The sequence below is a fragment of the Dryobates pubescens genome, chromosome 12, assembly GCF_014839835.1.
Source record: "Dryobates pubescens isolate bDryPub1 chromosome 12, bDryPub1.pri, whole genome shotgun sequence".
Lineage (NCBI taxonomy): Eukaryota > Metazoa > Chordata > Aves > Piciformes > Picidae > Dryobates > Dryobates pubescens.
In genome coordinates this window covers 921,399-2,059,173 of record NC_071623.1, presented here as the reverse complement: position 1 = coordinate 2,059,173, position 1,137,775 = coordinate 921,399, and the positions used below count along the sequence as shown (strand labels likewise).

The 1,137,775-nt window shown below is 43.3% G+C and overlaps 3 protein-coding genes across 5 annotated transcripts in view; all 3 read right to left on the bottom strand.

Moving 5' to 3' along the window:
• CRYBG3 (crystallin beta-gamma domain containing 3) overlaps nucleotides 1–35,446 on the bottom strand; it is a 43,457-nt gene extending 8,011 nt beyond the window's left edge. Inside the window, exons 1-12 of the mRNA XM_054166140.1 lie at nucleotides 35,375–35,446; nucleotides 33,587–33,726; nucleotides 31,172–31,286; nucleotides 29,835–29,870; nucleotides 28,685–28,818; nucleotides 26,889–27,015; nucleotides 19,781–19,923; nucleotides 17,689–17,815; nucleotides 16,704–16,736; nucleotides 10,210–10,319; nucleotides 9,578–9,704; nucleotides 1,452–1,591 (exon numbers count right to left, since the gene is read on the bottom strand). Coding sequence (XP_054022115.1) covers nucleotides 1,452–1,591; nucleotides 9,578–9,704; nucleotides 10,210–10,319; nucleotides 16,704–16,736; nucleotides 17,689–17,815; nucleotides 19,781–19,923; nucleotides 26,889–27,015; nucleotides 28,685–28,818; nucleotides 29,835–29,870; nucleotides 31,172–31,286; nucleotides 33,587–33,726; nucleotides 35,375–35,446 — 1,304 coding nt within the window. The remainder of the gene's footprint in view (nucleotides 1–1,451; nucleotides 1,592–9,577; nucleotides 9,705–10,209; nucleotides 10,320–16,703; nucleotides 16,737–17,688; nucleotides 17,816–19,780; nucleotides 19,924–26,888; nucleotides 27,016–28,684; nucleotides 28,819–29,834; nucleotides 29,871–31,171; nucleotides 31,287–33,586; nucleotides 33,727–35,374) is intronic.
• A 92,032-nt stretch (nucleotides 35,447–127,478) lies between these two features.
• On the bottom strand, nucleotides 127,479–150,492 carry ARL6 (ADP ribosylation factor like GTPase 6). 2 transcript variants are annotated; one of them, XM_054165868.1, is made up of 8 exons: nucleotides 150,404–150,492; nucleotides 147,535–147,685; nucleotides 143,704–143,765; nucleotides 141,452–141,520; nucleotides 138,199–138,293; nucleotides 132,381–132,510; nucleotides 130,729–130,784; nucleotides 127,479–127,716 (listed from the first exon to the last, which is right to left on the bottom strand). In XM_054165868.1, exons 2-8 carry the CDS (start codon nucleotides 147,655–147,657, stop codon nucleotides 127,691–127,693), a joined length of 561 nt encoding a protein of 186 aa, XP_054021843.1. In that variant the 5' UTR covers nucleotides 147,658–147,685; nucleotides 150,404–150,492; the 3' UTR covers nucleotides 127,479–127,690. The 2 variants fall into 2 exon arrangements, with proteins under 2 accessions (XP_054021843.1, XP_009900507.1); XM_009902205.2 differs by lacking the exon at nucleotides 150,404–150,492 and having other exon boundaries at nucleotides 147,535–147,840.
• A 14,393-nt stretch (nucleotides 150,493–164,885) lies between these two features.
• On the bottom strand, nucleotides 164,886–806,271 carry LOC104301781 (ephrin type-A receptor 6). Of its 2 annotated transcripts, XM_054165754.1 has the most exons (19): nucleotides 806,118–806,271; nucleotides 765,951–766,015; nucleotides 656,563–657,226; nucleotides 504,559–504,714; nucleotides 493,756–494,091; nucleotides 364,995–365,119; nucleotides 349,522–349,569; nucleotides 348,916–349,078; nucleotides 331,994–332,102; nucleotides 325,949–326,019; nucleotides 322,242–322,367; nucleotides 302,762–302,947; nucleotides 270,151–270,273; nucleotides 247,995–248,056; nucleotides 232,094–232,303; nucleotides 186,147–186,296; nucleotides 173,936–174,129; nucleotides 169,123–169,272; nucleotides 164,886–165,771 (listed from the first exon to the last, which is right to left on the bottom strand). In XM_054165754.1, exons 1-19 carry the CDS (start codon nucleotides 806,269–806,271, stop codon nucleotides 165,657–165,659), a joined length of 3,207 nt encoding a protein of 1,068 aa, XP_054021729.1. In that variant the 3' UTR covers nucleotides 164,886–165,656. The 2 variants fall into 2 exon arrangements, with proteins under 2 accessions (XP_054021729.1, XP_054021730.1); XM_054165755.1 differs by lacking the exons at nucleotides 349,522–349,569; nucleotides 806,118–806,271 and having other exon boundaries at nucleotides 765,951–766,010.
• Between the last annotated feature and the right edge of the window lie 331,504 nt (nucleotides 806,272–1,137,775).

The window sequence follows — 1,137,775 nt, the reverse complement described above, 5'->3', positions numbered from 1 at the left end:
CACTCATGCAAGCCCAGCAGCCTCCACTGTGTTATCTTTCCCACACCAGGCAACTGCATGGGCAAAGTGGCATTCCCCAACAGGACACACTTTAGACTGTAACACCTCCACAGAGGCATAAGGGTTTACACACTCCCACCAGATAAAAGGTCTCACTCAAACTAGCACAGATCCAGGGAATGCCTGTGTGGTGCTGTCAGCTCCAAAGGGCCGCTACTTCCATGGGGCACCTCAAGACAACATCAGTTCAGGATGGAAAGGGCACAGATGTTAGGGACTAGAGCTTATAGTGAACTGGCAAAGCTCTGCAAGGAAGCTTATATTCACTATGGCCCACAGGTAAATTAAACAGCTACTGACTGCTCTTAAGGGAAGGGAGGCTCAATCCTTAACCAATCTTTCAGGAAAACATTTGTGTGAAATTACTGAAACAAAACAGTCCATGGTGCTTGACAGCATTAGCCAAGCTCAGAGAACCAGGGGAGCCCTCAGAAGTGCTAGCAGAGGTATCTGTAGAATGGTTTTGACTTCTAGGTGGCAACAGACTTGATGCATTTGAAAAATTCATTGTAAAAAAAAATCACTCCAGGGATATACTTAAGCTGTCAGCACTCTACACTGATTCCTTGCCCAGTTAGTTCAAAGTTTGTGTCTTTATGCCATCCCCTAGGATCTCTCAAGAAAATTACAGATGTATCTACATGAGAAAGGTAGAGAAAAGATTTACAATAAACAGGAAGTGTCTTGCATTAGAATTAAAGCAGTTTCCAGTCAGTCTCCACTGCAGGACAAGACTCTGCAAGTTATTTCGTGCTGCTGTGGATGTGGAAAACCTGTCTGAGGCAGAATACTTGAGAGTGTATCCAAAAGGTGAAACAGGGAGATGTGGAAAAGAGGAGGTCACTTGTGCAGAAGTGCAGTAGTTTTCACCAAAGACCAAGGGTGTGCATTCACACTCACAGAGGGAGGGAGGTAAACAAGTAACAGAAGCAAATTCCTGTTCAGCTGTCACATCCACCCCAGGCTTTGGCAGCCGATCAGCACACCAAGCTCCACTGAACCACTGCAGTGGTTTAAGTGAAATCACTGCATTTTAGAGCTGGTATTTTACAGTCAGTTAATAGGGGCAGCTTGAGTTTATTCAACCTGTGTTTTTAAGTCAGCAATCAAAACTCATTCCTGGCTTGAACAATGGACTCTAGTGTTCATCACCACACAGGGATAAAAGGACAATTCCTACAGGGACAAACACAGCTTCTGCCCAGAGTTTTTGTTCATTGTGGGTCCTGCTACAAAAAGTAGGTCTAGCATTTAAACAGATTTTAGAACTTTGTCTCAGAGTCAGAATGTGAAACCTATCCTGTGACAAAAGGCAGTAATCAAGAGCAAATGGATGCTCAGTATTAGCTCCTATAATGCAAAACTGACAATAATATTTCTTCCATACTTACAATCCACTTCTAACCCATACAGACTGAGTGTAAAAATGAAGGTCCTCATTCAAAACAGAATTGATGGGTTCAGTGAAGTGCAGCTCTCTGCCCTTGCAGCATTCCAGAGCAAACAGACTGATGGAGGGCTCAGCAAAAACCTGGTGGCAGAAGGAGAAAAAAACAAAGGCACAAAGTTTTACCAGTTATAGGCTACCTTCAGTTCCCAGGCACGATGTACACATTTGCCCTCTTCAGTTTCGTTTCCATATGCCTCTGTATTAGATCATGCTCCCTCAGCAAATGTAACAGCAAGGGGGAAAAAAAGCACACCCACCACCAAAGCACACAGAGCTGAAACAGACTGGCTTTGTCACCAGAATATAGTCCCTCACTGACACAGGCCAGACAAGGTGAGTTACTTTGAAATGCAGAAAGACCTCTGTTTGCATTTGACAAAACCCTTTTTGAGCTCATTTGCATCATCAGGGCCTTGATTCCTTTTCATAGGTCCAGTTCATTAATTTATTGATTTATTTATTATGTATTAACTTATTGTAATGTGTTCTCATTACATCAGTCTTCAGGGGGACCTGCAGTCTGCATCCAAGGCAGTGAGGCAAACCAGAAGCCTCCTGTCCATAGGCTTCAATTAGTAGTGGTTCACTGGAAAAAAATTAGGGATCCACAAATTGGAAAAGGTTAAAAATGTCAGAATAAAAAAAGTTTTCCATGTTTTTAACATTCCTATTTTTCTTCTGACAGTCTTGAACAAATGGCATAATTAGCAGCCTCTTCCAGCTCATGTAGGCTTGGAGCATTTTTCACTTAATGTCCTTTCCCTACAGTTGAGAGCTTGCCTATGAAAGCAAATAAGAAGACTGGCTTGCATGAAAATGTGGTACAGCTGTAAGATCAGCACAAAAGCACAGAGGGAACATGTTTAAGCACACAAAGTTGGTGCCTTAGTACAAGGAACACTTATACAGTTTTCCAGTATTTAAAATTCGAAACCATAAGGGAAGTATTACAACCAAAATCACAAGGACTTGTGATTTATTTCTTGGTGCAGCTGCTACAGTGAGAGGGAATAGGGCCTGAATAACTGCTACGATTAGCAGCCTCTCCGGGGAGGTCACCCTGCTCTTAGGAGATGTTACCCTCAGACAGCGAGCCCAGGAAAAGGCAGGATTTCTTTTGCAGTGAAGGCATGGCCTCAGGTGGAATGAATGAAACAAACCCTTGAATTAAAGTTGACACAGGCACTGAGTAATTAAGAGAACTTAACTTTCATGTTTGGAGAGGCACGTGTATTGTAGTGAAGGGTCTCTGAAGGGCTCAGTGGTGACTCAGGACTTACTCATTTACTGGCACTGAGTCAGTGGACTTGGTATGTAGCCTGTTCAAATTCCGCCTCAGAGAAACTGCTTTTCTCTGCCAGCCAGTGCAGGGACAATGTAAGTTATGCAACACTGCATGGAAAGGGAGTTTGCAGAGACATTTAAAGAGAAGTCTAGGATGATCCATGCAGAGAGATTTGTGAAGCCCACTACACTCCTACCAAACCAATGTCACAAAGAGATTACAACCCGTAGTGTTTTTATGTTGGAATGTCAGTTCTTCCCACCTGCATTCTGCTGCATGGGGTGTGTCTATAAGCTTAGTCTGAAATCCAGACCAGCAGAACTAGTGCAGACAGCTACTTCTTTGGCTGCTTTGCTCAGCAAGGCAGTTATCATTGCACTCAGAGTTCCAGCCTGTCAGCAGGCAGCAGACATTGCATTGATGACATAGACACCCAACTGATCACAAGGACTGATACCATCTTTCCAGAGACCTCAGGAGGACTCCACTGACCATGGCACAGACATGAAGCACAGAAAACACTCTGCTGTGTCAAGCACTGAAGCTCTCATATTTCCATAGCCATATATAGAGCAATGAGCTTTACAGATTACTCACTTTACAGATACCATTTTACACCAACGGCTGGCAGCAGTGACTTGGCCTGGCTTTTTTCTCTGATTTTGTTTTCATAGCTCCATGGAAACTACCAACAGTAAAAAACAAAGTTTTGAAGCTATGTTGTTACACTTACTACAGAGTCATCTTGCTCCCACCCTGCCTTGCAGACTGCTGAGATGCACTTCCACCCATTTTCAGGATGCAGTCATTACTGATAGAGAAGTGGGGAACTGACAGGATCAGCTTTCTTCACAGAGGTCAAATTCTGACAGGCTAGGCAAGAACAGAGCTTTCTGAGAGCATGAGAAAGGGCAATTGGGCAGAGAGTACAAGAGGGGACAGCCTCAGATTGTGGTGTTAATTTAGGTGGACACCAGTCCCCAATTTTGAAAGGTCTGCTAACAATTTATCTATGTTTACCCACAAAATTTATTTACTCATTAATGTAGATATTGGTTTAGAGTAGATGGATAGTATTAGCAGCCAATGAAATTGTATAGAAGGGGTGGATTGTGGTGATTTTAGGCTATGCCTTTAAGATTTAGTTACAGATCCTGAGCAGAAAAGTAGAACAATATAAATAAATCACTATTGGGTGTAAAAAGGAAAACAAAAGATTATTCTAAACAAATTCATTAGGTAAATATCTGGAATAAGAGGAGCTGTACCATAACAGTTCTGCCCTTTTCTCTTCTCTTCTGATCTCTGGCTATTTTGCTTCGCTTGGGAGGGATAACCTGCTTATGGGCTGGCCTTGGCTAAGTCTAACCTCTCTGCTCCTTTCTCTTGTCCCTTTTGTACAGGGAGGCAAGGGAAGGCAGGGAGGGAGAAGCTGGTAGCTTCCCCTGGTCCCTGGCCAGGGGGGTCCTAATTGTAAGTATCTGTATAATATTGTAACTCCTGTGTGTTTTGTATACATTCATTGCATTCCATTGTAGAGTGTGATTGTGCTTGTAAATACAGCTCCATTGTCTTCTAACTGAGTTGGTCTGGCAAAAGTTAATGCTGGGGGCAAACTTCAACCCACCACGGTCATTGCCATGTCTAGGTCAGGATTACCAGAACTTCCTTTCATAGCTATTTCAAGGAAACTTGGTACAGTGCCATCCTTGGGGGCAAGCTTGATACTTGCAGTAATGACAAACCACTACAGAATTACTTAACCTGATTTTTGTGCATAAGGAACTAATTGCCCTTTCTTAAGCCAGCCCCAGTAAATTCTCAAGAAGATTTGCATGTCCTGTTGTCCTGTTTTGTAATGACAAGGCCCAGAGAGAAATCTGAAGAGATTTAATATATTCCAGGGGCCAATGATTAAAGAGGGTTATATTTACACAGTATTTCAAGATAGGAACAGCCTTGTGAACTGTTAAATAGAGTGGCATTCTTTACCTAACAGGTGGGGTAGTCTATGGCTAATACAGGATATGATGCTGTGAAAGTGACACACTGATTTCAGAGATAGGCCATGGAAATCAACACACTAAGAATCTCTTGCACAGTTCAACTCAGCTCATTACCCCTCCATGACCTGCACTTTTTTTTAATGGAGAGAAGCTCTGCACCATAATTTTTTCACAATTCATAACAGAATTTTATACTTTAACAGTTCAGAAAAAGATGCAATGCAAGTCTCAATTGTTTGATATTAAGAAAAGGTAAGTGCCAGATGAGCTTCCTTGCAAATGCCATTTGTTTGCAGTGCAAGGCTTAGGTGCTTGAATATCCCTACTGTACAGATAGAATCATAGAATCAGTAAGGTTGGAAAAGACCTCAGAGATCATCAAGTCCAACCTGTCACCCAACACCTCATGACTAACTAAACCATGGCTTCAAGGGCCACATCCAATCCCTTATTGAACACCTCCAGGGACGGGGACTCCACCACCTCCCTGGGCAGCACATTCCAATGGCCAATCTGTCTTTCTGGGAAGAACTTTCTCCTCACCTCTAGCCTAAGACATGAGGAAGCTAACCAAAGGATGCTACAACTGAAACACAAGTGCAAAAGTGGATTTGCACATATGCTTATAATAAAAACAAGAATAGTTTTAGCTATGGGATAACACAAGGATAATTTTTCATTATGAATTTTGTGTAAAATTATTGCTAATAAAGCCCTTTGGAGAAAGGCTCACTCCACAACATATTTTTCCTTGGACTGTCTTTTGCAAACTTTGATAGGAAAGCCAAGGAAATAAATCAACAGAGCTGGACTAAAGCATGATGTGGCAGTTCAAGCTGGGTGCCTCCTGTTCCTGCCACACAAGCTTCATCTCTAGTGTCCCGAGGGTGCAGCCCAGCAGGTGGACACAGGAAGCTGTGTATTTCATACCCAGAATATCCTGCACCCTATAAATCCAGCTGCAAAGTCTTTCTCTTCCTCTTTCTTCCCTCTCTGCTCCCGTGGGAGATGCTCCCTATCAGGTAACACTGGGGGAATATCTCAAGGCCTCTTAGGCCTGGCTAGGCCTAATGCCAGGAGGAGAAGGGGGAAGCAGTCTCAGCCCTGGCCAGCCTGAGACCAGCCTAGCAGTGGGGAGGGGGAAGAAAGAGCCCTGGGGGTTTTGGTTATACCCTTAGGAGGGGAGAAGGGAAGTGTTGGGAGGCTTTTGGGTGTGCAGTAGGGGACTCTGTATGCTTTGCAGTATTTTGTGTCACTATGCTTGCAGCTCCTGTACAACACTTACTGCTTTTCCATTTAAACTTTCCATCACTTCACAATCCATTTGTGTGATGAGTGTCATTCTTTTGCCCCTCTCAGGGGCAAGAGAGGATCTGCCTGGCCTCAAATCAGGACACATGACTGTAACCCAGGTCTCCATGTTGTGCCCCTGCAGATCTCTTGCAATGCAAAGAGCATTTGCTGGCACCTTAACCAGAGGAGACTCCACAGCTGTATTGCATCATCTTTGGAAAAATCCTTACCCTTCAGTCTTGTCTACCTTCCAATTTACAACTGTCCTTACTGAAGCTACACTTGCCTGGCTATCCCCTTCAGCATGGGAGGGATGCCTGGCTGAGGGAGAGGACTGGATGACAGTAATGCCCAGGGTCCAGTCCCAGCTACACAAAATGACTCACTGCCTGACACCGGGAACAGCGATTAATTTGCGTATTTGGACTTCATTATTTGCCTCACAGGCATGCTGGGGAGATTAGTTAACACCTGCATTTAACTTAGAAAAGATAACCAACACAGAAAAGACAAGAATTATCACAACTGATTACAGCAAGAATAAAGAATGCCTCAGAAGAAGAAAGGGGAAAAAACCCAACTGCTGCACAACCTACGCTATAGATCTCACTTTTGCTTTTAGAAACTGTGAGAGTGGTTTAACTGTAGGGCTGAAGTTAACATTTTAGAAGGAAAGCTAATTACTGCAACTATGCTGGATACTCTTGTCCACATAAGTCACACCAAATATTACAGGGAGCTTGACAATACAACATACCTGAGAAAAGGCAGCACTAAAGATGAACACCCCTGTCGTAAGAACATCTCTTAAGAGTCTCTATCCCAAAAGATTAACCTCTTACATAGAATCTGGCAAACATACATAGAATAAACCAGGTTGGAAGAGACCTTCAAGATCATCGCGTTCAACCCATCAACCAATCCAACACCGCCCAAGCAACTAACCCACGGCACCAAGCACTCTGTCAAGTCTTCTCCTAAAAACCTCAAGTGATGGCGACTCCACCACCTCCCCAGGCAGCCCATTCCAATGTGCAATCACTCTTAAAGCAACAAAGACTGGAAAATGCCCCAATAAGCAATGAAAGCACTATAAATGGCCCAACTGACTTCACTTGCTCCCTTGCCACTAGGTGGGCAGGCCACACTTTCCTATCCATGAGTTCATGGCAGTGCAAAAGGCAGGTCCTTGCTGAGGCAGGCATGGAAACCAGCACTGCTGCAGCAAATGCAGCAACCCTTAATGTGTGCTTGGCTTTTACCCACTTGCAAAATGACTATTACCAACAACACCAGCAAATTTCATCCACTTCCAGTCAACATCTGGGATGCAGAAACCTCACACACTGCAGGAATACATGGCTTTCTCCTCGGTGAGAGTCCTTCCAGCAATTACACTTGCAGCAAATACATCTCACTTAAAGGTGAGCCTGAGACAATGCCCTTTTAAGACTTGATGTTGTGATTAACATTCTCCCTCATGCATGTGAACCATTGTGATACACACCTTAGATCTGAAATTGGGCTGGTATTTAAAGCTGAATAATGGAAGGGGTTCCCAGTGTCACTACTGAACTTAATCAAATTACACAATTCCACTTGGGAATATGCTTGTTGTTGTCTTGAAAGAGCTAACAGAAATATTCTGTAATACAGAGGGCACTGTTCCAGGAACAGTGCATTGCAGACAATGCACAGAATGAGCACACTCACTGCTGCCTGCTCAGCACCACCTCTGTGCTACACAATGCCTCTGAGCACTGCCCTGTGCCATTAGTGCGTACAATGCGTTAGGGGCCCATGAGGGCATTTCTGTTTGTAAAACAGGTGTGGTTCCACAGTGCTCTTTATGCTCTTCAGTGCCTGGATTTTGTGAAATACAAGGGCTCCCATTTGCAAAATGAAAAAAAAAATTAAAAGAAATAAACAAAGAGTGAAGCCACATACAAAGCACAGGAAGATGTGTGTATGCTTCCCACACACAGCCTGCCAAACACACTTCACCCAGGGCTTGGCTCTCAGTAATCGAGGACTGCCAGTAGCTTCCTACTATGCCAGCCTGCACAGTTACTTCCCTGTTAGATTGCAGGCTGCAGGATCTGGATGAGACCCTACCATTTCATGTCAAAACCCCACTGATTTATCAGGGCAGAGTCCAAAAGCCTAACACAAAAAGGAGAGCTTTAGTCTGAAAACCAGGCTCTCGGCAGGTGGGAAGCTGTAACTCCACCGCAGTCACTGAATCAGTGATGAAAAGGCCAGCTCTCAGACAAGTTGTACATGCTTCCCACCATGCCCAGGGCTTTTGGTGTTAGGGGTTTTCTGGGGAGTTGGTGTTTTAGATTTTAATTTTGTTTAGTTTTTTAAAAATCTGTTCACAAATGGGAAAACCCCCATATTTACTACTTGAAGAAAACAACTGACTAATCTTTAAAGTCCAATTTTGTAACAGTTACATTGAAGGGCACAAGTCACAGAGGTTGTGCTCAGCAATCAGGGAAGAAGGAAGAGTTTGAAAGAAATTGGTCAGTGCTACAGAGGATTAGGCAGAGCAGCCACTTGCTCCTCTTTGATGTTCTTGCATAGGAGCATACCAAGACATGGGACAAAGACTCCAGAGGCATATGACCCACGTGCAGGATTACAATAGGATGTACAAAAAGCTGTATCTAGTTTGTACTGGATTGTAGAATGCATTCCTATCCAATCTCCTGGCCATACACAAGGACCTCATACCTGACCTTACTGCTACAATATGTTACTTGATTTCAACTCGTGGACTTGTGACAGCACAACAACGTGCCCTGAAAGTCATGTGCATGTGTAATGAGTACTCGCCCTGGATCTCAGAAGTCATCAAGTGAGAGAGGATGGCTACCTGAGCTTTCGACTCGACTATGTGTCCTAGGTGGCTTGCATGGGTGGCATACAGTACCACCTTCATGACCCATGACTTGAGCTGCCAGCAGCAAGTGAAAATCTTTTTCATATTTCTGTGTGCACATTAAACCCCATTATGGCAAGTACATGTTACCCTGCAATTTCCATTTTTATGTCTTGTGTGTACTTTTCTTTAAGACTGAACCTTGGCTGTAGGCCTAATAAAAGAAACCCCATATGCTTAGCATGACAAAACGCCTCGCTGCATACAAAGCTTGTGGAGATGTATCATAAATAGCAGCCAGAAGAATGCCAACCAATGTAAATCTTCCAAAAGAGAGCAACTCTGGGCCCACAACACCCAACAGCATGCACCTAGAAGTGACCACGTGCATGCATGCATGCAGCCTGGCTTGTTCCTCACCCGAAGAATCAGACACGGCAGGAAAACAAACTTCACTCTTTTCCCTGAGTGGGAGTTTGTGTAGCAAAAGCACTTGCTGCAGACATCTGAGTAGGAAAAGAGTTCCAAAATGTGGTGGTGGGCTTTTTTTTGTTTTGTGGTGTGGTTGTTTTGTTTTGTTTTTTAAACAGAGTCCTTACATATTGAATAGGCTTCAGGGATTTGATTGTAGCAGTTGGGCAGCCACAGGAACTGAGGTTAATGTAGAGGCCTTCTTCCAGCACACAGTGATTGTCAGTGATTTCCCCTTGATAACACAGGAGCCAACTGCAAGAATAATATAAAGACAACAACAAAAGATTAGCTGCTCCAGCTGCTTTTTAACAGTAAGGTGGTTTTTTGGTATTTAGTATTTGCAAAGGAAATAAGGAATAAAAAAATTTCTGTTTGTTCTTCTTAAGCTTAAAAGCAAGGTGACAAAGGCTATGTGACAATGCAACCAGAGCAGCAAAATCAAATCATGTGGTACAGAAACCCCAGTTCCAGAGTTAAACCACATGTGTGCAATGTAGACACTTCTGCTGTACCAAGTGATCAAAATCTGGAACAAATTCTACCTGTGCAAACTTCCCTCAGGGAAAGCAAAATGCATATTACCCAAGCCAGTTACACAACAAGGGTTGCTGAGAAGCACAGCAAGACAAAGAGCCTAAGATGTGATGGAATATGATGGTCATGTGTAATGCACTTTGGGTTGTCTGAAATTAAGTAGTGCTTTAAAAAAACTCAAACATCTTACTTAAAACGCTGGCATGTAATACAACAGACTTACCATCCCCGAAGAACCTTAAATGAACATGGTATGAATGATGTAAAATCAGAAACTTCTGTGGTAAAATCTAGACATGCTCCTTGGAAATGTGTATTACTGAAAGCTCTGAGCTACAAGAACAAAACAAAACAAAAGCAATGACTAGAAGGAAAACAAAGGCATCATTATTAACGTAAACAGAGACAGCTGTAGTCTTAGAGAAGTATCCATTCAGTTCACAAAGATACAACAAACAGAATTAGTTCTCATTTAAGGTATCTTTTACATTTCTACAGCTCCTATATTTTTAGAAAGATCAAGGGTTTTATGATCTCTGGGCTGGGTACAGGATGCTTCCCCGTAATTTTAAGGCAGCGGTATGAAGTGTAAGTTCAAGTATAGCAAGAGAGGGCCTAGAGAAAGAGAGAAGGCTAGGACTGAAGGATGTTATTTTCCATCCAAAGTACCCCTGTACTGCATCTAACTTGCTAGAGCTCAGCAACTCAACATTCAAAACAGGATAGCAAAGCACTGATCAAAAGACACAGGACTACTGTTCGACAAACTGCCTTGAAATTGGTGACCACAGTGATCACAGAACGAGCAGGGCACTGGGCACAGCCTGGTAGACGCACCATGAACTTCTGAAGTTCAGATAAGCTGTTTTTACACGTCATGGTGAAAGAATTTAAGCCATATTCACCTTATCCCACCAGTAAGACGTGACCAATTCACCCTGAAAAAGCAGCAAGGTTGAAGTGATTGCAATAAGAGGGGGAAAAAAAGAAAAAGATAAAAAAAGGAGGATGTAGTTAATGCCCTACAGCAAGGACACCCAGAATTCTGTACCCTTGGGCTGCCACTATGTTACTGAGGTGAATTTCACTTTAAAGCCTAAAAGAGAGGCTGGAAAAGGATGGAACAGGTAACTGTATCAAGAGAACAGCTCATATTCTTTAATGGAAGAAAACCACCACGGCTGTTGCAAGGCCTACTTTCCCCTTCATGCCCCAAATGGGCTTAGCTTCCTGCCTAAGAAATCAAATGCCTTTGCCAGTACAGAGTGAAAAGGCCACATGCAAGTATCTAAGAATCTTTTGGGAAAAGCTCTGTGTTTTTAGATGAAATGAATGTTTCCTGTCAGAAAGACCAAGAAGGGTTTACCCTGGCCTTGCATTCTGTAACTGCAAATTGGAGACCAGCCACAACATAATAAATAAAGTGCAACTGATTTTTCTGTAAATACACTTGCATTGCTATTGCACAAAGCATCAGTTCAGGCTGCAATTACACATCATTTTCTACCAGCTTATCTCCAAACCTAGTTATAAAGGAATAGTATCACAGTATCACTAAGGTTGGAAGAGACCTCGAGGATCATCGAGTCCAACTTGTCTCCACAGACCTCATGACTAGACCATGGCACCAAGTGCCACATCCAGGCTCTTCTTAAACACCTCCAGGGACAGTGACTCCACCACCTCCCTGGGCAGCACATCCCAATGACGAACGACTCGCTTGGTGAAAATCTTTCTCCTCACCTCAAGTCTAAACCTCCCCTGGCACAGCTTGAGACTGTGTCCCCTTGTTCTGGTGCTGGGTGCCTGGGAGAAGAGACCAACCCCTTCCTGGCTACAACCACCTTTCAGGTAGTTGTAGAGGGCAATGAGGTCACCCCTGAGCCTCCTCTTCTCCAGGCTAAGCAACCCCAGCTCCCTCAGCCTCTCCTCACAGGGCTGTGCTCAAGGCCTCTCCCCAGCCTTGTTGCCCTTCTCTGGACACCTTCAAGTGTCTCAATGTCCTTCCTAAACTGAGGGGCCCAGAACTGGACACAGGACTCGAGGTGTGGCCTAACCAATGCAGAGTCCAGGGGCACAATGACTTCCCTGCTCCTGCTGGCCACACTATTCCTGATGCAGGCCAGGATGCCATTGGCCCTCTTGGCCACCTGGGCACACTGCTGGCTCATGTTTAGGCAGATGTCAATCAGCACCCCCAGGTCCCTCTCTGTTTGGCAGCTCTCAGCCACTCTGACCCCAGCCTGTAGCTCTGCATGGGGTTGGTGTGGCCAAAGTGCAGCACCCAGCACTTGGACTTGTTGAATGCCATCCCATTGGACTCTGCCCATCTGTCCAGTCGGTCGAGGTCCCTCTGCAGAGCCTTTCCACCCTCTAACTGACCAACATCTGCTCCTAACTTGGTGTCATCTGCAAACTTGCTGATGACTGACTCAACCCCCTCATCTAGATCATCAATGAAGATGTTAAAGAGGATGGGGCCCAGCACTGATCCCTGGGGGACACCACTGGTGCCTGGCTGCCAGCTGGCTGTGGCACCATTCACCACCACTCTCTGGGCTCAGCCTCCAGCCAGTTCCTAACCCAGCACAGAGTGTTGCTGTCCAAGCCATGAACTGACAGCTTAGACAGCAGTTTGCTGTGGGGGACAGTGTCAAAGGCCTTGCTGAAGTCCAGGTAGACCACATCCACAGGCCTCCCCATGTCCACTATACATACATATCCATACACTGTCTTTCTTTCACAGGCCAGATGTTACAGAAGGCTTTTAACAAGTTCCGTGAGCCAGTTTTATACAGCATGTATCTCACAATCAGTGATGGTACTTGACAAAAGCTGGGGTGAAGTACTGCTTCCCCCACGAAAATACTGCAGAGCTGCAACTGGTCTCAAGCTACAGCTTTGTCAGGGTTTGACATTTCTATATGAGGTTTCAGTTCCTAAAAAGTCAAGAGGCAGCACAGCAATTATCTCTGCTTCCTAAATAATTTGTACAACTCGCTTGTTTTGAAAGAGGCTTTGTTCTTTCTGGGCAGAATTAAGTTTTACTTGAAATAAAGAGAAGGGCTTTTCAGAGCTGGTGATTTCAGACATTCTCACAATAAATGGACTTTATCAGAGAGGAGAGTCTGGGGAGTTAGAGAGATTAGAGAAAATTTAGTTGCTTTTTAGCTTCCAACAAGCAACTAAAAGCAGAAGTGGAAAAAAAGACACACTCTTGCAGACAGCAAAAATGGTTTTCTTAGCTCACTTGTGTTTTTAAAGGTAAGAGAACCATCAAAACACCAGGCTCAAACACTAGGATGCTTAAGGACTTGCCAGATCATATGCACCATTCTTTGAAGTTCCAAACAAAGAGATTGTTGCATACATGGAAACTTATTTTACTGTGACAAATGGGAAATTGTCTCCATTCAAAAGACAGTCCTCTACTTATCCCAAGTGATTAAATGTCTTCCTGTACAAACTTACTCACAGGAGTCAGCCTCTGGCTTTGGGGCAGAAAACTATTGAATTCAGGATTGGGATACATCAGCACAGTACTTTTATGAACTAAAGCGTGGTCTTAGCATCCATTCTGCAGGTTTAAGTAAGTTGTAACTAACTTCTATTAGAGAAACACACAAGGCAAAGCACAGTCTCACACACATCAGTATTAGACTGAACATGAGCCTGCAGTGTGCCCAGGCAGCCAAGAGGGCCAATGGCATCCTGGCCTGCATCAGGAACAGTGTGGCCAGCAGGAGCAGGGAGGTCATTCTGCCCCTGTACACTGCACTGGTTAGGCCACACCTCGAGTCCTGTGTCCAGTTCTGGGCCCCTCAGTTTAGGAAGGAGGTTGACTTGCTGGAACGAGTCCAGAGAAGAGCAACGAAGTTGGTGAGGGGTTTGGAACATAAGCCCTGTGAGGAGAGGCTGAGGGAGCTGGGGTTGCTTAGCCTGGAGAAGAGGAGACTCAGGGGTGACCTTATTACTCTCTACAACTACCTGAAGGGAGGTTGTAGACAGACAGATGTTGGTCTCTTCTCCCAGGCAAGCAGTACCAGAACAAGAGGACACAGTCTCAGGCTGTGCCAGGGGAGGTTCAGGCTAGATGTTAGGAAAAAGTTCTATACAGAGAGAGTGATTGCCCATTGGAATGGGCTGCCTGGGGAGGTGGTGGAGTCGCCATCATTGGAGATGTTCAGGGGGAGACTTGATGGGGTGCTTGGTGCCATGGGTTAGTTGTTTAGGTGGTGTTGGATTGGTTGATGGGTTGGACACGATGATCTTGAAGGTCTCTTCCAACCTGGTTTATTCTATGTATTCTAAACAGTAGCTGTGCACACAAACACCTTTTTTCTTATTGGAAACAGACTGAGAAGCACAGTTGATTGAAACTTCTGAGATTTGAATCGATCTTTAAGGTTTATCAAACTGGATTAAAAGCTCTAAAAATAGTTTTGGGGAGATTCTGAAAAAACAAGAGTTGGAGAGAAAACCGTCTTCAACTTTGCTGATCCAACTGGCTTCCTCCAAAGTCAGCTATTCTATCTGGTATCATTTACCAAGGCCTTACTGTGAGTGTACTTGCAAGTCTTTGAATTTGGCTGCAAACCGCCATGTGAATAGGTCTGGCAGGAAATCAGTGTTTAAGACTAAAATAATACACCAATTATGGCTTCAGACAGGAAACATTTCCTGCAGTCCTGGGTTAATCATAAAATTGTAGAACAAGAATACTTGGAGAAAAAGAAGGGTGTGGCCAACCTGCTCAGCAACACAATGTGTGCGTTTCCCACGCGCTCACGGCGATTATACTCATCCAAACAAGAGCAAAATTGTGTCCAGATGACAAAAGAAGACTTAGGTTTTCTAAAACAGAACCATTAAGCATTTCCAGTTTCTCTAGTTTGAAAAAAAAAAATGTCATGGTTCCTGAAATCAAGTTTTCCAAATTTGCTTAATTAAAACCATGCCACAGAGGAAGCAATGTAACTGCTGAAACTATCACCCATGCTAGCAGCACACTCCAGGACAGAAAAGAGAAATCAAGCAACTAATCCAGGAAAGGAGGAGAGCCCTTCCTGAGGGTAGGAAGGCTCTGCAAAGAGATCTGGACAGACTGGATTGATGGGCCAAGGTTAGTCGCGTGAGGTTTAACAAAGCCAAGTGACAGATGCTGCACTTGGGTCACAACCACCCCGTGCAATGCTACAGGCTTGAGGCAGAGTGGCTGGAAAGCTGCCAGGCAGAAAAGGACCTGGGGTATTGGTTGACAGCCATCTGAACATGAGCCAGCAGTGTGTTCAGATGGCCAAAAAGATCAACTGCATCCTGGCCTGTATCAGGAATAGTGTGACCAGCAAGAGTGGTGAAGCGATTGTGCCCCGGTACTTGGCACTGGTGAGGCTGCACCTTGAATACTGCCTTCAGTTTTGGGCCCCTTGCTACAGGAAAGACAGTGAGGTGCTGGAGCATGTCCAGAGATGGACAAAGCAGCTGGTGAAGGGAACAAGTCATATGAGGAGTGGCTGTGGGAACTGGGATTGTTTAGTCTGGAGAAGAGAAGGCTGAGTGGAGACTTCAGGGCTCTCTGCAACTATCTGAAAGGAGGTTGTAGTGTCAGTCAGTCAGTCTCTTCTCCTTAATACCAGGTGACATGATGTGAGGAATGGCCTGAAATTGTGCTGAGGGAGACTGGATTCTTTCCTGAAAGAGTGGTCAGGCATTGGAATAGGTTACTCAGTGAGGTTGTAGAGTCACCATCCCTGAAGGTGTTAAGAGACATGTGGAGATGGGACATGGTTTAATGGCCATGGTGGTGGCAGGCTGATGGTTGGACTTGATGTTCGAGGATCTTCCAACCAGAATAATTTTATAGTTCTATGACAGAACATTGTGGAAGACACAGACCATGCTTGGTGATTAGAACAACACTTAGAGCAGGTTCTTGTTTTAGAAAGACATCATGAAGGCACATTAACAAGGTAATGACCATAAGACTAAAATCCTGAACTAACTCTGAAAGTCAATTATAGGGACCACTTCCTTTCTGTAATTTCTTCCCAAGTCAGACACACCTTCCAGGGAAACTGTCAGAATGTGTTGTAGAATATATTTGTCACAGCTTTATCATAACCAGGATGTGTTCAGTTAAGGTCACATGTCACTGTGAGGAAAATGGAAGCACAGAGCAAGTGGTGCCTGCTCATTAACATGCTTGAGAGACCATGGAAAGCAGAGCTACCAGCACACAAGGCTGAAAATTCCAATTTATCCTGTTGATCCCTCTGCAGTTTCCAGAGTGCAGCTCTGCAGTTTATACCTTCTTCTTCAGCTCAAATTTGAGCAAGACAGTGACAAACCAGATACAATGCAGACTAATGAAGAGAAAATAAGGCATAAGAGGAGGGATGAATGCATGTGCTAGCAAGTTTCCAGAAATATGAAGAAGAGGAAAAAAAGTAGTTCTAGAGATGCAAAGTTATTCAAATGCTACTGAACCGCTCAGATTTTTGAGTAGGAGGGTATGACCTCAAATAAAGCCAACAAAAAGCAGAACATTAGCAAACTTAACCTGTATACATCAAGTAGTTACCTCCATCAGTGGTCTGCTTTAGGAAGTGATAATACTCAGATATCACTGGAAGTACCAAAGCAAGAAATTAAAGATTACCTGCATTTAAATATTACATGTGGTGTAGTGCTAGAGACTATTACATAATGTCAACGTACCAGATGTGGAGGCTCATTCATTCCAAGTGGTTCCTGGAACAATATAAAAACAGACATGCATGTGAACTGATAAAATTATTTACACTTATTTTACTAGAAGACATTTCTAGTCCCAGAAATTTGCTAATTACCAATTCAAGAGTAGAAGAAAATGCACTTTGCAGGCTCTTGGCACGATTCTCTTTCCCAGCCTCTGGCATTAGCTGTCTGCAAGCTCACAACCACCTGCCTGACTCTTCACTCCCTTTCACAGAGAGAACTTGCATCAGGATTAATTAACTCATGTAACATGGAGCAGAGTCCATGGAAGTGTCTCTGCATTGATTTTTGAGTCTATTTCTTGAAAAAAGCCATAAACAAAACCAGCAGAAGACTGTGACACCTCTTTTATCATGTGCTCTTCAAAATAACATGAAATGAGGCTTTCCTGTTTTCAGTGCAGTTGTATCATTTATTATACACTTACTAGTGAGAATTGCCTCTGTTTTGCATTAAAGTTTTGACCTATTTGGGCAAGTTACACTATCTTTAATAATAGATCAAATAGATTTCCTATCTCTTTTTACTATACGTATTATAAATATTTTAGCATAAAAAATAAGGAAAAAAGACATCAGGCCTCTATTACACAACAACAATATGGGCCAGATAAATTCTCAAGCATTTTTATATCCATCATAAATTAGGCATTACACATTACTATGTTTTAAGGCAAATGAATCTTTCCAGGCTAGGTTGTTCTTTCCGTGAATTCAGTCTAGCACAGGGAAGCTCTCATGAAGCTTCCCTGACAATTTTCTGACTAGAGAGAAAGTGTCCACTTTGGTGTCCTTTCTGAAGAGACTCTCTGTGTCATTCAGAGGGTCTTTAAATAGTTTCCAATACATAGACAAATTGATTTAACAGCACAGCCCCCATTACAACATTACTGTATGCTCTGAACTCCAGAGGTCTCATTTCGTTCAAGCTAGTCCTGGTAACTCACCAACTTAACAGGTCGAACTGACAGGATGATTTTACTGGATCCTCCCCAGTCAAAGAAACATTTATATTTTCCTTTCTCCAATATGTATTGTTCTCCACAGAAATATTTCTGCTGATATGCAACCCACCTGGAGAACAACACCAAAGTTAAACTGGAAACATCACATTTGTCTGCGTCATTTGACGAAAACACTTCAACAGAACGATTTACTTTGGAGTCTTCTTGGTAAGTCCACCTGAGAATGTAACATTAAACCCAGTGGGAGGAAGGCAAGTCTCACATTTGATTTTCTGCTTTTGCTTTGGCAAAACACACAACAGTGGGTGTCTGCCTTTCTATCAAATATATGTTCAGCAGGAGATGGTATCTTCCTCAGAAGCCCAGAGGAAAGACACATAACTGACAGGTTCTGAAAGCTCTCTCAGCTGAGCCTTTATTTGTTCAGCCCCCCACCAGAGGGGGTTTTCTTTCAACTTTGTCAGTTGGATGTAAGAAAAATGTTGCAGGAAGAAACAGAAATACACGAGGAAGCCTTGGTATTGGGAGATAAAGTAAAAGCTTGCAACAGTTGGCAGTTCAAGTTTCTTTCATCCTGCTTTCCCTGTTGTGATTTAAGAAGGAAAAACTTCCAACCAGTGAGACTGAAGGTCCCTCTAGTCCTGCACAAGCTCTGTATCAGTGGCAAAAAGAGATGGAGGCTGGCTAGAGAGATGTCACCAACTTAACTGCTTTTGGTGGTCCATTCCTCTCTCTATCATCCAGCACCTGAGGCTATTATACTAGGGATATCAGAGGGTACCTCCCTTCCTAGTCATTTTAGCACCTGTTTATGAATCTGTTGTGAATTTGTCTAATGCTTTTTTAAACCTCCTGGTGATGTCTGCTACCACAGCCTCCTTTAGGAGCAAGTTTCAGTAATTCATTGCCTCTAGTACAATAAAAAAGCTTTTTGCTCCCCACCTCTAGTCTGTTTTAAAGAAATCTTAGATAGTTCTGTAAAGCACCCTCCAATGATTGCCAGGCAGGGTTCTGCAAACACTGCTGCATGAAGCTTGTTTACCATCTCCAGAATTTTGCATTCACACCCCACCTCAGCCATCTCTTTTTAAGCTGAGTCCCAGCCTTTCATCCTTCTGCCTCATCCTCATGAGACACTAATATCCAGTCCCTGAGTTCCAATCTCACACTATAGCTATGCATCCTAAGTTTGAAGCTTTTTCAGTCTCACTCAACAGCTGATAATCCCTATCATCATCATCATCATCACCATGAGGGTAGGTATGACAATGTTAATACTGCACTTTCAAAATGAAGACAGAAAAGTGAAGACAGAAATTTCCACTCATGACTCCATAATGGTTTCCCCCCTACATTTTAAGTTCTATCATGTGATATCATTCTTTATGCACAGTATCACCCCCTTGGCTCTGTGGTATTTGCTGTATCAGAGCTGTTATTTCATGCCAAGCATTCTAGTTCCCCCACACTTTTTTTAAGCTTCTAGAATGTTAAAGGTTTGTTCTTGCTCCATCAGTTTACCATCAACACATGATGCAGGCAGTCTTTTTTACCTTCCTTATTTATTGTAATTGTGCTGTTTATTCTCCTCTGGGACTTCACTATGCACAGCAAAAGTTAGCCAAGTCTACTCTGTCCATGTCTTCTACATCTGTTGGCTTAACCTCCTGTTTTCAGTTGAAATAGTTCCCTAAAGAACTTTTGGTGCCAGACCCCTGACTTTACTACAAATAAGGCACAGCTCATCCTTTTTTAATAGAACTAAAATCCCTTTTCTGTGTTACTTTGCTGCTGTATTATGAAACTGCAGTCCCTGTGACCTCTGGTGGGACAGCACAAGTTTTCTCTAGCAGCAAGGATGTCCAGATCCAAATCAAGGTGCTGGCATGGGGTTTAGAGAAAGCCTAAGATTTTTTTTCTCTTCCATTTACCAAGGAAACTGAAATAAACACTGTTCTCCCCCAGACGTTTACCATCTGCACCACGTGAAATACAGTCTCTCAAGAGATGTACTCAAACCCAACTGTGCACAAAAATACTTCATATTTCCATCCATATACTTCAGTAGACTTACACTCCACTTCTCACAAGAACTGAGCTCGTCTCTGAGCCAAATCCAGCTTGCTCCAAGTCAGGGATTTCTTCATTGATGATGTCTAACGCTTTCCCATCTTCATCATCAGACTCAAAAAGCGTCACTGATGATTCAATGAAATCCTAAGAGACAGCATAGGACTCAGATGACTCTGTGTCACAGCTGAGCCAGGATTCACAACATAAAACATCTTGGAAAAGAGCTGTGGCCTGAAATAAAACTTTACAAAGCAGTGAATGGACTTAGGTCATTTCTGTGGGTATAGTTTGGTATTGAAGTGCTTTGCTGGAAGCCTGGTTTTCACTGAGAACCACCACCACCTGATGCTCCTTAGTATCATCTTTCCTCTAATGAGGATGACTGAGAGTGCAAAGATGCCTGTGTGGGAAAGAGAAGGGTTAGGGATTTACCACCAAACTTCCCACACCTTCAGAAGTGACTACTTCAAGCAGTCTCATGACTACAGTCTTTTACTTCAAGTTCTCCTTTCTAATCCAAGCAGCGAGAGTTGGGGCTGTTCAGCCTGGAAAAAAAAAGGCTCCAGGAAGTCTTTATAGTGGCCTTCCAGTACCTGAAGAAGGCCTACATGAAAGCCAGGAAGGGACTTTTTTAGAAGGGCTTGTTGGCATAGGACAAGAGGGAATGGACTGAAGCTTACCGAGAGTAGATTTGGACTTTACCCAACCCAAACCAGTCTATGATCCTGTGATCCCTTCCCAGTGACATGGCAGTAATCATGGAGAAGAGAAGATGGGGCAGGATCACCAGGTTTGTAGTTTCTGGATACATCCATTGTATAACTAATCACTCTAGCTACAAAATAAATCCCACATGACACTGTCCTGTTCTTTCTTAGAGAGGCATGTGACATTGCTTTCTGCTTTCAGCCAGCACAGTTAGTTACACAGCTCCAAATTAATTGAATTTGAGGTTCAAATCTGTAACTTTTTAACCACTTTGGAATTTTAGGCACAGAGTTCAGGCACTACTTGGGAAAACGGCAATCCAATCACTGTGTTCCTTCAACTTTTAAATAAGATTTGTTTCTGAAACATTCAGTAGTGTCCCAGTAACTTGAAAATAAGTACATAGTGCAAACCAGAGAAAAGGCTATCAAACAACTAGACTAGACTAGAATTAACCAGGTTGGAAAAGACCCTCGAGATCATCAAGTCCAACCTATCATCCAACACCATCTAATCAACCAAACCATGGCAGCAAGTGCCTCATCCAGGCTCTTCTTAAACACCTCCAGGGATGGTGACTCCACCACCTCCCTGGGCAGCACATTCCAATGGGCAATTTCTTCCTAACATCCAGCCTAAACTTCCCCTGGCACAGCTTCAGACTGTGTCCTCTTGTTCTGGTGCTGGTTGCTTGGGAGAAGAGACCAACCCCCACCTGGCTACAACCTCCCTTCAGGCAGTTGTAGAGAGCAAGAAGGTCTCCTCTGTGCCTCCTCTTCTCCAGGCTAAGCAACCCCAGCTCCCTCAGCCTCTCCTCCCAGGGCTGTGCTCCAGACCCCTCCCCAGCTTTGTTGTCCTTCTCTGGACACTTTCCAGCCCTTACAAGCTACCAACCAGACAGCAGTACACTGAGAAAACAAAACCATACAACAATCAAAACCCACTTAAAAAAATTAAGGCCAGACCAAGCATGTAGCCAGATTCATGTAGTCAGGTGAACCTGATCAAACAGGCTCTTTAGAGGACACGATGTCTTTATATGATGAATAATGAAACACCACTTTAGAACCAACATTTGATGTGGCTCAACCTCTCTGAGTTGTTTACAGGACACTAAACAGGGATGGAACAAATTCTGTAGCAAAACTGGTTTGCCTACCATCTCCTTCTTTCATTTATGTAAGAAGTTGCAACTACCTTCAGGTACACAGCAGAAATTCAGGTGCCAGGTCTGTCAAAATCATCTTTTGAGAAGAAAATCTCCACAACCTAGTGCCATTTTAGCTCAGATGAAAAACAGCTACCCCTAACAAACCTAAAGCAAAGACTGTGTAAGAACTCATGAAAAGCCATCATTTAGATCAAATCTGCACAAAATGTGGCTACATTTTCAATGCTGAAATACATCCACAATTGTAGGTGCATTTAAAACACATTTCAAATTCAGCCATCCATTTTCCTCCCTAAGCTTTCACTACAGCTTCTCTTGCAGTAAGCAAAGGAGAAATACTTAAAAATGGACTTTCAGACCAAGGCAAGTAATTTCAGACTTGAAAACATTGGTGGGGAAGCTCCAAAGACAACATACTCTGCTCCACCAGAGGACTCAGAAACTTTGTTCTCTCCCTAATCATGAGGTTTAGGCTGGAGGTTAGGAGGAAGTTTTACACAGAGAGTGTGATTGCCCACTGGAATGGGCTGCCTGGGGAGGTGGTGGGGTCGCCGTCGCTGGGGGTGTTCAGGGCGAGGCTTGACAGGATGCTTGGTGCCATGGGTTAGTTGATTAGGTGGTGTTGGATGATAGGTTGGACACGATGATCTTGAAGGTCTCTTCCAACCTGGTTTATTCTATTCTATTCTGTTCTATTCTACCAGGAGCAAATCTCAGCTTCACAGAATCTGTTATTTCCAATTGCAAGAAGCAGCAAATGCAACTGCCCCTCAAACCAGCACACAGTGCAAACTGCTGTCCTCAGGAACAAGCCTATATTTGACTCCAATATGTCTAAATAGAATAGAATAAAACCAGGTTGGAAGAGACCTCAGAGATCACCAAGTCCAACCTATCATCCAACACCACCTAGTCAACTAACCCACGGCACCAAGCACCCTATCAAGTCTCCTGAACACCTCTAGTGATGGTGACTCCACCACCTCCCTGGGCAGCACATTCCAATGGGCAATCAGGCTCTCTGTATAGAACTTCTTCCTAACCTCCAGCCTAAACCTCCTCTGGCACAGCTTGAGACTGTGTCCTCTTGTTCTGGTGCTGGTTGCCTGGGAGAAGAGACCAACCCCCACCTGGCTACAACCTCCCTTCAGGTAGTTGTAGACAGCAAGAAGGTCTCCCCTGAGTCTCCTCTTCTCCAGGCTAAGCAACCCCAGCTCCCTCAGCCTCTCCTCACAGGGCTGTGTTCCAAGCCCCTCACCAACCTTGTTGCCCTTCTCTGGACACATTCGAGCAAGTCAACCTCCTTCCTAAACTGAGGGGCCCAGAACTGGACACAGGACTCAAGGTGTGGCCTAACCAGTGCAGTGTACAGGGGCAGAATGACCTCCCTGCTCCTGCTGGCCACACTGTTCCTGATGCAGGCCAGGATGCCATTGGCCCTCCTGGCCACCTGGGCACACTGCAGGCTCATGTTCAGCCTACCATCAACCAGCACCCCCAGGTCTCTTTCTGCCTGGCTGCTCTCCAGCCACTCTGACCCCAGCCTGTAGCACTACATGGGGTTGTCGTGGCCAATGTGTAGAACCTGGCACTTGGATGTGCTCAATCTCACACCTGGAACAGTCAGGATGCTCTAATCATGAACAGTTAAAAACACAGGCACTTGGATGTGTTCAATCTCCTGCCCTTGGACTCTGCCCATCTGCCCAGCCTGTCAAGGTCCCTCTGCAGAGCCTCTCTACCCTCCAGCAGATCAACTCCTGAACAGATGCTGCTGGTGGTACGCTAGTGAAAACAATTCTACAAGCAATTTCTGTCTTTGCTTTCAAAACACTCCCCAAATCCCCACAGCAGAGCTCAAAACTGTTCACAGCAGAAATATTTCAGACAAAGCTCAACTGAGAGCTCTTGCAGTATGCCTATATGCATGTACATCTCAAGCAGTGGGTGGGAGGGATGACTTGCAAAAATCCCTCCTTTGTGCATGGTGTTTAAGCTTTCTGATTTGTGGGGAAATTATATTAATGCCTGGGCTCAAGTGCAGTCACCCTGTGTGTGCAGAAACACAGGCTGGATTTTCCTGACTCTGGTGGAATCTGTCATGTTGAGCACCATGGCACTGGAACATCTGAAAAGCTTTGCATAGTACTAAGCCACATTGACAGAGCTGGTTCTGACACAGGCTAATGAGGTAGCCTGTATCCAGCCTGGCTCTTGCAGAGCCACTTACGTGCTTCATCACCACGCTCCCTGCTTTAGGAGCATGGCACAAGGACATCTGATCCAACTTTGCCTGGAACTGACCCAGGTACAACTGGGCTCATTAGCTTCAGCTTCATGCCATGTGAGCCAGGATAAACTGATCAGGTCTGGTCTGCTCCTAAAGCCATCAGTGTCAAAGTCAGCTGGTGTCACTCCCAAGCCAAAAAAACCCCAAAACCACAAACAAAAACCCATGAGACCAATATAGATAAAGAGCAGGGTTAATGTCCAGTCCCACTCCCTACCTCAGCTAACTACAAATAATGTCACTCTGCTCTGTTTCACAAAGACCTCAATATTCTACAGAGCCTCTTGAATTCACCTGACTACACCAGAATTTTTAGGGAATACCAATCAAGACTTGATGTCAAGGAACACCCCTGCAGAGTCAAAGATCCTTCCAACCTTTACAGAAGTTCTCACAGAATTTCTGGGATTAGAGAGAGGAGCTACCATGGTCACTGTGCAGCAAGAGAAGGGCTACCATGTTCACTTCAGCACACACAGCTAGTTAGAGATTTTTTTCCCCAGTTGTTTGAAAACAAAAATTTTGTACCAAAACACTTTTGAAATCCTGAATTTAAGTATGGTCTACAAAGCCACAAAGAGAGCATTTGATGAGCTTGACCACTAACCTATGTATTGTCCCCCAGAGAGGTAGTCAGTCTGTTGGTCAATCCAAACAACAAAATGCCAGTGCCATTTGTCATTTTATTGGCACCCAGCTCATTGCCCTTAGTTATGCAACAATTTGAGAAGAGCTATAATTTACACCTCTCTACCAATATGTACAGATTGGTATATATTTATATGCCACTTTGAATGATACATGAGTGTGAATGATACCTGTGTTTTTAACTGTTCATGATTAGAGCATCCTGACTGTTCCAGGTGTGAGATTGAGCACATCCAAGCGCCAGGTTCTACACACTGGCCACAACAACCCCATGCAGTGCTACAGGCTGGGGTCAGAGTGGCTGGAGAGCAGCCAGGCAGAGAGGGACCTGGGGGTACTGGTTGATAGTAGCTGAACATGAGCCAGCACTGTGCCCAGGCAGCCAGGAAGGCCAATGGCATCCTGGCCTGCATCAGGAACAGTGTGGCCAGCAGGAGCAGGGAAGTCATTGTGCCCCTGTACTCAGCACTGGTTAGGTCACACCTCAAGTCCTGTGTCCAGTTCTGGGCCCCTCAGCTTAGGAAAGATGTTGAGATGCTGGAAGGTGTCCAGAGAAGGGCAACAAAGCTGGGGAGGGGTCTGGAGCACAGCCCTGTGAGGAGAGGCTGAGGGAGCTGGGGTTGCTTAGCCTGGAGAAGAGGAGGCTCAGGGGTGACCTCATTGCTCTCTTCAACTACCTGAAGGGAGGTTGTAGACAGACGGATGTTGGTCTCTTCTCCCAGGCAACCAGCACCAGAACAAGAGGACACAGTCTCAAGCTGTGCCACAGGAGGTTTAGGCTGGAGGTTAGGAAGAAGTTCTATACAGAGAGAGTGATTGCCCATTGGAATAGGCTGCCTGAGGAGGTGGTGGAGTCACCGTCATTGGAGGTGTTCAGGAGGAGACTTGATGGGGTGCTTGGTGCCATGGGTTAGTTGATTAGGTGGTGTTGGCTGATAGGTTGGACTCGGTGATCTCTGAGGTCTTTTCCAACCTGGTTAATTCTATTCTATACAAATGAAGTATCTGCCTATACATGGAAGGTCATCCTGGCTAGGCATGTGCATGATTTGAAACTTGTAATTACATCCTCTGCCAAGAGGAAGATGTAAAACTATCAATTTAAGTTAATCAAATATCCTACATATATAGCTTGGAAGTAAAGAAAGAGTAAAGATTAGTCAGTGGTTGAATAGAACTCTGTGCATTCAAAACAGGGGCTTAGAAGAAAATTCCTGTCTCAGATACTGGAAAATAAATTCTTTAGAGAAGGACATCTCTCTCCAATTTGGTTTATTCTCCTATCTTGATTGCAAGCTGTATGATAGATTCTGATTGGAAACATTGCTTTTCCTAGGTGACTTTCCTAAAAATCAAACCTGCTAATTGTGACAGTAGCCAGGGCCTCTTGGGCTCCCATTAACTTTAAAATTTTGTCATTTATTTGTGTTTACTAATGCCTGCTGAGACAATGAAAGTTTGCTTCCAATGCCTGTGTTCAAACTTCACAAAACTCTTGGGTCAGGACTATCACTGAAGGTAAGAGCAATCTGAGCAAATGAGAGTGAGCAATCTCAGAATGAACAACCTAGCTTTCAGATGAAGCCACTCTGCAGCTGTATTTGAAGCTCTCAGAGTTACTACTGTATTTTTAAAAGATCCTTAAACATCCAAACATACAAAAAATCCTCCAAATCAAAGCAAACGATAAAGAAACTCTAATCTCACATCTCCCCATTGCTAAAAAAGTCTAACTTTGCTTCCAACACTGGACTCTGATGCAGTTCTTACTGTTTCACCTTTGTCCCCAGCTGAACACATTAGAGTACAAGGGACTTGTTTTTACCATGGTTAATTTTGCTGCCAAAATTTTCTGGCACAAGAAGAATCAGAGGACAGAGGGTACTGCTGTTTTAAGGCTTGCCACAGCTGTCGTGTTGAAAAGCTATTTTTGTTTTAATAAAGAACTGCACTGTACATTTATGCATGTTGAACTTGAAAGCAAAATCTGTTCTAGGGATTCTAATTGCTTACAGTGCAAAGGGAGATATCTGGAAAATCTGGCAGGTAGGCAAGGAATGCTGCATGATACACTCCCTGTGTGAGCTTGACAAAGGCTGTTTAGAACCTGCTTCTCCTTTACAATGTATACAGTGCAGGCTAAATTTCAGCAAGTAGGACAAGAATGAGAATGAACTTGGGCAAAAGGTGGAATGACTAAACCCAAGACAGCTGTGCCATACAGGAAGAATAACCTTCCTTTTTATGTAGGGAACTGTGCATAATGTGTGTGGAATTCATACAAGTACTTACAGCCTGAAGGAACCGGAAAGACAGGAGGACACTGTCAGTTCCCTGCCAAGAGGGTTTGTCTTCATAATCTCCCTCCTCCAACAAATATTGACAGCCTTTGTAGTTTTTCTTATCATAGGCAACCCACCTACAGCAACAACACAAGCAAAGAGAGAGAAATAACTAAAAGCAAATCAACTGCATATATGATAACAAATAAAAGGGGAAGAGAACATCCTAAGAACACTAAAACAAGTATCACAGGCTTAGCTGACAAAGCACTGCTTGTTTGAAATCACAACAGGCACTCATGAAGTGCTCTTTGTGGATCAAAATTGCACCATGTGATTCTCTCTCAAACAACAGTTTATTTGTGTAATGCTTCTGCATGTACTTCCTTCTCCATCAGCCATGTTCCCAATACCAGCGTTTGGTACTCTGGAAGCTGCTGTGCACCTAACAGCCAAAATGCTGCAAACTGCCAGCTGCTAATGATTAAAAAAGCAGTGGATCTTTTTAGTGTGTTAATAAACAAAGAGATTCTCCACTTGCTGGTGACAAAAGTAATAGCTTTCAGCGGAACAAAATTTCCCCCACTGATACTGCTTCCTGCTCCTACATAAACCATACATATCAGACAAGTGACCCAAGTACATACAATATATTGCAGATGCAGTATGTTTCACTACTAAGGTAATACAACCTTTTAAAGTATTATGAACAAGTAGATAAAGCTCAATTAAAACAAGGCATTTCCACTTCAACTTTGAAAGCTCTAATGGATCTTAACTTGAAAAAGTGCTTCCCCCTCCTCCTCTCTCGTAAGCATTCCTTTCATTAAAGCTCCCTTGCAGTGATTAGAACTGCTGTACAAATTCTGTCAGCACTGAAGTCTGGCAGGCAGGCAGGGAGAGCTGTCCTGTTAGTACCATTTAGTTTACACTAATTCAGCTGTTTAAGCTACTGCAGCATTAAAAATAAAGACTGCCACAACAGGGAGAAGAATGATTTGTTAATAATTTGAGGCCTCCCACATAGTGAATACACAAGGTATTTGCTGTTAGATTTGAGCATTCACAACTGAATTTATTTTGAATTTACTGCTTCCAAGTGTCTGACAACAGCCTGAAAGCATCCTTGTCGTCAAAACTTTACTCTGAACTATTACCACCAAAAAAAGTTTCTAAAGACAATTCTATTGTTAAACTCTTTTCAGAAACAACCATATTGCATGCTTTCAAACAGCCCTATCCTGTTGGGTCCTGGGAGACATTGAAAGAACAATGTGTGGGGTTGGCAGCTCTCTCACTGAGCCTACCTCGTGAGCAGTCCATACAAGGATTGTGTTACACAGCCCTTCTGTGTGTGTGTGACACAGAGAGGGGCACAGCAACACAGCATCCATCTGAGGCCTCACCAAAGGAGAATTAGCCTATGTTCTTAATTCCAGATAGCATGCAATGGGTGGCAAAGCACATTAAATAAAGACTACCAGGAGTATAGAGCACTATAAATTAAAGCTCTATGTGAATGATGTTATTAAGGAACTAAATGGCCCAGTATATTGGCATCCAAATGGTACACACTGACTTCACACTTCTCACATGCTTAGTTCCTATATTCCCTTCAACAGAGAAGCCATAATGGAGAGGTGGTTTTATTCAAAGCTGGTAATTAACAAAAGAAATACACATTCCTTTCTTTTAAAAACATTTTACCAGGGAAAAATTTTAATCACCCCTTTGCTACCACTTCTCAGTCTTAAGTTATGATTCCCTGCTTTGCAGTAAATAAATATAAAGGTGAATTATACTTACACTCCACCAATTACACGTATTGATCCGATTCCCTGAAACTCCTCTTCACTACCAAACAGAGCTGGGACAGAACTGACATTTTCTGAAAGTTCTTTGGACCACCCTTCAAAGTGGGCTTTCTCATATATTATTATCTAGAAGACATGATGTTGAACAATGCCTTGAGTACACCCCAAAGTGTAACCAGACGTTTGGTTGCGTGTGCTGCTACAGCATGTGGAAAGCAGCTTTAGTCCCCCTCCAAGAAGAGCATTCAGAACTGCATTCCTCAGCCCTTCTGATGTGTGACTGTCCTGCAGGCTGAAGAGATCCTATTTGGATTTAGACAGGTTTGTCAGGCTATTTGCAGACATTTCCAGAGAAGAGTAGTTATTTACACAATTCTATATACAAAAACACACTGCAGCTACATGACTGTGACTCATCCTGCAGTTCTGTGCCTGGGCAGTGTCTATGAGCCTGCAGTGAATCCCACCTGGTCACAGTTAGACACACTGAGCTTAATCCTTCACAAGCAGACAAGATGTTTTACTCTGTACACTGCTAAGTTATTTAAGTGACTGCAGTTAACACCTCCCTGAGGCCATAGAGAAGCTATTAATAGTATTAACACTTATGGCAGTATTTAGTAGACAAATACACTATTGCATGTATTTGTGTAATTAAAAGTTACCTAAAGCATTAGCATTTTTGTGGAGAACTAGAAAAAGGAAGGTGGATGAGCAGTAACTCTGGATGGGGTCATGATCTCACTTATGATTCCTGTATTGAGACTGAGAAATATCCTACTTCTTCCCCCTTTCTCCTCTCCTCCTTCCCTTGTTTGAAACTTGGTACGTTACATTCAACACAAAAACCTCTCCTGATATTTTCCCATTCCTGATGTGTCAGTCAGGAAAACTTGATTTACTCTGTACAAGACTTGCAGCTTTTCTATGCCAAAATCACATCGTCCTAACACACAAACGCTTACTACTTTTACATCTCATGAAACACTGGTGAGACAGCATTCATCCTTTTTTTCAGCAGTAAACACTGAATACTTAACCAAACATCACATACCAAACAAAAAGAAAACAGTGTAAAGAAGGATTTGATTATTTCCAACATGCTCATATTTTTTTCCCCCCTAAATGTTCTCAGTGCTTACCTTGACATCCATTGGCATTTGTACCTTTAGGCCACCCTAAAAAAAGATGGGGGGGGATAAAAGGTATTTTTATATACATATACACACACACACATACCAAAGCATAAATTATATTATAATTTTATCAGAGCATGAAGCCTTTGTAATTGAATTCACCATTTTCAGTGCTGGCCAAATCAAACACTAGCTTGAATACTCTGGCAATTCATAAAGGCAAGGGGCACCATAAATCTGACCTCCAAACAAATCAGCGTGTTGCCAAGCCTGCAGGGGGGCAATCTGTTAGCCATCTAAAGCAAATATTTACTATGTTGTTTTAACATAATTCACACTGACCAATTTTTAACATTAACTTTTAAGAATTTGCTGCATGTATTTCAAGTTTCTTAATCACAAATGGTGGAAACCTAAAAAATCCCATGAGAGAGATAATACAGGCTGATGGACTCATGTCTGCGGGTGAAGGGCAAAACCAACAAATGCCTTTTCTCTTAGAATCATAGGATCAGTAAGGTTGGAAAAGACCTCACAGATCATCAAATCCAACCTGTCACCCAACACCTCATGACTAACTCAACCATGGCTTCAATTGCCACGTCCAATCCCTTTTTGAACCCCTCCAGGGACGGTGACTTCACCACCTCCCTGGGCAGCACATTCCAAAGGCCAATAACTCTTTATGTGAAGAACTTCGTAACCTCCAGCCTAAACCTCCTCTGGCACAGCTTGAGACTGTGTCCTCTTGTTCTGCTGCTGGTTGCCTGGGAGAAGAGACCAACCCCCACCTGGCTACAACCTCCCTTCAGGCAGTTGTAGAGAGCAAGAAGGTCTCCTCTGAGCCTCCTCTTCTCCAGGCTAAGCAACCCCAGCTCCCTCAGCCTCTCCTCCCAGGGCTGTGCTCCAAAACCCTCCCCAGCCTCATTGCCCTTCTCTGGACACGTTCCAGCAGCTCAACCTCCTTCCTAAACTGAGGGGCCCAGAACTGGACACAGGACTCAAGGTGTGGCCTAACCAGTGCTGAGTACAGGGCACAAGGACTTCCCTGCTCCTGCTGGCCACACTATTTCTGATGCAGGCCAGGATGCCATTGGCCTTTTTGGCCACCTGGGCACACTGCAGGCTCATGTTCAGCCTACTCTCAACCAGTACCCCCAAGTCCCTTTCTGCCTGGCTGCTCTCCAGCCACTCTGACCCCAGCCCAGAGCACTGCATGAGGTTGTTGTGGCCAATGTGTAGAACTCAGATGTGTTCAGTCTCATGCCCTTGCTGTGTCTAGGGGGGGACAGTTACAGCAAAAGGAAGCCACACAACATATTACAGAATTGTGAAGTCCTCACCATTTTTAAGGGCCGCAGAGATTTTACATCTGCTGAAGGAATTTCAGATGGCAAACCACATTCTTCCAAAACCTCCACATCTCCCTTGTAATTGCAGTCTGAATAAGCAAGCCACCTGTGACAGTAAGGATAAAGAGTTTATTAATCTCATTAGAGAGATCACAACTAGAAACACTGTATAAAAATGATTTAACTTTCTGCAGTCGTAAGAAGTAGGTAACGCGTTTGAGACACTGGCAGCACACCAAAACAGAGCTGTATTGAAACACACTAACAGCATCAATGTCAAGATCTCAGATGCCTTTTCCTCAGTCCAAGCTAAACAAATGAAAGAGATGAAAACTGTGGATTCCTTCACTTTAAGTAGCCAGTTCATTACACTGTGTGCACATCCAGCTGGCAGCCAGTCACTAGTGGTGTGCCCCAGGGATCAGTGCTGGGCCCCATGCTCTTTAACATCTTTATTGATGATCTGGATGAGGGCATTGAGTCCATCATCAGTAAATTTGCTGATGACACCAAGCTGGGGGCAGGAGTTGATCTGCTGGAGGGTAGAGAGGCTCTGCAGAGGGACCTGGACAGGCTGAACAGATGGGCAGAGTCCAAGGGCAGGAGACTGAACACATCCAAGTGCCAGGTTCTGCACATTGGCCACAGCAACCCCATGCAGAGCTACAGGCTGGGGTCAGAGTGGCTGGAGAGCAGTCAGGCAGAGAGGGACCTGGGGGTGCTGGTTGAAGGTAGACTGAACATGAGCCTGCAGTGTGCCCAGGCAGCTAAGAGAGCCAATGGCATCCTGGCCTGCATCAGGAACAGTGTGGCCAGCAGGAGCAGGGAGGTCATTCTGCCCCTGTACACTGCACTGGTTAGGCCACACCTCGAGTCCTGTGTCCAGTTCTGGGCCCCTCAGTTTAGGAAGGAGGTTGACTTGCTGGAATGAGTCCAGAGAAGAGCAACAAAGTTGGTGAGGGGTTTGGAGCATAAGCCCTACGAGGAGAGGCTGAGGGAGCTGGGGTTGCTTAGCCTGGAGAAGAGGAGACTCAGGGGTGACCTTATTGCTGTCTACAACTTCCTGAAGGGAGGTTGTAGACAGACGGGTGTTGGTCTCTTCTCCCAGGCGGCCAGTACCAGAACAAGAGGACACAGTCTCAGGCTGCGCCAGGGGAGGTTCAGGCTGGATGTTAGGAAAAAGTTCTATACAGAAAGAGTGATTGCACATTGGAATGGGCTGCCTGAGGAGGTGGTGGAGTCGCCATCATTGGAGGTGTTCAGGAGGAGACTTGATGGGGTGCTTGGTGCCGTGGGTTAGTTGTTTAGGTGGTGTTGGATTGGTTGATGGGTTGGACGCAATGATCTTGAAGGTCTCTTCCAACCTGGTTTATTCTATGTATTCTATGCACATAAAATTGATGTCAGCACTGAGGATGAGATGCATCAAATTTTACCTAGGATTGTCAGCTTAGGAATTAAAAGGCTTCTATTATCAGTAATACTGCTTTTCAAGTGAGGTCATTAAAATACAGTGATTTGTAACACTCCTGTTGTCATTCTGACATAAAGATTAAAAATGCTGAGACTCCTTCAGACTGTTTCCAAAGGAAAAGCAAATGTAAAAGATGGACACAGGGCTAGCAGACCAAATAAGCAACAGAGGAAGAGGCACTGAGTCATATGGAAAGCAATTTTCTTAAAACTACCCACACAGACCATAACAGTTAAAAACTGTACTAAGTGCTATCAAAACTAAGACTGTTTTTAATTCCTCCACCACCTCCAGTTTCACAGACATATTGTGAGACTGTGGGAGGGAAGGCTTGGCTCACACAGAAAAGCAAACTCAAGACTCTTGTAACAGAATAGTCAATGTCATTCTGCAGCAATTTATGGGAAGAGGCACTCAAATCCCAACCTTCAGAACTGTTGTGTTGGCCATTTGTCTGTGAAACAGACTAGGCTGCTCAGTACAGGAAATGCTGGGCTACCAAGGGGCCTCTATCATATTGCATCATCTCTCTCCAGAAAGTCAGGATATGGCTGTAGCTTGAGAAATGCTTGGATGATGTAATATTTTGTGTTTTCAGTCACAGTGCTACGACAGGGCAGTGACTAGGGAAACAACAGCTATTCTCCAATGAAATAGAAGCTGAGCTGCTGCTTCTATTTATAAAGCTACTAAAAGATGGAAATACAGAAGACTTCTGCCAGCAACAGGAGGAACAATGTCTTCAAAAACTTGGTTCTACTACTAGAAGCCCACACAGCACAATGCTGAAGTGTAGAGCTGGGAATATCTAACTTTATGTTAAAAGAATTGTAGTGAAAGCCCCCAAATACTGCTTCTCTAGCTGACTTTCATCCCATGACGTTATCCCTTACCTGCTGGCAAAATATCTCTTAAAAAGGTTCAGTACTCACACTCCTGATTTGACTCTTATATAAGGGGTTTTCTCAGCATCCAGTTCTTCTAAATTGGCAGCTGCACTCTGTATGCAGATAGGAAGCCCTTCTGTACCACCAGCTGCCAGGCAGAACTCAACTTCCGGAACGCCACAGTCCTGCGGAAACAAATCAATGGGTCAGGCTTATCCCTGCTCGAAGAGCCTGCCTCTTCCCAACAGGGGAAGGACTGTCTTCTTCTCCTTCTAACCTAACTCCAGGCTTTTTAGGATGGAAGGGTTTTAGTTTTATTAAATGAAGCCTGGGACTTTTAGAAAACCTAATGGAAGTGAATTCCCAGCTCCCACTCACTCCCAAAGAACTCTGGATTTGTCTGCTAGACTACCTTCAAAAAGCTTTCTATGGGAAGGAACTGACAGTACCTACTGAGAGACAAACAGTGCATAAATACTGCTTACGGTGTCCAGTTCTGGGCCACTCAGTTTAAGAAGGACATTGAGACACTTGAGCGTGTCCAGAGAAGGGCAACAAGGCTGGGGAGAGGCCTTGAGCACAGCCCTGTGAGGAGAGGCTGAGGGAGCTGGGGTTGCTTAGCCTGGAGAAGAGAAGGCTCAGGGGAGACCTTCTTGATGTCTACAACTACCTGAAGGGAGGTTGTAGCCAGGAAGGGGTTGGTCTCTTCTCCCAGGCAACCAGCACCAGAACAAGGGGACACAGTCTCAAGCTGTGCCAGGGGAGGTTTAGACTCGAGGTGAGGAGAAAGTTCTTCACCGAGCGAGTCGTTCGTCATTGGGATGTGCTGCCCAGGGAGGTGGTGGAGTCACCGTCCCTGGAGGTGTTCAAGAGGGGATTGGATGTGGCACTTGGTGCCATGGTCTAGTCATGAGGTCTGTGGAGACAGGTTGGATTCGATGATCTTTGAGGTCTCTTCCAACCTTGGTGATACTGTGAGACTGACATATTTTTTTAAAGATAGCACTTCCATAACTCAGATATGGGTACATAGGATGCATGCACAACTACACATTGCCACCCCCTTCCTTCAGAGATTCATTAGGTTCTGTAATGCAGACACAAGCCATATTAAGTTCAGTTTTTCTGTCAAGGCTAAACAAACCTACAGTATTTTGGGCAAAGAAATAAAAAGATCAGTGCTAGAAAATGTTTGTTCTGTGAAACAGACACCTTAGCAATTCGGCTGTTACTAGGGAGCAACCACCTCTTCAGTTTTTCTACTGATAGAGCACTTGCTCTTCTCTATTAATTTGCAGGCATTTCATTGGACCACATACATTTTGTAATATTTCTATGAAATGCATTGCCAAACACACCATGAATCAATGAGGACCTTCTATAAGGCCCTGTTTCAGCAGTTGTTTACAGAACAATCTTCCTGGTACAGTGAAAGGCAGCTCACACACATACAGTTTGCTTAGCTGTAACAGGAAACCTTCAGATTTTAGAGTTAACCTCACACAATCCTTTCCCTCATCCTGTTGACTCATGGGTCCATTTGCATTAGGCTAAAGGGTGTGGACAGCATAAAGGGACCTGGAACGTCCTGAACATGGCTGGAGAAAGATGCACCTTGAACGCACACTAGAGAAGAGTGATGAGCAGCTGCCTCTGAGGGTGCTTTCACAGAGGCACCTGGTTACTGAATTTGCAGAGGACGAAAGGGAGGGCCACATCAGGACAGAGGTGTGACTGTCTGTGGCTTCTGACAGGCCCAAAAGGCGAAACACAAGAGCTTGCAGAGAAACTCTTCAACGGGGCTCAAAAGCTCTTGAAGTTACAGCTTCTCACCTTGTGACAACCCTGTATAGTATCCTTTTTCACACTGCTTTTGAGTGGAGCTTTCAAAACATGGAGTGACATCTCACCAAGAAATGGGTTTCTTCTTAGCAAAGTTCTTCTGGTAGCCACTTAACTGTCAGCAGTAAACTTGGCCATTATAACAGATGGGCTTCAGGATATTATTTCACTTTCCTCATGAGACCCAAAGTAACATGGCATACTGTTTTGGGAACTCTCCCTCATGCACAATTGCATTTCCTCTGCATTGTACCTTGAAAACAATGCATGCTACTTGTTTCTAGAACAACGTCTGCAATGTGGCCATTTTTATTTTCAGATGAGGAAGCCCAGCAAAGCTAGGGGAAAAAAAAGACCTTCTAGTACAATGCTACTTTATGACAAGGTGTTAAGCAACACCATTCCTCAATTCTAGGTCTATTGTTAGGCAAGGGGGGTGAGGGGGGGTTGTTTCGTTTGTTTGTTTTAGAAGATAACCGAACCCAGACAAAACAAACCAACCAACCCAGCCACAAAACATCTCCTCATACTTTCCATATGTATATGCATTTTATAAGACACAGTTTATGGTCCTTTCGATTTCCGCCCCCCCTAATAACACCTGATACATGACAAGGATGAAATCTGTGAATCCAGCAACAAAGCTTGATGTGAAAAATCAGAAGTTGCACCTAAAAGAATTCCACAAAGAATGGTGGGAGACTTTTAATGGTTTCAGATAATTTCTGAAACAAAAGACCTACAAGACGAGACAAGTGGCAAAATAAGGTATCTTTGCCTGCAGGCTCAGACAGAATATGAGACAGACTATCCTTAATTTTAATTCAACAGGAGACTTGCTGTTGTTATTCCACCCCCCACCCCTCTTCCATTTGAAGGCTGGAAAAAGTCAGTCTGCATTCTCTTTTCAAGCCTGCTCTCCTACTCTGCTCATTGTGACGGTATTTTGGTATGTACTGGATTAAGACCACAAAGTCCTTTCATAAAGTGTCATAGAGTAAGCTGAGGCCTTCACCAAAACCAATCAAATATCTGTTTTGAAGGTCATAACATGTTTAAGGAATATGTACAATGGATTTTTAGAGAATAGCTTTTTAAAGTTCAGCTGACATTAATTCACAGACTGCAGAAAAGGTAAAATTCAGTACTACTGCAAGAGGCAAACACTATGCATTTGCAGATGTACCTACAAGTACTGTCTCATTAATTTGTGTATTTTAAGCATGTAAACTTGCATGCTCATATTTGCCTGAGCATAATTAAGAGGCACCACTACTTTCAGAGGCTTAGCATTCCTAATAAAAGCACCACATTTAGAAGCAAAATGAAAGCCACACAACTCTGACGAGCTTCAGATTGAGAGCTAGCTCCTTCAATCCGAAGCCTATCATTTGCAAGGCGTCAAGATTTCCAAACAAGATACCTACATGCAAAACTATTACCCTGCAAAACTCTTGGAACAGTGTTTCAGGACAGATTCAAACCAGGGAAGTCTCCTCCCTATACTCCTCTGGCCCTGCCGCCCCCATTGCACGCGGTTACAACGCATTTCATACTCCTCGTTTTACATGTCAGGCAAAACCAGAGTCCAAAGCATGGCAAGCACATTAGGTAGCTGCGTGCACGGCCAATGACAATACAGAACCAGTGAGTGCTCAGGTAGGTCACAACCTTTGGGCACCCTACTTTATCTTCCTTTATTCTATGGTACTCTCCTACCTTTACACAGTCATCCTGGAGTGCCCAGCACTCCCTCATAGTAATTTGAGGGCAGAGATGTTAACGAAAGCCTGGAGAACAGACACCCACAAAACAGTAATGGGGTCATCAGCAGAAAGGTCAAGGCTTCTGGCAAAGAGGATTAAGACAACCCTCAATACCTTAACATGAAATACTACTCTTCAGTGGCATCTCTGACATTGTTCTAGTCTGACCAAGAGCTCTAGAGACCTAGAGTCATCAATCCCCTCAGGTGTGGTGTGATCTTGGCCTTTTACCCTTCTTCTGGATCTATGGAAACAGCACTAGCAGGGATAAGTAATTTCACCACTGCTGGGTCTCCTCCTTGGAGCTGTAGTGACTGCAGTAATCAGACTAGCCTATTTAAATAAGCTAGCTTTTTATTTCAATAAGAGGACAAAGAATGTCTAAAGTTCGGCTTCTTAATTAAGCTAAGTGCCAGAACAATGATGAAAGAAGAGTCTATTGAAAACCAGGCCTAATTACTTCTGGTATTCACATGATTGCTTTTTAATACAGTCTAGACACTCATCTTATTGCTGATAAACAGTGTGACCTTAGGACATGTCATTTGGGGCAGCATTTGTCCTTTCAAATCTCTCTGTTCATCCTCCAGCTTTTTCACCCATTCAAAACTCTTTATCCCAGTTCTCCTGCTAGCCACCAGTCTTGCTACCACCCATCACCACCAAACCAAACTACAGACCTCAACAGGGCTGGCAGTAAAATAAAGAATTAAGGAAAGGAATGATTACTGTTCTGTAAATACCAAATAATGACAATATGAAGCTGCTGGGTGTCTTCCTACGGCATCAGACAAAGTAGTCAAAGTAGTTCTTTTCACCTAAACCACACAAAAAGAAACACACCTGTCACCTAATATTGTGAACATTACCATTACCAAGAGCTTTGCTTTGAGAGTGTCCACAAGCAAGCCAGTTATTCCTTGCCCAACCATCTTGCAGTGTGATTATAGACTGCTGTGTCAACTCTCTTTGCCACCTTGCAAAACAGTGGTTTACAAGATTACTTCAGAATGGAAGCATCAGAGCTCAGCTCTTGGTTTTGGGAAAGTAACATTTATCACCCTTTTTGGGCTTCCAGAAACAGATAGGAAAAGCCCTCCAAGTCCATAGGATCAATATATGCATTTACCATGGACCAGAGAACTGGCTTGGCTAAACAGAGTCCACTGTAGGAGCTGCATTGAACCTGCGTGTGAGGGCAGATTTTGCTGCTTTTCTGCTCCAAATCTGCAGCTATATTTTAGAATACAATAGAATAGAATTAACCAGGTTGGAAAAGACCTTAGAGATCATCGAGTCCAACCCATCACCCAACACCATCTAATCAATTAAACCATGGCATCAAGTGCCTCATCCAGTCTCTTCCTGAACACCTCCAGTGATGGTGACTCCACCACCTCCCTGGGCAGCACATTCCAATGACCAATCTCTCTTTGTGTGAAGACCTTCTTCCTAACACCCAGCATAAACCTCCCCTGGCACAGCTTGAAACTGTGTCCTCTTGTTCTGGTGCTGGGTGCCTGGGAGAAGAGACCAATGCCTACCTTTCAGGTAGCTGTAGAGAAAAAGAAGGTCTCCTCTGAGCCTCCTCTTCTCCAGGCTAAGCAACCCCAGCTCCCTCAGCCTCTCCTCACAGGGCTGTACTCCAAACCCTTCCCTAACTTTGTTGCCCTTCTCTGGACACCTTCCAGCAACTCAACATCTTTCCCAAACTGAGGAGCCCAGAACTGGACACAGGACTCAAGGTGTGGCCTAACCAGTGCTGAGTACAGAGGCAGAATGACTGCCTTAGCAAGTTCCACACCCTCACTAGCTCCATACATCCCTATGGAATACTAGCAGAAGTCCTTCCAACTAATCATACCTCCTAGAGGTTTAAGTTACGTGAGACACAGTGTTAATTACCAAACTAATGTACTGTAACAAAGCTTTCCACCTATGTTGCAAGTAATGAACCACACACTGAAAGAAGAACACTTGAACCTACCCAGCTACATTACAAAGATTTTTGTCTAGCATGCTGACAGTAACCATTGTGTATTTCCTGGGAGGGTTATGACCAAGACACACGTGCCTTCCCTCACTGCCACATGCTATTGTGGTATCTTTTTAGTTTTTCAGCAGCATTCCACACTACTGATCAATACTCGTTTTTCATGTGTGTCAAATATTTATGTTTCACGTTTAGCTCAAATAAGTGTTTAACTTCATCACACCCACAGCGAGCTTCCATTGATTTATTTACAGTTGAGTCTTAAAGGGAATAAATAAGGCTCTGCAGAGGGACCTCGACCGACTGGACAGATGGGCAGAGTCCAACGGGATGGCATTCAACAAGTCCAAGTGCCAGGTGCTGCACTTTGGCCATGGCAACCCCATGCAGAGCTACAGGCTGGGGTCAGAGTGGCTGAGAGCTGCCAAACAGAGAGGGACCTGGGGGTACTGATTGACAGCCGCCTAAACATGAGCCAGCAGTGTGCCCAGGTGGCCAAGAAGGCCAATGGCATCCTGGCCTGCACCAGGAATAGTGTGGCCAGCAGGAGCAGGGAGGTCATTGTGCCCCTGTACTCTGCATTGGTTAGGCCACACCTTGAGTCCTGTGTCCAGTTCTGGGCCCCTCAGTTTAGGAAGGACATCGAGACTCTTGAATGTGTCCAGAGAAGGGCAACGAGGCTGGGGAGAGGCCTTGAGCACAGCCCTGTGAGGAGAGGCTGAGGGAGCTGGGGTTGTTTAGCCTGGAGAGGAGGAGGCACAGGGGAGACCTCATTGCCCTCTACAACTACCTGAAAGGTGGTTGTAGCCAGGTGGGGGTTGGTCTCTTCTCCCAGGCAACCAGCACCAGAACAAGGGGACACAGTCTCAAGCTGTGCCAGGGGAGGTTTAGACTCGAAGTGAGGAGAAAGTTCTTCACCGAGCGAGTCGTTCGTCATTGGGATGTGCTGCCCAGGGAGGTGGTGGAGTCACCGTCCCTGGAGGTGTTCAAGAGGGGATTGGACGTGGCACTTGGTGCCATGGTCTAGTCGTGAGGTCTGTGGAGACAGGTTGGACTTGATGATCCTTGGGGTCTCTTCCAACCTTAGTTATACTGTGAAGTATTTGTAATTTGGATGACATTATGCCCCTGTATTGATGACAAAAGGTGTAGCAGTTTTCAAATGGCCTCCATACCAGCACAGATCTTTTTTCGGAAGACTTTCACGTTTCAATACAAATGATAATTCACTTGCACTGAAGGGCATTTCCCTGTGAATAACTGGAATGTTATGTTCAACAATAAGAACACTAAGTCTTCTTGAATCACAAGATCTGGTCAATATATTCCTCATTCACTGACAAACAACAGCTGCATTATGTTAAGTTTCAGGCATTTGATTCCAATCTTTTCAACAAAATGCCTTTTAAACTTCTGGCTGTAAGAAGAGCTAGATGCTGTAGGTGTACCACTTGTCCACGTGGAAACCCTGTAGATGGCAGAAAGCTGAGGAGGAAGAGGCTATGATGTACAAACAGGATTGGAAACCCAACCAGCCAATTCTGAAACAAAATCCATACAGATGCAGTAGATAGCTTAAGGTTAAGATAAACACTTTGAAAAATATGAGTTGATTTCATTCAATTTCTATTAACTGGAGAGGTAAACACCTAAAAGGAAGGGAGTCACTGTGTCACATAAAGGTAATTAAAAATAGGCAGATTGATTGTCATCCTTATCTTCAAGAAGAAAAAGAATGCAGCAGAGGAAGAGCCCTGGAAGGTGAAAAATTGTAAATTTGAATGAAGTCAGAAATGCAGCACAAACATGTTGTGCATTGCTAGAACTGCACCACTACTACAAACCTAAATTAACTATGTATATATGAGTATATGATTAACAAAGTCTATACCTTCGTTACGTGTTTGATTGAACCAACTGTGAGGTTTCTTCGATGGTGCTTCGTGCCTGGAGGATCCCAAAGGTGATCCAGCACAGCCTCTCCTTCCTCTAGTACGTATTTCCGACCCCGGAACTTCGGTTTCTCATACAAAATCCAACTGTAATAACAATACAATGAACTGAGTTGTTGCTATGAGGTAAAACTGTCCTTATAAGGCATGTCTGCTTCAAAGGTCAGTAATGAGCTCTGCTCATCAAGCCAACTATTACACCTTATGCTGCTCCTCAGTAGTAACATTCACTTTAGATAAGCATGGGGCTCGTACTTCTGTGCTTCAGAAGTAATATAAACAGTTCTCCTCCAAGATGGAGTCCAACAAATTTATAACTGTATAAAACCACAGCTAAACCAGCATGTAAATGAAATTCCTTATTTTACCAGAACAAGTGTATTAATTGATATATTAAAGCATGTCCTGCTCAGGCATATACTATGCAAGGTGTAAGTAAGTCATCTACATACGCAATGGCATTCCTTACTTCTTAGGATGGGAAAGAAATGTATGCAAACCCAAAGAAGGCTGCCTTCAAACTGCATGTCATGTGTTGTTACTGATAGCTGGCTGATGGAAACATTCACTGTAAGCACCACCAATTCAATTTTAATACAGCAGTTGAGATAGGGTGCTTTAGGAAGATGGGGCTGGGACTGAGAAACACCTGCAAAATCTACCTTAAAGATACTTGCACATCCATCTGTATCTACTTTCCTCTAGGTGCTACATTACAAACAGCAGCTGAGATTGTTCATTTTGTGGTGGTCCCTTCCCAAGAGCTACTGTCTAATGAAACCAAAGTGTAAGAAGAACCATTTTCATTACCATACACATGCTTCCAGCAATGATTATGGCTGAACTGTCTCAGCACTTCAGACTTAACTGAGGTACTCTTAGAAACTTCTGGTTTGAAAGTATTCCTCAAGAGACACAATGTTTTCTTTGGGTTTTTTGTTTTGTTTGTTTGGGGGGGGGTTTCTTTGTGCTGCAGCACTGGATGCTTGGGTGCTTTTTTTTCCCCCCCATTGGTATCAAATTATAAACAAAGGAAAAAAGACATTCTTGCAGACCAGATGTGTCACATATAAATGAAAACGCAAGAGAAACACAGAAATCTTTTGGAAAGAGCCTGTTTAAGTATGGCCTGGATTTCTTACCAGCCTCTAATTATTCTAAGGAACGTTCCAACACGAAAGATCCAGGATGTGGCATCTAGCACATCAGAATGAACTTCTCGTTTGCTTTTGTCACCACAAATATCATAAACAATCATCTGAAACAACATGCAATGCATACAAATGAGGGCTTATTTCAACATACAGTCTAGACATTCATTATTTGTTTGGGATAAACCCCATTTCACTTTGTGCCCACTCAACTGATATGCTACACACTTTCTTCTTTTATGAAACAGTAGTGAACTAAACCAGCAGTTGCAGATAGAGATACAGTAAAATTAGTGGCATTAGCATTATGCAAGCACATGCATCATTAAAATACAGAAAACTAGAGAACCTCAAATGCTCTCCATCCTGAAATGCTGATATAACAAATTATTCCATATAGGAATGAAATTATTCCACCACAGCTCCCAGGAATGCTCTCTGCTTCCCACAGACACCCCTGTTCCTGGATGAACAGGGGAGTCAGAGGGCAGAAGGGCTCTGCAGAAGGACCTCAACTGACTGGACAGATGGGCAGAGTCCAACAGGATGGCATTCAACAAGTCCAAGTGCCAGGTGCTGCACTTTGGCCACGGCAACCCCATGCAGAGCTACAGGCTGGGGTCAGAGTGGCTGGAGAGCTGCCAAACAGAGAGGGACCTGGGGGTGCTGATTGACAGCTGCCTAAACATGAGCCAGCAGTGTGCCCAGGTGGCCAAGAAGGCCAATGGCATCCTGGCCTGCATTAGGAATAGTGTGGCCAGCAGGAGCAGGGAAGTAATTGTGCCCCTGGACTCTGCATTGGTTAGGCCACACCTTGAGTCCTGTGTCCAGTTCTGGGCCCCTCAGTTTAAGAAGGACATTGAGACACTTGAATGTGTCCAGAGAAGGGCAACAAGGCTGGGGAGAGGCCTTGAGCACAGCCCTGTGAGGAGAGGCTGAGGGAGCTGGGATTGTTTAGCCTGGAGAAGAGGAGGCTCAGGGGAGACCTCATTGCTCTCTACAACTACCTGAAAGGTGGTTGTAGCCAGGAAGGGGTTGGTCTCTTCTCCCAGGCAACCAGCACCAGAACAAGGGGACACAGTCTGAAGTTGCACCAGGGGAAGTTTAGGCTGGAGGTGAGAAAGTTCTTCACTGAGAGAATTGTTTGTCATTGGAATGTGCTGCCCAGGGAGGTGGTGGAGTCACCATCCCTGGAGGTGTTCAAGAGGGGATTGGACGTGGCACTTGGTGCCATGGTCTAGTCATGAGGTCTGTGGTGACAGGTTGGACTCGATCTTCGAGGTCTCTTCCAACCTTTGTGATACTGTGATACTGTGAAATCTCTGTATTCTGGTGGGATAACCACCAGAGCATTTTTCATCCCTTACAGCCTGCATCCCATGGCTCCTTTAGGGAACACGAGCCAGACACAAACTATGTTTTCCCTCAGGTCTTGAACTCAGACAACCGAGCAAAGAGAACTGCAAAGAGAACCCTTCCTGGAGGTGTTCAAGGCCAAGTGGGATGAGGTCTTGTGCAACCTGGTCTAGTGGGAGGTGTCTCTGCCCATGGCAGGGAACTAGATCTTTGAGGTCCCTTCCAACCCAACCCGTTCTACAACTCCATGACTCTGTGTATCATATTGAACCAACCCTGCTTACCTTTCCTGGTCTTGGATTGTATCTGAGACTTGCCCTGTCAATGAGGTTCTGAAATTAAAAAGACATGGAAAATGACTATTGACATCTATAACTGCAGCACAAAGCACAGACAGATTACTCCGGGTCCACCATTTCTGTAAGTATATGCAACTGTCAGTAGCAGACACAACTGGCATTTGTTTCATTGTTGTTCAGAGTTGGTCCAAATGGTTCAATGGACTCAATCAGCAGAGAGCAGTCTGTGCTAGAAAGGAAGAACTCTTATGGAATTTCTGATTTCTGGAAAAATACTATCCTTTCCCAAACCCCAATAAACTGCATGCCTTAACAGTGGCAAAACCAAAAGAGACTCCCAAGAGACTGAAATATTCCCAACATGATGGAAAGACTTTGTTCTTCGGTTGCACATTGGGTCTTTGCAGCACTTCCAATTTCTAAATGCTGGAAGAATTGTTTCCATATCATCATCTGCCATGGCCTGAAATAAACTAAACAAATAAAAGCTATTCTATGGAAGAAGCTGTATCACTTGCTAACTGAACTACAATTTGTAGAAGACTGTGATGAAACAATCAAATACCCCAGTGAACAGGTATCTTGTGGACAATACAGCACTACTAATCTCAGAAGCGGAAGAAATGAAAGAACAATTTCCACACAAAAGGCATTTCCATCATCTTCAGCTTGAAATGCCCTTCATGTGGACAAGTCTGTGTCTTGCTGTTACAGAAACTTGTTATTACACATGTTTTCCCCCTTATATTCTCTGTTCACATGTTCTGTTTTACAATTAAAGTCACTTTCTTTTGTGTGCTGAACCAAGGATACTATGGTGTGGCAATGCCAGCAAGGAGCAGTGTGAGCAATCTGGCAGTGCAGGCCTAGAGCCTGACATGGTGCTAGGCCATGCTCAGCATAAGTGCAGAGCCAGCTAGCAGTGTACCAAACAGTGCTGTCTTGCAGCATGTAACTAAAACAAGGCACTGGTAGCTACAAACACAGCAAGTTATCTTGGGACAACAGGACGTGCACCTGCATCACCAAACCTCACGTGTCATCAGTAGTTGGACCAATAATCTATACTAGTGTGATGTGTGGTCACTCATAGGGAACCAATGAGTCCATGCCAACAAGGCACTCCCAGTTTATGTAAGTTGTAGCAGTTCCCTTGCTAGGCACTTCTGCCTTTCCTATCCCTTCTTCTTCCATGCTTTACTTTACTGTGCTATACTCACACCACAGGCCTGTGCCATAGGCCTGCCATACTGGAACAATAAAGGGTCAATACTCGATCATATTGCTCAGCTGTATTGATTCCAATCTCTGTCGTCACCAACTATGGTTTTATAATTATTGTATCAGAAGATTTTCTTACAGAAAAACCCCTATGATCCTACACAATCTGATTACTTTTGTTTATGATAAAAGAATTACCCTTAAAAAGAGGGGAAGGAAAATAAAGAGAAAGTTTGATTATTGTTATTATGTGACATGACATCTTACCTTTGACAGTTGTCCCAGTTTTGGTATGGTGTTGTCTTGAGACCAATGAATCTTTGGCTGCAGCATATCCTGGAGAAGGCTTCCAAACCTTGTCCCCTTCTCAGAGGAGCAATTGTTGGCAGATTTCAAATACTGGTAGTACACGCTTGCAGGAGGATGCTTTAGAGCAGCATCAGCTCTGTGTGAAACTGGCTTACAAAGTGTGTGACTGGGAGAAGCTGCATCTGCAAACAGTTCGAGTTGCTCCTTAGAATCAGGTTGTTCTTTTGAATGAAAAAGTGATTGTTCAGGAAACAAGTATCTATTGTTGTCATTGGAATGAAGGGTTGCTTTTGAATTTCCTCTCCACTGACTAGAAAGACAGTCATTTTCCCTCTCAAGAATATTTTCTTCATATGATGATTCTTCTTCATCCTCCTCCTCCTCCACTCCCTCCTCCTCTTCCTCTTTATTGAACTGAGTAGTAAACTGTAAGCGCTCAGAAACTGACTGGAGAAGGGAAAGCACAGAAGCATGGTCAGAGTTATCTTTAGGTTTTCCACTGGGACAGCCTTCTGGTGACATGCCTGTGGAAAGTATATCTTCTTGGGAGCTGTCATCTTCGTATATTGGAGACAAAGAGAAAGGATATACTCTATACCGCTTGGCTTCCACACTCAGAAATGACTTTGAGCTATGGCTCTCTGTTGCTTCACTCAGTTTATTACCCATCTCATACAGACAGACTGGCTCAGGTTTATTCTTTGCCCTTTCATACATTAGATGATCTATATTATCTGCAGGCAAATCAGAGGAAGCAAGCAAACCCCTCTGCATATCATCAGTTGAGACAGATCTGCTCTCAGTTTGAAGTGCACCTTCATAAACGATAGTAAAAGAGCTGTTTTCCCACTGCTCAGTTAGTGGAGAAAAGACCAAAGCAGCTGCTGATTCGTTCATGTCACTGACAAAGTCCAGACCATTTTCTTCAAGCTGACTTTTTCTCTTCATATCTTGATCCTTTCTTTGTACCTGCTTCAGATTCTCATTATTTTGGGCAAGGTCTGTGTTGAAGCAGTTTTTCCCTTCACTGTCCTCTCCAATAACAGACAATTCAGGTACAATAAACTGTGTGTTTAATCCAATATTAGTATCTGCTACCTCACTTGCACATTCTGCTAGTTCCTCTTTACTCTCTACTGTCTTTGAATCATCTAGGGTTGCTTGTACTTGTGCAGGTACTTCTGCAGCCTCTTTTCCACAGTGTTCACATAGACCATCTTGTGCACTGTTTTCCAGAGACCCCTGAGGACTGCTTTTGTCTGGGGATTCACCCTGCATGCTGATACATTCTTCACCAGGCATAAAGGATGATAAATTAACATTTGCAGTTGGCAGCAGCATGTGCTCTAGTGTGTTTGTACTACTGCACGAACACTTCAAGTGCAATGACAAAATCATCTCTTCAGTCACAGTGGCATCTTTCTGTACTAAATGTGAAGACCCATCAGATTTTCGACTACTTGCTGATGATCCATCTTTGCCACACATCTCTGCAGCAGCCAGACGGTCACACACTTTTCTGTTGTGTTGCTCTTTTGCTGATGGCACAAGATCTGATTCTGGCCTTGCTGAGCTACCAGTGGACAGAAATCCATTTGTTTGACATGCAAATGCATTATTTGGTATCTTTGCACCTTGCTGGGGCCAATCTATGCCATTTTCTCTACTATTCAGAAGTAAAGGAGGACCTGAGCAATCTGCTTGGTCACAATTTATAGTTACACTTCGAGTTTCCTCCTTCTCTGCTGGTTCCTGTGTTTTGGCAGGTAACTTCATATCTAAATTGAAGTATTTTGGTGTTTCAGCCATAGGTTTAGGCTCAACCTTTTCAGAAGGCCTTTTCCTCTCACTGCCTTGCCACTGATGGGATGCCAATTCTTGTTTGGCTGAGTTGATGACTTCATCAATTGTTTCTTTTGCTTTTAGTGCTAGTGCACTATGCAGATCAATTTTGACAGGGGTATAAGATAATATCTTCTCTTCTTGATTATTTTCATTCACTGTCCTTGTCAATGAAGGTGAGCTTCCTCCACTGACCTCATGTAAATGTTGTGTTGACTGCCCAGCTGACTGGATTTCCTCTGCTTCCAGGGGCACAGTTTCAGCTTTCTGATCATTTTGAATATCTGTGCTTATGAAACTATCCTTACTCCCATAAAGACAGGGGACACCAATAGTGTGTTCTGCTATTATTTCTTCTATAGCCAAGTGTAAAACTGAATCCACTATTTCCTCAGCTTTTTTGAACAAGCCATCAGCATGTTCTTGTCCCTTCATACTGGTATCTTTCCACAGTTCCTCAGAACAGAGATCATTTGACTTTGTAGGTACAGCAGCTGTTTGATCATCCATCACAGAAGGAGTTTCTGAGGTAGCAGAACCATGGTTATCAAGAATCACCTGTCCCCCTGCATTTCTGCACATCCTTACAGTACAGGCTGATTTGGAAGCCATTTCCAAAATTTTCAGAGGACAGATGGGTGGTGGCATTGCCTCTGCCTGTTGTCTGGAGTAAGCCTCCTCTGCCCCATCACTAAGGGTGTGACTGGAAGAACTATGGTTCCCCTGAGCAAAGCCCAACATTTCCAAAGCACAAATGGAAAGGTTGGAGGCTTCTCTGGATTCCAAAGTAGCTGAAGTGGGACTAGGGATGGAAACACCCTGTGAATCTACTTCAGCAACAGAGCTATCAAGCATAGCTGGAGTAAGTTCAGATTCCAGAGAGCTTGCAGGGCATAAAGTACTTGGGTCTCCTAAGCGAAGTGGCATAGTCATTTTGTCCTCAGGGATTATCATACTAGACTCAACAGCTCCAAAAATAAAGCTGTCCTGTTCAGAAGAAGCAATGTGGCCATTTTCAGAGTTAGTGGGAGGAGAATGCATTTTTCCTTTGTTATCAGATGAAGAATCAAGTACTGTAGGTGATATCCCAGGCTTATTACTGTTTTCCTTTGTGGAAGAAAAGTTAGTATAACTATCTTCAGAAACAGGTAGAGATTCACAAATGATGTCTGCATCAACATTTTTTTCACAGATGAAAGCAGAATGGTTCGTCAAATGTCTTCCTTCACATCTCAAGGCAGAGTGAGAAACCTCTAGACTTTTTTCTTGCAACTTAGAAATGTGAGAGGAAAGTTCAAAGATGCCCTCTTCATGCTCAGAAAGAAGAGCTACCTCAGTCATACCAGTCTTGTCAATTTCAGAAGCAGCAGGAGTACAGTTGTCTGTCCTGTCAGTGGTGATTAAAGGGCAAAGTGCAGGCTTTGTTGTGTTATCTTCTGCAAGTATAACTAATGCCTTGGCACCAACATCTTGCACGGTTTCAAGGGAAACAGGACAATGGTTGTGGACAGGAGCAGAGTTTTCTGAGAGGCTCATCTCTGCAGGCTCAAAGGATTTGCTCTTCTCGTATTCAAGACCAGGAGAAGAAAGTGTCTCTCTCATACCTGGTAAGCTAACTTCTCTTTTCCCTGGAACATTATTTTTGAACTTGAAACTAGAATGAAGGGAAGCTGAGCAACAGCCTCCAGTTTCAGAAGACTCATCAGTCACAGAGCAAGCTGCTGTTGGCTCTTCAAAGTCAGATTTCAAAGCTCCACAGGCTTGTGTGCACGACGACACATGGGCAAGATTTTCCAGTGCAACCTCAGCGGAAGGCTGACTTGTTTCCGAACTCGCAGTTTCTAGAGAGAGTAAATCAGACTGCTGGGTGGCAGTATCCCTGCAGTTCTCCACATGGATTGATTTGTGATCATTTTGTATGTGCATTGGTTCCCCTAACACACTCAGGTCATTGCTACAAGTCCCCTTCTCCATGACTACACCTTCATTAGCAGATGACGCTGTAACAGTCTGATTACCTGTGGCCATGCATTTTCCGCCTCCAGACTCCATGCTAAGCGAAGGAGGCAAGAGAATGGCAGCAAGAAAGTTCTGTGGATTTCCCTCTCCTCCTACAGCTGCCACAATTTTCTGCATATCACTGCCTTCATCTGCACTACCTTTATGCTGATCTACTTGCTGCTTAAATGCAGTGGTATTGGACTGAAGCATGTGGACATCCACTGGTATCTCCAAGTTACTCTCCATTTGATGAGTACTCGCTTGCAGTTCTTCATTAACTGTCTTACTTTGTGATTTGGCTGAATGTAAACAACCATCCTGCATTTCTTTCATGGACTCCTGATTAGCTCTTTTACTATTATTGTTTTCTTTAATGAAGTTACAAGTGGCATTTTTGTCTGCCTCAAACAGAGTTTCTGCTTCTCCCAGCAGTCCATCACCTTTTCCAAACAAATCATTTGCAGATTTCATTTTAAGGGAATTTGTAATCTGGGAAGTGGAACTGGTCAGGATGTCACTGTTTCTACTACTAGATGATAATAATGAATCTAGTGAATATGTCCTTTTAACTTTTGCTGTGGCTAAAGCAGGCATATAGTTTAAGTCCATCTCCTGAGATGATTCAGTAGATGAAGTTGTGGCCTTTACAGTTATTTCATGTTTACTGCTACCTGGGAAATGCCAAGCTTCACCACACTTTGTCCTTCCTATTTTAACTGCAGAAGAATTTAACATGGCATCACCTTCACGTCCTTTACTCCCATTTACTTCATTGGCTTTAATTAAGCATCCTGATGGTGAAGAGATGGGCGTTTGGATTTCTCCATTTTCCTTTACCATGGTAGCATTTCTGTTCCCAGCGTTTTCTTCTCTTTTTTCAGCTCTCTCTAACTGATTCTTCAGCAGCTGCCTAATCCTGGCAGAACCTCGATACGTTGCGTAAGTGACCGCGGGTGCTTGTGGCTTGCCTTGCATCTGCCTGTAACAAGGATCAGCATTAGCACAGGGCACACTACCTGAAGCCCTACTGTGATAACAAAGGTTAATACAAACCGAAGGTAATGCACAGCACTGGTTTCCTCCACAGGTTAGCACAAACTCCAGATTGCACACAGCACTATAGTCCTCCTGCCCTTCCTAAAAAGGGGTTTGTGTGACAGATGACACACTTCCTTTGACTTCAAAACCTAACTCTAAGCAAAAAGTAGATGCTGCTATAAGCAACTTCCATCATTTGCTCTCTATTAGACAACGAAATGGCTCTTGACAAATGCCACTGCAAGCCTACATTTGCAGTGACAGAAATAAGCATGCTTTTGTACAGATAGGATAGGACAGAATAGAATAGACCAGACCGGGTTGGGAGAGACCTTCAAGATCATCGCGTCCAACCCATCAACCAATCCCACACCACCTAAACAACTAACCCATGGCACCAAGCACCCCATCAAGTCTCCTCCTGAACACCTCCAATGACGGCAACTCCACCACCTCCCCAGGCAGCCCATTCCAATGGGCAATCACTCTCTCTGTATAGAACTTCTTCCTCACATCCAACCTAAACCTCCCCTGGCACAGCCTGAGACTGTGTCCTCTTGTTCTGGTACTGTCTGCCTGGAAGAAGAGACCATCATCTGTCTGTCTACAACCTCCCTTCAGGTAGTTGTAGAGAGCAATAAGGTCACCCTTGAGTCTCCTTCTCTCCAGGCTAAGCAACCCCAGCTCCCTCAGTCTTTCCTCATAGGGCATGTGTTCCAAACCCCTCACCTTGTTGCCGTTCTCTGGACACCTTCCAGCAAGTCAACCTCCTTCCTAAACTGAGGGGCCCAGAACTGGACACAGGACTCGAGGTGTTATACCCTACTAAAGCATGCCTAAACTTTATAACTGAAAAGCCTAAAAAAAGAAAGAATAGTAATGTGCATCAAAATATTGAAACACATTTTTACCCAAGCTCTCAACATATTGTTAAGGAACAGGTTAAGAAGCTAAATAAGTGGACAAAAGAACCAACCGATTTGGAAAAGACTGTCAAGATCATCAAGTCCACCCTAATACCTAAAACCTCATGGCACAGCTAAACATAACATCAGGTTCCACATTTAATCCTTTTTTGAACACCTCCAGGGACTGTGACTCCACCACCTCCCTGGGCAGCACATTCCAATGGCCAATTACTCTTGCTGGGAAGAACTTTCTCATCACCTCCAGCCTAAACTTCCCCTGGCACAGCTTGAGACTGTGTCCTCTTGTTCTGGTGCTGGGTGCCTGGGAAAAGAGACCAACCCCCACCTGGCTACAACCTCCCTTCAGGTAGTTGTAGACAGCAAGAAGGTCTCCCCTGAGCCTCCTCTTCTCCAGGCTAAGCAACCCCAGCTCCCTCAGCTTCTCCTCACAGGGCTGTGCCCCAGACCTCTCCCCAGCCTTGTTGCCCTTCTCTGGACACGTTCAGGTGTCTCAATGTCCTTCTTAAATTGAGGGGCCCAGAACTGGACACAGGACTCAAGGTGTGGCCTAACCAGTGCTGAGTACAGGGCAGAATGACCTCCCTGCTGTCAACCACTACCCCCAGGTCCCCTTCCGCATGGCTGCTCTCCAGCCACTCTGACCCCAGCCTGTAGCACTGCATGGGGTTGTTGTGGCCAAAGTGCAGCACCTGGCACTTGGACTTGTTAAATGCCATCCTGCTGGACTCTGCCCATCTGTCCAGCATGTCAAAGTCCCTCTGCAGAGCTCTCCTACCCTCTAACAGATCAACTCCTGCCCCTAGCTTGGTGTCATCTGGAAATTTACTCAATTCCCTTATCCAGATCATCAATAAAGATATTGAACAGGCTGGGGCCCAGCGCTGATCCCTGGGGGAGCTCTGCAGAGGGACCTTGCCAGGCTGGACAGATGGGCAGAGACCAAGGACATGAGATTGAACACATCCAAGTGCCAGGTTCTACACATTGGCCACAACAACCCCATGCAGTGCTACAGGCTGGGGGCAGAGTGGCTGGAGAGCAGCCAGGCAGAAGGGGAGCTGGGGGGACTGGTTGATAGTAGGCTGAACATGAGCCAGCAGTGTGCCCAGGTGGCCAAGAAGGCCAATGGCATCCTGGCCTGCATCAGGAAGAGTGTGGCCAGCAGGAGCAGGGAAGTCATTCTGCCCTGTACTCAGCACTGGTTAGGCCACACCTTGAGTCCTGTGTCCAGTTTTGGGCCCCTCAGTTTAGGAAAGATGTTGAGCTGCTGGAAGGTGTCCAGGGAAGGGCAACAAAGCTGGGGAGGAGTCTGGAGCACAGCCCTATGAGGAGAGGCTGAGGGAGCTGGGGTTGCTTAGCCTGGAGAAGAGGAGGCTCAGGGGAGACCTTCTTGCTGTCTACAACTACCTGAAGGGAGGTTGTAGCCAGGTGGGGGTTGGTCTCTTCTCCTAGGCAACCAGCACCAGAAAAGAGGACACAGTCTCAGGCTGTGCCAAGGGAGGTTTAGGCTGGATGTTAGGAAGAAGTTCTTCCCAGCAAGAGAGATTGGCCATTGGAATGGGCTGCCCAGGGAGGTGGTGGAGTCACCATCCCTGGAAGTGTTTAGGAAGAGCCTGGATGAGGCACTTGGTGCCATGGTTTAGTTGATGAGATGGTGTTGGGTGACAGGTTGGACTTGGTGATCTTGAAAGTCTTTTCCAACCTGGTTAATTCTGTTCTACTTTTAGAGCACACAGCACAGTGTTCATTCTGAATGCTCACATGCAACAAGATGACACTTAAAAAATTTAAACCCATGTTGTTATGTGGCAGCAGCAATTCAGCTGCAAGTCTTATGAAATACATTTAGAAGCAGGCTGTGTCATGGAAAAATCTTCTACAAGTGTCACGGGAGACTTGTTTTGTAGACATTTAAAGTAACATTTCACTTCTGACATTCAGAACTTACCTTAAAAACTGGGAAAAAAAAGGCTTTAAACTCACATGAGGATAGAGATGAAAGCCTAACCATATAGAGAACCCTGTGTATATTCTATCACATGTTTCAAATACTGGGAGATTCCTTCTTTCCCTTCTTCACAGGAAGATATTCAATTCCCAATAAAGCCTTAATGCAGTTTCACAAAAGACTATTTGACAGCAACAAGGCAGGATGCCAACGTGACTTATGTGAAATTTATCAAAATTAGCTGCTTGTAGAGATTCCCTCTCTTCTGAAAGAAAACAAAAAGTTCAAGTGGGGCTAATTTAAGGAGGAGAGGGGGACATCTGACATGTCATGTGACAGACATCTTGTGTAACTTGCCCAAAACGTGGCATTAGTTATGAAACATCTTGTTGGTTTTGAAGCCCTGTAGCTGGAGGAAGCTTACTACCTTCAATACCTCATCTCAGCGCAACCAAAATGATGACACTGTTTACATCTTTGTTAAGTGTGTGTCCTCAAGATGGTGACCCTCCAATCCTCATGAAGCTGAAAGCAAACCACCCCAGATGATTTTCACAAAGCTGGGGGCAGAGCACACTGCCAGAGCCAGCACTGCGCGGCTCGCGGGTCCCCAGGCGGCACAGCTCTCTGTGCGGAACAGCACCCACGCTAGAATGCCCTTACAGCCGGCATCACTGCTTTGCTCCAGGCTCCCTCTCTCAGGCTCAGCAGTGCTAGCTGGCCTGTTTCTGCATCAGGCAACACCTGGATTTCCCAAGACATGCACTGGCCATTTAGGCCTCATACCTCACTCTTCCAGGTGTACGTATACTCTCCCCAGCAGAGCAGTCTCCTGTTTGCTCCAAGCACACATGTGATTGTTTCCCTTCATCACCTTCTCACAAACCCCTCAGAATTAGCTCCCAGAGCAGAGAGGTCTGCAGGCTGAAAACCACTGATTGAAATCACTCAGTCTTGCAGTTCCCGTCTCCTCTTCCCTATTTTAAAATGATGCAATTGTTTTGTTTTACATTTTGCCACTCAGCTTTTTTCCTATTGCATCCTGGCCAGCATCAGGAACAGTGTGGCCAGCAGGAGCAGGGAGGTCATTCTGCCCCTGTACACTGCACTGGTTAGGCTGCACCTCGAGTCCTGTGTCCAGTTCTGGGCCCCTCAGTTTAGGAAGGATGCTGACTTGCTGGAACGAGTCCAGAGAAGAGCAACAAAGTTGGTGAGGGGTTTGGAACACAAGCCCTACCAGGAGAGGCTGAGGGAGCTGGGGTTGCTTAGCCTGGAGAAGAGGAGGCTCAGGGGAGACCTTATTGCTCTCTACAACTACCTGAAAGGAGGCTGTAGCCAGGCGGAGGTTGGTCTCTTCTCCCAGGCAGCCAGTACCAGAACAAGAGGACACAGTCTCAGGCTGCAGCAGGGGAGGTTCAGGCTGGATGTTAGGAAGAAGTTCTATACAGAGAGAGTGATTGCCCATTGGAATGGGCTGCCTGGGGAGGTGGTGGAGTCACCATCATTGGGGGTGTTCAGGAGGAGACTTGATGGGGTGCTTGGTGCCATGGGTTAGTTGTTTAGGTGGTGTTGGATTGGTTGATGGGTTGGACGCGATGATCTTGAAGGTCTCTTCCAACCTGGTTTATTCTATGTATTCTATGCATACTTAACTGACACCTCTCTTTAAATTATGTTAAGGCTCACTGTCTGGAAACAACTGTCTTAAACTCACTTTGACAAACGTTCTGGTGGAATCCAACTTAGCCAGCCAGCTGGTGACTCTGTCAGAAGCCTTATTGAAAAAAACAATGATACTGTGGGCTAACTGAAAAGTTGCCATATACAACTTGGAAGAAATATATGTATATTTTATCCAGAGAGAATAGTTCCATGATTAAAACCCGAGGCTTGAGACAGCGTCCTAGGACTTCACAATGTATATTTTGAGAGGTCAAAAGTTGAGCTGAACAAAGTTATTTGCACACAGTTGATTCTGCTGGAAATGTCAAAGCTAATGTTCCATAAGGAATACCTAAGACTCACTGACAAGTTTCCCTTCAGAGAATAGGATAAAGCAGGTTGGAAGAGACCTTCAAGATCATCACATGCAACCCATCATCCAACACCACCTAACCAACTAAACCATGCAACCAAGCACCCCAACAAGTCTCCTTCTAAACACCTCCAATGATGGTGACTCCACCACCTCCCCTTAATGAAATTAGATGTAGTCTGTGGCCTTGGAAGAAATGTTTTTCCTTCCCCCTGTCCTTCATGATTCTTGAAATAATTTTCCACACCTGGGAATGCAACCCAACTCTGTATCTGAAGGAAGAAAACACAGATCAAGGCTGACCCAAACCACCAACATCTATAAGACCAAGACCAGTAGGAAGGGCCTGGGACCATTCCTGGCTCTTCAATGCCATCTTTCCCGGTACCTGGGAGCAGCCAACCTTTCTGCCTCCTATCTGTGCGAAGTATCCATGCACACCTACCTGCTACCCTCACCCTCCCACATAACCCTTCCTTTCCCTCTGTCACACTCAGATATTCGGTTGCTCAAATGCCTGTGATCTGCCTGATCCAGGGAGCAGGGACAAGCATGGCCCGTGCTACCCGTACAGCAGTTTGCCATCTGCTGCCTCATGCTAAGATGCAAGGTGGGATTGCAAGATGCTGCAAATCCCAAAGAAAAGCAAACTGCATTCTGAAGCTGAGTGGCACAAAGTTACCTTGTGTGAGACAGCCTTACCTTCAGGCACACAACTGTAATGTAGGCTGGAAAGGAACACGGAAGACAGCCCAATTCCATCCCTGTTCCAGGCTGAGCCAACTAGATCACATCTGACCACACAACTCCAGCCAGAAGACATGTTTGACCACTCTCATGGTGAAAACACATTTCTTAATATCCTATGATCCTGCTGCCTCTCATCCCAACTGTCTGTGAGCAGTCTGCCTCCATCTACTCTAGGGTCTCCATAGGAGAGCTGACAGCAGTGACATCTTCCTGCAGCCTTCTCATGGCTGAAGAGACACACTCCTCTTGGTTTGTCCTTGCACATAATACAGAATTAAAGATAGGACATCCCTAATTTCAAGCAAGACTGTAGTTTCAGATGCAAGAAATGCAAAGGGTTTGACTTTGGGATGCCAGAAACAAAGAGATTAGTCTTCTCTTTCACATACACATACACAATGAGGCTGGTGAGAGGCCTTGAGCACAAGCCCTATGAGGAGGGGCTGGGGGAGATGGGATTGTTTAGCCTGGAGAAGAGAAGGCTCAGGGGTGACCTCATTGCCCTCTACAACTACCTGAAGGGTGGTTGTAGCCAGGAAGGGGTTGGTCTCTTCTCCCAGGCAACCAACACCAGAACAAGGGGACACAGTCTCAAGCTGCGCCAGGGGAGGTTTAGACTCGAAGTGAGGAGAAAGTTCTTCACTAAGCGAGTTGTTCATCATTGGGATGTGCTGCCCAGGGAGGTGGTGGAGTCACCGTCCCCGGAGGTGTTCAAGAGGGGATTGGACGTGGCACTTGGTGCCATGGTCTAGTCATGAGGTCTGTGCAGACAGGTTGGACTCGATGATCCTTGGGGTCTCTTCCAACCTTAGTTATTCTGTGATACACTGATGCTGGAGGGAGGTAGACAGATACATCATCAGGAGATTATACTGATTATAAGATTATTATTATAAGAGATTATAAGTGCAGTGTGCTCCATGTTCTAGCAGTTCACATGCCACCTTAAAAGAGGAACCCAGGGATACCCTCTCTCTGACACTATTTGCCATTCCAACAACAGTCAAGCATAAGGCAGGAGGATTAAGTTCTTACTGACAAATAAGGTCCTAGGAGGCCTGAACAATTACACTGCTTTACACTCATTTCACACAATTACACTGATTTACTTGAAAATCACACTGTAAAATGCTGCTTCTAAACCCCAGTCTCTATTAATTGAATACATTGCAGAGCTGAACCCTATTTAAAGAAGTTTAGTGGGAAAAATGACCATTAATTTTCAGCTTAATTAATTTAGCTCAATTTTGTATTTTACATCTGTTATGAATTACTCTTACACTAAGAAGCTTTCAACCTTTAGAAACACAGAAATCTTTGCTTTGGTGCCAACAGGAGCCTTTCCTTTGGCCCAGGTCCCAGCTCTGGGCAGGTACCCTTCCCTGGCAGGCAGGCCTGGGCCTGCATTTCTCCTACAGCAAAGCCATGATATCCACCCACAGCACTGCTGGAATGCGATGCTAAATCTCAGTGCAGCACCTATCTTGACAAGGACTCAACTGACTCACCTAGACCCAGGCTCTTGTCCAAATATGCAAGTCTGTGATAGTGTTACAGGGTAGCCTGTTCAAAGCAGGGTATGCAGAGAGATGTGCTTCTAAGAAAAGATTTAAGAATAATGATGCCCTCTTCTTTAATGTCTCTTCCAACCTGGTTTATTCTATGTATTCAATATTCCCTGGGAGTTTGGGTATAGCCCTGCAATCACTGCTGGAGGCCTTCCTATACACTTTACCAAGAAAGTGAGGCAGGATGATCCTGAGCCTTCCCCAGTACAGCCTTTTAAGTACATTTTGGGCCATATTTGGCTGTCCTAGAAGGCTGGAGCCACTCACATAGTTCATCCCTCTCTCAAACAGCAGTACGTGAGTGTCAGCAACGGCTCCCTGTCCAGCTGAGCACCAGCAACTGAACAACACTTAACTGCCATGGTTAGTTTCTGAAAGCAGAAGCCAGAAAGCCATGGGAAGAATTACTAAACCCTCCCTTCCCATTTACCCACCCCAAGATGGACATCTCTGCTCTCCACTCCTCTCTGTGCTGCCTGAAGTCTCTGTGCAGCAAACTGAATTGGAATTAAGTCCAAAAGAGACCGATCTAAGTTCAAAGAGCAATGCTAGCAGGTATGCAGGGCACGTGCTGGACCACCCGGGGTTCACAGCTGTCCTGGGGTTCCATGAGCCACCACCAAGGCAACTTCTTACTACAAAGGGAAGAAGTAGCTGTCTCTCCTGTCTGTGACAGGCTACACATAAATATACATGCCAGTACAACGGAAATCTTGATGCAGGTATTATTATAACAGAAGTAACCAGTGCTCTTGTTTTCCTCTCAGTGTCATAATCAAACAGATGCTTTCAAAGACAGATGAACACTGGCCACGCTGTGTGTATAATTATGGTTTTAAATGTTCAGGTCTTATATGTAAAATAGGTCCTGGGCAGCAATTACAGAGAAGGACATGGCTCTGACCACAAGATGGATTTGATTTCAACAAATGCAGCAGCAGCTTCCTCATTCTTCTACATTATTGTCTGGCAAGACCACTGCTTGGAATTAAGTAATTTAATTTCCATGCTCTTGATTGTCTGCCAAAGGTACCTATAGGGAAAGATAAATGATGCTGCTACTGGCCACAATACCACAATATGCAACCCATCAGAAAAATTAATGGATATGTTTCTGCCTCACCATAAGCCTGCATCTGACCAGTGACCATTCACAAAGGTGAATGACTAGCTCTGAAACAGACATGTTGGTCAGAATAATGTAGACCTGAAGGATTTTACCAGATGCAAAATAAGAGGACAAGATTGTTGACATTACTAAGATGGGAAATGATATGCAATTAGATCTACAGCAACAGGCTTATTTCACTTTAAAACAAAACCTGCCAACCCTTCATAAACCCAACAACTTGTAAGGCACTGAACAGCATGAAATTTGCCTCTCAAGGACACCAACCTTTCAGAATAAAATAGCTTGGAATGGTCTTGCTAAACTGTTACTTAGCTCCTGGTAGCGTGTGAAGTACAAAAGCATACGATCCTGTGCATTTGCTTTTTAAGTAACTCCCTTTCCTCTTCTACCTACAGTTAGAAAAGCCTTGAAGTTGTGGAGTTAGAAGTTTTTTCTCTCTTACAAGTTCACAAGGTTCATAACAGAAGGGAGAAGTCAGCATCTTAGATATTTTGTCCAATATGGGTATGAGCATCTTAACCACTGTTCAGGATTGTATAAACCAGACATCTAGAGTGGGTACAACTTTGATTTCTCTCTCATCAACCATGTCCAATGACATGATAAGGCTTCTTCCTGAACTCCAGAACAAGCAGCGTAGTTTTCACCAGTACTGCTGCTTTGCATGTCAATACATATGACACCCACTTACTGTTACTGGAAGTTAGGAAAATAAGAAAACAATCATCTAGAAGATAGGCAAATGGCAGGCAGTCAATAAAACAGATCTGGGGCACTACTTGGTTGTAATTTTTCCCCTAGGAAAAAAAATGGAAAAGATGGCAGGGATGTCCTACTGCATTCTGTTCTTGGAACTCCCAAGGAAACAGCCTCAATTCTGAAGTCAAATTGTGGCTTGCTAGTAAAAGGCAATACATGTGTAAGTGAAAGAATTTTACATTACAGGGAAGAAAAATTATGGGGGCAAATCCATGTTCTGTATTTGTCATCTACTTCTGAAATCTTCATCGCTCTCATGTAGATTTTCAGCAGTGAGGAATTAGGTGAAGTGCATCCCAGTCTTCTTTTGGGGGCTTATTTTTGTCAGCTAAAGGTTGGCTTTTAACATCATGAATAAAGAGTGCAAAGGCTAAATCTAAATATAAGCTTTTCACTTTTATACTTACCCCTCCACCACTGGGGACTTATTCTACTCAAAAGCTGCCATCTTACCTGAGAGATTTGCCTACACTTAGTAGGAAATATCTTACTTAGCATTTTTCTTTTCCACTTACAGTTGAATAAGCATTACTTTAAAGCTGTTATATTTTACCAACTTCACTCCATCATTAACCTTTTATAGAACAATGCAACCCAAATTGCCAGCTTCACTTCTGAATGGCAAGGAAACCTTTAGCTATCCCAGACAAATGGAAAACTGAGGGACGCGATAACCGGAGACTCAGCCAACTCAACTCTCCTCGCCCATCCTATGTTACTGTCCACAGTAATTGTAGTTGTGGTCTAGAGACTGCCAAAGTTATCATGGTTTTGTCTTCTGTGCTTGCTCCTCCTTTACCACTTGCCACTGTCTAGATTAAAGGAGAAGTCCTCAAGGTATAATTACCTCTGAGCCAACCAGCCAGGGTGATGGAGAAATAACATGGCCTACAGTTTTGTCCCTCACAAACACGTGCTTCACAGACTAAGCTCGTGAATTCCAATTTCCTTGGCTCAAGGTCTGGAAACTTGAGTCCTTACCAACTGCCAGGCCTTGACACACTGAATGTAGGGAGTAGAACCTCAAACAATGGTCAGCTGATAAAAGGAAATGTTTTAGCTCTTATGGGCCACAAACCCTGGGAGCAACTGCAACTATGTAGAGAGAAAAAAGCATTTAGCTGATTACCAACGGCCATTGTGACTGAGGGAAGCTACACAACCACCTGAGAATAAGAGCTGGTAAACATCGAAAGAGAGTCTTTTGTCTTCTCTCTGAACTTAGATAAGAGATGCTTGATCGTTTGCCTTTGGTCTAACACCTGTGTGAGATGTGTGTTCCCTGGCATCTCCTTGGCAGCCAATCACGAGTCTGTAACTGTCGCACGGACACATCGAATTACCAATCACCAGTTGCTTTTGAGTATGTTAGCCTATATAAAGAAATGACTTGGTACCGTAAAGGAGACACTTCGCTTGCATCAAGCTTTGTCTCCATCTCTCAATCGCGGTAAGGCCTCCCACCGAGGGCAAAATTAACCTTGGTCTACAGGTCAGAGCAGTCTGATTTCCTTGTATTTTGCAAAAGATTGCTTTAAGGATGTGAGTTTAATGAAGATGCCAGGGTAGAGGCATCTGAGACCATTTGGCAGGTATTATGTTTATGAAAAGTTGTTTAAGGTTGTTTTTTAATAAACAATTCTAATGGGGTAATATTATGCAATCTAACAACTAATACATAGAATAAACCAGGTTGGAAAAGATCTTCAAGATCATCCCATCCAACCCATCTACCAATCCAACACCACCTAAACAACTAACCCATGGCACCAAGCACCCCATCAAGTCTCCTCCTGAACACCCCCAATGATGGTGACTCCACCACCTCCCCAGGCAGCCCATTCCAATGGGCAATCACTCTCACTGTATAGAACTTCTTCCTAACATCCAGCCTGAACCTCCCCTGCTGCAGCCTGAGACTGTGTCCTCTTGTTCTGGTACTGGCTGCCTGGGAGAAGAGACCAACCTCCGCCTGGCTACAGCCTCCTTTCAGGTAGTTGTAGAGAGCAATAAGGTCTCCCCTGAGCCTCCTCTTCTCCAGGCTAAGCAACCCCAGCTCCCTCAGCCTCTCCTGGTAGGGCTTGTGTTCCAAACCCCTCACCAACTTTGTTGCTCTTCTCTGGACTCATTCCAGCAAGTCAACCTCCTTCCTAAACTGAGGGGCCCAGAACTGGACACAGGACTCGAGGTGCAGCCTAACCAGTGCAGTGTCCAGGGGCAGAATGACCTCCCTGCTCCTGCTGGCCACACTGTTCCTGATGCAGGCCATCTCTTCTCCTTCTTGCACTTATCGTTGCAACCTCCTCCCTAACCACAGATAGCCTCTAATTTAATATTTAGCAGTAGCTTAAAATTAACATATTTGTTTATATATTCCTCATGACAAAGGAAACAGTTGTGAAATTAATAATGCAGTGGTCTCAACGATTTGTAAAGCCCTCAGCTTCAATTTGTGTCTACACTAGATGCACGAATTGCAGTTTAACCCAGCAAGTGATGGAATCAGTAATACCTTTGAATTTATATGTCTCACCTGTCTTTTGGGACCCTGTCTTCAAGAGATTAGCAAAAGACCATATTCATACCACCCCTTCCCTTCATGGCATCCACCTGTTCTTCTATTCCTCTGTGCTACAACTTCACCCCATCACTATTTGTGTGACTTTTAGCATCCACTTCCAAATACTTCTTACTACTTTGTACAAAACCGACTGGACAGATGGGCAGAGTCCAATGGGATGGCATTCAACAAGTCCAAGTGCTGGGTGATGCACTTTGGCCATAGCAACCCCATGCAGAGCTACAGGCTGGGGTCAGAGTGGCTGGAGAGCTGCCAAACAGAGAGGGACCTGGGGGTGTTGATTGACAGCCACCTAAACATGAGCCAGCAGTGTGCCCAGGTAGCCAAGAGGGCCAATGGCATCCTGGCCTGTATTAGGAATAGTGTGGCCAGCAGGAGCAGGGAAGTCATTGTGCCCCTGTACTCTGCATTGGTTAGGCCACACCTTGAGTCCTGTGTCCAGTTCTGGGCCCCTCAGTTTAAGAAGGACATTGAGACACTTGAAGGTGTCCAGAGAAGGGCAACAAGGCTGGGGAGAGGCCTTGAGCACAGCCCTCTGAGGAGAGGCTGAGGGAGCTGGGGTTGTTTAGCCTGGAGAAGAGGAGGCTCAGGGGAGACCTCATTGCCCTCTACAACTACCTGAAAGGTGGTTGTAGCCAGGAAGGGGTTGGTCTCTTCTCCCAGACAACCAGCACCAGAACAAGGGGACACAGTCTCAAGCTGTGTCAGGGGAGGTTTAGACTTGAGGTGAGGAGAAAGTTCTTCACTGAGAGAGTCGTTCGCCATTGGAATGTGCTGCCCAGGGAGGTGGTGGAGTCACCATCCCTGGAGGTGTTCAAGAGGGGATTGGATGTGGCACTTGGTGCCATGGTCTAGTCATGAGGTCTGTGGTGACAGGTTGGACTCGATGATCCTTGGGGTCTCTTCCAACCTTAGTGATACTGTGATATTCAGTAAAGAAGCTAGCTAGTACTGAAGAAAAGAAATCAAACCTGCTCTCCATACTTTAAACTTTTATAAAGGAAGAGAATAAATCTGGTGTAATCACTTCCAGAACAGAAAAAAGAGGTAGCCTTGATTCTAACTTTTTAAAAGGTAAATAGCACAAACTTCTGCTCCCACAATGCCATTTCCATTTCTCTTTCCTAATTGCTTCAGAAAAAGTTGACTTTGTGTGGAAAGACAGGCAGAAGCACACACAAAGCTACACAGAGATTGTCTAATCTGTTTGAGAGTGGAAAAGGGTAAAATGTACTTCTGAGACCAGTTTTAAAAGGAGAATGACTGGTTTCATGTTTGCCTGATTTTTCAACAGCTACAACAAAAAAATCCACCAATTTTCTTCCACTAAAAAGTCATTTTCCACAGAAAAACTTCATTCTGCATACAGACCAACTTGTCCCGACCTCCAAACTAGTAACACACATTGTTGCTAGTGCTTGCCTGGCCATGAGACACGTAAACGACACTGAGAAAGTTTATGCTGATTTGCACAGGTTATCTAACAATATAGGAAATCATGAGAAAATGGTCAACTGAAAAGGCCACCTGCAACTCTGATCTCATGAAAACCAAAATAAAAGTATCTGCCCAGAGTAAGGAGCCAATACCCACACCTTCCAAACTCTGTGAGCTTTTACTAATACCAAACTCATCAATTCCTACTGTTCTGAAGAATTCACAAGAAGCAGAGACTGAGACCACCTGACCCTCTACACCATGCATACAGACTGCCCAATACCTTCTCAGTTTGCTGCTCAGGATCTACTCAAATGGAGCAATACACAAAGAGCTGAGCAGCAAGGAAATCCTAAGACATTCTGTCAGTTCCACCACTCCTATTCACAGGCCTGTGGGTGTTAGTAAAATGGGAAAGTGAAAGAAAGCTCATCTTCACACCATGAAAAACCAGTGTAAGCAGAGGTTTCTACCTGGAAGGAAAGATGTGGACCAGTTTGTGATTGCACCAGCCAGGGTACTGGAGAAAGGCTGACTCTGTAAGGGTTGACCACAGCCGCCTCTCATCTACTTACTGCAGGTTCCGATTGCTAAGGTTAGTTCACCATGCGCTGGGCCTTCAGTTGAATCCCCAAGATTCATACTTGTCTGAATAGACAGGAGAGACTTGAGGTAAGGTGCAGGGTAAAGTATAAGAGGACTGACTTTGCTGGGGAAGAGAGCAAAAATCCTTCACAGACTACCACTGCAAAGTGAAGAATATGATCAGTAGCTGTGGGTGAAGGAAGTGAGAAACAGAGCAAAACTTTAAGAAACTAAAGCAGAAAATATACTAAGATACAACATGGCAGAAACTACACAGAACAAAATAAAAAGTGAAAAAGATTAGTGTCTACAGTCTGTTTTTTGACTAAGCTCTCTTTGAGGCAAGGAGTAACTTCAATCTCTGCACAGCCCCTGGCACAGCAGCGTGCAAGCTACCTGCTGGTTTCAGAGTATACCACAGGAAGAATAAATAGCAGCAAGAAACTAATGCAGCAAACCAGCCTGTCCAACAGGCTTTAAAGAAATACAGTCTGTTCAGGAGCTAGATTGAATAACACAATGCTCCTAGGCCTCTCCAGATAACAGCTAAGGGGAGGAGAAATTTTCATTAATTGATAAGGAAGTGGTGCTGGGCTGCAACGTGCACCAGTCAGATGTGTGCTACCACACGAAGAATCTGTAATAAGAACCAGCCAACCATGTCACAGACAAAACCAGAGCACTCACAAGAACATAACCATTACTGTCATTAAACAGTACTGTATTTTAGTGGTAGAAACAATCTCAAGTTCACCCAAACAGTCATCACATCCCTTATTCATCTCCTGATCAGCCATTGTTACATTTGTAATATAAGGGTGAGTGACAGACACCTCAAATCATTAGTCTACTGAATAATAAGTAAGGACAGAGTGGAGACATCCACAACATGGAAATTCATTAAGCTGAACAGATGGGCAAAATCCAGTGGCATGAGATTGAACACATCCAAGTGCTGGGTTCTGCACATTGGCCACAACAACCCCAGGCAGTGCTACAGGCTGGGGTCAGAGTGGCTGGAGAGCAGTCAGGTAGAGAGGGACCTGGGGGTACTGGTTGATGGTAGGCTGAACATGAGCCAGTACTGTGCCCAGGCAGCCAAGAGGGCCAATGGCATCCTGGCCTGCATCAGGAACAGTGTGGCCAGCAGGAGCAGGGAGGTCATTCTGCCCCTGTACACTGCACTGGTTAGGCCACACCTTGAGTCCTGTGTCCAGTTCTGGGCCCCTCAGGTTAGGAAGGAGGTTGACTTGCTGGAAGATGTCCAGAGAAGGGCAACAAAGTTGGTGAGAGGTCTGGAACACAGCCCTATGAGGAGAGACTGAGGGAGCTGGGGTTGCTTAGCCTGGAGAAGAGGAGGCTCAGGGGAGACCTTCTTGCTGTCTACAACTACCTGAAGGGAGGTTGTAGCCAGGTGGGGGTTGGTCTCTTCTCCCAGGCAGCCAGCACCAGAACAAGAGGACACAGTCTCAGGCTGCAGCAGGGGAGGTTTAGGTTGGATGTTAGGAAGAAGTTTTATACAGAGAGAGTGATTGCCCATTGGAATGGGCTGCCTGGGGAGGTGGTGGAGTCGCTGTCATTGGTGGTTTTCAGGAGGAGACTTGATGGGGTGCTTGGTGCCATGGGTTAGTTGTTTAGGTGGGTTGGATTGGTTGATGGGTTGGACACAATAATCTTGAAGGTCTCTTCCAACCTGGTCTATTGTATTCTATTCTAGTCTAGTCTATTTAGCAGCATCTCCTATATGGAGATGAAACACTCCACACATGCTCAATATATTTATCTGTTGTAACTCAAATAAGTTTTAAAACCTTACAACAACCTCCCCACACCACCCCCTACAAAATAAACAAAACAAAAACAACCCCAGAGGAGAAAAAAAGGTATTTTCAGTACATCCTTTTGACCATACAAGCAGGAACACTCTGACAGGCTAGCTAGTTACCCCAAATCACTACTTCAGTATTAAATTTGAAATAATTATCCTGGGCAGTACTGAAACATCTGACTAAACAAAACTTACAGATTTGTTGCTTGGGGCTAAGTCCATATTCTACATAACTATGAACAATCAGGGACCACACACACACAACTCCAAACCTGTGCTGTACTGGCCCACATACAGTCTAATACTCAAGAGATACAAATGCTTTTGAAGTACCATTACCTATGTATATGCCACAGCCAGAATGACTTTGTAAAGCAAGGTGTGCAGCAGAGCCAGTGCTTTTGCTTTTCTGCTCTCAAGCACACGTTGGTGCCCTTGGCACCATTGTTTTTCTGGAAATATTACAGGACTGTTAAGTGTGTTCCAGATTTAGGCTAACTGAGTATTTTACATAACCTTCTTTACACCACAGGAAAACTCCACAGAACAAGGGGAAATGAAACACATGAGCGAAATCACCAAGTCAAATAAACCAGCAAAGAGAATTTTAAAATGAGGAAACCTTACTGGCAGAAATAAAACCACTGATGAGCTAGTGAGATAAAATGGCACAAGCATTCAAACCTTTATTTAGCCCATAATATGGGCAAGAAGAAGAATACTGAATGCCACATCTTCAACCTCACTTAACACTTGGATGGATCTGCACTGCATCTATTCATGCAAGAATTCTGGAAGTTATCTTTCCAGTTAAGATTTTGTTGCACTCAACTTCATTTATTTAAGGTACTTGCTACTAGAGTTTTGCACAAAGTTGAGTCAAGGACACTTCAACCATCCTTAGCAAAGACAGCAACGTGTCATACATTCAGCAGAAGTCAGTGAAGGTATTTCTCTGCATGCACACACACAGGGTAACATATCTAATACTGAACTATTGAACTTACTTTTGTGCATCTGTAGATGGTTTCTGGCCTCCTTGCAGATCCCGTGAGATTTCTTTCCCAGTGCTATTTAAGATGGCATCAGCTTTATTGACACAATCCTCTTGTATTTCAGCAGCAGAACTGACAGGCTCTTCAGTTTTTGGATGCTTTGGCTGCATGTCCAGGGTGTTTCTGTTCTGTAAATCCTTTTCACTTCTGTTGCATTCATACTTGAAGGTAGAGGCTGGTTTAGATTCTGCCAAGGAAGATTTTGTAGCAATATTAAATAAGCTTCCAAGAAAATGAAAAAAGCCTTCTCGGGGTTGTTTGTCTGCTGCCCTGACTGCAGGACTCAAGCTAGGAAGGCTATTAGCCTTTTTCAGCTCCTCCTGGATTTCAGATTTGTCAAGTTCTCCTGTGGAATGGTTCTTCTCTTCACTTTGATAAACCTAAGATAAATATAAGAAGCACATTAAGAAGACATTTCCTCCCATATACCCAAATCCCTTCATTTTAGTTGGCTCCCATGCATTGTATTCCTTTCAGGAGATCTGTTTAAAAGTTCCTTTTACGATAAAACCCCTGTGATCTCTTCTTCTCTTGTACTTGAAAGGACCCTACTCCACAAAAAGCCTTCATTTGCTTCCAACTGAGTTGGTCTGGAAAAAGTTAATGCTGGGGGTGGGAAACGTCAACCCACCACAACTACATAGCCTTGAAGACTCAAAACCTGCTGCTGTGGAAGTAAAACACAGAAGGACAGCTGGAGAACAATTACTTGCAGAGAAATTCCCTAGGAAGAAGCAAGAAGCAATTTTTTACACTCCAGATTCTACTCCACTGAAGAAGTACAGCTTCACAAAGAAATCTGCATCCACTGGTGAGATGAACAGTTTTCAGATACACAAAGAACACCACAGCAAAACACAAACATACCAGAGCTTTAAACACAAGGGCAACCTGCACTCAGAAAACATCCAGGTGAATCAAGAACAGTATCTGGATAATGCAAACTCACAGCTCATATGCCAGAAATTAATCCTACCTGCTACCCTTAGCAACCCTGTGTTACACCCTTTGGCCATCTTTCCATCAACTCCACATACTTGGGAGAAAAGACCAACCCCCACATCACTACAACCTCCTTTCAGGGAGTTGCAGAGAGCACTAAGGTCTACCATGAGCCTCCTTTCTCCAGGCTAAACAACCTCAGTTCCCTCAGCTGTTCCTCATTGGACTTGGTCTCTAGACCCTTTAACGGCTTCACTGCCCTTCTTTGGACAAGCTCCAGCACCTTGAAGTCTTGTAGTGAGAGGCCCAAAACTAAACACAGTAGTCAAGGTGCAGTCTCACCAATGCTGAGTACAGAGGAATGATTGCTTCCCCTCTCCTGCTGGCCACACTATTCCTGATGCAGGCAGGATGCTGTTGGGCATCTTGGCCATCTGAGCACACGGCTGGCTCATATTCAGCTGCCTGTTATCAACACCTCCAGGTCATTTTCTGCCAGGGAGCTTCCTTGCCACAATTCCCCAAGCATTGCATGGGGTTGTTGTGACCCAAGTGCAGTACCAGGCACTTGCTCTTGTTGAACCTCATATAACTGGCCTCTGCCCGTCGATCCAGCCTGTCCAAGTCCCTCTGCAGAACCTTCTTACCCTCAAGGAGGACAAGACTTCCACCTAACTTGGTGTCATCTGCAAACTCACTCACAGTGTGCTTCACCACCTTAGGTAGATAACTGACAAAGATATGAAAGAGAAAAGGCCCCTGCAGATATAAACCATTACAGACTATAAACATGTATATTACTACGATTCCTATGACATTGACTAATAAATGCATTAATTGGAAAATATTACTCTCAAAACTTGTCAACAGTTTGGTATTATGTGGTTTTTGTGGCTTCTGGTGGTGGTGTTGGTTGGTTGGTTTCTGTCTGAAGTAATTTGTGTTCAGGAATTAGTGAGGTTCTTTACTACAAGTAACTGAGACTTCAAATATGGCTAAATCTCCAAGTGAAGTTCTTCACCTAGCAGCTCTGGGACGTAACACTTGTGAAGATTGTGCTTCTCATTTGTAAGCATAAATCATGCCCTGCATGGAAAGCTGTTTTGTAGTCTCTCTTTCCAGAAATAGGAACCTATTTAAGCTTTCCTTACTCTTTAATCATCCTTTCCTTGCTTCACTTTTGATAAATCAAAAGAAGAGGAAGTTTTAATTTGAAAGGGTCCTTCCACACTTCTAGCATGTATTGCATAAACCAGCAACAACAAAACCAACCTGGAGAACATTTACACTGTGCATACTTGAAAATACACACAGATATTAAGTCCCAATGCAGAAACTATGCAAATCCTTCTTTCTTCTCTTCAGCATAATCAACTCTACTCTCCATATATCTTCCCTCCTGTTCCACTTGGCTATAACCAAGAGTACAAGCTACTGGTGTTTTATCATTTGCCCATAAAATCTCAATTCAAAGTTTGAATCACATTTTAGGCCTTATACAAACAAAATTGTTGCTGCTACATATTTCAAAGTTTGTATTTTAAGATAGTGCCATACTCAAATTACTGAGATGAAAGCACCTGATCTGTAAAGCCAGTAAGCCTTTAACCCAGCAGGAGCCGTCAGGCACAAGTGCCTGCTGAGCACAGCAGTATGATGGCGATTCCACAAGGCGACATCACCATAGCTCTCCCTTATTATTTCCTAAGCCTCTTTTCGAGCATGTCTCTGACAGAAGCAGCAAATGCTCAGGACAAAAAAGGCAAGGGTGTAGGGTACATGCAAAGTAATCCTTGTCCTGATATATCCCACCAGTTCCAACCAGTTGGGGCCTTTAGTTGACCTTGACAGAGCAGTTGCATCTGTGTCACAACTGGGCTTGAGCAGCTGGATAGATACAACACTGGAAGCACACCAGTGACTCTTGTATTAGTTACACTTTACATCATCAATTCAAAAATCAAAAATAAATCCTCTTCCAGCATCACAGCAGTCTGAGCAGCTGCTCTGGCTTACCATACAAACAGTTTTTGGATTAAACCCTACTTGCCAGATCCCCTGGCTCTTGCAAAGAATAAAAGCTTTCTTGCCACAGTTTTGGTTTTCTGCTGTTTTCCCATATGAACTGTCATCAGCTTTCCCCTTGCCCCCCCTTTCCCATTCTCTGAGCCTTCCTGCTTGTGACATGCTTCATAAAGCTTTAATTAGTTTTTATTCCTTTAACAACTTGCTACTGAGTTTCACTGGCAAGCCCTGGGTAACCTGGCCTGACCTTAGAGCTGAGCCTGCTTTAAGCAGGAGATTGGGCTACAGGACATTCTGGGGTCCCTTCAACCTTAATTATTCTATGGTCCTGTGACCTCACATGCAATGAAGCTGTTGCAGAGCTCAGCAGAGTGTGAAACAAGATTATGACTTTAAATCAGGTGACTGAAGAGACTGCAGCAATAAATGAAGCTGTATCTCCTGTACAGGCAGTCAGTGTGGTCTCACGTTGCTGGAGCAAGTGCTGCAGAGAAACCTGGCAACTGGCACTCAGAAGACAAGCCTACAATGTCATGTGTCAAGCATGGTTCTTACCTAATCTTATTTATTCAGCAGTAGACTAGGTATGTTTTCCAGGCTGTAATCCAATCCTGACTGCAGCACAGACATGCTCAAAGCCTAAATGCCCCCATGCAGTCAAGTACAGGCTTGCTACCAGTGTGAACCATTGAAGTGCAGAGAATGACTCCAGCAACACAACAGCACTCTGAAGCAGGACTGCTTTGCCAGATTTGCCTTGCCTCCCATATCCAGGAACTGTCACCAAGTAGCCACTGTCTCTCAGCAGTCAGATGGCAAAAGTTCAAATTGCCAGAGGCTCTTATTCAGCAGAAGTTACCTCCTCTGCCAAAAATACAGTCTCTTTCATTGCCCTTACAGGTGAACAAAATGAAGACATTAACAGCATTAAAACACAGAAAGAATTAGCTTCCAGCTGCAACAGCCAGACATTTAGGTTTTCACTCCCCATGAACCAACATTCATTATGAAGCAAAAACTCCAGACAGCCACATGAAGACCTCTCACAGATCATCTCTCCCGTTGTGCTGGGAGCTGCTGATGGACAACATTCTGTGTATTGCACATTTATGCTCACGTACTTGAACCACATCTCACCTTCAGCTGTGAGAGCAGACAGCTAGCCGTCAGGATTTTATGATCACCGACCGACCCACCCCAGGGACACTCCACAAGTCATTTACCCTCAACATCCCAATTTACTCATCTGAAAAGCTGTCACAGCACTACTTCAGAATTTCTGTTGCTAGCACGTAGAAGAAGTTTAAGAGTTTCAGATTGAAGTGTTGGGTGTGCAAAGTAGCATGTTTAGGCACCGCTACCTCCAATACCAGAGAATTACCCTTGTTCCCAACTTAGCTGTCATCCTTCAACATAACTAAGATGCAGCATTTCGTTTAACAATTACAAGCATCCCATTCAATTTGAAGAGCAATGGAGTATGTGGATTTTCTATACTAAACAAAAAGGTTGGATGTTAGGAAGAAGGTCTATACAGAGAGAGTGATTGCCCATTGGAATGGGCTGCCTGGGGAGGTGGTGGAGTCGCCATCACTGGAGGTGTTCAGGAGGAGACTTGATGGGGTGCTTGGTGCCATGGGTTAGTTGTTTAGGTGGTGTTGGACTGGTTGATGGGTTGGACGCGATGATCTTGAAGGTCTCTTCCAACCTGGTTTATTCTATGTATTCTATGTATCCACAGTCAAACAGCCTGCTTTGCTGCTGGACCAGTGCATCCGTACGACGAACCACTACCACCTGTTTAACAGCAGACCTCCCTTCCACAGGAGGCTAAAGCATCTTTGGAGTAATCTCCCACTTGTTTCTGACAGTGGGACACACTGAAGTACATTAAATCCACACATGAGAGAAGCTTTTGCTTTTTCAACTACTACAAAGAAAAGGGAGCTAGGAATTCTCAACAAACAGGAGACAATTCATAGGGAGAACTAATAAAAAAACCCCAGCTGTAGTGAGACATACTGAGATTAACCAGAAAGTGAAGGAAACCACAGCCTCTTCATAATCAGGAGTGAAAGTTAAACAACAGGAAGGGACTTCTAATGAAGCTGTATCAGTTTTTCATTTCTCTAAAACAGACATTTAAACTCAATGACTATTTAGCATTTGGGAAGACAACTGCCTCTGTTGAAAGTTCAGCATCAGGACTGTGGTGGATCGAGAGAGGGCCTAGCTCTCCCTCCCCCCACAGAGGAAGAAACCACAGCTAAACTCAGTCGGAGAAGCAAGCTATATTTACAAGCATATATGGAATGCAGGTTATATATATCACAATATATACAGTATTTACAATATATATAGAAATATACAGCAAAGGAAAATAACAAAATTCCCTCCTCCAGACAAAGAGGAGGATTCCCCCCCCCATACTCCCTCCCTCCCCCTACCTCCCTTTTTTCCCAAAAAGGGGTTAGAGAGAGAGAAAGGCAGTTATTAAGGAAGAGAGTTCTTATTAGGCTTCAAAGCACATGCAGGGATTAGTTTTGCTTATCTCAAGGTCAGCTCCAGCTAGTTTGTTCAGAAGCAGACAGGCTGGAAAGGCAGAACAGGCTGGAACTGAGACAAATTCCCACTGCACTAAAACTTAAAGTTGCATTCTACCAATCTAGCAATGAAATTCATTTAGAATATCTGAATGCTTTCATTTTGATACCAAAACATTCAGCCAGAGTGTTCCAACACTTAAAGGCACAGCCTCAAACGGTCACACAGGACTTAAACAACTTGTTTATCTGTTTCAATTCTTGAAACACCAGACTCCTGATGTAGACCTAATGTGTCAAATGAGGAAATAAAACAAACATTCTCTGGAACTCCAGTGTTCCTCTAAAGGTTGAGGAAGCACACAGCCTGACCCTCCCTGCCGAGAACAAAACCCAAGGCAGTAAGGGTAAACGCTTTAAGCTAAAAGTTAGAGAATAAGGAGGTTCGATCTGAAATCAAGGTTTTTCTAGGTCACCTTTATCAGGAATTGCAAATTCAGGGAATGCCTCTGCAATGAAAGTGAGCTTTAGAATTTAAACAATTAAAATAAATCTGTTTACAACATTTTCCAAATTACTTTGAAATTCCTACCTTCTGGACTTTCTCCTGAAATTACTGCACAGCTCTGGTTAAAGATTAAGAATTGGTACTCCTCAGAGCCTAAACACTGCATTGTTACTACAAGGCCTAGTCTGGAGCCATAGGGAACTGAAGTAAATTGTCTGTTTTATTTCTGGTCTCCCAGTACTACACTTTGTGCTGGGTTACACCCATCTGAGGGGGGGTGGGGGGAGGGCTGTGAGAGCCCTGCTTCCCCCAGGGGACAAAAGAAACCTGATCCAGGTGGACTTGGCTTCCCTCTCCCAGGAGGAGGGGGTCCCTGGGGTCTGAGTTGGTCTGTTCCTCTTCCCCTTCCTGTACAGCACGACTATAAAGGGCGGGGTATGGGGGCTGCTTTTGCTTTGCTCCTGCCTGGCCTGTTTGAAAGGACCAACAGCTGCTGCTGGCCTCCTGGCTCTGCTATGTGGTCAGGCCTGATCCTCTCCCTGCTGCATCCATGCTCCTCTAAAGGACTAAAATCCACATACAATGAGGGACATACAAGGCCATCCAAATCTGGTGTTGTATATTCTCCTATTCATCCTGATTCCTTACCCTTGTAACCCCTCCCTGTTATTGCTATATATATATTTTGTTAAAACATTTACTTCTACTTCCAAACCGACTCCAGATGATTTTTTGGTAGGTTGAACTCCAGTTAAGGCTCAAACCACCACACACTTGCATTGCCTTTCAGTGAAAAGGTTTTCACAAACATGAGGAAATTTTTATTCTCTTTTACTTGATGTTTCCTGGACATTTGAGTATAAATTAAAAAAATGAAGGTGAAATTCACCTTTTCTCTGCAGAAGGTGTGCAGAAGCCAGCAGTGCTCTGGAAATGGGGCAAGAATGCAATTTCCACCTGGGCTTATTTTCTGTTGAGAGGCTGTAACATCTGACACCACAGTTCTGCTTCTCATCGGTTTCCTTAGTGGCTTTCTGTGCTACACTGAGAAAGGTTAAAGCTTCTTTCTTCCTACTGATCAATGAAGTTTCCTGCTCAAAATCCCGTCTTTGAAAAACTGAAGCAGTAGCAAGGAAAGCACATTTCAGGGTCATTATCTGTAAAAACCTTGAGTATGACAAAGGATTTTACCAGGACTTTAGATCGGATGATCTTGAAATGCCTTCCTGAACTCCTACCACTGTTAACTCCACTAATTTCACCAAGTGTCCTGGGAGAAGAGAGGTGCTATGTACTCACCTGTAAAATTCCATTTCATCACAAGTTTACATCACTGATGACCAGGAGAAAAATCTGCTTTCAGGTTCCACAAGAGGAATCTTGATTACACAAACTCCAAAAACATTTTGGTTTTGACTTTCATTTGTTGTTGTTGGGCAGCAACAATTTCTATACGTAAGTCCTAAGTTTTTAATACAATCCATGGTTGGCAGTAAAAGCCCACCTCCCTTCACTCTCAAAAGACAAAGAAGTCCTCTCTCTGATGTCTAATTACTGCCTCTTAACATTGTGTCTTCACAGCAGCTAGGACTTGGATAACATAGATAGGAAACAAAATATAAAAGAAACCCACAACAACATGCAAAACCTCCATGCTATATGGAGAAGCACGTGACTGACTAAGACACTGGGCTTAACTTTGATTTCTTTCTGTGGAGCTTTCATTAGAAAAATCAGAATTGGGGACCTCCAGTAAGCACAGCTACACGTGTTCAGCAAGCTCATGGGACTTAAAAAACTAAAAAGCTTATTTGAATTCACACACCAAATGATTTGACAGGGAATTAGAGAACAAGTTAGGCTGAGAGGAATGTGGCTGTGAAGGTCATGTAGTCTAAGCTTCTGCTCAAAGCACCTCCAGTTAGAGCAGGGCTTCATCCAGCTGCATTTTGAGTAGAATAGAACAGAATAGAATAGACCAGACCAGGTTGGAAGAGACCTTTAGCCTGGAGAGGAGAAGGATCAGGGGTGACCTCATTGCCCTCTACAGCTACCTGAAAGGAGGTTGTAGCCAGGAAGGGGTTGGTCTCTTCTCCCAGGCAACCAGCACCAGAACAAGGGGACACAGTCTCATGCTGCACCAGGGGAGGTTTAGACTTGAGGTGAGGAGAAAGTTCTTCACCGAGCGAGTCGTTCGTCATTGGAATGTGCTGCCCAGGGAGGTGGTGGAGTCACCGTCCCTGGAGGTGTTCAAGAGGGGATTGGACGTGGCACTTGGTGCCATGGTCTAGTAGTGAGGTCTACCGAGACAGGTTGGACTCGATGTTCCTTGGGGTCTCTTCCAACCTTATTTATACTGTGATACTTCAAGATCACTGTGTCCAACCTATCATCCAACACCACCTAATCAACTAACCCATGGCACCAAGCACCCCATCAAGTCTCCTCCTGAACACCTCCAATGATGGTGACTCCACCAACTCCCCGGGCAGCCCATTCCAATGGGCAATCACTCTCTCTGAGTAGAACTTCTTCCTAACCTCCAGCCTAAACCTCCCCTGGCACAGCCTGAGACTGTGTCCTCCAAGGCAAAAGATTTGGAACTTCCTTGGGCCACCTGTTCCAGTATGTGATCACTTTTACAATGAAGGAAGGGGAAAACAAAAAAAAATTTTTATATGTGACTGGGATTTCCTTTGTTCCAACCTACAGCCCTTGCCTCTTGACCTGTTTGCTAAGACTCCAAAAAGTTAGCACTACTGCAGTCCTTGCCATCAGATTTCAACACTGTCTGTTATTTAAATACAGCCATCTTTATGTTACCTTGAAATGAAATTCACCTGAGAAACCAGGCCTACAGAATAATCTCCTCTCCATGTTTACTGTACACAGCAGTACTTGTCAGGGGACAATTAGCAACAGGTTTAATTTGTAGGAACAAAGCTTTAGATAGGATGCTAAGAAAAAGACTTTCTAATTAGAAGATTTATGAAATTGGTAGAACAGTTGTCTGGTGAAGATGCAGTGAGCCTAGAGATCTCCATTCCTTGAGGTCTTTGAGAACAAGTTAGACAAACTCCTATCAGGCACAGCAGACGCAGAGATCTCACCTTGGGGGAGAGGAGTGAACTCTATAATCTTTGCAGTACTTTCTGCTCCTGTGTTTTCCATGAGTGCTGAGACTGCCTCAGGTTAATAGAGGCGACTAGCACCCAGGCTTGAGCCTGTGGGCCAGATGATAAACTATTTAATGACACTGACATACTGGAGTCTAAATTATCTATCTGGTATCTTGTATTTGCATATAGTTTGTAAAAATTTTGCATTTGTCTGACATCTCACATAGCAGTCACTGTGCTGAGATGCTTGAGAATTCCTTTCTAATCAGTTATGAGAGAATATGTGTTGCAGCTCAGGCTGGGTGCCTCCTGTTCCTGCCACACAGCTACACCTCTAGTGTCCCGAGGGTGCAGCCCAGGAGGTGGACACAGGAAGCTGTGTATTTCATACCCATAATATCCTGTGCCCTATAAATCCAGCTGCAAAGTCTTTCTCTTCCTCTCCTTTCCCTCTCTGCTCCTGTGGGAGATGCTCCCAATCAGGTAACACTGGGGGAGTATCTCAAGGGCTCTTAGTCCTGGCTAGGCCTAATGCCAGGAGGAGAAGGGGGAGGGGCAGACTCAGACCTGGCCAGCTTGAGACCAGCCCAGCAGTGGGGGGGGAAGAAAGTGCCTTGGGAGCAGACCCTCAGGTGGGGAGAAGGGAAGAGTTGGGAGGCTTTTGGGTGTGCTGCAGGGGACTCTGTATGCTTTGGGATTCTTTTGTCACTGTGCTTGTAGTTTCTGTAAAACACAAATTGCTTTGCCATTTAAACTTTCCACCACTTCACAATCCATTGGTGTGATGAGTGTCATTCTTTTGCCCCTCTCAGGGGCAAACCAGGCCTCAAACCAGGACAGATTATTGGTAGCAGAGGATGGTTACAGCAGCAACTGCAAATTGGATTGGAGAAGTGCAGAGATGGAAAAGTTAAAATGGAAATCTGGGCATCGTTGGGTTTTGGTGGTTGGGGCTCAAGGGTTTTTTGTTGGGGGACTGTGTGGGTGTCTTATGGTTTGCAGGAGGACACCTGTCCTCCATATGCTGCTACAGGAAGAGTATCTATAGCTTGCTCAGCAAGCAAGTGAATTTGCCTACATCGTCAAGGCAAGCCTTCAGCTGGATGAGAACCCCAGGCAGGGGCAAGCCCGGAACCTCAAAGCCATTCATTACTACTGAAAGTCACTCAAGCACCTATCATGGCTGCTACCACTACAGTATGGTAATACTGGTAGTAGCCAAGTTAAAGTCGCAGCACAAGCATGCCCAACAAGAGTGTTGTGTGATTTCTTCCAAACTAGATGAACATGACATTCTCCAGTGTGTGGCTAGCCACAGTAGTGCTGTTAACTTAGGTGGTAGCTTTTCCCCACAATCCAACTAATATTTATGTCCCAGCTCTAAACTTCTGTTTTAAGGGCATTACCAACATTGCCACTGTTAGGATACATCTTTTAAAACCAGTCCTTGTAGCACTACAAGCGAGGTTAATAATAGCTCAGCATGTACAGTACACCACGTAATGCAGACAATTTAGAGCACTACACAAAGTTCAAGAACTGCTTACATCCACACAGCTACCTGTTCAACAAGCACATCGCTCAAATGGAGCATTTACACAAAGAGCAGTGTTTACAGCTCTAGTTCAAGGAAACAGAAGCAAACCCACACCTGTACATAAACAGTGGTGGGTGTTGCTCTGTGTTCTGGCAATGAATTCAGAGACACAGCAAATGTATTTCAGTAATACTTCCTCAAAAGTGATCAAATGGTGATTGACAAAGTCATCTTGGCACAGAAAGTTTGGGCTGCATGTTTTCATGAAGGTGAGTACTAAAATACCTTTTCCTCCCTTTATGAGATAAATATTTAACTGAAGGGGGGGGAAAATAACAGGAGTAAACTACAGAGCTGGCAACTGAAGTGCTCAGAAGAGCCAAATCACTGCTGCAGCTCAGCATGTTTCCCAGCCCCACTCACCTAGTCAGCTGTAACTTTAATGTCCAACCTTTGCTGCTGAATCAGAGACCTGCCATTCCCTCACTATTTTACCCCATCTCCTGCTGAGATGGTCAGTCTCACAGTATAACTAAGGTTGGAAGAGACCCCAAGGATCATAGAGTCCAACCTGTCTCGGTAGATCTCATGACTAGACCATGGCACCAAGTGCCACGTCCAATCTCCCCTTGAACACCTCCAGGGACGGTGACTCCACCACCTCCCTGGGCAGCACATCCCAATGACGAACGACTCGCTCAGTGAAGAACTTTCTCCTCACCTCGAGTCTAAACCTCCCCTGGCACAGCTTGAGACTGTGTCCTCTTGTGAATGTATAAAATCACAGCATCTAAGTCTACATGAAAGTCTATCAGAAACATGGCAGCTCATTCACTTGGTGACAGACAGACACACCATGGTTTCAACTTTAATAGAATAGAATAAACCAGGTTGGAAGAGACCTCCAAGATCATCGTGTCCAACCTATCATCCAACACCACCTAATCAACTAACCCATGGCACCAAGCATCCTGTCAAGCCTCGCCCTGAACACCCCCAGCAATGGTGACCCCACCACCTCCCCAGGCAGCCCATTCCAGTGGGCAATCACTCTCTCTGTGTAAAACTTCCTCCTAACCTCCAGCCTAAACCTCCCCTGACGCAGCCTGAGACTGTGTCCTCTTGTTCTGGTACTGGTTGCCTGGGAGAAGAGACCAACCTCTGCCTCACTACAACCCCCCTTCAGGTAGTTGTAGACAGCGATAAGGTCACCCCTGAGTCTCCTCTTCTCCAGGCTAAGCAACCCCAGCTCCCTCAGTCTCTCCTCATAGGGCTTGTGCTCCAAGCCCCTCACCAACCTTGTTGCCCTTCTCTGGACACGCTCCAGCAAGTCAACCTCCTTCCTAAACTGAGGGGCCCAGAACTGGACACAGGACTCAAGGTGCAGCCTAACCAGTGCAGTGTCCAGGGGCAGAATGACCTCCCTGCTCCTGCTGGCCACACTGTTCCTGATGCAGGCCAGGATGCCATTGGCCCTCCTGGCTGCCTGGGCACACTGCAGGCTCATGTTCAGCCTACCATCAACCACCACCCCCAGGTCCCTTTCCACCTGACTGCTCTCCAGCCACTCTGACCCCAGCCTGTAGCTCTGCATGGGGTTGTTGTGGCCAATGTGCAGAACCTGGCACTTGGATGTGTTCAGTCTCATGCCCTTGCACTCTGCCCATCTGTCCAGCCTGTCGAGGTCCCTCTGCAGAGCCTCTCTACCCTCCAGCAGATCAACTCCTGCCCCCAGCTTGGTGTCATCTGCAAATTTACTGATGATGGACTCGATGCCCTCATCCAGATCATCAATAAAGATGTTAAAGAGCATGGGGCCCAGCACTGATCCCTGGGGCACACCACTGGTGACTGGCTGCCAGCTGGATGTGGCACCATTCACCACCACTCTCTGGGCTCAGCCTCCAGCCAGTTCCTAACCCATTGCAGTGTGCTCCCATCCAAGCCAGGGGCTGACAGCTTGGCCAGGAGTTTGCTGTGGGGGATGGTGTCAAAGGCCTTGCTGAGGTCCAGGTAGACTACATCCACAGCCTGCCCCACATCCACCAGGCAGTCACCTGATCATAGAAGGAGATCAGGTTGGTCAGGCAGGACCTGCCCCTCCTAAACCCATGCTGGCTGGACCTGATCCCTTGGCCATCCTGTAAGTGCTGTGTGACTGCACTCAGGATGACCTGTTCCATAATCTTGCCTGGCACTGAGGTCAGGCTGACAGGTCTATAATTCCCTGGCTCATCCAACCGGCCCTTCTTGTGGATGGGTACCACGTTGGCCAGCTTCCAGTCATCTGGGACCTCTCCAGTGAGCCAGGACTGCTGAAAAATGATGGAGAGCAGCTTGACCAGCTCATCTGCCAGCTCTCTCAGCACCCTGGGATGGATCCCATCTGGTCCCATGGACTTGTGGGGATCCAAGTGGCTAAGCAGATCACCAACTACCCCATTCTGGAACAGAGGAAGACTATGCTGCTCCCTAACTCCTTCTGCCAGCTCTGCAGGCCAGCTGTCTGGAAGACATTCTGTCCTGCTAGAAAAAATTGAGGCACCATCTATCAGAAAGTACTAGGTAGAAGCATGGTTCAGACACACACACGGATGGAAACCTGATCCTTGGAGATACATAGATTTAGACACTCCTCACAAAGTATGCTTTCCATAACAATAGAACACTTGTAACCTTGATGACTCAATGATCAAAACCAGAATGTCTTTCAATATGCCTTTCAAATGAGCCACACTTACTTCTTCAGGTGTTCAGTTTCATTCCACTGGTCTTTGCACAAGACAGTTTATTTTGGCCGCTGGACAGGGTGGTGTTACCAAGAGGCACATGTGTGCTGGAAGGAGCAGTGGTGGGGAAAAACCCCACGACCTGCCAACCAAAATATTTTCTTCCCAAAAACATCAAAGGGGAGAAGGGCTGTCCAGCAGTAGAAAAGAAATTCCTTCTCCACCCCCTCTGAATCAGTATTTACTACCCAGTTGTAACTGCAGGGCACACAAAATATAAAATGACAATGCTAGAGGTACTCATTGCAATGCACATGAAACTGTTCAGGTACATCAGAAAAGGGGAAGTCACTTAGACAGGAAGCTCTCAGTACAGTTGTGAGGCTGACATGCTCTAGTAACACTGGAACTCTTCCTTTTTCATGAAGTCTGTGCAAACACCAGATATTATTTAAAAGATAATGTAACACTTTAGACTTCTAAACATGTGTCACAAAAAAATATGGCAAGAAAAGAGGTATTGGGGACAGAACTCTACAGCATTAATATCTGCACCAGCTTGTAGTACAGTATTAAAACCCCACAAGTTCTCAGAAGAATTCAGTGTCTTTAAAATGTAGACAAACTGATTCTATTGTACTATGATCTCCTTTGTTTACCAGAATCCTTTCTGCCTGCATTTCAAGGCATAAAATCGATGCTCTGTGATGTAAGGTAACAGGAAGGTATTCAGTGGCATTTTCCAGGAGCTCCAAACTGGCTTGAATCCATAGGGCTGCTGGACACACATCGCTGCATTGCTGTGCACCTTGACGCAGAGAAACTACGTTCAACATGGGATTGTTTTGAGCTAATAATCCTGTTGGACTAAAACTGGTCTCCATAGAGGCAACTGCAGTATCTCTTCACCTCTGGCAAAGCCCAAACAGGTCCTGGATACCGCAGACGCAACTATGGAGACTTTCCTTCTCCATACAATGTCAGTGCTCAATAAATACAACAGAGGATAAGAATCTCAGATTCAGCGTGTTAAGAAGCCTACAGCATCCCAAAACAAATCTGTCTGACTAGTCAAGGCCCTTTTAGGGAAGTAGCCACAATATTATCTGTATTGAATGACTAGGAAAAGGAACAAAAAAAGCCAAGCAAGAGGGCTTTGTGAACCCCTGAAAGTGGCTCAGGCCTCTGCCTCTGCATGATGTGACAGTAGCAAAGACAACTGTTCTGTGCTCATTATTTACAACATTTGACCAAATCTAAACACAACTTTGTGGGCAGTCACCACTTACAGAACACAGAATTAACCAGGTTGGAAAAGAGTTTTGAGATCACTGAGTCCAACCTAACACCCAGCACCATCTAATCAACTAAACCATGGCACTAAGTGCCTCATCCAGGCTCTTCCTGAACACCTCCAGGGATGGTGACTCCACCACCTCCCTGGGCAGCACATTCCAATGGCCAATCTCTCTTTCTGGGAAGAATTTCTTCCTAACATCCAGCCTTACCTCCCCTGGCACAGCTTGAGACTGTGTCCTCTTGTTCTGGTGCTGGTTGCCTGGGAGAAGGGACCAGCCCATACCTGGCTACAACCTCCCTTCAGGTAATTGTAGATGGCAATGAGGTCTCCCCAGCTCCCTCAGCCTCTCCTCACAGGGCTGTGCTCCAAACCCCTCCCCAGCCTCATTGCCCTTCTCTGGACACCTTCCAGCAGCTCAACATCTTTCCTAAACTGAGGGGCCCAGAACTGGACACAGGACTCAAGGTGTGGCCTAACCAGTGCTGAGCACAGGGGCAGAATGTCTTCCCTGCTCCTGCTGGCCACACTATTCCTGATACTGGCCAGGATGTCACTTTGTGCCAAGTGCCAAAGAAGAAAACCCAGTCACTAAGAAGCATGCATTCTTTTTGGTGGTTTGTTTTTTTTTCAGTAAAAGGCTTTCAAGCCAAGAGAAGCATGATTTACATGGATTGCACTGCTCAAGAACAGCCAACACACACACACATTTCAGCAGAAAGATCTTACAGTGCTTTGCTTGGCAGCCAGCAGACCTGCAGCCAAGCAAACACTTGTTGGTTAGGTATTCATAAATTCTATAGGAATGGTGCTTTAGAGGAATGCCTGAAACCATTGTTTGAAAAATAGTACTAGTTTCCCACATCAGAACACAGAAGCATAGAATGGTTTCAGTTGGAAGTGACCTTAAAGACCATCCACTTCCAATGCCTTCCACTACAGCAGACTGCTCAAGGCCCTGTCCAGTGTGACCCTGAACAATTCCAGGGAGGGGGCATCCACAGCTTCTCCAGGCAACCTATTCCAGTGTCTCAACACCCTCAGTGTAAAGAATTTCTTCCTAAAATCTAGTCTAAATCTACCCTCCTCCAGCTTAAAGCGATTCCCCCCATCCCATCTCAATAAGCCCTTGTAAAAAGTCCTTTCCCAGCTTTCTTGTAGGCCCCCTTTAGGTACTAGAGAGCCACTATAAAGGTCTCTCTGGAGCCTTCTCTTCTCCAAGCTGAATAGCCCCAGTTCTTGCAGACTATCCCCATAAGGGAGGTGGCTCCAGCCCTCTGATTATCTTCATGGTCCTCCTCTGGACCTGCTCCAACAGTTTGATATGCTTCTTGTGTTGGGAGCCCCAGCACACTATTCCTCCAAGTGGGTCTCATGAGAGCAGAGCAGAGGGGAAGAATCACCTCCCTTGTCGTTCTGTCATACTTCTTTTGATGCAGCCCAGGGAACGCCTGGCCTTCTGGGCTGCAAGCTTGCCAGCTCATGTAGACGTTTTCATCAACCAACACCTCCATGTCCTTCTCCTCAAGACTGCTCTCAAGCCACTCCTAGCCTAGCCTATACTTGTGCTTGGGATTGCCTCAACCCAGGTGCAGGACCTTTCCCATGGCTTTGCTGTTCCTCATGAGGTTGGCTTGGGCCCACCTCTCAAGCCTGCCCAAGTCCCTCTGGATGCCATCCCTTCCCTCCAGTGTGTCAACTGGACTGCACAGCTCGGTGTCATCTACAAACTTGCTGAGAGTGTGCTCAGTCCCACTGTCCATATCACTGACAAAGATGTTAAATAACACTGCTCCCAGTACTGACCCCTGAGGGACACCACTTGTCACGAGACTCCGTACGGACATTGAGCATTGACAGAAACTCTCTTGTGTGCAGTCAATATGGCAACCTGCTGCTCCATCACAGCGCAGGAACACATCCAACACCAGAACACTAGCAAACAGAGGTGGCAGGCTTTAGCTCAGTTAAATATCAGAAGATGAAAAACAAACAAAAAAAAATCATACCTTCAAAAGTGCAGGCTGAGTTGTGCTTTCCTTTTGGTTGCCCCTTAAATTTATGGCTTCTCTCCCTTTGTTTTCAGAACTGAAAAACAAAGATATTTTGTAACACTAAGGACTCGAATTAGTCAGGTCTACCAGAGAGCCAACACAGGATCATTCAACTTAAACACAAGTGAGCATTAAATGGTAAGAATGACACAGTTTCCAAACCTTGGTCTGTATTCTGCACATACTGCAGCTGATCAAGCCAAGCCCCTAAAAGCTGCAGATGGAAGCAACATGTGTGTTTCACCTCATGCAGAGTTTTCAAACTCAAGCATTCTCAAATGGTTCACAGTGTTTCAGCTCTTCCAGCTCAAAACCCCCCAAGCTTTTTGTGCTGACATATGATTCTCTGCTGGAAAAATGATACTATAGTTAACCAGTCATCTACTCCAGCAGCATTCATAGCACTATGTGCACAGTTGTTCGCAAGAAGGTACTCCCAAGTCTTCTTCATACTAAAGACTTGTGATGGAGTGGGATGTGCTCAGGGCAGATGGAATCATCAAAAATCGCAGCTACCACATTTAACAGATCTTCACTGAACATAGTATCATAGAATCAGTCAGGGTGGGAAGGGACCACAAGGATCATCTAGTTCCAACCCCCCTGCCATGGGCAGGGACACCCCACACTAGATCAGCCTGGCCAGAGCCTCATCCAGCCTGGGCTTAAACACCTCCAGGGATGGGGCCCCAACCACCTCCCTGGACAACCCATTCCAGGGCTTCACCACTCTCATGGGGATGAACTTCCTCCTCACCTCCAGCCTGAATCTCCCCACCTCCAGCTTCATTCCATTCCTCCTAGTCCTATCACTCCCTGAGATCCTGAGCAGTCCCTCCCCAGCCTTCTTGTAGCCCCCTTCAGATACTGGAAGGCCACAATGAGGTCACCTCGGAGCCTTCTCTTCTCCAGACTGAACAGCCCCAACTCCTTCAGTCTGTCCTCACAGGAGAGGTGCTCCAGCCCTCTGATCATCCTCCTGGCCATTCTCTGGACACCTTCCAGCGCCTCCAGATCCCTCTTGTAATAGGGGCTCCAGAACTGGAGGCAGTGCTCCAGGTGGGGTCTCAGCAGAGCTGAGTAGAGGGGGAGAATCACCTCCCTTGCCCTGCTGGCCACACTTCTCCTGATGCAGTCCAGGATCTGATTGGCTTTCTGGGCTGCAAGAGAGCTCCTGTTGAGCTTCTCCTCCCCCAGCACCCCCAAGTCTCTCTCCTCAGGGCTACTTTCCAGCCAGTCACTGCCCTGCCTGGATTTGTGCCTGGGATTGCCTCCACCCAGCTGCAGGACCCTGCCCTTGGTCTTGTTCAACCTCATGAGGTTGGCTTGTGCCCACCTCTCCAGCCTGTCCAGGTCCCTCTGGATGGCATCCCTTCCCTCCAGCTGTCTGCTGCACCACACAGCTTGGTGTCATCAGCAAACCTGCTGAGGGTGCACATAACCCAATAGAGATTTGCAGGCAAATTCAGTAGAGATTTTAGAAGGGGTACAAGACCTGCTGGTCCATCATAAAAGTCAGAAGTGTAAAGTCATGCACATCCTTATTACAAATTTACCTTGGTCAATATTTTCTTCAGAGCACATCTTTGGAATCAAGGGAATCATCCACCCTCACTCCCCCTCCAATCTTAAAACAATCCTTAAGGAGAATCAACCAGGGAACACTTAAATCAAAATTTTTATGCTACATGCAGCTTCAAAGCAAAAATGGATCAAGCAAAACAGAGGATGTCAATGAGAGACATCACTTCCTGCATTGTTTATCACAAGCTAAAGAAAACAGCTGTACCAATATAACACCTGAGAAATGCTCAGCATTGCATCCTTCATCAACTTTAGAAACTAGCTTTGCTACTGACAAAGGCACATGCCTTTATTTCTGGGCTCCTCAGTTTAGGAAAGATGTTGAGATGCTGGAAGGTGTCCAGAGAAGGGCAACAAGGCTGGGGAAGGGTCTGGAGCACAGCCCTGGGAGGAGAGGCTGAGGGAGCTGGGGTTGCTTAGCCTGGAGAAGAGGAGGCTCAGGGGAGACCTCATTGCTGTCTACAACTACCTGAAGGGAGGTTGTAGCCAGGTGGGGGTTGGTCTCTTCTCCCAGGCAACCAGCACCAGAACAAGAGGACACAGTCTCAAGCTGTGCCAGGGGAGGTTTAGGCTGGATGTTAGTAAGACATTTTTCCCAGCAAGAGAGATTGGCCATTGGGATGTGCTGCCCAGGGAGATGGTGGAGTCACCATCACTGGAGGTGTTTGAGAGGAGATTGGATGAGGCACTTGGAGCCATGGTTTAGTTGATTAGATGGTGTTGGGTGATAGGTTGGACTTGATGATCTCAAAGGTCTCCTCCAACCTGGTTAATTCTATTCTATTGTGAATTTGTATGAAGACATGAGCTGAAGGCTCTTTAAATAAAACTTAAAAAATAATTCTTTACATTTTGGTGAAATTCTGCCAGGATCTAGAGAAAGGATTTAGATGTAGTGGTACTCTTCCTGCTACTGACTGTTAACTACAGGCAAGTTTGTCTCAGTAAGACTGCTGAAAATGAAGATTTTCTTCCTATTGTGGATTAGGCATCTAAGTTAAATATATGTTGATACACACACAATAAACCCAAAGCCAGTCTGACTACACATTAGTTTCCCTCTTAGCTGCTTAGAGGCAACATTCCCTGGGAAAAAAAAAAAAGAGCACAACTGCCCTGCAATTAAGTCTTTCAAGACCTTTCAGATACATCAAAAGAAAAGCTCCTTCTCTTTATAGATTCTCTTCAAGTTGAAAACCATGTACTTTTAGATCACCTTAGGTGATCTTTCATAATGCAGTCATAAACACAAAGATGCTTTTCCAGGGACAGCATCAGACAGCAAGTCTTGGCTGCTCTTTGTCTCCCTGTAAGACAGAGCAGACGAATTAATATTCTATCCTATTAATCTCTCCTGCTGTTAATGTTTCATGAAGGAGATGTCACAATCACCACCAGGCAATGCAGCACGCCAATAAAAAGTGCTTCTCAGTACATAACCTATTTTCTCCCTTCCAGTGTTTAAAAAACAAGAAAGAAAGAAAAAACCCCTTCCTTCTCAGATCTGCATAGCTCTTCCTGATGCTGACACACTTGACAGGAGCAGGAATTCCCTGTACTTAACAGTGGAATAATGAGGCTGATCTCCACCAGATGTTCTTCCTGGCTTCAGGATATCACTCTTCATGGAACTTGTCTGCAGCCCACAAGAGAGATCCTTGCTTCTGTTAAGTATTGCCAGCATAGATCACCAGAGTCCTATTCTTCTGTCACTTTGTTCTGCTCCTATTCTTCCCTTATCATTTTTCCCCTCCTGCCCCCTTCTTTCTGTTCCCCATTTTCCTGCTTCTTGTTTGAATTTGAAATACATGCCTGTGTTACTTTCTTTTAGCTAAGCAGGCTTGGACAGGTTGCTATGAAATTCCACAGTGTACATACCAAAATGGGAAGAATGCAATTCAGCAGATAGGAATCTGAGAGGCATAACAAAACAAAACAGAAAACTCCAAACCAACCAACCAAAAAAATAAACAAATTGTTAAAAGTATCAAAACTTTACTTCCCAGCATAGAGTAAACCTCAATCTGGAAGCAACTCCACACACCCTTTCACATCTTGTATTCTAGCATTTCTACATTCCTGAACCTTTTCCTTTAGGGTGTAGCTTTTCAAGGTGCTGACTTTGTCAGCAGAACCACCTTCAGAAATTTCCATGCCTTCCTCAGCCTCACTTACCTCTTTCCACCCTCCACTCAGCCAAGCAAGGCTCGCAGCAGGGTGATAAAATCAAAGGGCAAACATCAAGTTTTCACCAAGAAAAAGAATCAGCCTGTAATCCACTTGAAGAATGAAGTGGTTTGCACCAACACAAATGAAGGGGCAACAAATGCCACTCAAGAGGCAGGAAGAAGCAAGCACACACCACTGCAGCTCATTTCACCACCAAAGCTACTTTTCTTTTACCCTTTGCCAGGGCCCAGTTTTAAAAGGATCTCTGACTGAACCCAAATGACTCATGCTGAATGAATGAAGTTTACAGCACAAAAGCTTGCTTTGCTGGAAACAAGCCTCTTGGACTGTTTAGGATAACACTGTTTTGTTTTTCCCAAAGAGTCAAGACAACCTTCTATAGCCAAAATACAACAGACAGTAGTTGGTGCCATGCTCTGGACTTGGGACTGAAGAACAGCCTGGCTACTGCTCACTGGGCTCAAATCACAGAATCAACCAGCTTGGAAAAGACCTTCAAGATTAGCAAGTTCAACCTAATACCTAACACCTCCTGACAACTAAACATGACCCGCCACACCCGATCCCCTCTTGAACACCTCCAGGGACGGGGACTCCACCACCTCCCTGGGCAGCACATTCCAAAGGCCAATTACTCTTTCTGGGAAGAACTTTCTCCTCACCTCCAGCCTAAACTTCCCATGGCACAGCTTGAGACTGTGTCCTCTTGTTCTGCTGCTGGGTGCCTGGGAGAAGAGGCCAACCCTCACCTGGCTACAACCTCCCTTCAGGGAGTTGTAGACAGCAATGAGGTCTCCCCTGAGCCTCCTCTTCTCCAGGCTAAGCAACCCCAGCTCCCTCAGCCTCTCCTCACAGGGCTGCGCTCCAGACCTCTCCCCAGCCTCGCAACAGGACTCCACTAACCCAAGTTCAGAATCTACTTTGTATTTGCTTTTAAGAAGTGAAAAAGCAAAGCATGATCCCAGGAAGAGAGAGGACAGCTCTGCCCTGCCAACTTGCTTCCATGTTCTTTTTAACTGCACAAGCAGTCGGTTACAAACTGTCCTAACCACTTATTTGTGTATTTTGAGGTATATTTCTTTTTTTCAAAGGCATGGAAATGTTCAATAATGCCCCAGAGTAAAGACACTGTTGAAATTAAAACTGGCAACTAAGCCTCTCAACTATTTCTCAAAGATGTAACTTACTGCCTTACTGCTGCTATTTCTGCCATACATCTCCTTTTCTCTTACTGCATCCAATGTGGACAGGCTAGTCTTCAGCAAAGGCAGAGGGATCTCTTCTCTTGGAGTATTTCATTGCTATTGCCTGCTGTCTTGCTTGGATGCCTAACCTGATTAGCATCACTCTTATTCTTTCAATAACCAAGATTAAACTCAAGTTACAAAGATGCCTTTGTGAATCTTCTGCACAAAACCCCCTTGGTGTGATTCTTCTAATGTTTTGACCTTTCTGCAATACTTGGACAGGTGTTGTCTGAATCAGAAGCAGATCTGTGATCCAAGTTTTTAATCATTACACTCACACAGGAGAGATTAAAGGCCAGTGTGATCCCCATCCACAAGAAGGGTCGGATGGAGGAACCTGGAACCTCCAGGCCTGGCAGCCTGACCTCAGTGCCAGGGAAAGTCATGGAACAGATTATCCTGGCGGCAATAACTGCGCACCTGAAGGATAGCCAAGGGCTCAGGTCCAGCCAACATGGATTTAAGAGGGGCAGGTCCTGCCTCTCCAACCTGATCTCCTTCTATGATCAGGTCACTGCCTGGTGGACGTGGGGAGGCTGTGGATGTGGTCTACCTGGACTTCAGCAAAGCCTTTGACACCGTCCCCCACAGCAAACTCCTGGCTAAGCTGTCAGCTCATGGCTTGGACAGCAACACTCGGTGCTGGGTTAGGAACTGGCTGGAGGGCCGAGCCCAAAGAGTGGTGGTGAATGGTGCCACAGCCAGCTGGCAGCCAGGCACCAGTGGTGTGCCCCAGGGATCAGTGCTGGGCCCCATCCTCTTTAATATCTTCACTGATGATCTGGATGAGGGGGTTGAGTCAGTCATCAGCAAATTTGCAGATGACACCAAGCTGGGGGCAGATGTTGGTCAGTTACAGGGTAGAAAGGCTCTGCAGAGGGACCTTGACCAACTGGACAGATGGGCAGAGGCCAACAGGATGGCATTCAACAAGTCCAAGTGCCAGGTGCTGCACTTTGGTGTGGTCGTTTGAGGCTGTGCCTTTAAGAACAAACACTGCTGGAACACACTGGCTAATGTTTTTGGTACTAGAACCAAAACATTCTGATATTCTAAACGAATTTCATTGGTTGATAAACAAAAATTCAGCTTTAGATTGTGAAGCGGTTGGAAAATTTTTTCCTCAGTGCAGTTCGGTTTGGGAGTTGGGGGAGTTTGGTGTTTCAGCCTGTTCTCCCTGCCTGCTTCTTCTGCGAACTGCTGGACTTGGCCTTCAGATAAGCAAACACTAATCCTGCATGGGCTTTTGAAGCTTGCTAACAACTCTTTTCCTTAGTAACTTGCCTTTCTTTCTCTCTAACCCCTTTTTGGGGAAAAAGGGAGGTAAGGGGGGGAGAGAGGGGGTTCCAAAGAGGGGATCCCTCCCTGAGGGAGGGATTTTTGTTGTGTTATTTGTCTTTGCTGTGTATTTCTGTGTATATATATTGTAAATACCTGTATATATTGTGTTATATATAACCTGCTTTCCATATATGCTTGTAAATATATAGCTTTTGCTCTTCGACTGAGTTAGCTGTGGTTTCTTACTCTGTGGAGGAGGGAGAGCTAAGCCCTCTCTCAACCTACCACATTTATTGGCGCCCAACGTGGGGCTTGCTGACAAATTAGTTTGATTTATTGCTTGCTTAAGTCGAACGAGCAAACATGAAGGTGTTTTGGCTTTTTGAGCGTCTGTTCTTCTCGGTCTTTGGTGTATTGATCTACAAGTATTGCCTGGGTATGATTATCGATAAGATAGGTAAATATATAATGCAAAAATTATATTTGTGGTTTAAGTACAAGATTCGGCTTCTGTATGATCAGTGCCTGGAATTCTTTTATGTTAAAAAGTACAGGAATGTTACATCTAGCACACTCCCTATTGAGATAAAAGAGTTTAAGATTCCGCTCGGTGAAAGGGTAATTTTAAGTGATGGCTGGGATCCAAAGCTGATTTTCTTGATGTGTGTAGTCCTGCTGATGATGATAATTAATGTGTATTTGCTAGTGACACTGTACCGGGAGAAAAAAGTGTCCAAGGCATGTTTTGTTATAAAACGGAGGGTTAAGAGACGAAAACGCCACCCTAGCTCTGTTTCAGGAACATCCAGTGAGGATGATAATGGAGAATCTGTGTCAGTTAAAGATAAAGCTAAAAAGTCAATCGGCAAGGCAGCTCTGAATAGCAATGGTGATGATTCTGGCAAGCAGCCAGGGGCTACAGTAGCCCCAAACATGGCGGCTCCTGTGTCCCAGGCAGCCACCATTAACGAGGCAAAGTCATTTCCTCCTTCTTCCATGGCAGGAGCGGAAGCGTCCTCCAAAGCAGCTAATCTGTCTCAAAGCTTATCAGCTTCTGATAATAAGGCAGCTGGAAACCCAAACACAGCTCCAGTAAAGCAAGTAGCAGTTTTAACAACAAGGAAGGGTAAGACTAAAGCTGATTCAGGAGCTGACGGGGATGCACAGCAAGGTTCTTCTGCTGGGGAGGAAGAGAAAATCTGTCTTAAAAATATAGCTGAGTTATTGAGATCATCAGAGGATCGAGATGCAGCTCTTGGTAGGACAGCAGCTAGTGGTGGTGCCTCTCAGCTTAAAGGGATCCTTGAGAGGTTGTTGGGACCACAAGTTGAGGAACAGGAGGCAGAGGAGCAAGAACAAGATGACATAACCGACTGCTCTTCACCCCGGGAGGAGCTTAGAAATGTGAGAAAAGACTATCTCAGAGCAGATAAGGAGCCAGTTCTCGCTTGGCTTGGTAGATGTTATGATACAGGTGCTCCAGCTCTAATGGTTGGAGACAAGTCAGCAGCCCAGCTAGGAACTCTCTCAAAGGATAATGGAATAGATAGACATCTAGGCAAGGCTCTCGGTAAGGTTAATCTGTGGATACGCCTTCTAATGGCGGTTCTCATGAGATACCCTTCCCGAGATGATCTTCCATGGAATCCTAAGCCCTGGACTACCATAGATGAGGGAATTAAGCGTCTGAGAGAATTTGCTGTTAGAGAGGTACTCTATGGTGAACATGAATCTCTGAATCCTGATGATGTTCCTGTAGGAAATGGTCTTACTAAAAAGCTCATCAAGCTTGCTCCTTCCAATTATGCAAACATTCTGGCAAGCAGAATTGTAGCAAGAAATTATGGTGGAGCTCCTCTTACGGTTGGCCAATTCACTGATCAATTGAGACAATTGGATGATAGCATGACATGTGTTTCTTTGGTTTCAGCCATTGAAACTCTGTCTGGAAAACTGGAGAATTGCATGAAAGAGCTGAAGGATGAATTTAAAAACACCATCTCCCAATTGGCACAAAGAGATGATTCCAATTCTTCCTCCAGGTGGGTACAGGTTTCATCTGTGAGGAATAGACATCCTCCAAGGAGGTCATTCCAAAACAGATCAAACCAAAACAGACCACCAAGGCAGTCACGTAGGACTATTTGGATTACCCTGCGTGATCAGTTTGGTGAGAACATGAACAGGTGGGATGGTCAACCAACTTCTAATCTTTTCAGGAGACTGAGAGAACTGCAAAGTGGCAGAACCCGAGGTAGCAATACCAGAAGGGTAGCTGTTACTTCTACAGTTCCCCAGGACAACTCTAGTAGCTCCAACAGTGGCTCCAGTTCTAACACTGCACAGTGTGCTCGTTGCACCTGTGGACATGTTCCCCATAACTAGGGGTGCCCTGCCTCCCGCCAGGGGGAGGAGAGGGGTAATACAGATAACAGAATCTATTGGGATGTGTACATCCAGTGGCCTGGCACTTCACACTTTCAGAAGTACAGGGCCTTGGTTGACACAGGAGCTCAGTGCACCATATTGCCATCAAATTATCAGGGATCAGAGTCCATAACTATTCTGGGAGTCACTGGTGGATCTCAAGAGTTAAGTAAAGTGGAGGTTAATATAAGCTTAACTGGTAAACAATGGAAAAAGCATACAGTTGTGACCGGACCTGATGCACCTTGTATTTTGGGAATTGATTTTCTGAGAGAAGGGCGTTTCAAAGACCCTAAAGGTTACAAATGGGCTTTTGGAGTAGCTTCTGTAGAAATTGATGGACAAAAACTGAAGCTGTCTGCTAGACCTGAGCTTTCTGATGAATCTGCAGTTGTGGGACAACACAAGATTCAGGACATTAAGTTGCCGGTTGCTTCTCGGACTGTGCATCACAGACAATACAGAACCAACCGTGACTCTTTGTTGCCCATTCAGAATCTGATTCGTCAGTTGGAGAGTCAGAAAGTCATCAGCAAAACTCATTCACCTTTCAACAGTCCAGTGTGGCCTGTGCGAAAGCCGAATGGAGACTGGCGTCTGACAGTGGACTACCGAGCCCTGAATGAAGTAACTCCGCCTATGAGTGCAGCAGTACCAGACATGATGGAACTCCAGTATGAGCTGGAATCCAAAGAGGCCAAATGGTATGCTACCATAGACATTGCTAATGCCTTCTTCTCTATTCCCATAGCAGAGGAATGCAGGCCTCAGTTTGCTTTCACCTGGAGAGGAATCCAGTACACTTTCAACAGACTGCCAATGGGCTGGATCCACAGCTCCAGCATCTGTCATGCAGTAATCCATGATGCTCTGGAGGAAGGTGGTGCTCCAGAACACATCCAGTTCATCGATGATATCATCGTCTGGGGTAAAACTGCTGAGGAAGTCTTCGAGAAAGGTAACAAAATCATGGACATTCTCCTGAATGCAGGTTTTGCCATCAAGAGAGACAAAGTGAAAGGTCCTACCACAGAGATCCAGTTTCTGGGAGTGCAGTGGCAGGATGGACGCCGACACATTCCAGTGGATGTGGTAAATAGAGTCTCTACCATGGCAAATCCCACCAACAAGCAAGAAACTCTACGTTTCTTGGGGATAGTGGGATTTTGGAGACTACACATTCCTGGATACAGTCAGATTGTGAAACCTCTGTATGATGTGACTCGAAAGAGGAACAGTTTCCACTGGGGACCTGAACAACAAGCAGCCTTTGACCAGATAAAGCAAGAAGTAGTCCAAGCAGTGGGTCTGGGACCTGTGCGAGATGGTCCAGACATTAAGAACATTTTGTACACGGCTGCAGGTGACAATGGTCCAACCTGGTGCTTGTGGCAAAAAGCTCCAGGTGAGACACGTGGACGACCTCTTGGTTTCTGGAGTCGAGGTTACAGAGGTTCAGAGGCTAATTACACTCCAACAGAGAAAGAGATTCTAGCTGCCTATGAAGGAGTGAAAGCAGCTTCTGAAGTAATTGGAACTGAGTCACAACTTCTCTTAGCTCCCAGATTGCCAGTTTTGAATTGGATGTTCAAAGGCAAAGGTTCCACACCACATCATGCCACAGATTCCACCTGGTCTAAGTGGATGGCCCTGATAACACAGAGAGCTCGAATGGGAAATCTTGAAAGACCTGGTCTGGTGGAGGTGATCTCAAGTTGGCCTGAAGGTACCAACTGTGCTAAACCTCCAGAGGAGAGAGTAACTCGTGCTGAGGAAGCTCCTCCTTACAATGACCTTTCAGAGGATGAGAAGAAATATGCTTTGTTCACAGACGGTTCCTGTCGTCTTGTTGGGAACAAGCGAAGGTGGAAGTCTGCCGTGTGGAGTCCAACACGCCGAGTTGCAGAGGCGAAGGATGGAGAAGGAGAATCCAGTCAGTTTGCAGAGGTAAAAGCTGTCCAGCTAGCTCTCGACGTGGCTGAACGTGAGAGATGGCCAAAGCTTTATCTCTACACCGACTCATGGATGGTAGCCAATGCTCTATGGGGTTGGCTAAAGAACTGGAAAAAGAATGGCTGGCAGAGGAAAGGAAAACCCATCTGGGCAGCCGACCTGTGGCAAGACATTGCTGATCGAATCGAGAGAATTCCAGTGAAGGTGAGACACATTGATGCTCACATTCCTAAGAGCAAAGCTACTGAGGAACAGCAGCACAACCATCAGGCAGATCTAGCTGCAAGAGTTTCTCAAGTAGACAAGGACTCTGAACTTGATCTCGACTGGAAACACCGAGGTGAGATATTCTTAGCTCGGTGGGCTCACGATTCGTCAGGACATCAAGGCAGAGATGCAACATACCAATGGGCTCGTGACAGATCCATAGACATTTCCATGGATGCCATCACACAAGTCATCCATGACTGTGACATTTGTGCTGCTATTAAGCAGGCAAAGAGAATTAAGCCCTTGTGGTATGGTGACAGATGGTCCAAATACAGGTATGGTGAAGCTTGGCAGATTGACTACATCACTCTACCACGTTCTCGTTCTGGTAAGCAGTACGTGCTTACTATGGTAGAGGCAAACACTGGATGGCTGGAAACTTATGCAGTTCCACATGCAACTGCACGCAACACCATTCTCGGTCTGGAGAGACAGATCCTGTGGAGACACGGAACTCCAGAGAGGATTGAGTCAGACAACGGAACTCACTTCAAGAACAACCTTGTAAAGAGCTGGGCAAAAGAGCACGGTATTGAGTGGATTTTCCATATTCCTTACTATGCACCAGCTGCAGGGAAGATTGAACGCTACAACGGTTTGTTGAAGACCACTCTCAAAGCCATGGGAGGTGGATCTCTGAAAAACTGGGAGAAACATTGAGCACAAGCAACCTGGCTGGTGAATAGTAGAGGTTCAGTGAACCGAGCTGGACCGGCACATTCAGATCTGCTACGGAGAGTAGAAGGTGATAGAGTTCCTGTTGTTAGAGAAAAGAATCTGTTAGGTAAAACTGTTTGGGTATTTTCGCCCTCAGGAGAGGCTAAACCTGTCCGAGGGGTGGTTTCAGCAGAAGGTCCGGGTCACACTTATTGGGTAATGCAAGAGAATGGTGAAATTCAGTGTATTCCACAAAGAGATTTAACTTTAGCTGAGAGAGTTTAATTTCAGAATGTTGTACAGCTACAGCGCGTCCAAAGGAAAGAGTCCCTGAGGAATCTACGGTGCACGAACCCTGAGAACCCTGAGAGCCCTGAGTCAACTGAGAGTCCCTGAGTCCCTGTTTCCCTTTTTCTTCGCTTCGTCTGCGGAGAGACAAACTGTTTTCCATTTTCTTGATTTTGGATTTTCTTGGACTTCTGAATCATCTACATCTGAGTATAGCCAGAATGGACGATGAACTTAACTTACAAACTGTAAATATTGTTCTGGATTGGATGGACAGTACGAACAGCCAATGAAATTGTTTAGAAAGGGGTGGACTGTGGTCGTTTGAGGCTGTGCCTTTAAGAACAAACACTGCTGGAACACACTGGCTAATGTTTTTGGTACTAGAACCAAAACATTCTGATATTCTAAACGAATTTCATTGGTTGATAAACAAAAATTCAGCTTTAGATTGTGAAGCGGTTGGAAAATTTTTTTCCTCAGTTCTGTTCGGTTTGGGAGTTGGGGGAGTTTGGTGTTTCAGCCTGTTCTCCCTGCCTGCTTCTTCTGCGAACTGCTGGACTTGGCCTTCAGATAAGCAAACACTAATCCTGCATGGGCTTTTGAAGCTTGCTAACAACTCTTTTCCTTAGTAACTTGCCTTTCTCTCTCTCTAACCCCTTTTTGGGGAAAAAGGGAGGTAAGGGGGGGAGAGAGGGGGTTCCAAAGAGGGGATCCCTCCCTGAGGGAGGGATTTTTGTTGTGTTATTTGTCTTTGCTGTGTATTTCTGTGTATATATATTGTAAATACCTGTATATATTGTGTTATATATAACCTGCTTTCCATATATGCTTGTAAATATATAGCTTTTGCTCTTCGACTGAGTTAGCTGTGGTTTCTTACTCTGTGGAGGAGGGAGAGCTAAGCCCTCTCTCAACCTACCACATTTGGTCACAACAACCCCATGCAGAGCTACAGGCTGGGGTCAGAGTGGCTGGAGAGCTCCCAAACAGAGAGGGACCTGGGGGTGCTGATTGACACCCACCTAAACATGAGCCAGCAGTGTGCCCAGGTGGCCAAGAGGGCCAATGGCATCCTGGCCTGCATCAGGAATAGTGTGGCCAGCAGGAGCAGGGAAGTCATTGTGCCCCTGGACTCCGCATTGGTTAGGCCACACCTTGAGTCCTGTGTCCAGTTCTGGGCCCCTCAGTTTAAGAACGTGTCCAGAGAAGGGCAACAAGGCTGGGGAGAGGTCTTGAGCACAGCCTGTGAGGAGAGGCTGAGGGAGCTGGGGTTGTTTAGCCTGGAGAAGAGGAGGCTCAGGGGAGACCTCATTGCTCTCTGCAACTACCTGAAAGGTGGTTGTAGCCAGGAAGGAATTGGTCTCTTCTCTCTAGCAACCAGAACCAGAACAAGGGGACACAGTCTCAAGCTGCGCCAGGGGAAGCATAGGCTCAAGTTGAGGAGAAAGTTCTTCACCATTGGAATGTGCTGCCAAGGGAGGTGGTGGAGTCCCCATCCCTGGAGGTGTTCAAGAGGGGTTTGCATGTGGCACTTGGTGCCATGGTTTAGTCATGAGGTCTGTGGTGACAGGTTGGACTCGATGATCTTTGAGGTCTCTTCCAACCTTGGTGATACTGTAAAGGTTCTTAAGAGGGGAGACCAACGTTCCTATTCTGCACTGCTGCTCACACAAAAAGTGCACACATACAAACACACACAAACTCAGGTCAGTTATATTAACTGAAAGAGTAAAATCAATTAAAAAAAACACCAATGTAATGGAGCAAATTTAAATACATGTTTGTGAAACCTTCTCCATTTGCCTCAAAAACCTGAAGACAACAACTACAAAAAATCACAACTCGAAGAGGCCCTCATAGCATCTCCGCATGGTGCAAGAAGTCTGCTTCCTCCATTCTTGTCCTTCACAACAGTCCCTCGGAACTTGCACATTAAAAGCCCATTGCCTTCTTCCTTTGTTAATCCACCCCACCCATGTTATGCACATAGCAGATTGTGAATGTGTTGTCTCAGATACATTTGAAGAAAAGGCCCCCAGGCAGCATGTAAGTGCAATAAAGCACAAACTGCACTTTCTGATCAGAGTGAATAGATGCAGAGGTCACCAGCCTGCAAGCAGCCACTGTGGTATTTTAGGTTGCTTTTACAAGAAGGTACAGTCTGCTGCATGCTTTTTGGGGAAGGGGAGAAATAATGGGCGGTCTCTTAAGGAAATGAACAGTTGGCTAAGGCTCAACTTCAACAGCACTCTGACAGCACTTCTGGATGTTTACGCTCTCCTTCTCCCATTGCTTAGAAGTGAAGCCCCTCCCAGAACAGCAGCTTCAGCCTTTACTTCTCATGCAGTCCAGATATTACCAGATAGGCAAGCGCTCCGTCATTTTGCCATCTCTTGCTCTCTTTTCAGGGACAAATGACTCCCTAACCAGTCAAACCCTCTTTGCAACTGCATTATTTAACTAGTATTCAGATTAACTCAGAAAATGCTTGGCCGTTTAATGTGATGACTTGTAATAGTAAGACCATTAGCAATACCTAGCCTGAAAGACGAGAGGTGAAAAGCTTCTACATCTGGCTTTAGTGACATAATGCTAATAAAATAAGCCTGACCTATGCAGACAATCTATCCAGGTTTTATGACATCACTTATGACATCTCCTTCCCAGTATTTTCTCAAGTTTTCCTCAAGATGATGTGTCCTTTGGAGCTGTTGATACAGTTTGCTTTCAGTGCAGTCCTCACTTAGGCTAAGGTAATTTCTAGGTTTTCTTCTTTGCTAGTTTCTTTATTTCAGCGTTCTGAGGCCTCATGTTAGTTCCTGACCCCTGCCTTTTATCACTCTTTGAACAAAGGCAATGCTTCTCTCTGGGAAGTAGCACCTCATTTGGTTTTGATGTCACAATTTCTTTCTCCAGTTTTATTTACTGACAGCACAGCAACACATTCAGTGGGGACCTTCCAGAAGGATATTTCAAGGGAGGAACAGAGAAATTGTTAAGGAGGATCTCTTCACCGAGTACTTTAAAATCCATGCAAGAAGCTCCACGAATGTGAATGAGTGGAAAACCACAAGTCTAATACTACTATTAAATATAGATGTACAAGATCAAAATCTCCATGAAGTGTCAGCACATCACAAGCGTTCCCAAACCGCATCCACAGATCAGCAGCAGCTATGAAACTTTTATCATACATAAGCAAAGAGCCATAGGTTAACTAGCATTGGCTTCTCTGTCCTGCCTTCTAACAGGCAATTAAGAAGACAACTGCTAAAAATTCAGACCTTCTGAGTTATATTTTTCTATACAAAGCAGTAGTTGCCCTACTTGCTGTACAGGCCCCTATCACTTAAAATGGCATCCTGCATAATTCAGATTATGGAATTTCACTGAGGGAGATGTGCCAAGCCTTTAACACCTGACCAAAAGAGGAGAGCTTTAATTAAAAGCCATTAATCAATGAAAATCATTTTGCTACTTAAAATTAGACTTAGTAGTCTGATTTGTCAAGCCTTATCTCTCAGCCACAAGATCAGCCTACATCTATGTGGAACAGGTTACAAAGGCCTCAGTTCAAATAGACTCTTCAAGCCACAGGTCTACTACAGCATTAAGCACTTAACTCTCATTTCCCTCACAGTTATATACCCTGAGGCAGAGCTATTCCTCAAACTGTAACCCTATCATTTGAAAACCTTCTCTTAAATGAACAAAATGTTATTGAGCTACTTAATTTTATTCTGTAAGGGAGATCTTCCAGGTATGAAATTGTTCTGCAGCTCTTCTCAGAGCCTTTTTTAGTTAGTCTGTGCCTTTTTCACAATAAATTGTGGAGAGCAAAAAGCATCAGTAAACAGTGCTCATCCACAGAACATATGTGCTCCGTTATTTATACAGCTGAAAACTGCATTTTCTCTCCAAGCCACCACTTCACTGGCTTAAGCTGAGCTGACTGTCAAGCACAGGACTTAGCCTGCTTTTAATATTGTCACCTGCAGGGTGATTCCCATGCTTTTCACTCCTGCCATTTGCAAACTTTACATGCTACTTTTCTCTCCTCTTTCAAATGATTTGTGAAGACAGTAAATAAACTGATTCAAAACTACATCCTTTTAATTTTCTTCAAATACATGAAGTAGAAAATTATTTTTCAAACTCTTTTTTGTATCCCTCTGTATGTTGATTTTCGGTCCACTGCCATTACACTTGTAACTATCTGTGGTGGGTTGAAGTTTCCCCCCAACATTACCTCTGCCAGAGCAGCTCAATTAGAAGCAAATGGAGCTGTATTTGCAAGCACAATCTACACTCTACAACGGAATGCAATGAATATGCACAAAATACCCAGGAGTTACAATATTATACAGATATTTATAGTTAATAAACAGCACAAGGACTCCCTGGCCAAGGACCAGGGGAAGCTACCAGCTTCTCCCTGCCTGTTTTCCCCTCACCCCCCTGTACAAAAGGGACAGAAAGGAGCAGAGAAGTTAGACTTAGCCAAGGCCAGCCAAAGCAGGCTATCTCTCCCAAGCAAAGCAAAACATCCAGAGATCAGAAGAGAAAAGGGGATAATTGTTATGGTACAGCTCCTCTTATTCCAGACATTTACCCACTGAATTTGTTTAGAATAATCTATTGTTTTCCTTTTTACACCCAAGAGTGATTTACTTATATTTTTCTACTTTTCTGCTTGAAATCTGTAACTAAATTTTAAAGGCATAGCCTAAAAGCACCACAAGTATCTCAACTGGAGCATCAGAATCAAGTCAGATGTCTTTAAGAGTCTAAGGATACTATCCCAGCAGTTTGTCAGCTGAAGCTGTAACGTCATAAACAAAACTGTGTTTGCCAATTTTCATCCTTCAGTGAAGTTAGGAGAAACCTCATGCCCACTGACTTCCTGGGTCATGCAGGGAACTTGGTAAATCAACTTTTCCATTCTTCCTATTTAATCCAAGCAAACAGAATATACATAAAAGTGAAATGCCAACACCTTACTTCAGATAATGTCACACTTGCACAGCCATTTGTGAGCTGTGTAGGCAGGACTATGAGAACCTGATCTGGAAAGAGAAGACAGACAACTCTTGAAGAGTCAAACTTTTGTCATGTATATTGAATGACATGCACTAAAATTTGGTTGTACGAATCCAAAGGAAAAGGTTACTGTATAGCTCGGCAGCAGCTAGATGCAAGGAAATCAACCAAGATTCCCAAAACCTGCTTTCCCTCTCAAATTACAGTTAAAACACCTTAGTATTTTATCAGAAAATAGAGATACTGGCATTTTAACAGCAAATAGTGATGAATAAAGAGATCTTTTCTCTGCTCCCTTCCCCTCCAAACCAGAATACTGCCCTTCCTGCAAATTTACCAAATGAAGAATTTGGGCCAACTCCTCAGCAAGACTCGCAAGGCTAACACCGTTCCTGGGAAACCAAGCACTAGCAGCAATGGCAAAGCACACCCCTGGTCTCTGGCAAGGCTGCTGGGGCTTCTCTTGAAAAATCTGAAGGAGTGTTTCTACAGATATCTGAATGTGAAATTTCTGACTTCTACTACTGTGCTTAACCTTCGGCCACACACACAGAGGAGAAGCAAAGATGCTGTAAGATAAATGGAAATTACAAAAACAAGTAAGGGAGCTTGAAAGTGGAGGGTCAAGGGAAAGCTGTTTCATTTAAAACAAGTAAGAAGAGAAGTGGAGGAAAAGGAACAGAAAGCAAGGAAAGATAAGGAAGGAGAAAATGGAGCCAGGAGGAGGAAGGCAGGCAGGAACTTGAGCAGAAGTGTTACAATCAGCTGATCAGCTTAAGTGCTGGAACAGAACAAAAAGTATTATATTCACTTAAACTATGCCACTTTGAAACAGGTTTGATTACAGACAGCACTAAGTAATTCAGATTGTTGTAACTGAAACACTGTTTCCTCTCAGAGCTGTTTATGCTGCTTATTTACTTATTGTCCTTTGCTTGTATAGCCAAGCTAGATCAGCTTCATGTTCTGTATTAGCAGTGCTGTGTCACACAGCCTGCACCAGCTACATGGAGTGTGGCAGTATAAAATGAGGAGCTGGGGGTTTTTTTAATCTTCTTTCAAATGCAACTAAAATTACCTCAAAAAAGAAAGATGTTACAAACCCCACAGAAATGCTACATTTTACAATGAAAATTTACATGAAAAGTGCCAGAATCAGACCACATCTTTACACTGAACATGTACTTTTGAGGGTTATGACCAAGTGAAACATGTCCACGGTCACCCTTGTGAATAACTTAACCTGTTTTATGTGCAAGGGAACAGAACATCTGTACAAAGGCTAGGGAAAAGAAATATAACTGTGTCTGAGTAGAGCCTACTTTGATATTCAGCAGTATGATTACACAGGATTACACCAAGGTTTTTCTTCTGGCATCTGTCAAGCATAGTAACCAACATTAATGTAGAACCTGCTCTGTATCTGCCAGTCTGATTGGTTAGATTTAGTTTCCAGCATTGTTATGAAGCAAACATTACTGGCCACTAGCACACAGACTTAGTATAAAAGCAGAAACAAATTCATAAACCATTTAAGTTTATTAAGGTTAAAATTACTGAATTAATAGAGAGCAGACAGTCCATTATAGAACTGTTTTTGAATGGCACATTTGCAGGGGTGGGGAGCAACAATAGTACTCAGAAATGGCATGAAAATTTGAGACATAAAACCCAACTAAACAAACCAACCAACCAGGAAAGCTTTAAAGCAGCAGCAACTGCTGTCCTGATAAACAGAGCATAACACACTTTCACAAATGTGTCATTAAGGAAAAGGACCAAGGAAAACACAAGCAGGAGAGACTGGTGTCACCACTAAAACACAGTGAGCTCTTCTAGTCAGGCTCAAGCAGAAAACTCAGTAGAGGCACACAAGGCTACCAGTTAAGCAGAAGAAAATACTTCTCCAATTCACCCCTTTTTGACTCACAAAACATACAATGGGAAGCATCCTACAGACACTTTCCAAGGTTATTATCAAGGTTCCTTCTTCTGTGTAGAAAGGACACATTTTCCATGCAACCAAAATAAATCCGATTGCTAAATTTGGAGCATTTAATTGATGATTAAAAAGAAGTCTGTTTTCACTGCAATTCTTTCCACACTCGTTCTTCGTGTGCTCACAAGAAACACTTCAACAACAGAATAGAATAGAATAAACCAGGTTGGAAGAGACCTTCAAGATCATCGTGTCCAACCTATCATCCAACACCACCTAATCAACTAACCCATGGCACCAAGCATCCTGTCAAGCCTCATTCTGAACACCCCCAGCGACGGTGACCCCACCACCTCCCCAGGCAGCCCATTCCAATGGGCAATCACTCTCTCTGTGTAAAACTTCCTCCTAACCTCCAGCCTAAACCTCCCCTGACGCAGCCTGAGACTGTGTCCTCTTGTTCTGGTACTGGTTGCCTGGGAGAAGAGACTAACCTCTGCCTGACTACAACCTCCCTTCAGGTAGTTGTAGAGAGCAAGAAGGTCACCCCTGAGTCTCCTCTTCTCCAGGCTAAGCACCCCAGCTCCCTCAGTCTCTCCTCACAGGGCTTGTGTTCCAAGCCCCTCACCATTTTTGCCCTACACAACACAGTCCATAGGTGAAGCACAGATCTGCACAGCATTAAGGCCTCCAAACTGTTTAAGCAGATATACTGCCCTCAGTAAAACATGTCAGCAATTTAAGGAACACTAGAATGTTCAGTAAACCAATACTCCTTTTCAAAATAAGCCTGTTAATGAAATTACATTAACAGAACACAGACACTGTATTTATTTCATGTCACATCACTTTCATGAGAAAGGGAAATTACCATGGGAACCCACATTTCTGATCTTTACCATTTTCAAAACTGGTAATGTCAAGTCAGTTAGAATCTATAAAAAATATTTAAGAAGTGAAAACTAACATTACAGAAAGACAGAGGTATTAATAACCTCTGGAAAGCCTGAGCAGCACAGTGCGGTGCTACTGTCTGGAAGCCTAACGGCACATGCTAACTAAATTGTACTGAATCCAAAAACCTCTCAGAAAATAAAAGCAGTAGTTGGGTTTCCATCCTTTTAAGATGCTTCAGGAACCAGAAAGTCAACCCCCCACAGTAAAATATTTCTGAATTTTGCTTTTTTTGTCCCTCCACCCATGAGCATTTCATTTACCAGGAAAGACTGAGGAGTTTTAATCCTTGCAAAACTGTTCCTTAAAACCACAGACTCATAGCTGTCCTGGAAATACTTCAGCATTAACTCTAGTACTTATGCCAGTAATTGGGAAGGACACGATGCTGTTAGTATTTAAAACAGTGGGGCAGGAGAGAGTTGCTTTGTTTCTTCTCAGAAGGACTAGTATTACTGTAATACTCCAGTAACATTTCCTTGAGGAAGTGTCTCACACATACATAGCCAGCTGCTGGGCTTGCTCCTAGTCTCAGTCCCACGAGACACCTAGGTGTGTGCCTAATTCCAATCAAACCAGCAGTCCCCATTACCATTCACAGAACTGTTTACTTACAGGCAACTATGTTGGTACCCGACTGAATCAGGGCCTTGGTACCATTTTGAGTTATTACAGTATCACCAAGGTTGGAAGAGACCTCAAAGATCAATAAAAGTCATAGCAGAAAAATCTAGGACACAAGAAGAAACAAAAAAAGCCCAAATTAGCAAATGAACAGGATTTTCCCACAATGCATATTGCTTAGGCGAGTCCAATTTGAATTCTACACGGTTCCACAAATCATCATCCCTAATATAAGCTCATAAACAACAACAAATCTGCTCTGCCTTTCGAAAGAAAGTTTCTTTGTTAGACAGCAGACTGACTTCTGCAGCAAACTGTATTTCTTCAAAGATGCTAAGGGCACCTGAATCAAAACAAGCCAGGAGGCAGCAACTTCAGAAGCAGTAAGTTTGAAGTGTATTACTCCCCTTTTAATCCATTCCCGGCAGTCCCCAAATGTATTTTTGTAGTTGTAAAACTGCATGTTCTTTGTAAACAGGAACAATGACTGGCAGTCTCAGGGAAGAAAGACTCTCTCTAATCTCTCCTCAGGCAGAATAAACAAAGTTCTTCCATCTCCGAAAGCTCTTCGTTAGAAAGTAATGGACGAACAGAACAATAATCTCAGCCTGACAAAACAGCAGCTCTCTGAAATGAAATAAAAGGTTGCTCTTCCCTGTTAGATTTCCCTGGGACACTTCAGTGATGCAGAAAAAAATATCTGGACAAACCTAACAAAGGCCCACTTGCACTGGTAATTTTTTGACCAGCCAACAGCACTTGAAGCATAAACCTGCATGAACCTGCTAAACAATACACAGAGTAACTAAACAAAATGAATCCATCCTTTAAAGGAGATCTTGGTGGTAGCTCTGGCTTGAAGTGACCAGTGAAAACTGTCACACCTCCTTGGCAGCTTCTAACACGACCCCAAAGGTCACATTTATTTGTAGCACAACAATAGCTCAGCCAGGAAAGCTGCATGTTTGTGGAAGAACCTTCATTAGACTGACGCTGTAAAAGCTGTGTATCAAGCTCCCATCAGAACAGTGAACACCCAATAGGACTTTCTCCCTCTGTGGATTTAGACTGCTGCAGGCCAAACACTGAGGTAATAAATAATCAATTGAATATTATTGAAAATAGCCAACAGCATAATGACTGCCTTTGATTGTAATTAATGATAAGGAATTGGGATGAATTCTAAGCAGCCCCAACTCTGAAGAACACGCTTAGGGGAGACACTTTGTGTTTGCCTATATTTTATGTAAAAGCCAAATAAGCCCTTGACATATGTGCTGTGCTCTTTGCTGCCACGAAACTTGCAACTAATCTGCACGGGTTATTTTTTCCACAAGCAAGCCAGCCTCCAGCAATTCTCATGTTCATCAGAGCTACAAACTGCTGTAAGGGCAAGTTATTAACATAAGCTCTTTGTCAAATAAGGTTCTCAGAAGAGTCTAAGACACTGATTAACAAACACTGCAATTCCCCCCCTCCCCTTCCTCCTATTTTAAACCAGGGCCACAGGAGGTTTGGGTTTGGGTGTTTTGTGTTTGGTTTTGTTAGGGTTTTTTGTGGTTTGGGTTTTGTGATTTATTTTTTGTAAAAGCCTGAACATCATGCCTGGAGCAAAGGCAGCTATGGGGTTGGGGGGGAAGGAAAGCTGGGGGCTGCTGCTGCCAAACTTGCAGGAGCAGATGGAGAGTGAGTTTTGGACAGACACAGGCTCATTTCTGTACATTTTTCATATTTAAGACACTGTTCTGCACAGGCATCAAGCACAATGCACGTCTCCAGATGTGCACCAGGTACACTGAAAGTGTATTTGGCCCTTCTCTCTCTCCTGCCGCCTTTTACTTGGGTGTTTGCTTTTTGAAGCCAAATAGTCGGTAAAACATATCCAGGTGGAAGTGAATTTCTGTACATTTCCAGTTTGTGGTGGTTCCAGTGCCTAACATACTGATCATCTAAAGGGGAAAGGCACCACCCCGATGGACACGTTTCTTGGAATACTGCACAAAAGACATATTCCCCAACTCGCCTCACACGCTCCACACATTCATGAACATGCAAAGCAGCTTAGGCTCCCCCTCCCCACATGCATGCTTTCTTCAGTGATCCATTTTCCTGCAGCGCCAAGCTCACTACGTAAACATGACGAGCAAACCTGCGGCACTCACCCCAAGTCAGCACTCTTTAATGTATGCAATTGCACTAATCTGTGAAGAAGGCTGCCAGTGGAAACCAAATACCAGAACGTCAGCATTCCTAACTAACATGCCACGCTGCACTGTAACAGGGGGCGGAAAAAAGAGGGAAAAAGCTGCTTAACATACCAAATTGGACTCCTCAGAGCAGGAAGGGTTTTGCCTGATTCAAATCCAGAGAGGAATCATGCTTACCACCCTCCAGCTAACCACATGAGGAGTTCAAGAACAAGGCCAAGAGGACTATCCCAGCTTCCTAATAAATGAAAGGCTCTTGGCGGCAGGAAATGAAACTGTGATTTAGATAAAGATAATAGTCTCCAGCCTCAATTTAAGCAGAGCAGGTCTACCATGAGTGCTACCTACAGGTAGGCTATTTAGTGTACAAACCACCGAACAAGCATCACCTGTCTCTACCAAGGCAACTGCGATGCTTTTTTGTTTATTACGAACCACAGCTGGAGGGAGCTGGCAAGGATTCCAACAAAATCTCTCCTATTGCCCTCTTCAGATTCTCAGCCTGATTGAAGCCTTTTTCTTCTCCTATATCTTAACCACCCCTGCTGGACTTAACAGTCATGCTATTCCTGCGACTGTGAAGATGCCTTTGATCCAGAAGCCTTGCTCCTGATCTCCCCTCACCCCCGCCCTGCAGGAAATATAAAACAATGTTTCATGTTCATGGAAGGGGGGCAGATCCTTCATGGCGTACTGGTGTAACAAATGCTCACAGGAAAACAAAACCCCCAAAGTGGAAAAAAATCTTCATGGTGCCGTGTGAGACTGTCAGTGCAAGACATCAATACACTCTGCTGTTTCTCCTGACTGCTGAGATTACACAGAGCGAGATGCTAAAGTTTTTCACTGAAAAAAAAAGTACTGTGATGCCCACTATTTATCTGATCAAAGTGCACTTCCTTGTCTGCTGGTTTAAACACAAATATTAAAACTAACATGTTAAAGGCAAAATATAAATAATACACCTGAGGAAATAACCCCGAGCCAGCTAGCACCTTTTCACCACAAAAATATCTTTAATTAGGGCAAATAATATGGCTGAATAAGAAACAGAGGGAAACTTTATCTGTCCTTCTTTCCTACATACACAACCAGGCACTAGAGAAGCAGGGGGGGGGAATAAAGAGGATAAATACACAATAAATTTCTGAGCCTTTTAATTTTGTAAGTCTCCCTACACAAAAAAAAATAATTATTAACAGCCAGGTTTCCATAAACCACAGATTTTGCATCGAGACAAACACACCAGTAATATTTATACTGCATTAGCATCTGATTTACACCAGTCCAAAAGAACACTGCAAGTGTGAAAACTGAGAAAATAAACAAACACACCAAACCCGCAAACCAACCAACAATCCAACCAAAACCCCATCAACACCCCTGTATGCTCTGCCCTGCTTTCGGTCTCCAGCGAAGGGGCTGCAACCTGAGGAACAAGGGGGTGAGACAGCCCCACTGCCGACACCCACACCACCCTGACCAGGGCAAACAAGGAGCCCCAGAGGCGGCTATTTACAGCAAACGTGTGTTTCACAGGGAGAGGGTTCTGTCGTTCCCCTGAGCTCGGCAGAACTTCACAGGGCCGCCAAGAGCGGGGTCGTTGGATGCCGGTGCTCGCCCGACAGCCAGACTCACTCCCAGGACACCCCTCAACATCCCCACCGCTCGAGTGGGGACCTGCCTCGCACCACGTTCCTGCTACGTTAAATTAAAAACTCACAAGCCAAGACAATGCCAGCAGCAAAGCTAACATCCCCTGCCCACAGTTTCAGACTCCATGTGACAAGCCGCCCCGGCTGGGACCGCCGCTCTCCCACCGCGGGGGCTTCTCTCCGAGGAACCGAACTCGGCCCCGCCAGGCCCACACCTGCCCCACCAGCGGCCCCCCACCGCGGGGGCTGCGGCCCCGGGACGTCCGGGTACCCCCCCATCCCGCACTGAACACAGCCGTTCCTTCTCCGTCCCTCACACGCCAGCGCACCAGTGTCGCAACATCTGCCGGGGTGGCCAGCTGAGGGCTGGTGGCGCGGAAACGGGGACGGCCGCCCGTCCAGTCCAGTCTCACCCCCCACGTACCTGTTAGCGCCTGCCGGACGCCCTGGCACCACCGTCCCCTCGCCGGGTGGGCTCCTGGCGAAGAAGCGGGAGAAAGTGCTGTGCCAGGAGGGGCCGGGCTGCCGCCGGCTGCCGCCGCCGGACATCTTCGTTGCCGACGGGACAGGACAAGACGTTGAAAGGACGGGAAGCACCGTCAGCAGCCACCCGGCACCGAGCTCCCGCGGCGGCGGGAGGCAGTACAGGCGCAATTACCACCCTCCACTTCTAGCAGAGGCGGCCGCCGCCCGCCCTCGGGGCGGAGACGCCGCTCCACCTCCGGCCCGCGGGGCGGCCGCGGCTCAGCGGAGGGCGGGAAGGACGAAAGCTGCGCCTGGGCGAGGCGGGAGTTCGGCTCCTGCGCAGTGCAGCCGCGGCGGCAGGAGAGGAAGGCGCTGAGGCGCGAGAAGGCGCTTCACCAGTGCTCGCGCCGCGGCCGCCCCCTTCCTGCCCTCAGGCCGGGTCCCAGCCCGGCGGCGGCGCTCGCAGCCGCGAGGAGGCAGGTCCTGGCCTGCGGAGCGCACGGGGTCGCGACAGGAAGGCGATGGCAGCGCGAGGGAAGTAGCGCCGCGGGCAGCTGGCGCCTCCTCCCGGGGAGGGCTGCGCGGCTGGGTTTCTGGATAGTTTCTTCTTGTTTGATCGGCGGTTTTGTTTGTTTGCGGGGTTGTTAGTTTGAGTTGTTGGTGGGTGGGTTTGGTTTTGGTTTAAATTAACGTGTCACAATTACTGTGAACAAAGAGGAAAGATCAGAAGCAAGCATCAACTCCGTGAGCAAAAGCCTTAAGAATTCATACGCCTGCCTGACTGCAAACACCGACAAAGTTGTGCCAACTCTGAGATCCCAAGCATGTTGTCGATGCAGAGTTAGTACCTGACTTCACACTGTCCTGTGGCAGCCAGACATGCCCGGCCCAGAAGGTACGTGCCTGCTCTGCCAGCACAGCAAAGCACCTGTGTCAAGTAAAGGCAGCTATGCCAGCAGCACAGCTATGCCACCACTCACGACGGTAAGTTCAGGCTGACTTGAAGGCAGCTTTGCTTTTAGAAAAGATTTCTTCCTAGGAAGGAGCTTTGGGTTTGGTTGTTGTTTTTAATAATGAAACATTTGCTCTTGTCCCTCTGACGACTGTGGCCTTGAGTTAACATCAGTCTGGAGGCAACACACAAAAAACCCCAATGATTCACACAGTGTGAATTACTGGTATTCTGAACTACATTTTCCTCTGTCTCATCTTGATGAGCATTCTGCTGTTCGTGTGACTGCCTGTGCCTCACACCTCTTTAGCAGCTCCTTCTTGCATTATGCCATATCACAGAACCAGCCTGGGTAAAGTTGTAAGGGGCCTTGCGAGTTCATCTGGTCCAAGCTCCCTGCTCAAGCAGGTCCACGTGGAGCAGGTTGCCCAGGACCATGTTCAGACAGATTTTGAATATCTTCAAGGAGGGAGACTCCATGGTCTTTCTGGGCAGCTCACCACTTTTTTGTAAGAATTTTTTTACATTCATTAACCTTGATCAAACCTATCTAAACCCAAGGCTTCTTTATCCATAATCTTTACTGCTGTGCCATGGTATCCAGCCAGCTTGGGGTGGATATGAAGCTAGGCGCAGCAGCAGCAGCAGCAATAGAACAGCCTGGAAATACAGTATTGGCTACTTCTCTGTCTACTTTCCACTGCCTCAGCTATGAGATAAACAGCTACCTTTCTCATATGGTTTTGACTTTGATTTTTAAGAAACACCCACACAAGTGGATGTTGGTCATGTACTTAAACCTTCACTGGTCACGCTGAGGTGGGACTTGCTGGTTGTTACATGTGTTGCAGAAAGTAGCTTTCTCATGGTATAAATACCGTTCACAAACTGATCCTTGTGGTTTACTGCACAGAAATGTCCTGCCAGTTTTCAGTATCCTGACAAGATGCAGTCAATTCTTTCAGTGATACCTAGCACAAAAATATGAAATGTATCATTCCAGAACAGTACAGAGGGAAAAAGAAAGCACTTTTTGAGAGCATCCCCACACAGACAGCCGTTCTCAGGGAAACTGCAGTCAGGGTTGACTCCACAAAATGTAACAGTAGCCCCTAAGGAAGGAGCATTATAGAGGAGACGCTCCCTCTGACAGTCAAAAAGGAAAGTAATTAAGGCTCCAAAACTAAATTAGAAGAGTGGCAATTTACTGGGACTGCACAAACAGGCTGCAGGGAGGCTCTCAGTGACTGTTTATTACTTTTAATTCTTTGCCACATACATATCACAGCTTCATACCCATTGCTTAAGTAAAGTCTCATCTCCAAGCTGTAGCAAACCTGAATATAATAATTAGCATTTATAAAGCATTTAGTATCTTCAAAGTAGTTAAGCATTAATTAATTCTCATAACCACCTCAGGATGTAGTTAAGTATAATATGGTGAGTAGTTTGCACACAGAGACAGAGGCAGTAGAAACACCTCACTGCATCCAAAATCTGTCATCTCTACCAGGGAGGCACCTGGAGGGGTACCACAGTGCAGCATGAAGCATTACCAGGACTGTGCTTGTCCAAGAATAAAGAGACAACCTAATCAGAAATGCCAATCCCAAAGTGTAACATTTTGTGCTCAGATCTGTTTTCAACTTTCTTCACTTCATGGAAGAGCAGAAAATACAGAAACAAACCAAATGGCAGTTCCACCAGAGGCACAGGAGTAAATGCAAATCAACAGATTAAAACTGTATCAAAAGAGGAGCATGACCAGGTTAGATAATCCTGTAGATAATCTGTACCTGGGAGTAATTGAGTACCACATGACCCAAGAGTAAATAATTCTTGACACATTTAAATTAATGAAATGGGACCTGCCCCCAGAGTCGCCATCAGGAATCCAGTTTTAGCTATCTATACCTTCCACAAAGGGAAAAATGCTAAGCTTTGACCTAAAGATGCAATATCTACCATGTGGCAGGTGGCCTTGCATATTAACACAGCTGTCAGCATTAACAGCAGCACCAACACGTGCAAGCCAAAACAGATGGGAGAAAAAAGTTTCTTTCCACCTCAGATTACAGTACTCACATGTAGCCCATAGGGGATAACATTACATAGTCAAAGGCAGTAAGAACACAGACACAGATGGATGCAATGGCACAGAAAGCGTCAAGAAGAAAAGGTTGAGCCAAGGCTCTCTGTACATTGTTTTCAGAGTTTATCCTCAACAGAGTTTCACTTGAATCAGTATTGAATAAGAGCGGGGAGGGTGCTGTACCTATTCCATAGGCACTGGTTTTCTACTGCAATTTAGATTATACTGTTTGTGCACAACGAAACCTCCCCATTCTCCTTGCTGTGTGCACAACGAAACCTCCCTGTTCTCCTTGCTGTGTGCACAACGAAACGTCTCCATTCTCCTTGCTATGTGCACAACGAAACCTCCCCATCCTCCTTGCTATGTGCACAACGAAACCTCCCCATTCTCCTTGCTGTGTTTGTGCACAACGAAACCTCCCCATTCTCCTTGCTATGTGCACATCGAAACCTCCCCATTCTCCTTGCTATGTGCACAACGAAACCTCCCCATTCTCCTTGCTGTGTTTGTGCACAACGAAACCTCCCCATGCTCCTTGCTATGTGCACAACGAAACCTCCCCATTCTCCTTGCTGTGTGCACAACGAAACCTCCCCATTCTCCTTGCTGTGTTTGTGCACAACGAAACCTCCCCATGCTCCTTGCTATGTGCACAACGAAACCTCCCCATTCTCCTTGCTGTGTGCACAACGAAACCTCCCCATTCTCCTTGCTGTGTTTGTGCACAACGAAACCTCCCCATTCTCCTTGCTATGTGCACAACGAAACCTCCCCATTCTCCTTGCTGTGTGCACAACGAAACCTCCCCATTCTCCTTGCTATGTGCACAACGAAACCTCCCCATCCTCCTTGCTGTGTTTGTGCACAACGAAACCTCCCCATTCTCCTTGCTGTGTGCACAACGAAACCTCCCCATTCTCCTTGCTATGTGCACAACGAAACCTCCCCATTCTCCTTGCTATGTGCACAACGAAACCTCCCCATTCTCCTTGCTGTGTGCACAACGAAACCTCCCCATTCTCCTTGCTATGTGCACAACGAAACCTCCCCATTCTCCTTGCTGTGTGCACAACGAAACCTCCCCATTCTCCTTGCTGTGTGCACAACGAAACCTCCCCATTCTCCTTGCTGTGTGCACAATGAAACCTCCCCATTCTCCTTGCTGTGTTTGTGCACAATGAAACCTCCCCATTCTCCTTGCTGTGTGCACAACGAAACCTCCCCATTCTCCTTGCTGTGTTTGTGCACAACTAAACCTCCCCATTCTCCTTGCTGTGTGCACAACGAAACCTCCCCATTCTCCTTGCTATGTGCACAACGAAACCTCCCCATTCTCCTTGCTGTGTGCACAACGAAACCTCCCCATTCTCCTTGCTGTGTGCACAACGAAACCTCCCCATTCTCCTTGCTATGTGCACAACGAAACCTCCCCATTCTCCTTGCTATGTGCACAACGAAACCTCCCCATCCTCCTTGCTGTGTGTGTGCACAACGAAACCTCCCCATTCTCCTTGCTGTGTGTGTGCACAACGAAACCTCCCCATTCTCCTTGCTGTGTGCACAACGAAACCTCCCCATTCTCCTTGCTGTGTGCACAACGAAACCTCCCCATTCTCCTTGCTGTGTTTGTGCACAACGAAACCTCCCCATTCTCCTTGCTATGTGCACAACGAAACCTCCCCATTCTCCTTGCTGCTTTCAAGTGAGCAGATGGTGAAATTGTAATTGTGTTTTCTAAATTTATTCTCTTTTACAAGTCTTGAAAATCTTGAGTCAAAGCTTTTGTTTTGTTTGAATACCAAAGAGGAAACAAGTTTCCATCATACTGCTTTGTGAAGAACCCTCGTCTTACAGCCAGTTTTAGAACTTTCTGATACATTCAAGTCGTAACTAGGGGAGAAAGGTAGTCTGAAAACCACCAAACCAAACACTTCTTTTCCTACAAGCATGTTAACAGGACTATTAAATGGAAAAAACAACAAACAAACAAAACCCAAACACCACAACATTCTCAAAGCTGTGTGAATTGCTGTACCACTACAATAGGAGAGGGTGTGAGGTTGGGAGGTACAGCCCTGCTAAACAGAAGCACACTCCGGTTTCATTTCATGCATGTCTAATGCATTTTGCTATTACAATATTTTGTATGCCTTGGCTACATTTTCTTGCTAGGAGGCAATTCCTATTTTCCAGGCTTTTACATAACACATCTACAGGTATATGTGGCACAAATAGCAATAGTATTTTTTACAACAGATAGTCCCTTACCTATCTTTTCCCTTTCACAGTATCACAGTATCACCAAGGTTGGAAGAGACCTCAAAGATCATCAAGTCCAACCTGTCACCACACACCCCATGACTAAACCATGGCACCAAGTGCCACGTGCCATGTCCCCTCTTGAACACCTCCAGGGACGGTGACTCCACCACCTCCCTGGGCAGCACATTCCAATGACGAACGACTCTCTCAGTGAAGAACTTTCTCCTCACCTCGATTCTAAACCTCCCCTGGCGCAGCTTGAGACTGTGTCCTCTTGTTCTGGTGCTGGGTGCCTGGGAGAAGAGACCAACCCTTTCCTGGCTACAACCACCTTTCAGGCAGTTGTAGAGTGCAATGTGGTCACCCCTGAGCCTCCTCTTCTCCAGGCTAAGCAACCCCAGCTCCCTCAGCCTCTCCTCACAGGGCTGTGCTCAAGGCCTCTCCCCAGCCTTGTTGCCCTTCTCTGGACACGTTCAAGTGTCTCAATGTCCTTCTTAAACTGAGGGGCCCAGAACTGGACACAGGACTCAAGGTGTGGCCTAACCAATGCAGAGTACAGGGGCACAATGACTTCCCTGCTCCTGCTGGCCACACTATTCCTAATGCAGGCCAGGATGCCGTTGGCCCTCTTGGCCACTTGGGCACACTGCTGGCTCATGTTTAGGCAGCTGTCAATCAGCACCCCCAGGTCCCTCTCTGTTTGGCAGCTCTCCAGCCACTCTGACCCCAGCCTGTAGCTCTGCATGGGGTTGTTGTGGCCCAAGTGCAGCACCTGGCACTTGGACTTGTTGAATGCCATTCTGTTGGCCTCTGCCCATCTGTCCAGTCGGTCAGGGTCCCTCTGCAGAGCCTTTCCACCCTCTAACTGACCAACATCTGCTCCCAACTTGGTGTCATCTGCAAACTTGCTGATGACTGACTCAACCCCCTCATCCAGATCATCAGTGAAGATGTTAAAGAGGATGGGGCCCAGCACTGATCCCTGGGGGACACCACTGGTGACTGGCTGCCAGCTGGCTGTGGCACCATTCACCACCACTCTCTGGGCTCAGCCTCCAGCCAGTTCCTAACCCAGCACAGAGTGTTGCTGTCCAAGCCACGAGCTGACAGCTTAGCAGGCAGTTTGCTGTGGGGGACGGTGTCAAAGGCCTTGCTGAAGTCCAAGTAGACCACATCCACAGCCTCCCCACGTCCACCAGGCAGTCACCTGATCATAGAAGGAGATCAGGTTGGAGAGGCAGGACCTGCCCTTCCTAAATCCATGTTGGCTGGACCTGAGCCCTTGGCCATCCTTCAGGTGCAGTTATTGCCGCCAGGATAATCTGCTCCATCACTTTCCCTGGCACTGAGGTCAGGCTGACTGGCCTGGAGTTTGCAGGTTCCTCCATCCGACCCTTCTTGTGTATTTACATTATGACCTTTCCAGGGTATTTATATTATGGCATTGTTTCTGATAGGTGGCATGAGATCATGAATTAATAAATGCACATAATTGAATCATCACATGCAGCATTTCCTATTAATTTTTCACACTGTTAGCTGTCCAGGTGTTGAAACAAATATTGATAACTTTAAAATCTCTAATCAATGTTTATTCTGAAGTGAAGGCAAACAACAGAATTGAAGATTTAGGTCTTGGATATGGTATTACACAGATGAAGCACATTAGCAAGCACTTCTAGGGTATATTTGCTATATAATTATGACCTTCTGCTATAAAGCATGCACTGCACAGCTTCAAGCAATCCTCATCCTTAAACTGTGAAGACACTGTTCCTCCATTTCATTTACTGAAAATGGTTTAAAAGAGCCACATTATCAGCTGCTATTGTTCAAATGCCTTCGTGTCTGGATAAGCCAGCTGGAAATGACTTATGGTCTTAAATGCAGTTACTGAGGTCCTTATTAATTTGGATAAGATTTATACACTGTTGCCACCTATGGCCAAAGTTCACTGTAGTAATTCAGATCTTAAAATCAACTCTTCTATTTGTTTTCCACACTATGATTTGTGACATTTACCTAGCAAAGGAAGTGCTAAAATAAAAAGCTAATTGTAAATAATAAAATAAAAATGACCAGTACACCTACAGAACCTCCGTTAAGATAAACTCCTGCTGCAGCTGGGAGTGGAGCAAAAAGCATTTAGAAGCCTCATATGGTGGTATCATAGAATCAATAAGGTTGGAAAAGACCTCAGAGATCAAGTCAAACTTATCACCCAGCACCTCATGACTAGCTAAACCATGGCCACATCCAATCCCCTCATGAACACCGCCAGGGATGGTGACTCCACCACCTCCCCGGGCAGCCCACTCCAACGGCGAATGACTCTCTCTGTGAAGAACTTTATCCTCACTTCCAGCCTAAACTTCCCCTGGCGCAGCTTGGGACTATGTCCTCTTGTTCTGGTGCTGGTCGCCTGAGAGAAGAGACCAACTCTCTCCTGGTTACAACCCTCCTTCAGGTAGTTGCAGAGAGCAATGAGGTCTCCCTTGAGCCTTCTCCCCTCCAGGCCAAACAACCCCAGCTCCCTCAGCCTCTCCTCACAGGGCTGTGCTCAAGGCCTCTCCCCAGCCTTGTTGCCCTTCTCTGGACACGTTCAAGTGTCTCAATGTCCTTCTTAAATTGAGGGGCCCAGAACTGGACATAGGACTCAAGGTGTGGCCTAACCAGTGCTGAGTACAGTGCAGAATGACTTCCCTGCTCCTGCTGGCCACACTATTCCTGATGCAGGCCAGGATGCCATTGGCCTTCTTGGCCATCTGGGCACACTGCTGGCTCATGTTTAGGCTGCTGTAAACCAGTACCCCCAGGTCCCTTTCTGCCTGGCTGCTCTCCAGCCACTCTGACCCCAGCCTGTAGCACTGCATGGGGTTGTTGTGGCCCAAGTGCAGCACCTGGCACTTGGACTTGTGTTTCAAAGGATTCTTGGAACTAAGCCCTGGACCCCGTGGCTTCCTAGAACCACTGACTGCAAAGCACTGTTAGAGGTGCACCAGTTCCATCTCTTTGTTTACCCTGCTGGATTTCACAACACAGAATCCCTTTAAACCCAGTGATATGAACCCTTTAGAAAACATTTTGAATAACATTTGCAAGTTAGAATATATAAACAGTAAACTCTTGTGACATTCCTAACAAGCACATGTATCAGCATATGCCAAAGGGAAGAATCAACTTTAGTGTGTGAAGTACACTGAAAAACATCCTGCATGTAAAAGTGATTTGAAGAACACCAGTCCCAGGCAGAATTATTTTAGGTTTGAGCCAAACAGGATCATGAAAGCTCTTGGCTGAAACATGTTACAGAAACCCATCTGATTTCATGGAACAACTTCTTTTCCTCTCCATTTAAGCTTCCAGAAGTAGATTTTTAAAAGAAAACAAAGAGGAGACCTCTTATGTATACAAATTATATCCATAAGTTAATCCAAGTGGGCAGAAAATACTTCAGAACAACAGAAAAAGTCTCATTTTTTCCATACAGGCTTTGCATAACATTAAACATTGTGTGTACACACACAGGAGAAGGGGAAGAAAGAAAGAAAGTCCAAGTTTGCAAGAAGCAATTGACCTGTAATCTATGCCTATTTAGCACAACTGAACCCCTCTTTGGTCTTTTAAAGCCCAACACAACAGAACCTTTAGTCCAAAAGATTTCTCTTAACATAGCAGAACAAAAATTCTGAATCATCCATGTTTCCCCCTTAAAGCATCAATTGTTGTTCAAGGTGAAGCTAGAAAAGCTTTCTCAGTGAAGGAAACACCAGCAATAAAGGAATGTGTGGTTAATGGGGGTGGGTGTAAGCTTGAAGCTCAACCTTTTTATCTAATGTTGCTCTTTAGAAATATTCTTGGTGTGCAACGCTCAGCCTTCGTTCAGGGGCTTCCCTGCAGTGGAAGATAGCATTTTGTAGAAGGAACTTACTGCAGTTCATAAATATTAGATGTACAGCAGCTTTTCCAAGTTTTGTTCAGGGTACCAAATGATGTCAAATGACAAGTGACAATGGGTGCAAGCTGGAGCACAGGAGCTTCCATGTGCACGTGAGGAAAAACTTTTTCACTGTGAGGGTGAAAAATGCTGGAGCAGGCTGCCCAGAGAGGTTGTGGAGTCTCCTTCTCTGGAGACATCCAAAACCCACCTGGACTCATTCGTTTGACAGCTGCCTAAACATGAGCCAGCAGTGTGCCCAGCTGGCCAAGAAGGCCAATGGCATCCTGGCCTGCATTGAGAGTGGTGTGGCCAGCAGGAGCAGGGAAGTCATTGTGCCCCTGTACTCTGCACTGGTTGGGCCGCACCTTGAGTCCTGTGTCCAGTTCTGGGCCCCTCAGTTTAGGAAGGACATTGAGACACTTGAACGTGTCCAGGGAGGGGCAGCGAGGCTGGGGAGAGGCCTTGAGCACAGCTCTGTGAGGAGAGGCTGAGGGAGCTGGGATTGTTTGGCCTGGAGGAGAGAAGGCTCAAGGGAGACCTCATTGCCCTCTGCAACTACCTGAAGGAGGGTTGTAACCAGGAGAGAGTTGACCTCTTCTCTCAGGCAACCAGCACCAGAACAAGAGGACATAGTCCCAAGCTGCGCCAGGGGGAAGTTTAGTCTGGAAGTGAGGATAAAGTTCTTCACAGAGAGAGTCATTCGCCGTTGGAGTGGGCTGCCCGGGGAGGTGGTGGAGTCACCATCCCTGGAGGTGTTCAAGAGGGGACTGGATGTGGCACTTGGTGCCATGGTCTAGTCATGAGGTCTGTGGTGACAGGTTGGACTCGATGATCTTTGAGGTCTCTTCCAACCTTGGTGATACTGTGATACTCTGATCCTGTTTGTGACCTACTCTAGGTGATCCTGCTCTGGCAGGGGGGTTGGACTAGATGATGTTTCAGGGTCCCTTCCAGCCCCTAACGTTCTGTGATTTTGTGTGCCAAACTGCTGCTGAAAGGAGAGGTTCATGCTAGTTGTTCATCAGATTAACTCCATGAGTAAAGCTGTACACTTTGTATTAGGACTGGATTGAAGTTCCCCTATTTAGTATGATACAAAAACCAGATCAACTGACATTCACTTAACACCTAAGGCATTGCTACAATCTGGAAGAAAGCATACAGGTATTTTGTGTCCTACATAAATCAAGTACTTAGGTATTAAAATGTACTTTGAAAGTATTAAAAAGTACTTAAGTGCTAAAAACCTGACATGATGACAGAACACACACCTCAAGGAAAGCATGACCCTTATCACCTACAAAAGGGGTTTTTTAAATCCTTTAACCATCAGAGTGGACAGAAAACTAAGTGGTACTTTGGAAGTTATGAAATGAGTGAAAAGGAAATTTGGTCCTCAAAAACATTCCTGCAACCTGATGTGTCTTAATTTCCAGAAACAGTAATACTGCAAGAAGAAAGGTCTCTGTATGTCACAGTATCACAGTATCACTAAGGTTGGAAGAGACCTCAAGGATCATTGAGTCCAACCTGTCTCCACAGACCTCATGATCAGACCATGGCACCAAGTGCCACATCCAATCCCCTCTTGAACACCTCCAGGGACGGTGACTCCACCACCTCCCTGGGCAGCACATCCCAATGACAAACGACTCGCTCAGTGAAGAACTTTCTCCTCACCTCGAGTCTAAACCTCCCCTGGCACAGCTTGAGACTGTGTCCCCTTGTTCTGGTGCTGGTTGCCTGGGAGAAGAGACCAACCCCTTCCTGGCTACAACCACCTTTCAGGTAGTTGTAGAGGGCAATGAGGTCTCCCCTGAGCCTCCTCTTCTCCAGGCTAAACAACCCCAGCTCCCTCACCCTCTCCTCACAGGGCTGTGCTCAAGGCCTCTCCCCAGCCTTGTTGCCCTTCTCTGGACACCTTCAAGTGTCTCGATGTCCTTCTTAAACTGAGGGGCCCAGAACTGGACACAGGACTCAAGGTGTGGCCTAACATGTGCAGAGTCCAGGGGCACAATGACCTCCCTGCTCCTGCTGGCCACACTATTCCTAATACAGGCCAGGATGCCTTTGGCCCTCTTACATCTACCCTTACTCCTCTACTGCAAGAATGTAACTACTGCCCAACAAAATCCCATCGCCAACATTGGGACCAAGTTGCTTCTACTGATAGAATAATAAATGATAGAATATTATTGGAATATTGTTGTAATTGAAAAAACCAAACCAATTTATGGTTCATTGAATTAATTTCTTGCACCCCTTTTTTTCAACACCTCTTTTTTTCTCTTGTTCAGGTATGCTGGACAGTGGATAAGATTAAAACACACAGATATTTACTTTCAGAGTGGGATTTTAAGTCAAAACAAATACAAAACCCAAACCCAAAGCATTGCAAAGTTTTCTCTCTAGTTAACACCTTTAAACTTGAGTGATTACAAGTGCTGGTAATGCTAGGAACAATGACAATACCTGACAGCTGCTAATAACTCCTTTTGTTCATGACTGCCTGCTTTGCACAGATCACATGATACAGTCTTCTCTGAACTGGAAGTGTAACCACTTAATCCCTGTCTACTGGTTATGTCCTTTATTAGTGGAATAAACTTTCCCAGTTCCAATGGGATAATACGACCAACTTGTATTTGTATCTTTTGCTGGAATTATTCCTGAGAAACCTTGGTGTCTGCAGACCCCTTGCCAAATTCTGCTGTCTTTTACGTGGTTTCAACTCCATGGTTTTAAAACTTTAGGACTGCTTCCCTCTTAAGTTTGTACAGGTGTGCCCACACTGGTTAGTTCAGGTCATTATGGTTTAAGACCACGAGGTCATTGTGCCCCTCTACTCTGCATTGGTTAGGCCACACCTTGAGTACTGTGTCCAGTTCTGGGCCCCTCAGTTTGAGAAGGACATCGAGACACTTGAAGGTGTCCAGAGAAGGGCAACAAGGCTGGGGAGAGGCCTTGAGCACACCCTGTGAGGAGAGGCTGAGGGAGTTGGGATTGTTTAGCCTGGAGAAGAGAAGGATTGGGGGTGACCTCATTGCCCTCTACAACTACCTGAAAGGTGGTTGTAGCCAGGAAGGGGTTGGTCTCTTCTCCCAGGCAACCAGCACCAGAACAAGAGGACACAGTCTCAAGCTGCACCAGGGGAGGTTTAGACTGGAGGTGAGGAGAAAGTTCTTCACCGAGCGAGTCGTTCATCATTGGAATGTGCTGCCCAGGGAGGTGGTGGAGTCACCATCCCTGGAGGTGTTCAAGAGGGGATTGGATGTGGCACTTGGTGCCAGGGTCTAGTTGTGAGGTCTGTGGAGACAGGTTGGACTTGATGATCCTTGGGGTCTCTTCCAACCTTAGTTACACTGTGATACTGTGAAGACTTTAAAGATCATCCTCACTAGCAGTGCTTTTACATCACAAAGTAGGCTGGGAAGTACCAAAACTATTTTTGGATGAAACCTCATTGGAAAGCTCAGTGCGCCCAGTGTGCTCCAACAGCTAAGGCACTCAGAAGGGGGCTGGGCCAAAGGAGACTAGCACACAAACTGGGGACATCAGGTCCTCAGCACCAACTACCTTGCTCTGGACAAGCAATTTGATAGGGCTGCTCTCCTTACAAGGGGGCCTGTATGGCAAGCATCCATTTCATTAATTATGGTTCTTTCATTAAGCCTCAAGGAGCCTGAGTTTCTTCAGTATTTTTTAGCATCAGCATGACTCTCCTTCAACCCAAACTTCTGTCACACATCACACTTTCCCTGATTTTTGACATCCTTTCCTTACTGTCTTTTCTTCTCTTTACTGAGTACTGTTAGGCTACTTTTCAGTAAAACATATTTGCTCCAATAAGGATCTTGCTAGGCCTACAATTGTAATCTACTTACTGATCCCCAGAAAGCTGTTTTTAAAAGGTGAAGTTTCTAAATTTACACTTTGTGAAAAGGTAACCTAGTCTTCAGACATGCCCCCTGAGACCCAGAGAAATTACACTCCCTTGATGCCCAGGTAGTATGATTATCTTCTGATAATGAGCAGGTGGTTGGAGCTCTCCTCAGCCGCTTGGATCCCCACAAGTCCATGGGACCAGATGGGATCCATCCTAGGGTGCTGAGAGAGCTGGCAGATGAGCTGGCCAAGCCGCTCTCCATCATTTTTCATCAGTCCTGGCTCACTGGAGAGGTCCCAGAAGACTGGAAGCTGGCCAGCGTGGTGCCCATCCACAAGAAGGGCCGGTTGGATGAGCCAGGGAATTACAGGCCTGTCAGCCTGACCTCAGTGCCAGGCAAGATTATGGAACAGGTCATCTTGAGTGCAGTCACACAGCACTTACAGGATGGCCAAGGGATCAGGCCCAGCCAGCATGGGTTTAGGAAGGGCAGGTCCTGCCTGACCAACCTGATCTCCTTCTATGATCAGGTGACTGCCTGGTGGATGTGGGGCAGGCTGTGGATGTAGTCTTCCTGGACCTCAGCAAGGCCTTTGACACCGTCCCCCACAGCAAACTCCTGGCCAAGCTGTCAGCCCCTGGCTTGGATGGGAGCACACTGTGATGGGTTAGGAACTGGCTGGAGGGCCGAGCCCAGAGAGTGGTGGTGAATGGTGCCACATCCAGCTGATGGCCAGTCACTAGTGGTGTGCCCCAGGGATCAGTGCTGGGCCCCATGCTCTTTAACATCTTTATTGATGATCTGGATGAGGGCATTGAGTCCATCATCAGTAAATTTGCAGATGACACCAAGCTGGGGGCAGGAGTTGATCTGCTGGAGGGTAGAGAGGCTCTGCAGAGGGACCTCGACAGGCTGGGCAGATCGGCAGAGTCCAAGGGCAGGAGACTGAACACATCCAAGTGCCGGGTTCTGCACATTGGCCACAACAACCCCATGCAGAGCTACAGGCTGGGGTCAGAGTGGCTGAGAGCAGTCAGGTGGAGAGGGACCTGGGGGTGCTGGTCGATGGTAGACTGAACATGAGCCTGCAGTGTGCCCAGGCAGCCAAGAGGGCCAATGGCATCCTGGCCTGCATCAGGAACAGTGTGGCCAGCAGGAGCAGGGAGGTCATTCTGCCCCTGTACACTGCACTGGTTAGGCCACACCTCGAGTCCTGTGTCCAGTTCTGGGCCCCTCAGGTTAGGAAGGAGGTTGACTTGCTGGAACGAGTCCAGAGAAGGGCAACAAAGTTGGTGAGGGGCTTGGAACACAGCCCTGTGAGGAGAGGCTGAGGGAGCTGGGGTTGTTTAGCCTGGAGGAGACTCAGGGGTGACCTTATTACTCTCTACAACTACCTGAAGGGAGGTTGTAGACAGACGGATGTTGGTCTCTTCTCCCAGGCAGCCAGTACCAGAACAAGAGGACACAGTATCAAGCTGTGCCAAGGGAGGTTTAGGTTGGATGTTAGGAAGAAGGTCTATACAGAGAGAGTGATTGCCCATTGGAATGGGCTGCCTGGGGAGGTGGTGGAGTCACCATCACTGGAGATGTTCAGGAGGAGACTTGATGGGGTGCTTGGTGCCATGGGTTAGTTGTTTAGGTGGTGCTGGATTGGTTGATGGGTTGGACGCGATGATCTTGAAGGTCTCTTCCAACCTGGTTTATTCTATGTATTCTATGATAACTGTCAAGCGTAAGGTCATTTAATGGCAGGCAAGAGACATGAACAATCTAGCTTTCATTTTAAGGATTCATTTTGGAGAACACTAGTGGCAGTGAATTTCATGCTATCATTACAAAAGTGGAATTAAGTCAACGTGGCTGATTGACTTGCAGAGAGACACCCACTGCAAGAGAATGGCAGGCCATCACACGCTGTACTTCTGAGAACAAGAACTTCACATGACTAGAAATATTCAGCCAATTAAATAGCAATCCAACTGATGGAACAGTGGTAAATTAATGATAAAGTGCTGGTACACACCAGCACAAATGCTTTCATGATGTAACTTACTGTGACAGGAGCCACAAAGCCTCAGAATTAAAGTAGGGTTACAAAACATTACTAAAACCCCTTGACATTTGCTGTAAGATAGCAGTGTGAGTCCTGAATCTTGATCAGCTAGGACACTAAGTATTACTTTTGCATAGTAACAGTGGTCAAGCATTAAAAAAGATTAGGGCGTATCACATTAACCTTTCAAGGCAAACTCTCCTGACCTTTCTGAAAGAGAAGAGTCGAAACTTCTTTCAAGTAGTTCATTTTCCTCCCTTCAATTCCATTCTTCTGTGACCTTCTATCATCACCTATTTTGTTTCTCAAAAACAAAAACCAAACACCAAAAAACCCAACAACCAAACCAACACAGAAAGGAGCTGCAAGATTTTGCTAGTGGATTACCCAGCAGAAATTAGAGGAAGCAGACCAAATAGTTCAGAAGCAAGATCTGTAAGGATTTCTGTGAAACAGACTTAAGGTGGGCCAGAAAGAAGTACAGAAATAGATGACAGAAATTAATCCTGAGTGATTTACCAAAGAAGTAAAACATTAAAAAAAACATAATAATAAACCAGATCATTAAAGATTAAACTGCATTTCTTTGCAGAAGAAATAGCTGCTTTCAAGGACACGTGTTTTGAATCAATGTTAATTTGAGTTTACTAACAAAATGCTAGTTCCTAGGTAGAGCTTCTAAGGGACGAGCTGCATTCTGAGGCACAGGGCTGCACAGTTGTTTTAAGGAAGCACTGAAATGCAGCATTACCACCCCATGTATTGCCACATCAGAATGCCTTCCTGTAAATAACTAAGAGCTGCAGCAGCTGAGCTGCTATGTCTAGCCTTTCACAGGAGCTTATCTTTCTTATTAGCAAATACCCCCCCACACACCCCCAAAGTATACTACAGTTAAAGGGCTGAGAATAAAAGAAGAATCCATTACATTAACATCCTAACACTCAGAACTTCACCTACTTAATTGAAAATCGCCCAGCCTTCAGGCCAGGCAGACTCTCAGCACACTTACAAACAGCTACAGGTTAAACACAAAGTTCCCATGAATTCATAGTTTAAAAGAGTAAGCAAGGCAAGGCTAGAAAGAATTAGGATTCACATTTACTTGATAGCCCAAACTTGGTAAAGAACAGACATAGAAGGCAGCACTTTGTAATGCAAGAATAATTGCCTCATGTTTCAGTTGAAAATAGAATAGAATAGAATAGAATAGAATAGAATAGAATAGAATAGAATAGAATAGAATAGAATAGAATGGAATAAACCAGGTTGGAAGAGACCTTCACGATCATCGTGTCCAACCTATCATCCAACACCACCCAACCAACTAAACCATGCAACCAAGCACCCTGTCAAGTCTCCTCCTGAACACCTCCAGTGATGGCGACTCCACCACCTCCCCGGGCAGCCCATTCCAATGGGCAATCACTCTTTCTGTGTAGAACTTCCTCCTAACCTCCAGCCTAAACCTCCCCTGGCACAGCCTGAGACTGTGTCCTCTTGTTCTGGTACTGGTTGCCTGGGAGAAGAGACCAACCTCTGCCTGTCTACAACCTCCCTTCAGGTAGTTGTAGACAGCAACAAGGTCACCCCTGAGTCAAATGCTACAGTCTTAAGCATTACTAGACAAATATTTAGGAGGGCAACATGTTTAGTGCACAGGAACAGCAACATGCAACATTGTGCAGGCTGTAAAGATCAAACTCCCTGAGTCTATTCCATTCACACAATTGCATTTCAAGTTCCCACAATGCAGACACCTAGAGTAACACAGAGGAAAAAATTGGACTGTTCTGCAAGTCTTATTTAAACCCCTAAAGGAACTTCTTTGCTTTATATTTAATGCACAATGAACTCATTCACATAAATTATTTTGGAGCATTGACATAGAAGTCATTAATTAATATCCTAAATGTAATGGGAGAACAACATCAAAGACTTGACAGGCACTGGGCCTTTGGAAAATGCCTCCAAAGAAGCCTTTTTGCACAGATGGATGAGACTTCTGTGCAACACAATCATCAAAAGACCTTGAAGATTTGAGTCCAGCTACTATCTAACTACCAAGTGTAATATATGATCCTTGTAGCAAAATCAGTGTTACTAGAGCAACTCAAGGCTGCAGCAACTGTATGTTAGGTACCTATGCCTTTATGCCATGGGGGAAAGAGGTGAACAGCTGGAGAGCTGCCAAACAGAGAGGGACCTGGGGGTGCGGATTGACAGCCGCCTAAACATGAGCCAGGAGTGGGCCCAGGTGGCCAAGAAGGCCAATGGCATCCTGGCCTGCATTAGGAATAGTGTGGCCAGCAGGAGCAGGGAAGTCATTGTGCCCCTGGACTCTGCATTGGTTAGGCCACACCTTGAGTCCTGTGTCCAGTTCTGGGCCCCTCAGTTTAAGAAGGACATTGAGAGACTTGAAGGTGTCCAGAGAAGGGCAACAAGGCTGGGGAGAGGCCTTGAGCACAGCCCTGTGAGGAGAGGCTGAGGGAGCTGGGGTTGCTTAGCCTGGAGAAGGCTCAGGGGTGACCTCATTGCCCTCTACAACTACCTGAAAGGTGGTTGTAGCCAGGAAGGGGTTGGTCTCTTCTCCCAGGCAACCAGCACCAGAACAAGGGGACACAGTCTCAAGCTGTGCCAGGGGAGGTTTAGACTTGAGGCGAGGAGAAAGTTCTTCACCGAGCGAGTCGTTCGTCATGGGGATGTGCTGCCCAGGGAGGTGGTGGAGTCACCGTCACTGGAGGTGTTCAAGAGGGGATTGGACGTAGCACTTGGTGCCATGGTCTAGTTGTGAGGTCTGTGGGGATAGGTTGGACTCGATGATCCTTGGGGTCTCTTCCAGCCTTAGTGATACTGTAATGGAGTGGGGAAGCTGTTGGTAGGCCTGCATATCATATTTCCCACAGGAATCAGTGAAATGCAGGCTTCAGCCTGCTTGTTTCTTGGACAGGGGAGGAAAGATTGAAAGGGATGGCATGACAAAAAAAGTGTTCTTAGCATTGGATTACTCTGTTACCTATGATACATCTGTGAAGCCAGAGAAAGGATTTTCTTTTCTTGAAAGTAAACCAGTTTTTATACACAAGTGTGAGATGTTTCATATTAACAATCCAGTAAACTAGTGAACTGTCTCTGAACTGTTTCAGAACAGAACTTTCAACCATACACTCCTTAAAGGTGTGGAAGAGTAGGGCAATTTATTAGAAAGTGTAACAAACAGATGTAAGAAACAAAAAAGCTTGGCAAAGAGCCACCATGTCATGACAGCATACAGTGCTAATTCCATTGAAAAATGGACAAATGCCAAATGAAACTCACAGGACAAAAATAACCTCTGGATTTAAAGATCATCAGGGAACATATTTCAGCGAAAAAAGAAACCCAAGAAATTGTGTATGTTTAAAATTTTATTCATGGAATGCAAATATAGGCATGGCATATCACAAAGCCAAGTAATAACACTTCATTAAAAGCAGTTCCTTAAAAACACCTGCAACCATCCATGACAAATGCACTGAATACATCAATCTCTGCATCTTCAACCAAAATATTCCTCTAGAAGCCTTTTGCAGACAGTTATCAACAGCACACCACCAAACTTCAGCGTGAAAAGCCTGCAGAAACATCTGCTGATTTTAGGTGTATCATGCATCTGCATTTAAGGAAGTGCTGATTATTATTCTCTCTCAGGAAAATACACGTTCCAGTTTGGTCAAAAGTTGTTCCCCCAAACACCAGAAAGGCATTTTCTGATGGCTAACTATCATCTAAAATGGAAACAAATGCAGATGCTTCTTGGTAACACCTATCTTAAAAAAAATAAAGCACTCTCCAGTCAGAAGAGTCAGTGTCATTCATCAGTGTGCATACCTGAGGTGCTATGGTGTCTACATTCAGTTTTCCTGGAAGAGATACTAAAAGGAAACAAGTCACCACAGTGTATTTTAGCTGAACTGTTCATTTTCCTTAACTCTTCTTTTCCAAGGAGCTTGTAGACCTGCTGACAAGGTCTGTAGAAGAACACCATACATCTTTTATTTCTCCCTCATGTCTTCGTTGCCTGGATCTGATCTGTTAGTAAAAAGAAACAGCTTGTCTTAGCAAAGCTGAATTCTGGTTATATTTTGCTTTCTGAAAACACAACCTGGTATGCTGTATGTGGGACAATGCACTTCAGAGTTATTTTCAACTTGCTCTCTCATCCACTTCTGAAATCCCTCCACAGCAAAGTTGTTTCCCCCCGAATATTGGTAATCAAGCAGGAACACTCTTCTCCATAATTTGATTTTTATCCTTTTCAAGCTTCTAAGGTAATTTTGAGAAGAGTAAGGTGTAGAAGTTTACTTTCTGAAGTACACATTTCAGTTCCTTGTACACATTTTGGCTGTCATATAACTCAGTGTGAACTAATTCCTCAACAGCCAAAGGACTAAAAGTTTGGTTTTGAATAAGTCACATGAAAACGACTTTCAGTAGCCACACTTCTTCATCCTGCTGCCTAATTGGACTTCCCAATTCACCTCAAGCATTTCCTTAGTTAGCATAAAAGCACTGCACTCCCATTACAAAACGTGGAAATCAGCACAATTTCCCCTACTAACAGGGAACAGGAGCTGGGTTTAGACTGCTGTCAGACAGGTTACTGATGACAGGCTGTTGCAAGAGTAACCTCATTACAAAACAGAAATATGCAAACTCAGCCTTCATTAGGGGAAAAACAGGCAAAACCTTTTGCCCTTGCCACCCCAGATCTGTGACCTACCCTTAATGGGTCTGCAAAAGGTAGCTAAGGAAAACATGGCTGTTGACAAGATCTGTGCATTCATTAACCACTTCCTCCACTGAATTGTATTGCATCCACAGGCTGTGATTTAGGGACCACTATAACTTCCAAATACGTCACTCTAGTGCTGCAGGAATGAGGAGAATCATAGTAAAAATTGGGTCTTGACATATCAAAGTCTTCATCCACTAAAACTGTAGCTGCCAAACTGCATGTGCATGGGCAACAATACAGTTTAAATCCAACCCCTCTGAAGCTTTTGTGGACACTGAATTGGCATGTTGAAAGAAAGCTTTCAGATCAAGCCCACCCATGAAGAAATTCAGCTTAGAAAATCAAGAAGTTCAACAATCCATTAGAAATTAATAGCTCTGAAGAGCTATGTGAGTGACAGCAGGAGCACATGCTTACTGTGCTTAGAAATCTACACAAACATCTTAAACTTTGGTCAAAAATATTTAAACCAGCATTTGGGATCCTTTTATGTAGCCTGAAGCTATGTGCAAAGCCATGGAGTCAAAATTGGGATTGCAACTTAGAAGGTTCCTCCAAGACAAGAGGCCCTGAAAATCACAGGAAAAGACTGCAGAATAAGAGCTGTGCCTGAAATTAGGAAAAATGTAAGTGATTTGGCATCTGCCTCTATGTTAATAGGATGCACCACTGAAGGAAACTTGGTAGTAAGATGCTACTTCCTTATGCCAGAACTCTTTCAGCTGGTGAGGATGTGTTACTGTTCTTCTGCAGGGCAGTAAATCTCTTTGTGGAGAGTATTTTTGGCTAGTATACATTCCTCTGAAAACAAGATCAAATGGGTTTGTATTCTGTAATAACACAGCAAAATAAACCACCTCAGAATCTTGGGTGCAGCACTTTTGCTTAATTGTGCTGCTTGCCTTACAACTTCATGACAGATGTCTGGAATGCAAATAAATTAATTTGGTGTACTTGGAAATGAAGACTCTGGAGAGCCTTAGAGCTGCCTTCCAATACCTGAAGGGCTCCTACAAAAAGGCTGGAGATGGATTTTTGATAAGGGCATCAAGAAACAGGACAAGGGGGAGAATGCTTTTCAGCTGAGGAAGCATAGGTTTAGACTGTATCTTAGGAAGAAGTTCTTCAGTACAAGGGTGGTGAGACTCTGGAACTGGCTGGCCAGGGAGGTCGTGGATGCCTCCTCCCTGCTGGTGTTCAAAGCCAGGCTGGATGAGGCCTTGAGCAGTCTAGTTGAGAGGTGCCCCTGCCCATGGCAGGGGAGTTGGAGTAAATGACCTTTAAGGCCCCTTCCAACCTAAGCAATTCTATGATTCTATAATCACCTTCTAATTAGCAGTAAGGATTCTAAGTAGGAATGCCAGTCTGGTATCCACAGATAAAAGGGACTACGAGTGGTATTCCTCGGTTGTAGTGCGAGGGAAATGGGGTTAGCAGCACTGACTCTGGAACATCGGTGACATCTAGCGGCTGCACGGCACGGGACACGCCAGCACAGAGACGGCCCTGCAGATGTCGGTTGTACTACACTAGCTAATACACTCATAACGCAAGCAACAGAAACTGGGAGGATAAAATTAGAAGGAGTCTGCCACGACAGTACCACACTTCGCTATTCTATACACGTAGCAGCAAGCAGGAGGACAGGAGGGGACAGATCCTTACCAACATACAATAGAAGGATACACAGCATCCACATCAAGATTGCAATTATGTCTGTAATGCATACACGTGTATGTATTTCATACTTTCAGATGGATCTGTTATTCTCTATGTAGTCATGAGGGCCTGCATATGCTATGATGGTTATAATGTAAGCTGGTCCTGTTTTGGCTCTACATAAAAGAACTGAAGCTGAATACTCAAAACAGGTGTATTTGTCTCTGTACTTCACCTAATTTTCCAGCCTGGTAATTCAACATTTCCTAATATAGAACATTAAGTTATGTAAATCTGGGATGGGACTGAAAGGATAAATTAAAGAACAAACTGAACTATCACAATAATAAACTGCAGTGCAGGAGCTGGTAGTATTACTGTTTACAAGACAGTGTAACACTGTTTGCAAGAGGATGAATTAATATTTCATAGCATGCACTTGTCAAGAGAAACTGACATGATCCTTTGTGCACATTAAGGAGGTAAATGGAAGGCAAATATGAGAGAGAGCACCAGTACTCACTGTGTAATTTGATCTGACAGCAGAATTGGACAGAAAGAAAACAAAGAAAATAATAAAGAAAACTTAAAAAATGAAAAAGTTTAAACACAATGAAAGCAGAGCAAGAGAATTACATATGCTATACCTTGCAGCCAGTCCACACCTTCCTGTAATCCTTCTCCTTTAAGAGCATCACTGGCACTGAAACAAACAAACCAAATTACCAAAACACTGGAAAAATACCAGTTTCAGGGGAACCATCACTGCCCTTGCAATTCACAGAATTGCAAAGTAGCATCAAGTGATGAAGAAACCACATGAAGAAAGCAGCTTCCCAAATGATATATTCTACAGTGCCTTCCCAATATGGAAACATCATTTCAACATGTAGTCTACTCTAATTCCAGTTTCAAGGCTGAGGAATTATTCCTAGAACATGAAGGGTCCTGCAACAGCTCTCACTCAAATCAGCCACGCTGGCCTGTGGCACCTCCACTTAGGTTAACTCCCTCCACAAACTAGGCTATAAAAGATGTTTACTCCCTACAACAACAGAGATGAATCACAGAATTGTTCAGATTGGAAAAGACCTTGAAGAACACTGAGTGTAACTGCCCTTCCATGTAGTTCCTATATATAGTAACAATGTTGGAGTACTGGAGGAAGACACTATAGTGCATATATACTTCATTGCAACAGCAACTCTGCAACTGTCTTTTATTAATGAATTAATATTAGCCTACACTGAGAACAGTGTGAATCACAAGGGTGCACCTCAGTCTTCAGCATATCACAGTATCACCAAGGCTGGAAGAGACCTCAAAGATCATCCAGTCCAACCTGTCACCACAGACCTCATGACTAGACCATGGCACCAAGTGCCACATCCAATCCCCTCTTGAACACCTCCAGGGATGGGGACTCCACCACCTCCCTGGGCAGCCCAAAGCTGGACAGCAGGGAAACTGGACTGTTACTGTGGGTAGTTATAAAATTGTTCCATGAAGCTTGGGAATTCCTCAGTGTAGTCTCTGAGACACAAAGCAGGGACACCTGGGTAACCAGGTTCATATTAAAGGGGCAAAAATGAAAGCTGCAGCTTTTAGGAGCATTTAGCTTCTGACTTCACTTATTTTATTTATGGTATTTGAGGACTTGAATAAGACAGAAGTCTCACTTCCATGAAACACTTCTGATATAAGGAGAGGTTTTTCCCTTGGTCTTTCTATTTATATGAAAGTGTGCATCCTTCAAAGAAAAGACATGGGCTCCTACAATTAAAAATCCTATGAAATATTACAGGGTACTAAGAGTGGTGTCCCTCTGAATTCAGGTGACAAGTTTACTAACAGTCTTGCAACAGCAGTTTACTGAAGCATCTGCAGAGTGGGAAAAAACCAACTCTAAATGTTTTGTTTTTGATATTCTGAAACCTGCAAGACAAACTACCAGCAGCACTCTGTTAACAGTTCTACTCCATTTCCCATCAAAAAATAACGACAGCTCATTCTCTGATCAGAATACTGCTTTCTGAGTCCACTAGAGGCCCTTCATTTCATTAATCAGGTAACAGTTCTACTGTGAAGATTTTCAAGACAGTCTACACAAATGTATTGTGTGTTTAAACCAAGTTCCATAGCAAGTACTACAATATTACTGCTGTTACATGTGGCAGCACTGTGTTTAACCTGGCTGATCTCATCTATCTTATGTAACACTGAGTGTTATGATAGAGCTAAAACTGAATGTACAAAGTAATTCTAATAAAAGGTAACACAAAAAAAGAAGGGCAATTACCAGATATGCCAGGGCTTGTCTTTGATGTTTTCTAATGACAGTAACTGAGATACTTTCACAGATGATATTGCATCCCTGAGGTCCATCTTGTTGGCAAAGAAGAGAATAGGTAGTCGACGGTGCTTAATATCTAGGCAGGAATGGAAATGGAACTGTCATGGCATTACCCAACACTTACTAATCTCTACATGCAATAAGCTACACACAATACAGGAAGGTATTTTGCTCACCTGTAACTGCAATTCTCTGAAGGTTGTATCCTACCAAGATGGGCAGGGTCATTGTTGGGTCACATGCATGCTTCAAGAACGCTCACAAACTTTCTGGCAGGCTTTAGGATCTTCTACTCCCTCTCCCCCTACCTTATACATACATTTAAAGATGTAGGTATAAACAGCTGGTGAAGCTGAGGAGCAGGATATCAAATGACTGCCTTCAAATACTACTCATCTTCTGTTTAGGGTGGACTGGATGTGTAAAATGATTTGTGTTCATTCATAGACTCAAAACAAGAATTGCCTAAGTGCAGTCAATTATCCTTTGCCATCTTGGAGAGCATGCATGACTTCAAAAACTGGGAAAAAATGCACATCTGGACATCCCTTATCCTGCCTTCCCCTCCAGAATTATTTCCAGAAGCTCTTTTCAGCAAGCATTGAGAACAACTGACCAAACCAAGTACACTGGCAATCTGTGGCATACTTACACACCCAACAGCATAAGCTTTGCTGATTACCACAGAAGATTAGAGAGTCGCTGGAGGTACACTCTCTTCAACCTGACAGATGCAAAACTGCCAACAGATTTCCAGCACTAACTGTATGAATATTTCACATGAATGAAATAATGGATAAATAACAAGATTAGAGGGAAGAAAAAAGGACTTGAGTCTGTCAATCAGTTCTTGATGGGAAAAACAACTTAGGCCCCTGCCTCCTGCCCCAGGATGAGATGTGCTATACAGGCTCTTTTTCAAACAGTAAGAACAAAAGGCTAGTTCACATAGGAAACAAGCTAAAGGCTTATTAAAAATCTTCCAACCTAAGCCAGCTGCCCCTGCAGGGGAGGGGCAAAGTGGATAAGAACAAAATAAATCCCCAAGTCTCAGGCTGTCATTGTTGAACTTTTAAAATTACATTATTTCCACCCCCCTCCCCCATGAAACCTTTCCATCAAATCAGTGGAGATAGATAACACTATCTACCCATGGTCAGAGATGATGGCTGCTGACCAACACACTGATCATTTTCACAACTCTTGACCCTTCCTGGACCAATTTTTTCCTTCAATATAAACCAAAGGCCTCAGAATACAATCAAATCTCTGGTTTGATTTCACAGTTGTACAGCTTTTGTATCTCCTGACTGAAACTTGCCTATGAATTTCTACTGTAATTAAATGAACTGCCATCCCCACAGGGTGCAGGTTATGGATAAATTAAAACCACAGAAATCACTTGACATCCACACAGCCAAGTTACTCAAGGAAATTTCAGTGTGTTTGAAAAGCAATTGAAAAGATAGAATAGAATAGAATAAACCAGGTTGGAAGAGACCTCCAAGATCATCGTGTCCAACCTATCATCCAACACCACCTAATCAACTAACCCATGGCACCAAGCATCCTGTCAAGCCTCGCCCTGAACACCCCCAGCGACAGCGACCCCACCACCTCCTCAGGCAGCCCATTCCAATGGGCAATCACTCTCTCTGTGTAAAACTTCCTCCTAACCTCCAGCCTAAACCTCCCCTGACGCAGCCTGAGACTTTTTATTTCTTTTACAGTTATTAATGGAAAGATAACATTTTCTGGTTTCAAGTAGCTAGGAGTTAAGACAATTTTAAAACCTAAATGCCAGATGTATGTGATATAGATTGGATTGGAATGGAATGAACCAGGTTGGAAAAGACCTTCGAGATCATCAAGTCCAACCTATCAACCACCACCATCTAATCAACTAAACCATGGCACCAAGTGCCTCATCCAGGCTCTTCCTAAACACCTCCACCGAGGGTGACTCCACCACCTCCCTGGGCAGCACATTCCAATGGCCAATCTCTCTTGCTGGGAAGAACTTCTTCCTAACACCCAGCCTAAACCTCCCCTGGCACAGCTTGAGACTGTGTCCTCTTGTTCTGGTGCGGTTGCCTGGGAGAAGAGACCAAACCCCACCTGGCTACAACCTCTCTTGAGGGAGTTGTAGACAGCAATAAGGTCTCCTCTGAGCCTCCTCTTCTCCAGGCTAAGCAAACCCAGCTCCCTCAGCCTCTCCTCACAGGGCCTCCCCAGCCTCATTACCCTTCTCTGGACACCTTCCAGCACCTCAACATCCTTCCTAAACTGAGGGGCCCAGAACTGGACACAGGACTCAAGGTGTGGCCTAAGCAGTGCTGAGCACAGGGCACGACAACTTCCCTGCTCCTGCAGGCCACGCTATTCCTGATGCAGGCCAGGATGCCATTGGCCTTCTTGGCCACCTGGGCACACTGCTGGCTCATGTTCAGCTGCTATCAACCAGTACCCCCAGGTCCCTTTCTGCCTGGCTGCTCTCAGCCACTCTGACCCCAGCCTGTAGCACTGCCTGGGGTTGTTATGGGCAATGTGTAGAACCTGGCACTTAGATGTGTTCAATCTCCTGCCCTTGGACTCTGCCCATCTGTCCAGCCTGGCAAGGTCCCTCTGCAGAGCTCTCCCACCCTCTAACAGATCAACTCCTGCCCCCAGCTTGGTGTCATCTGCAAATTTACTGATGATGGACTCAATCCCCTCATCCAGATCATCAATAAATATATTGAACAGGCTGGGGCCCAGCACTGATCCCTGGGGCACCCCACTGGTGCCTGGCTGCCAGCTGGCTGTGGCACCATTCACCACCACTCTCTGGGCTCAGCCTCCAGCCAGTTCCTAACCCAGCTCAGAGTGCTGCTGTCCAAGCTAGGGGCTGACAGCTTGGCCAGGAGTTTGCTGTGGGGGACGGTGTCCAAGGCCTTGCTGAAGTCCAGGTAGACTACATCCACAGCCTGCCCCACATCCACCAGGCAGTCACCTGATCATAGAAGGAGATCAGGTTGGTCAGGCAGGACCTGCCCTTCCTAAATCCATGCTGGCTGGGCCTGATCCCCTGGCCATCCTGTAAGTGCTGTGTGACTGCACTCAAGATGACCTGTTCCATAATCTGTATCCATAATGTAACTTTATACAAAGAATCTCAAATTTATGTGAATTTCAGTTCATTTTAGAAGCATGTGCTGTAAAGTCAAGTGACCCAAGAGTATCTGAAGACTACCACCTTGCAAAATGCTGAAGAATTAGCTTTCACTGAAAATGTACTAAGATACAAGTGATCATTAAATGAGCAGTTTAATGAGCTGCCACTTATGTAACTACAAATAATTTATAGTTCTGAGTCACAAAGCAGCCCCAGCTAGTACAGCTTCTGACTCGTTAATGCTTCACAGTACACATTCATTCATTTTCCCATGACAACCCCAGGCAAATTTGGCAAAAAGAGAGGGAACTTCTTTCACTGAAGCATTGCTAAGCTTTTTAGCCAGGAACTGATTCAAGGTTCTTACACTGCATCCGTTTACACCTAAAGTGCACATGTCAATTTAAACCACTTCAGAAGGTTCACAGAGGCAGAAATAGATGGGAAGAAAGCAGGGTATGCAAGAAGAAAACCAGAACAGTAATACAAGTGGAAGTGTAACTGCTTTACTGTATCAATGCATTGACTAATTAAACAGATGCTTTTATCAAACATTACTACTAGAATAACTTCTGATTCTCTTTGCTTGTCTTAGCAGTCGTCTATCAAAATAAGAACCAATAGAAAAGGAACATGGTTGCTGCATTTAAGCTGAGCTGCTGCAGGGCAGAAATAGACAACTCTGGCCTTCTCCTAGTTTTATGGAATGTACTAGGTGGCCATAGCTATGATGTCCCCGAACTAGAAGACCCAGACACATCAATAACTAAAGGGCATTGTGCGACATTAGCATTAATAAGCCATTAATGTCAACATGAAAAGCCTCACCACAGCTTGCATCTCCACAGGCTTAACATTTTCACACTTTTTCTAATAGACCAGTAAACTTACTACACAAGTCTTTACCACTCACCCTGAGTACTGCATGGTTTTCCATTTTACCAGCAGAACTGCCTGTTACTATTGTGGTTAATAGCTGCTTTAGCACAAAGTGCCCTGGCCTCCATGTAATCCACCTGCAGCCTTTGGTTCAGCTCATCCTCCCCTTTGACACTTGCAAGGCTGTCTTTTCACTGCCTGCACCTGCAGTGGCTCATACCCTTGGAACAAAAAACATTGAGGGCTCATACAAACTCACTTACAGCATCTTTGCCAATTAATATATTGCATGCAGTCTTCATGGAAAATAAAATCCTAGTGACATAGCTGCCCCTACCACACACTACATTTCTTGATTAGAAGTGCAAGTTAGCTTCTTATTTCTTTGGTTCAGCACTGCAACTTCCCAAGTTGAAGTTCTGCCAGCTTAATTAATATGCAATGAATTACAGGAATATTTCTTGCATGAATTTTTATACACTGTTTAGTCAGAGCAACTACCTGAAGTGCTTGAAGTCAAAATTGAAGAATGATTAGAATAGAATAAACCAGGTTGGAAGAGACCTTCAAGATCATCGCGTCCAACCTATCAACTAATCCAACACCACCTAATCAACTAAACCATGGCACCAAGCACCCCATCAAGTCTCCTCCTGAACATCTCCAATGATGGTGACTCCACCACCTCCCCAGGCAGCCCATTCCAATGGGCAATCACTCTCTCTGTATACAACTTCTTCCTAACCTCCAGCCTAAACCTCCCCTGGTGCAGCCTGAGACTGTGTCCTCTTGTTCTGGTGCTGGCTGCCTGGGAGAAGAGACCAACCTCTGCCTGTCTACAACCTCCCTTCAGGTAGTTAAAAACATTCCAGTGATTTTGGCTATACAGAAGGGAGTAGAAGTGAATCATAGAATCAATAAGGTTGGAAAATACCTTGGAGATCATCAAGTCCAACCTATCACCCAACACCTCAGGACTAACTAAACCATGGCACCAAGTGCCACTTCCAATCCCCTCTTGAACACCTCCAGGGATGGGGACTCCACCACCTCCCTGGGCAGCACATTCCAATGGCCAATTAACTCTTTCTGGAAAGAACTTTCTCCTCACCTCCAGCCTAGTCAGTGAAGAAATGACTGATCTCAGAACTTTAAAAAGTATAGCCTCATGTGAAAATGGCAAAAGAAACAAAACCCCTAAAATCAGCCCTCCAGTCCTGAATCATCTCACATCTTCTTCCATCCCATGTACCTCTTCATAGGCAATGAAAGCTGACGAGTGTAATGATCCCTCCTTATTTCCAGCTCAAGCATAACAATAATAAAATAAATACATAAACAAATGAAGTTACACAAAAGGAATTAGTTGTCTTCATGCAAAAATCCACACAGGGAGGTACATTTTTTGTGCATGGTTTTCATCACACACAGGCTCTTCAGCTGCAGGAGCGTCAAAGACCGTTCCTCCTCAAAACAATGCAACTTTTACTCTCTACTGATTAATGAGGGACCAGTCCAACTCACAACAGCCAAATAAAGCATGATCATTTGCAACTGTGAATAGATAGATATAGCAACACAAAAGAAATCCCTCCCAAACTTATTCAAGGCTATTATTGTCCTCATATTCCACAACACTTCTAGAGTATTCAGAATGAAGAATGAGTCAGGTTAGTTCTTTTAAGACAATATAACAAATATGAAGACAGAAGGGGAAAAAAGCCTCCTCACCTGGATGATTCAGAAGGGTGTCGAGTTCTTCTTTGGCCACAACCATTCTTAATTTGTCACTGCTATCAATGACAAAAATAATGGCTTGGCCTTCTCTGCATAACACAAAAAGAGCAAAGAGGCAAATTATAGGTTCTCGTGAACTGTGATTAAGAAAAGGCTTCAAAAGAAATACCCCAAAAGAAGCAAACAAACCTGATTTCCCCTCCTCCCCTCTCCTCCCCTCCCCACCTCCCTATTATTTTTTGATGTTATTTACCATTAACATTTGAATCCACTATTATTTCTGAAATTCAGTATTTGGTAACATGCAATTTTTTGAGATATAAGGTTGTGAGCTGCATGACTCAAAGTTCAAACTACACAGATCATGGAATCAATAAGGTTGGAAAAGACCTCAGAGATCAAGTCCAACCTGTCACCCAACACCTCCTGACTAACTAAACCATGGCTTCAAGTGCCACATCCAATCCCCTTTTGAACACCTCCAGTGACAGGGACTCCACCACCTCCCTGGGCAGCACATTCCAATGGCCAATTAACTCCTTCTGGGAAGAGCTTTCTCCTCACCTCAAGCCTAAACATCCCCTGGCACAGTTTGAGACTGCATCCTCTTGTTCTGGTGCTGGTTGCCTGGCTACAACCTCCCTTCAGGTAGTTGTAGACAGCAAGAAGGTCTCCTCTCAGCCTCCTCCTCTCCAGGCTAAGCAACCCCAGCTCCCTCAGCCTCTCCTCACAGGGCTGTGCTCAAGGCCTCTCCCCAGCCTCGTTGCCCTTCTCTGGACACCTTCAAGTCTCTCAATGTCCTTCTTCAACTGAGGGGCCCAGAACTGGACACAGGACTCAAGGTGTGGCCTAACCAGTGCTGAGCACAGGGCACAAAGACTTCCCTGCTCCTGCTGGCCACACTATTCCTGATGCAGGCCAGGATGCCATTTGCCTTCTTAGCCACCTGGGCACACTGCTGGCTCATGTTCAGCTGCTGTCAACCAGTATCCCCAGGTCCCTTTCTGCTTGGCTGTTCTCCAGCCACTCTGACCTCAGTCTGTAGCACTGCAAGGGGTCATTGTGACCAAAGTGCAGCACCCAGCACTTGGATTTGTTGAATGCCATCCTGTTGGACTCTGCCCATCTGTCCAGCCTGTCAAGGTCCCTCTGCAGAGCCCTTCTATCCTCTAACAGATCAACACCTGCTCCCAACTTGGTGTTGTCTGCAAAGAAAAGCTTTGTCCTTCAGAAAAGCTTCATTTCACTACTAAGGCTGAAAAAACGACTCTAAAAAAGTAACTAACTTTGTTCTGACAATGTGGTCAAGGTGGAGAAAATCTCCAATCAAGTTTCTGTAGGAATTCTGTATTTCCCACAATGAACCAAGCTTATTTAGAGAGAGGTCAAGTACCTTGTAAGAAAAAGCCTGTGTCCAGCACTGTGTAACAAGGAGGCAAATGCAGATTTACCTTTTACAAAAATCTGCATAACCAAGATCTTTCATTTTGAGTAACAGGTACAATCTTTCAGCTATTTCAGATCATTAAGCCATTTTGCTGGCAGCATAATCACACTCACAATATATACACTACTATTCAATCCATTATTTCAGGAAACTCTATGACTTGATGTTCCATTTACTGACAATTATTTGAAAACAAAATACAGTCTGACCAGTTCAGATGGCAGTCATAAACACCTCTCAAAAAGTATTTTCAATTTACATCAATGTTATATGCACTTCTCCTTCCTAGTGTTCCTCTTAGAGAGCATTACACATACATGCTTCTCCTCCCAGCACCAACTACCTTTGTATTTTCATAAGAAATAGTCAAGACCCACTGAAAAATAGAAAGAACTTGTCCAGCCCAAGATTGTACGAGAAGGTCCATTCCTTTCTGGGGCACAGAGTAACTCTAACAGCAAATACAGCTCTTGCATCCCAGGCGAAAATGCCCAAGTATTTTTCTAGAGTAATCAGAGCTCTAACACATTTACTACCAAAAAAATAACTTTGCAAACAAGTAACTGTAATAGACACAATATGCCAGGAGTCTGCAAACATTTAGGACAAGTGCACTTTGATACATCCTAGAAGTCAGTTTCAAGCCAAACAGAAGAAAGGGCAACCTTGGTGTACTCCAAGGCATCTATTTAGACACCTGATCAGCTTTGGTTACCATTTTGCTTAACTTCATAATGTGCTGTTCAGTTTATAATTTCTATATTACTGTTATAAATTAATCATAAATATGTGACTACTGCACTGGATCAGGAACACAGGTGGATGTAAGTGCACATTTATTTCACTTGTTTGCATTACCTAACACTTTGTCTTAACCTACTGTTAAGACTACAAAAGTTGTTTTATGCCACACAAAGGGTAAGTTACTCTGCAGTCAGAAAAACCAGTTGACTTATGAAGCACTCAGCATTCTTAGAGCAGCCTAAGAGCATCAGTTACTAAAACAAAAGATTTGGGAAACACATATCTACCACTCTTGAGCAATAAAAACCTACCCCTGTTTTCAAATTGCTAACACATACTTTGCACAGAAAGTAAAGGAAGTGTTAATCCTCAATTACAGAATACTTTCAACTCTAGTAAATTAAATACTAATATTTAATCAAGATTATAATCTTCAGAATTTTCTCTAAGCTATTTCTGTGTGATTTACTACTGATCATCTTACTTAGATCAGCATCAGGTATTACAGAACGAGACAAAATAAAGACTCAAGTTTCATTAGAAACTAGAAAGCCAGCAAATGGTAAGTAGACAATAAGCCAACTCCAGAGTGTTATAATGTACAGTGAATATCCTGCTTTACAGATAATAGCCAAGAATACTTGGTCAAGTTCTTAGGTAAATGTGTCTAATTCTCTAAGACTGTTGTCCTCACCCCTGAAAATCTCAGGCATCATCTTTTGGTTAAGTCACCCACTTACAGAAGAACAGAAAAATAGGAAACCTAACTCATCTTGATGCTTTCTTACAGGAGTAGCTTTCAAGTTGCAGTATTGCACCTCCCTGCACCTCTGAGTCAACACAATGTCCTCAAAGGCACATGGATTAACAGCTTCTTTTTTGTTTTTTTTTTTCCATTTTTTAAAACAGGAGGAAAAGTTTTATCTATCCAGCATGACCCTCTGTCAAGCAACAGAACAATTTCTAACCACTGCTCTGGTTTATCATACTTCTGTTTAGATAATGCACACAACAGCTCATCTGCACAGCAATGTGTAAAATAAACGATAGGCTTACTTGTAATAATGTTCCCACAGGTTTCTGTATCTCCCTTGACCTGACATATCAAACACTGTGAAAGACAAACTGCAAAGGAAAGAAATGTGTGAGGCACAAAACAAAGAACAAAACCTAAACTATTTTCTTTGCTATCCTGATGGGGAAAAAAGACAGATCACCTTGAATTCTAGTCAGCTGAGAAAGAGTAACTAGAATTCATTTGGGACTCTATCTGCCTTCAAAACATCTTACCCATATCTTATTACAGAAATATTGCACAAGGGAAAACGTGATTCTCTATTCTCCAAATAACAGAACTAAATCAATTACAAAAATTTACATAAAATAGAGAATTAGTTCCCATTCAGCCTCTCTTTTTATGCCTGTATCAAATGTTTATAATGTTGAGCAAACTAAATTCAGATGAGCTACGAGATGGCATAGCATGGCATAGCATAAACCAGGTTGGAAGAGACCTTCAAGATCATCGCATCCAACCCATCAACCAATCCAACCCCACCTAAACAACTAACCCATGGCACCAAGCACCCCATCAAGTCTCCTCCTGAACACCTCCAGTGATGGTGACTCCACCACCTCCCTGGGCAGCACATTCCAATGGGCAATCACTCTCTCTGTATAGAACTTCCTCCTGACATCCAGCCTAAACCTCCCCTGGCACAGCTTGAGACTGTGTCCTCTTGTTCTGGTGCTGGCTGCCTGGGAGAAGAGACCAAGATCCACCTGTCTGCAACCTCCCTTCAGGTAGCTGTAGAGAGCAATAAGGTCACCCCTGAGCCTCCTCTTCTCCAGGCTAAGCAACCCCAGCTCCCTCCCCAGCTCTCCTCACAGGGCTCTGCTCCAGACCCCTCCCCAGCTTTGTTGCCCTTCTGTGGACACCTTCCAGCAAGTCAACCTCCTTCCTAAACTGAATCCATAGCCAGTCTTCAATTCTGTCTCTAGACAAGCACCAGTGGCATCCAAAGGCTTCTGTTCACAAAATAAAAGGCTTATGAAAAACAAATTGGAAATTTTAGAAATATCCCACCTTCCTAACAATAATCATCTTCTGGTCATAAAAGGTTACCTCAGGTGACCAAGCCAACAAAAAGGTAGCCTTTGCCACTTTTGAGGATTCATCCTACACGCAGCAAGTCAACTTAAAGAACATCACAAAAAATACTGACCCCCTCCTGAGGCAAAACTGACTTCACTATTAGGCTTTCCTGGGTAGTCCCAAATAGCTCCCCAAGTGGAAGCCACATTAAAATGAGAAGGTTTGGAAACAGAAGCTCTCCAGACATTCTTCCCATTCTACATCTAGACATTACCTGATTTTAGACTAGCTGCTCTGCAATGTGTAAAGTTATTAGCAATCTGCCAACAACATTTTGATTGTAGTATTAGATTAATGAGGTTTTGGACTGGGAGTCAGTTTGTTTGGCTTGGGTTTTCTTATCATTCTACATGGTTCATTTGCTGGCCACCTCTCCTATTACAGGATCAGAATAAAGAAAAGCCACTTCAACTGATTTACATTCTCACACAGCCAAACCCCAAACCTGCATCGTGTGCATTACTGAGACAGAATACAGCTGCTGAGCCTTCCATAAAAATATCAAATCTATCAGTCCCACATATCAGCTCAAGGAATAAACCATTTTCTTGCAGATTTCTCTTTCAGTGGGGCATGCTGCTTGATTTGAAGACTCACTGCGCCCACTGAAATACAGTGATTGACTGCTACCTCCTTGAATTGTCTTTGTCTCATGACATTCCTTTTCTAAATCTCAGCCTTCATTCAGCTAATGACTCCTTTCTCCCTCTCCTGACCTGTGCACCTGCCATCTTTACATTGCCAATGCTGTGACCACCATTTTTCATTTAATGAGACTAGACTGCAGTCTTTGCAGAGTTCCTCCAGTGAGAGTGCAGATGTCTCTCCTAAAGTCTGTAAGAGTGCCTCGTTCTGAAATCATAACAGACAGGAATCAGATGCTTACATACACTTCACTAAAATAATAATTAAAAACCTTTTAATTTCCACTTTTGTTTTATAACACCACAAAACATACACTGTATTCTAATGCTGTCTGTCCTGGATCATGACCAGGATCCATGACGAGGTACTACAACACTTCAGCAAAGTGCATGTGATTTCATTGTAGCACTCCATATTGTACTCCATTGCCTCCCACTCAAAGAGGTAATTAAGTCCAACTCTTGTACATCAATTACTGCTGATAAATGGAGAAAAGGAAAGGAACTACCTCGACGTCTTGAACTTCTCTATACTGAATCCTATTGTTGGGACGATGTCCTGAGTTTGAGCCTTTAAAGCAAAGAAAGTACACATTTTACAACCAAGTTAGAAAACTTCAATATTGAAACATACTTGAAAAATGAAGAGGTTACAGATCTTTGCCCCCAAACTCTGCAACACAAAAGGCTTCCTACAAATTCAGACACCACATATTAATAAGTACAGCAATTGAAAACTCAGGGTTTGTGCTTTCTAGGAAGTACAGTGAATGTTATAGGACAAGAGCATGGAAGACATTTTAGCCTCCAGAGTGAGATCACACCCTTCAAGTTAATCTGTACATGCACGTGTGTGTGGATGTTACCTAGAAATAACCAGTTAACAGAAGCTAACACACAAGATAATCATGTAATGGTAACAAAAGATAACCAGTGTAGTGGTCAGTGGCTTCATGTCCAGATGGAGACAGGTGAAAAATGGTGTCCCTCTAGGGTCTACACTGGAACCAGTGCTGTTTAATATCTTCACCAACGAGATAGACAGTGGGATTCAGTGCACCCTCAGCAAGTTTTTGGATGATACCAAGCTAAGTGGTGCAGTTGATATGCCAGAGTAGCAGGGATGTCATCCACAGGGCCTTGGGCAAACTGGAGAAGTGGGCCAGGGTGAACCTCCTGAGATTCTGCAAGGTTCTGCATCAGGGTCAGGATAATTCCCACTACCAGTACAGGCTGGGGGAGGATGTGATAGCAGCTCTGCAGAAAAAGACTTGGGAGTGTTGGTGGATGAAAAGCTGAATATAAGCCAACAATGAGTACTTGCAACCCACAAGGCCAATTGAATTCTGGGCTGCATCAAAAGAAGCATGGCCAGACAGTCAAGAGAGGTGATTCTGCCACTCTACTAGTGACACCTGACCTGGAGTGCTGCATCCAGCTCTGGGGCCCTCAACACAAGCAAGATATGGACCTGTTGAAGCAGGTACAGAGGAGGGCCACAAAGATGATCAGAGGGCTGGAGCACCTCTCCTATGAAGACAGGCTGAAAGAACTGGAGCTGTTCAGTCTGGAGAAGAGAAGGCTCCAGGGAGACCTTTAAACTACGTTTCAGTATCTGAAGGGGAGTATCTACAGGAAGGCTGGGGAAGGACTATTTAGACAGGCCTGTAGCACTAGGACAAGGGGCAATAGGTTTAAACTAGAGAAGGGCAGATTTATATTGGACATTAGAAATAAGTTCTTTACTATGAGGTGGTGGAACACAGGAGCAGGTTGCCCAGGGAGGTGGTGTAGGTCCTATCCCTGGCAGCATTTAAGGTCAGGCTTGATGGGGTTCTGAGCAACATGATGTAGTTGGGAACATCCCTGCTTACTGCAGGGGATTTGGTACAGATGACCTTCAAAGGTCCCTTCCAACCCAATGCATTCCATGATTCTATAACAGCTTACAGATTATTATAGAAGTCGAAGTTCACAATATTTGTGCACTTTGGAAACCAAAATGTCAACCTGAACAAGTTTGCATAATACCTCAAATCTCTTACATAAAAGAGAATCACAGAATGGTTTAGGTTGCATGGGACCTTAAAGATCATCTGGTTCTCACCCCTCCCCCTGCCATGGGCATGGACACCTCTGACTAGATGAGGATGCTCAAAGTCCCATCCAATCTGGCCTTGAATGTTTCCAGACATGGGGCATCAACAACCTCTCCAGGTAACCTGTTCCAGTGCCTCATCACCAGTAAAGACTTTCTTCCTTACATGTAACCCAAATCTACCCTCTTTCAGTTTAAAGCTGTAACCCTTCTCCTACAAGTACATCCTCTTGTAAAAAGTCCATCTCCATCTTTCCTGCAGGCCCTCTTTAAGTACTAGAAGGCCACTATGAGGTCTCTTTGGAGCTGTCTCTTCTCCAGGCTTCTGTCAAGAAATTAGATTGGCCATAGTCCCAGCTTCTATTCATAGGCTGGCAGAGTCTATGTGACATTGACAATTATACAGCAGACATTATATAATGGCTTAACTGTAGTTCTATTCAAGCTACCAGGCTACTGTAAGAAATCACCATTTACCACAGAGGAATGGCCAAAACATAAAGCATTATTCACAGACTTGTCTGACAATAAGGTTTACTGCTGAGCTAGCCAAGGAACCTATCAGCTAGGCTGGTGCAACAGAATAGCTCTTTTAAGAAGCACTGATATTAAGTAGGAAGAAAGGTCACATTCCTTAGATTACAGAGTTGTCTGAGAGTGTGGCATGCAATCCTTATTAAAAACTGTATCTGTAAGCAATTGACTCCTCATATGCCACTGAAGCAAGCTTAGCTTATTCACCTGCAGCTTCATTGTGAAAATGGAATTCCACAATTGTAACGTTTCAGTCAGTTCATGTCACCAAAGGAAAATTTGTGCAGAGCAGAAGAGTTTCTACTTGGTTATTTTTTATTTCAGATGTATTTATCAGGTGCAGAAGAAACAACTGCAAACAGATGGAGAAATGCTTGTATTTGCCAGACACCCAATATCACCCGCAGGGCAGGTCTTAAGCAGACCAGGTGTTGACTCAGAATTCAAAATCATCTGTCTGTGGAACTTACTGAAAAATAAACTATTTCATCAAGCCTAATCTATCAACATTTGCTGCAAATTTGTCATGCCTTGCAAGGACAGGATGAATGTATGCAAAACTACCCTCCTAAGGCATCACACTACATAAAACCATTAGTAAGTGAATTCTCATTATGTGATACACAGTAAACAAATTCTATTTATTCTGCTTGTGTAATTCCCCTGGGACCTTCTCTAACACCTAATGTTATGATAAATCTTGGAAGTCTACATTCAGCTCCAGTTAGGAATTCTTTACTGCTTAAGGCATGATAGAATAAAGATCTCAAAAACTACATGAATTTGCCTGATACAAACGGTATCATTTCTCCCAAACAATTGGCAGCAGATAATAATCAGTTTATATTCTTTGTTTATAAATGTATTTAATTTTCAGTGGAAGAATAATTGCCAGGAGGAGCAGCAGATTCTTCACCATTTCCTATTTTTAAAATAATGCTCAGTGGTACTCTCCAGCAAAAGTTCAATGGAAAAAGAAAGAAATGTAAACAGCAGAAACTGCAGTTTACCAGGTGCATATAACCCAAGATGCACAAGCCTCTGGCTTCACACATGGCTATGAAAATTCATCTATTTCTATTCCATAAATACCCAGAAACCAGGTAATCCTGCTTTAAATTTTGCCTAGAATACTACACACTCTCAGTGGACCAAAACACTTTTCACTGGATGAATGAGCAGCAAATACAAATGCCACTTATTTTGCAAGCTGTTCTGCTTCAAAAATGCTGAAGCCACCATTGAGTGTGTATCTTCATATTATTGCCCATTTTATTATTTATTACACACCTATAACATCTCAGGAAGAGATTAAAATAAACATGATAAATGCAGACAAGTTGTACAAATGTGTTAAACCCAAGTGTTCAACACCACTTATAACTGCAGCCTTGTAGCAATTATTTAAGTGACTTAATAAGTGTTTTGGTTTCTGATTTGAGCCATCATAAATCCTTCTGTATTGGGTGCTCTTAGAAAAAATGTGCCACACTAACAGCAAGGTTTTGGGGGGAATGTTTTGATAATATGCATGCTTACAGTTTGTTTTATTTAATAGGAAACTCTTAAAATCTATTTGCTCCCCTGCACTAAAGCAAAGAGCTCTCCACATCCTTTCCGTGGACAGATTTAGTATGGCAACACACAAAAAGTTTAAACAAGCATCAACTGTACAGTAAAAACTTCAGCAGTGAGCTTAGCTACTTACATTTGAAGGTTTAAGTTTATTGATGATCGTTGTTTTGCCACTGTTGTCCAAGCCAAGGCACAAAACATGAACCTCCTTTTTCTTCAGCCCAAGCCATCCTGCCAGCTTGTCAAACAATCCCATACTTCTGGCTCAAGCGCACAGGGATCACCTGTTGTTCACAAAATGAGAGAAGGAAATAACTGTTGGAGAACAGTTACATGCACAGCAGTGCTAGCACAGTAGGTGGGCATGTGGCTAAGTAGTTCTTAAATTTTTAAAAGGACAGAGTGAGTAAGACACCATGCAAACACTGTCACAGCAGGTTTGCTTGGTACGCTAAGCAAATGGAGTGTAAGCTGATTAGAGCGAAGAGGACTTGATACAAAAGTAGATTGGCCGTTTATAGCCCTGTCTAGATAACACAATGTCCTTGATTCACTGGGTAGCACTATTGCCATCATTCTGGGAGTCCAAATGGGGGCACAACCACAAGGCTTCCTCACCTTCTACCAAGCTGGAAAAAAAAGGAAGACTGTTACACTTCACTTCAGTTGTCAGTAGCCTGCTCTCTTGTGATAATTTAGACATCAAAGCCAAACAAGACTTCCTTTCTTCAGCACCTACAACATCACTAACTGGACCCCAAAGAAAATAAAGTATCCTCTGTCAATTCAATTCAAACTCTAACTGTAGTAGGCCTTGCCAATATTAACATGTATAAACTAGAGATTAATTCACTACAAAGAGAAACTGATTATAATAGGATCTAATGGACATGAAAGCAGACCCCGTACCATTCACCCCCATGTCAGGCAGATGCCAAACTCCTAGTCCTCCCCAGACAAGGACTGAAGTTAGCCATCAGCAGCATCATCTAGGGAGCTCACATCACACATTCCCTTGTGCTACCTGACTGAACATATTTTGCATAGCAGATAAACCTTGTCTGTCCACCAAGAATAACTTCAGCAAAGATAGCTGAAATATTAGTGACTCATTTACTAATAAAGCATTTAACTAATGTCAGAGGAATTTTGCAGAGTGGTAAAGGCTGATTTTTCTCTTAACAAATAAAATTCACATGGCACTGGACAACCCAGATTGTGATCTTCGTTACCCTAGAACACAATGGCAAGAGGAAGAAGAAGAAAAAATGCCAGTGACAGGTATTAAGTCTCACTTCACTGATTACAGAATTATGATGCACTGCATTTTAATAGAAATAACTGTAATTTTTTTCAATATAATAAAGTCACATAAGCCATCATCTTTGATTACAGTATTCATTTTTCTTTTTTAAAGCACAGATCCTTTCAAAAGCTTCATCTAGTGCATTTGGATTCGAGACTGGCAGTAATCTACAGAGTGGCTCCCTGGTGTAACAGCTACACACAACTGTCACCAGATTAAACAAGCTCAGCACTAGTTATAGTAATTCCCTCAAATAAAAACCCCATGGTTTTTCTTCTAACTCCTTTTGGTCTCTGCCCTATTCCTTTCTTAATATACATACAGATCTGAAAGCAGATTAAGGCTTACTGTTTATTATCAAATGAATGGAACAAAACCCTGCTCCTAAAATGCACTGCTTTATAGTCCAACCAAGAGCCTTCCACAAACATATATACATACAAATATATGTTCTAGATGATAAGGTTAATAAATAAATAAATAAAGTATCTTGCAGGTACTCTTAGAGCAGGAGAAAATGTAGGAACTTAAGATACTCCTAGGGTTTCACTTTTAAACCCAGAAGCCTAAATACACATTCTTTGAAAACAATTCCTAGCAACATTTTGATTAGAGCCGGTTTTTTCCAGCAGTTTTTAATAGCAGTTGGCAAAGTAATTCTTAAAGAAAACAAAGGGAAAAAAATGTACCCTTGGCTTCCTGCCCCAGCCCTTTTCTCTCATTTTTCTCAGCTATGAAAAATTACAGCACTTAACAGCCGGCACAGGCTTCTGTCTCTGCCAGCTGATGTTTAGCCTACAATGCCATATAGCTATACACATTAGACTTGTCCTAAAAATATTTAAGATGAAATTTGGCGCTGGAACTTGTTATCAGACTCCATAAACCTTCATCGAGAACTGTAAGCCCGTCCGAGGCATCAGTGATTAACACTTGTGACTAACCAGGCCACGAAACTCCTGAAGACAAGCCAGCCGCGTAAAGAAGCGTCTGGAGGAGCAGCGCCAGGTTACCCTCACAGATGTGCAGACATCCCCCGGAGAGAAGCCCGGGCAGGCACCGCCAGCTCTCTCCGGCAACTGCTAAAGCAGCACAGCGCGGCCGGCTACTCCCATTGTCAGCTGTGAAAGCGACACTCCATACAACGCTATACATATCCTGCTGTGGAGAAGGCGATCAGACCTGAGGATGTCCCCTCTGAACTAAACGACACTGAAAGTCTAGTCATTTAATTCACGTGGATTACCGGAATGCAAACGCTGAGGCGTCAAGGCTGCCCACACCACCCTCGGGCGGCCCCTTCGGCGGTAAATTACGGCCCTGCCTATAGTGTCGGGGTTTTTCGTTTGTTCGTTTGTTTTTCCAGGACCCCTAACTGCCACCGCACTGAAAGTGAGCGGGCGAAGAGCCAGGGCCTAGCACGACCCTAGCAACACCTCAGGCCAGCTCCCTCGGCGCCCGGGATCGGGCTCAGGCTGCTAGCAGCTGCCCGGGCGGGGCTTCCCTTCCCCTCACTGCGTGCCCCTTCAGCAGCGCCCCTTGCAGCGGGAGCTCCTGCCCCGAGGCGCCCCGGGCGGGGCTGGCCCAAGTGTCGCGGAAAGAGGCAGCGGGTGCGAGTCCTCAACCCCAGAACCCCAGGGCGCGGCACAGGAGGCCCAGATAGCACCCCTCAGCTCCCCGCCGCCGCAGCACAGACCTCGGCCCGCGAGATGTGGGCCCAGCTCAGCCCGGCCGTCACCACCCGCCGCCGCTGGCGCCGTTGCCGAGGAAACCGCCGGCCCGCCCCCACCAATCGCTTCCCTGGCTACGCCGCGCAACGCCTCCCGGCCCGCCCCCAGCATCCCCGCCCCTTCCGGCCAGCTGCTGAGGCCAGCGATTGGGCGGTGCAGGCCCGAGGCTCCGCCCTGCAGGTGGAGCCCCTGGCAGACGTCGGCTGTGGGGCGGGAAGCGCGGGTGTGCCCGCGGCGTGGGTGGTGGGGCCGCTCAGGTTACCGTCAGTTGCATGGCTTGCAGCTGTGCCTGGTCGCCTACCATCACGTACAGCGGGCAGGCGTCCCACGCAGATTGCACGTACGAGCAGCAGTCGTTCTATCCTCTGTGTACAGCGGCTGCATAATGTTTTTCCGACCCATGCGTCTCTGTCTTTTACAGCTGCCACAAGAGTGCTCAGATAAATCCTCGTGGGGATTACAATTAATGTAGAAAGAAAAAGCCTGGTAAAAAGCACCATCAAAGGGGTTCGTATCGGCTGCTGGTTTTAAGCAGGCAGTTTGGTGGAGTGCGATGTTCAAGGGAAATCTCGAATGTACCTGTTGCACAGGTAATTACAGCAACCAGGCTTTGGAAAGAACATAGCTTCCTTGGACACAGTGTCCAGACATACATGCAGCAACTTTTTTGCACATTTCAGTCAGGCTGGTTCTAGGTCTGCTGCACAAGCTTCCTGTTACTTAGAATCACAGAACCAATAAGGTTGGAAAAGACCTCAGAGATCATCAAGTCCAACCTATCACCCAGTACCTCATGGCAACTAAACCATGGCTTCAAGTGCCATGTCCAATCCCCTTTTGAATTCCTCTAGGGACGGGGACTCCACCATCTCCCTAGGCAGCACATTCCAATGGCCAAACTTTCTCCTCACCTCCAGCCTAAACCTCCCCTGGCACAGCTTAAGACTGTGTCCTCTTGTTCTGGTGCTGGTTGCCTGGGAGAAGAGGCCAACCCCCACCTGGCTACAAACTCCCTTTCAGGTAGTTATAGAGAGCAATAAGGTCTCCTCTCAGCCTCCTCTTCTCCCGGCTAAGCAACCCCAGCTCCCTCAGCCTCTCCTCAGAGGGCTGTGCTCAAGGCCTCTCCCCAGCCTCATTGCCCTTCTCTGGACATGTTCAAGTGTCTCAATGTCCTTAACTCAGAATCACACAATGGTAGGGATTGAGAGGAACCTATGGAGATCATCCAGACCTCCTGCTAATGCAGGTATGCCTAGAGCAGGATGCAGCTTTAGATGAGCGCCAAACAATAGTGCATATAAATTAAAATGCAGTCTCTTTTGTACCACATACTGCCATTTAACTGCAAAAGTTGCATTATGCTATTGCCTGTTTTCAGACTGACACCCTCCTACACTGCAGGCCCTAAGGACACCCTTTATGGTCAAGAAAATGTTGAGGCAGGGAAGAGCTCAGTATGCTGTCCCACACTCATGCCTCAGTCTGGCAGTGCAAACCAAATAGTTGGAGTAAGAGTCCCTTATACTCCTCTTACTACTATATAATTCCAGTGTTAAGCATATTTTGGGGTTTGTCCTTCACTTGTGAACAAAGACAAGTAATGTGTGAAGAGTGGAGTGTACAGTTCTGCCCCTGCTTCCCAAATGATGGTCTGTAGAAACTTGAAGAAGCAAATTTCCTTCACAGAGCACTCTTAATTTTGAAAGACTCTAATCTTAGATTAAATTTCAGGTTTGTTGAAATAGCTCTCGGTCTACTCTCTCAACTTCTGCCCTGGGGAGAGACGTGAGCAGTGGAAATGGCTGTTTGATGGCGATGTGGACAGTTCATTCTGTAATGCATTTTGCATTCAACTTCAAAGATTAAAAATACAGCAAACATTTTGGCTTTCTATTTCTTATTGTTGCTTTCATTATTATTCAAGGTTTGTGGTAATGGTTTCATGATTTCCCTGTATCCAGAAAGGTTCAGACTGGAAGGTGAGATTCCCTCATAGTCATGTTACGAGCAATTAAAGGAAAAACAAGTAGCATAAGTCTCACAGCGACATTCTGTGTTCAAGCACTTTTTAAAAGCTAATCATGTTGTGTGCCCCAGGGATCAGTGCTGGGCCCCATGCTCTTTAACATCTTTATTGATGATCTGGACGAGGGCATCGAGTCCATCATCAGTAAATTTGCTGACGACACCAAGCTGGGGGCAGGAGTTGATCTGCTGGAGGGTAGAGAGGCTCTGCAGAGGGACCTCGACAGGCTGGGCAGATGGGCAGAGTCCAAGGGCAGGAGATTGAACACATCCAAGTGCCAGGTTCTGCACATTGGCCACAGCAACCCCATGCAGAGCTACAGGCTGGGGTCAGAGTGGCTGGAGAGCAGTCAGGCTGAGAGGGACCTGGGGGTGCTGGTCGACGGTAGACTGAACATGAGCCTGCAGTGTGCCCAGGCAGCCAAGAGGGCCAATGGCATCCTGGCCTGCATCAGGAACAGTGTGGCCAGCAGGAGCAGGGAGGTCATTCTGCCCCTGGACACTGCACTGGTTAGGCTGCACCTCGAGTCCTGTGTCCAGTTCTGGGCCCCTCAGTTTAGGAAGGATGTTGACTTGCTGGAACGAGTCCAGAGAAGAGCAACAAAGTTGGTGTGGGGTTTGGAACATAAGCCCTACGAGGAGAGACTGAGGGAGCTGGGGTTGCTTAGCCTGGAGAAGAGGAGACTCAGGGGTGACCTTATTACTCTCTACAACTACCTGAAGGGAGGTTGTAGACAGGCAGAGGTTGGTCTCTTCTCCCAGGCAAGCAGCACCAGAACAAGAGGACACAGTCTCAGGCTGCGCCAGGGGAGGTTCAGGCTGGATGTTAGAAAAAAGTTCTATACAGAAAGAGTGATTGCACATTGGAATGGGCTGCCTGGGGAGGTGGTGGAGTCGCCATCACTGGAGGTTTTTAGGAGGAGACTTGACGGGGTACTTGGTGCCATGGGTTAGTTGTTTGGGCGGTGTTGGATTGGTTGATGGGTTGGACGCGATGATCTTGAAGGTCTCTTCCAACCTGGTTTATTCTATGTATTCTATGTATTCTATGTATTCTATGTAAGGATGCGTTAGGGAAGAGTGTAACCTTGAAATCAGTCCACATCCATAAACTAGTTCTAAACTCAATGAAGAGCAAAGAATAGCAAGGCATTTCTGCACATGGATCTAAAATGAAATACTCATTCTTCATTGCACATGCTGTGTTAAACCTGACAGTCCTCACTGAGAAAACTCTTCCAATGTAAAATATGCAGGATGCAACAGACTGTGGACATCTGACATTGATTTCCTATTGATCTACACATACTTCAGTTTTTTATTGCATGCATATGATACTGTGAAACAAAAGGCTTTTTTTTCCGCCCCCAGCTGCAGCTTGATTATTGTATAGGGCATTCTCCTCTTTGTGAATCACTCTGTACTGCCCTGGTATTATTTACATAATAAGATCAGTGAGAGTTTGGGGGGGGGGAAATAAAGAATTTGTTTCATCACCACCATAAGGAGGGTGAAGAGTACTGCAGACTCTTAACAGCAAATTAAAATCTGTTTAAAATTCACGTTCCTAGTCTTTCTCAGAAGCAGAGAGTGTTGTTGTTTGGAACTTTTAATGTGTATATTTTTTTTCCTGATGGTGTTAACTCTATGGGCATTTTGACAAAGTGTTTATCAGAGCATAAATGCTTGGTGGTACAATGGAAGAGGCCACTACTCTTTGTGACAGTTTCAGGCTGTGCCTTTAAGAAAGGCACAGTTACTGGGACACTCTGGATGAATGTTTGGGTATAAAAATGAAAACAAAGATAAGTCTAAACGAATTTCATTGGTAGATTGGTAGAATGCAACTTTAAATTTTCAGTTTTAGTTCAGTTTGAATCTGATTCAGTTCAGCCTGTCTGTTTCAGTCTTTCTGAGCAACAGCTGTATTCTGTCTGTGCTGGTGGGTGCTGACCTTCAACTAACAGGTAAGAAACTAATTCTTGCATACGCTTTGAACTAACAAAATGTCCTCCTTAATAATTACCTTTTCTCTCTCTAACCCCTTTTTGGGAGAGGGGGGTACAGTTGGGGGGACCCTCCTGGCCAGAGGAGGGACAGGTTTTCTGTGTATTTCTGTATATATTGTAAATACTGCATATTGTGTATATATCCATCTGCATTTCATCCTGCTTGTAAATATAGCTTATCCATATTTTTGCTTCTGCGACTGAGTTAGTCGTGGTTTCTTTGTGTGTGTGTGGAGAACTGAACTTTCTCTCACCACCGCACTCATTAAGCTTTCTTTAGCTAAAAAAACACCCACCACCACCCTGAAGCATCTCAAGTGCTAGAACATGTTGCTGATCCGTCTTTATTAGTCCACCAGCCTCTTTTAAACAGCTGAGGTGGTTTTTTGCATGATCACGTATGACAAGCGTCACTGTGTGTTACTATATTACCAACCTAAGGCAAAACAAACACCATTAACTCAGGAATAACCACCATTACTGTAACTTTTATTTGCTAATAAATATTTCAATAAACAGGCTTACCCCATCTGTAAGACCTGATAATGCCTCTTAGGAAATCATAGAAAAATAAAATACAATAATTATCAGTAACTTGTACTTTGTACAAAAATCTTATTATGTTGCTCAGCAGGTAGCTTTGCCAAACCCCATATTCCTTCTGTAAAGAGATGGCATGTGTAATGCAGTTCACCTTAAAAACACCCTAATGGTGAGAGCTGAGCATTTGATTACACTATTAAACTTGTAGGCATGCCAGCATATGAAAATTTACATGGAACATCATATTACCATAAGAATAGAGTAATAATTAAAAAATAAAAAAGATAACACCACTTTTCAGTAAAGAATAACAACTGTGCTGCTAATGGAAATTGCCCTCGGGACTGCAGTTCAGTCTAGATATAGATATATAGGCAGAAAGCAAAAATGCAGTGGGAACATGTATGGGAAACAAAAAAAAAGTCATTATGAACAGTGAGGCAGTCCCAGGGGGAAACCAATGTTACCAGCTGTGAAATGTTCAGTCTCTCAGAATGAACAGATCATGCCTGCTGTGTGCAGTACTGCATGAGTTCAGACCAGTGAACTTAAAGGTACAGTACCGAGGCTGCTTCTCTGTGAGATGAGTGATGAAGACTGAGTCACAGGTACTCGTCATTATTTAAATACATCTTGGTATGATGAAATAAAGCAACGAAAAGGAGATGTTGGCTGAGGTTTTTAAAGAAAAGGTGGTTTTCAGTACAGGTGTGTGAAAAGATTTGTGCTGAGACCACTGCTTGTAAAATAGTTTGCAAGTATTATGATTATACCATTACCTTTGAAGCCATCGACCTTTGAAGGTTTGACATGGCTGCTTAAATACATAGTCTAAAGTGTCTGTCATCAAATAGTTATTCATATATATATACATACATTAATACATGTTATGGCTATGCTAGAACAGCAAACTGTGAAGAGCAGTCATATTTAGTTGTGTACAATCTAATTTCACGGAAGAGACAGAAATGTAAGCCCCTTTTCATTCAGATATGCTTAAACCCAACACACAGAAATAGGAAATATCCTGAGAAAACGTACCAACCATGTTATCTTCCAAGAGTAAATCAAAGCTAATTTTTGGAAGGTAGTCAAGTATTTTTCTTGTGTTTTTCTGCAAGTCAAATGGATTTGTTTCCTAAAAAAGCACCCTGATGACAAAATTAAAACAATTCATTCCAGTGAAGGTTGCTTTGCCAGAAAACAAACGAATTCCTTTCAGTAAATGGGGTTTCAGATAGTCTTTTAAAGATTATTTATTTGTTGAGCTGCAGATGCAATCCTGAGAAGTGCAGAGTACCTGTTGCTACTGAAGTCAGTAGGAGTTATACTGCACCAAACAAGAACAAGCTCTTTTTGTCAGTCTCTGGGTTTTCAGTTACAGCATCACTGTGCCTTATGTAAGAGATACCATCAGAGAATTTTGTCATTGGCCTCAACAGAAGCAGACTGTAGGTAAGAGCAACATGTACTGCAGTACTGACTGAATCCAGTTCTTTCACCAGTGTTAACCAAGAAACAGCTTTTCCCACTTTTAAGCAGAAATAGTCCTCTCTACCTTATCTAGTAAAGGAAAAGAAATTACTGCAAAAGGAAATGGCATTAAAAATGAGACATTGCCAATGAAAGCTGTTTCCTGGGGAGAGGCAGATAGGAAATCATGGCCAGAAGCTTCAAAAAGCTTACGCATGTATGTGTTGGGAATCTTAGAGTGGGACAGTGTTCTTGAGCTAGGGAATTCATGAGAGTCCAATAAACAGAACCCCTAGAAGGACATCAGTTATTTGCTCCCATACCCTTCATTAACTGATAAATTTCAAAACTTACACGTGTAATGCACTAGGGAGTACAAACAGCTTGTGCAAAGAGGCAGCTAAACAGAACTTCTGTTATGAAGGGGAGATCATATTGCATAGTGGTGTATGCTTAGGAAAGAAGGAGGATAGACGAATCCTGGGTTTTTGTAGGTTCTCCCTGTTTGATGGGGATAATGGTTTCATCCTGATTTTTAAACCAAGGGTTCTGGGAATTTTCTAAGGGAGAAAAAACAATCCCAAACCCACTTCTGTTAGATATGCCATGAGATAGGTAGGTCATTTAAAACATTTACTCCAGACTCAGATATAGTAGCTCATTTCAAATAAAACAACAGTGCAGCAACCAACCATCTTTTACACCTTGAAGTTCATCTGTGCCATGTGGAAGCTAACCTTAATCTATTTCAATGCATCCCTGAGGTAGTAGCCTTGTCTTTTATGCTCAGTGCACTCTCTTCTCCCCTATTAAATGAGGCCATCCAGTCTGTGCAAATCTACAGAAACCTTTGACCCCAAACCTGCTTCACTCTATTGACGTCTTTCTATGGATTTAACTGGCTTTGGATCATGCCCTGAAGGACCAACTTGCATCTCAACCTGAAACTCTCAACAGATAAATTAAACCCAGCAAATGATTTTAGCAAAACATTTGAATGGTGAGACAGCATGAGACCTGGTAAGTGCTGGTTCTCTAACAACGAATCAAGCGTGACAGGAGTGGGATGTAGGAAAGCAGAATCTCTTCAAAGGGCTGAATCTTGCATATAGCAAGTACAGTATAGGACAGGGAAGGGAAGGGAAGGGAAGGGAAGGGAAGGGAAGGGAAGGGAAGGGAAGGGAAGGGAAGGGAAGGGAAGGGAAGGGAAGGGAAGGGAAGGGAAGGGAAGGGAAGGGAAGGGAAGGGAAGGGAAGGGAAGGGAAGGGAAGGGAAGGGAAGGGAAGGGAAGGGAAGGGAAGGGAAGGGAAGGGAAGGGAAGGGAAGGGAAGGGAAGGGAAATTAACCAGGTTGGAAAAGACCTTCAAGATCAAGTCCAACCCATCAACCAATACTATCTAATCAACTAAACCATGGCACCAAGTGCCTCATCCAGTCTCTTCTTAATCACTTCCAGGGATGGTGACTCCACCAACTCCCTGGGCAGCACATTCCAATGGCCAATTACTCTTTCTGGGAAGAACTTCCTCCAGACATCCAGCCTAAACCTCCCCTGGTGCAGCTTGAGACTGTGTCCTCTTGCTCTGTCACAGGTTGCCTGGCAGAAGAGACCAACCCCCACCTGGCTACAACCTCCTTTCAGGTAGTTGTAGAGGGCAATGAGGTCTCCCCTGAGCCTCCTCTTCTCCAGGCTAAGCAACCCCAGCTCCCTCAGCCTCTCCTCACAGGGCTGTGCTCCACACTCCTCCCCAGCTTTGTTGCCCTTCTCTGGACACCTTCCAGCACCTCAACATCGTTCCTAAACTGAGGGGCCCAGAAGTGGACACAGGACTCAAGGTGTGGCCTAACCAGTGCTGATTCAAAAGTTTCTGGGCATGGCACAGTGCATACATTGTTAATGAGACACGTGTAGTTTCCTACTAGTCAATACTGCTCAGATGCTCAGGTATAGGTCAAAATTTTGGACAGAAACAAAGTAAAACTTCAAATTATTTTGAGAATGATCTTTTAAATATAGTTTTTTTCCCCCCACATCTTCACTGTCATGACTTGGCAGTTTTAGTTCCAGTTTAATTACACAGGTATGAAAAATCAAGTAACATGATGAACCTTTCCCAATCTCTTCAGAGAGACTGGGAAATCTCTTGCAAGAAAGAAAAGGAAGAGATACACATGCAGGGTATTTGAAGAAATGAACACATGTCACTGAACTGGTGTGACATTATTTCACATATAAAACATGGAAATGCATTTTAACTCTAATCCAATTTATAATCTCATGTTTTTCAATAAGCCATTTTGGTTGGTTTTAACTCCTAAAATTCAGCCCAGCTTTTTGCACTAGATGCTGGCATAGCCTTACTCATACTCTCGTGAAAATCTCCCTTATTTTAACCTCCTAAGGGTAGATTTAAACCAAAAGAATTTTTGTACTGTTCAAACATTTTTAGTGACTTCAGCAGAGGGACTCAAACTTTTTATAGCATGGACTGTATCTTACTAGATATGCTGTTTTATGGGCATCTTGCTTCCCCTGTGTGATCAGTGATGATTTCTATACTAATTAGTTATATGAAAAAGAATCAGTAGAAAGGGATTTGGCCTGCTGGTGGTAGAATGGTCAGCATCAGGTGATCAGGGACCTTTCTGTAAGCCAGTTTGAAATGTTCATTTCTATTTTTTTTCTGCCTGTGGAGGAAAAGAGGCACTGTCCACTGGCTAATAAGCCAATGGATGTCTGAGAGGTACCATACACATACAGTGCATGCCATTAAAAATTTGAAAAGGCAATGGAGCAGCTCAACCCCATTATTGTTACTTGGAAATAGGGAATTAGTTCTGTGGGTTTGCAAAATCTCAGACATTATGATAACCATTGTATTTACAACTCATTATGTACACTTAGGCTAATGTTTTATTTCCACAATGTGCTCAACATGGCCTTGTGCATAACCTGAGGACCTACATACAACCTCATGGGTGAGCAGTAGGCACTAGTAAATACACCACATGATGGTAGAAGCTATTTGTTAGATGATAGTGCATGGGGTTTTGTTAAGAGCTCCTTAGCACAATATGGAAATTTATTCCTTTTTCAACCTCTTGTAGGCTTTAGGGATTTTTTTTCCCCCCCTTTTTCAGTGCTGATTCAGTTGTCTCTCTAGGAGATTTCAAGGTTACCATCCTACTCTTAGCCCAGCCCAACACATCTTTCCCTCCCTTTCAAAAAATGATCTCTGGAGGTCCGATCTAACCTCTAACATGCTGTGATTATAAAAAGGGGGTGGGGAAAAAGAAGGTTATCTTGGACATTTATTCAGGAAAGATCAATTACAGTTGGTGAACTAGGCTATTCTGGAAAAACAATGCTTAACAGAATACAGTGCTCTTCAACCACCTGCAAATTCTATAAGTGAGATACCTCTATTTTTATTACTTTTCCTAGAAGATGCAATGGAAAACACACTTTTTATTGTGACTCGAACTTCACTACTTTAAAAGATGTGTTGGACTGGATTAGAAGTGAGTCCTCCTTTCTGCTCTCTGTGGGTCACATTCCAAGGCAGACTGGGCTCATGACAGGGTGCTTACAGGTACCTTATGCTCAAAAAAGAAATTCTCAGCTGCCAGAACATGTCCCATAGAGCCAATTCTATTCCTGAGTTAGAACAGTTAAATACATGCTTCAGTTTGCAGTGGGGCCAGGTGAAATTTAGCAACTTGTCTTCAGTGTTAGTTTAAGTATGTTGTATGCTGCTCTGCCTGGATGGCTGAGATGGTCCCTGATAGGGTCTAACATGGAAATTGCTGCTGTTAATATAGTCTTACTAGGCACCTCCACAGTCCCAGCTATTCTGCATGGCAAATCTTCACTGCATCTGAATAAAGAATGTCTGCATGTCTGCATGAGGACACAGTCTCAGGCTGCGCCAGGGGAGGTTCAGGCTGGATGTTAGGAAAAAGTTCTATACAGAGAGAGTGATTGCCCATTGGAATGGGCTGCCTGGGGAGGTGGTGGAGTCACCATCACTGGAGGTTTTCAGGAGAAGACTTGATGGGGTGCTTGGTGCCGTGGGTTAGTTGTTTGGGTGGTGTTGGATTGGTTGATGGGTTGGACGCGATGATCTTGAAGGTCTCTTCCAACCTGGTTTATTCTATGTATTCTATGTAAACTTTATGACCCACCTAGGGATGCTGTATAAGTCTGTATCAAAAAAGAAATTACTGGAGCCCAGTATTAGGCTCACCATATTAAAAATGTAATATGGATAGTCACTCTTAAATTACAGAAAAACCAAAGGACTAACCCCTATACTTTTCATGCCAGAACAATTCAGCTAATACCTAGTACAATTTTTGACATGGGATGCTTTGTCCAGAGCAACTAATCTATTTGAATTTGTTGTTGAGTGAACTTTTTAAAGGATTTCCTTATGCTGGAAGGTACTGGCTGATGTCTTGAAGCATGTGAGTAAGCTTTTATTGGGCAGACACTCAATTTACATTCATAGGAAACAAGAAGGGTGACTTCTGTTTAAGAGAAATTTAAATCACATAGCCCAATTCTCTTCCTTTCGCCTCACAGAGTCCCATTTCTTCTTGGTAATTCCTGTGTGTAAACACCTTATAAGCAAAATCTACTAAACCTTCTGCTGTTACTTGTAGAATCTTAACACCCGCATTGTGGATTAGACCCTCTCTTCTTCACAGGTTCAGTATAAGGACCAGACATGCTCAGTGCATGAGATTCATCTGACCAAGCACAGATGGCTGGACGTGAGCTAGTGATTTTCATCTCTCTGAATGTAGAGAAACAGGTGCTTCTTTGGTTCAATGCATTTAACTCACAAGTAAATAGCTGTTTGTCAGATGACTCGCATCCTACAAGGGCCTACTTCTCTTCATTGATTAAAGGGTGTCTCAGGTGACTAGCTCAAACACAGACCTGCAACATTAGGTGAGAAGAATTCTTACAAGAAGTCTCAGGACTATGACTGACAAGTGAGGATAGCTTGGAAAAGGATGCCTGATATGGTTACTATGCTAGATGACAATCCTGCTTGGCTGCGTGGACATCTAAATTGCAACTGTTTGTCAGTCAGCTTTGGAAGCACTGTGGGTGGCATATAGAATACATAGAATAGAAAAGAATAAACCAGGTTGGAAGAGACCTTCAAGATCATCGCGTCCAACCCATCAACCAATCCAACACCACCTAATCAACTAACCCATGGCACCAAGCACCCCATCAAGTCTTCTCCTGAACACCTCCAATGACGGTGACTCCACCACCTCCCCAGGCAGCCCATTCCAATGGGCAATCACTCTCTCTGTATAGAACTTTTTCCTGACATAATGATGGACAGCTGGGGCAGTGCACTTGTTGGACAGAAGACACTAACCTGGTCCTGCTCAACAGTCAAGGTCCTCAACTAAGCTGCATTTTGGAGTGATAAATGAGTCATAGCAGTAACAGTACAGATGGATGGGTTTTACCCTAGATTAATGCTAATTGTATCTGTTTGAAAAATCTACATATGAATATTATTTGTAAATACTGTAGAACTATTTCCTGATGCCCACATACATGCCAGTGCCTTTTCTTTCCCCCTCCCATATAACATACACTTCAGTTTTTGAATTTTTGATGAGTACTTGCAGTCATGAAGCACTCTGCAATGTAGGCCAGAGTCTCAAACCCAACATATCGACTTTGCTTAAATGCAAACTCTAACCACACATTGCAATATGCAGGATAACTAAAAAGAGCTAATTTTCACCCAAAGAAAGTATCTCCTGTAACAAAAATGTTGCTGTATTTTCTCATACACATTTGTGGCCTGAAGAGTTTTAAGCTCACATTTGAAAAGCAACACCTGTTGTCTCTTTGTTTTTCAATGAAACAATTAGGGGGGAAAACCCCCCCACAATCTCATGACAAGAGCAGGCTTGGAATCAGAGCAAGAGCAAAGAAAATGTTTCCAAAATGAGATGTTCAAAATAACTGTTACAAAAGCATCACACTGCACCACCACCACCACCACAAAACCCCAAGCTATATGAGCTCACAAAGTCCTGCATTTACAAATTGATTAATACATGTTCTCACCCAAACAATCCTTTGCTCTTGCCTTTCCAGTTACCTAAACTCTTGTTTATATAAAAAAATATATCTAATTAATAAACATTGAAAAACTGTTACATTTTCTGCTATTGAAAATAGATTGTCAGTAGAGTGCTAACTTTGGAAATTCATTTCCATGGCATATATTGAAGCTGTGTTCACATAATGTGATGCTCTCCATTCACACTACCAGGAATGGGGAAACATGCAGAGGGGAATTCAAAAGTGCACATACATTATCTAAATGGGTAATGAGTGATTTTGAGACCCCATTAACAAATAACAGAACTAGGCCTCCTCAGTACTGCATTTGATGGTGAGAGAGGTTCCTTCCACAGATAGCACATTCTTGGTCACAGAAGCAACGGCAGGCAAAGTGTCTAACAAACCTCTAAAGGCTTCAGGTAAGCATGAGTTTCTTTCCATAAGAGAACCTTTCCTAGAACATTATTCAGATGTGTAACTGGGGCAGTCACAGAGAAGGAAAAAAAGCTTATTTTTCCCTACTAAAGGCCTGTGCTCCTGCAAAACCTACACCCTTGTACAGTCCTACTGAGTCCAGTGGAACTATTCATGATGGAAAATTCTGTAGTTAAACAAGGATTGGAATTGGCCTTCTTTAAGAGAGATCCACAAATTGACATTGCATAACACTGGTGAATCTTAATCTTTAGAAAACTTATTCCTCAGTTAAATTAATTCTTTCTTTTTCTTTGTTTTTGTTTGTTTAAGAAAGGAAAATTTACTTAGTGCACTACTCTTATCCCACCTAAATTAATGCAGTTATTCCAAACTATTGCGATAACCATGAATCAGGCTTAGTATGTCTTACTCTGACCTGGTTGGAAGCATAACCTTTTCTGAGTTGCTTTCCGATTTTCCTTCTTTGCCACCAGTATACAATGGCAGCCTCTTCCAGGAGTTAGGAAATATGATTTACAAGCTGTAAATGCAGAATAGAGTACAGAATTAACCAGGTTGGAAAAGACCTTCAAGATCACCGAGTCCAGCCTATCACCCAACACCATCTAATCAACTAAACCAAGGCACCAAGTGCCCCATCCAGGCTCTTCTTAAACACCTCCAGGGATGGTGACTCCACCAATCCCCTGGGCAGCACATTCCAGTGGCCAATCTCTCTTGCTGGGAAGAACTTCTTCCTAACATCCAGCCTAAACCTCCCCTGGCACAGCTTGAAACTGTGTCCTCTTGTCCTGGTGCTGGTTGCCTGGGAGAAAAGACCAACCCCCACCTGGCTACTACCACCTTTCAGGGAGTTGTAGACAGCAAAAAGATCTCCTCTGAGTCTCTTCTTCTCCAGGCTAAGCAACCCCAGCTCCCTCAGCCTCTCCTCACAGGGCTGTGCTCCAAACACCTCCCTAGCAGTAAATATCTTTATGATTACATGAAGTAGTTAATTCATTTTGATATGCATATATGCTATACTAATTACCCAAGCACATGCTTTAATGGAGGAGTTGTAATGCTTGAGTACATTAGAATGCCACATAACTCAAAAAAGTCCTCCAAGCTGTATCAATCAATAAAAGCATCTGCACCAAATTTACATGTGACATGCATGTAGATCTGTGTGTGGCTTCTACAGCATGCAGACATGTGCTTGTTCCCCTGTTCCCAGCAGTGCATATCCCAGGAAAAAAAATTGGAAATGTAGCCCAGCACATCTGTGTGAGGTGTGTGAAGAAAAGATGAAAACTGTAAGTCTTAGAGAGGTACAAATGTTAAGTTAGGCCTTTGCAGACATTTTCTTGCATGTAAATATGGCTATCGAAGAGTTTTCAAAGGTAATTGTCTTTGATGTCATTTAGATATCTGTACTAAATGAAGATCTAGACTATTGCAACCAGAGCTCCATTTCAGCAGCCTGCTTTTAAACTCTAAAAGCAGTCAGAAGTAGACTCAAGGCAACATATTATTACACTGCTGTCCTACATCTCCTGTTTTGCCTGTGTACAAGGTAACTGAATACCACAGCATGTAACTTCCAGCGTTAGTTTGTGGTTGTACCACTGCCCTCAGCTGGAGGATGATATTGGCCGGCCTTCTCCCTTGGGAATGAGTACACCACCCACTGATGGCTGGCTCCCCAAGGTCTACTACCACTGGTGGAAAGTATGCTTAATTCAAGCAGTGGAGGCCTGCATTGTTTTTAACAGAAAGTGCTCTGAAGTCTCTGTGGCCACGATATAGCTGACAACCATGTTTTATATGTGGTTATGCAAACGTTACAATTAGTTCAGCAATGGCTATCTGCAGGTAGTAGAAGCAAATGCTGAGTGAAGTAAAAAAAGAAAAAAGATCTGGAGTAGTGAAGAATCCCAGGGAGGAACAAGTTTTCCAACCTAAACTAAAATTTCAGACATAAAAGCTGTTGAGTGCTAAAGAATTTCAAAATCACGGACCTTAAAGATTTCAAAGAGGTTCCTCTCTCTCACCTCCCAATTATTCACACAGTGAAAACTTGCTACATAAAATGAGTCATCTCTGCAAACAATGTTAATGTTTTCAGGCACCAGCATTCAAACTGTTATAAAGTGATAGGACCCATACATTTGGATTTAATTAAGAGATAAAATCAATACTTGTGTTAAACTTCTTTTTGATTGCACATTTGGTATTGGAAGTTACATGGTCACAGAACATGAAAGAAGTCAAATACTTTTTGATCTACCAGTAAACTCTAAATACATCAATAAAGAAGCCACACCAGGCCAAACAGATTACTACTTTCAAGTAAGTTCATGAAAGTTTCCCAAATACTGTTATACAAAGTTACACATCCATGCTGAGTTATTCATCAATGTGTAGCAATAGTCTTGCAGTAGGCCAGGATTTTATCGGCAGATAACTGGTGGAGGAACTACGCAGTGTGATTAAAAATTCCAGTTTGGAAGCATTAACATAGAAGTACTTTTATAGTCTGATAGAAGGTTGCAGTTCTTGAAGTTGGGAAGAGCAGAAGAATGAGAATATTTTTCCATTTTAGAAATGCTGAGGCACAAAACACAGTTGGTTCTGGTACTTTCATACATGAAATCCTTTCTCCTGCATGTGCATCATGTGCAATTGCAAAGTCTGTAAGCTGCTGACTATTCGTCTCTGGTGTCCAATGAGTACAACTCCAATTCTTCTAATGTCACTGCAAGACAAAAAGTTAAATCTTGGATGCAAGTATATTAAATCCTCTTGTAGACAAAAGAGTAAATATGTGATGCATTGCTCTTCTTTGGGACAGATCACATTCCTAAATGGAACATATAAGCAAGCAGCAAATGTTCCAAGTTTTCTGGACCTTTCAATTCCAATTGTTTAAAGACTGCCATTTAAGAAACAAATAAAAATGATATTTTGTAGTTAGAGCACTGATACCTTTGGTGATACCAATGGTCAAGTAATTTTTCTAAATCTCAATGAAGGACCGGAGATATGGAGTCTAATAGCCCTTTCCTAGGCAGTGTCTTAGTAGCAAATGTTTCCCACTCGTTCTTGCAACTCACTCTTGCAGTCCTGAGCTGGAAATTACAGTCTGTGCTTTTGATGATTAGGGGAATGGCAGTGAGAGGTGATCTAAAAATCAGAATAGCAGCCAATCTTTCAGTTTGACCTAGATTTTTGTCCTGCTTTCACAGTATCACAGTATCACACAGTATAACTAAGGTTGGAAGAGACCCCAAGGATCATCAAGTCCAACCTGTCTCGGTAGACTTCATGACTAGACCATGGCACCAAGTGCCACATCCAATCTCCTCTTGAACACCTCCAGGGACGGTGACCCCACCACTTCCCTGGGCAGCCCTTCATTGCATCTAGACCTGCACCCTGGAGTGGGTAGCTCACTTACAGAGCCTGACTCTGGCAGGAATGAAATGAACAACCTTCAGCATCTATCACAATCACTAGTTTTGTTGTTCTCTAAGCATCACCATCTGCAAGATGCTGAAAAAGTTCACAGAAGTGGTAAGGGCAGGAAACTTCAGATATGCCTTGTCGGTTGTGCCAGTCCCACACCAGGACATAGCATAGATACTGGATGTTTAGGTATGCCCCAAAAATCTTTGATATAGCTAGTGAAGAAGCTCACAAGAGGAGGCATGACCTTCATGAGCTTCAGATTTGCAGTTCAAGACACCCGCCTCTGTGTCCTTCAAATGAAGAGCTACTGGATAGCAGCAACTATTATGTACTTAGGCTTTAAATCAACACAACACTTAAGGTCATCAGGGACTGTGCAAAAAAAATATTGAGTGTCTTGGAAGCTAGAAAGAGTCAGCTAGAAGAATAAAGGTTTATGAGGGAAGAGGTACTAGAAATGCAGGAAGAATTCTTAGCATTTATTAGGCCTTGGTAAAGCTCAGAAAGAAGCCAGCAGGCCTAGGGTAACAGAGAAGCTGTTTGAAGAAAGAAGGAATGTTTCAAAAAGATGAAGAAGTATCTAAGGGAAAAAAAATAGAAAGGATGATAACCTTAGATTACCTGTAAAAGCATGGTAAGGCAGGCTAAAGAATGAATTTGAGGAATAATCAGGAAAATGACATTTAATAATAAAGCATAATAAACCCTTTTGCAAACTCATTGGGTACAAGAAGCCTTCCAGATTATCTGTAGAGTCTAATGATGATTTAGGTATTAAAGAGCACTGAAAGACTGGCCACCATTGGAAGACCAATGCAACAACCCAGAACAAGACTATATTTAGCCAAGAGTTTTGAAAGAGCTTAAGGATGAAATAGTGGAATTACTAATAGGGATGCAAGAGAGGGAGTTATCATCTGTGTTCCATGTGCTTACAAACGTCTTGGTGCTTGAGGTATGGAGAGTGATGCCCAACAACAACAAAACATCTAGAGGAGATCTTGGGAACCTCATACCTCTGAGTCTAAAATCACCACAGAGCTTAATGGAAACTAGAGTAAAGTACAGAATTATGGAATGCTTGGTACATGATCTACTTGAGTCACTGTGGCTTTTGCAAAGAGTTCTATAAAGTTACTTATTTCCAGTGGAGGAATCAGCACATGGATGGATGGAAATGATTCACTTGGAGAAGATTCCTTATCAAAACTTTATAAAGAAAATAAGGAGTTGTGGCTTAAAAGGGTCTTTGTGTGACTAAATAACTGGTTTAAAGACTGGATGTCAGGAGTAAATTTGTCAGGGATCTATGCTGGGATAATGTTGAACATTACTGTTCAACAAATCAGTAAATGGTCTGGGAAAACAGATGAGCACAGAGGTGAAAAAGTTGGTTGGTGAGGCTGAATTGTTCAGGATAGTAAGGGAAGGGGCCAGTTCTGAATAGTTTTAGAAGGATCTTATAAGACTAAGTGACTGTGCTATAAAGCAGTAAATGAAATTCAATGTAGGTGAATGTAAAATGATAGACATGGGAGAAAACTATTAACAGAATGTGGTGGGTTGAAATTACACCCCAAAGCAAAACTGCCAGACTAGCTCAGATGGAGGCAAATGGAGCTATATCTACAAGCAAAACTGCAATCTCGAAATATGAAATGCAATGAATATATTCAAAATGTACAATACTTACATATTTTTACAATTTATAAACAACACAAGAACCCTGCTGGACAAAACCAGGGGGTGGTCCCACTAGTTTCCCCCTCTCCCTTCCAGACAAGGGAAAAAAGAAAGAGGGGAACAGCAGAGAGCAGCTTGCTAGTACTTAGTCACAACAAGAACACAGCCAAGGTCAATAACAATCAAGCAAAAGCAGCAGCTAGTATCAGCTAGAGCAAAGAAGCTGAAAAGAGTGAGAGTTGGTTTGTACAACTAACTTTATGGTGGTAATCAGTCCAATGGGATTATTTAGACCTTATCATTATTTTCCCTTTACATCCAACAGTAATTTATTTGCATTCTAACACTTTCTACTCAATCTATGGGAAACTTTCCTAGGCATCAGCCTAAAACTGCCACACCAGTCCTGACCTCACATGTAAAGTTATTGAATCTTAATGCAGACTGTCCCAGAATGAAATAAAAGATTAGGAATTCATGTGAAGAAAACAGAACAAAGTCGATCATATCTTTATCCTACCTTGTTAATCCAGGCCCTTATATACTGGGCGCAGTGGTGTCAGAAAGGCAGCAAGGTGTGGAACAACTTCCTCGTGAGGACTGACATGGGCTTGGGCTTGATGATGTTCATAGCAAAGTAAGAAGAGATGTTTGCCACAGATTTCAGTGGTCTAGATCAAAATTGATTCCCCAAGAAACATTTAGTATGATCGCTGCCTGACCTTTGGTAGTGTTTGCTATAGTCACAGAATGAAACTATTGGCTCTGAGTCTTTTAATCATATCTTTCTCCCCTATTGTCATTAATAAATAAATTAAACAGTATTTGTATTTTATTATCTTGGGTAGGCCAGGAAATGAAAGCACTGCTACATACATCATGACAATTATGTCATTGCAGCATCCAAACAAATTCACAGATTAGTCACTGTAGGGATGACAGGTTACATACTTACTCAATAGTCATTCTTGAAACCATATCCAACGTTGTGAAACCTGCTGCCATGAAGTTATTTTTATACTGACCCATTTTTATGGAGTCCAGCCAGTCACTGACTGAAACAAACAAAGGATATTCTGGAACTTCACCAGGTGAATCTGGCATTCTGTAGGAAAAAAATGCAAAGGTTACCAAAGCAGTGCAAAATATGACTCTCAATTTACTCTGATAGCCACTGCCTTTATTGAAAGGCAGAAGAAGTAAGAGAGGATCCTGTGCAGTAAAGACCAGCTCTTAACTGAGGATCTCTTTAATCCATTGTCTAAAACTTACAAATCATGTCATGTCTCCTAGTTGTACTACTAATTTAACAATACATCTTTTTAAAGCACTGTAACTCAGTGACAAACTGAGGAACAACCTCTCCCACTGCTCTTCTTTTTCTTCCCACAGTGTTTCTTATGTGTTCAGGATGAACAATAAATACAGTAGTCAAAGACAAACAAAATGTAACATAAGATACAATTTTAACATATTTAAATACTGTTACATTTATCTAACAGCAGGAACAACAACAACAACAAATTCCCCCCCAAAAACACATACAAAAACCCCAAAATGCCAAATGACTTCTCATTGCTCTACTCCTATGCAATGGGAAAAGTTTGATCACAGTATTCAAAGCCTGAAAACTAATCCTGAAAGAAGCAAAAAATAATAACATTTCATACCTTTGCTTTTGCATAGAATTATATAGAATAGCAGATAAAAATCAAGCAGCTAATTTAGTCAGATTCCTGTTTCAGCTCTATTCTGTAATATTACTGCAACTGAAACAGAAAGATGGGAAAGCAACAGATTCCAACTTTGGGAAATACATTATATATATTATATATTCAAAATATATTCTATATATTCTATATAGAATAGAATAGAATAGAATAGAATAGAATAGAATAGAATAGAATAGACCAGGTAGGAAGAGACCTTCAAGATCATCGTGTCCAACCTATCATCCAACACCACCTAATCAACTAAACCATGAAACCAAGCATCCTGTCAAGCCTCCTCCTGAACACCTCCAGTGATGGTGACGCCACCACCTCCTCAGGCAGCCCATTCCAATGGGCAATCTCTCTCTCTGAGTAGAACTTCTTCCTAATCTCCAGCCTAAACCTCCCCTGGCACAGCTTGAGACTGTGTCCTCTTGTTCTGGTACTGGCTGCCTGGGAGAAGAGACCAAGATCCGCCTGGCTACAACCTCCCTTCAGGTAGTTGTAGAGAGTAATAAGGTCACCCCTGAGTCTCCTCTTCTCCAGGCTTAGCAGCCCCAGCTCCCTCAGTCTCTCCTCATAGGGCTGTGCTCCAGACCCCTCACCAATTTTGTTGCCCTTCTCTGGACACATTCAAGTGTCTCAACATCTTTCCTAAACTGAGGGGCCCAGAACTGGACACAGGACTCAAGGTGCAGCCTAACCAGTGCAGTGTCCAGGGGCAGAATGACCTCCCTGCTCCTGCTGGCCACACTGTTCCTGATGCAGGCCAGGATGCCATTGGCCCTCCTGGCCACCTGGGCACACTGCTGGCTCATGTTCAGCCTACCATCGACCAGTACCCCCAGGTCCCTCTCTGTTTGGCAGCTCTCCAGCCACTCTGACCCCAGCCTGTAGCACTGCATGGGGTTGTTGTGGCCACAGTGGTGAAGGCTCACAACTTCCCTTGTCTTTGTACATTTTGTGTAATAGAATACATAGAATACATACATAGAATACATAGAATAAACCAGGTTGGAAGAGACCTTCAAGGTCATCGCGGCCAACCCATCAACCAATCCAACACCGCCCAAGCAACTAACCCATGGCACCATGAAACTGTATGATCAGAATGCAGTAAATACACACTGCTGTCTATAAAAGATTTATGATACCTTTTAGGAGAGAGAGGTAATTTATATAAAATTAAACTCTAGACAGCAAAAGCCATCCAACATTACCTAATGGAATATAATTTACATATAATGTAGGAAGCAACAGACCAAATTTCACCTGTGTATGTTGAAGTATATTCAACACACTGATTTTCATTCTTATTATCAAAACAACAGAAAGAAACTGAAGGACAGGAGAACACAGGTAAATACATAGAATACATAGAATACATAGAATAAACCAGGTTGGAAGAGACCTTCAAGATCACCGCGTCCAACCCATCAACCAATCCAGCACCACCCAAACAACTAACCCATGGCACCAAGCACCCCATCAAGTCTCCTCCTGAAAATCTCCAGTGATGGCGACTCCAAATACAAACCTCAGTTAAGTACTTACCAAGATCCCTTCCAACCTGAATTACTTTTATGATTGTGCAGTTCTATAGGATAACTGCTGACCTTGTAAGTTAATAGCAGCACAATAATCCTTCAAACTGACTGCATTGAACATTCCCAAATGAATGGAGAATTTTTCCCAAGCAAGTGAGCTCAATAAAACCTTGATTGCAAGAATAGAGGACTAACTTTTTCAATCTCAAATAATGTTTTCAAATAAGAATAGATAAAAATGCATTACTCTGATGCTAAACAAAGTGACCCAGTAGCAAGTCAGATATAACTTGCTTTTTCAATCTCAAATAATGTTTTCAATATGTTGGGCTAGGAACTGGCTGGAGGGCCGAGCCCAGAGAGTGGTGGTGAATGGTGCCACATCCAGCTGGCAGCCAGGCACCAGTGGTGTGCCCCAGGGATCAGTGCTGGGCCCCATGCTCTTTAACATCTTTATTGATGATCTGGATGAGGGGGTTGAGTCAGTCATCAGTAAATTTGCAGATGACAACAAGTTGGGAGCAGATGTTGAGCTGTTAGAGGGCAGAAGGGCTCTGCAGAGGGATCTTGACTGGCTGGACATATAGGCAGAGTCCAACATGATGGCATTCAACAAGTCCAAGTGCTGGGTGCTGCACTTTGGCCACAACAACCCCATGCAGTGCTACAGGCTCAGGTCAGAGTGGCTGGAGAGCTGCCAAACAGAAAGGGACCTGGGGGTACTGATTGACAGCCACCTAAACATGAGCCAGCAGTGTGCCCAGGTGGCCAGGAAGGCCAATGGCATCCTGGCCTGCATCAAGAATAGTGTGGCCAGCAGTGGCAGGGAAGTCATTCTATGATTCTGTGAAATAAAGTGACCCAGAAGCAAGTCATATGTGTATTTACATGCCTGTACACAGAGACCACTAATTCTAGTGCATGGACATTAAGTCCAAGCAGTCTGTGGTAGATAAAATGGCTGTAGCCCTAACTCTAGGCTTTCCTATTAATGTCTACCGTCAGACTTTCTTATAGCAAGATACCAGCCACACTCTTTACCCTGTTGCTCAGCCCTTCCCCAAACCATATAAACCACCCTCTTAATCCATGGAAGTTCTCACCAAGACCCACAGAGGTCTTATAAACCCAGGGAGTCTCTATGAAAACACCTTCATTGTCGAGTGAATTTCAGCTAGTGAAGTAAGTGAGGCCATCTGGACCTTCACAGATTTCCAGGGACATCTTGGATCAACGGCATCCTGGCCTGCATTAGGAATAGTGTGGCCAGCAGGAGCAGAGAAGTCATCCTGCACCTGTACTCTGCATTGGTTAGGCCACACCTTGAGTCCTGTGTCCAGTTCTGGGCCCCTCAGTTTAAGAAGGACATTGAGACACTTGAACATGTCCAGAGAAGGGCAATGAACCTGGGGAGAGGCCTTGAGCACAGCCCTGTGAGGAGAGGCTGAAGGAGCTGGGATTGTTTAGCCTGGAGAAGAGGAGGCTCGGGGGTGACCTCATTGCCCTCTACAACTACCTGAAAGGTGGTTGTAGCCAGGAAGCCTGGTTCTCCCAGGCAACCAGCACCAGAACAAGGGGACACAGTCTCAAGCTGCGCCAGGGGAAGTTTAGGCTGGAGGTGAGGAGAAAGTTCTTCACTGAGCGAGTCGTTCGCCATTGGAATGTGCTGCCCAGGGAGGTGGTGGAGTCACCATCCCTGGAGGTGTTCAAGAGGGGATTGGATGTGGCACTTGGTGCCATGGTCTAGTCGTGAGGTCTGTGGAGACAGGTTGGACTCGATGATCCTCGAGGTCTCTTCCAACCTTAGTGATACTGTGAGACTGTGATACTGTAATAAGCCTAAAAAATCTGAGAGAAATGACAGATTCTTTTACCACAGCCTTGTTTCTCCTTTTGCTGCATTTATTTCAGTAATATTATTGTTAATGTATAAAACTTTAGGCAGCACCATGGAGAATTGGTTGTAGAATGGCAATAGCATGATCTCTTATTTGCTCACTGTTGCCATTCTTCTGTAGATAAATAAAGATTTAGCAAGCTAAGACACAACTGCTTCCTGCAGGAAATTCCTCCAAGGCAGTTCAGAAATTGCTTGAGCGCTGCCAGGTAGAGAGACAGGCTGTTCAATGGAGAAAAACATTACAAAGAGCAAACAAGCACACAGGGAAGCACACACACACACACAAAAAGTTGAACAAAGAGATTCACAAAGATTAAGGACAGACAGTGCACACAAAAAAACCAACCTAGTACAACTGCTTGACTTGAGAAAAACACTGCATGAACAATAAAACCAACCTTAAAAGAGGCTTCAAGTTATTTGAACCCTGCCCCCTCCAGCTTTATGAATTCAGAACTTTGCATCTCTCTCCAACCTCCAGTTAATGCCCTCAAACATTTAAGGGGTAGCTACCATGCATTATACCAAAAAACCCCAACAACACAACCAACCAAAAAAAATCCCACAAAAACCCCAAGCCAAAACCCAAACTACTGAAAAGAGTCTTACACAAGTATGTCCTCCACCAGGGTGTGAAGGGTGCTTGGATTGCGGATCAGTTTGTCCAGGAAGTTGACAATGTCACTGAATTTTGGGCGGTGGTTCCTCTCCTTTTGCCAGCAGTGGAGCATTAGTTGGTGAAGAGAAGCTGGGCAGCCCATGGGAGCTGGAAGCCTGTAGCCTTCTTCAATAGACAGTATAACCTAAAGAATCATAGAATCAATAAGGTTGGAAAAGACCTCAGAGATCATCCAGTCCAACCTGTCACCCAACACCTCATGGCTAACTAAACCACGGCTTCAAGTGCCACGTCCAATCCCCTCTTGAGCACCTCCAGGGACAGGGACTCCACCACCTCCCTGGGCAGCACATCCCAATGGCCAATCTCTCTTTCTGGGAAGAACTTTCTCCTCACCTCCAGCCTAAACTTCCCCTGGCACAGCTTGAGACTGTGTCTTCTTGTTCTGGTGCTGGTTGCATGGGAGAAGAGACCAACCCCCACCTGGCTCCAACCTCCCTTCAGGGAGTTGTGGAGAGCAAGAAGGTCTCCCCTGAGCCTCCTCTTCTCCAGGCTAAGCAACCCCAGCTCCCTCAGCCTCTCCTCACAGGGCTGTGCTCCAGACCTCTCCCCACCCTCGTTGCCCTTCTCTGAACACATTCAAGTGTCTCGATATCCTTCTCAAACTGAGGGGCCCAGAACTGGACACAGGACTCAAGTGTGGCCTAACCAGTGCTGAGTACAGGGCAGAATGACTTCCAGAGATACAGTGCATACAATTACTGGGCATTAGAGTTAAATACTGAAATGACAGTGTGAATCTGAGAATTACAAACCAGCGATTAATGGCATGGCCACCCTCACTGCATACATTGCAGGGGTTTTACTCAGCAAATGGGGACTGGCAAGAGTGTGACCAGAGGAGATAGGAAGTATTTTGTAAGCATATGAAGCACAATAGGCACTTTTAAAAGGCTCTCTGGCCGTCCTCTTCAAACAGCCAAGAAAGGAGGAGGAAGAGAACAAAGAACTGACCCATATCACCACCTTTTTCATCCACTTTAGGCTGACATACTGATGGGGGTTACAGGACCACCTTATATGGCCACTGCATACTGAAATGCCCTAGTGTTTGCATCCTGACAAAGTGTCAGTGTGTGGCAACGTCATGGTACAATGAAGCACTACAAGCGCACATTGCAGCACTTGGTGAGTTTATTTGGTGATAATATGTTTCTGCTGATTGCTAAGAGTATGATTAATTCTAGCAAAGCCACACACTGAGTTGCAGTGAAGCACAATATTATTTTGTAGACCAGAAACCTAGATGTCCAAGCTGTTTATGATGAAAGAAAAGTTAGTAACATTGTGATGTCACTGTGTACCCTAAAGTGAGTAAAACTTTGAGATTCAGCAGATATGGAAATCCTATTTGATCAAGATCTGGAAAGAAACAGATCTGACGTCACAGATAAAGCCCACGCATTAAATATCACATTTAAATCCCATGTATTAAAAATCACATTTGTTCAGAGTTAAGGGAGGCTTTCTTTGGTAACAAAAAGCAATGTCTGAAAAGGGCATTAGCGGCCCTGTGTGATAGGAGGTAATGAAAGTAGATAAGGTCCATGGAAAGCTGTCTGGATTCATTCTGTGTAAGAGTTTTAAAAAGGGAAGGAAAGGTTCTGCAAGGAGTGACAGTGGCAGTGGGGATGATGATCGAAATGACATTGTAAAATGAAATGGTGTTGTAAGTAAAAGAATGGAAAGATAGTAAGTGGATGATCAAAACCAAAGCAGGGAAAAGGACCAACCCCTGCCACACACACGCATAAGCCTTGCAGGTGAAAATCCAGCTAACGCTGGTGTTCTCTAAAGTATAAATGATTGCACACACATTCATAGTAACACGGTGCACTTATCAGAAACATACTGCATTTATACCTACATTTATCCTGCTTTAAGGAGCCATTTATAATTTTCACTTGATGTGTGTAGATACTGCAAACATATCAATGCAATTGGAAGGGGGTGCATTAATCTGTTTACAGCAAGTAAGTGTTTTATAGCACAAGCTGTAGCTTCAATATATTCAGTCTTAGTATCCTGGAATATATCCTCATTCTCTTTATGAATTCTGAATTGATATCTTTGGCTTTGTTCAGCAATGCCTAAAGCTTATGCTGCAAGCATTATGCAAATAAATAAGAATAATGAAAGTGCATTCTAACCTTAGCTGCCCTTCATGGCATGGTAAAAAATGGAACAAAGGTCTTGTGGTTGGACACAGCTGGGTGTCTGAGTTTTACAAAGTGGGGTGACTTGGTCCTGCAGTGTATAGCCCTCTTGTAGCATGGCAGAAACACCTACGCATGAAAAACAAGTATTTGCGATGCAATGCAGTGCAATGCAATGGATCTGCGCAGGGTAAGTGTCAGAGCCAGCGGCAACAGCATTGGGAATTACAGGCTACTCCAAAGGCAGCATTACTTGCCACAGGGATCTCTGCATTCTACACAGCTGTGAATACTGATAGATCACATTTGTGCAGACAGGTCTGGCTACGTCTAACAGCAAATGATATGTCAATATGATAATCCTTCCACCTGCTGCTCTGGCTATTTGTTCATCTCCCGGGGTTTTGCTTTAATGGTCCAAATTCCAGGCTGCTGAAATGGCTGCTACAGGGAAAAATACTACCAGATCATCAGAGAAATATGCACTCCAAAGCCTTTCCTCCTAATGATGAATATGTCCCTCAGATTGCTCCTGTCACAGACTCAGGATGGGTGAGATATACTCCCACATGCATGAAATGTTAGTCACAAAACTGCCCTTCTTGTGTGTCTCAAACAGTTTTGTCGCAAGTGGCTTCATAAAGCACAGGTATCTATTGCAGTGTGGGGCATAGCGTAGCTGATGGTGACTGAAGAGGCAATCTTCAGTGGCACAGACATGCAGATATCACAGTCTGCATGTAAAGGTACCTGTTGCAAATGATGAATTTATCAAATATATTGTGTTTTTTAAGGCAAAAGGAAAGCTGCTCTGCTTTTACGAGACGTGCAGCATTTGCTCAGCACAACAACAGCGAGCTGATGAGGTGTTTCTGGAATAATTTATTCAGGGCAAAAAACCCACCAAAAGCAACCCCAATTTCCCAGAGACTCTATTTTCCCTGACACACTCTATTTCACTGTATTTTTCAAAAAGAAGTTGCAGCGCTTTTTGTTTGCTCTCTTGTTCCAGGGGAACGTTTCAGTGAGAAGGGAAATGCCAGCTGGGAGAATTATCATTGCTCATCAATACCAGCACATTTTAAAAATAAAAGGCAAATATTGCCTCATTAGTAGCCCTTGTGAGGCAAGTATTATTTTTAGAGATTAAGAAACAAGGGTAAAGATATGGTAAGTATCTAATACTGCAATGGGAATTCAATCTCAAAGAAAGAATTAGAGCTGCTTAGCTCCTTATTCAGTTATTCAGTTATTTTGGCTCCCACTTTGCTTACATACATAGAATATACATACATAGAATAGACCAGGTTGGAAGAGACCTTCAAGATCATCGCGTCCAACCCATCAACCAATCCAACACCACCCAAACAACTAACCCATGGCACCAAGCACCCCATCAAGTCTCCTCCTGAACACCTCCAATGATGGTGACTCCACCACCTCCCCAGGCAGCCCATTCCAATGGGCAATCACTCTCTCTGTGTAGAACTTTTTCCTAACATCCAGCCTGAACCTCCCCTGGCGCAGCCTGAGACTGTGTCCTCTTGTTCTGGTACTGGCTGCTTGGGAGAAGAGACCAACATCCGTCTGTCTACAACCTCCCTTCAGGTAGTTGTAGAGAGTAATAAAGTCACCCCTGAGTCTCCTCCTCTCCAGGCTAAGCAACCCCAGCTCCCTCAGCCACTCCTCGTAGGGCTTGTGTTCCAAACCCCTTGCATAGCACCCATCTCTGAGCAGAGGAATTAGATATCCATATACATAAAAGGGAACAAGTATTACACTTTTCTTGGTAACAAAAAATTACATAATATTTGAAAGTTATTCCTGTCAACATCTTTTAAATGTCTTTTTTTTTTTTTTCCCTTGACAGTTTAAGGTGAAAAAGCACCACATGAACTGTAAAATGATATAAACATCTGTATCTCCAGGAGGACATAGCAGCAGGTCTAGCACTCGGTGTCACTCTTTCCACATTGGCAAGTCAATGTTCCATCTATTCAGCCCAAAAGAATTGGAACGTTAGCTAAGTTCCTATGCAACCTAAGCCCTGAGTCTGATAACAAAATGGCCAGTTACTGCTCTCTGGTTCTGGTTTTGTGATGCACACTTGATGAGTAGCAAAAGGAAAACGTGAAATTACTCTGTGCTGCCATCAAACACTGGGACAGAGGCTGCATGTTTATTTGCAGTGATGACTTAGATTTAAAAATCATGAGAAGGTCTTGTTGGTCAGCATTAAGGTGAATAATAATAATAATAATAATAATAATAATAATAATAATAATAATAAACCAGGTTGGAAGAGACCTTCAAGATCATCGTGTCCAACCCATCAACCGATCCAACCCACCTAAACAATTAACCCACGGCACCATGGCCATCAAGTCTCCTCCTGAACACCTCCAGTGATGGTGACTCCACCACCTCCCCAGGCAGCCCATTCCAATGGGCAATCACTCTCTCTGTATAGAACTTCCTCCTGACATCCAACCTAAACCTCCCCTGGCACAGCTTGAGACTGTGCCCTCTTGTTCTGGTGCTGGCTGCCTGGGAGAAGAGACCAAGATCCACCTGTCTACAACCTCCCTTCAGGTAGTTGTAGACAGCAATGAGGTCACCCCTGAGTCTCCTCTTCTCCAGGCTAAGCAACCCCAGCTCCCTCAGCCTCTCCTCCCAGGGCTGTGCTCCAGACCCCTCCCCAGCTTTGTTGCCCTTCTCTGGACACCTTCCAGCAAGTCAACCTCCTTCCTAAACTGAATCCATAGCCAGTCTTCTGTTTATAAGGTCACCCTTATGAATGAATAAAATGAGTCAGGTGTATTTCTGTAAGTAACACTTCTGGGCAGGTAAGACTATAAACTTGGAAAGGGAACATTTTTGCAGGTAACACAGGTAATTATTTCCATGCTTTTTCATGCTTAGGCTCTTATTTATATAAAGGGAACTCTACTTTTTATATGGTTTTGTAGACAGATGAAATTGAACACTGGAGCCTGTTAAATACATTCTGTCATTTTCTTTTATTTCATGTTAGACACAGCTGTAAAGGTTGAAGGCAGAGTTAATATTAAATACAAATTATGGCACTAAATCATCTGAAAAATATTTTATAGACTTCTGCACAAAGTGTCTGCATGCTTGTGCATCAATAGTTGGAAACTGGCCAACATGGCATTAGAAAATGAAGATGTAATCTTTCTGATAGTTTAATTATTAACAGTAGCACAGATTTTTGCTTTTGAAAGTTAAGTGACAGATTTTTTAATGAGACTAAGACAGAAGATAATCCAGAGGGACATTGTCCCTGTGTCCTACTGACATCTGAAAAATCTACCAGGAGGGAGAAGCAGCTGCTCCTGCCTCATGGTACAGAGCCAGTCCCAGGTGCCTGCCAAGTGTTTTGATGTCTCTAGGATGAAAGAACTATATTAGGGTAGGTTATTTATACTGTTACAAGAACCTTATATAGATGTAACGACTTCTCTTCTGTTTTCTATAGTAGTTTTCATGTGTATTGATTACAAAACATTAATTTTTATCTTTTTTGGAATGCTGTAGTTTTACAACATGCCCTAATTTATACAGGGGCCTCTAACAGGTGTCCCAGTAGACTTCACTCACAGCTGTTCTGCAAAACAAATGCATGGAATATAAATCTTACTTTCCTCACATGAGCATTAGCAAGCCAGGCTCTTAGTGCAATCTGTTCATCAGCACATTAGTTTCCTTGGAAAGTTTGATATCTTAGCTAATGTTTATTAATTAAGCAATAAGATATGACAGACTGTGCAGCAGCCCTAATTAGGGCCACCTCTGGTGCCTGCCACACATCTATGAAGTGCATTAATCAGCACCAACACAGGTTGGAAGTGACTTACCAGAATAATAACATGGTTATTTACTTAAACAAGAGCATTTCTCAATGTTAGTTATGTTTTTAAGCTTCTACATTACACTGTGTACAGTGTGTGAGAGGCATTTTCAAACTCAGTTGCCTAGAGTTCAGTCTCCAAATCCCTGCTTATGAATATAAATAGAGGGTGCTAAATTTGCAGAGGTGTTGAGGCTGTCTGGCTTGCACTGACCTGATAGGACTTTTGTACAGTTGTCATGTCTGATAATCAGACAGGGTTTATTTAGGTGGCAGGTACCAGTTTAATACTTCATATCAGCTTGGGCTCTGTGCTACCTGTGCTGGCTGCTCATTATTTGATAGCTGTGACTGAGGGGTCGAGACAAGAGATCCTTGGCAGTGTTAGTTCAGCCCTACAATGCATCTGCCTGAAGATGTGCTGACCTAGCAAACCTGCCTCAGAAGGCTCTGAACTTGCCTCTCCTAACATCATCTCCCTTTGGGTAGGGCTGGCCATCTCATTGCCTTCTATGTTATTGTGGCAGCTCAGGCTGGGTGCCTCCTGTTGCTGCCACACCAGCTTCATCTCCAGTGTCCCGAGGGTGCAGCCCAGGAGGTGGACACAGGAAGCTGTGTATTTCATACCCATAATATCCTGTGCCCTATAAATCCAGCTGCAAAGTCTTTCTCTTCCTCTCTCTTCCCTCTCTTCTCCCATGGGAGATGCTCCCTATCAGGTAACACTGGGGGAGTATCTCAAGGTCTCTTAGTCCTGGCTAGGCCTAATGCCAGGAGGAGAAGGGACTGGGGCAGCCTCACCCTGGCCAGCCTGAGACCAGCCTAGCAGTGCGGGGGGCCAAGAAAGAGCCCCGGGGGTATTTGGTATACCCTCAGGTGGGGAGAAGGGAAGAGTTGGGAGGCTTTTGGGTGTGCAGTAGGGGACTCTGTATGCTTTGGGATTCTTTTGTCGCTGTGCTTTGTAGCTTCTTACAACACTTACTGCTTTTCCATTTAAACTTTCCATCACTTCTGCACTACATTTGTGTGATGAGTGTCATTCTTTTACCCCTCTCAGGGGCAAGAGAGGATCTGCCTGGCCTTAAACCACACCATGTAAGAAATAAACATTTGTCTGGGAGCCACTGAAAACATCACTTGCCTATCCAGAATCTAAAAGGGAATCAATTTCCCAAAATTAATTAGAAAAGCAATTTGTAAAAGGGAATAGCAAAACCCAGACACAGCTCTGTAGATGCTACACTTGCCACATTTTCAGTACTTTACAAAACCCCACCCAATAAACACCTTTATGACTAACTAGAGAAAAGTTCCATTAGGATTAAACCCAGTTAAGTGTTGTAATGTTAATGTTGCCAGGCATTTGTTATTTTTCTTTTGTGGCAGAGCCTCTGACTGTACCTTATTAAGAGTTTGAAGTGTCTTATGAATCTGCTTAGTGCGTGTCCCTCTCTGTCACTTTCACTGCCTGCGGAGGGTTAACAACCATTCTGAAAACAAAAAACAAAGCAGGGGGGAGGGCTTGTGGGTACCTTGCCCTCTCTGCAGGGCATTTTCCCCCTGGGAAGCTGAGTCTGTTCCACTCCCCCCTCCCTGCCTAGCTAGGGTATGAAAAGCAGGACATTGCAGCTATTAGCTCTCCTTTTGGCTCCTGCCTCTCCTGGATGAGAGCTACTGCAGCTGCCCTCCTGCTCCTCTGCCCCGTGGTCAGGCCTGATCCTTCTCCCTGCTGCCTCTGTGCCTCTTCAGAGAGAGACTGGTTTTGTATTATTCTTCTTTGTCCCACTTCCATCCATCCTTGTTCCTTGCCCTTGTGAACCTTACCTGTTATTGTTATATATATATTGTTTAAAGGTAACTCTTTCCCTCTCTACTTCCAAGCCGACTCCAAATTATTGTTTGGTGGATTTGCTCCTTCCTTTTTTTCCCCCTCTCTGTTGGGAGGGAGGAGGGGGTGTGGGAGGAAGATTCTCAGCCTTGCCCCCATCTGAGCTCCTAACTCCCAGTTAAGGTTTAAACCACCACACTGCCATAGGTACAGTGTCACTGACCTTTGGGAAAATACTATTCTTTCTCAAAATAAGCTCATGTGAATTCAGGGCAATTTATTGTACTAAAAGAAATGTTCCAACATCCAGCAAAGTAAGATTTACAATATGTCTAATAACTTGAAGTTTCCTAATGACATTTAGAGTCACTAAATGTATTTAGAAGGTCACAGGTGCTCACTGGTAACATTTTGGCACTGAAAGTCTGTAGGTAGGGCTCTGGAGAAAAGGATTGTGCTGTGCACTGCTGAACTGCAGGGAAGGCCCCTAGGAGTCAGCATTGATAACAAAAGCAGCATCAATAGGGCCCACACCATTATTCTGTATTAACAGATAAATGTTATTACGTGAATATAGGAATAATTAAATGTTGCTGTCTTCATGCTTTAGCAGAATATTTAATATACTCTAAATGGAGGGCTTGCTTTATGAATTCTAACCGATACCACGGTCATAGGGTCTGATGGAAGGGAAAAGGACAAGCTGAAGCCAGCCTCAAAGAAAGGGAGAGGCAGCTGGAATGAAGGTCTGTGTTGTGCACTGCTCTCACCTCGTGGCTTGGAAAGTATGTGAGGGTCCTACTGGTCATTCAAACCCTCTTCCTAGGAGGTGAATAGTGGGGCAACTCCACTAGTTCCCAAATAGTGGTATCACAAGTGGGAGAGTCAAGAGGTGGGCTGGTAGAGGACACAGTGTGAGGAGAAGGATTATCGTTATAGAAAAAGAGATGATGGCAGTTGGGCTTCTCATGGAGACTTGACCTAACATCAGATGAAATCACAGCTGGCAAGATGACACAGCAGAAAAAACATCTTCTCCCTCACCACCTCCTAGAGCTGCAGTCAATACCATCACCTGCAGTTAGATAAGCAGACTAGAAAGATGAGGGGCAGAAGCAGGGTTACAGAGAGGTGACTCTGCAGGTGAAGCACGGGCACTGCACGGACACCAGACACCAAGGTATGGCTGACTTTATTCAGAATTTTCTGTCTTCATGGGCTTCTTTAATTTCTAAAAAAAAGCCCAGCTATGAATGGTGTGCTGCAGAGGGAAGGGAGAAATTAAATGCTAATTATATGTTAAGGAAAACCAGGTAAAATTCTACTGCACAATACATCCAGAGGATGTGCCAGTGGCAACTGACAGGAACAGCAAAACGGACTCTGAGCTGATGCTGCATTTTTGACGGTGCAGTCCATCAACCCAGCAGTGCTAATGGGGGTGGAAGGGGAGTCCTGCTTGTAAAGGCACATGTGGACATTGCACTTACTACTCAGAAAGCACTGAGTGGACAAGTTTGTGCCCCATTAGGGCACAAACTGAAACCCATGAAATTCCATCAAAACATAATAAAATGCTTTTCTATTGTTCATGTGACTGAACATTGGCACAGGCTGCCCAGAGAGGTTGTAGAGTCTCCATTCTTGGAGATACCAAAAAAATCATCAGAGCCAGCCATGGACAGACTGCTTTAGCTGACCTGGCTTGACCCAGCTCAGTGGGGCTGGACTAGACGATCTCAAAAGGTCCCTCAGCCTCAGCTGCTGTGTTATTCCATGACAGCTAGTACCATTTCCCCACTTTCCTGTATTGCTCAGTCTCCAGTTAAAAGAAAGCTTGCAGTGAAACTAACCAATGCATCTGTGAGTTTGGGAAGGAGAAAATGTGAATTTTGATAAAAGGTACATTCCATGCAATGCAGGGTCACCAGGTTCTGTAACAGCATACTCACGATGGCTAGGCTGATACTGCCTGTTCTGAACAAAGAGCTCAAGAATAGCTATTGCAAGGCTGAAACAATGTCCCAAACTCTTTATCAATCAGCTCCTAAAACACCACATCTTTTTTTGAGGAAGACAATGGCAGTTTGCCTTAAGTTGGTGTTTGTAATCTGTGGCAGTTCAGGACCTGGTAAGGGGCTCTCATTTCAGGCAAGGTACTGAGGCTGCAATACTCCTATTGCTAGTTGGAGTCTGCTTGTTCATTCTCTGTTATGAACTGTGAACCCATTGGTCTCCTTCATTCAAATTAATTTTGTGTAAGAATTAGCAGGTGGGAAGACCCATAAAGTATTTGTAGGACATAGAGAGTTGGATATATGAGAAATCTATAGATAAATAATTTCACACTGTGCCCCTGTTACGGGGTGCTCCAACCCCGGCGTCCCCCACCGCCCTCAGCAGAGGTTTGAATGGGGGAAGACAAAGGCACGAAATTGCCTCCCCCTCCCCCTGGGGAGGTGAAAAGGCATTCTGCCCGCTGGGAGCTGATGTCCCTCGCCTGTGAGGGGAAGCCTGCACTGGGATTTGGAATTGTGATCAGCCGAGTTCTTCACACCCAGTATACTTTGGCACTGGACACATTGTCTAGGACAATCTTAAACAGAGTGACCGGAAAGCGATCTGGGCTCTCATTTTGGCTCTCGTTCGTGGATCAGTTTTGGCGCTCATTTTGGACTCGCTCTGAATTAGTGGTGAAACTGGAGAAATCAGCGCTCGGAGCTGGCTTCTTCCCGGACCTTCTGCCTACCCTGGGGTCCTGCTCCTTGCCTGCTGCTGGAGTCACTCTGCCTGCCGTTGAACCGCGGCTGTTGGCTGGCACAGGCCGGCAGTGCGGCTTCTCTTGCGCTGCTCAGACAGTGCTGCTGTACGAGCTTTGCCTCGTGGCAGCTCTGTCTAAGGACACTTTAATTTTGGGTCCTTTTCCCTTTGGATTTGTGCAGCGTTATCCACACATTGGATTATAAACCTGCAGTTCTGGAGCCTGCCACCAGTGACCTCCTCCCCATTCCTGCTCCATCCTCGTGACTAAGCCCAGCATTCTCTTTGGCTTTCCCTAAGGTCCTGGCTTGCCTCTGGTTTTGTAAGTGGAGTGATGCTGTTGTGTGGCTTAGCCTTTTCCGTGTTCTGAATTCTCTAACTTGTACTGCAGTTGCCCATAAGCATCCTGGTAGAATTTGTGACCAAACAGAACCTGTACATAAATGTAATCAGCTTTGTACATAATTTTGGGGTGGGGTTTTCAGGAAATAAAGATAACTATATTTTTATAATTCACACCTCGTTAATTTAATCCAAATCAAAACAGCCCCAGGGAAAATAATAGCTTTAATTCAGTTGTCTCAGTTTAACTGTCTAATTTTAGATTCCTTATAGTATCCATTCTGGCATTCAGTTGTTGCTCCTGAAAGACTCAGGTTTCCTTCCTGTCCTGTGTCAGCCTGTTTTGGTTATTCTAGAGTGCCTCAAATGTGAACAGATTGCTACTTGTGGGAGATAGAATTTACCCTACTGGGTTTATCAGTTTATTTCACAATAGATCCATAATGTACTTACAGCTCAGACAGTACCAAAATAATGTCTTCACTGAAAAGAAAAGCACTATCTCAGCTCTGTAGTTGTTTGGTCTCTTCAATCAGCCACTACTGCCTGGTTGATCAACAGGAAATAATACCAGCCCTGCTAGTATTTTTTGTGTGTTTCTGGATATTTTGGGGTGATATCCCACCACACCCCCCCTTTTCATTCTGAAACACTCTGAAATGATAGGTTTTTTAATGAAAACCTCCCTCAGATCCTAATCCCCAAATGACTGATCATCCTGAACAAGCTTGAGTATCTGAATAACTTAGCAACAATATAAACCCAGCCACCCAGGAAAAGTCTTGTCAACTCTCCAGAACCAATGCAGAGGTATTCTAGGCACATATGTGAGAGGTTAAGATGGGTTGCCTAATATACTGGATTTTGATATAGCCATTGATGGCTGGTGTGAAGACTGAGTATACCAGTTTGATCTGCCATTGGCATACATCAAACAAAACAATTAGTGGAAAAGTAAATTGTGATGGAGAAAAAACATTTCTTCCATGCTTCATTTCCTAGAACAAGATATCAGTTTTATTATAAGCAAATAGGGGGGGGGTGGGGTGTTGTTTCCTTTTTGTTGTTTGGTTTGGTTTGGTTTTCCCCCAGTTGGGAAGGATTAAGCATAGCAGGTCAGGGACTGACAATAATTTTGAAGAAACATTTTATCAGCTTGCAGATTAGTCCCAGGCAGCACTTACATCCTGGTTGGACATCTCCCAGTATGGTCTCTCACCGTAGGACATCACCTCCCACATCACAATCCCATAGCTCCATGCATCACTTGCTGAAGAGAACTTCCGGTAGGCTATAGCTTCAGGTGCAGTCCACCTTATGGGGATTTTTCCACCCTGGAAAAGATGTTGAAAACTGGTCAAGAGGACTAGAATGCAGAATAGCATGTATTTAAAAGAAAATGGGAAAAAATGGATCCAGGAGGTGCTGAGGTTCTCAATTCTCTCCTCTGTCAATTTGCTGCAAGTGGACAGGAAGAAATACACATAGAATACATATACATAGAATAAACCAGGTTGGAAGAGACCTTCAAGATCATTGCGTCCAACCCATCAACCAATCCAGCACCACCTAAACAACTAACCCACGGCACCAAGCACCCCATCAAGTCTTCTCCTGAACACCTCCAATGACGGCGACTCCACCACCTCCCCAGGCAGCCCATTCCAATGGGCAATCACTCTCTCTGTGTAGAACTTCTTCCTAACATTCAACCTGAACCTCCCCTGGCACAGCCTGAGACTGTGTCCTCTTGTTCTGGTACTGCTTGCCTGGGAGAAGAGACCAACATCCATCTATCTACAACCTCCCTTCAGGTAGTTGTAGAGAGCAATAAGGTCACCCCTGAGTCTCCTCTTCTCCAGGCTAAGCAACCCCAGCTCCCTCAGCCTCTCCTCACAGGGCTGTATTCCAAACCCCTCACCAACTTTGTTGCCCTTCTCTGGACACGTTCCAGCAAGTCAACCTCCTTCCTAAACTGAGGGGCCCAGAACTGGACACAGGACTCGAGGTGTGGCCTAACCAGTGCAGTGTACAGGGGCAGAATGACCTCCCTGCTCCTGCTGGCCACACTGTTCCTGATGCAGGCCAGGATGCCATTGGCCCTCCTGGCTGCCTGGGCACACTGCAGGCTCATGTTCAGTCTACCGTCAACCAGCACCCCCAGGTCCCTCTCTGCCTGGCTGCTCTCCAGCCACTCTGACCCCAGCCTGTAGCTCTGCATGGGGTTGTTGTGGCCAATGTGCAGAACCTGGCACTTGGATGTGTTCAATCTCCTGCCCTTGGCCTCTGCCCATCTGCCCAGCCTGTCGAGGTCCCTCTGCAGAGCCTCTCTACCCTCCAGCAGATCAACTCCTGCCCCCAGCTTGGTGTTGTCAGCAAATTTACTGATGATGGACTCAATGCCCTCATCCAGATCATCAATAAAGATGTTGAAGAGCATGGGGCCTAGCACTGATCCTTGGGGCACACCACTGGTGCCTGGCTGCCAGCTGGCTGTGGCACCATTCACCACCACTCTCTGGGCTCAGCCCTCCAGCCAGTTCCTAACCCATCTCAGTGTGCTCCCATCCAAGCCATGGGCTGACAGCTTGGCCAGGAGTTTGCTGTGGGGGATGGTGTGAAAGGCCTTGCTGACGTCCAGGTAGACCACATCCACAGCCTGCCCCACATCCACCAGGCAGTCACCTGATCATAGAAGGAGATCAGGTTGGTCAGGCAGGACCTGCCCTTCCTAAACCCATGCTGGCTGGGGTCTTTGCTAAAGATTTGTTTTCATTGGTACTCTAATTCATGAAAACCAGCACTTCTAGAAAACAACACTTCAAAGAAGAGAAGCCATTTTAGCTAATTCATGTTTGTTCAGTCATACTGTTGTTCAGTCAGGAGATATCTTTTCACTGAAAACATCCAAAGCCCCAAATTCTTAGCATGTCGACATTTAAACTCTTTTTCCTTAAACAGAATAGAAACATCTGTTGCAAAAAACATTAAAGCATAAAACATAAATTATATAACCAGAAAGGCAACTGCAGGTTTTCTATGATTTTTTTTTGCTTTGATAATCTCCTTTCTTTTGTATTGTGCCCTTTACACATCCAGGCCAATAGCAAACCAAGTGTGTTAGGTGTTTGCTTAGGATATTTCATAGTTTTGTTCTGTTTAACTTAAGATCCAATACCACAAAAACCAAAACCAGAATAACACAAAAACCAAAATCAAACAAGAAAACCTAAGAAAAATAAACCCACAACCAAAAAGCCCCAACAAAACCCACCCAAATCACAAACCTGCCTTGTTGCAAGACCACAGCATGCAGAACTTCTTTCTGTCATTAGCAATTTAAACCGTTGAATCTCTTCTATGCTCTTCTATGCTTCTATGCAGTTTCACTAAGAAAACTTCTTTTCCATTCCAGAACAACGTGTGACTTCTCCAGATACATTTAGCTTTTCAAAAGTGTACATTTGTTATCATTCTTCATTTCAGTCTTAATTCAAGAGAGCAGTATGCTCAAACTGCCAGTAGATGGTGGAAGGAGGCAGGCAGAGCTGAGCTCATTTAGCAACAGTTGCTTTCAACAAGCAGTAAGATTCTGCTTAGCATTGTAATTGTATTTCTGACAGAAGCAAAAGAAGAAATGAACTAGAACATCCATTTTGCAGTCGAAGAGAAGCCACAGTTTAAGCATGTAAATCTCTGTTAATTTTCTTTGAATGTATAAAAAGTTGTCTGTGAGTTGCTGAGGCCTGACTTCAACTGACTGAGATGTTTCTTCTACCAAACAAGTGTTCAAAAGCAAAGCTCTGTGTCTCTGATGATGTGCCAGTAAGCTAACTTCTCATCACTAAGTCTCAGGTGCTGCTGAAAAATGTATGGTTAAAGTTTATGTTGTATGATAGCAGCCAAGATGTCATTTGCATGATACAGTTTTTGCAGCTGCTTTTTAAATTGCAGCTGCTCTTAAAAAGTGTTTTCTTGCTTAGTTCTGGTTGCAGTCAGTGGCAAACCACTTACTGATTTTGGCAATAGTAAGGTAAAAATAATGATTTTGTGTTTTGCTACAGGAGCTTCCCCTACTCCCTTTTCTTAATGCAACAATCTGGTGGTCAGATCACTACGCTAGCATGTCAGAGGTGCAAGGGAATTTATGCCCCATGTGCTGCCATCTCTGAGCCTGCCCTACAGGGTGTGATGCTTGTGGTCCCCTCCTGTTACGATTGTTCCACTTGGGAAGCAATTACAAATACTTTTGGATATGAAAATGAAGAAATAAGGTGAAAAGGTAGATTTGTGATCAGATGTTATCCAAGGAAAGGCCAGCCTAACTTCTCATTTCTTCCACAGGAAATAGTTAAACCTTCTAAGCAAGCTGGATAAGAGCTATCTGGTTGCGATAGTATTTTGGTGGGATAGCTAAGTCCCAGTCAGTGAAAGATTTAGGTATTTGGTGCCCCAGACATACACTACATGCTGGGCTGTCAAACCAACAGGATGTGACCTCTGAGAAACAGTTAGTGTTAGGTCTAAATGTAGTTCAGAATATCTCCTCATATTTTATCCTTTTTGTTGGATCAGGCTTAGTCCTTTATTTTTGAACACTTAGTTGCCAAATGTAATTCCATCCTTAGGTCCCTGGCTTCTGCAGGTTTTGGGGGACAATCAATATTTTTCTGGCCTAAATTGCAGGGTTGTGGTAGGCATTTAAATCCTTCTTTGGACCTAGATATATGCACTTAAAAATGTAAACAACAGTCATGGTGATCCATCTCACAAGAGCCTCTAACCTGATGTAAGTACCCTTCCTCATCAGCAGCCTGTCAGTCCTGGCTGACAATTGACATAGAAGGTGACCATCAGGCGAAGGCAGCAAGCCAAGATGAATCCAGCACAAGAATTCACTGCCAGAACCTTGTCTTACTAAGCAATCTCCCTGGATGCCTTTTACTTCATGTACACTCCAGATACCTTTTGGAGTGCCATACCAGCATTCAAGGGAGGATGCAATAGAAAAATCGCATATTTTCTTTCCTTGTCTTTCCTGTCCTGACTGATCCCTTTTGGACTGAAAGAGTAGTGGCTCACTGAGTGTGAAAATGAGGCAGTTCACACTCAAGGGCATAAGATATATTCAGTATTGTAATTTCTGCTAGCTCTAATGACAAAGTGAAGCAAACCCTCTAATAGTTTTACAATGGCTTCATCTTCTGTATGAAGATACTATATTCATAAAAATGTACATTTCAATACTGAACTATATTTGCAGAGTATCTTTTTATGTAGAAAAGTTGGTTTATTTATTTGAAAGCCATTCAAAAGGTGAGGATTGCACCTTAAGAGATGTAGATGACTGAACAGTAGTAATAGCTGCTCGTGCATAAGAAAACACCACATTATGTTTAGAGTAGCTGGAAGTACATGCCTTGTTTCTGATTAGTGTAATAAACAGTGATGTTGGACATGCCTTTTCACATTTGGATCTAACTGGGCAAATAATAAATGCCATACTGCTTACACAATGCCTCACCTTCAAATTAACACAATGTGTAAGCTGTATACATTCTACTACTGTAGCAATGAAATCTGTCACAGCTCCCTGTATCAGAAAGCCCTTATGTAAGCCCAGTTTTGGTTATTCTCTCTTTATGGGGGGGCCAGGGGAAAGGAGCAGAAGGGGTGTTGTTAACCAAATTATATTTCTGCCTCATCTCATACATTAATAATGATAGCAGTAAGAAGCTAGGTTTATTTTCATGGTAAAAACAAAACACTAAGACTGCTATTCAAACAATTAGAATTCAGCCTTTTTCCTTATGCTGCCAGCTGAATAGTATCTATCTTCTGATTTTCTCCTTGACTCTAATTGAATAAGCAATTTCACTGTGTGCCAAGAGTGCCCTTGCAATCAGAATATTAGGCTTGTATTGCTTAGCTTGTAGAACTGTTTAGAGACCAGCCCTTGAAATGAAATTTACCCCTCAACCACAGACTCCCACACACAGGCCTGCTTTCCTCACCGAGTTGGCAACAGCACAGTTTGCCACATATTTAAAGACAGAATTGGAACTACATATTGCAGAATGGCTTGTTCTTTACCTGAAGCCATGCAAGAGAGAAAGAGAGAGAGAGTCTTCTCAAAATGCCATCTCATTTTGAAGTTTGGAACAAAAAAAAGCCTGCTCATGATCTTTTATGTGAACAGACCCTGGTGAGGCAACAGATGCTGACATTACCTGTTGTCAATGGGTCACAAAGTCTTTTCCTTACTCTGCATTTTTGCCATCTACCTTTTTTTTTTCAGTTTATTTTGCATGTTGGAGCATATCTTTTAAAACAACAAGAGGCATTACAGTTTCTTTAATTAAATATTGAAACAGATTTTAAACTTCCAGCAGAAGAGTGTAATGTAGCTACGGCACACTGTCCTACCAAGGTGAAGGTCAGGGTGTATCAGCAACCTCAAAATGCTTAGTGTGCAATATGACAGAGAGGGCACAGAAGCAAAGAAGGATGCCCAGAACTTTTGGCATGCCCTCCTAGCTAATTAAAGTGAGGAGTGACACCACTGAGAACCTTAGATATAAAGCTAAAGGTAAGATGTATGAGCTCTTACTGGGTGTGCAGAGATAGCAATGCACCTAAGTGGCCAGAAACAAACACATGCATCAGACTCATGGTCTCCCAGAGCTGGCAGTGATGTGCAGCAATGCCAGTTTCTGTTGAGAAGCCTGTTCTGTCTTTTCCTTGAATGGCACTGCAGAGGGGCTGTCATACAGCAGGCTGCAGTTTTACTAAATGGTGAGGTGAAAACCCATCAGTTGCATATATACAGACATCTAGAACTGTCTGTTTCTAGGACAAAAGGTACTGAACTTTGTGTACCATTGTGCACTGATTCCTATGTATCTGTCAGTCATTAGTCCTTTTTGTTTGATGTTACTGAATTGTGTCCCATGACTCGAGTGGAGTGTATATCTTCCCCCCTCACCCCCATTCCAAATGATGGAAATGAGGAAAAAAAACCACCCAAAACCTAAAACAACTTTAGAGTGAAGAGTGACAAAAATAATGAGATACTTGTTTTAAATATTGAAGATAATTCATCATTCTGTACAAAAGCCTTGCAGAATCAATAAGGTTGGAAAGGACCTCAGAGATCATCAAGTCCATCCTATCATCCAACACCTCATGACTAACTAAACCATGGCTTCAAGTGCCACATCCAATCCCCCTTTGAACACCTCCAGGGATGGGGACTCCACCACCTCCCTGGGCAGCACATTCCAATGGCCAATTACTCTTGCTGGGAAGAACTTTCTCCTCACCTCCAGCCTAAACCTGCCCTGGTGCAGCTTGAGACTGTGTCCTCTTGTTCTGGTGCTGGCTGCTTGAGAGGAGAGACCAACCCCCACCTGGCTACAATCTCCTTTCAAGTAGTTCTAGAGAGCAGTAAGGTCTCCCCTGAGCCTCCTCTTCTGCAGGCTAAGCAACCCCAGCTCCCTCAGCCTCTCCTCACAGGGCTGTGCTCAAGGCCTCTCCCCAGCCTTGTTGCCCTTCTCTGGACACGTTCAAGTGTCTCGATGTCCTTCTTAAACTGAGGGGCCCAGAACTGGACACAGGACTCAAGGTGTGGCCACTTTACTGGAGTGATGCTTTCACCTGAGCTTATGAATAATTTATTTTTTGTTATGTGTGAAGTTACAAACATTCAGAATGTAGCATCCTCAAATCCTAATTTAGAACTATTCAGCATTATCAAGAGTCTCCTCTACTGTCTATTGAAATATCAGAGAAACTACACAGTAAGATTGCAAAGCTGCTCTGAAAAGACATTTCAGAATTTGCTCTCCTTATGCCAAATTCCAATCAGTTCTGCCAGTCTCTCAATTGCCTCAGAATTGAAAAGAACAAACCCCCTTAATTTTAAAAAGAATAGATTTGCTTTTAATCTCTGGGAAAAATATTCATTTTCCTTTCAAATATTCTGATTAACAGAGCTGAAGTTAAACATGGAACTTGATTTCCTCCCCCCCCTCCCCCCCCCCATGTTAGCTATCCATTTTTTTAGAACAAGTTATTTATGATTGAATTCAGTACATATCTATTTGTGTCTTCCAAAAGGGGAAAAGCTGCTCATTGATTAAAAGAATCAGCATTTAAGAGAATTGGCAGAACTAAACCAGCCAAGATGAAGTGTCTGTCCTCAGATAATCAGAAACATTTCCTATTAACTAGCATTAGCATTATGGGTATAGCAGGATGCTTCTCCAAAACACTCCACCCAAGCTACTGTTTGGTCTTTTTAAAGGTCATCAGTAAGATGAATTGAGCAGTGGTAGATGTACACACAAAACCTCCAGAAAGATATAACCTACTCCAGTGTCTTAGAATAGAATACATAGAATACATAGAATAAACCAGGTTGGAAGAGACCTCCAAGATCATTGTGTCCAACCCATCAACCAATCCAACACCACCTAAACAACTAACCCATGGCACCAAGCACCCCATCAAGTCTCCTCCTGAACACCTCCAATGATGGCGACTCCACCACCTCCCCAGGCAGCCCATTCCAATGGGCAATCACTCTCTTTGTATAGAACTTCTTCCTAACATCCAACCTGAACCTCCCCTGGCGCAGCCTGAGACTGTGTCCTCTTGTTCTGGTACTGGCTGCCTGGAAGAAGAGACCAAACTCCATCTGTCTACAACCTCCCTTCAGGTAGTTGTAGACAGCAATAAGGTCACCCCTGAGTCTCCTCTTCTCCAGGCTAAGCAACCCCAGCTCCCTCAGCCTCTCCTTGTAAGGTTTGTGTTCCAAACCCCTCACCAACTTCGTTGCCCTTCTCTGGACTCGTTCCAGCAAGTCAACCTCCTTCCTAAACTGAGGGGCCCAGAACTGGACACAGGACTCAAGGTGCGGCCTAACCAGTGCAGTGTCCAGGGGCAGAATGACCTCCCTGCTCCTGCTGGCCACACTGTTCCTGATGCAGGCCAGGATGCCATTGGCCCTCCTGGCTGCCTGGGCACACTGCAGGCTCATGTTCAGCCTACCATTGACCAGCACCCCCAGGTCCCTCTCTGCCTGGCTGCTCTCAGCCACTCTGACCCCAGCCTGTAGCTCTGCATGGGGTTGTTGTGGCCAATGTCCAGAACCTGGCACTTGGATGTGCCCTTGGACTCTGCCCATCTGCCCAGCCTGTCGAGGTCCCTCTGCAGAGCCTCTCTACCCTCCAGCAGATCAACTCCTGCCCCCAGCTTGGTGTTGTCAGCAAATTTACTGATGATGGACTCAACACCCTCATCCAGATCATCAATAAAGATGTTAAAGAGCATGGGGCCCAGCACTGATCCTTGGGGCACACCACTGGTGCCTGGCTGCCAGCTGGCTGTGGCACCATTCACCACCACTCTCTGGGCTCAGCCTCCAGCCAGTTCCTAACCCACTGCAGTGTGCTCCCATCCAAGCCATGGGCTGACAGCTTGGCCAGGAGTTTGCTGTGGGGGACGGTGTCAAAGGCCTTGCCGAGGTCCAGGCAGACTACACCCACAGCCTGCCCCACATCCACCAGGCAGTCACCTGGGCATGGAAGGAGATCAGGTTGGTCAGGCAGGACCTGCCCTTCCTAAACCCATGCTGGCTGGGCCTGATCCCTTGGCCATCCTCTAAGTGCTGTGTGACTGCACTCAGGATGACCTGTTCCATAATCTTTCCTGGCACTGAGGTCAGGCTGACAGGTCTGTAATTCCCTGGCTCATCCAACCGGCCCTTCTTGTGGATGGGCACCACGCTGGCCAGCTTCCAGTCCTCTGGGACCTCTCCAGTGAGCCAGGACTGCGGAAAAATCTTCTAGTTAAAAAAAATTAAATACTTAAAATATTATATAAATTTGCTAATAATAGCAGAATTATGAAATCAGGAATGCTCTCTAAGACATCTGGGACTCTCTTAAGTAGCAAGAGCATTTTCTTTGAATCAAAACACTTCAACGTGCAGCACCTTACCTGTTCGGAGGCACCGATCTTCGCTTGTGTTGAAGTCTGATAAAAATGCATAGCTTTGACCCCCAAAATCCACATCAGTGAAGTGGTAGTGAATATTTCTGACAACTTAACATCTGTCCTGCGTTCATGTTTTCTTGACAGTGCAATTTACAGAGCGTTATACAATGACAGAGACACAGCAAACTACTGAGTACAAGTGGTTGATAACTTTATCTCGTTTGTGTGACTAAATGGACTACAAACTTCTTTTCTTGTTAGCCATGATGTCTTTATCTACAAAGTGTTCACTGAAAGACCCAAGGTTTTGACTCTTCTACTTTTAGAACAGTTTAGTTTTAAAAGGAACAAAGTAGTTCCTTTAAGTTCCTCAAGCAAAAGGGGTCCCTGCTTGAAGATGGGCAGAGATCTCACTCTTCCAGAGATGAAAGTTCAGTGTGCCTTTTCCAAAAAAGGAGCAGGAGAGGAAGTCAAGAGGAAGAAGACTGAGAAGAGATGAAAAAAGATTCAACTTTCAGAAGTCTGCACGTCAGTGCCCACATCTAAAGCTCTCAGAGCAGGGCTGCTTCCTAAGAGCTGGGAGTCAGAAGCAGCCACCACTCTGTCTGGGCAATGCCCTTGCGGACAGGGACGATGGACAGGACGGTGATGGCAAAGGTTGCTATCAACAGTCCTGTGAAGGCAACATAGCAAGCTAGGATGAATCCAGCACATCCAAGTATCTTCAGTCCAGTGGAGCTGGCCAGCTACAATGTCACTGGAGCAGGGACTGAAGACCCTGGGCTAAACTGAAGTAGGGGCAGAGACAGGGGAAAGTCTCAAGGGTGGCCAGTAAGGACTGATGGTGTATTCAGCACCCTGGTAAGGACTGTACAATTGTACAGACAGATAAATAGCATTAATGTGCAAAATCTCTTTGAAACTGGTCTCAAAGGTAATGGTGAGAGTGGTGGGGCCAAGGAGTCTCATAACATTTTAGAGGGTGTGACTTTGCAGTTCCCTAGAATTAAGAATAGACCAGCAAATTTTGCAGTACTGGGTCCTTGCCCCTCAGCAATTGAGAAATGCCTTGCTTTTCTGAAATTAAATATCAGAACCATGCATCTCTACCAAATTCAGTTTAGAAACTATGGCACTACTTGACAGTAATGACAGGAAAATTGTGATTTTTCTCAAACCTAATATTTCTGACAAAGATCTATCTCTTTTCAGGAGCATCAACTTTAAGCTATCTACCAGCTGTGCCAGCACAGCTCAAATGACATCTGTAACCAATTTATTGAAAGTTGCTCCTACAGAGCCCTTAAGTCTGCCCATCCAGAGCCTCCCCACTTTTGCTTACCCAAGTAGTCCTACAGGAGCCAATGAAGGAATTGTCCTGAGCTGCTTATTTGAAGGATGCCTTGCATTGCACAACTCTGTAATGAAGGAATGTGCTACAATGTCCATTCTTACCTCTGAAACTGGGTTACTGAATACAAATATTTCTCTAAAAGAAGTGATTTGAATTGGGAAAAAATGTTACTAGGCACTGTGCTTCTTAAAAAGCATTAGTGGAGGCTTGCCCCTGCCTTGCCTGGGGCTTCATGGAGTGTTTATTATTTCAAAAGTAAACTGTTACCATGCACTGCTTGACATTAACTTCATGACATTAACTATCATTAATGATTTCACAGCAAGTGAATTCCACACTTGTATCTAGCTGACATGCACAACAAACTGTTCCCATCTTTCAGCAATCAAATGGCTGCCATAATGTCCAGATCATTCATTCCCTCCTGCCTAACCCCTGAAGCCCTGCCTTAACTCCTTCCACATTCTACAATTTCAGGTGGCAAATAAAAACCAAAAGCATATAGAAACTTGAAAACTGAGAACAAAGCTAGAATGGGGGCATATAAGGAAGCTGCCTGAGCAGCAAGAGACCTGGTTAGAAAAGCTAAAGCTCAGTTAGAATTAAATCTGCCAGGGAGACCAAGGGGAGCAGTAAAAATCTCTATAGGTATATTAATGGTGAAAAGAAGCCTGGGGAAGGTGTGGGCCCCCTCAGAAAGGAAACAGCTGAGCTGGTGACAAGTGACATGGAGAAGGCTGAGGTTCTCAATGGCTTCTTTACCTCAGTCTTCACTGGCAAGGGCTCCAGCAGCATTCCCAGCATAACAGAAGATAATGGCAGGGACTGGAAGAAGGAACTGCCCATGGTGAGTGAAGATCAGGTTCATGACCATCTGAAGGACCTGAAAGTGTTCAAGTCCATGGGACCCAATGGGATACACCCAGGGGTGCTGAGGGAGCTGGGGAGGAGGTTGCTAAACCACTCTCTATTATATTCCAAAAGCCCTGGCAGTCTGGGGAGGTCCCCACTGACTGGAAAAGGGGAAACATAACTCCCATTTTCAAGAAGGGAAAGAAGGATGACCCAGGGACCTCTAGGCCAGGCAGTCTCACCTCTGTGCCTGGTAAGATCATGGAGCAGATCCTCCTGGAGGCACTGCTGAGGCAGAAGAATAACAAAGAGGTGATTTGGCACAATCAGCAGGGCGTCACCAAGGGCAAATCCTGCCTGACAAACCTGGTGGCCTTCTGTGACAAGGTCACAACATTGATAGATGAAGGCTGAGCAACTGAGGTCATTGACCTGGAGCTGAGCAAAGCACATCCTGGTCTCCAGGCTGGTGCAGGAAGGGTTCCATGGATGGAGCATTCAGTGGATAAAGAACTGGCTTGAGGGCTGCACCCAAAGGGTGGCTGTCAATGAGTCCATGTCCAAGTGGTGTGGCTCAGTTGGTAGCACATAAGACCCTCCATGGGAAGGTTGTGAGTTCAAGCCTGCAGTGGGCAGTAGTGGCCTCCCTACTCTAGTCATGAGGTCTGTGGTGACAGGTTGGACTTGATGATCTTTGAGGTCTCTTCCAACCTTAGTGATACTGAATACTGAAAGTGGTGGCCAGTTACAAGTGGAGTCCCTCAGGGATCAGTACTGGGGTCAGTCTTGTTTAACATCTTTGTTGGTGACATGGGATGACTTTGAAAGACACCTGGTGGCTAAATACAGTGGTGAGGCTAGGTGTCAGGGCATATACCACTAAAGGAAACTTTCAAAGAGACACAAACCAATTTTTTCTCATTAAGTATAACTCTGGGCATAACTGGGGGCTGCTGCTTTTATAATCCACAGGTTACAATACCTGTCCTCTGACCAAGGAAAGTATCCTGTTACAGCAGAAGCTGCAACATAGGATTATCATACTGTTGCAGCCACTGTTCAGAGGGCAGCTGCTGGACACAAGAGTGCCTGATTGCTTAGCTGACCAATTCCTTAGTGCGCTGCATAGAGCAAAACAGTAACATTCCATGGGTGCCAAGAACAACATCCTCATGTTGGCACCCTTGGATTGGAACATGGTGCAGAAGCCACCTCCTTGACAAGCTGGTACCTCTTACTGGGAAAAGATTTTAGCTTATATATAGGGTTGGGTTTTACTGGTAAAGGGATTGATAACAAAGAGTATAAAAGACAGCCACTCTGAGCAAAATTACTCTTAGGTTAGGGACTTAGGAACAGCTTTTGTTAGGGCTGCTAGGGACTTTGGCTACTTCATCTGGCAAGGGCTTTGGTGTAGGGATGCTGCGAGGGATGGACAGAGTCCAACAGGATGGCATTCAACAAGTCCAAGTGCCAGGTGCTGCACTTTGGTCACAACAATGCCATGCAGAGCTACAGTTTGGGGTCAGAGTGGCTGGAGAGCAGCCAGGCAGAAAGGGACCTGAGGGTAGTGGTTGACAGCCAGTTGAACATGAGCCAACAGTGTGCCCAGGTGGTCAAGAAGGCCAGTGGCATCCTGGCCTGCATCAGCAATAGTGTGGCCAGCAGGAGCAGGGAAATCATTCTGCCCTGTGCTCAGCACTGGTCAGGCCACACCTTGTGTCCTGTGTCCAGATCTGGGCCCCTCAATTTAAGAAAGACTTTGAGGCTCTTGAATGTGTCCAGAGAAGGGCAATGAGGGTGGGGAGGGGTCTGGAGCACAGCCCTGTGAGGACAAGCTGAGGGAGCTGGGGTCGCTTAGCCTGGAGAAGAGGAGGCTCAAGGGAGACCTTCTTGCTCTCTCCAACTCCCTGAAGGGAGGTTGTAGCCAGGTGGGGGTTGGTCTCTTCTCCCATGCAACCAGCACCAGAACAAGAGGACACAGTCTCAAGCTGTGCCAGGGGAGGTTTAAGCTGGAGATTAGGAAGAAGTTCTTCCCAAACAGAGAGAGCTGCCAAACAGAGAGGGACTTGGGAGTGATGATTGACACCCGCCTAAACATGAGCCAGCAGTGTGCCCAGGTGGCCAAGAGGGCCAATGGCATCCTGGCCTGTATTAGGAATAGTGTGGCCAGCAGGAGCAGGGAAGTCATTGTGCCCCTGGACTCTGCATTGGTTAGGCCACACCTTGAGTCCTGTGTCCAGTTCTGGGCCCCTCAGTTTAAGAAGGACATCGAGACACTTGAAGGTGTCCAGAGAAGGGCAACAAGGCTGGGGAGAGGCCTTGAGCACAGCCCTGTGAGGAGAGGCTGAGGGAGCTGGGGTTGTTTAGCCTGGAGAAGAGAAGGATCAGGGGTGACCTCATTGCCCTCTACAACTACCTGAAAGGTGGTTGTAGCCAGGAAGGGGTTGGTCTCTTCTCCCAGGCACCCAGCACCAGAACAAGGGGACACAGTCTCAAGCTGTGCCAGGGGGAGTTTAGGCTCAAGGTGAGGAGAAAGTTCTTCACTGAGCGAGTTGTTCGTCATTGGGATGTGCTGCCCAGGGAGGTGGTGGAGTCACCATCCCTGGAGGTGTTCAAGGGGAGATTGGATGTGGCACTTGGTGCCATGGTCTAGTCATGAGGTCTGTGGAGACAGGTTGGACTTGATGATCCTTGGGGTCTCTTCCAACCTTGGTTATACTGTGATACTGTGATACTGTGAAGAAGTCCCAGAAAGCGTAATTGGCCATTGGAATGTGCTGCCCAGGGAGGTGGTGGAGTCCCCATCCCTGGAGGTGTTCAAGAGGGGATTGGATGTGGCACTTGAAGCCATGGTTTAGTTGTCATGAGGTGTTGGGTGACAGGCTGTACTTGATGATCTTTGAGGTGTTTTCTAACCTTACTGATTCTGTGATTCTGTGATTCTATGATTCTATGATATGCTTGGGACTTCTGTTAGCTGCTTTGTCTATTAAGGGCTTCCAGGACTTCTTCTGTAAGTGGGACTTAAAGACTCTATAATCCTGGGGATTCTACAATGCAGCAATAAAGGACTTCTGGGGAGAACTTCTGAGATTGTCTGCCCTCTGCATTTCTGGAATCTCACAGGGTTTGTGCCTTCATTGTCACCCAATGGCTCCTGAATTGGGGATAAGAAAACAACACCATACCATAACTGAACAAATATGGACCAAGCACATCACAAAACAATCATAAAGAAATGAATGCATGAGTGAACGATAAGGGCTGCTTCTCAAAGTTTGCTTGCTTTTCTATTTGATTTAGTGACCTACCGTGGCAGCTCAGGCTGGGTGCCTCCTGTTGCTGCCACACAGCTACACCTCCTGGGTCCCGAGGGTGCAGCCCAGCAGGTGGACACAGGAAGCTGTGTATTTCATACCTATAATATCCTGCACCCTATAAATCCAGCTGCAAAGTCTTTCTCTTCCTCTTTCTCCCCTCTCTGCTCCCATGGGAGATGCTCCCCATCAGGTAACACTGGGGCAGTATCTCAAGGCCTCTTAGATCTAGCTGGGCCTAATGCCAGGAGGAGAAGGGGGAGGGGCAGCCTCAGACCTGGTTAGCCTGAGCCCAGCCTAGCCGGGGGGGGGGGGGGGGGGGGGGGGGGAGGGGGGAAGAAAGAGCCCTGGGGGTTTTGGGTATACCCTTAGGTGGGGAGAAGGGAAGTGTTGGGAGGCCTTTGGTTTTGCTGTAGGGGACTCTGTAAGCTTTGGGATCCTTTTGTCACTGTGCTTTGTAGGATTTCTGTAAAACACCAATTGCTTTTCCATTTAAACTTTCCATCGCTTCACAATCCATTTGTGTGATGAGTGTCATTCTTTTGCCCCTCTCAGGGGCAAGAGAGGATCTGCCTGGCCTCAGACCAGGACACATACTGCTGTTGTCCATAGATTACTGCAGTGTGGTATTAAGCAAAGTCTTGAACAAGATGACAATTGTCTGTTTGATGAGGAACAGTTTGTCACAGAAGTATGGTCAAGCCTTCCTGTAGATATCCATGCTCAACTAAAACTCTGTCAACTGTCTGAATAAAGTTAGTTTCTATTTCACTGTCATCAGTTTAACAGGACAAGGCATTGACTGATCATTGTGATGGCAGCTCCCTTCTTAGGAATGGGAATGCCAATTTAATCTCTAGTGTTTATATATGCCAGTGTGACGTTGGTTTGCAAACATTGAGAATCTGCTTCTCACCTTACCTATAGTGATATTTCTTAGTACTGCACTTCCTAGACTTTTGTACTTCTTTTCTGTATCTTGATATATTTTAATTTAGGCTGTTCATGAATTACAGCATCACAGAATCAATAAGAATTGTGGCAGTGGATACATTTTGTCCTGTGAGTCAGGTGATTTTACTCCTCATACCTACTCCTTGAATTTACTTTTTTGTGCCCAAAGGGTATAAAGTTTGGAGCAATACCTTTGTATTGGTTTAAGCTGGACAGCATATCCTACACCACTCTGAGCAATGCTTGCAGCACGATAGGAGTGGGGGTTGCTGGGATTTGTGAGACTCACGGTGCGTTATGTAGTTTGTAAAGCTCCTTGTTCTGGGGTTGGGTTCTTGGGGCTTTTTTCAGTTTTGGTTTGGCCTCCTCCCACATCAGTGGGGGAGAGAGAGGAGGGAAGGGGGAACAGCAGCAAAAACCAGACTATATTAACCCATTCCAAGCTTACTAGATGATATTTTTTCTGATGATGCATCATACTACATCATCATCTGACTGATCATAATGTAACGGGAATAACACATTAACATAATTTATCATCCCTGCATCTTGCTCAGGGAATATTTTACTTTATCATATAATATATTGGTTGTCACTTTGATGATATATTACAGCAAGACATCATCAGAAGGAAACATTTTGATGAAGTAGCACTTAGCAGTAGAAAGCAGAGGAATAAACAGCCCCAAGGGGTACTTTGTTTAACAGAATAGTGTAATGCAAAGGTAGGAAGATACATGACATAAGGAGAGATGTGATTATTCTCTGACATCAGACTTGCTATGCAGCCTCTGAGCAGTGATGACTTTTGCATTACACTTATGAATTCACCACAAAGCTTTGTCAAAGGAGCTGAAATTTACTTTGCCCTTTTGGAGTGTCTCTACAGATTAAAATAACCCACAAACAAAAGAGGACATTTATTTCACTAAAACATCTACCTAATTCTTCATGATGAAACGTGGTGAGGTTTTGCTCTTGGTTTTGGTTGGTGTTTTTTTCACAGTATCACAGTATCACAGTATAACTAAGGTTGAAAGACACCCCAAAGATCATCAAGTCCAACCTGTCTCCACAGACCTCATGACTAGACCATGGCACCAAGTGCCACGTCCAATCCCCTCTTGAACACCTCCAGGGACAGTGACTCCACCACCTCCCTGGGCAGCACATTCCAATGACGAACGACTCGCTCGGTGAAGAACTTTCTCCTCACTTCGAGTCTAAACCTCCCCTGGCACAGCTTGAGACTGTGTCCCCTTGTTCTGGTGCTGGTTGCCTGGGAGAAGAGACCAACCCCCACCTGGCTACAACCACCTTTCAGGGAGTTGCAGAGGGCAATGAGGTCACCCCTGAGCCTCTTCTTCTCCAGGCTAAACAATCCCAGCTCCCTCAGCCTCTCCTCACAGGGCTGTGCTCAAGGCCTCTCCCCAGCCTTGTTGCCCTTCTCTGGACACGTTCAAGTGTTTCAATGTCCTTCCTAAACTGAGGGGCCCAGAATTGGACACAGGACTCAAGGTGTGGCCTAACCAATGCAGAGTCCAAGGACACAATGACCTCCCTGCTCCTGCTGGCCACACTATTCCTAATGCCATTGGCCCTCTTGGCCACCTGGGCACATTGCTGGCTCATGTTTAGGCAGCCGTCCATCAGCACCCCCAGGTGCCTCTCTGTTTGGCAGCTCTCAACCACTCTGACCCCAGCCTGTAGCTCTGCATGGGGTTGGTGTGGCCAAAGTGCAGCACCCGGCACTTGGACTTGTTAAATGCCATCCCATTGGACTCTGCCCATCTGTCCAGTCGGTCAAGGTCCCTCTGCAGAGCCTTTCTACCCTCTGACTGACCAACATCTGTTCCTAACTTGGTGTCATCTGCAAACTTGCTGATGACTGACTCAACCCCCTCATCCAGATCATCAGTGAAGATGTTAAAGAGGATGGGGCCCAGCACTGATCCCTGGGGCACACCACTGGTGACTGGCCGCCAGCTGGCTGTGGCACCATTCACCACCACTCTCTGGACTCAGCCTCCAGCCAGTTCCTAACCCAGCACAGAGTGTTGCTGTCCAAGCCATGAGCTGACAGCTTAGACACCAGTCTGCTGTGGGGGACGGTGTCAAAGGCCTTGCTGAAGTCCAGGTAGACCACATCCACAGCCTCCCCACATCCACCAGGCAGTCACCTGATCATAGAAGGAGATCAGGTTGGAGAGGCAGGACCTGCCCTTCCTAAATCCATGCTGGCTGGACCTGAGCCCTTGGCCATCCTTCAGGTGCGCAGTTATTGCCCCCAGGATAATCTGTTCCATCACTTTCCCTGGCACTGAGGTCAGGCTGCCAGGCCTGGAGTTTCCAGGTTCCTCCATCAGACCCTTCTTGTGGATGGGGACCACACTGGTCAGTTTCCAGTCATCTGGGACCTCTCCAGTGAGCCAGTGTGTTTTGTTTTTTTTAATCTAGCAATGTTAATTTATCAGAGGTAGTTAGGCAAATGACAGAGCTTTTTAACCACAAATTCACTGAGAGACAGCCATTGAAATAGTTTCTAGCATCCAGGTTTCATGTAAATCAAACTTAGGCATCTGGCTAAGTTATGGCAAAGCTGGATAAACTCAGGCACAGGTGCATGGCAACCTGTGACAGTTTCAGGCTGTGCCTTTAAGAAAAGACAAGCTACAGAATTCTTTAGCTGAGTGTTTAGGTGTAAAAAGGAAAACAAAGACAATTCTAAATGAATTTCATTGGCAGATCAGTAGAATGTAGCTTTAAGAACTTACAGCCTGACTTACAGCCTGTCCTCAGTTCTGCCTTTCTTCTGTTCTTGGCTGGAGTGCATGGAGCTGACCTTGGACTGAAACTTATGAGATAAGAAAACTAACTTTCTTAACAACTGCTTTGAACTAATGATTTTCCCTTAATATCCATTTCTCTTTTAATCCTTTTTCCATCCAATTAGCTTGGACAAGAAAGGGGGGAAGAGAGGGCTTTGGGGGAAAGCCGGGGGGTGATGGTCCTTGGGAGGGTTTTTCTGTGTTACATTCTTTCCTGTGGATTTTGTATACACTGTAAATACTGCATATTTTGTATCTATTTCATTCTGCTTGTAAAATGCAGCTTTCCATTCGCTTCTCTGGCTGAGTTTAGCTGTGGTAGGAGGATTAAACCTCCACGCTACCACACAATTGTGTTCACACGGCCAGCTTGCATAATATATGGGTGAAGATCCTTTGTTGAAGATCCTTTGTTGGTGCTTTAATGAAGCATATAGGTTGACTCTTTCTCAATCATCTCAGTTGCATTTTGGCACTGACAAATGAACATACACACACATACATATACACATCAATTAGTTGGATTTCCAAAGGTCTGGTGGATGGTTAATACACATTTCAACACTCTTTGGAACAGGTTGCCCAAAGAGGTGGTGGAAGCCCCATCCCTGGAAGTTTTTAAGGCCAGGCTGGATGGGGCTCTGGGCAACCTGATCTAGTGGAAAGTGTCCCTGCCCATGGCAGGGGAGTTGGAACTTTATGATCCTTGAGATCCCTGACAAATCTATGACTCCAACAGGCAGCTCTGGCACAGCTGTGCTTACAGCATCTGAAGATAAACTCTCAGATAATAGCACTGGGGAAGAGAGAGCAAATCAAAGGCATTCAGCAGAACTTGATGACCTTTTAGGAAAAAGCCTTTTTCTCCTTTGTCTATAGATAGTTGATAATTTACACTTTTGCTTCCTTTGATTTCTGGATTATGACCTTGTGTACTTATGGAAATTGAAGCCAACTGATTTTGATGTCAGTGAAGTATGAAGTTCTGGAATGCCAATGCATGGGTTTTGTTTAGGCCTTTGACACCGTCCCCCACAGTAAACTGCTGGCTAAGCTGTCAGCTTGTGGCTTGGACAGCAGCACTCTGGAGGCTGAGCCCAGAGAGTGGTGGTGAATGGTGCCACAGCCAGCTGGCAGCCAGGCACCAGTGGTGTGCCCCAGGGATCAGTGCTGGGCTGCATCCTCTTTAACATCTTCATTGATGATCTGGATGAGGGGGTTGAGTCAGTCATCAGCAAGTTTGCAGATGACACCAAGTTAGGAACAGATGTTGGTCAGTTAGAGGGTAGAAAGGCTCTGTAGAGGGACCTCGACCGACTGGACAGATGGGCAGAGTCCAATGGGATGGCATTCAACAAGTCCAAGTGCCAGGTGCTGCACTTTGGCCACACCAACCCCATGCAGAGCTACAGGCTGGGGTCAGAGTGGCTGGAGAGCTGCCAAACAGAGAGGGACCTGGGGGTGCTGATTGACACCCGCCTAAACATGAGCCAGCAGTGTGCCCAGGTGGCCAAGAGGGCCAATGGCATCCTGGCCTGCATCAGAAACAGTGTGGCCAGCAGGAGCAGGGAGGTCATTGTGTCCTTGGACTCTGCATTGGTTAGGCCACACCTTGAGTCCTGTGTCCAGTTCTGGGCCCCTCAGTTTAAGAAGGACATTGAAACACTTGAACGTGTCCAGAGAAGGGCAACAAGGCTGGGGAGAGGCCTTGAGCACAGCCCTGTGAGGAGAGGCTGAGGGAGCTGGGGTTGTTTAGCCTGGAGAAGAGAAGGCTCAGGGGTGACCTCATTGCCCTCTACAACTACCTGAAGGGTGGTTGTAGCCAGGAAGGGGTTGGTCTCTTCTCCCAGGCACCCAGCACCAGAACAAGGGGACACAGTCTCAAGCTGTGCCAGGGGAGGTTTAGACTCGAAGTGAGGAGAAAGTTCTTCACCGAGCGAGTCGTTCGTCATTGGGATGTGCTGCCCAGGGAGGTGGTGGAGTCACCGTCCCTGGAGGTGTTCAAGGGGAGATTGGACGTGGCACTTGGTGCCATGGTCTAGTCATGAGGTCTATTGAGACAGGTTGGACTTGATGATCCTTGGGGTCTCTTCCAACCTCAGTGATACTGTGATACTGTGATACTGTGTGTTCCTTAGTTTCAAGACCTTGTGTGTAAATTTTTTAAGTTAGAAGCTATCTTCATAACCAGAAATTTGTACCACTCCAAGAGACACGATGATAACCAAAGCACCACCCATGTTCACAGCCACAATGAAGTGGGTTATATTTTATAGCATCCTTCCATTTCTTGTTTTGGCATAGCCTTGAAAAATTCTGGAGTAGACTGGTGATCACTTTCAGTAATTCCCAACAACCCACAGGGCCTCCTTAGTCTCAGTGAAAGAACTAAGAAAAAAACTGAATCTTGCAGAGGGGTGGGTATCATAGTTACACCCAGTAAAAACACTGGTATCAAGATAAAAAGCTTGCCAGGTAATCTCAGTGTCCAGTGATTTAGTACCATCAAAAACAACACTGAAGAGTTATCAGCAACTTCCAGAACACTATTTGATTTATTCCTGCTACAGGAGAGCTCACTAACTACAATCTTAAGAATGTGCTCTGGGAAGTTACTGAGATGAGCCATATATCCTCCTGCACAATTTCCACATCTTCTGGCATACTCTCTGAAACTTTCTTCATGTCTAGGACATCAATATCTCCACAGGACGTATTGGTATGACTAATGAAAGTTAGACAGAAATCAATGAAAAGGAAAAAATCATATATACACATGCATAATTTTCCTCCTAGAGTAAGATGTAACATGCAGAAAGTGAGCCTTCACTGCTCTTTCTGCCTGGCCTTTCTGTGCTGCACCCCACAGGATGTACACAGGATCCTGACCCAACAATGGAGTCAAAAAAAAAAAGAGGTAGATCTTCAGTCTTAATCTGTTTGGGATCATAGAATTCAATTAAACATCTTTACCTCTTTTTCCATGGTTTTAGGCATTATTGTTAGTGACAGTATCTCACTCACTTCTTTTCACTTTCTCTATTTACAAAGGAGATAAAATTGCAGATGGCTTTCTAGCCATCCCCAGGCAATTAGATGCTTCCTTGCTTTCCCCAAACTCTGTTTTTCTGAAGACAGTGTTTTACACTCTAGGGAGTGCTCATCACCTCCTCTGTCTAAATTAAGTTGTTGATGGCATGCTCTTGGTCTTTCTGGCCCTTCCTCCCCATTTTGTTTACAGTTTGGAACTAAAACAAACAAACAAAACCCAAGAATAAAGGAGAAAAAGAATTTTCAACTTCTCACAGCTATGTAGGATGAAAGGAACTGATCATTTTTTCCCCATGTGTATTGCTTTTTGCAGTGTCATCAAACAGTGTGTCCATGGACTAAAGCCATGATATTTTATTGCACATTTGGTCTTTTAAAAGTGCTTCAAAATCTACCAGTTGTTTAGGGTTTTCAGGAATGGGATATGGACAATTGCTGCTTCATACCAAAAATAAGCATGAGGATAGTGAAATAATTTTGTTTATTTTGGCATGTGAGGGTTAAAAACCTAAGGGTTGAAACTGCCTGCTTTAGATTCATGGTAATTGCAGCAAATGTACCATACAAAGATCTCGAGTCAGAAAAACAGGCTTGTGTTTGTATTGGTCCCCAGTGGTCTTCCAATTACATAAAAACCTATAAAGCATTTGTTTGAGGTATGCTGGCCAATAATGACTGTTCCAAACACTATAATTAGATTATTCACAATAGTTGTTGTTATTCACACTTCATGTTTTGTAAGTATTTCCAAAAGCAATGTGACAGCAAGAGGCTTTTTCTTGCCTTTTTTCTATACATCTCATAATTCACAGGAGTTTTAGCTCCAGCGTTGATGCACGCAGGACTAGAAACAGGCACTCCGGCACAGAGAAGATGCAGCTTGTTACACCACAACCTGCAACTCAGGCAAACCATACAACAGCTTGATATAACAGCACCTGGCCAAAAAGCATGGCTCAGCTGACAGCTGCATGCACTTTTGTCCTGGTTTGAGGCCAGGCAGATCCTCTCTTGCCCCTGAGAGGGGCAAAAGAATGACACTCATCACACAAATGGAGTGCAGAAGTGATGGAAAGTTTAAATGGAAAAGCAGTAAGTGTTGTACAGGAGCTACAAAGCACAGTGACAAAAGAATCCCAAAGCATACAGAGTCCCCTGCAGCACACCCAAAAGCCTCCCAGCAGCTTCTCTTCTCCCCACCTGAGGGTATACCCAAAACCCCCAGGGCTCTTTTTCCCCCCCACCTGCCACTGCTAGGCAGGTCTCAGGCTGGCCAGGGCTGAGGCTGCCCCTTCCCCTTGTGCTCCTGGCACTAGGCCCAGCCAGACCTAAGAGGCCTTGAGATACTCCCCCAGCATTACCTGATAGGCAGCATCTCCCACGGGAGCAGAGAGGGGAGAAAGAGGAAGGGAAAGACTTTGCAGCTGGATTTATAGGGCACAGGATATTCTGGGTATGAAATACACAGCTTCCTGTGTCCACCTGCCGGGCTGCACCCTCGGGACACTGGAGATGAAGCTGGTGTGGCAGCAACAGCAGGCACCCAGCCTGAGCTGCCACAACTCTATTAAAATAAGAAGCACACTCATTACTTGGCCAACTGTTTTGCAATGGAGAGAGGCTTCCAGAGGAGCCATTCAAAGGAACCTTCTGTATGTGCTGTTAAGAAGCATGTAGAGCTTGCTACCTTTGCCCTGGGATACCACATTGGCACTGGTAGGGATACTAAATAAAAAGGAAAACAAAGAAAATCATGCAAAAGGGAAAAAAACTACCCCCAGCAACAGTTTAAAAGCCGCAGGCACCGCGCGGCAGGTCCATTTCAGCGGTAACCCGCCTCGGGAGCACACTGCTGCCAGGACCCCCCGGATAAGCCACTAACTGCCCCTTTTGAATCCGGCAGGACCCGCGGCTGGCTCGGCATTCGACTGAGACCGGCTCCTGCTGAATCTCCACGTGCTCGGGATCGCCTCGGTCCCCTGCGTTGCCGCGGCAGTTTAAAAGCCGCAGGCACCACGCGGCAGGTCCATTCCAGCCGCTCTCTTGCTCAGACGCGCGCGCCGCTGTGCTTTATCTAAACCATTGCCCAGCAGGTGCCGCGGGCAGGGCTGGCCATGGTGGTAACTTGCCGCAATAATGCCTTCAAGAAATCAGTCTCGACTCAGACTGAGAGGGAATATAAGAAGGTAGGTAAGTGTCATAAGCAAGAGGTAGGTGTCCAGGCATCTGGCTGCAGACAGTGCTGGAGCCTGGCGCTTGAGATGCAAGGTACTGGGGACAACTCCTGCATAACATGTGAGCAGATTGACTATTTACTTAACTTAGTGGCCAGCCTGAAGGACGAGGTTGCTAGACTTAGAGATGTAAGAGATTGTAGAAGGGTAACAGACCTGAGTAACCAGGCTCTGCAGGCCCCCCAGGCAGAGGCTGGTTATTCAAAGAGCAGAGGGGAATGGACACAAATTCCTCTCAAAAGAAGTAAAGTTAAACCTCCTTGTCTCCCATCACCTTCCCCACTGCCCTTGGAAAACAAGTACAGGGCATTGGAGGTCGAGGGTGAGGTGATTCTGATGGAGGACACACCATCTGGGTTTTTGCCCGAGGCCAAGCAGCCCGAGGCCAAGCAGCCTTCCCCTGGTACCAGGACCTGCTCCCTTAAAAAAAAGAGGAGGGTAATTGTCATTGGTGATTCTCTCCTGAGGGGAACAGAAGGCCCCATATGTCGGCCAGACCCTACACACAGGGAAGTCTGTTGCCTCCCGGGAGCTATGGTCAAGGATGTTACCAGAAGGATGCCCAGTTTGGTGCAGCCCTCTGACTACTACCCCTTACTAGTTATGCAGTTAGGGAATGATGATGTTGCAACCAGAACTTCCAGGGCTATCAAGAACGACTTCAGGGCCCTGGGGGATCTCATTGAGGGGTCAGGTGCTCAAATAATTTTCTCATCTATACCCTTAGTTACAGGAGGGAATACCATAAGGAACAGGACAGCAGCCATAGTCAACAAGTGGCTTAGAGGCTGGTGTAGTCAAAAGAATTTTGGGTTTTTCGATCTTGAAAAACTGTCTAATGCGCCAGGTCAGCTGGCAACAGATGGAGCACATCTGTCCCAGAGGAGGGGAAAGATCAGAGTGTATGAAAATGGCCTATCCCTCAAAGGGAAAAAGATCCTAGGAAGGCAATTGGCAGGTCTCATAGATAGGGCTTTAAACTAGATTCGAAGGGGGAAGGGGCTGAAACCAGTCCCCCCAGGCAGGAGTCTGGGGGTGATAAGCTTGAGCCAGAGGTGAAACCAGCGGCCCGGCTGAAGTGCATGTACACTAATGCACGAAGCTTGGGTAACAAACAAGAGGAGCTGGAAGCCTTGCTGCAGCAGGAAAGTTATGATGTAGTTGCCATCACAGAGACGTGGTGGGATGACTCACATGACTGGAGCGCTGCAATTGATGGCTACAGGCTTTTCAGAAAAGACAGGCAGGGAAGAAGGGGTGGAGGGGTGGCCCTGTACATCAGGGAGGCACTAGATGCCATTGAGATGGAGATCAGGGATCATCAGGTTGAGTGCCTATGGGTGAGAATTAGAGGGAAGGCTAATAGGGCTGATATCCTGGTTGGAGTCTGTTATAGACCACCCAACCAGGAAGAAAAAGTTGATGAAGCATTTTTTAGGCAACTTAAGGCTGTCTCAAGATCGCCTGACCTTGTTCTCATGGGCGACTTCAACCTGCCTGACATCTGCTGGGAACTCAACACAGCAGAGAGGAGACAGTCTAGGAGGTTCTTGGAATGCATGGAGGACAGCTTCTTATCCCAGGTGCTGAGTGAGCCTACCAGGGGTAAGGCTCTGCTTGACCTCCTCTTCACCAGCAGGGAAGGGCTGGTGGGGATGTGGTGGTCAGAGGCTGTTCAGGGGCCAGCGACCACGAGAGAATTGAATTTTCAGTATTTGGTCAAGTTAAGAGGGGCAGCAAGAAGACCTCCACTCTGGACTGCCGGAGGGCGGACTTCAGGTTGCTCAAGGAACTAACTCAGAAGGTTCCTTGGGAAACAGCCCTTAGAAACAAAGGGGTCCAGGAGAGCTGGGACTACTTCAAGGAGGAACTCCTGAAGGCACAGGATCAGGCTGTGCCAATGCGCCGGAAGAGGAGCCGCCGGGGCAGACGGCCAGCCTGGATGGGTGATGAGCTTCTAAAAGAACTAAGGGAAAAAAAGAGGGTGTATCATCTTTGGAAGAAAGGGGAGGCAACCCATGAAAAGTTTAAGGATGTTGCTAGGTCTTGTAGGAAGAAAATTAGGGAGGCAAAAGCACATTTGGAGCTTAGACTGGCCTCTGCTGTGAAGGACAACAAAAAGTCCTTCTATAAATACATTAATAGCAAGAAGAAGGGCAGGGACAACCTCCACTCCTTGGTGGACACGGAGGGGAATGCTGTAACAAAGGATGAGGAGAAGGCAGAGTTACTTAATAACTTCTTTGCCTCAATTTTTTCTAGCAGGACAGAATGTCTTCCAGACAGCTGGCCTGCAGAGCTGGCAGAGGGATTCAGGGAGCAGCATAGTCTTCCTCTGTTCCAGAATGGGGTAGCTGGTGATCTGCTTAGCCAGTTGGATCCCCACAAGTCCATGGGACCAGATGGGATCCATCCCAGGGTGCTGAGAGAGCTGGCAGATGTGCTGGCCAAGCCGCTCTCCATGATTTTTCAGCAGTCCTGGCTCACTGGAGACATCCCAGAGGACTGGAAGCTGGCCAACGTGGTGCCCATCCACAAGAAGGGCCGGTTGGATGAGCCAGGGAATTATAGACCTGTCAGCCTGACCTCAGTGCCAGGCAAGATTATGGAACAGGTCATCTTGAGTGCAGTCGCACAGAACTTGGAGGATGGCCAAGGGATCAGGCCCAGCCAGCATGGGTTTAGGAAGGGCAGGTCCTGCCTGACCAACCTGATCTCCTTCTATGATCAGGTGACCCGTCTGGTGGATGCAGGGCAGGCTGTGGATGTAGTCTACCTGGACCTCAGCAAGGCCTTTGACACCGTCCCCCACAGTAAACTCCTGGCCAAGCTGTCAGCCCATGGCTTGGATGGGAGCACACTGCGATGGGTTAGGAACTGGCTGGAGGGCCGAGCCCAGAGAGTGGTGGTGAATGGTGCCACATCCAGCTGGCAGCCAGGCACCAGTGGTGTGCCCCAGGGATCAGTACTGGGCCCCATGCTCTTTAACATCTTTATTGATGATCTGGATGAGGGCATTGAGTCCATCATCAGTAAATTTGCTGATGACACCAAGCTGGGGGCAGGAGTTGATCTGCTGGAGGCTCTGCAGAGGGACCTCGACAGGCTGGACAGATCAGAGAGGCTCTGCAGAGGGACCTCGACAGGCTGGACAGATGGGCAGAGGCCAACGGCATGAGATTGAACACATCCAAGTGCCAGGTTCTGCACATTGGCCACAGCAACCCCATGCAGAGCTACAGGCTGGGGTCAGAGTGGCTGGAGAGCAGTCAGGCTGAGAGAGACCTGGGGGTGCTGGTTGATGGTAGACTGAACATGAGCCTGCAGTGCGCCCAGGCAGCCAGGAGGGCCAGTGGCATCCTGGCCTGCATCAGGAACAGTGTGGCCAGCAGGAGCAGGGAGGTCATTCTGCCCTGTACACTGCACTGGTTAGGCCGCACCTTGAGTCCTGTGTCCAGTTCTGGGCCCCTCAGTTTAGGAAGGAGGTTGACTTGCTGGAGCGTGTCCAGAAAAGGGCAACAAGGTTGGTGAGGGGCTTGGAGCACAAGCCCTATGAGGAGAGATTGAGGGAGCTGAGGTTGCTTAGTCTGGAGAAGAGGAGACTCAGGGGTGACCTTCTTGCTCTCTACAACTACCTGAAGGGGGCTTGTAGACAGGCAGAGGTTGGTCTCTTCTCCCAGGCAACCAGTACCAGAACAAGAGGACACAGTCTCAGGCTGCGCCAGGGGAGGTTTAGGCTGGAGGTTAGGAGGAAGTTTTACACAGAGAGAGTGATTGCCCATTGGAATGGGCTGCCTGAGGAGGTGGTGGGGTCGCTGTCGCTGGGGGTGTTCAGGGCGAGGCTTGACAGGATGCTTGGTTGCATGGTTTAGTTGATTAGGTGGTGTTGGATGATAGGTTGGACACGATGATCTTGAAGGTCTCTTCCAACCTGGTTAATTCTATTCTATTCTATTCTAGTACTTGCCTTCCAAACCCTGGGAAAGTGGAAAGAATTGAAGACTTTCTTTGGGACATAACATACAGTTGGAAAGAAGCTGTCCAGGTATCAAATAATCCAATGAAAATATTTGTGTATTATCCATAGGAGAAAGTCCATTTTGCCAAACCATAACATCTCCAGCAGGGAAGCTGGATTTCTGACAGGATACATAGAACATGGAAGAAAAAATATGGGTCAGTTAATGTCATGTGGATGGAGCAGCAGACTGAAAACGGTGTAACACCACTGAGTCAGACAGGATGCTCTGACTCCTCTGAGTCTTCCATTGTGGCAAATCTTCCCTTCAAGGAAAAAATATCTTGGCACGGTTGAGGCAATCCCAGGCACAAATGCAGGCTGGGCAGTGACTGGCTGGAAAGCAGCCCTGAGGAGAGAGACTTGGGGGTGCTGGGGGAGGAGAAGCTCAACAGGAGCTCTCAGTGTGCACTTGCAGCCCGGAAAGCCAATCAGATCCTGGGCTGCAGCAAGAGAAGTGTGGCCAGCAGGTCAAGGGAGGTGATTCTCCCCCTCTACTCAGCTCTGGTGAGACCCCACCTGGAGTACTGCCTCCAGTTCTGGAGCCCTTATTCCAAGAGGGATCTGGAGGTGCTGGAAGGTGTCCAGAGAAGGGCCATGAGGAGGAGCAGAGGGCTGGAGCACCTCTCCTGTGAGGACAGACTGAAGGAGTTGGGGCTGTTCAGTCTGGAGAAGAGAAGGCTCCGAGGTGACCTAATTGTGGCCTTCCAGTATCTGAAGGGGGCTCCAAGAAGGCTGGGGAGGGACTTCTTGTCAAGGAAGCCAGTAAGCCGTTCCTCATGTTATATTTTTAATAATGACCTGGCTTAGCCTTGAGGCATAACCTATCAAAACCACATGGTTCTTAGCCATTCAGTCAGGAGGAGGAGGAGTAATAGGCCTTTTTTGAACAAGATTCAGGAAAAAGGCAACAATGACAAGTATTTTTTGTTTGTTTTGTTTGCTTCCACCTGTTTCTTGCATTGCAGTGAGGTGAATGACCCAGGAGAGATGCCATGTTTTACTTCTGATGCAGGGCCCTTTGCTTGGGGCGCTACTGAATCTACTCTGGGAGAGATGTGTTGGGAGAAGGTAAGAAGTGACAGGCAAGAGACAGTCTTGAGAAGAGCCAGAAGAATGTGCACTGAGGAACACACAGCCAAACCTCAGAGAGAAAACTAAGAACTTTCTAGACATAGGAAGGTGTTGGTGCAATACATAAAGCCATTGACTAAGCCTAATCCGCAACCAAGATCTTCACATCCGCTAAAGTTCTGACTGATTCAGGATCCTGCCACAAAAATTTTCTCCCAGATTACCAATAGGGCCTTAAAAGGAAAAGCCCTGAGGGTGTTAAATCCAAAAGGACTGCTGATGTTAAAATACTAACCGTGGAAGCATGGTATCTGTAAGCCACATTACACTGGAGATGATTCTGCCGCACAGTGTGATATCGCTGTTGTGTGGAGGACAGTTAACGCCAAAAATACATGCAAGCCCTCCCCATTATCCTTTCCCAATTAAGAAGCAGATGTTACTTATGTTTTTCTTTCTGATGGAGGTCAAATGTTGTATATGCAACTGGAAAGAAGTAAACATATTAAAACCTCAATTTAACAAAGCTATGGATCCCATTTCTCTCAAGAAGTGTGTAGCAGATCCGCTAAATAATTTACGAGCGTGACAGCTTCATGAACCTTTGACAACTCGCATTTAGAAAAGACTCTGAAAAGAAAGTCTGCACACACAGTGTGCATTAATTTCATTGAATAATTTATAGTCTCTTGTGGTGTGGATTTCCACCTCCCCTGCTTTTATGAAGCGAGAAAATTTTAGAAGCAATATTATGCAGTGAAATATACTCCTTTTGTTAGTCACAGCTATACTTCCTTTCATTGTAATGTTGCTGGACCATGAACAAAGGCAATTTGATCAAGAGACTAAAGGGATCCCTGAAAGTTTTTCAATCTTTATGACAAAAAAAAAATCAACACCAGGAAATTTATTGCTTATAAGAAATAATCCATTTATATGGTATAAAGCGTGCCTTCCTGTTCTGGCTGGAAATACCTGTCATCAGCACATCAACAGCACGGAGCATCATGGTGCAGAGAAGAGCTCTTGAGAAGCAGGTGGGCTGGCCCATGTGGCATGCCCCACTGATGGGACAGTACTACAAAAACGTGAGCAGGAATTAGGATAGGATAGAATAGGATAGGATAGAATAGAATAGAATAGAATAGGGTAAACCAGGTTGGAAGAGACCTTCAAGATCATCGCGTCCAACCTATCATCCAATATCACCTAATCAACTAAACCATGCAACCAAGCACCCCATCAAGTCTCCTCCTGAACACCTCAAATGATGGTGACTCCACCACCTCTCTGGGCAGCCCATTCCAATGGGCAATCACTCTCTCTGTGTAGAACTTCTTCCTCACCTCCAGCCTAAACCTCCCCTGGTGCAGCTTGAGACTACCGATTTACTCTAGTGTGACCTACAAGAGAGCACCCAGAGCTTTTCAGAGTACCACATGAAATGAAGTCCCAGTTTAACAGAGTAGTTCAGCAAGTATCTGATCCTAAAGACAGGGGGAAATGCAGTACTCCTGCTTCCCTTCTAATCCAGGATATCTTGATAAAGACATATATTTTTATATTACATAATAAACCAAACAATTCAGTGAAACAAAATTTTAAGGCTGCACAGTCAAGCACTCAAAAATTATGACAGAACTAAATAGGTAGCTACAAAACGCTAATGAGAAGCATTCACTTACTTGTATCCATTACCTGGTAACTTGAATTCATTATTCTAGTTTGTTAGAGAAAAGGCTGAAGAGAGTCCCTTCACATTAGATACTTTTATGAAGCTAATGCTGTGAATAATTTGCTTAAAAGTTAAATTATCAATTCAGAGAAATGTGTTTTAAATAAGCATGTTAAGCATAATATGAAAATGTAGTTACAATGTTTGTGCAGTGTTTATTCATGAATACAGACACAAACCAGAACCAGACTGCTGGATATTCTGTGCCTCTCCAGGAGAAAGTGATTAGCAAGAGAGAATGCCTGCCAAAGTGTTTAACTGATAGTAGCTCTCCTGTAGTTTTGGAAATATATCTACACTGAAAAGCCTCTCAAAATAAATTAAGCATAACCATGACATTGGTAAGGAGGGTGCAATAGGAGGAATTGCTAAGTGTGGCGGCTGAGTTGCAGGATTCAGGCAGCTGTGGTTATTTTTTGTAGGGTTCACTGTATGTATTACTACAGTGATGCTGTAGGGACTCTGAGTTAAAGAGAAGTCAATATTTCTTAATTGTCACAATATTGTCCTTTTAGATAAATGTTTTTCTCAGGCTACAACTGTTTACCAGATACACATCTGCATTGTCAGAGAGTGCTAGAGTGGGAGAAAGAGCCTATACACTCAAGATAATTGTTCATGTTGAATAACAGCTTATCCATGACTAGAGGTATTTATCTCAGTGGAAGCACCAAAGATTTGGGAGCTCTGCAGCCTGAGTAAGGATAAGAAACCTTTGAAGGAAATGCAGAACACATTTATTATGAGATTTACCCTCAGGCTTTTTCAAAAGTAAAGAGTAGAGTGACTGCATTTTTATTCCAAAGGGTTTGCATTAAAACTTCAGATGTGGATCTTCAAGAGGGAATGTAAATTAAAAGCAGAGTGCCTGATGGAAAACATGCGCTGGTTCCAGACAGAGGTTCTGGTGTAGTGATGCAATGAAAGTTACAAGTGAAAAATACAGGGAGCAATAATTGGAAGCACTGAGAGCGAAGATAAAGGCAGTCAGAAATTGGAGTAGGAATGAAACCATGGTTAGTCATGTGGTGTTATGGGAGAGTATGACGAGTCTCATCTCAAAATGTACTTGAGTTGGTTTCAGAAAAAACAAGATCAAGGCAGTGAGCATGGCCACATTACAGAGAAGAAAACTTGTTCTTCCATAAGGTTTCAAATCTTTATGTGCCCTTTCTTATTTCGAAATGCTGTACATCAGGTGTTCGAGAGGGGATTAGGTATCACAGTATCACAGTATCACAGTATAACTAAGGTTGGAAGAGACCCCAAGGATCATCAAGTCCAACCTGTCCCAACAGACCTCACGACTAGACCATGGCACCAAGTGCCACGTCCAATGTCCCCTTGAACACCTCCAGGGACGGTGACTCCACCACCTCCCTGGGCAGCACATCCCAATGACGAACGACTCGCTCAGTGAAGAACTTTCTCCTCACCTCGAGTCTAAACCTCCCCTGGCACAGCTTGAGACTGTGTCCACTTGTTCTGGTACTGGTTGCCTGGGAGAAGAGACCAACCCCTTCCTGTCTACAACCACCTTTCAGGTAGTTGTAGAGGGCAATGTAGAGGTGTTCAAGAGGGGATTGGACGTGGCACTTGGTGCCATGGTTTACTCATGGGGTCTGTGGTGACAGGTTGGACTTGATGATCTTTGAGGTCTCGTCCAACCTTGGTGATTGTGTGATTCTGTAATTTCTTTCTGAGGTCAATCAAGCATGTTCACCTAAGGGTTTCCTGAAAAGAAAAATTATTTTAAGAAAGGAGACTAAATTTGCCTCATGTTACTTCACAAAAATGTCTGTGCTGGCCTAACCCTCATGGAATGGATTTCATAGAATTGTAGAATCAGTAAGGCTGGAAAAGACCTCACAGATCATCAAGTCCAACCTGTCACCCAACATCTCATGACTAACTAAACCATGGCTTCAAGTGCCACATGTAATCCCCCTTTGAACACCTCCAGGGATGGGGACTCCACCACCTCCCTGGGCAGCACATTCCAATGGCCAATCTCTCTTTCTGGGAAGAACTTTCTCCTCACCTCCAGCCTAAACCTCCCCTGGCACAGCTTGAGACTGTGTCCTCTTGTTCTGGTGCTGCTTGCCTGGGAGAAGAGACCAACCCCCACCTGGCTACAACCTCCCTTCAGGTAGTTATAGACAGCAAGAAGGTCTCCCCTGAACCTCCTCTTCTCCAGGCTGAGCAACCCCAGCTCCCTCAGCCTCTCCTCACAGGGCTGTGCTCCAGACCCCTCCCCAGCCTTGTTGCCCTTCTCTGGACACCTTCCTGCAGCTCAACATCTTTCCTAAACTGAGGGGCCCAGAACTGGCCACAGTACTCAAGGTGTGGCCTAACCAGTGCTGAGCACAGGGCACAATGACCTCCCTGCTCCTGCTGGCCACACTATTGCTGATCCAGGCCAGGATGCCATTGGCCTTCTTGGCCACCTGGGCACACTGCTGGCTCATGTTCAGCCTACTATCAATCACTACCCCCAGGTCCCTTTCTGCCTGGCTGCTCTCCAGCCACTCTGACCCCAGCCTGTAGCTATGCCTGGGCTCGTTGTGACCAAAGCACCTGGCACTTGCACTTGTTGAATGCCATCCTGTTGGACTCTGCCCATCTGTCCAGCCTGTCAAGATCCCTCTGCAGAGCCCTTCTACCCTCTAACAGATCAACACCTGCTCCCAACTTGGTGTTGTCTGCAAACTTACTAAGGGTAGTATTAATCCCCTCATCCAGATTATCAATTTCTAACATTTGAATGGTGAATCTAAAGCCTCATATTAAATAGGCCATAATATGAACCTGTGACAAATACCCAGGACATTGCTTAAGAGAAAAGTTTTGTTTGTTTGCTTGAACCCAAAATGTAATTCAAAGCAAAAACATGAAGCTCTAGAGTAGAAAGAAGGGCAACAAGTAATCTAAGCTTCATACAATAATGCAGATTTTGTATTTACTTCAAAGATAATAAATAGAGAGCTTGTCCTTTTGGTTAAAAAAAGAATGTAATTCTGACAATGAAGATTAATGCTTAATGCCAGGAGACAGGGTAGTGTGCCACCTTTCACGATGAAGTTAATACAGCCACAGTGGGGCAGTCAAAGACAAGACATGTGATTTACTTCTAGAACGCTTCCAAAGTGCAAGGAATAGATCAAATATTTTAGATACTAAGGGCAAATTCCCACAGTGCTCATTCAGGCAAAACTCCTGTTGAAGCCAATGGGAGTTTTGCCTGAATAAGTACTGAGCAAAGATTATGATGTTTGACCCAGATTTATCAGTCATACAAATCTAGGTCTAATGTGTTTTTAAGACAGACAACCACTGTGCTGCAACGTTCCTGTGGCATTCTGTTCAAAGGAAATCCTCCCTCCCTCACTTATATAACATGGGAAGAACTCACAGCTGGGCAAGGAGTTGGAAAAGCTGCTGAAGAATGAGAATAAAAAGAATATATTTACCATTGCAAAGTTTTGGAAATCTTGATGAATACAGGAAAGTGTGCAAGTGAGATTCCTGAGGGCTTGTCCCTGCATAGCTCTTTGAGATTTGCTTAGAGAGGTAGCATTGCCTATTTGCATGAGTTCAATGCCAGTGAGTTTTGAATCTTAAACCAAAGCCAGACTTAACACACTTGACTGTGAGTTGTCATAGTCATCACAGTTGATTCTATTACAATAGAATAGAATAGAATAGAATAGAATAGAATAGAATAGAATAGAATAGAATAGACCAGGTTGGAAGAGACCTTCAAGATCATCGTGTCCAACCTATCATCCAACACCACCTAATCAACTAAACCATGCAACCAAGCATCCTGTCAAGCCTCACCCTGAACACCCCCAGCGACGGCGACCCCACCACCTCCCCAGGCAGCCCATTCCAATGGGCAATCACTCTCTCTGTGTAAAACTTCCTCCTAACCTCCAGCCTAAACCTCCCCTGGCGCAGCCTGAGACGGTATCCTCTTGTTCCGGTACTGGTTGCCTGGGAGATAATGTCACAGTTATCATAGATTTATCACGTTATCTGTGAGGGGAAAATGAAGCCCTGGCTTTTCCCCCTCTAGCTATATAACCATAAGTGAGGAACAGTTATTTTCCCCCAGTTAACTTTCCACATGTGCTACCAGTTAATAATATAACACCTGGGGGTGTTGGCTGACAACTGTCTGAACATGAGCCAGCAGTGTGCTCAGGTGGCCAAGAATGACAACCACATCCTGGCCTGTATGAGGAACAGAGTGATGGCCAGCAGGAGCAGGGAAGTGAATATGCCCCTCTACTTAGCACTGGTGAGCCTACACCTCAAACACTGTGTTCAGTTTTGTGCCCCTCACTACAGGAAAGACATTGAGGTGCTGGAATGTGTCCAGAAAAGGGTAACAAAGCTGATGGACAGTCTAGAGAATAGGTCTAGAGAATAGGAGCAGCTGAGAGATCTTTGTTACATTTAATAGTCAGTATCAAATTTCACTGGTGCCACATGAAATGTTTCGAATACTGCAGATCTAGCTGCTAGCACTGGTCTGCCTGGTTTTACTGTACACCACTTTAGAGCCTTTCTGTTGGACTGTACTCAACTACATAACTGTTCCCGTTCAGATGGTGAGTCCCACAGTCATATTTTGCCATCACTTTTACTGACAAATGAATTTTGCAGAATTAAGCCACTTAAAAGCAATGACTTACTGAGAAATCTTGAGGCCAGGGTGAGTTATTTTTCCTCATTTTTTCATCTGTGTGGTGCAGGATTTCAGTGTGTGAATCCAGCACAGCCCTTTCTGCATAGGACAGGGTATGTCTCTTAGAATAGATTTTCACAGATCTCTTGTACATCCATGGGCTGCTTTAGGGGTTAGAGCTACTCTTACTATTTGAAGCAAGAGTTGTGGAATCCAACCCAAGGTGCTCTAATCCCATAACCTGTGGCAGTAGTCATGTCACCTGTGTGTGTCATATCAGGAGGGTGTGGAAGCTTCTCTCTTTTACATTTATGTTCTTCCTTTCCTTCTTGCTTTCTTCCCTAGGACACAATAAGAGGTTTCATCTCTTTAAAATTGCTTTTGGCTGTGTGAGAGAGCCCTGTCTTGAACATGTGAATCACCTGGGGTGGTGATGATTCCATTAAGAACTGAGGAATGCCTCAACAAAGACAAGCACATCCTGGATGGCTTGCCTCATAAGACAGCTACTGTCCCGGGCTGTGGTGTAAAGACCCCCTGAAATGTGCAACAAAGATAAGTTCATAGTGACAACCTGATGTGTCAGCTCTGCCCACTGAGACCTGGTGGTCACATGTGCATATGTGACTAGGGTGTGGGCCAGGTGGAGCTGCAATGAACGAACCAGGAACAATATAAAAGCCCTGAATTTATGGGGGGAATATCACTTGGGACATCTCAGGCTGGAAGCAGCAGCCCAGGACATCTTTGCTGTCATCACCACCACCAAAGAAAGACCATGGGGTGGTAACTATTTCTTCTGCTCTCTCTTTCTCCTTTTTCCCTTTCCTTCTCTCTCCCTTTTCTTCCTTTCTCTGTTTGTTTATTCTCTCTCTCTTTAATAAATAGTCTCATCATGACCTTGTTTGTGTCTTAATTTCACTCAGGAGAATGTTCAAAAGAGAACAGCATCTCCTTCCCAACCTTCAGACCGAGACACTGGGGTAACTGGGTATCATTTCTCCCTAAGAATATTGACTAAAAAAACCAAATCTCCAGCAAGCAAACAAAAGCCCCAACTTGTTGAAACCTTGGCTCAAAATGTTTCTGTAGTGACCTGCTGCATGGTTAATTACACATTTTGTGCTAACACTATTTGCCATGTTTAAAATACTTTTTAATTTCTCACCATGTAACTGTGCCAAAAGTATCTTTGTTTTTGTACTTTATGAAACAGGAATGCAAATGTCTAACCCAGGCTGCTTATTATTCAGCATAGCATGTTCCCAGTGATCATTTGGTCCTCGTTTTTAATCTAGATAAGAAACTCACTGATGTGAATTTCCTCCAGTATTTTGATGTCTCTGCAGGATGCAGGTACACTTTCCTGCTAATCCTCTGGAATAGCAGCTGAGTTTAATGGTATGCACAGTCAGAGCTAGGCAGATCTGCTCTGATTGTTGGGACACCTCTCATAACCTGGGATATCTTTCGTAATTCCTGTCTCTCTCCTTTCTGCAGCAGCTACCATGAGTTCAGCAAAAATACATATGCAGTGCATCAACAGAAAATACCCCAACACTGAGCAACTTTTCAGCCTGGGTTCTATGAACCACTGAGAGTCTGTGGAATACTTGAAAGACATCTGTGAAAGATACCACAGTCCAAAGTGCTACACAAGACCCCACAAACAGGCATTTTCTAACAAAGCATGCCTCTCCACCGGATACATCTAAGGAATACGTGCACTGAAGGAGGTAGACAGCCCCTATACCAAAATGTTTACCGTATTCAGATGATATTAGACCAAAAATAATCAATGCAATCACTATTAAATGTCAGAAACAGATTTATCACTTGTCTCCTAGATGCAACACTCTGCATCACTGACACTTTAGATCTGTAAGTAGTTCCTTCTCAAGCCTACGCTGTAAGCAATTTGGAGATGTTTGAGCATGGAAAAGTGAAATGAAAAATCTCCAACTGTGTTTCTCTGCCAAATACAACATTTGGAGCTCCTAACCGAGTGTGGAAAAGCAGGGATGAGAGTGCTATGCTATTAAGTTTTACAATTAAATTCAAACACAGTTTAGAAACCTATCTGAATTCAACTCCTTTGGACTCCCTGTACATCTAAATAAAACTTCTCATGCCTTTTTTCATTTGTTCTTAGAACCCAATGGCAACTGTTTAACAAAGTTGGACAAAGTTGTGATAGAAAACACAACAAACAAAAAATCCCAACCCAAACCTGAGTGAGGAAGAGAGTAATTACAGAAGTAGAAAGTAAGACAAAACATAGAGTGAGAATGTAATTTCCTATTTGTGGTTCATTCTTTTTTCCTTGGGCTTTCCTCCTAAGGGTTTGCTTTTCTTAGAATCACAGAATCATTAACGTTGAAAGAGATCTATAAGATCATTGAGTCCAACCATAACCCAACTACCATGACCACTAAACTATATCCTGAAGCACCACATCTCCAGGGATGGTGACTCCACTACTTCTCCTGGCAGCCTGTGCCAAAGCCTCACCACTCATTCAGCAAAGAAATGTTTCTTAATATCCAATCTAGACCTCTCCTGGCACTACTTAAGCACATTTCCTCTAGTTCTATTGCTAGTTTCTTGGGAGAAGACACCAGCACTAGCCTCACTACAACCTCCTTTCAGGTAGTTGTAGAAAGCCATAAAATCTCCTTAGCCTTCTCTTCTCCAGACTAAGCAACCCCAGCTCCCTCAGCTGTTCCTTGTGTGACATGCAATTCAACCCCCTTGCCGGTCTTGTTGCTCTTCTCTGGACATGTTCCGGCACCTCAATGTCTTTCCTATACTGTGGAGTCCAGAAATGAATTCAATGCTATGGCCCCATCAGGGCAGAGTGCAGGGGGTACAACCCCTTCCATACTCCTGCTGGACACACTGGTTTTGATACAGGCCAGGATGCCGTTGCCCTTCTTGGCCACCTGGGGACCACACCTGTTCACGTTTCACTGGCCACTGGGCTGCTTTCCAGCTGCTCTTCCCCAAGCCTGTAGCATTCCTTGAGGTTGTTGTGACCAAAGCACAGGACCCAGAACTTGATCTTGTTAAATCTCATCCCACTGATCTAACTTGTCCATATCTCTCTACAGTGCCTTCCTGCCCCTGAGTACATCACCACTCCTGCTCAATTTAGTGTCATTTGCAAACTTAATCCAGCCAAGAGTCCACCTGTCCATGCCATGGGTCACAAATTTCTTGAGGAGAATCTTGTGGGAGATGGTGTCAAAGGCTTTACTATAGTCCAGGTAGACAATGTCCACAGCCTTTCCTTCATCCACTAGGTGGGTCACCTGGCCACAGAAAGAGGTCAGGTTGGTCAAGCAGGACCTGCCATTCATGAGTCCATGCTGGCTGGGCCTGATCCCACCATTGTCCTGCACTTGCCGTGTGAGTGCACTCAAGATGAACTGGTCCATACTCTTCCATGGTACTGAGATCAGGCTGACAGGCCTGGAGATCCCTGGATCCTGCTTTTGACCCTTTTTGTACTGGGTGTCATGTCAGCAAGCTTCCAATTGTCTGGCACCTGCCCTGTTAACCAGGACTGCAGATGTGTGATGGAGAGTGGCTTGACAAGCTCCTCTGCCAGCTCCCTCAGCAGTCATGTGTGAATCTCATTTAGCCATATAGACACCCTGTAGTGTCCAGGTGGCATAACAGGTCATTATCTACTTCCTCCTGGATTATGGGGAGTGGATGCTGCTCTCCATCCCTACCAGGAGGCTTAATACCCTGAGGATAATGGGTATGGCTATTAAAGACTGAGAAAAAGAAGGCATTAAATACCTCAGCCTTTTCCTCATCCTTGATAGTAATGTTCCCCCCTGCATCTAGTAAAGGGTGGACGTTGTTCTTTGGCTTTTTGTTAATGTAGTTGTAAAACCCCTTTTTTTTTTGGTAATCCCTCACAGCAGAGGCCAGGTTAAATTAGAGCTGGGTTTTTGCCTTTCTGATGTTCTCTCTGCATGACCTACCTAATCTCTGTATTCTTCTTGAGTTGCTTGCCCCTCTTTCCAAAGGTGCTAAACTCTCCTTTTTCCCTGAGCCCCTGCAAGAGCTCCTTTGGCCAGGCTGGTTGTGGACTGTGTTATATTCTGTTAACATTTCTATTACTAACTTTCAGGAGGGTTAATTAAAACAGAAAAACTCTTAAATGAACTTGAGATCACAGCTGATAGAAGCTGGACAGAGAGTTTTAAAGCATGGATGTATTAAAATACTTCAATTTTGTTGAAGACAGATTTTCATCTTGAAGGGTGTCCTGGGTTAACAAAGCCTGCTGTAACAGGCAAGCCCCAGCCCCACACACAGGCAGGAGGGAAAGTAATACAAAAACCCCTCTGGCTTGAGAAAAGGAGTTTACTGAGATTGTATGCTGTACAATTACCTTAGCAAAGACAGAAGTAGCAGCAGAAGCCAGCAGTGAAATAGTTCGCTCCACCCAAGCATGCAGCAGCCAGCACAGAGGAAAAGACATCTCAAAAATGGAAACCAGAAGCAGCAAATGGAACAGGAAGCCTCTCATGTTACTGAACTTTGAGCCCCCATGATACCTGGCTGCAGCCAGCACTTTTCATTCTGAAGCTGCATGATGGCAGCATGGTATTGAATACACATCAGCAGATTTAACTCAACCCATGGCAAAGGGCTACTACAAACAAGCCAAATAAATAGCAAACACCATGTCCTACACTGGATGAGTAAGCTTGGGGTTTCTGCATCTTTTAAACATACAACTATTTATTAAAAGTCATCACATCTCACAGTTAGAACCCAGAAGGCAGACTTTTTCTTTTAAGACGTTCCTTCCTTTGGCTACTCCTTTACCCGCTGACTATTTGTCCTTGAGCATAACCTAAGCACATTTTATCTTTGCCTAGGCCAACACAACAGAAGACAGAGGCTTGAAGGGCACACCTGCAGGGCCTCCAACCCCATTGGGGGTGGAGAAAGTGGGGAATGTATCCAGCTGAAGCCGATCAGTTACATGGAGGTCATTCACCTCACCACTACTTGACCAAATTGCACCACAGTTTAAAACTAGCTCCTGCCTCTCCCATTCGCTAGCGCAGGCTGAGCACATTAGCGTAGTTCTTACTAACTTCCTTCTTGACTTCTTGCTCATACACTGAGGAATTAACTACTTAAAAATATTTACTTTTTCTGTTCGTACCTGAGCCCTACTGGAGTTATTCCTACTAGTATATTGTAGTTAAAAGCAACCCATTGCACTCATCAGGCTGACACCCAGCTAAGAACAGGGATTAGCAGTGTCTGGAGATAGGTAGCAGCTACCAGCACTGAAGCAAGATGATGCTGATTGCCTTATCAAGACAACTCATTCTCCTTCATGGTCCCATTGAGTTCTGTACCTCTAATTTGGCAAACTATTCTAATCTCACACAGCAACCCTGGAAGCATACCACCTTTAGTGAAAAGATTTCTGCAAGTGTCGGTGCTTGTCCTAAAAATGTGTGAGTCAGGTCATGAGTGGCACACATTTAACATTGTAGCCACAGGGGATAGATATTTGCCTCTTAACTAAGTGGTAAGAATAATGGAAGTAACCATCCTTTTCCTTTTCCCTCACTTCCAGATACTCTGTTATCTTACAAAGCACTGTCTCAGCAAGCATGCTGCATCTGATGCTTGGCTATAGAGCATATGTGATGGGAGAGACAAGACAAAGATTACATATATGACCACATATGTGTACACATTTTGCTACAGGTAGACAGTGGTTCCTTTTGAAATACACATGAATCACCAATCTGTTTTGACCTAAATGAATCTATATCATATAACATAGTGTATCTGAAAGCAGTGATGCAAGAGCCTGGATGTCTTTTTATAAGCAGCTGTTACCTTGGAAACCACTACTGAAAATGAAGATTCTGTCTTCATGGCAAAGGCCCATGCTACCCAGTTACCCCAAAATTTACCTGATCTTTTCCTGACCAATCTGAAACACAGAGATTGGCTGTTGGATGTTCCAAGCTCCTTCCTATTCTAAAATTATATCTTGCAAGTTTTGTGATTCCCACCAGCAAACAGAATCTCTTATTTCCTATCGGTTGTCTTATCAACAACTTATTTATATCCTTTGAGTCAATAGGTTGGAGGACAAGAATGAAGCCTTCACGGAAATCAGAAAGATGATTTCTGAGGTGTGTCTTCAACATTCAATAGCACTCCAAACAGTATTGTCACAGTCTGAAATTCCTGGGAGATGTAATGATCTGAGATGTGTTGGTTTGGGGCATTTGTCAAGCTTTCCACCACTGTTCAGTTGCATATAGTCTCCTAACTCGTGTTTCAGCATGAGCACACCACACAGAAACTTCCTAGGTGGCTTCCTTTTCAAATATTCCCCTATGACTACTATTGCCTGTCCTAGATTTTCATTCCTAAGTTTTGACCTGCATATGGGAAGATGTGTCAGCATGAAGGACACAAGATCTATTCTAAATCTATTCTAAAGAAAGATACATCTATTAAATAACAAGAAGACAAAGCAGAACATGATTGTTTGACTCGAGGCTGAGCAGATGTGGTAAGTTACCAAGGTATGAGGGCCTGTTGGCTAACATTTGAGAGCAGGCAACCCATTTTACCAGCTTGTCTTTTGCATCAATTTACATTTTTATGTCTGGGAATACATTAATAAAATATTGACCACAGCATCACAGATAAAAAAATCACTAAATCTAATTTCTTGGCTTAGGTTGTCGTTGTCTTGTTGCTCTTATTTCCAAAGCAAACATCTCATTTGACCTGTCTTATTTGTGACATCAGGACTAAGACAAAAAATAATCACAGTTTCCTCTGAGCACTGTCAGTGCTGTACTGGGAGATATGAACCTAAAAATACCACTGTTCAATATGCAGACTCACCCTAAGGATTTCTCGTAGCTGCAGGTACTGTGCTGTTATCAGGAAAAATCTCTGTGGAAAAGAAACATGAATTCTAAGAGCATGAAATCCTTTGTAAGAGCACTGAGGGCTTAACCTTCATATGGCAAAAGCACAGTATGGAACTAAATAGATGCCATAAAAACTTCTAGTAATACACATGTCCTGCTGTTGGGAAAGTGTTCAGGATGAGAAAGAAGGTCAATGACATCGCAATGGTCAGCGAAAGCTCCAAGAGGACATGACCTCCAGTGTGAGGTCCTACTCACTGTTACCATGAAAGACTGCTGGAAGTGTGGAAGTCTTTACTGAATCCTAGTTACACAACATCCTTATCAAGCTCTTCTTAGTTCCGATAGCATGACCACAATACTGTGGTTTGACATTTGGCAACACAGCAAATTCCTGCATACAATAAGGCTATAACAAACATTTTTTTAACCCTTTTAACAACTGTGACAAACATTTCCTTCTCCCCTGCCAACTCCATCTTGTTCACAATTGTGCTGTGTTCCTTTAAAAAAATGACAGGGCTATTTGACTCCCTGCAGAGCATTCTTATGGAGAACATCTGCTGGAGCTACTCAAGGGGAGGAATACCCTGAGGATGGAGCATATGGCAGGAAAGAGCAACTCTCAGAAAACTTGGCAATCACCAGATCTTACAGAATGACTGCAACATAGAACAGGGACTGCAGCAGTCAATCTACCCTCAGGGATGAGAGAAGGACATTTCCCAAGGACTGGAGGCAAAAGAGAGTAGGGCAGACTCAGGCACAGTCATTGAAATATTCTGGATTTGAAGACCCACTTTCAAGGACGGAAAGAGCTGGAGCTGAAGGAACAAGTGATTTAAAATGCTTTTCAATTTCTGCATTGAATTCTTCCTATGTTCAAAGTTTCTAGTTCACATTATAATGACACATAGCATTTCCCCACCTGAGTTTCAAAGCTTTTTGATCTTCGAGGAGTTCATGGTTGAAGTAGATTAAATTCCTGGCATATATGGGGTCCTGTCACTGGCCATCAGCCTCTCTGATGTCCCATTCTTACTTGTAATATTCTGCTCAACATACTATTGATACCTGCTCAGCATCATTTTCTAGTACAGCATGTGGATGAAACCTAGGAGATGTTTAATTGCCCCCCCAGTTAGAGAAGGACAGGTAACTGCTCAAGAAAGTACAGCAAGGCTATGAAGATGATTAGAGGATTAGAGCATCTCTAAGGCTGAGAGACTTGGGGCTTTTTAGCCTAGAGAAGACTTATAAATACTTCAAGTGTGGGTGTCAGGAGGATGTGGCCAGTCTTCTTTCAGTGGTGCCCAGTGTCAGGACAAGAGGTAATGGGCACAAACTTGAACATAGGAAGTTCCATCTGAACATGAGGAGGAACTTCTTAACTCTGAGAGTGGGAGAGCACTGGAACAGGTTGCCCAGAGAGGTGGTGGATTCTCCATCTCTGGAGTAATTTCGAAGCCCACCTGGACATATTCCTGTGCAGCCTGCTGTAGGTGAACCTGCTCTAGCATGGTGCATTGGACTAGATGATCTCTAGAGGTCCCTTCCAACCCCCATTCTGTGATTCTGTGACTGAAGCAATGGCTCTGGGGCATTCCACCTGTAACTGCTGCCTCACAGACTCTCATGTTAACCAGTTAGGTGAACTAATAGAAAAATAGTGAGCATTTCATCAAAGTTTGTCCTGTGTTTCAAGAAAGTCCTTCAACACACATACATTGCCACGAAACGTTCCTTGTCCTAACAACATCACACTTCCTGATTAAAAACAGTTCTAGCTATGGTGAAAAAGGCAGGCATTAACTGCTCTGAAAATACAGTTGTGCAGTGTTGGTACCCAGTAGCAACTCACAGAATAAACAATAGCTGAAAGCCTCAAATTATTATTTGGTATTTTTCCTGAGCCTAACTGGGAGAGATTGCTTGGTAATTTCCAGTGCCTTCCACCAGCTGAGCTGATTAGTCCATGATCCATGTTGAGCAATGTAATGTAAGTTGCTTGTCACTGGGAGCATTTGCTACCAGCTGAGCACACTCACAGGGACAATTAGCAAGGCTCAGCCAACGTGCAATCCCTTGTTATGCGGCAATAATCTTTATTTTTCCTTTCAAGCCTCATTCTAAGAAGCAGTGTGAAGCAAAAGAGGTTATGAGAACTAAATGAGGAAAATTTCCCCTGTAAGGTGAAAAACCATGATGCCACACACCCCACCACCTTGTGTATTAATACTGATAGAGAACTTTGCAAAGGAACTGGCTTTGCTCTAGTCAGTTCCATATCAACCTTGTTCCAAGCAGGGGAATTTACAGTTAATTTATCAGACTACCCCTGTTTCTGATTTAAACTAGAAATAAATACACAAATAGAGGTATAAAAGATCTGTAATCCCATTACAATAGCTACCTAGAATTCAAGAGCAGAATGCTTACAAAACAGTTAAATTAGATGAGTGCCTCACCTTGGCCATACATCACTTTTTAAAGTGAAATAGCAAAGAAGGTTGAAGTAGGTCAAAATAAATTTAATGCCAATTTATTATCTCAATTAAAATTCTGTCACTGTGCCCTTTCATGGGAAATACAAATTCTGTGCATTTTGTGAGAATACTAATGAGAATGCACTCTGGCTCTGAGATAATTTTAGTTGCAGCAGTAGGAATGAAAATTACTTGAAATCAGCTTATAATTAGCTAAGATTCTTAATGTTGTGGTAGTAATCATAACAGGAATGTAACTGAACATTTTGTAATGGTGCAAAAATGCTGTATCTGAACTTGTAATATTATTAGCATCAACACACTCCTCCTCCTTCCTTCATACTGCAATTTGTGTTTTGCTTCTCAGTCAAATTTGAACAAGCTTCTCCATGTTCAAGCATTTTTCACTTTAGTTGAACACCCCCCCCCATACCAAACACCCATGCCAACCCCATTCCACTATATGTTATCACATATCATTTCATCACATAAGGAATTTAAGCATTAATGAAATGAGATCTAAACCTTGAGAGAAAGGTCCTACATATCCTGTTGGAAGGTAAGTTTAAGTGAAATAAACTGTGATTTTTGAATATAAGGCCTGACACCATGTTTACAACAGTGGAGTTGGTCAGATTCTCTCCTTTCCCATTCCCCTCTTAAAAAACTCCATATATCTGTAAATGAGCACAAGTTAGAAGCAGCAGAAATTATGTGGAAAAATCCCAAACCCAAGCAGCAAAGCCCAAACAAGAATGTAAAATATCTCACATTTATGCTTACACATTTGCTTAAAACCTCTTTTGCCTGGGTTTGTTACACTTCCCTTACACAGTGTGACAGTTTCAGGCTGAGCCTTTAAGAAAGGGACAGTTACTGGAACACTCTGGCTGAATGCTTGGGTATAAAAATTGAAAACAAAGATAAGTCTAAACGAATTTTATTGGTAGATTGGTAGAATGCAACTATAAATGTTTAGCTTTAGTTCCCTTTGAATCTCAGTCTGTCTTTTTCAGCCTGTCTGTTTCAGTCTCTCTGAGCAACAGCTGTTTTCTGTCCCTGCTGGTGGGTGCTGACCTTCGACTAACAGATAAGCAACTAATTCTTGCATATGCTTTGAGCTAACAGAATTTCCTCCTTAACAATTACCTTTTCTCTCTCTAAGGGAGGCAAGGGGGAAGGGGGCACAGTTGGGGGGACCTTCCTCCCCACTGGAGAAGGGAAAGATTTGCTGTGTTACATTCTTTGCTGTATATTTCTATATATATTGTAAATACTGTATATTGTGTACATACTCACTGCATCTCATCCTGCTTGCAAATACAGCTCTTATCCATTTCCGCTTCTCCGACTGAGTTAGCCGTGGTTTCTTTGTGTGTGTGGGAGAACTGAACTTTCTCTCACCACCACACACAGCCAAAACCCAAACCAACTGCCCTTAAACATATTCACAGTGCTACTAAAGCACAGGGATTGAGAATGGAACAAAACCAGTTCAAGCTACTATTCCTATGGCATAGGCAAATCTGAATCTGGAATAGAAGAGGCACAAGGCAACCAGCTGTTCAAGTTAGGTAAGATAAACTTACGCTTGTTGTGTAAGCAGCTTCAGGATCATCCTCCAGCACTCGTGACAAACCAAAATCAGAGACTTTACACATGAGGTTACTGTTGACTAAGATATTGCGGGCTGCCAAGTCACGGTGTACATAGCCCATGTCTGAGAGGTACTTCATGCCAGATGCAATCCCCCGCAGCATGCCAACCAGCTGGATGACTGTGAAGTGGCCATCGTGCTTCTGCAAAGTAAAGATGCAGGATCAAAGAATGTAGCTGCTTTTCATCATTTTCACATTAATGTAGGTAACAGTGTATATTTAAATACATCTGTAGTATTTGCAGTTGGTTAGATAGTGCTGGGTGATAGGTTGGACTCGATGAGCTCAAAGGTCTCTTCCAACCTGGTCTATTCTATTCTATTCTATTCTATTCTATTCTATTCTATTCTATTCTATTCTATTCTATCCCATCCAACCAACCTGACCAAGCTTATTTTTCATGTATTTAAGTTGGTCAGCAGTTCAAGCTATCCCATTTCTCATTGGGAAGTTTATCCCCCTTTTGTTACATATTTTCATGTAGTCCACAGTCTTTTTACTAACAGCAGTTAATATCTTTTACCCTCGGATATGAAGAACTCTTTCCCCATACACTCTTTTTAAATACAAGAATGACAATGCACAGGAAAATTGTCTCTTCATCTCTTACTCCATGGCCTCAGGAAACAACTTCCTGTTCCCCTTTTGCCTCTGCCTCGATTGTCTGCGTGAGGTACTGATGTTACCTTGCCTTTTGCTTTTTTTGGAGGGCTTGTTTGTTTGAAAAATAAAACAAACCTGGAAAAAATGTGGGGCTTTACCTTCTATCTGTTCTGCACTTACTGCTACACAATCTCTGAACACTAGATTAGAAAACAGATTCAGGTTGCAATTCAGGGGTCATGTAGCTTTTCCAAAGTCTTCCTGGCTGACTAAGCCCATTAAGCTCAGACCTGTGAATGCGTTAAGCAGCTTAACTCCTGCTGAAATCTATTGGAGCTGAACATGTAAATAATACTTATGTCATTAACCATGCCCAGCCACTTGGTCAGTCTTGGTGGGCCTTAATTTCCCACTTACAACACTGAAGTTAACAGTTCTATGCCTGCTACATTAGAAGGCTCCTGAATTATGTGGCACTGGGGACCAAGCGAGTATCCATACAGAAATCTGCTTATTGTTTCTTTGCCTGGTTTAGGTCCACTCTAGCTACCATTTACAGTGCCCTGCTTACAGCAGTATTTTTTGGTGACCTCAGCTGGCAGATGTTTAGCTTTTCGTGGATTATTCAGTGAGCCAGGCTTTTATGGTAACAATACATAGAATACATAGAATAAACCAGGTTGGAAGAGATCTTCAAGATCATCACGTCCAACCCATCAACCAATCCAACACCACCTAAACAACTAACCCATGGCACCAAGCACCCCATCAAGTCTCCTCCTGAACACCTCCAATGATGATGACTCCACCACCTCCCCGGGCAGCCCATTCCAATGGGCAATCACTCTCTCTGTATAGAACTTTTTCCTAACATCCAGCCTGAACCTCCCCTGGCGCAGCCTGAGACTGTGACCTCTTGTCCTGGTACTGGCTGCCTGGGAGAAGAGACCAACATCCAGCTGTCTACAACCTCCCTTCAGGTAGTTGTAGAGAGTAATAAGGTCACTCCTGAGTCTCCTCTTCTCCAGGCTAAGCAAGCCCAGCTCCCTCAGCCTCTCCTTGTACAAGAACAGCCTAACAAGACAGCTTCTCTGCAAGCAAGTTAACGTTCCCTATTTTCTTGTGACGCCCTCGGCACTGAGCTACAGACAAGTAGCAGTTTTTCTGATAAGCATTCAGGGTATTCCTATTGTGTAGCTCAATCATTTAAGCATGATATTTGTAGGGGGCAAGTTCAGTAAACCTCCACAGATTCACAGATTTGATTGGGTTGAACAACATTCTCAAAGGTGATCTTGTCTGACTCCCCTGCAGTGAGCAGGGACACCTCCAAACAGATAGGCTGCCCAGGTCCACATCAAGTCTGATCTTGAATGTCTCCAGGAATGGGGCCCCAACCACAGCCCTGGGCAACCTGCTCCAGTATTTTACCACCCTCATTGTAAAGAACTTTCTCCTTATGTCCAACTTAAAACTACCCTGTTCCAGTTTAAAACCATTGTCCCTGGTCCTATCACCGCAAGCTCTTCTTCCCCTTGTGTCAGTGCTCTGGAACATTTTTGACTCTAAATTGCCCATACAAAAGTGCAGACAGATCTCTCAGAGTAATTGCCACACCTGTAGCAACCCCCATTCCCTGTCACAGGCCCCTACCACAAGGGGAACTTCTCAAAGCCCAAAACATCCCATCTAGCCATTAAGCAAAGAGAGACAAGAGAGAATATTCTTAAGTACTTCAAGATTCTTCCAATAAAGGAAGGATGTGAACTCTACCCAACATATCTTCTATTTTATTTATTTTATTTCACTGTGTTAGCTGTAGATTTAGGATTTGGAACAAAGCACCTATGACTTGCTTTTGCAAAACAGCCAACCAAGTCCCTCCTGCCCCCACCACAAAGCACTAAACAAAAGCAAGCCCCTAAACCTCTAGATCTTACCTCCTCCTCATTGTCATGAACAGCTCCATTCTTTCAACAAACTCCAGAGTCACCTGCAAAACCTTCCTTAACCTTTTGTCCCCTTAAATGACAAGCATTCATTCCTGCCTTTTCCAGACTGTGCTCTTTAAGATCTAGACCATGCTTGACTGGTTTTTCATAAACCAGAGCCTTTTTCTGCTCTTTCCAAACCTCAGTGTTTGCCTTGCCGGTATAGTGGAAATGGCTGAGCTGAAAACAGTCTCAATGTTTTTGCCATCCTCTCCCTCCTTCTTTCAAATTTCTTTGGGCATCTGCCTTGGAACAAAAACTTCCACATTTAAAGAGATGACAGACTTTCTAACATACCAGTTGCAATTTTATTCTGTTCTCCCTCTTCCATTGTGTATTTCTGTGCATCCTCTTCTGCCTATATTCTCCTCTGTCCCTTCTCATGCTTGGTTTTATATCTTTTCATTGCCAACTGCAACTCTTCCTGTCAGTGTTAACAATCTTCTCCCAGATCTCTCTGTAATCACTTTCCATGCCTGTTGTACTGCCTTAAAATCTATAAACTTTTATAGAATACATAGAATGCATACATAGAACAAACCAGGTTGGAAGAGACCTTCGAGATCATCGTGTCCAACCTATCAACCAATCCAACACCACCTAAACAACTAACCCATGGCACCAAGCACCCCATCAAGTCTCCTCCTGAACACCTCCAATGATGGCGACTCCACCACCTCCCCAGGCAGCCCATTCCAATGGGCAATCACTCTCTCTGTGTAGAACTTCTTCCTAACATCCAGCCTGAACCTCCCCTGGCGCAGGCTGAGACTGTGTCCTCTTGTTCTGGTGCTGGCTGCCTGGGAGAAGAAACCAAGATCCATCTGTCTACAACCTCCCTTCAGGTAGTTGTAGAGAGCAAGAAGGTCACCCCTGAGTCTCCTTCTCTCCAGGCTAAGCAACCCCAGCTCCCTCAGCCTCTCCTCACAGGGCTGTGTTCCAAACCCCTCACCAACTTCGTTGCCCTTCTCTGGACTCGTTCCAGCAAGTCAACCTCCTTCCTAAACTGAGGGGCCCAGAACTGGACACAGGACTCAAGATGCAGCCTAACCAGTGCAGTGTACAGGGGCAGAATGACCTCCCTGCTCCTGCTGGCTGCACTGTTCCTGATGCAGGCCAGGATGCCATTGGCCCTCTTGGCTGCCTGGGCACACTGCAGGCTCATGTTCGGTCTACCATCGACCAGCACCCCCAGGTCCCTCTCTGCCTGGCTGCTCTCCAGCCACTCTGACACCAGCCTGTAGCTCTGCATGGGGTTGTTGTGGCCAATGTGCAGAACCTGGCACTTGGATGTGTTCAATCTCCTGCCCTTGGACTCTGCCCATCTGCCCAGCCTGTCGAGGTCCCTCTGCAGAGCCTCTCTACCCTCCAGCAGATCAACTCCTGCCCCCAGCTTGGTGTCGTCAGCAAATTTACTGATGATGGACTCAATGCCCTCATCCAGATCATCAATAAAGATGTTGAAGAGGATGGGGCCCAGCACTGATCCCTGGGGCACACCACTGTTGCCTGGATGCCAGCTGGCTGTGGCACCATTCACCACCACTCTCTGGGCTCAGCCTCCAGCCAGTTATTTTCCAGTGTATCAAAATATTTGCCTGATTTAGGCTGCTCAGGACAGAACCTATGGGCCGTATTTGACACTTGGAGAATTCAACCAAGTATGAATCTGGCCTTGTGCTTTCAGCATTTGTAAATCCCCAGGTACACCTGTGAGTCAGACCAACTCATTATCCTGTTTCATTCACTTGTCATTTAGGGACAGAAAACCCTCATCTGAATGATATGGCTGTTATTATCCAGAGCTTTATTCTGATTCCCATGACTTAGATTTGAAATATGCTTTTGATAGGATTGCCACTGGAGTGTTAATCAATACTGGCAGCTATTCAGACTGCAGTGGACTTAACCACATTTATCCTATAATTCCATCAAATTTTAATCAGGCTTTAATGGCTTTGCCAAATAAACTTTTCTCAGCAGTAGAGGATAGAGGCAACATCTGAGTGGTCACCATTGCATTCATGTAGCCTTGGAAGTGCCCCAAAATAAGCATTTCTTTGTTCATTCATTTTGAAAGCCTTATGTACATGAGATCTTCTGTTGCAGACTTTTCAATATCACTGACAATAGCTGGTGAAGAGGGTCAGTTACTGTAGGGGAGGAAGGATGATAACCTAATTTTCTCTCCTTCCTTTTCACGCTCTAGTTTCCAGCTGCAGCAGGCACTAATTCAGTGCTTTCCCACAAGTCCATGGAATCTTTTTTCACAGAAGGCATTTTCTCTATTAGTACTGAGTAAACTTTTGGAGTCATGGTCACTGATTTTTTTCTGTATTGCTTCTGGACTTTTCCCTATTCTGAAATGCAGTTTGTCATCTCCCACGTAAGTCAGAGCACTTTTATGCCCTTATATTCTGAGAAGAGCATAGGATTTCCCACAGGTCTAAATATTTTACTGGAGGTGATTTAGATATGATTTCAGATAGAAAATAGCATTGAAAATGCTGTGTCTATGTCTAACTTAGATCATAGCTACCACCAATGGCTCCTACTGGTCAGTATATAGATACAGTTTTTGCTGTGTATTTATTGTTCCTATTCTAACAGGCAAAGTAAATGATAGAACTTTACCAGGATAAATCTTCCAATATTCAAGCTGCAGTTTGGTATTTACAAGTATAAGTCATGCATTCAGGTTCTTGTACTGGATAAGGTCAATTGCCAATTTCTTTAATCAACTGTTAACAGGGTCCCATACAATTAGTAGTACCTAATTTCATTAAATGGAATACATAACCCCCTGAAATGACTTTAGTTCATTTTAAATGCTACTGAGTGATCTTACACAAAAATACAAGTGCCTCTTCAGCCATTAAAAATACCTTTTTTTTTATTATTAAATACATTTTTTCCAAGATTAAGCTATTCCAAACTCATTTTAGGATGAAATGGCCTCTCTCAAATCTGGACAGAATAGCAGCTGTAGCCTTTCAACTTGTGATCCTGTTTTCCTTCCTCAGCTACATCAGTAAGAGAGGGATGTCCTGGAATACTCTGGCTCTGGCCAGCCTGATCTAGCTTGGGGTGTCCCTGCCCATGGCAGGGGGGTGGAACTAGATGATCCTTGTGGTCCCTTCCAACCCTGACTGATACTATGATACTATGAATAACCAGATGTCTCTACCCACTTTGGTGCACTGGAATATAGCTGTCAGAATCACAGAGCTGGAAGGGATTTGAGGTGGGGTCAAATCACCTTTCCACCCTGTGTCATTTCTGACTTGCATTCCTAACCTGCAATTAAAGACCATTAGGGTCAGTATTTTTTATCCCACTCACTCTGTATCACAGCTTAAATAAGACACTCTCTTAAATAAGATGCCTTCCTTGAGAACAGCACTTGGGCTGGCACAGATTTCAGTTCTTATTCACAACTACTTGTTATGCCTAAATAACTATCTTGCTCTTTTCTTTGGGCTTAATGGTTCAGCACAGAGATGTCACTCACTTGGTAAACATTCTTTGTGATTTTATTGTGGACTCTGCCCACCTACTCCATACAGTTCCTGCAGCATTAAGTTCTGAACAGCATACAGTACTCTGAGGCCTCACCAAGCAGAAGTCACCTTACAGAGCTTGTAGGGGATAATCCTGTTTCTAGATTGTTTCACTGCAATGTGACATCCCAGACCTAATGCAACCTCCAGAATAATTTCTTCCAGCAGACTTCTTTCAAACCAGGCTTCTCTGTCCTCTCTAGCTGATCATTCCATCCTTGGTGGAGCATCACGCTCTCGTCTTTACTTATTTCTAAGTAGCTTTTAAAACTAAGTAGGTGCTGAATTATTTCTTAAATTTCTAGTGATTATTTTAAATTCTAGCTCTCTCCTGCTGTCTGCCTGTGTTTCTGATCAACTTTGCACTCACTGAAATAGTTTTAAGTTTAGTTGCAGTCTCAGGATGCAGAAAGTTAATAGAAGAAGAATAGAAGAACAGAATTAACCAAGTTGGACAAAACCGTCAAGATCATCCAGTCCAACCTATCACCCAGCACCATCTAATCAAATAAACCTTGGCATCAAGTGCCTTATCCAGGCTCTTCTTAAACACCACCAGGGATGGTGACTCCACCACCTCCCTGGGCAGCACATTCCAACGGCCAATCTCTCTTGCTGGGAAGAACTTTCTCCTCACCTCCAGCCTAAACCTCCTCTGGCACAGCTTGAGACTGTGTCCTCTTGTTCTGGTGCTGCTTGCCTGGGAGAAGAGACCAACCCCCACCTGGCTACAACCTCCCTTCAGGGAGTTGTAGACAGCAAGAAGGTCTCCCCTGAGCCTCCTCCTCTCCAGGCTAAGCAACCCCAGCTCCCTCAGCCTCTCCTCACAGGGCTGTGCTCCAGACCCCTCCCCAGCTTTGTTGCCCTTCTCTGGACACCTTCCAGCACCTCAACCTCCTTCCTAAACTGAAGGGCCCCAAACTGGACACAGGACTCAAGGTATGGCCTAACCAGTGCTGAGCACAGGGCACAATGACTTCCCTGCTCCTGCTGGCCACACTGTTCCTGATGCAGGCCAGGATGCCATTGGCCTTCTTGGCCACCTGGGCACACTGCTGGCTCATGTTCAGCCTATTGTCAACCAGTACCCCCAGGTCCCTTTCTGCCTGGCTGCTCTCCAGCCACTCTGACCCCAGCCTGTAGCACTGCATGGGGCTGTTGTGGCCAATGTGTAGAACCTGGCACTTGGATGTGTCCAGTCTCATGCCCTTGGACTCTGTCCATCTGTCCAGCCTGGCAAGGTCCCTCTGCAGAGCTCTCCTACCCTCTTAACAGATCAACTCCTGCCCCCAGATTGGTGTCATCTGCAAATTTACTGATGATGGACTCAATCCCCTCATCCAGATCATCAATAAAGATATTGAACAGGCTGGGGCCCAGCACTGATCCCTGGGGCACACCACTGGTGCCTGGCTGCCAGCTGGCTGTGGCACCATTCACCACCACTCTCTGGGCTCAGCCTCCAGCCAGTTCCTAATCCAGCTCAGAGTGTTGCTGGCCAAGCCAGGGGCTGACAGCTTGGCCAGGAGTTTGCTGTGGGGGACGATGTCAAAGGCTTTGCTGAAGTCCAGGCAGACTACATCCACAGCCTGCCTCACATCCACTTGGGGGGGGCTGGGGGTGGGTGTGTGAAAATATGGGGAACACAGGCTGCAGAACTACTCTACTTCCATCCAGAGTCCATTCTTTCTATACAGTACATTGCCAGTGCAGTGTCCAACAACAGACATTTAATGAAAATTGTATTGCTCTAGCTGCTCTTAAGGATCTCATGTGAGAGAGTTTTAAAGCCTTATTGAAGTCAAAATCTAAGACATTAACTGTTTTTCCCATACCTACAATGTCTGAGCCCTGTTACAAAAGGGAATCAGACTGTTCAATGTAATTTGTTCTTGACAAATCCAGATTGGCTCACACTGATCTTGCTGTTATCTTTAAGGTGCTTATAAATACTTTCTCGATAATTTGTTGCAGAAATGGCACAGCAGTTGACATTAAGCTGACTGGCTTGCAATTTCTGGCTTCTCTTCCTTTCTTTTTAAAGGTGTAGATGACATTGGCTCTGTTCTGATTTCCTGGTTTCTTACATATTCTCCACATATTCACAAAGATAAAGAGCACACTGAAAAGTGTGCATAGCCTGCAGTGTGCCCAGGCAGCCAGGAGGGCCAATGGCATCCTGGCCTGCATCAGGAACAGTGTGGCCAGCAGGAGCAGGGAGGTCATTGTGCCCTGTGCTCAGCACTGCTTAGGCCACACCTGGAGTCCTGTGTCCAGTTCTGGGCTCCTCAGGTTAGGAAAGATGTTGAGATGCTGGAAGGTGTCCAGAGAAGGGCAACAAAGCTGGGGAGGGGTCTGGAGCACAGCCCTGTGAGGAGAGGCTGAGGGAGCTGGGGTTGCTTAGCCTGCAGAAGGGGAGGCTCAGGGGAGACCTTCTTGCTCTCTACAACTCCCTGAAGGGAGGTTGTAGCCGGGTGGGGGTTGGTCTCTTCTCCCAGGCAGCCAGTACCAGAACAAGAGGACACAGTCTCAGGCTGTGCCAGGGGAGGTTTAGGCTGGATGTGAGGAAGAAGTTGTATACAGAGAGAGTGATTGCCTATTGGAATGGGCTGCCTGGGGAGGTGGTGGAGTCACCATCATTGGAGGTGTTCAGGAGGAGACTTGATGGGGTGCTTGGTGCCATGGGTTAGTTGTTTGGGTGGTGTTAGATTGGTTGATAGGTTGGACGCGATGATCTTGAAGGTCTCTTCCAACCTGGTCTATTCTATTCTATTCTATTCTATTCTATTCTATTCCCTACGAAATTCTTTTGGCTTGAAATACAATACAGCTTGTATTACATTGCTTGTGTCTGTGTAGGAAGATTAAAAATACCCATCATTTTAAAATTAACTTCTCAGAGCAGTAGCTGTCTTCTTTCAGCAGGGTAAGACATTGCTTGATGGGGTGCTTGGTGCCATGGGTTAGCTGAATAGGTGGTGTTGGATTGGTTGATGGGTTGGATGCGATGATCTTGAAGGTCTCTTCCAACCTGGTTTATTCCATTCCATTCCATTCCATTCCATTCCATTCCATTCTATTCTATTCTATTCTATTCTATTCTATTCTATTCTATTCTATTCTATTCTATTCTATTCTATTCTATTCTATTCTATTCTAATGTTGGCTCTGTAGCATCAGTGACAGCTTCTTAGTGTAATCTTCAATTGCATAAATATATACTGTGTGTAATTTCACTATTAAGGTAACACATTCATTCAAACTCAGTTGCTAGTTGCTCAGTTTGGGTTTTTGTTTTGGTTCAGAAAAATTGATTGGTATCAACAGTCCCCAGTGCTGTTTTCCTCCTTTACAGAGTCACGTCTGAAAGCAAAACACCACTCATCCTACAAGGAAATGAACATGCCTCCAATAAATAGCACATGAATGCTGCATGAGAAAGCAGGAGAAGGTGTATTTGTTATGAGCTTTAATGTTGCCTCTCTGGATGCAGATAAATAATAATAGGAACCATTAAACTCAGCAAAGGCCATCTGGTCTCTTTTCCCCAAAGCTGACTCTGTCTAGTGAGGCCATGTTAGATGGATGTACAACACAGACTCCACAACATCGTTTCATAGAACTTGCTGCAAGTCTTCATTTGTCTTTCTCATGTTTTCCTCCAAGCACATTAAATGTAGGTGTCTGCCACAGCATCCAGCTCTAGTTAAAAGAAGGGTGAGCCTGAGCTGCTCTGAGAATAACTTCATAACAATTACAGAGCAATCACAGAGCAATGTATCACAGCATTTGCTCCTTCTAGTATATATTTATTTAGTTTTAAACACGTTTTTACACTTAGCCTCTGCTAGACTGGCCTCGAGGGGGGAAAATTTGGTGCTGAGCTCCAGGGTTTCATTTGCTGTACAGTCTGCTGCAGTTAGTGCTCTAAGGCAGTTCAGTATACATTTTTTTTTAATAGAAACTTTAGAAAATACTTTCTTTAGAAGAGCAAAATATAATTTACAGCGTTTTTACCTACTCTGCATGACTGTAAATAAATCTAATATTTTTTTACAAGTATTGTAATATCCTGAAGTGGAAGGGTATACAGCAGTCACAATTTTTAAGGTAGCAAGAGGAGCATTACCATTGCCAGTAATAACAATGAAGAAAGCAGGATGATTCTGTGATCACTGCAGGTAAATTAATTGCTTCCTCCTATGCTTAGAGAGTCACAAAACTGGGTAAGACTGGAGCATCTTTCAAACCTAAACATCTATCTCTTTGAGGTGCTTTTAAGGGAAATGTGGCAAAACCTGAGGAGCTTTCTCTCCCACATTCATCCCCAGAGAGTGCACGTGCCCTGCCTAACAAAGAAGGGTGAGAAAATGTACTGCAGTGGATACAGCTGATGGATTATTTTAGTATCAGGCCTGCTACACTACAGAACCTGCTGCACTACAAGTTCTCATCTCATTAATATTGCTGTGTCCCTGGTTCTTGCTTCACTGCACTGACTCTTGGTTAGCACACCTTGGATATTGAGCAGGAATAAAACACTGACTGTAGCCTGGTATTCTACAGCTGCAGAAATACAGCAAAGTACTCTGGTCATAGATTGCTTGTGGATTTTACACGATTCTATGTAGCTAACCACAAACAAAAATCCACCAAGTCTCTTCCAGATGTGTTCCTGTGGTTTGAATCCATGCTCATGCTGAATGATGCACAAGAAGAATGAGTGAAGATCACAGCCAGCTCCTCAGGTGTCATTCTGTGCAAATGAACCTAATAAGTAGCAGCCCCAGCAAGCACAGAAGCCACCTAGGTGCCTAATCACCCTGTTGCTGACTATGTGATGCTAAATTCAAACTGTTTTATACCAGAAGGACTTTTTAAGTGGAGCTGTGAAAACAGTAGATGACTCTTGATAGCTTCATAAGTCTGTGTGGCATCTACTTAGAGAGTGGAATGAGCAGAGGAACATGTGATAGGGTGAGCGGACCAACCGCAGGGCAAAGAACACTTGCAGAAATGATTACAGACATCTGATGGACAAGTCTGTGGAAAATAGTGATAAACAGAGTGAAACTGGGACTCAGATCTGGGTATCACCCAGATACTGAGCACCCTCTGAACTGTGCAATGTGGCACTCATCTCTATCTTCCCACAGCAAAATAGGACTGCATTTATGTCACAGTATCACAGTATCACAGTAACTAAGGTTGGAAGAGACCCCAAGGATCATCAAGTCCAACCTGTTCCAACAGACCTCACAACTAGACCATGGCACCAAGTGCCACGTCCAATCTACCCTTGAACACCTCCAGGGACAGTGACTCCACCACCTCCCTGGGCAGCACATTCCAATGACGAACGACTCGCTCAGTGAAGAATTTTTTCCTCACCTCGAGTCTAAACCTCCCCTGGCACAGCTTGAGACTGTGTCCCCTTGTTCTGGTGCTGGTTGCCTGGGAGAAGAGACCAACCCCCTCCTGTCTACAACCACCTTTCAGGTAGTTGTAGAGGGCAATGAGGTCACCCCTGAGCCTTCTCTTCTCCAGGCTAAGCAACCCCAGCTCCCTCAGCCTCTCCTCACAGGGCTGTGCTCAAGGCCTCTCCCCAGCCTTGTTGCCCTTCTCTGGACACGTTCAAGTGTCTCGATGTCCTTCCTAAACTGAGGGGCCCAGAACTGGACACAGGACTCAAGGTGTGGCCTAACCAATGCAGAGTCCAGGGGCACAATGACTTCCCTGCTCCTGCTGGCCACACTGTTCCTAATGCAGGCCAGGATGCCATTGGCCCTCTTGGCCACCTGGGCACACTGCTGGCTCATGTTTAGGCGGGTGTCAATCATCACCCCCAGGTCCCTCTCTGTTTGGGAGCTCTACAAAGTACAAAGACTGCAAGATCAAGCGGTGGTTTGGTACCTGTGGGGTTTACTTAGTCATGGCCGTGCTCAGAGAACAAACATCTCAAACCTACAGCAGTAGCAAACTGTTTGTTAAAAATATTTTGTGGGTTTTAGGCCTTTTTGGTTTTTAATATGCTTCCTTTTTTTTCATTTCTGGCCATATATAGCTTGTATCAACAAGCCTGAGCAAATACCTCTGACCACAACTATCCTATCTAATTACCAAGTACATCTTCCTGTCAATATAGATAGCTGCCCTTTCAGCTCTTTGTATATTTATCATTTTCCTCATATGCTTGCAGAATAAATGATTAAGATCTCCCAAGACACAGGCAAGTGATTGAAATGTAGACAATGAGCACAGCCCTAGGAGGAGAGGCTGAGGGAGCTGGGGTTGCTTAGCCTGGAGAAGAGGAGGCTCAGGGAAGACCTTACTGCTCTCTACAACTACCTGAAGGGAGGTTGTAGCCAGGTGGGGTTGGTCTCTTCTCCCGGGCAACCAGCACCAGAACAGTCTCAAGCTGTGCCAGAGGAAGTTTAAGCTTGAGGTGAGGAGAAAGTTCTTCCCAGAAAGAGTAATTAGCCATTGGGATGTGCTGCCCAGGGAGGTGGTGGAGTCACCATCACTGGAGGTGTTTAGGAAGAGACTGGATGAGGCACTTAGTGCCAAGGTTTATTTGATGAGATGGTGTTGGGTGATAGGTTGGACTTGGTCATCTCGAAGGTCTTTTCCAACCTGGTTAAATCTGTGTCCCATCCAAGGTCTGTGTGTGATCTTGGTAACAGGAAATTGTACCTCAAATCCTAAGCTGAAATATTAGCCTTTTTCTTTCCACACACAGATTATTTCTACCCAGCAGCTGTTGGAGTAATACTGAAAAAGGAGCTTCTAGGCCCTAAGGAAGTACTGAGGTGGAAGCTCACATTCTTTTTCAGAGAAATCACTGCAAGTATTACCAGAACTGAAGTCACATGTGCCTTATTTCTAGTCAAATGACCACTTCATTGACAGCAAATTTCTCATGAGGTGCTTAGCTTACATGCTTAGGCCTTATATGAGTGAAAAAGATAACAAACTTTCATCTTCTGGAAATGAGTTTTATATAACACAAAAAGAATGCAGGATTTCTGAGGAAAATTTAGCATCAAGTGGTGCACAATCACTGTAATTAATGATCATCAACTTACAGAATTGGTTTTAATTAGCTGATGGCTTTTCACTAAGAATATATCTGAAGTATTTTCATATTCCAAATTTTTCACCCAAAAGCTCAAAGTTAGCAACCAGTATGCAGGATATTTTGTGAGAACATCACAATCTAGCTGAGCTTGCTGTTTAATTCATACAAATAGCAGAAAATAATGCACTGACTGACTTGAGGACTTGGTCACATAACTGCAACCAAAATACATCACTGAGTAAGATGAAGGATGAGTGTAAGCTGCTGGCCTGGGACTCAGTGGAACTAATTTCATTTCTATTCTCTGCCATGCACTTGTGCACAATATTATGCAGATAACATCTTGGTGCTTTATTTCCTTACCTGTAAAGCAGGGAAGTAATGGTCATTAAGATATTAGGGTTTAGGTGTGAAGGGGAGTAAGAACACTTTGCACTGTAGCAAGTGCTTCCTTTACATACTAAGAAAAGCAGAATCTCTTGTAGGCCCTTCCAAATCCCACCACATAAGAACTGGTATATTCACTGAACAGCTTTCATTGGGATTGCTAAGGTTAAACCCTCTCTGATTCTTTTTATGATCACAAACCTTTTTTTTGGGTAGACTTATAGCAGGAAACAGCTATTATTAATGAAGCATCTGGATTTCTTCTTAAATAGGTTACTTTGCAGCCATTTGCTCTGCTAATTGTAACAGAAATGCTGACGATACATCTACAGTGCCTTGGGATGCTGAATATTATTTAAAGCCCTTTTAAAAAGCATTTTAGAAGAATAAACCATATCTGAAGTGTGAATTGAAACTGTAAAATAATACACATGGAAACCAGCTGCAGAAATGATTAGCTCACATTTCCCTCCATCAGTTTTGCCTAAAAATATATCTGATGCAATGTGAGAAGTGTCGCTTCACAATAACATCATCACTTTGTTGATGGCAGTTTTATCACAATCATGAGTAACTGCTCTGATGAGTAACTGCATGTGAAGAATAATTGGAACATAGCTCTCATGCTAGGCCGGTGTAGAGAAAGGTAATTCTCTTAGATGAATTATTTCAGCACTGTGGTTTCATCATGTTTGAGATTCTGCACACACACCTGTTCACACACGGAGCCCTTTCACTAGCCTGCCTGCCTGGAGCACTCGTGAAAAAATCAGTGTCTGCTGCAGATGGATTGAGAGATGAGCCAGAAAGGCAAAGGGGGTGAAGTTTCAAAACCTACCCAGTTTCTAAGAAGAACTTGGTGATATCAAACTCTCCAGAAAAACAACTTGATTTTGAGAGATCAACAAATTCTGACCAGAAACTGTGGTGCTGGAGTGTTTCTGACAACATAGCAGATATCTGTCATGTATCTTGACAAAGAAAAAGAAAATAATTATTTGGGAGAGGCAGGGAATATGATGAGAAATGGTGGAGAAAAGAGACTAGGGTGTGATCAGAAGCAAAAGGAAGGCAGAAACAATGTCTAGAGTTATCTAAGATAATGGCTTTTATGTGATTTTAGGGTATTAGCCTCTGTACCACATACTCTTCTCTTGTAGCTGCCTCTTTTCTCAAGCTGCTATCAAGCAATTACTCTTTATAGAACTTCATCTCTCTGCTTGAAGTCTTCTTTCTAAAGTGTTGGCTGTTTTTCCCCTCCTGTTTATTCACTCTTTTGGCAGTTCCTTCCTCCTCCTACCAAAGCATTCTTGAATCGCCATCATCTCAATTTTTGTGCAAATATTTCCACAGCTCCATGTTGAACACCTTTCCTTTGCACTTGGGATACCCTTTCAAGGAACTTCACAAGCGCTTAATCCCCTTACACCCTGCCACAGCCTTGCCTACAGACCCAGCAAGTGGGCAATGGCAAGACAGCACACTAGTAAAGGCTGAGGTATGCTTTTTAAGATTCACTTTAAGCACCTGACAAACAAATTATTCACAGAAGATGTTATGTCAGTGGGCCTCCAGAGCATTGCCAGAAGCCCTTTTTAACAGAGGATCTTTTGGAATAAGTTTAGCTTAGGGTCATCCTTTCTTTCTGCTTTTCTAAGAGGAATGAAATACAGTTGTGTCAACATATTAATGCTTTCTGTAGCCCTTCTCTAATGTTCATTAGTGACCTCTAGGGGTTAATTAATGCCAGGGCACATCACCCACGAGCTGTTTTCTAATTCATTTTGTTAAATGCAAGGAATCATAAATAGTTATAAACCAATTAATGAGCCTGTTCTGCAGTCCATCAACCCCCCCAAAAAAGAGTATTTCTGAAGGTGACTGAGAAAAATGAACAGCTTCCATAAGGCTAAGCATTTGTGCTGCAATTTATCTTTTCCTCCACAAAACCACTATTTGAAACATGTTTTGCTAAACAGGGGAACTACTTTTGTAGAAGAAATCAATTATATTCTTAAATTTAAATCTTCTTTCTTACCAGCTATGCTCTAATGTATCACTGCACATTGGAACTGTACCCTGGGGGAAATGCTTCTATTCTTCACTAAAAATCCATGAATAACATTATGCAGAAATTATTTTATGATAAATGATTTAAAATCTTAACCCAGAATGGTGTCTTACTCAAATGTCATCATAAAATGGCACCTCACCCGCAGAAAGGAGTCAAGGGATCCATTCTCCATGTATTCAACTACAATCATTATTGGTCTGCCTGCAAAACAGCAAAGGAACACATTAGGATTATATATTTTATGGGACTTTTGTAACTCCAGCTGTTAAGCACAGATTACTATTAACATATTTTCAAAACCCTGCTTTATATCACAAAACCAGGTCCCTGTGGTGCTCTCTAAGAATTTTTTTTCTTCTTTTATTTCTTTTTTTTTTTTCTTTTTTTTTCTCTTCTTGTGGATTAGATGACTGTGCATCATTTGTTCCATTGTAGCCTCTGCTTAGAGAGGACTAAAGAAGAGCCTTCTATTTCCAAAGGTCAGCTCTTTCTGTGTAGAACTTTGGAATATAGTGAGGTGAGAAAGAAGAGAAGAGAAGAGAAGAGAAGAGAAGAGAAGAGAAGAGAAGAGAAGAGAAGAGAAGAGAAGAGAAGAGAAGAGAAGAGAAGAGAGGAGAGAAGAGAAGAGAGAAGAGAAGAGAAGAGAAGAGAAGAGAAGAGAAGAGAAGAGAAGAGAAGAGAAGAGAAGAGAAGAGAAGAGAAGAGAAGAGAAGAGAAGAGAAGAGAAGAGAAGAGAAGAGAAGAGAAGAGAAGAGAGAAGAGAGAAGAGAAGAGAAGAGAAGAGAGAAGAGAAAAGAGAAGAGAAGAGAAGAGAAGAGAAGAGATGGGAAGAGGAAGAGAAGAGAAGAGAAGAGAAGAGAAGAGAAGAGAAGAGAAGAGAAGAGAAGAGAATTAACCAGGTTGGAAAAGACCTTCGAGATCATCAAGTCCAAACTATCAACCACCACAATCAACTAAGCCATGGCACCAAGTGCCTCATCCAGGCTCTTCTTAAACACCTCCAGTGATGGTAACTCCACCACCTCCCTGGGCAGCACATTCCAATGGCCAATCTCTCTTGCTGGGAAGAACTTCTACCTAACATCCAGCCTAAACCTCCCCTGGTGCAGCTTGAGACTGTGTCCTCTTGCTCTGTCACAGGTTGCCTGGGAGAAGAGACCAACCCCCACCTGGCTACAACCTCCCTTCAGGGAGTTGTAGACAGCAAGAAGGTCTCCCTGAGCCTCCTCTTCTCCAGGCTAAGCAACCCCAGCTCCCTCAGCCTCTCCTCACAGGGCTGTGCTCCAAACTGCTCCCCTTTATTGCCCTTCTCTGGACATGTTCCAGAACCAAAACATCTTTCCTAACCTGAGGGGCCCAGAACTGGACACAGGGCTCAAGGTGTGGCCTAACCAGTGCTGAGCACAGGGCAAAGTAAAAGAAAAAAAAAAAAAAGTTAAAAAATTCATAAGCCATGTTCAAGAAAATATATCGATGAATTAGGGGCAAACAAGCAGAGAGATGGGAAGGGATGTCACAAAAAAAAGGCCCCCAAGATGGAATGTTTTTATTAGGTGTGTGTAATCCAGCAAAACTCTGAATTCAGGTTTGCACACACATAACATATACACAAATTACTTAAAATGTACCATAATAAACTTATACTCAAAGCTTTGGCTTTGCTCAATGAGCACAGTGTGGTTCCAGAGTAGGATCATATCCACACTGAAGTAGAATAACAGGTAATATTTCTTTCTTAAAGGAATCTCCAAATCTGAGGGTAAACTTTTAAACTAGGCACTTAACTACATACCATTTCACTGCTGAAACCCTGGAACGAACTACCACTCTAGAACTGTTTGATGAGAAGGGCCCAGTTAGCATGTCAATCAGGCTATACACAAGAAGTCGTTTAGAACTGTTAGTAGCACAAAGGAGCCATTCTGATAGATGCCAAACTAATATAAAGAATAAGCAAGTCAGTAAAACTGAGAAGGATGTTAAAAGTTTAAATTGGCACACTTGTAGTCCCCTGGGAATTTCTGTCTCTTTTGGGGGTTTTGGGAAGCTGGAGGTACACCAAGTGGTGACACCGTGGGTCTGCCCAATTCACTGTCTTAGTACAACACCAGCTGTTACAATATTTTTTGAATCCAAAGTAAACCTCTTTCATGACTTCCCCCTCCCCCCCCCCGCTTCTCAAAGTATGTTTGTAGTTATTGGAATGAGGGAGAGACAAAACCAGTGTTCAGGGTGAGAAAGTGTAGAAGGGCATTATGAATGTTCCAGCAGTTTTGGTGCAAGCTAACTCTCTGTTCAGCTTGGTTAATAATGGAAGTATTTATTAAACTGTCCACCATATACAGTAAGCCACAGCCAGGTATTTCTCCTGGGCTGTTACAGATAGCTAACCTTGACTTTGAGAGTGAGCAAGTCATTTCTCTGTCTGTCCCAGTCTTGGATTACAGGTGCCCCAGGGGTGCTCATTCACACAGCTTAGACTACTCTTTCTGGACTTCCTCAAAATATTCTCTCCTTTCTGCTAACAAAATTCAGGGTTCTTGCTGTATTCACCCCCACGTTTAGGTCCTCAATGCATAACACAGTGTTTCATAATGCTTGCCCAGTCGTGGTTTTCTTCCTGTGTGAAAATTCTCAGATGCCTTGAGTGTGAAGAATTACTAGCTTCTTTTCATTCAATTGTATGTGTGGTCTCAGCTGCAGATTTGCATCTGCTAGCCACTCAAATTATACTAGTCTGCATCCACTGGTTACACCCTGGTTTTGCATTACGAGCTTAAATAGTACATCGCTTTAAAGCTCTCGGCGATCACAGCGCTTTAAACATTTCTGTATTCCACCTTCCTAATGTGGGCTAGTTTTACAGTTTAGTCTCTTTCGTTGGAAGCACATGAATGACCTAGATTCCCATTCATTTACCATTTGTTTACCATCAAGGGGCTGACATTTCCATATGAAAGGAAAATTCTAAAATCTAGATAAATAAAAATAAACCAAACCCAACCCCCAAACCAAACAACCAAAGAGTATGCTGATGCTAGGCCATCTTAGCAATATGCAGAACTCTAGCAAGTAAGCAGTAATTGCTAAATTGCTGCAGACAGCAGTGTCATGTGATAAATAGGGATGGTATCTTTGGTCAGGCATAAGGTACTGAGAATTTTCTCTTTCTGGGTAAATCAACACCTAAAACGACTTTATGGGAGATTTGCATTCAAAGGAGATCACAACTGCAGCTACTGAGCTTCAAAACATGGGCCCAAGTTTTCTGGTAATAATCCTTTTTCACCCTGTGTCTTCCAGAAGCTATTTTGTAAGGTTCTTTAGAATTCATAGGCTCTTGATACATCTTTCATGCTCCTTAGATTCATATTCTTCAAAACAAATGATTTTCACTTATTTTGTAAAAGCAATTTGAAATTCTTCTACGTTGTCTCACAAAATATTGCCCCCTCCAAACCTCCCCCCAAGAGTCTGTACTTCCTTTTACTCAGATTAACTGAATGAACTTCCAGTCTAAAAGAGCTACAGAATGTATTTCTGTGCATCTATCTGTGGGTTTAAAGAAGAGATTCCAGTATTTGTCACTGGATAATGTTTATACATTTTAAAGCTGCTTGATGTGTCCATTTAATCCCTCAACATTATAACATTTAACACATAGCCAGCTTTTCCACTTCATAGCACAGGAACAACATAATCTGGTAAACACATCAAAATAAGTAGCATTTGTCTTCAAACAGCATGTGGGCATGGCACTCTGGGACATGGTTTTTAGTGGCTGTGGTGGTGTTAGGTTGATGGTTGGAGTCCAGAAAAGCTTAAGGTCTGTGTTCAACTATGTACCAGCACAGAATACTGCTTTTGGTTTTCAAGAGAACTACAAAATTGACTTTTAAAAATCATCCTTTAAGGTTTCTAGACTAATGTGATGTTCACCTCTAGACAGAGAAAAAAGACTTAGGAAAATCCATGTTGCTGTCATAGCACTAACAAAGATGAATTCTTCATCCTCAAAACACGGGCAGGAACAAAAAAACGGTTAGGTGTGGGCAGAGAAGTCTCTGAGATGGAGAAGCAATCTGATTATTTTATCATGGGGTAGGTTAATGCAGTTCTGGAAGGCAGTGAACTATTTTCCTGTATTTATGATTGTTTACACATGCAAAACATGGACAACTCTGCTTGAAGAAATAGGTTTAATGACAAACAGCAGTGGAAGGGGGATACAGTTGGGGGTTGGGAAAGAATTCAGGGCTCAGCAGGATGGCACAGGCTGCAGCAGGGAGACAGCTATGCCAGTGCTGTGTGAGCCTGCTATGTGAGCATCTGTGGGAACTCGCACACAGCCCCAGGGAATTTGGTACAGGCAAGAGAGCATGCATCAAATGGCACTCCTGCAAACAGTTATGAGCCTCCTCTGTGGCATGGGTCCACCACATGGGTGAACACTCGAACTTCAGTTTAAAGACTTGACCGGGTGTTTTCACACAGATACAAACACAGGCACTGAAGAAGTGTCTGAAGAAGAGTCAGGTTAATTTTCCAGCCAGGATCTGCATCAGAGAAGGCATGGATACACGACACTGTGGAAATGGTGTGCTTGGGCTGAGAACTTGAAATAACAGACAGAGGTCCAGAGCATCTAGGAGCTTAAAAGTGCAGATGCAGCTGGAGGAGAGCACACAGCTTCATGTTTGAATTGGGGAAGGACAACGCATAAACATATTTGAAGATGGATTTAATGATTGAATCAGTCCAACCATTCTTAAAGCAATTTTAGCAGTGCTGCAGTAGGGAGCACTGTGAGAAACAAGATTTTTGAAATAGAGGAATTCTATAGTGTCCTGAGGCAATAGGTTTTAACCCCAAAATTCTATAGTGCCCTAAGGCAATAGGTTTTAACCCCAAAATTCTATAGTGTCCTGAGGCAATAGGTTTTACCCCAAAATTCTATAGTGCCCTAAGGCAATAGGTTTTAACCCCAAAATTCTATAGTGTCCTGAGGCAATAGGTTTTAACCCCAAAATACTATAGTGTCCTGAGGCAATAGGTTTTAACCCCAAAATTCTATAGTGTCCTGAGGCAATAGGTTTTAACCCCAAAATTCTATAGTGTCCTGAGGCAATAGGTTTTAACCCCAAAATTCTCTAGTGTCCTGAGGCAATAGGTTTTAACCCCAAATATGGATTTTACACACTAGGTATATAACATTTAGCATTTGCAGCACTTAAGTGCAAACAGATTTATCATTTTACCACATTCTTGACAATACTAAATTATAATCATATTGACACATGACAAATGCTGACACCACAGCCACAGTCACAGTTTTTTGTATGTTTTGTGATACCATAAATATTCCCACTCCAGGTATTTGTTAAAGCAGGTTCACCTGCTTGCACATGGAGTAACTCTGGCTTTGGCACATCCATTTCAGACTCCTACTGTCTCAGAAAGCCAGAGTGAACATGCAAGAGCAGTAGCAGTGCTTGGCATGATGCAGGAAAAGGACATGAATTCCATTACCCAAAAGTTAAGTGAATCTGGAGGCGATTTGGGGGTTATGAATTGTATTGATGCAACTGCTACCCTGTGACAAGATGCTGACTGCTTCTGACATGGGTTTTCTTCCCTGAGAATGTTCTTTACTGCAATGAAGAACTGCAATGAAGTACTGCAATGCCATTCAACTAAAACTAGCATAAATGACACTCTGCACTGATGTTATGCCATCTGGGAACCTGTTGCAGTTTTGTATTTTCCATGGATCAATCTGCTTGATATTTATTTTTTTTTTGGTTATTAAACAGAAATGGGAAAAAAATAACCCAACAAAAAAGAAACTAATCAATTAAAGACTACTGTAAAATGCCAGTTATATTCAAAACACACCTTGTATGTATTTTCAGTTCTTTTTATGTTTTTTTTTCCATGGTACAGGATTTTTATAATAGGTAATTTAACTGAGTGATGAAGAAGGAGCAGAATTTGAAGAGTCATATCCATGACAAAACATTCAGCTTATATGGAATAGAATAGAATAGAATGGAATGGAATGGAATGGAATGGAATGGAATGGAATGGAATAGAATAGAATAAACCAGGTTGGAAGAGACCTTCAAGATCATCGTGCCCAACCTATCATCCAACACCACCTAATCAACTAACCCATGGCACCAAGCATCCTGTCAAGCCTCACCCTGAACACCCCCAGCGACGGCGACCCCACCACCTCCCCAGGCAGCCCATCCCAATGGGCAATCACTCTCTCTGTGTAAAACTTCCTCCTAACCTCCAGCCTAAACCTCCCCTGGCACAGCCTGAGACTGTGTCCTCTTGTTCTGGTACTGGCTGCCAGGGAGAAGACACTAACCTCTGCCTGACTACAACCCCCCTTCAGATAGTTGTAGAGAGCAATAAGGTCACCCCTGAGTCTCCTCTTCTCCAGGCTAAGCAACCCCAGCTCCCTCAGCCTCTCCTCACAGGGCTGTGTTCCAAGCCCCTCACCAACTTTGTTGCCCTTCTCTGCACTCGTTCCAGCAAGTCAACCTCCTTCCTAAACTGAGGGGCCCAGAACTGGACACAGCACTCGAGGTGCAGCCTAACCAGTGCAGTGTACAGGGGCAGAATGACCTCCCTGCTCCTGCTGGCCAGGATGCCATTGGCCCTCTTAGCTGCCTGGGCACACTGCAGGCTCATGTTCAGCCTACCATCGACCAGCACCCCCAGGTCCCTCTCTGCCTGACTGCTCTCAGCCACTCTGACCCCAGCCTGTAGTTCTGCATGGGGTTGTTGTGGCCAATGTGCAGAACCTGGCACTTGGATGTGTTCAGTCTCCTGCCCTTGGACTCTGCCCATCTGTCCATACTGTCTCCTGTTATCAATTAAAATAATGCAACAAAGCCTACTATAATGAAAATTTTATGCAAGATTAATCCTCCAGGAAGAATACAGCTAGTCCATGTCCATTCCTACAGCCTTCACTTGTAATGAAATCTTTAGTACCCATTGTGGAGAATAGATTTGTTAACATAAACCTGGGATACTTAACATTCCACTTACAACAGCAAAGATCAGAATCTTTAGTTCATATAAGAAAATATTGCTCCATCCCTTTGTGTCTCAGAAAATCACCTCCTTATCAGGCATTTTTCACTCAAAAGCCATGTTTTGCATTTGGTTCAACACTGACTTATCTCCTGGTAAAACTGCATAGGAAAGACTAACAGAGCAAAAAGGCACAGGCTCTCCTTTAGGTGGCACTGGGCCTTTCAGCACTCCAATAGCATGCAAAGCATCCACAGTAAAACATAGAATTACATAGAATAAACCAGGTTGGAAGAGACCTTCAAGATCATCGCGTCCAAGCCATCAACCAATCCAACACCACCTAAACAACTAACCCATGGCACCAAGCAGCCCATCAAGTCTCCTCCTGAACACCTCCAATGATGGCGACTCCACCACCTCCCCAGGCAGCCCATTCCAATGGGCAATCACTCTCTCTGTATAGAACTTCTTCCTCACATCCAACCTGAACCTCCCCTGCCGCAGCCTGAGACTGTGTCCTCTTGTTCTGGTGCTGGCTGCCTGGGAGAAGAGACCAACATCCATCTGTCTATACCATCCCTTCAGGTAGTTGTAGAGAGCAATAAGGTCATCCCTCAGTCTCCTCTTCTCCAGGCTAAGCAACTCCAGCTCCCTCAGCCTCTCCTCATAAGGCTGTGTTCCAAGCCCCTCCCCAGCTTTGTTGCCCTTCTCTGGACTCGTTCCAGCAAGTCACCTCCTTCCTAAACTGAGGGGCCCAGAACTGGACACAGTCTCAGGCTCATGTTCAGCCTACCATCAACCAGCACCCCTAGATCCCTCTCTGTTTGGCAGGTCTCCAGCCACTCTGACCCCAGCCTGTAGTTCTGCATGGGGTTGTTGTGGCCAATGTGCACTGAAATACCCAGGGCTCAGATCTCACACCAGTTCAAATAATTTCATGCATCTCAAATAGGAGAATCACTTGCCACTTTCCCCCCTGGAATTATACTTTCCAGCCCTATACCTTTGAAAACACAATTCTTTTCCTTCAAATTTACATTTGTTGGGTGGGTTATCTATATTCTCTCTTTCAACATACTTATCAGCATTAGAAACACAATATGGATGAAGAAGGTTCCACTTTATTCCTGCTGCTTATGTTTACATGAGCAGAATGTTTATGTTTATAAGCAGAAATGGGAAAGAAATACCTTACCCATTAGGGCAAGATGGCTTATTAGAGTTCTCAAGTTCCACACGGAGTGGAAGAAGAGTTGGTATGTTTGCAGACCAGCCCTGAGAGCTGCTGCATCAACTGTTTTAAGTACAACTAATGCAACTCATTTAAGAGCTTTATGCTGATTTTTTCAAATACTAACCTATAAACAGATAAAACTTCACATTGTCTTCGTGTTCCCCTGCTCCTCAGAGGGCAGTGCTCCAACAGCTTCCACAGATCATTACAGCAGCTCACGTTTTCATCAAGAGCTTGTTCATGCACCCTGGAACCATTCTGTCATTCCCATGCCTAACAGGACCACCTTATACTGACTTGAAAGAGTTTTAAAGAGATGATGTAATTATGAGTGAGAACAACAAACAGAGCTCAAGGATTGAATTTTTGACTATCCTATATCAAATGCTAAGTTATGTCATCTCATTTTAAATCAGGCATTAAAGACAGGCTTTGTGAGTATATAAGCAGGAGGGAGAATGTGTGTCTGTCTCTGCAAGGGTAGCTGATTTGTTACTGACCCCCCCCACAAAAAATTCACCACTCACTTTTATTTTCCAGGGAGAAAAAAATGACACATAACTGACCAGATTGTGGCATAAGATGAATATTGTTTGCAGATTCCAGCACCTTCACTTTAGCACTTGAGCAAAGAACAATAGAAAAATAATCCATCATGTGGTGGTTTCAGGCTATGCCTTGAAAATTCAGTTACAGATTTTGAGCAGAAAAGTAGAAAAATATAAACAAATCACTACTGGGTGTGAAAAAGAAAACTAAATATTATGCTAAACAAATGCATTGGGTAAATATCTGGAATAAGAGGAGCTGTACCATAACAATTCTGCCCTTTTCTCTTCTCTTCTGATCTCAGCTGTTTTGCTTCACTCAGGAGAGGTAACCTGCTTTGGCTGGCCTTGGCTAAGTCTAACGTCTCTGCTCCTTTCTCTTGTCTGTTTTGTACAGGGGGGCAACAGGAGAGGCAGGGAGGGAGAGACTATTGGCTTCCCCTGGTCCTTGGCCAGTGGGGGTCCTTGTGCCATTTGCTAATTGTAAATATCTGTACAATATTGTAACTCCTGTCTATTTTGTACACATTCATTGCATTCCATTGTAGAGTGTAGATTGTGCTTGCAAATACAGCTCCATTTGCTTCTAACTGAGTTGGTCTGGCAAAAGTTAATGCTGGGGAGGAAACTTCAACCCACCACACACATCATAATTAACAAATTCTGTTCAGATTCAGTTTAATTTACCAAACAAATTCATATCTTTTTCCCCCCTGTACACTGAATTTCAGCATGTTTTGCTTCATCTAACGACATTTCACCCTTAAGTTACTCTTAACATTTTCAATGCTCATACCACTCTACATTCTCTTGTGGAAAGAGCAAGGGATGTTCTTTGGCTCAGAATTACTCTACAGACCAGCTGCATCAAGGATCACTTGTGCTATTGAGCCTGGAGCATGTAAATGAATTTACAAAAACTTAAAGTCCGTGCATCAGGAGATTTGGCACTTCAGCAACACTCAGTGTGCCACGATACAAAATACTTATGGGACATAAGAAACAGAACTTATTTAATCTTCATTATCTTATGTGGGCTGTATTTAAAGTCTGTAAGCTACAACAGAGGTTTAAAACTGAGCTTAAGAAGGATTGCATACATAGAGTTACGGCAAACCTAATTTTTATGCTTTCCTAAGTATAATGACATGGTGAAAGGTGTGATTTTAATCCTACTCTGGAGTGTCAAGGCATATTTTCATTCTTCATTACTAGGCCTGATTATGATTTTTCACAAGATTCTGACATGTCTTGCACTTTAAAGGATCCTTTATGTATTTTTTCCAGTTGCTGTTTGAACACACACATGTGTTGCCTCTATTTCCCTTCGGCCTACATTAACCTGAAAGTTCTGAGCTAATACAAAACTTTTGAGCCACCACCTCCTCCTTCACTGCTGATGTGTATCTGGCTTCTTTCTACAAGCAGGAAAGGCATCATTTCTCATTTCAAGATGTGGGGAAGGACACACAGCAGTTCTTCTGAAGCTTTGGTTGTAATGTGGTTTCGGACAACGAAGGTTATTGGAATCAATACGGCTGACCAATATGATCGGTATTGATCCTTTATCGTTCCAGCATTGCAGGCCTATGGCGCAGGCCTATGGTGAGAGCATGGCACAGTAAAGCATGGAAGGAGAGGAGATAGGACAGGCAGGAAAAGAAGTGCATAGCAAGGAAACTGCTACAATTTATATAACCTTGGTGTGCCTTGTTGGCATGGACTCATTGGTCCCCTATGAGTGACCACACATCACACTGTTATAGATTATTGGTCCAGCTATGGATGACACACGAGGTTTGTTGATGCAGGTGCATGTCCTGTTGTCCCGAGATAACTTGCTGTGTTTATAGCTACCAGTGCCTTGTTTTAGTTACATGCTGCAGGCACAGCACTGTTTGGTACACTGCTAGCTGGCTCTGCACTTATGCTGAGCATGGCCTAGCACCATGTCAGGCTCTAGGCCTGCACTGCCAGATTGCTCACACTGCTCATCGCTGGCATTGCCACAATGTGGAAGCTGCTAAACCCAGAATTAAGAAAAAGCCATCATGAGTCAGTCCTTAAGGTGCAGGTGACTGAGAGTTTTCACTGGATCTAATAAACCTAACTCATCAGCCCTTTGGTGTGGGTCCACCTTAATTTATTCCAACAGAAGTTTCTGAATCTTAGTGTGACCCCCTGTGGCCAGGGTTGTCTGGGGAAACGGGGTTGTGACCAGAGGATCAACAAACAGCCATGCATCGCGCCCAACAATGTGGCATTTTTACCATCTCGTGGGGTTTTGCCTTATTTCTCTTTGAGACTTTGCACCTTCAGGAAATGGAGGCACATACTCTCAAGCTTCTCCCTGCAGGTCTGACCTTGATGGAGAACAAAAGCCAGGAGTTACAATGAAGACAGGTGAAACACAAAACCTTAGAGCGGAAGTTTTTAGGCAAACATACACGTCTTAAAGGAACGAGAAAACTCTGGAAACTCATTGAGAAGTGAAGAACACCACCAACATCATTCATCTCCCATAACTCCCACAGCTGTAGAGACATCCAGAGAGGCAGCAAGACCTAGATTTTTTTCTGAAAAAGGAAAAGGCATTTCAAGGGAAGGAGTCAAATTTTCATAACTACACATCATGCTGTCATGTAAATGCTGTCGACTGAGCAGTACAGCAAGAAGGGCAGGGGAGAGCATGATGAGTGCCAGCAGTGAACAGGATGAAATACTTCGAACCTGGGAGCAAAAAGGAAAGAGTGAGAGATTTTTCCTGCCTCTCAACTCTAGATATTGCAATCCCCCAAGTGGATACAAAATCTCCCTGGGGTTTGAGAACCCCATTGTGCCATGGTTTAGTTGATCAGGTGGTGTTGGGTGATAGGTTGGACTGGATGATCTCGAAGGTATTTTCCAACCTGGTTTATTCTATTCTATTCTATTCTGTTCTGTTCTGTTCTGTTCTATTTTATTCTATTCTATTCCATTCCATTCCATTCCATTCCATTCCATTCCATTCCATTCCATTCCATTCCATTCCATTCCATTCCGTTCTATTCTATTCTATCACAAACAGATAATTTAAATCAGTTCAGAACTGTGCAGTCTTCACCAACTGTACAAGGCACCTAAATGGGATTGTTAAATACCAGTGTGTAAAATCCAGAGTTAGGCAGGTTATTTCCCATGCTCAGTATCAGGCCCTGAGAAATTCAACTTCAGCAAGTTGAATTTCGTAAGAGATACACTGAGTTCCTACCTAAGAGAGACCAAACTCCCCTAACATCGTTCAAGTTAGCTATGAGATCTGTCCCCCACCTCACAAAATCTAGAACAACTCTGAATCTGTTTTCACATCCAGTGCTTCACTACTAGGCTAAAAAGAGAGTTGAGACTTTTTCCTCCTTTCATCCTGAAACAAAGATTAACTGAGTCTATCTTATTGACAAATACATTTCTTTGTGGAGGCTCCTCCGGCTCTCCTCTTCCCATCTTTCTGCTTCTGTTAGCAATGAACAGAACCTTGCTTCAATTCACATGCTTGGATTTATTTTCCATAACCAGATTTTAAAAAATATGGAATAGTAGTGTATACTATGTGAAGCCCTCAAGCCCTGTGAGGAGAGGCTGAGGGAGCTGGGGTTGCTTAGCCTGGAGAGGAGGAGGCTCAGGGGTGACCTTATTGCTGTCTAAAACTACCTTGGGGGAGGTTGTAGACAGATGGATATTGGTCTCTTCTCCCAGGCAGCCAGCACCAGAACAAGAGGACACAGTCTCAGGCTGCACCAGGGGAGGTTTAGGTTGGATGTTAGGAAGAAGTTCTATACAGAAAGAGTGATTGCCCATTGGAATGGGCTGCCTGGGGAGGTGGTGGAGTCACCATCATTGGAGGTGTTCAGGAGGAGACTTGATGGGGTGCTTGGTGCCATGGGTTAGTTGTTTAGGTGGTGTTGGATTGGTTGATGGGTTGGACATGATGATCTTGAAGGTCTCTTCCAACCTGGTCTATTCTATTCTATTCTATTCTATTCTATTCTATTCTATTCTATTCTATTCTATTCTATTCTATTCTATTCTATTCTATTCTATTCTATTCTAAAATGACCACAGAAGCGAAAACGCTTTTCTGAACTTTTAGTTCTTGGAGTTGTTTATGATGACCATCTGAGCTGCTTAGGAAGTGTGAAGGAAGTGACTATCACCTTTAGAAAGGAGGTGAAGTCTTCCTTTTATCATATTATGTACTCAGAGCTCAATCCCAGCTCTGCTGTTCAAGCTAAATCCTAATGGACCAGTACAAAAAAATGTTTATCACACTCTTCTTGTTATTATGGCTCATTCATATTTTGGTTTGAGAGCACTTTCTGCTACATCAAAACTTCTCAGAGAATGCACACCATTATGTTTTAGGTGTAGGGTTTATAGCTAGGTGTGTCAGGGAAATAGCACTGAGGCTGGAAAGAAGAAACTGCAATAGTCATTTATCTCAGATAGCCTATGTATATTCATTAAAAGATCAATTTGCTAGTCATTGGGAAAGGACTAGTAATTGTAATTTAAAAAACAAATAAAGTAGGTTTTATGCTGGAATTCAGAATAAGGACAAATAGAATACATAGAATAAACCAGGTTGGAAGAGACCTTCAAGATCATTGCGTCCAACCTATCAACCAATCCAACACCACCTAAGCAACTAACCCATGGCACCAAGCACCCCATCAAGTCTCCTCCTGAACACCCCCAATGACGGCGACTCCACCACCTCCCCAGGCAGCACATTCCAATGGGCAATCACTCTCTCTGTATAGAACTTCTTCCTCACATCCAATCTAAACCTCCCCTGGTGCAGCTTGAGACTGTGTCCTCTTGTTCTGGTGCTGGCTGCCTGGGAGAAGAGACCAACATCCACCTGTCTACAACCTCCCTTCAGGTAGTTGTAGAGAGCAATAAGGTCACCCCTGAGTCTCCTCCTCTCCAGGCTAAGCAACCCCAGCTCCCTCAGTCTCTCCTCACAGGGCTGTGTTCCAAGCCCCTCACCAACTTCGTTGCCCTTCTCTGGACTCGTTCCAGCAAGTCAACCTCCTTCCTAAACTGAGGGGCCCAGAAATGCATGAACTGAACAATAAATAAACCATTTTTCTCATTTTTGGAGTACCATAATTATAGCTGTGTTTCAGTATGAACAATTGTTCCTTGATGGTTCATGTTAAGTAATGTTGTTCATGAGATTCAACACCATTTACTTTCAGTTGTTACTGCATACAATGTCAAGAATAATGGGCTCGCTCAGGTGCTCTTGGAAATTGTAATGTTAATTTGGGGGAAAACTCACTAATCATCTGGTTTAGTATTCTACAGCTATGTGTCAGGTTTTTGAGAAGTTCCCTGCAATAAATGTGAATGCTACAGTGTGTGTTAGGTAAATATAGACAGCTGGGGGTAAAACACTGAAAAGGGAATATCTATCCATTGTATAATGTGCCTTATGTGGAGGAGGAGTCCTGTTATGACTTAATCCACGACAGCAAAGAGCAAACTCTCCTGGGTCTCTTCTAGGCTTCTGGAAACTGTATCCTTATTGCCTGCCTATAATATGTTTTTAGAGGTTTGCATAGGCTTGTTTCATCAAGCCATAATCTTTACTTCCATTTTCCTAAAGTATAAAATAAGTAGTAGGAAACAAATGATGCTCATATTTCACTTAGAAAGTCACATCTAGATACTCGTACAGAGGCTTCAGAGAGATAGAATAGAATAGAATAAACCAGGTTGGAAGAGACCTTCAAGATCATCATGTCCAACCATCATCCAACACCACCTAATCAACTAAACCATGCAACCAAGCATCCTGTCAAGCCTCGCCCTGAACACCCCCAGCGACGGCGACCCCACCACCTCCTCAGGCAGCCCATTCCAATGGGCAATCACTCTCTCTGTGTAAAACTTCCTCCTAACCTCCAGCCTAAACCTCCCCTGGCACAGCCTGAGACTGTGTCCTCTTGTTCTGGTGCTGGTTGCCTGGGAGAAGAGACCAACCTCTGCCTTACTACAACCCCCCTTCAGGTAGTTGTAGAGAGCAATAAGGTCACCCCTGAGTCTCCTCTTCTCCAGGCTAAGCAACCCCAGCTCCCTCAGCCTCTCCTCACAGGGCTGTGTTCCAAGCCCCTCACCAACTTTGTTGCCCTTCTCTGCACTCGTTCCAGCAAGTCAACCTCCTTCCTAAACTGAGGGGCCCAGAACTGGACACAGCACTCGAGGTGCAGCCTAACCAGTGCAGTGTCCAGGGGCAGAATGACCTCCCTGCTCCTGCTGGCCACACTGTTCCTGATGCAGGCCAGGATGCCATTGGCCCTCTTGGCTGCCTGGGCACACTGCAGGCTCATGTTCAGCCTACCATCAACCAGCACCCCCAGGCCCCTTTCCACCTGGCTGCTCTCCAGCCACTCTGACCCCAGCCTGTAGCTCTGCATGGGGTTGCTGTGGCCAATGTGCAGAACCCGGCATTTGGATGTGTTCAGTCTCCTGCCCTTGGACTCTGCCCATCTGCCCAGCCTGTCGAGGTCCCTCTGCAGAGCCTCTCTACCCCCCAGCAGATCAACTCCTGCCCCCAGCCTGATGCTCTGTTAATGAAATCAGGGATGTTTTTCCAGATGCTGACTGCTCAGGGAGATCAGAGCATTGACAAGCAAATCACAACACTGATGTTCATAGAAAGGTGTGCATGGAAAGAATCATGTTGAAACAATGAACAGTGTGAAGGATGTCTGGGTGGGGTTCACTTAACAGAAACTTTTCTATAGTTTCTCATAGTCTCACCCCATCTCTAGTTGTTGTTCTTGCCAACAGAAAAACTCAGGAAAGGAGCTTAGCTTGAAGAAGACAGTAGGAAATGAATTTGCTTTCCTCCCTTACTTTCCAAATCAGTAAGCTTAGCAATCTGACACTCTTCAAAGGCTGAGGCATACTATACATTTTTCTGTCTGTAGCTTCTTGGGCAATATGGGCACACATTTATACAACAAACCCTTTCCTTGTGGCTGAAATCAGAAGCTGCCAATAAACAGTAACAGAAGTAAGCTTAGAACTTCCCGAAAATGGAGCAAACAACACTGTGCTTAGTTTGGAAGAGCTGGAATTTAAAGGAATAGATGAAGCAGTGGCAATTTACTTAGTTGTTTTTTCACACATAGATATATATAGGCATATGTGTGTGTGTATGTGTAAGTAGGAAGGTAGGGGTAAGCTACCACAGCTTGTGCCAGTGTGAATGATAAGAAGTGGAAACTGCTAACTGGTTTAAGAATTCTAATACACACAAGGGTATCACTTGAGCAGAAGTACTGACAGCTTCTGTGAATCCATCTGTCATTATAGACCTCCATCAGCTAAGTCAGAGAATCATAGAATTGTTTTGGTTGGAAAAGACCTCTAAGACCATCAAGTCCAACCATTGACCTAACAGCACCATCGCCATTAAATCATGTCCTGAAGTGCCATGTCCACATGTTTCTTGAACACCTCCAGGGACTGTGCCCCCACCACATCCCTGGGCAACCTATTCCAATGTCTGACCACTCCTTTCATACAGAAATTTTTCTCAATATAACTCATGGGAATTTGCACTACTATCAAGTGGGATATCTGGAAACTCAGTAATATGTGATATAAACAATAGTCACACACATTTAAAAAGGAAAATGTCTGAAAATGGGCTTGGTTTTGCAAAAATGTAGGGTGGATATATGGAGGTCTGCTGAAAGCCTTGCTTTAGTCAAATGGCTCAAGCAGTCTCAAGCTGCGCCAGGGGAGGTTTAGACTCGAGGTGAGGAGAAAGTTCTTCACTGAGCGAGCCGTTCGTCATTGGAATGTGCTGCCAGAGAGGTGGTGGAGTCACCATCCCTGGAGGTGTTCAAGAGGGGATTGGATGTGGCACTTGGTGCCATGGCGTAGTCATGAGGTCTGTGGAGACAGGTTGGACTCGATGATCCTTGGATTCTCTTCCAACCTTAGTTATACTGTGATACTGTGAAATGGCTATGCAGCAGTGACAGATTTTTTGATGTAACTATCAACTATAACCACAATTGAATTATCATAATTATGTCTAGGATTGAAAGCCACCTACATTTGAGGCACTCTGTTTATGCAGAAAGATGCAATGTGCCATGCCAGCAGTGTAAATTAATCTCCAAGTTGGCTCAATGGCCTTACCTTCTACAGAAGTGAACTGCTGCACAGTGCAGAGGACACCCAGACACACAAAACTGAACAGGAGCTGCCAGTGCAATGGTAAAAGTCATACACTCCTCCCAACTACTGAGTGACAAGTAGAAAAGGAACAAAGGAAACCAATAGCTACATTGCCCTGACAAGCTGTTTTCTGGATATTTATTTACAGCAGACTTTCCAGTTTAGTTCTGCTTCACTTCTGAGGGAGCAGTGTGATGCCCTGGAAATCCATGAGGAATTAGTTGGGGACCTGCTGAGCCACTTGGACACTCACAAGTCCATGGGACCGGATGGGATCCATCCTAGGGTGCGGAGAGAGCTGGCAGATGAGCTGCCAAGCCGCTCTCCATCATTTTCCTCCAGTCCTGGCTCACTGGAGAGGTCCCAGATGACTGGGAACTGGCCAAGGTGGTGCCCATCCACAAGAAGGGTTGGATGGAGGAACCTGGAAACTCCAGGCCTGGCAGCCTGACCTCAGTGCCAGGGAAAGTGATGGAGCAGATTATCCTGGAGGCAATAACTGCGCACCTGAAGGATGGCCAAGGGCTCAGGTCCAGCCAGCATGGATTCAGGAAGGGCAGGTCCTGCCTCTCCAACCTGATCTCCTTCTATGATCAGGTGACTGCCTGGTAGACGTGGGGAGGCTGTGGATGTGGTCTACTTGGACTTCAGCAAGGCCTTTGACACTGACCCCACAGCAGACTGCTGGCTAAGCTGTCAGCTCGTTGCTTAGACAGCAGCACTCTGAGCTGGGTTAGGAACTGGCTGGAGGCTGAGCCCAGAGAGTGGTGGTGAATGGTGCCACAGCCAGCTGGCAGCCAGTCACCAGTGGTGTCCCCCAGGGATCAGTGCTGGGCCCTGTCCTCTTTAACATCTTCACCGATGATCTGGATGAGGGGGTTGAGTCAGTCATCAGCAAATTTGCAGATGACACCAAGTTGGGAGCAGATGTTAGTCAGTTAGAGGGCAGAAGGGCTCTACAGAAGGACCTCGACCGACTGGACAGATGGGCAGAGTCCAACGGGATGGCATTCAACGAGTCCAAGTGCCAGGGGCTGCACTTTGGCCACGGCAACCCCATGCAGAGCTACAGGCTGGGGTCAGAGTGGCTGAGAGCTGCCAAACAGAGAGGGACCTGGGGGTGCTGATTGACACCCGCCTAAACATGAGCCAGCAGTGTGCCCAGGCAGCCAAGAAGGCCAAGGGCATCCTGGCCTGCATCAGCAACAGTGTGGCCAGCAGGAGCAGGGAGGTCATTCTGCCCCTGTACACTGCATTGGTTAGGCCACACCTTGAGTCCTGTGTCCAGTTCTGGGCCCCTCAGTTTAAGAAGGACATTGAGACACTTGAACGTGTCCAGAGAAGGGCAACAAGGCTGGGGAGAGGCCTTGAGCACAGCCCTGTGAGGAGAGGCTGAGGGAGCTGGGGTTGCTTAGCCTGGAGAAGAGGAGGCTGAGGGGTGACCTCATTGCTCTCTACAACTACCTGAAAGGTGGTTGTAGCCAGGAAGGGGTTGGTCTCTTCTCTCTAGCAACCAGCACCAGAACAAGGGGACACAGTCTCAAGCTGTGCCAGGGGAAGTTTAGGCTCAAGGTGAGGAGAAAGTTCTTCACTGAGCGAGTCATTTTTCATTGGAATGTGCTGCCCAGGGAGGTGGTGGAGTCCCCATCCCTGGAGGTGTTCAAGAGGGGATTGGATGTGGCACTTGGTGCCATGGTCTAGTCATGAGGTCTGTGGAGACAGGTTGGACTCGATGATCTTTGAGGTCTCTTCCAACCTTGGTGATGTTGTGATACTTAAAATATCTGTGGGGGAAATTGTTAAAAAAAAAGGAGGTGGGGGTGGAAGGGATAAATTTGCTGACTATTTTGAAGTAAATCTACCACTTTTTGATCTTGAGGGTCTCTTCCAGCCTGGTTTATTCTGTTCTGTTCTGTTCACTTAGCTTGAGTTAACGGTTTTGATAAATAAAAGCAATCCCATTATCTTTGTTCTTACTGATCCTAATAGCAGAATAATGCAGGCATTTTCAGCCTTCCAGGTAATTAAATTCACTGAAATCTTTCACCCTAGTTATATGTGAAGCAATTAGGTTAGAGTTCAGCAAAGTTACTGAATGTGTAGTACTTCTGTTAGGCTCATGAAAGCTGCTGACAATGAGGCCACCATCGGAGATGGGGGTAGGGTCCCTGCGCTCTCCAGCGCAGCAGTCTAGTGTGCCTCCTTTTGGTGCCAATATGCAAACTGCCCAAACTGCAGACCTCTCACTTCTAATGAGAGAGGCTAAGCCTCAAGAGACACCTTCAAGACTGCAAAGGGCATTTGGTTTTGCCTGCTAATTGTTGTTCTAACAGCCAGAGGCTCCCGTGATAACAAGGATATCACTGCTGAAGTACCTTCTTGGAGCATTGTTGCCGCGGGTGCCTTTGTTCCCTGGTAAAGCAACACTCAGAATAAAGGTCAAGTGTTTAGCGCAGTAAGTTTCGATACAACAGAACAAAGGGTACATGCAATTCCCTGTACTAAAGTGATAAAGGATTCAAGGACTTAACATTTTCCACTGAGTCATGAGTAGTAAGACATTTAGTTCTGAGCCTCTCACATCCCAGAGCAGTACTCTCTTCACCAGATATTTAATTGTATTTTTTGGGGTAAAAATGCAGCGGATGTGTGGGATTTTGCATCATACATGCAGTAGTTTAGCAATTTAGCAACTCAGAATGGAACCATTTAGAAAGTTTAGCAATTCAGTTAGAAAGTGCGACGGAAATGGCATTCTCTGGCCATCTCTGTGACAAGGAGAGGCAATTAAGACTGTGCTGAATGTAAATACAAGTATGATAGAGTAAAAATGGAAGGGATAAATAGCAGTGCTACAGATAATTTTGTTAGGGTTCATTTGTTAAGAGACTTTCTGCAGACTTTCATGCCACCCAGCCCCCTCTTTCCAGGGAATGCATCTTGCCCACTGGACTTACCACATTTCTTCAGTGGCTTTCAACTACATGACAATACTCACTGACCAGAAGCCGGGCAGCCTCCCCCTTTCTGTGGGGTTGCTGCTTGGCTCAGTTTTTGTGCTGTTATTGATATGATTAAGTGCAGTGGTTTTAGGCTATGCCTTTAAAATTTAGTTACAGATTTTGAGCAGAAAAGTAGAAAAATATAAACAAATCACTCGGGTGTAAAAAGGAAAACAAAAGATTATTCTAAACAAATTCATTGGGTAAATATCTGGAATAAGAGGAGCTGTACCATAACAGTTCTGCCCTTTTCTCTTCTGATCTCAGCTGTTTTGCCTTGCTCAGGGGAGATAACCTGCTTATCGGCTGGCTTTGGCTAAGTCTAACTTCTCTGCTCTTCTCTCTTGTCCCTTTTGTACGGGGGGTAAGGGAGGCAGGGAGGGAGAAGCAAGGAGCTTTCCTTGGTCTTTTGACCAGGGGGGGTTTCCATGTTGTTTGCTAATTGTAAATACCTGTATAATATTGTAACTCCTGTCTATTTTGTACATATTCATTGCATTCCATCATGTAGATGGAATCATGTAGATTTCATCACGTAGAGTGTAGATTTTGCTTGTAAATACAGCTTCTAACTGAGTTGGTCTGGCAAAGTTAATGCTGGGGGGAAACTTCAACCCACCACATCAAGCAATAGCATTCATTTCTATTACCTTGCTAGGCTGTAAGTTGCAAATTCAATAAGATTGAATCAGAATCCTTTGTTAAAGACGTTTAATAACTAGAAATAGTGAATCAGTTTTATTAAGCAAATTACATTTAAGAGTCCTGATTTAAGTCCAAAAGTGTGATAAAAAGCTCTATGAGAGCTCAGAAAACAACAGTGCTGAGGACCTTATAAAATGAACTTGTAGGTAGGTATGTAGTTGAGAAGCCAGTTCATGAGTGCAGTTAAGCTATCTGTAATATAATAGAATCAGCAATATACACTGTACATAACACTGTTGAAAACAGAGAATTTTAGGGGGCTTGGAGTATTTCCTCTTCCACAGAGTCTGGTTACAGATCTCAATCTCATTGTGGTACTGACTGCCAAAATAAGCTAAGGACTTTTAAACACTCTGAGATACCCCAAGGAGAAAAAAATATGGGAAGTCCTTACAAACTGTTAACCAAAGACACCCCAACAGCTGTGAGAAAAGACATCACAGGTGCTGAAGAGCTCTTAGTCAAAAAAAGCAACAAAGAAATAATAGCACTTAAAAATGTCAGTATCGCCTCATATTAACAAGCCCTGCAATTTTTACAACAGATACAAGGGAGCAGAGAGAAGTAGAACATTTTCTTTTGTACAGCAGATCCACTACCCTCTGTAATTTTTCAAATGTTCTCCCTACTTGGACCATAAGAGATCTGTCCTCTTTAAGCAAAACTGTGAGTAACATTACAAGTAAGATGTTCTGAAAGGATACAAATATGACATTAATTAGCCCATGTGCAGATTAACTTGACATGCAAATATGTAGTCTGAAAAGGAACTAAACCGAACTTTGATCCAATTTTAACTATAAGTAGGATACATGTATTCATTCTTCATTTATCAGATTTGGTGGAAGACAGTGTTCAATGGCTCCAGAAGAGAATGGGTAACACATACAACCTTTGTGGGAAAGGACATCTCTAATGTGTCCTTCTTTCCTGTTTCAGCTCAGTATCTGACAGAGCCTCATTTTGCTGGTATGGTGTTCTCATTCCTAGCCTATGCTCAATCTTATGACAACCCTCTGGGGTGCATTGTTCCATCACACAGCAGTGCCTCTGCTGAGGACCTCACTATATCAATGCATAATTAATTTTTCCCTTTCCAAGTTTGTTTTTCTGCCATATTTTAGCAAGAGATTGTAAATTTTTAAGAAGGACACACAGAGTTAAATAAAATCTTAATTTTTGTAGATGCATTTAAAAAGTTATGTGTCCCTGCTGCACACAGGCATGCTTGACAAAGTGCACGATTAGAGGATACCAGGCTTCCTCTTCCAATAGATAGGATGACTGCTGAACTACAGATCAGTTTCATTTACAATTTCCCCTAGACATCCCTTCAGGTTAACAGCTATTTCTTGAGAAGTAATTTAGCTTTTCAAGTTTCCTTTCAGTTTGGCTTTTCATTGAAACCGGCATCTAATCTTCCTATCTCACCAATACCAAATTTTGCTCCCCTCAGGTGAGGCAAAGGGTGAAAGGAAAAACTGATGTGGGGGAATAGGCTGGAATACCTACCAGAGGAAATGCTGGGGGGTAAAGATCCACCCCCTGACACGGGATGTGAGGCCAGGATGCTATTTAAAAACCCCGCCCTCAGGAATCTCGAAAGAGACTTCACCCCAATGGTCGGAAAGGATCCTTTCAAAGAGATAAAAATGATCATTAATCAAACGACTCGTTCTTTGGCTGGCAAAAGAAGTCGACTGTTTAAAGAAAGAATAAGCAAATCTCTGCAGAGTTAACAGTGGTTTCACTGGAACAGATCCTATAAAAAGTAGTTAAAAGTCTGAGTTTGCTTTTTAAACAAATCATACAATACACAGTCTTCACCACAAAAAGGTTGCTTCCTGCAGGCTTCTCAAATAGAGAATTCTGGCACTTCACCAAGGAATGGAGAAGTTTGGTATTTTAAAGGTGAATTACAACCACTGGATATTTGTAATACATTCCAAATTACTCTACCATAAAGGTAGTTTACAGTTTTCCATACAAACCAAAGGAAGACCACTAGAAGCGAAGCTCTGCTAGTAAAGCTCTGGTTTATACTGGTATTTTAAAGCCACCTGACAGAAGTTTTGTCATGGAAGCAGAGACGAGGAACCAGAACTGGCAGCTACATTATTGACTTCTGTGTCGAGGCAGCTGCATCAGCTTGAGCTTCTGTCACATTTCCCAGCACCTGCCAATAAACTAATGCAAGCAAAACCCATGAGTATAGACATGGCCCCTTTCTGCTTTGGCCTCAGCAGGAGCTTAACACATTTCATGCTTTCAATAAAATAAACTTTATATTTTTCTCATTTCCTCAATGTACAGCTGTATTTCTGGAAACAATGACTATCTCATGCACCTCTTTTAAAATAAGTACATGTGACATATCTCTTATGGTCTTGATAAATAAGGACTGATAAAACACTGTTCCAGCTTTCAGTGTACACACAGACAACTAGGGACATCATTTCAGCTGGTTGAAATGCAAGTGTTCAGTGCATGCCAGCCTCAAAGATGGATCTGAAATGAGAGGTCTAAACATCTTGATTAAAAGCACAGAGTCAAGACTGTCCTACCTTGCAATAAATGTAAACCAACAATCAGTATAATTAGTGTATTTTTGCAGGTACATCAGGCAATAGCAAATTCATTTACATAATTTTGCACCATTTCATAGTTGTTCTTTTCAGAGACAGAAAATACCGTAATTTTTATACACAATGAGGAAAAAGAAGGAGTTAAAATATAGTAAGGAAAACTTAGCCTCAAAAAATACAGATATATACTTAGTGAACTTAAAGTAGCTTATGAGAGCTCTTAAATTATCTTTTCTTTTCAGTCAAGGGTTTTATTGTTTCTCCTCAGAACATTTGCCATTTAGATTTGCTATTAGACCTGCTGCAGTCTGTGGAAAAAGAATTTACTTCATTAATGCTCTGGCTGCAGTATTTTTCTATCTGAAGGCTGAAGATAAGGCTACTCCAGAGAATCCTTTGGCATTCTTCTAAAAGTGTTTCCAAATTCCACGACTCCCATTTCAAAATATTTTCAGAAGTGATCATGGATAGAGTCCAGAATGCAATAAACAGAGATTCCATTTTGACATGGAAAACTGTTTCATTAATTCTAAGATGTTTAGTACTAAACAGCATCTCAAAACATGAAGGCTATAGAATGAACATATTAAGACTTCCCAAATAGAGCTTTGCTTCTCCATTCCAAAATACGAGTTACAGAGTCCCACACCATAGGCACAGACCTTTGGAAAAGCCACACAGCTTGAGCTTCACCACTGACATTTTCCTACATGAAAATGTTGGTAAATGGCAAATAACTCAGGCTTCCTGGTAGCATTGCAATAAATTATTTTGTTACAGAAAGTCATGAAGTCATAACCAAATTTATTTCACTTACTGCACATATTGAGAAAACAAAAAGCAGTAATCCAATCTGTGATATAAAAAGGAGAGATAGAGGGCTAAAATTATTGAGACTTTATAAGCAGCAAATCAACAGAAAGAATGCACATAAATAGTATTTTTCTCTCACACTTGCAAGGCAGGATTCGGTTGCTTAAGTGTAAATGCTTTGAGTCAGTTGAGAACCTCTGGAAAATCTGAGACATTCACATTTCAGTGCCCGACTTGACAAGATCTGCAGATCTGCACCCTTTGCAAGGGGCGGCAAAAGGCAAAGCAATTGTCGGTATCTAACAGTAGGCACCTACTGTCATTTCAGGTAACTGAATCCCATCCAAATAGTCTCACCTCATGTAAAAAATGTCTCTGATTAAGCAGAATACAGAGTTACAAGAATGAGACCTCATTTAGTCTCTTCTAGAAGTCCACGAACAGCTTCTGAGAAGAAAAAGGTAATGTTCAGTCCTGATCGGTATCCATCAATATAAAACTGCACAAAAAAGAGAGGTTGAAAGTTCATTCGTCTTAAAATGTGCCTAAATTAAAATACAGCAAATACAGCAAATGTCCAGAATGAACAGATGGGTGCTTTTGGTGACATTACCTGCACAATGAATAGAGTATGAGAGTATGTTACATGAGACCATACATGTGGAAGTTGATTACCATTGCAGGTTGAGAAAGAAAATTAATTCTCACCAAGTCCCATCAGTCACCCCCAGAAGGACAGAGGTTTGATAAGAGCTTTGGGCATTTATAGTCATTTACAAGCTTACACAGATTTCTTTTTGTTTGCATAAATGATCTTATAGAATCATAGAATCAATAAGGTTGGAAAAGACCTCAAAGATCGTCAGGTCCAACCTGTCACCCAAGACCTCATGACTACTAAACCATAGCACCAAGTGCCATGTCCAATCCTCTCTTGGGGATTGGAGTCCCCTCCAGGGAAGGTGACTCCACCACCTCCCTGGGCAGCACATTCCAATGGCTAACAACTCTCTGTGAAGAACTTTCTCATCACCTCAAGCCTAAACTTCCCCTGGTGCAGCTTGACACATTCAAGAGTCTCAATGTCCTTAAATTGAGGGGCCCAGAACTGGGCACAGTACTCCTGTATCTTGAAATAGTTGAAAGAAGGTGTGCAACAAAAAAATGGTGTTCAAGAGCTTTCTAGCTCTCTGCTAACACAACGAAAAAAGGAAGTAAGAACATGACATTAAAGAGTAAACACCAGCTTCTCAGAAATATGATAAACTTCTGTGTGGAAATCGATGATGAATAATTGCAACTCCTTCTCTCTGAACATTACATTGTCTATTCAAATTGGCAATGAAGATGTAGTCTTTCCTCCTTTTCTAAATTGGAATTATGTTGAACCAAAGGAAAAAATCTACCTGCTTTATATCCTTCTGCTTCACGCTCTAAATTACAGCAGCAATATTCTTTTTTTACAGATGTGTGCTTGCACAAGGCTCAATGCTTCATTCAGTCTCTTTGAACCAACCACAGTCGGCACTTCTAAGATGTTAGTGTCCTGGTTGGGCATGACCAGGCCCTAACAGGTTTCCCTATGAGTCCCTAAGAAGTAGGGGGAGGTAAAGAAAAGAGAACATGCACATAGATTTGTCCAGACTTGCAGGCAGCATGAAGTCAACAAACCAGTTTGGCAGGTACCCTGACCACTCACTGCTCTGCTGATGCTCAGAAAGTAATTGGCTAACTTTCAAATCACTTTTCTGCCAGTGGTCTGTTTTGTTTCAAAAGGCAGTTAAATAGAGGGGTTTTGCTAAATCCTCCCCTTTTTTCCTCTTGGCTGCTGCCCATGTGCTGGCCTGCTGGTTGTGTGCTGCTGGCCCCATCCCCCTCCAGCGCTCACCGCACGGTTTCAGTTTTACTTTCGGTTTGGACAAAATGCTTGGGTCCTATTTTATTTTCCCTTGGCTTTACAAAATTATATCAAGAACATAAGTTCTGGATTATAAAATTTCCTGACTGCTGCTCTCAACACCACGTCTTGGATTGACCAGAATTTCCAGACTGAATACTGCTCTTGTAAGTGCTCCTGATTAGTGGTTCTATAAAAGCATATTGGATAGTTCTTTTTCTTCTTCTTTTTGTTTTCTTCTTTGTGCCTTTGCTCCATCAGGGAGCAGCGGAGGCACACCTTGTTGCTCAGTCAAGAATTGAGGCTTCTCGCTCTCCCTCTGACTTTGAACTTGGTATTAGGTGTACAGTCACTTTTGCTGAACCCTTCCTTTCCCTAAATTGCACACACTATTATTATTACCAATGCTGGGATTAAAAGTAACTGGAAGAATTGTCTGAAGGGGGCCTGGAAGAAGGGAGGAGAACCAGACAGTTATAGTATCATAGTGTCAGTCAGGGTTGGAAGGGACCACAAGGATCATCTAGTTCCAACCCCCCTGCCATGGGCAGGGACACCCCACACTAGATCAGCCTGGCCAGAGCCTCATCCAGCCTGGGCTTAAACACCTCCAGGGACGGGGCCTCAACCACCTCCCTGGACAACCCATCCCAGGGCTTCACCACTCTCATGGGGAAGAACTTCCTCCTCACCTCCAGCCTGAATCTCCCCACCTCCAGCTTCATTCCATTCTCCCTAGTCCTATCACTCCCTGAGATCCTGAGAAGTCCCTCCCCAGCCTTTTTGTAGGCCCCCTTCAGATACTGGAAGGCCACAATGAGGTCACCTCGGAGCCTTCTCTTCTCCAGACTGAACAGCCCCAACTCCTTCAGTCTGTCCTCATAGGAGAGGTGCTCCAGCCTTCTGCTCATCCTCGTGGCCCGTTGTTTCCCTTATCTATGTGTATAAACAACGAAGCAGCAGCTGCAAAAGACCTTTATCTTAAATTCAAGGTAAATCAGTGGGAGTCTGTCAGAGGATGACAAGACACTGAACACAGCCTAAACTCTTGAACTTTCTGACCAGAGTGGAGGCTTAGTAGACTTCTAAATATTAACTTCTCTGCCCAAAGTCGTGAAGAACCTCATTTAAATGCACATACAATGTATGTAGTAGCGGGGGGTGCATGTGAAGGGGGACATGTAGTAGGCATTTTGGGACAGACTGTAAATCCTGAGTACCTAGCCTGTAGGGAAAAGGAGAGGGAAAATTTGCAGCTGGGAAATTAGGATAAAAGGTAGCTGCATGTCCCAGCAATTTGAGAGATACCACTGGAATTGTCCTGTGGGCTCTCCCTTTATTCGAATAAAGCCTTACTCAACTCCTCTCTCTCCGTTGTGAACAGGAACTTCTAAGTAGAGAGAGAAGTTTTCCTTACACCAACATTTTGTGTAGGTAATTCCCCACTGGATACACAACCTGAATGAGTTGTGAATAAGTGTATTGATGTCTGGCATGGGATTTTGAGTTAATAACATTATTAATGTTTTTATTAACCGTCCCATGAATCGAACATTAATAACCAAAGAATCATAACAGCTAGTATTTTATTTCTTCAGTTAATCTAACCTTTCTTGAGTAATGCCATTCTGTCAGTGCACGTCATACAGACACTAGTAGTTTACACCTGTTCTGTTGTTTTCTCTGAAAATTAATACTCTGTTTTGCAGCAGATACAGTTACAATGATGAGAAGAGCCTTTAGTATAAAGTCTTACTGGTTCTAAGCTGGGAAAAGGAAACATGAATATTAAGCCATGGTTCCTCAGTGCCCTGAAATACAGCTGCTATTTAGCAGCTTACAGCCATGGATTTATTGAGAAAAAAAGGCCCCCAACCTCTTCCCCTCCTTCACACACATTAACATGGAAAACTTCATCAGCTACAGATATTAGTTAGAAATGTGCATTAAAGCAATCAAAATATATGGCAATACTCTGACAGCTGACAGTTCACAAAGTATACATGATTTACTGTGTCCTGTGATACCAGTTTATAACTGGGTGTCAATTCTTTTGTTTCACAAGTATTACAGCTAGGTGGCTGTGCTCAGGGGCAGTCTGTGAGCGCTGATTCAATTAGCCTGTCTTGCACCTTCATCTATTGTTCCAGAGGGAATATCACCCCACTAATTGTAGAATTTGATAGGGAAGTCACTCATATATCATCCTAAACTGGCCTGGTTTTAGTAACTTCTTATACATAGAATAAACCAGGTTGGAAGAGACCTTCAAGATCATCGCGTCCAACCCATCAACCAATCCAACACCGCCCAAGCAACTAACCCACAGCACCAAGCACCCTGTCAAGTCTTCTCCTAAAAACCTCCAGTGATGGCGACTCCACCACCTCCCCAGGCAGCCCATTCCAATGTGCAATCACTCTTTCTGTATAGAACTTTTTTCTAACATCCAGCCTGAATCTCCCCTGGCGCAGCCTGAGACTGTGTCCTCTTGTTCTGGTACTGCTTGCCTGGGAGAAGAGACCAACATCCGTCTGTCTACAACCTCCCTTCAGGTAGTTGTAGAGAGCAATAAGGTCACCCCTGAGTCTCCTCTTCTCCAGGCTAAGCAACCCCAGCTCCCTCAGCCTCTCCTTGTAGGGCTTATGTTCCAAACCCCTCACCAACTTTGTTGCTCTTCTCTGGACTCGTTCCAGCAAGTCAACCTCCTTCCTAAACTGAGGGGCCCAGAACTGGACACAGTACTCGAGGTGCGGCCTAACCAGTGCAGTGTACAGGGGCAGAATGACCTCCCTGCTCCTGCTGGCCACACTGTTCCTGATGCAGGCCAGGATGCCATTGGCCCTCTTAGCTGCCTGGGCACACTGCAGGCTCATGTTCAGTCTACCGTCGACCAGCACCCCCAGGTCCCTCTCAGCCTGACTGCTCTCCAGCCACTCTGACCCCAGCCTGTAGCTCTGCATGGGGTTGCTGTGGCCAATGTGCAGAACCTGGCACTTGGATGTGTTCAATCTCCTGCCCTTGGACTCTGCCCATCTGCCCAGCCTGTCGAGGTCCCTCTGCAGAGCCTCTCTACCCTCCAGCAGATCAACTCCTGCCCCCAGCTTGGTGTCGTCAGCAAATTTACTGATGATGGACTCGATGCCCTCGTCCAGATCATCAATAAAGATGTTAAAGAGCATGGGGCCCAGCACTGATCCTTGGGGCACACCACTGGTGCCTGGCTGCCAGCTGGCTGTGGCACCATTCACTACCACTCTCTGGGCTCGGCCCTCCAGCCAGTTCCTAACCCATCGCAGTGTGCTCCCATCCAAGCCATGGGCTGACAGCTTGGCCAGGAGTTTGCTATGGGGAACGGTGTCAAAGGCCTTGCTGAGGTCCAGGTAGACTACATCCACAGGCCTCCCCACATCCACCAGGCGGGTCACCTGATTATAGAAGGAGATCAGGCTGGTCAGGCAGGACCTGCCCTTCCTAAACCCATGCTGGCTGGGCCTGATCCCTTGGCCATCCTCTAAGTGTTGTGTGATTGCACTCAGGATGACCTGCTCCATAACAAAGCAACAAAGTTGGTGAGGGGTTTGGAACATAAGCCCTACGAGGAGAGGCTGAGGGAGCTGGGGTTGCTTAGCCTGGAGAAGAGGAGACTCAGGGGTGACCTTATTGCTCTCTACAACTACCTGAAGGGAGGTTGTAGACAGACGGATGTTGGTCTCTTCTCCCAGGCAAGCAGTACCAGAACAAGAGGACACAGTCTCAGGCTGCGCCAGGGGAGATTCAGGCTGGATGTTAGAAAAAAGTTCTATACAGAAAGAGTGATTGCACATTGGAATGGGCTGCCTGGGGAGGTGGTGGAGTCGCCATCACTGGAGGTTTTTAGGAGAAGACTTGACGGGGTACTTGGTGCTGTGGGTTAGTTGCTTGGGCGGTGTTGGATTGGTTGATGGGTTGGACACGATGATCTTGAAGGTCTCTTCCAACCTGGTTTATTCTATGTATTCTATGTATTCTATGTATATTCTAATCTTTCCTGGTACTGAGGTCAGGCTGACAGGCCTGTAATTCCCTGGCTCATCCAACCGGCCTTCTTGTGGATGGGTACCACGTTGGCCAGCTTCCAGTCAGCTGGGATCTCTCCAGTGAGCCAGGACTGATGAAAAATAATGGAGAGTGGTTTGGCCAGCTCATCTGCCAGCTCTCTCAGCACCCTAGGATGGATCCCATCTGGTCCCATGGACTTGTGGGGGTCCAAGCTGCTGAGGAGAGCTCCTATCACTTGCTCATGGAACACAGGGAAACCATGCAGCTCCCTGGCTCCCTCTGCCAGTTCTGCAGGCCAGCTGTCTGGTAGACGTTCTTTCCAGCTAGTAAAAATTGAGGTAAAGAAGGTGTTAAGTACCTCTGCCTTTTCCTCATCCTGTGTTACAACATTTCCTTCCATGTCAACCAAGGAGTGGAGGTTGTCCCTGCCCTACCACACAGAGCAGAAGGGCAGGAGTAGATAGATGGGTAAAGGAAACACAAATGCTCAGTTCAGCTCCAGAGCACAGGCATTATTTTGCACATATTTACTAGCACTTGCATCACAACAGCATGGCCAGCCAGGAGGAACAGCCATTTTTTCCCCACGCCAAAGGCACATCCTATGGCCTGGTGTAACAGCAGTGGAGCTGTGATGAAGGTTCCTAGATCTGCAAAGGACATAAAGTTCTGCAAAGCATATGGCTCAGTAGTAGTGAACAGATGGATGGGTGGATGAAATTAATGGCACCAAACACACCCAGTGCAGTAGTGGTGGAACCCAATGGACTAGAATTAAGCACAAGCTCTGTTTAAATGGGGGGTAAGCCCCTGTAAGCTACAGTAAAAAGCTTCAAAGCTCTCAGGGATCGAGGAAGCTGAGAAGTGTTACCCTGATCCATGATGTTTGCTGCTGACACTTTGCAGAAACTTCCAGCAGAAGCTGAGCACAGTTATAATTTATCAATGGCAGTACATTCTCACTTGTGTCTGATGACTTGAGTGAAAACTTTCCCACCAGTTTTGGCCTCATATGCAGTAAAATGCCATCCTGAAGGGCCCACATCCCACTCTTTCTTCCTTGCCAGCTACTGGCTTCTCCGGCCCACTATCATAAGCAGCACTTGAGCTAATGAGGCGGCAGCCTCTGGGCCCACAAGACTTGCAGGGATGGAGTCTTGGCTGGTTTGGGCCTGAGATGATGGCACGTGGGTGCTAGTGGCATATCATAAAATACTGGAGCACAACAACAACAATTAGCAAACCCGAGTGTGATTATCTGTATTGAAAGCACAGAATCATAGATGGCTGAGGTTGGAAGAGACCTCTTGAAGTCATCCAGTCCAACTAAATCATGGAAAGATTTCTATTACCTTGCAAATAACACTTCTTCTCTCGAGTACCAAAGCCAGTAAACCCAAAACCTATATGAAATACATTTTGCTGTGCAGATGTAAATTTGTACTCTAATATTCAGCAGCAACTTTTCAAAGAGTGGTCTAATTTTGTTTGCCCAGTAGCACATGAGTGTTTCCACTCAAGTAAATGACATCATCCCAGAGCACTCACAGATAATTCTTTCATTGCTGAGGAAATTGTTTGTCTTAAACTGCATTCTAAAGCAGCCTGAATTTTTAATCTTACTGTTGTAAAATACAGAACTTGCAATCTTAAAGTAGCCAATGCCAATGGAAAAGGTAGAACATCTTAATTTAGCAGTTGGACTAAAGTTAGAAAGAGTAATTTCTTGACACACCTGCACGCTAACAGCTACCACAGGAATTATAGTTTATGTTAGTAGATATAGCAAGGTGCCAACATATATGAACAGAAGAAACAGGAAAGCGGAAGATAATCTACTGTTGGAGGCATGTGTCTGAGAACTGCTCACTGTGGTATTTTTAACCAGTGAGACTGATGTTCCTTCTGAAGGAACTCATGTCAACATCTGAACCAGAGAGAGACCTCTGCACCTGTTCTGCCCCACTTCAGGTCTGAAATGTAGGCAATGGAGGGAATTATTTGGCAGAACCTTTTCTGATTATGAATTTCCACTATTTCAAATACAAATCAGTGTCTAGATATTGAAGCTGAGAGGAATCTGTGTTGGGGCAGAGTCACCTAAGCAAGGTCTCCACTACAAAACTTGGGTGTTCTTGCTAGTTCTTAAGATCAGAGGTTAACCATAGCCAGGCATTACTTTTGTCCTAGACTGTGGCATGGGTATATATTGTCTCGGTGACGTGTGCCTATGGAAAGGAAAATTCTATGTCCTTTTTAGAGGGGAGCTGTAATGAGTTCAGCCTCATTCTCAGTCTCTGATGCAGCTGTCTAAAGCTCCTCTTGTCTGCCTCTGACTAACTGTGTCGGTTTGTTGGGTTTCAGCATCACACTTCACCAGATGACCCAGACTTCATTTTAGTTCTGTCAGGATAGTGGCTCGATGAAGGAGAGGATCACTGAAACTTATCTGCAACACCACCACCAAAGAGTGAACAGTTAATTTTTGGGGATGCTGTTACATATTCCATGTTGGCTTCATTGAAGAATAAACTCTGCTGTGCATTTAAAACAGTAATTCATCCGGTCCCAATTTATGAGGTTTACTCATGAAAACTGGAGACATTTTCTGAATATTTGTGGGTAAGTTTTCTACTTTCAAACAAAACACACCTTAATAAAAACTTTCCACACAATTGAACAAACTGCATCACATATTTGGCCTGAATAGTCTTAAAAATAGAACAGATGCTTACAATTTCTCTTTTTACTGTATGTTAGAGAGGTTGTGTGCACTTGGAAATTTTATTTTATAATAAAAGGTAGGTTTTTCCCTGTTATTTTGCATACAAAAGTTTCTCTCTTAGAAAGGGCTGAAGAGTAATATCCCTATGGCACAACAGCCCCAGCAAGTCAGCTGTCATCATTCTCAGTAGGGCTGAAATGATATCTTACCTACAGCTTGGTGATTATTTGGAGAATTGCATCAGTCTTACAAAACACTCAGTAAGCCCAAATTATACCTCTGCCAGTAGGCCAAGGAAGACCTAGTGTTGCCTTTGTTTGGCCTGGTGTGGGAGCAAAGGCACTGCCATGTCACAAGCACTGTTAGACTTCTGATGGCCTTATGGAAATATTGTACAAACCCAGAGGTCTGTCTCTTTTAGTATCCAAGCAATATTGAGGGGGACAGAACACTGGAACAGACTATCAAGAGAGGTTTTGGAGTTTCCTCTGGTGACATTCAAAATCTGCCTGAATGCATTCTCGTGTGACCTACTCTAGGTGATCCTGCTCCGGCAGGGGGGTTGGACCGGACCATCTTTCAAGGTCTCTTCCAATCGCTAGCATTCTGTGATTCTGTGAATATTTGTGTGAAGAACAGAGGAACTTTCAGGCACCCAGGCTCAACAGAACAATCTGAAGAAGGGCTTCTGTGTCTGAAAACCCTTCTGTTTTCTTCTCCAGTGAAAATAACTAATAAATATTAATAACATTAATAATAATAACAATAATGATAATAATACCACCACTGCCAGTAATAAACATCATCATCATCATTATCATCATCATCATCATCACCCTGTTTTCTACAAATGCCATTTTGCTTTTTTTCACTGAGATGTTGTTGCTTGATAGCATGATGTGTAATTCAGATGTCTGGGTTATTTCTTCCCATGCCTTTTTGGGTTTGCTTTTCACTTCCATTTTAACATTCAATTTCCTTAATTTTATTATTTGGGAATAACAAAGCAGTCACATATTTCGGCCTCACTTCTGAGAAGTAGTCTACTATAAGCTAGTTCTTGGAAAAAGATTTTCCAAGGCCTGCTTCTCCATATCAAGTCTCCTAATCTCTGCTCCAGATTTAAATCTGGGGAGTCTGCTTGGAAACGTGAAGACGACAAACATTTTTGGGGTAATGCTGCTGTTCAGGCCTCCAACCCTAATGAATTTATCCTTAATATCCTTGTGAAAGACAATACCTTCCTATGAACTTTAAGTGCTGGAGTTGTCTTATTTCTTGATTGGTGGAGGAGCATAAATCCAGATTTAGGAATATGTACATAGAATAAGATTATTCTGCAAGATCCTAATTACAGTAAGTTTTGGCTTTACTTGTGACTTCTCTGGGAGAAAAAGCAAATGCTGAAAGAAGTGTATCATTCCCTAAGGAGGAACTGATGGAAGTTACAGAATATTTGGGTAGAATATTAACATCTAATTTCATTTCCCTGCTGCTTCTAGACCAACAGGCAGTTTTGGGGGGGGACAAAAAGAGAAGGAATTGCTTGAAAAGAGTTCTCCAAACCCCACAGCTATTTGTTTAGCGATGTGTCAAATGTCAGTGCACACTGGTTGCTGAGAAGAGCGGTGTGACAATATTAATGTCTGACAGCAGTACCAAGGTGGGGTTTTTTGGTCATTGTTGTTGTTGTTAAAATCATCCATGTAGTCTTAATGCAATGTTAATTGGAAATGCTGTTCTTCTGTTATGGTGAAAACTGCTCTGTGTATGTTTCTGTTGTCTATTAAGTATTTTTTGGTCAGTGCCTAAACTGAAAATAGATTTAGCATGATGCTAAACAAGAACTCTGAAGTCTTCATGTATTTATACTTATGTATGATAACCAGAACACCATTCCAAGCTCTGTGTGCTGTACATTTGGACTTTGGGAACCTGAGTGTATTATCAAATTAGCTGGAAACAAAAGACTTCAAAATGAGAGCTTTCATGCTAGAAAAACCAAAGCCTACAATAAAGTCTAAACTTTTATGATTACTTTCATACACTTCATGATTCTGGGGACTGATTACCCCATTAATAATTAACAATATGAATTTATCTTCTGATCACTCAGTTTTTGTGATTTTGAGAGGAAAGCTCCCGAGTAAAATCTTAGCATTCCTATGATATGGATGACAGGATCCTCTCATGAAATATTAATGGGGTCTTATAAAAGGGATGGTTAAGAAGTTCCAGGGCCTTTTAGATTATTCAGATGTCCCTTTCCATATGGTATTTCCATAAAAAGAGAGATAATAGGTTTTAATTTTGTAATTCATGTTTAAAAACGGCAATGAGTTTTAATTTTATGAGTGAAATAGCTTTTTATGGGTGACATCTGAAGATGAGTGCATTCATGCAGCCTGCGGTACATGCTGCAGTTCTGCAATTAAAGCTCTGATTATCAAGTCTTTCAGCCGTGCTAGCCTGTAACAAGAATGAAAAAGGAGTGGGAGATAAATGTTCCCCACTTTGAGACAGCAATTAGTGTCATTGAAAAAGGCTCACTGTTTTCAGTTATGCCAAACATTGGGCCTGAATTTCCAGGGAGTCGATTGACACCATGATTTTTGCTACAAAAATGTGGAGTATAAATCGAGGGTGAGGATTGCTCACACTTTTCACAGTCATTTAACTCACAATTCACATTTCACTAATATCAGTGAAATGAAGTAAAAAAGATGTTCTTCCTGGTTACAAACACATCCCCTAAGGAAGTGATGCCAAGATTATAAGTAGGAAGATTGCTATCATTATCGTGACTGCGACCTCAGATGGACTCTTTGATTAGGAGTGTACTATAAAATGGTTAATACTTATGAATCTGTATGTTAGGTGAAAAGAAACCCTCAATGCCTGGGTTCAGGAATGTGTCCTAGCCCACAGCTGATAACCCATGCTAGAAGCTAGGTTTTAAGGACCTCCTGTAGCTATCTGAAGGGCTATGGCATATGCATGAACACTCTTATGGTGGGGACACCATAGTTGGATGTAGTATTCAAGGTGAGGTCTCACAAGAGCAGAATAAAGGGGAAGAATCACCTCTGTTGTCCTGCTGGCCACACTCCTCTTGATGAAACTCACGATACAGGCTAAATTTTCAGAAGATCTATAGCTCCTCTGCTTCTTTTTTATTCCTTTTGCTTTTTCCCCCTGGACTAGCTTTAAGCTATCAGTGCCTTATGAGGAAGAGGCTGAAAGACCTGGGGCTTTTTAGACTGAAGAAGAGAAAACTGAGAGGGGATTTCATAAGTGTTTATAAATATCTGAGGGCTGGGTGTCAAGAAGGAAGGGACAGCCTCTTCTCACTCTGCCCTGTGATAGGACAAGGGGCAATGGATGTAAATTACAGCACAGGAAGTTCCACCTCAACATGAGGAAGAACTTCTTCACTCTGAGGGTCCCAGAGCACTGGAACAGGCTCCCCAGAGAGGTTGTTAGAGTCTCCTTCTCTGGAGACTTTCAAGACATGTCTGGATGTGTTCCTGTGCAACCTGTGCTAGATTCTATAGTCTTGCTCTGGCAGGGGGGTTGGACTCAATGATCTCCAGAGGTCCCTTCCAACCCCTAACATCCTGGGAACCTGCTGCTTCTTTTTTTTTTCTTAGTGAGAAAAGAGCATTAGCTATGGTTTTCACTTATGTCTTTGTGTATATCAGTATATTCAGAGGATTTTCCTTCCAGCTCAAAGACCACTTATTGTAACCTTGAATACTGTGTCCAGTTCTGGGCTCCTCAATTTAAGGACACTGAGACACTTGAACATGTCCAGAGAAGGGCAACAAGGGTGGGGAGAGGCCTTGAGCATAAGCCCTGTGAGGAGAGGCTGAGGGAGCTGGGGTTGCTTAGCCTGGAGAGGAGGAGGCTCAGGGGAGACCTTCTTGCTGTCTACAACTACCTGAAGGGAGGTTGTAGCCAGGTGGGGGTTGGTCTCTTTTCCCAGGCACCCAGCACCAGAACAAGAGGACACAGTCTCAAGCTGTGCCAAGGGAGGTTTAGGCTTGAGGTGAGGAGAAAGTTCTTCACAGAGATAACTGTTGACCATTGGAATGTGCTGCCTGGGGAGGTGGTGGAGTCACCATCCCTGGAGTTGTTCAAGAGGGGATTGGATGTGGCACTTGGTGCCATGGTTTAATAATCAGGAGGTGTTGGGTGACAGGTTGGACTTGATGATCCTTGAGGTCTCTTCCAACCGTATTGATTCTATGATTCTGAGGGTGAATCTGATCTGATCTTCCTTGTGCTAGTTTTGGCAACAGTGATTCTAGCAAGAGGAATATTGGGCAGTCAGTGGTTCAGGTTTCCACCATTAGGAAAATTCTGTACTGTGCATCTCTAGATGAAATATTGAAATTAAGTCATTATTAGCTAAACTTACTTTCAAACTTTATTCAGCAGAAATTACCTTGTTAAAATTTAGTAGAAAACTGACAACATTTACCAGCTGGCATAGTCATGTATCGATTCTGAATGTCAGACTGAGTACATTTGCCTCTTAAAATGTGTTTATAGGATTGTCTTTACTATTTTGTGCTTATATTAAGAACATACTTAATTTTGTGCTTATATTAAGAACATACTTAAACTCTGTAAACTTACACCATCTAAAGCTGTTGCAAAACAATGTATTGTTTTACACATTGCCTTCTCTCTCTCAATTGTGTCCCCTCTAACAGTTTACATCATCTACTTGTGATTTATAAACAGGCTATGTTTATCTGTGAAGAACTGTTCAGATTTAAGAAGTAGTAATTTTTGCAAACTGTTTTCTGAATCAAAACCTCAGGAGTCTGGACTGGATCCCAGATGTAAATTATTTACTCATCTGGAACCTGAACTACATATGTATTAAGAATCAGGAAGATAATTATAGTCTGTGGAATGGATACTGCAAGACCCACAGCAGAGTGAAAATAAAGAGAAGAATGTAGAGGTCACAAATAGATAAAGAATGTAGTGATGGGCTGAGTTAATAGATTCTGAATAAATTATTCACAGATGAAAATGATATTAAAATGATGACATTGTTTTGTGTGGATGTTGATGATTGTGCTAGAGGAAGGTCTGAAGCAGAAATAGAATCATAGAATCAGTAAGGTTGGAAAAGGCCTCAGAGATCATCAAGTCCAACCTATCACCCAACACCTCCTGACTAACTAAACCATGGCTTCAAGTGCCATGTCCAATCCTTTTTTGAACACCTCCAGGGATGGTGACTCCACCACCTCCATGGGCAGCATGTTCCAATGGCCAATTATTCTTTTTGTGCAGAATTTTCTCCTCACCTTGAACCTAAACTTCCCTCACTCAATGCTGAGTGAGATCAGAAAGCAAAATGCATAAATGTATCTTCACTGCAAACCTTTGTCATGAAGTTATCACTTGGTCTCCAGGAGACAATACAGAAAACACATGGCACTTCTGAACAGACCATGGCTCAAGCAAGTCTGAACAGATTGCCATTGCACAATATGACTGTTTCGCTTCCAAATTTCAAAGGTTTCTTGCTGCTCACTGAAAATGGTTAACTTTCAGCAGCTTTTACTTCTGTACACTGGAAAATTCATCTCTCTGTGGGAAACATGTCCCAGCTGGTAATATTCCATACAACAGCTTTGATTCCTGTGTGAGGAGGATGTGTCTGGTTTGAGATAAAGCCTTACTCTGAGAAACTTATAACACTTTGCTAAGACAAACTGGTATTACCTCCTTCTCAAGAAGTTCCTTTCTTTTCTCTTTGGCTCTCTTTCTGCCCCATCTGAAGCATCAAAACTGTAGTTGTTTACAGCAATATTTGCATAAGAAAGAAGATAAAGTAAATGACAAGAGGTGTCTTTTCCTTACATCCAACTCATGTTAGGAAGAAGTTCTATACAGAGAGCGTGATTGCCCATTGGAATGGGCTGCCCAGGGATGTGGTGGAGTCACCATCATTGGAGGTGTTCAGGAGGAGACTTGATAGGGTGCTTGGTTGCATGGTTTAGTTGATTAGGTGGTGTTGGATGATAGGTTGGATGTGATGATCTTGAAGGTCTCTTCCAACCTGGTCTATTCTATTCTATTCTATTCTATTCTATTCTATTCTATTCTATTCTATTCTATTCTATTCTATTCTATTCTATTCCATTCCATTCCATTCCATTCCATTCCATTCCATTCCATTCCATTCCATTCCATTTACATGAGAGAACTACCAATCTATATTTTATTTCTTCATCTTCATACAAGTCTGCTGTTAAAAACATCTCATGCAGGTTGCTTTCCATTAGAAATTTAAGTATGAGCCTTTAAGCTATAGTAAAGACCACACCACAATCTCGTGAGGCAGAGGTTTATGTAACAGAACATGTGTGACATCTGGACCACCAGCACCATAGCTACCTGAGGAACTAGCAGTTCCTTAGGGCTGATGGTCTCCATATTTGGGGGTCATAGGTTCTTTCTTACTCTAGTTCAGGTAAATCTGTGGACTGTAACTTGTTCTTGCCACATTGTTGGTGTTCTCCCTTCAACTACTTATTGATTGCATGTTCTGTTTCACCACAAATTTGGCAAAGGGAACTGGTAGGCCCAAGCAATTCAGAATAAGATAAACTCATTACTTCATTCCTTACTCACATACTTGCAATTAAATACAAAATTTAAAGAAACATGAACAGATAACTGTGCTCTGTTTTCAGTGACACAGACACCTACGCTGGTTTTGAAACAATAAGGATCTCAACTTACCAGTAAAAACCTAGTTGCTATCTTGTACCTGTTTGCTTTAAGGAGATGTATGTTTTGAGGTTTGCAGAAGTACTAAGATATGTATCTCCATCCTTTAGATGCCTAAAATCCATGGGTCTAGAGAAGATTTATATTATTTACAATTTCCACTGCATTTGACAACTCTTCCGTAATAAGATTTCAGCATTACAGCACTCTGCCCCCTTGGGTTTCTAGACACTTTATAAATGTGGTTTGACTTAATGAGCTTAATGGACTTCTCCAAACTAAATGACTCTATGATTTTATGATAAATGAACTTGTAAGCCTCCACAATGATCTTTTCATACTAGTAAGGCAGTAGGCTTATCCAAAGAATTGGAGGAATGCAAACAGAGCTGTGAGGGTGAGCAAGGACTCTTCATCCACAAGCAAACTTTAGGGCAGTATTATGATAATACACTGAGAATAAATTTGCATCAAACTGGAAGCAGCAGGGATGTAAGATTAACTTGATGCTCGTGTAAATTTGAATTTAGTTAAGTGAGAATAGCATCTGTTTCTCTTTAAAAAAGTAACAATAGGGACTTAAGAGTCACAATGATTGTTTCCCATCTTTCATCTTGTCACAGAATCACAGAATGTTAAGGGATGGGAGGTAACTCAGAAGATCATCTAGTCCAACGCCCCTGCCAATGCTGGTCACACAGGAGCACATGCAGACAGATTTTGAGTGTCTCCAGAGAAGGGGACTCCACAACCTCTCTGGCCAGCCTGTTCCAGTGTTTTGTTAAACTCATAATGAAAAGGTTTTTCTTTATGCTCATGTGGATCCTCTTATGCTCCAGCTTGCACCCTTTGCCCCTTGTCCTATGATTGGACATCAATGGAAAGAGTCTGGCTCTCTCCACCCAGCTCTTGCTCTTCACATATTTATAGATATGAATGAGGTCACCCCTTAGTCTCCATTTCTTCAAGCTAAAGAGACCCAGCTCCCTCAGCTTTTCTTCTTAAGGCAGACATACCATTCCTTTAATCATCTTTGAGGCTCTGTACTGGGCTCCTTCAAGCAGTTCCCTGTCCCTCCTGAACTGAGGGGCCCAGAACTGAACACAGTACTCTATATGTGGCCTTACTGGGGCAGAGTACATCAGCAAAAGAATCTCCCTTGGCCTACTAACCACAACCCTTACAATAGATCACAGGATACCATTGGCCTTCTTGGCCACAAGGGCACATTACTGGCTTATGGTTATCCTATTGTCCACTAGGACTCCCAGGTCATTTTTGCCAGAGCTGCTCTCCAACAGATCAGCATCCAATCTATACTAGTCATGGTGTTGTTCTTTCCCAGAAGCAAGACTCTACACCTGTCCTTGTATTTCATTAAATTTCTCCCTGCCCAACTCTCCAGCCTGTCCAGGTCCCACTGTCACCTCAAGGAGAGGCAGTGTTCCTTGGTGTCAGACATGGATCTAGACACAACATCTGCCATGGGTCAGAAACATTGAATGATCTCTGTTATTTTGATATCTTATCTAGATTTCACCCATAGAAGTGCAGTCCTATTGTAACATCTTCACTCAAAAGACTGTAAACCAGGTAAAACTCAGTATAATTAGGCTTCTGCCTTAAGCAAGACACATTTGTTAGCTTATCATGAAGAACCAACTGTAATTCATGAAAATATAAGAGATGTATTTTCCCTAGCATTCCTATTACAAGGCATTCCTAGTACAAGGTCTTAGGGCACTGCAGCCCACAGTAGCTTTATTGCCACCCTTTCTTTGGGTAGCTGGTAGCACAAGAACTAAAACCAGAAACTAAAACATTACTGGCAGCATACAAGAAAGAAATTAGTCTGAGGCAATGTGATGTCACTCCTGACAACATCACATCACGATCCATACAAGCTTGTATTCTACATTTAACTCTTTTTCCCTTAATGCTTTCCTCAAAGTTGCTGATGAGACTACTGCACAGTCAGAGTAATGACAGCTGGGAAACTGTCCTCAGTGATGCACTATCAACCTGGAAAGGTTAAAAGAGCTTTTGCTACTGTCCTGCTTGCTTAATGACTGCAATGCTGGAAGTAGGAATGCGTTTCTGAACCTGAGAAAGACAGCAAGTAGGAAGGATTTGGCATTTTAGGGAAAGGAGTGAGAATAGAACAGCATTCTGGAAGACAAAGCAGGTCAATAGAAATGTCAGTAAACAGCCACAGAAATACATCCTGGAGGAAAAGCTAGACAGCCAGCTGTTTTAGCATAGGATCTGTGGGTAATAAGAAATCAAAATAAAATTCAGCAAGGATTGCTATTGGAAACCACACATATTTAAAGATGAATAACACAAATCACACTTAAAATAATTATTTCCTGCTTGATAGTGGAAGGTAAGCCTCAGCATCCACTGTGGATGCTCTTGAAAGCCATACTTAACAAAACACCACTCTATGAATTGACTAGAAAGAGTCCAAAGGAAAACAATAAGACCAACCAAAGGTCCAGCAAACATATGCCAGGAAGAAAGACTTGATGGAACCTGGGTGATTTATTGAAGACGGTAAAGACATTTTAATGATCCACAAAGGCAAAGAGAAAAGGCACAAACCGTTCCACCACAGACATGAAAAGAGTTAATGGTATAAAGAAGCAGAAAACAAAAAAAACCCAACCCCCCAAAGAAATTAATACTAGGAACTCTGAGTGTAGTTAAACAGTCAGACTGCTCAAGGAGGCTGGAATCATCACCAGGAGAGGTTTCAGAGAGTAGGATAGGCAATCATCTATCCAGAGGAGTCTAAATATAATTGATTCTGCCTTGGGGCAGGAAGATGGACAAGATGACCTCTCAGTGTCCTTCACAGCCCAATGCTTTACATGCTGTGAATTACACGAAAATGATTTATTGTTGAAAAATATGTCACCCTCCAAAATGAATTCTGAACTCCATTTAACAGTCTCAAGCTGTTAGCAGGTTGGAGAAAAATACAACATTAAATTCATTACACTAAGGGCTCAAAGGCCTAGAGTACCATGTCTTGGGTGAAAAAAAATTAATCCTAAACTCATTTCCTTCAGTTCTGAAAAATGGAAAATGGGCCAGATACAAAGTGCTGCATACTTCTCCTTCTGTGACCAGGTGACTGTCTGGTGGACGTGGGGAGGCCTGTGGATGTGGTCTACCTGGACTTCAGCAAGGCCTTTGACACTGTCCCCCACAGCAGACTGCTGTCTAAGTTGTCAGCTCGTGGCTTGGACAGCAACACTCTGTGCTGGGTTAGGAACTGGCTGGAGGCTGAGCCCAGAGAGTGCTGGTGAATGGTGCCACAGCCAGCTGGCAGCCAGGCACCAGTGGTGTGCCCCAGGGATCAGTGCTGGGCCCCATCCTCTTTAACATCTTCATTGATGATCTGGATGAGGGGATTGAGTCAGTCATCAGCAAATTCGCAGATGACACCAAGTTGGGAGCAGATGTTGGTCAGTCAGAGGGTGGAAAGGCTCTGCAGAGGGACCTCGACCGACTGGACAGATGGGCAGAGGCCAACAGGATGGCATTCAACAAGTCCAAGTGCCAGGTGCTGCACTTTGGCCACAGCAACCCCATGCAGAGCTACAGGCTGGGGTCAGAGTGGCTGGAGAACTGCCAATCAGAGAGGGACCTGGGGGTGCTGATTGACAGCCACCTAAACATGAGCCAGCAGTGTGCCCAGGTAGCCAAGAAGGCCAATGGCATCCTGGCCTGTATTAGGAATAGTGTGGCCAGCAGGAGCAGGGAGGTCATTGTGCCCTGTACTCTGCATTGGTTAGGCCACACCTTGAGTCCTGTGTCCAGTTCTGGGCCCCTCAGTTTAAGAAGGACATTGAGACACTTGAACGTGTCCAGAGAAGGGCAACAAGGCTGGGGAGAGGCCTTGAGCACAGCCCTGTGAGGAGAGGCTGAGGGAGCTGGGGTTGCTTAGCCTGGAGAAGAGGAGGCTCAGAGGTGACCTTATTGCCCTCTACAACTATCTGAAAGGTGGTTGTAGCCAGGAAGGGGTTGGTCTCTTCTCCCAGGCAACCAGCACCAGAACAAGAGGACACAGTCTCAAGCTGCGCCAGGGGAAGTTTAAGGCTTGAGGTGAGGAGAAAGTTCTTCCCAGAAAGAGAGATTAGTCATTGGAATGTGCTGCCTGGAGAGGTGGTGGAGTCACCATCCCTGGAGGTCTTCAAGAGGAGATTGGACGTGGCACTTGGTGCCATGGTCTAGTCATGAGGTTTATGGTGTCAGGTTGGACTCGATGATCCTGGAGGTCTCTTCCAACCTTGGCAATACTGTGATACTGTGATACTACAAATTCTAGTGATAGAGGATCATGCTGCTGTTTTGCCTTCCTCATAGACAAGGTAAGGTACACTTCTTGCACGGGACTTGCAAGGACTCTTCTTGCACTGAACAGCTTATATACAATAATTTAACATGAAACTGAATGATTAAAAAAATGGAATCTATTAGGACAGATGAAAGATTTCAGAGCTGTGGCAGCATACACAGTTTGAAAGTCACCAAAGCACTGTGAGAAGGGTGTCATTCCCAACCCTGATTTGATGCCATGAGCATACACAGAACCAAAAATCAAGGTGCTCTCTTCATTCAACCTCCTTTTGTGAAGGGTTATGTGGAAAATTCTTCTGGAGAATAATGGTTTTGAAGAAAATGAATGCATTAAAAATGTTTCTCTTGTAGATGTGACAGGTGCAAATCCTCCACTACTCACAGTTTGGAAATAGAAATAATTCCTTATGAATTAATGTCAACAAAGTTCTTTGGGATAAAGCCTGAGGGGAAGGAGGAATACATTAAGATTATGACAACAAGAAAGCCCTTGCATGTATTATTACACAGTACTGACAGGGCTGTTCTTTATTGTGTGAGATACCATCAAGCTAAGATAAATATGGATTCCAGTTAGCTAGTGCAACACCAGTGTTTTATTCCAGCACCATTACAATGGGCAGAGATCATTTTTCCATGATTCTAACATAATGATGCCAGCAAGTGTTTGCTGCAAGAGCAGCTTTAACCTCACAATTTACTTCACTTGCAATGCAGACTTCCACATGATGGAGAAGTGGAAGATGCATTTTCCTGCTAATCAGATCTCGGTGATCTCATGCTGGAGAAAGAAGTTTTATTTTTCCTACACTTGCTTATGAAGTACCAGCAGCTTGGACAATGAGCTACAATCCAGCTGAGCATGCCCTGACACACCCAAGAAGAGTTTCTAAAAGGATCACTTGCTGGTATGACTTGAAAGGGAAGTTTGGATGCTTTTCTAAAGTGCCCAAGCATCTCATACATTTGCAAGGCAATAAGCAGCCTCTTATGGCAAATCATGCAAGGAATGGTGTTACTAAAACAGGCCAAACAGAAATGAATTTTCCCTTGTGACTTCTCATTAGCAATATAAGTGAATGATCGGATCCAGACTCTATGCTATAGTGTATTTTACCTTGGTCCCACAAATTGCCCTTCAAATGAACTCTGCTAACAGAATGCTGTGCTATAGCAACTTTTTCACCCACTGTGCAGAGGGATTGAAGTTAGGACAAATGAGAAATGAAGCAATCAGAAAAGGGGATTAAAACTGTGTTTCAGACCTACTTTTGAGCAGACTTAATGTAGCATTTTTTTCATCCTGTACAGTACACATTCCATAACAACTTTGAAAACACTACCATTTAACAGTTAACAGCTGCTTAGCTGGTAGCACCAGAGGAAGGCTCTCATTTGTAATGAACAGGCAAATTTGTTATTGCCCCAGTCAATAGCTATTGACTTGGTAGAGCACTCCTGCTTATTACAACCGAATGCATTTTTATTCAAGAGTCAATGGCACTGTAATGGGAGCTACTGCTTACAAACTGATGCAATATATATCAGCAACTGCTAGAAGTTAATGATTAATAGTTACAACAAGGAAATCACATGCTAAGGACAGCATTACATGCTTACTAATTGAATTTACTGCATCAAATGTGTCTTTATAGGTTAGTGGAATTGCAATGCCCATCAGATAATTTCTGTTACTAATGTAAGTTTTATCATGAAATACCTTCTAATCATGCTATTGCTGCATGGGGTCAGAGTGCCTGGAGAGCAGCCAGGTGGAGAGGGACCTGGGGGTACTGGTCGATGGTAGGCTGAACATGAGCCTGCAGTGTGCCCAGGCAGCCAAGAGGGCCAATGGCATCCTGGCCTGCATCAGGAACAGTGTGGCCAGCAGGAGCAGGGAGGTCATTCTGCCCCTGTACACTGCATTGGTTAGGTCACACCTTGAGTCCTGTGTCCAGTTCTGGGCCCCTCAGTTTAAGAAGGACATTGAGACTCTTGAAGGTGTCCAGAGAAGGGCAACAAGGCTGGGGAGAGGCCTTGAGCACAGCCCTGTGAGGAGAGGCTGAGGGAGCTGGGATTGCTTAGCCTGGAGAGAAGGAGACTCAGGGGTGACCTTATTGCTCTCTACAACTACCTGAAGGGAGGTTGTAGACAGACGGATGTTGGTCTCTTCTCCCAGGCAGCCAGTACCACAACAAGAAGACACAGTCTCAGGCTGCACCAGGGGAGGTTTAGGTTGGATGTGAGGAAGAAGTTCTATACAGAGAGAGTGATTGCCCATGGGAATGGGCTGCCTGGGGAGGTGGTGGAGTCAACTGTCATTGGTGGTTTTCAGGAGGAGACTTGATGGGGTGCTTGGTGCCATGGGTTAGTTGTTTAGGTGGGTTGGATTGGTTGATGGGCTGGACGCGATGATCTTGAAGGTCTCTTCCAACCCCGTCTATTCTATTCTATTCTATTCTATTCTATTCTATTCTATTCTATTCTATTCTATTCTATTCTCTAAATAATTTGGCTAGGCTAAGGTTCCATCTGACTTTTACAACACACCTTTCAGTTACAGGAAGTTTCTGTCAGATATCTGCTTGTGCAATCCCAGATTTAGAATTTAGTGATATGCAAAGTAACTGTTCTTGCTTCCAGTTGAAGCCACATTATTCTCTAAATACTGCAGACAGGGCAGCATAAATGTAAGGCAACATCTTAAAGAGAGTCTGACAAAAGAAAAGCAGACCAGAGTATGCGTCCATTGCTCAGCCTGCCTTCTGGCTTCCTCCCTGCAGCAGAACAATACTGCACTTTGTCCTTTACAGTTTTACATGCTTTGCACTTTCCATGCCTTAGGGTAAAATTTGTTGACCCGCCACATTACAAAATTAATTGGCACCCAACATGGGGCATTGCTTGATGGATTAATTCCTCCTCAGATTAAGGAAACCAAAATCAGGCTTTGGAAGTCAGTGAAGGCAGTGTTTGGAGATGCTGGTGATTATTGCCTTGGTCTTGTCAGTCATGTGAAATATGGTAATTTTTCAGTTTGTATTCCACCTGAATTTCTGGAGTTCACTGTCCCAGTAACAGCGAGTTACTGAAGTGATTTGACTCCTACAGCAGTTTGTCTTCTGTGCTTGAATTGGCTGTCTTTAGTTATTATATGACAGTTGGCTATGGCGTTGTGGAGGAAAGATGTAAAACTAGGCAGGTGTTTTACTTTTTCTGCTGGCAGTGGTAAGGAGCTAAGTGTTAACAAAGAAACAGGTTTGGATCACAGTGGGGAAGGGGAGAGAAGACGTGAAAAAATGTGGCTGCTATGCCTTTAGAAAGGAAAGAGAAGCCCTGGATCCCCAATTTCCCTCTGATCCAGAGGTGATATGGGTACCTCTGGTGCATGTGCTGCCACGGCAAAATAAATCCCCAATGACACAGGCAGAAACAAACCACGACAGCACCAGCAAAGGGGGGTGAGTCCTAGTTCACATGGCATCAGCAGAGAGCCCCGCTGCACTGGCGGCCCCTGCCTGGCAACAAGCAGTGGTGGTGGTGCAAGTAAAAGCAGCAGACTCCGTGGCAGCACCTGTAAAGGCGGTGGTGGCTGCAACCCTCGTTGTGCTGGTAAAAGCAGTGGTCCCATCAGTTTCACCAGTAGCCCCTGCACAAGTGGTGGTGCCAGTGCCTGTAATGGTGGTGGTGATGGCATCGCAGACAGTGGCCATTACCGAGGCAGAGAGACTTCTGCCTGCTGTGGCTGGAATGGAAGTGAGTCCAGCAGCGGTGGCAGCAGGGTCCCAGAGAGGACTGGGTGATGTTGTTTCTGTGCAAGCCCTTTCCGCTTCTGCCAGTCGCACTATGAATTTCCAAATGGTGCCAGTAAAATTGGTTGCTACTCTGGACAAGAAGCCTGAGAACAAGGTCCTTTTGATGAGGAAGAGAAAGTCTGTCTTAAAGATCTAGCTAGATTAGTGAAGGTACCAATGGATGATGGAGATCCAGGACAGGATATTAGTCCTAGTAGATCAGGAACCAAGGGAAGTCCATCTGAACTTGAGAGGAGCATGTACAAGATTTTTACAGGGAATCCTGGGGGACTGAAGGATGATGAAGTGGATATTGATGACATATAGTCAGCTACTGCACCCAGGCAGGAAATCAGTGTAAGAAAACATTACATTAGAAGAGACACTGAGCCAATAATGAGGTGTTTGGGAAAATGCTATGACACAGGTGCTCCTGCTTTAATAATAGGTGACAAATCAGTCGCTCAGCTCGGAACTCTCGTGAAAGATTCCAGAATTGACATGCATTTAGGCAGTTGCTGTGGTAAAGCTTCTCTGTAGGCATGCCTTTTATTGGCTGTGTTAATGAGAGACCCATCCAGGGATGACCTTCCATGGAATCCTCAGAAATGGGATACAATAGATAAGGGATTCAAGTTTGTGAGAGAGTTTGCTGTGAGAGAAATCATTTATGGAAATCATGGCATGCTGAATCATGATAATGTTCCTGTGGGGATAGGTCTTGCCAAGAAGCTCATTAAGCTTGCTCCTCCTAGTTATGCTACTATTCTGGCAAGCAGAATGGTGGCAAGAAATTATGCCAGAGCACCTCCTACTGTTGTCTATTTGACTGACCAAATGAGGCAATTGGAGGATAGTCTCACACATGTTTCTTTGGTCTCAGCCATTGAAACTCTGTCTGGAAATACTGAGAATTGCATGAAAGAGCCGGAGGAGAAAGTTAAAAGGTCCAAATTGGTCCAAATATCCAAATTGGTAAAGGGGGATGATCTCAATTCTTCCTCTTCTTCCACATGGATACAAGTTTCAGCTGTCAGAAACAGATGTCCTCGCAATCATGCTGGTGTATTTGGATAACCCTGCTTGACCCGTTTGGTGAAAACATGAACATGTGGGATGGTCAACCAACTTCTGCTCTTTTCAGGAGATTATGGGAGCTGCAAAGTGGCAGAGCCTGAGGCAGCAGTACCAGAAGGGTAGCTGTCAGTTCCTCAGTTTCCTAGAACAACTCTAATTGTTCCAGTGGTGGTTACAACACTAACACTAGGCACTGTGCTAACTGCACATGTGGATGTAATCTGCATAATTAGGGGTGCCCTGCCTCCCACCAAGGGGAGGAAAGGGATAAAGGAGACAACAGAATCTATTGAGATGTGTACATTCAGTGGCCTGGCACTTCAAAATTTCAGAAGTACAGGGCCTTGGTTGACACAGGAGCTCAGTGCACCATAATGCCATCAAATTATCAAGGGTCAGAACCTGTAACTATTCTGGGGGTCACTGGTGGGTCTCAAGAGTTGACTAAGTTGCAGGTTGACATAAGTTTAACTGCAAAAGAGTGGAAGAAACACACTCTTGTAACAGAGAACTAGATGCATCTTGTATTTTGGGAATTGACTTTTTAAGAGAAGGGCATTTCAAAGTCCCTAAGGGGCTTTTGGAATAGCAACTAGAAATTGATGGGGGAAAATTGAAGTTGTCCATTAGACCTGAGCTTTCAGATGAATCTGCAGTTGTGGGACAACAGGAGATAGAGAGTGTGAAGTTGCCAGCTGCTTCTCAAACTGTGCATCACAGACAATACAGAACCAACCCTGACGCTTTGGTGCCCATTCACAATGTGTTTCATCAATTGGAAGCTCAGAATGTCATCAGCAAAATTAATTCACCTTTCAACAGTCCAATTTGGCCTGTGAAAAAGACAAAGGGAGAATGGCGTCTGACAGTTGACTTCCATGCCCTGAACAAAGTAACTCCACCTATGAGTGCAGCTGTACTGGCCGTGATGGAACGCCAATGTGAGCTGGAATTCAAAGAGGCCAAATCGTTATGCTACCATAGACACTGATAATGCTTTCTTCTCTATTCCCATAGCAGAGGAATGCAGGCCTCAGTTTGCCTTCATCTGGAGAGGGATACAGTACACAGTTAATCATTTGCCCCAGGGATGAATCCACAGCTCAAGCGTCTGTCATGCAGTGATCCATGATGCAGTGGAGAAAGGTGGTGCTCCAGAATACATTCAGAACACATTGATGACATCATTGTCTGGGGCAAAACTGGTGAAGGTTACCTTTGAGAAAGGTAACAAAATCATTGACATTCTCTTCAAAGCACGTTTGGACATTAAGCGAGACAAGGTGAAAGGACCTGCTGGAGAGATCCAGTTTATGAGAGTGCAGTGGCAGGATGGACACCATCACCCAATAGATGTCATAAACAAGGTCTCTACCATGGCAAATCCCATGAACAAGCAAGAAACTCTACATTTCTTGGGTACAGTGGGATGATTGTGAAACCTCTGTATGATGTGATTCAAAAGAGAAACAGTTTCCAGTGGAGTCCTGAGCAACAAGCAGCCCTTGACCAGATAAAGCAAGAAGTATTCTTGCTAGTCCTATGGGTTTGGGACCTCTTTGAACTGGTCCAGGCATTTACAGCATTCTGTACACAGCTGCAAGTGACAATGGTCCAATCTGGTGCTTGTGGCATAGAGCTCCAGGTGAGAGACGTAGACATCCACTTGGTTTCTGGAATCGTGGCTACAAAGTCTCAGAAGCAAACTATACTCCAACAAAGAAAGAGATACTGTCTGCTTATAAAGGAGTAAAAGCTGCTTCTGAAGTAATTGGAACTGAGTCACAACTTCTCTTAGCTCCCAGATTACCAGTTTTGAATTGGATGTTCAAAGGTAAGGGTTCTACACCACATCATGCCACAGATGCCACATGGTCTAAGTAGATGGCTCTGATAACACAGATAGCTCAAATGGGAAATCTTGAAAGGCCTGGTCTGGTGGAGGTGATCACAAGTTGGCCTGAAAGCACTGACTGCTTATGCTGAGGTGGCTCCTCCTTACAATGACCTTTCTAATGATGAAAAGAAATATGCTTTGTTCACAGATGGTTCCTGTCGTCTCGTCGGGAACAAGCAAAGGTGGAAGTCTGCAGTGTGGAGTCCAACACGCCGAGTTGCAGAGGCGAAGGATGGAGAAGGAGAATCCAGTCAGTTTGCAGAGGTAAAAGCTGTCCAGCTAGCTCTTGACATAGCTGAACCTGAGAGGTGGCCAAAGCTTTATCTCTACTCCAACTCATGGATGGTAGCAATGCTCTATGGGGTTGGCTAAAGAACTGGAAAAAGAATGGCTGGCAGAGGAGAGGAAAGCCTATTTTTGCAGCTGATCTGTGGCAGAACATTGCTGATCGAATCAAGAGAATTCCAGTGAAAGTGAGACACATTGATGCTCACATTCCCAAGAGCAAAGCTACTGAGGAACAGCAGCACAACCATCAGGCAGATTTAGCTGCAAGAGTTTCTCAAGTAGATAAGGACTCTGATCTTGATCTCGACTGGAAACACCGAGGTGAGATATTCTTAGCTCGGTGGGCTCACGATTCGTCAAGACATCAAGGCAGAGATGCAACATAGCAGTGGGCTCATAACAGATCCATAGACATTTCCATGGATGCTATCACACAAGTCATCCATGACTTGTGCTGCTATTAGGCAGGCAAAACAAATCAAACCCTTGTGGTATGGTGACAGATGGTCCAAGTACAGGTATGGTGAAGCTTGGCAGATTGACTACATCACTCTACCACGTTCTCGTTCTGGTAAGCAGTACGTGCTTACTATGGTAGAGGCAAACACTGGATGGTTGGAAACCTACCCAGTTCCACATGCAACTGCACGCAACACCATTCTCGGTCTGGAGAGACAGATCCTGTGGAGACACGGAACTCCAGAGAGGATTGAGTCAGACAACGGAACTCACTTCAGAAATAACCTTGTAAAGAACTGGGCCAAAGAGCATGGCATTGAGTGGATATTCCATATTCCTTACTATGCACCAGCTGCAGGGAAGATTGAATGCTACAATGGTTTGCTGAAGACCAGCAAAGCCATGGGGGGTGGATCTTTGAAAAACAGGGAGAAACATCTAGCACAAGCTACCTGGCAGGTAAATAGTAGAGGTTCAGTGAATCAAGCTGGACCGGCACACTCAGATTTGCTACAAAAAGCAAAAGTTCCTGTTATTCAAGACAAGAATCTGTTAGGTAAAACTGTTTGGTCATTTTCTCCTTCAGAGGAGGCCAAATCTGCCTGAGGGGTGGTTTCTGCTGAAGATCCTGGTCACACTTACTGGGTAATGCAAGAGAATGGTGAAATTCAGTGCATTCAACAAGGAAATCTAACTTCAGCTGAGAGAGTTTAAATTCAGAGTACAGATACAACATCGTGCCCAAAGGAATAATCCATGAGGAATCTACAGTGCACAAATCCTGAGAGCCCTTGAGTCACCTGAGAGTCCCTGTTCCTTTTCTTCATCTCATCTGCAAAGAGACAAACTGTTTTCTTATTTCTTGTTCTTTGAACTTTTGAATCATCTAAATCTGAGATAGGCAGAATGGAAGATAATCTGAAGATATGGACTACGAACTTTATTTACTCATTACCATAGATATTGTTTTAGATTCGATGGATAGTATTAGCAACCAATGAAATTGTTTAGAAGGGCTGGATAGAGGTAGTTTCAGGCTATGCCTTAAAATTTTTTTCACAGATCTTGAACAGAAAGCAGTAAAATGTAAATAAATCACTATGGGGTGTAAAAAAGAAAATACTAATAAGTCTAAACAATCCCATTGCAGAGTTGTCTGCCATAAGAATTAGTTTGGTAAATAATTTCTCCCCCTGTGTCTTCGCTCTGCGAGATACTAACGTTGTCCTTCTGCTGGCTTCTGCTTGACCTTGGCTGCATTGTTTTGGCTGAGTTCTAAGTTCTCTGCTCTGTCTCTTGTCCCTTTGTGTACACGGGAGGTGGGGGGGACGGGACAGGGAGGGAGAAGCTGTTAGCACCTGTGATCTGTGACCATGGGGGTCCTTGTGCTGTTCATTAATTGTAAGTATCTGTCAATATTGTAACTCCTGTAGATTTGTACATATTCATTGCATTTCGTTGTAGATTGTAGTTTTGCTTGTAAATACAGCTTTCATTTGCTTCCAGCTGAGCTGGTCTGGCAAATGTAATGTTGGGGGGTAATTTCCAACCCACTGCAACAACTCCTGTATTTTGTCCATTCTATAATTACTGCTGGATAATTGTGTTTGGGGTGGTTTTGTTTGTTTGGTTTGGTTTGGTTTTTAACCTGCTTGACCCAGTAATGTCTTCTTCCCACTTTTCTCTGCTTACTTGGTATCTGGGAGATGCATATTTTATAGGACAGTGTGTATAACAGTAGCATGTATTATTTTTATATTATCCCTAAATAAAAATTCCAAAACCAAAAATCAAGTTTGCTCATTCCTTTGAGAAAAGCAGAACTGCTCATGATGACTTCTTGACTTACAGTTGGTGCATAATCACTTTTCCTGTAGAGCAAAAATACTCTATTCTTGGAGCACTGATTTATCTGTGGGTTTTTTTTCTGTTTTCTGAATGCCATCTTCATTCCTCTCTAGACTGATGATGAAAGAAAATTCATAAACATGTCAAAATTTAAACCCTTGTGCCATCGCCAAATATACCGCACTCTCTTTGCACCATCTAATTAGATTTAAACAATGTTCATAAATTACAGTCATTGGCCTTTCTCAGAAATGAGATATACACGACTAGATTCACCACATGGATCCTACTCATATCTGGTTCATAAACTGCCTATCCTGCTGAAGACTGACAGAACAGCTGCTGTACTGCTTATTATGAAGTAAGGAGTTAAATTCAATGAAGTTCCTACATATTTATGACTCCTGACAAAGATCTCTAATGCTCCTCAGCCATTATTAACTTCTTTGTTGTCAGCAGAGCAGTTGCTGACAGGAGAGCAACGGAGGAGACTAAGCTCTATCTTTCCAGAAGTCTGCAACATTCCTAAATAATAATGAACGTATCCTTGCAATATTGTGTGAAGAAACAAAAAAGATCCTCTTCATTTTAATTTAGAGAGGGATTTGAACAAGGTTGCCCAACAAACTTTTTGAAATTCCAATCCAATAACATGAACTCAAGAGCTAGATTTTCCTCTATGTTCTAGTAAGTTGTCTTTAACGAACATAGCTTTTGGATGCTGTAACGAGGTGAAAACAGGAAATATTCGTAACATACTTATTGTATTTACTGTGATGGCATTATTGCTTCATACATACAACACTTGATCTTAACAAAAACCAGTAGTACTTCAAACCAGCAAACAACATGATTTATTTGAAGTAATGATTATTTATGTTATGATATTTTAAATTCATTACTGCAAAAAGTTGGCATGAAAGAAATGGGATGCACATTAATAAGACTTTTTACTGAACACTTAAACACCAAGAAGATATTTCAGCATTTCAGAAATGTTTGGAACACTGCTAAAAAATGCTAGGTTTTGGAGGAAAGGGATGTGTCTTGGAAGCTCCAACAAATATAAAGAATAAGACATTTCAGAGATTTTTCAGGAATTTTAGTGAATCATTTGCAAGTGTACAATAAGTTTGAAAGAGTTCACATTTAACTTCTCTAAACCAGGAAACTGTTCTTTTCCAGAACCAAGACCAGTGGGAGAAAAAGGAATACAGCTGTTACCTTACAAGACAGTTTGACTTCATTGTCAACTCAATTACACTTATGGTTTTCTCTACTGTATGCCTACTTACCTATAAGCAAATGCTACAGTATTTCATATGAACCTGCAAAGACTTCATCTGAATGAGCATTTTAATTGTGAGATAAACCCAGATCATTTGTGATTGAAAGCAGACAGACTACGCATTTCCTGTTGTGGTCCCAAACCCTGCAGTATCTGCTGTCACATGAAGCTTTGGATAGTTTCTGGGAACCACAACCCACAGTGAATGTGGAAGTAATGCTTAATTTTGATACTAAACCACACAGAATAAGGAAAACAACAACAAGCTATTAAAAGTAACTTACTTTTTGTAACAACTCCTTCAAGGCGAATTATGTTTGGGTGATCAAATTGCCCCATGATACTAGCCTCTCTCAGGAAATCTCTTCTCTGTCTGTCCACATAGCCTCCTTTTAGAGTTTTAATTGCAACAGGTATCTCTCTTTTTCCTGGGGTCTTCAGACGTCCACTGCATACTTCTCCAAACTCACCTGAAATAGATACAACATTTGCTGGATCATTCATCTTGCCTGGAGAAAAACAACACAGTTTGCATTGATGGTCTTAGACACTTCATTTTGCAAAACAGCCTTCAATAGCTGTCTTAAAGGCTCTTTTAAAAAAGTTATTCAGAGTTGTCAGTGAAACAAGAATGAAAAAATATCCAAGAAACTTACAGAATTTAGAATTAACCAGGTTGGAAAAGACCTTTGAGATCATCAAGTCCAACCTATCACCCAACACCATCCGATCAACTAAACCATGGCACCAAGTGCCTCATCCAGTCTCTTCTTAAACACTTCCCGTGATGGTGACTCCACCACCACCCTGAGCAGGTCGTGTAGAAGTTGACAGAGAAATAATAGATGGGATATTCAAGTCCCCTGGTTTCATCACATCCCAGAAAAGGAAAATATTCACCATTACTTCACAACAAATAATCACCTTTCCTTCGTGACACACCATGAGATCTTGGAGACTTTCACTGCAACAGTCAAAGCATCTGCCCTCCACAGTGTGGTTCATCTTGCTTTGCTGACACTTTGAAACTGAACTTTAATATCAATATCGTTGTGATATGACTGAGTATGCTATGAGGAAGGAATGTAATGAAACTGAGATTTTGATTCTAATGATGACAAAATATCAGTCTAAAATATCTATTTATAGCAGTATCTATCTATAGGGGTGTCACATACTAAGACTTATGTGAAAAGAAATGCCAGGAGGATGTTAGAATAGCTGACTGACCTCCAATTGTAGAACGTGTTTAAAACAGACAATGTTATTAAACCACCCCCACCCCAAGCATTTGTATATGATTTATTTGAGTGGACCTCCACACCTACTTGTATTAAATTACATATTTCACTGTTCAGACACCCAAAGAACAACAGTTTCAGCAAATCAGGTCTGAGCTGTGCAACAAGAGGAATCTCAAAGCTTGTTCCCCTGATGTTTTCCTGCACATGTAAGGGCCTTTAAAGAATGCTTGTCTCCTTGACTTCCCTTTACACATTTACTAATTAAGTTTAAGTGGAAATCACAAGTTTCCTTTGATCATGAAGCCACTCAAAATTTATTTAGCCCTCCTACCAGATATACTCTGGATGCCTGCAGGTCAGATTTCAATGGGTCATAATTCCGTAAATGAAAATTAATGTTCACAAAAATATTTCAAAGCACTTTTCTCTGCAGGGCACTTCCACACCAACACTGATTTCTCTACCTCAGTAATTTTTGAATCAGAACTTTGCAAAAACAAAACAGGACTCATAAACAGATGTATATTTGACTGGAAGAAATAATTTGTTACCTCTTCCATTGAGTGCTGTCTGAATTAGCTTTCCTTAAACTTTGAGGACAGAACAGGTTAGGAATTGGCTGGAGGGCCGAGCCCAGAGAGTGGTGGTGAATGGTGCCACAGCCAGCTGGCAGCCAGGCACCAGTGGTGTCCCCCAGGGATCAGTGCTGGGCCCCATCTTCTTTAACATCTTCATGGATGATCTGGATGAGGGGATTGTGTCAGTCATCAGCAAGTTTGCAGATGACACCAAGTTGGGAGCAGATGTTGGTCAGTTAGAGGGTGGAAGGGCTCTGCAGAGGGACCTCAACCGACTGGACAGATGGGCAGAGTCCAATGGGATGGCATTCAACGAGTCCAAGTGCCAGGGGCTGCACTTTGGCCACGGCAACCCCATGCAGAGCTACAGGCTGGGGTCAGAGTGGCTGGAGAACTGCCAATCAGAGAGGGACCTGGGGGTGATGATTGACACCCGCCTAAACATGAGCCAGAAGTGTGCCTAGGTGGCCAAGAAGGCCAAGGGCATCCTGGCCTGCATTGGGAATAGTGTGGCCAGCAGGAACAGGGAGGTCATTCTGCCCCTGTACTCTGCATTGGTTAGGCCACACCTTGAGTCCTGTGTCCAGTTCTGGGCCCCTCAGTTTAAGAAGGACATTGAGACACTTGAACGTGTCCAGAGAAGGGCAACAAGGCTGGGGAGAGGCCTTGAGCACAAACCCTATGAGGAGAGGCTGAGGGAGCTGGGATTGTTTAGCCTGCAGAAGAGGAGGCTCAGGGGTGATCTCATTGCTCTCTACAACTACCTGAAAGGTGGTTGTAGCCAGGAAGGGGTTGGTCTCTTCTCCCAGGCAACCAGCACCAGAACAAGAGGACACAGTCTCAAGCTGCACCAGGGGAAGTTTAGGCTCGAGGTGAGAAGAAAGTTCTTCACCAAGAGAGTAATTCGTCATTGGAATGTGCTGCCTGGGAAGGTGGTGGAGACAGCATCCCTCGAGGTCTTCAAGGGGAGATTGGACGTGGCACTTGGTGCCATGGTCTAGTCATGAGGTTTGTGGTGACAGGTTGGACTTGATGACCCTCGAGGTCTCTTCTAACTGTGGCAATACTGTGATACTGTGATACTGTGAAAGTAAGAACACTGTGTGTTCAGTTAGGAACTGAATCTAGCAGAGAGAGGCCTTAACATCAGAAGCTTCAGTTCAGAAAATTAACTCCCTGATGCTATAGGATTAAAATGGATATTGTCTATGAACATTATTGTTCTATGTATTCTATGTATTTTGCCTTTATTTTATTAGGTTCTATCCCTTCCACTAAAACAAAATAAGGTTTTGTTAGCCTAGAAAATCCAGGAAAAGTGGAGAAACTAAAAGACCACTTTCATAGCTTGCCTTTCATTTCAAAATAGAGACATCATCATGTGCAATAGTACAATTAACAGATGCTGAACATAACATCTGAATAAATTGGCAGCTTCTTAAACAGCTAACAAAAGCCAAGTGCCCCTAGGTCTCCTTTCTGCCAAGAAACCCCTATTTGTTTTATTTCTATTTAATTTAAGCAAACAAATCAAACCATGTGCTTCCCTAGCTATGTTTGAAAGTGGCTCAGGCCCATCTGGCAGTCAAGCCCCAAGCAGCTGCTCACAAAATTGCCTCCTCCCCCACCCCATCCTCCCCTCCCCAGTGGGATGAGAAGGAAAATTGGGAGAAAAAGGCAAAGGCCCATGAAGGGAAATAAGGAGGGTTTGGTAGAACATCACCAAGAGATAACAACAATCAGGAAGAAAACAGTATACACAGTGAGTGAGAAAAATGCAGCATTGACCATGACAGCCCAGACCACGCATACCTGGCCTGGCTTGGCCACCTGATCCTGTTGCTCATGCCACCTCACAGCCACCTGCTCAGATCACCCATGCTTGCCCTGGCCAGCCTTTCCCTTATATAGTGGGCATGATGTCAGCATGCTATCAAATACCCCACTGGCTGGTTCAACTGCTTTTCTTAAGGTCTGCTCACCAAGTGTTTTGAAATGAATTAAACTGAAGGAGGCAGTTGATGGATTTACAATTCCAAGATTTATGACCTGTAGAACCTCCCAAGCAGGGGAAAGAACATTGTGTCTTCTCCCTGACCCATTTCTTTTCCCCTTTTTTTGATGCAAGGTTTGCATGGTTAGAAAGATATTTCACTCCCCTTGCGTACTGGGATTGCTAAACTTGTGAACATAAAAACTAACAGCAGTTTTGGTTTGTGACATGATGTCTGAGACAGTAAGTGGTCATCATCTCACAGAACAGACAGTTGCTACATTTAGAAACCTAGGGTATCTGCAATAACTTCTATTTCTGGTCTGATATGCAGTCTGGTATTGCCACACAGGATCAAAACAAATGTCTTGCAACACATAATGTGCAATGTCTCGCTGCTGGCAGAACTGAAAAGCGACCGCACCATATGCTGAACAAGGAGTTTTCCATGATTTTAGTCACCAGACCTATGGTAGAACTGGCAGAAGATGTAGATTATAAAAAGAATAGGGTATACTTTCTGTGAAAAACTGAAGAGTTCACCTCTGCTTTGAGTTTCACCATTTTCACAAATAAGAGGATGACTGTAACTTTTAAGCCAGACTGGACAAAGAGTTACTTGGAGTTCCTACCATGAAGAGGTGGTAAAGCCTTAAGCTTTACCAAAGGACAAGAAAGGATGGGGCAGAAAAAACTGTTAGGGACAGAACAAAACCAATTGATATGATAACATGTAGGTGCAGTAAGTTGAACATAAAGAGGGGCTGAAAGGGACCATCGGGAGAAAATCTACAGTAAAGAAAAGATAACAAATTGCAGGAACCAGCAAAAAGGCACCCAGAGATCTCTGTAATGAGCAAATGGGAGATCTAATGGAATTTATAAAACTATTGGCAAAAAACCAAAATCAAACCATAAAACAAAAACCCACAAACAAAACCCAAACCCAAACAACCAAAGCAACCAACCAACCAATCAACCAAAAAGCCCCAAAACAAAACAAAACAATTGAACAGAAGTTTTGAGTCCCAGAATATACAATATCAAATAAAACAATAGTAAAACCTTTTCATAAGCAGTGTTAACATAAATGAGGAAGGAATAATAAATGTCACCATTTAAACAGTAAATATTGCTAGAATGTAAAATTCATTAGTATCTATTTATGTGGTTGATTTTGTGATGAGAAACATAAGTTATTGTGACAGTTTAGGCTGTGCCTTTAAGAAAAGACTGTTGCAGAATTCTCCAGCTGAATGTTTGGGTGTAAAAAGGAAAACAAAGATTAATTCCAAATGAATTTCATTGGTCAGATGTGAGATGTACCATAGCAAATCTCTCTAGCGTTCTTTCTCTCAGTCACTCCAGCTTCAGCCTGTCTGACTTTTGGTTTCTTGGCCAGACTGCATGCATGCCAACCCTGGAATGAAACCCATAAGATAAGAGAACTAACTTTCTTAACAACTGCTTTGAGCTAACGAGTTTCCCGTAATATCCTTTTCTCTCTCTTTCTCCTTTTTTGCCTATTTAACTACTAGGGGAAAGGGAAGGAGGGGGAAAGAGATTCGGGGGAAACCCGAGGTGGGATCCTCCTACAAGGGGGATTCCTGTGCTCTTTCTTGTAAATTCTTGTATAATATTGTAAATATTGTATATTTTGTATATATACGTGGCATTTCATTATTGCTTGTAAAATACAGCCTCCATTCGCTTCTGTCTGAGTCTAGCTGTGCTTTATGTTGGTGTGTGAGGGCTAAAGCCTCACACCACCACGCTTTAGCACTTACAAATAGGTTCTGTTTTGTCTTTGGTATTGCAATGCTTTCAAATATCTGTTTTTGTTTTAAACTGTTCCTTCTTTTAAACTGTTCCTTCTACTGCCTTAACCCTTCATTTTGGACCAAGATACCAGCAGAAGTGATCTGAAGACTGAAAATAGAGAACACTAACAGCTATTAATCCTAATAATCTTTTATTCAATCAAAAGCTCTGCAAACCAGTATTTTTTATTTTATTTTTTCTCCCAGACGAACCAGAGGTAAGGTAGGAGATGATGGGAAACAACTTGAGGAAAGTGACCCTAACTACACATCTATGTTGAATCTGCATGTATGCGCAGATAGAATTTGTTAGTTTAATGGAGATCTCTTGCATCTACACATGGAGTAAGTAAACCACAAAAAATGTAGGAAGGACTTTGCAAAGCCTGTCTTTTGCTTGCTTCATTTTCACCACAGCATCAGAATGAATGACAGCTACTCAGAGAATTTGCAGACTGGAACACCAAAAGCATGCCAGAAGAGAAGACTGGAAGAGCTGAGACCAAAGTTTCAGTTAACTGGCTCCATAGAATGCAGTGGGTGCATTCAAGAGCATCAGCTCTGTATCACCAGAAGCATCATGCCCACTAGAAGGACCTGAAAAAGGATTTTAACAAGAGAGTATACTAGTTTTTTCTCACAGTAATCTTGCGAGCTCAGTATCCTTTCTTAAACTGTTGTTGCTTTGTATTTCCTGTTCCTACCTGCCTAATGATATGAGCTTGCAATAGGAATGTTTGTTACACCTACAACTAATGGTATAAATATTAGCCTTTGATTTTATTTTAGCTGTGATGTCTTTGATTTTGAAACAACTAAGGGATATTTTCTGATCTGCTCTTACTGCTCCCAGATTGTGTCACTTTTTAAATTTGACCATTTGTTGCCATCTTCTTGGAACCTGTTTTTAATATCTGATGGAAAAACATCATGATGTGCAGCTGTCATTGTGTAAACATTGTGTGTGCCTTTGGCCACGTTTGGAGAAAACTCATTCTATAAGTTACAGTGTCAGGTTTTTATAGAATAGAATACATAGAATAAACCAGGTTGGAAGAGACCTTCAAGATCATCGTGTCCAACCCATCAACCAGTCCAACACCACCCAAACAACTAACCCACGGCACCAAGCACCCCATCAAGTCTTCTCCTGAAAACCTCCAGTGATGGCGACTCCACCACCTCCCCAGGCAGCCCATTCCAATGGGCAATCACTCTCTCTGTATAGAACTTTTTCCTAACATCTAGCCTGAACCTCCCCTGGCGCAGCCTGAGACTGTGTCCTCTTGTTCTGGTAATCTCTCTGTAATCTGGTTATCTCTCAGTCTTTGTTGTCACTGGCCATCATTGTCTCAGGAAATCTACAAATACCAGCCCAAAGAATCAGTGCTTTGCCTCACAATTGTCTGAGTTCTGGGAGAAGTCACAAGGTTCGATTGGAATCCAATCTGTGTTTCAGTTTACCCAGACAAGGCTGCAAGATCCCTCACTGTATAGCGTTGTCAAGCCTGGGAGCAGAACAGAAGCGTCTCACCAGGTGAGAGATGAACCCCAGGAGGAGCTGAGTCCCAGGACAGTTCCATTTTATTACAAGAAGCAACGAGCACTGCTGTGAAGATTGCAGCTGAAGAACCTCTCCAAATAGGCAAAGCCACAAAGCCGACAAGCCCTGCAAGCTTCGGCAGCAACCTCTTTTCTACAAAGCTTTCAGCTACAAAGCCTTCGGAGATAAACCCTGAATGTGCCTCAGCGACAAGCTGCAGACACCAACAGAAAGTGAAACTGTGTTCCTGCAGCTCTGACGTGGTTGATGCCATGTTGGTTTTATAATACAGAATATATAGAATATAGAATAAACCAGGTTGGAAGAGACCTTCAAGATCATTGCGTCCAACCCCTCAACCAATCCAACACCACCTAAACAACTAACCCATGGCACCAAGCACCCCATCAAGTCTCCTCCTGAACACCTTCAATGACAATGACCCCACCACCTCCCCAGGCAGCCCATTCCAATGGGCAATCACTCTCTCTGTATAGAACTTCTTCCTCACATCCAACCTAAACCTCCCCTGGTGCAGCCTGAGACTGTGTCCTCTTGTTCTGGTACTGGCTGCCTGGGAGAAGAGACCAACATCCGTCTGTCTACAACCTCCCTTCAGGTAGTTGTAGAGAGTGATAAGGTCTCCCCTGAGCCTCCTCTTCTCCAGGCTAAGCAACCCCAGCTCCCTCAGCCTCTCCTCATAGGACTTGTGTTCCAAACCCCTCAGCAACTTCATTGCCCTTCTCTGGACTTGTTCCAGCAAGTCAACCTCCTTCCTAAACTGAGGGGCCCAGAACTGGACACAGGACTCAAGGTGTGGCCTAACCAGTGCAGTGTACAGGGGCAGAATGACCTCCCTGCTCCTGCTGGCCACACTCTTCTTGATGCAGGCCAGGATGCCATTGGCCCTCTTGGCTGCCTGGGCACACTGCAGGCTCATGTTCAGTCTACCATCGACCAGTACCCCCAGGTCCCTCTCTACCTGGCCGCTCTCCAGCCACTCTGACCCCAGCCTGTAGCTCTGCATGGGGTTGCTGTGGCCAATGTGCAGAACCTGGCACTTGGATGTGTTCAATCTCCTGCCCTTGGACTCTGCCCATCTGTCCAGCCTGTCAAGATCCCTCTACAGAGCCTCTCTACCCTCCAGCAGATCAACTCCTGCCCCCAGCTTGGTGTTGTCAGCAAATTTACTGATGATGGACTCAATGCCCTCATCCAGATCATCAATAAAGATGTTAAAGAGCATGGGGCCCAGCACTGATCCTTGGGGCACACCACTGGTGCCTGGCTGCCAGCTGGCTGTGGCACCATTCACCACCACTCTCTGGGCTCGTTTTGTTTATATCCCCACACATGCCGCGGGGTGCGATGATCAGTGAGTAATTACAACATCTGATTTTTCTGAGCGTCTTTTAAAGGTCTGCTGCCCTAGAGACTTCTAGAGTTCCCTCCCTCTTGTGGGCTATCTCTGGTGCCAATGCCCCCTTTCTTTTTTCTTTACAGTTTAAAGTGCTGTTTGTTGTTTCTGGATTTTTGCTCGTATTGTTTAAATTGTTACATGCTCCTACTGGTGAGATACCTGTGCCACAACCAAATATTTTGCACCAGTAAATAGTTTTTATTAATATTGTCTGTGGGATTTCTTTTTACTAATAAAGTTATTGATATGTTTATTAATCGCTCCACCTATCGAATACTAACAACCTCCTTATGACTGCAAACACAGTGCAAGTACATAGATATTGAAACAAATGTGGGTCTTACATTTTTGCACTTCTAAGCAAAGACTGAAATACAAGACAAAAGTAATAAATAGGAAGCCCTTGCTTTTCAAGTCTTTAGTGCATGTGTATCTCATGTACGTAGAGTGATTAGGAGATGTGAGCTTTAAACAGTGCTGTAATCACAAGCTTTAGCTGAAAATACCGCTTCTGATTTGATGTTATCGTCCTCAGATAAATTACCAAGCAGCAAAAAATAACATTTCTATTTTTCAATTCACATCATCCAAGATTAAAATTACCAAAAGCTTCAAAAGATAACTTGGGTACAGATTTAGGTATGGTGAAAAAAGAAACCAGAAAAAACATTTGCTGTGACTGTCACAGCCACCTGCGCTGCAACTAGTGAACTGTCAGGCAGAGGTTTTGGACGCAACTTTTCCCACTGAAAGTTGGAAACAGATCAAGTTCAAAATTTTTGTAACCAGAAATGTTAGAAAATTTCAAAAAGTTGCAATGTTCCACTTTCAAAATAAAAACTCTTAGCTCTTGAGTGGAAATAATTTTTGTTTTGAAAAATTAAAGTTACGTAAATTCAGAATGAGGAGAATTGATCAACAAAGAGTGCTCCTACAAAACAACTGGAAGAAGTGCTTGCATGCCCTTCTTGAAAGATTTCCATGCTTCATTTTTAAAAGATTCAAATATTTTGTTTCACTGAGGTGAAAATTGTAAACAGCTTTTAATTCTCCGATGATGATGATGATGATGATAATAATAATAAAAAAAAACAAAACCAAAAACCAGGTTGGAAGAGACCTTCAAGATCGTTGCATCCAACCCCTCAACCAATCCAACACCACCTAAACAACTAACCCATGGCACCAAGCACCTCATCAAGTCTCCTCCTGAACACCTTCAATGACAATGACCCCACCACCTCCCCAGGCAGCCCATTCCAATGGGCAATCACTCTTTCTGTGTAGAACTTCTTCCTCACATCCAACCTAAACCTCCCCTGGCACAGCCTGAGACTGTGTCCTCTGATTGCAATGTTTAACACAGAGTAGAGAGAAGGCACAAAGGATGTTTTAGGACTGCTGTGAGTTTTAATAATATGCAACATTTCCTAGCAGCTTGTGCAGAACTCTGAGATTTGGGGCTCTCCCTGCCTCAGGCATGGTATTTAACCTGTATTTTGTCTGCATGGAAATGGGTTTAAACTTAATTGCAATCAGTTTGCAAGTTCTGCTAGGCAAGTATCTTTGAAGATGGCAGATGACCCAAGTCATTTTGGAAGAAAAAATAGAAGAAAAAAATTCAAAGCCACAGAGAGAAGAAAAGAGGGAGAAAGCTAATCAATTTTATTTTTTTAAAATTAATTAAGCTGAGAATAAGGACACATTTTTTATCTGAACTAAAATGTGTCCAGTTCGGGGCCCCTCATTTTAGGAAAGATGTTGAGTTGCTGGAATGTAGCAGAGAAGGGCAACAAAGCTGGGGAGGGTTTTGGAGCACAGCCCTGTGAGGAGACACTGAGGACGTTGGGGCTGCTTAGCCTGAAGAAGAGGAAGCTCAGGGGAGACCTTATTGCTGTCTACAACTACCTGAAGGGAGGTTGTAGCCAGGTGGGGTTGGTCTCTTCTCCCAGGCACCCAGCACCAGAACAAGGGGACACAGTCTCAAGTTGCACCAGGGGAGGTTTAGGCTGGATGTTAGGAAGCAGTTCTTCATAGCAAGAGATTGGCCACTGGGATGTGCTGCCCAGGGAGGTGGTGGAGTCCCCACCACTGGAGGTGTTTAAGAAGAGACTGGACGAGGCACTTGGTGCCATGGTTTAGTTGATTAGGTGGTGTTGGGTGATAGGTTGGACTTGGTGATCTCAAAGGTCTTTTCCAACCTGGTTAATTCTGTATTCTGTATTCCCTGAAAATAAATAGGCTTGCCTGTCATATTCAGCTGCTTTGAAATCAGCAGTTATATGAGTGCTGAATGTCAGTTAATATGCTTTATAATCTAAGACATCAATATAGTATGTCTGAAGGAGAGGGAAAAATAAAAGAAATCAGACATAATGTTTTCTGGGTAGTTCAGCCCTTTGGGCGTTCTCTTAAGCACAGTGCTGGCTACATATAATTTAGCTTAAGCAGTCAGTAAACTCTACTGCAGTGATATGGACTGCAATGTGAAACTCTCTTGCTTTGAGACTGATAATTTTTCTCCCCTGTTTGTTAAAACCTCTGTGTTTATTTCTGTTATGGCTTTTTTTCCACAACATTTTCTTGTGCATAATACGATTTTTGACAGCACCAGAGACATTTCCATTGCTATCAGTGTAGTAATATATCATTACATGAGGGGGTTCAACTGAAAAACACATCCTTCTTTCTTAAAAAGAAGGATCACAGTGCATTGTGCCTTCAGCTAGTAATTTTTCTGACAATACTGTTGGCATTTACTTAGTAAGTAAAATAGAATAGAATAGAATAGAATAGAATAGAATAGAATAGAATAGAATAGAATAGAATAGAATAAACCAGGTTGGAAGAGACCTTCAAGATCATCACGTCCAACCTATCATCCAACACCACCTAATCAACTAAACCATGGCACCAAGCACCCTATCAAGTCTCCTCCTGAACACCTCCACTGATGGTGACTCCACCACCTCCCCAGGCAGCACATTCCAATGGGCAATCACTCTCTCTGTGTAAAACTTCCTCCTAACCTCCAGCCTAAACCTCCCCTGGCACAGCCTGGGACTGTGTCCTCTTGTAATAAAGTAATGAAACAGTATTGTTAAAGAAAGCTCAGAATAGATAGCTCAAAGATGGGCATTGGAGTATGGAACATACTAATTATTGCTACTGAAATAAAATTGCAGTGAGGTGAAGATGAAAGGTCTGTGTAGTCAGCATTATAAGTACTTTTCAGAAAGCAATTTACAAAACTCAGTCATTCTTAATATCCTAAGGACACCGAGAAATACCCATATTGTGTAAGCTGAAGACAGGTATAAGTGTTAATGCCTTTCACAGGAAGAAATTACTTTACAGGATGGAATTAAAACTCAGGATTCCATTCCTATGTTCATCAAAATTTCTGACACAGACCCTTAGCTCTCCAACCTTTCATTTGCTGTTGGGGCTGAGAAATGTCTAATGGTCTCCAGCCAATGACATTGTGTGGGTAACACAGAGAACATAATGCATCACTGGAATTTAAAGCTCTCCTTGTCTCCTTGCCTTTTTTGTTTCAATTTGTTATAACTGTGAGAAGTGCTGGTGGGCCTCCTGATAACATGGTAACAAACCATGCATGGAGATCCACTAGTTAGATAAGTTTGTAAGGTATTTTTCTAGCTTTGTCTCTCTAAGTCCTCAGTAAACTACAACTAGGTAAAACAGAGTAAACAATCTCAGGACCTGGTCACCAATGAAATGCTATCTGCTCTAGATAGGCAGAAGAAGTTACATGAAATGGTTTCACATGACTCTGATCTTTATAAATATGTCACTTTTGTTGTGTTAACCACAAGTGTCTTTTCTGTCACCACTGAACAGCCACCAGGACCCCTAGAGAGCTCTATACAGCAGCCATAAGAGTCTTTCTCTACAAAAAAAGGATTTCCAACAGTGAATGCATAGGAATGCTTACACAGCACTTTCCCAAGTAGCAAAACCTGATAATTAAACCAAAGCTCAGACAAGAGGATAACACTTCCAAGCCTACAAATACAGCATATTAGCAAAGGTTAAGACCCCTGAAAATACAAAGGCCATGGTATCTTCCTTTGAAAAAAAGGCCAAAATAGATGCTGGATTAATGGGCTTCTGCAACTTACTTTCAAACAGCTGTAAAATGGCTTACAGCTCCAATGAAGTGTTCTCAACTGAAGGTAAACATCCCATAGATGAGATCAGGGTCTAAAACAATTGTTCCCAAGTAATTCCTTTCTATGCTCACCACACACAGACAAACTGGGCTGTAAGAAGAAAGTCTGCTGCTATTTTTCTCATTGGTTCTGCTTCCCAGCTCCACAACACCTTTCAGACTGTCTAAGCTTTCTCATCAGATCTCCCTTTTTCCCCTTTCTGCTGAAGATCCTTTTCCATGCTGTGGTGGTCTTAGGCTATGCCTTTAAAGCTTAGTTAAAGATTTTGAGCAGAAAAGTAGAAAAATATAAATCAATCATTCTTGAGTGTGAAAAGGAAAACAAAAGATTATTCTAAACAAATTCATTGGGTAAATATCTGGAATAAGGGGAACTGTACCATAACAATTCTGCCCTTTTCTCTTATCTTCTGGTATCAGCTGTTTTGCTTCACTCAAGACAGGTAACCTGCTTATGGGCTGGCCTTGGCTAAGTCTACCTTCTCTGCTCCTTGTTGGGAAATGGTTTGAACATCTGTGCAAGTTAGACCTTGAAGGATTTTCTGTTATTAATATAGCAATGGAGTAGGAGTTGTGGAAAAGTTCTGATGCTTGGTATGATGAAGTCAAGCTGCCCTTGAGAAGGAAGGCAAACAAGATAAGAAGTAGGTGAAGATCTGGGAAAAAGGGCAATTAGGAAATTCCATAGAGTAGTGAAAATAATGATGTAACCTTTTAGAAAGTAACCAATAGTGTGTGTTAAATTAGAATAGAATTAACTATGTATAAGATAAGACTATAAATAAGGAAGTGTGGAACAATAAAGTTGAAGCTTGCTTATCAATCATATTGATTGCTGCGAGTCTTTCCCTCACCCCCCTCGCCGATGGACTTCTCTTCCCGACATATGGCGCCCGAACACAGGGACATGAAGGCTTTATAGGAACGGAAGAGTATCCGACGGCTGCTTCAGCGGGCTCAGGGTCTACGGCTGCTGGAGGAAGGAGGAACTGGTGAGGCCGGAGTGCGTCGAAGGGTATTCCCAGGTCTGTGCAGCGATCGACGGGCAAAAGTATGAACCCGACGCTGGCGTAGGGGGTTCGTACCGTGCCTGGGCAAGGATTCACTAGGAGGAATTCTGCTCGCCGTCCGGGTAAGGGCTACCGGCTCAGGTTCAAGGCTGCACTTAAGGAAATAATTAGGAAGGAAATCCCCCGGGGGTATGGAGAGCGAAGTAGCCCTTTTAATGTTTCCTTGAGAAACGAGGCTTGCTTTATTTAGAACAATTAGGGAAGTCTGTGACACAGAAGAGCTTTAAGGACACCAGCGTGGAAGGACGAATACTGCTGATTATGGAAAAAGAGGTAGAGTTCTCATTGCTTCATTGTTTTTTGGAAAAACAAAAGGCAGACGTATCGTCTAAGATAGTTATTGGGCTTAGTTATTTTGATGAAACTTGTTGGAGAGACTATGGAAACAGACTGTGGGACTGGGTCACTATCAAGCTGCAAAAGCCGTGGAGAGAATGCATAAACTGTATTAAAAAATATAAGCTAGAACAGCGAATGGCTGCTGCAGTTGCAGCAACTTTGTCAGGACAAGAAAGAGCCCCAGTTCTATCTGAGTTGCAGCCGGACGATGTGTTTGAAAAATATCGACCGATCGACCGGGGCCGCCCCCGATACATCTTGCTGCGGCCACATCGTGTTTTGCTAGCTATCACTACTGTCTGCACCCAGCGGGGAAAAAGCCGAGAAAAGGCAGCTCTCGGAGGACCACAACACCGACAGCGAGGAATTCAAACAGCGCCGACTTTGCTTAACGGCCCCCCTGAGAAACAGCGGAGTGCTTGGGGGCTCGCGGTGACGGCGTTCTTACCACCGCACCCCGCCCGCCAGCCCTGCCGGCCCCCGCGGATGCCGACGGCTCCGACCAAGGCAGTACCGGCTGACGTACCACTGATACCGGCAGCACTGACAGCAGCAGCAGCCCAGCGGCGGCCGCTTGCCTGGCCCCCACCCTTTCCCCCGCAGAGGCTCGCACCAGCGACCCCCCTTCCCAGTGGCTTTAGCCGCAACTCTGCTTTGATTTAAAGCAACAGTGCTAATTTTCTCATTTCTGGTTGTAATGTCTTTCAGAGATTTGCTATTTAGAGTTTTGTTAAGTTTTGTAATAAGAATGATGAATGGTATGCATTTAGTATTTGTGGGTAATTAATGCATAGTGGTTGTACTGAGGTGTGAGTACTTAGTGATGAGTTCACCTTGTGAGATTTTCTTTTGGTTCGAACCTTCTTGTCTTTGTTTTTTGTGTTTGCCTAGGCATTTCAAAGGAGCTCCATGTAATATTGTAATAATGTTAAGGTTTGTAGTGAATAGGTATTCATTTTCTAAGGTATTCTTTAGCTAATATAAGGTTTTTAGATTTCTTTCTTAGACATAGACTACAAAAATTTAAAAAAAAAAAAAATTTAAAAAAAAAAAAAAGGGGGTGTGAACAACAAAGGTAACAAGTGCAAAGAACAAAAAATTTTAAAATGGTAAACAAAAAGGTGACAAGTGCAAAGAAAAAGTTTAAACACACAAAAAATAACAGGTACAAAAACTCTGGATACAAAAAATAGAGTACTAAATAACAGAATAAAGTACTGAATACCAGAATAATAAACAAGAGCAACAATAAAATAAGAATATTAAAAACAAAATAAGACAAACTAAAAAATCATAAGGATTGCTGACAAAATAGCTGTTAACAAAAATGTAAGGATTGCTAGTAATAAATAAAAGATAAGGATTATCAAGAATACTAGGTTAAAACAAAAACTCTGTAAAAAGAAGACGTCAAGAAAGTTAAAATGCACAATAATAATAAAAGGAATTAATAGAAAAGCAGGTTACAAAATATAATAAAAAGGCAAAAATACAAATAAAAATAGAAAATAGATTAAATGAACTAAACATGCAAAAAAAAAAACAATTGAAGAATATAAGATCAAACAAAATAAAGGATTAAATACTGGATTAGAAAAAAAAAAAGGGGGTTAAAAATAAAAAAGGTGATTAGTATAACAAATTAAGATACAGATTAAAAATTACAATGACAAAATACAAATAATAATTAGGAAAGTAGACAAGAAATAAATTTTTAAAAAACAAATGACAAGTAGGTCGCCTCAAGCCTTCTTTCCTGCTACCTGCGATCATCGCAATAAACAACGGCAGAGGAATCAAGACCATGAGGACACAGCATTGCCCATGAAGCTGAACATCGATCATCTGGGATCACAAACGTCATTCAGAAGAATGTGCCATGGCACCACATGAATTAGGACTGAATATTATGGTTGTTGGATAACTTTGTCTTCTCTTTTGTTAACTAAGTGTGCCTCTGAATGCAGACATCCTAGGGGATAAAGTTTCATCTTTACATTTCACCAAAAAAAAAACTGAACCAAAACAAAATCAAAATAAACAAACAAAAAAAGGGGGGGAAAAGAGAGAATACCCCCATAGCAGAAAAAATCAGCTCATGGTAACCCTAGAAGTGCTGTAACCCTCTCACCACAAGACACACAGCACAACTGTCATGAAATGACAGTCAGCAAACCTGCCTAGCAGTGACCTCAACGACTGTCACGATGATCCAAGATGTCAACAGAAAGCATCTAACTTCTAACTGAGTGTCGTGACTGCTTAACTGTTGCATGGATGTTAAGAGATTGGAATTACTAGGATGAGCAAAAACACGTTATTTTGTATAATTTTATATTGGGCAAAGCAATGAAGCTTTTTGGTCTTGCTGTTTGCCTGCAGATTTCTGCCTGTGAAGCTAGAGCCTGGCCAGATCTACCTTTACAGATTAAAGAAATCTTGCTACCATTAAACAATTGATGATTCTTGACCATCCTAGAGAAAATAAGAATGCAACATACCCCTAAAGCAGATTGTAAAAGATAGTGCTAAGGATTGCATTTGTGTCTTAATGTCTGTGTGCAAGCTGTTCAGGCATAATCAAGTCTTCTCTGTCTACAAGAGGAGTGAAATGTAAAGATCGGAACTGTTAAGATCTAAGTTCTTCTTTACAATGTTTGTTATCTTTTACCATGTATTATGCTAGTTCTGTTAGAACATTGTAACTAGTTTAACTTAAGCTTTGTGCCTTGTATCAGTCTGTTAGACATGCTGTGTTATGGAACTTTTGTTTTTGCTATATAGCTTAGCTTTAATTTGTTTGCTTTTGTGTATGCAAGTAATATCTTGTATAAGATGAGAACAACTCTTATGACCAAATGCCAGCAACGAGTAGTGTGAGCAATCTGGCAGTGTAGGCCTAGAGCCTGATTGACAAAAGAAGCTTTTAGGTTTTTAGGTATCATTGTATTAATTTTGAATATTGTTAAACTTGTGTATAATTGTATCATGCAAAGTGTTCAAAAAATAACCTCCAAGGCCTTACTTGCACAAAAGAAAAACGGGGGAATTGTTGGGAAATGGTTTGAACATCTGTGCAAGTTAGACCTTGAAGGATTTTCTGTTATTAATATAGCAATGGAGTAGGAGTTGTGGAAAAGTTCTGATGCTTGGTATGATGAAGTCAAGCTGCCCTTGAGAAGGAAGGCAAACAAGATAAGAAGTAGGTGAAGATCTGGGAAAAAGGGCAATTAGGAAATTCCATAGAGTAGTGAAAATAATGATGTAACCTTTTAGAAAGTAACCAATAGTGTGTGTTAAATTAGAATAGAATTAACTATGTATAAGATAAGACTATAAATAAGGAAGTGTGGAACAATAAAGTTGAAGCTTGCTTATCAATCATATTGATTGCTGCGAGTCTTTCCCTCACCCCCCTCGCCGATGGACTTCTCTTCCCGACAGCTCCTTTCTTTTGTCCCTTTTGTACAGGGGGTTAAGGGGAGAGGCAGGGATGGAGAAGCTGGTAGCTTCCCCTGGTCCTTGGCCAGGGGGGTCCTTGTGCTGTTTATTAATTGTAACCATCTGTACAATATTGTAACTCCTGTATGTTTTGTGCACATTCATTGTAGAGTGTAGATTGTGCTTGTAAATACAGCTCCATTTGCTTCTAACTGAGTTGGTCTGGCAAAGTTAATGTTGGGGGGAAACTTCAACCCACCACATGCAGCTACAGGAAAGCTTGTCCCCAGCCAGCTTCATCTTTTCTTCTTGTACTCCTCCTATTTCTGGTTTTCTTTTTTTGTTTTCTTCTTTTTTTTTCCCCACAGTCTTGACTATTCCAACCTTATCTTCCCACAGGAAGAGATTCTGATCTAATCTCTGCCTCAGTGACAGAGAATGTATGACACTAACTATTGCAAATGCTGCGACAGTGTTTTGAGTACATTTGGAATAAAGAGGGAAAAAACCCCCAACCCTAACCAAAAAAACAACGCTACTTAATGAAGTGAGAAAGCCTTAAAAAAGGTTTGGGTGAAACTTACTGCTTTAGAAATCAGCCTGTCAAGAACTTACCTGAATATACATTTGAAACATCGGCCAAATGAAATATCTCATGCACACTAGACTCAAGATCTAACTGGTTTGATCAGAGAAGTATGTCCATGTTTTGTGCAATAGATAGAATACATAGAACAAACCAGGTTGGAAGAGACCTTCAAGATCATTGCGTCCAACCCATCAACCAATCCAACACCACCCAAACAACTAACCCATGGCACCCAGCACCCCATCAAGTCTTCTCCTGAACACCTCCAGTGATGGTGACTCCACCACCTCCTCAGGCAGCCCATTCCAATGGGCAATCACTCTCTCTGTATAGAACTTTTTCCTAACATCCAGCCTGAACCTCCCCTGGCACAGCCTGAGACTGTGTCCTCTTGTTCTGGTACTGGCTGCCTGGGAGAAGAGACCAACATCTGTCTGTCTACAACCTCCCTTCAGGTAGCTGTAGAGAGTAATAAGGTCACCCCTGAGTCTCCTCTTCTCCAGGCTAAGCAACCCCAGCTCCCTCAGCCTCTCCTCACAGGGCTGTGTTCCAAACTCCTCACCAACTTTATGGCTCTTCTCTGGACTCGTTCCAGCAAGTCAACCTCCTTCCTAAACTGAGGGGCCCAGAACTGGACACAGTACTCGAGGTGCAGCCTAACCAGTGCAGTGTACAGGGGCAGAATGACCTCCCTGCTCCTGCTGGCCACACTGTTCCTGATGCAGGCCAGGATGCCATTGGCCCTCTTGGCTGCCTGGGCACACTGCAGGCTCATGTTCAGTCTACCATCGACCAGTACCCCCAGGTCCCTCTCTACCTGGCTGTTCTCCAGCCACTCTGACCCCAGCCTGTAGGTCTGCATGGGGTTATTGTGACCAATGTGCAGAACCTGGCACTTGGATGTGTTGGACTCTGCCCATCTGTCCAGCCTGTCGAGGTCCCTCTGCAGAGCCTCTCTACCCTCCAGCAGATCAACTCCTGCCCCCAGCTTGGTGTCATCAGCAAATTTACTGATGATGGACTCAATGCCCTCTTCCAGATCATCAACAAAGAAGTTAAAGAGGATGGGGCCCAGCACTGATCCCTGGGGCACACCACTGGTGCCTGGCTGCCAGCTGGATGTGGCACCATTCACCACCACTCTCTGGGCTCAGCCTCCAGCCAGTTCCTAACTCATTGCAGTGTGCTCCCATCCAAGCCATGGGCTGGCAGCTTGGCCAGGAGTTTGCTGTGGGGGACGGTGTCAAAGACCTTGCTGAGGTCCAGATAGACTACATCCACAGCCTGCCCCACATGCACCAGGCAGTCACCTGATTATAGAAGGAGATCAGGCTGGTCAGGCAGGACCTGCCCTTCCTAAACCCATGCTGGCTGGGTCTGATCCCTTGGCCATCCTCTAAGTGCTGTGTGATTGCACTCAGGATGACCTGTTCCATAATCTTGCCTGGCACTAACTGCCTGCATTGTCCTGGTGACTTGAGAGCAGCAGCCTTCCCATGCTTAGACGTTTTAAAAAGTAGGCATAATTTTACCTGCTCCAATAACCTTCTCAATGCGAATTCTTGAAGGATCTATCTCCTTTGCAAACTCATGGACAGCGAGAGATGGGTCTTCATACGTGTCGGGATCAATGTAGGTTTTGACTCCTGGGAAACTTACTGCAAAAAAAGAGAGAATACTAGGAATGAAGAATTCTTTGACACCCATGCATTAGAACAATATATTTGGGTTGGTCTGTGATCTTAGTAATTTTGGTTTGTCTTTTTTGGGAGGGGGGAGGGAGGGGTGTGTTCATGGTGGGGTTTTTGTTTGTTTGTTTGTTTTCAATGTTTTTTAAACTAAAGAATTGAAAGGATTGGAAATAATTTACTGTATATTCCACTTTAAAAGTTCCAGAAGCCAACATGAAGCTGTTGACCCTGAATTACTAATCTTGCTACTAATTTCACAGAAACCAGCTCCAGAATATAAGAATCACTCCATTTGCTGTCAGTGCCAGAGCTTTCAAACACTGACTGAGCATAGAGTTAAACATTTTAGGTGAGGCTTCTGAGACAGTAAAGGGCTGGGTGTTACAGCTCCACAAGCAGCACATAAGCCTCTGTCAATGCAACATTAGAGCAGCTTTCAACAGTACTGGCATGGCTAATATTCCTTGTGCTCCTGACATGTTCTGTTAGACCCTGCTCATCTCCTCAGATGGATGCATGGATACTTCACAGTATCACAGTCTCACCAAGGTTGGAAGAGACCTCAAAGATCATCAAGTCCAACCTGTCACCACAGACCTCCTGATTAGACTTCAGGATTGTTGCAGTGCATTGTTACAACAAACATCCTTTCAGCTTACAGGGATAAGTGATAACCATTGTTAGTGTAAAGAATGGAGGATATAAAGGTATTAGGTTCTCTGAATGTTATTTATCCCTCTGGTTACTGTCATGTTTGCTAGCTACATGCTCCTGAGTTTTTTCCTGTCCTATGGGAATAAAAAGTCAAAGGCCTTTAGAAAGTTCAGTCTTTGCTAGTGAAGTGATAAGGTAGTGTCAAACTCCTATGCTGTTTTGTTTCTATCCTAGCTGAGCACAAGGATCTCCTGAGGAGATGTTCAGGCTGAAAATTTAAGATGACAATAAAAATTTTGGAAGCTTCTCCTTAGGGAAAAAAAAAAAAAAGGAGAGCTAGCTAAGTTGTAAGGAAAATGCTGTTGGGGGTAAGAGAGGTTTCTTTTGTAAACACTTTTAAATTGTAAGCATTTAATTTGTAAATGCTATCTAGTACTTTAGACTGCAAAGGCTCCTTGGAGACTCTGCTCTTAGCTGTCATCCTTGGGGAATGCTACAAGTGCAGCTGGTAAATCTGGAGAATGCAGCAAATCTGCTGGTCACTTGACCACAGGGACACCAAGTGAGTGCTCAAAGATGCAGGGAAAAGCAGATCCTCAAAGGCTAACACCGATTATGGTCAAAGCCATTTATATTCTCCTTTGCTGCCCCTTGGGTGATTTAGGCAATCTGTCCCTTTCTTTGATAGCAATGGTTCCTAATTCACTCCTTTCATTTATGGATAGATGTCTGAACGTTCTTTTTGTCAAGAAGGTCAGCTTTTGAGATCCCTTTCACTGAGGATGGGTCCTGGAGGAGTGTGCTGCTTTGTTTTCTTCTGATCAGCTGGAAAAACCAGAAAGCCAGGTGCAAGACAAGAACAAAAATATTCAAATCCATTTAAAAGTCTTAAATAATTTCTCTCTGCTTCCTTGGAGATGGCAGTGGCAATAGTTGGTTGATGCCAAATTTCTCTGGCAGGCTCCAGCATTTTCTGGCATGGCTACTATCCCCTGTGCTCCTGAGGATATCATGTTCAAGAATTTACATGGCTTCTCTTGCACTGTGTGGATGGGGATTTTTTTAGGCTGCTGTGATGCAGTGATTGAGTTTGGAAAACTTTCAATCTATATACAGAAGCTGATGTAGATAATGCATGAACTTATCAGGATAAGAGGAAGATACAGCAGCTGGATCCTGAGAACCTCCTGAGCCTCCTTCTTAATAGCTGAGTTTAAAACAGCTCATTATCTGATGTGTCTGAATGCATTAGGTGAAGAACACACATTTAGGACACATGAATGTGGCTAGGCTTCTTTAAGTTGTATGCCACAATCATTTGGATCACTGCCAGTAAGTACACACACCATACAGAATCACAGAGTCACAGAATGGTTTGGGTTGGAAGGGACCCCCAAAGGTCATCTAGTCCAACTCCCTCTGCAGTAACCAGGGGCATCATCAACTGGATCAGGTTGCCCAGAGTATCATGAGATATCATATTGTCAAGGACCCTTTACAAACTCCCTTCAATGAGTTTAATTCCTGAAATCTTCCTCTGATTCATGCTGAGCTCCCAAGGGAAAGTAGGCTGAACAGGAGATGGTTTTCTTTTGCACACAACAGAAGCATAGGATATGAAGTGTGGACTTGACAAATCCAGGAGCAGGAACTTGTGATGGTCACCAGTGCCATGCAGCCAGTCTAGGAGAGGTCACCCTTATATTGATCTCATCAGAGACTGTGCAGCCAAACAAATTGTTTGAAGCTGAGATATTAGATATTGAATCTATAGGTAACCACCAGAAAGATAAAGATTGCTACTAGCATGGAGTCAGTTCTTATGGAGGTGCTGCCTACTCAGGCAAAAGAAGGGAGTATTGTTGATTATACAGTTTTAGAAGCTGGACTAAATCACAGTAATTTGTCTTTAGCCTTGGTTGTATGGAGCACATACACTAGTAGAGACTTGGCCTGTCAAGTCTGATGCTGTGATAACTGCAAATGAATGAGGAGACTCTGAGATGAAGCTTTGTGTCATCATGAGATACAATAATCATTTACCCTGGCCTTAAAAATACTAAGTGAGGCTTTTTCTCTAAGAGGCATACATCAAACTCTGTGGCAGAAAGGTTTTTGTCTTCTTTCTTCTCTGACCATGCTTGGAAGCAAACTACAAACAAAATTTCCTATTCTTTATGGGGACATCCCTTTTCCTTGGCAGAAAGAGCCACTTGGCTGCATATGGTTGTGTCACCTGAAAAAAAAGTGATTTTACCTTTGGTGATTAAGCTTCTATCTTGGTCAGAGTATTTCCAGGGGTGTTATAAAAGAATAACAAAACCAAACCAAACAAAAAAAATTAATGTTCTTTGAATAAATAAAATTTTGAAATAGTCAATCTAGTGGAAAAAATGAGTATGGTAATGTAAACTAAGTAGCTAAACTGAATAACCTGATATGCTTCCCATAAGACACTGACAGGTTTTTATATCACTGTACTGATCAGTGAGCAGGAACATGAAGGAAGGCAACTCATTCCACTCTTTATTTCTTGGATGACTGGAAGTGTAGATCCCAAAAGCCAAAGAGAACTGAGTAGATGTAAGACACCAAGAGAGGAATTTTGTGGCAGAGTTTCAATATGGTCCAGATCAGCTGAGAATTCAGACATTTATCTGAAAAACTGATGAATTAGTAGAGTACCAAAAAATCTGATCAGGGAGAGTGAATTCAGTAAAATTGTTCAAGAGGCCATGCAAATAAAAACAAGCACCCCTGATGATGCAGACAATAAGGAACTCCTAAACTGGTCAAAATAAAACATTAAGGGCAAAAGCTGTACAGAAAACAATGAACATTCTTGATGTAAGAAATGATACAAATATGATGTAAAACAGTGCTGAGCTACTTACAATGTCCATTTTGCAAATGAGCCCTTCTTTTCTCTTCAGATTTCATTTTGGCCTTTATGTACCACTGGCACCTTTAAAGAAAAACAAGTGAGTTTTTAATGACAATAGTTGTCATGCATAAATGTCTTATCTTCACTTTTATGGAGGCAAAAATCTTTGCATTTGGACTATTTAGTTATGACTCTAAAGAACAGAATAGACTAGACTAGACTAGACTAGATAGAATAAACTAGGTTGGAAGAGACCAAGATCACCATGTCCAGCCTATCATCCAATACCATCTAATCAACTACACCATGGCACCAAGAACCCCATCCAGTCTCTTCCTAAACACCTCCAGGGATGGTGACTCCACCACCTCCCTGGGCAGCACATTCCAATGGCCAATCTCTCCTGTGAAGAACTTCTTCCTAACATCCAGCCTAAACGTCCTCTTGTTCTGGTGCTGGTTGCCTGGGAGAAGAGACCAACCCCCACCTGGCTACAACCTCCCTTCAGGCAGTTGTAGACAGCAGAGAGAAATATGATATATAATATATAAGATATTAGATACAAATAGAAATAAATCTTAGTTCAATGATTAGTATGAAAAAAGCTTGAATCACCAACTCAATCACAGAAATGTTCAGGCTGGAAAAGACCCCTCAGGAACACCGAGTCCAAGCAATAACCCTAACTCTACAAGGTTCACCCCTAAAACCATATCCCCAAGCACCACATCCAAATGACACATCCAGGGTTGGTGATTTGACAGCCTCCCTGGGCAGCACGTTCCAATGCCTGACCCCTTTTTCCATAAAGCAGTACTTTATTGCACAGTTGGACTCCTCCAAGGAATCCTGATACTTGAATAAATTATTGCTTTCCTGAATTCTTTTTTGTATACATTAGTTTGTGCTGATTTAACCTTACCCTATCAACTTTCATACCCACTTGTCAAAAACAGTTCACATTTTCTTCATAATAGTTTCTTGTGGCACAGAATCAACTTGGAGGCCTGTGGCCAGTGGTGTTCCCAAGGGATTGGTATTTGGTCCAGTTTTGTTCAATATCTTTATCAATGATCTGGATGAGGGGATTGAGAGTGCCCTCAGCAAGTTCACTGATGATACAAAACTGGACAGAGGGGGTGGCAGTCTGTGCAGCCATCCATCCAATGAGATCTGGACAGGCTGAGAGCTGGGCGCAGGCAAACCTCATGACGTTCAATAAGGACAAGTGCAGGGTCCTGTATCTGGGGAGGAATAACAGCAGGCACCAGCACAGGTTAGGGGCTGCCCTGCTGGAAAGCAGTTCCTCGGAGAAAGACCTTGGAGTCCTAGTGGACAGCAAGTTCTCCATGGGACAGCAGTGTGCCCTGGTGGCCAAAAGAGTCAATGCCAAGAAGCAACTGTTGGTGAAGAAACAAAATATTTGCTCTTAGTCAAAGTTTTTTCTAACTCACTGAACAGCTTAATAAGTGGAGGGAAATCTTTTGGTCTAAGGGCAGGGCTAAGGGCTCAGGACTTTTGGTGTATTGACATCAGTGGAGAACAGCAGTGCTTGTGGACATGTGCTTTGATGGACAGACATTAAGTTCCAAGGCCAAGCTGCAAAAAATGAGTGGCCCATTTGTGTTAATGACAGTGGTCATGCAGGAAATATCTCGTGCTAGTGGTTCATTTATGCTACTGAAACAGGGTAGGCACACTCCCAGCTTCATTCATTACTACAGACTGATGATGAACACCTCTTTCTGAAGGGCAGAAGTTTCTGAGGCTATTATGGTTACATACCCTTACGGAGGGAAACAACAACCAGCAGATCCTCAGCTTCTGTGGAAATGGTTTGATTGTACACCACCAGTTAGTGGGAACACTAAACATGCCAGTGTCATTTCTAGGACCTGAAGAACTGGTCTGCAGGTGACAATTGTCAAGCACATTGAACACAAGCTCTTAAAAGTGCCTGCTCAAGGAAGCACTCAAAGAAACAAGGCTTTAACTCTCACCAATCCTTTTAAGTATGCATGTGGCCCCAAAGTGTGACTACAGAAGACAGTGAGTAATCACCAGCAGAGCAGTCTTCTAGCTCCCCATTCCTTGTTAGTGTTGGCTACAGAACAGAGAGGAATAATTTCTGTAATGATAAGAATTAATCAAACTGAGCTTCAACGTTGTGTTTTGTGGAATTTAGCCAAGACCCCCTTCTCACTGCATGCCCTGCACCTTCAAGCCTCTGGTGCTTTCATTTTTCTGCGTGCAATTGACAACTGTGCTTCCTGCCTGCTGGGTAATCAGCCAAGTGCAGAGGCAGGTGCACATTTAACCCAGCCTCTCCACTCTGAATAGACTCATCAGTAGCCCTATGACTCAACAGCTCATCAAATTGTTAATTCCAAAGAGTGAAGTAGAGCACATCTGTAGGGTGCCAGTCCCATTTTTCACACAGAAATTTGCCTCCAGTCCTAGAGTAAATTAAGTATTTATTCAACGTTTTCTTGCTCTGTCTTGTGTGGAATGCACTCTTATCACTGCATTTAAGCAGCACTTCAGAATGAATCAGTATATTATGTAACTGAAGAGGTGCCATTGAGTAAGATGTTAGAAAGCTAAGAGAATCTTTAATATTTTTAACATTAACAAGCAGGGGGAATAAACACAGAGAGAAATGATTTTTTTTTTTCCATTCCTGAGTTTGGTGATTTTATTTTATTTTTCTAGAGGAAATGTTTGAGTTATATTTAAAAATTCTGTGTAAGGACTCCACACAATCATTTCCTCCCAAAAAATTGTCTTTGTATAACTCCTGTCTCCTCTGAAAGAGACTACTGTTTGTCAGCGTTTGCAGTGATCACAGAGCTATTTTCTTAGCGTCCATGGTTATCTAAGTGTTAACTGTTCCCATTAGCTTCATCAGAATGTTAGATTTAACTGATTTTATTATTCAACAGAGAGATCATTATTTCACATAGTAGTAGCTACTGTACTGCTTTATTTGGTGTGGTTTAAGCCTTAAGTTAAGAGCTCAGATGGGGGCAAGGCTGAGAATCTCTCCCCTGCTTCCCCCCCTCCTCCCTCCCAAAAGAGAGAGAAAGAAAAAAAAAACCAACAAAAGGAGCAAATCCACCAAACAGTAATTTGGAGTCAGCTTGCAAGTAGAGAGGTAAAGAGTTTTCTTTAAACTATATATATATGTGTGTGTGTGTGTATGCAACAACAACAGGTAAGGTTCACAAGGGCAAGGAACAAGGATGGGTGGGAGGGGGACAAAGAAGAAGAATACAAAACCAGTCTCTCTCTGAAGAGGCACAGAGGCAGCAGGGAGAAGGATCAGGCCCGACCACGGGGCAGAGGAGCAGGGAGGCAGCTGCAGTAGCTCTCATCCAGGAGAGGCAGGAGCCAAAAGGAGAGCTAATGACTGCAATGTCCTGCTTTTTAGACCCTAGCTGTGCAGGGAGGGGGGAGTGGAACAGACACAGTTTTCCAGGGGGAAAATGCCCTGCAGGGAGGGCAAAGCACCTGCAAGCCCTCCACCCTGTTTTGTTCTTCTTCAGGATGGGTGTTAACCCACCATTTGGTCATCTTTTCTCTAAGTGCAAACACAGGCACTAAATCAGGACAGGAATAATGCAGAATCCTATTCCAACTCATGCTTTTTTTTTTTTGTCCTCAAGGCAGGTGAGAAGGATACTCCACCGAGAATCCTTGCATGGAGTGTCTTCCAACAGCTGTTTTGTCTGTCTGAAAGGGGGAGAGGGGGATAGGGGAAAAGGGTAGGGAGGCTCCAGAGTCTACACAAGCCTCTCACAGAACCTACTGGAGTTATGAGCCTGATTCCCTTGCTCAAAGGCCCATAGCTCTACAAAGTATCAGTCACATTTTAGCCTTTCTTGATCAAAGGCAGCACTGTGGCCCTACTGATGTCTCACAAGGTAAATGGAGACACATCTTTGTCCTTTTAAATCTTGTTTTGCTTCACACTGGAGGCAGGTGAAGTCCTGAATCATAGAGGAAGGACTTGGAGGGTCAGTGAAAAAGGAATCAAGGCATCATGGAAGCAACTAAGCCCATGGGAATCAGCATTCCAGAAAAGACAGCATCTATGTGCATTTCCTAGCATGGCCAAGCAGAATTTGTAAGTCATCCTAAAATCCTCAGTGTGTAACTGAGAATGGCATCTGGCCACTTGCATCACAATGAACACACCTGATCAAAAGATCAACTGAAGGCAGGTGGACAATGAGCACCACAGTACAAGAATAGTAAGTATAAGAACCAGCATAGCTATTTTAAAAATAAATAAATAGACATTGTCCAGCCTGGTGAATTCCCCTGCATGTGCAGCAGCATGCTGTGATGGAGATTTGATTGGTGGTGAATGGTGTCATATCCAGCTGGCAGCCAGTCACTAGTGATGTCCCCCAGGGATCAGTGCTGAGCCCAGTCCTGTTCAATATCTCTATTGATGATCTGGACAACAGGATTGTGAACACCATTAGTAAGTTTGCAGACAACACCAAGTTGGGAGCAGGTGTTGGTCTGCTGGAGGGTAGAAGGGCTCTGCAGAGGGATCTTGACAAGCTGGACAGATGGGCAGAGGCCAACAGAATGGCATTCAACAAGCCCAAGTGCTGGGTTCTACACACTGGGCACAACAACTCCATGCAGAGCTACAGGCTGGGGTCAGAGTGGCTGGAGAGCAGCCAGGCAGAAAGGGACCTGGGGGTACTGGTTGATAGCCAGCTGAACATGAGCCAGCAGTGTGCCCAGGTGGCCAAGAAGGCCAAGGGCATCCTGGCCTGCATCAGGAACAGTGTGGCCAGCAGGAGCAGGGAAATCATTGTGCCCCGAACACAGCACTGGTTAGGCCACACCTTGAGTCCTGTGTCCAGTTCTGGGCCCCTCAGTTTAAGAAGGACATTGAGACACTTGAAGGTGTCCAGAGAAGGGCAACAAAGCTGGGGAGAGGTCTGGAGCACAGCCCTGTGAGAGGAGGCTGAGGGAGCTGGGGTTGCTTAGCCTGGAGAAGAGGAGGCTCAGGGGAGACCTTATTGCTCTCTGCAACTTACCTGAAGGGAGTTTGTAGCCAGATGGGAGTTGGTCTCTTCTCCCAGGCAACCAGAACCACAAGAGGACACAGTCTCAAGCTGTGCCAGGGGAGGTTTAGGCTTGAGGTGAGGAGAAAGTTCTTCCCAGCAAGAGTAATTGGCCATTGGAATGTGCTGCCCAGGGAGGTGGTGGAGTCCCCGTCCCTGGAGGTGTTCAAAAGAGGATTGGACGTGGCTCTTGAAGCCATGGTTTAGTCATGAGGTGTTGGGTGATAGGCTGGACTCAAAGATCTCTGAGGTCTTTTCCAACCTTATTGATTCTATGATTCTATGATTCTATCTTTGAACCAATTAAAACCCCCCCAAAAGTACAAAGCAATAAAACAGGACCTTCAGGAAGGTCTTTTTCATTCACCAGTGACATCACAGACAGTAGAATCATTCTTGTATTTTGGAGTAAAGTTTTCCTTCCTTTAACTTTATTACTTAATTCCTGTATTTTATCTGAATAGGTGGAAATATGTGTGTATAAAATATATGCATAATTGTGTATGATTTTCCCCACAAACTCAATATTTCAAATGTACTAAAAAATTGTACACTTCAGTGCCTTTAGCAAGCTGCGTTGCCAACATCAAGACATCAAAAATCTTAAGGTTATACTCTCCAAAGCTTTCAATTTAGAGTTAGGACAGTTTGTCAAGCTTTGGGCTTGCAGATAAATTGCATTTTTCAATTCTCACTCTGCAGGTAAGAGGTCCAGAAACTTATTGTGACAATAGCCAAACTATTTCCTGATTTCAGGTAATTGTTTATTTACCCAAACTGGGGTTTTATGAAGAGCGACACTCTCAATGGAACTGTGAATATGAGCAGTGCTGAACCAGGAGGACATCCACCTCACTTACTCTAACAGTTGTTTTAGCACTGAAAACATGGTTGAATGACTGCACCACTATTCTTAAGTTCTTAGTTTTGGATGACTCTGACCCTGAGAACGTTGTTGTGTCAATTACCTCCCAGTGATCAGGAAGAACAAAGTGAGGATGACCAGAAGGGTGAATCCACCAACAGCAGCAGTGGCAATCACAAGAATCTGTCCCTGCTCTGCAGCCATATCGGAAGCTGAAAGAGAAGCACATGGGGGGAAAAAATGGTTAAAGCTCCATCAGTAGGGTTCTTGCAGCGGGGGTAATAACATTTCATTGGTCAAATGTTGCAATTGCTCTGTAACACTTTCACAGAATAACAAAATCACAGAATGCATGGGGGTGGAAAAGATCCTCAAAGTTCATTTTGCCAAACCCCCTCAAATGAACAGGGACACCTCCACCTAGATCAGGTTCTTAGGTTACCATCAAGTTTGACTTTGAGTATCTCCAGGGATAGGGCCTCAACCACATCCCTGGGAAACCTGTTGCAATATTTGACCACTCTCATTGTAAAGAACTTCCTTCTCATGTCTACCATGCTCCAGTTTGAAACCATTGACTCTTGTCCTATTGCTACAAGCCCTTCCAAACAGTTCGTCCCCAGACTTCCTGTAGGTTTCCTTCAGATATTGAAATGTGGCTATAAGTTTTCCCCAGGGCAGTCTTTTCTCCAGGCTGAATAACCCCAACTCTCTCAGCCTGTCTTTGTAGCAGAGGTGCTGCTTCAGTCCTCTGATCATCTTTGCAGCCCTCCACTAGACCTGCTTCAGCAGGTCCATGTCCTTCATATGCTGGGGGCTCCAGAGCTGGACACTGTAGTCCAGCAGAGGTCTCACCAAAGCAGAGAGGCAGAATCACCTCTCTTCATCTGCTGGCCATGCTCCCTTTGCTGCAGCCCAGGATGCCATTTGCCTTCTGGCCTGCAAGTGTGCATGGTTGGCTCATGTCCAGCTTCTCGTCCACCAGTACCTCCAAGTCTTTTTCTGCAGGGCTGCTCTCAAATTCATCATCCCCCAGCCTGTACTGACATTGAGGCTTGCTCTGACCCAGGTGCTGGACCTTACACTTTGCCTTATTGAACCTCATGAGATAATTTGTATCCCACTCATGAAGTTCAATCAGGCAATAAGGTTCACTTTTCCTGGTGCTTATCACACACATCAAATGCAATGTGCCTGTGAAGTGAAAAAACATAATCCATGTCCCAGCAATGGTGAAGGAGGGAAGATGCTTGCAGGTTTTTAAAACGTGGAGTTAGCATTATTAGAGACTTGTACTGAATGTGGATGTGGGGCAGGCTGTGGATGTGGTCTACCTGGACCTCAGCAAGGCCTTTGACACCGTCCCCCACAGCAAACTCCTGGCCAAGCTGTCAGCCCATGGCTTGGATGGGAGCACACTGCGATGGGTTAGGAACTGGCTGGAGGGCCGAGCCCAGAGAGTGGTGGTGAATGGTGCCACAGCCAGCTGGCAGCCAGGCACCAGTGGTGTGCCCCAGGGATCAGTGCTGGGCCCCATGCTCTTTAACATCTTTATTGATGATCTGGACGAGGGCATCGAGTCCATCATCAGTAAATTTGCTGACGACACCAAGCTGGGGGCAGGAGTTGATCTGCTGGAGGGTAGAGAGGCTCTGCAGAGGGACCTGGACAGGCTGGGCAGATGGGCAGAGTCCAAGGGCAGGAGATTGAACACATCCAAGTGCCAGGTTCTGCACGTTGGCCACAGCAACCCCATGCAGAGCTACAGGCTGGGGTCAGAGTGGCTGGAGAGCAGCCAGGTGGAGAGGGACCTGGGAATGCTGGTTGATGGTGGGTTGAACATGAGCCTGCAGTGTGCCCAGGCAGCCAAGAGGGCCAATGGCATCCTGGCCTGCATCAAGAAGAGTGTGGCCAGCAGGAGCAGGGAGGTCATTCTGCCCCTGTACACTGCACTGGTTAGGCCACACCTCGAGTCCTGTGTCCACTTCTGGGCTCCTCAGTTTAGGAAGGATGTTGACTTGCTGGAACGAGTCCAGAGAAGAGCAACAAAGTTGGTGAGGGGTTTGGAACACAGCCCTGTGAGGAGAGACTGAGGGAGCTGGGGTTGCTTAGCCTGGAGAAGAGGAGACTCAGGGGTGACCTTATTGCTCTCTAGAACTACCTGAAAGGAGGTTGTAGACAGGCAGAGGTTGGTCTCTTCTCCCAGGCAGCCAGAACCAGAACAAGAGGACACAGTCTCAGGCTGCGCCAGGGGAGGTTTAGGCTGGAGGTTAGGAGGAAGTTTTACACAGAGAGAGTGATTGCCCACTGGAATGGGCTGCCTGAGGAGGTGGTGGGGTTGCTGTCGCTGGGGATGTTCAGGGCGAGGCTTGACAGGATGCTTGGTGCCATGGGTTAGTTGATTAGGTGGTGTTGGATGATAGGTTGGACATGATGATCTTGAAGGTCTCTTCTAACCTGGTTTATTCCATATGTGAAACTATATGTGAAGTGTGGATATGCCAAGATTGTGGATTGTTTTCTTTAGCTTTAGTTTAACCTTACACCTTCTCCCCCTCCAACTGTCCCAGTGAAGTTAGCAGCAGTACTGTCTATGTAAGTGATATTATCCTGAGCTTTGAAGAAAGCAAAGCAGAAGCAGCTCACTTAATGTGCAGCTCCACACACACTTCTGTATGACTGGTGTTTCAGTTGTACAGTTAACATGCTCTCATGATCTGCAACACTGCAACTGAAAAGAATTTATTATGCCTTGGGATTTTTCTCTCTATTTTTTGGGGGATAGAACATTAGGAGTTAAAAAGGAACCCCTGGAATCATCTGGTCTGCAGACACTCAGTCTTTTTATTAATTTATCCTGTATACTATTAAATCTGCACATTGACAAATTACCTACTTACAGTCCAATTGTTCCTCACTGTCCAAGTACTACCTGAGCAGAAAAAGAATTAGGTCAACTTTTTCTCACTCCCTCCTGTCTCATGGCTCCAAAGTTTTATTCTTTAAACTCGGTTACACTTGAATGCTTTCACCACATGATGCTTACCAAATTCTTACTCTCCACTTCCATAACAAAGATAACATTGTTCTGGAAGAATAAACAATTCTGTTCCATGACCTCTGACAATGGTAGTAAATGCCAAAAATAAAAGAAAATTTAGGTTTATCAGGAAAAGTAATTTTTGTTGGTTTGATTGAGAAGGGCAACAAAGTTGGTGAGGGGTTTGGAGCACAAGCCATACGAGGAGAGGCTGAGGGAGCTGGGGTTGCTTAGCCTGGAGAAGAGGAGGCTCAGGGGAGAGCTTCTTGCTCTCTACAACTACCTGAAGGGAGGTTGTAGCCAGGTGGGGGCTGGTCTCTTCTCCCAGGCAACCAGCACCACAACAAGAGGACACAGTCTCAAGCTGTGCCAGGGGATGTCTAGTCTGAATGTTAGGATGTCCCAGTGGAGGTCAGTGACAAGCAGAGTCCCTCAGGGATCAGTCCTGGGACCAGTCTTGTCCAACATCTTTGTGGGTGCCATGGACAGTGGCACTGAGTGTACCCTCAGCAGGTTTGCTGATGACACCAAGCTGTGTGGTGCAGCAAACACACTGGAGGGAAGGGATGCCATCCAGACGGCCCTTGACAGGATGGAGAGGTGGGCACAAGCCAACCTCATGAGGTCCAACAAGACCAAGGGCACGCTCCTGCATCTGGGTCGAGGCAACCCCAGGCACAAATCCAGGCTGGGCAGGGACTGGCTGGAAAGCAGCCCTGAGGAGAGAGACTTGGGGGTGCTGGGGGAGGAGAAGCTCAACAGGAGCTCTCAGTGTGCACTTGCAGCCCGGAAAGCCAACCAGAGCCTGGGCTGCAGCAAGAGAAGTGTGGCCAGCAGGGCAAGGGAGCTGATTCTCCCCCTCTGCTCAGCTCTGGTGAGACCCCACCTGGAGTACTGCCTCCAGTTCTGGAGCCCCTATTCCAAGAGGGATCTGGAGGTGCTGGAAGGTATCCAGAGAAGGGCCACGAGGATGAGCAGAGGGCTGGAGCACCTCTCCTGTGAGGACAGACTGAAGGAGTTGGGGCTGTTCAGTCTGGAGAAGAGAAGGCTCCCAGGTGACCTCATTGTGGCCTTCCAGTATCTGAAGGGGGCCTCCAAGAAGGCTGGGGAGGGACTTCTCAGGATCTCAGGGAGTGATAGGACTAGGGGGAATGGAATGAAGCTGGAGGTGGGGAGATTCAGGCTGGATGTGAGGAGGAAGTTCTTCCCCATGAGAGTGGTGAAGCCCTGGAATGGGTTGTCCAGGGAGGTGGTTGAGGCCCCATCCCTGGAGGTGTTTAAGCCCAGGCTGGATGAGGCTCTGGCCAGGCTGATGTAGTGTGAGGTGTCCCTGCCCATGGCAGGGGGGTTGGAACTAGATGATCCTTGTGGTGCCTTCCAACCCTGATTCTATGATTCTAAGAAATTCTACACAGAGAGACTGATTGCCCATTGGAATGGGCTGCCCAGGGAGGTGGTGGAATCACCATCATTGGAGGTGTTTAGAAGGAGACTTGATGGGGTGGTTGCTACCATGGTTAATTGATTAGATGGTGTTGATGGGTTGGATGTGATGATCATGAAGGTCTCTTCCAGCCTGGTCTATTCTATTCTATTCTATTTGCAAAATATTCAGCTTTCACCCATATGATTAAAAGCTTAGGGAAATCACCTGGGCTCCTAACTAGAAGGCTCAGCAGGCTATGTTCTCTCACTTTGCCATTGAGGAAGCCCACAGCAATGAACATATTACTGCCCAAAGTCTCAATACGATGCTATTTCCAAGACAACCTTCTGCCTTCTAAATAATGTTTGGGAGTGGTTTAGAAATAGCAGTATAAATTGGCTTTGTAATAGCAATAAAATCACTACAATTAACTGTAGGCAATAGGGCAAGGAATAATGCATATAAGCTAGAACACAGGAATTTCCACCTCAACATGAGGAGAAACTTCTTTGTTGTGGGGGTCATAGAGCACTGGAACAGTCTATCCAGAGAGGTTGTGGAGGCTCTTTCTCTGGAGACTTTCAAGGCCAACCTGCATGTGTTCCTGTGTGTCCTTCCCTAGGTGATTCTACTTTCCCAGGGGGGTTGGACACAATGATCTCTGAAGGTCCCTTCCAGCCCCTAACATTCTGTGATTCTGTGATGTTAAATTTTCAGCAAAACCAACCTGTTAGATTTCTGCCATTCTGTTTCTGTCCATATAATTTAATGGAGATATGCACAGTCAGTGAATTACAAGGCATGCAGTACCTGTGGTCATAAGCTCTCCACAGAGAAGTGAAATATGTGCACCTTCTAATAAATGATGCATCAAACTCTCACTGAATAGCTGATCTCTAAAACTGTGTCTAGTGATGATATGCAAGTGGATTCTAGCTGTGCATTGTGTTATGTTCCATAGGGTCAGGATAGGAAAAATAGAACATAATGTGTTATGTAACAAAAGCAACAAAAGGCTCTCTACATCGAGTTCAGAGATTCATGGAATGTTTTGCATTGGCAGGGAGCTTAAAGATCATCTAGAATAGAATGAAATAGAATAAACCAAGTTGGAAGAGACCTTCAAGATCATCGCGTCCAACCTATCAACCAATCCAACACCACCTAAACAACTAACCCATGGCACCAAGCACCCCATCAAGTCTCCTCCTGAACACCTCCAGTGATGGTGACTCCACCACCTCCCCAGGCAGCCCATTCCAACGTGCAATCACTCTCTCTGTGTAGAACTTCTTCCTAACATCCAGCCTGAACCTCCCCTGCCGCAGCCTGAGACTGTGTCCTCTTGTTCTGGTACTGGCTGCCTGGGAGAAGAGACCAACATCCACCTGTCTGCAACCTCCCTTCAGGTAGTTGTAGACAGCAATGAGGTCACCCCTGAGTCTCCTCTTCTCCAGGCTAAGCAACCCCAGCTCCCTCAGCCTCTCCTCACAGGGCTGTGTTCCAAACCCCTCACCAACTTTGTTGCTCTTCTCTGGACTCGTTCCAGCAAGTCAACCTCCTTCCTAAACTGAGGGGCCCAGAACTGGACACAGGACTCGAGGTGCGGCCTAACCAGTGCAGTGTACAGGGGCAGAATGACCTCCCTGCTCCTGCTGGCTACACTGTTCCTGATGCAGGCCAGGATGCCATTGGCCCTCTTGGCTGCCTGGGCACACTGCAGGCTCATGTTCAGCCTACCATCGACCAGCACCCCCAGGTCCCTTTCCACCTGACTGTGTACTCTGACCCCAGCCTGTAGCTCTGCATGGGGTTGTTGTGGCCAATGTGCAGAACCTGGCACTTGGATCTAGTTACATCCCCCCCACCTACCATGGGCAGAGACACCCTCCACTAGATCAGATTGCTCAAGGCCCTGTACAACCTGGCCTTGATCACCTCCAGGGAGGGGACATCCATGATCTCCATGGGCAACCTGTTCCAGTGTCTCGCCCCCCCTCTGGACCCTCTCCATCAATTTGATGTCCTTCTTATGCTGGGAGCATGAGAACTAGATACAGTACTACAGGTGGAGGTCTCAAGAGAGTAGAATCACCTCCCTTGTCCTGCTGGTCACAACTCTTTCAATGCAGCCCAGGATGTGGCTGGCCTTCTGTGCTGCAAGTGCACATTGCTGGCTCATAGAATTATAGATCATAGAACATCACAGAATCAATAAGGTTGGAAAAGACCCCAGAGATCATCAAGTCCAACCTATCACCCAGCACCTCATGACTGACTAAACCATGGCACGAAGTGCCACGTCCAGTCCCCTCTTGAACATCTCCAGGGACTCCATCACCTCCCAGGGCAGCACATTCCAATGGCCAATTACTCTTTCTGGGAAGAACTTTCTCCTCACCTCAAGCCTAAACCTCCCCTGGCACAGCTTGAGACTGTGTCCTCTTGTTGTGGTGCTGGTTGCCTGGGAGAAGAGACCAACCCCCACCTGGCTACAACCTCCCTTCAGGTAGTTGCAGAGAGCATTAAGGTCTCCCCTGATCCTTCTCTTCTCCAGGCTAAGCAACCCCAGCTCCCTCAGCCTCTCCTCATAGGGCTGTGCTCAAGGCCTCTCCCCAGCCTCGTTGCCCTTCTCTGGACACATTCAAGTGTCTCAATGTCCTTCCTAAACTGAAGTGCCCAGAACTGGACACAGTGCTCAAGGTGTGGCCTAACCAGTGCTGAGTACAGGGACAAATCACATTGATATTTCATCAGCTGACACCCCTAAGTTCCTTTCCTCAAGAGCGCTCTCACGCTACTTCTCAGCCAGCCTATGTTTGTGCTTGGGGTTGCAGGACCCACGTGCAGGACCTTACACTTGGCCTTGTTGAGCTATGTGAGGACAGCTTGGGCCCAGCTCTCAACCCTGTCCAAGTCTCTCTGGATGGCTTCGCTTCCCTCCAGTGTGTCAACCAGACCACACAGCTTGGTGTTATCCTCAAACTTGCTGAGGGTGTACTCAATTCCACTGTCCATATCTCTGACAAAGATGTTAAACAACACTGGCACCAATACTGACCACTGAGGGACACCACTTGTCAGTGGTCTCCATTTGGATGTTGAGCTGTTGACCACAACTCTCTTGAGTGTGGCCAGCTAGCCAATTTCTTATCCAGAGAGTAGTCCACTCCTCAATGTTCAATACTATTTTCAGACTAGCTGAGGTTGTGATAAATGCTGCAATGATTGTTAAAGCCAGGCAGAATTTGAAGATGTCAATGAAGGAGGAGGATTTAAATGAGTCTGTCTTGCCCATCCTTACAATGGCAGTGAAAGAATGAACTACAGCCATGCAAAAATAATTAATTCAGCAGGAGAAAAGCAAGCCAGGGGCTCACATAAATTAGCAAATTATCTGTGCTTTTCTTCAACAGAGATTATTGCCAAGGAGACAATCAAGGACCTGTCTTCCTAAGAGCTGGAGGGATTGATTCCGTAGTCAAAAGCAGCACTCTGTAGCTATCCAGATGAAGAAAGTAATTTCTGCTGAATAGAGCTGATATTTCCTGGTGTTTCCTCTAACTCAGAATGCAAGTTTAATAACATATATTTTCCGAGGAAGCAGAGTCAGATTCATGAAGGAGGACAATTCCAGACTGACAGACTTCTTTCCACCTCTGAGCAATGCCATTTTCAGTTGAGACTGTATGCACCTCAAAAGTGATCATTTTGTTGCTCTTGCTTGTACTTTGCTGTGTTGGCAGAGGTGCCAGGGTCCAACACATAATGATTATTCTTTTTCCAAGCAGCCAAATCACTCCAAGGGGCTTTCAATCCTGAAACTTTCCAATGACCTTAATTTACTTGTCAGATAAAAATGTCAAATGACAGAAAAGTATAATTGGAAAGTGTGGATTTGTTAAAAACTGACAGAGAGGCAGGTAAGGAAAGCGATGGAAATACTTATTTGTGCTTGAAGTGATCCTTCTAGAAATCAATAAAGGCACAGTGCAGTGACCAGCACAAGTTATAAGCACATGTTCAAACACACAGTCCTCATACAGAGGTAAAGGGCTCCATGAAATGCTCTTGAGGCAGTGAGAAAAAAAAAAGTAATCTGTGGCATGGAATAATATATGTTTTAAATATAATTTTGCCATTCTAAGTTAAATTCAGCATGCTTCCCAACCTTTCAGAACCTACCAGAACAAGAGGACACAGTCTCAGGCTGCGCCAGGGGAGGTTCAGGCTGGATGTTAGGAAGAAGTTCTACACAGAGAGAGAGTGATTGCCCATTGGAATGGGCTGCCTGGGGAGGTGGTGGAGTCACCATCATTGGAGGTGTTCAGAAGGAGACTCGATGGGGTGCTTGGTGCCATGGGTTAGTTGTTTAGGTGGTGTTGGATTGGTTGATGGGTTGGACGCGATGATCTTGAAGGTCTCTTCCAACCTGGTTTATTCTATGTATATATTCTATGTAAATCATTGAAGTTTCTCTCCTTTTCTCATTTCTCCATATTTATCTTAAGGTAAAGTTCAGGTTGCAAATCTTCAACATGTTTTGGTTTTGCTTTTCTGTTGTGCATGTTCTTGTATCTTTTTTGTCATTTCCTGCTTTCACCCCCCCTTCAGATTTTCCTCTCTATCAGCTGTGCATATTAGAATAGAATAGAATAGAATAGAATAGAATAGAATAGAATAGAATAGAATAGAATAGAATAGAATAGAATAGGTTGGAAGGGACCACAGGATAGGATAGGATAGGATAGGATAGGATAGGATAGGATAGGATAGGATAGGATAGGATAGGATAGGATAGGATAGGATAGGATAGGATAGGGGAGGATAGGATAGGATAGGATAGGATAGGATAGGATAGGATAGGGGAGGATAGGATAGGATAGGATAGAATAGACCAGGTTGGAAGAGACCATCAAGGTCATTGCATCCAACCCATCATCCAACACCATCTAATCAACTAAACCATGGCACCAAGCACCTCATCCAGTCTCTTCTTAAACACCTCCAGTGGTGGGGACTCCACCACCTCCCAGGGCAGCACTTTCCAAATGCCAATTACTCTCTCTATGAAGAATTTCTTCCTAACATTCAGCCTGAACCTCCCCTGGCACAGCTTGAAACTGTGTCCTCTTGTTCTGGTGCTGGTTGCCTGGGAGAAGAGACCAACCCCCAGCTGGCTACAACCTCCCTTCAGGTAGTTGTAGACAGCAAGAAGGTCTCCCCTGAGCCTCCTCTTCTCCAGGCTAAGCAACCCCAGCTCCCTCAGCCTCTCCTCGTAGGGCTTGTGCTCCAAACCCCTCCCCAGTTTTGTTGCCCTTCTCTGGACACCTTCCAGCAACTCAACATCTTTCCTAACCCGAGGGGCCCAGAACTGGACACAGGACTCAAGGTATGGCCTAACTAGTGTGCTGTACAGGTGGAGAATGACCTCCCTGCTCCTCTGTTTCTTCTCAGGACTACTTGGTTATTCAAGACAGAAAAACTCAGTTTAAAAAAAAAAAGGCAAATTATGATAGGTGGCAAATCCAAGCAAGCTTCTGCAATCTTATTTCATCTCTTTGTGTGTACATACTAGAGTGCTGCATGTAATCATAGATGTACATACCACTTCCCCCAGAATCTCTTTTGTTAAACTACACAACCAGCATTCCTACAGGTCAAATCAGTATTTTGTTGTCTCTGCACTCTCCAGTGTACAGTCTGCCAACTATGCACCAGCCAAATCTGTCCAGTGCAGGGATGACTAGAAGCAATGTGATCAGAGGGATGAATGTGGCTGTAGCATATATGCAGCCATACACTAATGGGTAGTTAAAGCTGATAGGCAAGGGGGTGAGGGAGTGCTGGTGCCACAGGAACATGAAAACCACTTTTAGTACTAAGACTCACAAGACTCATATCTAACTGGTTTGGCTGTTTCATCTGATAGCACATTCTGTTCTCTTCACCTGTCTGCTCAGTAAGCTCATTTTGGCAGAAACATAATTTAAATAATGAGTAGCATAAGACAAGGAGCAAGAGGATTCTATTACTTATCCCAGTAGATTATAGTATATTATGTTTGTGTCAAAACTCCCCAAACACATTGTAGCTGCAACTGATGTTATTAGTCAACGTTGTGATTTGATTTCAAAACTGCAGCATGCATCACACACATACCCAGAAGTTTATTATCCAGATAAACTCTTCACTCCTGTTACTCTTCATGCTTAACTCAGGTTACATGCCCACAATGACATATAAAGTCTCTAACTCTGTTGTTCCAGCTTCCTTGCTTAACAACATGCCCAGAAATCCCTTGTGCATACAGCCTGGTGACAGTTCTGTCCCCACTGTCTACTCTTTACATCCATGCCCTGCTTCAGGTCTTCTCTGGATTCTTCAGCTGAATGTGTGGAGGAGGAACTGTTCCTCCTCCCTGGACTGAATGTAAATATCCTGAGGCTTCTTCACTTCCTCACTGGGCAGACTGGAAGAAATGGTGCATGTGTTTTAGTGCAAGAGGATGAAAGAATCTTCCAGCTCTGTTTTCTTTCTTTTCTTTGAAGAAATTTCTCCAAAATCTTTAAAAATGTCATGTATTTGGTATAATTTGGTATATAAAGCCCTAATGACAGCTCCCTTCTGCCTCTTACCTATGTCCTTCAGTTATTTCAATTTGACATCTATCAGGCAGCAGACCTTCCCACAGATTGAAAGATAAAAAAGGGTCAGAGAGCTAGACAGATAATAGTGAGTATCTGTATGACAGTTAAGTGTGGACAGTGAGAACTGGAGCTCTAATAAACAGGAACTGGCTGTCAGATGGATTTACAAGGCATAGTAAATAAGAGTGCTTAAGAAAAGTAAGAAAGAAAAATATATGGGAAAGGGAGGAGGCAATGGGAAGGCAAGATTAAAAAGGACTTGTAAAAGGGAAAAATAATGCCGTCTTTAGCTTTAGAATACAGAACCTTTTGGTATGTATTTGCTTGAAAAGCCTTCTTTGAGGCCATGCCCCTGGCTTCAGCTTCCTGAGCAGTGGATGAATGGAAAGCCTGTGCAATCAGTTTGATATCTGAGCTAGGATGTTGCTCTTGTTTAGGAAATGCAGAGGTAAAAAGTGAAGTCTCTGGGGCTTCTGGGCACATACAACAGAAATCAGATAGGCCAGAATCGGATTTGAGGAACAATGGCTGAAAACATAAATACTTCAAAATTAAAATGAGACATTCTGAGGTATCCAGTGCTAGCTACTACTGAATGAAGACCAGGGCTGGGCAGACATGGGGAGAGATCCAGCAAGGCAGTTTCTACATCTGAGACATTTGCCATCTCATTTGTTTCAGCCGGTGTGTGCACTGGAAGTACGAAGCCCTGCCAGCTTTGCTAGAAGCTTCCCTCTTTGGAGAGGATTTTTCTGACTTTTCTAGGTAGCCACTTATTTTCACAGATTTTTTCTTTTCACAAAAATGTTACTCTTTTGGATGTTTCCTTTATTTATCCCTGCAGCACAGAGAAGAGTCCAACAACAACGTTCTCCCCAAGCAGTGGATGCCTCAGCCTGCTGGTTAGTGAGGGAGAATGCTTCCCAAAATCCAGATGAGCATTGTTCGATTAACTAACATTTCCTTTACTGCTACAGAGTTGGTCTTCTTTCTGCCTCATGTACCACCATTAACAACTGTACCAAAAATGTCTCAGTGTTCCTAGTCATGATGTATCTAATGCTACCCTGCATAACTGAAGTGGCACAGAGTGTTTCCGCCAGTTTCTCCCCCTCTGCTCAGCTCTGCTGAGACCCCACCTGGAGTACTGCCTCCAGTTCTGGAGCCCCTGTTACAAGAGGGATCTGGAGGTGCTGGAAGGTGTCCAGAGAAGGGCCAGGAGGATGAGCAGAGGGCTGGAGCACCTCTCCTGTGAGGACAGACTGAAGGAGTTGCGGCTGTTCAGTCTGGAGAAGAGAAGGCTCCCAGGTGACCTCATTGTGGCCTTCCAGTATCTGAAGGGGGCTACAAGAAGGCTGGGGAGGGACTGCTCAGGATCTCAGGGAGTGATAGGACTAGGGGGGATGGAATGAAGCTGGAGGTGGGGAGATTCAGGCTGGGTGTGAGGAGGAAGTTCTTCCCCATGAGAGTGGTGGAGCCCTGGAATGGGTTGTCCAGGGAGGTGGTTGGGGCCCTGTCCCTGGAGGTGTTTAAGCCCAGGCTGGATGAGGCTCTGGCCAGGCTGCTCTAGTGTGGGGTGTCCCTGCCCATGGCAGGGGAGTTGGAACTAGATGATCCTTGTGGTCCCTTCCAACCCTGACTGATACTATGATACTATGAGTAAACTGGAGAAGGCATGACAGCACTGTCCTGCCAGGAATAGTATGGTTTAGGAGACTGTTATACATGTGTGCTGGGTTACACCCATGTACTTCTCCTACTTCCAAACTGACTCCAGATTGGTTTTGGTAGATTTACCTCCTTCATTTTTCCCCCTACCAGGCACCCAGTTAAGGCTCAAACCACTGCAACATGTCTCACAGTCAATTTGTCTATTACTTTAAGGACAATGCTGTAGTTCAGGCAGCAAGTTCTTAGAGGTATAATTAAAAGAAAACTGAATTATAAGGAAGTAAGTGGTGCTAGGTCTGTTTATGGGATCATAAACAGATCTGGTATTCCAGTTCAATTCAGCATTAAGTTCAGCTCTCATGTTATACGTCAAAAAAGATGCTAAAATTTTTGAGAGCTACAAAATGATTTAGTGCTTGTAAAAAAATGGGGTGTTTTTAGAGTGAGAGACAGTGTTTATATCACTCATGGGAAAGACAAAAGAATTCTTTAAAATGACCTATGCACAGTTAGCTGAAGAAGGCACAGGGCAATGCAGTTGGTGATGGGTTTGGAACACAAGCCCTATGAGGAGAGGATGAGGGAACTGGGGTTGCTTAGCCTGGAGGAGACTCAGGGGTGACCTTCTTGCTCTCTACAACGACCTGAAGGGAGGTTGTAGACAGGTGGAGGTTGGTCTCTTCTCCCAGGCAGCCAGCACCAGAACAAGAGGACACAGTCTCAGGCTGCGCCAGGGGAGGTTTAGAGGTTAGGAAGAAATTCTAAACAGAGAGAGTGATTGCCCATTGGAATGGGCTGCCCGGGGAGAGGGTGGAGTCACCATCACTGGAGGTGTTCAGGAGGAGACTTGATGGGGTGCTTGGTGCCGTGGGTTAGTTGTTTGGGTGGTGTTGGATTGGTTGATGGGTTGGACATGATGATCTTGAAAGTCTCTTCCAACATGGTGTGACCGTTTGAGGCTGTGCTTTTAAGAACAAACAGTGCTGTGACACTCTGGCTAAATGTTTTCGGTACTAGAACCAAAACATTCTGATATTCTAAACGAATTTCATTGGTGGATAGACAAAATGCAACTTTAGATTGTGGAGCAGTTGGAATTTTTGTTTTTTATCTCAGTTCAGTTTCGTCTGGGAGTTGGGGAGTTTGGGTTTCAGCCTGTTCTCCCTGCCTGCTCTCTCTGCGAACTGCTGGAGTTGGCCTTCAGATAAGCAAACACTAATCCTGCATGGCTTTTGAAGCTTACTAACAACTCTTTCCCTTAAGAACTTGCCTTTCTTTCTCTCTAACCCCTTTTTGGGAAAAAAGGGAGGTAGGGGGAGAGAGAGGGGGTTACTGGGAGGGGATCCCTTTAGGGGGAGGGATTTTTGTTGTGTTATTTCTCTTTGCTGTATATTTCTGTGTATATATTGTAAATACCTGTATATATTGTGTTATATATAACCTGCTTTCCAAATATGCTTGTAAATATATAGCTTTGCTCTTCAACTGAGTTAGCTGTGGTTTCTTACTCTGTGGAGTAGGGAGAGCTAAGCCCTCTCTCAACCTACCACACCTGGTCTATTCTATTCTATTCTATTCTATTCTATTCTATTCTATTCTATTCTATTCCTTACTCTATTTGTCTTTTTAATCTGTCAGAAAAGGGTCACAAGGTACAGGCTAAATCAGGCTAGTAATGCAGTGAAGATTTTTAATGACGAGGCTTATGCACTGGCACTATCTACCTAGAAACATGCTGAGCTCCTGTCATGAGTTAAGTTGAATATTTGCTGCTATTTCTCAAACCCATCCTGCCTTATGCCAGCTTCAAAATGAAAGTGCTGGCTGGGGCAAAGTATTACAGGGCTTGAAGTTCTGATTGTAACATGAGAGGCTGACTCTTCTGGTTTGAGGAAGAACTTCTTTACTGTAAGGGTCAACAGAGCACTGGAACAGACTTCCCAGAGAGGTTGTTGGAGTCTCCTTCTCTGGAGACTTTCAAGACCTGCCTGGATGTGTTCCTGTGCAACCTGTGCTGGATTCTATAGTCTCTGGCAGGGGGGTTGGATTCGATGATCCAGAGGACCCTCCCAACCCCTAACATCCTGTGAGTCTGTGATGCTTTTGGGTCCTGGGTTTTGGGTATTGGTGATGCTGGTGGGAGTTGGTTAGCTCACTGGTTTTCTGCTTTATGCTGGGTTTTTTCCCTGCATTTTGCTGCACTTTTTCTACAAATAGATTAAGCTAATGTAATGGTACATTGTATTATTAGCTAAAGCCATTGTGCTTTATATCTTGTTTATATTAAACATTTTTAATCTCAACTATTTTTATCTCAACCCAGAGGGGTTATTTTTGTGTGTGTGTGTTACTGTTTCCTCATTTCTGTGTTGGGGGGAAACAGTAAGACTAACCTATTACAGCTCACTAGTCCATTACAGCTCCCCATGACTGTAAGAGTTCAAATAAATACTAGTTGTACATGGTACATTTTACATTTCAATCTATTAGCATTAGCCATCTGGGAAAGTTACAGAGTTACAGACATTTGTCCTGCTTTATGAAAGGGCCAACTGAATCACCATCTGATATTGCCCTAAAGTTTAAAATAGGTCACTTTTCAAAACACATTGAGGAAACTAGATATTTGGACAGTAACAAGGCATCATTTGACAGATCATTGAGTATTGCTTCAGTGTGAAATAAGTAACTTTTACCAGCAGGCACTTTGCTTTTTCCCCCCTTCTTTTTCTTTTCCTCTTTGAAATCTAAAGCAGTACTGTATAAATATTTGAATAAGGCTATAGTCCTTTGAACTGCCCCTTTAATTTAATTGAAGCTTTTATCTAGCTCAAGGTACCATTCATATAGAAGCAGAATTTATTTCAACATCCATCTCAACTGATCATAAAGAAAAGCTCTTCTGTCTACATTTCCTTTAAATCACAAGGTTTAGATTCATAATAAATCAAACACTTCTAGTCAAGCACCAGCTCAAATAGTAAGTGTTGGTAAACAGAAACATACAATATGTATTTATGTTTCACTATTAAGGTTCACACTGGGTGCTTGGAAGTAATAGAAGTAATAAATATTTAAGAGTGTTGTAAACTCTAGGTCACTGTGCAGCCCAAGAGAAGGAGACATGGGGCTATGAGGAGTGGGTGGAATCTCACTCCCAGGAGATGTTTCTGTCAGCAGCGCCAAAGAAATGTCACTGGAACCACAGTCTTCCTGATTTAGGTGGGTAAGTCACACTTTCACAAACATGACACAGGCCCATAGGAGTTCAAACACTATTTACTTTTCATAAGAGTTATATCCCAGTGTGCCTAAAGCCTAGTATTTGTTGCATCAGAAGATACGGGCAAGATCTTGAAAGCACCCAAGGTCTCAGCTCTTATTCAACCCAATTGGGTTGAATACCCAGAAATTTTCTAAAGGTCCAGTTAGGCATTAAACACCTGGAAAGCTGTCCCTACAGCATTTTTGAACCAGAAGCAGCAATGAAGGACAAACCCATGGGTGCTCTTGAAAACACTTATGTAGTTTCGAGTCTGTACTTTAGCTTAACCAACTCAAATTCTAGAACTATAACGGAAAACATGGTCACATAATTGGTTAACTAAGTTCATTTCCTTAATGAGTGTGTTTTAGTGTTGCATCTGCTGCGGTAATTTTAGCTGAAATTCTTGCAAATACCTCACTTGCAGTTCCTTTGCACATGAAATACAATACAGGATTTAATTACAGAATTGTTCTGAGCATGAGCATCCCACACAGCAGCAGGTCTTCTCTCACATTCTGCAGGAATATGTAGGCTTTTTTCCTTCTTGGTGGGCAAATTTTGAAGGCTTATTTGTGTACAGAAAAATAGAAGGTTTATTTTTTTAATGATTTTTAGAGTCTGAGAGTACTAACAGCTAGAGAGAAAAGATTTCACCACTGCATTCTGGGAGCTTGGATGAAGTTGCTGGATTTACATAAAGCACTGACTAGGGGTATTTCTAGATGCCCAAAGAAAGGCCACCTTTAAGCAAAGAAAGGATCATAGACCCATAGAATAACTCAAGCTGGAAGGGACCCATAAGGAAACTCTGCAGTAAAAAACATCTTTCAATACCAGCATTGGGCTAAATTTTCTATTTGTTGTTATAAACAAAAACAGATTCAGCCATTCAACTCACAGTGTCTCATTGTTTTAGTAGTAGCTGCTACTTCTACTGTATTTGTTTCATATTTCCTTCAGTGAAACTTACTTTCATCTCCAGTTTCAAATTCAAACTTCTGGCTATAGCCGCTGTATCCTGCTGTCGTTCTGACTCTGATATGAAATATATACTTGGTGGCTGGCTTGAGACCTGTGATGATAACACTTGGAGCCTTGGACCTTGTGGAGGAATAGCTGAGCTGCTCGTGCTCCTGAGGGACAAAAGAGGGGAGAAATGATTTCAAGTTGAGTTGTGCAAACTTCACACACATGATATAGCAGCACCGAAGCTCCATATCCTTCTCATGAATGCAAAATGTGTTTATCAAAGGAGGTGCAGGTATGGATTCGTGTACTTTGATTTTTACTACTTTCATAATGCATGATATGGCCTTGGCTTAGATTTCAGGGTTTGGTCTTTAATCTTGCATATAAACGTACCACACCTCTGTGACTTGGGTTAGTAATCACACTGTAGCCAAAACAGTATGGAATTAGTGCAAGACTACATTCACAGAAAATGGCAGCTAAAATGGTAGCTAATTATTTTTGTACAAGGGACAAACTAGGAGGGAGGTAAATACTAGTAAGCTGTAAAGTAAGCTGTAAAGCTGTAAAGCAAAGATGTGGGAGTATTCAAATACCCGCTACTCACTTCTACCCGCAGGTAGTGCCAAAATGCCGGCGCTATCCGGGGGTAGACCTGTGGGGTGAAAGAAAATACAAATTAACTTTTCCTTTAAAGTCTGTAAACTTCTACTATGGTTCAATTGCTTTGCTGCTCTCGAACTTTATTTCTCTCTCCAGGCAGCTGCAATGTTGTATACATGAAATTCCCTTTCACACTGTATAAGGAGAAACACTTTGTGCCAAAGTCCCCTGTTAATCTCCAGGCGGCTGATCCTGGGCATCTGCTGAGAATTTCTGCCTCTCTGCAGAGATCACTGAAAATTAACATGTGCAGAGAACACTGGGAATTACCACTGCAGACCAGATGCTGTAGTTTGGACAGCAGCCACATCCATTGCTCTGCTGATTTGCTAGACAGCTCATTGATGATACTTTTCCACGAGGGGATGACTTAGAAGAAGAGGAAGTTTATTCCCTATCATTAGTTACTGTCACTTGGTAAGGCAGTAATCTGTAATATTTTATATGATGCCTCAAGGCTAGCTTTACTTTGTTGCAGCAGGATTTGTCTCCAAATTGACATATGAGTAGAAATGTCCTTGGCATATGCTTAAGAACCCAACTGTAACACCCATGGGGCACCACACACATCTGTTATACCGTGCAGTGATAACTAGTGTAGGTATAAGTTTTTCAAAGGGTGCTTCCAGTCTGTTAAGAAGGAATCACTCTGTTTCATAGAAGAGATACAAACAGGAGAAGAATAGGTTTCAGTTGGATTATGTTGGACTCAATCTCTTCTGAGCAGTAATGAGATTTTTTTTAATATAAACCAAACAGTTTTATATAAAATATGCTGAGTCAGCTCTGGCCATGCTTTAACAAAGTCATGTTAGCATAGGGCTCTAGGTATAATCAATATTCCCTGAGTAGGCATATAGGACATGGCAAAGAAAACCACATTAAAAAAAACCCCAAACCCACACAGTAATAACTTACTGATTCTGTCCAGTGCAGGAGTAGAAAGCAGGCAACAATGACCAATGTCTAAAATAATTGCATTTAATCTTTACTTCAAGCAGCAGAAATAATGTGAAAAACTGTAGTAAGAGGAAGTGTTGATTTGTTCTACAGTCTGTTTCCAAATTCTGAACCAACAAGAAGTATACATTTAAACTGAGACAGTGAGACATGGTGTGCCTGTAATCCTGTGAGTAATACATTACTGAAACACTTCTGTAACTGAGATTCCTCCTGATTATGTGCAGTGCCATACCCTCAGTTGGCACAGGTGAGTGAATTTTAGACACACACTTTGTTTTACATTTCAGAATAGATCTATTCTCTTCTGACAGTAGACCATCTTAGGAAAGAGATGGATTTGTTTCTCCTTGAACTTGATAAATACACTGTGAGCAAAAAAAAATTGTAATGGTTTAATATTCAAATTTGTAAGGAAATGGAGCTGTCCTACACATAGAGGGAAGTTTTCATAGTACTCAGTGGATGTTTCACAAACATTCAGTGTGTCATGCAGAGCTATTTTTTATTCTATAGACTTTTTATATGTGCAGATTCCAGAGCTGTCATGTGTAGAATAGTTGTATAACTTAACACATAACTTAGCCAGGGCAAGCAACCTTGGGGAACACAATACTTGAGTTTATTAATGAAGCTGGGTGGTGGTTCAGGCTCAGTGCCTGCTGTTGCCACCACACAAGCCACACGTGCGGTGTCCTGAGGGTCCAGCCCAGTGGGTGGACATGGGAAGCTATGTATTTCATCCCATAATGCCCTGCTGCCTATACAACCATCAGCAAGGTTCTGCACTTCCTCTTTCTTCCCTCACCACTCCCATGGAGATTGGTCCCTATCTGGTAATGAGGGGGGACAACTCATCTCACAGCCTTTTGAGCCTGGCCAGGGCAATCTCAGATCTGGCCAGCTGAGATTAGCTTAACAGTGGAAGACGGGGCAGGAAGAAGGAGTCCTGGGGTTTTGGGTGTACCCTCAGGTGGGGAGAGGGAAGTGTTGGGCTGTTCTTTGGGTATACTTTGGGATCTCTTTTGTCACTGTGCTTGTGGTTCTCTGTAAAACATTGACTGCTTTTCCATTTAAACTTTCCACCACTTTTGCAATCTGTTTGTCTGAGTCTCACTTTTTTGCCCGTGGTGGGAGGGAAGGGAGGATCGGCCCTTCAACCCACCACAAGCTGCTACTGGAAGTATATATACAGTCTGTATATTAGGGAAATGGAAACTTGTCACCTTGGTGTGTTTGAGAATAAGAAGCTTCAGAAGCCTGTGCCTGAAAAAAGAGTTGCTCAAGCTTGAGACAAAATGATAAATAGCTGGAAACTTCACACTGTTTTGTGTGAGTGTTCACACAAAGAAATCATCCTTTTTAGGCTGGATTCATAGATAAGAAAATTCCCTGAAGAGTGGATGCTTTGCCACTACTGCCTTCTCAAAACAATGACATGATCTGCAGTCGACCTAGGAAGCTAGAGTTTTCCTCAGAGACAAAATCTGGGATTCATGGGGGTGACTTTCAATGTTGGCCACTCCTTCTGCCACAGTCTCAGAATAAAACATACAATTCTAGCCTGCAGAGAAGTATGGGATGCTTTGTCCTATTCTTGCCACAGAGAATATACACTTACTTTTGCATGAGTTCTGGGTTCAAAATGTGAATTCTAGACTGCAGGACTTGGATGTACTTCCTGTTAGTGCATGCTTTAACTAGACCCTGGCTAGGTTGTGCCAAAGTTTTGACATGTATCAGCACTCCAGCCATGCACCATATTGTCCATAGAAAGGAAGGATGACTTTGTGGCCTAGAAGAAACCACAATATGGTCTGTGACAGAACTCTGACCTGGATAGTAACAGCCCCAAGATCAATGGGAAATGTCAAGGGCTACATCTGTTCTGTATTTCTTGATAACTACACGGGACTACTAAACAGTCTGCAAAACAGAAGTGTCACTGATATGGTTGCATTTCCCATTGCATGTAAGCATTAAGTGAACTATTAGCTACTACATACATCTCCAAGTTTGTTTAAAAGAAGTCAAAGAAGTGCTATGATTCTTCATATTAGTACCACAGCAGCATTTCTGATCTTAAGATGGCATAGGACTCACAAGAATCAGTTCTGGGAACAAAGTGGCTGGGTGTTTAAGCATAAGTGAAATGAGTTTATCTAATACAATATACTGTTGTAGCTACTATTCAAAATCTGATACAAAGAAATTCATAAGACCTTCCCCATGGCAAACTTATCTTGGTGAAAATCTGTAATTAAAACGTAAATACCATCCAAATGACAAGTGTTGCCAATGCTATTACAGAATGAAATACAGAGCCTATGACTAGCTTTCCACATTGAAGATCTCTTTTTTATGAACTTTGAAAATGCTATCTCTGTTTCTAAGGAAATTGCATTTTTCTTATTGCTTGTATGATTCCTCTTGTCAGTGGATTCAGTTCTGACTTCACAGGTATTTGATGCTTTCCTGCAGTCACCTCTGCATGATTATCTGAATCTGAATCTACCCTAATTTTATACCTGGTTTCATAGTTAAGGCACTTTTTCATATCTAAAGAAATAGGCTGACAGAATGTAACATATATTGCTGCCAACAGTCTAAGACTAAACAAACCAATTTAATGGAGTAACAGGATCAGAGATAAAAAAGAGCAAACAACAGCAACCAAAAGCTTTCATCTTTTGCAGTACACTAGAATGCACTAACTGAAATAATCTACTTATGGATGTCCTATTCATTCAATACCCAGATGCTATCATGAAGACTATTAGAATTTTTGTGATATGCCCCAATGACTCACACCTGCAGAAATACAAACCTCCACATGCCACACTTCTGTGAACATGCTGCTCTCTAATTTTATCCCCACCTTACTTCAGAGAGAAAATGGAAATGGAGAGTTTGTGCACATGTATGAAATAAAATAAAGACAAATCAAAATATTATGACCTTTTGGCAGCTTTGACTCACACTGCAATCAGTTTACTTTGTAATGCTCTGAGTGAGAAAAAGTATATGAAACTAAAAACCAGAAGGTGAAATGCAGGATTTTGCATGGAGTGCTCAAATAACCTTCAAAAGATGAACTTTACCAGTAGAGCACTGATAGAAATTTAGGCACAAGAGGAAGTATCCTGAAAATGCGCCAGGGAATGTTTAGATTGGATATTAGGGAAAAAAAACGTTCACTGGAAGGGTGTTCAGGCCTTGGAATAGGTTGCCCAGAGATGTGGTGGCCTCACAGCCCCTAGAGGTGTTCAAAAAATGTGTAGATGTGGCACCTCAAGGCATGGTTTAATGGCCATGGTGGTGTTAGGTCGACTGTTAGGTGCAGTGATCTTAAAGGTATTTTCCAACCCAAATGACTCGATGGTTCTGTAGTCAAAACAATATCCAGGAATTACCACTCTCTTGCAATTGACCCTGTCTAGCTTGTTTTATGAATGACAATCAAGATATTTAGGGCATTTAGTCCCATGAATAACTGAAAACCTTCTTCATGACAGCTGAAAACATACTTATTCTGCAGCTACAACTCTCAAATCTGTGTCTGTGGAAAGAAGCTGGGGAGAGAGTAGCGGAATTTAATATGAACTGCTTGCAAATACATTGTCTATCTTGTATCCATTGTCCTCCAACATGAAAATTCTGTACTTAAGCTATATAATCCTGCTTAGCCTTTTTGGAGTGATAGCACTTAAAGAGAAAGAAATACTAAGAGAGATTAAATCTATATACCACAGGGATGAGGTACTTCTCCTGTGCACTACAGCACAATGTCAGAGCTGTGTAAGTACCACATTAAAGCACAGAAGATTCAGAGTCCTGTGGCTCAGACAGTATCAGTGTTTAAAGAGAAGCACCAATATTAAAAAAAAAGGATATTTTTAAAGAGTATTTGGTCATATTTTTCCCTCTTGCCTAGATATAACTGTTTGAAGGATACATACAATGTGACCTACAAATGAAACATCATTATTTGACATAAATGACCACAATTATGGAAGGTAGGAATTTTTATGAATCATAGCTCTGGTCCCTCACAAAATGAAATCTCCAACCTCTTTCTTTTCTGATGGAATCAACCATGATGGCAGTTAATTACCTCCAGAGCCACCTAAACTTTAACATTTTCGTACACATTAGAATAAAACAGTAACTGCTAAGCTAATCCCAGCATCACAGAATGGTACAGGTTGGAAGGGACCTCCAGAGATCATCAAATCCAACCCCCCTGCCACGGCAGGTTTACCTAAAGAAGGTCACAGAGGAACACATTTGGGTGGATTTTGAGTGTCTCCAGAAATGGAGACTCCACCACCTCTCTGGGTAGCCTGCTCCAGTGCTCCATCACCCTTAACTGAAAGAAGTTCTTCCTCATGTTTAGATGGAACTTCCTATGCTCAAGTTTGTGCCTGTTATGCCTTGTCCTGTCACTGGGCACCACAGACAAAAGACTGGTCCCATCCCCCTGACACCCACACTTTAAGCATTCATAATCATCAATAAGATTCCCCCTCAGTCTGCTCCTTTCCAGACTAAAAAGACTCAATTATCTGTCTTTCTTCATAAGGGAGATGCTTTAGTCTTCTCTTTGTAGCCCTTTTCTGCATTCTCTCTAGGAAGTCCCTGTCCTCTTGAACCAGGGGCCCAGAACTGGACACAGTGGTACAGATGTGGCCTCACCAGGGCACTGTAGAGAGACAGGAGAAACTCCCTCAACCCGCTGGCCACACTCTCCTTGATGCATCCCAGGATGCCACCAGCCTTCTCAGCACATTGCAGGCTCATTCTCATCCTGTTGTCCACAGGACTCCCAGGTCCTTTTCCCCAGAGCTGCTCTCCAACATTTCATGTACACAAGGTAATTGATTAGAATTGTATTTTGCACAGGCCCTATCCTGCAAGCTGTGAGCTCACAGCATCAGTGCATATCAGCACTTCAGTGTCAACTAATTGGCTCAACTGCCAGCCCTGATCTGATGCCTGAAGTGCTCTGGTGACTGCAAGTCAAAATATTCTGCCTCTTGTAAAATTACAGATTCACAGATTGCATTGGGTTGGAAAGGACCCTCGAAGGTCATCATATCCAACTGCCCTGCAGTCAGCAGGGACACCTGCAACTACATCAGGCTACCAAGGGCTATATCAAGTCTGACCTTGAGTGTGTTGAGGAATGTTCCAGTATTTTACCACTCTCATTGTAAAGAACTTCCTACTTATGTCTAACCTAAATCTACCCTGCTCCAGTTTTAAAACAGTTGCCTCTCATCCTATTGCTGTATTTCCTTCTAGGCAGTCCTTCCCCAGCTTTCTTATAGGCACCTTCAGGTATTGGAAGGCTACTATAAGGTCTTCCTGGAGCCTTCTTTTCTCTAGGCTGAATAGCCCCAAATCTCTCAGCCTGTCTTCATAGCACAGGTGCTCCAGTCCTCTGATCATCTTTCTGACCCTCCTGTGGACCTGCTCCAGCAGGTCTTCGCCTTCTTGTGTTGAGAGTCCCATAGCTGGACACAGTATTCTGGGTGAGGTCTCAGCAGAGTAGAGTAGAGTGGCAGAATCACCTCTCTCGATCTGCTGGCCATGTTTCTTTTTTGATGCAGCCCAGGATGCAATTGGCCTTCTGGCCTGCAAGTGTGCATTGTTGGCTCACATCCAGCTTCTCATCCACCAGTACCCCCAATTCCTTTTCTGCAGGGTTGCTCTCAATTTCATCATCCCCCAGCCTGTACTAATATTGAGGATTCCCCAACCTAGGTGCAGGACCTTGCACTTTGCCTTATTGAACCTCATGAGATTCTCCACAGCCCACCTCTCCAGCCTGTCCAGGTCTGTCTGGATGACATCCTGTCCTTCAGTCTTATCAACCACACCACTCAGCTTGGTATCATCTGCAAACTTGCTGAGGGTGTACTCAATCTCACTGTCTATATCACTAAAGAAGACATCGAACAGAACTGGTCGCAATCAAATAAGAGCTAACTATGGACACTGTGCCTCCTGCTTGTGTTTTCCAAAAGAATACATAGCCCTCACAGCTCAAAGTTTTGCAAATTGCCTCTGATTTATACTGCTTTCACAACTAATTTGTGCCAAATATTTCTCAAACATTATTGTCTTTCTTTGGAATAAAACACTTCTGTGATATGGTCTATGAATGTGTGCTGGTTTAAATCAGAGCAACTCGGGTCAAGCTGAAGCAGCGGTTTAACCCAGCACAGAAGTGAGGGAACAGTAACACAGGGAAACTGGGATTGAGACCAAGTGAGGTAAGAACAGAGAAAAATCAGATAAACATAGTAGAAAATGCACCATTACTTTAGTCTGTTTGCAGAAAAAGCATGACACAAAGCAGCAGCAAGCAGAAGCAAGTGAGCCAAAAGCCCAAGCCAGAAAACTACTCCCCCATCCCTCCTCGTCCCGCCGCCATCCCAGCGGAAAAGACAACACCCAAGAAGCCAGAAGCAGCAACCAGAAGAGAAAGCCTCTCATGTTGCAGTCTGAACTTCAAGCCCCATAACACTTTGCTCCAGCTAAATACTTTCATTTTTGAAGCTGGCATGAGTGCAGAATGGTGTGAGTAACAGCAGCAGCTTCAGCTCAACCCACGACAGAATTCATACTGCTCCTTATCGCCCTTACCCCATCTCACTTCTTGTCTTGCACAGATTGTTGTACACGAGGAGCAATTGCACTGAAATCAGTAAAATTAACTCCACCTGGGAAACTCAAAGTCTGCCTTTGGAAGCTCCTTTGTATTTAATAAATTCATGCATGATTTTCTCTTAGAAGACTATTTTGACCTGCAGTATATTTATTACCATGAATGCCAGCAGTAATATTTGGAAGCTATTAAAACACACTCCTATGTCAAAAAATGTGCTTCTAACATTAATTCATATCTGATTACAATATGATTACAACAAGATTAGGTAAATTCTCATCACAATACAGTGATGAGAAAAATTTCATTAGAAATCATAGTAAATTCATGTTCTTTAAAAAAGATCTTCTAGAAATCTTATACCTTTGGTTTCCACATGACCCAGAAAATTAAAGTAAATTTAGGAAAGTGAATAAAAAGATTTGAGGACCAATCTGAGCTAAGATGAAAGTTAGGACAGGAAAGAGTGAAAATTCCAGTAGCACTAGTATGTGCTTCAGAGGAGAAACCTGCAGCATTTTAAGGCATCAGCCACTTCAGGCTGTAATCTTCTTGCCTTTCCCTCTTGACCTCCCTTATGATTAATCTGAGACATAACAGTTTGGGGAAGCTGTAATACTAAAGTGTAATTTACCAGTTTGGCCTTTCAATATTTTATAGTTTGATTACCTGTCAGTCAGCTCATCACTTTCTCCATACATATAGTGAAGCTGTCAACAAAAAAAGGGAAAGAACAGATAACCAATCATAAAGAAGATATAGAAAGGCCAAAACCCACCCAAATCTCATTTTAATTTCATCATATACTTGGAAAGGAAGAAATGAGTTGATGTGGTATGTATCATGAAAAAGACTAAGTTGAATGAGGAGAGATGAGGACAGGGTGACTTTAAACCAGTGTTAACGCTATTGCTAGGAAAGTGATGTGAGAGATGGGCAGAGCAAAAGCAGGAGGGTCAAGAAGGAACACCAGGGGTGAAGACAGCCAGTGTGGTCCTGCTGATCATACTTAGTAAGAGATTAAGGAATAAAACCAGTTGTGTGCCTTAAGTTGGTGATGGAACAGGGTGCAATTCAAAATACAACCAAGCAAGCTGGGAAACATGAGTTGAATTGCCAGATAAGCACAGATATTAAATGACAGCTTCCTAGCAGCTATGAACTACTGTAATTATGTTTGTTTGCTAGTTAAAAATATTTACCAGAGAAAGCCTCTGCAGCCATATTCCAGGAATCTTTCTAACTTCAGCCTCTCTAGATGTCCCTAAAGACTTTTGTTACTTTTTCCACTCATTTTCGTTTTATTTTTATGGTTGTGAAAGAAGAATTTTTGAACACTAAGTAGCTTCTGTATTATGAAAGCACTATCCTAGCCTCAGCTTTTAAAATAGTTTGGGCTCATAGATGAAGACTTTGGAGAACTTTTAAGCTGCTTCTTACTTCAAGAAGGTCCAAAGGAAACATTTTGACAGGTTTTAGAGAAATGGAGACCTGGACACTGTATTTAACTTACAAATCAGGAAATTATTTTGGCTATCTTTTGGCAGATATGTGAGTTATATGTAGGTCATTGCTCATGAAACTCACCATTCTCTTTGTTAAAATATGTCAAACTTTCAAACCCAGAATTTGACTCCTGAATATGTGTGATGGTTTGAGGCAGACCCCCCTCTCTCCCCTCTCTCTAAAATGGTCACAACATGTGTTAAGATACCTGAGGAAACTACAGCTCTGACTTCAGATACTGCTAAAACTTACTGCACCTAAACTCGAAGGCAAACACACTAGTCAATAAAAACAGCAAGAACAGCAACAATAAAATGCTCTAAGTTGAGAGGACATTAATTCAGGATTAAACATGTTAAACTTCTTACCACTTTCTTTTGTGCAATTGATATATTCCACCTGAAGAGACAACCTTTATTTTCTACAGTATGTCCATCAAAATAATCTAAAGTTTGTTCTCAGGAGGGAGCTTAAACTTCCTAGGAAATAGCTGATATTTGACTCTATTTAATTGCATGCTTAAGATGAGCAGCTGATTCCTGTGGTTAACATTATTATTCTTGATGTGTCAGCAAACTATTAATTTTTTCCCCCTGAAGTTCAGAGCCTGAATGGCTAGCACAATCTTTAGTAATTCCTTTTATTAGGAATCAGCCTCTGCTATCTGTGGATTAAGCTTTCTTAGCTTTCTTCGAGGTACAGAACTAGCTGTGTTGCTTTGTCTGCATACCTCCTAAGCCTTTGAAAGAATTTGAAAGCCATTTGCTCATAACTATTAATGCACTTTTACTGCATTTGCACAGCTCTCCTAGCAGTTACTGGAATAAACACTGTATCTGCAATTTTCCTTGGGGAAAATGGTATTGGCTACTGGCATAAGATCAGGAGACTGAACCATGCTTTTTAAAAAATCAGATCCACTGGGCTGGCTTAAACAGCATTGTATTTCTCATTCAGATGTTTTTTGGTTCAGCAGAAATAACAACAACAATAGGCTACTTCATTGTTAAATACAAAGGTTTGGAAGCTCTCTCTAAGTAATTGCCAGCAAGGATTAGGAGGCTAGCCAAAGCAGGCATCTTATGGAGAAGGCCTAGTTCAGAAATTCTTTGATAAGCCCTTTGCTGCATGTAATTGATATTTACAGGCCAGATTTCTTTTCCTCCTCACGGTAATTATACCAGTGTCATTGATGATGGCTCTTGCAATGTGCTTAGATTCTTTTCTGCAGGCAAAAATGATGTCTGGTCAGAAAGCCTCATAATTATTCACTCTCATTTTCAACACTTCTGGGACCTGATTTTTCCTCTTTTTTAGAATCCAAGGCTTTTGCAGGTCTTCCCTTAGGACACTAGGTTAATAACAGAAAACTGAGAAGCTTGTTTAACATCACTTACTATGCTAAAGTAAGCAAGGAGATTTCATTTTAACAATGGCCTCCCAAAGCACATTTGTAGTGATTGTTTTTTAAAAATAATCAGCAAGACATGGTTCATTTCTCAGGAGCTCTGAATGGCCAAGAATGCCAGAGGCACTCCTTGAAGGCCTGACATCTCACTGCAACCTGCTTATCTGTTCCTGCAGCTATGGTCAGATGCTAAGAACTGCTCAATGCTACTGTCCAAAAGGTCCTCATGCATCCAAATCATTCACTGCTCTGGTTTTTAGAAGAATGTGCTGAAAAGGTTATGAAAATTATTGCCTAAGCCCCACATTTCTGGCTGCTAATCATATCAGCAACATTCTACTTTAAGGCAGCAGGCTGATATTCATGCCTCAAATAATTCGAATAACTGAAAAATATTACAAGAGTAAAATTACAGCTTTAAAAGAGAATTATTAGCATGAGGCTAAAAGTTACCCAAACAATTCTAAGCTAACAGCACAGTGCTCGCTGTTTTATACAGAGTTGACTTACTGGCTGCCCTTGAAGTCCTCCTATGTTCATCCCTATTGTTATAAGCCTTTTCCTGTTCCCCAGTCTTGTCCCTGATGTTAACTTTGAAGCATGAAAAGTTATGAAGCATGCAGTGGTAGGTATAGCAACAACGAAAGAATGTGCCCAGAGAAAGAAGCAGCACATGCTAAAAATCCAGAGACAGCAGTACCAAATGAACCACTGCTGCTCATGAGTTATGTCACACAGTCACACAATCACACAGAATTAACCAGGTTGGAAAAGACCTTGGAGATCATCAAGTTCAACCTATCACCCAACACCATCTAATCAACTAAACCATGGCACCAAGTGCCTCATCCAGTCTTACTTTAAACACTTCCAGTGACAGTGACTGCACCACCTCCCTGGGCAGCACATTCCAATGGCCAATCTCTCTTGCTGGGAAGCACTTCTTCCTAACATCCAGCCTAAACCTCCCCTGGCACAGCTTGAGACTGTCCTCTTGATCTGGTGCTGGTTGCCTGGGAGAAGAGACCAACCCCCACTGGCTACAACCATCCTTAAGGTAGCTGTAGACAGCAATAAGGTCTCTCCTGAGTCTCCTCTTCTCCAGGCTAAGCAACCCCAGCTCCCTCAGCTTCTCGTCATAGGGCTTGCACTCCAGACCCCTCCCCAGCCTCGTTGCCCTTCTCTGGACACCTTCCAGCAACTCAACATCTTAATCTGAGGGGCCCAGAACTCAAGGTGTGGCCTAACCAGTGCTGAGTACAGGGGCAGAATGACTTCCCTGCTCCTGCTGGCCACACTATTTCTGATGCAGGCCAGGATGCCATTGGCCTTCTTGGCCACCTGGGCACACTGCTGGCTCATGTTCAGCTAGCTGCCACCCAGTATCCCCAGGTCTGCCAGCTTCCCTCACATGTATTAGAGCTGGTGCACATATTATTCTTCATGATTTACAAATCTAATGTAAGCAAAATTTTAGCAAAGAAGGTAATAGTTGGTGCTTAAGGGAAATAGGGAAGTTACAACACAGTTGTGTCTAAAAAAAAAGTGATTGCTCTAACTTGGTTAAACATTATGCACAATTGTAATTAAAGAGGTGGAAAGATTGGAGCAGTTCAACTATCGTAAGCAGCAGAGAGGTTGAGGGTCAATGCCACATAGGTCTCACAGAACAGTGTAGGCCTATGGAAGAGAATTGACTTCACCTTTCCAAAATCTCACCCAGAAATTCAGAGGTTTGTCTGATCTATGTGATGTGGCTTCTAATAAGAAATATCCCTGAATGGTTGAACTGCAGCATATATGGTTCTTGGACTGAAGGTTTAGGAATTTTTGTTCTCCTCACAAGCCAAGTCAGCTCTCTAATTATGGCCTAGGCCAGCTTATGTTCCCTACATTTTTGGCTGAAAAGCTGCAGAACAGTGACCTCTTGCCAGACAACCATATAAATATGTGCCTGTGTAAGCCTAAATAGGAAACTAAAAATCTGTATAATCCATACAGAACTGGCTCACAACAATGTTGTGAGCAACAATACAACAATGTTTTGTTGTATTCTCAAGATTTTGATTTTTAGAGACAGATGAAAAGCCAACCAGTATTTCATGAAGTTATAATTCTGAGCACTTAGCAGCCATTTGCTGAAGCAATGAAGGTCATGGAAGAAGGTGCTTTAAAGAAGACACATTGCTGAGCTTTACTAGATTTTAAAACTAATTTATGTGTTACCTACTTATGGCTTATTGACAACCCTTATACAGCTTTCCTTTGTACTTTATTTTGTTATTGTTTGGTAAGATCTTTCTCAGAAGATGCGGACAATTTTCACAGAGAAGGCTTTCTCTTTTAAGAAACAGTAGTTCATACTTGTGCAATGTTAAAGTCTTGCAGAGTTCTTCAGAGATTCACACTGATTGTATTGATGAAACTGGGGGATTGAGTGATTATGTTGCATATCAGAACAAAACCTCTTTTCTTTTGCAAATGTACATGACAGGTACAAAGGAACAAGGAGAGGCCTGCAAAAGCTGTTCCATTTTACAAATCATTTTTTTTATTAGTACCTGAGAATTCTGCTTTCTGCCTTTTTCTTAACTGCTTAAGACATGAATAAAACTTCTGAGCTTTTCATACTTAACATGTTCTCGAACTCGAGCTGCATTTTTTTATTCTTCAGTAGAGAGACGTCTCTGGAAAACTAATGCTAAAACATAGACAATTATTTCTCTTCTACCACATTTCTTACGAGCATGCAACACCATTCCTGTTTTGTCACTGCTGCTGAGAGCATGAATGTTGTTACTTGTGTATTTGAGGGTCACTGAGAAGCCTAGAAGATTACAGTTTCACTTGCTGTTATAACTAGACCTGACATTGTACAAACCAAGGTGAAGAAGAATGAGTTAACTGAAACGGGTAATAATTGAATGAACTGTGTTAGGAACCATCCCTCTTTTTCTTTAATATACAAATGCCATTTACATTTGACCATTTACTTACCCAGTGTTGCAGTTAGAGTGCACATTTTTTCAACAGTATTTAAATACAGTGGAATAAACTAATACTTTCTATGTTTTCTAACTTAACTGGGGAAACAAGGAGACTGACTTGGAGTACTAGATGATTTGCCTCCTCTGCTCTAGAATTTGGTCTCCAAGTGTTCTTGAAGAGCTGTCACATACCTATTCCTCTGCTCTAATAAGAGATTTTCTTACTGCTGTTGCTGGCTTGTTTGTCTCTCATTTTGTCTACTATATATCATTGCCAGAGAGCATGCCTGTTCTAACTTATAAACAAGAAGATAATGCCTGTGCACCAGTACCAGATGACAGCAGTGCTATAAAAGGTGAAAACAGCCAATGATTCTTTTTTTTAGTAGAAACAGAAAGGAGTGGTTTAATATGCATGCATCAAAGTGCTGTGAAGCCTGTGTATGTAGTCTTAGAATGGAAAAGTCTATGCAATATGTAGACCTCTAAGGACAGCTATTTGTCATGTCACTCAATGTTGACAGATATTTGCAATGTATTGATAAAGAATTTTTATAAACTTAATAATTTGACATCTGTAGAAATGATTTTTGATCTTTGACATTGTTCCCATTCAAATGAATAAAATCTCTCTAATTCTCTTCTTTAGTTCACCTGGTTGTTATTTGAAATAACAATAAAGGAAACAGGAGCAATGCAAGCCATAATGTAGCTTACTATGGTAATGGATTAAAACCTCAAGGATGGGAATGTAAGGTTTCCTGGCCTTGGCTACAAAATAGTCTAAGCAGTCTGTCTTCTCCTGTTAGCTGTGATATTTAAGTTGGTTAGGCTTTTTTCCCATAGTATCACTAAGGCTGGAAGAGACCTCAAAGATCATCGAGGCCAACCTGTTTACCTTTCCCAGTTTACCCTTCTTTTTTCCTGCATCATTAAAACTTCAATTATTAAATCTCAATACAGAAGTGCAGCCAAGGATGAAATTTCTCAGATATTTACAGGGCTTAACATTCCTAAAATTTTCCTTCATGACTTGACTTATATTTGTGTTCTTTGTGATCTTCTCACATGTTCATTAGCTTCATTATGACTTTTGGATAGGGTCAGAGAAACAGCAAGTGCAGACTTAGCAGGCAGCTGCTTAAAGTATGACCACAAAAAAATCCCTGTCTGTGTCTTTAGGAATGAAGGCACTAATTAGCACTACATTTTACACTGGTACAATGCCACATAGGCAGCTGGAAAGGACAAAATACGATTTGTGTTTTGGGAGAAGCAGACTTCAAATGACGGTTTCACGTGACATACTATGTCTTGTGCACCTTTGTACCTTTACTCATAATGCATATTGCCAGCCTCCTCTTTTTTAGTGAAATCACACTAATTTGACAGAATGCCTGAAATTTGATATGAATGCCATGCAGTTTCTCTCTCTTGCAATCTTTCACAACCCTCTAAACAGGGCTGGTGCATGCTGTCGTTTAAGCAGATTATTGCTAGGTAATACTGCCAAATTAAATCACATTGACATTAATCTTGGCAGTGTCACGTGAATGGAATACATTTTTACAGCCCAAAATATGCTCAACATGAGATTCAATATGATCAATATGATCCTTTATTGGTGTTTGTAAATTAATTGCTATGAGACAGGTATATCTACTTCCTACTTGCTGGTCTGCTTGGTTCTGATGTGCAAGACAGTCATTAACAAGCTAGAAGTAAAACAGCAAATAAATCAACATGAAATAAAATGTCTACTTATACAGCATTGTATGCAGGATCAAGTGAAAAGTTTAAAGTATTTTAAATTAAATATTAAAAATAGAAAACATACTGCTTTTTAGGCTCTGAGGTTGGGTGATGCTATAAGTGAAACCTACTTTCTCATAGTACTTGATCTCGTAGTCCACAATTGCTCCATGGGGAAAGTCCGGCTCTTGCCAGGAGAGGGCAATGCTGTTTTGGGAAGCCCAGTCCTTCCTTACCATACCTATCAAGGAGGGTGCTGAAAGGGAAAAGGATAACTAAGGGTTAAAGACAAAGCATACGGTTTAGCCTTTCAACCTATTGTCTTAGGATACCAACCTGAGGCAACTTTGAGTGACCTCCAGACAGAAAAGCATGGCAGATGGCAATTCTCAGGGAAACCATACAACTTGGAATCAATGTCCCAAGTACATACTAGTAACTTCTCTGTTGAAGTGCAGACCAATTTCTGAAAAATGGCTATATATAAAAATGTAGAAATAACCACCTGTGCCAGACCTTACTGCCAGCTGTGTGCAACCAGGTTGCACTGCTGGATCCGAGGACATCGTGTCCAGAACCATATTTCAGAGACAGTAAATTCTACCTTCATGATAATCTTCACTAAATGTTAGAATGCCATAGTGTAAAATGTATATTCACTTTACTCTTTGGGGTAAAATAATGTGACACAGCTTAAAACAGATGCAATGAATGCTGTTTCTGCTAGCTGGACGGGCAGCAGCAAGGGCATTTGACAGCATCATGAGGTAGCTGTGTGCATGGAAGAGCCAGCTTGTTAGTGGAGGCCAGTAGCACGGACTAGGTTACAAGCAAACCATGGGGCAAAGATGCCCCCAAACATGCTGTAACTCATAATGAAGGACTGCAACAAGACAACAAGAATGAACAACTTCCAGCAGCTTTTGGAAGAGGCTTAACATAGGCAGATGCACCCAACAGCCAAATTATCTCACTTTGGGGCTAATTAATTCTAAGATACAGATTTTCTGCCCTTTTGGAAAAGAAGATGCACTATTTTCTATGCAATAATAAAGTAGCATTCCAGAAAATGATCTTTGCTTACTTCATTAATTTGATCAAACATGCCAAAGGAGGTCTAATATTCTCTGAACACTGATTCTGTTCCAGTAATACTGACGTGCAGCTTTCTCAACTGTTACAACAAACAAATAATGTTGTTCAACACTCTTCAAGACAAGTGAGTAAGCTGGACAGACCAGCTGTTGGCAAAAAAAAAATACAAAAAGCTCTTTCCAGTGTGCATGGATTTCACCATTTGTCTTCCCACCAACAAATACCAGTGCATTACACACCCTTCCCCACTGAAATTATGAACCTTACTTAACCTCTTCTAAGCTTCCAGAGATCCATCTCCTAAAATAACACATTGTTATGACTTCTACTTGGTGAGGGGTTTGGAACACAAGCCCTATGAGGAGAGGCTGAGGGAGCTGGGGTTGCTTAGCCTGGAGAAGAAGAGACTCAGGGGTGACCTTATTGCTCTCTACAACTATCTGAAGGGGGGTTGTAGTCAGGCAGAGGTTGGTCTCTTCTCCCAGGCAACCAGTACCAGAACAAGAGGACACAGTCTCAGGCTGCGCCAGGGGAGGTTTAGGCTGGAGTTTAGGAGGAAGTTTTACACAGAGAGAGTGATTGCCCATTGAAATGGGCTGCCTGGGGAGGTGGTGGAGTCATCGTCATTGGAGGTGTTCAGAAGGAGACTTGATGGAGTGCTTGGTGCCATGGTTTAGTTGATTAGGTGGTGTTGGATGATAGGTTGGACTTGATGATCTTGAAGGTCTCTTCCAACCTGGCCTATTCTATTCTATTCTACTCTATTCTATTCTACTCTATTCTATTCTCATAGTTTGGGCTGGGTGCCCTCTGCTACAGGGGTGTTTCCTGTGTCCAGAAGTACAGCCCAGTGGGTGGGCACAGGAAATTCTGTATTTCTACCATAATCCCTTGCACCACTATAAATTTTGCAGTGGGGTCTGGCACTTCCTCTTTCCTTCCCTCTCTGAGACTTGGTAACTGGGGGATGGGCAGTCTCAGATCTGGCCAGCTGAGACCAGCCTAATAGTAGGGGGGGGAAGGAGGAACCCTGGAGGTTTTGGGTGCACCCTCAGGTGAGGTTGGGGTCTTTCTGGGTTTATTTTGGTTTCTTTCTTGTCACTATGTTTTCTTTTTTGTGCACACTCACTGTTCTCTATTTAAACTCTCCACTACTTTTGCAATCAGTTTGTCTGAGTCGTTATTTCTGCGTGTGGTGGGGAGGGGGTTTGCCCAAACCCATCATATCTATTCTATTCTATTCTATTCTATTCTATTCTATTCTATTCTATTCTATTCTATTCTATTCTATTCCATTCCATTCCATTCCATTCCATTCCATTCCATTCCATTCTATCTTTCCAATGAAAGACTCCCTATAAAAAAACCAAAATAAGAATCTGCTTCTAGTCACAACATTTCCTGTCAATATTTCAGGAAGCTGAAGAAATGAAAACAGTAAATAAATTCCAGTCTGCAAACAAACACTAAAGAGAGCAAATCTGGTTGTTTTTCTTTGAAAAAGTGAAAACTCCACACAGAGACATTCACATAACAATCTCTTTCTTTGCAACAGTGCATTTATCTGAGAGAGAAAATAAACTGCCATCCACTGTCAATCCTCCCTGTGGATAACTACTCTGCAATATAATGGCCCTGTCCTGTCTGATGTGAAAAAAACCCTCCCAAAAGTCTTAAGTGGGTAAAACAGAACTTACACAGATCTCTACTCTCTCTACTCTCTACTACAGATCTCTACAACAACTATACTTTTCTCATTTTAGCCACAAGTCTGATGCAAGCAAATGAAAAAAAAGGAGAATTTCTGCTATGCTAAATAAAAGATCAAACTATATTTCAGGTAGTCCTTAAACAGCATAATATGAGTAAATGAAGATAACAAAATGCAAATAAATGAATATAAAGCATTCATAGGTTCTGGGCCAAAATGTTGTCTCTGGGTACATACACTCCTCCCTCAGTTCAAAAGACATTTTTACACTTGAAATTGAGGGTGGAGCTGAGCTTTTGTAATATTTCTCTGGGGTAAAATCAGCTACTCCAAACTAGGAACAAAGATAGGGGTCACAGGTGATGGACACCAGTTGGGTCACCTTTCACAGCACACCATGGCTTCATCTCACTGCATTTTGAGGTTCCCTGGTCGGATAACCAAATCCTTGCGAAACTATTACAGAAAACAACAGTTTAAACTGCAGAGATACATAATGACATTCCTGCCCTTTCCAGGCTTCAAATTATGACATAGTCCTTACAAACGTCTCTAATGTACCATATTGTGCATTTTCCCTTGGGTTCTGATTTTCAAATTTATACAGCAGTTTATGCATGTTTTCAGCCTCAGCTCCCTGCAATAACTCTTCCATTTGAGGAAGCAGATGTCAAAACAGTCCTGGTGCATAAGAAGATCCTCTCAAAAGTTTGGTGTAAGAAATAGCTCAAATCTTCTTCCTGGGAAACAACTCCATAGCAAATTAATGGAAGACAATGATTTTAGTCCTCTCCTAAACCAGCTATGCTTGACCTGCACTTGAAACTCAAACCCCTGTACAGCAAGGCTGACATTACACAAGTAGCAGGGGTGCCTAAGGCTATGCACAGGAGAAAAGTATTTGTGCTTCTTATGGTGTAACTGGCATGAAAAAATAGCATTTTTCCTAACAAAAAGCCACAAATGAGCCAGAATTGGCTATCTCTTAATGTGTTCAGAAGAATGATCCTGTATTTGCCAAGCAGAGGTGATTTATTCACGTCACAGAGGAAATAATGACTTTCAGGAAAAGGATTCCAGGCAGAAATTGATTGTGCAATGAAACAGACAAATAAACCAAGTAATTAAAAGCTGCTGCTAGCTCAGTTTCTGTTCCTTTAGTCGCTATGAATTGCTACTAAAAGCAGTACTTTCTATGGAGAAAGTTCAGGTTCTTGTAACAGGTGCTAACTAAAGTTGTTCAGACCCTTGAGTTCCTACCCACTTATTGTTAAAGCTCTTTTTAAGGCAGGTAAATCTTATTTGCCCACTTGAAAGACTGCTCTAATTTTCCTAGGGCGAATCAATGGGAAGTCCTTTTAATTAGTTCATTCAAATCCAGTAGCAGCAGAAGAGCTCTAATTTGGTTACCTGATGAAACCACATGAAGAAAAAAATGCGTAGAAGCTCAGCAAGGCTTTTAATCATTTTAATGTCTGCATTTTCTTGCCATTGGTACTTGTCTGAAGGATGGTTTCTGGCTCCCGAGCTCAGTGCTGATCTCTGTTTTGTACTGAGGATTCTTTGCACCATCTGTTTGCTATGCTTTCCTCTACACTGTTATAAATTTCTTGAATTACAATGAGTCATCTACAATGCTGTGAGCTCCTTAATTTAATATATTCTGAGAAGTTTCTTTGTCTCTTCCAATTTGTGTTGAATAATGGAAGTTTGTTCCTTAATTCAGAGTGAGCTCATTTCATTCTAAATCTCTTTGGCTTTTCTTTTTGGGAATGCCTTTTCTCATACACTACACAAAGGACAGAAAATGTGTGCTTTAAATGATGGCTGAATTCCAGTGCCATTTCCCTAAAGACTTTCCCTTCTGAACTTGACTTCCATTATCTGTGCTTGGATTCGAAACAGGAGATCTGTAGTGCTTCTGAAAGGTTTTTCCATTTTTCTAGTTTTTCACCTTTCCCAATTTTTTAATTTTTTGTTTCATACTGTTTAAAGTAGGCAAGAATTGCCAGCATTTCCCCACTGGTTTCCAAGATTCAACAACTTTAATATGGTGTCCATGCACTGAGAAGAAGCTTCAGACACAACATCAGCTGAAGACAAAATGTTACTTTATGTCTGTCTGTACATGGAGTATTGTTCTGGGGCCCTCAGTTTAAGAAGGACATTGAGACACTTGAATGTGTCCAGAAAAGGGCAGCAAGGCTGGGGAGGGGTCTGGAGCACAGCCCTGTGAGGAGAGGCTGAGGGAGCTGGGGTTGCTTAGGCTGGAGAAGAGGAGGCTCAGGGGAGACCTCATTGCTGTCTACAACTACCTGAAGGGTGGTTGTAGCCAGGTGGGGGTTGGTCTCTTCTCCCAGGCAACCAGCACCACAACAAGAGGACACAGTCTCAAGCTGCACCAGGGGAGGTTTAGGCTGGATTTTAGGAAGAAGTTCTGCACAGAAAGAGAGATTGGCCATTGGAATGTGCTGCCCAGGGAGATGGTGGAGTCACCATCTCTGGAGGTGTTCAAGAGGGGATTGGACATGGCACTTGAAGCCATGGTTTAGTTAGTCATGAGGTGTTGGGTGATAGGTTGGACTCAAAGATCTCTGAGGTCTTTTCCAACCGTATTGATTCTATGATTCTATGATTCTATACCCCTTTGGTATCTCATATCACATCTTCTTTCTGTGGTGAAGAGAAACCCTGACAGCTCAATGGCCTTTTACTCACTGGCGGAATAGGCCCTACCAGGTACCCACAATCACTTTCCTCTTACCTACCATCCAGAAATCAAGACCAGCTGTATAATCATTGCCATCTTTTCTCCTTGCCCCTCGTATTGTGTCTGTTATGGTCAAAGTCAATTGAGAATTGTAGAAAGTTCTTTTTAAAATTAATACTATATTGATAAGGAAAAAGTCATCTTGGTATGTGTTTCTCTTTATAAATACAGCTGTACTTCAAAAAAACCACTGTCAAATTTTGGCCACAACGTGCATATGTGGTATTTATAATTGTTCATTGTAAAGATGTACCAAGGCTCCATTTAAATGTTGGTAAAACCAACATTTGCACCTTTTCCTATACCAGAGAATGTGATTATGTTTAGGCAGTGTTTTCGCAGGATCACAGATCACAGGCTAACAGGATGTTAGGGGTTGGAGGGGACCTCTGAAGATCATTGGGTCCAACCTGCCTGCCAGAGCAGGACCGTAGAATCTAGCACAGGCTGCACAGGAAAGCATCCAGATGGGTCTTGAAAGCGTCCAGAGAAGGAGGCTCCACAACCCCTCTGTGGAGCGTGTTCCAGTGCTCTGTGATCCTCACAGTGAAGAAGTTCCTCCTCATGTGGAGATGGAACCTCCTGTGTCATAGTTTATATCCATTACCCCTTGACCTATCACAAGGTGCAATGGAGGAGATCCTGTCCCCTCCCTCTTGACCCCCAGCCCTCAGATCTTTATAAACATTTATTAAATCCCCTCTCAGTCTCCTCTTCTCTTCTCCAGACTAAAAAGCTCCAGGGCTCTCAGCCTCTCATCACAGGGCAGTGCTCCAGACCCTTAATCATCCTTCTACCCCTCTGTTGGACTCTCTCTAGTAGATCCCTATCCCTTTTGAATTGGGGAGTCCAGAACTGGATGCAATATTCCAGGTGTGGCCTCACCAGGGCAGAGTAAAGGGCAGGAGAACCTCCCTGGATCTGCTGGCCACACTCCTCTGAATGCACATCAGGACCCCATTGTCCTTCTTGGCCACCAGGGTACATTGCTGATCCATGCAGAACTTGCTATCCACCAGGACTCCCAGGTCCTTCTCCACAGGGCTGCTCTCCAGCAGATCCCCTCCCACCCTGTACTGCTGCAGTTGATTATTCCTTCCCAGGTGAAGGAACTCTAGGTTCTGTAACTGTGTTAGAATTTCTATACTATTGGACACTGAGTATGATTTTATATTACACATAGCAATCAATTACATTTGAGGTTTTACTCATGACCCCATCCTTGGAAAAACTGCTACTTCAGGGCACAGTATGGAAAACACCCATTTTCCTTCTGATTCTAGGAAGTCTGTAAGGAAGGGAATAAGTAACAAAAAGATGTTTTCTTAGGGAAGACATTTTACTCCAGTAACAGATCTGTAAGTAATAATGACTCAACATTTCCTATCGATGATAATGCCCCTAGTATTGATAGCTTTTAAACTATTTACCACGGAAGGAGAGCCAAAAGCCTTCAATCTCTGTTACTAAAGCCATGCATGACACGCGTTACCAGTAACCGACAAGGATGGAGTTGTGCTGCCCGTCAGCTACAGTTTTCATTCTTGCAATATGATTATTAGTCCTCCATCAGAGATGCATTTCATCCTTTTATTTTTTTTTCTTTTGCATTTACTTGTTAATATTTTTGTTGCTATCTTTGTAGGCCAAGGGAAGATAAACTATTTTCTGAGCAAGGAATTCAGGACTCAGGAGACCTGCGTTTATATTCTTTTCTTGTTGTGCTCTAGAGATTCTCTTTAATCTTTTGGCTGAGCTATCCTAACATACAACCTGAATGTCAATGTCTTCCATTGTTTTGAGTATGTGACTGATATAGTTTTGATCAAATTGATAAGCTGGAAACATGATAAAAGATGAATATGATTTATTAAATATGTAAAAAGTATGTTTCTGAGCCAATTTGATCCAGGTTCCTTTGCCCGGTCGATGATAGGTTAATTACACACAACAGGAGGCTACTAAACATTGGAATAACAGTCTAGGGAAATCAGAACTTGGAATACAGAGGAACAAACTGGAATCTTCTTATAAGCACAAAACAAACAGCAGTGCCACCCTGGGTGGCAAGATGGAGCTCCTTGAGTTCACAACAGTGCTGACCAACAGGTAACCAAGGTATAAACCTTAGAAATAAGCAGGTAAATTAGCGTAAGTTATTCATGAACCACTGAGCTGTTAACTACTAAAACCATTGCTGAATGAAGCGATGCTCTGAGTTCATATTTGTAATCCAAAGGGCAGGAATAATCCAAAGGGTAGTATCCAAAATTAGAGGAAATGAGAGAGAGGACAAAAGAAGCTAATTGCCCTGAAGACAGGAGCAGGAAGTAGGTGTTTGTTGCCTCCTTGAATCCCATTATCGAACAGGGGAGCAGAAGACAGGAGGTAAGAGAGAGAGAGAGTGATGTGGGCTCTGAAATCTTCCCCTATAAATTCCCTTTTTGAATGGCCCAATGGCAGATTACCAATGCAAATCCTGCCAATCAGTTCAAAATGTTGCCTGCACAGCCTTCTCTCATAGCCTCTGACACATGCAGTTGCCTCTCTGAAACGTGAGGTTCAGGGTCCAGTTACCACCCCCTCCAGGCAGCTTTAACAGCACCTGCCTATTGGCTCCTCAACCTCAAACCTGGACCCTGCAACGGGGAGGGAGGAGAAAGGGCAGTGGCCAAACAGGTTTAGCTGACTTGTTAATGGCTCATCCAGGACAGTGACCACTTTCTTATTAGAAGTGTATGTGTGTCTATACAAAAGACTAAAAATCAAGCACAAGTTTGGATGGGAAAATCATGGAAAGGTGAACGTAAATTCAAAACACAGTTTATAACCTGTATCTGTGTATATTAAAGCTGTCCACACAGCTGAAATACCTTTGGATTGCTGTTGAATTCTGTAAGAAATCATCTTCTTACCATACAAGGCTGCTTCCAGATAGTACAGTCAATAGATACGATATTTGATTCTTCACATAATAAAGTCTCTTATCTTCCTAATCACTTCAGTGCTAATTCACAGTGATAATGTTTGGAGGGATACTATTAGTAGCACTAACCTTGGGTTAGGAAGTGACTACAGGGCTGAGCCCAGAGAGTGGTGGTGAATGGTGCCACATCCAGCTGGCGGCCAGGCCCTAGTGGTGTCCCCCAGGGATCAGTGCTGGGCCCCATCCTATTCAATATCTTCACTGATGATCTGGATGAGGGGATTGAGTCCATCATCAGTAAATTTGCAGATGACACCAAGCTGGGGGCAGGAGTTGATCTATTAGAGGGTAGAAGAGCTCTGCAGAGGGACTTTGCCAGGCTGGATAGATGGGCAGAGTCCAACAGGATGGCATTCAACAAGTCCAAGTGGCAGGTGCTGCACTTTGGCCACAACAACCCCATGGGGTCAGAGTGGCTGGAGAGCTACCAACCAGAAAGGGACCTGGGGGTGCTGATTGACAGCTGCCTAAACATGAGCCAGCAGTGTGCCCAGGTGGCCAAGAGGGCCAATGGCATCCTGGCCTGCATCAGAAATAGTGTGGCCAGCAGGAGCAGGGAAGTCATTCTGTCCTGTGCTCAGAACTGGTTAGGCCACAACTTGAGTCCTGTGTCCTCAATTTACAAAGGGCATTGAGACTCTTGAATGTGTCCAGAGATGGGCAACGAGGCTGGGGAGAGGCCTTGAGCACAGCCCTGTGAGGAGAGGCTGAGGGAGCTGGGGTTGCTTAGCCTGGAGAAGAGGAGGCTCAGGGGAGACCTTATTGCTCTCTACAACTCCCTGAAGGGAGGATGTATTCAGGAGGGGGTTGGTCTCTTCTCCCAGGCAACCAGCACCAGAACAAAAGGACACTGTCTCAAGCTGTGCCAGGGGAGGTTTAGGCTGGAGGTGAGGAGAAAGTTCTTCCCAGAAAGAGTAATTGGCCATTGGAATGTGCTGCCCAGTGTGGTAGTGGAGTCACCATCACTGGAGGGGATTGGATGTGGCACTTGACGCCATGCTTTAGTTGTCAGGAGGTGTTGGGTGACAGGTTGGACTTGATGATCTGTGAGGTCTTTTCCAACCTTATTGATTCTATGATTCTATGATTCAATGATTCAAAGCTGAGCATGGACTTTTCCTGACAAGGCATAGGAGCCAGCAAGTTAAGAAATTAGGGGTGAAAAATAACATTTTAACTTTATTTTCTTAGGCTAATTCCCAAGTGTTTGCATTCAAACAACGACAACACAACAGTATGCCTCATTTGGGGTACTTAATTTTCTGAAAAATAGGCCTCCAGCAAGCTAGAATTATCGTCTGTTTGCTTTTGCTTGCTCAGAAATGGTGGATGGAAGACATATGAACCTGATACTACCATTTAAAAACAGATTTTGCTGCCGTGTTGTGGGCTGCAGGTCATGATAGATGCAACTCTTCAATTTCCTCCAGGCTAAACACAGATTCAACACAATTTTTCCCTATTACATTCCATAATGCAATCCTTTCTTCCTTGCTGCTTAATTTCTCCATGCTCTATTGTCAGTCTGATATATGAAGACAGTAATTGCTCACCCATGCAGTTTTTCAACACTGCAGATTTTCTTTCACTTACAGGATGTGCTGCCATCCAATATTTTGCAAGCTTGAGACAGAAGCACTTCTAGATCTTTTCCTCTAACAGGACCTGCTCAGGCCCTGATTCTTCAAAATTAATTACAGTAGAAGATACTTAAAAGCAATTGTACAAAATAAAGCCTTACCAGCTGTCAGTCAGCCCATGTGGACATTCCAGTCTCTCTCATGTAAGTGCAAAACTCTTCAAGTTAAAAAGTATTGTGAGATAGCTAGCATAATTTATAATAGAGTGAATAATTTCAAATGTCTTAACATGTGAGTAACATGTTTCGTTAAATAACAGTAGCTAAAAAAAAATAATTAAAATCACACCTATGTCTTAAGGAGTTACTGCATTTCTGAAAGGAGGAGAATGAATGAAGTTCAACAGTTGTAGTGGAAAGCTATGATTCCAGGAAATCACATGCAAACAAAAATAATCTGCAAAACTGAATAGGTTGCCTGCCAAATCAACAGAAATCATGTCAAAGCACACCAGAGCAAAGGGATTGGTAGAATCACAGAATCAATAAGGTTGGAAAAGACCACACAGAACATCAAGTCCAACCTGTCACCCAACACCTCCTGACTACTAAACCATGGCTTCAAGTGCCACACCCGATTCCTTTATGAACATCTCCAGGGATGGTGACTCCACCACCTCCCTGGGCAGCACATCCCAATGGCCAATTACTCTTTCTGGGAAGAACTTTCTCCTCACCTTGAGCCTAAACTTCCCCTGGTGCAGTTTGAGACTGTGTCCTCTTGTTCTGGTGCTGGTTGCCTGGGAGAAGAGACCAACCCCCACCTGGCTACAACCTCCCTTCAAGTAGTTGTAGACAGCAATAAGGTATCCCTTGAGCCTCCTCTTCTCCAGGCTAAGCAACCCCAGCTCCCTCAGCCTCTCCTCACAGGGCTGTGCTCCAAACACCTCCCCAGCCTTGTTGCCCTTTTCTGGACACATTCAAGTGTCTCAATGTCCTTCTTAAATTGAAGGGCCCAGAACTGGGCACAGGACTCAAGGTGTCACCTAACCAGTGCTGAATAAGGCGATTCTTGGCTCCCTTCCATTGCCTTTTATTACTGGAGCAGCAGGAGATATTACATCACTTAAAGATCTAACAGGCCACTGTGATTCCTGAGGGAACAGCTCTCCCAAAATTAGAGCTTCTCTGCTCTTATTTGGCAGAACAGAACACTACAGTTGTGCAGTACTGGCATAGCAACCCACAGCAGCAGCAACAACCTATGTGGTTGAATGCAAGAACATGGCAACTGGGGTAAAAAACCCTCTTCATTAATTTGCTTCTTTCAGACTTTTTGTCCCGGATCAAGGAACATGTTATTTGATGGCAGAATGATGGGTTCAAGAGAACTCTCAGACACAGAATTCCCCTTTTTATCACCTCTTATGATTATTAATAAACCCTGTTGTGGTACCCACAGCATAAGTAATGGAAATCTATGCTCTTTATCTATGCTGCTTTCACAAGCTCAAATGTTAAGTGTTATACTGTTCGCTGTTTCTCCTGACTCAGCTATAGTGGCAAGCTACCGATTCGCAGCCATCGGCAGTTGAAATTGGCGTGCGTGGTCTTTTGGGGACGTACACTGGCATTCATTCCTCTCAAGAACAAAGGCAGAACAGCTTATAGGGTTTCCTTTTTAGAAAATCTGTACTAGGAGAGAAGGAGGTAAGGAAGATCTATTTATCAGCAGATTGAGATTGCTACCACAATGACGTTAATCAGCACGAAAAAAGGATGTGCTCCAGACAGTGTATTAGCTAAATTACAAATGTTGTGCCAGCACTTCTAGATGCCCTGTGATGTGAGGACAATATTTCTCTGGAAAACTTTGTTTCCAGCTTGCTAATGTAAACTGGAAATTGCTATAAATTTATTGGCAATACAAGTTGAGGTTCAGGCGGCAGCATGGTTTTTTTTGCAGGAAGGTGTCATTATGGAAACAGAACTGTAAGTAAGTCTCATTCAGCAAAAAAATCTCTCCAGGGTCAACTGGAACCAAATTACTCTGCAGAACTTCCTGCTGCTAAATTGATCTCAGAAGTTTGAAAATGAAACAAGCAGGTTAAAAAGCACCAGGAAATCTGCAATCTTTCCACTCTATTAATTGCTACTCGTCCTGCGATGTAACAAAGCCAAACCTCAAATGCACACTCCTTTCAGCAAATCCTTCCTGCACTTGTTTATACCAGATTGTAGGTAATTTTCTGTAGAACAGTACTTTCTAGGTCTCAAAGAGGTTTTTCTTTTAGCAAGAAAACAATGAATATTTTATTTTAACATCTTCTCTGAACCTTTTGTAAAAGCTATGTACAGAATACATAGAATACATAGAATAAACCAGGTTGGAAGAGACCTTCAAGATCACCGCGTCCAACCCATCAACCAATGAAACACCACCCAAACAACTAACCCACGGCACCAAGCACCCCATCAAGTCTCCTCCTGAACACCTCCAGTGATGGCGACTCCACCACCTCCCCAGGCAGCCCATTCCAATGGGCAATCACTCTTTCCGTATAGAACTTTTTCCTAACATCTAGCCTGAACCTCCCCTGGCGCAGCCTGAGACTGTGTCCTCTTGTTCTGGCACTGGCTGCCTGGGAGAAGAGACCAACATCCGTCAATATCAAGCTATTGTACTCCAACAATTTGAATGACTATTTGTAAGTGGTTAGAGGCACATCTGATACTAACTTAAAAAGTACATCAAACAACTTCCCTGCAAATGCTGATTTTGACAAAGCATTTTTTCCATCATAGTGTGCCCTAAATAAATATGCCTTGATAAATTTTCACTCCCACTGATATTACAAACAAAATTACACACTATATAATAGATACAATTATTCCAAAGGTATACTCACATCTCTTGATTACAAAGAATCACCAGATAACAATAAACTCTATGGTTCAGCCTATCTAACCTAGGTTCAAGTTTCCTTTAAACCTTTATGTGTAGACCTTTGTAAAGAAAAGCACATCCTTTTAAACTTTGTCATACAGACAATAAGAAACACTCCCAGAAGGCCAGTAAGTCAATGGTTTGTACTCAGTTGTGTCCAATTTCTAGTTAAGAAGGGTGGAATTCATATTACTGGATTTGATTTAAAAACTGGGTTTAGTTTTGGCAACCAGCACCAGAACAAGAGGACAAAGTCTCAAGCTGTGCAGGGGGAGGTTTAGGCTTGATCTTAGAAAGAAGTTCTTCACAGAAAGAGCAATTGCCCATTGGAATGGGCTGCCCAGGGAGGTGGTGGGGTCAACATCCCTGGAGGTGTTTAAGAAGAGATTGGATGAGGCACTTAGTGCCATGGTCTAGTTGATTAGTTCGAATTGGGTGATAGGTTGGACTTGATGATCTTGGAGGTCTCTTCCAACCTGGTTGATGCGGTGTGAAGTTGTTTTGAACTCCTCTAGAGGGAGATAGACAAAAGGTACCAAATTACCAAAAGGTAATTTATCATTCCTGTCACAGGCATCCTGTTAGTGTGGCACACACTGCACACTGAAGCTTCTTGCTTAGACAATGGACTGCAACAGCTGCAGGTAGATCAAACATATCCCCGAGTTTCAGCCACACATTCAACATATGCATCACTGCTATTGGCACAGAAGCTTAGTGCAAAATCAGCCATGGATCTCCTTTAAAGGTAACATCTACAATAATGAAGAGCAATTTTTGTTATGTCAACATCCTAAATAAAGTGGGTTAGGTTTGGTTTGGTTTTGTTTGCTTGCTTGTTTTTCCAATTGGGTGTTGCCTAGACATATCTCAGTTAGCCAGTTTGTATAGTTAAATGAATACACCTGCTTTAGCTTGGCCTTATCAACTCTTTGGACAATATACTGAGACAGTACTTCTGTACTGGAAATACAGTAGAAAGATATAAAGAACTGGAAAAGAACAACTGATACTCAATTGAGACTCATGAGATAAGGTTAAGGAAAGATGCACACTGCTTATGTGCAAATGATAGCAGTTTACAAAGGTAAGTTGCAATAATTCTCTTCTGCTGCCTGTGAATGGGAAAAAGAATTAATGAAGTAGTATGGTCAAGTTTTCAAGAAACCATAGACAAAAATCAGGGAACACACTCTGTGTAGTTCTATTAGTTAGGTGAAAAGGATGTTTACACACCTCTGAGTCTGAGGATAGGTTCTCAAGGTGAGAGACTGAAGCAATGACACTTGAAGGAAACAGGGCAAATCAACCATAAAATTGAACAGCAGCCAGGTAGCTGTCACTTTCAACTTCTGTAATGTCCAGGATTTGAGGTTCAGAAGAGGCAATAGATTTTTCTGACTAGTCATATATTCTGAAAAGATGTCACACTAATATCAAATGCATTTGAAATGTCCCTTTTTTGGGGGGTGTTTTTATCTTTCCAGAAGATTGAGTTCTTATTTATTTATTTATTTACTCTCAAAGACAAAACTCCCCAGAGCTGCACAACCATTGGGAGCTAAAGCGCTTTCATCTTCCTGACTTTCATAAAAATCAAAACACCAAGAAAAAAGAGCAGCCTAGAAATTAGATCAGATGATGGCAGGAGAAGATGTTTCAAATGAAAGTTGATGGAACCGTGGGCATTTTTGGAATAACCTTTCAAAAGGAAAGCTTCAAACATTAGCTACTAGTTAGCTCATGCCCTGAAGCTTGTGGTTTTATACTCAATACATATGTTGATGCTTATGCACAATAGGCAATCTCCTGGCAGACAACCAGGTGAGAAACTTGTGCATTCACACCTGCAGATCTGTGCATTACTTAGCTTAAAGACTCTGACTTTTGTTTCCAAGAAAGTAATTATCTGATAACTGTCCTCTAACCAAGAGCCTCTGAACTCTCAGAACTCTTCCATTCTGCCTCTTTGGTATTTCTAGTCTCTTTTTTTTTTAGCATTGGCTTAACCATTTTTTGTGTTCTTCAATGATCCCCATGCTGAACTCTGCCCTTGTATTTTTCCTCCTCTATATCTATTCTTCATCTCATATCGCTCTGCCAAACCAGCACAACAGAGGTGTTTTGTATAGAAAGGAAAAGGAAGGTTTGAGGAGCACTGCTGAGCACTGCTGTCCTTCTCTTCACAACCTCCTCTTCCGTAAGGGACAAGGCGTAGGTGACCAGCCAACACAAGCAGAGTTTGCACTGGTCACTTTCTAAAGAGGACCATGATAATTCTGTGGCCTCCAAAAGCTTGGGAGGTTGAGAGAAATTCAGGCAAGAAACAGAGAAAACATGCCTTAACTAACTAGCTAATGCTGGGAGCTAGAAGAATACTCAGAGAGAAGTACTGTTTGATACTTTCCTGATTTTCTTCCATCAATGTTCCTTGCTGCTTATTGTCAGAGACAAAATAATGGACTAGATTGCTTTTTGAAAATCAGAAATATTATCTGATTAGAGAACCTTCTGTTCAACCCAGTCCCAAGCAGAAAGGCTCTCCTCTGGAATAAGCATTTATTTATACCTGAACAATCTCCTGTGCCCCAGAAATTTTACAGAGAGAAAACAACCCAGCTAAGCAGCTTAGGGAGTTGCTTGTCAGAGCTAATGGCTTATATCCACACAGTACATTAGTGACACGGAGTTGAGTGCTTCAGGGTCTAACTTTTAAGTGCCTGATCCTCAAAATGAGATTTAGAGTTAAATTATGCTGCTTATCCAAACTCTTTAATACTTCCAAAACAGAGACAATACCGAGTGTGCACAAAACCAGACTTTGAAAACAGAAACAACTTCCAGCTTGAGAGCAGATTTGCATACACATGGGTGTTAAGCACCATCAGGGTTAGACATTGGTATTGCACTACTGATTGCAGCTAATATTGTCACATTGAAGTAACCCACAAAATAATGTGCTCCTTAGGAAAATATAATACAGCTTCTCTTACTATTATAATGTAGGCTGGTTTGAGCCAGAACAGAACTAATTTTGTTCAGTGATTTTCCTTTTCAGCTAAATGTCTTCTAACTGTACTTTCCGGAGCTTCACCACAGCATCAGAGTGGGATTGAGTTGAGTATTGATTATATATTTGTGTATATATATGTATATAATGTTATTGTTTTCACCACAGCTCTCTGAGTTTTATTTTGCAGTCATAATGTCACCCACCCTTACTCCTCTTTTCTTCCCATTTGGGAAGGAAGAGGGTTTAACAGAGAACATATCATTTGTCTAGTGGCTGGTCCAGCTGTGACTTCACTAAGTATCACAGTCTCACAGTATAACTAAGGTTGGAAGAGACCTTGAGGATCATCAAGTCCAACTTGTCTCCACAGACCTCATGACTAGACCATGGCACCAAGTGCCACATCCAATCCCCTCTTGAACACCTCCAGGGATGGTGACTCCACCACCTCCCTGGGCAGCACATCCCAATGACGAACGACTCGCTGGGTGAAGAACTTCCTCCTCACTTCGAGTCTAAACCTCCCCTGGCACAGCTTCAGACTGTGTCCCCTTGTTCTGGTGCTGGTTGCCTGGGAGAAGAGACCAACCCCTTCCTGACTACAACCACCTTTCAGGTAGTTGTAGAGGGCAATAAGGTCACCCCTGAGCCTTCTCTTCTCCAGGCTAAACAATCCCAGCTCCCTCAGCCTCTCCTCATAGGGCTTGTGCTTGAAGCCTCTCCCCAGCCTTGTTGCCCTAAATCTTTCTACTTTGAATCCTCAAATGTTTTAAATAATTCTCTTTGTTCAATATCACACTTTGCTTTGTGATTCAGTTGTAGGTCTGGAGTTTGACAGGAAAATTTGGGAAATTATTGTGTTTACACAGGATAATTTAAATCCTTTAGGAAACATAAAAACAAGGTCCCTTGGAGAGTCCCTTTTTACAAGGAGTAATGGGTACAAGTTACTCCTGGGGAGATTCCAACTGGACAACAAAGGAAAATTTTTCACAATGAGTCATTGGAATAATGCACCAGGGAAGTGGTGGATTCCACAACATTGGATAACTTTGATTCACCTGTACAGGGCGCTGGGCATCTTGACTAGACCAGGCTTCTGCCAAGAGACTTGAACCAGATGATCCTTGAGGATCCTTCCAACGTGGTATTCTGTGATTCTCAGTATCAATGTCACAATAACTACTCTGCAACATTCAAGGCAATCATCTCATGTCCCTCTCTGTACACAAATATATGGCAACACCTGAGCAAAACCTCCACTGGAACATAACAATTACTAAGGGAATCTTTGATAGCAATTCTTTGAATACCATCTCGAGGTATGGCTATGGTTATCTTGAGCATGGCTATGAAAGGCTCCTGTCAAATTTAGATTTTGCACTCCTGATCTACTAGTTCATTATCTATACAGCTCAGCAAATAAGGGTTAGAAAAATGTGATCAAAAAGGAAGTTGATCTGCTGGAGGGTAGAGAGGCTCTGCAGAGGGACCTCAATAGGCTGGACAGCTGGGCAGAGTCCAAGGGCATGAGATTGAACACATCCAAGTGCCGGGTTCTGCACATTGGCCACAGCAACCCCATGCAGAGCTACAGGCTGGGGTCAGAGTGGCTGGAGAGCAGCCAGGCAGAGAGGGACCTGGGGGTACTGGTTGATGGTAGACTGAACATGAGCCTGCAGTGTGCCCAGGCAGCCAAGAGGGCCAATGGCATCCTGGCCTGCATCAGGAACAGTGTGGCCAGCAGGAGCAGGGAGGTCATTCTGCCCCTGTACACTGCACTGGTTAAGCCGCACCTCGAGTCCTGTGTCCAGTTCTGGGCCCCTCAGTTTAGGAAGGAGGTTGACTTGCTGGAACGAGTCCAGAGAAGAGCAACAAAGTTGGTGAGGGGTTTGGAACACAGCTCTGTGAGGAGAGGCTGGGGGAGCTGGGGTTGCTTAGCCTGGAGAGGAGGAGACTCAGGGGTGACCTTATTACTCTCTACAACTACCTGAAGGGAGGTTGTAGACAGACAGATGTTGGTCTCTTCTCCCAGACAGCCAGTACCAGAACAAGAGGACACAGTCTCAGGCTGCGCCAGGGGAGGTTTAGGTTGGATGTGAGGAAGAAGTTCTATACAGAGGGAGTGATTGCCCATTGGAATGGGCTGCCTGGGGAGGTGGTGGAGTCACCATCATTGGAGGTGTTCAGGAGGAGACTTGATGGGGTGCTTGGTGCCATGGGTTAGTTGTTTAGGTGGTGTTGGATTGGTTGATGGGTTGGACGCGATGATCTTGAAGGTCTCTTCCAACCTGGTTTATTCTATGTATTCTATGAAGTTTAAAATATCAAGAAAATAAATCATGGAGAACAACTTCATAATAGCTCTCTAAAAATATTATTCTGCTTGCCCAGAGTAATTCTGTGCTGATAAACTTTTGTAAAGGAGTTAATGAAAATGAATGGGAGATTTATGTATTGAAGTTTTTTATCCTAAAATACACTTATCATTTTGAGGAGCCTGCATCAATGGCATTAATTTGCTGAGCCATCATGCTAACCCTCTCATAACTTAGAATTTTCTATGCATGATGACAAAGGTCTTGTGGTGCTAACATAACTACTAATGCCATGGGTGGTCAGGGACAGTGTGATTGGATTTGCAACTGCTCCTCTTATGCAAGCTGATCTTTCCTGAAATGTCCTTCCAAAAATTTCTACTTTGACTGATGAAAAAACTCTTGAGGAATAAAGGCTGTTTTCAAATTTAACTAATTTGCTCCAGCTGACAAAGGAGGGTTCAGCTGCCGTGGGAATGAACTCTCCTAACTGTAACAGCTTTGAGTTTGTCAGTGTTTATTCCTGGTGCTCACTTACTGATCAGTTCCCATTACATTTACACAAGGGTATTCAGAGCATCTACTCTCAGTTACTTTAGGCATTGAATTCAATGGGAAGAACTGGGGGTGCCGGTTGATGGTAGGCTGAACATGAGCCCTCAGTGTGCCCAGGCAGCCAGGAGGGCCAATGGCATCCTGGCCTGCGTCAGGAACAGTGTGGCCAGCAGGAGCAGGGAGGTCATTCTGCCCCTGTACACTGCACTGGTTAGGCCGCACCTTGAGTCCTGTGTCCAGTTCTGGGCCCCTCAGTTTAGGAAGGAGGTTGACTTGCTGGAACGAGTCCAGAGAAGAGCAACGAAGTTGGTGAGGGGTTTGGAACACAGCCCTGTGAGGAGAGGCTGAGGGAGCTGGGGTTGCTTAGCCTGGAGAAGAGGAGACTCAGGGGTGACCTTATTGCTCTCTACAACTACCTGAAGGGAGGTTGTAGTGAGGCAGAGGTTGGTCTCTTCTCCCAGGCAACCAGTACCAGAACAAGAGGACACAGTCTCAGGCTGCGCCAGGGGAGGTTTAGACTGGAGGTTAGGAGGAAGTTTTACACAGAGAGAGTGATTGCCCATTGGGATGGGCTGCCCGAGGAGGTGCTGGGGTCTCCGTCGCTGGGAGTGTTCAGGGCGAGGCTTAACAGGGTGCTTGATTGCATGGTTTAGTTGATTAGGTGGTGTTGGGTGATAGGTTGGACACGATGATCTTGAAGGTCTCTTCCAACCTGGTCTATTCTATTCTATTCTATTCTATTCTATTCTATTCTATTCTATTCTATTCTATCTGAAGTTTGGAACCTCAGGACCCTGTATAACTATTGCAGACACATAATGCCTCCAGATGGAGATGCAGAGCACTGAGCTTAGACGTCCAACTTCACTGAACACACCACACCTTCTTTGGTGCTCCATAAAGTAACTCAGAAGCTATATGGGTTTTTGTCTTTTAATGCTGCTTGACTAGAGACAGATGACTTCCCCTTCCTCTAAAAAAATCCTCTACTGTTCATTTTCCAAACAGTGAAACAAGAACTTAGACTGGATATTAGGAAAAATGTTTTGACTGAAAGGGTGGTCAGGCATTGGAACAGGCTGCCCAGGGAGGTGGTAGAGGACTCTGGAGGCGTTAAACAAACAAGCGAAGATGTGGCACTTCAAAACATGGTTTAAGTGGCTGTGGTGGTGTTAGGTCAATGGTTGGGCTTGATGAGCTTAGAGGTCTTTTCCAACCAAAAGGATTCTATGACTCTGTTCTATGACATACACAAAACCCACCATTTTACCAGTGAAATTTAGGAATTAATTTTACTCTGAAGATTATAAAATAGTGCATCTTAAAAGTGTTATGACCTCAGCCTGTGTGATCATGCTCTGCATCTCTTCTCAGTGGCTAGACTGGACAGACAGAGCTGAGTTGAAAGGTGGCTCCTGGTTCTTTTTCTTTTGCAGAGATCAGAATGAGTGAGACAAATGTGGCTTTTCCCTCACCTACGATTGCTAATTGCCGAGAGCTGTCTCAAATGTACTCTGCATGTCTACTTATGCACCTCTCCAGCTGGGAGCATTTAGTTTACTATATGGTCCTAATTTGCTCCTCAAGCACTGAGATCAGTGGAACTGCTCAAAGGAACAGAGAAGGACTATAGCTACAATGTGTGCAATGGTAATTTAAGACATGCTATCTAGCTCTGCATTTTATCCCTGAGCAATGCCTTCCACATAATCATATCTACACACGAATATCTGCACTGACATAAAAGCTAATGAATTTTGCTAGTAAAATTACACAAACATGCTATAGTCTGTAAAACAGAGTTCTCTTTTCTCAGCTCATAGAACATTCTCATCTTTGATCCACATTCAAAAAACCACCTTGATTTTTTTTAACGATAACAATCACACTCAACCTGCTGTGTTCTATAAAACACCACCATGTACTGTCTTTAAAATGATTAATTAAACACTTTGCAATGCAACCTTTTGTAGCAGAACCTCCCATCAGGGTATTCAGGTATAATCCTGTCATAACATTGATATATCATTTTCAAGGATATTGCTTGGTTCTGTTTAAAATAGGAAGAAACATAAGCATGATGCTGCAGATTCCAAGATAGCAAGAATCACTATTGCATGAGGCTTTTCTAAGCACACAACCTGAATACAAAATTAATGCAAAATAGCTGATTGGAGACACTTATTAGCATTCTTAAATAACTTGAATTAGCAAGGAAGACAATGACTGATATATTTAAATGGCTTGATGAAATCATTAGGAAAATACTGTCTTTAAATGTGATTTCTAGACAGTTTATATTCATAATTATAATTTGTAAATATAACTGTTAATAAAGAATGGAAATATTCAGTTGTCATAATTCTGTTTCAGACACCAGACTAATCCCAGTCTCTGAATCATGTTTATATTCTACATAATCAAGTCACGAGTTGAAGGAATTCTTATATGTATGCTATTACCAAGCTATCTAGACTTCTTATCTCATTAAGGTAATAGGTGAATGCAATATTTTTTTCTCTATGAATAATTCATATTTACACATAAAGCAGCACTGAGGAAAAAAAAATCTCAGTAGAAGTGAGATTGCTGTTTCCCATCTTCTACCTTAAACAAACACACAAAAGACAAATGTACATTTATAATGTCAGAATATAAGCATATGGAATCAGAGGTGTTCTTAGAACACCAAATCAGATTAGGTTTCCTCGTATTCTTAGTGTAATTGTTGATGACTAGACTCAAAACATAATCCTGAATAAGCACAACTCTTGTTTAGAATTTGGCTCATGGAGATTCTTTTTTTATAAAGTAAGAGAAAAAAAGATCAGAGAACAGGTACTTGAAGTTTTTACTTACAAGAGATAACAACTACCTGAAGGGAGGTTGTAGACAGGCAGAGGTTGGTCTCTTCTCCCAGGCAGCCAACACCAGAACAAGAGGACACAGTCTCAGGCTGTGCCAGGGGAAGTTTAGGCTGGAGGTTAGGAAGAAGTTCTATACAGAGAGAGTGATTGCCCATTGGAATGGGCTGCCTGGGGAGGTGGTGGAGTCATCATCATTGGAGGTGTTCAGGAGGAGACTTGATGGGGTGCTTGGTGCCATGGGTTAGTTGTTTAGGTGGGTTGGATTGGTTAATAGAGTAGAATAGCATAGCATAGCATAGCACAGCACAGCACAGCACAGCACAGCACAGCACAGCATAGCATAGCATAGAATAGAATAGAATAGAATAGAATAGAATAGAATAGAATAGAATAGACCAGGTTGGAAGAGACCTTCAAGATCATCGTGTCCAACCTATCATCCAACACCACCTAATCAACTAAACCATGCAACCAAGCATCCTGTCAAGCCTCACCCTGAACAGCCCCAGCCCCACCACCTCCTCAGGCAGCAGCCCATTCCAATGGGCAATCACTCTCTCTGTGTAAAACTTCCTCCTAACCTCCAGCCTAAACATCCCCTGGCTCAGCCTGAGACTGTGTCCTCTTGTTCTGGTACTGGTTGCCTGGGAGAAGAGACCAACCTCTGCCTGACTACAACCCCCCTTCAGGTAGTTGTAGAGAGCAATAAGGTCACCCCTGAGTCTCCTCCTCTCCAGGCTAAGCAACCCCAGCTCCCTCAGTCTCTCCTCATAGGGCTTGGAGGTCTATTCTATTCTATTCTATTCTATTCTATTCTATTCTATTCTATTCTGTTCTGTTCTGTTCTGTTCCGTTCCGTTCCGTTCCATTCCATTCCATTCCATTCTATAAACATGGGAAGTGATTCCATGAGTTGGAAGACTTATGTACTTCAGTGTAAGAAGTTGCCTGAAATCTGATATGATATCAAATCCACTGCTTGTGCATGCATACAGCAGTTCAGTAAATTGGACAGCCTTTCTGAGATCTGCACTGCAGGAAGGAGCACCTCCTGTGTGAGCAGGACTCCCCAGCATGAGCACAGTGGGGCTGCCATCTGGCTCCCCTATTCCCTTGTTGACTTCCAGTCATACTAGGGACTGAGATGCAGCCCCAGGCATGTGACTACTGACTGCAGCCTCCCTTGTCCCCACCTCTGCTGATGAGGAGCCTGGCAAACCTGCAGCTAACCATCACTGATGCTCTAATCTCCCAGTTACCCCATAAATGGAGTGCCTTGACCTTGATTCTAACCCTTGCTTACTATCTTGACTCTAAGGCTCTAACTCTTGCTCCTTGCAGTTGTGTGAACCCTAGCAGGAGGGAGCTGATTGATGTTTGGGTTAGTGGCTTCCCAGATACCTGGGATTTCCCAGGAATGAATAAATCCAGGGTTTTTAAGGGGAAGGCATGCTTCACGATACACTGGGTTTCTTTGAAGAATAAATTATTATACTGCCAGTAGGCAAGGAAGTCCCCAAAGTGCAATTTGTCAGAAACCAGATGAGTACTCCTGCAAAGTTTTTATGTTCTCTTACTAATGTCTAATTTTCAGAGTTTGGCTACTGTCAGAGAGAAGCCAGATGGACTAAAGGTGAGACCCAATACAGCTGCTCTTCTGACTTTTTTTTGTACTTAGTAGCCTGATGAAGAGCCTCTGTGTGTGGGTGGTGGTGATGTCTGGGGTCTTCTCACTAAATTGACTGCATGTGCATAAAGAAACTGCTTGCATATGGCATGTTGTACAAATCTTCACAATCTGTGCAGTAGATTAATTCAGCATGGAGTCTATCTGCAGGAATTCAGCACTGTTTTGTAAGGAGGAAGCCAGCCTGTCATGAACTTGCATGAAGCCACATGAGTGAGATAAACAAGTCAACCTAAAGCACAGCACGCTTTCATTTAATCCTGGGTACAACACTCACAGGAGTTCTTCAGCCAGTTTGGTGGCTGAGGCAGTCTATGTTACCCCCAGAGTGAGGCAGTTAGCAAACCACTGCAGATCCACTATTGGACAGCCAGTAGTTGGCCAAGGTAATCTGCTAGGCAGACAGGTAAAATGAGGCAATTTCTTCATAGTGTGTACAGGCAGGCTCCCAGGGGGAGGGTTATTTTGTTTCTCTGGCCTGAGGCAGACTCCTAGGTGGAAAAACTATTCTGGGATGGTCATGAATAGAAGGATTCCTTACTGGTCCATTAGTTATCCATGTTCTGTTTCTGAGGATGAGTGAAGGATGAAAGATGTGCATTGAGAGAAGAGAAATGCAGAAATGAAGACATTAGGATTACCACAGCAACAAAGAAGAAAACAATCCTATGGAGGGAAGCACTGCAATGAAACTTATGGAAGGTCTGCAGGAAATTGCACCAAAAAACACGTAAGCTGCAATAACAACTCATCTGTATGAGTGGATTTTCCAAGAGAAATCTATACTGCCTGTGGATTTTTATAATCACACAAAGCAGGTGCTGAAATTAATACACCACTGCACTGTTCGTTTTTTTCCCATAGCTCAGAGTGGCTCAGACATTATTTAAAGTATGAACCATACTCCTTAACATCACCCTCTGGGTTAAAGAACTCAGCACTGTCTTAAGTATCATCACTATCAAAACAGCAAACAGCAACCATTTAATTCAGTAAAGATGGAACTGGGTTGAAAAATCCATATGAAAATATTTATTACTTCATTGAGTTTGTGTAGCACAGTTAGTTTGGATAGCAATTGAAAACCCTTGAATGTTGTGGCCAAGAAGGCCAATGGCATCCTGGCCTGCATCAGGAATAGTGTGGCCAGCAGGAGCAGGGAAGTCATTCTGCCCTGTGCTCAGCACTGGTTAGGCCACACCTTGAGTCCAGTTCTCAATTTAAGAAGGACATTGAGACACTTGAACGTGTCCAGAGAAGGGCAACGAGGCTGGGGAGAGGTCTGGAGCACAGCCCTGTGAGGAGAGGCTGAGGGAGCTGGGGTTGCTTAGCCTGGAGAAGAGGAGGCTCAGGGTAGACCTTATTACTCTCTACAATTACCTGAAGAGAGGTTGCAGCCAGATGGGGGTTTGTGTCTTCTCCCAGGCAACCAGGACCAGAACAAGAGGACACAGTCTCAGGCTGCGCCAGGGGAGGTTTAGGCTGGATGTTAGGAAGAAATTCTTCCCAGAAAGATAGATTGGCCATTGGAATGTGCTGTCCAGGGTGGTGGTGGAGTCACCATCACTGGAAGTGTTTAAAAATAGCCTGGATTGGGCACTTGGTGCCATGGTTTAGTTGATTAGATGGTGTTGGGTGATAGGTTGGACTTGATGATCTCAAAGGTCTTTTCCAACCTGGTTAATTCTGTATTCTGTTCTGTTGACTGTATATATCCTGCAGTACATAAAATAAGGATTATCTAGTCCCCTTCAGTAGGTCAGAAAATAATAAGCACATTTTGGCTACTGATCAAACTGAAAATACATAGAGACTGTGGCTGCCTCATTTGTATTCTCACAACAAATTGTATGAGGCATGTTGCAAGTGACTCAGAGACCCAAGCTTGAGTTCTGCCCTACCGGTGCACTGAAAGGCACCTATAAACACTTTGGCTGCAGGTGTGTAAGCATCTGAAGGCCAGAGACAAGAGTGGCATGTCAGGCTCACAACTACATCATTATCATTGCCTACAGCCATTTATATGCTGCACCCTCACTAGTCCAGTGGATCACCTGTGTAGGAACTGACTGTCTTTACTGTCCAGAAAGTAAGGTTCTGCAATGATTAGGTTTAATTCTGCCTGGCATGTGAACTTAAAAATGCATAAAAATACTCAGCTCCTGGGTGGCTTTACATGCACTACATTTTTTGGTCATCATGTCTGTATGTACCATTCTTTTAAAATAGAGAGATGTCTCAGCATGTGAAAAAAAACCCCAAACAAATCCTCCCTTCTGCCCTCACAGTTTCTACTCATGATTATGCTCCTACCATGCAGCGGAAAATAAAGACACAAAACTTCTTTGGAAGTTTAAATTGAGTTTTCTTATCCAGGGGTAAGAAACACACCATGAATACATTGACATACCAGATGGCTTCAGTCAAGTTTTAACAACTTACTGAAAAGTTTTTGGATGGAGAAAATGTAAGGTCTGAACTTGAAGTACACTGCATACTTGTGAAAATCTCTGTGCATTACTTAAGAGGTGTGAAGCAACCATGGTGATAGAAAAAAACCCCACAAGATGAAAAGCAGAATTCTGACCAAAAATATTAAAGCTACACAGGTTCCTAGAGAGAGCATTTTTGTAGTTCATTTTAAGAATATATTTTCACTTCTGTTTGCAACACACTAGCATTTTTTTTTCCCAACTTTTGCTTTAATTTTCATTAAACACTTTTTTCCCCCCCAGACATATCTATCTGTAATAATTGCAGAAAATTAGTTGCCTCTGGAAAATGTGGTGGTTTTTTTTTTTCCTGTCAATGGCATTGTGAAAATATATTTAAACCAGGTATAGATCAGAATCTATTACTGTTATCTAATAACTGTAGTAGACACTGCTTACTTTTAGAAGTGCATGTAAGAACCAGTGCTTATTTAGAACAGAATAGAATGGAATGGAATGGAATAGACTAGACTAGACTAGACTAGAATAGAATAGAATAGAATAGAACAAACCAGGTTGGAAGAGACCAAGATCATCAAGTCCAACCTATCATCCAACACCATCTAATCAACTAAACCATGGCACCAAGCACCCCATCCAGTCTCCTCCTAAACACCTCCACTGATGGCGACTCCACAGCCTCCCTGGGCAGCACATTCCAATGGGCAATCACTCTCTCTATGAAGAATTTCTTCCTAACATCCAGTCTAAACCTCCCTTGGCACAGCGTGAGACTCTGTCCTCTTGTTCTGGTGCTGGTTGCCTGGGAGAAGAGACCAACCCCCACCTGGCTACAACCTCCCTTCAGGTAGTTGTAGACAGCAAGAAGGTCTCCCCTGAGCCTCCTCTTCTCCAGGCTAAGCAACCCCAGCTCCCTCAGCCTCTCCTCACAGGGCTGTGCTCCAGACCCCTCCCCAGCTTTGTTGCCCTTCTCTGGACACCTTCCAGCAGCTCAACATCTTTCCTAACCTGAGGGGCCCAGTGTGCTCATCTACAACACAAGACTCTATGGTTTAACCTTGTGAGCATATGCATGACTGGTGGGATCAACTAAGTGAGCGACTTATAGCTGATTTAACCATGAAACTCTATTATTTTCAGTGTGGCTGATTTTGATCCTTCTATGAGTAGTCTGGCTAAAGATGGCATGTTATCAAAGTGGCCAGTAATAGCACACAGAAAATCTTTAGGTTTCCTGCCTTGAAGCCATTCTAGTCCCTTTCTGTCTCATAACATCCTTGAACAGAAGGGTGTTTTCCCACCCAGAGAAATCTGAGCAGAACAGAAAGTTTGGTTTTGTTGTAATTATCAATTTAAGCAATTGGTTAAAAAGAATAGAAAGGTCATATAATTCAGGCCATTACTCTACATGTTTTAATTTGAAAATCATAGAATCATCCAGGCCACAAAGGATGTCCAAGATCATCAAGTCCAGTCACTTCACTAACTCCACCAGGTTTGTCCCTCCTAAACCTCCCCTGGTGCAGCTTGAGGTCATTCCCTCTTGTCTATCATTGGTAAACTTGTGAGAAGAGACCAGTGCCTGCCTCTCTACAACTTGCAGGTAGTTGTAGAGAGCAATAATGGTCTCCCCTCAGCCTCCTATTTTGGAGACTAAACAGCCCCAGTTCCCTCAGCCTCTCCTGACAGGACTTCTTCTCCAGGCCCTCACCAGCTTAGTAGCCCTTCTCTGTACCTGCTGCAGTGCCTTGATGTCCTTCCTGTGCTGCGGTGCCCAAAACTGAGCACAGTACTCAGGATACAGCCTCACCAATGCTGAGCACCTCCCTGCTCCTGCTGGCCACACTATTTCTAATACAGGCCAGGATGCCATTGGCCTTCTTGGCCACCCAGGCACACTGCTGGCTCATATTCATCCACTTGTCAATCAGTACCCCCAGGTCCTTTTCTGCCACACAGCTCTCTAGCCATTTTTCCCCAAGCCTGTAGCATTGCATGGAGCTGTTGTGGCCCAGGTTTGGTGCAGGACCTGACACTTGGCCTTGTTGAACCTCTTACAATTGACCTCAGTCCATTGATCCAACCTATCTAGGTCCTTCTGCAGAGCCTCCTCACCCTCAAGCAGATCAACACTCCCACCTAATTTTGTGTGGTCTGCAAACTTACTCAGGGTGCATTCCATCCCCTCATCCAAGTCACTAATAAAGAACTTGAACAGGACAGGTCCCAGTACTGAGCCTTGGGGAACACCACTTGTGACTGGCCTCCAGGTGCATTTAGCTTTGTTGAACACTACCCTCTGGGCCCATCCATCCAGTCAGTGCTGTACCCAGCAGAGTGTGTGCCCATCTAAGTCATGAGCAGCCATTTCCATCAGAATGCCATCAGAATCTCTGTCAAAGGCCTTACAGAAGCCCAGGTAAACAACATCCACAGCCCTTCTCTCATCCACTAGGCAGGTCATCCTGCCATAGAAGGAAATCAAGTTCATCTTCTCTATGACCTTCCCTGACAGCAAGGTCAGAATGACAGGCCTGTAATTCCCCAGAGCCTCCCTTCAGTCTTTCTTACAGATGGGAGTCACATTTGCTACCCTCCAGACCAGTAGGACCTCCCCAGACAGCCAGGACTGCTGGTAAATGATTGAAAGAGCCTTGGCGAGTACATCTACCAGCTCCTTCAGGACCTTTTGGTGTCTCTTTAAGTGGCATAGCAGGTCACTGGCCATCTCCTCCTGGATTGCAAAGGTCTCATTCTGCCCTCCCTCCCAGTCTTCCAGGCTGGGTGATTAGGGAACAACTAGTTCTCCTACTAAAGACTGGGGCAAAGGCAGCATTAAGCTGCCCCAGCCTTTTCCTCATCCTTTGTCACTCTGTTACCCCCTGCATCCAGTAAAGGATGAAGATTCTCCCTAATCCTTTTCTTGTTAGTGTATTTATAGAAACATTTTTTGTTGTCTTTAAACAGCAGTAGCTAGGTTGAGTTCCAATTGAGCTTCAGCCCTCCTAATTTTCTCCCTGCATAACCTCACCACAGCTTTCCAGTCCTCATGAAAGGCCTGCCCCCTCTTCAAAGGCCATAAATTCTTCCTTTCCTCCAGCCAAAGCTCTCTATTCAGCCAGGCTGGTCGTCTTCCCTGGCAACTTGTCTTTCAGCACACAGGCACAGCCTGCTCTTGGGCCTTTAAGATTTACTTCTTGAAGTATGTCCATCCTTCCTGGATTCCTTTACCCCTGAGAACTACCTCCCAAGGGACTTCATCAATCAGGCTCCTGAACAGATCAAACTCTGCCCTCTGGAAGTCCAAGACAGCAGTTTTACTAACCATCCTCTTAGCTTCCTCAAGAATTGAGAACTACCATTTTATGATCACTATGCCCAAGACAGCCTCCAACCATCACTTCCCCCACAAGTCCTGCTCTGTTCACAAGCAGTAAGTCCAGGAAAAAGCTTCCCTAGTTGATTGCTTCACCAGTTACATCAGAAAGTTATCCTCTACACCATTCAGGAACCTTTGTTGGCCATCCTCCTAATTCTTCATGTGGAGCATACCACCATGTTTCTGTGATGGCAACTATTTAATAGTTTTCCTGTTGCACAACTCCTGTTTTCCTGTTGCCTCCAACTCCTCCTGTTTGCTGCCCATGTTGTGTGCATTTGAGTAGACACACTTCAGCTGGGTTAATTGTCCTGCCTCATTTTTTGGGAGATAAGCCCTAAATCCCATCTGACCATGCTCAGACACTTCTGTAGTTATCAACCTATCCCTACCAAAAGGATTCCATCCTCCACTGAGAGCAGACTGCAAGTCCTTGCTAGCATTTTTGCCCACAGTCAGCAGTGTGCTGCTCCCAGGCACCATTCTAGTAATGGTGGTTTCTCCAACCTGCTTCAAACCTAGTTTAAAGCCATTTTAATGGACCCTACTAACTGTTGTCCCAAGATCCTTCTTCCCCTTTAGGTTAGGCTTTCCCCACCGGTTTCCAGCATGCCTGGTGTCCTGTATATTAACCCATTGTTGAAGAAGCCAAAATTGTTAGAGTGGCTCCAGCTATGGAGCCATGTATTAACAGGCTGAATTTGCCTGTTCATTCCACTGTCACTGCCTACAACTGGGAGAAGAGATGAAAGATAACCTGTGGCCCTGAATTCCTTACCATCCATGGCATGAAAGCCTCTTTTGATTGTTTTTAGACTACCAGACACAGCCTGTTCCCCACCCACATGGAAGATAAGTAAGGGATAGTAATCCAAAGGCCATACTAACCAGGAAGATTCCTAGCGATATCCTTTACTAGAGCTCCAGGAAGACAGCATACCTGGGAGGGTCCATCTGGCATATTGAACTCCCTGCTCCCCTCAAGGAGGAGGGAATGCCTATAGCATTTCATATGAGCTGCTATTCAGGTGCATCAGATTTCCTACATGCAGATTTCTCTTCTACTTGCAAAGAAGGCAAATAATCCTTGGGACATTTGGCAGTTGTGACTGATGTGACATACTGTTTGATGAAGACATGAGAAAATTACAACTCTGATCACAGCTAAATTTCAGTTTCCAAGGTTTTGTTTCTTAAGTAGAAAGCAAAATCTTTTCAATAAAACCAAACTTTGTATAGGTAAAAATGAACAGTAATGGTTAATTTAATGGAAAATTTTAGCCAGTCTGGCTATAAGTTTTCTACTTTCTCCCTTTATGATACACTTACATATTTAAATGTATCAGAACTGCAAAAGATTTGGATGCCTGTGAACACACAGGTTCCTCCTGGAGCACACAGGATTTTCTGGAATACATATCTGGGACACAGGCAGAGCACATTTTCTGAGTAATTGAAAACCCCTCTTATCATAATGATGTACTACAATCCTACAAAATTTAGACTGTGCAATGATCAGGGGTGGCTGCTTGCAGCTAGCCTGATGAATTCTAATTAATCCCACAACTCCACATGTTGGTTCACCACAAGCATTGCAAATGAGACATTTGATGAACAGAATTTTCAAAATCAGACAAAAGTGAGAATCTTATTTCTGTGACAAATCAAATCTAGTACTGCACAACTGATGACACAGTAAAAGGAAGCTCTTAAGATATGATGGAAGGAAAAACAGGGATTGTATATCTGAATTCTTAATCAATGAGATCATAAAGATTAGATTACTACCAGGCCTGGGTCTCAGATTTACCAAATTTGGAAGCACTGAAGGAAAGTGTAGACAAGCAAACTACTGGAGATGACACTGGCAGCTGATAGAAGTACTTCAAAGTGCTTGACTATGATCCATTATTTATAATCTAGGAAGAAGAGTAGGGGGAGGAGGAAAAGGTCCCTTTCTCACAGGCTTGAATCCAAGAGATGAGGAATTAAAGAAAGAACAGAAGGGAAAGGAAGATATTATTTCCTAATTGAAGATATAAATTGGGTTTTCCTTTCACTCCTAGCAGGCTGTATCAAAGTTGGGAATATGTAACAACATTAATAAAATTACTCAAAATTATCTGAGACTTTTTCCTAAACAATGCATAAGCAGTGCTGGTTGCTGTTGAAATGTGTTTAGACTAACCCAAGTGTCAGAAATACTGTTCCAATCAGAATCAGCTGCACACTGACCTCTCTGCACATTACAGTGAAACTGCCTTTCAAGCAGAACAGGCTTGGCTCCAGGATCCCTTCATTACAGTCAAAGCCAAAGGTATAATCTGTTACAATTAAAGATTAAATGTAAATTACTACCAATTTTGAAATAAATGTGTTTGGTCATATGTCCTAGAACCATAGACTCAAACTGGTATCTAACTCTATGAAGTCTGGTGCTAAACGATGTACTTCAGCACCCCATCTGTGCATCTCTTCACCACCTTCAGGAATGGTGATTCTACCACCTCCCTGGGGAACCTATTCCAGTGTTTGATAACCCTTTCACTGAAGAAGTTTCTTCTGATATTCAGTTTAAACCTCCTCTGGCACAACTTGAAGTCACTTCCTCTTGCCCTATCACCACTAGGGAAAAGAGATTGACACCCACCTCATGACAATCACCTTTCAGGTCTCTCCTCAGTCTGAGGTGAGCAATGAAATCTCCCCTCAGCCTCCTCTTCTCCAGATGAAACAACCCTAGTCCCTTCAGCTGCTCCTCACAGGACTTGTTCTCCAGAACCTTCACCAGCTTTGCTGCCCTTCTCTGGACACAATCCAGCATCTCAAGGTCTTTTGGGGACCCTAAAACTGAACACAGTACTCAAGGTGTAGCTTCACCACTGCTGAGTACATGGGGACAATCACTTCCCTAGTCTTACTGATCACACTAGTTCTAGTATGGGCCAGCATGCTGCTGGCCTTCTTGGCCACCTGGGCTCACTGTTGGCTCATATTCAGCCAGTTTGCAATAAACACTCTCAGGTCTTTATTTGGCAGCTTTTCCTCCTACAGGCCTGTAGAATTGCATGGGGTTGTTACAACTTCAAATCAGCCTGTCCAGGCAGCTCTGTAGAGCCTTCCTACTCTCAAGCAGATCAACAATCCCTCCCAATTTAGCATCATCAGCAGACATACTGAGGGTGCACTCAATTCACTCATCCAGATCATTGATAAAGATATTAAGCAGAACTGGCTCAGTTATTGAGCCCTGGGGAATGCCACTTGTGATCAGCTGTGAACTGGATTTAGCTCCATTCACTGCCATGGGCTGCCCAGGGAAGTGGTGGAGTCACCATCCCTGGAGGTCTTCAAGAGGGGACTGGATGTGGTACTTGGTGCCATGGTTTAGTAGTCATGAGGTCTTTGGTGACAGGTTGGACTTGATGATCTTTGAGGTCTCTTCCAACCTCTTTGTGGTACATGGCTGTAGCAAGCACAGGGAGTGTGAGAGAGGACCAGGAGACAGGTACTTGCTCCTCTGCTGTAGGCAAACCACTAGTGGTAAGGTGGTGACAGGTGGCATTCACCTGGGAAGTGCCTCCAGGAGGAGTAGCATCTCAGCCAGCAAAGCATTGCTCGGCAGCCCCAAGGGAACCCTTCAGAGTTCTGTGTCATGAGGCCCCATCATCACAGATACTCTGGCAAGATGGGGGTGTTCACTTTTGCTTAGAGAGAACTGAAGTTCCTCGTCATACGTGCCAAATGATAAATAAGCATAACAAAAAGACTCTGGTTCTACCAGAGCCCATGTGAAAGCAAAAGCAGTACAAAATGTTCCTCCTTTGATGTTATGATGACAACACAGGCATGCCTCTTTGTTGTCAGCATCGCAGCACATTTTTAACCATGCTATGCTACAAAGGATTTTAAATTGCCTAGAATAAGGCAGTAGGGGTGGGAAGGGAAAGGGCACTTTGTTCTTCATGCCACCATCCAGGTGGCCTCTTAGCAGCAAGTTGGCTCAAGCATGCATTCCAATTGCAAATTGCTTTGTCTTTGCTTCTGTGCATGTTAAGCAAATCCTGCTGTCCTCTTCCAGCTCTATCAGCTAGCATCTTTCAATCAACAAATTGCACTTTGGCATGAGCAGAAGGTTTAAGATGGACCTCTGCCACCCTGCCAGTCCCAAGCTAAATAGCTATGAACATATGCAGAGATTGTGTTGTCAATTTTTAGGACTTCATGATAGCACATTTAATTGTACTAAAAGTGCAACTGATGGAAAGTGAGTTACAGATTGAATAGGCAGTACAGCAGATGTACAAGGTCATTCAACAAGGACTACTCATTACTTCAAATTACCACCCTTGAGGAGAAACTATTCTATATGCCATGATGGAGCTTATTCTCTGACATCTCATCCTTCAGCTTCATCCCAGAGGCCATCTTGGTTTTCTTAGAGATAACATTTCACGAGTAGAACTGGATACCTTAAGCTAGCATGATTGCCTTGCTTAATGTAATTCACATATGTGAGGTATGCTTCTGCTGCTTCCATTCATTTTAAGAGAGGCAATTGCCAGAAATTGCATACAGTGTGGTTGGTTGCTCACAGACCTGTGCTTCTGCCTCATTTGAAAGACAGATGCCTTGTTTAGTTTTAAATCACATTAGCATTCTGTTTTCACTTATCTTTTGCTTTCAGGGCTCTTCACTGAATTGTAGTCAAACAAAACTTGTCAAAAAAGAGCATAACTTGCTTAGCAGTTTATAGCGTTTGGCAGCATTGAAATGTTTGCTTCTTATTTGGTTGTCCTGGCATTCACAAAGAGACACAGCTAACTAGATGGACACAGCTAACTAGATCACATCTTTGTTCATTCTTATGGGAATCAGCAATATTTTATTCAAGATAGTTCATGACAAATTTTAATCAACCACTGCCTGCCCAAGAGCCATCATCACAGCCTTCATAATTTTCAAGTGATTTACCAGTGTGCTAGAAGGAAAACATTGGCCTCCCCATATGGGGGAGATGTACATTTAGGTGAGATGGAATCGGCAAGGCATTCACTAAGGAACGCTCATTGCAAGACTTCTTCAAAGTTCACCTAGCAGAAAAGTCAGATTTGCTATCAAAGGAATATCTGCCCTAAGCAGCAAAAAGTGACAGCAATTAGCTCAGTCCCCTGTAGTGCTGCTTTGCACCCATTACACACTGCCTTATTGACTTCTTGCAGGGAAGAAGGGGTTGCATGTCCTGTACATTTCTTCAGGGCATGCTTTTCTGACCCTTCATCCCCCTTTGTTGTGGATCTAAGGCTGGTTGTCTTAACCAGAGTACAGTCCTCCAGAGGGACAGGAAGTGGACAGTGGAAAGTGTAATCTTTTGTTGTTTCATTCCCATAATGCCTGCATCTCCCCATTATAAATGGACAGCACGGGCTGTTGGGCTCCTTCTTCTCCCTTCTCCTCTTCCTGCCCCCTTCCCAGCATGGACTGCTCTCTCTTGCAGTGCGGGGGAGTGGGGCCTGATGCTGGCAAGATGATTTTTAGCTGTGACATGTGGGCCTGGTATGGGGGGGTAGGGAGGTATGGTGGGGGCGTAGGGAGGTATGGTGTGGGAGGGTGCTTTGAGGCCTGTTTGGGGACAGGTTTTGGAAGGTGATGGCCTAGTGAGGTTTAGGAGAAGCCCCAACTGGACAGCTGGGCTGAATATGAATGGTTGGGTATTTTTGAATGTTTTTGTACTGTTGTATGTACTTGTGAATAGTACTTCCAATCCATTCCAATCCTGTGTGGAGTGCTTTCTTTTACTCCTTCAGGAAGGGGTAAAAGAGCATCTGTCTGCTCTGTATGAACCCAAGACACACTTCCAAATCCCAGACCCCTTTCTGTGCAGGAATTTTAAAGAAACGCCTCTCTGGAACCTCATTGGAACAGAATAAATATGATAAAGAACAATGATGGCTCCTATTCATATTGCCTTCAGTCTACAGCCTCAAAATTGCTAGTCTAATAAATGCTATGGAATGAAAAAGATAAAGCTGAAGTGGAGATCAGCAGCGATGCTATTTGCAAACACTTTTATCTGCAGAACAATGTCAACCTTTTTGTCAGGAATAATTCAAGATAACTGAGTCAGCTATCTCCACTTTGAAATATTGCCCAGTATCTTTCAAAATGTATCATTAATTGTCCTGAAAAATATGAAAAAATACAGGATTTTGCCTTCAAGATGCAAAAAAGAAGGTGTAAGAAAACTGTTTACTGGGTATATGTAGTAATGTAATTCATAACACTTGTGCTATATTATTGCAGAACATGCAGTAATTACAAAGAGCAGAGTAAATTTCTCTTGCTCATTTTATTGTCATCCTGTTTATTCTGTGGCATAAAATACATTTATTTATTTATGAGTGCTTAGCTATAAATCTCATGATAAGAGCTGTTTCTTAAAAGCCAAAGTGCTGATCTAGCATGTTTATTTACCAAATTATTTTGATCAGTGTGCTGTGTAAATCACACTGCTGGTCCACTTTTACTAGATTCAAGTGCTATGGGGCCTTCAGGAGTACCAGTCAGCAGAAACACTCACTGGAGGCTGCATGGTGTTTTAAAATTATACGCAATGCATGGACTTCATGGCTGTCACAAGTGATAAGAGCTTGAGGCAGTGCTGGACACATCCGGCCTTATTGCGTTCTTTCTCCCCTCATTCTTTGCCATTGTTTATCTCTTTCTTTGTACACAGCTTTTGCAGTGGACAGGTATGGTTTCTAATATGAATATGTTTTCCTGCAAAAGGTTAATTTCACAGTGCAAAAGAATTTCTTTTCTTTCCCCTCTGTGCATCCAATTCACATACCATTCAAAGGCATCCATTCCTGTGTATGTCACAGCAGTACTATGCCATTTGGGTCGTAATACGCACTCTGCTAAAGAAATGGTGAGAAACAGTAATGGCAGTAGGAAAATACTGCAAGAAACCAGTTGAATAAGAAATACTTGAAATTTATCAGCATTGTTAGGGTTACTCTAAAAGCAATCTTTTATAATGTAATAAGATTGCCTTTGACACCGTCCCCCACAGTAAACTGCTGGCTAAGCTGTCAGCTCGTGGCTTGGACAGCAACACTCTGTGCTGGGTTAGGAACTGGCTGGAGGCTGAGCCCAGAGAGTGGTGGTGAATGGTGCCACATCCAGCTGGCGGCCAGGCACCAGTGTTGTGCCCCAGGGATCAGTGCTGGGCCCCATCCTCTTTAACATCTTCATTGATGATCTGGATGAGGGGATTGAGTCAGTCATCAGCAAATTTGCAGATGACACCAAGTTAGGAGAAGATGTTGGTCAGTTAGAGGGTGGAAAGGCTCTGCAGAGGGACCTTGACCAACTGGACAGATGGGCAGAGTCCAATGGGATGGCATTCAACAAGTCCAAGTGCCGGGTGCTGCACTTTGGCCACGGCAACCCCATGCAGAGCTACAGGCTGGGGTCAGAGTGGCTGAGAGCTGCCAAACAGAGAGGGACCTGGGGGTGCTGGTCGACAGCTGCCTAAACATGAGCCAGATGTGTGCCTAGGTGGCCAAGAAGGCCAATAGCATCCTGGCCTGCATTAGGAATAGTGTGGCCAGCAGGAGCAGGGAAGTCATTGTGCCCTGTACTCTGCATTGGTTAGGCCACACCTGGAGTCCTGTGTCCAGTTCTGGGCCCCTCAGTTTGAGAAGGACATTGAGACACTTGAACGTGTCCAGAGAAGGGCAACAAGGCTGGGGAGAGGCCTTGAGCACAGCCCTGTGAGGAGAGGCTGAGGGAGCTGGGATTGTTTAGCCTGGAGAAGAGGAGGTTCAGGGGAGACCTCTTTGCCCTCTACAACTATCTGAAAGGTGGTTGTAGCCAGGAAGGGGTTGGTCTCTTCTCCCAGGCAACCAGCACCAGAACAAGGGGACACAGTCTCAGGCTGCACCAGGGGAGGTTTAGACTCGAGGTGAGGAGAAAGTTTTTCACCGAGCGAGTCGTTCGTCATTGGGATGTGCTGCCCAGGGAGGTGGTGGAGTCACCGTCCCTGGAGGTGTTCAAGAGGGGATTGGATGTGGCACTTGGTGCCATGGTCTAGTGATGAGGTCTGTTGGGACAGGTTGGACTCGATGATCCTCAAGGTCTCTTCCAACCTTAGTTATACTGTGATACTGTGTGAAGATACAAAGACTTCTACTTTGTTTTGCTTTGTTTTTCAGAGGATGCTCCCCATGCTTAATGTAAAAAGGTATTAAACATTTCTCAGAAGAAAGGAAATTATCACAGATATGAAACTAACAAAAAAATGTCAGAGATCAGTAGTGTCATTTAGTTTCCTGATAAACAGACAGACACCATGTCTAGGTCCTACCTGTAAAGTATCTGTTCTGACATGAAAGATAGAACCAGAGAATGGGTTGGGTTGGAAAGGACCTTTGAAGATCATCTAGTCCTATCCCTCTTGACATGGGCAGGGATATCTTCCACTAGATCAGGTGGAATGCTACGGATGAAGACAAAACCCTTTCTGAAATAGTCCCTCTGTGTGTGACTCAAACTAGCTTCAGAACTCACTAGCCCTTGCACTGGCCTTGTTTTCCACATATGAGCTGGGCCTCAAATTCTGCTACGTGTAATCTTAAAAAAGCAATTGGTCACTAAAACTATTTCTACATATTCTACATATATATATTATATATTAACAAATGAATAAATGAGATGCTATTTCTGCTGGTTATTGATTAGCTTTTGTAATGTTCTTGAATTTCCACCTTGCTGCACCAATTCTGACTTCTGAAGACTCCAACAGCTTATGAACAAATAAATCATGTTTAAATTTTCCTTTTGGATTGACTTGCTACCTAGCCTTTTATCAAGAATACAGGAGTGGGGAAGATTTTTCTGGGATTTTACAAAGAAATCTTTGCTACTGGTGTGGTACTACTGCCATTAAATTGCTCTTCAGTAAATATGGTGGGGTTTTTTTTGTTTGAAAGCATATGCAGCTTATCCAAGTAGCTATAAATTTATTTGAAGATTAAACCATGCTGTACTTAGAAATGAAGACTCTTCCAATGTTAATGTAACAGTGCCACAGAAAATTAATCAGTTCAATTTGTATATGGATAATCATTCATTAAATATCTACATGCACTGAGAAAAACTGATGCAACTCTGTGTACAGTGAAAGGGTTTTTTCTTTAACAAAAACCAGAGAAACACATCACTCTCCATACCTGTGAAACCTTAAGGTAGGAAATTGAATCATCTTATCAAAAGGCTGGATGTTGGATGTGCCAGAGCCAGCAGTTCATAAAATCTTATATTTCAAATTTAGATTAACTTCTTTTAGAGAACATTAAATTCTTTGCTTAGGGGCATGTCTTTAATATCACGAGAGTGTTAGGAGGAGTTAATAGAAGAAATCTTGAATCACATATGCTGAAGAAAATGGGGTCCTAGGAAGTGTATTGAATATGATGATGAGGACATAGGAACTGGACAAAGCTTTATGCAACTACTGCCATGCCCAGGTAATGCTAGACACATAGTAGATAAAGAACAGAGAAGCCTTTCAAATATTAATTAATCAACCTTCAGCATATGAAGATAAAACCTTGGGGATCAGTTCACAAACTGAATAGTCACAAGTTCATAGGCCCTGATGAGATGCACCCAAGGGTGTTGAGAGAGTTGCCTGATGTTACTCTACCACTCTCCATCATTTTCGCAAAGTCGTGTTGAACAGGAGAGGTGCTGAGGACTGGAGGGAAGCCAATGTCATTCCAGGCTTCAAAAGGGCAAGAAAGAGGTTCCAGGGAACTATAGACCAGTGAGCCTCACCTCCATCCCTGGAAAAATGATGGAGCAGCTCATTCTGGAGGTCATCTCTAGGCACTTGGAAGGGAAGAAGGTTATCAGGAGTATTCAGCATGGATTTAACAAGGGCAAATCCTGCTTGACTAATCTGATAGCATTTCATGATGCCATAACTGAATGGGTAGATGCAAGGGGACAAGTGAACATAGTCTACCTTTACCTTAGCAAGGATTTTGACACTGTCTCCCATAACATCCTTGTGAACAAGTGTGGGATAGAACAGGCAGTGAGATGGATTAAGAACTGGTTACACAATAGAGTGCAGAGTGGTGGTCAATGGTACAAAGTCCATCTGGAGACCTGTGACTAGTGGAGTTCCCCAGGGATCAGTGCTGGGTCCAGTCCTGGTCCACCGATGATGGGAAAGTGTCTGCTCATCAAGTTTGCTGACCATAGCAAACTGGGAGGCTTGGCTGATACACCTGAAGGCTGTACAGCTATTCAGCAAGAGTTGGACAGACTGGAGAGCTGGGCAAAGAGAAACCCAATGAGGTTCAACAAGGATAAGTGCAGAGTCCTGCACCAGTAGAGCTCAGGTTATCTGCTAGAGAGCAACCTCGTGGAGAAGGACCTGAGAGGGACAGCAATGTGCCCTTGTGGCCAATAGGGCAAATGATATCCTGGGGTACATTAAGAAGAGTGTGCCCAACAGATTGAGGGAGTTTCTCCTGCCCCTCTGCTCTGCTCTATTGAGGCCCTACCTGGAATATTGCATCCAGTTCTGGGCTCCCCAGTTCAAGAGGGACAGGGATCTATTTGAGAGAGTCCAGCAGAGGGCTACAAGGATGATTAAGACACTGGAGCGTATGCCTTATGAGGAAAGGCTGGGAGACTTGGGGCTTTTTAGTCTGAAAAGGAGAAGACTGAGAGGGGACCTAATAAATGCATATAAATATCTGAGGGCTGGGTGTCAAGAAGGAAGGGACAGATTCTCAGTTGCACCCTGCGATAGGACAAGGGGCAATGGATGTAAACTACAGCACAGGAAGTTCCATCTCAACATGAGGAGGAACTTCTTTACTGTAAGGGTCACAGAGCACTGGAAAAGGCTCCCCAGAGAGGCTGTAGTCTCATTCTCCAGATACTTTCAAGATCCATCTGGGTGTGTTCTTGTGCAACCTATGCTAGATTAGAATAGAATAGAATAGAATAAACCAGGTTGGAAGAGACCTCCAAGATCATCGTGTCCAACCTATCATCCAACACCACCTAATCAACTAACCCATGGCACCAAGCATCCTGTCAAGCCTCGCCCTGGACATCCCCAGCGACAGCGACCCCACCACCTCCTCATGCAGCCCATTCCAATGGGCAATCACTCTCTCTGTGTAAAACTTCCTCCTAACCTCCAGCCTAAACCTCCCCTGGTGCAGCCTGAGACTGTGTCCTCTTGTTCTGGTACTGGTTGCCTGAGAGAAGAGACCAACCTCTGCCTCACTACAACTTCCCTTCAGGTAGTTGTAGAGAGCAATAAGGTCACCCCTGAGTCTCCTCCTCTCCAGGCTAAGCAACCCCAGCTCCTTCAGCCTCTCCTCACAGGGCTGTGTTCCAAGCCCCTCACCAACTTTGTTGCCCTTCTCTGGACACGTTCCAGCAAGTCAACCTCCTTCCTAAACTGAGGGGCCCAGAACTGGACACAGGACTCAAGGTGTGGCCTAACCAGTGCAGTGTACAGGGGCAGAATGACCTCCCTGCTCCTGCTGGCCACACTGTTCCTGATGCAGGCCAGGATGCCATTGGCCCTCTTGGCTGCCTGGGCACACTGCAGGCTCGTGTTCAGCCTACCATCAACCAGCACCCCCAAGTCCCTTTCCACTTGACTGCTCTCCAGCCACTCTGACCCCAGCCTGTAGCTCTGCATGGGGTTGCTGTGGCCAATGTGCAGAACCCAGCACTTGGATGTGTTCAATCTCCTGCCCTTGGACTCTGCCCATCTGTCCAGCCTGTCGAGGTCCCTCTGCAGAGCCTCTCTACCCTCCAGCAGATCAACTCCTGCCCCCAGCTTGGTGTCATCTGCAAATTTACTGATGATGGACTCAATGCCCTCATCCAGATCATCAATAAAGATGTTAAAGAGCATGGGGCCCAGCACTGATTCTATGGTTCTGCTGTGGCAGGGAGGTTGGACTTGGAGTTATCCAGAAGGCCCTCCCAGCCCCTAACATCCTGTGATCCTTTGAAATGTTTTATTGTGGTTCTTTTGACAGCTTCTGCGTACATACATTTAAACTCTTGCATGGCATAAGTAAACCATACATGCTTTAGTGTTTCAGAAGACATATCCTGTGCCCTGTTTATCATCTTGCCAATATTCCTTCCACTGAGACATTCAAAGCAGCATTTATCTGTGTGAGACATGTCTCCTCCCTCATGAATGCTTAATGGAAAGTTTCTGAATAATTTTAAGATAGTGCTGTCCATTAGCAAGTAACACACAGGGAAGGACAGTAAGAGGTTAACATTTCAGCAAATACTGAATGTAGCAAGCAGTAGCTAGCCTCAGCTTGAGCTGTGTTGTTATGTAGGACAGCCACATGCTGCTGTGATGTAAAGAGAAAATTCTGACAGATACAGAAAAGTCAGTAAAAAGAGATGAGAAAGCAAGTGGCATGGTCTAGAAATAAACCCCACTTTTTAGATCAGATCTGTATATAGTGGAACTTCCATTAGCCAGAGACCAAACATAGCCTGCTGCAACCAGGGCAGTGCCAAGGCAGCTACAGGAGTGAACCAGCCCTAGGACTGCTTCAGGAATCAACTACGCAGCTTGCATATCACAGTGTCACAGTAGCACAGTATCACAGTCTCACAGTATCGCCAAGGTTGGAAGAGACCCCAAGGATCATCAAGTCCAACCTGTCACCATAGACCTCATGACTAGACCATGGCACCAAGTGCCACGTCCAATCCCCTCTCGAACACCTCCAGGGATGCTGTCTCCACCACCTCCCTGGGCAGCACATTCCAATGGCGAACGACTCAATCAGTGAAGAACTTTCTCCTCACCTCGAGTCTAAACCTCCCCTGGTGCAGCTTGAGACTGTGTCCTCTTGTTCTGGTCCTGGTTGCCTGGGAGAAGAGACCAACCCCTTCCTGTCTACAACCACCTTTCAGGTAGTTGTAGAGGGCAGTGAGGTCACCCCTGATCCTCCTCTTCTCCAGGCTAAACAATCCCAGCTCCCTCAGCCTCTCCTCACAGGGCTGTGCTCAAGGCCTCTCCCCAGCCTTGTTGCCCTTCTCTGGACACGCTCAAGTGTCTCAATGTCCTTCTTAAACTGAGGGGCCCAGAACTGGACACAGGACTCCAGGTGCGGCCTAACCAATGCAGAGTCCAGGGGCACAATGACTTCCCTGCTCCTGCTGGCCACACTATTCCTAATGCAGGCCAGGATGCCATTGGCCCTCTTGGCCACCTGGGCACACTGCTGGCTCATGTTTAGGCGGGTGTCAATCAGCACACTCCCTGGGTTTTCCCTGGGAGCCAGATGTCTTCTGATGCCAATCCTGTGTCAAAATGAAATCCTAAACATGGAGAGAGCCTCTGTAATTTCCTGGTGGCCAGCTCCTCTCTGGTTTCTGAGGTGTGGCACACACCTTCGATCTCTTGATAGGCCACACAGTTTAATGTGTTGCTTGGAGGGTTTGCTGGAACACTACACAGTGAACAAAAATTGTGAGTTTTCTTTTTAGCAGCCGTTCAGCACTTTTGATGTGTGCTGGAGCAGCCATTAGAAAGACATTCAAGTTCACATTGTGATCTGGAAACTCTTCAGCTTTCAGTCAGGTGTTGTATCTGGAGAGCAAATGGGCATAAAGTTGAACAAAGCAGTTGCCCCAGTTCTGTATGAAGATCAAGTCCATGGTGTTGCTTACTTTTCTCTGTTGAGCTCAGATGGCCATTGTCCTTTCAGGTTCCTACTCCTCTCGTGCCCTGTGCATCCGTTGACTATAAACCTAACTATTAGGAGCTGAATAAATGTCAGGAAATGTTGTTACTTTTATAATATATACTGCATTAGTATGTTTCATGCTTGCTTTCTGTAACTTTCCCAACACATAGTGTGATGTTGCATAAAGGCTTTTATCCCCAGAGAGCTTTTTACATGAAATGTGCTGAGATGTTGTAAATCTATCCAAAACACTGCTGCAATCTTTGACTTTGATACAATTAGCTACTCAGTAAAAAGGCACATTGGAATATGCTATGAAGGAAAGAAAAAATAGGGTCTGTCAGTTCCAAGTTGATTCAGTGCTGTGTTTAGCCAACCGTCTGAAAAAAGGATAAGTAGCAAACCATTTCAAAGATTACTCTTCCCAAACAATAATAAAAAAAATACCTTAAACTTGGCATTTCCAAAAAGGTGAGTCCTGGACTAAATAATGAGAAATGTCAAAACGAAGAGAAAAAGAAAAATCAATAGCTGTGCAGATGAAGCAGAGTGATGTCAACCGTGCTGTGCTGCCAGCAGCAGGACACCCATGTCTTTTCAGCAGCAGCATTTTAAAACATACACAGTATCACAGTATCACAGAAGAACCAATGTTGGAAGAGACCCCAAGGATCATCGAGTCCAACCTGTCCCAACAGACCTCATCACTAGACCATGGCACCAAGTGCCACGTCCAGTCTCCTCTTGAACCCCTCCAGGGACAGTGACTCCACCACCTCCCTGGGCAGCACATCCCAATGACGAATGACTCGCTCGGTGAAGAACTTTCTCCTCACCTCGAGTCTAAACTTCCCCTGGTGCAGCTTGAGACTGTGTCCCCTTGTTCTGGTGCTGGTTGCCTTGAAAAACACTAGGGATTAATTTTCATGACTGAATAGCCTCTTAACAATAAAATTATTAGACACTTTGTTTTTAGAGACTGAAGAAGAGGCGTAATAAAACGGCATAGATTAAAAATGGCAGAGATTACTGCATCCTTGACATTAGTTCAGCAACAGTATTCTCAGCAGTTCCTGCTACATGAATTTTTCCTTTAAATTTATTCTTTTTTCCTGCCAGGTAATCAAAAGCTTTAATCAGAGGAGGTGAAAAAAAATAAAAAGGTTTAGACCTTGTCACTGCTTTTGAAATGTGACCTGAGCCTACTGTTAACCCTTTTATGACCAAACCCAATATTTTCCTTTGAAAGCCATAGATGTGGCATAAGTACACTGGACAGTACTATAATACAGTATAATACAGTACTCAGGTCCAGCCAACATGGATTGAGGAGGGGCAGGTCCTGCCTCTCCAACCTGATCTCCTTCTATGATCAGGTGACTGCCTGGTGGACGTGGGGAGGCTGTGGATGTGGTCTACCTGGACTTCAGCAAGGCCTTTGACACTGTCCCCCACAGCAAACTGCCTGCTAAGCTGTCAGCTCGTGGCTTGGACAGCAACACTCTGTGCTGGGTTAGGAACTGGCTGGAGGCTGAGCCCAGAGAGTGGTGGTGAATGGTGCCACATCCGGCTGGCGGCCAGGCACCAGTGGCATCCCCCAGGGATCAGTGCTGGGCCCCATCCTCTTTAACATCTTCATTGATGATCTGGATGAGGGGGTTGAGTCAGTCATCAGCAAGTTTGCAGATGACACCAAGTTGGGAACAGGAACTGGCTGGAGGCTGAGCCCAGAGAGTGGTGGTGAATGGTGCCACATCCGGCTGGCGGCCAGGCACCAGTGGTGTCCCCCAGGGATCAGTGCTGGGCCCCATCCTCTTTAACATCTTCATTGATGATCTGGATGAGGGGATTGAGTCAGTCATCAGCAAGTTTGCAGATGACACCAAGTTGGGAACAGATGTTGGTCAGTTAGAGGGTGGAAAGGCTCTGCAGAGGGACCTCAACCAACTGGACAGATGGGCAGAGTCCAATGGGATGGCATTCAACAAGTCCAAGTGCCAGGTGCTGCACTTTGGCCACAGCAACCCCATGCAGAGCTACAGGCTGGGGTCAGAGTGGCTGGAGAGCTGCCAAACGGAGAGGGACCTGGGGGTGCTGATGGACAGCTGCCTAAACATGAGCCAGCAGTGTGCCCAGGTGGCCAAGAAGGCCAATAGCATCCTGGCCTGCATTAGGAATAGTGTGGCCAGCAGGAGCAGGGAAGTCAGTGTGCCCTTGGACTCTGCATTGGTTAGGCTGCACCTTGAGTCCTGTGTCCAGTTCTGGGCCCCTCAGTTTAAGAAGGACATCGAGACACTTGAACGTGTCCAGAGAAGGGCAACAAGGCTGGGGAGAGGCCTTGAGCACAAGCCCTATGAGGAGAGGCTGAGGGAGCTGGGGTTGCTTAGCCTGGAGAAGAGGAGGCTCAGAGGTGACCTCATTGCCCTCTACAACTACCTGAAAGGTGGTTGTAGACAGGAAGGGGTTGGTGTCTTCCCCCAGGCAACCAGCACCAGAACAAGAGGACACAGTCTCAAGCTGCGCCAGGGAAAGTTTAGGCTGGAGGTGAGGAGAAAGTTCTTCATGGAGAGTCGTTCGTCATTGGAATGTGCTGCCCAGGGAGGTGGTGGAGTCACCGTCCCTGGAGGTGTTCAAGGGGAGATTGGATGTGGCACTTGGTGCCATGGTCTAGTCATGAGGTCTGTGGTGACAGTTTGGACTCGATGATCCTCAAGGTCTCTTCCAACCTTAGTTATACTGTGATACTGTGATAATTGTGGCATGTTCTGAAGCACCATGTGCCTCTCATCCCAGGCTGTGTGGGTAGCTGTGACAGTTTCAGGCTGTGTCTTTAAAAAATTTTTGATCAAATGCACAGCTGGGTGTAAAAAGGAAAACAAAACTTTCTTCTAAACAAATTTCATTGGTGGATGTGTGGGAGGTAGTTTTACGATCTTACATTCTGTTCTGATTCCGCCTCTCTCCCTGCTGGCATGCATGCTGCTCCTGGACAGAGACCTCTTATCATCTAATGACCTTGAGATAAGACCACTGACTTTTTAGCAATGCTTTTGAACTAACTGAAATTTCCCTAACATTTCTCCTTTCCTCTTTACTTCTAATTAACCAGAGGAAAAAGGGGAGGGGGTGGTTAGGGGGGAGCAGGGCAGTGTTCTCCTGCCCAAGGAGGATTTCTGTGTTGTTTCCTCTTTGGAAATACCTGTAAGATCTTGTAAATACTGTATATTTTGTGCATATTCATTGCATTCCATTATTGCTTGTAAATATAGCTTTTCATTTGCTTCCCTGACTGAGTTCAGCCAAGCTTTTTTTAATGAAGGTGGGTTAAACCATCACAGTAGCTGAAGATGGACACTTAAGCTGGCTGTTTGATCCCATAATGTAGCTGCCCAAAGGCAGATGATATGACTGTTCCCCATATTGTATTTTATTGTGCATAGTAAAGAAGTAGATCTAGGGCATTAGTTTCCTTTCATGTAGTAAAAGCTCAAATTTTTCTAAATGCATTTTTAAAGTTATAACATATTTATCTTTGTCTAGTCTGAGTCTCAGTCACATTTACAGAGAGATGACATGAGCTAATGTTCATGTCTTTAACATTTGGTCTCTGCATGTACATAGGCAGCTTTCACTCTGTTGTAGCCTGAAGACAATCAATCTGATGAAGTAATTGCTATCATACTGGGAAAGATGGGTGATAAGCAGCTATTGTCCTTGGACTAGGCAGAGGAACTTGCTGAATCCTGACAGGTACTCATAAGTAATGAAGGCTAATCACCTAGTGGGAAAACTCCCTATTGCTCTAGAGATTTATACCATAATGATTTTCCTGTTTCATGTAGTCAGTGTTTTTATTTAGGTTAAAAAGCTTCTCAGTTAAAATATAGCACAGTGTGATGGTTCAGGCTGGCTGCCAGCCCCTGATGCCACTGCACAAGCCACACCTGGGATGTCCCAAAAGGGTCCAGCCCAGTAGGTAGTCACAGGAAGCCAGGTATTTCATCCCATAATGCCCTGCTCCCCTATAAAACATTAGCAGGGGGTTCTCTCTTGCTCTTTCTTCCCTGGGTACCCTGCTACCTGGGTAATGGGGTGAGCCACCTCTCTTGGGCCTGGATAGGCCCAGGGCTGGGGTGGGGGGAAAGAGCCCTGGGGGTTTTGGGTGTACCCCCCAGTGGGGGTGGGATGCTTTTGGGTATGCTTTGGGATCTCTCTTTTGTCAGGGTGTTTGTGGTTCTCTGTAAAACTTTCATTGTTTTTCCATTTAAACTTTCCACCATTTTTGCAATTGTTTGAGTCTTTTCTTTTGCTCATGGTGGGAGAATTTGCCTCTCAACCTATTAAACACAGACATGGAATATTAGCAGAGCTGTTTTTAATGCAGCATTATATACACTTCAGAGAAAAAGAAAAGTGAAGTGGAACTGGATTACTCTTGGACAAATGTTTAAGAGTGGACTGAGAAGAGAGAAGCTTTTGCTTCAGATCAGCAAAATGTGACGAGTGGAACTGAATATTTACTCAAAAAGACATAAAAAGACATTTCAGTACAAAGAGGATGTTCAAACTACACAAAAACTCCTAAAGCTAACTTCTCACTCTAAAGATACCTGGCAGTAATTCACAACACCACCCCTAAACCACTGTAGTTCTAGGACCATATAAAATGGTGTATTTTACAGTTTGAACAGCTTTACAGCTTATTGTGTCCAGTTCTGGGCTCCTCAGTTTAGGAAAGATGTTGAGTTGCTGGAAGGTGTCCAGAGAAGGGCAACAAAGCTGGGGAGGGGTCTGGAGCACAGCCCTGTGAGGAGAGGCTGAGGGAGCTGGGGTTGCTTAGCCTGGAGAAGAGGAGGCTCAAGGGAGACCTTATTGCTGTCTACAACTACCTGAAGGAAGGTTTTAGCCAGGTGGGGGTTGGTCTCTTCTCCCAGGCAACCAGCAACAGAACAAGAGGACACAGTCTCAAGCTGCACCTGGGGAGGTTTAGGCTGGATGTTAGGAAGAAGTTCTTCCCAGCAAGAGAGATTGGCCATTGGAATGTGCTGCCCAGGGAGGTGGTGGAGTCACCATCAGTGGAGGTGTTTAGGAAGAGACTGGATGAGGCACTTGGTGCCATGGCTTAATTGATTAGATGGTGCTGGGTGATAGGTTGGATTTGATGATCTCAAAGGTCTTTTCTAACCTGGTTTATTCTGTCCTATCCTATCTTATCCTATCCTATCCTATCCTATCCTACTCTACTCTATCTATTCTATTCAGATAGAGGCAAAAATGAAGACTAAACCATTTTATAAAATACAGTTAATGCTACTAAAAGAAAGCTGTCTGTGAAGCTTTTAAGTTTTGTTGTGGTAGTTATTATTGATATCTTTTATTGCTGTTTACAGAGGAAGTGGGGGGAAGCCCCACTTTGGAGCAGATGAGTATACTATATCAAAAATAGTTTTTTTTTTATTTTCAGACTTTTTTACAGCACAGAAAAATATCAGCTTGCTTTTGAAATAAGATTTTTTTTACTCAACCACCCACTGCAGATCCAACATAATTGAGGTGTTGCATTACACCAGGCTGTATCAGCTCTCTCTGCAGTTATTGAGCCGACAGGTCATTTCACAGCACGACCGATTGTTGTTCCTCCAAATCTGGCAGCAATCCTATTCAACCAAATGTGGTCAATAAGTTAAAACAGAGTAATACTGATTCTCTTTGATAAGATGATGGTTAAAAAGCCTCTTCAAAAATATTAGCTTTTGCCAAGGCAATGCATTCAGAAACATGCCTTTGAGGAAGAGGGGGGAAACTCCCAGTTTCTCTTTCTGTCATTGGCAGTTCTATAGCAAAGTGAATTTTAATGGCTTTATTCACAAAGTCTTAAATTTGGGCATGTGACTGTGCTGCATGACATCCACAAGCAATCCTAGAGCAGTGATGCTTTCAACAACCTCCTCTATAAATTACTCTCCTGTACTTGCCTTCCTTTCTACCTAAAAGACACAGAAACACATAGAGGTCTTGTAATTACTGCAGGGAGCATTTTTCAAATCTGGAGCTCAAGTTTACACTTGACCTACTGAGAAATCTTAACTTCCCTACTTTAACTTATTTACACAAAAGTCTGAAAGCCAACAATAAGAATAATAAGAGAACTATTCATTTCTTTTTAGCTTATAGACTAGTATTTTTTTTTTTGATCTTTCTATTCCTGTGGCAGAAGCATGTACCAGGTGTTTGTTTAAACAAAATGAAAATCCTGTTAATCAGCCTACTTAAACCGATGCATCTTTGCATTTCAACAGTGTTCTACAAAACCAGATTGCAAATGCTAATTACATGAGCCAAAACTCAAATGCACAGTCACAGTATCACAGTATCACTAAGGTTGGAAGAGACCTCGAGGATCATCGAGTCCAACCTGTCTCGATAGACCTCATCACTAGACCATGGCACCAAGTGCCACATCCAATCCCCTCTTGAACACCTCCAGGGACGGTGACTCCACCACCTCCCTGGGCAGGGCAGCACATTCCAATGACGAACGACTCGCTCGGTGAAGAACTTTCTCCTCACCTCCAGCCTAAACTTCCCCTGGAGCAGCTTGAGACTGTGTCCTCTTGTTCTGGTGCTGGTTGCCTGGGAGAAGAGACCAACCCCTTCCTGGCTACAACCACCTTTCAGGTAGCTGTAGAGGGCAAAGAAGTCACCCCTGATCCTTCTCTTCTCCAGGCCAAACAATCCCAGCTCCCTCAGCCTCTCCTCATTTGTTTTGTTATTAAAACATATCCTGCAGATAACTGTACCTAAATTTATAGTATTTATATAACCCTGTTTATTGTTAGCTTGGGATAGTGTCAAAAAGTTCACCATGCCCTGCCATATACATGCTTGTCAGGCCTCTGAGTTGATGGTCAAGCTGTACATGGAAACAAGGAATACTTCTGGACTTTGGAGGACACCTTGTCCAACCCTTTGCTCAAAAGAGGGTCAAACTGGATCAGATTTTCAGGGCCTTGGGTAGTAAAGTTGTGAATAATTCCAAAGATAGAGCAGAAGTCGTTAAGGTATCAAGTTTCCACAAGTATTAAGTACATAGCTCAGAAGAGTAGAAAGCTTTTATTAGCATCCTTCACTGAATAAAAATGCAGCTCTCAACTCTTATGAAACACCAGACAACCCACATGGGAGTGCCTGAGATTTGAAACCACAGCTCATGAAGCTTTACTGGGCTTACTGCTTTCAGAAGTAATGTTCTGCCTTCAGGACAAAAGCTCGCCAAAAAAAAAGACAAAACTTTCTAAAACGTACACCACAGGCAATGAAAATGACACGTTAGCACAAAGGCATCCATTTAATTGTGTACACTAAATTACATTAATCTAATAAATACATTGGGAAATAAATGATTAATTGATTGTGAATTAAATTAAACTACAGATGCAACCTGGAAAATAAGTGTAATGAACCATTTTTAATTCAATCTAAAGTTTGCCAAGTGCTGGACAGCACAACTGAATAAGTAAATTAAGCATTGATAAACCTGTCATTCAACAAATCACAAACCAGCTCTCTAGGAAAAAAACCCACCCAACCAACAACAACAAACCCCCACCAACTGAGAATCATTCAGTTTTGTGAAAAACAAACCAAATCTTTTGGGCACTGGCTTTTAGCCACTCTGGGTAGTGTTCCTCACACCAGCAACACTGCCTGCCTTTGATCTGAGAGTGAGGCAATGCAGACATAGCCTGGAGACCTTTATTGTCTGCTGATGTGTCACCCTGGGTGCCATGAAGTTCCCTCAAACCTTTCCTCTGTGGTGCATACCATGTGTTTCTTAGCAGTAACAGATCACCCAGAAGAAAGATTTCATCCTTCAGACCTCTGGCTGATTAACTAGGTGTGATTAAAAGTCTTTACTGGATACAATACTTTAGAAAAAGAGAATTATAATGTGAACATTTAGCTGTAGGCGTGTGTTTAGAATAGAATAGAATAGAATAGAATAAACCAGGTTGGAAGAGACCTTTGAGATCATCAAGTCCAACCTATCACCCAACACCATCTAATCAACTAAACCATGGCACCAAGTGCCCCATCCAGTCTCTTCCTAAACACCTCCAGTGATGGTGACTCCACCACCTCCCTGGGCAGCACATTCCAATGGCAAATCTCTCTTTCTGTGAAGAACTTCTTCCTAACATCCAACCTAAACCCCCCTGGCACAGCTTGAGACTGTGTCCTCTTGTTCTGTTGCTGGTTGCCTGGGAGAAGAGACCAACCCCCACCTGGCTAAAACCTCCCTACAGGTAGTTGTAGACAGCAATAAAGTCTGCGCTGAGCCTCCTTTTCTCCAGGCTAAGCAACCCCAGCTCCCTCAGCCTCTCCTCACAGGGCTGTGCTCCAGACTCCTCCCCAGCTTTGTTGCCCTTCCCTGGACACATTCCAGCAAGTCAACATCTTTCCTAAATTGAGGAGCCCAAAACTGGATACAAGACAAAGTGTGGCCTAACCAGTTCTGAGCACAGGACACAATGACTTCCCTGCTCCTGCTGGCCACACTGTTCCTGATGCAGGCCAGGATGCCATTGGCCCTCCTGGCTGCCTGGGCACACTGCAGGCTCATGTTCAGCCTACCATCGACCAGTACCCCCAGGTCCCTCTCTGCCTGGCTGCTCTCAGCCACTCTGACCCCAGCCTGTAGCTCTGCATGGGGTTGTTGTGGCCAATGTGCAGAACCTGGCACTTAGATGTGTTCAATCTCCTGCCCTTGGCCTCTGCCCATCTGTCCAGCCTGGCAAGGTCCCTCTGCAGACCTCTCCTACCCTGTAACAGATCAGCTCCTGCCCCCAACTTGGTGTCATCTGCAAATTTACTGATGATGCACTCAATACCCTCATGCAGATCAAGTTGCAAGTCTGCTACTGTGTGTAGAGTCATAGTTCAGTATATGTGGTGTTGCCATTGCTTGTGACAGGCCAGATGGAGTTAAGCTAACAGTGCAGCTCTCCAGATTTACCTAGGCTTGCCTGAAGTCTTCTTCAGCTTGGTTAGCTGTAACTAGTGCAGCTAATCACAGCAACTATCTCAGGGCTAGGGGATTGGTCCTCATTTAACTTGTTTTAGCTTTTTCTTTTCTCTGTATGATTATGTGGTGTAGTGCTTTGTGTTATATGTATACATTCTGTTACTAATAGGCAGTGATGACAAGGAGTTACTGTATGTTGAATGAACTGTCTATAATTACAGAATTAATACAGAAGGCATAGCATAGAGACACCTTCAAAGTATAGTCACACCACAATAACAGAAACCCTAGGGCTGTAAGCAACTCAGCAATCACCAATTACCATCCTCAAAGGAAGGCAAAATTTGGAGTTAAACAAAACTAGTTTTAGAGGCTTTAGGAAAAACAAACAAACCAACCATCTAAGATTCCTAAAATACCTCACTGGGGCCAGCTTCACTTAATGACATCATTATAATTTTAGACAGTGGGATGGAATAAACACTCACCAAATTTGTGGTTAATACCAAATTTGCATGAGTGACTGATACACTAGAGGAAAAAGGCAATTAAATGTTTAGATATGAAGAATTTTATTTTATTTTATTTTATTTTATTTTATTTTATTTTATTTTATTTTATTTTATTTCTTTTACCATTTGAGTAAACTTGATTGGAGCAAGTTGACCAGCGAGACTGTGGGATATATCTTTTTCATTGGAGATATTCAAAACTGAAATGGACAAGACCCTGAGGAACCTGATTTCATTTGGTATGTTTTGATTTGAATAGAATAGAATAGAATAGAATAGAATAGAATAGAATAAACCAGGTTGGAAAAGACCTTCAAGATCATCGCGTCCAACCTATCATCCAACACCACCTAATCAACTAACCCATGGCATCAAGCATCCTGTCAAGCCTCACCCTGAACACCCCCAGCGACGGTGACCCCACCACCTCCCCAGGCAGCCCATTCCAATGGGCACTCTCTCTGCGTAAAACTTCCTCCTAACCTCCAGCCTAAACCTCCCCTGGCACAGCCTGAGACTTGAGCTTGGATCAGATGATTATTCAATGATTCTGTTACTGTAAGAGTCCTTATCCTCTTTCAGGGTCCCTGCAGAACATAAGAAATCTTTCCCTGTGTGGCTCAGTGCAGCAGCATGATGTGGTTTGGACCTGTTCCACCCTGTGCTTGAGGCTCTAAAAGAATAACAGGGAGCAGGAAAGCTGCCCTCCATCTCCTCAGTTAACAGCCTCTTCCAAGGGCAGCCAGGACATTAATAGCTTAACTTTGTGTCAGTGTCCATTGCAAAGGCAGCATATCACTAGCTTTGTGGCTTACAAAGGCATTGCACCATTGTTTGGCCTACTCCCTGTCTTGGTCTCAGGCTGAAACAGGGGAATAGCAAAAATTGGGTCAGTCACCCTCTGTCAACATGCTACACCTTGCCCACTGCTCTGCCAGAATCATGACTACTCATCTTTTCTCAGTGGCCGTGCAGAAGACATCAAGGGCCGGTCCCGTGCTGCTCTGGGCCTGAGACGGTCAAAGGCAGGAAAATAAGCAATGCAGCAGCCACCATATAATTCTACAAAAAAATCTCCTCCTCTAGTTTTAGCCAGGCCCTAGAACACTGAATTTTGTTAGTGTCCTTCTCAAAGCTGCCACATCTCTGGCTTTCAGACTGAGGAAGACATTGCACTGGTGTGCTCCATGTCTCTGCCTCAGGCTGAAATCAGCAGGATGGCAAGATTTAGCCTGTTGTTGGACAGTGGCTGACCCGATTTTGGCTAAGTACTCTGCCAGAATCATGAGTCCTTATCTTGTTTCAAGGTCCTTGCAGAATACATCCAATCTCTGCCTGTGTGGCTCACTCCAGCAGCACATCATGGTCTCCTTTTGACTTGCTCTATGTCTGAGTCTCTAAAAGACAAGATAGCAGGGACCGGGGCAGCCACCCTGCAACACCACAGTAAATGTCATTCTCCAGGTTTAGACAGGCCCTAGAACGCTTAACTTGGTGTCAGTGTCCTTCTCAGAGCTGGCACATTCTGGCTTTGGGGCTGAGGAAGTTACTGCACCATCCTCTGATGTGCTCTCTTGGTCTGAAACAGGCAGGATAGCCACCCTCCAGAGTAGTCATTCAACATTTCTTATACCGAGCCAGCAGAGTCCCAGGTTGTGGCTCTAAAACTCCATGTTGCCATTCTAGGATTTTGCAAGTGTAGTACCAAAACACAGTGACAAATTTCTTGTTGTATACTTTACAAGGGGAAAAAAAAAAAAAAGGCAAGCATTTTAAATGGAATTTTCTTGAAATGTGTGCATGCTGCCTCTGATACAGTGAAATGTACACCATGAGAAAGTATACTGTAACTTCCTATCACACACTATAGGAAAAAACCACAACTCCTGAACTGCATGGCACGCTGGGAACTACACTAGCACTGCATGATACACATTCTTCCTGTGTTCTGAAAACAGCAGTTCAAGACACCACAACCTTAATTCATGCCTGCTATCTCTTAATCAAATGGTGGAATGACCTAGGAACATCTGACATTGGGACTTACAGCAGAAGATCCTGCTTTCCCATACCGGCTTGTATGCCTTAGTAACCCACTTCCTTTGTTAAGACAGAAGCACATAGAGTATTCAGAAGCATCGATTTCATAAGAGAAGCTCAAAGAGCCATGCATGGCACATATATTCTACAGTGATTTACTACCTAGGAAGGGATGAAGCTTTTGGGCTAAAAAGCATGAAATGCTGACACATCACATGCTGAGATTAAAGAGGAAGAGAATGGAGAAAACTTCAGATAAAGAGAAAATTAGCAGAAAACAACAAGCAGAGAGCACACAGCTGAGGGGGAGGATGTGGATTTGGTGTGCTGCTTAATTTGAAAGGCTCAAAGGCATCTGAAGACAGTAGTTTTTCTATCAGTTGAAAACTACAGGATGAAAAGAACAAATCCCACTGTTTTCATGACATGTCAGAATAGGACTTAGATTTAGAAAGTACTTCCTTTTCTTCAAGTATTCAACAAAGATTAAGACTGTATAATTCAAGATAACAGACATATTCTTCAGATAGTGTAAGCCCCAAAGATAAAAGAAAATGGTTTGCAAGCCAAGATAATATGGTTCTACATGAATTTCACCTTTGCATGGCATTTGTTGTGCACTTAATTAAGGGCACATTTTGAATAAGAAGACTGCCTCAAGAAAACAGTCCACAGAAACCAGAGCTATCCCAAGACGTGCATTATTGAAGTAAAAACGAGAAACCTGCTTTTATTATATTACTTAAAATTTGCTTCAGTTAGTGACATTCAATCACTGACAGCTCAATGAAATGCTTATAGAAAATGTTAGCAAATGCCACTGCACTGCCTGTAGAGAATAAGGGACTTGTTGACATGCCAGCTTCCAGCATAAAATGTCATGATTGCAGTACTGACTAACAGCATATCAAAAATAAACATCTGAAAGTCGAGGTAATGTTTGGAGTAGCTAAAGACAATCTTCTTGAACCACCAACTCTGCACTTCAAAAACCCCTCCCTACAACAAAAACCCAACCTCCCCTGAAGCATTTTAAAACATAAGCTAGAAATTCTGTTTAGAGTGGTTGAGGGATCCCATAAAAATCCTATGTTTAGATTCCTGTGTCAGGCAATTCAGCTCTTGCCATTTTTCTCATTATTTTTGCCCCCTGGTCTTCAGTAAGTATCATTCTATGGGCATGGGAGCAACACTTAATCAGTTACTTGAGAAATTATCTTGGGAATGCCATTAATGGTGAAGCAATAAGTGAAACAACAAATTGCCTCTGCTGCTGATTACTAAACCAGCACTACAATGTCTATAAAAGCAAAGGCCATTCATCTTCAGCAAAATTGAAGCAATTTACCTTATTCATATTGTATGTGACACAGGAAGAAATTCAGCAAGCCACGGTATAATGACTGTCATATGTCTTCTTGCATGAGGGTTTGGAAGTACATCGATACTGATGCCTTGTCAGGCTTCCCAGTGACATCAGTATTGGAGTTTGCCATGAATTAATTTGTCCAGTAGAATAAAAATACCAAGCATGAAGAGTGGATTTGGTCAGTCTCCCACAGTAGTACTTGGACTCATCTTCAGGGGATGATAGATGTCTGCAATTTCTTCCTGCATTTAATCTGGTATCTTCATCCATTTTGTTACTGAAGCAAAAGGAAAGGTGATTTTCCAATATTATCTATCAGGTTTTAGTTCTTTACAGAATCACACAATGCCTGATTGAAAGAGACCTCCTCTGGTCCAACCTTTCTAGGTGATAGTGTAGTTCAAATGGGATGGCCCAGCACCCTGTCAAGCTGAGTCTTACAACTGAACAACGCAGGGGAATCCACTACTTCCCTTGGGAGATTATTCCAATGTCTAACCATTCTCCTTGTGAAAAATTTTCTTCTGGATTGCAATTGGAATATCCCCAGGAGTAACTTATACCCATTACCCATTGCCTTTCCATGTGACTCCCTATAAAAAGGGTCCTGCTCCTCCTGCTAATCACCCTTTATGTACCGGTACATGGTAATAAGGTCTCCCCTAAGCCTTCCCTTCTCAAGGCTGAATAAACCCAGTTCTCTCAGCCTTTCCTCCAGTCCTCTGATCATTCTTGTGGCCCTTTGCTAGACACTTTGAAGTCTGTCCACATCTTTTTTGTACAGCAGGGACCAAAACTAAAGGCAGTACTCCAGGTATGGCCAGACAAGTGCTGAGTAGAGTGGGATAATGATTTCTTTATCTATGCTGGTAATTCCCTTTTCGATGCAACCCAGGATCCTATTGGCTTTCTTTGCCACTGCAGTACACTGCTTATTCATGCTAAGCTTGTTATCTATCAAGACCCCCAGGTCCCTCACCCCTGTGCTGTTCTCCAGAGAGGTGGGTCTCAGCCTGAGCTACACACCTGAGCTATGCATTCCCAGGTGCAAGACCCTACATTTGTCCCCATTAACTCTGTAAGTTTACTGCTGGCCCACTCATTCAGCCTTCCAAGTCTTCCTGGAGGGTGGCTCTCCCTTCTGGAATGTCAACCTCCCCACTTGTTTTGGTGTCATCTGCAAACATCATAAGAATGCTATTGATCCCCAAACCCAGATGACTTATGAAGATATGAAATAGCATTGGGCCCATGGGGGACCCCACTTGTGAATGGCTGCCAGGGTGAGAAAGAACCATTTACTACCACCCACTAGGTATGGCCTGTTCCCCACCCACAGCACAGGCCACCTAGGCCATAATGTGTTAGTTTCTCTAGGACAAGGTTTGTGGGGGGACGGTGTCAAAAGCCTTGGAGAAATCCAGGTAGACAACCTGGCCAGCAGGAGCAGGGAAGTCATTCTGCCCTGTACTCAGCACTGGTTAGGCCACACCTTGAGTCCTGTGTCCAGTTCTGGGCCCCTCAGTTTAGGAAAGATGTTGAGTTGCTGGAAGGTGTCCAGAGAAGGGCAACAAGGCTGAGGAGGGGTCTGGTGCACAGCCCTGTGAGGAGAGGCTGAGGGAGCTGGGGTTGCTTAGCCTGCAGAAGAGGAGGCTCAGGGGAGACCTTCTTGCTGTCTACAACTACCTGAAGGGAGGTCGTAGCCAGGTGGGGGTTGGTCTCTTCTCAAAGGCAACCAGCACCAGAGCAAGAGGACACAGTCTCAAGAAGTGCCAGGGGAAGTTTAGGCTGGATGTTAGGAAGAAGATCTTCCCAGAAAGAGAGATTGGTCATTGGAATGTGCTGCCCAGGGAGGTGGTGGGGTCAATGTCATTGGAAGTATTTAAGAAAAGACTGGATGAGGCACTTAGTGCTATGGTTTAGTTGGGTGATTGGTTGGACTTGATGATCTTGGAGGTTTTTTCCAACCCAGCTGATTCTGTGATTCTGTGAACTGCTTGCCCTGCATCAACTGAGCAAGTTACTCTGTCACAGGCAATCAAGTTGTCGAGCACTATTTGCCCCTGGTGAATCCACATTGGCTTTTCCCAAATGCATGCTTCACCTGACTTCTGACAGTCCCCAGGGAGATTTTTTCCCATAACTTTTCCATGGATTGAAGTGAGGTTAATGGGTCTATAATTACCTGGGTTCTCCTTGGAACCCTTCTTACAATGGGGGTGGCATTAGCTTTCTTCCAGTCTTCAGAGATGTCTCTTGATCTCCATGACTTCTCATAGACAATGGAAAGCTCCTTCACAACAGCACCAACCAGCTCTCTTAGGAGCCTCTGGTTGATGGCACCTGTGCCCATTGATTTGTATCGATTAAGCTCCTGTCACAGTTGACACACCAACTCTTCCTTCACTGCAAGCAGGTCTGTGTCTGCATCAGCCTGCATTTTTGTAAAGGCAGAGGTGAAGAAGGTGCTGAGTACCTCTGCTTTTTCAGCATGCTGTCCTCTAAATAAGTAGCTTTTCACACACACTGGGCACTCACAGTTACCTGGATGTTTATGAAGGTTAAAGATGGGTATAGTTTTGTGCATTCTGCAAACACCATAGCTCAGAGCATCCCCAGTTCTGTCTCCTGTCTATAAAAAAATACTGTTCAGGGTCAAGTAATACAAAATTGTTCAGCTGTTTGTGACAGACTTGTGTGCAGAGCTCTGGTCAAAAGCCCACTGAAGGCAACAGGGCAGCTCTTAGAAGGCCTTTAGATGAATGCCCCTATACACTGGACAGTTCTATATGAGATAGCTGATGCTACTTTCATATCCCTTCTGCCTTTACACTGAGGTAAGCCTTCTGACTTCAGCACCTGGACTCCTGGCTTACACTGGTGTAAGAAAAACCAGAGCAAGGATCAAGAATACTGGCCTGCAACTCCTGGGAGTTGACCTTTAGAGGTCCCTTCCAGCCTGTACCATTCAATGATTCTGTGATTCCAAGTTGTAGCCTAGGAGCTTTTGTCTTTTCCACTGTAGACAATTTCCATCTTTGCATAGACTGATCTATAATCCATAGCACTTGTAAAATAACATGAATAACTTCACACAAAGTAACAACATTAGATGGTATCAGACACGCTCTGGTATTGGTGCCATGCATATCTTCCCTTGTGGGCTAGCCTGGCCTGTGCTTGGTATGTCACTTTGTATTCCTGCTGAAGTTAACAGTAGATCTATTTCTCAGTTTGTCTGGTGAAGCCTTGTGAGTGTCCTACTTTCATAAGATCACTGACTTTCTTTTATGGTAGATATCTTTTATGGCAGATATAGGCACATGAAGTTGGGTCAAACAGTCAAGTATAAATTAAATCACTCCCTTTTTTGCTGACAGAAGTAGCTAACCCAGTTTTAATCTGAATAGAGACATCAGCAATTATTCAGTTACTATGGTGAAGAAACATGAAACGCTAATTCATCTTTGGTGTTTTGTTGTTTTTTCCAGATGAGAGATATCACTGTTTCATTGCCTGAAAGAATATTCTCCATTAAAGCTACTGCATTTTACTGTGAAAGAAGGCTCTTTCAGCTGGAATTTAATCTTAATTCAATTTGGATACTTCCCTGGAACAGATCATAGTGAAACAAACGTGATTACACATGAAGTAATGATGAGATAGGAAAGACAGAATCTCAAACCAGACTAAATCCTATTAAAATTGTGCTCTTTGACACCCTTGAAGCTGACAGATATCATAAACTGGTATTGCAAGAAGGCAAATGAAAGCAAAACAAACTAAAACTTTCCCATTTTCTCCCCACCTGTGTAAATATGTGTTTGTGTTTGTGCCTGAAAGGTGGTTGTGGCCAGGAAGGGGTTGGTCTCTTCTCCCAGGCAACCAGCACCAGAACAAGGGGACACAGTCTCAAGCTGTGCCAGGGGAGGTTTAGACTCGAAGTGAGGAGAAAGTTCTTCACTGAGCGAGTCGTTCGTCATTGGAATGGGCTCCCCGGGGAGGTGGTGGAGTCACCGTCCCTGGAGGTGTTCAAGGGGAGATTGGACGTGGCACTTGGTGCCATGGTCTAGTCGTGAGGTCTGTGATGACAGGTTGGACTTGATGATCCTTGGGGTCTCTTCCAGGCTTAGTTATACTGTGATACTGTGATACTGTGTCTACATGAGTGCAGTTTTGCCTGTTCAAAAATTCGACTTTATCAAAACAGAAGATGCATTCTGGAGGAGCTACCAAGCACTTCTAAACTGGGGACATAATATTTTTCCACTTGGTCCAGGGAAAGAGCCTCTTTTGAACAATTTCTTGACATTGCCTGGATCTGATGACAGGACAGGCTTTGAATGCTCAAAGGGAAAACAGAAATCGGCTCCTGCTAGAGGGTGAAAATTAACCAGCAATAGTGAGAAAAGCAAATTACAGCAAAATCTGGTCTCTTAGAAAAGCTAATAAATAAACCTCACACCTGTCACATACTGGGACTTATTCCTGCAAGCTAAAGACTTTGTCAGCAGAGAACTTAGGCACCCAGAGAAACCCTCTGCATCCCTAAATGTCTTGACTGTCTGCTTATGTCTCCAAGGATAGAGACTCCACCTCTCTAGGCAACCTTTGTCCAGTTCTGGGCTCCTCAGTTTAGGAAGGATGTTGACTTGCTGGAGCATGTCCAGAGAAGGGCAACAAAGCTGGTGAGGGGCTTGGAACACAGCCCTGTGAGGAGAGGATGAGGGAGCTGGGGCTGCTTAGCCTGGAGAAGAGGAGACTCAGGGGTGACCTTATTGCTCTCTACAACTACCTGAAGGGAGGTTGTAGTCAGGCAGAGGTTGGTCTCTTCTCCCAGGCAACCAGTACCAGAACAAGAGGACACAGTCTCAGGCTGTGCCAGGGGAGGTTTAGGCTGGAGGTTAGGAGGAAGTTTTACACAGAGAGTGATTGCCCATTGGAATGGGCTGCCTGGGGAGGTGGTGGGGTCGCTGTCGCTGGGGGTGTTCAGGGCGAGGCTTGACAGGATGCTTGGTTGCATGGTTTAGTTGATTAGGTGGTGTTGGATGATAGGTTGGACACAATGATCTTGAAGGTCTCTTCCAACCTGGTTTATTCTATTCTATTCTATTCTATTCTATTCTATTCTATTCTATTCTATTCTATTCTATTCTATTCTATTCTATTCTATTCTCGTCACCCTCACAGTAACAAAGGGTTTCCTGCTGTTCAGATGGTACCTCTTGTGTTCCAAGCATTATCTCTTGTCCTGTCACTGATTTCTGCCTGCTTTGCACCACCCCTTCAGGTATTTTAAATCTGCATTTGTTTTTCATCTTACAGAACTGCCTATCTTGATTTAGCAAAGGCAGATCGTAATTTCAGCATCATTATACTGCATCCTGAGGAGAGCAGACTGCTAAATGAGATCAAGAATGAGTTCTGACAAGTCATTTGGCCCCCACTCTTTTCCCAAATTTTCCTCCCATTTTAACTCACAGGAAATAAATACACCCAAATGCCAGTACTATTAAACTTGGAAGACTTTTGCTCACAAGAAATCTATTTAATTAATATGAATAGATAAGAAGCAGGAGGATAGATTTTGAACTAAATTACTAATAAGCTAGAAGTACAGGGTAATTGAAAATCAAACACAGGGTGAGCAAAATTCCACCTCCATCACACATTGCAGCCCATCAGTATTGCCCAAGTATAACAAAACAAAACTGACTGGCATGATTTTTTTTCCCCCAGCAAGATATCACTTCCTTTCTTTCCTCCCACCCAGAAACTTGTGCTAGGAGGGAAAAGACAGAGTTAATTGCATAACTGAATAGGATGCTTAGGATCTATTCATTGAACATCTACAAATCGTTCCCAAGTGGGTTTCATTTATATTTTATTCTGAGTAATTCAGTGATGCTGAACACAAACCAGAATTAATTCCTTTAATTGTTAAGGAAATTAAATCCCAAGCAGTCTTGGATCCCTAAATGATCCAACATTTACTGCACTTCACTGGGTGAGTATAGCTTAGAATGTCCTTTGTACAACTGGTGGTAAAACTGAGACATTTTTATTCACTATGGACAGTGTGAGATAACTGCCTAGCTCACCATGGGACAGGAATGCAGGTCGATTTAGCACACTTTGGGACCAAAGGTATTTTCATTCAGCAGGTATTTGTGTCAAGGGAAGATCCATGAAGCTGGCCTGCCAAACAGCTGAAGGAGGGGGTTGTGTGAAGATAAGAGGGCCCTGTTTTGACTAAAACTGATTAAACAAGGCTAAATAACACAAACACACAACTTCATAACAGATTTTGAGGGCCAGAGTGCCTGAGTGAATACATTTGCCTAATTAACTGAAATTTTAACATCAAAGTTGACACCCCCCAGTATGCTAATGAACTAAACATGTATGACTATGTTGCTCAACTCCCCCCAGGTCATGCTAAGCACCACCCAGAAGTCAGAGACAGCCAGGGCTAGTGTGTAGAACCCACAAGAGGAACACCTGTTGGTGCGCAGGGGCACTGCCACCAGCATTGGCATCAGCACCAGCAGCGAGAGTTGCAGGACCAGCTGCAAGAGGGGTAGCAGCATCAGCAGTAGCAGACAGGAGGGAAAGACAGAGGTGAGGAGGTGTTAACAGGCTGTGCTGCTTTTCCACCACCCTAGGCAGGGACACCTTTCTTAGTAAGAATTGCATCTTCAATATGCAGCTGAACTTTTGCTGCATTTCTATTGTATATTGAAGCTGTTGCAAAGGTTTTTGTCTCCAATAAATCTGGGTACCTGAGATCATCTTGCACTTAGTGTATTTATCACCTGCAATCTCAAATCTGTTGTATCTGTCACTTAAGGAAATGAAACAAGTTGATTGTTCTATCAAGTCCTTATTGGGGCACTGGAAAACAGAGGCAAATGTTAATTTTGTCAAATAGTTCCAGTAAGAGTCCTGAGATTCTGAGACAGGCAGACAGGCAGTGGGACGTTACCTGTATCGCAACAAACAGCGTTCACATCCTGCCTATCTAGGTCACCTAGATGTGTACAGATGACACCAAGTTAGGAGCAGATGTTGGTCAGTTAGAGGGACCTCAACCAACTGGACAAATGGGCAGAGTCCAATGGGCTGGAATTCAACAAGTCCAAGTGCCAGGTGCTGCACTTTGGCCACAACAACCCCATGCAGAGCTACAGGCTGGGGTCAGAGTGGCTGGAGAGCTCCCAAACAGAGAGGGACCTGGGGGTGCTGATTGACACCCGCCTAAACATGAGCCAGAAGTGTGCCCAGGTGGCCAAGAAGGCCAATGGCATCCTGGCCTGCATTAGGAATAGTGTGGCCAGCAGGAGCAGGGAGGTCATTGTGCCCCTGTACTCTGCATTGGTTAGGCGGCACCTGGAGTCCTGTGTCCAGTTCTGGGCCCCTCAGTTTAAGAAGGACATCGAGACACTTGAAGGTGTCCAGAGAAGGGCAACAAGGCTGGGGAGAGGCCTTGAGCACAGCCTGTGAGGAGAGGTTGAGGGAGCTGGGATTGTTTAGCCTGGAGAAGAGGAGACTCAGGGGTGACCTCATTGCTCTCTACAACTACCTGAAAGGTGGTTGTAGCCAGGAAGGGGTTGGTCTCTTCTCCCAGGCAACCAGCACCAGAACAAGGGGACACAGTCTCAAGCTGCGCCAGGGGAAGTTTAGGCTTGAGGTGAGGAGAAAGTTCTTCACTGAGTGAGTCATTCGTCATTGGAATGGGCTGCCCAGGGAGGTGGTGGAGTCACCATCCCTGGAGGTGTTCAAGAGGGGATTGGATGTGGCACTTGGTGCCATGGTCTAGTCATGAGGTCTGTGGAGACAGGTTGGACTCGATGATCCGCGAGGTCTCTTCCAACCTTGGCAATACTGTGAGACTGTGATACCTCACAAGAATGATTATTAAAGAATTAGCTTAGCTATTTAACTCCCTGTGCAGTTGTTCTATCTTAGAATTGTTTTTCCTTTGAATAGTCAGAAAATGCATCTGATGTTTCACACTAATCTCTGTATAAAGACAGCTACTGTGGAATAATTTATTGTGCACGATATTCAGATAATTTCCAAATGTGGAGAAACTGTTACACATTCTTCCCCTTAGGGAATTCTACTTCTCTCAAACCTTCCTGAGTCTTTCACAAGAGGAAATATGAAGTATTCTCCTAACACAAGAACTCTTATAAGAAGAGACAGAATAATTGCCATGGATCTCCCTGGACCCTTTGGTTTTGGAGGCTTTGTAATCTACTACTTTCATAGTGACAGAAAGCAAAGATAAGGGAAAATGATACTTTGAGAAGGCAAATGTTTACTCAGTTCTAAGAGAAGGATGGCAGCTGTGTTGTGTTGGCCCTTTCTTCCCTACCACTTCTGTTCCATTTAAAAAAAATATTTGTAGTTTATAGTCAGGGCTGGGTGGAACCTTGTGGTGAAGGCACATTATGCCGAGATACTGAATCTAGACCCAGCATGTGGACAAGTTCCCCCTCTTTCATGAGGGAAACAAAGGCCAAGGCATTAGCCAGGCCAGCACGGACCCCTGCACGCACCCATCGCTTAGGATGCTCGTGCTAATACCAAGAATGGGCATCATTCTAGCTTTACCCTTCCTATAGGCTGAAGCCAGTTGCTTACAAGAGTGCCCACTGGTCAAACCCAGCCTCGAGGAACCTAGAAGTATTACCCCAGTTGGCAAACAAGTTGCCCCCTCTTTCACTTTGCTCTTTCTCCTTGCTTGAGAGACAAAGCTCGTGCCATAGCCTCTGCCATTGAGCTCTTTGCTATTAAGTCTTCTCTCTCATCTATGCAAGCAAACTAGTAGCCTCTGCACGACGACGAGAAGCCCACATCCAGGCAGGCCCGTTGAGCCTTAGCCCTGAGAGTATCTCCAGAGGAGGGACCTTCACTGAGCCTAAGAAGCTCCAGCCCCTGAGGGCAAGATCTGCCCAGTTGCTGGGGAAAAGGACTTAGCCGAGTCCGGCAGTCCACACGTCTGCATTAGCCTTAAGCAGCAGACCGACGAGCAGACACAACCCTGTGTGTGTCAGATCTGCAAGCAGGATCGCATGCCTGCATAACCCTGCTATCGCGGGAGAGGAGTTGCTACTTCTGGCACTCCGTGCCCTGTAAACCTCAGGGAAATTCAGAGCACTGTCCGTGCCTGTTCTCCGAAGCCGGGACAGCTCTGAGAGAGTCCCGCCGCTCCTTCGAGCCAAGTAAAGGAGAACTTGCCGTGAGCCGACTCGGTGAGGACCGACTCGGTGAGGACTGACCCCATCCCGGGAGCAGCCCTGCCGGGCCCACCCTGCAGAACCACTCCCTATCGTCTGGAGGGAACCGGTCAGATTCCTGCGAAGGGAACCTGCCTACCAGTTAAGCCTAGGTTCCATCTCCTCTCCTCTCCTCCTGCGGCGGAAAGAGGATTGCCACCCAGCGTCGCCGTCCAGACCAGCCTAGGAACCAGTCCAGCGACAGTAGTCTGCCGGAACCCAACCTCGCTGCAAACAAAGGACACAGATTATCTTCCACGAGCTTTCCACCCACTAACATTCAGTTCAAAGCATCCGCGGCTGGCAGAGTCACCTCTGACGCGCAGAAACATTCGCTGTATACAGCTACCAGCCGCCTGCGTCTCGTCGAGTCGCCATCTGGTGGACAAGCGGCAGAATTGCACCCTTCGTTATATAAATAGAAAGTGATTCTGTATGCGTTCTAATTATAAATACTAAACCACTTATAGGATGTAATTCACAATCGTGCACTAGAACATGTATATAAAATAGTGATTAATCGGTTATTAGTAATTTTGACAATAATATTGTTATTTACATAATTGATATTTCATATTAATAAATTAATAACCTCTTCATCACAAACCTCCAAGGCAGGTATTTTTGACTATTTGTGTGACTTGCATCTTGTGAGGGAGGAGAGGGAGTTGCCTCGTAAACCGTGCAGAGAGCTGCTTTTTGTCCTGTCACTTTCCTTCCTGTGAAATGCTCATTTGTTGCTTTACCTGAGAAGGATTTGTCAGCCCTAGGAGTTTCTTGTAATGCCAATATTCTCAACTCTCTGAAGAATGTCATTAACTGTGGCAGTGCTTCACGGGGAAGGAGCTTGCTTACTGCACTGTAACTGGCAGATTTTTTCACATATTCTGCAGTACTCATTGCTTTGCCAGCTCAGAAGACAGAATGCATTCCCTTAACTCTGATCATGCCCTGACACTTAGTGGGTTTGGGAACAACAATGAGTTGTTTTTCCCAGCACTCATTATTTAGTTGGCCAGCTGATATATCAAAAGGATCTCGGCAAAGGGAAGACACCAGCTGGGGTCTTGGCAAAAAGAGGTACATTTTTCCCAGCCTTAGCTGCTCTGCAAAGATTATGAGCACTCAGACCGGAAATGTAGGATAATCTGATCTTAAATGGCGAAAAAACCCTCATGCTGCTTTAGATACTTATAAAGGTAGAGGCTATTAGTGTTCCATTCCTATTACACAAGCAGAGACTCCTCTCTTACTTGGTAAAGGGAATAATTAAAATTTGTGAAACATAGACGCAGGGCTATAATGAGCACTGAAACAAGTAACATGTGGTTTGAATCACAGACCCCCTTGAGCTGAGTTTAAATGATGATGTGTATGTAATTTGATGGACACATTTTTTTAAATAGTTAAACAGTTACAACTTCTGAACTCATGATTAGATATTATTAGGAGCATCCCATTGCGTGAGGCACTTAATTCACATAATGAAAAGATTACTTTACTCTAGAAAGAACTTGGAATACATTCATATACAGGCAAGTCAATTAAAATTAGAATAGAATACATAGAATAGAATACATAGAATAAACCAGGTTGGAAGAGACCTTCAAGATACATACATAGAATACATAGAATAAACCAGGTTGGAAGAGACCTTCAAGATCATCGCGTCCAACCCATCAACCAATCCAACTCCGCCCAAGCAACTAACCCACAGCACCAAGTACCCCCTCAAGTCTTCTCCTAAAAACCTCCAGTGATGGTGACTCCACCACCTCCCCAGGCAGCCCATTCCAATGTGCAATCACTCTTTCTGTATAGAACTTCTTCCTAACATCTAGCCTGAACCTCCCCTGGTGCAGCCTGAGACTGTGTCCTCTTGTTCTGGTACTGGCTGCCTGGGAGAAGAGACCAACATCCGCCTGTCTACAACCTCCCTTCAGGTAGTTGTAGACAGCAATAAGGTCACCCCTGAGTCTCCTCTTCTCCAGACTATGCAACCCCAGCTCCCTCAACCTCTCCTCGTAGGGCTTGTGTTCCAAACCCCTCACCAACTTTGTTGCTCTTCTCTGGACTCATTCCAGCAAGTCAACCTCCTTCCTAAACTGAGGGGCCCAGAACTGGACACAGGACTCGAGGTGCGGCCTAACCAGTGCAGTGTACAGGGCAGAATGACCTCCCTGCTCCTGCTGGCCACACTGTTCCTGATGCAGGCCAGGATGCCATTGGCCCTCTTGGCTGCCTGGGCACACTGCAGGCTCATGTTCAGTCTACCGTCAACCAGCACCCCCAGGTCCCTCTCTACCTGGCTGTTCTCCAGCCACTCTGACCCCAGCCTGTAGCTCTGCATGGGGTTGTTGTGGCCAATGTGCAGAACCTGGCACTTGGATGTGTTCAATCTCCTGCCCTTGGACTCTGCCCATCTGTCCAGCCTGTCGAGGTCCCTCTGCAGAGCCTCTCTACCCTCCAGCAGATCAACTCCTGCCCCCAGCTTGGTGTCGTCAGCAAATTTACTGATGATGGACTCAATGTCCTCGTCCAGATCATCAATGAAGATGTTAAAGAGCATGGGGCCCAGTACTGATCCCTGGGGCACACCACTAGTGACTGGCTGCCAGCTGGATGTGGCACCATTCACTACCACTCTCTGGGCTCGGCCCTCCAGCCAGTTCCTAACCTAAATACTGCCAAGTTTATACATCTCTCCTCAGCAGCATCATAAAATGTACAGGTTTCAAATGCACCTTCATCATGCAGAAAAATAAAACTTGACATTTTTTCAGCAGTGCCTACAGTGACATAGTAAAGCACACTAGCTAGTGCAAAAGCCACATAAAACCTCTCATCAACAAAACGCCTCCCTCTTCTTTTTCATCACCATCATCCTACAGTAAGTCCCTTACCGTCCCCCTATATCTTAGTCTGTTCTCCAGCACTCAAAACCTTCACATTTTTTTCCCAGCAACACTCAATCTGCCATGCTCCATCTGTGACACATATGCATTCCTTCATGCACAATTACAGCATCACAATCATGTAAGAGGCAGAGAAGAAAAAGTGCTAGCTAAGGATGCAGCCTACAATATGTGTTGGGTTTCCTATACGATCCTGCCAGCAGACACTACCAGCAGATCTGTCAGCGCACAGTCTGGGCAGCATAGCAGTGTTCTGTATTCTCACACACTTCCTTGGGCAATGAAATGTACCCTGTGAAGTACCGAACCGCAAGATGAGGTCTTTGGAGGTCTAATTCTACAGCCTGCACTGACTGTTAATATTTTTGTGGATATTGAATCTTTTCAAATCCATGTTTCCTCTCTCTTTTGAAGGGGTGCAACAATCTTCAGCTACAGAGAGAGGACAAGGGGGACAAGATCAAATCTATCCAAGTATTTTAAGACTACATTTTCCCTGATTTTGCTCTACAATCAAATGTCAGTCTGGTACTGATTCCACATTGCCCTTCAGGTCCTGAGGGCAGAGTTGCTCTGAAGAATTATGTGGTCCCAGACTCAAGATAGGTCTGTTGCAATATCCTCCGTTTACAGCTGCTATTGCACTGCTCCTGCATTTTCAGTGTATCTTCCTGCATCTCTGGAATTCAGGCCTCACTCGTGGTGGTGGTCGCACTGCCCTTTCTGCTAGAAGGGGTTTTATCCATCGACTCTTTCATAGAATACATAGAATAAACCAGGTTGGAAGAGACCTTCAAGATCATTGCGTCCAACCCATCAACCAATCCAACACCACCTAAACAACTAACCCATGGCACCAAGCACCCCATCAAGTCTTCTCCTGAAAACCTCCAGTGATGGCGACTCCACCACCTCCCCAGGCAGCCCATTCCAATGGGCAATCACTCTCTCTGTATAGAACTTCTTCCTAACACCTAGCCTGAACCTCCCCTGGCGCAGCCTGAGACTGTGTCCTCTTGTTCTGGTACTGGCTGCCTGGGAGAAGAGACCAACATCACTTTGCTTCATACTTTCTCTCACCTCTTTGGACATAGAGCTGAGATGCTAACATATGCATGAGGATGTACTAACAGCTAGTATCCTGAGAGGAAACATTGAACAAGGATGGCAGGACAGTGAGTGAGGGAACCCTGTCCTCACTTCACTAAAGCCTTCAGAATTTTTAATTTTCTTTTTCATGTCTAGAGCTAAATTCCATGAAAATTAAGTGGAATGTGTAGAATTATTACTTTTAAATCTGTATAACACATGAGGAAGTTAGAAACAGTTCTGCAAATCCCTTCATATGTCTTCTCAAAGTTTAAATGGTCCAGTGCAGTGGAAGCCTTAAGCAAAATGTCCTTTGGATATAATTCTTCATCCTCCCTCTAAATCACCTCCTGGCAATGATTTGGGGGTTTCTTTGCTATTCAACCCTTTCTTCATTTCTACATCTCTTCTAGACACTTTTTCTATGCCAGACTTTCCCTAGGTTGCCACTACTGGAAAACCAGGTTTCCAGTAACTACATTTCACTTGGCTACTTTCTAGCCTCACTCTGGGTTATAAATCATTATTTGCAAAAGATTTCTTTCTTGCAAAGATACATACCTTCAATTTTACTCTGTTCACATCAAGAATGTTGCTTTTTCTAACAGCTGTGGTAGAAATTTGGCAGCTTGGAGACTGTCCAGCTTAGAGGATGTACCGGGTTGGACTGAGCTGGAGTTAATTCTCCTCACAGCATCTTTCTAGTGCTGTGGTTTTTTGCAGCAGTAGTTGATAACACAGCAGTGTTTTGGCTACTGTTGAATCCACTATCCATGCTGTGTCCTTTCAACATTTTCCTGCCCCAAAAGCATGCTAAGGGGTGGGCAAAATCTTGGGCGTGGACACGGCTGAGCCAGCTGACCCAGACTGGCCAAAGAGGTATTCCATACTCTATGAGGTCAGCTCAGGTATAAGAATGAAGTGAAAGAAGGAAGTGGGGGATTCATCCACGGCATCTATCCTCCCAAGTAACCACCAAGCTTAGAGAGCCCTGCTTCCCAAGACCGACCATCATCCTGCTGATGGGAAGCAGAGACTAACCTCTCTCTCTCTCTGCTTTTTGCTTCGGTGCGGTCCATTGCTGTTTGCTTATTCATGTTACTAAAATTGCTCCTATCTTGTCCCTGGCTTCTGTTATATTTTTTTTCCCTTCTTCCTCTGTTAACTTAAGAGGGGGAGTGATAGAGTGGCTTTGGTGGGCATCTGGCCTCCAGGCCAGGGCCAAACCACCACAGAGGACAAAACTTACTTTGAAAGCCTTCTACATCTGCCTTCTGCATTTTTAAGGCCATGAAGTACACCTTTCTCATAAGTCAACATTGAATCTTTCTGTTTCTAGTCGATGTTCACAGCTGTAAAGTCTCAGTTACAACTTGTTCAAAAATCCCTGAAACTTTCCAAACTTCATATGGTCTATGTATTGTTTAATGGGTGACCGCTGTACCACATTATGCAATGAAGAGAGAGACACAATTTAGTTCTTTTCAGAATCTGAAGTAGAAAGTTTCTGAACTGTCAGGAATGTGATTCTTCAGATCATTGCTCCTGGTGGCAGTTCAACAGAAAGAACACTATAGCATTACTGGTTTAAAATTAATGCTTTTAAAAGAATGTTGAATCCAGTGGGAATCATGAGATGTTTTCACAGAAATAACTCTGTAGAGATCTTGTAATCTTTTGCTCTGCTTCCAATACTTATGATTATGTTAAAATGAACAATCCTTTACAAGACAGGTGCCATGCTAGCAATGGATTAAAGTTTTGGAATAAAACAACATAAAAGTTTCAAAGAATATGAAAATACATGCACTGACACTTCACTAAGTTATAAAAATCACTTGGTCTTAGTGAATTCTCCTTCATAAGTCAAGCATTAGTGAAGTGGAAAGAAAATACAGTTTTCATGCCTCTGGGGTAGGCTGGGTCATGATCTTTGCCCCCCAGTGCCACTAAGAGCAGTCACGGGAGCTGTTCAGGCTTGTGCAACCTAGAATAGAATAGAATAGAATAGAATAGAATAGAATAGAATAGAATAGAATAGAATAGAATAGAATAGAATAGAATAGAATAGAATAGAATTAACCAGGTTGGAAGAGACCTTTGAGATCATCGAGTCCAGCCTATCACCCAACACCATCTAATCAACTAAACCATGGCACCAAGTGCGTCATCCAGGAGCTTCCTAAACACTTCCAGTGATGGTGACTCCACCACCTCCCTGGGCAGCACATTCCAATGGCCAATCTCTCTTTCTATGAAGAACTCTTCCCTAACATCCAGCCTAAACTTTCCCTGGCGCAGCCTGAGACTGTTTCCTCTTGTGTCTGCTCTGTATTTCAGGCTGGCCAAGGAACAGTGTGGTCACAGGGCTTTCAGGAGGAAGCACCTAAATAAAAAGGAGATTCCCAAAGGAGTAGTTCTGTTTATGCCATGCTGCAAAAACGTGGGAGAGAGAAATCAGCCCTACTTCATAAAGTTATTTAATAGATATATGCCACCTGTGGTGGTCATTTAAGATTTAAACCCTATAATTACATTATCAAAGAAATTGCTTTTGAGGACATTAAAAAGAGTTTGTAGTAACATAGCTGCTGCTTTGGTTATACAAGCACAAAACACTCCAAACTACAACAAAATGTCCTGCCTCATTCCCTCTTAAAAAAAAATCTATTTACTTCATACTTTTCAGTACTAGTTTGTGTGCTGGGTTAAGCCCAGCCCAGGAGGAGGGGGCTGGGAAAAAACCTAGCCTCATGTGAGCAAAGGAAATGTGACCCCGGTGGGCATAGAGACCAGGGGGAGGGTGTGTGTTGCGGGGGGATGGGGTGTGTGATTTTCTGCTTTGCTCCCCCTTCTGCCCCTTGGTTTGCTGGCACCCTGCTGCTGTTAACCATGTGGTCAGGCCTGTCTTATGCTGTTCCAGACACCTAAGGGAACTGCATCTAAAGCGAATCCATCTTACATTCAGAGAATCCTTTGCCCGCTGTGTCTGGGTTTGTATATATTGTTATTTAACCCTTTCCCCTATACCTTTGTAACCTTCCTTTGACTCAAATGCCTTCATGTTTTTGTTAAACTTACCTTTTTACTCCCAAATTGATTCAAGACTGTTCTTTTGTAGTTTTACCTCTCTCTTCTCCTCCTGCCTAATTTGCTTTCCCTACCAGGAAAAGGGGAGAGAGGGGAGGCACCCTAAATCTGTTCCATTGGGCTTTTGGGCTTTGGGAAAAGCTCAAACCACAACATTTGGAGAAAAACTACACACATGGATGACTGTGAGCAATGTGTAAGACTGCACAGAGCTTATATCAAGTACCTTTAACATCTTTTAAAGAATGGCATATAGGTGAAGCTGTTCCTTAAGGAGATATTGAGTCTTATTCTTTATTACAATGTATCTTCTGTAAGTGGCTATATTCATGCAGTATGAGAGCTAAAAGACACCAGCTCACTCTCCTCGCAGAACTGTACATGTGTACACAAAATGTAATGTAGTAAAGACTCTGACTCTAATTTCCATGTGCTTTATTGCTACTTTTCCTTCTGGCTAAAACCAAGTGTAGCCATAAGTACGGAACAAGATTCGTTCCCTACCAATTGAGAATACCCTGCATTAACATTAGAGACGTACTAAACTAACCAAAATTACTCTTTCAGCAGTGTGACTACATTTTATCCCCAGGAATAAGTGGGAGCAATAAAGCAGTTTAAAGACTACACATTGCTATTTTAAGACTATGTTCTTTGTTTAGGTTTAAGTAAACTGCACTTAAAAACTTCTTGGTATCCACAACTTAGAGGGCTGAAATACCATGAAAACTCTTTTGTTGTCTCATCCAAGATTAAACAGTCAAGTCTGGTAATTGTGGTACACTGTGTTAATCACATATGTTTTTTTCTTTTCTGCCCATCTCTTTCATGAGATGCAGAATTAGGATTCTCACCTTCAGCTTTACCTTCACTTCAGGCCTACAGCAATACCTCTCCAGCTTGTCATATATGGCCAGTAAGAATCGGAACACGATACAATTAAAGCAAATTCAGATACCAAAGTAACGTATTTCTTACTGCTCAGTAGTTACTATCTAATCAGCATTAAGACAATGTTAAAGTCAACATGTGCCATTTCTTTCAAGTAAGATATACACCCAAGCTTCTGATCACCGAAGGCCATTCAGTTCACATAATTATTTTAGCCTGGAAAAGAGAAGGCTCAGGGGTGACCTCATTGCTCCCTACAATTACCTGAAAGGTGGTTGTAGCCAGGAAGGGGTTGGTCTCTTCTCCCAGGCAACCAGCACCAGAACAAGAGGACACAGTCTCAAGCTGCGCCAGGGGAAGTTTAGGCTGGAGGTGAGGAGAAAGTTCTTCACCGAGCGAGTCGTTTGTCATTGGAATGTGCTGCCCAGGGAGGTGGTGGAGTCACCATCCCTGGAGGTGTTCAAGGGGAGATTGGATGTGGCACTTGGTGCCATGGTCTAGTCATGAGGTCTGTGGTGACAGGTTGGACTCGATGATCTTTGAGGTCTCTTCCAACCTTGGTGATACTGTGATAGTGTATTTCCACTATTCAAAATGCATTTAACTCAGGAATGTATGTTATTCCCACTTCCGCTGTTTTCTCTCTCCTTCCTTTTCTAAAAACAATAGTGTGCTACTTTCTTCCTGGATCCTGCTTTGCGAGGCTGGGGAGAGGTCTTGAGCACAAGCCCTGTGAGGAGAGGTTAAAGGAGCTGGGGTTGTTTAGCCTGGAGAAGAGGAGGCTTGGGGGAGACCTTATTGCTCTCTACAACTACCTTAAGGGAGGTTGTAGCCAGGTGGGTGTTGGTTTCTTCTCCCAGGCAACCAGCACCTGAACAAGAGGACAGTCTCAAGCTGCACCAGGGGAAGTTTAGGCTCAAGGTGAGGAGAAAGTTCTTCACAGAAAGAGTTATTTGCCATTGGAATGTGCTGCCCAGGGAGGTGGTGGAGTCACCGTCCTTGGAGGTGTTCAAAATGGGATTGGATATGGCACTTTAGTTAGTCATGAGGTGTTGGGTGATAGGTTGGACTTGATGATCTCTGAGGTCTTTTCCAAATTCATTGATTCTGTGATTAACTTTGACTTTCTTTTGTGGATCTTGTTCATGAGAGCCCCATGTTAAGTGTATGTCATGTGTTGAGTTGAATCTGCTGCTGATATTCAACACCATACTGCCATCATTCCAGCTTCAACATGAAAGCGCTGTCTGGAACAAAGCATCATGAAGCTTGAAGTTCAGATTGGGGCTTTCTGTTCCAGTTGCTACTTCTAGTTTTTTGGGTGCTGTTCTCTGGTGGGTGGGCTGCAGCTTTGGAGGGGATCAGGAGGGGTGTGAGGTCATTGGCTTCTGTTGCTGGTTCTGCATTTTAATGTGCTTTTCTGCAATGAGGATAAGGTAGTTGTGGATTGTATTATCTCACTTCCAGTGAAACTCTTTATCTCAACCCAGAATTATTTTTGTTGTTGTTGTTGCTTGTGTTTCTTTCCCTCCCATTTGTATTGGGGGAAAGGAACTTATGAGAACAGGCTGCATTAACCCAGGACAGCATTATTTCTCAGTATTGAGATCGAACATGCATTTTCTAATTGCTTCATTTATGTATGTGTAGAAAGGGATAGAATCTTTTCCTTTGGTATAAACAATGTGGCAATATTAATCAAAATACTGATAACCTTCATTAATATGAAAATTGCCAAGATGTATCAAAAGGTTGGATGTATGCTTAGAATATATTTACAGTGGGAATGTGCAGGATTTGGGCAACTACAACAATTTAACTGTTTTATGCAAACTGGGAGGAACAGAGCAGAAAGAGAATACCCTGGGAGTGAAATGGCATCGACCACACTGCCGGGGGGAGACTCAACAAGAACTGTGATGCCTAAGAGGCAGTTAGTTAATTACTCACAGCTGGTTGTACCCAGGTAGGAAGTGCTGCTGCTGTGTGCAGCACTTTGGGGCGCTCAGGTGCTAGGCATGGGAGGTGGCTGGCAGGAATGCCACGCTGGTCTGGCTTCAGCGGACAGCAGGCTGTTAACAATGCTATCGTGATTGGTGCTGGCTTTGTCCTGGTGAATTGAGGCACGGCAAGGTCCTGGTCACAAGGGGCAGCAGGCTTTGCTCTGACTCCTAAGCTCATGGCTTCTCTGGTAGCTTGTGGCTTTATCCCAGGCACTGGACCAGGCAACTCGAGGCTATGCAGCTCAAGGCTATGCAGCTCGAGGCAGTTTCAAGCCAGACAAGGTCCAAATAGGTTCAAGCACACAGGGCTTGAGCAAGGCAAAGGCAAAGCTAAGCAAGGCACAGGCAACTAGAAATCAGCCTGTACATAAATCTTGCCCAAGATTGATTGGACCAATAGGGCATGAAACCAGCACATGGTACCCCAATGGGAAGGGGTTCTGCCAGGCTGTGGCCAGAACACATGCCCTTACCATAGATACAGGGTTGTTTACCAGACATGCATGGTCCCTTTGTTCCTCTTCCTGTGTTACCCTGGCTTTCTGCAGGAAGGAGGGGGGAGACAGGGACCATATCCACACACCTTAGTGTCTGTCTGGGTTTGTGCTGGGGCCGTTTGGCCCTACCATGACAGTATGGGTAATACAGACTGGTGTAGTCTGAGCAAGCACATGGAAAGGATCACCCCCTTTTCTATTCAAGCATATTCTTACAATCTCTTTGTGTCTGAGAATCTGCCTAACATATTTCTCCATCTGAATACTCAGCTTTTTGTTTTCTGATTCTATTTTATAGTTTTGCATGTGGCATTGCTACATTCTTAGGAGATAGGTTATGAAAAATTAAGCTCTGAATTGTAGAAATATGAATATGGAAAAGGAGAGTTAATGCTGGGGAAAGCTTCAACCCACCACATCCCTAATGAAAGGCAGTAAAGAAACTAGCCTACAACACCTTATAATTTTATAACATTCCTGCAAAGGCCACCAGGTGCACTAACTTTTGCAACCTTTGTGTGCATTATTATGTGTGACCATTTGAGGCTGTGCCTCTAAGAGAGAGACAGTGTTGGGAACACTCTGGCTGAATGTTTTTGTATCAAAATGAAAACATGATATTCTAAACGAATTTCATTGGTAGATGGGCAGAATGCAACTTTAAGTTGTAGGGCAGTTGGAATTTTTCTCAGTTTCAGTCTGTTCTGCAGTTTCAGCCTGTTCTGCATGCCAGCCTGATCTGCTTCTCTGCCTGCCTGCTTCTCAGCAAACTAAGCAGAGCTGACCTTGAGATAAGCAAAACTAATTCCTGCATGTGCTTTTGAAGCCTAATAACATCTCTTTTCCTTAGTAAGTCCCTTTCTTTCTCTCTCTAACCCCTTTTTTGGGAAAAAAGGGAGGTGGGTGGGGAGAGAGGGGGTTACAGGGAGGGAAACCCTCCTCGGGGAGGGAATTTTGTTGTGTTATTTTTCTTTGCTGTATATTTCTGTATATATTTTGTAAATACTGTATATACTGTGTTATATATAACCTGCATTCCATATAAGCTTGTAAATATAGCTTGCTTCTCCGACTGAGTTAGCTGTGGTCTTTCCCTCTGTGGGGGAGGGAGAGCTAGGCCCTCTCTCAACCTACCACATTATGTTTTCTTAATTACCTTCCATTTTAATTGAGAAAATATTTTCATAACCCCCCCTATTATTTCTCAAAGAGGCTAGAAGCAGACATTGCCATCTATGGAATACTGCACCTTTTTGTCTATGGAGGAGCATGTGCTACTAGTAATCCAAGTATTCTGTTACTGTGATTTTATATGAAAAACATCCTCAAAGGCCTCAAACTTTAAATACTACCCTAACCTGATAGTATCTTCACATGCTGTTGTAATGATTCCGGAACAGGTGGCTAATAAATTAATCAGAGCTATGCAATCTATTATTATGTTGGTTTTGGCTAGGCTGGAGTGCAGTGGTTTTAGGCTATGCCTTTAAAATGTAGTTACAGATTTTGAGCAGAAAAGTAGAAAAACATAAATGAATCACTATTGGGTGTGAAAAGGAAAACAAAAATTACTCTCAACAAATTCATTGGGTAAACATATGGAATAAGAGGAGCTGTACCATAACAATTCTTCCCTTTTCTCTTCTGTTCTGATCTCAGCTGTTTATACTTTGCTCGGGAGAGATAATCTATGTGCTTTGGCTGGCCCTGGCTAAGTCTAACTTCTTTGTCCCTCTTGTACAGGGGGGTAAGGGGAAGGCAGGGAGGGTGAAGCTGGTAGCTTGCTGTGGTCCTTGGCCAGGGGGGTCCTTGTGCTGTTTATGAATTGTAAATATATGTACATATTGTAAACACTGTATATTTTGTATACATTCATTGCATTCCATTGTAGAGTGTATCTTTTGCCTGTAAATACTGTCCTGGATGAGGCATTAACAAGCCAGCTAAACCTGCTTTAGCCACTGCCCTCTCTCCTCCCTCTCTGTTGCAGGGTCCAGATTAAGGTTGAGGACCCAATAGGGAGGCAATGTTAAGGCTGCCTGGAGGGGGTAGAAGCTGGACCCTCAGCCTCGTGTTTCAGAGAGGCAACTGCAGGTGTCAGAGGCTATATGAGAAGGCTGTGCAGTTTTGCCCACCAGACAACATTTTGAACTGATTGGCAGGATTTGCAGAGGTAATCTGCCATTGGGCTGTTCAGTTTGCAAAAAGGGAATTTATGGGGGAAGATTTCAGAACCCACATCTCTCTCTCATCTCTGGTCTTATCCCCTCCTGTTTGTTAATGGTTAAAGGTGGAGACAAGCACCTACTTGCTCCTGTCTTCAGGGCAATTGGCTTCTTTTGTCCTAGCAGCATAGAGTTTAGATCTCCACCACAGCAGTGTGTCTCCCTCTCATAGAATCATAGCATCAATAAGGTTGGAAAAGACCTCAAAGATCATCAAGTCCAACCTGTCACCCTCATGACCACTAAACCATGGCACCAAGTGCCACATCCAATCCCCTCCAGAACACCTCCAGGGATAGTGAGTAATTGCAAACTTGGACCTCTGGGCCAGGATCCTCAGGCTACAACCACCAAGCAGACAGGACAGCTGCCTACTGCTGATAGTGTTTAGATCTTCACCACAGCAGTGTGTCTCCCTCTCTCTCACTTCCTCTAATTTTGGATACTACCTTTTAGATTATTTCTGCCCTTTGGATTACAAATATGAACTCAGAGCATCGCTTCATTCAGCAAAGGTTTTGGTAGTCAACAGCTTGGCAGTTTGTGAGTAACTTATGCTAATTTACCTGCTTATTTCTAAGGTTTATAGCTTGCTTACCTGGTGGTTAGCTCTTTGGTCAACTTGAGATGGTCTGTCTCACCACCTGAGGTAGCATTGCTCTTTGTTTTGTGTGTATAAGAAGATTCCAGTTAGTTCCTCTGTATTCCAAGTTCTGATTCTTCTAGACTGTTCTGCTGTTTATTAGCCTCCTTTCAAGTGTAATTAACCTATCATCGACCAGGCAAATGAACCTGGATCAGAGTGGCTCAGAAAAAGATCTTTTTATATTTAATAAACCATTTTAATATTTTATCGTATTTCTGGCTTATCAATTTGATACAAAACTAAATCAAATACAGCTTCATTTGCTTCTAACTGAGTTGGTCTGGCAAAAGTTAATGCTGGGGGCGGGGGAAACTTCAACCCCCTACAGGCTGGAGTTAATTTTCTTCACAGAGCTGGTGTGGAACTGTGTTTTGGATCTGTGCTGAAAACAGTATGGAAAATTCAGGGATGTTTTCGTTATTGCTGAGCAGTGCTTACAGAGTCAATCTTTTGTACTACACACCACAACACCAGTGAGTAGGCTGGAGGTGCACAAGAAGCTGGTAGGGGAAACATCTGGGACAGCTGACCCTAGCTGCCCAAAGGGATAGTCTGTATAGTATGATGTCATACTCAGCATGTAAAGCTGAGGGAAGAATAAGGAAGGCGAAGACATTCAGAGTTCTGGAGCACTGCTTTCCTGAAGGTGGCTGAACTTCTGCCTGCCCATGGGAAGTACTGAATTAATTTCTTGTTTTGCTTTGGTTGTCTGTGTGGATTTTGCTTTAGCTATTAAACTGCCTATCTCAGTCCAGGAGTTTTCTCACTTTTACCTTTCTGATTTTCTTCCCCCATCCCACTGGGAATGGCTGGGTGGAGCTTTGTTCCTGCCTGGGGTTAAACCACAACAATTATTGACTGGCAGCTTTTCAACCACATAGCTCTCAAATGACAGCTTGTTTCATGTAAGCATTATTCTCTTGAAGGTTCCATTTGTTACCAAGAGACTTTTTCCTTAAATAGAATAATACTTGGAGAAGGAAAAAAAGGGAAAAAAAAGAAAGCAAACAATATTTCCCTCCAGGCCTTTTAATCTGTAGGATGTTAGCTAGCAAAGGAAATACGTTGAGGACATAGTAGTTTGGTAAACACATAGATAAAAAATTAATATAAAGAGGTAATAGTTACCTGATTCTGTGCTTTTTCCACATTATCAAATAGAACAACTGTCTGAAGCAGATTGTGAAGCTCTCTCTAGCAGAGCTCTCAGTAGCACCAAAGTATCCTCATTTTGCCATATAGTATTGTATAGATTACTGGGTACATTTTAAATCCCTTTTTACACTGAGGAAAGTCACCTCTTTCTTCCATCTCTGATATAATCCACTGATACTGATTCCTAAACAAGTAAGGGAAAAGCATCTGTCCTTCTTAGCTGTCTCCTCATTTCTTTGTGAGCATGGAGCCATGAGCAGAATATTGTTAGGGAATTTATTCTGGAAAAAGAGATTCTTATTCATGAAGGACAGCCCAATTCTCTCCCTCCAGTTCCTACATCAGCTTGCAGAATACTTTCTTGCAGAAATTCCTGCTGGACTGTAGGAAGGGCATGAAATTGGCTATATCAGCTGTGCATGACCAATTCGTGCACAAGGTCTGAAGCCACAGATCTTGACTCTGATACATTAATTTAAAAGGAATACAGGACAAAGTAAAACAGGCACTCAGAAAGGCTGCATATTTTCATGAGTAACAGGAAATTGAGTTTTCCCTTGAAAATAATAGTAAAAAGTATTTAATTTTGTCTAAAGAAAAAAAATGAAGCAGAAATTAGTATTTCAAGAATATATTAGTTTGTGGGGTTTTTTTTTAGGGAATTGATACTTTCTTCCTGTAATATGAATGGATGAATGAATATGTTCTTCTGAATTCATGGTTTTCTTTGTCAATACTTTCTACCTAAAAAGTCTACCACAATAAATATGATGGACAGTTCACTAAAAGCAATTCAGCTATTTCCAGGTATTTTCAGGTATTTTAGAATAGAATAGAATAGAATAGAATAGAATAAACCAGGTTGGAAGAGACCTCCAAGATCATCGTGTCCAACCTATCATCCAACACCACCTAAACCATGGCACCAAGCATCCTGTCAAGCCTTGCTCTGAACACCCCCAGCAACGGTGAATCCACCACCTCCTCAGGCAGCCCATTCCAGTGGGCAATCACTCTCTCTGTGTAAAACTTCCTCCTAACCTCCAGCCTAAATCTCCCCTGGTGCAGCCTGAGTCTGTGTCCTCTTGTTCTGGTACTGGCTGCCTGGGAGAAGAGACCAACCTCCGCCTCACCACAACCTCCCTTCAGGTATTTGTAGAGAGCAATAAGGTCACCCCTGAGTCTCCTCTTCTCCAGGCTAAGCAACCCCAGCTCCCTCAGCCTCTCCTCACAGGGCTGTGTTCCAAACCCCTCACTAACTTTGTTGCCCTTCTCTGGACACCTTCCAGCAAGTCAACCTCCTTCCTAAACTGAGGGGCCCAGAACTGGACACAGGACTCGAGGTGTGGCCTAACCAGTGCAGTGTACAGGGGCAGAATGACCTCCCTGCTCCTGCTGGCCACACTGTTCCTGATGCAGGCCAGGATGCCATTGGCCCTCCTGGCTGCCTGGTCACACTGCAGGCTCATGTCCAGCTTACCATAGACCTATCTTGCCCTGTACCAATTATTTTGTTCTTTAATATTCTATTCTCTAATTCTGGATTTGGAAAAAAAATATAAAGACTTCTGCTATGAATTGTAGTTATTGATCCTATATTTCTCTGCCAATACTTGCTGTTTTTTTAATGCTGATGTCCTAAGTCTGTTAAGAGCTGTGTTATTTTTCACGATAAATATAGCATATTTAGCCATTTACAGAGAAAACACAGTAGTTTGATTCTTTCTTCCATGTAATCACTGAGGCACATGTAGAGAAGAAAAATGTTGATATTTATGATATTTAAAAACTTGCTAATTGGCTACAATTTAATATTTGAAATTGAAACTCTGCCTTTGAGTTTTTAATGTGCGTTCTTGTGATGGGCTACACCCATCCTGGAAGCAGCAGGGGAGGGCTTGTGAGAGCTTTTTCCCTCCCTGGAGGGTGTTTTCCCCCTGGGAAACTAAATTAGTCTGTTCCACTCCCCCTCCCTGCCCAGCAAGGCTATAAAAAGGAGGATACTGCAGCCATTAGCTCTCTTGGGCCTTGCCTTTGCTTGGAGGAGGACTGCTGGTGGCTCCCTGCTTCTCTGCCACATGGTTGGGCCTGATCCTTCTCACTGCTGCCTCCATACCTCTTTAGAGAGATTGGTTTTGTATTCTTGTTTTTTTTTTCCCTCCCATCCATCCTTGTTCCTTGCCCTTGTGAACCTTACCTGTTATTGTTACATATGTACATATATATATATTTTAAAGAAAATTATTTACCTCTCTACTTCCAAGCCGACTCCAAATTATTTCTTGGTGGATTTGCTCCTTCCCTTTCTTTCTCCTCTCTGTTGGAAAGGAGGAGGGGGGAGCAGGGGAGAGATTCTCAGCCTTGCCCCCCATCTGAGCTCTTAAGTCCCAGTTAAGGCTCAAGCTACCACAGTTCTCCAAGTGAATATTAGACAGTGCTATGACAGACTGCAGAGAGTCTTTTGTAGCCTATGTAAGTGTTACAGCTATTTGTCTTGAGAACTGCTATTTACAAGGGTTTGTCAGCTTGAAGTCCAGCAGAAACTTTTCCTCTCAAATACTGTCAGGCATAGTATGTCAGGGTTAATATCCATGGGATAAGCTACATGCCAGTCATACTAACATAAAATTAACACCAAGAACAGTAAACTACTGCCCAACAACTGTTCTGGCCCAGTGGCAGCTGATGAAGATTTCCATATTTTCAGTTTGCTCTAGTATTTACTGCCTATGGACACAGAGTAGATGGTGATAAAAGCTGGCCTGTTGTCATTTGTTCTCATTCTGAACGATCCCCCTGGAAGGTACACTGGGATTAAGGCAAAGTGATGACTGCAAGCAGAGTTTGGTCACATGTACAAAGGAAACCATCCAGGGACATTTTCACTGAAATGAAATGCTACAGGCAGTACCACCAATAAACTTATATCTGTCAAATAGATGTTTCAGAGTTTTACTAAGCAAATATCTGCACAACATATATAAAAAGGAAAAAAACCCTTAAGTCAGTAATGAAATTTGCTAGTATAACGCCATTAAACAGACAAAAGGAGAATGCTGTAGCATTCCATTTCATACAAATTGGATAGTCACAATGATTCTTCATTATTTTTGCTTTATAAACAAAAATAAAGGCCAACAAACAGGCTCTTCTGACATCCCAACAGAAAAGCAAACCGAAAGCCAACTCATGGTTTCGTACATAGGAAACCTGCGAGCAAATACCACTATAGTAACAATGACTTTCCAGTGTCCTTGGGGAAGCCAGATACATGTGTTGGAGACAGACAATGCCAACCTTAGAACACAGGGAGTGTAACACCTACTTTCTAAAGTTTTGTGTCATGTGTTGCTGTATCCTTTTGTGTCCACATTTGGGATAACATGCCTGCAGAGGTGGTGGCACAATACACTATCAAGACAGAGCTTTCAAAATAAGCAGCAAAACTGTCAGCAGCTCATCTGTCTTTGCTCATCAGATTAATTGTATTGGGGATCTACTACAGTTGTCCTCACACCAGTGAACCTTCTCCTCACAAGCAGAGATGCTATGTCTGAGAAGCACAAGAAGCCCTGGGAAATTACTTGGTCCAAGACATATTGTATATTTCTAAAATAAGTTGATTCTTCCTCAGACTGTTACTAACCATGTGATACAGCCAGAGCATGATCAGATCCCTGTCTTGTAAAGGAGTTTTGCACGGGCAGACAGGGCTCCAATTAGTCCTCACATATCACACAGAGAAAACTTCAACCAATCTTTTTCACTTTTCTGACCTCACTCATAGATACACAGATTGAATTAGGTTGGAAGGGACACTCACAGGTTATTTTGTTCAATGCCCCTGCAACCTCCAACAAGATCAGGGCTGCCCAGGGCCACATCAAGTCTGATCTTTAATAATAACAACAACAACAACAACAACAATAATAACAATAATAATAAACAAACCAGGTTGGAAGAGACCTTCAAGATCATCGCGTCCAACCCATCAACCAATCCAACACCACCTAAACAACTAACCCATGGCACCAAGCACCCCATCAAGTCTTCTCCTGAACACCTCCAGTGATGGTGACTCCACCACCTCCCCAGGCAGCCCATTCCAATGGGCAATCACTCTCTCTGTATAGAACTTCTTTCTAACATCCAACCTAAACCTCCCCTGGTGCAGCCTGAGACTGTGTCCTCTTGTTCTGGTGCTGGCTGCCTGGGAGAAGAGACCAACATCCACCTGTCTACAACCTCCCTTCAGGTAGTTGTAGAGAGCAATAAGGTCCCCCCTGAGTCTCCTCCTCTCCAGGCCAAGCAACCCCAGCTCCCTCACCTCCAGGGACAGTGCCTTGACCACATCCCAGGACAACCTGTTTCAATATTTTACCTCTCTCATTGTGACGAAATGCTTCCTTATGTGTCATCTAAATCATGCCCTTTCTTATTATTTTGAATCACTTTACATTCCAGTCACAGGTGGCTTTTTGGTTTTTTTAGCATTAAGTTGACATGCACTGTATTCCCTGTCACCTTTCCTGCCATTTTTTCACTAGATGGCAATACCAAGCCAGGTATTAGTAATGACCATAGAATCATAGAATCACAGAATCAATAAAGTTGGAAAATACCTCAGAGATCTTTGAGTCCAACCTATCACCCAACACCTAATGACTAACCAAACCATGGCTTCAAGTGCCACGCACTTCCAATGGCCAATTACTCTTTCTGGGAAGAACTTTCTCCTCATCTCAAACCTAAACGTCCCCTGGTGCAGCTTGAGACTGTGTCCTCTTGTTCTGGTGCTGGTTGCCTGGGAGAAGAGACCAACCCCTGCCTGGCTACAACCTCCCTTCAGGTAGTTGTAGAGAGCAATAAGGTCTCCCCGGAGCCTCCTCTTCTCCAGGCTAAGCAACCCCAGCTCCCTCAGCCTCCCCTCATAGGGCATGATCAGCTTACTAAAGAGACGCTAATGGTACCAGTTTTACTGAAGTTGTTTAGGAATGATAAAGTGAAAATGCAGAAAACAGTACACAATATATTTAAGAAATGGTCAAAATAATAAAATGCAGCACAAACATTCACATTATTTTTATGCATGTGAAGATATCCTTATTCTGAAAACCATTTCCAGAAAACCCAAATAGTGATAGACTACTGTGGCAATGCCAGCGAGGAGCAGTGTGAGCAATCTGGCAATGCAGGCCTGGAGCCTGACATGGTGCTAGGCCATGCTCAGCATAAGTGCAGAGCCAGCTAGCAGTGCACCAAACAGTGCTGTGCCTGCAGCATGTAACTAAAGCAAGGCACTGGTAGCTATAAACACAGCAAGTTATCTTGGGACAACAGGACATGCACCTGCATCACCAAACCTCACGTGTCATCAGCAGCTAGACCAATAATCTATACTAGTGTGATGTGTGGTCACTCATAGGGAACCAATGAGTCCATGCCAACAAGGCACTCCCAATTTATATAAGGTGTAGAAGTTCCCTTGCTAGGCACTTCTGCCTTTCCTATCCCTTCTTCTTCTTGCTTTACTTTACTGTGCTATACTCTCACCATAGGCCTGTGCCATAGGCCTGCCATACTGGAACAATAAAGGAACGATGCTAGATCATACCGATCAGCTGTATTGATTCCAATCTCCGTCCCAAAGACTACTTGTGGCATCACTTCTACAATAACATTGTTCTCATTACTGCAAAATATCCTGCTGCTGTGGGCTACTTCCACCCCACCATGAGATGCAGTGGGGCCTCAGGCAGCTGTGTTCCTTCTGTTGTGTAATGTTAGCAGTCAAACAAATGGAGAATTCATTTTTTAAAGGCAAGCCTTTTCAGCAGCTCATGCAGATATGCTCCAACTGCACAAAGACTGCCAAATCAAAAAAAAAAAGAATATGAAAGGATGAGAAATAAGAAACAGTAAATGAAGAGGTGGAGAAGGAGCTAGCAAAGTAAAAGGGAAAAAAATAAATAAGCAAGAAGAAAGTGTAAGCCTTCTGCCTGGGCAAAATGCTGGACAGCAGCTTTTACACAGAATTGCAGAATTTTGTGGTATTCTTTTTTGTCCCACGGTACAATATGTGCAGCCACTCCTGTAACTTTCTACCTTTGAACTGCTCAAGACAGTGAGCAGGACCTTCTCAGTAAACTCTCTCCAGCTCTGGAAGTCACACACAGCTTGACTCTCCAAACACTGAAGCTTTACTACAAATTTTTATGACAGTGTGCAAATTCCTGGCTAAGCCTCTGAAAATCATAAATGTTACAGCTTCTTTTTTCTCTGCTGCAAATTCGAGTCTGCTGCTGCTATTCATAGCATGCTGCAGTCATGCCAGCTTCAAAAGTGAAAGTGCTACCTAGAGCTAAGTATTATGGGGCTTCAAGTTTAGACTGCAACATGTGAGGCTTCCTGTTCTGGTTGTTGGTTCTGGGTTCTTGGGTGTTGGTTCTTCTTCCTGCAGGCATGGTGGTGGAATGGCTGGGAGCTGGGTAGCTGCTGGTTTTGGTTTTCTGGTTTATGCTGTTTTTTCCCCCTGTATTTCACTATAGTTCTTCTGCAAATAGGCTAAGCTAAGGTAATCATGCAGTTCTGGGCCACTCAATTTAAGAAGGATATTGAGACACTTGAAAGTGTCCAGAGAAGGGCAACAAGGCTGGGGAGAGGTCTCAAGCACAAGCCCTATGAGGAGAGGCTGAGGGAGCTGGGGTTGCTTAGCCTGGAGAAGAGGAGGCTCAGGGGAGACCTTCTTGCTCTCTACAACTACCTGAAGGGAGGTTGTAGCCAGGTGGGGGTTGGTCTCTTCCCCCAGGCAACCACCAACAGAACAAGAGGACACAGTCTCAAGCTGTGCCAGGGGAGGTTTAGTCTGGAGGTGAGGAGAAAGTTCTTCCCAGAAAGAGTTATGTGCCATTGGAATGTGCTGCCCAGGGAGGTGGTGGAGTCACCATCCCTGGTGGTGTTCAAAAAAGGATTGGATGTGGCACTTGAAGCCATGGTTTAGTTAGGCATGAGGTGTTGGGTGACAGGTTGGACTTGATCTCTGAGGTCTTTTCCAACCTTATTGATTCTATGATTCTAATTAGATTATCATCTAAGGTAATTATAGATTTTGATTATGATATCTTATGTTATATTAAACTCTTATCTCTTTATCTCAACTGTGAGTTACTGTGTGTTACTTTTCCCCTCACTTTTGTGTTGGGGTGCAGGCAGGTTAGCCCTTGCACTAAACCATTACAAAATGATAGAGAGTAATGCAAATATATATTTTTTTTTATGGAATAAAACAATATTTATCTTTCTAGAAGGGAAGTTTAAGATTTTATTTCTGTGGTGGTGAGGATTTTGTAGTGTTTCCTAATGATAGCTACATGCCCATGCTGTCTCAATGAGCTTCCAGAGGGATCCACTACTCTGAAATCCCTGCAGAGAGTCAGATGCAGAAATAGGAAGATCCCATCCATTCTGGGCAACAACAGCACCACTGGCAGCAGTCATACATAGCCTTGTGTACAGATCTGTCAAAAGCCACTGAAACTGGTTGGTGTTTTCTGCCTAAAAAAATCATGCAGCAAGTTACAGAAATTAATCCCTGTAGCAGTGGAAATCCTCCGAGTAATCCCGTTAAAGAAATTAATCAGACTTTTTAAGTACTTTTAATAGCTTTATGTGACCATGTGAAATAATGACAATCTGATTCTACCCATCATGGATCATCACTAGCTAAGGGTAAGGCCTTTGACACCATTCCCCATAGCAAACTCCTGGCCAAGATGTCAGCCCATGGCTTGGATGGGAGCACACTGCATTGGGTTAGGAACTGGCTGGAGGCTGAGCCCAGAGAGTGGTGGTGATGGTGCCACAGCCAGCTGGCAGCCAGGCACCAGTGGTGTGCCCCAGGGATCAGTGCTGGGCCCCATCCTCTTTAACATCTTTATTGATGATCTGGACGAGGACATTGAGTCCATCATCAGTAAATTTGCTGATGACACCAAGCTGGGGGCAGGAGTTGATCTGCTGGAGGGTAGAGAGGCTCTGCAGAGGGACCTCGACAGGCTGGACAGATGGGCAGAGGCCAAGGGCAGGAGATTGAACACATCCAAGTGCCAGGTTCTGCACATTGGCCACAGCAACCCCATGCAGTGCTACAGGCTGGGGTCAGAGTGGCTGGAGAGCAGCCAGGCAGAGAGGGACCTGGGGGTGCTGGTCGATGGTAGGCTGAACATGAGCCTGCAGTGTGCCCAGGCAGCCAAGAGGGCCAATGGCATCCTGGCCTGCATCAGGAACAGTGTGGCCAGCAGGAGCAGGGAGGTCATTCTGCCCCTGTACACTGCACTGGTTAGGCCACACCTTGAGTCCTGTGTCCAGTTCTGGGCCCCTCAGTTTAGGAAGGAGGTTGACTTGCTGGAACGAGTCCAGAGAAGGGCAACAAAGTTGGTGAGGGGTTTGGAACACAGCCCTGTGAGGAGAGGCTGAGGGAGCTGGGGTTGATTAGCCTGGAGAAGAGGAGACTCAGGGGTGACCTCATTGCTGTCTACAACTACCTGAAGGGAGGTTGTAGACAGGTGGATGTTGGTCTCTTCTCCCAGGCAGCCAGTACCAGAACAAGAGGACACAGTCTCAGGCTGTGCCAGGGGAGGTTCAGGCTGGATGTTAGGAAGAAGTTCTATACAGAGAGAGTGATTGCCCATTGGAATGGGCTGCCTGGGGAGGTGGTGGAGTCGCCATCATTGGAGGTGTTCAGGAGGAGACTTGATGGGGTGCTTGGTGCCATGGGTTAGTTGTTTAGGTGGTGTTGGATTGGTTGATGGGTTGGACGCGATGATCTTGAAGGTCTCTTCCAACCTGGTTTATTCTATGTATTCTATGTATTCTATTGTATGTATTCTATGTAAATGCTTACCAAATATATCTAAAACAAACTGGATGTTGATATGTAAAGAACAGGAAACCCTAAAGCAAATAAACATTTTGAAAGAGATGAATTATAACAAATATTATAAATGACATGACATTTCTCTTTTGAAGGTAATCTTGCAACTGAGAAATAGTTCTTGCATTTTCCTTATGATCTGGCATTGATAACTATCAGAAAAAAAGAATTACTGGACTAAGGGAACAATTGATTCTATAGTTGACATTTTAAACCAACCAACCAATTTTTTTTAATTGTTGTTCAGAAAGGTATTTGAAATCATGAAGTTTAGAAGTTTCAGAGAGGAATGATTACTTTATAAACAAAATTATCTCAGTCTGGCATATTTACTCTCATGAGAAATTAGTTTTGGTTAATTACATATAACACAGTATCAGTATCAGGAGACATTTCCAGAAGGAATATAGGTTTCTTCATTTCTCAGCACAGGCAGGATCTAATGCCACAAGAAATTCTAAAGAAGTAATTCTGGGACCCATTTTCAAGGTGAGTAAAAGGTAAAAGCCTCCCTGACTCCAGCAGTGACGGGAACCACACATCATTGTGTGATGTCCGTTACCTATTTCCCTCTGGCCCTGTATTTCTAAAACCATTTGCAAAGTCTCTCTTTGATAATCAACCCATAATAGTAAAAAAACAAACAACTAAAAAACCTAGCATAAATAAATGGCCTTGTGTCTTTTGCTTAGTTAATCACTGACAGTAAGAGGTTTCATAATTGCTAAAAATGAGAACTATTTGTTAGGGGATGATGTAAAATCTCTGTAAACAAAGAGGAGAGTCATGCCAGGGTTTAGCCTCGGCTAATGCCAAATTAAGCTTTTTAAGAGCAGATATGTTTAGGAATCTTTTTTATCAGACTGAAATCTGTCTGATGTGACAGAATTCAGTGGTGAGATTACACAGAGATTCTCAGACCCATCATTTACACAGCCTGCAATTTTAAATGGACCCTCCATAATGCCTAACATCTAATTATCTTGTCTAAGTGGTTTTGCTAGGCAAGGAAGACAAACAATTAGCATGAAGGGCAGTGCATTTAGAAAATTCAAAAACTGAACTTGGAGAAAGAATAAAGCTTTGGTTGCTACCTGCATGCCTGAGTTGAACTTATGGTTTAGAAGCTTTCATAAATATTCACCTACTGTAAGTTTTTTAATATTCATTATGGTCAGTGAGATGAAAAATCAATTAGTCACAAAGATTTGCTCAGGAGACTTAAGTAGTAATGATCTGGGGAATCATGAAAACAACAGGAAAACAGTGTGGTTTAGAGAGGCAAAAGTTCTGAAAGCTTTCCATATTTACTTGGGCTGTGAAATATAACCTGAACTTGAATATACTCTCAAAGTTATTTCATTTTAGTTAGTTAAAGCTTGAATAGTTTCTTATTTTTATATGCTATTTCATAAAATTTCCCACTTACTAAAATCCTACACAGTTTCAACTGTTTGTTTGCTGCCTTCCTCTGGCCACAGCTCCTGTTTCCAAAGTATGCATTTTTGCATATTTTTTTTAGAGCCATTGTTTTAAAACTTTAGAAGAGAGTATGGAATCATACAAGGCTTAAAGAAAATCAGCTATACCCTTCATTCCTTTGTGGAAAACCAGAACTAGTGCATAGAAGTGAGAAGGTCTGTGGTGGGTTGAAGTTTCCCCCCAGCATTAACTTTGCCAGAGCAACTCAGTTAGAAGCAAATGGAGCTGTATTTACAAGCACAGTCTGCACTCTGCAATGGAATGCAATGAATGTGTACAAAATAGACAGGAGTTACAATATTATACAGGTATTTACAATTAATAAACAGCACAAGGACCCCCTTGGCCAAGGACCAGGGATAAGCTACTACCTTCTGCCTCCTCACTCTCCTTACCTCCCTGTACAAAAGGGACATGAGAAAGGAGCAGTGAAGTTAGACTTAGCCAAGGCCAGCCGATAAGCAGGTTACCTCTCCCAAGCAAAGCAAAACAGCTGAGATCAGAAGAGAAGAGAAAAGGGAAGAATCGTTATGGTACAGCTCCTCTTACTCCAGATATTTACTGTGATAGTTTGGGCTGGGTGCCTCCTGCTGCTACCACACAAGATACACCTCTGGTGCCCCAGGTGTCCAGCATAGTAGGTGGACACAGGAAGCTGTGTATTTCATTCCCATAATGTCCTGCTCCCTATAAATCTATCTGCAAGGTCTCACACTTCCTCTTTCTTCCCTTGCCACTCCCATGGGAGATGCTCCCTATCTGGTAATGGAAGGGGAGTTAGCTCAAGGCCTCTTGGGCCTGGCTAGGCCTAATGCCCAGAGAAGAAGGGGGAAGGGTAAGCTCAGATCTGGCCAGCTGAGATTAGCCTAACAGTGGAGGGGGGGAAGAAAGAGCCCTGAGGGTTTTGGGTATACCCTCAAGTAGGGAGAAGGGGAGTGCTGGGAGGCTTCTGGGTATACTTTGGGATCTCCTTTGTCGCTGTGCTTGTGGTTCTCTGTAAAGCACTCACTGCTTTTCCATTTAAACTTTCCATCACTTCTGTAATCCATTTGTTTGAGTCTCGTTTTTCTGCCCGGGTGGGAGGCAAGGGAGGATCTGCATTTAAACTGGGACATTTCCCCAATTAATTTGTTTAGAATAATATTTTGGTTTCCTTTTTACACCAAATAGTGATTTATTTATATTTTTCTACTTTTCTGCTTGAAATCTGTAACTAAATTTTAAAGGCATAGCCTAAAACCACCACAAGGTCTGTACCTGAGATTTCCTCATCAGCGCATTTGTCTGAATCAATCATGTTTCAGAGCGCATTTCTGACTACTTACACTGCAAATGCCAATAGAATTACATGTCTCCAGTCACTCCATTCCAACTCCCAGACTTCAATGCTTTTGCCTTTTAGGCATACAGGACCTTGATTACATATACTCCAGTGAAAGTGATGAAGCCTGCACACACATAGTGCTTTATTAGCCGGACAGCTGATCACTTTGCATTTACAATAAAGGTGAGTTGTCTTCACGTCAGTTTTCGTATGTGCTCCAATTACAAGAAATTCTCAAGTCATCAGAAAATTGTGTAATTGCACTCCAGGCTTTAATATTATATTTTACTGAAAACAGAAAAGCCATTTCTTGGGACAAGAACTGTTTCAAAGATCTGAAATTGCTTCAAATATCTCCGGATCTATTTAAGTTCAGAAATAAATAAATCCTTGACATATCTCACTCTAGAGGTGAACACAAAATCTAAAGGGATGTGGCTAAATTGCAGCATGAGCATTTCTAACATCCCAGCACCACTCAAATACTCTGCTGAGGTCCCAGTGGAGACCTGTTATTATGGCAGCCTATTACTGGGAATTTTATGCTGCACTGGCATGCAATATTCGTGTGCATGCTCAGGTCCCAGACAGAAGGACTTAAGAAAACTCTATTGCATTGGGGTGCTGTGAACAGTTCCCTTGCTGGTCTAGAAAAGCTTCACTTTAAAAAATGACACCCACCTATTGGGAGCCCCACTTGCAAACACAATGGCAAAGGTGCAAGGAAAGAAGACAATACCTCTACAGACCTTGTGAGCTTCTGCTCTGTATCCAGAAGGAAGCAATTCTTGCCATGCTTGCAAACAAAAACATTGAGACACCGGTGAGAGGATGGTCACTGAGGAGGATCTTACTAGCTTAGGGGGCAGAGAAGAGGTCAAATCTTCATCTGCTTGCATGGGCACCATCACCAGCAGCACCAGGAGACCAGAACACTCTTGCAGTACCCCATTTCATTTCAGAGCTTTGGACACATTCCCAAACTAGGATTCATCAACTTCAATAAAAGTGCTCTTTTAAAACACTGATTTGAAATGGAAAATAGATACCTGACCTGAATTGAAAATCTCCCTCAAGAGTAAGTTCAGCAACTCACAGCCTGGTGGGGAAAGATATAATCCAACTGAGAATTTGTATCTTTTCCTTTAACATTCAAGGACTGTTCACAGGGTCATAGGAAGGACAGTGATAGTTTATAGCAGTAGTATCAGTAACAATCCTGCTGGTAGTACCAGTAGTACTATTAAAATAACAATCAATGTGCTGCATTCTGATTACTGCAGGCTTTGCTACTGAGCTGCAAACTGGAGAGTTGCTCACAACTTATCTGACCCCCAGAGGTCTAGAAATCAACATGAAAATGCCAAGGCAATCAGAACTGTCACAATCTTCACTCTGCAGCATATGTGAAAAACTAAATATCTTTAACTCTTGTCTGTTTGGGGAATTTCTATTTTTGCCCTGTGTTTACAAATATAAAGATGCCATTCACTGTTTTCCCTCGCTGCAGCTATTCTCATAGTGCTCCTTCCAGTGCTCTGAGGCACATGAGAAGTGACTCTCGTGTAATTCAAGAGTGCAGCAAATGGGCTCTGATAATTTCCAAGCCTACAAGCATTTGGTGCTAATAATTTAATTTGCATATTCACACATAATTTGCATATGTAGAAAGCAATTCCTAATTAATTTAAGTTAGGCCAAACCAAGTTCATTTACACATTAAGTCAGGGGTGATTATCATACATGACTTAATTTTAGCATATTGAAGCTGCCAGATCTTCCAGAAATGATCTTGTCCAATTTTTCAGGTGACTTCAGAGTACAATAATAGCTGCTGTACAGAAGTGCAAAGCTTTCACAGTATCACAGTATCACAGTGTCACCAAGGTTGGAAGAGACCTCAAAGATCATCAAGTCCAACCTGCCACCACAGACCTCATGACTAGACCATGGCACCAAGTGCCACATCCAATCCCCCCTTGAACACCTCCAGGGATGGGGACTCCACCACCTCCCTGGGCAGCACATTCCAATGACAAACGACTTGCTCAGTGAGAGAAAGAAAAAAGTTAAAAATAAGATCAACAGGGTTTCAACTCTTTTTGCCTGCCATCATGGGCAGTGCTTGGTGTGGCAGTTTTAGGCTATGCCTTTAAAATTAGCTGCAGATTTCAAGCAGAAAAGTAGAAAAATATAAATAATTCACTATTGGGTGTAAAAAGGAACCCAAAAGATTATTCTAAACAAATTCATTGGGCAAAGTCTGGGGTATAGAAGCAGTTGCACCATAACATCTTTCACATTTCACTGCCATTCCCATTCCTTTTCTTTTCTCCTGTGGTCTTAGCTGTTCTGCTTCACTCAGGGAGATAATAACCACTTCTGGCTGGCCTTGAGAAGAGATAAGAACACTAACACTGCTTCTTCTCTCTCTCTACTGTTTTTGTTCTCTTTGGTACAAAGGGAAAGGGGGGGAGTTTTGAGGGGGAGGAGCAGTGGAGCAGTGTCTTGGTCCAGAGAGGGAAAAGAGACTCAGTTCTTTTGAATATTCCCATGTTGTGAAATTAGAGGCACAAACGAGGCCAAAATATCAACAGCTAGACTATTTATTACATAAATAAAATGGATGGGTCAGAAGGGGAGAGAGAGAAAATAGAGAGTGAGAGAGAGAAGAGAGAGAGAGAGAAGAGGAAAGGAATTATTTTACCACACCCCTCACCCCCGCCTAATACAGTTTGAGTCTGTGGGAGGAAAGGTGCTGCAGAAGATGCTGGGTCTGTAGAGAAAGGGTACTGAGGGTTTGGCTGGAGAAGGGATGGGGTCCTCTGGGCAGCCTCTTCAGCTCCATGAGTTGCAGCAGGCAGATCTTAGGACATGGAGAGAGGGTTCAGTCTGCTTCTTCCAGGCTCCATGATGATGTCTCTGTCATTTTTCCTCTCCTGGTATTCTCTCCATTTCCCTTCTCAGCAGCATTGTCCTTCTGTGTTTTTCTTCATCTTTGTTTTCTTTCTGTGTTTTTCTTCTGTGTTTTGGTTCTCTCTCTGAGCCAGTAGTTGCTCAAGTCTTTTATACAGCTTTTAGTCCTTAGGTATGTGTCCAAGTATTGTCCCTCAGGAAATCAAGGCCAGGTGGTGAATCCATTGTCTCACCATTCTCCCTTTGCAGGGTACTTGATGGGTGGAGATTATCTTGTCTTATGCATATTCCCAAAGGTGACCTCAGTCCATTGTTGTCAGGCCAGCTGAAGTCCAGTGAGCAATGTTATGTTTGGACATTCCCAAGAGTCATTCCAGTGGCTCTGCCCAATACACATCAGCTTTGTTTGGGCAAGCAGCAAGTGATTTTATCTTTGTTGAGTCACATCAGGAGAGACAAGCTTTGGTCTTTCACAGGCAGCTTCCCTCATCTCTGGGAAACCAGCGCAGTGCCAGAGGTGTTTCTATGTTATTTGCTAATTGTAAATACCTGTATAATATTGTAACTCCTGTATATTTTGTACACATTCATTGCATTTCATTGTAGAGTGTAGATTGTGCTTGTAAATACAGCTTCATTTGCTTCCAGCTGAGTTGGTTGTGTTAAGTTGGAGTGATGGGAAACTTCAACCCACCACACTTGGCCAGTACCAGCTTCACTCTCTCGGCTGTTGCACAGTGCCATTCCACATCTCGTCTCTGCATCTTGGCTATTTGAAAAGACCAAATTAGGAAACAAATACATATTTGCCATTTGGTGAATGAGCTCTTTGCTTTATTAAATTTCATATCATCATGGTAAGCTCAGAACAGCAGTATGAGAAAATAAGTAATAATCTATGTTCTCTCTAGGCTGCCCCACAAAACTGTAGCAAAACAGTAAGAGTAGGAGCCTGAGACTAAAACTGAATGAAGAGGCCAAGCTCCATGTTCTGTGCAGCTCTGAATTGGAGTGTCTCAGTATGGTTGCTGGTACTTGCTGCCCGGAAAGTTAGTGCCTTTCCTCTGTTGCGGAATGGCTTGCAAAGACATGGTTCTATGGAACAACTGTTTGAACAAGAGTATGTAGGCCGCACTCCATCTTGTTATTTACTGCTCCCAGTAAGCTAGTGTGTTGATGCAGCCAGGCCACCATGGCCTTGTAGCTGTGCCTGCAGCTGCCTGCAAAGGATAACAGGATACCAAAGCAAGGTCACTAAGCCCTTACAGGCGATAACAAGTAAAGAAGAATGTAAAACAGAATTCTTGTGATTATCTCATCAGGATGGGAAAGCAGGATGTTTAACCGCAGAAGGTGGGGTTGTCAGCTAGGCTGCTGTATATAAGAAGTGTCTGACGCTCAATAAAGTTGGATTTCGTGGATCATATTGATCGTTGCCGACCCCTTCTTGCGACAAGTGGCGCCTGGAACAGGGACCCCACAGAGAGGGTTCGACCGGGACCCCACAGAGAGGGTCCGACCCCACAGAGAGGGTCATAGACTCACAGAGAAGTCTGAAGGTTCCTTGAGGGTTCGACCCCACAGAGAGGGTCATAGACTCACAGAGAAGTCTGAAGGTTCCTCGAGGGTTAAGTGTACGGTCGTGAGCGCGGAGGCAAGAAGTACCGGCCCGGGATAGCAGTACCGGAGGCTGTTCGTTGACCCACGGAGAGGCAGAGAGTTCGTTGACCCACAGAGAGGCAGCGAGACGACAGCCTGGGAGCCGAAGACGTTGTAACCTGGAACTGCTTGGGAACTGTGCGCACAGGTACTAATGTATGATGGATAGGCAGGCAACGTGTGATTTACTTAAGTGCTTTTTAGAAAAGCGGGGCTCTAAGTTAGATGTTAAAAAGGAATTGGAGCCTTTGTTGGAATGTGCTGAGAAGTTGGGGTATTTCGGGGATCCCAACGATGGTTTTGATAGACTACGGTGGAAGGAATTAGGACAAGATTTATGGATGAAAAGTATAGACGATGATAAGGCTGCTAAGAAGAACAGTAAGCCATGGAGAGTGGTTATGGTAACATTCGATCAGCATGCTGCAGAACAAGAAGCTGCTATTCAGGCACGGCAAAAATTATCGGCGGGCCGACGGCAGCTTGGGCGGGCCAGTATCGGCGGGCCCGAGGAAAAGAATCGGCGAGCTAGACTTGGCGGGCCGACGGCAAACTCGGGCGAGCCGGCATCGGCGGGCCTGAGGAAAGGAGCAGCGGACACTGACGGGTAACAGCTCGCGGCAGTGCAGTTCGCGGACGTCGGTGAATATGGAAGGAGAGGCAGCGCTCTCCTTATTTCAATGCTTTTTAGAAAAGCGTAAGGCGCAGATATCGCCCGAAGTAATTCCTGGGTTTTTGGCCCATGGATCCGCTTTTAGGGTATTTCCCGAGCGGAGATAGTTGTTTTGATGACACTTGTTTGGACTATGGAAACAGACTGTGGGACTGGGTCACTATCAAGCTGCAAAAGCCGTGGCGAGAATGCATAAACTGTATTAAAAAACGAGATGCAGCCCTAGGTCTATCTGAGTTGCAGCCGGACGATGTGTTTCAAAGTATCGGCCGATCGACCGGGGCCGCCCCCGATACATCTTCGGCGGCCACATCGCGTTTTGCCAGCTGCCACCACATCGCGTTTGCACCCAGCGGGGAGGGAGCCGAGAGGGGGCAGCTCGGTGCGTTCGATCTCGTTCATCAACACCTTCCTCTGATATCGCCAGCGAGGGCTCGGATTCGGAGACAACAACACCGCCAGCGAGGAGTTCAAGCAGCGTCGACTTTGTTTTACGGCCCCTCTGAGAAACAGCGGAGCGCTTGGGGGCTCGCGGTGACGGCGTTCTTACCACCGCACCCCGCCTGCGACGGCTCCGACCAAGGCAGTACCGACTGACGCACCACTGACAGCAGCGGCAGCCCAGCGGCGGCCGCTTGCCCGGCCCCCACCCTTTTCCCCTCGCACAAGCGACCCCCCTTCCCAGCGGCTTCAGCCGCGACTCTGCTCTGATTTAAAGCGACAGTGCTTAATTTTCTCATTCCTGGTTGTAATGTCTTTCAGAGATTTGCTATTTAGAGTTTTGCTAAGCTTTTGTAATAGGAATGGTGAACGGTACGCATTTGGTACTTGTGGGTGGTTAATACATAGCGATTGTGCTAAGGTATGAAGATTTGTTATTTAGAGTTTTGCTAAGTTTTGTAATAAGAATAATGAATAGTAAGCATTTGGTATTCACAGGTACTTAGTACATAGTAATTGTAGCAAGGTATACCTACTTAGTAATGAGTTCAAATTATAAGATTTCTTTTCGGTTCGAACCTTCTTAGTTGTGTGCCTTGGCATTTCAAAGGAGCTCCATGTAATATTGTAATAATGTTAAGGTTTGTAGTGAATAGGTATTCATTTTCTAAGGTATTCTTTAGCTAATGTAAGGTTTTTAGATTTCTTTCTTAGACATAGACTACAAAAAAAAAAAAAAAAAAGGGTAACAAGTGCAAAGAACAAAAAATTTTAAAATGGTAAACAAAAAGGTGACAAGTGCAAAGAAAAAGTTTAAACACGAAAAAAAACAGGTACAAAAACTCTGGATACAAAAAATAGAGTACTAAATAACAGAATAAAGTACTGAATACCAGAATAATAAACAAGAAGAGCAACAATAAAAATAAAAATATTAAAAACAAAATATGACAAGCTAAAAAATCATAAGGATTGCTGACAAAATAGCTGTTAACAAAAATGTAAGAATTGCTAGTGGTAAATAAAAGATAAGGATTATCAAGACTACTAGGTTAAAACAAAAACTCTGTAAAAAGAAGACGTCAAGAAAGTTAAAATGCACAATAATAATAAAAGGAATTAATAGAAAAGCAGGTTACAAAATATAATAAAAAAGCAAAGATACAAAATAAAAATAGAAAATAGATTAAATGAACTAAAGATGCAAAAAAAAAATAAAAAATTGAAGAATATAAGATCAAATAAAATAAAGAATTAAATACTGGATTAGAAAAAAAAAAAGGGGTTAAAATAAAAGGTGATTAGAATAACAAATTAAAATACAGATTGAAAGTTACAATGACAAAATGCAAATGGTAATTAGGAAAGTAAACAAGAGATAAATTTTAAAAACGAATGACAAGTAGGTCGCCTCAAGCTTTCTTTCCTGCTACCTGTGATCATCGCAATAAACAACGGCAGAGGAATCAAGACCATGAGGACACAGCATTGCCCATGAAGCTGAACATCGATCATCTGGGATCACAAACGCCATTCAGAAGAATGTACCATGGCATCATGTGAATTAGGACTGAATATTATGATTGTTTGATAACTTTGTCTTCTCTCTTGTTAACTAGGGATAAAGTTTCATCTTTACATTTTGCCAAAACAAAAAAAAAGGGGGGAAAAGAGAGAATACCCCCATAGTAGGAAAAAAAAAAAAAAAAATTAGCTCATGGTTACCCTAGAAGTGCTGTAACCCTCTCACCACAAGACACACAGCGCAACTGTCATGAAAATGACAGTCAGCAAACCTGCCTAGCAGTGACCTCAACGACTCTCACGATGATCCAAGATGTCAACAGAAAGCATCTAACTTCTAACTGAGTGTCGTGACTGCCTAACTGCTGTGTAAATGTTAAGAGATCAGAATTACTAGGATGAGCAAAAACACCTTATTTTGTATAATTTTATATTGGGCAAGCAATGAAGCTCTTTTTGCTCTTGCTGTTTTCCTGCAGATTTCTGTCTGTGAAGCTAGAGCCTGGCCAGATCTACCTTTACAGATTAAAGAAATCTTGCTGCCATTAAGCAGTTGATGATTTTTGACCATCCTAGAGAAAATAAAAATGCAACATACCCCTAAAGCAGATTGTAAAGGATAGTGCTAAGGATTGCATTTGTGTCTTAATCTGTGTGCAATGTGTTCAGGCATAATCAAGTCTTCTCTGTCAATAAGTGAAATGTAAAGATTGGAACTATTAAGATCTAAGTTCTTCTTTACAATGTCTGTTATCTTTGACCATGGATTATGCCAACGCTGTTAGAACATTCTAACCAGTTCAACTTAAGCACCGTGCCTTGTATGGGTGACATGGGCCAACGTGACAGGCAGTAACAAATTGTGTTTGAGCTTATAGACAGTGGGTTATACAATTGATAGAAGAAGTTTTAAGGTTTTTAGGTATCATTGTATTAATTTTGATTATTGATAAGCCTGAATGTATTGTGTAGAGTTATATAAGGCCTTATTTGTATTAAAGAAAACGGGGGAATTGTTGCGGAATGGCTTGCAAAGACATGGTTCTATGGAACAACTGTTTGAACAAGAGTATGTAGGCCGCACTCCATCTTGTTATTTACTGCTCCCAGTAAGCTAGTGTGTTGATGCAGCCAGGCCACCATGGCCTTGTAGCTGTGCCTGCAGCTGCCTGCAAAGGATAACAGGATACCAAAGCAAGGTCACTAAGCCCTTACAGGCGATAACAAGTAAAGAAGAATGTAAAACAGAATTCTTGTGATTATCTCATCAGGATGGGAAAGCAGGATGTTTAACCGCAGAAGGTGGGGTTGTCAGCTAGGCTGCTGTATATAAGAAGTGTCTGACGCTCAATAAAGTTGGATTTCGTGGATCATATTGATCGTTGCCGACCCCTTCTTGCGACATTCCTCTTTATCCTCAGAAACACGGCTGATGCCAAATTGCACTCCTTCCTAGGACAGAACAGCTTTCAGCATAGATTTTTGTCTAATGTTTGATGGGTATGGAGGAATTATAAAAGCTTTTACAAATTGAGTTTTGCTTTTCAATCACTGTTAAATCAGCATTGCAGTAAACCTACTGGATGTCATCCCTCACAGTCATGTAAGTGACAGATCTGTCTGTCATGTAAGACCTCAGAGAAAGGAGAGGCACAGACACTGTACTGAAGAGGTTGCATATTCATCTGGAAGCCAGATCTGACTTGTATCAGCAAAAAGAGTTGAAACCCTGTTGATCTTATTTTTAACTTTTTTCTTTCTCTCTCTCTACATAAATGTGTATATATGCATGCATATGTATTTATATATGTGTGTTTGTGTATAGAAAATGCAGGCCTGACATGAGTGAAAAATTGCAATGAATTTATTCTGCCTTTGTCATTGTCTGTGCCTTAAAGTAAAAAGAATTATAGGTAGGATGAAATACTGCTTTTTAAAATGAAAAACAATTTCTCTTCCATGAAAGCAGTTTATGGGAGCATGCTGTCTGCCCATCATGGTCCCTTTTGTTTGCTAGTTCTTCACAAAAATGTGTTAGTTTTGCCATGAAGGATGATGAACAGTTGAAGATACATATATGTATAACCAGTCTCAGGCATAATAACATACACAAAACATGCTATCAACATTGCAGTGGGAAAAGAATCATAATCATGAATCAGCAGGGAACTGCAGGACTAGAAAAGGGAAATGCTGAGCAAGCTACTAAAAGATTGTTTTGGGTACAAAGCTAAAAGGCAAAAGGCAGAGTTGTGGGCTCAAGAGATGTGAAATAGGATGTGCATGAACTTAAGATGTGGGAAAAGAGTACGTTAGGAATGGGCAAGCCTGCTGGGTACTCTGGAAGGAGGAATAGCACAGTGCGGCCTGAGTGGACAATGTGAAAGAAATAATTTGACTGAGGACTTTTTGGGAACAATGAAAACAGGCAAAGGTAGCTACAGAGGAAAGACAAGCAAGATGACAGAAAAAGATACTGTAAATAATTGTTTTAGGAGACAGAAGAGATGTGGCAAGAAGAGAAGAAAACTGAACTGTTGAACATCAGATTGGGGACTGTGGCAAGGAAACCTTAGTGAGTGCAAAATGTGAAGCCTCGTCTACTGAGATGGATGGTAGGGTGGAGGCAGCTCACTGCAAAGTAGAAGGTAACAAATGTCATGGCAACTGACAAATCAAACTTGTTAATAACAAGGAAAACAAAAACCTTAGTTTAGCACTCTCTACTGGCACCCTTGCAACTGAGAGCTCTATTTTAACTCCTCGGACTGTATCAGATGGGCTGTAATGTAGAAGCTTGAGAAGCTTAAATGCTCAACTTCAAATGCTTATGTCTTTAGCTTAGGAAGTAAAGACTCATTTGCACTGACTTCACCTTCTGCAGTTCCTTCTAAAAATATTTTTTTCACCTGTGACAAACATAAATATTTCACCAATTTATATATTAGCAAAGGCATGTTCATACTAATGAATGATGAGCAACTAATGTGTTGCCAAAAAGGACAAATAGCTGATTAGTTGAGAAATAGTCTCACTGATACTGAAACTAGCATTAGATCTGAAACTTTAGAAAAGGAAAGCTGTTGTCAGTGAATTACTGAATGTTGTGTCTGGTTTTTAGACCTAAGCATAGTGGCCATAAAAGTAAAATAAATGACAAACTAGTTAAAGAGATATAAGATTTACACCTCTGTTTGGTCTTTGAGGTCACAGTCTCAAAGAGCAATTGTTCATCCTGCCACTAAAACAGTTAATGGCAACTCTAGTCAGTAGTGATATAGAAATATAGAATAGAATAGCATAGCATAGCATAGCATAGCATAGCATAGCATAGAACAGAATAGAATAGAACAGAATAGAATAGAATTAACCAGGTGGGAAAAGACCATTGAGATCATTGAGTCCAACCTATCACCCAACACTATGTAATCAACTAAACCACAGAGTCACAGAATCACCAAGGTTGGAAGAGACTTCAAAGATCATCAAATCCAACCTGTCACCACAGACCCCATGACTAAACCATGGCCATGGCACCAAGTGCCTCATCCAGGCTCTTCTTAAACACCTCCAGTGATGGTGACTCCACCGCCTCCCTGGGCAGCACATTCCAATGGCCAATCTCTTTCTGTGAAGGATTTCTTGCTAACATCCAGCCTGAACCTCCCCTGGCACAGCCTGAGACTCTGTCCTCTCGTTCTGGTGCTGGTTGCCTGGGAGAAGAGACCAACCCCCACCTGGCTAGAACCTCCCTTCAGGTAGTTGTAGAGAGCAATGAGGTCTCCTCCGAGCCTCCTCTTCTCCAGGCTAAGCAACCCCAGCTCCCTCAGCCTCTCCTCACAGGGCTGTGCTCCAAACCCCTCCCCAGCTTTGTTGCCCTTCTCTGGACACATTCCAGCAGCTCAACATCTTTCCTAAACTGAAGGCCCCAGAACTGGACACAGGACTCAAGATGTGGCCTAACTAGTGCTGAGTACAGGGGCATATGAATCTAACCCCCAACAACCTTCAACCTAGGTGTAAGAATGTCTCATGCATCTTTCAATTTGCTCTTACATTTTTAAGGTGGTAAAGACATTTTCAAAGGAAAGTCACTTTTATATGAGCACAGGCACTGTCACAGATACACAAATGCAAAGCACATGCCCCATTTTTCTATCAGTCTAATTTTTATTAGTGTTCATTTATTTTTTGACATGTCTTATGGTAAAGTAGAAAACTGGTTTATGATGCCTTTTCCAATCAGCATAATTGCTTTTATTCTAAGAGAGCAATTAACTCCCTAACTAATTCTTCACACTTAATTTAAACTGTAGCATGGAACAATGTTTAAAGCTGCAGACGTGGCATTTGTGTTTGGTGGAGTTAGTGGTCACCAGCAGCCTCCATTTATCACTTTTAATTTAAACTCTCATGTCAATGATTTTAGTTCTTAGAGCTATGACTGGCAGATATGGATTTCAAAATCACAGGGAAAATAAACTGCAGTTAAGAATTCAAACACTCAGATCAATGAAAACCTGTTTTATAAGTGAGTGTGCTCCAGTTAAATCCCAGCTGCCTGACAGAAAGAATTTAATGTTTCAAACAGTTCTTTTCCCACTTGAATAGTGAGAATAACTTTTTACAGCAGCAGTATCCCGCTGTTAGGTGAGCAGAAGTAGACTGTCCATGTTATGTTCTCAGCAAACACTGCAAAGCAAGTAGGAGGGCCTCATCCTAAAGAAGCGTGCACTAATAACCAAACGGTGGTCCCTGGACTGCCTGGATTGGTGCTGGTTCTGGTCGGAGTGGCTGGAAAGCTGCCAAACAGAAAGGGACCTGGGGGTGCTGATTGACATGAGCCAGCAGTGTGCTCAGGTGGCCAAGAAGGCCAATGGCATCCTGGCCTGTATCAAGAATAGTGTGGCCAGCAGGAGCAGGGAAGTCATTCTGCTCCTGTACTCTGCACTGGTTAGGCCACACCTTGAGTCCTGTGTCCAGTTCTGGGCCCCTCAGTTTAAGAAGGACATTGAGACACTTGAATGTGTCCAGAGAAGGGCAACGAGGCTGAGGAGAGGTCTTGAGCACAGCCCTGTGAGGAGAGGCTGAGGGAGCTGGGGTTGTTTAGCCTGGAGAAGAGGAGGCTCAGGGGAGACCTCATTGCCCTCTACAATTACCTGAAGGGTGGCTGTAGCCAGGAGGGAGTTGGTCTCTTCTCTCAAGCAACCAGCACCAGAACAAGAGAACACAGTCTCAAGCTGTGCCAGGGGAAGTTTAGGCTCGAGGTGAGGAGAAAGTTCTTCACAGAGAGAGTCATTCAACATTGGAATGTGCTGCCCAGGGAGGTGGTGCAGTCCCCATCCCTGGAGGTGTTTAAGAGGGGATTGGACGTGGCACTTGGTGCCATGGTCTAGTCATGAGGTCTGTGGTGACAGGTTGGACTTGATGATCTCTGAGGTCTTTTCCAACCTTGGTGATACTGTGATACTGTGATAGTGGGTATTTCCTCTTTTAAGACAGTTGGTGCAGCACCGATAGAAGTCAGGAACAAAAGTTTAAGAGAAATTAGAAAATGAAAGAAGATACTTCATTAAAATTACTGTTGTGAAAATGTCAGTGATGTTTCTAGGCTTCTTTGAAGATAAATAGTTTCTTCTATTAAAATCTGAAGTATTTGTCTTACTGCCAATGACATCAGTTTAGGAAGGAGGTTGACTTGCTGGAACGAGTCCAGAGAAGGGCGATGAAGTTGGTGAGGGGTTTGGAACACAGCCCTGTGAGTAGAGACTAAGGGAGCTGGGGTTGCTTAGCCTGGAGGAGACTCAGGGGTGACCTTATCACTCTCTACAACTACCTGAAGGGAGGCTGTAGACAGATGGAGGTTGGTCTCTTCTCCAGGCAGCCAGTACCAGAACAAGAGGACATAGTCTCAGGCTGCACCAGGGGAGGTTTAGGTTGGATGTGAGGAAGAAGTTCTATACAGAGAGAGTGATTGCCCATTGGAATGGGCTGCCTGGGGAGGTGGTGGAGTCACCATCACTGGAGGTGTTCACGAGGAGACCTGATGGGGTGCTTGGTGCCATGGGTTAGTTGTTTAGGTGGGTTGGATTGGTTGATAGTTTGGATGCGATGATCTTGAAGGTCTCTTCCAACCCGGTGTATTCTATTCTATTCTATTCTATTCTATTCTATTCTATTCTATTCTATTCTATTCTATTCTATTCTATTCTATTCTGCTGGTCTTGCTTCCTGTTGCAAATTCTGCTGTTTTCACAATCTCATATTGCTTTAATTCAGAATAATGGAAAGTTTTCACACATCGAAGTCTGAACAGTATACTGCTGTAACATTTAACCTTATTAAATCTTTTTTATATTTAATTACTCTAAAGGTACCTAAAAAAATTCAATAGAGCAGCAGGGATTTCTAGGTAGAAAAAAGAACAAAAAGGCAAAAAATCCTGAATCTATTAGGTGATTTTATTAATGCTTTAGGAAACAGAAAAATCTGGTCAAAACACTTGCCACCTAGTAAGAAAGATAAGAGTATAAAGCTCTCAGTTTTGGCCGTCTCAACTTATATCAAGAGATCAGAAGTACTCATGCAGCACTTTGTGCTGAAATAATTTACTTTCAGAGTTATCCCACTCTATTCCACACTATTCCACGGCATGAGATAATGTGACCCCTCATCTTTCTCAACTAAATGTTATCCTTCCAGTGAATTTTATTGATTAAGAAAGGACTAACGGCTCAGCTTGTAAAACAAGCCAGTTTCCATTAAGCATCTCACTGATGGGTAGAGTTGAATATGCTGCTGATATTCAATACCATGATGTCCTGGGCTGGCTTCAAAATGAAAGTGCTGGCTGGAGCAAAGTATCATGGGGCTTGGGGTTCAGATTGTAGCTTCCTGTTCCAGTTGCTGCTTTCAGTTTCCAGGTATGGGGTGTTGGTCTTTTTCTGCTGGGCTGGCTGGGGGCTGGGGTGGGGTAGGTCACTGGCTTCTGCAGTTGCTTCTGCATTTTGCTGCACTACTTCTGCAAAGAGCCTAAGGTGATTGTCCATTGTATTATCTCATTTCCAGTAAAGCTCTTTGTCTCAAGGCAGAATTTGGATATTTTTGTGTTACTTTCACTCCCATCTCTGCTGGGGAGAGTGGGCGGTGTTAACCCAGGACATTTATTCACAATACTTTCCCAGGGAAATGAATTGCACATATATCAGGGACTTAAAATGTTTACCTGTGATTACAAACATTTAAACAGAAAACTGAGAAGACTGCTTAAATATAAAATTACATAGACAGTCAGGAATGTAGTGCAGCTCATCTATGACATTCTTGGAGTGTTGGATAGTTTCAATGAAAATGTAATTTTAGTGTGAGATGGTACTTTTGCTCATGCACCACTTTGGTGAATATGAGAATATTATGAAATTACTAAAATAGTTAAAAACATACAAATTATGTTTCTTATGGCAAAGACATAAATATATTAACATGTATTTAGTATTAGACTTCTGAAACAGTGGCCCCTCAGTTTAGGAAGGATGTTGACTTGCTGGAACGAGTCCAGAGAAGGGCAACGAAGTTGGCGAGGGGTTTGGAATACAGCCCTGTGAGGAGAGGCTGAGGGAGCTGGGCTTGCTTAGCCTGGAGAGGAGGAGACTCAGGGGTGACCTTATTGCTGGCTACAACTACCTGAAGGGAGGTTGTAGACAGACAGATGTCAGTCTCTTCTCCCTGGCAGCCAGTACCAGAACAAGAGGACACAGTCTTAGGCTGCACCAGGGGAGGTTTAGGTTGGATGTTAGGAAGATACAGAGAGAGTATTTGCCCATTGGAATGGGCTGCCTGGGGAGGTGGTGGAGTCGACATCATTGGAGGTGTTCAGGAGGAGACTTGATGGGGTGCTTGGTGCCATGGGTTAGTTGTTTAGGTGGTGTTGGATTGGTTGATGGGTTGGACGCGATGATCTTGAAGGTCTCTTCCAACCTGGTTTATTCTATGTATTCTATGTATAATAATTTTTGCACTATTTACAATGAAAAGATTTTATAATATATAGATGCATGGAGAAATAAAATATTTAGTAAATAGCAACCAGTTTTATCCTTAAAATGATACTTCATTATGGAAGACATTCCACTGAGATTTTAATTAATTAAAATTATCCATTAACTGACAGATTGTGTAATAATGACTTGCTCATAAAACTGACACATAATCCACCTACTCAAATTATTTTTGAAGGTGTTTGTCTTATTACTCCTAAACATGTGAAGGTTGCATTTTAAATGTCTGACAATATAACCCTTGTCTTAAAATGAAAAAAATGAGGAAAAAAGGAATATTTGATTTTCATGAGGTAGCCTGCCTGCCTTTTGGAATTGTTCTCCAGACAGTGTTGTGGCTATCATCTTTTTGGAACACAAGCCCTACGAGGAGAGGCTGAGGGAGCTGGGGTTGCTTAGCCTGGAGAAGAGGAGACTCAGGGGTGACCTTATTACTCTCTACAACTACCTGAAGGGAGGTTGTAGACAGACGGATGTTGGTCTCTTCTCCCAGGCAAGCAGTACCAGAACAAGAGGACACAGTCTCAGGCTGCGCCAGGGGAGATTCAGGCTGGATGTTAGAAAAAAGTTCTATACAGAAAGAGTGATTGCCCATTGGAATGGGCTGCCTGGGGAGGTGGTGGAGTCGCCATCACTGGAGGTTTTTAGGAGAAGACTTGACGGGGTACTTGGTGCTGTGGGTTAGTTGCTTGGGCGGTGTTGGATTGGTTGATGGGTTGGACGCGATGATCTTGAAGGTCTCTTCCAACCTGGTTTATTCTATGTATTCTATGTATTCTATGTATTGTGCCTATGTAGAAAGCTCAGGTCATTCTTCTGAACCAGCCATGCCACAGGTTAACAGTTAAAACAAAATAAAATATGTTAAAGGGGAAGGTAATGAGGGAAATGTATGCTGGAGAACTTGGAAAACAGATAAAGATACCCCAAAATATGTCCTTCAACCTGCACAGATCTGCACTGAGACGTGCTTTGGAATATGATGTAAAAACACCATGCTATGATGTTAGTGCCTTAGTAGTGTGCTTGGTGCAGGTGGCTGTATGGGTTACAGAGGCTGTATGGGCCAAGGGAGGCGCTGAGACACACATTTCTTCCTTGTACATCAGCTGCTATGGGTTCCAACATGAGCAAATATTCACAGTGCAATTTAGCTTCATAGATCTCATAAATATCCCTTTGGAATTTGGAATCGATAACTTCTTTTCAGTATTACAATATGTTGCATGTAGCAAAAGTTACCACTGAAACTGGCACTGCTGAACCTGATTGTTGCATGGAGATAAATGCAGGTAAAACTGTGCTTTTCTAAAGATAATCTCTGAGCACCAAAGTAACACACAGCAGGGCACTAAGTTAATACCTCTTTGCAGTACCACATGTTGTTTGAAAAGTTAGAGTTCAGTCTTCCACGCTGTCAACTTGCTGCTTTGACTATAAAAAAAATCCACTTCCAAATACAAGCAGCCATTAAAAAAGATAAATAATATTTATCACCACAGTAGAAAAAGTTGGTTCTGTCTATTTCCTCTCTCCAAGGATTTCATATTTTAGTCAGTTACAGTGTTTATAACCTGAAATGAATACTTTGTGTTAATTGGCATAGAGGGTTACTAAATATTGGTTATTTTCCCTCTATTAGAATAAGTTATATCTATGAATATATAATCATAAGATACAAGAAATTCCTTATGCCTAATTAGTAAATGACATAATAGCTTGACAGCAAAATGTACAAGTTGAAGGTAGAAGGTAGAATCATATTGTCTCTATTGTTGGTAGACTGCAGCCCATGATTCCTGAAGTACAGATTGAATTTCCTGAATCCCATTGCTCTATTATCCTACCTTGTAAAAAAAAAAAAAATATATATTTTTAGTCTTCACTGATCTTCAATTAAAAGATAAAAAGAATTGTTAGGTAATTTTAGGACAACCATCTAGTTTTGCAAAATGGAGCTTGGCATTTAGCATTATGTACCTATGAACCAGTCATTGAAATCAGACAATTTGTTTTCCAGACAGATTTGAGTTAATATAATAGAACAATAATTTATTTCTAAAGTGTAAAATACAGTATTGGAAACTAGCTGAATAACACTTCAATAGCTCAGGAGATCATACATCAGCTGTTTGCAATGCATAACAAGTTAGTATTTATGAGTCACTTAGATAATGCACATTAATCTCTAAACACTTCAATACAGTTATAGATCAAACACATACTGCGTGTGTTGCTTCAACTGATATGGAAAAGACAAGTTACATAGAATACATAGAATACATACATAGAATACATAGAATAAACCAGGTTGGAAGAGACTTTCAAGATCATCGCGTCCAACCCATCAACCAATCCAACACCACCCAAACAACTAACCCATGGCACCAAGCACCCCATCAAGTCTCCTTCTGAACACCTCCAATGACGGCGACTCCACCACCTCCTCGGGCAGCCCATTCCAATGGGCAATCACTCTCTGTAAAACTTCCTCCTAACCTCCAGCCTAAACCTCCCCTGGTGCAGCCTGAGACTGTGTCCTCTTGTTCTGGTACTGGCTGCCTGGGAGAAGAGACCAACATCCACCTGTGTACAACCTCCCTTCAGGTAGTTGTAGCCAGCAGTAAGGTCACCCCTGGGTCTCCTCTTCTCCAGGCTAAGCAACCCCAGCTCCCTCAGTCTCTCCTCCTAGGGCTGTGTTCCAAACCCGTCCCCAACTTTGTTGCTCTTTTCTGGACTCGTTCCAGCAAGTCAACCTCCTTCCTAAACTGAGGGGCCCAGAACTGGACACAGTACTCGAGGTGCGGCCTAACCAGTGCAGTGTACAGGGGCACAATGACTTCCCTGCTCCTGCTGGCCACACTGTTCCTGATGCAGGCCAGGATGCCATTGGCCCTCTTGGCTGCCTGGGCACACTGCAGGCTCATGTTCAGCCTACTGTCAACCAGCACCCCTAGGTCCCTCTCTACCTGGCTGCTGTCCAGTCACTTTGACCCCAGTTTAAAAATGCTATGTTATATTCAGACAGAATAGGCACACAGAAAATTCCTGCAAATGTAGATTAATAAAGTGAAGAATGAGATTTAATTAACACTGGAAAAATGTAGAAGGCATGCCCTTAACTTCACCAGAACAGCTGTTACTTGTAATCCCAATGCTGGGAATGAAGGCAAAAGATCTCCGCAAGAGCAGACAACAGCAGTGTTCAGGAAACATTAGCTGAGACAGACCTTGCTTTCATCTTATCCCGTGGGACATCTGCAACTGAAACAACTTTGGGACATTAAACATAATTTTGCTATTAAAGATTTCTTCTAAGTATTTGCTTAAAATTTTAGTTTTCAAATATTGAGTGGTTTAGAGTACAAGAGTAAACTGACATTCCAGGTAAGAAATGAGGTGATCAAATCAAGCTAATTTGCTGAAGCTTTGTTTGGTTTATTAGTTTTTTAATTTAAATTTAATATTTGTTAAAGTTTATTTTTTATATCATAAATTCTTTACTCTTAGGCCTCTTTCTTTCACTCGTGTCTTCCTTAGGATGATTTTGTGTATCACCTTTCTTCTCCTTTTGGCTGTCATGACTCTACATGTAGACAGCAAAATCAAGCTCTCTTATCTGATGCACTGTTTGCTAAATTCCATGTCCCTTAGCAAGTCAAAACAACCCAGACAAAGTACTCCGAACAGTTAGTCCTTTACAGAATGAGTTGTGTGCACTCCAGCAGGTCAGCAAAGTAGGAAGCTTATTCTAAATGGGTTTACTGAAAGAGTCTACTTTAGAAACTGTAGGCATGTCCTGAATAGCTGAAAATATTCCTGTTTGAGTGAAGATATTAGGGGAAGTCTTGAAAGAACACAGAGAAAAAGATGTTTATTTAACATGTAAGAATCACTTCTCAAAGGAAGATGAAGTATTCTAGATGGAGAAAAATTTAGCAGATTGTCTTTTTTTCCTTTTTTCACTCCTGGTCAACCAATACACTGTCCAGTCTTGACACTGGTTGTCACCACTTGCCTCATGTCTGTCAGACTAGGATTCAGTAACAAGTGGTGGTCCCCAGGGCTCAGTAGTGGGACCTGTCCTGTTCAAACTCTTTATCAATGACTTGGATGAGCGGATTGAATGCACCCTGAGTGAGTGTGCAGACAATAAAAAATTAGGTGGGAGTATTGATGCACTTGAGATTAGGGAGGCTCTACAAAGGGATCTGGAGAAGGTGGACCAATGGGTTGAGGTCAATTGTAAGAGCTTCAACGAGGTGTAGCAGTTTGGGCTGGGTGCCCTCTCCTGTGTTTGTACGAGGTGTACTTCCTGTGTCCAAAAGTCCAGCCCAGTGGGTGGACACAGGAAACTAGGTATTTCCTACCATAATTCCCTGTGCCACTATAAAATCTCAGCAGGGGTCCTGGCACTTCCTCTTTCTTTCCTCTCCGTCACCCGGTAACTTGGGGGAGGTTTTCTCCTGGCCTTGGGCATGGCTAGGCCCAAGGCCAGGGGGGATGGGCAGTCTCAGATCTGGCCAGCTGAGACTAGCCTAGCAGTGGAGTGGGGGGCAGGGGAGGAAGAAGGAGCCCTGGGGGGTCTTGGGTGTACCCTCAGGTGGGAATGGGATATTTCTGGTTGTACTTTTGGGATTTCTTTGTCACTGCACTTGTGGCTCTCTGTAAACATTCACCACTTTCCATTTACACTTTCCACCACTTTTGCAATCCGTTTGTCTGAGTCGTCATTTTTGCCCGTGGTGGGGAGGGGGTCTGACTCAAACCATCACACAAGGACAAGTGTCAGGTCCTGCACCAAACCTGGGCCACAACAGCTCCATGCAATGCTACAGGCTTGGGGAAGAATGGCTAGAGAGCTGTGTGGCAGAAAAGGACCTGGGGGTGCTGATTAACAAGTGGATGAATATGAGCCAGCAGTGTGCCTGGGTAGCCAAGAAGGCCAATGGCATCCTGGCCTGTATTGGAAATAGTGTGGCCAGCAGGAGCAGGGAGGTGATTGCCCTTCTGTACTCAGTGCTGGTGAAGCCACACTTCAACTACTCTGTTCAGTTTTGGACACCACAGCACAGGAAGGACATCAAGGCACTGCAGCAGGTGCAGAGAAGGGCTACTAAGCTGGTGAGGGCCTTGAGAAGAAGTCCTGTCAGGAGAGGCTGAGGGAACTGGGGCTGTTTAGCCTACAAAATAGGAGGCTGAGGGGAGACCATACTGCTCTCTACAACTACCTGACAGGAGGTTGTAGAGAGGTAGGCACTGATCTCTTCTCACAACTGACTAATGATAGAACAAGAGGGAATGGCCTCAAGCTGTGCCATTGGAGGTTTAGACTGGACATTAGGAAAGGGTTGTCAGGCACTGAAACAGGTTGCCCAGGGAGGTGGGTGAATCGCTATCCCTGGACATGTTCAAAAGCTATATAGATCCAGTGCTTGGGGAAATGGTGTAGTGGGCAACATGGCTGGACTTGATGCTCTCAGAGCTCCTCTCCAGCCTGGTGGATTCTATGATTCTATGAGGATGACTCAGGGCCATCATGGGAACACGTAGAAGAGCCAGAGGTAATCATGTGATCTTTATCCTGGGGTGATATGCAGGATACACAGAAGGACTCTGGCTGCCATCCAGATGAGCCCATTGCCACCTGCCTGCTCCAGTGCTGCGATGCTGGAGCCAATGGTTTGGAATTGGAAGGCAGGGAAGCCAAGCAGTTGGGATTCCTGTCTAGGGAAGAGGACATTGACAAGGTTATTGGGAAACCAGTACAGACCCTCAGCCTCTGGACATGCCTTCTAGTGGGTGTAAGGGATAGATACCCCTTCAGGGATGATGTGAAGGATAATCTTGGCTGGCCACAGTTCGCCTTTACCTGGGATTCAGTGCCCCAGACATGGAAACACAGCCTCGCTGTTTGTTGTGGACTGGTGCAGACTGTACTGGAAGAGGGTGGAGATCTTGAACACTTGCAATACACTGATGACATCATTGTATGCAGTGACAAAGCAGACAAAGCTTATGAGAAAGGAAAGAAAACAATCCAGATTCTTCTGAAGGGTGGGTTCACTATAATGCAAAGTAAAGTCAAGGAACTTGCAAGAGAGATCCAGTTCTTAGAAGAAAAATGGCAGGGTGGGAACCACCAAATCACAATGGATGTCATCAACAAGATTACAGCTATATCTCCACCCAGCAATAAGAAAGAAACCCAGGTTTTCTTGGGTGTCATGGGTTTCTGGAGGATGCATATCCCGAACTACAGTTTGATTGTGAGTCCTCTCTATCAAATGACTGAGAAAAGCAATGATTTTCAATGGCACCCTGAGCAGTGACAGGCCTTTGAACAAATCAGACAGGAGACTGTGCATGCAGTGGGCCTTGGGCCAGTTCAGATAGGACAAGTTGTGACAAACGTGCTCTACACTGCATCAAAAAAGAACAGTCCCACATGGAGTCTTTGGCAGAAAACTCTTCTAGGGTTTTAAACTTGGAGCTACAAAGGAGCTGAAGCCAATTACACTCCAACCAAAAAAGAGAGACTGGCAGCGTCTGAGGGGGTTTGAGCTGCCTTGGGGGTAATCAATACTGAAACACAGCTCCTTCTGGCACCCTGACCACCAGTGGTGGGCTGGGTGTTCAAAGGAAGAGTTTCCTCTACTCATCCTGCAACTGATGCCACATGGAGCAAGTGGGGTGCATTGACAACACAATGGACTCAAAGAGGGAGCCCCAACCACTCAGGAATCTTAGAAGTCACCACAACCTGGCCAGAAGGCAGAGATTTTGGGATGTCACCAGAGGAGATGGAGGTGACATGTGATGAGGAGGCTCCACCATACAATAAATTGCTGGATAATGAAAAGTGATATGCCCTGTTCACTGATGGATCCTACCATGCTGTGGTAAAGCACTGAAGGTGGAAGGGTGCTGTGTGGAGTCTCACCTGGTGGGCTGCAGAAGCTGCTGAGGGAGAAGGTGAATTGATTCCACTTTGTGGGGGTGGAGAGGCATCCAACTGGCTTTAGATACTGCTGAGCAAGAAAAACAGCCAATGCTCTGTCTCTCTACAGACACTTGGTGGCAAATGCTTTAGGGGGTGGTTGTGGCAGTGGAAGGAAAACAACTGTCAGTGCAGAGGTAAATCCATCTGGGCAGCTGAACTGTGGCAAGATACTGTCACTCAGGCAGAGAACTTGGTGGTCATCATGTAGATACTCCTGTACCCAGGAATCAGGCCATGGAAGAACATTGTAACAACCAGCAGGTGCACCAAGCTGCTAAGCTTAAAGTGGCTCAGGTGGATCTGGACAGGCAACATACAGGTGAATTGTTTCTTGCTTAGTGGGCAAGAAGCAGGCCACCAAGGAAGGGATGAGGTATAAAAATGGGCTCATGACTTCACTGTGGACACTACACCACTATGAATGTGAAATGTGTGCTGCAATCAAACAGGCCAAGAAGGTAAAGCCTCTGTGGTGTCGGGGGGGATGCCTGAAATATAAATATGGGGAAGCTGGCAAATTGACTACGTCACACTGCCACAAACCCGCCAAGGCAAACGCTATGTGCCTACAATGGTAGAAGCAACCACTGGATGGCTGGAAACATATTCAGTGCCCCATGCCACTGCTCAGAACACCATCCTAATCCTAGTCCTTGAAACACAAGTCCTGTGACTGCACAGTAGCTCAGAAATTGAATTGAATCAGTTCATGGGACTCATTTGTGAAACACCCTTATAGACACTGGAGCTAAGAAACATGGCATCAAGTGGGTCTGTCACAACCCTTATCATGCACCAGCTGCTGGGAAGGTTGAATGTTACAACTGCCTACTAAAACCCATTCTGAAAGCAGTGGGAGAAGGGACCTTCAAAAACTGGGATGCATGTATAGCACATAGCAACTTGGCTACTTAACACCAGAGGATCTATTAATTGGGCCAGCCCTGCCCAATCCAAACTGCCACGTGCTGGAGAAGGTGATAAAGTTCCCATGGTACACATGAAGAATATCCTAGGGAAGAAGGTCTGGGTTAGCCCTGCTCCAGGTAAAGGCAAATCCATCCATGGGATTGCTTTTGCCCAAGAACCAGGATGAACCTAGTGGGTAATGCAGGAAGACAGAGAAATTTAATGTGTGCCACAAAATTATCTCACTTTGGGTGAGAATACACAGAAAATTATATATAGTGTATGATGTTCATTGCTGTTGAGCATGGTGCAGAACAGCATAGGATAAGAGGTGGAGAATGTAATGCTTGGAGCCGCATGATATTTCAGATGCTGTTCTGAGCAATGCTGGCAACACGACAGGAAATGGGTGCTGCTGGAATAACAACTGCAAGATGGGGGGGCTGGGCTTTCTTTTGGATTTTGTTGGGGTTTTGTGTTTGTTCCCCCCCAACCTCCCGATGTGGTGGGTAGTTTTTTCCTTTTTGTTCCCTTTCCCATCTCTCTTTTGGTGTAACATGTGGTATCTCTGCAGCAGAGTGGTAAATCATTTTGTGTGACTCAACTAAAGCTCTCCACTTTCTTTTGTTTTACTCTCCTACCAGTGGAGAAAAGGGGGAGGTAAAAAAGAAGTGGAGTTAATCCCTGACAATACTGTTGGCCTTCTTGTCCACAGGGGCACATTGCTGGCTCATTGTGAACTTGTTATCCAACAGAGCTTTCTCCACAGAAGTGCTTTCCAGCACATCAACCCCTAACCTTTACTAATGCATGGAGTTATTCCTCCCCAGGTGCAGAACTGTACACTTGCCCTTGTTCTGCTTCCTGAGGTTCACCTCTGTCCAGCTATCCAGCCTGTCCAGGTCACGCTGAATGGCACTACAGTCTTCTGGTGCATCAGCCATTCCTTCCAGTTTTGTATCACCAGCAAATCTGAGAATAAACAACAGATCTCCTGTTGTTAGTCCAGGCAGAAAGAGGTGAAAACATGTAATTAGAAATAGTATATTGAAGCTAATAGAACTGTAAAATAAATAGACTTCAGAAGCTTAGGAAACTCTGTGATTTTGAGTCCACTCTAAACCTTATTCCATGTGCACAAATTAATGTCATTAGTGCATATGGAAAAACCCCACCTCTTTCCAAATTGTGAGCTGAAGCCAAATGCATATGGAAGAGTCACAGAAGTGGAAGGGTTATTGAGTATAATGAAGAAACTATATTTTAAGAAGCAAATAAATCAGAGCTACCTGCTGCCAATCTAATTGCTTTAAAGACCCCATAGCAAACATCAGCAAAATTGGTTTGCAATTCACCGTGTCCTTCATTTTGAACACACTCCCTAAAGGTCTGCATGAAAGTCACAACATCTAAAAACACAATTTATTTCAGACTGACTATCTGTGATGTATGTCTTCCTTTACTGCCATTGACCAAAATCATTCCTCTTGCCAAGAAGGCAACAGAAGTTTTAATTTCGCTTCTCATATGCTGGGAACACCGCAGCTGCCTTTGTTTTTTGTTAAAAAAAATAAGAATTAAATAGCTTTCAGAAATGTTTAGGTAAGCTTTGACAACAGAAGGTTCCTAAAGTAACTCTGAAGGATTTTGGAAGTTGATTAATTGAAATTTGTGGCAGAAGTTTCTAATTACTTAAGTTGCCAGTTTATAGCTGAAGTGTCTTGTACTCTACCTTGACTGGAATGATTCTTCTAACTGTGTATTATTCATTGTGAGAGGCTGCAGTTAATTGGAATGTATTTGATTATCTTAAATCAATTCTTAGCTGACTGGTGTGCAGGTAGCAGCAATAAGCTTATTTGATGTTGTTGCTGTAGCAAAGTTGATGAGTAAACCTTCTTAGAGGGCTTAAGTGCTGAATGCCCTTCACAGTTACTACCTACAATAGGAAAAAAAGGGAAAAGTATATTTCTTACCCAAGTGCCTCATACCTGCCACTTTATTTGTAATTATCATTTTACATTTTTCTCCACAAATGTCCCTTTGACAAATTGAAATTAACTATTATTATTAACTATACAAATGTTGCAGCATTAGAACATATTTCAGTGACTACACCTTTATTGAGAAGCTTGATGAAAACACATCACAGATAAATTGCCAGTGGTTATAAATAATAGTGTGCAGTGCAATGAGAGAAACTGTTATAAAGGGTGAAAGAAACACATTGATTAAGTATACTATGGGAAAAATAATTTGCAGTATTGATTAACCTTTTCTCCTCCTTCAAACTAGAATTCCATTTCGTTCTCCTCATATTGAAGAAACTTATGTTAAAGCTATGCATAGTCTGACCAGCTTAATGGATGATACTGAAGATGAGAGATGAAAATAAATTGAACTAGATTGACTTTTTCTGCATTAAAGAAAAGGCTGAACATTAAATGTACTTCAAAAACCTTCACAAGATAACTAAAGATTGTTTTAAAAGCCAATTCCCACCGATGGTTAACAATCAGGGGTACGTGCCGAGAAACGCTAGCAAAATGTAGTCTAAATCTGCAGAGTAGCAGATAAAAATCTGTGGGTAATAACTAACACCTTGCCTCAAAACTTTGAATTATAGAATAGAATAGAATAGAATAGAATAGAATAGAATAGAATAGAATAGAATAGACCAGGTTGGAAGAGACTTTCAAGATCATCGTGTCCAACCTATCATCCAACACCACCTAATCAACTAAACCATGCAACCAAGCATCCTGTCAAGCCTTGCCCTGAACACCCCCAGCGACGGCAACCCCACCACCTCCTCGGGCAGCCCATTCCACTCTCTCTGTATAGAACTTCCTCCTAACCTCCAGCCTAAACCTCCCCTGATGCAGCCTGAGACTGTGTCCTCTTGTTCTGGTACTGGTTGCCTGGGAGAAGAGACCAACCTCCGCCTCATTACAACCTCCCTTCAGGTAGTTGTAGAGAGCTCAGTCACCCCTGAGTCTCCTCCTCTCCAGGCTAAGCAACCCCAGCTCCCTCAATCTCTCCTCACAGGGCTTGTGCTCCAAACCCCTCACCAACCTTGTTGCCCTTCTCTGGACTCGTTCCAGCAAGTCAACCTCCTTCCTAAACTGAGGGGCCCAGAACTGGACACAGTACTCGAGGTGCAGCCTAACCAGTGCAGTGTACAGGGGCAGAATGACCTCCCTGCTCCTGCTGGCCACACTGTTCCTGATGCAGGCCAGGATGCCATTGGCCCTCTAGGCTGCCTGGGCACACTGCAGGCTCATGTTCAGCCTACCATCAACCAGCACCCCCAAGTCCCTTTCCATCTGACTGCTCTCCAGCCACTCTGACCCCAGCCTGTAGCTCTGCATGGGGTTGCTGTGGCCAAGGTGCAGAATCTGGCACTTGGATGTGTTCAGTCTCCTGCCCTTGGACTCTGCCCATCTGCCCAGCCTGTCGAGGTCCCTCTGCAGCGCCTCTCTACCCTCCAGCAGATCAACTCCTGCCCCCATCTTGGTGTTGTCAGCAAATTTACTGATGATGGACTCAATGCCCTCATCCAGATCATCAATAAAGATGTTAAAGAGCATGGGGCCCAGCACTGATCCTTGGGGCACACCACTAGTGCCTGGCTGGCAGCTGGATGTGGCACCATTCACCACCACTCTCTGGGCTCGGCCCTCCAGCCAGTTCCTAACCCAATGCATTGTGCTCCCATCCAAGCCATGGGCTGACAGCTTGGCCAGGAGTTTGCTGTGGGGGACGGCGTCAAAGGCCTTGCTGAGCTCCAGGTAGACTACATCCACAGCCTGCCCCACATCCACCAGGCAGTCACCTGATCATAGAAGGAGATCAGGTTGGTCAGCCTCTGCCTGACTACAACCCCCCGTCAGGTAGTTGTAGAGAGCAATAAAGTCACCCCTGAGTCTCCTCCTCTCCAGGCTAAAATAGAGATTATGATGGATCTGGAGAGCATACAAAATGTTCTGTTCCTGGAGAACAGAGGATGTTAGCTGAACAAGTCTGAGAACTGAGGTTTAACATTTCTTGCCTTGTGTCTTTCTTTCCAGCTGTAAGTGCTTCATTAATACACACGCTGACATGACCATGCATATACATTCATGTCGTTTACCACATTGCCCTGGGTATCAGCTGCATACTGCTGAATTACATTTCTTAAAAATATCATTTAAATGTATTGGGCAGAAGTGACTTAATATAGGGAGCACATATCTCAAACTTTTTGCTGCTGTTGGTAATCTCTCTTCCTGTCTTCAAACTGCATTCAGTATTGATGTTTACAGACTATTCCTAGCCAGTAAAGACAAGTTGATATTTATCTTCACTTCCCCCCCCCCCTCCCCCCCTCCATCAATAGCACTGTTCAGCACTGCTCCCATGTCAATACAGTGTCAGTTAAACAAATGCCATCCATTTCTCATTGTTATCAATGAAAATTTCCTGCTCTTTCTTTCATGCAGCTTGAGCTCAGGCAATAGATGACAATGGTTGTTTCATAACAGGCTTTTGTATGACCTGCTGTTCCATTGTGACAATCAGTGATTAGAAACAGCTATTCCATTAACATAAAGAGTTTGGAAGGCAGTTCAAAGGGCCTCCATGTCATTATGAAAAGAGAAGCTTTCTTGAATTTAAAGTTCCAAAGGACAATCACATCTATAGAGTTTTCAGTCTCAGAGGAAAAAAATTGGAAAGTTAACTTTTGATGAGGGTGAATGCCAGATGCTACTATGGGAAGCAATTTAGGATGAGTGAACAAGGAACATCCTTGCCACCCCAGTGAGCATCCTGAAAGTATATTGCCATCAGCCAGAAGAATTAATGCTGTTAAATTTTCCTGGCACTGTCACTGAGAAGCTTTTCTGACAGTTGGTTGAGGCTCTTAACAATTTACAGCATCTGCATTGTTATTGCAATGCTGTATACCATTATTTCATGGTGATACTGTTATGTCTGTTCCTCCAAAGGGACACTGAAATCCATCCATGTGTTCCTCAAGTCCCATAGCTCTAAAAGAGAGAAGAGAGGTTGCTGTTGAGTACTGTGTCCAGTTCTGGGCCCCTCAGTTTAAGAAGGACATTGAGACACTTGAACGTGTCCAGAGAAGGGCAACAAGGCTGGGGAGAGGCCTTGAGCACAGTCCTGTGAGGAGAGGCTGAGGGAGCTGGGGTTGCTTAGCCTGGAGAAGAGAAGGATCAGGGGTGACCTCATTGCCCTCTACAACTACCTGAAAGGTGGTTGTAGACAGGAAGGGGTTGGTCTCTTCTCCCAGGCAACCAGCATCAGAACAAGAGGACACAGTCTCAAGCTGTGCCAGGGGAGGTTTAGACTCGAGGTGAGGAAAAAGTTCTTCACCGAGCGAGTCATTCGTCATTGGAATGTGCTGCCCAGGGAGGTGGTGGCGTCACCGTCCCTGGAGGTGTTCAAGGGGAGATTGGATGTGGCACTTGGTGCTATGGTCTAGTTGTGGGGTCTGTTGGGACAGGTTGGACTTGATGATCCTTGGGGTCTCTTCCAACCTTGGTTATACTGTGATACTGTGATACTGTGATACTGTTGCTACAAACATCCATACTAGGCTACAAATAAGTCTGAGGAGCCACCTGTACTAGGAATAATGAATTGGCCATAAGTGACTTGGAAAAAGGAATTAGATGAAAGGCAATACCTTTCAGACACTGTCAAGAGTATCCCATCAGATCAGGAAAAAACATCTAGAATATAATTGCCAGTGGCCCACACAAAATGGGCAAACGAAACCTGCCTGCTTCTGAGTGTCTCTGAGAACCTCAGGTAGTCACAGGCTGCCAAAACTAGACAGACACAGCAAAAGCAGACAGGTCTTTAACACAGCAATAAAGCCTGTGCCCAGACAGAGTAAAGTCTCTTATGCCTCAGACTTTGCCCATTGGTATCAGTCTTATGTCATGGAGACCACAGACAAAATGAAGAACTGAGGAGGGACAAAATGAGATCCCCAGGAGGCAATGGCAGGAGTGTAAACTTTCCACCAAGGAAAAAAAGACTTGCAGAAGGAGTCCACAATTGGAATGATGTCTGTGGAGCCACATGTCTGGACTCTGATTTTAGGGCAGGTCACTGCTCTGGGACATTCAGGCAACAGGTGAGGTGGGTGTTGCCAGCATGGAGTTGTACAGCAGGGACATGATTCAGTGAAGATGCAGATCATAAGATAAGGAGATTATTAATTCAGAGAAACACAACAGCTACAAAGCCTCACTCATCAGTGGTGGAGTTGAAACGGTGAACTGAAACAGAGCAGGCCACTCTTGGCAGAATGATGTGCTTGGGATATGTCTCATGACTCTTCTTCCACTCTGCACAGTGCAATGTTAAAAACTCATCTGTTCTCGAGGAACAGAACATATGAATACCCACTGGGTGAATGTCTATGCAGACTATTATCTGCAAACAGAAACTATTGTGTTAAGTTCTGTTTTGCTTAATTATTCATTATATGCTACTTCAATTATGCATGAAAAAGCTGCAGTAGTTCTGAATTTTCTTTAGGCAGCGCAGATACTAATGCATGCTAAGAAAGTTTTATATAGTGGGGTGCCTTTTGCTTCCATTAGTCATAAGAGAAACATAAACTGCAATTCAGCATATATTTCTCTGCTTCTTCACACAATGATTTAAAGTCAATTGAGTACAATTACTTTATACTCAGCACATTTACTGCTGTATAAAACTTTCTCAATCTCACAAAGAAAAGGCATCCAGACACTTTTCCAAGCAACAGGACTATTAAACATTTTTCAACAAGAATTTTTTTGAGGAGAAAAGAACCAAAATCTTTTCAGTTGTCTCCAAATTAATTTAGCAATTTGGGAAAGAATATGTGCTAATGTTTCTCCTTGAACAGGGACTTTGGTTAAATCCTTTTCTGAACAGAATCTTGTTATCTCTTCATTTATCTGACCTTAAAGCAGGGATTATTTTCATAGATTCACAGGATGGTTTAAGTTGGAAGGGACCTTAAAGATCACCTAGTTTCAAGGTCCCTGCCATGGGCAGGGACACTTTCCACTAGACCAGGTCACTCAGGGCCTCATCCAACATGGGCACCTCCAGGGAGGGGGCATTCATGACCTCACTCAGGCAGCCTGTTCAAGTGTCTCACCACCCCACTGTGAAGAATTTCTTTCTAACATCTGGTCTAAATCTACCCTTATCAAGCTTCAACCCATTCCCTCTTGTCCTATAAGCCCTTGCAAAAAGTCCCTTCCCAGATTTCTTGTAGGCCCCCTTCAGGTACTGGAAGGTGACTATAAAGTCTCCCTGGAGCCTTCTTTTCTTCAGGTTGAACAACCCCAACTCTCTCAGCCAGTCCTCATAGGGAAGGTGCTCCAGCCCTCTGATCATCTTCAATGTCCCTCTTATGCTGGGGGCATCAAAACTTGATGCAGTACTCCAGGTGGGGTCTCATGAGAGCAGAGTAGAAGAGCAGAACCACCTCCTTCATCCTGCTGGTCACGTTTCTTTTGATGCAGCCCAGGTCATGGTTGGCCTTCTGGGCTGCAAGTGTACATTGCCAGATCATGTTGAGGTTTGCATCAACTGACATCCCCAAGTCCCTCTCCTCAAGACAGCTCTCAAGCTACTCCTCACCTAGCCTATACTTGTGTTTGGGATTGCCCTGACTCAGGTGTAGGACCTTGCACTTGGCCTTGTTCAACTCCATGAAGTTGGCTTGAGAGGTGAGTTCAACCTGTCCAAGTAAGCCAACGTGTCCAAGGCCCTCTGGATGGCATCCCTTCCCTCCTGCTTGTCAAACCACACATCTTGGTGTCATCCTCAGACTTACTGAGGGTGTGCTCAATCCCACTGCCCATATGGTTGGCAAAGATCTTAAACAGCAGTAGTTCCAGTACTGACTCCTGAGGGATGTCACTTGTCACTGGTGTCCATATAGACATTGAGCCATTGACTTCAATTTTCTGAGTGTGTCCATGCAGCCAATTCCTTATCCAGTGAATGGTCCACCCCTCAGGTCCATACTCTTCCAGTTTGGTGACCAGGATGTCATGTGGGTACAATATCAAATGATTTTACACACTTACCAAAAAAACCCCCATAAAACCCACCACCACCAAAAATACCCAAACAAAACCAACAACAACCACAAAAACCCCACCACAAAACACCATCAAAACAAAAACAACCAACCCCCCAACCTTGTCCAAAAAAACCCCAGCTTTTGGGTTTTTTTGATAGCTCAAAACATTGTTAAACAAAGTTAAGCAAGACTGGCAGCTTACCTGCCTAATCTCTCCATCTGCACAATCTGCACTTTGTAACACATCCCATTCTTGTGTGTTTGCCACACTTGCTGAGCAAGGCACAGCACGTGCTGTGGTTATAGAGAAACTCTCTATATATAGATTCTTTAGCAAGTAGCCAACAGACAGGTGAAGTAGTCACCCAGCTGGCATCCAGTAGGCAAGCCTTACATGGCTGAACCTTGCTTTTCAACTTGTAGACCAAATCAACAGCTTGATGGCTGTGGTTACTTTCCACACTTGTGTTGAGAGAACACAATACCTATGATCCTTTTTCTCTGTTATCAAATTCATATGGGCTAATAGCTTCACAGTTCTTCACAGGATTTCACAGTATCACAGTATCACAGTATAACTAAGGTTGGAAGAGACCCCAAGGATCATCAAGTCCAACCTGTCTCCACAGACCTCATCACTAGACCATGGCACCAAGTGCCACGTCCAATCTCCTCTTGAACACCTCCAGGGACGGTGACTCCACCACCTCCCTGGGCAGCACATTCCAATGACGAATGACTCGCTCGGTGAAGAACTTTCTCCTCACCTCGAGTCTAAACCTCCCCTGGCACAGCTTGAGACTGTGTCCCCTTGTTCTGGTGCTGGTTGCCTGGGAGAAGACGCCAACCCCCTCCTGGCCACAACCACCTTTCAGGTAGTTGTAGAGGGCAATGAGGTCATGAATTGAATTAGTTCAAAAAATAAGGCTACTAACGCTTGATCAGCGGGATAATCAATTAACAGAAGGGATCGATTTATTAATAACAATTTTCCACGCCAAATGTTAATAAACTTATTTACAATTTGTTTAGGTTCAGGTATCCGGTGGGGAATAACTTACACAAAATGTTGGCAATTCTAATGATGTGACCACTTTAGTCGGATCTAGAGTAACTACACTCCTGATATCAAACTCACAATCGAAGGGAGAGCGAGGAGCCGCAATTCTTAATCCAGTAACAAACTTGGTCTCCTTTGCTCCCTGGTGGAGCAAAGGCAGAGGGCAGGAGGGAAATTAATGTCCAATATGCTTTATGAATTCAATAATCAGAATCACTTACGAAGCGATATTCAGTCCAAGATGCGATGTTGAGAGCAGCGGTTAGAGAAGTTTGTAATCCAGAACTCTGTTCTCGGTATAATTTTGTAAATCCAAGGAAAAATAAAAAGAAAGATAGGATCCAAGCACGTTGCCCAACACTGAAAGCGAAACTGGAGTACATGTGGTGGATGCTTGTGGAGGGGGATGGGCGAGTAACACACACCTTGCCGGCAGGAGACAAGCCAGGGCCCAAAGGAAGTAAAAAAAGGGGGCCGGGTTACTGAAGAACCCCTCTGTTTAACTGCTGTTTTGAAACAAAACTGACCACTGGCAGAAAAGTCATTTGAAACTTCGCCATTCACCTTCTGGCATCAGCACAGTGGTGAGTGGTCAGGATACCTGCCAAACAGATTTAGCCGGCCTTTTATTGGTACATGTTTTCCTTTGTCTATCTCCCCCAGCTCCTAGTCATGTCCAACCAGGACAGGTCACCCCTGAGCCTCCTCTTCTCCAGGCTAAACAACCCCAGCTCCCTCAGCCTCTCCTCACAGGGCTGTGCTCAAGGCCTCTCCCCAGCCTTGTTGCCCTTCTCTGGACACCTTCAAGTGTCTCAATGTTCTTCTTAAACTGTGGGGCCCAGAACTGGACACAGGACTCAAGGTGTGGCCTAACCAGTGCTGAGTACAGGGGCACAATGACTTCCCTGCTCCTGCTGGCCACACTATTCCTAATACAGGCCAGGATGCCATTGGCCTTCTTGGCCACCTGGGCACACTGCTGGCTCATGTTTAGGTGGCTGTCAATCAGTACCCCCAGGTCCCTCTCTGTTTGGGAGCTCTCCAGCCACTCTGAACCCAGCCTGTACACAAACTTTGTTTCCTTATGAGGCCCAGAAAGAAAAGAAAAAACCAGAGATATTGAATTTATGAACACTTACACAACATTAATAACTAAAAAAGTCATGAATGCTACCAAGCTAATTTAATGACTATGTTAATGTTAGTAACTTTTTTGTTTCACTATCTTATCAAGTTTGGTAATGCTTCAGTCATCAGATCATAGGAAGATTCATGGGGTGCTCTTTACAAGGCCTTTCCAAAGTGTTACTTTCCTTTAGTCTGCTTGTCATTGTTACAGCTGAGCAGTATACTTAATCTTGTTGATACTGATGATTGCATTAGAAGGCAGTTAAGATTTGAATATTAGCTGTGGTAGAACACTGTGCATAATGATGAGCCTTAATCACATTTGAATTAGTTCACTTCTGCTGCTAGCAAATATTCTCCCTCTTTGATGCTCTCACTAACTGTGGTAGAATACAATTCCTCAGTGTCTAGGGATACCAACAAACATATCTCCTCCAAAAAGAGAGAAAAAACCCTGAAGAATGAGCTAATAATTTTGCTAGTGAAAAGAAAAACCTGTTAATTTCATATAAGCCATCAAAAAGAAGGGGCCACTGGGGGCAAGTACACCCAATATGCTTAAAGAAAATAAAATGCTAGCTCCTCAGCTACTGTAAGCTATTGTAGTTAACAGAATGGTCTGGATTTACAACAGCTGAAGATATTGTTCTTATTCTTAACAAAAGTGTGACAACTGAAGAAAACAATTTACATGTTTACAAAGAGGTATAGCACTTCATGCAATGTGTATAGCAAAAGCATTGAGATACAATATATGAAAAGATTACATATAGAAAGGTAGCATGAACATGGAATAGAGATGTTGTGTAGCTACAATTTATTATAGATCTTGTGGGGAAAAAACCCCCACATTTTAAACCATTATGATTAGACTTCTGGTAATGCAGTCCTACACACCAGGACATTTTTGATTTGTTGCCACATCATGTGTATGATCTTGGATCTTTGAATAGAATTAATCAGGTTGGAAAAGACCTTCAACATCAAGCCCAACCCATCACCCAACACCATTTAATCAACTAAACCATGGCACCAAGTGCCTCATCCAGTCTCTTCTTAAACACCTCCAGTGATGGTGACTCCCCCACCTCCCTGGGCAGCCCATTCCAATGGCAAATTACTCTTTCTGGGAAGAATTTCTTCCTCACCTCCAGCCTAAACCTCCCCTGGCACAGCTTGAGACTGTGTCCTCTTGTTCTGTTGGTGGTTGCCTGGGAGAAGAGACTAACCCCCACCTGGCTACAACCTCCCTTCTGGTAGTTGTAGACAGCAAGAAGGTGTCCCCTGAGCCTCCTCTTCTCCAGGCTAAGCAACCCCAGCTCCCTCAGCCTCTCCTCACAGGGCTGTGCCACAAACCCCTCCCCAGCTTTGTTGCCCTTCTCTGGACACCTTCCAGCAACTCAACATCTTTCCTAAATTGAGGGGCCCAGAACTGGACTGTTTTATGGGAGCATGTGCACAAACCTCCAATAAATACTGTCCATTTCAGTATAATTAAGATGATAAGGAAAGATTGGAACAGTGGGTTTACTATTTGGTGGTACAGATAGAAACCAAAATGCAATATAAGGGTGATTATATAGGGTTTTTTTGGGTAAATGGGGCTAATGCAGAAGTGTAAATTGTTTACTAATAGCTGTCTAATAGTAAAAATTCAAAAGGTCATTAATCAAATTCAAAAGGTCATTAATTTTATCTGAGAACTTAAATTTGATCTATAAACATTAACAAAATCTCTGCAATGTTCTGAAGCTTTAGTTCCACAGCTACCTTTTCTGAGGTTAGATATACTAGCTTTTTCTGTATCACTTCTTATTCATGACTAAAAACTCACAAAAAATGATTATTGTCCTCTCAATTTCCATCAATGAAAACACCATTCATTTTCTTCCATATTTTATACATTATCCTTCTCTTTTTTACTTCTAAATATGTAGTGAATGTGCATATGATTTTATACAACTACACAGTTTCTAAGCCTACAAATAAAAAAAGGGGTTTGTATTTATAAGTACATTTTATAGATGCCTCTGCTTCATTTACTAGAATGCTTTTCCCTGTAAAGCTGTCTCTTTAGATCCAAATAAATTTAAAGACATTGTGGAAATCTGGTTTTAACTGACAATTTAAGCAGCCTTTCCCACAGCATTTTTAGTCATGTAGGAATTATTACAGGGAACACAAGCAGTCTACGTTCTAGAGTTTACTGTCAGCATGTCACAAAATACCCAAACATTGCTTTTTTCCCTGTTCTGAGTAAACTGCAGTGAAAATCTGTAGTCTTAAACCAGGAACAGCCAACAGCAAAAGCCATTATTGTTTTAAAAGCTCACCATATAAATACATATGACAAGCTGTGCTCACACAGCTCATAGTTTAAAACCTAACCATATCTCTGGTGAATTCCACCTGTGCATGCTTGGTGACTTGCATTTAGTACCCTGTAACAAAACATCTAAAAATAACTATGCCTAAGGGACGTTTCTAGCACCATGTTTTTTTCCTGTAATAAGAAAGGAAAAGAGAGATACAGGTTCACAACATGATGCATAGCCTAAGAGCTTAAGGCAATTCTCAGTGCAAGGCATAGATCATTAGGCATCGTATATAATTAGCTCTTCTGTTACCATCATCACATGAACAGGGAGTAGTTTTCCTGCTTCTTCTAATCCATTTTAATGAATATTATTAGTATTACCATCATTGTCATTATCATGATCATCATCACAGCAAGCTGTTAATTTTTCTATGCCCAAAGGCAAACAAGTCATTACTTACTCATCAACAAAACTGCTTGTCCCAGACACACAGGTAAGCAGATTTTTGCTATGCTGATCAGTGAGAGAACCTAGGGTCTTCCTACAATTGGAGCATAACAGGATGCTCCTGAACGTTAGCTCTGTTACTAAATACTTTCATATCATCAAAGGTCCTCTGCTCAAAACAGTGGTTTTGCCAGTTTAGTTCCCGTTCTACACAAAACACCTCAGTTGCAGTTGCAATGTCACAGCACAGTGGGTGAAAAACACTTCTGGAACAAATGTCAGCAAGGGATAATTTTTAAATAACCTTCTCATCTACAGTAACACAAGCCAGAAGATAATGCTGCTCTATAGATTGCTTTGCTGGTAACCTATGATGCTCTTTCCTGGCACAGTCAGAGAAAGCTGCAGAAACAAATAAAGATGCAGAGCTCTCTTAGTTTCCCATGTTTCTCATAAAGGTTGACCATTTGAACTACAATGGGGGAAGAGCAAGCTCGAAACCAATAAGGCAAAGCAGACAATTAAAGGAACAAAAAAAGAAATCTATTAGGATACCTCACCTAAAGAAATGGCTTGTACAGACATTGAAATACCTTACAGTGCAGAATACTGTGTCAACACTATGAAAAACATATCCTAAGGGAAGCATCTTCACTTTCATTTTGCCTGTAAATGATGAAACTGTCCTAACCTGCAGTGTTTTCTTCTTTCAAAACTGAAATCATAAGGAAAGACTTGGAAAAGAACCAGACACAGACTCCAGTTCTGATCAACCACTTACATAGTTAGTCTCAGGTAGTTTAAACTTGCATTTAAAGGGCAGGCTTTGTTTTTTGTGCCCTGCATAATGGAGTCAAGGGCCAACTGCCAAAAGCATTTAATGTCCTCATCAGGGGAAACTCTAAATCCTCACCAAAGGCACTTAAAAACATGTAATCTGCAAAACATCCCAACTTGCTGACCAGGACTTCCAAATAACAAAACAATCCCCCTAATAAGTGCGTAGATGACAAGGTCACCGTAACAGCCATGCAACGTTGGGACTTACCATCTTGGTCTGTGGTAACTGTGATAGCTGTGAACTGCTTGGGAGAGAAACTCAGCTGTGAGACCCCATTCATGGCTTCTATTTCAAAGGTGTAGTTCACGTGTGACACAAAGTCAAGCACTGTCACAGAGGAGTTGATGAGGCCTGTGTGCCTGGGGATGAAACGGATCCCTCCCCCGCAAATCTCACACTGGCTGGCGTCTGATCCACATTTCTTACAGATGACACTGTAAGTGAGATCTTTCCTTCCTCCAGTGTCACTTGGAGGGCTCCATTCCAACAGGAGAGCTGTTTCATTAATGGTAAAAATCACATTCCTTGGAGCAGAAGGTGGCCCTGCAGGGGAGGAGAAAGCCTGCTAAGTGACAATTGTCTATCTTGGAGGAAAAAAGTCAACATCAAAAAGTTCATTAGTCTTCAGGCAATTATATGCAAATAGAAGCTAAAAGGGTTATGTTTCATATCAAATTCAATGCCAAAACTAGAACTTATGTAAACACTTACAGTCTTTGAAAATTAAGCAAGAAAAATAAATGGGTTAGATCATGAAATGCTGAATAATCTGGATAAATCAGAACTAATTCAGGTATTACTTAAGGCAACATAAAAATTCCTTGGGAATGTCAAACCTAGACTTGGTAACACAATTTGTAGCAGGTATCTCTTGGTCCTGTGAGATACTGAGGGAGAGTTTCAACCACAACATTTATTTTCTACTTCTATGTCTAGTAATGCAGACTTTTCTGATACTTTCCTGAAGCATCTTTGATGTTTTATAAGATTCAAGTTGTATAATAAATAAATGGCATCTTTAGAATTGTGTTAGTTCTAGTGTCAGCTATATTTTTTCATCCCTCACTCTCTAGGGATTTCCTTGCTGCTGTTCATTAACTGAGTTAGGTGACTACAGGCCATTACTATTAGGCACAGGAGGAAGTTTACAGGTTTTTTTTCTTTCCCACCTGGCACCTAACAAGCATCAATGTAACAATGAAGACATTCACTTTGCAAGTTAATGGTCTAAAAGGATGGCTGCAAAGCAGAGAAAAAAAATCATTCTTGAAGGCTGTGGAGAGGGATGCAAAGATAATAGCTGCAGGCACAACATAGGAAGTCTCAGCTAGCAAGCAGGTAGTAAAGCTCTCTGTAGACTGTCAGCCAAAAGTGATCTATTTCTCATTGATCTCACGGAATCACGGATGGTAGAGGCTGGAAGGGGCCTCCAGAGACCATCAGTGAGATTAGCTTCACTATAGTGAAGGTATGACCAAAGTTCTAAGCTGTTATGCTAGCCTACTGTGTAGGATCATGTGTAAATCATCTGAGGCTTTGTGTATCAGCTTCCATAGTCTGACAAATTAATGATGGGGTGAAGGGAAGGCAGAAATTGTTAAAGGAAGTCTGAAAAATCTTATCTCCATTTCTTACTATGTTATTCTTCCACAACATATTTCAACCAAGCACTTGTGTGATTCTCAAAATTGATTTGTATGTAAGGCCAAGACATGACCATAAAAAGTATGGAAGAAACATTTGGCAGAGTGCAAGGCCTTGCACTCCAGATCTTGATACATTTAAGATGACTGTGGTAAACTCAGCTAGTGATCTCTGGGGGTTTCTGAGGTGAATGCAGAGCGACAGGCTGGGGTCAGAGTGGCTGGAGAACAGCCAGGCAGAGAGGGACCTGGGGGTGCTGGTTGACGGTAGACTGAACATGAGCCTGCAGTGTGCCCAGGCAGCCAAGAGGGCCAATGGCATCCTGGCCTGCATCAGGAACAGTGTGGCCAGCAGGAGCAGGGAGGTCATTCTGCCCCTGGACACTGCACTGGTTAGGCCGCACCTCGAGTGCTGTGTCCAGTTCTGGGCCCCTCAGTTTAGGAAGGAGGTTGACTTGCTGGAACGAGTCCAGAGAAGGGCAACGAAGTTGGTGAGGGGTTTGGAACACATTCCTGTGAGGAGAGGCTGAGGGAGCTGGGGTTGCTTAGCCTGGAGAAGAGGAGACTCAGGGGTGACCTTATTACTCTCAACAACTACCTGAAGGGAGGTTGTAGGCAGGCAGAGGTTGGTCTCTTCTCCCAGGCAACCAGTACCAGAACAAGAGGACACAGTCTCAGGCTGTGTCAGGGGAGGTTTAGGCTGGAGGTTAGGAGGAAGTTTTACACAGAGAGAGTGATTGCCCATTGGAATGGGCTGCCTGGGGAGGTGGTGGAAGTCACCATCATTGGAGGTTTTCAGGAGGAGACTTGATGGGGTGCTTGGTGCCATGGGTTAGTTGTTTAGGTGGTGTTGGATTGGTTGATGGGTTGGACGCGATGATCTTGAAGGTCTCTTCCAACCTGGCTTATTCTATGTATTCTACGTATTCTATTCTATGTATTCTATGTATTCTATGAGTTGAGTAAGCGCTGTCTTCCCAGCTCTCAACACAAAATCACAGTGCACTTGGGTTACTTCACCAATGGTCAGCAGAACTTTGAAAATGTTCATCCTGCTTTGCAGCTTTCTTGATTTATGCAACCTGCCAACAACACTTATGTATAAAGTTTTGATTAAGTTCTGTTCCAGCTTTGAATGAGCTTTTCATTACTTCTGGGCCTCTTAACAGGGCTGAAAGACTACGTGAAACATTTGCAAATGGCATCAGCCAATTCTTACACGGAGTGTATTTCACCCAACAAATTGAGTGGCACAGCAAATCTTAGGGTCAGATAATTAAAATATCATACCCTTTATAAAAATTTTAGGACAGTGAGAGAAGAACTGAAGAAACAAACAACTATATTAATCAACACTCTTGTAAATTCCAGATCTAAAACTTGTAGCATATAACTTAGGCAAAAATGGAGACCAAAACTTTGTGTTAGGAAGGAAAAAGGGATATATCCTCTTAAGATTTCCTGCATAAATTAGGATCTCAAATCTCAGGGGAAAAAAAAACACAACCAAAACCAACCAAACAAAAAACCCCAAAACCCAACCCCCAAACCCCTATTTTTTTCCTAATAATTCAGTTCTGTTTATTTTTTCTTAAGATCTGGAATTATTACAGCACTGAATGCTTATCTGTAGCAGAAAATATTACTATATCACATTTTACTAGTAAACTATAGATCTATTCAATTGTGCCTACATGTCAGCAAGAATGAACACTAACTTTAATGATAGAAAGAGGCAGTAATAAATGCAGAAGAAAAAAGCCACTGTTCACCAACTTTTGTAACTTTTAAATGATGTTCCATAAATCTGGGTATAGCAGTTGGAAGCTCATAAAGGGGAAAAGTGTGTAGGGTGTGGGAAAGACAATGTGAGCTAATAAACATTAAGGTTTTCTGTGAAGAGTAGTTGAATGTTGGGAGCTGTTTTTTTTTCTTTCTGGTATTTTTAACTTTAAATTATGGGGACTATGTTTTCATTCAAATGATGTGTGCACTAAAGTAAGCGATGAGTTAGCTGCTGGTCTTCAAACACAAATATGCGAGTATTTATAAATGCAATTTGTTAACAAAGACTTATTGCATTCATATGTCACTTCCCAGTGGTGTGGAGAACAGGGACAAGGAAGAATCTTGAAGATGCTGACGTGGTGCAAAAGCCTCTATAGAGTCTCTCAAATTTACAAATCCTTACACTTCCCATGGGGTTGATGGTTCTATCTAGTGTGAAAAACAGTCCCAAGACTGGAATAAGCTAGAACTAGCAAAGATTACGTCAGCTTCAGATCTTAGTATTTATGTGCAAAAGGCAGGAATAATTATGTTTCCTCTAAACATGCTGTGAGAAGTAAATAATGACTGGTCTTAACAAATTCCCACTGCTAAAACCAATGAAAAGTTTTAGCAATATTGAGGATGAGCCTTAATCGTACTGACATATGTGCATAACTTTAAGCAGATCAGCAATCCCCTTGAAATAATTGGTAATATTCATGCACTTAAAACTAAACATCTGTGTAATTGCTCAAAGACTTGGAGCCAATGTTTTAAAACTGGCCCAAATTTATTACAGGATCACAGAACATTAGGGGTTGCAGGGGACCTTAAAAGATCATCCAGTCCAACCCCCCTGCCAGGTTCTTCTATAAATTATAGATATTATGACAATAGGTCATTAAAGCTCAGTGTTGTTAATGTTACTTCATCAATTTTCACAGGCTGAAATAGGAATTAAGGTGAATCTGGGCAATAGCAGAGTTTTGTCTAGTTTTGTCAATGTTAATCTATCAGATTTTTCTTGTACTGCATATAAATGGCATCAGCAAAAACCCCCAATACATTAGATAAAATACACTTTTATTTGTACTAGAAAGGGAAGGTTGTTAAATTCATGATTAGGTATTTAATCTTCAGATGTAAGAGAAAATATGAATTATTATACATTCACATTTCAATGAAAAGAGAGAAGATTATCAATTATGTTAGAAGTGTCTTAAAGTATATGGCTGTCCGCCTGCAAACACTGCAAAAGAACTCAGACACACTTCATACTCGAGGCTCCTCATGCCAATTTGCATGACAATTAAATAGCTTTTTAATTGCTGTTAAATTATGCCAGTTAAACTGATTTCATGGAAATATTAAGCTGTAATGACATGCAGTGAATCATTTACTAAGATTTAGAACTTGGAACAAAGATAGACAATTAATTCTGTTCCTCAGATTCAGCTAAGCTGTGTGTCACTGGGCTTTTATGAATGTGGCCTGATTGTTTTGTTATCATTTGTACATTACACAGATTATTTGACACACTGGAAGAACTTGGCAGCAATAACCCTTCTGCAGATATCTGTGAGCAAAGCTCTCAGGGACTTTTTAGGGAAAACAAATGCATTGGTGAAAATGATGGATCCTTTCCTCATAGCAAATTTCATGACTTTGGATTTTATGCAAAAGAGTAAAACACGATTCTGATGGATAAGAATTACTAGACATGCAGCTATTCTGTGTCTTAGATGAAACACAGCTCAAGTGTGAGCAATTCCCCCAGGGATTAGTGCTGGGCCCCATCCTCTTTAACAACTTCACTGATGATCTGGATGAGGGGATTGAGTCAGTCATCAGCAAATTTGCAGATGACACCAAGTTAGGAGCAGATGTTGGTCAGTTAGAGGGTGGAAGGGCTCTGCAGAAGGACCTCGACCGACTGGACAGATGGGCAGAGTTCAATGGCATGGCATTTAACAAGACCAAGTGCCAGGTGCTGCACTTTGGCCACGGCAACCCCATGCAGAGCTACAGGTTGGGGTCAGAGTGGCTGGAGAGCTGCCAAACAGAGAGGGCCCTGGGGGTGCTGATCGACAGCCACCTAAACATGAGCCAGCAGTGTGCCCAGGTGGCCAAGAAGGCCAATGGCATCCTGGCCTGCATTAGGAATAGTGTGGCCAGCAGGAGCAGGGAAGTCATTGTGCCCCTGGACTCTGCATTGGTTAGGCCACACCTTGAGTCCTGTGTCCAGCTCTGGGCCCCTCAGTTTAAGAAGGACATTGAGACACTTGAAGGTGTCCAGAGAAGGGCAACAAGGCTGGGGAGAGGCCTTGAGCACAGCCCTGTGAGGAGAGGCTGAGGGAGCTGGGATTGTTTAGCCTGGAGAAGAGGAGGCTCAGGGGTGACCTCATTGCTCTGTACACCTACCTGAAAGGTGGTTGTGGCCAGGAGGGGGTTGGCCTCTTCTCCCAGGCAACCAACACCAGAACAAGGGGACACAGTCTCTAGCTGCGCCAGGGGAAGTTTAGACTCGAGGTGAGGAGAAAGTTCTTCACCGAGCGAGTCGTTCGTCATTGGGATGTGCTGCCCAGGGAGGTGGTGGAGTCACCATCCCTGGAGGTGTTCAAGAGGGGATTGGATGTGGCACTTGGTGCCATGGTCTGGTCATGAGGTCTGTGGAGACAGGTTGGACTTGATGATCCTCGAGGTCTCTTCCAACCTTAGTTATACTGTGATACTGTGATACTGTGATACTGTGATACTGTAATGTCTTTTGCTTCATTTACAAATTATAGTGTAAAAAGTATTTCTACATACTCTGTGGAGTAGACTGGCATTGGTGTCTCACAGAGTAGCAGGGCAACTCCAAAAGCAGCAAAGCCTCATGCAATGATTTGCACCTCATCTTGGTTTGCATATTCTCTCCTGTGAAGTGCATTTTGACCTTTATGGAAGGAGAGATGAGCAAATTCAATGCTGCAGACCTTCAGTGAGGGCAGCGCAGTACTTTAAACACTACAGAGCAATGACTGTCTGGAAAAAGCTGTACTGTCCATTACTGACTATTGGACTCTTAGAAGTGCATGTTATTTTGACTATTGAATTTACATATAAGGGCAAAAAGTAGCCATTGTCTTCTGAGAATACTCAGAATAAGCATCTGCCTCTACTCTTTGTGTTTGTAATTGCTTTTTTATATACATATATTCACATAGCAGAGACAAGTAGGGTCATGATGTGCAACGCTGTATTGTTTCCTTTTCAGAATCATTTACTCTCTTTCTGTGAGGCAGGCAGGAAGAATGGAAGCCAATGACTGCAGAACAATACTCCTAAGTCTGAATGTAATGATTAATCACAAACAAATATAGATATAAATAACTATAGAGGCAGTAGAGTCAAAGGCTTAAAGTATGTTGCTTTGTTTTGCTGCTAGAATACTGTATTGATTCTTAAAAACACAGGCTATAGTTTGTGGCAAAGATTATTGAACAAAGCATAACTTTATTGAGTTCAAATTTTTTTGGAGCATGCATGAAAGTGGATGCATTCTGATTCAGATCCCCAATATAAGCCAATGTATCCAATTACATTATGGTGATGAATGTTACACTTTATGCAGAGAGTAATCAGACAGGGGATTAGATATGATGCTATTTGCTGCTCACTGTGTATGCAGAGAGATCACTGAGAGAGTACTTGCACGTGGCAAAGAAATACAAAAAAGGAGAAAGAGCTGCAGTAGGAGATTGATACCAAGTGCAAAACAAATGAAAGAAGCTGGGTGAAAGAGATTATCAATATATCCTAATAACATTTTCATTTGTCTTATTAAAATTAGATTTCCATATGCTTTTCTCTTTGTGCACACTGTGCTTTTACAGTTACATGGAGTGAAACTGTACAGCTGTACAATGTTTGAAAAGCAGAGTGTATGCACTTTCACAGAATTAATGAAATTAGATTTGAGGCTCATCTTGAAAAAAGTGGATGCTTGAAGCCAAACTCTTAATTTCATAGCCCCTTACATCAAAATCCTTCCTTTCCATAATGCTGCATATGCAGGTTTTCCAGTACTGAGGAAACATTCTAGAGTGAGGCACACTGTCTAACCCTATACAGGAATGCAAAGAGAGAATAAAATAACTAACTATTGTAGGCATATTGATTTTCAGGACTTGGGGAATCAAATAAAATAGGTACAAATGCAGTTCACCCAAACTTTGAACAGGAATGATTTTTTAAAGGGGATTCATTATTCATTCTGTGGTTCATTCAAGAACAATTCTCATTAAAAAATGCTGCAAGAAAAAATTGCAGTATCACAGTCTCACAGTATAACTAAGGTTGGAAGAGACCCCAAGGATCATCAAGTTCAACCTGTCTCCACAGACCTCATGACTAGACCATGGCACCAAGTGCCACGTCCAATCTCCCCTTGAACACCTCCAGGGATGGAGACTCCACCACCTCCCTGGGCAGCACATTCCAATGACGAACGACTCGCTCGGTGAAGAACTTTCTCCTCACTTCGAGTCTAAACCTCCCCTGGCACACCTTGAGACTGTGTCCCCTTGTTCTGGTGCTGGTTGCCTGGGAGAAGAGACCAACCCCTTCCTGTCTACAACCACCTTTCAGGTAGTTGTAGAGGGCAATGAGGTCACCCCTGATCCTTCTCTTCTCCAGGCTAAATTCTAATTCTAATCTCTTACATCACATCTCACATCTCAAGATTCAAATTGCCAAAAGAACACCCAAAATGCAGATCTGCCCCAAAAGTGGTTTTGTGGAAAGGGTATTTTCTTACTGAACAGCCTTTCCTCTCTATTTAGTGCAACTGCTCCCCATTGGAAAAAACCAAACAACACAACAAAACAATCATCTTCTATTACTACAGCAAAGCATGACAATTTAGAAGGGACAATCTAAGCCACTCATATCAGTTATCTTTGTTTATTAAATTCAAATTAGTCACATCTGTACAGAGCCACCAAAGGCAGTGAGCTTGCATTTATTACAGAAACCTAATTTCAATAACTGAGAGCATAATCTGGAAACAGTGGGGTTAAGGATACCACTTGGTGAAGAACTTGGCCTGCAGACTTTTCATTACTACTGATGTGCAAGAAGATAAGAGCAAGATAAGAGCATGGTCTGCCCATCAAGAGTCTCAGTGTCATTTGCAGAGCTGACAATTAGTGAAACAATTATCATCAGATATAAGATGAATGCATCTGCTGTTACAGTAAATGAAGTACTCACACCTTGCAATCTAGGCTAAATAAGAGACAATGCAGGGTGGCACTGAAGCTAGAGCAAGGCAGCAACTGAAATGTGGTTCACTTTCTCCTTTATTTCATAATTCTTCCAAGTCAGGGTGAAATGAGGCATTGGTACCTCTACTGTGGTTGATTTCTTCCCTGCTTCCACCCACTCAGTCACTCAGGCTGACATCCTCAGCACGAATGGAGAGGTCTAACAGCCTGTCCTCCCATGACAGTTTTTGGCCAAAGCAGCTCCCTACACTCTGCTTTTGTTTGGAAAACATCAGTGTGTTGTAGGTAGCTGCTCCCTGATGCCACAGGGATCGCATGCTCCTCCTCACCTTATGGATACCAGTGGGCAGTAAGGCTTAACGGTGTGCACTTATAGATAATTATGGAAACATAATGCCATCTGTGAATAATTTTTCTGAGAAAAGCTGTCTTCTGGAGATGAAAAACCAATGACATAAATAATATGGAACCACATCTGCATAACGCATGACTGAAACAGGCTTTCTAAGCAGGAAATTGTCAAGAGCACAGAGGATGTGTTAGTTCTGTGTGTAATTTTTTAATGGCCTGTGCCAGGGGCACTCATTTAAGTGGAATTATTTGTAATTGCTATTTTCTTTTGGGGAGTCTGGAACAACATTGTTTATCCCCTCATATATTCTGTGCATAAAAGATAGGTCAATGTTGTCTTGCTCTGAAGTGAACTGACAGCACATGGTGTGTGTTTGATTGGGCTGCCTCTCTGAACCCTATGTGCCTTAAGTACCTGGAGGCTGGCACTTATCCTTGCCCCCTGTAAACTCTGTGGTGAGATTAGACAGCTTTCTGCTAAGTGCCTTGGATCTGAAGAATGCATTTTTAGTGACCATTATTCACATGTAGTGGATGAGTAATGTCTTGGTCTAGGTAGTGGCTTCAGGATTACTATGCTCTAAATAATTTGGTATATTCCCAATTTTCCCAGTACTGGGGAGACTAACATCAGCACAGGAGGCAGTTCAGTTGTGCTAGTAGTAGTGTTAGTAGTTCAATTCTGTGAGCTCAGTTATTTTTACATGATTCTGTCTTGCATAGTGTAAACACACCAAAATGATGACAGTACACTGATGGTTACTGTAACAGTGCTTTGGGTTTGTTGTTTTATCTCTTAAGCTTTTTGTATACTTAGTCTGTTAAAATACTTCATGCATTTAACATGTTGATTTTTTAAGAGTTCTCTTAACAGTGTCCTGAAAGGTCAAACCCCAAAACATGCCCTAGCCCAGACAATGGGTTATGCACTTGGGAATATGCTAACCTGGACAGTTCCTGGGGTCCAGATGGTCCAGGCAAATGTACAGCATCTGGAATTAACCTTGTAAGCACCTGTGGATGTGCAAACCTGGACACTTCCTGGGGTCCAGATAAACACGTAGCATGTGTAATTAACTTTGTGACACAGCTGTGAACTGTGTGTACCCCTAGCCATGTTTGGATATGCCCCATCCTATGGGTCCAGTTGTCAGGGCATTAATTGTCTTGGGACAGTATTTAAACCAAAGAAGGTAGGCAACTTGCCTTGTTCTCACTCAGAAAGCAACAAGAGCCAAATGCTGCCAGAGTAGCAGCTGAAGGGCCTGCACTAGCAAACCAACTACACCTTGTTCTTACTACAAAAGAGACAAGAGGCAAATGCTGCCCAAGTAGCAGCTGAAGAACCTGTCCTAATAAGCAATGACTACACCCAGGCCTGGCACCTGGACCAAAGGAGAGAAAGCAGAAAGCACCAAGAGAACTGAATCCCAGAAGAGCCATGGAAAGACTACAGCCCAGTGATGGAGCACACAAGAGAGAGCACCCCTAGCCCTTTCCAAGCCAAGGGAAACTTGAATTGTAGTCACAGCATCTGGGAAGATACCCTAGAGAGGAGCAAGTCCTGAGTCCCTGGCTAGTCTGCCACAGAATCCCATTTGTGGGAAACTGCAGATCTCAGAACCTTTATTTCCAGTTTGAATCACTGTGTTGGAAATGTTAGATCTGTGCTTAAATCATTTAACTGCCTTCATATGTGGAATGTAATACATACAACCGAATAACAGACCCTGTAAATATACTTAGTAAGTAAGTTATGGTGGTGTTTGGAGATCCCACTGCCCTAGACATTAAATAGTAAAATATATCAACATATACATTGTATTACAAAGAGGAAAACTGTAGCACAGAACGTTCTAGAATGAAATTTTTCACAAAATGTACAAACTCATATAGTTTGTGGTTTTTAAATGCAAAACCAAATAAATGAGACACAGGAGAAGAGAACTGAAGGCACTGGTACTGATCAGACTTACGGGTACATGCCATAGTTGGTGGATCCTTCTCGGCTCTGAAGTAACCTTTCTCACACTGGCAGATAGATGTTGCTTCTATGTGAGTTGAACTGTGTGGAGGGCACTTGGAGCACTTCACATTTCCAGCAAATGCTTTATAGAATCCAGGCCTGCAAGCTGTAAAACAAGAAAATAAGTTTCATTAATAGAAGCTTTAGTCGTAAGTAAAATCTGTTCCTTGAAGTTATAACACACTTTCCTTTCCAGCCCAGATACGTTTGCCATGAAGTTATAACACACTTTCCTTTCCAGCCCAGATACGTTTGCCATTTCAATCATCCAGTTCTTCACAGGTTTTGTTTTGGCATGTGAACTAAAAAAAAATAAAAACAATCTGTCCTTGGCATGTAATAGGATATCATTAAAGAGACAGTTTTCAAGTTTGCAGAGTCCTTACTGCTACCTGAAACTATCCAGACAACTTTGCTACAGTTACTAAACATAAGCACATTATCTGTGATTTATGTTGGTTCCATCCACCAAAGCTACTTCTATGGCTTCAGTATTGTAATGCTTAATATGTTTACTCTCGAGACATCCTGATGAGACAAAGATGACATCTTTATATATTTATAGATGAGTCTGACTTCTCTACAGTCCCCTGAGAACACAGGCTATATCAGCTGACAGACAGGTTATATCAGCTGGGTCCTGCTGCTGTAACCATCTGCAGAGATATAGGAAGGAGATGCCAATATCCTCTAGCACAAAAAATACTGCATGCTACCCATAACTGTGTCAGGAAACAACCTGGATAGCAGCTGCCCTGAGGATGGGGCATACTGCAATAGTCAGAACTCACTCCATTCCTAGTTTCCTGGAGTAGGGGTCCCTGCCATTACCTACCACAGCACAACCTTACATGCCTTTTTGCTGGTCTTTAAAGCAGAAGCAATTAATTAAAATAAATCTTATCATAACTCTGCCAGCTTTGCATTCTGAAGTATTTTAAAGCCATACTCAAGACCTCATTGCACATGTTTAAAAAGTGAGTTCCTTCTTTCTCGTGCCAGCTACCACATGCACATATGCCAGTATGTATTGCAGTTCTGTCTTCTGGTTTACCAGTCCAAAAATAGAGCTGAAACAAATGAAAGAGCAACTAAAATATGTATAGGCCATACAGTCCCACATTCCTTCTGACTCTTCCAGCAGTACACAGGAAACCATTGTTATAAATAGAATAGAATAGAATAAACCAGGTTGGAAAAGACCTTCGAGATCGTCAAGCCCAACCTATCACCCAACACCATCTCATCAACTAAACTATGGCACCAAGTGCCTCATCCAGTCTCTTCCTAAACACCTCCAGGGATGGTGACTCCACCACCTCCCTGGGCAGCACATTCCAATGGCCAATCTCTCTTTCTGTGAAGAAGTTCTTCCTAAACCTCCCCTGGCACAGCTTGATACTGTGTCCTCTTGTTCTGGTGCTGGTTGCCTGGGAGAAGAGACCAACCCCCACCTGGCTATAACCTCCCTTCAGGTAGTCATAGACAGCAAGTTGAAGACTCCTGTGGCTTTGTCTAATTTGGACATATACAAGACAGCTTTACGTTGCTAGAGGAGCTAGGCAGTCCTTCCTTCTCTTGCAACAGGACAAAATAACAGTATTAAAATGAGGTGTAAAAAGTGCCCACGAAAGTATGCACTTTGTGCATTCACTGTCAGCTCATGTTAAGTAACTTCTTAAAGCACATGAACTCATTACAAACCATATACATAGAGTAGCTGTTCTTTTGATTCCAAAGGACTTGCCTGATATGAAAGCAGCTTCACCAGTAGATGAGAGAAAGGAGTGAGAAGATGGAACTGAAAAAAATAACACCTGATTGCCTGTCAGAATCCAGGAACCATTTTTTTTTCAATGTAATTGTAAGAGATTATTTTTGAACTAACAATTCCAGCAGTGCTCCCAGTGTGTTCTTCTGAGTTTGCTGAATAGACATTAGGGAGGCATCCTACCATGCTGTCACTGACAAGAAAAAGAAGTAAAAAAAATTCTGGTATTAGAGATAAGAGGGATGGGAACAGCAGGGGTTTTCCCCTTGAGAGAAGGGTCTTAGTGAATGGTAATTTTCCACTGATTGGAAAGACAGCAGGTCTAGTGCACTGAAGGCAGCATTGTCAATACAGGCCATAGGCATTGACGACCCTGGAAGGAAGGGAGGAGGCAAGGCAAAACCAGGGAAAGGTGTTACGCTTGCCTGCTCCTTTCTTCTTTTCTCAGTCCTAAGTACTGCCCTGGTTTATGTCAGGATGAATTTTAAATTCTTGCTTTTAGTATCTAGTTTTCACACACGTGGTGTGATACAATGAAGTTTGCAATCAAAGAGCTGGCAGTTCTGGGTTACAGTGTCAGTTAAAGCAAAATGAGTGCTCCTGAAAGTCCTTATTATTTCTGAAATCCGTCTCTCCCCTTCTGTAACCCAAACCACAAGCAACTGCGGTGGGTTGGAGTTTCCCCCCAGCATTAACTTTGTCAGAGCAACTCAGTTAGAAGCAAATGGAGCTGTATTTACAAGCACAATCTGCACTCTACAGTGGAATGCAATGAATGTGTACAAAACATACAGGAGTTACAATATTGTACAGATACTTACAATTAATAAACAGCACAAGGACCCCCCTGGCCAAGGACCAGGGGAAGCTACCAGCTTCTCCCTCCCTACTCCCTTACCCCCCTGTATAAAAGGGACAAGAGAAAGGAGAAGTTAGGCTTAGCCAAGGCCAGCCCATAAGCAGGTTATCTCTCCTGAGCGAAGCAAAACAGCTGAGATCAGAAGAGAAGAGAAAAGGGAAGAATTGCTATGGCACAGCTCCTCTTATTCCAGATATTTACCCAATGACTTTGTTTAGAATAATCTTTTGTTTTCCTTTTTACACCCAAGAGTGATTAATTTATATTTTTCTACTTTTCTGCTCAGAATCTGTAACTACATTTTAAAGGCATAGCCTAAAACCACCACAACAGCTTTGGATTAAAAGTAACATAGTGTTGTCTTTCAAGCAAAATATTCTGTTAAACTACAAGTGGTTCACTACTGCAAAAGAAAACTCCAGGAGAACTGTAAAAAGTGAATGATTTATTCTGCAATGTTCTTCTGTAATCTATTTCAAGCAATTATGGTTTTGCTATGGTATAGCTCTTAAAAGAAAGGGGTGAAGGGAAATGAATAAGTAGAACATTTTACTTCTTTTGAAGCCAATCCAAATACATTTCCGCATTAAGCCAGTAGGCACCACAAATTCTGCGGCGGATGAAGGTACCAGGGACGTTTTTCAAAGGGTGAGTTTCTGAGGCTGTTGATAACTCACTTCCTGCCCAGACACAGAATCATACAACCACGATTACTAGATACTTTCAAATAACAAAATCACACTTCACAAACAAGATAAAATGACACATGCTGAATCTCTAAATGATCACAAGCTTGAGATAACTCAGCTCTGGATAACTCAATGTGGATTGCTAACATTCAAGGTGAAGGAAAATGAACTATTACTCCATCAGGAAAGATGAATCTGAAATACAGATGCTGTACATATCTACACTCTGCTAACAAATACTGTGTTGCAGTAACACAATTGACAAAAACAATTGCTATACTTACCATTTTCCACAGGAAATTTTGTAAGCAGTAGACTTACCACTGAGGCTTTTAAAAGCTCGTTTAGAAAATGGCTCAACTGCTGTGATTTCAGAGATGGATCTCCCTCTGAAGTAAAGAATCTCTCTTCTTTCACCCTAAGGTGTCTTCATGGAATTTCAAGGCTGTATAAAACTACAGTAAGCCAACTGTAGCCCACAGCAATTTAATTTAAAATTTACAGGAAAACTGCACAAAGGAGCCAGTGGTATATGCATTCCATTCTAATTTCTGATTTATGCATAGCATTTTGTCAAAGTGGGATTTGCAAATGTTTTGCTATGAGACTGCAGATTGCATTACTACATCACTGTATCGCCCAGGTTGGAAGAGACCTCGAGGATCATCGAGTCCAACCTGTCACCACAGACCTCATGACTAGACCATGGCACCAAGTGCCACGTCCAATCCCCTCTTGAACACCTCCAGGGACGGTGACTCCACCACCTCCCTGGGCAGCACATTCCAATGACGAACGACTCGCTCGGTGAAGAACTTTCTCCTCACCTCGAGTCTAAACCTCCCCTGGCACAGCTTGAGACTGTGTCCCCTTGTTCTGGTGCTGGTTGCCTGGGAGAAGAGACCAACCCCTTCCTGGCTACGCCCCCCGTTCAGGTAGTTGTAGAGGGCAATGAGGTCACCCCTGAGCCTCCTCTTCTCCAGGCTAAACAATCCCAGCTCCCTCAGCCTCTCCTCACAGGGCTGTGTTCAAGGCCTCTCCCCAGCCTTGTTGCCCTTCTCTGGACACTTTCAAGAGTCTCAATGTCCTTCTTAAACTGAGGGGCCCAGAACTGGACACAGGACTCAAGGTGCAGCCTAACCAATGCTGAGTACAGGGAAACAATGACCTCCCTGCTCCTGCTGGCCACACTATTCCTGATCCAGGCCAGGATGCCATTGGCCTTCTTGGCCACCTGGGCACACTGCTGACTCATGTTTAGTCAGCTGTCAATCAGCACCCCCAGGTCCCTCTCTGTTTGGCAGCTCTCAGCCACTCTGCCCCCAGCCTGTAGCTCTGCATGGGGTTGCCATGGCCAAAGTGCAGCACCCAGCACTTGGAATTCACATGTAATTCACTGTGTGACTAGGTTGTGTTATCAAACCACACACAAGCACTAGATGTTGTATAAAACTTTAGAGTGCTAAAGACACATGTTAGCTAAAATAAGTAGTAGGACACCACTCTGTGAAGGGATTGATCAATAGGCTTGCTTAAATAAAGTTCCTCAGATTTTGCCTACAACCCTGTTATTTTTACTTTTTACTCTCTGGTGGTGGTTTCAGCCTGTAAGAGAAGCAATTTTTTTAAACTATATATATATATATATCAGTATCAGGGAGGATTTACAAGGGTAAGGAATAAGGATGAACAGGAAAACATGTAGAACCAGAAGTTTATGGCCTTGTATCTCCCTTGATGTCTGTGGATTTCAGTCCTTTAGATCAGCGTTGATGTGGCAGGGAGATCAGGCCTGCCCACATGGCAGAACCAGGAGGCCAGCAGCAGCTGTTGGTCCTTTCAAACAATTGAGGCAGGGGCAAAAAGAGAAAATGGGTAGCAGAGTCTCCCTTTTTATAGGCTTGCTGGACAGGAAGGGGGAGTGGAAGGATAGTGACCAGGGGGACCCCTCATCCTGGGAGGGGCAAACCAAGCCCATCTCTATTCATCTGGATCAGGTTTCTTTTGTACCCTGGGGAAGCAGGGTTCTTGCAGCCCTCCCCCAGGATGGGAGTAACCCAGCACACAGCTACACAAAATAAGTGTGCAAACCACCCGATGGGCAACAGCCACTTCTGAGTTGTGGTTTTGTATCTGGAGAAGGAGAAAAGCCATTATTTCCCATGCAAAACTGTTCTCTATGTAAATGTGTATTAGTAAGTTAGAAGTTTGTTTCAGATGTATATATGGAGAAAGTTCCATTTTGTATAGGTTGATAAATCACTGTTTTCAGATCATTTCTCATACTGTTTTATTTGACTTAGCTAAAGTTATTGCATCAATCATTTTCAAAAGATATTTGATCATATGTCAGTGTAAACTAAAATTCAAACTACAAAAAGATGCCATCTGAAAAAAAAAAGTTAAAAAAAGAAATCTTAGTTATCATAGAGTATTTTGAGCCAGCAGTGTGCCCAGGTGGCCAAGAAGGCCAACGGCATCCTGGCCTGCAGTAGGGGTAGTGTGGCCAGCAGGAGCAGAGAAGTCATTGTGCCCCTGGACTCTGCATTGGTTAGGCCACACCTTGAGTCCTGTGTCCAGTTCTGGGCCCCTCAGTTCAAGAAGGACATCGAGACACTTGAACGTGTCCAGAGAAGGGCAACAAGGCTGGGGAGAGGCCTTGAGCACAGCCCTGTGAGGAGAGGCTGAGGGAGCTGGGGTTGTTTAGCCTGGAGAAGAGGAGGCTCAGGGGTGACCTCATTGCCCTCTACAACTACCTGCAGGGAGGTTGTAGCCAGGAAGGGGTTGGTCTCTTCTCCCAGGCAACCAGCACCAGAACAAGGGGACACAGTCTCAATCTGCTCCAGGGGAAGTTTAGGCTGAAGGTGAGGAGAAAGTTCTTCACCGAGCGAGTCATTCATCATTGGAATGTGCTGCCCAGGGAGGTGGTGGAGTCACTGTCCCTGGAGGTGTTCAAGAGGAGATTGGATGTGGCACTTGGTGCCATGGTCTTGTCATGAGGTCTGTGGTGACAGGTTGGACTTGATGATCTTTGAGGTCTCTTCCAACCTTAGTTATACTGTGATAGAGTATTTTTTTCTCTCTCTCAAATCACTGGGTTGCATCTTACCTTCCCTGACGTTATCTAACAGAAGTGAGTTTGCGCGTTACTGATTCTATGAACTGTATTAGAGTTGACTTTGTAAAGCCTAAGGGAGACAATGTGTATCTTAATGGCTGAGTATTAGCAGGGTATCTGAACAATTCAAAGACAGTAAAGTTTTCTCCTATAAAATACCAGAAACCATGCAAAGAAGCACTGATTATTTGTTTGGCCCTGTAAAAGATAACACATCTATACGTGTGCTTTGCTGCAGCTTTATCAGGATTTGACTGGGAGGTTTTTAAACTATAGAAACCTTGTAATTAATTAATGTTTAATTCATGGAATTTTGTTTTGTTTATATTAGACATAGACACATGCAAAAAGAAATTGACACCACACAAAGCTCTCGTGAAGTCTCAGACAAAATGATTCATGGCTTGTGAGCCTTCCAGCCTGAACAGAGTGGGAGAAGCAGCAGCAATCGGTTTGGCCCTGTTGATATTATTTGCAGAGGTATAAAAGCAGACTGGAAAAACTCTCAAGGTGCATTGTACACTTACTGCCTGAAATCAAATATGATCTTAGCTGTTCCAAACAGGATGGTATGTGTGTGGGGCAGGACACTGTGGGACACCACCCTTCTCCAGGGCAGGGGCATTTAAGGGTGGTAACCACCACAGATCAACCTTGCAGCCATGCTGCCCCTGATTACATCTCCTTGCCAGGACTTGGGCTGTATGGACTTACAGCTGGCTCAGCAGCAGTGTAACTGAGGGTGGTGCCATCTTGGTGGGGCTATGGGAAAAGGGTCCCTGACAGAGTGATCATGAGACTGACCTCTGCCTGTGGAAGCTGTTTTTGGCTGAGGGCTTGGTTACTGCCTGGCCATGACACAACCCTGCCTTGCCTGGCAATAGACCCTGCCAAGCTTGGGTCACCTGCAGACCGACACTCTGGCCCAGCCCACCACCAAAAGCCCAAGGTGCTTGGGAGCCCTTGCTACTACTGAACCCCAGGGAGGTGCTGTCCCCATGGTGCCACAGTGACCTAAACCAAGGGCTGGATATATATATTACAGCAAATGCAGAGAAAGCCATATTTCTCTGAGATCTGTCTGGGAAACCAGACATATTTCCAAGCCCAGGGGGAGGCAGATGAAGTCCGCAGGCTGTGTGCAGGCTGGAAGGACACAGGACCTGGTCTCGTGGCATTATTCAGGCATTGAGGAGTGAGGGTTTCATTTCATGCTGGCCTGCATCAGGAACAGTGTGGCCAGCAGGAGCAGGGAGGTCATTCTGCCCCTGTACACTGCACTGGTTAGGCCACACCTCGAGTACTGTGTCCAGTTCTGGGCCCCTCAGTTTAGGAAGGAGGTTGACTTGCTGGAGCGAGTCCAGAGAAGTGCAATAAAGTTGGTGAGGGGTTTGGAACACAGCCCTGTGAGGAGAGGCTGAGGGAGCTGGGGTTGCTTAGCCTGGAGAGAAGGAGACTCAAGGGTGACCTTATCACTCTCTACTACCACCTGAAGGGAGGTTGTAGGCAGGCAGAGGTTGGTCTCTTCTCCCAGACAGCCAGTACCAGAACAAGAGGACACAGTCTCAGGCTGCACCAGGGGAGGTTTAGGCTGGAGGTTAGGAAGAAGTTGTATACAGAGAGAGTGATTGCCCATTGGAATGGGCTGCCTGGGGAGGTGGTGGAGTTGCCATCATTGGAGGTGTTCAGGAGGAGACTTGATGGGGTGCTTGGTGCCATGGGTTAGTTGTTTAGGTGGTGTTGGATTGGTTGATGGGTAGGATGCGATGATCTTGAAGGTCTCTTCCAACCTGGTTTATTCTATGTATTCAATTGTATTCTATGTATTTAAAGGTCTTTTGAATCGACCAGTTGAGTGAGTGATGTTAGTTGTTACAAAATATAGCTGTGGGCTCTCGTGCAGATGAGTCATTACTGCTTGAGACCATAATAGCCATTAAGTTCTTTGCCAGCATGGGAGGTGTACAATATACAGACAGAAAATCCAGAAAATGTACACATGAAAAGAGGGTCCTTTTGCTGCTCTGTGAGAGCATGTCACAGTTGTTTCAGTTTTAAACATCTGAATCAAATCTTACCAGGTTAGTTGAAATTAAAAAATGAGGAAACTAAGGAGCAACTTTTAGGTATGTCTGAGGTTGTTGGTCTGTGGGAAGATATTTCTCATGAAAATGGGACTTGTATAGCCTGATGAGAACCCATCAATCAAAATTAAGAAGTTTCAGTTTTATAAACTGTATTGCTGAATCAATACTGCTAATTTTATTTTTTTAAAGAGAAAGCTGCTATATTGCAATTTATCTTATTATTATACTTATATTATTATACTATTTTATTAATAGTGTGGCCAGCAGGAGCAGGGAGGTCATTGTGCCCCTGGACTCTGCATTGGTTAGGCCACACCTTGAGTCCTGTGTCCAGCTCTGGGTCCCTCAGTTTAAGAAGGACATCGAGACACTTGAGTGTGTCCAGAGAAGGGCAACAAGGCTGGGGAGAGGCCTTGAGCACAGCCCTGTGAGGAGAGGCTGAGGGAGCTGGGGTTGTTTAACCTGGAGAAGAGAAGGATTAGGGGTGACCTCATAGCCCTCTACAACTGCCTGAAAGGTGGTTGTAGACAGGAGGGGGTTGGTCTCTTCTCCCAGGCAATCAGCACCAGAACAAGGGGACACAGTCTCAAGCTGTGCCAGGGGAGGTTTAGACTCGAAGTGAGGAGAAAGTTCTTCACCGAGCGAGTCGTTCGTCATTGGAATGTGCTGCCCAGGGAGGTGGTGGAGTCACCGTCCCTGGAGGTGTTCTCTTCAAGAGGAGATTGGACGTGGCACTTGGTGCCATGGTCTAGTCACGAGGTCTGTGGAGACAGGTTGGACGACTTGATGATCCTCGAGGTCTCTTCCAACCTTAGTTATACTGTGATACTGTGATTTTATGTGCATTTAGCTGAGATACACCTTCCTAAAGGGGGACCCAGAGAGGCCTGTGCAGTTTCATTCTGCTAGGTCCTTTTACATATGCCTCTGTAAGCTCCAGCAGTGAAAAACAAACTCAGGGTAAAACCAAAACAAATGCAGCTTTCTTTTCTGTAAGGAATTAGTGATTATTCTCTGACTAGTGAAGATGTGTCAGTGATTTGAGACAAACATAATTGTTTCTGGAATCTGACTCAATAAAAAGCTGCCTAGGTAAAAAGCAGAAGCTATTATGGTGGGAAGACTCCAATTTTTAGCTGCACAGAGACTGCACTACCACATTACTGCAGCACTGCATTAGTGGTATTATCACAAGGAACCAGCATTTAAAAACCCACACATGACCCTTTCAGACCTTATCTCCAAATTTTTAAGCAGGACCACCAGAGCAGGCTGACTATTCATAGTGGTGATGAAGTCAATGATATCTGGTTCCTTCATGAAATGAAAACTTATATGCCTAAATGTACTGTAAATGTACTATGCATGGCCATAAAGATGTCTTGTTAATTGTTAGAAGTGGTAAAGGCAGAACCCAGCTCCCTAGTTTCCATAGCTGTTGATGTTCTCTGTCAGCAATTTCTGGCAGGGACAATGATGCTCGGAGGTCAACACCTGGCATACAATCTTGAATTTGTCTCAGTGATGTGCAAAGCACCAACAAAATACAAAGTCTGTTATTAGCCTTGGAATATACCCCCCACTACAGTTACATTTATGGAATTGTGAAGAACAAAAAGTCAAGATGATTAGGGTACTTTATTAGTGAAGGGAGAAGAGAGACAAAACCAACAGGTTGCTCAAGAACAGCTAGAGAAATAGCTGTCCCAGCCTTGTCTCAGTGGCAGACTGGGAGACTGGCATTTTTTTCAGTGTGCAGGTAGAGCTTTTCATAGCTGAGAAGCTCAGGGAAGTATGACCCCCAGCCCGCTCCTGTTTCTCTTGTGAGGGAGGCAGGGAGAGGCACTGGTGGAGCCACAGCCACTACAGTCTATTTGAACACTCCAGGACTAAGCAAGGTACATTAACAAGCAAGGAAAGTCATCTGGGTGTGTCCTGGCAGCCTGTGAAGTCAGTCAGTTGTACAGAGCCAGCCATGGTTACAACCAGGCTGAGGGCTGCTGTCAGTAGAACTGTGAGACAGAGGCTCTGCACAAACATGTAGGTGCCCAGACCCCTGGCTGTGGCAACTGCTGGAGCCTGGCACGTGCAGTGGAGAGTGGTGGAGACAGCGCCTGCATTAGATGAAACAGGTGAACAATCTGCTCAGCCTGATGGCTGAGCTGAAGGAAGAAGTTGTGAGGCTAAGGACTATAAGGGAATATGAAGTGGAGGTAGACTTGTGGAGTTGGGCTCTGCCATCCTTCAGGGAGGGGCAGCAGGTATGCATGGCACAAGAAGCAGGGGATCCTATGTCCTCTTGTCACCCAGAAAAAGAGACCTAGGAAATGGGGGGGAATGGAAGCAGGTCTCTCTCCAGTGAGGCAGGAGAGGCAGGAGAGGCAGGCGAGCCCCCTCCCTATCTCCCCATCTTTCCAGTTGCCTACACACAACACATACAGGGCTCCTGAAACAGGGGACTGGACAAACAGGGATGGAGATGAATGTCCACACACGCAGCTACTCAGGACTTGTCAGCCAGTCCCACCACTTAGGATTAGTGCAAACATGAGAAAAAGAAAGGTGATGGTGGTAGTAGAGGATTCCCTTCTTCAGGGGAACTGAAAGCCTGATTTACAGGCCTGATCCATCCCACAGGGAGGGCTGCTGCCTGCCTGGGCCATGAGTTAGGGACATATTTAAGAGACTCCCCAGTCCGGTGCAGCCATTGGACTATTACCTGCTGCTGATTATGCAGATTGGGAGTGATGAGGCAATGGATAGGACTACAAAAGCAATTAAAGAAGACTTCAGGGCTTTGAGGAGATTACCTGAGGGCTCAGGAGCACAAGCAGTGTTCTCCTCAATCACTCTAGTGACAGGAAGAGATAACAAAGGAAAGAAAAAGATCCTTGTGATTAATACATGGCTTAGAGGTTAGTGCCACCAACAGAACTTCTTTCTTTTTGACCATGGGCAAGTTTTCTTGGCTCCAGGTCTACTGGCAACAGAGGGAGTTCATCTGTCCCATAAGGGGAAAAGAATCTTTGCACCTGAGTTGGCTGGACTAATTGACAAGGCTTTAAACTAGCTTTAAAGGGGGATAGGGATGTAGCTGGTCTTGACACCTAGAACCCAGGGTGTAGTAGCCCTATGCTTGTGGAGAAGTGTGTTGGCATCTTAGGTAAGCAGAAGGTCTACCCCCCACCAAGGTTGAAAACTATGTACTCAGCATCCTCCCTGAAATGTTTATACAGCAATGCATGCAGCAGGGGCAATAAACAGAAGGAGATGGAGGCCGTTGTGCTACAGGGAAACTGTGATCTAGCAGCCATCACAGAACCCTGGTGCTGTTGGGTCACAACAAGCCCAAGCAACACTATAGGCTGGGGCAGAGTGGCTGGAAAGCTGTCTGGCAGAAAGGGACCAGGGGGTTCTAACCGACAAGCAGCTGAATATGAGCAAGCAGTGTGCCCAGGTGGCCAATGAAGCCAATGACATCCTGACTTGTACTAGAGATGCAGTGTCCATCAGGAGTAGGGAGGTGATTGTCACCTTGAGTATTGTGATCAGTTTTGGGTACCTCAATACAAGAAAGATATTGAGGTGCTGGAGTGAGTGTAGAGGAGGGCAATGAAGCTCGTGAAGGGCCTGGAGAATAAATGTGATGAAGAGGAAGTTGAGGGGAGACCTCATCACTTTCTACAACTACCTGAAAGGACATTGTGGCAGAGCTGGGACTGGTCTCCTCTCATAGGTAGTTAGTGACAGAACAAGAGGGAATGGCCTTAAGCTGTGGCTGGGCAGGTTTAGACTGGACATCAGCAAAACTTTTTTCATGGAAAAAAAGGTGAGGCATTGGAGCACATTGGAATGTGCTGCCTGGGGAGGGGGTTGAGTCACCAACCCTGGATGTGTTTGAAGGCTGTTTGGATGTGGTCCTTGGGGATATGGTTTATGGGTGAACCTTGTAAAGTAGGGTTACCTGTTGGACTTGATGCTCCTGAGGGTCTTTTCCAACCTGAACATTTCTGTGATGCTGTGGTTGTCACCTCCCCGTAGAGGCTAGTAACTATTTATGCTGTGAGGATCCCTGAAGTCTAATAAATTGTTTGAGGTGGGAACTATACATATGCAAATGCACTGCTCCATACCTAACTAATTCTTTATTTCTGTTGATATTTTATGGCTAGATTCCATAGCAAATCCACAGTTAGACAGACTTCATAAATCTTTGAAGGAAGTGGCATAAATACTATTTTTTTACATTGCATATTTTTCAACTGTGTTTTCAGAAGCCAGTGAACCAAAGAAATCAGCCAAGCTAATTAAGGTACACAGCACAATAGACATTATAATCAAGGAACAGCAGTGAAAAAGAAGGGAAGTAATTTCTTGCAATATACTAATGCATACTCCAGGGATCAGGAAGGTCTGCAGGAAAAGAATGGAAAGTAAAGATCATTGCATCTTCAAGTAGTCGCCCCCAGCATCTCCAGTAACCACCTTTAACTAGCAAGAGAAATGTAACCCTGAGAATACTCCAGGGCACTGCAGTGCATGGCAGAAGTTACTAAGTCACAAAATCTGTTCATAGCAGCTGCAAAAACTCTTTAATTTTTAAGTATAATCTTAATAATGCATTTTATTACTTTTGCATTATTGCTCCATTATTGCAAAGCTTTATTCATAAAGAAAATGTTTCCTTCAGTTCTCTCCAGTAAGAAGCTGGTATCTGAGTGCTGTGGAGCAACAGAAGTGCCAAGGAGTATTTTACACTGAAATACTAGATAATAGCTGTAATAGAGACATCCCAGCATCTTTGCTGCAGAGCATCTCTAGGCCAGAAGAATCATTCCTCTGCTCAGCTGCCCTGCTTTATTCCTAACACAAAGGACCAAAAAGGTAGCTAGCACGAGTCAGGAAAGCTCAATGGCAGAATAGCGGAGAGAATGCTTGCATCTCCAGGTAAACTTCAATAACATCTGTTTGACGTGTTTAGTTCACTGTAGATGCACAAGCCAAGGTTTCATGGAAGAATGTGTGGACTTGTAAAGAGAGTGCAGCATGTCTGCTCTTATCAGATGCATGTTGCAGTGGCATGTCCTTCCTTGAATTTTTGAAGAGGATAGATTCTGCTTCTTTGCCACTTCCTAAAAATTAAAACAAACAAACAAAAACCCCAACAAAAATCAAACAACAACAAACAAAACAACCCCCCCAACAAAATAACCCCAAACAAAACCAGATAAATAAAACAAATAAACTCAAAGAGAACAAGCAAACCCCCAACAAACAAGAAACAAACACTACCCCACCCACGCTCCCAACAAACTCTTGCTGCTGTAATCCTGAAACTAAAGACATGGAAAGCAAGAAAATCTGTTAGAACAAGGACACAGTATCAGAATGCAGTATTTTATTTAACATTGCTGGGAGCTGTTCAGCATAACAAATTGCTTTTCATAAATGAAACTTGAAAGAGTGGTTAGGCTGCAGGTGTAGCTGGAAGGGCTTTTAGGGGACGGGATAAGGCAGGAGAGTGGTAAGGTTCTGAACACTGCAGTGAGCACTACAAAAGGGGAGTCTGAAAAACATTGTAACTGTGTAAGCAACCTGTGTTTGCTGGAATGCTTCTGTATCATATCACAGAATCATTTATAGTCTTGTGTAGAGTTTAAGACTCCTACCACATCAGACGACACTGCAATCAGGCATTAGACTGTATCAAATGCTAGTGTAGGGCCTGAATAAATGGTCAAGCTCATTTAAGCTATGGCCTCCTACCACAGTTGAGAGATGGGACAAAGCTTGATACAAGCAAAAGTGTCTCCTTTATTGTACAAAGTCTTTTCTTTATATAGGCTAACATAATCAAAAGCAACTGGTGATTGGTTATTAGATATGTCCCTGTGACAGTTACAGACTCGAGATTGGCTGCCGAGGAGATGCCAGGGAACACACATCCCTGGGCAAGGCTCAGACAGGTGTTAGACAAAAGGCAAACAATCACACATCTCTTATTTAAGTTCAGAGAGAAGACAAAAGACTCTGTCGCAATGTTTACCAGCTCCTATTCTCAGGTCATTGTGTAGCTTCCCTGAGTCACAATGGCCGTTGGTAATCAGCTAAATGCTTTTTTCTCTCTACACAGCTGCAGTTTGTTCCCAGGGTTTATGGCCCACAAGAGCTAAAACATTTCCTTCTATCAGCTGAGCATTGCTTGAGGTTCTACTCCCTAAATTCAGTTCTTCAGAGTCCTCTTCAACCTGCCTTTTGCCTTCTTTTTATAATAATAACTAAAAACCCAAACCAAACAAAAACCATAAAACATCTTCCAATTAAATTGCTTTGTTGTCTAGTTCCAGTAAATATCGGTTAGATTATTTGTAAGAATTGCCCCAGTATCAAAAATGCATTCAGGTAGTGGCCAATGTGAGTATGTTAAAAAAGAGCTGTCTGACAGTGGTGATAACAGTTCTAAAATCATCATCTCTTGGTCTAAGCATAATAACTAAATGCTAGAAAAAAGAGGCTGAGGGAGTTGGGGTTGCTTAGCCTGCAGAAGAGGAGACTCAGGGGAGACCTTCTTGCTGTCTACAACTCCCTGAAGGGAGATTGTAGCCAGGCGAAGGTTGGGCTCTTCTCCCAGGCAACCAGTACCAGAACAAGAGGACACAGTCTCAAGCAGTGCCAGGGGAGGTTTAGTCTGGAGGTTAGGAAGAACTTCTACACAGAGAGAGTGATTGCCCATTGGAATGGGCTGCCCGGGGAGGTGGTGGAGTCACCATCACTGGAGGTGTTCAGGAGGAGACTTGATAGGGTGCTTGGTGCCATGGTTTAGTTGATTAGGTGGGTTGGATAATAGGTTGGACATGATGATCTTGGAGGTCTCTTCCAACCTGGTTTATTGTATTCTCTTCTGTTCTGTTCTGTTCTGTTCTATTCTGTTCTATTCTATTCTATTGTACTTCATCCTGGATTTCTCTATTCTGTGTGCAAGAACAGGTAATTCGAATCTACAGATGCACTTTTCTATGTCCTTAACAAAGTAATCTGCTAGCCTTGGTTAATGAATTCCTATGATAGCAATGATGTAATTAATTTTGTAGGTTTTTTTTAAATTAGATTTTCTGAAGCTGGAAGGTCTCAACTTTTGACAAACACCAAACTTCCAAGACCGCTAATTGTTGCAATGTCATCTGCTGCCTGCCGTTATGTCAGGCTGATTTTCTGTGTAAGAATCCAAAGGTACCAGTACACTTCTTAAACAACTAATGGCGCTTGCCTTCATGCCTCTGAACACACTCAAGGTGTACTCTGAAAGCCTACTAAAGCTCTCCCAGACATGATTTATGTCTTTATTACACATCTGTAGAAGAGCTTTCTATATAAAGTATACCTTGAAGGAATTTAATATTCTTACAGACAGTTATTAACAATAAAGACCTGAATAGTAGTTTAGTCACTATTTACAAGGACACCATTTTTTGTTACTGTCTTATTATAAGGCTGTAGTTTTTACTGATTTATTATCTCAGTGCTCATTCTTTGGGTTCACAGCTATCACAGGACCAATAGCTTTTATACTAGATCAGCTGAAGCTAGGCAATTCTCTTTTTATCTTCTCGGTGTAACTATTAGCAACAATTCATAGCAACAAATCACAGTAATGAAACTACCCTTTAAGAAATACTTTATGACCCTAAAGGAGAGGCTCAAAAATGCATTTATGTTCTTAATTATGGTTACCAACACTGCACATTCAAATATAGATTTTTATGTGCAATTTATTTAAGACTCTGCTTTATTTGCATGTACAAGTCAGGAGTTTGTGCATGCATGCAAAATTGCTGTAACCACTGGTAATATATAAATGCCACCCTCCCAAAAAATAGGTGTGCAGTTTCTGATGGGGGAAAAAACCCAAAGCTTACATGTTTGTATAAAATTGGGCATTCAGTCTTCCAAACAGAATCCATTTTGGTGTGTTTGTATAAAACTCACAAGCTTGGTTTTTCAAATACACCAAACATGATCAGTGACTCCCTTAGATGGGAGTCTTTCAGCTCTCATCTACCATGTTCAAAACCAAAGGAAATCAACCTCTCATGCTTCCATGGGCACCAAATGCTATTTTCTTTTGTATTTTCATTTGTATTTTCTCTGTGCCCCTTCAACCTCACTTAAAATTATTTCAAACACATCTTTGTATCTATGAGAGGCTAAATCTTTTAGCTCTTGATGTGACTCAACGAAGACAAAAATCACCTTTGCTGCTTGCCCAGACAATAGCTGATGGGTATTGGGCAGAGCCACTGGAACAACTCTTGGGAAGGTGCATAGATTAAGATTGCTCACCAGAATGAAGCTGTCCTGGAAATAATGGACAGCTATCCATACTCTCTGGAACATATACACCTATAAAATGTATAAAAGATCTGAGCAACTACTGGCTCAGGAGAAGGAAAAAGATCTGGACAATGCCGCTGAGAAGGAAAATAGGAGAGAAGGAAAAGCCTGGGGCAATGCTGCTCTGAAGAAAAATGGTGAGAATACCAGGAGAGAAAAATGACAGAGACATCACCATGTAGACCAGGAGGTACCCTCGCTCCATGTCCTAAGTTCCATCTGCACCTCATGGAGCTGAAGAGGCTGCTCAGAGGACAGCACAGCCAACAAGGACATCTCCTCTGTGCCAAAACTGCAATAGCCTTCCTTCACAGACCCAACATCTCCTCCCTTCCAAAGCTGCAGCAGCCTTCCTCCACAGACTCAAACTGTCTTGGGGGTGAGGGGTATGGTAGCATAGTTCCTTTCCCCTTCTCTCTCTCTGCTCTCTCTTTCTTCTCTCTCTCTCTTCTCTCTCTCTCACTCCCTATTTTCTCTCTCTCCCCTTCTGATCCATCCACTTCATTTGTGTAACAAATAGCCTGGCTGTTGATATTTTGGCCTCATTTGTGCCTCTAATATCATGACAAGGGAATATTCAAAAGAACTGATGCTCTTTCCCTCTCTGGACCGAGACAGTACCTTCTACATTATTGTACTAGATACTATGTAATTTTAATGTATTATGTCAATACTGTAAGACCTGGAGTAACATGATGTGGTACTTCAGGATAAAGGCACATTTCATGTCAGCCACATTCACAATATTTAAATACTGATCACCACAGTGGCTGTTAGGTATCACAGAAAATTGTTAATAAACCTCATCAACTTGTAGTCCATCTGTTGTGTGATGGAATGGATCCATCCATTTGAATGTCCAGTGATGTCAATAACTCATAAAAGAACTGCACATTTGGTTTTATTTCTGACTTGGTTGTGGTTTTTGGTTTTCTGCAGGTTTTGGTTGGTTGGTTGCATTTTTGTCCTACAAAAACAGTGGCTGCCTGTAAAATAGAGGGAGATTTAGTGAAAGACTGCTCTCAGAAACTTCAGTGGCCTTATTGTCATATTGTCCTTGATTTTAATACAAACTTATTTTTGTGTTGTCCAATGTTGTTGTCAATCTTTCAGGAAACTGTTCATTAATTACAGCTAACAATCAAGGAAAGAGCAATTACATTAATCTATTGCTCACATCAATAACACTTAGTTTTCTTGTTCCTTTGTTCCAGCCAGTTTTACCATGGAAGCAGCACAGAATATTCTGCAATTAATTCATTCAAGTTTCCCTTCTCTTTCCCCTTTTCCCCCTTTCCCAGCATACATGTAGAACTGCTTGCAGAACTCAGTTCCAAATTTTCTTAATTACTTAATTGTATTTACATAAATACATTTATGACTATCTGCCCTGATATGTACCACACATTGCTGTCTCTGCAATAGGAACACTGACCATAGAATAGTGAAGAGCAATGTTTAAGTACAGCCTTGGATTTATGCAAGAACCACAAACTGATCTTAGCAATGAATTAAGCAAACACTATGTGCTAGGTTACCCCCATCCTGGGGGAGGGCTGTGAGAGCCCTGCTTCCCCAGGGGACAAAAGAAACCTAATCCAGGTGAACAGAGAGGGACTTGGTTTCCCCCTCCCAGGAGGAGGGGTGCCCCAGGTTGAAGATGGTCTATTCCACTCCCCCTTCCTATCCAGCAAGCCTATAAAAAAGGAGACTCTGCAGCCATTTTCCTCTCCTTGCTCCTGCCTGGCCTGTTTGAAAGGACCAGCAGCCACTGCCAGCCTCCTGGTTCTGCCACCTGGTCAGGCCTGATCTTCTCCCTGCTGCATCCATGCTCATCTAAAGGACTGAAATCTACATACATCAAGGGAGATACAAGGCCATCCACATTTGGTTTGGTGTATTTTCCTACTCATTCCTTACCCTTGTAACCCCTCCCTGTTACTGCTATATATATATATTTTGTTAAGAAAAATGACTTCTCCTCCTTCCAAACCGACTCCAGATTACTTTTTGGTAGATTTACCTCCAGTCTCTTCAGGGGCAGGGGGAGGATTTCTCGGTTTCTTGCTGCCATCTGAGCTCTTAAACTCCAGTTAAGGCTTAAACCACTACACACTACTAAACTGTTAGGTTAGAAACAAGTAAAAAACACCACCCGACCCCCCTGCCAGCCCCCCTTGGATTTGTATGAATTTCAATGTATGGCCAATGCCTTGGTAACCCAAGGGAAAGCTCTGAACCTCATCTCAAATACTCCTCTATTTGCCTTATATGACAGGAATAACTGAGTCCCTCGGTGATGCAAATCCAACCCCATTTTAATAAATCAGAGATCATGAAAGTGCCCTTTAGCAGAAGAGGTTTTCTACCTTCTGTTTCACCAAAACAAGTTATGTGGCATTTCCCTTCAATCACTGTGTCTAGAATATTTCACTTGATTGATGATAAGTATTACAGTTAAGTATCACTGCTGAACGTACTAAGTAATTTCACAGGAATCTCACTGTGATGAACCATGGATTTAATATAAATACTCAAAAAACCAGGTTGATGTGAGCAAAGCTCCCTCCAGTAGGACTCACAGTATCACCAAGGTTGGAAGAGACCTCAAAGATCATCGAGTCCAACCTGTCACCACAGACCTCATGACTAGACCATGGCACCAAGTGCCACATCCAATCCCCTCTTGAACACCTCCAGGGATGGTGACTCCACCACCTCCCTGGGCAGCACATTCCAATGACGAACGACTCGCTCAGTGAAGAACTTTCTCCTCACCTCCAGCCTAAACTTCCCCTGGCACAGCTTGAGACTGTGTCCCGATATGGACAGAGAAATCTGAGCATAAGAACATTAATTCTGCGTAACATCTGAATGTTCCTAGGTTTGCTGAAGCACCTGAGTAGCTTATTTCTCGTTTCCAGTTATAATGGATACACACTTCAGCGTTCAGTGCTTTCCAAAGGAAGTATAAATCATTATACCCTCCCTCAAAAAATCCCAACCAGAACCTTAAGCTTAGAGAGGTCAGTATGATTTATAGTAGAGACAAGGACACCCAGCTAATTATCCTGGCCACAGGTGCAACACCTTTGGAATCCATAGGACAGGCAGGGGGCTGTAGCTAGCTAAATGAGGAGCCAGAAATCACAGAACAGTAACCAGCAACAGCCAAGCTCAGCTTACAACAGATTCATTTTTTCCCCCTAAGCTTCTCCCCAGCTACAAACACATGACCAGACACACATTTGGCATAAAATTGAACTTTTAATTACAGATCATTTAGCTTAAAGGCTCTTCTTAAACTTACTGGCATCATTTAAGTGTGGTTGTGTAACTGTGGGATCCTGCTATTTTAAAATACATTAATTCATATGACAGATTTAATTCTGAGAAAACAAACAAGCAAGTTTAAATTGTCTCATATGCATATTCCCCAACCGGGCTCAGCTGAGTTTCTGTTGCTGTTGGTGGGTTAAAGCATCACAGGCATATTGCTTTGATATCATATTGGTCTTATTTAATAGATTAATCTTTTTGATTGAAAACTGAAGGGAGGCACAGCCAGCTCTGTTCATCTCAGCCACAACACTGTAATTTACACTTGCCACCTACATTGTCAATTAATGTATCAAATCATAAACATGCATGGCATACAATCCTTGGTTTTTAAAACCCTGTATTTGACACAGTATTTTAGTTACAACTTAGTTGTAACCTGATCTCCTTCTATGATCAGGTGACTGCCTGGTGGATGTGGGGAGGCCTATGGATGTAGTCTGCCTGGAACTCAGCAAGGCCTTTGACACTGTCCCCCAGAGCAAACTCCTGGCCAAGCTGTCAGCCCATGGCTTGGATGGGAGCACACTGCGATGGGTTAGGAACTGGCGGGAGGCTGAGCCCAGAGAGTGGTGGTGAATGGTGCCACATCCAGCTGGCAGCCAGGCACCAGTGGTGTGCCCCTGGGATCAGTGCTGGGCCCCATGCTCTTTAACATCTTTATTGATGATCTGGATGAGGGCATTGAGTCCATCATCAGTAAATTTGCAGATGACACCAAGCTGGGGGCAGGAGTTGATCTGCTGGAGGGTAGAGAGGCTCTGCAGAGGGACCTCGACAGGCTGGGCAGATGGGCAGAGTCCAAGGGCAGGAGACTGAACACATCCAAGTGCCAGGTTCTGCACATTGGCCACAACAACCCTATGCAGAGCTACAGGCTGGGGTCAGAGTGGCTGGAGAGCAGCCAAGTGGAGAGGGATCTGGGAGTACTGGTCAATGGTAGGCTGCCTGCAGTGTGCCCAGGCAGCCAAGAGGGCCAATGGCATCCTGGCCTGCATCAGGAACAGTGTGGCCAGCAGGAGCAGGGAGGTCATTCTGCCCCTGTACTCTGCACTGGTTAGGCCACACCTTGAGTACTGTGTCCAGTTCTGGGCCCCTCAGTTTAGGAAGGAGGTTGACTTGCTGGAACGAGTCCAGAGAAGGGCAACAAAGTTGGTGAGGGGCTTGGAACACAGCCCTGTGAGGAGAGGCTGAGGGAGCTGGGGTTGCTAAGCTGGGGTTCTCGCAGGCAGCCAGTACCAGAACAAGAGGACACAGTCTCAGGCTGTGCCAGGAGAGGTTTAGGTTGGATGTTAGGAAGCAGTTCTACACAGAGAGAGTGATTGCCCATTGGAATGGGCTGCCTGGGGAGGTGGTGGAGTCGCCATCATTGGAGGTTTTCAGAAGGAGACTAGCTGGGGTGCTTGGTGCCATGGGTTAGTTGTTTAGGTGGGTTGGACTGGTTGATAGGTTGGACATGATGGTCTTGAATGTCTCTTCCAACCTGGTCTATTCTATTCTATTCTATTCTATTCTATTCTATTCTATTCTATTCTATCAGTTATTTTAATTTCACTGTATGGTCATTGGTATCTATCAGTTTGGTCACCTATTCTGAATTCCTGCACAATAGATTTCCAGCTCTATTGCAAATGCCATCTACCTTAGAGCAGTGCCATGGATCACTTGCTTTATGTAGTTTCTTACTGTTTTCATTTGAAGAATCTGAAATTTTTCTTCTCTACCATGATGATCTTACTTGCCTCCCGAGCTGGTTTTCCTATCTTTTCCTTCTGCAGTTATATCAGAATCTGTTTTCCTCCTCTATAGAGTCTGGTTTTGAGTACTGGGGCATAATACTCGATATCTGTGGGGTTTTGTTTGTTTGTTTGTTTGTTTTTGTTTGGGGTTTTGTGTTTGTTTGTTTGCTTAATTAATGCACAACAAAATGCTTTCATTGTATGTGGGAATCAATAAAAACTATGTTCTCATTGTTTTTCCTTTTTTTTGCCCCAAAATATGTTGTGTCTTTCCTGCCTTTCTTCCAATTTCTTTTGCCTATGTTCTATGTTAGTAAGAATTATTAAGAGCGCGGTTTAAGGCTACAACTCTGTGTTCCCAGTTTGAAGAGGCCCCATACATCTTCTGTAGTTTCATTGTAAAAAGCTATACAGTTCCTCAGAGAAAGCATGCCGGCATCTTGTTCAGATGCTATGGAAGTTAAAAATGGTTAAGTGCTTTGTTGCCTGGGAAGTTTAAAATAAACCAGACATTAATACTACTGTGTTGAAGGTGGAATCTACATCATTATAACATGAAATGGGAATTTAAAAGAAATCAAATTTCTGTGTCAGCAACACAGCAACAAAAATTCATTAAGGAAGAAATCTTGGTCTAAGAGGGGGAATCAATTTCTTAGGTACTAAAACTTTAATCTAAATTGTGTTGAAGAAGACAAGGATTGTTACACAGATGATGAAAAAGCTCTTACAGGTGCCCAAACCAGTTGGTACTCATGGTCTTCATGAGTCCTATTTGCCCAGTGTTGTTATTGTCTCTAACTAGAGGTGTTTAAGAAGAGACTGGATGAGGCACTTTGTGCCATGGTCTAGTTGATTAAATAGGGTTGGGTGAGCAGTTGGACCTGATGATCTTGGAGGTCTCTTCCAAGCTGGTTGATTCTGTGTGTGAGTCATTACGCTATCTGGAGCTCTGGGTGAGACTAGAGTCTTCACCGTGATGCACACACCACAGATAGAGATGGATTGTTCATGCTCCTCAAAATTTGTGCAAGTTTCCTGAAATAAAATTAATTGGAAAACTCAGAAGAACTAAAAAGCAAACCAGACCTCTTTCCATTTGATAATACATAATGCCACTTAGGTGATACAAGAACTCTTTTTGTTATGAATTGGAAACAGCGTGTAAAACGAGAAGACTCTCTTATAACACCTAAGGATAGCAAAAAGCCATCCACCTCTTGATACTGGATTTGTAATTCATAAAATGACAAATGTTTTAGGAGTCAAAGGAAGCAGCAGCTTAGGTCAAAAATGGAAATTAATATAAGCAGACTAATCTCAGTTGTAAATCTGTATGTACACATTCCAAATCTTCCACATCTGACAGCGAGGAACTTGACTGGCTCTGATTATAAAGGGCACAAGACTGGAAGTATAGGTAATTTAATTTACAGATTGCATTGGTTTGGAGAAACATATGCAACATCTCTGACATAATTATTGACATCAGATCATGCTACCAGTCTATGATCTATAATACTTATAATAAATTGGAATTAATTACAAGCTCTCTCTATTGTCCCCCCCCACTTCTTCCATCATATAGACCTGGAGAGGGACCTGGGGGTGCTGGTTGATGGTAGATTGAACATGAGCCTGCAGTGTGCCCAGGCAGCCAAGAGGGCCAATGGCATCCTGGCTTGCATCAGGAACAGTGTGGCCAGCAGGAGCAGGGAGGTCATTCTGCCCCTGTACACTGCACTGGTTAGGCCACACCTTGAGTCCTGTGTCCAGTTCTGGGCCCCTCAGTTTAGGAAGGATGCTGACTTGCTGGAACGAGTCCAGGGAAGAGCAACAAAGTTGGTGAGGGGTTTGGAACACAGCCCTACGAGGAGAGGCTGAGGGAGCTGGGGTTGCTTAGCCTGGAGAAGAGGAGAGAGGAGACTCAGGGGTGACCTTATTACTCTCTACAACTACCTGAAGGGAGGTTGTAGACAGATGGATGTTGGTCTATTCTCCCAGGCAGCCAGTACCAGAACAAGAGGACACAGTCTCAGGCTGCGCCAGGGGAGGTTTAGGTTGGATGTGAGGAAGAAGTTCTATACAGAGAGAGTGATTGCCCATTGGAATGGGCTGCCTGGGGAGGTGGTGGAGTCGCCGTCATTGGAGGTGTTCAGGAGGAGACTTGATGGGGTGCTTGGTGCCGTGGGTTAGTTGTTTAGGAGGTGTTGGATTGGTTGATAGGTTGGACACAATGATCTTGAAGGTCTCTTCTAACCTGGTTTATTCTATGTATTCTATGTATTCTATGTATCATAAATACTGCACATACAGAATGGTTACCAATCAGTCTGACCAGTCTCCTTCATATAACACAGATATGCTTTCACGGCATACAAACATCATACAAAGATGACTCTCAGCTAGATTCCCAGTCAATTTTGATAATATTTGGAAGAAAATAATGAACTCAGATCCTCTTTGAATATTGACAGAAAAAGGACTTAACCTAGCTATCAAGAAACATAAGAACAGGAAAAAAGCCAACAGGATGGGGATGCCTGTGAGTCACTAGGTTTTAATATTGTTGAAAAATGAATCTGGAAGCAAGCTCTTTTCAGTGGTACATAAAGTGTTAAGGCTTCATAATGCTTCTAGTATCTCCCTCATGATCTCAATTAAGTCATTAAAACTTCATCCATAATATTACAGATGCTTCTTCATAGACTCCATTCTAATGCAAAACTGAAGTACATGCAACCTTAATGTTTGTGGATTAATGAGATTTGAATCAACTGTGAGACTCTTAATCTTAATTGGCATGAGGTGTGGGAAGATGAAAAATCTCCTTTCCCAATAATCTAATCAAACCCAGCAATATCAGCTTCCAGATGGCAATGTTAGCCTTGCAAGTGAGGGGATGAGCATGATGTTAGGAAAAAGAAATTGTAAACATTAATGTGAATACTGAAAGTTCCTACTGGTCACACTAAGCACGCCACCTCAGCAACATTTGTGTTCAGTTTTGTACTCTTTAACCTATGCTGCTGGCACGGCTTTCAGCATCCTGCCTGAAAGGAGAAGCTGTATTTTGAAGCATTTCCCAGCAGGTTGTTTGAAGACCCAAATTGCATGCTTTCATGAGGAAGCTACAGGAACTCTGAAATCAGAACCACTTCCAACTCATCTGTTCAAAGTCATAGTCAGGAGGAACTTTAAACTGCAGTTCTCCAATTCAGAAAGAAAAGCTTGTTTTCTAAAAGATCATTCAGCAAGAGCCTCGAGAAAATGAGTGCCTATCAGTTATCACTGTTACAGCAAGGGACAGAAAAGGACTTCTCTGGTGTCTGAAAAACTGGAGCTTCTAGCTGTGCCAATACTGCACTATGGCTGCAGACACCTTCCTATCATGAATGCTAATGTTCATCAGGTGCACTGACACTTCAAGAACACTGGGGAAGACAGACATATTGCCCCTGCGTTCTGACAAGTGACTCTCATAACTCACTTCCAGCAAACTGGAAGAGACCAGGCAAAGCTTGCTTTGACACAGTACAGTCCTGTAGCCATGAAGATGAGAACGCTGTTCAGAGCAACGTGATTTAGCTGGCTAACATGTCTGAGAGAGGTGAAAGATGTAAATAGTGCCTTTCCCATCTTGTTCAGTAACTGTCAAGGAGGCTGAGAATCAGGCAGACTGCTGAGGCAAGTGTGAGTAACCATGATTGTTGGATTACCCATTCTCATAGCCAGTAGCAAAGTGCTAGAATTCAAAAAGTGAGTTGACTTTTCAAATACAGCTAAAAAGGAGTAACTCTCCTCCCAACATAACCAACAACCACCCCTTTATTATGGCTGCCTGAGTGTACATAAGGAAATTTGCCCAGATTTCTCAAGGCATCCCTAAACTGTACAAAGATGAAGAGATACTTTTGTGTTAGCCTCTGCATAGATAAGAAGCTGAAGTCCCCAGGATCATCCCCAAGACAGGGAGGTCTTTTATCCTGTAAAAATCTTTCAGTGACCACTGGCAGTATCACCTCTCTCTCATCTTTTGTATAAAACATACAGAAGCAAAGGTCAGGCATTTGATACACGGTGGAGTGAGAAAGAAGCTGGAATGACTACAATTTATGCATACCCATCCAGGCCATCTGTTGCAATGGGTGATTACATTTTTTATAAACCAGTGCTGATTTCATTTTATGAAATATTACATTTTATGAAATATATCCTCTGTTACTCAACATCAGACAACTCCCTGCTGAATTCGGTGGTTTTAGCTAAGCTGTTCAAACTGCCATTTTACTGGGCAGGCCTTTCATGGAATGACACAGATACTGCCAGCGGATAACAACATCCTCCTAGTGGGAGGGCAAATCCAGCAAGTGTACCATCAGGTTCAATGTTAAGTAGTGTGGTGGTCAGGTTGGACTTGATGATCCTTGGGGTCTCTTCCAACCTTAGTTATACTGTGATAACTGTGATACCGTCAGGCTTTATTATATCATAACAAATGAACGTTATTTCAGATGCAGTGTGACACGACTTCCACCTTTCACTTCTCTCAGTCCACTAAAACTATTCAAAGGACATGGAATTACTGTTTTCTCTCTTTCTTTGACACATTGAGTTCAAACAAAGCACACACCAATAGAACTGACCCAAACAAATCACTGACTGTTTCTCCTCACAGGCAAAAATGTGTTATAGGAAAAATGCATCCTTTTACTGACTGCAGGCTTTACCCAGAATAGAGTCGACAGAATAGACAGAAACTAAAGAAAAGCACCTGGCAATTGCCAACATTTCCTTTCTGTTAGACAATTCATAGGAATACTGACACAGACCTTGACGTGTCCAGCTGTTAAATTGCAGAGGAGGCCTGTTAAGGTGGGGATGCAGTATACATCCAATAATAAATATCAAATAATAAATATATCATAATATATAAACCTTATTCCTTCATTAGCCCTAACCATTTGCTAACCCTAACTCAGTTTTGCAAATATTTTGAAACCTACTTGCATGGACTAGAAACTGTTTTCACTGATCTCCCAAAGACTCTGATGGGGCACATGGGAAAACAGGAGGTGATTCCTGGCAGCCAAGATCGCTTCACCAAGGTCAAATCCTGCCTGACAAATTTGGTGGCTTCTTGTGATGTGGTCACAGTATAGGGGGATAAGAGAACAACAACTGATGTCATCTTCCTGGACTTGTACAAAGTGTTTGGTATTGTCCTACATGGCAACCTGGTCTCTACATTGGAAGGAGGTGGATATGATGGGTAGACCACTCGCTGGATACAGAATTGGCCAGATGGCCACTCTCAACGAGTTGAGATCAATGGCAGACTAGTGACAGGCAGAGTCCCTCGTACAGGAGAAGGTTCATTTTAGAGTAGCTTTGAGGAGGCTATGTTCTGTCCTCGGGTTAGGAATGAACATCTTATCAAGAACTGAGAGGGACCAGAGAGGACTTGGCTGGATATGCTGAGGAGTGTTTGAAAAGCTTGTTTGCTAGCATTAACGAATTGTATGCCTTGCTTGAGTGCATGTTAGTAGAAAGATAACCAATTTAGGTGTGACGATGATGCATTAGGTTTGTGTAGAAACAGATATGCTGACTGTGTAATGCAGTGAACAGCTTCATTTGAAACATCTTAGCTTGGAACTGTGTGTGGAGACCGTGCCCGTGTTGCCACACCCTCAGGGGCTGATACTGGGACTGGTGCTCTTTAACATCTTGGCTGTCAGCAGAGACAACAGGATGAAGTGCAACCTCAGCAAGTTTGCCAACACAAACCTGCGTGGTGTGGTCAGCACGCTGGAGGGAAGGGATGTCATCCAGAGAGCACATCTGTGAGGCAAATTTCTGTAATGCATATATAGGCAGTACCGAGGCATGGAAGTTCTTGTTACATCCCAAAATACTCTGCTGTGACATGGAAGGCACAGACATCCTGATTCTATCAGTCAATGTCTTATGGCAATTAATTTTCCACCAGTGATCAGAACACTCTCTCATCAACATCCAGGGAACTGAACTAGATCCTTTCATGGCACACTTTGCCCTTCAGGTAATGCACTTTGGTGTAGATTTTGTGACAAGCTTTGCATTTTGCTTAGTTTAACATGGCAATGCAGCTGCTGGGTGTTCCACTTTGTTACTGCCAGGTCCACAGATACCACAACCTGGAAAAGAAAAACAAGTTCTTGCAACAACTCATTGTGAGGCATAAAACACCTGGGAGATGTCCACTGCACAAGAAATAATGGCTTAGAGAAAAACAAATTAGGAGTGGACTTATATTGTGGGAGATTTATATTGCCTGCCACTCTCCATCCCACTGCAATACTGTGATGAATTGGGTTGAGTGAGAAGAATTGCCAGGTACTGGTAGTGACAATCTGAACAACAAAGTGAAGGAAGTACACAATTCTCTGCCCCTCACCAGAACACGGTTAGCTTAATGTGGAGGGAATTAAAGCAATATGACTCATTAGTCACTGAAGGCACCTCAAGATATATTGCAGGTATGCATTTCATGCTATGGGCATCATTAACCCTAAATTCCAGTGAAAATTAAGGTCCCTATTCTAAAATCAAACTATGAAGACCAAATTCAGATTAAATTAAGCTCTACACGCTTTCCATGGAGCTGTAAGCCAGCCAGCAGTTACGTGTTGAAGCATGAGACAAGGTCTATCCAATTCTGTCTTGGTGAAAGGCATGGAAATGTGTTCTGAAAATGTTAATAGACTAGAACAGCAACTGAAAAGGAACCCCAAACTCCTTCTCCTTTGCTGCCACATGATTGGAAATATTTGGGGGCAATACCAGAGCAGAGGTGAAAAATTCTGAGAGCTCTTCCCTTTGAGAAGGTGAATAACAGAAGGACTGTTCTCGGAGTTCTCTCTTGCAGGCACCAAATGGCTAGCACTGACATAACTACTTCCTCATCTTTTTGTGATTCTTTTCTTTGTTGCAGGATTTTTGAATAACAAGAAATAAATTCTCATAAGAATCAGAGGAGACTACTTGAGCGATGAGACCTTGGGAACTGTCATTTGGATGGAGAATGACTTTATTCTCTGTCCTTGTGTTTTTCGTGATCTGAAGTAGACAGCAAGGCATGTGTCTAGGTCTATGGCAGAAGCAATGCCTTCCCCATGCAGGTTTCTATGATCTTAGAGACTGAGCCCCAGGACATAGTCAAGGTAGGGATAAGAGATCAAAGGAAAAACTGATTTTAAAAAGGACCAAAAAGAAGAAAGGAAAACTTTTATTTTCCCTGACAGGACAATCTCAAACAGGAAACAGGCAGAAATGCTTTGAGTCTTGTAAGTACTCTGTACAGAGATATGACAAACTAAAAGAAATGTTCTTTTCTCTCATATTTGGCTTTTCAGATCAAACAGACTTGGGTTTGGGAGAAAGGAGGAGAGCCTGGAATGGAAACTGGCCACAGGTTTGTTTTGGAAGACATCACGCAGAAAACCTCCGTGTGAGTAGGTCAGTCCAACCTAATGCATCTAAAGAAAAACACCTAGGAAACATTCTGAAGATGATTGCTGTAAGTGGCAAAAAACAATGACACTGAACCAAGGTGTGAGAAACCACAGAAAAATAATCTTGAGTTCATAACTAAAAGTTTTGACAAGATCATTGGACAAGTGCACGATTGCAACCTTGAGCAACAAACATTGATGGAGATTTCTGATGGTTTTTTAGCTGCAATATTACTTGCATTTCAGGGACTGCCTTTTCCAGAAAGAGCTGAAGCAGCAGGTATTGTATAAAAGAAAAGCAATAAGGGGAATGTATTGTGCTACAGAAACTAGCAAATATAAAAATGGTTAAATATTAGGAGCTTGGATAAGAAGCAGACTCCAGAAGAGGAAAACAGTGTAGAAATATGTAGAGCATATAATCACAGAGAAAAGGTACTTAGTGAGGATAAGGTGGGCCATAGGTTAGTGGAGGTAACAATGCAAAGTTAAAAACAGGCAAAGGAAAACAAAGGGAAAAGTGCAGTCCAGTTGCTGAGAAAAAAAACCTTTAAACAGTGATATCTTTCCAGCTGTGAAATACTCTCCCAATGGATAAGGAAGTTCTATAACCTATGCTATTTAAAATTCACTGTGAACAATTTACTAATGTTATAAAAAACAAAAAGTAGGAAACTTCTGGCACTAGACAAAGCAAGCCAGTCTGTTCCTCTGCTTAAATATTCCCAAATCAATGAACATTTATGTTATCCTTTTCTCCAAAGAGCAGTCTCATCAGACAGTAGAATTCCTCATGTTTCATGCTTATCTAAATCCCAGTTCTATATATGGTTCTTTACATGTTCACTATCCAGCATTAACAGCAGAATTTTCATTGTGTAACACTGATGAAGAGATTTAATTTATATACAAGGAAAAGATCTGAAAATGTGCTATCCAAGCTGAAGGTGTGCTGTGAGGTGAGACAGCAATTATCAAGATCATTATTATAGTACATTAGTGTCTAATGGTGTGTGATAAGGATTGTAAACTGCCTGCTCTGTACCTAGCTATCTTTCACTTGGCATTCAGCAACAACACCGAAAATGATCTGTGTCACATGCGTACCCTGAGTGACTGAGAAAATAGAAAGCAGCATCACATGCACAGAGATGTAGAGAAGAAAACCAACAACATTAGGAGAAAACCAATGCAACACTTTCTGATTTTTGTAAGCACTAGTGCCAGCTTTAGAAAGAAAGACCTATCAGAAGGTGCTGAGATGGTCTCCTGAGTTAAGCACTTTCTGTTTGCTAGTGTCTTTTCAATAAAAGGTGGTAAAAGGAAGGAGGTTGACTTGCTGGAACGAGTCCAGAGAAGAGCAACAAAGTTGGTGAGGGGTTTGGAACACAAGCCCTACGAGGAGAGGCTGAGGGAGCTGGGGTTGCTTAGCCTGGAGAAGAGGAGACTCAGGGGTGACCTTATTGCTCTCTACAACTACCTGAAGGGAGGTTGTAGACAGACGGATGTTGGTCTCTTCTCCCAGGCAGCCAGTACCAGAACAAGAGGACACAGTCTCAGGCTGCACCAGGGGAGGTTCAGGCTGGATGTTAGGAAAAAGTTCTATACAGAAAGAGTGATTGCCCATTGGAATGGGCTGCCTGGGGAGGTGGTGGAGTCGCCATCACTGGAGGTTTTCAGGAGAAGACTTGATGGGGTGCTTGGTGCCATGGGTTAGTTGTTTGGGTGGTGTTGGATTGTTTGATGGGTTGGACGCGATGATCTTGAAGGTCTCTTCCAATCTGGTTTATTCTATGTATTCTATTCTATGTATGTGTTAATGCAAACACAGGCACAAAGAACCACCCATGTTACACACAACTTTTCAACAAAATGCTTTTCTTTCACCACAATTGACTTTGTGAACAAAAGATGTCTGGCTGAATCAACAAGCAACACAGGATTTGGCAGCAATCCATTTCTGCTGAGACTAAACCAGGTGCTACCCAATCCATTGATCCTTTTAGCTATTGATTTCTTAATTTAATAAAACAATGAAGTTTTTGAATGTGAACAAATTCACAATGCTGAGGAGACAGGATTGTGATAAGCTCTGCTGTCAGACTAAGCTGATGACACTGCCAAATAAGAAAATCACACATGATACCAAATAGTAAACATTTCCAGTGTGGCATGTTATTTAAAATATGATGCCAAATAGAAATGAGACCTGTTAGAAAACAAATGATCTTAATTAAAAAGAATAATCTTAAAAATAACAGATCTGCCCCTTCTGACCTCTGTCTACCAATATCAGTGATTAAAGCAATTTTGTCATATTTGATGCTCCTATTTGCTTTGAAGAGGTAAATTATCCTTAGAAGAAAACAATAGACTTTATTATTATAAAGCAAATTAGCTCAACTTCTAGCAAAGGTTCACCCAGAAATAGCTCTATGCCGTAACAGTCCATGGCTCCAAGTGCCACATCCAATCCCCTCTTGAAGACTTCCAGTGATGGTGACTCCACCACCTCCCTGGGCAGCACATTCCAATGGCCAATTACTCTTTCTGGGCAGAACTTTCTCCTCACCTCCAGCCTAAACTTCCCCTGGCACAGCTTGAGACTGTGTCCTCTTGTTCTGGTGCTGGTTGCGTGGGAGAAGAGACCAACCCCCACCTCGCTACATCCTCCCTTCAGGTAGTTCGAGACAGCAAGAAGGTCTCCCCTGAGCCTCCTCTTCTCCAGGTTAAACCACCCCAGCTCCCTCAGCCTCTCCTCATAGGGCTTGTGCTCCAGACCCCTCCCCAGCCTTGTTTCCCTTAGTAGATACCCAGTCTGTATCTTTGACACTCTGATTCTAATGTCTTATTCCCTACTTGAGTCAGCATACCCATTAGCATGTACTCACTTCCTCATGAATTGAATTCATGTAAATGAATGTTTGTTACTCAGAGGGTCATAGCTATAGCTGTGTTTTAAGGCTGCCAAGCTGACAGTGACCTCTCCTGCTGGTCTTGTTTAGAGCAGATCAGCAATTTACCAACAAACTAGTTTTTCCCTGGAAAATGCTAGTTGCAGTAAATGGATGTTCTGGGGAAAAACAAAGAAGCTTCAACAAATCTCTAACAACCTACCTATTTTCCTCCCAGCTGTCCTGAAGAACTGCTGGAGCTTCCAAGCTGTGAACAACTTGAGTTCCAACAGGCTGACTCAGGACTGAGGTATGTTACTACAACTCCTAGCAACTCTGAGGTGAATTTGCTGTGTGGACTGCATGAGAGGAAGAAACACAACGATTTTCAGTGTTGCTGTCCACATAAAGTGGATTGAGGTTCTGTATACCCAGCATAAAACTGAAATAAGCAAGGTATATGGAAAATAGTAAATGTTACTGTTGAGGAAAGTATTCTCCCATTTGGAAAAAATACCACAAACAAGAATGATCGACAAGTTTAATGATTGCTCAGTTCAGCCTGCCATACCACTCACAGGTGAGCACTGTAAGCTGCATCAACACTTAAGAACAAGAGTAGAGGGGCAGTAACAAAAATTGACAACCAGAATGAGAAATGGAAAACAATCTGACAACACATGACTGACTCCAGCTTTACCATGAGCTTCCTGAGGAAAGGGAGAACAGAAGCTTTGGCATTCATTGGAATGGGCTGCCCAGGGAGGTGGTGGAGTCACCATCCCTGGAGTTGTTCAGGAGATTGGACGTGGCACTTGGTGTCATGGTCTAGTCATGAGGTCTGTGGTGACAGGTTGGACTCGATGACCCTTGGGGTCTCTTCCAACCTTGGTGATACTGTGAGACTGTGATACTGTGATTGCCAGGCTTTGACTGCTCAAGCTGTTCTCCAAAAATCTGGATCCTCCTTTCATCCTTTTTGGTAGATTGGTGTCACATTGGCAAGCCTCTAGTCATCTGGCACTTCCCCTCTTAATGAGGACTGCTGATAGATGATGGAGAATGCCTTGGCAAGCTCTTCTGCTAGCTCCCTCAGCACTCTTGGGTGAATCCTACCTGGCCTCACAGACTTAGGAGTGTCCAGGTGGTATAACATGTTAACTGCTTCCTCCTGGGTTATTGGGAGTTGATGCTGCTCTCCATCCCTATCAGGAGGCTGAATACCCTGAGGATAATGGATCTGACTATTAAAGACTGAGGGAAAGAAGGCATTAAGTACCTCAGCCTCTTTCTCATCCTTGATAGCAGCGTTTCCCCCTGCATCCAATAAAGGCTGGACATCTTCCTTGGCTTTGTTTTTGTTGTTAATGTAGTTGTAAAACCTGATACTGATTTGCCTGGATCCTCTTGACCTTGCCTCCCGTGTGACATTTCCTTTTTTCCAGTCACCAGGAACCTCCACTGATAACCATGACTTTTGAAAGGTGATAGACAGTAGCCTTGCAAAGGCATTGCAAAGCTTCTTCAGCACTGTTGAGTGCATCTCCTCTGGTCCCATGGGCTCGTCCCTATTTAACTATTTTAAGTGTTCCTTAGCTCCATTATCCAACACTATGGATAATGCCTCTTTCCCACTGGTGCTGAGGGAGCAGGGAGTCTCAACAGCAGATCTTACCAGTAAAATAAACCCCTAACATTACTCTTTTTTTTTGTCTTTATGTAATAAAGATACCATAATCTTCCTGTCACATTTGACTTCCAGATGTCACTCTGATTTCTGCTAATACTCTTCAGTCAACTTAAATGGTTTATCACTGCTGCATGTTTTTCACTCATTGCCCACTTACTCTGAATGGGAAAAATCACAGAATCACAGAGTGTTGGGGGCTGGAAGGGATCTTGAGAGATCATTGAGTCCAACCCCCCTGCCAGAGGAGGATCACCTATACCAGGTCACACAGGAACTCATGCAGGTGGGTCTTACATATCTCCAGAGAGGGAGACTCCACAACCCCCCTGGGCAGCCTGTTCCAGGGCTCTGTCACCCTCACAGTGAAATAATTTTTCCTCCTGTTTCCATGGAACTTCCTATGCCTCAACTCCCACCCATTGCCCCTTGTGCTGTCATTGGGCATCACCAAGCAGAGCCTGGCTCCATCCTCTTGGCACTCATCCTTTACATATTTATCCACATGAATGAAGTCACCCTTTAACCTCCTCCTCTCCAAGCTACAGCCCCAGCTCCCTCAGTCTCTCTTCATAAGGAAGATGTTCCACTCCCTTAATCATTTTTGTGGCTCTACACTGGACTCTTTCAAGCAGTTCCCTGAGGTCCTTCTTGAACTCAGGTGCCCAGAACTGGACACAATATTCCAGATGTGGCCTCACCAGGGCAGAGTAGAGAGGGAGTAGAACCTCTCTTGACTTACTGACCACACTCCTTCTAATATACCCCAGAGCTGCATTGTCCTTCTTGGCCACAAGAGCACATTGCTAGCTCGTGGTCAACCTTCCATCCAGCAGGACCCCCAAGTCCTTTTCCCCTTCACTGCCCTCCAGCAGCTCAGGCCCCAACCAGTACAGGGGGTTGTTCTTTCCCAGGTGCAAGACTCTACACTTGCCCTTGTTGAACTTAATTAAATTTCTTCCTGCCCAACTCTCAGCCTGTCCAAGTCTGGCTGAATGGCAGAACAAGCCTCTGCTGCGTCAGCCACTCCACCCAGTTTGGTGTCACCAGCAAACTTGCTGACAGTGCACTCTGTGCCCTCATCCAGGTCATTGATGAATAAATTGAACAGTCCCTGAGGGACTCCACCAGACACAGGTCTCCAACTAGACTCTGTCCCATTGACCACAACTCTCTGACTTCTTCCCTTCAACCAGTTCTCAATCCACCTCATTACCAGACCAAACTGCCTCAACTTAACTGCAAGGATGCTGTGGGAGACGGTGTCAAATGCCTTACTGAAATCAAGGTCTACCACATCCACTGCTCTATATATCCACCTGGTTATATACTCATAAAAAGCTATCAGGTTGGTGAAACATGGCTTCCCCTTGGTAAAGCCATGTTGACTGCCTCTAATGAGCCTCTTGTCCTTGACATGCCTAAGGACAGTGCCAAGGATAAGCTGCTCCATCACCTTTCCTGGGATGGAGGTGAGGCTGACCAGTCTATAATTACCTAGGTCTTCCTTCTTACCCTTTTTGAAGCCCTCCTCCAGTCCCCAGGCACCTCTCCTGCCCACCATGACTTACAAAAGACGACAGATAGTGGTTTGGCAATGACCTCTGCCAGCTCCCTCAGCACCCTTAGGTGCACCCCTTCAGGACCCATGGATTTATGGAGGTCCAGGTGACTTAACTGTTCTCTAACCCAGTCTTCATCAACCAAGGAAAATTTTTCCTTTGTCTTGTCTCTCTCTGGAGCCTTGGGGGCCTCAAGCTCCTGCGGACAGCCTCCAGCAGTATAGATGGAGACAAAGAAAGCATTTAGCAACTCTGCCTTCTCTGTGTCCTCTGTCACCAAGGCACCTATCTCACTCAGCAGTGTCCTACATTGACTCTGGCATTAGCTTTTTTTGCTATGTATTTGGAGAAGCCCTTTCTGTTGTCATTGACCTCCCCCACAAGGCTGAATTCCAAGAATGCCTGAATTCCAAGTCAGTCCTTTCTATCACATAAAGCTACTCACATTCCAAGTTCAAATGAGTCTTCTAATAAAGTGTTTATGCCCACAACAGCTTAGTCTACACTTCAGAAAAGTGCTTTGTACTTTTTAATGGCCTGTTATGATAGAAGCAGAGAACCAAATAATTGTTTCAATTGGAAAATACCTTTAAGATCATCAAGTTCACCAAGCACTGCCAAGCACCACTCCACTCAACTACCTCCCCAGTACTGCCAGGGTTGGTGACTCCACCACTTCTTTGGGCAGCCTTTTCCAATGCTTAGCAACCCTTTGGGTGAAGAAATTTTTCCTAATACACCATCTGAACCTTGCCTGGCACAACTTGAGGCCATATCCTCTTGATCCATATTGGGAGAAGAGACCAAACTCTACCCTGCTGCAACCTTCTTTCAGCATAGATTTATTGGCTAAGCAAACACAGACTGACATTAAGAACCAGACCATTTTGACTATAAATATTATGGCCACATTCTACTATTAGCAGCAGTAACACAAGCATCTCCCAGCCTCTCTCCTCATCTACTTGTATGCTGAGAAAGAAACTTCTCGATACATGGCTTTCATAAGCACCTTGCAGTATTTCACACATGACAAGTTTAAGAATGTCAGATCGAGGCTTTTAATAATTTGTTTCACTTTGTGCAAAAGAGAGGCCAGAGAAATCCCCTTATTCAAGCTGATAATTTTCTACTTTGTATGTTCACTATGACTTTCTATGCTTGAGGTTCTTCATCTAATCATACTGAAAACAACCTCAGTCTGCTTATGCTCCACGTTTATGTGGCTACTTAATGCTCATGTGGCTTCCTGCTGATCCAAGAAACTGCAGCAGCTTAATTCTTCACTTTTTAATTACTTGTGACCATATTTTGTGAGAGCAATAGTTGTCATTTTAATTCTAGCCCTCTAAGTGATACAATCGACAGGCTGGACATATGGGCAGAGTCCAAGGGCAGGAGACTGAACACATCCAAGTGCCAGGTTCTGCACATTGGCCACAACAACCCCATGTAGAGCTACAGGCTGGGGTCAGAGTGGCTGGAGAGCGGCCAGGTAGAGAGGAACCTGGGGGTACTGGTTGATGGTAGATTGAACATGACCCTGCAGTGTGCCAAGGCAGCCAGGAGGGCCAATGGCATCCTGGCCTGCATCAGGAACAGTGTGGCCAGCAGGAGCAGGGAGGTCATTCTGCCCCTGTACACTGCACTGGTTAGGCTGCACCTCGAGTCCTGTGTCCAGTTCTGGGCCCCTCAGTTTAGGAAGGAGGTTGACTTGCTGGAACGAGTCCAGAGAAGGGCAACAAAGTTGGTGAGGGGTTTGGAACACAGCCCTGTGAGGAGAGACTGAGGGAGCTGGGGTTGCTTAGCCTGGAGAGGAGGAGACTCAGGGGTGACCTTATTGCTCTCTACAACTACCTGAAGGGAGGTTGTAGACAGGAGGATGTTGGTCTCTTCTCCCAGGCAGCCAGTACCAGAACAAGAGGACACAGTCTCAGGCTGCAGCAGGGAAGGTTTAGGTTGGATGTGAGGAAGAAGTTCTATACAGAGAGAGTGATTGCCCATTGGAATGGGCTGCCTGGGGAGGTGGTGGAGTTGCCATCATTGGAGGTGTTCAGGAAGAGACTTGATGGGGTGCTTGGTGCCATGGGTTAGTTGTTTAGGTGGTGTTGGATTGGTTGATGGGTTGGACGCGATGATCTTGAAGGTCTCTTCCAACCTGGTTTATTCTATGTATTCTGTTACCAACTTACTGTAGTAACCAAAACACTCAATGAACTTCAGATTTGCATAGGAGGATTAGTGGTTTCATCATACTTTAGCTTTTGTGTCACATATTTAGATTCAATTTCAGTGTCTCCACCCTTTTCTAGCACTTATTTCTGTAAATTTCCAGTCAAATTACTACCACTGACAATGCACAGGTAACTAGTTGCAAGCCCAAGAGAGATTCACTGTCACAAATACAGGCTCTATAATTCATCAAGAAATTACATACAGATTACTCACCTACTCTTATCTGTACTGCAAAGCAAGTCCAGGGAGGCATTTAAAATTTATATCAGTACCTTGTGCTGTTACTTGTTGCAAAAGAATCATGTGAAGTAATACTACCAGCAATGAAGGCTCTAGGAAAACCAGAAATACTTTAGCTACTATTTTTTATAACAAATAGAAATCTGGTCTCTAAATACAATGTTAAACTATGAACTGGAACATTTTGTTCCTGTTTTATATTCTATGGGAGAAATTCTAAATAAAATACCAGTCTCTAACTGTCATTGGTCTCCAGCTCTGCCCTAGGCCAGCTGGACAAGAAATGCTTTTGTTCTGATGTTGAAAGAAATGCAATGGCAAGAAATGCTCTGCAAGAGAAAATCTACGTGTTAGCAGCTTGCTGGGCACGGTGCCGGCTCACTCCCTGGTCTGATGGCAAAAGGAAGCTCACACTGGGAGCTTGGAAAACAAGGAAATGGTCGCTGCCCTGATGGAGTAGAGTCTTCCCTTTTGGTCCCACACATTTCCAACATTGCTAAGTGCCTGAAGGGGATCTTGGTAAAAGAGGCAGCCGGAGTAATTTTGCTTTGGACAAGAATTTGAAGCTTCTTAATGGAAATCTATTTTAACCAACTACCAAAAGAACTGAAGCTAAGGTCACTATTTTCTTTTGCAGGGACCACTAAAATCTTTCCATGGGTAACAAGCAGAACAATCGTATTTCATGTACAGCCATAAAGGAGAAATCCTTCCTTTTCCATTCACTCACAGTGAGGGAAAACTTCATTTCACTTTCCAAGCCCAACAGGAGTGGAAACACACTCAAGAATATAATTTAATCATGGAATTATTCTCAGGAGCAGCAAAAACATTGCTTTTATTGTTGCTTCCTGCTAAAAGGTGGGGAGTTTATCCTTGCTGCACTGAAAGCAGTTTGGACAGACAGACAAAAAAAAGCTAAAAAACCCCACCCCAAAACCTGTTCTTTTGTGCTTGAAAAAACAGCACTCCGAAACATCCAATTCAAAAGCTCAGAAGCTCTCTACTGTTTTCTGTCAGGTTTCTCCTTTATTTATGGCACCTGCTGCTGCCCTGTCATAGCACTGGCACAGCAGGAAACACAAATGAAAGAGAGCCACAAACACATGCAGCAGGATTGTGTTTTCCCAGTGAGTAGTGGGTGGTAGAAACAATAGGGATTATGTTGCCACTGCCCTGAAGTAAAAAGCTGATAATGAAGCAAACAGCCTTATGCTTTCCTGTCCCAAGAGGGGAAAAAAAGGTTTTGTTATCTTGGGAAATTGAGGATTTTTATGCCCCTAAGGCTGCCCACTAGCTTGTGAATGTGTATTACTGCACAAGGCTGTTCAAATAGCTCACGATAACATAAGGGCTGGTCTGTGCAAGAAATGAAGTGCTCATGCCTTGCAAGGTGGCATTCCATAAGTTTCTCAGATAAATCCAAAAGAGAGGGGGTTATTCCAGCACAGCTTTATTACTTGTCTTGGTACTTCAGGATTTTCACATTAGATGAGTGTTTAGAAGAGAAATACTACAGTCTCTTGTCTGCAATGTTAATCCATGTACACATTTTGATAGAACATAGGAACAAAGTTAACTTGTAGTTCACTGAAGTGTGCAAGTTTAAGTCTATATACTGAGAAAGCAAATGGATTTTAGGTGATCTTGATCACTTTCTTTCACTACAGCATTCTATCCATAACTGATTCTGAGCATGTGATCATGAATTTGGAAGGAGGCACAATTAAGTACTGTGTTCTTTTTTCTTGATAGAACCAGGAAACATTCACCATCAAAAGCTTGTTCCTGATCTCATCCTAGATCAAACAAAAATAATCTTCCCTATTTCACCACAGAAAACCTTTGCCAAATACCAGTGTTGAAATCCTAAATGTAACAAAATTAATCACAGAAAGGATTTCCTTGCTGTGAGAGATTTAGAACCACTGGCAGTAGACATTATGCTCTATTGTTACAAAGCATAATCATTGCTGTCTCCAGTGTATCTGCTAACAGGAAATATAGTCACTACCTTTGCTACCACTTTCTGATACTCAGCAGGCACTCCTGAAATTACAGATATAAGAGGAATTCATGACAGTTGAAAAGATTTTTCATTTCCTCTGCAAGGTTTTGGAGTGTAGCAACTTTTTTTCTCATATTTACTTCACAGAATCACAGAATCAGTCAGGGTTGGAAGGCACCACAAGGATCATCCAGTTCCAGCCCCCCTGCCATGGGCAGGGACACCCCACACTACATCAGCCTGGCCACAGCCTCATCCAGCCTGGGCTTAAACACCTCCAGGGACAGGGCCCCAACCACCTCCCTGGACAACCCATTCCAGGGCTTCATCACTCTCATGGGGAAGAACTTCCTCCTCACATCCAGCCTGAATCTCCCCACCTTCAGCTTCATTCCATTCCCCCTAGTCCTATCACTACCTGAGATCCTGAGCAGTCCCTCCCCAGCCTTCTTGGAGGCCCCCTTCAGATACTGGAAGGCCACAATGAGGTCACCTCGGAGCCTTCTGTTCTCCAGACTGAACAGCCCCAACTCCTTCAGTCTGTCCTCACAGGAGGACAGCCCTCTGTCCTCCTCCTGGCCCTTCTCTGGACACCTTCCAGCACCTCCAGATCCCTCTTGGAATAGGGGCTCCAGAACTGGAAGCAGTACTCCAGGTGGGGTCTCCCCAGAGCTGAGCAGAGGGGGAGAATCACCTCCCTTGCCCTGCTGGCCACACTTCTCTTGCTGCAGCCCAGGATCTGATTGGCTTTCCGGGCTGCAAGTGCACACTGAGAGCTCCTGTTGAGCTTCTCCTCCCCCAGCACCCCCAAGTCTCTCTCCTCAGGGCTGCTTTCCAGCCAGTCCCTGCCCAGCCTGCATTTGTGCCTGGGGTTGCCTGACCCAGGTGCAGGAGCCTGCACTTGGTCTTGTTGAATCTCATGAGGTTGGCTTGTGCCCACCTCTCCAGCCTGTCCAGGTCCCTCTGGATGGATCCCTTCCCTCCAGCCTGTCAGCTGCACCACACAGCTTGGTGTCATCAGCAAACTTGCTGAGGGTGCACTCAGTGCCACTGTCCATGGCACCCACAAAGATGTTGAACAAGCCTGGTCCCAGGACTTTATCCTTTTACTCTAAGAATATGTGTATGTATTTCCGTATCAGTATTAAAACGAATTATAAATATTTACTGCTGCAAGAAAAGTTCCTTTACTATATTATTCCCAGTGAGAAAAACTACTGACTCATGTGCAGCACAGTATGTTAAAGCTGAGAAAGCAGAAAAAATTATTGCAGACTGTGGTAGTTTCAGGCTGTGCCTAGAAAATATTCCATGGATCTTGAACAGAAAGTGGTAGAATGTAAATAAATTACTATTGGGTGTAAAAAGGAAAATGATGATAAGATGTAAGTGATCCCATTGGATAGATCTCTTCCATGAAACATAGATAGGTAAAGCTATTTTCTCTTTTCATTTTTCTCACTCTGGCTGGTGCTTCTGCTGGCTCTTTGATGACTTTGGCTTCATTGCTTTGTTTTGGCTAAGTACTAACAAAACAACTCTAGAGGGGACTCTGTATGCTTTGGGATTCTTTTGTCACTGTGCTTGAAGTTCTTGTAATACACTAATTGCTTTTCCGCTTAAACTTTCCATCACTTCTGCAATCCATTTGTGTGTCATTCTTTTGCCATTCTAAGGGGCAAGAGAGCAAACCAGGACAGCTTCTTTGCAGGAAAGGTCATTTCCATTCATAGTTTATAGAGTTTAAATCAGCAGCAATCCGTTATACAAAATGCTATGGATTACTTCAGCCTGTCTGAAAGCATGTTCATCTCAGAATGTGCTATCTGAACACTGTCAAAGTAGCAGTGGTGGATCTCAAATATAGCTAACTGGCTACATGTGCAGTTAGGCAATGCAGCTTGGCAGGGAAAATCATGAGAAAAAGCACAAGGTTTTTGCTTGTCAGCAGAGAGTTTAATTTTAATAGACCTTTGGTAACAAAGATGCAGAAGTCCCAGATGGGCAGTGGCAGCCATTGCTGGCTGCTGTCAGCACTCTGTTCAAAGTGCCTGAGAACAGCATTGCAGTGACTGCCAACAGCAGGAAGCATGCCATGTTAGCTTCAAACCACAAGGACTGGGCGTTGCAATCGTGCAGGGAACAGCCAAACACACTGGCAAGTCCATTGCTAATAGAGAATTGTGTATCAGCATGTGCATCACAAGCAATAAAAGCTTTCCCCATGTTCATATTGCTATGGTAGAAAAACACACAGAAGATGATTGCTTTGGTAGCATTCTGCTTGTTTCCTGGGAGCCTTTCACTTCTTGCTTTTAGAAGCTTCTGATGTCAGCTGTTGTTTCAACCTCTTTTTTTTTTTCTCTTTTTTAAGTTGATACAGAACTAGGTAGTCCATTCCTTCAAGAAATGTTGCCTTTCCAAGAAATGCAGGTTGACTATGTGATCTGTTGACAGCTGGATGAACATGAGCCAGCAGTGTGCCCAGGTGGCCAAGAGGGCCAATGGCATCCTGGCCTGTATCAGGAATAGTGTGGCCAGCAGGAGCAGGGAGGTCATTGTGCCCTGTACTCAGCACTGGTTAGGCCACACCTTGAGTCCTGTGTCCAGTTCTGGGCTCCTCAATTTAAGAAGGACATTGAGACACTTGAATGTGTCCAGAGAAGGGCAACGAGGCTGGGGAGGGGTTTGGACCACAGCCCTGTGAGGAGAGGCTGAGGGAGCTGGGGTTGCTTAGCCTGGAGAAGAGGAGGCTCAGGGGAGACCTTATTGCTGTCTACAACTACCTGAAGGGAGGTTGTAGCCAGCTGAGTGTTGGTGTCTTCTCTCTGGCAACCAGCACCACAACAAGAGGACACAGTCTCAAGGTGCACCAGGGGAAGTTTAGGCTGGAGGTGAGGAGAAAGTTTTTCCAAGAAAGAGTAATTGGCCTTTGGAATGTGCTGCCCAGGGAGTTGGTGGAGTCACCATCCCTGAAGGTGTTCAAGAGGAGTTTGGACGTGGCACTTGAAGCCATGGTTTAGTTAGTCATGAGGTGTTGGGTGATAGGTTGGACTTGATGATCTCTGAGGTCTTCTCCAACCTCATTGATTCTATTATTCTATGATCTTCAGAGGTCCATTCTTTGATTTAAGTAAAGTTACACTGGAGCATTAAACAACATTCACAAGAGGAATCCGTTTTTCTTGCTGCCACCACTGAAATACATGGCAGGTGGTTTTTAGAAGGTGATGTGCACCACAGGTAGCAAATACTTGTTTGAACAAACCCAAATATTTACATATTTGTGTTTGACTTAAACTACTCACTTCTGGAGACCTTTTCTAGATGATGAGGGAAATACTATTCAAGCTGTGCTTCATCTTATCTTAAAATATATGTAACATTTTTTAGGTAATGATCTCAAACTCAGTGTACTGATCTTACACCAAAATCACCTGGGGTTTTGTTTGTTTGCTTGCTTTTTTTGTTGGTGTTTTTTTTTTTTTGTTGGTTAGTTGTTTTTCCCTCCTGACTAGAAATAAAGCTTGAGCTGCTAGTTCAGATGTAGGCATCTGAAGTCAGGTATGCTGATTGGCTTGCAGAATCAGAGATAACATAGCACTCATGATCCAAGAAATTATTGATCATTAGCTCATGTCTATGGTTTAAGGGACAGAATCATTCACAGTGATGTCTCTGCATGTGTCTCTGATCATTACACTGGGAAAACAATGCATCTGACTTCCCTGGCAGTAGTAAAATTGTATTTTCCATCTCTGTTACAACACAGTTACAGTTTCCCCCTGAACTATGTAAAGAAGGCTCCAGCCTGGGCTGCCCCACCATGTTCCTCCAGCTACTGCCAGCGGTGCAGCATTGAGAGGCCGCACTAGCACCCCTCTGCATCTCCCATCAGGGTAGTTGTTGGACACTTCACAGCTGACAAAATGAGTAATTTTTAACATATCACTTACTTGCTGTTCCTGCCTTAGCAGTACTAGCAGAAACTCTTCCAGAAGCCAAGATTGTTTCTTTGCTTGGCCCTGCAAAACTACTTAAGTAAATATATGTTCTTTGATACTCAGTGTTACCCATAACTGGAAAACTGTGTAGCTGAGAGTACTCTACTGAATTCATTAGCTTGGATTGTGAAGTTGATAATTTTTCTCATTTCCATGGGAAAAGGGTGCCTGAACTACTTGCTCCATTTATCACTGTATACTAGTCAGAAGTGGAATCGATGATGAAGTGTTTAGGACGTTAGAAATCATGATTTGAAAAGCATTTTCCAGATCTATAGTTCATAATGAAGTGTGCGGAAGGATGAGCTGTCCTGAATAAGTACTAATTTCATTCCTACTTATCTCTCTCTTTTCCATGTCGTGGCTTCAATTTCAGGTTATGATTACATAGATAAAAAGCCTTCCCTTAAGATACTTCAGCATTTTCAGTGTGTGCAAAGCAATTATGGAAAACATCATCTGGGTTTTTCTGAGTACAATCTCTATGCCCAAGGTACCGAACCAATAAATGAGGCCAAAAGTTCATAAAATGAAAAACTGCACAAACCTCTGTTGCTGACTTATTTTATTAGGGAGAAAACAGAATAAACATTAGGAAAGTGGAGAAGAGACCGAGAGAATTAAGCATGTGCCGTAAGAAGTCTTGAAGGAAGCAGCTTGGTTATCCCCAGAGGACAGGAAATAGAGAAAGGATTACAGTATCACAGTATCACAGTAACTAAGGTTGGAAGAGACCCCAAGGATCATCAAGTCCAACCTGTTCCAACAGACCTCACAACTAGATCATAGCACCAAGCGCCACGTCCAATCTCCCCTTGAACACCTCCAGGGACGGCGACTCCACCACCTCCCTGGGCAGCCCATTCCAATGACGAATGACTCGCTCAGTGAAGAACTTTTTCCTCACCTCGAGTCTAAACCTCCCCTGACACAACTTGAGACTGTGTCCCCTTGTTCTGGTGCTGGTTGCCTGGGAGAAGAGACCAACCCCCACCTGGCTACAACCACCCTTCAGGTAGTTGTAGAGGGCAATGAGGTCGCCTCTGATCCTTCTCTTCTCCAGGCTAAACAATCCCAGCTCCCTCAGCCTCTCCTCATAGGGCTTGTGCTCAAGGCCTCTCACCAGCCTTGTTGCCCTTCTCTGGACACGTTCAAGTGTCTCGATGTCCTTCCTAAACTGAGGGGCCCAGAACTGGACACTTAATTCAATTCAATAATTGCTTAATTCAAGAGGAAATCAAATAAATCCTTTCATAAAATCTGGAAGGCAGAAAAGGGAAGACATCAGACTGAGAAGTCAAATTGATTTTTTCCTAAGTGATTTTAATAGTACAAGCAACGTGCTAGAAAATTCTGGACTTTCTGGAAGACATAGACTTAGGGACACAGAGTTAGCACAATCATATATGGGGCTGGTGGTGTGTGCAAACATTTCAAACACATTAGATACAAAGTAGACTGTAGGAAGTCCTATCTTTCTTTTCTTTCCTCTCTAAACTTGGCCACTTGTAGCTGACTCCTCTCTTGTATAAAATGCAAGTGACCTTATGAGTATGCAGTGAGTTGGACAGGTCTGAAGAGTTAAGAGAAAACTTTTTGATAGTTTAATATGGTGTCATCAAATGACAGAGCTGATCTTTCTCACTGTGTGGTTGCCAAATTACTAATATTGGGAAGCTGGAACAGGGGCATGTGGCTGATGAGACAGGCCATGACTTTTGACAGACACACAGCTGGACTGGAATAAGGCTGTTGTGAAGTGCAACTCCAATGGTTTTGAACTACGTGGTTCTTGTGCATGAGTCATCACAGGTATCATCCCCAGAGAATATACCAACATGATTAAGGCCAGGGGTACAGTGATGAAGTTAGATCCTCCTTGTTCTGGTTGCACCTGGCTAGAGTTGTGACAAACACTTGAAACAAGAGCAAGGGGTTGGAAAACCCTAACATGGATATTTGTGGAGGTTGAAGGACTCAGAACCAATGAGCAGCTGAAGTAGAGAGGGAACAATTGGAATCAAAGGGCACAGACAAAAAATATCTGGGAAGGGGAGGAGAATGTGACTGAATGAGTTTTGAGAAACTGTGTATGGCTGGGAGCTAATGAAAAAGGAATACAGGAGCGAAGCACAGAGGATTTATGTGTAAGGAAAGGGCCCTCTGAAGGTGCACAGGAAAACTGCTGCAAGGTGCAGCAGTAGGTGAACCTGTACCCAAACAATGCAACCTGAGACGGGAGATAAGGCACTGGCTTATGATAAATGGAGACTAGGTTTGGGAAGGAAAGGAGACGAGGACTGCAGCAAAGTCTCAGTTGAAAAACAAGCATGATGGCAGGATGATGGAGAGTGCTGAAGAGATCAAGTCAGCAAAGGAGGAGGAGAGGGAATAAGGACTGTATGCCTAATTGTCCACAAACATTATAATGAAACCCAGAAATCCAATGTCTCCTATTTCAGTTGCAGCAAACTGATGGAAACCACTGCATTGCTCATTTCCATTTCAGCAGAATATCTACCAGAGAAGGGCAACCCTGTTCTCTGTTAGCCAAAAAGGAGGGAAAGAGAGAGAACAGAGAGGAGCTGAGACAGGAGGTATTACTATGTCCCAGTGACACCTGCAACTCAAACCAGCCAAATGGGCACTTTGCTTTCCTGAATTTCGCTTTCTTCTAGAATCACAGTATCACAGTATCACAGTATAACCAAGGTTGGAAGAGACCCCAAGGATCATCAAGTCCAACCTGTCCCAACAGACCCCACAACTAGATCATGGCACCAAGTGCCACATCCAATCTCCTCTTGAACACCTCCAGGGACGGTGACTCCACCACCTCCCTGGGCAGCACATTCCAATGACGAACGACTCGCTCGGTGAAGAACTTTTTCCTCACCTCGAGTCTAAACCTCCCTTGGCACAGCTTGAGACTGTGTCCTCTTGTTCTGGTGCTGGTTGCCTGGGAGAAGAGACCAACCCCTTCCTGTCTACAACCACCTTTCAGGTAGTTGTAGAGGGCAATGAGGTCACCCCTGAGCCTCCTCTTCTCCAGGCTAAGCAACCCCAGCTCCCTCAGCCTCTCCTCACAGGGTTTGTGCTCAAGGCCTCTCCCCAGCCTTGTTGCCCTTCTCTGGACACCTTCAAGTGTCTCAATGTCCTTCTTAAACTGAGGGGTCCAGAACTGGACACAGGACTCAAGGTGTGGCCTAACCAATGCAGAGTCCAGGGGCACAATGACCTCCCTGCTCCTGCTGGCCACACTATTCCTAATGCAGGCCAGGATGCCATTGGCCCTCTTGGACACCTGGGCACACTGTTGACTCATGTTTAGGTGGGTGTCAATCATCACCCCCAGGTCCCTCTCCATTTGGCAGCTCTCCAGCCACTCTGACCCCAGCCTGTAGCTCTGCATGGGGTTGCCGTGGCCAAAGTGCAGCACCTGGCACTTGGACTTGTTAAATGCCATCCTGTTGGACTCTGCCCATCTGTCCAGTCGGTCGAGGTCCCTCTGCAGAGCCTTTCCACCCTCTAACTGACTAACATCTGTTCCCAACTTGGTGTCATCTGCAAACTTGCTGATGACTGACTCAACCCCCTCATCCAGATCATCAGTGAAGATGTTAAAGAGGATGGGGCCCAGCACTGATCCCTGGGGGACGCCACTGGTGACTGGCCGCCAGCCGGATGTGGCACCATTCACCACCACTCTCTGGGCTCGGCCCTCCAGCCAGTTCCTAACCCAGCACAGAGTGTTGCTGTCCAAACCACGAGCTGACAGCTTAGCCAGCAGTTTACTGTGGGGGATGGTGTCAAAGGCCTTGCTGAAGTCCAGGTAGACCACATCCACAGCCTGCCCCACGTCCACCAGACGGGTCACCTGATCATAGAAGGAGATCAGGTTGGTGAGGCAGGACCTGCCCTTCCTAAATCCATGTTGGCTGGACCTGAGCCCTTGGCCATCCTTCAGGTGCACAGTGATTGCCTCCAGGATAATCTGCTCCATCACTTTCCCTGGCACTGAGGTCAGGCTGACTGGCCTGGAGTTTCCAGGTTCCTCCATTCGTCCCTTCTTGTGGATGGGCACCACATTGGCCAGTTTCCAGTCATCTGGGACCTCTCCAGTGAGCCAGGACTGGAGGAAAATGATGGAGAGTGGCTTGGCAGCTCATCTGCCAGCTCTCTCAGCACCCTAGGATGGATCCCATCCGGTCCCATGGACTTGTGAGTGTCCAAGTGGCTCAGCAGGTCCCGGACTAATTCCTCATGGATTTCTGGGGCATTACACTGCTCCCCGACCCTATTACCCAGCTCAGGAGGCCACTCATCCTGGACTCCTGCCTTGCTGTTAAACATCGAGGCAAAGAAGGCATTCAGGACCTCAGCCTTTTCCTCATCTTCAGTCACCGTGTTCCCCTCCAGGCCCAATAAGGAGTGCAGGTTCTTCTTGCCCTTCTTTTTAGTGTTGATATATTTGTAAAACTGCTTTTTATTATCTTTCACAGAGGTGTTCAGTTTCAGTTCCAACTGGGCCTTTGCCTCTCTAATTTTATTCCTACATAATCTAACCACTTCCTTGAACATACCTCGAGAAGCCTTCCCCTCCTTCCAGAGGTGACACAGCCTCTTTTTATCCCTTAATTCCTCCAGGAGCTGCTTGCTCATCCAGGCCCAGAGCCTTCCCCTGGGCTCATCTTTCGGCACATGGGGACCGCCAGTTCCTGTGCCTTCAAGAGCTCCTGTTTAAAGCAGCTCCAACCCTCCTGGACCCCTCGGTTCATGAGGGTTGGTACCCAGGGAACTTTACGAATAAGTTTCTTAAAGAGGCTGAAGTTTGCCCTCCTGCAGTCCAAGGTGAAGGTTCTGTTGGTGCTCCTCCCTATCTCCCTGCAGATTGAAAACTTCACTACCTCAACCTCTTCCAGATCATACAAAGAAATAAGTGAGGAATATACTTAAAATAGTAACAGCACTGTAATCTGGAGACATTCACTGGAATTTAATAGGAAAAATAAATAGTTATTCTGCTTCTATTTCTAATTATATCAAGAACAACTGACAATTAATGGTGAGACAGTCAGAGACTGCTGAGAATGGATTTCTAAGTGTGCCTTCTTTATACTTGTAAGGGTAGATAATGAGAGAATGAGGGTAGATAAAGGGCAGGTAGTGATTCGTTTGTCTCATAAATTAAACTGTAATCAACTAGATGCATTTATCTTTAAAGATAAAGGGTTTTCCCCATATATTGATATCAATTTAAATTGAATGCAAAATATACCTAATGCATTATCTATTACTAGTAACCTGCATTACGACAAAAAAGTGTAGAATTCAAGATTATAACATTGGTAAGCAGAAACAAATATTTCTTGTATAAAATACAGCCACTTTCTTTTCATTGTCAGAAGAAATCAAAGTCCACAGCCATCCTGAAAAAAACATTTTTAACAAGTCATGCTCATCCACACAAATTGGAGAGTTTTCATTTATTTTGCTAGCTCTCTGAAAAATAATCAAGCAAAGTGTGACTGTCAGAGTAATAAACCTAAGTATCCAGAACACATTGTACACGTAGTATTTCTAGCTGCAGAAACCTAACAGCACACTAAATGAATTTGTTAGTCTCTTCTGTACACATTAAGGGTGGAAATGTGCTGTACCCCACAGACTTGCTCTCCACAAAACCGTAAATGAGAGTTGTGATTATCAAGCAATGCAGTGTGCAAACCCCCACACTCATTCATATGTGCACACACACACATTCCTGCAAACACATTTAGAAAGCACGGGTCAAAAAATCACAAGGCCTTTGCCAGCTGATTGAAACATGGAAGTCTACAACATGTCCAGGCACCCTGTGACCGTTTGAGGCTGTGCCTTTAAGAGAGAGACAGTGCTGGGAACACTCTGGCTGAATGTTTTTGTATCAAAATGAAAACATGATATTCTAAACGAATTTCTTTGGTAGATGGGCAGAATGCAACTTTAAGTTCTAGGGCAGTTGGAATTTTTCAGAGTTTCAGCCTGTTCTGCCGTTCCAGCCTGTTCTGCTTCTCAGCAAACTAGCTGGAGCTGACCCTGAGATAAGCAAAACTAATTCCTGCATGTGCTTTTGAAGCCTAATAACATCTCCTTTCCTTACTAACTGCCTTTCTTTCTCTCTCTCACCCCTTTTTGGGAAAAAAGGGAGGTGGGGGGGTGGGGAGAGAGGGGGTTACAGGGAGGGAAACCCTCCTAAGGAGGGAATTTTGTTGTGTTATTTTCCTTTGCTGTATATTTCTGTATATATATTGTAAAATACTGTATATACTGTGTTATATATAACCTGCATTCCATATATGCTTGTAAATATAGCTTTGCTTCTCCGACTGAGTTTAGCTGTGGTTTCTTACTCTGTGGGGGAGGGAGAGCTAGGCCCTCTCTCAACCTATCACACACCCAAAGAATCCATTAAGCCACAGGAATATGTGCTTTGTGAGGAAGATTTCTACATTGAGCTCCTACAAAAACTCGGATGGAAGAGGGAAATTCACAATGTGTGGGAAAAGGGTCTGGTCAATGGGGAGAGTTATAGAAATGTTGCCAGAAGATGTAGAGACACAACGTGAAAAGCCTAAGCTCTCCTGGAACTTAGTCTGGCTAGGGAGGTCAAAGAAAACAAGAAGAGGTTCTTCAAATATATCAATGAGAAAAAGGAGAATAGAAGAAAAGTGGTGCCACTGCTAAATGAGGCAGGAGATATGATAACAGATGCAGAGATGGCAGAATTGCTGAGCTCCTTCTTTGCTTCAGACTTCACTCCTAAGACTAGCACGCAGGAATCTCAGTCACTGGGAATAAGACAGCAAAACTGGAAGATATTCCACTGGTCAATGAAGATTGGGCTAGAGATTACTTGGCTTAACTGCAACCACACAAATCAATGGGCCTCGAAGGGGTGCATCCATGTGGGCTGAGGGTGCTGGTTGATACTGTTGCTGAGCCACTCTCCGTCGTTCTTGACAAATCACGGAGAATGGGAGAGATGTCTGCAGACTGGCAGGAAGCCACAGTCATTGCAGTCTTCAAATGGACAAGAAAGAATATCCAGGCAAATACAAACCAGTCAGCCTTACCTCTATCCTTGTTAAGGTGATGGAGCAGCTCATTCTGGAGACCATTGCTAACCACAGGAAAGAAAAGGTTATCAGGAGTAGCCAACATGGATTCACAGAAATCTTGCTTGACTAATTGTGAGAGACTAAATCTTGTCTCTCTTGATGTGACTCAACAACGATAAAATCACCTTTGCTGCTTGCCCAGACAATAGCTGATGGACATTGGGCAGACGCTGCTGGTATGACTCTCCGGAAGGTGCATAGATAAGGATTGCTCACCAGACTGCAGCTGCCCTGAAATAATGGGCAGAGGCCACTGCTATCCACAGTCTCTGGAATATGCACATTCACCACCTGCACTCGTACCTAAAAACTGTATAAAAGATCTGAGCAACTACTGGCTTAGAAGAAGGAAAACACAAGAGAAGGAAAACACAGGAGAAGAAAAAGACCTGTGCAATGCTGCTGAGAAGGAAAACAGGAGAGAAGGAAAAGCCTGGGGCAATGCTGCTCTGAAGCAAAATGGAGAGAATACCAGGAGAGAAAAATGACAGAGACATCACCATGCAGCCTGGAAGAAGCAGACCAAGAGCAACCCTCTCTCTGTGTCCTAAGCTCTGCCTGCTGCAACTCATGGAGCTGAAGAGGCTGCTCAGAGGACAGCACAGCCAACAAGGACATCATCTCCTCTATGCCAAAGCTGCAGTAGCCTTTCTTCACAGACCCAACATCTTCTCCCTTCCAAAGCTGCAGCAGCCTTCCTCCTCAACCCAAACTGTCTTGGGGGCTGAGGGGTGTGGTAATATAATTCCTTTCCTCTTCTCTCTCCCTCTTCTCCCTCTCACTCTCTATTCTCTCTCTCTTCTTCTGATCTATCCACTTTGTGTAACAAATACCCTTGCTGTTGATATTTTGGCCTCATTTGTGCCTCTAATTCCATGACAAAGGAATATTCAAAAGAACCGAGTCTTTCCTTCTCTGGACCAAGACACTAATCTGATAGCCTTCTATGAAGATGTGAGCAAATGGGTAGATGAAGGGAGAGCACTGGATGTCATATAGCTTGACTTCAGTAAGGCATTTGACACAGTCTCCCATAACATCCTCTTACAAAAAAGGACAACAAGGTTGGTGAGGGGCTTGGAGCACAAGCCCTATGAGGAGAGATTGAGGGAGCTGGGGTTGCTTAGTCTGGAGAGGAGGAGACTCAGGGGTGACCTTATTGCTCTCTACAACTACCTGAAGGGGGGTTGTAGTGAGGCGGAGGTTGGTCTCTTCTCCCAGGCAACCAGTACCAGAACAAGAGGACACAGTCTCAGGCTGCGTCAGGGGAGGTTTAGGCTGGAGGTTAGGAGGAAGTTTTACACAGAGAGAGTGATTGCCCATTGGAATGGGCTGCCTGAGGAGGTGGTGGGGTCGCCGTCACTGGGGGTGTTCAGGGCGAGGCTTGACAGGATGCTTGGTTGTATGGTTTAGTTGATTGGGTAGTGTTGGATGATAGGTTGAACATGATGATCTCGAAGGTCTCTTCCAACCTGGTTAATTGTATTCTATTCTATTCTAAAATGTGGGATAGATGATTGGACTGTGAGGTGGATTGATGTGACCGTTTGACACTGTGCCTTTAAGGACAAACAGTGCTGAGACACTGGTTAAATGTTTTCGGTACTAGAACCAAAACATTCTGATATTCTAAACGAATTTCATTGGTTGATAAACAAAAATGCAGCTTTAGATTGTAAAGCAGTTGGAATTTTTTTTTTTCTTCAGTTCGGTTTGGGAGTTGGGGGAGTTTGGAGTTTCAGCCTGTTCTCCCTGCCTGCTTCTCTGCGAACTGCTGGAGTTGGCCTTCAGATAAGCAAACACTAATCCTGCATGGGCTTTTGAAGCTTACTAACAACTCTTTTCCTTAGTAACTTGCCTTTCTCTCTCTCTAACCCCTTTTTGGGGAAAAAGGGAGGTAGGGGGGGAGAGAGGGGGTTCGAAGGAGGGGATCCCTCCCCCTGGGGAGGGATTTTTGTTGTGTTATTTCTCTTTGCTGTGTATTTCTGTGTATATATTGTAAATACCTGTATATATTGTGTTATATATAACCTGCTTTCCATATATGCTTGTAAATATATAGCTTGCTCTTTCGACTGGGCTAGTTGTGGTTTCTTACTCTGTGGAGTAGGGAGAGCTAACCCCTCTCTCAACCTACCACAATTGAAAACTGGCTCTACAACAGAGTTCAGAGGGCTGTGATCAGTGGCACAGAGTCAAGTTGAAGGCCTGTAGCTAGTGGCGTTCCTCAGGGATCAATACTGGGTCCAGTTTTGCTCAATATCTTCATTAATGATCTAGAGGGGATAGAATGTACCCTCAGCAAGTTTGCTGGTGATGCAGAGCTGGGAGGGGTGGCTGACACACCTGAAGGTTGTGCTTCTGTCCAATGAGATCTGAACAGGCTAGAGAGCCAGGTGAAGGTGAACCTCATGAAGTTCAATACAGACAAGTGTAGAGTCCTGCATCTGGGGAGAAATAACACCAGGCACCAGTACAGACTAGGGGTGGTCCTGCTGGAAAGCAGCTCCAAAGAGAAAGACCTTGAAATCCTAGTGGACAGCATGTTACGTCTGGGACAGCGATGCACCCTTGTGGCCAAGAAGGATGATGGTATCCTGGGATGCATAAATAAAAGTATGTCCAGCAGGTCTAGGAGGTTCTCCTCCTTCTCTACTCTGCCCTGGTGAGACCACACCTGGAATACTGTACCCAGTTTTGGGCTCCCCAATTCAAGGAAGACAGGGATCTACTGGAGAGAGTCCACAAAGAGCTACAAGGATGATTAAAGGACTTGAACTTTTCTCCTATGAAGAAAGACTGAGAGAACTAGAACTGCTTAGTCTGAAGAAGAGAAGGCTGAGAGGGGACCGTATTAATATCTCTAAATATCTGAGGGGTGGGTGTCAAGAAGTGGACAGGCTCTTTTCAGTGGCACCCACTAATAGGACAAGGAATACTGGGTATAAGGTAGAACACAGGAAGTTCCTGCTCAACGTGAGGAGAGCATGACAGAGCACTGGAATGGGCTGCCCAGAGAGGCTGTGGAGTCTCCTTCTCTGGAGACTTTCAAAGCCAGCCTGGAAGTGTTTCTGTGTGGCTTGCCCTAGGTGATCCTGCATTGGCAGGAGGGTTGGACACAATGATCTCTGGAGGTCCCATCCAACACCTAACATTCTGTGATTCTGTGATCCCCTGGAGCCATCTCTGGTGCAGCCCAGGAATACCCACAGTCAAATGTGTGTAGTGGATGTATGATCTCTCTCCAGCCATAAAACTTTGGCAAAATCAGTCCACTGGGGCTATAAGCAGCAGGTTTACAGCACAGTGCATCTCAGACTGATCTAAACCCTATTGAAACCTAAGGTAGCCCTTCAATTGATTTTATAATAGCCTTGGCTCAGTCCTCTATGTTAGCATACTGGCTGGGTTAGCCAGACAAGAGGCTGGGACCATGAAAAACTGCTGGATGTAGGCTTTAAATAGAATTTTGCATTGAGTTGTGTTTAAATAAATAGAATTTTGTGTTTTGGATGCAGTGGAATGATTAAGACAGAGCTTATTTATTTTTTTTAGAAAGAGTTTTCTCATTCCACTAATTTGAAAGCTTCCTTGTGATGACACAGTAGCTGTCACAAGCCCTATAGCTGCTTAGTTGTTGCAAGAGTTAACATAGTAAATGCTGTAGAAAAACATGCAGTAGAAAAACATATTTGCAACTAACTTCTTTTGTTTGTTTTGTTTAAAAACACTTATTCCAAAACCCACAAAGCTGAGAGGATTCTGAAGCTAAGAGACTTACTTTAAAGCTCATGCTAGCACAGGCTTTGTGCTGATTATTCTGTACAGATGACAATTTCACCAACATCATCTGTGGTTTACAAAAATCCAGAGAACCCTCATTATGTGAGAAATGTGTTAAGCAGAGATTTCCTGCATGCTGCTTATCCTCTGAATTCAAGTCTTGATCAAAAATGTTGGGGGTAATGCTATGTTTATTCCCACTCATTTATTAGTCAAATCTTAGCTCGTGTGTATGCATTCTTAAAGAATGTTGTGAGGGAAAACACTTCCCTGCAACTTGACTCTTGCTACATAATACCTGCTCTGGCCATTATCTCCACTTGCAAGCTCAGGGACCACTGGCCTCAGAGTTTCCTTTCTACAGGTGGCTTCAGCCTCGTGACCTTGTCATCTCAATTACAACATCTCCAAAGTGTTTCACAAACATCTTGCAATGATCTCCACGATGGGGTTTGCTCGCTGCAACAGACACACTTTCTTTGTTAATAACCCACCCAGGAGTGTGTCTGCAAAACCCTGATCTTTACAGCTGCTCAGAGGTAAACACACAGATGGGGAATAAAAGAACAGGCTGCTGCAATAATTAGCCTGGAAAATTCTCCACATGGAAAATGCAGCAGCAGCATATACTGAAAATACAAACCTACGAGTTTCAGAACATTGTGGGTTTGACTGCACCCCAACAAACTGGGAATTTAGCCCCTTTACTCCCCAGGATAAATTCACCACACTTTGCTCAGAATTTCAGAAGGGAAATGAAATAGTATTTACAAATGAAGACTAAATGTAAAAGTATAAAGTCCAATAAACATGTACAAGGGATATTTATTTCTATTTTACAGCTCAAAAACAGCACAAGACACCACCTGCCCCGGACAAACGAGCCAGGGGGCTGCATTAACAGCCAGCCCGCTGTCTCTCCCTCCCCCTGCACCTTACACAGCCAAAACAGAAGACAGTTCAGCCACAATGCAAGGTCAGAGATAAAGCAGCCAGAAGCAAAGCAAGAGGCAGCCAGGAGAGCAGAGAGAAAACAAGTTTGTGCTACAAAATTCAGCAGGCCAATGGAATGAGATAAACTTATCTTGCATTATCCTGTGTCCAATCCCTGAAACCATTCATCCTTAAACTTGAATTCTCTGAGAAAAACACCTCAGGCATTGCCTTAAAATGGTAACACAGAGAAATTTCAGCTCCTCCTGGTGCCTGTAAATTAAGTATCAGTTTGCACCTCTAAAAACCTGGCTACTCAATAGCTGCTTTGCAAAGACTTTGAGGAAGATATACATGCACATCAAATGGACTAAAAACTTAAAAATGACACTGATGTGGTTTTGGCAACCTTACTCTGATCCAAATGTCACATCCCAGAAATGTCATGATCTTCCCCTGTGCCAACTGCCTAGATAATACAGATTGGCTATTTTCCTTCCTGCATCCTGTACCAAGTAATTTTTCATTATGATATGTGCTATGGAATTGCAAAAACTGCAATAAGATTCCCATAAATTATTTTAATTTGTCAGTTTATATTCCAAATACTAAAGGATCTTTAATTCAAAGTAGCTGATTATCTTCTAAAATGTAACTAAACCTACTCCTGTGTGCACTTTATCACAGTTAACAATTGCCATGGAAGGTTTTACATCCATAATGAATTAAAGGGAAGGATATATGTATGTGTATGTTACAATAGAATTTACCTCTATTCTTTATTAAAGTATACAATGAGTTGAGTCAGAAGTGTGAAGATCAAATGGTTTATGGCTTGGAAGAATTAGAGCTTGTGGTGGTTTGAGCCTTAACTGGCACTTAAGAGCTCAGATGGGGGCCAGGCTGAGAAGACCTCCCCCACTCCCCCCTCCTCTTTCCCAATAGAGAGGAAAAAGAAAGGGAAGGAGCAAATCCACCAAGAAATAATTTGGAGTTGGCTTGGAAGTAGAGAGGTAAAGAATTTTCTTTAAAGAGTATATATATATATATTTGTAACAATAACAGGTAGGGTTCACAAGGGTAAGGAACAAGGATGGATGGGGAAAAAAAAGAAATATGAAATACAAAAGCAGTCCTTTGCAAAGGCGTGGGTGCAGCAGGAGGATCACGTGGCAGAGAAGCAGGGGAACCAGTGGCAGTCCTCGTCCAGGCAAAGGCAGGGCCCAAAGAGACCTAATGGCTGCAGTATCCTCCTTGCTGGGCAGGGAGGGGGAGTGGAACAGACTAATTTAGTTTCCCAGGGGGAAAACACCCTCCAGGGAGGGCAAAAGCTCTCACAAGCCCTCCCACCCTCCTTCCAGGATGGGCATAACCCGTCACAGAGCTACCTGTGGAATTATACATTGCAATTGGATCCAAACTGGAATCTAAAGAATTCCTCACTAATGTCACAGTATTATGCATATTGGTACCACTCTCTGTTCCCTGAAAGACTGTAAACCTTTAGAAAGTGTAATCCTTTCCAAGGGATGCATGGCCTATATTTCACTGTTGCTCAAATAGACCCTTACAGCAACCTAATTATTAGATGTCCAGATAATAGCTAACATGTGGCTGATGATATCACATATGTGGAGATCTTAAATTTCCCTCCAAAGTGTTTGATATTGGCTTATTAATGAAAGGAAGTTGAAGTAGCTGTATGCTGTCTGCATGGCAACTTCTACTTTTCTACTGAATGAAATGTTGTGACCCAGCTGCTAAGAAAAGACTTGCTGTGTAATATAAAAAATCATATAAAGTAAATATTGCATTTGGTTTGGCTGGGATGGAGTTAGTTATCCACACAGCATCTTTTGTAGAGCTGTGTTTGTAGCAGTAGCTGGAAGAGTGTTGATAACACACCACTGGTTTTGCTACTGCTGACCAGCGCTTGCTCAGCACCAAGGCTGTGCTTTTCCATCATTATCCACACCCCCCAACTCCCAAACAGTAACCTGAGGGGTGGGCAAGATCTTGGGAGGGGACACGGCTGTCACAAACTGACGTAAGGGTATTGCATACCATATGATGTGAGCTGAGATAGAAACACAACAGGAAAGAGGGATGTGTGTGGGCATTTGATGATGGAATTTGCCCTCCAGTGCAACTGCTATGCATAGTGAAGCCCTGCTTCCTGGGGAGCAGCTGAACTTCATCTGCTAATGGGAAGCAGAGAATAATATTTTTGTTTGCTCTTGCTTCGGTGCATGGCCTTTGCTTTTGCTTTATTAAACTACTCTTTATCTCGTCCCACAGGTCTCTCGTTATATTTTTCCCTTTCCCCTGTCCATATAAGAAAGGGAGTGATAGACAGGCTGTAGTGGGCATCCAGTCCCCAGCCAGGGCCAAATCACCACAAATATATAAAGCTAACTATACAAAGCTCACTATAACACACAGGTGTTTTAAAAATCAGTGAATGCACAGTAACGATTTGAGTTTCTTGGGAAAAAAAACCCACACAAACCTCCAAACCCTAAGAAATGTCACCAGTACATTTGTATGAGTGCTTAAACAGTCACTCAATGGGAAAAATAGAAGCAATTTAGAGTAGAGATTTGCTCCTGATAACAATGTTTGGTTGGTTGGTTGGTTTTCATGAAGAGACCCTCACAGGTATTTGTTATTTCCCAGATCATGATATCTTTCATTATTCACTTGTGACCTGAAGAAACCCTAATTGCAGCATTTACTATAGAAGTGACTCTGCTCCCTTCTCTCTTAAACTGCACAGTATTGATTTTCACACTTTTTGTTTGTTTGTTTGTTTTTTAAAGAAGTTTCTTTATCCCAGTTTCTTGCAGAATAGCTTCAGGTCAAAAATAACTTATCTTACTTATTCTTATCCATTATAAAAATAATCCTTCATGTTTGGTCCATAAATTCTGCCTGCTCTCCTCCAACCCAAAATAATGGGAACATATGTTATTCCCTGACAGATTACCAGGAATAAATATGTGTGTCCCCCCATACAAAACCAGATGATGCTACATAATGTCCAGAAATTTGGGTGAAAGTCAGGTAAAAACACATGTTGGAGTCCTGTCAGTGTTTTGGTTTTGACACTCTATTGTGTGCTGCCTGGAGCACTGAATATAAATGGTACCAGGGCTTGTGGAGATTAAATGAGGGTAATTTGCTGAAGTCTAATAAGGAGACTGCAGTGTTGAAAGCATAATGCACTCCTCACATTTCACAGCTTTAGCATTTCCTTTGATGAGGTCCTTAACAATTACTCTTTGTTCCATCTTTTTAAAGAGGGGCAGTTTCCTAACCCCCATTTTATCTGCCTGATAGGCAGGCAGTGAACGTGCCGTTCACAGCAGTTCAGCAGACACATAACACTTTCGTTTTCCAGAAAACCACTAAAATGGATTTTTAGGAAAATTCCAGAAATTTTACTGGTTTAGGCATAAGGGAAACCTTCCTAAAGCTGTCAGTTGAGTATCAGGAGGGGAACTGCCTGTTAGAGGCCTTGAGAAAGGCAAGAAATCCAGACCCATTCTGCAAATGTGTGGGGTCTGCACGGATCCTTCACGCACGGCAAAACGTGCCCCCGACCTATGTGCTCATGAGCATTAATCTCTTTGCAAATTACAGTCATTATTTATGGATTACCAACTGTCATTACTTCTTGATAACACAGCAAAAGAAGCCTATTAAATCAAGTTAAGAAATGCCAGACACAATCAAAATACAATTTTTAACTGTCTCGCCTTCAGTCCTCCTGGTAGTATATACTGTTCTCACTCTATTCCACATGCTATGGAAAAGAGCTTCCAAGACTATGCAAGGAATCAGTACTGCACTGATTTTTCTTTAATAACCATTTCATTTATTAACGTCTTTCAAAGTGCAGGTGGGTGTTTTACTGTCTGATGAAGCATTTTAGCTGAATCCTACTTGGCTATCCCATCAGAACATGAATCAAATTTCAAGTAGGCATCACACCTTGAATTCAGTAGAGGCAAGGAGGATGTCTGAACACTCAGAAATCAGATAATTCTCTGCATCTCACTAATGAGGATCAGTCCCAACTATGCAACTAGAAAAGGGCTGATGAACATAATGGATGTATAACTGTTTAACATGCACAGCAATAGAGTATTAGAAAGCCCTCAGAAATCTTCAGCACTGAACAAATATGCTGCTTCCAATACAGAATGCTTTGGTCATATAAATTACACAAAGCAGCAAAATGTTTTATAATCTGACTAAAATATCATCTGCCTCTAACAAAAAAAAAAATCATTTCTTAGTCTGTAGGTTGTAAATGAGGTTTGGGATTTTCACTTATTTCATTTCTGACTGCGAGGCTTTTTATATTAAGATATAATGAAATTCAAATGACACTGCACATTTCAAGCTGATGCAAATTGATACAGTTGAAGAAATACCAGTTGGGAAAACAATGCATGCAAAAGAGTATAGAATTGTTAATGTCATTCTAACAATATTATAATGTGGATGTCACAGACTAAACTTTAGTTTCTTGATTATGAAAACCAAACTAAACCAATGTTGGACAGCAATGTAGGAAGAAGCACTTCTAGACTTGTTTAGGAAGGTAGCTGTGTTTCAGACACAGTTTACTATGTTTTTGTTTGTTTTACAAGTCCATCATCATAGAATTAATGAATCATTGAATCAATAAGGTTGGAAAAGACCTCAGACTTGAGTCCAACCTATCACCCAACACCTCCTGATTAACTAAACCATGGCTCCAAGTGCCACATCCAATCCTTTTCTGAACACCTCCAGGGATGGTGACTCCACCACTTCCCTGGGTAGCACATTCCAATGGCCAATTACTCTTTCTGTGAAGAACTTTCTCATCTCGAGTCTACACTTCCCTTGGCACAGCTTGAGACTGTGTCCTCTTGATCTGGTGCTGGTTGCCTGGGAGAAGAGACCAACCCCCACCTGACTACAACCTCCCTTCAGATAGTTACATTTCTTTACTAGAGCAACGGCTTGGTATGGCATTTGTACACCCAGTGAAGTGCTACATTTTTGTTCAGCACTGGATCATGACAGAGCTGAAAGGACAGAAAGGCAGCTGAACTTGAAGAATGCTGGAAACCATAAAGTGAGTTAATAATGCCTGAAAGAAAGGAGAGCTTGGTACACTGCTAACCTCAGCAACTACAATATTTCCATCACATGTTATAGAATTTGTACTTCAGTCAGAGGCCTTGTGCTTCAGAATCTGAACTTCAAGCATTTTATTGTTTAATATTAATCATTAACTTGTATAACAGAGAAGAACTATAATAATACAGTGCAAGAATTTATGAAGAAAAATCCTGGAAGGCTCAGTGCAAAGTAATGTGTGGACTTTCATGTCTGTGTTTTTGAGGACAATTAATTGGTGTGTATCTACACAGATCATGTACTTAGGCAATATTTGAAGGAAGAAGGAAAAAAATCACATTTCTGAATGTTAACACCAAAATACAGGTCAAAGCCACAAAGAGTTCAAGAAAAAATATTTAGTGATATGAAAACTTGGCTGAAAACTCTCAATTCATCAGCTCTATACAACCTGATCAGAAACAACTCAGATGAAGACTTTCTAATTTGATAGGACATACTTTGCCAGAACTTATTTTCTGTGCAACAGACAAAGGGATTTCTATCTTCAATTCAAAGCTACCAGCTGGTTAAAAATTTTTTACTATATCCTCTTGAAAAAAATTCCTGTCTCATTCCCTGCACAGCTGTCCATAGTTCGGAACTTGTTTTCTCTTTAATGTTTTTAAGTTAATGATAAATCTTGCAGTGGTATTATAGTGCATTTCATCAGTTACAGTGGATAACTGATTTCATACTTAATATCATAACTAAGAAAATGTTCAGGAATTCCATAGCCCACTTGAGTAACGAGCACACAGGCAAAAGTTTAAAAGCTGTTACCTATAACTAATGTAAGAACTTCTACACTGTCAAAGCCTATTCAGTATTCTGATGTATTAACCCAGGAGGTATCTGTTTACCACTAAATATCACTCCACATTATTTACTGTTGCTTTTCATTATAGCAACATTATCTTAAGAGTTTTTTTCAACTGCTGAAGAGGAGTCATTGCACAGAAGAGCACAAGCAGTACATGGGAACTTCCTTGTTTGTTCTTAGTCTATTCTGGTTGAGAGTTGTGCAGCCAAAGCATTTCCAATGATCTTCAGTATTCCCTTTCTATTTCAGACAGTGAGGTCTCTGAGCAATGGTCAACTTCATGTAAACCACTGTGTGACCGTTTTAGGCTCTGTGTGTGTAGGCTGAGGAATCTACAAACCCTGAGTCAACTGAGAGTCCCTTTATCCCTGTTTCCCTTTTCTTCACTTCGTCTGCGGAGAGACAAACTGTTTTCCTTTTTCTTGTTTCCTGATTTTCTTGGACTTCTGAATCATCTACATCTGAGGATAGCCAGGACGGACTATGAACTTTACTTACAAACTGTAGATATTGTTTTAGATTGGATGGACAGTGCGAACAGCCAATGAAATTGTTTAGAAGGGGTGGATAAATAACACGCACTCAACGTGGGGCTCGAGCCCATGACCCTGAGATTTAGAGTCTCATGCTCTACCAACTGAGCTAGCCAGAATCCTTTGTGGGGGAGGGGGAACTGAACTTTCTCTCACCACCACACACTGTTAATTCAAAATAAAGCTGCTGTGAGGACCACTATCACCACACACTGTATAAACTATTCTTGCTTAGCCTGGAGAGGAGGAGGCTCAGGGAAGACCTTATTGCCATCTACAACTACCTGACGGGAGGTTGTAGCCAGGTGGGGGTTGGTCTCTTCTCCCAGGCAACCAGCACCAGAACAAGAGGACATAGTCTTAAGCCGTGCCAGGGGAGGTTTAGGCTGGATGTTAGGAAGAAGTTCTTCCCAGAAAGAGTGATTGGCCATTGGAATGTGCTACCCAGGGAGGTGGTGGAGTCACCATCACTAGAGGCGTTTAGGAAGAGCTTGGATGGGGTGCTTGGTGCCATGGTTGAGTTGATTAGATGGTGTTGGGTGATAGGTTGGACTCGATGATCTTGAAGGTCTTTTCCAACCTCACTAATTCTAAGTTCTAAGAATTCTAAGATACAGGAGGGTGGAATATAGAGGGAAATCCAAAGAAGATGCATTGAATCTTCAAGTGAGAAACAACAAAGTAAGAAAGGGAAAATATCAATTATACAGCAAGCGCATGGATCCATTGATGTTATCAAAGTTTTGCCCATCTAAGACCTATTCTATCATCTGGAGTGACACAAGCTTTTTTCCCTGAGATGCCAGGATTTAAAAATAAACCAGAAGTTTTAAAGAGAGATGGCTAGGTAAGTGAAACAGCTGTATTTTCACACTAATTAGCAGAAGTCTATACAACACTTACTTGATTAAACTTTAATAGTTTTACAGGCAGTGGAAGTTGGATGCATAGCTGAGTGGAGCAGAATTCAGAGGTTTGGGCACGTCAGAGAAAGGCAGAAATGGCAGAAAGTAGAGATGAGAATGCCAAAGTGGTGGGTGCTATTCAGGAACCCCTGTAACCACAGTAACTGGGAAAAGGACCGCCATAAATGACAAGCTCACGTTTTTGTGGTAGGCATCTACAGATACTCTGTAGTGGGTTTCATTTGTGTGAAACAATAAAAGAGGGAAAAAGAAAAATGCAGACTGAATGCAATTTGCTAAACTTTATCTCACATCACATAATACTTGGAGATCCTGCTTTACTGAGGTAGCACTCAATCTCCAAGTGAATCAAAGCATTCAACAGTTAACTGACATATTTGGTTTCCTATTGACACATTTTTCCACACTAATTCAATTTTGGATTCTAAACTCATTGTAATTGTTGGGAACAAATGTTCAAGCTTAATTCTGCTCAATTGTTAGTTGTAACAATGCAATATACCATGAATTTCTTTCTAGAAGAAGTGAATATGGACACAACAAAGTTACTATCTCAGGCTGCGCCAGGGGAGGTTTAGGTTGGATGTGCGGAAGAAGTTCTATACAGAGAGAGTGATTGTCCATTGGAATGGGCTGCCTGGGGAGGTGGTGGAGTCGCCATCATTGGAGGTGTTCGGAGGAGACATGATGGGGTGCTTGGTGCCATGGGTTAGTTGTTTAGGTGGGTTGGATTGGTTGAGGGGTTGGACACGATGATCTTGAAGGTCTCTTCCAACCCGGTTTATTCTATTCCATTCTATTCCATTCTATTCCATTCTATTCCATTCTATTCCATTCTATTCTATTCTATTCTATTCTATTCTATTCTATTCTATTCTATTCTATCTACTAGAGAGAAATATACAGAAGTAAAAGATTGGAGGGAGTCTGATTTATGCTACTTGAAGACCTGGATCAAACTGATTAACAGAATCAATTTCAATCTCATTGCCTTTATCTCCATCTGTCATCCCTAAAGTTATTGTACCAAATATCTTTAAAGGACTCTTTAGATTAAAATTCAGTTCTTACGCTTCATATAAAGACTGTAATCAAGCTTGTATCAAAATGAGTAAAAACAAGAGGGACAAGTAAGAGTCACTTCTTTGATCATTCAGTGAAAAATTCAGAGAAAGAATGTATTCTAATAGATATAAACTAAAGTAGTTTATTTTTATTGTTACTTTTCAATAAAATTAATAATCAATGGAAAACCACTTCAAGGATGAACTGATACTGCAGAACACTCTCGTTATCCAACAAATTGCACTATCTGGAGTCAGGACTAAATAATTATCTGGAACTGGCACTTATTAGTCAGCACCTATTTATGAAAGAATTGCCAAGGGCTGTGAACATTATTTTTTCAGCTAAACATTAACAGAGAAGAAAATGGAACAATACTGAGAAACTGGAGACAATGAAATAAGCTACGGTAAGTAGGTTAAGGCTGTGCTGCCCCATTTGATCAAGTGTTATAATCCAATGTAATTACCACGACCTAGTCTAAAAAGTACAAATAGCTCTCATGAAGGCTATTTATTTCATTCTTAAGGTCTGATGAATTTTTTATGTGTATCCTGATAACACAGTAATATAATACACCCATTCAAACACAAATATGTCAGATTACTTCATGTTCACTTGTAGCTTTCCACTTCATTCAATGCAATTCAGCATCCTAACATGACTCTGACATGCTGCAAGCAGTTGCCTTCAGGTAAACACTGAAAACATTGTTTACTCTATGCTTGAAATATTTACTGAACTTTGTTTTGTTTTCCCCTTTTTTAATAAGCCTGCTCAGAGTTCTGACTAAACCAAGTTCTGCTTTTTGTTTATAAAGGTGTAGAGACAAATGGCATGTTATACTCACACAGCAGTGTAGAAATAAGGCAGCCACTTGTGATTCAAGCCTAGTGAATGACAACTTGGGGAATGTATATTCTTCATCTTAAAAAAATAGTACCTTGAAGTTTTGAGGTATTGCTTTGTGGGCTGTAAAAAAAATACATTGCTCTTTTCACAATTTAATGAAGCAGGGATGAAAACTGCCAGTGAATGTTTGAAATATTTGCTTAACATGAGAATGTTATTATCCTTTATTATTTGAAAAACCCCCACACTGTAGTGGTTCTTACTTATACAGATATAAACTCCTCAGTCTTACAGAGCTTTCTGACCAAATACAAGACATATTAAAGAACCTCAACACCACCATTTTTATGGAATAAAAAGATGCTACCCAGCTGCAACCAATAAATATCTTAATCTCCTTGGAAATTGTAAACCATAATGGAAGACAAGCACCATTGCTACCGAAATAGGGAAAATCTGACTTTTATTCTTTTATGGCCAGAAATTTAGCTGCTTATTACTTTTAAAATGGCTATTGCAAAATATGTAATAAAACAGGAGTTGAATCAAAAGGAATTGAATTTGAGACAGGTAGAAGCACAGGAAAATGGATTGTTTAGTACATGATGACCAGAAAATTGGTAACTAAGAGAGCTGTTGGAAGCACAGATATTGAAAATAGGGAAGCTTATAACTTACACAAGTATCCAGGACTAAAACAGGCACTCACTGGGTGAAGACCCAGCTGTCTGTGTTCTATGACATCAAGGAGAAATGTAGATTGGGGCCAGCAGTTAACTATTCCCAGCTGCAATCAACTTTTCCTGGCAGAAGACATCAACTTAAGAAGGACATTGAGACTCTTGAACATGTCCAGAGAAGGGCAACGAGGCTGAGCAGGAGTCTGGAGCACAGCCCTGTGAGGAGAGGCTGAGGGAGCTGGGGTTGCTTAGCCTGGAGAAGAGGAGGCTCAGGGGAGACCTTCTTGCTGTCTACAACTACCTGAAGGGAGGTTGTAGCCAGGTGGGGGTTGGTCTCTTCTCCCAGGCAACCACCAACAGAACAAGAGGACACAGTCTCAAGCTGTGCCAGGGGAGGTTTAGGCTGGATCTTAGGAAGAAGTTCTTCCCAGAAAGAGAGATAGGCCATTGGAATGTGCTCCCCAGGGAGGTGGTGGAGTCACCATCACTGGAAGTGTTGAAGAAGAACCTGGATGAGGCACTTGGTGCCATGGTTTAGTTGATTAGATGGTGTTGGGTGATAGGCTGGACTTGATGATCTCAAAGGTCTTTTCCAACCTGGTTAATTCTATTCTATTCTATGTGTATAATTGGAATTGTATTTTCTTAGAGCTCTCTATCAGAGTTTTCTGAAGCTAAGTGCTTGACACTGGCACTGGCAATTGTAAAGAATCCAAATATATGTTGCAAGTATAAATAAACCATCTTAGTTTTGCATCTGACTACTAAATACAACTGAACCTACAGCAAAACCGGGCTGTTCCTGAATCTGGTGTTGGACCTATAGTCATGGGGCAATTGTGTTATTCGTGCCTTCAACTGCTTCCTTTGAAGGGAAGCAGACCGACAATAAGGCTCTTAGTGTGTGGTGTTGGATGTATAGCAACTCATCTTAACTGGCATTGCTATTAATAGATAAGTCCAGCCACAACTAACCCCTCTGATCTCTGAGGACTGCTAGAATGCAAGGGGATTTGTCTCTTACCAAATTTACCCATCATTTCATGCAACATTAATAAAGTTAAAAGACATCACAAAGTCTGTGACTTACGAAGCAAGAAAGATCTAACTATGTCTTAAAAAGACAAAAAAGGTGCCTACCTACAGAAAGGAAGAAATGAACCTGTAAGGAAGGATGGTAAAGATGCCAAAACTAAAGATAATGAAGACCTACCTATATAGCCAAATTTTCCAACTGTGTGGGTGAAGACTCTCAATTAATGAAGCTCAGAAGAGACTGCAGAAGAAAGGAAGGGCACACTGGGCAGGGAAGAGAGACTTAGCTTTGTGAGGAATTGCATGGCATAAAAGCAACTACACAGACTAAAGAATTAGGTAAGAAGCTAAAAAGGAAGCAGAACTGAAGTATGGACTGATTTTGTGGTTAGAACAGAAGCAATTTACCTACCCTCCTCTCCTCTACATGTGTTGCTACAAAGACAGACACTACGAAATCAGAAAGTATTTATCAGAAAGTTTTACTTTCTCTGCACATTCACCCCACATAGCACCACCTCCTATTCTTACAACTGTGATGTTGCAAGAACTGAGCATATTGCAAGCTGGGGAAAGGTAGCATAGTAGTCCCACCACATGTCCATGATGGCAGACCCCCCTCTGTGGCATACGTGGGTCTCTGACCCTTCCTGTCTCTGTACACTGGCTCATGCCTATCCTGAGACAGGAAGGCTTCCCTTCTGACTTCCAGGTAGTTGGAAATGCACCAAAAGCATAACTTATGCATAAAGCAGAAAAAACACTGTAACCTCATGTCAAAATTACTCTTGCTTGTTTGTGGGTTTTGTTGTTTAGGTGAGGGCTTTGGTTGGTTTGTTTTTCTTCAAAGGGTGCCAGGGTCTGGTACTTACAGTGTGAATCTCTGACTTCTCGCCTCAAAATCAAATCAGACATGCCAAGGTTGGCCTGTCCCCACTAACTCCCCAGTCCCTCCCCAAGTCCCTTGTGCTGCAGCTGAAATCCTACAGCAATTTCTGTCCTTGAGTTCCCTGGTTTTTCACTGCCCCAGTCCACATTGCCATTTGGCATTTCCCCATTTTTAAAACTGATAGTGCTGCGCCCCCACCTGAATTACTCTTACTGGCCACCAGTGCTGATTGGTGGCTTTCCCTTGGCTCCTGTGTCCAGCCAAGCCTATAATGCAGCTGATCCTTTCCACCAAAGGAATAATCCTGTATTTGTTTATAAGATGGATTTAAAAGGTTTTAAACTAATCAACCCAGATAGGATACAGCAAGGGAAGAGAGCAGAAAAATACTAGCTGGAAAAGCTTTGTGACAGCCCTACCGGCATAAGACACACACTGTTGTTGTATAGTCACAATCCCCCCATACACAAGCTCATACATTTATTATTTCTTTCTTTCTATATGGATAAATACATCATATCTTATAAACAAAGTGCTTAAGTGGATTTTCCAGCCTGCTGATCTTCTACTGTGGTAGCTAGCCCAAAAGTGAAGGAGTGCTGGAAGTCTTCTGAACAGTACAAGTTAATACCTTGGCTGATTCCTCACCACCACTGACAACAACTGCTGAAGAGCTTACCAGAAGTGTACAGTTCACTAACCAAAAGTATACAAAATCAGCAATGAAATTAATTACTTTCTAAAAGCTTATTATCTAAAAATGGTTTGTATTCTTTTCTTGGTAATTATTGCACTGCCCTTCAGTGTTCACCTTTTAAATGTCGAAAATGGAAAGAGGATACAGTTTTGTCTTCATCAGACAGCAAAGGGCAACCTGCAAATACCATAGGCTGCTACTGCAGAAAGACATTTACATTTTATCTGATGCTGTTGTTTAGCATCCTCCTGCAAGTACAGAAGAAAAACAGCCTGACACTACACTCACTTGCACGCTTCAGTCAAGATATATTGCTAGCCATTAAAGACTCTTCTGTATAAAAAAGAGATTCTAAAGCCCATTAATTGCATCCACTTCGCATAAAAAAACCCCAACCAAACAGTCCAGAGGGAGAGGGAGTGAGGAGAAAGTTACAGTGCAGTAGTTACAGTGCAGCAGTTACTGACTGAAGGTGCTTTTTGCTGTCAGTTTATTATGTAGACATATTCAGCCTCCTATCTTAATCCATGAGCAGATTTTTGTGATTGTATTGCTATGTCTCATGGTGTCTTCATGTCTTACATTGTTGAGAAGTATACTTGTCTAACAGAGCAGTTCACTAACTTTGCTGTATCAGCATACTGATTTCCTGGCCTGAATGAATTGGAACAAGTGAGAAAGACAGAAGGTGCCTTGCTTTTCAAAGATCCCCATTTCAGTTCTATATTGCATGTATATGCATGCACAATCATACTGTAGGATCAAGGACTGCTTAAGAGGAATTTCTCCTGACACCTGAACTATGGCTGGATATTCTGGAATAATTCTAAATATGTATTCATACATCAAGGCACAATGTGTTACAAGGCTTCTCATAAAGTATGTCATCTTACTATGCAAGATAAGTATCTGAGTATCCTGGTATTATTTGCAAAGATTATCCTAAATGAAAATGGAAATAGCCTCTAGTGGGAAAAAGTAGCTGGTTTTGATATGACACAGATTTTGTCAACCTGTGATAAAGAGAATTGTAAACTGCCTCCATGGGAGTAGTGAAGGCTTCTCTCTCTGAGGGAACACTGGACTTTAGTGGTTATTTGTATTGTAGTTTGCAATCTCACCACCATCATTGAGGTGCAGTGCCCTGAATTTACATTGCATCAGCTAACATTCAAAATTGCAGGTGACTTCAATTCTATTATATACTACTTCTCCACTGCCTGGTTTTGTTAGGATTCTGCTGAGGAGTGGAGGATTTGACACTGGGCAATAGTGACAACCTATATATCTTGAAAGTCAGACCATAGAAATTTTGAATGCTAAGAAGAAAATGTGCCATCTCTGATCAATGCATTGGCTAATTCAGTTAATCAGAGCAGGAACTCCTTTCATTGGAAAAGCAGTTTGCTGCAGGCATGGAGACCTCCCTGATGGAAATATGCACTGGACTCCAGGAGAGGGACACTGGCTGGTGAGAGGAGGCACAGCTGGTGCCTCTCTGTTTCCTGTTTGTCTGCAAAACTTCTCTATCTTCAGAAAAAGCAAGTTGCTAGCCATTGTTAGTGCCTGAGGAATACTTCTTTTGGAGCTACACATACCAACACTGCTGAAATGTTTTGCTGTTGCAAATATCCCCTTCAGATGAAATTTAGCCTCTAGAATGTTAAAGCTGGTAGCCTGGCTTTCAAGGGAGCACAACAAGCCACGCTTTTTCAAAGGCAGCTGCTGGGAGCTAGGTAACATAAAAACTTAGGCCTCAGGCTTAGATTCCTGCTCACAGCTTCAGCACACTTGTTCCTGGAAAGCTAGTGAGGCAGTGAGTGTGACAGGCTTCCTCGTCATGTGCACTTAAGGATATCTTTTAATCACTGAGTTTTTTAATTCGGGAGCTTGCTGATTGTATTGTAGTTGCTGACACTAAAAGGCAGAACTTTTATGTTTTTTAACTTGGAAGAAAGCACAGGATCCTGAATCGAAATAAAAGCTTCACACATGGACAGTTCCTCTCTTCAAAGTATACAACAGCAAACAACCTGAAAACAGCAGTATTCAAAACCCGTTTCAGAGTAACACCTACTCATCAAACTATATTCTCTTTAGGAGATGGAAGCCAAGCTGTGTACATCATAGCTACTGCTAAAACAAAGTGGAAAAGGCAATTCCTGAAAAATTAGTTGGCCAATACCATGACATACTGTTCTACTTGCTCTGTTTGTGGACACAAAAATATTTGAATCATTTGAGATCCTCCAGTCCCTTCAGGAATTACATTCCATGTGATGACTCAATTTATTTTATAACGGTAATGCAGCAACGATTTGTAATTTTTGATAGTGAAATCCTCTCAGGGTTGAAATTCAGCATAAGAGAAAAAAAGGCATCATTCAGTGCTGGGCCCTGTGCTCTTTAACATCTTTACTGATGATCTGGATGAGGGCATTGAGTCCATCATCAGTGAATTTGCTGATGACACCAAGCTGGGGGCAGGAGTTGATCTGCTGGAGGGTAGAGAGGCTCTGCAGAGGGACCTGGACAGATGGGCAGAGGCCAAGGGCATGAGACTGAACACATCCAAGTGCCAGGTTCTGCACATTGGCCACAGCAACCCCAGGCAGTGCTACAGGCTGGGGTCAGAGTGGCTGGAGAGCAGCCAGGCGGAGAGGGACCTGGGGGTACTGGTCGATGGTAGGCTGAACATGAGCCTGCAGTGTGCCCAGGCAGCCAGGAGGGCCAATGGCATCCTGGCCTGCATCAGGAACAGTGTGGCCAGCAGGAGCAGGGAGGTCATTCTGCCCCTGTACACTGCACTGGTTAGGCCACACCTTGAGTACTGTGTCCAGTTCTGGACCCCTCAGTTTAGGAAGGAGGTTGACTTGCTGGAACGTGTCCAGAGAAGGGCAACAAAGCTGGGGAAGGGCCTGGTGAGGCTGAGGGAGCTGGGGTTGCTTAGCCTGGAGAAGAGGAGGCTCAGGGGAGACCTTCTTGCTGTCTACAGCTACCTGAAGGGAGGTTGTAGCCAGGTGGGGGTTGGTCTCTTCTCCCAGGCAGCCAGTACCAGAACAAGAGGACACAGTCTCAAGCTGCACCAGGGGAGGTTTAGGCTGGAGGTTAGGAAGAAGTTCTACTCAGAGAGAGTGACTGGCCATTGGAATGGGCTGCCCAGGGAGGTGGTGGAGTCACCATCATTGGATATGTTCAGGAGAAGACTTGATAGGGTGCTTGGTTGCATGGTTTAGTTGATTAGGTGGTGTTGGATGACAGGTTGGACTTGAAGGTCTCTTCCAATCTGGTCTATTCTATTGTATTCTATTCTATTCATTTTTCCCTTTATTGTTTTGAATGTTATTGTTTATGCCTATGTGGACATATTTAAAATTTCATATACACTTAAGCAAAACCCTGACATAGTATTTAAAAGATTATGTTGTACAAACAATTAAATCATAGACTTATTTATTTCTACCTCAGAGTTCAGTTGCAGCTTCTCTGCAGCTCCTTTCTCCCATTTTCCACTTTTCCATTCAGTCACACAGCTGTGGAACAACAGGTCCTCCACACTGTCTGTGTGGGACACAGCTGTATAGACAGCTGCTTTAAGTCAATCAGCCCTCTGAGCAGAGACGGGGGGGTGGTTCAGAGGGGTGTAAGTGCTATAAGAACTGGCAGGGAGAGGAGTAACTACTTTATTTCACCTGGCATACCTGGCAGGGTTCCCTGCTGTCCTCCTAGGAGTGTCTCCCACATTCTCTCCTGCTCCTCAGCTTGAGCCTCTGGAGGCTTTGGAGAAGCACCAAATGAAAAAGGATCAGTGGCAGATGGGACCTGTGCCACCGGTAGGAAGGACTGGTGCTGGTGGAGAGGAAGGATCACAGAAAGACAAGGTGAAGTATCTGGGAACAGGGCTTTCTGCTCTGAACAGTAATGCATGGAGATAGTGTGATTTGGACCAGGGTTTGCTTCTGCTGTAACCTGGACTTTGCTGAGAGCAGAGATAAAGAGCCAAAGCCCATCTCCTCAGCCACAGGCTGAACAAGTGACCTGCAGCTCCCTGTGGGCAACACTCACAGACATCTCCCTGCTTTTGAGCCGTCTCTGTTTTGCTTCGAGATGTCAAAGACCAGCAGACCCAGGCTTTCCTGAGGAAGGGAGGGATCATCTATGTACTGTGTTGAGCCAAGAGAAGAGAGAGTGAAAGAACAGGAAAATATTTGCACATATGTTCATGCTGGAAAGCAAGAAAAGGACACAGCTGACAGCAAGCTATGCCTTTCCTGAGTGCACCACTTGTGATTCATAAAACTCTGGAAAAGAACTCTTCACCACTCTCCATTCCTGGTGACTTACCAGGGAATGAAGTTTACTCTAAAATTTTCACCTGCTAGGTATCCTGAGGTTTTCTAAGTCTAAATAACAATTTTCCTTTTACCTGCAATGAAAAAAAGTGGTTTACTTGACAGCCAGTCTTAAGTGGCCCTTAAAGACAAGGGGAAATGTTGAGCTTTGCCTAAAAAAATAAAACCAAACAATCTCAGCCAGTCCTAGAAAAAGTGCTCCATAGGCAGAGACCAAACTCAATTAATTCTCTGGTTTATTTCTGCATATTTTCTTTCTCCATGAATTAAAGTTTAATTTATAATGAGTGGAATTTTTCTAGTAGGGGTGAAAAAGCGTTCCAGACTCAAGCCAAGGTGAGTTACACTGTCTGCTCCCAGCCACCTGATGAGTGTCACCTGGCTGGTGCTCAGACCAGTGTTTTGAACAAGGGATAAGTATGTGACTGCTGCCAGACCACAGCTGAACTAAACGAATGGAGGAGGATCTCAGTGATCTGAAACTGCAGTGTGGGACAAGACACCTGTCACAGAAAGAGCAGAAGAATTTTTTTCAGCTGGCAAGGTTGTAAAATGACAGACCTTTTCCCTGTGAGGTGGAAAGCTGGTTGCTATTGTCACCATCAGGATCTGTGACAAGATCTGAATGCATGAGGCATGTCAGCTCGGCCTGCAGCTCTGGAGGCACCCACACTTACAGTCCACCACATCTTAATGCTCTTTAATAAATGCTTCAAAATATTATTAGTAATATTGTCAGTCATTTTTGGTAATGCTTAAGATACAGGATAGAGTTTAAAGTAGTATCTGTTCCTGGGCCAGACTGGAATTTCAGGAGTGTTTTATCACATTACACTAAATATACATATATCCCAATCAAATTGGCTGTATTCATTCTTATTTCCTCATAAGCTGATCCACTGAGTGGTGAGTGCAATATGAGACCTCTTATAAGGAGCAATATGACCGAACAAAATGATAGGAAAATAGTGAGAGGAAGGGAACATTAGTGGAATTTCTGTCCTTGCATGAAAACATCCTCTGTTAATATCTCCTCAGCTACAAAACCAAAATGAACAGGAGGCATTTTAAGGCACAGTGGGTCTGGACAGAAGAGAGCATAATCTTGTAAGAGGTTGCTCCTTTAATCCTTTTAACATGCACACCAACTTCCTGCCAGTGTGATGCTTCCCTTGCATATTTCAACGCTGATTTGTTGGAGAAAGCCTTGTGATGCCAACGTTACAGTGTTTCGACAGAAAGACATTTCATATTTAAAGGCATACCAAAGAACACCATTTTATTCTTCTTTCTGGGCAAAATGTTTTAAATAGTTCAAACTGGAATTACAGTGCCCCACATGCCCCAAAGCTGCCTGCCTACCTTTCAGTCTTGCAATTCATCAGTAGAAGATGCCATGCACGGTGCGTTGCTTCCTTGCTGTTGTTCCATCCACTTGGCATACAAAATTATATTTTGATAGCACATGCTGATTATTAGGCTGAAGTCACAGTAAATCCCCTTGACCTCTTTATAGCTAACCTTACAATTTGTGGTTCAGTTGCACATGAATGACATACCTCATGGAGACTGAAAATCTTTTTCTCTGTAGAAACTGCAGGGATGGCATCCTCAGGCAGAACCTCAGCCCTATTAAATCAATGGTATCTGAGACTATTTGAATCCTGACTTTTTTAAGCTGCTGTGAATCACAAGGTGAGGGTACTTACAGTCTTTAAATCAAATACATTCTCCTGATGCTCCCTCAGGATGTTCATATATGAAATCCTTTCCTCATATGGAGTATGGCATCACCTAAGGGCACAATAACATTACGGCGACCTGCAACGTGGATATCCACAGTGACAGGGATATTGGTAGTTTTTCTCTTGGGATGTGAATGGCAAACTGCAGCTGTGGCCAGGTCACTGCCCAGGCCATTTCTGAACTGAGGGAAATGGTTGGCAATAGTCTTCTCCCTCATTAATTGGTGATGGGAGCTGGCAGATCATGCTCATGTATTTACATTTTGCCAGGCATGCTGATATGGGTAGTTGTCAACTCTGCATCTATTCTGTCTTTTTGCTGGTTTAACAAGGTAGATTTGTAACAACCATTGCCACATTTACTCCACATGTAAAATGCTGCACTGAGTAGTAAAGCAGCCTCTAAACTGTAAAAGCAAGAGCACCTGCACTAGAGCCATCTAGCAGTAGTAGCTTCTCTTGAGGGAGGCTGTCTCCAGGAAGAGTCAGGTTCAGTACCGTTTCTCACTCTAGAGGTCATTTAAGACTAGAAATATTATGATAGCTGTTGATAGCAAATGGATCACACATTTGCAGCAAACCCCTGGTACTTCAGATGTTGGTAAGAACAGATCAAACTTCTGGAAACAGTCACAGAGGCATCTTCATTACAGTACGAGTCCCGTTTCGTTTTGGTTTGTTTGCATCAGCTTGCATGTGTTAAATGTTAGTGTTGACAAATTTTCAGCGATGATTCAGAAAGGTAACTGTGGGAATGCCAGTTAGGAGCGGTGTGAGCAATCTGGCAGTGCAGGCCTAGAGCCTGACATGGTGCTAGGCCATGCTCAGCGTAAGTGCAGAGCCAGCTACCAGTATGCCAAAACAGTGCTGTGCCTGCAGCACTGTAACTAAAACAAGATGCTGGTAGCTAGAAACATAGTGAGTTATCTCGGGACAACAGGACATGCCCCTGCATCAACAAACCTCGCGTGTCATCCATAGCTGGACCAATAATCTACAATAGTGTGATGTGTGGTCACTCATAGGGGACCAATGAGTCCATGCCAACAAGGCACACCAAGGTTATATAAATTGTAGCAGTTTCCTTGCTATGCACTTCTTCTTCTTTTCCTGCCTGTCCTGTCTCCTTTCCTTCCATGCTTTACTGTGCCATGCTCTCACCATAGGCCTGAGCCATAGGCCTGCAATACTGGAACAATAAAGGATCAATACCCGATCATATTGGTCAGCCGTATTGATTTCAAGAACCTCCGTCGTCGCCAAATCTGGCTAAAGGTAGCCAAGGAAAATGACCTTTTTAGATCACTGGTCATGTATTAAGAAGTTTCCCCAGCACAGCATAGTTATAAAGCAGCTCAAGACATTTTCCAAGTAAAACAGGCTGTATTGCTACTCTCTTTAACTGTAGAAATAGATGTGAAATAGTCCCTAAATCACTCAAAAACCCCTCAGCTGCAAAGCTAAAAGAGTTGGGTCACTTCAGCCTGGAGAAGATAAAGCTCCAGGGAGACCTTACAGCAGCCTTCAGAACCTCATGGGGACATGTAACAAACCTGGGGAGGGACTTTTTACAAGGGCTTGTAGTGCTAGGACAGGAGGGAATGTCTTTAAGTTGGAACATGGGAGATCCAGACTGGATATTAGAAAGAAATTCTTCCAAGTGAGGGTGGTGAGACACTGGCACAGGTTGCCCAGGGAAGTTGTGGATGCCACCCCCCTGGAAGCATTTAAGGCCAGGTTGGATGGGGCCTTGAGCAACCCAGCCTAGTGGAAGATGTCCCTAACCAGGGCAGGGGAGGTTGGAACTATATGATCTTAATGGTCCCCTCAACCCAAACCATTCTATGCACAAACTATTTAGATGGGGGATGCCAACTCCTTTGCTGATTATTATTTAATTACTTTTAAAAAGATTGACATTTTCTGAAGTTTAGAAATAGAGAAACAGAGCAAACCCCCCAGAACTGTTTCACAGCTGATATATTGACCGCCTGCCTGCTTGGGCTTTCGTACTGAAACAATTCTGGCAGTGAGGGCTCTGCCAACCACATTTGCAATTTTCTTCTAGTTCCAAATAGCAGGCAATTTGAGATCCTCCTTACATTACTCATATGATTTTCTCCAATTGAAAATCCTCCTGTTACTATTTGTCACAGAGAGAGAAAATATTGTTTGATAGGCAACCTGTTCCTTTCCTTCCGTATTTTGAATTTAAGCTCATCTCAGAATCAGCTTGCTGTTTTCTTTTCATGAACAAGCCCTCACCTCAGCATGCACAGAATACAAGCAGCACAAAGTTACAAAGTTACTGCTATCCCAACACAGGCATTCAGGCACCAGTGGTGTCCCCCAGGGATCAGAGCTGGGCCCCTTCCTGTTCAATACCTTCACTGATGATCTGGGTGAGGGGATAGAGTCCGTAATCAGTAAATTTGCAGATGACACCAAGCTGGGGGCAGGAGTTGATCTGTTAGAGGGTAGGAGAGCTCTGCAGAGGGACCTTGCCAAGCTGGACAGATGGGCAGAGTCCAAGGGCATGAGATTGAACACATCCAAGTGCTAGGTTCTACACATTGGCCACAACAGCCCTATGCAGTGCTACAGGCTGGGGTCAGAGTGGCTGGAGAGCAGCCAGGCAGAAGGGGACCTGGGGGTACTGGTTGAAAGTAGGCTGAACACGAAGCACTAGTGTGCCCAGGTGGCCAATAAGGCCAATGGCATCCTGGCCTGCATCAGGAACAGTGTGGCCAGCAGGAGCAGGGAAGTCCTTGTGCCCTGTGCTCAGCACTGGTTAGGCCACACCTTGAGTCCTGTGTCCAGTTCTGGGTCCCTCAGTTTAGGAAAGATGTTGAGTTGCTGGAAGGTGTCCAGAGAAGGGCAACAAAGCTGGGGAGGGGTCTGGAGCACAGCCCTGTGAGGGGAGGCTGAGGGAGCTGGGGTTGCTTAGCCTGGAGAAGAGGAGGCTCGCGGAGACCTTCTTGCTGTCTACAGCTACCTGAAGGGAGGTTGCAGCCAGGTGGGGGTTGGTCTCTTCTCCCAGGCAACCAGCACCAGAACAAGAGGACACAGTCTCAAGCTGTGCCAGGGGAGGTTTAGACTCAAGGTGAGGAGAAAGTTCTTCCCAGAAAGAGTAATTGGCCATTAGAATGTGCTGCCCAGGGAGGTGGTAGAGTCACCATCCCTGGAGGTGTTCAAAAAAGGATTGGATGTGGCACTTGAAGCCATGGTTTAGTTAGTCATGAGGTGTTGGGTGATAGGTTGGACCTGATGATCTCTGAGGTCTTTTCCAACCTTATTGATTCTATGATTCTGTGATTCCTACTGAAGATCATACAAACTCTAAGAACCTGCAGAGGGATTTAATTATATAGTGTATTATTCTACACATTTCTTATTAAAAGCTGAGGTACCTCCCCACAGCTGGTAGTGCCACAGCTATTGCAGAAGCAGCAGGCTAACATACAGGCCTGCAGAGCTGTGAGTGATCTGTGTGCATTAATATGCAACAGGCAACCTTGCTCGCTGCAATGTCCTATTCCAAAGGCAGGCTCCAGGGGACAGAGAGGAAGTTAGGGACTCATGAGTTGCAACCAGTTGAATAAAGAAACCTTCAGAATTTCTAATCTCTGTTTTCCTAATAGGAAAAGTGACACAAAATGAGCAGCTGGCACAGTCCACTACAATCAGAGCTCTACATTTAAAGTGTTTTCACTGGAAAGAACTTTTGAATTATTGTATAAAGCTGTTACCTTCCAAGTCCAAACTCTCTCCAGCACGAGGCTGAAGAACCTGCAACCCCTTCTGCCTCAGCCTCCCTCAGCATGACGACCTATGCAGGGAAATGGAGGATAGGGGTGGGAGCAGGTGGTAGAAAGCCAGACCGGGAATTACCTGCTGGATTCATCAGGCTGGCAATAAGCCAGCAGTGGCTGTGCTCATGGTAGTAATTACAGTGGTTCCATTTCTTTATAAAGGTGCAGCTCAGCCTGCAGCCCGAGCAAAACCCTGTGTTACCACCAAGGAAATGCTGCAAGGGGGTGCTCTCCTTCCTCATTCTGACCACCTTCTGTGGCTTACCCCAACAGCATATTTTTATGAAAATAAAACAAACAAACAACTAAAAAATATCTAAGAGCTATGAGAGACTACAGAAGAGTAAATTTAGAGGAAATTGACCATTCCATGTGTAAATATATTGTACAGTAAAAAGCAAACATAGTACAACTGTGGCCATTGCTCTTAGTGTAACCTAGAGAAATAACATCAAGCTTGCCTGCTAAATTTAAGAGACTCAATCCCAACATTTTAGACACTGAATTGCACAGTTCATTTTACTATTTCAGCTTCTGCACTGCTGGAGATCATTAAATGGATTAGTAATATGCATTTGTAGTGGTAAGTGTAAATGACAACTGAGTCCATGCACCTTTACCATAAATAGCGTTGATTCTAATGGGAGAGGGTCCCTGCCCATGGCAGGGGGGTTGGAATTAGATGATCCTTGGGGTCCCTTTCAGCCCTGATAAATCTGTGATTCTGTAATGAACAAATACTTTTGTTTCAGTTTCTTACAGGCACATTTCAATCACAGAATCACAGAATGCTTACATCAGAATCACAGAATCACAGAATTAACCAGTTTAGAAAAGACCTTGGAGATCATCAGGTCCAGCCATCTAACCAGCTAAACCATGGCACCAAGTGCCTCATCCAGTCATGTTTTAAACACCTCCAGTGATGGTAACTCCACCACCTCCCTGGGCAGCACATTCCAATGGCCAATCTCTCTTTCTGGGAAGAACTTCTCCCTAACATCCAGCCGAAAGCACCCCTAGCACAGCTTGAGACTGTGTCTTCTTGATCTGGTGCTGGTTGCCTGGGAGAAGAGACCAACCCCCACCTGGCTACAACCTCCCTTCAGGGAGTTGGAGAGAGCAAGAAGGTCTCCCCTGAGCCTCCTCTTCTCCAGGCTAAGCAACCCCAGCTCCCTCAGCCTCTCCTCACAGGGCTGTGCTCCAGACCCCTCCCCAGCTTTGTTGCCCTTCTCTGGACACCTTCCAGCAAGTCAACCTCCTTCCTAAACTGAGGGGCCCAGAACTGGACACAGGACTCAAGGACCAGTGCTGAGTACAGGGCATATTGACTTCCCTGCTCCTGCTGGCCACACTGTTCCTGATCCAGGCCAGGATGCCATTGGCCTTCTTGGCCACCTGGGCACACTACTGCCTCATGTTCAGCCTACTATCAACCAGTCTACCCAGGTCCCTCTTTGCCTGGCTGCTCTCACCCACTCTGACCCCAGCCTGTAGCACTGCATGGGGTTGTTGTGGCCAATGTGTAGAACCTGGCACTTAGATGTGTTCAATCTCCTGCCCTTGGACTCTGCTCATCTGTCCAGCCTGTCAAGGTCCCTCTGCAGAGCTCTCCTACCCTCTAACAGATCAGCACATGCCCCCAGCTTGGTGTCATCTGCAAATTTACTGATGATGGACTCAATGCCCTCATCCAGATCATCAATAAAGATGTTAAAAACTTGGAGCTCAGCTCTGATCCCTGGGGGACACCACTAGTGACTGGCTGCCAGCTGGCTGTGGCACCATTCACCACCACTCTCTGGGCTCAGCCTCCAGCCAGTTCCTAACCCAGCTCAGAGTGCTGCTGTCCAAGCCAGGGGCTGACAGTTTGGCCAGGAGTTTGCTGTGGGGGACAGTGTCAAAGGCCTTGCTGAAGTCCAGGCAGACTACATCCACAGCCAGGATCTGCCCCTCCTAAATCCATGCTGGCTGGGCCTGATCCCTTGGCCATCCTGTAAGTGCTGTGTGACTGCACTCAAGATGACCTGTTCCATAATCTTACCTGGCACTGAGGTCAGGCTGACAGGCCTATAATTCCCTGGCTCATCCAACCGGCCCTTCTTGTGGATGGGCACCATGTTGGCAGCTTCCAGTCCACTGGGACCTCTCCAGTGAGCCAGGACTGATGAAAAATGATGGAGAGCGGCTTGGCCAGCTCATCTGCCAGCTCTCTCAGCACCCTAGGATGGATCCCATCTGGTCCCATGGACTTGTGGGGATCCAAGCAGCTAAGCAGGTCTCTAACTACTTTCTCCTGGAACAGAGGGGAAGTATACTGCTCCCTGACTCCTTCTGCCAGCTCAGGAGGCCAATAGTCTGGAAGACAACCTGTCCTGCTATTGAAAATTGAGGCAAAGCAGCTGTTAAGTATCTCTGCCTTTTCCTCATCTTTTTTTACTATATTCCCCTCCATGTCCACCAAGGAGCGGAGGTTGTCCTTGCCCTCCTCTTGCCATTAATATCTTTAGGAAAACATTTTTCATTGTCCTCCACAGCAGTGGCCAGGCTGAGTTCAAAATGGGCTTTTGCTTCTCTATTTTTTTCCCTGCATGACCTAGCAACATCCTTAAACAATCCATGGATAACCTCTCCTTCCTCCCAAAGATGATACCTCCTCTTTTTCCCCCTTAATTCACTCAGAAGCTCATTGCCCATCCAGGCTGTCTGCCCCAGGGTTCATCTTCTGGTACACTGGCGCAGCCTGGTCTGAGCCTTCAAAAGTTCTTTCTTGCAGGTGCAGCCCTCCTGGACTCTTTTGTTTTTAAGGGCTGTTTCCCAAGGTACCTTCTGAGTTAGTTCCTTGAGCAACCTGAAATCTGCCCTCTGGAAATCCAGAGTGGAGGTTTTGTTGCTGCCCCTCTTAGCTTAACTGCATACTGAACACTCAATTATCTCCTGGTCACTGGGCCCCAGACAGCCTCCAACCACCACATCTCCCACCAGCCCTTCTCTGCTTGTAAAAAGGAGGTCAAGCAAAGCCTTACCCCTGGTAGGCTCACACAGCAGCTGGGATAAGAAGCTGTCCTCCATACACTCTAAGAACCTCCTAGACTGCCTCCTCTCTGCTAAGTTCCCAGCAGATACCTGGCAGGTTAAAGTCACCCATGAGAACAAGGTCTGGTGATCTTGAGACAGCCTCTAGCTGCCTATAGAATAATTCATCAACTTCTTCATCCTAGTTGGGTCGTCCTGTGCCCCTGATCCCTCAACCAGTTTTCCTAGTGCCTTGAAGTCCCTTATGATTGCCTTTGGACCTCTGGTTTCAACCTCATCACTCCCCACCTGCATAACTATCAAGGGACAGTAATCAGAGGGCTGTACCCGACTAGGCAGCCTTCTGGTAACAACTCTGACCCGGGCCCCAGGGAGGCAGCAGACTTCCCTGTGGGAAGGATGTGGCTGACATATGGGGTCCTCTGTTCCCCTCAGAAGGGAATCACCAGTAACAATTACCCTTCTCTTTTTTAAAAGGGAACAAGTCCTGATGCAAGGGGGGAGGGGCCATTTTGCTTTAGGTAACACCCCTGGATGGTGTCTCTTGTGCCTTCTCATTCACCTCACCCTCAACTTCCAGTGCCCCATACTTGTTTTGCAAGGGCAACTGGGAAGGTGAGGGGAGCCCTGAGGGCTTTCCCTTGACTCTCCTAACAGGGTCCTGTATCCATTACCCCTGCTTCTTGAGTCTCCTCCCTCTGCTAGGGGAGTCTGCAGAGCCTGGTACTTCAAATCCAACTCCCCTTCACATTGTCTTACAGTCATAAGTCTAGCAACTTCTTCCTTCAGTTCAGCCACTAGGTTAAGCAGATAATCAAGGTGCTTGCAACCTTAGACAGGTGTTGTCCTCCATTTGAAGTGCCAGGCTCCAGCACTCTCTGCATCCAGTTGCCTGCACACCTGCATGTTTATGTTCGACCTCAGTCTGGGTCAGTATAGCTCTTTTGGAAACAGCTTTACTCCGAGATGCAACCATCCCTATCCCTGTCTGTGTGACCCATGGGACTCAGCACCTCCCTCTGGTGAAAACCCTGCCCCCCACTGCAGCAACCTGTGCCCATGCTGCACCAGCCTCTTGGGAGAGAAAAGCTGGCTCAGGGGCATGGGGGGATGTGCCGCTCCGCATGGTGTGGGGCCTGGGTTCTGCCTCGGTGCGCTGCAGGTTCAGGTCTGTATACAGCTCTGAGCTAAAAGAACAGCCCTGATTTTGGATTCCTCAACTTATTGGCAATGAAGCTGTCATAAATAAATGTAAAGTACACGGATATGTGAAAAGATATTTCACTCCTTGCACGTCTTGAAACGTACAGACTTACAGAGGAAAGCATTTATAGGAGAATGAATATATTGGATCTTTACAGGAACTTGGAAATACTGCAATTCTTTATCCTGATTGCCCATTACAAGCATATTTTTTTAACCAAAACAAATTTAGCACAACTCTCCTTACTAGAAGTACAACATGCTTAAAAAAAGATTTATTACTTCATAAAAGTGCCAGTAGAATAAAGTTTGTTCCAAGAAACATTCTCAAAACCACACCTTTTATTTTGTCAAAGTGCTACAGGAAAGCTCTTGGGTGGTATTCTGGAAACAGATATCCCAACCAAGATTAACCATGAGGAATCTTACTCTGAATTAATGAATATCCATGCTGAGTTTCAACTTCAGGTCACTAGAATAATTACCCTCTATTAACAAATGAGCAAGTCAGCAATCATCAGTCTGAGTCATAGGTCACTGACTGCCCCCTGAAAAGTGCTGACCCCTCCACCCATTCCCACCAAAGGTAATCTTAATGTAAAACGCTTGAACTTCTTATTACCTTGTTAACCATAAAATATTACAGTAAGCAAGAAACAAAACTTTTCATATATCAAATTCTGAGTGTGTGGATGGCACAAGTAAAATGACATCCAGGCTGGAAGAGGCTCTGCTAGGCTGGATGAGGCTCTGGCCAGCCTGATCTAGTGTGAGGTGTCCCTGCCCATAGCAGGGGGGTTGGAACTAGATGATCCTTGTGGTCCCTTCCAACCCTGACTGATTCTATGATACTATGATACATGCTAAGAACAAAGTTTACAACAGCATCACCATGACCTTGGTGGGCAATGGCAGTCATCAATCACTAACCAGAGCAAGCAGGTGACCAGGCATGGTGCTGCACAAGTTAAAAAAACATACAACTATTCTGCTTTGCAACCCCCCTCTACTGTGGCCCTGCTGGGAAATGTGGGAGCTTGTGCTGGTGGTTTCAGGCTATGCCTTTGAAATGTAGGTACAGATTTTGAGCAGAAAAGTAGAAAAAATATAAATCAATCACACTTAGGTGTGAAAAGGAAAACAAAAGATTATTCTAAACAAATTCATTGGGTAAATATCTGGAACAAGAGGAGCTGTAGCATAACAGTTCTGCCCTTTTCTCTTCTCTTCTGATCTCAGCTGTTTCACTTCACCCGGGAGAGATAACCTGCTTATCAGCTGGCTAAGTGTAACTTCTCTGCTCCTCTCTCTTGTCCCTTTTGTACAGGGGGGTAAGGGGGTTAAGGAGGGAGAAGCTGGTAGCTTCCCCTGGTCCTCTGCCAGAGGGGTCCTTGTGCTGTTTATTAATTGAAAGAGTGATTGCCCATTGGAATGGGCTGCCTGGGGAGGTGGTGGAGTCGCCATCACTGGAGGTTTTCAGGAAGAGACTTGACGGGGTGCTTGGTGCCGTGGGTTAGTTGTTTGGGTGGTGTTTGATTGGTTGATGGGTTGGACGCGGTGATCTTGAAGGTCTCTTCCAACCTGGTTTATTCTATGTAAATTCTATGTAAATTCTATGTAATTGTAAATATCTGTATGATATTGTAACTCCTGTCTATTTTGTACACATTCATTGCATTCCACTGTAGAGTGCAGATTGTGCTTGTAAATACAGCTCCATTTGCTTCTGAGTTGCTCTGGCAAAAGTTAATGCTGGGGTGGAACTTCAACCACCACACTTGTTTATCTTAAACTGGGTACAGATAATGAAGCACTAACCTACATTTAGAAGTGCTGATATACAGATGCTGAAACAAAACTTTACTTTTATGATTTCCCTTTAGATTATTTGCTTTACAAATTGCCAGAAAAATCTCTTTGACTTGAATGACCTTCAGGAGTGGGCAGGGCTTTTGTAATCTCAGTTTAAGCACTGATTACACAACACTGGTGGTACCAAGAAAACAGCCCAGCATCTGCACTCTGAGATGCTGCTGAATTCCTTTGAAAAGTCACCTACTGAGGCAACTGAAAAATAAAGTTATAGCTTAATAAGTAAAATAGGATAGGATAGAATAGAATAGAATAGAATAGAATAGAATAGAATAGAATAGAATAAAATAGAATTCACCTGTTTGGAAGAGACCTTTGAGATCATCAAGTCCAACCTATCACCCAACACCATCTGATCAACTAAACCATGGCACCAAGCACCCCATCCAGTCTCTTCCTAAACATCTCCAGGGATGGTAACTTCACCACCTCCCTGGGCAGCACATTCCAATGGCCAATCTCTCTTGCTGGGAAGAACTTTCTTCCTATGAAGCAGCATAGCTCATTATATTTTAATCTTATTATACAGTTTTCTGGTATTATTGATACATAAAATCAGTCTAGCTCGCCATGCAGTTCTTGTTCTTCCAATAGCACCTTTAAAACAAACAAACATAAAGACTTTTTTCCCCAAGACTATTTTGTTAATACGGAGTGCTGCTGCTGATGACAGAACACTACCCTCTCCTTCCCATTAAAAAAACCAAACAAACCATACAAGGAAGCTATTTGGCCAGCATTACATATTACTAGCTGCTAATTTGCCTTTTGTTTTATCTTTCTTTCATTTTTAATTCTCTACCAGATCATCAGAGAAAAGATAATAGGTGTGTTATGTGTTTTCCTTGAAAACAGTTGCAATAGCTCCCATTAGCAGTATCTATACTTGGAAATGTATTTTGTGAAGTGTAAAAAGAACAGTGTAACCTATGATCTAGAAAATAAATATCTATGCAAATGGAGGAAGCAATTCTTAGAGCCCTACCATTATGTAAGCCATTGACCCCAGTTAAGAATGTTTCCTTTAAGTATTTTTTTTAAACAGAAGTTTTTGTTTTAAAATAACAAAGAATTATTCTGAAACAAATGTTCACACCTTACCTACTCTGTTACAAAAATGTAACTCAAAACCCCAAACCCTGAATCACAGAATCACCAAGGTTGGAAGAGACCCCAAGGATCATCGAGTCCAACCTGTCACCACAGACCTCATGACTAGACCATGGCACCAAGTGCCACATCCAATCCTCTCTTGAACACCTCCAGGGACGGTGACTCCACCACCTCCCTGGGCAGCACATCCCAATGACGAATGACTCGCTCGGTGAAGAACTTTCTCCTCACCTCCAGCCTAAACTACCCCTGGCACAGCTTGAGACTGTGTCCTCTTGTTCTGGTGCTGGTTGCCTGGGAGAAGAGACCAACCCCCACCTGGCTACAACCACCTTTCAGGTAGTTGTAGAGGGCAATGAGGTCTCCCCTGAGCCTCCTCTTCTCCAGGCTAAACAATCCCAGCTCCCTCAGCCTCTCCTCACAGGGCTGTGCTCAAGGCCTCTCCCCAGCCTTGTTGCCCTTCTCTGGACATGTTCAAGTGTTTCAATGTCCTTCTTAAACTGAAGGGCCCAGAACTTGACACAGGACTCAAGGTGTGGCCTAGCCAGTGCTGAGTACAAGGGCACAATGACCTCCCTGCTCCTGCTGGCCACACTATTCTTGATGCAGGCCAGGATGCCATTGGCCTTCTTGGCCACCTGGGCACACTGCTGGCTCATGTTTAGTGGCTGTCAATCAGCACCCCCAGGTCCCTCTCTGTTTGGCAGCTCTCCAGCCACTCTGACCCCAGCCTGTAGCTCTGCATGGGGTTGCTGTGGCCTAAAAATTAAACCTTAAGACACTTAAAAGCTTAAAATTTAAATGAGAGAAGGAAACAGTCAGGTGAACACAACCAAAGATGTGTTTGAAACTTCTCTTTTTGGAATACTGATATTCAAATTTCTGTTAACTCTAGCAATAATGTTTATCACAAGACAAGTTTTAGAGAAAGAAATGTTTGTATGGAAATAAAGCCTTGGTCTTTTGTATTGCAGAGAATCATTCTCCTTTGAGAGCATGACCACAGTGTGATAGTCTGGCATTTAAAAATGATTCTATCCTTTGAAGTTGTTTATGCCCTTTAAGCAAAACAGATGATTATGAACTTCAATATTTTTGACCAGTATAAGGAGAGTCCTAGGTTGCAAATGGAGAGAGTTCATCAAAATAGATCCAACTATGCTTAATGTTAATAAAATCTAATACAATGTAAGTACTGGCAGATCTTTATCATGAATAAACAAAGTATTTCCTGCTTCAAGCCTATCTTCAGCTAAATCTTCTTGTAGCAGCTGGTAGTAGCACAGTATCACTGGACACTGAATAAAGAGTAATTTAATAAACTAGCTTTAATTTGAATAAGTCTCCCCAGAGTACGCTGTGTGACATGCAGCTTTTTGGCCCTCATTCAGAGGCCTCCTGTCCTAGGCAAGCAGCATTCCCCCCAGACCGTGCTCCACCATGGGTATGGCCACAGCACCACCCAGATTTCCTGCTCCAGCTCCTTCTCCTGTGGAAGGACTGTGGACAACAGGCCCTGGCCCTTCTCCTTGGAGGGACTAGAAAAAGAAAGAGAGGGGCAACACTAAAGTCCAGGGAGAAGATAGAATTTACTTCTAAGGACTAACAGCTAACAACAAAGACCCTCCCTCCACATGGCTCAATGCTTTTTGATTCCCACCACTGTCACTTGTTAGTCATGTGGGCACCCCATAAAGCTGACAAAACAGGAAGGTGGTTGTTTAATAAACACAGTCAGCCCTGCCCAGCAGATGGAGACCACAGGTGCTTGCAGGTATTTCTGAGAGCATCCCATGGCAACTCTGTAGGGCCTGTTGAGCATCTGGCAAGGAGGCAAGTGCTTTAACCTGACCTGCAGCAGCAGGGCAGCTGACTTATTGGAGCCAGCACAGCTGTCATTAGATTTGAGTCATGTTTCCAGCTCTTGAGAGGTGATATTTAATGTTATCTTTTTATGCCAGCAACTCAGAAGTCAGGCTTGTGCTGGTTTAAATCCATGTTTTGCATACACAGAAAACAAGAGTTTCCACTGCTGACATGCAAGGTGATGTAATTAGTAAGGCTTTTTTAATCTCTGGCTTCCGTTGTTTCCACAGAGGCTAGATTACCACTGTCCTAAGAGGTCCTGCACACTCTTACAGCTAAAAACTTTTCTTAAAATGAATATAATGTGAATTTTTAAAAGAAAGATTATTTCCTAACACTCTTTTGTTTTCATTAAGAATAGTTTGCAATAGGAAACACACAGACCTCACTAACTTTTATTCAATAATATGGTTGTCACCACTTGCTGGTTCACGAAGGACAGTTACTGGAACTGGCTGCCCACAGTGGTGGTGAAATGTCCATCTGCCTGGACGTGTTCCTGTGTGACCTTCTCTAGGTGAACCTGCCTTGGCAGGGGGGTTGGACTCTGTGATCTCCAGAGATCCCTTCCAACCTCTACCACTCTGTGATTCAGTCACTAGCATCTTCCCAGATCAGTTTAAAACCAATGTTAATGCCTAGACCCAACACAATCATTGTTATGCCCTGGTACAGAAAAGTAAATTCAACTGCAGTTCTTGAAAACTCCTCTTTTCCCCATTCTCCTTTCCTTTAGCCCCCTCCTTCTCTGCCACTGTACCATCATGTAGCCTTTGGCAGAGGAGTGTGCCACACAGAGTTGCAGAATGTACCATGGAAACCAGACATGTAAGCCTCCCAGTTAACAGACATTCCTGCTGAGAGGCTGGGGTGAGAAAAGTCTAAGGCAGCCCTTGCAGATCTCGGTGAGGGAGTCTTAATACTACTACTCTGTATCCTGACCTGAGGACCACATTTTGAAACATCTTTCTGAAAAGCAAGGAAGAGTACAGAAGAAAGCTAGAAAATATTTGATGTCTGGAGAAGATGTTCTAGGGTCAGAATCTTAACTCAATCTGTTTATTTATTTATCACAAACAAGACTTTGTGGTGTTCTAATTACAGTGTAGGGGACTTTCAAAGGGAAGAAACAACAGGTACTAAAGAGCTTTTTGATGGATTGGAGGAAGTAAGGACAGGACAGAAAACCCCAACCAACAAAATCAACAAACAAAAGAACTTCCATCAGCCAGAAACAGAAGCAAGCCAAGACTAAAGCAGTGCATTTTAACAGTGGATTAAACACTATGACAAACCAGAGAGGGCTTCCTACCCATCAGTATCTCCAAGTACCAACTGGATACAATTCAAGGATATTTGTGTTAGCAAATCACAATGTATTGTTTAATTAAACATCTTGGCTCTCTACAGAGCTAACTGTGTAACACAAAATGTTCTTAAAGCATCAGAGTGCAACTGGCCAGTGTCCACAAAGGGTGAATTTCTCAAGAAGGCACAGTGGCTAACAGTCTTCTTCCAGAAAGAGGACAAAAAATATTTCTAAATATAAAAAAATATTTCTAAATCTGATTCAGTGGAAGAAAATAAATAAATTATATTATCTGAATTGATGACACTCACTTTTCTTAGCTAAGGTGACTCTTTGTAAACATACAACTAGGTAACAATCCCACACTGCACTCTGACCTTAAAGGAGTGGTTCAGCCTAAGAGGCTCTAATGTCCCCAGTCCAGCTGAAGGGGGCTTTATGAACACTAACAGTGCACTCAGAAATCACAGTATCACAGTACCACAGTATAACTAAGGTTGGAAGAGACCCCAAGGATCATCAAGTCCAACCTGTCTCCACAGACCTCATCACTAGACCATGGCACCAAGTGCCACGGCCAATCTCCTCTTAAACACCTCCAGGGATGGGGACTCCACCACCTCCCTGGGCAGCACATTCCAAAGACAAACGACTCGCTCAGTGAAGAACTTTCTCCTCACCTCGAGTCTAAACCTCCCCTGGCACAGCTTGAGACTGTGTCCTCTTGTTCTGGTGCTGGTTGCCTTGGAGAAGAGACCAACCCCTTCCTGGCTACAACCACCTTTCAGGTAGTTGTAGAGGGCAATGAGGTCACCCCTGATTCCTCATGGATTTCTGGGGCATCACACTGCTCCCCGACTCCATTGCCCAGCTCAGGAGGCCACTTGTCCTGAACTCCTGCCTTGCTGTTAAACATTGAGGCAAAGAAGGTGTTCAGGACCTCAACCTCTTCCTTGTCTTCAGTCACAGTGTTCCCCTCCAGGTCCAATAAGGAGTGGAGGTTCTTCTTGCCCTTCTTTTTAGTGTTGATATATTTGTAAAAATGCTTTTTATTGTCTCTCACAGAGGTGTTCAGCTTCAGTTCCAGCTGGGCCTTTGCCTCTCTAATTTTATTCCTACATAATCTAACCACTTCCTTGAACATACCTGGAGAAGCATTCCCCTCCTTCCAAAGGTGATACAGCTTCTTTTTTTCCCTTAAATCCTCAGGAGCTGCTTGCTCAAATGTATTGGTTCTTTCTCGTGGACCTTCAGCTGGCCACTGCTCTTGCAAGTCTGCAGACAGCTCCTCAGCCTAGCCAAATTATGACCTACATTGCTGAAACGTGTTTTAAATAGCTATTAATAAGGCAATGTCAGAAAAATACTAAACAACATCTCAGTATATTTATTTTAATGAAGCAGCTCACACAACAAGCTTCTGCCTCAGTAACCCCCATTCTTCACTAGCTAGGAATTTTTTAACAACAGATACACAGTTACTAAACCAATCAAAAAAATAATTGAGAAATACAATTTCAAAAAGTTGGTTTTGTCTCTTCAAGAGATTGTTAGCATTATTGATGAAAACAGTGAAGCCACAGAGGTGGCCCTTTGGCATGGTGTGTTTCTGGAGCCTGTGCTACTCATTGGTGTAATACATAGATTTAAAGACCACCTTGGCAAGGCCTCCCCACACTGGTGAAATGCACTTGAATTGTGAGTTGCCCTTAACACAGATACAATGAACATCTGGGAGATGCTAGGGTTAATGAGTATGTGAGACAGGAAGGTGGATTCACTCACACATCCCTTAATTAACACATTCATAAATATTTATAGGTCAACTAGATCTGTAATTATTCCCAGAGACTTAGAGAATCCTAATCTTCTATTAAAGCCTTAGCCTTTTATCTCCTTACCTACTAGTGGTTTTTCTGACCAAATATTAAATCTGTCAGTCAATAAAAAACCAAAAAACAACCCCAAAAAATCCCAACCTGCAAATTACAGACTGCTCATTAGTACTTGGAAAACTCATTCCAGTGAAAAGTTAATTAAACTAAAGCAAAACTAAACATAAACAGCATGGTGCAGGAGCTGAACAAGGAGCAGTAAAATCATGTCCTGCGCTGTCCTGTTTCAGCTATAACAGCACTTCATGCTGCAGGAAAGCTGGAGGCAAAAACTATCAGAGGACTTACTATTTTATTTTACAGATACATGAAAATGTCTGCATAATGTGCTGCATAAACATGAATCAATTACCACCCATCTCATTCTCCTCCACAGTGGTTTAACCTATGCTGTTCCTCTACACCAAAGCACAACAGGATTCACTTGTCCTGTCACATACAGTATGCCAGAAGAGCACAGCACAGACTGTATTGAAGGTGCTGGTACAGCATCCTGTCCTCTATCAAGACATTTTTAACACACCTATATTTTGCAATGCAACCCTGCAGGTGGAGCAAATGCAGGTTCCCAGCTATGTCCTGCACTAACACAGCTGCAGCATTTATGGCAAGTTGGTCCTGGCATCTGCACTCCTCTGTGTATTTCAGTCTTGCCTGCTACATACTGCTACCTCCCAGCTTGTCTGCTGCACTCTCACTCTTGATCCATACTTGTGCAGGAAAATATGCAAGGAGATTAACTCTGATTTAACCCTCCCCAACTTTTCCAATTTCAGCTCAAGAGCTGTTCATAATCATGTTTTCAAAACAGAGAAGGTCTGTTCAGTAACTTCTGAATGACCAGAAAAGATAACTAGACAACTTGTAGTTCTTAGAAATCTGCTACTAACCTTCATCTCTGGAGCCCTCAACACAAGAAGGACATGGACCTGATGGATCTGGTCCAGAGGAGGGCCACAAAAATGATCAGGGAGTTGGAGCACCTCTTCTATGGAAAACAGGCTGAGGGAGCTGGAGTTGTTCAGCCTGGAAAAAGGAAGGCTTCAGGGAGACCTAATAGTGGTCTTCCAGTACATAGAGTGGGGGCTACAAGAAGCATTCAGAGAGACTGTTTGCAAAGGCCTGCAGTGATAGGATGAGGGGTAATGGCTTCAAACCAGGGAAGAGTAAATTTAGATTGGCTATTAGAAACAAGTTCTTTACCATGAGGGTAGTGGAACACTGGAACAAGTTGCCCAGGGAGGTGGTAGGGTTCCAATCCCTGGAGATATTCAAAGTGAGGCTCAACAGGACTCCGGGCAACCTGATCTAGTTGAGGATGTCCCTGCTTACTGCAGAGGTGGTTGGTCTAGGTGACCTTTAGAGGTCCCTTCCAACCCAGACCATTCTGTGCTTCTGTGATTCTCTTCAGATTCCATTTCCCCCCTTCTCTTCCCTGTTAAAGATTTGCCCTTAGTAAAGACAGCTTCACAACTGAAAAATCCCCTACAAAGCACCCTGTACTCCAGTTTTGTGAGATGAAATATCCATACCTGCTGAAATACAAGTCCCAGCAATGCCTGTTCTTGTGAGCACTGCAACTCTGAGATATCAGTGCAGGTTTTGCCCTGCCTAAGAGTCTGGTGAAAAAAGCAGGATTGGAAGATGCACTGGATGCATGTTGGAAGATCAGCCAGACAAGAGAACACAGAGAACAGAAGATAATTATGGATTAGTCTAGATGATTCTTCAATGTGAATATGCAGACACAGAAGAATGTCAAAAGTCCATAGCTGTTTCCAAAAGGTAAAAAATCCCTTTCTGTGATTCCTGCAGAATGGGGTGTTGGAGGGGAGACAGTGAGGGATGAAGGGGTAAGATAGAATAGAATAGAATTAACCAGGTTGGAAGAGACCTTCGAGATCATCATGTCCAACCTATCATCCAACACCACCTAATCAACTAACCCATGGCACCAAGCATCCTGTCAAGCCTCGCCCTGAACACCCCCAGCGACGGCGACCCCACCACCTCCCCAGGCAGCCCATTCCAATGGGCAATCACTCTCTCTGTGTAAAACTTCCTCCTAACCTCCAGCCTAAACCTCCCCTGGCGCAGCCTGAGACTGTGTCCTCTTGTTCTGGTAAGATGAAACTGTTAACTGAATTGCAAGCATTTTGACCTAGAAGAGACTTTGCATAACAAGAAAAGTACTTCAAAAATGTTACAAGACTACAGGGGATGCACTTGAATTCAGTTGGAAGTTAGTAGAAATGTGACTATGAAGCGTCTCTTTGTGACAGAAAGCTCAAACACACTCTAATATAGTTTCCTGGCCTAGCCAAAAGCTGCACTCTGTGGTGGTTTGACCCTGGCCTGAAGGCCAGATGCCCACCAAAGCTGCTCTATCACACCCCCTCTTAAATGGACAGGGGGAGAGGGGAAAAAATATAACAAAAGCCAGCAATAAGATAGAAGGAATTTTAATAACAATAATGAACAAAAAGCAATGGACTGCGTGGAAGCAAAAGCAGAGAGAGAGAGGTTAGTCTCTGCTTCCCATCAGCAGGACAGCAGGGCAGCAGGGCTCTCTAAGCTTGGTGGTTCCTTAGGAGGATAGACACCATGGATGAATCCCCTACTTTCTTCTTTCACTTCATTCTTATACCTGAGCTGGCATCCTATGGCCTGGAATACCTCTTTGGCCAGTCCAGGTCAGCTGGCTCAGCCGTGTCCCCTCCCAAGATCTTGCCCACCCCTCAGTGTACTCTTGGGGCAGGGAAATGTTGAAAGGACATTGCCTGGATACTTACTTAACAGTAGCCAAAACACTGCTGTGTTATCAACTACAAAACACAGCACTAGAAGGATGCTGTGAGGGGAATTAACTCCAGCTCAGCCAAACCAAATAAAATAATGAAGGCAAAACAATACAAGATTGCTAAAAATAGTTTTACATTTTGTCACTAAAAACACGAAAATATATATGCTATCTGTGTTTATACAACTTAGTGAGGAAAGAATTCACTGTAATGCTATCATGATAAACTGTTCACTTTTGTGTCTTCCATTTTATAATTATGGGGACACTGAAAAGAAATTAAATACTATTAGTATTAATAGACATTAAAATCTCCATCAGCATGTCCACATGTAGTGTACTACCTCAAAAATCCTTTCCTTGAAAAGAGAATCTACAGTGATCTGTTTTATTCACACTCATTTTCCTATTATATCTTGCTCCTATTTTCCCTCATTACAGTATTGTGGCTTTTTTTTTCCATTTTCCTTGGTTATTTTCCTTTTAATTACCTCAAGACTAAACAAGAACTATACTGTCAGCCTATAAGCATTTTATCACAAAACAATGGATCATGCCAAAATGAAATCAGTTTCCTAAGAACAACCTGGTTTGAAGACTTCAGGAGTTGCATTCATCTAACAACGACAGACAAATACAAACCAACAGATAACAGTTATTGCTGTAGGCATCCAATACTCAGCAATTATTCCTTTAAAAAGAAGCATCATCTCACAATGCCTGTGCCAAAGAATGTCAGTTGCTGTTGAGTATTTTATGCAATTTTATGGAGGCAAACACAAACTAGATTCTGATACAAATTCAGTCAGTGAACTTCAAAACTCTTCAAAGGTATTGTAACCACAATTATAAATCCAGAGAAAAACATCCAAATGGCATCAGTGCTAAGCATATGATCTCCAAGCCAACAAATACAAAATCACACTTTCCACAGTGGTTATGGCTACCTCCCTCACTGCAAACTGGCCATGCCCCCCACATACTTGTTCTCTTTAATATTTCTTTAGTTCATAATAGATTAATTAATATAAAGGCTGAGCAAATAAAATAAATCTCACTTATTCCAATTACTGATGAAATCCTAATAGCAAATGATAAATAGAATTGCAATAAAGTTTTGCTTCATAGGGAATTAGTTGATGAATGAGTTGGAAAGAAGATTAATGTATTTGTATAGTGAGTACTCAGGAGATCCAAACTTAGGATGAATTGAGGAGATAAGTTTTTGACTGATAGGGTAAAAAACATGTCGCTTGCAGACAGGCTGAATTTGCTGTTGCTCATCTTGCCTTTTGCAAAAGCATTGTCTCTAGGATAGCAAACTGGCAGTGTGGGGATTGTTAAAACAGTTTTGAGGCATGCCTCTGAAAATCAGCGTGTGAGGATAAAAGTTCTTAGCTTTAGTTTTAAGCTGCTCAGTGGAAAGTCTTGTTTCCTTATATGAACTTACTTGTTCTGTCATTTCTCTCACTAAATGGAAGTTGAGAACTGCAGACAAGCATCACACAAACATTTTCATCCCTTCTATAAGGGGCAGGTGGAAGCTGGAAAAATTATGTTGTCAGCCCAGAGATTCCTGAGAGGCAGAACTCTCTGTGATGTGTTGGGGCCTGGCCCACACCTATCAAGCCCTTCTCATCACTCTTCAGTGTGCTCAGGGGCAAGAGAAGGTCACTGGACCTACAAGCACACCGGCAGGCACTGTGGTTAGCTCGGACTTCAACAGCAGGCATGGCACCAGAGAACTGGCCTGTGCCAGTATCTGTCACCCCTGTACAGAAAAAGAAACATACAAAGAAAGCAGTTTGTGTGGCAAAGGTTGAGGATGAATCAAGGTCATCACAAGAACAAGCTAGGGGTAGTCACTCGGTCTTTGTCTCTGGCCTTGGAAGATGGCCAAGAAGAAGCAGTGGATGAAATGACTGGCAGGCTCTGGCAATGTGAGGGAAGTCTCTCTTCCTCTGTACAGGCCTGTGTTTCAGCTGTGAAGGAACTGTCCTGGGAGGTCCATAAACTCAGAAAGATCAAGCCTTATTCTCCTCTTGTACAGTCCTGTGTTTCAGCTCTCAAGAGGAGGCGCTTCCCTGTTGAAGGGAGCAAATCTGGGAGGCACAGGTACAACCTGTGGTCTTGCTTGCATGACCACGAGAAAGACATGAGGAAGCGGGACTGGAAAACCCTCTTCAGTCCTAGCCTTGGGAGTCTGTGAATTACAAGGAAATTCTCCCTGGAGGAACACTGCCCTGGTTTCTGGTGGAAAATTGCCTAAAAATAGCAGAAGAACTGATACAGATTCTGATCCTCCTGAAGGGACTCCCAAAACATCTTCACAAGCTCCAGGTGATTCCATTCAGAATGAGAGGGGCCCTGCCTCCAACCAGGAGAGGGAGAGGCACAGCTGGGTTTGTTGGACTGTATGGATCTGATAGCTTGGCAAGTTGAACCCACAAAAGTATAAAGCTTTAGTAGATACTGGTGCACAGGGTGCAAACAACAAGGGGTGGAACCCATCTATATTTCTGTGTGACAGGGGGATCCCAACAGCTGGGTGTATTGGAAGCCAAGCCCTGGAGTGCATGCCACAGTTTACATTCACTTGGAGGGGTGGAAAGAGTCACTGGAATCAACTGCCACACCATTTGGACTGATTATGGACTGATCCAGACTGTGCTGAAGAGGGTAGCGCTCCAGAGCATCTCCAGTAAGAAGCCTGAGGCCTGCTATGTACCAAAAAGAGATCTCATTTTGAGTGAGAATGGACAGTGAGTGATGTGTGATATATGTTGTAAGATGTTAATTGCTGCTGGTACAGATGGTATAGAAAAAGGGGTGGATAATGTCATGGATTGAATTGCATCTGCTGAAGAGCATTCACTACCATGCTGCTGTCATGCTAACTTCAAAATGAAAGTGCTGGCTGGAAGAAAGTATCATGGGCTTGATGGTCAGATGGTAACATGAGAGGCTTTCTGTTCAGGTTGCTGCTTCTGGTTTGTAATTTTGGGTGTTGGTCTTTTCTGCTCACTGACTGCTGTGTGCTTGGATGGGAGGAACTGATTTAACACTGGCTTCTGCTGCTGCTTTTGCTAAGGTAATTGTACAGTGCATCAGCTCATTAAACTCCTTACATCAACCCAGAGGGTTGTGGGGGTTTTTCGTGTTAATTTCCCTCCCACCTCTGTGGGGGCAGGGGGACTTGTGAGAGCTGTGTTAACCCAGGACAAGAGGAAAAATGGTAGGGAGAGTTGTGAGAAGCTGGCTCTAAGATTCACACTGCTATGGATACCCAAAAAGGTGCAGTCATCATTAAAAGAGCCTGTTTCAAAACCCACAGTACATTCCCTATTCATTTTTAACCTCCATGATGGGAACATAACAGTTCTGTGAATAAGGCCCTTAACATCTCTCTATTAGGACAGGAGATACAAGTACCAATTATGATAATTAAATGTAATTGCATTAAAAATAATTAGCATTTCAGCTATCAATGGCTGTGCCCTCCACAGCAATTAGAACCAGACCAAATTTCAGTACAATTTTTATTACTCTGCTATTGATTCAGTACAGTAAAAGGGAGAGAATATTTTCTTTCCATGTGTGCTGTGCTCTCCTTTTAATGGGCACTATTATCATCTAAGTAGAATACATACTACCTGAGGTGACATAGTTGTCAAAACATTACATTTGGAACTTTTCCCCAAAAGACTCAAGTAACGTTTTTTACTCTGTATGCTTATGAGACCATGAGCAAAAGACGCCTGCCATCGAACTGTATGGTTTAACAGATATTAAATAGCTCATTAAAGATATTTAAAGACAATTTAAAATGAGGGTAGGATCAAAATGAGTAAACAAACTTTTGAATAGACTTCATTACTGGTTGACTACAGAATTAAAGATACTTCAGCATGCTATCATGTTGTAAGAATCCAGTTGGACTCTTTGCACAGATATTTGACACATTTTTTTCATTTATAGAATCTAGCTGCTTGGTACAAACCCAAACCAAAACAATGCTGTCCTTCTGGATCTGTGAAAACATGAAGTATTCATGAGAGGTGATCTTCTGGAGCAAATGAGTGTGGCTTGAATTGCTCAGAGCTGGGACCTCTTACACACTGTGCTTTAAATCTTAGTGATGAGTGTTTTCTCCACACTTGTTCATGGCAAGAGACCTCTTCTTCACACACTTTTTGAGCAGATTCCTATTTTCTTGAATAAAATCTTAGGCTAATGAAAGCGATTCCTCTGTGAAAAGACATAATAACGTCTGGTTTTCCTTGCCTATCCACTGACCAGACCAAAATGTGGATAACAGACAAAACAAATCAGTTACTTGCCAGTTACCAGTTCTCCAGATTCAACTAATAATATCCTAAAAACTCAAATTGAGTCCTTTCTGAAATGATGCCATAAGAAATTACAACAATCCTGCCAGATCCACAGAGTAACACCTGTATTACACCAGAGTAACACCAGTTGATTTGAATAGGGGAATAATTACAGAAGAAAATTATATATTTGTGTACCATTTTTTATTTAGATATAAACAATTGGATTGGAAAGAAAAAATGAAAAATCATGTGGCAAAAAAGTTTCAGCTGTCATCCTTAAAATGATTACATCAATAGAAATGCACAAATAAGAAGGGAAGTCATTCTGCTATCATGAAGTGCACATCTTCTGTATTAATGGGTAAGAGACACAGGAGAGACTGCATGAAATGCAGAGTTTGCTTAGCATTGTAAATCCAAGTGAATACAGAATTATACCCAAAGGAAGCAAGGAATAGATAACTCTGAACTGAGATGACCACTATCTACTATTACCAATGTACTTTAAGTTAATCCGTTGCCTGAACACCACTTCTAAGCCAATTTTAGGACAACTCTTCTGTTAAGATGACAAGTAATTCAGTGTAGGAAGTCGAAAAAGGAATAATAATGGAAGGTGTAGATGGCCTTTATGTTTGTGGAGGTGGGAAAAACATTTAGCACAAGCAACCTGGGTGGTAAATAGTAGAGGTTCAGTGAATTGAGCTGGACCTGCACACTCAGATCTGCTACAGAAAGTATCACAGTATCACTAAGGTTGGATGAGACCTCGAGGATCGAGTCCAACCTGTCTCCACAGACCTCATGACTAGACCATGGCACCAAGTGCCACGTCCAATCTCCTCTTGAACACCTGAAGTAGTAGCAGAAGGTGATAGAGTTCCTGTTGTTAGAGAAAAGAATCTGTTAGGTAAAACTGTTTGGGTATTTTCTCCCTCAGGAGAGGCTAAGCCTCTCCAAGGGATAGTTTCAGCTGAAGGTTCTGGTCACACTTATTGGGTAATGCAAGAGAATGGTGAAATTCAGTGTATTCCACAAAGAAATCTAGCTTTAGCTGAGAGAGTTTAATTTTAGATACATTGCTCCCAAAGGAAGAATCCACGAGGAATCTACGGTGCATGAACCCTGAGAACCCTGAGAGCCCTGAGTCAACTGAGAGTCCCTGATTCCCTTTCTTCGCTTCATCTGTGGAGAAACAAACTGTTTTCTGTTTTCTTGTTTCCTGATTTCCTTGGACTTTCGAATCATCTGCATCTGAGGATAGCCGGAATGGATTATGAACTTCACTTACAAATTGTAGATACAGTTTAAGATGGACAGTACGAACAGCCAATGAAATTGTTCAGAAGGGGTGGATTGTGACAGCTTTAGGCTGTGCCTTTAAGAAAAGACAGCTACAGAATTCTCTAGCTGAATGTTTTGGTGTAAAAAGGCAAACAAAGATAATTCCAAATGAATTTCATTGGTAGATTAGTAGGAATGTAACTTTAAGGATTTTAGTCTGAGTTCAGTCTGTGCAGCTGTTTTCTTTCTGTTCTGTTCTTGGCTGGTGTTGGCGCTGACCTTGGACTAATGAGATAAGAAACTAACTTTTTTTTTTTTCCCCTTAACATTTGCTTTGAACTAACAAAATTTCCCTTAATATCCATTTTCTCTCTTTAATTTTTTTTGGGAAAAGGGGAGGAAGGGGGAAAAGGGGGGAACCCAGAGGAGGAATTCTCCTCTGGAGGGCGTCTCTGTGTTTACAGTCTTTCCTGTATATTTTTGTATATACTGTAAATACTGTACATTTTGTATATATGCATTGCATTTCATTCTGCTTGTAAAATACAGCCTTTTCCATTGGCTTCTCTGACTGAGTTAGCTGTGGTTTGTCCGGTGGGAGGACTGAACTTTCTCACTACCACAAGGTGATAAAGGGATGTTGTACCTCCAAACCAGATGAAATAGGGATGGGAGTTAAAAAGAACAAAACACTGCCTCTTGGAAATGGATGGGAAGGCAACTGGGGAGGAAGGTACTTGTTAAAATAAAGAGAAATCAGTAGGCTTAATGAGGCAGGCTGTGGGAAAGTGGAACCGTAATACTTGCGAGTGTCTCAATAAATAGTCCCCGGCTCTGCAGGTCTGGGCCATTTTGCCCACCCCGCAGCAGTGGTCACCTCCTCACAACTACTCTTAACTGCTCTGCAATCTGTGTTGAGACCAGCAGCTCCAGGATCAACATATCGCTTGACATGCTCAGGAAAACCCACACTTCAGGCCACGAAGGATTTATCTGTGTGCATTTGTGTGGGAACCAGCATAACAAACTCCTTGGTCTAACAATAGGTGCCACAGTTATAAACATGGCTAATACCTGGAAGACATTACTGGCAAGATCATGAGATAGGAAACATCAACATCATGAATTGTAGCAGTAATTTCAAACACAATTGCTGATCTAGTGAGGCAACTAGGAATCCAATGGTTTTCTTCTTTAAAAAACTCCATTATTTAAGCACTGACTAAACACCAGTGTTATTTATCAGCTGGTGTAATAAAAATAGCTGTTCCCACACTTGGTGCTCACATTACTCTCCACTTCAGGAAGACCTTCAGTGGCCAAACCACTACCTGTTTACATCCTGCATTTTCTTTAAAGGCTACAGCAGCATTAAGCACGTGGCTGCTTCAAGCTGTTAGAGCTGTGTGCTTTGAGGGGCTGCAGCACTTAAAAGCATTTAAAGGAATATTAAACTTTTGTCTGTCATTTCTGCCCCTTACTGCCACAGTCTTTATACATCTCAGAGAATCCTGTCTGATTGGCATAATTAGAGTACAGACATGGGATAATGTCACTGCCCTCTTTCTCAGAAAAATCCTAGAAGTAATAGGTCAAGAGACTAATCTTGTGGGGTACTTGAACTTGTGAGGATTAGAGGGTGGGAAGAGAGAGAGAGAGATGAGCAAGGGAGAGAGTATCACTCAAGTTTATTCAAGTCTCAGGACTGCAATATGTAATCTTACACCCGGTAAGCAGATTAGAGCTGGAAGAATACTGCTTTGTCTGACTGGCCAATTACAGTTATTTGATGCAGAGATTATTTGAATAGATCTTTATTTTTCAGTATAGTGACAAAAATGCTACTTCAGGTCAAACCGCTGCTACTAATTTTGATTTTTTTTGTTCATAACATTTTCATTATCATTTCAAATGACAAAATGTGTTGCACTGAATTTAGGGAGATGAATCTGAAGCAATGGTCAGCTGATAGAAGGAAAAGTTTTTGCTCTTGCAGGCCACAAACCCTGTGAGCAAACGGCAATTATGTAGAAGAGAAAAAAGTATTTAGCTAATTACCAACGGCCATTGTGACTCAGGAAAGCACACAACCACCTGTTAATGAGTGTGGGTAAACATTGCAAGAAAGTCTTTCTTTGCAAAAGAATGAGTGTGGGTAAACATTGCAAGAAAGTCTTTCTCTGGCCTTAGACAAGAGAGGCGTGATCGTTTGCCTTTGGTCTAACACCTGGCTGAGCCTTGCTCAGGGATGTGTGTTCCCTGGCATTTCCTCGGCAGCCAACCACGATTCTGTAACCATCGCGCAGACACAGCTAATTACCAATCACAAGTAGCCTTCTGAACATGTTAGCCTATATAAAGACAAGACTTTGTACAATAAAGGAGACACTTGGCTTGCATCAAGCTTCGTCTCCATCTCTCAATCGCGGTAAAAATGAAAAAAAAAAGTCTAGACCAAACCCTTTTTTACCAAATGCAGTCTCCTACCTTAAGTCAATCTGTATAACATCTTCCTTCAGGAAAATGCATGATGCATCCTAGACTGCAACAGGTAGAGGGAAATGAAGTGCTCTTACACAGACATGCACACACATATGTGGTATCTAACTACAGAAGGAATTAAAATAAAAATGAAGTTGATTAAGGGTCATTTGCTTGGCTAGACATATTTTTACACAGTCTACATCTAAAGTTAGTTATGAAACATACATTTCCAGGCTTTGCCATTAAACAAAGCCTTTACATCTATTGCCCTCTACAACTGCCTGAAAGGAGGTTGTTATGAGGTGGATGTCCGCCTCTTCTCCCTAGTAAAAAGGGAGGCTGTAGACAGATGGATGTTGGTCTCTTCTCCCAGGCAGCCAGTACCAGAACAAGAGGACACAGTCTCAGGCAGACAGAGTGTCTGCTCAGCAAGTTTGCTGATGATACCAAACTGGGAAGATTGGCTGACAACACAGCTGAAAGCTGTGTGGCCATTCAGTGAGACCTAGACAGACTGAGAGATGGGCAGAGAGGAACTTAATGAGGTTCAATAAGGATAAGTGCAGAGTCCGGCACGTGGGAAGGAATAATTAACTGCACCAGTACAGGTTGTGAGGTCATCTGCTGGAGGGCAGCCCAGCGGAGAAGTACCTAGAAGTCCTGATAGATAAGAAGTTATCCACAGGTCAGCAATGTGCCCTTGTGGCCAAGAGGGCAAATGGTACCCTGGGGTACATTAAGATGTGTGTGTCCAGCAGATTGAGGGAGGTTCTCCTCCCCCTTTACTCTACCCTAGTGAGACCACACCTGGAATACTGCATGCAGTTTTGGATTCCCCAGTTCAAGAGGGACAAGGATCTGCTTGAGAAAGTCCAATAGAGGGCTACAGGGATGATTAAGGGACTGGAACATGTGTCTTATGAGGAAAGGCTGAAAGACTTAGGGCTTTTTAGTCTGGAGAAGAGAAGACTGAGAGGGGTTTTAATAAATGTCTACAAATACCTGAGGGTTGGGTGTTAGGAAGGAAGGGACAGCCTCTTCTCAGTTGTACCTTGTGATAGGACAAGGAGCAATGGATATAAACTACATCACAGGAAGTTCCACTTCAACACAAGAAAGAACTTCTTCACCATGAAGGTCACAGAGTACTGGAACCCAGAGGGGTTGTGGAGTCTCCTTCTCTGGAGACCTGTCTGGATGTGTGCCTGTGTGACCTGCACTAGATTCTATGGTCCTGCTCTGGCAGAGGGGTTGGACTTGACAATCTCCAGAGGTCCCTTCCAACCCCTAACATCCTGTGATCCTGTGATTCTGTGAACAAGAACAAAACACACAAACAAAGCAAACACACAAAAACCCCAAACCCCAAAAGTTAATTTGGAAAAGCTCAGAGTTATTATTTTTCTTATGCAGGTTTTAGAAAAGCCCAAACTGAAAGCTAAGACTTTCTTGGTTCACATTATAATCTCCTGAAATCCTTTCCCAGAGAGAATTAGCAACGCAAAGAGAAGCTTTGCCTAGCTCAGAGTACACAGCTTGAAAAGCCTCTACTGGGAAAAAAAAATGGCATAAATTTTATAACAAGGAAAATCTGATGCTTCCTTCATGTAAACCAAAGAAAACTGATCAGCCAAAACCACTAATGACATTTTTTGAGTGTATGGCATGGGTGTTTGTCTGGTTTGGGGTTTTGTGTGTTTTACTAAGATAATGAACAGATCATCATACTGTTAAGAAGCTTCCACACTGAGTTAAGGGAACTACAGTGAAGAAAAATATATGTAAATGAGATAGAGCAACCCGAAGGTGCACAAGTCCATGGGACCTGAGATTCAGCCAAGGGTCTTGCCAATGACAGAGGGGTTGGAACTAGATAATCCTGAAGGTCCCTTCCAACCCAAATCACTCCATGAGTCTACGAAGTTGCAAAGCCACTTTCCATCATGTTTGACAAGTCACGGAGGCCTGGTGAAGTTCCCACTGGCTGGAAATGGGGAAACAGAACCCCCATTTTATTTTCAAAAATGGAGATAAGGAAGACCAGCAGAACTACAGGCCAGTCAGTCTCACCCATGTGTCCAGCACAGTACTGGAACAGATCCTCCTGAAAACTTTGCTAGGGCACATGGGAAATACGGAGGTGGCTGGTGGCAACCAATAAGGATTAACCAAGGGCAAACCCTGCCGGACAAATTTGGTGGCTTTTTATGATAGGCTCACAGCATCAGGGGATAAGGGAAGAGCAACTGATGTCATCTTCCTGGATTTATGCAGTGTTTGACACTGTCCTGCATGACATCCTGGTCTCTAAAATGGAAGGACACAGATTTGAGGGATAAGGAATCTGCTACATGGCTACTCTCAAAGAGTGGCAATCAATGGCTCAGTGTCCAAATACAGACACTGTCCAAATATGAGTGGAGTACCTCAGGGACCAGTACTGTGACCAGTGCTGTTTAGCAACATTGTCAGCAACATTGACTGCAGCATAGACTGCCTCCTCAGCAAGTTTGCTGACAACACCAAGCTGTGTGGTGCACTCAACACGCTGGAGGGAAGGGTTGCCATCCAGAGAGGCCTTGGCAGGCTGGAGAAGTGGGCCAACCTCATTTGTTAAACTTGCCTGTGAGTGTGATTTCAAAATGTAAAGCTGTTTTGGTAATGGTTCTCTGAGTCATTAACTGTGCATTATGAAGTTCAAAGCATAGAACTTCTTGGCATGTAGTCTCCATCTGCTGCAAAACAGTGCTTAATCTAAGACAAGATTGATGCAGTCTAAATGTTAAAGTTTCACTGGTATGCTGCATGGTAAACTAAATCAAATGCTTGTTTCCTTTTAAACAGATGAGTTATTTATATAGACAGGTTAGTAGGCAATCTTCAAACTGCAGTGCTACAGGCTGGGGTCAGAGTGGCTGGAGAGCAGCCAGGCAGAAAAGGACCTGGGGGGACTGGTTGAGAGTAGGCTGAACATGAGCCAGCAGTGTGCCCAGGTGGCCAAGAAGGCCAATGGCATCCTGGCTTGCATCAGGAAGAGTGTGGCCAGCAGGAGCAGGGAAGTCATTGTGCCCTGTACTCAGCACTGGTCCTTGAGTCCTCTGTCCAGTTCTGGGCCCATCAATTTAAGAAGGACATTGAGACACTTGAACGTGTCCAGAGAAGGGCAACAAGGCTGGGGAGAGGCCTTGAGCACAGCCCTGTGAGGAGAGGCTGAGGGAGCTGGGGTTGCTTAGCCTGGAGAAGAGGAGGCTCAGGGGAGACCTTCTTGCTGTCTACAACTACCTGAAGGGAGGTTGTAGCCAGGTGGGGGTTGGTCTCTTCTCCCAGGCAACCAGCACCAGAACAAGAGGACACAGTCTCAAGCTGTGACAGGGGAAGTTTAAGCTTGAGGTGAGGAGAAAGTAATTAGCCATTGGAATGTGCTGCCCAGGGAGGTGGTGGAGTCCCCATCCCTGGAGGTGTTCAAGAGGGGATTGGACGTGGCACTTGAAGCCATGGTTTAGTAGTCATGAGGTCTTGGGTGACAGGTTGGACTTGATGATCTCTGAGGTCTTTTCCAACCTTTATGATTCTATGATAACTGAGCAAAACACAGGCAAATGTATCATTAGCTGTTTTCTATAAAAGGAAATTGACATTATGAGTGCAGCAATAGCTTCTCAGATATCTAATGCTTTGCACTCTTCAAATTGTGCCTTTGCAAGTGGATGAGAAGGTAAACAGCAGCGACATTTTTCTGCATATAAACACTGTGCACATACAGCAACCTGCACATATGGGCTTACAGTAGATAGCCAAATGATCTCTAGGGGTCTATTTACACTTTAAAGTTTATGCAAACATATGTGAATTAACATGGAAAACAAGTGTGTGTCAGACAAAATAACACACAGCACACATAAGCACCACTGAGTTCATATTTCCCCACCTAGTGTTACCATCATTCTGTCTTTGTTCTATAAAACACCATATAAACAGCACATCTCTGCTGGTACAGACTGCACACTCTGTATTTTTTGCATTCTATTTATAATACATTGTTATGCTACTGTTGCTATTTTCTCTTCTGGAAGCATCTACGATTCCTTTCCCCATTTTTATCTGTTCATCTTACCAAGCAAAACCTGAATCTCTGGATTTTTGAGGTTAAGTTGCTGACAGGCTGCTATCATGCTCCTCTAATGCAAGCCATCTATCATAAGAGCCACACAGTAGTTTTAAGCACTCATTTGCAAAGCAGCTTGCCTAAAGGAAGGTCACATTCAGTCATTATATTAGTGAATCCTTCTGCATGAAAGTTAGCTATGTGGTGTGTCACTTTATGTTTATAGCAGCATTACTCCAAGTCTGATGTAAATTTTATGACCCAGAAGGTTGTACCACTTAGGCACTCTGTCAAATATGCTCAAGCACATAAGTCAAGCTACTTTTTGACAGGAGAAAGCAAAGACTGTACATAATAGGAGGACCAAAGGATCTATGCTGTTGCTTTGCTGTGGTTTGATCCCAAAGGATGGAGTACTACAGCTAGGAGTTGACGGAGCAGTGTGTACAGAGCACTCCATGACCTCCTTCAGGAATTCACTTCTCAAGGTTAAGTCATATCTGAAAAATTGTGGTTTGTAGAGTCTAAGGTCTAAAATAACATGAAATTGTGCATCCTTTCCACCACAGCACTGCTGGAGAAACATGAGTCATTGTGGCTGCACTGGAACAATGCCAGAAGCATTGCCTTTCCTGTTCACTCTGCCTAAAGAAAGGAGAAAATACATACATACATACAAACATGCATGCATGCATGCATATTCAGGGAGTTTCTCCCAGTGTACCAGTGCCAAACTTGTTAAATGTCAAGATACATCCACAGAACAGAATCATAGAATTGTTTGTGTTGGAAAAGACCTTCAAGAGCTGGAGTCCAGCTATTAATCCTACTTTACCAAGTCCACCACTAAGCACCATGGCTTTTAAACACCTCCAGGGACCACGACTCAACCACCTCACTGGGCAGCCTGTTCCAGTGCCTGACAACCTTTTCAGTGATTTCCCCCCCTCTCCCCCCCCAAATTTCCCACTTAAACCTTCCCTGGTGCAGCTTGAGGCCACTCCTCTTGTTCTATCACTAGTCACTTGGGAGAAGAGATGAACACCCACCTCAAGATAAACTCCCTTCAGGTAGTTGTAGAGAGTGGCAAGGTCTCCTCACAGCCTCCTTTCCTTCAGACTAAACAATCCCAGTTCCCTTAGCTGCTCCAGTACCATGATGACTTTCCTTTATTGGTGTGCCCAAAACTGAGCACAATACTTGAGGTGTGGCCTCACTAATGCAGAGTAAAGAGCGATGATGACCTCCCTCATCCTGCTTGCCACACTATTTCCAATACAAACCAGGATGCTGCTGGTTGTCTTAGCCACCTAGGCACACTGCTGGCTTATATTCAGCCTCTTGTCAATCAACACCCCCAGGTCCCTTTCCACTGAACATTTTTCCAGCTACTCTTCTCAAAGCCTGTAGCATTGCATGGAGTTGTTGTGGCCCAAGTGCAGGAACCAGCACTTGGCCTTGTTGAAGCTCATACACAGAGATGCTAAACAGAAGTGGTCCCAATACTAAGCCCTAAGGAACACCACTTGTGATCAGCTGCCAGCTGGATTTATTTCCATTCACCACCACACTTTGGACCCAGGCACCCAGCCAGCAGAGCGCATGCCCAGCCAGGCCTCAAGCAGTCATTTTTTTAATTTTTCCTTTTGTCAATGAGGATGCTGTAAGAAACAGTGCTGGAGGCTTTATACACTGTCAGGTAGACAACATTCCCTGCCTTTCCCTCATCTACTAGGTGGGTCAGCTTGTAAGAGAAGAATCTCATAAGGTTCAGTAAGCCACAGTTCAAGGTCTTTCACCTAGGTTGGGGCAATGCTTGGTATCAATACAGTCTACAGGATGATGAAATTGAGAGCAGACCTGCAGAAAAGGACTTGGGTGTATTGGTAGATGAGAAGATGGACAAGAGCCAGCAATGCACTCTTCCAGCTTCATCAAAAGAACTGTGGCCAGAGATTGAGAGAGGTGATTCTGTCACTCTGCTCTGGTGAGACCTCACCCAGAATACTGTGTCCAGCTGTGGGGCTCCCAACACAAGAAAGACATGGACCTGCTAGAACAGGTCCAGAGGAGGGCTGCAAAGATGATCAGAGGGCTGGAGCACCTCTTCTATGAAGACAGGATGAGAGATTTGGGGATATTCAGCCTGGAGAAGAGAAGGCTCTGGGGAGAGGTTAGAGCTACGTTTCAATATCTGAAGGGGATCTACAGGAAGGCTGGGGTGATGGGACAAGGAGCAATGGTTTTAAACTGGAGTGGGGTAGATTTAGGCTGGACATAAGGAATTTTTTTTTGTTTTCAATGAGAGTGGTAAAATACTGCAACAGGTTGCCCAGGCCCCATCCCTGGAGACATTCAAGATTAGACTTGATGTGGTCTGATCTAGTTATAGGTGTCCCTGCCTACCTTTGAGGGTCCCTTCCAACACAATGTAATCTGTGAATCTCTGAATCTGTGAGATCAGTTTTGTCAACCAGGACCTGCCATTCAAAAACCCATGCTGACTGGGCCTGATCACCTGGTTGTTCTGTATATGGTGTGTAATGACACTCAAGATGATCTGTTCCATGACCTTTCCTGGCACTGAGGTCAGACTGACAGGTCTGTAATTCCCTGGATCCTCTCTTCGGCCTTCTTGTAGATGAGTTCCACGTTTGCTACCCTTCAGTCCACTGGGATGTCCCCAGTTAGCCATGGTGAGCACATCCACCAACTCCTTCAGTACTCTTGGGTATAGCCCAAGTGGTGCAGCAGGTCACTGACCATTTCCTATTCAATTGGGAAGGTGTCATTCTGCCTGCTCCACCATGTCTTCCAGCTCACGGGGCTAGGAGTCTAGAGAACAAGTAGTTCTGCTGCTAAAGGGTGAGGCAAAAAAGGCATTGAGCAGCTCAGCATTTTCAATACAGAATTGTAAAGAAAGTTCAGCCTATGATTCATTACAAGCAACTGTTCAAAAAGAATGTTAGACTGTTATGAAAGTGTTTTCATCTATCTTTTGTATCATTTTGTTTCTAACTTTTTATCATTGGATATTCATTCCTCACCACATCTAATTTCATAGGTTTCTAAGTCACTAACAGTCAGAGGATATTTAGGTTGAACTCGGGTGTCAGAAGCACAAAACCATGGAAAAGCACAAAACTATGGGTAAGCACAAAATGATAATGATGATCAGAGGGCCCACAGGTTGGGTGAAGATCCATGGTGTTCCCATGGCACCAGGAAGGAACGGGGGAGGTGACGGTGAAGGATGTGTAGATCCATTAGCTCACCTGCAAGATTGCTGACATGACACCAGGATCAGGAAGTGTTTGTGCAACTGGTAATGAAACAGTGTCTTGACATCAGTCCCACCCCAGCACTCTGCACCACTGTAGAGTTTTAAGTATTACCTTGATTTCACACCTAACTGGAGGGCTGATAGTAGGATGACAAATGACAGGGAGAGACTGATAGGTTTGTCCTCCCCCGCCTCCCCCGTCCCCCAAACGGGACACCTTTTGCTAAGATTTGTGACCTCAGCTATGCTGAGTGCTTCCCCAGTGGATTGAGGTTCTGATTGCAATCATATTTTACAGCTACAGAGCTAGTCTGTAGTTCAGTGTATCCACGCCTGCAATCTTAAAGAAACTGTATATGTTGCATATGAATAAACTGCACTGTTCATGCACCTGATTGCTTCTTTTGAATGCAGTCAGATCTACAGCAGACAGGCTGTTTGTGCATCTGGTGTCAGGCCTATAGTCACAGCAAATCTCTAGCCAAATTGATTCATCACTAAACACAACACTCGGGGAATGATGTTTCCGTTAGCCTGAGTCCTGTGCACACTGGCACCAACAGCAGCGTGCAGGATAGTGAGCTATTAGCTTGTAACACAACAGTGAGAAATCAGGAGTGTACCAGTGTGGCACAGACTGTCTGCTGTGCTGTAGAGCACTCCAGACACCTGTGAGATGAAGAATGTTTGGAAGCGGTTCAAGCATACGAGCCCAGAACAGGCACAAAGCTTTTCTTTCTTGTTGAACTTTTGATAGATTTTAAGGACCCTGTGACCAACTACCCTGAAAAGCTTGCTAATGGGTGATAAATAAAATGAACAGTATGCAACAGAGCTTTTGACATGGCATGAAAAACCTCAGGTGACGCTGATGATGCGCTGAACACTGTATTTGTGGGGAAAGGATTTCATTTTACAGACACCCAATGCATGACCACCTGTCCTTAGAGCTAACTGATTTCAGATAAAATGAATAGCTAGGAAAGACAGAAGCAAAGTAAAAGGTTATGAATAACAACAACAACAACAACAGCAACAACAACAACAATAATAATAAAAACCAGGTTGGAAGAGACCTTCAAGATCATCACGTCCAACCCATCAACCAATCCAACACCACCTAAACAACTAACCCATGGCACCAAGCACCCCATCAAGTCTCCTCCTGAACACCTCCAGTGATGGTGACTCCACCACCTCCCTGGGCAGCCCATTCCAATGGGCAATCACTTTCTCTGTGTAGAACTTCTTCCTAACATCTAACCTAAACCTCCCCTGGCACAGCCTGAGACTGTGTCCTCTTGTTCTGGTGCTGGTTGCCTGGGAGAAGAGACCAACCTCTGCCTGTCTACAACCTCCCTTCAGGTAGTTGTAGAGAGCAAGAAGGTCACCCCTGAGTCTCCTCCTCTCCAGACTAAGCAACCCCAGCTCCCTCAGTCTCTCCTCATAGGGCTTGTGTTCCAATCCCCTCACCAAATTTGTTGCCCTTCTCTGGACTCGTTCCAGCAAGTCAACCTCCTTCCTAACCTGAGGGGCCCAGAACTGGACACAGTACTCAAGGTGGGGCCTAACCAGTGCAGTGTACAGGGGCAGAATGACCTCCCTGCTCCTGCTGGCCACACTGTTCCTGATGCAGGCCAGGATGACTGACGCAACAATAAATTCCATAAAACAAGAGACTCTTCCTGTCAAGCACTTTTACTTGTTCTGTGCAACTGATCAGCCATTTTAAACAGTTTTGAGACCAAATAAACTAAAACTGAGCAAAATAAAACAACAAAACAAACAAAAGAGCCTGAGTTGTTTCAGCACAGGTGACCTAGTGGAGAGAAAACCTGCCTGCACACAAACGTGCCTCTGCCACAGCATAACGGGGCATGCAGGACAAGCAGCGACCAAGAATGCTAAAACCACTGTGAGATACATCTTATTAGATAATAAGAAAGTATTTAATTACTGTGCATCGATTACAATTCTGGAAATACCAATTCACAGGTATTTTAGCACAGTTCTATTTAAACAGCAAAATAATCCCCATAAAAACACACACCTCTTTCATCCTTAACATTTCAGGTGGTTCACATGAATTGATCTTGTTAGGGAAACAGTGGTACCACAGAATCACCTTTACCACACTGTGTTAACACGACATAGACCTTTTTCTTTATACTATGAATGTCTCATGCAAACTTTTTTAGCCAGATATGGCGACGACGGAGGTTCTTGAAATCAATACGGCTGACCAATATGATCGGGTATTGATCCTTTATTGTTCCAGTATTGCAGGCCTGTGGCTCAGGCCTATGGTGAAAGCATGGCGCAGTAAAGCATGGAAGGAGAGGAGACAGGACAGACAGGAAAAGAAGAAGAAGAAGTGCATAGCAAGGAAACTGCTACAATTTATATAACCTTGGTGTGCCTTGTTGGCATGGACTCATTGGTCCCCTGTGAGTGACCACACATCACACTGTTGTAGATCCAACTACTGCAGGTCCAACTACTGATGACACGTGAGGTTTGTTGATGCAGGGGCATGTCCTGTTGTCCCAAGATAACTCACTATGTTTCTAGCTACCAGCATCTTGTTTTAGTTACAGTGCTGCAGGCACAGCACTGTTTTGGCATGCTGGTAGCCGGCTCTGCACTTACGCTGAGCATGGCCTACCACCATGTCAGGCTCTAGGCCTTCACTGCCAGATTGCTCACACCGCTCGGCGCTGGTGTTCCCACAAACTTTCGCTTGAAGATGCAGTTATGTATAAGCATTTCTGCAACATTCATTTCTTCTGAATCTTCTGTTCACTGCTCTCCTTTCTTCTTCAAATAGGCCTGCCCTTCCTGAGCTATTTTATTTCACTTCACGAACAAGAATGTTAGCAGCAGACTCAAAATATCTTCTGCCTGATACTGCTGAGTAGATTCATTGCCATGCATATTCATATTTAATCAGGATTCTGCCATTTGCAGTTTTAACTACTGCCCTTTTCCCTTCTGAGGACAATTATGAATGAATAACAAGACTTTGAGTTCATCACTGACTTGTAATACAAGCTATTATTCCAATGGTTTGTTTTGTACACTCAGCATTATGCCTGGCTGTTGTAGCTCACAGAAAAACATTATTAGGACTGCAACTTTGCTGCTCTTCCAGTGTCATCAATTATTGGAACATACAACATTGATTAATAAATACAAAGAAAAAAATAGGATGTTAAATGGAATCCAAAGTCCAAAGTATCAGGGAGAGCACCAAACACCCTACAGCTGTTGCCAAGAACTGCTTTCTAGAAACTAGCATTTTGAATGCAGTCTGATATAGCTGAGAGCACTGACATGACCTGGACGGTGCAGTTTGCATAAGCACTGCCAGTTTCTGAGCACTGCATGTTTTAAAGCTTTGGAAAATTTTTGCTGTGCCTTTGTGAGGTTCTTGATGTATATTGATTTATGAAAGATGGATTATGGAAATATTAATGTCATTATTAAAATTACTAATAACTGGTGAATTATATATGAATTTTATAGACAGATTCTAGTGCACGATTGTGAAATACACCCCATAATTGGTTTAGTATTTACCATTTGGACCCAATTACAATATTTACAGAATTAATTTTGATTAATAGAACGAACCGTGCAGTTCTGCAGCTTGACCGGACGCTTGATGGGATGCTGGCAGCTTAACTATATATAGAGTAACACAACGTGTCAGAGGCTTGAACTGGAAATTAGACTGGAATGGAATGGAATGGAATAGAATAGAATAGAATAGAATAGAATAGAATAGAATAGAATAGAATAGAATAGAATAGAATAGAATAGAATTAACCAGGTTGGAAAAGACCTTCGAGATCATGAAGCCCAACCTATCACTCAACACCATCTAATCAACTAAACCATGGCACCAAGTGCCTCATCCAGGCTCTTCCTAAACACCTCCAGTGATGGTGACTCCACCACCTCCCTGGGCAGCACATTCCAATGGCCAATCTCTCTTGCTGGGAAGAATTTTTTCCTAACATCCAGCCTAAACCTCCTTTGGTGTAGCTTGAGACTGTGTCCTCTTGTTCTGGTGCTGGTTGCCTGGGAGAAGAGAACAACCCCTGCCTGGCTACAGCCTCCCAACAGGTAGTTGTAGAGAGCAATGAGGTCTCCCCTGAGCCTCCTCTTCTCCAGGCTAAGCAACCCCAGCTCCCTCAGCCTCTCCTCATTGGGCTTGTGTTCGAGACATCTCCCCAGCTTTGTTGCCCTTCTCTGGACATGTTCAAGTGTCTCAATGTCCTTCTGAAACTGAGGACCCATGAACTGGACCCAGGACTCAAGGTTTGGCCTAACCAGTGCTGAGTACAGGGGCACAATGACTTCCCTGCTCCTGCTGGTCACACTATTCCTGATACAGGCCAGGATGCCATTGGCATTGTTGGCCACCTGTGCACACTGCTGGCTCATGTTCAGCTGCTGTCAACCAGTACTCCCAGGTCCCTTTCTGCTTGGCTGCTCTCCAGCCACTCTGACCCCAGCCTGTAGCACTGCATGGGGTTATTGTGGCCAATGTGTAGAACCTGGCACTTGGATGTGTTCAATCTCATGTCCTTGGACCCTGCCCATCTGTCCAGCCTGTCAAGGTCCCACTGCAGAGCTCTCCTATCCTCTAGCAGATCAACTCCTGCCCCCAGTTTGGTGTCATCTGCAAACTTACTGATGATGGACTCAATCTCCTCATCCAACTCATCAATAAAGATATTGAACAGGATGGGGCCCTAAATATTATGCTGCTGGGTCCAGGTGCTTTGCAATGAATGTTAGTGAGGGGAAAGCAGTGGAAGATACTGTGTCCTTCGCTTGTAGCAAGATTAGCTGAGTGGAGCAGTGGCTTCCCCTTTGCTTGGATCAAAGGAGCAGTGATATATCCCAGAGCACTAACATAACCTGGACAGTGCAGTTTGCATAATCACTGCAGTTTTTAGAGCATCATAATTTTTACAGTTTTAGAAAATTTTTGCTGTGTCCTGTAATATTTTGTGATCTTAAAGCACTTGTAAGTCTGTGAGGCAAGAGCACAGCAAAGTAGTACAATACTTGAAGCTGAAAGCTCTTGCATTTTTGAAAGTCAGTTTTGCTCAGCCTATGTGCACTGCTGTGCAGTGTGATGCATATTCAGTGGCTTCACAGCAGGTGTGGTGATGCAAATATGAGATCATCTGAGCATTTGAAGAGACATCAAAAATATGCTTGGTTCCAGTTATTCCTTGTGAATTCACTACTAAGCAAAGAGTATTTTAATCTCAAGATGCATGTAAGCTTAATGCATGTGCTAGAATCCATGTCTTTCTTGCCACTATCATGCAGACCAAGATATCGAAAGGTCCTTAATGGTGGAATATGAGAAAAGGTAACAGAAGCCTTTCACTATGAAGCAGGTATGGAGGATGTGCCCCAAGAAGAAGAGACACTGGCAAAACATCCCACTCCAGATAGTTCAGGTCTCTAGCAGACATGTCCAATGTGATACCTCTGGAAGAGGACTATTTTACCATATGTAATATCAAAATAACCAGGAAGACCTTCTAAAATACTAATGATTTAATTGCATAAGCTAAGGATACTTCCCTGGAAATAGTGTCAAGGACTGGGAGGATGAGGCACTCAGGGATGGAGAAATAGGAGAGGAGAAAAATACTGCTCTTCTGTAAGGGCTTTCAAGCATTCAACTTTCCTTCAAAATCTGTCAAGATTTCAGGACAAAGACTACCCTTATCAAATATCACTTCACAGCTCTTTTACAAGCACTGTTGGTAGCTATACTCTTCAGAAATGTCAACGCTACTATTCCCTTGTTGTACTTAAGGAGAGGATGAGGTATGGCTTATGCATGCACAGCACGATTCACTTAGAGTCACACTTACAGCTACTACTATGTCAATAATCAATAACATGTGGGAAGCAAAACACACACATGCGCCCAACCAAATCCACTTCTTTTTCTATTGAAAGAGCTTAGAAATCTGGTACATAAAGTTCTTGTTAATACTAAGGTAAGGTTGTACAAAAGTAGTTCAGATCCTTACAGATCTGCTTGGCAAAACACTCCTGAAAAAAAGAAGACATTAAAATAACATAACTGCTTGTATGAAACGAATGCTTCCTTTCTGGCTGATAGGATTGCCTCTTAAGTCTTCTGATTAACTCCGGAACACGACTTATCTGCTATGTCTTTGCAACCTAACAGCCTTTCTGCAAGAATTTGCTAAACTGCTAAGCATCTGCTAACATCTTCTGAACATCATCGAAACATCTGCTAAACTTTATGACTACTTGACTCCTGTGATAGTTTCAGAGCTTGCTCACAGCTCTGCCAATCTGCTTCAAGAGACTGCTCCCTGTAAAGTGGAATTGTGGAAGCTGATGAAAGAACTTCCGTGACCGGTTCTGGGCACCGTAACCAGGGCGGTTTATTCTGTAAAATAACAGCACCAACTCGGCATCTACTGAGCACAATCTCTGCTCTGGGGTCTGAGGCATCTCCTTCTCCTTCTTCACTGACCTTGGTGTTTGAAGAGTTGTCTCTCTCACACATCCTCACTCCTCCCTCCAGCAGTAGTTGCCGTTGCACAGTTTCCCCCTCCCCCACTTCTTAAATATATTATCACAGAGGCACTACACTGTCAGTGATGGGCTCAGCCTTGGCCAGTGGTGGGTTTGTCTGGGAGCTGGCTGGCATTGGCTCTATCAGATATGGGGGAAGGTTCTGCCAGCTTCTCACAGAAGCCACCCTTGCAGCGCCTCTTCTACCAAAGCCTTGTCACGCAGATCCACTAGGCTTTTCCAGCATCAGGATATTATGCCTGATTTTACTTTTGGTTTTACTTTTAGTACTTCATGACATTCTTTAGCTTTTCCATTACCATTTTTTTCCCAGAGTCTATATAAAGGCTGGCCAGTGTTATGGTTTGGTTTTGTGTTGTGTTGTGTTGTTTTGTTGTTGTTTTTTTCCTAGAAGTCTAGAAAATATTGACTCTACAGAAACACCACCCTCCTCTTTTCCTGCTCTGGTTCCCTTAATTGCTCTTTGCAGCAATTTTCCCCTGATCTATTTTCTGAAGACACTGTGTCAGAGTGAGCATGAAAAAAGGAAAACAGCCATTTGCCTTTTTACACCTCCTGCTTTTTCACAGCCACCACTATTTTGTTGTTGTCGTTGTTGCCTGCAAAGTTTGTCTGCAATTGTCTGCACGAATTCCTACCACAGGTTCAATTCCTCAGACATTTTATGTATTTACTACATTGTAATAAAGTTTTCTTCTATGGCCTTTTGTCATTCACAGCACTGGTGTTTGCACTGGAAGAATGTGAGCAGTAAAACCAACCACACCCAAAACCCCACTCACACTGAAAATGTAAGGAATATAAAACATTTTAGTATATTTTCTATATCATTCTGTATGTCCTATTAGCACAAAAAGTGAATTATCTCCCCACTGAAGAAGACATTCTATTCACAACCAAAAGAAATGTTTCCTGCCTAATATATATATATATATATAAAAAATATAAAAAGAGAACAACTTCTCATCTTGTCATCCCCTGTGCTTCAGAGAGCACGGTAATGTTTAGTGTACCAATTTCAGGAAATTTATGCTTTAATGATTGCAGTCAATATGTGAAAAGCACAGGATAAGTAATAGTTATTAACATAAGACCCCTGGAAGGGTCTTGAAATTGCTGTTAGACTAGAGAGCAATGGACTCTCTGCAAGGACCATTGAAATGGCCAAAGAAATTATCCAACTCACAGCATCACAGTATCACCAAGGTTGGAAGAGACCTCAAAGATCATCGAGTCCAACTCCAATTCCTTTACAGTTGTCTCCACAGATATCGAGGCACTTGAACGTGCCACACAACACAGAGCCATTGGGAATTAAGTCTTTTTGATGTTGAACAAATTCTTCATAAATTCTGTGGAAGATTAAGATTGTGTGCACAACCTGAGAACCCTTCAGCTAAACAACAGTGGCAAAAGATAGGTGCTTTTGGGAAATGCTTTGTTTTCAGTATCCATAAGACATTGCTGAAAATACCAATATAGAATAGAGAAGAGGAATATGTCAACCAGATTGTGGTTTGGATATTGCATAGCTAAGGCAGGAGGTAAAATTTGAAAACTACATTATATTGAGCTGAGAAAGTGGCTGAGGATGCTTTAAGCTGGCCATGGTTTGCAGAGAGCTCTGTAGCAAGGGACAGGGAACGCTGCCTATGCTCATCTGTCTCTCTCATCAGTAAAACTGAACAGCCCTCTCTATCCTGAGGAAAGAGCAGGCTGGAGGGTCCTGAAGTATCAGGAGCCCTTTCAGTAGCCACCTTTACTATCAATCTGTTTGCTTGTGCATCTTCTATACTGTAGACACAACAGCCTACACAGTTCTTCCTTATTACCTCTAAAGTGGGATTGGCTGAGGTGGTCAGTAGCAAGTGCTCCATCTGGACTCCACAGGTAAGTCAGGAGACACTGATGTTCACCCTGGTTGTGCCCCTGCTTAGGTGAGGTGGTCTGGATGGATGTGTGGATTTCACAATGACATGAATAATGAAGATGATGTGTCTGAAAGAAGCCCACATGGGTTAAAGAAAAGTTGCTTGCATTTGGACTCCTTAAATATATGAAATATTAAACTACAGAGCTTCCTGGGGCACTGCTGCACAGTTCCCAGCTTTACCTATGGCAACACTGACTGTGACCGTTTGAGGCTGTGCCTTTAAGAAACAAACAGTACTGGGACACTAGCTGAATGTTTTTGGTACTAGAACAAAAACATTCTGATATTCTAAACAAATTTCATTGGTGGATGGACAAAATGCAACTTTAAATTGTAGGGCAGTTGGAATTTTTTCTCAGTTTGGGAGTTTGGGAGTTTGGGTTTCAGCCTGTTCTCCCTGCCTGCTTCTCTGCAAACTAGCTGGAGCTGACCTTGAGATAAGCAAAAACTAATCCAGCATGGGCTTTTTTGAAGCTTACTAACAACTCTTTTCCTTAATAACTTGCCTTTCTTCCTCTCTAAGCCCTTTTTGGGAAAAAAAGGGAGGTAGGGGGGGAGAGAGGGGGTTACAGGGAGGGAAACCCTCCTCGGGGAGGGAATTTTTGTTGTGTTATTTTCCTTTGCTGTATACTTCTGTATATATATTGTAAATATCTGTATATATTGTGTTGTATATAATCTGCTTCCTATATATGCTTGTAAATATAGTCTGCTTTCTCCGACCGAGTTTAGCCCTGGTTTCTTACTCTGTGGGGGAGGGAGAGCTAGGCCCTCTCTCAATCTACCACACTGTCCTACAGCTCTTTTTCATAATACTATGGGAAATCAAGTGCCATACTGATCAGCTGATACACACACTGCAGTTTGAGCAGGAAGCACTGTGAAAAATAAAAATTAATTGAGGATTTAAAAAAATTATTTTTAAGCTAAAAATTCCACCCCTGCTCTATTGAGCAAACAAAAGCAGCGTTTTATCTTCACAGGAGTTTTACATGGGCGGATTGCAACCATTTAATGAGCTATGGATTTGAATGATGCAGAATTGGGATGTGTTCAGGAGACATCAGAAAGTGAAGGAAGATGAGAAATGTTTGTTTTGATGTTTCACAGAATCATAGGATCCTATGATCATCGAATCAATAAGGTTGGAAGAGACCTCAGAGATCATCAAGGCCAACCTGTCACCACAGACCTCATGACTAACTAAACCGTGGCTTCAAGTGCCACATCCAATCCCCTCTTGAACACCTCCAGGGATGGGGACTCCACCACCTCCCTGGGCAGCACATCCCAATGGCCAATTACTCTTTCTGGGAAGAACTTTCTCCTCACCTTGAATCGAAACTACCCCTGGCACAGCTTGGGGAACTATTTGTTCTGGAATACCACTAGAGCAATACTATCCTAATGCTACAGAAAGGTAACAAGACTTTATGTAAGAAGAAGTATGTATTGCAATGAAATCCAGTCTTTTAGTGTACAAAGTTCACAAAAATGAAGTAAGCAATAATCAATGTTCTCAAAAGTATTCTTCCTTCATTTAAAGAAAGAAATGTTAACAGTCAGAAGAAAATCAAATCAGTAAAAATAATTGTAAAAAAAAAAGCCACATGGATCATAAAATTTGAGATACATAAAACCTCTGAAATACATCTGACAAAACCCTACTGATGAAAAATTTTTCATTCCAGTACAATAAAAATACGTCAGGCTTAGAAAGAATGACTATCACATAAAGCATACATCTTCTAAATTGCTCTTTGTATGAATTCAGTATTTCCTTCCCAGAGGAGCAATGGATGTGTGAGTAGACACACCAAATGCATGTCCATGTATATGTGTATAAATACAGCCACAGACATACATAGACATGTACATATTTAAGTGCATGATGGTATTCTTGACTCTTCTTTTCACCCATTCTTAGCATAGCCATAGTGAAAATGAGTAATGAAATTATCATAAGTAAATGAGGACTAATGAAAACTTTAGCATATCATTATATTTTGATGAGCTGGATGAGGGGATTTAGTCTGCTATTAGTAAGTTTGCAGACGACACCAAGTTGGGAGCAGGAGTTCATCTTCTAGAGGGACTCTCCAGAGGTACCTTGCCAGGCTGGACAGATGGGCAGAGTCCAAGGGCATGAGATTGAACACATCTAAGTGCCAGATTCTACACATTGGCCACAACAACCCCATGCCATGCTACAGGCTGGGGTCAGAGTGGCTGGAGAGCAGCCAGGCAGAAAGGGACCTGGGGGGACTGGTTGACAGTAGGCTGAACATGAGCCAGCAGTGTGCCCAGGTGGCCAAGAAGGCCAATGGCATCCTGGCCTGCATCAGGAACAGCAGGAGCAGGGAAGTCATTGTGCCCTGTACTCAGCACTGGTTAGGCCAAACCATGAGTCCTGTGTCCAGTTCTGGGCACCTCAATTTAAGAAGGATATTGAGACACTTGAATGTGTCTAGAGAATTTCAGGCCATTGGAATGTGCTGCCCAGGGAGGTGGTGGAGTCCCCATCCCTGGAGGTGTTCAAGAGGGGATTGGATGTGGCACTTGAAGCCATGGTTTAGTTAGTCATGAGGTGTTGGGTGATAGGTTGGACCTGATGATCTCTGAGGTCATTTCCAACCTTACTAATTCTATGATTCTGTGATTTTGGAAGATGATGATAGAAGAATGTGACAAATCCCATTCAGATCCTTGAAAGTGTGCAGCTTATTTGTGGAAAAATATATCACCTGAATAAAAGGTCAAGTGTTACAGAGTAATGCTGAAATGGGAAATAGCATTTTCTTGCAGTTATGTCTTTTGAAATAGCATTGGCAAGCACTGTGCTCTCAGTCCAAATCATATTTGTGTATAATAATAACTCTACCTCACACTGCAGAACAGCAATTTTTTTTTGAAGGAAATGAATGCTGCTAGGTAAATGCAAAGAGAATTCTAAGAAAAGTAATAACAAATATATACAATAAATGCAGGATTTTAAAATACAATAATTTCTAGTAGAGTAATTGAAAAGATTTCCCTCTCTGCCTTAATTTGAAGCTGTATGAGAGCAATTGAAAGCTTTATATGGGCAAAAAGTGACACTAAATTGAAACCAATGAAAATACCTGGCACTTAAACAATGTTCAAAATATCTCTAAGATTTACTAGACATTTGTCAAAATGAACAGCCTGGGCTTAAAACAAAATTACAGTGTTGGATTTATTAGGAAAGCACTGGGGACTACAGGCATATGTTCTCAAAGCTTTAAACAAAAAGAGTTGCTTTGGCAGAACTTTCACAAATATTTGAAAATACAATCATGCAAAAGAAGCCCCAAACTTGACTCAGACTCAAAATCGTGTCAGTTCTTACTTGATCTATCTAAATCACACAGTATCCCATGGGAAATGGAATCCAATCTCCTTATCTAATTGCTGTGATAATTATTCCCAGATAGTGGAAACCCAAGAATAATCCATCTGTGAAGGAATTCAATGCTGCATCACATAGAATCACAGAATCAGTAAGGTTGGAAAGGGCCTCAGAGATCATCAAGTCCAGCCTGTCACCCAGCACCTCATGACTAACAAAACCATGGCTTCATGTGCCACATGCAGTCCCCTCTTGAACACCTCCAGGGATGGGGACTCCACCACCTCCCTGGGCAGCACATTCCAATGGCCAATCTCTCTTGCTGGGAAGAACTTTCTCCTCACCTCCAGCCCAAACCTCCCCTGGCACAGCTTGAGACTGTGTCCTCTTGTTCTGGTGCTGGTTGCCTGGGAGAAGAGACCAACCCCCATCTGGCTACACCTTCCCTTCAGGTAGTTGTAGAGAGCAATAAGGTCTCCCCTGAGCCTCCTCTTCTCCAGGCTAAACAACCCCAGCTCCCTCAGCCTCTCCTCATAGGGCTGTACTTGAGACTTCTCCCCAGCCTCACTGTCCTTCTCTGGACACCTTCAAGTGTCTCAATGTCCTTCTTAAATAAACTTCAGAAATAAAAGAATAGGCTCAGTATGTGGGGAGAGTGCCTGTGTGTAAATACCTGTGTATGGGGATGGTTTTTAATATACTTTCAGAGGATCAATACCCATAATTATGCCTCTAAATAAGAGCAAGTGTTAAATAATGATGTATTGTCAAGATTTTCTATAGTATATAGCAAAATTAATAGGCAAAGGAGTACTAGTCAGCAAATAAAACCATAAAAATTCATCCTTCTTAGGAGCCATGTTCAGATGAATTTGCATACACTGATTTAATTATACACAGTGTTTCTAAGGCTCCCTCTCTTACATAAATTATTCAATGCATTCAAAGTTTTCTGTTTGCAACTTAATCCTATTAATCAAGAATAAACAAACAGCATTTTTACGATGATGTGAGGAAACATTTATTGTTAAATAGTTTTAAAACCACTAAGTATTTCTTTCCAAATGGACTTTGACCACCTTTATTCACGCACAGCTTTATAAATATTGTTCCTATGCACTCTTGAAGTAGATTCAGTGACCAGGCTATTATCTAATTCCTGCTTTCTGCTCCATCAAGACAGATGTTGTTGGTGTTTTCCTATTAAGTCTCCAAGACATCTGCACATTCAACTTCATTTATTAAGACTGGATTACTGGAACTCCCTCTCTTGCCTCGACAACACCCTTTACTCCATCCATGCCTGTTCAGAATATTGTTGCAAAGATTGCTGCTGCATATTTTTGCATCTCATTTTTTTCCTTCTTCCTTCCTTTCATGCCCCTTTTTACCATCCAACATAAGCACCTTGTCTTCACGAAAGCTGCTCGTGGTCTTCCCATGCACACTTCTCTCAGTCTACTACCAACTCTGCTATCTCTAGTTCCCTTCACAAACCATTCCTCACTGTCACCAGCCTGTCACCTTGCCAGTTGGTCCCTTTTGTGCTTCCCTACTCTGTATGTGTAGAATAAGTGAGGGAGAAGCTCCCTCAGTTTCCCATCAAGCCTGAATAAAAAGAAAACCCAAACTACCACTTTTAAAAAGCTAATTCTCAGTTAAGACTGCAAACAAAATACAGCAAGTAGTCTTTTTTATCTATTTTCTTAGTATTGATATCTCTAAAGAATGTAAGTGGTTTTTTCCTGACCCATACAAATCATCTGGGTTGTTGTTTTGGTGTGATTACTCCACCATGCTACCACAAGTCATAATTCCTTCCACAGGATCAGCTTGTATTATTTGTCTTTCCTCTCAAACCTCCTGTTGCATTTGAAATTCTCAGTTCTCTGTTCCTCCAGCTACTGTCTAAATCAATACTGTACTCTCAGTAGAAAGCCTTCTCACTTTTGACACTACAACTGGCCAAACAAATGCAGGCAGCTTTGTCTCCTTCTTGCTGAGCTCAGTTCCACAACACTGTTGACCTTGTAAAGCCCTAGATTCCTGGAGCTATGATCTTCCTGCATTAACTTCAGCCATGATGGATAAGATCAGTTAGAATCCTTTCATTGTTTGAATAGTTCAGACAAAACCTTTGTACTTATCACTGCAATACTTTTCAATGTCTTTGGAGGGGATAAGAATGTTAAAAACCTTTTAACATAAAATACATGTAACTCCTTTAATTAAGATTCCAGTCTTCACACAGACACTCTGGGGCACCTTGCTGACACTGAGATGTGTGCACATAAATAACTTTCCAAAATATTACCTTGCAACTTCAAACTAGCAACACTACATTTGCATCTAATCCACATGAAATTGAAAATAAAATATGTTGATGTTTTCATTACCATCCACCACACACAAGCCCTCTCTTGGACTCTTTCTAGTATATCCCTGTCCCTCTTGACCTGGGGAGCACAGAACTGGACATAATACTCCAGATGTAGTCTCACAGGGCAGAGTAGGGGGGAAAGAAAACCTCCCTCGACCTGCTGGCCACACTCTTCTTAATATACCCCCAGGATACCACTGGCCTGATTGGCCACAAGGGCACATTGCTGGCTCACGGAAAACTTGTTGTCCAGGAATCCAAGGTCCTTCTCTCTCTAGCAAGATAAACCCTAATCTGCACTGGTGCATGGTGCTATTCCTCCACAGGTGCAGGGCTTAATCCTGTTCAGTCTTATTAGGTTCCCCTTTGACAGCTCTCCAGTCTGTCCAGATGTCACTGAATGGCCACCCAGCAAATCCTCCCAGTTTTGTATCACCAGCAACCTTGCAGAGGATACTCTGCAAGCCACTCTATTGTGGCAGCTGCTGTTCTGCAAACAACAAAAACTTCTAAGATTAATGCAGAAGGCATGAGATTGCTAACTGAAGAACTTGTTTATGAAGAACAAAAAAAACCACTGCATGCATGACAAAAGAAACATCCTGCAGCAGCTAGACCTATGGAGGTGCTGGGACCTGCCTTTTATAGGGAATTATTTTTAGTACTTTTATAGGAGAGTATTTTTAGTCTGTGTACAGGGCTGAATTCTATTGGTTAAGTGGGTTAATCAGGCACCCAGGGCAGTAGAGGGATTCTGGCAATGCTGTAATAAAGGAGATTTGATTCTGTCACTCTATTCTATTCTGCAGTTCTGTGATCCTGTTGTGAAGCATCAGGGTTTGTGCATCTTCATTCCTCACACTCTGTCCCCTCATCCAGATTGTTGATGAAGATGTTGAATAAGACTGGACCTAGTACTTACCCCTGGGGAACACAATTAGCTACAGGTCTCCAAACAGACTCTGCATCACGACCCTCGAGCTCTATTGTTTAGCCGGTTCACAAGCCATCTCACCATCCACTCTTCTACCCCATGCTTCCTGAGCTTCCCTACAAGGATGTTATGGGACACCTTGCTGAAGTCAAGGTAGACAACATCCTCTGCTCTCTCTGCATCTGCCCACTCAGTCATACCATTTTAGAAGGCTATCAGATTAGACAAACATGATTTCCCCTTGGTAAATTCCTGTTGGCTACTCCTGATAACCTTTTGTTCTTCCACGTGCCTCACATTAAAATGAAAAAGAGACCAGAAAGTCAGCACTGAATTTGGATTTTCATTCTCCAATGAAATGTTGCTTCCATGGTAACAAATGCATAGATGGCAGAGAGCAGAGGACCTGTTGTATTTTTCCTTGCTGAGCCTGTGGAGACCACCACAGAAGTGGTTAATAACCAGAGGAACTGTTGTTCCCGTGGGATCTTTACATAGCTGCTGCTCAGCTCAGCGAGACCCTGCTAGGACCACACTTGTTTGTGCTGGGCACAGAGAGGTAAGCTGAATGCTCACCTAAATGCTCCCTAAATAAATGAGTTCAACTTTCAAAATAAACCTGAGGGCACACAGTAAGAATAATGACAATCTGATTTCTGCTGGCATGCTGTTACACGTTCTTAACACCTATTTCTGAACAAACTAATTCCTTGAGATGACAAAGAAAAATTGCTACTGAAAACTAATGCAAAAGCAGTGAGAAATGAAAACAAAACCTGCTCTTGTTTCCAGTAGCTACCAAGGAAGTATGCCTGCTTTAGAAAAGAGGGATATTAAATTTGCAGGAAGGTAAAGATGAAGTTGAAGTTTTATTAAAGGAGAAAGTTTGGGGGCATGCTGAGATACTCTCCTTGTTCTTTTTTTAAACATTAGGAAATAAAGAGTTAAGAAATTAAGAAGGAAGCCATTCTGGTCTCTCTCGGTGGTACTGGTTTTTCAGAGTCCTGATTTCAAGGTTTAGGGTAGCTTCAATCAAAAGATCTTAATACATAGAAACACAGTGATAGAAAATGTATGTAGGCTTCCCTCATATTTCAAAGCAAAACAGTATAGAATTAAGTGACAAAAAAAAATAAACCTCTTGCACGCTATTCCGTTCTCACTTTGTGTCTCAATGGGAAGAAAATGACAGATGGAAGTATAAAGTATGTTTACTCATATCAGACCTTTGATATGCAAATGCTTGTTCTGAAAGAAAGAGAAAAACACTGACCAACAGACATCCTCTCAGAAGAGGAGCATCACAACCTGAGGGAAAAGAAAGATAAACACTCCCTGGCAGATGCAGTATGAATGCTGACTATGGGGAGTGCCACCACTACACTTTCCTGAGGGAAGCGTTTTGTGTTGAAATGTAAGATCTTGACAACATTTAAACACAAAGAGTAAAAGAAGTGTGAAATATCTATGGGATGCTGAGAATAAATAAAATACATTCACTTACTTGTGCCTTTTAAACATGTTATGTTAAAATTTCAGCACACCAGGAATTCTGTTACAATAGAATAGACTAGACTAGACTAGACTAGACTAGACTAGACTAGAATAGAACAGAACAGAACAGGTTGGAAAAGACCTTTGAGATCATTGAGTCCAACCTATCACCCAACACCATCTAATCAACTAAACCATGGCACCAGGTGCCCAATCCTGTCTCAATCCAACGGCCAAGCTCTCTTTCTGGGAAGAACTTCTTCCTAACATCCAGCATAAACCTCCTCTGGCACAGCTTGAGACTGTGTCCTCTTGTTCTGGTGCTGGGTGACTGGGAGAAGAGATCAACTCCCACCTGGCTAAAACCTCCCTGCAGGTAGTTGTAAAGAGCAAGAAGGTCTCCCCTGAGCCTCCTCTTCTCCAGGCTAAACACCCCCAGCTCCCTCAGCCTCACCTCACAGGGCTGTGCTCCAGACCCCTCCCCAGCTTTGTTGCCCTTCTCTGGACACCTTCCAGCAACTCAACATCTTTCCTAAACTGAGGGGCCCAGAACTGGACCCAGGACTCAAGGTGTGGCCTAACCAGTGCTGAGTACAGGGCACAATGACTTCCCTGCTCCTACTGGCCACACTAATCCTGATGCAGGCCAGGATGCCATTGGCCCTCATGGCCACCTGGGCAGACTGCTGGCTCTTGTTCAGCCTACTATCAACCAGTCCCCCCAGGTCCCTTTCTGCCTGGCTGCTCTCAGCCACTCTGACCCCTGCCTGTAGCTCTGCATGGGGTTGTTGTGGCCAATGTGCAGAACCTGGCACTTAGAAAAAATTTAACTTCAGCCTCACATATTTTTCCTTGAGAATCTTATTTTTCCTTTCACAATGATGAAACATCACTTGATTCAAAGGAGATCTCAGTGTATGATGTTTGAGGCCTGCTCTGAATCACTGGCTGGTGGAGCCAAACTGTCTCTGTTAACTGTACAGAGAATGAAAGGAGACTGGCCTCTCAGACCTTCCAATAGAGTGCATTTCTAACAGTGACAGTATCACCATTGACATTAGCTTAAAACGTGATCCAAACTTTCAAATTTGTGACCGTAAAAACCCCACCAACCAACCAAACTCCACAAACAGCAAAATAACTCCCCCTTACAATACATTCTAACAATTACTTGATAATAGGGCAGTGCCTGCTGCACCTCTTTAGTGAAGCCAGAATGTTTTTCATATGCACTCAACCTCTTTTCCAGCAGTGAAAAGCCAGCACTGCATCTCTTCCAGTCAGCTTCAGAGCAGAGGCAGGATGCAAAAGAAATGCTCCACAAAGCTCAGGGTGCAGGAACATGGTAACAGTTCAGAGGCAATAAAGAATTACTTTAACAAATGTAGCAAGGATAAATACTGTCGTTTTCCAGCTGATTATTTTAACAGGGTATTAAGCAAGATCACTAAGATGGTAAAGGCCCAAATAATGCCACCAACTTCCCTTATATTTAATGCATTCAGAGTGCACAGTGTGCTGATTTTTAATTTTTCAAGGATTCCTTAGCTTCTCCAACCATGGCTAGCACAGAGATCTAATGCACAAAGATTTTTTTTACATCTAATTGTTCACAGTGGAACTGAGGTCATTAATTTCCCCCAGCTACAAGAGGTGGGGTTTTTTTGTGAAAAAAGAGTAGCCTATGATTTTAAATAGTTTTGTCATGAATTTTTTTGTCAGTAATGATAGCTATTGTAACCATTTGTTTGCCCTCAGAATGCACGTTTCACAGCCCTGCTGCAATAAAAAACACCCAATCCAAACAACAGCAAAACCAAACCCATCAAAACCAACCAAACCCACGCCCCACAACTCCTCCCCAGCCCCCCACCCCGAAAGACAGCACAAGCCCGTGCCCTTCACAAATGCAAAACCAAATAGCTGCAGAAAGGCCTAAAAGAATAGAGCTGGAAAAATCAATACCCCGATGTTCTGGACATTAAAGCCAAAAATAAACAGTACATGAATATCTTTAAGATTACTACTACCCATTTCCAAAGGAACAGACAGGTTTCATTGTGCTCTTGTGCTTCAGATTAAATTACACTGTTGATGCTTTTAACATTTAGGTTAAGAGAGATAAGGTACAGGTATAAAGAGCCAATCAAATACCACTTACTCAGGTTGCTTCTCTAGTAACTACACTGTGGGTCTTTTGGATGCAGACAGCTGTAAAAAATTACCAAAGACAGATATTCAGTCAGAAATCAATAGGCTGTTTTACAGCTACTGTGCCTTCATTTCTTTCAGGGATACCTAATTTATTTCTAAATAGTAGGAAAGTCCATAAATCATGAAAAAGTTAACAGCTTTACAGCTTTCTCTGGAAAGATTGTTTTTTGTGGTAGGTTGAAATTACTCCCAACTAATAGGGAGAATTACCCCCCAAAATGAAAACTGCCAGGCTAGCTCAGTTTGAGATGGAAGCAAATGAAGCTATATTTACAAGCAAACTACAATCTAGAAATATGAAATGCAATGAATACTAAATATACAATATATGTACTACACATATATTTACAATTTATAAACAACACAGAAACTCCTCAGACCCCTGGATGGATGGAGGGGACTTGTTCACCTCTTCCCCCCACTCCGTCCCTCCTTCCCATTACCTCATACAGTACTCAAAACAGAAATACCTGGCAAGGCCACAGAAGAGAGAGAGAGAGGAAAGTTGCCAGCAGAAGCAACAGAAGAAGAAGAGAGAGAAAGGACTGCTTATGCCTCTGCTCCATATTCCCATTAGCAATCCAATGAACTGTAGAGAGCTCATCATTATTTCTCTTTTACATCCAATGGTAATAATTTTACTTTCAGCCCTTGCAGTCAGGATCTAGGCTATAGCTTCCCCGTCAAACTGTAACACACACACAACTCCTTTTCTGTTAACTGGAAACAGCGGATTTCCCTATGACTCCCTACACATTGTCATGGGCTGACTTTTAATCTGCAGCTATTTGTACCTCATGACAGCTTCAAAATGGAAGTGCTGGCTGGAGCAAAGTATTATGGGGCTTGAAGCTCAGATTGTAACATGAGAGGCTTGTGTTTACGCTGCTGCTTTTGGGTTCTGGGCTGTTGTGTTGGCTCTTCCGCTGGGATGGCAGCTGGACAGGGAGGGATGGGAGAGCAGCTCCCTGGATTGGGCTTTTAGCTCGCTGGCTTCCTGCTTGCTGCTGCTTTCTGCTGTGCTTTGTCTTCAAACAGGCTAAGGTAATTGTGCATTATGTTATCTCAATTATATTAAACTATTATCTCAACTCTTTATCTCAACCAGGAGGGGGGTTTGTATGTGTTATTTCCCCTCACTTCTGTGTTGTAGGGGAAAGGCTGTGTTAAACTAGCTCATATTTTTATTGCTACAAGAGTGCACACTACTTGAGGAAACCCAACCAATCAAACAACAACAACAACAAAACTTCAAAAATTTTAAATTGGAGCTTCCATGCTGTGGATAAAATACTTCATTCTGATCAGGAAATTACAGCTTTCACAATACAGCTACAATGCAGTAGTTTCTAGCAACTGAGGGGTAACTTCAGGCAAAAGAGTCAGTACTATAATTAACAACATCTGCTACAGGGACTTTGGGACCAGAGATGCTGGCCTGTCATGCTTGACAATACACCAGTGGACGCCCCAGGTGCTACAGTGCTCGCAGGCCCTTGCATGGACACCGCAGTCCTGGTAAAAAGAGGTGATGGGTAAAAAGGCTGCTAAATGAATAAAAGTTATTTTGAAGCTGGAAAGTAACTTGATTATCCATCTCACTTTTGGATCCTTGGCCATCCCTGTCATGCATGCTATTTCCCTTCTAGTCTTTTCAAGCTAAAAACCCTTATCACCTTGTTTGCTACAGGGGGAAAGGGTTTCTTTCCCAAGTTGCTCCTGGGCATCATGGGTGGTTGCAGCCACATCAACCCCCTTCTGCAGGAACTGCAATTCAGACCTGTATGTCTCTGTTATGGGAAGAAATAGGAGGAATAACTCAGAAAAATACATTGATTCCCATCAAATGCCCCAGCTAGCACAGGCACCCAGACAAGACTACAATAAGACACTGTCTACCAGGAGCATCTTCCAGCAACCAGCCCTGGTCCCCATTGCTTGCACCCACCTGCATCTGTACACAAACAGGGGAGGGAGATGTTTCTGATGGACTGTTGATAGCAGATTCCTCAAATGCACTACCAGGAGATATGTACAAAAATAGTACCACCCAGGCACTGCTACAAGAGTGCAATGATGTGAAAAAATGCTTCTTCTTTGGATCTTTTTCTCTTGCAGTATTGTCACATGAATTTATTCTTGTTCAGCACTGATGGGGTAAGAGAATTTCAACACTGCCTTTTAAAATTATGAGACTAGTTTGGGATTGTTAGACTAGCAGGATATTTTATGAAGGCACATGATTTTATCCACAGACAGCTTGCAAGCAACTTCTCTGCATTTTCTGTAGGTTATGTTTTTTAAAGCAACAAAATATACCTACAATGGCAATCCTGCAATTATTAGCAGATTTATGTTGTGAATACTTCTTTTCCTACAGGTACCTGGAAGGTGAGTGGCTTGTTTTAAAATTTATTCTCACTTATTCAGGCCACTTTTCCCTCAGAGGAAGAATTCAGCTTATGCAAGGTTTCTCTATTCACAGTAGTTTGTGTTCTGGCATTTTTAGATTTAAACACATCACAAAGTTAGTTCTAGGCAGAACATGAGCCAGCAGTGTGCCCAGGTGGCCAAGAAGGCCAATGGCATCCTGGCCTGCATCAGGAACAGTGTGGCCAGCAGGAGCAGGGAAGTCATTCTCCCCCTCTACTCAGCACTGGTTAGGCCACACCTTGAGTCCTGGGTCCAGTTCTGGGCCCCTCAGTTTAGGAAGGATGTTGAGTTGCTGGAAGGTGTCCAGAGAAGGGCAATGAAGTTGGGGAGGGGTTTGGAACACAGCCCTGTGAGGAGAGGCTGAGGGAGCTGGGGTTGCTTAGCCTGGAGAAGAGGAGGCTCAGGGGAGACCTTCTTGCTGTCTACACCAACTTCAAGGGAGGTTGTAGCCAGGTGGGGGTTGGTCTCTTTTCCCAGACAGCTAGCACCAGAACAAGAGGACACAGTCTCAAGCTGTGCCAGGGAATGTTTAGGCTGGATGTTAGGAAGAAATTCTTCACAGAGAGAGAGATTGGCCATTGGAATGTGCTGCCCAGGGAGGTGGTGGAGTTACCATCACTGGAGGTGTTTAGGAGGAGATTGGATGAGGCACTTGGTGCCATGGTTTAGTTGATTAGATGGGGTTGGGTGATAGGTTGGGCTTGATGGTCTCTATTCTTTTCTATTCTAAGTTTTAAAATGTCATGATAATGCAGCTGTATTTAAATGTCAGATTGCTAGCATAAACCAGGCTGATACTGTTAGGAGAGATCTTTTCCTACAACTTCGTATGTTGTTCATTTAGACTTGAAAAAAACCTCACACCAAACAAACTGTGAAGAGCTGCTGCATGAATCTTAAATCAAACAAATGCAGAAATACAGAGGTGTTTGTGCCTGTTGATCCCTGTGAGTGCTTTCTTCCCTCTAGTCTGTGTCTCTACTAGTATTTAATAGGTGGAATGTTGATGACTAGAGTTTTCTTTCTGATTGTGTTTGCACAAATGTCAACAATGTAGTCAAGCAATGACGTGGTTCTGATTTGCACAGCCTTAATGGAAATTAGCCAGAATTTTCCTTTTGAAAGTATAGAATTTACACTTCCTACCTCTAAACTGTGTAATTGTCTCACCCTCAAAATCCTTAACAAAAATTTAAAAAAAATAAAATAAGAATCCCATTGGGTTTGGAGCCCAGAGCTGCCAGTGGTTCCCTTCTGTTTACTGGGTAGTATTCTCCTGTGCACAGCAGTGTAGGTTGCAAAACTGAGCTCTGAACTCTAACATAAACAGTAAAGAACAAGTGAGATGTTTTAAATGTTGTAATAGTAAAGGACATGGTGAGCTTTGTTGGCTTATTCATCAGCTCATCCTAATCACTGTACTAGTGTGGCAGCTCAGGCTGGGTGCCTCCTGTTCCTGCCACACCAGCTTCATCTCCAGTGTCCCGAGGGTGCAGCCCAGCAGGTGGACACAGGAAGCTGTGTATTTCATACCCATAATATCCTGTGCCCTATAAATCCAGCTGCAAAGTCTTTCTCTTCCTCTTCCTTCCCTCTCTGCTCCCGTGGGAGATGCTCCCAATCAGGTAACACTGGGGGAGTATCTCAAGGGCTCTTAGGTCTGGCTAGGCCTAATGCCAGGAGGAGAAGGGGGAGGGGCAGCCTCAGACCTGGCCAGCCTGAGACCTGCCTAGCAGTGGGGGGAAGAAAGAGCCCTGGGGGGTTTGGGTATACCCTCAGGTGGGGAGAAGGGAAGAGTTGGGAGGCTTTTGGTTGTGCTGGAGGGGACTCTGTATGCTTTGGGATTCTTTTGTCACTGTGCTTTGTAGCTTCTGTACAACACTCACTGCTTTCCATTTAAACTTTCCATCACTTCACAATCCATTTGTGTGATGAGTGTCATTCTTTTACCCCTCTCAGGGGCAAGAGAGGATCTGCCTGGCCTCAAACCAGGACAACTAGAAAACCAGCTATAGTAACAGCAGACAACAAAGTATGCCAGCCTGATTAGTGAGAATTCACCCACGAGACATTCATTCCCTGAAAATGGAAAAAAGCCTCTACTATATATATATATATAAAAGATGGCATGCACATCAGCACCTGGGTTTGCACTTGAGTATGTGTATGTTGGTATGCTTTTCCTTCCACAGCAAAGATGACTGCACCTATAGTTAGCTGACGACACATTGGATGCTGCAGGTTTCCCCACATGGCAACACATCCTGACAGTGCCTGGCCTGTGAGTGCTAAGAGAACCACTTCAGAAAACCCCTGGAAGATGTCATTGGCACTGTTTGCAGTTTATCACTGAAATTTCTAAACAGCCTGTTAAAACCCCACAGAGTAAGCAAACCTCAATAATTGATTTGCGAATCTGTATCATGTCTTACTTGAAAGAAATGCTCAGTCTGCTTCATATGAACCCATGCCACCTCACTCCTGCTATCAGATTAAAGTCTCAGTTTCAGAGACACTAATACATCAATAACCAATTCTTGCATTGCAGTTATTTACTGCAGAAAGCTTTAGAAATTTGGTTTATCAAGCACCACTACACAAAGTACATACATAGAATAGAATACGTAGAATACATAGAATAAACCAGGTTGTAGGGAAGAAAGCAAGCATTCTCCTTATCCAAGACTACTTTTCAAACTATTTATTGGATTCTCTCAATTTGTGATCAAACAGCACCTTTATTATTATGATTAATACTACTACTACTAATTATTATTATTATCATCATCATCATGATTAAATTCTGCTGTTTACCACTATTATTTATGTTCTTCTGCTACGTTGCAGTATGTTAATACTGCAGCTGTAGGACAGAAATTTGCATTCTTTTAACTGTCTTACTGTAGCTTTTCCCCACTTCCAAGAGAATTTCTTAGGTTACAGGTGGGACTTAAGGTGGGTCTGTGTCCCTTTGGTAGGACAACTGTATCTCATTCAGGCTAGCCTTTACCATAGACAAAGGTTTGGTTCCGGCTCGTCCTAAACAATCATTTAATGCCCAGTGACAGAACAATGAACAAGAGGTACAAACTGGAACACAAGAGCTTCCACCTCAACACAAGGAGACACTTCTTTATGATGAAGGTGGTGGAGCACAGGAACAGGCTGCCCAGAGAGGTTGTGGAGTCTCCTCTGGAGACTTTCAACACCCTCCTGGCTATGTTCCTGTGTGGCCTGCCCGAGGTGATCCTGCTTTGACCGGGGCATGGGACTAGACAATCTCCAGAGGTCCTTTTCAGCCCCTAACATTCTGTGATTTGGCCTTAACAATTGTGAATCTTTTCTTTCTCCTCTTGCATTTTTTTTATTCTAAAGTTGTTAATGCCAAATGAGAGAGTTTGGTGGTGGTGAACAGACTGGGGCACAACACCTAATAGATCACTGACACATTGGTTCCATAGGAAAGAAGAATGATAATGGCAGCGATCTGGAAATGTCGCTCTACTTCCATATATATGTGTGTGTGAAGTCATGAATTTTTAAGCTAACCACAACCATTCATCAAAGGGAAAATCTAATGAGGTTTAGCAAGTGGAGCCCAGCCAAACTCCCACAGATTGGCAAGAAGCCATCCAGAGACCTTAAGCATTTCAGAGCACTGAAAAAATCCCTGTAATGGGACATTGTCAGTGTGGCAGCCATCTCCTTAGGGACATTAAGGATATAAAGCTTCTCTTCTGCTATCCCTGTTTTACTGCTTTTCTGTTAAACAAAACAGTTTATGTTCACTAAGTATTTGGAATTCCAGCAAGCATGAAAAACTGTCACACACATTTTATTTCAAAACTGTAGTCACCTGATCGAGTTACACCACCACCATATACCCCACACACCCCATGACAACATACATCAGCATCAGGAAAGCAAAATACTTCACAGAAGAGCAAATCCATGAACGCCTCCAAACCCAGCCACCAGACACCTCTGACAAAAGTGACACTTTTTGTGGGGCTGTGGTATTTAAAAGAGGATCCAGCAATGTCAAGCTATCCAAAAGCCACTCAAAAGAGGGCATGAGATTTAACACATCCAAGTGCCAGGTTCTGCACATTGGCCACAGCAACCCCATGCAGAGCCACAGGCTGGGGTCAGAGTGGCTGAGAGCAGCCAGGTGGAGAGGGACCGGGGGGTACTGGTTGATAGTAGGCTGAACATGAGCCAGCAGTGTGCCCAGGTGGCCAAGAAGGCCAAGGGCATCCTGGCCTGTATCAGGAACGGTGTGGCCAGCAGGAGCAGAGAAGTCATTGTGCCCTGTGCTCAGCATTGGTTAGGCCACACCTTGAGTCCTGTGTCCAATTCTGGGCTCCTCAGTTTAGGAAAGATGTTGAGTTGCTGGAAGGTGTCCAGAGAAGGGCAACGAAGTTGGGGAGGGGTCTGGAGCACAGCCCTGTGAGGAGAGGCTGAGGGAGCTGGGGTTGCTTAGCCTGGAGAAGAGGAGACTCAGGGGAGACCTTATTGTTCTCTACAACTCCCTGAAGGGAGGTTGTAGCCATGTGAGGGATGGTCTGTTCTCCCAGTCACCCAGCACCAGAACAAGAGGACACAGTCTCAAGCTGTACCAGGGGAGGTTTAGGCTGGATGTTAGGAAGAAGTTCTTCACAGAAAGAGAGATTGGCCATTGGAATGTGCTGCCCAGGGAGGTGGTGGAGTCACCATCACTGGAGGTGTTTCGGAAGAGCCTGGATGAGGCATTTGGTACCATGGTTTAGTTGATCAAATAGTGTTGGGTGATAGGTTGAACTTCATGATCTTGAAGGTCACTGCCAAGCTGGTCTATTCTATTCTATTCTATTCTATTCTATTCTATTCTATTCTATTCTATTCTGCAGTCATAAGCTATTTATTTATTCCCCCCCATCATTTGCATCATCAATATACTTCAAGTGTATAAGGCAAGCATTAAAAAATGCATAATACAGAAGAAAAAATAATTAAAACCTTCTAATCAATGTAAATTCCCTCCCAGACTTTTCCTTTGAAGAGAACCCAGATTTTTATTGAGAATTGTAAAAGGTATTTTGCATACTCAAATTCCTTTAAAACACAGGATTTCTCTTGCTAACATGGTTCATCATAATTACAGTAATTGTGTGTATAATTTTAACAACTGACATAAAAAGTACAGCTATGACTATGCATAGTTAACAAAGAGAAGCACATGCAGAGGTAACTGAATGTGCTATTCATGTAAAGAATCCCCATTCTGAGTTTGAAACAAAAATGTACATATCCCTCCTGTTGTGGGATTTGCCTTTACTGACATCCTAAATGCTGCAAACCAACCATTTCTCCAGGCCTCTCCCCAGGACCTTTATTGCCTCCTGAGTTGGTGTGATTTTGCAGCTTCTTTTATGTTTCCTGTTAAATGTGGTGGAAAATTTATTCTGAGTTACAAATAAAAGAATACTTTTATATCTTTAACTATTATTCCAGTCTCTGAGATCCCAATGTTTCAACAGCAAAAACCTCAGTGCCCCTGTGAAAGAGTCTTGAACATGCCATTGTATAAAGCTCCATTCTCCACAATGCAATGGTTCACTATTACACTATATTACATTAAAAAAAAAATAGTGGTTTCTACAATTAATTTAAAGCAATATTTGAAACAAAATTGGAAGAGGTGAATATGAACTGTGTCCAGTTCTGGGCCCCTCAGTTTAAGAAGGATATTGAGACACTTGAATGTGTCCAGAGAAGAGCAACGAGGCTGGGGAGAGGCCTTGAGCACATCCCTGTGAGGAGAGGCTGAGGGAGCTGGGGTTGCTTAGCCTGGAGAAGAGGAGGCTCAGGGGAGACCTCATTGCTCTCTCCAACTCCCTGCAGGGAGGTTGTAGCCAGGTGGGGGTTGGTCTCTTCTCCCAGGCAACCAGCACCAGAACAAGAGGACACAGTCTCAAGCTGTGCCAGGGGAAGCTTAGGCTGGATGTTAGGAAGAAGTTCTTCCCAGAAAGAGTCATTTGTCATTGGGATGTGCTGCCCAGGGAGGTGGTGGAGTCACCATCCCTGGAGGTGTTCAAGAGGGGATTGGACATGGCACATGAAGCCATGGTTTAGTCAGTCATGAGGTGCTGGGTGATAGGTTGGACTTGATGATCTCTGAGGTCATTTCCAATCTTGTTGATTCTGTGATTCTATGATGGTGAACACAATCATTAAGATCATACTCATCAAGTGAAATGAACACTTCAGGCCACTGGAATACTCATGGACTTTGGGAGGGTTATTTTCCCTCCCTAGTTTCTTGCCTAAAATTCCATAGATAGTGCACATATTCCAATGACTTTTCAATATGTCTTTTTCACAGGTTTTCTCTCTTGACTGTTCAGTTTTTCCTTGAAGAATGCTTTACAGTAAATTGAAATCTAATTTCTGCCTCTGCATAGAATATATGTCAATGCTGAATTTACTCTTCCACAGGGACTTGATTAGGGCTGTTACTGAACTGTGCATCATTTTAATTAGAATTAACACTTTCATCTTGTTTATGAATATATGTAAGATAAGCTTTGAAATATTTAACATCTGGGAATACTGTCAAGTTGTCACAGCAAAATTAAGATATTTCACATAAACAGCTATTATTATATAACAGTCAGATACCAAATAACTAAACATTCATTGTAAGCATTTGGAGTACAATCTCTCTATGCACACATTTCCATCTCCTTTGGGAATTTACTCATGCTTTGATCATTATCCCTTTGAAGAAACACTCTTTTTTTTTTTATAAAAAAGAGACATTTCAAGTGCATTCCTTGACTGTGTGAGGGGTTTCCCTGCTATGGATGAGACTTATCTTACATAAATTATCCTACCACTATCAGACATTTCCCTAGAACACCAGAAGCCTACTCCAGTGGGTCGGTTCCCATGGACCTGGGCTATTTACTTTAGGACAGAGATTCACACTACTGTTCAAAAGGCCTCTGTCACCAGGTCAGCAACCTCTCACTAACTCAAGATTCTTTCCTGCAGAATATTCTTCTGTGATTTGGTGGGATGTGAGGGAGCAGCATGTGAAATGAAACTAAACAAAAAAAACCCCAAACCCCTTCAAGACAAGGATTTTCAGCACATCACCTAAAACACCACGGGACTGGATTTCTGAGAGGCATCCAGCAGTCAGTCTCTTGTTAATTATCCCTTTATATCTATTTCATCCACCACAATCTCTGTATTAGTATCATAGTACCAGTCAGGGTTGGAAGGCACCACAAGGATCATCTAGTTCCAGCCCCCCTGCCATGGGCAGGGACACCCCACACTAGATCAGGCTGCCCAGAGCCTCATCCAGCCTGGGCTTAAACACCTCCAGGGACAGGGCCCCAATCACCTCCCTGGACAACCCATTCCAGGGCTTCACCACTCTCATGGTGAAGAACTTCCTCCTCACCTCCAGCCTGAATCTCCCCACCTCCAGCTTCATTCCATTCCCCCTAGTCCTATCACTACCTGAGATCCTGAGCAGTCCCTCCCCAGCCTTCTTGGAGGCCCCCTTCAGATACTGGAAGGCCACAATGAGGTCACCTCGGAGCCTTCTCTTCTCCAGACTGAACAGCCCCAACTCCTTCAGTCTGTCCTCATAGGAGAGGTGCTCCAGCCCTCTGCTCATCCTCCTGGCCCTTCTCTGGACACCTTCCAGCACCTCCAGATCCCTCTTGTAGCAGGGGCTCCAGAACTGGAGGCAGTACTCCAGGTGGGGTCTCACCAGAGCTGAGTAGAGGGGGAGAATCACCTCTTACTACTTGATTATGGCAAGACTTAAACGTGATGGACACATGCCATGTGAGCTCCAGTTGGCAGATTAATAGTCTGGAGATCAGGTCTGAGGCAAACTTTCTGTGAGCTGCTGGTGAGGAAACACAGGGAGCAATGGCCAGCAGCTGGTGCCTTGGAGACATGGGAGATTAATGGCAGTAGAGAAGGGCTCCTGCCAGGGTGCTCAGGGCTGCTCCAGTGGTGGCTGGCTCTAGAGGTAACTTACAGACACTTCTCAGTGCAGCTGAAAAGATGCCAAGATACCTTAATTCAAATGACAGTAAAGAAGCTGTTGTGAAGCATCAGCTGTGACAGCACTACTTAAAATCTAGATTATAACAAAGTATCATGTGCGTGTTGCTGCAGGGGAAAGGTAACATGCAGTGACCAGTAAGAACTACCCCTCAGCTTCTACAGGCTACGTTTCCTTCTACAGCCCTGCTGCAGGCACTAAACACCCAAGTACCTGTAAAAGCCACAAGAATCATCCTGCACACTTGGACATGGATGTTCAGCACAACAACGTGCACTGCCTGTCTGAATGGTGAAACATGAGAAACTGTGGATTATCTTTCTTTCTTTGTTTTTCAGTCTATCAATAGCCTAGACTTCTCAATCTGACAAGTCAAACAATTTTTACATTTCAAACCCATTTGTTTTTCCTTAGAAGTACGGGAATGAATAAAGAAACATGCCTGCTCCTCAGGCAACAAGAAGTTAATTATTTCCCTTTTACAAACTTGCCTTCTTGGCACACTATTAATAGTGCAGAACATTAAAGAGATAACTTTTTCATTCTATTTATCTTTGGAAGCATTTATGCTTTCTCGACAGAACACTGAAAATGTAACAGGAAATGTTTGCCCAAAAGGAGAATGGAAGATGCAAACTTACCACCAGGATCTTCCAAAAGTTTACCAGCAATTTTGCTCTTCAGAGACAATCTACTTGTTATATACCATAATAACCTTTCCTGTCTCCCGGTCATGCTTTCTAGGTATTTTTTGTTTGTTGGGGGTTTTTTGGTGGTGGTGGTGGTATGTGTGTGTGTGTGTTTGTTTGTTTGTTTTTAATGTTTGTGACACTGCACAACAGAACTGTACATAATGTCTTGTGTGGGACAGGCAAGGAAGAAGGGGTGGAGGGGTGGCCCTGTACATCAGGGAGGCACCAGATGCCATTGAGATGGAGATTAGGGACGATCGGGTTGAGTGGTTGACATCCTGGTTGGAGTCTGTTATAGACCACCCAACCAGGAGGAAGATGTTGATGAAGCATTCTACAGGCAGCTTAAGGCTGTGTCAAGATCTCCTGACCTTGTTCTCATGGGTGACTTCAACCTACCTGACATCTGCTGGGATCTCAACACAGCAGAGAGGAGACAGTCCAGGAGGTTCTTAGAGTACATGGAGGACAGCTTCTTATCCCAGGTGCTGCGAGAGCCTACCAGGGGCAAGGCTATGCTTGACCTCCTCTTCACCACCAGGGAAGGGCTGGTGGGGATGTGGTGGTCAGAGGCTGTTTAGGGGCCAGCGACCACGAGAGAATTGAATTTTCAGTACTCAGTCAAGCTAAGAGAGGCAGCAAGAAAACCTCCACTCTGGACTGCTGGAGGGCAGACTTCAGGTTACTCAAGGAACTAATTCAGAGGGTTCCTTGGGATAAAGCCCTTAAAAATAAAGGGGTCCAGGAGAGCTGGACCTGCTTCAAGGAAAAACTGATGAAGGCGCAGGAACAGGCTGTGCCAATGTGCTGGAAGATGAGCTGCCGGGGCAGACGGCCAGCCTGGATGGGTGATGAGCTTTTAATAGAACTAAGGGAACTAAGTTGGTGAGGGGTTTGGAACACCAGCCCTATGAGGAGAGGCTGAGAGAGCTGGGATTGCTTAGCCTGCAGAAGAGGAGACTCAGGGGTGACCTTATCACTCTCTACAACTACCTGAAGGGAGGTTGTAGACAGACGGATGTTGGTCTCTTCTCCCAGGCAGCCAGTACCAGAACAAGAGGACACAGTCTCAGGCTGTACCAGGGGAGGTTCAGGTTGGATGTTAGGAAGACGTTGTATACAGAGAGAGTGATTGCCCATTGGAATGGGCTGCCTGGGGAGGTGGTGGAGTCGTCGTCATTGGAGGTGTTCAGGAGGAGACTTGATGGGGTGCTTGGTGCCATGGGTTAGTTGTTTAGGTGGTGTTGGATTGGTTGATGGGTTGGACGTGATGATCTTGAAGGTCTCTTCCAACCTGGTTTATTCTATTCTATTCTATTCTACTCTACTCTACTCTATTCTACTCTACTCTATTCTTTTCTATCTTTTGAATACGTAAATCAGATTGTTTTCAGACATCTAAATGATGCAAGACAGACACAAGGATTTTAGACAGCCAACCTTCAAAATATTTACGTAACGTGGAGCGATGCCCTAGGCTGCATGCCAGGTGCCTGCCCAAGCCGCACTATTGCTCCCCTCCTCAGCTGGACACAGAACAGGAAAAATAATGCAAGGCTCATTAGACAAGCCAGGTCTGGGGATCCACTCATCATGGGGAACCTGGTTTAATCAGAAAAGGGTAATGAGAAATAAAACCAAATCTTAAAAACACCTCTCCCCCTTCTTCCCATTCTTAACTTTGCTCCCAATTTTCTCTACCTCCTTCCCAAACTGAGTGACACAAGGGGACAGGGATTGGGGTTTTGGTCAGTTCCCTCATAAGTTACGTCTGCTACTCACCCCTCAGAGGGAGGACTCTTCTCACTCGTTGCCAACTCCATCATGGGGTCCCTCCCATGTGAGACAGTTCACCATGAACTTCTCCAACATAAGTCTTTCCCACAGGGATGTGGTTCTTCATGAACTGCTCCAGCTCCTCTTCCATAGGGTTCAGTCCTTCGGGAACAGACTGCTTGCATGTGTTCTCAAGTAGTGCCAGCAAACCTGCGCCAGTGCAGGCCCCTTCATGGGGCCACAGCCTGCCTCAAACACATCCACCTGCTCTGGCATAGGGTCCTCCATGGGCTGCAGCTGGATATCTGCTCTACCATCCTCCAAAGTATGCAGGGGAACAGCCTGCCTCACCCTGGTCTTCACCAGGGGTTGCAGTAAAATTTGTGCTCTAGCACCGAGAGTATCTCCTCCCCCTCCTTCAATGACCTTGGTGTGTGCAGAGTTATTCCTCTCCCATGTTCTCAGTCCTCTCTCTGGCTGCAAATTGCTCTTGCACAGTAACTTTTCCCCCTTCTTAAATATTTTATTACAGAGGTGCTACCACCATCAGTCATGGGCTCAGCCTTTGCCAGTGATGGGCCCATCTTGTAGCCAGCTGGCACTGCATCTGTCAGACATGGGAGAAGCTTCCAGCAGCCTCTCACCGAAACAACTCTGACACCAAAAGCTTGACATGCAACCTGAATACACATAAACATCAGCAGGAATGATGCTGGAAGAGCCACAAGGCCAAAAGACCAAACTGGAAGCACTAGTAGAGGCACAACATATTTGTTCAGAGTACAGAAGATATGGGAACTGAGATGCTAAGCAACCAGTATTCTACATAGTAGGTCAGTAAACAACAACCATAATAGTAATAATGCAATAAAGTAGTAAAACAAGTGGCAGCAACACCACCTTTGTAAGGTTATGACAGGTTTGTAAAAGCAGGGACAAATGTTTGAAGAAAACCAAACAACATTTCTAAACTCAGAGGTTCAGCTCCCTTTCTTTTCTATATCACCATCAGGTTCCATGTGAAACAGTTCTGCTACTGAGTTCTTGATGATGCCTGCCTAGTACAGTTCTTTCAGCTCCCTATTGAAGACTGTAAAGCACTGAAGACACTAAAGCATTACCACACTACAGATCCCAAAGCATCAGTTTCCTTTTCAGAATTAGGCACATGAAAGTAATGCAGCAGCTGACCCTTTAGAGTTCCAGTTATTGATCCTCTGTTCTTGCCAAGAATGCTGTAAGTCTTCGAACAGCACTGCAGCTCAGACACCCATCTTCAATGCTTCTCTTGAAAACCATAGGGTCAGTGCTGTAAGTTGCAGCAGAGAACTGATCACCACCACCAGCACCTCCACCAAACCAAAGGTGTTGAGCTTTCCCCACACAACAGAGCACATAAAGCAACGTGCAACCCTCACTGCCTGACTCTGCATCAATTCCAGGACATGTAGCACTCGAGCAGCACAGCAAGGCAAGGCGCTGCCAGGCATATGGCTTTGCTTAAGGAGGAGCTGTGATTGCAGTCACATTTCTGCTCCTCTCATGAAGCACAGTAATGTAAACCCTGACCTGAGCTATTGAGGACAGAAAAGTTTCTGTAACTGGCACCTCAATTTTTGTGGGAGTATTCCTTCCTCTCCCTTTTCTCTTGTACAAAGGTATCAGTCAGAATCCTTCCACTTGAGAGCACTGCAATTGTAGTATAATTTTATTTATTTTCCATTTTCTTAAGGCTCCATTTCCTTTACGCTAGTGAATAAAATGCAGAATGCTTTGCTCAAGGAATGCATCTAGTATGACACAAATTTTAGTGGAAGTAATTTCTGAGAGTCTTTTAAATACCATTGTTCTTGCAATACAAGTTAACTCATTACACAGACTGACCTTACAGTCTACAGCTATGTCGCAGTCCTGCAGTACAAAACAACTGCTTTGGATACTGTTTTCAACCTTATGTTTTAGGAAGGGAAGGATAATTCAGTTGGCTAAACCAAATCTTTTTGCACTTGTATTATTTTTTTTAAACATGCATAGTTCAAGCTTTCAAACCCTAATCACATGTCACCTTGGATTCAAGACAAACATTCTCTCAGAAATGTCTTTGCACAGGGGACACAGTCTCAAGCTGTGCCAGGGGAGGTTTAGACTCGAGGTGAGGAAAAAGTTCTTCACCGAGCGAGTCGCTCGTCATTGGGATGTGCTGCCCAGGGAGGTGGTGGAGTCACCGTCCCTGGAGGTGTTCAAGAGGAGATTGGACGTGGCACTTGGTGCCATGGTCTAGTTGTGAGGTCTACCGAGACAGGTTGGACTTGATGATCCTTGGGGTCTCTTCCAACCTTAGTTATACTGTGATACAGTTACTTCACTCCTGCTTTTCATTCCCAGGCTATACTGTCCAAGAGGAAATACCTCATTGATTGCTTTGAAATTGCATTTCTCAGTATAAATATTTCAATAAGTGACTAAATGAAATGCTGGGGAACAGCTACAGGAACAGTTCCATCAGAGGAGGTGTTTCATGGTTTATTTCTGAATGTGTTGTTGATTAATAACCTGCCTCATAGGAGGCACTGGTGATTCTCTTCAGATTTTGGAGTGCAACTTTTGAGTTCTCAAAGGAACATCATCTACACTGAAATAACAATTTTATTCTAAACTCCTTGAACTATTTTGAACCATAAATTTGAGTGCTGTGTGCAGCAGCAGCAGCATTAGAAAAAGATTTCAAAAAACCCCAAACACCTCGAGTCCTGTGTCCAGTTCTGGGCCCCTCAGTTTAGGAAGGAGGTTGACTTGCTGGAACGAGTCCAGAGAGGAGCAACAAAGTTGGTGAGGGGTTTGGAACATAAGCCCTACGAGGAGAGGCTGAGGGAGCTGGGGTTGCTTAGCCTGGAGAAGAGGAGGCTCAGGGGTGACCTTATTACTCTCTACAACTACCTGAAGGGAGGTTGTAGCCAGGTAGGGGTTGGTATCTTCTCCCAGGCAACCAGCACCAGAACAAGAGGACACAGTCTCAAGCTGCACCAAGGGAGGTTTAGGCTGGAGGTTAGGATGAAGTTCTACACAGAGAGTGATTGCCCATTGGAATGGGCTGCCCAGGGAGGTGGTGGAGTCATCATCATTGGAGGTGTTCAGGATGAGACTTGATAGGGTGCTTGGTTGCATGGTGTAGTTGATTAGGTGGTGTTGGATGATGGGTTGGACACGATCTTGAAGGTCTTTTCCAACCTGGCTTATTCTATTCTATTCTATTCTATTCTATTCTATTCTATTCTAGTCTATTCTATTCTATTCTATTCCATTCTATTCTATTCTATTCTCTACATACTTACACACAGTGGTAAGATTTAAGTAGAATTTCTCATCATTATTGAGAGAATCCACATCTCGATGTACAGTAAAACCTGGAACATTTCACTGAGCACCCCAACTGCAATTTTTCTCTCAGTCTATATTAATTTTTATTATTCAGAGCTCTACCACAAGACATCAATGATGAACACACATTCTGAAAATTTAATTTCCATGGAAACAAACAAATTAAACTGGAACCTTCCACTTCTCTCTCCCTCCCTCTTCTCTTTTTTTCCTCTCTCTCTCTCCCTTCTTCTTTTCCATCCACTTTATTCTGTTAGTCAATGGCCTTGAGGGCTGCTGATATTTTGGCCTTGTTTGTGCCTCTGATTTCATAACAGGGAAACATTCAAAAGAACTGAGGCTCTTACCCTCCTGGACCGAGACACTAACACAAAGCATTTTGCATTCAACAGGTGTTACTAGGTCTTCATAAGTGAAGCATCATGGTTTTACTCTCATGCACTTGTCACAAAAGACCTCTTTAGAAACCATACAGATGTACATTTTTCATCATATTGAGGAAATCTGCATGCAGACGAGAATATACTCAGCAAGACCATTATGATTCCAGATGGAGGAAAGCCTCCAAAGACTGTAATGATATACAAGCAACCAATACTCAACTTTTACACCCATAAAATACAGCAGGCCAAGGTTTTCCCTGAAGTAAACCTCATCTATATTCAATATATTTGATTGTTGAAACAGTTGAGGTTGTTCATGTGTAAAGTGCAACAAATATTTTCCAAGTCCAATTAATCCAAAATGTCTGAGCTCAAGCTTTTGCTGCATAATCCAGAACAACAAAAAAGCATTATGTCACAAGCAAGAACAAGCTTTATTTATTTATTATTACCCAGGAACAGAGAGGTGCCATTTCTGTGAGTCTGTATGGTGTGACAGGCTCTGAGGCCAAAGTCTGTCACAGTGAGGAACACAGAACAAGAATGCAGGGTTTGTGCAAGCCTTCTTCACCTATTGCCATATTACAGTCTCCACCTTGTCAGTCTTGCTGTTATTTTACCAATACATGATGGTGGCATGCATCTGTTTACTTGTGACAAATAATTGTCTTTGAATTTGTTCATACTAGATTTTGTTCAAAGTCAGTTTTGGGACAGGCAAGCCAAGTATTAAGTCTGACCAAGAATTCAATTATGACTAGATTGCTCTTGTTTGGAAGGCAGCATCCTATCATATATAGGGAAACTGACATATACATAGAATTAATAAGATTTGTGAGTACAACCTACAGACTTTGTCCTTGTTCCCCACTGTCACTTCACACATAGCACAGCACAAGGGTCTCCTGCAAGCTCCTGGGCTACATGCACCAGCCCCTTTATACCTAAAGCATGAGAGTCTGTGGACCTAACCTGTTGTTATCCTCTGTGTCACAAAAATTTAGGCAAGACATATCTGAGTAATCAGTGTGCTTTTGTTTCTGAAACTTCTTCTACACTGTCAATGTGTACAAACAGAAAACAGTGACAGCTTTTGATAGTTAACCTAAGCTCCACAACTGAAGAGGTTTCACACTAAATACTGTCCTTCAATGCACATTTCAGTAGCAAAGTGAAAAACAGTGACTTCTTAGGATTAATGCAATTTGCAAACAATGAGTTTCTTACATTTGCATAATTTATGCAGATGCAGTCAGAAAAATCAAGGCTTTAGTTTGAAATATTTCTGAAATGAGGTTATGGTGGCTATTTTAAGGCTCCTCACTTGCTCCAAATAATGCAAGGTAAGTCACTAAGATCATAGAATCATAAAGTCATTTCAGTGGGAAAAGACCTTTAAGATCATACAAGTCTAATGTTAAAGCACATCCCTTAGCACCACGAGTATACATCTTTGAAAGACTCCCAGGGATGGGAACTCAATATCACCTCCCTGGCAAGCCTATTCCAGTGTTTGATAACCCCTTCAGCACAGAGGTTTCTTCTAATAATCCAATCTCAGCCTCCCCTGGTGCAACTCGAGGAATCCTCTGATCCTATTGTTACTAGGAAGAAGAGACCAACACCCTCCTTGCTATAAACTCCTTTCAGGTAGCTCTAGGGAGCAGTAAGGTCTCCCTTCAGCCTCTCTTCTCAAGACATCCCTCAGATGCTCCTCATAGGACCTGTTGACCAGACCCTGCAAGACCTTCACAGCTGTTACCCAGTCCACCACACATAATTTTACTCCTATTTTTTAATTCACCCCAATTGCAAGCCTTAAGGACACTAAGATTCTCTATGTGCAAGGGGAAAAAGTACACTGCTGATGAAAGAGATACACAGCATGAAAGAGCTTGCCACATGACCTGGCATTTTTGAATGAAGAACAGTATGTGAACACAGAAGTGCTACCAGCAGCATTTGCAATGTCACCCCCACAAACGACAGCCATTAAAGTTGTAGCCTATTGTAAGTACATACTCTCTCTTTGTAATGTATACAAGTTCCTGAGTTCATAGCAAGTCCAACTTTTGGAATATGCCAGCAGTTACACGTGGTTAAGTACATTCACAAAACTGGAAAAATATATTTGTATTGCTTTTCTGATTTTTGGCAAATCGCTAAAGAATCAGATTTTAGTTATCAGTCACCCAGTTCCTACTGTGTCATACCTAAACACAACAAAATTGGTGTAATTAAGCTTATGTAGAGTTTCTCACCACAATTGTTTCTTTCTGTGTAATAAAAATCCACCCAAAGCCCTAAGGTAGCCTGCATGTAATACACATCTGTCAAAATTAGCACTTCTCTCTTGGAACGACTTGCCTCTGCAAGATAGGACATTAAACTTATTTATTGTAACTGAAGTTTGTTAGAATCCTGTGCAACATCTCCTTCGATTGTATGATTTGTGACTGGGGCTGGTACCAATGCTTTAAGCAAAGCAAACAATTCATATTAGAGACATTTAGGCTGGAGGTTAGGAAGAAGTTCTACACAGAGAGAGTGATTGCCCATTGGAATGGGCTGCCTGAGGAGGTGGTGGAGTCACCATCACTGGAGGTGTTCAGGAGGAGACTTGATGGGGTGCTTGGTGCCGTGGGTTAGTTGTTTAGGTGGGTTGGATTGGTTGATAGGTTGGACGCAATGATCTTGAAGGTCTCTTCCAACCTGGTCTATTCTATTCTATTCTATTCTATTCTATTCTATTCTATTCTATTCTATTCTATTCTATTTATGATTAGCATTGGCAAATGATACATACTGACCTCTTTAGTAAGAACTGAAAAGCCCAGAGGAATGTGTGACTGGGGATACTATTTCAGGATTTGGGGGAAAAACATCTTGGAAGGAGATTAAAATAGAAGTGCTACAGATTGTCTATACAATCACTTCAGAGATGAGATTATTTTTTCAGACTATGTGACACACCAATATCTGTGAATCTCTTGCAGTCAACAGGATTTTTCCCTGACTGACTTCAGAAAAGGAAGACAGTCTCCAAATTAATGAAAAATTCTTTATCAGTGTGTCTCTCAACTGTTTTAGTCATAGTGGGGTATGGATACTGTGAATTGTCCTCAGACACTTTCACTCTGAAGTGATGCTTTTAAAAGCAAGGACAATGGATAGGGAGTACTGACGGATTCACAAAAAGAGATATTCATAAACCAGACTTACACTGAAATACCTGAAATGTTGCCAGTTGGTTTGTTTTCAACCTTACTGGCTTCCCTGTGATTTTAAAAGCAATGGTAAAACTGATCAAAGACTTTTTTATTCTCATTCTTGCTGCTTGTGAAACTATGAGCAATGTCAAAGGCAGAATGTCATCCCTTGTGGCATTTTGTACTTCCTGAATAGAGTGCAGTATCTCTATTAGTATCAAACCAAAAATTTACTTTTCAAATCCTGTGACAGATAAGCCTGATTTGCCATGAAGAGCTTATTATGTCCCACTGAGCCATGTGTTGGTGTGTAATTTACGTTTTGACACAATTGGCAAGGAGGAAAAAATATTCAGGTTACAGGAGATGAAGATGTAGAAGCTTCTCTTCTTCCCCCACCTACCTCCCCACTGCTCTCTTCTATGAAAACAAGCTAAATGCAAGTGTTACAAATTGTCCCTTAGAAAGTCAGTGATGTTCAGATATTTCAATATTTAACTGACAGAAGAGTTAGTTCAGGATGTATTGATAAGCTACAAATCTTTCAAAGCCTCCATCCACGTCTCAGTCTCTATGGCTGACAAGATTGCTGCCAACATAGGCAGTGAATTCAGTTCAGTTCACCATGGTCAAAACACTCCCATTATGAAAAGATTCCCGGGTGCCCGAGTCTGCATCTCCACCAGCAGCTTTGGCGCAGATGGAAATGTGGCCTTCCTGACAGTGACTCTTGCAACTCTCGGTTTCAGCATCGCAGCTGGAAAGTGGCCACAAGTGAGATCAAGTTGTTGCTCTTCAGTTCTGAAAACATCTAATACACTTGGGCTTGCCTTAGGCATGACATTCATGAAAGAATGCAAGATAAAGACCCTTTTGAAAAAGGGTCAGAAAAAGCAGTGCTAATATTAAAATACACTGAGACTGACTGCAGGACAACACTGGGCACCTTTGAAAGCCATTTCAAAACACATATGGAAGTTCTACTACATTATAACTTTCTAAAACGCTAATTTGATACTCTTGGTGGAAACAGATACATGCAAGCATTGATAGATTTGGCTATTCTGCTCCAGCCAGGCAGAAAGGCACCTGGGGGGACTGGTTGACAGCAGCTGAACATGAGCCAGCAGTGTGCCCAGCAGGAGCAGGGAAGTCATTCTGCCCTGTGCTCAGCACTGGTTAGGCTGCACCTTGAGTCCTGTGTCCAGTTCTGGGCTCCTCAGTTTAGGAAAGATGTTGAGCTGCTGGAAGGTGTCCAGAGAAGGGTAACAAAGCTGGGGAGGGGTCTGGAGCACAGGTCTCTGAGGAGAGGCTGAGGGAGCTGGGGTTGCTTAGTCTGGAGAAGAGGAGGCTGTGGTATTTAAAAGAGGATCCAGCAATGTCAAGCTATCCAAAAGCCACTCAAAAGAGGGCATGAGATTTAACACATCCAAGTGCCAGGTTCTGCACATTGGCCACAGCAACCCCATGCAGAGCTACAGGCTGGGGTCAGAGTGGCTGAGAGCAGCCAGGTGGAGAGGGACCGGGGGGTACTGGTTGATAGTAGGCTGAACATGAGCCTGCAGTGTGCCCAGGTGGCCAAGAAGGCCAAGGGCATCCTGGCCTGCATCAGGAATGGTGTGGCCAGCAGGAGCAGGGAGGTCATTGTGCCCCTGTGCTCAGCATTGGTTAGGCCACACCTTGAGTCCTGGGTCCAGTTCTGGGCCCCTCAGTTCAGGAAAGATGTTGAGTTGCTGGAAGGTGTCCAGAGAAGGGCAACGAAGTTGGGGAGGGGTCTGGAGCACAGCCCTGTGAGGAGAGGCTGAGGGAGCTGGAGTTGCTTAGTCTGGAGAAGAGGAGGCTCAGGGGAGACCTTATTGCTCTCTACAACTCCGTGAAGGGAGGCTGTAGCCAGGTGGGGGTTGGTCTCTTCTCCCAGGCAACCAGCACCAGAACAAGAGCTGTGCCAGGGGAGGTTTAGGCTGAAGGTGAGGAGAAAGTTCTTCCCAGGAAGAATAATTGGCCATTGGAATGTGCTGCCCAGGGAGGTGGTGGAGTCACTATCCCTGGAAGTGTTCAAGAGGGGATTCGATGTGGCCATGGTTTAGTTAGTCATGAGGTGTTGGATGACAGGTTGGACTTGATGATCTCTGAGGTCTTTTCCAACCTTATTGATTCTATGATTCTATGTTTCTGTGTTGGTTCATTGGCAGACTGGATGGCCAATTGAAAAAATGAATGGAGTCAATACATCCAAGAGAAATTTCCTACCATTTTTTGTGGGCATTGGTTGTTGGTTTTATTGCCCCAGAGTACAACTTTGTGATGGGTTGAAATTTCCCATTCACATTCACAGACTTACACAACAGGCAGTTATTATGCACCAAGAGTTAATGTCTTGAAGAAAGTCATTGTCCCATTAGGAGAGGAACATTTTGCCTTTATGTAGAAAATTATACTTGCTTCCAGAAACAGCACTTTTGCAACCAGTGTATGTTGATAATTACTGCCAGCAAGAGTAGACAACAAAGTGCATCTGATTTTCTGATTAAAATGCATAGTGTGCTTTTTAATGTTTGATATTGCCCACTCTTGCTGTGCAACTTGTCTAAAAATTCCAAATCTGAGAAGCTCTTGAGCAACATATTTGGACAATTAGCAATGTCATTTATATAATGTATGGATACAGGCTCCTTGTCTTCCTTTTTGCTATAAAGCAAATGTTAAACCAAAGTGGACTGGTATCTCAGCGGCTACTGAAGCTTTCCATACAATCATTATTACTTGAAAAAGTACCTTAATTCTCAAGTGATTGTGAAACCAGAACATACAGAAGAGAACACAGAAAGTACACATATCCTTAACTCCTACAGAAGCTAAAAAATCAGCTGTAGTATGAAAAGAGTCAGGCCTTTTATGACTGTCACTTCTCCAGCAGTCTTGGCAGGTGGAAATAAGTCTCAATGTGCACATTCTCCATGGGAAATAGTCTCAAATTGAATCCCCAAAAACTCAAAATCCTTGCATTTCCTCATGTATGCCAGAGCATCTGCAAAGTGCAATTCCATTTACAGATATTTCCCACTTGCAGTTATCAAAGATTTGCCAAATGCAAACACCCTTTTGAAAACGGCAAAAAGAGGGTTAGTGACCCACCACAGCGTTTGGACTGTGCAGAAGACATGCATATGATTTGCTCCTGCATGTGTTCACTGTTCTATGTATGGAAGTGAGGCACTGATAAGGGGAGAAAATGCAGTTCCCTATGTAGCCATCTCCAAGTTTCAACCTTGATTTGAAACATCTTTAATTCACTATCCTAGTGACAATGTGCAATGCTGTGTTGTGTTGTCTGTTCCAAACAGGGCCTCAAACGCCTCAGGTTGGACTTGAGATCTACTGTTTTTCACTATGGTAGCATGCATGTTATTTCTGAAGGCATTTACAACTCGTTGTTTTAGAGAAACATTGACAATAATGTGATCTTTTCAAGTAAATTCATCTTTGTCTTTATGTGCTTACAGAAAGATTTGAGTCAGGGTTGGTTAACTAGATTCCGTTTTCAGACACATGGAGGAAAAGAAAGATTCTTTTCCAGTCACTGCTCATCTGAGCTAAAACAAGACAGAGGAATACTGCTCCAAATCATGCACTTATCGCCAGTGGAAACAGAAGGAGTGAAGGTAACTAGGTGATCTATACACATTTACACTAGACAAAGTGAAGGTCATCTTTAGTAACCAACAGATTTCTTAGAAATCCACATATTGTGACTTCAAATCACCTTGCTTATTTCTGGACAAGAGGCATTACTTGGGAAAGTGAAACACTACTTCCAGCGTCAAATGAGCGATTTGCTGTGCATGCAGCACTGCGAGAGGCTTTTTATTAGTATTTAAAAAATAAGAAAGAAGGAAAAGTCAAACAATGTTTTCTTACCATGGCAGGAGCCATCCAGTTCTTCATACCCTACACTGCAGATGCATCGTCCTAGAGGCACAAGCCAATCCCCATCTGCTCCACAATAGAGTTTTGGAGTATCGCGCTCCTCTGCACTCTTCACGCAGGAGCCCCGCACTTCCACCAAGGAGGAAGAGTCAACCCTTGGGATGGTATCAGGGAACATTGCCAAATTACGGACTGTGAAAGGGCACTTCTTGTAATAAACACGGACAGAGACCAAAGCAATGCAAGCTCCAATGTCTTGAAAAGCAAGGTAAAATCCTTTCTTGTTTATTGGCCCAACCTCGCGAACCTCTGTATTGAGTTTAAGGATCCGGTCACCCAAGTCCATCTGGGTAAAGCTCTCATCAGCTGCAATAGTATCAATTTTAATGTACTGGTTTGGCCTGAATTTCACTCCATGTGACTCATCTGACTCCAGGTAGTAGAGATTGAAAGTTTCCTTGCAGGTTCCCAGTACCCATGGAATACTGTTGCAGTCCCTCAGGGTAAACTTCATTTCCACGTAAATTTTCTGTGCGGCATCGCGGGAGATCCAGTTTGTTTGAAGCCAGTTATTTTGGTTTGGTTCCATCACATTACATACCTGGTAAGTATGAATAGGATGATTGTGTTCATCCATTTCAGTTATGGAATCCCACTGGAAAGAAAATAAAATGGGTTACAATTATATCAGTAAATTTAGTAAGTCTAAGAATATGCCTGGGTATGTCATTCCATCAGCCAGAACATGGCTGTTCGGCGTACCGGTGGGCTGGCCCTCTGGCAGTCCACTAAGCAATTCCCACAGCTCAGGCACATGACACTAGCCAGGCATCCACAGCAGCTAGTGTACGGTGTAGGATGTCCTGGTTTACACAACTGCCTAAGAAACATTTGACTGCATATATATAAGGAAAGTTGCACTTCTGGCTCCATACAGCCTGCATTAGAGTTCCTTTCACTAAAAAAAAAGAACACAAAACCAAACCAACTAACCCACCCAAAACTACCCAAGAACAAACAAACAAATCTGTCACAGGTATTATGCATGGTTGTTGCCTTCAAAAATTCTCCTTTTTAGCAGGTGAAAGAGGAGGGAAGTAGGAGTGCTTACTTCAGAATTGCAAAGTAATGTTTGGCCTGTGGCCTACAGGGTTAAGGATACACAGGAAGTGCAAGTTCAGTTAACCATTTTTGAGCAATAAAAAGTGTATCTCTCAGCACATAGAAACACTGTAGAAAGAAAGACTTTATCTGTTCATCTTTTTCTGTGAAAAAGTAAAACTTCTGATTTAGGTTCTCATTTTCAGATAAATTCCCATACTGGTAAGGCCCATGTGAGCATATAGAAAACTACCTGGTTTCACTCTGAGTTTTAGGAGCAAATAATGTCACACTCTGGAGGTGGGAGAACATGAGTGACTCCAGGACCTTGCACACAATCTTTACATAATACTGCAACAACACAACATGAAATCACACAACAAACTCCACCATGGGAGAAACGGCAGGGGAAAAAATTAAAAACCTAACAAATCTGTGGCTACATCAGTCTGGAAATTTTTATTTTAAATGGTGGCTGGAATAAATTCGAAAAAGGGAATTCCCAGTGTTGCCAGGTGCAGCCAGAGGACTGGGGTTCCTGGTGGGTACAGCACGCACCCAGGAGCAATGCAGAAAATAGGCTAAGCGAAGGCCTTTACAGGCCATTACTTTTGGGGACAATTACTGCAACAGCAAGAATGATCACCTCATCTAAAGATCCTGTCCAATGAATTACAAACCATGGGTTTTCTTAGATGATAGACAGGTGATGGCAAACACTTGTCAAATAATCTGCTGACTCGTAAGCGATCTTACGGGTAAGGCGAGAATGGCTTTGCTCCTCTGACTGGTTTGCATTCAGAAAGGGCAAAGCTGCTGCCTCAGCAAGACAACAACAAATTCAGATTTGTCTGGATTGCACAATGAAAGACTAGTTAGCACAGCATTTCTCATGTCACTGCCCCCTAAATGGTCCGAACTATGACTGAAGTCTACCTTGTAGAAAGCAAGTAGAATTTGGCTTTTGGCAAAGAAAACTGACTTTCATGTTCTGGCGGGCCCAGCCTCAGCCCTTTTTCCAAGTATGAACAAATACAGCTTGAATTGATTCAAAGTTCCACAGCCATGAAGGATTAAAGAAAATAACGAAAATTATGTTTACAGTGTTAAATAAAATTAATTAACAACCACAATTCCAAACCTTAAAACTTCACCAGAAGAGGTTCTTAAAAAACCAAGCAGGTAAGTCCCTGTTGCTGATTGCCATTTTGCCTACTATGTCTGGGCCAAGGACATACCACCTTTTTCCTCAGGTGCTGTATGTTTAAAGACTATTACACAAGTGTGTCATACACAAAAACAACCACAAGCTAATCAGAAGAACAAACAAACAAACAAACCCCCCTCACACACAAATGCAAAAGGTTTTCTGCATTTATTTGTGATCAAAGAAATATGCCATATGCTCCAGAAAGGTCTCACCAAAAACCAACCAACCAACCAACCAACCAACCAAACCATAAACAAAAAACCCCCAAAACAAACAACCAAAAAAAAAGGCCATCCACAGAAACCCAAACCCACCAAACAAAAAACCAAACCCCCAAAAGCCTACATAAACCCCAAAACACTTCACCACCCTTTTAAAGCCAGAACAAAAGAGAAGTAGGTGGGACTGCAATGTAGTTTTTAAAACACAGACGAGTCTTGACAATCAGAATAAACTAGCTTCAAGAGAAAAGCTTTAACACACTACTGTCTCTTAAACATGTTAAGAAAGAAAAATACAAGATATCCTCCCCTTCCTGCAAGATTCTCTGCAGAAATACTGCTGTATTCACTTAGAATCAATACCTCAATTTGAATTTAGAAATTAGGGTCCTGAAGTGAGCTGCTATAAATCTGTTACTTCTGCAGGGAAGTAAAGAGTCAGCAGTTCAATAACTGGTATAAATGAATACAACATGATGGACTGATCAAACATAGGGCATTGTTTCATTCAGGTCTTCTGTGCTTCATGACAGTGCCTTTCCATAGTGACCCCTGAAAACTGCCTGCTGACAGCTCCCCATTTATAAGAATGTATGCACTGGGCAACAAAAACAATTTGAAGTTATTTGCAGAAAAAATGTAACACAAGTAGTAATCTTGTATCACAGCATCACAGTATCACTAAGGTTGGAAGAGACCTCAAAGATCAAGTCCAACCTGTCACCACAGACCTCATGACTAGACCATGGCACCAAGTGCCACGTCCAATCCCCTCTTGGACACCTCCAGGGACAGCAACTCTACCACGTCCCTGGGCAGCACATCCCAATGACGAACGACTCGCTCAGTGAAGAACTTTCTCCTCACCTCCAACCTAAACTTCCCCTGGTGCAGCTTGAGACTGTGTCCTCTTGTTCTGGTGCTGGTTGCCTGGGAGAACAGACCAACCCCCACCTGGCTGCAACCACCTTTCAGGTAGTTGTAGAGAGCAATGAGGTCTCCCTTGAGCCTCCTCTTCTCCAGGCTAAGCAACCCCAGCTCCCTCAGCCTCTCCTCACAGGGCTGTGCTCAAGGCCTCTCCCCAGCCTTGTTGCCCTTCTCTGGACACATTCAAGTGTCTCGATGTCCTTCCTAAACTGAGGGGCCTAGAATTGGACACAGTACTCAAGGTGTGGCCTAACCAATGCAGAGTCCAGGGGCACAATGACCTCCCTGCTCCTGCTGGCCACACTATTCCTAATGCAGGCCAGGATGCCATTGGCCTTAGGACACAAAATATTTTTAAAGGAGATGTATGCATATAAATACAACTGTGGGTTTGTTGGCATAGGCTTTTGATTATTAGTCCCATATTCTAAGTGCAAATTCAGCATATTCCAGCAGCCTATAATGTCAATGTAATTTACTGAAAAATCTGGCAGGACTCAGTCAGTGACAGTCTGACAAGGGCACAAGTGTCCTGGTGAAATACAACCTGGTTTTACTTTTACACAAGTGCTGCATTGTTATTCTGATTAAAACAGACAGGAAATATTAAGTAATAGTTAAACCCAGTGCTGAGAAGAAGCAAACCAATTCATTAAATACACACATGGGGGGTTGGGTGTGTTTCACATTATAGTCTGTAACTGATTGAAAGTATTCAACAAGATTTTAGTTGTACAAAACTATTCTTCACTTAAACCTTAGAAACAAGTGAATGGAAGCACCCCTCAGTGATCTTGTCATGGGAATGTGGTAGCTTCCCACCAGAATACCTAACCTGACATGCACAAAAGTTGGCAGACACTGTATGATTTATAGAAGCTGACAGTTCAGACCTCCTTCAAACCAAGCCTCTTGCTGTCCAAATGCACTGAATTACTGAAAAAAAGAAAAACAAAAGTATCTTCCTTTCAAATGAGGAAAGCCTCTGATATTGCTGATGGAAGTAGCAGCAGTAATTCTCACAACTGCAGTTCCAGGATATGTGAAAAAGAAACAGTTTGGAGGAAAGACTGCAAAACTGTAATCAACAGCTGCATGGATAAGAGGATACGTTTCACTTTCTTGTGTGGCGTAAAGCAGGAGTAAATGCCACTACAATAGGTGGACATGGAATGTGAATATTGGTGGAGAGAATATGTTAAGATTACTTGCCACATTCAAGCACTAAATACAAGATTAGGCTACAAAGCACTTAGATTTTAGGTAGATAAAACCTCAGCTGTTTTCATACCTCTCCAAGACACTTTACAACCTTTCTGTTTCATTTTAGAACTTCACTAATATTTAACAGTTGAATAGAGAACACTATTAAGAGCAAGTTACCTCACTTAGTTAGATCTTGTACTAGCTAAATCTGTTTTCAGTGTTCCCTACTTCTTATTTTAAACCAAACACTATGGATTTACAGCAGGAGCCATTTATCACAGCTCAGTAGACTGTTTCACCACAGGTTTTATGAACATTACTAAGAGAGAGATTTCATTTCACATTTTATGTTATTTTTTAACATATGACTATTTGATAAGGAGATATCTTAGTGATATGATGCTGCAGGGAAGTAAACACAGTGGACTGTGTAAACACACTTCCAGACTGATGGAAGCAGTCATAAACATCCCTGAAGACACCAGTTATTTAAACAGATTCTGAAGAGATGATAAATTGATGATTGGCATGATTTTCCCATTACTAGCCATACACAACATTGGATTTAGAAGGGAAACTGAACAGAAAGGACTGAGAAGATATTAGCTCATCCTGTTGCATCCCAGGACTCTGTGGCAGCACAATAAACCTGCATGTTACCACATCAACCCTGTGGCTCCACTTTTACTGACAGTGCCAGGTGCTGCCTACAGGCACCCAAGAGCAGTCATGGCACTGCCACAGAGCCAGGAACAGTTCACCTTTTCCTATATGAAGACCTGCACTGAAGGCTCTTCATCATGTCACTTGAGCCTCTCATTTCCCATGTTAGCAGGCTCCACTGGACCAGTTGCACATGCTTGGCCAGAGAGGCCAAGCATATTCTCATCTGTTTAGCAGCAGCCTTATTTGCACTTAAGGAATTAATTACAGTATTTCATTTGTATGTCAGACTTCACTGTGAGAAGATTTTCCATTTAATAGCAGTAGTTATAACAACTAGCTGAAAATGTCTATTTCATAATGAGCTAATATCTAGATAACTTCACCTTGTTGTCACACTAATTGATATATTAATAGTGAGCTCTTAATCTCCATTAAGTTATTCATGCACTGATCCCAGAAGAAATTTGGCAGTCTAGGATGGCAGTTTTAGCATCATGCACTGCTCAAAATTCTTTTGATTGACATTTTACTTCATTTAAAGGAAAAGGGAGTGACACTGGTTACTTAGTCCCATAACCTTACTCATTGGTTTAAGGAATGGACAAAACAATCTGTCTTACATATGTTGCTGTATTTCTATCCTAAGATAGGATGAAGAGGTTGATAAATAATTCTATAGGCATCTAGACACTGTGCAATCACACAGCAGTTACAGGATGGCCAAGGGATCAGGCCCAGAGAGCATGGATTTAGGAAAGGCAGGTCCTACCTCGCCAGCCTGATGTCCTTCTATGCACAGCTGACTGCCTGGTGGATGTGGGGCAGGCTGTGGATGTAGTCTACCTGGACCTCAGCAAGGCCTTTGACACCGTCCCCCACAGCAAACTCCTGGCCAAGCTGTCAGCCCCTGGCTTGGACAGCAGCTCTGAGCTGGGTGAGGAACTGGCTGGAGGCTGAGCCCAGAGAGTGGTGGTGAATGGTGCCACATTCAGCTGGCAGCCAGGCACCAGTGGTGTCCCCCAGGGATCAGTGCTGGGCCCCATCCTGTTCAATATCTTTACTGACGATCTGGATGAGGGCATTGAGTCCATCATCAGTAAATTTGCAGATGACACCAAGCTAGGGGCAGGAGTTATCTGTTAGAGGGTAGGAGAGCTCTGCAGAGGGACCTTGCCAGGCTGGACAGATGGGCAGAGTCCAAGGGCATGAGATTTAACAAGTCCAAGATTGAACACATCTAAGTGCCAGGTTCTACACATTGGCCACAACAACCCCATGCAGTGCTACAGGCTGGGGTCAGAGTGGCTGGAGAGCAGCCAGGCAGAAAGGGACCTGGGGGTAGTGTTTGACAGCCAGCTGAACATGAGCCAGTAGTGTGTCCACGTAGCCAAGAAGGGCAATGGCATCCTGGCCTGCATCAGGATCAGTGCGGCCAATAGGAGCAGGGAAGTCATTGTGCCCCTGTACTCAGAACTGATTAGGCCACATCTTGAGTCCAGTGTCCAGTTCTGGGCTTCTCAGTTTAGGAAAGATGTTGAGCTGCTGGAAGGTGTCCAGAGAAGGGCAACAAAGCTGGGGAGGGGTCTGGAGCACAGCCCTGTGAGGAGAGGCTGAGGGAGCTGGGGTTGCTTAGCCTGGAGTGAGGCTCAGGGGAGACCTTCTTGCTCTCTACAACTCCCTGAAGGGAGGTTGTAGCCAGGTGGGGGTTGGTCTAATCTCCCAGGCAACCAGCACCAGAACAAGAGGACACAGTCTCAAGCTGTGCCAGGGGAAGTTTAGGCTGGATGAAAGAGAGATTGGCCATTGGAATGTGCTGCCCAGGGAGGTGGTGGAGTCACCATCACTGGAGGTGTTTAGGAAGAGACTGGATGAGGCACTTGGTGCCATGGTTTAGTTGATGAGATGGTGTTGGGTGACAGGTTGGACTTGATGATCACAAAGGTCTTTTCCAACCTGGTTAATTCTGCATTCTGAAGTTTCCTCCCCTTTCTCCTTTTCCATTTACTCTAATTCTCTAAATACAGAGGGTTCTGCACTTAAGCATGTTGATTGGTTTAATCTGACTGGCCTCACTAGAAGGGATGAGCAATGTTGAATGGGGCTGTCCTCAACTCTGCTAATGTTATACTCACTTCATAACAGGATGGGGTTAGCCAGGGCTTATGGGACCTGAAGCATGTTCTATAGCTTGTAAAGTTTCCTGTTCTCTACTTTTTTTGTGGTTTGTTTGTTTGTGTTTATTATTTTATTTTGTATTGCTGGCTTACAGGCAGGGGTACATCCCCTGCTCTGGTCCTTCAGTTTTGCAGGTGCAGGGGATTTGTGTTTTGTCTTTTCCCTTGCTGCTTCTTATGCAGGTATTTCTGGGTTTTTTGTGTAATCCCATAACCCTGCAAGAGAATAGTAAATTGTCCTTATCTCACCTAACATCTCTGCCTCCTGGGCCCTTTTCCTCCTTGCTCACCTGGAGGGGAGGGAGGCAGGGGAAGAAGGGGCTGAGGGTGGTGAAGGGAGAAATCCCTCTGTTTCGAGCAAACTGCTGGGGTTCAGCTGCCAGCTGAGTTACAAACAGGACACATGGACAACCAGTGTATCTTAGCTCACTCCTGAATAAGACAAGGTTGTGGCAGACTTAGATTCCAGCATCAGAACAAGAGGACACAGTCTCAAGCTGTGCCAGGGGAGGTTTAGGCTGGAGGTTAGGAAGAAATTCTACACAGAGAGAGTGATTGCCCATTGGAATGTGCTGCCCAGGGAGGTGGTGGAGTCACCATCACTGGAGGTGTTCAGGAGGAGACTTGATAGGGTGCTTGGTGCCATGGTTTAGTTGATTAGGTGGTGCTGGATGATAGAGTGGACACAATGATCTTGAAGGTCTCTTCCAACCTGGTCTATTCTATTCTATTCTATTCTAGTCTAGTCTAGTCTAGTCTAGTCTAGTCTAGTCTAGTCTAGTCTATTCCAGTCTATTCCAGTCTATTCCAGTCTATTCTAGTCTATTCTCTGTTGCATGCTAAATACATGAGACCCTTGAGTAAAATGTTATACACAGTTTTTCTGTTGAGCAAAACAGATTGGGACAAGGACTGACTTCCCATGCAGAGAATTGAAAGAAAAGAATTGTGCCTGAAAGAACATGGGAAAAGGGACTGGGCAACAAGCACTATTAAGCTCAGTCATGCTGAATTTGACTATCTTTTAAGAACACACATATGGAAATGCAAGTCCTCAGTGGCAGTAAGTCTTCTTACCTATCTGGCAACAGGAGAACGTTTTCCTTTCTAAATCATGGACCAAAACATGTAAAATTCATGCCACACAGTTCTGGTTTACTGCCTCCTTTCAGAGTGCTACACAATTCCAGGAATTCAGGTGTCAGCTACTTATGCAAAGACATATGCTGGCATCTGAAAAGTCAGTGAATGTGAGCTGTGGCAATGTAATTTTCTGATGTATACTGCCTTCATTGTGCACAGATGTCCACCTGGAATAGGTCAGGTTTGTAACAGAGATGGACCATGTTTTTTATACAGCGCTGCTGCTGTCCTAAAAAACAGTCTGGAGAAAGTGAAAATTATGTCCATACAACTCCTACACCCAGAGCAGTTAAGCAAGCATTTCCATAGGTATGGCATGCAGTGAGGACAAAAGGAAAGCAGAGAGTATCTTTTTCTAATGTTTTAATTGCTGCTTAAATTTCATCATTTTAATAAATGGTTTATTACTCATTTTGGTCACCAGTTTTTGCTCAGCTAGGAGTCACCTGATGATGAGGGATCCTGAGGGTCCTGGGGAACTGGTAGGTGAAGCTGCAAAACCACTGTCCATCATATTTGAAAAGTCATGGCAATCTGGTGAGGTCCCTGCTGCCTGGGCAAGGGGAAACATAACCCACATCATCAAAAAGGGAAAAAAGGAAGAGCCTGGAAACTGTAGGCCAGTCACCTCTGTGCCTGGCAAGATCATGGAGCAGATGCTCCTGAAGATCTTGCTATGGAATATGGAAAATGAAGAAGAGGTCATTGGTAGTATTCAACACCAAGGGCAAATTATGCCTGACGAATCTGGTGGCTTTCTACGATGGAGTTACAGCATCAGTGGATCAGGGAAGAGAAACTTATCTCATCTGCCTGCACTTGTGTAAAGTGTTTGACACTGTCCCACATGACTTCCTGTCGTGGTTCAGAGTGGGGCAGATTGCAGACTGGCAAAAGAAATCCGCTTCACACACCAGACTGGAGTGATGGAAATGTTAAATGGAAAATCTGTTCAGAAGCTACAATACTACAATGTTACAATGCACAGGGGTGAGCAAAGCAAAGTGTGTAACATACAAAGGAATGCATGATCTGGGTTTAACATAGAAGCTAATTAAGCCAAAAACCTTCACACAAGACCTCCACCAAATCAGACCAAACACCCAGTACTCCTTTTCTCCCCACCTGGGGTGTAACATATGCCTCAGGCTCTTTCTTCCCCCATTGCTAGGCTGGATTTAGGCTGGCCAGGCCTGAAACTTCCTCCCCTCGGTCCCTGGCATTAGACCTAAACAGGCCAAGATTGTGCAGTAAAAATCAGTCAGGCCTTGAATGCCACAGATAAGACTGGAACCATCCTCCCCCCACACCAGATAAGGTAGCTCACTGTGTCCAGGGAGGAGAAAGGGAAGGAAGAGAAAGACAATAACTTTGCAGCCAGCTTTACAGAGCTGCAGGATTTATGGGAGGAAACACAAAGACTACACCTTCCAGTACACTGCTGGATGCCCTGTACCTTCTGGGGGTCTGCGTTGTGCTTCCTTTTTAAAGGTACCCAGCTGTAACTGGGACACATCCTGGTCACCAAATTGGGAAAGTATGGACTGGAGGGATGGGCCACTCACCAGATAAAGAATTGGCTGGATGTTTGCACTCAGGATTGTGAACAGCTCAACGTCCACATGGAGATGGGTGACAAGTGGGATCCCTCAGGGATCTGTACTGGGACCAGTTCTGTTCTATATCTTTATCAATGATATAGGAGGTGAGATTGAGTGCACTCTCAGCAAGTTTGCAGATGACACCAAACTGTGTGGTCCGGTTGACATGCTGGAGGGAAGGGATGCCATCCAGAGGGACTTGGGCAGGCTTGAGAGGTGAGTCCAAAACAACCTCAAGAAGTTCAACAAGGCCATGTGCAAGGTCCTACACCTGTGTCGGAGCAATCCCAAGCACAAATATAGGCTGGGTGAGGAGTGGCTCAAGAACAGTCTTGAGGAGAAGGACTTAGGGATGTTGGCTGATGAAAAACTCAACATGAGCCAGCAATGTGCACTTGCAGCCCAGAAGGCCAACCATATCCTGGGCTGCATCAAAAGAAATGTGACCAGCAGGACAAGGGAAGTGATTCTCCCCCTCTGCTCTGCTCTCCTGAGACCTCACCTGGAGTACTGCATCTACTTATGGTGCCCTCGGCATAAGAAGGACATCACACTGCTGAGTGGGTCCAGAGCAGGGCCAGAAAGATGATGAGAGGGCTGGAGCACTGTGTGGAGATCTGTGCGGCTCAGTTGGTAGCACATAAGACCCTTAATGGGAAGCTTGTGAGTTCAAGCCTGTACTGGGCACTAGTGTCCTCCCTACTCTAGTCATGAGGTCTATGGTGACAGGTTGGACTCGATGATCTTTGAGGTCTTCCAACCTTAGTGATACTGAATACTGAATACCTCCTCTTATGGGGACAGGCTACAGGAATTGAGGATGTGCAGCCTGGAGAAAAGAAGGCTCCAGAGAGACCTTATATCAGCCTTCCAGTATGGGAAAGGGGCCTACAAGAAAGCTGGGAAGGGACTTTGTACACAGACTTATAGTGATAGGATGAAGCCTGAGAAGGTCAAATTCAGACTGGATATTAGAAAGATTAGAAAGAAGATATATTCAGTCTGGATATTAGAGACACTGGAACAGGTTGCACAGGGAGGTCGTGGCTGCCCCCTCCCTGGAGGTGTTCAAGGTCAGGCTGGATGAGGCCTTGAGAAACCTGGGCTAGTGGAAGCAGTCCCTGCCCAGGGCAGGGGTGTTGGAACTAGATGATCCCTTCCAGCCCAAACCATTCCATGAATCTATGAAATCTGCAAGTGAATGCTCATTTCCTATTCACTACTGACAACCTTTTGGATCCTATTTCCATGGAAACAAGCTGAATGGTTAAAATAAAGGAAGTTTTAAGAGTTTTTGAAATTCCCTTATACTGTCTCCAGTGATATGATCTCCACAGAAATGAGATCAGAAAGGTCTAAGCTAAAACACAATAGAGAAGTACCTGCACTTGGTATGTGCAGCTGCTGGCTGCCATCTGGAAACGCAGCTTTAAACATCTAGCTGCTGCAGTGACATTCAAGCAAAGCCAGCCATATTAGAGAGCTGTCAGGCAGGAAAAACACCCTCCTCTCTGAAATTAGAAATTAATCACTTTAAACACAGTTGGCATGGAAATTGACACTGAACACAGCAAGATTAAAGAATATTTCAAAACCACAGAATCAGTGTAAATGGAAGGTATTAAATTAACACTTTCCCCCATTCCATCTAAATAATTTTGGTTCCCTCCACATCTTTTTCCCCCTCCAGGTCTACAATTCTGTATGTGAAAATAGATGCTCAGACAGCCGAAGCTGATGAAAACGAGTGATCATATTGAGCATATGACATGTGCCTATTTGAAAAACAAAACAGAGCAAAAAAAAGGGCAGACAAAAATCCACAGCTCTCCATGTGTCTCCTAGCAAGTACAGGATGGCATAGCTAGAAAAATAGATCAGCAATTAAACTGCTTATCATCTTATCTTTACATCAAGCTGATTCAAAGTCGCTTAGGGAATGCACACAAATATAGAGTATCAATCAGACTATCTCCATAAAGCTGTAACTACAAATGCAACACAGGGTGAGAGGAAAATGTGAAGTTTGTTTTCTACATAGGCAGCAGCAGATAGGCACAGACTATGACAATTGATGGCAAGCCTCTCATAAAACCTGTAGGAGTAAATAGAATTAAAAGGGAAGAACAAAATCAGGACTTAAATAAAAGTTAAATAAAGAATAACTTGGGGACTGTGAAGAAGAGAACACAGGGAAGTGGCAGATTAATCTGTGTTCTCCAAATGCAAGTGTTGATAGGTCTTGGGCTGTGGAACAGCTGCTCTCTGGCTGAAGTGGCCAAGATGATTCCAAAGCTGCTACTGCATTTCAGACTGAAAATCCAAACCAGTGAGTCACTTTTCTGGTATTTACTTGAAACACTGAGTAGTGAACAACCGTGAGAGCGAGCTGCTCCAGAGGGTTCAGCTTTGCTCTGGAAACTCTTCAGGTTCATATGAATATTTTCTTCAGGCAAGCAAGACTAGGATCTGTTAAGATTTGCAAGATGAGCCCTGGAATCCAAATGAAACCAGTTTCAGATCCAGGAAACAGTTAACTCTCGTGTGGGGACTGGCCAGTGACTTCAGGACTAGAAGGCGAAATAGAACAGCTCTGCTTCGTAAAATGCATCCTAGCCATGTAGGAAGAGAAGGGAATCACAGGTCCTGAGCATGAACTTCCATGCATATAAAATAAAGCAAATATTTACATGCCAAGAATTATGTTTATAGTTCAAAACATGTAATCTGATGTAGGGCTCAAACTGCTGAGGCAGTTCATCCATTTGAGCAGAATTTAAACAGCAACATCTGAAGTTTAGGAAGTTCCACCTGCATCAAGGAAAATCTTGCTCATGGAATAATGTTTCTGCTGTCTGGATATGGCAAAAACAGCATAAAACAAGACTCAGAAATAATAATACAACCTTCCTTCCTTTCTCTTTCACAAGAAGGCAAAGCACATTCAGGAAAGGGATGTACAGAACAATGGAAAGAAAAAATGAAAAAATAATTCATCTCTACATGTGTACACATGGAGGCTGTTTATAACAGACTGACATACAAATGAAGCCAGCTACTAACATAAAACATTCCATTCTCTGCAGTACTCTGAGGATCATTGTTTCCCTGAATCTGTTATGGACTATAAAAGACTCAATGACTTGCATCAAGGTTCTGCAAGGATAGCACCCAGACTACAATTTTCTTTCTAAATGAGACATGTTCAGTAAAACCTCAGCAGGTGGCAAGAGATGCCACAAGTCAGGAGTCAAAACTGCTGCTGATCACCTTTCAGGGGATGTCATATCCCTGTGTAATCCAACACTCCCAGGCTATGCAGAGCTGAACAGAAAGGGAGACCAGAAAGCCTATGCCTTTTCCACATAGTATAGCTCTTAGCACTCAGTTCTGCTGCGTGCCCAGCAAAATTTGCATGTGCACCATCTCTGGGACCTGTGCCACAGCTTTCTGATCTCTGCTTTGCAGAAGGAATAATAATTAGTAAATATATATATATATATATATGAAACAGTGCTTTACAGGCATCGGGTAATCTGCTACCACAACAGAACTAGATCTAGCTGATTCTAAATGCTGTGCTACCATTAGCAGAGAGGTTGCCAGCAGCTGCAGAGTCCCTCTGCTAAAACAAACCACTATGTAATGGTGATGCTGGCAGGCTAGCTAGAACAAGAAGCTAGCAAACCTCACCTGGATGAGGATTAAGTGCAGCAATACATGATGACATACACAAGTCTGTTGTGGAGTAAGTGATGCATTTATGTAAGAAAAAGGTTTTGTCATCCATTACTGAAAATACAAGAGTGTAAATTCTCATACTTCCTTATCATAAGACAAACAAGGATGGAGACAAAAAATTACAGCTGAAAAAGTAAATGAATCAGAATGAAGTTCAGTCAGGCTCCAATAGATACTAGCTGGTTAATAGTATTTATTTGCTACTGTGTTGTTTTATTTTCTCAATATGGGTAGCTGGAAAAGCCCTGGCTGATCCCCTCCCATCAGCTTGTAGATCAGAGTAAGTGGAGCAGAATGCTGTAATACTGCTAAGCCACTGTACAGGGCCCATTGGTAATGCTGCACAATAGCTGCCTGCGTCCCCTCTGTAGCCTGGGGAAAATTCCTGCGTCTCCAAACTAGAAGAGATAATGCTGCAGTAAATGTTTTTGAGTCCAGAGATATTTAGAAACACAGAAAAATATAGACTGTAGGGATCATTAAAAACCCAACCAAAGAAAACCCCACCCCAAACCCTGAGCAATCTCTGCATTTCTCATTTAGAAATTTGGAGGAGTTCAAGGGTCATCTATCGCTCAGCTGCTTGTGACCTGCTTGTGGTGCCCTGCCAGCACTGCCTGACCCAACAAGCCTTGTGATAGAGGTGCTGGTTGAAGACTTCCCCTCCTGCCCTACCCCCACTTCCCACATGCTGCAACCCTGCAAATTGTTTTTGCCTGCTGAGAATAACATCAGGGCAGGAAGAGACACTAGGTAGATGATATTCTCAGCCCTCAGCCTGAGAGCTGACCTCGTCTGTGTTATGACTTAATGCATGCAGCACTACGACTGACTGCTTTTACCAGTTAACCCCTTCAAAAATTGTGCACTGCATCAAGTCACAAATGTTCCAAATATTGGCTCCCTTTCACTTGCTTCCCAGGCTTTGAATCTTCAGTTCTGGTATTTGAAATTCATCCTCAGCAGCAGGAAGATCTTCTTTTGCTTTCACCACCTCAAGAAGCAGAGCTTCAGACAAATACCACGGACTCATGGAGAACAACAGTCCTGACTGTGCACCCAGAAAGCAGGCTATGATTCAGTTTCCCACTTTCCTTCCCTGACTAATATCTCAGAGAAAATGCATTTCAGTAGCAGTGAGAGCAGAAACTGTACAAATATCTCACAAGCTCCAGGTTTTCCCACTGAAAAGCAGTGGATGGTAAAGTCTAATTCTATGTGGGCATTGGCATATTTGAGTTACTACAATTAGCAAGTAGCCAATGTGGTTAATATGGGTTAAGTAAAATCCATAAGAATATCTATGGCTTCTTCCCATCTCTCCCCAATTGTTTCCTGAAATCTCGAGTGTTTATGAAAGAAAGGGAAAAAACAACAACAACAACAAAACACCAAAAACCACCAAACCCCCAAATCCTGTCATTTCTGCTTCTTCAATTACTGTTTTTAATTGAAACTATTCCAAACAGAAACAATTAAAAGTAACAACTATAGAAAACAGCTATATAAGGCTTTTCATCTTTCAGTACTTTACAAACAAGAACACATTCAAACTAAGACATAAAACTGAAGAAGCAAAACTAAGGATAATGAGAGGAAGGTTAAGTGACAGAGCAGGGAGTTTTACCAGCATGTGTTGTAGTATGGGTGTAGGTGTTCGATCACCCTGGGCACAGCTTCCAGGCCAAGACGTTAGCAGGTGAAGATGTTTATACATAGAATACATATACATAGAATAAACCAGGTTGGAAGAGACCTTCAAGATCATCACGTCCAACCCATCAACCAATCCAACACCGCCCAAGCAACTAACCCACGGCACCAAGCACCCCATCAAGCCTTCTCCTGAAAACCTCCAGTGATGGCGACTCCACCACCTCCCCAGGCAGCCCATTCCAATGGGCAATCACTCTCTCTGTATAGAACTTTATTCTAACATCCAGCCTGAACCTCCCCTGGTGCAGCCTGAGACTGTGTCCTCTTGTTCTGGTACTGCTTGCCTGGGAGAAGAGACCAACATCCGTCTGTCTACAACCTCCCTTCAGGTAGTTGTAGAGAGTAATAAGGTCACCCCTGAGTCTCCTCTTCTCCAGGCTAAGCAACCCCAGCTCCCTCAGCCTCTCCTCGTACAGCAAGGTTACGTACTCTTTTTGAAAGCATAGGTGTCACATCTTAATTGGTTATTTTCTACTGGCAAGCATGTAATTAAGGCATACAATAGGTTAAAATAACAAAACAATATTCCAACACATCCAACCGAATTCTGCCAAGTTTCTCTCCACAGCTACAAGATGTTTACTTTCTTTCCTAAGTCAGAGACCAAACATAGTTGTTCCACAGCTACCCAAAAATGACCCTTCTCCTACAAGCATGTGCTGCAAGTTATGGTATTAAAGGGCTTGCAGCATCCAGGAGGATGCATTTATCTGACACTACACATGCCCATATGAACTGAATAGATGCCACTTCAAAATCGTAGTGCAGCACAACAATATTCCTTAATAGGCTCCTTCAAAACTGTCATTCATTCATCTACAACTGTTGGAGCAGTGGAATTTATATTAAACAGATTGTTGAGTGCCAAGAATTAGATCTGGAGCTTGCTCTATCCACTCTGTGCATCATAACCTGGAAAAATATGAGTTTGATGGATGGTCCACTCTGTGGATAAAGAACTGGCTTGATGGTCATGTCCAAAGAGTGGCTGTCCATGGGTCCACGTCCAAGTGGAGGACAGTGACAAGTGGAGTCCCTCAGGGATCAGGCCTGGGAGCAGGCTTGTTCAACATCTTTGTGGGTGGCATTGAGTGCACCCTCAGCAGGTTTGCTGATGACACCAAGCTGTGTGGTGCAGCAGACACGCTGGAGGGAAGGGATGCCATCCAGAGGGACCTGGACAGGCTGGAGAGGTGGGCACAAGCCAACCTCATGAGATTCAATAAGATCAAGTGCAGGCTCCTGCATTTGGGTCAGGGCAATCCCAGGCACTGGTATAAGCTGGGCAGGGACTAGTTTGAGAGCAGCTCTGAAGGGACTTAGAGGTACTCGTAGATGAGAAGCTCAATATGAGCTACCAGTGTACACTTGCAGCCCAGAAAGCCAACTGTATGCTGGGCTGCATCAAGACAAATGTGGCCAGCAGGTTGAGAGAGGTGATTCTCCTTCTCTACACTGCTCTCATGAGACTCCACCTGGAGTACTGTGTCTGGTTCTGGAGCTCTTATTACAAGAAAGATAATGGACATGCTAGAACATGTCCAGAGAAGGGCCACAAGGATGATCAGAGGGCTGGAGCTCCTCTCCTGTGAGGACAGGCTGAGACAGGTGGGGTCTTCCAGTATCTGAAGGGGGCATACAAGAATGCCGGTGAGGGACTGGTTTGGGTGTCAGGGAGTGATAGGACTACGGGGAATGGATCTAAGATAGAGGAAGGTAGATTTAGATTAGACATTAGGAAGAAGTTCTTCACAATAAGTGGCGAGGTGCTGGAACAGGTTGCTTAAAGAGGTGGTAGAAGCCCCATCCCTAGATGTTTTTAAGGCCAGGCTGGATGTGGCTCTGGGCAATCTGATCCAGACTGAGGTGTCCCTGCCTCAGTTGTAACTAGGGGTTGTAACTAGGTGATCATTGAGGTCCCTTTAAACCCTGATGATTCTGTGATTCTGTGAATGTCAACAAGAGGGAAAAAAAATTTAGCAAAGGTGAGTTACAAAGAGCATGAGTGAAAAACTACCTCACTGTTCTATTTTCAAATGTATACTTTTTTTTCCCCCCAAGCCTTGTCAATCCCATGTATTCTTCTCTACCTATTATAGCATGCTTAAATATCAGATACTACACATCTAGAATACATAGAATACATAGAATAAACCAGGTTGGAAGAGACCTTCAAGATCATCACGTCCAACCCATCAACCAATCCAACACCACCCAAACAACTAACCCACGGCACCAAGCACCCCATCAAGTCTTCTCCTGAAAACCTCCAGTGATGGCGACTCCACCACCTCCCCAGGCAGCCCATTCCAATGGGCAATCACTCTCTCTGTATAGAACTTTTTTCTAACATCCAGCCTGAACCTCCCCTGGCGCAGCCTGAGACTGTGTCCTCTTGTTCTGGTACTGGCTGCCTGGGAGAAGAGACCAACATCCGTCTGTCTACAACCTCCCTTCAGGTAGTTGTAGAGAGTAATAAGGTCACCCCTGAGTCTCCTCTTCTCCAGGCTAAGCAACCCCAGCTCCCTCAGCCTCTCCTCGTAGGGCTTATGTTCCAAACCCCTCACCAACTTTGTTGCTCTTCTCTGGACTCGTTCCAGCAAGTCAACCTCCTTCCTAAACTGAGGGGCCCAGAACTGGACACAGTACTCGAGGTGCGGCCTAACCAGTGCAGTGTACAGGGGCAGAATGACCTCCCTGCTCCTGCTGGCCACACTGTTCCTGATGCAAGCCAGGATGCCATTGGCCCTCTTAGCTGCCTGGGCACACTGCAGGCTCATGTTCAGTCTACCATCGACCAGCACCCCCAGGTCCCTCTCAGCCTGACTGCTCTCCAGCCACTCTGACCCCAGCCTGTAGCTCTGCATGGGGTTGTTGTGGCCAATGTGCAGAACCCGGCACTTGGATGTGTTCAATCTCATGCCGTTGGACTCTGCCCATCTGTCCAGCCTGTCGAGGTCCCTCTGCAGAGCCTCTCTACCCTCCAGCAGATCAACTCCTGCCCCCAGCTTGGTGTCGTCTGCAAATTTACTGATGATGGACTGAGTGCACTCATCCAGATCATCAATAAAGATGTTAAAGAGCATGGGGCCCAGTACTGATCCCTGGGGCACACCACTGGTGCCTGGCTGCCAGCTGGATGTGGCACCATTCACCACCACTCTCTGGGCTTGGCCCTCCAGCCAGTTCCTAACCCATCGCAGTGTGCTCCCATCCAAGCCAGGGGCTGACAGCTTGGCCAGGAGTTTGCTGTGGGGGACGGTGTCAAAGGCCTTGCTGAGGTCCAGGTAGACTACATCCACAGCCTCCCCACATCCACCAGGCAGTCACCTGATCATAGAAGGAGATCAGGTTGGTCAGGCAGGACCTGCCCTTCCTAAACCCATGCTGGGTGGGCCTGAGCCCTTGGCCATCCTCTAAGTGTTGTGTGATTGCACTCAGGATGACCTGCTCCATAATCTTTCCTGGCACTGAGGTCAGGCTGACAGGCCTGGAATTCCCTGGCTCATCCAACCGGCCCTTCTTGTGGATGGGTACCACGTATCTAACTATGTTTGGAACAGGTCTTCAATGATTAAAGTCTATTTTTTCCAGCTTCAAAGAATAGAATAGAATAGAATAGAATAGAATAGAATAGAATAGAATAGAATAGAATAGAATAGAATAGAAGTAGAATAGGAATGGAATGGAATGCAATAGAAGAATAGAATAGAATAGAATAGAATAGAATAGAATAGAATAGAATAGAATAGAATAGAATAGAATAGAATAGAATTAACCAGGTTGGAAAAGACCTTTGAGATTATCAAGTCCAACCTATCACCTAACACCATCTAATGAACTAAACCATGGCAACAAGCATCCCATCCAGTCTCTTCTTAAACACCTCCAGTGATGGTGACCTGCTTTTGGTTATAGTCTCTTTGACCCCAGGAAGGTCTGTGCTGCCTCCTCCAGATCAAACAAGAAAAAATCACCCTATTTGAAAGAAGTTTAAATCACACTTTCAAGTGGTCTTCCTGTGCCATGAATTTGTCATGACAAAGGGCAAATCAACTGTTCACCCCTACCTGGCTGAAATGCTGCTTCCAAACTGCTGATGACCAGTGTCCACTTTCTAGGCTGAAAGGGAGTGGTGCATAAATATTCTGCTAATAGGTTTCATTATAGGTTGGAGACATCTTTGACAAAGTTCCCAAAACACGTATAGAAAGAAAAACATAAAAATCAGAAGTCTGCCATTTTATTTATTTATTAAAATAAAATGCTGTTACCATGAACCTTATGCATATAGACTTTGAACTCCAGAGCTGGAAGAGATGAAATCAAAACTGGGAGAGAAAGGGAAAGAAAACAATAACCAAGGTTTTGCAGCAAGTTTGTTTTTCATTCTTCTCATGCAATTGTTTATTTATTGAGAGTTTATACAGTAGCTCTGTCTCCTGAGGGAGCCAAGGCTCAATCACACTTGTTAAAACATACTGAAAGAAAACAATCTGCTACCATTTCCTGGAGCTCTTTCCTTGTATCCCATTTCTGAGCACACAAATGGAGGATGCCTAAAGCTCTTAATTATCCTATAGTACATATAAGCTGGTGTTGAAAAATAGACTAGATTGGAGTACAGTCTGACCAGAGCAACCTCTCACACATCTCCTCTTTTCTACATTGTGCTGCATCCTTCACAAATGTTTGAGTAAGAAAAGATATGAACTATGATAATGAATAATTCATGTGCTCCTTCAGCCTCCCTCCTCCCATTGCCCAGATTTTCAATTAGATAAAAACCAAAGATACTTTATAAATCAATTTCTGGCAAAGCTAATGATCATAAGGGAGAACATTTCATTTTACTCTATCATGGTTATTTTGGTTTCTTATAGCTTCATATATAAGCTCTGTGTAAAGTGGATCCTCTCTACTCTTTGTGTTGCATACACAAATTCCAGTCACATGGGTACATACTAAGAATGGTTTTCTTCCTGCCTGTATAGTGAGCATAATCATAGAATCATAGAATGGTCTGGATTGGAAGGGACTTCCAAAGGTCATCTAGTCCAACCCCCTCTGCAATAAGCAGGGGCATCCTGAACTAGATCAGGTTGCCCAGAGCCCTATCCATCCTGACCTTGAATATCTAAAGGGATGGGGCCCCAACCACTGAGGCAACCTGCTTCAGTGTTCCACTACCCTCATGTTACAGAAACTGTTCCTGACATTCAATCTAAATCTACTCTTCTCCAGTCTGGGGCTATTGCACCTCGTCCTATCACTACAGGCCTTTGTAAACAATCTCTCTCCATCCTTCTTGTAGGCCCCCTTCAGTGGTGATTAGGTCTCCTTGGAGCATTGTCTTTTCCAGGCTGAACAACCCCAGCTCCCTCAGGTATCTTCACTGCACAGACAGTCCAACCTCCTGATCATTTTTGTGGCTCCATCAGGTCTATGTCCTTCCTGTATTGAGGACTCCAGACCTGAATGAATTACTCCACGTTAGGTCTTGCCTGAGAAGAGTAAAGTGGCAGAACCACCTCACCTGATCTGCTGGCCATGCTTCTTTTGATGCAGCCCAGGATGTGATTGGCCTTCTGAGCTGTAAGTGTACACTCTCTGCTCCTGTCCAGCTTCTCATCCATCAGCACCCCCATCTCCTTTTCTGCAGAGCTGCTTTCTATCACCTCATCCCCTAGTCTGTATTGATAGTGAGAATTGTTCTGGTCCAGGTGCAGAACCCTCCACTTGCTCTTGTTGAACCTCGTGAGGTTGTCCAGCTTGTCCAGGTCCCTCTGGATGATCTCACATCCCTCTGGCATATCAACAGCACCACTCAGCTTTGTGTCATCTGCAAACTTGCACTCTATCCCACTGTCTATATCATTGATAGAAATATTAAACAGCACAGGTTCTAGTACAGATCCCTGAGGACACCACTTACCCCTGCTCTCCATCTGGACTTCAAGCCATTGAGCACTACTCTCTGGATACGGCCATCCAGCCAATTCCTTATCTACTGAACAGTCCACCCATCAAATCCCTGTGTCTCCAGCTTGGTGAGTAGGATGTTGTGGGGGACTGTGTGAAAAGCTGTACGGAAGTCCAGATAGATCACATCCATAGCTTGTCCCTTATCCACCAACATAGTGACTTTATCATAGAAAGCCACCAGGTTGGTTAGGCAGGATTTGACCCTTGCAAAGCCATGATGGCTATCTTGAATCCTAGAATCATTAAGGTTGGAAGAGGCATTTAAGATCATCAAGTCCAACTGCAACCCAACTATCATTACTACTAAACTATATCCTGGAGCACCAGATCTACATACTTATAGAATACCTCCAGGGATGGTAACTCCACAACCTCAATGGGCAGCCTGTTCCAACACATCTGTTTACCACAACCCTTTGGGTCCAGGCACCCAGCCAGTTTTCAATCCAGCAAAAAGTCCACTTGTCTATGCCATATATATCATTTGGCATAAATCCTTTATTCAAACTATTTTGTCCAAGTAAGAAACACTGAATAAAGCTTTGATAAAAGTGAAATTACTACAATTGAAAGAATGCACATCAAAAGCAGATCATTTTTATAGGTTTATAATTGCTGAAAATCTTTAACGTCACTTTTGTCGAGTGAGTTTGTTTTTTGCTATGAAACAGCTATTTTCTAGGGTTTTTTGTTTAATGTATGCTTTTAACAGACCTTACTCTTTTCTAGAATGCAAATGTTGGGAGTATTCATGGGGTCAAGGGGAAGAAAGCAGTACAGTTCAGCTTTGAGGGTTATGAAGAGAAATTCCACCCTGTATAATTAAGAGATTATGCAAACACTGAAAGTCCAAGGAAAGGGAGCAAAAGATAACACCACATTCAGTTTTTGTCTTTCCTATTCATTTCTCACTCCAGGAACTGTCCTAGGGACCACAGAAATTACTTTATCCACATGCACTTTATTATGTGGCTAGTTTCTCAGCGCAGTATTTAGTGTCTGGCTCCTGATAGCATATTTAAATAGAGGATTTCAGAATGTAAGTCTGACTCACTATTAAAGAACAGCATTTCACTGCCTAAAACTGTAGGACCATCTACCATTTTTGTACAGCCAAAACATCTATCACATTGTTTAGTATATAAACTATTGCCATAAAATGATTTAACATATGGTAACTGGCTAGTAGTTTTCAGGCATTCATTCCCCAGCTGGCAGCCAGTCACTAGTGAACTGTTTCCCAAGAATCAGTGCTGGGCCCCATGCTCTTTAATATCTTTATCAATGGTCTGGCTGAGGGCGGTCCCCGGTGGCTGCGTTTAAATCAGCCGGGGGTGACGTAGCAGTCACAGGCCCCAGCGGCGCGAAGAGCCGATTCCCGCCGACCTCGCGGCGTGTTCAAGGGACGTTCCCAGCTCCGGCGGCCCCAACAGGAGAGAGTCGGACGGTCCCCGGTGGCCGACCTCGCGGCGTGTTCAAGGGACGTTCCCAGCTCCGGCGGCCCCAACAGGAGAGAGTCGGACGGTCCCCGGTGGCTGCAGGTCCCGGTGCGGTCCCGGCACGGCTGCCCGACGAATGGACCCTCGCGTGCAGCAGTAAAGCGCGTTCTACACATTGGCCACAACAACCCCATGCAGTGCTACATGCTGGGGTCAGAGTGGCTGAGAGCAGCCATGCAGAAGGGGACCTGGGGGTACTGGTTGACAGCCAGCAGAACATGAGCCAGCAGTGTGCCCAGGTGGCCACAAAAGCCAATGGCATCCTGGCCTGCATCAGGAATAGGCTAGCAGAAGCAGGGAGGTCATTGTGCCCCTGTACTCAGCACTGGTTAGGTCACACCTTGAGTCCTGTGTCCAGTTCTAGGTCCCTCAGTTTAGGAAAGATGTTGAGTTGCTGGAACATGTCCAGAGAAGGGCAACAAAGCTAGGGAGGGGTCTGGAGCACAGCCCTATGAGGAGAGGCTGAGGGAGCTGGGGTTGCTTAGCCTGGAGTGAGGCTCAGGGGAGACTTTCTTGCTCTCTACAACTCCCTGAAGGGAGGTTGTAGCCAGGTGGGGGTTAGTCTCTTCTCCCAGGCAACCAGCACCAGAACAAGTCAAGCTGTACCAGGGGAGGTTTAGGCTGGATGTTAGGAAGAAGTTCTTCACAGAAAGAGAGATTGGCCATTGGAATGTGCTGCCCAGGGAGGTGGTGGAGTCACCATCACTGGAGGTGTTTAGGAAGAGACTGGATGGGGTGCTTGGTGCCATGGTTCAGTTGATTAGATGGGGTTGGGTGATCAGTTGGACTTGATGATCTCAAAGGTCTTTTCCAACGTGGTTAATTCTATCCTATTCTGTTCTATTGTTGTTTACTTTTTGTTACTGCAGAATAACAGCCATGGAGAAACACAATGTTCCCAGTTCTCTAAAACTTTACTTATTAGCCTATAATCAAATTGGAAAGCTGAGATTTACAGTTCCCTTATAGTGACAATGCAAAACAAATCACAATCAACATTTCTCCTTTTTTTTAGACATATGACCTTGCAAATACCAAAACTTCCTGACTCTTTGACTTTTCTGTGTTTGTGCCAGGATGTATGAACACCATCTCCCTAAAAATCCTGATTATTCTGGAGACAAAAATGGGAAAGGAAGGAAGGATCTCTAACTCTCCTTATATAAAGTAAAAGGGACTGAGACTACCTGAGAATGAAGACATAACCCAGACCAGGTGGAAAAGAAGCATACAACCACAGATACTGGAGATCAATCTCTCATTCCTTCATCATGTTTTTCTTGACTTCATCAATCCCAGCCACATAGATGGAAGCAGACAGATGAGGGCCATGTATGATTAATTGAAACAGGCTGTTTCCATTAACTTCACATAAAAACATTCATATTGGTTTTCCTGCATTGTATTTGTTCTATATAGCCACTTACACTGTACATTTCTTCTGTACCACATTTTCAATACAAAGCTCTTTGTTTCTCATAGGAACACCCATCTCAAGATTCCTGCCCTCATTTGCCAGATACAAGGCCTGCATAAAAAGTGTAGGTACCAAAAAATTGAGATATACCCTCTGACATTTGTTGTCTCATAATCATTAGAGTTGAAATTACACGCTTGACAAAATAGGCACTTCCTCAGAGCACAGTGTGAGGAATTCAAGTCCTTTACCACCACCCACAGCCCCCAAAAACACAGTACAAGTCTTGCCTATTCTTCCTATTCTCTTCTTCTGCTGAGACATGTGATGTCAAATAGTCAAAAGAAAGAATTAGTTACACACAGTATTCACCTGCAATCCCTTCTCAAATTTGCAGAGTCCTTTCTTGAAGCAGAGATGTTAAAATAAATATGCATGCTGTTGTGTGTGCATCTGTCCCCTAATGAGATCTGACACAGTAATTTGCGTGCAGCAAGCTGGAGGGGTTTAATACACTTGCCTCCTCAGTTTTATCCAACTTTATAAAAGTTTCATTAATCTTTGTCACCAACAAATGGAAAGCAATAAAATATGTATAACAAAGTAAATAACAGTATTCAATAACAATATACACTTTAATTTTAGTTCCAGTATTAAATATTGGTTTCTGAAAATAAACAGGCCACTGTTCAGAAAGGCTAATTATCTGGTTAGTCAGACAGTTCAGACAAACTAGGTACTCTGAAGTTCAGCTTTTATGTTGCTGCAGATGAGAAGCATCACATAAATCATGAATTTCATGTGAGAGGAAAGAGTAACACAGTTGTCAGTAGTCACTTTTTTATGCACTTATATATTGCTCACTATCCTGGCCTCAGCTAAAAAACATGATATCTTTGCATTGTACATACAAAACCAGTACATGATTAACCAAAACAGAAGACAGGTAGAGAATAAACTGTAAGGCTGGAAATAAAAAATAAAGCATTATGCTAAAGGCTCAGGTTGGAAAATCCCCAATGCACACACAAAGGAATGGAAAAGTCCTCAAGAGCAGGGTCTAATATTTTTATTCTCTTCATAAAGAAAAGCAGAATCAGTGTTTTCCCATGAACTGAGATTTCTATATCAACTTTATATAGAAGACCTTTATTTAAAGTTTGATACAAATACCCACTCAAATATTAGCCACAGATTTCCTACTTCTTCACCCTGCATGTGTATTCCTAGATAAACTCTCCATATACAAAAGAGGCACTTGGACCCAAGATTAAATAGGGAAAGAAAAGAAAAACACTAAAAATGTTCTGATTAGAGTAATTTTAAGCAGTCTCTACCTGCCAGGGAAGAACTATTTACTATAAAGAATGAATTATAATTCTTACCCAAACGCTCTTTGGTCAGGAAGAAAATCACGCTGCTCTACTGACAGCTCACATGGCGTATAGGAAGTGCTGCAGAATTTCTGCATCAACACAAGAGCTCTTCAGAGTTAGTAGGTCCTCTCCATATCCTAATTCCTTGATGTAGTGTCAGTAATGCTGACTCTTAAACACTTGATAGCAATACCTCTTTTGAGTCCACTTTCCCTAAATATATTATAGATTACTTGCCAGCATTGCCTATATATATATATAGAGAGAGAGAGAGAGAGAGAGAGAGAGAGAGAGAGAGAGAGAGCTTCACCATATTTGCCCTAGAGAGAGAGAGGACTCTAAATGCATGTGTCTTGACTTCCACTTGTTCATTTCTTGCTTCCTAGCATCTACACAGTCATACAAAAGAGAGTTTTATCTAGACTTATGGTCAGACTTTTTCTTTCAAACTAGAAAAAGCAAATTATAATAAGTTGAAGGTATAAAAGAGTCCTGGGCCAAATACAGCAAAGTAACAGACATTTTATTTAGGGCTCCTAACTCCCATCACAAGCAATAGGGCCAGGTGCATAGCTACACCATATTTGGTTATCTTTTATTTTGAGCAGCTACTATCTCCACCTATCACTACCTGCATTTCTTCATAGTTAGGTGTTCATGGTACTCCTAGGACACTGCTTCAGAGTGCTATTTAGTGATATCTAATGCAATGGAGTTGCTTGTGCCAAATACTTCCAAATTCTGTTTCCACCTCTGCTACACACACAAGCAGTCTGTAAAGCTGCCTGTTCCTCCTGCTGCAATGCAGTTCACTGCAGTTCAGCTGTTTGGGGCTGAAATAATTGCTGTATCAAGGAACCATTTGCTGCTCCCTTTTGAATGCATTCCTGTTGCAGAAAGATTATATATTTTTTTTTTGGTCATCTCAGCACTATGATTTACACTCAATTGTAATATAGTGACTGAGAAATAAAGAATAGAAAGTAGTGTAGCAGAAGCAGCTTGGCCTTAAAATGCACACACTGTCTTTGCTGCCAAGGTACCAAGAAATCCCAGAGCTAGCTCCTAAGACCTCCCTCCTCCTTTCTTTTCCACATTCTGTTACCAGAATGTACAATCCGGGCACCTAACTGCTCTTTCTAGCACTGGTGTGCTGGGTTGAGGCAGCCCCCTCTCCCCCCCACCATAGGCAGGAATAAAACACTCAGACAAACGGATTGCAAAAGTGATGAAAGTTTAAATAGAAAGCAGTGAATGTTACAGAGAACCCAAAGCGCAGTGACAAAGATCCCAAAGCAAACCCAGAGGCATCCCATTCCCACCTGAGGGTACACCTGAGACCCTCAGGGCTCCTTCTTCCCCCTCCCTCTGCTGGGCTGGTCTCAGCTGGCCAGGCCTGAGACTGCCCATCCCCCCGTGGCCTTGGGCCTAGCCAGGCCCAACGCCAGCAGACATCTCCCCCAGTTACCGGCTGGCGGAGGAGGAAGAAAAGAGAGAGTGCTAGACCCCGCACTGGATCTTATAGTGGTGCAAAGAATTATGGTAGGAAATACACACAATTTCCTGCGTCCATCCCTCTGGGCTGGACTTCTGGACACAGGAAGTGAACACACCAGGGGGGCACCCAGCTCAAACTGCAACAACTGGACATCTGGAGTCCTAACTGCACAGGGTTTTCTCAATTCAATGTTACCCAAGATGATTATTTATACATGTAGTATAAATAGATAAATATAGTACAAATTAGGGAAAATCATAATCAAAATGACACAGTTCTTTGATAAGTCAAACAGCAGAAGTCAGTAATTTTTGTGCCCAGTGTTCTAGCACCCTGCCCTTGCCACAAAATCTACTTCTTTCCCCAACAGTTTTCCACAGTAACTTCACATCGACAATGCACACGATAGGTCCAGCAAGCAAATGTGCTCCATTCACTGCTCTTGAGGCCGTTGAGCACAACTAAAGCCTCCCACAATGTACTGTGTGCAGGTGCAAATACCAATAGTCCTATAGGCAGCCCCTTGACCACAACCATCAGATCTCAAAGCAATCCAACTTAACAAAGCATCAGCTCCCGCCTCTCCTGCAGCTTCCTGCCTGTGGTCAGCCCCTGCCCTTGAGGATCATAGGGAACACTGACAGCCCCCGTGGTGTAGTGCACCTTACTGTCTGTATTAAGAGGAGGTTTATTACATGAGGTAACTGCTGCTACCTCAGTGCTTATAACTAAATAGTTGTCCTTTTTCCAGGATTTGGCAGTCAGTGCAATGAAAGTAACAGCAAAATACAAACAATACCCTCTTGTGTATAAAACAACAGCTCGTGAGTCAGCTTGGGTGATTCAGAGGCTCTGTTGGGAAGCTTAAATGCAGGGCTAGAAAAGTGAGCAACCCCCCCAACAATTTAACTAGGAACTGAACATTTGGCATCTTTGAAATCAAGGGCTTAAGTTTTTATTTTGTCTTAGCTGTTGCATTTTGCCTGCGCCTTTTTCTCCTACTGTGTTCACAACATATCATTTAGACTTTAGCAGCTCACATATAAAGCAATCTTACACTCCCTAGTGTGAAAAAACTCTTTCTTGTGGTCTTGTTCTGTTGACAAACTTGCCTTGTTGAAATTAGTAGGTATTTAAATGATGTATCTAAGTAAAGTTATTCTATGTTAAATAGAGCTGTCAAAGTTTTGCTGGGAAGAAAGAGAATACTGCATAGGTTCCTGTTTTTCCAGAAAATCTTTAACTTATCTTTTCCCACACAATATTTAGCCCTTAAAATTGCTGTTCTGCTGGAATGCTCTACCAAGAACAGTGATATAAAGGACCATGAACTGATAGCACTGCATGCAACATTTACTATAAACTAAGCCCCATGAACCAGAAGATAAAGCTTTACAAAGAAGGTTTCTTTCTTAAGGACTCCAAGCCATAGCAGGGCCTTAAGCAAGGGTCTGGTTTTGGACATGGCACTTGGTGCCATGGTTTAGTAGTCAGGAGGTGTTGGGTGACAGGTTGGACTTGATGATCTTTGAGGTCTTTTCCAACCTTATTGATTCTATGATTCTATGATTCTAACCGGCTTCTAACCTTTGAAGCCAGTTTTTGCTTATTTTCAACACTGTACAGCCACTGTACTGGCTGTTAAGCTTAAGAAGAAACAAAGTGCTCCAGTAATCGCTGTGCTTATAGCATTTTGCTGTTGTTTTTCACTGTAAGGTATATTACATATATTACATATATCTGTTTTAGTTTGTGATATCTTAATCTATGTGTTTCAATAGTACTTTCATAAGGGAACCTTTAAGAGAGGGAAGATTGACATCCCAAGCAACACAGATTAAAAACTACAAGTGAATGAGCACCACTTATCCTCAAAATGTGGATTATAGCACTAGGTCTTGTTATGAGTACATTCCCCCTTCCAGCAGGAACATGATTTTTGCCAGTATAGATCACAAATGCTGCAAATTCTGTCACAGATACAGAAATGTTTACAAGCAGACATAGTTTCACAAGTATTGTACTAGACTTTAAAGCGCCTGATGTTAACTCAGATATTTTGGAGGGGTAATTAACCAGAGAACATGGAAACTAAGCCTTTTTATGCATGTTAGAGCACAAATATATAGAAAGGAAAAGAAAAGATTAACATGGCTGAGAACATCTTTTCCATTCACATTGCAGTCAGCGTATCCAATGCTAGTTGCAGTGAAAGTATCTTTATCAAATAGCAAATGCAATCAAAAATGGATGCTCTGATTGAGAGTTGTTTCCCAGGCACATTTGGAAGTAAAATAAAGCCTGATATATTCTGTTGTTATGAGCAAAATAAGCCAAACGACATCATATTTTTGTCTCACAATATTCTCATATGCAGGTATCAAGGTAAAAGTGGTGTAAAAAGCATGTAAGGGATGTCTATGAGAATTTTTTCAGGTATCAAGGTAAAAGCGGTGTAAAAAGCATGTAAGGAATGTCTATGAGAATTTTTTCAGACTAGTATAGTTACTGCTTTTGCCTTCCATTTCTGTAAGGCATTTTGTGCCACACAGCCTTAGCCCAGTGTATGTGTTGCAGAGAAATTTTCATAGTGACAATGTTGTTGGAAGTTTCTTGACTTCTGTGAACGCACAACATCAAGAAAATAGTTACAGTAAAAGATTAATGGTGTTTTCTGTGGCATTCCACTTTTGATGATGGTGAAAATAGCTAGCATGCATTGGTACACACTAGCAGAGTTTGTGTTAATAAAGATTTAAATGAGAATTTTCAGCTTGCATGGATTATAACACAGTGCTTCTTCAAGTAATAAGAACTTGCTCATTTTCTGCCTTAAATTCCTGAGCTTTTCTGAACTAATCTCCTTGACAATTTTCCTGTGGTAACCTATACTCCCCAAGAAATACTGGGAGCGAAGAGCTTCCTTACACAAAGCAATGACGCTCACTTCAGCTGCACAGGCTGTGTGTGTGCACAGGTAATGCCCACAGATGCAAGACACCAGCATTCTGTGTGCTGAGCCAAGAGGCTACCTGGTGTTTTTAATTAAAATGCAGTCAGCTGAAAATCATTAATACTGCTAGAGAAAGAAAACAACCTTTACTCTACTGGGCATGGCTAATAAAGTTCTTGGGTTTTAACTCCTGAGTTCCATCTGTGAAGGTTAAGATGAAGGTTAACTCAGAGACGTTCACAGTTCTATTTTACAGGCCCTGTGGTTGCACATCATTCAAACCTTACCTCCACAATCATAACCACAGAATTTGTTACAAGACTGCACTTAAGTATTTATTTCTTAGAAATTAGTATTACTCTCCAAAATAAAAACATGCCTATAAAAATGTAAACTTAAGGCAGGCCATCTAAACAGCCTTCAATATACCAGGCAGGACTAATCTGACTGACCCCTGGTAATTTAAATTCTGAGAATGTAGGAAAACTGCAACTGATACTCTGCATCATGTAACTGAACTGAAGTGTCAGTATGCTGATGAAGACTGGGAAAAGTGATGTTCTTCAGTTAAAAATCTGTTCATTTTGTGAGCATTCTTGTTTGGTCAGTTTTTTAACCATAATGAGATAATAATAATAATAATAATAATAATAATAATAATAATAATAATAATAATAATAATAATAATAATAATAATAATAATAATCCCTTGTCTATGGCAGGAGGGTGTCAGTTCACACCTGCAACGTCACTTACCACAGTGAAGAGCATGTCTCTCCAAGCTGAATGCACAAACTTTTTAATGTTCCATACCCACTGAATTTACCTGAATTTTCACCTACACTTTTTTCCCTCCATTCAAAGCTTTGTTCCTGACTCCAGCACTGTGAAGATTATAGCTAGCAGTTGCAAGAAGTATTTGAAATCCCAGAGGCACACGATTGTTAGTTCTCATACTACTCAAGTTTTGCAGAACTAAGAAGGATGGAGCACACACCTGGTGCCTTCTGACATGAGATATTCCAATAATAGAAATTAAAATACATTGTACTAAAAGACAGATTTTGTGTCATATCCTCTCATTCTCTATTTAGGTTATGTGGAAGCATGAAAACAGCAATTTGGTGAAAGCCAGAGGAACAATTTGGGACTGAAGAAGTATTGTTTAGGAAATACAGATAGTAGCACTTGTGATGCCAAATACATCTGGAACAGCTGGACAATATATGAAACCTCTTTGTGCTCTAGTTCTCCCTATACTGAAACCAGAGTGCTTCAGGTCATCACTCTGGAAATACAAGCATCTATGATTTGGGACACAAATCCATAGACTCAGAAAATGACATGTACAATAGTAATGGGAAAGTGAGAAAAATCAAAGCAATGACATATTCACTGAGCTTTTCAAAGAAAGCTTTGAATAGTTAGGAATTTCAGACTACCAAATATCTAACAGATTTTATTTTAAAACCCCCCAAACATAAATACTACAAAAATAAGCAACAAACCTGAGAATGTGAAGACAAGGAATTCTCAGTTCAGTACTGGTATTTAATCACTACAGGTACACATTTTGCACCTACAGATCTTCAGTCTGTCTGCACAGGTTTCCTGCTACAGCCTGCATATCTACCAGCCAAACAGAGACCCTACAAGTCCCAAAACCAACACCATGTGAGTTTGTCTTTCATTTCAGGAAGTCTGTTCTCACTTCATCTTTTTGAAGGGAAGATTTATTAGTCTTCTCCTTTCATAATTTATTTCTGACTCAAACTGTTGATCCTATTTTAGTAGCTTTGCTGAAGAATGCTCTGCATTTCTCAGAACAGAAGAGAGGAGGCTGCTCTGTAGAGCTGGCTAATATCCAATGATCTAACAATTCAATTAATTGTGAGTGTGTCTTGCTGATTAATAAAACCTCTTACAGAATAGGCTGTTTCATCTGTATTCATAACGTGACACTAATTACTTCCTTAATTCAGCAAGCCACGCAGCTCAGGCCATCAAACATGTGTTAAGATATTGTAAATTTAATTTTAGTATTAAAATTTGAAAATATTATCAATGTTTTGTCTCATATTTTAGCCCACGTTTGTAATTGAATTCTACACCTCCACAAGTTAACTGAATTGGGCAGAAGAAGCAGATGAAATTCAGTGCAGAGAAACTGGGATATTTTGTTAGAGAATGTGAACAGACTTGATAGGATGCTGATGGAAGTGCTGTGACAGCAGTAAATACTAAAATGTACAGCATCTAATTTAAATGAGCCATTACTTCGGAGAACATGGCATTTTCCCAAATAGACACTTGTGCATGAAAGTATACTGAGAGTATTGTATGCATTTTTAAAATCATTCTGATATTCACAGGGGCTGGTATTCATACTCGTAGACAAGAGCCCAAAAGAGCCTGAGCGAAGTTCTCAGAGCAGTCCCAAAGCTCACTTGAGAGAAATTTGCTTGAGTGAAGAGTTTCAAGCCCCAGTGCAAGAAACCCCCTTTGCTACTTTGACTATAGGAGAAAAAAAAAATTCTCTTTCCAGGGTTCTGCAAGTTTCACTCTGAAGTAAAAGAAAATCCATAGTCAAATTAGCTTTGGGATTGCTGAAACATACCAAGCAAACCCAATAACAGGTCAATTGATTTTTCCTACTGCTCAAGTGTAAAAACAAAAAAGCAGACCAGAATTTTCCTCATGGAGTGATAGTTATCTAGTCTGCATTAAATGGCACTTGTACAGTTGTCTTCAATCACATATAGCACGTGTATCCATGCCTTCAATAAAAGCTATTCTATTAGTTTTGTTATGGTTTTAAGAAAAACACTACAAGTATGGTCAGCTGCTGCTGTTTCCAGATTCACTATGCATACAGTCATCACAAGGATTACAATCCTTAACAAGAGCCGTCATCTTTTATTTAAACAAACAAAAGCAAACAAAACAAAACACCCCAAAACACCCAGACCACAACAAAACAAACAACAAAGCAATACTACATCACCAAACCCAAAACCAACAACAATTTCACAGCCACTTCACACCACCTTCTCTTCCAAAGTGTATTAACTCAAAACCAAACACAGCCTGTCTCTCCCTTCCTGTATCACTTCTACAACTAAAATAATCTTTGATATTAGGACTAAGTGCATTTGTCCCAGTAAAGTTACATGTTGTTCATTTTTAACAGAATTATACCTTAAGATGTTGGCTACTTATCTATTTCTAGTTCATTGAGAAGGTAGTTTCCCGTGGCATAACACAAACGGCAGTTCCAAGGTATGTTTGATGTATATTACAATGCGAGGCAGAAACCACAGCCCTGCAGAATGGCAAAATGCCCACAGAGTCCTTTAAAAGAAATGTTAATGAACAGAATCTAGAAGATGAGATGAGCCACAAACTGGAGTTCCTCAATGGCTGTTTGAATTTCCCTGCACCGTTTCACAACTCTGTACTTTCCAGGGATCATTTTACAATGCTACTGTTTACAGAGTTACTGATTCTGGAATAATTTCCTCTGATTATGGAAATGTTATGAGTAATGAAAAGCAAAATTCATCTTTAGCAATGACAGTAAAATTCTCAGATAGTAAAGGAAACCTATCATTTGCATTTCTTATTCTCTAGTATGGGCAAATCCACAGTACAAAAGGGCCCTTAGGAAATAAATCTAGAATCATTTCCTTTAAGTTATTTAAAGCTTACATCAGGACTTTTCATTACAGTTGCAAGTCAATAGCTATCTGTATGGAAAGAAAAGCATCAAACAACAACACTGCAAGAGTTAAGAACATTTTAAGGAAATTGCAATAGAAGAGAGTATTGAAAGCAATCCAGGACGGGAACAAATGCATGAGAATCCAAACATTTGCTGTGCAGTGTCCCTGCTGAAACTGTCTGGATGTTCCACACAAAAAAGTGTAGTGTTTTTAGAAGTCCATGAGCTTCGGAAAGCAGTCCTGTGTTTCCCCTCAGTAAGAAACATGCTCAGAGGTTACTGCTCAGACCTAAACAACAGTTTATTCTAAACATATTTGTGATAAAACAGGGCTCTAAAATTTAGGGGTTTAAAGCGTAGCCACTAAAAAAAATCCCTTCTGTTTGACACTGAAGAACTGAATAGGCAAATACTTGCCTAAAGGCACTCCCCTAAAAACCCTGAAGAAACACACGTCGTGCTTTATATATGATAGGTGTTCACACAAATCTGAGTTTAGCCTTAAGAATTTTATTTTCAGTATCAATTACAGAAGGTGTTTCAAGATGCATTTTGTAAATGTAATGAAAAATGCAGCAATTACTACTGCCTGGTCATTTATTTCTAAGAATAACCACGAGCAAATGTCTGTTGCAGAGCTGTACTCAATGCTACAGAAATACCTTTCCCTCCTTCCAGGATTCTAGTTGTATCATCCTGTCATCCAGAATTATCACCCAAAACAAGAAGTGTCCAGTGTGCTGCCCCTTAAATTTCATAGGCTAAAGCACTAGGTTGCAGCTCTTCAAGCATATATAGGTCCTCAGTCCAACACAGAATATATATAACACTATCTAGTTTTACAGATTATTCAACCTATGCACCTACTTTACTTGCTTGACAAGCCTTACCAAAAAATATTTCAGTGGGAATCAAGCAGGTTATCACATTGAATGGTACTTTTTAATGTAATACAATCATTTCCCCCCATCAGTAGCATATTCATTAACAGTTTTCCCATAGTTTCTTATGTTCACAGAAAAGCAGAGATCATCTGTGTGACCACAGTGGGAGGGAGGGGGCGGAGGGGGAGGGAGGAAAAGGAAAGGCTATCTGGAGGTCATCTACTCCCACCTCATTTAAATAGCCAAAAATTGCAGCAAATTCAGATGAGGGTACCTAGGGCCTCACTCAGCTCATGCCTGGAGATGGGCATTCAACCACCTTTCCCATCATATGCTCTAGAGTTTGATGGTGAAAAACTGTTATCCAGTGAAACTTTCATTGTCATGGCCTGTGACCATTGCCACTTTCCTTCTCTGTAATGTCCCCTTACCTGGGGAAATGCTGCCATTGGGTCCCCCAAGCATTCCCATCTCCAGGCTGGACAAGCTCCACTCCCCAGCTGTCCCTTGCATGCCGTGCTTCAGCACTTTTTTTCTTGGTGCCTTTCAGCTGAAATACAAGTTGGTCTATAACTTGCTTCATAGAATTTTCCATACAGCAAACATTCCCCTTATCCATCTACAAACAAAACCAGCTTCTTAAAAAGTGAAAGTAGATCATAATAACTGGAAAAAAAAGTGTGCCAGAAAACAGGCAGGCACTAGTACCTGATGAAGCTGTGATTTTCTATTAATAGCTTCTATTAGACAATGTTATATTGTACTATTAAATAGCACTAACAAATTGTTGGGATGATCTCGCGCATATTTTGCACATCTGAATGCTCCCCCAGATAACCACTGGGCACAATTTCCATAGCTAAAAATCAAACTGTCACAACACAGGACATTTTTAATCTGCAGTTTGCACACAGTGACCCTCTTCTGGATGCTAACCAACTCCAAAACAGCTGGAAGTTATTCTAATGAACACCCGCAAGCATGTTTAATTAGCAGATACTGATGTCTCCTATGCTTATCCTTTTTTAGGGACCTAATCAAAGACCATGCTTACCTCTTTTTAGTTAGTATTCATATCCAACATTCTCTGATAACCAAGAATAAAAATATTCTCCTGTCATCAGTTGTGTAACATCCTTGTCAGCTCATATCTATACGCAGTTAAATTACCCCACGCAAGAGTGGAGATTCATAACCAAAGTCATTCAGCGTCACTGTTGCCCTTTGCCATAAAGGGAATGTAATTCCACTGCACAAACAGAAGTCAATCCACAATATGTCATGCAGTAATACCAAAATCTTAGCTTTTACTGCAATCTCTCTTTCTGCAACTGTTTTGCAAACTGTGCAGGGGAAGTAAAAATGTGCCACGAGCTGTGGTAAACACATAGCACATAGAGTAAATATACACGGAAAATGTAGTTAGACAACAAAGGGTCTGAGTTAAAGACTCTGTTCTCAAGTTATGCAAGTTGGAAGAGCACATAGAATACATAGAATAGAATACATAGAATAAACCAGGTTGGAAGAGACCTTCAAGATCATCGCGTCCAACCCATCAACCAATCCAACACCACCTAAACAACTAACCCACGGCACCAAGCACCCCATCAAGTCTCCTCCTGAACACCTTCAATGATGGTGACTCCACCACCTCCCCAGGCAGCCCATTCTAATGGGCAATCACTCTCTCTGTGTAGAACTTCTTCCTAACATCCAACCTAAACCTCCCCTGGCGCAGCCTGAGACTGTGTCCCCTTGTTCTGGTACTGGCTGCCTGGGAGAAGAGACCAACATCCGCCTGTCTACAACCTCCCTTCAGGTAGTTGTAGAGAGTAATAAGGTCACCCCTGAGTCTCCTCTTCTCCAGGCTAAGCAACCCCAGCTCCCTCAGCCTCTCCTCATAGGGCTTGTGTTCCAAGCCCCTCACCAACTTCGTTGCTCTTCTTGTGAAGTCTCATTGTGAGAAATTAAAGAATGAAAATACCATGAAAGGAATTAAAAGTGTATACAAGAGAACCTTCACATGCCACTTTTTCCTCCTTAATGACTTCTATTAGCAACAAAGCAATTTTCCAGTTCCTCAGCAGAGATAAACTCTATAAAAGTCTAGCTGAGACTTTATTCAGGACCATAATTTTTCCACAGAAATGTTAAGGATAACTTCTAACATTATTTTACCAATGAACTACAGTGTAAATGCCCACATTAACTGCCTCAGCACTGCTACGCTCTCTTCCGGTCCACAAGTACAATGATCAAATAGGATTTCTCATTCCTTTACAGGAATTCCTTTATACTGCTTAACATTGATTCATTTGCAATTTTAATTTAACCATTTATTTTTCCTGTATACTACTACTAGTTTTTGTCTCTACTAGTACTAGCTATTAAATTATAATTTGTGCTGAAGCAACAAGCTCATAGAGCGTTTGCTTCTTTGTATTAAATTCCAACTGTTTACAGGACTGTTTTGATTTTACTAAGCTACTTGAGCATTTAGAATCAAAATATCTAAGAAATAATTGACACTAAATGCTTCCTTAAAAGTCTATTTCCCTATTAATTATTTTACAGTTAAATACTTAGAATCAAGGCTTAAATTCAAATGAGACATATAAATAAGGCTATTGCTGGTGTTTGAAATGGAAGTTATTCAAAGTTAATCTCATTCTCACAGTAACATTCTCCTTCAGTGATACAGTCCAATATTTTCCTACTACTAGATTTTAACTCTTGTGAACATTAGTTGATACAAGCTCTATAGAAATATGTGTTAGCCTATTTGGGGGATGCAAAAGTATAACAGGACACGAGAAACCAGAAAGCCTATTTCACATTTTAAAGACAACTGTGAAGCTATTTAACAGCCACATATTCTCAAAACAAGACAAACTAAAAGATATATGTTTAACAGATATACTAAAGAGTTGACAAACATTTGTTACAAAAAAAGAGACATGTTTGTGGTATCAGAAGAACTCTAGTGTTTGGCCTCAGTCTCCTTTCCTGTCCAGGAAATCCTTGAGAATGCACTTTAGGGTGGTAAAAAGTAATATATGATTGATATCCATTCTTTCAATTTTTACATAATCAATATTTTTTCTATTTTAATATTTATTTAGGAGGTTGTTGATCTCTTCACAAATAGCATCATCACCGACCTCTGAAATGAGATTTTGATGTTGTCTTTAATATGCACAAGATTGCCATACAGTGGTGTACTAAGGGTACAGCCATTGCCCCAATAAACAGCTATCAGTTGTGACATTTGAACCTATGTTTGTGCCTTCAGTCTTAGTGGAAGATGACTTACTCTAATGGATGGGAATTTCTAAAGTTCTAAACAAAGCCTTTGTGACAGCATCTAAAACCCTAACATAGTATTTCATGAATGTCCCTAGAACATGAAGGATCCTTTGATATTGACTTCCTGGTATTAAAGCATTGATGTTTTGAGCTCCTGTTTGCTAGTTTATCACCTCTTTTCCATGGCAATTTCCCAAAGGATCTTAACAGTTCTTCTGGTGTCTTTAGAAATCACTATGCATATTTAACCGCTAATTTGAGGCATCAGATAGATACACCAAATCAAACCAACATGACAAAAAAATACACAAAAGGGTTTAAATCCCTTAAGAAAATGTGCATCTTTTAAGCAGCACAATTGAACTGATACTCTAAATATTGATCATTTGCAGACAAAACAGAAAAGCAAATTAAAGTTTATTAGGTGGTGAGAAACCAACATTCTGAATCAATGAATCACTGTGTTACATTTAATCCCAATTGATTTGAGCAGTTCAGTACATCTTCCAAGCTTGCCTTTATGTCATATCATAAAGTGTAAAGCAAATGGAAATTTATTAAGCTATGAATCCTTTATTACTTAAATTCAATAAGTTCTAAATGGCTCATCCATAAATGGCAGCTCAAGCTCTCTATGTTTAAATTTTTTAACACAATAAAAAGCTTTAGCAGATTTGACATGTTGGTCTAGTGGCAGCTAACTGAAACTGGAGCTTAAGCCATTACTCGCAGCCTAAAGGGGAGCGTCAAGGCCACAGGCAATGTGGGTGCAATTCCATAGAGACTGAACGCTATCGCTGAGCTCTTGAAGCCAAAGATGAAGCTGACAGATACAGAGAGAACGAAGTCCTTCCCTCCCAGCAGAACTAAAATCTCTAAGATACAGGGTAAAGATGAAATGATATACTACTGCCTGATAAGGAAGCAAATGAATGCCTATTACTACTTTGTTACTTAGATGGACCCAGAGGGTACAGACCGCAAATCTCAACATTAGAAAATGACATAACGTCCCACTCCCTCCAAATAACTGCTTATACAGCTATCAAGCAAGACTAATTTGAGTACAAGTTCAGAGCACAATAAAACATGTAATAAAGATGCCTTCTTTCATCAAAATCCATTTCTGCAGGTAGTCTTTTCCTAATGAAGAAGAAAAGATACCGCTGTGACCACCAGTTTTGTTTCCTTCTCTGAAAATCTTAGCAATACAGGCTGGACATTAAGGAGGTCACAACCACCACAGCATGCATGCTTCACTGAAATGTAACAAGGGCTGGTGCCTAATGCCTACCAGCTGCTACAGGAGTCCTCCTTGCAAACAAGAACTAATGAAGAGGTGAAATCTAGTATTAAAGGAGCAGTATCAGGTGAAGTCGTGAAGATAAGGCATATGAGAAATAGACAACACAGAAGCTCCTGAAGAGGTAGTAAGAGACCACCAAAACAGCCATCAGAACATTTACATTCCTGAACTGCTGCAACCGATTTTTCTTTAGCTCCTGTATGGAGGAGATTTAGCTCTTGTAGTGCAAACATAGAAATGCAACAAGCTCATATTAATATTAATTGCCTTTTGGGATTCAGTTCTAAATTTGTTTTCATATTCAAAACACCTAATAAATAATACTGAAGTCCAACACAGTATAAGCTGACAACGCTGCTGGTGTAATTCTGCAGAAAAATACTCTAAAACACCATTTGGAGAAGTATCCTATACAGCATGTTTTGAGAGAGAAAAACAAAACAAAACACACACACACCCACATCCCATCATCCACTTCTTGGAAACATGTCTGAGTTAACTGCATTGGAGCAGCAGCCTGAACATCCATAGCAGAAGCAAGGTACGATGCAGATACTCTTCTCAAGGTCATCATCTTTTTCTCTCGTGTTTTGAGCAGTGCTGAGAGCGGGGCTGGAAAACCACACAACAGCTATAACAAATATTTTTATTTGGTGGTCTTAGCAATGGTGCTCTGGGTAGTAAAAATGCTGCATGGCATTACATCAGCATGGTCCTTCTGTGCCATGTTATTTGCTTATTCACATTAAACAACATACTAGGCATGTTATGATATATGAAGATACAGATATGTGGCACAGGAATTTTACTCCTGGTATGTGCTAAAGGCAAATAAATTACTGAACGCTTTCTACGGCAGGGGGATGTAATCAAGAGTACCAACACTGAATGTATGTTTGTCACCAAAATAAAATTAAACTATGGGCTTGAAAGATTTGGGTTTCAGCTGAATGCTGAGCCAATGTTCACTCTCAGAAACATCTAAGAACTGACTTATTTTGTTTTAGTCTGATATTAAATCATCTACTGATGTTTATTTGAAACACAAGTTATCATGACACTGTAATAGGATGCAGTAAGCTACAATTCTAGCTGTAATAACACATTCCCATCCCAATGAAGTAAATGAAAGTTTGGTCATTACTTTACACCATTAAAAAAATCCCCCAAAATACGCTGTTTGGATTGGACTTGTTAGGTCTTCATGGAAACAAGATTGAAATACACCAAATATGAAATTCTAGACCAGGAAGTCTGTGAAAGTTTTTCTAATCACTTCAAGAATTCCTTCAGGGGCTACATAAGCCTATTATTTTACCAGTAACACTATTCTTCTCTAATCATTATGGGAACGTATCTCAGAGCAAAGTAATTATTCTGTCATTTAGTGACCACAAGGAAGAAAACTGAATTGAAGCAAAGTAAGAATTTTTCTTCTTGTTGGAAAAATAGAGTAATTTTTAAAATATATAGAATAGAATACATAGAATAAACCAGGTTGGAAGAGACCTTCAAGATACACACGGACACTTTAGTCAAGAATATATCGGAACACACTCCAAACAAAGAGTGGGTTGAAACAGCCCACCCTATTTTTCTGATCACTTTTTTTGAATCTAGATCTCTTCAAGTCTACATGCAACATAAGAAAAAAAAAATAGCTTAAAATATATGAAAGCTTTAATTGCTAAATCCGCCTTTAACTGCTGAGTCCTCACATCCAGATGCACAACTTCGTTTTGCTAATTTATTTCTAATTTGCTTTTTACCACCTTTTTGTCTTTTTACCTTTTTACCACCTTTTTTGCCTTCTTCATTTGTAAACTCTAGGAGAGTGATCATCAGCTCTGTTTTTGTAACACACAAAACACATTGAGACCTGACTGGTAACTAGCAACTTTTTGCAATATAGTAATATGACTACAAAAAGTACTATGAATTATTTTCATTGACACCTTTCTACAGGAACAATCTTCATATAGCCTGACCAGATCATAAAGCAAGACTGAGGAAAAAAATACCAGCCAGCCTTGTACAGCCACTACATACCCCTACAAATTCAATTATAAACTATCTTATAAGTCATGCATAGGGATATAAAAGCCAAGGAAGACTTCAAAGAACTCAAGATCCCTACTTGAACCATAAGAAATGTGCAGATACAGCAGAGAGAGATAACTCTGATGTCATCTTACTCCTCTAACATCCTACCCCTCTAAAAGTTTGTAGGGAGGATCAATTTCTGGGTGTTCTGGGGGTGGGCTTGTTTTGGTTTGGGTTTTTTGTGGGGTTGGGGTTTTTGTTTCTTCAGTTTGGTTTGGGTTTTCGGGTGGTGTTTGGTTTGGTTTGGTTGGTTTGGTTTTTGTTTGGGTTGTTGTTGTTGTTGTTGTGGGTTCTTTTTTTAATGTCTTCACGATTTACACAAAAATGTACATAATGATTAGGACATTACCTGCAGGGATGACTGATATTGCATGAGCTAAAATACAGATAGAAGCAGGACAGCAAAAGTTTTTAACAAAAATAGTTAAAACATTATTCAATTCCAATGCACTTATTTAGGCTGATTCTGGTAAAATTCAGTCAGAAGAACATGAAGAATAATTGTAATTTGGAAATGCTGTTTTCAGTATGGAAAATCCCATTAATATGCAGAATCACTTAAATATTTAACACACTTAAAATGCAAAGAGTTTTCACTCTGGGTTTCTGGCTATGTATTTCTGGAAAACTTTCATTATATGAAAATATTCATTGCTTTCCCTTTTCATCCTTTAGAAGTTTTTAATATGCTTTGTAGCTCAATTATTAGAATTTCCCACAGGTCATAAATTCTACTTTTTAAAACATCTCTACTGACAGATTTCAAGACTGGAATGAGATTTACATTACTTGCATCACTTTCTGTCAATTATCCACCTATTACTTATTCACGTGAGCTATCCAAGCCATACAGCAATACATTAATAATTTCTATGTGAATGCCTATGCATTATTTTTCAGTTGTCACCACGACAAATAACTATATCATCACCTCTGTCAGAACTTTCTAATCAGTAGATCTCAAAGGTCTTTGCAAAGAGGGAAATTACTCTGCCCGTTACCATTGCTTTAGCAATTCGTGATTTTTTCCCAAAGAATCTGCTTGGTGTAACAAACTGTTCACAAAACAGGACAAATTTTCCTAATTTCCCAATCTGGGCTCCTTAAGGATGGTGGAAATATTGTTCACTCTGGGTTTTAAAAACAAAAAAACAAACAAAAACCATTTACTATGCCGGCATGCTGAAGTTTTGCAACTATTCTCAAGTTCAGAAAGTTTTCCCCAAAAACAAAAGAACCTAAGCGGAAAATTCTGATAAAGCAAATTCTGCTTTGCTTCATAAATAAATAACTAAAAATATGAGATTGTATTTTTCATTCTGGTATGAAAGATTTATCTTATCATTCCTCCTGGTATGTGAATGCAGTGTGCCATCCATCACCGATAAACTCCTTGGCCCTGCATTGCAAATAAAAGAATGGAAACTCAGAGACCCCTGGCGTAACAGCAGAGACCTCAATCTTCTTCCACCTCTTCCAGGCCACATTGCCACCTGTGGGATCCATTTACATAAATACATAACAGAACACTTGCAGGTTGCATTTTGATGTTAACAGGGCACAGTCATTCAGCCACGAAAAGTTGCAGTGCAGTTATTTTAAGTGCATTAAAAGGTAACTTGCCCTTCAATTGCTCTCTTGTCTACACATCAAAGCATAGCTTCTCAAGAAAAATTAGCAGTGGTATGGGTCTCTCCTGCCCCAAACAGATGCCTGCACAGGGATCCAATATCTGCAAGTGCTCTGACAACACACCTCCAACTCAAGTGTTGCACACATCAAAAGACACCATTTCTAGCCCTTCTCTCCAACAAAAAAAGCAAACACCTTACCTCAGTTAACTTTTTTAAGAGGGTGCTTTAGTAACGGACTGTAACAGCAAACTCATTCACGTTACAGAAGTGGGTATCTGGAGGGAAATTTTTGAGGGGCAGGTTTTAACAAAGTGGGGGTTTTCTATATTAAAATCTGCCACTGTTGTTGGGTAGATAGGAGTTGATAAGCTGCACTGATACACTTTAAAACACAGGAAGGACTAAGTAATGCACTATGGCTTAAACTGAAGTTACAAACTCAAAAGGCGGAACAGGTGGACTGCAGAGCTGCAGGAATTGAACAGTTATCCTTGCCAAAAAGTGCAGAGCTGGTATAAATAGCACAGAGAGCTGGAATGATTTTGCTGAAGTTTTTACTCCAGCTAAAAGGTTTATGATTATAGTTAAAGGAAGAGCCTAGCAAGGAAAAACAAATTAACATAGGCAAAGTTGTCAGAGGTTACCAGTTTAAGAGGGATATTGACAGGGTTTCATGAACTTTGGAAGCAGAGATGTTCCCTGCTTTTATTCACAGATGGCAGATCATCTGCTCTTACCTGAAATTAACACAGTCTACTAACCAAAGCAGCTGCTTCATGAATTCAGCGTTTCAGCAAAAGCATTAGCTCCCAGTTGTTAAGTAACTGAGAAAAAATTTCCTCCATGCAGGTATGATGCTAGTGTTATACCAAATCTATGTTATAAACATTTTGAAACAAGTACTGAACTTCTGCAGGATTTAGTCAGGATGGATCCAGACTCTGAATTGTATAGGCACCATTAGTCTTCATAAAAACAACAGCAGGACCAGGAGTTTTTCTAGTAAGTGCTAATATGTCTTCACAGGACATACATACCTGTGCCATCACATCAGACCTCATAACTGGGGAGACCTCCTAACAGCTGGAGCTCTGCCACTAAAAGCCTGCCTTTCTCTCCCCCCAGTTTTCAGGGAACATGCAAGAATTGCAGGTCCTGGAAACTTCTATCCTTTTGATAGGGCAATTAGCGCCTTGGCTTTATATGTGTTTGTCTCCTTACAGTAGTACAATTGGCACAGTGCTGAAGCAAAAAGAAGCAGAAAAATAATGAAAAGAGAAATCCCTCCCTTCAAATTCAGTCTTAAGAAGCCATAGATGATGTTGTACTATAGAAAAACATGCTCACAGTCTCCAAAGATTGAAAGGTGACGATACTGGCCAGTTACACTTCTTGTAGTAAAGGTATTTGGGTGGTTATTTTGTGTGTGTGTTTCGTTGTTGTTGTTTTTGCAACAGCAGAACTAGCATTGCCTTTGCCTCCTGAAAGAGAAAAGGGCCAAGAAACACATGGTAGACAGCTCTGATGAATCTACTTGTACTCAGAGGTCAGGGTGCTCACAATGAAACAAATAACAAATTATCAAAACAATAAGAGACATTTAAGCAGCAGTCAGCAGTCTCTGAAAATATAAAGGACTAAAACTAAAATGTTTAGGGGAGAAAGATGAAATGGAATTTGCATTAGCTCTCTGATTCACTCTCAAAAGCAGAAATGAGTAATTTTAGAAATCTGCTGTGTGCAATGAATATTGAAAACCAAAAATAGCTTACATTCTTACAGTCACATCAGCTTGAGGCAGTAAATGACATTTCTGATTAATTTTCCAACAGAACTGGTGACAAAATTCCATTTGAAAGAGCCTTGAGTTCTCTTTCTGACCAATTTTCTCCAATAAGAAAGCTGCATATAAAATATTTTTCTTCAGGTAAATAAGAGACTCTGCTTAGACAGTCACAAATATTTATGATAGATTATGGCACATATGAGTTTGCTGAAATCCCGACAAAACTGGTACATGTTTTTCATTAACCAAGCTTTGAAGGCTAATTTGTAGGAAGACCATGCTCTTGTAGCCTCTCAGGATCTAGAGAATTGGCCAAATAATGCAACTAAGTATGGAAAACAACTATTGTTCTACAAGCTAATCTAGGTGCTTAGAAAGTAAGCACCTAGACAGAACTATCATATTCGCAACATTGTGAAATGAGCATTGCTGCATGAAGCAACAAAGTGAAGAGAGCTGAAAGCAAATTAAAGAGAGTTAGTAAATGTGAAAACACAGAATCAAGGAGTTTTGCAAACAAAGTTCTCATTGCCTTATCTCTCTGTTGTGCTGGAAGAGGTATAAACTGAGAATTAGGAGATTGCTCTGTTCTCCCTGCTCTGGAAAGCTCTAAAGCAGGGCCCTTAGGCTATCAGGATACAGTAACATGAATGAATTGCACTGATTCTGGTTTATTGAAAATATCAGGGTCCAATGGAATTTCATTCTGGTTTGTTTGGTCATACATTTTTTGGGACTTTGGTCAACTCTGTGTTATTGTTTCAGGAAGGAATGAGAAATGTTTTGTAAGACATGAAGAATCCATGCCACAGGTTAAAGCATTCACATCGAAGCTCCATGTGAAGGATGTTCTTGAAGCTGGTGGGCAACTCCTGCTTCCATACTGAAAAAGCAAGAAATATTCGTGGAGAGAGAGCAGCACAATAGAAAAATACACACTTCATAGCAAAGGCACAAGAAAGGCAAAGCTTCAGATGTAACAAAGAGAAAATTGTGGTGCTACAAAGGCCTCAGCAGGCAGGACAACTCAAGGTATTGCTAGCAGAGCTTGTTCTGTAAACTGATAGCAAATTGTATGGCAGCAGTTTGACTTCAAAGCTGTCATTCCCAGAATGGATGTCTGCAGGGACACTCATCTACAGCAAAGCCACACTGTTTGTTATATGAAAGCATGTAGATACCTTCTACTACACTTCACAGGTGTCTGCAATGGGGTTGAGGCCTCTCTCCCATGATTCCTTTAATAAACTGATGCTGAACCAGAAGGGAAATCAGCCTGGCAACTACCAAATCATATATTCCCACGGAAAACAAATGCTTATTGATCTGATGAAATTAAAAAACCCCAGTTTGTGATGCAGCTGGTGCACAGCTGGATGGTGTCATGTCATTGGGGCCATGTCATGTGCATGTGTGCTTGGAGGGAAATAAAGACCCTGATGTTTTTTCACAGAATGTTAGGGGTTGGAAAGGACCTCAAGAGATCATCGAGTCCATCCCCCCTGCCAAAGCAGGATCACCCAGGGCAGGCCACACAGGAACACATCCAGGTGGGTCTGAAAGTCTCCAGAGAAGCAGACTGAACAACCTCTCCGGGCAGCCTGCTCCAGTGCTCCATCACGCTCGCCTTAAAGAAGCGTTTCTCTGTGTTGTAGTGGAACCTCCTGTGCTTCAGCTTCTACCTGTTGTTCCTTGTCCTATCACTGGGCACCACCATGATTTGAGATGTTTCCTCTGGAAACTGAGGAACATTATTCATGTTCTTTATGGGTTCGTTTTCACCTTGAAAGTTTGCAGGAGCTATGATACTTTACCTGGATAACACCATTTAGCTGTTAGAAGAGGCCAAGATTCACCTTTGTTAAACAGTTTAGGTAATGAATTGAAACAAAGATCGGTAAGACTTAATAAGTGAAACGATGATGTCAGCTAAGTTGATCAGCAAGGTGTATTATTTAAAGCTTTACTAATAAGATTAACATGTGGAATAAATAAACAGAGAAATTAACTATATTTTCTTATATAGTTTTCCCTTCTTAACAGAGGGTAGAGAAGAGAGAGCAAAACCTAGGTTCCTACTAACACAACTGCTATCTTAACAGCTAGTCTATAATTAAAATTAATTGCCTAGAATGAAATTTTGGAATTAGTGCCAGCATGAGCACGAAAGAAATGTATATACTTCACAGTATGAATAAGAAGAGTCCATTCATTACTTCATACATAGAGCATGCTAATTGTTCTAAATTGTACCTCAGTAAGATTGATTGCATTGGGTTTGTGTCAGGTCTGTGGAGGTTTGCTGAGCTTGTGTAGTACGCAGGCTCTAGACATGGGATCAGCAAAGCACAGGCAGCATATCAAATGTTTCGAATGTATATAATGTTCACATTCCAGTTCCAAAAAAGAATAACACAGAAAGAGGGTCTCAAAAGGGAGTGCTTGGAATGAACAATATTGAAATACCACAGGCTTCTCCTTCATCATCCTAGAGTAAAAATGTAGGGAATACAAGACAAACCAATTTTACTGCAACTCAAATGAAAGATGGTCAACCATGTGTCAGTGCAAAGGATGCCACAATAATGAAATTCATTCTGTTTTTATCTTCAGATAACTGTGCATGTTAGAAAGCCATGCAGGAACTAGTGGTAAAATAGCCCTCTTTAATCAGTGAAAACCAGAACTTCATTACAGAGACACTTGCTGCACCAAGTGTTCGTTAAATTCAAACATTTGATGATTCCGACACCCTTCCTGCAGCACTGAAAAATGGCTTCACCAAGTGTCCCAAAACATTTCTGATCTTTTGAATTTTTTTTTCTTCATAATTTACTTTCAAATCAGACAGAAATTTTAACTAGTACCATTAGTGGGAGACACTCATTGCTTCCACTGGCAATCTGAGCCTTCGATTCAGCACTAGTGATTAAATTAGCAAGTCAAACCAGGTAAATGTGGGAGGAGAAAGCAGCGATATCATTGCTGCACATTCTATTCCAAACTGATTATGCTTAAGGCCACACTTTGTTTTTAAATCACTAATGTATCTGCCCAAACAATCCATTTGACATTGTTTTCATAAATAAGTAATTTCACCCACAGAAATTTTTCAGAGCCTAATCAGCTAACATAATAATGGGGAAGAAGTGAGGGGAAACAAACATCAGTAATTTCCAAACACAGGCAATCTGTCTGTTCTTTACAAGCACAATATGTCCTGTACTGATTAAGACTAGACTAGTTATTAGACTAGACTAGAATTGAATAGAATTAACCATCAACTAAACCATGGTATTAAGTGCCCCATCCAGTCTCTTCCTAAACACCTCCAGTGATGGTGACTCCACCACCTTCCTGGGCAACACATTCCAATGGCCAATCTCTCTTTCTGGGAAGAACATCCTAACATCCAGCTTAAACCTCCCCTGGCACAGCTTGAGACTGTGCCCTCTTGTTCTGGTGCTGGGTGCCTGGGAGAAGAGACCAACCTCTGACTGTCTACAACCTCCCTTCAGGTAGTTGTAGAGAGCAATAAGGTCTCCCCTGAGCCTCCTCTTCTCCAGGCTAAGCAACCCCAGCACCCTCAGCCTCTCCTCACAGGGCTGTGCTCCAGACCCCTCCCCAGCTTTGTTGCCCTTCTCTGGACACCTTCCAGCAACTCAACATCTTTCCTAAACTGAGGGACCTAGAACTGGACACAGGACTCAAGGTTCTGTCCTTGTTCAGCCAAAGACACAGACATTTGTTTTAACAACCTTAAATTCAAGGGCAATCCGAAAAGGTAGGAGTGCAACAAACTGCTTTGCAGAGCATTAGAAAATCCATCACACTGACATTACTCTCTTCTCCAAGAAACAAAGAAACAATTTCCAACACAAGGTCCTGAAGACAAGACTGCTCCCAGATATCTGCATGACTTAGAACTGGACAATGGAATAGATGTTATATCTACTGAAATAGTCATTTGATTCATTTCATTGTTCAGTTAGTTTTTATCTGGATTACAATTATTTGGTTTGATTTCAGACACGGTGCTGGCCAGACTACATATCCTTATCTTGAATACAACTATTGCTGTCTTTTACATTAAGGTGGTTTATGTTTTCACTTCCCCTTTCCATTTTTTCCTTTTTTTTCCCCCTTCTTTTTGAATTTTTTTTGCAAATCTTTTTCTTTCTTTCTATTTTTATTTTTTTCCCAGAAGATCAAACATTTTCCAGAAGCTAATTCCACCTAGCTATCTCTGTGCTTGGGGAGATGGTGATGTTTTTCTGGTCTTTCGGCAGAAATGCCACAGTCCATTCTAATTGCTTTGTATTTCAGCAAAGGTGGCAGTGCTGGCTGCTCTGAGGTGAACAAGCCCAAGCTGCTCTCACCCAAATGTAGGCAACCCATATGCTTGCACACATTCTCCCTATTGTGGCTTTTCATTACTTAAAGGGGGCTTTTGAGAAAGATGGAGACAGATTGCTGTCATTAGACAAGGGGTAATGGTTTGAAACTGAAAAAGAGTAGATTCTGACTATATAAAAGGAAGAATTTTTTTAAGATGGGGGTGGTGAAAGACTGGAAATGGTTGCTGGGGGCTGATGTCCCTAGAATGTTCAAGGTCAGGTTGGACAGAGCTCTGAGCAACCTGGTCTAGTTAAAGATGTCCCTGCTTCTTGCAGGGAGGTTGAATTGGATGACCTTTAAAGGTTCCTACCAACTCAAGGGACTCTAGGTTTCTATAATTCTTTATAAGTTCTCCTAGTAGGCATATCCTGGGATGTTTTATCCATTGAAAATGTCATGAAAGGCATGGGAGAACTCTTCCACAAAGACACCAAATAAGTACTTACTGTCCTGGCCAGATGATTTTCAGAGGTTACTTCCAACCTCTACTGTTCTGTATTCTTTGAAATGTAACTTTGCACATGTCAATCAACTGTAATGCAGTCTACTGGCAGAGTTGTCATTCCGTTAATTTCCCTCCAGCTTGATGTCAATTTAAGCCTGGATCGTGTTCTTTGTTAGTGGAACAGTATCTTCTAGAAGAACACAGCCCTCCAACAATGTTCACTTTTGAGCTGTGTGACTACTGACAGCAAATCTATTCTGTTTAATAAGCTATCCCTACAATATGTTCTCTGCAACAGATTTACATCTTCAGTATAAATTTCACAGCTCCATACTAACCAAATCAAACATCAGCTGAGGTATTCATAACTGTGGTGACTCAAGGTTTTAGTTAAATGAATTAGTGTAGAATGTCATACATAAGGTATGAAAAATTAAAACCATCTATTTTTGGAGCACCTCTCCTATGAGGACAGACTGAAGGAGTTGGGGCTGTTCAGTCTGGAGAAGAGAAGGCTCCCAGGTGACCTCATTGTGGCCTTCCAGTATCTGAAGGGGGCTACAAGAAGGCTGGGGAGGGACTTCTCAGGCTCTCAGGCAGTGATAGGACTAGGGGGAATGGAATGAAGCTGGAGGTGGGGAGGTTCAGGCTGGAGGTGAGGAGGAAGTTCTTCCCCATGAGAGTGGTGAAGCCCTGGAATGGGTTGTCCAGGGAGGTGGTTGGTGCCCCAGCCCTGGAGGTGTTTAAGACCAGACTGGATGAGGCTCTGGCCAGGCTGATCTAGTGTGGGGTGTCCCTGCCCATGGCAGGGGGGCTGGAACTGGATGATCCTTGTGGTCCCTTCCAACCCTGACTGATACTATGATACTATTTGTAACTGCTTGCTCAACAAAACCAAACCAAACCCAAAACCCAAACCAAACCCAACTCGAACCAACCCAACCCAACCCAACAAAAAACTTACAAAAATAAAGAAAAAAAAAAGTTAGCAGCACATTTATACACAGTCACTTTTAATGTTTAGTTTCAGCAGAAACTCCGCTCAAGTGGAACAATTCTCATGGCAGGAAGCAGCAAACACGGGTGCTCAGAAGCCCCTCACATTTTCAGTAGAGTAATTTCTAACTGTAGAGCTGTAGAGCTCAACCCATTGGGTGTTTGTGCTGAACCATTTCCTATTAAATTAATCACTTTTTTGCTTAATAATGGCAGTGCACCGCTGCCCACTGGCAGTGATAACTGGTCATGCTACGTTCAAGGTTATGGAAGCAAAGCTCCTAACTTAAGTGGAATATCATGCAATGAAATTTTTATCTAGGTGGTTGCATTTTAGACTTTTAATAAGCCCAGAAAAGTTAAGGTACCTCGTACATTTTAGCCTGGCTACTAAACCAAAAGCAACGTTTTGTACAGACAGTGTGAAAACAAAACCTAAAAGCTAAATTTTCTTTGTGGCAAAAGGAGAAATATCACAAAAATTATAGCAGCCTCATGTTGAAATCTACACCACTCAGCTAGTCATCAACATTTTTATCCTCTACTTCTGAACAGTCTCCAACAAAATATGTAATAGCTGCATATAGAACAGTTCACATCACTTGTAAAACCAGTTTTGTTAAAAGTCCTGGGTGAGGGATTACTTAAGCTACAAGCAGCAAGCAAGAAAGCTGAAACTAAAATATTGAATAGAACTAGTTAGAGAGCAGAGCACAGAATATAAGGGAAAGAACATTTATATCCAGCACAGGGAAAACACTTAGAGGAATCCTACCATACATGCCAGCACTAGGGCCAAGAACAGAACTTTTGAAGATAAAAAAGCATGAACTAGAAACATTCAAAAATGACATGAGCAGAAATGTGGAAAGGATGAAAAAAACCAACCCCAAACATCTTCATTAATGTGGTAGAAAGGACAGCTGCAAGGGAACGGGCTGCAAGCGCACAGAAGTACAGAATGTGTAGACTGTATCCCTTTGACTTACATTTTAAATAGAAAATCAGACAAAGTAATATCAAAAGGCATTACAGAGAAATAGACAGAACTTCAAAAAGAGACTTTCTGAATTAAAAATACAAATGGTAGCCTCTGTGCAGGAGACATCATTTGAAATAGAGCATTGAGAAAAGCCACCCTTCATCCACTCTGCATCAAGCAGTATGATGGCTTACAGGAACAGAACTACTTAGCTGCTCTGTATCAACACTACAAAGCACTTCATGCACATGCTCCCTTTGTGCATATCTCACACAAATGTTGGAAGGATAAGAAGAGAGGTTGGGAAGTGGAAATTGTGCCCCTTATCACTGCTCCTCTATTTCTGTAAGGGATAGGGGAATTTCTGACCATGTTCACCATGACAGGATACGAAGAAAGGTTTTGCTTTGTTACCTGAAACAGCATGTTTACACAAAGCAACACATTACCTCAATCAACAGCCTTTTAAAACTGCTTTAGTGTAACCTTTGGGGATAAAAACCCAAACCACAGATTTCAGGGTTTCTTAACTAGATTGTTGTTTGAAGTTTTTCACTGCCATTATATCCAATCTCAGTAAGAAGACATGCACTTTTCTTAATTAGATGTTTTCAGAAAGTATATTTGATACCACGTAGGTTGGTACAGAATGGAATGGTCAGTCATGAGGGCACTTCATCATAAAAGATGGAAGAGTACAGAGATGGGAAGGAAGTGGCATGGAATCAGCCATCACTGTGAGAAGAACTCAACAAACTATCAACGGTGTCATCCACAGGGGTTTGGATTTAATGATCACAGCTCAGTTTACAGGACACCAGAGCTGCAAGCAACCAATGGGATGCACCTGTCTCAGAGGAGAAAAAGGATTCTAGGGCTTCTGGGCTGCAAGTGCTCACTGCTGGCTCATGTTGGCTTCTCATCCACCACCAGCACCCCCAGGGCCTTTTCTTCAGGGCTGCTCTCAAGCCAGTCACTGCCCATTCTACATCGATGCTTGGGATTGCCCCATCCCAGATGCAGGGCCCTGCACTTGTTCTTGTTGAACCTCATGAGGTTATCATGGGCCCACCTCTCCAGCCTGTCCAGGTCCCTCTGGATGGATCCCTTCCCTCCAGCCTGTCAGCTTCACCACACAGCTTGGTGTCATCAGCAAACCTGCTGAGGGTGCACTCAATGCCACTGTCCATGGCACCAACAAAGATGTTAAACAAGCCTGGCCCCAGCACTGATCCCTGAGGGACTCCACTTGTCACTGGCCTTCACTTGGACATGGACCCATTGACAGCCACCCTTTGGGTGCAGCCATCAAGCCAGTTCTGTATCCACTGAATGCTCCATCCATGGAACCCATCCTGCACCAGCCTGGAGACCAGGATGTGCTGTGGGACAGTGTTAAAGGCTTTGCTCAGCTCCAGGTCAATGACCTCAGTTGCTCAGCCTTCATCTATTCATGTTGTGACCTTGTCACAGAAGGCCACCAGGTTTGTCAGGCAGGATTTGCCCTTGGTGAAGCCCTGCTGATTGTGCCCAATCACCTCTTTGTTATTCTTCTGCCTCAGCAGTGCCTCCAGGAGGATCTGCTCCATGATCTTACCAGGCACAGAGGTGAGACTGCCTGGCCTAGAGTTCCTTGGGTCATCTTTCTTTCCCTTCTTGAAAATGGGAGTTATGTCTCCCCTTTTCCAGTCAGTGGGGACCTCCCCAGACTGCCAGGGCTTTTGGAATATAATAGAGTGGTTTAGCAACCTCCTCCCCAGCTCCCTCAGCACCCATCGGGTCCCATGGACTTTAACACTTTCAGGGTCACAAACCTGATCTTTAGTCACATTGGGCAGTTCCTTCTTCCAGTCCCTGCCATTATCTTCTGTGACTCTGGGAGTGTGGCTGGAGCCCTTGCCAGAGAAGACTGAGGTAAAGAAGTCCTTGAGAACCTCAGCCTTCTCCATGTCACTTGTCACCAGCTCAGCTGTGTCCTTTCTGAGGGGGCCCACACCTTCCCTAGGCTTCTTTTTACCATTAATATACCTGTAGAAACTGTTCCATTTGCTCTCCCTGGGTAGATTTAATTCTAACTGAGCTTTAGCTTTTCTAAGCAAGTCTCTTGCTGCTCAGGCAGCTTCCATATCCTGAGAGAGACTTTCTGGTTTGCATATCACTTACTGCAGATAAAGTGAAAAACAGATCTACCTAGGCAGAGGGAGATGTAGGCCTGCCATGTATTACATTGCTGAAATACACATTTATTGCTGTACTTTACTTTCATGCCTCTTTTACAAATCACAGAATGGATATGAAAGTATATTCCATATGATTTCACATAAACTTCTGGAAGGGTCAATATATAGGCCCAGTTCCACTGGTGCTACACTGTTGTAATGGGTTGGGGCAGATCCCCTCCCCACCACAGGCAGAAATAACGACTCAGGCAAACGGATTGCAAAGGTGATGAAAGTTTAAATAGAAAGCAGTGAATGTTACAGAAAACCCAAAGCGCAGTGACAAAGAAAGATCCCATCCCCACCTGAGGGTGCATGCAAAACCCCCAGGGCTCCTTCTTCCCCCTCCCTCTGCTGGGCTAGTCTCAGCTGGCCAGGCCTGAGACTGCCCATCCCCCTGTGGCCTTGGGCCTAATCAGGCCCATGGCCGGGAGATCTCTCCCCCAGTTACCAAGTCTCGGAGAGGGAAGGAAAGAGGAAGTGCCAGACCCCGCACTGGATCTTATAGTGGTGCAAAGAATTATGGTAGGAAATACACAATTTCCTGTGTCCATCCCTCTGGGCTGGACTTCTGGACACAGGAAGTGAATGCACCAGGGGGGCACCCAGCTCAAACTGCAACATGCCACCCCTGTATTTCATACCATAATCCTTGCACCCAAACACATCATCAGATCAGAAAACTTCTGATGACATGTCCGGCAGAGTCCACATCTTCATCTGGGCGTCCACTCAAACAGTCTCTCATTCAGGCTCAAGCATCAGTCCATTCCAGTTGTTCTTCCTCATGTGATGGAACCTCCCAGCGACGCAGTCCTTCTCCTGCAGTGTGAATTCCTTGTGGACTCCTTGGGACATCCTGGTCACCTGGAAATACCTCACAACTTCTCAGCCAAGCCTTTACTCTCCTATTCAGCGGCAAATTCTCCACCCCTGGGGCAGGCCAGTCGGAACAATCCGGCTCCACGACTGCCTTTTTCAATCCATCCAGGGTGCCGCAGCCAACCGCTTTCACGCGGACCAAAGCTGCACGGATGCATGTCAGAGGCACTCCGCACCCCCCGGCTGGGCGCTCGCGTACCGAGGCAGGACAGCATCCGGCTGCACAACCTCCACCCCCGGAAGAGGGAGGAGCTGCGCCACAGCCCGCTGAGGAAGCAGGGAGGCGGAGCCAGGTGCTCGGCGCCATTTTCGGAACACGTCCGAAAACACCAGGGAAAGATTTACAGCTGCCGCCGCCGCCTGAACGCAGCCCGGCTCGGGCGGTGCCGCCGCCGCCGCTTGAACGCGGCCCGGCCCGGCCCCCGCCGTCTCTGTCGCCGCGATGCAGAGTCCGAGTCACCTCCAGCAGTCGCTTGCCCGCTCGCCGCGGGTGTCCGCTCCCCGCAGCGGCCGCGGGCCGACCACGCTCTGCTTGCCGCTGCCCCTCCTCCGCTCCCTGCCGCTCCGCAGAGAACGAGGAGAAGGCAGGTCTCGCCTTCTTAGGCTACTCGAGCATTCTTAAGCTACCCTGGGCAGAAAGTCACAGAAAGAACCACCCCTCGCTGTTCCCAAACAACAGTAGGGGCTTCCATGCCATCAGCCACGCACCAGCTATCCTTCTGCAGTCCACAGGAGTTCACACAGTCGCCCCAGTAACACAAAACCTGAGCCCCAACTTTCCAAACCCAAACCGACGCCCAGAACTAAATTTAAACTCTCCATCTTTTGCAATCCGAGCTGCAGTTGGCCCCACGTTGGGCGCCAAAATTGTAATGGGTTGGGGCAGACCCCCTCCCCACCACAGGCAGAAATAACGACTCAGACAAACGGATTGCAAAGGTGATGAAAGTTTAAATAGAAAGCAGTGAATGTTACAGAAAACCCAAAGCGCAGTGACAAAGAAAGATCCCATCCCCACCTGGGGGTGCATGCAAAACCCCCAGGGCTCCTTCTTCCCCCTCCCTCTGCTGGGCTAGTCTCAGCTGGCCAGGCCTGAGACTGCCCATCCCCCTGTGGCCTTGGGCCTAATCAGGCCCATGGCCGGGAGATCTCTCCCCCAGTTACCAAGTCTCGGAGAGGGAAGGAAAGAGAAAGTGCCAGACTCCGCACTGGATCTTATAGTGGTGCAAAGAATTATGGTAGGAAATACACAATTTCCTGTGTCCATCCCTCTGGGCTGGACTTCTGGACACAGGAAGTGAATGCACCAGGGGGGCACCCAGCTCAAACTACAACAACTGTCACTTGGAGATTCTTTTTTCTCATACCTTCATAGATTTTGTATTCTTTACTGTCCAAGATGCTTTCCAGACTCGGTACCTTTGTTCCATAAAACTGCATGCAACTGACTTTATTGATAGCTCTGCTACCTCACATGAAATGATTTTGATTCAGCTTCTCTGATAGTACATTCATGGTATCATCTGCCTTTTAATGAAAATAAAAGAACAGGGAAGTTTAATGCAAGAATGAAAAATCTAAAGAAAGATCTAAAGGAACTGGGTTTCTGTGGCTGCTGCCTGCCTGTTTCTAGTTCCTTACAATAATGTCTGTTGAACCTCTTAGCTTGGCTTACCAAAAAAGCTTCATGCTACACCCACTCCAAATATTTTGTGAGAATCAGAGCATGAAAATAGTGACCCAAATGAAGGGAAGCTCAACACCTCTGCTGTGTGGTCTCTTCTGTATGATGGCTGGCAGAGAGCATGCTTGAAACTGGAACTAGATACAGCACATCTTGTTTCTTGTCTTTGTTGCAGTTATAAATCCAGCACAAACCTCCTCTGCTGCAGAGCATGGGAAGTGGGATGAAATGAGGTTATAGCACACAAATCTACACAACAACTTGGTTTTGCTGTTAATGCATCTCACAGACCAGCTTACATTAAACAAGGTACTCTTTCCTATCACTGTGGTCCCATCTTCCTTTTGGTACACCATATATTTGATGGCATATTTTTAATACAGCTAAAAGGCTGATGTGACTGCATTTACTACACTACATCAGAACACATGCATGAGGTGTCTGCTAATGTACCTCATTACTCAAGATGCTGAAGACATTTTGAGAGGCATCCAAAGCTTGAGCTACTCACTCTGTAAGCTATGGCTGCACATGGCTGGGATAGGTGGACGTTTTGCTGGGTTAAGAACTGGCTGGATGGCTGGGCCCAAGGAGTGGTGGTGAATGGAGTTTAAATCAGTGTACAGCCGGTCACTAGTGATGTTTCCCTGGGCTCAGTATTGAGGCCAGCCTTGTATAACATCTTTATTATCAATCTGGGTGAGAGGATTGAGTGCACCCTCAGTACATTTGCAGATTGCACCAAATTGGTCAGGAGTGTTGATCTGCTTGAGGGGAGGAAGGATCTGCAGAGAGATCTGGACACACTGGATTGATGGGCCAAGGTCAGTTGTATGAGTTTTAACAAAGCCAACTGCTGGCTCCTGCCCTTAGGTCACAACAACCCCATGCAATGCTACAGGCTTGGGGCAGAGTGGCTGGAGAGCTGCCTGGCATAAAAAGACCTCAGGGTGCTGACTGACAGGTGGCTGAACATGAACCAGCAATGTGCTTGGGTGGCCAAGAAGGCCAACAAGTATCCTGGCCTGTATCAGGAACAGTGTGGTCAGCAGGAATAAGGAAGTGATCATGCCCCTGTACTTGGCATTGGTGAGGCTGCACCTGAAGTACTGTGTTCAGTTTTGGGCCACTAAATACAGGAAGGACACAGGTGCTGGAGTGGGTCCAGAGGAGGGCAAAAAAGCTGCTGAAGGGTCTGGAGAACAGGTCCTCTGAGGAGCATCTGAGGAAACCAGGCTTGTTTAGTCTGGAGAAGACTATGGGGAGAGGTCATTGCTCTCTACAAGTATCTGAAAGGATGTTATACTGAGGTGGGGTTGGTCTCTTCTCTCTAGTATCAAGTGATTGAATCAGAGGAAATGGTCTGAAATTGGGCCACGAATGGTTTAGGTTGGATATTAGGAAATATGTCTTTACTGAAAGAGTGGTCAGGCATTAGAATAGGCTGCCCAGGGAGGCAGTGGAGTCACAACACCTAGAGTTGTTTGAAAAACATGCAGACATGGCATTTCAGGACATGGCTTAATCTTAGCTTGATGGTTAGGCTTGATGACCTTAGAGACCTTTTCCAACCCAAAGAATTCTGTGATTCTGTGTGCTTTATATCTTCTTATATCCTTTCCCCCCCATTTGCTGGAAAGCCATTACTGCATTCAAAAGAATGCACATTCTGTCAAGCTTATGATGAGGACTACTTCTCTAAATGTTTACCCCAAAATCTTAGCATCTAAGATACAAACCAAGCAAACAAAGATACAACCCACCGGGAGGTTATGGCTGTACACAGAATGAACACTTTTTTTTCCTCATTTAGGAAATAAATTCATATTCATCATCACACCCTTCAGTACTCTTCCAGAATTCAGCTCTGTAAAAAGAATACATGCAACAGACAGCTTTGTTGAGACTGATAAATGTCTATGCAGCTGTGTATATTGCCCCTTTGCAAAACTCCCAACTGTCCCCTCCCAGCCATGCTAAACAGGCACTGCCTACCACACATCTTGCTGCCCCCCTGTCAAAGAGGCTCCAACAACCAAAAAAAACCCAACCCAAACCCAAAACCCCAGAAAAACCCAGAACTCAAAAGCAGCAACTGGAACAGAAACCCTCTCATGTTACACTCTGAACTTCAAGCTGCATAATACTTTGCTCCAGCCAGCACTTTCATTTTGAAGCTGGCAGGAGGAGGGATGGTATGAATAGCAGCAGACTAAAACTTAACCCTTGACAATATCTTTTCCTAATATTTGCTGCTCCTTGCCCTGGAATTGATTACAAGTAGAATGTCTGTTTATTTACAGAGATTACATAGTTCTCTGCATATATTGGCCTCAAATCCCATTTTCTCACTGACTTAAATAGCAGCTGGATTAGATCTCTGATGGAAGCTTTACTGCATAGGAAGCATTGAGTTGAGAGATTAGCAATACAGTGCTGTGGCAAAAGATGTGATTCCTTGCAGCTAAGTAAAACAGGTTACCAGGCAGTCTCTTGGCATGTCTTACATATTTTCATCAGCCTGTGCTACTTTTTTTCCCAAGCTATAGTTGATTACATAGACAATCAGCAGATTGGACTGGCATTAAGTAAACAATTTGTCTGTACTGTGCAGTATTCCATGTTCAAGCAAGAAAGTTATTTTCCTCATTTGGAAAAGATGGTGATATTGTCAAAGGTGCATACCCCTGATTTAGTGTATTCCATGACACAAATGCAACTTCGGCATGAAGAAAACTCTAATCTGGCTTTGGGGTTCCACTGTTAAGCACTTAACCTGGAGTGCTGCTTTAGTTAGATTTAGGCATTAGGTACAAGGTTGCTCTGAATTTCACATGGGGATTAGCTCTTAAACTGATGTGCAGTCATGCTTTGCATTAAGCTGCCTAGGAGTGGAGCCTGACTTGAGAATGAGGGAGCTGGGGTTGCTTAGCCTGGAGAAGAGGAGACTCAGAGGAGACCTTATTGCTGTCTGCAACAACTTGAAAGGAGGTTGTAGCCAGGAAGGGGTTGGTCTCTTCTCCCAGGCACCCAGCACCAGAACAAGAGGACACAGTCTCAAGCTGTGCCAGGGGAGGTTTAGGCTGGAGGTTAGGAAGAAATTCTTCACAGAAAGATTGGCCATTGGAATGTGCTGCCCAGGGAGGTGGTGGAGTCACCATCCCTGAAGGTGTTTAGGAAGAGACTGGATGAGGCACTTGGTGCCATGGGTTAGTTGATTAGGTGGTGCTGGATGATAGGTTGGATGAGATGATCTTGAAGGTCTCTTCCAACCTGGTTTATTCTATTCTGTTGTGTTCTAAATAAGAAATTAATAGGACAGTTGTTTATAAATTTTTTATGTGTGGCCCTTGTGTTCCCACAAGCAACATATTTCAAGGTCTCCATTTTCACTGAATTGAATGGAGATGTGAAGGAGTCATTGGTCTCACACTGCCCTAAGTTATACAGAATCTGGACTTCTCATGCCTGGTTACATCTCACAGAGGTGCAGACCTGTGGAGTGGCTTAAGATGTTTCATATGAATGAGCAATTACTCTGCCTACACATTCAGCCACGCTATCTAGTGAGCATGGCTCTTTGCTTCTGTGTCAAACTCAGTTTCCTAGAGATGTATAATGTATTTTAAGGCTTTCCATTGCAGGCAGTTAAGCATTCACTAAGCTTTTATATGACTATTTTATGTGCAGTTATTTCTATACATCTCTATTTAAATGAACTCGGGCTAAAGGTGTAATTATCTACACTGTAGCCTTAGTGACTCCCACACAGTCCCAGACTATTATTATAAATGTGTGTTTTATGCAAATGAGATCACATTGCACATGGGGAAGCTTGCATTCTTATTTAGTCACACAGCATTGTACACATTTGAAAGATACTATTAAATTAAACAAACAAACCAACCAACAACTACTGCAAACCTAATGCATTTTTAATTATCCAGTGCTTAACTAATTCCTCTAGATAAATAATACTCTGTCAGCTGTTGTATTTCATGGGTTTGCAGTAGCTGTGCTCCAAAATGTAAAGCCTTTAAATTTGCATGTGTCTGGGTCTGGAGGGGCAGAGAGACCTGGCCCTTTTTTGAACATTCCCATATTGTGCAATTCAAGGCACAAACGAGGCCAAATAGCAAAAGTGAGGATATTAACAGAGTAAAGTGGATGGGACAGAAGAAGGGAGAGAGAGGGAGAAAAAAGTGGAGAAAGAGCAGGAAAGGAATTATATTACTGCCTCCCCCCTGGCAATTTAGGTCTGAGGAAGGAGGTTGCTGCTTTGGCTTAGAGGAGATGTCATCCTTTGTTGGCTTCTGCTGTCCTCCCTGGAGGAGGGGAGGGACAGACCCCAAAGTCAAAGTCCTCCTCTGAGCAGCCTCCAGCACGTGGTGTCTTCAGTAAGATGTCTTGTCTCCAGGAATTCTTCCTTTCTTCATAGTGGAGAGAGGGTTCCTGCACTGTGCCTTCCAGGCTGCAATGTGGCTCTCAGTCTGTCTGAGCTGCTAAAGCTCAGTGTCTTTATTCAGTTAATGGCAGCTGCCCCTGGCCCATCCTCTAGTCACATTGATGCCTATGTAACTGCCAGGTGTGCTGCCAGTATGCAGAACTGGCCCAGCAGGCAGGTGGTTCACAACAATCTTATCTTTTGTTGGACATTCCAGAGGGCCTTTTCACCATCCTCTCCCTGGGCAGCTGTTGTCTAGGTGGGGAGCAAAGGTGGTTTTATCTTTGTTGATTCACATCAAGAGAGACAAGATTGAGTCTCTAGCAGCATGCTCCTTATTGTTAGCTGTAGCTTTACATGTTGAAAAAAACCTGTTTTATTCTGCAGATAACAGAAGAGTTGCAGGGGAAGGTTACAGCTTTTGCCACACTAATTGATAGCATGGAAAAAGCAGATGCCCTTTCTACTCTGTCAAAAACAGACCACAGGCAAGGCTTTTGTGAATGAAAGATTGTGTGCTTAAGTAGTCTAAAGAATATTGCCTCCACCTACCAACTTCATCTAATTGATGTTCATGTACCAGGCCACACCTTGAGTCCTGTGTCCAGTTCTGGGCCACTCAGTTTAGGAAAGATGTTGAGCTGCTGGAAGGTGTCCAGAGAAGGGCAACAAAGCTGGGGAGGGGTTTGGAGCACAGCCCTGGGAGGAGAGGCTGAGGGAGCTGGGGTTGTTTAGCCTGGAGAAGAGGAGGCTCAGGGGAGACCTTCTTGCTCTCTACAACTACCTGAAGGGAGGTTGTAGCCAGGAGGGGGTTGATCTCTTCTCCCAGGCACCCAGCACCAGAACAAGAGGACACAGTCTCAAGCTCCACCAGGGGAGGTTTATGCAGGATGTTAGGAAGAAATTCTTCACAGAAAGAGAGATTGGCCATTGGGATGTGCTGCCCAGGGAGGTGGTGGAGTCACCATCCCTGGAGGTGCTTAGGAAGATACTTAATGGGGTGCTTGTTGCCATGGTTTAGTTGATTGGATGGTGTTGGGTGATAGGTTGGACTTGATGATCTCAAAGATCTTTTCCAACCTGGTTTATTCTATTCTATTTCTATTCCTATTCTATTTCTATTCTATTCTATTCTATTCTATTCTATTCTATTCTATTCTATTCTATTCTATTCTATTCTCCATATAATTTATATAGAGTGATAATGCCTCTCTTAATAGCTGTTTCAAGGATCAGCCAGTTCCAACCCCCCTGCCAGGGCCAGGGACACCTCACACTGCAGCAGGTTGCTCACAGCCACCTCCAGCCTGGCTGCAAAAACCTCCAGGGATGAGGCTTCCACCACCTCCCGGGCAACCTGTGCCAGGCTCTCACCACCCTCATGGGGAACAACTTCTTCCTCACATCCAATCTGAATCTACCCATTTCTAATTTTGCTCTATTCTCCCTAGTCCTGTCATTACCTGACACCCTAAAAAGTCCCTCACCAGCTTTCTGGTAGCCCTCTTCAGATACTGGCAGGCCACAATTAGATCTCCTCGGAGCCTTCTCTTCTCCTGACTGAACAGCCCCAACTCCCTCAGTCTGTCCTCACAGCAGAGCAGCTCCAGCCCTCTGCTCATCCTCGAGGCCCTTCTCTGGACACCTTCCAGCACCTCCAGATCCTTCCTGTACTAGGGGCTGCAGAACTTGACACAGTGCTCCAGGTGGGGTCTCACCAGAGTGGAGTAGAGGGGGAGAATCACCTCCCTCAACCTGCTGACTGTGCTTCTCTCACTGCAGCCCAGGCTCTGGTTGCTTTTCTGGGTTGCAAGTGCTCACTGCTGGCTCCTGTTGAGCTTCTCATCCACCAGCACCCCCAAGGCCTTTTCTTCAGGGCTGCTCTCGACCCAGTCCCTGCCCAGCCTGTATTGGTGCTTGAGATTAGCCTATACCCAGATGCAGGAGCCTGCACTTGGTCTTGTTGAACCTCATGAGGTTGGCTTGTCCCCCCCTCTCCAGCCTGTCCAGCTCCCTCTGGATGGATCCCTTCCCTCCAGCCTGTCAGCTGCACCACACAGCTTGGTGTCATCAGCAAACCTGCTGAGAGTGCACTCAATGCCACTGTCCATGGCACCAACAAAGATGTTAAACAAGCCTGGCCCCAGCACTGATCCCTGAGGGACTCCACTTGTCACTGGCCTTCACTTGGACATGGACCCATTGACAGCCACCCTTTGGGTGCAGCCATCAAGCCAGTTCTGTATCCACTGAATGTTCCATCCATGGAACCCATCCTGCACCAGCCTGGAGACCAGGATGTGCTGTGGGACAGTGTTGAAGGCTTTGCTCAGCTCCAGGTCAATGACCTCAGTTGCTCAGCCTTCATCTATCAATGTTGTGACCTTGTCACAGAAGGCCACCAGGTTTGTCAGGCAGGATTTGCCCTTGGTGAAGCCCTGCTGATTGTGCCCAATCACCTCTTTGTTATTCTTCTGCCTCAGCAGTGCCTCCAGGAGGATCTGCTCCATGATCTTACCAGGCACAGAGGTGAGACTGCCTGGCCTAGAGTTCCCTGGGTCATCCTTCTTTCCCTTCTTGAAAATGGGAGTTATGTTTCCCCTTTTCCAGTCAGTGGGGACCTCCCCAGACTGCCAGGGCTTTTGGAATATAATAGAGAGCAGCTTAGCAACCTCCTCCCCAGCTCCCTCAGCACCCCTGGGTGTATCCCATTGGGTCCCATGGACTTGAACACTTCCAGGTTTGTCAGAGGGTCACAAAGCTGATCTTTAGTCACATTGGGCAGTTCCTTCTTCCAGTCCCTGCCATTATCTTCTGTGACTCTGGGAGTGTGGCTGGAGCCCTTGCCAGTGAAGACTGAGGTTAAGAAGTCCTTGAGAACCTCAGCCTTCTGCATGTCACTTGTCACCAGCTCAGCTGTGTCCTTTCTGAGGGGGCCCACACCTTCCCCAGGCTTCTTTTCACCATTAATATACCTATAGAAAGTTTTACTGCTCCCCTGGCTCTCCCTGGCAGATTTAATTCTAACTGAGCTTTAGCTTTCCTCAGCAGGGCTCTGGCTGCTCAGGCAGCTTCCTTACATGCCCCCATTCCAGCTGTCCTCTCTTCCACTCCTTGTAGAGTTTCTTTTTGTGTGCCAGTGTGTCCAGGAGCTCCTTGCTCATCCAGGCAGGTCTCCCAGCATTCTTTCCTGCCTTCCTCTTCGTGGGTGTACTTTGCTCCTGGGCATGGAGAAGGTGATCCTTGAACACTGAGCAGCTGTCCTGGGCCCCTCTTGCCTCTAGGGTTTTGTCCCATGATACTTTGGCCAGCAGATCCCTGAAGTGATCAAAGCCTGCACACCTAAAATCCAGGGTTGCAAGCTTGGGATGCATCCTCCTAGTGGCTGGCCCTGAGGATCTTCAATTCTATAGCTTCATGGTGACTGCAGCCAAGGTTCTCCCTGAGCCTCACATTGGTCACCAGCCCTCCCCTATTGGTGAGAACAAGGTCCAGCATAGCCTTTTCTCGTTGGCTCCTCTGCCATTTGGAGGAGGAAGTTGTCATATGTGCATTCCAGGAACATCCTGGATTGCTGGTACCTGGCTGTGTTGTCCCTCCAGCAGATGTCAGGGTGGTTGCAATCCCCCAAGAGGAGTAGGGCCTGTGGACATGAAGCCACTTCTCTTTCCCTGTGGAGTGCCTCATCTGCTTGGTTCTGCAGGTCAGGAGGCCTGTAGCAGACCCCTACAGTAACATCTCCTTCCCCTGGCTTCCCTTTACTCTTCACCCATATGCTCTCCACCAGCTCATCATCCTTGCCCAGGTGGAGCTCCACTGATTCCAGCTGGTCACTGATGTAAAGGGCAACAGCTCCTCCCCTCCTGCCCTGCCTGTCCTTCCTAAAGAGCTGGTACCCATCTACCCTACACTCCAGTCTTGGGAATCATCACACCAAGTGTCAGTCACTATGTCATAGCATTCCAGCAGCACAGTGCTCTTAATTCATCCTGTTTGCTGCCCCAGCTGTGTGCATTGGCACAGAGGCACTTCAGCTGTGCTGGCAGTGCCACCCTCTTAGGTGAATCCCCCTTGATCCCTTGGGGTGTCCCAGTGCTTCATCCTTGGCTTGCCTCAGGGCAACAAGTTGAGAGCCCTTGCTAGCACTGCATCCCTCTGCCCCTGGTGAGCTGCCCCAATGTTTGTCACAGGCAAGCATGAGATTAACAACCCCTGCCCCCTCCGAATCTAGTTTAAAGCCCTATCAATGACCCTGCCAACTGCTGCCCTAGAATGATAGGACCATTAGGTGGACTGGTAACTGGCTCCACAACAGAGTTCAGAAAGTGGTGATCAGCAGTGAAGAGTCTGATTGGAAAACTGTGGCCAGTGGTGTTCCCCAGGGATAAGTGTTTGGTCCAGTTTTTTTCAGTAGCTTCATCAGTGACCTGGATAAGAGGATTGAGTGTGCCCTCAGCCACACTGCTGATGATACAAAACGGGGGGGGTGGCTGAAAAACTGGAAGGCTGTGCTGCCATCCAATGAGATCTGGACAGGCTGGAGAGCTGGGTGAAGATGAACCTCATGAAGTTTAATAATACATAGAATACACAGAATAAACCAGGTTGGAAGAGACCTTCAGGATCACCGCATCCAACCCATCAACCAAACACCACCCAAACAACTAACCCACGGCACCAAGCACCCCATCAAGTCTTCTCCTGAAAACCTCCAGTGATGGCGACTCCACCACCTCCCCAGGCAGCCCATTCCAATGTGCAATCACTCTTTCTGTATAGAACTTTTTCCTCACATCTAGCCTGAACCTCCCCTGGCGCAGCCTGAGACTGTGTCCTCTTGTTCTGGTACTGGCTGCCTGGGAGAAGAGACCAACATCCGTCTGTCTACAACCTCACTTCAGGTAGTTGTAGAGAGACAAGTGCAGAGTCCTGCATCTGGCAAAGAATAACCCCAGGCACCAGTACAGGCCAGGGATCCTGCATTTCCACAGAGAAAGATCTTGGAGTCCTAGGGGACAGTAAGTTATCCATGGAACAGCAATGTGCTCCTGTGACCAAAAGGGCCAATGACATTCTGGGGTTCATTAAGAAAAGTATGTCCAGCAGGTCCAGAATGTTCTCCTCCCACAGAATCACAGAATGTTAGAGGTTGGAAGGGACCTCCATAGACCATTGAGTCCAAAGCCCCTGCCAAAAGCAGGATCACCTAGGGTAGGCCACACAGCAATGCATCCAGGGGGGTTTTGAAAGTCTCCAGAGAAGGAAACTCCACAACTTCTCTGGGAAGCCTGCTCCAGGACTCCATCATCCTCACTGGAAAGAAGTTCCTCCTCATGTTGAGATGAAACCTTCTATGTTCACCTTTGGATCCATTGGTCCTTGGCTTATTACTGTGCACCCCCTCCACTTGACCCCCACCCCTCAGATATTTACAGACATTGATCAGATCCCCTCTTAGCCTTCCATTCTTGAGACTAAACAGCCCCAGTTCTCTCAGTCTTTCTTTGCAGAAGGGAAAATCAAGTCCCACAGTCATCATCATAGGTCTCTGTTGTACTCTCTCCATCAGATCCCTGTTCTCTCTTGAATTGGGAAGCCCAAAACTGGACACTATTCCAGGGAGGGAGGTCTCTTCTCCCCCTCTAATCTGTCCTTGTGAGACCACACCTGTTGGTTGCTCATCACAGACAAGATCATAGAATCCTACAGTGTTAGGGGTTGGAAGGGACCTCTAAAGGTCATCAAGTCCAATCCCCACTGCCAAAGACCTAGGGCAGGTCACACAGGAACACAGCCAGGTGGGTTTTGAAAGTCGCCAGAGAAGGAGACTCCACAGCCACTCTGGGCAGCCTGCTCCAGTGGTCTGTGACCCTCACAGTGATGAAGTTTCTCCTCATGTTGAGGTGAAACCTCCTGGGTTCCAGCTTCTACCCATTGTTCCTTGTCCTATCACAGGGCACCACGAAAAGCCTGGCACCTTCATCTCAACACCCATCCCTGAGATATTTATGCACATTCATAAGATCCCCTCTCAGCTTTCTCCTCTCCAGACTAAACAGCCTCAGTTCTCTTAGGCTGGATGGTAGGAAGAAGTTCTTCCCAGAAAGAGAGACTGGCCCTTGGGATGCGCTGCCCAGGGAGGTGGTGGAGTCCCCATCCCTGGAGGTGTCCAGGAAGAGACTGGACGGGGTGCTTGGTGCCATGGTTTAGTTGATTAGATGGTGCTGGGTGGTAGGTTGGACTCAATGATCTCAAAGGTATCCTCCAACCTGGTTAATTCTATTCTATTCTATTCCATTCTATTCCATTCTATTCTATTCTATTCTATTCTACTCTATCCTATCCTATCCTATCCTATTCTAGTCTATGCTATTCTATTCTATTCCATTCCATTCCATTCCATTCCATTCCATTCCATTCATCTTCTGTATTCTATTCTCTCTCTTTCTTCACAGCAGAGATGGCCAAGTCCCTTCATCATCCTCACAGCTCCCCACTGGAGTCTCTCCAACAAACCCCTGTCTCTCTGTACTATAAAGAAATGATCTCCATGGAAGTTCTCACTGCAATAAAGAGTGTTTCAAATGTCAAATTAGAATCCTGAGCCTGTTCCCAGCAACTGCAAAACCTTACTTCTTGTAGGAGAGCATGTCACTGTGCAAAGTGTAATGACATAAGAATGGAAGAGAAACAAAAAGCCTTCACAAGCTTTAAGAGCTTCTTAATCGCAAATGGGGTCCACTACTGGCTGACCCCAAGGTAGCTTGAATGAGATAAGCCACTTACATTTTACTGTGTTTCCCAGCTAGGATTTGATCTTTCTCCTGGGAAGAATTTGGTGTGAAATGATCAGCATTATCTTGATTTCAATGAGACTAAAAGGCTAAAACTTGTTTGCTTTACAGAAATTTCAGGCACGCTGAATCCTCAGGAGTGACAGAAGGGAAATCAGTGCAGGGCAGGAGGGCAATGCTTCTCTGGGGACACAGAGCCCCACTGCTGCTTGCCACAAGGCTACTCAACAATGCACTTTATTATTATATATCATATTTGTTAAAATGAACTGTTTGCTTTCAAATGCTGTTAGGCCCCTGGGTCAAAATATGGTTTGGTAATGATATGTGTTCATTTGGGTATCTGCAAGACTTTGACTAATACACAACATAGCATCACATAAATTTAATGACATTTACATGGTAACATTAAGGCTGACAAAAAATGCTTTGATTCTACAAAGCATTTTTACTCTACGTGCAAAAGAACAGAGCAGACCTGCCAACAAATGTCCTGAGACATAACAAATCCAGTTACTGAAGGTAGAAATATTCTAATATTTAATGCATCAATTATAAAATCATCCACAGAATCACAGAATGTTAGGGGTTGGAAAGGAGCTCTAGAGATCATCCAGTCAAATCCCTCTGACAAGGCAGGATCCCCTAGGGCAGCCTGTACAGGAACAATCCTGGGTTTTGTCCAGTCAAGTCTTGAAAAACTCCCAGATGAAGAATCCATGGCCTTTCTGGCCACCCAGTCCCATTGCCTAACTGTCCTTAATGGAGAAAAAGATTTTCCTTATACCTGGTCAGAATCTCCCCAGTTCATTTTATTCTCACTGCCTTTCACCGATTTGCAAGGAGTCTGGCTCTGTTCTTTTCCCCTTGTAGGTACAGGCAGACTGCTATTAGGTCCTCCCAAAGACTTCTCTTCTTCAGGCTGAACAAACCCACTTCCCTCAGTGTCTTCTGAAAGGGTGACCTTTTGCTAGATGCTCAACCTGTTTAACACCTTCCATGTACTGGAGGCCCAAAACTGGGTGAAGTATTCCAGTCACGGTCTACCGAGTGCTGAGTAAAGAGGAACAGCAATCACCGCTGGCTATCCTCCTGCGAGTACAGCACACGCTGTTAGTGCTCAGTGCTGCAAGGGCACACTGCTAGCCCCAACAGCTGCTCAGCTAACCAATCAGTTAGTACTCAACTTGCATTGCTGTAAAGGATTGCTTCATCCCAGACACAAAACTTTGCTTTTGTCCTTGCTAAATGTTTGTCCTGTTTCTATCAGGACATTCCTCTGACTTGCCGAGGCTGCTCCAAATGGCAATCTTACCCTCAAGGATCATAGAATCAACAAGGTTGGAAAAGACCTCAGAGATCATCAAGTCCAACCTATCACCCAACACCATCTAATCAACTTGTCATGGGTTGGGAGACCAATTCTCCCACCACAGGCAAAAGAAAGACTCAAACAAAACAGATTGCAAAAAATGGTTGAAAGTTTAAATGGAAAAACAGTGAAAGTTTTACAGAAAACCACAAGCACCATGACAGAAAGAGAGAGATCCCAGAACATACCCAAGAACATCCCATCCCCCACCTGGGGGTACACCCAACGCCCCTCCCCCCCCACCAGAGCTCTTCCTTCCCCTCAACCCAGCCTTGGGCCTGGGCAGGCCCAAGGGAGGCAGCTCAGCCATTGTACCTAGGCAGCAAAGAGGGAGGAAAGACAGAGAGAGGACCCCATGCTGATGATTTATAGGGGAGCAGGACACTATGGGAATGTGCCCTTCTCAAAGGAAGTAAAGTTAAACCTCCTTGTCTCCCAACACCTTCCCCACTGCCCTTGGAAAACAAGTACAGGGCATTGGAGGTCGAGGGTGAGGTGATTCTGATGGAGGACACACCATCTGGGTTTTTGCCCGAGGCCAAGCAGCCCGAGGCCAAGCAGCCCGAGGCCAAGCAGCCCAAGGCCAAGCAGCCCGAGGCCAAGCAGCCCAAGGCCAAGCAGCCTAAGGCTAAACAGCCTTCCCCTGGTATCAGGACCTGCTCCCTTAAAAAAAAGAGGAGGGTAATTGTCATTGGTGATTCCCTCCTGAGGGGAACAGAAGGCCCCATATGTAGGCCAGACCCTACACACAGGGAAGTTTGTTGCCTCCCAGGAGCTATGGTCAAGGATGTTACCAGAAGGATGCCCAGTTTGGTGCAGCCCTCTGACTACTACCCATTACTAGTTATGCAGTTAGGGAATGATGATGTTGCAACCAGAACTCCCAGGGCTATCAAGAACGACTTCAGGGCCCTGGGGGATCTCATTGAGGGGTCAGGTGCTCAAATAATTTTCTCATCTATACCCTTAGTTACAGGAGGGAATACCATAAGGAACAGGACAGCAGCCATAGTCAACAAGTGGCTTAGAGGCTGGTGTAGTCAAAAGAATTTTGGGTTTTTCGATATTGAAAAACTGTCTAATGCGCCAGGTCAGCTGGCAACAGATGAAGCACATCTGTCCCAGAGGAGGGGAAAGATCAGAGTGTATGAAAATGGCCTATCCCTCAAAGGGAAAAAGATTCTAGGAAGGCAATTGGCAGGTCTCATAGATAGGGCTTTAAACTAGATTCGAAGGGGGAAGGGGCTGAAACCAGTCCCCCCAGGCAGGAGTCTGGGGGTGATAAGCTTGAGCCAGAGGTGAAACCAGTAGCCCGGCTGAAGTGCATGTACACTAATGCACGAAGCTTGGGTAACAAACAAGAGGAGCTGGAAGCCTTGCTGCAGCAGGAAAGTTATGATGTAGTTGCCATCACAGGGATGTGGTGGAACAACTCGCATGACTGGAGCACTGCAATTGATGGCTACAGGCTTTTCAGAAAAGACAGGCAGGGAAGAAGGGGTGGAGGAGTGGCCCTGTACATCAGGGAGGCACTAGATGCCATTGAGATGGAGATCAGGGATCATCAGGTTGAGTGCCTATGGGTGAGAATTAGAGGGAAGGCTAACAGGGCTGACATCCTGGTTGGAGTCTGTTATAGACCACCCAACCAGGAAGAAGAAGTTGATGAAGCATTTTTTAGGCAACTTAAGGCTGTCTCAAGATCTCCTGACCTTGTTCTCATGGGCGACTTCAACCTGCCTGACATCTGCTGGGAACTCAACACAGCAGAGAGGAGACAGTCCAGGAGGTTCTTGGAATGCATGGAGGACAGCTTCTTATCCCAGGTGCTGAGTGAGCCTACCAGGGGTAAGGCTATGCTTGACCTCCTCTTCACCAACAGGGAAGGGCTGGTGGGGATGTGGTGGTCGGAGGCTGTTCAGGGGCCAGCGACCATGAGAGAATTGAATTTTCAGTATTTGGTCAAGCTAAGAGGGGCAGCAAGAAGACCTCCACTCTGGACTTCCGGAGGGCGGACTTCAGGTTGCTCAAGGAACTAACTCAGAAGGTTCCTTGGGAAACAGCCCTTAGAAACAAAGGGGTCCAGGAGAGCTGGGACTACTTCAAGGAGGAACTCTTGAAGGCGCAGGATCAGGCTGTGCCAATGCGCCGGAATATGAGCCGCCGGGGCAGACGGCCAGCCTGGATGGGTGATGAGCTTCCAATAGATCTAAGGGAAAAAAAGAGGGTGTATCATCTTTGGAAGAAAGGGGAGGCAACCCATGGAATGTTTAAGGATGTTGCTAGGTCTTGTAGGAAGAAAATTAGGGAGGCAAAAGCACATTTGGAGCTTAGACTAGCCTCTGCTGTGAAGGACAACAAAAAGTCCTTCTATAAATACATTAATAGCAAGAAGAAGGGCAAGGACAACCTCCACTCCTTGGTGGACACGGAGGGGAATGTTGTAACAAAGGATGAGGAGAAGGCAGAGTTACTTAATAACTTCTTTGCCTCAATTTTTTCTAGCAGGACAGAATGTCTTCCAGACAGCTGGCCTGCAGAGCTGGCAGAAGGAGTTAGGGAGCAGCATAGTCTTCCTCTGTTCCAGAATGGGGTAGTTGGTGATCTGCTTAGCCACTTGGATCCCCACAAGTCCATGGGACTAGATGGGATCCATCCTAGGGTGCTGAGAGAGCTGGCAGATGAGCTGCCAAGCCGCTCTCCATCATTTTTCAGCAGTCCTGGCTCACTGGAGACATCCCAGACGACTGGAAGCTGGCCAACGTGGTGCCCATCCACAAGAAGGGCCGGTTGGATGAGCCAGGGAATTATAGACCTGTCAGCCTGACCTCAGTGCCAGGCAAGATTATGGAACAGGTCATCTTGAGTGCAGTCACACAGAACTTGGAGGATGGCCAAGGGATCAGGCCCAGCCAGCATGGGTTTAGGAAGGGCAGGTCCTGCCTGACCAACCTGATCTCCTTCTATGATCAGGTGACTGCCTGGTGGATGTGGGGCAGGCTGTGGATGTAGTCTACCTGGACCTCAGCAAAGCCTTTGACACCGTCCCCCACAGCAAACTCCTGGCCAAGCTGTCAGCCCATGGCTTGGATGGGAGCACACTGCGATGGGTTAGGAACTGGCTGGAGGGCCGAGCCCAGAGAGTGGTGGTGAATGGTGCCACAGCCAGCTGGCAGCTAGGCACTAGTGGTGTGCCCCAGGGAGCAGTGCTGGGCCCCATGCTCTTTAACATCGTTATTGATGATCTGGATGAGGGCATCGAGTCCATCATCAGTAAATTTGCTGATGACACCAAGCTGGGGGCAGGAGTTGATCTGCTGGAGGGTAGAGAGGCTCTGCAGAGGGACCTCGACAGGCTGGGCAGATGGGCAGAGTCCAACGGCATGAGATTGAACACATCCAAGTGCCGGGTTCTGCACATTGGCCGCAGCAACCCCATGCAGAGTTACAAGCTGGGGTCAGAGTGGCTGGAGAGCAGTCAGGCTGAGAGAGACCTGGGGGTGCTGGTTGATGGTAGACTGAACATGAGCCTGCAGTGAGCCCAGGCAGCCAGGAGGGCCAGTGGCATCCTGGCCTCCATCAGGAACAGTGTGGCCAGCAGGAGCAGGGAGCTCATTCTGCCCCTGTACACTGCACTGGTTAGGCTGCACCTTGAGTACTGTGTCCAGTTCTGGGCCCCTCAGTTTAGGAAGGAGGTTGACTTGCTGGAGCGTGTCCAGAAAAGGGCAACAAGGTTGGTGAGGGGCTTGGAGCACAAGCCCTATGAGGAGAGATTGAGGGAGCTGGGGTTGCTTAGTCTGGAGGAGACTCAGGGGTGACCTTATTGCTCTCTACAACTACCTGAGGGGGGGTTGTAGACAGGCAGAGGTTGGTCTCTTCTCCCAGGCAACCAGTACCAGAACAAGAGGACACAGTCTCAGGCTGCGTCAGGGGAGGTTTAGGCTGGAGGTTAGGAGGAAGTTTTACACAGAGAGAGTGATTGCCCATTGGAATGGGCTGCCCGAGGAGGTGGTGGGGTCGCCGACGCTGGGGGTGTTCAGGGCGAGGCTTGACAGGATGCTTGGTTGTATGGTTTAGTTGATTAGGTGGTGTCGGATGATAGGTTGGACACGATGATCTCGAAGGTCTCTTCCAACCTGGTTAATTCTATTCTATTCTATTCTATTCTATTCTAAATCCCTGGCTTCCTGTGGCCACCCACTGGGCTGGGCCCCCTTCAGAACATCCCAGGTGTGGCCTGTGCAGTGGCATCAGGGGCTGGCACCCAGCCTAAACCACCACACAACTAAACCATGGCACCAAGTGCCTCTCCAGTCTCTTCTTAAACACCTCCAGTGATGGTGACTCCACAACCTCTCCAGGCAGCACATTCCCATGGGCAATCACTCTCTCTGTGTAGAACTTCTTCCTCACATCCAGCCTAAACCTCTCCTGGCACAGCTTGAGACTGTCCTCTTCTCCTGGTTATGGTTGCCTGGGAGAAGAGACCAACCCCCACGTGGCTACAACCTCCCTTCAGGTAGTTGTAGAGATCAATAAGGTCTCCCCTGAGCCTCCTCTTCTCCAAGGTAGTTACAAGCAAATCACAAAGTCATAATACAGAACACTGTATTCTACTCATTAAAATAACACTTCTTTTTTGTTTTCTTCAGTTATTCATTTACTAACTGATGTTGAATGCATTGATATTTTCACCTCTTGGAATTGATGTATTTGCATATATATTTCAACAGCATGTAAGACTCATTAAAGAAAAGAAAGATGGGAAATAAAAGGTGTGTCAAGATGGCTTTTGACATGTGCTGTACTCATGGATAGAGAGAAAAAAACAAACACTCTTCATGTGCCCTACATGATGACCACAAACTCCATTATACTTAAAGAATGTATTTGGCAATAATAATAAAAACACAGTAATTTTGCCTTCTGTAAGCTAAGCATATGTATGATCATGAATATAAAACATCTGATCAAAATACCTAAAACCCAGCAAAAAATTAAACCTTAGTATCAAAATTTTATTACATTTTATCATAACCTAAGCAGGATTCCACATCTGCAAAGAGTCTCTAAAGGCTGGATTGGTGGTGATTTGTTGGGTTGGTTTTGTTGTGATTTCCCTCCCTCCAAGAAATAGAAAAAAATGCCAATAATCCATATTTATGTATTTATAGCAACTACAACATTTTATTTATTTCCCATAAATATTTGGTTCTCTGCTGGCTTAAATAATACTACTAGCAACAACCAGAGCACCGATAATATTCCCCTCTTGTTAAGGCTGTTATGATGAAACTCTATTTTAAAGACCTGATAAGCCTTCTAGCACTTGGAAATACGATTTTGGTAGGTTTTGATATGAAATATATGCATCTTTTTTCCCCCACTAACCTTAGTGTATTCCTTTTATAACGTGTTTCCTTTTCCTGTATCATAGATATGTGGCAATGCCAGCGATGAGCAGCGTGAGCAATCTGGCAGTGCATGCCTAGAGCCTGACATGGTGGTAGGCCATGCTCAGCATAAGTGCAGAGCCAGCTAGCAGTGTGGCAAAACAGTGCTGTGCCTGCAGCATGCAACTAAAACAGGACACTGGTAGCTATAAACAGAGCAAGTTATCTTGGGACAACAGGACATGCACCTGATCAACAAACCTCGCGTGTCATCAGTAGTTGGACCAATAATCTATAATAGTGTGATGTGTGGTCACTCATAGGGGACCAATGAGTCCATGCCAATGAGGCTCTCCTAAGTTATATAAGTTGTAGAATCTCCCTTGCTACGCACTTCTGCCTTTCCTTTCCCTTCTTCTTCTTTGCTTTACACTGCGGTGCTGTACTCACTGTGCTCGCACTATAGGCCTACAATAAAGGAACAATACTCGATCATATTGGTCAGCTGTATTGACTCCAGTCTCCATCATTGTCTTTATAAATAATAAGCATGAAAACTTTTCTTTTGAGGTTACTGGTACAGGCAACACTTATTACAACTTTTTGTCATCCAAAGACTTGTACAGAAGTTTATCTAATTAAAAATTTGCAGATAAGGTACCAAAAAATTGCTTAGCTTTTCTCAGCTTACTCCCCTGGGCAAAAATATTTGGTTTGTTCATATTCACACAACACAAATGTACCCTCATATTCCACACTGGTCTCCAATATTTGGTTCATCTTCTAGCACAGGAACAGCTTGTTCTATGACAAGAAACCAAGCAAAAATGGCAGATGGTCAGCATGGGAATGGGAAACTCCTAACTAAGCTCATACAGAAAAAGGATGTGTATAGAAACTGAACTGAACTGAATTCAGCTGAATTGAAGCTGAACCTAAAGTGGGATGTAATAGGTGGCAATAAAGGTCTCTGTAGGTACATCAGCTGTGTGGGATTACTGCTCAATGAATCAGGGGACTTGAGGACAAATCACATTAAAAAAGCTGTACCTCTACTGTACCAAAGAGGAAAAAAAAGAAGGAATGTTAGTTAGAGAAGCAGTGTTAGTGTTCTTATCTTTTCTCAAGGCCAGCCAGAAGCGGTTATTATCTCCCCAAGCGAAGCAGAACAGCTAAGACCACAGGAGAAAAAGAAAAGGAATGGGAATGGAAGTAAAATGTGAAAGGTGTTATGGTACAACTGCCCAAGGAATTTGTTTAGAATCATCTTTTGTTTTCCTTTTTGCACCCAGTAGTGAATTATTTATGTTTTTCTACTTTTCTGCTTGAAATCTGCAGCTAATTTTAAAGGCATAGCCTAAAACTGCCACAATACTTACTGCATTTTTTGTCTTCACAGGGAAGGTCTGATCTGAGACTTGTGAAAAAACACATATCACATCCATCTTCAAAAAAGGCATTATGGAAGATTTTGGGAACTATAGACTGGCCAGCCTAACACCTGCCCCTGGAGGATTATGGAGGAAATCTTTGTCAAAAGAAAGTACATGAAGGAGAAGACTGTAACTGAGAACACCTAGCACAGATTTACCAAGGGCAATTTTAATCTGATCAACCTGATAAATTTTTACAGTGAGATGAGTGGCTGTGTGGCCAAGGTGAGAGCAGCAGGTTTGACTCTTTCTGGGCATTCGGCATGGTCAGCAACTGTATTTGCAGATAGGATGGAGTAAATCTACAGATAGTTTTTATATGACACTCAGTAGGGGGACAGGATGATAGTATGGAGAGCAAAGAGTCATGGGCTGAGTTGAATCTGCTGCTCTCAATTCATACCATGATGCAGTCATGCCAGCTTCAAAAATGAATGTACTGACTGGAGCAAAATATTATGGGGCTTGAAGTTCCAACAGAAAACTCTGAAAGCTAAACAAATATGAGTGCCAAATTTTGCAACTGGAAGGGAATAAGCCCTTGTAAAGGCTGAGGACGAATTGGCCTAAAAACGGCTTTGCTGAAAAGGGAGTCTTGGAGGACAACAAGTTGATTGTGACTTCCTAGTAGAAGAGCAATATTGATAGACTGGGGTGACTCTAATAGAGGTTCAACAAGATGGTGAGGGGGCTGGAACACATGAGGTGTTAAGGACAACCTGTGATCAGCCTGAGAAAAGAACACTAAGGAACTATCTGTGATACTGTCTGCAGCTAATTAACGCCTAGTCACAGAAAAGTAACAGCCAGACTGCTGTGCACACACTTAAAAGACACAAGAAAACTGTCCCACTCCACAGCAATGAGGACTCTGCTCAGATATGACAAAATCCCACAACATATTCACAACTAAATCTAGTTCCAAACTATGCTGCCCAGAGACTGAGGAATATTCAAAACGTGCCTGGAAAAACCCTGAGCTACATGATCCAATTTGAAATTAGCTTTGCCTTAGCAAGGGGTTAGACTCCCAAAGGTCCCAACCAACCTACACTGTGCTATGGTTTTATGATTTTGTGAGTTTTCTTGCTTGATTTATTGGCATTGCCTTCAACAGGCTTTGGATTGTCAAAACATTTGACAGTTTTCCTCTTAATAGTGACAGGATCTGTCACTCAGCAGACATCTGACCACATTCAAATATTGATCTCTTCCCCAAGTATCATGGACATGATCCTTTGGAGCTCGTCTCTTAGAAGGGATCACTCTCATTTCTGCAAGCCCATTTCAGTTTGTGCAAAACAGGGCTGATCTGGCTTTTCTTTCACTTGGCTGTTGCTCCGACCATGTCACAACCCTCTAAAGAGCTTTTCTTTTTTATTGTTATTATTTTTCTTTGTTTAAATCATATCAGAACTCTGTATCTCCTTTGCTGCTGTTTCTACCATTGTCTCCCAACACAAATAACTAGGCTGTCTGGCTTTTAAACCATTTCTCATTACTTGTTTTAGACATTTCACTTCCAAGAGATTAGGTGACTAATAATAGCTAGAAGGACAATAAGGAAAATGAGTAACTTGTAATCGATGAAACCAAATGAAGCCTTCACTGCAGCTTAGTTTACTCTTCACTTGGAGGTAGTTTTAGGCTACACCTTTTTTTTTTTCCCATGGACCTTGAACAGGAAGTAGAAAGTAGCTTTCATTTGCTTCTAACTGAGCTGGTCTAGCAGATTTAATGTTGGCGGGGGGGAAATGTCAAACCACCACACACTTGCATCTCTTGATCATAGTGATTTCACTTTCCTGTATGATGGCAGGCACCTAATATCAAGTGGGAAACTTGAAGAGAAACAAATTCTGCTACTCCGTTAAAGACCAACAATCTCTGCATTGTACTGTTTTACAGTTAAAAGAAACTTAAAGAGTCTAATATATGCTTCAAAGTTTTCCTCAAGTGCCAATCCCCAAACGACCCAGACTGATAAAAGCAGAGATCATGCATGCATGGGAATCTTTCTGGTCATATCTCTGCCAGTGTCCATCTGACAATTTCTGGGTTTGGCCGTGGGGCCTGCCTTCCACTGCAAGAGCTAATTATAAATGTACTTTCCCTTTACCTTTTTTAAATGACTTTATGCACACTTTCTAATATAGTTTTGTTGTTCTCCTGTAGCAAACCCCATCAGGTCACACGAGATAATCACATGCTCTAACAAATACCCCTCTAGTGTTCCTTTTTGTTTACAGTAAGTGTCCACTGATCTTCCTGATCTCAAAACAACCCCAAAAACCTTACAGCCAAAGCTTATTCAAACTCTGGTGTATTGTAGGCAGTGTGTAAGGCAGTGGTGAAGCAGCAACAGTAAATTGTCTCGCAAGTGAAGGCAGAGCTTTTAAATTGAGTACACATACAATGTTTGAACACCATTTCCTTGTGTCTTGCATCTTTTCATAACAGCATCAGAATTATTTGCAGGCTGAATGTAAACAACTCATTTTCTATGGGACAGGCAGAGACTGCAACTTAAACGACCCCTCTGCAATGCACAAATTCTAAGCAGAACATTTATATTTCAAGAGCACACAGCGGCGACATAGTAAGTGCTATTAACCAGCACAACTACCGTTTGAAAAGCATTTCAGGTCTTTATTGGCACAACTTTATCCATACAGCTGTGCTTGTAAAGCCAAGAGTGAAGCATGGTTTATATCAACAAAACGACTGCCTGTGTTCACATAGGTAAATTCTCCTCCTCAGCAATACCTACTACATAAAAGTAGATGGTCTCTTGCCATACTTTTTTGACCTAAGTACTGTATGTTATTTAACTGACCATAATCCTGGATCTCCATATATATCTAACAGTTGTTTTGTGACAGTAAAAAGCAGCTGAATAACCTGATACAACCAGCCAGTTATATGATCTTCCTAATCAATGTTTTTCTATTCTTCCATTTGATTGCACAGAAATTACAGATTCAAATCAGACTTTTTTTTCCTAATAGAGCAATATTGCCCAACAGTGTTACTGCAATTTCATCTTTAGTTAAAACTAAAAAGAGAGTAAGATGTAGGCCACCACGGAGGAGAAACAAAACCTTCCCTAACTGCATCCATTTTTCACTGTACAGCAGAGGATTTTCACACTGCTGGGGTGCCCTGATCCTGCCTTAATCAAAAGGAAAACTACCAAGTTTATTCCCTGACCAAGTCCTCTTCCCTTTCTCTTACCTTCTATGAAAGTTTACCTTCTGGATGAGGCAACAAGAACAATGTGTCCACTGGGAACCAGCCCACCTCTATCAAAAACAATCTGAGAAATCATTTTAGCTGCTATACATAGTAATAAAATACTTCAAAACTATACTGAAGACAGTACAAATACCGGGGCTTTGAGTTGCAGCTTTTAGCAGGAGTAAAGTCAGCTCAGTGTAGAAAGATGGTCTGTAGGACCTTGAGTAAATAAAACAATCCCCCAACTATATTTTTAAAATACATTTCAAAAGTTCATGGATATGATAAATCAGCTTACAGTAACAGAAAGAGTACCATCAAGCAAAAGGTATTTTCCTTTTGTTATTTCCTTTTATTATTTACACTTTAGAATCATTGTGAAGGATCTATCAACTGAATGATCTGTCAATAACACACAGAATTATATGATGGCAAGTATTCAGTCAGTATCATGAACACTGAGAAATAACTTAATAATGTTGATTTGCCGGGGCTAAAATAGTTCACTATAAATAGTGGAGTAAACAAACAGTACTTCCTTGTAACATACCATCTCAACCTCTACTTTTGGTTTCAATTGGAAGAGCATTGCACTTGTAAAGAAAAACTGGACTCTGTAAGCCACAACAGAAAAAGACAAAAGAAAAAATTCAGAAGTTTCTAGTGATGTGTTACAACAACAGACCTAAATGAACCACATGCAAAACCTTTGCAACAAAGAGTTTTTTTCTGTGGGTGATTTTAGTGAATCAGAAGCTATTCCAGCAGTGCTCTCCCAAAGCCAGGATGAGTCATCACTAGATCCTACCTGAAAGGCATTTCTCAGATGGCTGCACAAAAGATATATAGGGTAAAACCTTAGCATTTACATAACCAAAGACCCATTGACCAGCAAAGTGACAGCACATTTTTGTTTGAGTTCTACAAAATGCATGTTTAGAAAAATTCCCTATCCCTACTATCAGTTCAAATGCATAAACCATTCTCTGAAACTGAAGAATAGTTTAAATTATAGTAAATATCAGTAAGAAGCATATCTGTATTTGAGTAATATACACCTTTTGAATGAATAATGCATTAAAGATTATGTCAGTTGCAATCCTATCAGTTAAATTGTGTAAGACTCAAACCAATCCTGGCCTTCAGGCAGTGCAAGCAATGCCTAGTTTTGCCAAAATGACTGTGATGTATTACCACAGGGTGGTATTCTACCTCACTACTACCTCAGTGTTGGGGGTTTTTAAAACCTCAATTAATATTTGAGACTACTTCAGTTTGCAAGATCCTACCTTCCAAGGTACCTGCAACTCTCCCAGCCTATCTCCTGCAAAAATCTGTACCTTTTACAATCACATAAGACCCTTAATGGGAAGGTTGTGAGTTCAAGCCTGCAGTGGGCAGTAGTGGCCTCCCTACTCTAGTCATGAGGTCTGTGGTGACAGGTTGGACTCGATGATCTTTGAGGTCTCTTCCAACCTTAGTGATACTGAATACTGAATACATCATTCAATATGGGAAGATTGGGTAGTTTTCCATGGTAGGAGAAAGGACACATAAATTTCATTTCTATCATTTATTCCAATAATTTCAGTAAATTTATGAATGGCCCAAATTTCCAAGTGGTTCCTGTGTTCTGCCAAAATCAATTGGAGTTCCCTGTTAAACTATCTATTTTACTAATCTGAAAGATTTCTATTCTGCATTCTGTTTCCTGGTCTATCTGAAACAATACTGCACTAGACCTTGCCATCACTCTTCATCGATTTTTTTTGATGCAAATTATCTCCCAAACAGCAACTGGCCTGTCAGATTTATATTGAGAATATACTCAGCTACTAAGCCTTACTGAAATTCATATTGCAGTGAAACATCATTGTGTACTTCTTCAGACCAGTATATTCCACTGAAAGCTAATATACTATGACACTTTGAAACAGTGATAAAGCTCAAGTCTAATCTATACTACATCCATTTTACCAATTGTCCCATCTTGCTTTCATGCACTTTCAGCTTACTTACACTGCTAATCTTTACTCCCTTTTATGGCAATTTAGTCATATTATAGATGCACTTCTAAAGCACTTCAGACATCTGGTAAACATTTGGCACAATGTGTGTTATCTGATTCTGCCCATCGGCCTGAATACAAACTAGAGTTCTAAGGCACATCTGTGTTTGACAATGAAGTTGTACATAACACAAGAAAGTAACAGCAATATGTACCAAGATGAGAGGACCTCATCATTTGCAAAGTTGAATTAAATTAATATGCTATTATGTGTTGAGAAAAATCTCTTACATTAGGCTTTCAAAAATGTATAAAATTATTTTTATAATCTCTCTTCAAATGATGACATCTTCAAAATCCTGTATGACCTCTCTCAGTGAGGATAGAATAGAATAGAATAGAATAGAATAGAATAGAATAGAATAGAATAGAATAGAATAGAATAGAATAGAATAGAATAGACCGGGTTGGAAGAGACCTTCACGATCATCGCGTCCAACCCATCAACCAATCCAACACCACCTAAACAACTAACCCACGGCACCAAGCACCCCATCAAGTCTCCTCCTGAACACCTCCAATGACAGCGACTCCACCACTCCACCACCTCCCCAGGCAGCCCATTCCAATGGGCAATCACTCTCTCTGTATAGAACTTCTTCCTCACATCCAGCCTAAAACTCCCCTGGCGCAGCCTGAGACTGTTTTAAACTAGGGTAGTACCAGCCTAGTTGTTAATATCTCTAGTTCTTTATCCCCTGTTCTTGCCTATCTCTGCAAAGCCATTTGTTCTTAATGAGTCCTGAATGCAGTGCCTGTCACACTACCTCGTTAACACAAGCTAAAAAGAGACAAACTCTCTCACTAACTTCTGTTTCTTAAAGTGGTTACTCTAATGAACACTTGCAACACAGCTGTCATGCAAAAGCCTTCCCAACTAAAAATGTGAGTACATATTCAAAGGTTTCCTGTTGAGCATTTCACTATAAATTTGCTGCTGTGCTCCTCACACAAATGCATAGTTTTAATAAAGAAACATTCCATATTGCAGAAGTAGGTGCTGTTATAAACATCTCTGTTCACAAGTTGTTGCTAGTTGGAAATGAATATATTTCACTTTGCATTCACACATGAAAAGGCCAAAAGGTTCTGTTCCAGGAGCATTGATCAGTTTTGGTATTTTTTGAATGCATGATTATTTTTTTCCAAGTATCTAGCATGCTTTGAAGATATTTGAAAATCAGACTAGAGATTATGCTTATGAATACAAACACAATAAAGAAAAGAACTCCAGTGCTGAGAGTTGCCTGATATTCTAATACTACATTAAAATGACATATTGATGACAGGATATTTTCAGCTGACATGCAAGTCTCAAACCATAATTCATGGCAAAAGCAATATAATCATACATAGGCAACAAAAAATTTCCTGGTTACCCTACTTGAGTTGAACTGCATATGGCAGACTGGAGCACATCCTCACTCAGCATTTAATCACTGGGGTCATGTCATCCTATAAAGTTCCAAGTTTGGAATACTTTACAAATGGTGGTGAAGGTCTAAAGATGGAGACTACAAATTTGAATTGCAACATATTAATATTCTCTTAAACCCCCAAATTTCACATGGCTCAGGAAATTCAATCCTAATACTCTTATCATAAACAAAGTGCTTTATTATTCAATTATCTTATATTCCATTTGTCCATTTCTGTTTAAGTACAGTAATGCTGTCATTTCTTAGTCGTCCCATTTTCCAGCTGACCAACTGTCTGTTACTATTTCTAGACACAATTACAAATTCAGCACAGAGTGTGGCAAAATGAATGCAGAGCAGATTGCACGCTGAGGGGAATCTAACCGATGCAGCTAACAGAAATGAAAATGTTGCAGTCTGCTGGCAGATTGTAAAGGAGTAGAAGGAAGCCAAATGAACTGACAAATGCAGCCAGAAAACTTGTGGGATGGCTGGGTACAAAAAAGCTGGACTTAGAATAGTGAGGATATAATAGTAATATCTAAAATGCAGCACATCACGAGACACCCATTATCACTGAGAACGAACTACGGGTATTTCTGTATTAGAATATCACATTGCTATTAACAAGTCAGCAACTAATTAATTAAACAAATGCTCTGTGCACTTAATAGAGTATTTTAATTTAAACTGAAAAGTGAACTCAAAATCACGGTTACCTAAAACATTGTGAATGTTCTGCTGGAAATTGTATTTCATTGCCTCTCTACAAAGAAAAAACTCAGAGTTAAAATGTGGCTTGTGTTGCTCACTCCTTCTTTCTTCACTAATTCCAGGATTCACACAGCAAAATTATTTCAGTGATTTTGTGTAGTGTCATTTTCTCTCAGGTAGCTGAAGTCTGAACTTTTCAACAGCTCTTGAACAAGGTACAACACCAGATATACAAAGTGTACTGTCACATATTTTGAAGATTTGTGTTTGGGGTAGAAAAGAATGCTCAGAATTTCTACAAGGGACAAAAAGATTCCCTTCAGAATTCTCAAATTAGAATCAGACCCCAAGAAAAGAAAATATTATTTCTGTCATCTGCCCATAGTGCCTTTAAAATCAGACTGAGCTTCCTTTTTATGAGATCTCAATGTATCAATGCACTTAAGAAGAATGACTTTACTATTTAATTTTATTTAAAAATCTTCCAGACAGGAAATTCATTTTCAGCTAAAACTTTCTGTTGAATTCCCTAGCCCTTAAAATACTAGCCCTTCCAGTTGCACTCCAAGCAACACTTGTCTAACTGTCGTGCACTGCTAGAGATGGCTGACAAAATGTGCTTTGGCCATGTCACGGTAGGGCCAAACGAGCCCCAGCACAACCCAGACAGACCCTCCTGTGTCTAGACATGGTCCTCCTCTCCCCGCTCCTTCCTGCAGAAAGTTGGGGTAACATGGGAGAAGAGGAGGCTCAGGGGAGACCTTCTTGCTCTCTACAACTACCTGAAGGGAAGGTGTAGCCAGATGGGGGTTGGTCTCTTCTCCCAGGCAACCAGCACCAGAACAAGAGGACACAGTCTCAAGCTGTGCCAGGGGAAGTTTAGGCTGGAGGTGAGGAGAAAGTTCTTCACAGAGATAGTTGTTAGCCATTGGAATGCGCTGCCCAGGGAGATGGTGGAGTCCCCATCCCTGGAGGTGTTCAAGAGGGGATTGGATGTGGCACTTGAAGCCATGGTTTAGTTAGTCATGAGGTGTTGGGTGACAGGTTGGACTTGATGATCTCTGAGGTCTCCTCCAACCTTATTGATTCTATGATTCTATACCAAGCTGTAGATATGAAAGTATATCCTTTCAGATAGTGAAGAAGACAGTCTCCCTGTTCCTTCCACATTCACCAGCACTTAGTAAAATTAGTTCTCTTTCCTTTTTAATAGGCAAACGAAGAGCAGGGAAATACAGGAGTAGTAAGAACTTTACACTGTCCTTTCATTTCAAGTCTCCAAATGTACTTTACTCTTTGAAAGGATTTTTTAAAATCCTAGGATTAAGAAAGTTGCTGTTACAAATACCCTGTCAGTCAGCATTAGCTGTGGCATTACTTTAGATAAACTAAGATTATGAATAAAAGTATTCTCTTATCCCCATGGTAGTTACAAATCACATCAAATGAAGCTATGAACTTTACAGGGCTGTGTTTCCTTTGCTGTATGAACCACACATTATCTAAAAGTTGTTGAATCCCACTTCCAAGGAATCCAGGTGTGATGTAGTTGAGGTAGAACTTCTTTTACATCACTGCTCAACGTGATTTAAAGTCACAGAACCATAGAACTGTTCAGGTTGGAAGAGAATTTTGAGGTCAGCACATCCAACCACTCATAATCCCACCATTACTAAGTTACTACCACTAAAGCTAAGCCCCTAAGCACCACATCCACACATCTTCTAGATACTTCCAGGGATGGTGACCCCACCACTTCCTTGGACAGCTTATTACATTGCTTGAGAACCCTTTCTGTAAAGAATTTTTTCCTAATATCCAACCTGAACTCCCCCTGGCACAACTTGTGCCTGTTTCCTGTTGTTCTGTCACTTCTTACATGTGAGAAGAGACCAACACCCACCTTGCTCCAGCCCCCTTTGAGGTAGTTGTGGAGGGAGACAAGGTCTCCCCTCAGTCTCTTCTGCAGACTAAACAATCCCAGTTCCCTCAGTCACTCCCCATAAGACTTGTGTTCAAGGCTCTTCAGGAGCTTAGCTGCTCTTTGGACAGGCTCCAGCACCTCAATGTCCTTCATGTAGCCCAAAACTAAACACAGTACTTTTCTGGTCCTGCTGGCCACAATATTTCTGACAGAAGCCAGGATGATGGCTCATATTCAGATGACTTCTCAATTGACACCCCCACATTCCTCCCTGCCAGGCAGCTCTCCAGCCACTCTTCCCTAAGCCTGTAATGTTGATTGGGGTTGTTGTGGCCTATGTGCAGCACTTAACACTTGACCATGTTCAATCTCAGCCCATCTATCCAGCCTGTCCAGATATCTCTGCAGAGCCTCCCTGCTCTCCAGCAGATCAGCATGTCCATCCAACTTGGTGCCATCTGCAAAGTTACTGGGGGTGCACTTGATCCCCTAATCCAAATAATTGATAAAGATGTTAAATAGAAATATCCCCAGTACTGAGCCCTGGGGAATACTCTTTGTAACTGGCCACCAACTGGGTTTAACTCCATTCACTACAACTCTCTGGGACTGACCATTCAGAGAGTTTTTCCCCCAGGAATGTGTGCACCCAATCAAGCCATGAGTAGACAGATTCTCCTGGAGGATGCTGTGGGAAACTGACAATGGCTTTACTGAAGTCCAGGTAGACAACATCAACAGCCTTTCCCTCATACATCAGGTGGGTCACCTTACCATAGAAGGAGATCAGAGTAGTTAAGGAAGACCTGCCCTTCATAAACCTATGTTCACTGGGCCAAACCATCTTGTTGTCCCCTGCATGATATATGATGTCACTCAAGATGATCTGTTCCATGACTTTCCCTGGCACTGAAGTCAAGCTGACATCCCTGTAGTTTCCTGGATCCTCCTTCTGGCCTTTGCTGTAGATGGGGGTCACATTTGTCAACCTACAGTCCAGTGGAATTTCACCAATTAGCCAGGCCTGCTGAAAAATGATGGAGAGTGGCTTGGCAAGCACTTCTGCCAGCTCCTACAGCAGCCTTGGGTGGATCCCATCCAGTTCCATAGACTTGAGTAAACACTGTTGCAGGTCACTAACAATTTCTCCTTAGTGTATGGGGGCCTCATTCACTTCCTCTTCCCTATCTTCCAGCTCAGGGAGCTGGGTACCCAGAGAAGTCTGGGTACCCAGTGGCTACTCTTGCCACTGAAGACAGAGGCTAGGAAAGCATTGGATACCTCAGCCTTTCCCTCATCCTTTCTCACTATGTTTCTTTATGTATCCATTAAAGGATGGAGAGTTTCCTTATTTCTCCTTCAGCTGTTGATGTGTTTATGGAAACATATTTTATTACCTCTCATAGTAGTAGCCACATTAAGTTCAAGCTGGGCTTTAGCCCTTCTAATTTTCTCCTTACAATGTCTCACCACATCTTTATAGACTTCTGAGTGGCCTGCTCCCTCTTCCAAAGCTTTCCTCTTGTTCCTAACCTCCAGCCTCTTTGTTCAGCTATTCAGGTCTCCCTGCTCACCAGCCTGTCCCTTGGGACATGGCAATGGCCTGTTCCTGTGCCTTTAAGACTTTATTCTTAAAGAGTGTCCAGCCCTCCTTGATTTCTTTGCCCTGCAGGATGGCCTTCTAAGGGACTTTGTCAATAAATCTGAACAGGCCAAAATCTTCCCTATGCAAGTCCAAGGTGGCCATTCTGCCAACTCATCTCCTTACTTATCTGAGAACTGAAAACTTTCAGTCTCCAATCTCCAACCCCCCACAACTCCTTCTCTGTTAACAGACATCAGGTTCAGGAGGGCACCTTCCCTAGCTGGCTCCTTCACCAACTGTGTTAGGAAGTTATCTCCAACACACTCAAGGAACTTCCAGGCTAGTTCCCTCTCCATGGTGTATTCCCAGCAGATATCTGGAAAGTTGAAATCCTCCACAGGAACAAGAGGTAGTGATTGTGATACCCCTCACAGCTGCTTATAGAATACTTCATTAGCCTCATCACCCTGATTAGGATGCCTCTCCTTACTTGGTTTGACCTGATGATCTTGAATGTCTCTTTCAATCTGGTCTATTCTATTCTATTCTATTCTATTCTATTCTATTCTATTCTATTCTATTCTATTCTATTCTCTGATGAAAAGTTGGTATCCATCAATTGGAGCACTCCAGTCATGTCCCACCACGTAGGACACATGGGAGTAGTTAATGGAATGTTTAGCTGGCCTTCACATCTATGGGGGAGCCTGGAGGGTGATAAGTGATGTTGCACCTCAGAACCATGTGAGAAAGGTTGGGATTGTGGAGATAATGAAATGCTGTATTGTTGAAGTGGATGGAAAAAGCAGTTGGGGAAAAAACCCATCTGTTAGAATAAGACAAAGCAGTGGTTTGAGGATTGATAGGTGAAATATAGCCTGTACGAACCTCTCAATACGCAGCCGCTGGTTCCACAGATCAAGGCCATTGTGGCCCCCAGCTGGCAGCGGTCACCTCCTCACAAACTGGTGTGTCCATTTACTTTTCAGCTCACTGTAGTGAGACAGGCCCATTATATTTTCACAACACTCACAAACAAACCCACACAGATGCACTTCAGCTGAGCTAATAGTCCCACCACATTTTGGGGAGCGAGGCCCTAATTTCCACCAGGCCATTTACAGACACTTCCACACTGACCAACCTATCAAACGCTATGTCTTTGCTGACACACAGATCACCATCCCTCACCTCCACTGAGGGGGCTGACACCAATACCTCACTAACACACTGTCTCACGGGTATCAGCATGCCACTTTCAGGCTTCCATCTAGCAAGACTGGTTTCATCCCTATGCCACTCCAACTCTAGTTTACATGTCCTGTGACAAGAACTAAAATCATTACTTACCATAATATTTATAATTTAAACAAAACAGCTTGGACATATCAGTGCAAATGTAAGCAGATGAAAAATTAGTAATAAACATTATCCTCTTGTAGTAAGGTGAAATTTGAAGAAATCAAAACATAGGGAAAAAAATCTGTAAAGGGCTCTACTGCAAGTAACTGCAAAAATACATTAAAGCACTCACAGAACTGCACAGGAACAACTCTTCACTAATCTTCAGAAGCATTTTTGGTGTCTTTGATATCCTTGACCTTATTCTTAAATCAGAAGTTAGTGGCTACTCCACTTCATTTTCAGTGCAATCACAGAAAATAGTGGCTTCAGCAAAGTGTATTGCTCAACAAGTAGTTTAACACTTGCTGCACATTTCTTTGACAATATTTCAGCTCTACATAGAATCTACAGCAGTTGCATTTGAAACTCAAACTTTACAAAAGGGATTAGAAATGCCTTTTCAAATGCAACCATACCTTTTAGGTAAAATTTAGAAGCTTTCCAAAAGCATCTCCTACCCAACTTGTAGTATTCCTAGACAAAACCTTAGTCATAATACATTTTTTCATATTATTACAAGCAGACAAATTAAAAATTCATGTTTACCCAGCAAATATAATTAATTCAGTATTTTGAAACTCAAGTGCCTCGTGAATTAGCAGGGATATATGTTAAAGTGGCACCCTCTTATAAAGTTTCATTGAAGTCTTCACATTAAAATGCTAGGAAAATTTGGACTATAGTAAATCATTCTTGTCCTGCTCTCAAAAACTTTCAAGCCTCAGTTTTCAATTTCTGTTGTGAAACTTTCCAAGAGTTGCTGTTAAATCAATGATGGCAACCACATGAAGGTTGTTTGGTTGCTTTCTGGTGTTTTCTTGTTTGTTTTTTTGTTTTCTCACTGGCAATATATCACTAATATTTAATTGATTTTGTAAAGGAAAGAAAAAGATGCATCTTCAAAACACTTTTCAGTGGAACAGTTTAAGAGAAAGTCTTTCTGAGTCTGAAAGCAAAAAGAGCTTTCTAGGCTTCTTTCCTCTGTAGAATAGAATAGAATCGAATCGAATCGAATAGAATAGGAGTTAACCAGGTTGGAAGAGACCTTTGAGATCATCAAGTCCAACCTACCACCCAACACCATCTAATCAACCAAACCATGGCACCAAGAACCCCCATCCAGTCTCTTCCTAAACACCTCCAGTGATGGTGACTCCACCACCTGGCAGCACATCCCAATGGCCAATCTCTCTTTCTATGAAGAATTTCTTCCTAACCTCCAGTCCAAACCTCCCCTGGCACAGCTTGAGACTGTGTCCTCTTGTTCTGGTGCTGGCTGCCTGGGAGAAGAGACCAACCCCCACCTGGCTACAACCTCCCTTCAGGGAGTTGTAGAGAGCAATAAGGTCTCCCCTGAGTCTCCTCTTCTCCAGGCTAAGCAACCCCAGCTCCCTCAGCCTCTCCTCACAGGGCTGTGCTCCAGACCCCTCCCCAGCTTTGTTGCCCTTCTCTGGACACCTTCCAGCAGCTCAACATCTTTCCTAAACTGAGGGGCCCAGAACTGGACACAGGACTCAAGGTGTGGCCTAACCAGTGCTGAGTACAGGGCACAATTACTTCCCTGCTCCTGCTGGCCACACTGTTCCTGATGCAGGCCAGGATGCCATTGTCCTTCTTCCTGGGCACACTGCTGGCTCATGTTCAGCCTACTATTGACCAGTACTCCCAGGTCCCTTTCTGCCTGGCTGCTCTCCAGCCACTCTGACCCCAGCCTGTAATAAAATCCACAAAAAACATGCATTATAGCTACTGCTTTTGTCCTATTTCTGTATTTTGTTAAAAGAATCCTAAAATTCATCACCCTTAGTAAATATTCCTATGTCTAAATTTGTCTTCACTGAAGTTTTTTTCTGACTAACCCAAACTCTGAGAAAAAAAGAAATATCCACGATGAAAATGTTTGAAAGCCCTGCTGTATGTAACTACCACACAAAAAAGGCATAGTTCTGATAGCAATGAGAAATCTGTCTCAGTACTCCAGAGTCCAGCTTTACTCAGACAAAATTCATCCCAGTGCTTGTGATTAATTTGCTATCCTTAGTACCATATTTTATTGTATATTCATAACTTTCAAACACATGCAGGATATAACATTGCTCCAAGAGAGTCAAGAATGTAAAATTTAATAAGCATAGATTATAAATGATCTCTAGCTCAGGCAACCAGGTTATAGATTCATGATGATTTGCATGAGGAACAGATATTCAGATTAAAGACACTGCAGTAACCCTTACCCTGTTATCCTTCAGCCTTACAAATAGTCTTCAGTATATAAATCAAAATAGTTATGAAGAAGGAAACATTTTCCCTCAGGAATCTTATTGTACAGATGCAAATGGGAGGGGCAAAAAAGTAATCTAAGGTGTGTTTATCAGATGCTGATCCTATATTGTAAGTAAATCAGCTGGACTTGGGTTAAAGCAAATTTCTCATAGCACCGCTACTGCAAACACCTCACAGAGAATTTGGCTTCTCACTGAGGTGTTTTGCTGCATGTTTGTCTTATCAAACCTATGCCATGAAGGGCTCCAGACACGCAGCATTTGGCAGGTTAGTGCTTCTGGAAGAACCTCTCTGTTGCATTTTTCTGTTTTGTCTTCAGAATCATCAACTTCCATTAAATAAGCAGCTTTCTTCAATAATATTTTTTGTTCCATTTTATTTTTAGAGGCAAAGAGAGAAATGCCAAAGCAAAAGAGCTTGGAAATTTAAAGTCCTTTTTCATCCAGGCTGGCCTCAGGGCACTTTCGCCTTCTTTCTTCTTGGGATGGATTGCTCCTGGGAGTGGAGGAGATAGTCCTTGAATATTGACCAGTTTTCTGGGTCCCCTCTTCCCTCCAGGGCTTTATCCCATGATACTCTGCCACACAGAAGAACTAACCAGCTTTTCAGCTGACTGCTACTAATAGCAGTCACTGAAGTAGAATAGCATGGAAGAGTATAGAATAGTATAGAATAAACCGGGTTGGAAGAGACCTTCAAGATCATCGCGTCCAACCCCTCAACCAATCCAACACCACCTACACAACTAACCCATGGCACCAAGCACCCCATCAAGTCTCTTCCTGAAAACCACCAATGACAAGTACTTCTGCTATATTTCCTTGTGGAGGTCTGAAACTGCACACAGGGTATGTTTTTGCAAGCATTCTCTTAAGAATACTGTGCCATACTAGTACAGTGGCCAGGGCTAAGGCAGTAGGCACTAGCATCCATACAGACTTCTCATTTTCTTCTAAGTGGCTTGAAAATACCGATTTGTGCAAGCTGCACATTGCAATTTGGCACAAAGGCCTCCGAGCTGCCTTCTACTGAAACTGGTACATTTGCAGAAAAAATGCTGTGCAGTTTCTGAGAGCATGGAAGTCTAGAGCTATGCCCCCTAGCCAACAAATCCTGCCTTTCCAGAGTGCCTCTTGTCTTGGATCCAGTGCCGCACTGAACTGGCTAAACTACTTACAGCTCAGGCAATACCTTCATTGGACTTGATCAAGAATCTTGGTAGTCTTGCTGCAATGCCCCTGTACACTGCACTGGTTAGGCCACACCTTGAGTCCTGGGTCCAGTTCTGGGCCCCTCAGTTTAGGAAAGGTGTTGAGTTGCTGGAACATGTCCAGAGAAGGGCAACAAAGCTGGGGAGGGGTCTGGAGCACAGCCCTGTGAGGAGAGGCTGAGGGAGCTGGGGTTGCTTAGCCTGGAGAAGAGGAGGCTCAGGGGAGATCTTATTGCTCTCTACAACTACCTGGAAGGAGGTTGTAGACAGGCGGAGGTTGGCCTCTTCTTCCAGGCAACCAGCACCAGAACAAGAGGACACAGTCTCAAACTGCACCAGGGGAAGTTTAGGCTGGAGGTTAGGAAGAAATTCTTCATAGAAAGAGAGATTGCCCATTGGAATGGGCTGCCCGGGGAGGTGGTGGAGTCACCATCACTGGAGGTGTTCAGGAGGAGACTTGATGGGGTGCTTGGTGCCATGGTTTAGTTGATTAGATGGTGTTGGATGATAGGTTGGACTCGATGATCGTGAAGGTCTCTTCCAACCTGCTTTATTCTATTCTGTTCTAAAGGGCAGTGCAAATAGTCCTCGGAGTCGTTCATCTACAGCTGAAGCTCACCATCATTTTCATTGCCAGGCATCAAATCCAGCATTAGATGGATTAGAAGTGTGATCCGTTATGGCAAGCCCTACACATTATTTTATCCAAAGAAATACTAGTGTTTGGGTTTCGATGAGGAAGAGAACAAAACCACATGTAATTTCATTACTTCTTATTAATTTCCCTTAATGGAGAAGAAGTTTAGTATGGGCCATGAACCTTCTCATTACAGGGCAGAAAACTTAAAGTAAAATGAGTTTGGGAAGAAAGAATACAGGAACAGAAACTGCAAGAAAAATCTTGACACAACCACATGGGCAGTGAAGATACTGCCCTTAGTTATTTTGTCATGGAATGAAAAGCTAAAGCTGAATCCCCTTAGCTTTCTCATGTGAAAGTGAAACTCAAAACTAATCCTTTTATTAGGAGCTATAACACATGAAATAGGGTATTTGGACAAATCCCTTTAATCATCATGGAAAAAAATCACCTCAGCTATCCTACACAAAACAGGGAATCAAAGCAATCTACTTAGTTATAGAATCATAGAATTATAGAATCAATAAGGTTGGAAAAGACCTCAGAGATCGTCAAGTCCAACCTATCACCCAATATCTCCTGGCAACTAAAGCATGGCTTCAAGTGCCATGTCCAAGACCCTCTTGAACACTTCCAGGGATGGTGACTCCATTACCTCCCTGGGCAGCACATTCCAATGGCAAATGACTCTCTCAGTGAAGAACTTTCTCCTCACCTCCAGCCTAAACTTCCCCTGGTGCATCTTGAGACTGTGTCCTCTTGTTCTGGTACTGGTTGCCTGGGAGAAGAGGCCAACCCCCACCTGGCTACAACCCCCCTTCAGGTAGTTGTAGAGAGCAATGAGGTCTCCCCTGAGCCTCCTCTTCTCCAGGCTAAGCAACCCCAGCTCCCTCAGCCTCTCCTCACAGGGCTGTGCTCCAGACCCCTCCCCAGCCTTGTTGCCCTTCTCTGGACACATTCAAGTGTCTCAGTGTCCTTCTTAAACTGAGGGGCCCAGAACTGGACACAGGACTCAAGGTGTGGCTTAACCAGTGCTGAGTACAGGGCACAATGACTTCCCTGCTCCTGCTGGCCACACTGTTCCTGATGCAGGCCAGGATGCCAGTGGCCTTCTTGGCCACCTGGGCACACTGCTGGCACATGTTCAGCCAGCTGCCCACCAGGTCCCTTTCTGCCTGGCTGCTCTCCAGCCACTCTGACCCCAGCCTGTAGCTCTGCATGGGGTTGCTGTGGCCAATGTGTAGCACCCAGCACTTGGACTTGCTGAATGCCATCCTGTTGGACTCTGCTCATCTGTTCAGCCTCTCAATAATGAACTCTATTGACCTTTTAAAATACTTTGATATAAAATTATTTGTAGTGTTCCTCTGACATACCAAGACCCAACACGAATATACAACAGCATCTATTGTACAGTAAGCTGAACTTTCCTAGCCAAATGTTATGGCATAAATTACATGCCTAATGCTCACCACTTCATAACATACTGGTCATGAGCATATAGCAAGAATATCTATGTATCTTTTGAGGAAGAGGCAAAACAAAAGGTTTTGAAGTCTTCCTTAATAAAAATTAAGAAATGGGAGTATGGAAAGTTGATGAAAAGTGCTAGCAGACATGCACAGAAATCACTGAGCAAGGCTATATTCAGCATATAGTACATAGCTGTTGTATCTCCTAACTTAAACTGTTACTTTTTTTAAACTCACTCTGCAGTATGTTCAGTTTCTTAAACTACTAGTCAGCTACAAGGTAGCATTAGTAGACTTCTTAAAATAACTTTTGCTAGTTGAATGAATATGTATTCATTCAATATATAATATATTCAATATCGCTCTTTGGGGGCAACTTTATTGGTTTGGTTTTTTTAAACAGATATGGTTGATAAGATTCTTCCCCAACATTAAAATACCCAGTGGCAAGTTTATCTCCACATTGCCTCAGTGTGGAGAGCTGTGGAAACTGTTTGGCTGGTTGTGAAAAATCCCACAGGATCATCAAGCCTGCAGAAACACAAAGTGAAACCATCCATTTATGGTCGAGTGAGAGCGCCCATTTAAATCTTAACAAAACAAAGAGCTGGAAGAATACCTGCATTGCTCAAATGTTCCACATCTCCACAGCACATGTGATCTTTTTTTTTCTGTAAGTAATGTATTAGAAACTCTCAGGAAGGGATTCTCTCGATTGCATACAATAGAGATGGATTATCCTCTTAAATCTGAAAGACAGCTATAAATTATTATTCATAACCACCTGGATTTTCTGCTGGGTTTCTTTATCTTTTTGTTCTCCACAGAGTTGTGATTACTTTTTTAAGAATCTCTTTATTAGCAGTGAACAAACACAACTACAGGCTATCTATTTTTCACTTTTTGAAGTAGTTTATTAGGATTATGTGAAGAATAGGTATTTCTGCTATGGCTGCTTAAATAAATAAACAATGCAAGAAGTACAAGGTCTCTGTACTCACTTGGAACCCTTTGCAGGCTCTGCATGTCAAACCATGTGCTCAAATTACCATGTAAAGCTGAAGTTTTCAATTCTTTGCAAACTTTAATGTTAACTGTTGGTTAGAGAGGAGTTTTAGAGCTCAGGAATTTCTGCAACACCACACTTTCAGTCCAGCTGAAGTAATTTTTTCAGAAATCTCAGGGCTAGTTTTACTGCTCCAACATTTATCAGGGGGCCAGGATATCAGCTCAGCCCTGAGTTCACAGAACAGTTGTCTTAGAGACAACAGGTGGGATCACTGCAAAGAAGCAAGAAGGAGTTTAATAGCCAAGGAGTGTGCACAATCCAGCACTACTCTACTACTGCTTCTTGGGCAGCTTTTAACTGTAATCCGCTTGTGCTTTCAGCATGAACACATGGACTAAGAATGACATATCACTAACTCTCCTAGTTTACAGCAGGATAGATGCTCTACTGCCCCACAAGGAGTAAAAGAATGATGCTCACACAAATGGATTGGATAGTGGTGGAAAGTTTAAATGGAAAAGCAATTAATATTCTACCAAAAAACTACAAAGCACAGTGGTGAGCATATGCCAAAGCACACAGAGTTCCCTTACACCACACCCAAAAGCCTAACACTTCCCTTCTCCCCACCTGGGGTGCACCCAAAACCCCCAGGTCTCTTTCTTTCCCCCTGACTGCTAGGCTGGTCTCAGGCTGGCCAGGCCTGAGATTGCCCTCCCTGCCCCACCTTCTCCCCCACCTTCTTATCCTGGCATTAGGCCTAAACAGACAAAGAGGCCTGAGACACTCCCCCACCGTTACCTTGATAGGAAAGCATCTCCCATGGGAGCAGAGAGGGAAGAAAGACAATGGCTTTGCAATCAGATTTATTAAGGTGCAGCATTTATGGGCAGAAATATGTTATTTCCTGTGTCCACCCACTGGGCTGGACACTCTGGAGCCTGAAGGTGTAACTCTGAGGTTTCAGTTTAGGAGGCACCCAGCCCAAACCGCGACACTAACAAAGCTGGTAACACAGAGACCTTCTGACAGAAGGACAGACACAGGACAAAGAAGTGGAGCTTAGAGAAAACTGTATCTCTACCTGCAGGAAAGAAACCAAATGTAGTAAGCCCTACAACTAACCAAAAGATGATGCACAATGTCAAAATGGTAGTGCCAGAGTCGTCCTTGCTCCATACTTTCTCAAAAGAAATGGAAAAGCCTGTCTCAACATTACAAGACAAAAAACTCCAGGAAATAAAGCCCAAAACTGTTGGGCAAAAGGTGGGGAAGGGAAACATCCCACATGCCATGCCCAGCAATCAAGCTGGACAGGGGTGGTATTATTTACAAAGTAGGCATTTCTTGAAGACTGGATGGGCATTGCTCCACTACTAAACTGTCATTATTTTGACCCCTACATTCTTGCCACTTCAGTTTTCCTCCTCATGTCACTGGGAGGGAGTGAGCAAGCCACTGGGGCAGAGGCCTAGATGTGCTGAGGGTCAATTCATCATAATATACCACATTAAAAAGCAGAGGATGTCTTTGAACTATGATGTTGCACACTCAGTCACAGCTCTCCAATGACAAAGCAGACCAGGAACTGATAAATACAGGCTTAAAATGCCCTAAAGTATCTTGCTTAACCCACAAATCCTGACCTTAAACTACTTATAAAGATGGTTTGATGAACATGCTGTGACCTCTTTCAGCCATTCTACTGAGTGTCCTGTGATGCATAATTTGAAGTAGTTTACAATATTCAAGCTCAGATTACAGAGACTAATGTCATGAGTTGAGCTGAATCTGCTGCTGATATTCAATACCATGCTGCTGTCACCCCAGCTCCAAAATGAAACTGCTGGCTAGAGCAAAGTATCATGGGGCTTGAAGTTCAGATTGTAACATGAGAGGCTTCCTGTGGCAGTTGGTGCTTTCAGTTTCCAGGTATGGGGTGTTGGTCTTTTCCATTGGGCTGGCTGCTGGCTGTGGGGGGTCAGGGCCAGGTTGCTGGCTTCTGCTGCTGCTTCAGCATTTTGCAGAGCTGTTTTTTTCTGCAAATGAGCTAAGGTAATTGTGCATTTTGTTATCTCATTTTCCAGCAAAGCCCTTTGTCCCAACCCAGAATTTTTGGGGTTGTTTTTTTGTGTTACTGTTCCTCACTTCTGTGCTGGGGGAGAGCAGGCTGTGTTAACCCAGCACAACTAGGATGTGCTATCATACACCACATAGTCATACAGCATCATAAATATCATATTGTAGCTATAAAAATGAAAGATTGTTAAGGTTGTTTTTTCTAATGAGACTTTTAAAAGACAAGTTGTTTGGTAAATATTTAGAACATTTAGAATATTTCTCTAATGTTATCATTTGTAAAATGTAGTTCTCTGCTTGTGAATAATAAGATAATGTGGAATGCAGAAGTAGGCTGATGAGAGGCCTTGAGCACAAGCCCTATGAGGAGAGGCTGAGGGAGCTGGGATCGTTTAGCCTGGAGAAGAGGAGGCTCAGGGGTGATCTCATTGCCCTCTACAACTACTTGAAAGGTGGTTGTAGCCAGGAAGGGGTTGGTCTCTTCTCCCAGGCAACCAGCACCAGAACAAGGGGACACAGTCTCAAGCTGCGCCAGGGGAGGTTTAGACTCGAGGTGAGGAGAAAGTTCTTCACCGAGCGAGTCGTTCGTCATTGGAATGTGCTGCCCAGGGAGGTGGTGGAGTCACCGTCCCTGGAGGTGTTCAAGAGGAGATTGGACGTGGCACTTGGTGCCATGGTCTAGTCGTGAGGTCTGTGGTGACAGGTTGGACTCGATGATCCTTGGGGTCTCTTCCAACCTTAGTTATACTGTGATACTGTGATACTGTAAACTGTGGACACCAAGCATCACCGTATCTACTAAACACTCCCTTTTTCTTATGATGTCATGCTGCCACCTGAGCATGTCTAACACAGCAACTCCACTTTCTGTATTACTGCACATCTGAGTATGTTATGTCAGATAGTTGCTTATGTTTTACTTCTTATTTTGGTTTTATCACTTTCACATTGTTTACTCTGTTCTCTCTTATTTAACATCTCCCCACCTTATATTCTGTCTCACTACACTGTGTGTGTCGTTCCTACAGCTGAACCTGATACTTGCACTATCATTTCACACAGTAAAGATGTACTGCCCTTCTTTCTTCAGTCTTTTCTTCAAGTCAGCTTTCTTTGTTAACTTCTCACACTGTTTTCTACTCTTCATGCATTCAATTACTTTGTTCAGGAAAGCACTACCTTTTTTGGTTTTGCTAATTGCTTTGTTTGCTGATGATTTTATTAAAAGAAGGGGCCTAAGCTGCTCTCTCTTTCTGTAAAATTGTTTTAGCTTTATGTAACTTCAAAAGAAATTAGGAGATGTCTAAAAAAGAATCAATCTACTTAAGAAAATTAATAGTCAAAAATAATTTTAAGTATTGAATAATGTTCCAAGGTACATTGACCCAATCACCTTCAGAGATACCACCTAAACAACAGAGGTGAAGATAATAGAGGTGAAGATGGATGAAGCTACATTGAAATAAATGTTGAAAGGTTGGTACTGGAAAACCCTACAAAACAAGTGAGTGTGTATTGGTGACAAACAGTAGCAAACCATTCAAAACTGTAGGAATCATACAATTGCCTGGTTGCAAAAGACCTTAAGATGATCGAGTCCAACCATAACCTGACATCTCCCTGTACACAGCTGTTAGACCATGTTCCTAAGCATCTCATCCAAAGATCTTTTAAACAGCCCCAGGGATGGTGACTCCACCATTAATCCACTTCCCTGGGCAGCCTGTTCTAGGGCCCTATGATCTTTGTGGTGAAGAATTTTTTCCTGTTATCTAATCTAAACTTCCCCTGGTGCAATTTAAGGCCATTTCCTCTCATCCTGTCACTTGTTACTTGTTTGAACAGAGTGACCCCCTCCTTACTAGAATCTCCTTTCAGGTAGCTGCAGAGCAAGAAGACCTCACCTCATCCTCCACTTCCACATTCTAATCAACCCCAATTCCATGAGCCACTTTTCTGAAGACATGTTTTCCAGACCCTTCACCAGCTTTGTTGCTCTCTCATGGATCACTCCAGCATCCCAATGTTTCCCTTGCAGTAAGGGCCTCAAAACTGAACCCAGTGCTCAAGGTGTGGCCTTACCAGAGCTGAATACAAGGGGACAGGACAATCACTCCCCTTGTTCTTCTTGTCACAGTATTCCTGATACAAACCAGGATGCCATTTGCCTTCTTGGCCACCTGGGCACATACTGGCTCATATTCATCCAGCTGTCAATCAACACCAATAGGTCTTTGTCTACTGGGTAGCTTTCCAGGCACTTAAATTAGATTAATCTTTCATGATTCTTTCAGAGATTTTTGTTTAAGTGCAAAATGTCGTTTTTTAAGCCTTTGTCAGAAGGTCATGAAACAGGAGAAATACTTCATTTACATTCTTCTTCTGGAAATATTTAATAGGTTCTTCTGGACTTCCAGACTGTCAACTTGCATTGATCTAATCTTGCTACCCCTGTAACACAGGCAGAATAATTTTGCCCGAGAACAGTCACAAAGTTCTTGCAAATGCTGTTATCACTATAGCCTTTTCCCCTCTATACATACTATTTGTGTATTGATTCTGAGGTACTGACTGGAATTACTTCCTATGATGACTTAGTTACTTCCTCATCTTCATCCTCTCCATATCTCCGTATCTGTGAGCACTGAGTGTTGTATTCTGATTTTTAACACCTTCATTTGAAAGTTTCGTTTTCAGGAGTGACACATGAGGACTTGGGGTTGAGGACCACACTGATGTAATGCTTCTTCACCTAGAATAAAATGGCCTCTAAATGAATGAGTCCCTGTTTTGCATTTGTTTCATTTTATGCAGCTGTTACACATGTTCACAACTGACCCTGCTTTTGTTTGCATACAAGAAAAGAGAGAGAATAATACAAATAGAGGAAATTATATTCATTCCCATTCGATGGAGGGGAGAAGCTGTCCTGACACACTGTGGATTCCAGGATTAGAAAATAGGATATCTTAAATGTGTAGGCTGTACTTAAATAAATTCCAGTGGTGGGTTTTGAACAAAAGAGTGATTTCCCTAAGCAGTATCGATCTAACACCTGGACTGATTACCTTTTTAGAAAAACACTGAGTCTGAACTACTGTTTTTGCAACAGAAAGAAACAGCAAAGGAAATGTTGCATACCCACTCTCCCTAGGATTACAGAGCAACCAAGAGACATAAAACCTATATAAAACTGTTTGCAGGAAACCAGCCTGTTCATCTTTCTGTAACCTGAGCTTTAAGATGACTTCCCATGAGTCAGCTCCATTATTTTACCTCAGAGAAAGTGTTGTCTGCCCGTGAAGACATAGGGGAATAAGAGTGAAGTAGTACTGGCTCAAACCTTCTATGGTAGCCTTCAGAAAATGCTTAGCTCAGAACTTTTCTGGCCAGCTGTTAAGTTGCAGAGGAAAAGACAGTTACTAAGTGAGTGTATTCCAGGTGACATTCCTCTTGGCAGCTTGGTGTTTTAAAAATGAATTGCTGACTGATAAATTTACTGCAAAACAGCTAACAATTTAACAGACAGGGCAGAACAGTCAGCCTGGTACATTTTGCCTACTATGACAAGTCAAGGTAGTTTGGTACAATCTCCTTCCACATGTAAATAATTTTGCACAGCTTTGCTTAGCACTGCTGCTAAAGGATAAGCAAAGATTGTGAACCACTACATTTCTGTCAGGCTTTCAGGTTTTTTCCTTTATTCCCTAATTTTCAAAACCTTACTAACTGCTTAATTTCCTACAACCGCCCCCTACCTTTCCAATAGACACAGCAGTACAGCCTCTAGTGAGAAAACCTCGAGAAAATAATCCTGTCCCCAAGGTCAGCCAACTGACTTCAAATAGAACCCTGGATAACGACTCACATTAACTCAGCTGGCCTGACCACTGCCTCACATTCACATACTCCTTTGAAATCTATGGAAGTGTTCTTCCCATTTTTTGGTACCAGTTCCAAAACCCTTGCTCTGCATTTCAAGGTTATGGAGTGACAGGTTTTTGAGTAAAGATCTCCTTTCATGCCACAGCACGTGTTGTCATAAATCAATGGGTCATTTTCAACTATAGCCCAAAGAACAGAGGAAGTATCAGATGTGTCCATTACTAAAGTAGAAATTTTAGACAGCCCATCACCAAGAAGCTGAACTGGAACTCAGTCAACAAAAGTTGATTCTATTGACCTCAAAGATATTAATGTTTTATGCTGCATTTTTGTAGCTCTAAGCACTTAATTCATTACCTGTTCAAAATATAGGGGAAAAGTCTGACAGGCAAATATAGAAAACATGTTAGTAAGACAAAGCATTGCATTCTTGTGCTGCAGGAAGCTCAGACAAATCACTGGGAAGCAAATGAAAAACTACAATCAGGTATTATATTACCAAGGAATGAAGAACACGCTTGTGCATGACTTGTCTCTGCAGCTGAATAGTGAGACTGCATACAAACCCCACATGCAAACCCCCTGTGTTGTAGCCTTCTTTGCTTGGGTAGGTAGTTCCAGAGGTTACCAAAACTGGTGAAAGCTTGCAAACATGATGTTATGAGTCTACTACAAAGTCTGGGACGTGAAGGTTAAGATTCAGCAAATTCCAGAAGAGTATCTCCTAGGTTTTTTCTCCTGCTTCACCATACCCTGTTTAAAATTTCTGAGGCATACTCAATACTACCCAAATCCCATACGTTAATATTACAGTTGGTATTTAATTTAATAGAAACATTATTTGTGACTGAGCATGACAGTAAATTAATGACTTCTATTTGTCACAGTCTCATGAAAACCTATCGTGTCATCCTCCTACCTTTAAAAATGCTAATCAGAGCAGTATATACCTGTAATGATACACACACATGCAAAGATCACACCGGTACTTGTTTGGGGGGCGTGGAGGGAAGAGAGAACAAAACAACAACAAAAATTGATTAAAGTAATGTGTAAGAGTTACACAGTATCTGAACCAAAACCTCTACCTAAGACACAATGCAAAACCTGTCCCTCTCCTCCAGGAAAAGGGAAAATGCTGATGTAACCATCATGGGGCTGATGTTTATGAAAGATTTAGAAAGGCAACAGTTTTACTGTTCTTTACAAAATCACTAAGTATAACAAGAGTTACATCAGCTGATGCCAAAAACACTAACAATAGACATGAACATTGGCATTTACTTGTGTTGCATACAAAAGTGACATGGAGCACACAAATGTATCTTCAGTTTAAATATAGAATAGAATAGAATAGAATAGAATAGAATAGAATAGAATAGAATAGAATAGAATAGAATAGAATAGAATAGAATAGAATAGAATAGAATAGACCAGGTTGGAAGAGACCTTCGAGATCATCGTGTCCAACCTATCATCCAACACCACCTAATCAACTAAACCATACAACCAAGCATCCTGTCAAGCCTCGTCCTGAACACCCCCAGCGACGGCGACCCCACCACCTCCCCAGGCAGCCCATTCCAATGGGCAATCACTCTCTCTCTCTGTGTAAAACTTCCTCCTAACCTCCAGCCTAAACCTCCCCTGGCGCAGCCTGAGACTGTGTCCTCTTGTTCTGGTACTGGTTGCCTGGGAGAAGAGACTAACCTCTGCCTCACTACAACCCCCCTTCAGGTAGTTGTAGAGAGCAATAAGGTCACCCCTGAGTCTCCTCTTCTCCAGGCTAAGCAACCCCAGCTCCCTCAGCCTCTCCTCACAGGGCTGTGTTCCAAACCCCTCACCAACTTCGTTGCCCTTCTCTGGACTCGTTCCAGCAAGTCAACCTCCTTCCTAAACTGAGGGGCCCAGAACTGGACACAGGACTCAAGGTGCAGCCTAACCAGTGCAGTGTACAGGGGCAGAATGACCTCCCTGCTCCTGCTGGCCACACTGTTCCTGATACAGGCCAGGATGCCATTGGCCCTCCTGGCTGCCTGGGCACACTGCAGGCTCATGTTCAGCCTACCATCGACCAGCACCCCCAGGTCCCTCTCTACCTGGCCGCTCTCCAGCCACTCTGACCCCAGCCTGTAGCTCTGCATGGGGTTGTTGTGGCCAATGTGCAGAACCCGGCACTTGGATGTGTTCAATCTCCTGCCCTTGGACTCTGCCCATCTGTCCAGCCTGTCGAGGTCCCTCTGCAGAGCCTCTCTACCCTCCAGCAGATCAACTCCTGCCCCCAGCTTGGTGTCATCTGCAAATTTACTGATGATGGACTCAATGCCCTCATCCAGATGATCAATAAAGATGTTAAAGAGCACAGGGCCCAGCACTGATCCTTGGGGCACACCACTGGTGACTGGCTGCCAGCTGGCTGTGGCACCATTCACCACCACTCTCTGGGCTCAGCCTTCAACCAGTTCCTAACCCATCGCAGTGTGCTCCCATCCAAGCCATGGGCTGACAGCTTGGCCAGGAGTTTGCTGTGGGGAACGGTGTCAAAGGCCTCGCTGAGGTCCAGGTAGACTACATCCACAGCCTGCCCCACATCCACCAGGCGGGTCACCTGATCATAGAAGGAGATCAGGTTGGTCAGGCAGGACCTGCCCTTCCTAAACCCATGCTGGCTGGGCCTGATCCCTTGGCCATCCTGTAAGTGCTGTGTGACTGCACTCAAGATGACCTGTTCCATAATCTTGCCTGGCACTGAGGTCAGGCTGACAGGCCTGTAATTCCCTGGCTCATCCAACCGGCCCTTCTTGTGGATGGGCACCACGTTGGCCAGCTTCCAGTCTTCTGGGACCTCTCCAGTGAGCCAGGACTGATGAAAAATGATGGAGAGCGGCTTGGCCAGCTCATCTGCCAGCTCTCTCAGCACCCTAGGATGGATCCCATCTGGTCCCATGGACTTGTGGGGATCCAACTGGCTAAGCAGATCACCAACTACCCCATTCTGGAACAGAGGAAGACTATGCTGCTCCCTGAATCCCTCTGCCAGCTCTGCAGGCCAGCTGTCTGGAAGACATTCTGTCCTGCTAGAAAAAATTGAGGCAAAGAAGTTGTTAAGTACCTCTGCCATTTCCTCATCCTTTGTTACAGCATTCCCCTCCGTGTCCACCAAGGAGTGGAGGTTGTCCCTGCCCTTCCTCTTGCTATTCATGTATTTATAGAAGGACTTTTTGTTGTCCTTCACATCAGAGGCCAGTCTAAGCTCCAAATGTGCTTTTGCCTCCCTAATTTTCTTCCTACAAGACCTAGCAACATCCTTAAACATTCCATGGGTTGCCTCCCCTTTCTTCCAAAGATGATACACCCTCTTTTTTTCCCTTAGTTCTTTTAGAAGCTCATCACCCATCCAGGCTGGCCATCTGCCCCGGCGGCTCCTCTTCCGGCGCATTGGCACAGCCTGATCCTTTGCCTTCAAGAGTTCCTCCTTGAAGTAGTCCCAGCTCTCCTGGACCCCTTTGTTTCTAAGGGCTGTTTCCCAAGGAACCCTCTGAGTTAGTTCCTTGAGCAACCTGAAGTCTGCCCTCCAGCAGTCCAGAGTGGAGGTCTTCTTGCTGCCCCTCTTAGCTTGACTGAGTACTGAAAATTCAATTATCTCATGGTCGCTGGCCCCTGAACAGCCTCTGACCACCACATCCCCACCAGCCCTTCCCTGCTGGTGAAGAGGAGGTCAAGCATAGCCTTGCCCCTGGTAGGCTCACGCAGCACCTGGGATAAGAAGCTGTCCTCCATGCACTCTAAGGACCTCCTAGACTGTCTCCTCTCTGCTGTGTTGAGATCCCAGCAGATGTCAGGCAGGTTGAAGTCGCCCATGAGAACAAGGTCAGGAGATCTTGAGACAGCCTTAAGCTGCCTGTAGAATGCTTCATCAACTTCTTCTTCCTGGTTGGGTGGTCTATAACAGACTCCAACCAGGATGTCAGCCCTGTTGGCCTTCCCTCTAATTCTCACCCATAGGCACTCAACCTGATGATCCCTGATCTCCATCTCAATGGCATCTAGTGCCTCCCTGATGTACAGGGCCACCCCTCCACCCCTTCTTCCCTGCCTGTCTTTTCTGAAAAGCCTGTAGCCATTAATTGCAGTGCTCCAGTCATGTGAGTCGTCCCACCACATCTCTGTGATGGCAACTACATCATAACTTTCCTGATGCGGCAAGGCTTCCAGCTCCTCTTGTTTGTTACCCAAGCTTCGTGCATTAGTGTACATGCACTTCAGCCGGGCCGCTGGTTTCACCTCTGGCTCAAGCTTATCACCCCCAGACTCCTGCCTGGGGGGACTGGTTTCAGCCCCTTCCCCCTTCGAATCTAGTTTAAAGCCCTATCTATGAGACCTGCCAATTGCCTTCCTAGAATCTTTTTCCCTTTGAGGGATAGGCCATTTTCATACACTCTGATCTTTCCCCTCCTCTGGGACAGATGTGCTCCATCTGTTGCCAGCTGACCTGGTGCAGTAGAAAGTTTTTCAAGATCGAAAAACCCAAAATTCTTTTGACTACACCAGCCTCTAAGCCACTTGTTGACTATGGCTGCTGTCCTGTTCCTTATGGTATTCCCTCCTGTAACTAAGGGTATAGATGAGAAAATTATTTGAGCACCTGACCCCTCAATGAGATCCCCCAGGGCCCTGAAGTCATTCTTGATAGCCCTGGGAGTTCTGGTTGCAACATCATCATTCCCTAACTGCATAACTAGTAATGGGTAGTAGTCAGAGGGCTGCACCAAACTGGGCATCCTTCTGGTAACATCCTTGACCATAGCTCCCGGGAGGCAACAAACTTCCCTGGGAGTAGGGTCTGGCCGACATATGGGGCCTTCTGTTCCCCTCAGGAGGGAATCACCAATGACAATTACCCTCCTCTTTTTTTTAAGGGAGCAGGTCCTGATGCCAGGGGAAGGCTGTTTAGCCTTAGGCTGCTTTGCCTTAGGCTGTTCAACCTTAGGCTTTTTAACCTTAGGCTGCTTTGCCTTAGGCTGCTTTGCCTTAGGCTGTTTTGCCTCAGGGAAAACCCTAGATGGTGTGTCCTCCATCAGAATCACCTCACCCTCGACCTCCAATGCCCTGTACTTGTTTTCCAAGGGCAGTGGGGAAGGTGATGGGAGACAAGGAGGTTTAACCTTGCATCTTTTGAGAGGAACCTGCGTCCATTCCCCTCTGCTTTTTGGATAACCAGCCTCTGCCTGGGGGGCCTGCAGAGCCTGCTTATTCAGGTTCATCACCCTTCTACAATCTCTTACATCTCTAAGTCTAGCAACCATTGAGCAGTTGTATGCTCAATTTTATTCTTATAATATCTTTCTTAAATTGATTGTGCTCCTCCAACTTGTGTACTCTCACCTCTACATCCCAAAAGTTTGTTCAAAACCTTTCATTTAGCACACAAAAATCTTTACCCAATTTACAGTTTGTACTAATTCATTGACAGTTTAGACATATTTTCTTCCTCAGCTAACAGTACACAGACATCTCTTACTTACCTCTCAACACTTCCTTTATTCAATTCCTCTCACAACTCACTCTAGCCTCCTTTATGTCCCTTACCTGCATGTTTTCCTCATGCTACAGTCTGCTTTTCTCCCACTTATTTACTCCAACTACTTGAAAAAAAAAATGGAAGAAAAGATTATACTTACTTGCAATATTCTCCAATAACTGAGTCCCAACTACGGACTCAAATGTAAACCCCTTGCATTCTACAAGTGCAGACAATCCCTGAAACACAGCAACGGTTTCTAAGACACCTGAAAACATCAGTGTGCTGCAAAACTACACATAGAATCACCAAATGGCAGGGGCTGGAAGGGACTTTTGGAGATCATATATCCCAATCCCCCTGCCAAAGGAAGATCACCTAGGGCAGACCACACAGCAACACCTCCAGGTGGGTTTTGAAAGTCTCCAGAGAGTGAGACTCCACAAACTCTTTGGGCAGTGGGTTCCAGTGTTCCATCACCCTCCCAGCAAAGAAATTTTCCTTGATTCAAGGATTCACAGATTGCATTGGGTTGGAAGAGGCCCTCAAAGGTCATCTTGTCCAACCCCCTGCAGTCAGCAGGACACCTCCAAATAGATCAGGCTGTCCAGGGCCACATCAAGTCTGATCTTTAACGTCTGCAGGGACAGGGCCTCAACCACATACCTGGGAAACATGTCCCAGTCTTTTACAATGCTTATTGTAAAAAACTTTCTCATTATGTGTAGCCTAAATGTACCATGCTTCAGTCCAAAACCACTGCCTCTCATTCCATTGCTACCAGCCCTTCTGCACAGTCCATCACCAGGCCTTCCTGTAGGTCCCCTTCAGATATTGAAATGTAGCTATGAAGTCTCCCCAGAGCCTTCTCTTCTCCAGTTCTTTCAGCCTGTCTTCACACGAGAGATCCTCCAATCCTCTGATCACATTTGTGGCCCTCCTCTGGACCTGCTATAGCAGCTCCATGTCTCTCTTGTGTTGGGGGCCCCACAGCTGGACACAGTACTCCAGGTGAGGTCTCACCAGAGCAGGGTGGCAGAATCACCTCTCTTGATCTGTTGGCCATGCTTCTTTTGGTGAAGCCCAGGATGCAATTTGCCTTCTGGGCTGCAAGTGCACATTGATGGCTCATGTCCATCTTTTCATCCACCAGTACCCCCAACTGTTTTTCTGCAGGGCTGCTCTCAGTTTCATCATTCCCCAGCCTGTAATGATATTGAGAATGGTCCTGGCCTAGGTGCAGCTCAGTGGAGCTCATCACACTATGCTAGAGCAAAAAATTCCTTGCTGTATTGTCTCATTGTGGTATATGACAACATTTGCTTCTTGCTAAAGCAAAAACTCATCACTGTGTTTTCTCATCATAGTGTATGGCATCATTTGCTTTGTCTAGGATTTCTGAAGGTTGCATGGGACTGCATACAAAATGCAGAACACAAAAGTAGTTGTAACAGACTGAAATTGTATCTAGGAATACAAAGCACTGAAAAATTCTGAAGGAAAAAAAAAGTAACCCATAAAGTTGAAAATATGCTGAGATTAATAAATGTTACATTGCTTGTAACTCTGCCCTGAGGGCAGAGACACAGAATGCATTTTATAAAAACAGATCATTAAGGTGCTGAGGATAGACAATTCTTATTTCCTTCTGGAACAGATCACAAGACATAAAATAACTACAAATGAAACAAGACTTTTCACTCAGAAAACCAGTATTCTCTGAGCTCATTGCAGAGAATCAGGTAATTCTATGCCACATACACAATAATTAAGAGATAATGTCATCTAGTGTAAAAATAAGTGACATACAATAAATACAGTGATATCAGAACTAGAAGCTGATACAATAGGTGTTAAATGCTTCAGTATACTGTATCTTAATTAAAAACTGAAACTACAAATTCCTCTGACATTTTGTTATGTGTATTTGGTGGGTAGAAAGACAAGACAAGGTTTGGAAATGTAGCCATTGGTGAAGAACTGATGGTTGAACTTCAGAGAGTAAAATTTCTCCTGTTCCCCAGACACCTGGCCACACAAAGTCCAAGTATACCAGATCCCTCTAACGCTTTGGGGACCTCTACACATTGTCAAGTGCCTCCTAGAAATATGTACTAAGAGTTCAGTGAACCCCTGTGAGACATTAACTGGAACAACAAACTTTAATCTATAATGGTGAGTGCAGGAAAGAAAACCAAACCATTTCAATGTTTTCTCTAAATGTTTAAACTGGTTTAATGACATTATCATATTTATAATGTTTTTCTGATTTAGTTAACTTGATGTAATTTAACCAGATGCTAAAATCTGTGTCAATCCTTATGTAAAACATGAAAGTTTTGGTTTAAGTTATAAAATTTAAAATGATTTGATTTTGTGACAAAAGTAGTCATAACAAATTCCTGCAGCAAGTGATTTTTAATATGGAATTTTATGATGTGTAACACTTAGAATCGTATTTAAAGTAAGATAGATTCATAGCACTCATGAAAACAAGAGTAGGGCATAATAATATGTACTCATGTAATTCTCACATCTGTTACTCCTACTTAAAACAGGCTCCTCCAGTCCTGCAAACAAGGACAAGCCTACAGACTATCGACAAGTCTATATCCTTGCAAGGATATCCAACCAGGTATAACAGACATTCACTTCCAGAGTGGTAAAATGTCAAAATCTAGACATTAAAGCAAAAATGGTGAGTGACTTACCCCATTTAAAGGAAATGTTTTCCATCCTAGTTCTCCAAGGGCAGTGGTAGTATCAAGCAACACAACTGAAAATGGAAAAATAGAATAGTGTGTTTGAGCTATTGCTTGGGTAAGACAAAAGAGTTAAGAATTAAACTGGCATAAATTGAACTAGCCACATCAGCCAGCTACCTCTGCTGAAAGCTATTAAAGCAATTAAAATGTTGGCGTATAAATACAAATAGAATCTAAATATTTATGCTTACATTTCATTGCCAAATGTCTCAGAAGATGTGACTTATACAATACCTTAATTTTTTCACAGAAAAAAATTACCAAATCACCATATTCTCTCAATGGTTACTCAGTGAAAGGTGCCTGAATAAGCCTGCAGATTTTTTGCAATCCATTGCCTGGAAATCTAGAAAGTCTGTACATGAATTTACACCTTGAATTAAAGAAAAGCAGAGGTTCAAAATTAACATGTTTTAAAAAATCCCATGAACCTCTCAGAAATAAGGTTACACAATACACAGGTTGTATAATTCAGAAAGAACAAGGAAAGACCTAACAACTTTGGAGCTGATATTTTAGCTGGAACACCACAGGGCTACTTATGATTTGCATTACTTCTGTCATACTCATTCTGTTTTCTAAATAGACAGAATACAGCGCACAGAATTAACCAGGCTAGAAAAGACCTTTGAGATCACCAAGTCCAACCTGTCACCCAACGCCACCTAATCAAATAAACCATGGTACCAAGTGCCTCATCCACTCTCTTCTGAAACACCTCCAGGGATGGTGACTCCACCACCTCTCTGGGCAGCACATTCCAATGGCCAATCTCTCTTTCTCGGAAGAATTTCTTCCTAACATCCAGCCTAAACCTCCCCTGGTGCAGCTTGAGACTGTGTCCTCTTGTTCTGTCACAGGTTATCTGAGAGAAGAGACCATTCCCCACCCGGCTACAACCTCCCTTCAGGTAGCTGTAGACAGCAATAAGGTCTCCCCTGAGGCCTATATGACAGGATGTGCATTATTGTATACTACAAAATATTTCTGTATTAGTACAGTAAAACACATTAGCTTCATTTTTCTCTTCCTTACACCACTGCAAAAACTACACAAAACACAGGTTATAGTGATAAGGAAGCTGACTCTGAACAAAATATTTAGTACATGAGACATTTTACCTACATGTACCACTGCCCTCTAATGGAATTGTTTCATCTGACCCTCTAATTCAAGAAACATATTTAGGATTTAAACATAAAATTAAATATTGTGTATGGCAGTTTATTTTAATTATCAATTTGGTGTGTTTTGAATGCTCAGTTCCTCCTTAAAACCCACAAATTCCAGTTCTTCTTTGGATGGTTAGATGATGGAGAAAAATAAAGTTTGGAACATGACCCCGCTCTCCTTGCCTTTGGGGGGTTCATGCTGTGGCATATCTTCCACCTCTTATCAATGTACACCTATCCGTAATAGGTTTCTATAAAGGAATACAGCAGCAGCAGAAGCCATGATTTCTTTGCTTTATGGAAAAGACACATTCACATGGTAACTGTATGAGCTCTCCAGCTTATTAGAGGAAACCTCACCTAGCATCACAGTATCGCCAAGGTTGGAAGAGACCTTGAGGATCATCGAGTCCAACCTGTCACCACAGACCTCATGACTAGACCATGGCACCAAGTGCCACATCCAATCCCCTCTTGAACACCTCCAGGGACGGTGACTCCACCACCTCCCTGGGCAGCACATTCCAATGACGAACAACTCTCTCCGTGAAGAACTTTCTCCTCACCTCCAGCCTAAACTTCCCCTGGCACAGCCTGAGATTGTGTCCTCTTGTTCTGGTGCTGGTTTCCTGGGAGAAGAGACCAACCCCTTTCTGGCTACAACCACCTTTCAGGTAGTTGCAGAGAGCAATGATGTCTCCCCTGAGGTTCCTCTTCTCCAGGCTAAGCAACTCCAGCTCCTTCAGCCTCTCCTCACAGGGCTGTGCTCAAGGCCTCTCCCCAGCCCTGTTGCCCTTCTCTGGACACGTTCAAGTGTCTCGATGTCCTTCTCAAACTGAGTGGCACAGAACTGGACACAGGACTCAAGGTGTGGCCTAACCAGTGCAGAGTCCAGGGGCACAATGACTTCCCTGCTCCTGCTGGCCACACTATTCCTAATGCAGGCCAGGATGCCATTGGCCTTCTTGGCCACCTGGGCACACTGCTGGCTCATGTTTAGGCGGGTGTCAATCAGCACCCCCAGGTCCCTCTCTGGGAGCTCTCCAGCCACTCTGACCCCAGCCTGTAGCTCTGCATGGGGTTGTGTGGCCAAAGTGCAGCACCTGGCACTTGGACTTGTTGAACGCCATCCTGTCGGACTCTGTCCATCAGTCCAGTCGGTCGAGGTCCCTCTGCAGAGCCCTTTCTACCCTCTAACTGACCAACATCTGCTCCTAACTTGGTGGCATCTGCAAATCTGTATCTTCCTTTCCCTTTTGTATTAGTGCAAATTAATCTGAATGTGTGTTGACTTTTAACCTGAAACTTTTCAGCAAATATACAGTCAGGTAGCAACCTCAACTTTAACCAAATAAAAGTTTAATGATTTATTTGAAGAAACTAATGATATTTTTAAAAGGATGTTCAACAAAGGGGAATATTCTGCTCTTTACTTCTTTATGACTTCACCAGTGTGTGATGCTGTGTGAAAACTTGAAGATAAATGAAACTTTTTTTTACAAGCTCTATTTCACTTCCATAATACGGAATCACTATCTCCTCTGAGTGCATTGCTGACTTCTGCTTCCTTAGAAGCAGTGCTTTACAGCTCTCTTAGCATTTTGTGTTTCCATATGGCTACCATACTCTTGTTGATGAATTAGGAAAGCATGTTCCCATTTGGCCCATGATGCTGCAAGTTTCCCATGTAAACCTTCAAGTCATAATGCACTGGGGATCTGTCACCTCCCAAAAAGTTAAGCCACTTGGTTTAGATATTTCATTTTCATAGGGAAGATTAAATGCTGACCTGGTTTATGAGAGTATTTCAGTTTATCTTAGGAGGTTTTCTTCTCTTCATTTCTCATACCCTCCTCTCTCCATCCAGCAAACATGGACTGTTTGTAACTGCCCTTGGGTTTTGGCTGTTATATCTTGCTATTAGCAAACACTATTCTGATAATATTTTAATAGATAATTTTAATAGATAATTAAATAATGAAAAATACTTTATGTTACTGCTAAACCTATGGACTGGCAGGCAGAAATTAACTCTTTCTACAACCATTGTCAGAGAATTAAGTGTCATTTCAGTTTTGCAGATCTTGTGGTAGCAGGACCGTGATTTAAAATGGTCCTCAAAAGGAACACAGAAATAAACCCCACTACGTTTCTGATTTAATTAATTCCTACCCTGAATTAATCAAGGACTACTTGAAGGCTCAAAGCTACACATTAAAAAAAAAAAATAAACCAAACTCAGAGTAAATTGAGCAGTGAAAACTGCACGTTTTAGTTGAACCATGACCTAGTATTTCTGGTATACATGATCCACATGATCCCCATCAAATAACTGAGTTTTGTTAAAACACAATTTTTGATGCATCTTGCATACCCAGCCTCTTGTATGCTCACATAGTGAGAAGTGAATCTGCATGAACCTCACAAGGTTTAATAAATCCAAGTGCAAGGTCCTATACATGGGTCCAGGTAATCCCCGGTATCAATACAGGGACAGAGAGCAGCCTGTCAGAGAAGAACTTGAAGGTGTTGGTGACACTGAATGAGAACTGGACCTGAGCTGGCAATGTGCATGTGGTGCAAGCCCAGAAGGCCAACTGTATACATAGAATACATAGAACAAACCAGGTTGGAAGAGACCTTCAAGATCATCGCGTCCAACCCATCAACCAATCCAACACCACCTAAACAACTAACCCACGGCACCAAGAACTGCCTGCAGTTGAACTGCATCCAGTGTGACCAGCAGATTAAGCGAAGTGACTCTCCCCATTTACTCCACTTCTGGGAGACCTTATCTGGAGTAGCATGTCCAGCATAAGGACATCGACCTTTTGAAGTAGGTCCAGAGGAGGATCACAAAGATGATCAGAGGGCTGGAGCTCCTCTTCTATAGCGAAAGGCTGAGAGAGTTGGGTTTGATTCACCTGGGGCAGACTTTGGGGAGACCTTATTGGGGCCCTCCCTTATCTAAAGGGGCCTATAAGAGAGATGGTGACAGTATTTTTAGTAGGGTCTGTTGCAATAGGATAAGGGGCAATGGTTTTAACCAGAAAAAGGGAAGATTTACACTGAGGGTGGTGAAGCACTGGAACACATTGCCCAGAGAGGTAATAGAAGTATGATTCAAGATCAGGTTGGACAGGGCTCTGAGTAACCAGATCTAGTTGAAGATGTCCCTAGTCACTGTGGTTGAGGTTAGACTAGATAGCCTTTAAATGTCTCTTCCAACCCAAAGCATGCTACAATTCAATGATTCTAGATACTATCAAACCTGTTAGAACTTCAAACTGGAAAATTCAAACAATCACTGGCCAGAACTCGAATGCTATCACCTCCTGAGTCCAAAATGAAAATTATAAAAATCAAAAGGCTGTTTCTAACAGCACTTCACTATACAACACAAAAAAATTATTAAAACAAAAAATGTGCAAATACTGACAGATCAAGTAAACACCATGTTTACAGCAAAGAAATACAAACACCAGTAAAGTGGTGAAACCAACAGGGCCAGCCATACAAATGAGGACATGAATAAAGTAATAAAATCCTCGCACACTTCAGTGATTTGGAGATATCTACCATGATAGACTTCAGTGTGTGACTGAGATACCCAAGCTATCCTTAAATGAGATAATTAAGAAGCAGCCTATCCCCAGCAGCACAAACCTGATGGCAGACAAGTCTGCACTGCCAAGAAGCTTCCAACTTGCTGCTCATTGGCAAAAAAAATCACTGTGCTAAACAAATTCAGCCTAAGACAAATGCCCTCGTGCATACAGCTGCATTGCATTCAGGAATGAATGCTGCTCCTCTGACTGCAAAATAGTAAAAGTTTCAAAAGAACTGGAAATTCACATGCAAAGAGATGGTGGGCACTACATGTATGATGCTTACAATGAGAAAAAAGCTAATAGAATAAGGAAGCTATACTTAGTGACCTTTGTCCTAACATTTACTTATGCAGGCATTTCTATGGCATATAAATGCTGTAAAAAGCCCCATTCCTCTTACATGAGACTTAATGCCAAGATGCCATTATGGACATGCCATCAGCTGCCAGCATAAACAAACGTGTGTATCCAGAATTACTGCAGTGAGTAGCAACTAACTTAATGTTATAAATAAATTGGTTGCAAACAAGCAACGTTACTGTCATTGCTGACATCCACGTGTAGCAGTTTCTCGAGGTGACATAGAGGGTAAAACTTGCAGAACGAACACGAGTGAAAGAGTGTAGGTCTGCCATTACAGTCATGTCATGAATCACAACAGACTCACAGATTTCTTTGGGTGAGATCTTAGATTTAGGACCTGCATGTCCTTCCCTAAATAACTGAGCCAGGGATACTGTTGTGCAACGATAATATGCAGTTGTGAACCTATTATTTTACTTATATGCACTTGGAATTTAAGTGTTTGGGTTTGTTTTCCAGCACATACTTCAATAGCTGTTACATTAGTATAAGTCATTATGGCATATTGAGCTCCAGTTACCTTTTTTTTCTAACATGCCTTACACTGCTATTATTAGACTTTACAATGGAAATTAATCTTTTCGGAGGTTTCCCCTAATCCTGAGGGAACTGGTTTATTTAAAACTATGATACGCACTGCTGAGGCCACCCACTGTGGAATTCTAATTCTAATTCCCAAATACCATTCTGAATATGAACCCTGCAATCTTACCTGTACAATCAAGGACAAAACCTTGATTTTGGCCAACTTCATCTATTATACTCTACCATCAGAACAGGTCATCAGATCACCCATCTTGACCTCCTGTTCATTGTGTAATATACTTCAGGTACTCCTACAGAGGGTAAGCCAAATATTTGCAAGGAAAACAGAATGACAAACAGACCTTAATTTCTTAAGACAATTCTAGTAACTCAGGGAGCTGCAGAAGAACATCAGGGCATAAAAATCCCAACAAAAAATGCTGAAACTCAGAAGACGATAACTTGGCAAGATTGCAAATCCGTTCTCCCCAACACATCTCACTCAGGTGGCAGCTGCTGGGCCAGCAGAAACTTTGCAGGTGCCTGTCTTGAGAATGGGGATCATTTGCTGCCTAGCCTGGTAATGTGCCCTATTTGTGTGCTTTGCAGCTTAGCCAGCAAACATGTCATACACTCAGGTGCTACTGATGCCCTGTGTGCATTGGGTAAAAGATGCCCAAGGAAAAGATGGAAAGCTTCACTGTCATCCAGAAGGGCAGGCATTTATGACAGATGATACCCAGAAACAGGCAAAACTGGATTTTTTTTTCAGTATTCTCTGAGAACTTACTGACTGTAAACAGTTTATAAAAGAAACACACTGAGCTTGTAAAACCTCTCCCTTCCAGCCCTCAAGAGACTTGTTGCTCTCTTCTGAATTGTCTGCACCTTTTTTTCCAGGTGTTGTGGTCTTTTTCATTTTTAGAAATAGGAACACCTTCACTATTCTGAAATCACTCCTTCTAATTTATTTTAAGGTAAACCTGACTGTAGGGAAAGATTTGCCTTTGTTCGAATTAGAGAAGGCTATGTTTAGTCTGTGACTCAGAGAAGAATGTAAACATCCTCTAACCGAAGGAGAGAAATTAGGCAGAATTCGATTGGATGTGTTAAAATACTGTTTTGTCATTTTAACCTATTGTATGCCTTAATTACAGGCATGCCAATAGAAAATAGCCAATTAAGATGTACACCTATGCTTTCAAAAACACTAGATAACTTTGCTGTATAACCTAATAAACGTCTTTGCCTGCTTGCATCTTGTCCTGGAAGCTGTGCTCAGGGTGATTTGAACACCTATACGACAACTGCTGACCCCAATGGGATTTCACAGTATCACAATATCACCAAGGTTGGAAGAGACCTCAGAGATCACCGGGTCCAACCTGTCACCACAGACCTCATGACTAGATCATGGCACCAAGTGCCACGTCCAATCCCCTCTTGAGCACATCCAGGGATGGTGACCAGAAGCCCTGATCCTCATGGTGGACTTGAACCACCCTGTTATCTGTTAGAATGATAGCACAGGGGAGCAGAAGCAATCCAGAAGGTTCTTGAAGGGTATTGGTGATAACTTTGTTTTCCAAGTGATTGAGGAGCCAATGAGGAGAGGTGCTATACTGGATTTTGTTCTCACCCACACAGAGGGCCCAGTGAGGAATGAGAAGCTAAAGGGCAGCCTTGGCTGCAGTGACCTTGAAATGGTAGAGCACAAGATCCTAAGGGCAGTGAGGAAGATGCACAGGAAGCTTGCTACCCTGGTTTGATAGCAGACTTTGTCCTCTTCAGGACAAAGCAGAACTTTCTCCTCACCTCCAGCCTAAACTTCCCCTGGAGCAGCCTGAGACTGTGTCCTCTTGTTCTGCTCTCCTCTGAATTGTCTGCACTCTTTTTCCCCAGGTTTTATGGTCTTTTTTGTTTTTAGAAATAGGACCACCTTCACTATTCTGAAATCATTCCTTCTAATTTATTTTAAAATAAAGAAACCTGACTATTTTTACATCCTGTTTATATATGCAAGGTCACATTAACCTGTTTTACACTTCAATTGTAGGCAGCTATTAATCTATCAAAATCAGTGTCCCTTACAGAACCACTCCCTCTTCATCAGTTATTGTTCAGCTCGGGTTCCATTTTTACTCCCGAGTGTACAGAGATTCATTTGTTTATATTAATACAAATTTTACTTTTAATGTTTTACTTCATGTTTAACATTTACTAAATTATCAAATCTATTCCCTGCTTGTACACCCTCTTTTTTTCTTTACTTACTTGTTGGCTATTGATGTTAGTTTCTGTATTACTAATGGAAAATGCTGAGCACTTAGGATTTTGAATGTTATTCAAAGAATATGCCACATTCTGTGATTTAATAGTCACTGAAAACTATTTCAGAGTTTCTTAGACCTTAGTTTTTTTAAAATCTATTCACTAAGAATTTCTGAGCTCTTTACTGTCAGAACAATTTGTGGTATTTTGGCATACTTTGCTAGATCTAAGCATGTTATTTCTGTGTCTTGTCTGCTTGAGGAAGACAGAAAGAAGAGGGAGATACACAATATGCTAGTCAACCTTTGGCAATTAATGTGTAATTAACAGAAAAACTATTTAAATGCTTAGGGGTTTAAAGTTTGGTTATTTTTGGTTTTTGTTTCTTTTTAAACCAGGTCTGTTTTCCATAAAACAAAGGAAGTGGCGATCATTATGTACGTATCAACCGAATCCATTTCCACTACTGTGCGTGCAACAGCTATCTGGTTTAGGCAACATTAATGAGCTGCAGTAATAAAGGATGAGGAACACCTGGTAAGACAGCAGTATATAGGAGTCATAGCAAATCATGGAGTAAACAAAGTATTGACAAAGCTGTTTGACTGAGATAAACAGGATTATATCCAGCAAAACATACAGAATAATCCTTCCTCTCTCCCCAGAATTTGTAAACCTTCAGCAGCAGCGCTGTGCCTGGTTTGCAAAGGCACCGCAGGATCGCAACGGGAATGATGAGATCTCTGGAAAGGTCTGACCTCTGGAAGGCCTGAGTGCAATCATTTATCTTGGAGGTTAAATTAGAAGGACTTCCCACTAAAAATCTTCTATCGTGCAACACATTGTTTAAAGCAGAAGAGAATAATCTGTTCTTTATTAATGGTCAAAAAGGAAGAAAGCATTTAAATGAAAGTAAACAATTTTATGTTAGACTTCAGCAAAATCCTTACTCCCCCTGTAGCTGTAAAGAAGAGGCATAGTTGTAACTAATTGGGAAGCCAGGGCAAGGCTTTTAAGGCACCTTAAATACTGTCAGACCTGGTTTCTACATAATCTCATGCTGCCTTGGGGTAGAGAGAGGAAGCTCAATGACTTCTCAAATGTGCTCCAATGCTGTGATTTTTATAAGAAGTTACCTGGTTAATGGTGCCTTTCTTTTCAAACCAGTACTCTAACACCTATGCTCTTCCAATATTCTTGAATTCTCTGAGTCCCCAAACTCATTAAATTTACCATCAGTAGCCCAGAGATATCCTCAGCCAATTCTTTCACGGCTCTTGGAAGAGAATTATTTATGCCAGATGGGAGTACTTCATATTCCTCCTGTGAAGTGAATAAATTACTAAATTTCTAATTTTCTCAAGTCTGAACATCTTATTTTCTTCATCTTTCTAAAAACTATTCAATACCATTCATACTAACATTTTTATTCACAATACAATTGAGAAATTCCCATGATCCTGAGTGTTCTAAGATTTGGCCTTTACCTAACAGGCTTAGCTTCTCTTTTCCATTTCCTACACTTCATATTTTCTCATGTGCATTCATTTCTACATGTAGCCTCTCTTCTCCATTCATTATTATAAGAATTTCTATTTCCTGTTTCTGCTTTCATATTACCTCCAATGTAGGTTAAGTGGTTGTCTGAACCTGGCCTTTTTATGTTTATCACTGATTTCTCAATAAGAGTTTTGGAAAGGATTTTCCACTTTGACCTTTTTCATTTTCACACTTGCACACTGACACAAGCACACAGTTAGAATTTCCCCCTAATGAGTAAGAACTGGCCTGAACCATTGCTCCTGTACAAACCTGATGTTATGCTGGTAACGTTATTAAACAGGACACAATACTTTTTATGTTTGATAACTGCCCAAATTAACTTGGTCTCACTTTCAGTTACAGGAGGGCTCAATAAGCACCTTCAGAAATTAACCCCTGCATAGCACCATAGCACCCACTTTTCTAATTTGATCAATTCTCTGTTTCAGTCTTACTATTCCCTACTACTAGTGGGTGGGGTTTTTGCATAAAATGACACTACCCACTGTTTTTATTCAACCACTTTTCTTAGAGAACCTTATTTCATATTTCTTAGCATGGTAATATTTTAAATTAAATTCAAATTTATGCTTTTTGTTACATCATTTTGTACCTTCCTATACTTTCACAGTGCTCCTGCTATTTCAGAGCAAATGACTATTCTTTCTCTACCTTACATGCAAGTGTGCAAGTTCTCCTCAGTGGAAGGCTGCTTTAATCCTGCTACTGCATCTCTTACAAATTAAGGCTATACTGTCATAAAAAAAAATAATTCAGTTTTATATCCCCTTTTTCACATTGCCTTTCTTCCATTCTCACTTGAAAAGTCAACACGAATCCCTTTATTCTCATGTGGTATTATTAGCATTGCCAACCACTGCAGACCCCCCAGTGAGAGTTACCTCACTGGATTAAGTGTTAAATAGAAGAGAAAAAAAGGACAAAGCTCTGGTTTGTTCTCCTCTTATTATTTGGTGGAAGAGTTTATTGAATTTGGACTATGAAATGCCTACTTTTATGCAGCTGTACCATGTAAATAAGCAAGATAAATAAACCAAATGCTGTACTTTGTTCCTGTTAGGTAAAGCCATAAGACACCACACTGAGAGATGTAATTTATGCAATAATTAAAAATGAAAGTGTAACTCATATATCTACTGAGAGAGCTGGTGGAGGCAGAGGCAACTGATTCCAGCTGTATCTTCAGAACCATTATTCCATATATTGCCAAATCCCTGAAACTAGTTAAATGGAACTAATAGAACCTCAGAGTTATATGGTCTTTCAATATGTTATTACATATCACTTTTGCACCTTATGTGTTCCTTTCTGTTTGCAAATTATTTGCCAAGTATTTATTTTAACAGCATATATTTTTTGACAATCAAACTTCATGAAGGTAGAAGGAAGAAATAAGTCACTTGATTCACAAACCATTTGGATTTTTATATTTGTAATTGATTGTATGTAATTGATCCCAAATTCTGTCAACACATTGCTTTAGAAGAACAAGTCATGATCATATATAAACATCCCCCTCACTTACATCTGCAGGAAAAAAAAAGGCAGTTTTACAATTTTTTCCAAATAACAAGGTGTGTAGCCATGGAGATAAAAATGGAATGTCCAAGGTTGGAAAGAACCTTAGAACTAATCTACTCCAACCTCGCCACCACGGGCAGGGACTCCCTCTCAACTAGATTTGGCTGTTCAAGGTCTCCTAAGTCTCATCCATCCAGCCACAACCTCCCTGGGCAGCCTATTCCAGTGTTCAGGAAGTTCTTGTATTGAAGAACTTCCTGAAATCCAGTCTAAACCTTCTCTTCCTCAGCTTAAAATCATTCCTTCTTGTTCTGTCACTGGACAGCCTTATGAAAAGTCCCTCTCCAGCCTTTCTGTAGGATTCCTTCAGGTATTGGAAGACAGCCATAAGGTCTCCCCAGAAGCCACCTCTTCTCCAGGCTGAACAACTGCAGTTCCCTCAGTCTCTTCTCATGGCAGAGGTATTCCAGCCCTTGGATCATCTTTGTGGCCCTCCTGTGGACTCATTCCAACAGCTTTGTTTCCTTCTTATGATGGGGACACCAGAATTGGACACAATATCCAAGGTAGGGTCTCACAAGAGCAGAGTAAAGGGAAAGAATCACCTCTTTTGCCCTGCTGGCCACACTCCTCTTGGTGCAGCCCAGCATACAATTTGCCTTCTGGGCTGCATGGGCATGCTGGCTCATGTTGAGCTCCTTGTCAATCAATACACTCAAGTCACTTTCTTCAGAGCTACTTTCAACCCACTCTGCACCCAGCCTGTATCTGTGCCTGCGATTGGCCTGGCCCATATCCAGGACCTTGCCCTTTGACTTGCCCTTGCCCTTTCAGCCCTCTCCTCAAGTGAGTCCACCACACGGCTTGGTGTTGTTGCTGAACTTGCTGATGGTGCACATGATGCCACTGTCCATGTCACTGACAAAGATGTTAAACTGCATTTGACCTAGTACAGATCCCTGAAGAACTCAGATTTTCCTCTGTTCTTCACCTGGACACTGAGCCACTGATCACAACCCTTGAGTCCATCCATCTAGCCAGTTCCTTATCCATCACTCTAAACAAATGATCTAATGTGCATTTCAGCACCTCCAAAGTCTCTGTAAAAGAGTTTATGGAGAAATAATACTCACAGTTGACATTTGAAATTCTACAAGTAGGCCTAATCCATTTTTGGACTTCTACAGCACCAAGGGACTAAGAATTTCCCTTCTGTCAGCAGCTGCATTTTTTCAAATGGCCTACTTCATGTCTGAATTCCCTTTATCTGCACAGAACTATTGACACTAGCCCTGTAATTTTGGGCAGATAGTTGTAAAAGGACCCTTCTGGAGAAAGCTCTTGGCTTTCATATTCAGGGCAGGATACACACCAGTCCTTATGTGTTATTTCAATACTAAAAAGCCCATAATTAGCCCATACAGTCAGCCTCTGCCTAGTGCATTTACCATGGATTATTTTTAGTGTTGTTATCACTTGCCTTTCTGAAAGCAGGTCAGTGCATTTGGAACAAGCAACAACTGTGGCTACAGCCTGTCAACCTTTAAGTTAATTTTAGGGTTTAAAGTATCAACCACAAACATTTCTTACTTTAATAAGATCATTTTTATTTCCTTCTTAATGCCACATTATTGCAAACCACACAACTGCAATACTTCAAACACCTATCAAAATGCTCTGATAGGTAATTATTATAATTTATGGTTTATAAGCTCTACCTAGCCCATTGAACATACCTGCAACTTTTATCTCTGTTCAGAACACAGACAGATATTCCAAAGAAAGAGGAGAAATTAAACAGTTTATCAATCACAGGCACGTAACACCAGTTAATAACAGATATGTCCCTTCCCAGTAAGGCAGGTTGCATGCTTCCTTTCATGAACATCAGCTGCAGCCTTGGGAATCAACCTGATGCACTCAGTGGCACCAACCAAAGCGTGCACAAAATATACCTGTTTGCAGATAACACTGTATCCTGGGTTTGCTGGGACAGAAGCATGGGCCAGCCATGGCCTGCAGACACCAACAGTTTCGAGTCAGCCAGGACAACTGACCCAAGCTGGCTCACTGCTGTATACCATAACATAAAATACCATCCTCGCTAAAACAGGGGAAGGTTACTGAGAAGAGAGGCTCCTCCTCTCCCTTTTGTTTTTCATCCCTGGAGCAGCTTGCTGATCATTCTGTGTCTTTCTGCCTGCTGTAAATTCATTGGACTTCTATAACTTTGTGTACTTTATATTTGCATTGGTATTAGTCTGGCTGTTTCATTGCAGATTCACAAATTGCATTGGGTTGGAAGGGGCCCTCAAAAGACATCTGTCCAATTGCCCTGCAGTCAGCAAGTCCACCTCCAACTAGATCAGGCTGCCTAGGGCCACATTAAGTCTTATCTTTAATGTCTCCAGGGATGAGGCCTCAACCACATCTCTGGGCAGCCTGCTCCAGCATTGAACCACTCTCATTATAAAGAACTTTCTTATGTCCATCCTAAATCTACCCTGCTTCAGTTTAAAACCACTGCCCCTCATCCTATCACTACCAGCCCTTCCTAACAGTCATTTCCCAGGCCTTCCTTGTAGGTCCCCTTCAGATACTGAAATGCAGCTATAAGGTCTCTCAAGAGCCTTCTCTTTTCCAGGCTGAACAGCCCAAATTCTTTTAACCTTTCTTCATAGAAGAGGTGCTCCAGCCCTCTGATCATCTTTGTGGCCCTCCTCTGGACCTGCTTCATCAGCTCCATGTCTCTCTTGTGCTGGGGGCTCCAGAGCTGGACACAGTACTCTGGGTGAGGTCTCACCAAAGCAGAGTGGCAGAATCACCTCTCTTGACCAGCTGGCCATGTCTTCTGTCCTTTCCCCACTCCCCATTTTCTGCTTCTGGAAGGGTCATCCAGTGACGGAGGAACTGCTGTGGTTTAGCCCTGGATACAGACTAAATGCAGGCACAGTTACAGGCCCAAATTATGCACAGTTCAATCTTAACTATGTATTCTGCTGCTTGGCAGATTCTTTGGCTTTAAGAAAACTATTGTGAAGTTTTATGTGATTGCTTCTCCAATATGAGTCTTATTCACAAGCATGATTAAAAATAATTACTACAATAAAAAGAAAGCATATTCATATCTAAAAAATAAATGTGTTTACCTCAGAAACAGATGAAGCCCCAGCTTTTCCTCTGCCAGCTGTGGAATGGAGAATTAATAGATTATACCACAGAATCATAAAATGGTTTGGGGTTGGAAGCAACCTTAAAGACCATCTAGTTCCAAACCCCTTACTATGGGCAGGGATATCTTCCACTAGATGAGGATGCACAAAGCCCCATCAAATGTGGCATCAAATGTTTCCAGGGATGGGGCATCCACAAATTCTCTAGGTAACCTCTTCCAGTGTCTCCCCACCTTCACAGTAAAGAATTTCTTCCTCACACTTAATCTACATCTACCATCTTTCAATTTGAAACCATTGTCCCTTGTCCTGTCATCACAATCCTCATCTTTCCTGTAGGCCACCTCTAAGTACTGGAAGACTTTGGAGTCTGCTCCAGGCTGAACAATCCCAACTCTCTCAGCCTGTCCTAACAGGAGAGGTGCCTAGCCTTCTGAACATCTTTGTGGCCCTCTTCCAAAGCCACCCCAAAAGGTTGGTATTTTTCTTATGCTGGGGACTGCAGAGATGAGCACAATATTCTAGATGTCTCACAATGAGTAGATGGGCAGAACTGCCTCACTTCATCTGCTGGTAACACTTCTTTTGATGCAGCTCAGGATACAGTTGGCCTTCTGGGCTGCAAGCACACGTTGCCAGCTAAGGTCCAATTTTTCATCCACCAACACCTCTTGGAGGCCCTTCTCTGCAAAGCTACTCTCAATCCCTTCATCCCCCAGCCTGTCCTGATACGGGGGACTGCCTTGACTCATGTGCTGGACCTTGCATTTGGCCTTGTTAATAAACTCATGAGTTTGCACAGGCCTACATCTGAAGCCTGTCAAAGTTTTCCAGATGGTATCTCTTCCCTCCAGCATGTCTACCACACCACACACAGCTTGGTGTTGTCAGCAAACCTGGTGAGAGTGCACTTAACCTTGCTGTCCACCTCATCAACAAAGATGTTAATTAGTATCAATTCCAACACTAACCCCTAAGAAACACTGTTCATTACTGATCTCTGCTTGGACATAGAGCTGTTAACCACAACTCTTTCAGTATGATCATTCAGGCAAATCCACATCCACTGACTGGTCCATCTGTCAAATCTGTCTCTCTCACATTTAGAGACAAGGATGTCATGCAGGATAGATGACATCAATTGCTCTTCCCTAATCCACCAAGGCAAGAGTGACTGTCCTGTAGTTCCCCAGGTCCACTTTTCTTGTTTCATTTTTAAAAGTGGGGTTGCTGTCTTTTCTAGTCAGTGGGAACTTCACCAGACTACTACACCTTCTAAAACATGATGGACAATGCCTAGCCACCTTATCCACTAGTGCCCTCAGGACCCTTGTATACATCTCATCGGATTCCTTAGATGACCTTGAACCTGATCTCCTACAGTGGGAGCTTTTCCATTCTTTAACTCCCTGTCTTTGCCTTCTGCCACTTAGGCAGTATGGCTGGAGCATTTGCCAGGGCAGACTGAGGCAAACAATTCATTGGGTACTTTCTCCATATCTCAAATGACCAGGTCTCTCATTTCCTTCTGGAAAGGGCCCACATTTGCATTACTCTTACTTTTATTACTGATGTACCTATAGAAGTTTTTCTTGTTGCCCTTGATGTCCCTGTCCAGATTTAATTCTGTTAGGGCCTTGGCTTTCCTAACCTGATGCTTGGCTATTTGGACAACCTTTCTGTATTCCCCCCACATACCTCTCCTTGCTTTGTGCTTGAGTTTGTCCAGGATCTTCTTGTTCATCCACACAGGAACTCCTGGCATCATTGTCTGACTTTCTTCTTTGTAAGGATGAGGTGAGCTTGGAGGACATGATCCTTGAATATTAACTAGCCTTCTTGGGACCCTATTCCCTCCAGGGCTGTATCCTATGGTACTCTACCAAGGAGATTCCTGAAGAGGACAAAGTCTGCTATCAAACCAGGGTAGCAAGCTTCCTGTGCATCTTCCTCACTGCCCTTAGGATCTTGTGCTCTACCATTTCAAGGTCACTGCAGCCAAGGCTGCCCTTTAGCTTCTCATTCCTCACTGGGCCCTCTGTGTGGGTGAGAACAAAATCCAGTATAGCACCTCTCCTCATTGGCTCCTCAATCACTTGGAAAACAAAGTTATCACCAATACCCTTCAAGAACCTTCTGGATTGCTTCTGCTCCCCTGTGCTATCATTCTAACAGATAACAGGGTGGTTCAAGTCCACCATGAGGATCAGGGCTTCTGGTCACCATCCCTGGATGTGCTCAAGAGGGGATTGGACGTGGCCCTTGGTGCCATGGTCTAGTCATGAGGTCTGTGGTGACAGGTTGGACTTGATGATCTTTGAGGTCTCTTCCAACCTTTGTGATACTGTGATACTCCTGTCCATCTATAGAAGGCCTCATTTGCTCAGTCTTTCTGGTTCAGTTGCCAATAACAGACCCCCACTATAATGCCACCTGTCCCAGCCTTCCCTGACCCTTATGAGCACTCAGTGTAGGACAAGCAGTGAACACAAAACTGTCTGGTAGGTAGGAGCAGACTGCTCTAATAGACTTCTCACAAAGAATACGATAGGAAAAGAGGTGGCTTACATACAGTAAACAGTGTGTTCTTAACCATCGACTCAGAATCAAGCTGCACTAGGAGAGGTTTAGGCTGGATGTTAGGAAGAAGTTCTTCCCAGCAAGAGAGATTGGCCATTGGAATGTGTTGCCCAGGGAGGTGGTGGAGTCGCCATCACTGTAGGTGTTTAAGAAGAGACTGGCTGAGGCACTTGGTGCCATGGTTTAGTTGATTAGATGGTGTTGGGTGATAGGTTGAACTTGATGATCTCGAAGGTCTTTTCCAACCTGGTTAAATCTGTTACATTCTATTCTCTTTCATTTTTAAGGTACTCCTTTTCAGCAGAGATTGCTGTTAAGATGAAGTGAGATAAATTCATGCTATTCACAAGACCAGAATAACAGCAGAGCTAGTTGATCTCACATAGCTATAGCATTTTCCTACGCTTTTACTTTCCTGTGTGAGATTCAAGGAGGTTAAAAGCTAATCTTGATGAAAACAGGACTCACAAATTATGATAAGAGCCCAGCTACCTGAGGCAATAATTTTCATTCTGACTTGAAAAAGCTAATTGATATTCAGTTCACCACCATGTTCATGTCAAGAGTATATTATTGGACAGATTTTTCTAAATGAACATGAACACCTGACAGTTTTGTCAGCTTTGTTTATTAACCTGCATATATCTTCATTAGGGAAACTGGAAACAAGTTAAATTCACATAAAAGGATTTATCATTCCCTGCACCGGTAAAGTACAAATTACTTGTGTGTTGAAGTCAACTCTATTAGACTAGGACTTAATTTGTGGAGTTACAATGTGACACTTAATATTCTCCACTTTGCTCTTAACATTTTTATTCTGCATTCTTTAAAACACTTTTAAAATGTCTTTTACTTTTGGTTTGGTTTGGTTTGGTTTGGTTTGGTTTGGTTTGGTTTGGTTTGGTTTGGTTTTTTTGAGTGGTGATCAAACAAACAAATAGTTTGAGAACATCCATAACTGAAAAAAAAATATACAGAAGCTCTTGGGAAAGTAGAACAACACTTACACAGCAATATCAGGCAGTTGAATAACACAGTTAAAAATTCTGAAGCTACTGCTTCTATACGCTGCATTTCCTGGGATTTCCTCTTCAAGAGGGCTAAAATCTTCCCACAGGAGTTCATGGGGACAGCCAAACCCACCCCAAGCACCCACTCACTCTTGCACTGCACTGATCCAAAGACCTAGCACCTCACTAACTAAAGTATGAAATGGCATTGCAAAGGTTTGTTGCCTTTGCCTCATGCATTGCTGGGACATTGATATACAGGTACCTTTCAACCTGGTGATCCATCTCTTTGCAAAAGGAGTGCAAATCAGAATCAATACAGACCCTTTTCACAAGTCCCTTTAAAGCAAGAAGTTTTGAAGAGAACCACTGATAAAGTGGCAAACAAGGACTGGAAAGACAGATGGCCACTGCTTCTCAAGTAGTTACTTAATAACCATAATGAAAAATCAGCTGGTTGTGACTCCAAGGAACAGAACAGACAGATGTTAGGAGAGGTACAGAACAACTGTCCAAGATTTATCCAAGAATTTCTAACTCATGAACTGAAGCTCAGGCTTTTTGGCAGGGCCTTTGAGGGTGCATGTTCTTGCAGGCACCGCCAGAGCTGCAGAACATGCTGCTTCAAACAGGCTGAGAAAAGGAATCGAGACTCTGAAACTGGCATACAGGCAAATCAGATGTGGGAACAAGTCAGGGAAGTTCCAGGCACGAACCATGAAGGCAGGTGCTTATGTGATTGTATCTGCTGAAGCCAAAGACTTTGATTACTTCTATAATTCAGCATAACTTCTGAGTTTACCCAATTCAGTCCGTATTTTTACACCATAAAATGAAACAGGGTCATCCCTATTTTGTAGGCAGAAAAACTACAGTACAGAAGAGTTCATACAGCTCGTAGTTGTTAGATTTTGATCACCCTGCTTTCCCAGGCTGATAATGCTAACCATGCCTACATGTAGTGGTACAGAGGGTGGAAAACCACATCTATTCAATCCCCATATACTGCATTGGTGAGGTCTGAGCTATCACCCGGAATTTAACCGTAAGTCGTAGAAACGAGCCTCCAGAAGAGACAGGACATTACTGCTATTAGCCATTACAGACCTATGCCAGTGCCATGCAAACACAATGTTAGTATTTCATACTCAAGTTAGTTAGCATTAGTTAGTTAGCATGTTACTGTTTCATACTCAAATAAAAGGACATGATCCCTGCTCTCTCCAATGACCTAAGGAAGCAAGTGACATACAAAGGATTGGAGAGGGCCATCAAGCTGTTAAAGCTGTTGCGGTTAGTAATGATTTCAGCTGCAGCAGCTAAGGCAAGTCATCAGCAGAGCCACAAGGTGTGGGCATATCAAAACAGAAGCAATCATGACTTTCAAAGGTGTCAATGCTCTCAAGCAAACCATGGTTTTCATTTCATTTGCTTGGTAAGTTGTCTACATTAGAAGTGAAATATGTAATACAGTTGGCCTTACTGCTGTGGTCTGAAAGTCAACATGATGTACAAGAAAGAATTTAGCAGAACTCGTGAAAAAATCCTTTCTGGGTAGAAAACAAAGTCAACTCAGAAAATAGGAGGTCAGCATTTGGTTAGATTAAATGCTTTCTTTTAAATGCAGAGCTTCAACAATATACAAATGGAACTTATTAGAAAGAAGAGCTGTTCCTCTCACGACAAGTATTTCCAGAGATTCCTAGGTTTATACTCACTATGATAAAATGTTTATCTCCTTTGATTGAATATCAACAGAGCTAGTCAGTTGAATGTTTTTCAGCTTTGTAATTCTCTCTCTCACTGAGTCACTCTGTCACTTTTCCCACTAGCTCTCCATTTATAATTTATTGTGTCAAGGACCAAGCTTCCTCTGCATGAGCATTTTACAGGTGCTAGGTCAGGCTGCCAAGCTGAAGTACATGCTAATAATTGGTAGCTTTGAAAATCTTGGTCTCTTCACCCACAGTGGAACATCAGCATGAAGGCTTAGTTGTCTTTATAAAATAACCAGGTTTGCAATACTTTTAATGTTATCAATAAATAAATTGTAATTTACTTGACGGGAAATAAGTTTAGACTATCTAAGCAAAGATCAAAGTGCTTTAAAAGACTGGACAGCTGTAGGAATTATCTCCTTGTGATGGCAGTGATTACATTAAGAACTGGGAAGTGTCTCAACAAAGATGTGTCATCTCTGCCCACAGGGGTGGTAGAAAGACCCCCTGGAATGTGCAACAATGATAAGTACATCCTGGCCTGAAAAACTCAGGGGTGTGTGGTCAACAGGTGGGAGGCAAAGAGGGGCAGGGGGCCACTTTGGCACCAACTCCTGCAAGCACACAGGAAAGAACACCTGGAACTAACACCTGAAAGTCACATGCATTACAGTGTGACCAGGGTGTGGAGCCAGGTGGAGCTGCAATAAATGAACTGTATAAAAATCCCAAGTTATGCCTGCTTAGAGAGGGAAGAACTTCACTGAAAACACTACATGCTGGAGCCTGCTCAGAGAGGGAAGAACTTCACTGAAAACACTACATGCTGGAGCCTGCTCAGAAGACAAAAAATATCATGGACCACACTAAACTCAGCAGGACTCTCGGACCTCTCCACTCCTGAGGCCGAAGACATCACAAGCTGAAGGGACTCTGTGTCTCCCCACCTCCTCCCGGCTGAAGACAGAAAAGCGCCTTGGGGTGGTAATACCTCTCCTGCTCTCTCTTGCGCCCTCTCCATTTTCCCTCTACCCCCTTTTCTCTCTTTGTTTACTTTATTCTTTAATAAATAGCCTCACTTTGATATTTGGCCTCATTTGTGCCTTAGTTTCACTCATGGGAATGTTCAAAAAAGAACCCAGTCTCCTTCCCAACTTCCAGACTGAAACAACAGCATTGAGTACTCACCTCTACTATATACAGCCACTAGCTTTGAATTATGTGCTTTTAATGCACATACACAGAGATTAACATTTCAAAGATAACTGAACAGATCTGAGAATGCTATCATCCATGCAGTGAACTGTTATGCCTGATCTACTGAATAACTGGTGTCATATTCAACAGTATTATAGTTGCTCTCCTTTTTTCCCTTTGTGACCATATCATCATTTAATTGGAGACACCAAACTGTTTCTGATTCCATATCAAGAAGAGAAAAGCTGCTTTCCCATATTACTTTAGGAATTTTTTTTTTTTTAATTTTTTAGGAGGCAAGAAGGGATTTGGATATGATGCAGGGAATTTTTTAACATATCTCTTCCTAGTCTACAGCTCTTTAAACACCAGCAGACTAGAAAATATATTGTAACCTAACAGTATAGCACTAATACTTAAAAAAATAATGGGTAAAAAAAAACCTTACTGCTAAAACAGTGTAAAGTAAAACTAGTCTTTTTTTACTATTATCATTTTGGTAACAAGAAGTTGTCATGCGTAACATGCATGGAGTTGGAAAGCATTTGTGAGTCTTCCACTGAGTGAAGTGAACGCACGCTCTCGGGCACCCTGGTTTGGCAGGCACAGCGCTGCGCTCCACTGCTAGAAATGCAGCAGCACTCCCTGACTTATTTAGTTCAAAGCACCGCTTCAAAGGGCTGCTTGAGACTTAAGTGACTGCTGCACAGCCCAGTGATGCAAGAGGAATGTCACTGAGGAGCACTGGAGCACTGCCAAGGGACTTTGAAGGCAATGCCAAATATAGACTATATAGTACCACATCCATACTGTTACTGCAGAAGATGGGACCCTTTCTATTTGAACAAGCCCTATGAGGAGAGACTGAGGGAGCTGGGATTGCTTAGCCTGGAGGAGACTCAGGGGTGACCTTATTGCTCTCTACAACTACCTGAAGGAAGGTTGTAGACAGATGGATGTTGGTCTCTTCTCCCAGGCAGCCAGTACCAGAACAAGAGGACACAGTCTCAGGCTGTGCCAGGGGAGGTTTAGGTTGGATGTGAGGAAGAAGTTCTACACAGAGAGAGTGATTGCCCATGGGAATGTGCTGCCTGGGGAGGTGGTGGAGTCACCATCATTGGAGGTGTTCAGGAGGAGACTTAATGGGGTGCTTGGTGCCATGGGTTAGTTGTTCAGGTGGGTTGGATTGGTTGATGGGTTGGATGCGATGATCTTGAAGGTCTCTTCCAACCTGGTTCATTCTATTCTATTCTAATTATCACAATGGTAGTGTTTGAATTAAAATTTACTTTATGTAATTTTTATTCAAATCTTTTTGTCCACTTTTGTCATTCTGTCTGAAATGTTTAAGCCCACAAAATGTGAGGAGACAAATACCACTGTAATTGTGGAAATGAGTTACTCTATTAAAGGAAAAATAAACAATAATTTAAATTTAATTTTTTTTCTCCTATATGATAACAACACAGTGAAAAAGTTCAATTTGCCTGAGAAGGCTATTCAGCATATCTTAGAATTATAGGACTATAGCATGGTTTGGATTAGAAGGGACTTTTAAAGTTCATATACTCCAACCTCCTTGGCATGGGCAGGGATGTTTTCAGCTAGATCAGGCTGCTCAGAGCCCCATCCGATTTGGTCTTGAACAGCAATGACAGGATAGCCACAGCCTCTCTGTGCAGCCTCTTCCAGTGCATCACCACTCTCATCAGGATTCTTTCTTATATCTTATCTAATCCTACCCTACTTTCAGTTTAAAACCATTGCCCCTTGTCCAGTCACTAAAGACCCTGTTAAGAAATCTTTCTTGCAAGATTCCTTTACAGGATTAAAAAGTTGCAATAAGGTCTTCCTGGAGCTTTCTCACCTCAAGGCTGAACAATGCCAACATTCTCAGCCTTTCTTCACAGAAGAGCTGTACCAGCCTTCTTGACCATTTTCATGGCTCACCTCTGGACACACTCCATAAGATCTCTGTCTTTGCTCTACTGAGGACTTCAGAGCTGGGCACAGGTCCAAATTTTATGGAGCAGTACCTCTCTAGTCCTTCTCCACAGGCTGCTCTGAATTCATTCATACCCCGGTTTGTATTGATATTGAGGATTCTCTAACCTAGGTGAAGGACTTTGCACGTTTCCATGTTAAAATTGGGGAAGGTCACATTTATTTACACATCCCTGTATGTAGTACTTACATCCCCAATCTATCGAGAATATTTTTTCCAACACCACGAAGAGCAGGCCTGAAAAATTAGCAGAGTCCCTGTACTCATCCCAAAGAACATTTGTTAGACCTAAGTACTTTGAAAAGCATATGAAGAATGCATTTTAAGCTCCTTCTCTAGTAAATTCTGTAGCTCATACAGACCTTCTCATTTAAAGCTCCAACACAGAAATCTTTTGTTTTCACCTTTCATTGAAGATTTTACTGCATATAATCGAAGCATAGAGAAAACTGGGCTGCAGAGTAATCTACAAGGAAAAGTCATTGGCATAAGTTTTTAAGTTCTAATAATTGAACCTTCCAAAAATACATGTTTTGCTATGCTACCATCCTTTAAAAGAAATACAGTATAGCATGGCTATGTCTGCTTGCTGGTATGGGAAACAGTAGAGCCCTAAAACAGCTTCCTCCTTCTCCAGCTCCGCTTGTGGAAAGGGAGCCCTTTAAGTTAGGCTGTCTCTCTAGAGTAGTACCTGTTCTAAGTCACAAATGAGAGAAAGGAGAAGAACCAGTCAGTTCACCCAATTCCAGACTTAATTCACTGCAGGTGTCATGCACATCTTACAGAGCAGATAATTTGATGGCATTGTCTCACCCAGAAATGGTCCTTCCCTGGTTTTTGAAGTATAGCATCTCTATTTGCATAGTCAGTCAGAGTCTACTTAGGACTACAAAGGATTTGCAAGTAAAGCTGGAGAAGTACAGTGCAGTGTTACCATGCCAAAGTCACAAACAGCAATGTAGCAAAAGGGAAGAAGCACTGCAAACAGGCAGCAGATTAGTTGCTTGTGGCAAAACCAAGGCCCCTGAGATCAACAAAGTCTAAGATAAATGGTGAGATGGTTAAGGACGGATACTTTCATCCAAAGATCAAAGGAGTGGATTTGACAATTAAGGAAGAACCCAATGAAAGCAGAATGCTGCGGGAGCAGCAGTTGGATGAAGGCAGTTAAGGACCAACAGGCTGATGGAGCCTACAAAGCAGAGAACAGATTGAGTGTGCAGACTAGAACAGTCAGATAATTAATTTTGCAAGAGCATAATGTGAATTGCTGAAGCTAAAAGAAAATAGAGTACTATGGAGGTAGTGGTAGAGCTTCAGAGGGGCCAAAGATTGATTGAGGAACCTGAGAGAGAAATGCTAGTCTGAAAGTAAGTTTGTATGAGAAGAAGGAAGAGAAAGGGAAAGGGAAAAGGACAAAGAAAATTGGAAAAGAGGAGACAGCTAACAGGTTTTGCAAATATTTACTTTCATGAAGACAACTGGCCACCAGAATTATATCTAAAATCCAAAATACACCATCAGGAACTGATTTGTCTAAAATTCAGTATCATAGTGTGGCAATTTACAGGACACTAAAAAGAACTATGACAACCGAAGCCGTCTTCCTTTCTCATTTCAGACTGCACAACAGAAGCCTGTTTGAATGAGAGAAGGTTTCAGTTTCATTACTGACAGAATTATTCCAGAGTAAATAATATCCTCAGCATAATTAGCATACACTGACCATTGAATCCAAGAACAGTTTCCAGCCATTTTTTTTCACTTGCATATTTTTTTCTACCTATAAAAAGGAGTCCTCAGGTTATAATAAGAGAGATGGAGAGAATGAGTGTTAAAAGGAGCATAAGGCATACAAGTACAGCCCCAGTTAAAAAGGCAGCTATAAAGGGAGGTAATACCTAAAATTAAATACAAATTTATTACATGTATTTCATAAAAGGCGTTTTTTTGTTACAAGATCTACCACTACACCTGTACAATCTAAAACACTGTGCTAGTTCCTCTCATTTTCCCACCTGTTCAAAAATCATCCTCAGACTATGAATACTATCTTAAGGCAGGCTTCTCTGCCCTCTCCATGAAAGCAATCAATTATTGTTTAATGTTGTTTCCCACCAACAATAATGAATGCCTTGATCAGAATCTCAGTGTGCTTTTTTGGTTGTTCACAGTCCCTCCATTTCCAGCGCCTGCCTTCAATCAGGACAAGTCATTTAAATCTCATAGTTAATTTAGAACAGATGAAGGGGCAATTTAAGATGTTTCATTTGTGTAAATGCTAAATTTATAACAATGAATATTATCTTTTACATTGCTATACAGCTTAATTTATTGCATCTAAGAGCAATAAAACAGAGTAAGTACTGAGTGATCCTAATAGCCAAGTGGAATCAAATTAGAGAAGAAAAAGCTGACATCTGAATTATAATGCATTAAGGTAGAACTACAGCTGAATTTGAGAATGATTTCATTCCATTTGACTTTGAGAATACATACTTCTTTCAGTCTCATTTCAGAATTATACAACCTGAAAAACGGTTTAAATCTAAAAATTATATGAAATACTATTTGTGGCTTTACAGTTCAGGTATCATTAAATTACTGTTTGTGTGACAGCACCATATTGATAATGAACGTTCTAGCTTATCATGTATCTATTGTTATCTAAATGATACAAATAAATCTGGGTTAGGAAACAGAAGTTGAAAAGCAGTTTAAACTGCTTTAAACAGAGCAAAAGAAGTGAGAGAGTGCATAAAAGGCATACTTGTTACACAGACAGTATTTAACAATTTATAGTGCAATTCCTCAAAGATTAGTCATAAGACTGATCTTATTTAACTATTGTCCTTGGCCTAGGTAGGCTTGTTCTAATAAGATTTGTTATCATGGGAATAGTGGGAGGCATTGTCAACACAACTGTAAGGACGGAACACGATGTAGGGAGCTGTGGGGAGAGAAGGAATCATTCTTCCTATCTGCAATAAGGAAGAGAGGACATTAAATAGAAATCATTAGACAATCTACAGGGAGCCATTATGGACTAATATTCTATAATGCTGCATTGTTGTGAACCACAGCAGTTTTGAGCAATACAAATGGGATCACTGGACTCAAGTTGATGACATTTCTTACCTACCCTACACTGGAATTAGTTATTTTTTTTTTTTAATTCTGTAAATTTTTGAAGATGCTGGAACCTGCTTGGAGTCTACCAACCTGTATGCTTACACCTAGAGATGACATATTATTGAACAAAGGACTTTTCCCCTGACAAACTAAACCCACAATTTTGTGAATTAGAATACTCCTGGAGGAGAGTCAACAGAACTTAATATTTTATCTTCTCTTCATTCTTCCTAATGTCTTCTCCTCTCCCATATCAAAAATGTACTGTTCCATCTCAGTATCTGAAAAAAGGATAGCCCACTGCTGTTTTAGGAGCTATAGCCATAAAGTGTATCACTTTACTGCAATAAAAATTGTATTTAGGTTCCTTACATCTGCATAACTACATTTACCTCTGTTCAAAGAATACCACCATCAATGAATCTCATCATGAATTTTACTTCATTAACAAAGTATTCCATATCAAAGTACTTGTTAAATTCTTTTTACAGTTTTCTCTTAGTTTAAACCAAATCAAAAACCTTTTAATATATATTCCAGTAAAGGTGCCAAAACCCAAACATTCAAAGTAACTTTTTGTGCATTGTGAAGCCAACCTGAGCTACTACTAGGCAGATTAAATAACCAGGTCATTTGATCAAAGTATTCACTGCATTTGGTGTAATCACATCTCATTTGGATGAAAGAACACAAAGTATCAGGAAAGAAAGAATCCCTTAGGTCATAGACTCAGACAACCATAATCACAGCTGAAAGCTTAAACACACTATTGCAAAAGAATGAATAGCATTTCAATCACTCTTCCAACAACTTGAATATCAACTAACTTTTTCCTTTCCTACACTCACTGTAAAAAAGAAGACCCTTAACTAAACAGGTGCTTAACTGAAGGGTGTGATGAGGAATCTGCTCAAAGCAGGGGTTTATTTTTTCATTTTTTTTCCAGTCCTGATGAACCTAATAAGTATATAACATGCTACCCTGAAGGCAAACCTGGCCAGCCACAAATTGTTTTGTCAGTCTTCTCTGAAAAATGAAGTTTCATCTGCTCAGGTGGCAGCAATTGATCTTGCACTGACAGTAAGAGCAGGACACGCGAACTTGCCACCTGCGGAGGTTTCTTCTTGTACCTCCTGCAACAGCACATCAGAACACCCACCTCCAGTATTAATTTTAACCAATTCTCTTAGCATTTCAAAGGCAAAATAAATTTTCCACAATTTAAGGTGGGGGAGGGAGGGGGAACCCCAGCAACTTAATAATCATCATCTTAACAGTAGTAACTCCAAACAGAAAATTCTGCTCTGCTGTCTTTCCCTTCCATTCCCAGCCTTCATGATACACTTTGATTCTGGCATAATGCACACTCTATAACATCAGCATGGGCTGGTGAAAGTCTGGTACTTAGACCCAAGTTATGTGATGTAGCAGCTCCAGTTCTACTCATTCCCTTTAGGCCTTTTATATAAACCAAAGATTGTATCTTTCAAGTACAGTGTATCCTTAATTTTATTTGCATAACTCAGTGCAGTTTCAGATGACTCACTTCAGCCATCTTCCTTTGCAGATGACACACAGTATGTTATTTCTCTGCTGTGAAAAAAACTTTGCTAATTGCAAACCTTTTATTTCATTCCTATTTCTGGAATTTTAAGTGAATTAGTGGAACCTTCCACATTCAAAAGTGGAATGAGTAAATGAAATAATCTGATTCTGCCAACACTGGGTTGTGAGAAGTTGCTAAACTCATTGGGAGCTGACAAGGAGTTTGCAAAGACCACTAATGTAAACTACCTGCCAAGAGAGCACCATGGCAACTCCTGTTCCAAGGCATGTGTACTAGTGACAAAGATACTGAGACCGGACAGCCCAACAGGCTTCTCAAAATGACTTTTATGTCAAAAGGCCACACTTGACTTTTATTCAAATAACATGGATATACTACTGACAGCTACGGAGAAGAAACAGAAATATGACTGGGTTCTGTAATAATACAACCAAGTCCCAAGGCATGATTTAGTGGGGTTTTTAAAACCCAGTAGCTGTAGCAAGCTACTACCGAAGCACCTACCACATATGGCCAGGCAAAAGAAATAAAATGAAACCTGCTACAGGCTCTACTTCTGACTACCTCAGGATTACTAAAAGTTGATTTCAGTCACCAGCTTTGGCACCATTATTGTACACTGGGCATTATAAAATTCCTAGATTGATTATAAAATTCCATGCCAGAGAATTCTCTAGTATGCCTTGGGATATCCTCTTCAGACACAGTGGAACTAGAAGGGTTTCTCTGGGGCCTTTCCTTATAGCAATAAAAGGAATATATAGCATGTGTATTTATTGTCTAATTATTGTCTCTCTAGCTTTGGTCTTGGTTTTTTGTTCTGATACCCAAATGGTTCAGCTGTCCTTCCCTATCTCCCTTTAAAGACGTCACAGTGCCTTTCACTGTCACACAAGCTTGTTTTTCTTGAACCTGCACACATTAATGGTGCCTAGTTGAATTATGTCCGAACTGATTCCTCTTGAAATCATCCTACAGAATGTGTTATAGCACAGAAATACAGATTTTACCAATGCAGATGTTGATGCTGAATTTATTCATCAATTTCAAATCATGCTGGTCCACACACATGGCTGAAGAGAACAACATGGATGAAAACAGTAAACATACTTTCTTTTTTCTTTTGTATCATTACAGAGTTATACCTAAATGTTTTAATCACTCTTAATTTCCAGTAAATTTTCTTTCTTCTTCCACAGATGTTCTCTACCTGTCCAGGTCCTTTAATTAAATACCATGGAAAGCTGCTATAGATACTGTTGGGTTGATGTGTTTTACTGATTCATAGAATGGCTGAGGTTGGAAGGGACCTCTGGAGGATCTCTTGTCCAATTCTCCCTGCTTAACCAGGGCCCTAGAACAGGCTGCTCAAAACCATGTCTAGACAACCTGTTAATACCTCCAATGTGAGAGACTCCAAAATATTTCTGGCAAACAGTGCCATAATTTAGTCACCCTCACAGTGTGGTGTTCTCAAAACCCAAAACCACCAGAGTGTGGCAGAGAACCACCACAGTGCAGTTTCTTAAAACACACAAAAAAAGTGTCTCCTGATGCTCAGACAGCACCTCCTGTGACTCAGTTTGTGCTTTTAGCTCTGTTCCTGTCACTGGGCACCACTTAAAAAGAGTCTCACTCCTTTTTATCCTCTCTTCGGGTATTTATGTACACTGGTAAGATCCACCTCCAGCCTTCTCTACTCTAGGCTAAACAGTCCCAGTTCTTTCAGCCTTTCCTCATAGGAGAGTGCTCCAGGCCCTTCATCACCTTTGAGGCCCTTTGCTGGACTCTCTCCAGTATGTCCCTGTCTCTCCTGCATTGAAAAGCCCAAAACAGGACACAGCACTCCAGCTGCACCTGTGCTGAGTATAGGGGAAAAATCGATTGCCTCCTTCAACTTGCTGTCAATACTTTGCCTAATGAAGCCCAGAAAACCATTTGCCTTGGTGCCCTCACCCACATCCTTTAATGCCAGGATGCTTTTCAGCTGAGTGGTCCTTAGCATACACTGATGCATAAGGTTTTTCTATCCCCGGGTGGAGGACTTGACACTTCCCTTTGTTGAACATCATGAGATTGCTGTCAGCCCATTTCTCCAGCTTGTCAAGGTTCCTCTGCATGACCCTCTGGCATATCAGCCACTCCTCTCAGTTTTATACCATTAACAAACTTCCTGAGGGTGCTCTCTGTCAGCAATCTTATCAAACTGCAGAAGTGGGGTTTACATAAAAAATACAAAGAACTGCCAATACAAAAGAATCTTCAGGTTTTGAGCAGTAATTATAACACACAGTTACTATTAACACAGTTATTAAAAGGTTGGAACGAGATGACCTTTAAGATCTTGCTCAACTGAAGCCAATCTATGATTATTTTGCAGACCATTATTTTTAAAAGAGAAAGTTATTTATTGGAACTGAAAGGCAGAGAGGCAGGTTTAACAAATCTCTTGGGATGTTGCAGTCACTTTCAGTTATAAACCAGAAAAGGTTTGAATTTTTGCATAGATGAATAGATCAGATTGGTAATCCTGTTGAGGGAGGTAAAAGTACTGTTCTGCATAAAAAACTGACTAGAAGGCAAAATTAAATAGGAAGAAACAGCTAGATGTTGTTGACAAAAGCTGCATAGCAGGATGAAACAATTATCTGGAGAGCATTGGAAACCTGTTTGATGTATTTATTAAATGGAAAAAAAAAAGTAATAAAGACCATGATCTACACCCTCTTCTCCCTTGAAATGATTGCAAATCAGGTACAACTATGTTCAAATGGCAGTGGAGTAAAGTAAGTATGGAGGAAGACAAGAGAGAAAAAAACAGTTAATAAAGTAATTTGGACACATACTGTGATACTGTGATACATACAGACATTCAAGCAATCCTGAATTCCATATACCAAATTGAATATGCCAATAAGAAGCCTGAAGCAGGAGTGGAGGTACAAATACAAATCAAGAAGACTGCCTCTTGTCAGTAAATTTTAACATTATCTACGTGCAGGTCTAAATGTCAACATCTAATCCAGCCTAATCTAGTATTGACTTCTGTTTGTTTTCATAACATCCATCTGTGGCACCACTGTCAATCAGCCTTTATTTCTTGACACACATCTCCTAAGTATAAAATACACCTATCAAACTATAGCTATTAAAAATACCTTCTCCATTTGCTCTGCTATAATGGAAACCCACTAGTGCTAAGGTTTCAAGACGTTACTTACAATCGAAACAGTATACCAATTATTCTAAAGTGGATAGGCTAAGTATTACTGAAACTTCTGATGTACTGTGGCAACAACAGGTGTGCCATGAGAAAAGGGCCAAATGGGAAACTAGCTACAAGTGTGACCTCCATTCTGACTGTGGTGATGGCTCATGTTAATTAACTGTCTCATCTTACAAGGCGTTGTTGCCTGTCATTTAGCCGTCTGGAATTGGATTTGTCAGACATTGAAGAAGCTTCTAGAAGCTTCTCACAGAATCCACCCCTGTAGCCCACCATCAAAATCCTGCCACACAAACAAATGTTCCTAGCAGAGAATAAAAAAAAATCAAAGAATTTCACTGAAGACTATAATCATGAAAAACAAATTCCTTTAAACATGAAATGGGTGTCACAAAGTGGTTATCCAAGCTGAAAGCTCTGGCCTTTTAACTCTTCTCCTTAGTCTAGTGGCTATAGCAACAAAGAAGGCTTGCTTAAAAGAAAATAGTGAAAAATAAGTTTTGAAGAGATTCAGAGCTGAAAAAATACCTCTGTATGCAGCCTATTGTTCACACAGAGCCATATGTTAAACAACAGCAACAACAAGCGCTGGACTCCTTCCAACCATTGGCATTTATTCACATTAGATGCCTTGTAGATAGACTACAGAAAAATTGAGTGTATGGTAACATTATATTCATCTGCATCAAGAGAAGCCATTAACATGATGTGGGCTTCCATCTGATTTCCTCAATGATTTTTACAATCCAAAATGTCTTCAGAGGCAGTTCTTACACAATAATTCTCTCTAGTAGACTTTTATTCGCATAGCATAAAAAAGCATTCCTCTTCCTCTGAATACAACACATCTTTTTCACTTCCAATATACACCATTTCACAAAAGCAAATGCTTAGCCTTAGTATGAAATGCTTCTCTATATTTCTTAAATAAACTAACTAAATGAGTTCTTTCTGAAATTCTTGGTCTAGAAATCTGCAATTTAATGATGGGGTTTTTTATCATACACCAAAATCACAGGGTAAACATTCCTACTGATGTCTCAGCAGCAGCTTGAATTTTCATTGCATCTGATGGCAGTCTGAGTGCAAGTCTGGCTGAGAAGCTCATGTGTGCCACATCTGTCATCATGTTCATTCATTCTTAAACGCTAAGACTATTCATATTTACCTAAATTGCAAGTTCCCCTAAAAAATAAAGTCCAGTAAATTGAATGATTAAATCAAACATAGTACTCTGAGTGGGTGTTCCTACTGTATCATTATGGCATATCATTTAGCAACTAAAGCAGAGACAAATATTTTACATTTCCTTTACTTCTCCCTTCAAAAAAGGCTAGGTCTCCTTTTTTTTTTCTTTTTTTTTTTTTCTTTTTTTTTCCCAATACATCTAAGATATATTTGAACAACTTACTTCTAAATTTTACCAGAATATTTCCTGTAGAATTCTATTTGAAACCTGGCCTGGGCAATTTCAGAGAGATACTCGCTTTTCCCAAGATTAACATGCCAGTGCATTGCCTTACAGAATGCTTTCTAATTCTTTTATTATTCCTTTATTTTAAGCTAAGAAGCAACCAGCTGCCAGAGAATACAAATTACAGTAGCAAGTGCACTCTAACCAATGGTCACTCACCAAGACAAATCACTCATTATATGCATCAATGATACTGTTTGATCTATGTGATTCTTCCCCTTTTGTTCTAGGTGCAGAAGCTGTTAAATGGATTGAAACAGTAGAGCTCCCAGTAAATACACCTTCTACTATGCCCTTGTTCTCTGTGTACCTTCACAGTGTTTTGTTACAGATGGTGCCTACTTCCCACCTTTCTTTCTGCATAGAAGTGACACAAGACTGATTTTATTCTCAGATAAAAACTGTAATTTTAAAAACCTGATGGCATGAAAGAATGCTGTGTTACAATTGCAGTTAATATATGTGTGTCTTAAAATGTTCACTCTGTTTATGCTATCCAGCAGAGCTGCACTGACCTATGAGGAGCTGCTGTGCATCTAGCCCTCATTAATCTGGTATTGCTCTTTTTGGAGAATCAGTCATCAAACAGTAAACATCTTCAAAGACTGCCTGGAATTCAGTCAACTTTGAATAAATAAACCTATCTTTCTTAAGAAAGAAAAACTACCAGCTTCTTGCACACCTATCTGAACACAAACCAAGTATTTCAGTTACAATTAAGAGTATTACACCTTTCAATTCTTCTATCTTCCTATAGACTTTAAGTCGAATCTTGAAGTACAAACACAGACAACATGGGGGACAGTGCAAAAGGGGAAAAAAAGAGAAACCAAATAAAAGAAAAGGAAGACCTTCTCTCTGTTTCTTGTGATAGGACTGTTTTGGACCAGCTGGTGCAAGAAGAGACATCCATGGTTAAAAGGCCAGCCCTGGCCATGTATCTTGCTCCACATCCACAGCAGCATCCTGTGGGCTTCTCTGTTGCATCAGCCCCCCTTAACCCCTATGTTTTTCAGAAGACAAACAAACCCAGGATTTAAATCCCTCCTCTGAATTTCCGTTTGTCTCCTTCTTTGCATAGAGATAAATTGCAGGAACACAGAACTTTGAAACGTGATATGAGGTTAGACAGAGAATTGAATATGGGGAGACTTAAGGAATCATTTAAAAACAGACTTCATAATACCATATTCCTTACAAGAAAAAGATTCAGATGTAAGTTCTTTATTTTGATTCACCCTGTTTCAAGTCTGCTTGATGTTTACAGTTTATTCTGTTGTGCTGTATCTTGGGTTTTGTTTTTTAACGAGGAAATGTTTCTAAACATTCAAAACAAGATTTCATAACTGTTAAACTTGCATTTTTATATTTAGAGACAAATATGCTTTAAATCCTCAGATTATTCTGCAGAAAGGAAGTTGTAAATCTAATTTCCTCACAAATGTTTTTGAATTAAAATAAAAAAGTGTGTGGGAAGTACCCAGGCATTGTTTGGGGTGGTGGGTTTTTATTGTCTATAGAAAGTATCTGAAGCATCCTAAAAATACCTCCATTGATTAAAAGCAATACATCTCTAATTAACAAGATAGCAAGCATCTTTACGCATTTTTTTTACAGGATGATAGAATTTAGTCCAAATGGAGATCCAAGAGACTTAAGTGATAGCAATGCTAACTTACAGAACGTTGTGCATGAAACATTAAATCAGTAACACCTTCCTCCTGACTAGGAACAATTTTAGGTGTTCTGGGTTTGAGATTTGTTGGGGGGGTCTTGGGTTGGTTTTTAATATGATATATTAGCAAGCATCAGATATACAAATAAAATATGCAGTTGGTTTAAAGCCAAGTTTGGTCTCAAAGCTGTGTCCTGTAACACATGAAAAAGTGTTACAAATGGAGGCTGTATTAACTGAAGAGTTTTAATGCCTATTTAGAAAAGGCTTGTACTGAGACATGGGGATGATCAATAGCCAACCTACACAAAAGGAGGTGTTGCAAGATTGATAACAAAAGCATCCTTGGAACTAGCATAACGATTGCTGAAGTAAGTGTTAGACTGGAAGACTAACTCAGGGGATTGCAAGATAAATGAACCAGCTGAAGACAATTTCACTGTTAGATTTTCATGCTTTTGTACAGTCTGGAAATAATCTGGCATAATTACAACAGAAGACAGAGTGATTATTACTCTGAGGACTAGGTACAGAAATGGAAAGTGTTTAGAAGTTCATTTTAAAAGCCCTAAACCCCAAAATCTTTAAGGTTTTAACAGGTCATACAAACAATACTAGAAAAATCCTGAATTTTACACAAATTGACAAGATAGAAGTTCACAAAACCAAAATGACAAGGAAGTAGCAATCACCAACTAGAAAGTAATGTACGAGAAAGCTCTGGGGCATACCTTGCTCATGACGTTGAGTAAGTTGATTTGTACAGACCAGAAAGAAATCATGCAATCGTGTTTTTATCATGTAAGAGAAATCTGCTTTTTAATAGCAATTTGCAGTCCCAACACCTTATTATAAGGTTTGCCACACTATTAACAGGTTCAAAAACAGCTTCTGACGATGTTTTGTTCACCACAAAGTTTTTTATTCACTTCTACATGATAACATGCTTCCTGGAGGTCAGGATAGATTTTGAACAAATAATTTATTTCTCTACTTCGTTTCCATACAATTTACCATTTTCTTTGTCAGAGTTCAGTCTGTTAACAGGCATGACAAACAAAATTACAGCCTCTTCTTTGTGTCAGTGTCAAATTAAGAGAAATCCAGTGATCCTAATAGCAACATTCCATCTATAAACACACAGCTGGAATAAAAATCTATCCCAACATGGCTACACTACATTGGGATGTATAGCTTAACAGAGTAATAATAAAATGCTTCTCATATTGCACATGTGTATCAGTCTCTAAACACTGCTAATCAGTTAAAGGAGATTTTAAACCAGCTGGGGTTTTCATTTAAAAACATAGCCAACAAATTGGGCATTAACTTACTAACAATTAATTTCTTGAACTCCTAGACTTCTCTAAAATTCTGAAGTGAGAAGTCTAACATGAGATATGAATAAACCCTTCATACAGACTCCAGATCACAGAAATTAGATCTAAAACTATGTATCTGGAAACACAGAGATTTCCATAAGTAAAAATTTCCTGAATACTTTTTTCCACCTCTCGTTTGTAAACTATTAGCAAAAGAGTTATCTGGCCAAAAAATAACTGTTAAATTTACAGGAGGATAAGAATGGCCATTCAGGACCAAACCTAAGGTATATCTGATCCAATACTGAAGGCCACTTTGAGAGCAGCCAGCAGACACTCTGAAAAGGACCTAGTAAGAGTAGGCAGATGCAGGACAGTCATCTCCTTTGCACTGGTGTCAGTCTGTTTTCCAGGCATTATGCTGGCTTGCTTCCCAGTGGAGACAAATGCTGGTTGAAACTGAAATCATTGATCTCCAAATAAATTATAAGAGATGGAAAAAACACTGCTCACTGTCAACTATTCTCTTTAGGTTTTGTTTGTTTGGCTGTTGGTTATTTTCCATACTCCCCCGTAATATTTAGCTTTCTCAACGATAGTTTCCCTGTGGTGTTTTCACACCCTCAAATGATATCAAAACTACTGTACTGACATGGGTTTAAACTGCATCTGATTCAACTGCACACTTTTTAAGTTTTAATATTTCCATATCAATCATTCTCATTTGTCCAAACCAAACTAATAAAATATGCAAACAGCACTGAGTATTGCCAAACACCACACCAGGAATGTATCATGAAACATTAACTGAAAATCTGTTCATCTCATATTTATGGCATACACATCAAGGCTTTTGGATACCAAGCAATTTCGTGCACATCTACAACTGCAGATGTTGCAAAGCCCTCATTAGCACACAAGTCTGTACGGATGTGGGGAAATATTTTTAAAGTTTCTTAATAGCTTGAAACTAAAATATGATTTTGCTCATTATTTTATTTACCCATTTAAAGGGGAATGACAAACTTTCAGTGAAATGGGTCTATGTATTTAATTTTCTCCTTTTTCCATAATGATGCAAATGCTCACAAAAATATGAGGTGAACAACTAAACATCAGAATCTACCTGAGATATCTTCTACCAGTAAAACATTAGTCTCATTGAGAGAAGCTCAGTCTCTACAGGCACGTAATCCTTGGTCTCCTTATTGGTACAGGAAAATGATGAGTGCTGTATTCAGAGAGAGTGCTTACTGATGATGGATTACACCTATGTAAAAATAAACGTGAATAAAAATAAGCCAACTTCTTTGAACTGACGAATAACTCCAGGTTATCTGAAAATGTAATACCAGCATCAAAAAGCTTTATTACCTACTTTGAGCTACGCAATTTGCATCAAGGGTAATCATTGTGAAAATAAAATCCACACACATTTCAGAACTGGCATTTGACGTTATTTTTACCTCTTTTTTTCCTTTTTTAAATAAAAGAAAGAAAATGAATATAGGTGCCTTTTAAAAGGATGCATTAAAAAACATCAACTTTGCATAACCTTCAGTACCTGGCAACTGAAAAAGCACTGACTTCCCACTACAAGTTCACTGATAAATGTGACACATTATAAACTCTGCAAGTTCTCTAATTTACTTCAGAAAACACTTGGTAACATGTCATGGCAGATGAGGTCTGAAAGAAGCCAAGATAAAAAATTTCCTTCTGGTTTACATATATGTGGAAACATCTGTATGCATGCTTAGCACAGGATACTGTTAAACTGTTACCCTGATGTGACCTTTACCTGAAAAGCTCATACATGTTTTGCATAAAGGAGCCCTCAGCTTAGATGTTATTATCTGTATTTTGAAGTTTGAAAGTAATTGCTTGGTTCATTGTGTTCTAGCAACCAAACATTAAAGCTAAAATACAGACTGAAACCTTGCATAGTAATACAACTCGTTCATAGCAGGATGTCATGAACGCGCCAACACCCCCCCTGCACCATTAACCAAAGCTTATGTTTCAAGCAGTTCTGTTTCAAACAGCAGTAGCACATTTTTCCTATGCAGCTTCATGGCCCTGCCTACCTATAGGGTTTTTCTTAGCAGTAAAAATTAGCCCTTGGCATTGTCACATCTTGGTTTTGAATTTACCACTCCATTAAGACAAATGATCAAGTCCACTTCCCTGTCAATATTATCGTTTGTGTCTGTTTGCTACAGATACTTTAAGACACCATACATTGATTTACTGGGTGAAGAATAACAAGCTTAGAGTCTTGGAACTATACAAATATATATTTCTGTTTAGGAAAACAAAGAAAAATATTAATCCCAACAGAGCTGTAACAATAATTTGTAAGACAAGTATATAAATTCTCTCACTATCCCTCTGTAGTAAATAGAAACAGAGCACTAAGAGCTAAATGGAAGAGTTGTGCGTTTACACAGTCAGATTAATAAAAAGTTTCCCCTTCCACCTTTTTCCCACAACTAAGCAAGAAACCTGAAGAAAATACTCCTTTGCAATTTAGTGCCAGTGTTATGTTTGTAAATACAAAATGGAATACCAAATGTATCAGATAGTAAAACCAAGGAAAGTTACCAACATTAGTGAAAATGCAATTTTTTTTGCAATTGCTGCATATGCTTCTGCAATGCACATGACAAAATTATTACCCAATTATCATCAAGATTTTTTTTTCTCTCAGTTAACTGCACAAGATTTTATTTTTTTTTAAATCTTCACAGCTGGGATTCCAAATGTTAGCAATTGGAGTTTCAAACTTACACATTTAAGTGTTTACACAATGGGCACCTTCTTTCACTCATTTTCTCACATCCACTTTATGGATTCAGAGCAGGTCACCATTAAAACTAGACTCTTTTGCTAGTACTTTATTAATTCGGTGGAGTGTGTGTTTTGAAACACCAGTATTAATTCAGGAAACTCATGTGTGTTTTGTTAGTTACAGTTATTACTTGACTTCTGTGGTCTAATGACAGTACCAATGATAAAGGGTCGCTCGCTTTATTGGAACCCTTGAAACAAAGTCCAGAAAGTGAAATGATTCAGAAGGTAGGTAATCATCAGTTCTCTATACAATACCCCAATACCAAACCTTTTTTTGGGAAAACTTATGCCAACAGCAAAAAGACACTTCAACCTTGACAGACTTTTCTTTGGGCTAAACTGTTTTGGTAACTATTTTCTCCATTTTGCACCTCCTTTTTAAAACACTATTAGAATACTACTAATTTAACAGCAGGAATACCAAACAGTTTAGAAACACAATCTAGCTTGCATTACTGAATAAAAATTCTTTATCTTTGAAGCATATTGTGTGTCTTGAGTTATTCTGTAACACACAACGGATATATTTTTTAAACCACATTCAGGTGTCTTGTTAAGCCTTGCAGTAATGTAGCAGTCATTAACATCCATTAATGAGAGGCATGGAAAGAAAATCGTGTTGTGCGACTGTGAAAACCAGATGTCTTCTAAGACATGAATAAGGGCAAAAACTAATACAGCACTGATAAGCCTGTACGTCACACAATTATGACATTAAATTATTCACCACATTTAATACCAAAGAGGTAAAGGAATAACAACTAAAGTTGGAATGCCCCTGTCATAACTGACTCTGATTGTTCGGGTTATTTTTGGCCATGCTCTCCTATTTTCCTATTTTCTAGATATTTTATTCTTCTTAAGTGTTACCTCCATTGATGCAATGAATACTCAAAATGGGTTGTAAAACAGAAGTGTGAAAATATGTATTTCAGAGTGCCATGACTAAACCCAGTTTGTTTTCTCTGCTCATTACTTTCCTCTATAGCCATTTTCAATGTTCCTTTCAATAACAGCAGGTGAAGTAATTCCTGTGAGAAGCAACATTTAGTGCTGCCCTTCAGGTCCCATATTATCACTAATGTCACACCAAAATGCCGTAACATGAAAGCTAAATTGTACAAAAATATTAAAAGTAGGGAAGATTCTCTTAGTTGAGGAATAGATGTATCTGGCATCCTCCATAACTTGAGAGCTGCACATTAAACAACCATTTAAGGAAATGCTCTGCTCTATCCAGATGTTTGACAGCACATAACATGATGCTTCACATTCAGTTATGGGAGGGGTTTTTTTCAGTTCTTCTGACAAAATTTGTTATCTTCTGAATGTGATATGCTTTTTTTGTTTTTATTTCATAAAAATAATTATTCCCTTCTTAATTTAGAGGCATTTTTCTTAAATGCAGGCATTGCAATTAAAAGAATTAAGCTACTGTCTTCAGTAAGACCTGATGAGCATGCACCTGTAACAAAGACTTTAAATGGGATTTTTATCGGACAAACAGACCGTAGCTGTAGAAATAAGGTGTTAAGGAAGGCCGGGCACCTTTATGTGGTTCTCTTAATGTGCGGTGACATTGCTCAAACCCATTCTGCACACTTTGTTGTTGCAGGACCAAAGCAAACCCACATTTCAAGTAAAAAGATGCTAGCACAAACACCTCACCGGGAGGTGACTTTTGGCTACCTGCTGTTCAGCATCTCGGTCACAACGCTCGCGGCTAGGGCTGGGTTTGGAGAGCCCGCGTGCGCCCCTCTAGTCCCGGCAGCCGCGACGGCGGGGGACAGCACCTCGCCCCTCCCGAGACGTAGCCCCGGGCGAGGGGCAGGCAGCGGAATCATCCTGCTTCTCTCTCGCCAGACACCCGGCTTTTGCGGGGTGGGGGGCACGGGCGGCAGCACGGGATGCTCGCCGGGCGACGACTAGCCGCCGCGCCCGCCCCCGCACTGCTTCTACTCCCTCAGCAGCCGGGCGAGTCGCACCTACCGAGGGGTCGGTGGGAGCCCGCCGTTTCAGTGGGCCGGGCAGCGCTGGTGCTACTGCGAGCAGGTGCGGACCCTCGCCCCGCCCGCCGGTATCTCACACCCCGCGGCCGCCGGAAAGTTGTAGGGAGCCTGTTCGTACCGCACCCGGCGGCCGCCCTTACCGTGGTTGCTGGCGACGTGACCGGCGGCGGCGGGGCGCGCTGTCAGCAGGGGGAGGAAGAGGCCGACTCTCCAGAGCAATCCTCTCACCTCACAACACCCCATGTCTGGTACTCGCCGAGCGCCTTGCGTCCTCGGCCCGCCGAGGCTCCTCATCCTCCTTCAGGCCAGCGGGGAACCTCGCCGCGGCGCCCTCGCCCGCTGCCCCGGCGGGGTCCGGTCTGATGCGGCCCGGCCGCGCTGCGCTGCCTGTATTGCCGCCGGGGACTGCACGGGCCGGGGCGGACGCATCCACCAGCAGCGTCCCGGGGCACGGCGGCGGCCCAGAGGGCGAGGGCGGCCAGGGGTGCCGGCAGCCCTCGCTGCCGCCCTGCGGCGAGGGACGGCGACGCTGGGAGCCCAGAGAGCTCCGACAACTTGAGAGTCAGAGGCGGCGGCGTGAGGGGTCGCACGTTGCTCCCTCCGCCGGCTCCGGCCAGCGACACCTTCAGCCCCGCATAAGCTCCCCCAGCACCTTCAGCAGCCTTCTCTGCAGAAACAGCTTCCTCCCCAGTCCGCGCCGCACGGTCCCCTGCATCCCTGTCCGCGGGTCGCGCCGAGGGGCTTCAGTTTCCCACGGTGAGCGTCTCGTCCCCGCCGTAGAGCTCCTGAGGCGGGAGGGGGAGAAGGGCCGGGCGCCTCCTCACGCTCCCGAAGGCATCAAGGAAACTTGCGGGATGGCATTCCCGACCCCTTCACCGCTATCCACGGTTCCGACGCTCTACCCTCTCAGTCTGTCTCTCCCTCTCTGCCGCGCAGCAATCAGAAATCAGGCGGCTCCGCTGTGATATTCGCTGCTCCCTCCCAATTTGCGTGCCGCGCAGCCGGCTGCAGGTTTTTGGTGCCGCCGCTCCCCTGCCTCCCGCGGAGTGATTGCCCCCTCCGGCAGGGGAGCGGGGCGCACCTCTGCGCCCAGCCCGGTGGGTGCGGAGTCCACCTCCGCGGGGAGCGCCTCCGCGCTAGGGGCGCTCCGCCACACGCGCCCCGCCAGCCAACAGGAGGCCCCGGCGCACGCGGAATGGGGCGAGAGGGGCAGGGAACGGGAGCGGCAGCGGCGGCCCCTCCTCAGCCGCGCTGCTGAGGGGAACGCGGCCGTGCGGAGCGGTGCGTGCTCGAGGCTCGCACTGGGAAGCACCCCATCGCCCCGCCGCCGCCGCCAGCCCGCAGGTCAGATGCGTCCGGTCCAGCGCTAGAGGGGGTTGGCTGACAAGGCAAGGGGAGACAAACCCAGCTCGGCCAAGAGGCTCTGCTCAGCAGAAGGCTGCGGTGGGGCTTTGCCGTTGACGCTGTTTAAAGACAGGCGGGATGGTGGCCGCGCGCTGCCCTTGAGGCCCGGGCCTGGGTCAGGGCCTCCGCCCGCAGGTAGCGGCGTGGGCGCCAGGCAGGAGAGAAGGCATCCGTCCGCGACGTCATTTAGGAAGCACCGGCTTCCTAAAGTTACGCCAAGGGGGAAACAGGAGACCGACAAACGTGAGCCCGCCGCGCTTGGGCATCCCTGAAACATTCACTCGTGTTTTGATTTGGGATTGATTGATTTCTTTTCCTCAGGTGGTAGGAGCGTGTGCAAGGCGGGGGAAGCCGATCGGAGAGGAGCGTGAGGGTGTGTGTCCTCGTCAGGTCTGCCGGCTCCTGTCACCCCTGCCAGGCCTCCGCGCTCACTCCGGGCTGGACCTGCTGCTGCTCAGCACCGCTCCGGCATGCTGCCTCTTGTTTCTACTGCATGGAGCCTGCCAGCCTTTCAGTTCCTGAATTTGTACAGTGGCTGAAACCAGCAACGTTTGGAGATACTCATATCCATATTTATGAATTCCCCAAATCAGGTGTCTAAATCCACATGTGGGAGGAAAAACCGCTATGAGTCCCAAAGCTGCTGAGTTTGTATAAATCCCGTTGAAGTCAGTGGGTATCGTTTCTGCTGAGGTGCCTGAATAGATACTCACAGAAAAGCTATATATGGAACAATTCCTTCACAATGCAAGAATACATAATTTTAATATTAAGGATTATTTTCAAAGGAGTTGTTCAATGACCAAAGCCAACACAGAAATAAATATGTGAGGGCTTTCAGAAGGATGTTTTTTGTCAGGTTACAGCAGGCCTACAATAGTACATTATTTCCTGTACTTGGCTGTATTAACAACAGGCTGTAAGGCAAAGAATCTTTATTCATAAAGGTAACAGGGAAAGCATCAGGAAATATTTACAGTTAGTGAAAAAAAGTCATTACTGTTTTGCATTAGTTTCATGGGGAGGTAAAAGGAGAAAGTTAATTGTTAGAATTTGGGGATTGAACTGGATCACCTCTTACAACCCAAACTATTCTATGATTCTACATATCACAATTAGAACTAGCATTTTAGAATTAGCATGGTCAAAAGGAAAGTAGCACTGACACCACAAGGTTAGCTTTTGAGGGTAATGAGTGAGAATTCAAATTTTCCTTCTGCTTCAATTCTTGGTTCAGTAACAAAATACTTCCCAATTAGACTGTCATGTATAAAGGACATCATGTATAAAGATCCTTCAAATTAAGATGAGTCATTTGGGCCCACATACCACTGCTTGTCTGCAGCATCGGGAAAGGAGTTTTCATTTGTTTATCTAAAAGGGCAATTTGCACAGCAAAAGTGAGATTCCTTTCTTCATGTCTACTGTTAACATGATATATATTTGGGATTTTTAGAACATAAGACTTTCCTTGGACAGCCCTGGTAATACAAACACACACACACATACATATATATACATATTTATCAGTGTGCGCTCTCCATATACTTGTGCGCTTGTGCATCTCCATATGTACCTGAATGCACATCAGATGGGCACACTGCACATTTTCCATCCTTACTTCCTCATAATGAATCTGTGTTAGACTTCTTCAAGGAGCTTGGAAAGTCTGTCTTACCAGAACTTCTTTTGCTTTTACATGTCACATTGGACTATAGCTGAATTCAGAAAGGAAGCAGTGAAAGACATGACAGGAGGACAGACAAAATGTTTTTATGTTTCCGTTCACATGCAAAGCACAGCTTGAACTCCACAAGCCAAAGGAAACTGTTCGGTAGCAGAACAGCTAAAGTGGCTGGCATTTTCTCCAAGGTGTCCCTTTGCCAACATTTAAATGGCTACAGAATTTCTGGGAGACAACTTTGAAAAAACAGTGCTCATTCATTTACATACACATTACATTTCATTGTGTATTACAATGAATTCCAAGTTAACCACCAAGCTGTCCTCTTTGCGATGTGTGCAAACCTGGTAAATGTAAGAGAGGGCGACAAAAAAACATTAAATATCCAAAGGCAGAACCCATTTATGTACGGGTTTTTTTTTACCCTAGAAATTTGAACCATTTAGTATTGTGAACAGTTCAGCAATACATTTTTTAAGGGGTAATTGCTCAGAGTAAGACAAAGAAGAGGATCCACAGTTTGAGAACCTTCATCCACACATTTCTACAAAGTATGTTTTTGTAGCAAGGAAATTCATGTATTCTTAAACCAGAATTAGGTCTGTTCTGGGAACCTATTTTTATTGTTAGATAAAGGTATCACACTTCTTTTAGAAACAAATAAGAAATTAAATATAGTATAGTCATCAAATTAGATCACAGTATCACAGTATAACTAAGGCTGGAAGAGACCTCAAAGATCATTAGATATCTGAGAAGCTATTGCTGCACTCATAATGTGAATTTCCTTTTATAGAACATAGGCAATTATACACTTGCCTGGGTTTTGCTCAGTTATCATAGAATCATAGAATCAACAAGGTTGGAAAAGACCTCAGAGATCATCAACCTGTCACCACAGACCTCGTGACTAGACCATGGCACCAAGTGCTATGTCCAATACCCTCTTGAACATCTCCAGGGACAGGGACTCCACCACCTCCCTGGGCAGCACATCCCAATGACAAACGACTCACTCAGTGAAGAACTTTCTCCTCACCTCCAGCCTAAACCTCCCCTGGCGCAGCTTGAGACTGTGTCCCCTTGTTCTGGTGCTGGTTGCCTGGGAGAAGAGACCAACCCCTTCCTGGCTACAACCACCTTTCAGGTAGTTGTAGAGGGCATTGAGGTCACCCATGATCCTTCTCTTCTCCAGACTAAACAATCCCAGCTCCCTCAGCCTCTCCTCATAGGGCTTGTGCTCAAGGCCTCTCCCCAGCCTTGTTGCCCTTCTCTGGACACGTTCAAGTGTCTCGATGTCCTTCTTAAACTGAGGGGCCCAGAACTGGACACAGTACAGATGTAGTAGCTTGTCCTTTGGTCTTTGGGTGCTTACCTGTACATACATTTGTGTTCATTATAATAAAACGGTAACAATTTTAAACAAGCCATTACTTTTTTATTACAATTCCCATAATACAGCATTGCATTGTGTGTTAGTCCTTTGAACCATCATTCACCACTGTATGTGGTTTGGTGTGATCAAAGGAAGTATTTTAATTAAGACACTGCCAAAGAACAAATTTATAATAAACCACATTTTCCGTGCAGCACTCAATGCATGGATGTTTACATTACTGAAATACTTGGGCTGAGACACTTGGATTAGCATTTTGTAGAAGAGTAACACTCAAACATATGGACCTGAAGTATAAAATGTATATTAAGAAAAAAATACTAATGATCTAATGTACAACAAAAACCAAACCAAAACCCAGATTATCTAATACTGATCCTTTAAAGTCTGGGATAATGGATTTTTTTCTTTTAGTGAACAGAATACATTGCAGGTTTGTCATTCTAACCAGAAATAAAGCTTTTCATAGGATCTTTCTGTTCAGGGTTATAAATTACATTTTCCCATAAAATAAAAAGTGAATTCCATTTTGTTATACATTATATTCTCCTCTGTCTAGATATATACACTTTTTTCCCCCCTTGAATGCGTGAGCCTTTTAGTTTAATGGTATCTTGGGTGACCTCCTTGCTCTCTACAACTACCTGAAAGGTGGTTGTAGCCAGGAGGGGGTTGGTCTCTTCTCTCTAGCAACCAGCACCAGAACAAGAGGACACAGTCTCAAGCTGCACCAGGGGAGGTTTAGGCTCGAGGTGAGGAGAAAGTTCTTCACCGAGCGAGTCGTTCATCATTGGGATGTGCTGCCCAGGGAGGTGGTGGAGTCCCCGTCCCTGGAGGTGTTCAAGAGGAGATTGGACGTGGCACTTGGTGCCATGGTCTAGTCACGAGGTCTGTGGTGACAGGTTGGACTTGATGATCTTTGAGGTCTCTTCCAACCTTAGTTATACTGTGATACTGTGATCTTTGAGGTCTCTTCCAACCGTGGTGATACTGTGATACTGTGATCTTTATTTTTTAACGTATTTCATGACAGAACGACAATAGATCACTACTGGCATTTTGCTTCTTCCTACCTTAGTTCCCAAATATGGTGTGTGCAGCAACTCATGTTCAGTTGTTTTTTTCAGTATTTGCAGATTTTGACAGTTTTCTGTGGTCAAAAAAACCCCCAAAACTCAAAAAACATCCCCCACCACACTTCAAAGAAAATAAAAATTAGGTTAACAAATTCTCAGGCTGAATTCTCAGGAAAAAGATAATGAAAGAAAAAGGGATGACTGTCAAGAAGAAAACCATGTATGCAAAGAAAACTGCTAGAATGATTGCCAAGGCTGAACAGGTATTTGTCTTCTGACATTAAAATTATATTTTTAGTTATGGAACTAAATCAACACTTTAGTTATTAATTTTCTGTGCTGCAGAATATTTTGTTATGGGCCTACACATACAGGATCCAACTGTAAAATTAATTTTCCAAGTCTTTATATTAATTATGTAAGTTACATTACTAGATTACATTTTTCTTTTCAGTTATCTTCAGTGTTGTCTCCTCACACTAATTCTAGTGCTCTGCACAGTGCAAGGGTGTAATTTAATTGACAAGGAACCAATTATACTGAACAATGTTTTAGGGAAATAACAGGCAGAAAGTGCAGTATAGTAGGTTCATCCCCGTATTGTTACATGCCAAGCTTTGAATTGCCTCAAATTATTTTTACACTAAAACTACTGAAACATGATGATGAGATTATAGGATGTAGATTGTACAATGTTCCACATCTTTCAAAGTTTACACATTGCTGTTGCAGAACAGCCTGTACAACAAGCCTTTCTCATGTCCAGTATTTCCTCTGGTATTTCCATGGTAATTTATATAACAGAATACCCCAGTTTTAAAAGGCTCATACAGGTAAATCAGTTACTATGGTTTTCAATCACAATTCCTTCAGATTTTTGCAGGAGGGTCTAATACTGATAAATTTGTCCTGGAAACCTTTCAAGGATATCAAATTTGTTGACAGTGGATATTTTCAATATTTAACGTTAGTGAGTGGAAGGTTGCTACAGCAGGGTTCCAGATAAAGGCAGGATGAATTGAAAATCAAGTATCCCAAAGGAGAGGAATGGAACATCTAGACTAGAAAAACAGATATTGTGACCTCACTGACAATGGAGGAGCTACAGTTTTCCTCATAGTGGTGGCAGAGCTACTGTCGTAGATGTAGGTCTGGCTGTGGTTTAGTAGATCATCTGAATTAAAATGCAAGAGAACAGAATTGCATACTAATCAAACTTGGGAGTCCAAGACAGGTAAGCTTTTATATAAAGGTTTTATGCATCTCAGTTAATTAAATAATTCCAGCTGAATTAATTGCAAATGGAGTTGGGACTTAAAATGCTAAAGTAATTTTATTCACAAACAAAATGCTTTGGGGAGGGGAAAAAAAAAAAAGGACAAAAAACCCCCTGTAGTTACTAGAGAGACAACTAGATTCACACTGTCCAAATAGTCCAAACTCTCTATCTCCTGGAAGTTAGAATACTTACATTGCAGTTGTAGCAGCACATAAAGCTTCCTAGATTCTTTCCTAACAATATTTAGAATGAATCAATGATTGTAGTGAGGTATTTATTGACTAGAAGCATTGGTAACACCGCCATACCTGAACGTATAGTGCTGACGCTATAAGCATCCTTCATCACATTAACAAGACTATATGCCCAGTTTTATTGACCTGTGCTTCAAATTGAAATATTACTGCTAAAACTTAAATAAAACCCACTTACAGCTTTAAAAGATACTTAAGTACCTTTTATGAAAAGACAAGTTCTTAAATTTCACACCCTTCTCGCAAAAATTGTCACACAAAAAGTGAGATCAAAAAGATTAATTCTTATTGTAGGTTGTGATAAAACCAGAGTTCTCCTTTTGAATGGTGTTGGCTATAGACAAACTGAAGCTGTCTGTAGCTAAATATTCTGCCAGAGTTACACAGTACTTTAGAAAAATGGAAAAATTGTCACATACTTTAATACATACTGCTTCTGAAAGCAAACCCTGTGGCTATGTACTATTTTACTTGAACTAATGCTGTATCTCCTTAAAGATTTGAATCTTCCTGATTGTTTTTCACTTTTGGTACTGCTGCCTTGTAGATGGGAATGAGAAAACACTGAGGTTGGCTCAGTACAAATAACAATAAAGGCAAGCAACCACACTTATTATAAAGACATACCTTTTTGCCCTTATCCAACTGCAGCTTAATGCAGAAATTGCTTCAGGCGCTGGAGCAAACGTGTTTATCATTACCACAGATTAATGTTCATTTTGAACAGTAAGTCCTATACATGGTTACATTTTCTTAGTAACTGGTGTGATGTGATGTATACAGTTCTGCACATCAGGCTAAGATAATCTCTAGGAGAAGCAATTTTTCCCATGGAAAACTTCAATAGGATGCAGTTACTATATCGTACACAAGACACAGGTGGTAATTATATCAACATAATGGATATAATCTGAGCTACTCCCAGAACTGATGAGTGAAAATATTGTCAGTTGTATGCAATGGTCCTTCATACTACCACTGAACTATTTTGGTGAGTTCACTTAGTCGCAAATTCTACACAAAATATTCTAACTTTAATTTTGAAAGAGTGTTAGCATTTAATAAACTGCCCCAAAAAGGACATACTGGAACACAGTCACAGCCTATTAACTGAACTTTGAAAAATACTAATATGTCATCAAGTTTATTTACTTAAAATATACACAAAATATCAAACACTTTTAGACACAATTAACACTTATTAGTGTCACAAGCCCTGAAACTGCAACCTTACTTGGAATCTTGCTGCTTTCCACCGTCAACAACTTATTTGTTGGACATTTGAAGAATGCATTTGATTTTAGTGAGCATAAGATATTACCTGTTTTGTAAAGGCATCAAGTAGCCTGCATATTGTAACTATAAATTAGGCAAATTAACATTTAGGGATTTTTAAATACGTGATTAAATTAATAATACATTGGAGACTGGTATTAACTACTATAGGAACCTCCTCAAAGTCTGTGTAGTTCTATAATATTCATATGTGAATTTCCCAGTTTTCTATATAATTTTATAGATTATATATTTATGTTATTAGGCACTAGGTTGCAACAGTTGTATTCCCAGGGATACCTCCTCTTCAAACTTAGTCTGATTGAAGGTTCTCTGTACCCGTCTAGAAGTAAAACACATGAAGTGAGACTGGGCTAGACTGGACTACAGGGCAAGCTCTTATGCTTAACATTTTCATAGAATCATAGAATCAACAAGGTTGGAAAAGACCTCAAAGATCAAGTCCAACCTGCCACCCAACACCTCATGCCTACTAGACCATGCCACCAAATGCCACATCCAATCCCCTCTTGAACACTTCCAGGGACGGCGACTCTACCACCACCCTGGGCAGCACATTCCAATGGCCAATTACTCTTTCTGTGAAAAACTTTCTCCTCCCCCTCCAGCCTAAACTTCCTTTGGTGCATTTTGAGACTTGACAACCATTTTGAGTGGACAGCCATGGCACCCTGAAAATTCCTGCAGGGTCTATGAAATTTACCCTCTATGCTGTTCTCTCTGCCTTAGAGCGAATGGCCGAAGCATATTAGGAAAAGAAGTTCTGGTAGCAGAATGAGAGTCCAAATACAGTTCATGATAAAGAATTAACCAAATTGTTAAGGAATGTTGTTATGTGCTAACAAGCCTTATTTATAAAATCTCCAAAATTCCATTTATATGAATAATGTAAAATGTAAAAAAAAAACAAACCTAAAATCTGTTCAAACAACAAGGACTCAGTTGCTAAAAATAAAGATTTAAGAGTTTTGTGAATAAGTATTACAGATGTTTTTACTTTCTCAGTATAAAATGTGTTTTAGTGCCTAATCCCTGCTTCATTCAATACGCATCATTAGTGTTCAGGACTGTAAAATTGAATGAGGCAGCAAAGTATTAAAAACATCACTTGCTTGAGTTAGAATCTAGCCTTCAGGAAACTCAATTCTGTTCTGACCTTTGTTACAACCTTTTGCTATGACACCAAAGTCACAGAAATCAATGTTAATCACACGTAGCTAACTGATCACCTACGTGAGAGTTGTCAATAACAAGTAAAAGACGCAGTGACCAAAGGTCACTAAATTTCAAAACAATCTCATCCTTTTGTCTTGACTATGAATGACCCTCTCCCTCTCTTTCTTCTTATAACCTCCCATTTTCACTGCAACCCAGTTCTTCCTTGAACATATCCTTTGAATATGTTTCCTGGTTGCTTTATTAGACACAAGATTAAAGAAACACAGGATGCATTACTCATGGGATGTAAGAAACTAAAAGTCATTGTGAGTTTTGCAAGGCCAAAGCTACTATGATTTTAACTCAAACTTTGGTAAATGAGAAAGAAATTGCTGTACATTATTGTTTTATATGACACACAGTAAATAATTATGGTGCAACTTGGTACATCAAATTGCACTAGTTCCGCCAAATTAAAAGGGCAATTATAAAAGCAGTCTTTGTAAGAGGAGGTTTGCTTAAACCTTGAATAGAAAGGAGATGCCACATTCCTTTGTAAATGTATTACTGTCTGTGTCTCTTCAGGCAGGGGTGACAGGTTGGGCTAACCTACAGCAGAAATAAAATAAAACCCTATAACACTGCTGGTAAATCCAGCATAAATGAAGTGAAATTTATCCCATAATATGTCACTACAGAGGGCAAAAACATAGGATCTTTTGTTTTCAAACAAAAGATGAAGTAATAATAGGAAAAAATAAAATCTAATGTGTGGATAATTTTGTGCCAGTAACCCCTTGTACTTTGAGCTTCGAAACTTGTCCGCTTACAGTGATTATCTCTACAGAGGTATCTGTTGCTTTATCTTTGTTATGTTTCATTATTTCTTAGAGACTTCTGCTTGAAGATTCTTTGCTACCTCAACTTCTTCAGGCTGTCTTTTACTAATCCTTCCAGTGTTTTCTACTAAAGTGGAAAAAAATTTTAACACCTACTCTAGATGCATGATTGTTTCTATTCATCAGGGTTTCATTCACAGTAGAATTTACTATGTTGCTCTGTAAGTTATATTAAAAAAAAACCCACACTTGTCTGCATTGGCTGTTCCCAGGCAGGTTAAGTGAAGACTATGGTAAACAAACATTTTTTTTCCTTTGGTTTCTGAAATCTGTTCATTTTAACCACCCTAAATACTTTGTCAGCTGTGCTAATAATTGTTAGATAATGAAAGAATGAATTGAAATTGTAATGCCAAGGTTTTACCTGGATACTATCATCATTTTTGTGAAGAAAAAGGCACTTCAGTAAGTGCAGATAACTAAATACAATTTCTGTAGTCGTCAGCTGCTGATGTAATAGCAGAAAACTACAATAATAAAGGATAGGTGGTACACCTGGGAATCTGGCATCTGAATTAGTAACTCAAGTCTTACAATATTTTATCGCATTATACAGTAAGAATCATATAATCACAGTATCACAGTATCACTAAGGTTGGAAGAGACATCAAGGATCATAGAGGCCAGTCTGTCATCACAGACCTCATGACTAGACCATGGCACCAAGTGCCACGTCCAATCTCCTCTTGAACACCTCCAGGGACGGTGACTCCACCACCTCCCTGGGCAGCACATCCCAATGACGAACGACTCGCTCGGTGAAGAACTTTCTCCTCACCTCGAGTCTAAACCTCCCCTGGCGCAGCTTGAGACTGTGTCCCCTTGTTCCTTTAACCTGTGATCTTTATTCTGTTTCAACTTAGAAATGTGGCTGTTTCTAAGAGGGAAAAATCTATATGAACCTGCTGATCATGGGATAATTAGTCCATTTCAGCTAAAGGAAACATTTGAACTAATTTAGTATACATGCTTTTAATAATCTGAGCCTAAGTTTCTAAAACATTTCTTTTTCAAGCTGGATGGATGGTAGTTTTGAAATATTTAATTTGATGCTCTATTGACAGCAAACAGTAAGCAGAAGTTTGTGCTTTTTCTCCTAAGCATTAAACTAAATGGTGTTCTCATGGAGATGAGAAAAATGACATAAAATGGTGTCACTGACACTGCTTTTTAAACTCTAACACTTCTGATTTGAGCAAGGAAGAATGTTTCCAAAATGCAGAATACAAAAGCACTTTAAATTATTGTACTATCAGAAGCCGGAAAAGGATGAGAACATGGAGGTCCTAACTGATTAATATTTCAGAACAAGCAACCTAGCACATCTTACTCCAAATGCTGTTTTCGAAGACTGAAAGGCCAATGATACCAATAATGCTAATTTTTCAGGAAAAGAGATTAATCTTAAGGGTGCATAGTATGACTAAAGTGAACACAAATTGAACTGTTACAGGAACTGACAAATGGGTTTAAAACTGGGTGATGCCCTACTTGTTCATTTTAAGTAGCATATGGGTAAAGAATGGGCAAAGTTTTAATTGGTTATTACATACAAGATGCCACTAGAGGGACTTGTACAGCCAAGAGTAACTTACAGGAACTTCAGAGAGTGTTATGGAAACATTATTAACAAAAATGCAAATAGGAAGAAGTAGTTACAGTTATATTTTTTAATCACACCTAAAAAGAACTCTGCCTCTCCATCTCTGTCCTTTCTTGACAGTATCCTAGAATAGAGTGTAAGGAGTTTATGTAAATCACACAGATAAAAACAGACTTTATTTTGACTTCTGAATATGGCTCAATTCCTTTAAAAGTTTCTCACTTCTCTTAATTGAAATTTAATCTGTGCAATTAGAATGGTTGATTTGTTTCTGTGCAAACCCCGACATATAGGTAGATAATAAATATTCCATGAGGTGAAAGCAGTGAAGAATTTTCAAATTAATTTTGAGAGAAAAGTCTTTACAGTGATTTAGCTGCATCACAGGGGCAAGCTGCTAAAATGGGATAAGGAATTCTCTGCCCTGTATTATATCATAAATTGAACACCTGAACTGCAGTAAAGAGATATTTCTGTCCTTTTAGGTTTTTCTACACATCTGTTTCAGGCAGCAAAATATGCAACATAAATCCAAGAATAGGAACATTGTGTTGCTATGAGAAATAAATTGACAGTAAAGCACATAGCCAAACTATGAAAAAAAAAAAGATATTTGTGTAATTGTCTGCTGTGAATTTCAATGTGTGGTTAAAATACACTGGTAGCTGGCTTCATAATTATTCCAGACAATGCCTCAATTTAGATTAGCAGATAAAAAACAAAGCAGCACAAATTTAAATTAATGAGAAGCATATTTCATGTGACTTTTTTTACTTTGATCATTGAAAGGATATAGCAAATCACAGTTTGACCATACCTTTTGATCTTACAAAAATGCACTTTTAAAAACTTTAAAATCAGTGTTCTGAATTTCCAGACAGAAAGAGTTGAGGCATTTAATACAATGATAATTTTGCACTACTGAAATGGCTGGATCTCATTGAAAGCAGCAAGCATGATTCAAGAAAAATATCCACAAGAAGGGCCGGTTGGATGAGCCAGGGAATTACAGGCCTGTCAGCCTGACCTCAGTGCCAGGCAAGACTATGGAACAGGTCATCCTGAGTGCAATGACACAGCACTTGCAGGATGGCCAAGGGATCAGGCCCAGCCAGCATGGATTTAGGAAGGGCAGGTCCTGCCTGACCAACCTGATCTCCTTCTACGACCAGGTGACTGCCTGGTGGATATGGGGCAGGCTGTGGATGTAGTCTACCTGGACCTCAGCAAGGCCTTTGACACCGTCCCCCACGGCAAACTCCTGGCCAAGCTGTCAGCCCATGGCTTGGATGGGAGCACACTGCGATGGGTTAGGAACTGGCTGGAGGCTGAGCCCAGAGAGTGGTGGTGAAAGGTGCCACAGCCAGCTGGCAGCCAGGCACCAGTGGTGTGCTCCAAGGATCAGTGCTGGGCCCCATGCTCTTTAACATCTTTATTGATGATCTGGATGAGGGCATTGAGTCCATCATCAGTAAATTTGCTGACGACACCAAGCTGGGGGCAGGAGTTGATCTGCTGGAGGGTAGAGAGGCTCTGCAGAGGGACCTCGACAGGCTGGACAGATGGGCAGAGTCCAAGGGCAGGAGATTGAACACATCCAAGTGCCGGGTTCTGCACATTGGCCACAGCAACCCCATGCAGAGCTACAGGCTGGGGTCAGAGTGGCTGGAGAGCAGCCAGGCAGAGAGGGACCTGGGGGTGCTGGTCGATGGTAGGCTGAACATGAGCCTGCAGTGTGCCCAGGCAGCCAAGAGGGCCAATGGCATCCTGGCCTGCATCAGGAACAGTGTGGCCAGCAGGAGCAGGGAGGACATTCTGCCCCTGTACACTGCACTGGTTAGGCTGCACCTCGAGCACTGTGTCCAGTTCTGGGCCCCTCAGTTTAGGAAGGAGGTTGACTTGCTGGAACGAGTCCAGAGAAGGGAAACAAAGTTGGTGAGGGGTTTGGAACACAATCCTGAGTGAGCTGGGGTTGCTTAGCCTGGAGAAGAGGAGACGCAGGGGTGACCTTATTGCTCTCTACAACTACCTGAAAGGAGGTTGTAGCCAGGTGGAGGTTGGTCTCTTCTCCCAGGCAGCCAGTACCAGAACAAGAGGACACAGTCTCAGGCTGCGCCAGGGGAGGTTCAGGTTAGATGTTAGCAATAAGTTCTATACAAAGAGAGTGATTGCCCATTGGAATGGGCTGTCCGGGGAGGTGGTGGAGTCACCATCACTGGAGGTGTTCAGGAGGAGACTTGATGGGGTGCTTGGTGCCATGGGTTAGTTGTTTAGGTGGTGTTGGATTGGTTGAGGGGTTGGACGTGATGATCTTTAAGGTCTCTTCCAACCTGGTTTATTATTATTATTATTATTATTGGCAAAAAAAGAAACATGTTTAAAACTTCCCATCACAAATTTGAAAACAGTGTTATATTGCAGAAAAAAGCATTTGTAATTCTTTACATGGTCTTATTTTCAGACTGAATCAAAGGGTAAAATCTTGATAATCTTTTTGTATTATTAAGACAGTAAAATATCACTGTAGGGAAAATAACAAAATCAGTTTACAAAACATAATTCATGTAAGAAGAATGCTTACTGCAAATGGAACAAAAGAATTCAGAAAAATATTGCTATTTTGATTGAAAATTTGGGTTTGTGTAATTATCTCTTCATGTTTTTTACAACAGTTTGGTTTGTTTTGTTTTTCTCATGAAACACCTAATGAGAGATCCAGTATTATGTGTATGTGTGGGTTTGCTGTTAATTTTTATAAGGGGAATTGAAAATTTCACAGTACAGCATTAAACTAAGTGGATTAAGTGACCTTCTGGCACTTCACAGAAAGGAAAACAATGAATAGAAAAATCCTGTCAAACTTAATTTAGAATGTTTTCATTAAATCAACAGTGTAAGTAAAGCTTTCTCTCATAGAGTTTCCAGTCACATATGCCGACGTGCAAGAAGAACACATCATGGCAAGTTCTGTACTGCAGTGATATGTAGTGTATAAGGATGATTATGTGACTCCAGAGATGATAAAAGCAAACTCAACTTTAAAAGAAGCCAGACATTTAAAATTAGGTGTAAAAATGACTACCATTTCCTTAGCAAAGCAGTTACTTCTAGGGAGGCAGCTGTGTCTAATCTATAATTTATCTTACCAACACATGCAACCCAGAACATCTGCAAATGGGAATCTCTGAATTCAAGGGACAGAGGAATGCGGTCATGGTGCGTAGTCAAAATCCCCCAACTCTTAACACATACAATGTAAATTAATATGACTGTATCATTGTACACTAAGCTGGATGCAGTAATACATATTTATAGGCTACTGAGCATTCAAGTGTTTTCTTCTAAACTTTTGTCCATGAAAAGTCATCACTCTCCTTTACCTCACATCTCACGTACTTCCTCAGCTTGTATCCTCCACTTAGCCTGGAAAGGTAAGCTGACTTTTGCTGCTTGCAGTAACTACTCATGTATACCAAAATACTGCACTGTTTCTGATGGCTATTGTATATTTTAATTCATTATCTTATTCTAGGTACTAATACTTGGACTTACTGAAAGATGATTAATCATCTACATTTTGACAAATTCAGGTTATTTTTTAAAATTACAGGATAGATATATGTATCACCTGAAAGAATGGAATGGAATGGAATGGAATGGAATGGAATGGAATGGAATGGAATGGAATGGAATAGAATAGAATAGAATAGAATAGAATAGAATAGAATAGAATAGAATAGAATAGAATAGAATAGAATAAAACAGGTTGGGGAAGACTTTTGAGATCATCAAGTCCAACCTATCACCCAACACCATCTAATCAACTAAACCATGGCACCAAGTGCCTCATCCAGTTTCTTCCTAAACACCTCCTGTAATGGTGACTCCACCACCTCCCTGGGCAGCACATTCCAATGGCCAATCTCTCTTTCTGGGAAGAACTTCTTCCTAACATCCAGCCTAAACCTCCCCTGGTGCAGCTTGAGACTATATCCTCTTGTTCTGGTGCTGGTTGCCTGGGAGAAGAGACCAACACTTTCCTGGCTGCAACCTCCCTTCAGGGAGCTGTAGATAGCAAAAAGGTTAAAAAAGGTGCAAAAAGGTTTTAAAAAGTTAAAAATTGTTAAAAAGGTTAAAAAACACAACCAGGTTAAAAAACACAACAGTACCTTGTAACATTTCCATTTCTATTGCAGTTTCAAGTTTTGAATACAATCATAAGATTCAAAAAAGTATATGAAACCAATCATTTGCCTGGGTAAGGAAGAACTAAATTAAATAACTTGGAATAAGAATATTGCCTGTACGAACTCAGATCTTGATTAAAGTCAGACTGTATTTTTAAAATCATGCATTAAAAATGGTTCCAAGGCATAGCTCCTGGTAGCCTGTGTGAGACCAGAGTGTCCTGACTGCCAAGTTTCACCCAAACCTGCCCTTTTCAGTGTGCTGTGCCAAACTGTGCACTGATACTGGGACTGATCCTAACCTTGACTTGCTGGCTGGTGTTCCGGTTTTGACCTTTCCCATTACAGACAGCAGACAGCATGGCTGGCTGGTGTCTCTTCAGGGTTGGAGTGAGCCATAAGGGCTTCCTCAGAATGGCAGGACAGAGCCTTCTTGCCTGCCATGGTGTGCAAGCTGAGGCAGCCCTAGCCATGAGCACCTCTCTGGGGACTGCGGGTTGAATAGGGATCAGTGCTGTGATCATCAGGTCCATGACTGGCCAGGGCAGGGCAGCAGTGCAGTTGAGGCTGCATCTCAGGCAGGGACTAAGCATGAGACAATCAGCTGAAAGGAGCTCCCACAGGCAGGGTTCAGCTCTGACAACAACTTCCTTATAGCACAGCACTGTTCGGGAGCTTCCCTCCATGGCCTGTGGCAGCAGAAAGACCAGCCTTGGCTGCGCTGGCTCTGAGTTCAGCATTCCCCATCACCTGCCCCCCTGGAGCAGAGATATTCTTAGGGCCTTTACAACAGCCATCTCTGGCTTGGACTTCAGCTTGTTCCTAATGTGTTTTTCTTGATGTGAATCTGTGTCATAGCTGCAATCTTTTCCAAAACTTCCTTGGAATACCTGAAATATTTATCTAGTTATTTTGAGGCACTGGTAACACCTTTGTGCAAGGTAATACTGCAAATGTTATTTGCAGAGCTAAGTACTCCAGATAGAAGCAGTCACTGTGCACGTGTAGCCAGCGCAGGGAAAAATCCATTCAGATTTCACATCATGCTAAGTAGTTGTAACAAATGGCACCTGTGCACTGCAAATTCAGTATCCATACTGAGAGATCGCAGAGCTAAATTCCAAGCATCAGAAGTGGGCAATACTGCACTATTTAAATATACACTTAACAAACCTGTGAAATGGCAATTCCAACAGCAAACAGATCTCTCTTCTCTGCTGACAAGACCACTTGTATTGCCTCTTCAAGCTGATCTCATCTGCTGTAGTGTGTGTCACAATATATATCTTTTCCCACTTTCCTGTTTTACCTAGATGGATAAATGGCTCAATGGAGACCTGTGGCAAGTGGGTTTCCTCAGGGATGAGTACTGGGACTGGTGGTGTTTAACACCTTTTTGGTAACATGAACAGTGGGATTCAGAGCACTCTCAGCAAGTTTGCCAACACCACCAATCTGTGTGATGCGGACAACATGCTGGAGGGAAGGGATGTCATCCAGAAGGACCTTGACAAGCTGAAGAGTTGGCCACACACCAACCTCATGAAGTTCTACAAGGCAAAGTCTTGCACCTGGACTGGGGCAATCTCAAGCATAAGCTGGTGATGAGTGGATTGAGAGCAGCCCTACAGAGAAGGACTTGGTGGTGCTGGTTGATGAGGTGCTTGACATAAGCCAGTAATGTCTGTGGGCAGCCCAGAAAGCCAACCGTATGCTGGGTGGCATCAGAAAGTATGTGGCCAGCAGGGATGTGATTCTGTCCCTCTCCTCTGCTCTCATGAGACCCCACATGGAGTACTGTGCCCAATTATGGGGCCCCCAACACAAGAAAGACAAATATGTTGGAGAGGGTCCAGAGGAGGGCCCCAAAGATGAGTAGAGGACTGGAAGACCTCTTCTATGAGGACAGACTGAGGGAGTTGGGTCTGTTGAGCCTGGAGAAGGCCCCAGGGAGGCCTCATAGCAACCTACCAGTACCTGAAGGGTGCCTACAGAAAGGCTGGAAAGGGACTATAATAAGGGCATGTGGTGACAGGACATGGGGCATCTACAACAGAGTAGATTTAGACTGGATATTATGAAGAAGTTCTCTGTTATGAGGGTGGTGAGACACTGGAATGGGTTGCCCAGAGAAGTTGAGGATGACTTATCCTTGGAACTGATTAAGACCAGGCTGGATAAGTCTTTGAGCAACCTTGTCTAGTAGGAGGTGTCCTAGATAATCTTCCACCTCAAGCCATTCAAGGTTGGACTAGGTGATCCTTGAGGTCCCTTCCAACCATTCTATCAATGATTCTATAAAGCTCATGCTATAAAAAGCTTACAAGCCTCCTTTTTCAAGCTACCTAAAGAGCACTTTTGCACCTGACACAATGAGTGAATCCTGGAAGGACTTAAAAATAACTTACTTTTTGGGACATCCAAAGTAAATCCAGGAAATGGAAAGGCAGTACTGGATATCTTCAGCTGTTAGGGAGATGCTGAAACTTTTAATTCAGAGACATTAATCCAAACTTAATATTGTTATGTTACAAATATCTGAAATTAGGAACCAACAATTTGCATAATTAGAGGTTGTGATGGAAAGCTATAATTAATACAGTATTAATTTTTAAGTGGATTAAAGGGAACAGCTTTTTCTTGACATAATCCGAAACTGTGTAAAAAGTGACTGTTATTAAAGGAGTCTAAAGTGAGAAAATGTGAGAGAAGTATTTCAGCTTATCCCCACATGCATTATTTTTAAATCTCTGCAGAGGTTAAAATTCAGACAGATCACAACCTACAGAAACAAAACAGAAATGATGACTCAGATAAGTAGGCTGGCCTTTGAACCTAGCTTCTATCTTTCAGGTAATGAAATTAATTAATACCAGCACTGACTTTTATAAGCATTAACATTTAACAGGAATATCAGAAAATCTTCTTGACATTAGGAATTTAAGATCTCAAGCTTCTTCCTCTGTCTGAGATTTTAAATACTCTCACATTGTCCCTCTCCCTGGCCTGCTCCTTATTTCCTTTTCACTTTATGCAGAGATCTCTTGGGGTTATAATTCCAGCACCAGTAGCAGACATTTAGTCTTCTATAGAAAAAATAAATTCTAATAAGAGAGGAAGTCTAATGCAAAGAAATTAGTTTTGCACTGTCTTCATTGTCTAATTCAGCATTTTACCATTGATACATCTGAAATGAGAACTTGTATTCCAAATGATTGTTTGATCTGACCTTAGATTTTATCTTGCTAAGAACCAGTACCAGAACAAGAGGACACAGTCTCAGGCTGCGCCAGGGGAGGTTCAGGTTGGATGTTAGGATGAAGTTCTATACAGAGAGAGTGATTGCCCATTGGGATGGGCTGCCTGGGGAGGTGGTGGAGTCACCATCATTGGGGGTGTTCAGGAGGAGACTTGATGGGGTGCTTGGTGCCATGGGTTAGTTGTTTAGGTGGGCTGGATTGGTTGATGGTTTGGACACAATGATCTTGAAGGTCTCTTCCAATCTGGTCTATTCTATTCCATTCTATTCTATTCTATTCTATTCTAACAGCATATAGACAGGCTAGGCTTCTGGACGTGACATTGGATGATTCCAGCTGAGGACACATAAAAATTTATTGCTTTGATATTATAAGGGGACTTTCAAACAATCTACTGTCAGAAACAAAATTTCCATTTCTGAAGTCTTTTGTGATAGTAAACTTCTTGTGGGTAGTAAACTTTTTATTTACTCTGCCAGTTTTTCCCATGAAAAATATTCTTTTCTAACATATTATTCATTAGTGTGATTTTTATTTGAGGTCTTTGGGCACTTCTTTGATCCTGAATTGTTAAAATGGATTAATTGTTAATCAATTTTATAGACAATGGGAAATTTGTTTAACTACAATAAAATATACTTTTGGGGCTCTTAGCAATAAACACAGTGTTTAAGCTACTCTACTTACTCAATACTGCAAATTTTGACAGAAAACTCCTTGCATTATAATTTGTCCTTTTTGGAAACTCATTCATTCACAAATGCCTTCTGATTTGAGGAATCTGTAACAACACTTCTTCTCCATCAAGTCCCACCTCCTGTGCATGATGGGGTTCCAGCTTTGACTTCTAGAACATTTTCTGTGCATATCTGTGGCAGTTTTAGGCAATTCATTCTAAGCAATTCATTGGATAAATGTCTGGGATGAGAGGAGCTGTACCATAACAATTCTTCACATTTCCCATTTTCTCCATTCTTTTTCTCTTCTCTTCTGATCATGGCTCTTTTGCTTCACTCGGGAGATAACGTGCTTCTGGCTGGCCTGGGATAAGTCTAACCCACTGCTTTTCTCTCTCTGCTCCTCTCTCTCTCTTGGGACAAGAGGGTTTGGGGGGGACAGTGGAACAGCTTCCCAGGTCTTTTGACCGGGGGGGGTTTGTGTTGTTTGCTAATTGTAAATATCTATATCATATTGTAACTCCTGTATATTTTGTACACATTCATTGCATTCCATTGTAGAGTGTAGATTGTGCTTGTAAATACAGCTCCATTTGCTTCTGAGTTGGTCTGGCTAAAAGTTGCTGGGGGGAAACTTCAACCCACCACAATATCCTCATTTGCTTTGTTTTGTGAGATCAGAGATAATTTTTCATTAATACCAGGTACTGAATTCAGTTTTTATTCTGGATACAAAGCATAAATACATCTAGAATCTTGATCACTGAGTTATGAGTTTCATATTTTAGCATGAAAGTTTCATGACCTAGATCCTGTAGTGGAGTTCAATCTTGATTCAGGCACATGTGTTCTACAAAGCATATGGGAATAATGAGATTTTATAATGGAATTCACAAATAAGTAACACGCCAGGAGATGTCTGAACTGGCAATATGAAATGATTGGAAGTTCTGTGCTTCTAAAATGCAGTAATTTTTAGCTCAGAATTCAAGATACTTGAAGCCGTTTTGTGGAGCAGGGCGGCAGGTAGGGCATATTGGTTTGTGCTTCGCATTGCAGATGGGAGAACTGCATCCTACGTCTGTAATTAGGATTGCTTGTCCTTTGAATAGTTCACATTGCTGCTTTATTTTGTAATGAGCACACTTTCAGTGAGACACAGACTTCTTTTTTTTTATGTTGTTGCTGGTTTTGTGTGGGTTTTTTAAACACATGGTTTCTATTTTTGTAGATGATCTAAATATTAGCAGCCAGGCATTTCAGTTTGTGGGCATCCATGTTATGAACTGATTCCTACAGATAGGGTCTAAGATGGGGAGAAGAGAACAGAACTGTTAGCAAGATGAAACTCCTTGAGCTGCTGCTTGTAGCTAAGGAGCCTTTAAAGAGTGTGTAGGGGAAAAAAAAAAAATCTTCATTTTCATATCCTGAAAATGGACCATGTTAAGCTCCATTTCCTTCCTCACGGGTTGCTTGACTCCTGCAATGAGAATGTACAACTTTAATTAAGTTTTCTTTCAATGGAACATAATTTTCAGAGACACACATGTTATAGATGATATTGAGCAAAATTATTCCTTCCTAAAATTCCACTCAATTCCTTTTACGTTAATGTCTACCATCTGCCATGTATATGGGCCAAAATAAAGAACATAGAATCATAGAGTGGCTTAGGTCAGAAGGGACCTTAGAGATCATCTACTCCAACCTCTTCACCATGACACAACTAGTCTCAGCTGCTCAAGGCCTCATCCAGTCAGCCTTGAACACCCGCAGGGAGGAGGCATCCACAACCTCTCTGGGCAGTGTATTCCGGAGTCCCACCACCCTCATGCAGAAGAACTTATTTCTAAAGTCCAGTCTAAACCTTCTCTCCCTCAGCTTAAAATCATTCCCTCTTGTTCTATCACTAGACAGCATTATGAAAAGTCCCTCTCCAGCCCTCCTGTAGGATCCCTTCAGGTATTGGAAGACAGCCATAAGGTCCCCCTGTAGATTTCTCTTCTCTAGGCTGAACCACTGCAGCTCCCTCAGCCTAATCTCAAAGCAGAGTTGTTCCAGCCCTTGGATCATCTTTGTGGCTCTGCTTTGGATTTGCTCCAACAGCCCTGTGTCCTTCGTATGATAGGGACACCAGGACTGGACACAATATTCAAGGTGAGGTCTCACAAGAGCAGCGCGAAGGGAAAGAATCACCTCTCTTGCCCTGCTGGCCACACCCCTCTTCATACAGCCCAGGATACAATTTGCCTCTGGGCTGCATGTGCTCACTGCCAGCTCATGTTCAACTTCTTACCAATCAATACACCCAAGTCTCTTTCTCCAGAGCTACTCTCAACCCACTCTGCACCCAGCCTGTATTTGTGCCTGGGGCTGGCCCAATCCACCTGCACTTTGACTTGTTGAACTTCATGTGGTTGATTTTCATAATACATCTCTTTTAAACATGTTTGGTTTAGGTTTACATGGTGTATGCTCTATTGTTGAATAATTATGTTATCTTATTACTAGTGCTATCATGTATTACTTTTTATAATGTCTTCAGAGTTTTTGCTAGAACTACTGTGAGCTTCAAAGATAATGAAAACACACAGCCACATTCTCGGTGTCTTATTTCTCACATAGATTTTTTTATGAATTAACTGATGGTTAATTTTAACTTTGAATGTGGACATTTCTTTCCATGTTAGGTAGTGTAATTCCTTCTTTTTCTCTTGTATAAGCACTTTCATAAGCTATACAGCAGTCATTTGGTTTATTTCACTTTAAAAAAATCAGTTGCTGAAGGGATACCAGACATGAATGTAGCTTGGGAACAGACTTTGATTTCTTATATACAACATGAATAAGTATTCAAGATATACTGCAATATTTTATTGCTTCTGTCAGAATTTGTCTATTACACAACCTTCAGACTGTAAATCCTGTAAGTCAGTGGAATATTCTGCCTTGAATACTTTATTTACTGTTAAAGTATAAATTGTAATATTCTGTCAAATTTCATCCCACCCAATTAAAATAATCCAGTTGATTGAAGACTGATACTATTGGTTACATGATGTTCCCCAGTAAATTGTAGATAGCACTAATGAGACTTACTGTAAGGTAAGAAGAAACAACAAGGGTGAGCATAAAGTCAGGAAGTAAACAGATCTAAGGTACTTTTTTTATTGTGACAATGAAATCATTAGCATTGCAAGAACGTGAAATTTTGCATATTTGTCATTTAATTTCTTACAAAGTGTCAGAGATTTTGATTATCCTTTAAAACAGCTGTCTATCAAGTGACTGTTTTATTTATATAGCAGTATAAGACTAGTGGTTAATTCTCCTTTGACAATAAGAGATAACATAGATAAGCAACTATGAAGTCAATATAGTAATGGACTATAAATAAGTAGGCAATTTACAGGCCATATTATCAGTTCTGTGCTTTTTAGAATCTAATTAGCTATGCTCTGCACAATTTTATTTTTATTTCAATACTTGATTCTTCTGTGTGAGATATGTCTGACATGCTCTAACTCTCCACTTAAACTGGACCAGTGCAGAGTAACCATCTCGAAAGCCAGTGAATTGCAATAGGGTAATTAGCTGAAATGAGCATCAGTGTTCACAATTCCTGCCCTGATGTACAGAGATTGGATACCAAAGTAATGACTTATTTCTATAACTGCAGGGCTAGTCTTCTTTAAATGGCTCTCTACTAATGCTGCAGTATTTTATTTATTAAGTAATTTACTTCTAAATGGAAGAGTATAGATTTACAGCATACAGGGTCAAATTTTCCTCACTAATTGCAACATGGAAGTGTCTATGAAATTATGTTTGCATTCTGCTTTTCCAGAATAAAAACCCCTGAAACCTGCTGCACATAATAGCAAGATAGCCAGAGAGTGCTATTCCTATTATTCTAATGCCTCTTAGTGCAACCAGTTTCAGCTTGTTCTAAAATCTCATTTCCATTTACTTTTGAGTAATACATAAATACTTTTTCTTTACTTCTAATGCAAAATATATTAAAATATTAAATAACTCAGTGGTTGCCTTTCTTCTTTCATATCTGGAACTGAGGAAAAATTCATTTATTTAAACCAGCTAAACTATTCAAGGTACAAGAAAACTGGATAGCAATTAGTGAAAATAGGATTTATTGCCTGCGTTATTATCACCCCTCTCAGCTGCTCCACCTTCTTTGATAATGTTATGCATCTTCAATTATTTAGCTATCTTATGTAGCCCCTTATTTTATACAGTTCTCCTGTCTCTTTTGTTTTTGTTTTTTCCACTAGTGGATTTTTTTTTACGTTGTGCTTTTGAGAAGGAAATATTTCCTTCATGTCGTTTCCCAAGATAGGTTCATCTGTACAACAGATTTGCACATCAAGAGAGGATTTTCATGGCAGTGTTATGAATGACACACTGAATGAAGAAACATAGCATCTGACTGATAAGATTGTAAGGATAAATCTAAGTTTTGTAACACTTACAGTATTTTCTCAAGTTCAGTCTGAAAGATAGAGCGTTGTCTGTGCATTGTTGCTGTTTCTGATGTCTAGCTGCAATTGCTCATGATGCCTGCCTTTTGCATTTGACAGGTGCTTCAGTTCCCTTCCAAAATAGACATGAATTCTTTCTGGTGACACCCATGTGCTGTAAGACTGTTTTCCAGAACTGTGCTTCTACATCTTTGTATAAGAACCAGTGCTGGTGCTGGGCAAGCTTCTCATTTTGCATGTTCATCCCAGCCTTGTCCTAAGAGATGCATAGACCGCTTTTTCTCTGGTCTCTACTTTCTGATGTACTCAACACAAACAAATTATTCACAAGAAGCATTTTAATTTGCACAGTTTCTCCAAGCTAGGCTGTGATCCTCAAGAAAATCCATCAAACTGATAGAAGAAATAAAAACACAGCATGAGTGTAACTAAGAAAGAACCCAGAAGCAGATTAATTTGTGCCATAGAAAAAATTGTATCTGTAAGGACTTGAAGATCACAAAAATGTTGTAGCTGCCAGATACTTTATCTTTTTACCTTGATATATTATCTTTCCTGACATACTGTGTTTGGTGAATAACTGGACCAGGTTGCCCAGAGAGGTGTTTGATGTCCTGTCCTTGGAAACATTCAAGGTCAGGTTGGATGGAGCTCTGATCTAGTTCAAGATGTCCCTGCTCACTGCAGGGAGGATTGGACTAGATGACTCTTCAAGGTCCCTTTCAACTCAAACTATTCTATGATTCTATGGTATCTTCTTTAGCAGCTAATATAGGAAAAAGACCTGGACTATGGCTGATACTCAACCCTGGAAAGATGGTCAAACCATAAGTGCAATAATATGTCTGCAAACAGTAGCCCTATCACATCAGCCAGTGAAGAAACCAGCCTAAGTGGAAAGATAGTTATAACTTTTACAGCTACCTCTTAGTTTAGAATGTATTACCTACAACTGTTCCAAATAGCTGATACTGTCAAAAGTGAAGGCCTCCAAATGAAGAGAAATTTTATACATATTGAAAAATATTTTGGAAATATCATTTAACATAAGCATGTAACACTCCCTGAGTAAATCTTACATTTTCTTCATTTGTATTCACTCTAACATGATAAGCTTTATAGAGACATAGCAGAAAAAATAATAAACTATGTCTCTCAGATGCATTGCTAAAATTATCTAAGAAGGAAGCACTCAGTAGAATAGAATAGAATAGAATAGAATAGAATAGAACAATAACTCTGACCCTTGTGCTTTTCACTGCTCAGCAGGGTCTAACGGCCATTTGGCTCCTTTGTTGATATCTTACATAAGTCACTCAGATCTGATTCATGATATGAAGGCAAAAATGCTGGATATTTCGGCATTTGACAATGCCAATGAAAAAACTGAACAGGTTTTCAGCATTGTATCAACAGGTGCCACTGTCTCATGATTGCTGGACACAACAACAAAGGACGCAGGAACGAAGGAAGCACCAACAAACAGCAATGTATCTCACCACGGCCATAGAAGCAGCCCTGAAACCACCAGCATGACCACTGCACAAGGGAAACAACCTAAGTGGAACTCATTGTGTTTCTGGGAAACCTAGGTACTTTAAATCAAAATTGCCTGACTGCTGGACAGTCTTGAAAGTGTCCACTGTCACAGATCTAATCATTTTACTCTAGATTGTCGCAGACAGGGAGATTGCTCCCGCAGCGTGAAGATACCCCGCGACGACCCCAAACCAGGATGCTTGGACCGCACCTCCCCCTCGCAGCCATCCTCTGACAGCGTCTAGCGGAACTACCAACAGCCGCATATCACCTTTGATTCCACAAAGCGTTGTCGAGTTCAATTGATACGGTCCTTTGGGTCACAGACCCGGTGCTCTGTTAATTGGCAGGTTGTCTACCTCTAGAGAGGGCATCCTTACAATTCCTGGTTCAATACATTCTGATTGTGACTGGGCTATGAAAATTATGCTCTATACCATTACCTCTCCTGGTAGCACTCTTGTTGGGACGGAAATTGTTCAGCTAATATCATTTGAGTCCCGAGTGCCTAAACTTCTAACAGGATTCCTAGAGCAAAGAAGGCTCGGGTTCCACCGATATGCCTGATATCTCATTGGCCCTAGAAATCCAGAAGGGAAAACTGGAACAGACTGTATCTGTCAGACACCCTTGTGGACAAATTATACAAATTTCAATGATTGTGGATACTGGAGACGATGTTATCATTATGTCCTGTCATAAAAGGAATGTCCACTAGCCATTGCTCATGGCAAATGCTGAAGTTATTGGATTAAAAGGTATCCACATGACCTGGGTTAGCAAAGAGATAGAGCAATTAGCTTTAGCAACTGCAAATCAGTCACTGTATGTGTTAACCCTTCCAGTTGCTCTAATGGGCTGACATGCCTTAAGTCAGCTAGGAGTACAAATTTATTCCTTTTCTGGAGCAGCTACTGGTCAGCAAATTAAACTGGAAAACAGGTAATTCAGTTTGGGTGGGACAATGATTGCTCAGACAAAATAGGCTGCACGTGTCCAGAGAAGGGCAACAAGGCTGGTGAGAGGCCTTGAGTACAAGCCCTATGAGGAGAGGCTGAGGGAGCTGGGATTGTTTAGCCTGGAGAAGAGAAGGATCAGAGGTGACCTCATTGCCCTCTACAACTACCTGAAAGGTGGTTGTAGACAGGAGGGGGTTGGTCTCTTCTCCCAGGCAACCAGCACCAGAACAAGGGGACACAGTCTCAAGCTGCGCCAGGGGAGGTTTAGACTCGAGGTGAGGAAAAAGTTCTTCACTGAGCGAGTCGTTTGTCTTTGGAATGTGCTGCCCAGGGAGGTGGTGGAGTCGCCGTCCCTGGAGGTGTTCAAGGGGAGACTGGACGTGGCATTTGGTGCCATGGTCTAGTTGTGAGGTCTGTTGGAACAGGTTGGACTTGATGATCCTTGGGGTCTCTTCCAACCTTAGTTACTGTGATACTGTGATACTGTGATACTGTGACCCTAATACAGAAAAACAATAGCAACTAGGGTACACCTTGCTAGCCACCCCTACCCCTACCTCCACCCCCGGACAGAGGACAATTTTCTGGTACGACTCTTGTCAACAACAGCTCTGCTCTGATTTAAAGTTCCACTACTAATTTCTTCATTTCTTCACTTCTGATTGCAATGTCCTCAAGAGATTTGTTATTTAGAGTTTTGCTAAGTTTTCCTGGTAAGCATAATGAATGGTACGCACTCGGTACTTATAGGTAGTTAATACATGATAATTGTACTAAGGTGTAAGGACTTAGTAATGAGTTCACCTTGTAAGATTTTCTTTTGGTTCGCACCTTCTTAGTTGTATGCTTAAGCATTTCAAAGGAGCTCCATGTAATATTGTAATAATGTTAAGGTTTGTAGTGAATAGGTATTCATTTTCTAAGGTAATCTTTAGCTAATGTAACATCTTTAGATTTCCTTCTTAGACATAGACTACAAAAAAAAAAAACCAACAAAAAAAATGGTGAACAAAAAAGGTAACGAATGCAAAGAACAAGAAATTTTAAAATGGTAAACAAAAATGTAACACGTGTAAAGAAAAAATTTAAACATACCGAAATATAACAAAAGTACAAAAACTCTGGATACAAAAAAATAGAGTACTAAATACCAAAATAGAGTACGAAATAACAGAATAATAAACAAAGAATAGAGTACTAAATAACAGAGTAATAAACAAGAAGAGCAACAATAAAACTAAAAATATTGAAAACAAAATATGACAAACTAAAAAATCATAAGGATTACTGACAAAAATAGCTGTTGACAAAAACATAAGAATTGTTAGCAATAAATACAAAATAAGGATTATCAAGACTACTAGATTAAAACAAAAACTCTTTAAAAAAAAAAAGACATCAAGAAAGTTAAAATGCACAATAATAATAGAATCAACAGAAAAGCAGAAGGTTACAAAATATAATAAAAAACAAAAATACAAAATTAAAATAGATTAAATGAACTAAACATGCAAAATAAAAATAATTACAATAAAGAATATAAGAACAAGCAAAATAAAAGAGTAAATACTAGATAAACAATACATTAAAAAATTTAAAAAATAAAAAATTGATTAGAATAACAAATTGAAATACAGATTAAAAATTACAACAACAAAATACAAACAATAATAAAGAAAGTAAACAAGAAATAAATTTAAAAAACAAATGACAAGGAGTGAGTTAAAAAATAATGCTGAGTAGTAAGTTACAAATAATAATAAAAATTTAAAGAAGAAGAACAACAACAAAAAATTTAGAATAAAATACAAAAATAACAAAAAATAAATTAGAAAAACTATATAAAAGTTAGAGTTAGTAGGAAACAAAAAAAGTTTCATCTTTACATTTCACAAAACACAAACCGAACCAAAACAAAATTTAAAAAAAAAAAAAAAGAGGGGAAAAGAGAGAACAGCCTCATAGCAGAAAAAATTAGCTCATGGTAACCCTAGAGATGCTGTAACCCTAGAAACATCAACCCTAGAAGTGCTGTAACCCTCTCACCACAAGACACAGCACAACTGTCATGAAAATGACAACCAGCAAACCTGCCTAGCAGTGACCTCAACGACTGTCACGATGATCCAAGATGTCAACAGAAAGCATCTAACTTCTAACTGAGTGTCGTGACTGCTTCACTGTTGTGTGAACGTTAAGAGATCAGAATTACTAGGATGAGCAAAAACACGTTATTTTGTGTAATTTTATATTGGGCAATGCAATGAAGCTTTTTGCTCTTGCTGTTAGCCTGCAAGTTTACTGTCTGTGAAGCTAGAGCCTGGCCAGATCTACCTTTACAGATTAAAGAAATCTTGCTACCATTAAACAATTCATGATTTTTGACCATCCTAGAGAAAATAAAGATGCAACATAACCCTAAGGCAGATTGTAAAAGACAGTGCTAAGGATTACATTTGTGCCTTGATCTCTGTATGCAATGTGTTCAGGCATAATCAAGTCTTCTCTGTCAATAAGAGGAGTGAAATGTAAAGATCGGAACTATCAAGATCTAAGTTCTTCTTTACAATCTCTGTTATCTTTGACCATGTATTATGCCAGCTCTGTTAGAGCGTTGTAACTAGTTCAACTTAAGCTTTGTGCCTTGTACAGGTTACATCAGTCTGTTAGACATGCTGCAGTAGAGAACTTTTGCTCTTGCTCTACAGCTTAGCTTTACCTTGCTTGCTTCTGTGTATGCAAGTAATGTCCTGTATGGGATGAGAATAACTCCCTTGACCAGATTGCTCACAAAAACAAAAAGGGGGATTTGTGGGAACCCCAGTTATGAGTGGTGTGAGCAATCTGGCAGTTCAGGCCTAAGAGCCTGACATGGTGGTAGGCCATGCTCAGCGTAAGTGCAGAGCCAGCTAGCAGTATGCCAAAACAGTGATGTGCCTGCAGCACTGTAACTAAAACAAGATGCTGGTAGCTAGAAACATAGTGAGTTATCTCGGGACAACAGGACATGCCCCTGCATCAACAAACCTCGCTTGTCATCCATAGCTGGACCAATGATCTACAACAGTGTGATGTGTGGTCACTCATAGGGGACCAATGAGTCCGTGAAAACAAGGCATACCAAGGTTATATAAATTGTAGCAGTTTCCTTGCTACGCACTTCTTCTTTTCCTGCCTGTCCTGTCTCCTCTCCTTCCATGCTTTACTGTGCCATGCTTTCAAAATAGGCCTGAGCCATAGGCCTGCAATACTGGAACAATAAAGGATCAATACCCGATCATATTGGTCAGCCGTATTGATTCCAAGAACCTCCGTCGTCGCCATATCTGGCTAAAAACCAGTGCTGACTACAGAGGCAGAATGACTTCCCTGCTCCTGCTGGCCACACTATTCCTGACGCAGGCCAGCATACCATTGTCCTTCTTGGCCACCTGGGCACACTGCTGGCTCGTGTTCAGCCTACTGTCAACTGGTATCCCCAGGTCCCTTTCTGCCTGGCTGCTCTCCAGCCACTCTGACCCCAGCCTGTAATGCAGTATAATATGCTTTTTAGAATATCATGTGTAAACAAATAAACTACGAATTAAGCAAATGTAAGGACTGATTGTTAATTGCTTGAAAAGACAAGCAAGAAAAGTTGTCGCAAGGAGGGGTCGCAAACGATCAATATGATCCACGAAATCCAACTTTATTGTTCTACACGTCCTTATTTATAGCCTTATCTTATACATAGTTAATTCTATTCTAATTTAACACACACTGTTGGTTACTTCCTAAAAGGTTACATCATTGTTTTCACTACTCTATGGAATTTCTTAATTGCTCTCTTTCCCAGATCTTCGCTACTCCTTATCTTGTTTGCCTTCCTTCTCAGGGGCAGCTTGACTTCAGCATACCAAGCACCCACAACTCCTACCCCATTGCTACACAAACAACAGAAAGCCCTTCAAGGTCGAACTAGCACAGATGTTTCCCAACAATTCCCCCGTTTCTATTTTTTACAAATAAGGCCTTAAGGGTCATACCCCGAACACTTTACACAATACAATCAGGCTTAACAATAATACAATGATACCCAAAAACCTAGAAGCTTCTTTTGTTAATCAGGCTCTAGGCCTACACTGCCAGATTGCTCACTCTACTTGTTACTGGCATTTAGTCATAAGAGTTGTTCTCATCTTACACAAGATATTACTTGCATACACGAAAGCAAACAAATTAAAGCTAAGCTATATAGCAAAAGCAAAAGTTCCATAACACAGCATGTCTAACAGACTGATACAAGGCACAAAGCTTAGGTTGAACTAGTTACAATGTTCTAACAGAGCTAGCATAATACATGGTAAAAGATAACAAGCATTGTAAAGAAGAACTTAGATCTTAATAGTCCCAGTCTTTACATTTCACTTATTGACAGAGAAGACTTGATTATGCCTGAACACATTGCACACAGATTAAGACACAAATGCAATCCTTAGCACTATCTTTTACAATCTGCTTTAGGGGTATGTTGCATTTTTATTTTCTCTAAGATGGTCAAAAATCATCAATTGTTTAATGGCAGCAAGATTTCCTTAATCTGTAAAGGTAGATCTGGCCAGGCTCTAGCTCCACAGACAGAAATCTGCAGGAAAACAGCAAGAGCAAAAAGAGCTTCATTGCTTGCCCAATATAAAATTACACAAAATAAGGTGTTTTTGCTCATCCTAGTAATTCTGATCTCTTAACGTTCACACAACAGTTAAGCAGTCACGACACTTGGTTAGAAGTTAGATGCTTTCTGTTGACATCTTGGATCATCGTGACAGTCGAGGTCACTGCTAGGCAGGTTTGCTGGTTGTCATTTCATGACAGTTGCGCTGTGTGTCTTGTGGTGAGAGGGTTACAGCACTTCTAGGGTAACCATGAGCTAATTTTTAATTTTTTTTTTTTCTACTATGGGGGTATTCTCCCTTTTCCCCCCTTTTTTTTGTTTTGGCGAAATGTAAAGATGAAACTTTATCCCTAGTTAACAAGAGAGAAGACAAAGTTATCAAACAACCATAATATTCAGTCCTAATTCACATGATGCCATGGTACATTCTTCTGAATGACTTTGTGATCCCAGATGATCGATGTTCAGCTTCATGGGAGATGCTGTGTCCTCATAGTCTTGATTCCTCTGCCGTTGTTTATTGCGATGATCGCAGGTAGCAGGAAAGAAAGCTTGAGGCGACCTACTTGTCATCTGTTTTTAAAATTTATTTCTTGTTTACTTTCCTAATTATCATTTGCATTTTGCTGCAGTTTTTAATCTGTATTTTAATTTGTTATTCTAATCACCTTTTATTTTTAACCCCTTTTTTTTTCTAATCCAGTATTTAATCCTTTATTTTGTTTGATCTTATATTCTTCAATTTTTTTTTTGCATGTTTAGTTCATTTAATCTATTTTCTATTTTTATTTTGTATCTTTGCTTTTTTATTATATTTTGTAACCTGCTTTTCTATTAATTCCTTTTATTACTATTGTGCATTTTAACTTTCTTGACGTCTTCTTTTTACAGAGTTTTTGTTTTAACCTAGTAGTCTTGATAATCCTTATTTTTTATTAATTACTAGCAATTCTTATGCTTTTGTTAACAGCTATTTTGTCAGCAATCCTTATGATTTTTTAGCTTGTCATATTTTGGTTTTAATATTTTTATTTTTATTGTTGCTCTTCTTGTTTATTATTCTGGTATTCAGTACTTTATTCTGTTATTTAGTACTCTATTTTTTGTATCCAGAGTTTTTGTACCTGTTTTTTTTTTTGTGTGTTTAAACTTTTTCTTTACACTTGATACCTTTTTGTTTACCATTTTAAAATTTTTTGTTCTTTGCACTTGTTACCTTTTTTTTTTTTTCACACCTTTTTTTTTCTCTTTTTTTTTTTTTTTTTTTTTTTTTTTTTTTTTTTTTGGTAGGCTATGTCTAAGAAAGAAATCTAAAGACGTTACATTAGCTAAAGAATACCTTAGAAAATGAATACCTATTCACTACAAACCTTAACATTATTACAATATTACATGGAGCTCCTTTGAAATGCCTAGGCAGACACAAAAACAAAGACAAGAAGGCTCGAACCAAAAGAAAATCTCACAAGGTGAACTCATCACCAAGTACTCACACCTCAGTACAACCACTATGCATTAACTTCCCACAAGTACTAAATGCATACCATTCATCACACTCACCAGGAAAACCCAGCAAAACTCTAAATAACAAATCTTCACACCTTAGCACAATCACTATGTATTAACCACCCACAAGTACCAAATGCGTACCGTTCACCATTCTTATTACAAAAACTTAGCAAAACTCTAAATAACAAATCTCTGAAAGACATTACAACCAGAAATGAGAAAATTAAGCACTGTCGCTTTAAATCAGAGCAGAGTCGCGGCTGAAGCCGCTGGGAAGGGGGGTCGCTGGTGCGAGGGGAAAGGGGTGGGGGCCGGGCAAGCGGCCGCCGCTGGGCTGCCGCTGCTGTCAGTGCTGCCGGTATCAGTGGTACGTCAGTCGGTACTGCCTTGGTCGGAGCCATCGCGGGCGGGGTGCGGTGGTAAGAACGCCGTCACCGCGAGCCCCCAAGCGCTCCGCTGTTTCTCAGAGGGGCCGTAAAACAAAGTCGACGCTGCTTGAACTCCTCGCTGGCGGTGTTGTTGTCTCCGAATCCGAGCCCTCGCTGGCGATATCAGAGGCAGGTGTTGATGAACGAGATCGAACGCACTGAGCTGCCTTTTCTCGGCTTTTTCCCCGCTGGGTGCAGACGGTAGTGGTGGTGGCTGGCAAAACGCCATGTGGCCGCCGAAGATGTATCGGGGGCGGCCCCGGTCGATCGGCCGATACTTTGAAACACATCGTCCGGCTGCAACTCAGATAGAACTAGGGCTGCATCTCGTTTTCTAATACAGTTTATGCATTCTCGCCACGGCTTTTGCAGCTTGATAGTGCCCCAGTCCCACAGTCTGTTTCCATAGTCCAAACAAGTTTCATCAAAATAACTATCTCCGCTTGGGAAATACCCTAAAAGCGGATCCATGGGCCAAAAACCCAGGAATTACTTCGGGCGATATCTGCGCCTTACGCTTTTCTAAAAAGCATTGCAATAAGGAGAGCGCTGCCTCTCCTTCCATATTCACCGACGGCCGCGAACTGCACTGCCGCGAGCTGTTACCCGTCAGTGTCAGCCGCTCCTTTCCTCAGGCCCGCTGATAATTTTTGCCATGCCTGAATAGCAGCTTTTTGTTCTGCAGCATGCTGATCGAATGTTACCATAACCGCTCTCCATGGCTTACTGTTCTTCTTAGCAGCCTTATCATCGTCTATACTTTTCATCCATAAATCTTGTCCTAATTCCTTCCACCGTAGTCTATCAAAAACATCGTTGGGATCTTTAAAATACCCCAACTTCTCAGCATATTCTAACAAAGGCTCTAATTCTTTCTTTAAATCAATGCCTTTAATATTTCGCTTTTCTAAAAAGCACTTAAACAAATCATACGCTGCCTGCCTGTCCATACTAGCGTCACTAGCGTTAGTACCTGTGCGCACAGTCTCTATATCAGCAGTTCCAGGTCTACAACGTCTTCGGCTCCCAGGCTGCCCTCCTTCTCTTTGTCCGAGTGATCAGCCTCCGGTACTGCTATCCCGGGCCGGCTCCTTGCCTCCGCGCTCATGAACGTACACTTAGTCCTCGAGGAACCTTCAGACTTCTCTGTGAGCCTATGACCCTCTCTGTGGGGTCGAACCCTCTCTGTGGGGTCCCGTGTTCAGGCGCCACTTGTCGCAAGGAGGGGTCGCAAACGATCAATATGATCCACGAAATCCAACTTTATTGTTCTACACGTCCTTATTTATAGCCTTATCTTATACATAGTTAATTCTATTCTAATTTAACACACACTGTTGGTTACTTCCTAAAAGGTTACATCATTGTTTTCACTACTCTATGGAATTTCTTAATTGCTCTCTTTCCCAGATCTTCGCTACTCCTTATCTTGTTTGCCTTCCTTCTCAGGGGCAGCTTGACTTCAGCATACCAAGCACCCACAACTCCTACCCCATTGCTACACAAACAACAGAAAGCCCTTCAAGGTCGAACTAGCACAGATGTTTCCCAACAAAAAGTGAAATACATTTGTTCACCATAGGCCACCTCCCTCCTCATGTTTAGGGAGTCTAAGAGTGTCCCCTGACTCAATTTGATCAAGCTTAGCCATAGGTACTCAAGTCATAGGAAAGAGGTTCTTGCAGATAAAGTATTACCTGCATAAAGAAAACAAAATATCTTTGTAAGATGATTTGCAGTAAGGATCTAAACATGCTTCTACAGTGTATACAAACTATTAATGTTGAATTAAATATTGAGAGTGATAGGGAACAACCAAATGAAATTATAAATGTTAATGCTGGATCCCTAAGGCAGCCCAAGTCACTGGTGCCTTACAGTAGAGGTAGGAGGCAGACGTTGTGTAAATCCAATTCAGTGGCAGAGCTCTCCCTGCACTGCTTGATAAGCAGAGCAGTCCTAAGCAGACCTTTCAACTATAAACAGCTATATGCATCTTAGGGAATAAATCAAGGACTTGAACTAGCAGATTTTACAGCAGAATTAGATACCAACTTTGGTAGCTTCCTGTGTCAGAAAGTCCTCCTTCTGGGACAGTTTGCTAAAAAAAAAAGCATCAGTATTATCTCAGTGGGAGACCAATGTTCAGAATCACCTGGCTGGTATTCTTTGCTGACTTTGCCCCATTAGATCACCATCTCTCTCAATATAAAGCAATTGAAAGGTATTTAGAATGTAGTTTGAAGTTGGATGAATGAGGTGAGAAGTTTTCTCTAGAGTCATGCAAGTTCTATGCTACAGAACTATATGAAATATTTGGCAAGTGCATGTCATTAGCTTTCTACAAATGCAAGAGTTTCATTGTTGCACTTGGTAGTAGGCAGTGTGAACTGGATAAGGGAAAATCTGTGCAGCTCTACTCTGGCATTTGTAAACAGAAATCCTGTTCACCTCTCTCAACTGCTTTCAGATCATTGTTAGAGCTGTTCCATCCTATGCTATCAAAACACATGAACTGTATAGGAAAAACAACCTTTATTTCCCCATCCATTAAATCTTATCATCTTATTACAGCAAGAAGCAAATTGTTGTTTTGCTCATATAAAAAGTGTGGTTTAACTATCACCTCTAAAATCCGCAGCACCTTTGATGAAACTATAGATAGTTTTCATGGAATTACAGAATAGGAGCTGGAAGGGACCTCAAAGGATCATTGAGTCCAGCCCTCTGCCAGAGCAGGATCTCCTTGAGTAGATCACACAGGAATGCATCCAGGTAGGTTTTGAAAATCTCCAGAGAAGGAGACTCCACAGCTTCTCTGGGCAGCCTGTTCCAATGTTCTGTCACCCTCACGGTGAAAAAGTTTTCCTTATGTTTATGTGGAACTTCCTATGCTCTGGCTTGCACCTGCTGCCCCTTGGCCTATCTTGTACATGAAATTTGTACCTTTTGTATGTTAAACTTCACCATCCTTCAGTGTCTAGTTTACTATATTCTACATGAAAAAGCAGATGAAGTGTGTCTAGTACAAGTTACAAGTACGATTGTGTTGATTTTTTCAGAGCACTTTGATTTAATGTGTGAGCCACTTAAAGAAAAAGTTATGACAGTGTTCTCTTTCTAAATAAAAAGAAAGTAAAGTGCTGGCTTGTTTAAGCTGATTCATATGCTCCAATTCTTTAATTTTTCTTCTTGTGTTTATCAGAACTCATTGCTGGTGGATTTTCTTCCAAAAATACTTAATTAAGTCTTTTAAAAGACACTTCTTCCTCTTCCGGTGACAAACAAAATCTAAAAACTAAAGGCTCAAAATGCAGCATCACAAAAAAATAAGCCATGGCCTTGAACTTGTAATTTCTTTCCAAGGATTTTGTCTTGGATTATTGAATATATGGGGTAATATCCTATAATCCATTTCTCCCCATTTTTGAAATTGCTGTCAGGTTTTGTGTGTCTGTGAATTTGTGCACACATTCATATGCAAGCATGTACTGATGGGAACTGTTAAACACAGCTTGAAAATGAATTCTTTTTCTTCAAGAAGAATAATTTTTTAACCATTTTTCTTTGTTTGTGGTTAGAGGTGATACCTCTTAGCATGGTCCTGCAATACCCTGAGAGAATCAAGCAACCAACAGCAGCTAGCTGCCTGCTAGCTATAAGGCAGTTAATGGGAAAAAAAATCCTGTTCTTAGGTACCATAAGGAAAATTAATTTAAATCATTAGCTATAATTTATGTGGATGCAGTTGATATATCTCACCAGAAAGTCCATAATTCTGCTTTTCAGTCAGGCCAGCTGTGTGAAGCCAACTTCTTATGGGTGACTGGAAAAATGTGATTTAATTTATGTTTCAAACATAAGTTTAAAATAGAAGCAAGAAGGAAATCCAGATACATTAAGAAAAGATACAGTATAGTACAAGCCTTTTAAAACCAAGTACAGGTTTGCAATACACTTATAATACAAAATTTAGAAGTTACATTGTTATGAACAGTGCCCAACAAATGTATTCAGTAAATGATTTAAAGAAAATGGCAGTGAAATTCTAGCATAAATTGAATGGAATGGAATGGAATGGAATGGAATGGAATGGAATGGAATGGAATGGAATGGAATGGAATGGAATGCAATGGAATGGAATGCAATGCAATAGAATAGAATAGACCAGACCAGACCAGACCAGACCAGACCAGACCAGGTTGGAAGAGACCATCAAGATCATCATGTCCAACCTACCATCCAACACCACCTAATCAACTAAACCATGCAACCAAGCACCCCATCAAGTCTCCTCCTGAACACCTCCAATGATGGTGAATCCACCACCTCCCCAGGCAGCCCATTCCAATGGGCAATCTCTCTTTCTGGGAAGAACTGCTTCCTAATATCCAGCCTAAACCACCCCTGGTGCAGCTTGAGACTGTGTCCTCTTGTTCTGATGCTGGTTGCCAGACCAACCCCCACCTGGCTACAACCTCCCTTCAGGTAGTTGTAGAGAGCAATAAGGTCATCCCTGAGCCTCCTCCTCTCCAGGCTAAGCAACCCCAGCTCTCTCAGCCTCTCCTCATAGGGCTTGTGTTCCAAACCCCTCACCAACTTTTTGCCCTCCTCTGGACATGTTCCAGCAAGTCAACATCTTTCTTAAACTGAGGGGCCCAGAACTGGACACAGTACTCAAGGTGTGGCCTAACCATTGCAATGTACAGGGGCAGAATGACATCCCTGCTCCTGCTGGCCACACTGTTCCTGATGCAGACCAGGGAAATCCTTGCTGTTGCTGTTACATACAGTATCATGGACATGAATATCAAGATTTGTATTATCTCTTTTCTATATCAGTTACAATTTCTAGGTTTTAACTCCACTTCACTGAATGCTGATGTACCTCTCCAAGATGCACAGTAGCTGCTCTGTGGACTCAGTGCTTGAGTCTCAGTGGTAAGGAGCCAGGGTAAAAAGTAATGGTGTGAAGGTTTCAAAGATATGTCTCTGCTCTGGGACAAGGCAATCCTGGCAGACCATAATATTTCTAAAGCAATATACTACTCCCTTCCTGTTTAATGAGCCACAGATTTTTAATCTGGGAGTTTGGGTGATAAGCAGAAGGAATGCACAAAAGCTTGGTCTAGAGGCATCTGCATGTTCTACACGGCTGTGTTTAATATAGGCAGTGAAAAGATGGCAATCAGAACCAGCTTCCGTTTGATGTTCTCTCTGGTAATTTTTAATCACATTATAGGAGCACAAATGCACGTTTGCTTTCAAATAATAGGCTACATTTTACTGATACTCTTTAATGTAATTTTAGCTATACAAAACCAGGACTTGAATTACAAAGCAAAACTGGAAGAACATCTAAGTCCAATTTGTAAAATCATTCAGAAGATAACTGTAGTAGAGGATTTTCCACCCATTAAAGGCTGACTGCAGCTGTATCACGGATGTCTCAAAAACAGTTCATGTCACAAAATGAAAGAAGTGCAAGATGGCAACTCCTTACATGACTTCAAATACTCATACTGTACTTATGAAAGTAGAAAAATAATAGATATAAACAAGGTAAGATGTTTCACAAAATGTGAGGAAAATAAAAAACTCCACAAGAAGACAATGACACCATCTCGAAGCATGATTCGGTGGTTCTGTGAGTTACCTGCTCTGCTTTGCAAGTCATAGGAATGCATCAGTTCATAAGAGCTGTCTGCCGCACAACATACTCCACCCTTACCATGCTGCTACCAAAATGTCAAGCTTTTAGCATTGGCTGCACTGTACCTCCTTCACTGCACTGTACCCAACATTGCCTGCTTAAGATCATAACCCTGTCATGAACAGGCATCAAGTAAAATGAGTTGGGTGGGTGTAAAAGAGCTTAGCTGTAAACCCAGTATTTCCTAATTCTCTGTAACAGGTTCTATCATCTCTTGATGAGAAAAGCAGCAAGAGCATCCCCAAAACTACCAGTACAAAATAAAGTTATCCCAACTCCCTATGAAGAGCACATTCTGTACTATGCTTTTATTTAAGTGCAAAAGATCACAATTTAATAGAATAGAATAGAATAGAATAGAATAGAATAGAATAGAATAGAATAGAATAGAATAGAATAGAATAGAATTAACCAGGTTGGGGAAGACTTTCAAGATCATCAAGTCCAACCTATCACCCAACACCATCCAATCAACTAAACCCATGGCACCAAGTGCCTCATCCAGTCTCTTCCTAAACACCTCCAATGATGGTGACTCCACCACCTCCCTGGGCAGCACATTCCAATGGCCAATCTCTCTTTCTGGGAAGAACTTCCTAACATCCAGCCTAAACCTCCCCTGGTGCAGCCGGAGACTGTGTCCTCTTGTTCTGGTGCTGGCTGCCTGGGAGAAGAGACCAACCCCCACCTGGCTACAACCTCCCTTCAGGGAGCTGTAGACAGCAAGAAGGTCTCCCCTGAGCCTCCTCTTCTCCAGGCTAAGCAACCCCATCTCCCTCAGCCTCTCCTCACAGGGCTGTGCTCCAGACACCTTCCCAGCCTTGTTGCCCTTCTCTGGACACCTCCTAGCAGCTCAACATCTTTCCTAACCTGAGGGGCCCAGAACTGGACACAGGACTCAAGGTGTGGCCTAACCAGTGCTGAGTACAGGGCAGAATGACTTCCCTGCTCCTGCTGGCCACACTATTTCTGATGCAGGCCAGGATGCCATTGGCCCTCTTGGCCACCTGAGTACACTGCTGGCTCATGCTCAGCCTACTATCAACCAGTAACCCCAGGTCCCTTTCTGCCTGGCTGCTCTCAGCCACTCTGACCCAGCCTGTAGCACAAAATGGGGTTTTTGTGGCCAGTGTGTAGAACCTGGCAGTTACATATGTTCCATCTCCTGCCCTTGGACTCTGCCCATCTGTCCAGCCTGTCAAGGTCCCTCTGCAGAGCCCTTCTACCCTCTAACAGATCAACTGCCCCCAGCTTGGTGTCATCTGCAAATTCACTGAAGATGCATTTGATCAGATGAACTCCCTTTTCTGGCACACTAAAGAAGAGGTTTTGCTTAACAGGGAAGACTGAAGTGTACTTCCTGTGATGGTCTGGATTTACCTCTTTTTTTTCTATAATTTAGATCTGGAGGGAGAAAGATGGAACCAGAAGTACTCTAAGCTCTACTAACAAGTAAGTGTTTTGAGTTTCCAATGGCTCCATTTGGAATCTCCAAAGGTAAACCATGGGAAGCTTAGATGAAACCTCTTCAAATAGGACTATGAAAAAGTGTATGTCTTCAGTGGACAGATTTTCTTATTATCAATATCAATAGACACATGCTAGTGCTTCCCTAAGTTCTCAGGTGAAAATTACACTGAAGTGTCTTAATGATGAGAGATTTTAAATTACAGATTTTATGAGAAAGAATAAATCCCTTCCCAGCAATTATCAAACAAGTGCTGCTTGTTTTCTTTCACAAATTGCCACCTTTTCACTCCACTTATGCTGAAAGACTTTCTTGACATCTGTGATGTTAATGGCATCTCTGCTGTTCAAGACACTTTTGTGTTCTGTGTTTTCACCCCTCCCCCCTGCTAGCTTATGTTACACTACAGGCCAGGCCCTGATTCTGCTCATTCACAGGGGTTCCACTGTGAAATCTTCATGACAGTACTGAAATATCAAATCACAATGAAAAGAGTCTCTCTTCTTTTTTATTATTTTCTTTCTTTTTCTTTTTCTTTTTCTTTTTTTTCTTTTTCTTTTTCTTTTTCTTTTTCTTTTTCTTTTTCTTTTTCTTTTTCTTTTTCTTTTTCTTTTTCTTTTTCTTTTTCTTTTTCTTTTTCTTTTTCTTTTTCTTTTTTCCTTTTTCTTTTTCTTTTTTCCTTTTTCTTTTTGTTTTTCTTTTTGTTTTCCTTTTCCTTTCCCTTTTTCCTTTTCCTTCTCCTTTTCCTTTTCCTTTTTTCTTTTCCTTTTTTCTATTCCTATTCCTTTTCCCCTTTGCCTTTTCCTTTTCCTTTTCCTTTTCCTTTTCGTTTTCCTTTTTTCTTTTCCTTTTCCTTTTCGTTTTCCTTTTTTCTTTTCCTTTTTTCTATTCCTATTCCTTTTCCCCTTTTCCTTTTCCTTTTTTCTTTTCCTTTTCCTTTTCCTTTTTTTCTATTCCTATTCCTTTTCCCCTTTTCCTTTTCCTTTTTTTTTTTCTTTTCTTTCTCTTTCTTTTGTTCCCTTGCCTTTAGGAAATAGTTTAATTTGGTACATCACGCATGGAATCATGCAATAAATGAAACTGTTGCTTGTGGCAAGAGGCCTAGTGGAAAAATGATTAAACTCTGAAAGAACTGTCTATTTCTAGCGTGCCATCTAAGCCTAAACCTAGAGAAGAGTGTTAGATTTGATAGGGTGTGCATCTCTTGCAATATCTCGAGGTATGGATTTGATTGCTGTTCGATTGAATTTACCCCTTACAGTTGAACACATTTCTCTTGCAACCTGATCTACACATTTCTCTTATGCTATAGTGCAGGTCTCCTAGAAAGGCATTTTATTGAAGCAGCATCTTGTTAGCTACACAAACTGTTTTTAAGTCCAGGACAAGGTAAACTATGAAAAAATGGTCTGGAAGCAGGTTTGACTTTTGTGTCTGGTTTCGATACATAGTTTTGTTTTGTTTTGTTTTGTTTTGTTTATATGTCCTTCAACAATTCTCTCCAATAGGACACATTTGTCCCTCTGTGTAAAATATGTAGTACAATTCATTACATCTTTGAACTGTAAGAATTGTGGTCTTGTTGTACAATGAGCTCTGCATGTTTCAGGCTTTGTTCAAGACTGACATCTGCCTCATTTAATACTCACTACATGCAGGGTAGTTTAGGCAGTAACTCATTTGTGAATTTGGAGTATGACACACAAAAAAGACTTAAATCCCATATTGTGATCTCTATATCAGACTGGAAGGGTGATGGTAGTAAAAGCATAAATATTTACACTTTGTCTGGACCACTCTACTATTATCCATCTTGCAAACTTCAGCTGAAGGGTTATGTTTTAATTATTTTTCTATATTCTGTTTTTTATTCCTTGAATAATATAATTTTTAGTCCACTCATGTATTACTACAGTTATAGGAAAATATTATAAGAATTCATAATGATGATGCACTATCATACATTTATTTGTGTTCTGATTTCATCCCTGGAGGCTTTAGCCTTTATCTAGGTAATTAATGACATTTTCAACAATTTCCAGTCTCTGCTAATCTTGCAAATTGAAAGTTATTGATTACTCATTTTCATTATGTAACTGAGAATGTTCAATGCCCTGGAGGAACTAACTCCAGCTCCTCAGCCGTCTGGCTTGATATTATATCCTCACTATCCACTCTGCAAACGACATCACCTGTCCTGTCCTCAGTCCTACAAAATGTGGGAAGTTTCTACACAACCATGTAACTTCACTTTAATAAATCTGCTCACCTTTGGGGTAGGATCAGAGGATATGAAACTTAGAACTAATTTTCCACCATGACTGTGGTGTAGTGCATGCTACTCAATCTGTTCCTCTTGCAAGTGCCTGCCTCTGGAGATGTTGCAACAGAATCACACTGTAGCCTGTAGGACTGACTACATCTTTTTTATATTACAACATAGACCAGGCTGAATCAACATCCCTGGTCACAAATATATACACTCATGTTCCAAGTCCACTTGCAATGAAACTTTCATTCTGTTCTGTATTTTCGACTTTCAGCTTAAAAAAACCAAAGATTGAAGTGAGTGTAAGAAAGTTAAAGTTAGTGATTATCTGTAATTCAAGGCAATAGTGACTATGTCAATGGATAAGGGATGAGCTATGGATGCGTGTGATCTATCTGGACTTCTGCAAGGCCTCTGATACGACCTCCCACAACATCCTACTTGACAAATTGGATGCAGATTTGATTTCTGGACTGTTCAGTGGATAAGGAATTGGCTGGATGGTTGCCTTCAGAGGGTGGTGCTCAATGGCTTGAAGTCCAGATAGAGAGAACTGCCAAGTGGGGTCCCTCAGGGGTCCATACTGGGACCTGTGCTGTTTAGAATTTTTGTCAGTGACATAGGCAGTGGGATTGAGTGCACCATCAGCAGTGTGCAGATGACACCAAGCTGAGTGGTGTCAATACACCAGAAGGACAGAGTATCATCAAGAGGGACCTGAACAAGCTGGAGAGGTGGGTCCAGGTGAACCTTCTGAGGTTCAACAAGAGCAAATGCAGGGTTCTGCACCTGGGCCAGAACAATCCTCTCTATCAATACAGACTGGGGAGGAGATGATAGAAAGCAGCCCTGTGGAGCAGGACTTGGGGGTGCTGGTGGAGGAGAAGCTGGATGTGAGCAGGCAGTGTGAAGGCCAATCACATCCTGGGCTGCCTCAAAAGAGGCATTGCTAACAGATGCAGAGAGGTGATTCTGCCACTTTGCTCTGGTGAGACCTCACCTGGAGTACTGCATCCAGCTATGGAGCCCTCAATATAGGAAGGACAAGGACCTGATGAAGGGGTCCAGAATAGGGCCAGGAGATTGATCAAGGGGTTGAAGCACCTCTGCTACAAGTATAGGCTGAGGGAGCTGGGGTTGTTCATCCTGGAGAAGAGGAGGATTTGGTGCGATCTAATAGCCGGCCAGTACCTCAAGGGGACCTACATGAAAGATGGGGAGAGTCTGTTTGTGAAGGCCTGCAGTGAGAGGACAAGGGACAATGGCTTTAAGCTGGAGAAAAGTAGATTTAGATTGGATGTTAGGAAGAAGTTCTTTACTACGAGGGTAGTGGAACACTGGAACAGGTTGCCCAGGGAAGGTGGTTGCGGCCCCATCCCTGGGCTCAACAGGGCCCTGGGCAGCCTGGGTAGGTTGGGGATGTCCCTGCTGACTGTGGGGAGGTCGGACTGGATGAGCTTTGGTAATGGGACGACGGAGATTGGAGTCAATACAGCTGACCAATATGATCGAGTATTGTTCCTTTATTGTTCCAGTATGGCAGGCCTATGGCACAGGCCTGTGGTGTGAGTATAGCACAGTAAAGTAAAGCAAGAAGAAGAAGGGATAGGAAAGGCAGAAGTGCCTAGCAAGGGAACTGCTACAACTTATATAAACTGGGAGTGCCTTGTTGGCATGGACTCAGTGGTTCCCTATGAGTGACCACACATCACACTAGTATAGATATTGGTCCAACTACTGATGACACGTGAGGTTTGTTGATCAGGTGCATGTCCTGTTGTCCCAAGATAACTTGCTGTGTTTATAGCTACCAGTGCCTTGTTTTAGTTACATGCTGCAGGCACAGCACTGTTTGGTACACTGCTAGCTGGCTCTGCACTTGTGCTGAGCATGGCCTAGCACCATGTCAGGCTCTAGGCCTGCAATGCCAGATTGCTCACACTGCTCGTCGCTGGCATTGCCACACATTGGAGGTCATTCCAGCCTGGACCATTCTATGATTCTATGAAATATGTAATCAAGTAAAGAAACTTAAAAGGAAGTGGATAAAAGCCAGAATGGATCATTAAGTTTCACAACACCTTTTTCAAATGAAACAGCTAAGTGTGCCTTTCAAGCTGAGCTGCTGTTCATGGCATACTTGTACTGCTACCTATACAGTTCTTTTTGCTTTCTACTTCTGTCATAATGAAAGTAGAAAGTGGGGTGTTTTTTATGAAAGAAACATCAAAAGTATTTGAGCACAGCAATTAACAACTACAGGCTCTTCAGGAGAGATAGACAAGGAAGAAGGGGTGGAGGGGTGGCCCTGTACATCAGGGAGGCACTAGATGCCATTGAGATGGAAATCAGGGACAATCCGGTTCAGTGCTTGTGGGTGAGAATTAGAGGGAAGACAAGCAGGGCTGACATCCTGGTTGGAGTCTGTTATAGACCACCCAACCAGGAAGAAGAAGTTGATGAAGCATTCTACAGGAAGCTTAAGGCTGTCTTAAGATCTCCTGACCTTGTTCTCATGGGCGACTTCAACCTGCCTGACATCTGCTGGGATCTCAACACAGCAGAGAGAAGACAGTCTAGGAGGTTCTTAGAGTGCATGGAGGACAGCTTCTTATCCCAGGTGCTGCGAGAGCCTACCGGGGGCAAGGCTCTGCTTGACCTCCTCTTCACCAGCAGGGAAGGGCTGGTGGGGATGTGGTGGTCGGAGGCTGTTCAGGGGCCAGCGACCACGAGAGAATTGAATTTTCAGTATTCAGTCAAGCTAAGAGGGGCAGCAAGAAGACCTCCACTCTGGACTGCTGGAGGGCAGACTTCAGGTTGCTCAAAGAACTAACTGAGAAGGTTCCTTGGGAAACAGCCCTTAAAAACAAAGGGGTCCAGGAGAGCTGGGACTACTTCAAGGAGGAACTCTTGAAGGCACAGGATCAGGCTGTGCCAATGCGCCGGAAGAGGAGCTGCCGGGGCAGATGGCCAGCCTGGATAGGTGATGAGCTTCCAATAGATCTAAGGGAAAAAAAGAGGGTGTATCATCTTTGGAAGAAAGGGGAGGCAACCCATGGAATGTTTAAGGATGTTGCTAGGTCTTGTAGGAAGAAAATTAGGGAGGCAAAAGCACATATGGAGCTTAGACTGGCCTCTGCTGTGAAGGACAACAAAAAGTCCTTCTATAAATACATTAATAGCAAGAGGAAGGGCAGGGACAACCTCCACTCCTTGGTGGATACGGAGGGGAATGTTGTAACAAAGGATGAGGAAAAGGCAGAGGTACTTAACACCTTCTTTGCCTCAATTTTTTCTAGCAGGACAGAATGTCTTCCAGACAGCTGGCCTGCAGAGCTGGCAGAGGGATTCAGGGAGCAGCATAGTCTTCCTCTGTTCCAGAATGGGGTAGTTGGTGATCTGCTTAGCCAGTTGGATCCCCACAAGTCCATGGGACCAGATGGGATCCATCCTAGGGTGCTGAGAGAGCTGGCAGATGAGCTGGCCAAGCCACTCTCCATGATTTTTCAGCAGTCCTGGCTCACTGGAGAGGTCCCAGAGGACTGGAAGCTGCCAACGTGGTGCCCATCCACAAGAAGGGCCGGTTGGATGAGCCAGGGAATTACAGGCCTGTCAGCCTGACCTCAGTGCCAGGTAAGATTATGGAACAGGTCATCTTGAGTGCAGTCACACAGCACTTAGAGGAATGCCAAGGGATCAGGCCCAGCCAGCATGGGTTTAGGAAGGGCAGGTCCTGCCTGACCAACCTGATCTCCTTCTATGATCAGGTGACTGCCTGGTGGATGTGGGGAGGCCTGTGGATGTAGTCTACCTGGACCTCAGCAAGGCCTTTGACACCGTCCCCCACAGCAAACTCCTGGCCAAGCTGTCAGCCCATGGCTTGGATGGGAGCACACTGCGATGGGTTAGGAACTGGCTGGAGGGCCGAGCCCAGAGAGTGGTGGTGAATGGTGCCACAGCCAGCTGGCAGCCAGGCACCAGTGGTGTGCCCCAGGGATCAGTGCTGGGCCCCATCCTCTTTAACATCTTTATTGATGATCTGGATGAGGGCATTGAGTCCATCATCAGTAAATTTGCAGATGACACCAAACTGGGGGCAGGAGCTGATCTGTTAGAGGGTAGAAGGGCTCTGCAGAGGGACCTTGACAGGCTGGACAGATGGGCAGAGTCCAAAGGCAGGAGATGGAACATATGTAACTGCCAGGTTCTGCACACTGGCCACAATGACCCCATGCAGTGCTACAGGTTGGGGTCAGAGTGGCTGGAGAGCAGCCAGGCAGAAAGGGACCTGGGGTTACTGGTTGATAGTAGGCTGAACACGAGCCAACAGTGTGCCCAGGCAGCCAAGAGGGCCAATGGCATCCTGGCCTGCATCAGGAATAGTGTGGCCAGCAGGAGCAGGGAGGTCATTCTGCCCTGTACTCAGCACTGGTTAGGCCACACCTTGAGTCCTGTGTCCAGTTCTGGGCTTCTCAGGTTAGGAAAGATGTTGAGCTGCTGGGAGGTGTCTAGAGAAGGGCAATGAGGCTGGGGAGGGGTCTGGAGCACAGCCCTGTGAGGAGATGCTGAGGGAGCTGGGGTTGCTTAGCCTGGAGAAGAGGAGGCTCAGGGGAGACCTTCTTGCTGTCTACAGCTCCCTGAAGGGAGGTTGTAGCCAGGTGGGGGTTGGTCTCTTCTCCCAGGCAGCCAGCACCAGAACAAGAGGACACAGTCTCAGGCTGTGCCAGGGAAGGTTTAGGCTGGATGTTAGGAAGAAGTTCTATACAGAGAGAGTGATTGCCCATTGGAATGGGCTGCTTGGGGAGGTAGTGGAGTCACCATCATTGGAGGTGTTCAGGAGGAGACTTGATGGGGTGCTTGGTGCCATGGGTTAGTTGTTTAGGTGGTGTTGGATTGGTTGATGGGTTGGATGCAATGATCTTGAAGGTCTCTTCCAACCTGGTCTATTCCATTCTATTCTATTCTATTCTACTCTATTCTATTCTATTCTAAATGTGACCTAATGAAATCTCTATCTGCCTCTGTGTCAGGAAGGGAGAAAATCTCCATTTCAGTGGGTGGTGGAAAAACATTCATCACAAGTTCAGACTGGAGCTATACTCTTGTTCTGAAGAAGACATCTCTTACTCTACAATAATCAGACTATATATTTTAGTTAACTGTAGAACTTGTACATCTTCTTAAATTTCATGTAAATGAACCTCAATGAATAATGAACATTCAGCCCTTCAAGGTGGAGATGGTTGCACATGTTCACATTTAAAGTCTCAGGAGAAATGTGTCTTGTCACTGAAATGTGTCTTAAGAAGCAGTATCACTTTCTTTCAGCCAGTAAGTGAAACAAAACACACAAGGCTGCAACTTTTACCACTGAACTTCTGGAATAAGTTTTATTTGTAGAGAATTTTTAAAAGCATTTATCACCTTTTGCATTTATGGAAGTATTTTTTTGGCCTTGTCTTTTGTTCTACAACTTTGAGTTGTGCCTCTGAGAGGACTAACAAGAAAAGCCGTAGGGTTCTATTAATTTGAAAACACAAAACATTTAGAGTATCTTGGTTCCATCTGGATGGACTTTTTCAGCCACTACACTGCTAAACTGACTTTAAAGAAGCAGTTTTCTTCTGTCTGTTTTCTACAGCTCTAGATGTGTTGTCCTGGGACTTGACTTATATTTGGACTTCTGGTGTTTAGTTTTTTTTCCCCCAGAAAGGCATTAACAGGCATTAGAGCAACAGAAAGGAGGAGCTAAGTAGAATTAGCAGTAATCAAGTGGAACAAATACAAACCAAACATGAAACATCAATTGTAAAAAATAGCTTCTAAAGAGCTAAGACTCTTTGTCTGTCCTGTACAGGAAGGGCAGTCACTGGCAAAAGTAGTGGGGAAAAAATGTATACAATACTTTAGTCCACAGTTGTCTTGGGCTCAGCTGGGATAGTGCTAAAGAAGCCTATTCCCTAAAGGGAGGGGCAACAAGACAGCCAGCTGAACCAGCCAATGGACTATTCAATAAGATACTGTCCTCATGCCTGCTATATAAGGAAAAGTCCAGCTGGGACAATGGTGGTTGTGTTGAGCAGGCAGCATGGCAGTGCCAGGATCAGGGTCAGGATCAGACAGACTGGCAGGGACATTGTAGTGAGTATTGCATTTTGAACCACTCCTGGTATACTATTTCATAAGTATTATTGTTATTCTTCATTGCTTTTCTCTCTTTGTGCTGGTCTATGAAACTATCCTTATATCAACCCATAGAGTTTTGCCTTTTTTGGCCAATTTTCCTTCCCATCCAACCAAGCGGTTGGGAGGGTGGCAGTTACATGAGCTGCTGCCTGGAGTTTGGCTGACAGCTAGGCTTGAGCCATGACAAAACCCTTATTTACCAGATCATTTTAAAAGGAAAAAAAATTAGTGTTGACTATGACTCTATTGAAGTTGCTTTGGTACATGTGCGTTTATGTCTCCATCATAAAACATAAGCACTCCACTGAAGTGAAATTTGGGCATATTTGAAAGTCAGGCAGCTGATTGCTGCAAGGACTTCATCAGCCACAATCTGGATGCTAAGTCAGCATCCCAATGAGCTATCAAGCTGAAAGCTTCTGAAGAACAGAAATGGAACACCATCATCTAGCCAGGAGCAGAAATTGGGCCCAGTGAAATGTAGTGAGCTACACCAGCACTAATACCAGAGATAACTCTGGAAATGCTGAGCATCCTCAATGGCCTTTGTCATTAAGGATCACCTTGTGCTGGGTTACACTCATCCTGGAGTGGGAGGGGTGGGGGGGTGGGGCTGAAAGAGCCCAGCGCATCCAGAGAACAAAAGAAACTTGACCCAGGTGGGTAGAGAAGGACTTGGTTTCCCCCTTCCATGATCAAAGGGTGGTCCATTCCACTCCCCCTTCCTGTCCAGCAAGCCTATAAAAATGAGGACATTTGCCACTATTGCCCTCTTTTGGTGCCCAATGTGTGGCTCAAACTCATAACCCTGAGATTAAGAGTCTTATTCTCTACTGACTGAGCTAGCTGGGCTAAAGTATTGCGCTGCTTTGAGCCTTAGCTGGAGTTTAAGAGCTCAGATGATAACAAACTGAGAATTCCTCCCCCTTCCCCCTCCTTTTCCCTGGTAAGGAAAGGGAAAGAAATAAAAGAGCAAAGGAAATAAAAAAGGGGTAGGGAAAAGGGCAGGAGGGGAATCTACAAAAAAAGAAATATTCTGGGGTCAGTTTGGAAGTAAGAGAAGTAATTTTTTTTAATAGAATATATATATAGCAGTAACAGGGAGGGTTTACAAGGGTAAAGGATAAATAGGAAAATATACAAAAGCAAGCCTGGATGGCCTTGTATTTTCCTGGATGTAAGTGGATTCAGTCCTTTAGGGAGCATGGGTGCAGCTTGGAGAGGGAGCCATGTCCAGCTGCGTGGCCAGTGCAGGAAACCAGCAGCTGAGGTTCTTTCAAGCAGGCAAGGCAGGAGAAGAGGGCAATGGCAGCAAATGTCCTGCTTTTCAGAGGCTTGCTGGACAGGAAGGGGGAGTGGAATAGACCACCTTTGACCCAGGGGACCCCTCCTCCTGGGAGAAGGAAATCAAGTCCTTCTGTACTCACCTGGGTCAAGTTTCTTTTGTCCTCCTGATATGCTGGGATCTTTCAGCTTCCCCCCAGCTCCCCCTCCCAGGATGGGTGTAAGCCAGCACACCCCTTCTCTGTGCCCACAAGCCAAGTATACCGACAAAAAGGAAAGCAGGAAAGAATGTTAGGAGACCTGCCTGGATGAACAAGGAGCTTCTAGGCACACTGGCACAAAAGAAACTGTACAAGGAGTGAAAGAAAGGGAAGCTAGAATGGGGGGGGGGCATGTAAGAAAGTTGCCCAACCAGTAAAAGCCCAAGTTAGAAAAGCTAAAGCTCAGTTAGAATTAAATCTAGCCAGGGAGGTCAAGGGGAATAGAAGTTGTTTCCACAGGTACACTGATTGCAAAAGGAAGACTAAGGAAGGTGTGGGCCCCCTCAGAAAGGGGGTGGGGGTTAACCCTTCCCCCTCTCCCTTTTCCTGGTAAGGTAAAGCAAATTAGGCAGGAGAAAGGAGAGGTAAAATCATGAAAGAAGATGGTCTGGAATTGGTTTGGAAGAAAAAAAGGTAATTTTTTAACAAATTATATATATAGCAGTAACAGGGAAGGTTACAAAGGTGTAAGGAAAAGCGTAACCAGAAAAATATACAAACCCAGGCCCAGCTGGCATTGTATTCCCTTGATGCAAATGGATTCAGTTGTTTAGAAAGTGTGGATGCAGCATGCAGGTAAGAAAGATGTTAGTCAGTTAGAGGGTAGAAAGGCTCTGCAGAGGGACCTTGACCGACTGGACAGATGGGCAGAGTCCAATGGGATGGCATTTAATAAGTCTAAGTGCCAGGTGCTGCACTTTGGCCAAGGCAACCCCATGCAGAGCTACAGGCTGGGGTCAGAGTGGCTGGAGAGCTGCCAAACAGAGAGGGACCTGGAGGTGCTGATTGACAGCCACCTAAACATGAGCCAGCAGTGTGCCCAGGTGGCCAAGAAGGCCAATGGCATCCTGGCCTGTATTAGGAATAGTGTGGCCAGCAGGAGCAGGGAGGTCATTGTGCCCCTGTACTCTGCATTGGTTAGGCCACACCTTGAGTACTGTGTCCAGTTCTGGGCCCCTCAGCTTAGGAAGGACATCGAGACACTTGAACGTGTCCAGAGAAGGGCAACAAGGCTGGGGAGAGGCCTTGAGCACAAGCCCTATGAGGAGAGGCTGAGGGAGCTGGGATTGTTTAGCCTGGAGAAGAGAAGGATCAGAGGCGACCTCATTGCCCTCTACAACTACCTGAAGGGTGGTTGTAGACAGGAGGGGGTTGGTCTCTTCTCCCAGGCAACCAGCACCAGAACAAGGGGACACAGTCTCAAGTTGTGTCAGGGGAGGTTTAGACTCGAGGTGAGGAAAAAGTTCTTCACTGAGCGAGTCATTCGTCATTGGGATGTGCTGCCCAGGGAGGTGGTGGAGTCGCCGTCCCTGGAGGTGTTCAAGGGGAGATTGGACGTGGCGCTTGGTGCTATGATCTAGTTGTGAGGTCTGTTGGAACAGGTTGGACTTGATGATCCTTGGGGTCTCTTCCAACCTTAGTTACTGTGATACTGTGATACTGTGATAAAGGCCTGCCACGTGGTGAGTGCAGGAAGCAGCCACTGCAGGTGACCTCTCTCAAGCAGGCAAGGCAGGGAAGAGAGAAAGAGCTAAGAGGAGTCTCTCATTAAACAGGCTTGCCAGACAGGAAGGGGGAGTGGAATAGACCTTTGCCCCAGCACCCCCCTCCTCCTGGAGGGGGGAAAACCAAATCTCTCTCTCTCTGCCCACCTGGATCAGATTTCTTTTCTCCACCTGGAGTAGGGTTCTTTTCAGACCCCCATCAAGGATGGCTGTAACCTGGGACACATCCTGATCTCCAAGCTGGTAAAATAAGGGTTTGATGGATGGACCACTCCGTGGATAAAGAACTGGCTTGACAGCTGCACCCAAAGAGTGGCTGCCAATGGGTCCATGTCTAAGTGGAGGCCAGTACCAAGTGGAGTCCGTCAAGGATCAGCACTGGGACCAGGCTTGTTTAACATCTTTGTTGGTGCCATGGACAGTGGCATTGAGTGCACCCTCAGCAAGTTTGCCAACGACACCAAGCTGTGCAGTGTGGCAGACATGCTGGAGGGAAGGGATGCCATCCAGAGGGACTTTGACAGACTGGAGAGGTGAGTCCATGACAATCTCATGAGGTTCAACAAGACCAAGTGCAGGCTTCTGCATCTGGGTCAGGGCAATCCCAGGCACTGATATAGGCTGGGCAGGGACTAGCTTGAGAGTAGCCCTCTGGTGGTGCTGGTGCATGAGAAGTTCAATATGAGCCAGCAGTGAGCACTTGCAGCCCAGAAAGCCAACCAGAGCCTGGGCTGCATCAAGAGAAGCATAGCCAGTAATTTGAGAGAGTTGATTATTCTCCTCTACACTGCTCTTGTGAGACCTCACCTGGAGTATTGTGTCCAGTTCTGGAGCCCTTATTACAAGAAGGATGTGCACATGCTGGAACACGTCCAGAGAAGGGCCACGAGGATAATAAGAGGGCTGGCTGAGAGGACAGGCTGAGAGAGTTGAGGTGATTCAGTTTGTAGAAGAGAAGGCTTCAAGGAGACCTTATTGTGGCCTTCCCCTATCTGAAGAGAGAAAGCTGGTGAAGGCCTTTTTAGGGTGTCTAGTAGTGATGGGACTAAGGGAAATGGATCCTCATAGGGTAGGTTTAGGTTGGATGTTAGGAAGAAGTTCTTCCCCATGAGGGTGGTGAGACACTGTCACAGGTTGCCCAGGGAGGCGGTGGAAGCCTCATCCCTGGAAGTTTTTAAGCCCAGGCTGGATGTGGCTCTGGCAACCTGATTTAGTGTGAGGTGTCCCTGCCCATGGCAGGGGGCTTGGAACTAGATGATCCTTGGGGTCCTTTCCAATCCTGACAATTCTGTGATTACAGTAAGCGTGGCTGCATATTGCAGAATTGCACTGTAAAACATACTTACTTACAAAGTGTATTTTCAGATTCTGTTCTATTCTCCACATAAGAAGACAGTTAAATGATTTAAGCACACATCTAAGAATTTCCAATACAATGATTCAAATTGGAAATAAAGATGCTGAGATATGTGGTTTCCCACAAATAAGATTCTGCAGCAGATGAGCTGGGTACACACGACATGCTCCTCTGTCCGGTATCTTCCCACATGCTCTGACTATCATTTGAGCAGTTCTTGGCTTGGAGAGGGCTGGGGGGACTCCCTCCTCTTGTGCCCAGTTCATGGTCTGGAGCTTTCCCTTGGCTCAGAGAGGGCTAGAGGTACTTTCTGTCTCTTGTGTGCTTTCTGGGCCCCTCAGTTTAGGAAAGATGGTGAGTTACTGGAATGTGTCCAGAGAAGGGCAACAAAGCTGGGGAGGGGTCTGGAGAACAGCCCTGTGAGGAGAGGCTGAGGGAGCTGGGGTTGCTTAGCCTGGAGAAGAGGAGGCTCAGGGGTGACCTTATTGCTGTCTACAACTCCCTGAAGGGAGGTTGTAGCCAGGTGGGGGTTGGTCTCTTCTCCCAGGCAATCAGCACCAGAACAAGAGGACACAGTCTCAAGCTGCACCAGGGGAGATTTAGGCTGGATGTTAGGAAGAAGTTCTTCACAAAAAGAGAGATTGGGCACTGGAATGTGATGCCCAGGGAGGTGGTGGAGTCACCATCACTGGAGGTGTTTGAGAAGAGCCTGGATGAGGCACTTGGTGCCATGGTTTAGTTGATTAGATGGTGTTGGGTGATAGGTTGGACTTGATGATCTCTGAGGTCTTTTCCAACCTGTTTAATTCTATGCTATGCTCTCCTCTCCTCTCCTCTCCTCTCCTCTCCTCTCCTCTCCTCTCCTCTCCTATCCTATCCTATCCTATCCTATCCTATCCTATCCTATCCTATCCTATCCTAATCTATCCTATCCTATCCTACCCTACCCTATCCTACCCTACCCTATCCTATTCCATTCTCCCTCATTGTGCTGTAGCCTTTCTATGTCTCTTCAGTTCTCTTGGAGCTTCAGCTGCAACTTCAGCAACATTTGACTCTTGTCTCTTTCATGGCAAGAACAAGCCAAATTTAAACTATCTCAGACAGTTTAAATACTGTCTGAAGACAATGCCCTTTGGTAACTTGGAAACCCGATAGCTTAACCTATGGGATGGGGTATATCCAAACATGGCCAGGGGCACACACAGTTCACAGGCATGTTACAGGGTTAATTATATGTGCTATATGTTTGCCTGGACCATCTGGACCCCAGGAAGTGTCCAGGTTAGCGCATTTGCAGGTGCTTAGCCCACTGTCTAGGTTAAGGCATGTTTTGGGGTTTGACCTTTCAGGACAAACATACTAAAAATAATGACTCCAGAGATGACTCTGACAAAAAAGTAAACTTTTGTCGAAGTCCACAATTCCAAATTCATACTTGATGTTATATGCCAAGCTTTTAGGCCTGCCACTTCCCTGGATGGCAGATTCAAACCCCAGCATTCTGCTAGAACATGCAATGCTTTCTGCAAGAGGTCTATCCAAAAGGCATGAGTAGAAAGATGAGCTAATTTCTGCAGTGGCTGTTGTTCATGACTGCAATATAAAGTTTAATGGTTTTGCTTAAATAAGTATTGACCTTAGTTGATTCAGTGGTATTTCAGCCGAGAGAATTCCTGATTTATCTTTTTGTTATTAAAGGTCACAAAACTAGCTCATTTTGCCATTTGGTTACACCAGTACTCTGTTTTAATAACTTCATTTTGAGTACTATCCTGCTTAAATGGAGCAGGAGCTCTCTCCCTCCATTAAGCAGGAGAAATCCTTCACTGCTTGGCTACTTTCATGACCTGGCATTTTTTGCAGCTGTGTGTGCCAGTTTTCTTTTTGCCAAGCATTCCAGCTTTTCATGGCAGCCAAGGTAGAGTATTTTGGTGAAACTGCAAAAAGATAGAAAGAAAATGCAACATGTGATAACACCTACCTACACTGAAGAAGTGATGCAAAATACTCTCAGACGGACACACTATCTGAGAGCTGTCAAACCAAAGAAGTCTTGACACATGCTTCTAGGTATTAAACCCACACACTATTCCCCTTCACTTCTACTGCAGCAATGCTGAAAGAGTTCATGATTATTTTGGTATTAATGGCTTGTTTTCATTAATTGACTGCTGTTGGGACTGATATGCAATGTTAATATATTAATATATCCCAGTGCTAGATGTAATGCTCTTTATGGCAAGGCAAGGCTTAAACCAGTTAACAGGTTAGGACTACTGGAAAGGATTGAGAAGCAGAAGATAAAGGGCTCATCAGGACCAAAGGAGATAATTAATCTGGAAAGCACAACTTAAGAAACTACTCAGTAGAGTGGAGAGACTAAAAAGGCGCTGGGTTTGAAAGATGATGCAGCAACTCTGTTGGCAACTCTTGTGGGGGTGGGTGGAATAGGGGGCCTAGAAGAAGGTGCTGTGAAGGCCAGTATCTACTCATAGGAGCAAATAACGATAGTGATAGACATTGTATGAGTTAAAACTGACCTTCATATTTTAAGGCCTCTGTATGTTTTTCCTCTAGCAATGCTTTAGTATAAGTTTAGTGTTGTCTTTCAGTAGTCAGGGTTTTTTAAAAGTATATACTTTTTTCCTGTTAAAATCTCTTATAGATGGAAATGAACAGTCTTTCTCAAGGGAGCAGAAAATGCATGGTTTCCAACAACTTTCTTATTGAACCAAAATCAGATCTTATGTCTGAATGTAAAGGTGAAGCTCTAATGGCAGTAATTTGTCCAGGTGCTAATGAACTGTTTCTGAAAGTTGCTAGAGTCAGAGTACTGGACACTAAATCACTAGCAGCCTAAATATGTCGCACTACTGAATGAATTGTTACATTTGCAGAAACTTTTTAGACACTCTACAATGACCCGATGTGCTTTTTGCCAACAACATGGAAAGATTCTTTAATTACGAACAACAAAATGCCATGGAAGATTCTTTAACTTTCCATATCTCAGGCATGTATTTTTTTATCTGTAAAATACAGATAAGAAAGTTTAAATGTCATTAGGAACTAGCTATAGTAGGGCTTTATTTATTCAGTCCTGTTAATTCTTGTGATTGCTTCAACACTGTTGATCCCAACTAGTATCTTACATTGAATTAAGGGGGCTTATTAGTTGTGACACTGACAGATTTGCATTCAGTATAAGCCTATGATTAACTGATGTGGATTGCTGATTAGTGAATAATCAGCTTATAAGAGAATAGCAGTCTGAAGACTTTTTCACAGACTTCCACTATTCTGAAGCATGTTCTGAGGCTTGAATAACATGCATGTTATTGTGCCTCTGACTAACAGTATTGTGTGAATGCCCCAGAAAGTTGTGTGAAGCTTGCCCTATACTTCTCTTTAGTAACACCACCCTTCCAGACTTAATTGTGGACTTTATTATCCTATTGTCTTTGCATCCACCTTCTTGAAGACTATTTTACAGACATTCTGTTTTCCATAATTCTGTTTTTGAAGAGCACTGAAATTAACTCTGAGGCAACTCTTGTTGCAAGAGCCCAATAAGGAGGGTTTATTTACACTGAATACTTGTTCCCTGAAAAAGTATAGGAGAAAAATAGCTATTGGTACACAGTATTTTTTTACTGTCTTGAAAAACTGCTGATTTTGGTGATTGAGCCCTAGTGGCAGCTCAGAGTAATGAAGGATGAAACATTTTCCAATACACAAAGCAGGAATTTGCACAATGCCAGATGTAAGTCTTTACAACACCAAATTGGACAGAAAGTAAATACTGCTCTAAAACTCCTGTAATGTTTATTGGGCAGGGTCATAGGTGTTTACTAACAGAGTCATCTGTAGCCAAACAGAAGGGAAATATTGGTAAATATTAACCAGTATCATTTTTGTCCTAGCTCTGGTCACTGTTCACCCACATACACTGTGCAGAAATGGAATTACTATAACCTCTTTAAGCAGAAGACTTCAAAAGATGAGATTTGTTAGCACATATCAGAAGCATGAACCAGTTATAACAGAAAGGATAAAGTGCCTAGATATTTTCTCTCAACCTGTGCCACAGGAATCTGGGCAGCCACATTTTTGCCTTTTTACAAGGCAGTAAAACATGAAAATCTTTATGCTCTCTGTTTATGCAATGTGCAACATATTTCTGTCTTACAGGCCTATTTCACCAGAGAAGATATATTCCATTTAGCATGATACTTAGAAGCCAGGGAAGTGCTTAAATGTCAAAACCCCTTCTCCAGCTGGTGCTTCGGAAATTTATCTCATATTACGAAGCCCATCCATAGCTGTGTGGCTCCCAGGAGAAAAAAACCCACAGTCATTTGCTCTCTACAATGAGGCACAATTACTTGAATATATTCACAGTGACTAATCAGTGTTGAAGAAAACACTAAGCTCTAGTTTCTTCCTCCTTACTATGGCAGAGACAGGATTTAAAGTGCTTTTTTTTGTGTTTGTTTTTTTTTTCAGAGGCAACTGCTTCCTCTCTGATTATAGCAGCAAAGCAAGGCACAGGCGGTGAGGGACAGTCAGCGAGGCACAGTCAGCGAGGCACAGTCAGCGAGGCACAGGCAGTGAGGCACAGTCAACGAGGCACAGTCAGCAAGGCACAGGCAGCGAGGCACAGTCAGCAAGGCACAGGCAGCAAGGCACAGGCAGTGAGGCACAGTCAGCGAGACACAGTCAGCAAGGCACAGGCAGTGAGGGACAGTCAGCAAGGCACAGGCAGCGAGGCACAGTCAGCGAGGCACAGTCAGCGAGGGACAGTCAGCGAGGGACAGTCAGCAAGGCACAGTCAGTGAGGGACAGTCAGCGAGGCACAGTCAGCAAGGCACAGGCAGCGAGGGACAGTCAGCGAGGCACAGTCAGCAAGGCACAGGCAGCGAGGCACAGTCAGTGAGGCACAGTCAGTGAGGGACAGTCAGCGAGGGACAGTCAGCAAGGCACAGTCAGCGAGGGACAGTCAGCGAGGCACAGTCAGCGAGGGACAGTCAGCGAGGGACAGTCAGCAAGGCACAGGCAGCGAGGGACAGTCAGCTAGGCACAGTCAGCAAGGCACAGGCAGCGAGGCACAGTCAGTGAGGCACAGTCAGCGAGGGACAGTCAGCTAGGCACAGTCAGCAAGGCACAGGCAGCGAGGGACAGTCAGCGAGGCACAGTCAGCAAGGCACAGTCAGCGAGGGACAGTCAGCGAGGGACGGTCAGCAAGGCACAGTCAGTGAGGGACAGTCAGCAAGGCACAGTCAGCGAGGCACAGTCAGCAAGGCACAGGCAGTGAGGGACAGTCAGCGAGGCACAGTCAGCAAGGCACAGTCAGCAACGCACAGGCAGCAAGGCACAGTCAGTGAGGCACAGTCAGCGAGGCACAGTCAGTGAGGGACAGTCAGCGAGGCACTGTCAGCGAGGCACAGTCAGCAAGGCACAGTCAGCGAGACACAGTCAGCGAGGCACAGGCAGTGAGCCACAGTCAGTGAGGCACAGGCAGCGAGGCACAGTCAGCGAAGCACAGGCAGTGAGGCACAGTCACCGAGGCACAGTCAGCGAGGTACAGTCAGTGAGGCACAGTCAGCGAGGCACAGGCAGCAAGGCACAGTCAGTGAGGGACAGTCAGCGAGGCACTGTCAGCGAGGCACAGTCAGCAAGGCACAGTCAGCGAGACACAGTCAGCGAGGCACAGGCAGTGAGGCACAGTCAGTGAGGCACAGGCAGCGAGGCACAGGCAGTGAGGCACAGTCAGCGAGGCACTGTCAGCGAGGCACAGTCAGCAAGGCACAGTCAGCGAGACACAGTCAGCGAGGCACTGTCAGCGAGGCACAGTCAGCAAGGCACAGTCAGCGAGACACAGTCAGCGAGGCACAGGCAGTGAGGCACAGGCAGTGAGGCACAGGCAGCGAGGCACAGTCAGCGAGGCACAGTCAGTGAGGGACAGTCAGCGAGGCACTGTCAGCGAGGCACAGTCAGCAAGGCACAGTCAGCGAGACACAGTCAGCGAGGCACAGGCAGTGAGGCACAGTCAGTGAGGCACAGGCAGCGAGGCACAGGCAGTGAGGCACAGTCAGCGAGGCACAGTCAGTGAGGGACAGTCAGCGAGGCACTGTCAGCGAGGCACAGTCAGCAAGGCACAGTCAGCGAGACACAGTCAGCGAGGCACAGGCAGTGAGGCACAGTCAGTGAGGCACAGGCAGCGAGGCACAGTCAGCGAGGCACAGGCAGCGAGGCACAGTCAGCAAGGCACAGGCAGTGAGGCACAGTCAGCGAGGCACAGTCAGTGAGGGACAGTCAGCGAGGCACTGTCAGCGAGGCACAGTCAGCAAGGCACAGTCAGCGAGACACAGTCAGCGAGGCACAGTCAGTGAGGGACAGTCAGCGAGGCACTGTCAGCGAGGCACAGTCAGCAAGGCACAGTCAGCGAGACACAGTCAGCGAGGCACAGGCAGTGAGGCACAGTCAGTGAGGCACAGGCAGCGAGGCACAGTCAGCGAGGCACAAGCAGTGAGGCACAGTCAGTGAGGCACAGGCAGCGAGGCACAGTCAGCAAGGCACAGTCAGCGAGACACAGTCAGCGAGGCACAGGCAGTGAGGCACAGTCAGCGAGGCACAGTCAGTGAGGGACAGTCAGCGAGGCACTGTCAGCGAGGGACAGTCAGCAAGGCACAGTCAGCGAGACACAGTCAGCGAGGCACAGGCAGTGAGGCACAGTCAGTGAGGCACAGGCAGCGAGGCACAGTCAGCGAGGCACAGTCAGCGAGGCACAATCAGCAAGCCTAGATAGGGTTGGCTATGCTCTGCACTTCTTCCTGCATGGGACCCAGTGGCTCCTGTATGGTGACTTGAATAGAGTCTGTCAGCCAGGGTCCCTGCAGGGGAGCTGGGCAACTGGAAACACCAGAGCAGCTCTAGTCATGGACATTAGGCACCTCCCTGGGCACAGGATAAGGTCAGGCTGGACCATGTGCCCACAGCTGGGTTCAGCTCAGTGGGGCTCATGGCGGGGCAGGATGTGGAGGGCTGGATTGCTGTGGTGTTGCTGGAACAGGAGCTGACAGTCCCAGGGGGACCCTGGTCAGAGTGTCAGAGCCCTGGGAAAGTTCATTCCCAGGTGCTTGCCATCCACCCCACATTGCAAGGGCCCACAATGCAGTCCTTGGGGTACCTCTGGTAGCCTCCTTGGGCTACCACAGAGAAGGAGCAAGAAAGAAGAGAAAGAGTAATTAAATACATATGTAATGGCATTTTGTTGTTCATAGAAACATAATACTATATAAATATTCAATTATTACTAGTTAATGAGAAATTATACATGAATGTTGAAGAAACACTTACTTTGTTTCTCTCATCGGTTTGAAGTGAAGGCCACAGAAAAGTCCAAGATCTTTCCTTCAGCAAACAGCCTCCTCTCTGCTAGATTAAATCCCTACAAGATTTCATTATTGTACTGTGGGAAAATAAACAGCTTTTTGGCCTACTTCAAATGGTGCAGTATCAGTAATACCCCTCTGTGAACTGGAACATACATCTTAAGCTCCTGACACTTACTTTGTTTTCTTTAAAAGCTTCTTTATTCAAAACATATTTTCCCACTGTCTGTCAGGAAACAACTGCTTGGATGCTTAGCATCTCACAATAAGTGTCACTTCTTTTGCCAAGGAAGGGATTACTCCATTGCAAAGACAAATGATAAAGATCTGAAGCAAATCCAAGGCAAAATGCCAAACACAGAAGCTGTGAATCAGCAATGCACCAATGTACATAAATAATTAGAGGAATTAGTTTTGTTTAGAACAAGCAAACAATTGCAGTGATGTGCAGTGTATTGAATTGTTTTCAAAAGCTGCTACTTAACAGGTACCAAATAACAAAAGTTACTTTAAATATGCCCAGCTTTGACCTTGTGCTCCATCTTTGCCAAAGGGTCACAGATTCTAATCTAACATATCCCATTACTTTGGCAGCATGACTTATGACTATTGTTGCAAATTCTACAGTGATTATTCAAAAGGTGAGGCAAGATTATTCTTTCTTACAACCTTAAGGTATCTGTGGTGGTTTCAGGCTATGCCTTTAAGATTCGGTTACAGATTTTGAGCAGAAAAGTAGAAAAATATAAATCAATCACTCTTGGGTATGAAAAGGAAAACAAAAGATTATTCTAAACAAACTCATTGGGTAAATATCTGGAATAAGAGGAGCTGTGCCATAGCAATTCTGCCCTTTTCTTTTCTGATCTCAGATGTTTTGCTTCGCTCAGGAGAGATAACCTGCTTATGGGCTAGCATTGGCTAAGCCTAACTTCTCTGCTCCTTTCTCTTGTCCCTTTTGTACAGGGGAGTAAGTGAGGCAGGGAGGGAGAAGCTGGTAGCTTCCCCTGGTCCTCGGCCAGGGAGGGGTCCTTGTGCTGTTTATTAACTCTAAGTATCTGTAAATATTGTAACTCCTGTATGTTTTATACACATTGATTGCATTCCATCATAGAATGTAACTTTTGCTTGTAAATACAGCTCCATTTACTTCTAACTGAGTTGGTCTGGCAAAGTTAATGCTGGGGGGAAACTTCAACCCAACACAGTATCGATCAAAGTAGTACTATGTTGTGCTGTGTTAGGAATTACAATTGTTTGTTGTTTCACCAGTGAGAAAAATATTGCTATCAGAAGTTTATCTGACTCTTTGTAATTTTGCATTTTTCTGTGCAATTATTCTATGTAATGAGATATTAAATATGTCATTTTTAATGCTCTGACTGTATGTATGGAGTTAGGCTTCATACCTACCCTATTTTGGTATTTTAAAGATTTTTGTTGAACTCTGCATTCATGCTTTACCATCTTAATTCTAATAAACTGTGTAAAATCTCCATGTTTTATTCTGTAGATGAGCCTTGCAGCTGACTAAAACTGTTAAGTGAGTCACTTAGCAGGAATTTGAAGTCACATGCCATCTCATTTTCATCACTTCTTAAGGTATGTAAAATTTTCATTTAGTTATGAGTATTAATACAGCAGTATCTAGCACATCATTGTCTTTTATTCATAGCTAGCACCTGAACCAATTAGCTTTAAATTGCAGATGCTTGCAGTAGAGTTTAACTAACACTTCATTTTTAAATAGACCACCTTTTCCCAAATGAACAGCATTGTAAAAGAAACACATCAAAGCTGGAGAAGGCGTACAAGCAGTAAACTAGTGTCATTTGCTTTCATTATTTGGTGGTTCACAGGATTAGTAATTATGATATTTCTCTTTCTTTGACCTTCTAAATTGTCTCAGGTGTTGTGGGAATTGTACATTATTCTTCCCTGAGTTTGAGTTTTAACATTTGTACTTTTAGAATAAAAGGTAAGAGAAAACAGCCTAGACTCTCATCATATGTTAAAGGAAGTGAAATGCAGCCTGTAAGTTAAATCCTTAAAAGTCATTCCACTGAACTATGGAAAATAGTTAATGCAGAAATTATCACTGGGCTTTGACATAAACTTCTAAGTAAATCAGAATGGAAGTTGTCTATATGTAGGCATACTGGAGGAAAAGTGTGGCCAGCAGAAGCAGGGAATTCATTGTGCCCTGTACTCGGCACTTGTTAGGCCACACCTTGAGTCCTGTGTCCAGTTCTGAGCTCCTCAGTTTAGGAAAGATGTTGAATTGCTGGAAGATGTCCAGAGAAGGGCAACAAAGCTGGTGATTTGCATGAGCTTTTTTGAAGGACATGATACCAAAACAAAAGTTTGCATTATAGTTCCCTTCCTCAAGTACAGAGTATCTCACGCTGAAAGAATCCATTCATTGTAAAGATATGGCATTAAGGTTTTCTCAGATATACCTTTGAGCAGCTGAGCTCAAACCCTTGCCTGAGTCAAGTACTACATATTTGCAACGTGTCCTTGCATTTTCTGTTTCATCAAACAAGTGCAAATGGTGAGGGATTTTCATGATCAACAGTTACCTTTGTCTGTCCATCCTATCTCTAGATGGCAATTTTTTCTGCTCATCTTTTCAAAAGCTTTTGAAAGTGGAAGAAACCATATGTGTACAAATGCCTTTGAAACAGCACTTCTTGGAAAACCCCCACATTATTCTGAAGAACTGTTTGAAACAGCTATTGACTTAGCTGAAGTGAAATGACACTCAGTGAAAGCACCACCACTATGCCTCAGCTGCAGAATGGGATAGGTGACAATTGCAAGCACTTAAAATAACTGTTTTGAACAAATAGAAGACTGTCTTAACCCTGGATATCAGACCTAGATATTTTCACAGCTGCATAATATGATAACCAGGAGGATCTTTATTATTCTAAGCACTAGAATTAAGTTTTAAGTGAAGTAAGACCCTTCATTTATGGTCATGAGCCATTCTGCAGTATCTTTCAGGGGTTCATAGTAAGTACTGTTGTTTATACAGACACAGCTGTAATGTCACTTATTATTAGCATCAATTAGCATGACAGAAATTGACCTAGAAGTGCTGAAGTGAGCAATTCTAGGGTAATAGCTGTTTATTTGTCCCACAGTGTAGTTTCATAAAGATCTTGTGTTCCTAAAAATTGGCATATTTAAACACAAAATTTTCTCTCATAGATGGAACCCTTTCTGCAAATTATTTGAAGGGTAGGGAACATTTGTCCTTTCTGCACTAATGCCTGAAGCCTTTACAGGGATCAGAGGTTTGGTAGCAGGTTTGCAATATGTTCAGGTTTGCAATATGTTAAGGTTTGCTGACCTTTTGTTTATGTTTGTTTGTTTGTTTGTTTTTAATGTATCAGCATAATTCCAGAGTTCTCTGCAATTTACCTGTTAGAGTACAATTTTGCCAGTAGAAGCCTGTACTCCCTATTAGGCAGGAGTCAAAGGGCACCTCCCAGCCCATGCAGATTGAAATTGTGTTAGGAGTGATTACTTACTTGTACCATAAGTAGGAAGGTCTTTTATGTTCTGGTCAGGTGAAAAGTAGTATATGGGTTATTTTCCTGTTCAACAGCTTCTAGTCAGGTCATGGGACCACTTTCAGAATCTGCTATCTATGTTAATTAAGGAGCTGCTTTTCTTTAGGTCTAGAAAAGGATTTTGCCTTTGTAGTTGGTTCAAACAAGAGCTCAGACAAGACAACTGCAATAGATGAGGTTCTTGGAGCTCTCTACAATGGTTTCTGTGGCAATGCCAGCGACGAGCAGTGTGAGCAACCTGGCAGAGTACGCCTAGAGCCTGACATGGTGGTAGGCCATGCTCAGCATAAATGCAGAAGTGGCTAGCAGTGTAGCAAAACAGTGCTGTGCCTGCAGCATGTAACTAAAGCAGGACACTGGTAGCTATTGGAACAACAGGACAGGCACCTGCATCAACAACCTCACATGTTATTAGTAGTTTGACCAATAATCTATAATAGTACAATGTGTGGTCACTCACGAGGAACCAATGAAGCTATGCCAACGATGCTCTCTGAGTTTATGTAAGTTGTAGACGTTCCCTTAATACACACTTCTTCTTTTACTTTTCTATACTATAGTCACTATGCTTGCACTATAGTCCTACAATACTGAAACAATAAAGGAACAATACTCAAGCATATTGGTCGTCTGTATTGACTCCAGTCTCCGTCGCCGACAGGTTTCTCCATGAGAATCCATTCAGATGAATAAGAAAGTTCATTTCTGGTTATTGTAGTGCATCAGATATCATTGCTCATTTTAAATTGATTTACAAGAGGGGTTAGCTGAGTTAAAATGGACTTACTAGAAGACCTCTGCATGAATTTTCTAAATTCCTACCATTAAAAATTGGAAAACATCCATCTCTCAGGGCAGGAAGGTCCAAGGGATTTAGGATGGAAGGAACTGGCAGTACTTTTTTTTTAATAAAAGAGCTCAAAATACCCCTACAACAAAACCAACCAACAACATCAAGGAGACAGGGAAAATGACCATGAAATGTTGTGTATTTTACAACTTACTAATGGTTAATATCAGATAAAGGTACAGTCTTACATAGAGGTATTCTTGACTTACAGGGAAGAGTTGGGAGCAGTAAGCCTTGCTTTAAGTATCACAGTTTAAGAATTGCTGAATTTTGCAAAGAAAATTCTGTGAATACGTCCTCTTCCCTTCTCAGTACTTTTGGATATTTTTTTAATACACATGGAGAGTCTGATGCTTGAAATATTTTTACTTTCAAAGATGAGTGAGGTAACTCTTAGAGTTATCATACAAATCCCTGGGAAAGAATTTAATAGCCAAGCAGTTAGGCAGCATTTGCTGAACAACTGGTCAGAGTGACAGACAGTTTATTTTTGCTTTTAAATCAAAATCTTTCCACTTTTGTATCATTTACTTAGTTACCTGTCCTCCACAAAGCTTACACTGGTGCTGCAAGGTTCTCTAGGTCTAAAAATTTGGAACTAGTAGATATTCCTTCCTGTTTCCTTCTGTTGCACATTCTGTCTGTTAAACAGTAAATTACATCAGACCATCACAGAAAACTTCAGCCTGGAACAACAAGAAAAGAGTAAACCAAAAAAAGGAGTAAGTACTAGAGGAACATTGTTCAGGTTTTTAATCTTGGTTGAGAGATTTTCATTTGCCATAAGGTTGAAAGATGTAAAAAGTTGCTATTATGCTATTATTTCTCATCCTGTCAATTGCCTTGCTCTGTCTCAGGCTCAACTTTCTGTCTCTTCCTGCAAGTTTCTGCAAGTGCTGAACTGCTGGGACTCCCAAGAAGTGCTGGTAACCTATAAGCTTCTGTTTCCCCCTCTGATCTTTGCTGTCTGTACCTCGGCACCCTGGTTCTTCAGCTCTCAGTGGCTGTTGCAGGTGGTTTTACCATTAGCTCATTTGAGCTTGGTTCTTTTCTGGAACCACCCAGGAAAGCAGAAAAGAAAGGCAGAAAGAACCTGCCTGTGCTGGAAGTGGCACAATGCCTTTGAGCATCTAAATGAGTCTATATCATCTTTTTCCTGTATCCTTACTTAATAAATGAGTACCTGGTAGATCTCTGAGAATATACATCACAAATAGTAAATGTTGCATCAAATAAGCTGTGAAGCACAACAAGGAAGTAAAGGATCATCCTTGACACCTGTCTTACCAACACCAGTGAAAAAAATACAACTGAGAGTTGAGTTTGTTTCCTGTGTTACCTCATGAAGCCCTATGCAAAAATTGAATGTTGTTTCTGAATTCCCAGACTTGATCCTGCCCCTTTTCCACTGATACACAACTATAAATAAAGGTCAAATCAAGCACCCTGTAAGGCACAACAGTGCCTGTGCAGGCAGTCAGACAGAGACACACAGAGATAAACCAAATTTTTAGTAGTTGAAGTGGAAACAGGAAGTATAGGGACGAGGAAAAGGGAGCATCCTTGGGCACCACTGAGCTACCAGACTGACTTACCATATTGCAGAGTGAAATACATTCTTTCTGCAAAAAGTATATAAAAATCTTGTTAATAATTTCCTTATGACCAGGCCCTACAATTTATATTCCAGGCACACAGTGACGCACTGAAGAGATCTGGTGTCTCATCGCAGTTCAGCGAGGATGATACTGCAGACAGTATCTCCCATTATCTTGTCCTTTCAGCTTGAGCAAGGTAAAATAGAATTGTCTAAAGTCATTTAAGAAAGAGTAAACTTTGCTTTGTAGTGGAGAAACAGCATGACAAGCTTCAGGATTTTCTTTTTCTTAGTTCTCTGCTGTACTTGATTTTGGGACTGTATGTGCCTATACAGACAGACCCTGGAAAATCATGTGTAGTCAAGGTTTATCTTAAGCTATTACATAGTTTGACTTAGGACTGCTGGTTGGGTCACACATGTGACAGGAGTCTTCCAGTTATCTCATGCTTCCTGTGCTTCATGAGAAACAGGAATAAACCAGAGAATTACTGAAGCTGTTCTGAATCACCTTGAGCAGTTTGTTTTCTGAGTTTCTCCCCACATGCATCTGTGTTTATGGATTAAGCATGCTAGGATGAGAAGTGAGTATGTGCAAGGAATGTCCATTTAATAAGGCTGAAGAATAACTCTGGTTATTCTTTCTCTGATTAGAGAATAAATAAGGCAAATCTCCAAGGAAGTAAGTAAGTAGAAAATGGGTTTAAATTAGGTGATATGTTAGGGTAGAGAAGGACATAGAGAGATGATCCTGGATTGTGGGATGGATTTTATGTTTTTTGAAACAGCTATATGTTTTTATTAGTGAAATTTAGAATCAAGAACTACCTTTATTGTTGTTGTTGTTGTTGTTGTTGTTATTGTGACTGTTTGACACTGTGCCTTTAAGAAAGGGGCACACTGGCTAAATGTTTATAAAATATTTTGGTGTTCTAAACGAATTTCATTGGTAGGATTGTGGGAGGAGAGATTGGACCCAGGGGAGCTGGGAACTTACTCTCAGTCTTCCTTTCTTCGCTGTCCCTTTCGGCTGGATCTGCTTCTGGGCTTCTTGCCAAAAGATAAGAACTAACTCCCTGTGCATAGGCCTTCGTTTGCTGTACTAACTCCCCTTTCTTCTCGTCTTCTACCTCTTTGGGGGAGAAGGGAGGTAGGGGAGTGAAGAGGGCACAGGGGGAAGCCCCCTCTGTGGGGGGTCTGGTTTCTGGTTGAGTTCATTTGCTGTATATTCCTGTATATATTGTAAAATACCTGTATTTGTTATGTTACATAGAATCTGTTTCCTTGTAAAATATAATCTCATTTCTCCGACTGGGTTTAGCCGTGGTCTCTTTCTCAGTGGGGGAGGGAAAGCAGAGCCGTTCCTTTCAAACCACCACAATTATTAGGAACATTCATAACTGGTGTGGGAAAATGTCCTGGTCTAGTTTACAGGAATACTGTATTGTTTTCATGATGACAGAATCAAAACAAATTCTCTAATTTCTAATAATTTATTCTGGTTTTATTTGCATCTCTTACTGCTCTGAGTGTCCATGGTTGTCTGATAACTATGATATTCCCTGAAAAATATGGGTATAGCTGCATATTTTCTAATATAAATGCATAAGCAAATTCTACATTAATGCAAGTTAAAATAAAAACGTGCTTGTAAAGACACAAATAAAACCAGCAGTTTCTATCTGAACAAAAATTTGATATGAGAATGCAGTAGAAAATTTTTACTCATGAGTATTTAAAGATTAAATACAAAAATATTTAATCAAGTGTAATTTCTCTCCTTGAGTCCGAATCAGTGCTGAGAGATGAATCGTCTTATCTGAACCATAAATACACTGCTAACCGAGATCAAAGTGCAAAATCACCTGATTTACGAGCTAACCCTGCTAAACAGGACTCAGGTGACCAGCAGGAGATGTATATTACTGGATCAGCTCTAGAACTGGATGTAGAATAGAATACATAGAATACATAGAATAAACCAGGTTGGAAGAGACCTTCAAGATCATTGCATCCAACCTATCAACCAATCCAACACCACCTAAACAACTAACCCATGGCACCAGGCACCCCATCAAGTCTCCTCCTGAACACCTCCAATGACGGCGACTCCACCACCTCCCCAGCAGCCCATTCCAATGGGCAATCACTCTCTCTGCGTAGAACTTCTTTCTCACAACCAGCCTGAACCTCCCCTGGCTCAGCCTGAGACTGTGTCCTCTTGTTCTGGTACTGGCTGCCTGGGAGAAGAGACCAACATCCGTCTGTCTACAACCTCCCTTCAGGTAGTTGTAGAGAGCAATAAGGTCACCCCTGAGCCTCCTCTTCTCCAGGCTAAGCAACCCCAGCTCCCTCAGCCTCTCCTCATAGAGCTTGTGTTCCAAACCCCTCACCAACCTTGTTGCCCTTCTCTGGACTCGTTCCAGCAAGTCAACCTCCTTCCTAAACTGAGGGGCCCAGAACTGGACACAGGACTCGAGGTGCGGCCTAACCAGTGCAGTGTACAGGGGCAGAATGACCTCCCTGCTCCTGCTGGCCACACTGTTCCTGATGCAGGCCAGGATGCCATTGGCCCTCTTGGCTCCCTGGGCACACTGCAGGCTCATGTTCAGTCTACCATCAACCAGCACCCCCAGTTCCCTCTCTGCCTGGCTGTTCTCCAGCCACTCTGACCCCAGCCTGTAGCACTGCATGGGGTTGTTATTTTACAATTATTGATTCAGTCAGCTTCCATACACCATTGTTTTGTTTCTAAGCAAAATGGTTTTGTTATTATTTTTTAAATCCCCAGATGCTGTACAGCTCAAATTATTCCCAAGCCTAATTGTTAGGTTTTTTTTTCCTACTTGATGTATCCTCTAGTACTGAGTGACTTGTCTTATAATCACCCAGTAGGTGGGGGAGGTGGGGAAGGGGGGAGAGAGAAATGAAACTACAACACAAAAACCTAGATAAAAAAGATAACTCATCAGGACTGTTGGAAAAGACTTTCTACAGGTAGGTAGCAAGAAACTAGAAGAAATTAGGTTCTCTTAAATTAGAACCAATGTTTTCACTTTTTCAAAGTTATCATTTCAATGAGCAGAAGTACTCAATCTCGTGAATACTATTCTGTAGCAAAGTCGAGGAGCAGTACTCTCAAATGTATATTGACCAGAAGAATGCATGCATTGTGACTAAGATTATTGCAGTGAGCTGCATTTCTGAGGTCTTCTGAAGGCTATGGACAATGATGTTTCATAAAACAATAGAACAAGTTATCGCATGCTGCAGAATACTTTTGCTTGAATTGTTGCAAATGATTTGCTCTTGTCCTGAATGGTGTTTTGCAAAAGAAAGGCTAGGCAGGAGCTGTCATTGTTCCCAGACAAACTAATTTTTCACCCAGAGTTCTTGAAAGCTTTGATAAGTCCTGGCTCTGGAATAAGTTGAATAATAGTGAACAGCAAGCTGAAACTACTGCAGTGGAATGAATGAATACTGAAAACAACTATCAGAGAGGTTTACTGTTCCCTTTTTCCATTTGTCACACTAACAATTGGACTTGCAATACATGCTTAGACAGAGGTAAGTATACTTTCAGTTATCCTGATTAGAGAACCTAATGCAACCAAGCTAGATTAAACACCTGCTCACATCTTAAATGTTCAGTGTATGTGAATAAGAGAGGAGCGGAAGGTTGGAGACAAAAAAGTTCTGTTTGTTGATGTGCAGCAAGGGCCTACGGTTCCCTGTAGGCTGGGGTGCTAGAAGTTGTGATAGGGGTCCCCATGGTGGACAGGACAGAGCCTGGCAGCCACAGCCTGTCCCATCACCCCCAGTCAGGGAGCAGTGCAGGCTGGGAAGAAGCTGAGAAGAGCCCCAGCCCTGGGCATTCAGTGCCTCTGAGACCATGTTGGGGTGAGGATCAGGCCTGGTGAGAAAAGCTGGGCAGGAATAATAATGTTGACACCCTCAGAACCCTGACAGTTCTGTCAGAGAGCTTGGATTTTGTCTGGAACATCATTAGAAATTTACCTTAAATGCTAACTCTCATTGGAACACAATAATTGTCTGGTATATCCTTTTCAGAGACTGGAAACTTGCTTTTGTAAAACTATGATAGCTTCTCAGCACATGACGAAGATTTTACCCATAGAAGACTTCTATATGCTTATGCTAAAAGCAGTGAAATAGTCACTAAACTGAATTCACTGAGCCAACATTATAACAGAACATCTTAAGGTTTTATATTGTGGTACATCACCAGCCACTGAAAGTCCATCATGTTCTCTTGCTTCCAGGTAACATGTGATGACTGGAAGGGAGTTTGAATACAGGTAGTAACTTAACAGGCATCTGGACTGGTTTTAATTTTTCTCCTTCGAGCAGAGCGCTCCCTATTCACTAGCCAGAAACATGGAGAGTTTGCTTATTAATGTAGGAATTGCTTCTGAAACACCCTAACAGGGATGGAAGAGATGCAGGCTTTTTAAAACTGCACATCTCTGTGCTCATCTCTAAGTATCTTTTGGGATTTCCAATCATTTTACACATTATCACTGTAATTGCACCACCTCGGCCTCATGAGATTAAACACATTCCCAAGTGTATAATCTCATTTTGCTCAGGAAGGCTGTATTCCACCTTTTCATCAATTATGGTGGAGCAGCTGGTGACTAGCTAATTCTTATGTATTACTAGGTGAGTTCATGAACTCTAATTTGATAATTTCTTCACCTAATGTGAAAGATCTAAGTGATTTACAAGCTCACATGAAGACAGTAGTTTATCATAACAAAGTCTAATGAGATGGTATGATTTTAAATGATGCTGCTGGTTATTTCTCCCAATTAGTGCTAGATTTCTCCACCACTCCTACTTTATATTATGATTTTTAGGAACGGGAAGCAAAAAGAAAGAACGTTGCCTGTCCAGTCACACTCACATGGGAAATCAATGAACTTCATTTTTTTTGATGCTGAACACATTGCCATAACAGGAAAATAGTTCAAGCAGCCAGAATTGTGCATCGCTCTCCTGGTGAGGTGTGCATCAAGATTCTTGAGAGTGTTATGTTTCTGGTATATTAATGTAATAAAGCAATATGCTAGCTTTGGCAACGCAAGGCAGAGCATTAGTGTCTCACTTGTGCAACAGCAAACTTCATGCTTATTTTGAAAACAGTTTGAGAGATGAAGATAGGCTTTTGAAATAAAGCTCACACTGCTCTCAAACAGCTGCTGGAAAGGTGGTCCTGCTTGAGTTCTCAATGAGAAAATGATTGTATCGCTAATCAAGGCTCTTCAAAGACACTGAGAACAATATCTTCTGATTTTTTCCTTACTTGTAGCTTACTGACTTTTTTTCCAAGTTCAAAGCTTTCATCTGTGTATTTTCCACATCTTTTGTGACATTAGTGAGACTTCTGAACACCTTCCAAAATGTTCTGTGGGCACACAGAATTGACCTGGTTTCTGACACAAACTTGAATCTAAATGTTCCCAGCTTGCATGCATAGCTGGACTGTTTGAACTCCATCCCCTAACTGAGCTCAGGAGTTACAAGTAAATGTCCTTTAATAACTTAGAAAAGAAAGGACAAACAAAACCTCATTTTGGAACAAAACATTTTATTGTAATTAGGGAAGGCAAAGACAGGCAAAGGCAAAAGCTTTCTACCTCTTTTTATTGCATTTTCTTTTGCATTAAACGTGTTCTTGGAGCTTCAGATGTTCTTCTCTTTAGTTACACTGACAATACCCAGGGCTAGTCTCTAGCTGGATACGTGTCACACTCTGTAGATCAGTATATAAGTGTTCAAAGAGGCCATTTATATAAAATCAGATTTTAATACTTTTAAATGCCTTTTGAAAATTTCATGTCCCAAAATTGGTATCAAGGAATTTAAGCTAACACATGTTTAAAATATGTCCAAAATAATTGCTGACAATAAACAAATGTATTTATTTTTTCACAAATCCTCTCTCCTTTTCCATGCTAGTTTGTCTAAGAGATGGTTGTTGTTGTTTTGTTTTTCCCTTTTCTTTGGCCGTGACCGTTTGAGGCTGTGCCTTTGAGAAAGAGACAGTGTTGGGAACACTCTGGCTGAATGTTTTGGTACCAGAATGAAAACACTCTGATATTCTAAATTAATTTCATTGGTAGATGGGCAGAATGCAACTTTAAGTTGTAGGGCAGTTGGAGTTTTTCGGAGTTCCAGCCTGTTCTGCTTCTCAGCCTGTCTGCTTCTCCGCAAACTAGCTCGAGCTGACCTTGAGATAAGCAAAGCTAATTCCTTCATGTGCTTTTGAAGCCTAATAACATCTCTTTTCCTTAATAACTGCCTTTCTTTCTCTCTCTAACCCCTTTTTGAGAAAAAAGGGAGGTAGGGGGGGAGAGAGGGGGTTACAGGGAGGGAAACCCTCCTCGAGGAGGGAATTTTGTTGTGTTATTTTCCTTTGCTGTATATTTCTGTGTATATATTGTAAAATACTGTATATACTGTGTTATATATAACCTGCATTATATATATGCTTGTAAATATAGCTTTGCTTCTCTGACTGAGTTTAGCTGTGGTTTCTTACTCTGTGGGGGAGGGAGAGCTAGGCCCTCTCTCAATCCACCACCTTGGGGTAACATGTTTTGTAATGTGGTGGGTTGAAATTTTCCCCCTGAACATTAACTTAAGCCAGACCAGCTCAGTTAGAAGCAAAACTACACTCTACAATGGAATGTGATGAATATGTACAAAATATACAGGAGTTACAATATTTACAATTAACAAACAGGACAAGAACACCCCTGGTCAAAGATCAGGGGAAGCTACTAGCTTCTCCTTACCTGCTTACCCAGACCCCCTCTACAAAAGGGAGAAAGGACAGAAAAGCAGAGAAGTTAATACCAAAACAATGCAGCCAAGGTCAAGCAGAAGCAAGTTAGTATCTCTCCAGAGCAAAGAAGTGAGAAGAGAATTATTTTGGGAACAAGATCTTATGGGATTGTTAAGAATTATCTTTGTTTTCCTTTTTACAGCCAACAGTGATTTATTTACATTTTTCTGTTCAAGATCTGTGAAAAATTTTAAAGGCATAGCCTGAAACTACCACAATAACCGTTATCTGTATTGCATCCACCCATGCCTGTCACACAACTGCATTGTGATGTCTATTTCCTCTCTGGTTGTTCAAATTCTTTGTACTGTGACCTTTATTTCTTTGCCTTTGCAACCTGCTGCACAAATTTATATCTCATGTTTGTAACTTCCTGTTTTCCCCCCCTTGTCCCTTCTTCAGCACTTGCTCTACCTTTCATGCCTCTCTCATTGTTAGACTTAACTTTTCCCTTGCTGTGTGCAAAATACACATTATGTCACTAAAAATGGCAATTGTTATTCACACTCTCTCCATATCTTGCACCAATAACTATCTCTCTGCTGACTACCCAGATTAATACCCAGGAGCCCTTTACACCATTTCCCACTAACTTATCAGTGATATTTTTTTTGGTCCTCACTATCTGACATACTTATCCTCACTCATTTGGTTCCCCACAGACAGACTTTTGCTTACATGTTCACATTGTCTTTGAATTATTTGATTTCACTTGATCAAAGAGAAATACTGGGCTTTTATAAAGCATGGCTGCTGCTCTCTCTCTTACTAATCAGCTGGTCTTACTGTATTGTTCATCAGGGTCTTCAAGTTTCCTATCACATAATCTTTCTAGTATTGTGGTGCATGAACATTACATATTCATCATCTCCTCTAGCTCTCTTTTTGCCCTTGCTTTGTTTCAGCTGTTTTCTCACTCAGAAGATTCTTGGGTTTGTCTCTTTTGCTCTCTTGCAGAAGTCTATGATTGCTTAAGCAAACTCCAGCTTAACCTGAATATCTGCTCTCTTTTTCCTATTGTCATATTGTCAAGTGAAGGCAATACCATGTACAGACAGGTGCCTCTTTTTCTTTTTTTTAATTGTCTGTCTTCCTGCCAAAAACATTATTCAAGCCAGTTTCAGCTGGTTTTCTTCTCTGGCTTTCCTTCTTCATTCTTTGTTTTTCCTGAATCCAATTTCATATTTGACAGGAAGTCTGACAATATTGCCACATGAACAAGAGGACACAGTCTCATGCTGCACTGGGGAAGTTTAGGCTGGAGGTGAGGAGAAAGTTTTTCACAGAGAGAGCTGCTAGCCATTGGAATGTGCTGCCCTGGGAGGTGGTGGAGTCACCGTCCCTGGAGGTGTTCAAGAGGGGATTGGACGGTGTTCAAAAAGGATTTAGTAGTCATGAGGTGTTGGGTGACAGGTTGGACTTGATGATCTTTGAGGTCTTTTCCAGCCTTATTGATTCTGTGATTCTATGATTCTATGATCTTTGCCTTCTCCATCTGCCTCTCCTTTCCAATGATTCCTTACTCTTTCATCCTCCCCCTTGTGTTCATTCAATCCTTCTGGCTGCGCCAGGGGAGGTTCAGGCTGGATGTTAGAAAAAAGTTCTATACAGAAAGAGTGATTGCCCATTGGAATGGGCTGCCTGGGGAGGTGGTGGAGCCGCCATCACTGGAGGTTTTCAGGAGAAGACTTGATGGGGTGCTTGGTGCCGTGGGTTAGTTGTTTGGGCGGTGTTGGATTGGTTGATGGGTTGGACGTGATGATCTTGAAGGTCTCTTCCAACCTGGTTTATTCTATGTATTCTACGGTACTCTTACAGAAGAATACATAGAATTCTATGTATTCTATGTATTCTTCTGTAAGAGTACCGTTGCAAAGTGAAGAATTGAAGTGTCATTTTTAGATATATTTAAGTCTTTCCCAAGAGAGAATTCCACTTCTGCCTCCTTCCCATCATCCACATTGTACCCCCCAGTATAGAATTCAACTTATATTGCTGTGTTAGTGACTTCTGTTCTGCTCTAGATATTTTTTTTTTGGTGGCCCTGTCTAAGACTCAAACACAATCAAATCTAAAATCTGATGACATTTAGGATTTCATGAGTATAATTGCATCAGGTATTTTTATTTGAAATGTTAGTATTTTGTATTAGTACTCTGACCAGATTTTGCATATAGAGAAACTGAACTTCCCTGGAATTCTGAAGTCCATAATTGCTATGGTGAGTTTGTGCTTCATCTTAGCCTGGAGAAGAGGAGGCTCAGGGGAGAGCTCATTGCTGTCTGCAACTACCTGAAGGGGGATTGTAGCCAGGAAGGGGTTGGTCTCTTCTCTCAGGCAACCAGCACCAGAACAAGAGGACACAGTCTCAAGCTGCATCAGGGGAGGTTTAGACTCGAGGTGAGGAGAAAGTTCATCACTGAGAGAGTCATTCGTCATTGGGATGTGCTGCCCAGGGAGGTGGTGAAGTCACCATCCCTGGAGGTGTTCAAGAGGGGATTGGACGTGGCACTTGGTGCCATGGTCTGGTCATGAGGTCTGTGGTGACAGGTTGGACTTGATGATCTTTGAGGTCTCTTCCAACCTTGGTGATACTGTGATCTCTGATGATACCAAAATGTGCACTTTGTCTGACTAGCCAACTCAACCTTAACTAAAGTTTGTGCTTTCAAGTTTGAACTTAAAAAGATTTGGTTTTATTCCTGTAGTATCTGTTGCCCCTTATCAAGTTAACTTTGTTGTCAAAATGGTAAGCAAGTCTTTTATCATCAGGCATTTTCTGCTAGTTTTGCTACTTTCCTGATTCTCCATGTGAATAAAAGTGTGTGGTTTTCATGTGTTCCTTAATTCATCACTTCAACAGCACTGTGTACATTTTTACTGGAAAATGCCTCAGGATCTCTGGAGTTTACATACCAGCAGCTGTAAAGGAGAACAATTATGTCCTAAGTAACCTTTAGGGTTCAAGAGGACTTAATGTTGGCTGATAATGAACAGAGGGAAATGAGGTAATAGCAAGGTCCACATAATTTAAGTCTGTTTAAAGGGGTGTTTTTAAATGCTTTGGGCAAAGCAGGCAAGCTTCAGTGCTTTGCTAATCTGTTAAAAAAAAAAAAGATGTTCTGTTTTCAGACAGGCTGTTTTCTTTGACATCATGCAATTTGGAAGCTAATCATGCTACAAGAAAATAATACTCTACCTTTATGTATGGTAACATCATTAATGCTCTTTATTTAGATGAATACGATGCTATATCATGTCAAAGCCATCTATGCATGCCAGGTATACTGAATCTTTCTCTAATCCTGTGGCCCCATCTTTAGAGGCACATTTATAACAATTTGTTTTGTGTTTCGTGGCAACATAATCTGTATAGACACACCAGGCTCTGTTTAGGATAAAGTTTGTAGCCCTCTGAACTTCTGAAGTTGCATGTTATATAATACAGCCTCTAGCTGATGTGTTTCAAACCTCTTGCTAAGCTGCTGCTGCTGCTATCAAGGAAGAATGAAGGTGGTCAGCGTACTGGTATTTGCTAGAGAGTAGCCAACACTGTGTTGGGGTTAAGGGGCAGAGCAAAGCAGAGTAAATTTTCTATAAAGAAACAGCATACTTTATAAGTTTGTCCCAACCAGATCTAATTAGGGGGATGATGTAAAACTGTAGTTAGGCATTTTAGGGAAAAAAGAGAAGTAGAATGAAGTGAGGAGTAAACCCACCATGACTGATGAACGGGAAGAGGGGAAGCTGGATTGAAAGGTTCGTCAGTTTAAGACTGATAAAATGCAATCAACACATTCTCTTAACATTCTATCCATACTTCAGCTGTTTTTTACAGCCATGTCTCTGGACTGCTATTTCTGGCTGTTTCTTTCCAGCATTTTTTCTGCTTAAGCTGCATATTAAAGAAGAAAAAGAGATGTGTTATTGCCATCATCAACAAGGAGGATGAAAACAACCTTTTCCCCTCACTTCTCACACCTCTATCACAGAAAATCAGAGTAAGATCTTTATTTCTTATTTATAAATGAAATATTGTAAAACAATTACCTTATAAATTTCTTTGTTGTGACATGGCAGCACTGAGAATTAGATACAGCAATTACCATTTGTCATAGAGCTTCTACATCAGGATATAGAAAATGAAGTAGATCTGCTACGTGCTTTTCAAAAAACTACTTTGCTGTGATGAAACATTGTCGTAGTGGCAACAAATCACAAATGGTAATTTGCACTCACTACGCAGCCAATTAAAATCCTGTGTGCAAGCATTGGCAAGGTAATATTTTCTGTCTAATATCATAGATTTTGCCTTAACTTCTCTTGTTCTGGGCACTTTCAGTGCTAATGCATGTATCTTTCCAACATTTATTTGCCTAGTTGCCAATAGATTATTTTGGAGAATGGAAATGTCTTACATACTCTTACCAAGTTTCTTCAGTATGCCGAAACCACTGATTTATATAGTTATGTAGACAGATAAAATACTCTCTAGCCTGACAAATATTCCACAAAAATTATTAAACAATGTTTTTCAAATTATTAATTCTTTATCACAAAGATGAAATTGACAAAGTTTAACTTGATGGGCAGTCTGGCTTATAAAAAAGGTATGAACAGAATGAACATGGTTTGGCAGATCACTGGTGATAAATAAGCAAATACTCTTTCATACTTCACAGTGATTACTGTCCTCAAGTCTATTTATTTTACACCCTTTTATATAGCAAAAGATGCCTCTTTATTTTAAATAACTCCCCTTCAGCAAATAATTTCATTTTCTTATGAAAAGAGAATTCTGTCCCAATGCTCCTGATGGAAAAAAAAAATATCTTAAAATGTGTCAAGAATTTAGTGACATGTTTCTTTTAAGGCAAAGAACTAATGAGAGAACTGTCGCTGGCACTCTAAGAGACGCTCACTAGAGAACAGACGCTGTTACACCAGGCTCTGCCAAGCTGTAACTCCATGTGTGAAAGTCCCCAAGGAGAAAAAACCATTCATACTTCAGTAACTTCTAAATACAAAGTATGGTGCCACCACGTTTGCATCAAAGAGTAATTTCTGCAGATCTTTCTTATGTGAAGTTTTGTTCATGTGGTGCTGCTAGAGAATAAAATTCTCTACCACAGGCTAGAGCCTGTAATAATGAAATTACACATTTTGTGCAGAATCACAGGAGATAGATAGTTATCATATTCTGGGATGACAACTGCATGGAGCAGTCTCCCTACTGGTATGTGGCATAACAAAGTGACTCTAGAAACGCTTGGCAAAAATTGCTCCTCTAATTGACACTTCATATAACTGTCTTCTGAAGGTTAGAGAAAAAGAGACTGACAGAATTATGGGAGCATTATTTTGGAGTGCTTGACTCAGAGAAGGAAAGCTAATCTATTCTGATTGGTTTACTAGGTCTTTGGGAAGACACAAGTTTGCCAGTAGCCCTAAGACAGTAGATGAGTTTTGAAACAACTGGGAAAAAAAAAGCCCCACTGAATTGTAAAGTTTAGTCAACAGTCACCAACAGGCCAGAAAATTTCCCCTCTCTTTGTACTGGGTCTGCATTGCTTTTTCACAGCAGTTTCTGTGTTCTCTTCAGCTACAGGCTCTTAAGACGATCCAGTACTGCCCAGAACTAGCATCGAGTGCTTCAGAAAAGCTCTTCTGAAATGCTCAGAAAAATAAGGCTTGGACTTTCCTATGTATGACTAGCACAGGCTTCAATAAATCCCTGCATTTTTTTGTTCAGTAAGTTTCTGAGTCTGAAACCTTTAATCATGGCAAATGAGTCAGTTAAGAGCATCAGATGATGCTCCACTCCATGCTTGCTCTGCATCTGTCAGACGATAGGGTGTTAGTCAGGATGACTGCAAGGATGTCCATCTCTGCAGCTTTATCCAGCCCATCTCAACACCTATTCACCTAGAAGCAAGCCTCCTTTTGTTACCATGTAACTGTAACAGAAAATTTGGATACCTGACCTAACTGTTAAGAAAAAAATAGAATAATGGGAATTAATATTGTCCTTTTTTAATTTATTTTTTTCTTAAAAGAAGGCCTCAACTTTCCGAGGAGCTGTGAATGTTGAAGTATTTCAAGAGACAGTAGTAATGCAAAGAAGTCTGAGATTATATTAATTGAAACAAATAACCCCAAACATGCCTTGCTAGATTTGGGACAGGAGGCATGTGTTAGGATGCGCTGATAACACACTGCAAGAAAATACTCTAGAGAAAGTGCAAGTGTCAGTGGTTAAGAATCTCAACCACTGCAGCAGATGACTCAAAAAGAAAATTTTAGCCTACAGTTTATGAAAGATGTTTGTAGGTCACTTCCATGAGTCCACTCTTTAAACTTCCTCTTTCTCTCCTTGTTCCCCTTTTCCAGCAGTATCTTGTCATTTTTTGAAACCCAATTGCTTCCACTGGACAAAAGATGCCATGTCATTCATCATCCCTACATACCCTGAACACTTTCCTGCATCGCCTAATTCTCTGAATGTCACTTCTCTTTTGCCTTTCCTTGCTATCTCCACTTTCATCATTCCCAAGCTCTCTTACTTAATTTTTATCTCAGAGTGCCTTCAGTCCTCTTGAGATCCTTCTCCTGGTCACAGGAAGTACTCAGGAGAACTGTCAAAGCAGGATAAAGCTGTTTCATTCTTAGAATTACTTTGAAACTATAAAAGTAGGGTAAATGTCTGCTGGTCATCAGATACTAATTGCTTCCCTAAGTTCAGTGAACTGACAGAGGAGTGACGCTGTCACTTCTCAGCTTTTCCACTTCCTTGTAAGTCATGTTACAGTGTTTTGTTTGCTTTGCTTTGGGGTTTTGTTTGCTTATTTGAGTGGTTTGTTGCTGTTGTTGCTTTGGTTTATTTTGGATTTATTTTTTTTTTTAAATCTCCTGTGTGCAAGGAATTGCATGACTGTGTGTTCCTGTGGGGTTAGTAATGTCAGGAAACCCAGTTCCATCTGTCATAATCAGAAGAAATCAGAAATCAGAAGAATGGAAACAAAATCCTGACATTTCTAACACTACACACCAAATGAAGACCAGACTGTTATTTTTAAGTACTGACACTTTTTGCCCACTTGAGATACAGAGGTTAGAGTAAATCTCTTTTAAAAAGGAAAAATACTGTAGATGGGATGGAAGGAAAAGAGAGAACCGTTTTACTTTTACAAAAAGCTACTATTAAAACCCCTGAAATAAAAGCTGTGGCAACCCTTTGCTAACCCTGCTTGTCATACCATCCTATTGGGCTGTAAGCAGCATGTCAAACTAGAATCAGATAGGTATGCAGGGACACCTGTGTCACAGAGGCACAAGGCGGTTACACCTTTTTTGTCCTTGCAATGCTCTGTGTGACCTTGTCTTTCCAGCTTTTAAGCATTAGTTTAACAACAAAATAAAATGTAACAAGCATCGAGAGGGACTGTTTCTTTTTCCTAGCTTAGATAAAGGTTACTCTGCAGTAGCATAATGCAAGATGCTGTGGGTTAGAATTAAGCTTCTGCAAGTCTTCTGGTAACAGTGAAAGAGACGAGACACAGAAGGGGAATATGCTTTTTGTGCTGTACTTGCTTACTTATTTTATATGACAGTTTGTGTTTAGAGCAGTAGTTTGGGATGTTGTGAGAAGACAGGCACAATACCTGCACACAGAATCTGCTTACTTCTTGTTGGTCTCTAGGGATGATGGAAAAAAAAAAAAAAAAGGTAGTGTTGCAGAAGTTTCAGTGGATTTAAACCTGTGGTTTACACAGTCTGACTTAGAAACCGTAGCTAGCACAAGGGACACTCACTGATCAAGGAGAAATACCATCAGGCCTTTCTTATTGTTCTTGAAGTAAAAGGGAAGAAAATACAATATATGATAAAGAAAGGGGGGGTGAGGGTGGGGGAAACCCCAACAAAACAACAACAGAAAACAGCAAGTAAACATAAACCCCACAACCAAAACCCCACAACCCTCAGCATCAGGTAAGTCTGTGAAAAACTGTACATGAAGCTGTAACAGACAGCAGGTCCAGAAAGACAATATGAAGACACCATCAAATTTTGTTAATAAAGAGCCCATAAATATCTGTGATATCCAGAGGCCAAGCTCAAGATTTTGACAGCTAGGAGACTGCAACAGGGAGCAATGCTGTGTTCTCTTCCTTCCTGACTCTCAGTTTATGGCTAATAAAGGTGAATTCTGTTTTGGGTCAAAGTTTGAAAACTCTCTCTGTTTAAAACTCTTTTTTTCTCCTTCTCCTTTGCCTTTTTTTTTCCTTTTTTTTTCCCCCTTCTGCATTATGGCAGCCTGTGTTTCCATGGCAATAGGAATGAAAATCTATTGGCAGATTGTAGGCAGACAGCAGATGACAGCTCTCACTACCAGGTTTCTGCAGCTGACTTTCCAATAACAGTTCCAAGAAGCCACTGCAATGACAAGCACAAAGATTTTAGCACAATATTGTCTCCTCCTGTATGTATTACTTCAAAACAGACGGAAAGTGCCTTGAGGATAAAATTATTATTTAGAGAAATGTTTATTCCTCTCTATTCTCAACTGCTTGATTGTTCTTTTTGGCTTCAGTTCTGCAAATACAGAGCGTGGATAGATGCAATTGTATACTTTTTATGTGGTATCTGTATGATAGTGCAGTTTCTGGCAATCAAAGAAGGTATGTGGTATCTGTAAAAGTGAGATAATTTAGGTAAAGCAACTTGCAGAGGGGCTGAAGCACTCCAGCACATGGAAGAAAAGAAACTCACAAAACTTTGAGGAGGAATTTAGGATGTATATTCTCGGGGTCAAATGTAAGGGAAGAGTCTAAAAGAAATCTATGAAGAGAGATGTGTTTTGGGGATACTCTGAAGAGCTTCCCAGGAAGTAACACAACAGTAGAGCACTGTTAAAGAACAGATTTCCACTCTGCTTGTTAGTCTTCCACAACTGATCAGAAGCAATTACAGTCATCCTGTGGGCAGTAAACCTGCATGCCCCTGCTGCCAGCAATAATGATGGCCTTTTCTCTACTGTCACTGCCTAATGTGGAAATTTCAAGCTACTAATAAATTGTAGATCAAATCATGAGGAAAAATAATTTCACTGGTTTTGTTTGTTTCTTTCTTTCTTTGTATGTTTTGGGGTTTGTTGTATTTTTTTTGTTTGCTTGTTTGCCTTATGTTGTTTTTGTTGTTGTTGGTGGTTGGTTGGTTTGTTTGTTTCCCAGAACACAAGTGGTGAAGCTGTTTTCTATTTAAAATAACAGCTCTAATTCATTGTCCTACTGGCACTGTAGGCTGATATTTATTTTAACCAGAGCTGGGAAACTTTGAGCCAAGATCTGTTTGTATGTTTTATGAATTTTCCTTCATATGTGGCTTATATCACTTGACTATGACTTTGCTATTGAAATTTAACTTTTGCAGAGTGAAAACCCATTATGACTGCATGTGGATTCATTTGAAGCCTGTCAGTATTGCACAGGCCTTGTGAAAGCCCCATGTTCATAGACAAATTTCTAAGCTGTTTTCTTTCTCATCACCTGGTCATGAGAATTTCTTTTTAGTCTTTGGTTTGGCTTTCTGAGGAACACCATTCATTTTTCTCAGGACAGTCCCCTTTCGTAAATGACGAGTCCTTGGACTTAGCTTCTATGGAAAGAATGCCTTGTCCCTGTAAACAGAAACCTTTTTGTCAGAGCTGTCAGCTACTCTCATGGGAACTATTCCTCACAAAGGTCATGAAAATGCAAAGCTCTAGAAGATGATAGCGACTGTACTTCAAAACAGCAGCTTTATCATCTATTAAGTTTGTTATGATTTTTTTATCTTCATCTGCTTGTGGTGTTAGGGATGTCACGTTGAGTATTTTCTCCCATAAAATTGTTTGCCTGTTTCTTTAAAGGAAGGCAATATATTTTACTGCCTGTTTATTTAGCATCCAGAGCTGTAACATATATAGTCTCTTGAATTCACTAATTGCCTGTTACTTTAAAATGAGGGCACAAAATAAATGTTCCTTGAAGAACATGATAACTGAAATACTTCATTTAAAAAAATCCCTTAATTCACAAGGAGTGATGCCGACTGAAAATCTGAAATAATACTAATAGAGTGTGAGAGGTAGCATGGAATAAAGCAAGTACAACTACCTGACAGGACGCTGTGGAGAAGTTTATGCCAATCTCTTCTCACAGTGATAGAATAAGAGGGAACAGCCTCAAGCTGTGACTGGTTAGGTTAAGACTGGACATTAGGAAAAAAAATTTCACAGAAAGGGTGGCCAGGCATTGGAATGTGCTGTCCACAGAGGTGCTTGAGTCAGTAAGCCTGGATGGGTTTAAAGGTCGTTTGGATGTGGACTTGGAGATATGGTTTAGGGGTGAACCTTTTAAAGTAGGGTTATGGGTTGGATTTGGTGATCCCAAGGGTCTTTTCCAACCTGAATGTTTCTGTGATTCTGTGAAATGCAGCACTGATAGGATTAAACATACAGGAAGCACTGCTGAGACTGCTAGAATGTCTAAAGCTGACATTTGGAGCAATGGATATCGGTTCCAAAGTCTTCATTAAAAGGAAATTGATAGATATTAAGATTTGGTCCTAATAATGTGAGGGGAAGTTGACATTGAAGTGAATAATTGTGATATGCTAAATTTATTATAATTCATTAATGTCCAATATTCCTAACTAGAACATCAGTAGGTTTCCATGAAAATAATAGAAAGAGAAGGAAAAAAATCACCTTTTCTGAATAACAATGTTGAAGCCTGACAAATATTCTCTCATAAGCCATCAGGCATTTGTGTTTCAATTACTGACATACAGGTATCGGTTGTGGCTGCATCTAATTAATGCCAGTTCATAGAAGTTTCTACACTGAACTGATGTCCTCCTAAGCTACATAGAATCATAGAATTATTTCCATTGGAAAAGACCTCTGAGATCATTGAGTCCAGCTGTCAACCACCATTGCCATTAAAACATGTCCCAAAGTGCCATGTCCACACATTTCTTGAATACTTCCAGGGACAGTGACTCCACCACCTCCTTCAGCAATGCATTCCAATGTCTGATTATTCTTTCAGAAAGGAAATTTTCCCTCATATCCAATCTAAACCTCCCCTGGTACAATTTCAGGCCATTTAATCTCATTCTAGGTGTTTCCTCTCGTCATCCAGATCCAATCCTTTTCACTGAGTCATGATGACTTGATTTCTGCTCTTTTTGTCTAAGGCACAAAAGCAAGCGGCATATAAGAGAAGCTCTGTCTCAAAGTGTTTGTAAAAAAGGGGGTATCTGAAAGTCTCATATCACTGAGCATGGAAAGAATTTCTCAAACTGAACCAAGTGCCACATTTTAAGATGTGTCTTCTGTGGCTGGTAATTAAAAAATGCCAAAATGTCTCAGCCTGATGGTCCTCTGTTTATATTAAAGGGTATGTTTATAAGATTGTTCTTTGTGGGGAAGTAGCTAAAATCTTTAATAATGTGGTGGTTTGGCCCTGGCTGGGGGCCAAATACCCACCAAAGCTACTCTACCACTTCCCTTTTTAGATAGACAGGGGAGAGGGGAAAATAAAAAGCCAGTTATAAGATAGAAGCAATTCAATAACAAGGATAAGCAAAGCAATAGTCCATGTGGAAATGAAAGCAGAGAGAGTTGTTACTCTCTCCTTCCCATCAGCAGACGGTGGTTGGTCTCGGGAAGCAGGACTTTTTACGTGCAATGGTTCCTCTGGAGGACGAACGCCATGGACAAATAACCACCCTACTTCCTTTTTTGCTTTGGTCTTATATCTGACCTGACAATACATGGCACAGAATACCCCTTCGGCCAGTTTGGGTCACCTGGCTTGACTGTGTCCCCTCCCAAGATCTCACCCACCCCTCAGTGTACTCTCATAGAAAGAGAGATTGACCATTGGGATGTGCTGCCCAGGGAGGTGGTGGAGTCACCATCACCGGAGGTGTTTAGGAAGAGACTGGATGGGGCACTTGGTACCATGGTTTAGTTGATTAGATGGTGTTGGGTGATAGGTTGGACTCGATGATCTCAAAGTTCTTTTCCAACCTGGTTAATTCTATTCTATTCTATTCTATTCTATTCTATTCTATTCTATTCTATTCTATTCTATTCTATTCTATTCTATTCTATTCTATTCTATTCTATTCCATACCATTTGCATCATGCTCAGGTTCCTTATGTTTCACTAGATTTTACCATCTCATTTGATTCTCATACTTAAATCCCTTCTTGCTTACACTCATCCCTTTTTGCTTACACTCATAATTTAGTCTACGTACTTAAACCATCTCAATACCCAGCACATGCAGATTTATATTGGTATCCCAGTCCTTTAATAGAAAGATGTTCTTCCACTCCTTCAGATGTTACTTGGGACTGTTCAGGACAGGAGAAGCAGGATATCTGGACCTGGAGGGGAACACTGTGACTGAAGATGAGGAAAAGGCTGAGGTCCTGAACACCTTCTTTGCCTCAATGTTTAACAGCAAGGCAGGAGTCCAGGATGAGTGGCCTCCTGAGCTGGGGATGGGGTCAGGGAGCAGTGTAATGCCCCAGAAATCCATGAGGAATTAGTTCGGGACCTGCTGAGCCACTTGGATCCCCACAAGTCCATGGGACCGGATGGGATCCATCCTAGGGTGCTGAGAGAGCTGGCAGATGAGCTGCCAAGCCACTCTCCATCATTTTCCTCCAGTCCTGGCTCACTGGTGAGGTCCCAGATGACTGGAAACTGGCCAATGTGGTCCCCATCCACAAGAAGGGTTGGATGGAGGAACCTGAAAACTCCAGGCCAGTCAGCCTGACCTCAGTGCCAGGGAAAGTGATGGAGCAGATTATCCTGGAGGCAGTAACTGCGCACCTGAAGGATGGCCAAGGGCTCAGGCCCAGCCAACATGGATTTAGGAAGGGCAGGTCCTGCCTCACCAACCTGATATCCTTCTATGATCAGGTGACTGCCTGGTGGATGTGGGACAGGCTGTGGATGTGGTCTACCTGGACTTCAGCAAGGCCTTTGACACTGTCCCCCACAGCAAACTGCTGGCTAAGCTGCCAGCTCGTGGCTTGGACAGCAACACTCTGTGCTGGGTTAGGAACTGGCTGGAGGGCCGAGCCCAGAGAGTGGTGGTGAATCCAGCTGGCAGCCAGTCACCAATGGTGTGCCCCAGGGATCAGTGCTGGGCCCCATCCTCTTTAACATCTTCATTGATGATCTGGATGAGGGGGTTGAGTCAGTCATCAGCAAGTTTGCAGATGACACCAAGTTAGGAGAAAATGTTGGTCAGTTAGAGGGTTGAAAGGCTCTGCAGAGGGACCTTGACCAACTGGACAGATGGGCAGAGTCCAATGGGATGGCATTCAACAAGTCCAAGTGCCAGGTGCTGCACTTTGGCCAAGGCAACCCCATGCAGAGCTACAGGCTGGGGTCAGAGTGGCTGAGAGCTGCCAAACAGAGAGGGACCTGGGGGTGCTGATTGACAGCTGCCTAAACATGAGCCAACAGTGTGCCCAGGTGGCCAAGAAGGCCAACAGAATCCTGGTCTGCATTAGGCATAGTGTGGCCAGCAGAGCAGGGAGGTCATTGTGCCCCTGGACTCTGCATTGGTTAGGCTACACCTGGAGTCCTGTGTCCAGTTCTGGGCCCCTCAGTTTAAGGACATTGAGACACTTGAATGTGTCCAGAGAAGGGCAACAAGGCTGGGGAGAGGCCTTGAGCACAGCCCTGTGAGGAGAGGCTGAGGGAGCTTGGGTTGCTTAGCCTGGAGAAGAGGAGGCTCAGGGGTGACCTCATTGCTCTCTACAACTACCTGAAAGGTGGTTGTAGCCAGGAAAGGATTGGTCTCTTCTCTCTAGCAACCAGCACCAGAACAAGAGGACACAGTCTCAAGCTGCACCAGGGGAGGTTTAAGCTGGAGATGAGGAGAAAGTTCTTCACGGAGAGAGTCATTTGTCATTGGGATGTGCTCCCCAGGGAGGTGGCGGAGTCACCGTCCCTGGAGGTGTTCAAGAGGAGATTGGACGTGGCACTTGGTGCCATGGTCTAGTCATGAGGTCTGTGGTGACAGGTTGGACTTGATCCTTGGGGTGTCTTCCAACCTCAGTGATACTGTGATACTGTGATACTGTGATATCCTACTGTTTGGTATCCACACGAGCTTGGTTTTGGCTACTGTGCTGCTCTTGTTTCTTGTGAAAGTCTATCAGTCTGCGTTCTTCTTACTGCTTTACCTCCTGCAACATGCCACTTTCTTTGAGGCACACACTGAGTTTCTCCATCCTTTCTCATTACTCACCAAGTACATCCAGGCCTCTGAGCAAAGACAATCCTATGAATGGGTTTGCCTTTCGCCACAGGAGAAGCAACCCACCCTGCCTTTCCCAGCCACTTTCCTATATGCACTACAGGGACCTTATCTCCCTCTGCAGTGTGTGAGGGTTCTGTTTGGGCAGAGCCTGGATGGTTAGCAGATCCTCTGAAATTAACCAGCCATGTGGCTTCTGCTAAATTTGTATCTCAGTGCTCCCATGCCCCATTACCCAATGGTGTAAGTGACTGAATTAATTCTGAAGAATATCTTAACATGTCAGGCCACTGCCTATAATGCTGAAAGTCAGTAATACATCCACCATATTATGTGATCATCCCAGATTTAGTTTTGTGTAACACTTTTAGTAGAAATGTATATATATAAGAATCTTTCTTTTGTAGCTCTAGAGTGATGTGATACTCTTGGTTCTTGTGCACTTCCAGAATCCAATGTATATATTGCAGAGGGACCTCGACCGACTGGACAGATGGGCAGAGTCTACACCATATCCCTGAGCACCCATACATTCAGGGATGGTGATTCAACCACTTCCCTGGACAGTCTTTGACAACCCTCTCAGTATAAATTTTTTACCTAGTGTCTAACCTAACCCTCCCCTGGTGTAACTTGATGTCACTTCCTCTTGTTCCATCAGTTGTGACGTGTGATTAAAGAAAGACCAATACTTGTCTCTCTACAACCTTTGTTAAGTAGTTGCAGAGAGAGATGAGGATTCTCCTGAGCCTCCTTTTCTTCAGACTAACAAACTCAGCTCCTTCAGCTGCTCCTCATAAGACTTGTTCTCAAGGGTCTTCACCAGCTTCATTGCCCTCCTCTGGACCTGCTCCAGCACTTGATATCTCTTACACTGCAGCACCCAAAATTGAACACAGCACTCAAGGTGTGGTCTTACCAATGCCAGGTACTGTGGAGCAATCACTTCTCTTGTCCTCCTGGCCACATTATTCCTGATGCAGGCCAGGATGCTGTTGGCCTTCTTGGCCACTCGGGCACACTGCTGGCTCATATATATATATAAGGGGGAAGGGGCTGAAACTAGTCCCCTCAGGCAAGAGTCTGGGGGCAGTAAGCTAGGGTCAGAGGCCAAACCAGCAGCCCAGCTGAGGTGCATGTACACTAATGCACGAAGCATGGGAAACAAACAAGAGGAGCTAGAAGCCTTGTTGCAGCAGGAAAGTTATGATGTAGTTGCCATCACAGAGACGTGGTGGGAGTGCTGCAATTGATGGCTACAGGCTCTTCAGGAGAGATAGACAAGGAAGAAGGGGTGGAGGGGTGGCCCTGTACATCAGGGAGGCACTAGATGCCATTGAGCTAGAGATTAGGGACAATCAGGTTGAATGCTTGTGGGCAAGAATTAGAGGGAAGACCGGTAGGGCAGACATCCTGGTTGGAGTCTGTTATAGACCACCCAACCAGGAGGATGATGTCGACGAAGCATTCTATAGACAGCTTAAGGCTGTCTCAAGATCTCCTGACCTTGTCCTTATGGGCAACTTCAACCTGCCTGACATCTGCTGGGATCTCAACACAGCAGAGAGGAGGCAGTCTAGGAAGTTCTTAGAGTGCATGGAGGACAGCTTCTTATCCCAGGTGCTGCGTGAGCCTACCAGGGGCAAGGCTATGCTTGACCTCCTCTTCACCACCAGGGAAGGGCTGGTGGGGATGTGGTGGTCAGAGGCTGTTTAGGGGCCAGCGACCACGAGATAATTGAATTTTCGGTATTTGGTCAAGCTAAGAGGGGCAGCAAGAAGACCTCCACTCTGGACTGCCGGAGGGCGGACTTCAGGTTGCTCAAGGAAATAATTCAGAGGGTTCCTTGGGAGAAAGCCCTTAAAAATAAAGGGGTCCAGGAGGGCTGGACCTGCTTCAAGAAAGAACTGATGAAGGCTCAGGAGCAGGCTGTGCCAATGTGCCGGAAGAGGAGCCGCCGGGGCAGACGGCCAGCCTGGTTGTGTAATGAACTTTTAACAGAACTAAGGGAAAAAAAGAGGGTGTATCATCTTTGGAAGAAAGGTGAGGCAACCCATGGGATGTTTAAAGAGGTTGCTAGGGCATGTAGGAGGAAAATTAGGGAGGCAAAAGCACATTTGGAACTCAAACTGGCCTCTGATGTGAAGGACAACAAAAAGTCCTTCTATAAATATATTAATAGCAAGAGGAAGGGCAGGGACAACCTCCACTCCTTGGTTGACATGGAGGGAAATGTTGTATCACAGGATGAGGAAAAGGCAGAGGTACTTAACACCTTCTTTACCTCAATTTTTACTAGCGGGAAACAACGTCTACCAGACAGCTGGCCTGCAGAGCTGGCAGAAGGAGCCAGGGAGCTGCATAGTTTCCCTGTGTTCCATGCGCAAGTGATAGGAGCTCTCCTCAGCAGCTTAGACCCCCACAAGTCCATGGGACCAGATGGGATCCATCCTAGGGTGCTGAGAGAGCTGGCAGATGAGCTGGCCAAGCCACTCTCCATTATTTTTCATCAGTCCTGGCTCACTGGAGAGATCCCAGCTGACTGGAAGCTGCCAACGTGGTGCCCATCCACAAGAAGGGCCGGTTGGATGAGCCAGGGAATTACAGGCCTGTCAGCCTGACCTCGGTGCCAGGAAAGATTATGGAACAGGTCATCCTGAGTGCAATCACACAGCACTTAGAGGATGGCCAAGGGATCAGGCCCAGCCAGCATGGGTTTAGGAAGGGCAGGTCCTGCCTGACCAACCTGATCTCCTTCTATGATCAGGTGACCCGCCGGGTGGTTGTGGGGAGGCCTGTGGATGTAGTCTACCTGGACCTCAGCAAGGCCTTTGACACCGTCCCCCACAGCAAACTCCTGGCCAAGCTGTCAGCCCATGGCTTGGATGGGAGCACACTGTGATGGGTTAGGAACTGGTTGGAGGGCCGAGCCCAGAGAGTGGTGGTGAATGGTGCCACATCCAGCTGGCAGCCAGTCACTAGTGGTGTGCCCCAGGGATCAGTGCTGGGCCCCATGCTCTTTAACATCTTTATTGATGATCTGGACGAGGACATTGAGTCCATCATCAGTAAATTTGCTGACGACACCAAGCTGGGGGCAGGAGTTGATCTGCTGCAGGGTAGAGAGGCTCTGCAGAGGGACCTCGACAGGCTGGGCAGATGGGCAGAGTCCAACGGCATGAGATTTAACACATCCAAGTGCCGGGTTCTGCACATTGGCCACAGCAACCCCATGCAGTGCTACAAGCTGGGGTCAGAGTGGCTAGAGAGCAGTCAGGCTGAGAGAGACCTGGGGGTGCTGGTTGATGGTAGACTGAACATGAGCCTGCAGTGTGCCCAGGCAGCCAAGGGGGCCAATGGCATCCTGGCCTGCATCAGGAACAGTGTAGCCAGCAGGAGCAGGGAGGTCATTCTGCCCCTGTACACTGCACTGGTTAGGCTGCACCTCGAGTCCTGTGTCCAGTTCTGGGCCCCTCAGTTTAGGAAGGAGGTTGACTTGCTGGAACGAGTCCAGAGAAGGGCAACAAGGTTGGTGAGGGGTTTGGAACATAAGCCCTACGAGGAGAGGCTGAGGGAGCTGGGGTTGCTTAGCCTGGAGAAGAGGAGTCTGAGGGGTGACTTTATTACTCTCTACAACTACCTGAAGGCAGGTTGTAGACAGACAGATGTTGGTCTCTTCTCCCCGGCAGCCAGTACCAGAACAAGAGGACACAGTCTCAGGCTGCGCCAGGGGAGGTTCAGGCTAGATGTTATGAAAAAGTTCTATACAGAGAGAGTGATTGCCCATTGGAATGGGCTGCCTGGGGAGGTGGTGGAGTCGCCATCACTGGAGGTTTTCAGGAGAAGACTTGATGGGGTGCTTGGTGCCATGGGTTAGTTGTTTGGGTGGTGTTTGATTGGTTGATGGGTTGGACACGATGATCTTGAAGGTCTCTTCCAACCTGGTTTATTCTATGTATGTATTCTATGTATGTATTTGTCCTGTATGGACAAAAAAGCCTCAAAATTGCTCTGAACCAGTCAATGAGGCAGAAGCTAGTAGATCTGGCTCTTTAGGCTTGCCTGAACATGTTTCAGAGACAGAATGAGCCAGGTGGATGTGCTTTTGGCCACGTTTGGAAAGAAGGCTTTCTATAGGTTGCAATATCAGGGTTTTATCCCTAGATCTGTGTTGCTACTGGCCAGTATTGCCTCGGGAAATCTCTAAGTACCAGCCCAAAGAGCCAGAGCATTGTCCTGCAATTGTCCATGCTCATGAAGGAACCATAAGCTTCTCTTGGAAGCCGAGCTGTTTTCAGTTTACCCAGACAAGACAACAAAGACCCCTCGCTATTTTCAGCGTTGTAAAGCCCAGGGAACAGACACGCGTCTCGCCAGGCCGAGAGGCAGAACCCCAGAGGAGCTGAGTCCCTGGGACAGTTTCATTTGACTGGAGCAAGGAGCGAGCACTGCTACAAAAGGATTACAGCCGAGAAACCTCCTCTCTACAAAGCTTTCAGCTACAAATCCTTCAGGAGCAAATCCTGCCTCAGCAATAAGCTGCAGACACCAACAGAAAGTGAAACGGTGCTCCTGCAGCTTCCATGTGGTCGATGCCATTTTGGTTTGTCTGGATCTTAACGTGTGCCACGAGGGATCAGGATCAGTGAGGAATTACAGTATCTGATTTTTATAAGCATCTATTGAAGGTCTGTTGCCCTGGGGGATTCTGGAGTTCCCCCCCGCCCCGTTGTGGGCCATCACCGGCTCCATTGCCGCTGTTCCCTTTCTTCACAGTCTAAAGTGCTGTTTGCTGTTTCTGGATTTTTGTGCATATTGTTTAAATTGTTACTTGTTCCTGCTGGTGAGGGATCTGTTCCACACCCGAACATCCCAAACCTGTAAATAGGTTTTATTTACTATTTTTTGTGTGATTTTTGTGATTAATAAAATTATTAACATTTTTATGAATCGCTCCACTTATTGAACATTAATACATCCTTTTTATAGACCACAGCAATATTCAGCTGGTTGTTGATCAATACCCCCAGGTTCATTTCTGATGAGCAGCTTTTCAGTCACTGAGCCCCAAGCATGTAGTGTCGCATGGGCTTGTTTTGGCCCAGGACTCAGCACTTGGCCTTGTTGAAGTCCGTATGATTTGCCCATTGAGATAATTGATGAAGCCCATTGAGATAATTGATGAAACCCATCAAAATAATTGATGAAGATGTTAAACAAAAGCCCTGGGAAACATCACTGCTGACTGGCTGTGAACTCTCTGGGCCCAGCCATCCAGCCAGTGTTTGATTCCACAGAGTGTACACTGGTCCAGGCCTAGGGCAGCCATTTTTTTTCATGAGGATGCTGTGGGGAATAGTATCAAAAATTTAACTGCAGAGATACTCTGCCAAATATTCCGTCTAGTTGAAACTCGAAGCAGTTCAGATTTATGCTTTTCAGATGTGGTCAATGATAAACTGTCATTTTTGGATTCTTATGCAGTTATTGTCACTAACATACCCAGTTACTGTATATGAGCACCTTGGTTCTCACCCTCAGACCTTCAGGGTGCCATAGAGAGGCCAAAAGGGTTAAGCGACTTTAACATGGTGTGAGAGACTAAATCTTGTCTCTCTCTTGATGTGACTCAACAAAGATAAAATCACCTTTGCTGCTTGCCCAGACAATAGATGATGGGCATTGGGCAGAGCCACTGGAAGGATTCTTGGGAAGGTGCATAGATAAGGATTGCTCACCAGACTGCAGCTGTCCTGGAAATGGGCAGAGGCCAATCTATACTCTCTGGAATATACATACCTAAAAACTGTATAAAAGATCTGAGCAACTACTGGCTCAGGAGAAGGAAAACACAGAAGGAAAAGACCTGGACAATGCTGCTGAGAAGGAAAAACTGAGAGAATACCAGGACAGAGACATCACCATGTAGCCTGGAAGAAGCAGATCAAGAGGAATCCTCTCTCTGTGTCCTAAGTTCCGCCTGCCGCAGCTCATGGAGCTGAAGAGGCTGCTCAGAGGACAGCACAGCCAAAGCTGCAACACCTTTCTTCTACAGCCAAAGCTGCAGCAGCCTTCCTCCACGGACTCAAACTGTCTTGGGGGCTGAGGGGTGTGGTAATATAATTCCTTTCCTCTTCTCTCTCCCTCTTCTCTCTCTCCCTATTTTCACTCTCTCCCCTTCTGATCCATCCACGTTATTTGTATAATAAATAGTCTAGCTGTTGATATTTTGGCCTTGTTTGTGCCTCTAATTTCATAACATGGGAACATTCAAAAGAACTGAGGCTCTTTCCCTCTCTGGACCAAGACACACAGGACACAGTAAATATAGTGTCTGAGGTCCTAGGCTGATGCTTTCACCACAACAGCTGTCCTTCCCTGTTATATAGCAGTTATGCATGCTTAATAGTTTCCTTCCTGACTAGAGCACTGGCTTTACTGGCTTCTCTTTCCTCTTTTTTTTTTTGGTGTTTTTTTTTGTATTAGGTTTCCAAAAGAGTTGATTATTCCTCTGCATGACAAAACAGAAATTGAACAGGGTAATGTAGGCAATCCTGTGAATGACAGTATCCGTTCTCTTTTTTTCTTGTTTTGCCGTAGGTGTTTATTAAGGAAGAAGACATCTTTCCTGAGGGAAGAAGGAATGCTTTCAGGAGGGGATAAAATTCTGTGGAAGGAAATGAATTAGTGACTGGGAAGAAAATTGTCCAGATTCAACAAGGAAGAGAAAGGAGTAAACAGGAACTGGGAGCTGGAAAATTGACGCCTTGCAAAACAATGGTGACAAAAATGCTCTTGGATCACAGAAGAAACAAAAACTTTATTTTTGAAGCCCTGGGGTGGTCAATACAGCCTCAGGTATAATGTTATAATTGCAGCGAGTGAAAGCATCTGACAAAAACTACCTTTCAAGATCCTCATTGCTATTTATAGGTACTCTCTTTGATGTTGCCTCAGATGAGCAGTAGTAAACCTACATTTAAATTGCCCTGGTTCAAGGATCAAGGAAGAAACTTGCCTAACTGGAAATTATTCTCAGTTCTGCCTTCTAGGTCTCCTGAATGTATTCATCAAGTAGCCTCTCTTAGCTTGTTAAAATGCCTTTTGTTCAAAAAATCTCTTCTCCTTGTTCATTTGTATTCCTCATAGCTTTTCACTGCTTAAGTTTTGCATCTTCTTGTAGCAAAGATGCTGCTATCTTTATTCTTCCTGAGCAATCTCCTGAAATAGAGCTCAGCTAGATGTTATGATTATGGCTGCTAATATTTAATAGGAAGAATGATTAATAAAAATGTTGATAACTATATTAATTAAAAAAAAATCCACAAAAAAAATATCAATAAAGCTTATTTGCTGGTTTGAAATAATTCAGTTGTGGAACAGATATCTCCCCAGCAGGAACATGGAATAGTTTAAACAATATTAGCATAAAACCCCAGAAACAGCAGACAGTAGTTTAAACTGTAAAGAAAAGAACAAAGAACATCAACAACATGCCGGCTTTGCCCACAAGGATGGGGGGAACTCTAGAATTCTCTAGGAAACAGAGCTTTTAACAGATGCTTATAAAAATCAGATTTGCTACATTATATTCACTGCAAAATTGCTCTTTAGCCCAGCATATTCAGTTGCCATGTATATAATCCACAGGTTACGGTACCGCGCGGCACGCACGTGGATTTGAACAAGCCAGAATGGCGTTACACAGGTGAAAGCTGGGAGAGTACTTTCACTTTCTGTTGGCTTTTGCAGCTTGTTGCTGCAGCACAGTCACGGGGAAAGCTTCTATCTCTGAGGACTTTGTAGCTGAAAGCTTTGCAAAAAAGAGGCTGCTGCCGAGGCTTGCGGGGCTCGTCGGCTTTGTAGCTTTGCCTTTTCTGGAGAGGTGCTTCAGCTGCATTCTTTGCAGTGGTTTTATTGCTTCTTCCAATAAAACAAAATTGTACTGGGGTCTCGGGTCCTCCAGGGTTCATCTCTTGGCCAGGCAAGATATGTCTGTCTGCTCCTGGGCTTTATAACACTTTATTGCAAGGGGCACTTGTGTCATTCAGGGTAAACTGAGGCACAGCACAGATTCCAGATTGCAAGCCAAGCAAGGCTTGGCTTTTTGGATTTGCAGGATAAGAATGATGGCTTCTCTCCCAGATCTTGGACAAGGCAAGGCAAGGCACTCATTCTTTGGGCTGCTACTTACACATTTCCTGAGACAATGATGGCCAGTGACAACAAAGATTAAGGGATAGAAACCTGATACTTTTACCTACAGAACCAGTTTTCTCCAGACGTGGCCCACTTGGATCCCAGGGCATGTTCAGACAAGCCTGGGCAATGTGGACAATCTCCTGAAAAATCAGACCTCCTGGCCCCTGCTCCGTTGTCTGGTTCAGAGCATATTTGAGGCTTTGTTCCTTCAGGACAGCTAATCAACTCCTACAAGGTCTCATCCTAAAGCTAAGACATTTGGGTTGACTGGGATAATAGTTTGACATTGAAGATTTTATTGGAATACTTTGAAATTTGTCCAGCGTTATTAGTGGTATGTGAATACCTTTAAGCCAAATGCAGCTATTTCCCTGACACAAAGTTGGAACTCTGAGAGGGTCACTAAATTGACACTGGTGAGATTACTGTCACCATGACAGGACTATACATTGTAAATGTGTCAGAGTCCAGCCCCATTTTGGTGTATAAATATAATTGCAAATGCATAAATCCAGATATGGGTCAAAATGTAGCTGAGAAAGGATGCAGGGATCAGATAAAGAGACAAGCTAAGGTAGGAAAAGGAAGCTAATGAAGTAATGCAGAAAGAATAGTGCCATTCCCAATCAACCATATACAGCCACAGAAGAATGAATGAGAAATTTCTGCAGCATTAATCATGATTTTTCCCCAGTGGGGAGCTCCCCATTCAAGGACTGACCTCTTGTCTGGCATTGTGCGAAGCGTGATTTTGTTAATTAAATATCACCCTTTTGAATGCACTGGGCTTTTCAAATTAGCCTATTAGCAGTTTAACACAATTAAATGTATTAAACCCAGCATCCCTGCTTAAATGAAGACAGCATTTGTTCCCTCTTTATAGCCCTCTTTGTTTCAGGAAATAAGCATTTCCCTGCTGTTTTAAAAGAATGTTTTGGCTTGACAGTTGTAGGTTGAAAATTCCACCACCACCCCCAGTATAAAATTGCCAGACCAGCTCAGTTAGAAAGCAAATGAAGCTGTATTTACAGGCAAAACTACAAGCTAAATATGAAATGAAATGTAGAGGTACAAAATATGCAATGTTTACATGTATGTACAATTTATAAACAGCACAAGAACCCCCCTGGACAAACCAGGGGGCTACTAATAGCTTCCCCTTCCCTGCTCTCCTCCCTACCCACCCTGTACACAGGATAAGAGAAAGAGCAGAGATGCTGTTAGTTACATAACCACAACAAAGCAATGCAGCCAAGGCCAGCAAAGCCAGCAGAAGCCAGAGCTAGTATCTGCTAGAGTGAAGGAAGCAAAGAGAAAGTTAGTGTATACAACTAGCTTATCTTGGTAATCTGTCCAATGGGATTATTTAGACATTATCACTATTTCCTTTTTACATCCAATGGTGATTTATTTACCTTCTACTACTTTCTGTGCAACATCTGTGGAAAATTTTCAAGGCACAGCATAAAAGTACCACAACAATGCAAAGGTTGCCCTGGCCTCTCTGAATTCTGCCATCTCACTCAGGGTGAAGAATCCTTCTCTGCCTGAACCAATACCTTAAATTAAATACAGCTGTTTGTTTGGATCCAAGTACTGCTTGGGATCCATGCAAAATTATGCTTTATGACTGTTCATAACATGGAGTTTTAGTGGGTGAGCTTGGTAAGGTATTTTGGTGCCATTTTTGATTAGCAAGACTTTCTGCAGATATCATTACCCACAGGTTTCCAGGGTCTCCAAAAGAGAATATGTTTGGAAAGTTAAGGTTGAAAAAAGGCAAGCTTTGTATTGTCTTTAAAAATGCAATGAAAACAAAAGCCTAAATTACAATTCAGATGTGATAAATTAATGTTACTCTATCACTCCACTATCTGACTATGTATGCATGATTTGCAGGGGCACGAATGTGTGTGTGTAATGCAACCAAAGGAAATATTCCCTGAAGAGGCTTTGAATATGCAGTAACTAGCATTTATAAACTGACAGATTTTGCACAACAGATCTTGGCAGCTTGAATGTGATAAATAAGCTGGCAAAGATTTGAAATTAGTGTTGTTTTTTTTAAAAAAACCCAACCCCCAAATTTCTGTCAGTGCAGATATTGTCGTTTTAGCCATATCCAGAAGAGTGTTTTCAACTCTTCTTTTTTAATGGGCAATATTACCAAACTAAAGTCTTCTACATTTCTGTTTGTATGGAAATTTGTGAGAATGGCTTGCAGCTTGTAACTAGGCCTAGAAGACAAGTAAATCATTAGTGATGAGGAAAGGTTATGAGGGAAGGAAGTTACTCATGTAGATGTGGTGCTTTGGGACATAGTTTAGTGCCACCATGGCAGTGCTGGGCTAACGTTTGGCCTTGATGATCTTAAACATCTCTTCTGACCAGAACGATGTTGTGGTTCTATGCCTTTCAAAAAACACTGTACATAGAGATAACTTCTCACAATTTCTAATGACACTCTTCTTCACCAGAGCATAGACTTCCACCAAAAAGCTTTCGTTTGCCATACTAAAGCTCAGAGCTGTACTCTGAGCCTGTGTGAGGTCTGCCAATCATTCAGAGTAGATCAGACTGTGTTTTAACAAGTGCAGTTACAAAATATGACTGGTAAAGCTGGTATTAATTTTTGATGTTAAAGGTAAGACGAAGCTGCAGCACTCTTCACTGTCCATTGTGGCTTTCTCCCTCTAAATTTGGAGTGCTAATATTGTCAATTACTCTTACATGTAGTCATATTTTTAAATGGCAGACAGCTCTAAGCAGATTATAAAGTCAGAATAATATCCAAAAGAGAAATTCAAAGAAGATTTTTCCTAAATGCTCATATTTGCTTTTAATGTGTGATGAATGCTGAAATTCACATACAGCTAACAGAAAGATTGAGGAGTTATGCACTGTCATCTGTACATCATTGGAGGTTTTCAGGAGAAGACTTGATGGGGTGCTTGGTGCCATGGGTTAGTTGTTTAGGTGGTGTTGGATTAGCTGATGGGTTGGACACGATGATCTTGAAGGTCTCTTCCAACCTGGTTTATTCTATGTATTCTATGTATCTTTATTGCCTTCTCTGCCGCAATTCATCTGAGACATGAGTGTCTCCAGGAAGTCTTGCAGAGACCCTTTCAGAGAACTGATGCTACAGAAAATTGGGATTTTTTTGTGGATTCATGAACTCATGTAACTCTTAATACATTTTAATTTCAGAACTTCTGCAGTTAAGACTGAAATAAGCATTTATTAAATCTTATATACAATTAATTAATTTAAATTCTATTATAGTGCTGAGTGTAGTGAATGTGAGCTAAGCTCTGTAATGCTGGCTTTGAGCTACAGAAAAGATTTTGTTGATATCCTGTGAAAAGATGCTGAAGGTTTTGTCTTATTCACAGATTTATGCAGAGATTTATTTTTCAGAATATTGTCTCTAATTTTACTTAACTTTGTAGTCCAATTTTTTACTCCCTTTGAAGTCATCTGCAATTTGATTTTCATGAAGCACCCTCCAAATACAGTGTAGTCTACTGCTAATCTCAGAAGCACTTGATTCAGTAATGGTAACATGTGCTTTAATTGTTGAACATTTTTGTCATCCACTGTAAAAACATTTTAATTGAAAGTCTCATACCAAATAGTGACAATGACAGGTGAACAATGAATGCAGACAAATCTATAACCATAGCTTCCCATATTGAAAGCACTGAGAACTAAACACCTAGTTAGAAAACAAGTACTAAAAATGTGAGAGGGCAGAAGAACTGAATGGAATAATCAGACTCTAAGAAAGTGTGGGATGTGATGGAGGCTGAAATGCTAAGATTGTTATTTGACATGTTAAAAAAAAAAATTGTTCTGTGTTTAGTGAATATTTTCCATGCTTAAGGCCAGGTTAGGAATGAACCAATGCACAGTATTTGTGCATGCATGAAATGGCCATAGATATGATGCACAGCTGAATGTCATGCCCTGTAGCTCAATCAGTATTGGTGCCAAAGCACAAGTACTCAATAGATATTGTCTGAGACAGTACCTCATGATGTTCTAAACCACTAAATTTCAGTCATGAAGCATGGGGTAAATGAGAGAGAACCAAAATATGGGAAAGCTGCTGCAGGCATATGGCTGTACATTCGACAGCTCTCTTAGATCAGAATTGAATGGTAAATACCCATCCCCTACTATCCTGTTGTACAGGAAGATAAAACTGTCAGCTTTAGATACAGTGAACAGAAAAGACCTGCTCCCCAAATCAAAGCTCTAACCTATATATTCTGTACTGTTCAGCTCCTTAAGGAAGAGGACATGTCTCCTTTAGACAGGGATTGCTATCTATCAAAAGCATCTTAAATACTATTTATGCAATCCACTAACTTTTGGTTACATTGACAATCTGAATTGTGACAACATAGGTATGATGAGTTCTACTAACCCTAGATTCTAGTAATGCTCTAAGATATTGATGTAAGCTAGACTCAAAATTGAAGAAGCACTATCAGTTACCTTGCATGATATTGTTGAATACCACCGCAGACTGTCAGCAGCACAAAGTAGAAGTAAAGGCATTGATTTAACCTCTGTTACAATTGTGATAAATTGCAGAGGAACATAGCCTCACTTACCACTTGCACCCTTTATCTCCAAATCTTTCAGAATGCATGTATAGTAACCATGCCATACTATAAATACAAAACAAAAACCCCCCACAAACCAAGAAAGAAAGAAAAAACCCAAACCCCAACAATCAAAAATGTCATAACAAACCAACCAACCACACAAACCCAAATCTACCAAAACAACAACCATGAACAGAATATTGATGCTCTTGGAACTGGAAAATAATTTCCATTTGTCTCCAAATTGTAGAAAGTAAAATTTTAGATTTAATTTTCCCAAAATGGGAAAGAGCAAGGATGTATTTCCCAAAGTTGAGTATGAATGACAGGAGCATAAATACTATTCATTCTCGCTTATCATAGTATCATAGTATCAGTCAGGGTTGGAAGGGACCACAAGGATCATCTAGTTCCAGCCCCCCTGCCATGGGGGAGCTAGATCAGGCTGGCCAGAGCCTCATCCAGCCTGGGCTTAAACACCTCCAGGGATGGCGCCCCAACCACCTCCCTGGACAACCCATTCCAGGGCTTCACCACTCTCATGGGGAAGAACTTCCTCCTCACCTCCAGCCTGAATCTCCCCACCTCCAGCTTCATTCCATTCCCCCTGGTCCTATCACTCCCTGAGATCCTGAGAAGTCTCTCCCCAGCCTTCTTGTAGGCCCCCTTCAGATACTGGAAGGCCACAATGAGGTCACCTTGGAGCCTTCTCCAGACTGAACAGCCCCAACTCCTTCAATCTGTCCTGGAGAGGTGCTCCAGCCCTCTGCTCATCCTTGTGGCCCTTCTCTGGACACCTTCCAGCACCTCCAGATCCCTCTTGTAATAGGGGCTCCAGAACTGGACGCAGTACTCCAGGTGGGGTCTCACCAGAGCTGAGTAGAGGGGGAGAATCACCTCCCTTGCCCTGCTGGCCACACTTCTCTTGATGCAGCCCAGGATCTGATTGGCTTTCCAGGCTGCAAGTGCACATTGAGAGCTCCTGTTGAGCTTCTCGTCCACCAGTACCCCCAAGTCTCTCTCCTCAGGGCTGCTTTCCAGCCAGTCACTGCCCAGCCTCGATTTGTGCCTGGGATTGCCTCGACCCAGATGCAGGACCCTGCTCTTGGTCTTGTTGAACCTCATGAGGCTGGCTTGTGCCCACCTTTCCAGCCTGTCAAGCTCCCTCTGGATGGATCCCTTCCCTCCAGCTGTCTGCTGCACCACACAGCTTGGTGTCATCAGCAAACTTGCTGAAGCTGCACTCAATGGCACTGTCCATGGCACCCACAAAGATGTTGAACAAGCCTGGTCCCAGGACTGATCCCTGAGGGACTCTGCTTGTCCCTGGCCTCCACTGGGACATGGACCCATTGACAGCCACTCTTTGGGTGCTGCCATCAAGCCAGTTCTGTATCCATCTAGTGGTCACCCATCAAACCCATGTGTCACCAGCCTGGAGACCAGGATGTGGTGTGGGACAGTGTCGAAGGCTTTGCTCAGGGCCAGGTAAACGACATCAGTTGCTGGCCCCTCAGCTATGAATGTTGTCACCTGTTCAGAGAAGGCCACCAGGTTGCTCAGGATTTGCCTGTGGCAAAGCCCTGCTGACTGTTCCCCATCACCTCTTCACTATTCTTCTGAGTCAGTAGTGCCTCCAGGAGGATCTGCTCCATGATCTTTCCGGGCACAGAGGTGAGACTGACTAGCCTGCAGTTCCCTGGTTCCTCCTTCTTACTCTTTTTGAAAGTGGGGGTAATGTTTCCCCTTTTCCAGTCTGTGGGGACTTACCCAGACTGCCATGACTTTTGGAATAGAATAGAGAGGGGTTTAGCAACCTCCTCTGCCAGTTCTCTCAGTACCCGTGGGTGTATCCTGTCAGGTCCCATGGAACACTTTCAGGTTCTTCAGGTGATCACCAACCTGATCTTCACTTACGATGGGCAGTTCCTCCTCCCCGTCCCTGGCATTGTCTTCCATAACAACAGGAGTGTGGCTAGAGGCCCTTGCAGTGAAGACTGAGGTAAAGAAGTTATTGAGTACCTCAGCCTTTTCCTCATCACTTGTGACCATTTCACCAGTTTCCTTTCTGAGGGGGCCAACACCTTCCCTAGTCGTCTTCTTCCCATTCATATACCTGTAGAAGTTCTTAGTGTTCCCTTTAACCTCCCTGGCTAGATTCAATTCAAACTCTCCTCAAACACTTCTAATCTTAAAATACTAATCATTGGCAGCGCTTTGCTATTCTGTCTTGTTTGTACCAGCTCTTGGTTGTTTCAAGGAAGCTGTATTTATAGAGAACAGAAGTGTCTATTAGAATACCTTCATGGTTTGCCGCATAAAATGGCCTTACAGCCAGTACAGAAGAACTAAATGAACAATGTTAATAGCATTTTGCAAATACTAAATTTGGTTTCAAATTCAAGTTAATAAAATACATTTGGAAAACTGTAGCAGTACTTTAGAAATCACCTCTAAAGACATGAGTTAGGTGAAGAATTAGAAAATTTAACCTTCATAATGTTATGATTTTTCAAAATATTTCATGAACAGAAATAAATAGAATTAACATATGCAGTGAATATAATACATACAAAATATGAATTATGCATTTGTCTCTAGGATTTTCCAATACCTTCATGTGATTTCTAAATACATGGTGAGACTAATAAACATCAAAGATTGTACATATAGAGAAATCTTTTGTGAAGCCCTCTTACTATATTTTGAAGCAGGTATGATTTCTCCTGTGAATTATTTCTGATATACCACCAGGACAGCATCACATATAACAATTTGTATGAAATAATGAAATAAAAAAGTTCAGATGTAGAAGGAAATATTTTTTTTCCTTCCTCTCTTCTAAACACTTTACATTTATGCTGGTTCAAGACTGATCACAAATTAGGAGCAATTTTAGTACTAAAATGAGCAGCTATGATAACTTAGGAAGTATCAGGAGCCACCTTGGTCAAACCATAGAAATTTAGTGAGCTAGTTTTCAACTGAAAAGTAAAGTTGGTATTACAATATAAATAAATAAATAAAAAAAAAATTGTATTGAAAATCACTCTTAGAGACTTTGGTGTGCTTAGTCTAGCTTGTTAACAGAGAAGATGTGATGTGTATAGGATAATACAGACAAAGGTAAGGGAAAATTACATTGAAATGTGATGGGCAGAAGTATTTTGTTTAGAAATAAGCTATTTTAACATAATCATATTATGTGCAAGGTCTTGCATCTGGGTTGGGTCAATCCCAAGCACAGATACAGGCTGGGTGCAGAGTGATTTGGGTGTATTGATTGATGAGAAGCTCAACATGAGCTGGCAGTGAGTTTATGCAGCCCAGATGGCAAATTGTATCCTGGGCTGCATGAAGAGGAGCATGGCCAGCAGGGCAAGAGAGGTGATTCTTCCCCTTTACTCTGCTCTTATGAGACTCCACCTCAAATATTGCATCCATTTCTGGTGTCCACATCATAAGAAGGACAGAGAGCTGTTGGAGTGACTCCAGAGGAGAGGAGAAATAAGTTCTTCAGCAAGAGGGTGATGGAAATCTGAAATACATTGCCCAGGAAGGTTGTGGATGCCTCCTCCTTGGGGGTGTTCAAGGCCAGGCTGGATGACACCTTGAGCAAATGAGTCTAGTTGAGAAGTTTCTCTGCCCATAGCGAGGAGGTTGGAGTGGATGATCTCTGAGGTCCTTCCAATCTAGGCCTTTCTATGATTCTGCCATATTTGTTTGACTCAGGTTTGGTAAACATTTTCTTTTTAAATGGATTTCAATTAGTAGAAAATCTCCATAGAATGTTATAACTGCTGAATAAGAGATTCATAGTAATCTAATGTGTATTAGGCAAGATACACATTAATGTGCTTTATGCAGGACTTTGGTACTTTCTTAATATGGGCAAAGTTCTACTTGCAATACTAAAAGTAATCTTGAGTGTACATTTAAAGTAATTTTAAGTCTGACTATCATGGATATTTTTAGAAATGCTCTGCCACCCACAGAGCCTTCCATTGGATCATATTTTGTTTCTTTGGGCTTATGGGAGGTTTATGGGAGGAAAGTGCCTGCTGGGGTACTATTTTCTTGGGGGCTATACTGCCTGTTGTAATGGTTTGTTTTTATTGGTTTTTAGATTTGTATTAAGAGCTTAGAATTTTGGTAACATATAAACAAAAAATATAATGAGATTTACAGAGTCACTGAATTAACTACCCAAATTAAAGAGTATTAGTGGAAATATACTGCATGATAATTAATTTCATGTGTGTTAACTGTTACATCTGTGTATCAGTGTCAGTAATAGAAGTCCTAAACCACCTGAATGGTACTTTTGCTTTGCAATGCTTTGGGAAAACATTAGGTCATCCTCATGATGGTATGCCTAAAGTAGCTGTGAATTATTGTGCTATGTTGTTTGTAGTAAAAGTAAGACAGAAAATAAAATAAAATAATAATAAAAACCCAACCAAACGTGCTTTAACTGCCAGCAAAGCTGTCAGGACATGCAGGCAGAAATCCTTTTCTCCTGGTAGCATATACATGATCACTGAGGAAAAACAGAAGACAGGTCAGTGACACAGAATGTATTAAATTCAAACATGAATTTACACTTGTGTCCAGACAGGTGTTGTGGTAATTTATCTCACTACTGAGTAATGGCTCAAAGTTTCCGACAGGCAGTGCACATGGGAGTTGCCTTATCGTTTGGATAACAGATGAGAATATCACAAGTGTCAAGGATAACAACTGGTAAAGACACCACTCCCTGTCTTAGAATCTCTAGGCGAGGAACAGCGTAGTACACGTTTCTGTAACATGTAACACCAAACTGCTTGTGAAAGGTCATCCTTCCCATTTCAATCACACAGTGTTCTGAGGGCAAGTAACACAAAATATCGCAGGTACAATGGCTCCAATACCTGTGGCAATGCCAGCGAGGAGCAGTGTGAGCAATCTGGCAGTGCAGGCCTAGAGCCTGACATGGTGCTAGGCCATGCTCAGCATAAGTGCAGAGCCAGTTACCAGTATGCCAAAACAGTGCTGTCTTGCAGCATGTAACTAAAGCAAGGCACTGGTAGCTATAAACACAGCAAGTTATCTTGGGACAACAGGACATGCACCTGCATCAACAAGCCTCGCGTGTCATCAGTAGTTGGACCAATCATCTATAACAGTGTGATGTGTGGTCACTCATAGGGAACCAATGAGTCCATGCCAACAAGGCACTCCGAGTTTATAAGTTGTAGCAGTTCCCTTGCTAGGCACTTCTGCCTTTCCTATCCCTTCTTCTTCCATGCTTTACTTTACTGTGCTATACTCACACCATAGGCCTGTGCCATAGGCCTGCAATACTGGAACAATAAAGGAACGATACTAGATCATACTGATCAGCTGTATTGATTCCAATCTCCGTCGTCAAATACCTTCCTTGCTTTTGTTTTATTTTGTAGTGTGGTACATTCCAGCCCTTTCTCACCATGTTTACCATCTCCTAGAACTGTGTTTTGCACAGATAGAGCTTTCAGGGAAGTGCTATTTACTGACTTTGTGTATAGAAGATAAAGTTTGAGTTTGTTACATTAAAAAAAATGAGAAAAATCGGAGAAAATATGCCAAAGAGTGACATTTAGATGCTCAAAGTGTTGCTAAATAACAAAAAAAACAAACATCCAACCAACCCCAAAACAAAAAACAAACAAAAACTCAAAACAAACCCAAACCAACAAGCAACAAAACCAAAATAAAAGCAAAATACCCAAATGTTCTGTATCTTCTAAATGCCTGATCATTTCAAAGACAATGTCTTAATTCTTAAGTGCTCAGGACCGACAGTCAATCATACAATGGTGTCATTATAAAGTCTTGCTGCATCATCTTACCCATGGCAGTAATTTGTCTGTTTCTATAATAAGATTAAAGTTCTTGGACTAATGAAGTACCATTTCATTATTTTATCTTTTGTTTGCTTTCTTCTTTTACCCACACTTCTCATCCAGTCTCACAGGAATGTTCGTCTGATTACGTTGAAATAATCAGAAAATTCAAATAAAGGTGTTTTGTTTGGTTGGATTTTTTTTTATCGTTGTTATTTGTGTTTTCCTCATGTCACTGTTCAAATGTAGAAAATAAAATTCCTATAATGATTTTTAAATTTATTTTTTAAGGCATGGATTTAAAAGTCTGAGAAACAAAGAACAAAAGAAATGAAAACTGCCATATCAAAGCACATTGTTATTCAGTCATTCTGTTCATAGAATCTCTCATTATTAATACAGGTAAATAGAATAGGATAGGATAGGATAGGATAGGATAGGATAGGATAGGATAGAATAATAGAATAGAATAGAATAAACCAGGCTGGAAGAGACCTTCAAGATCATCACGTCTAATCCATCATCCAACACCACCTAATCAACTAAACCATGCAACCAAGCACCCTATCAAATCTCCTCCTAAACACCATCTCCACCGGCAGCACATTCCAATGGGCAATCACTCTCTCTGTGTAGAATTTCTTCCTAACACCCAGTCTGAACCTCCCCTGGTGCAGCTTGAGACTGTGTCCTCTTGTTCTGGTGCTGGTTGCCTGGGAGAAGAGACCAGCCCCTGCCTGTCTACAACCTCTCTTCAGGTAGTTGTAGAGAGCTATAAGGTCTCCCCTGAGCCTCCTTCTCTCCAGGCTAAGCAACCCCAGCTCCCTCAGCCTCTCCTCACAGGGCTGTGTTCCAAACTCCTCACCAACTTTGTTCCCCTTCTCTGGACACGCTCCAGCAAGTCAACCACCTTCCTAAACTGAGGGGCCCAGAACTGGACACAGGACTCAAGGTGTGGCCTAAGCAGCGCAGTGTACAGGGGCAGAATGACCTCCCTGCTCCTGCTGGCCACACCACCTACAGTATATGTTTCATTATCTATCCCTTCTTTTCTTAATGAAAATTTCCTTTATTTTCATGCTTCTCTTTAACTTTCCCTCCCCCTTTCTCTCTCTTTAATTTTTTTCCCCTGGAACTTGTCTCCCATGACCTCAGTGCCAGGAAAGATTATGGAGCTTGTCATCCTGAGTGCAATCACACAACACTTAGAGGATGGCCAAGGGATCAGGCCCAGCCAGCATGGGTTTAGGAAGGGCAGGTCCTGCCTAACCAACCTGATCTCCTTCTATGATCAGGTGACCCGCCTGGTGGATGTGGGGCAGGCCTGTGGATGTAGTCTACCTGGACCTCAGCAAGGCCTTTGACACCGTTCCCCATAGCAAACTCCTGGCCAAGCTGTCAGCCCATGGCTTGGATGGGAGCACACTGCGATGGGTTAGGAACTGGCTGGAGGGCCGAGCCCAGAGAGTGGTGGTGAATGGTGCCACATCCAGCTGGCAGCCAGTCACCAGTGGTGTGCCCCAGAGATCAGTACTGGGCCCCATGCTCTTTAACATCTTTATTGATGATCTGGACAAGGGCATCGAGTCCATCATCAGTAAATTTGCAGACGACACCAAGCTGGGGGCAGGAGTTGATCTGCTGGAGGGTAGAGAGGCTCTGCAGAGGGATCTCGACAGGCTGGGCAAATGGGCAGAGTCCAAGGGCAGGAGATTGAACACATCCAAGTGCCGGGTTCTGCACATTGGCCACAGCAACCCCATGCAGAGCTACAGGCTGGGGTCAGAGTGGCTGAGAGCAGCCAGGCAGAGAGGGACCTGGGGGTGCTGGTCGATGGTAGACTGAACATGAGCCTGCAGTGTGCCCAGGCAGCTAAGAGGGCCAATGGCATCCTGGCCTGCATCAGGAACAGTGTGGCCAGCAGGAGCAGGGAGGTCATTCTGCCCCTGTACACTGCACTGGTTAGGCCGCACCTCGAGTCCTGTGTCCAGTTCTGGGCCCCTCAGTTTAGGAAGGAGGTTGACTTGCTGGAACGAGTCCAGAGAAGAGCAACAAAGTTGGTGAGGGGTTTGGAACATAAGCCCTACGAGGAGAGGCTGAGGGAGCTGGGGTTGCTTAGCCTGGAGAAGAGGAGACTCAGGGGTGACCTTATTGCTCTCTACAACTACCTGAAGGGAGGTTGTAGACAGACGGATGTTGGTCTCTTCTCCCAGGCAAGCAGTACCAGAACAAGAGGACACAGTCTCAGGCTGCGCCAGGGGAGGTTCAGGCTGGATGTTAGAAAAAAGTTCTATACAGAAAGAGTGATTGCCCATTGGAATGGGCTGCCTGGGGAGGTGGTGGAGTCGCCATCACTGGAGGTTTTCAGGAGAAGATTTGATGGGGTGCTTGGTGCCGTGGGTTAGTTGTTTGGGTGGTGTTGGATTGGTTGATGGGTTGGACGCGATGATCTTGAAGGTCTCTTCCAACCTGGTTTATTCTATGTATTCTATGTATTCTATGTATAATTCTATCACCTGCTTTATGATTGTTTGAATCTCCTCACCTCTTTTTTGTCCCTTTAGCAGATGTTTCTTTCCTACATCCAAATTGTAGTTGTTTCTCCTTTCCCTTTTACATTTATTTTCTCTCTCTCCTGCTGGCAGACAGATGGGGGATGGGCTGCTTGGCACTGAAAACGTTATGGAGGGGTTTAGTTCTCATCCCACTACAAGAACAGGCTGTTCCTGTGATTTTTTTTTGCAAATAGAAGAACACTCTGGGGAACCAAATGGCACCTTCCTGGGTCTGCTCTATTTTCATGATATTCTAAATCGTCCTTGAAAATGATTGTGGAAAAATTGACTATTGGGATGACAGTCTGGATTTCAGTCCTTTTGTCTTTCACACATTTACTATTGTCATGTAGCAAGTACTTGATCTGTTCAGCATTTGTCTTTTTGGGTGATGCACTGAAAGACAAATGTCAGAGAACAGGCGGCTTGTACTCTTCCAGTATAATCCTAGGCTTCTCAAAACATGGAATGTTCTTTCTAGCAGGAAAAAAACACTCTGTATTTTGAACCGGAACGCAGTCTAAGCATACATCAGAGGCTTATCATATGCTGCTTTTATCTGAGCAGCCTGGCACTACAGCCATATCATTAACATGCATCATTGCACTCAGAAGCGTAATATGAGAAATTTCTGCCACTTTTTAGATGGTAGATAAAACAAGTTGTATGCTTGTTTGTGTGATTAATCTCTTCACATGAGCTTGATTTGCAAACTGAAATAAAACTCTGTTCCAAGATACTTATTCACACTTACAGGTTATTTTTCCAGCTGAAGAAGTACTGGTAGATAACCTTCACCTCCTTACGTGCAGCTACTTGTTTCTGAGCATTTACTCTGTTCTAACCTGTGCTTTGTCATATGTGCAATTTTAATCCAATGGAAAGCAGAATTGTAAGACGGCATTTTGTGACAGATCTGTAGTTAGGAGCTGGGAATGTCAAACCATATTCTTTGCTTCTGTCTTGTGCAGTGTATGACTTTGGATAGACCTTAATATGTTAGACACTTGAAATTTGGAGTCAGAAACATCTCTTGTTCTCTTTGCCAATAGTGCCAATCATCTTAAATGTCTATATAATTTTGGACACAAAAATTTGATAGAAAGCAGAGTCCTAAATTCTTTAGAAAATCTGTTTGTTTTTCTGAGGAAATTTGAGTTTTATGTCTCTATTAGAGAAATAATAAATATATTTAGTCTCAGTCTTTCAGGAGTTTAGTCTTAGTGTTCAGTGAATGAAGAGTTGGAAAGGTTGTTTTTCCAAAGAAAAAAATCCTTTGAAATTCTAACTCTTGAAGACAAAAAACACGTGTAGGGCTAATTACTACATGCTATGCAAAGAACCTGTGGCTGTATTTTTTCCTTCATCAATATGAATCTACTATAATTTTTGAAAGCTGAATGCCAGCACTACAAAATCTTGGATGTGAAATTATGATTTCTGTATAGTGACTTAGTGGAAGGTGGGTTATTATATTTATTTAGGTGGAGTATCCTAGAGAATATGGTGTGTTACGTTTCTCTGTTTGTTACACTTCTGTTTCAAAGTTCAACCAATTAGTGAAAAAGAAGAAAGCTGCATTCTGCCATGGGAAAAGCTGCATTCTGCCATTTGTGCTGAATGAATGAAACAAGTGGGATTTCATGCAAACTGGGAGGAATATCAGAGAGAATTCCTTGGGAGCAAAATGGTTCTTGACCACAGTGAGGAAGGGACACTCAACAAGAACTGCTAAGCCAAAGAGCCAATGAATTAATTAATCAGAGCTGGTTCCACCCAAATGGGGAGTGCTGCTGCTGTGTATTAGAGGCTTTGGAGCACTCTCATGCACCAGGCACAGCAGGTTGTCATCAGGAATGGCCATGTGGTCTTTGATGGCTGATCTGGCTTCTTTGCAACAGGAGCTTGCTTTGTCCTGGGGAAACTGAGGCACAGCAGTTGCAGGGGGAAGCAGGCTTGGCTCTGACTCCTGATCTCATGGCTTCTCTCATAGCTTGCAATGTGTAGGCTCGTGGCTTTGTCCCAGGCTCTGGACAGGGTGTTCAAGGCAATGCAATTAGAGGCAACTTCAAACCAGACAGGTTCAAGCAAGGAAAGGCTTGAGCAAGGCAAAGAAACTAGAAACCAGTCTGTATATAAATCTTGCCTGAGATTTGATTGGGCCAATAGGGCAACTGAAGTCAGCACATAGTTACCCAGTGGGAAGGGGTTCTGCCAGGCTGTGGCCATAAAAGACAGAAACTTAGGCCTGGTCAGGCAGGACCATGTGCCCTTACCCCAGACACAGGGTTGTTTACCAGACATGCGTGATCCTGTCCCCTTTGTTCCTTTTCCCACGTTACTCTGATTTTCTGCAGAAAGGAGGGGAGAGAGTGGGACCATGTCTAGACAGATTAGGGTCTTTCTGGGTTTGTGTTGAGGCTATTTGGCCCTACCATGACAGTAGGAACTCATTCTTTCTTCTTTGTCCTTGAAATGAGTCTGAGACTGGTCTGGTAAACCAGTATTCAATTACCAATGCAATTTTTAAAGGTTTTTCACCATGACTACTGTGCTGACTAACTTAAAATATTGAGTTGACTCCTAATGGGTTAAGAGCTTTTCATGTCCATGGTGTTGATAGTCTGGACCTCCACTTTATAGTGAACAGAATAGAATCATAGAATGCATTGAGTTGGAAGGCACCTTTAAAGGTCATCTAGTTCAATCCCACTGTAGTAAGCAGGCATACTCCCAAGTAGATCATGATGCTCAGGGCACCATCAAGTCTGACCTTGACTGTCTCCAGGGATAGGACCTCCACCACCTTCCTGGCCAACCTGTTCCACTACTCTCATAGTAAACAACTTCTTCCTAATTTCCAAACTAAATCTACCTTCTCTAGCTTAAAACCATTGTCCCTTGTCCTATCACTACATGCCTTTGCAAACAGTCCCTCCCCAGCTTTCTTATAGGCCTTCTTCAGGTACTGGAAGGCTGTTATAAGGTCTCCTTGAAGCCTTCATTTCTATAGTCTGAAGAACCCCAGCTTTCTCAGCTTGTCAATAGACATAAATATAGCCAGAACTCGGCTTGTATAACATGTCTAGTGTCTATTGTCCTAGTCCAAAAGCCTCCCCAAAACCAATAACCATGGTTCTTCATACAGGCTGATGTACCTAAACTACCAGTTCCTCCTTTGAATTTAGAGGGGACTTATATATGTTTTTCATTACATTTTCCTTAATACTGGTCTGTATCTTACAGAATTTACATTGTTTAACATTTTTTGGGCCTCTGCATTTTTCAGGGCTTGTGAATAAATCAAATAGATGAGATAGATTATCCTAGTCTTTAAAAGAGGCTTGGAATTTTCCTGGATTTTAATATTGCAATTATTTTCCCATAATTTCAATGCATTTTTTGTTTAAAATAAAATTACAGGAAGCTAAAGCTAGAATTAATACATATATTCTAGCAATATGTGGCATAATTTTTAGAACTCAGATGTTATGAATATCCTGGTGATTCTGTGATTTGTGTTAAAGGTAGAGAATTCAGAGTGCACTGGGACTGGGGGTCAGAAGCTTGCAGGAACCTGTTTTGAGGACAAAGGGGGAGCTGCACAGACTTAACCAGAGACAGTGTGTTTGGCTAATTGGAGACACCAAGGCTGAGGAAAAGAACTGAGAATTTGTTTTCTTTAGATAAGAAGTCTGGACGACTGAGCATGCGTGCAAGTGGATGCTTTGACCCCTACCACACAGAATGTAGGGAGAAGGGACTTGATCACCTATTCTGAAGACTTATTATCATCTGCCTGCCTTCTATTTAGCATAAGTTTGTTTATGTAGATGATGTAACTATATAAGCTGAAGAAAGCTATTGTAAGGCTGCTGTGGGGTGATGTTTTGTACCCCCACATGCCCAACCAGTTGCTTTGCTTGCTTTTATTGCCTTTTATTACCTTTTTGAGATCTTTTAGTGCCAATAAAACTGTTACCAAAAACTTTAACCAGGAGTCATCTATAACATTAGAGATGTAATTTACAAATGCAAGTCCTTTAGTATGAACCTTATGAACTGTGGAGTTACACTGGAAGTTGTTTTGTGGTCTTTGTACAAGGGTTTCATCAGGTTGTTACTTCAAAAAGTGTCATAGAGAGGTACAGCTGAGTATTAGTGATTCAATCTTTTGAATATATTGCCTGTGAATGAGATAAGGAAGTTTAACTTATTGCTTTGTTTACTTAATAATGCAGATTGCAGTCTTGGGTTGAAAGATATTTATCTCAAAACACAGGTGTCATATATACTGACTGACAAAATTACTGCACAAGAATGAGACATTGCTGCTTCCTGTGAGAGCACACCATCATTCACTTGATAAAGATGTATGCTGAAGAATACATAATACAAACTGCTCCCAAATTCAGTATGAGTAGCTGCTCTCAAAGTCAATGTGAAGTTAACACTAAAAAAAGAAGCTGTTAAGGTGCATTATTTTTATGCTTTGCTGTGAAATGATAGCTGCTCTTCTTAAACCCCAACTTCTGCTCTAAACTCCCCGTGCAGACCCTTGTGTACAGTGGATTTGTTGGTAGAAAGTTATTTTTTAATTTCTGCAAGGCAAACGTCAAACGTGCATTTAAGAGTGTCATAAAACTTTCACACATAGGGAGTTCCCCTCCCCCCCAACACTCTGCCACAGAAGTAGGCTAAATTACTTTATATTCCCAAGTTTATGCATGATTTCTTGCTTTTTCTTCTACCTAGCATCTCTGAACTTTGCTAGATTTCATCCATCACCATTAACAAAAGAACTGTATCTCCTTTAACTTTCTTAGGAGCAAGGGTTGTTTCTTTGTTGAGATCCTTGCTCATAGAATCTAATCTGATCCATAGGATAAATCCAGGACTAATAAAACCTATCCATATGGCTTATGGTCAGATTTCATCAAATCTGAGGCTTGCTTGCCAAGAATATGCTGTATTGACATAATATGAGAGAGTTACTGCATCCCTAGATGATATATTTGAAATGAATAGTGTATCACCTCTGAAAATCATTATTTCCAACTAACAAATTACAACCCAAGCACATATAAACCAATATCATTCAAAATCCATGTGAAAGACATTGAGATTTCAGCAGCGTTTCACTGGACAGAAGGTCAAAAAGACCTGAGGACCCAATCCTAATCAGTCCTTCAGTCTTTACATCCCTAGGATCCTAGGGATTTAGGAAATAGAAGAATTTGAACACTGAAGGGCAAGGAGCTCAGCTGGCTGTCTGGGAGCTGGTGTTATTTAGAGTTTAAAATCAACTTCCTCTTAATGTGGTTGAGTTTAAGAGTATGCATCTGTGATACACAGAAATTGTTACTGTGCTTATAAATGAAAATATAAACTACATTTAAACAAAACCCTAGTTCCTAATTTCATATCCTTTATTGCTATATCTCTATAATGCAGTAGACAGAGAGCAAACAAGACAATGTTTCTGACATCAGAAAGTGTTGGGATATATCTTTTTGTACCTCAGTTTGCAAAGGTCTGAGGCTTGATCCGAACTAGAATTTTGCTGCTCTTTGTCATGGTAGGGCCAAACGGCCCCAGCACAAACCCAGACAGACCTAAGGTGTTTAGACATGGTCCCCCTCTGCTCCCTCCTTCCTGCAGAAAGCCAGGGTAACGCGGGAAGAGGAACAAAGGCGACAGGACCATGCATGTCTGGCAAACAACCCTGTACCTGGGTTAAGGGCATGTGTACTGGCCACAGCCTGGCAGAACCCCTTCCCATTGGGTAACTATGTGCTGGCTTCAGCTGCCCTATTGGCCCAATTGAATCTCAGGCAAGATCTGTATACAGGCTGATTTCTAGGCACCTTGCCTCACTTGAACCTGCTCAGACCTATCTGGTTTGAAGTTCCCTTGAATTACATTGCCTCAAGCGCCCTGTCCAGAGCCTGGGATAAAGCCACAAGCCTACACATTGCAAGCTACAAGAGAAGCCATGAGCTCAGGAGTCAGAGCCAAGCCTACTTCCCCTTGCAACTAGGATTTTGCTGTGCCTCAGTTTCCCCAGGACAAAGCAAGCTTCCATCGCTAGAAGCATTGTTAACAGCCCGCTGTCCACTGAAGCCAGACCAGCCATTGAAGACCATGCAGCCATTCCTGCTGGCAACATGCCATGCCTGGCGCATGAGAGAGCCCCAAAGCCTCTAATACACAGCAGCAGCACTTCCCACTTGGGTGGACTCAGATGTAATTAATTCATTGCTTCTTTGGCTTAATGGTTCTTGTCAAGTCTCACCCCCTACCACTGTGGTCAATGCCATTTCACTCCTGGGGTTTTCTCTTTCTGATATTTCTCCTGGTTTGCATAAAATTGTTTAAATTGCCTAAATACTATACATTCCCATTGTAAATATATATTCTAACTGTTCATCAAACCTATCTAATATATTTTGGGAAAATTTTGTATTAATAAATGTTATTTGTTATTTTATGTTAATAAATATTATTTTTATTAATATTTGCCACAAAATTTATAAGTGAAGGAACGATACATTCCTCTAACAATTTTCCAGGGATCAAAGGCAAATCTAACTCTGTTTTTATTCTTTTATAGCTGCTTGAAAAGTTAGTATTGCTTGTGTTGCACCAACTCAACTCCAATACTTTAAAATGATCTGATTGCATATCCTTCTGAGGACTACAAAATGCATATTCTAGCACTAATAACTGTACTTTCCAAAAAGAAAGAAAATCCATTTGGGAGAAGTGCAGCAATAAGTGTAATTAAATTACTGTAGAAAAGTAAGAATCCTAGCAATGCTTTTAGATGCCCAGGGCAATCCCTATACTTCTTCAACAGCCTTTCATCATCCTTCGTCATCTTGGCTGTAAGCTTCCATGTCGCTGTCACGGTGACAGACAAAGCGACATACAGTTTGTGGTTGTAAGCAGAGTTCTTTATTACCTGAAACAGCGTATTTTTATATGTTTATTATGCCAGTGTGGCTACTTCCAATTGGTTAACAAATTGCTTTTAAGCTTTTTATAGGTTATTACTACATTGCCACAGTCCTCATGATACACTGTCATGCTTTTTGCTAAATTAGTCCAAGCTTCTTTATTGTGCTTCTTCAGACACCGTGCTTCTTCAGACACCGTGCTTCTTTCTCGTGGTTCCTCTGATCCAATCTTTGTGGTTTCTCTGTCTCAAGTGGGTTACACAATAAGCTGCTACAAGTGTCTGCAGGTCTGTCACAAGCAACTACAAGCTATATTTACAACTCAGGGACTTTCCACACATTTATGCATATACACCAATGTGCTCAAGTTGAATCTCTTCCTGGCCCACCAAGGGGTCCACAGATCCATTGTTCTCCACACTTCCAGGATACCAACTCCTGAGATGGAGTTATTTAGGGAACAGTCACCAAATTGGGCAGCGGTGTTGCTGTGCAGTTACCCACCTCTGTGTGGTGGAGGGTACCTATGCCCAGAATTATATCCCAAATATTGCCAAAACTTGTCCCTACATATTTTGCTCAACCCCCCTCCCTCCCTTCGCCCTCCTTCTGGAGTAGGTGTTCATCACACAGCCAAGTAAACAAAGGGCCAGGCTTCAACAAGCCAGAGTAAACAACCCAACCTCCCTTCTTTGGGCTTAACAAGATCACATACTCACCTTGTGGGATGATTGTGCTTCTTCCAAATATCGGCATAATTCTAGCCATATGCTCTGCCATTGGCTAATCCTATTTACCAAGTTTGACTGTTGGCTAAATCCAAGCCTTGAGCAAATTACAAATGTTACCCAAATTGTAATCAAGTAACTCTTTTCTGCTGTTCTGCTTTATTGCTTTTGCTTCTGCTTTCACTCTTCGCACGTGCTCTGCCCTTGTGGACATGTTCTGCCTTTGTCCGCAGTCTGGAGAGAAGCTTGCTACCTGGGAAGTGCCATCGTGCCTCAGTTTACCTGGAAACCAGTGAAGAGTCCTTTGCATAAGCTGCATTGAAACTGCAGCCAGCTTTTCATGGTATTGACAGTCCTGCCAGTAGGAAGAAGCCACTACCATGTCTTAAAGGGGCTGAGATCCAGCTGGTAAGCCTAGCTAGCTGGGAGAACTTGTATGAATCTCTTTTGGCCGTTCTAAGTGCTGCAGCCATGAGGCTGCAGACCTGTGAGCTAAAGTCTTTGTGTTCCCACTAGAAAAGCAAGGACTGCGCCTAGCAGCCCCCTGTATGTCGGCTGCTCAACTGCAAGAGAAGAAGCCACTGCTCCACACTATGCAGAGCACTGCCCACACTTTGCTGGGACTGCCTGTGTGTCCCCAATGCTCACTCATTTCTGAGATGAGCTGCATGAGCCCTTCTGCCCCAACTCTCAAGCAACTCCAGGAGGGGAACTGTACCTCCCTCCCCCAGTGTACTCCATATTCCACAGGGCCACCAGCATAGGGAACTGCCCAAGAGGCTGTTCCAGGGGACCCAGTCTACATTGCAACCCACTCAGCAGTGGGAGAAAGCTACCTCCACTGCTTCTGCAAGGGAACATCCCCAGGAGCTAGTGTTGGGTCCCGCCAAGCCCCTCGAGCCTCTGCAGTGACCAGCAAAGCAACAGCATAGCTGCAAGACTTTCACAAGGGAAACTGTATCTTTTCAGTGCTCACATGTGGTAGGTTGAGAGAGGGCCTATCTCTCTCTCCCCCACAGAGTGAGAAACCACAGCTAAACTCAGTTGGAGAAAAAGCAGACTCTATTTACAAGCATATATGGAAAGCAGGTTATATATAACACAATATATACAGGTATTTACAATATATACACAGAAATATACAGCAAAGGGAAATAACAAAAATCCCTCCAAGAGGAGGGATCCCTTCCCTGTAACCCCCTCTCTCCCCCCCTACCTCCCTTTTTCCCCAAAAAGAGAGAGAAAGAAAGGCAAGTTATTAAGGAAAAGAATCATTATAAAGCTTTCAAAAGCCCATGCAAGATTAGTTTTTGCTTATCTCAAGGCCAACTCCAGCTAGTTTGCAGAGAAGCAGGCAGGGAGAACAGGCTGAAACCCAAACTCCCAAACTCCCAAACCAAACTGAGAAAAAATTCCAACTGCTCTACAATTTAAAGTTGCATTTTGTCCATCCACCAATGAAATTCGTTTAGAATATCAGAATGTTTTTGTTCTAGCACCGAAAACATTTAGCCAGTGTCCCAGTACTGTCCCTTTTCTTAAAGGCACAGCCTCAAACAGTCACATCACATATTTAATACCAGTTTGATTCTGTTTAAAATCCCTGTGCTTTAGCTCGTGTGGTATAGTAACTTTAAGTCTCTGAAAGGTTCCTTTAAAATTGTATGTGCCTGATACCTAGCCCCACCAGTGTATTGAGCTGCCAGACATCGAGTTGAGTTGCCATCTGGTGGACAAGTTGCAGAATTGAACCCAGTTGTCTTACTGAGTAACTGTTTTGTATTTTTCTAATTTTGTTCAAAATTGTTATATTGTATCAGTCTATGGGATATATCCACAACTGTACACTAGAATGTATCACAGTATCACAGTAACTAAGGTTGGAAGAGACCCCAAGGATCATCAAGTCCAACCTGTTCCAACAGACCTCACAACTAGATCATAGCACCAAGCGTCACGTCCAATCTCCCCTTGAACACCTCCAGGGACGGTGACTCCACCACCTCCCTGGGCAGCCCATTCCAATGACGAACGACTCGCTCAGTGAAGAACTTTTTCCTCACCTCGAGTCTAAACCTCCCCTGACACAACTTGAGACTGTGTCCCCTTGTTCCGGTGCTGGTTGCCTGGGAGAAGAGACCAACCCCCTCCTGTCTACAACCACCCTTCAGGTAGTTGTAGAGGGCAATGAGGTCGCCTCTGATCCTTCTCTTCTCCAGGCTAAACAATCCCAGCTCCCTCAGCCTCTCCTCACAGGGCTGTGCTCAAGGCCTCTCACCAGCCTTGTTGCCCTTCTCTGGACACGTTCAAGTGTCTCGATGTCCTTCCTAAACTGAGGGGCCCAGAACTGGACACAGTACTCAAGGTGTGGCCTAACCAATGCAGAGTACAGGGGCACAATGACCTCCCTGCTCCTGCTGGCCACACTATTCCTAATACAGGCCAGGATGCCATTGGCCTTCTTGGCCACCTGGGCACACTGCTGGCTCATGTTTAGGCGGGTGTCAATCAGCACCCCCAGGTCCCTCTCCGTTTGGCAGCTCTCCAGCCACTCTGACCCCAGCCTGTAGCTCTGCATGGGGTTGCCGTGGCCAAAGTGCAGCACCCGGCACTTAGACTTATTAAATGCCATCCCATTGGACTCTGCCCATCTGTCCAGTCGGTCAAGGTCCCTCTGCAGAGCCTTTCAACCCTCTAACTGACTAACATCTGTTCCCAACTTGGTGTCATCTGCAAACTTGCTGATGACTGACTCAACCCCCTCATCCAGATCATCAATGAAGATGTTAAAGAGGATGGGGCCCAGCACTGATCCCTGGGGGACGCCACTGGTGACTGGCCGCCAGCCGGATGTGGCACCATTCACCACCACTCTCTGGGCTCGGCCCTCCAGCCAGTTCCTAACCCAGCACAGAGTGTTGTGGTCCAAACCACGAGCTGACAGCTTAGCCAGCAGTTTACTGTGGGGGACGGTGTCAAAGGCCTTGCTGAAGTCCAGATAGACTACATCCACAGGCCTCCCCACATCCACCAGACGGGTCACCTGATCATAGAAGGAGATCAGGTTGGAGAGGCAGGACCTGCCCTTCCTAAATCCATGTTGGCTGGGCCTGAGCCCTTGGCCATCCTTCAGGTGCGCAGTTATTGCCGCCAGGATAATCTGCTCCATCACTTTCCCTGGCACTGAGGTCAGGCTGACTGGTCTGTAGTTTCCAGGTTCCTCCATCCGTCCCTTCTTGTGGATGGGGACCACATTGGCCAGTTTCCAGTCATCTGGGACCTCTCCAGTGAGCCAGGACTGGAGGAAAATGATGGAGAGCGGCTTGGCCAGCTCATCTGCCAGCTCTCTCAGCACCCTAGGATGGATCCCATCCGGTCCCACGGACTTATGGGTGTCCAAGTGGCTCAGCAGGTCCCGGACTAATTCCTCATGGATTTCTGGGGCATTACACTGCTCCCCGACCCTATTACCCAGCTCAGGAGGCCACTCATCCTGGACTCCTACCTTGCTGTTAAACATTGAGGCAAAGAAGGCGTTCAGGACCTCAGCCTTTTCCTCATCTTTGGTCACCATGTTCCCCTCCAGGTCCAGTAAGGAGTGCAGGTTCTTCTTGCCCTTCTTTTTAGCGTTGATATATTTGTAAAATTGCTTTTTATTATCTTTCACAGAGGTGTTCAGCTTCAGTTCCAACTGGGCCTTTGCCTCTCTAATTTTATTCCTACATAGTCTAACCACTTCCTTAAACATACCTCGAGAAGCCTTCCCCTCCTTCCAAAGGTGATACAGCCTCTTTTTTTCCCTTAAATCCTCCAGGAGCTGCTTGTCCATCCAGGCCGGTCGCCTTCCCCGCCGGCTCATCTTTCGGCACATGGGAACCGCCAGTTCCTGTGCCTTCAAGAGCTCCTGTTTGAAGTAGGTCCAACCCTCCTGGACCCCTCGGTTCATGAGGGTTGGTACCCAGGGAACTTTACAAATAAGTTTCTTAAAGAGGCTGCAGTTTGCCCTCCTGCAGTCCAAGGTGAAGGTTCTGTTGGTACTCCTCCCTATCTCCCTGCATATTGAAAACTTCACTATCTCGTGGTCACTGCACCCTAGGCAGCCTCCCACGGTCACATCTCCCACTAGCCCTTCCCATATATATAGGTTATTAATAATGTTAACATTAATATTATCATTATAATTATTATTACTTTTTAATGATTTCATAAAGTAATAACCATAAACATCACACTCTGTCACCTGGATTGGATGCCTGATTACTAGTTCTGACACCTCTGCACTTCCAGAAATGTGATAGACGCAAGGATATCCTACCTTTTTCCAAATCCCTGTGCCATCACTATCTGAGGCAGCTCCTCTAATTGCACTGAGTTTGACTTAGAAGTGGTTCAGCTATTTCTCAAACTTGTCAAACTTGTCATTTGACCAAGAAGAGGCTGAGTGCTCTCTCCTTCTTCATGAAGTGTCCTTCACACAAACATTTACACACTGTCTTCTGAGGATCTCTCTCTTATTTCTGGTGTGGAGAAAACTACAATAAATAAATAACCCCATGAAAGTCAATTGGTATATCTCATACTGTCAGGAGTACAGCTGAGTAAGAACAACAAAACCTCCATTCTAGTGCAGGGAACTGTTTTCCTTCACTGCTGGAAAAAGCACAATGGTAGCTTTTCCAGTTTCCAACATGCAGGCCAGTTTACATATTTTACCATAACTTCATCACAGTTTGTTCCATAAGAAAAAATGAATTAATAGAATCATTTAGGTTGGAAAAGACCTTTAAAATCACTGAGTTCAATTGTTAACCTAATGGCGTCAAGTTCGCCACTAAACCACATACCTAAGCACCACATTCGCTGCCATCAGCCAAGCAAGATTTATCCAAGTGACAACCAACAGAGAGCCTCCTGGTTCTAATCCTAACTAAGACATGGGACTAAACTCCTGCAATCCTTTTTTTCTCCAGAACTGGACATAAAGAAATAGAGCTGTACTCTGCTTCATAGACACTCAACTGCTTAACCATCCATTTTTCATGTCACCATGATATTTAATGGGCAAGACTAAAGCTTGCCTCCCTATGCTGCCTGCCTCTGTCCATGACCTATGCTGCCCAGGACCATATGGCTTCATTACTGTGGTGTCATAAGCTACAGGGCTAATTAACTTGGCTTCAGTCAAAACCAGCAGAATTTACAGAGTGTACAGAGTGAGTACACAATTATCTGTGAAACAGCTTAAGACCGTAGCCCAACTTAATGATGCTTCAAGAAATCAATTTAAGTTGCATATAACATTAGTTGGGGAAGGCTTGCAGAGACAAAAACTCTCCTTCTCCCTCTCATTAAGCAATCAGGAATTTTGAATACAAATTTATAAAAGGCTATTTAAGAAGTTTGTATTACTCAATTACTTTTCAAAAAACAGGTTATGATACTGAGCAGTACTACAGGAAAAAGGACTCGGCTGATTCCCCCAGACAATAGGGGTCAGTCCTGGTCGGGTCGGCCCATGGGGTCGGCCCTTGGAGTTGGCTCACACGGCAGGGCAGGGCGACAGTTGCCGATAGGCAGGCTCGGATGTTTCTGATCAGACTCAACAGCAGGCAAAGCTGCAGGGTTGGCCCGGCTACGACGATTCTCGGGGCTGATGTAAACAGCCTCAGAGAGAGAATGCGGCTGCGTCAAGCGGCGGCTTATCCTTTACTGGGCTTAAAGGAATAGTGGGACACTCAGAGTGGTCCCAGGTTTGGTGCAGTATAGACATGAACAGTGCTTTAGTCTTCCCTGAGGTTTACAGGGCTCAGAGAGGCACACATAGCGGCTCCTCTCCCGCTACGGCAGGGTTAGGCGTATGTGGACTCAGTCTCAATCAAGTCCTTTCTCCCTGGCAGCTGGGCAGATCTTTCCCTTGGGGGCTGGTTCAGTCCTCTGGTGGCACGGTGGGCTCTCCCGGTCAGTACGACTGGCTGTGGCGACGCAGGGCTCCTCGGGCTCAGCAAAGGTCCTCCCTCTGGAGATGATCCTCACGATTGCTTCTCATGATGCAGAGGCTTTCAGTATGTGTGCAGGTATGACAGAAGCTAACAACAATGAGCTCAATGGCAGAGGCTATGGGTCGAGAGTTGTTCTCTCGAGCAAGTACAGAGACAAAGTGAAAGAGGGGGCAACTTGTTTACCAACTGGGGAGATACTTATAGATTCCTGGAGGCTGGGTTTGACCAATGGGCATTCTCATAGACAATTGGCTTCAGCCTGTAGAAAGCATCAAGCTAGAATTATGCCATACTTGGTATTTGCATGAGCGCTGGGTGCGTGCTGACCTGGTTAATGCCTTGGCTTTTGTCCTCTTCCTGAAGGAGGGGGAACCTGTCCACATGCTGGGACAAGATTTGATATTTGGGCATAATGTGACTTCACCACAATGATGGAAAGAGATTCAAAGCTATTTGTTTGTATGTGTGATCTTTGCCTTCCAGAAAAATAAGCAAGCTAAAACATGAGAGTATAAAAATGTATACCACTAATTAGTTAAGTCGTGTTTTAAAATTGATATTAACTGCCACTGGTGATGCAAAATTGGTCTAAACAAGGACTGAATGTTGATAACTATCTTGGCAACAAGATTAGAACTATATTCTTTTAATGTTCAGGTCTCTTGACATCCTAACACAGAGAAGATAGTTTCAGTAATATTTTGATAATGAGCAGAAGTGGGCTTAAATGTGTGAGTAAATTGCTTTGCGGGTTTTGCTTCTGAAGAGTTTAATGTAAGTGGCTAAAATAGGAACTTCCACAGCTGAGTGTCCAGGCTTAGATTCCTTCAACTTCTCACAGTATGCTAGTATTTATTTGTAGTAAATAGCTGTGCAACCATTGCTATTGGTACACTATGAATTTGCTTGGGTTGGTTATGCAAACTTTTCAGCCTAGCTGAGTAGCCATTCTGACAAACTTGCACCTTTTACATGCAGAATATTTCTTAAAGGAAGAAGAGAAAGTACAAATCTTTGATTATTTGAATGTATTACCTCGGTGCTTCTGTTTGTCTAACTTTTCAGGTTGCATTTCCATTGTCTTGTTTCTTGAGATAGAGAGTGGCAATAAGGGAATGGGGGAAATGAAAAGCAGAGAGTTTCTGTTTCTTATGCTTATGCTTTTGCTTTTGCTTTTGAAGAGATCACAGAAGCATTAAATGGCTCATGTGAAAACTCCTTCTATTTTTCGTCTCTAAGGTACTTGGAGAGTTTTTTAATTGTCTTCTAACCAATCTGTGGGATCTAAGAGTTTTACCAGGACCAGGCTGTGCAAATGCCATTTTTAGACTGGCAAATCTCACCCAGCAAAGTGTTAGGGTGTATCTGAAGCAAAAAAAAGCAGAAATGGATGGGAAAACTGAGTGAATGTAGGAAGCCATAAGAAAGATAATGAGAAACTGATCCACATTTTCAGATTATTTTTTTTTCACTAGTGTGAAAAAAAAAATAGTGGTGTTATTTTATTTTGCCTTTCAAGACTGTGGATTTGGAAGTAAAGCCATGAAATGTGGTGCGTAGGTTGAGGTGGTGATATCACCCGCAGCAATGCGATTTGCAAATAAGTGCCTTGGTTACATCATCTCGCTTTCTTCCAGTCAGTTGTGACAAAATTATGTATCTTCCAATGCTAACTTTATTTTGATACAGAAAGGATTTAACCTTTTTCTTCTAAAAACATACCCTTCATGGACAATTTGCATTTCACTGGGCAGTCTGCATGACTTAACCTGGTGTGATCTAGTTCTGCAAGCAGCATCTTTGTAAAACTTTCTGGAGTTTTTAATGTTATCTGTTGTTCTCTGTGTTGATTTTTGTAATGGGATAACAAAAATATCAAAACTCATGCCACACTTTTCCTAACTGAGTCTAATTCACTCCTTGTCCTTTTCTACATTTTGAACATGAAATATTTTCTCTTCCCATGCTCGTGAGATTGTGTGGCTGCAGGAAGCAATGTTTGTTCATCAGTCCACTTAATTTTTTTAATAATATGTCAGAGACATAAGCAGAAGCATGAAATATTTCATTTTGTCAATATAATCAACACACCTGGTATGGTGGCTGTCAATGCCCCCTCCCTGGATGTGTTTAAGGCCAGATTGGATGAGGCTGTGGTCATCCAAGTCTGGTTGAAGTGTCCCTGCCCATGACAAAGGGGTTGGAGTAGATAATCTCTGAGGCTCCCTCCAATCTAAGACATTCTATGATTCTATGACTTACTGTTTTCAGAGTTCCTGTCTGGAAGACTGGCAGAGAATAGACAAGGAACACTGGCAAGTTGAAGGGAGGTCACTCTATGATCCTGGCCTGCATTAGGAATAGTGTGGCCAGCAGGAGCAGGGAGGTCATTGTGCCCCTGGACTCTGCATTGGTTAGGCCACACCTTGAGTCCTATGTCCAGTTCTGGGCCCCTCAGTTTAAGAAGGACATCGAGACACTTGAACGTGTCCAGAGAAGGCCAACAAGGCTGGGGAGAGGCCTTGAGCACAGCCCTGTGAGGAGAGGCTGAGGGAGCTGGGATTGTTTAGCCTGGAGAAGAGAAGGCTCAGGGGTGACCTCATTGCCCTCTACAAGTACCTGAAAGGTGGTTGTAGCCAGGAAGGGGTTGGTCTCTTCTCCCAGGCACCCAGCACCAGAACAAGGGGACACAGTCTCAAGCTGTGCCAGGGGAGGTTTAGACTCGATGTGAGGAGAAAGTTCTTCACTGAGCGAGTCATTCGTCATTGGAATGTGCTGCCCAGGGAGGTGGTGGAGTCGCCATCCCTGGAGGTGTTCAAGAGGGGATTGGATGTGGCACTTGGTGCCATGGTCTAGTTGTGAGGTCTGTGGAGACAGGTTGGACTCGATGATCCTTGCCATCTCTTCCAACCTTAGTTATACTGTGAGACTGTGATACTGTGATTCATGGTTGCCTCTCTTGTTAACATACATTAGCAGATGAGGGCTTGCAGGACAACTTGGGTATGAAGAGCAATATGACACAGATGTATTCAATTCTTTCTGCAGACTTGGGAACAGGAATGATAATGTGTGCTGTTGACATAATGGATTGGGAGGGGATGATTGTAGTACTCTTTGTTTCTTACACAGTTTTCATGTCAGCAGGTGGGTTTTCTTTCTATTTTTCTCCTCCCCTCCCCTTTTTCTTCTTTCTGTGGTGTTCAGATTATGTATGAGACAGATGCTCAGCCTCTAGCCACCATCCTCCTGTGGCTTTCATGCCTCCAATTTGATGGAATGCAAACACAGCAATGCTTTTTCTCCTTGAGACAGTCTGACAAACATTCTTTGTGTGAATGGTGTGCTTAGATGCTCCAGTAAACAAAGTTGTCTTTTTATGCAGATGTCAGGAGAAGTGATGACTTCCTCACAGGGCACCTGCAGTGCACCATATCTTATTTCTCCAGGGAACTAGAGGTTACAGATGCCATCTGATATTTCTTTTAGCTGATTCAGAAATGTTTGCAATCAGGCTAAGGCCAAATGCTTCCTTGTTGTGTAATTCTTCCTTGTGTGATCTGCGTCTGTGATCTCAGCCTCCAGAACTGCTCTGTCACCATGGCAGGTCAGAGGGCTGATGTGGTACAGAGTGGTGGCTTCTGGAGAGTGAAAACAAGGCAGCACATGGAGAGAAGAGTGCCTTTTCCTTCTTCTGTGAGCATGGGCAGAGTTACAGCCATGGTGGATGGTTTAAATGCCCCCAAAAGTTGACAGAGCTAGCTGTTGAGTGGTATGGGTCTGTAGCTGAAGTTTTTTCCTGCTTGGTGCTGGAAATTACTCAAGGAATGGTGGTGGCTACTCAGAGGAGGAATACTGGGTTCCCAGCACCCACAAAAATGGATATTGTTATCCAGGCCACAGGCTGTGATAAGTGCCACAGCCTTTCACTGGCAACAGGGGGCAATGCTGACTATTGCTGTGTGCAGTGTGAACATATTGATGACCTGCTCTGCTCTGGGGGGGGCAGCTCCAAGATGAAGTGAAAGAGCTCAAGGAGGAGCTGAGCAGGTTATGAAACATCAGAGAGAGTGAAAGGGAAATGGCTTATTTACACAAACTGATGTCTACAAAAATGTCATGTGAGGTAACTCTTAGTGGAGTGGAGGGTTCCGTATCCTCTTATCAGCAGCACCCCCATCCCCCCATCCCCCCCCTTCCTGTAGTATCCCACAGGAGCAGAGCCACTGGGAACAGGTCTCTGCCCAAGGAAACAAATGGAACAAGGGTATTCCTTTAGAAAGGCCTGCAGTGGCCTTGTGGAACAGGTATAAAGCTCTGCAGGAAGATTTGGTTGTGAGCAAGGACAAGGGATGGCCAGAAGTGCCACCAAGGCTGACTTGCCCCAGGCCAGCCACAAAAACTGACACTCAAAAGAAAAATCAATGAGACTCCCTTCTGAGGGAAGTGGAAGGCCTGATATGCAGACCTATACTGCTCCACAGGAAGGTTTGCTGTGTCCCTGGCACCCAGGTAAAGAATATCATAGGAAAACTATCCACCCTTATGAGGCCTTCAGATCATTACCTGCTTCTGGTCTTTCAGGTGGGTAGTGATGATGTAGCAACAAGAGGCTCACAACCAATTAAGAGAGATTTCAGGGCCTTGGGAAAACTGGTAAAGGGATCAGAGCTCAAGTTGTGTTCTCCTCCATTCCCCTGACATCAGTGATGGATGAGGGAATGTATAGGAAGAGCCAACAGGTCAATTAACGGCTCCAGGACTGTGGTGTTGACGGGGGTTTGGGTTTTGCAATCATAGCTCAGTGTACAGAGCCCCAGAACTGCAACTAACAAATGGATTGCACTTGCCCCAGAGATGGACAAGTAATCTGGGACAGGAGTTGGCAGGGCTCATTGGCAGAGCTTTAAACTAGATTGGAAGGGGGAAGGGGTTAATGATTGCATGTCTGCCTGTGACACACAGTGGGGCAGCACAGCAGGGGCAGAGGGAAGGAGTACTAGTAAGGGCTCTCAACTTGTTGCCCTAAGGCAAGCCAGGGACAATGCACCAAGACACCCCAAGGGGATTCTCCCTAGAGGGTGGCATGGCCTGTCCAGATAAAGTGCCTCTATGTGAATGCACGCAGCTTGGGCAACAAACAGGATGAATTAAGGGCACTGTGCTGCTGGAATCCTATGACATAATGGCTGTTACTGAAATTTGGTGGGATAATTGCCATAACTGGAATGTAGGGATGGATGGGTACCAGCTCTTTAGGAAGGACAGGCAGGGGAGAAGGGGAGGAGGTGTTGCCCTCTACATCAGTGACCATCTGCAATCAGTGGAGCTCCACCTGGGCAGGAATAATGAGCTGGTTGAGAGCATATGGGTGAAGAGTAAAGGGAAGACAGGGGAAGGAGATGTTACTGTAGGGGTCTGCTACATGCCTCCTGACCAGCAGAATCAAGCAGATAGAAGTGGCTTCATGTTCCAGGCCCCAGTCCTCACGGGGGATTTCAATCATTTCCTGTAGGGACAGCACAGTAAGGCACCAGCTATCCAGGACATTCCTGGAATGCACAGATGACAAGTTCCTCCTCCAAATGATGGAGGAAGTGTTAGTGACAAGGTCCAGCATAGCACCTTTCCTTGTTGTTTCCTCCACCATTTGGAGGAGGAACTTGTCATCTAAGGGATGGTGACCACTATGAGGCTCAGGGAGAGCCTTGGCTGCAGTGACCACAATGTCTCAGATCCAGTGAGGTCACTCCTCTGGAGGATCAATGGGCATGCCCAGATGCAAGCTTGATTACAAAACCATGGCACAAGCTTAGGCTTGAGCAAGGAGAGAGGACAAAGTGAAAGAGGGCGATGTATTTACAAGTTAGGGTAATACTTATAAGTTTCTCGAGGGTAGATTTGGCCAATGGGCACTCTCAGAAACAAATGGCTTCAGCCTATGGCAGGCATGAAGCTAGAATTATGCCATGCTTGGTATTAGCACAAGCATCCCACACGATGGGTGTGTGCAGTGGTCACTGCCCCGGCCTTTGTTCCCCTCATGAAAGCAGGGGGAACTTGTCCACATGCTGCGACAAGTTTCACTATCTGGGCATAATTCTGGGCATAATGTGCCTTCACCAGAGGTGGGTGGTGATGATATTAATCTGTCTCCAGCTTCCATGACTGGGGCTGAAGCTCTGCTAGAAATTGTTTTTCATTATTTACCTTGGCACTGGGTGTGAGGGGCATTGGTTTGGAATGGACTTTTTGGGGTGGATGTTTTGGTTGCCTTTTTTTTCCTTCTTTTTCCCTCCTGAAACCAGAAGGAAAGCTTCATTTTTTCAGAGTACTCTTTTCAAGGAATTGGAAACAATTCATTGTATTATTAAGGCATGAGCGTACTACTAAGAAATACATTGTTGAGAACTGAAGTCTAGCAAGCCACCCAAGTGAGATGACAACTTAAGTATAACAAAATAAGGAGTGTTGAAAGGACTTTGACAGTTTTCATTAACAGCATTGTCTGAGGAAAATGCCTACTTTTCCAGTTTTGGCAGCAAGTCAAGACAGCAGTGTGAGTGTGATTACCTTGGGCACTGAGCCAAGTAATTTTATAGCAGCATTTTCATGCAGAATACAAAGTTTTGACATCAACTGGAAAATATCAGTATACCTCCTATTTTAAATGTCATGTTCTCTACTTAAAACTATCAAAACTAACTAGGAGGATCACACGTGGAAACCTCTTTAGCTAAGCAGCCCTACCATCCAAAATCCGTTACAAAAAGATTATTTTTTCAAGTTTCAGCTCTGATTTAAAAGTCTGGCATATTTTTCTGTGAAATCTTAAGCACTTGCTGCCTTGTTAGGACTTTGTACAATGATATGGAAAAAGGATAGAATTACTGAGTTTCACGGAATGGGCATGAATGGATTGTGGCAAGAAGCACTGAATTTATTGATCATTTCAGGATGGCCTTCAGAGGTTCCCATCATTTTCCTCAGTCATTATCCTCAACTCATAAGCAGATAATGTAGCTTAATTACTTAACTGAAGACACCTACTAGTATAGTCATGCTCCAATTTATTATAAATTGAACAGTTCCATGCCAGAATTCCCCCTTCTCTTAAATACAATTATTGTGAAACAATGCTCCAAAACTATGGAAATGTATGATCAGTCTTTGAGTGCATTCTGGAATATCACTGTGGTGATTCAGTGATGATTGTTTCCCTGAAGTGGAAGAGTGGAAAGATTAATTTCAACTTAACATGACTTTCAGATTGCTATATGGGAAAGGAATGAGTTAATGACATGCAGCTGATTTGGTTGCTACATTGTGAGGAAGCTATTGATTTTTAGTAGCAATAGGATGCTACCTCTGTTCTAGTTACAGTCCCTGGTTATGTAATGTGCATATGCCTTACTCTGCGTGAAAACCTTCCCAACAAAAATGAGAACCTCAGTGTAGCTGTATCTGACTTGTCAATACCTGACAAGCTTGATAAACCTGTACATGTTCTGGAGAACTCTCTAGTGTCACTATTTAGTTTACCCTACAAATGTTTGACTTCTTTGTGTATTCTTTATAACTTTTGCTTTGACAGAACAAGAACAGCTCAACCTGTATTCTTCTTTGCAGTAAGTTCCCTGATAACATTAAAATTTAACCTTATGTTCAATTTTCTCAGTATTAGCAGATGGGATGTTCCCTATAAGATATAACTGTGGACTAGGATAACCTTCCTGTTTCAGGTGAAACAAAAACAAGGTTCTAAACTTGATCCACATGTAACTGCTGACTATTTTTTGTGATTGACACGTGAAACTGACTGAAGATGTCTGAATTATTTGTATGGAATTTTCCAGCCTAATGTATATAAAGCTGGAAATGTTTTTCATATACTTCCTGATGTTTGTGATGTTTCCCAAAGAAAATCACCTTAATAGCTGGTCTCTGACAAACCTTCAGGTACTTTGGTCAGCAGATACTCATTGGGATAAATAAAGGTGTCTCTCAGGCTGGCATTTTCTTCATAGTCCCTTGGAACCTGATGACCCTACTCAGATCTATGTAACCCCACAGTACAAACTGTTTCATAACATACTGAGACAAAGGCTCTGTTATGGCACTGCTGTGCTTTTGTGCAAAGCTGGTGCATGCCTGACAGGAATATGGAAACAGTCTGTCCAGCCATGCTCCATGTCGTGGTTTGAGCATTAACTAGAATTTAAGAGCTCAGATGGCAGCAAGACTAAGAACTCCTCCCCCACTCTCCCTTCCTCTTTCCCAATGGAGGAAAAAAAGGGAAGGGAAAAGAATAGGGAAAAATAAGGGAGGGGAAAATAAGGGAAGGATAAAGGAGGGAAAGATCTTTGAGGTCTCTTCCAACCTTAGTGATACTGAATACTGAAAGAAAGGGGGATAAGGAAAAAGGGGAGGAGGTAAATCTACCAAGAAATAAATTGGAGTCAGTTTGGAAGCAGAGAAGTAAATTTCTTCTTTAAAAAAACAACTTTAAAAAATATACATACACACATATATAAAAAACAGTAACAGGAAGGGTTCACAAGGGTAAGGAACAACAAAACCAACAGTCCTTTGAGGAAACATGGATGTGGCAGAGAGAAAAACCAGGCCTTAGCACGTGGCACAGAACCAGGAAGACAGCAGCGACTCTTGGTCCTCTCACACAGGCGAGGCAGGAGCAAAGGAGAGGGGAAAGGGTTGCCGTACCCTCGCCTGTATAGTTTTGCTAGGCAGGAAGGGGGAGTGGAACAGACTAACTCAGTTTCCCAGGGGTGAGCCCCCTCTGGTGGTGGTGGTGAGGAATGAACCAAGTCCACCCGGATCAGGTTTCCTTAATCCCCAGGGAGAGCAGGGCTCTTGCAACCCTCCCCCTCCCAGGATGGGTGTCAACCCCAGCACACTCCGCAATGCCGAAGTGCATGGACTGTATGGAAACTCACTAATGGGAAGACCCTAATTGCTCTCTTAAATATTATTCTGGGTTTCTCAGCTTTATAGGTCTCATCTGATTTTAAATTCTGATTTTGATATGTCAGTGTCTATTCTCTTTGTTTGCTCACAGTGTCCAATAAATCTCCTTTTCAGATGATGAACAGATTACATTAAATAGAAGTTAAACTCCTCAAAAGACCATTTCATTTCAAACTTGAACTTATAGTTGCAAACTTTTGTGTGCACACTGCCATAAATTTCTACACTGCACTGGTTAGACCACACCTCGAGTCCTGTGTCCAGTTCTGGGCCCCTCAGTTTAGGAAGGAGGTTGACTTGCTGTAGCGTGTCCAGAGAAGGGCAACAAAGTTGGTGAGGGGTTTGGAACACAGCCTTGTGAGAAGAGGCTGAGGGAGCTGGGGTTGCTTAGCCTGGAGAGGAGGAGACTCAGGGGTGACCTTATTGCTCTCTACAATTACCTGAAGAGAGGTTGTAGACAGATGGATGTTGGTCTCTTCTCCCAGGCAGCCAGCACCAGAACAAGAGGACACAGTCTCAGGCTGTGCCAGGGGAGGTTTAGGCTGGATATTAGGAAGAAGTTCTATACAGAGAGTGATTGCCCATTGGAATGGGCTGCCTGGGGAGGTGGTGGAGTCACCTTCATTGGAGGTGTTCAGGAGGAGACTTGATAGGGTGCTTGGTGCCATGGGTTAGTTGATTAGGTGCTGCTGGATTAGTTGATAGGTTGGACATGATGATCTTGAAGGTCTCTTCCAACCTGGTCTATTCTATTCTACTCTATTCTATTCTATTCTATTCTATTCTATTCTATTCTATTCTATAACACCCACTGTAGTACAATTTTTGACTGATGCCAACAAATGCAACAGAAACTTAACATTTGTGTGTGACTTAATACTTTTAAGGCAGCTTTTAAATTTTTTTTAATTAATGACTTGTTCCCTACTTTTTATGCCTAAGTGCTCTTTTATTGTTTCCCTGCTGTGGATTCTTTTATAGCAGCAGTTTTAATTTTTATTATTTTTTTAAATTTTTTTAAGGCTGTAGAGGTTTTTTTCTCCTTTTTTCCCTTCTTTGTATGGAAATGTATGTCCCAATATAACTCATTAAGAGCTTGCTTCGGTGCTTTTGTTTTACTCCCTACTTGAGGAAATGTTTTAAAAATTATTTTTCTGAAGATGGGGGTGCTTTTCTTTCTTGTTGAAACTACAAGCCTGATAAAGGTGCTTAATATTTAATGTCTCTGACAGCCCCAGGCAATGGCGAGAGGCCTGGGTTGTCATGGTAGAGAACTAACGAGGGCTCATGATGAGAATGTGGCTGACAATGTAACAACACATATGCACCAGATTAAGTAGTGTGCTAAGCTTCAACCCCAGGAGAGGAAACTCGCTGGGGTTTTTAGGATTATGCTTACTTTAGAGTGGTCCTGCAAGAAAGATGACAACTTCTTAAATACATCCAGTTAAATCTGGCATTAGGATTGTGGTAGTTTTGGGCTGTGCCTAGGAAAATTTTCCACAGATTGAGTAGAAAAGTGGTAGAATGTAAATAAATGACCACTGGACTGAAATGGAAAATAATAATAAGGTCTAAATAATCCCATTGGACTGATTACTAACATAAAGTTAGTGGTATAAGCTAAATCTTTCTCTTTCAGCTTCTTCACTCTAGCAAATACTAGCTGGTGATTTTGCTTAGCTGTTGCTGACCTTGGCTGCTTTCTTGTGGCTCAGTACTAACAAGCTCCTCTCCTATCTTCTCTCTCTCTTTGGGTTGGGGGAAAGGGAGCAGAGAGGGGGAAGCTGTTGGTAACCCCCGGCTTTGTCCAGGGGGTTCTTGTGTTGCTTATAAATAGCAAATATATGTAAATATTGTATATTTTGTATATATTCATTGCATTTCACATTTCTAGATTGTTTTTCTTTTTTTGTAAATACAGCTTCATTTGCTTTCAACTGATCTGGTCTGGCATTTTTATTCTGGGGGGTAATTTCAACCCACCACAATGCTTCAGGCTCAGACTTTAGTCCCAGATACTTTCTTGGGTTTAGCTGGATGCTTGTCTGTGGCTCACTGACTTTCGAAGGAGAGCATTATAATGAGTTGCTGGGAATTACTATAAATTTCTCAAGAATAACAGTCTTTCTCTTACTATTATGTCATGTTTTCCTATTTGCAGCTATTTGTTGGTCACATTGGGCAGTTCCTGGTCTGGTGGAAGAAGGGGGTGTCACTTCTTTTTTGAAGCTTCTGTGAGCTCAAAAACAAGCCAAAGGGTTTGGTTTATGTCTGAAACTGACACTTAACTGATGTTTTGCATTACTTGGCCTTTTAAAATAGGTGTTTAAAGATACACTCACCAAAATCCTTTTGATAATCTATTCTTTTTCACTTCCTGAAGTTATCCACTCTGGTAAGTTTTTCTCTACAGGCTTGCACTGACTTACTGCTTCTGTTTGTAAGTCTTCCTGAGACTGTTTCTAGAAGAATAAATTCTAGTTTCACTGTGTCTGTGATGATCCATGATCCACCAGTCACTGCTTTTCAGTATGTTCATATTTGGAAGGCACCTAACACTGATTACGATAAATTGTTTATTCACTTGATATATGGAACAAACATTTTATCAGACAGATCCATACCATCTATTTTTCTATGTGTTTCTTTATTCATCTACAGCAAGCAAAAATTACCAAGCCTTTAGCAGAGCAGAGGAATAAACCAGTGTTGCAAACTGACTGAAGCAGACCATTCTTTTCAGTTTGAGTATATGGGCCAGCACTACAGTTAGTTAATCTTGCTTTAGAAATCTAGTTGTTGCTGTCATACATTCGTATCTTGCCACTGCATACCAGAAAACCAGCATAGTCTCCAGTAAGTTATTTTGCTTTCCATCACTTGGTTTAAGTAGAGCAAGACTACTTTCCTTCTTTTTAAAGCCTGTTCCTTCAACTCTTTTACATATTTGTTCACTGGTAGAAATAGATCCTTCTGGAAGTCTTCTATAAAATAAATCTAAAATGCCCCATACTGTATGCAGTGACAAACCCAAATCTCCAAAGCTAGAACCTCAGCCATGTTGCATAATTGTGGGAACACCAGCGATGAGCAGTGTGAGCAATCTGGCAGTGCAGGCCTAGAGCCTGACATGGTGGTAGGCTATGCCCAGCACAAGGGCAGAGCCAGCTACCAGTATGCCAAAACAGTGCTGTGCCTGCAGCACTGTAACTAAAACAAGACGCTGGTAGCTAGAAACATAGTGAGTTATCTCGGGACAATAGGACATGCACCTGCATCAACAAACCTCGCGTGTCATCAGTAGTTGGACCAATAATCTGTAATAGTGTGATGTGTGGTCACTCATAGGGAACCAATGAGTCCATGCCAACAAGGCACAGCAAGGTTATATAAGTTGTAGCAGTTTCCTTGCTATGCACTTCTTCTTCTTCCTTTCCTGCCTGTCCTATCTCCTTTCCTTCCATGCTTTACTGTGCCACGCTTTCACCATAGGCCTGAGCCATAGGCCTGCAATACTGGAACAATAAAGGATCAATACCGATCATATTGGTCAGCCATATTGATTCCAAGAACCTCCGTCGTCGCCAAATCTGGCTAAACATAATGACAGAGTTAATCTTTTACAGTATCTTGTTGAAACTATACTTTATTTCAAGAAAGTGGTTTGATTGAATATTGTGGCAGTTTGAGGCTGTGCCTTTAAGAAAGGGGCACACTGGCTAAATGTTTATAAAATATTTTGGTGTTCTAAACGAATTTCATTGGTAGGATTGTGGGAGGTGAGATTGTTAGACCCGACGCAGCTGGGAACTTTCTCTCAGTCTTCCTTCCTTCGCTGTCCCTTTTGGCTGGATCTGCTTCTGGGCTTCTTGCCAAGAGATAAGAACTAACTCACTCACTGGAACAGGCCTGTCCGCTTCTTCCCCTGTCCTGCTAACCATCCTCGTCTCTTCTTCTACCTCTTTGGGGGAGGAAGGGAGGTAGGGGGGTAAAGGGGGCACAGGGGGAAGCCCCCTCTGTGGGGGGTCTGGTTTCTGGTTGAGTTCATTTGCTGTATATTCCTGTATATATTGTAAAATACCTGTATTTGTTGTGTTACATAGAATCTGTTTCCTTGTAAAATATACTCTCATTTCTCCGACTGGGTTTAGCCGTGGTCTCTTTCTCAGTGGGGGAGGGAAAGCAGAGCCTTTCCTTTCAAACCACCACAAATATCCAAATGATTTTGATTCACTTTTACCAAAAGTCTTGTAGTAATGGTTTTTTTGGGGTCTGGATGGTTTTGTTTTGTTTTGTTTGTTTTATTGGCTGACTTCCCTCTGTCTTATTAATATTACAGTCTTACTGCATAATGTAAACAGGATTATGCCAGAACTTGGCTCTTGAAAGAACTTTATCATTTTGTGTGTGTGAGACTTTTAGCAGCTTCTTCCCTTCCATTGTGGATGCCATAATCCAAATACTGCAATAAAGAAATAAAACACAGAAAGATGACAAAGTCTCATGATTATTTTTTTCTATGGACACACAGCAACTATTTTACCGTACTTTCTTCAAAATACGGCTTTTTGCTAGAAATACAAAGTAACTAGACACAATATTCCAAACAATAAGTATTAAGGTAAAGGAGATGTTGAGTTTCGTCTAACTTGCTTATTCCTACTTGCTCATAGGTATTTTGTGCACAGGTTCCTTTCTTTGTGGTTTGCTCTGCATTGAACTAAACTGTCTGCAGGCAGTCCGTGTGTGGTCTAGGCTGTTCATACTCTGCTTTTGATTCCTTTTCAAACTCAAGCTAATCTGGAACAGATAGATGCTACTCTAGCTATTGGTGGGGTTACTTGTATGCTTAGTTATGCTACCTTTCTTCATTTGGTGTACTGAGACCTCAGCTCTATGAGCTCTAGGAGAATAACACCCACCTTCATATTTTAAGTTAGATAAAACTGTAAATGTCATGCTAACAGAATTGTGTAGTTAGCTTTCTCTCTCTCCTTTTTTTTTTTTTTTTAAACTTTTTATTTCTCTCTCTCTCATTTTTTTTTCTTTTCTTTTTACTATTTTCCTAACATTGTGTCCCGGTCACTGAATTTCATACTATGAGTCATTGCAAGCATATATATATAGTCATTTTGCTAATATCTCTTATTTTTAAATAGTGTGAAAGGAAATGGTCTATGAAATGTGCAAAATCTTATTTTCTTCCAAAATGTCTTTGTGACAGGCAATTCTTCATGATCAAATTCAGTAAGAACAGAGAGCCTGGAAATATTTTAATCTGTGAGAGGAATTCATTTGTTATGTAAATTAAGTGGGAAAATTGTGCAGATGTGAGAATAGGAAGTTTCACATTCTAAATCAAACTCCTAATGTCTCTGTACCAGACCATCTTTTATTGAACATTTCATTAATTTTCTGTTAACCTTAATAATAGGCATGTATGAGAACTTCATAATGTAATTGACCAAAGGTTTTTCAATTAAAGCTATATATATATTTTCATATATATATATATATATACACACACACATATGGATAACCACACTATTTGTGCATTTGAGTTGTTGATTTCCTTTAAGTATTGAAAGCTGTGTAAGACCACAGCTTCACAATCTCTCCTTGTGCAATTTGATTTTGAAAGTCTTTTATGTATTTCCCTGAAAGAAGTGGACAGAAAAATGTGGACAGATGCCATGGCTAGGAAGGCAGATGCATTATGTAAGAATAGTTAGATGATTCGTATCTGTTCTTCCTTGAATGTAGGCCTTAAAGAATATGTGAGTTAAAAGGCATCACCCTTCACTTTGCTTGGTACTGCTTTGAAGTACTTTGTCAGTCCAGGTAGTCTTGCAGAAAATAACTCATGTGGTTCCAGACTGAAAAAAGATAAAGCAGTCTGAATTTTGGATATTCAATAGTGCAGTGATTTCTTCTCTTCCATAGTTCTTGCTCAACATTTGACTCATGTTTTCCCTATTGGAACAGGTCTACTTACAGTGGGAAGACTTTCTCTGTGTTACCTTACAGTCCCACAGGCTTCAGTACCAGATTCAGAGTTTTCCTGACTAGAGACCCAGCAGATACCTGGCAGGTTAAAGTCACCCACAAGAAGAAGGGCTTGAGACAGCCTCCAGCTGTTTGTAGAATATTTCATCAACCTCTTCATCCTGGCTGGGTGGTCTATAGCAAATTCCAACCGGGATGGTAATTTTGTTACCCTTTCCTCTGATTTTTACCCATAGGCACTTGAGCCTTTCATCCTTAACCTCAAGTTTGTGGCACTAAGAGATTCCCTAATACGCAGGGCCACCCCTCCTTCTCTTCTCCTTAGTTTGTCTTGCCTAAAGTGCAGAGCTACAAGCTGGGGTCAGAGTGGCTGGAGAGCAGTCAGGCTGAGAGGGACCTGGGGGTGCTGGTTGATGGTAGACTGAACATGAGACTGCAGTGTGCCCAGGCAGCTAAGAGGGCCAATGGCATCCTGGCCTGCATCAGGAACAGTGTGGCCAGCAGGAGCAGGGAGGTCATTCTGCCCCTGTACACTGCACTGGTTAGGCCGCACCTTGAGTACTGTGTCCAGTTCTGGGCCCCTCAGTTTAGGAAGGAGGTTGACTTGCTGGAACGAGTCCAGAGAAGAGCAACAAAGTTGGTGAGGGGTTTGGAACATAAGTCCTACGAGGAGAGGCTGAGGGAGCTGGGGTTGCTTAGCCTGGAGAAGAGGAGGCTCAGGGGTGACCTTATTGCTCTCTACAACTACCTGAAGGGAGGTTGTAGACAGATGGATGTTGATCTCTTCTCCCAGGCAGCCAGTACCAGAACAAGAGGACACAGTCTCAGGCTGTGTCAGGGGAGGTTCAGGCTAGATGTTAGGAAAAAGTTCTATACAGAAAGAGTGATTGCCCATTGGAATGGGCTGCCTGGGGAGGTGGTGGAGTCGCCATCATTGGAGGTGTTCAGAAGAAGACTTGATGGGGTGCTTGGTGCCATGGGTTAGTTGTTTAGGTGGTGTTGGATTGGTTGATGGGTTGGACGCGGTGATCTTGAAGGTCTCTTCCAACCTGGTTTATTCTATGTATTCTATGTAGTCTAGTTACCACCCAGTGCAGTGCTCCAGTTGTGTGAATCGTCCCACCATGTTTCTGTAATGGCAACTACATCACAGTTTTCCTGGTGAACCAAGGATTCCAGCTCCTCTTGTTTGTTACCCATACTGCATGCATTGGTGTACCTTCACTTCAGCTGGGCTGCTGATTTCACCACTGAGTATAATTTACCATCCTCTCTCTCCTCTCAGGAGAGACTGGTTTCATCATCTTCCCACTTCAAACCTAGTTTAAAGCCCTCTCAACAAGCCCTGATAACTCTTGTGCTAGAGTCCTCTTACCCTTCCTAGACAGACTCAGCCCATCTAGGTCCAGCAGGTCAGGTGCAGTGAAAGCTGCCCCTCAATCAAAGAGCCCAAAACTCCTCTGCTGGCACCATCCCCTGAGCCATTTGTTGATGGCATGGGTTCTCCTGTTCCTTTCAGTGTACTCCCCTGCCACTGAGGGAACTCAGCAGAACACCACTTGAGCTTGGATTAGCTTTGGTAGTCTCCTCATGATGTCCCGTACCCAGGCCCCAGGTAGGCAGCAGACATCCCTGTGGGAAGAGTCAGGATGACAGATAGGTCCCTCTGTTCCCCTCAGGAGAGAGTCACCAACAACAATTACCCTTCTCTTCTTCTTTATGGTACTAGTCCTGACAGTTGGTGGGGATTGATTTGCTTTAGGCATCCCCTTGCGTGGTTCCTCTTCTGCCTTCTCATTCACATTGCCTCATACTTGTTGTGCAAGGGCAATGGAGGAGGAGAAGAAGGCCAGAATGGATTCACAGAATCACAGAATCACCAAGGTTGGAAGAGACCTCAAAGATCATCAAGTCCAACCTGTCACCACAGACCTCATGACTAAACCAGGGCACCAAGTGCCACGTCCAATGCTTTCTTGAACACTTCCAGGGATGGTGACTCCACCACCTCCCTGAGCAGCATGTTCCAAGGGGGAACAACTCCCTCAGTGAAGAACTTTCTCCTCACCTCAAGCCTAAACTTCCCCTGGTGCAGCTTGAGACTCTTGTTCTGGTGCTGGTTGCTTGGGAGAGGAGACCAACCCCCTCCTGGCTACAACCACCCTTCAGGTAGTTGTAGAGAGCAATGAGGTCACCCCTGAGTCTCCTCTTCTCCAGGCTAAACAATCCCAGCTCCCTCAGCCTCTCCTCATAGGGCTTGTGCTCAAGGCCTCTCCCCAGCCTTGTTGCCCTTCTCTGGACACGCTCAAGAGTCTCAATGTCCTTTTTAAACTGAGGGGCCCTGAACTGGACACAGTACTCAAGGTGTGGCCTAACGAATGCAGAGTACAGGAGCACAATGACTTCCCTGCTCCTGCTGGCCACACTATCCTTGATACAGGCCAGGATGCCATTGACCTTCTTGGCCATTTGGGCACACTGCTGGCTCATATTTAGGCAGCTGTCAATCAATACCCCCAGGTCCCTTTCTGTTTGGCATCTCTCCAGGCACTCTGACCCCAGCCTGTAGCACTGCCTGGGGTTGTTTTGGCCAAAGTGCAGCACCCGGCACTTGGATTTGTTAAATGTCATCTTGTTGGACTCTGCCCATCTGTCCAGTCGGTCAAGGTCCCTCTGCAGAGCCTTCTACCCTCTGACAGATCAACAGCTGCTCCCAGCTTGGTGTCATCTGCAAATTTGCTGATGACTGTCTCAATCCCCTCATCCAGATCATCAATGAAGATATTAAAGAGGGTGGGGCCCAGCATTGATCCCTGGGGCACACCACTAGTGACTGGCCTCCAGCTGGATGTGGCACCATTCACCACCATTTCCTCTCCTAACAGGGACCTTTACCCATTCCCCTGTGCCTCCTGGGTCCCATATGTCTAATTTCCTTTCACTATTCCCTATTGTCCTGAGTCTTACCACTTCTTCCTTTAGCTCGGCTACCAAGTCAAGCAGATAATTCACCTGGTCACACCTCACACAGGTGTTGTCTCCATCACCCTCCATTTCAAGTACCAGGCTCCAGCACTCTGTGCAGCTAGGAGCCTGGACACCTGCATTCATGCATGCAGGCTCTGTCTGGGTACCCACAGTTTTTCTAAGAAGCTATTGGCCGACTTGTAACCATGGCTGGATCTCTTTGGGCAAATGAAAATAACTTTGGGGTTGGTTTGGGTTTGGTTTTGGTTTTGGTTTTTTAATACATATATTCCACCTGACTGCTGGCTGGGTGAAGCCTATGTTTTACCCAGGCTACTACAGAGGCTTCTGCACTGTCACCTGACCCAGCACATGCTGCTTGCTGCAATCCAGTCAGACAGCAGCTCTCTTGCCAAGCTGCTGTCACATGGCTTTCTGCTCTCCCTGTGTGGCTGACATCACCCTCCTGAGCACGCACATGAGAAGACAACCCTGCCAGTCCTCGCTGTCTGTTGGGGCCCTCCTGCCCTGGCAAAGCCCCCAAAAGAAAGCCCCAAAATAAAGCACCTCTGAGCTTGAGCTCGCTGGTCCCAGTCCTGAGTCAGAGGTCAGCCCAAGATGTACTTGACTGTCCAAGTATACCAAGTTTTCTCAAATTTTGTCTCCCAGCAATCTTTCTGCTCCTTTTTCTGACCCTAAGCTGCATGTGCAATGCTTTGCTTTGCATTTCTAATATGTAGACTTTTTGCAGGCTATATACAGTATTCCATTTAAAATATAAATTACCTAGGATTTATAAAAATAACTTCACCTGAGCTCCTACTGTATTTCTGTACAGCTGAAAAATGCTGAAAATATCAATTAATAAAAGTTATTCTTATTAAAGCAATGAAAATATGTAACTAGAACCAAAGCAAAAGCTGTTAAAATGTGCATTCTTCTTTGAACTCTTCATATTCTCTGTTCTAGAGCTTACCAATAGTTATTCCAACTGTTCTAGCTGTTCAGTAGTCCACCAACAGGTTATCAAGCTTGCTGCCCTTCCTTTCCTACATTTATCTGTTTTTTTTCTTTCTTTTATTTTCTCTCTGTTTTTGTTGTTGTTGTTGCTGTTGCTGTTGTTTGGGGATTTTTTGTTTTCTTTTTCATTTATATTTATGGAAAGTATCTATGTTTGAATACAGATGATAAATCTCCAGAGGTGCTTTTAGAAGATGAAGCTTTGGGGTTTGAAAGACAGACATTTACATTTAAAGTGCAAATTATTTGGGCTAGTGGGTTACTGTGTCTTTGGGGCCATTTCTGCCAGTGCTTCTCTAAATGTGACACATGGGACTGACTTCTTCAGCCTTAATAAAGACGAAAGTTACTAGAGCATGGAAATTTACAAGCAAGTTCTATTGATGTATGTTGAAGATTTTACTCATTTCCATTTTAAGTGAAAATCAGCATATAGCCTTGTAAAACAGAGAACCCTGATCATTGTTTTTAGCCCTGAAAATAACTGATATGGCAGCAAAGTTACATGACACTTCACAAATATAAAGTAGAAGCTGTCCTGAAATGGTTCTGAAGCTTAAGCACACAACACAGGCATAGTCCTGGAATAGAAAACTATATAATAAAAGAGAACAGGAGATGGTCAGGAAGAAAAAAAAACAACCCCCACACAAAAAGGTTTTGTTGTTGTTGTTTGCTTGTGTGTTGTTGTTGTTGTTTGTTTGTTTTAGTCGCGAGAACAGTTAGGAAGAAGGAGAAACCATCACGAACAGAATATGTAAAATAAATCTGCCTGTGGGTTTCTATCCATAGTTTATGAAAGTAGAATTTAAGATGAAACAGCGTCAAATCATGATGTCCATAAAAGTTTATAGGTATTTGGCAGGCAAATGTAGTTGTGCTGCCAGCTCCTCTACATCAGACCTTCCTAAGCCTTTGAGTATCTTGGCCTTCTAAAGGTCTTCTTGGATACCGGCATGCCCTCAGCTCCTATAGATGGCCATTCTTAACTGTCACTTTGTAACACAAAAATGAAGTCCTAATGCCTTGAGGCAATAAACCTTAGATGTTTGATGCAGGCTGGGTCACTGAAGGAAAAAAGAGTGAATGAAAACATTTTCCTTTTTTAAGAATCCAAGCATCAGATTGGTTTCCTGGTGTAAAACTCCAAAGAAATACTAACAAGAATATGATTTTGTTGACACTCTGCTTAGACTGACGGCCCCAAAGAGTCCAGATCAGTGCAAATATCACTCAAATACCTACAAGGAATATTCTGGACATGGGTTGGTTTCTGTCTGGGGTTTGGTAGGGATTGGGAAAGGTTTTGTTTGTTTTGGGTGTTTATTTGGGCAGAATTTGTCTACTATGGATTACTGCTCTTGCCATTCATCACAGAAACTTCTGAAAGTCATGAAGCATAGAGTGGCTACAGATGGTTATGTGCATGGCTTCCTAAGCTGAGCCCAGCCCTTCTCCAGAGCTTTTGCTGGGGGGAAAAAAAATAATTATCCTGGTGAGTTTTCAGTATTGCTCACCTCAATAATTGATAATGTTAATTCTCTTGCTGCTCTGAAGACAAGAAATGAGGAAGATTGCAGTAGAGTGAGGCAGAGAAGCAGGGTATTTCATGAAAAAAGACTAAAAATGGATTGTAACTGCTCTCTAACTTGTATTTATTACCCTAAAGATTCTTAATTATCTTTTCATAAAAGCCTGCTTCTGTAAGAGGTATTTTCTATTCCCTTTCTGGTCAACAGGTCTCAGATGTCTGTGCCTCAGAATTATTACCTTGACAATCAATACACTTACAGTGATCCATCTGAGATTTCCCATATGAAATTATTTGCTTACTGGAAGTGTCATGCAAGTGACAAAATTAAGATGAAGCTGGAGGGGTTATGTCACAGATGCATTTATTTCCATTAGCTCTTTCTGAGAATTTTGAAACATGAGCTTGTTATGCAAGAGTTGTATGGTATGCTGCTACAAGTCACTGCTGAGTGGGAAGGTACACACAGATCTCTCCTCTGTGGAGGCTTTGATTAGCTGATACTTACCTCTCTCTCTTTAAAGCTGTTTTCCTACAACAGGCAGGCATGGAAGAGATCTGTGTGGTTCCATCTTCATAGCAGTGACACTCATCACAGGAGTGCTCAAAATTCTGTCTCCTTCATCGTTATCTTCACCTTGACTGTCTGCGTTTTAGGCAGCTCTCTTCACAAACACTGTGTGCAAGTTTGAACAGGCAGACCACCTGCTCTTTAGCCATAAAACTGGGACACAAAACTGTAGTTATGTGGCATTGGTTTAGATTTTAAAAGTATTCTGGCTACATCCAGAGATGAATGCCCAGTATGAGAAGTTTAATCTGGCCAATTGCTGTTTCTTGAGAAAGTGTTATTAGTTGAAATTTCTTTGATAATAATTCAGAGTGAATCCTCGAGATGAGAATGTGGTTTCTCAGGCTCATTCCAACACTGAATTCTGAGATTTTCTTTTTTTATCCCACTGGTCTGTCCCAAATACCATCAATGCCCTTTGGTAAGGTCTATTTCCCACATAGAATGACTAGAGTCAGGTATCAAGTAGTACCAAACTCTGGTAACAATCAGGTACCAATGCTTTTCTCTGGACCTTCTGAAAAATACTGTTCATAAACTGAGTGTTCTCACAAGGCTCAGAAAGCTATTTTATGACAGGAAGCACAATGATAAAACCTTATGTTACATTAATGTATTTTCTGAGGCTTCCAATTCCAAATGATCTTTATCAGGTTTTAATACTTTAAATAAATGAACAGCATTTCCCTCCTACACATTCACCCTTTAATGTTCTTGCTTCAAGCTTTTCCATTCGTATTTGTGGCTTTGGTTGTATCTTGAAAATATAGTAGTTCCAGTCCAGCTGGTCCCACCATGGTGAGCTGAAATACAAATTTACAGACCAGTTTGTGAGGAGATGACCATGGCTACAGCTGGGCCAAATGGCTTCAAACTGCAGCAGCATTAGCTGTTTAGCTGTTTATTGAGTGGTTAGTACATGCTTTGCTTCACTTTCCCACAGCCTAACAATCCTCAAACCTGCAGTTTTGTCTTATTGTAACAGATGGTTTTTTTCCTTGACTGCTTTTCCCATCCACTTCAGTCATACAGCATTTCAGTATCTCCATACTCCCATCCTTTCTCACATGGTTCTAGGGTGCAACAAGATGTCCCACTACTTATCACTCTCCCGGCTCCCCAGTTAGTACTCCCTTGGATTCCCACAGTATTTGTTGGAGACTTGCTGCCTTTGTCTCCTTACCACTATGATTTGTTTCATTGGAGAGGTATTATGACAAGCAAGAAGGTGCTTAGGAGACTTGGATGAGGTGTCACTTTTTGCACTCTCACAGTCTCATTGGTTTATTCCAATTGCTTTCTGTGGTGGTAAAATTCTCAATATTTAAGATCTGAGAGGTCTGGCTTAAGTTTATCATAGCGATAAGAACATTCCTTCTGACTAAAAGTTAATGGTCTATGATTGTTTCCAACTGCCCACTTCTGTGCTAAGGTAATACTGGGGGAGCCACTCCTATAGGTTTAACCAAGAGCCATCTTTCCATGTTCCTGGCTCCTGAAATTGTGGCAGTTAGCAAGCTCCTTAAAAAGTCTGTCCCTCCTAGGGATGGATACTTGTCTTGGTTAATGTTGAAATGGTTGATTTTCCTCACCTTAATTCTTCCCCTTTCCTCTCACAAGCAGTTCTGAAATGGTATATAGGCTGGGTTTCTGCCCTCTCTTGGCAGAGAGTAGAGGAGCAGAGGGGAAAATGCTGCCCAAATGTTCTCTCACTGTGCTCATAACCAATAAATCTTCTGTCTGACCTGTCCTAAATTGTGCTTTCATTATTATGCACTAGGAGTCCTCGGATCTCTGGCACTTGAAAGCTCAACTTGTCTGTTGGTGAGGAGGCACTAACAGTCTGCCCTTCTTCAAGAAGCCTAGATGAGAAATGCTACTACAGTGGTAGTAAGGCACTCTACCTGTTCTACAGAAAAAATAAGGAAAAGAATTTCTGACAATGTGCACTTGCATTGGCACACATGTATGAAGGATAAAGAATGGAAAATAGCTGGTGAGGTTTTGTATAACTTTCTGAATGTGTCATTCCAGATTCTTTTACTGTGACTTACTTGTAAATCAGGGCCTAAATCAATTCTCTTTGTGTGTGTGTATATAAGACAAATCTTGGATTATAAGAATTGCATTGACTACTGAAATTGGGGAAAACCTCTTCTGTTGCCTGTGAGCAGAACTGGGGCTATAAACAGGTTCTGTCTCTCTTTTGCTTGATGTAAGTGATAATGTTACTCTGGATTTGGATTGGTTCAGGTTAAAGCAAAGCTTGCTCTAGGCACATAAATATGGATTAAAATAAACTTATTTCATACAGTTTAAATGTCAGGCAAGATATTATTGATTTATAGAATGCAAAATAGCTTTAATTCCACACAGACATGGTCCAGTCTGCACTCCCTTCTAAGCAATTTTATGTTGCTGGAACCTCCCTAGACTCAAGTATCTGCTGGCAGTAAGACTCATTAACACCGCTACACGCATCACCCAGTAATCCACTCACCCTTGTTAGTTAATTGTGGGATCATCTGGCTGTTTGGAGGATAGCCTAACACTGTTTCTGGTGGATCAGCTTGCATAGAACTTCCTGCCATCTCAGTCAAAAGCAAACGTGAATCATTTTGCATGTAAGTCTGTTTCAAACTTGTATTTATTCCAGCACTGCTAATCCTAAATACTGAGTTTAAAGGTAATGAAATTGTAAAATGTGGGGCTGTCCCTGTGACTGTGTGTATGGGGGTGGGGGTGGTGTTAAATACATAATTGTCTTATTTTTTACATTTTATTTTCATTACTTGGCTCAGTGCTGTGAAGGTTTAACAGTGAGTGTTAAACATGATTCTCAGTGAAGCTGCATCATACGGCAGCCTTGATAGTAAGGAAGTGGCTGGTATAGCACATATTTTGGAGTCTGAGGCCTAGCAACTGTTTGGCTTGTATTATGTATTATGTAAATTCTTCCCTCTATAATATTTATTCTCCCAAAGGAAAGGCTGGTTCCAGTCTTTTCTCCATGACCTTACCTTTTCTTACCTGTCTGTCCTGGGTCAATGCAGGTGCTTAAGGCAAAATTCTAAAAGTATATGAAGCCAGAAGATGCCCCCAGCATTCTTCCTTCAGTAGTCTCCACCTATTGAGCTCACTTTTAACATTCAGGGCTATTAAAAGCCCCCCTAATGAGATGGGATTTTGTGTGAGAAGAAAACAAAGGGCTAACATTGGCTATGTGCTGTGGTTATTATTTAGCCCTAGCTGAGTAAGAGGTAAAATGTAATTGTGAGGTTGAGTTCTGATAAGCCATCCACCTATAGGAAGCCCTGTGGGCTACAGGGGGACTCTTCTGGAGCTCAGAGTTAATGCATCAAAGGATAACTAAAGAGCTACCTGCCAGATATGTTTCCACCCAATGTATTGTAGGCTTATATGACTTGACAGTTGGGACTATGGAGCACAAGTGGAACTGAATAACTTCTTATAAACCATTGTGCATAAGAAATGGCAGTTTTGTGTATTCAGTGCTGGGCTTCAAGGGAGATCACTCCATAACCCATGAGCATTGATGAAGAGTTTGCACAGCTATTTATACATGAGCTCTTACAAAGTCATGCCTATCTAATGCAATTATTCCTCCAACCTGTTATATATCCATGGGCCATGATTCAACAAAATATTGCTGTGTCTCCATTGCCCACTCCTCAAATTACCTTTTAGGGCATCAAGAACATCCCTGATGTTTTTCTTACCCACCCTTAGCTCCTGACAAATAACTTGTACCATAAACACTTTTTCTTATCTATGCTTAGCTTACATATTTGAGCTCTCTTTATTGATTAAGAGGTGAAAGAAGAAGTTTGAAAGCAACTTGTGACAAAAACAATATATTCAAAATGTTGGTGAAAAGCATGGGAGAAACACCTCACAAGAAACTACAGGTCTTCATGAAAACAAAGCAGAAAAACAAGAGTAAAGCCTTGCTCAAAATTGCACTTTGAAATGCAGACAGGCCTAAAGCCTCTGAAATGAAAGCCTAAAGTGACAAGGTAACATGTCCACTCTACTGCCCTTCTCTATGAAGGATGGATTTCTTAATGGAAGGAACACTGGACTGTGTATTTGCCATTTATCTGGTGGGTTTGGTTAAATTGGTTTGTCTCTTGTTATCTCTATCTTGCAATCTGTAGAATGGAGATTGCATTTCTTTGTGGAGTGATCACCAGAAGGGAAATACCAGTCTTTGCTGAGAGATACAGCTGCTGCTTACAGATGATGTATAGGAGTTTTCAGGCTTCTCTTAATTAGTTGTTCTCCTGCACCCCAAACTTACACAGGTTTGTATCTCTTTGCCTTTGCAGAATTCTATTAACTTCAGGTCAGAAGGCAGTCTGCCTTCCTGCATAACAATGGAGAACCAGAGGCTGTCTGTGGTATCTTGGATTTGAGGAAAATGATTTTAAAAACAAACCAAAATCAGAAAAAAAAATTCAAAATAAATTATAAAATTGGATCTTATTCAGTTAAAACCCGTCAATAGTCTAGAAAAATTCAGAATAGAAAGGTAGTTTTGTTTGATATTGACAACTTTAGGCTTCTCTAAGACTTTGCTATGAGGAAATATATATATATATGAGAGTAAAACTGGATGTAACTGAATGTCTGTCCTATATCTGTGTGATGTATTATGAACTGCATTTTCTGCACTATTAGCAGAAAGTAAATGACCTCGGCATTAACGGGTGGGTTTCAAAGCAGTGCATATGGAACAACACATTAGAAGTGGGAAGCGAACAAGCAAGCTGTGTGCACACTTCCTCTTGAAGCTTTAAAAATACATTCCTTCTGGGAATCAAATTTTGAAGATAAGACAAAAACTGGCTGTTTCTCTCATTCTGTCTTTTGATGCTATGTGCTGAGACATTGGAATGGGCTGCCCAGGGAGGTGGTGGAGCCATGGTTTAGTAGTCATGAGCTCTTGAGTGACAAGTGGGACTTGATTCTATGATTCTATGATTCTATGATTTTGGGGAAAGTCAAAAAGAAGGGTTGACACAACTATACCAATATTTATTGGAAGGCCCTGTTCCATCATTTAACTAATCATGCCGGAGAGCAAAAAAGTACTTCCAAGACTATTCTTGCTTCTTGAAAACTGCTGTTTATGCTGAAAAGAGGCCTAATTTGTGGACTGAAAGCAGAGCTTTTCAGTACAGTCAGTTTCAATTTTGACAAGGTTAGCCTGGAGCAGAATGAAAATCAGTGGTTTTGTTGTTGGGGCTTGTGTGTATGTGTGTGTGTTTTGTTGGGAGAGGAGTGTTGTGTTTTTTATTTTAAAATAATGTCTTCAAGGTTTTCTTGGTAACATATTTTAGGAAAAAATTCTTTCTGTGGTTGGTGCCATATCAGCTTGCTGATATCTTTCTGACATTTCAAGATCTTAGAACTCCTCATTTTAGAGCAATAGATGTAAGCCTAAGTAACTTCATAGTTCAGACCTTGCCTTCCCCTAGATGTGCAGAATGCATTTGCAGCTGAACTCAGTCATGCATTTTAATTTTCTATATGCAATGCAGTATTCAAAAATAGGATGGAAGGGAAAAGTAGATCACTTTAAATACCTTTCTGGAAAGACATCTTTGCTGATTTATTTATTTAATCTATCCATAAGACTTAGGAAAGTCTCATGAAGATAAAGCTCTGCTGAACATTGTGATATGCAACTGCTTCTCATTATCCACCATTATCACTTTCTTTCCTCTGTACCTTTAGATGACGTCTCGCCTATACTTCTGCAGGAGCTGTGAATTAATAAACTTAATTGGCAAAATAATTTTCTTAATATTTAAGAGGTAACAACAGTTTCCAGACTCTGAAAAACAGTGGTAATAAAAGTTCTTCCTATGTGTAATAAACTTTTTTTTTCTTGGATTTTTTTTGCCTTTGAACAGGTTAAACCAGTAAGGCCTTAAAACAAACCTTCTTTCAAAGCAGATGAGTATTATAAAGTGCTTCTAGGGCATAAGAATCTTCTCTAGCAGAGTTGCCATTATGCTACATGCCAAAAACAAAACAAAAGAGTATAATGTGTATGTGCTTTTCAAACAGTCTGTATTGCATACACAATGACCAAATGAAAATAATATGCATATAATATGAGTCAGCACTATGCAAAGGAAAAAAGAGCAGAGGGAGAAGCATGCAGGGTCTCTTTTTTAATTTGTTGTTGTTCTTGACTTATTTGAAACATGCTTGATAAAAATGGATTAACTTAACTGCCAATGAGTGACACTTCTTGGAGAATGGGAAACTGCAGGAATGTAATGAGGAGTGGCTGGCTGAGATTTAAACTTATTCTCTACCATCATCAACATTATTTCCCAGGCAAGCACTAAATGCCAAATGTTTGTAAAGCTGTTTCCTCAACTAAAAAATGTTTTTAAAATTAGACACCCTTTGAATAGTGGTACATTAGCAACCTCACTGCTGGACACTTACTGGCTGCTGTGTCTACCAGCTTACCTGTAGCTCTAGGGTATTGAAGATCATGGTAAAACAATCACGGCCATCAGAGCCAAAAAATTTATAACTTCCTTATTGTTTTGGGGGTATCATGTAGGTGTTTTGTCTTTTCTTCCATGCTTGATATAAATTATTTTCATTAAGGAGAATTTGTGTGTGTATTTGGTTATAATTTGATATATATATTTTTGCTGTAACATATTTTGATAGGTTTACTTTTTCTAATACTTTAAAGATAGCTTTCTAGTTATAGTAGCAACATAGCTCCACATTTACAGGTTTGTATTTTTGCTTTGTGGTTTTTGTTTAATCTTCAGTTCAGAGAGTGATTTTAATAACTATGTTAAGTTCATGTAGCTGTGTATTCATGCACCACACCATTCTTCTGAAGTGCAGTTCAGGGGGTGAGAGTGTCATCCACACAACTAAAATAACTGCAAACTCTAAATGGTGTGTACCTTAGTTTCCTTGGTTTAAAAGTATATTAGTAGTCATATAGTTAAAGAAAGTGACATATGGTGGTAATTCTTAAATGCCTATCTCTCACTGCTCTGAACTGATACCTTGATTTTTCATTTTATATCTTGAATAGACAAAAAATTCACAAAATTCTGAGGAAAACCTGAGGATTAGGAAATAAATCAATGCACAACTTTATAGTCATCTCTGCTGCTGTTTTGAAAACGCTACTGAGATGAATTTCCCCCCTAGGTCCTGTATTGGCACATTGAATATTACTGGCCTTAGTAACAAGGAGTTTCCATCTCCCTGTGCAATGTCAGTAACTGGCATTGCTTTCGATCACCACTTGCTCCTTATTGTAGAATGTTATTTCTTTGCCAGTGTTCCTGAGATTTCTGTGTGGAATTGTGATAAAGACTGTGTCAAAATCTAGATTAATTATACTCACACTATATTCCTTTGCAAATCTACTACTGTGCTGTAAAAATCTTTCAGGTTACATTGTGCCAGTATCTGTTCCTCCTGGGTTTTTTAAATGATTTCTTTTCTTGTGGCTCAGTAAAGTCTATAGAGGATACCTGGAAATATATTCATAGAATTTTATTATTGCACTTATTACTATTGTGCTTTTCAAAGCAAGGTCAGAGACCGAAATGCACTTCCAAAACATGTTAAACATGAGCATTAAGACAGAATTTTGAAAAGGCCTAAGGGCTTCAGGTACCAATGGCCCTTTAAACGGAGAAAGAATAATGTGTCTTGATTCCTCAGTGTCATCAGTTTGCATAGAACTTGAATATTCAGCCTAATAGCATAACCACCTAACTTCTCAGTAATTTACACTTGTGTCAGCATAATAGGCTTACAGTTCTCTACACATAAAGTGCTATATGTTGAAAAATACAAAGTTTGCCTTAAAGCTTTTGGGTATTTTTGCCTTCAGACAAACCAGTATTCTGATTTATAAATGTCAGTGCATTTCAGGTCATTCCCCTGGTTTGGGTTTTTGTTTGTTTGATTGGTTTTTTTTGGGGGGGTGGGGTTTTTTGGGTGCCTTTTCTTTTTTTTTTTTTTTTCTTTTTCTCCTTTGTTGCTGAGATTCCTGTTTCTTCCAAAAATGCTGTGCACCACTTGGCAGCTGCTGCGGTGAGGACAGTGTCTGTGGGGAGAAGGCTGAATGCACCAAGATGTGTGTTCAGTAACTTCTGTAAATGTCAGATTTCAATTTGTTTCTGCGCATAAGTCAGAATCTTAAGAGACAGCTGTTGCTCCAGGGGAACTGGGGGAGATATGGAGAACCAAAGCAAAATCTAGTCTTTGGTGTGGAGGCTTGTTCAAATTCTGCCTAGGAAGCTGCTAATTTGCTACTATCTCCTTGAATTGATGATAGGTTGGACACGATGATCTTGAAGGTCTCTTCCAACCTGGTCTATTCTATTCTATTCTATTCTATTCTATTCTATTCTATTCTATTCTATTCTATTCTATTCTATTCTATTCTATTCTATTCTAACTTTGTCTTTAGTTTGGTGTGGGGATGTAATCCTCTATTACTGGGGTTTGAATTGATCTGAGAATATACTTTTTTTAGTTAGACAAGGTTAGTCAAATCAAAATGTAGTGGAGTCCTTCTGACGTGCAAACCTGCAGTAACTGCAGTAACCTGCAAGTTGTAAGACAGTTGTTTGGAGTTTTGTTTGTGTGACCGTGTTAGGCTGTGCCTTTAAGAAAGGGACAGTTACTGGAACACTGGCTGAATGTTTTAGTGTAATAATGAAAACAAAGATAATTCTAAACGAATTACATTGGTAGATTGGTAGAATGCAACTTTAAATTTTAGCTTTAGTTCAGTTTGAATCTCAGTCAGTTCAGTCTGTCTGTTTCAGTCTCTCTGAACAGCTGTCTTCTGTCTGTGCAGGTGCGTGCTGACCTTTGAACTAACCAGATAAGACACTAATTCTTGCATACACTTTGAGCTAACAGAATTTCCTCCTTAATAATTGTTTCTCTCTCTCTAACCCTTTTTGGGAAAAAAGGGAGGAAGTGGGAGAAGGGGGTAGTTTCGGGAGACCCTCCTCACTGAAGGAGGGAAGGGTTTTCTGTGTTACATTCTTTGCTGTGTATTTCTGTATATATTGCAAATACTGTATATTGTGTATATAGTCATTTGCATCTCATCCTGCTTGTAAATATAGTTTATCCATTTTGCTTCTCCGACTGAGTTAGCTGTGGTTTCTTATTATTGATGATCTGGATGAGGGCATTGAGTCCATCATCAGTAAATTTGCTGACGACACCAAGCTGGGGGCAGGAGGGTAGAGAGGCTCTGCAGAGGGACCTCGACAGGCTGGACAGATGGGCAGAGTCCAAGGGCATGAGATTGAACACATCCAAGTGCCAGGTTCTGCACATTGGCCACAGCAACCCCATGCAGAGATACAGGCTGGGGTCAGAGTGGCTGGAGAACAGCCAGGCAGAGAGGGACCTGGGGGTGCTGGTCGACAGTAGACTGAACATGAGCCTGTAGTGTGCCCAGGCAGCCAAGAGGGCCTATGGCATCCTGGCCTGCATCAGGAACAGTGTGGCCAGCAGGAGCAGGGAGGTCATTCTGCCCCTGTACACTGCACTGGTTAGGCCGCACCTCGAGTACTGTGTCCAGTTCTGGGCCCCTCAGTTTAAGAAGGAGGTTGACTTGCTGGAATTAGTCCAGAGAAGAGCAACAAAGTTGGTGAGGGGTTTGGAACACAAGTCCTATGAGGAGAGACTGAGTGAGCTGGAGTTGCTTAGCCTGGAGAAAAGGAGACTGAGGGGTGCCCTTATTGCTGTCTACAACTACCTGAAGGGAGGTTGTAGAAAGGTGGATGTTGGTCTCTTCTCCCAGGCAGCTAGCACCAGAACAAGAGGACACAGTCTCAGGCTGCACCAGGGGAGGTTTAGGCTGGGGGTTAGGAGGAACTTTTACACAGAGCGATTGCCCATTGGAATGGGCTGCCTGGGGAGGTGGTGGAGTCGCCGTCATTGGAGGTGTTTAGGAGACTTGATGGGGTGCTTGGTGCCGTGGGTTAGTTGTTTGGGTGGTGCTGGATTGGTTGATGGGTTGGACGCGATGATCTTGAAGGTTTCTTCCAACCTGGTTTATTCTATGCATTCTATGTATTTTTGTGTGTGGGGAGAACTGAACCTCTCACCACCACAGTCAGTTTGGTTGTTTCTGTTGTGTTTGTTTTTTAAAAACAGCTCTCAGGAGCATGTGTTAGAGATTGAAAGCCCTTCCTTTCCATCATGCCAAGACAAAGCAGCATTCGTTTCCATGTTCTTATTTTCATAAACTGTCTTAGAACAGAGTTGCATTGAGCTTTAAAAGCTTAGCTCTCCCTCCTCCACAGAGTAAGAAACCACAGCTAACCCAGTCGAAGAGCAAAGCTATATATTTACAAGCATATATGGAAAGCAGGTTATATATAACACAATATATACAGGTATTTACAATATATACACAGAAATGCACAGCAAAGAGAAATAACACAACAAAAAGCCCTCCCCGAGGGAGGGATCCCCTCCTTGGAACCCCCTCTCTCCCCCCCTACCTCCCTTTTTCCCCAAAAAGGGTTTAGAGAGAAAGAAAGGCAAGTTACTAAGGAAAAGAGTTGTTAGTAAGCTTGAAAAGCCCATGCAGGATTAGTGTTTGCTTATCTGAAGGCCAACTCCAGCAGTTCGCAGAAAGAGCAGGCAGGGAGAACAGGCTGAAAAACCACACTCCCCCAACTCCCCAAACCGAACTGAACTGAGGAAAAAAAAATTCCAACTGCTCCACAATCTAAAACTGCATTTTTTTGTCTATCCACCAATGAAATTCGTTTAGAATATCAGAATGTTTTGGTTCTAGTACCAAAAACATTTAGCCAGTGTTTTCCAGCAGTGTTTGTTCTTAAAGGCACAGTGTCAAACGGTCACAGACATTACATGGAGAACTAAGAGCAGAGAAAAAACAGGGAATCGGCATTTGCAGATTCGTATCTTATTACAGAAAAGTAAGACCAGAACAGCAGACAGGTTTCAGAGTTCTCTTGCATATCTCAGTGATAAGATTACTGATTGCCCAGCAACTTACAGATTCTCTTTACAGAGCTGGCACATGTATATTTACTGCCAACAAATCTTACATTTCACTCTCTTTTTCTAAAATAGCATGTCTGAAACAGTTCAGTCATGTCTGTTCTAACACTGTTAGCAAGTACTCTACATTAAAAAGCTGTGTTAGGCAATAAAAGCAAACGACAAATATGGATGATGGTTTTGTTGCAGCTTTTGAAGGACCAGCAAATGTGTCTGTCAGGTGACGTCTATCAGGCAAGTACGTGTCTAATGCAGTATTTCTTTATGCTGTAGTGCATGAAAACTTATATATCTCTCAAAAGAAGGGCATATGACAATGCATACTTTTCCTTTTTGAGTGAATTACTAAAAGTATTAATAATAAAAAGAGCAGTTTAATGTTGACATCTAATGTGCAGTAATTATTAGAACTGTTTCTTGTAACTTTATGTAGATAATATCTTCTCTAGCATAGAAAATCTGGTTCTATCTAAAGAAGGCAGAGTACAGCTAATAGAGCTGATAGCAGCTGGCATAGATCTTATTATGTATTTTTCATTGAATTTTATTCACTGACTCAATTTAGGCACAGGGGAAAAAAGCATTTCAAGTAGCACTTGTTTTGCTCCTCCAACACTGCAGGAAATTTTGGCAGTATTAAAACTTGCAGAGACCAGTGGTTCATTTACAATAGCATAAAACTAAACTTTTCATGCAAGTTTTGGATGCTGTTAATCAATGAATACAATGAAACTGCTTTTGAATATAGACTTTACATTCCTTTTTAAAAAAATTAATTCAATCTAGTTTGAATTTCATTATATAGTGGTGGGAAGAATAAAATAGCTCAAATTCTATCCAGCCTTCTTTCTGAACACATGATATAATTTTCTAATTGTTTGTTGTTGTCCTCCCACAGTAGCTGGGAAAATTTTGCTGAGATGAGGTATTGTTCCATACTTAAATATAAGCACATTTATTGTTTAATAGCTTATGAAAATACTGACGATACTGACAATACTTCAAAAGAACTGAAATTTTTCATCCCACTTCAAAACTGAATTGCATGGTGCAAGACCTCTACTTATGCAATATTTTGGCAAGTCTAATCTAGGTTCATTCTTCCTTTCTTTTACTTGTAGATAGTCTCTTCAGTTTCTTTTTAATGCAGAAGAAACTTTTCAGCCAGTTCCATGATTCACTTTCTAGTGTGCCTCATGTATATTGTACTGTGTGGTAGAATACTGTTTTTCTCATTTGAATTCTTTGATCTACTAACAATTGCATATGTGAAAGAATACTTCTGTACTTTTTCAGGTATCTACTGTTTCTTTTGGAAGCAGCACCAAGCACTCCAGAAAAGAGGGTATAAACCTTGTTGGGGCAGAACCATACAATCAGTTCACAGAGAAAATCTACCTAATCCTTAAGAATTGACACTGATGATTGATTAGTTTTTGTCTTTACTCCACTATAGTCCTGAGATTCTCAGTATTTCCAAGAGTAGTCAAGGGGGTTGGGCTTGATGATCTCCAGAGGTCCCTTCTGTAGTGCTTTGAGCCTTAGCTGGGAGTTAAGAGCTCAGATGGGGGCAAGGCTGAGAATCTCTCCCCTGCTCCCCACCTCCTCCCTCCCAACAGAGAGGGAAGGAAAAAAAAAAGGAAAAAAAAAAAGGAAAGGGAAAGAGCAAACCCACCAAGCAATAATTTGGACTCGGCTTGGAAGTAGAGACATAAAGAGCTTTCTTTAAACAATATATATATAACAATAACAGGTAAGGTTCACAAGGGCAAGGAACAAGGATGGATGGGAGGCGGGGGGAAAGAGTCTCTCTCTCTGAAGAGGCACAGAAGCAGGAGGGAGAAGGACCAGGCCCGACCACGTGGCAGAGGAGCATGAAAGCAGCCGCAGTAGCTCTTGTCCAGGAGAGGCAGGAGCTGAAAGGAGACCTGATGACCTCAGTGCCTTCCCTTCTATACCCTAGCTGGGCAAAGAGGGAGGAGTGGAACAGACTCAGTTTCCCAGGGGGAAAACACCCTGCAGGGAGGGCAAAGCACTTGCAAGCCCTCCCCCCTTTGTTTTCAGAATGGGCGTTAACCCACCACACCTTCCAACCCCTAAAATCCTGTGATCAATGTATTTCTACCCAAAACTATGATCTCCAAAGACTGGATCTGACAATAAGTTTTGTTAATTATTTAGTTTAAAAAGTAGTGCAGTGGATTTGTTTAAATTTCCTATGACTTGGTTCTATCATTTCCCTGTTCTTGTACTGTGAAAGTAATTGTAGTAAAAAAAAAATAATAAAACAGGTAAATGAAAAGGTAGGTTGGATATTTTTCTACATGTCAGAGACGTTGCTTCCTACCAAAGGTTGTCTTTCTGGCTAACCAGAACATGGAAAACAAAGGCAGGCATAGGTTTGTTTTAAGCAAGGCTTTTGCAGTTACCACAATGTGGGTTTCTCAGCAGTGTGCATCATCAAACTACTCCAACCAATTCAAAAGGGCTTTGTGATCTTGGTTGCACTTACTGTAAAATTAGACCTGCTTATTTAACAGATTTATGATTTAATGCTTCAAGGCTTTGAGTCTCTCTGGGAGCTAAAAGAGCCAAGCTCCTCTTCTCTGCTATTTTGACACAATAAAAAGCATTCCTTCTTTACAGCTTCTCATTTCATGGACTAGTAGGTTTTGCTACTAAACAGTGGAACTGTGTAAGTGCCTGCCTTTCAATTCCTCTTCTATAGGAAAGATAATGCTGACAGTAATTGCCATATCCATATTTCTTTTATTCTTTTCAAAAGTCCATGTTCACTGGCAGTGTTTTTAAAACAATTTATTTCCAGCTGATTTTGTATTTGGTTTTATCCTACAACTACAGTGTCCTCAAACTATGAATCTGTGCCTTCAGAAAGCTAAACAGAGAGATTGCATTCAAACAGGATGGCAAGCAATACGTGATTGGCAGCTAGACCACTAATGACAGTATGGTGGTTCAGGGCTATCATGGTCTGCAAGTAGAGAGCTCAGATTTGGAGAATTTGATATATGACTGTGGGGTGGTCTTAGGCTGTGCCTTTAAAATGTAGTTACAGATTTTGAGTAGAAAAGTAGAAAAATATAAATAAATCACTATTGGGTGTAAAAAGGAAAACAAAAATTATTCTAAACTGATTAACTGGGTAAATATCTAGAATAAGATGGGCCGGACCATAACAATTCTCTCTCTTCTTTCCTGATGTCTGCTGTTTTGCTTTGCTCAGGAGAGATTAACCTGCTTGTTGGCTGGCCTTGGCTGAAGTTGTTAAGTCTAAGCACCTCTTTCTCTCCACTCCTTTTCTCCCCTGGGACAGGGGGTTAGTAGGGCACAATGGAATGTCTTCCCTGGTCTCTGACCAGGGTGGGTTTTGTGTTGTTTGCTAATTGTCAATACCTGTATAATATTGTAAATATTGTATATTTTGCACACATTCATTACATTCCATTGTAGGGTGCAGTTCTTACTTGTAAATACAGCTTCATTTGCTTCTAACTGAGTTGGTCTGGCAAAGTTAATAGTGGGGAAAAACTTTGACCCACCACAGAATGAAAAGGGAAGAATACAGAAAAACCTATGGTAATATATTTTAATTAAAAAGCTTGGACTCTGGATTGTGATCATCCATGCCTGGGCAGCCCATTCCAATGGCTAACAACTCTCTCAGTGAGGAACTTTCTCCTCACCTCCAGCCTAAACTTCCCCTGGCACAGATTGAGACTGTGTCCTCTTGTTCTGTTGTTGGTTGCTAGAGAGAAGAGACCTACCTCTTCCTGGCTACAACCACCCTTCAGGTAGTTGTAGACAGCAATAAGGTCTCCCCTGAGCCTCCTCTTCTCCAGGCTAAACCAACCCAGCTCCCTCAGCCTCTCCTCGTAGGGCTTGTGCTCAAGGCCTCTCCCCAGCCTTGTTGCCCTTCTCTGTACACATTCAAGTGTCTCAATGTCCTTCCTAAATTGTGGGGCCGAGAACTGGACACAGTACTCAAGGTGTGGCCTAACCAGTGCTGAGCACAAGGCACAATGACTTCCCTGCTCCTGCTGGCCACGCTATTCTTGATGCATGCCAGGATGCCATTGGCCTTCTTGGCCACCTGGGCACACTGCTGGCTCATGTTTAGGCAGCTGTCAATCAATACCCCCAGGTCCCTTTCTGTTTGGCAGCTGTTCAGCCACTCTGACCCCAGCCTGTAGCTCTGCATGGGGTTGCCATGGCCAAAGTGCAGCACCTGGCACTTGGACTTGTTGAATGCCATCTCATTGGACTCTGCCCATCTGTCCAGTCGGTCGAGGTCCCTCTGCAGAACCTTTCCACCCTCTAACTGACCAACATTTTCTCCTAACTTGGTGTCCTCTGCAAACTTGCTGATGACTGACTCAATCCCCTCATCCAGATCATCAATAAAGATGTTAAAGAGCATGGGGCCCAGCACTGATCCCTGGGGGACGCCACTGGTGACTGGCTGCCAGCTGACTGTGGCACCATTCACCACCACTCTCTGGGCTCGGCCCTTCAGCCAGTTCCTAACCCAGCTCAGAGTGCTGCTGTCCAAGACATGAGCTGACAGCTTAGCCAGCAGTTTACTGTGGGGGACGGTGTCAAAGGCCTTGCTGAAGTCCAGGTATACTACATCCACAGCCTTCTCACATCCACCAGGCAGGTCACCCGATCATAGAAGGAGATCAGGTTGGTGAGGCAGGACCTGCCCTTCCTAAATCCATGTTGGCTGGACCTGAGCCCTTGGCCATCCTTCAGGTGCGCAGTTATTGCTGCCAGGATAATCTGCTCCATCACTTTCCCTGGCACTGAGGTCAGGCTGCCAGGCCTGGAGTTTCCGGGTTCCTCCATCCACCCCCTCTTGTGGATGGGGACCACATTGGCCAGTTTCCAGTCATCTGGGACCTCTCCAGTGAGCCAGGACTGGAGGAGAATGATGGAGAGCAGCTTGGCCAGCTCATCTGCCAGCTCTCTCCGCACCCTAGGATGGATCCCATCTGGTCCCATGGACTTGTGGGTGTCCAAGTGGCTCAGCAGGTCCCGGACTAATTCCTCATGGATTTCTGGGGCATCACACTGCTCCCTGACCCCAGCTCAGGAGGCCACTCATCCTGGACTCCTGCCTTGCTGTTAAACATTGAGGCAAAGAAGGTGTTCAGGACCTCAGCCTTTTCCTCGTCTTCAGTCACAGTGTTCCCCTCCAGGCCCAATAAGGAGTGCAGGTTCTTCTTGCCCTTCTTTTTAGTGTTAATATATTTGTAAAAATGCTTTTTATTGTCTTTGACAGAGGTGTTCAGCTTCAGTTCCAACTGGGCCTTTGCCTCTCTAATTTTATTCCTACATAATCTAACCACTTCCTTGAACATACCTGGAGAAGCCTTCCCCTCCTTCCAAAGGTGATACAGCCTCTTTTTTTCCCCTTCAATCCTCCAGGAGCTGCTTGCTCATCCAGGCCCAGAGCCTTCCCCTGGGCTCATCTTTCGGCACATGGGGACCGCCAGTTCCTGTGCCTTCAAGAGCTCCTGCTTGAAGCAGCTCCAACCCTCCTGGACCCCTTGGTTCATGAGGGTTGGTACCCAGGGAACTTTACAAATAAGTTTCTTAAACAGGCTGCAGTTTGCCCTCCTGCAGTCCAAGGTGAAGGTTCTGTTGGTGTTCCTCCCTATCTCCCTGCATATTGAAAACTTCACTATCTCGTGGTCACTGCACCCTAGGCAGCCTCCCACGGTCACATCCCCCACCAGCCCTTCCCTATTGGAGAGCAGCAAGTCAAGCAGAGACTGTCCTCTGCTAGGGTCACTTAACAGCTGCGTCAGGAAGCTGTCCTCCATGCGCTCCAGGAATCTTCTGGACTGCCTCCTCTCTGCTGAATTAAGTTCCCAGCAGATATATGGCAGGTTAAAGTCACCCATAAGTACAAGATCTGATGATCTTGAGACAGCCTCCAGTTGCTTATAGAATAATTCATCAGCCTCCTCATCCTGGTTGGGTGGTCTATAACAGACTCCAACCAGGATGTCAGATTTGTTAGGCTGCCCTCTGATTTTAACCCACAGGCTCTCAATCCCTTCATTTTCCTCCTCAAGTTCTGTGGCAGAGAGTGACTCCCTGATACACAGAGCCACCGCTCCTCTTCTCCCTCGCCTATCCCTCCTAAAGAGCCTGTAGCCCCCCAGTGTAGCACTCCAATCGTGCCTGTTGTCCCACCATGTTTCTGAGATGGCAACTGCATCATAGTTGCCCTGGTGGACCAGGACCTCCAGCTCCTCTTGCTTATTGCCCATGCTGCGTGCATTGGTGTACCTGCACTGCAGCTGGGCTCCCGACTTCTCAATAATAATAATAATAATAATAATAATAATAATAATGCATTATATATACCTTTTTGAAACCATAACCCCCAAATTTAGGTTCTTGCAGATCATCTGTGCTGGTTTGAGCCTTAACTGGAGTTTAAGAGCTCAGATGATAAGAATTTGAGAATTCCTCCCTCATCCCACTCTCTTTCCCTGGTAAGGAAAGGGAAAGAAAAGGGAGAAAAGAGCTGAAAAAAGGGGGGTAGGGAAAAGGGAAGGAGGTGAATCTACAAGAGAAATAGTCTGGGACCAGTTTGGAAGTAGGAGAAGTAAATTTTTTAACAAAAATTAATATATATTAATGAGTGTATTTACATATATATTAATGGATGTATTTACAAGGGTAAGGGATAAGGACAATAGGAAAATATACAAAACCAAGCCTGGGTGGCCTTGTATTTTTGTGGATGTAAGTGGATTCAGTCCTTTACAAAGCCTGGATGCAGCCTGGAGAGAGAACCAGGCCCGAGGGAGAAAACAATAAAGGGTACTGGTGTTGTTGCACATGGCCTCTGCCTGAACAGGATCTCCTTTCCTTCCAAAGTCAGCTTTCAGGATGCAGCCATGGTGGGGCGGGAGGGGGCAGAGGGTGTTGTGTGCGAAAAATCCACTCACTGATTTAAGGTTTGAGTTTGGGGGGGTTTTTGTGTTTTGTGGGGTGGGTTGTTATTTTGTTTGGTTGTTTGGTTGGTTTTGTTGTGTTTTGGGGTTTTTTTGAATAATTCTTGAGGAGATGTATTTAGTCAAAAAGATGGAGTGGGAGGAAGAGAGCTGTATGCTGCAGTTTGCTCTATCTCTGTAGACACAAGAGGAAACAGTCTCATTGTTTAATTTCTTGGCTTCTGGCATTTTCTTTATTCAGTTTTCTGGCCAACCACTATATGTTTATGAACTTTGTTAGATTGTGCTCCCCTGATCTTATTTTTACCATTCTGCATTTTCAACTTTTATCTTTAGACACAATGAGAGGAGAATAGAAAAGTGGTGGAGGTCTATCACTGTCAGCAACACCCCATTTACACTTATCGATGACCGATACTGACAGCATTATTGAATCTTCTTTACAAATGGAACTGTCAACAAACAGAACATGCTACACTTCTTTTTGCAGTGTCCATCAAGATTCAGGTGTGGTAGAGAAAGAAACAGGGAGATATAGATGACAGATACACAATGTGTAGGAATGAGGAAGCGTTTGTCACTAAGGCTGCGCTCACATAGGTACATGCCAAACCTGCAGGATGTAAACAAATACATCTGAAGGCACAATTTAGTCTACAGGAAAAAAAAAAGAAATAATTGATTTTGTTTTGGTTTGGAGGGTAGTTAGATTTTTAATAATTCTCGCCTTTAGAAACCCCTGAGGCTTTTGTCCATTTACTGTGCTGTGTAACGTAAAATAATTTTTGCAGATAATGGCTTTTGACAATAAAAGTGTTTGTGGTGATGTGTTACTCCTTCATTCCTAGGAGATGGAAGGGGTAAAAAGTGAAATTGAAAGTATATTAAGGGTGGCCAAAATCCTGAGGATTATGGCTACCAACTACCTGGAAAGGAAGGCAAGGGAAAATGACATCATAGTGGGGGTATGCTACAGGCCACCTGGCCATGAAGACTGAGTGGGTAAGGCCCTGTATAAACAGATAGGAGCAGTTCGCAAGCATCAGTCCTTATGGGAGATTCCAACCACCCAGATATCTGTTGGAACAACACAGCAGGGCGCCAGTAGCCTAAGAGGTTCCTGGAATGCATTGATAATAATTTCCTCCTCAAAGTGGTAAAGTAACCCATAGGAAAAGGTACTATGCTGGACATCATCCTCACCAACAAGGGGGGCTGGTAAGCAATGTGAAACTTAAGGGTAGGCTTGGCTGCAGTGACCACAAAATGATAGATTTTAAGAGGGTACAAAGCAAACTCACTACTCTGGACTTCAGGAGAGCAGAGTTCATCCTCTTCAGGGGTCTGCTTGGCAGACTGCCATGGGATAAAGCCCTGGAGGGAAGAGGGACCCAAGAAAGCTGGTCAGTATTCAAGGGTCATCACCTTCAAGCCCAGGAGCAGTGCATTCCAAGAAGGAAGAAAGCAGGCTAGAGTGCCAGGAGGCTGGCCGAGATGAATGAGGTGCTTCTGGAATTACTTGGAGAAAAAAGAAGAGTCTATAGGGAATTGAAGAAAGAATGGGGCATGTGGAAGGACTACAAAGAAGTTTTCCAAGCAACCAGAGATCAGGTTAGGAAATAAAAGCACAGATAGAATTCAACTTGGCTAGGGAAATTTAAGGAAACAAGAAGAATTTATTCAGGTACATCAACAACAAAAAGAAGGCTAGAGAAGGTGTGGGGCCTCTCTGAAAGGTCATGAGTGATATAGAGAAGGCTGAAGTGCTCAGAGACTGCTTTGCCTCAGTCTTCACTGGCAAGGGTTCTAGATACACTGTCCAAGCTCCAGACAGCAGAGATAGGGAGTGGGAAAAGGAAGACTGGCTCACTATAAGCAAAAATCACATGTGAGGCCATCTAAAGAACCTGAAGGGGCACAAGTCTGTAGGGCCTGATGAGATCCACCCAGTCCTGGTGGAACTGTCAGATGAAATTGCCAAATCATTGTCCATCATATATGAAAAGTCATGGCAATCTTGTGAATTCTCTGGTGACTGGAAAAGGGTAAACAGTGTGCTGTGTGACATCCTGGTTGCCAAATTGGAAAAGCATAGGGGATGGGCCACTCTCTGGGTAAGAAATTGGCTGGATGGCCACCTCAAAATGCAGTCAACAGCTCAATGTCCAAATGGAGTCTGGTAACAAGTAGTATCCCTCAGTGGTTGGTATGGGGACCAGTTGTGTTTAAAACCTTTGACAGTGATATGGACAGTGGAATTGAGTGCACTCTCAGCAAGTTTGTGGATGTCATGCTCTGTCGTCTGGTTGACATGCTGGAGGGAAGGGATGCCATCCAGAGGGACTTGGACAGGCTTGAGAAATGGGCCTATGCCAGCCTCATGAAGTTCATCAAAGCCAGGGGCAAGGTCCTACACCTGGATCAAGGCAACTCCAAGGGCAAATACAGGCTGGGCGAGGAGTAGCATGTGAGCAGTCTTGAGGAGAAGGACTTGGGGGTGTCAGCTGATTAAAAACCTCAACATGAGCCAGCAATGTGTGCTTGCATCCCAGAAAACAAACTGTGTCCTGGGCTGCATCAAAGAGCATATGTGCATAGGGAGGTAAAGATTATAGGAACTCTATTTTAGAGCACCCTCAGAATGAGTTTTGTGTTATTCTGCCTTTAAACTCTGTTACTCTTCATTTCCATAAGCAAACTGTTTGGACAAGCTGAATTGTTTCTCTCCTCTGTAAAAAAACTGGAAGTGATTATTTAACTTATTAAGCAAAGTACTTTGAAGTCTTCAGATGGGAAGTGCCATAGTGAGCAAAATATCCTGCTTCTGAGCCCTTAGACTGCTATAGATGATTTTAAATGGTTTAAATGTAAAATCTACAGCACTATCTGATTTTATATCTAGTGTCACAGTGAGGTCAAGGAGCCAGAAAAGGCATTATGCCTTGCAGGAAAGCAACACTATTCTTTGAATCCTGTTTCTAGGTCTGCTGGTCATGAAGAAAAAAAAGGCTTTTAACTGTGACACTATTACAGAGGGGGAAAAAGCTGTTACCTGACTCAAGGCTGAATTCTATGTCTTCTGTGATTGAAATAGTTGTACCTTTGAGAATTATTTCTACCCAAAAGGTTGAAGAAAAAGATTATGATATTGAATACTGATTATTTTAAAAATAAAACAACACCCGAGGTAAAGTACCAAAGTTTGAAATTTGCAAGTTGCTTAGAACACTAAAAATCCTAATGAGAATGTAACAGCAGGTAGAAGACTGATGTGGGTAGATATCACAGAATGTCAGGGGCTGAAAGGAACCTCAGGAAATCATTGAGTCCATCCCCCAGCCAGAGCAGGATCACCCGTACCAGATCACACAGGAACTCATCCAGGCAGATTTTTAATATCTCCAGAGAAGGAGACTCCACAACCCCCTGGGCAGCCTGTTCCAGTGTTCTGTCACCCTCACAGCGGAATAAGTATTCCTCCTGTTTCCACGAAACTTCCTATGCCTCAACTCCCACCCATTGCCCCTTTTGCTGTCATTGGGCATCACCCAGCAGAGCCTGGCTCCATCCTCTTGGCACTCACCTTTTACATATTAATCAACATGAATGAGTGTAGTGAAGGATGGTTATGGTCAGGATTGTGCCCCAAACATTTCTGAACATACTCTTCTGAGTGTTAAACCTTTTTGTTTCCCGCTTCTTTCTGGGGGCAACAGGGGGGATCCTGGTGCCACTGAGTCCAGGTAAACAGCCTGGGCATAGCATATACTTACACCATATTTGGTAGGTGTTAGTCCATTGGTTAACCTTGCGTTAGCAACAGAATGCTCATTGGGCCAGTATTCACTGGGGCAAATGGTAAATAGGGGTCGTTTGGTAAATGAGCCCCCCACATCGCGTTGGAGCCTGTGAGTGTGTGCGTGCCAGTGCTGCCGTGGTTCACCTTGCCCAGGACTCAAGCCAGTGCCCCAAGAGCCCTCACGCTCCTTTGCCACTGTCACCCAGCTGCGTGCGGTGCCGTGGACAGTATCCCGTGGGATCAACCACTGCGCGATCCATTGCTGGAGGAGGAGCGCCAGCAGCCCGTGTGAACCAGCGTCGCTGACCTGCCACAGCCCCCTCGAGCAGGAGACCTTTGTGTCCTGGGAGAAGCAGCAGCCACGCGGTGCAGCCACGCGGCCAGCGCCATTTCCTGTCTCCGTCTTACGGCACATCCGTGCCACGTTTCTGGACTATAAATATTATCAAGGAGAGATCTCACGAAGTCCTCAGCTTGTAAGTCAAGCCTTTCTTTATAGTTTCCAGTTAAGGTAGCGTTTGGATTTCTCCGAGTGGAGGGTTGCCGGTCACCGACCAACCCCTCCCCCCGCCGCTTTCTGCATTAGTTTCGATTTTAGGTTCTGTGAATTGTTTGATTCAATTGCCCACATTTAAACATTCTGTAAACATTGTTTCACTAACCGGATATTGATACCTGTGAAGGGTGACTGTAAATACCCCGTTACAGAGTTTATAAATAAATTTGACATATATTTTCACTGGTGCATCTGCCGCTCATTTTCTGAGGGCATATTCACAACAATGAGGTCACAAATCAGTCTCCTCTTCTCCAAGTTGAAGAGCCCCAGCTCCCTCAGTGTCTCCTCATAAGGAAGATGTTCCACTCCCTTAATCATAATACTTTCCTCCAGCTAGTACTTTCATTTTTGAAGCTGGAACGACTTCAGCATGGTATGAATAACAGCAGCAGGTTCAACTCAATCCAAGACACTGTGGAAAAAAAATTCCTTTCTATAGACATCAAGGAAAGAAAGGGGAATAAGTGCCACTAACTTACAGGAGTCCTTTGGAATTAATGCAGTAGGGAATTTTAGTGCCATTGTCATGGCAGCAGTTTCAATGCCACTGCTGCATCAGAATCTCACCTCCAGCCTTTGGAGGAGGCAGACAGTGTTTAAGAATGGGGGATGGGAAATGAGAGAGGGACTAGTTCCATGGTTTTCCCTGTCCCCCTCATCTTCCCCCTTCAGGATAAACAGATAATGACTATTCAGAATTTCTTAATCTAGAATTTATACAAGACTTAAATTTGCTTAGTACTGCACTGTTGAAAAGACGAGCTGGCACATTGTAAAGAAATACTGTGGAAGCACTCACAGTTGATGTGGTATTCTTTACACTAAACCATCTTAACTGTGATGTTGGTATTTTTATCCTTTAGATATATACTGCACTTCCATACAATCTTTGGCTTGTTAAACATGATTATCTTTTGAATAAAAAAATACTGTGTAAGCAATGTACATTTTCTTTAGTACTTTGTAGGCTTGAGTAGCTGGCTTGCCTTGAACAAAGAGTGTATTTACCAAAGTCCAACAGCAATTTTGCAGAATTTTTTTCCTTTTTCCTTTTCAGCAAAAGTTTACCTCCACTCTTTTCTTTAATTTCAGTTTTTCTTTTTCATCCAGTCATCCCCCTCTGTGCTATGTGTCATCTGCCATCATATGAGAAAGGAAAAGATGGAGTAGAAGACTGAATGATGTCCATTTGTTGAGGTCTACATTCAAAGACAATACTCCAGAGCAAGCCTGTTTTTCTGTTTTCAAAAGCTGTTTTCAAAAACTTTAATAAACTTAACACTGATTTGGAAGCAAACACTGATTTGGAAACAGAGGGGTTACTTTAACTTGAGAAAAGTATTTTAGTAGACAAATCAAAGCAACAAACCAGAATAGCCCAGTGCCATTTAAGGGAATATTGGACAAGTGTTGGATCTAACAAATTACCACATAGAATCAGAGCAACAAGAGACAGGCCTCAGTCATGTGTGTTGGTAAATATATCCAGACATACCTCTAGTGAAGGGTTCTATAGCAAAACAGACCTGTGATTCTGCTTGATCCTTAGTGTCTCATTAAAGTACTTGAATTCAATTTCTTTTTGCTAAATAGGAAACAAATTAATTGGGATGATGTGAGGATGTGTATCTATTATAGGTTGTACAGCAGTGCAAACTTTCTTTATGAAAGCAATCTGAAAAGTTTTCGCAAACAAAAAAAAAGAAGTCTGAGTGATGTTCTGTTTTTCCACAGGCCTCTCTCTGACTAACAGAACCTGCCATTCAATTGCTGCTAGGCTCCCATGACTGATTTTTATAACAGCAAGGTCATATTCCTCACCATCTCCTTCCTTGTGTATTTCCAAAATTCTGGTTTGTTTTAAAATGAATTTTTTTCCAATAAGCCACCATACCAGTGTTTCATCTCCGTTCATTTCTTCCTGTGAAGACTGCTCTCTTTCTCAAGTCAATTCTCCTGTCATTGCTCCTGTTTACAAACTGGTGTTTTATTCAGTTTGGGCAGTCATTGGTTTGGATAGATGATGACCACCTGTACAGCCTGCGTGATGAAATCCAGCTGCAATAGACACATCTGACTGAATCTACTAGTTCAATTTATTGCCAGAGCAATGTTCAAATAATTGTGGTTGTGCCACACCTGTCCCACATATCTGAAAACAGGGAAAATCAGACAAATAAGTCTATGCAAAGCAACTAGTTCAGCTGCATTTCATCTACTACAGTGTAAAAGAACTCAAATACAACCAAAAGACTGAACATCTCTGAAGGGATATTAACTGGTCTCTGAATGACATGATTTAAAACATGTTCTTCAACACAAGCAACATGTCTTCTGTGGGATAGACTGCCAATACTAATCTAACATTTTGAAACCATTAAGAAAAGTCACTAAATTGTGCATGAAACTATATGATGGTAATAATGATGATTTTACTGCCATCTGTGGTTTTACCTTCCTCTGTGTTGAAGGCAAACTTCCAAGGTATTCCAATCATGTGCAGGGATCATTTCATGCACTACTGAAAAGCTGTGAAATAAAGAGACTGCTTACCTGCACAGCAATCCAGTCTGATCTGCATGAGGAGTTTAGGTTAATAAACTGTAATTACCTAAGGTTGAATCTGAGCAAGACACTGAGATTAATAATCTTGCATTTATAAAGAGAGCAATGGGATCTCTAACAATATCCATAAGTGGCTATGATCATGGGTTTACACCTCATATTTCTTTCAGAGGGATGCCATCATTGTATCCCTACCACTATTGAACACACATTGCCTAGAGTCACATCCCAGTCCTAGGATATGGGTGGTATTTGGGCTCCTTTGGAAGCAGAGTGTGAATCGTTACTCATGTTGTTGTGCTGATAAAAGGCCGGTAAAAAGCAAAATGAAGTGACAATTTTGCCAGTGAAATTGTGCTCCTGTCAATATAGCTTGATTTCATCTGAAAGAGAGGTGATCCTGAGGCTCACAGTTCAGCCTTACAGGCAGGGCTGTGTCTGCACTAAACATACGAGAAGATGTACTAGTGTGGAGGTGACTTGCTTTCTCTGCAGGACACTGCAGTTCTCTCAAACGTGCTTGTGTGCATGTTGTTCAATTGGGTTTGATCAACATGGGCCTCATTTAGCAAAAAATCACTTTGAGCTGTTTAAGTACCCTGGCACATGCTGGCTGGGACAACATTGGGGTGATCCTGCAGGCAGCTTGATCTGCAGGTCAAATGAGTAGGAGGGAAGACAGTGACAAGCAGCCAGCAGCACTTCCTTCATCTGTGTGGGAATGTCTCTCCCTGGGATCCATTGAGCACTACCGGGTCCCATCTACAGCACCCCTTTAAAAGCAGTGTATTGCTGGTGTGAGCACAGCCTCTTCACCTTTACTACTTTTACATTGTTTCAAAATGTGCTTTGGCTAATTTGCCAAGTTAATTGTCAGTTTGGTTTAGTAGGAGGTGCTGGGTAGACTTTGTGAGCTGAATCTAATGCTCAGCCATGCTAATTCAGCAGCTAATCAACTGGGCCAGTGATGATACAAAATAAATATGTTGTGATGGCTTTAGCATATTGGGCCTTAATTGCCTTTAGGATTTTGCATGCTTTGCTAAATTGAAATGTCATACGCAGAGAATACCTCCAACAGGACAATGGCTTCTTAAGCCTGTGCTTTTGTGAAAGCTTCCTTTCTAGGGGAGAAAAGAAAATGTAAACTTAATTGCTTAAACTCTGAAAAAAGCTTTTTGTTGAGCTCAATGAAGCACAAAGATGAATAGTCTGTTACAAACAGGAATTCAGGTTTTTTTATGACTGCTTGTACTGTGAAATTGGTTGTTTATGATCTCTGAAGACTTGCTTTCGTTTCAGGAATATCATGCTGTAGTTCAGACTACAGTGGAAAAACAGACAGTAAGAAAATTACAGTCTCTAGGACAGCCTATTTCTGTATTTATTGAAAATAAATATAGAGATTTACTAACTTTATGATTCAAAGCAGTGAGCTTCTTAAAAATCACTGAAATGTGTGATTACCAACAAAGATGGTAATTAAAAGTAGTTGTTCTGTAATAATAGATAAATCCTGTGCTGTTGATGCCTGCTACATCATTTATGTTTCCAACACTGCTAGGCCAGCTCTGAGAAACAGTCTGGGGCATAAGTATAAAGAAGCCAACTCAATGTGACAGACAGATGCATTCTGTGCAAAGTACTTCATGGTTTTGTGGGACTTAGCTCTGTGATTAATGTCTGGTGACTGCAGGAGTGTAAGCCAATGATCAAGCACATACAGACAACTTTCACAGCTGTTGTGAGAGTTCCCACCTGCACGTGTGGGCAGCTAAGACAGTAATTCTTCCTTGTTCAGGAGGGTAAAACAGGAGTTTTGTATATACCACCTAGGCCATCTTGCTACGTAGAAGCAACCTCTGAAAATCTCTTTCAGAACAGCTAAAGAGCCAGGAAGGAAGCGTATGTAATCAGGAGGGATGCTGATAGATTAGTATTAGAAGAACTGCACCAATTCTTCAAAATGCTGATAAGATGTCATGTAGAGTGGTGTGTCCAGCACTGGTCAGCTCTGCCCAGAAAGATCATGGAACAGATCCTCCTGGAAGCACTACTGACTCAGAAGAATAGTGAAGAGGTGATTTGGAACAGTCAGCAGGGCTTCACCAAGGGCAAATCCTGCCTGACAAACCTGGTGGCTTTTTATGAGCTAGTGGCCTTCTATGAATTAATAGCTGAGGGGCAAGCAACTGATGTCGTTTACCTGGACCTGAGCAAAACCTTCGACACTGTCCCGCACCACATCCTGGTCTCCAAACTGGTGACACATGGGTTTGATGGGTGACCACTAGATGGATACAGAACTGGCTTGATGGCAGCACCCAAAGAGTGGCTGTCAATGGGTCCATGTCCCAGTGAAGGCCAGGGACAAGCGGAGTCCCTCAGGGATCAGACCTGGGACCACGCTTGTTCAACATCTTTGTGGGTGCCATGGACAGTGGCATTGAGTGCACCCTCAGCAAGTTTGCTGATGACAACAAACTGTGTGGTGCAGCAGACACGCTGGAGGGAAGGGATCCATCCAGAGGGAGCTTGACAGGCTAGACAGGTGGGCACAAGCCAACCTCATGAGGTTCAATAAGACCAAGGGCAGGGTCCTGCATCTGGGTCGAGGCAATCCCAGGCACAAATCCAGGCTGGGCAGTGATGGGCTGGAAAGCAGCCCTGAGGAGAGAGACTTGGGGGTGCTGGTGGATGAGAAGCTCAACAGGAGCTCTCAATGTGCACTTGCAGCCTGGAAAGCAAATCAGATCCTGGGCTGCATCAAGAGAAGTGTGGCCAGCAGGGCAAGGGAGGTGATTCTCCCCCTCTACTCAGCTCTGGTGAGAACTCACCTGGAGTACTGCGTCCAGTTCTGGAGCCCCTATTACAAGAGGGATCTGGAGGTGCTGGAAAATGTCCAGAGAAGGGCCACGAGGATGAGCAGAGGGCTGGAGCACCTCTCCTGTGAGGACACACTGAAGGAGTTGGGGCTGTTCAGTCTGGAGAAGAGAAGGCTCCAAGGTGACCTCATTATGGCCTTCCAGTATCTGAAGGGGCCTACAAGAAGGCTGGGGAGGGACTTCTCAGGATCTCAGGTGGTGACAGGGCTAGGGGGAATGGAATGAAGCTGGAGGTAGGGAGATTCAGGCTGGAGGTGAGGAGGAAGTTCTTCCCCATGAGAGTGGTGAAGCCCTGGAATGGGTTGTCCAGGGAGGTGGTTGAGGCCCCATCCTGGAGGTGTTTAAGCCCAGGCTGGATGAGGCTCTGGCCAGGCTGATGTAGTGTGGGGTGTCCCTGCCCATGGCAGGGGGGTTGGAACTAGATGATCCTTGTGGTCCCTTCCAACCCTGACTGATACTATGAAAATACAAGCAGGACAACTCTTGAGAGAAAGAGGAGTGGGCTATTTGAAGATATTGTTAAGTGGGGAATCCCCTTAAGATGTCCATTCCCTGAATAAAGAATCTGATGTGTCCAGCCCTGACAAGAATGAAGGGGTAGTCTTTTCAACATCTTCACAATAGAAATAGGTACTTGAGGGATATTGAAGGAGGTAAGAAAGCTGACATTTTTTAAGATTTTTTTTTTAGATTTTTAAGATTTTTAAAGATTTTTAAGATTTTTTAAGATGGTGTTAACATGCTAAGTGGGATTATATGAAAAGAATAAATCCACTTAAATAACAGAGCAGGCAGCCTGCTGATGGAGGAGGCACATTCCAGGTTTATCTTCTGTGAACAGATTGTCTTCACCAAATAACACTTTAGTAAAAAATATTGAAGGGCTACTAAAAAAGAAAAAAAAAAGGTCATTGTATTGGGTTTGGCTAAGCTGGAGTGAATTCTCCTCAGAGCATCTTTCTAGTGCTGTGTTTTGCAATGCTGTAGCTGGGTGTTGGAAAAATACAAGCCTTATGGCTTGAACATTTTTTCCTAACATTTCCCCACCCCAAGAGTATGCTGAGGAGTGGGCAAGATCTTGGGACACTGCTGAGCCAGCCGACCCAAACTGGCCACAGGAGTATTCCATGCCATATAATGTCAGTTCAGATATAAGAACTAAGTGAAAGAAGGAAGTGGGGAGGATATTCGTCCATGGCATCTGTCCTTCAGCCGCAACTGTTACACATAGAGCCCTGCTTCCTGAGGCCAAAGATCATCTGCTGATGGGAAGTAGAAAATACCATCTCTTTTGGTTTTGCTTCCGCTCGTGGCCTTTGCTCTTTGCCTGTGCTTAGCATTATTAAATTGCTTCTACCTTATTACTGGCTTTTGTTATATTTCCCCCTCTGCTCTGTCTAAGAAGGGGAGTGATAGAGCAGCTTTCCTGGGCATTTGTTCCCCAGGCAGGGCCAAACAACATTTCTAGTTGGTTTTGGGCTTTTTTTTCTTTGTCTTGCAGAGCACCTGTTTCAATACCATACCAAAAGAAGATAAAATTTTTAGGAAGAAAGGGCTAGAGATAAAGTTAAAAATAAACCCAAACAAACCAAGTCCCAAGAGAAAACAAAATAAAACAAAACCCCAAGCAAACTACTACAACAACAATACCAACCAAACACTCCTCCTCCTCCCTCCCCACCCTGAACAAACCCCACCAAACAGAAAACTAAAAAACAATTTAGCAAAAGTATCCTTTAATGGTTTGATGTAGCCTTGATCATACAGCAATTAGTTGCCAGTAGGAGGATCTTGGCTGTAAGTTTAACTTGTATCATGAAATGTTTTTTTCCATTTTGAAACACAGTTCTGAAGGTACAGAAAGTGTGATGAGGTTTTTTGGTTATAATTCAAAACAAAGAACTAATTGTGGGCTACATGATAATGAAGATGAATGTTGTTTTCAGTATTCAGTTAATCTAAGAGGGGCAGCAACAAAACCTCCACTCTGGACTTCAGGAGGGCAGACTTCAGGTTACTCAAGGAACTAACTCAGAAGGTTCCTTGGGAAACAGCCCTTAAAAACAAAGGGGTCCAGGAGAGCTGGAACTACTGCAAGGAAGAACTCTTGAAAGCGCAGGAACAGGCTGTGCCAATGTGCCGGAAGATGAGCTGCCGGGGCAGACGGCCAGCCTGGATGGGTGATGAACTTCTAAAAGATCTAAGGGAAAAAAAGGGGGTGTATCATCTTTGGAAGAAAGGGGAGGCAACCCATGGAATGTTTAAGGATGTTGCTAGGTCTTGTAGGAAGAAAATTAGGGAGGCTTAGACTGGCCTCTGCTGTGAAGGACAACAAAAAGTCCTTCTATAAATACATTAATAGCAAGAGGAAGGGCAAGGACAACCTCCACTCCTTGGTGGACACGGAGGGGAATGCTGTAACAAAGGATGAGGAAATGGCAGAGGTACTTAACACCTTCTTTGCCTCAATTTTTTCTAGCAGGACAGAATGTCTTCCAGACAGCTGGCCTGCAGAGCTGGCAGAAGGAGTTAGGGAGCAGCATAGTATTCCTCTGTTCCAGAATGGGGTAGTTGGTGATCTGCTTAACCACTTGGATCCCCACAAGTCCATGGGACCAGATGGGATCCATCCTAGGGTGCTGAGAGAGCTGGCAGATGAGCTGGTTAAGCCACTCTCCATCATTTTTCATCAGTCCTGGCTCACTGGAGAGGTCCCAGAAGACTGGAAGCTGGCCAATGTGGTGCCCATCCACAAGAAGGGCCGGTTGGATGAGCCAGGGAATTATAGGCCTGGTCTATTCTACTCTATTCTATTCTATTCTATTGTGTTTTCACCAAATTTGTATGAAAATTAAATCAAATCAAATGCACATTTTCTATTGCACATTCCATGCTAGTTACTAGTCTCAATAATGTGTGATATTCACTGGTTAACTGACAGTGCCCATGCTTTCTGTGTGTCACACACTCTGGTCAAAGGACATCAATGTCTTTTTTTTGTCTTTTCTTTTAAACCAGCATGTCACCAGCTGTGATGCTGCATAGTCGTCTTTCCAAGAAAGACTGACACAGTAGGTCTCATGCAAGACCAGCAGCTATCTAGGAATTAGCACTGCCATCCACAGGTGCCATGAGGGCACAGTGTGCTTTTACATAAAGGCAGGTAAGGTTATATTACGTTGTAGCATAACGCTAAACCAAAAGCAAAGCACAAACAGAAAGTCAGACCTGCATTACCCATGGCTCCAAAGAGGCACAAACAGAAAACTAGGCACAAACCAAAGAGCTAGACATGTTACCATGGCTCTGGAGATTTCAAAGTGGCAGGGGGCAGCCAGCACCCCAATCCCAGAAGGCGTCCCCACTGCTCAACAGAGGATTGGTGCAGCTGCAAGCAGCCTTGCCTGCTCCCCAGCTTACATACCATCAGCATCCGGTGATGTGAGGCCCCAGCAAGGTGCAGGAAGCTGGGTTTGGAGAGCAAAGCCGTGCCCTATTGCTCATGCACACAACCCACTTGGGGGTCCCACACCGTCAGACCAGCTGTTGTCTTCCTGCCCCTTCAGCTTCCTCCAGGTCCATTTGCCCTCTAAGAGGCTTTTGGAAGGGCACCCGCAATCTCTTAGTGTAATGACCTCCTAGCCCTACCTTGTTTATAAAACAGGAACTTGCAGGATCTTGTTTTTCATAGCTTTAGCCTCTCTTATCAGCCAGCTGGGCACTTCCGATCAGACACAAATTAATCCTTTCCTGTCACATGTCTATGACACTATTTTGGTACAAACCCATTAAAATAATTAAATTGCATTAATGGAACCACCTAACATCATATAGGGGCCACCAGTCATTCAAATCACAGTATCACAGTATAGCTAAGGCTGGAAGAGACCCCAAGGATCATCAAGTCCAACCTGTCTCCACAGAACTCACGACTAGATCATGGCACCAAGAGCCACATCCAGTCTCCTCTTGAACACCTCCAGGGACGGTGACTCCACCACCTCCCTGGGCAGCACATTCCAATGACGAACAACTCGCTCGGTGAAGAACTTTCTTCTCACTTTGAGTCTAAACCTTCCCTGGCGCAGCTTGAGACTGTGTCCCCTTGTTCCGGTGCTGGTTGCCTGGGAGAAGAGACCAACCCCTTCCTGGCCACAACCACCTTTCAGGTAGTTGTAGAGGGCAATGAGGTCCCCCCCGATCCTTCTCTTCTCCAGGCTAAACAATCCCAGCTCCCTCAGCCTCTCCTCATAGGGCTTGTGCTCAAGGCCTCTCCCCAGCCTTGTTGCCCTTGAATGTTTCCAGTTTATTACTTTCAAATTAAACAATAGACTTTTTACTACATTAAAGTGACAGAGTGTGAAACCTGCTCTCAAAGATGCAGAGGTCCATGTGTTGCTTAGTGTATTTATGCTTGTTGGGTGCATTCTCATCCTATGTCTTGCTCTCAGCCAGCAACTAGCTTGTTTGTGTTTTGGGAAAGTGATTCATATAATCAGCAGTGTTCTGGCCAGCTTGGTCTTAACCCTGTGGTGCTGAGAGCATGTTCTTGGTGTTTTGTCTCAGAGATTGTGCAAACAATGCTCTCATCTGTCTTGTGGTATAGAATCATTATCAGTACAACTGTAGAAATTGTTTCTCATGCTCCTGCTGCTAGGTGTGGAGTTGGTACTTTAAGGTAACAAAATTCAGTGCTTTAGTGAAGTCATTTACAACATCAGAAGGGGGGGGTAAAGTTGTTTGGATCACTTGGTATCTGCGTCACTGTTTGGTGAAAAGCTTAAATGTCATTGACTGCCACATATTTTGTTTGCTTAAAACTCTTACAGGCAAGTCAGCTGACATGCAATACAAATTGAGCCTTTGAAAAGTTTGCCTAGTGGAAATCAGAGCATTTAGAAATATCAGACTGTTTGACAAATGCAGACACCTAAGAAATTCTAAGTTTGCAATTCTAAGTTTGATTTTTCAACAGTCACATTTCAGTAAGTCAGATTTCACAACTTAAGTTTCACCTTGATTTTTCCTCTGGGAGATTGCTAAAAACAGTACGGAAACCCCAAATCTCATCGCAGACTTTACAGAAACCTTTCCATTCTGTTACAATAGCACTGGTTTTTGCAAAGGCTGCTTTTTGACATGTCCAATATGAGAGAGAATGCAATCTGAGGAAAAAAATAATAACAAAAGAAATCTGGAAACGACCTCTTATTCATGCACATGTGAAACAAAGAATGTATTTAATGTGAGTGAATGGATGTTTCCCTTGGATCTACAATTGTTCAGTTTTGTTAAGTGTAGGTGAAAAATAAATTTGCTTATGCCATCAGGTGGATGATAGAGGAAGAAAGTGGGCAGATGGAATTAGAATTTCAGGTGATTTTGGTATATAGGAGATATGGACTTAGAAAAGCAGGTTCAGGTTAGGGGTAAAGTGCTAATGCACAAATACGGGTTGTTCTTGCACAGTTTGACATGTTATATTATTAAATGAATGCAAGTCCACACTGCACTAATGTGGCAAGGCAAATGCCAGAGTGGGATACAGAGAAGAAAGGAGCACTGCATGCTCCACCCAGCACATAATATGGAATACTTTGAGGTGTGACCATTTGAGGCTGTGCCTTTAAGGAAGGGACACTCTGGCTAAATGTTTTTGTAAATATACTGTATTCTAAACAAATTTCATTGGTGGATAGATGGGAGTAAGATCTTAAGTCCCGGGGCAGCTGGAACTTTGTTCAGTTCACTTCCTTTCACTCACCCTTTCCAGCTGACTGCTTCTGGGCTTCTGGCCAAAAATAACAGATACGCTTAATCTTCCTGCTGTACTAGGCCTTCTCTGCCTTGCTAACTCCCCTTTTCTCTTTCTAACCCTTTTTGGGGAAGAAGGGAGGTAGGGGGGTGAAGGGGGTACAGGGGGAAACCCCCTCTGCCGGGGGTCTTGTTCCTGTTTTTGTTTCTTTGCTGTATATTTCTGTATATATTGTAAATACTGTATATTTGTGTACGTAAGTTCCCTGCATCCCAAAATTGCTTTTGTAAATGCAGCTTTTCCATTTCGCTTCACCAGCTGAGCTAGTTGTGGGTTTTTTTCCCCTTACTTCTTCTTAGTGGGGGAGGGAAAGCTGGGCCTTTCCTCTCAACCCACCACATGAGGCAATGATGATTAAGGTAAGACAGTAAGAAGTGTTTTCTAAAATGTTATGGTGCTAGAATCACCTTTGGTTCATCTCCTTCCAGGCTCATCTCATGAATTATTTGTGAGATGTACTGGATTTGGATTTGTCTTATCACAGGTTTTGGGTTTTTTTTGGTTGGTTTGTTTTGGGTTTAGGTTTGGGTTGGGTTGGGTTTTTTGTATTCTCAATGGTTTATAAAACAGTGGAATTGGAGGGCAGATTTTACATTTTGATAACTCTAATAGCCTATGCAACAAAGAATTTTTGGATCATTGAGTGAAATTTAAAAGAAAGAAAAAACAGAAACTCCCAAGCAGAAAATTAGAGCAAATTTGATAAATAATTTGCTGTGAATCATTCACTTTAGCTTAATTTCTAAGTTTTGTCTATTATTGATACTTAATTAGACTAATGGTGCTATAGGCAAAGTTAATTGTTTTTATTACCATTCTGAAAACAGCTGTTTTCTCAATGCCTTAAAAATGTGCATCTTTAGACGCACTTTTAAACAGTCAGTTTGCACACTGATAGCTGTTAGTGTGTTAAAACACAAGCAGTATCATTCTGTAAATACTGGGAAAGTCAGGATAAGCAAACATGATTAACTGCAGGTTGTTATACTAAACATACTCAATTATTCAAATGATTTTTTTTTCTCTTTCAGTTAATGAGAAATTTATGGATTAGCCTTTTCCTTCTTCCCTGGTGACTGTTCCCTCCTATTGTTGAGAGACTAGGGGATAATATAATGAGATGCTCACTTGATTACTATCAATAAAACTTCAAATGATATTTTTAGGAGAAGCAGCCAAATTCATCCCAGGTGCAACATCAACAAAATCAATAGCATAACAAGAATGAATATTGCTGAAGAAAACTTCCTAGATCACTGCAGTGTAGCTGTATGATCATTTTGATTTAAAGCATATTTTAAGTTTACTGAACACCTTTCTAAATTACATTAAATCTTGAAATGTTTATCCAACATCTCTGCCTGGGCAAAGGACTGGTCACCATATGGATATGTGTCAGCATATTCATAAAACGTGCTACCTTGCTGCCCTAAGTAGCATGCTACCTTGGCAGAGTCAGGGTTTATAGTTTGAAGGGCTGAAGAACAAGCCATGCCCACACTGCAAGTCTGGGCATTTCCCACATGCAAGCTCTCCATGCAGGAGTTTCATGTAATTCCACAGGAGAGGCTGGGTCAGCTGGGAAAGGGGATGAAGTACTTCTTGAAGACTATAACTGCTACCAGACAACTAAAAGGGAGAGGGACCCTGGTGGCTCTAAGGGTAAGTACTGTCCATTACAACCCTGGACTTCTGCAGAGCTAACTTTGTACTCTTCAGAGACATACTTGCAGGCATCCAATGGGCTAAGACGCTGGAGGGTAGGAGTCCAGGAAAGTTGGTGAATTTTTAAAGACCACTTGCTTCAAGCCCAAGCTAGGTGTGTTCCCTTGAGTAGAAAATCAGGTAGACATGCTAGGTGACCTGCATGGCTGAGCAAGGAGCTCCTGAAGGAAATCTCAGGGAAGAAAGAACCTTACAATTCATGGAAGAAGGTAACTGTCACTTGGGAGAACTATAGAGAAGTTGTCAGGGCATGTAAGAAGGCAACAAGGAAGGCTGAAGCCCTGAAACTGGCAAAGGAAGTACAAGAGAACAAGAAGAGCTTCTTCAAATATATCAGAAGGAAAAGGAAGAATAGGGAAGATGTGAGCCCACTTCTGAGGCAGCCCTGGTAGCTGAGGATTCAGAGAAAGCAGAGTTGCTGAAAGCCTTCAATCTTTACACCTTAGACTGAACTGCCCTATGCACTCCAGACCCTGGATGAAGGAGAGGAAGCCTGGAGGAGGGAATGCTCCATACTGGTCAATGAAGACTGGGTTAAGGATCAATTACACAAATGGAATACTCACAAGTCCATGGGCCCTGATGAGGTGCACCCAAGAGTGCTGAGAGAGCTGCCTGATGTTTTTGCTCTGCCACTCTCCATCAGTTTTGCCAAATCCTGGCAGACAGGAGAGGTGCTGAGAACTGGAGGAGAGCCAATGTCACTCCAGGCTTCAAAAAGGGCAAGAAAGAGGTTCCAGGGAACTATAGACCAGTGAGCCTCACCTCCATCCCTGGAAAAATGATGGAGCTGCTCCTTCTGGAGGTCATCTTTAGACACTTGGGAGGGAAGAGGGTTATCAAGAACAGTCAGCATGGATTCACCAAGGGGAAATCCTACTTGACTAACCTGATAGCATTCTATGATGCCATAACTGAATAGGTAGATTCAGGGAGAGCAATGGATGTGGTCTACCTTGACCTTAGCAAGGCCTTTGACACTGTCTCCCATGATATCCTAGTGAGCAAGCTCAGGAAGTGTGGGATGGAAGAGCAGACAGTGAGGTGGATTAGGAACTGGTTATAAGATAGAGTTCAAAGAGTGGTGCTGTAACCAGTGGAGTCCCCCAGGGATCAGTGCTGGGACTGGTGCTGTTCAACATTTTCATCATGACATTGATGAGGGAAGAGTCAGCTCAGCAGGTTTGCTGATGACTCCAAACTGGGAGGCTTGACTGATACAGCTGAAAGCTGTGTGGCCATCCAGTGAGACTTGGACAGACTGAGAGCTGGGCAGAGAGGAACCTAATGAAGTTCAGTAAGGATAAGTGCAGAGTCCTGCATCTGGGGAGGAATAATAAACTGCACCAGTACAGGCTGGGAGGTGTACAGCTGGAGAGCAGCCCTGTGGAGAAAGACCTGGGAGTCCTGGTGTATAACAAGTTATCCATGGGACAGCAATGTACCTTGGTGGCCAAGAAGGGCAATGGGATCCTGGGGTGCATTAAGAAGAGTGTGTCCAGCAGATCCAGGGAGGTTCTCTTCCCCCTGCACTCTTCCCTGGTGACACCTCATCTTGAGTACTGCATTCAGTTTTGGGCTCCCCAGTTTAAGAGGGACAGGGATCTGCTGGAGAGGGTCCAGTGGAGGGCAACAAGGATGATTAGGGGACTGAGCACTGCCTGGTGAGGAGAGGCTGAGGGACCTGGGGCATTTTAGGCTGGAGAAGAGAAGACTTGGAGGGGATTTAATAAATGTTTATAAATATCTGAGGGCTGGGGGGCAGGAGGGAGGGGACAGGCTCTGCTCACTTGCTCCCCATGGTAGTACAAGGAGCAATGCATGTAAGCTGCAGCACAGGAGGTTCCACCTAAACACAAGGGGAAACTTCTTTCCTGTAAGGGTCACTGGAACAGGTTCCCCAAAGAGGTTGTGGAGTCTCCTTCTCTGGAGACATTCAAGGCCCGTCTGGATGTTTTCCTCTGTGACCTGAGCTAGATTGTATCATCCTGCTTTGGCAGGGGAGTTGGACTTGATGATCTCTTTGGGTCCCTTCCAACCCCTGACATCCACTGAATCAGTGACCCATGGCTTGTATTCACAGGACTAAACTCTGGCCACCAAAACAGGTTAGCCTCTTCCATACTGCCTTTTGGAAGCAACATGTGGCCTGCACTTCACCAACGAACTGTTCCTGTACTCTGCATGGGACAGCCATACCCGGTGCAGGTCGGAGCTGTGATGGGAGCACACTGACAATTATCATGTGCATGATGTTTTCAAGAAGACCACAAGTACAGAACTCTTCTATCTCCTGGCACTTCTGCCACTTCCTCTGTTTGAGCTTTCAGACTAGATCTTTGGCTGAGATTTTCTGGAGTCCTCAACAGACCTAATATACCCATTGATGGGGTAGGTTTGTAGTGCAAACCTAGGACAGGAACTCATCTCAGAAGTTTCCACTGAGACCGACAATAACCAGCTGAACAATAAGCAGCAAACAAAAAAACCCACAAAGGGGGTGGGGGAGTGTGCTCTCTCTATTGACATGAAACAAATGTATCATGAACTTATTGCTCATTTTTTAATTAAAATTTTGTATTATGTAAAGCATGAGTCTTTGGCTGACTGACAATCATTCATGCTCTTGGAACAGAAGATCTTAGCACAGCATCATATAAAATTCAGTGAGAGCTTCCTGCAGGACTTGCCTTTCCCCATGATGAGATTTCAGTAAATTACACCATTCCTTTCGAGATTAGTTGCAGTAAATTTAATATGACCAGCAAACATGAAATATGCCAGTGTATCACAGTCCATTTTAATAGGATCTCCATTGTGGACTAATAATAAATAGTTAAGCACAGATAACAGCTGAGAAAATGTAATATCTAAGCATTGAAAGAACATAAATAAGGATCTGAACTCACTGGATCCTGTTCTGAATGGAATAAATGGATGCCCTGTGGACTTCTATCAAAGTGATGGATGAGGGGTTTTCTTTTTTGACTGCTGAAAATGGGGGGGGATAAAATGTATCCAACCCTCAGACTTCCAGTCCTCTCCCTACATTTGTAGCAGCTCTCCCCTGCAGCGGATGATTGAGGACCGTGAACACAGAATGTGAAGGACAGCCTCTCCAGAAAGAACATTTGAGATCACGACCCAAGCTGCAGCAGTACCTTGAGCACTTAAAGGAATATGGTCAAATAATTCTGCGGTGGCTTTTGTTTTGCTTTATTTCTCAGTGTTTATAAAAAACAAGCCAACAGAACACCCAGCTGCTTGAAAATATGAGCATATTTTCTTTTGTTCTCACTTTATCTGCTTGTTTGAAAAGCATTCATTCCATTTTGATTTCTTTCATTACTTTTTGGAGCACAATCCAATTTAGTCTATTCTTTTCTGCAATACTGATCCTGTCAATCAATAGCTAGCAGTTAGATCCATTTTTAACATTATTTTGTGTTCTTTCAAGCACCTCTAAGCACATTGAAGCATGTTTCAGCTGCAACACAACACACTCTCACTGATACTAGTGGATGCATAGCAAACACTACTTACTTGCAAATTATAACTGAATAATTTAAAGCACAGCCAGATTATTACTGTGGATTCATGAAGTGGAAAATTAAAGGTTTAAGGGACAAACTGTATTCTGATATAAAACTACCATAACATGTGGAGATAATAAACACACATTAGGGGTGAAATTGGTCCAAGTATCATCCTCAAATTGACAATGTGTCTGGATAATCTTGTCGTAACATTTTATTGTTATTCAGACTGAGGCAGAAATAATCAAATCTCATTTGTCAAGGCTGGTTTGTTGTTCAAACCATATGAGGGAATATATGTTTTCAAATTTATAGAGAAAATCTACAAGGAAGCAGGTATATTATAGGACTTTCATCTTCCATGTGATACAAGGTATATGATACAGGATGCATAGAGAAAAGACACCAGACCTTGACTGATCAATGGTGTGATTCATCATGGAAACCCCCTCCTCCTCTATCCTGTATTTCCAGCAATTTGTAGTTGCTTACAACTTCAAAAGCCTTTAATCATTTGTCATGATACTTCCTTTGCAGAAATATTCCTTAGACAGTGCTTGAGTGCATAATAAATATTATTTAAGATGAAGGCAGTGGTTTTATATTAAAATTCAAAATCATTATATATATTACACATAACAGATAAAACACATACATCTAATTCAAACTGCTGTTAAAGTAGTTTGACTTCATTCCCTCAACAGAAGTTTGAGAAATACAATGGAATGGTACTAGAATAATTTAATTTTTTTAGAAACCTGGTTCCAGGAGAGTTGCTTTGCTTTTGCAGTGATTGTAAGAAGTACTTGTTTTATCTCCTTCTCTCTTGTCTGAAATAAGAACAACTTTGTTACTTTTAGAACATCAGAACTGATCGACACATGGAGCTGAATGAAAAAAACTCTAGTCTGAAGTCCCAGTCCTACAACTGATTGCTGTACAGCAGACGTGTTGGTTTCAGTACTGACATGCACAATGTTTCATCAAACTCCTACTCTATGGTTGCCCAGGTGTTAACATAGTTTTTTCTTGGTCTGATCAGAGTAGCATAGGCTGTAAAATGGAAGCTGCTGGTTTTAATAATAAGATTATAATTTTGGTTGGAACTTGGACTTATTTTCTTTGATTTTTTTTGTTTGTTTGTTTGTTTTTCAGGAAGACAGAAATTCACCCCTTCTTTTCTAAGCCTGTTTTCCTTTGACATCTATATTCCAATGCTTATAGCATTAATATGGGGTAAAATTGTTCATAATGAGCCAACATGAGCCATCAGTGTGCCCAGGCAACCAAGAAAGCCAATGGCATCCTGCCCTGTATAAGGAACAGTGCGGCCAGCAGAAGCATGGAGGTCATTTTGCCCCTGTACAGCACTGGTTAGGCCATGCCTTGAGTCCTGCGTCCAATTCTGGGCCCCTCAGTTTAGGAAAGATGTTGAGTTGCTGGAACATGTCCAGAGGAGGGCAACAAAGCTGGGGAGGGGCTTGGAACACAAGCCCTTTGAGGAGAGGCTGAGGGAGCTGGGGTTGCTTAGCCTGGAGGAGAGGAGGCTCAAGAGAGACCTTATTGCTCTCTACAACTACTTTAAGGGAGGTTGTAGACAGGTGGGGGTTGGCCTCTTCTCCCAGGCAACCAGCACCAGAACAAAAGGACACAGTCTCAAGCTGTGCCAAGGGAGATTTAGGATGGATGTTAAGAAGAAATTCTTCATAGAGACAGTGATTGCCCATTGGAATGGGCTACCCAGGGAGTTGGTGGAGTCACCATCACTGGAGGTGTTTAGGAGGAGACTTGATAGGATGCTTGGTTGCATGGTTTAGTTGATTAGGTGGTGTTGGATGATAGGTTGGACACGATGATCTCGAAGATCTCTTCCAACCTGGTTAATTCTATTCTATAATTCTATAATTCTATTCTATTCTACTCTATTCTATTCTAATTCTTTGTCTACCTTTTTTTTTAGTCCAAACTAAAACCTTGTTATTGAATCTTGTGTCACTAGTGACTAGTTTCTGGTATTAGTAAACTTGTTTCTGAGTAAATAGATGCAGACTGTAAGGATATTTCTGATTTGCTTATGCCTCGGATAAAATGCAATATGAGGCACAGCTTCCAGTCTTGTAATTGCTCGTACTAGGGATATTAAAACTCTTCTCCCCAGCTTTTGAATAGTCAATACTAGTATTTACACAAACCTAATACATATTATATTTTTCTGACCTGATAGTTTGCTTTTTTAATCTGGCAACAAGAAAAAGGAATTGTGAAGAATGTGACCAGTGTTTTGGCTTTGGAAGTCCTTCTGCCCATGTCTGGATTTTAACTAGGGTGCTGTATAAGGCTCTTAAGTAGATAAATTTTTCTAGACACCTCCTGACTGTGAAAGACGACGTGGAATACTTCTCTCCAGCTTGGTGCACAGCTTTTCTCTGGCCTCTTTCTAGAAGTTGCTGCTTGGGTATTCTACCATCATTAAACAGTCAGTCCTTAATTATCCAGGCTAGGAAATATCTCAAAAATAAGAATTAGATCCCCAACAACAAGGAGGAGAGAACATCGTGGGAGAACATCAGCTGGTAGATCTGAGAGACCCCTGTCCTTTAGTGGGGAGATGGTGAAGAATGGCTGCAGGGCGAAGGGATGGGAAAGGGAATTGGAGAGATTTTCAGTCTTGGACCATGCTGAACATGTTACAACTGTGACAATTGCATGCAACCAATGTTTTGGGTAGGTATTTTTCTAGCAATCTAAACCAAGACAGCAACATCCTGAATTCTTCCAAGATGGGAACAGATGGGAAGTGTGCAAGGAAGTTCATACTGTATCTTCAGAGCATAAGGCTGTTTTCAGGATGAAGAGGCTGAGGTTAATGCTGTGCTTCTGCTGTAGGACAAGGTGCAAACTTGAGTCTGTTTTGCCAGTGCTTACCTCATCTGCTGCAAGACCACACAAATGCTCTGGCTTCTGTCTTGGAGCAGCTGTTACCATTGTTTCCAGCAGTAGGCCACTTGCAGCTGTCTACTTTTGCTGCTTCTCCTTAGTGGGAGGTTGTGGGCATGCATTTATTTTTCTTAATTATTTTTTTCCTTTTTAATTATTTTTTAAACCATTTTCCATCCTATTTCCATCTTCTCTTCCTCAAGTATACTAATACCAAACTCAAATTATTTCACTTGAAAGTGATATTTTCTAGAAATGCAGTCCTTCATGTAACAACATGTTTACCATTTAGAGGCATTTTTCACGTGTGTTTCTCCATTTTGTTTTGTGAAGGAAGGGCAATCACACCTGTTACATCAGATTGTTATAAAATTTAATTTTTAAACAGTGTCATAGTTCTCTGCAGAGAGATCAAACCAGAGCTTCATCAAACAGCATTCTGACCTCGAGGTATTATCCTTAAACTACTATTCAAGGTGCTTCCCCTCATTAGTCTAATGAATGCTATATATAGCAGTTTGTCTCGGCTGACTTTTTTTAATAAATAATTGGAAGCTTGTTGTTGCCATAGCTTAATATCATTTCATGCCCTATCCCTTAATGATTCACAGGCAATTTGTTAATCTGGAGCTCTATGCTCCTGAAATGCTCTTGCCCATGGTGCTTATTCCAATCAGTGCACCAAGCTTATCAAGAATTCTGGCTCCTGTCTTTGAGCCATTACTCCATCTGCATCAGAACAGATGCCGAGAAAAATTGCTGCGTTACTATCCTGACTCCTTTAGACTAGAAATGTTGATCGGGTGCTTATGTGAACAGGAGGTTTTATAGTAACTGATTTACATTAATGTACTGATACTTCTGTATTATCTTTCTGATCTAATAAAATTACAGATTCAGTGCATTGCCTGCTGCCTTGAGTTCAGCAGCTACCAATGTGATTGTACAAAGCATTCATGCTGACTCTTGTCAATAAACTTTGAGTTGTTAGGTGGGCTGCAGAACAAGAAAAATAGACCTTATTGCTCATAGGCAAACATGGTTTTCCTCTCCAGAGAGATCTTAGATGAATCTCTTTCCTCACTGACATCACTAACATGAAGCTACAGCAACTTTCAAGCCGGTGTCCCTGGACCTATCACAGAGCACTGTGGATTTCAGACCACAAATAAGTTGATATTTACTTGGTTTAAGTGTTACATGGGTACATATGTATGTATTTGTAAACACACACGAGCATTTTAGCTCAGGTCAGAAGTGAGGATTAGAAGGAAGTTTTCCAACTCTCCCAGCTCACTGCACTTTGCACTTTGGAGTGAGCAGCCAGGATGTTGTTTGGACCAAAACAAACTGAGGAGTGCCATTAAGCATCATGGACTTGCCTCTACTGGTGAACAGCTGCTAACTAACTAGTAGGCATTCAGCCCATGAGACTGAACAGAGGTTTAGTGAGATGAGTGTCTGTCTCTTCTTACTAGTAAAAAGTGATAGGACGAGAAAAAGAATATAAAGTTCTGCGAAGGGAGGTTTACATTAGATATTAGAAGAAACTTCCTCAAGGAAGAGGTTATCAAACACTGATACAGGTGTCCTGAAAGAGGCATTAACAAGCCAGCTAAACCTGTTTGAGCCTCTGCCCTCTCTCCCCCCCCTCTGTTGCAGGGTCCGCATTGAGGTTGAGGAGCCAATAGGCTTAAGGCTGCCTGGAGGGGGTTGAAGCTGGACCTGGAGCTTCACATTTCAGAGAGGCAACTGCAGGTGTGACAGGCTATTTGAGAAGGCTGTGCAGTTTTGCCCACCTGTAATGATTGGTAAAAAGGCTACTAACATGTGATAAGCGGGATGATTAATAAAGACATTAATACATTTATTAATAATAAACTTCCTCGCCAAACGTCCATAAACTTGTTTACAATTTGTTCAGGTTTGTGTATCCAGTGGGGAATTTCTTACACAAAACATTGGTAATACTACTGATATGAACACTTCAGGTAGAGGAAGGAGTCGATTAGAGTAACTACACTTCTGATATCAAACTCAAAGTTGAAGGGAGAGGGAGGAGCTGCAATTCCTGACTCGGTAACGAGGTGGGTCTCCTCTGCTCCCTGATGGAGCAAAGGCAGAAAGAAGGAAATTAATGTCCGATATGCTTTTATGAAGTCAATAATCACTTACGGAAGCAACATTCAGTCTGGAAAATCCTGATCAGTGCAAGATGTGGTGTTGAGAGCAGCAGTCAGGAAGATTTATAATCCAGAATTCTGCTCTCGGTATAATTTTGTAAAGCCAAGGAAAAGTAAAATAGGATCCAAGCACGTTGTGCAAACTGAAAGTAAGACTGGAACCGCGTGGTGAGCACCGGAAGGGCGAGTGGCGAGTGGCACACAGCCAGCAGGCTGGGAGACAGGCAGGAGCCAAGAGGAAAAGGGAAGGGTTACCAAAGAACCCCTCTATTTAACTGCTTTTGGAACAAAACTGACCACTGGCAGAAAAGTGATTTGAAACTTAGCCAATCACCTTCTGGACATCAGCACAGCAGTGAGTGGTCAGGATACCTGCCAAAGAGGTTTGCTGCCTTTATGCTGCTGGCAAGTCAGGACAAGTCTCTGTGCATGTTTTCTTTTGTTTATCTCCCTCTGTTTCTTAGGGGCTCTTACCGAAACCTGTTTGGGCCTGGTCATGGCCAACCAGGACACCACCAGACAACATTTTGAACTGATTGGCGGGATTTGCAGAGGTAATCTGCCATTGGGCTGCTCAGTTTGCAAAAAGGGAATTTATAGGGGAAGATTTCAGAGCTCACATGCTTGTTAGTTCTTTTCCTCTCCCTTGTCTTCTCCCCCCTGTTTTTTAATGGCATTCAAGGCACTGACAAGCATCTACTTTGTGCTCCTGTCTTCAGGGCAATCAGCTTCTTTTGTCCTAGCAGCTTAGTTTTTAGATCTCCACCACAGCAGTTTGTCTCCCTCTCTCTCACTTCCTCTAATTTTGGATACTAGTTTTGGATTATTTCAGCCCTTTGGATTACAACTACGAACTCAGAGCACTGCTTCACTTAGCAAAGGTTTTGGTAGTTAACAGCTCAGCAGTTCATGAGTAACTTATGCTAATTTACCTGCTTATTTCTAAGGTTTATAGCTTGCTTACCTGTTGGTTAGCTCCATTGTGAACCCAAGGGCTCCATCTCACCACCCAGGCAGCATTGCTGTTTGTTTCATGCGTATAAGAAGATTCCACTTTGTTTCGCTGTATTCCAAGTTCTGATTCTTCTAGACTGTTATTCTTCTGTTTATCAGCCTCCTATGGTGTGCAATTAACCTATCATTGACCGGGCAAATGAACCTGGATCAAATTGGGTCAGAAACATAATTTTTTATATCTAATAAATCATATTAATATTTTATCGTATTTCCAGGTTATCAATTTGATATAAAACTAAATCAATAGGCTCCCCGGGGAGGTGGTTGAATTCCCATCCTTGGAGGTATTTTAAAAACGCAGAGACATGGTGCTTAGGGACATGGTTTAGCACCAGACTCGGTAGAGTTAGATACTGGTTGAACTTGAACGTAAAGGACTTTTCCAACTGAAATGATTCTATGATTAGGTCACACTTTGTACCAAGTGGCTGTCCTCTTCTCAAAATGTTCTTGTGCTGACACAAGCTTCTTAGCAGTACTGCAGGGCACCATGCTTAGCTCTACAGATCAGTTGCTGTTGTGCTGCACTACTGCCTGTTGTAGGCATTTAGATATTATCAGTGATTCTGAAAATCAGAGAAGCATGAACTCTGTTTCTCGTTTATTACTTTGTTTTTAAATGTTTCTCCTGAATGCCAAGGTGATGTAGCCATTAGTGCTGGTGCTGGAACAAGCTGAAAATTCTTAAGCCTTTTGTGACTATGCATTTTTATACCCTTAGCGCAGTGGCTATGGATAAGGGCAGTGACAGTCTGTATCCCAGATGGATTTCAGTGCCTTTGGTTTTCACAGTATCACAGTATCACCAGGTTGGAAGAGACCTCAAAGATCATCGAGTCCAACCTGTCACCACAGACCTCATGACTAAACCATGGCACCAAGTGCCACGTCCAATCCCCTCTTGAACACCTCCAGAGATGGTGACTCCACCACCTCCCTGGGCAGCCCATTCCAATGATAAACGACTCGCTCAGTGAAGAACTTTCTCCTCACCTCCAGCCTAAACTTCCCCTGGTGCAGCTTGAGACTGTGTCCCCTTGTTCTGGTGCTGATTGCTACCCCTTTCTGGCTACAACCACCTTTCAGGTAGGTGTACAGAGCAATGAGGTCACCCTTGAGTCTCCTCTTCTCCAGGCTAAACAATCCCAGCTCCCTCAGCCTCTCCTCACAGGGCTGTGCTCAAGGCCTCTCCCCAGCCTTGTTGCCCTTCTCTGGACACGTTCAAGTGTCTCAATGTCCTTCTTAAACTGAGGGGCCCAGAACTGGACACAGGACTCAAGGTGCGGCCTAACCAATGCAGAATACAGGGGTACAATGACTTCCCTGCTCCTGCTGGCCACACTATTCCTAATGCATGCCAGGATACCATTGGCCTTCTTGGCCACGTGGGCACACTGCTGGCCCATGTTTAGGTGGCTGTCGATCAGCACCCCCAGGTCCCTGTCTGTTTGGCAGCTCTCCAGCCTCTCTGACCCCAGCCTGTAGCTCTGCATGGGGTTGCCGTGGCCAAAGTGCAGCACCCGGCACTTGGACTTGTTGAATGCCATCCTGTTGGACTCCGCCCATCTGTCCAGTCCCTCTGCAGAGCCCTTCTGCCCTCTAACTGAGCAACAGCTGCTCCCAACTTGGTGTCATCTGCAAATTTACTGATGCCTGTCTCAATCCCCTCATCCAGATCCCTGGGAGACGCCACTGGTGACTGGCCGCCAGCTGGCTGTGGCACCATTCACCACCACTCTCTGGGCTCAGCCTCCAGCCAGTTCCTAACCCAGCACAGAGTGTTGCGGTCCAAGCTATGAGCTGACAGCTTAGCCAGCAGTTTGCTGTGGGGGACGGTGTCAAAGGCCTTGCTGAAGTCCAGGTAGACCACATCCACAGCCTCCCCACGTCCACCAGACGGGTCACCTGATCATAGAAGGAGATCAGGTTGGTGAGGCAGGACCTGCCCTTCCTAAATCCATGCTGGCTGGACCTGAGCCCTTGGCCATCCTTCAGGTGCACAGTTATTGCCACCAGGATAACCTGTTCCATCACTTTCCCTGGCACTGAGGTCAGGCTGCCAGGCCTGGAGTTTCCAGGTTCCTCTATCCGACCCTTCTTGTGGATGGGCACCACACTGGCCAGTTTCCAGTCATCTGGGACCTCACCGGTTAAAAACATTGATAATGTATTTTACAGCATATTGTGTTTGAAATGGTCTACAGGAAGGGAAGCACAGTTGAGACACTAGGCAACACTTCAGAATGTGTTTTTACAGGTAAGCAAGTAAGAAATGTATCCCAGAAGGAGGAAATCACAAATTTCACTTCTGCCTCTGCATAAGTATGCAGACTTCAGCAGCTGAGGATGTAACTGAAGACTGATTTAGTGCCAAGTACATAGCACAAATTGAAAGAAAATAAAGCAGCATGTTTGCAGTCTTTGTAGAACTCAATTTCTTGAACTGTTTTGTTGGTTTGGGTTTTTTTTGGGTGGCTCTATGCCCAGAGTATTCCAATTTCTCTTGATGATGGAGAGGGATGGGAAGAAAGAATTGTCAGCTGAAGCCACTAGCCTATTTATGGAACATACTGATCCATGTGCAAAGCACGCTAATGCTGTGCTCTTGTGTGCTGCTAGGAAACCAGATTGGTTTGGTACTGTGGAACCCATGGGTTGTATGCTGGGACCAGTTTTAGTGTGAATTGAATTATTTAATTTTTAGGAGACCAATTTTCCATATGTTTGCAATTTTTAAGTGGTGCATTTTGTTGATAAAAATCATGTTGATTTTCTTGTAACCTCCTATGAATTAAATTCACAGGACACTGGCTGGAGTACTGGATGTATGTTTCTAATAAAAAAATAAAATAAAAAGAAAAGAAAAACAAACCCCCCACAAAACAACAAGCAACAAGCTGGGCTGCAGCAAGAGAAGTGTGGCCAGCAGGGCAAGGGAGGTGATTCTCTTCCTCTACTCAGCTCTAGTGAGACCCCACCTGGAGTACTGCATCCAGCTCTGGAGCCCCTATTCCAAGAGGGATCTGGAGGTGCTGGAAGGTATCCAGAGAAGGGCCATGAGGATGAGCAGAGGGCTGGAGCACCTCTCCTGTGAGGACAGACTGAAGGAGTTGGGGCTGTTCAGTCTGGAGAAGAGAAGGCTCCAAGGTGACCTAAATGTGGCCTTCCAGTATCTGAAGAGGGCCTACAAGAAGGCTGGGGAGGGACTTCTCAGGATCTCAGGGAGTGATAGGACTAGGGGGAATGGAATGAATCTGGAGGTGGGGAGATTCAGGCCGGATGTGAGGAGGAAGTTCTTCCCCATGAGAGTGGTGAAGCCCTGGAATGGGTTGTCCAGGGAGGTGGTTGGGGTGCCATCCCTGGAGGTGTTTAAGACCAGGCTGGATGAGGCTCTGGCCAGGCTGATCTAGTGTGGGGTGTCCCTGCCCATGGCAGGGGGGTTGGAACTAGATGATCCTTGTGGTCCCTTCCAACCCTGACTGATACTATGATAGTTATTTCACTTGATAAATAAGAAGTAGATTGTGTTCTGGATAAAACTGGGAGAGAGAAAAAGAAAATTGCTGTAAGGATCTTCCTCTTCTGATTCTAAATGAAAGTATTTTAATGTTGAGTTAAACATAAGGTTGGTCAGTTTGGCATATAGTTCACATCTAAACTGAACTTCAGGGAGTTCAGGGAGACTTTTCTTGTTGACTTCCTTTAAGAGCATAACATGCAGTGATGTTTGCCTCTTTTATAGCACTTCCACTTGAGTATTTATCCTTTGTGAGTACCAAGGAAGTAGGAGATACTTGGCCCTAGGAATCAGCCCATCATCTTCTACTGTGAGCATGTGTTATGAGATCCATTGGAAGACACTACTAACACCTTTGACACAAAATAACGTGGGCAAGTCAAATTTATGGCACTCTGGAAGAAAAAGCATACAAATTATAAAAGGAATTAACAGCCACCATCTTATATGCAATTATATTCAACTAATAACATATAAAATCAGATGAGCTGAATCTAATCCTGTGGTCAAGGCTGAATTCTCCTGTAAGGCCTATAACCTAAGAGGCAAGTAGTGTTAAGGGTTAGGGACTTGCTTATTTCTTCAGAGAAGTTTTCCAGAGATCGTAAAGTCATCTTTCTTGCACGTGTAGTGGAAATATAGTCCAGGGAAAGCTTCAGTATCTCTGAGAGAGAAATTTTCCAGAGTTGCTAGTACATAAGAGTCTTACCTCTTTGTGGTCGTTTGAGGCTGTGCCTTTAAGAACAAACACTGCTGGAACACACTGGCCAATGTTTTTGGTACTAGAACCAAAACATTCTGATATTCTAAACGAATTTCATTGGTTGATAAACAAAAATTCAGCTTTAGATTGTGAAGCGGTTGGAAAATTTTTTCCTCAGTTCTGTTCGGTTTGGGAGTTGGGGGAGTTTGGTGTTTCAGCCTGTTCTCCCTGCCTGCTTCTTCTGCGAACTGCTGGACTTGGCCTTCAGATAAGCAAACACTAATCCTGCATGGGCTTTTGAAGCTTGCTAACAACTCTTTTCCTTAGTAACTTGCCTTTCTCTCTCTCTAACCCCTTTTTGGGGAAAAAGGGAGGTAAGGGGGGGAGAGAGGGGGTTCCAAAGAGGGGATCCCTCCCTGAGGGAGGGATTTTTGTTGTGTTATTTGTCTTTGCTGTGTATTTCTGTGTATATATTGTAAATACCTGTATATATTGTGTTATATATAACCTGCTTTCCATATATGCTTGTAAATATATAGCTTTTGCTCTTCGACTGAGTTAGCTGTGGTTTCTTACTCTGTGGAGGAGGGAGAGCTAAGCCCTCTCTCAACCTACCACATTTATTGGCTGCCCAACTCGGGGCTTGCTGACAAATTAGTTTGATTTATTGCTTGCTTAAGTCGAACGAGCAAACATGAAGGTGTTTTGGCTTTTTGAGCGTCTGTTCTTCTCGGTCTTCAGTGTATTGATCTACAAGTATTGCCTGGGTATGATTATCGATAAGATAGGTAAATATATAATGCAAAAATTATATTTGTGGTTTAAGTACAAGATTCGGCTTCTGTATGATCAGTGCCTGGAATTCTTTTATGTTAAAAAGTACAGGAATGTTACATCTAGCACACTCCCTATTGAGATAAAAGAGTTTAAGATTCCGCTCGGTGAAAGGGTAATTTTAAGTGATGGCTGGGATCCAAAGCTGATTTTCTTGATGTGTGTAGTCCTGCTGATGATGATAATTAATGTGTATTTGTTGGTAGCACTGTACCGGGAGAAAAAAGTGTCCAAGGCATGTTTTGTTATAAAACGGAGGGTTAAGAGACGAAAACGCCACCCTAGCTCTGTTTCAGGAACATCCAGTGAGGATGATAATGGAGAATCTGTGTCAGTTAAAGATAAAGCTAAAAAGTCAATCGGCAAGGCAGCTCTGAATAGCAATGGTGATGATTCTGGCAAGCAGCCAGGGGCTACAGTAGCCCCAAACATGGCGGCTCCTGTGTCCCAGGCAGCCACCATTAACGAGGCAAAGTCATTTCCTCCTTCTTCCATGGCAGGAGCGGAAGCGTCCTCCAAAGCAACTAATCTGTCTCAAAGCTTATCAGCTTCTGATAATAAGGCAGCTGGAAACCCAAACACAGCTCCAGTAAAGCAAGTAGCAGTTTTAACAACAAGGAAGGGTAAGACTAAAGCTGATTCAGGAGCTGACGGGGATGCACAGCAAGGTTCTTCTGCTGGGGAGGAAGAAAAAATTTGTCTTAAAAATATAGCTGAGTTATTGAGATCATCAGAGGATCGAGATGCATCTCTTGGTAGGACAGCAGCTAGTGGTGGTGCTTCTCAGCTTAAAGGGATCCTTGAGAGGTTGTTGGGACCACAAGTTGAGGAACAGGAGGCAGAGGAGCAAGAACAAGATGACATAACCGACTGCTCTTCACCACGTGAGGAGCTTAGAAATGTAAGAAAAGACTATCTCAGAGCAGATAAGGAGCCAGTTCTCGCTTGGCTTGGTAGATGCTATGATACAGGTGCTCCAGCTCTAATGGTTGGAGACAAGTCAGCAGCCCAGCTAGGAACTCTCTCGAAGGATAATGGAATAGATAGACATCTAGGCAAGGCTCTCGGTAAGGTTAATCTGTGGATACGCCTTCTAATGGCGGTTCTCATGAGATACCCTTCCCGAGATGATCTTCCATGGAATCCTAAGCCCTGGACTACCATAGATGAGGGAATCAAGCGTCTGAGAGAATTTGCTGTTAGAGAGGTACTCTATGGTGAACATGAATCTCTGAATCCTGATGATGTTCCTGTAGGAAATGGTCTTGCTAAAAAGCTCATCAAGCTTGCTCCTTCTAATTATGCAAACATTCTGGCAAGCAGAATTGTAGCAAGAAATTATGGTGGAGCTCCTCTTACGGTTGGCCAATTCACTGATCAATTGAGACAATTGGATGATAGCATGACACGTGTTTCTTTGGTTTCAGCCATTGAAACTCTGTCTGGAAAACTGGAGAATTGCATGAAAGAGCTGAAGGATGAATTTAAAAACACCATCTCCCAATTGGCACAAAGAGATGATTCCAATTCTTCCTCCAGGTGGGTACAGGTTTCATCTGTGAGGAATAGACATCCTCCAAGGAGGTCATTCCAAAACAGATCAAACCAAAACAGACCACCAAGGCAGTCACGTAGGACTATTTGGATTACCCTGCGTGATCAGTTTGGTGAGAACATGAACAGGTGGGATGGTCAACCAACTTCTAATCTTTTCAGGAGACTGAGAGAACTGCAAAGTGGCAGAACCCGAGGTAGCAATACCAGAAGGGTAGCTGTTACTTCTACAGTTCCCCAGGACAACTCTAGTAGCTCCAACAGTGGCTCCAGTTCTAACACTGCACAGTGTGCTCGTTGCACCTGTGGACATGTTCCCCATAACTAGGGGTGCCCTGCCTCCAGCCAGGGGGAGGAGAGGGGTAATACAGATAACAGAATCTATTGGGATGTGTACATCCAGTGGCCTGGCACTTCACACTTTCAGAAGTACAGGGCCTTGGTTGACACAGGAGCTCAGTGCACCATAATGCCATCAAATTATCAGGGATCAGAGTCCATAACTATTCTGGGAGTCACTGGTGGATCTCAAGAGTTAAGTAAAGTGGAGGTTAATATAAGCTTAACTGGTAAACAATGGAAAAAGCATACAGTTGTGACCGGACCTGATGCACCTTGTATTTTGGGAATTGATTTTCTGAGAGAAGGGCATTTCAAGGACCCTAAAGGTTACAAATGGGCTTTTGGAGTAGCTTCTGTAGAAATTGATGGACAAAAACTGAAGCTGTCTGCTAGACCTGAGCTTTCTGATGAATCTGCAGTTGTGGGACAACACAAGATTCAGGACATTAAGTTGCCGGTTGCTTCTCGGACTGTGCATCACAGACAATACAGAACCAACCGTGACTCTTTGTTGCCCATTCAGAATCTGATTCGTCAGTTGGAGAGTCAGAAAGTCATCAGCAAAACTCATTCACCTTTCAACAGTCCAGTGTGGCCTGTGCGAAAGCCGAATGGAGACTGGCGTCTGACAGTGGACTACCGAGCCCTGAATGAAGTAACTCCGCCTATGAGTGCAGCAGTACCAGACATGATGGAACTCCAGTATGAGCTGGAATCCAAAGAGGCCAAATGGTATGCTACCATAGACATTGCTAATGCCTTCTTCTCTATTCCCATAGCAGAGGAATGCAGGCCTCAGTTTGCTTTCACCTGGAGAGGAATCCAGTACACTTTCAACAGACTGCCAATGGGCTGGATCCACAGCTCCAGCATCTGTCATGCAGTAATCCATGATGCTCTGGAGGAAGGTGGTGCTCCAGAACACATCCAGTTCATCGATGATATCATCGTCTGGGGTAAAACTGCTGAGGAAGTCTTCGAGAAAGGTAACAAAATCATGGACATTCTCCTGAATGCAGGTTTTGCCATCAAGAGAGACAAAGTGAAAGGTCCTACCACAGAGATCCAGTTTCTGGGAGTGCAGTGGCAGGATGGACGCCGACACATTCCAGTGGATGTGGTAAATAGAGTCTCTACCATGGCAAATCCCATGAACAAGCAAGAAACTCTACGTTTCTTGGGGATAGTGGGATTTTGGAGACTACACATTCCTGGATACAGTCAGATTGTGAAACCTCTGTATGATGTGACTCGAAAGAGGAACAGTTTCCACTGGGGACCTGAACAACAAGCAGCCTTTGACCAGATAAAGTAAGAAGTAGTCCAAGCAGTGGGTCTGGGACCTGTGCGAGATGGTCCAGACATTAAGAACATTTTGTACACGGCTGCAGGTGACAATGGTCCAACCTGGTGCTTGTGGCAAAAAGCTCCAGGTGAGACACGTGGACGACCTCTTGGTTTCTGGAGTCGAGGTTACAGAGGTTCAGAGGCTAATTACACTCCAACAGAGAAAGAGATTCTAGCTGCCTATGAAGGAGTGAAAGCAGCTTCTGAAGTAATTGGAACTGAGTCACAACTTCTCTTAGCTCCCAGATTGCCAGTTTTGAATTGGATGTTCAAAGGCAAAGGTTCCACACCACATCATGCCACAGATTCCACCTGGTCTAAGTGGATGGCCCTGATAACACAGAGAGCTCGAATGGGAAATCTTGAAAGACCTGGTCTGGTGGAGGTGATCTCAAGTTGGCCTGAAGATACCAACTGTGCTAAACCTCCAGAGGAGAGAGTAACTCGTGCTGAGGAAGCTCCTCCTTACAATGACCTTTCTGATGATGAAAAGAAATATGCTTTGTTCACAGACGGTTCCTGTTGTCTCGTCGGGAACAAGCGAAGGTGGAAGTCTGCCGTGTGGAGTCCAACACGCCGAGTTGCAGAGGCGAAGGATGGAGAAGGAGAATCCAGTCAGTTTGCAGAGGTAAAAGCTGTCCAGCTAGCTCTCGACGTGGCTGAACGTGAGAGATGGCCAAAGCTTTATCTCTACACTGACTCATGGATGGTAGCCAATGCTCTATGGGGTTGGCTAAAGAACTGGAAAAAGAATGGCTGGCAGAGGAAAGGAAAACCCATCTGGGCAGCTGAACTGTGGCAAGACATTGCTGATCGAATCGAGAGAATTCCAGTGAAAGTGAGACACATTGATGCTCACATTCCCAAGAGCAAAGCTACTGAGGAACAGCAGCACAACCATCAGGCAGATCTAGCTGCAAGAGTTTCTCAAGTAGACAAGGACTCTGAACTTGATCTCGACTGGAAACACCGAGGTGAGATATTCTTAGCTCGGTGGACTCACGATTCGTCAGGACATCAAGGCAGAGATGCAACATACCAATGGGCTCGTGACAGATCCATAGACATTTCCATGGATGCCATCACACAAGTCATCCATGACTGTGACATTTGTGCTGCTATTAAGCAGGCAAAGAGAATTAAGCCCTTGTGGTATGGTGACAGATGGTCCAAATACAGGTATGGTGAAGCTTGGCAGATTGACTACATCACTCTACCACGTTCTCGTTCTGGTAAGCAATACGTGCTTACTATGGTAGAGGCAAACACTGGATGGCTGGAAACTTACGCAGTCCCACATGCAACTGCACGCAACACCGTTCTCGGTCTGGAGAGACAGATCCTGTGGAGACACGGAACTCCAGAGAGGATTGAGTCAGACAACGGAACTCACTTCAAGAACAACCTTGTAAAGAGCTGGGCAAAAGAGCACGGTATTGAGTGGATTTTCCATATTCCTTACTATGCACCAGCTGCAGGGAAGATTGAACGCTACAACGGTTTGTTGAAGACCACTCTCAAAGCCATGGGAGGTGGATCTTTGAAAAACTGGGAGAAACATTTAGCACAAGCAACCTGGCTGGTGAACAGTAGAGGTTCAGTGAACCGAGCTGGACCTGCACATTCTGATCTGCTACAGAAAGTAGAAGGTGATAGAGTTCCTGTTGTTAGGGAAAAGAATCTGTTAGGTAAAACTGTTTGGGTATTTTCGCCCTCAGGAGAGGCTAAACCTGTCCGAGGGGTGGTTTCAGCAGAAGGTCCGGGTCACACTTATTGGGTAATGCAAGAGAATGGTGAAATTCAGTGTATTCCACAAAGAGATTTAACTTTAGCTGAGAGAGTTTAATTTCAGAATGTTGTACAGCTACAGTGCGTCCAAAGGAAAGAGTCCCTGAGGAATCTACGGTGCACGAACCCTGAGAACCCTGAGAGCCCTGAGTCAACTGAGAGTCCCTGAGTCCCTGTTTCCCTTTTTCTTCGCTTCGTCTGCGGAGAGACAAACTGTTTTCCATTTTCTTGATTTTGGATTTTCTTGGACTTCTGAATCATCTACATCTGAGTATAGCCGGAATGGACGATGAACTTAACTTACGAACTGTAAATATTGTTCTGGATTGGATGGACAGTACGAACAGCCAATGAAATTGTTTAGAAAGGGGTGGACTGTGGTCGTTTGAGGCTGTGCCTTTAAGAACAAACACTGCTGGAACACACTGGCTAATGTTTTTGGTACTAGAACCAAAACATTCTGATATTCTAAACGAATTTCATTGGTTGATAAACAAAAATTCAGCTTTAGATTGTGAAGCGGTTGGAAAATTTTTTCCTCAGTTGAGTTCGGTTTGGGAGTTGGGGGAGTTTGGTGTTTCAGCCTGTTCTCCCTGCCTGCTTCTTCTGCGAACTGCTGGACTTGGCCTTCAGATAAGCAAACACTAATCCTGCATGGGCTTTTGAAGCTTGCTAACAACTCTTTTCCTTAGTAACTTGCCTTTCTCTCTCTCTAACCCCTTTTTGGGGAAAAAGGGAGGTAAGGGGGGGAGAGAGGGGGTTCCAAAGAGGGGATCCCTCCCTGAGGGAGGGATTTTTGTTGTGTTATTTGTCTTTGCTGTGTATTTCTGTGTATATATTGTAAATACCTGTATATATTGTGTTATATATAACCTGCTTTCCATATATGCTTGTAAATATATAGCTTTTGCTCTTCGACTGAGTTAGCTGTGGTTTCTTACTCTGTGGAGGAGGGAGAGCTAAGCCCTCTCTCAACCTACCACACTCTTCTACTGAGGCATTTGTAGGAAGGCTGGGCAAATTCCTGCTGAGCTGGCTCAGGAATATATCTTGACTTGTGCAAATCCCTTGAACTGCGATACAGCTGCTGCCAGCCCTGCCCCCCCTCCAAGCCCTGCCCATTGGCATGGATGTTTGGTCCTACACAAGACTGCTTTTTGTGAAAGCTAAGGAGAACAGCAACTAAGAGGGGAAGAGGTACATTTCGCTTATGGTGTCTCTGGGCAAGTTGCTGGTGTTTACAATATCTGGCTAAGGCTGTTCCTGAAAAGGGATGAAGCTTCAGGAATAGATCCTTCTACAATCAATGTGGGAAACTCTTCACACTTTTTAATTAGATCTGGCTTTGCAGCATGCTTGGGAAGAAAAAAAGGAGTTTGTAAGTACACCCTTGCTGTCACATATACACAGCTTATCGAGAACCAGGCAGAACTGACTATGCACCACACTAACAATGTTTTAACCATGGGAGTAACCTGTGTGCATTGTGCCTGTTGTCATAGGTGAGAGGTGTTTCCCAGTGGGAGGGCAGAACTGAGAGCTCTTGGCTTTTACTGTCTTGAAACAATCTGAAGATATTTTTTCTCTTGGTCACACATCTCTGCAGTGTGCTAATGATGCTGCACCACCAGAGGCACTAGAAATATTTATAGGAGATGAGAAATTAAAGTCCCTGCTTAGAGTATACTTTTTAGGCAGTCATCCAGATCTCACACTGAAAAAAACACAATCCCATATAATGATATAGTTGAGGAAAGCATATGTGCCTTGTACAACACTGAATGCATATTGTCTAAATCCATATGAGGATCAGAAAACCTGCCACTTACAAGTCAGAACTGAGCTATTTTTTTTCCATACAGATCTTTCTATTATGAAAGTCAAAAATGGGTACAGATCTTATTTGAAATATAATTAAGTAGTGATCATTTTATAGAAATCTCTTAAATAATATGTCCATTTGTCATTATGCTAACAACAATAATCACCTAATCAGCTGGATGTACAGATCCACAGCTCTATCAAGAGTTCCATTTGATGCCAAGCTACTCTAATTGCTACCTGTATAATTGTGGAACTTGCAGAACTTACTAAAGACAAGTTGATTTAAACCAGCTCTTATGCTGGACTTGAGAATAATAATACTCCTTTTGCAAAGTATCCAGAAAAACAAAGCAAAAATTCATTATGCAAACACAACATGTGCCTAGATTTTGCCTTTTCAGTGTTTCTATTTACTGTAGTGATGAAAGTATACATGCTGGTAAATCTATCTGCTCAAACCAGACAAATTGCTACCCCTTTGTTGAATTTAAGTAGTGAAGTCTATCAGCAAGAGAGTTTTGTAGGTGGGGGAAATAAATCCAAGAGGGACAGTATAAAACACTGATGGAAAAACTGTTGCAGATTTTGAAGATACATTGACAATACATCTGCTTTCCTCACTGCAGTTTATCTTGCATTTGAGCTATTGCCTTTAATGGCATATTTGCTATAACAGTGGCTCCTCATTTTCTCTTATGAGTGACAAATCATTTATCTCTAATCATCTATTTTTAATTGGGACAAAGCATTCTATTTTTCCTCAAATTTCCTTTGGGATTGCCATGGGGACTAAGTTAAATTGATTACAATTAGAATTTTGTGATTAATAATTGTCTATTCTTCCTCAGACTCCTCATCTGATATCTCAAATTACAAACATTAAATCTAAGGCAATTTTTAGCAATGGTCAGGCAAATGAGTAAATAAGGATTGTGTGATCACAAACCCTTTTTTTTTTTTTTCAATGTGATTTTTCACAATGGTTATGGGTGTAGAACTCTGGGTTATCAGGTGTACAAATACAGTGCAAACTAAGCAGCATTCGTTTTTTATAATGCAGGAAGTCAGTCACCAAACTTGTACTAGTAAGAAAAATGTTTTTCTTATATTTTAAAGAAAGATCATCAACAGGATGGATCTGATTTGGACACAGATTCCAAGAGCAATTTGAAAGGCTTTTAAATTTTTGAAAGGCTGGTTTAGAAAATGATGTGTGTTAGGTTAATTAGATGAAACTTGTGTAACTATGAATGTTTGCTCTCTCTAAACACTGAGGTAAAACACTGTGACAAGAAAACCACTCAGAACTTTGTTCAACAAAACTCACAGTCTGCTGCTTGGAGGAAGAGAAGGATATTTAGACCAGAAGCATTCAACCTTTCTCCAGTTTATCAGATCTAATTTTTTTGCAATTAGAAACCCTTTATGAAGAAATAAAATTTGACAGTGTGTCAAGGTCCATTTTGGTCATTCAAATTTACAGGACAATGTAGTCTGTGATTTAAGTTTTATTTCATGAGCTCAATAACAAATATAATAAACAAAGATGATAAACAGAGGCTCAATCTCCTTTTGCCCAGGCTCCTTTTGCCCAGGCTAGTATATTATGTTGTTTCACATATTCGCCATTCAAGTCATAATACTTCATAATTTATAATCCATGACTCTTAATATCATGAATCTATGAGAAAAAGAAAAGAATCCATTTCCTAGCCATAGGCGAATGCTCATCGCCTCTCTTTTGTCAGTGTATGGACACCCCTTGTGCCACACCTTTTGGATCCACTTGAAAAGCTTTTTGGGTTAAGCTGGTGTTTTATGTCCTTCAGCTTGGAGGTTCAGTCTGTACCATTTCAGTAAATTAGTGGATTCTGAGGAAACTGCCAGATAAAAGACGATGACTGTCAGAGACAGTGATTTACAGATGATCATGGTTGCATAATGACCCTTCAGCTCTTCCTGGGCACATGCCCTGGTGCTCTGGCTTTGAGAAATTAGTGCTGCTCTAGAATACATAAGATCTTAGCATGAGCTAGGTTAGGCAAAATCTAAGCATAAGTTGAATGAACAGACACACAGTTACTTTCAGCAGACCACATAGTACTTCATGTCTCTCCAAAAGCCCCAAAACGACTGCACACAATACTTGATTCAGCCTCCACAATGACTGCTGAGTATATAGCTTATATACCAAAGCAAGATCTGCTGGCCATCATAAAGGCGAACAAACAAGAGACTCTAACAAAATCAACATCAAACATGAAATCTGTTGGGGAGATTTATTTTGGTACCCTAAAGGCTCTGCTTCCTTGCTTCCCATCAGAGATCCAGTCCTGTCACAGACAGACTTGCACTAGTCCTTCTTCTAGGTCTTAGCACTTACAAAGACATTATTAATTTTTTGTTTGGTTGGTTTTGGTTTTGGTTTTTGAGCTGGAAGTGGAAATCTTTCCCCTTCTCGCTCCAGTTCCAGGACTTTTTGGCATTCCCACTTAGACCTAGTGTGATTAAATGCCCTTATCTATGAAAGCAATTAACAAGGCTGTTAAGGAACTGCTGTTCCTCGTTCTTTTTTACCTTTCAAATGCATTAAGAAATTGTGACTTATGTATTGAACATGAGGTATCTATTATGAGGATATCTGTATGAATCTCACCTCCAGTGTTTATGTATATTAACTGCTGGACTCTAAGATTTTCTGTGAAAGTCTAAAGAAGAGAATCAAAACAATAAATTTTAAGAGATGTTATCCCTGAAGTATTATTTATTAATATATATTTAAACATCCTATGTATTCTATTAAAAATTGCTTCAATGACCAAGACAGCAGAAGAAAGAAGCATTGGAAGTGTTTTGAATAAATCTAGAGAATTCTAGAAAATATATAGGAGATTTAAAAAATGTATTTTGTAATATTCATTTTCTAAAGGATTGGAAACAAGTTGAAAATTGTTTAAATGGTAGATGCTGTCCTTGCATACTTAAGTGTTTTACTGTTTTGGTGGTGAAGATGAAATTTATCACTGTGTGAAATTTGCTGAGTTTTGTGTTAAGCTGTAACTACAGCCTTCGTCTGATGGGGATAGGGAAAAAAAAGGAGTTTTAATTAATATCTGTATGCCCATGGCTTTCACTTTCAATTATTACTTTGAATTCTATCTTGTTGGGTTTTCTTTGTTGTGGTGGTTGTTGTTTTTTTTTTTTCTTCTTTTCCTTTTCCTTTTCCTTTTCCTTCTTTTCCTTTTCTTCTTCTTCTTTTCCTTTTCCTTTTCCTTTTCCTTTTCCTTTTCCTTTTCCTTTTCCTTTTCCTTTTTCTTTCGCTTTTTCTTCTTTTTCTTTTTCTTTTTCTTTTTCTTTTTCTTTTTCTTTTTCTTTTTCTTTCTTTTTATCTTTCTTTTCCTTTTTCTCTTTCTTTTTCTTTTTCTCTTTCTCTTTCTTTTTTCTCTTTCTCTTTCTTTTTCTCTTTCTCTTTCTTTTTCTCTTTTTCCTTTTCTCTTTTTCTTTGAACAAGGCTTAAAAAATTGCAACTGATATGTTCATTCCTGCAAGAGGGTTAGTGCCTTCATTTCTCATCAAAGTCATTGTAAAATGAATTAATGCAACAGATTAAGAAATTGAGTTTTAAATTATTCATTCATTATTCACAGGATTGGGAATCTGATGTAGCTAGGACAATTCATAGGGGAAAAAGACAGGATACTGTGGTTTCTGTGGTTACTATGGTTTTGGACATGAATGTGAAGGGGCAGGATCAGATCACCAACAAACTAAGCATGCTTAAGAACTGTAATAAAACAGTGGTGGAAAATACAGTTGAAATAAAACTTTACACACATACAACAACGACTATTTAGTGTTAAATTTCAGAGTTCAGGGGATTCCTTCAGTAGCTGAAACAACAAATTAATTGCAATATAGTTGAAGATGGAATTATTACAGGTAGAGAATAGTCTCTGTTGCTCACTAGCTTGTAGCAGCTCCAAAATACAGCCAACAAAAAAAAATGTTTATGGACAGATCAGATAATTTGTTTTTCAGTGGGAACATTCATACAAATGCAGATGGGAGCACAGAAGGTTAAAACAAAGAATTGTTCTACAGATGAAGAGATTGAGGACAAAAATAAGCTCAATGTATCTGCCAGTTTGAAAGGGATGTCTTAATTATAGATATCCACGACTGGAGAAGGTACATAACATTATATTAATCTAATAACATGGGGTGTCTACTTAAATTCTCTCTTATTCTGTCTTGTAAGACAGTGAGTTCTTTGAATCCCAGATTGCAGAAAAAAGTTTGTGTCATCTTCTCATCCAAAGGTCTCCAGTCCTTAGAAGCATTTCTGATTGGGTGGACCTTTGTGTCCAGGTTCAATCCAATAGGGTTCAACAGCCCTGCAGGGACTGATCTAGACCTTAGGGTCAACTGTTTAAAAGCAAGAATATTTTTCAGTAGTCCAAGCATATGAATCACTGTCTTCTGCAATGTTTCCTTTGGATAATGGGATAATATATTTGGATCCTTTATACAGAAAGTTGTTCTTCTGCATTATCTACAGATATGTCCTGTGACAGACATATAACACTTTATAGTTTTGAAGTGCCTACAGTCAGCTCCCTAAAAGTGCTAGGGGCTTATTAAGAATTGTCTTTTCTTTTCCATTGTCTTTTCCCCCTATAACAGCCAGTGACTGGTGCTAATTGTCTTACGTGTATCCTCACAGTTGTCTGCTTTAAGAAAGGACCAACTCACGGGAGTCTGTCACAGTAATTCTACATTTTGGCATGACTGTGGCTCACTCTAAGGTGGGATATTTTCCTTCCTGGATTTTCAGTATTTTCAAATTCACCAAGCCACTTTTACAAGAAAGACAGAAACAGTGCAGCATGGACAACAGCAGCACCTACCCATGTCTGTTTTGTTCCAGCCTTCATGACGGGGTCATGGACTCTTTTCTACATGTCACCAAACTTCAATAAAAGGAGACAAAGCACTTACATTTTTGGTAATTGTTTCCAGTTACCTCTTGTGAGTCTTTATCAGAGAACAGCTCATTAAAACAAACAAAAAAGTTTAAAAAGTAAGTAGTTCACCATGATTGCAAAAATGAAAATGATCCCTTTAAGGCTGAGTTTTAAAAAATAGAATTTCATGCTACTTCTGTCATCACACAGACCCAGCACATTTATCAGAAAATAAATATTCCTTCATAGTCACTTAAAGCTTGCAATGATTATTTAAACAATATGAGCAGGTTGTACACACCATTCTTCGACAAAAAAAACCCCCAAACAAAACCAAACCAAAACAACCACAAAAGGAACATGGAAGTGGAGGGGGGGAGAGGAAAAGACAGCTACTCCTCATAAGAGAGAAAAGCAGTAAGTTAAGGCATAAGGGTTAAATGACTTATCTTTCCTGGAAATACACTGAAATTCATGGTTTGATAAAATATTTGTTAGCATCCAGAAGAAAAAAAGCTAAGAAGCTGTATTCATTTTTCAAGAAAAAGCCACATCAAATGTGCTTAATTTCCTTCCAAGACAGAATCATAACTCACTGGAAAGGGGAGAAGAAAGAGATGTCAGAAACCTGCTTAGTTTTTTGGCACCGTACAGATTACACTTTATGCAAAATATGGAAACTAAATGAGGAAAAGCTTAAGCTCTGTAAAAAAACTGATTATAACTCCAGAATTAAATTATCATTGAGGTTTGCTGTTAAAATGCAGGGGTACATGGAATGAGGTTCAACAGGTCTCAATGTACCTTGAAATTCTCATTAGCAAATGGAAGAGCTGAATATGGGTTACCCTTGCCAAATTTGTAGATGACAGCTAACTAGAGATCCTTCATATACAAGGGAGAGTGCTTTTCAGATTCAGAGTGACTTTGCTAAAAGTAGAGAAATGGACCAAGCAGTGCACAGTACAATAAAGAAAATGTCGCAACAAATGCCTTCAATAATACAGGCTGAAGAACGGCAGTCAGTTTTGCAGGAAAAAAAGTTGTTCAATCTGAAAACCTTACCAGTTTTCCTCTCCTTTCTTCTTAACCTTTTGTTCTCTAATTTTAATTATTTTTTTTTTATGCAGACTGCAATGCAACGTTGTACACAATTATTTCTTTGACTACTCCAGATACCAGCCTTATCTACTGTCCTGGTTGCGCATGACGAGGCCCAAACAGGTTTCGGTAAGAGCCCCTAAGAAGCAGAGGGAGATAAACAAAAGAAAACATGCACAGAGACTTGTCCTGACTTGCCAGCAGCATAAAGGCAGCAAACCTCTTTGGCAGGTATCCTGACCACTCACTGCTGTGCTGATGTCCAGAAGGTGATTGGCTAAGTTTCAAATCACTTTTCTGCCAGTGGTCAGTTTTGTTCCAAAAGCAGTTAAATAGAGGGGTTCTTTGGTAACCCTTCCCCTTTTCCTCTTGGCTCCTGCCTGTCTCCCAGCCTGCTGGCTGTGTGCCACTCGCCACTCGCCCTTCCGGTGCTCACCACGCGGTTCCAGTCTTACTTTCAGTTTGCACAACGTGCTTGGATCCTATTTTACTTTTCCTTGGCTTTACAAAATTATACCGAGAGCAGAATTCTGGATTATAAATCTTCCTGACTGCTGCTCTCAACACCACATCTTGCACTGATCAGGATTTTCCAGACTGAATGTTGCTTCCGTAAGTGATTATTGACTTCATAAAAGCATATCGGACATTAATTTCCTTCTTTCTGCCTTTGCTCCATCAGGGAGCAGAGGAGACCCACCTCGTTACCGAGTCAGGAATTGCAGCTCCTCCCTCTCCCTTCAACTTTGAGTTTGATATCAGAAGTGTAGTTACTCTAATCGACTCCTTCCTCTACCTGAAGTGTTCATATCAGTAGTATTACCAATGTTTTGTGTAAGAAATTCCCCACTGGATACACAAACCTGAACAAATTGTAAACAAGTTTATGGATGTTTGGTGAGGAAGTTTATTATTAATAAATGTATTAATGCTTTTATTAATCATCCCGCTTATCACATGTTAGTACCACCCTTACAATCATTACATCCACCCACTCAACTCTATGAGTAATAACCCATAGCAATTCATGCAATGCAGTCTCATTGATTCAGAAATTTTGCCATTCTTGCAAGATCAGTGCTTGCTCAGTTCTTTGTCTGATCAGCTTCACAAGCTGGTGATGCTTGTGCTCTTGCAGCAGGTTTTTCCTCCATACTGAAAAGTTAGATTGTTTTCCTTCTGGCATTTAATGTACGTTAGAATAGAAAGAGGACTTCATAATGTAGGAGCCTTTCAGTGGTGATATTTACAGAGAAAAGCATAGGAACACAACTCAGACTTATCTCCCTTTAAATAATTCCACAGATGGAAGCCTACACAATGAATGCCTAACTGGGAAGAAAAATATTCCTTTCTTAACTGGCAGATTAATGTCACTTTTTAATACTGGTTACACCTTGTTTAATTTGGTCTTATTTCACTTATTATGCTAAATGAGAATGAACTATTTCTGACAGCCTATTCATGCTCTACATACTGTGCAACTGTGTCATTGTATTTGTTTTGTCTCTTGTGGCCCTTTCTCAGACACATAAGAGTCTCTGAATCCCCATCTGTGGAAACACATGCTCATCAGCAACCAAGCAGCTTTGACCAATACATAGGCCATGGGAAAGGCAGCTTGTGGGTCGCATCAAGACCTTCAGACCTGTGAAAATATCTAAGCAGATGGCAATCTCTTCTATTAGTAAGAACAATTTAAATTCTCTTTCAGGTGCCCTTGTTCCTTGTCAAGGTAATATAAATTTTTGTTATTGTTCTGGGGTTTTGTTGTTTCTGTTTTGGGGCTGTTTGTATTTTGCTTCCTGAAATCTAAAAATGTTTCTGGCAGAAGCAGTTACACCAGACATCTTAATTATTATGTTTCCAAGGGAATGACAGCCCATGTAAGGAAAGCTGACATGTCTCCCTGTGGCTATGTGCTTTTTATATTGGATCTTGAGGCTATTATAAATTACCTAGGAGCAAGACAGGCATAAACATGCTACATCGGATTTACATCATTTGCCACATTATGTAGCAAGTAGGCTCAGTCTTTTCATTCTCATTTTATTTCTGTGTTGTTGGACTAATTGATGGTAGCAAATATCAAAAATAGCTATCAAGACATGAGAAAGGCAGCTCCACTGTTAGTCTACAGTGAACATAGGGAAGGGCTCAGAAGCAGAAAGGAGGAACAGTGGTGATGGAGTAGTTGTTAAAAACAAAACAAAACAAAACAAAACAAAACAAAACCCACCAAACCCCTCACCTGTTGTTGTAGTTTGAGCTGGGTGCCCCCCTGGTGGGTTCACTTCCTGTGTCCAGAAGTCCAGCCCAGAGGGATGGACACAGGAAATTGTGTATTTCCTACCATAATTCTTTGCACCACTATAAGATCCAGTGTGGAGTCTAGCACGCTCTCTTTCCTTCCCTCTCCGAGACTTGGTAACTGGGGGAGAGATCTCCCGGCCATGGGCCTGATTGGGCCCAAGGCCACAGGGGGATGGGCAGTCTCAGGCCTGGCCAGCTGAGACTAGCCCAGCAGAGGGAGGGGGAAGAAGGAGCCCTGGGGGTTTTGCATGCACCCTCAGGTGGGGATGGGATCTTTCTTTGTCACTGCGCTTTGGGTTTTCTGTAACATTCACTGCTTTCTATTTAAACTTTCATCACTTTTGCAATCCGTTTGTCTGAGTCATTATTTCCGCCTGTGGTGGGGAGGGGGTCTGCCCCAACCCATTACACCTGTTTGGTTTTGGGGTTGGGTTTTTTGTTTTGTTTTGAGTTGGGTTGGTTTTTTTTATAAACACTGTTGGATTTTGAGGCAGTGTTTATTATACCTGCTGCCAAATTTTCTCATATGTCAGGGCATCGAAGCTCTGCACCTGCTGCCTCCTGGTTAAATGGAAGATGAGAAGGCATTCCCCACCCCCCACATTGTGCAGCTAATAGGACAAATGTTTAAAGATGAAAGCAGATTTAAAAATAGACCCTGCCAATCAGGTATTGTGCTACGATGCTGCATTACACTGTCATCTAATTATTCAGCTAGTTTGTTCAGATGATATGCTTCCACAGGAAATATATGACCAAGAAAGCGATAGGGAAAATATTTATACTTGAATGTTATATGTTAGGATTATTCCATTAACCCTAAACTCTTCCCAAAAGAGGGTAACTTAGCTAAAAGTGGAAAACAGGTCAACGCTAAAATGAGTTTCTTATACTGTTAACAAAAGTAGAGATCTCTATATAATTTTGAATAAATTTAATACTAGAGAAAGAAGGAATTATTTGAAGAAAATGCTGTATGATATGCCTTTATGCAGTTTGGCTCGATTTACAGTTGTCAACAGAAACTGAAACATCAGTTGTAAAACAAATAGCTGACAGTCAGTAATTTGTAACTAAGATATAAGGAAATTGATGTCTAATTCTGTCCAACTGTTACAGAGTAACTTAATCCACTTTTCATTCAATTCACTGATTTTTTTTTTTTTACTGCTGCCTTCCATAATTCTTATAAACTGTTTGCCTGGATATTTAACAAGATACTAAGTTCATGTAGGGACTTTTTGAATGCACAAGTTTTTAGTTTTCCTTTAGTCCCACTCTTTAGTGTAATCTGAATAAATCACAAAATCATTGCTGATGCTCTGTATATCCCTGGAAGCATCTAAAGTCCAGCACTAGGACACTTTCAAAAGCTGATATAAGAGGTGAGTAGCATTCAAACTTTGCAGGACTACAGGGCTACCAGGAAAGCTGGGCTGATTATAATTTCTGTGGTAAGCATGTGCTTGCTCCCTTCTTTTTGCTTTTCTTGGGCAAAACTAATAGCTGTTAAGGATTAATAGGAAGTCAAAAGTCCCCCTGAAATGCTTGAGAGAGGGCTTAGCCCATAAATGCAATATATTTGCTTACCTGACAGTGGGCAATTAGCCTTCATGACTAACACTGTTCCCATTAACTTCTAAATTTTTGAAACTTCTGAAACTTCTGAATTTTCCTTTCAGCTTTTATGGAACTTCAAGCCTAAAATTTCTGGTTCAAGAATGCTTTAAAACTATTTTTAGAGTTTTTGCAAAACAATGTTTTACTGAAGAAAAAAATCTTATCTTACTTCTGTCCCCAAGGCATTGGTGTTTTCTGTCCTTGTGGTGTTCCTATTTCATGATCTCCCAAGTGTCTGACAGCATGTCCATGGACCCTTCTTTAATGTCACACAGCTGAAAACTAGGTCAACACAAAGAAAAACATGCAGGAGATATGTTTCTAAAAAATACTAACAACTAGCTACAGTAATTCAATATTTCTGTACAGACAAATCCTATGAATTATAACTGCAACTACAGTTTATAGATAGCATACACTTTGAAGAAGACTGCAGCAGAACAATTGTTGTGATTTCTGAACCCCCAGATTTTCTTGATCTCAGTCTGTTGCTTTTGAATGAGAACAGACTGGTAACTGATGTGGCTATAAACAAGAACGAAGTAAGTGTGGATTTCACAGAGTAACCCTGTAGTTTTCTCAGGGCAGTTGGAGTTACTCATAAGAATGGATAGGTTGGTTCTTAAATTATGTTACTTCATTCCTTACTGGTGAAACAATTCAAATGAATCTGTACTGAGGCCAGCAGGCAGAAAAAGCTCTGGGAATTTGTCATGACTGTCTCCATTCCCCTGTGCACAGGCAGCAGGCTGGCTGCTGGGTCTTCTAGTTTGCACCCAAAGAACTTCCTTCCTTCTCCTCCCTCCCCCACTACGATCTGAACCTGCTTCTTTGTTACTCCCTATCTCTACCTGTAGAAAAGGTAAACACTTGCCTAGGTAGACATTTTTCTCTCCACAAAGCTATAGCCAACCCTAATATAACAACTAAAGACAGCAAATTCAGGCACAGAAGACAAGCCATTGTAGGATTCAAAACACTTAACTCACAGTTACAGGGACTGTAAACTCCAAAAACTCAGGTGGAATATGTGCTGAAAAGTTACCATACCTTTACCATACCACATGACTGACAAGGCCAAGGCAATAATCACCAACACCCCCAAACCTTGCCTTTACTGTGTTCCACAGCTTCAGTTTTGGCTTCCTTGATCTGAGAAGTAATTAATCAATCTATTGAGCAATGCCCTACATTGGGCGCCAATTAATTTGTGATGTAGTGGGTTGAGAATTTCCCACCCCCCCAACATCAAAATTGCCAGACCAGGCCAGCTGGAAGCAAATGAAGCTGCATTTACAAGCAAAACTACAATCTATAATAAAATGCAATGAATATGTACAAAATATACAAAATACAATATACAAAATATACACTATGCAATGAATATGTACAAAATATACAATATACAAGGTATTTACAATTTATAAACAGCACAAGAAACCCCCTGGCAAAAAACCAGGGAAGCTAATAGCTTCTCCCTTCCTACCCACCTGTACACAAAGGGACAACAGAAAGAGCAAAGAAGTTGCTGTTAATGCCAGCCGCAACAAAAGTAACGCAGTCAAGGCCAGTAAAGCCAGTTAGTCTCTCCCAGAGTGAAGAAGCAAAAAGAGAGAGATTGCTTTATACAACTAGTTTAAGTCCATTATCTCTCCAATGGAATTGTTTAGAATTATCATTGTTTTCCTTTTTACACCCAATAGTGATTTATTTGTATTTTACCACTTTCTGCTAAAGATCTGTGAAAAAAAAATAAAGGCATAGCCTAAAACTACCACACTTCCTCAAAAAAACTTCTGTTTGCAAGAGCTTGTTTGGGGATAAAACAATTATCTGTCACCACCTACTCATTCTACAGCAGTCTTGAGGAATGAAGTTTTTCTTGTGATAGTATGTCATGGTTCAAGTCTATCCAGCCAGCAACAGAGACTCAAGCAGCCTATCATTCACTCCTACCCCTCTGGTGGGCTGGGGTGGGAAAATGTAGCAAAAGGCCAAAAGGCTGCAACAAAGGACAGTAAGGGGTCACTCACCAGTTATGGTCACAGGCAAAAGAGGGACTCAACTTGAGGAAACATAATAATTTTAATTTAAACAAACCCACCACCAATTTACCAAGTGGATGAGAGCAGGACTGTGAGAAATGCAAATGGATCTTAGAAACACCTTCCTCTCACTCCTCCCTTCTTCCCAGGTTCAGCCGTGCTCCTTCATCCCTTCCCTGCTCACAGGAGCAGGGAATAGGGGTTGCAGTCAGTCCATACCATGCTGCTTTCATCAGCCTTTCTTTTGGGGAAAACATGTCACATTCCTTCTATACTGCAAAAGTGGCATGGGACAGTCCTACATGAACTTCTCTTTCCAGTATGGGTGTCTACTGCAGGCCACTCTTCTCTAAAACCAAAGATTCTCTAAAAGAAAGGAACACACCAAATAAGTTTACCCCCCTCTTAAATATGTTATCAAAGAGCTACTGACTGGCTCAGCCTTGGCCAGAGGCGGGTGCAACTTGGAGCTGAGGGAGTTTGCCTCTGTCCAGAGAGGGAAAGAGCCTCAGTTCTTTTGAATATTCCTGTGTTTTGGTTTGAAAGCTGACTGGGACCGGCATTTGGGACCGCCCCGCTTCAATCGTGAGCTTTCTGCTCGGCTTTTCGCTTTCCTTTCGGGGTTTTGCGGGTCGGGAGGACTCCTGGTTGGCAGGGAGGTCTGGCAGGATTGTGCTCTCGCAAGCCTGCTCGGAAACAGGAGCGTGACATCGGCCGCAGGAGGTTTAAATCCCACCCGGGCTGTGCATGCGGCGCCATTTTGGTTTGAGAGCCTTTCAGCTGCTTACATATTAAAAAAAAATTTTTAAAAAATTGAAATAATTTTTTTCAACCAAACACTGAGCCATTGTCTCGGTCCGGAGAGGGAAAGAGACTAGTTCTTTTGAATATTCCCATGTTGTGAAATTAATGGGCACAAACGAGGCCAAAATATCAACAGCTAGACTATTTATTACATAGAGAAAATGGAAATAAGAAGGGGAGAGGGAGAAGATAGAGAGGGAGAGAGAGAAGAGAGAGAGAGAAGAGGAAAGGAATCATATTATCACACCCCTCACCCACCCCAAGACAGTTTGAGAGAAAGGGTGCTGAGGCTTTGGCTGGAGAATAGATGAGGTCCCTCTGGGCAGCCTGGGTCAGCTCCATGAGTAGCAGCAAGCGGGTCTTAGGACACGGAGAGAGGGTTCAGTCTGCTTCCTTCCTTCTCAGTGGCATGGTCCTCCTCCAGCGTTTTTCTCTCTCTGCGTTTTTCTTCCTCCGCGTTTTTCTTCCCCTGTGTTTTTCTTCCTCCTGAGCCAGTAGTGGTCAAGTCTTTTATACAGTTTTTAGTCCTTAGGTATGTGTCCAAGCATTGTCCCTCAGGAATTCAGGAGCCAGGAAATCATCCTGTAAATATCCAGGTATCGCTCCCCAGGAAATCTTTCTGTGTATTCATGTGAGTTTGGACAGTGGTCTCGATGGAGGGGGGGGGGGGGCCTCTGCCTCCTTCCTCTCCATCTCCCTGCCTACCCACTTATCACACATCAGGAGACAGGTGGGGAGTCCATTGACTCATCACCTTCCCTTCCTGGGGGTATCTGATAGCTAGGAATGATCTTGTGATGGCTGGGTCCTTGGGCTATTGTTATAGGCCAGCTGCAGTCCAGTGTTATCACGATGCAATTGCAAGGTGATTTGCATCCAGGATTGGTACTGTCTGGGCAAGCAGCAAGTGATTTTATCTTTGTTGAGTCACACCAGGAGTAGACTCTTACACCCATGGTTGTCACTAGGACATGTTTTTTGTTTTTAGCCAGCGGGGAAGGAGACCGGCCTGGATGAGCAAGCAGCTCCTGGAGGATTTAAGGGGAAAAAAGAGGCTGTATCACCTTTGGAAGGAGGGGAAGGCTTCTCAAAGTATGTTTAAGGAAGTTGTTAGATTATGTAGGAAAAACATTAGAGAGGCAAAGGCCCAGCTGGAACTGAAGCTGAACACCTCTGTGAAAGACAATAAAAAGCATTTTTACAAATATATCAACACTAAAAAGAAGGGCAAGAAGAACCTGCACTCCTTATTGGACCTGGAGGGGAACACTGTGACTGAAGACGAGGAAAAGGCTGAGGTCCTGAATGCCTTCTTTGCCTCAATGTTTAACAGCAAGGCAGGAGGAGTTCAGGACGAGTGGCCTCCTGAGCTGGGCAATGGGGTCAGGGAGCAGTGTGATGCCCCAGAAATCCATGAGGAATTAGTTGGGGACCTGCTGAGCCACTTGGACACCCACAAGTCCATGGGACCAGATGGGATCCATCCTAGGGTGCTGAGAGAGCTGGCAGATGAGCTGGCCAAGCCACTCTCCATCATTTTCCTCCAGTCCTGGCTCACTGGAGAGGTCCCAGATGACTGGAAACTGGCCAAGGTGATTCCCATCCACAAGAAGGGTTGGATGGAGGAACCTGGAAACTCCAGGCCAGTCAGCCTGACCTCAGTGCCAGGGAAAGTGATGGAGCAGATTATCCTTAGATTACAGTAACACAGTATAACTGAATATTTACAGTGGTGGAAATTGTAACAGTTCTCTGGGCAGTTCTATTTGGTTTGTGTCTTAAAATTTTAGAAGAGACTGGGCTAAAGGAGCATCATCTGTGAAACAGCTAGAAGCTTCCTCTGTGTCCAATAGAGCAAGTACTCTCTGGCTACAAAATGGACCCACCACTGGACAAAGCTGGGCCCATTAGCAAGAAGAAAGGTGAAAAAGTTGCTGCACAGCAGTGATTGTAGCTGGTGAGAAGAATATGTGAAAGGAACAATCCACATCAAGGTCAGTGAAGAAGGAGGATGAGGAGGTGCTGGAGCAGAGCTCCCTGCAGTCCCTCCTGATGACCTTGGTAAGGTAAGCTATTCCCCTATAGCCCACAGAGATTAAAGTGAAGCAGATAGCCGCCTGCAACCTGTGGAGGACCCTATCCTGGAGCAAGTGGATGTTCCAACTGGGATGTGACCCCATTGAAAAGCCCATTCTGGAGCAGACACCTGGCAGGACCTGTGTACTTATGGAGAGAGGAGCAGGAGCAGGTTTGTTGGTGAGACTTATGACCCACATTGTGACAGTACATTCCTTCAACCTCTCAAAAGGACTAATGCTGGAGCAGATCATGAAGAACTGGACACCAATGGGAAGGATTCACCTTGGAGAGTCTCATGGAGAACTGTCTCCAGGCCCTTCAGCAGCCTTGTTGCCCACCTCTGAACATGCTGCAGTACCACAATGTCCTTCTTGTAGTGAGGGGCCCAGAACTGAACACTGGTGAGGTATGCCCTCACTGACTGAGTACAGGGGAATGATCACCTCCTTGTTCCTGCTGGCCACAGTGCTTCTAATGCAAGCCAAGATTCCATTTGATTTCTTGGCCACCTGGGCACACTGCTGACTAATTCAGTTGACTGCCAATCAATACCCCCAGATCCCTCTCCAAGCTGCAGCTTTCCACCCACACATACCCGAGTCTGTAGCTTACCATGAGGTTGTTGTGACTCAGGTGATGGACTTGGCACTTGTCCTTGTTGAAATTCATACAATTAGCCTCGGCCCATCAAATTAACCTGTCCAGATCCTGTTGTATAGCTTCCCTACACTCTAGGAGATAGACACAGCTACCCAGCTTAGTGTCATCCCCAGACTTACTGAAGGTGCACACAATCCCCAAGTCCAAATCTTCTAGACTATTCAATCAGGCAGCAATTTGCATGTCATTATATGATCCTGCCCATCACAGATGTAAAATTAGTATCTTAGCATCTTCAGTTTCTTTTTTTAACAAAGATTCTACAAAAAAAGCTGGGGTTTAGCCACAGTGTAACAGTCCTATACACAGGGATGTGTAAATCTGGGGGTTTGGTTTCATGTAAAACAGAGCCTTTCAGAAAACCCTAATTTCGATTTATGTCCCTCATGACATTTGTAGAATGAATAATCTTGATATTTTGGAAAGAATCTCCTTCTTGCATAAGTCTAAAATATGATAAAAGTTAAAGATGAAAGTTTATTTTCAGTCATTTCCATTAAAAAAAAATTTCTTCATTTTTTTGCTCTCAAAAAATTCAGGTGGGGGCATAGGGAAGGGAAGAGTGGTGTGATTTTAGCATATCCAGTTGAAAGAATGGGCCTAAAAGAAAAATTACTGAAATGCCCAGATTATTAAATGATCCTGCAGTGGACTTGATTGCATTTTCTGTCTATAATTAAAGAAGGCTTTTTTTTTTTTTTTTTAATTAGACCTTTATGTAGATTCTGTTTCACATTTTCAAAAGCTTTATAAAGCAAAAGATCTTCCAGAAGAAATACGATTGAAAAGTAGAACAATTTTTTCAGCTGATCTTCTGTGTATTAAGAAGCAACATGAAAGACAAGTAATTATCCCGAGATAAAACATCAATCACTTCTTTCTTTTGTACATCAAATCTTCTTGCCTTACCATATGCTGATATAAAGGAACAAATATTTTTCACAAAATCCAAGTCTTAAGTTTTACCCAGCAGCTTAATGTCTAGCCTGCTTCTTAGACAAGGAAGGGGGAATAAAGGAAGCCAACTAAGCATCTATTGTAATTAGGATAAGTAAGGAGAGGTGGACTTGTGCTCTGCTTTTGTCACCCCAGCCAGCTGGGCTGCACGGAGCTCACCTGCCTCTTCTTCCTTTCTCTTTCTCTCAGGCTGCTCTTTGCAGCACTGGTGGTAGCTTATCTGGCTTTTAAAATTAAGGGTAAGGGTAATTTCTTGAGAAGCCTTGAAGTAATTTATGTATCTTACACAGATTGCGAATTAGAGGCTGGGAGGGATGAGGAAGTAGATGGCAGGAAATGTTTAGCTCACTTCCAGTCTCAATACATGGTGAGAAATACTGTTACCATTTGTAATGAGAAAGAGTTAATTGGAGTTTGATTAGAAGTACCCAGCTGCATGGTAAGAATAAGGAACAATATGTATCTGTAGGTTCCATTGTTTATAAAACCGAGTAGGGATGGGAAGGTATTGAATGTGTTGACATCCTGAGCTAACTGCAAAAGTCCTTCAAACCCTCATTTGACCTGAGGAAGATGAAGATGAGGAATGCTATTGCTGGGCAGGGAGTATACGACCCCCTGAGTCAGCTGTGCACATGAGCGGTAGGGTGAGCAATATGACACAATTGTGAAATATGGGAGGGGCTTTGGCTCCAAGACCCAGCCCCCTGTGATGTCTTGGCCTGACGTCACAGGACATGGGACCCATAAACCAAAGATCACCACTGGCTGGGCATTGCTGCTTCCCTGATGTGATGAGATTTGGTCTCGTGCAGATGGGAGACAGCCAGCTCTGCCATTTCACATGCAGAGTGTTTAGGGTAAGTTAGCTGTGCTTTACTTGGGATTGGGCTCTGCTTTCGGGTTCTGTGTAGCTTGCGGGTTTGTGCCTTGCTTTTGGGTTTCATGCCTCACAGCACTCCAGTGCAACCTCCTCTGCCTTTATAATAAAGATGTACCTATCAGCAGCTGTGGTATGTGTAATTAATTAATTCCTCATTGAAAAGAACTCACTCATACACCATTCCTAACAGATTTTTGCCTAGCCTTGGGTTTTGTTTGCTCCGGTTTGGCTTTTTTCTTGATCTGGAGAGGGAAAGAGACTCAGTTCTTTTGCATATCCCCCTGTTATGAAATTAGAGGCATAAATGAGGCCAAAATATCAACAAACTTTGAGGCTATTTATTAACAGAATAAAGTAGATGGAACAGAAGAAGAGAGAGAGAGAAAGCAGAGAGAGAGAAGAGGGAAAGAGAAGAGGAAAGGAATTATATTACCAGACCCTCACCCCCCAGGACAGTTTGGGTCTGTGGAGGAAGGCTGCTGCAGCTTTGGTGTGGAGAAGAGGTCATCCTTGTTGGCTGTGTTGTCCTCCCCTGGCAGAGGGGAGGGAAAGACGCCAAGTCCAAATCCAAGCCTTTCTCTGAGCAGCCTCTTCAGCTCCATTGTGGAGGACTTTTTGGCAGAACATGGACACCCAATGGGAGTTATGAACAATCCACACTATCAGGCCTGTGAAGTGTAGGAGCTGGGGCAGCAGGGCAACTCGCCCTTGGAGCAGCTTTGAAGGCTGAGAAAAGGAACCCTGGCAGCTGATGAAAAAGCTGCTCTGCAGCTGCCTGACCTTGGAAAGAAGGAGTTGCTAATCACAGAAACTAGCTATGCAAAGCACTGTGTAAACAAGCTTGAACTTAGAGGTCTCTACAAGCAAGAGATATCAGAATAAAGTTGAACTATGTTTTAACCATATTGGTGCTTGTCATAGTCTCCATTACGCTCTTCCTGACAAATGGCGCCCTGCGAACAGGGACGAAACTGAAGTGCTGCTGGTTGCTTTGAGCAACGATTCTTCTTATGTGCAGTCAGGAAACGCGGATGGGGTTGGCACCGCCAGGCAATAGCAGCGGGAAGCTGGGAGCGAGGTCGCAACTCACCCCCGTAAGGTAGGCACTGCAAACCTATGGAAATGGAAATGGAGGCGGCAGTGCAGTTACTAGGGAGTATTGTCTCTAAGAGAGTATTGTCTCCAAGAGAGGTGAGCCCTGTAACTTGAAGAAGGTTCATGAGCTAATATGTTGGGCTCGAGATAAGGGATTCATGCAAGAAATCGTGCTTTTATTTAGTCCATAAGCATGGCGAGAGGTTGGAGATAAACTCTGGGATACAACGATAGCAGGGGAAAAGACACTGCAAAAATTGCTAAAGAATTAGGAGTCACCTGGAGGGTGATTATTAACAGCCTGAAGGAAATGCAGGCAGAACAGCATGTTGCTATGGCTGCCACCCAAGCGTTAGTGGCAGCTTCAGCCATTACAGCAAAGGAATCGCCTACCAGTAGTGTTAAGGAGTCATCTACCACTAGTGTTAAGGAGCCTTCTCATATTGAGAGGTTTTTCTTGGGCTCCCAGACTTTAAGTGTGGTAAAAGGAATGTCTGCTCCAATTGCTAAAATAGTAGCAGACATTAAGGTAGATCAGGACTCGAACGTTGAGGTGGAACAACCGGTGGTGGCACAGACGGAGCAAGAAGGAGGTGGAATCGCTAAACAGAGTGACAAAACACAGGGCAGATCAAAGTGCTTGCCTCCACAGGAACACCGACAATGCCCAGAAATAGAGGGCCGCTCCTCTGGAGACAATTCTCCTTTTCAGTGTTCACACTAGTCTAAATGCATGAGTGGTCATAATAGCACCACAAACTCACCCAGATCTGTGGTGGGCCCTAAGGTAAATAAAATGCTGGAAGAAGTTTTGAAAAAACTAGAGACTCTTGAGACAATAGTTGTAACAAACGTGACAAAGATAGATGTTCCGCAGCCCCAGTGGGTGTTGTCTTCGGCTACCAAAGTTTTACGAAGGAAGGGCAAAAGGTGAATGTAGAGGCTGCCGCTCATATTCGACCAGATACTTCATCAGCAAAGATTCAGCGGCGTTCTGGAATTGTTAAGGATGCTATTATAGAGGGACAATAGCAGGCGGCATCAATGATAGCGTGTCCGGTCACTGTGGACACCCAGATGGGTACTGGCCACTGGGAAATTCAAGATTGGAAAATTTTGCAACAGGCTAGGTGTGTGGTATCGGACTATGGAATTAATTCTGAGCCTGCACGACAAATGCTGGGATGGATTTTCCAAGCAGATATAAACTATGCTTTTGATTGTGAAAACTTGGCAAGGCTATTATTAACACCATCACAATATATGTTGTGGGAACAGGACTGGCATAGGAGAGCTACTCTAGAAGCCCAAAGGCAAAAGGGGACTAATGATCCATTATATGGAGTAACCGCTGAAATGCTTGACAGGGTGGGGTCCATATGAGTTGGTCAATGTCCAGTTGCAGTTCCCTGCAGCTATTCATCATTTAACGGTTCAATTAGCCCAAGATACCTTTTATACCATCCCGGGAGAGCGTAAAGAGCCTGCCTTCACCGGTATTAAACAAGGGGTCACCGAACATTATGAACATTTTATTGATCGATTGAGCAGGGCTCTGCACAGCAATCCAGATCTGGATGAGGGAGGGCAGGATCAAATGCTAAAATTATTAGCCTTTGAAAATGCAGACCCATCAACAAAACTGTTATTGGCTACCCTCCCCAAAGGGGCATAGGTTGAGGATATGCTGACTAGAGCCTCTTGTGCTCAACAATCAACCCAAGCCACTTTTATAGCTGAAGTGGTCAAAGGTGCTGTAGAGGGTCAGACCCAGGTTCCTGCTGCAGCTTTATGTCTAGGACAAAAAAACCTGGACGGGCAGCAATGGGAAAATTGGTTTGTTATAAATGTGGTCAAATTGGGCATATTAGAAGTAAGTGTAAATATAATGGTTAGTGTGATAACTGTCAAAATGTTTCTCATTCTATTGCTGCTTGTCGCCAGTCAGGAAACAGGGCTTGGAGCATGAGTGGCCGTGCTGAGACCACAGTAGCCGTGAAGGGTTCCTAGATTGCAAACCTCCCATAGTTCAAGTGGCGGCGAGCAACGGTTCCCGTAACTCTCATTGCCAAGAAACAACTGAGAAAGTACTGCTGGAGCAGAACACAGTTCCCTCCCCGGCTCCTGCCTTGTGGTTACAGCACTTTTGCTGACCTTGCCAGCCCACACTCTCTGTTACCTTTCTCTTGCTAGCAGTTGGGGGTTTTTCTTGTAGCTTTGTAGAAGCTGTATGTAAGATTTAAAGTCACTAAAGCCAATAAAGTGTTTATTTTTTTGAAGATTTGTTATTTTAATGTTTGTGGTGGTTGAATTTTAACAGTGTACATAGTGAATAGTGAGTACTCGTGATAAGTATTTAGTAATTAAAAGAAGGTGTATCGAGTAATAAGTAATAATAATAAATATAATATGTATACCTTAACTATAATTTATTATTATTATTTGTATTTGTAATAAATATGATAATAATAGTATATATTAGAGATGATGGTCAAGTTTAAGTAGAGTAAGTTGTTTTATGAGTTCAGATTTAAATTTATTTTTTTTTTGTTTATACCTTTATTTTTCTTTTGTTTTCCTTTTCTGTGTCCCATGGCAGCTCTTCTTCTTTTTTTTTTTTATACATTGATTTGATAATTTAATTTTAACATAGATTTTTAAGTTTTTTAGGATTTTTGGTATTAACATAAGTTAAGGGTTTGATATAGGTATATTACAGAATGAAATTTTTTAGTGTTTTTTTTTTTTGTATTCATAATAGCTTTAAGGATTATATATCTGGCCTGTATTAGGAATAGTGTGTCCAGCAGGAGCAGGGAGCAGGGAGGTCATTGTGCCCCTGTACTCTGCATTGGTTAGGCCACACCTTGAGTACTGTGTCCAGTTCTGGGCCCCTCAGTTTAAGAAGGACATCGAGACACTTGAACGTGTCCAGAGAAGGGCAACAAGGCTGGGGAGAGGCCTTGAGTACAAGCCCTATGAGGAGAGGCTGAGGGAGCTGGGATTGTTTAGCCTGGAGAAGAGAAGGATCAGAGGTGACCTCATTGCCCTCTACAACTACCTGAAAGGTGGTTGTAGACAGGAGGGGGTTGGTCTCTTCTCCCAGGCAACCAGCGCCAGAACAAGGGGACAGTCTCAAGCTGTGCCAGGGGAGGTTTAGACTCAAGGTGAGGAAAAAGTTCTTCACTGAGCGAGTCGTTCGTCATTGGAATGTGCTGCCCAGGGAGGTGGTGGAGTCGCTGTCCCTGGAGGTGTTCAAGGGGAGATTGGACTTGGCACTTGGTGCCATGGTCTAGTTGTGAGGTCTGTTGGAACAGGTTGGACTTGATGATCCTTGGGGTCTCTTCCAACCTTAGTTACTGTGATACTGTGTGATACTGTGATATTAAAAAAAAAAAAAAAGGCAGTACTGCAATCATCTCAACAAACAGCACAAGAATCAAGAAGATGAAAAAAACAGCATTTCGAATGAAGCTGAAAATCACCAGAACTACCTAACACTGACCACAACCACTATTAAAATAATCTGAGATCAAAAGCAACAATGAGAAGAATGTACCAAAAAAATCTGAATTAAGACTGAATATTATGATTGATTAATTATTGTGTGATTGGAGAATATATTCACCTGGATTTATATGTTAACTCAACAGTCTGTCATAGTTGAGTAATAATGTCAATCTTGTTTGTTTTTATGTATGCAAAGAATGTTGGGTTAGAATCATGTAGTTTTGTTGCCTCTTGACTCTGTTTGTTATACATAGAATAGAATGAATACATAGAATAAACCAGGTTGGAAGAGACCTTCAAGATCATCGCGTCCAACCCATCAACCAATCCAACACCGCCCAAGCAACTAACCCACAGCACCAAGTACCCCGTCAAGTCTTCTCCTAAAAACCTCCAGTGATGGCGACTCCACCACCTCCCCAGGCAGCCCATTCCAATGGGCAATCACTCTTTCTGTATAGAACTTTTTTCTAACATCCAGCCTGAATCTCCCCTGGCGCAGCCTGAGACTGTGTCCTCTTGTTCTGGTACTGCTTGCCTGGGAGAAGAGACCAACATCCGTCTGTCTACAACCTCCCTTCAGGTAGTTGTAGAGAGTGATAAGGTCACCCCTGAGTCTCCTCTTCTCCAGGCTAAACAACCCCAGCTCCCTCAGCCTCTCCTCGTAGGGCTTATGTTCCAAACCCCTCACCAACTTTGTTGCTCTTCTCTGGACTCGTTCCAGCAAGTCAACATCCTTCCTAAACTGAGGGGCCCAGAACTGGACACAGTACTCGAGGTGCGGCCTAACCAGTGCAGTGTACAGGGGCAGAATGACCTCCCTGCTCCTGCTGGCCACACTGTTCCTGATGCAGGCCAGGATGCCATTGGCCCTCTTAGCTGCCTGGGCACACTGCAGGCTCATGTTCAGTCTACCATCGACCAGCACCCCCAGGTCCCTCTCAGCCTGACTGCTCTCCAGCCACTCTGACCCCAGCCTGTAGCTCTGCATGGGGTTGCTGTGGCCAATGTGCAGAACCCGTTATTAGCTAAACTTTGAAGAAAAAGATAAACTTTATTATAACGTATGTGAACAATTGACAATAACTAACCATTAACAGCAACTGTGAAAACAACTTATTCACAATAATTGGTGAGATAACAAAGAATGGAACTAACAAAGATAACAGCACAAATCGAGACACACAACAGTGAATAAATAGAATAGAGTAGAATAGAATAGAATAGAATAGAATAAACCAGGTTGGAAGAGACCTTCAAGATCATCAAGTCCAACCTATCATCCAACACCACCTAATCAACTAAACCATGCAACCACGCACCCTATCAAGTCTCCTTCTGGCCTGCATCAGGAACAGTGTGGCCAGCAGGAGCAGGGAGGTCATTCTGCCCCTGTACACTGCACTGGTTAGGCCACACCTTGAGTCCTGTGTCCAGTTCTGGGCCCCTCAGTTTAGGAAGGATGTTGACTTGCTGGAGCGTGTCCAGAGAAGGGCAACAAAGTTGGTGAGGGGTTCGGAACACAAGACCTATAAGGAGAGACTGAGAGAGCTGGGGTTGCTTAGCCTGGAGAGGAGTAGGCTCAGGGGTGACCTTATTGCTCTCTACAACTACCTTAAGGAAGGTTGTAGCCAGGTGGGGGTTGGTCTCTTCTCCCAGGCAACCAGCACCAGAACAAGAGGACACAGTCTCAGGCTGCGCCAGGGGAGGCTCAGGCTGGAGGTTAGGAGGAAGTTTTACACAGAGAGAGTGCCCTTTGGAATGTGTTGCCTGAGAAGGTGATGGAGTCACCATCACTGGGGGTGTAAACTAGCAATTTCAGCCGCCTTTGATCAACTGCCTCAACATCTGGGTGCAGCGCAGTATGACGGGTGTGAGAGCTCTCCTCCTGAGAAAGGAAGAAACAACAGAAAAAGGAATAGCCTTGATTCTTTTGAATCAACCATGTAGGTTGAGAGAAACTTCAGAGCCTTAACAGAACCAACTTCTGGTTGTTGCAGAGGGTGAACAACTGCTCATCTAGGTCTCTCCTCCCTGGTGGGTGACAGTGGCCTAACAGCCTAATGGTGAGAAAACATTGCAGCATTATAGCCAAGTTAGGAAACTTTTCTGTTTTTTTACTAAGGTACTGTAGAGAAACATTACTATTGGTGGACTGGCTGGCATCTCGGAGGGCTCTGGAGGTGGATCCGGGGTGGTCTCATCCTCTCTGGCAGTGGCCATCTCTTCCAGCTTGAGTGGTAACACCTCGTGATTCGGGTGTGAGAATGCACAGCTCCAACCCTGCGCATGCGCTGTAACCCTCTATGGTTCAGCCATGATGCTGTGATGCATGTTGAAATCAAGGCCATAACTAGCAAAAGAGTTTTTGTTTTATATGATTGTTTTACCTCTTGTTGTGAACCCCACCAATGTTGAGCCAACGGCATAGTATAAGCTACCTTGTAAAACAGAACTGCTATAGATTTTGTTAGAGTTGAAGAATTGTCAAGAGTCTGAAGAATTGTGTTGTATGAATCTGTTGTTCAGTCTATATACATAAGCATATTCAAGAACTGGAATATAGAGTAACACATTTGCAGATTGATAATGAAGGTTGGTTTAAAGGATTATTTAAAGGATGGGAATTCTCTGGTTAGTTTCTTTTGATTGTTAAAACTGGGTTATTAATATTGCTAATTGTGATTGTAATGCTACTGATGTTGCCTTGTCTGATTAGTCTGTTGCTGGGAAATTGTGAATTTGTGGACCCTTGTGGTGGAGGCACATTATGCCCAGATATTGAATCTTGTCCCAGCATGTGGACAAGTTCCCCCTCCTTCAGGACGACAACAAAAGCCAAGTCACTAGCCAGGCCAGCACACACCCAGTGCATGCAGTGCTTGTGCAAACACCAAGTATGGGCATAATTCTATCTTCACACCTTCTATAGGCTGAAGCCAGTTGTTTATGAGAGTGCCCATTGGTCAAACCCAGCCTTGAGGAGTGTATAAGCATCACCACAGTTGGTAAACAAGTTGCCCCTTCTTTCACTTTGTCTCTCTACTTGCTCGAGAGGACAATGCTCGAGCTATAGCCTCTGCCATTGTTAGCTTCTCTCATACACACACGCATACTGAAAGCTTCTGCATGATGAGAAGCAGCCCTGAGAATTATCTCCAGAGGGAGGACCTTCGCTGAGCCCGAGAAGCCCAGCGTCATTACAGCCAGTCACACTGACCGGGAGGGCCCACTGTGCCTTCCGAGGACTGGACCCCCCAAGGGTAAGATTTGCCTAGTTGCCGGGGAGAAGGGACTTGACCAAATCTGGTAGTCCACACATATGCACAACCCAGCTATTGCGGGAGAGGAGCCCTGTAAACCTCAGGGAAGACCTAGAGCACTGCCTGTACACCATACCCAGGACCACTCTGAGAGTCCCGCTGTTCCTTTAAGCTAAGTAAACGGGAAGCCGCCACTCTACGTAGTCGCGCTTCTTCCTCGGGGCTGCTCCACGCTAGCCCTGGAGCCCATCGCAGCCAGGCTGCCCCCCCCACTGGGTCTGCCCCGTCTGCTGTCGTGGCTGATTGGAAACCTCCGACCCCGCAGCCCCATCTGCTGCCATGTCCAATCAGAAACCTCCAACCGTCGCCCTGCCCTGCTGTGCAAACCGACTCCAAGGGCCAACCCCGTCCCAGACCGGCCCTACCAGCCTTGCTGGCCCCATGGGCCGACCCCATCAGGACCGCTCCCTATCATCTGGAGGGAGCCAACCGAGTCCTGTGAAGGGAACCTGCTTATGAGCTAAGCCCAGTTTCCATTTCCTCTCCCCTGCCAAGGAGACAGCAATCCAGCGCCATCGTCCAGATCGCCTAGGATCCAATCCAGTGACAGTAGTCTGCTGGAACCCAACCGTGCCACAAACAACAGCTACAAAGTATCTTTCACATGCTTTCCATCCACTAGCACTCAGTTCAAAGCCACCGCGTCTCTGACACATTGTAATAGCACCGTATATAGCTAGAAGCCGCCCGCGTCCCATCGAATCGCCATCTAGTGGCCACGCAGCAGAACTGCACCCTTCATTATATAAATATAGAAATAATTGTGTAAATAGTCCAATTGAGTTCTAATTATAATACTAAGCCACTTATGGAATGTATTTCACAAACCTGCACTAGAACATGTATATAAGTTAGTGACTCATGGGTTATTAATAATTTTGATAATTAATACTATATTTTAATGATTCATATTTCATATTCATAAAGGTAATAACCTCTTCATCACAACCATTTAATGGACCAAAAAGAGATTGACCTCGAAAGTATTTCTGTGTCGGTGACCACAAAAATCATCTCCCAAGCATGGATTGTTCAAAGAGAAAAGGGGGGTACTGTGGAGGACTTTTTGGCAGAACATGGACACTCAATGGGAGTTATGAACAATCCACACTATCAGGCCTGTGAAGAAGTGTAGGAGCTGGGGCAGCGGGCAACTCGCCCTTGGAGCAGCTTTGAAGCCTGAGAAAAGGAACCCTGGCAGCTGATGAAAAAGCTGCTCTCCAGCTTCCTGACCTTGGAAAGAAGGAGTTGCTAATCACAGAAACTAGCTATGCAAAGCACTGTGTAAACAAGCTTGACCTTAGAGGTCTCTACAAGCAAGAGATATTAGAATAAAGTTGAGCTGTGTTTGGTTGGTGCTCCATTGTGCTCTTCCCAACACTCTACAAGTTGCGGTAGGCGGAACTTAGAACACAGAGAGAGGGTTCCTCCTGGTCTGCTGCCTCCAGGCTACATGGTGATGTCTTTTCTCCTGTGTCTGTCCTTTTCTCTCTTGGTATTCTCTTCATTTTTCTTCAGAGCAACATTGCCCACGTCTTTTCCTTCTCTCAAGCCAATAGTTGTTCAGATCTTTTATACATTTTTTTTAGGTACGTGTCCAGGTGGTGACTATGCATATTCCAGAGAGTATCGATAGCAGTGGCCTCTGCCCATTATTTCCAGGGCAGCTGTAGTCTGGTGAGCAATCTTTGTCCTTTACACCATCCTCCCTTTCCAGAGCAGCTGATGTGTAGAGGGTCATTATCCAGTGGCATCTGCTATTGTCTTGGCAAGGAGCAAAGGTGATTTTATCTTTGTTGGGTCACATCAAGAGAGACAAGATTTAGTCCCTCACAGTTTTTTAATAGCTCCTGCAGTGAAAAGTCTCTAACATTTCCTGCTGTCTATTCTTTTACTATTCTATTCTTCCCACTACCTAGCTCAAGCCTATCTTACATGTAAACTGACCGCTTTCCATCCATCTTTATGGAGAACAGAATATCTCCAATCTCTATGCAGCCGTTCTTTACACACCTTAAGAGATAATCCTGCCTTTTTCTACCTTTTCTTTTAACTGATCAAAACCAGTTGCTCAGTCTTTTTTTTTACAGACTGTATTTTCTAGACTTTGGGTAATTATTTTTGTTTGCTTTCTTTTCTTATTTTTCCCCCTGTGTGTGAGAGCATAAAGTGGTCAATATCTTTGTTCAAATATCCTAAATTACTCAGAGTCATTACTCTAGCCACGATCTTGCTAAGACTGAGCAGAACAGGGGATAGGTCTATGTCTTATTTAGCCTAGGTACATTTCCCAGGGTGTTTGTTATTCCCTTTTGCCAGCAGTGTGACATTATTAGCTATGGTATAGCTCATGAGACATTTTTATAGAATTGTTACTTAGTTATTTGCATTTATGTTGGTGTATATTTACTTGAATATTATACACTGATCCTCTAGAGTATCATGATATGGTTTTTCAGACTGTACCTCTAAATATGTTGAGGCAGGATAAGAATTCAACATTGTCTTCTGAAATTCTTGCAGTTCCTTGTGGTCTGCATTTTATGCACATTTAGTATTCTAGTGTAGTTCTGCCTATGGAAAACCATCAGCTCTCTAATGCCAAAACACTGATTTGGAATGACACATTGTAGTGGGTTGATCCTGTCTGGATGCCAGGTGCCCATCAAAGGTGCTCTGTCACTCCCCTTCTCAGCTGAACAGGGAAGAAGTGCAATGAAAAGCTTGCGGGTTGAGGCAAGGACAGGGAAATCTCTCAGCAAGTGACTCCATTTGAGTAAATGAGTTTAATTTATTACCAGTCAGATCAGAGCAGGGTAATGAGAACTAAAATAAAATCTTACTGACACCTTTCACCCACTCCTCCTTTCATCCCAGGCTCAACTTTACTCTCAAATTCATTGAGTCCATCATCAGTAAATTTGCAGATGACACCAAGCTGGGGGCAGGAGTTGACCTGCTGGAGGGTAGAGAGGCTTTGCAGAGGGACCTCAACAGGCTGGACAGATGGGCAGAGTCCAGCAGCATGAGATTTAACACATCCGAGTGCCGTGTGCTGCACATTGGCCACAACAACCCCATGCAGAGCTACAGGCTGGGGTCAGAGTGGCTGGAGAGCTGCCAAACAGAGAGGGACCTGGGGGTGCTGATTGACAGCCGCCTAAACATGAGCCATCAGTGTGCCCAGGTGGCCAAGAAGGCTAATGGCATCCTGGCCCGCATTAGGAATAGTGTGGCCAGCAGGAGTAGGGAGGTCATTCTGCCCCTGTACACTGCACTGGTTAGGCCATACCTTGAGTCCTGTGTCCAGTTCTGGGCCCCTCAGTTTAGGAAGGAGGTTGACTTGCTGGAACGTGTCTAGAGAAGGGCAACAAAGTTGGTGAGGGGTTTGGAACACAAGCCCTACGAGGAGAGGCTGAGGGAGCTGGGGTTGCTTAGCCTGGAGAAGAGGAGGCTCACAGGAGACCTTCTTGCTCTCTACAACTACCTGAAGGGAGGTTGTAGCCAGGTGGGGGTTGGTCTCTTCTCCCAGGCAACCAGCACCACAACAAGAGGACACAGTCTCACACTGCGCCAGGGGAAGTTTAGGCTGGACGTTTGGAAGAAGTTCTTTCCTACTCCAGTGTGGGGTCCATTAACTTCTCCAAGGTGAGTCCTCCTCACAGACTGCAAGGTGGATATCTGCTCCACCATTAACCTCCATGGACTGCAAGGAGACAGCTGCTGTCACCAGAGATCGCAAGGAAATCTCTGGCCCAGCACCTGCGGCACCTCTTCTTCCTCCTTCGTCACTGATCTTGGTGTCTGCAGGGCTGCTTTTCTCACTTACTTTTGCTCCCCTGGCTGCAATTGCTTTTGTTCATCAACTCTTTCCTCTTTTAAATTAGATTATCAGAAAGGCTCTGCCATTATTGCTGATGGACTTGGTCTTGGCCAGTGGTGGGTCCACCTTGTAGCCAACACGCAGTGGATCTATTGGATGTGGGGGAAGCCTCTATCACCTTGTCACAGAAGCCACCTCTGTAGCTGGGTCAATAGTATAATCTTGCCATGCAAACCAAACAGACTCATGTTTGACAAATTTAGAGCCAAGGTCTGAACTTTTGCCCAGGTATCTATCCTCACTGGAGAACTCTGGCAGTACCATAGTGGCCTGGTGCAAGGACTGCTGAGGGGCTGATATGCTTTTGAGGGAATTGGATGCTCCACCCATGAAAACTGCAGAAGAGTATCACTGGAACATCCCAAGTGTGGGAACTTACAGCTCACTGAAAGTTTACAGGGAAAAAAAATAACATATTTTAGACTGATTATGTATTGAAAATGTTGTTGTCTCTCAAAACTGCAAGAAAGCCACAAAATTTTAAGAAAACACATCTACCTTTGATAAAGAGAGTAATCTCAGGGGAAATAAGAAAAGATGCCTTCAGCTCACTTGCAAATTCTGTTCTGATGGCAAGTATTTCTTTCCTTCCCTTTCTGCTCACAAGTGTCTCTGTCAGTGACCAATGCCTATACCAATTCCTAGAGGACAGATGCCCATGCTAATGAAATAAAGAACTCCAACTGTTGAAAAACACAGGTTGAACATAAACCCAAAGAGATGATACTCTGTGCAGGTCCTTCTGGGCAGATACCTGTTAAGACATCCATGTCAATCTTAGCAAAGTTATTTGAGGTAGTTTGTGATATTTTCTTCAAACCCTATGTGCATTACATCTCGATGTTGGGCAGCCACAGAAATATATTTCTTTTATGTTTAAAAATAAGATGCTGGCATCCCAAGGGGCAAGTTGGTTGTTTCCTCTCAGAATCACAGTCTTGACAAATCTACATCATTTTGTGCTGTACATTGTCTCTAGGCGTTAGACTCAAAGGTCTTTGAAGAAATATGTAACACCAGATCCTGAAATGTCTGCTATGAGCATTTGAGGAATGAGTGGAGGAGTTATGAATTAACCAGTCTCACAGATCTATCGTGTAGCAAACCCAAGGGACAAATGATTGGAAATTGTATTGTGAGAGGGCAGTGAGGACTGACAGTTCCACAAGGGAGAGGAAGGGACAGACAGTGGTGACGACTTTCAGCACTCAAACTATGAAGTGAGAGCAAGCTGCGTGACAGTAACCTGGGTCAGCCATAGGCCAGCAATCAGGGAAGAAGCTCCAGAGCTGATTGGTATTCTTGGAGCCTTTGCTGATGTTTTTTGAAGTACATGTATGTTCTTTCTTGGGCTGGCCCCACAGAATTTATCAAGACTTGGTAAGAAAGGGCATGAAAAAGCTTTTGTGACAAACCTCACTTAGCTGCATAGAGAACTGCATTTGTCATCAAGTAGACAATGTTTTTCTGCCCTGGCATATTTGTAAACAATACATGGTTATGGAGGGAAAGTCTTATTTATTTGCATGCCTTTTAGATGAAGAAGGAAATTTTCAGGTGTTACCACAAAATGGCTCAAGATCTCTAGAGACAACCAACCAACCAACCAACCTTGCCACAGTATTTCTGTTCTTGAATAAAGAAACACTGAATAAACAAACACAGTTCTATACCTTTGTAGATACAATTGGTCTGTGTGCATCTGCAAACCCATTAATAAAGCTAACACTTGAGGTAGAGTTCCAACTGATGAACAGCTTGGTCGTTGCCTGAGTCTCTTATCCATAAAGTATTTAGGCTTTATAATTAGATTTTAGAAAGACATGGATTGATTAGTTCTTATCCTCCTTTAGAAAATGATACCCCCTTCTGGATTTTAGTGTCCTTTCCACTAATGTCTACAATTTAAAATCCTATAATGTATTTAACACAAAACACAAATCTATCTATACAATATCTGCAATACAGGAAAACATCATTAAATTTTATATGAGCAGTATTCTGGCAGGTCTTCTCAGCTTTATGTGTGTTTCCCTGGATGTATTTAAAAGGCATTTGGATAAGGTGCTTAGGGACATAGCCTAGCACATGTATATAGGGAGATGTTAGCTTGTGGTTGGATTCTATGATCTTAAGGTCTTTTCCAGCCAGGCGATTACATGATTCTATGATTCAGATGCTAATGCTAAGAAGTAATAATATTTCATGCCTCTATTTCACATAGAAGAGATTGCATTTCTATAAGCCTCTGCTCCTCTGTTTGCTAGTTGCCAATAATTCAGCTGTGTCTTGTTCTAAACCTGGGCTGCATGTCTGTGTTTCCCTTCATCGAATGAAAACTCTGTTTCTATGAATCTAATGAACAGTGTTGCCTTGCAAGTGCAAGGTGCGGCAGTTGCAGCCACCCCCTTACTCCTGCTCATGAAAGACCTCAAGGTGAGGCTTGTGAGGAGCTGATCTTTACCAGCATTTTGTCTCTGTTGCCCCTCAGTGTAAGGTTCTTTTGTTTGCCTGGAGAAACCAGCCCTCCAAATAACCGAGCAATTGATTACAGCAACTGACAGGGGTATAAATGAAGCTCTACTGTAGAGAGGCTCTCACTCTTGCTCCACAGAAGCTGCCTTTGCAGCTCCGAACTCCCATTTCAGAATAGAACCTAAGGAACCTCACACTCTCTCCCACCTTATTGAGCATAAATACATAGATATCCTGGGTAACCATGGGAGATTTTCCTTTGATGAGTGAGTTGTGTATATGCTTCAGTTCATCTCTCCAAAAGGTTTAATAGATTGTCCCAGTTTGAGGCAGATCCTCCCTTGCCTCCCACCAGGGCAGAAAAATGAGACTCAGAGAAATGGATTGCAGAAGTGATGGAAAGTTTAAATGGAAAAGCAGTGAATGTTTTACAGAGAGCTACCAGCACAGTGACAAAAGGAACCCAAAGCATACAGAGACCCTTACAGCATACCCAGAAACCTCCCAGCCCTCCCCTCTCCCTACCTGAGGGTATACCCAGACACCCTGGGCTCTTTCTTCCCCCCCTCCACTGTTAGGCTAATCTCAGTTGGCCAGAACAGTGCTGCAAGTAATCTTTTGCTTCAGAAGATACAGGAGAAATTCTAGTAGGAAATAAAGATAGAGGAGAAGCAGGGATAAACTTATGAAATTCTGGAGAGATGTAGGATATTTAGATCAATCCCACATGCCACTCATTACACATAGGTAACTTTTCCTGATGGCATAAAGAGAGTGAAGCAGATAAAAGATTAATAAAGTCACTATTTACTGAAAGCCAAATACTAACCCTCTCTCCTACAGAAGAAAAGGATATGATGGCAATTTACTTGTAAATGACAACTAGAAATGGCAGTGCCAGTCACAGCGATGAACACAGACTGAAAAATTATGAAGAAAAAGGGTATGTAATAGGAAAAGCATAAATACTATTAATGATCAGTTAATAATAGTAGCTGAATAGTTCACTGTTGAACTTGGCCATATTTTGTCAATTCTTCTGAAACTGTCATTCCTACTGAGCAGACAAAAAAAGGCAAGACAAATGCTACTTTTCTGAAGAGAGGCCAAGCAGAATCCTAGTCCTGCTACATGCTAAGCTTTGTCGTGGGAATGCCCCTGGATATGTTGGAAATACAAGCAAAACTGAATTCATATTAGTTGATGGACCTTTATTGCCTGGGCAAGCTAATCAATTTACCATTTTAATAAGGAGCTTGTAGAATGTAAAGCATTGCCTGCTAGCATGTTAAAAAGGCTGTAAACCCAGTACTCTCTTTAGGATGTAATATAACCAGCTTTTTGAGAATAACGGGATGAAAAGAGCTTCCTCCACAGCACATATCTAATTTAAATTAATAAAAGTACTAATGAAAAATTGTCATGAGGATAATAGATCTGCTATGAGACCTGCAGTACCCAGTCCTCATGGAATACAGATGCTAAAAATCACAGCCTAAATACATTGCTGTTTATTGAAATATTTAGTGGCAGGGCCTACATGCTTAAACCAAATCAAGGCATTCAACTTTTCCCAAAAGACAAAATAACTTTCAAGATCTTTAATGATACCTTAAAAATGCAATATCTTTTCTTCATTGCATCTACCTTGTTTTAGCTGCAATACCTTTTGTGCAAGTGGGAATTTAAGTTGTCTTAGCCAGGCAAAATGTAATTTGCTCTTTGTTTTATTGGTTATTAGCTAGCCACAAATATTATCATCCTTCTTCATCTCAGTCTGGATGCTATTTGGCTTTATGGCCTGGTAGCCTGAGACTTTGGCCACAAGCAGCACCAGAAAGATAAAGAAAATATTTCACAATTTATAGGAAGCTGAATTTTGGAGAAGGACTGGATCTGTTAAAATATTTTTCTACTTGGCAAATCTTTGACCATGCCTGTTAAATGTGAAGGAACATTGTTTTTTAAATGAAAATGCTCTTTAAAAGATGGTTTAGATTCAGATATGCACAGTGTGCCTGGCTGACAAGAGTTATTTGCTAATTCTTTGCCTTGTGACATTACTGTGAAGAAGTTATGGACAATGCAGCTTGGAAAAAATAAGAAAAGGTTTTACTGTAGAGCTGAAGGAGTGCAACTAGGTCTTGCCTGGCACCACATGTTTCCTGAGGACGGAATTATCACAGTAAAACACCATTGAGAGGGGTGACCCAATGAACCAGAGAAATAGCAGGGGAAAACCTGCCAATGACACATTAGCTGACAAAGCCTAGCAGAGTAGAATGAATTGTTAGCCAAGACCTGAGAGAGGACTACACTTCTGTTGCATATTTGGGACTGAAACCACCCAGGACATGACCTGTGGTCCATTGAAGATTGCCCATTGGAATGGGCTGCCTGGGGAGGTGGTGGAGTCACCATTATTGGAGGTTTTCAGGAGAAGACTTGATGGGGTGCTTGGTGCCATGGGTTAGTTGTTTAGGTGATGTTGGATTGGTTGATGGGTTGGACGCGATGATTTGAAGGTCTCTTCCAACCTGGTTTATTCTATGTATTCTATGTATTCTATTCTAGGTTTCAGAAAGGTTGCAGAGGGTTCATACTGAATACCGAAGATCCCTTTTATGTGGATCATTGGAGCACCTGTAGCCACTGGCTGTTTTGGTCCCCAGGGGAATTTTTTTAAGAAGCATAACAGAGGAGTTTGTATCATCAGACTCTCTATTTTGGAGATTATTAAAGGTTAAGGAAGGCAACAACATTAATGGTAGTGAATGTTCTACTCTAGCATAAACTCTATTTTATCCAAAACAACAAGCTTCAGTTTGGATTGGACTGATGACATTCTGCATTTCAGACAGGTAGTTTTTCTAATTTTTAGGAACATTCTGTGCATTAGCGTGTTAGGATTTCTCTTTCTGGAGAAGGTGCTTGAAGCAGCACGACTATATCATGAGTCTTATAATAAAATGGACTCTCCCAGTAGATTTACTCATAAGAATTGTTTGTAGTTCAGCCCAATAGACATTGTGACCACATTAAACTTTATTTAATAGGTACATGAGCAGCAATATCCCCATCCCTGCCTCCCCTAGCAAGAAGTAAAGCCTAGTTGCATCAAGTTTCGTTGCTTAACAGACTAAGCTATTACATCTGTTGGAAAACAGATCTTTGAAATTGCAGGCCAGGATTACAAACTTGTCCTTCTCATTCCTCATTGAAAATGGTGAACTTTGTTGGGGATAAGAAAAAAGTCCAGATTCTTTCTCTTCATCTTGTAGCCCTGGAGTTGCTGAGTTAACTGCCTTTAGGACTGATCTATTTGGAGATAAATACTGAAAGGGGCAAACTAAACAGTAACTTAGGATGAAACTGGGTGGCAAACCAAATGCTCTCAATTCATTGGTCATCATTGCAACAACAATGAAACATGACATATTTTTGTGCACCAAAAGGAAAACTTTTCACCTAATTGTCCTGGTTTGAAGCCAGGCAGATCCTCTCTTGCACTTAGAGGGGCAAAAGAATGACACTCATCACACAAATGGATTGCAGAAGTGATGGAAAGTTTAAATGGAAAAGCAGTAAGTTTTTTACAGAAGCTACAAAGCACAGTGACAAAAGAAACCCAAAACATACAGACTCCCCTATAGCACACACAAAGGCCTCCCAACACTCCCCTTCTCTCCACCTGAGGGTATACCCAAATTCCCCAGGGCTCTTTCTTCCACCCACCACTGCTAGGTTAGTCTCAGGCTGGCCAGGTCTGAGACTCCCCCCAGCTTCCCCCCCCCCACGCCTTCTCCTCCTGGCATTAGCCCTAGCTAGTCCTAAGAGGCCTGAAATACTCCCTGTTGTAGTTTGAGCTGGGTGCCCCCCTGGTGCATTCACTTCCTGTGTCCAGAAGTCCAGCCCAGAGGGATGGACACAGGAAATTGTGTATTTCCTACCATAATTCTTTGCACCACTATAAGATCCAGTGCGGAGTCTGGCACTTCCTCTTTCCTTCCCTCTCCGAGACTTGGTAACTGGGGGAGAGATCTCCCGGCCATGGGCCTGATTGGGCCCAAGGCCACAGGGGGATGGGCAGTCTCAGGCCTGGCCAGCTGAGACTAGCCCAGCAGAGGGAGGGGGAAGAAGGAGCCCTGGGGGTTTTGCATGCACCCTCAGGTGGGGATGGGATCTTTCTTTGTCACTGCGCTTTGGGTTTTCTGTAACATTCACTGCTTTCTATTTAAACTTTCATCACTTTTGCAATCCGTTTGCCTGAGTCGTTATTTCTGCCTGTGGTGGGGAGAGGACCTGCCCCAACCCATTACATTTTTGGCGCCCAACGTGGGGCCAACTGCAGCTCGGATTGCAAAAGATGGAGAGTTTAAATTTAGTTCTGGGCGTCGGTTTGGGTTTGGAAAGTTGGGGCTCAGGTTTTGTGTTACCGGGGCGACTGTGTGAACTCCTGTGGACTGCAGAAGGATAGCTGGTGCGTGGCTGATGGCATGGAATTCCCTCCTGTTGTTTGGGAACAGCGAGGGGTGGTTCTTTCTGTGACTTTCTGCCCAGGGTAGCTTAAGAATGCTCGAGTAGCCTAAGAAGGCGAGACCTGCCTTCTCCTCGTTCTCTGCGGAGCGGCGGGGAGCGGAGGAGGGGCAGCGGCAAGCAGAGCGTGGTCGGCCCGCGGCCGCTGCGGGGGCGGACACCCGCGGCGAGCGGGCAAGCGACTGCTGGAGGTGACTCGGACTCTGCATCGCGGCGACAGAGACGGCGGGGGCCGGGCCGGGCCACGTTCAAGCGGCGGCGGCGGCACCGCCCGAGCCGGGCTGCGTTCAGGCGGCGGCGGCAGCTGTAAATCTTTCCCTGGTGTTTTCGGACGTGTTCCGAAAATGGCGCCGAGCACCTGGCTCCGCCTCCCTGCTTCTTCAGCGGGCTGTGGCGCAGCTCCTCCCTCTGCCGGGGGTGGAGGTTGTGCAGCCGGATGCTGTCCTGCCTCGGTACGCGAGCGTCCAGCCGGGGGGTGCGGAGTGCCTCTGACATGCATCCGTGTAGATTTGGTCCGCGTGAAAGCGGTTGGCTGCGGCACCCTGGATGGATTGAAAAAGGCAGTCGTGGAGCCGGATTGTTCCGACTGGCCTGCCCCAGGGGTGGAGAATTTGCCGCTGAATAGGAGAGTAAAGGCTTGGCTGAGAAGTTGTGAGGTATTTCCAGGTGACCAGGATGTCCCAAGGAGTCCACAAGGAATTCACGCTGCAGGAGAAGGACTGCGTCGCTGGGAGGTTCCATCACATGAGGAAGAACAACTGGAATGGACTGACACTTGAGCCTGAATGAGAGACTGTTTGAGTGGACGCCCAGATGAAGATGTGGACTTCGCCGGACATGTCATCAGAAGTTTTCTGATCTGATGATGTGTTTGGGTGCAAGGATTATGGTATGAAATACAGGGGTGGCATGTTGTAGTTTGAGCTGGGTGCCCCCCTGGTGCATTCACTTCCTGTGTCCAGAAGTCCAGCCCAGAGGGATGGACACAGGAAATTGTGTATTTCCTACCATAATTCTTTGCACCACTATAAGATCCAGTGCGGAGTCTGGCACTTCCTCTTTCCTTCCCTCTCCGAGACTTGGTAACTGGGGGAGAGATCTCCCGGCCATGGGCCTGATTGGGCCCAAGGCCACAGGGGGATGGGCAGTCTCAGGCCTGGCCAGCTGAGACTAGCCCAGCAGAGGGAGGGGGAAGAAGGAGCCCTGGGGGTTTTGCATGCACCCTCAGGTGGGGATGGGATCTTTCTTTGTCACTGCGCTTTGGGTTTTCTGTAACATTCACTGCTTTCTATTTAAACTTTCATCACTTTTGCAATCCGTTTGTCTGAGTCGTTATTTCTGCCTGTGGTGGGGAGGGGACCTGCCCCAACCCATTACACTCCCCCACCATTACCCAACAGGGAGCATCTCCCACACAAGCAGAGAGGGAAGAAAGACTTTGCAGATGGATTTGTAGGGTATGGGTTACTATGGGTATGAAATATGCAGCTTTCTGTGTCCACCTACTGGGCTGCACCCTCAGGATACTGGAGGTGTAGCTTATGTGGCAGAAACAGGAGGCACCCAGCCTAAACTGCCACACCAATCCACAAGCATATTGAAATGCGGAAGAAATTCCTGTCAGCCTTGGAACTTTTAGTTTTCACCTTTTAACAGTAAAGCTCTGAGTACATATTACACACAAGTCAAGGAGCCACCAGAGCCATCTTCAGAACTTAAAAGAGCTGAAGCAAAGCATTCTCAATGAATGTGGGAACATGAGCTTAACCTTCTGTCCTGTCACTCAGCAAAGGTTTTGGTAGTTAACAGCTCAGTGGTTCATGAGTAACTTACGCTAATTTACCTGCTTATTTCTAAGGTTTATAGCTTGTTCACCTGTTGATCAGCTCTGTTGTGAACCCAAGGGGGTCAAACTCATCACCCAGGGCAGCATTGCTATTTGTTTTGTGCTTACAAGAAGTTTCCAATTTGTTCCTCTGTATTACAAGTTCTGATTTTTCTAGACTGTTATTCCACTGTTTATTAGCCTCCTATGGTGTGTAATCAACTTATCATCAACCAGGCAAATGAACCTGGATCAGATTGGCTTGGGAAAATAAATTTTTATGTTTAATAAATAATATTAATATTTTATCATATTCCATCTTATTAATTTGATCAAAACTGTATCAAATGGTGCCGTGAATTTCTGGATGCCCAATTGTGAAGGGTTTAGACAAATTAGACTATGAATTAACAGTCTCAGACTTGCAATGGGTGAAACACAATCATAAAAACGTGGAGAACATTGCTGCTAAATTAGCCAATGCTGATAACATCTCCGCCATAATTTTAGGAGCCGGTATTACCCAGGGGCTAGCTGAATTTAGTACTTATGAGGAAGAATCCATACTTTCAAGGAGAGGATTTTTCATTTGGAAAAAGAGCTAGAAAGGTCGGAGGCGAAGCATATGGAACTTGCTGATTTATTTGCACTGCAAATTAAGAAGTCTAGTGCTGCTATCAGAGCAATTGCAGAATCAAGTGCTGGTTCTAATCCCAGCTTGTCCAGAAGCTCAAGCAAAAGGTTTTCCAGACTGTGCAGCCCTGACATGGTCCAGACTGCCGGAGCTCAGTCACTGGCACTGTCTTTTTACGAACGGCCTGAACCGTAATCCCATGAGCAGGACTTTGAAGGGACAGACCCTAAAAGGTTGTCTTTTGGGGGGCACAATATTCTGAGCATCTTATCGCTGAAGGCACATTGGCTTTGTCCTTAGCTCAAGACACAGCATGCACGAGCCTTGCCACTGCCTGCGCCTTTGAAGATAAACAAAGCCAGCCGCCAAGTGGTCATTTGGGTCCTGCGCCACTGAGACAAGCCACTCCACCGGCTCTGCCCCAGCATACCCTGTGTCAAGCCCTCACATCCCATGGGCAGAGGATTATAATTCAGCCACACCACTGGCTACATACACAGCCTATCTGGGGAGAAGCCCTTACATCCCACGTGCAGCAGATAACTTAACTGCTCAAGCAGATGCATATGTAGCCTATCCTGGGACAAGCCCTTATGTCCCAAGGGCGGCAAATTGCAATTTAGCTGCTCTGCATGCAGCATACTCCGTGCCAAGCTCATACATGCCGCATGAAATGGCTCTGAACTCAGCTGTTCAGTTCAGTGTGCCTGCCGCTTGTGCACTTAGCCCAGCCACTGGACATAAGTCTGCCCATGGCTCAGCCAAGAGAGTGAGGCTTTTCAGTAAAGGATTGCGAACCAGACTTTGCATCGGCACTTTGCCGCCAGCTGTGCTTCCAGACCCAGCCTCAGTGACTGCTTATGCTGTGCAACGCTCACCAACTCTGCAGCCAATCTGCAGAATAGCCACCCAGCGCAACCTGACCTGGGAACAGTTGGCAGCTGTGGACAAGTTTTTGGCCATCAGAGACTTTCCCTAGGTTTAGCAACACAGATGACTCAAGCTCTGAGGAGGAAGTCACTTTATGACACATTCGCCCTACCATTAGGCAGGAAGTTACTGCAGCCCGTAGTGGTTGTGGGACCACTAGAACGCAGATTTGCCCTTACTCTGTGACTCAGTTAAGTGAATTGCAGGAAAAATTCTCCCCTGAGCCAAATGAAACAATTACTGACTTTCTGTATGGAGTTTTGTCCATGGGTAGCTATCTTGTTTTCCTGAGTGCCAAAGAGGCTGATACAGACTGGGGGCCGAATGTATTTTTGAGTCCAGATCCTCATGGGAATTATTCCCTGACTGTCCAAATGGCTTATTGGTCTGGGGGCATAGATACCTCTCAGAGAGATGAACCCACGGTCATACAGATAGAGACCTCAGCTGAACTGTCTGCAAGAATTAGAAAAATGTCATGTGTTCAAGCCATGCATGAATGTGGTCTCCACATGTCCCCTTCAAATGCACCCATTAACCCCAAGAGGCTTAAACCTCTCATTCAGGGAGTGCCCAACGCCTGTAAGGGACATTTAATTGATTGAATGGAGCAGATTAAACAGGCAGTCAAAAGGAATAACCACTCTGACTATTCCTGTGAGCACATCCCAACTTGGAAAGAACTGTTAAGGGACTTAGCAAATTATGGTGATCTTGTTGGTTTTCCAGTTCACGCACCCTCTGGGAATGGATACCGTGCTGGTACCCGCAAAGCCAGCTGCGGAGCATCACCTCATAGTGAAAAACGAGAAGTGCACCAAACACAGGCAGTTCCCCACACAAGTCCAAACAGCAGCCCAAAACTGTCCAGGCGTCACCCCAGGAAAACCCAAGGATGTTACTCCAGCTGGAAACAAGCTTCACCAACCAGAGACTGGTTTAAGCAAGCTCTTTCCTTAGGGATACCTGAGCATGTATTAAACAGCCTGATCATGGGGCACATTAAGTCAGTTGTCCTTAAGACGTTGAACAGAACTGCTAAATGGAATCAAAGCTGTCATGGCAGCAGTGGTGACCAGAGTAATAGTAGAATAGAATAGAATAGAATTAACCAGGTTGGAAGAGACCTTCGAGATCATTGTGTCTAACCTATCATCCAACACTACCCAATCAACTAAACCATACAACCAAGCATCCTGTCAAGCCTCGCCCTGAACACCCCTAGCGACGGCGACCCCACCACCTCCTCAGGCAGCCCATTCCAGTGGGCAATCACTCTCTCTGTGTAAAACTTCCTCCTAACCTCCAGCCTAAACCTCCCCTGATGCAGCCTGAGACTGTGTCCTCTTGTTCTGGTACTGGTTGCCTGGGAGAAGAGACCAACCTCTGCCTCACTGCAACCCCCCTTCAGGTAGTTGTAGAGAGCAATAAGGTCACCCCTGAGTCTCCTCCTCTCCAGACTAAGCAACCCCCGCTCCCTCAATCTCTCCTCATAGGGCTTGTGCTCCAAGCCCCTCACCAACCTTGTTGCCCTTTTCTGGACACGCTCCAGCAAGTCAACCTCCTTCCCAAACTGAGGGGCCCAGAACTGGACACAGGACTCGAGGTGTGGCCTAACCAGTGCAGTGTACAGGGGCAGAATGGCCTCCCTGCTCCTGCTGGCCACACTGTTCCTGATGCAGGCCAGGATGCCATTGGCCCTCCTGGCTGCCTGGGCACACTGCAGGCTCAAGTTCAACCTACCATCAACCAGCACCCCCAGGTCCCTCTCAGCCTGACTGCTCTCCAGCCACTCTGACCCCAGCCTGTAGCTCTGCATGGGGTTGTTGTGGCCAATGTGCAGAACGTGGCACTTGGATGTGTTCAATCTCATGCCGTTGGACTCTGCCCATCTGCCCAGCCTGTCGAGGTCCCTCTGCAGAGCCTCTCTACCCTCCAGCAGATCAACTCCTGCCCCCAGCTTGGTGTCGTCATCAAATTTACTGATGATGGACTCGATGCCCTCATCCAGATCATCAATAAAGATGTTAAAGAGCATGGGGCCCAGCACTGATCCCTGGGGCACACCACTGGTGCCTGGCTGCCAGCTGGCTGTGGCACCATTCACCACCACTCTCTGGGCTCGGCCCTCCAGCCAGTTCCTAACCCATTGCAGTGTGCTCCCATCCAAGCCATGGGCTGACAGCTTGGCCAGGAGTTTGCTGTGGGGGACGGTGTCAAAGGCCTTGCTGAGGTCCAGGTAGACTACATCCACAGCCTGCCCGCATCCACCAGGCAGTCACCTGATCATAGAAGGAGATCAGGTTGGTCAGGCAGGACCTGCCCTTCCTAAACCCATGCTGGCTGGGCCTGATCCCTTGGCCATCCTCTAAGTTCTGTGTGACTGCACTCAAGATGACCTGTTCCATAATCTTGCCTGGCACTGAGGTCAGGCTGACAGGTCTATAATTCCCTGGCTCATCCAACCGGCCTTTCTTGTGGATGGGCACCACGTTGGCCAGCTTCCAGTCTTCTGGGACCTCTCCAGTGAGCCAGGACTGGAGGAAAATGATGGAGAGTGGCTTGGCAGCACATCTGCCAGCTCTCTCAGCACCCTGGGATGGATCCCATCTGGTCCCATGGACTTGTGGGGATCCAAGTGGCTAAGCAGATCACCAATAACCCCATTCTGGAACAGAGGAAGACTATGCTGCTCCCTAACTCCTTCTGCCAGCTCTGCAGGCCAGCTGTCTGGAAGACATTCTGTCCTGCTAGAGAAAATTGAGGCAAAGAAGTTATTAAGTAACTCTGCCTTCTCCTCATCCTTTGTTACAACATTCCCCTCCGTGTCCACCAAGGAGTGGAGGTTGTCCCTGCCCTTCCTCTTGCTATTCATGTATTTATAGAAGGACTTTTTGTTGTCCTTCACATCAGAGGCCAGTCTAAGCTCCAAATGTGCTTTTGCCTCCCTAATTTTCTTCCTACAAGACCTAGCAACATCCTTAAACATTCCATGGGTTGCCTCCCCTTTCTTCCAAAGATGATACACCCTCTTTTTTTCCCTTAGATCTATTAGAAGCTCATCACCCATCCAGGCTGGCCATCTGCCCCGGCGGCTCCTCTTCCGGCGCATTGGCACAGCCTGATCCTGTGCCTTCAAGAGTTCCTCCTTGAAGTAGTCCCAGCTCTCCTGGACCCCTTTGTTTATAAGGGCTGTTTCCCAAGGAACCTTCTGAGTTAGTTCCTTGAGCAACCTGAAGTCCACCCTCCAGCAGTCCAGAGTGGAGGTTTTTTTGCTGCCCCTCTTAGCTTGACCAAATACTGAAAATTCAATTCTCTCGTGGTCGCTGGCCCCTGAACAGCCTCTGACCACCACATCCCCACCAGCCCTTCCCTGTTGGTGAAGAGGAGGTCAAGCACAGCCTTACCCCTGGTAGGCTCACACAGCACCTGGGATAAGAAGCTGTCCTCCATGCATTCCAAGAACCTCCTAGACTGTCTCCTCTCTGCTGTGTTGAGTTCCCAGCAAATGTCAGGCAGGTTGAAGTCGCCCATGAGAACAAGGTCAGGCGATCTTGAGACAGCCTTAAGTTGCCTAAAAAATGTTTCATCAACTTTTTCTTCCTGGTTGGGTGGTCTATAACAGACTTCAACCAGGATGTCAGCCCTGTTAGCCTTCCCTCTAATTCTCACCCATAGGCACTCAACCTGATGATCCCTGATCTCCATCTCAATGGCATCTAGTGCCTCCCTGATGTACAGGGCCACCCCTCCACCCCTTCTTCCCTGCCTGTCTTTTCTGAAAAGCCTGTAGCCATCAATTGCAGCGCTCCAGTCATGCGAGTTGTTCCACCACATCCCTGTGATGGCAACTACATCATAACTTTCCTGCTGCAGCAAGGCTTCCAGCTCCTCTTGTTTGTTACCCAAGCTTCGTGCATTAGTGTACATGCACTTCAGCCGGGCTGCTGGTTTCACCTCTGGCTCAAGCTTATCACCCCCAGACTCCTGCCTGGGGGGACTGGTTTCAGCCCCTTCCCCCTTCGAATCTAGTTTAAAGCCCTATCTATGAGACCTGCCAATTGCTTTCCTAGAATCTTTTTCCCTTTGAGGGATAGGCCATTTTCATACACTCTGATCTTTCCCCTCCTCTGGGACAGATGTGCTCCATCTGTTGCCAGCTGGCCTGGTGCAGTAGAAAGTTTTTCAAGATCGAAAACCCCAAAATTCTTTTGACTACACCAGCCTCTAAGCCACTTGTTGACTATGGCTGCTGTCCTGTTCCTTATGGTATTCCCTCCTGTAACTAAGGGTATAGATGAGAAAATTATTTGAGCACCTGACCCCTCAATGAGATCCCCCAGGGCCCTGAAGTCGTTCTTGATAGCCCTGGGAGTTCTGGTTGCAACATCATCATTCCCTAACTGCATAACTAGTAATGGGTAGTAGTCAGAGGGCTGCACCAAACTGGGCATCCTTCTGGTAACATCCTTGACCATAGCTCCCGGGAGGCAACAGACTTCCCTGTGTGTAGGGTCTGGCCGACATATGGGGCCTTCTGTTCCCCTCAGGAGAGAATCACCAATGACAATTACCCTCCTCTTTATTTTAAGGGAGCAGGTCCTGATGCCAGGGGAAGGCTGTTTAGCCTTAGGCTGCTTGGCCTTGGGCTGCTTAGCCTTGGGCTGCTTGGCCTTGGGCTGCTTGGCCTTGGGCTGCTTGGCCTCAGGGAAAACCCTAGATGGTGTGTCCTCCATCAGAATCACCTCACCCTCGACCTCCAATGCCCTGTACTTGTTTTCCAAGGGCAGTGGGGAAGGTGATGGGAGACAAGGAGGTTTAACTTTACATCTTTTGAGAGGAATTTGTGTCCATTCCCCTCTGCTTTTTGAATAACCAGCCTCTGCCTGGGGGGCCTGCAGAGCCTGGTTACTCAGGTCTGTTACCCTTCTACAATCTCTTACATCTCTAAGTCTAGCAACCTCGTCCTTCAGGCTGGCCACTAAGTTAAGTAAATAGTCAATCTGCTCACATGTTATGCAGGAGTTGTCCCCAGTACCTTGCATCTCAAGCGCCAGGCTCCAGCACTGTCTGCAGCCAGATGCCTGGACACCTACCTGTTGCTTATGACACTTACCTACCTTCTTATATTCCCTCTCAGTCTGAGTCGAGACTGATTTCTTAAAGGCATTATTACAGTGAGTTACCACCATGGCCAGCCCTGCCCGCGGCACCTGCTGGGCAAAGGTTTAGAAAAAGCACAGCGACGCGCGCGTCTGAGCAAGAGGGCGGCTGGAATGGAGTAGTGGCTCTTCCACTGCTGACTCCTCTGGTGTTGTGAAAAACCCATTCATGCCTCATCACCAAAGCTCCAAGGAGTTGCCAAAAAACTAAGTGCTGCAATGATTGTCACAGGCCTCTCTCATCAACAGTATATGCCTTGCAATGGTCTGTTAATTTGGAACCTTTTGTTTGAATCCCAACAGGACCAACCCAAACTGCCATTAAATTCCTTGTTGATACTGGTGCACAAATTAGTTTTTTAGATGTGCAGCAGGCAAAGAGACTGGGAATACAGCCATCCCGTAGGAGAATTAAAATCAGTGGTGTCATGGGCACACCCACTATTTGCCATTTGGCTAAGGCAAGGCTATGGCTCCCAGGTGACAAGCGTAGCACCTTGGTAGAGGATGCCTTGAGCCCTTACCTGGGAACATCTTAGGATTTGATGTTCTAGCTGGCAAAAGATGCTATCTTCCTGATGGTTCCTTGTGGTCTTTTGGTTTCTATGGCATGGGGGCAAGAGGGGCAAAGACTGTTCATATTAACACTTTGTAAATTGCTCCTGCTTTATCCCAGTCTACCATCACCTGCATTAACCAGTATCCATTACCAGTGGCAGCCAGACAAAGCTTCTCAGAAGTGATTGCAGACCTGGAGCAGAGGCAGATCACCTGCAGAATGCATTCCCCTACAATTCTCCAATTTGGCCAGTGTGGAAGCCTAATGGACAGTGGTGACTAACAGTTGATTACCGACGAATGAACAACAATACAGCCCCTCTCACCACCACAGTCCCAAGCCTGACTTCCATGGTAACAGCCATTCAAGCTGCATCCCACACCTGGATGGCAGCGATGGACATCAAGAACATGTATTTCATGGTCCATCTGTGAGATGAGGACAAGGCCCAATTTGCCTTCACGTAACAAGGACACGCAAAAGCAAGACACCTTTGCTGCAAAGTGTAACCAGTAGGTGGATGACCTGGCATGCATCCATGTGTTTTGCCTCCATACAGGATGGAGACCAGTTCCAACCAGCACTGGGAACAGGGAGGCCAACACCAGTCATCCAGGGACTAAAGACCATCATCAGGGTGGACAACCAGAGAGGACACATCTCTAGAGACTCACTGATGATGGACAACTGGAAGAGACAACTCCCCATCAGAGACCCATTCAGCATTGGACAAAACCTGATTGGACTCAGAGTCACATTAATTAAGATCCTGCTATGGACTTAGTGGTTGTTGAATGGTTGTATAACATTGTTCAAAAAAAAGTCTGTATAGTTAAGTAAGTTGCTGTCTGCTATAGGGAGCACAAGTAAAGGCAATTAAGTAATAATTATTCCCAGATTATTAAACCCAGAACTGCCCAATGCCATTGGGGTGGAATGTCCTGGACGAGGCATTAACAGGTCAGCTAAACCTATTTGGCCACTGCCCTTTCTCCTCCCTCCCTGTTGCAGAGTCCAGGTTTGAGGTTGAGAAACCAATAGGCAGGCACCTTTGAGGCTGCCTAGAGAAGGTGGAAGCTGGACCCCATGCCTCACATTTTGGAGAGGCAACTGCACATCAGACTCTATATGAGAAGGTGTGTGCAGTTTTGCCCACCAGACAACATTTTGAACTGATTGGCAGGATTTGAGTAGCTAATCTGCCATTGGGCTGTTCAGTTTGCAAAAGGGAATTTATAGGGGAAGATTTCAGAGCTCACGTTCTCTCTCTCTCTTATCTCTCTTATCTCTCTTATCTCTCATATCTCTTGTCTTCTCTCCCCATTTGTTAATGGGATTCAAAATGGTGACAAGCACCTACTTTGTGCTCCTGTCTTCAGGGCAATTAGCTTCTTTTGTCCTAGCAGCATAGTGTTTAGGTCTCCACCATAGCAGTGTGTCTCCATCTCTCACTTCCTCTAATTTTGGATACTAGCTTTTGGATTATTCCTGCCCTTTGGATTATAACTACAAACTCAGAGCATCACTTCACTCAGCAAAGGTTTTGGTTGTTAACAGCTCAGTGGTTCATGAGTAACTTATGATAATTTACCTGCTTATTTCTAAGGTTTATAGCTTGTTCACCTGTTGGCCAGCTCTGTCGTGAACCCGAGAGGGTCCGTCTCATCACCCAGGGTGACATTGCTGTTTGTTTTGTGCTTGTAAGAAGTTTCCAATTTGTTCCTCTGTATTCCAAGTTCTGATTTTTCTAGACTGTTATTCCACTGCTTATTAGCCTCCTATGGTGTGTAATCAACCTATCATCAACCAGGCAAATGAACCTGGATCAAACTGGCTTGGAATTTTTTTTTTTTTTGTTATTTAATTAATCATATTCATATTTTACCATATTTCTGGCTTATCAATTTGATCAAAGCTGTATCAACTTCCCAGGATCTGACAAACATGTGAGTTACCTAGGAAGAAGTCACAAAGATAGGAGTATGAAGATTCAAAAAAAGAACTGGGAAAAGAGTAGAAAAGAAGGTGGTCAGTATAAGCTTTTAACAGTGGGAAATAGAAATTGTAATGCTGAGTGTGGATTTTGTAGCTAAGCACTTGGAAGGTGATGAATAGAGCCAGGCAAAATACTCTGGTGGAAAACATAGCCTGGAGGCAATTTTTGTTGTTTCATTTTTTAACCCTGGAGATTTTAGATCTATAACTGGAAAGAAAATCAAAATCCTGTAGGGAAATACTGCTATTTTATGGAAAGTGATGGGAAAGGCTGGAACAGTATTAAGCATTTGTTCTGAGGAAAATATATATGTTTTGAGAGTACAGCCATGGTTCTTTATCCAGAACTGTGGTTTTCTTTTGGTCTTCCATCTTCTGTAAGCTGCTTGTATGCCTCAGCAGTCTCCAGGACTGGAGAACTGGATTTCAGACAATTGTCTTAATTAAACTGAGGTTTATTGGCAGTGAACCACTCATCCTGTATTTTAACTAGCGTTTCATTAGTCTTTTCCCTTTCCAGCTACTTTCATATTATTTTGCCATGTATTTCACTTCCTTTGACTAGATTCTGCATGATCTGCACACTCTGTAAATGAAGTCAGATATTATAGGATCTGCAACAGAATTTTGCTCCTGAAGCTTAAAGGAAACTGATAGCAGACTCCAAGGTAGAACTAATCACAAAGATCTCTGCTAACCTGAAGCAACAACAGCTGAGGGTGCTACTCCAATGACCAATGTTTTTATTGCCTGATTGGTTTGTCATTGATTTTTTTTATCCAGACTTCTAATTAGTATAAGAGTTTCTGAAGACTTTGAGTGGTTTTGAGCATGTTTTCAGCATTGTCTTTAAATTGAAGAAAAATCGATATGATCTGTATCTGTTAATTTGTTTCACAGGAAAGAATGGTTTTGCACAACTAGTAACCATGAACTTGACCAGGGAATCCCTGCCTGGTGGCACTGGTCCTTATGTGGAAGCCAGCATAAGGGTGCAGGCAACATTGCTGCTTACTGTACTGTTAGAAAGTTAGTAGATGATGTTACTTTAATTTCCCAGCTTCATCAAGTCTCCTGCTAATTTCTAACTAGAATTGCCACACATTTTTGAGGGAAGAGAGCATTGCCTTCAAGCAGCTGTTCTAAGTCAAGATTTCACATTTTTCTGAAGCAGGTGTAATCTTTTCTCACAATGCCACCAGCACCTCTGAGAAAACAGGAGACAATAAAGAGGGGAAATGCTTTTGTTAGAAATCAGAAGAAAAGTGTTCCAGATGCTATGAATGTTTTCTTGTTTTTAAGAGAGTTTTATTAAAGGTCTTATGTTAATGAAAATGATTGTACGATCAGCCATTGCATGTACTTCTGAAAAGAATGATAATATGCCCTTTACAAGTGGCTCAAAAGGGATTCTTATTTTAAACTTCATATGTTAGTAGAGCAACCTTGCTTTGAAGTCAGAGACCACTGCAAATATCAAACATATTTATAGATGGGTACAAATATGCATTTGTGAACTCTTTGTTAATTTGCTCTCGTTCAGCTTATCCTAGGATTTAGGGAGTACACCTGTAATGTCATCCTATCATCTAAACCCACAGTGAGAGCTAGTCAGCTACTGGAGATAAAGCACCAAAAAGTATAGTGTTTCACTTCACAGCATTTTTTTGTGGTGTTTTTTTTTTTGGGGGGGGTGGTTGTTTTTGTTTCTTTGTGGTGTTTTTTTTTTTATATTTTATTGCCTTCTCTTCAATCTGCAGTATTCATTACAAACCATGCAACTTGTTTTATCATTAGGTGGCAGTGAGAGAGCAGAAAGAAAATTTCCTCTAAAAATAATCTAACTCCCAAGGGAACAAAAATATAAGTATTAGTGAAACACAGAAATTGATTGTGACAAGAAAGATATAATTGAATAAATTGTAAGAAAATAAGGCTACACATATTTATACCGTTATGTATTTTCCACTTTTTTCTCTCTTTCATCATCCAAGCAAAGACAGCAATATTTTTTTTTCCAATATATGTTTCTTTTGTCCATTTCAGTAATGTAATTCTAAGATTCAGTCCTTAATGGCAAAAAGTGGATAGAGATTTCCTCCTGGTCATCTCTTTTCCACTGCACCTCTGAGAATGAAAGTGCCTGACCTACAATCTGCTGAAACCACCGGGAGCTCTTTCCTCTGCAACATTTGTAATACTTGACAAAAATGAATGAGGGGTTTGCAGAACATATCTGTATCTCAGATTGAAATGACAATAGGTCTTAGCTTGTAACCCCAAAGCCATAATTTTTGTTTCTCTGTCTCAACACATGCCTGTTCCTAATATTTGAGTAAAATGTGATTTATAATCAGTGGGTGCTCTTCTGTAGAAATCATTGTAACTAGTATTTCTTAGGTGTATAGAGCAACATGACCAGCACTTTATCAGGCAATGGAGGGCATGCCTATGCAATAAATTCACACATGCTGTGCATGATAGGCCTTTCAATATCATTACAAACATCTTTTGAAATGGCCCAGATAATTAAAAGTTTTTCCTCACATTCCCTTTTTGCCTGTATTGGAATGTATGTGGACATTCTTCTCATTCCCCAATACATCTCATCTGAAAGCATGTCATTGGAGTCAGATCCCATTTTATGAGTCATCCTTTTCAGAGCAACACACTGCAAGCTTGAAAACATGACCTAAAACCACACCTGGAGTGTTGCCAAAGAAGTAACTTCTGGCAGAGCTGTGGAATCTGTCACTGCTCTCACAGAAGTGGCAGAAGTGGGCTGAATATGCACAACAGAATTCTGAAAAGTGAAATGAGTTGGAAGAAACCAACAGTGACCAGTGGTAGTAAGTGTAGTTTTGTCTCCCTGCCATGACATATTTACACTTCTAGATACACCAGAAGTTGGCAGCAGTTGTCTTATCACAATTGTGTGGGAATTTTCTTCACATTTCAGTTGTCATGAATTTTCCCCAACAATAATTGAAAGTCAACTTCTCTTCCCACTCCTGCCTCAAGTTAAACCAGGGTAACTCTACAGTAGAAGTAGTTTGCAGTGTTGTAACACTGTACTTCTAATACTTCATGTGAGGGATATAATAATGATTTGTATTAAAAGTATAAACTCAGGGTGCATTAAGATTAAGGGTCAAGGGAGCTTGTTTTGAAAATAAGTGGAAAACTGTCTGACTGTCTATGTAGTTAATTAGACATGCCACGACTAAGAAGAAGCTCTACTAAGATAAGCATCCAGTTCTGTCCAGAACTGTGGAATGTGTTTTCTTCAGATAAGAAACCTGAACAACGAGCACACGTAAGAGTGCGTAAGAGCCATTTTGGCTCGATAGCCGGTCAGCACCGCTGCATCGGGACAGCACCGCTTGGTTTGTGAGTTTCTGCTTGGCTTTTCGCCTTGCTTTCGGGGTTTTGCGGGTCAGGAAGGAGTCCTGGGGGGCAGGGGTTGAGGCGGGCTCGTGCTCTCGCGAGCGTGCACGGGAACGGGAGCCTGACACCAGCAGCGGGAGCTGTAAATCCCGGCTGGGCTGTGTGCGGCGCCGGTTTGGCTCCGGAGCCTGCCGGCGGCATGAAAAAAACTAAATTTTTTTTCCCTTTTTTCTTTTTTTTCCTCCGTTTTGTTTTCACTCATACATTGCACCGTGGTCGTTACTCAGACAAAGGGTAGAAAATCAGCATCTACCCAGACAGAGTTGTTTCATCAGCATGCTGGAGTCCAGGCTGCCAGCTGCAGAGAGTGCTTCAGCCTGGCAGTTGGAATAGAGGGAGAGGGAGAGGACAGCTGTTTCAGGTGTGAGCAGGTGAGCTTTCTCCTCAGCCTGGTGGCTGAGCTGAAGGATGAAGTGGCCGAGCTGAAGGAGAAGGTGTCTAGGCTGAGGTCAATAAGGGAAAGCGAAAGGGAGTTAGACTTGTGGGAGAAGGCTCTGCAGATCTCCCCTGCTGAGGGACGGGCCCATGAAAACGGAGAGGGATGGACACAGGTCCCTGCCAAGGGTGGCAAGAGAAATCCACCCCAGCCCTCTCCTCCTCCGCCGCCGCCCTTGCATAATAAGTATGAGGCCCTGCAGGCTGAGGGCGGTGGGGATGAGAGGGCTGAGGAGCAGCCATCCAGAGGGGAGACTAAGGCCAAGTGGTCCCCACCAGCTGTAACGACCAGCTCCGGAGAGGAGCCTAAGGTCAAGCCTAAGGCCAAGCAGTCCCCACCAGCTATAACAACCGGCTCCACAAAGAAAAGGAGAAGGGTTATAGTTGTTGGGGACTCTCTCCTGGGGGGTACTGAGGGACCCATATATTGTCCCAATCCATCCCACAGGGAGGTCTGCTCCCTACCCGGGGCGCAAGTAAGGGACATCGCAAGGAGACTCCCAAAGCTGATCCATCCCTCTGACTATTACCCTCTGCTGGTAATACAGGCTGGGAGTGATGAGATTGACAAGAAGGGCACCAGGGCGATTAAAAAGGAGTTCAGGGCCCTTGGACAATTGATTGATGGGGCAGGAGCTCAAGTGGTGTTCTGCTCAGTTCCCTCAGTGGCAGGGGAGGACACTGAGAGGAACAGAACCCACACCATCAACAGTTGGCTCAGGGGATGGTGCCAGCAGCGGAACTTTGGTTTCTTTGATCATGGGGCAACTTTTACTGCACCTGACCTCCTGGGTCCTGATGGGGTGCATTTATCTAGAAGGGGCAAGAGAGTCCTAGCACTAAAGTTGGCAGGGCTCATTAGGAGGGCTTTAAACTAGGTCTGAAGGGGGTGGGTGAGGATATTGGTCCCTCTGCAGAGGAAAGAGTAGAGCACAAGGCAGGGTCAATTGAGAGGTCAGGAGCCCAGCTGCAGTGCATGTACACCAATGCACACAGCATGGGCAATAAGCAAGAGGGGCTGGAGGTCCTGGTCCACCAGGATGACTATGATATTGTCGCCATCTCAGAAACTTGGTGGGATGCACGATTGGAGTGCTACACTGGTGGGTTACAGGTTCTTTAGGAGGGATAGGCGAGGGAGAAGAGGAGGAGGGGTGGCTTTGTATATTAGGGAGTCACTCTCTGCCAGAGAACTTGAGGTGGAAGATGAGGGAATTGAGAGCCTGAGGGTTAAAATCAGAGGGCAGCCTAATAAATCTGACATCCTGGTTGGAGTCTGTTACAGACCACCCAACCAGGATGAGGAGGCTGATGAATTATTCTACAAACAACTGAAGGCTGTCTCAAGATCATCAGATCTTGTCCTTGTGGGCGACTTCAACCTGCCAGATACCTGCTGGGAACTTAATTCAGCAGAGAGGAGGCAGTCCAGAAGATTCCTGGAGCGAATAGAGGACAGCTTCCTGCTGCAGCTGTTAAGCGAGCCTACCAGGGGCCAGGCTCTGCTTGACCTGCTGCTCTCCAATAGGGAAGGGCTGGTGGGGGATGTGACCGTGGGAGGCTGCCTAGGGTGCAGTGACCACGAGATAGTGAAGTTTTCAATCTGCAGGGAGATAGGGAGGAGTACCAACAGAACCTTCACCTTGGACTTCCGGAGGGCAAACTTCAACCTCTTTAAGAAACTTATTCATAAAGTTCCCTGGGTACCAACCCTCATGAACCGAGGGGTCCAGGAGGGTTGGACCTACTTCAAACAGGAGCTTTTGAAGGCACAGGAACTGGCAGTTCCCATGTGCTGAAAGATGAGCCCAGGGGAAGGCTCTGGGCCTGCATGAGCAAGCAGCTCCTGGAGGATTGAAGGGAAAAAAAGAGGCTGTATCACCTTTAGAAGAAGGGGAAGGCTTCTCAAGGTATGTTCAAGGAAGTGGTTAGATTATGTAGGAATAAAATTAGAGAGGCAAAGGCCCAGTTGGAACTGAAACTGAACACCTCTGTGAGAGACAACAAAAAGCAATTTTACAAATTGATCAATGCTAAAAAGAAGGGCAAGAAGAACCTGCACTCCTTACTGGACCTGGAGGGGAACACGGTGACTGAAGATGAGGAAAAGGCTGAGGTCCTGAACACCTTCTTTGCCTCAATGTTTAACAGCAAGGCAGGAGTCCAGGATGAGTGGCCTCCTGAGCTGGGTAATAGGGTCGGGGAGCAGTGTGATGCCCTGGAAATCCATGAGGAATTAGTTTGGGACCTGCTGAGCCACTTGGACACTCACAAGTCCATGGGACCGGATGGGATCCATCCTAGGGTGCTGAGAGAGCTGGCAGATGAGCTGGCCAAGACACTCTCCATCATTTTCCTCCAGTCCTGGCTCACTGGAGAGGTCCCAGATGACTGGAAACTGGCCAGTGTGATCCCCATCCACAAGAAGGGTCGGATGGAGGAACCTGGAAACTCCAGGCCTGGCAGCCTGACCTCAGTGCCAGGGAAAGTGATGGAGCAGATTATCCTGGCGGCAATAACTGTGCACCTGAAGGACGGCCAAGGGCTCAGGTCCAGCTAACATGGATTTAGGAAGGGCAGGTCCTGCCTCACCAACCTGATCTCCTTCTATGATCAGGTGACCCGTCTGGTGGACGTGGGGCAGGCTGTGGATGTGGTCTACCTGGACTTCAGCAAGGCCTTTGACACTGTCCATCACAGCAAACTGCTGGTCAAGCCGTCAGCTCATGGCTTGGACCGCAACACTCGGTGCTGGGTTAGGAACTGGCCCTATGAAGAGAAGCTGAGGGAGCTGGGATTGTTTAGCCTGGAGAAGAGAAGGATCAGGGGTGACCTCATTGCCCTCTACAACTACCTGAAAGGTGGTTGTAGCCGGGAAGGGGTTTGTCTCTTCTCCCAGGCAACCAGCACCAGAACAAGGGGACACAGTCTCAAGCTGAGCCAAGGGAGGTTTAGACTTGAAGTGAGGAGAAAGTTCTTCACTGAGTGGGTCGTTCGTCATTGGAATGTGCTGCCCAGGGAGGTGGTGGAGTCACCGTCCCTGGAGGTGTTCAAGAGGGGATTGGATGTGGCACTTGGTGCCATGGTCTAGCCGTGAGGTCTGTGGAGACAGGTTGGACTTGATGATCCTTGGGGTCTGTTCCAGCCTTAGCTATACTGTGATACTGTGATACTGTGAGTGGGGTTATTCAGCAGACACTTTGAGGATGACTGACTTACTTCATCTGTTGACTCCCAGGAAGACCCCTACCATGCAGAGTGTGCATGAGCAAGGAAGTCCCATCTACTCCAAGAATTTGTCCACCTATTCTGAGAACTTATTATCATATCCCTGCCTTCTATTTAGCATAATCCTGTTTATGTAGATGATATAGCTATATAAGGTAAAGGACGCCATTGTAAAGCTGCTGTGCAGTGAAGCTTTTGTTCCCTCACAAGCCCAGCATGCTGTTTGCTTGCTTTTATTGCTAATAAAACCATTACAAGAAACTTTCCCATGGAGTCATTTATAACACTTCACTTTTTTTGATACTAGAGAAAATGTCTGGGATTGTTTTACTGTGTTTGTAGCCACATCGCATGCAGTTGTGTGGGTAAGTACTGCCTTCCCCCATCTCCTTTTAGAAGTATACTATGAGCAATAAACCTGCTTGTTTTGTGAATATTCATTGCCACAGCCTTTGAAAAATTAATACTCAAACCAGCATAGTTTTCCAAGTCATTGTATGAGTTTAAAGTCCAGAGGCTTCAGAAGTTTTCAGCTCAGAAAGGCTAAAGAGAGTTAACAGCTTCCACTGTAGAGCAAGAATTTTCTTCCCATTCCACCAGTTTTGATCTGTGTATGAAAGGAGCAGCCTAGGTGCAGTTAGAACTTCAGCAGTGGGATGGGAGTGTCATTTCTTCCAAATAATCAAGAAGGGAGGAAAAAGGCACCCAGAGAATGCCAGGAGCTCGAAAGTGCACGTGGAATAAAATCCTTTGTCAAATATAAGCTATTTTCCTGTCCACCAAAAAAGCATTAAAAAATTGTATGGTTTGTGGCCTACAGCAAATTGAATCTGTTTAACTTTGAGGTTTAAGAAGGCTTGGAAATCAGCTCTATGAAATGTCAATAAAATTATTTCATTGCTTTTGACCTACCTCTGAGCTAAAAATACAATTCTGACAGCAAAACCTGTAAATGCAAATTTACTGCCAGGTACTAAACCCCAAACTGTTCTCTCCTGAGATGAAGAGTTTCTGACTGAAGGCTCCAGTTTCAGCATTCTGTTTTAGTTTCTTCCAAATAATTTGTTTTGGCTCAGCTCTAACATAAAAAGTGTGATGGCTTACACCCATCCTGAAAGCAGCGGGGGAGGGCTTGTGAGAGCTTTGCCCTCTCTGGAGGGGGTTTTCCCCCTGGGAAACTGAGTTAGTCTGTTCCACTCCACCTCTCTATCTAGCAAACCTATAAAAAGGAAGGCACTGCAGCCATTAGCTCTCTTTTGGCTCCTGCCTTGCCTGGATGACAGGACTGCTGTTGGCTTCCTGCTTCTCTGCCGTGTGGTCAGGCCTGGTCCTCCTCCCTCCTACATCCACACTTCTTCAAAGGACTCCAAAGGACTGGTTTTGTATTCGTATTTTCCCCATCCATCCTTGTCCCTTCCTGTTATATATATATGTGTGTGTATATATATTGCTTAAAGAAAATTTTTACCACTCTTCTTCCAAGCCAACTCCAAATTATTTCTTGGTAGATTTGCTCCTTCCCTTTTTATAACTCTGGATCAGGAAAGAGGAGGGGGGAGCGGGGGAGGGATTCTCAGCCTTGCCCCCATCTGAGCTCTTAAATCCCAATTAATGCTCAAAACACCACAATATTTTGGCACTCCAATGCGGGGTTTGGAAATTAATATTCTATTTGGAAAGTAATACTTTGTTTGAAAGAAAGGGATTGGAAGTCGAAATGTCAAATTTGAAGAGTCTGATGGTCCAAGCTTTCACATGGTTGTTTGGCTGGATCTTTTGGACCCATATCTACAAATTAATAACTTACCATGTGGTGTGGTTAATGACAGAGATGCTGCTCAACTGGAAAAAAAAAATATGAATGCAGATGGGCATGTATCTCTTGAATTCTTTGAATTTTACTGGCAGTGGTAACTTCTCTAACATAGCATATATTCCTGAATCAAGCTATGAAACCAGCGGTGTAGATAAAAATGTCTGTGATGGAAAATTGCTTTACATTGCAACATGCTCCATATGCTTAAATGTAATCCTTATAGGGGCATTTGCTGTGACCGTGTTGGGTGGGGGAAGAGCTAACCCATTAAGAGCTGTTTGGAGGGTGATAATACACTCCTTTGCACTCTTTAACGACCAGGGGCGTGTCTGCTGTGGGCATTGTGAGCACTCTGTAAGCACAAAGAGGGAGGGGTCAGGTTGTAATGAGTGTGCCAGATCTCAGCCTGAGCCCCAGGCACAAGGGTTTGCCCCACCACCAGCAGTTCCACACTTAACCCCTGATGCTCCTGCCCATGCAGTTTCTCCAGCACCTGTCACCACATGCATGAAAAGAAGGCAAAAATCATCTCCAAGCACAACGGGGATAACTTGTCCAGGAGAAGGGCTGCCCCAGTTTCCCAGAATGGTCCCTCTCACTCAAAAGACCCTTCCCCTAGTAACACAGGACGCTGTGACAGGTGTGGACATCAGCACCAGCATTAGAGAGGTGCCCTACCTCCAGCCAGGTGGAGTCCAGGGACAACAGAGTGTACTGGGATGTGTATGTGAAATGGCCTGGCACTTCAGAAGCCCTGAAGTACCGACCTCTGGTGGACATAGGGGACCAATGCACCCTGATACCATCGAGGTACAAAGGAGCTGAGCCCATAAGCATTCAGGGAGTCACAGGGGCTCACAAGACCTGACTGTACTGCAGGCTGTGATAAGTCTCACCAGGAATGAATGGGGAAAGCACAACATAGTGACTGGTCCAGATGCACCTTGCATTCTTGGCATTGACTTTCTGCGGGAGGGATGCTTCAAGGACTCTGGGGGGCACAAGTGGGTGTTTGGGGTGGCAGCTGTGGAGACTGCAGGCAAAGAACAGCTGTCCACCATGCCCGAGATGTCGGATGACCCTCTGTAGTGGGCAGCCATAAGGTACAGGATATGAAGTTACCTCTTGCCTCTTGCATAGTACATTGTAGGCAATACAGGACCAACAGAGACTCTCTGCACCCCATACACCAATTGATTCGACGACTGGAGAGCCAGAAGGTGATCAGCAAGGCTCACTCCCCCTTCAACAGCCTGATATGGCCTGTGTGGAAGGCAAATGGGGAACGGAGACTGACCGTGGACTACCGTGGCCTGAATGAAGTGACTCCTCCGATCAGCTCTGCTGTGCCGGACATGCTGGAGCTGCAGTACGAGCTGGAATCGAAGGCAGCCAAGTGGTATGCCACAAGTGACATTGCTAATGCCTTTTGCTCCATTCCCATTGCAGAAGAATGCAGGCCACAGCTGGCTTTCACCTGGAGGGGGGTACAGTATCAATGGAATCGGTTGCCTCAGGGCTGGGTCCATAGCTCAACCATCTGCCATGAGGTGATGCAGACTGCCTTAGAGAAAGGTGGAGCCCCTGAGCACCTGCAGTTCATCGATGACATCATTGTATGGGGTGAGACAGCAGAGGAAGTTTACCAGAAGGGTAAAAGGATAATCAATATACTGCTGGAGGCTGGCTATCCCATAAAGAGAAGCAAGGTGAAAGGGCCTGCCAGGGACATCCAGTTCCTGGGTGTCCAATAGCAAAATGGCTGTCACAGAATCACCAAGGTTGAAAGAGACCTCAAAGATCATCAAGTCCAACCTGTCACCACAGACCTCATGAATAAACCATGGCACCAAGTGCCACGTCCAAGGCCTTCTTGAACAACTTCAGGGACGGTGACTCCACCACCTCCCTCAGCAGCACATTCCAATGGCGAACGACTCGCTCAGTGAAGAACTTTCTCCTCACCTCGAGTCTAAACTTCCCCTGGCACAGCTTGAGACTGTCCTGATGCTGGTTGCCTGGGAGAAGAGACCAATCCCCTCCTGGCTACAACCACCCTTCAGGTAGTTGTAGTCAGCAATAAGGTCTCCCCTGAGCCTCCTCTTCTCCAGGCTAAACAATCCCAGCTCCCTCAGCCTCTCCTCACAGGGCTGTGCTCAAGGCGTCTCCCCAGCCTTGTTGCCCTTCTCTGGACACGCTCAAATATCTCAATGTCCTTCCTAAACTGAGGGGCCCAGAACTGGACACAGGTCTCAAGGTGTGGCCTAACCAGCAATGAATACAGGGGCACAATGACCTCCCTGCTCCTGCTGGCCGCACTATTCCTAATACAGGCCAGGATGCCATTGGCCTTCTTGGCTACCTGGGCACACTGCTGGCTCATGGTTAGGAGGCTGTCAATCAGCACGACTAGGTCCCTTTCTGTTTGGCAGCTTTCCAGCCACTCCAACCCCAGCCTGTAGCTGGAGTTGTGGGCAAAGTGCAGCACCCGGCACTTGGACTTGTTAAATGCCATCCTACTGGACTCTGCCCATCTGTCCAGCTTGTCAAGGTCCCTCTGCAGAGCCCTGCTACCCTCTAGAAGATCAACATCTGCTCCCAACTTGGTGTCATCTGCAAACTTACTGATGATGGACTCAACCCCCTCATCCAGATCATCAGTGAAGATATTAAAGAGGATGGGGCCCAGCACTGATCCCTGGGGGACGCCACTGGTGACTGGCCGCCAGCTGGATGTGGCACCATTCACCACCACTCTCTGGTCTTGGCCCTCCAGCCAGTGCTTAACCCAGCACAGAGTGTTGCTGTCCAAGCCACAAGCTGACAGCTTAGCCAGCAGTGGGGGACAGTGTCAAAGGCCTTGCTGAAGTCCAGGTAGACCACATCCACAGGCCTCCTCACATCCACCAGACGGGTCACCTGATCATAGAAGGAGATCAGGTTGGAGAGGCAGGACCTGCCCTTCCTAAATCCATGTTGGCTGGACCTCAGCCCATGGCCATCCTTCAGGTGTGCAGTTATTGCCTCCAGGATAATCTGTTCCATCACTTTCCCTGGCACTGAGGTCAGGCTGACTGGCCTGGAGTTTCCAGGTTCCTCCATCCAACCCTTCTTGTGGATGGGGACCACATTGGCCAGTTTCCAGTCATCTGGGACCTCTCCAGTGAGCCAGGACTGGAGGAAAATGATGGAGAGTGGCTTGGCAGCTCATCTGCCAGCTCTCTCCTCACCCTAGGATGGATCCCATCCGGTCCCATGGACTTGTGAGTGTCCAAGTGGCTCAGCAGGTCCCAAACTAATTCCTCATGGATTTTCTGGGCATTGCACTGCTCCCTGACCCCAACAACCAGCTCAGGAGGCCACTCGTCCTGAACTCCTCCTGCCTTGCTGTTAAAAATTGAGGCAAAGAAGGTATTTAGAACCTCAGCCTTTTCCTCATCTTTAGTTACACTGTTACCCTCCAAGTGCAATAAAGAGTGCAGTTTCTTCTTGCCCTCTTTTTAGCATTAAGGTATTTATAAAAATACTTTTTATTATCTATCACAGATGTGGGCAGCTTAAGTTCCAGCTGGGCCTTTGCTTCTCTAATTTTTTTCCTACATAATCTAACAACTTCCTTAAACATACCTCAAGAAGCCTTCCCCTCCTTCTAAAGGTGATACAGCCTCTTTTTTTCCTTTAATTCCTCCAGGAGCTGCTTGCTCATTCAGGCCGGTCACCTTCCCCTTGGCTCATCTTTCAGCATGTGGGAACAGCCAGTTCCTGTGCCTTCAAGAGCTCCTGTTTGAAGTAGGTCCAGCCCTCCTGGACCCCTTGGTTCTTAAGAACTCCTGCCCAGGGAACTTTCCAAATAAGTTTCTTAAATAAATTGAAGTTTGCCCTCCAGAAGTCCAAAGCGAGGGTTCTGTTGGTGCTCCTCCCTATCTCCCTGCATACTGAAAACTTTACTATCTCGTGATCACTGCACCCTAGGCAGCCTCCCACCATCATATCTCCCACATGTTACCACATCCCCCAGGAGGTGATGAACAGGGCAGCCACTATGGTGCAGCCCACGAACAAAAAGGAGACACAGTCCTTTTTGGGGCTTGTGGGCTTCTGGAAAATGCACATTCCTGGGTACAGCCAAATTGTGAAGCCTCTCTTCCATGTAACAAGGAAGAGAAATGATTTTGTGTGGGAACCTGAGCAGCAAGTGGCATTCGACCAGATCAAACGAGAGGTGGTCCAGGCTATGGCTCTGGGACCTGTTTGAACTGGGCCAGAGATCAAGAATGTGCTGTACACTGTGGCCAGTGAGAGTGGTCCTATGTGGAGTTTGTGGTAGAAGGCTCCTGGTGAAACCAGGGGCAGGCCCCTAGGTTTCTGGAGTAAGGGATACAAAGGCTCCGAGGCCAACTACACCGCGACAGAGAAGGAAATCCTGGCTGCCTGTGAGGATGTCCGGGCTGCCTCTGAGGTCATTGGGACTGAGTCACCTCTATTTCTAGCTCCAAGGTTCCCAGTCCTGACCTGGATGTTCAAAGGAAGAGGCTCAACCCCACATCATGCCACAGATGCCACCTGGAGTAAGTGGATGGCCCTGATAACTCAGTGAGCTTGGATGGGGAGCTTCGAATGCCCTGGCATAGTGGAAGTGGTCACCAACTGGCCAGAGGGTGCTGACTTGGGAATGCCACCAGAGCAGACAGTGAGCTGTGCTGAGGAGGCTCCCCCGTACAATGATCTCCCTGATAACGAGAAGGGCTATGCTTTATTTACAGATGGGTCCTGCCAGCTTGTAGGCAGCAAGCGGAGATGGAAGGAAGCTGTCTGGAGCCTGACAAGGCAAGTGGCAGAAGCAAGGGATGGAGAAGGTGAATCCAGCCAGTACGCAGAGGGAAAAGCTGTCCAGCTGGCCCTGGATGTAGCAGAACAAGAGAACTGGCCAGTGCTGTACCTCTACACTGACTCCTGGATGGTAGCCAATGCCTTGTGGGGGTGGCTGAAGGAATGGAGGGGGAAAGGGTGGCAGAGAAAAGGGAAGCCTCTTTGGGATGCTGACCTGTGGCAAGACATCGTTGCCCGCCTGGACAGGCTGCCAACCAGGGCACATTGATGCACACATCCCCAAGAGCAGAGCCAATGAAGAACACCAGCACAATCACCAAGCAGAGCTGGCTGCTAAAACCTCCCAAACAGACTTGGCCTGGGAACACAAGGGTGAGCTGTTCTTAGCTAGCTGGGCCCATGACGCTTCTGGCCACCAAGGGGGAGATGCCACATACCGGTGGGCACAGGACAGATCAGTGGACATCTCCATGGAGGCCATCTCACAGGTCATCCATAAGTGTGACATCTGTGCTGGCATCAAGCAGGCCAAGCACATGAAGCCTCTGTGGTATGGGAGGTGGTGGTTGAAATATAAGTACGGGGAGGCCTGGCTCACAGTGGCAAACAGCACGTACTGACCATGGTGGAGGCAAGTACCCAGTACCTGCACCCTGGGCATAGATTCTCAGCCTTGCCCCCATCTGAGCTCTTAAATCACAGTTAAGGCTCAAACCACCACAAGAAGAGATTTTAAAAATAATATATTTTTTAGACTTTATTTTCTCTACCTTGCAAACCAAAACTGCTGTAACTGAGGCAAATTCCCTGCAGATCTCCAGTGTAGTAAGATCATTTCCTTAAAAATGCTGTTTACTGATGTGTCAGCTCTGGAGATACTTTTTATTTGAAACAGCTGCTAGAAAGCTATCTTTATGTGAATGCATATAAAAAGAGTTAAATATGTATGTGCACACTCTCATAGAGACTGCATACGTCCAGCAGGGTGAACTGCTCACTGCTAAAGCTAAACCTCCTCTGGGTTTCTATCCAGTGAGCCAGATTCCCTTTAGCACTCTATACTTAAAGGTGCATCCTTCTGCTAGTGCAAATCCATATAAATGCATACATCTCAGTAAAGGTCCCTGCTTGGATGATTTTTTCATTGATTTACATTTCAATTTTCATTCCCTTCAGAAGAGCTAAGGAAGAGGCACAGGAATGAAAAGAAACTTGGAAACAGAAATACAGATTCAAGTAACAGCTAAACACTAGTGGGGTTACTGGAAGGGGAGAACGTGTAGAGGGGAGGCAACTGTTTTGATAAACCTATCTTTGTATTGCACAGGAAAAGATATTTCCTGTCCCCAGGGACTGACTATGTAAATGCCCAAAGGAACAAAAAGTCAGAAAAGGAGAAATTAATTTGCTCAAGGTCATGCTATAGTGGCAGAACATGAGGCTCCTGCCTCCTCATCCAACATTTGACTGCCCCAAACTTTGCTGAGGCTCAGGTTTCTTGTCAGCCCTTTTGAGGAGAAAACACTACTGTAGTAAAATATTTCAAAATAGATCTCTCAGTATTTCAAGGCAGTGGTTTGGTTTAGGTTATATATACATTATTTCTGAAGTTATGCTGATAATTTCTGGCCTGTAGAAATAATATCATTGGTACATATATAGCACTTGCTTACATTACTCTAGAAGACAGGAGCATAAGCAGCCTTTTTGCTTGACTGATTGCATTCAATTTCATTTCACTCTGTTCTGCTTTTGCAGGAAGGTCAAATTTGTATCATATTTTAAATATGACTTATATGGCCAGTAACTGTCAAGCACTTTCCCCTTTGGTCCAATCATAAGTCATGCATGAACCAAACCATCCACCTGCTTTTGACAAAACAGAAAACCAAGCCCATAAAAGCCCCACAGCTGTTCTATTACAAAAATAAAACAAAATTAACAGCAACAGATATGTGCTTTAGCACTGGCTGTTGCAGTATCAAAACAAAATTTTCTGTTAACTATCTTCCTTTAAGTGCTAATCACAGGTGATATGCAAAAGACAAGAGCTCTGGTGGCCTGCAGTAATTCATACACTGAATCTATTCTGCTTTATGGTTAACAGGTATCTCTGAGAAGCAGACATTTACCCAGTTATGACACAAAGAAAACCTTTGATTCTTACAGAATGAAAACCATACTGTTAACATCTCATGATCATCATTCAATAATTCATCCACTGTTTATCAGCTGTCTTTGACCATTGCCAATAGATTTCTACCAAATCTATTTCATAGAATCATAGAATCAATAAGGTTGGAATAGACCTCAGAGATCATCAGGTCCAACCTGTCACCCAACACCTCATGACTAACTAAACCATGGCTCCAAGTGCCACGTCCAATTGCTTTTTGAACACCTCCTGGGATGGTGACTTCACCACCTCCCTGGGCAGCACGTTCCAATTACTCTTTCTGTGAAGAACTTTCTCCTCACCTCCAGCCTAAACTTCTCCTGGCACAAGTTGAGACTGTGTCCTCTTGTTCTGGTGCTGGTTGCCTGGGAGAAGAGACCAACCCCCAGCTGGCTACAACCTCCTTTCAGGTAATTGTAGACAGCAATAAGGTCTCCTCTGAGCCTCCTCTTGTCCAGGCTAAACCACCCCAGCTCCCTCAGCCTCTCTTCATAGGGCTTGTGCTCAAGACCTCTCCCCAGCCTCGTTGCCCTTCTCTGGACATGTTCAAGAGTCTCAATATCTTTCTTAAACTGAGGGGCCCAGAACTGGACACAGTATTTGTGCATTGCAGCTTTTTCTTGTACTAATACTACACTCCCTAGCCAAACATGGGTTTCATTGTAACACAATACTAATAACTAACAGATTAGAAAAGAATATATTTTATGACAGTTTATGTGAGATAAAGAGGCAGTATATTTTATTGCTGTGGAGGAGTGCATTTTCAGATTGCTGGCTAAACCTGGTTAACAGCAAAAGGAATTGCGATGGGGTCACATTTTTGACAGCTTCAGATTATGCTTCTGAATTTACAACTGGTCCTGCCAGTGTCAGTAGCATGCTCAGTGCTTCAGCTGCAGTGATGTGTGCACAGGGTACTGCTTGTTGACTAAGAGCTTTACCAGGAACAAAACTCACAAGAGGTCTGTGTGTGCTAGCAGTAACATAGCACTTTGTTCCTCCAAATACACAACAGGCCTGCTTCACTGAACTGGCTTTTCTGATTAAAAGGCTCATCTTATTCAGAAGGACTCTGAGATGGCATCTATGTAAAAGAAGTTTTTCAGTGCAAGCAAACAAGCTGAATAACATTTTATATGACTCCATGTGCAGGCGGGAGTGCCACATCCTGCTGATGACATGCGGAGCTGGACTTCAGCTTCCTCAAATGTTAGACACTGGTATACAATGGCTGCAAAACCTTATGCACTGTGCTATGACCACCACAAACTCCTGCTTAGTGTGCAATTTGAAAGCTGTCCACATTGGTACAATCTGTTAGAAAATTAATAACACTAACATAGTCTAGTAAGGTGTACAGGGCAGTAACTGCTTGTGTCTAATAGCAGGGAGACTGTAGCACTGTTTGGAGCCTTCCTCTGCAGAGGATTATCATCAAAGAGTGGGTAGCCAAGGTCTGACTGTGAAGAATTAAGGTTTTTCCTTCTCTCTGGTAAGCCTTATTCTGTACTACCTTGGTGCTAGGGCAGTTTTTGCATCCTTCAGAAGACCAATCAAGCCTGTCCTGAGTTGGCATCAGGTCAGAGCTATTGAGATTCATGTTGGAAGAGCCATCACTAGCATCTGAGTAGCAGCTACCTCATGCCTGAAGGACATTTCTTATTTGCAGTAGATGAACATGACTTAATCTACCTTTCTAACTTTAGCTCCTCTGTCTCATAATTGTTGCCCCTTTCCTACATGTGTGTGGTTGCTTGACTTTTCTTTCTGAAGATCAATTGTGTGTTTAGTTCTCTACTTCCTTTACTAATTTGTTAAATAACACATGAAGTCAAAATATAGTTCTAATAATTCTCGGACTTCTCCTTCCAAGCTTCTCTAAGCCCCTCAAATATATTAATATTTTAATTTGTGAAGCTGATCAACTGAGAATGGGAAATTAGAAAGAAATGCTTGCAAGTACATCTGAATCTTGACTGCCTAAAGGCTGCTTAAAATATCTAGCTAACAACTAAATGGGTATGGCTTTTTCTACAGTGTTTTCTGCTGACCTCAGCCAGGTTCATGTTTTACAGGTTCTTGTTTACAGTGGAAACCACCTAAATTTTGTTTATTGATCAATTATTGGGCCTTCTGTTTACTGTATATACAGCATGTTTTTATCTATCCCAGCTCTAATTAACAGTTAGTGGCAAGTGCCCCCTTTATAACAGCAGTTACTTTGTATTCAGTTGTAGCTCTGGCTTGCCTGGGAAGGGGAAAGATGAGTGGTTCAGGAGCCTTTGAGACACGAACAGCAAATGTCCTGCATTTTAATGCGTTAGAGCAGAACTGATCTTCATGCATGTTTGCTCTTATTTGAAGGCTTCCTCACCACAAATTTGGGATTTGAATCTGGTTGTCTCTAACACAGTTTTACTGTAAGTTAAGATGTAAGCCTATTAATTTTTCCTGCAGATCATGTTCTTACATTGTCTTCTCATTTAAATAGCAGAAAACATCTTTTTTATTTCTATCTGTGGTATACACATGCTTATACACACACACATTTCTTGAGAGTCTGAGTCTTTTACAGGTTTTTAGTTTGAAAGAAATAATGGAGAAATGACTAGAGGAGGATATTTGGAATATGGACCCACTCCAGAGGATGCATGATGCTTTCTTAGCAACAGTATAATGAGTAGCACCCTATAATTCAATACAATTATAGGAGAAGAATATAAGATTGCAGTTTCACAACCACTGTAGTTTAAGTGACATTAAAGCAGAATAGCAAGCAGTGAAAGCTGAGGTCCTCCTTTTGAGTATTTTAAGGACTGGAGGTCAGAGTCAGATAGAGGTAAGTGACTTGGTCTCTCTTTCCTCATTAGTTTGTTTTCTACCTCATGCACTTTTTGAGAGCCTTAATTTATCATTTGGAAAGTGCTTTAAGATTCTATCTCAGGCCTGACTATAAAAATGAAAATAATTGGGAAACAAAATCTCATGAACAATTTAAAATTAATCCCCTTCACGTTAGAGCTTTGAAAGAAATGTCCAGTGGAAATAAAAAGACAACCTGGAATTATAGGAAGAAAACAATTCTCAGGTAAACTGAAGGAAAACAGTCACTTCCACCTGAAGAATGTTGGTTTGGTTTTTTTTTCTCTATCTTACTGCCTTCTTTTCCTCTTCTGCAGTCCCCTGGAAGTTTACACTGCTGTGAGACAGGACAGAGGACAACGGATGTCACCTGAAAAACAGCAACATGGAGATACCTGTCCACAGTCTGCCAGCTGGCAGCCTTGGGACAGGCTCTCCTCTGGAGCAGTGATTATTTAGTCCTTCTGGCTCAAAACAGGGATTGTCAGAGACACAGGCTATGATGTTTAGGGAATCATAGAATTGTTGGGGTTGGAAAGGACCTCGAGGATCATGTAGTTCCAACTCCCCCTGCCATGGAAGAACACAGTAGTCAACAAGATGTAGAAATAATTCTCTGCGTATTTGAAGAGTCATTTTTGTGGCTTCAGCCACTTTTTTTCCTTGGGTACTATGAACTAGACATCACTCTGCTCAGCCTTCTTTCTTGAGATTCAAATGTGGACCTACAGAGACGGGGGGAAGCTTTCTTAGTGTGTTTGTGACTGAACCAACCTTTCAAAGGACATTAAAATGCTTTGATAAACTTCCATATCTTGCAGTAATTCTAACCACTTTGCAACAGCTGTTCGCAAAGGATCTTTATAGAAGAAGATCTGTCTAAGTTTGTATTTAATAAAATCTCTTCATAAAGTCCTCACCACCAGATACTCAAAGATGTGAGAACCTCAAAATTTACTCTTCCGGAGAGCTTTTAATGCACCCTTGGGGCCTAGCAACTTTGCATCCCAGTGCCTGGCTTTTTTATGCAAGTGTTACAGAAATTTTTCAGGTGAGTGAAGAAGTTGGTTAAAACTGTCTTCTTCTTGACCAAGGCTCATGTTTTGAAATAGCAAGGTGAAGCTACTTAATGGGAACTGATTAATTCTTAGCCTCCACTGCTGTAGCTATAGACTATCACCAAGGGTACCACAGCAGTGACTGCCAGACGACACCTTATCATTTAAATCCTGGAGACTCTCCAGCCAGAGAAAGCCTCTGCAGAGTGCTTGTCAGTCTAAGGTTGCTGCCAGATCAGTAGTCCAGGAAAAGTTTGGAGGACCATAAATAACTTATCTGACATGGTCTGGTGCATAATTCCCATAACTGGGTAGCTTGACATGAAAACCAAGTTAGTCCCCTGATGCAGTCAAATGCTGCAGCAGAAATCAAATTACATAGTATTTTCTTGAAATAAGGCTGTTCTTACCAATAGAAAAGGTAAAGAGTGAGTAAGGATGACATCATACCCATTGGCCCTCACGAGTTCATCCTGACCAATTGTTTATGGACAGTCAATGCCCATAGCGGTGCATTTTTTGCAGAAAACAGTATCATGAAAGCAAATGAAAGCCAGTGAACCACCATGTCATGTTTGTTTGAAGGCTACAGTTATGAAAATGGTGCTAAAATACTGTGTCTAACACCACACCACATGTTAATTTAACAGTGTCACAAATTATATTCGATTGTATTTTCTTTTTGTTCACTGAACTTTAAACCTACCCTGAAAATTTGTGAAGAAATAGGGCAAAAGCATATAGGAAAGAGATATGGCCACAATTTAATGCCAAATCTCTGTGGGTTATTTTGTTTCGTGTAGTTCTCGACTCCAGTGCTGAGGACAGTTTTCAGCCTGAGTATTTATTTAGGTATCATTTAGAATATTTCTTATTCATAGAATCAATAAGGTTGGAATAGACCTCAGAGATCATCAAGCCCAACCTGTCACCCAACACCTCATGACTAACTAAACCATGGCTTCAAGTGCCATGTCCACCTCCCTGGGCAGCACTTTCCAATGGCAAATCAATCACTCTTTCTGTGAAGAACTTTTTCCTAAGATCCAGGCTAAACCTCCCCTGGGGCAGATTGAGACTGTGTCCTCTTGTTCTGGTGCTGGTTGCTTGGGAGAAGAGACCAACCCCCACCTGGCTACAACCTCCTTTCAGGTGGTTGTAGACAGCAATAAGGTCTCCACTGATCCTCCTCTTCTCCAGGCTAAGCAACCCCAGCTTCCTCAGCCTCTCATCTTGGGGCTGTGCCCCAGCCTTGTTGCCCTTCTCTGGACACGTTCAAGAGTCTCAATATCTTTCTTAAATTGAGGGGCCCAGAACTGGACACAGTACTCAAGGTGTGGTCTAACCAGTGCTGAATACAGACTACTACTGTTTGCTCTTTGGGAAAAGAAACTCCCAGAGAACAAGCAAACAAAACCTGAAGCCCATCCATCTGATAAACAGGATTTCTTTTGGATTAATCTGAAGTTAACACAGCAGTTTATACGTTGTCAATAGCTTCAGCATTTGATTACCTACCGCTTCATTTTTTTTCTACAGCATTAGTGTGCAATAGCATGATTAATTGATGTTGGTGTGAGCCATACATAACTGCTGGAATAGAGTAAGAAAGGAAAGTGTATGGATGCTCTACGAATAGAGGAGCTTCAGCTTGATAATGTACTTAAGAACACAATTATTTTTTAAAAGAATTGAATTCAAAATGAGTCATTCTTTTCTTCTACAATGGCTGCTACACTAAGCTGCAGTGTGAGATTGCAGTTTTAAAGAGCCTCAAAACTTTGTTTTTCAATCTGTAGTCAGCAGTGTGTATTTCCTCTCAAGTGAAAATTAATTCCACTGTTTGTACTGAAGACTCTGCAAAGTTGAATTTCTCTGCTCTTTATGGATGATTCCTGCAGAAGCCACGGCAACACATCAGCTTAGATGGCTCATTACCAGCACAACCCAGCACTTCAGTTTGGCATCAAAACTTCACACCAAATGTGAATACAGGGCAGCAGAGAAGTATCAATATGGACTAATATTTCTATCGTAGCTGTATCCCATGCAAATGAACTGTCAGTAGGGACCAATATTTCTGTTGTGGTTCCATGTCCATGTAAACTAATTCCAAATGATTTTTTTTTGCATCTAATCACAATTTGGACTCTTATTCTTTGCTCTCGTCTCTGAATTATTTTTTCATTATACAGTTTTGCTGTGGAGAGCTGAGGTAGGACTGATTTTGGCTTGGCTGGTTGTGTTTTGTTTGGTTGGTTTATAAGACTATTACTCACTTATTATTTAGAGAGGAGACTTTTTTTTTATGCTAGGGAAGATCTGAGTTAGAATTGCTACTTGGATGATATGAAGTAAAATATTTATTCAGAGAAATGGAGTTGTTATATTATATCAAGTAAAGAGACAAAAACCAGCTGATGTCCCTTAACATAAGACTTTTGCTGTTCTCTACAAAAGAAACTCAACTGTAAGATTAATATCACTGCACCTCTCTTAGACGCTATTTCATCTACTGTAACAAACTGAAGTTTGTATACATTTGCTCCAGGAAGAAAAGGAATATTTTTACATTTTCAACAGAGCAAGTTAATTTTCAAATTAACCATTATTCTGTGCTTTTTTGGTCCACACTGCTGTTCACAGTTCCTTGGCCTCTGGCTTGGGGACATTTATTTTGTGCTCAATATATTGCTATTTTTATTTTTATTTTTTTGCAGGGCCTGCAGCATTCTGCAGCATTATGAAAGAAATGTCCATTCCACCTGGGAAGAGTGTCTGAAATCTTCCAATGGTCTTCAAATTCAAAGCCTATGTATTGGAGTTCTCTTTTCTGAGTCCTAATTTCACTGGAATAGAGAGTGCAGCGGAAAAGGTGTTATACACAGACATACACTGAAAAGTTCAAATAATTTATCAATATTATAGCTTTTCAAAAGTTAAATTAAAGTCTGATGGAAATGGACATGGAAATGGAGGACATGCCTCAGTCCCAAGTGATAAAACCAGGCCTATTTCCGTACCTCTTCATTTAGGATGTAAATTAACCTCTGCTCCATATCAAAGTAAGAGGAATCAAAATGTAAATGGAGCTATATAAACTTTTGTAGGTTTGAGGCTGAAGTCTGTAAAACAGGAGTAGCTACTCATTGTTTACAAGAGCTTTTGGACAGAGGGAATTTAAAAATCGGTTTACTAAACTTAGAGGTTTGATTCTTACTACTGTGTCACTAAGTTGACAGACACAGCTGTCACTAGCGGACAGGCCAGGACATCTTATGTGGCATAACCTCTGAAACCTGATTTACTTTATGATAGCCTAAAAATTCAGGAGGACAAAAATATAGTCCAAAGTATTTTAGTGGAATGTGTGCTGTAGGAAAGAAGACAGAATTGAGTACTTGGCTTGCTTTGACAGTTCTGATTCAAGTTTTCATTTAAATATAATGATATGGAGTATCTGTATTTCCAGTGCCATTTTCCTTTGAGTGATGGGGTTTGTTATGCTTCATCAGAAAATGTTTTCTCCCTATTTTCCTGACACTCCACCAAAAAGTTACTTGTGCTATTAATTTCTGTGCAAAGCAGTATAGATCATTGTTGTTTGATTTTTTGTTTGTTTATTTTCTGTCTGTGCTGGCGTGAGCTTTACCTGGAGTCCAAAAGTCCAAATGGAAACAGATTTAGATTCCCTCCCCTTCTCCCTTTTTCCCAATAAGAAAAAGCAAATTAGGCAGGAGAAAGGAGAGGAAAAATATGAAAGAAAGTGGTCTGAATCAGTTTGGAAGTAAAGAAAGTAACTTCTGAACAAAATATATATATAGCAGTAACAGGGAGGGTTACAAAGGTAAAGGATAAGGACAAAGAGGAAAATACACAAAACCAGGTCCAGATGGCATTGGATTCCCTGGATGCAAGTGGATGCAGTCCTTTAGAACTGTGGGTGCAGCTTCAGAGTAGGTCACGCCCTGTGGTTGATGCAGGAAGTGGGAGCAGCGGGGACCCTTCTGTCAAGCTGTTGATGTGCAGTGGAAAAAGGGGGTATCTCAGAGGTGTCTCTCCTTAAACAGGCTTGCTGGACAGGAAGAGGGAGTGGAATAGACCACCTTTGACCCAGGAAGACCCATCCTTCTATGAAGGGAAAAAACAAGTCTCTTTCTCTGCCCACCTGGATCAGGTTTCTTTTGTCCACCTGGGGATTGGGTTCTTTCCAGCCCCTGTCAAGGATGGGTATTGGCACACTGTCAAAACACTATAGAATGAGGTATTCTTTTAACTAGATGAGTTAGCATGTAGGCATTTCAGATCAATGCCTCTTTCTTTTCAGAAATGAGGAATACCCCAAGAATCAGTTGACAGAAATGAAAAACATGAAAAAAATCTTCAAAACCAATCAGCAGGTGTGATGGGTTATGCCCATCCTGAAAGTGGGAGGGGGGGGGTTGTGAGAGCCTTGCTCTCCCCAGAGTGGGGTTTCTCCCTGGGAAACCAAGTTAGTTTGTTCCACTCCCCCTCCCTGTCCAGCAAGTCCACAAAATGAAGACACTGCAGACATTTGCTCTCTTTTGCTTCTGCCTCTCCAGGACAAAAGGACTAAGACAGTCACTGCTGGCTGCCTAGCTCTTCGCTAGGCCTGGTCTTTCTCACTGATGCATCTACGTTTCTCCAAAGGACTGTTGGTTTTGTATATTTCCCTATCCTTACCCTTGTGAATCCTTCCTGTTATTGTTATATATATGTACTGTTTAAAGAAAATTTTCATCTCTACTTCCAAGCTGACTCCAAATTATTTCTCAGTTGATTTGCTTCTTCCCTTTTTTTTGACTCTTGTTCGGGAAAGGGGAAGGGGGAGCAGGGGAGAGATTCTCAGTCTGATCTCTTAAATCCCAGTTAAGGCTCAAACCACCACAGCAGGTTAAAAAACTCTGTTCTTAATCAATAATTCAAATCATAAAAGGCTGTGAAGCTCAAATTTTGTTTACAATAATCAGGGAATTTCCCTTTTTGTTAAAGACATTGTGTTTGGTTTCCCCCTTACTACCAATTAGTTACAGGTGTGGGTTTTTTCACACCACTACATTCCTACAGGCAGGAACTAACACTTATGTCTGTGTGGAAGATCTGCTTTTTCTTTTGCTGGTGAAATTAGCTAATAAACATCATCTTTATTATCAGTGACAGGAAAAAGATACCAGACAGAGTTGTTCTTACTTTTCCTCTCTGTTAGCAGAATTAAGGAGTAAGGAGTCTGTGAATGACACGTATTTTTATCTAATTACAGAAGCACAACAGCAGTTTGCATAAAATAACTTCTTGAGTATACTAATGAATCCGTAGAAGAATCTGAAGATAGATTAGTGGTTTTTTGTTTGGATCAAAGGTTGGTAAGCATTTACTCACAAAATTTTTTTCTTCCAGCAGATGCTGTAAATAATTGATCTGATAAAAGATTCTAATGCATCAAATCAGTAAATAACCTTCAAGATGAATTGGTGTTCTAATCACCAGTTCTATGTACTACAGGGGAGAAGTTTTTATCCAAGTGTTACTCAGTGTTAACTCATTGCTCCAGTTATCGTCATTCCCATGTAGCAAAACATTGTAAATAAAATCCAGAGGTGTCCCTCCAAATTATTCCTTCACGTCATAGTTAGCACAGTCTGTCAGTTCTGTGCTTTCTTCTCTTTCCCCTTTCCCGTTTCCCCTCTACCCTTTCCCCTTTCCCCTTTTCCCCTCCCTGTTTGCCCTCCCCCCCCTTCTTGAAATGCTTATAGGAAACTACATTAGAATCCCAAAATAATGGAACATTAAAAAATCTTCTGGAAATCTAAACCAATTTTAATATAAAGAGTTACAGTAGCACTATGAATGACCATAAAGACAGATAGGATCCTATGTGAGTGTGGCAGATAACTTGCAGCTGTGCTCAGGAACAAAAACATCTTAAAAAAAAATACTCTTAGGACAGCTCCTTGAGGCTGCAGTTCTGCCCTTAGTGTATTCTGCACTACTGTATATAGAACACTGCTTGTGAAATCACTTGCTGCTTGAAGACACTTCTGATCCTCACATGTTATGATAAGATACAGAGTAAGTTTTTAATGTGGCCACTGAATTTTCCATGCTTCAGAGTGATTGCTTCTATTGTTTCAGGTTTTTTTTCCTAAATAAAATAAGCATGTACAGGGAGGAGAAAGGAAATGGAAGGATTGAGAACAGTCTGGTAAATCAGTGTAACCAATGAAGCAGGCTTGATTTCAGGTTTGTGTGGCCACAGACCACAAGAAATCTTTGAGATCACCATGAGAAACGGCTGTTAATTCTGTTGTCAGGGGTCACTGCAGAGCTGTTTCCAGAGAGCCTGGATGGAGAAAGATTCTATTTTATCATATTTGGCTCTGAAGGGAAGGGTGATCTATGGAATACAGACTAAGGAGGATCTGTCTAGGAGGAATCCTGGCTAAAGACATGACCTCAGAAGCTCACAGATCATGGGAGTGTGGGAAGAATATAACAGAGGACATGATGGAATTTTAAAATATATTAAACTTTAAATAAGACCTGGTCCCTGAAGAAAAGAATCTGAAATGGAATGACCTGAAGGTATTTTTTAGCACTTTGGATTGGAGGTACAGGGACTTGATCTTTGTGGTCTCTTCCAACCTTGGAGATTCTGTGAAGTGTTTGTCAAACAATTTAACAAAGCTTTAAGCATTTTTAAGTTTTGAGAAAACCAAATTCAATGAATTATATATTGAGAACTGGCAATAAACAATAGTTTACTGCTTTGTGCTGTGAAATTAACTCAAAGATTTTGTAGACATTCGCAGGCACACCAGCAAGGTGCCCCCTTAAATACCTCCAACCTTCCAAAACTTTTAACCATGGTGGGGAAATAGACCTGCTAAGGATAAAGAAAGGGTTTGGAAGGAAAATGTAGGACAAAAATCTGAGATACTTGCTAAAGCTTTGTAGGTATTTTTTCAAGGGAAGAAAGAGAACTCTGCAAGACTAAGGCTAAGAAAAGGTAAAATTTGAAGCAGTAAGATTAAAACACTACACAAGGTTACTCAAGATTAGCTGTATGATGAATGTTCCACAGAATGCTGCATAAATCAAGATAACTAAGATAAATGGAAGTCTAATTTAAGGAGTGTGCTGTCCCTGGATCAGAACAGGAAAGAACCAGACACATGACTTCCAATATATGAGATACAAGAGAAATACCAGAATTGGGGTATTGGTACAAGAGGTTCTGGTTCAGCATACTCAAAGCCACTTGCTGCTTCCTAATGCCCTTATCAAAGAAGGTAGAAAAAAACCAGCTAAGAATTGATGTTGATCATTAGTAGAGGTGTTTTTTTTAGTGTGCACCCTCTCCTGCAGAAGAAACTTTAGGCTTTTTTAGATTTCAACTGCTGTGGTGCTGAACTGCCTTTTTTCTACAACCTTCCATTCCTACACCTAATCATACATTAGCTGATATACTTCACTTTCACTGCACACTCAAGCCTTGCTTCATCTTCTCTTCCTTTCCTCTCCCAATTACATTATGGAAGAGCTGTAAGACAGGGTCTGAGAGGCCAAGACTCCTTTGCCTGTATGTTGGCATGTACTGGGGAGTTCCATTAGACAAAAACAACCAAATGAACCAACCACAATGAAACCCACTACACAAACATATTTTCCACAGCTGAGGTGCCTTTAACACTTGCATTCATGTTTAAAATGCATTGGCCAGAGAATTGTTTTTGTTGTGCATGCTGTTGTGCACCCTGACCACCAGTGAGAGGAAACAGAACCTTGTGAGACCAGAGAGGGGAGAAAGGACATGTCTTTCATGGGTAAAGCCTCAGTTAAAATATTCAGCAAAAGAAATTCAAAATGCAATGACTTTGTCAGACTGCTAATGCAGCTGTAGCTGCTGAAAGAGACAGTCCTATGGAAAGTGAGAGTGCTGACAGCATTTGACAAATGACTTGGGTAAAAGATATTCTGGTTGGGGTCATGAGCTGCACCAGTCTTGAGGAGGCATTGGAGTTGTGGCCCAGAAATAGCAGGGATAATAAACTCTGCATCCCTCATGAATGATAAATTGGGGCTGCCTAACATCTGAGGTTGCTGAGCATGAACTGCAAATTGTGATTAGGTGATAGATGCTAGAAAAAGTTGTCAGCTAACTAACTCCTGAGCATCTCTCAAAAATGGAAGGAGACTGATTAGGGATTACAGCCAATGCACTCTTGTCCAGGGCAAGAAAGTTCCCACTTCTTATCAGGTTTTCCTCTTTTTTTCTTATCTTCTACACAGCCCCCTTCTTTCCTTGTCCTGCAAAGGCCAGTTTGTTTAAAATCACTGCTGATGAGTAGGTAAGTGAACTCTCTGAACCCTCTGCAGTCTAGTTTTGCTATTCAGATTTCTTGACAGGTGTTTCAATAACCATCACTTATTTTTTTCCACAATTTTAAAGCTGCAATCAGTTGAGACTGAACTTTTTGTTACCCAAAAACGCCCAGCAATTAGCTGACAACTTTACTTGAGAATATTAATTTTATTGGTTTTGTAGAGCTAGCTATGGATACACAGTGAAATTCAAGCAATTATTCTTCCATGTTCATTGTTCACAAGCATGTGTACTAGACCATTCCTTCCCTTCAAGATGAATATGAAGGAAAAAACCCAATGTCCACTAACAATTCCAATTACACTTGCATTGCCTTCAATAACAAGCAGAAGCTATCATCACTCAGAAAACAACTGGTAATTGACTAGGTAGCATGATTTCCCTGAGGCTGCTCATTTTGTCCCCAAGAGCCTTGAGGAATGGAAATTTTCCAAAATCCAGTAATTCTGGCCACAGTTGTCTCCTCCAAAATACTTTCCCTTTCTAACCCTCATATCACTCACAGTAATGTGTGCCTTTGTCTAACTGAGGTTAATTAAAAAATCAGGAAACAGTCTCACATCATCAGAGCAGCATGATTATGCAGATGAATTATTTAGTTCAGTGAAAACTTTACTCAGAAATTAAGTTTGTTAGCAGGGGTTTTCAGTGGTTTTGTCAGTTTAAGAGCTACAGTCCCTTTGTGCTCCTGCCACTTACTGTTCCAGTGTGCAGTATCTTAGGGTACTTTCATCTGCCTGATAACCACTGAAGAACAGATTCAAAAATCATAGTAAAACTATTAATGATACTTTCATCAAAAATACTCTGTTTATTAAAGTTTATCCTCCTTAAGGAAACTCTATTAGAAATAGATACAAGTCCAAGGAAGAACAACAAAAATTATGGGCACAGAACTTCTGCTATTTAGTCTAGAGTGGAGTTATTTCAGCCTATAAGCTAATTAAAGTTTGCTCTTTTCCAATCCTCAACACTGTTACTGGGATATTTATCCTCTATGAAAAGTTAATGCCCGCCTCTCCAGCATGTGAACCCAACTAAACTGAGTAATTTGACTGCTTTGTCTTGGTACAGCAAATATTGTGTGCCTCCATGTTAGCAGTTTGAGGCTGATTTTTATTTTGAGCTTGAAGGAGAAGAAACAAGTGGGTATGTCTATAATAGAATACACATATAGGTACTCTCTCCCTGGTGGATTATTCAGTGGGTAATGTATTACAATGGAAATATTTATATTTGTTAGCTGCACTATGTTGCACATTCAGAAATCATACCTTTATTCTGTACCTCATTTAGACAAAAACATGCACAAATACACAGACAAATTTTATTATGCAAATGCACTACTAAATATTAATAGAATATTTGTCAGACTTCAGATTAATGTAAAAATGACATTGTGCAAACACCTGATTCTGCCAACCCACTGGCATATTCTATCTGCTTTTAAGTGTTGTGCCTAAAACATCATAGCTAAAGGCTATATTAGTGGGAATAAATAGGTGAAAATGAACCATAGGTTACACAAATAGAAGTCAGAGACAGCAGGGAACCTTCCACTTATATGACACTTAAAAATTAATAATCAAGCACTGACAAACTGAGGATAGAATTGCCTTAGAAGAGACAATATCTCACATACATTGTGGTGTCTGCTACAATCAGGAAAATTAAAACAACTTCCCTAAGTGAATTCGTGCTTTAATGTAGAAGATTAAGCAAGATTATTTAAAAATATATATCTCTGTTTAATGGATTTTGTATAAGCAAGATCAGTTGCCTACACATGACAACAATGTTCAAAATACTTTTCAAAACCTCTGGAAATAGTGAGAAGGCAGCCATCAAGTATGCAAAAGATAAGGGGTGCTCCAGGTTCTCTGACAAAGCTCTGAATACTAGTGGCCTTTAGGTTTAAATCTGTACTTTTGAAAGAAGGTATGGTTTTAACTGCAGACTAACATCTGTACTTTGACACCAACCCTTTCTTAGGAAAGGACCTTGCTTGGCCATTATGTTGGCTATTGTAATTGCAAACCAGCATCAGCTCCTGGCAGAGGGGCTCTAATCACTTTCAGAAAGATTAGAGAACCTAAATTTTTCACACTTCATCTGCAGCAGCTCCTCTTACAACCAGGTTTCTTTTTACATAAGATGATAGAGGAGTGACTGTGACTGTGACAGTCTCAATGAAGTCCATGGGTGCTGTCAAAGTGCACGCATCTTCTCTATGGAATGGACTTTGTTTCATAAGGTTGATGCTTAAAGATAACACAGAGATTATATTTAGCCTTTCTCTGCTGCACTAGGAGCATGACTCTTTCTCCATACTGTTATCACCTACATTTGTGAAAGATGAAACAGAAGCAAGACACAAGAAATTAAATATAATAGTTATTAACTGGTTGTGCTTGTAGGCATTATTCTGGGAAAATGAGCTTGCAGAGAATGGAGTAGGGATGGACAGTATAGTTCCAGGCAAATGAGCACTTTTGGTATACAGGACAGCAGCAAATATAGCAGCAAATATTTGTTTTCAAATGTTTACAATGCTGACCAGCAGTCACACAAAAAGCAGCTGAAAAGGAAGAGAAAGGGGAGGATCCCACTAAGTAATAATATGTTGTTATTTCTTCTCAGAAGGTTAATTCGTTGTGGGCTAATGCACATCCAGGTCAAGGCTTGCCTTTCGTCAGTACTCCACACTAGTATTTACAGAAGCCAGGTCAAATGTAATGATGGAAGTGAAAAAATCCACAGGCCAAAACCAGCTAATTTGACTGAGATTCCTGTGATAAGATGTTGTTAATTATCACCCAGAGAACTGTTGCACTCCAGTGCTGCTTGCCTTGTGTCATCGGATACAAGTACAGTTCATAAGTATTTATAATACGTTTTTTTGCAATTGAGTTAAGGAAAAGCAACTGTGTAAATGAGATGAGAAAAACACCCTCTAGTGGAAATGAGGTTGAGGAAAAAGTGAATCATAAAACTCTACTAGAGATGCCAGATTTCTGGTTTCATTGTTTGATACATTGGTTGACATCAGTGCAGGAATATCTATGAAGAATAAAAAGGAATGAATTTTGCCACCTTTGTCCAAAATATATATCTCCCACCATGACTGCTTTGTTTATAGGTACTGGTGTACTAAGGCCTCATCTCAGTCCTGTGAAACAGAGTTGTGTCAAAGCATCTGATGATTAGCTGAGTAAGAAATTGGGAATGTTTCGTACATGTTACAGATGGCATAAATTCTTCATTAATACAAAGCTCACAATGTGAGCAAGAGCACCTACTGTCAGAAACCAGTCTCCATTTATACTAAGCATCATGTCTGAATGCTAATCAATAAGATAAATATAAAAAGGAAAGTTCTCTCTCAAGTCTGAGCCCAAGATTTGAGAATAAGTAGTAAGTGAAAGAAGCTAAAACAATAAATGTTATAATAGTAAGGTTTTGTTCTTTTTTAAATCTGAGATCTGGAAACATTGGGGGGAAAAAAAAACCCAACAACCCAGTCACAACTCAAGCTGGGAAAGTTCTTGCTAGCTGATAATGAAAAAAAATCATTCTTCTTCATCACCATCCCATAAAATAGATAAGTGTATGAATTACATGGAGTTTGGAATCACTTTACAGTGATAGATAAAGGGAGCCTGGAGTAGAAGCTACAAATAGAGAAGTCAGTGGCCTTGACTACGGTTTAGTTGTGTCCCACTTTTTGCATGTTCTGTTCTCTGTTTTGATCAAGCGCAAGCAGCATCTGGAGGATTTTTTACTTTATTTCACTATTGCTGTGAGAGCTCAACCAGTTGTTAGAACAGAACCTCTCCAGTAGAAAATCTGAGGGAAGTTACGGTAATTACAGCTAGGGTGCCAATCTGGAGATACCATTTTGTTTCCTATCTTGCACAAGTAATACAAGATTAATTAGGATTTGCAAAATGCTAGGAGATCCTGTGGCTGAATATCCTGTGGAAGTACTAATGATTTATGTCATCTCTATCTGACCATATGCACACAGTCAGATGTTTTTCCAGGACAGACTAATCTTGTCAGAATAATGAATTTGAGCTATTCCCTATTGCTCCATGCTATGGCTTTCAGTATAGAACAAAACCAGCTGTAATTGACATAGATTTCCTGCAATAATTTTTTTCAGTTCTTCTCCATGGGTTAAATAATATATGTAAATGTATCCCCTACAGCTTTTAAAACAATCTTTGCTCAGTACTCCTCCAATTTCTAATGTCAGAGTTTAGGCTGGGTTGTGGATTTTGTTGTTTTTCTTTCTTTCTTTCTTTTTTTTTTTTTTAAATCTAGAATTAACCATTCAGTGAATTTGATCTTTCATATTAAAGCATTTCCAATATGCCAGAGGTAGGGTTACAGAAACTGTCTGAAAGCTAATCTGCTCCAGTGTCGGTAGAGTGAAATAAAAACAATGCAGTGGCAGCAAACCATGATAAACAAGGAATGATACAGTGATAGCAAGTGTGTGACATTTTTATGGGCTATAGAGGTGCAAGATGAAAATTTTGCATCTGGCAAGTAATTCCCATTCGGTGTACCTATTGTTATTCCACTGAGATCTCGAGGTGGCTACCTGGATGAGCTGGGAAAAATGAAATTAAAAAAAAAAGGGGGCTCAAAAAGGGGCTCTCTAAACTACAGCTACTGTTTATGATACTGAATTTGCCACTGGACTACACTAAATGCTATTTGAACTCACCTGACCTTATTGTCAGGAAAGCATGATTTCTGGTCTTCCAGCGGCTGCCTTCTAAAATAATTGTAAACCAATCCATTTGTCTTGTCTTTTATCTTCAGTAACACCACCACTCCCTATTTGAGAAAACTTACATTAAAATCCGCATTCCTGTGGATGACCTATGTCTTTATGTATTTGGTCTTTCTGAAGCCTGCTGAGGTCACAGGAAGGAATCTGTTTCAGAACAAACCCCAGAAAACTGGATTGCAGCCTTTTCTTACAGAACTGACATACTCTTCTGAGCAGTATGCCTCAGTTTTGGAAAGTCTGTTTTACATGGTAATCTAGTCTCTGGAAGACAATATAGCTTTTAGCTGCATGTTCCTTTGATTCCAGGAAAACAGGAATGTTGACTAAGTCTTAAAACAGAGACCTTTTGGGGGTACATTAATTTATTGAAGTCGGCATCTATGGGCTAAAAAGCATTATTGTGGAAGGGATCTGTGTGAACAGTGAAGTCTGACTGTTAAACAAAAAAGTCAAAACTGTCCAAAAGACCATAAATGGATTAATTCACATGCTGAAGGCAAGCCACAAATGGCCATGTCCCTTCTAGATGTAATGCTCTTAGTGAATGACAAGAAACCACTCACAATTTCATGCATAGCTTCTATTCTCTGTCTGCTAGAGTGCTGTCCTCCTCCTCAGCTTTAGGTTGTACTATGCAGTTACCACATCTTGGTATTTCAGCTGGAAATATTTATTTTACTTTCAGTAACATCAAGGAAAACTTTGGAGAAAAGATTGATCACCAGTTCATTGTGCATGGGATAGCGGAACTTGATGTGGACCGAAGGATGGTAAATCATACCACACTCCAAATGAACAATTTTTGTACTGGATTAGTTTTTGTTTGAATTTCAGCAGACAAAGGTTCTGCCTTTGCATCTTTGACAGTGAGAAGCTTAGGCCATTTTTCTACTTTATGTTGAAGAGGATAACAAATCAGTATGGTCTTCTCCACTAAAAGAAATTAATATTTGAGGCATGTATGGAAAAAGGATATTGAAGTAGAGATGAATTAATTTCTTTCACTCAAAACTGCTGCCTTAAAACTCAATTCTGCTGACAAGCATCATTGTTTTTGTCAAAAAGTATTTTTATTTCCCTTTTCTGCTCTGAAAAATAAGGGACATGCAAAAACGTTCAGTCAACAAAAGACATTCATTTCAGAAAGGCTCTACACTGTAATATGAGCACTTCCACTCCAGTTCAGGTTTTCTGGGAGGAAGCCACTTGTTGCTTTGCACTGCTAATTCCTATCACTGGGGAGGAGTTTGATGCTTTATTCTCATTTTCCCACATGTACTGGGATTCCTGTCATCCAAAGCCCTTCTCCCATTCTACATCACAGCAGCATTTCCAAACCAAAGTGCGATCATTTCTGATTTTTCACTGGGTTTTGTAGCACAGTGAGACTGTGGGTTTACTTCTGTGGGTGACTGAGAAACAGAATGTTCTCTTGAATTTTTTTTCATGTGAAAAACAATTCAACAGTTCTTGTTCCACAGACTGATTCTGCTTTATTTTTATAAATACAAGGTAGAAAAGAACAAGCTTGGCAGTACTTTTGGTGGGCTTTGCCCTTGCAGTCTAAAGCAATACAGCTTTCATTCTTTCTTTCTTTCTTTTTCCCTTTTTTTTTTTTTTTTTTTTTTTCCCCTGCCTTGCTATATCTCAAAATAATAACAACACATTGTAAGGCTGGGTACCATCAGCTGTTTGAGGCATTTCAATTTAGTGACTCAGGTGACACAAGTGTCAGGAAATGCAGAAGTTTGTACCAGCCCCCAAAGTCTTTTCTGAATTGTGGGCATAAGAACAGGTTAGTCTTTTTAAACAAAGATCTGCTTGCTGTAGCAGTCGAGTGTGAGGTTAAGTACTCTTACACAGACTGATTTGCAACTCCAGAATGAAAAGGTGATCTTTGCACAGCCATGTGAGAACTGCAGGGCTAAATGGCTATCTATTAAAATCCTCCCAAGAAAGAGGTTCAGACTCGTATACACTCAGTATTTGAAACAGAGCAACCCACTGTCAGACACGCGATTACATACAACAAACATGATTGGGAATTGTGCCTTTGTGAGCCATTGTCAATCGATGCTAGTGTTATGATTACAACTATTTTTTCATCATACCTGCTGGGAACAGCACCCATCAGTATGTGGGAGGCTGTGCCTTGGCGCAGCTATGCCAGCTGGTTTCCATGGATTAAAATGCAAAAGTGTTAAAGTATTACAGTTAGGTTCACCTTAAGATTACAGCATGCATTTAATAATGCAACAGATGTGGGAGTTTTTGTAACGGAGATGTGCCTAAGGTCAAGCATACTACTCAACATAAGTGACTTCTGTTTCTGGCATTGTAGGAACAAGCACATTCCCAGGGCAGGGCCTGGGCTACCTGTCCCAGGAGCTCAGGAAACACTCCTGAGATTAGCACCCTGTCTACAATTACTTTATTATTCTTGCCAGCCTGGCAAGAGGTGGAGCAGGAAGAGTGACACCTAGGGGCAGCAGTGAAGGAACTTTGTGCTGGGCAGCTCTTCTGGAGGATGGCCACAGACCAAAGATCCAAGGCCACTATGCAGAGCCATCAGCAAATCCCCTGCCATGGACCTGGCAAAAGTTGACCTTTTTCTGCCTGCTTAAGATGACACAAGACTTAAGTCTCACAGAGACTTCTCTGGCAGCGAGAAAAGGTGTACAGAGAATGTTGAGAATGTTGGAGGGAGCCTTCTAAAAGGAGGGTGGAGCAGAGATGGGTGGCTGTTGCTGCTGCTGCTGCCAAGACCACTGTGCTGAAGCAGAGGAAGCTCTTTTAAGGGAATCCTGTATGTAGTTTGCAAGATGCTGCAAGTATCCTTCATGCCCTCCATGCCTGTGCCTCATGTGTGTCCGAGGCCATTTCTAAAAGGCTTGTGGCTGAATTCTGAATTTTGAGAGTTAAAAAGTTAACTATCAGGCATCCATCCAAAGGAGGCCAGGGAACTGTGTGGGCTCTGTGGGTGCACAGAGCCTGGGAGCAGTCAGGGAAAAAACTTCATCCTGGTTCTTTTTTTATCTGCTGGGGGATGGCTGCACGTCCTGGTTGCTTCTTAATGCTTTAGAATTTGCAGCAGTAACTTTTTTTAATGTGGTGTCAATAGTTTGCTCATGTAATGCAGTATCAGTAATGTAAGTCAGAAGTGAACAAAGCAAAGAGATGAGTTTTGTAGAGGCCCGTTTGTGCAAGGTCTCTGGGCCAGCTGAGGCTCTGAAACAAATCTAGCAAGTGTTCTGTGAGGTTTCACCTGAGTGCTTGATCTGGTCTTTTCCCACTTTTTCAGTCAGCACTTGAATGCCATTGACAAGTGTAACTGACAAAACTAAAGAGGATGAGGAAACAGATTTTCAGTCCAGAGTCACATAAAGTGACATTTTTAAAGAGCATGTTCTTCCAGAGCTCTTGGAGCTCTGTGATGAAGAGGTTATTAATTTATGAATATGAAATATGAATTATGAAAATGTTATTTCTATTAATTATCAAAATTATTACCAAACAATGAATCACTAATTTATATACATGTTCCAGTGCATGTTTCTATTCTATTCTATTCTTTTCTATTCTATTTACAGAATCATTTTTCTATTTCTATAACAAAGGGTGCAGTTCTACCACTTGGCCACTAGGTGACGACTTGATGGGGCACGGGCGGCTTCTAACTATATACAGCAATGTTTCTATGCATCAGAGGTTACTGGTAGATGCAGATGCTTTGAACTGAGTGTTAGTGAGTGGAAAGCACGTGGAAGATACTTTGTGTCTGTTGTTTGTAGCAAGGTTGGGTTCTGGCAGACTATTGTCCCTGGACTGGTTCCTAGGCTGGTCTGGATGGTGGCGCTGGGTGGCAATTCTCTCCGCAGCAGGGGAGAGGAGATGGATCCTAGGCTTAGCTGGTAAGCAGGTTCCCTTGCAGGATGCGGCAGGTTCCCTCCAGACGACAGGGAGCGGTACAGGTAGGTTGGCCCAGCAGGGCCGGTAGGGCTGGTCCCAGGACAGGGTCAGCCCTCAGAGTCGCCTTGCATGTCAGGGCAGGGCAACGGTTCCCGATAGGTGGGCTTGAAGGCTTCCAATCTGGCATGGCAGCAAGCGGAGCTGGACCCTGCTGAAATGGGCTCAGGGCTGGTGTGAACAGCCCCGGTGAAGAAGCGCGGCTACGTGGAGTGGTGGCTTCCCACTTACTTGTCTCAAAGGAGCAGTGGAACCCTCTCAGAGCGGGCCCAGCTTTGGAGCAGTGTTCTGGGTTTCCCTGAGGTTTACAGGGCTTGGAGTGGCAGAAGCAGCCCTCTCCAGTGGTAGCGGGGTTATGCAGATGTGTGGACTACCGGACTCGGTTAAGTCCTTTTCCCTGGCAACTGGGCAGATCTTACCCTCAAGGTTCCAGTCCTCTGGAGGCACGGTGGGCTCTCCCAGTCAGTGTAACTGACTGTAATGATGCTGGGGCTTCTCGGGCTCAGTGAAGGTCCCTCCTCTGGAGATAATTCTCAGGGCTAAGGCTCAACAGGCTTGCCTGGATACAGGCGGCTTCTTGGTGGGCAGAGGCTTCCAGTTCACTTGCATATGTGAGAGAGAAGACTTAATAGCAATGAGCTCAATGGCAGAGTCTATGGCACAAGCTTCATCCTCTCGAGCAAGGAGAGCAAAGCAAAGTGAAAGACGAGGCAACTTGTTTACCAAATGGGGTAATATTTATAGGTTCCTCGAGGCTGGATTTGACCAATGGGCACTCTTGTAAACAAGTGGCTTCATTTATGGGTGTGTATATGGGAGGATCTGGTGCCCCTAACTTGATTTTTTTTAAATAAAGTTTAAGTGCAAACAATGGAAGAAGCATCTGTGGGTGTCACGGGGGACTGACCCTTGTCACATAACACACTCATCACAATTGAAGTCTCTATCTAGAATCTGATGAAGGCAATAGGGGATGAAGGCAGGTTTGTAGCCAAAACTCCTGTCTCAAACACTGACATTTATCAGTGTCACATTTCTATCTTTCAGGAAGCACACCTTACCATTGAAGTAAACAAGACAAACACAAATGTTGTCAGCACTTTTTCACTGTATTCCATATACAGTCAAGGGAAAATTACTGTAAGTGAAAGTGCAGAGGTGTTACTGCAGCCTCTACAGCTGCAGTATTGCCAACCTTGTAGATTCAATAATTTAACAGACCAAGAAGTGACCTAGCACAGGCAGATGAAATAGTGCATGCAGAAAAGCCTATTTCTCATATGACCCCTTCCACCCACCACCCACCCCTCCCAGTTCAGCATTTCAAGTAATAGATGATCTCAATACCCTAGGAAAGAGAATATCCAAGGCTGTAAAAATGTCCTAGTTTTGCCAGCTTAGCATTTCTTGAGATCACAAAGAAATGGATGAAATCTGCATTTTGACTCTATTGCATTTACACTAGTCAAGGGGCAGGATAAAAAGAAATGCAGGTGACCAGTAATCAGTGACCAAAGTATTTGTCAAATGAGTGTTTTGTTAACTGTGGACTAGTGTCATGGTTTGGGAGACCAATTCTCCCACCACGGGCAGAAATGATGACTCAGACAAATGGATTGCAAAAAAATGGTGGAAAGTTTAAATGGAAAAACATAAAAAACAACAATGAAAGTTTTACAGAGAACCACAAGCACCGTGACAAAAGAGGGTTCCCAGAACATACCCAAGAGTGTCCCATCCTCACCTGGGGCTACAGCAAAAACCCCCCAAGGGCTCTTTCTCCCACCCCACCCCCCAACCCAGCCTTGGGCCTGGGCAGGCCCAAGGAAGGCAGCTCAGCCATTTTACCTAGGCAGCAGGCAGGGGGCAAAAAGAGGAAGTAGGGACCCCGCATGGATGTTTTATAGAGGAACAGAGAATTATGGGTGAAATACCTGGTTTGCTGTGACCACCCAGTGGGCTGGACCTTTTTGGGACCTCCCAGGTGTGGTCTGTGCAGTGGCATCCGGGCCAGCACCCAGCCTAAACCACCACAACTAGCTATTGTCATTCCTGTATTGGAAGCTTCCAGGTAAAATTTGATTTGTGATTTTGAAGTGGTGGAGGTAGGTGAACAGGTATGTCTATATATGAGACTAGAAAGGAAAAGAAGTGCTTTTGCTAGGGGTGTTTGTGCAAAGAAACACATAAGATCAACACCAAAATGCTTAGTCCATTTTCTTTTCTCTGACTGACTTACTTTTGCCTGGTGTCTGACAGAAAAAACTCTGTATTTTACCTCACTGTTCTTGGCATGGGGAGTGCAAACCTGGTAACTGCAATCAAACTACCAACGAAAGTGTGAGTATTATAGTAGCATAGTAGCATAGTATCAGTCAGGGTTGGAAGGGACCACAAGGATCATCTAGTTCCAAGCCCCTTGCCATGGGCAGGGACACCCCACACTAGATCAGGCTGGCCAGAGCCTCATCCAGCCTGGTTCTTTCTAATTCCTGGAATGGTTTGTCTGAAATTCTGATTGCTCAGTCCTGATTTTAAAAGTCTGTCACATTACTGGCGGGTCAACAAATGCTAAAGACTGGGGTTTAGGCCATGTTTTCCCTCAGTGAAGTTAAAGGTGGCAGTGATTTTAGTACTCGTTTCATGGGTGTGCTATTCTCTGTGCGCTTTGGTAGGGCGGCTGTCTGAAAGGTGCGTGTCAGAGAAAAGGAAAAACAAATACCAACAGGGTATTACAAAAATAATTAATGTTCCTGCTAATCTAAGATGGCAGTGTTTTACAAAAGAAGCTGCCATCGAAAGCAGGGAGCAAACCCTGCTGGGAACTCACTGTTTTTAGAACTTGCAGATTATGGCCCAGAACAGCACACAAGAAACTTGTGAGTAATACACGTTGTGTGCTTGCTGACATCTGGCTCGCCGCCAACGTCTTCATTTCAATAATTGTACTCTTGACAGTTGCTGTACTATACAAGAAACACATCCTGGGGGTGTGAGTGGGAAAGCTTTTCTTTTACTTTTTTTTTCTTTGTGTTTTCCTTTGGTGGGTTTTTTGGTGTTTTTCTTAATGTTTTTTTTAGGCAGATATAAATGACTAAGAGTGGTACCAAGAAAGATGATATCATTTAATACTTGTTCTCAGGAATTCCAGTGAGATCTGGATTCATACTATACAATGAATGTAAACAACCTTGACTGTTCATTCAAATATTTAGTTGCTTAAACTTCTACTAATTTTTGGATTTCAGGAACCAGGACTTTCATTAGAAAGGTTTGCCTCCAGCATATGGTAATCTGTGTTGATTTTGGTGTAGTTAAGTTTGTATGGTAAACTTTTTGTCAGTAAACTATTATTGTGAAATGAAGTCCTACTTGTTTATTTTTCCTCACTTAGATTGCCAAGTAGACTGTTACTCATGGAAATCAGCTTTTAATTACCTGTTCACGTCTGTTCTCAGAAGTAGGTTGTATTTGTTCATCCAGTCAGGGAATCCAACACAGCTCAGCAACCCTCTGAACATTGGTGGCTGAGTTGGAGGCAAATGCTACAAAAAGATTCAGATGCATCTGAATTATGCAATTCCCACAAAATTTTAAGAACATGGTAAAAGGGAGGGACTAAGTTTGTCAAATATATTTTTGTGTGGAAAATTACTCATTCACCTCTAACAAGCATCAAGCAGCTGCTGTGCTTTGCAATGCTGTTAAACCTGTTCCTCAGTGACTTCCTCAAAAAGTGACACATATTGTGGCGTCCCCATCCTTGCCTGATATGCATGCAAGATCATCAGAAATGTTTTCCCATAGCTGCAGGCCATATCATCCTTCCCTATCTTACCCTCAGTTCAATTAAGACATGATATGTTTTTCCATCTCATTGCTCTCCTTTTATCTCCCCTTCTTATATTTCTACAGTACTTTTTATTCTTCTCCATACTGGAGTTTATTCTGAATGCTGATAAAGTGAAATTTGAGGTCAATAACTAGATACATAGGCTAGCTCCTGGGTCTCTGATATCTTGGAAACAGAATCACAGAATGATAGAATTGTTACAGTTGAAAGAGATCTCAAGGATCACCTAGTTCCAGCCCCCCTGCCACAGGCAGGGACACCTCATACTAGGGCAGGTTGCCCAGAGCCATATCCAGCCTGGCCTTAAAAACCTCCAGGGATGAGGCCTCCATCACCTTCCTGGGCAACCTGTTCCAGTGTCTCACGACCCTCATAGGGAAGAACTTCCTAACATCCAATCTGAATCTACCCATTTCTATTTTTGTTCCATTCCCCCTAGTCCTATCATTGCCTAAGACCCTCAAAAGTCCCTCCCCAGCTTTCTTGTAGGCCCCCTTCAGATAATGGAAGGCCACAATAAGGTCTCCTCAGAGCCTTCTCTTCTCCAGACTGAACAGCCCCAACTCTCTCAGTCTGTCCTCACAGGAGAGGTGCTCCAGTCCTCTGATCATCCTCGTGGCTCTTCGCTGGACACATTCCAGCACATCCAGATCCTTCCTGTAATAGAGGCTCCAGAACTGGACACAGTGCTCCAGGTGGGGTCTCACCAGAGTGGAGTAGAGGGGCAGAATCACCTCCCTCGACTTGCTGGCTATGCTTCTCTTGATGCAGCCCAGGATGTGATTGTTTTTCTGGGCTGCAAGTGCTCACTGCTGGCTCATGTTGAGCTTCTCATCCACACGTACCCCCAGGTCCTTTTCTTCAGGGCTGCTCTCAAGTCAGTCACTGCCCAGCCGATATCAGTCCTTGGGATTGCCCCAACCCAAATGCAGGACCTTGAACTTGTTCTCGTTGAACCTCATGAGGTTGTCATGGGCTCACCTCTCCAGCCTGTCAAGATCACTCTGGATGGCATCCCTTCCCTCCAGCCTGTCTGCTGCACCACACAGCTTGGTGTCATCAGCAAACTTGCCGAGGATGCACTCAATGCCACTGTCTGTGGCGTCAACAAAGATGTAAAATAAGCCTGGTTCCAGTACTAATCCCTGAGGGACTCCAATTGTCCCTGGCCTCCACATGGACATTGATTCTGAAGGTTTAGAAAATATTATGAGTTAGACTAGCCCAACAGAGAGGTTCCAGTTGTGTGGCAGTTCAGGCTGGCTAATTTGATATTTGATTTTTTTAATGGTTAATTTTTGTTTGTTTGTTTATTTTGTTCCTCTCTGGGTTTTTGTGTGTTTTTTATTCTTTTGTTCTGGTTTGGTTTTTGGTTGTGGGTGTGTTGTTGTTGTTGGGTTGGGGTTTTTTTTGGTGTGTGTGTATGCATGTGTGGTGGGTTTTTTTGGTTGGTTTTATTGATCTTATGGTTTTATAGAATAATAGAATGGTTTGCATTGGAAGGGACCTTAAAGATCATTTAGTTGCAATGCCCCAATGGGTAAGGACACCTTCTTTTAGATCATGTTGCCCAAGGAGGGGGCACCTACAACTTTCCTGGGCAACCTGTTCCAGTGTCTCACCAACCTCACTGTAAAGAATTTCTTCCTAATATCCAGTCTAAATCTACCCTCTTGTGGTGGTTTGAGCCTTAACTGGCAGTTAAGAGCTCAGATGGGTGCAAGGCTGAGAATCTTTCCCCCACTCCCCCGCTCCTCTCTCCCAACAGAGATGAAAAATAAAAGGAAAGGAGCAAATACACCAAGCAATAATTTGGAGTCGGTAAAGAGTTTGCTTTAAACAATATATATATATATAAAACAATAATAGGTAAGGTTCACAAGGGCAAGGAACAAGGATGGATGGGAGGGAGAAAAAAAACCCCAGTCTCTCTCTCTAAAGAGGCGCAGAGGCAGCGGGGAGAAGGATCAGGCCTGATTACGTGGCAGGGGAGCAGGAAGGCAGCAGCAGTAGCTCTCATCCAGGAGAGGCAGGAGCCAAAATGAGAGCTAATGGCTGCAATGTCCTGCTTTTTATACCCTAGCTGGGCAGGGAGGGGGGAGTGGAAGAGACTCAGTTTCCCAGGGGGAAAACGCCCTGCAGGGAGGGCAAAGCACCCACAAGCCCTTCCCCGCTTTGTTTTCAGGATGGGCATTAACCCACCCACACCTTTTAAAGCTTAAAGCCATTGCCCTCCATCCTATCACTACAAGCCCTTGCAAATAGTCCCTCCCCAGCTTTCTTGTAGGTCCCCTTCAGATACTAGAAGACTGCTATAAGGTCTTTTAATTGCAGTAGAGTGAAGTTGGAAGACAAATTTCTGAGTTTACCATAATTTAGGTGTTTCAACATAACAATACAGAGAGCACTTGTAAACACACTACAGAAAGAAGCTTTGCTTGCCCTGGATCTTTAAGCTTGGGCATATGCCTCTGGAAACACTTGTTAATATATTTGTATAATAGAGCCAGTGGTACTTTCAAAAAAGAGTTAATTTAGAATATTTAAAACAAGTTTTAAAAGTGAGGTTTTAAAATTTCTGTTAAGGACACCATCCAAAAGTTTTTGTGGTACCAAAATAATTAAAATCAATTTATTTTTAATGTTTGTATTAGAAATATCCCAAAGAGCAAAGAGATTAAATTTGACAGGGAGGCTGAGAGTAGAAATGAGTTTACTTGTCTATGATCCCTGAAAAAAATTTCAAATTCATATTACCTGAATGACTCCTGTTCATTATTGACCAAGACTCAAACTGCAGAATAAAATGGATTGGAGCATTACAGTTGTTTGTTGTGTGTGTGTATTTTGTGCGTTTGCTTTGGTTTTATTCATTATGTTGGCTTTTTTAAATTCCAGAGCATTTTATGAGTGGGGAGGATTATATGATGAAAGCATCACACTTCAGGGACGGGGGATATATTCAGGGTTCATTTGATCAGCATCGTATTACCATCTTTGATTGATTTGATTTGAAATTTTGGATTACATTAAATAGCAACAGCAAAAGTAGCTTGGTCACAATCAGGAGTGCTCAGTCTTCTCCAGCTGTAGTTTTTCTTACTTATTTTACTGTGGTGTGAAGGGTTTTTGTTTGGTTTTGATGGTGTTTTTTCTTGGAGGGTGGTGTTGGCTTTTTATGTTTTGTTTTGTTTGTGTGTTTTTATTTATGACTTCAGCATCTGGCTATCACTTTCCAGAAAATGCTTTTTTATCTGTTGTGGCTTTCAGTGCTGTTGACGTTCACGTGTACCTCTGATTATGAGAAGGGAGTGGAAAAAAAGGTCAGATTAATTTGCTGGTTTATGTTATGCATAATCCAAAATAAAATTCTTGCATTCACTTCTTCTATACTCGATGTATTTCTTCAGCACCTGCAACATAAAAACACCTGAGCTGCTCTTTGGGGAATCAGTTTTTAAATGTAGGGATTATCCATCGGTCTGCAGGCATATATTCCATCATACTTCTAACAGTCCCTTTTTGTAAGTCTTTTAACAACAAATTGTTTAATTTCTGCCAATAATTGTCATTAACCCCATGTTACCTATTTGGTCTAGTAACAGAGAGAGGTTTTTTTGCCGGGGAAGTCTTGTGCTGAAGGTTTGCACTTGGTCCATCGAATTTCCCTGGGCTTCACTTCAGAACCTGAGATGTGTCCATTATTCCTTCTATAATTAGTAAGTTCAGGAACTATCTCTCCTCATGTCCACATTTTCCTGTCTGAGGAGTGATATAGAATAGAATAGAATAGAATAGAATAGAATAGAATAGAATAGAATAGAATAGAATAGAATAGACCAGGTTGGAAGAGACCTTCAAGATCATCACGTCCAACCCATCAACCAATCCAACACCACCTAAACAACTAACCCATGGCACCAAGCACCCCATCAAGTCTCCTCCTGAAAACCTCCAATGATGGCACCTCCACCACCTCCCCCAGCAGCCCATTCCAATGGGCAATCACTCTCTCTGTATAGAACTTCTTCCTCACATCCAGCCTAAACCTCCCCTGGCACAGCCTGAGACTGTGTCCTCTTGTTCTGGTACTGGCTGCCTGGGAGAAGAGACCAACATCTGTCTGTCTACAACCTCCCTTCAGGTAGTTGTAGAGAGTAATAAGGTCTCCCCTGAGTCTCCTTCTCTCCAGGCTAAGCAACCCCAGCTCCCTCAGTCTCTCCTCGTAGGGCTTGTGTTCCAAACCCCTCACCAACTTCGTTGCCCTTCTCTGGACTCGTTCCAGCAAGTCAACCTCCTTCCTAACCTGAGGGGCCCAGAACTGGACACAGTACTTAATAGAATAGAATAGAATTAACCAGGTTGGAAGAGACCTTCGAGATCATCATGTCCAACCTATCATCCAACACTACCCAATCAACTAAACCATACAACCGAGCATCCTGTCAAGCCTCGCCCTGAACACTCCCAGCGACGACGACCCCACCACCTCCTCAGGCAGCCCATTCCAGTGGGCAATCACTCTGTCTGTGTAAAACTTCCTCCTAACCTCCAGCCTAAACCTCCCCTGACGCAGCCTGAGACTGTGTCCTCTTGTTCTGGTACTGGTTGCCTGGGAGATGAGACCAACCTCCGCCTCACTACAACCCCCCTTCAGGTAGTTGTAGAGAGCAATAAGGTCACCCCTCAGTCTCCTCTTCTCCAGACTAAGCAACCCCAGCTCCCTCAATCTCTCCTCATAGGGCTTGTGCTCCAAGCCCCTCACCAACCTTGTTGCCCTTTTCTGGACACGCTCCAGCAAGTCAACCTCCTTCCTAAACTGAGGGGCCCAGAACCGGACACAGGACTCAAGGTGTGGCCTAACCAGTGCAGTGTACAGGGGCACAATGACCTCCCTGCTCCTGCTGGCCACACTGTTCCTGATGCAGGCCAGGATGCCATTGGCCCTCCTGGCTGCCTGGGCGCACTGCAGGCTCATGTTCAGTCTACCATCAACCAGCACCCCCAGGTCCCTCTCAGCCTGACTGCTCTCCAGCCACTCTGACCCCAGCCTGTAGCTCTGCATGGGGTTGTTGTGGCCAATGTGCAGAACCTGGCACTTGGATGTGTTCAATCTCCTGCCCTTGGACTCTGCCCATCTGCCCAGCCTGTCAAGGTCCCTCTGCAGAGCCTCTCCACCCTCCAGCAGATCAACTCCTGCCCCCAGCTTGGTGTCGTCAGCAAATTTACTGTTGGTCCAGGCAGCTGAAATTCTTTCTTCCAGAGGGATGGATTCTATTTATCCTTGTAATTGAATACCCACAAAACCCCCTAATAATGGGAATCATTCTCTCAAGGTCTACTGGTAACATCATCAGAGACTCTTTCAACTCCCTATCATACATCTCTTGGATACAGGGAGACACTTGAATGCATTCTACCAATTGATCCAGAGTCCTGGTGATGTCTTGTCTTTCAAGGGGATTAAGTCCCCCCGCCTGATAAACTGCTTTCTGGGTTAAAGATCATGAGGACAAATGGTTCCCTCTGGTCAAAACCACTTTGGGTCCCCAGTATACCTCCACCTGCTTTTCAGTCAAAAAACATATGATCTCCTTCTGATAGAGAGACTCTCCACACATATTGAGTCTCTGATTCCCCTGCTGTTCTACTAAAATCCTTATTTTTAGCTTTAGAATAGAATAGAATAGAATAGAATAGAATAGAATAGAATAGAATATACCAGACCAGGTTGGAAGAGACCTTCAAGATCATTGTGTCCAACCTATCATCCAACACCACCTAATCAACTAAACAATGCAACCAAGCACCCCATCAAGTCTCCTCCTGAACACCTCCAATGATGGCGACTCCACCACCTCCTCGGGCAGCCCATTCCAATGGGCAATCACTCTCCATGTAGAACTTCATCCTAACCTCCAGCCTAAACCTCCCCTGGCACAGCCTGAGACTGTGTCCTCTTATTCTGGTACTGGTTGCCTGGGAGAAGAGACCAACCTCTGCCTGTCTGCAACTTCCCTTAAGGTAGTTGTAGAGAGCAATAAGGTCACCCCTGAGTCTCCTCTTCTCCAGGCTAATTGCTATCTTGGTGGCAGAAAAGGGGACTGCTTTTGTGGTTACTTGATGGTTTTCTTCCCTACACTCATCATATGCATACTCGGCTTTTATCCATGGCTTTAAAGGCACAGATACTCCTAATTTTCTATCCTCTCCTTAAGTTCCTTTACCTCAGCTTGAGCATAAATATGTTGGGAGTTTATTCTCCTGCATTGCTGCATCTGCCTCCTCAAAGCACGCATCACTCTCTACCAAAAGTTTCTCCTTAAGAGAATTTCACAACACATTAGCCTACATCTTGCAGCAACTCAATAATTTGTTCCTTTTGTTTGTTTACTCTCACCAGGTAACATGATACTGGTTCTGATCTTCACTGGCTGCCACAGGGGCTGCACCTAAGACCGTGCATAAGACCAATTTCCATTTTCCTTTGTAGATCGTATTTTCTGCCTGCAGGCATTCTGTCTACTCTTTCTTGGGGATTATCCTGGGTTTTATGAGCCCACTCCATTCTTGGCAGTGAGGGCATACAACTCTGTTCCTCAAGAAAGTCGAAGATAATTCTCAATTCTGGTGCCATAACAACCTGTTGATTAAATAAAATTCAGGGAATGGACATCTTAAGGGGATTCCCCACTTAACAATATCTTCAAATAGCCCACTCCTCTTTCTCTCAAGAGTTGTCCTGCTTGTATTTTCATAGTATCAGTCAGGGTTGGAAGGGACCACAAGGGTTATCTAGTTCCAACCCCCCTGCCATGGGCAGGGACACCCCACACTACATCAGCCTGGCCAGAGCCTCATCCAGCCTGGGCTTAAACACCTCCAGGATGGGGCCTCAACCACCTCCCTGGACAACCCATTCCAGGGCTTCACCACTCTCATGGGGAAGAACTTCCTCCTCACCTCCAGCCTGAATCTCCCTACCTCCAGCTTCATTCCATTCCCCCTAGCCCTGTCACCACCTGAGATCCTGAGAAGTCCCTCCCCAGCCTTCTTGTAGGCCCTCTTCAGATAGTGGAAGGCCACAATGAGGTCACCTGGGAGCCTTCTCTTCTCCAGACTGAACAGCCCCAACTCCTTCAGTCTGTCCTCACAGGAGAGGTGCTCCAGCCCTCTGATCATCCTCATGGCCCTTCTCTGGACACCTTCCAGCACCTCCAGATCCTTCTTGTAATAGGGGCTCCAGAACTGGATGCAGTACTCCAGGTGGGGTCTCACCAGAGCTGAGTAGAGGGGGAGAATCACCTCCCTTGCCCTGCTGGCCACACTTCTCTTGATGCAGCCCAGGATCTGATTAGCTTTCTGGGCTGCAAGTGCACATTGAGAGCTCCTGTTGAGCTTCTCATCGACCAGCACCCCCAAGTCTCTCTCCTCAGGGCTGCTTTCCAGCCAGCCACTGCCCAGCCTGGATTTGTGCCTGGGGTTGCCTCGACCCAGATTCAGGACCCTGCACTTGTTCTTGTTGAACCTCATGAGGTTGGCTTGTGCCCACCTCTCCAGCCTGTCAAGGTCCCTCTGGATGGCATCCCTTCCCTCCAGCGTGTCTGCTGCACCACACAGCTTGGTGTCATCAGCAAACTTGCTGAAGGTGCACTCAATGGCACTGACAAAGATGTTGAACAAGCCTGGTCCCAGGACTGATCCCTGAGGGACTCCGCTTGTCCCTGGCCTCCACTGGGATATGGACCCATTGACAGCCACTCTTTGGGTGCGGCCATCAAGCCAGTTCTTTATCCATCTAGTGGTCCACCCATCAAACCCATGTGTCACCACATCCTGGTCTCCAAACTGGGGAAACATGGGTTTGATGGGTGAACCACTAGATGGATAAAGAACTGGCTTGAAGGCTGCACCCAAAGAGTGGCTGTCAATGGGTCCATGTCCCTGAATTTTCCTGAATTCTGAGTCAGACATTGCTGGTCTGATTAGAAAAATAAAAATAGCTAGTTATGGGTGCTGGTTGTTGCTATGCAGGTGCTCATGGGTACAACTTGCAGCATCTTGTCACTTTGGTTTAAACTAGAATCATGCCTAGGGCCAGCAGTCCAGTGAAAAGAAGTTCCTTTTAGTGGCATAGAGAGGTCCACTCTGCCATTCCCCTTGATTTCTTGGTTTCTGCTTATGTATCACCATGTTAATGAACTTGATTATGGAAAATGATATCTTCCAAACTCGAAACAAGCTGTACTTGGGTTGGCTGAGCTGGAGTTAATTCTCCCCAGACTATCTTTCTAGTGCTGTGTTTTGCAGTGCTGTAGCTGGGTGTTTATGACACACCAGTGTTTTGGTTACTGATGAACAAGCATCCAGGCTGTGCTTTTCCAACACTTCCCCACCCCAAGAGTATGCTGAGAGGTGGGTGAGATCTTGGGAGGGGACACAGCCAGGGCATCCGACCCAAACTGACCAAAGGGGTATTCCATATCATATGATGTTGGCTTAGAAATAAGAACTAAGTGAAAGAAGGAGGTGGGGACATTCAGCCATGGCATCTGTCCTTCAGAGCAACCTGCTTCCCAGGACTGAAGATTATCTGCTGATGGGCAGTAGAGAATACCATCTTTCTTTGCTTTTGTTTCCGTGCATGGCCTTTGCTTTAGCCTGTGTTTAGCATTGTTAAACTGATCCTACTTTATCACTGGCTTTTGTTTTATTTTCCCCTCTCCTGTGTCCATCTAAGAAGGGGAGAGAGAACAGCTGTGGTAAGCATTTTGCCCCCAGCCAGGGCCAAACCACCACACCAACTTTTGATTGTTTCAAAACTTTTAAAATGTTCTCTTGCAGTTGATTCTGAGACATACAGTTTCTAAATCTGTTTCAAGTGAAAGGTACTCATTCTTGATGTGGTAAAAGGTCTTAATGATTGCTGGAATCATTAAGCAGCATACATTGGTTTATTGAGCATGCATGAATTCACAGCATATTATTCCTAAAAGGCTGTGAGCACAGAACAAAACTAGTCACACCTCTTATATAGAGCTTAACAATACATATGCATGATGATTTCTAAAATATTATTTTTCATAGGTAAGGTCCTTTCACTCCTGGGTCTTCCCTGTCACCTTCTGGTCTTCCGACAACATTACTGCTACTACTTCTTCTCCTAGTTAATACTTCATGTTAGTTTCCAGCCAATCTTCAAGCAGGTGAGAATTTTTATCTTGGCCCCTCCACATTCAGCAGCTGCACCTGGCAGCAGCAGCTTTATCTGAGCTCAAGGTTGTACCAACACCTATGTTAATTCAAACACTTTTTGTTTATGTCTAAAAACCTATCTCTTGTGCTAAAACTTTATGTCTTATGCTACTGGGAAAGTTTTCTAAGAGACAGAAAGTCTAACAGAGAGAAAACACTCAATGAGAAACAATCCCACAGAAAGAAAACACTTAATGAAAAACAATTAGTGAATCTTCTTACTTCATCCTTCAGAAACTGATATTCCTCTCTGTTTACTTCTTTTATACAAGCCCACACAGAGGGGGAAAAAAGCAGAAAACAGAAGCTTACTGTGAGTTTTCTCATGCTGTAAAATTTGCAGAAACATCTTCTCCTAAATAGCTGCTGTTATTATCTGACAATTCAGTGTCTAATACCCCTCAAAATTTCTTTTTCCTGTACAGGTGAAGTTGCCTAAAGCCTTTATATTTGACTGTAATACAGTAGTGATAGTGCACATAACAAGCGGTATGTTGGGAGATTAGTGGCTGGGTTTTCTTAGTTGTGTTTAGTTTAGGTTATGTTTTCTTTTATTTTCTTTTGTTTCTTTTTGAAGTGGATTCAGTCACCTTTTCATATTAAGGCAGAATGCTTGATACAATTTCAAATCTTTCCAAAAGCCAATTTGTCTGAGTCATGGATGTGCCTAAACCAAGGTTGGTAAACAAAATGGATCCATTGAAAGGCAACTGATCAAACTGGCAAACAAAAATAACTTTCAGGAGTACCAAACTTCTTTTTGTCTGTTCCAGCTACATGACTCTGCCTACTCCTGTGGAATTTGCTTACTTCCATTAAATTCAGATTCAGAACTTCACTGCTAAAGTGTAGAAATATGGTGTAGGGAAAGATTTACCTTTTCTTGAATTGGAGAAGGCTATGTTTAGCCTCTGACTCAGAAAAGAATATAATCATCTTGTAACTGAAGGAGAGAAACTAGGCAGAAACTGGTTGGATGTGTTAAAATATTGTTTTGCTATGTCAACCTATTGTATGCCTTAATTACATGCATGCCAGTAGAAATAACCAATTAAGATGTGACAAAGCTATGCTTTCAAAAAAGAGTATATAACCTTGCTGTATAACATAATAAACATCTTTGCCTGCTTACATCTTGTCCTGGAAGCTGTGCTCAGGGTGATTGAACACCTATACTACAACAAATGGTGACCCCAAACATACACCTTGAGCAACTATAGATTACGACTCCCACTTGCACCAACAACAAAAAATTTGGCTTCATCAGGACTGCAGAGATCACGGTCCTCATCAGCATTACAGAATGGTAGTCTTTAAGTTGTATCTCTGTGAGATTCGCTAAAGACTGTTGTTGCTGGAAGGGTAGCCTAGCACTGCTAGTGCTTCCCGGCATAGCTTGAGAAGAGGCCTGAAAAGTGCGGACAACAAAAATACAAAAGAAATAAAGAAAGAAAAATTAGAGACACCTCTGGAAAAAAGAAGAAGAGAATCCGCAGACCTGCAAAGCAGAGGTGAGCAGTCAGGGTAATCCTGGTGGGTTGGAGCCTCCTTTTGGAGAGCACATAATGGGTAATCAAATAACAAAAGCAGAGAAATCAATAGTGGGAGTCATTACTCATATCTTGAAAAAAAGAGCAATAATGTATGATGAAAAGAAACTTGCTTCCTTGCTTACATGGCTTAGAGAAAATGCTGAAGGTTGTAATGTGCAAAATGCTTTTAGTATTTTGACTTAGGAGAGGGGCAGGACAGCTTTGTTTGGTGTGGCAACAAAAGGAGACAAAATTGCTACTTCTTGCCTTACAACATGGAGATTGTTAAAGACTCCTTAGAGCAATTAGCTGTGGGGGAATAGTTTAAATTCTGGTATTAAAAGTATGTTACCAAAATCACATTATCATTATTAAAACTTGGAAATGCTGGCATCTTGATGAGATGCACTTAGGTGAAAAGGTATAAGTGGTGCAACTAAATTCAATGTAAACAATAAGTTCTACAGTTCATTAGTGTCAGCACATCTTCCTATCTAATGTGTTTTTGGTCTTGTGGTTGTTGGGATTTTTGTTTATTTTTACCTAGATAATTCTTATATTGGGATTTCAGTTTTCCATTTGTGTTTATATTTATAGTTCTACATAGTAATGCTCTTTTAAATTAAGATTTGGACTCTACCTTTTTCTTTCAAACAACAACAGCAGCAAAGAAACTATCTCAGAATTGTTAGAGACTTTGCAATGAAACCCCTGGAATGTGTCAGACTGTTCTTTTCTCATCTCCCTTTTTCCGTGACTGCTGCATGGAATCTGGGCTGATGCTAATCTAGAAGGACAGTCACCCCTCATGAAAGAATCATCACTGCTAATCAAATCAGAGTGAAAACCCACCACTCTGCATCAGTGGAAACATTTAACGTCATAAATTTTTCATGTCCTGGGGACTGTGGCCCTCTCAACAGCTCCATGTTGCATGCAAATATTTACTCAAACATTCTGGTGTGGTTGAACTGGTGTTCAGTAACAACAGGAAGCCTTGGGTGATCCTTATAAGTAACAGTAATTACATGTGACTCCACACATGCTAGGTCACAGTGACTTGCATACAACCTTTTGCTTTGTCAAAGCTCCCCTTGACTGCATGATTAAGTGGGCAGTGTGCCACACGAAATTTGATGCATACAGGATGACAAATGTCTGTTTTGACTGCTGAGAATTGAATGTGATTGTAGATCTGCAGAAACATCAAAACACAATCAAGGTCTGACATCAAACCAATTCCTCAGGCAAAAAGAGCTGAACTCTAAAGTACAAGAAAAGAGTGCTTTAGTTTGTAGTCTGGTACACCACTGGTTTGTTTTTGCTGACTTGTTACAAGGAGGGGTGGAAGAAGTAACGACCCAGAAAAATGTGTGTTTCTGCCTTTTCAGTTAATTCTATATTTTAGACTTGTAGTTCTATTTGAGTGGTGAAAAAGCAGAGCAATACAAACCGGTAAGTATTCTTTCCGTTTCTGTATTTTTTTTCTCCTCTACAGTAAACAATAGTTGATTTTGGATATCTGCAGTGAAAGGATGCCTATTTCTTGTTTAGTCTGACAATGCCTCCAACAGGAAAAACTCCTTTTTTAAAAATAGCCATAGAAATGCTCTACCCAACTTCTGCTTGTGCAGTTGCTTTGAGTTAATGTGACTGTTTCATAAAATTCCCCTATTTTGATGCTTGAATGTTGCTCATACTTCATAACGTCCTAAATGGTGACACAAAGGATAAGACTGTAAAATCAGATTCTTTATGCATCTCTCAGTAGGTGTAGTGAACTCATATTATTTTCAGGCCCCGGGTCTCTACAACCTGAATAGTCAACCTATGGAGGTTGTTGTGTGATGGAATCCAGGTAAGAAGCAGGCTGTAACTTTGCAACAAAACCTCATTATCACAGAATCACAGAATGTTAGGGGCTGGAAGGGACCTCAAAAGATCATCTAGTCCAACCCCCTGCAAGAGCAGGATCACCTATACCAGGTCACTCAGGAATACATCCAGGTAGGTTTTGAATATCTCCAGAGAGGGAAACTCTACAACCTCCCTGGGCAGCCTGCTCCAGTGTTGCATCACCCTTACTGTGAAAAATGTTTTTCTCATGTTTACATGGAACTTCCTCTGCCTCAACCCTGTCTCCTTTGTTCTGTCATCAGGCATCACTGAGAAGAGCCTGACTCCATCCTCTTGGCACTCACCCTTTACATATGAGAGGTCACCCCTTAGTCTCCTCCTCTCCAAAGTTAGACTCCACATTTGCTCTTGTTGAATGTCATTAAATTTCTCCCTGCCCAACTCTCCAGCTGTCCTGAATGGACAAAAAAGCCTCAAAATTGCTCTGAACCAGACAATGAGGCAGAAGCTAGTAGATCTGGCTCTTTAGGCTTGCCTGAACATGTTTCATAACACAATGAGCCAGGTGGGCATGCTTTTGGCCACATTTGGAAAGAAGGCTTTCTATAGGTTGCAATATCAGGGATCTGATATTCTATAGGGTATCCCTAGATCTGTGTTGCTACTGGCCATTACTGTCTTGGGAAATCTCTAAGTACCAGCCCAAAGAGCCAGAGCATTGTCCTGCAATTGTCCATGCTCATGAAGGAACCATAAGCTTCTCTTGGAAGCCGAGCTGTTTTCAGTTTACCCAGACAAGACAACAAAGACCCCTCGCTATTTTCAGCGTTGTAAAGCCCAGGGAACGGACACGCATCTTGCCAGGCTGAGAGGCAGAACCCCAGAGGAGCTGAGTCCCTGGGACAGTTTCATTTGACTGGAGCAAGGAGCGAGCACTGCTACAAAAGGATTACAGCCGAGAAACCTCCTCTCTACAAAGCTTTCAGCTACAAATCCTTCAGGAGCAAATCCTGCCTCAGCAATAAGCTGCAGACACCAACAGAAAGTGAAACGGTGCTCCTGCAGCTTCCACGTGGTCGATGCCATTTTGGTTTGTCTGGATCTTAACGTGTGCCACGAGGGATCAGGATCAGTGAGGAATTACAGTATCTGATTTTTATAAGCATCTATTGAAGGTCTGTTGCCCTGGGGGATTCTGGAGTTCCCCCCCACCCCGTTGTGGGCCATCACCGGCTCCATTGCCGCTGTTCCCTTTCTTCACAGTCTAAAGTGCTGTTTGCTGTTTCTGGATTTTTGTGCATATTGTTTAAATTGTTACTTGTTCCTGCTGGTGAGGGATCTGTTCCACACCCGAACATCCCAAACCTGTAAATAGGTTTTATTTACTATTTTTCGTGGGGTTTTTTTATGATTAATAACATTATTGATTTTTATTAATCACTCTGCTTATTGAATATTAAAATATCCTTTTTGTTGACTACAACACCAGCCTGTCTAAGTCTCACGGAATGGCATCACGAATTTCCAGTGTGTCAGGCACTCCACCCAGCTTCTTGTCATCAGCAAACTTGCTCACAGCACTCTCTGTTCCCTCACCCAGGTCATTGATGAATATATTGAATAGCACTGGTCCGAGTGCTGACCAGTGCTGACCCCTGAGGGACTCTACTTGATACAGATCTCCAACTAGACTCCATCTCATTGACCACAACTCTCTGGCTTCTTTCCTTCAACCAGTTCACAATCCACCTCACTACCCAATCATCTGGAACGCACTTCCTCAGTTTAGCTGCAAGGATGCTGTGGGGATAGAGTGCAAAGGGCTGGACAGTCCATCCCAGAGGGTGGATACAGGATGTTGTAATTTGTTATTCCATTCCATAATCCTGGATCCCTCTATAAGCAGACCTTACAGCCATTTCTGTCTCTTTTCTCCCTCCTCACTCCTCTTGGCATGTGTGGCAGCTGGTATCTCTTTGGTTTGTGGGGCAATGTGGCCTTCTTGGCAGTCATTTTCTTGCTGCACATCTGGGCCTAGTGTGCCTAGCCAGTATGAACACTAGTTCAGTGGGGGGCCTAGGCCTGGTTGTGGCCTGGCTGAGGGCTGGTGGGCTCAGCTGTGAATTGTCATGAAGGCACCCTGTGCCCAGAATTGTGCCCCAGCTATTGCCAAAACTGTCCAAACATGTTTGGTCACATCCCCCCTTCCCTCTCCTTTTTAGAGTGTGTGCTCAGCCCAGAGCTGGCAAGACAAAAGCTAGGGTGCCAGTCAGATGCTGTAAACAACCCAGCCTACTTTGTTTGGGGCAAACAACATCATGAGCCCACCTCATGGGATGCTCATGCTTAGCCTGTGCTGCTGCGAAGTTTGGGCATAATTCTAGCCACACGCTTGGCCATAGGCGGGAAAGTATTAATCACAGTTGACTATTGGTCCAAATTTGAGGCTTGAGTGATGTGTAAGTATTACCCCAAGCTGCAAACAAGTCACTCTTTGCCTGAGCTCTTTGCTTTTCTCTACCAAGCTCTTTGTGCTTAAGCTCTTGCTACTAAGCTCCTTGCTATTTCTTTCATTAAGCTCTGCTTACTCGCACGCATACTATTGGCCGCTGCAGTTTGGAGAGAAGCCAGCAATCTGGGAAAAGTCACTGTGCCTCAGTTTACCCAGAGGCTTGCTGTGGTGAAGGCACCATACACGCAGAATTATGCCCCAAATGCTGTAAAACACGTCCCAATATGTTTGGTCACATTCCCCCTTCCACCCTCCTTCCCAGAGTGGGTGCTTGGACCAGAGCTGAGAGGGACAAAGGCCTGGGCACCAGCCAGGTGGCATAAACAACCCCAACCTGCCTTCTAAGGGGTAAACAATTACATGCACCCATCACTTGGGATGCTCCTGCTTCTGCCAAGTAAGGGCATAATTCTAGCTTCACACTTCCTATAGGATAGAGCTGTGTGTTTATGAGATTGCCCATTGGCCGAATCCAGCCTTGAGAAACTTACAAGTGTTACCCCAAGCTGTAAACAAGTCACTCTCTCTTTGCTACCAAGATTGCTGACTCTTTGCTTGAGCTTGCTAGTAGGTCTTCTCACTCTACTCACAAGCATACTAGTGGCCTCTGCAATATGGAGAGAAGCCAGCAAACAGGAAGGGCCCCCGAGTCTCAGACCCCTGAAATCTGCAAAGGAGAGTCCATCACTGAAGCTGCAGACAGCCAGGGCCATATTGACAGTCCTACCAGATCAGAAGATAGCCTGCTGTGTCTTAAAGAGGACTGGACCCCTGAGGGTTACCCTTTAGCCCATACAGGGGAGGACTAGACTGAGTTTTGGCAGTCCAAACGTCTTCCACAGCCTTAAAGCGGCAGACTGACAAGCCACTACCTTGTGTGTACCAGCTCATACAAGCAGGAACAGCACCCAGCTGCATCCTGCATGACCCTGCTCCATTCACGGGAAATAAAGGGAGCCGCCTGCTTCGCTGCTGCGCAGCCCTGTAAGCCCCAGGGTAAATTAAAGTTGGAACCTGTGTGAGAGAGTCCCACTCACTCCTTTGAGCCAAGCAAGGGGCCACCGCTGCCACTCTGCACAGCCATGCCCCAATGTAATGGGTTGGGGCAGGTCCCCTCCCCACCACAGGCAGAAATAACGACTCAGGCAAACGGATTGCAAAAGTGATGAAAGTTTAAATAGAAAGCAGTGAATGTTACAGAAAACCCAAAGCGCAGTGACAAAGAAAGATCCCATCCCCACCTGAGGGTGCATCCAAAACCCCCAGGGCTCCTTCTTCCCCCTCCCTCTGCTGGGCTAGTCTCAGCTGGCCAGGCCTGAGACTGCCCATCCCCCTGTGGCCTTGGGCCCAATCAGGCCCATGGCCGGGAGATCTCTCCCCCAGTTACCAAGTCTCAGAGAGGGAAGGAAAGAGGAAGTGCCAGACTCCGCACTGGATCTTATAGTGGTGCAAAGAATTATGGTAGGAAATACACAATTTCCTGTGTCCATCCCTCTGGGCTGGACTTCTGGACACAGGAAGTGAATGCACCAGGGGGGCACCCAGCCCAAACTACGACACCCAACCTGGAGCCTCTCCCACCAGCAGCACCTCACCATAAACTAGCAACCAACTCCACTACAAACAAAAGACACCACATCTTAAAAGAGACTGCACCCCTGAGGGTAAGACTGCTCAGGAGAAGGGAGAACTTGCTTGAATCTCAGCAAGTCCTAACAGTGTCTGCTATAGTTATGAGCAGCAGCCTGACACGTCACAACCCTTTGTGCATCAGCTTGCAGTGAAGGACCTCCCTGTCTTGGGAGAAGAGGAGCAGCCTGCCCATGCCCACTCCACAGCCCTGTATGTGCCAGGGAAACTCAGAGCACTGTCTGGGCCCATAACCTTAAAAACAGCAAAGCAGTCATCGAGAGGAACTCATCCGCTTGCTCTTTTGGAGTTGATCTGAGGGGAAGCTGCACCACTCTGTGTCACCCCCTACCTCACTCTCAAGCAGTAGTTCCAGGAAGGAAATGCTGTCCCTGCCAAGGGAGCCATGAGAGAGAGCCCATTCCAGGGGAACCTGTCAGTAGAAGGCTACATCTCATCCCCCCACCACAGCTGTGGGAGGACAAGGCTGCCCCCCACCACTGCATCCAGAGGGGCCGCACTGGCCCTGCAAACCCCAAGCTGGCCAAGGGACCAGCCCACAGCAGCCACAGCCCTGCTGCTGGGTCCCTGGTGCCAGTCAGCATGGACAGCCCCAAGGATGTGTTGCTCCATTTCCTTTCTGGGCATGGAGGTGAGGCTGACCAGTCTACAGTTACCTGAGTCCTCCTTCTTACCCTTTTTGAAGATTGGAGTGATGATTGCCTTCCTCCAGTCCCCAGGCACCTCTCCTGTCTGCCATAACTTACCAAAGATGGTGGAGAGTGGTCTGGCAATGATCTCTGCCACTCCCTCAGCACCCACGGGTGCATACCATCAGGACCCATGGATTTATGGATGTCCAGATGACTTAACTGTTCTCTAACCCAGTCCTTATCTACCAAGGAAAACTCCTCCTTTTTCATGTCCTCATCTGGGCCCTTAGGGGTCTGGGGCTCCTGAGGACAGTCTCCAGCAGTATAAATGGAGATGAAGAAGGCATTTAGTAACTCTCTCTTTGTATTCTTCTTTGTCACCACTGCATTCAGCACTAGGCCTACATTGTCTGTAGTGTTAGTTTTTCCTGCAACATATTTGAAGAAGCTCTTACTGTTTTCCTTTACCTCCCTTGCAAGGTTGAATTCCAAGGAGGCCTTAGATTTCCTAGTTGTCTCCCTACATCCTCTGACAACAGTCCTATACTCATCCTGGGTGGCCAGCCCCTCCTTCTACGATCGGTAGACTCCCTTCCACTTGAATTTGCTCAGCAGTTCTCTACTTAATCATGCAGGTCTCCTTGCTCCCTTTCTTGATTTCCTACTTGTTGGAATGCTCTCATCTTGAGCTTGGAATCACAGAATCATAGAATCAACCAGGTTGGAAAAGACCTCAGAGATTTCAAGTCCAATCTCTTACCTAATACCTAATACCTCACGACAACTAAACCATGGATTCAAGTGCCACATCCAATCCCTTTTTGGACACCTCAAGGGACAGTGACTCCACCAAGTCCCTGGGCAGCACATTCCAATGACCAATTACTCTTTCTGTCTAAATGTCCTCCTTAATTTGAGGAGCCCAGAACTGGACACAGTACTCAAGGTGTGGCTTAACAGTCTGGAGAAGAGAAGGCTCTGAGGTGACCTAATTGTGGCCTTCTAGTATCTGAAGGGGGCCTACAAGAAGGCTGAGGAGGAACTTCTCAGGATCTCAGGTAGTGATAGGACTAGGGGAATGGAATGCAGCTGGAGGTGGGGAGATTCAGGCTGGATGTGAGGAGGAAGTTCTTCACCATGAGAGTGGTGAAGCCCTGGAATGGGTTGTCCAGGGTGGTGGTTGAGGCCCTGTCCCTGGAGGTGTTTAAGCCCAGGCTGGATGAGGCTCTGGCGAGCCTGATCTAGTGTGAGGTGTCCCTGCCCATGGCAGGGGGCTTCCAACCCTGACTGATACTATGATGATACTATGATACTAACCAGTGATGAGTCCAGGGGCACAATGACTTCCCTGTTCCTGCTGGCCACACTATTCCTGATGCAGGCCAGGATGCCGTTGGCCTTCTTGGCCACTTGGACACACTGCTGGCTCATGTTCAGCTGCTGTCAATCAGTACACCCAGGTCCCTCTCTGTTTGGCAGCTCTCCAGCCACTCTGACCCCAGCCTGTAGCTCTGCATGGAGTTGTTGTGGCCAAAGTACAACACCCAGCACTTGGACTTGTTGAATGCCATCCTGTTGGACCCTGCCCATCTGTCCAGTCTGTGGAGGTCCATCTGCAGAGATCTCCTACCCTCCAACAGTTCAACACCTGCCCCCAACTTGGTGTCATCTGCAAACTAATAGTGGACTCAGTCCCCTCATCCAGATCATCAGTAAAGGTACTGAATAGGATTGAGCCCAGCACTGATCCCTGGGGCACACCACTAGTGCCTGGCTGCCAGCTGAATGTGGCACCATTCACCATCACTCTCTGGGCTCAGCCCTCCAGCCAGTTCCTAACCCAGCTCAGAGTGCTGCTGTCCCAGCCAGGGACTGACAGCTTGGCCAGGAGTTTGTTGTGGGGAATGGTGTCAAAGGCCTTGCTGAAGTCCAGGTAGACTACATCCACAGCCTGCCCCACATCCACCAGGTGATAGAAGGAGGTTTTTGAGGCTGTATCTGGATTAAAACCAAAACAACTTCATATTCTATGAGACTTGTTTCACCTGCAGTAGCAAGAAAGGTTACAAGCAGAAACATCTATAACTGATTGTCCTGGGATAACACAGCCCACTCTCACTAGCTCTTCTCTCCCAACACAGAAGTGAGGGAAAGTAACACAAAAGGAAACTCTGGGTTTACATAAAGAGCTTTACTGGAAATGAGATAATACAATGCACAGTTACCTTCACTTATGTCAAGAAAAGTGCAGACAAATGCAGAAGCAAAAGTCAGAAACCTCCCCTCACTCCCTAACTACCATCCCCCCCCATCAGAAAAGAGCAAGAATCCAAACCCAGAAAGTGAAAGCTTCAATCTCATGTTACAATCTGAGCTTCAGCCAGCACTTTAATTTTGAAGCTGTCATGACACCAGCATGGTATTGAGTATCAGCAGAAGATTCAGCTCAACCTGTGACACTGTTGATAGGAGCCATAACTATTTCTATAGAGGCTGGAGACACACACTTAACCTATTGCAAGTAAAACTGTCTCAGTCTGATAAAGAACAAAACCTAACGAACAGACCTGCAAATACTCAAAGCAAGCTCTGTCAGCAACTTAACATTCTTCCAAGAATGCTAAATTCACTTTCTGGATGTAAAGGACTAAATTTGTTACACTCCCAAGTGCTGCCTTCCAGTGTGCAGTCTGCTTTTACCCGCAGCTCCACAGATGCTCCTTGCCTCAGGCTTTAGTTCTTGAGTTTTTCCTCTCAGTGCCAGGATCCATAGTGATAGAGTGAAACTGTTGATCATGGGTATGTCCTTCCTCAGGTGTAGTCTTGAGGTTTATAATTTCACAAAGAATCTAGCTATGGAAATCCAAATTGCACATTGCAAGCTGGAGAGTCAGATAGAGTTTTTTTTTTTCTCTTCTAGGAATAAATGATTTTTTAAATGACAGAACTCACTCTCCAGTATTTGTCTTTCCCATAAATGCTTTCTGTGCACAACAGAACACTTTGCAAGATGTAAGCATGATTGTTTCCCACTGCAGAGAAAACAGCACTTGTAAAAAAATACTTTTCCTTGATGTGCAATCTGTCTGCTGATTTTATGAGAAGATCAAAGTGTTGCTTGATGTGGCATTGCTATGTCTTCTTGAAATCAGCATATTCAAAGTAGATTGAACCTGAAAGAAGGGGTGATTATTTCTTTTTTTAAGTTCTCCTTACAGTTCAGAAATACCAGTCAAAAAGGCATTTTGAAAGGTGCAAGAGATACGAATGAGAACTACAGACTGTTACCAGGCACAGGAAGAGAAGCCAAAGTATTTATTTTTATTAAATCATTTTTAAATGTGAAAAGAATTCTTCTTTAGCCTTATTGTATGGCATTGTCACAAAAGAAAACACATAAGATGGAAGGAACTGAAGTACATGGCTTTCTAGCAATTCTCTGGCTGCCTAAAACGATGTTGTGTGCCTGGAGTGAGTTTTCTGAAATAGTGTAGTTGGAGTCTCTTGGGAAATGTATATTGATGAAATGTTATTCATGCCTAAAGCCTTAGAATTGAGGGGAAAAAAATCTCACCATAATGCTTGTGTTGTAAGTCTGTGCCCTGATTTTCAGTGCAAGGTCATTGATATTCAAACCAGCTATATTAGGGACTTGCTATATCTTTATCACATCTGGGCTGCTTATGTTCTAAACCTCAGCTAATTTTGAGGATAAGGAATTAATTAAAAAAGACACGGAGTGAAAGTTGGGAACACTTGTATTTCTTTTCCTTCTTGCCTACCATACCTAAAAGCACCTTCATGCTTTCCAATCTGAGAAGTGCACACTCACTTGCTGAAAATCCAGGAAACACTTGAGTTGTTAGTCCATCTGCCTGCCCTTATGTGATTTAAAAACTGGATAAGGAAACAGGAATGAATTGTGTTGCTCTTGTATTTAATGGGAATATCTTAGAACAAAAAATCACTTACTCCACTCTTTTCTGTGAGCAACAAAAGGATAACTCAGGCAGAATTGGAGCAGTGGCTTCAAGTAATTAAGTTCCACTTTATCTGGTTTTGATTCCCTAATGGACCTTCATCCCCAAAAGACTGAGATGAGATGGCTATGTTCTGATTAATGTGGACTCTTTAACATTTCTGCTGATAAGCTGTGAGGATGCATTAAATCTGCCTCAGCAAGTGGCAGTGAACTTTCAAATGGTAACAAGAACAGCTGCATCTTTCTTTGACTCCTGAATGTCAAGCATTGCTAAATCTTTCTCCAGTTTATAAATAAGACTGCTAATATGATTCAGTTAGTTACAGAAACCGAAACCTCAAGGATATTTTCAGCCTTTTTTGTTGGTGAAATACTTCTGGCTGCATTTATAATGGTGTTCCAAATACTACTTTCCAGTGGTTTTCAGCAGTAGCTCATGTATCACAGTATCACAACTAAGAAAGAACAACTAAGGTTGGAAGAGACCTCGAGGATCATCGAGTCCAACCTGTCTCCACAGACCTCATGACTAGACCATGGCACCAAGTGCCACATCCAATCTCCTCTTGAACACCTCCAGGGATGGTGACTCCACCACCTCCCTGGGCAGCACATTCCAATGACGAACGACTCGCTCGGTGAAGAACTTTCTCCTCACCTCGAGTCTAAACCTCCCCTGGTGCAGCTTGAGACTGTGTCCTCTTGTTCTGGTGCTGGTTGCCTGGGAGAAGAGACCAACCCCTCCCTGGCTACAACCACCTTTCAGGTAGTTGTAGAGAGCAATGAGGTCACCCCTGATCCTTCTCTTCTCCAGGCTAAACAATCCCAGCTCCCTCAGCCTCTCCTCACAGGGCTGTGCTCAAGGCCTCTCCCCAGCCTTGTTGCCCTTCTCTGGACACGTTCAAGTGTCTCAATGTTCTTCTTAAACTGAGGGGTCCAGAACTGGACACAGGACTCAAGGTGTGGCCTAACCAATGCAGAGTACAGGGGCACAATATCAAGCCAGACATATTCTGAATGACTACTGAGATTACCCAAATCTTAAAGCAGAAGTTAGAGCCAGACTCGAAGGTAAAAATTACATGAAGAAGTGGGTTGAAAGAGCTCAGTTTCATTAGGCCTGTGCATTTTGGACTCTGAGGTTCAGCGCACCTTAGATTTGGTGTCTGAAACAGAATCAGAAGTACTCATAAGATTAAAAGCCCTCAATGTGCCTGTCAAAGTTATGAATCCACCTCCTCCCACTCCTACCCCTTTATGTAATGACATCTTCATTCAGCCCACAGCTGTTAGCTGTGCTCACCTACAGAATTGTGTACTATATTTATTGTTGCAACTTGAATGGTACAAACTATCTTGCTCATAAAATACTGGTGTATTTTCTCCACTGTAAAGTATTTTTATGATTACACATTAGAGAACTTAAATCTTATCACTAAAACTTCTTACTTCATTGCAGAATCCTTATTTTTGAGTTTGCCTTAGTGCCAAGTTCCTCCTGTCAAGGTACTCTACCATTTAAGGCTTTAAACAAAAGTTGAAATATGAGACTGTTGAGAGGTGCTGACTGCTACTGATAGAGCTCCCAACCTCTTGAACAGCTTTCATTTATTATGTGAGCTACTTTATGATTTACATATTACAAATACTTTGAGGTTATTCCTGAATTTCAGATCATGAACAGTTAAAGTTAGTTCAGTTTAGTGCTCTGTCTTCGGTAGTGGCTAGTACTGCATTTACGAAGGAAGATCTAAAAAAGGTGTAAGATAAAACTACCTCTGTGGTTATGTCTCACTTGGATCTCTAATAAATAGGCATGCTTGCTGATCCACAAAATGTGCTTAGCATCAGTAGTAACTCTGGATAGTTCAGTTATTCCTCCTGTGCGTCATTCCCTCTTAAATAATAGTAAGTTCTAGTTTCTGTGTCAGGGAGTTCAAACTATTTGTTGTGTAAAAGTATATTTCAATTTACTGTTTACAAAATGTCAGCTTATCATGTGCAAGGTCTTTTATGCATAGAGAAAAAAGCTGTTTTAAAGAGGTGCCTTTACAGAAGCACCAGTTTTATCAGACTAAGGTGTGGACAGAAAATTGTGTAACTGAAACTGTATGGAGTTAGCGTGGAAATCTGGTTTGCTTCTGGGACCCTGATGTTGCTACAGGACTGAAAACACTGTGGCTCATTTTACTGGAAGCATTGTCATTTGTTTTATTTTATTTTGAATGCAAATTTCAAATAATGCTTCTTTCCATAGTAATTTCAGTCTGATATTTCAGGCTTTAATTTGAGTGGAGGGTATATTGCTGGTATCTTTAAAATCATATTGCATAAAAAGTTAGATTTTGCTAATGCATTGCTTCAAGCAGTGAATGTTTGAACTGTTGAATTTCCTGAACTTTCACTGAAGAAGAGTTAAATTTTCTGTGGGTTTTTTTGCATGTTATATACTACTGAAAGGTCTTCCATGGACTTCAATAGGAAGTCTGTACCATGGGGATTTAGAAAGACTTCAGTAAATTTCAGGGATAAGCTGACATGCTATGGGTCTTCTTCACAGTAAGGTTTTACATTAAGCTTTTTAGCAAAGTTGACAAACTCTGTCAGAAGAGCATGAGAGAAGTATACACCAGCAGTTTGCTTTTCTGAAAACTATTGGTGTAACAGAGAAAAATACAGCGGCTTTTTAGATGCCCAGTGACAGTTTTTAGTGAAGAGTTGACTGGCACAAGGAGGGAATCAAACTGGTTTTCATTTGGCTTATAAAGGAATCTCATGAGTAGATTCTTATTGTCCTTTATTTTGTAACTTGCTGAATTTGAGCTATCCTGAGGAAATCTCTAAAATTTGAGTAATGAGCAATTAGTACTTCTGAGGGGTGCAAATAAGTGATGCTTTCATAATGCAGAAAAAAAATAAATCTGGCATGTTGATGTATAACCAAACATCACGATGTGCATCCAGCTGCTATGAAGCACAAAGCTTTATGGAAAGCTGTTCAAAGCACACTAAAAAGACACCTGCTGGTTGTTGCTCAGATTTAATCAACTGGTCAAGCCATTGCTGAGGAATTCCTGCTGTGCACACATTTTCTACACCACCACAGCCAAAACTGAGATTGTCTTTGCTCAGCAGGCATTTTGCCAGATGAACTGAATGGCAAATATCCCCTCAAGCAAGTCATAGATATTCTAGTAAATATCAATTACTAGCACTAGTAACAAAATTGACCCTGAACCAAATCACTAAAAAGGTGGTTTTGTAAATCTGACTGTCTGCTTCAGCATAAGCTGTATACATGACAGGTCAGTATGAGGTCTGTGCCCTGGAGAGCACATGTGTATTCATACAAAGTTTTTCTTCTGGTCCAAGAATTGTGATTGTCAGTGTCTAGACTGTCACTGTTGGGTTACAGTGTGAGGACATGTTTGGCATGACATTTGTGTAAGGCAAATAGGCATTTAAATATAGTGTGAGGCAAACAGTAATTTCAATTGTGCTATTTCTATCTTGTAATCTGTATCTGTTTATACACAGTTGCACTGTTACAGTCAAGTTATCTTGGTTTTCTATGGATTTGCTTTGTAATGATCCGCACTTGGTTTTTGAGTTGATGGGGAGGTAGGAAGCAGAACTGTACAGGTGTATGTACGTCATGATATGAACTGGATGCCCTCATGATAAGATTCTGAGCCTGATTTCTTGCAGTGCTGATACTGGTTACTGCATTACTTCAGGTACGAGAGGCAGATGAATGGAGTTTACTCCCTGTACAGTTAACCTTGCCAGGAAGGCAGGAATGTGCGTAGAACATACCTGAGCTCCCTCTATCAGATTATCTGCTTGTGGTCAGGGACAGGAAAGCAAACACAAGCAAACCCTGAGGACAGGGTGATGAACACTGGACTGCAAGCCAGTACCCCTGAGAAGCAGAGAGGCAACTATTGTGTTTATCTGCTTTTTTTGCCATGATGGTTTCCAGGGTTCCAGGCAGGACTCTTCTAGCTCTGTCAAGGATTGTATGTATCTACATTGCTTCAAATTACCAGTATCCACTCTTCTCACTCTGTTCCCTACTGTGTCTCAAGAGCAGCTGACTTCCCCCAGACTCTCCTGCTTCCTAAAAAATCAGGGCAGAGATGCAGTTTACTGAGAGGAAAATGGATAGTTTTATCACTTATTTAGTTGTATAGTATTTTAAATGTACTTTGGAAAGAACAAGACATAGGGCTGCCCATGGGTTACATGAATTTTGCTGTAATTAAATGTTGAGATAACTGAAATGGAGACATCAGTCATTTCTGTGAATACCTAGAAAACATCACTGGGTATCCATGTGGATGTGGTCTTTCCTTTAATCCCCCAAAATGGAGCCTCTGATACTCTGTTGTATTGAATGATTATGCATATTGAAGGCAAGAAGGAACACTTAATGTGGCCTTGGGCTGTAGTGTACCAGAAGAATTAGAGACCAAGATCAAGCAAGACCATCTGATATAAACTGTGTGCACACCATGCCTTTACAATGCAGGACAGCTATTCTTTATGGGGAATAAAGGATAGTTGACCCTGTTGGGCCAGAAGTTGATGCTCTTCTATAACTTTGTACAGAAAAGTGAATTTGTATAAGGGTGAATTTAGTAGGGATCAGGTCTAAGAGATTTGTTTTCAGTATACAGTGTCTTTTAGTTGTCATTTCCTCATCTTGTAACTGGAGTTAACTCTTGTCAGAATTGTCACTATATTCTAGGCCTTTTACAAGCATAGACTGGTAAAAATTGAACAAAATAATTATTTTTGGTCTTTTACCTTTCTTTTTTCCTGGTCATCTAAGTTCTGTAAATGCTGGCTTGTGAAGTTATGTTAAATAAATCTGGGCAGTACAAAACATCAGGTGCTGTATTTTTATATAGCTATTTCTATAATACAAAGTTGAGATGGTTCTTCAAATGGATACTTTTCTGCAAGCCAGGACTACACATGCATAGATAATCTGCTCTTTTTTTCAAATTCAAGAAAAGGTTGTGGGAACCCCATGGCCTCTTCCTTCCAATTGCAAGATTTCATGCCACTGTTTCTTTTTCCCAGATTGAATTTGCTATCATAAGTAAATTCAGACATATTACCAAAATCCCCTTACCCTGATCTGTGAAAAAAATGTCAGAAGTAATTTGAGTATTGAAATAGTCTTTCAGACTTCTAAATTCTATAGTGAAGAGACAATGCAAATTTTGCACTTCAGAAGCCTTCATAATGACAAATGAAAGGAATACCTGTTCCTTCAGCTGTGAACTCCTGCAAGCTGAACAGTAACATTAACTCTTTTTTCCCAGTCTTTATTTTGCATGTGTAACTTCCTTTGGATTTGATACTCTATTTATAGTTTTAGCACAAGTTTAATGCACTAATCACACCTCATTGGCTACACATTTTACCCTTGTAAAGATTGTTAGGAGTCTTTCTGATTGATTCCCAGGCAGAGCAATTCCATTTTTTGTTTCTGTGCTTTGACCTATAACCCTGGGATCCATTAAGACACTGAGCCAACAAGGTGTAGACACATCAGCTACAGAGGGAAAGAACTAAAATGACACTGTCTCCAGCAAGTGATGCATTAATACATCTGAATTCAAATATAGAAAAGGCTTTATTTATTTTTTTTTTCCCTGATGGGAAGCAAAATCCTCAAGAGAGTCATCTCAGACTGAAGAACATGATTTGAAAATCAATACAGACTCTATTGTGCTGGTGGTGTGTCTGGGAAGTGTCATTTTTTATATTGTTAGTGGATACCTAAAGGAAGTTAAAGCTACTTTACTTATAATAATTGGATAAATCCTCTTTCATCAGTGGTCTATTTTGCTGTTCAAAGGAAGAGTGAAAACTGGTGGAGAGCACAGTTTGATATGATGAAAATGAATGAAGACAGTAGCTGTTAAGGGTGGTTTTCATATTTTGGGTTGGGGGTATTCTTGATTTTTTCCCCCTTCTTTTCATTAGGCTGATGCTATTTCCAGAATTGATTTCTACTTTTTTTTTTTTTTTTTCCCTTTGGGTTAATTTATTTATTTATTTATTTTCAATCCAAGGTCTAAAAGAGTAATTAAAAATAGGAAACTTTCTTCTCCTTAATTGGAAGAAAACTCTGGACATTTTTGCTATATTAATGCTCTAGGAAAGCTGTAAATGCACTTCTTGCTTTACTGCTGTGAATGAAGGAATCCATGGGTTTTGGTTAAATTTATCTGCATCATTAGTAGTATAAGCTGCCAGTATAAGTGATAACAATGATAACTGTGTGCACAGTCCTGGATATAGCTGTGGCCTTGCAAAGTTAGCAATGAATTTGGGAATTTTATTATACAAGTTTCAGTTAAGTTTACTGATCAAAGCCCCCTACTGTTGGCAGAAAGAAGAACAGGCAGAGAGCGGCTGCATGCACTGCAGTTCAGTTTTTCATTTGCATATATAGCTGAAATTCTGCAATTGCTGTTCCATACAATTACACATGTGAAACAAAATTTAGATTTTTCCCTTCTATGTGTGTCAAGTCAGATTGTTGTTCATTTAAACATGAGTTGATTGAATATTGAAACTGACAAAGTAATTCTATGTATAAATTTTGCTGACTTCAAAATCATAGAATATTTTGGGTTGGAAGGGACCTTTAAAGGTCTCCTAGACCAATGCCCTTGCAGTGAGCAGGAAGTTCTTCAACTAGATCAGGTTACTCAGAGCCCCATCCAACCTGACCTTGAATGTTCCAGGGACGTGGCTTCTGCTACATTCCTGGGCAAAGTGTTCCAGTGTTTCACCACCCTCATCACAAATTTTTCCTTCTTATATGTAGCCTTAATAAACTTTAAAATGGTTACCCTTTGTCCTGTCGCAGCTGGTCCTGCTAAAAATATTTTTCCTGTCTTTCCTGTATGCCCCCTTTATGTATTGAAATGCTACAGCAAGGTTTCCTCTGAGCCTTCTACAATCGGTAGTAGTTGTGGGATATTCTATCCTAGCACTCCCACATATTTTACATTTTCTTCTTATTAAAGTAGTCATAACAATGTGAATAAAAATCCTACTGAAGGCAAGGAAGTTCCGCAAGTAAAGATGGAGTTGCTACAGAAGTTTTTTGCTTAGCAGCGTTTCACTTCATGTTGTTGATTTGGGTGAAATAAAATGACAATTAGGGCCACTTTCCTTTCTATGGTTTGTTAGTGGCATACAGGACCAGGAGGCTTATTAGAATCATAGAAACATATAATTGTTTGGTTGAAAAACACCTCTAAGATCATCAAGTCCAATCATAGACCTAACCAGGGCCTTCACAACAGTGCGATCACTTCCCTACGCCTGGTGGTCACACTATTCCTGATACAGGCCAGGATGCTGTTTGCTTTCTTGGCCACCTGAGCACATTGCTGACTCATATTCAGATGGCTGTCAACCAATGCCTTAAGGTCCTTTTCTGCTAGGCAACTTTGCAGCCACTTTGCCCCAAGCCTGTAGCATCGCACAGGGTGGTTGTGAACCAAGGGCAGGATCTGGCGCCTGGCTTTGTTAAACCTTGTGCAACTAACCTTGACCCATTGATCCAACCCATCCAGATCTGTTTGCAGGGCCTTCCTACTTTCAAGCAGCTCAATGCTCCCACACAATCTTGTGTCATCTGCAAACTTACTTAAGGTATGCTCGTTTCCCTCATCCAGATCATTAACACAGATATCAAGTAGAGCTGTCCCCAATACTGAGCCCTGGGAAACACCACTTATGACTGGCCACCAACTGGATTTAAATCCATTCATGACCACTCTTTGGGCATGGCCAGCCAGCTAGTTCTTAATCCAGCAAATCTTCCACCCACCCAGGTGGCACCCAATTTCTCCAAGAGGATGCTGTGGGAAATGGTGTCAGAGGCTTTACTAAAGTGCCAATAAACAACATCCACAGCCTTGCCTTCATCCACTAAGCAGGTCACCTTGTCTTTGAAGGAGATCAGGTTTGTTAAGCAGGGCCTGCCCTCCATGAACCCATGCTGACTGGACATGGATCATCCAGTTGCTGTGTACATGCTGCATAGTGGCACTCAAGATGACTTGCTCCATGACCATCCCCAGCACCAAGGTCAGACTGAGAAGTCTGTAGTTCTCCAGGTCCTCCTTCCTGCCCTTCTTGCTAATGGGTGTCACATTTGTCAGTCTCCAGTCCACTGGAACCTTTCAGGTTAGCCAGGACTGTTGCTAAATGATGGAAAGTGGCTTGGTGAGGCAGTACCCTTGGGTGTATGCCATCTGGCCCCACAGACTTATGTATGTGCAAGTGATGCAGCAGATGACTATTTCCTCTTGCACTATGGGAGCTTCATTCTGCTCCCCATCCCTGTCTTCTAGCACATAGGGCTGGGTACCTAGCGAACAACTGGTCTTACTACTAAAGACTGAGGCAAAGAAGGTATTAAGCATTGCCTTTTCCTCATCCTTGACCACTATGCTTCCCTCTGAATCCACCCAAAACAGATTCTCTTTAGTCTGCCTTTTGTTGCTAATATATTGCTAGAAGCATGTCCTGTTGTCTATAGCAGCTGAAGCCAAATTAATTTCCAGTTGGACTTTGGACCTTCTAATTTTCTCTCTGCATAGTCTCATGATGATCTTGCAGTCCTCCTGAGTGGCCTGCTTCTAGATTCAGTGACTGTTACTAAATAAAGAGGGGGTGAGGTAGAGAATTAATAAAAATATAAATTATTTTTTAGTTCAAACCCCACCCCCACATAATTATATACAAAGTTATGAAAATCATACAGGATCTTATGCTCAGTTGAGAATATCTCCAGAATATAGGAATGGTTACAGCAGTTGAGGAACAATATTTGGAAAAGATAAAAATCCACAAAACAGTGAATATCCCCACTAATAAGAGACAGGCTTTCCCCAGAGACTCTAGGAAATACTCAATTTTTTTATTCACAAGGCAGTGTTGTTAGCTGTGAGAATTCCTCTTATGGTCTCCTTTTTGGGAAGCCTTCTGGAGCCACTGATATAATCCACATGCACAATGCAAAAGCCAGACAGCAAGCGAGAGCAAGGGAATGCTTTGCACCAAGGGAAGCACTTCACAGCTAAAGAGCTTTGCAGCTAGGGAAGAGCATGTGCTTTTTGACTCACTCCTTTTAATATCTCCAAGAGCAATTGCTGTCATAACATCATCACAAAAAAGCAGGAAACTCAGTCTATAGCATCCCTGGACTCGCCAAAGCACAGGGTCCTGGCATGTGGCTTGGGGAAGGGTACATGTGTCCACCAACCCCAGCCCCAGGCAGGAAAGGAACCTCTTCTGCCCCTTTCCCACTCACTTCTCTTTCCCTGATCCTGCTCCTGAAAGGGGGAGAGGGAAAGAAGGATGTTGAGTGCACATGACCACATGACCATAGACCCTTTTTCTCCCTAAGCAGCAACCAAATCTCTCTAAAGAAGACTTTATTCTACAAAAGCAGTGGTTATATGACTGTACTAGGTTAATGCCGGCCCAGGAAGAATGGGCTGGAAAAAAACTAGCTTCAGGTGGACAAAGAAAGCTGACCCAGGGCAGAGAGACCTGGCCCTCTCCAAGGGGGAGGAGTCCCTGGGTCAAAGTCAATTCACTCCCACTTCCTGTCCACAACCCTATTTAAGAGAAGGTAATTTCTTGCTTCACTCTCTCTTCTACTGCCCTTGCTTCTCTGATGCTCTGCTCTTGTTGCTGTTAACCACGTGGTCAGGCCTGTGCCACGCTGTTCCAGACTCCTGAGGAAACTGCATCTAAAGAGAATTCATCTTACATCCAGAGAATCCTTTGTCAGCTGTGTCTGGTTTTCTATACGTATTTTTATTTATCCCTTTTCCTTACACCTTTGTAACCTTCCCTTTGCTCAAATGCCTTTTATGTTTTGTTAATCTTACCTTTTTACTTCTGAACTGATTCAAGACTGTTCTTTTGTAGTTTTACCTCTCTCTTCTCCTGCCTAATTTGCTTTCCCTACCAGGAAAAGGGGAGAAAGGAAGCAACCTAAATCTGTTCCTTTGGGCTTTTTGGGCTATCACTGATAAGAAGAAAATACTATTACCTGTATCTGTGATCTCCTAAAAAGCATATTTAACAAGTACAGTACTTTTACCATCCCTGTAAATGACCAGTCCCTTCAAGAAACTTGTTAGGTCTCCAACCTTTTATAAGAAGGTATTTTCTTGTGTTGTTCTCTTCATTACAACTGTGAATGTATATACTTTTCATTCATGTCCATGGATGTGCAAGGTCTCTGGCTTCTAACTGCTGCTCTTATATATCTCATCCCTTTCACACAAAATCATGTCAGCGATAGAGCTCACTTAACATGTGTTATTAAATTTCTGTTCTTGAATTTAAATGACTGTCTTAAATCTCATTAATTTGAATAATGCCTTTTATTAAAATTGGGCTCTAAATTCAGTGCTATCAATGCCATATTACCTTCCTTATTTCTTCCTTCATCTTACTCTTTGCAGGAAAATAGCAGGAATAGTGCTTTGGATACTGCTTTAAAGAGTATTTTCCCTAATATTTAATTCTGTTTGGTTAACCCTAGTCAGCTAAGCCATTAGCCAGTCCCTTGTGCACGCCCTCTCAGCAGCAAGAGAGAGAGAATATAGCAAAATGCAGAAAGATGTGGGTCAAGATAAATATAGTCTAATATAGCCAGACACTAGTGTTGTCCCCCAGGGATCAGTGTTCAGCCCAATCCTATTCAATAGCTTTATTGATGATCTGGATGAGGGCATTGAGTCCACCATTAGTAAGTTTGTGGACAACAGCAAGTTGGGAGCAGGTGTTCATCTGCTAGAGGGTAGAAGGGCTCTGCAGAGGCACCTTGACAGGCTGGACAGATGGGCAGAGTCCAAGGGCATCAGATTGAACACATCTAAATGCTGGGTTCTACACATTGGCCACAACAACCCCATGAAGTGCTACAGGCTGGGGTCAGAGTGGCTGGAGAGCAGCCAGGTGGAAAGGTACCTGGGGGTACTGATTGACAGTAGGTTGGACATGAGCCTGCAGTGTGCCCAGGTGGCCAAAAGGGCCAATGGCATCGTGGCCTATATCAGGAACAGTGTGGCCAGCAGGAGCAGGGAGGTCATTCTGCCCCTGTACACTGCACTGGTTAGGCCACATCTTGAATACTATGTCCAGTTCTGGGCCCCTCAGTTTAGGAAGGATGTTGACTTGCTTGAATGTGTCCAGAGAAGGGCAACAAAATTGGTGAGGGGCTTGGAGCACAAGGCCTATGAGGAGAGGCTGAGGGAGCTGGGGTTGCTTAGCCTGGGGAAGAGGAGGCTCAGGGGTTTAGGCTGGAGGTTAGGAAGAAATTCTTTATAGAGAGAGTGATTGCCCATTGGCATGGGCTGCCTGGGGAGGAGGTGGATTCACTATCTTTGGAGGTGTTTAGGAGGAGACTTGATAAGGGTGCTTGGTAGCATGGTTTAGTTGATTAGGTGGGTTGGATAATAGGTTGGACGCAATGATCTTGAAGGTCTCTTCCAACCTGCTCTGCTCTATTCTATTCTATTCTATTCTATATATTCTGTCTAATTCACCAAACAACTGGTATCTTGCCGATGTTACACAGAATTCTTTTCTGTAAATACTGATACTGGGAAGAATTGGACAGTTTCTAAAGGGAAATGTTTAGTGTTTGCTAGTCAGTAAGTATAGCTGCCTCCCAACACAAAGCGAGGAATTGTCAAAAAAAAGTGTGAGAAAAGGCAGCAAACAAGAACTACCTCCCTCCCCCCCACCTCCAACAGTCAAGAGGTTCTTGAAATGGGGAAAAAGTACAGTTTTAGAAAAACCTATTTCCAAGGAAACTTGTTGACTCTTATTTAATGGTTTCTAAGCAATTAAATATTAGAATTTTGCAATAATACTGTATATTTGTTGTGGTTTAATCCCAGATGGCAACCAAGTGCTGTGCAGCTGCTCACTCATTGCTCACTCCCCCATGGGATGGGAAAGAGAATATCGGGGGTGGGGGGGATGAAGTAAAATTTGTGGATTGATATAAGAACAGTTTAATAACCCAAATATGTATTATAACAGTGTTAGAAGTAACAAAAATGAATAAAGCAAGAAGAGAGAAATAAAATCCAAGAAAAGAGAGGTGATGCACAATGGAGTTGCATACTAGCCAGAGTGATGCCTGTGAAGTGATCCCCATCTGCCAGGCAACTCCTCCCAGTTTATATACTGAGCATGATCTTCTATGGTGTGGAATATCCCTTTGGTTACTTGTGGTGGTTTGAGCCTTAACTGGAGTTTAATCTACCAAAAAGTAATCTGGAGTTGGTTTGGAAGTAGGAGAAGTGAATTTTTTAACAAAATACATATATAGCAGTAACAGGGAGGATTTACAAGGGTAAGGAATAAGGATGACTAGGAGAATATGCAAAACCAAATGTGGATGGCCTTGTGTCTCCCTCGATGTATGTGTATTTCAGTCCTTTAGAGAAGCCTGGATGCAGCAGGGAGATCAGGCCTGACCATGTGGCAGAGCCAGGAGGCCAGCAGCAGCTGTTGGTCCTTTCAAACAGGCAAGGCAGGAGCAAAAAGAGAAGATGCCTGCCACGGTCTCCCCTTTATAGTCTTGCTGGACAGAAATGGGGGAGTGGAACAGACCAATTTGGGCCTGGGGGACCCCTCCTCCCAGGAGGGAGAAACCACGTCATCCTGGATCAGGTTTCTTTTGTCCCCTGGGGGAAGTGGGGCTCTCACAACCCAACCCTTAGGGTAAGTGCTGTTTAGCAGCGCCTAAAACATCAGTGTTATTGTAGCAACCACTGTTCTGAGGAAAGCTGCTGGATGCATGCAGAGTGCATGATTCCTTAGCTGCCCAATTCCTTAGCACACTATGTAGAACAAAACAATAACATTCCATGTGTGCCAAGAACATCCTCACGTTGGCACCCTTTGATTAGAACCCACTTCCTTTACATGCTGGCACCTGTTATTGGGAAATATTTTAATTTGTGTATGTGGTTGGATTTTGTTTGTTAAGGGATTGATAACAGAGAGTATAAAAACAGCCACTCCAATCTATAAGTTATATTGTGGGGTTAGGGCTGCTAGGGACTTTTGCTAGTTCGCTGCTACTTCTGTCTAGGGCTTCAGTGTAGGGATGCTGCAAGGGATATGCTTAGAACTTCTGTAAGCTGCTTCATCAGTTAAGGGCTTCCAGAGCTTCTGTAAGTGGGACTCGGAGACTCTGTATTGCTGGGAATTCTACAACGCAGCAATAAAGGACTTCTGGGAGGACTTCTGAGATTCTCTGCTTTCTGCATTTCTGGAACCTTGTTGCTATGTGGCAGTGGGGTTTGTGCCTTCATTCATCACCCAATGGTGGCCCAAATCAGAAGGATGAATGACATGTTGTTATCATTTTCTTTTCACTAAATCAAAAAAACAGCACTGTACCAGCTGCTAGGAAGAAAATCAATGATATCCCAGCTGAAACCAGGACAATCTTGAAGCTACTTATCAGAAAAAACATGCTGATTGTATGTACTACATACTCTGGGATGTAGGAGAGTTTCATCATTGATTTGCTTGTTTTGATTTTGTCGGGCAGATCCAGTAATGTGAAATGACTGTAAGGTATTAATGAGGAGCATGTTGCTGGAACAACCACTCTTGCTACAGTCTAGTAAGCTTTATATTGTGAATTTTGTCTCATAGTTAAAAAGATTCTTTGGAAATTATGTCATGAAATGATGGTACCGAAAACATGGTTCCCATTCTGTATTTTATACTGCTGCACTGCAAAATTAACAGCAGGATCAAGTCACCAGAAACAGATACTAGGCACTACAAAACGGCATGATAACGTATTTAGCAAGGCATCCTTTCCGGTCAAGTTCCTCTTCACAGTCAGCTCTTTCATGCACTGTTGCATTTTTAGAATGTTTTTTTTTCTGACAAGGATGTTCAAATTGCATTTCATATAACTTGGAACTAAGGTAAAGTACTTCATCTCACATTAGAAGACATATTAGTATAGCAATTTGTTCTGCTGAAGTGTAATGAACTGAATTTTGGCATCTGAAACTTTTAGACCTGCTCTTCCTAAAAACATGCTTTGTAAAACTCCACAAGGAGATACCACCCTCCAATTTTCATAAGGTTTAAACAAAAAACTACTGGTCCTGTGCTTCATTTCAGCTACCTTCTGTAGCCAAGGATGCAAGATTTTTCACTACTGCTTGAAAAAAATTCTCTTTCTCTTTTGGCTGCAGTTAAAACTTTGTAAAGCATATTAAAAAAAAATGCAAGAAGTATATTTTATTTTAGCCTCTAATGAAGGTTAGCAAGCTTGTCATCAAATTTTAAATAAAAAAGTAGGTCTTGTGTATTTTGATATGCATAATGCAGCTTTGTAGGGGAAGCGCTAGCCTGAAGAACCAGGACACGGAGCAGAATTCAGATTGTTGGTGTATTTCTGTCTGCAATTTCTTTATACGGAGAGAATGACTTTGTTCTGGTTATTCAGTGCTGTAGCTTTTCTAATTTTAATACTTAGCCTAAAAATATGTGCTTTGAGAATGATTAATAAGAAACAGAATGAATGTGCTGTCTTACTGCAATGCACAATTACTTATATGGGCATAAAGAACCACCGAAAGGCATGTGGCCTTTCTAGCAGAAATGATTACTCAAAGAGATGGTTTATTAGAAGAAATGGTGTAGGCTTACTGTGAAAGTATTATTAACATAAATGAAGTAAGAAATAATATTTGCAGTGACACAGGAACAGCTTCAACACTGAAAACAGATTAGAAGGAGGCTGAAACTTTGCGAACTGTGATAGATACAGAAAATGGGTAGAATTTGCAGAAAAGATGATGCGGCAGGTAAAAATCTAGTTTATAGTAACTTGCTTGATCTGAAATATTTTGTGAATGAAAAGAATAATAAAATCATTTGCTATTAAGCTAGAAAAGAAAGTAAATTAGTTGCAGCATGCGATCATGACTAAAACTCTCCATTTTTGTTTCTGAAGAAGGATGAAAACCAGCCACATTACAGCTACTCGCTTCACTGGCTTTGCCAGCATTCTCACTGAGGTATTTTAACCTGAGGAAGAAATTCAACAGTAATGATCTGCTGACATGAGGCCTGCAAGTGAGCTAAGGTTTAAACTTATTTGCAGGGTAGTTAGCTGAAATGAAGCACAGGACCAGTAGTTTTTTGTTTAAACCTTATGCAAATTGGAGGATGCTATCTCCTTGTGGAGTTTTACAAAGCATGTTTTTAGGAAGAGCAGGTCTAAAAGTTTCAGATGCCAAAATTCAGTTCATTACATTTCAGCAGAACAAATTGCTATACTAACACGTCTTCTAATGTGAGATGAAGTACTTTACCTTAGTTCCAAGTCATATTAAATGCAATTTGAACTTCCTTGTCAGAAAGAACCATTATAAAAATGCAACAGTGCATGAAAGAGCTGACTGTGAAGAGGAACTTGACTGGAAAGGATGCCTTTCTAAATACATTCTCATGCAGTTTTGTAGTGCTGTGGTGAAGGCACATTATGCCCAGACATTGGATCTTGTCCCAGCATGTGGACAAGTTTCCCCTCCTTCAGGAGGAAGACAAAAGCCAAGGCATTAGCCAGGCCAGCCCGCTCATGCAAATACCAAGTATGGCATAATTCTAGCTTCAGGCTTTCTATAGGCTGAAGCCAGTTGTCTATGAGAATGCCCATTGGTCAAACCCAGCCTCGAGGAATCTATAAGTATCACCTCAGTTGGTAAACAAGTTGCCCCTTCTTTCACTTTGTCTCTGTACTTGCTCGAGAGAACAACTCTCGAGCCCTAGCCTCTTCCATTGAGCTCATTGTTGTTAGCTTCTGTCATACCTGCACACATACTGAAAGCCTCTGCATCGTGAGAAGCAAACATGAGGATCATCTCCAGAGGGAGGACCTTCACTGAGCCCGAGAAGCCCAGCGTCGTCACAGCTAGTCGTACCAACTGGGAGAGCCCACCGTGCCTTCCAAGGACTGGACCAACCCCCAAGGGAAAGATCTGCCCAGTTGCTAGGGAGAAGGGACTTGATTGAGACCAAGTTCGTATATGTGTAGCCCCACCATAGCGGGAGAGGAGCTTCCACATGTGCCACTCTGATCCCTGTAAACCTCAGGGAAGACTAAAGCACTGTTCTTGCCTATGCTGCACCAAACCCAGGACCACTCCGAATGTCCCACTATTCCTTTAAGCCAAGTAAAGGATAAGCCGCTGTTTGACGCAGCCGCATTCTCTCTCCGAGGCCATTTACATCAGCCCTGAGAATCGTCATAGCTGGGCTGACCCCGCAGCCTTGCCTACTGTCATGTCCGATCGGAAACATCTGAGCCTGCCTATCGGCAACTGTTGCCCTGCCCTGCCGTGTGAGCCAACTCCGAGAGCCTAATCCCATGGGCCGATCCCTGTCATCTGGAGGGAATCAGCCGAGTCCTGAAGGGAACCTGCTTCTGAGCTAAGCCCAGGTTCCATTATTCCCTCTCCACTGCTGCAGAGAGGAGACAGTAACCCAGTGCCTCCATCCAACTCAAGTCCAGAGACAGTGGTCTGCCGGACCTCCACCTTGCTACAAGCAACAGCTACAGAGTATCTCCCACATGCTTTCCATCCACTAGCACTCAGTTCAAAGTATCTGCGTCTGGCAGAGTAATCGCTGATGCATAGAAAGATTATAATAGTGCTGTGTATAGCCAGGAGCCATTTGCGTCCCGCCAAGTCGCCATCTAGTGGCCAAGTGGTGGAACTGCACCCGTTGTTATATAAATATATAAATAGTCTGTAGATAGTTTAATTAAGTTCTAATCATAACACTAAGCCACTTATGGAATGTATTTCATGAACGTGCACTAGAACATGTATATAAGTTAGTGATTAATTGGTTATTAATAATGTGATAATTAATAAAAATACTATTTTCATAATTCATATTTCATATCAATAAATTGAATAACCTCTTCATCACAAGTGCCTAGTATCTGTTTCTGGTGACTTGATACTTCTGAGCATTACAGTTCCTGGTGGCCTGAAACCTCAGAGTCATTTACAATGTTAGGTTGTTTTCCAGGCGATTCTCTCAACTGGTTACTAAGGAATTTGGCTTGGTTTTAATCCATGGATTTTATAATTACTTTCCCCCCTCCCCCTCTCCCCCCCCCCCCCCCAGCTTGTTGATACTTATATTACAGAGATAAGAATGACTGTGGTCCTTGTTGTTCCCTTAAACAAAATCTGTGCAGAACTGTCAACTGAAAGATGAATAAATATTCCTTCAAGTATGTCTCTCTGCTATCTGCACATTTGTGATATGATATATTTTGAAATATTTGTATGGTGTAATAAAACATAATGGACCCCTTACAGCCTTGGGTAAGAAGCATTAGTCCAGCAGATTTTCCTAATACTGAAACAGTGCAAAGTGTTAAAAATTGTTAGTGACTGGCAGAAGACTGTCTTTGCAGTACACACAAACAGCTCTTCAGCTTTTATATGGTAAAGTCTTTACAACAGTCCTCTTAAATGTGATGTTGTACATAGTCCTAAATTGGCTTTGTCCTGGAAGAGGCATTGACAAACAGCTAAACTTTTTTGGCCACTGCCCTTTCTCCTCCCTCCCCATTGCAGGGTCCTGGTTTGAGGTTGAGGAGCCAATAGGCAGGTGCTGTTAAGGCTGCCTGGAAGCTGGGTGGAAGCTGGACCCCAAGCCTCACATTTCAGAGAGGCAACTGCACATGTCAGAGGCTATTTGAGAAGGCATGTGCAGTTTTGCCCACCAGACAACATTTTGAACTGATTGGCAGGATTTGAGTAGCTAATCTGCCATTGGGCTGTTCAGTTTGCAAAGAGGGAATTTATAGGGGAAGATTTCAGAGCCCACAATTATCCTCTTCTCCCCCTTGTTTGTTAATGGATTCAAAACGGTGACAAGCACCTACTTCTTGCTCCTGTCTTTAGGGCAATTAGCTTCTTTTGACCTGGCAGCATAGCGTTTGAGTCACAGATCTCTGCTACAGCAGAGTGCTCTCTCCCTCTCTCTCACTTCCTCTAATTTTGGATTCTACCTTTTGGATTGCCAGCTGCAACTCAGAGCATCACTTCATTCAGCAAAGGTTTTTGCAGTTAACAGCTTGGCAGTTCATGAGTAACTTACGCTAATTTACCTGCTTATTTCCAAGGATTATAGCTTGTTACCTGTTGCTTAACTCTGATGTGAAGCCCACGGGGTTGATCTCGCCACCCAGGGTGGCATTATCATTTGTTTTCACATTTATGTGAGTTTCCAGTTTGTTCCTCTGTATTCCAAGTTCTGATTTTCCTAGACTGTTATTCCAGTGTTTATTAACATCCCATTGTGTGTAATCAACCTGTCATCAACCAGGCAAATGAACATGCATCAAATTGACTCAGAAACATATCTTTTTATATCTAATAAATCATATTCATATTTTATCATATTTCTAACTGATCAATTTGATCAAAACTATATCAGGCTTGAAACCATAAGTAACATAACAGGTATCTCCCTCATGTCCTTGTGTGCCTAAAAGCTGTACAGCATTATTTCCTCATTATAAAATTTCAGCAGTATTCAGGTTATGTCAGGAGATCAGTAGCAGGACAGACAGCCTTTTGCTTTTACCTCTAGGATTCACATCCAGCCAAATCATTAGTAGCTGCAAGTTGTTACCACCCGGTGGCTAAGCACTTTGTGTAAAATTAATTTGGTAGCTTCAGCCCAGTTCTGAGTAAACACATTTCCACTTTACAAATATGATGAAACCTGGCACTAATTGGCACCCTTGCTAGCAGCCTTATCAGAGATGCCAAAATAACTGAAATGTTTCTTTGGTTCTAGTGGTACTTTCTCCAGGTCAGCAGTGAAATAGAGAGATAGAGCAATATGGAGAAGACGGCACAGATGTTGCCCTCACTGTTTTGCGAACTAGGTCTGCAAAATTGTCAGTCTGGTACACTTCACATGCCAATCTATGTAGAATTCTGAGGATTTTCCCACTGCACTTTCAGCAGTCTGTTGGCAGTCAACTTGGAAATCCTTTTTACCATCTGTGTGGCTGATGCAGTGATAGCATAATAGCTAAATGCTTCAAATGTGTGTTTGTATGCTATATTAATAAACTCAGAATTACAGCTGGTGTAGGCAGAGCACACTGCTGACAGGTAGCTATTAATCACTTTTAGCCATTCTTTTCACTGCCAACTGCTTTGTAAATGAGTATTGCCACTTTCTCATTGTCCAAAATCAAAGAAGTTTGCACCTTGTTTTCAGTGGTGGTAACAATGTTAATACCAGCAACTCCAAAAGAAGATCATAGAATTCAAAGTGAGAAAATGTTTTAATTGGTTTAATGCCTAGAGGGATATGGGTTTGAGGGAAATAGTTGTAGAGATGGAAAAGGAAACTTCTTTCATGCTGTCTGTTTTATGAGTAACTATGTGTATTGGATAACTTATTCAACTGAATAAGAAAGTTGGTTCACAAAGTGTGGCTGCTGACTATCTCCACCACACAAGAGAAGGGATTGTACTGCATTCATGAAGTAAGGGCACCAGTGCTGTTAGGGAATCCCACTTCTCTCAGTGGGAGTTAAGAGTGTTCTTGTTGCATTGTAAAAAACCCCAACAAAATGAAACACACACAAACAGTTCCCCCCCAAAAAAACCCCAAAACCAAAACCCAAAACCCACCAAAAAACCCAACAAAAAAAAATTCCAAACCCCAGCCAATCAAAAAAGCCACAACAAATAAACCAAACCAACCAACCAACCAACCATATCCCTCAAAAAAACCCACAAACAAAACAATAACAACAAAAAAATCTCCAGTGCTTTTCAATATGACTACATTGACAATGCCTGAAGGAATAGTATGCAAAACCAAGGTCTTGGCTACTTTCGCTAATTTTAAAAGCCTCTGCCTCTCTTTGTGAAATTCTCGAGACAAGCATGTATATAGTAGCAGGTGACATTGGAAACTTTCAGCTTGTTTGAATGGCATGTATTCTGGCTGAAGATGCATGTGCTACAGGCATAAGAAACACAGTAGTCAGTCATTGCTTTTGCTTTTCCTGGGCAGAAATTGCATTTTGTAGGGTGAGGTTTGCATGGAGTTACTTACAATATTTTAGCTATTCAAGTCTGTAGTTCTACTGTTTGGTTTCTTTGAAAGAGAACATTTCAATGTGTCCAAAATTTCCTTTCATAGGTTTTAGAATCTGCAAAAAAAAAAATGTAGATACATACTCGGTTTCCATTATAATAATTTTAGACTGAATTATTTTGACTGCCTTATTCACCAAAGCTCTCCCTTGTATCATGAGGCCAAAAAGCTTTACAGGTATGTAAATACCTATCTGTGTACAGATAGATAATATGTTTGTTCTGAAAAGAATGAACAAGGTGGTATATTCTGTCTTGACAAAGAGATCCACAGGCTTGCCCTTTGAAAATTTGTGGATTTGATAGAGGTGTCTCAGTTTGTGCTAGGTAATCAGACAGCTCAAACTAGTTGTTTGTTCTCTGATTTATCTCATTAGTACAATAAATGTGCTTATGTCTATGCCAGGGTGCCAGGCCTCAACTTCTTGGGATT

Coding starts and splice junctions, on each gene's coding strand:
- ARL6 (XM_054165868.1), bottom strand. CDS start 147,657: ATGGGATTGTTTGACAAGCTGGCAGGATGGCTTGGGCTGAAGAAAAAG. Junction 132,511..138,198: donor CACCCTTCTGAATCATCCAG/GTGAGGAGGCTT, acceptor ATTCCTGCCTAG/ATATTAAGCACCGTCGACTA. Junction 127,717..130,728: donor AGGTGTGGACTGGCTGCAAG/GTATAGCATATG, acceptor TTTTACTAACAG/ATCAGATCCAGGCAACGAAG.
- LOC104301781 (XM_054165754.1), bottom strand. CDS start 806,271: ATGAGGAGCCTCGGCGGGCCGAGGACGCAAGGCGCTCGGCGAGTACCA. Junction 232,304..247,994: donor CCCTTGACTCCTTTCTGCGG/GTGAGGTGCCAT, acceptor TTTACTTTGCAG/AAGCACGATGGCCACTTCAC. Junction 169,273..173,935: donor CTGGTGGAGGACATACTTGT/GTAAGACTCTTT, acceptor TTTTTCCTACAG/AATGCCAGATTCACCTGGTG.